We start from the raw sequence: 1,153,433 nt of genomic DNA, 5'->3' as shown, positions 1-1,153,433 counted from the left end.
TCAAATAATGCCCCAGTTTCATTCATCTAACCATCTAGGTTTTAAGCTGGGTGCCCTATTTACCCTGCAACCCATTTCAATACCATGATAAATTTATCTTATCACTTGCTAGGCAACTGATTGTCCCTCATGTCAGATGACACCCTGCTCTAGCTTTATGATGTCAGGACAGCACGTGACCAATCACCCTGGGTGACGAGAAAACACAGGAGGAGGAGACACCAGCAATAATGCACTAGGTAACTGTAATTAATTATGACTGCAAGGCGGCTAGGCGGTGTACTGAGAAAGCATTGAGCTCCTTTTGAAAAGGAGATGGACTTGCAAAACTGCAGAGTATCCTAAACAGCAATCCATCTGGAGTATCAGAGTCCCACATACAGAGTGCAGGGAAACAGGTCAAATGAGCTTCACTCCATGAGAAAGTCACGCCATTGCTCCAAATTAAGGCAACTCATTCCAGCCTTAAAGACAGTAATGTCCTCTGAGGACACATTATTAGCACAGGTATCTAACACAGGCTTTGTCAGCTTTAGAGACAAAGTCTTTGATGAAAATATGATGATCACCGTAACGTCATCCATTTTTCTACAGTCTTGACAGAAATATAATCATGCCAAAGACCCCACTAAAAAGGTACTCAGGGCCCTCAGATGCTATGAACTTTTTTAATGATAAGCAAATGTATTCAACGTGAGTTTGACTTACCATGTAAACTGATGAAGGATGGCAGAGTGCTGAGGAATTGCGCTTTTTTTTGGGTATCAGGAAGGCAGACAAATTCTCTTCTGCTGCACTGCCACCTCTGGTCATTCAGTATATTCTGCAGATGGAAAAGTCCACCGTTAGTCAATTAGAACTTGAATATTTTCAAACGAATGCACAGCAATAATAAATGGATTTTCTAAGCCTTGATAATCAGTACTATGGAGACAGTAATATTGTGAAAATCCAAAGATTACTAAAAATTAAAATCTCAGTTTTCAAGATAAAACTGGGGTACATATCTTAATTCTATGCCTCATTTGCCAACACTCTCTACACAACTAGCAGCTACATCAGGACCTAGATAAATAGGTGTGATTGCCAGCCAAGTGAAGGCGTCCCCTTTTCAGTGCAATTCTTTTAGGTTATGATACGCCAATAGCAATTAAGTGATCTGATAAGTTAAGGGAGGAAGGTTTACGCTATAGTTAGTGGGAATAATAACAACTATAAACGACATCTTAACATCTTCATCTTAGTACATCCCTATCAGTTAAGCTATAGAGAAGTCCAGAACATTGTGATTATCCGCAGCTTCAAACAGATGCACAAGTCTCAAATAATGCCCCAGTTTCATTCATCTAACCATCTAGGTTTTAAGCTGGGTGCCCTATTTACCCTGCAACCCATTTCAATACCATGATAAATGTATCTCATCACTTGCTAGGCAACTGATTGTCCCTCATGTCAGATGACACCCTGCTCTAGCTTTATGATGTCAGGACAGCACGTGACCAATCACCCTGGGTGATGAGGCAACACAGGAGGAGACACCAGCAATTATGCACTAGGTAACTATAATTAATTATGACTGCAAGGCGGCTAGGCTGTGTACTGAGAAAGCATGAGCTCCTTTTGAAAAGGAGATGGAGTTGCAAAACTGCAGAGTATCCTAAACAGCAATCCATCTGGAGTATCAGAGTCCCACATACAGAGTGCAGGGAAAAAGGTCAAATGAGCTTCACTCCATGAGAAAGTCACACCATTGCTCCAAATTAAGGCAACTCATTCCAGCCTTAAAGACAGTAATGTCCTCTGAGGACACATTATTAGCACAGGTATCTAACACAGGCTTTGTCAGCTTTAGAGACAAAGTCTTTGATGAAAATATGATGATCACCGTAACGTCATCCCTTTTTCTACAGTCTTGACAGAAATATAATCATGCCAAAGACCCCACTAAAAAGGTACTCAGGGCCCTCAGATGCTATGAACTTTTTTAATGAGAAGCAAATGTATTCAACGTGAGTTTGACTTACCATGTAAACTGATGAAGGATGGCAGAGTGCTGTGGATTTGCTTATTTTTTTTGGGTATCAGGATGGCAGACAAATTCTCTTGTGCTGCACTGCCACCTCTGGTCATTCAGTATATTCTGCAGATGGAAAAGTCCACCGTTAGTCAATTAGAACATGAATATTTTCAAACGAATGCCCAGCAATAATAAATGGATTTTCTAAGCCTTGATAATCAGTACTATGGAGACAGTAATATTGTGACAATCCAAAGCTTACTAAAAATTAAAATCTCAGTTTTCAAGATAAAACTGGGGTACATATCTTAATTCTATGCCTCATTTGCCAACACTCTCTACACAACTAGCAGCTACATCAGGACCTAGATAAATAGGTGTGATTGCCAGCCAAGTGAAGGCTTCCCCTTTATAGTGCAATTCTTTTAGGTTATGATACGCCAATAGCAATTAAGTGATCTGATAAGTTAAGGGAGGAAGGTTTATGCTATAGTTTGCGGGAATAATAAAAACTATAAACGACATCTTAACATCTTCATCTTAGTACATCCCTATCAGTTAAGCTATAGAGAAGTCCAGAACATTGTGATTATCCGCACCTTCAAACAGATGCACAAGTCTCAAATAATGCCCCAGTTTCATTCATCTAACCATCTAGGTTTTAAGCTGGGTGCCCTATTTACCCTGCAACCCATTTCAATACCATGATAAATTTATCTTATCACTTGCTAGGCAACTGATTGTCCCTCATGTCAGATGACACCCTGCTCTAGCTTTATGATGTCAGGACAGCACGTGACCAATCACCCTGGGTGACGAGGAAACACAGGAGGAGGAGACACCAGCAATAATGCACTAGGTAACTATAATTAATTATGACTGCAAGGCGGCTAGGCGGTGTACTGAGAAAGCATTGAGCTCCTTTTGAAAAGGAGATGGACTTGCAAAACTGCAGAGTATCCTAAACAGCAATCCATCTGGAGTATCAGAGTCCCACATACAGAGTGCAGGGAAACAGGTCAAATGAGCTTCACTCCATGAGAAAGTCAAGCCATTGCTCAAAATTAAGGCAACTCATTCCAGCCTTAAAGACAGTAATGTCCTCTGAGGACACATTATTAGCACAGGTATCTAACACAGGCTTTGTCAGCTTTAGAGACAAAGTCTTTGATGAAAATATGATGATCACCGTAACGTCATCCATTTTTCTACAGTCTTGACAGAAATATAATCATGCCAAAGACCCCACTAAAAAGGTACTCAGGGCCCTCAGATGCTATGAACTTTTTTAATGACAAGCAAATGTATTCAACGTGAGTTTGACTTACCATGTAAACTGATGAAGGATGGCAGAGTGCTGAGGAATTGCGCTTTTTTTTTGGGGTATCAGGAAGGCAGACAAATTCTCTTCTGCTGCACTGCCACCTCTGGTCATTCAGTATATTCTGCAGATGGAAAAGTCCACCGTTAGTCAATTAGAACTTGAATATTTTCAAACGAATGCACAGCAATAATAAATGGATTTTCTAAGCCTTGATAATCAGTACTATGGAGACAGTAATATTGTGAAAATCCAAAGTTTACTAAAAATTTAAATCTCAGTTTTCAAGATAAAACTGGGGTACATATCTTAATTCTATGCCTCATTTGCCAACACTCTCTACACAACTAGCAGCTACATCAGGACCTAGATAAATAGGTGTGATTGCCAGCCAAGTGAAGGCGTTCCCTTTTCAGTGCAATTATTTTAGGTTATGATACGCCAATAGCAATTAAGTGATCTGATAAGTTAAGGGAGGAAGGTTTACGCTATAATTAGTGGGAATAATAAAAACTATAAACGACATCTTAACATCTTCATCTTAGTACATCCCTATCAGTTAAGCTATAGAGAAGTCCAGAACATTGTGATTATCCGCACCTTCAAACAGATGCACAAGTGTCAAATAATGCCCCAGTTTCATTCATCTAACCATCTAGGTTTTAAGCTGGGTGCCCTATTTACCCTGCAACCCATTTCAATACCATGATAAATGTATCTCATCACTTGCTAGGCAACTGATTGTCCCTCATGTCAGATGACACCCTGCTCTAGCTTTATGATGTCAGGACAGCACGTGACCAATCACCCTGGGTGACAAAGAAACACAGGAGGAGGAGACACCAGCAATTATGCACTAGGTAACTATAATTAATTATGACTGCAAGGCGGCTAGGCTGTGTACTGAGAAAGCATGAGCTCCTTTTGAAAAGGAGATGGAGTTGCAAAACTGCAGAGTATCCTAAACAGCAATCCATCTGGAGTATCAGAGTCCCACATACAGAGTGCAGGGAAACAGGTCAAATGAGCTTCACTCCATGAGAAAGTCACGCCATTGCTCCAAATTAAGGCAACTCATTCCAGCCTTAAAGACAGTAATGTCCTCTGAGGACACATTATTAGCACAGGTATCTAACACAGGCTTTGTCAGCTTTAGAGACAAAGTCTTTGATGAAAATATGATGATCACCGTAACGTCATCCATTTTTCTACAGTCTTGACAGAAATATAATCATGCCAAAGACCCCACTAAAAAGGTACTCAGGGCCCTCAGATGCTATGAACTTTTTTAATGATAAGCAAATGTATTCAACGTGAGTTTGACTTACCATGTAAACTGATGAAGGATGGCAGAGTGCTGAGGAATTGCGCTTTTTTTTGGGTATCAGGAAGGCAGACAAATTCTCTTCTGCTGCACTGCCACCTCTGGTCATTCAGTATATTCTGCCGATGGAAAAGTCCACCGTTAGTCAATTAGAACTTGAATATTTTCAAACGAATGCACAGCAATAATAAATGGATTTTCTAAGCCTTGATAATCAGTACTATGGAGACAGTAATATTGTGAAAATCCAAAGATTACTAAAAATTTAAATCTCAGTTTTCAAGATAAAACTGGGGTACATATCTTAATTCTATGCCTCATTTGCCAACACTCTCTACACAACTAGCAGCTACATCAGGACCTAGATAAATAGGTGTGATTGCCAGCCAAGTGAAGGCGTCCCCTTTTCAGTGCAATTCTTTTAGGTTATGATACGCCAATAGCAATTAAGTGATCTGATAAGTTAAGGGAGGAAGGTTTACGCTATAGTTAGTGGGAATAATAACAACTATAAACGACATCTTAACATCTTCATCTTAGTACATCCCTATCAGTTAAGCTATAGAGAAGTCCAGAACATTGTGATTATCCGCAGCTTCAAACAGATGCACAAGTCTCAAATAATGCCCCAGTTTCATTCATCTAACCATCTAGGTTTTAAGCTGGGTGCCCTATTTACCCTGCAACCCATTTCAATACCATGATAAATGTATCTCATCACTTGCTAGGCAACTGATTGTCCCTCATGTAAGATGACACCCTGCTCTAGCTTTATGATGTCAGGACAGCACGTGACCAATCACCCTGGGTGACGAGGCAACACAGGAGGAGGAGACACCAGCAATTATGCACTAGGTAACTATAATTAATTATGACTGCAAGGCGGCTAGGCTGTGTACTGAGAAAGCATTGAGCTCCTTTTGAAAAGGAGATGGACTTGCAAAACTGCAGAGTATCCTAAACAGCAATCCATCTGGAGTATCAGAGTCCCACATACAGAGTGCAGGGAAACAGGTCAAATGAGCTTCACTCCATGAGAAAGTCACACCATTGCTCCAAATTAAGGCAACTCATTCCAGCCTTAAAGACAGTAATGTCCTCCGAGGACACATTATTAGCACAGGTATCTAACACAGGCTTTGTCAGCTTTAGAGACAAAGTCTTTGATGAAAATATGATGATCACCGTAACGTCATCCCTTTTTCTACAGTCTTGACAGAAATATAATCATGCCAAAGACCCCACTAAAAAGGTACTCAGGGCCCTCAGATGCTATGAACTTTTTTAATGACAAGCAAATGTATTCAACGTGAGTTTGACTTACCATGTAAACTGATGAAGGATGGCAGAGTGCTGAGGATTTGCTTATTTTTTTTGGGTATCAGGAAGGCAGACAAATTCTCTTCTGCTGCACTGCCACCTCTGGTCATTCAGTATATTCTGCAGATGGAAAAGTCCACCGTTAGTCAATTAAAACTTGAATATTTTCAAACGAATGCACAGCAATAATAAATGGATTTTCTAAGCCTTGATAATCAGTACTATGGAGACAGTAATATTGTGACAATCCAAAGCTTACTAAAAATTAAAATCTCAGTTTTCAAGATAAAACTGGGGTACATATCTTAATTCTATGCCTCATTTGCCAACACTCTCTACACAACTAGCAGCTACATCAGGACCTAGATAAATAGGTGTGATTGCCAGCCAAGTGAAGGCTTCCCCTTTATAGTGCAATTCTTTTAGGTTATGATACGCCAATAGCAATTAAGTGATCTGATAAGTTAAGGGAGGAAGGTTTATGCTACAGTTTGCGGGAATAATAAAAACTATAAACGACATCTTAACATCTTCATCTTAGTACATCCCTATCAGTTAAGCTATAGAGAAGTCCAGAACATTGTGATTATCCGCACCTTCAAACAGATGCACAAGTCTCAAATAATGCCCCAGTTTCATTCATCTAACCATCTAGGTTTTAAGCTGGGTGCCCTATTTACCCTGCAACCCATTTCAATACCATGATAAATTTATCTTATCACTTGCTAGGCAACTGATTGTCCCTCATGTCAGATGACACCCTGCTCTAGCTTTATGATGTCAGGACAGCACGTGACCAATCACCCTGGGTGACGAGGAAACACAGGAGGAGGAGACACCAGCAATAATGCACTAGGTAACTATAATTAATTATGACTGCAAGGCGGCTAGGCGGTGTACTGAGAAAGCATTGAGCTCCTTTTGAAAAGGAGATGGACTTGCAAAACTGCAGAGTATCCTAAACAGCAATCCATCTGGAGTATCAGAGTCCCACATACAGAGTGCAGGGAAACAGGTCAAATGAGCTTCACTCCATGAGAAAGTCACGCCATTGCTCCAAATTAAGGCAACTCATTCCAGACTTAAAGACAGTAATTTCCTCTGAGGACACATTATTAGCACAGGTATCTAACACAGGCTTTGTCAGCTTTAGAGACAAAGTCTTTGATGAAAATATGATGATCACCGTAACGTCATCCATTTTTCTACAGTCTTGACAGAAATATAATCATGCCAAAGACCCCACTAAAAAGGTACTCAGGGCCCTCAGATGCTATGAACTTTTTTAATGACAAGCAAATGTATTCAACGTGAGTTTGACTTACCATGTAAACTGATGAAGGATGGCAGAGTGCTGAGGATTTGCTTATTTTTTTGGGGTATCAGGAAGGCAGACAAATTCTCTTCTGCTGCACTGCCACCTCTGGTCATTCAGTATATTCTGCAGATGGAAAAGTCCACCGTTAGTCAATTAGAACTTAAATATTTTCAAACGAATGCACAGCAATAATAAATGGATTTTCTAAGCCTTGATAATCAGTACTATGGAGACAGTAATATTGTGACAATCCAAAGCTTACTAAAAATTAAAATCTCAGTTTTCAAGATAAAACTGGGGTACATATCTTAATTCTATGCCTCATTTGCCAACACTCTCTACACAACTAGCAGCTACATCAGGACCTAGATAAATAGGTGTGATTGCCAGCCAAGTGAAGGCTTCCCCTTTATAGTGCAATTCTTTTAGGTTATGATACGCCAATAGCAATTAAGTGATCTGATAAGTTAAGGGAGGAAGGTTTATGCTACAGTTTGCGGGAATAATAAAAACTATAAACGACATCTTAACATCTTCATCTTAGTACATCCCTATCAGTTAAGCTATAGAGAAGTCCAGAACATTGTGATTATCCGCACCTTCAAACAGATGCACAAGTCTCAAATAATGCCCCAGTTTCATTCATCTAACCATCTAGGTTTTAAGCTGGGTGCCCTATTTACCCTGCAACCCATTTCAATACCATGATAAATTTATCTTATCACTTGCTAGGCAACTGATTGTCCCTCATGTCAGATGACACCCTGCTCTAGCTTTATGATGTCAGGACAGCACGTGACCAATCACCCTGGGTGACGAGGAAACACAGGAGGAGGAGACACCAGCAATAATGCACTAGGTAACTATAATTAATTATGACTGCAAGGCGGCTAGGCGGTGTACTGAGAAAGCATTGAGCTCCTTTTGAAAAGGAGATGGACTTGCAAAACTGCAGAGTATCCTAAACAGCAATCCATCTGGAGTATCAGAGTCCCACATACAGAGTGCAGGGAAACAGGTCAAATGAGCTTCACTCCATGAGAAAGTCACGCCATTGCTCCAAATTAAGGCAACTCATTCCAGACTTAAAGACAGTAATTTCCTCTGAGGACACATTATTAGCACAGGTATCTAACACAGGCTTTGTCAGCTTTAGAGACAAAGTCTTTGATGAAAATATGATGATCACCGTAACGTCATCCATTTTTCTACAGTCTTGACAGAAATATAATCATGCCAAAGACCCCACTAAAAAGGTACTCAGGGCCCTCAGATGCTATGAACTTTTTTAATGACAAGCAAATGTATTCAACGTGAGTTTGACTTACCATGTAAACTGATGAAGGATGGCAGAGTGCTGAGGATTTGCTTATTTTTTTGGGGTATCAGGAAGGCAGACAAATTCTCTTCTGCTGCACTGCCACCTCTGGTCATTCAGTATATTCTGCAGATGGAAAAGTCCACCGTTAGTCAATTAGAACTTGAATATTTTCAAACGAATGCACAGCAATAATAAATGGATTTTCTAAGCCTTGATAATCAGTACCATGGAGACAGTAATATTGTGAAAATCCAAAGTTTACTAAAAATTTAAATCTCAGTTTTCAAGATAAAACTGGGGTACATATCTTAATTCTATACCTCATTTGCCAACACTCTCTACACAACTAGCAGCTACATCAGGACCTAGATAAATAGGTGTGATTGCCAGCCAAGTGAAGGCGTTCCCTTTTCAGTGCAATTATTTTAGGTTATGATACGCCAATAGCAATTAAGTGATCTGATAAGTTAAGGGAGGAAGGTTTACGCTATAGTTAGTGGGAATAATAAAAACTATAAACGACATCTTAACATCTTCATCTTAGTACATCCCTATCAGTTAAGCTATAGAGAAGTCCAGAACATTGTGATTATCCGCACCTTCAAACAGATGCACAAGTGTCAAATAATGCCCCAGTTTCATTCATCTAACCATCTAGGTTTTAAGCTGGGTGCCCTATTTACCCTGCAACCCATTTCAATACCATGATAAATGTATCTCATCACTTGCTAGGCAACTGATTGTCCCTCATGTCAGATGACACCCTGCTCTAGCCTTATGATGTCAGGACAGCACGTGACCTATCACCCTGGGTGACGAGGAAACACAGGAGGAGGAGACACCAGCAATTATGTACTAGGTAACTATAATTAATTATGACTGCAAGGCGGCTAGGCTGTGTACTGAGAAAGCATGAGCTCAATTTGAAAAGGAGATGGAGTTGCAAAACTGCAGAGTATCCTAAACAGCAATCCATCTGGAGAATCAGAGTCCCACATACAGAGTGCAGGGAAACAGGTCAAATGAGCTTCACTCCATGAGAAAGTCACGCCATTGCTCCAAATTAAGGCAACTCATTCCAGCCTTAAAGACAGTAATATCCTCTGAGGACACATTATTAGCACAGGTATCTAACACAGGCTTTGTCAGCTTTAGAGACAAAGTCTTTGATGAAAATATGATGATCACCGTAACGTCATCCCTTTTTCTACAGTCTTGACAGAAATATAATCATGCCAAAGACCCCACTAAAAAGGTACTCAGGGCCCTCAGATGCTATGAACTTTTTTAATGACAAGCAAATGTATTCAACGTGAGTTTGACTTACCATGTAAACTGATGAAGGATGGCAGAGTGCTGAGGATTTGCTTATTTTTTTGGGGTATCAGGAAGGCAGACAAATTCTCTTCTGCTGCACTGCCACCTCTGGTCATTCAGTATATTCTGCAGATGGAAAAGTCCACCGTTAGTCAATTAGAACTTAAATATTTTCAAACGAATGCACAGCAATAATAAATGGATTTTCTAAGCCTTGATAATCAGTACTATGGAGACAGTAATATTGTGAAAATCCAAAGCTTACTAAAAATTAAAATCTCAGTTTTCAAGATAAAACTGGGGTACATATCTTAATTCTATGCCTCATTTGCCAACACTCTCTACACAACTAGCAGCTACATCAGGACCTAGATAAATAGGTGTGATTGCCAGCCAAGTGAAGGCTTCCCCTTTATAGTGCAATTCTTTTAGGTTATGATACGCCAATAGCAATTAAGTGATCTGATAAGTTAAGGGAGGAAGGTTTACGCTATAGTTTGTGGGAATAATAAAAACTATAAACGACATCTTAACATCTTCATCTTAGTACATCCCTATCAGTTAAGCTATAGAGAAGTCCAGAACATTGCGATTATCCGCACCTTCAAACAGATGCACAAGTCTCAAATAATGCCCCAGTTTCATTCATCTAACCATCTAGGTTTTAAACTGGGTGCCCTATTTACCCTGCAACCCATTTCAATACCATGATAAATTTATCTTATCACTTGCTAGGCAACTGATTGTCCCTAATGTCAGATGACACCCTGCTCTAGCTTTATGATGTCAGGACAGCACGTGACCAATCACCCTGGGTGACGAGGAAACACAGGAGGAGGAGACACCAGCAATAATGCACTAGGTAACTATAATTAATTATGACTGCAAGGCGGCTAGGCGGTGTACTGAGAAAGCATTGAGCTCCTTTTGAAAAGGAGATGGACTTGCAAAACTGCAGAGTATCCTAAACAGCAATCCGTCTGGAGTATCAGAGTCCCACATACAGAGTGCAGGGAAACAGGTCAAATGAGCTTCACTCCATGAGAAAGTCACGCCATTGCTCCAAATTAAGGCAACTCATTCCAGCCTTAAAGACAGTAATATCCTCTGAGGACACATTATTAGCACAGGTATCTAACACAGGCTTTGTCAGCTTTAGAGACAAAGTCTTTGATGAAAATATGATGATCACCGTAACGTCATCCATTTTTCTACAGTCTTGACAGAAATATAATCATGCCAAAGACCCCACTAAAAAGGTACTCAGGGCCCTCAGATGCTATGAACTTTTTTAATGATAAGCAAATGTATTCAACGTGAGTTTGACTTACCATGTAAACTGATGAAGGATGGCAGAGTGCTGAGGAATTGCGCTTTTTTTTGGGTATCAGGAAGGCAGACAAATTCTCTTCTGCTGCACTGCCACCTCTGGTCATTCAGTATATTCTGCCGATGGAAAAGTCCACCGTTAGTCAATTAGAACTTGAATATTTTCAAACGAATGCACAGCAATAATAAATGGATTTTCTAAGCCTTGATAATCAGTACTATGGAGACAGTAATATTGTGAAAATCCAAAGATTACTAAAAATTTAAATCTCAGTTTTCAAGATAAAACTGGGGTACATATCTTAATTCTATGCCTCATTTGCCAACACTCTCTACACAACTAGCAGCTACATCAGGACCTAGATAAATAGGTGTGATTGCCAGCCAAGTGAAGGCGTCCCCTTTTCAGTGCAATTCTTTTAGGTTATGATACGCCAATAGCAATTAAGTGATCTGATAAGTTAAGGGAGGAAGGTTTACGCTATAGTTAGTGGGAATAATAACAACTATAAACGACATCTTAACATCTTCATCTTAGTACATCCCTATCAGTTAAGCTATAGAGAAGTCCAGAACATTGTGATTATCCGCAGCTTCAAACAGATGCACAAGTCTCAAATAATGCCCCAGTTTCATTCATCTAACCATCTAGGTTTTAAGCTGGGTGCCCTATTTACCCTGCAACCCATTTCAATACCATGATAAATGTATCTCATCACTTGCTAGGCAACTGATTGTCCCTCATGTAAGATGACACCCTGCTCTAGCTTTATGATGTCAGGACAGCACGTGACCAATCACCCTGGGTGACGAGGCAACACAGGAGGAGGAGACACCAGCAATTATGCACTAGGTAACTATAATTAATTATGACTGCAAGGCGGCTAGGCGGTGTACTGAGAAAGCATTGAGCTCCTTTTGAAAAGGAGATGGACTTGCAAAACTGCAGAGTATCCTAAACAGCAATCCATCTGGAGTATCAGAGTCCCACATACAGAGTGCAGGGAAACAGGTCAAATGAGCTTCACTCCATGAGAAAGTCACGCCATTGCTCCAAATTAAGGCAACTCATTCCAGACTTAAAGACAGTAATTTCCTCTGAGGACACATTATTAGCACAGGTATCTAACACAGGCTTTGTCAGCTTTAGAGACAAAGTCTTTGATGAAAATATGATGATCACCGTAACGTCATCCATTTTTCTACAGTCTTGACAGAAATATAATCATGCCAAAGACCCCACTAAAAAGGTACTCAGGGCTCTCAGATGCTATGAACTTTTTTAATGACAAGCAAATGTATTCAACGTGAGTTTGACTTACCATGTAAACTGATGAAGGATGGCAGAGTGCTGAGGATTTGCTTATTTTTTTTGGGTATCAGGAAGGCAGACAAATTCTCTTCTGCTGCACTGCCACCTCTGGTCATTCAGTATATTCTGCAGATGGAAAAGTCCACCGTTAGTCAATTAGAACTTGAATATTTTCAAACGAATGCACAGCAATAATAAATGGATTTTCTAAGCCTTGATAATCAGTACTATGGAGACAGTAATATTGTGACAATCCAAAGCTTACTAAAAATTAAAATCTCAGTTTTCAAGATAAAACTGGGGTACATATCTTAATTCTATGCCTCATTTGCCAACACTCTCTACACAACTAGCAGCTACATCAGGACCTAGATAAATAGGTGTGATTGCCAGCCAAGTGAAGGCTTCCCCTTTATAGTGCAATTCTTTTTGGTTATGATACGCCAATAGCAATTAAGTGATCTGATAAGTTAAGGGAGGAAGGTTTATGCTATAGTTTGCGGGAATAATAAAAACTATAAACGACATCTTAACATCTTCATCTTAGTACATCCCTATCAGTTAAGCTATAGAGAAGTCCAGAACATTGTGATTATCCGCACCTTCAAACAGATGCACAAGTCTCAAATAATGCCCCAGTTTCATTCATCTAACCATCTAGGTTTTAAGCTGGGTGCCCTATTTACCCTGCAACCCATTTCAATACCATGATAAATTTATCTTATCACTTGCTAGGCAACTGATTGTCCCTCATGTCAGATGACACCCTGCTCTAGCTTTATGATGTCGGGACAGCACGTGACCAATCACCCTGGGTGACGAGGAAACACAGGAGGAGGAGACACCAGCAATAATGCACTAGGTAACTATAATTAATTATGACTGCAAGGCGGCTAGGCGGTGTACTGAGAAAGCATTGAGCTCCTTTTGAAAAGGAGATGGACTTGCAAAACTGCAGAGTATCCTAAACAGCAATCCATCTGGAGTATCAGAGTCCCACATACAGAGTGCAGGGAAACAGGTCAAATGAGCTTCACTCCATGAGAAAGTCAAGCCATTGCTCAAAATTAAGGCAACTCATTCCAGACTTAAAGACAGTAATGTCCTCTGAGGACACATTATTAGCACAGGTATCTAACACAGGCTTTGTCAGCTTTAGAGACAAAGTCTTTGATGAAAATATGATGATCACCGTAACGTCATCCATTTTTCTACAGTCTTGACAGAAATATAATCATGCCAAAGACCCCACTAAAAAGGTACTCAGGGCCCTCAGATGCTATGAACTTTTTTAATGACAAGCAAATGTATTCAACGTGAGTTTGACTTACCATGTAAACTGATGAAGGATGGCAGAGTGCTGAGGAATTGCGCTTTTTTTTTGGGGTATCAGGAAGGCAGACAAATTCTCTTCTGCTGCACTGCCACCTCTGGTCATTCAGTATATTCTGCAGATGGAAAAGTCCACCGTTAGTCAATTAGAACTTGAATATTTTCAAACGAATGCACAGCAATAATAAATGGATTTTCTAAGCCTTGATAATCAGTACCATGGAGACAGTAATATTGTGAAAATCCAAAGTTTACTAAAAATTTAAATCTCAGTTTTCAAGATAAAACTGGGGTACATATCTTAATTCTTTGCCTCATTTGCCAACACTCTCTACACAACTAGCAGCTACATCAGGACCTAGATAAATAGGTGTGATTGCCAGCCAAGTGAAGGCGTCCCCTTTTCAGTGCAATTCTTTTAGGTTATGATACGCCAATAGCAATTAAGTGATCTGATAAGTTAAGGGAGGAAGGTTTACGCTATAGTTTGTGGGAATAATAAAAACTATAAACGACATCTTAACATCTTCATCTTAGTACATCCCTATCAGTTAAGCTATAGAGAAGTCCAGAACATTGTGATTATCCGCACCTTCAAACAGATGCACAAGTCTCAAATAATGCCCCAGTTTCATTCATCTAACCATCTAGGTTTTAAGCTGGGTGCCCTATTTACCCTGCAACCCATTTCAATACCATGATAAATGTATCTCATCACTTGCTAGGCAACTGATTGTCCCTCATGTCAGATGACACCCTGCTCTAGCTTTATGATGTCAGGACAGCACGTTACCTATCACCCTGGGTGACGAGGAAACACAGGAGGAGGAGACACCAGCAATTATGCACTAGGTAACTATAATTAATTATGACTGCAAGGCGGCTAGGCTGTGTACTGAGAAAGCATGAGCTCCTTTTGAAAAGGAGATGGAGTTGCAAAACTGCAGAGTATCCTAAACAGCAATCCATCTGGAGTATCAGAGTCCCAAATACAGAGTGCAGGGAAACAGGTCAAATGAGCTTCACTCCATGAGAAAGTCACACTATTGCTCCAAATTAAGGCAACTCATTCCAGCCTTAAAGACAGTAATGTCCTCTGAGGACACATTATTAGCACAGGTATCTAACACAGGCTGTCAGCTTTAGAGACAAAGTCTTTGATGAAAATATGATGATCACCGTAACGTCATCCCTTTTTCTACAGTCTTGACAGAAATCTAATCATGCCAAAGACCCCACTAAAAAGGTACTCAGGGCCCTCAGATGCTATGAACTTTTTTAATGACAAGCAAATGTATTCAACGTGAGTTTGACTTACCATGTAAACTGATGAAGGATGGCAGAGTGCTGAGGAATTGCGCTTTTTTTTTGGGGTATCAGGAAGGCAGACAAATTCTCTTCTGCTGCACTGCCACTTCTGGTCATTCAGTATATTCTGCAGATGGAAAAGTCCACCGTTAGTCAATTAGAACTTGAATATTTTCAAACGAATGCACAGCAATATTAAATGGATTTTCTAAGCCTTGATAATCAGTACTATGGAGACAGTAATATTGTGAAAATCCAAAGCTTACTAAAAATTAAAATCTCAGTTTTCAAGATAAAACTGGGGTACATATCTTAATTCTATGCCTCATTTGCCAACACTCTCTACACAACTAGCAGCTACATCAGGACCTAGATAAATAGGTGTGATTGCCAGCCAAGTGAAGGCTTCCCCTTTATAGTGCAATTCTTTTAGGTTATGATACGCCAATAGCAATTAAGTGATCTGATAAGTTAAGGGAGGAAGGTTTACGCTATAGTTTGTGGGAATAATAAAAACTATAAACTACATCTTAACATCTTCATCTTAGTACATCACTATCAGTTAAGCTATAGAGAAGTCCAGAACATTGCGATTATCCGCACCTTCAAACAGATGCACAAGTCTCAAATAATGCCCCAGTTTCATTCATCTAACCATCTAGGTTTTAAACTGGGTGCCCTATTTACCCTGCAACCCATTTCAATACCATGATAAATTTATCTTATCACTTGCTAGGCAACTGATTGTCCCTCATGTCAGATGACACCCTGCTCTAGCTTTATGATGTCAGGACAGCACGTGACCAATCACCCTGGGTGACGAGGAAACACAGGAGGAGGAGACACCAGCAATAATGCACTAGGTAACTATAATTAATTATGACTGCAAGGCGGCTAGGCGGTGTACTGAGAAAGCATTGAGCTCCTTTTGAAAAGGAGATGGACTTGCAAAACTGCAGAGTATCCTAAACAGCAATCCATCTGGAGTATCAGAGTCCCACATACAGAGTGCAGGGAAACAGGTCAAATGAGCTTCACTCCATGAGAAAGTCACACCATTGCTCCAAATTAAGGCAACTCATTCCAGCCTCAAAGACAGTAATGTCCTCTGAGGACACATTATTAGCACAGGTATCTAACACAGGCTTTGTCAGCTTTAGAGACAAAGTATTTGATGAAAATATGATGATCACCGTAACGTCATCCATTTTTCTACAGTCTTGACAGAAATATAATCATGCCAAAGACCCCACTAAAAAGGTACTCAGGGCCCTCAGATGCTATGAACTTTTTTAATGACAAGCAAATGTATTCAACGTGAGGTTGACTTACCATGTAAACTGATGAAGGATGGCAGAGTGCTGAGGAATTGCGCTTTTTTTTTTGGGGTATCAGGAAGGCAGACAAATTCTCTTCTGCTGCACTGCCACTTCTGGTCATTCAGTATATTCTGCAGATGGAAAAGTCCACCGTTAGTCAATTAGAACTTGAATATTTTCAAACGAATGCACAGCAATAATAAATGGATTTTCTAAGCCTTGATAATCAGTACTATGGAGACAGTAATATTGTGAAAATCCAAAGTTTACTAAAAATTTAAATCTCAGTTTTCAAGATAAAACTGGGGTACATATCTTAATTCTATGCCTCATTTGCCAACACTCTCTACACAACTAGCAGCTACATCAGGACCTAGATAAATAGGTGTGATTGCCAGCCAAGTGAAGGCGTTCCCTTTTCAGTGCAATTATTTTAGGTTATGATACGCCAATAGCAATTAAGTGATCTGATAAGTTAAGGGAGGAAGGTTTACGCTATAGTTAGTGGGAATAATAAAAACTATAAACGACATCTTAACATCTTCATCTTAGTACATCCCTATCAGTTAAGCTATAGAGAAGTCCAGAACATTGTGATTATCCGCACCTTCAAACAGATGCACAAGTGTCAAATAATGCCCCAGTTTCATTCATCTAACCATCTAGGTTTTAAGCTGGGTGCCCTATTTACCCTGCAACCCATTTCAATACCATGATAAATGTATCTCATCACTTGCTAGGCAACTGATTGTCCCTCATGTCAGATGACACCCTGCTCTAGCTTTATGATGTCAGGACAGCACGTGACCTATCACCCTGGGTGACGAGGAAACACAGGAGGAGGAGACACCAGCAATTATGCACTAGGTAACTATAATTAATTATGACTGCAAGGCGGCTAGGCTGTGTACTGAGAAAGCATGAGCTCCTTTTGAAAAGGAGATGGAGTTGCAAAACTGCAGAGTATCCTAAACAGCAATCCATCTGGAGTATCAGAGTCCCACATACAGAGTGCAGGGAAACAGGTCAAATGAGCTTCACTCCATGAGAAAGTCACACCATTGCTCCAAATTAAGGCAACTCATTCCAGCCTTAAAGACAGTAATGTCCTCTGAGGACACATTATTAGCACAGGTATCTAACACAGGCTTTGTCAGCTTTAGAGACAAAGTCTTTGATGAAAATATGATGATCACCGTAACGTCATCCCTTTTTCTACAGTCTTGACAGAAATATAATCATGCCAAAGACCCCACTAAAAAGGTACTCAGGGCCCTCAGATGCTATGAACTTTTTTAATGACAAGCAAATGTATTCAACGTGAGTTTGACTTACCATGTAAACTGATGAAGGATGGCAGAGTGCTGAGGATTTGCTTATTTTTTTTGGGTATCAGGAAGGCAGACAAATTCTCTTCTGCTGCACTGCCACCTCTGGTCATTCAGTATATTCTGCAGATGGAAAAGTCCACCGTTAGTCAATTAGAACTTGAATATTTTCAAACGAATGCACAGCAATAATAAATGGATTTTCTAAGCCTTGATAATCAGTACTATGGAGACAGTAATATTGTGAAAATCCAAAGATTACTAAAAATTTAAATCTCAGTTTTCAAGATAAAACTGGGGTACATATCTTAATTCTATGCCTCATTTGCCAACACTCTCTACACAACACGCAGCTACATCAGGACCTAGATAAATAGGTGTGATTGCCAGCCAAGTGAAGGCGTCCCCTTTTCAGTGCAATTATTTTAGGTTATGATACGCCAATAGCAATTAAGTGATCTGATAAGTTAAGGGAGGAAGGTTTACGCTATAGTTTGTGGGAATAATAAAAACTATAAACGACATCTTAACATCTTCATCTTAGTACATCCCTATCAGTTAAGCTATAGAGAAGTCCAGAACATTGTGATTATCCGCACCTTCAAACAGATGCACAAGTCTCAAATAATGCCCCAGTTTCATTCATCTAACCATCTAGGTTTTAAGCTGGGTGCCCTATTTACCCTGCAACCCATTTCAATACCATGATAAATGTATCTCATCACTTGCTAGGCAACTGATTGTCCCTCATGTCAGATGACACCCTGCTCTAGCTTTATGATGTCAGGACAGCACGTTACCTATCACCCTGGGTGACGAGGAAACACAGGAGGAGGAGACACCAGCAATTATGCACTAGGTAACTATAATTAATTATGACTGCAAGGCGGCTAGGCTGTGTACTGAGAAAGCATGAGCTCCTTTTGAAAAGGAGATGGAGTTGCAAAACTGCAGAGTATCCTAAACAGCAATCCATCTGGAGTATCAGAGTCCCACATACAGAGTGCAGGGAAACAGGTCAAATGAGCTTCACTCCATGAGAAAGTCACACCATTGCTCCAAATTAAGGCAACTCATTCCAGCCTTAAAGACAGTAATGTCCTCTGAGGACACATTATTAGCACAGGTATCTAACACAGGCTTTGTCAGCTTTAGAGACAAAGTCTTTGATGAAAATATGATGATCACCGTAACGTCATCCCTTTTTCTACAGTCTTGACAGAAATATAATCATGCCAAAGACCCCACTAAAAAGGTACTCAGGGCCCTCAGATGCTATGAACTTTTTTAATGATAAGCAAATGTATTCAACGTGAGTTTGACTTACCATGTAAACTGATGAAGGATGGCAGAGTGCTGAGGAATTGCGCTTTTTTTTGGGGTATCAGGAAGGCAGACAAATTCTCTTCTGCTACACTGCCACTTCTGGTCATTCAGTATATTCTGCAGATGGAAAAGTCCACCGTTAGTCAATTAGAACTTGAATATTTTCAAACGAATGCACAGCAATATTAAATGGATTTTCTAAGCCTTGATAATCAGTACTATGGAGACAGTAATATTGTGAAAATCCAAAGCTTACTAAAAATTAAAATCTCAGTTTTCAAGATAAAACTGGGGTACATATCTTAATTCTATGCCTCATTTGCCAACACTCTCTACACAACTAGCAGCTACATCAGGACCTAGATAAATAGGTGTGATTGCCAGCCAAGTGAAGGCTTCCCCTTTATAGTGCAATTCTTTTAGGTTATGATACGCCAATAGCAATTAAGTGATCTGATAAGTTAAGGGAGGAAGGTTTACGCTATAGTTTGTGGGAATAATAAAAACTATAAACTACATCTTAACATCTTCATCTTAGTACATCCCTATCAGTTAAGCTATAGAGAAGTCCAGAACATTGCGATTATCCGCACCTTCAAACAGATGCACAAGTCTCAAATAATGCCCCAGTTTCATTCATCTAACCATCTAGGTTTTAAACTGGGTGCCCTATTTACCCTGCAACCCATTTCAATACCATGATAAATTTATCTTATCACTTGCTAGGCAACTGATTGTCCCTCATGTCAGATGACACCCTGCTCTAGCTTTATGATGTCAGGACAGCACGTGACCAATCACCCTGGGTGACGAGGAAACACAGGAGGAGGAGACACCAGCAATAATGCACTAGGTAACTATAATTAATTATGACTGCAAGGCGGCTAGGCGGTGTACTGAGAAAGCATTGAGCTCCTTTTGAAAAGGAGATGGACTTGCAAAACTGCAGAGTATCCTAAACAGCAATCCATCTGGAGTATCAGAGTCCCACATACAGAGTGCAGGGAAACAGGTCAAATGAGCTTCACTCCATGAGAAAGTCACACCATTGCTCCAAATTAAGGCAACTCATTCCAGCCTCAAAGACAGTAATGTCCTCTGAGGACACATTATTAGCACAGGTATCTAACACAGGCATTGTCAGCTTTAGAGACAAAGTATTTGATGAAAATATGATGATCACCGTAACGTCATCCATTTTTCTACAGTCTTGACAGAAATATAATCATGCCAAAGACCCCACTAAAAAGGTACTCAGGGCCCTCAGATGCTATGAACTTTTTTAATGACAAGCAAATGTATTCAACGTGAGTTTGACTTACCATGTAAACTGATGAAGGATGGCAGAGTGCTGAGGAATTGCGCTTTTTTTTTTGGGGTATCAGGAAGGCAGACAAATTCTCTTCTGCTGCACTGCCACTTCTGGTCATTCAGTATATTCTGCAGATGGAAAAGTCCACCGTTAGTCAATTAGAACTTGAATATTTTCAAACGAATGCACAGCAATAATAAATGGATTTTCTAAGCCTTGATAATCAGTACTATGGAGACAGTAATATTGTGAAAATCCAAAGTTTACTAAAAATTTAAATCTCAGTTTTCAAGATAAAACTGGGGTACATATCTTAATTCTATGCCTCATTTGCCAACACTCTCTACACAACTAGCAGCTACATCAGGACCTAGATAAATAGGTGTGATTGCCAGCCAAGTGAAGGCGTTCCCTTTTCAGTGCAATTATTTTAGGTTATGATACGCCAATAGCAATTAAGTGATCTGATAAGTTAAGGGAGGAAGGTTTACGCTATAGTTTGTGGGAATAATAAAAACTATAAACGACATCTTAACATCTTCTTCTTAGTACATCCCTATCAGTTAAGCTATAGAGAAGTCCAGAACATTGTGATTATCCGCACCTTCAAACAGATGCACAAGTCTCAAATAATGCCCCAGTTTCATTCATCTAACCATCTAGGTTTTAAGCTGGGTGCCCTATTTACCCTGCAACCCATTTCAATACCATGATAAATGTATCTCATCACTTGCTAGGCAACTGATTGTCCCTCATGTCAGATGACACCCTGCTCTAGCTTTATGATGTCAGGACAGCACGTTACCTATCACCCTGGGTGACGAGGAAACACAGGAGGAGGAGACACCAGCAATTATGCACTAGGTAACTATAATTAATTATGACTGCAAGGCGGCTAGGCTGTGTACTGAGAAAGCATGAGCTCCTTTTGAAAAGGAGATGGAGTTGCAAAACTGCAGAGTATCCTAAACAGCAATCCATCTGGAGTATCAGAGTCCCACATACAGAGTGCAGGGAAACAGGTCAAATGAGCTTCACTCCATGAGAAAGTCACACCATTGCTCCAAATTAAGGCAACTCATTCCAGCCTTAAAGACAGTAATGTCCTCTGAGGACACATTATTAGCACAGGTATCTAACACAGGCTTTGTCAGCTTTAGAGACAAAGTCTTTGATGAAAATATGATGATCACCGTAACGTCATCCCTTTTTCTACAGTCTTGACAGAAATATAATCATGCCAAAGACCCCACTAAAAAGGTACTCAGGGCCCTCAGATGCTATGAACTTTTTTAATGACAAGCAAATGTATTCAACGTGAGTTTGACTTACCATGTAAACTGATGAAGGATGGCAGAGTGCTGAGGATTTGCTTATTTTTTTTGGGTATCAGGAAGGCAGACAAATTCTCTTCTGCTGCACTGCCACCTCTGGTCATTCAGTATATTCTGCAGATGGAAAAGTCCACCGTTAGTCAATTAGAACTTGAATATTTTCAAACGAATGCACAGCAATAATAAATGGATTTTCTAAGCCTTGATAATCAGTACTATGGAGACAGTAATATTGTGAAAATCCAAAGATTACTAAAAATTTAAATCTCAGTTTTCAAGATAAAACTGGGGTACATATCTTAATTCTATGCCTCATTTGCCAACACTCTCTACACAACACGCAGCTACATCAGGACCTAGATAAATAGGTGTGATTGCCAGCCAAGTGAAGGCGTCCCCTTTTCAGTGCAATTATTTTAGGTTATGATACGCCAATAGCAATTAAGTGATCTGATAAGTTAAGGGAGGAAGGTTTACGCTATAGTTTGTGGGAATAATAAAAACTATAAACGACATCTTAACATCTTCATCTTAGTACATCCCTATCAGTTAAGCTATAGAGAAGTCCAGAACATTGTGATTATCCGCACCTTCAAACAGATGCACAAGTCTCAAATAATGCCCCAGTTTCATTCATCTAACCATCTAGGTTTTAAGCTGGGTGCCCTATTTACCCTGCAACCCATTTCAATACCATGATAAATGTATCTCATCACTTGCTAGGCAACTGATTGTCCCTCATGTCAGATGACACCCTGCTCTAGCTTTATGATGTCAGGACAGCACGTTACCTATCACCCTGGGTGACGAGGAAACACAGGAGGAGGAGACACCAGCAATTATGCACTAGGTAACTATAATTAATTATGACTGCAAGGCGGCTAGGCTGTGTACTGAGAAAGCATGAGCTCCTTTTGAAAAGGAGATGGAGTTGCAAAACTGCAGAGTATCCTAAACAGCAATCCATCTGGAGTATCAGAGTCCCACATACAGAGTGCAGGGAAACAGGTCAAATGAGCTTCACTCCATGAGAAAGTCACACCATTGCTCCAAATTAAGGCAACTCATTCCAGCCTTAAAGACAGTAATGTCCTCTGAGGACACATTATTAGCACAGGTATCTAACACAGGCTTTGTCAGCTTTAGAGACAAAGTCTTTGATGAAAATATGATGATCACCGTAACGTCATCCCTTTTTCTACAGTCTTGACAGAAATATAATCATGCCAAAGACCCCACTAAAAAGGTACTCAGGGCCCTCAGATGCTATGAACTTTTTTAATGATAAGCAAATGTATTCAACGTGAGTTTGACTTACCATGTAAACTGATGAAGGATGGCAGAGTGCTGAGGAATTGCGCTTTTTTTTGGGGTATCAGGAAGGCAGACAAATTCTCTTCTGCTACACTGCCACTTCTGGTCATTCAGTATATTCTGCAGATGGAAAAGTCCACCGTTAGTCAATTAGAACTTGAATATTTTCAAACGAATGCACAGCAATATTAAATGGATTTTCTAAGCCTTGATAATCAGTACTATGGAGACAGTAATATTGTGAAAATCCAAAGCTTACTAAAAATTAAAATCTCAGTTTTCAAGATAAAACTGGGGTACATATCTTAATTCTATGCCTCATTTGCCAACACTCTCTACACAACTAGCAGCTACATCAGGACCTAGATAAATAGGTGTGATTGCCAGCCAAGTGAAGGCTTCCCCTTTATAGTGCAATTCTTTTAGGTTATGATACGCCAATAGCAATTAAGTGATCTGATAAGTTAAGGGAGGAAGGTTTACGCTATAGTTTGTGGGAATAATAAAAACTATAAACTACATCTTAACATCTTCATCTTAGTACATCCCTATCAGTTAAGCTATAGAGAAGTCCAGAACATTGCGATTATCCGCACCTTCAAACAGATGCACAAGTCTCAAATAATGCCCCAGTTTCATTCATCTAACCATCTAGGTTTTAAACTGGGTGCCCTATTTACCCTGCAACCCATTTCAATACCATGATAAATTTATCTTATCACTTGCTAGGCAACTGATTGTCCCTCATGTCAGATGACACCCTGCTCTAGCTTTATGATGTCAGGACAGCACGTGACCAATCACCCTGGGTGACGAGGAAACACAGGAGGAGGAGACACCAGCAATAATGCACTAGGTAACTATAATTAATTATGACTGCAAGGCGGCTAGGCGGTGTACTGAGAAAGCATTGAGCTCCTTTTGAAAAGGAGATGGACTTGCAAAACTGCAGAGTATCCTAAACAGCAATCCATCTGGAGTATCAGAGTCCCACATACAGAGTGCAGGGAAACAGGTCAAATGAGCTTCACTCCATGAGAAAGTCACACCATTGCTCCAAATTAAGGCAACTCATTCCAGCCTCAAAGACAGTAATGTCCTCTGAGGACACATTATTAGCACAGGTATCTAACACAGGCATTGTCAGCTTTAGAGACAAAGTATTTGATGAAAATATGATGATCACCGTAACGTCATCCATTTTTCTACAGTCTTGACAGAAATATAATCATGCCAAAGACCCCACTAAAAAGGTACTCAGGGCCCTCAGATGCTATGAACTTTTTTAATGACAAGCAAATGTATTCAACGTGAGTTTGACTTACCATGTAAACTGATGAAGGATGGCAGAGTGCTGAGGAATTGCGCTTTTTTTTTTGGGGTATCAGGAAGGCAGACAAATTCTCTTCTGCTGCACTGCCACTTCTGGTCATTCAGTATATTCTGCAGATGGAAAAGTCCACCGTTAGTCAATTAGAACTTGAATATTTTCAAACGAATGCACAGCAATAATAAATGGATTTTCTAAGCCTTGATAATCAGTACTATGGAGACAGTAATATTGTGAAAATCCAAAGTTTACTAAAAATTTAAATCTCAGTTTTCAAGATAAAACTGGGGTACATATCTTAATTCTATGCCTCATTTGCCAACACTCTCTACACAACTAGCAGCTACATCAGGACCTAGATAAATAGGTGTGATTGCCAGCCAAGTGAAGGCGTTCCCTTTTCAGTGCAATTATTTTAGGTTATGATACGCCAATAGCAATTAAGTGATCTGATAAGTTAAGGGAGGAAGGTTTACGCTATAGTTAGTGGGAATAATAAAAACTATAAACGACATCTTAACATCTTCATCTTAGTACATCCCTATCAGTTAAGCTATAGAGAAGTCCAGAACATTGTGATTATCCGCACCTTCAAACAGATGCACAAGTGTCAAATAATGCCCCAGTTTCATTCATCTAACCATCTAGGTTTTAAGCTGGGTGCCCTATTTACCCTGCAACCCATTTCAATACCATGATAAATGTATCTCATCACTTGCTAGGCAACTGATTGTCCCTCATGTCAGATGACACCCTGCTCTAGCTTTATGATGTCAGGACAGCACGTGACCTATCACCCTGGGTGACGAGGAAACACAGGAGGAGGAGACACCAGCAATTATGCACTAGGTAACTATAATTAATTATGACTGCAAGGCGGCTAGGCTGTGTACTGAGAAAGCATGAGCTCCTTTTGAAAAGGAGATGGAGTTGCAAAACTGCAGAGTATCCTAAACAGCAATCCATCTGGAGTATCAGAGTCCCACATACAGAGTGCAGGGAAACAGGTCAAATGAGCTTCACTCCATGAGAAAGTCACACCATTGCTCCAAATTAAGGCAACTCATTCCAGCCTTAAAGACAGTAATGTCCTCTGAGGACACATTATTAGCACAGGTATCTAACACAGGCTTTGTCAGCTTTAGAGACAAAGTCTTTGATGAAAATATGATGATCACCGTAACGTCATCCCTTTTTCTACAGTCTTGACAGAAATATAATCATGCCAAAGACCCCACTAAAAAGGTACTCAGGGCCCTCAGATGCTATGAACTTTTTTAATGACAAGCAAATGTATTCAACGTGAGTTTGACTTACCATGTAAACTGATGAAGGATGGCAGAGTGCTGAGGATTTGCTTATTTTTTTTGGGTATCAGGAAGGCAGACAAATTCTCTTCTGCTGCACTGCCACCTCTGGTCATTCAGTATATTCTGCAGATGGAAAAGTCCACCGTTAGTCAATTAGAACTTGAATATTTTCAAACGAATGCACAGCAATAATAAATGGATTTTCTAAGCCTTGATAATCAGTACTATGGAGACAGTAATATTGTGAAAATCCAAAGATTACTAAAAATTTAAATCTCAGTTTTCAAGATAAAACTGGGGTACATATCTTAATTCTATGCCTCATTTGCCAACACTCTCTACACAACACGCAGCTACATCAGGACCTAGATAAATAGGTGTGATTGCCAGCCAAGTGAAGGCGTCCCCTTTTCAGTGCAATTATTTTAGGTTATGATACGCCAATAGCAATTAAGTGATCTGATAAGTTAAGGGAGGAAGGTTTACGCTATAGTTTGTGGGAATAATAAAAACTATAAACGACATCTTAACATCTTCATCTTAGTACATCCCTATCAGTTAAGCTATAGAGAAGTCCAGAACATTGTGATTATCCGCACCTTCAAACAGATGCACAAGTCTCAAATAATGCCCCAGTTTCATTCATCTAACCATCTAGGTTTTAAGCTGGGTGCCCTATTTACCCTGCAACCCATTTCAATACCATGATAAATGTATCTCATCACTTGCTAGGCAACTGATTGTCCCTCATGTCAGATGAAACCCTGCTCTAGCTTTATGATGTCAGGACAGCACGTTACCTATCACCCTGGGTGACGAGGAAACACAGGAGGAGGAGACACCAGCAATTATGCACTAGGTAACTATAATTAATTATGACTGCAAGGCGGCTAGGCTGTGTACTGAGAAAGCATGAGCTCCTTTTGAAAAGGAGATGGAGTTGCAAAACTGCAGAGTATCCTAAACAGCAATCCATCTGGAGTATCAGAGTCCCACATACAGAGTGCAGGGAAACAGGTCAAATGAGCTTCACTCCATGAGAAAGTCACACCATTGCTCCAAATTAAGGCAACTCATTCCAGCCTTAAAGACAGTAATGTCCTCTGAGGACACATTATTAGCACAGGTATCTAACACAGGCTTTGTCAGCTTTAGAGACAAAGTCTTTGATGAAAATATGATGATCACCGTAACGTCATCCCTTTTTCTACAGTCTTGACAGAAATATAATCATGCCAAAGACCCCACTAAAAAGGTACTCAGGGCCCTCAGATGCTATGAACTTTTTTAATGATAAGCAAATGTATTCAACGTGAGTTTGACTTACCATGTAAACTGATGAAGGATGGCAGAGTGCTGAGGAATTGCGCTTTTTTTTGGGGGTATCAGGAAGGCAGACAAATTCTCTTCTGCTGCACTGCCACTTCTGGTCATTCAGTATATTCTGCAGATGGAAAAGTCCACCGTTAGTCAATTAGAACTTGAATATTTTCAAACAAATGCACAGCAATATTAAATGGATTTTCTAAGCCTTGATAATCAGTACTATGGAGACAGTAATATTGTGAAAATCCAAAGCTTACTAAAAATTAAAATCTCAGTTTTCAAGATAAAACTGGGGTACATATCTTAATTCTATGCCTCATTTGCCAACACTCTCTACACAACTAGCAGCTACATCAGGACCTAGATAAATAGGTGTGATTGCCAGCCAAGTGAAGGCTTCCCCTTTATAGTGCAATTCTTTTAGGTTATGATACGCCAATAGCAATTAAGTGATCTGATAAGTTAAGGGAGGAAGGTTTACGCTATAGTTTGTGGGAATAATAAAAACTATAAACTACATCTTAACATCTTCATCTTAGTACATCCCTATCAGTTAAGCTATAGAGAAGTCCAGAACATTGCGATTATCCGCACCTTCAAACAGATGCACAAGTCTCAAATAATGCCCCAGTTTCATTCATCTAACCATCTAGGTTTTAAACTGGGTGCCCTATTTACCCTGCAACCCATTTCAATACCATGATAAATTTATCTTATCACTTGCTAGGCAACTGATTGTCCCTCATGTCAGATGACACCCTGCTCTAGCTTTATGATGTCAGGACAGCACGTGACCAATCACCCTGGGTGACGAGGAAACACAGGAGGAGGAGACACCAGCAATAATGCACTAGGTAACTATAATTAATTATGACTGCAAGGCGGCTAGGCGGTGTACTGAGAAAGCATTGAGCTCCTTTTGAAAAGGAGATGGACTTGCAAAACTGCAGAGTATCCTAAACAGCAATCCATCTGGAGTATCAGAGTCCCACATACAGAGTGCAGGGAAACAGGTCAAATGAGCTTCACTCCATGAGAAAGTCACACCATTGCTCCAAATTAAGGCAACTCATTCCAGCCTCAAAGACAGTAATGTCCTCTGAGGACACATTATTAGCACAGGTATCTAACACAGGCTTTGTCAGCTTTAGAGACAAAGTATTTGATGAAAATATGATGATCACCGTAACGTCATCCATTTTTCTACAGTCTTGACAGAAATATAATCATGCCAAAGACCCCACTAAAAAGGTACTCAGGGCCCTCAGATGCTATGAACTTTTTTAATGACAAGCAAATGTATTCAACGTGAGTTTGACTTACCATGTAAACTGATGAAGGATGGCAGAGTGCTGAGGAATTGCGCTTTTTTTTTGGGGTATCAGGAAGGCAGACAAATTCTCTTCTGCTGCACTGCCACTTCTGGTCATTCAGTATATTCTGCAGATGGAAAAGTCCACCGTTAGTCAATTAGAACTTGAATATTTTCAAACGAATGCACAGCAATAATAAATGGATTTTCTAAGCCTTGATAATCAGTACTATGGAGACAGTAATATTGTGAAAATCCAAAGTTTACTAAAAATTTAAATCTCAGTTTTCAAGATAAAACTGGGGTACATATCTTAATTCTATGCCTCATTTGCCAACACTCTCTACACAACTAGCAGCTACATCAGGACCTAGATAAATAGGTGTGATTGCCAGCCAAGTGAAGGCGTTCCCTTTTCAGTGCAATTATTTTAGGTTATGATACGCCAATAGCAATTAAGTGATCTGATAAGTTAAGGGAGGAAGGTTTACGCTATAGTTAGTGGGAATAATAAAAACTATAAACGACATCTTAACATCTTCATCTTAGTACATCCCTATCAGTTAAGCTATAGAGAAGTCCAGAACATTGTGATTATCCGCACCTTCAAACAGATGCACAAGTGTCAAATAATGCCCCAGTTTCATTCATCTAACCATCTAGGTTTTAAGCTGGGTGCCCTATTTACCCTGCAACCCATTTCAATACCATGATAAATGTATCTCATCACTTGCTAGGCAACTGATTGTCCCTCATGTCAGATGACACCCTGCTCTAGCTTTATGATGTCAGGACAGCACGTGACCTATCACCCTGGGTGACGAGGAAACACAGGAGGAGGAGACACCAGCAATTATGCACTAGGTAACTATAATTAATTATGACTGCAAGGCGGCTAGGCTGTGTACTGAGAAAGCATGAGCTCCTTTTGAAAAGGAGATGGAGTTGCAAAACTGCAGAGTATCCTAAACAGCAATCCATCTGGAGTATCAGAGTCCCACATACAGAGTGCAGGGAAACAGGTCAAATGAGCTTCACTCCATGAGAAAGTCACACCATTGCTCCATATTAAGGCAACTCATTCCAGCCTTAAAGACAGTAATGTCCTCTGAGGACACATTATTAGCACAGGTATCTAACACAGGCTTTGTCAGCTTTAGAGACAAAGTCTTTGATGAAAATATGATGATCACCGTAACGTCATCCCTTTTTCTACAGTCTTGACAGAAATATAATCATGCCAAAGACCCCACTAAAAAGGTACTCAGGGCCCTCAGATGCTATGAACTTTTTTAATGACAAGCAAATGTATTCAACGTGAGTTTGACTTACCATGTAAACTGATGAAGGATGGCAGAGTGCTGAGGATTTGCTTATTTTTTTTGGGTATCAGGAAGGCAGACAAATTCTCTTCTGCTGCACTGCCACCTCTGGTCATTCAGTATATTCTGCAGATGGAAAAGTCCACCGTTAGTCAATTAGAACTTGAATATTTTCAAACGAATGCACAGCAATAATAAATGGATTTTCTAAGCCTTGATAATCAGTACTATGGAGACAGTAATATTGTGAAAATCCAAAGATTACTAAAAATTTAAATCTCAGTTTTCAAGATAAAACTGGGGTACATATCTTAATTCTATGCCTCATTTGCCAACACTCTCTACACAACACGCAGCTACATCAGGACCTAGATAAATAGGTGTGATTGCCAGCCAAGTGAAGGCGTCCCCTTTTCAGTGCAATTATTTTAGGTTATGATACGCCAATAGCAATTAAGTGATCTGATAAGTTAAGGGAGGAAGGTTTACGCTATAGTTTGTGGGAATAATAAAAACTATAAACGACATCTTAACATCTTCATCTTAGTACATCCCTATCAGTTAAGCTATAGAGAAGTCCAGAACATTGTGATTATCCGCACCTTCAAACAGATGCACAAGTCTCAAATAATGCCCCAGTTTCATTCATCTAACCATCTAGGTTTTAAGCTGGGTGCCCTATTTACCCTGCAACCCATTTCAATACCATGATAAATGTATCTCATCACTTGCTAGGCAACTGATTGTCCCTCATGTCAGATGACACCCTGCTCTAGCTTTATGATGTCAGGACAGCACGTTACCTATCACCCTGGGTGACGAGGAAACACAGGAGGAGGAGACACCAGCAATTATGCACTAGGTAACTATAATTAATTATGACTGCAAGGCGGCTAGGCTGTGTACTGAGAAAGCATGAGCTCCTTTTGAAAAGGAGATGGAGTTGCAAAACTGCAGAGTATCCTAAACAGCAATCCATCTGGAGTATCAGAGTCCCACATACAGAGTGCAGGGAAACAGGTCAAATGAGCTTCACTCCATGAGAAAGTCACACCATTGCTCCAAATTAAGGCAACTCATTCCAGCCTTAAAGACAGTAATGTCCTCTGAGGACACATTATAAGCACAGGTATCTAACACAGGCTTTGTCAGCTTTAGAGACAAAGTCTTTGATGAAAATATGATGATCACCGTAACGTCATCCCTTTTTCTACAGTCTTGACAGAAATATAATCATGCCAAAGACCCCACTAAAAAGGTACTCAGGGCCCTCAGATGCTATGAACTTTTTTAATGATAAGCAAATGTATTCAACGTGAGTTTGACTTACCATGTAAACTGATGAAGGATGGCAGAGTGCTGAGGAATTGCGCTTTTTTTTTGGGGTATCAGGAAGGCAGACAAATTCTCTTCTGCTGCACTGCCACTTCTGGTCATTCAGTATATTCTGCAGATGGAAAAGTCCACCGTTAGTCAATTAGAACTTGAATATTTTCAAACGAATGCACAGCAATATTAAATGGATTTTCTAAGCCTTGATAATCAGTACTATGGAGACAGTAATATTGTGAAAATCCAAAGCTTACTAAAAATTAAAATCTCAGTTTTCAAGATAAAACTGGGGTACATATCTTAATTCTATGCCTCATTTGCCAACACTCTCTACACAACTAGCAGCTACATCAGGACCTAGATAAATAGGTGTGATTGCCAGCCAAGTGAAGGCTTCCCCTTTATAGTGCAATTCTTTTAGGTTATGATACGCCAATAGCAATTAAGTGATCTGATAAGTTAAGGGAGGAAGGTTTACGCTATAGTTTGTGGGAATAATAAAAACTATAAACTACATCTTAACATCTTCATCTTAGTACATCCCTATCAGTTAAGCTATAGAGAAGTCCAGAACATTGCGATTATCCGCACCTTCAAACAGATGCACAAGTGTCAAATAATGCCCCAGTTTCATTCATCTAACCATCTAGGTTTTAAGCTGGGTGCCCTATTTACCCTGTAACCCATTTCAATACCATGATAAATGTATCTCATCACTTGCTAGGCAACTGATTGTCCCTCATGTCAGATGACACCCTGCTCTAGCTTTATGATGTCAGGACAGCACGTGACCTATCACCCTGGGTGACGAGGAAACACAGGAGGAGGAGACACCAGCAATTATGCACTAGGTAACTATAATTAATTATGACTGCAAGGCGGCTAGGCTGTGTACTGAGAAAGCATGAGCTCCTTTTGAAAAGGAGATGGAGTTGCAAAACTGCAGAGTATCCTAAACAGCAATCCATCTGGAGTATCAGAGTCCCACATACAGAGTGCAGGGAAACAGGTCAAATGAGCTTCACTCCATGAGAAAGTCACACCATTGCTCCAAATTAAGGCAACTCATTCCAGCCTTAAAGACAGTAATGTCCTCTGAGGACACATTATTAGCACAGGTATCTAACACAGGCTTTGTCAGCTTTAGAGACAAAGTCTTTGATGAAAATATGATGATCACCGTAACGTCATCCCTTTTTCTACAGTCTTGACAGAAATATAATCATGCCAAAGACCCCACTAAAAAGGTACTCAGGGCCCTCAGATGCTACGAACTTTTTTAATGACAAGCAAATGTATTCAACGTGAGTTTGACTTACCATGTAAACTGATGAAGGATGGCAGAGTGCTGAGGATTTGCTTATTTTTTTTGGGTATCAGGAAGGCAGACAAATTCTCTTCTGCTGCACTGCCACCTCTGGTCATTCAGTATATTCTGCAGATGGAAAAGTCCACCGTTAGTCAATTAGAACTTGAATATTTTCAAACGAATGCACAGCAATATTAAATGGATTTTCTAAGCCTTGATAATCAGTACTATGGCGACAGTAATATTGTGAAAATCCAAAGCTTACTAAAAATTAAAATCTCAGTTTTCAAGATAAAACTGGGGTACATATCTTAATTCTATGCCTCATTTGCCAACACTCTCTACACAACTAGCAGCTACATCAGGACCTAGATAAATAGGTGTGATTGCCAGCCAAGTGAAGGCTTCCCCTTTATAGTGCAATTCTTTTAGGTTATGATACGCCAATAGCAATTAAGTGATCTGATAAGTTAAGGGAGGAAGGTTTACGCTATAGTTAGTGGGAATAATAAAAACTATAAACGACATCTTAACATCTTCATCTTAGTACATCGCTATCAGTTAAGCTATAGAGAAGTCCAGAACATTGTGATTATCCGCACCTTCAAACAGATGCACAAGTGTCAAATAATGCCCCAGTTTCATTCATCTAACCATCTAGGTTTTAAGCTGGGTGCCCTATTTACCCTGCAACCCATTTCAATACCATGATAAATGTATCTCATCACTTGCTAGGCAACTGATTGTCCCTCATGTCAGATGACACCCTGCTCTAGCTTTATGATGTCAGGACAGCACGTGACCAATCACCCTGGGTGACAAAGAAACACAGGAGGAGGAGACACCAGCAATTATGCACTAGGTAACTATAAATAATTATGACTGCAAGGCGGCTAGGCTGTGTACTGAGAAAGCATGAGCTCCTTTTGAAAAGGAGATGGAGTTGCAAAACTGCAGAGTATCCTAAACAGCAATCCATCTGGAGTATCAGAGTCCCACATACAGAGTGCAGGGAAACAGGTCAAATGAGCTTCACTCCATGAGAAAGTCACACCATTGCTCCAAATTAAGGCAACTCATTCCAGCCTTAAAGACAGTAATGTCCTCTGAGGACACATTATTAGCACAGGTATCTAACACAGGCTTTGTCAGCTTTAGAGACAAAGTCTTTGATGAAAATATGATGATCACCGTAACGTCATCCCTTTTTCTACAGTCTTGACAGAAATATAATCATGCCAAAGACCCCACTAAAAAGGTACTCAGGGCCCTCAGATGCTATGAACTTTTTTAATGACAAGCAAATGTATTCAACGTGAGTTTGACTTACCATGTAAACTGATGAAGGATGGCAGAGTGCTGAGGATTTGCTTATTTTTTTGGGGTATCAGGAAGGCAGACAAATTCTCTTCTGCTGCACTGCCACCTCTGGTCATTCAGTATATTCTGCAGATGGAAAAGTCCACCGTTAGTCAATTAGAACTTGAATATTTTCAAACGAATGCACAGCAATAATAAATGGATTTTCTAAGCCTTGATAATCAGTACTATGGAGACAGTAATATTGTGAAAATCCAAAGCTTACTAAAAATTAAAATCTCAGTTTTCAAGATAAAACTGGGGTACATATCTTAATTCTATGCCTCATTTGCCAACACTCTCTACACAACTAGCAGCTACATCAGGACCTAGATAAATAGGTGTGATTGCCAGCCAAGTGAAGGCTTCCCCTTTATAGTGCAATTCTTTTAGGTTATGATACGCCAATAGCAATTAAGTGATCTGATAAGTTAAGGGAGGAAGGTTTACGCTATAGTTTGTGGGAATAATAAAAACTATAAACGACATCTTAACATCTTCATCTTAGTACATCCCTATCAGTTAAGCTATAGAGAAGTCCAGAACATTGCGATTATCCGCACCTTCAAACAGATGCACAAGTCTCAAATAATGCCCCAGTTTCATTCATCTAACCATCTAGGTTTTAAACTGGGTGCCCTATTTACCCTGCAACCCATTTCAATACCATGATAAATTTATCTTATCACTTGCTAGGCAACTGATTGTCCCTAATGTCAGATGACACCCTGCTCTAGCTTTATGATGTCAGGACAGCACGTGACCAATCACCCTGGGTGACGAGGAAACACAGGAGGAGGAGACACCAGCAATAATGCACTAGGTAACTATAATTAATTATGACTGCAAGGCTGCTAGGCGGTGTACTGAGAAAGCATTGAGCTCCTTTTGAAAAGGAGATGGACTTGCAAAACTGCAGAGTATCCTAAACAGCAATCCGTCTGGAGTATCAGAGTCCCACATACAGAGTGCAGGGAAACAGGTCAAATGAGCTTCACTCCATGAGAAAGTCACGCCATTGCTCCAAATTAAGGCAACTCATTCCAGCCTTAAAGACAGTAATATCCTCTGAGGACACATTATTAGCACAGGTATCTAACACAGGCTTTGTCAGCTTTAGAGACAAAGTCTTTGATGAAAATATGATGATCACCGTAACATCATCCATTTTTCTACAGTCTTGACAGAAATATAATCATGGCAAAGACCCCACTAAAAAGGTACTCAGGGCCCTCAGATGCTATGAACTTTTTTAATGATAAGCAAATGTATTCAACGTGAGTTTGACTTACCATGTAAACTGATGAAGGATGGCAGAGTGCTGAGGAATTGCGCTTTTTTTTGGGTATCAGGAAGGCAGACAAATTCTCTTCTGCTGCACTGCCACCTCTGGTCATTCAGTATATTCTGCAGATGGAAAAGTCCACCGTTAGTCAATTAGAACTTGAATATTTTCAAACGAATGCACAGCAATAATAAATGGATTTTCTAAGCCTTGATAATCAGTACTATGGAGACAGTAATATTGTGAAAATCCAAAGATTACTAAAAATTTAAATCTCAGTTTTCAAGATAAAACTGGGGTACATATCTTAATTCTATGCCTCATTTGCCAACACTCTCTACACAACTAGCAGCTACATCAGGACCTAGATAAATAGGTGTGATTGCCAGCCAAGTGAAGGCGTCCCCTTTTCAGTGCAATTCTTTTAGGTTATGATACGCCAATAGCAATTAAGTGATCTGATAAGTTAAGGGAGGAAGGTTTACGCTATAGTTAGTGGGAATAATAACAACTATAAACGACATCTTAACATCTTCATCTTAGTACATCCCTATCAGTTAAGCTATAGAGAAGTCCAGAACATTGTGATTATCCGCAGCTTCAAACAGATGCACAAGTCTCAAATAATGCCCCAGTTTCATTCATCTAACCATCTAGGTTTTAAGCTGGGTGCCCTATTTACCCTGCAACCCATTTCAATACCATGATAAATGTATCTCATCACTTGCTAGGCAACTGATTGTCCCTCATGTCAGATGACACCCTGCTCTAGCTTTATGATGTCAGGACAGCACGTGACCAATCACCCTGGGTGACGAGGCAACACAGGAGGAGGAGACACCAGCAATTATGCACTAGGTAACTATAATTAATTATGACTGCAAGGCGGCTAGGCTGTGTACTGAGAAAGCATTGAGCTCCTTTTGAAAAGGAGATGGACTTGCAAAACTGCAGAGTATCCTAAACAGCAATCCATCTGGAGTATCAGAGTCCCACATACAGAGTGCAGGGAAACAGGTCAAATGAGCTTCACTCCATGAGAAAGTCACACCATTGCTCCAAATTAAGGCAACTCATTCCAGCCTTAAAGACAGTAATGTCCTCCGAGGACACATTATTAGCACAGGTATCTAACACAGGCTTTGTCAGCTTCAGAGACAAAGTCTTTGATGAAAATATGATGATCACCGTAACGTCATCCCTTTTTCTACAGTCTTGACAGAAATATAATCATGCCAAAGACCCCACTAAAAAGGTACTCAGGGCCCTCAGATGCTATGAACTTTTTTAATGACAAGCAAATGTATTCAACGTGAGTTTGACTTACCATGTAAACTGATGAAGGATGGCAGAGTGCTGAGGATTTGCTTATTTTTTTTGGGTATCAGGAAGGCAGACAAATTCTCTTCTGCTGCACTGCCACCTCTGGTCATTCAGTATATTCTGCAGATGGAAAAGTCCACCGTTAGTCAATTAAAACTTGAATATTTTCAAACGAATGCACAGCAATAATAAATGGATTTTCTAAGCCTTGATAATCAGTACTATGGAGACAGTAATATTGTGACAATCCAAAGCTTACTAAAAATTAAAATCTCAGTTTTCAAGATAAAACTGGGGTACATATCTTAATTCTATGCCTCATTTGCCAACACTCTCTACACAACTAGCAGCTACATCAGGACCTAGATAAATAGGTGTGATTGCCAGCCAAGTGAAGGCTTCCCCTTTATAGTGCAATTCTTTTAGGTTATGATACGCCAATAGCAATTAAGTGATCTGATAAGTTAAGGGAGGAAGGTTTATGCTACAGTTTGCGGGAATAATAAAAACTATAAACGACATCTTAACATCTTCATCTTAGTACATCCCTATCAGTTAAGCTATAGAGAAGTCCAGAACATTGTGATTATCCGCACCTTCAAACAGATGCACAAGTCTCAAATAATGCCCCAGTTTCATTCATCTAACCATCTAGGTTTTAAGCTGGGTGCCCTATTTACCCTGCAACCCATTTCAATACCATGATAGATTTATCTCATCACTTGCTAGGCAACTGATTGTCCCTCATGTCAGATGACACCCTGCTCTAGCTTTATGATGTCAGGACAGCACGTGACCAGTCACCCTGGGTGACGAGGAAACACAGGAGGAGGAGACACCAGCAATAATGCACTAGGTAACTATAATTAATTATGACTGCAAGGCGGCTAGGCGGTGTACTGAGAAAGCATTGAGCTCCTTTTGAAAAGGAGATGGACTTGCAAAACTGCAGAGTATCCTAAACAGCAATCCATCTGGAGTATCAGAGTCCCACATACAGAGTGCAGGGAAACAGGTCAAATGAGCTTCACTCCATGAGAAAGTCACGCCATTGCTCCAAATTAAGGCAACTCATTCCAGACTGAAAGACAGTAATTTCCTCTGAGGACACATTATTAGCACAGGTATCTAACACAGGCTTTGTCAGCTTTAGAGACAAAGTCTTTGATGAAAATATGATGATCACCGTAACGTCATCCATTTTTCTACAGTCTTGACAGAAATATAATCATGCCAAAGACCCCACTAAAAAGGTACTCAGGGCCCTCAGATGCTATGAACTTTTTTAATGACAAGCAAATGTATTCAACGTGAGTTTGACTTACCATGTAAACTGATGAAGGATGGCAGAGTGCTGAGGAATTGCGCTTTTTTTTGGGGGTATCAGGAAGGCAGACAAATTCTCTTCTGCTGCACTGCCACCTCTGGTCATTCAGTATATTCTGCAGATGGAAAAGTCCACCGTTAGTCAATTAGAACTTGAATATTTTCAAACGAATGCACAGCAATAATAAATGGATTTTCTAAGCCTTGATAATCAGTACCATGGAGACAGTAATATTGTGAAAATCCAAAGTTTACTAAAAATTTAAATCTCAGTTTTCAAGATAAAACTGGGGTACATATCTTAATTCTATACCTCATTTGCCAACACTCTCTACACAACTAGCAGCTACATCAGGACCTAGATAAATAGGTGTGATTGCCAGCCAAGTGAAGGCGTTCCCTTTTCAGTGCAATTATTTTAGGTTATGATACGCCAATAGCAATTAAGTGATCTGATAAGTTAAGGGAGGAAGGTTTACGCTATAGTTAGTGGGAATAATAAAAACTATAAACGACATCTTAACATCTTCATCTTAGTACATCCCTATCAGTTAAGCTATAGAGAAGTCCAGAACATTGTGATTATCCGCACCTTCAAACAGATGCACAAGTGTCAAATAATGCCCCAGTTTCATTCATCTAACCATCTAGGTTTTAAGCTGGGTGCCCTATTTACCCTGCAACCCATTTCAATACCATGATAAATGTATCTCATCACTTGCTAGGCAACTGATTGTCCCTCATGTCAGATGACACCCTGCTCTAGCTTTATGATGTCAGGACAGCACGTGACCAATCACCCTGGGTGACAAAGAAACACAGGAGGAGGAGACACCAGCAATTATGCACTAGGTAACTATAAATAATTATGACTGCAAGGCGGCTAGGCTGTGTACTGAGAAAGCATGAGCTCCTTTTGAAAAGGAGATGGAGTTGCAAAACTGCAGAGTATCCTAAACAGCAATCCATCTGGAGTATCAGAGTCCCACATACAGAGTGCAGGGAAACAGGTCAAATGAGCTTCACTCCATGAGAAAGTCACACCATTGCTCCAAATTAAGGCAACTCATTCCAGCCTTAAAGACAGTAATGTCCTCCGAGGACACATTATTAGCACAGGTATCTAACACAGGCTTTGTCAGCTTCAGAGACAAAGTCTTTGATGAAAATATGATGATCACCGTAACGTCATCCCTTTTTCTACAGTCTTGACAGAAATATAATCATGCCAAAGACCCCACTAAAAAGGTACTCAGGGCCCTCAGATGCTATGAACTTTTTTAATGACAAGCAAATGTATTCAACGTGAGTTTGACTTACCATGTAAACTGATGAAGGATGGCAGAGTGCTGAGGATTTGCTTATTTTTTTTGGGTATCAGGAAGGCAGACAAATTCTCTTCTGCTGCACTGCCACCTCTGGTCATTCAGTATATTCTGCAGATGGAAAAGTCCACCGTTAGTCAATTAAAACTTGAATATTTTCAAACGAATGCACAGCAATAATAAATGGATTTTCTAAGCCTTGATAATCAGTACTATGGAGACAGTTATATTGTGACAATCCAAAGCTTACTAAAAATTAAAATCTCAGTTTTCAAGATAAAACTGGGGTACATATCTTAATTCTATGCCTCATTTGCCAACACTCTCTACACAACTAGCAGCTACATCAGGACCTAGATAAATAGGTGTGATTGCCAGCCAAGTGAAGGCTTCCCCTTTATAGTGCAATTCTTTTAGGTTATGATACGCCAATAGCAATTAAGTGATCTGATAAGTTAAGGGAGGAAGGTTTATGCTACAGTTTGCGGGAATAATAAAAACTATAAACGACATCTTAACATCTTCATCTTAGTACATCCCTATCAGTTAAGCTATAGAGAAGTCCAGAACATTGTGATTATCCGCACCTTCAAACAGATGCACAAGTCTCAAATAATGCCCCAGTTTCATTCATCTAACCATCTAGGTTTTAAGCTGGGTGCCCTATTTACCCTGCAACCCATTTCAATACCATGATAGATTTATCTCATCACTTGCTAGGCAACTGATTGTCCCTCATGTCAGATGACACCCTGCTCTAGCTTTATGATGTCAGGACAGCACGTGACCAGTCACCCTGGGTGACGAGGAAACACAGGAGGAGGAGACACCAGCAATAATGCACTAGGTAACTATAATTAATTATGACTGCAAGGCGGCTAGGCGGTGTACTGAGAAAGCATTGAGCTCCTTTTGAAAAGGAGATGGACTTGCAAAACTGCAGAGTATCCTAAACAGCAATCCATCTGGAGTATCAGAGTCCCACATACAGAGTGCAGGGAAACAGGTCAAATGAGCTTCACTCCATGAGAAAGTCACGCCATTGCTCCAAATTAAGGCAACTCATTCCAGACTGAAAGACAGTAATTTCCTCTGAGGACACATTATTAGCACAGGTATCTAACACAGGCTTTGTCAGCTTTAGAGACAAAGTCTTTGATGAAAATATGATGATCACCGTAACGTCATCCATTTTTCTACAGTCTTGACAGAAATATAATCATGCCAAAGACCCCACTAAAAAGGTACTCAGGGCCCTCAGATGCTATGAACTTTTTTAATGACAAGCAAATGTATTCAACGTGAGTTTGACTTACCATGTAAACTGATGAAGGATGGCAGAGTGCTGAGGATTTGCTTATTTTTTTGGGGTATCAGGAAGGCAGACAAATTCTCTTCTGCTGCACTGCCACCTCTGGTCATTCAGTATATTCTGCAGATGGAAAAGTCCACCGTTAGTCAATTAGAACTTGAATATTTTCAAACGAATGCACAGCAATAATAAATGGATTTTCTAAGCCTTGATAATCAGTACTATGGAGACAGTAATATTGTGACAATCCAAAGCTTACTAAAAATTAAAATCTCAGTTTTCAAGATAAAACTGGGGTACATATCTTAATTCTATGCCTCATTTGCCAACACTCTCTACACAACTAGCAGCTACATCAGGACCTAGATAAATAGGTGTGATTGCCAGCCAAGTGAAGGCTTCCCCTTTATAGTGCAATTCTTTTAGGTTATGATACGCCAATAGCAATTAAGTGATCTGATAAGTTAAGGGAGGAAGGTTTATGCTATAGTTTGCGGGAATAATAAAAACTATAAACGACATCTTAACATCTTCATCTTAGTACATCCCTATCAGTTAAGCTATAGAGAAGTCCAGAACATTGTGATTATCCGCACCTTCAAACAGATGCACAAGTCTCAAATAATGCCCCAGTTTCATTCATCTAACCATCTAGGTTTTAAGCTGGGTGCCCTATTTACCCTGCAACCCATTTCAATACCATGATAAATGTATCTCATCACTTGCTAGGCAACTGATTGTCCCTCATGTCAGATGACACCCTGCTCTAGCTTTATGATGTCAGGACAGCACGTGACCAATCACCCTGGGTGACAAAGAAACACAGGAGGAGGAGGAGACACCAGCAATTATGCACTAGGTAACTATAATTAATTATGACTGCAAGGCGGCTAGGCTGTGTACTGAGAAAGCATGAGCTCCTTTTGAAAAGGAGATGGAGTTGCAAAACTGCAGAGTATCCTAAACAGCAATCCATCTGGAGTATCAGAGTCCCACATACAGAGTGCAGGGAAACAGGTCAAATGAGCTTCACTCCATGAGAAAGTCACACCATTGCTCCAAATTAAGGCAACTCATTCCAGCCTTAAAGACAGTAATGTCCTCTGAGGACACATTATTAGCACAGGTATCTAACACAGGCTTTGTCAGCTTTAGAGACAAAGTCTTTGATGAAAATATGATGATCACCGTAACGTCATCCCTTTTTCTACAGTCTTGACAGAAATATAATCATGCCAAAGACCCCACTAAAAAGGTACTCAGGGCCCTCAGATGCTATGAACTTTTTTATTGACAAGCAAATGTATTCAACGTGAGTTTGACTTACCATGTAAACTGATGAAGGATGGCAGAGTGCTGAGGATTTGCTTATTTTTTTTGGGTATCAGGAAGGCAGACAAATTCTCTTCTGCTGCACTGCCACCTCTGGTCATTCAGTATATTCTGCAGATGGAAAAGTCCACCGTTAGTCAATTAGAACTTGAATATTTTCAAACGAATGCACAGCAATAATAAATGGATTTTCTAAGCCTTGATAATCAGTACTATGGAGACAGTAATATTGTGAAAATCCAAAGCTTACTAAAAATTAAAATCTCAGTTTTCAAGATAAAACTGGGGTACATATCTTAATTCTATGCCTCATTTGCCAACACTCTCTACACAACTAGCAGCTACATCAGGACCTAGATAAATAGGTGTGATTGCCAGCCAAGTGAAGGCGTTCCCTTTTCAGTGCAATTATTTTAGGTTATGATACGCCAATAGCAATTAAGTGATCTGATAAGTTAAGGGAGGAAGGTTTACGCTATAGTTAGTGGGAATAATAAAAACTATAAACGACATCTTAACATCTTCATCTTAGTACATCCCTATCAGTTAAGCTATAGAGAAGTCCAGAACATTGTGATTATCCGCACCTTCAAACAGATGCACAAGTGTCAAATAATGCCCCAGTTTCATTCATCTAACCATCTAGGTTTTAAGCTGGGTGCCCTATTTACCCTGCAACCCATTTCAATACCATGATAAATGTATCTCATCACTTGCTAGGCAACTGATTGTCCCTCATGTCAGATGACACCCTGCTCTAGCTTTATGATGTCAGGACAGCACGTGACCAATCACCCTGGGTGACAAAGAAACACAGGAGGAGGAGACACCAGCAATTATGCACTAGGTAACTATAAATAATTATGACTGCAAGGCGGCTAGGCTGTGTACTGAGAAAGCATGAGCTCCTTTTGAAAAGGAGATGGAGTTGCAAAACTGCAGAGTATCCTAAACAGCAATCCATCTGGAGTATCAGAGTCCCACATACAGAGTGCAGGGAAACAGGTCAAATGAGCTTCACTCCATGAGAAAGTCACACCATTGCTCCAAATTAAGGCAACTCATTCCAGCCTTAAAGACAGTAATGTCCTCTGAGGACACATTATTAGCACAGGTATCTAACACAGGCTTTGTCAGCTTTAGAGACAAAGTCTTTGATGAAAATATGATGATCACCGTAACGTCATCCATTTTTCTACAGTCTTGACAGAAATATAATCATGCCAAAGACCCCACTAAAAAGGTACTCAGGGCCCTCAGATGCTATGAACTTTTTTAATGACAAGCAAATGTATTCAACGTGAGTTTGACTTACCATGTAAACTGATGAAGGATGGCAGAGTGCTGAGGATTTGCTTATTTTTTTGGGGTATCAGGAAGGCAGACAAATTCTCTTCTGCTGCACTGCCACCTCTGGTCATTCAGTATATTCTGCAGATGGAAAAGTCCACCGTTAGTCAATTAGAACTTGAATATTTTCAAACGAATGCACAGCAATAATAAATGGATTTTCTAAGCCTTGATAATCAGTACTATGGAGACAGTAATATTGTGAAAATCCAAAGCTTACTAAAAATTAAAATCTCAGTTTTCAAGATAAAACTGGGGTACATATCTTAATTCTATGCCTCATTTGCCAACACTCTCTACACAACTAGCAGCTACATCAGGACCTAGATAAATAGGTGTGATTGCCAGCCAAGTGAAGGCTTCCCCTTTATAGTGCAATTCTTTTAGGTTATGATACGCCAATAGCAATTAAGTGATCTGATAAGTTAAGGGAGGAAGGTTTACGCTATAGTTTGTGGGAATAATAAAAACTATAAACGACATCTTAACATCTTCATCTTAGTACATCCCTATCAGTTAAGCTATAGAGAAGTCCAGAACATTGCGATTATCCGCACCTTCAAACAGATGCACAAGTCTCAAATAATGCCCCAGTTTCATTCATCTAACCATCTAGGTTTTAAACTGGGTGCCCTATTTACCCTGCAACCCATTTCAATACCATGATAAATTTATCTTATCACTTGCTAGGCAACTGATTGTCCCTAATGTCAGATGACACCCTGCTCTAGCTTTATGATGTCAGGACAGCACGTGACCAATCACCCTGGGTGACGAGGAAACACAGGAGGAGGAGACACCAGCAATAATGCACTAGGTAACTATAATTAATTATGACTGCAAGGCTGCTAGGCGGTGTACTGAGAAAGCATTGAGCTCCTTTTGAAAAGGAGATGGACTTGCAAAACTGCAGAGTATCCTAAACAGCAATCCGTCTGGAGTATCAGAGTCCCACATACAGAGTGCAGGGAAACAGGTCAAATGAGCTTCACTCCATGAGAAAGTCACGCCATTGCTCCAAATTAAGGCAACTCATTCCAGCCTTAAAGACAGTAATATCCTCTGAGGACACATTATTAGCACAGGTATCTAACACAGGCTTTGTCAGCTTTAGAGACAAAGTCTTTGATGAAAATATGATGATCACCGTAACGTCATCCATTTTTCTACAGTCTTGACAGAAATATAATCATGCCAAAGACCCCACTAAAAAGGTACTCAGGGCCCTCAGATGCTATGAACTTTTTTAATGATAAGCAAATGTATTCAACGTGAGTTTGACTTACCATGTAAACTGATGAAGGATGGCAGAGTGCTGAGGAATTGCGCTTTTTTTTGGGTATCAGGAAGGCAGACAAATTCTCTTCTGCTGCACTGCCACCTCTGGTCATTCAGTATATTCTGCAGATGGAAAAGTCCACCGTTAGTCAATTAGAACTTGAATATTTTCAAACGAATGCACAGCAATAATAAATGGATTTTCTAAGCCTTGATAATCAGTACTATGGAGACAGTAATATTGTGAAAATCCAAAGATTACTAAAAATTTAAATCTCAGTTTTCAAGATAAAACTGGGGTACATATCTTAACTCTATGCCTCATTTGCCAACACTCTCTACACAACTAGCAGCTACATCAGGACCTAGATAAATAGGTGTGATTGCCAGCCAAGTGAAGGCGTCCCCTTTTCAGTGCAATTCTTTTAGGTTATGATACGCCAATAGCAATTAAGTGATCTGATAAGTTAAGGGAGGAAGGTTTACGCTATAGTTAGTGCGAATAATAACAACTATAAACGACATCTTAACATCTTCATCTTAGTACATCCCTATCAGTTAAGCTATAGAGAAGTCCAGAACATTGTGATTATCCGCAGCTTCAAACAGATGCACAAGTCTCAAATAATGCCCCAGTTTCATTCATCTAACCATCTAGGTTTTAAGCTGGGTGCCCTATTTACCCTGCAACCCATTTCAATACCATGATAAATGTATCTCATCACTTGCTAGGCAACTGATTGTCCCTCATGTCAGATGACACCCTGCTCTAGCTTTATGATGTCAGGACAGCACGTGACCAATCACCCTGGGTGACGAGGCAACACAGGAGGAGGAGACACCAGCAATTATGCACTAGGTAACTATAATTAATTATGACTGCAAGGCGGCTAGGCTGTGTACTGAGAAAGCATTGAGCTCCTTTTGAAAAGGAGATGGACTTGCAAAACTGCAGAGTATCCTAAACAGCAATCCATCTGGAGTATCAGAGTCCCACATACAGAGTGCAGGGAAACAGGTCAAATGAGCTTCACTCCATGAGAAAGTCACACCATTGCTCGAAAATTAAGGCAACTCATTCCAGCCTTAAAGACAGTAATGTCCTCCGAGGACACATTATTAGCACAGGTATCTAACACAGGCTTTGTCAGCTTCAGAGACAAAGTCTTTGATGAAAATATGATGATCACCGTAACGTCATCCCTTTTTCTACAGTCTTGACAGAAATATAATCATGCCAAAGACCCCACTAAAAAGGTACTCAGGGCCCTCAGATGCTATGAACTTTTTTAATGACAAGCAAATGTATTCAACGTGAGTTTGACTTACCATGTAAACTGATGAAGGATGGCAGAGTGCTGAGGATTTGCTTATTTTTTTTGGGTATCAGGAAGGCAGACAAATTCTCTTCTGCTGCACTGCCACCTCTGGTCATTCAGTATATTCTGCAGATGGAAAAGTCCACCGTTAGTCAATTAAAACTTGAATATTTTCAAACGAATGCACAGCAATAATAAATGGATTTTCTAAGCCTTGATAATCAGTACTATGGAGACAGTAATATTGTGACAATCCAAAGCTTACTAAAAATTAAAATCTCAGTTTTCAAGATAAAACTGGGGTACATATCTTAATTCTATGCCTCATTTGCCAACACTCTCTACACAACTAGCAGCTACATCAGGACCTAGATAAATAGGTGTGATTGCCAGCCAAGTGAAGGCTTCCCCTTTATAGTGCAATTCTTTTAGGTTATGATACGCCAATAGCAATTAAGTGATCTGATAAGTTAAGGGAGGAAGGTTTATGCTACAGTTTGCGGGAATAATAAAAACTATAAACGACATCTTAACATCTTCATCTTAGTACATCCCTATCAGTTAAGCTATAGAGAAGTCCAGAACATTGTGATTATCCGCACCTTCAAACAGATGCACAAGTCTCAAATAATGCCCCAGTTTCATTCATCTAACCATCTAGGTTTTAAGCTGGGTGCCCTATTTACCCTGCAACCCATTTCAATACCATGATAGATTTATCTCATCACTTGCTAGACAACTGATTGTCCCTCATGTCAGATGACACCCTGCTCTAGCTTTATGATGTCAGGACAGCACGTGACCAGTCACCCTGGGTGACGAGGAAACACAGGAGGAGGAGACACCAGCAATAATGCACTAGGTAACTATAATTAATTATGACTGCAAGGCGGCTAGGCGGTGTACTGAGAAAGCATTGAGCTCCTTTTGAAAAGGAGATGGACTTGCAAAACTGCAGAGTATCCTAAACAGCAATCCATCTGGAGTATCAGAGTCCCACATACAGAGTGCAGGGAAACAGGTCAAATGAGCTTCACTCCATGAGAAAGTCACGCCATTGCTCCAAATTAAGGCAACTCATTCCAGACTGAAAGACAGTAATTTCCTCTGAGGACACATTATTAGCACAGGTATCTAACACAGGCTTTGTCAGCTTTAGAGACAAAGTCTTTGATGAAAATATGATGATCACCGTAACGTCATCCATTTTTCTACAGTCTTGACAGAAATATAATCATGCCAAAGACCCCACTAAAAAGGTACTCAGGGCCCTCAGATGCTATGAACTTTTTTAATGACAAGCAAATGTATTCAACGTGAGTTTGACTTACCATGTAAACTGATGAAGGATGGCAGAGTGCTGAGGATTTGCTTATTTTTTTTGGGTATCAGGAAGGCAGACAAATTCTCTTCTGCTGCACTGCCACCTCTGGTCATTCAGTATATTCTGCAGATGGAAAAGTCCACCGTTAGTCAATTAGAACTTGAATATTTTCAAACGAATGCACAGCAATAATAAATGGATTTTCTAAGCCTTGATAATCAGTACTATGGAGACAGTAATATTGTGACAATCCAAAGCTTACTAAAAATTAAAATCTCAGTTTTCAAGATAAAACTGGGGTACATATCTTAATTCTATGCCTCATTTGCCAACACTCTCTACACAACTAGCAGCTACATCAGGACCTAGATAAATAGGTGTGATTGCCAGCCAAGTGAAGGCTTCCCCTTTATAGTGCAATTCTTTTAGGTTATGATACGCCAATAGCAATTAAGTGATCTGATAAGTTAAGGGAGGAAGGTTTATGCTATAGTTTGCGGGAATAATAAAAACTATAAACGACATCTTAACATCTTCATCTTAGTACATCCCTATCAGTTAAGCTATAGAGAAGTCCAGAACATTGTGATTATCCGCACCTTCAAACAGATGCACAAGTCTCAAATAATGCCCCAGTTTCATTCATCTAACCATCTAGGTTTTAAGCTGGGTGCCCTATTTACCCTGCAACCCATTTCAATACCATGATAAATTTATCTTATCACTTGCTAGGCAACTGATTGTCCCTCATGTCAGATGACACCCTGCTCTAGCTTTATGATGTCGGGACAGCACGTGACCAATCACCCTGGGTGACGAGGAAACACAGGAGGAGGAGACACCAGCAATAATGCACTAGGTAACTATAATTAATTATGACTGCAAGGCGGCTAGGCGGTGTACTGAGAAAGCATTGAGCTCCTTTTGAAAAGGAGATGGACTTGCAAAACTGCAGAGTATCCTAAACAGCAATCCATCTGGAGTATCAGAGTCCCACATACAGAGTGCAGGGAAACAGGTCAAATGAGCTTCACTCCATGAGAAAGTCAAGCCATTGCTCAAAATTAAGGCAACTCATTCCAGACTTAAAGACAGTAATGTCCTCTGAGGACACATTATTAGCACAGGTATCTAACACAGGCTTTGTCAGCTTTAGAGACAAAGTCTTTGATGAAAATATGATGATCACCGTAACGTCATCCATTTTTCTACAGTCTTGACAGAAATATAATCATGCCAAAGACCCCACTAAAAAGGTACTCAGGGCCCTCAGATGCTATGAACTTTTTTAATGATAAGCAAATGTATTCAACGTGAGTTTGACTTACCATGTAAACTGATGAAGGATGGCAGAGTGCTGAGGAATTGCGCTTTTTTTTTGGGTATCAGGAAGGCAGACAAATTCTCTTCTGCTGCACTGCCACCTCTGGTCATTCAGTATATTCTGCAGATGGAAAAGTCCACCGTTAGTCAATTAGAACTTGAATATTTTCAAACGAATGCACAGCAATAATAAATGGATTTTCTAAGCCTTGATAATCAGTACCATGGAGACAGTAATATTGTGAAAATCCAAAGTTTACTAAAAATTTAAATCTCAGTTTTCAAGATAAAACTGGGGTACATATCTTAATTCTATACCTCATTTGCCAACACTCTCTACACAACTAGCAGCTACATCAGGACCTAGATAAATAGGTGTGATTGCCAGCCAAGTAAAGGCGTTCCCTTTTCAGTGCAATTATTTTAGGTTATGATACGCCAATAGCAATTAAGTGATCTGATAAGTTAAGGGAGGAAGGTTTACGCTATAGTTAGTGGGAATAATAAAAACTATAAACGACATCTTAACATCTTCATCTTAGTACATCCCTATCAGTTAAGCTATAGAGAAGTCCAGAACATTGTGATTATCCGCACCTTCAAACAGATGCACAAGTGTCAAATAATGCCCCAGTTTCATTCATCTAACCATCTAGGTTTTAAGCTGGGTGCCCTATTTACCCTGCAACCCATTTCAATACCATGATAAATTTATCTTATCACTTGCTAGGCAACTGATTGTCCCTCATGTCAGATGACACCCTGCTCTAGCTTTATGATGTCAGGACAGCACGTGACCAATCACCCTGGGTGACGAGAAAACACAGGAGGAGGAGACACCAGCAATAAGGCACTAGGTAACTATAATTAATTATGACTGCAAGGCGGCTAGGCGGTGTACTGAGAAAGCATTGAGCTCCTTTTGAAAAGGAGATGGACTTGCAAAACTGCAGAGTATCCTAAACAGCAATCCATCTGGAGTATCAGAGTCCCACATACAGAGTGCAGGGAAACAGGTCAAATGAGCTTCACTCCATGAGAAAGTCACGCCATTGCTCCAAATTAAGGCAACTCATTCCAGCCTTAAAAACAGTAATGTCCTCTGAGGACACATTATTAGCACAGGTATCTAACACAGGCTTTGTCAGCTTTAGAGACAAAGTCTTTGATGAAAATATGATGATCACCGTAACGTCATCCCTTTTTCTACAGTCTTGACAGAAATATAATCATGCCAAAGACCCCACTAAAAAGGTACTCAGGGCCCTCAGATGCTATGAACTTTTTTAATGACAAGCAAATGTATTCAACGTGAGTTTGACTTACCATGTAAACTGATGAAGGATGGCAGAGTGCTGTGGATTTGCTTATTTTTTTTGGGTATCAGGAAGGCAGACAAATTCTCTTCTGCTGCACTGGCACCTCTGGTCATTCAGTATATTCTGCAGATGGAAAAGTCCACCGTTAGTCAATTAGAACTTGAATATTTTCAAACGAATGCACAGCAATAATAAATGGATTTTCTAAGCCTTGATAATCAGTACTATGGAGACAGTAATATTGTGAAAATCCAAAGCTTACTAAAAATTAAAATCTCAGTTTTCAAGATAAAACTGGGGTACATATCTTAATTCTATGCCTCATTTGCCAACACTCTCTACACAACTAGCAGCTACATCAGGACCTAGATAAATAGGTGTGATTGCCAGCCAAGTGAAGGCTTCCACTTTATAGTGCAATTCTTTTAGGTTATGATACGCCAATAGCAATTAAGTGATCTGATAAGTTAAGGGAGGAAGGTTTACGCTATAGTTTGTGGGAATAATAAAAACTATAAACGACATCTTAACATCTTCATCTTAGTACATCCCTATCAGTTAAGCTATAGAGAAGTCCAGAACATTGTGATTATCCGCACCTTCAAACAGATGCACAAGTCTCAAATAATGCCCCAGTTTCATTCATCTAACCATCTAGGTTTTAAGCTGGGTGCCCTATTTACCCTGCAACCCATTTCAATACCATGATAAATGTATCTTATCACTTGCTAGGCAACTGATTGTCCCTCATGTCAGATGACACCCTGCTCTAGCTTTATGATGTCAGGACAGCACGTGACCAATCACCCTGGGTGACGAGGAAACACAGGAGGAGGAGACACCAGCAATAATGCACTAGGTAACTATAATTAATTATGACTGCAAGGCGGCTAGGCGGTGTACTGAGAAAGCATTGAGCTCCTTTTGAAAAGGAGATGGACTTGCAAAACTGCAGAGTATCCTAAACAGCAATCCATCTGGAGTATCAGAGTCCCACATACAGAGTGCAGGGAAACAGGTCAAATGAGCTTCACTCCATGAGAAAGTCACGCCATTGCTCCAAATTAAGGCAACTCATTCCAGCCTTAAAGACAGTAATGTCCTCTGAGGACACATTATTAGCACAGGTATCTAACACAGGCTTTGTCAGCTTTAGAGACAAAGTCTTTGATGAAAATATGATGATCACCGTAACGTCATCCATTTTTCTACAGTCTTGACAGAAATATAATCATGCCAAAGACCCCACTAAAAAGGTACTCAGGGCCCTCAGATGCTATGAACTTTTTTAATGATAAGCAAATGTATTCAACGTGAGTTTGACTTACCATGTAAACTGATGAAGGATGGCAGAGTGCTGAGGAATTGCGCTTTTTTTTTGGGTAACAGGAAGGCAGACAAATTCTCTTCTGCTGCACTGCCACCTCTGGTCATTCAGTATATTCTGCAGATGGAAAAGTCCACCGTTAGTCAATTAGAACTTGAATATTTTCAAACGAATGCACAGCAATAATAAATGGATTTTCTAAGCCTTGATAATCAGTACTATGGAGACAGTAATATTGTGAAAATCCAATGTTTACTACAAATTTAAATCTCAGTTTTCAAGATAAAACTGGGGTACATATCTTAATTCTATGCCTCATTTGCCAACACTCTCTACACAACTAGCAGCTACATCAGGACCTAGATAAATAGGTGTGATTGCCAGCCAAGTGAAGGCTTCCCCTTTATAGTGCAATTCTTTTAGGTTATGATACGCCAATAGCAATTAAGTGATCTGATAAGTTAAGGGAGGAAGGTTTATGCTATAGTTTGCGGGAATAATAAAAACTATAAACGACATCTTAACATCTTCATCTTAGTACATCCCTATCAGTTAAGCTATAGAGAAGTCCAGAACATTGTGATTATCCGCACCTTCAAACAGATGCACAAGTCTCAAATAATGCCCCAGTTTCATTCATCTAACCATCTAGGTTTTAAGCTGGGTGCCCTATTTACCCTGCAACCCATTTCAATACCATGATAAATGTATCTCATCACTTGCTAGGCAACTGATTGTCCCTCATGTCAGATGACACCCTGCTCTAGCTTTATGATGTCAGGACAGCACGTGACCAATCACCCTGGGTGACAAAGAAACACAGGAGGAGGAGGAGACACCAGCAATTATGCACTAGGTAACTATAATTAATTATGACTGCAAGGCGGCTAGGCTGTGTACTGAGAAAGCATGAGCTCCTTTTGAAAAGGAGATGGAGTTGCAAAACTGCAGAGTATCCTAAACAGCAATCCATCTGGAGTATCAGAGTCCCACATACAGAGTGCAGGGAAACAGGTCAAATGAGCTTCACTCCATGAGAAAGTCACACCATTGCTCCAAATTAAGGCAACTCATTCCAGCCTTAAAGACAGTAATGTCCTCTGAGGACACATTATTAGCACAGGTATCTAACACAGGCTTTGTCAGCTTTAGAGACAAAGTCTTTGATGAAAATATGATGATCACCGTAACGTCATCCCTTTTTCTACAGTCTTGACAGAAATATAATCATGCCAAAGACCCCACTAAAAAGGTACTCAGGGCCCTCAGATGCTATGAACTTTTTTATTGACAAGCAAATGTATTCAACGTGAGTTTGACTTACCATGTAAACTGATGAAGGATGGCAGAGTGCTGAGGATTTGCTTATTTTTTTTGGGTATCAGGAAGGCAGACAAATTCTCTTCTGCTGCACTGCCACCTCTGGTCATTCAGTATATTCTGCAGATGGAAAAGTCCACCGTTAGTCAATTAGAACTTGAATATTTTCAAACGAATGCACAGCAATAATAAATGGATTTTCTAAGCCTTGATAATCAGTACTATGGAGACAGTAATATTGTGAAAATCCAAAGCTTACTAAAAATTAAAATCTCAGTTTTCAAGATAAAACTGGGGTACATATCTTAATTCTATGCCTCATTTGCCAACACTCTCTACACAACTAGCAGCTACATCAGGACCTAGATAAATAGGTGTGATTGCCAGCCAAGTGAAGGCGTTCCCTTTTCAGTGCAATTATTTTAGGTTATGATACGCCAATAGCAATTAAGTGATCTGATAAGTTAAGGGAGGAAGGTTTACGCTATAGTTAGTGGGAATAATAAAAACTATAAACGACATCTTAACATCTTCATCTTAGTACATCCCTATCAGTTAAGCTATAGAGAAGTCCAGAACATTGTGATTATCCGCACCTTCAAACAGATGCACAAGTGTCAAATAATGCCCCAGTTTCATTCATCTAACCATCTAGGTTTTAAGCTGGGTGCCCTATTTACCCTGCAACCCATTTCAATACCATGATAAATGTATCTCATCACTTGCTAGGCAACTGATTGTCCCTCATGTCAGATGACACCCTGCTCTAGCTTTATGATGTCAGGACAGCACGTGACCAATCACCCTGGGTGACAAAGAAACACAGGAGGAGGAGACACCAGCAATTATGCACTAGGTAACTATAAATAATTATGACTGCAAGGCGGCTAGGCTGTGTACTGAGAAAGCATGAGCTCCTTTTGAAAAGGAGATGGAGTTGCAAAACTGCAGAGTATCCTAAACAGCAATCCATCTGGAGTATCAGAGTCCCACATACAGAGTGCAGGGAAACAGGTCAAATGAGCTTCACTCCATGAGAAAGTCACACCATTGCTCCAAATTAAGGCAACTCATTCCAGCCTTAAAGACAGTAATGTCCTCTGAGGACACATTATTAGCACAGGTATCTAACACAGGCTTTGTCAGCTTTAGAGACAAAGTCTTTGATGAAAATATGATGATCACCGTAACGTCATCCATTTTTCTACAGTCTTGACAGAAATATAATCATGCCAAAGACCCCACTAAAAAGGTACTCAGGGCCCTCAGATGCTATGAACTTTTTTAATGACAAGCAAATGTATTCAACGTGAGTTTGACTTACCATGTAAACTGATGAAGGATGGCAGAGTGCTGAGGATTTGCTTATTTTTTTGGGGTATCAGGAAGGCAGACAAATTCTCTTCTGCTGCACTGCCACCTCTGGTCATTCAGTATATTCTGCAGATGGAAAAGTCCACCGTTAGTCAATTAGAACTTGAATATTTTCAAACGAATGCACAGCAATAATAAATGGATTTTCTAAGCCTTGATAATCAGTACTATGGAGACAGTAATATTGTGAAAATCCAAAGCTTACTAAAAATTAAAATCTCAGTTTTCAAGATAAAACTGGGGTACATATCTTAATTCTATGCCTCATTTGCCAACACTCTCTACACAACTAGCAGCTACATCAGGACCTAGATAAATAGGTGTGATTGCCAGCCAAGTGAAGGCGTTCCCTTTTCAGTGCAATTATTTTAGGTTATGATACGCCAATAGCAATTAAGTGATCTGATAAGTTAAGGGAGGAAGGTTTACGCTATAGTTAGTGGGAATAATAAAAACTATAAACGACATCTTAACATCTTCATCTTAGTACATCCCTATCAGTTAAGCTATAGAGAAGTCCAGAACATTGTGATTATCCGCACCTTCAAACAGATGCACAAGTGTCAAATAATGCCCCAGTTTCATTCATCTAACCATCTAGGTTTTAAGCTGGGTGCCCTATTTACCCTGCAACCCATTTCAATACCATGATAAATGTATCTCATCACTTGCTAGGCAACTGATTGTCCCTCATGTCAGATGACACCCTGCTCTAGCTTTATGATGTCAGGACAGCACGTGACCAATCACCCTGGGTGACAAAGAAACACAGGAGGAGGAGACACCAGCAATTATGCACTAGGTAACTATAAATAATTATGACTGCAAGGCGGCTAGGCTGTGTACTGAGAAAGCATGAGCTCCTTTTGAAAAGGAGATGGAGTTGCAAAACTGCAGAGTATCCTAAACAGCAATCCATCTGGAGTATCAGAGTCCCACATACAGAGTGCAGGGAAACAGGTCAAATGAGCTTCACTCCATGAGAAAGTCACACCATTGCTCCAAATTAAGGCAACTCATTCCAGCCTTAAAGACAGTAATGTCCTCTGAGGACACATTATTAGCACAGGTATCTAACACAGGCTTTGTCAGCTTTAGAGACAAAGTCTTTGATGAAAATATGATGATCACCGTAACGTCATCCATTTTTCTACAGTCTTGACAGAAATATAATCATGCCAAAGACCCCACTAAAAAGGTACTCAGGGCCCTCAGATGCTATGAACTTTTTTAATGACAAGCAAATGTATTCAACGTGAGTTTGACTTACCATGTAAACTGATGAAGGATGGCAGAGTGCTGAGGATTTGCTTATTTTTTTGGGGTATCAGGAAGGCAGACAAATTCTCTTCTGCTGCACTGCCACCTCTGGTCATTCAGTATATTCTGCAGATGGAAAAGTCCACCGTTAGTCAATTAGAACTTGAATATTTTCAAACGAATGCACAGCAATAATAAATGGATTTTCTAAGCCTTGATAATCAGTACTATGGAGACAGTAATATTGTGAAAATCCAAAGCTTACTAAAAATTAAAATCTCAGTTTTCAAGATAAAACTGGGGTACATATCTTAATTCTATGCCTCATTTGCCAACACTCTCTACACAACTAGCAGCTACATCAGGACCTAGATAAATAGGTGTGATTGCCAGCCAAGTGAAGGCTTCCCCTTTATAGTGCAATTCTTTTAGGTTATGATACGCCAATAGCAATTAAGTGATCTGATAAGTTAAGGGAGGAAGGTTTACGCTATAGTTTGTGGGAATAATAAAAACTATAAACGACATCTTAACATCTTCATCTTAGTACATCCCTATCAGTTAAGCTATAGAGAAGTCCAGAACATTGCGATTATCCGCACCTTCAAACAGATGCACAAGTCTCAAATAATGCCCCAGTTTCATTCATCTAACCATCTAGGTTTTAAACTGGGTGCCCTATTTACCCTGCAACCCATTTCAATACCATGATAAATTTATCTTATCACTTGCTAGGCAACTGATTGTCCCTAATGTCAGATGACACCCTGCTCTAGCTTTATGATGTCAGGACAGCACGTGACCAATCACCCTGGGTGACGAGGAAACACAGGAGGAGGAGACACCAGCAATAATGCACTAGGTAACTATAATTAATTATGACTGCAAGGCTGCTAGGCGGTGTACTGAGAAAGCATTGAGCTCCTTTTGAAAAGGAGATGGACTTGCAAAACTGCAGAGTATCCTAAACAGCAATCCGTCTGGAGTATCAGAGTCCCACATACAGAGTGCAGGGAAACAGGTCAAATGAGCTTCACTCCATGAGAAAGTCACGCCATTGCTCCAAATTAAGGCAACTCATTCCAGCCTTAAAGACAGTAATATCCTCTGAGGACACATTATTAGCACAGGTATCTAACACAGGCTTTGTCAGCTTTAGAGACAAAGTCTTTGATGAAAATATGATGATCACCGTAACGTCATCCATTTTTCTACAGTCTTGACAGAAATATAATCATGCCAAAGACCCCACTAAAAAGGTACTCAGGGCCCTCAGATGCTATGAACTTTTTTAATGATAAGCAAATGTATTCAACGTGAGTTTGACTTACCATGTAAACTGATGAAGGATGGCAGAGTGCTGAGGAATTGCGCTTTTTTTTGGGTATCAGGAAGGCAGACAAATTCTCTTCTGCTGCACTGCCACCTCTGGTCATTCAGTATATTCTGCAGATGGAAAAGTCCACCGTTAGTCAATTAGAACTTGAATATTTTCAAACGAATGCACAGCAATAATAAATGGATTTTCTAAGCCTTGATAATCAGTACTATGGAGACAGTAATATTGTGAAAATCCAAAGATTACTAAAAATTTAAATCTCAGTTTTCAAGATAAAACTGGGGTACATATCTTAATTCTATGCCTCATTTGCCAACACTCTCTACACAACTAGCAGCTACATCAGGACCTAGATAAATAGGTGTGATTGCCAGCCAAGTGAAGGCGTCCCCTTTTCAGTGCAATTCTTTTAGGTTATGATACGCCAATAGCAATTAAGTGATCTGATAAGTTAAGGGAGGAAGGTTTACGCTATAGTTAGTGCGAATAATAACAACTATAAACGACATCTTAACATCTTCATCTTAGTACATCCCTATCAGTTAAGCTATAGAGAAGTCCAGAACATTGTGATTATCCGCAGCTTCAAACAGATGCACAAGTCTCAAATAATGCCCCAGTTTCATTCATCTAACCATCTAGGTTTTAAGCTGGGTGCCCTATTTACCCTGCAACCCATTTCAATACCATGATAAATGTATCTCATCACTTTCTAGGCAACTGATTGTCCCTCATGTCAGATGACACCCTGCTCTAGCTTTATGATGTCAGGACAGCACGTGACCAATCACCCTGGGTGACGAGGCAACACAGGAGGAGGAGACACCAGCAATTATGCACTAGGTAACTATAATTAATTATGACTGCAAGGCGGCTAGGCTGTGTACTGAGAAAGCATTGAGCTCCTTTTGAAAAGGAGATGGACTTGCAAAACTGCAGAGTATCCTAAACAGCAATCCATCTGGAGTATCAGAGTCCCACATACAGAGTGCAGGGAAACAGGTCAAATGAGCTTCACTCCATGAGAAAGTCACACCATTGCTCCAAATTAAGGCAACTCATTCCAGCCTTAAAGACAGTAATGTCCTCCGAGGACACATTATTAGCACAGGTATCTAACACAGGCTTTGTCAGCTTCAGAGACAAAGTCTTTGATGAAAATATGATGATCACCGTAACGTCATCCCTTTTTCTACAGTCTTGACAGAAATATAATCATGCCAAAGACCCCACTAAAAAGGTACTCAGGGCCCTCAGATGCTATGAACTTTTTTAATGACAAGCAAATGTATTCAACGTGAGTTTGACTTACCATGTAAACTGATGAAGGATGGCAGAGTGCTGAGGATTTGCTTATTTTTTTGGGGTATCAGGAAGGCAGACAAATTCTCTTCTGCTGCACTGCCACCTCTGGTCATTCAGTATATTCTGCAGATGGAAAAGTCCACCGTTAGTCAATTAGAACTTGAATATTTTCAAACGAATGCACAGCAATAATAAATGGATTTTCTAAGCCTTGATAATCAGTACTATGGAGACAGTAATATTGTGAAAATCCAAAGCTTACTAAAAATTAAAATCTCAGTTTTCAAGATAAAACTGGGGTACATATCTTAATTCTATGCCTCATTTGCCAACACTCTCTACACAACTAGCAGCTACATCAGGACCTAGATAAATAGGTGTGATTGCCAGCCAAGTGAAGGCTTCCCCTTTATAGTGCAATTCTTTTAGGTTATGATACGCCAATAGCAATTAAGTGATCTGATAAGTTAAGGGAGGAAGGTTTACGCTATAGTTTGTGGGAATAATAAAAACTATAAACGACATCTTAACATCTTCATCTTAGTACATCCCTATCAGTTAAGCTATAGAGAAGTCCAGAACATTGCGATTATCCGCACCTTCAAACAGATGCACAAGTCTCAAATAATGCCCCAGTTTCATTCATCTAACCATCTAGGTTTTAAACTGGGTGCCCTATTTACCCTGCAACCCATTTCAATACCATGATAAATTTATCTTATCACTTGCTAGGCAACTGATTGTCCCTAATGTCAGATGACACCCTGCTCTAGCTTTATGATGTCAGGACAGCACGTGACCAATCACCCTGGGTGACGAGGAAACACAGGAGGAGGAGACACCAGCAATAATGCACTAGGTAACTATAATTAATTATGACTGCAAGGCGGCTAGGCGGTGTACTGAGAAAGCATTGAGCTCCTTTTGAAAAGGAGATGGACTTGCAAAACTGCAGAGTATCCTAAACAGCAATCCATCTGGAGTATCAGAGTCCCACATACAGAGTGCAGGGAAACAGGTCAAATGAGCTTCACTCCATGAGAAAGTCAAGCCATTGCTCAAAATTAAGGCAACTCATTCCAGACTTAAAGACAGTAATGTCCTCTGAGGACACATTATTAGCACAGGTATCTAACACAGGCTTTGTCAGCTTTAGAGACAAAGTCTTTGATGAAAATATGATGATCACCGTAACGTCATCCATTTTTCTACAGTCTTGACAGAAATATAATCATGCCAAAGACCCCACTAAAAAGGTACTCAGGGCCCTCAGATGCTATGAACTTTTTTAATGACAAGCAAATGTATTCAACGTGAGTTTGACTTACCATGTAAACTGATGAAGGATGGCAGAGTGCTGAGGAATTGCGCTTTTTTTTGGGGGTATCAGGAAGGCAGACAAATTCTCTTCTGCTGCACTGCCACCTCTGGTCATTCAGTATATTCTGCAGATGGAAAAGTCCACCGTTAGTCAATTAGAACTTGAATATTTTCAAACGAATGCACAGCAATAATAAATGGATTTTCTAAGCCTTGATAATCAGTACCATGGAGACAGTAATATTGTGAAAATCCAAAGTTTACTAAAAATTTAAATCTCAGTTTTCAAGATAAAACTGGGGTACATATCTTAATTCTATACCTCATTTGCCAACACTCTCTACACAACTAGCAGCTACATCAGGACCTAGATAAATAGGTGTGATTGCCAGCCAAGTGAAGGCGTTCCCTTTTCAGTGCAATTATTTTAGGTTATGATACGCCAATAGCAATTAAGTGATCTGATAAGTTAAGGGAGGAAGGTTTACGCTATAGTTAGTGGGAATAATAAAAACTATAAACGACATCTTAACATCTTCATCTTAGTACATCCCTATCAGTTAAGCTATAGAGAAGTCCAGAACATTGTGATTATCCGCACCTTCAAACAGATGCACAAGTGTCAAATAATGCCCCAGTTTCATTCATCTAACCATCTAGGTTTTAAGCTGGGTGCCCTATTTACCCTGCAACCCATTTCAATACCATGATAAATTTATCTTATCACTTGCTAGGCAACTGATTGTCCCTCATGTCAGATGACACCCTGCTCTAGCTTTATGATGTCAGGACAGCACGTGACCAATCACCCTGGGTGACGAGAAAACACAGGAGGAGGAGACACCAGCAATAAGGCACTAGGTAACTATAATTAATTATGACTGCAAGGCGGCTAGGCGGTGTACTGAGAAAGCATTGAGCTCCTTTTGAAAAGGAGATGGACTTGCAAAACTGCAGAGTATCCTAAACAGCAATCCATCTGGAGTATCAGAGTCCCACATACAGAGTGCAGGGAAACAGGTCAAATGAGCTTCACTCCATGAGAAAGTCACGCCATTGCTCCAAATTAAGGCAACTCATTCCAGCCTTAAAAACAGTAATGTCCTCTGAGGACACATTATTAGCACAGGTATCTAACACAGGCTTTGTCAGCTTTAGAGACAAAGTCTTTGATGAAAATATGATGATCACCGTAACGTCATCCCTTTTTCTACAGTCTTGACAGAAATATAATCATGCCAAAGACCCCACTAAAAAGGTACTCAGGGCCCTCAGATGCTATGAACTTTTTTAATGACAAGCAAATGTATTCAACGTGAGTTTGACTTACCATGTAAACTGATGAAGGATGGCAGAGTGCTGTGGATTTGCTTATTTTTTTTGGGTATCAGGAAGGCAGACAAATTCTCTTCTGCTGCACTGCCACCTCTGGTCATTCAGTATATTCTGCAGATGGAAAAGTCCACCGTTAGTCAATTAGAACTTGAATATTTTCAAACGAATGCACAGCAATAATAAATGGATTTTCTAAGCCTTGATAATCAGTACTATGGAGACAGTAATATTGTGAAAATCCAAAGCTTACTAAAAATTAAAATCTCAGTTTTCAAGATAAAACTGGGGTACATATCTTAATTCTATGCCTCATTTGCCAACACTCTCTACACAACTAGCAGCTACATCAGGACCTAGATAAATAGGTGTGATTGCCAGCCAAGTGAAGGCTTCCCCTTTATAGTGCAATTCTTTTAGGTTATGATACGCCAATAGCAATTAAGTGATCTGATAAGCTAAGGGAGGAAGGTTTACGCTATAGTTTGTGGGAATAATAAAAACTATAAACGACATCTTAACATCTTCATCTTAGTACATCCCTATCAGTTAAGCTATAGAGAAGTCCAGAACATTGTGATTATCCGCACCTTCAAACAGATGCACAAGTCTCAAATAATGCCCCAGTTTCATTCATCTAACCATCTAGGTTTTAAGCTGGGTGCCCTATTTACCCTGCAACCCATTTCAATACCATGATAAATGTATCTTATCACTTGCTAGGCAACTGATTGTCCCTCATGTCAGATGACACCCTGCTCTAGCTTTATGATGTCAGGACAGCACGTGACCAATCACCCTGGGTGACGAGGAAACACAGGAGGAGGAGACACCAGCAATAATGCACTAGGTAACTATAATTAATTATGACTGCAAGGCGGCTAGGCGGTGTACTGAGAAAGCATTGAGCTCCTTTTGAAAAGGAGATGGACTTGCAAAACTGCAGAGTATCCTAAACAGCAATCCATCTGGAGTATCAGAGTCCCACATACAGAGTGCAGGGAAACAGGTCAAATGAGCTTCACTCCATGAGAAAGTCACGCCATTGCTCCAAATTAAGGCAACTCATTCCAGCCTTAAAGACAGTAATGTCCTCTGAGGACACATTATTAGCACAGGTATCTAACACAGGCTTTGTCAGCTTTAGAGACAAAGTCTTTGATGAAAATATGATGATCACCGTAACGTCATCCATTTTTCTACAGTCTTGACAGAAATATAATCATGCCAAAGACCCCACTAAAAAGGTACTCAGGGCCCTCAGATGCTATGAACTTTTTTAATGATAAGCAAATGTATTCAACGTGAGTTTGACTTACCATGTAAACTGATGAAGGATGGCAGAGTGCTGAGGAATTGCGCTTTTTTTTTGGGTATCAGGAAGGCAGACAAATTCTCTTCTGCTGCACTGCCACCTCTGGTCATTCAGTATATATTGCAGATGGAAAAGTCCACCGTTAGTCAATTAGAACTTGAATATTTTCAAACGAATGCACAGCAATAATAAATGGATTTTCTAAGCCTTGATAATCAGTACCATGGAGACAGTAATATTGTGAAAATCCAAAGTTTACTAAAAATTTAAATCTCAGTTTTCAAGATAAAACTGGGGTACATATCTTAATTCTATACCTCATTTGCCAACACTCTCTACACAACTAGCAGCTACATCAGGACCTAGATAAATAGGTGTGATTGCCAGCCAAGTAAAGGCGTTCCCTTTTCAGTGCAATTATTTTAGGTTATGATACGCCAATAGCAATTAAGTGATCTGATAAGTTAAGGGAGGAAGGTTTACGCTATAGTTAGTGGGAATAATAAAAACTATAAACGACATCTTAACATCTTCATCTTAGTACATCCCTATCAGTTAAGCTATAGAGAAGTCCAGAACATTGTGATTATCCGCACCTTCAAACAGATGCACAAGTGTCAAATAATGCCCCAGTTTCATTCATCTAACCATCTAGGTTTTAAGCTGGGTGCCCTATTTACCCTGCAACCCATTTCAATACCATGATAAATGTATCTCATCACTTGCTAGGCAACTGATTGTCCCTCATGTCAGATGACACCCTGCTCTAGCTTTATGATGTCAGGACAGCACGTGACCAATCACCCTGGGTGACAAAGAAACACAGGAGGAGGAGACACCAGCAATTATGCACTAGGTAACTATAAATAATTATGACTGCAAGGCGGCTAGGCTGTGTACTGAGAAAGCATGAGCTCCTTTTGAAAAGGAGATGGAGTTGCAAAACTGCAGAGTATCCTAAACAGCAATCCATCTGGAGTATCAGAGTCCCACATACAGAGTGCAGGGAAACAGGTCAAATGAGCTTCACTCCATGAGAAAGTCACACCATTGCTCCAAATTAAGGCAACTCATTCCAGCCTTAAAGACAGTAATGTCCTCCGAGGACACATTATTAGCACAGGTATCTAACACAGGCTTTGTCAGCTTCAGAGACAAAGTCTTTGATGAAAATATGATGATCACCGTAACGTCATCCCTTTTTCTACAGTCTTGACAGAAATATAATCATGCCAAAGACCCCACTAAAAAGGTACTCAGGGCCCTCAGATGCTATGAACTTTTTTAATGACAAGCAAATGTATTCAACGTGAGTTTGACTTACCATGTAAACTGATGAAGGATGGCAGAGTGCTGAGGATTTGCTTATTTTTTTTGGGTATCAGGAAGGCAGACAAATTCTCTTCTGCTGCACTGCCACCTCTGGTCATTCAGTATATTCTGCAGATGGAAAAGTCCACCGTTAGTCAATTAAAACTTGAATATTTTCAAACGAATGCACAGCAATAATAAATGGATTTTCTAAGCCTTGATAATCAGTACTATGGAGACAGTAATATTGTGACAATCCAAAGCTTACTAAAAATTAAAATCTCAGTTTTCAAGATAAAACTGGGGTACATATCTTAATTCTATGCCTCATTTGCCAACACTCTCTACACAACTAGCAGCTACATCAGGACCTAGATAAATAGGTGTGATTGCCAGCCAAGTGAAGGCTTCCCCTTTATAGTGCAATTCTTTTAGGTTATGATACGCCAATAGCAATTAAGTGATCTGATAAGTTAAGGGAGGAAGGTTTATGCTACAGTTTGCGGGAATAATAAAAACTATAAACGACATCTTAACATCTTCATCTTAGTACATCCCTATCAGTTAAGCTATAGAGAAGTCCAGAACATTGTGATTATCCGCACCTTCAAACAGATGCACAAGTCTCAAATAATGCCCCAGTTTCATTCATCTAACCATCTAGGTTTTAAGCTGGGTGCCCTATTTACCCTGCAACCCATTTCAATACCATGATAGATTTATCTCATCACTTGCTAGGCAACTGATTGTCCCTCATGTCAGATGACACCCTGCTCTAGCTTTATGATGTCAGGACAGCACGTGACCAGTCACCCTGGGTGACGAGGAAACACAGGAGGAGGAGACACCAGCAATAATGCACTAGGTAACTATAATTAATTATGACTGCAAGGCGGCTAGGCGGTGTACTGAGAAAGCATTGAGCTCCTTTTGAAAAGGAGATGGACTTGCAAAACTGCAGAGTATCCTAAACAGCAATCCATCTGGAGTATCAGAGTCCCACATACAGAGTGCAGGGAAACAGGTCAAATGAGCTTCACTCCATGAGAAAGTCACGCCATTGCTCCAAATTAAGGCAACTCATTCCAGACTGAAAGACAGTAATTTCCTCTGAGGACACATTATTAGCACAGGTATCTAACACAGGCTTTGTCAGCTTTAGAGACAAAGTCTTTGATGAAAATATGATGATCACCGTAACGTCATCCATTTTTCTACAGTCTTGACAGAAATATAATCATGCCAAAGACCCCACTAAAAAGGTACTCAGGGCCCTCAGATGCTATGAACTTTTTTAATGACAAGCAAATGTATTCAACGTGAGTTTGACTTACCATGTAAACTGATGAAGGATGGCAGAGTGCTGAGGATTTGCTTATTTTTTTGGGGTATCAGGAAGGCAGACAAATTCTCTTCTGCTGCACTGCCACCTCTGGTCATTCAGTATATTCTGCAGATGGAAAAGTCCACCGTTAGTCAATTAGAACTTGAATATTTTCAAACGAATGCACAGCAATAATAAATGGATTTCCTAAGCCTTGATAATCAGTACTATGGAGACAGTAATATTGTGACAATCCAAAGCTTACTAAAAATTAAAATCTCAGTTTTCAAGATAAAACTGGGGTACATATCTTAATTCTATGCCTCATTTGCCAACACTCTCTACACAACTAGCAGCTACATCAGGACCTAGATAAATAGGTGTGATTGCCAGCCAAGTGAAGGCTTCCCCTTTATAGTGCAATTCTTTTAGGTTATGATACGCCAATAGCAATTAAGTGATCTGATAAGTTAAGGGAGGAAGGTTTATGCTATAGTTTGCGGGAATAATAAAAACTATAAACGACATCTTAACATCTTCATCTTAGTACATCCCTATCAGTTAAGCTATAGAGAAGTCCAGAACATTGTAATTATCCGCACCTTAAAACAGATGCACAAGTCTCAAATAATGCCCCAGTTTCATTCATCTAACCATCTAGGTTTTAAGCTGGGTGCCCTATTTACCCTGCAACCCATTTCAATACCATGATAAATGTATCTCATCACTTGCTAGGCAACTGATTGTCCCTCATGTCAGATGACACCCTGCTCTAGCTTTATGATGTCAGGACAGCACGTGACCAATCACCCTGGGTGACAAAGAAACACAGGAGGAGGAGGAGACACCAGCAATTATGCACTAGGTAACTATAATTAATTATGACTGCAAGGCGGCTAGGCTGTGTACTGAGAAAGCATGAGCTCCTTTTGAAAAGGAGATGGAGTTGCAAAACTGCAGAGTATCCTAAACAGCAATCCATCTGGAGTATCAGAGTCCCACATACAGAGTGCAGGGAAACAGGTCAAATGAGCTTCACTCCATGAGAAAGTCACACCATTGCTCCAAATTAAGGCAACTCATTCCAGCCTTAAAGACAGTAATGTCCTCTGAGGACACATTATTAGCACAGGTATCTAACACAGGCTTTGTCAGCTTTAGAGACAAAGTCTTTGATGAAAATATGATGATCACCGTAACGTCATCCCTTTTTCTACAGTCTTGACAGAAATATAATCATGCCAAAGACCCCACTAAAAAGGTACTCAGGGCCCTCAGATGCTATGAACTTTTTTATTGACAAGCAAATGTATTCAACGTGAGTTTGACTTACCATGTAAACTGATGAAGGATGGCAGAGTGCTGAGGATTTGCTTATTTTTTTTGGGTATCAGGAAGGCAGACAAATTCTCTTCTGCTGCACTGCCACCTCTGGTCATTCAGTATATTCTGCAGATGGAAAAGTCCACCGTTAGTCAATTAGAACTTGAATATTTTCAAACGAATGCACAGCAATAATAAATGGATTTTCTAAGCCTTGATAATCAGTACTATGGAGACAGTAATATTGTGAAAATCCAAAGCTTACTAAAAATTAAAATCTCAGTTTTCAAGATAAAACTGGGGTACATATCTTAATTCTATGCCTCATTTGCCAACACTCTCTACACAACTAGCAGCTACATCAGGACCTAGATAAATAGGTGTGATTGCCAGCCAAGTGAAGGCGTTCCCTTTTCAGTGCAATTATTTTAGGTTATGATACGCCAATAGCAATTAAGTGATCTGATAAGTTAAGGGAGGAAGGTTTACGCTATAGTTAGTGGGAATAATAAAAACTATAAACGACATCTTAACATCTTCATCTTAGTACATCCCTATCAGTTAAGCTATAGAGAAGTCCAGAACATTGCGATTATCCGCACCTTCAAACAGATGCACAAGTCTCAAATAATGCCCCAGTTTCATTCATCTAACCATCTAGGTTTTAAACTGGGTGCCCTATTTACCCTGCAACCCATTTCAATACCATGATAAATTTATCTTATCACTTGCTAGGCAACTGATTGTCCCTAATGTCAGATGACACCCTGCTCTAGCTTTATGATGTCAGGACAGCACGTGACCAATCACCCTGGGTGACGAGGAAACACAGGAGGAGGAGACACCAGCAATAATGCACTAGGTAACTATAATTAATTATGACTGCAAGGCTGCTAGGCGGTGTACTGAGAAAGCATTGAGCTCCTTTTGAAAAGGAGATGGACTTGCAAAACTGCAGAGTATCCTAAACAGCAATCCGTCTGGAGTATCAGAGTCCCACATACAGAGTGCAGGGAAACAGGTCAAATGAGCTTCACTCCATGAGAAAGTCACGCCATTGCTCCAAATTAAGGCAACTCATTCCAGCCTTAAAGACAGTAATATCCTCTGAGGACACATTATTAGCACAGGTATCTAACACAGGCTTTGTCAGCTTTAGAGACAAAGTCTTTGATGAAAATATGATGATCACCGTAACGTCATCCATTTTTCTACAGTCTTGACAGAAATATAATCATGCCAAAGACCCCACTAAAAAGGTACTCAGGGCCCTCAGATGCTATGAACTTTTTTAATGATAAGCAAATGTATTCAACGTGAGTTTGACTTACCATGTAAACTGATGAAGGATGGCAGAGTGCTGAGGAATTGCGCTTTTTTTTGGGTATCAGGAAGGCAGACAAATTCTCTTCTGCTGCACTGCCACCTCTGGTCATTCAGTATATTCTGCAGATGGAAAAGTCCACCGTTAGTCAATTAAAACTTGAATATTTTCAAACGAATGCACAGCAATAATAAATGGATTTTCTAAGCCTTGATAATCAGTACTATGGAGACAGTAATATTGTGACAATCCAAAGCTTACTAAAAATTAAAATCTCAGTTTTCAAGATAAAACTGGGGTACATATCTTAATTCTATGCCTCATTTGCCAACACTCTCTACACAACTAGCAGCTACATCAGGACCTAGATAAATAGGTGTGATTGCCAGCCAAGTGAAGGCTTCCCCTTTATAGTGCAATTCTTTTAGGTTATGATACGCCAATAGCAATTAAGTGATCTGATAAGTTAAGGGAGGAAGGTTTATGCTACAGTTTGCGGGAATAATAAAAACTATAAACGACATCTTAACATCTTCATCTTAGTACATCCCTATCAGTTAAGCTATAGAGAAGTCCAGAACATTGTGATTATCCGCACCTTCAAACAGATGCACAAGTCTCAAATAATGCCCCAGTTTCATTCATCTAACCATCTAGGTTTTAAGCTGGGTGCCCTATTTACCCTGCAACCCATTTCAATACCATGATAGATTTATCTCATCACTTGCTAGGCAACTGATTGTCCCTCATGTCAGATGACACCCTGCTCTAGCTTTATGATGTCAGGACAGCACGTGACCAGTCACCCTGGGTGACGAGGAAACACAGGAGGAGGAGACACCAGCAATAATGCACTAGGTAACTATAATTAATTATGACTGCAAGGCGGCTAGGCGGTGTACTGAGAAAGCATTGAGCTCCTTTTGAAAAGGAGATGGACTTGCAAAACTGCAGAGTATCCTAAACAGCAATCCATCTGGAGTATCAGAGTCCCACATACAGAGTGCAGGGAAACAGGTCAAATGAGCTTCACTCCATGAGAAAGTCACGCCATTGCTCCAAATTAAGGCAACTCATTCCAGACTGAAAGACAGTAATTTCCTCTGAGGACACATTATTAGCACAGGTATCTAACACAGGCTTTGTCAGCTTTAGAGACAAAGTCTTTGATGAAAATATGATGATCACCGTAACGTCATCCATTTTTCTACAGTCTTGACAGAAATATAATCATGCCAAAGACCCCACTAAAAAGGTACTCAGGGCCCTCAGATGCTATGAACTTTTTTAATGACAAGCAAATGTATTCAACGTGAGTTTGACTTACCATGTAAACTGATGAAGGATGGCAGAGTGCTGAGGATTTGCTTATTTTTTTTGGGTATCAGGAAGGCAGACAAATTCTCTTCTGCTGCACTGCCACCTCTGGTCATTCAGTATATTCTGCAGATGGAAAAGTCCACCGTTAGTCAATTAGAACTTGAATATTTTCAAACGAATGCACAGCAATAATAAATGGATTTTCTAAGCCTTGATAATCAGTACTATGGAGACAGTAATATTGTGACAATCCAAAGCTTACTAAAAATTAAAATCTCAGTTTTCAAGATAAAACTGGGGTACATATCTTAATTCTATGCCTCATTTGCCAACACTCTCTACACAACTAGCAGCTACATCAGGACCTAGATAAATAGGTGTGATTGCCAGCCAAGTGAAGGCTTCCCCTTTATAGTGCAATTCTTTTAGGTTATGATACGCCAATAGCAATTAAGTGATCTGATAAGTTAAGGGAGGAAGGTTTATGCTATAGTTTGCGGGAATAATAAAAACTATAAACGACATCTTAACATCTTCATCTTAGTACATCCCTATCAGTTAAGCTATAGAGAAGTCCAGAACATTGTGATTATCCGCACCTTCAAACAGATGCACAAGTCTCAAATAATGCCCCAGTTTCATTCATCTAACCATCTAGGTTTTAAGCTGGGTGCCCTATTTACCCTGCAACCCATTTTAATACCATGATAAATGTATCTCATCACTTGCTAGGCAACTGATTGTCCCTCATGTCAGATGACACCCTGCTCTAGCTTTATGATGTCAGGACAGCACGTGACCAATCACCCTGGGTGACAAAGAAACACAGGAGGAGGAGGAGACACCAGCAATTATGCACTAGGTAACTATAATTAATTATGACTGCAAGGCGGCTAGGCGGTGTACTGAGAAAGCATTGAGCTCCTTTTGAAAAGGAGATGGACTTGCAAAACTGCAGAGTATCCTAAACAGCAATCCATCTGGAGTATCAGAGTCCCACATACAGAGTGCAGGGAAACAGGTCAAATGAGCTTCACTCCATGAGAAAGTCACACCATTGCTCCAAATTAAGGCAACTCATTCCAGCCTTAAAGACAGTAATGTCCTCTGAGGACACATTATTAGCACAGGTATCTAACACAGGCTTTGTCAGCTTTAGAGACAAAGTCTTTGATGAAAATATGATGATCACCGTAACGTCATCCCTTTTTCTACAGTCTTGACAGAAATATAATCATGCCAAAGACCCCACTAAAAAGGTACTCAGGGCCCTCAGATGCTATGAACTTTTTTATTGACAAGCAAATGTATTCAACGTGAGTTTGACTTACCATGTAAACTGATGAAGGATGGCAGAGTGCTGAGGAATTGCGCTTTTTTTTTGGGTATCAGGAAGGCAGACAAATTCTCTTCTGCTGCACTGCCACCTCTGGTCATTCAGTATATTCTGCAGATGGAAAAGTCCACCGTTAGTCAATTAGAACTTGAATATTTTCAAAAGAATGCACAGCAATAATAAATGGATTTTCTAAGCCTTGATAATCAGTACCATGGAGACAGTAATATTGTGAAAATCCAAAGCTTACTAAAAATTAAAATCTCAGTTTTCAAGATAAAACTGGGGTACATATCTTAATTCTATGCCTCATTTGCCAACACTCTCTACACAACTAGCAGCTACATCAGGACCTAGATAAATAGGTGTGATTGCCAGCCAAGTGAAGGCGTTCCCTTTTCAGTGCAATTATTTTAGGTTATGATACGCCAATAGCAATTAAGTGATCTGATAAGTTAAGGGAGGAAGGTTTACGCTATAGTTAGTGGGAATAATAAAAACTATAAACGACATCTTAACATCTTCATCTTAGTACATCCCTATCAGTTAAGCTATAGAGAAGTCCAGAACATTGTGATTATCCGCACCTTCAAACAGATGCACAAGTGTCAAATAATGCCCCAGTTTCATTCATCTAACCATCTAGGTTTTAAGCTGGGTGCCCTATTTACCCTGCAACCCATTTCAATACCATGATAAATGTATCTCATCACTTGCTAGGCAACTGATTGTCCCTCATGTCAGATGACACCCTGCTCTAGCTTTATGATGTCAGGACAGCACGTGACCAATCACCCTGGGTGACAAAGAAACACAGGAGGAGGAGACACCAGCAATTATGCACTAGGTAACTATAAATAATTATGACTGCAAGGCGGCTAGGCTGTGTACTGAGAAAGCATGAGCTCCTTTTGAAAAGGAGATGGAGTTGCAAAACTGCAGAGTATCCTAAACAGCAATCCATCTGGAGTATCAGAGTCCCACATACAGAGTGCAGGGAAACAGGTCAAATGAGCTTCACTCCATGAGAAAGTCACACCATTGCTCCAAATTAAGGCAACTCATTCCAGCCTTAAAGACAGTAATGTCCTCTGAGGACACATTATTAGCACAGGTATCTAACACAGGCTTTGTCAGCTTTAGAGACAAAGTCTTTGATGAAAATATGATGATCACCGTAACGTCATCCATTTTTCTACAGTCTTGACAGAAATATAATCATGCCAAAGACCCCACTAAAAAGGTACTCAGGGCCCTCAGATGCTATGAACTTTTTTAATGACAAGCAAATGTATTCAACGTGAGTTTGACTTACCATGTAAACTGATGAAGGATGGCAGAGTGCTGAGGATTTGCTTATTTTTTTGGGGTATCAGGAAGGCAGACAAATTCTCTTCTGCTGCACTGCCACCTCTGGTCATTCAGTATATTCTGCAGATGGAAAAGTCCACCGTTAGTCAATTAGAACTTGAATATTTTCAAACGAATGCACAGCAATAATAAATGGATTTTCTAAGCCTTGATAATCAGTACTATGGAGACAGTAATATTGTGAAAATCCAAAGCTTACTAAAAATTAAAATCTCAGTTTTCAAGATAAAACTGGGGTACATATCTTAATTCTATGCCTCATTTGCCAACACTCTCTACACAACTAGCAGCTACATCAGGACCTAGATAAATAGGTGTGATTGCCAGCCAAGTGAAGGCTTCCCCTTTATAGTGCAATTCTTTTAGGTTATGATACGCCAATAGCAATTAAGTGATCTGATAAGTTAAGGGAGGAAGGTTTACGCTATAGTTTGTGGGAATAATAAAAACTATAAACGACATCTTAACATCTTCATCTTAGTACATCCCTATCAGTTAAGCTATAGAGAAGTCCAGAACATTGCGATTATCCGCACCTTCAAACAGATGCACAAGTCTCAAATAATGCCCCAGTTTCATTCATCTAACCATCTAGGTTTTAAACTGGGTGCCCTATTTACCCTGCAACCCATTTCAATACCATGATAAATTTATCTTATCACTTGCTAGGCAACTGATTGTCCCTAATGTCAGATGACACCCTGCTCTAGCTTTATGATGTCAGGACAGCACGTGACCAATCACCCTGGGTGACGAGGAAACACAGGAGGAGGAGACACCAGCAATAATGCACTAGGTAACTATAATTAATTATGACTGCAAGGCTGCTAGGCGGTGTACTGAGAAAGCATTGAGCTCCTTTTGAAAAGGAGATGGACTTGCAAAACTGCAGAGTATCCTAAACAGCAATCCGTCTGGAGTATCAGAGTCCCACATACAGAGTGCAGGGAAACAGGTCAAATGAGCTTCACTCCATGAGAAAGTCACGCCATTGCTCCAAATTAAGGCAACTCATTCCAGCCTTAAAGACAGTAATATCCTCTGAGGACACATTATTAGCACAGGTATCTAACACAGGCTTTGTCAGCTTTAGAGACAAAGTCTTTGATGAAAATATGATGATCACCGTAACGTCATCCATTTTTCTACAGTCTTGACAGAAATATAATCATGCCAAAGACCCCACTAAAAAGGTACTCAGGGCCCTCAGATGCTATGAACTTTTTTAATGATAAGCAAATGTATTCAACGTGAGTTTGACTTACCATGTAAACTGATGAAGGATGGCAGAGTGCTGAGGAATTGCGCTTTTTTTTGGGTATCAGGAAGGCAGACAAATTCTCTTCTGCTGCACTGCCACCTCTGGTCATTCAGTATATTCTGCAGATGGAAAAGTCCACCGTTAGTCAATTAGAACTTGAATATTTTCAAACGAATGCACAGCAATAATAAATGGATTTTCTAAGCCTTGATAATCAGTACTATGGAGACAGTAATATTGTGAAAATCCAAAGATTACTAAAAATTTAAATCTCAGTTTTCAAGATAAAACTGGGGTACATATCTTAATTCTATGCCTCATTTGCCAACACTCTCTACACAACTAGCAGCTACATCAGGACCTAGATAAATAGGTGTGATTGCCAGCCAAGTGAAGGCGTCCCCTTTTCAGTGCAATTCTTTTAGGTTATGATACGCCAATAGCAATTAAGTGATCTGATAAGTTAAGGGAGGAAGGTTTACGCTATAGTTAGTGCGAATAATAACAACTATAAACGACATCTTAACATCTTCATCTTAGTACATCCCTATCAGTTAAGCTATAGAGAAGTCCAGAACATTGTGATTATCCGCAGCTTCAAACAGATGCACAAGTCTCAAATAATGCCCCAGTTTCATTCATCTAACCATCTAGGTTTTAAGCTGGGTGCCCTATTTACCCTGCAACCCATTTCAATACCATGATAAATGTATCTCATCACTTGCTAGGCAACTGATTGTCCCTCATGTCAGATGACACCCTGCTCTAGCTTTATGATGTCAGGACAGCACGTGACCAATCACCCTGGGTGACGAGGCAACACAGGAGGAGGAGACACCAGCAATTATGCACTAGGTAACTATAATTAATTATGACTGCAAGGCGGCTAGGCTGTGTACTGAGAAAGCATTGAGCTCCTTTTGAAAAGGAGATGGACTTGCAAAACTGCAGAGTATCCTAAACAGCAATCCATCTGGAGTATCAGAGTCCCACATACAGAGTGCAGGGAAACAGGTCAAATGAGCTTCACTCCATGAGAAAGTCACACCATTGCTCCAAATTAAGGCAACTCATTCCAGCCTTAAAGACAGTAATGTCCTCCGAGGACACATTATTAGCACAGGTATCTAACACAGGCTTTGTCAGCTTCAGAGACAAAGTCTTTGATGAAAATATGATGATCACCGTAACGTCATCCCTTTTTCTACAGTCTTGACAGAAATATAATCATGCCAAAGACCCCACTAAAAAGGTACTCAGGGCCCTCAGATGCTATGAACTTTTTTAATGACAAGCAAATGTATTCAACGTGAGTTTGACTTACCATGTAAACTGATGAAGGATGGCAGAGTGCTGAGGATTTGCTTATTTTTTTTGGGTATCAGGAAGGCAGACAAATTCTCTTCTGCTGCACTGCCACCTCTGGTCATTCAGTATATTCTGCAGATGGAAAAGTCCACCGTTAGTCAATTAAAACTTGAATATTTTCAAACGAATGCACAGCAATAATAAATGGATTTTCTAAGCCTTGATAATCAGTACTATGGAGACAGTAATATTGTGACAATCCAAAGCTTACTAAAAATTAAAATCTCAGTTTTCAAGATAAAACTGGGGTACATATCTTAATTCTATGCCTCATTTGCCAACACTCTCTACACAACTAGCAGCTACATCAGGACCTAGATAAATAGGTGTGATTGCCAGCCAAGTGAAGGCTTCCCCTTTATAGTGCAATTCTTTTAGGTTATGATACGCCAATAGCAATTAAGTGATCTGATAAGTTAAGGGAGGAAGGTTTATGCTACAGTTTGCGGGAATAATAAAAACTATAAACGACATCTTAACATCTTCATCTTAGTACATCCCTATCAGTTAAGCTATAGAGAAGTCCAGAACATTGTGATTATCCGCACCTTCAAACAGATGCACAAGTCTCAAATAATGCCCCAGTTTCATTCATCTAACCATCTAGGTTTTAAGCTGGGTGCCCTATTTACCCTGCAACCCATTTCAATACCATGATAGATTTATCTCATCACTTGCTAGGCAACTGATTGTCCCTCATGTCAGATGACACCCTGCTCTAGCTTTATGATGTCAGGACAGCACGTGACCAGTCACCCTGGGTGACGAGGAAACACAGGAGGAGGAGACACCAGCAATAATGCACTAGGTAACTATAATTAATTATGACTGCAAGGCGGCTAGGCGGTGTACTGAGAAAGCATTGAGCTCCTTTTGAAAAGGAGATGGACTTGCAAAACTGCAGAGTATCCTAAACAGCAATCCATCTGGAGTATCAGAGTCCCACATACAGAGTGCAGGGAAACAGGTCAAATGAGCTTCACTCCATGAGAAAGTCACGCCATTGCTCCAAATTAAGGCAACTCATTCCAGACTGAAAGACAGTAATTTCCTCTGAGGACACATTATTAGCACAGGTATCTAACACAGGCTTTGTCAGCTTTAGAGACAAAGTCTTTGATGAAAATATGATGATCACCGTAACGTCATCCATTTTTCTACAGTCTTGACAGAAATATAATCATGCCAAAGACCCCACTAAAAAGGTACTCAGGGCCCTCAGATGCTATGAACTTTTTTAATGACAAGCAAATGTATTCAACGTGAGTTTGACTTACCATGTAAACTGATGAAGGATGGCAGAGTGCTGAGGATTTGCTTATTTTTTTTGGGTATCAGGAAGGCAGACAAATTCTCTTCTGCTGCACTGCCACCTCTGGTCATTCAGTATATTCTGCAGATGGAAAAGTCCACCGTTAGTCAATTAGAACTTGAATATTTTCAAACGAATGCACAGCAATAATAAATGGATTTTCTAAGCCTTGATAATCAGTACTATGGAGACAGTAATATTGTGACAATCCAAAGCTTACTAAAAATTAAAATCTCAGTTTTCAAGATAAAACTGGGGTACATATCTTAATTCTATGCCTCATTTGCCAACACTCTCTACACAACTAGCAGCTACATCAGGACCTAGATAAATAGGTGTGATTGCCAGCCAAGTGAAGGCTTCCCCTTTATAGTGCAATTCTTTTAGGTTATGATACGCCAATAGCAATTAAGTGATCTGATAAGTTAAGGGAGGAAGGTTTATGCTATAGTTTGCGGGAATAATAAAAACTATAAACGACATCTTAACATCTTCATCTTAGTACATCCCTATCAGTTAAGCTATAGAGAAGTCCAGAACATTGTGATTATCCGCACCTTCAAACAGATGCACAAGTCTCAAATAATGCCCCAGTTTCATTCATCTAACCATCTAGGTTTTAAGCTGGGTGCCCTATTTACCCTGCAACCCATTTCAATACCATGATAAATTTATCTTATCACTTGCTAGGCAACTGATTGTCCCTCATGTCAGATGACACCCTGCTCTAGCTTTATGATGTCGGGACAGCACGTGACCAATCACCCTGGGTGACGAGGAAACACAGGAGGAGGAGACACCAGCAATAATGCACTAGGTAACTATAATTAATTATGACTGCAAGGCGGCTAGGCGGTGTACTGAGAAAGCATTGAGCTCCTTTTGAAAAGGAGATGGACTTGCAAAACTGCAGAGTATCCTAAACAGCAATCCATCTGGAGTATCAGAGTCCCACATACAGAGTGCAGGGAAACAGGTCAAATGAGCTTCACTCCATGAGAAAGTCAAGCCATTGCTCAAAATTAAGGCAACTCATTCCAGACTTAAAGACAGTAATGTCCTCTGAGGACACATTATTAGCACAGGTATCTAACACAGGCTTTGTCAGCTTTAGAGACAAAGTCTTTGATGAAAATATGATGATCACCGTAACGTCATCCATTTTTCTACAGTCTTGACAGAAATATAATCATGCCAAAGACCCCACTAAAAAGGTACTCAGGGCCCTCAGATGCTATGAACTTTTTTAATGACAAGCAAATGTATTCAACGTGAGTTTGACTTACCATGTAAACTGATGAAGGATGGCAGAGTGCTGAGGAATTGCGCTTTTTTTTGGGGGTATCAGGAAGGCAGACAAATTCTCTTCTGCTGCACTGCCACCTCTGGTCATTCAGTATATTCTGCAGATGGAAAAGTCCACCGTTAGTCAATTAGAACTTGAATATTTTCAAACGAATGCACAGCAATAATAAATGGATTTTCTAAGCCTTGATAATCAGTACCATGGAGACAGTAATATTGTGAAAATCCAAAGTTTACTAAAAATTTAAATCTCAGTTTTCAAGATAAAACTGGGGTACATATCTTAATTCTATACCTCATTTGCCAACACTCTCTACACAACTAGCAGCTACATCAGGACCTAGATAAATAGGTGTGATTGCCAGCCAAGTGAAGGCGTTCCCTTTTCAGTGCAATTATTTTAGGTTATGATACGCCAATAGCAATTAAGTGATCTGATAAGTTAAGGGAGGAAGGTTTACGCTATAGTTAGTGGGAATAATAAAAACTATAAACGACATCTTAACATCTTCATCTTAGTACATCCCTATCAGTTAAGCTATAGAGAAGTCCAGAACATTGTGATTATCCGCACCTTCAAACAGATGCACAAGTGTCAAATAATGCCCCAGTTTCATTCATCTAACCATCTAGGTTTTAAGCTGGGTGCCCTATTTACCCTGCAACCCATTTCAATACCATGATAAATTTATCTTATCACTTGCTAGGCAACTGATTGTCCCTCATGTCAGATGACACCCTGCTCTAGCTTTATGATGTCAGGACAGCACGTGACCAATCACCCTGGGTGACGAGAAAACACAGGAGGAGGAGACACCAGCAATAAGGCACTAGGTAACTATAATTAATTATGACTGCAAGGCGGCTAGGCGGTGTACTGAGAAAGCATTGAGCTCCTTTTGAAAAGGAGATGGACTTGCAAAACTGCAGAGTATCCTAAACAGCAATCCATCTGGAGTATCAGAGTCCCACATACAGAGTGCAGGGAAACAGGTCAAATGAGCTTCACTCCATGAGAAAGTCACGCCATTGCTCCAAATTAAGGCAACTCATTCCAGCCTTAAAAACAGTAATGTCCTCTGAGGACACATTATTAGCACAGGTATCTAACACAGGCTTTGTCAGCTTTAGAGACAAAGTCTTTGATGAAAATATGATGATCACCGTAACGTCATCCCTTTTTCTACAGTCTTGACAGAAATATAATCATGCCAAAGACCCCACTAAAAAGGTACTCAGGGCCCTCAGATGCTATGAACTTTTTTAATGACAAGCAAATGTATTCAACGTGAGTTTGACTTACCATGTAAACTGATGAAGGATGGCAGAGTGCTGTGGATTTGCTTATTTTTTTTGGGTATCAGGAAGGCAGACAAATTCTCTTCTGCTGCACTGCCACCTCTTGTCATTCAGTATATTCTGCAGATGGAAAAGTCCACCGTTAGTCAATTAGAACTTGAATATTTTCAAACGAATGCACAGCAATAATAAATGGATTTTCTAAGCCTTGATAATCAGTACTATGGAGACAGTAATATTGTGAAAATCCAAAGCTTACTAAAAATTAAAATCTCAGTTTTCAAGATAAAACTGGGGTACATATCTTAATTCTATGCCTCATTTGCCAACACTCTCTACACAACTAGCAGCTACATCAGGACCTAGATAAATAGGTGTGATTGCCAGCCAAGTGAAGGCTTCCCCTTTATAGTGCAATTCTTTTAGGTTATGATACGCCAATAGCAATTAAGTGATCTGATAAGTTAAGGGAGGAAGGTTTACGCTATAGTTTGTGGGAATAATAAAAACTATAAACGACATCTTAACATCTTCATCTTAGTACATCCCTATCAGTTAAGCTATAGAGAAGTCCAGAACATTGTGATTATCCGCACCTTCAAACAGATGCACAAGTCTCAAATAATGCCCCAGTTTCATTCATCTAACCATCTAGGTTTTAAGCTGGGTGCCCTATTTACCCTGCAACCCATTTCAATACCATGATAAATGTATCTTATCACTTGCTAGGCAACTGATTGTCCCTCATGTCAGATGACACCCTGCTCTAGCTTTATGATGTCAGGACAGCACGTGACCAATCACCCTGGGTGACGAGGAAACACAGGAGGAGGAGACACCAGCAATAATGCACTAGGTAACTATAATTAATTATGACTGCAAGGCGGCTAGGCGGTGTACTGAGAAAGCATTGAGCTCCTTTTGAAAAGGAGATGGACTTGCAAAACTGCAGAGTATCCTAAACAGCAATCCATCTGGAGTATCAGAGTCCCACATACAGAGTGCAGGGAAACAGGTCAAATGAGCTTCACTCCATGAGAAAGTCACGCCATTGCTCCAAATTAAGGCAACTCATTCCAGCCTTAAAGACAGTAATGTCCTCTGAGGACACATTATTAGCACAGGTATCTAACACAGGCTTTGTCAGCTTTAGAGACAAAGTCTTTGATGAAAATATGATGATCACCGTAACGTCATCCATTTTTCTACAGTCTTGACAGAAATATAATCATGCCAAAGACCCCACTAAAAAGGTACTCAGGGCCCTCAGATGCTATGAACTTTTTTAATGATAAGCAAATGTATTCAACGTGAGTTTGACTTACCATGTAAACTGATGAAGGATGGCAGAGTGCTGAGGAATTGCGCTTTTTTTTGGGGTATCAGGAAGGCAGACAAATTCTCTTCTGCTGCACTGCCACCTCTGGTCATTCAGTATATTCTGCAGATGGAAAAGTCCACCGTTAGTCAATTAGAACTTGAATATTTTCAAACGAATGCACAGCAATAATAAATGGATTTTCTAAGCCTTGATAATCAGTACCATGGAGACAGTAATATTGTGAAAATCCAAAGCTTACTAAAAATTAAAATCTCAGTTTTCAAGATAAAACTGGGGTACATATCTTAATTCTATGCCTCATTTGCCAACACTCTCTACACAACTAGCAGCTACATCAGGACCTAGATAAATAGGTGTGATTGCCAGCCAAGTGAAGGCTTCCCCTTTATAATGCAATTCTTTTAGGTTATGATACGCCAATAGCAATTAAGTGATCTGATAAGTTAAGGGAGGAAGGTTTACGCTATAGTTTGTGGGAATAATAAAAACTATAAACGACATCTTAACATCTTCATCTTAGTACATCCCTATCAGTTAAGCTATGGAGAAGTCCAGAACATTGTGATTATCCGCACCTTCAAACAGAAGCACAAGTCTCAAATAATGCCCCAGTTTCATTCATCTAACCATCTAGGTTTTAAGCTGGGTGCCCTATTTACCCTGCAACCCATTTCAATACCATGATAAATGTATGTCATCACTTGCTAGGCAACTGATTGTCCCACATGTCAGATGACACCCTGCTCTAGCTTTATGATGTCAGGACAGCACGTGACCAATCACCCTGGGTGACGAGAAAACACAGGAGGAGGAGACACCAGCAATAATGCACTAGGTAACTATAATTAATTATGACTGCAAGGCGGCTAGGCGGTGTACTGAGAAAGCATTGAGCTCCTTTTGAAAAGGAGATGGACTTGCAAAACTACAGAGTATCCTAAAGAGCAATCCATCTGGAGTATCAGAGTCCCACATACAGAGTGCAGGGAAACAGGTCAAATGAGCTTCACTCCATGAGAAAGTCACGCCATTGCTCCAAATTAAGGCAACTCATTCCAGCCTTAAAGACAGTAATGTCCTCTGAGGACACATTATTAGCACAGGTATCTAACACAGGCTTTGTCAGCTTTAGAGACAAAGTCTTTGATGAAAATATGATGATCACCGTAACGTCATCCATTTTTCTACAGTCTTGACAGAAATATAATCATGCCAAAGACCCCACTAAAAAGGTACTCAGGGCCCTCAGATGCTATGAACTTTTTTAATGATAAGCAAATGTATTCAACGTGAGTTTGACTTACCAACGAAACTGATGAAGGATGGCAGAGTGCTGAGGAATTGCGCTTTTTTTTGGGTATCAGGAAGGCAGACAAATTCTCTTCTGCTGCACTGCCAAATCTGGTCATTCAGTATATTCTGCAGATGGAAAAGTCCACCGTTAGTCAATTAAAACTTGAATATTTTCAAACGAATGCACAGCAATAATAAATGGATTTTCTAAGCCTTGATAATCAGTACTATGGAGACAGTAATATTGTGACAATCCAAAGCTTACTAAAAATTAAAATCTCAGTTTTCAAGATAAAACTGGGGTACATATCTTAATTCTATGCCTCATTTGCCAACACTCTCTACACAACTAGCAGCTACATCAGGACCTAGATAAATAGGTGTGATTGCCAGCCAAGTGAAGGCTTCCCCTTTATAGTGCAATTCTTTTAGGTTATGATACGCCAATAGCAATTAAGTGATCTGATAAGTTAAGGGAGGAAGGTTTATGCTACAGTTTGCGGGAATAATAAAAACTATAAACGACATCTTAACATCTTCATCTTAGTACATCCCTATCAGTTAAGCTATAGAGAAGTCCAGAACATTGTGATTATCCGCACCTTCAAAGAGATGCACAAGTCTCAAATAATGCCCCAGTTTCATTCATCTAACCATCTAGGTTTTAAGCTGGGTGCCCTATTTACCCTGCAACCCATTTCAATACCATGATAGATTTATCTTATCACTTGCTAGGCAACTGATTGTCCCTCATGTCAGATGACACCCTGCTCTAGCTTTATGATGTCAGGACAGCACGTGACCAGTCACCCTGGGTGACGAGGAAACACAGGAGGAGGAGACACCAGCAATAATGCACTAGGTAACTATAATTAATTATGACTGCAAGGCGGCTAGGCGGTGTACTGAGAAAGCATTGAGCTCCTTTTGAAAAGGAGATGGACTTGCAAAACTGCAGAGTATCCTAAACAGCAATCCATCTGGAGTATCAGAGTCCCACATACAGAGTGCAGGGAAACAGGTCAAATGAGCTTCACTCCATGAGAAAGTCACGCCATTGCTCCAAATTAAGGCAACTCATTCCAGACTTAAAGACAGTAATTTCCTCTGAGGACACATTATTAGCACAGGTATCTAACACAGGCTTTGTCAGCTTTAGAGACAAAGTCTTTGATGAAAATATGATGATCACCGTAACGTCATCCATTTTTCTACAGTCTTGACAGAAATATAATCATGCCAAAGACCCCACTAAAAAGGTACTCAGGGCCCTCAGATGCTATGAACTTTTTTAATGACAAGCAAATGTATTCAACGTGAGTTTGACTTACCATGTAAACTGATGAAGGATGGCAGAGTGCTGAGGATTTGCTTATTTTTTTTGGGTATCAGGAAGGCAGACAAATTCTCTTCTGCTGCACTGCCACCTCTGGTCATTCAGTATATTCTGCAGATGGAAAAGTCCACCGTTAGTCAATTAAAACTTGAATATTTTCAAACGAATGCACAGCAATAATAAATGGATTTTCTAAGCCTTGATAATCAGTACTATGGAGACAGTAATATTGTGACAATCCAAAGCTTACTAAAAATTAAAATCTCAGTTTTCAAGATAAAACTGGGGTACATATCTTAATTCTATGCCTCATTTGCCAACACTCTCTACACAACTAGCAGCTACATCAGGACCTAGATAAATAGGTGTGATTGCCAGCCAAGTGAAGGCTTCCCCTTTATAGTGCAATTCTTTTAGGTTATGATACGCCAATAGCAATTAAGTGATCTGATAAGTTAAGGGAGGAAGGTTTATGCTACAGTTTGCGGGAATAATGAAAACTATAAACGACATCTTAACATCTTCATCTTAGTACATCCCTATCAGTTAAGCTATAGAGAAGTCCAGAACATTGTGATTATCCGCACCTTCAAACAGATGCACAAGTCTCAAATAATGCCCCAGTTTCATTCATCTAACCATCTAGGTTTTAAGCTGGGTGCCCTATTTACCCTGCAACCCATTTCAATACCATGATAGATTTATCTTATCACTTGCTAGGCAACTGATTGTCCCTCATGTCAGATGACACCCTGCTCTAGCTTTATGATGTCAGGACAGCACGTGACCAGTCACCCTGGGTGACGAGGAAACACAGGAGGAGGAGACACCAGCAATAATGCACTAGGTAACTATAATTAATTATGACTGCAAGGCGGCTAGGCGGTGTACTGAGAAAGCATTGAGCTCCTTTTGAAAAGGAGATGGACTTGCAAAACTGCAGAGTATCCTAAACAGCAATCCATCTGGAGTATCAGAGTCCCACATACAGAGTGCAGGGAAACAGGTCAAATGAGCTTCACTCCATGAGAAAGTCACGCCATTGCTCCAAATTAAGGCAACTCATTCCAGACTTAAAGACAGTAATTTCCTCTGAGGACACATTATTAGCACAGGTATCTAACACAGGCTTTGTCAGCTTTAGAGACAAAGTCTTTGATGAAAATATGATGATCACCGTAACGTCATCCATTTTTCTACAGTCTTGACAGAAATATAATCATGCCAAAGACCCCACTAAAAAGGTACTCAGGGCCCTCAGATGCTATGAACTTTTTTAATGACAAGCAAATGTATTCAACGTGAGTTTGACTTACCATGTAAACTGATGAAGGATGGCAGAGTGCTGAGGATTTGCTTATTTTTTTTGGGTATCAGGAAGGCAGACAAATTCTCTTCTGCTGCACTGCCACCTCTGGTCATTCAGTATATTCTGCAGATGGAAAAGTCCACCGTTAGTCAATTAGAACTTGAATATTTTCAAACGAATGCACAGCAATAATAAATGGATTTTCTAAGCCTTGATAATCAGTACTATGGAGACAGTAATATTGTGACAATCCAAAGCTTACTAAAAATTAAAATCTCAGTTTTCAAGATGAAACTGGGGTACATATCTTAATTCTATGCCTCATTTGCCAACACTCTCTACACAAATAGCAGCTACATCAGGACCTAGATAAATAGGTGTGATTGCCAGCCAAGTGAAGGCTTCCCCTTTATAGTGCAATTCTTTTAGGTTATGATACGCCAATAGCAATTAAGTGATCTGATAAGTTAAGGGAGGAAGGTTTATGCTATAGTTTGCGGGAATAATAAAAACTATAAACGACATCTTAACATCTTCATCTTAGTACATCCCTATCAGTTAAGCTATAGAGAAGTCCAGAACATTGTGATTATCCGCACCTTCAAACAGATGCACAAGTCTCAAATAATGCCCCAGTTTCATTCATCTAACCATCTAGGTTTTAAGCTGGGTGCCCTATTTACCCTGCAACCCATTTCAATACCATGATAAATTTATCTTATCACTTGCTAGGCAACTGATTGTCCCTCATGTCAGATGACACCCTGCTCTAGCTTTATGATGTCGGGACAGCACGTGACCAATCACCCTGGGTGACGAGGAAACACAGGAGGAGGAGACACCAGCAATAATGCACTAGGTAACTATAATTAATTATGACTGCAAGGCGGCTAGGCGGTGTACTGAGAAAGCATTGAGCTCCTTTTGAAAAGGAGATGGACTTGCAAAACTGCAGAGTATCCTAAACAGCAATCCATCTGGAGTATCAGAGTCCCACATACAGAGTGCAGGGAAACAGGTCAAATGAGCTTCACTCCATGAGAAAGTCAAGCCATTGCTCAAAATTAAGGCAACTCATTCCAGACTTAAAGACAGTAATGTCCTCTGAGGACACATTATTAGCACAGGTATCTAACACAGGCTTTGTCAGCTTTAGAGACAAAGTCTTTGATGAAAATATGATGATCACCGTAACGTCATCCATTTTTCTACAGTCTTGACAGAAATATAATCATGCCAAAGACCCCACTAAAAAGGTACTCAGGGCCCTCAGATGCTATGAACTTTTTTAATGACAAGCAAATGTATTCAACGTGAGTTTGACTTACCATGTAAACTGATGAAGGATGGCAGAGTGCTGAGGATTTGCTTATTTTTTTTGGGTATCAGGAAGGCAGACAAATTCTCTTCTGCTGCACTGCCACCTCTGGTCATTCAGTATATTCTGCAGATGGAAAAGTCCACCGTTAGTCAATTAGAACTTGAATATTTTCAAACGAATGCACAGCAATAATAAATGGATTTTCTAAGCCTTGATAATCAGTACTATGGAGACAATAATATTGTGACAATCCAAAGCTTACTAAAAATTAAAATCTCAGTTTTCAAGATAAAACTGGGGTACATATCTTAATTCTATGCCTCATTTGCCAACACTCTCTACACAACTAGCAGCTACATCAGGACCTAGATAAATAGGTGTGATTGCCAGCCAAGTGAAGGCTTCCCCTTTATAGTGCAATTCTTTTAGGTTATGATACGCCAATAGCAATTAAGTGATCTGATAAGTTAAGGGAGGAAGGTTTATGCTATAGTTTGCGGGAATAATAAAAACTATAAACGACATCTTAACATCTTCATCTTAGTACATCCCTATCAGTTAAGCTATAGAGAAGTCCAGAACATTGTGATTATCCGCACCTCCAAACAGATGCACAAGTCTCAAATAATGCCCCAGTTTCATTCATCTAACCATCTAGGTTTTAAGCTGGGTGCCCTATTTACCCTGCAACCCATTTCAATACCATGATAAATTTATCTTATCACTTGCTAGGCAACTGATTGTCCCTCATGTCAGATGACACCCTGCTCTAGCTTTATGATGTCGGGACAGCACGTGACCAATCACCCTGGGTGACGAGGAAACACAGGAGGAGGAGACACCAGCAGTAATGCACTAGGTAACTATAATTAATTATGACTGCAAGGCGGCTAGGCGGTGTACTGAGAAAGCATTGAGCTCCTTTTGAAAAGGAGATGGACTTGCAAAACTGCAGAGTATCCTAAACAGCAATCCATCTGGAGTATCAGAGTCCCACATACAGAGTGCAGGGAAACAGGTCAAATGAGCTTCACTCCATGAGAAAGTCAAGCCATTGCTCAAAATTAAGGCAACTCATTCCAGACTTAAAGACAGTAATGTCCTCTGAGGACACATTATTAGCACAGGTATCTAACACAGGCTTTGTCAGCTTTAGAGACAAAGTCTTTGATGAAAATATGATGATCACCGTAACGTCATCCATTTTTCTACAGTCTTGACAGAAATATAATCATGCCAAAGACCCCACTAAAAAGGTACTCAGGGCCCTCAGATGCTATGAACTTTTTTAATGACAAGCAAATGTATTCAACGTGAGTTTGACTTACCATGTAAACTGATGAAGGATGGCAGAGTGCTGAGGAATTGCGCTTTTTTTTTGGGGTATCAGGAAGGCAGACAAATTCTCTTCTGCTGCACTGCCACCTCTGGTCATTCAGTATATTCTGCAGATGGAAAAGTCCACCGTTAGTCAATTAGAACTTGAATATTTTCAAACGAATGCACAGCAATAATAAATGGATTTTCTAAGCCTTGATAATCAGTACCATGGAGACAGTAATATTGTGAAAATCCAAAGTTTACTAAAAATTTAAATCTCAGTTTTCAAGATAAAACTGGGGTACATATCTTAATTCTATACCTCATTTGCCAACACTCTCTACACAACTAGCAGCTACATCAGGACCTAGATAAATAGGTGTGATTGCCAGCCAAGTGAAGGCGTTCCCTTTTCAGTGCAATTATTTTAGGTTATGATACGCCAATAGCAATTAAGTGATCTGATAAGTTAAGGGAGGAAGGTTTACGCTATAGTTAGTGGGAATAATAAAAACTATAAACGACATCTTAACATCTTCATCTTAGTACATCCCTATCAGTTAAGCTATAGAGAAGTCCAGAACATTGTGATTATCCGCACCTTCAAACAGATGCACAAGTGTCAAATAATGCCCCAGTTTCATTCATCTAACCACCTAGGTTTTAAGCTGGGTGCCCTATTTACCCTGCAACCCATTTCAATACCATGATAAATTTATCTTATCACTTGCTAGGCAACTGATTGTCCCTCATGTCAGATGACACCCTGCTCTAGCTTTATGATGTCAGGACAGCACGTGACCAATCACCCTGGGTGACGAGAAAACACAGGAGGAGGAGACACCAGCAATAAGGCACTAGGTAACTATAATTAATTATGACTGCAAGGCGGCTAGGCGGTGTACTGAGAAAGCATTGAGCTCCTTTTGAAAAGGAGATGGACTTGCAAAACTGCAGAGTATCCTAAACAGCAATCCATCTGGAGTATCAGAGTCCCACATACAGAGTGCAGGGAAACAGGTCAAATGAGCTTCACTCCATGAGAAAGTCACGCCATTGCTCCAAATTAAGGCAACTCATTCCAGCCTTAAAAACAGTAATGTCCTCTGAGGACACATTATTAGCACAGGTATCTAACACAGGCTTTGTCAGCTTTAGAGACAAAGTCTTTGATGAAAATATGATGATCACCGTAACGTCATCCCTTTTTCTACAGTCTTGACAGAAATATAATCATGCCAAAGACCCCACTAAAAAAGTACTCAGGGCCCTCAGATGCTATGAACTTTTTTAATGACAAGCAAATGTATTCAACGTGAGTTTGACTTACCATGTAAACTGATGAAGGATGGCAGAGTGCTGTGGATTTGCTTATTTTATTTGGGTATCAGGAAGGCAGACAAATTCTCTTCTGCTGCACTGCCACCTCTGGTCATTCAGTATATTCTGCAGATGGAAAAGTCCACCGTTAGTCAATTAGAACTTGAATATTTTCAAACGAATGCACAGCAATAATAAATGGATTTTCTAAGCCTTGATAATCAGTACTATGGAGACAGTAATATTGTGAAAATCCAAAGCTTACTAAAAATTAAAATCTCAGTTTTCAAGATAAAACTGGGGTACATATCTTAATTCTATGCCTCATTTGCCAACACTCTCTACACAACTAGCAGCTACATCAGGACCTAGATAAATAGGTGTGATTGCCAGCCAAGTGAAGGCTTCCCCTTTATAGTGCAATTCTTTTAGGTTATGATACGCCAATAGCAATTAAGTGATCTGATAAGTTAAGGGAGGAAGGTTTACGCTATAGTTTGTGGGAATAATAACAACTATAAACGACATCTTAACATCTTCATCTTAGTACATCCCTATCAGTTAAGCTATAGAGAAGTCCAGAACATTGTGATTATCCGCAGCTTCAAACAGATGCACAAGTCTCAAATAATGCCCCAGTTTCATTCATCTAACCATCTAGGTTTTAAGCTGGGTGCCCTATTTACCCTGCAACCCATTTCAATACCATGATAAATGTATCTCATCACTTGCTAGGCAACTGATTGTCCCTCATGTCAGATGACACCCTGCTCTAGCTTTATGATGTCAGGACAGCACGTGACCAATCACCCTGGGTGATGAGGCAACACAGGAGGAGACACCAGCAATTATGCACTAGGTAACGATAATTAATTATGACGGCAAGGCGGCTAGGCTGTGTACTGAGAAAGCATGAGCTCCTTTTGAAAAGGAGATGGAGTTGCAAAACTGCAGAGTATCCTAAACAGCAATCCATCTGGAGTATCAGAGTCCCACATACAGAGTGCAGGGAAAAAGGTCAAATGAGCTTCACTCCATGAGAAAGTCACACCATTGCTCCAAATTAAGGCAACTCATTCCAGCCTTAAAGACAGTAATGTCCTCTGAGGACACATTATTAGCACAGGTATCTAACACAGGCTTTGTCAGCTTTAGAGACAAAGTCTTTGATGAAAATATGATGATCACCGTAACGTCATCCCTTTTTCTACAGTCTTGACAGAAATATAATCATGCCAAAGACCCCACTAAAAAGGTACTCAGGGCCCTCAGATGCTATGAACTTTTTTAATGAGAAGCAAATGTATTCAACGTGAGTTTGACTTACCATGTAAACTGATGAAGGATGGCAGAGTGCTGAGGATTTGCTTATTTTTTTTGGGTATCAGGATGGCAGACAAATTCTCTTGTGCTGCACTGCCACCTCTTGTCATTCAGTATATTCTGCAGATGGAAAAGTCCACCGTTAGTCAATTAGAACATGAATATTTTCAAACGAATGCACAGCAATAATAAATGGATTTTCTAAGCCTTGATAATCAGTACTATGGAGACAGTAATATTGTGACAATTCAAAGCTTACTAAAAATTAAAATCTCAGTTTTCAAGATAAAACTGGGGTACATATCTTAATTCTATGCCTCATTTGCCAACACTCTCTACACAACTAGCAGCTACATCAGGACCTAGATAAATAGGTGTGATTGCCAGCCAAGTGAAGGCTTCCCCTTTATAGTGCAATTCTTTTAGGTTATGATACGCCAATAGCAATTAAGTGATCTGATAAGTTAAGGGAGGAAGGTTTATGCTATAGTTTGCGGGAATAATAAAAACTATAAACGACATCTTAACATCTTCATCTTAGTACATCCCTATCAGTTAAGCTATAGAGAAGTCCAGAACATTGTGATTATCCGCACCTTCAAACAGATGCACAAGTCTCAAATAATGCCCCAGTTTCATTCATCTAACCATCTAGGTTTTAAGCTGGGTGCCCTATTTACCCTACAACCCATTTCAATACCATGATAAATTTATCTTATCACTTGCTAGGCAACTGATTGTCCCTCATGTCAGATGACACCCTGCTCTAGCTTTATGATGTCAGGACAGCACGTGACCAATCACCCTGGGTGACGAGGAAACACAGGAGGAGGAGACACCAGCAATAATGCACTAGGTAACTATAATTAATTATGACTGCAAGGCGGCTAGGCGGTGTACTGAGAAAGGATTGAGCTCCTTTTGAAAAGGAGATGGACTTGCAAAACTGCAGAGTATCCTAAACAGCAATCCATCTGGAGTATCAGAGTCCCACATACAGAGTGCAGGGAAACAGGTCAAATGAGCTTCACTCCATGAGAAACTCAAGCCATTGCTCAAAATTAAGGCAACTCATTCCAGACTTAAAGACAGTAATGTCCTCTGAGGACACATTATTATCACAGGTATCTAACACAGGCTTTTTCAGCTTTAGAGACAAAGTCTTTGATGAAAATATGATGATCACCATAACGTCATCCATTTTTCTACAGTCTTGACAGAAATATAATCATGCCAAAGACCCCACTAAAAAGGTACTCAGGGCCCTCAGATGCTATGAACTTTTTTAATGACAAGCAAATGTATTCAACGTGAGTTTGACTTACCATGTAAACTGATGAAGGATGGCAGAGTGCTGAGGATTTGCTTATTTTTTTTGGGTATCAGGAAGGCAGACAAATTCTCTTCTGCTGCACTGCCACCTCTGGTCATTCAGTATATTCTGCAGATGGAAAAGTCCACCGTTAGTCAATTAGAACTTGAATATTTTCAAACGAATGCACAGCAATAATAAATGGATTTTCTAAGCCTTGATAATCAGTACTATGGAGACAGAAATATTGTGACAATCCAAAGCTTACTAAAAATTAAAATCTCAGTTTTCAAGATAAAACTGGGGTACATATCTTAATTCTATGCCTCATTTGCCAACACTCTCTACACAACTAGCAGCTACATCAGGACCTAGATAAATAGGTGTGATTGCCAGCCAAGTGAAGGCTTCCCCTTTATAGTGCAATTCTTTTAGGTTATGATACGCCAATAGCAATTAAGTGATCTGATAAGTTAAGGGAGGAAGGTTTATGCTATAGTTTGCAGGAATAATAAAAACTATAAACGACATCTTAACATCTTCATCTTAGTACATCCCTATCAGTTAAGCTATAGAGAAGTCCAGAACATTGTGATTATCCGCACCTTCAAACAGATGCACAAGTCTCAAATAATGCCCCAGTTTCATTCATCTAACCATCTAGGTTTTAAGCTGGGTGCCCTATTTACCCTGCAACCCATTTCAATACCATGATAAATGTATCTCATCACTTGCTAGGCAACTGATTGTCCCTCATGTCAGATGACACCCTGCTCTAGCTTTATGATGTCAGGACAGCACGTGACCAATCACCCTGGGTGACAAAGAAACACAGGAGGAGGAGACACCAGCAATTATGCACTAGGTAACTATAATTAATTATGACTGCAAGGCGGCTAGGCTGTGTACTGAGAAAGCATGAGCTCCTTTTGAAAAGGAGATGGAGTTGCAAAACTGCAGAGTATCCTAAACAGCAATCCATCTGGAGTATCAGAGTCCCACATACAGAGTGCAGGGAAACAGGTCAAATGAGCTTCACTCCATGAGAAAGTCACACCATTGCTCCAAATTAAGGCAACTCATTCCAGCCTTAAAGACAGTAATGTCCTCTGAGGACACATTATTAGCACAGGTATCTAACACAGGCTTTGTCAGCTTTAGAGACAAAGTCTTTGATGAAAATATGATGATCACCGTAACGTCATCCCTTTTTCTACAGTCTTGACAGAAATATAATCATGCCAAAGACCCCACTAAAAAGGTACTCAGGGCCCTCAGATGCTATGAACTTTTTTAATGACAAGCAAATGTATTCAACGTGAGTTTGACTTACCATGTAAACTGATGAAGGATGGCAGAGTGCTGAGGATTTGCTTATTTTTTTGGGGTATCAGGAAGGCAGACAAATTCTCTTCTGCTGCACTGCCACCTCTGGCCATTCAGTATATTCTGCAGATGGAAAAGTCCACCGTTAGTCAATTAGAACTTGAATATTTTCAAACGAATGCACAGCAATAATAAATGGATTTTCTAAGCCTTGATAATCAGTACTATGGAGACAGTAATATTGTGAAAATCCAAAGCTTACTAAAAATTAAAATCTCAGTTTTCAAGATAAAACTGGGGTACATATCTTAATTCTATGCCTCATTTGCCAACACTCTCTACACAACTAGCAGCTACATCAGGACCTAGATAAATAGGTGTGATTGCCAGCCAAGTGAAGGCTTCCCCTTTATAGTGCAATTCTTTTAGGTTATGATACGCCAATAGCAATTAAGTGATCTGATAAGTTAAGGGAGGAAGGTTTACGCTATAGTTTGTGGGAATAATAAAAACTATAAACGACATCTTAACATCTTCATCTTAGTACATCCCTATCAGTTAAGCTATAGAGAAGTCCAGAACATTGCGATTATCCGCACCTTCAAACAGATGCACAAGTCTCAAATAATGCCCCAGTTTCATTCATCTAACCATCTAGGTTTTAAGCTGGGTGCCCTATTTACCCTGCAACCCATTTCAATACCATGATAAATGTATCTCATCACTTGCTAGGCAACTGATTGTCCCTCATGTCAGATGACACCCTGCTCTAGCTTTATGATGTCAGGACAGCACGTGACCAATCACCCTGGGTGACGAGGCAACACAGGAGGAGGAGACACCAGCAATTATGCACTAGGTAACTATAATTAATTATGACTGCAAGGCGGCTAGGCTGTGTACTGAGAAAGCATTGAGCTCCTTTTGAAAAGGAGATGGACTTGCAAAACTGCAGAGTATCCTAAACAGCAATCCATCTGGAGTATCAGAGTCCCACATACAGAGTGCAGGGAAACAGGTCAAATGAGCTTCACTCCATGAGAAAGTCACACCATTGCTCCAAATTAAGGCAACTCATTCCAGCCTTAAAGACAGTAATGTCCTCCGAGGACACATTATTAGCACAGGTATCTAACACAGGCTTTGTCAGCTTTAGAGACAAAGTCTTTGATGAAAATATGATGATCACCGTAACGTCATCCCTTTTTCTACAGTCTTGACAGAAATATAATCATGCCAAAGACCCCACTAAAAAGGTACTCAGGGCCCTCAGATGCTATGAACTTTTTTAATGACAAGCAAATGTATTCAACGTGAGTTTGACTTACCATGTAAACTGATGAAGGATGGCAGAGTGCTGAGGATTTGCTTATTTTTTTGGGGTATCAGGAAGGCAGACAAATTCTCTTCTGCTGCACTGCCACCTCTGGTCATTCAGTATATTCTGCAGATGGAAAAGTCCACCGTTAGTCAATTAAAACTTGAATATTTTCAAACGAATGCACAGCAATAATAAATGGATTTTCTAAGCCTTGATAATCAGTACTATGGAGACAGTAATATTGTGACAATCCAAAGCTTACTAAAAATTAAAATCTCAGTTTTCAAGATAAAACTGGGGTACATATCTTAATTCTATGCCTCATTTGCCAACACTCTCTACACAACTAGCAGCTACATCAGGACCTAGATAAATAGGTGTGATTGCCAGCCAAGTGAAGGCTTCCCCTTTATAGTGCAATTCTTTTAGGTTATGATACGCCAATAGCAATTAAGTGATCTGATAAGTTAAGGGAGGAAGGTTTATGCTATAGTTTGCGGGAATAATAAAAACTATAAACGACATCTTAACATCTTCATCTTAGTACATCCCTATCAGTTAAGCTATAGAGAAGTCCAGAACATTGTGATTATCCGCACCTTCAAACAGATGCACAAGTCTCAAATAATGCCCCAGTTTCATTCATCTAACCATCTAGGTTTTAAGCTGTGTGCCCTATTTACCCTACAACCCATTTCAATACCATGATAAATTTATCTTATCACTTGCTAGGCAACTGATTGTCCCTCATGTCAGATGACACCCTGCTCTAGCTTTATGATGTCAGGACAGCACGTGACCAATCACCCTGGGTGACGAGGAAACACAGGAGGAGGAGACACCAGCAATAATGCACTAGGTAACTATAATTAATTATGACTGCAAGGCGGCTAGGCGGTGTACTGAGAAAGCATTGAGCTCCTTTTGAAAAGGAGATGGACTTGCAAAACTGCAGAGTATCCTAAACAGCAATCCATCTGGAGTATCAGAGTCCCACATACAGAGTGCAGGGAAACAGGTCAAATGAGCTTCACTCCATGAGAAACTCAAGCCATTGCTCAAAATTAAGGCAACTCATTCCAGACTTAAAGACAGTAATGTCCTCTGAGGACACATTATTATCACAGGTATCTAACACAGGCTTTTTCAGCTTTAGAGACAAAGTCTTTGATGAAAATATGATGATCACCATAATGTCATCCATTTTTCTACAGTCTTGACAGAAATATAATCATGCCAAAGACCCCACTAAAAAGGTACTCAGGGCCCTCAGATGCTATGAACTTTTTTAATGACAAGCAAATGTATTCAACGTGAGTTTGACTTACCATGTAAACTGATGAAGGATGGCAGAGTGCTGAGGATTTGCTTATTTTTTTTGGGTATCAGGAAGGCAGACAAATTCTCTTCTGCTGCACTGCCACCTCTGGTCATTCAGTATATTCTGCAGATGGAAAAGTCCACCGTTAGTCAATTAGAACTTGAATATTTTCAAACGAATGCACAGCAATAATAAATGGATTTTCTAAGCCTTGATAATCAGTACTATGGAGACAGAAATATTGTGACAATCCAAAGCTTACTAAAAATTAAAATCTCAGTTTTCAAGATAAAACTGGGGTACATATCTTAATTCTATGCCTCATTTGCCAACACTCTCTACACAACTAGCAGCTACATCAGGACCTAGATAAATAGGTGTGATTGCCAGCCAAGTGAAGGCGTCCCCTTTTCAGTGCAATTCTTTTAGGTTATGATACGCCAATAGCAATTAAGTGATCTGATAAGTTAAGGGAGGAAGGTTTACGCTATAGTTAGTGGGAATAATAACAACTATAAACGACATCTTAACATCTTCATCTTAGTACATCCCTATCAGTTAAGCTATAGAGAAGTCCAGAACATTGTGATTATCCGCAGCTTCAAACAGATGCACAAGTCTCAAATAATGCCCCAGTTTCATTCATCTAACCATCTAGGTTTTAAGCTGGGTGCCCTATTTACCCTGCAACCCATTTCAATACCATGATAAATGTATCTCATCACTTGCTAGGCAACTGATTGTCCCTCATGTCAGATGACACCCTGCTCTAGCTTTATGATGTCAGGACAGCACGTGACCAATCACCCTGGGTGACGAGGCAACACAGGAGGAGGAGACACCAGCAATTATGCACTAGGTAACTATAATTAATTATGACTGCAAGGCGGCTAGGCTGTGTACTGAGAAAGCATTGAGCTCCTTTTGAAAAGGAGATGGACTTGCAAAACTGCAGAGTATCCTAAACAGCAATCCATCTGGAGTATCAGAGTCCCACATACAGAGTGCAGGGAAACAGGTCAAATGAGCTTCACTCCATGAGAAAGTCACACCATTGCTCCAAATTAAGGCAACTCATTCCAGCCTTAAAGACAGTAATGTCCTCCGAGGACACATTATTAGCACAGGTATCTAACACAGGCTTTGTCAGCTTTAGAGACAAAGTCTTTGATGAAAATATGATGATCACCGTAACGTCATCCCTTTTTCTACAGTCTTGACAGAAATATAATCATGCCAAAGACCCCACTAAAAAGGTACTCAGGGCCCTCAGATGCTATGAACTTTTTTAATGACAAGCAAATGTATTCAACGTGAGTTTGACTTACCATGTAAACTGATGAAGGATGGCAGAGTGCTGAGGATTTGCTTATTTTTTTTGGGTATCAGGAAGGCAGACAAATTCTCTTCTGCTGCACTGCCACCTCTGGTCATTCAGTATATTCTGCAGATGGAAAAGTCCACCGTTAGTCAATTAGAACTTGAATATTTTCAAACGAATGCACAGCAATAATAAATGGATTTTCTAAGCCTTGATAATCAGTACTATGGAGACAGTAATATTGTGACAATCCAAAGCTTACTAAAAATTAAAATCTCAGTTTTCAAGATAAAACTGGGGTACATATCTTAATTCTATGCCTCATTTGCCAACACTCTCTACACAACTAGCAGCTACATCAGGACCTAGATAAATAGGTGTGATTGCCAGCCAAGTGAAGGCTTCCCCTTTATAGTGCAATTCTTTTAGGTTATGATACGCCAATAGCAATTAAGTGATCTGATAAGTTAAGGGAGGAAGGTTTATGCTATAGTTTGCGGGAATAATAAAAACTATAAACGACATCTTAACATCTTCATCTTAGTACATCCCTATCAGTTAAGCTATAGAGAAGTCCAGAACATTGTGATTATCCGCACCTTCAAACAGATGCACAAGTCTCAAATAATGCCCCAGTTTCATTCATCTAACCATCTAGGTTTTAAGCTGGGTGCCCTATTTACCCTACAACCCATTTCAATACCATGATAAATTTATCTTATCACTTGCTAGGCAACTGATTGTCCCTCATGTCAGATGACACCCTGCTCTAGCTTTATGATGTCAGGACAGCACGTGACCAATCACCCTGGGTGACGAGGAAACACAGGAGGAGGAGACACCAGCAATAATGCACTAGGTAACTATAATTAATTATGACTGCAAGGCGGCTAGGCGGTGTACTGAGAAAGCATTGAGCTCCTTTTGAAAAGGAGATGGACTTGCAAAACTCCAGAGTATCCTAAACAGCAATCCATCTGGAGTATCAGAGTCCCACATACAGAGTGCAGGGAAACAGGTCAAATGAGCTTCACTCCATGAGAAACCCAAGCCATTGCTCAAAATTAAGGCAACTCATTCCAGACTTAAAGACAGTAATGTCCTCTGAGGACACATTATTATCACAGGTATCTAACACAGGCTTTTTCAGCTTTAGAGACAAAGTCTTTGATGAAAATATGATGATCACCATAACGTCATCCATTTTTCTACAGTCTTGACAGAAATATAATCATGCCAAAGACCCCACTAAAAAGGTACTCAGGGCCCTCAGATGCTATGAACTTTTTTAATGACAAGCAAATGTATTCAACGTGAGTTTGACTTACCATGTAAACTGATGAAGGATGGCAGAGTGCTGAGGATTTGCTTATTTTTTTTGGGTATCAGGAAGGCAGACAAATTCTCTTCTGCTGCACTGCCACCTCTGGTCATTCAGTATATTCTGCAGATGGAAAAGTCCACCGTTAGTCAATTAGAACTTGAATATTTTCAAACGAATGCACAGCAATAATAAATGGATTTTCTAAGCCTTGATAATCAGTACTATGGAGACAGAAATATTGTGACAATCCAAAGCTTACTAAAAATTAAAATCTCAGTTTTCAAGATAAAACTGGGGTACATATCTTAATTCTATGCCTCATTTGCCAACACTCTCTACACAACTAGCAGCTACATCAGGACCTAGATAAATAGGTGTGATTGCCAGCCAAGTGAAGGCTTCCCCTTTATAGTGCAATTCTTTTAGGTTATGATACGCCAATAGCAATTAAGTGATCTGATAAGTTAAGGGAGGAAGGTTTATGCTATAGTTTGCGGGAATAATAAAAACTATAAACGACATCTTAACATCTTCATCTTAGTACATCCCTATCAGTTAAGCTATAGAGAAGTCCAGAACATTGTGATTATCCGCACCTTCAAACAGATGCACAAGTCTCAAATAATGCCCCAGTTTCATTCATCTAACCATCTAGGTTTTAAGCTGGGTGCCCTATTTACCCTGCAACCCATTTCAATACCATGATAAATGTATCTCATCACTTGCTAGGCAACTGATTGTCCCTCATGTCAGATGACACCCTGCTCTAGCTTTATGATGTCAGGACAGCACGTGACCAATCACCCTGGGTGACAAAGAAACACAGGAGGAGGAGACACCAGCAATTATGCACTAGGTAACTATAATTAATTATGACTGCAAGGCGGCTAGGCTGTGTACTGAGAAAGCATGAGCTCCTTTTGAAAAGGAGATGGAGTTGCAAAACTGCAGAGTATCCTAAACAGCAATCCATCTGGAGTATCAGAGTCCCACATACAGAGTGCAGGGAAACAGGTCAAATGAGCTTCACTCCATGAGAAAGTCACACCATTGCTCCAAATTAAGGCAACTCATTCCAGCCTTAAAGACAGTAATGTCCTCTGAGGACACATTATTAGCACAGGTATCTAACACAGGCTTTGTCAGCTTTAGAGACAAAGTCTTTGATGAAAATATGATGATCACCGTAACGTCATCCCTTTTTCTACAGTCTTGACAGAAATATAATCATGCCAAAGACCCCACTAAAAAGGTACTCAGGGCCCTCAGATGCTATGAACTTTTTTAATGACAAGCAAATGTATTCAACGTGAGTTTGACTTACCATGTAAACTGATGAAGGATGGCAGAGTGCTGAGGATTTGCTTATTTTTTTGGGGTATCAGGAAGGCAGACAAATTCTCTTCTGCTGCACTGCCACCTCTGGTCATTCAGTATATTCTGCAGATGGAAAAGTCCACCGTTAGTCAATTAGAACTTGAATATTTTCAAACGAATACACAGCAATAATAAATGGATTTTCTAAGCCTTGATAATCAGTACTATGGAGACAGTAATATTGTGAAAATCCAAAGCTTACTAAAAATTAAAATCTCAGTTTTCAAGATAAAACTGGGGTACATATCTTAATTCTATGCCTCATTTGCCAACACTCTCTACACAACTAGCAGCTACATCAGGACCTAGATAAATAGGTGTGATTGCCAGCCAAGTGAAGGCTTCCCCTTTATAGTGCAATTCTTTTAGGTTATGATACGCCAATAGCAATTAAGTGATCTGATAAGTTAAGGGAGGAAGGTTTACGCTATAGTTTGTGGGAATAATAAAAACTATAAACGACATCTTAACATCTTCATCTTAGTACATCCCTATCAGTTAAGCTATAGAGAAGTCCAGAACATTGCGATTATCCGCACCTTCAAACAGATGCACAAGTCTCAAATAATGCCCCAGTTTCATTCATCTAACCATCTAGGTTTTAAACTGGGTGCCCTATTTACCCTGCAACCCATTTCAATACCATGATAAATTTATCTTATCACTTGCTAGGCAACTGATTGTCCCTCATGTCAGATGACACCCTGCTCTAGCTTTATGATGTCAGGACAGCACGTGACCAATCACCCTGGGTGACGAGGAAACACAGGAGGAGGAGACACCAGCAATAATGCACTAGGTAACTATAATTAATTATGACTGCAAGGCTGCTAGGCGGTGTACTGAGAAAGCATTGAGCTCCTTTTGAAAAGGAGATGGACTTGCAAAACTGCAGAGTATCCTAAACAGCAATCCGTCTGGAGTATCAGAGTCCCACATACAGAGTGCAGGGAAACAGGTCAAATGAGCTTCACTCCATGAGAAAGTCACGCCATTGCTCCAAATTAAGGCAACTCATTCCAGCCTTAAAGACAGTAATATCCTCTGAGGACACATTATTAGCACAGGTATCTAACACAGGCTTTGTCAGCTTTAGAGACAAAGTCTTTGATGAAAATATGATGATCACCGTAACGTCATCCATTTTTCTACAGTCTTGACAGAAATATAATCATGCCAAAGACCCCACTAAAAAGGTACTCAGGGCCCTCAGATGCTATGAACTTTTTTAATGATAAGCAAATGTATTCAACGTGAGTTTGACTTACCATGTAAACTGATGAAGGATGGCAGAGTGCTGAGGAATTGCGCTTTTTTTTGGGTATCAGGAAGGCAGACAAATTCTCTTCTGCTGCACTGCCACCTCTGGTCATTCAGTATATTCTGCAGATGGAAAAGTCCACCGTTAGTCAATTAGAACTTGAATATTTTCAAACGAATGCACAGCAATAATAAATGGATTTTCTAAGCCTTGATAATCAGTACTATGGAGACAGTAATTTTGTGAAAATCCAAAGATTACTAAAAATTTAAATCTCAGTTTTCAAGATAAAACTGGGGTACATATCTTAATTCTATGCCTCATTTGCCAACACTCTCTACACAACTAGCAGCTACATCAGGACCTAGATAAATAGGTGTGATTGCCAGCCAAGTGAAGGCGTCCCCTTTTCAGTGCAATTCTTTTAGGTTATGATACGCCAATAGCAATTAAGTGATCTGATAAGTTAAGGGAGGAAGGTTTACGCTATAGTTAGTGGGAATAATAACAACTATAAACGACATCTTAACATCTTCATCTTAGTACATCCCTATCAGTTAAGCTATAGAGAAGTCCAGAACATTGTGATTATCCGCAGCTTCAAACAGATGCACAAGTCTCAAATAATGCCCCAGTTTCATTCATCTAACCATCTAGGTTTTAAGCTGGGTGCCCTATTTACCCTGCAACCCATTTCAATACCATGATAAATGTATCTCATCACTTGCTAGGCAACTGATTGTCCCTCATGTCAGATGACACCCTGCTCTAGCTTTATGATGTCAGGACAGCACGTGACCAATCACCCTGGGTGACGAGGCAACACAGGAGGAGGAGACACCAGCAATTATGCACTAGGTAACTATAATTAATTATGACTGCAAGGCGGCTAGGCTGTGTACTGAGAAAGCATTGAGCTCCTTTTGAAAAGGAGATGGACTTGCAAAACTGCAGAGTATCCTAAACAGCAATCCATCTGGAGTATCAGAGTCCCACATACAGAGTGCAGGGAAACAGGTCAAATGAGCTTCACTCCATGAGAAAGTCACACCATTGCTCCAAATTAAGGCAACTCATTCCAGCCTTAAAGACAGTAATGTCCTCCGAGGACACATTATTAGCACAGGTATCTAACACAGGCTTTGTCAGCTTTAGAGACAAAGTCTTTGATGAAAATATGATGATCACCGTAACGTCATCCCTTTTTCTACAGTCTTGACAGAAATATAATCATGCCAAAGACCCCACTAAAAAGGTACTCAGGGCCCTCAGATGCTATGAACTTTTTTAATGACAAGCAAATGTATTCAACGTGAGTTTGACTTACCATGTAAACTGATGAAGGATGGCAGAGTGCTGAGGATTTGCTTATTTTTTTTGGGTATCAGGAAGGCAGACAAATTCTCTTCTGCTGCACTGCCACCTCTGGTCATTCAGTATATTCTGCAGATGGAAAAGTCCACCGTTAGTCAATTAAAACTTGAATATTTTCAAACGAATGCACAGCAATAATAAATGGATTTTCTAAGCCTTGATAATCAGTACTATGGAGACAGTAATATTGTGACAATCCAAAGCTTACTAAAAATTAAAATCTCAGTTTTCAAGATAAAACTGGGGTACATATCTTAATTCTATGCCTCATTTGCCAACACTCTCTACACAACTAGCAGCTACATCAGGACCTAGATAAATAGGTGTGATTGCCAGCCAAGTGAAGGCTTCCCCTTTATAGTGCAATTCTTTTAGGTTATGATACGCCAATAGCAATTAAGTGATCTGATAAGTTAAGGGAGGAAGGTTTATGCTATAGTTTGCGGGAATAATAAAAACTATAAACGACATCTTAACATCTTCATCTTAGTACATCCCTATCAGTTAAGCTATAGAGAAGTCCAGAACATTGTGATTATCCGCACCTTCAAACAGATGCACAAGTCTCAAATAATGCCCCAGTTTCATTCATCTAACCATCTAGGTTTTAAGCTGGGTGCCCTATTTACCCTACAACCCATTTCAATACCATGATAAATTTATCTTATCACTTGCTAGGCAACTGATTGTCCCTCATGTCAGATGACACCCTGCTCTAGCTTTATGATGTCAGGACAGCACGTGACCAATCACCCTGGGTGACGAGGAAACACAGGAGGAGGAGACACCAGCAATAATGCACTAGGTAACTATAATTAATTATGACTGCAAGGCGGCTAGGCGGTGTACTGAGAAAGCATTGAGCTCCTTTTGAAAAGGAGATGGACTTGCAAAACTGCAGAGTATCCTAAACAGCAATCCATCTGGAGTATCAGAGTCCCACATACAGAGTGCAGGGAAACAGGTCAAATGAGCTTCACTCCATGAGAAACTCAAGCCATTGCTCAAAATTAAGGCAACTCATTCCAGACTTAAAGACAGTAATGTCCTCTGAGGACACATTATTATCACAGGTATCTAACACAGGCTTTTTCAGCTTTAGAGACAAAGTCTTTGATGAAAATATGATGATCACCATAACGTCATCCATTTTTCTACAGTCTTGACAGAAATATAATCATGCCAAAGACCCCACTAAAAAGGTACTCAGGGCCCTCAGATGCTATGAACTTTTTTAATGACAAGCAAATGTATTCAACGTGAGTTTGACTTACCATGTAAACTGATGAAGGATGGCAGAGTGCTGAGGATTTGCTTATTTTTTTTGGGTATCAGGAAGGCAGACAAATTCTCTTCTGCTGCACTGCCACCTCTGGTCATTCAGTATATTCTGCAGATGGAAAAGTCCACCGTTAGTCAATTAGAACTTGAATATTTTCAAACGAATGCACAGCAATAATAAATGGATTTTCTAAGCCTTGATAATCAGTACTATGGAGACAGAAATATTGTGACAATCCAAAGCTTACTAAAAATTAAAATCTCAGTTTTCAAGATAAAACTGGGGTACATATCTTAATTCTATGCCTCATTTGCCAACACTCTCTACACAACTAGCAGCTACATCAGGACCTAGATAAATAGGTGTGATTGCCAGCCAAGTGAAGGCTTCCCCTTTATAGTGCAATTCTTTTAGGTTATGATACGCCAATAGCAATTAAGTGATCTGATAAGTTAAGGGAGGAAGGTTTATGCTATAGTTTGCGGGAATAATAAAAACTATAAACGACATCTTAACATCTTCATCTTAGTACATCCCTATCAGTTAAGCTATAGAGAAGTCCAGAACATTGTGATTATCCGCACCTTCAAACAGATGCACAAGTCTCAAATAATGCCCCAGTTTCATTCATCTAACCATCTAGGTTTTAAGCTGGGTGCCCTATTTACCCTGCAACCCATTTCAATACCATGATAAATGTATCTCATCACTTGCTAGGCAACTGATTGTCCCTCATGTCAGATGACACCCTGCTCTAGCTTTATGATGTCAGGACAGCACGTGACCAATCACCCTGGGTGACAAAGAAACACAGGAGGAGGAGACACCAGCAATTATGCACTAGGTAACTATAATTAATTATGACTGCAAGGCGGCTAGGCTGTGTACTGAGAAAGCATGAGCTCCTTTTGAAAAGGAGATGGAGTTGCAAAACTGCAGAGTATCCTAAACAGCAATCCATCTGGAGTATCAGAGTCCCACATACAGAGTGCAGGGAAACAGGTCAAATGAGCTTCACTCCATGAGAAAGTCACACCATTGCTCCAAATTAAGGCAACTCATTCCAGCCTTAAAGACAGTAATGTCCTCTGAGGACACATTATTAGCACAGGTATCTAACACAGGCTTTGTCAGCTTTAGAGACAAAGTCTTTGATGAAAATATGATGATCACCGTAACGTCATCCCTTTTTCTACAGTCTTGACAGAAATATAATCATGCCAAAGACCCCACTAAAAAGGTACTCAGGGCCCTCAGATGCTATGAACTTTTTTAATGACAAGCAAATGTATTCAACGTGAGTTTGACTTACCATGTAAACTGATGAAGGATGGCAGAGTGCTGAGGATTTGCTTATTTTTTTGGGGTATCAGGAAGGCAGACAAATTCTCTTCTGCTGCACTGCCACCTCTGGTCATTCAGTATATTCTGCAGATGGAAAAGTCCACCGTTAGTCAATTAGAACTTGAATATTTTCAAACGAATACACAGCAATAATAAATGGATTTTCTAAGCCTTGATAATCAGTACTATGGAGACAGTAATATTGTGAAAATCCAAAGCTTACTAAAAATTAAAATCTCAGTTTTCAAGATAAAACTGGGGTACATATCTTAATTCTATGCCTCATTTGCCAACACTCTCTACACAACTAGCAGCTACATCAGGACCTAGATAAATAGGTGTGATTGCCAGCCAAGTGAAGGCTTCCCCTTTATAGTGCAATTCTTTTAGGTTATGATACGCCAATAGCAATTAAGTGATCTGATAAGTTAAGGGTGGAAGGTTTACGCTATAGTTTGTGGGAATAATAAAAACTATAAACGACATCTTAACATCTTCATCTTAGTACATCCCTATCAGTTAAGCTATAGAGAAGTCCAGAACATTGCGATTATCCGCACCTTCAAACAGATGCACAAGTCTCAAATAATGCCCCAGTTTCATTCATCTAACCATCTAGGTTTTAAACTGGGTGCCCTATTTACCCTGCAACCCATTTCAATACCATGATAAATTTATCTTATCACTTGCTAGGCAACTGATTGTCCCTCATGTCAGATGACACCCTGCTCTAGCTTTATGATGTCAGGACAGCACGTGACCAATCACCCTGGGTGACGAGGAAACACAGGAGGAGGAGACACCAGCAATAATGCACTAGGTAACTATAATTAATTATGACTGCAAGGCTGCTAGGCGGTGTACTGAGAAAGCATTGAGCTCCTTTTGAAAAGGAGATGGACTTGCAAAACTGCAGAGTATCCTAAACAGCAATCCGTCTGGAGTATCAGAGTCCCACATACAGAGTGCAGGGAAACAGGTCAAATGAGCTTCACTCCATGAGAAAGTCACGCCATTGCTCCAAATTAAGGCAACTCATTCCAGCCTTAAAGACAGTAATATCCTCTGAGGACACATTATTAGCACAGGTATCTAACACAGGCTTTGTCAGCTTTAGAGACAAAGTCTTTGATGAAAATATGATGATCACCGTAACGTCATCCATTTTTCTACAGTCTTGACAGAAATATAATCATGCCAAAGACCCCACTAAAAAGGTACTCAGGGCCCTCAGATGCTATGAACTTTTTTAATGATAAGCAAATGTATTCAACGTGAGTTTGACTTACCATGTAAACTGATGAAGGATGGCAGAGTGCTGAGGAATTGCGCTTTTTTTTGGGTATCAGGAAGGCAGACAAATTCTCTTCTGCTGCACTGCCACCTCTGGTCATTCAGTATATTCTGCAGATGGAAAAGTCCACCGTTAGTCAATTAGAACTTGAATATTTTCAAACGAATGCACAGCAATAATAAATGGATTTTCTAAGCCTTGATAATCAGTACTATGGAGACAGTAATTTTGTGAAAATCCAAAGATTACTAAAAATTTAAATCTCAGTTTTCAAGATAAAACTGGGGTACATATCTTAATTCTATGCCTCATTTGCCAACACTCTCTACACAACTAGCAGCTACATCAGGACCTAGGTAAATAGGTGTGATTGCCAGCCAAGTGAAGGCGTCCCCTTTTCAGTGCAATTCTTTTAGGTTATGATACGCCAATAGCAATTAAGTGATCTGATAAGTTAAGGGAAGAAGGTTTACGCTATAGTTAGTGGGAATAATAACAACTATAAACGACATCTTAACATCTTCATCTTAGTACATCCCTATCAGTTAAGCTATAGAGAAGTCCAGAACATTGTGATTATCCGCAGCTTCAAACAGATGCACAAGTCTCAAATAATGCCCCAGTTTCATTCATCTAACCATCTAGGTTTTAAGCTGGGTGCCCTATTTACCCTGCAACCCATTTCAATACCATGATAAATGTATCTCATCACTTGCTAGGCAACTGATTGTCCCTCATGTCAGATGACACCCTGCTCTAGCTTTATGATGTCAGGACAGCACGTGACCAATCACCCTGGGTGACGAGGCAACACAGGAGGAGGAGACACCAGCAATTATGCACTAGGTAACTATAATTAATTATGACTGCAAGGCGGCTAGGCTGTGTACTGAGAAAGCATTGAGCTCCTTTTGAAAAGGAGATGGACTTGCAAAACTGCAGAGTATCCTAAACAGCAATCCATCTGGAGTATCAGAGTCCCACATACAGAGTGCAGGGAAACAGGTCAAATGAGCTTCACTCCATGAGAAAGTCACACCATTGCTCCAAATTAAGGCAACTCATTCCAGCCTTAAAGACAGTAATGTCCTCCGAGGACACATTATTAGCACAGGTATCTAACACAGGCTTTGTCAGCTTTAGAGACAAAGTCTTTGATGAAAATATGATGATCACCGTAACGTCATCCCTTTTTCTACAGTCTTGACAGAAATATAATCATGCCAAAGACCCCACTAAAAAGGTACTCAGGGCCCTCAGATGCTATGAACTTTTTTAATGACAAGCAAATGTATTCAACGTGAGTTTGACTTACCATGTAAACTGATGAAGGATGGCAGAGTGCTGAGGATTTGCTTATTTTTTTTGGGTATCAGGAAGGCAGACAAATTCTCTTCTGCTGCACTGCCACCTCTGGTCATTCAGTATATTCTGCAGATGGAAAAGTCCACCGTTAGTCAATTAAAACTTGAATATTTTCAAACGAATGCACAGCAATAATAAATGGATTTTCTAAGCCTTGATAATCAGTACTATGGAGACAGTAATATTGTGACAATCCAAAGCTTACTAAAAATTAAAATCTCAGTTTTCAAGATAAAACTGGGGTACATATCTTAATTCTATGCCTCATTTGCCAACACTCTCTACACAACTAGCAGCTACATCAGGACCTAGATAAATAGGTGTGATTGCCAGCCAAGTGAAGGCTTCCCCTTTATAGTGCAATTCTTTTAGGTTATGATACGCCAATAGCAATTAAGTGATCTGATAAGTTAAGGGAGGAAGGTTTATGCTATAGTTTGCGGGAATAATAAAAACTATAAACGACATCTTAACATCTTCATCTTAGTACATCCCTATCAGTTAAGCTATAGAGAAGTCCAGAACATTGTGATTATCCGCACCTTCAAACAGATGCACAAGTCTCAAATAATGCCCCAGTTTCATTCATCTAACCATCTAGGTTTTAAGCTGGGTGCCCTATTTACCCTACAACCCATTTCAATACCATGATAAATTTATCTTATCACTTGCTAGGCAACTGATTGTCCCTCATGTCAGATGACACCCTGCTCTAGCTTTATGATGTCAGGACAGCACGTGACCAATCACCCTGGGTGACGAGGAAACACAGGAGGAGGAGACACCAGCAATAATGCACTAGGTAACTATAATTAATTATGACTGCAAGGCGGCTAGGCGGTGTACTGAGAAAGCATTGAGCTCCTTTTGAAAAGGAGATGGACTTGCAAAACTGCAGAGTATCCTAAACAGCAATCCATCTGGAGTATCAGAGTCCCACATACAGAGTGCAGGGAAACAGGTCAAATGAGCTTCACTCCATGAGAAACTCAAGCCATTGCTCAAAATTAAGGCAACTCATTCCAGACTTAAAGACAGTAATGTCCTCTGAGGACACATTATTATCACAGGTATCTAACACAGGCTTTTTCAGCTTTAGAGACAAAGTCTTTGATGAAAATATGATGATCACCATAACGTCATCCATTTTTCTACAGTCTTGACAGAAATATAATCATGCCAAAGACCCCACTAAAAAGGTACTCAGGGCCCTCAGATGCTATGAACTTTTTTAATGACAAGCAAATGTATTCAACGTGAGTTTGACTTACCATGTAAACTGATGAAGGATGGCAGAGTGCTGAGGATTTGCTTATTTTTTTTGGGTATCAGGAAGGCAGACAAATTCTCTTCTGCTGCACTGCCACCTCTGGTCATTCAGTATATTCTGCAGATGGAAAAGTCCACCGTTAGTCAATTAGAACTTGAATATTTTCAAACGAATGCACAGCAATAATAAATGGATTTTCTAAGCCTTGATAATCAGTACTATGGAGACAGAAATATTGTGACAATCCAAAGCTTACTAAAAATTAAAATCTCAGTTTTCAAGATAAAACTGGGGTACATATCTTAATTCTATGCCTCATTTGCCAACACTCTCTACACAACTAGCAGCTACATCAGGACCTAGATAAATAGGTGTGATTGCCAGCCAAGTGAAGGCTTCCCCTTTATAGTGCAATTCTTTTAGGTTATGATACGCCAATAGCAATTAAGTGATCTGATAAGTTAAGGGAGGAAGGTTTATGCTATAGTTTGCGGGAATAATAAAAACTATAAACGACATCTTAACATCTTCATCTTAGTACATCCCTATCAGTTAAGCTATAGAGAAGTCCAGAACATTGTGATTATCCGCACCTTCAAACAGATGCACAAGTCTCAAATAATGCCCCAGTTTCATTCATCTAACCATCTAGGTTTTAAGCTGGGTGCCCTATTTACCCTGCAACCCATTTCAATACCATGATAAATGTATCTCATCATCATCATCTCGTCACAAGGGGACGCCTTGCTGACCAAGGAGCACTATTGTTTGGGACTGACCTGCCTGCCTGCCTGTGAGCCTACTGCTCGCGGAACCCGCTTCGCGGGTCCCGCATCGTGCTGAAGACATCTGCAGCAGCCTACAGGTTCGGAGGGCTAGCGGAGGGAAATCTTTGCCGGGGCTGCGAGCGGCGAGCGCTCACGGAGGGACTACAAATCCCAGGAGCGCCCGCCAGCCCTGAGGACCAACACCTGGGCCGCTCTCCCCGACCCCTCCCACCTTTCCATCGAGCACTTAAGCAGCACTCCCTTGACCTGCGAGTGGGACGCCTTGCTGACCAAGGAGCACTATTGTTTGGGACTGACCTGCCTGCCTGCCTGTGAGCCTACTGCTCGCGGAACCCGCTTCGCGGGTCCCGCATCGTGCTGAAGACATCTGCAGCAGCCTACAGGTTCGGAGGGCTAGCGGAGGGAAATCTTTGCCGGGGCTGCGAGCGGCGAGCGCTCACGGAGGGACTACAAATCCCAGGAGCGCCCGCCAGCCCTGAGGACCAACACCTGGGCCGCTCTCCCCGACCCCTCCCACCTTTCCATCGAGCACTTAAGCAGCACTCCCTTGACCTGCGAGTGGGACGCCTTGCTGACCAAGGAGCACTATTGTTTGGGACTGACCTGCCTGCCTGCCTGTGAGCCTACTGCTCGCGGAACCCGCTTCGCGGGTCCCGCATCGTGCTGAAGACATCTGCAGCAGCCTACAGGTTCGGAGGGCTAGCGGAGGGAAATCTTTGCCGGGGCTGCGAGCGGCGAGCGCTCACGGAGGGACTACAAATCCCAGGAGCGCCCGCCAGCCCTGAGGACCAACACCTGGGCCGCTCTCCCCGACCCCTCCCACCTTTCCATCGAGCACTTAAGCAGCACTCCCTTGACCTGCGAGTGGGACGCCTTGCTGACCAAGGAGCACTATTGTTTGGGACTGACCTGCCTGCCTGCCTGTGAGCCTACTGCTCGCGGAACCCGCTTCGTGGGTCCCGCATCGTGCTGAAGACATCTGCAGCAGCCTACAGGTTCGGAGGGCTAGCGGAGGGAAATCTTTGCCGGGGCTGCGAGCGGCGAGCGCTCACGGAGGGACTACAAATCCCAGGAGCGCCCGCCAGCCCTGAGGACCAACACCTGGGCCGCTCTCCCCGACCCCTCCCACCTTTTCATCGTCCTGTTGTCCACGTGTCCTATAATTGCCATTTCTACTCCCGCAGCGCGGGAGAGCGCGCGGGAGAAGCCCGGGACAAGGGCGGGACCGTCTGTGGCCGTCCGGGGCCGGTAGAGGCCGGGCTGGGCCACATCTCTAACATTATTCTCCCCCTCTTTTTAACTATTGGTCTGTATAGTATTATTTAATGTAATTGATATTTTGTTTTTCGTTTTAACCAAAGTGCCTAGTTTTAATCCGGGTTGTGATTTTGCATAATTCAGATTTTATTTGGGATACTTTCACATTATTGACTGTATATTTCTGTGACTGGTGTTAATTGTATCTCGCTTAGATTTAATAATGACTTTAAGATCGGGTAAAGAAAGACAAGTCCAGGTTTCCACCTCTAATGGTACCTTTTCAGGGACTATTGATCAGTTCTTTAAACGTTCCACAGCTATATTGGAGAAAGAGATCGCATTAGCAGAAAAACGGCTTTCGCTGGACATAATCACAGGCAAGCGATCCTCTCTTGGGAGAATTAACGAGGCTGTCTCCCCTGTTCCACTCTCTGTGTTAGACTTAGATAGCGACGTTGTTAATGCAGATCTGGGATCTGTAATTGTTTCTGAGACCCAAACCGCAGAGTTAGTAGAGTCTGGTCAAGTTAGTCGACTTAACACTGCACATGATAATTTGTTAGATGGTGGGATCATCTCTTTAGACCAGTCTGTAGAGAAATCAGGTCTCTCGGACTCTCCAAATCTCAATATTACTAAGGAGCGAACGAATTCCCTCTCTGGTTTACAATGTTCACCCTTGCAGAATCCCGGGAAACGTAAAAGGATAGATTCTCCCGTCTTAGAGGTACATAGTGAGGACATAGGAATTGTTCCTGATTCTCCAATACAGTCGGTTAATGCAACTGAGGTTACCCAAACAGAAGATCATAATACCGTAATTAGTATAGTGGAGGGAGTATTTCTGGCTAAGATAGAGCTGTTACTTAAATCTTTACTCCTACCTCTATTTGAGAGAACAAGACTTTTAAACACTAAAATGGACTCCATAGAGTTGCTGGTGAAAGATAACATAGCTACCTCCAATAGAATCCTCGCTAGTTCAACTTCTAAAGGAATGATCCCCCCTGTATTGCCTCCTTCAAAGGTCAACCTGGTGAATAGTAAAACAGGGGGTATTAGTACAAAAGAGGGACCATCTGTACCCAAAGTCCAGCAGAAAGCTACTGTATCTAATCCTAAGAAAATAACTTCTACTGAGGTTGCTCCCAAGTCTAAGGCTGCTAAACCACCCCAGGCTAAGAAAAACCCCATTCCCCCTAGTAATCAAAATCAAAGCTTTGGCCCAAAATCTAAACCTATTCCAAGGAGACAATGCGTGAACCTTCCACCAGAGTCACAGCCGTATACCATCATCTTAACTGGCGTGGCTCCTCTTGATGATGGGAAGAGAGAAACGCACATGGACCTATATAACAAGGTTATTTTTTGGCTTAATAAAAACCGCCCTCTTCCACCTAATGTAAAGCCGGAAATTCTCAATGTAAGAAGAGTGGAGTGGGTAGGCTTTAACAAGAAAGATCTTGAGGGGGATTGTGTGGTAATAAGTTTTAGAGAGCCATGGGTGGCAGAACTTATTTGTAGAGAACCAAGATTCGGAAGAGTGGGGGATGTGCAAACCCTATTGTTGAATTATTTCTACCCTGCTTTATATTCAACTAGACCCCAAACTCCGTTTCATTATCCTAATAGAGACAGGCAAAGAGAGAGATTCCCTTTTGACACTTCTATTTTTCCACTGTTTCATCCACGTCTTACAAATCGGTTCGCTCCACTGTCCGGCCTGGAGGGCGTGGATTGACTCAATAAAGAACCACCTGCTCGGGGGTTGACGGAGGATGTAGGGAATCACCCTACTATCTTTTCTTTGTCTCCCAGGGCAGAGATAACTTTAGGGACCCGTAGAAATGCTCAAGCGGTGGTAGGAAGGGAAACACCCCAAAATTTATCTACAAGACTCTCTACCTGTGGAAGAACAGTGAAATCCTCTATCAATTTGTTAGCAGATCCCACTCACTCCCTTGAAGTCTTGTCATGGAATATAGCGGGACTAAAGGGGAAAATGACTGGGGATGACTGGGGCTCCTTTGTGGATACCTATGATATAATTATTCTGCAGGAAAGTTGGACCACCGAAGCCATACATCGGGCTGGTTACCTTAACTATTATAAACCAGCATGCAAAGGTCCCAAAGGACGTCCTTCTGGTGGTCTTGTCATTTGGATTAGACAATCTCTGGCAATTACAATTACTACTGTTCCTACCTTCAGTAATGATATTTTGGCTTTAAAACTTTCTGGTAAAAACAACCCGGATCTTTTTTTGATAAATATATATGCAAGAGGGCAACCTGGTGGGAAACCCATGAAAGCGGCTAGTGACCTGGATTCTTTACTGTATGAAATTTGTAGAGAAAAGTGTGTCATGGTGGCAGGTGATTTTAATTGTTCCTTCGAACCTTTCCCTACCCTTGACAAAGATGGGTACGGGGAAATTGATTTAATTTGGAATATTCCATATCTATCTATTCCCCCAATCAAAAAAGTTACAGAGGCCGCTATGCAGTGGTTAGGCCTTTGCCTTGAATGGGACTTGCGAGCTGCCAACGGCAGAACTAAATCTGACCAGATGGGCAAGGTCACTTTTGATAACTCTATGCACTCTAGTCGTATTGATTATTTTCTAATCAGTATAGAGTATTGGAAAATCCTAGAGGACATGGAAGTAGTTACACGACCAGAAAGTGACCATAATCCCTTGGCAATAAAATTATCATTGAATGAGGGATTGAATGGGGTCTTACCAACATCCATTACCACAGCCGAGGCCATTCTTACTAACGATTGTAGAAGGGTTCGATGGGCTAGGTTTTTAGATAATCCTGCCACCATAGACGAGATTGCAGTAGAGGTCTTAGCTGCCACTGATTTGATGGTTCCCATACTTAATGTTGGCACTTCTTTAGAACGAATAGGGACGATTCATGACTCCCTTTTTAATAAAATTAAAACCTTTTTTAATAAACCTGTAAAGGGGAGAAATAATGGCCCTGCTCCAAAGAACAAATGGTATAATAAAGCCTGTCGCACTGCCCATAGTTCCTTGTTAGACGCTATTAAATCCAAGTCGGTCACTGACATAAGATTAGCTAGGGTTAATTATAAGAGAGCTCTCAAAGATGCCAAAACAAACTGGGACGATCAGCGTTGGTCGGACCTATACCAAGCTAGCACCTCTTCCAATCAACAAAAATTTTGGGAGGTTGTGAGATGGGGAGGATCTGGGGACCAGAAAATTCCAGTCAATCACGTGCCAGCCGAACAATGGGTCAAGCACTACGCGACGCAGTTCAGTAACACGGAACGGATCTCCCTACCTAGGGAAGATGCCAGTGTGCTGACTGCAGAGCTTTTGCCCGATCACATTGTCTTCACTGATATGGAAGTTGTTGCTGCTCTAAAACGAGTTCAGAATGGTAAAGCCCCCGGCATGGACTGTGTCCCAGCAGACCTTTTTAAGTACGATCAAGTGCACTGGGTTCTGTATATAACTACCCTGGCTAATGCAATAGCAAGAGGAGCTAGTATTCCAAAGTCGTGGAAAGGGGCAGAGATCCTGCCCGTGTATAAAAAAGGGGATAAAACTGATGCGGGAAATTATCGCCCCATCAGTCTTATTGACGCCTTACAAAAAGTAGTGGCCAGAATGTTATTAGGGAAAATTGAATCATGGATGTTAGGAGCTGATATTTTGTCTCCAATGCAGGCAGGCTTTAGGGCAAACATTAGCACTGTGGACCAAATATTAAGATTTGTGATGATTTATTGGAAAACTGTGCTCTTGGGGGGTGGCAAGATATTCGCTGCATTTGTAGATCTCAAATCAGCGTTTGATCTGGTCCCCAGAGATAAGATGTGGGCTGCTCTGAGACGGATGGGTGTTCCACCTGCGCTACTTGAACTTACCATCAGATTGCACGAGGGGAACTTTGCCAGAGTGAGATGGGGTCGTCAGGGCCAGGTTACTGAATCCTTCCCAGTAACCCGTGGAGTGAGACAGGGCTGTGTCCTGGCCCCCACTCTTTTTATTCTCTTTATCAATCAGGTGGTTAAGTTCCTGTCAGCTATTCCCACTGATGCCCCATCACTGGGGGGGACTAAATTCCCCCTTTTAATTTTCGCAGACGATACACTTATACTGGCCAAAACACAGAAGGGACTGCAGGCAGCTATAAATAAATTTGTGGACTTCTGTAATGAGAATGATCTAGAAATTAACATTAACAAGACCAAGTTCATGGTGTTTACAAAGAACAAACCGTTGAGGGGTCATGTTACGATGAATGGGTCTACTTTAGAGCAGGTTGAAGTAATGACTTACCTTGGTGTAGTAATGGACTACAGGTTACGCTGGAAAGAGCAAGTTGCGGCGTTAAGTCTGAAATTTGCTCGATTGTCCGGCTGTTTGGTGAAAGAGCAGCGGTGTTCTTTGACTAAAAGAGTTTTGCCTGCACTTAAAATTTACAGTGCAAAAATTAGATCTGCAATATTATATGGGGCTGACATTTGGGGTTGTGTGGACCTGGTTGTCCTTGAGAGGATCCAGAACAAATTTCTCCGTAACTTAGTTAATCTTCCCCCCTCAACACCTGTATTACCACTCCTTATGGACATGGGCTTTTATTCTATAAAATTCCAAGCTCAGTTTAGGATGGTGGCGTTATGGAGGCGCATTTGGTCTACCCCGGATCTTGCTATGTTTGCTCAAGAACTACAGGATGTTAGAAAGCAACCAGGGGCAGCTGAAATACCATGGCTTAAGCTAATCAGAAACATTCTTATTGGAATGGGTCTTCCCCAGTTATGGTCAGATCCGGGTTCCCATATCTTTCCCTCAAAGAAAGATTTCAAACTACTCTTTTGGTCCATGGTGAAAGAAGAACACATTGCTCTTTCAGCAAAACCGAATCTGACTGGTCAGTTTCTGCTCTACAAAGCAGTTCCACATACTGAGACCTATTGGGATGTAATTCCTAAAACCTTAGACAGGAAACTCTACCACCAGTTTCGTCTAGGTACACTACCCTTAAGGGAATTCACTAGTGGTTGGTTGAAATCAGAGTCATCCTGCTGTCCTTGCTGTATTGGACACATAGAAACATTAGGTCATTTTTTGTTCGTATGTACTGCCTACCATGAACCACGCCATAAGTGGTTAAAGCCCATCTGTACTAGATTAAAAACCAGGGTGAGCAAGGAAGCTTTATTTATCCTAAAAACCAACACCTCCGACTGGCTATCTATTGGTCTAGCAAAGTATCTTGGATGGGCTTGGTTAATAAGGATCAAGTCAGTTTGTAATACTATAGCTTTAACTTCAACCTGAAACTGAAAAGGCATGTTAATTTTATCATCTCCTGACCAGTATTGTTGTTGCCGCTGTTGTATTTATAATCAAATCTAAGGAAAATATTATTCCATAGGTCGTCTTTATTCGCATATTTAATTGTGGATTTTAGCTAATCTTTTTTAACCAAATTTGCACATACCTTCTCTTTTAAGTTATATATATATTTAGGATTATGTCACTTTGATTACACTTATGTTAGTCTGATCATATATATTTATGTCTATGTTATGTTATCCTGATGTACGTACATACTTTGTCTTTTATGAAGAAATTTCGAAATAAAGACGTTAAAAACTGAAAACTGTATCTCATCACTTGCTAGGCAACTGATTGTCCCTCATGTCAGATGACACCCTGCTCTAGCTTTATGATGTCAGGACAGCACGTGACCAATCACCCTGGGTGACAAAGAAACACAGGAGGAGGAGACACCAGCAATTATGCACTAGGTAACTATAATTAATTATGACTGCAAGGCGGCTAGGCTGTGTACTGAGAAAGCATGAGCTCCTTTTGAAAAGGAGATGGAGTTGCAAAACTGCAGAGTATCCTAAACAGCAATCCATCTGGAGTATCAGAGTCCCACATACAGAGTGCAGGGAAACAGGTCAAATGAGCTTCACTCCATGAGAAAGTCACACCATTGCTCCAAATTAAGGCAACTCATTCCAGCCTTAAAGACAGTAATGTCCTCTGAGGACACATTATTAGCACAGGTATCTAACACAGGCTTTGTCAGCTTTAGAGACAAAGTCTTTGATGAAAATATGATGATCACCGTAATGTCATCCCTTTTTCTACAGTCTTGACAGAAATATAATCATGCCAAAGACCCCACTAAAAAGGTACTCAGGGCCCTCAGATGCTATGAACTTTTTTAATGACAAGCAAATGTATTCAACGTGAGTTTGACTTACCATGTAAACTGATGAAGGATGGCAGAGTGCTGAGGATTTGCTTATTTTTTTGGGGTATCAGGAAGGCAGACAAATTCTCTTCTGCTGCACTGCCACCTCTGGTCATTCAGTATATTCTGCAGATGGAAAAGTCCACCGTTAGTCAATTAGAACTTGAATATTTTCAAACGAATGCACAGCAATAATAAATGGATTTTCTAAGCCTTGATAATCAGTACTATGGAGACAGTAATATTGTGAAAATCCAAAGCTTACTAAAAATTAAAATCTCAGTTTTCAAGATAAAACTGGGGTACATATCTTAATTCTATGCCTCATTTGCCAACACTCTCTACACAACTAGCAGCTACATCAGGACCTAGATAAATAGGTGTGATTGCCAGCCAAGTGAAGGCTTCCCCTTTATAGTGCAATTCTTTTAGGTTATGATACGCCAATAGCAATTAAGTGATCTGATGAGTTAAGGGAGGAAGGTTTACGCTATAGTTTGTGGGAATAATAAAAACTATAAACGACATCTTAACATCTTCATCTTAGTACATCCCTATCAGTTAAGCTATAGAGAAGTCCAGAACATTGCGATTATCCGCACCTTCAAACAGATGCACAAGTCTCAAATAATGCCCCAGTTTCATTCATCTAACCATCTAGGTTTTAAACTGGGTGCCCTATTTACCCTGCAACCCATTTCAATACCATGATAAATTTATCTTATCACTTGCTAGGCAACTGATTGTCCCTCATGTCAGATGACACCCTGCTCTAGCTTTATGATGTCAGGACAGCACGTGACCAATCACCCTGGGTGACGAGGAAACACAGGAGGAGGAGACACCAGCAATAATGCACTAGGTAACTATAATTAATTATGACTGCAAGGCTGCTAGGCGGTGTACTGAGAAAGCATTGAGCTCCTTTTGAAAAGGAGATGGACTTGCAAAACTGCAGAGTATCCTAAACAGCAATCCGTCTGGAGTATCAGAGTCCCACATACAGAGTGCAGGGAAACAGGTCAAATGAGCTTCACTCCATGAGAAAGTCACGCCATTGCTCCAAATTAAGGCAACTCATTCCAGCCTTAAAGACAGTAATATCCTCTGAGGACACATTATTAGCACAGGTATCTAACACAGGCTTTGTCAGCTTTAGAGACAAAGTCTTTGATGAAAATATGATGATCACCGTAACGTCAACCATTTTTCTACAGTCTTGACAGAAATATAATCATGCCAAAGACCCCACTAAAAAGGTACTCAGGGCCCTCAGATGCTATGAACTTTTTTAATGATAAGCAAATGTATTCAACGTGAGTTTGACTTACCATGTAAACTGATGAAGGATGGCAGAGTGCTGAGGAATTGCGCTTTTTTTTGGGTATCAGGAAGGCAGACAAATTCTCTTCTGCTGCACTGCCACCTCTGGTCATTCAGTATATTCTGCAGATGGAAAAGTCCACCGTTAGTCAATTAAAACTTGAATATTTTCAAACGAATGCACAGCAATAATAAATGGATTTTCTAAGCCTTGATAATCAGTACTATGGAGACAGTAATATTGTGACAATCCAAAGCTTACTAAAAATTAAAATCTCAGTTTTCAAGATAAAACTGGGGTACATATCTTAATTCTATGCCTCATTTGCCAACACTCTCTACACAACTAGCAGCTACATCAGGACCTAGATAAATAGGTGTGATTGCCAGCCAAGTGAAGGCTTCCCCTTTATAGTGCAATTCTTTTAGGTTATGATACGCCAATAACAATTAAGTGATCTGATATGTTAAGGGAGGAAGGTTTATGCTATAGTTTGCGGGAATAATAAAAACTATAAACGACATCTTAACATCTTCATCTTAGTACATCCCTATCAGTTAAGCTATAGAGAAGTCCAGAACATTGTGATTATCCGCACCTTCAAACAGATGCACAAGTCTCAAATAATGCCCCAGTTTCATTCATCTAACCATCTAGGTTTTAAGCTGGGTGCCCTATTTACCCTACAACCCATTTCAATACCATGATAAATGTATCTTATCACTTGCTAGGCAACTGATTGTCCCTCATGTCAGATGACACCCTGCTCTAGCTTTATGATGTCAGGACAGCACGTGACCAATCACCCTGGGTGACGAGGAAACACAGGAGGAGGAGACACCAGCAATAATGCACTAGGTAACTATAATTAATTATGACTGCAAGGCGGCTAGGCGGTGTACTGAGAAAGCATTGAGCTCCTTTTGAAAAGGAGATGGACTTGCAAAACTGCAGAGTATCCTAAACAGCAATCCATCTGGAGTATCAGAGTCCCACATACAGAGTGCAGGGAAACAGGTCAAATGAGCTTCACTCCATGAGAAACTCAAGCCATTGCTCAAAATAAAGGCAACTCATTCCAGACTTAAAGACAGTAATGTCCTCTGAGGACACATTATTATCACAGGTATCTAACACAGGCTTTTTCAGCTTTAGAGACAAAGTCTTTGATGAAAATATGATGATCACCATAACGTCATCCATTTTTCTACAGTCTTGACAGAAATATAATCATGCCAAAGACCCCACTAAAAAGGTACTCAGGGCCCTCAGATGCTATGAACTTTTTTAATGACAAGCAAATGTATTCAACGTGAGTTTGACTTACCATGTAAACTGATGAAGGATGGCAGAGTGCTGAGGATTTGCTTATTTTTTTTGGGTATCAGGAAGGCAGACAAATTCTCTTCTGCTGCACTGCCACCTCTGGTCATTCAGTATATTCTGCAGATGGAAAAGTCCACCGTTAGTCAATTAGAACTTGAATATTTTCAAACGAATGCACAGCAATAATAAATGGATTTTCTAAGCCTTGATAATCAGTACTATGGAGACAGTAATATTGTGAAAATCCAAAGCTTACTAAAAATTAAAATCTCAGTTTTCAAGATAAAACTGGGGTACATATCTTAATTCTATGCCTCATTTGCCAACACTCTCTACACAACTAGCAGCTACATCAGGACCTAGATAAATAGGTGTGATTGCCAGCCAAGTGAAGGCTTCCCCTTTATAGTGCAATTCTTTTAGGTTATGATACGCCAATAGCAATTAAGTGATCTGATAAGTTAAGGGAGGAAGGTTTATGCTATAGTTTGCGGGAATAATAAAAACTATAAACGACATCTTAACATCTTCATCTTAGTACATCCCTATCAGTTAAGCTATAGAGAAGTCCAGAACATTGTGATTATCCGCACCTTCAAACAGATGCACAAGTCTCAAATAATGCCCCAGTTTCATTCATCTAACCATCTAGGTTTTAAGCTGGGTGCCCTATTTACCCTGCAACCCATTTCAATACCATGATAAATGTATCTTATCACTTGCTAGGCAACTGATTGTCCCTCATGTCAGATGACACCCTGCTCTAGCTTTATGATGTCAGGACAGCACGTGACCAATCACCATGGGTGACGAGGAAACACAGGAGGAGGAGACACCAGCAATAATGCACTAGGTAACTATAATTAATTATGACTGCAAGGCGGCTAGGCGGTGTACTGAGAAAGCATTGTGCTCCTTTTGAAAAGGAGATGGACTTGCAAAACTGCAGAGTATCCTAAACAGCAATCCATCTGGAGTATCAGAGTCCCACATACAGAGTGCAGGGAAACAGGTCAAATGAGCTTCACTCCATGAGAAAGTCAAGCCATTGCTCAAAATTAAGGCAACTCATTCCAGCCTTAAAGACAGTAATGTCCTCTGAGGACACATTATTAGCACAGGTATCTAACACAGGCTTTGTCAGCTTTAGAGACAAAGTCTTTGATGAAAATATGATGATCACCGTAACGTCATCCATTTTTCTACAGTCTTGACAGAAATATAATCATGCCAAAGACCCCACTAAAAAGGTACTCAGGGCCCTCAGATGCTATGAACTTTTTTAATGACAAGCAAATGTATTCAACGTGAGTTTGACTTACCATGTAAACTGATGAAGGATGGCAGAGTGCTGAGGAATTGCGCTTTTTTTTTTGGGGTATCAGGAAGGCAGACAAATTCTCTTCTGCTGCACTGCCACCTCTGGTCATTCAGTATATTCTGCAGATGGAAAAGTCCACCGTTAGTCAATTAGAACTTGAATATTTTCAAACGAATGCACAGCAATAATAAATGGATTTTCTAAGCCTTGCTAATCAGTACTATGGAGACAGTAATATTGTGAAAATCCAAAGTTTACTAAAAATTTAAATCTCAGTTTTCAAGATAAAACTGGGGTACATATCTTAATTCTATGCCTCATTTGCCAACACTCTCTACACAACTAGCAGCTACATCAGGACCTAGATAAATAGGTGTGATTGCCAGCCAAGTGAAGGCGTTCCCTTTTCAGTGCAATTATTTTAGGTTATGATACGCCAATAGCAATTAAGTGATCTGATAAGTTAAGGGAGGAAGGTTTACGCTATAGTTAGTGGGAATAATAAAAACTATAAACGACATCTTAACATCTTCATCTTAGTACATCCCTATCAGTTAAGCTATAGAGAAGTCCAGAACATTGTGATTATCCGCACCTTCAAACAGATGCACAAGTGTCAAATAATGCCCCAGTTTCATTCATCTAACCATCTAGGTTTTAAGCTGGGTGCCCTATTTACCCTGCAACCCATTTCAATACCATGATAAATGTATCTCATCACTTGCTAGGCAACTGATTGTCCCTCATGTCAGATGACACCCTGCTCTAGCTTTATGATGTCAGGACAGCACGTGACCAATCACCCTGGGTGAAAAAGAAACACAGGAGGAGGAGACACCAGCAATTATGCACTAGGTAACTATAATTAATTATGACTGCAAGGCGGCTAGGCTGTGTACTGAGAAAGCATGAGCTCCTTTTGAAAAGGAGATGGAGTTGCAAAACTGCAGAGTATCCTAAACAGCAATCCATCTGGAGTATCAGAGTCCCACATACAGAGTGCAGGGAAACAGGTCAAATGAGCTTCACTCCATGAGAAAGTCACACCATTGCTCCAAATTAAGGCAACTCATTCCAGCCTTAAAGACAGTAATGTCCTCTGAGGACACATTATTAGCACAGGTATCTAACACAGGCTTTGTCAGCTTTAGAGACAAAGTCTTTGATGAAAATATGATGACCACTGTAACGTCATCCCTTTTTCTACAGTCTTGACAGAAATATAATCATGCCAAAGTCCCCACTAAAAAGGTACTCAGGGCCCTCAGATGCTATGAACTTTTTTAATGACAAGCAAATGTATTCAACGTGAGTTTGACTTACCATGTAAACTGATGAAGGATGGCAGAGTGCTGAGGATTTGCTTATTTTTTTGGGGTATCAGGAAGGCAGACAAATTCTCTTCTGCTGCACTGCCACCTCTGGTCATTCAGTATATTCTGCAGATGGAAAAGTCCACCGTTAGTCAATTAGAACTTGAATATTTTCAAACGAATGCACAGCAATAATACATGGATTTTCTAAGCCTTGATAATCAGTACTATGGAGACAGTAATATTGTGAAAATCCAAAGCTTACTAAAAATTAAAATCTCAGTTTTCAAGATAAAACTGGGGTACATATCTTAATTCTATGCCTCATTTGCCAACACTCTCTACACAACTAGCAGCTACATCAAGACCTAGATAAATAGGTGTGATTGCCAGCCAAGTGAAGGCTTCCCCTTTATAGTGCAATTCTTTTAGGTTATGATACGCCAATAGCAATTAAATGATCTGATAAGTTAAGGGAGGAAGGTTTACGCTATAGTTAGTGGGAATAATAAAAACTATAAACGACATCTTAACATCTTCATCTTAGTACATCCCTATCAGTTAAGCTATAGAGAAGTCCAGAACATTGTGATTATCCGCACCTTCAAACAGATGCACAAGTGTCAAATAATGCCCCAGTTTCATTCATCTAACCATCTAGGTTTTAAGCTGGGTGCCCTATTTACCCTGCAACCCATTTCAATACCATGATAAATGTATCTCATCACTTGCTAGGCAACTGATTGTCCCTCATGTCAGATGACACCCTGCTCTAGCTTTATGATGTCAGGACAGCACGTGACCAATCACCCTGGGTGACAAAGAAACACAGGAGGAGGAGACACCAGCAATTATGCACTAGGTAACTATAATTAATTATGACTGCAAGGCGGCTAGGCTGTGTACTGAGAAAGCATGAGCTCCTTTTGAAAAGGAGATGGAGTTGCAAAACTGCAGAGTATCCTAAACAGCAATCCATCTGGAGTATCAGAGTCCCACATACAGAGTGCAGGGAAACAGGTCAAATGAGCTTCACTCCATGAGAAAGTCACACCATTGCTCCAAATTAAGGCAACTCATTCCAGCCTTAAAGACAGTAATGTCCTCCGAGGACACATTATTAGCACAGGTATCTAACACAGGCTTTGTCAGCTTTAGAGACAAAGTCTTTGATGAAAATATGATGATCACCGTAACGTCATCCCTTTTTCTACAGTCTTGACAGAAATATAATCATGCCAAAGACCCCACTAAAAAGGTACTCAGGGCCCTCAGATGCTATGAACTTTTTTAATGACGAGCAAATGTATTCAACGTGAGTTTGACTTACCATGTAAACTGATGAAGGATGGCAGAGTGCTGAGGATTTGCTTATTTGTTTTGGGTATCAGGAAGGCAGACAAATTCTCTTCTGCTGCACTGCCACCTCTGGTCATTCAGTATATTCTGCAGATGGAAAAGTCCACCGTTAGTCAATTAAAACTTGAATATTTTCAAACGAATGCACAGCAATAATAAATGGATTTTCTAAGCCTTGATAATCAGTACTATGGAGACAGTAATATTGTGACAATCCAAAGCTTACTAAAAATTAAAATCTCAGTTTTCAAGATAAAACTGGGGTACATATCTTAATTCTATGCCTCATTTGCCAACACTCTCTACACAACTAGCAGCTACATCAGGACCTAGATAAATAGGTGTGATTGCCAGCCAAGTGAAGGCTTCCCCTTTATAGTGCAATTCTTTTAGGTTATGATACGCCAATAGCAATTAAGTGATCTGATAAGTTAAGGGAGGAAGGTTTATGCTATAGTTTGCGGGAATAATAAAAACTATAAACGACATCTTAACATCTTCATCTTAGTACATCCCTATCAGTTAAGCTATAGAGAAGTCCAGAACATTGTGATTATCCGCACCTTCAAACAGATGCACAAGTCTCAAATAATGCCCCAGTTTCATTCATCTAACCATCTAGGTTTTAAGCTGGGTGCCCTATTTACCCTACAACCCATTTCAATACCATGATAAATGTATCTTATCACTTGCTAGGCAACTGATTGTCCCTCATGTCAGATGACACCCTGCTCTAGCTTTATGATGTCAGGACAGCACGTGACCAATCACCCTGGGTGACGAGGAAACACAGGAGGAGGAGACACCAGCAATAATGCACTAGGTAACTATAATTAATTATGACTGCAAGGCGGCTAGGCGGTGTACTGAGAAAGCATTGAGCTCCTTTTGAAAAGGAGATGGACTTGCAAAACTCCAGAGTATCCTAAACAGCAATCCATCTGGAGTATCAGAGTCCCACATACAGAGTGCAGGGAAACAGGTCAAATGAGCTTCACTCCATGAGAAACCCAAGCCATTGCTCAAAATTAAGGCAACTCATTCCAGACTTAAAGACAGTAATGTCCTCTGAGGACACATTATTATCACAGGTATCTAACACAGGCTTTTTCAGCTTTAGAGACAAAGTCTTTGATGAAAATATGATGATCACCATAACGTCATCCATTTTTCTACAGTCTTGACAGAAATATAATCATGCCAAAGACCCCACTAAAAAGGTACTCAGGGCCCTCAGATGCTATGAACTTTTTTAATGACAAGCAAATGTATTCAACGTGAGTTTGACTTACCATGTAAACTGATGAAGGATGGCAGAGTGCTGAGGATTTGCTTATTTTTTTTGGGTATCAGGAAGGCAGACAAATTCTCTTCTGCTGCACTGCCACCTCTGGTCATTCAGTATATTCTGCAGATGGAAAAGTCCACCGTTAGTCAATTAGAACTTGAATATTTTCAAACGAATGCACAGCAATAATAAATGGATTTTCTAAGCCTTGATAATCAGTACTATGGAGACAGAAATATTGTGACAATCCAAAGCTTACTAAAAATTAAAATCTCAGTTTTCAAGATAAAACTGGGGTACATATCTTAATTCTATGCCTCATTTGCCAACACTCTCTACACAACTAGCAGCTACATCAGGACCTAGATAAATAGGTGTGATTGCCAGCCAAGTGAAGGCTTCCCCTTTATAGTGCAATTCTTTTAGGTTATGATACGCCAATAGCAATTAAGTGATCTGATAAGTTAAGGGAGGAAGGTTTATGCTATAGTTTGCGGGAATAATAAAAACTATAAACGACATCTTAACATCTTCATCTTAGTACATCCCTATCAGTTAAGCTATAGAGAAGTCCAGAACATTGTGATTATCCGCACCTTCAAACAGATGCACAAGTCTCAAATAATGCCCCAGTTTCATTCATCTAACCATCTAGGTTTTAAGCTGGGTGCCCTATTTACCCTGCAACCCATTTCAATACCATGATAAATGTATCTCATCACTTGCTAGGCAACTGATTGTCCCTCATGTCAGATGACACCCTGCTCTAGCTTTATGATGTCAGGACAGCACGTGACCAATCACCCTGGGTGACAAAGAAACACAGGAGGAGGAGACACCAGCAATTATGCACTAGGTAACTATAATTAATTATGACTGCAAGGCGGCTAGGCTGTGTACTGAGAAAGCATGAGCTCCTTTTGAAAAGGAGATGGAGTTGCAAAACTGCAGAGTATCCTAAACAGCAATCCATCTGGAGTATCAGAGTCCCACATACAGAGTGCAGGGAAACAGGTCAAATGAGCTTCACTCCATGAGAAAGTCACACCATTGCTCCAAATTAAGGCAACTCATTCCAGCCTTAAAGACAGTAATGTCCTCTGAGGACACATTATTAGCACAGGTATCTAACACAGGCTTTGTCAGCTTTAGAGACAAAGTCTTTGATGAAAATATGATGATCACCGTAACGTCATCCCTTTTTCTACAGTCTTGACAGAAATATAATCATGCCAAAGACCCCACTAAAAAGGTACTCAGGGCCCTCAGATGCTATGAACTTTTTTAATGACAAGCAAATGTATTCAACGTGAGTTTGACTTACCATGTAAACTGATGAAGGATGGCAGAGTGCTGAGGATTTGCTTATTTTTTTGGGGTATCAGGAAGGCAGACAAATTCTCTTCTGCTGCACTGCCACCTCTGGTCATTCAGTATATTCTGCAGATGGAAAAGTCCACCGTTAGTCAATTAGAACTTGAATATTTTCAAACGAATACACAGCAATAATAAATGGATTTTCTAAGCCTTGATAATCAGTACTATGGAGACAGTAATATTGTGAAAATCCAAAGCTTACTAAAAATTAAAATCTCAGTTTTCAAGATAAAACTGGGGTACATATCTTAATTCTATGCCTCATTTGCCAACACTCTCTACACAACTAGCAGCTACATCAGGACCTAGATAAATAGGTGTGATTGCCAGCCAAGTGAAGGCTTCCCCTTTATAGTGCAATTCTTTTAGGTTATGATACGCCAATAGCAATTAAGTGATCTGATAAGTTAAGGGAGGAAGGTTTACGCTATAGTTTGTGGGAATAATAAAAACTATAAACGACATCTTAACATCTTCATCTTAGTACATCCCTATCAGTTAAGCTATAGAGAAGTCCAGAACATTGCGATTATCCGCACCTTCAAACAGATGCACAAGTCTCAAATAATGCCCCAGTTTCATTCATCTAACCATCTAGGTTTTAAACTGGGTGCCCTATTTACCCTGCACCCCATTTCAATACCATGATAAATTTATCTTATCACTTGCTAGGCAACTGATTGTCCCTCATGTCAGATGACACCCTGCTCTAGCTTTATGATGTCAGGACAGCACGTGACCAATCACCCTGGGTGACGAGGAAACACAGGAGGAGGAGACACCAGCAATAATGCACTAGGTAACTATAATTAATTATGACTGCAAGGCTGCTAGGCGGTGTACTGAGAAAGCATTGAGCTCCTTTTGAAAAGGAGATGGACTTGCAAAACTGCAGAGTATCCTAAACAGCAATCCGTCTGGAGTATCAGAGTCCCACATACAGAGTGCAGGGAAACAGGTCAAATGAGCTTCACTCCATGAGAAAGTCACGCCATTGCTCCAAATTAAGGCAACTCATTCCAGCCTTAAAGACAGTAATATCCTCTGAGGACACATTATTAGCACAGGTATCTAACACAGGCTTTGTCAGCTTTAGAGACAAAGTCTTTGATGAAAATATGATGATCACCGTAACGTCATCCATTTTTCTACAGTCTTGACAGAAATATAATCATGCCAAAGACCCCACTAAAAAGGTACTCAGGGCCCTCAGATGCTATGAACTTTTTTAATGATAAGCAAATGTATTCAACGTGAGTTTGACTTACCATGTAAACTGATGAAGGATGGCAGAGTGCTGAGGAATTGCGCTTTTTTTTGGGTATCAGGAAGGCAGACAAATTCTCTTCTGCTGCACTGCCACCTCTGGTCATTCAGTATATTCTGCAGATGGAAAAGTCCACCGTTAGTCAATTAGAACTTGAATATTTTCAAACGAATGCACAGCAATAATAAATGGATTTTCTAAGCCTTGATAATCAGTACTATGGAGACAGTAATTTTGTGAAAATCCAAAGATTACTAAAAATTTAAATCTCAGTTTTCAAGATAAAACTGGGGTACATATCTTAATTCTATGCCTCATTTGCCAACACTCTCTACACAACTAGCAGCTACATCAGGACCTAGATAAATAGGTGTGATTGCCAGCCAAGTGAAGGCGTCCCCTTTTCAGTGCAATTCTTTTAGGTTATGATACGCCAATAGCAATTAAGTGATCTGATAAGTTAAGGGAGGAAGGTTTACGCTATAGTTAGTGGGAATAATAACAACTATAAACGACATCTTAACATCTTCATCTTAGTACATCCCTATCAGTTAAGCTATAGAGAAGTCCAGAACATTGTGATTATCCGCAGCTTCAAACAGATGCACAAGTCTCAAATAATGCCCCAGTTTCATTCATCTAACCATCTAGGTTTTAAGCTGGGTGCCCTATTTACCCTGCAACCCATTTCAATACCATGATAAATGTATCTCATCACTTGCTAGGCAACTGATTGTCCCTCATGTCAGATGACACCCTGCTCTAGCTTTATGATGTCAGGACAGCACGTGACCAATCACCCTGGGTGACGAGGCAACACAGGAGGAGGAGACACCAGCAATTATGCACTAGGTAACTATAATTAATTATGACTGCAAGGCGGCTAGGCTGTGTACTGAGAAAGCATTGAGCTCCTTTTGAAAAGGAGATGGACTTGCAAAACTGCAGAGTATCCTAAACAGCAATCCATCTGGAGTATCAGAGTCCCACATACAGAGTGCAGGGAAACAGGTCAAATGAGCTTCACTCCATGAGAAAGTCACACCATTGCTCCAAATTAAGGCAACTCATTCCAGCCTTAAAGACAGTAATGTCCTCCGAGGACACATTATTAGCACAGGTATCTAACACAGGCTTTGTCAGCTTTAGAGACAAAGTCTTTGATGAAAATATGATGATCACCGTAACGTCATCCCTTTTTCTACAGTCTTGACAGAAATATAATCATGCCAAAGACCCCACTAAAAAGGTACTCAGGGCCCTCAGATGCTATGAACTTTTTTAATGACAAGCAAATGTATTCAACGTGAGTTTGACTTACCATGTAAACTGATGAAGGATGGCAGAGTGCTGAGGATTTGCTTATTTTTTTTGGGTATCAGGAAGGCAGACAAATTCTCTTCTGCTGCACTGCCACCTCTGGTCATTCAGTATATTCTGCAGATGGAAAAGTCCACCGTTAGTCAATTAAAACTTGAATATTTTCAAACGAATGCACAGCAATAATAAATGGATTTTCTAAGCCTTGATAATCAGTACTATGGAGACAGTAATATTGTGACAATCCAAAGCTTACTAAAAATTAAAATCTCAGTTTTCAAGATAAAACTGGGGTACATATCTTAATTCTATGCCTCATTTGCCAACACTCTCTACACAACTAGCAGCTACATCAGGACCTAGATAAATAGGTGTGATTGCCAGCCAAGTGAAGGCTTCCCCTTTATAGTGCAATTCTTTTAGGTTATGATACGCCAATAGCAATTAAGTGATCTGATAAGTTAAGGGAGGAAGGTTTATGCTATAGTTTGCGGGAATAATAAAAACTATAAACGACATCTTAACATCTTCATCTTAGTACATCCCTATCAGTTAAGCTATAGAGAAGTCCAGAACATTGTGATTATCCGCACCTTCAAACAGATGCACAAGTCTCAAATAATGCCCCAGTTTCATTCATCTAACCATCTAGGTTTTAAGCTGGGTGCCCTATTTACCCTACAACCCATTTCAATACCATGATAAATTTATCTTATCACTTGCTAGGCAACTGATTGTCCCTCATGTCAGATGACACCCTGCTCTAGCTTTATGATGTCAGGACAGCACGTGACCAATCACCCTGGGTGACGAGGAAACACAGGAGGAGGAGACACCAGCAATAATGCACTAGGTAACTATAATTAATTATGACTGCAAGGCGGCTAGGCGGTGTACTGAGAAAGCATTGAGCTCCTTTTGAAAAGGAGATGGACTTGCAAAACTGCAGAGTATCCTAAACAGCAATCCATCTGGAGTATCAGAGTCCCACATACAGAGTGCAGGGAAACAGGTCAAATGAGCTTCACTCCATGAGAAACTCAAGCCATTGCTCAAAATTAAGGCAACTCATTCCAGACTTAAAGACAGTAATGTCCTCTGAGGACACATTATTAGCACAGGTATCTAACACAGGCTTTGTCAGCTTTAGAGACAAAGTCTTTGATGAAAATATGATGATCACCGTAACGTCATCCCTTTTTCTACAGTCTTGACAGAAATATAATCATGCCAAAGACCCCACTAAAAAGGTACTCAGGGCCCTCAGATGCTATGAACTTTTTTAATGACAAGCAAATGTATTCAACGTGAGTTTGACTTACCATGTAAACTGATGAAGGATGGCAGAGTGCTGAGGATTTGCTTATTTTTTTGGGGTATCAGGAAGGCAGACAAATTCTCTTCTGCTGCACTGCCACCTCTGGTCATTCAGTATATTCTGCAGATGGAAAAGTCCACCGTTAGTCAATTAGAACTTGAATATTTTCAAACGAATACACAGCAATAATAAATGGATTTTCTAAGCCTTGATAATCAGTACTATGGAGACAGTAATATTGTGAAAATCCAAAGCTTACTAAAAATTAAAATCTCAGTTTTCAAGATAAAACTGGGGTACATATCTTAATTCTATGCCTCATTTGCCAACACTCTCTACACAACTAGCAGCTACATCAGGACCTAGATAAATAGGTGTGATTGCCAGCCAAGTGAAGGCTTCCCCTTTATAGTGCAATTCTTTTAGGTTATGATACGCCAATAGCAATTAAGTGATCTGATAAGTTAAGGGAGGAAGGTTTACGCTATAGTTTGTGGGAATAATAAAAACTATAAACGACATCTTAACATCTTCATCTTAGTACATCCCTATCAGTTAAGCTATAGAGAAGTCCAGAACATTGTGATTATCCGCACCTTCAAACAGATGCACAAGTCTCAAATAATGCCCCAGTTTCATTCATCTAACCATCTAGGTTTTAAACTGGGTGCCCTATTTACCCTGCAACCCATTTCAATACCATGATAAATTTATCTTATCACTTGCTAGGCAACTGATTGTCCCTCATGTCAGATGACACCCTGCTCTAGCTTTATGATGTCAGGACAGCACGTGACCAATCACCCTGGGTGACGAGGAAACACAGGAGGAGGAGACACCAGCAATAATGCACTAGGTAACTATAATTAATTATGACTGCAAGGCTGCTAGGCGGTGTACTGAGAAAGCATTGAGCTCCTTTTGAAAAGGAGATGGACTTGCAAAACTGCAGAGTATCCTAAACAGCAATCCGTCTGGAGTATCAGAGTCCCACATACAGAGTGCAGGGAAACAGGTCAAATGAGCTTCACTCCATGAGAAAGTCACGCCATTGCTCCAAATTAAGGCAACTCATTCCAGCCTTAAAGACAGTAATATCCTCTGAGGACACATTATTAGCACAGGTATCTAACACAGGCTTTGTCAGCTTTAGAGACAAAGTCTTTGATGAAAATATGATGATCACCGTAACGTCATCCATTTTTCTACAGTCTTGACAGAAATATAATCATGCCAAAGACCCCACTAAAAAGGTACTCAGGGCCCTCAGATGCTATGAACTTTTTTAATGATAAGCAAATGTATTCAACGTGAGTTTGACTTACCATGTAAACTGATGAAGGATGGCAGAGTGCTGAGGAATTGCGCTTTTTTTTGGGTATCAGGAAGGCAGACAAATTCTCTTCTGCTGCACTGCCACCTCTGGTCATTCAGTATATTCTGCAGATGGAAAAGTCCACCGTTAGTCAATTAGAACTTGAATATTTTCAAACGAATGCACAGCAATAATAAATGGATTTTCTAAGCCTTGATAATCAGTACTATGGAGACAGTAATTTTGTGAAAATCCAAAGATTACTAAAAATTTAAATCTCAGTTTTCAAGATAAAACTGGGGTACATATCTTAATTCTATGCCTCATTTGCCAACACTCTCTACACAACTAGCAGCTACATCAGGACCTAGGTAAATAGGTGTGATTGCCAGCCAAGTGAAGGCGTCCCCTTTTCAGTGCAATTCTTTTAGGTTATGATACGCCAATAGCAATTAAGTGATCTGATAAGTTAAGGGAAGAAGGTTTACGCTATAGTTAGTGGGAATAATAACAACTATAAACGACATCTTAACATCTTCATCTTAGTACATCCCTATCAGTTAAGCTATAGAGAAGTCCAGAACATTGTGATTATCCGCAGCTTCAAACAGATGCACAAGTCTCAAATAATGCCCCAGTTTCATTCATCTAACCATCTAGGTTTTAAGCTGGGTGCCCTATTTACCCTGCAACCCATTTCAATACCATGATAAATGTATCTCATCACTTGCTAGGCAACTGATTGTCCCTCATGTCAGATGACACCCTGCTCTAGCTTTATGATGTCAGGACAGCACGTGACCAATCACCCTGGGTGACGAGGCAACACAGGAGGAGGAGACACCAGCAATTATGCACTAGGTAACTATAATTAATTATGACTGCAAGGCGGCTAGGCTGTGTACTGAGAAAGCATTGAGCTCCTTTTGAAAAGGAGATGGACTTGCAAAACTGCAGAGTATCCTAAACAGCAATCCATCTGGAGTATCAGAGTCCCACATACAGAGTGCAGGGAAACAGGTCAAATGAGCTTCACTCCATGAGAAAGTCACACCATTGCTCCAAATTAAGGCAACTCATTCCAGCCTTAAAGACAGTAATGTCCTCCGAGGACACATTATTAGCACAGGTATCTAACACAGGCTTTGTCAGCTTTAGAGACAAAGTCTTTGATGAAAATATGATGATCACCGTAACGTCATCCCTTTTTCTACAGTCTTGACAGAAATGTAATCATGCCAAAGACCCCACTAAAAAGGTACTCAGGGCCCTCAGATGCTATGAACTTTTTTAATGACAAGCAAATGTATTCAACGTGAGTTTGACTTACCATGTAAACTGATGAAGGATGGCAGAGTGCTGAGGATTTGCTTCTTTTTTTTGGGTATCAGGAAGGCAGACAAATTCTCTTCTGCTGCACTGCCACCTCTGGTCATTCAGTATATTCTGCAGATGGAAAAGTCCACCGTTAGTCAATTAAAACTTGAATATTTTCAAACGAATGCACAGCAATAATAAATGGATTTTCTAAGCCTTGATAATCAGTACTATGGAGACAGTAATATTGTGACAATCCAAAGCTTACTAAAAATTAAAATCTCAGTTTTCAAGATAAAACTGGGGTACATATCTTAATTCTATGCCTCATTTGCCAACACTCTCTACACAACTAGCAGCTACATCAGGACCTAGATAAATAGGTGTGATTGCCAGCCAAGTGAAGGCTTCCCCTTTATAGTGCAATTCTTTTAGGTTATGATACGCCAATAGCAATTAAGTGATCTGATAAGTTAAGGGAGGAAGGTTTATGCTATAGTTTGCGGGAATAATAAAAACTATAAACGACATCTTAACATCTTCATCTTAGTACATCCCTATCAGTTAAGCTATAGAGAAGTCCAGAACATTGTGATTATCCGCACCTTCAAACAGATGCACAAGTCTCAAATAATGCCCCAGTTTCATTCATCTAACCATCTAGGTTTTAAGCTGGGTGCCCTATTTACCCTACAACCCATTTCAATACCATGATAAATTTATCTTATCACTTGCTAGGCAACTGATTGTCCCTCATGTCAGATGACACCCTGCTCTAGCTTTATGATGTCAGGACAGCACGTGACCAATCACCCTGGGTGACGAGGAAACACAGGAGGAGGAGACACCAGCAATAATGCACTAGGTAACTATAATTAATTATGACTGCAAGGCGGCTAGGCGGTGTACTGAGAAAGCATTGAGCTCCTTTTGAAAAGGAGATGGACTTGCAAAACTGCAGAGTATCCTAAACAGCAATCCATCTGGAGTATCAGAGTCCCACATACAGAGTGCAGGGAAACAGGTCAAATGAGCTTCACTCCATGAGAAACTCAAGCCATTGCTCAAAATTAAGGCAACTCATTTCAGACTTAAAGACAGTAATGTCCTCTGAGGACACATTATTATCACAGGTATCTAACACAGGCTTTTTCAGCTTTAGAGACAAAGTCTTTGATGAAAATATGATGATCACCATAACGTCATCCATTTTTCTACAGTCTTGACAGAAATATAATCATGCCAAAGACCCCACTAAAAAGGTACTCAGGGCCCTCAGATGCTATGAACTTTTTTAATGACAAGCAAATGTATTCAACGTGAGTTTGACTTACCATGTAAACTGATGAAGGATGGCAGAGTGCTGAGGATTTGCTTATTTTTTTTGGGTATCAGGAAGGCAGACAAATTCTCTTCTGCTGCACTGCCACCTCTGGTCATTCAGTATATTCTGCAGATGGAAAAGTCCACCGTTAGTCAATTAGAACTTGAATATTTTCAAACGAATGCACAGCAATAATAAATGGATTTTCTAAGCCTTGATAATCAGTACTATGGAGACAGAAATATTGTGACAATCCAAAGCTTACTAAAAATTAAAATCTCAGTTTTCAAGATAAAACTGGGGTACATATCTTAATTCTATGCCTCATTTGCCAACACTCTCTACACAACTAGCAGCTACATCAGGACCTAGATAAATAGGTGTGATTGCCAGCCAAGTGAAGGCTTCCCCTTTATAGTGCAATTCTTTTAGGTTATGATACGCCAATAGCAATTAAGTGATCTGATAAGTTAAGGGAGGAAGGTTTATGCTATAGTTTGCGGGAATAATAAAAACTATAAACGACATCTTAACATCTTCATCTTAGTACATCCCTATCAGTTAAGCTATAGAGAAGTCCAGAACATTGTGATTATCCGCACCTTCAAACAGATGCACAAGTCTCAAATAATGCCCCAGTTTCATTCATCTAACCATCTAGGTTTTAAGCTGGGTGCCCTATTTACCCTGCAACCCATTTCAATACCATGATAAATGTATCTCATCACTTGCTAGGCAACTGATTGTCCCTCATGTCAGATGACACCCTGCTCTAGCTTTATGATGTCAGGACAGCACGTGACCAATCACCCTGGGTGACAAAGAAACACAGGAGGAGGAGACACCAGCAATTATGCACTAGGTAACTATAATTAATTATGACTGCAAGGCGGCTAGGCTGTGTACTGAGAAAGCATGAGCTCCTTTTGAAAAGGAGATGGAGTTGCAAAACTGCAGAGTATCCTAAACAGCAATCCATCTGGAGTATCAGAGTCCCACATACAGAGTGCAGGGAAACAGGTCAAATGAGCTTCACTCCATGAGAAAGTCACACCATTGCTCCAAATTAAGGCAACTCATTCCAGCCTTAAAGACAGTAATGTCCTCTGAGGACACATTATTAGCACAGGTATCTAACACAGGCTTTGTCAGCTTTAGAGACAAAGTCTTTGATGAAAATATGATGATCACCGTAACGTCATCCCTTTTTCTACAGTCTTGACAGAAATATAATCATGCCAAAGACCCCACTAAAAAGGTACTCAGGGCCCTCAGATGCTATGAACTTTTTTAATGACAAGCAAATGTATTCAACGTGAGTTTGACTTACCATGTAAACTGATGAAGGATGGCAGAGTGCTGAGGATTTGCTTATTTTTTTGGGGTATTAGGAAGGCAGACAAATTCTCTTCTGCTGCACTGCCACCTCTGGTCATTCAGTATATTCTGCAGATGGAAAAGTCCACCGTTAGTCAATTAGAACTTGAATATTTTCAAACGAATGCACAGCAATAATAAATGGATTTTCTAAGCCTTGATAATCAGTACTATGGAGACAGTAATATTGTGAAAATCCAAAGCTTACTAAAAATTAAAATCTCAGTTTTCAAGATAAAACTGGGGTACATATCTTAATTCTATGCCTCATTTGCCAACACTCTCTACACAACTAGCAGCTACATCAGGACCTAGATAAATAGGTGTGATTGCCAGCCAAGTGAAGGCTTCCCCTTTATAGTGCAATTCTTTTAGGTTATGATACGCCAATAGCAATTAAGTGATCTGATAAGTTAAGGGAGGAAGGTTTACGCTATAGTTTGTGGGAATAATAAAAACTATAAACGACATCTTAACATCTTCATCTTAGTACATCCCTATCAGTTAAGCTATAGAGAAGTCCAGAACATTGCGATTATCCGCACCTTCAAACAGATGCACAAGTCTCAAATAATGCCCCAGTTTCATTCATCTAACCATCTAGGTTTTAAACTGGGTGCCCTATTTACCCTGCAACCCATTTCAATACCATGATAAATTTATCTTATCACTTGCTAGGCAACTGATTGTCCCTCATGTCAGATGACACCCTGCTCTAGCTTTATGATGTCAGGACAGCACGTGACCAATCACCCTGGGTGACGAGGAAACACAGGAGGAGGAGACACCAGCAATAATGCACTAGGTAACTATAATTAATTATGACTGCAAGGCTGCTAGGCGGTGTACTGAGAAAGCATTGAGCTCCTTTTGAAAAGGAGATGGACTTGCAAAACTGCAGAGTATCCTAAACAGCAATCCGTCTGGAGTATCAGAGTCCCACATACAGAGTGCAGGGAAACAGGTCAAATGAGCTTCACTCCATGAGAAACTCAAGCCATTGCTCAAAATAAAGGCAACTCATTCCAGACTTAAAGACAGTAATGTCCTCTGAGGACACATTATTAGCACAGGTATCTAACACAGGCTTTGTCAGCTTTAGAGACAAAGTCTTTGATGAAAATATGATGATCACCGTAACGTCATCCATTTTTCTACAGTCTTGACAGAAATATAATCATGCCAAAGACCCCACTAAAAAGGTACTCAGGGCCCTCAGATGCTATGAACTTTTTTAATGACAAGCAAATGTATTCAACGTGAGTTTGACTTACCATGTAAACTGATGAAGGATGGCAGAGTGCTGAGGATTTGCTTATTTTTTTTGGGTATCAGGAAGGCAGACAAATTCTCTTCTGCTGCACTGCCACCTCTGGTCATTCAGTATATTCTGCAGATGGAAAAGTCCACCGTTAGTCAATTAGAACTTGAATATTTTCAAACGAATGCACAGCAATAATAAATGGATTTTCTAAGCCTTGATAATCAGTACTATGGAGACAGAAATATTGTGACAATCCAAAGCTTACTAAAAATTAAAATCTCAGTTTTCAAGATAAAACTGGGGTACATATCTTAATTCTATGCCTCATTTGCCAACACTCTCTACACAACTAGCAGCTACATCAGGACCTAGATAAATAGGTGTGATTGCCAGCCAAGTGAAGGCTTCCCCTTTATAGTGCAATTCTTTTAGGTTATGATACGCCAATAGCAATTAAGTGATCTGATAAGTTAAGGGAGGAAGGTTTATGCTATAGTTTGCGGGAATAATAAAAACTATAAACGACATCTTAACATCTTCATCTTAGTACATCCCTATCAGTTAAGCTATAGAGAAGTCCAGAACATTGTGATTATCCGCACCTTCAAACAGATGCACAAGTCTCAAATAATGCCCCAGTTTCATTCATCTAACCATCTAGGTTTTAAGCTGGGTGCCCTATTTACCCTGCAACCCATTTCAATACCATGATAAATGTATCTTATCACTTGCTAGGCAACTGATTGTCCCTCATGTCAGATGACACCCTGCTCTAGCTTTATGATGTCAGGACAGCACGTGACCAATCACCATGGGTGACGAGGAAACACAGGAGGAGGAGACACCAGCAATAATGCACTAGGTAACTATAATTAATTATGACTGCAAGGCGGCTAGGCGGTGTACTGAGAAAGCATTGTGCTCCTTTTGAAAAGGAGATGGACTTGCAAAACTGCAGAGTATCCTAAACAGCAATCCATCTGGAGTATCAGAGTCCCACATACAGAGTGCAGGGAAACAGGTCAAATGAGCTTCACTCCATGAGAAAGTCAAGCCATTGCTCAAAATTAAGGCAACTCATTCCAGCCTTAAAGACAGTAATGTCCTCTGAGGACACATTATTAGCACAGGTATCTAACACAGGCTTTGTCAGCTTTAGAGACAAAGTCTTTGATGAAAATATGATGATCACCGTAACGTCATCCATTTTTCTACAGTCTTGACAGAAATATAATCATGCCAAAGACCCCACTAAAAAGGTACTCAGGGCCCTCAGATGCTATGAACTTTTTTAATGACAAGCAAATGTATTCAACGTGAGTTTGACTTACCATGTAAACTGATGAAGGATGGCAGAGTGCTGAGGAATTGCGCTTTTTTTTTTGGGGTATCAGGAAGGCAGACAAATTCTCTTCTGCTGCACTGCCACCTCTGGTCATTCAGTATATTCTGCAGATGGAAAAGTCCACCGTTAGTCAATTAGAACTTGAATATTTTCAAACGAATGCACAGCAATAATAAATGGATTTTCTAAGCCTTGCTAATCAGTACTATGGAGACAGTAATATTGTGAAAATCCAAAGTTTACTAAAAATTTAAATCTCAGTTTTCAAGATAAAACTGGGGTACATATCTTAATTCTATGCCTCATTTGCCAACACTCTCTACACAACTAGCAGCTACATCAGGACCTAGATAAATAGGTGTGATTGCCAGCCAAGTGAAGGCGTTCCCTTTTCAGTGCAATTATTTTAGGTTATGATACGCCAATAGCAATTAAGTGATCTGATAAGTTAAGGGAGGAAGGTTTACGCTATAGTTAGTGGGAATAATAAAAACTATAAACGACATCTTAACATCTTCATCTTAGTACATCCCTATCAGTTAAGCTATAGAGAAGTCCAGAACATTGTGATTATCCGCACCTTCAAACAGATGCACAAGTGTCAAATAATGCCCCAGTTTCATTCATCTAACCATCTAGGTTTTAAGCTGGGTGCCCTATTTACCCTGCAACCCATTTCAATACCATGATAAATGTATCTCATCACTTGCTAGGCAACTGATTGTCCCTCATGTCAGATGACACCCTGCTCTAGCTTTATGATGTCAGGACAGCACGTGACCAATCACCCTGGGTGAAAAAGAAACACAGGAGGAGGAGACACCAGCAATTATGCACTAGGTAACTATAATTAATTATGACTGCAAGGCGGCTAGGCTGTGTACTGAGAAAGCATGAGCTCCTTTTGAAAAGGAGATGGAGTTGCAAAACTGCAGAGTATCCTAAACAGCAATCCATCTGGAGTATCAGAGTCCCACATACAGAGTGCAGGGAAACAGGTCAAATGAGCTTCACTCCATGAGAAAGTCACACCATTGCTCCAAATTAAGGCAACTCATTCCAGCCTTAAAGACAGTAATGTCCTCTGAGGACACATTATTAGCACAGGTATCTAACACAGGCTTTGTCAGCTTTAGAGACAAAGTCTTTGATGAAAATATGATGATCACCGTAACGTCATCCCTTTTTCTACAGTCTTGACAGAAATATAATCATGCCAAAGTCCCCACTAAAAAGGTACTCAGGGCCCTCAGATGCTATGAACTTTTTTAATGACAAGCAAATGTATTCAACGTGAGTTTGACTTACCATGTAAACTGATGAAGGATGGCAGAGTGCTGAGGATTTGCTTATTTTTTTGGGGTATCAGGAAGGCAGACAAATTCTCTTCTGCTGCACTGCCACCTCTGGTCATTCAGTATATTCTGCAGATGGAAAAGTCCACCGTTAGTCAATTAGAACTTGAATATTTTCAAACGAATGCACAGCAATAATACATGGATTTTCTAAGCCTTGATAATCAGTACTATGGAGACAGTAATATTGTGAAAATCCAAAGCTTACTAAAAATTAAAATCTCAGTTTTCAAGATAAAACTGGGGTACATATCTTAATTCTATGCCTCATTTGCCAACACTCTCTACACAACTAGCAGCTACATCAGGACCTAGATAAATAGGTGTGATTGCCAGCCAAGTGAAGGCTTCCCCTTTATAGTGCAATTCTTTTAGGTTATGATACGCCAATAGCAATTAAATGATCTGATAAGTTAAGGGAGGAAGGTTTACGCTATAGTTAGTGGGAATAATAAAAACTATAAACGACATCTTAACATCTTCATCTTAGTACATCCCTATCAGTTAAGCTATAGAGAAGTCCAGAACATTGTGATTATCCGCACCTTCAAACAGATGCACAAGTGTCAAATAATGCCCCAGTTTCATTCATCTAACCATCTAGGTTTTAAGCTGGGTGCCCTATTTACCCTGCAACCCATTTCAATACCATGATAAATGTATCTCATCACTTGCTAGGCAACTGATTGTCCCTCATGTCAGATGACACCCTGCTCTAGCTTTATGATGTCAGGACAGCACGTGACCAATCACCCTGGGTGACAAAGAAACACAGGAGGAGGAGACACCAGCAATTATGCACTAGGTAACTATAATTAATTATGACTGCAAGGCGGCTAGGCTGTGTACTGAGAAAGCATGAGCTCCTTTTGAAAAGGAGATGGAGTTGCAAAACTGCAGAGTATCCTAAACAGCAATCCATCTGGAGTATCAGAGTCCCACATACAGAGTGCAGGGAAACAGGTCAAATGAGCTTCACTCCATGAGAAAGTCACACCATTGCTCCAAATTAAGGCAACTCATTCCAGCCTTAAAGACAGTAATGTCCTCTGAGGACACATTATTAGCACAGGTATCTAACACAGGCTTTGTCAGCTTTAGAGACAAAGTCTTTGATGAAAATATGATGATCACCGTAACGTCATCCCTTTTTCTACAGTCTTGACAGAAATATAATCATGCCAAAGACCCCACTAAAAAGGTACTCAGGGCCCTCAGATGCTATGAACTTTTTTAATGACAAGCAAATGTATTCAACGTGAGTTTGACTTACCATGTAAACTGATGAAGGATGGCAGAGTGCTGAGGATTTGCTTATTTTTTTGGGGTATCAGGAAGGCAGACAAATTCTCTTCTGCTGCACTGCCACCTCTGGTCATTCAGTATATTCTGCAGATGGAAAAGTCCACCGTTAGTCAATTAGAACTTGAATATTTTCAAACGAATGCACAGCAATAATAAATGGATTTTCTAAGCCTTGATAATCAGTACTATGGAGACAGTAATATTGTGAAAATCCAAAGCTTACTAAAAATTAAAATCTCAGTTTTCAAGATAAAACTGGGGTACATATCTTAATTCTATGCCTCATTTGCCAACACTCTCTACACAACTAGCAGCTACATCAGGACCTAGATAAATAGGTGTGATTGCCAGCCAAGTGAAGGCGTCCCCTTTTCAGTGCAATTCTTTTAGGTTATGATACGCCAATAGCAATTAAGTGATCTGATAAGTTAAGGGAGGAAGGTTTACGCTATAGTTAGTGGGAATAATAACAACTATAAACGACATCTTAACATCTTCATCTTAGTACATCCCTATCAGTTAAGCTATAGAGAAGTCCAGAACATTGTGATTATCCGCAGCTTCAAACAGATGCACAAGTCTCAAATAATGCCCCAGTTTCATTCATCTAACCATCTAGGTTTTAAGCTGGGTGCCCTATTTACCCTGCAACCCATTTCAATACCATGATAAATGTATCTCATCACTTGCTAGGCAACTGATTGTCCCTCATGTCAGATGACACCCTGCTCTAGCTTTATGATGTCAGGACAGCACGTGACCAATCACCCTGGGTGACGAGGCAACACAGGAGGAGGAGACACCAGCAATTATGCACTAGGTAACTATAATTAATTATGACTGCAAGGCGGCTAGGCTGTGTACTGAGAAAGCATTGAGCTCCTTTTGAAAAGGAGATGGACTTGCAAAACTGCAGAGTATCCTAAACAGCAATCCATCTGGAGTATCAGAGTCCCACATACAGAGTGCAGGGAAACAGGTCAAATGAGCTTCACTCCATGAGAAAGTCACACCATTGCTCCAAATTAAGGCAACTCATTCCAGCCTTAAAGACAGTAATGTCCTCCGAGGACACATTATTAGCACAGGTATCTAACACAGGCTTTGTCAGCTTTAGAGACAAAGTCTTTGATGAAAATATGATGATCACCGTAACGTCATCCCTTTTTCTACAGTCTTGACAGAAATATAATCATGCCAAAGACCCCACTAAAAAGGTACTCAGGGCCCTCAGATGCTATGAACTTTTTTAATGACGAGCAAATGTATTCAACGTGAGTTTGACTTACCATGTAAACTGATGAAGGATGGCAGAGTGCTGAGGATTTGCTTATTTGTTTTGGGTATCAGGAAGGCAGACAAATTCTCTTCTGCTGCACTGCCACCTCTGGTCATTCAGTATATTCTGCAGATGGAAAAGTCCACCGTTAGTCAATTAAAACTTGAATATTTTCAAACGAATGCACAGCAATAATAAATGGATTTTCTAAGCCTTGATAATCAGTACTATGGAGACAGTAATATTGTGACAATCCAAAGCTTACTAAAAATTAAAATCTCAGTTTTCAAGATAAAACTGGGGTACATATCTTAATTCTATGCCTCATTTGCCAACACTCTCTACACAACTAGCAGCTACATCAGGACCTAGATAAATAGGTGTGATTGCCAGCCAAGTGAAGGCTTCCCCTTTATAGTGCAATTCTTTTAGGTTATGATACGCCAATAGCAATTAAGTGATCTGATAAGTTAAGGGAGGAAGGTTTATGCTATAGTTTGCGGGAATAATAAAAACTATAAACGACATCTTAACATCTTCATCTTAGTACATCCCTATCAGTTAAGCTATAGAGAAGTCCAGAACATTGTGATTATCCGCACCTTCAAACAGATGCACAAGTCTCAAATAATGCCCCAGTTTCATTCATCTAACCATCTAGGTTTTAAGCTGGGTGCCCTATTTACCCTGCAACCCATTTCAATACCATGATAAATGTATCTCATCACTTGCTAGGCAACTGATTGTCCCTCATGTCAGATGACACCCTGCTCTAGCTTTATGATGTCAGGACAGCACGTGACCAATCACCCTGGGTGACAAAGAAACACAGGAGGAGGAGACACCAGCAATTATGCACTAGGTAACTATAATTAATTATGACTGCAAGGCGGCTAGGCTGTGTACTGAGAAAGCATGAGCTCCTTTTGAAAAGGAGATGGAGTTGCAAAACTGCAGAGTATCCTAAACAGCAATCCATCTGGAGTATCAGAGTCCCACATACAGAGTGCAGGGAAACAGGTCAAATGAGCTTCACTCCATGAGAAAGTCACACCATTGCTCCAAATTAAGGCAACTCATTCCAGCCTTAAAGACAGTAATGTCCTCTGAGGACACATTATTAGCACAGGTATCTAACACAGGCTTTGTCAGCTTTAGAGACAAAGTCTTTGATGAAAATATGATGATCACCGTAACGTCATCCCTTTTTCTACAGTCTTGACAGAAATATAATCATGCCAAAGACCCCACTAAAAAGGTACTCAGGGCCCTCAGATGCTATGAACTTTTTTAATGACAAGCAAATGTATTCAACGTGAGTTTGACTTACCATGTAAACTGATGAAGGATGGCAGAGTGCTGAGGATTTGCTTATTTTTTTGGGGTATCAGGAAGGCAGACAAATTCTCTTCTGCTGCACTGCCACCTCTGGTCATTCAGTATATTCTGCAGATGGAAAAGTCCACCGTTAGTCAATTAGAACTTGAATATTTTCAAACGAATGCACAGCAATAATAAATGGATTTTCTAAGCCTTGATAATCAGTACTATGGAGACAGTAATATTGTGAAAATCCAAAGCTTACTAAAAATTAAAATCTCAGTTTTCAAGATAAAACTGGGGTACATATCTTAATTCTATGCCTCATTTGCCAACACTCTCTACACAACTAGCAGCTACATCAGGACCTAGATAAATAGGTGTGATTGCCAGCCAAGTGAAGGCTTCCCCTTTATAGTGCAATTCTTTTAGGTTATGATACGCCAATAGCAATTAAGTGATCTGATAAGTTAAGGGAGGAAGGTTTACGCTATAGTTTGTGGGAATAATAAAAACTATAAACGACATCTTAACATCTTCATCTTAGTACATCCCTATCAGTTAAGCTATAGAGAAGTCCAGAACATTGCGATTATCCGCACCTTCAAACAGATGCACAAGTCTCAAATAATGCCCCAGTTTCATTCATCTAACCATCTAGGTTTTAAACTGGGTGCCCTATTTACCCTGCAACCCATTTCAATACCATGATAAATTTATCTTATCACTTGCTAGGCAACTGATTGTCCCTCATGTCAGATGACACCCTGCTCTAGCTTTATGATGTCAGGACAGCACGTGACCAATCACCCTGGGTGACGAGGAAACACAGGAGGAGGAGACACCAGCAATAATGCACTAGGTAACTATAATTAATTATGACTGCAAGGCTGCTAGGCGGTGTACTGAGAAAGCATTGAGCTCCTTTTGAAAAGGAGATGGACTTGCAAAACTGCAGAGTATCCTAAACAGCAATCCATCTGGAGTATCAGAGTCCCACATACAGAGTGCAGGGAAACAGGTCAAATGAGCTTCACTCCATGAGAAAGTCACGCCATTGCTCCAAATTAAGGCAACTCATTCCAGCCTTAAAGACAGTAATATCCTCTGAGGACACATTATTAGCACAGGTATCTAACACAGGCTTTGTCAGCTTTAGAGACAAAGTCTTTGATGAAAATATGATGATCACCGTAACGTCATCCACTTTTCTACAGTCTTGACAGAAATATAATCATGCCAAAGACCCCACTAAAAAGGTACTCAGGGCCCTCAGATGCTATGAACTTTTTTAATGATAAGCAAATGTATTCAACGTGAGTTTGACTTACCATGTAAACTGATGAAGGATGGCAGAGTGCTGAGGAATTGCGCTTTTTTTTGGGTATCAGGAAGGCAGACAAATTCTCTTCTGCTGCACTGCCACCTCTGGTCATTCAGTATATTCTGCAGATGGAAAAGTCCACCGTTAGTCAATTAGAACTTGAATATTTTCAGACGAATGCACAGCAATAATAAATGGATTTTCTAAGCCTTGATAATCAGTACTATGGAGACAGTAATATTGTGAAAATCCAAAGATTACTAAAAATTTAAATCTCAGTTTTCAAGATAAAACTGGGGTACATATCTTAATTCTATGCCTCATTTGCCAACACTCTCTACACAACTAGCAGCTACATCAGGACCTAGATAAATAGGTGTGATTGCCAGCCAAGTGAAGGCATCCCCTTTTCAGTGCAATTCTTTTAGGTTATGATACGCCAATAGCAATTAAGTGATCTGATAAGTTAAGGGAGGAAGGTTTACGCTATAGTTAGTGGGAATAATAACAACTATAAACGACATCTTAACATCTTCATCTTAGTACATCCCTATCAGTTAAGCTATAGAGAAGTCCAGAACATTGTGATTATCCGCAGCTTCAAACAGATGCACAAGTCTCAAATAATGCCCCAGTTTCATTCATCTAACTTACTAGGTTTTAAGCTGGGTGCCCTATTTACCCTGCAACCCATTTCAATACCATGATAAATGTATCTCATCACTTGCTAGGCAACTGATTGTCCCTCATGTCAGATGACACCCTGCTCTAGCTTTATGATGTCAGGACAGCACGTGACCAATCACCCTGGGTGACGAGGCAACACAGGAGGAGGAGACACCAGCAATTATGCACTAGGTAACTATAATTAATTATGACTGCAAGGCGGCTAGGCTGTGTACTGAGAAAGCATTGAGCTCCTTTTGAAAAGGAGATGGACTTGCAAAACTGCAGAGTATCCTAAACAGCAATCCATCTGGAGTATCAGAGTCCCACATACAGAGTGCAGGGAAACAGGTCAAATGAGCTTCACTCCATGAGAAAGTCACACCATTGCTCCAAATTAAGGCAACTCATTCCAGCCTTAAAGACAGTAATGTCCTCCGAGGACACATTATTAGCACAGGTATCTAACACAGGCTTTGTCAGCTTTAGAGACAAAGTCTTTGATGAAAATATGATGATCACCGTAACGTCATCCCTTTTTCTACAGTCTTGACAGAAATATAATCATGCCAAAGACCCCACTAAAAAGGTACTCAGGGCCCTCAGATGCTATGAACTTTTTTAATGACAAGCAAATGTATTCAACGTGAGTTTGACTTACCATGTAAACTGATGAAGGATGGCAGAGTGCTGAGGATTTGCTTATTTTTTTTGGGTATCAGGAAGGCAGACAAATTCTCTTCTGCTGCACTGCCACCTCTGGTCATTCAGTATATTCTGCAGATGGAAAAGTCCACCGTTAGTCAATTAAAACTTGAATATTTTCAAACGAATGCACAGCAATAATAAATGGATTTTCTAAGCCTTGATAATCAGTACTATGGAGACAGTAATATTGTGACAATCCAAAGCTTACTAAAAATTAAAATCTCAGTTTTCAAGATAAAACTGGGGTACATATCTTAATTCTATGCCTCATTTGCCAACACTCTCTACACAACTAGCAGCTACATCAGGACCTAGATAAATAGGTGTGATTGCCAGCCAAGTGAAGGCTTCCCCTTTATAGTGCAATTCTTTTAGGTTATGATACGCCAATAGCAATTAAGTGATCTGATAAGTTAAGGGAGGAAGGTTTATGCTATAGTTTGCGGGAATAATAAAAACTATAAACGACATCTTAACATCTTCATCTTAGTACATCCCTATCAGTTAAGCTATAGAGAAGTCCAGAACATTGTGATTATCCGCACCTTCAAACAGATGCACAAGTCTCAAATAATGCCCCAGTTTCATTCATCTAACCATCTAGGTTTTAAGCTGGGTGCCCTATTTACCCTACAACCCATTTCAATACCATGATAAATTTATCTTATCACTTGCTAGGCAACTGATTGTCCCTCATGTCAGATGACACCCTGCTCTAGCTTTATGATGTCAGGACAGCACGTGACCAATCACCCTGGGTGACAAAGAAACACAGGAGGAGGAGACACCAGCAATTATGCACTAGGTAACTATAATTAATTATGACTGCAAGGCGGCTAGGCTGTGTACTGAGAAAGCATGAGCTCCTTTTGAAAAGGAGATGGAGTTGCAAAACTGCAGAGTATCCTAAACAGCAATCCATCTGGAGTATCAGAGTCCCACATACAGAGTGCAGGGAAACAGGTCAAATGAGCTTCACTCCATGAGAAAGTCACACCATTGCTCCAAATTAAGGCAACTCATTCCAGCCTTAAAGACAGTAATGTCCTCTGAGGACACATTATTAGCACAGGTATCTAACACAGGCTTTGTCAGCTTTAGAGACAAAGTCTTTGATGAAAATATGATGATCACCGTAACGTCATCCCTTTTTCTACAGTCTTGACAGAAATATAATCATGCCAAAGACCCCACTAAAAAGGTACTCAGGGCCCTCAGATGCTATGAACTTTTTTAATGACAAGCAAATGTATTCAACGTGAGTTTGACTTACCATGTAAACTGATGAAGGATGGCAGAGTGCTGAGGATTTGCTTATTTTTTTGGGGTATCAGGAAGGCAGACAAATTCTCTTCTGCTGCACTGCCACCTCTGGTCATTCAGTATATTCTGCAGATGGAAAAGTCCACCGTTAGTCAATTAGAACTTGAATATTTTCAAACGAATGCACAGCAATAATAAATGGATTTTCTAAGCCTTGATAATCAGTACTATGGAGACAGTAATATTGTGAAAATCCAAAGCTTACTAAAAATTAAAATCTCAGTTTTCAAGATAAAACTGGGGTACATATCTTAATTCTATGCCTCATTTGCCAACACTCTCTACACAACTAGCAGCTACATCAGGACCTAGATAAATAGGTGTGATTGCCAGCCAAGTGAAGGCTTCCCCTTTATAGTGCAATTCTTTTAGGTTATGATACGCCAATAGCAATTAAGTGATCTGATAAGTTAAGGGAGGAAGGTTTACGCTATAGTTTGTGGGAATAATAAAAACTATAAACGACATCTTAACATCTTCATCTTAGTACATCCCTATCAGTTAAGCTATAGAGAAGTCCAGAACATTGCGATTATCCGCACCTTCAAACAGATGCACAAGTCTCAAATAATGCCCCAGTTTCATTCATCTAACCATCTAGGTTTTAAACTGGGTGCCCTATTTACCCTGCAACCCATTTCAATACCATGATAAATTTATCTTATCACTTGCTAGGCAACTGATTGTCCCTCATGTCAGATGACACCCTGCTCTAGCTTTATGATGTCAGGACAGCACGTGACCAATCACCCTGGGTGACGAGGAAACACAGGAGGAGGAGACACCAGCAATAATGCACTAGGTAACTATAATTAATTATGACTGCAAGGCTGCTAGGCGGTGTACTGAGAAAGCATTGAGCTCCTTTTGAAAAGGAGATGGACTTGCAAAACTGCAGAGTATCCTAAACAGCAATCCGTCTGGAGTATCAGAGTCCCACATACAGAGTGCAGGGAAACAGGTCAAATGAGCTTCACTCCATGAGAAAGTCACGCCATTGCTCCAAATTAAGGCAACTCATTCCAGCCTTAAAGACAGTAATATCCTCTGAGGACACATTATTAGCACAGGTATCTAACACAGGCTTTGTCAGCTTTAGAGACAAAGTCTTTGATGAAAATATGATGATCACCGTAACGTCATCCACTTTTCTACAGTCTTGACAGAAATATAATCATGCCAAAGACCCCACTAAAAAGGTACTCAGGGCCCTCAGATGCTATGAACTTTTTTAATGATAAGCAAATGTATTCAACGTGAGTTTGACTTACCATGTAAACTGATGAAGGATGGCAGAGTGCTGAGGAATTGCGCTTTTTTTTGGGTATCAGGAAGGCAGACAAATTCTCTTCTGCTGCACTGCCACCTCTGGTCATTCAGTATATTCTGCAGATGGAAAAGTCCACCGTTAGTCAATTAGAACTTGAATATTTTCAGACGAATGCACAGCAATAATAAATGGATTTTCTAAGCCTTGATAATCAGTACTATGGAGACAGTAATATTGTGAAAATCCAAAGATTACTAAAAATTTAAATCTCAGTTTTCAAGATAAAACTGGGGTACATATCTTAATTCTATGCCTCATTTGCCAACACTCTCTACACAACTAGCAGCTACATCAGGACCTAGATAAATAGGTGTGATTGCCAGCCAAGTGAAGGCATCCCCTTTTCAGTGCAATTCTTTTAGGTTATGATACGCCAATAGCAATTAAGTGATCTGATAAGTTAAGGGAGGAAGGTTTACGCTATAGTTAGTGGGAATAATAACAACTATAAACGACATCTTAACATCTTCATCTTAGTACATCCCTATCAGTTAAGCTATAGAGAAGTCCAGAACATTGTGATTATCCGCAGCTTCAAACAGATGCACAAGTCTCAAATAATGCCCCAGTTTCATTCATCTAACTTACTAGGTTTTAAGCTGGGTGCCCTATTTACCCTGCAACCCATTTCAATACCATGATAAATGTATCTCATCACTTGCTAGGCAACTGATTGTCCCTCATGTCAGATGACACCCTGCTCTAGCTTTATGATGTCAGGACAGCACGTGACCAATCACCCTGGGTGACGAGGCAACACAGGAGGAGGAGACACCAGCAATTATGCACTAGGTAACTATAATTAATTATGACTGCAAGGCGGCTAGGCTGTGTACTGAGAAAGCATTGAGCTCCTTTTGAAAAGGAGATGGACTTGCAAAACTGCAGAGTATCCTAAACAGCAATCCATCTGGAGTATCAGAGTCCCACATACAGAGTGCAGGGAAACAGGTCAAATGAGCTTCACTCCATGAGAAAGTCACACCATTGCTCCAAATTAAGGCAACTCATTCCAGCCTTAAAGACAGTAATGTCCTCTGAGGACACATTATTAGCACAGGTATCTAACACAGGCTTTTTCAGCTTTAGAGACAAAGTCTTTGATGAAAATATGATGATCACCATAACGTCATCCATTTTTCTACAGTCTTGACAGAAATATAATCATGCCAAAGACCCCACTAAAAAGGTACTCAGGGCCCTCAGATGCTATGAACTTTTTTAATGACAAGCAAATGTATTCAACGTGAGTTTGACTTACCATGTAAACTGATGAAGGATGGCAGAGTGCTGAGGATTTGCTTATTTTTTTTGGGTATCAGGAAGGCAGACAAATTTTCTTCTGCTGCACTGCCACCTCTGGTCATTCAGTATATTCTGCAGATGGAAAAGTCCACCGTTAGTCAATTAGAACTTGAATATTTTCAAACGAATGCACAGCAATAATACATGGATTTTCTAAGCCTTGATAATCAGTACTATGGAGACAGTAATATTGTGAAAATCCAAAGCTTACTAAAAATTAAAATCTCAGTTTTCAAGATAAAACTGGGGTACATATCTTAATTCTATGCCTCATTTGCCAACACTCTCTACACAACTAGCAGCTACATCAGGACCTAGATAAATAGGTGTGATTGCCAGCCAAGTGAAGGCTTCCCCTTTATAGTGCAATTCTTTTAGGTTATGATACGCCAATAGCAATTAAGTGATCTGATAAGTTAAGGGAGGAAGGTTTACGCTATAGTTAGTGGGAATAATAAAAACTATAAACGACATCTTAACATCTTCATCTTAGTACATCCCTATCAGTTAAGCTATAGAGAAGTCCAGAACATTGTGATTATCCGCACCTTCAAACAGATGCACAAGTGTCAAATAATGCCCCAGTTTCATTCATCTAACCATCTAGGTTTTAAGCTGGGTGCCCTATTTACCCTGCAACCCATTTCAATACCATGATAAATGTATCTCATCACTTGCTAGGCAACTGATTGTCCCTCATGTCAGATGACACCCTGCTCTAGCTTTATGATGTCAGGACAGCACGTGACCAATCACCCTGGGTGACAAAGAAACACAGGAGGAGGAGACACCAGCAATTATGCACTAGGTAACTATAATTAATTATGACTGCAAGGCGGCTAGGCTGTGTACTGAGAAAGCATGAGCTCCTTTTGAAAAGGAGATGGAGTTGCAAAACTGCAGAGTATCCTAAACAGCAATCCATCTGGAGTATCAGAGTCCCACATACAGAGTGCAGGGAAACAGGTCAAATGAGCTTCACTCCATGAGAAAGTCACACCATTGCTCCAAATTAAGGCAACTCATTCCAGCCTTAAAGACAGTAATGTCCTCTGAGGACACATTATTAGCACAGGTATCTAACACAGGCTTTGTCAGCTTTAGAGACAAAGTCTTTGATGAAAATATGATGATCACCGTAACGTCATCCCTTTTTCTACAGTCTTGACAGAAATATAATCATGCCAAAGACCCCACTAAAAAGGTACTCAGGGCCCTCAGATGCTATGAACTTTTTTAATGACAAGCAAATGTATTCAACGTGAGTTTGACTTACCATGTAAACTGATGAAGGATGGCAGAGTGCTGAGGATTTGCTTATTTTTTTGGGGTATCAGGAAGGCAGACAAATTCTCTTCTGCTGCACTGCCACCTCTGGTCATTCAGTATATTCTGCAGATGGAAAAGTCCACCGTTAGTCAATTAGAACTTGAATATTTTCAAACGAATGCACAGCAATAATACATGGATTTTCTAAGCCTTGATAATCAGTACTATGGAGACAGTAATATTGTGAAAATCCAAAGATTACTAAAAATTTAAATCTCAGTTTTCAAGATAAAACTGGGGTACATATCTTAATTCTATGCCTCATTTGCCAACACTCTCTACACAACTAGCAGCTACATCAGGACCTAGATAAATAGGTGTGATTGCCAGCCAAGTGAAGGCGTCCCCTTTTCAGTGCAATTCTTTTAGGTTATGATACGCCAATAGCAATTAAGTGATCTGATAAGTTAAGAGAGGAAGGTTTACGCTATAGTTAGTGGGAATAATAACAACTATAAACGACATCTTAACATCTTCATCTTAGTACATCCCTATCAGTTAAGCTATAGAGAAGTCCAGAACATTGTGATTATCCGCAGCTTCAAACAGATGCACAAGTCTCAAATAATGCCCCAGTTTCATTCATCTAACCATCTAGGTTTTAAGCTGGGTGCCCTATTTACCCTGCAACCCATTTCAATACCATGATAAATGTATCTCATCACTTGCTAGGCAACTGATTGTCCCTCATGTCAGATGACACCCTGCTCTAGCTTTATGATGTCAGGACAGCACGTGACCAATCACCCTGGGTGACGAGGCAACACAGGAGGAGGAGACACCAGCAATTATGCACTAGGTAACTATAATTAATTATGACTGCAAGGCGGCTAGGCTGTGTACTGAGAAAGCATTGAGCTCCTTTTGAAAAGGAGATGGACTTGCAAAACTGCAGAGTATCCTAAACAGCAATCCATCTGGAGTATCAGAGTCCCACATACAGAGTGCAGGGAAACAGGTCAAATGAGCTTCACTCCATGAGAAAGTCACACCATTGCTCCAAATTAAGGCAACTCATTCCAGCCTTAAAGACAGTAATGTCCTCCGAGGACACATTATTAGCACAGGTATCTAACACAGGCTTTGTCAGCTTTAGAGACAAAGTCTTTGATGAAAATATGATGATCACCGTAACGTCATCCCTTTTTCTACAGTCTTGACAGAAATATAATCATGCCAAAGACCCCACTAAAAAGGTACTCAGGGCCCTCAGATGCTATGAACTTTTTTAATGACAAGCAAATGTATTCAACGTGAGTTTGACTTACCATGTAAACTGATGAAGGATGGCAGAGTGCTGAGGATTTGCTTATTTTTTTGGGGTATCAGGAAGGCAGACAAATTCTCTTCTGCTGCACTGCCACCTCTGGTCATTCAGTATATTCTGCAGATGGAAAAGTCCACCGTTAGTCAATTAAAACTTGAATATTTTCAAACGAATGCACAGCAATAATAAATGGATTTTCTAAGCCTTGATAATCAGTACTATGGAGACAGTAATATTGTGACAATCCAAAGCTTACTAAAAATTAAAATCTCAGTTTTCAAGATAAAACTGGGGTACATATCTTAATTCTATGCCTCATTTGCCAACACTCTCTACACAACTAGCAGCTACATCAGGACCTAGATAAATAGGTGTGATTGCCAGCCAAGTGAAGGCTTCCCCTTTATAGTGCAATTCTTTTAGGTTATGATACGCCAATAGCAATTAAGTGATCTGATAAGTTAAGGGAGGAAGGTTTATGCTACAGTTTGCGGGAATAATAAAAACTATAAACGACATCTTAACATCTTCATCTTAGTACATCCCTATCAGTTAAGCTATAGAGAAGTCCAGAACATTGTGATTATCCGCACCTTCAAACAGATGCACAAGTCTCAAATAATGCCCCAGTTTCATTCATCTAACCATCTAGGTTTTAAGCTGGGTGCCCTATTTACCCTGCAACCCATTTCAATACCATGATAAATTTATCTTATCACTTGCTAGGCAACTGATTGTCCCTCATGTCAGATGACACCCTGCTCTAGCTTTATGATGTCTGCACAGCACGTGACCAGTCACCCTGGGTGACGAGGAAACACAGGAGGAGGAGACACCAGCAATAATGCACTAGGTAACTATAATTAATTATGACTGCAAGGCGGCTAGGCGGTGTACTGAGAAAGCATTGAGCTCCTTTTGAAAAGGAGATGGACTTGCAAAACTGCAGAGTATCCTAAACAGCAATCCATCTGGAGTATCAGAGTCCCACATACAGAGTGCAGGGAAACAGGTCAAATGAGCTTCACTCCATGAGAAAGTCACGCCATTGCTCCAAATTAAGGCAACTCATTCCAGACTTAAAGACAGTAATGTCCTCTGAGGACACATTATTAGCACAGGTATCTAACACAGGCTTTGTCAGCTTTAGAGATAAAGTCTTTGATGAAAATATGATGATCACCGTAACGTCATCCCTTTTTCTACAGTCTTGACAGAAATATAATCATGCCAAAGACCCCACTAAAAAGGTACTCAGGGCCCTCAGATGCTATGAACTTTTTTAATGACAAGCAAATGTATTCAACGTGAGTTTGACTTACCATGTAAACTGATGAAGGATGGCAGAGTGCTGAGGATTTGCTTATTTTTTTTGGGTATCAGGAAGGCAGACAAAATCTCTTCTGCTGCACTGCCACCTCTGGTCATTCAGTATATTCTGCAGATGGAAAAGTCCACCGTTAGTCAGTTAGAACTTGAATATTTTCAAACGAATGCACAGCAATAATAAATGGATTTTCTCAGCCTTGATAATCAGTACTATGGAGACAGTAATATTGTGAAAATCCAAAGATTACTAAAAATTTAAATCTCAGTTTTCAAGATAAAACTGGGGTACATATCTTAATTCTTTGCCTCATTTGCCAACACTCTCTACACAACTAGCAGCTACATCAGGACCTAGATAAATAGGTGTGATTGCCAGCCAAGTGAAGGCGTCCCCTTTTCAGTGCAATTCTTTTAGGTTATGATACGCCAATAGCAATTAAGTGATCTGATAAGTTAAGGGAGGAAGGTTTACGCTATAGTTAGTGGGAATAATAAAAACTATAAACGACATCTTAACATCTTCATCTTAGTACATCCCTATCAGTTAAGCTATAGAGAAGTCCAGAACATTGTGATTATCTGCACCTTCAAACAGATGCACAAGTCTCAAATAATGCCCCAGTTTCATTCATCTAACCATCTAGGTTTTAAGCTGGGTGCCCTATTTACCCTGCAACCCATTTCAATACCATGATAAATTTATCTTATCACTTGCTAGGCAACTGATTGTCCCTCATGTCAGATGACACCCTGCTCTAGCTTTATGATGTCAGGACAGCACGTGACCAATCACCCTGGGTGACGAGGCAACACAGGAGGAGGAGACACCAGCAATTATGCACTAGGTAACTATAATTAATTATGACTGCAAGGCGGCTAGGCTGTGTACTGAGAAAGCATGAGCTCCTTTTGAAAAGGAGATGGAGTTGCAAAACTGCAGAGTATCCTAAACAGCAACCCATCTGGAGTATCAGAGTCCCACATACAGAGTGCAGGGAAACAGGTCAAATAAGCTTCACTCCATGAGAAAGTCACACCATTGCTCCAAATTAAGGCAACTCATTCCAGCCTTAAAGACAGTAATGTCCTCTGAGGACACATTATTAGCACAGGTATCTAACACAGGCTTTGTCAGCTTTAGAGACAAAGTCTTTGATGAAAATATGATGATCACCGTAACGTCATCCCTTTTTCTACAGTCTTGACAGAAATATAATCATGCCAAAGACCCCACTAAAAAGGTACTCAGGGCCCTCAGATGCTATGAACTTTTTTAATGACAAGCAAATGTATTCAACGTGAGTTTGACTTACCATGTAAACTGATGAAGGATGGCAGAGTGCTGAGGATTTGCTTATTTTTTTTGGGTATCAGGAAGGCAGAAATTCTCTTCTGCTGCACTGCCACCTCTGGTCATTCAGTATATTCTGCAGATGGAAAAGTCCACCGTTAGTCAATTAGAACTTGAATATTTTCAAACGAATGCACAGCAATATTAAATGGATTTTCTAAGCCTTGATAATCAGTACTATGGAGACAGTAATATTGTGAAAATCCAAAGCTTACTAAAAATTAAAATCTCAGTTTTCAAGATAAAACTGGGGTACATATCTTAATTCTATGCCTCATTTGCCAACACTCTCTACACAACTAGCAGCTACATCAGGACCTAGATAAATAGGTGTGATTGCCAGCCAAGTGAAGGCTTCCCCTTTATAGTGCAATTCTTTTAGGTTATGATACGCCAATAGCAATTAAGTGATCTGATAAGTTAAGGGAGGAAGGTTTATGCTACAGTTTGCGGGAATAATAAAAACTATAAACGACATCTTAACATCTTCATCTTAGTACATCCCTATCAGTTAAGCTATAGAGAAGTCCAGAACATTGTGATTATCCGCACCTTCAAACAGATGCACAAGTCTCAAATAATGCCCCAGTTTCATTCATCTAACCATCTAGGTTTTAAGCTGGGTGCCCTATTTACCCTGCAACCCATTTCAATACCATGATAAATTTATCTTATCACTTGCTAGGCAACTGATTGTCCCTCATGTCAGATGACACCCTGCTCTAGCTTTATGATGTCAGGACAGCACGTGACCAATCACCCTGGGTGACGAGGAAACACAGGAGGAGGAGACACCAGCAATAATGCACTAGGTAACTATAATTAATTATGACTGCAAGGCGGCTAGGCGGTGTACTGAAAAAGCATTGAGCTCCTTTTGAAAAGGAGATGGACTTGCAAAACTGCAGAGTATCCTAAACAGCAATCCATCTGGAGTATCAGAGTCCCACATACAGAGTGCAGGGAAACAGGTCAAATGAGCTTCACTCCATGAGAAAGTCACGCCATTGCTCCAAATTAAGGCAACTCATTCCAGACTTAAAGACAGTAATGTCCTCTGAGGACACATTATTAGCACAGGTATCTAACACAGGCTTTGTCAGCTTTAGAGATAAAGTCTTTGATGAAAATATGATGATCACCGTAACGTCATCCCTTTTTCTACAGTCTTGACAGAAATATAATCATGCCAAAGACCCCACTAAAAAGGTACTCAGGGCCCTCAGATGCTATGAACTTTTTTAATGACAAGCAAATGTATTCAACGTGAGTTTGACTTACCATGTAAACTGATGAAGGATGGCAGAGTGCTGAGGATTTGCTTATTTTTTTTGGGTATCAGGAAGGCAGACAAAATCTCTTCTGCTGCACTGCCACCTCTGGTCATTCAGTATATTCTGCAGATGGAAAAGTCCACCGTTAGTCAGTTAGAACTTGAATATTTTCAAACGAATGCACAGCAATAATAAATGGATTTTCTCAGCCTTGATAATCAGTACTATGGAGACAGTAATATTGTGAAAATCCAAAGATTACTAAAAATTTAAATCTCAGTTTTCAAGATAAAACTGGGGTACATATCTTAATTCTTTGCCTCATTTGCCAACACTCTCTACACAACTAGCAGCTACATCAGGACCTAGATAAATAGGTGTGATTGCCAGCCAAGTGAAGGCGTCCCCTTTTCAGTGCAATTCTTTTAGGTTATGATACGCCAATAGCAATTAAGTGATCTGATAAGTTAAGGGAGGAAGGTTTACGCTATAGTTAGTGGGAATAATAAAAACTATAAACGACATCTTAACATCTTCATCTTAGTACATCCCTATCAGTTAAGCTATAGAGAAGTCCAGAACATTGTGATTATCTGCACCTTCAAACAGATGCACAAGTCTCAAATAATGCCCCAGTTTCATTCATCTAACCATCTAGGTTTTAAGCTGGGTGCCCTATTTACCCTGCAACCCATTTCAATACCATGATAAATTTATCTTATCACTTGCTAGGCAACTGATTGTCCCTCATGTCAGATGACACCCTGCTCTAGCTTTATGATGTCAGGACAGCACGTGACCAATCACCCTGGGTGACGAGGCAACACAGGAGGAGGAGACACCAGCAATTATGCACTAGGTAACTATAATTAATTATGACTGCAAGGCGGCTAGGCTGTGTACTGAGAAAGCATGAGCTCCTTTTGAAAAGGAGATGGAGTTGCAAAACTGCAGAGTATCCTAAACAGCAACCCATCTGGAGTATCAGAGTCCCACATACAGAGTGCAGGGAAACAGGTCAAATAAGCTTCACTCCATGAGAAAGTCACACCATTGCTCCAAATTAAGGCAACTCATTCCAGCCTTAAAGACAGTAATGTCCTCTGAGGACACATTATTAGCACAGGTATCTAACACAGGCTTTGTCAGCTTTAGAGACAAAGTCTTTGATGAAAATATGATGATCACCGTAACGTCATCCCTTTTTCTACAGTCTTGACAGAAATATAATCATGCCAAAGACCCCACTAAAAAGGTACTCAGGGCCCTCAGATGCTATGAACTTTTTTAATGACAAGCAAATGTATTCAACGTGAGTTTGACTTACCATGTAAACTGATGAAGGATGGCAGAGTGCTGAGGATTTGCTTATTTTTTTTGGGTATCAGGAAGGCAGAAATTCTCTTCTGCTGCACTGCCACCTCTGGTCATTCAGTATATTCTGCAGATGGAAAAGTCCACCGTTAGTCAATTAGAACTTGAATATTTTCAAACGAATGCACAGCAATATTAAATGGATTTTCTAAGCCTTGATAATCAGTACTATGGAGACAGTAATATTGTGAAAATCCAAAGCTTACTAAAAATTAAAATCTCAGTTTTCAAGATAAAACTGGGGTACATATCTTAATTCTATGCCTCATTTGCCAACACTCTCTACACAACTAGCAGCTACATCAGGACCTAGATAAATAGGTGTGATTGCCAGCCAAGTGAAGGCTTCCCCTTTATAGTGCAATTCTTTTAGGTTATGATACGCCAATAGCAATTAAGTGATCTGATAAGTTAAGGGAGGAAGGTTTATGCTACAGTTTGCGGGAATAATAAAAACTATAAACGACATCTTAACATCTTCATCTTAGTACATCCCTATCAGTTAAGCTATAGAGAAGTCCAGAACATTGTGATTATCCGCACCTTCAAACAGATGCACAAGTCTCAAATAATGCCCCAGTTTCATTCATCTAACCATCTAGGTTTTAAGCTGGGTGCCCTATTTACCCTGCAACCCATTTCAATACCATGATAAATTTATCTTATCACTTGCTAGGCAACTGATTGTCCCTCATGTCAGATGACACCCTGCTCTAGCTTTATGATGTCAGGACAGCACGTGACCAATCACCCTGGGTGACGAGGAAACACAGGAGGAGGAGACACCAGCAATAATGCACTAGGTAACTATAATTAATTATGACTGCAAGGCGGCTAGGCGGTGTACTGAAAAAGCATTGAGCTCCTTTTGAAAAGGAGATGGACTTGCAAAACTGCAGAGTATCCTAAACAGCAATCCGTCTGGAGTATCAGAGTCCCACATACAGAGTGCAGGGAAACAGGTCAAATGAGATTCACTCCATGAGAAAGTCACGCCATTGCTCCAAATTAAGGCAACTCATTCCAGCCTTAAAGACAATAATATCCTCTGAGGACACATTATTAGCACAGGTATCTAACACAGGCTTTGTCAGCTTTAGAGACAAAGTCTTTGATGAAAATATGATGATCACCGTAACGTCATCCATTTTTCTACAGTCTTGACAGAAATATAATCATGCCAAAGACCCCACTAAAAAGGTTTTCAGGGCCCTTAGATGCTATGAACTTTTTTAATGATAAGCAAATGTATTCAACGTGAGTTTGACTTACCATGTAAACTGATGAAGGATGGCAGAGTGCTGAGGAATTGCGCTTTTTTTTGGGGGTATCAGGAAGGCAGATAAATTCTCTTCTGCTGCACTGCCACCTCTGGTCATTCAGTATATTCTGCAGACGGAAAAGTCCACCGTTAGTCAATTAGAACTTGAATATTTTCAAACGAATGCACAGCAATAATAAATGGATTTTCTCAGCCTTGATAATCAGTACTATGGAGACAGTAATATTGTGAAAATCCAAAGATTACTAAAAATTTAAATCTCAGTTTTCAAGATAAAACTGGGGTACATATCTTAATTCTATGCCTCATTTGCCAACACTCTCTACACAACACGCAGCTACATCAGGACCTAGATAAATAGGTGTGATTGCCAGCCAAGTGAAGGCGTCCCCTTTTCAGTGCAATTATTTTAGGTTATGATACGCCATTAGCAATTAAGTGATCTGATAAGTTAAGGGAGGAAGGTTTACGCTATAGTTTGTGGGAATAATAAAAACTATAAACAACATCTTAACATCTTCATCTTAGTACATCCCTATCAGTTAAGCTATAGAGAAGTCCAGAACATTGTGATTATCCACACCTTCAAACAGATGCACAAGTCTCAAATAATGCCCCAGTTTCATTCATCTAACCATCTAGGTTTTAAGCTGGGTGCCCTATTTACCCTGCAACCCATTTCAATACCATGATAAATGTATCTCATCACTTGCTAGGCAACTGATTGTCCCTCATGTCAGATGACACCCTGCTCTAGCTTTATGATGTCAGGACAGCACGTGACCTATCACCCTGGGTGACGAGGAAACACAGGAGGAGGAGACACCAGCAATTATGCACTAGGTAACTATAATTAATTATGACTGCAAGGCGGCTAGGCTGTGTACTGAGAAAGCATGAGCTCCTTTTGAAAAGGAGATGGAGTTGCAAAACTGCAGAGTATCCTAAACAGCAATCCATCTGGAGTATCAGAGTCCCACATACAGAGTGCAGGGAAACAGGTCAAATGAGCTTCACTCCATGAGAAAGTCACACCATTGCTCCAAATTAAGGCAACTCATTCCAGCCTTAAAGACAGTAATGTCCTCTGAGGACACATTATTAGCACAGGTATCTAACACAGGCTTTGTCAGCTTTAGAGACAAAGTCTTTGATGAAAATATGATGATCACCGTAACGTCATCCCTTTTTCTACAGTCTTGACAGAAATATAATCATGCCAAAGACCCCACTAAAAAGGTACTCAGGGCCCTCAGATGCTATGAACTTTTTTAATGACAAGCAAATGTATTCAACGTGAGTTTGACTTACCATGTAAACTGATGAAGGATGGCAGAGTGCTGAGGAATTGCGCTTTTTTTTGGGGGTATCAGGAAGGCAGACAAATTCTCTTCTGCTGCACTGCCACTTCTGGTCATTCAGTATATTCTGCAGATGGAAAAGTCCACCGTTAGTCAATTAGAACTTGAATATTTTCAAACGAATGCACAGCAATATTAAATGGATTTTCTAAGCCTTGATAATCAGTACTATGGAGACAGTAATATTGTGAAAATCCAAAGCTTACTAAAAATTAAAATCTCAGTTTTCAAGATAAAACTGGGGTACATATCTTAATTCTATGCCTCATTTGCCAACACTCTCTACACAACTAGCAGCTACATCAGGACCTAGATAAATAGGTGTGATTGCCAGCCAAGTGAAGGCGTCCCCTTTTCAGTGCAATTCTTTTAGGTTATGATACGCCAATAGCAATTAAGTGATCTGATAAGTTAAGGGAGGAAGGTGTACGCTATAGTTAGTGGGAATAATAAAAACTATAAACAACATCTTAACATCTTCATCTTAGTACATCCCTATCAGTTAAGCTATAGAGAAGTCCAGGCCATTGTGATTATCTGCACCTTCAAACAGATGCACAAGTCTCAAATAATGCCCCAGTTTCATTCATCTAACCATCTAGGTTTTAAGCTGGGTGCCCTATTTACCCTGCAACCCATTTCAATACCATGATAAATTTATCTTATCACTTGCTAGGCAACTGATTGTCCCTCATGTCAGATGACACCCTGCTCTAGCTTTATGATGTCAGGACAGCACGTGACCAATCACCCTGGGTGACGAGAAAACACAGGAGGAGGAGACACCAGCAATAAGGCACTAGGTAACTATAATTAATTATGACTGCAAGGCGGCTAGGCGGTGTACTGAGAAAGCATTGAGCTCCTTTTGAAAAGGAGATGGACTTGCAAAACTGCAGAGTATCCTAAACAGCAATCCATCTGGAGTATCAGAGTCCCACATACAGAGTGCAGGGAAACAGGTCAAATGAGCTTCACTCCATGAGAAAGTCACGGCATTGCTCCAAATTAAGGCAACTCATTCCAGCCTTAAAAACAGTAATGTCCTCTGAGGACACATTATTAGCACAGGTATCTAACACAGGCTTTGTCAGCTTTAGAGACAAAGTCTTTGATGAAAATATGATGATCACCGTAACGTCATCCCTTTTTCTACAGTCTTGACAGAAATATAATCATGCCAAAGACCCCACTAAAAAGGTACTCAGGGCCCTCAGATGCTATGAACTTTTTTAATGACAAGCAAATGTATTCAACGTGAGTTTGACTTACCATGTAAACTGATGAAGGATGGCAGAGTGCTGAGGATTTGCTTATTTTTTTGGGGTATCAGGAAGGCAGACAAATTCTCTTCTGCTGCACTGCCACCTCTGGTCATTCAGTATATTCTGCAGATGGAAAAGTCCACCGTTAGTCAATTAAAACTTGAATATTTTCAAACGAATGCACAGCAATAATAAATGGATTTTCTCAGCCTTGATAATCAGTACTATGGAGACAGTAATATTGTGACAATCCAAAGCTTACTAAAAATTAAAATCTCAGTTTTCAAGATAAAACTGGGGTACATATCTTAATTCTATGCCTCATTTGCCAACACTCTCTACACAACTAGCAGCTACATCAGGACCTAGATAAATAGGTGTGATTGCCAGCCAAGTGAAGGCTTCCCCTTTATAGTGCAATTCTTTTAGGTTATGATACGCCAATAGCAATTAAGTGATCTGATAAGTTAAGGGAGGAAGGTTTATGCTACAGTTTACGGGAATAATAAAAACTATAAACGACATCTTAACATCTTCATCTTAGTACATCCCTATCAGTTAAGCTATAGAGAAGTCCAGAACATTGTGATTATCCGCACCTTCAAACAGATGCACAAGTCTCAAATAATGCCCCAGTTTCATTCATCTAACCATCTAGGTTTTAAGCTGGGTGCCCTATTTACCCTGCAACCCATTTCAATACCATGATAAATTTATCTTATCACTTGCTAGGCAACTGATTGTCCCTCATGTCAGATGACACCCTGCTCTAGCTTTATGATGTCTGCACAGCACGTGACCAGTCACCCTGGGTGACGAGGAAACACAGGAGGAGGAGACACCAGCAATAATGCACTAGGTAACTATAATTAATTATGACTGCAAGGCGGCTAGGCGGTGTACTGAGAAAGCATTGAGCTCCTTTTGAAAAGGAGATGGACTTGCAAAACTGCAGAGTATCCTAAACAGCAATCCATCTGGAGTATCAGAGTCCCACATACAGAGTGCAGGGAAACAGGTCAAATGAGCTTCACTCCATGAGAAAGTCACGCCATTGCTCCAAATTAAGGCAACTCATTCCAGACTTAAAGACAGTAATGTCCTCTGAGGACACATTATTAGCACAGGTATCTAACACAGGCTTTGTCAGCTTTAGAGATAAAGTCTTTGATGAAAATATGATGATCACCGTAACGTCATCCCTTTTTCTACAGTCTTGACAGAAATATAATCATGCCAAAGACCCCACTAAAAAGGTACTCAGGGCCCTCAGATGCTATGAACTTTTTTAATGACAATCAAATGTATTCAACGTGAGTTTGACTTACCATGTAAACTGATGAAGGATGGCAGAGTGCTGAGGATTTGCTTATTTTTTTTGGGTATCAGGAAGGCAGACAAAATCTCTTCTGCTGCACTGCCACCTCTGGTCATTCAGTATATTCTGCAGATGGAAAAGTCCACCGTTAGTCAGTTAGAACTTGAATATTTTCAAACGAATGCACAGCAATAATAAATGGATTTTCTCAGCCTTGATAATCAGTACTATGGAGACAGTAATATTGTGAAAATCCAAAGATTACTAAAAATTTAAATCTCAGTTTTCAAGATAAAACTGGGGTACATATCTTAATTCTTTGCCCCATTTGCCAACACTCTCTACACAACTAGCAGCTACATCAGGACCTAGATAAATAGGTGTGATTGCCAGCCAAGTGAAGGCGTCCCCTTTTCAGTGCAATTCTTTTAGGTTATGATACGCCAATAGCAATTAAGTGATCTGATAAGTTAAGGGAGGAAGGTTTACGCTATGGTTAGTGAGAATAATAAAAACTATAAACGACATCTTAACATCTTCATCTTAGTACATCCCTATCAGTTAAGCTATAGAGAAGTCCAGAACATTGTGATTATCTGCACCTTCAAACAGATGCACAAGTCTCAAATAATGCCCCAGTTTCATTCATCTAACCATCTAGGTTTTAAGCTGGGTGCCCTATTTACCCTGCAACCCATTTCAATACCATGATAAATTTATCTTATCACTTGCTAGGCAACTGATTGTCCCTCATGTCAGATGACACCCTGCTCTAGCTTTATGATGTCAGGACAGCACGTGACCAATCACCCTGGGTGACGAGGCAACACAGGAGGAGGAGACACCAGCAATTATGCACTAGGTAACTATAATTAATTATGACTGCAAGGCGGCTAGGCTGTGTACTGAGAAAGCATGAGCTCCTTTTGAAAAGGAGATGGAGTTGCAAAACTGCAGAGTATCCTAAACAGCAATCCATCTGGAGTATCAGAGTCCCACATACAGAGTGCAGGGAAACAGGTCAAATGAGCTTCACTCCATGAGAAAGTCACACCATTGCTCCAAATTAAGGCAACTCATTCCAGCCTTAAAGACAGTAATGTCCTCTGAGGACACATTATTAGCACAGGTATCTAACACAGGCTTTGTCAGCTTTAGAGACAAAGTCTTTGATGAAAATATGATGATCACCGTAACGTCATCCCTTTTTCTACAGTCTTGACAGAAATATAATCATGCCAAAGACCCCACTAAAAAGGTACTCAGGGCCCTCAGATGCTATGAACTTTTTTAATGACAAGCAAATGTATTCAACGTGAGTTTGACTTACCATGTAAACTGATGAAGGATGGCAGAGTGCTGAGGATTTGCTTATTTTTTTTGGGTATCAGGAAGGCAGACAAATTCTCTTCTGCTGCACTGCCACCTCTGGTCATTCAGTATATTCTGCAGATGGAAAAGTCCACCGTTAGTCAATTAGAACTTGAATATTTTCAAACGAATGCACAGCAATATTAAATGGATTTTCTAAGCCTTGATAATCAGTACTATGGAGACAGTAATATTGTGAAAATCCAAAGCTTACTAAAAATTAAAATCTCAGTTTTCAAGATAAAACTGGGGTACATATCTTAATTCTATGCCTCATTTGCCAACACTCTCTACACAACTAGCAGCTACATCAGGACCTAGATAAATAGGTGTGATTGCCAGCCAAGTGAAGGCTTCCCCTTTATAGTGCAATTCTTTTAGGTTATGATACGCCAATAGCAATTAAGTGATCTGATAAGTTAAGGGAGGAAGGTTTACGCTATAGTTAGTGAGAATAATAAAAACTATAAACGACATCTTAACATCTTCATCTTAGTACATCCCTATCAGTTAAGCTATAGAGAAGTCCAGAACATTGTGATTATCTGCACCTTCAAACAGATGCACAAGTCTCAAATAATGCCCCAGTTTCATTCATCTAACCATCTAGGTTTTAAGCTGGGTGCCCTATTTACCCTGCAACCCATTTCAATACCATGATAAATTTATCTTATCACTTGCTAGGCAACTGATTGTCCCTCATGTCAGATGACACCCTGCTCTAGCTTTATGATGTCAGGACAGCACGTGACCAATCACCCTGGGTGACGAGGCAACACAGGAGGAGGAGACACCAGCAATTATGCACTAGGTAACTATAATTAATTATGACTGCAAGGCGGCTAGGCTGTGTACTGAGAAAGCATGAGCTCCTTTTGAAAAGGAGATGGAGTTGCAAAACTGCAGAGTATCCTAAACAGCAATCCATCTGGAGTATCAGAGTCCCACATACAGAGTGCAGGGAAACAGGTCAAATGAGCTTCACTCCATGAGAAAGTCACACCATTGCTCCAAATTAAGGCAACTCATTCCAGCCTTAAAGACAGTAATGTCCTCTGAGGACACATTATTAGCACAGGTATCTAACACAGGCTTTGTCAGCTTTAGAGACAAAGTCTTTGATGAAAATATGATGATCACCGTAACGTCATCCCTTTTTCTACAGTCTTGACAGAAATATAATCATGCCAAAGACCCCACTAAAAAGGTACTCAGGGCCCTCAGATGCTATGAACTTTTTTAATGACAAGCAAATGTATTCAACGTGAGTTTGACTTACCATGTAAACTGATGAAGGATGGCAGAGTGCTGAGGATTTGCTTATTTTTTTTGGGTATCAGGAAGGCAGACAAATTCTCTTCTGCTGCACTGCCACCTCTGGTCATTCAGTATATTCTGCAGATGGAAAATCCCACCGTTAGTCAATTAGAACTTGAATATTTTCAAACGAATGCACAGCAATATTAAATGGATTTTCTAAGCCTTGATAATCAGTACTATGGAGACAGTAATATTGTGAAAATCCAAAGCTTACTAAAAATTAAAATCTCAGTTTTCAAGATAAAACTGGGGTACATATCTTAATTCTATGCCTCATTTGCCAACACTCTCTACACAACTAGCAGCTACATCAGGACCTAGATAAATAGGTGTGATTGCCAGCCAAGTGAAGGCTTCCCCTTTATAGTGCAATTCTTTTAGGTTATGATACGCCAATAGCAATTAAGTGATCTGATAAGTTAAGGGAGGAAGGTTTATGCTACAGTTTGCGGGAATAATAAAAACTATAAACGACATCTTAACATCTTCATCTTAGTACATCCCTATCAGTTAAGCTATAGAGAAGTCCAGAACATTGTGATTATCCGCACCTTCAAACAGATGCACAAGTCTCAAATAATGCCCCAGTTTCATTCATCTAACCATCTAGGTTTTAAGCTGGGTGCCCTAATTACCCTGCAACCCATTTCAATACCATGATAAATTTATCTTATCACTTGCTAGGCAACTGATTGTCCCTCATGTCAGATGACACCCTGCTCTAGCTTTATGATGTCAGGACAGCACGTGACCAATCACCCTGGGTGACGAGGAAACACAGGAGGAGGAGACACCAGCAATAATGCACTAGGTAACTATAATTAATTATGACTGCAAGGCGGCTAGGCGGTGTACTGAAAAAGCATTGAGCTCCTTTTGAAAAGGAGATGGACTTGCAAAACTGCAGAGTATCCTAAACAGCAATCCGTCTGGAGTATCAGAGTCCCACATACAGAGTGCAGGGAAACAGGTCAAATGAGATTCACTCCATGAGAAAGTCACGCCATTGCTCCAAATTAAGGCAACTCATTCCAGCCTTAAAGACAGTAATATCCTCTGAGGACACATTATTAGCACAGGTATCTAACACAGGCTTTGTCAGCTTTAGAGACAAAGTCTTTGATGAAAATATGATGATCACCGTAACGTCATCCATTTTTCTACAGTCTTGACAGAAATATAATCATGCCAAAGACCCCACTAAAAAGGTTTTCAGGGCCCTCAGATGCTATGAACTTTTTTAATGATAAGCAAATGTATTCAACGTGAGTTTGACTTACCATGTAAACTGATGAAGGATGGCAGAGTGCTGAGGAATTGCGCTTTTTTTTGGGGGTATCAGGAAGGCAGATAAATTCTCTTCTGCTGCACTGCCACCTCTGGTCATTCAGTATATTCTGCAGATGGAAAAGTCCACCGTTAGTCAATTAGAACTTGAATATTTTCAAACGAATGCACAGCAATAATAAATGGATTTTCTCAGCCTTGATAATCAGTACTATGGAGACAGTAATATTGTGAAAATCCAAAGATTACTAAAAATTTAAATCTCAGTTTTCAAGATAAAACTGGGGTACATATCTTAATTCTATGCCTCATTTGCCAACACTCTCTACACAACACGCAGCTACATCAGGACCTAGATAAATAGGTGTGATTGCCAGCCAAGTGAAGGCGTCCCCTTTTCAGTGCAATTATTTTAGGTTATGATACGCCAATAGCAATTAAGTGATCTGATAAGTTAAGGGAGGAAGGTTTACGCTATAGTTTGTGGGAATAATAAAAACTATAAACAACATCTTAACATCTTCATCTTAGTACATCCCTATCAGTTAAGCTATAGAGAAGTCCAGAACATTGTGATTATCCGCACCTTCAAACAGATGCACAAGTCTCAAATAATGCCCCAGTTTCATTCATCTAACCATCTAGGTTTTAAGCTGGGTGCCCTATTTACCCTGCAACCCATTTCAATACCATGATAAATGTATCTCATCACTTGCTAGGCAACTGATTGTCCCTCATGTCAGATGACACCCTGCTCTAGCTTTATGATGTCAGGACAGCACGTGACCTATCACCCTGGGTGACGAGGAAACACAGGAGGAGGAGACACCAGCAATTATGCACTAGGTAACTATAATTAATTATGACTGCAAGGCGGCTAGGCTGTGTACTGAGAAAGCATGAGCTCCTTTTGAAAAGGAGATGGAGTTGCAAAACTGCAGAGTATCCTAAACAGCAATCCATCTGGAGTATCAGAGTCCCACATACAGAGTGCAGGGAAACAGGTCAAATGAGCTTCACTCCATGAGAAAGTCACACCATTGCTCCAAATTAAGGCAACTCATTCCAGCCTTAAAGACAGTAATGTCCTCTGAGGACACATTATTAGCACAGGTATCTAACACAGGCTTTGTCAGCTTTAGAGACAAAGTCTTTGATGAAAATATGATGATCACCGTAACGTCATCCCTTTTTCTACAGTCTTGACAGAAATATAATCATGCCAAAGACCCCACTAAAAAGGTACTCAGGGCCCTCAGATGCTATGAACTTTTTTAATGACAAGCAAACAAATGTATTCAACGTGAGTTTGACTTACCATGTAAACTGATGAAGGATGGCAGAGTGCTGAGGAATTGCACTTTTTTTGGGGGGTATCAGGAAGGCAGACAAATTCTCTTCTGCTGCACTGCCACTTCTGGTCATTCAGTATATTCTGCAGATGGAAAAGTCCACCGTTAGTCAATTAGAACTTGAATATTTTCAAACGAATGCACAGCAATATTAAATGGATTTTCTAAGCCTTGATAATCAGTACTATGGAGACAGTAATATTGTGAAAATCCAAAGCTTACTACAAATTAAAATCTCAGTTTTCAAGATAAAACTGGGGTACATATCTTAATTCTATGCCTCATTTGCCAACACTCTCTACACAACTAGCAGCTACATCAGGACCTAGATAAATAGGTGTGATTGCCAGCCAAGTGAAGGCGTCCCCTTTTCAGTGCAATTATTTTAGGTTATGATACGCCAATAGCAATTAAGTGATCTGATAAGTTAAGGGAGGAAGGTTTACGCTATAGTTTGTGGGAATAATAAAAACTATAAACGACATCTTAACATCTTCATCTTAGTACATCCCTATCAGTTAAGCTATAGAGAAGTCCAGAACATTGTGATTATCTGCACCTTCAAACAGATGCACAAGTCTCAAATAATGCCCCAGTTTCATTCATCTAACCATCTAGGTTTTAAGCTGGGTGCCCTATTTACCCTGCAACCCATTTCAATACCATGATAAATTTATCTTATCACTTGCTAGGCAACTGATTGTCCCTCATGTCAGATGACACCCTGCTCTAGCTTTATGATGTCAGGACAGCACGTGACCTATCACCCTGGGTGACGAGGAAACACAGGAGGAGGAGACACCAGCAATTATGCACTAGGTAACTATAATTAATTATGACTGCAAGGCGGCTAGGCTGTGTACTGAGAAAGCATGAGCTCCTTTTGAAAAGGAGATGGAGTTGCAAAACTGCAGAGTATCCTAAACAGCAATCCATCTGGAGTATCAGAGTCCCACATACAGAGTGCAGGGAAACAGGTCAAATGAGCTTCACTCCATGAGAAAGTCACACCATTGCTCCAAATTAAGGCAACTCATTCCAGCCTTAAAGACAGTAATGTCCTCTGAGGACACATTATTAGCACAGGTATCTAACACAGGCTTTGTCAGCTTTAGAGACAAAGTCTTTGATGAAAATATGATGATCACCGTAACGTCATCCCTTTTTCTACAGTCTTGACAGAAATATAATCATGCCAAAGACCCCACTAAAAAGGTACTCAGGGCCCTCAGATGCTATGAACTTTTTTAATGACAAGCAAATGTATTCAACGTGAGTTTGACTTACCATGTAAACTGATGAAGGATGGCAGAGTGCTGAGGAATTGCGCTTTTTTTTGGGGGTATCAGGAAGGCAGACAAATTCTCTTCTGCTGCACTGCCACTTCTGGTCATTCAGTATATTCTGCAGATGGAAAAGTCCACCGTTAGTCAATTAGAACTTGAATATTTTCAAACGAATGCACAGCAATATTAAATGGATTTTCTAAGCCTTGATAATCAGTACTATGGAGACAGTAATATTGTGAAAATCCAAAGCTTACTAAAAATTAAAATCTCAGTTTTCAAGATAAAACTGGGGTACATATCTTAATTCTATGCCTCATTTGCCAACACTCTCTACACAACTAGCAGCTACATCAGGACCTAGATAAATAGGTGTGATTGCCAGCCAAGTGAAGGCGTCCCCTTTTCAGTGCAATTCTTTTAGGTTATGATACGCCAATAGCAATTAAGTGATCTGATAAGTTAAGGGAGGAAGGTGTACGCTATAGTTAGTGGGAATAATAAAAACTATAAACAACATCTTAACATCTTCATCTTAGTACATCCCTATCAGTTAAGCTATAGAGAAGTCCAGAACATTGTGATTATCCGCACCTTCAAACAGATGCACAAGTCTCAAATAATGCCCCAGTTTCATTCATCTAACCATCTAGGTTTTAAGCTGGGTGCCCTATTTACCCTGCAACCCATTTCAATACCATGATAAATGTATCTTATCACTTGCTAGGCAACTGATTGTCCCTCATGTCAGATGACACCCTGCTCTAGCTTTATGATGTCAGGACAGCACGTGACCAATCACCCTGGGTGACGAGGAAACACAGGAGGAGGAGACACCAGCAATAATGCACTAGGTAACTATAATTAATTATGACTGCAAGGCGGCTAGGCGGTGTACTGAGAAAGCATTGAGCTCCTTTTGAAAAGGAGATGGACTTGCAAAACTGCAGAGTATCCTAAACAGCAATCCATCTGGAGTATCAGAGTCCCACATACAGAGTGCAGGGAAACAGGTCAAATGAGCTTCACTCCATGAGAAAGTCACGCCATTGCTCCAAATTAAGGCAACTCATTCCAGCCTTAAAGACAGTAATGTCCTCTGAGGACACATTATTAGCACAGGTATCTAACACAGGCTTTGTCAGCTTTAGAGACAAAGTCTTTGATGAAAATATGATGATCACCGTAACGTCATCCATTTTTCTACAGTCTTGACAGAAATATAATCATGCCAAAGACCCCACTAAAAAGGTACTCAGGGCCCTCAGATGCTATGAACTTTTTTAATGATAAGCAAATGTATTCAACGTGAGTTTGACTTACCATGTAAACTGATGAAGGATGGCAGAGTGCTGAGGAATTGCGCTTTTTTTTTGGGGTATCAGGAAGGCAGACAAATTCTCTTCTGCTGCACTGCCACTTCTGGTCATTCAGTATATTCTGCAGATGGAAAAGTCCACCGTTAGTCAATTAGAACTTGAATATTTTCAAACGAATGCACAGCAATAATAAATGGATTTTCTAAGCCTTGATAATCAGTACTATGGAGACAGTAATATTGTGAAAATCCAAAGTTTACTACAAATTTAAATCTCAGTTTTCAAGATAAAACTGGGGTACATATCTTAATTCTATGCCTTATTTGCCAACACTCTCTACACAACTAGCAGCTACATCAGGACCTAGATAAATAGGTGTGATTGCCAGCCAAGTGAAGGCGTCCCCTTTTCAGTGCAATTATTTTAGGTTATGATACGCCAATAGCAATTAAGTGATCTGATAAGTTAAGGGAGGAAGGTTTACGCTATAGTTTGTGGGAATAATAAAAACTATAAACGACATCTTAACATCTTCATCTTAGTACATCCCTATCAGTTAAGCTATAGAGAAGTCCAGAACATTGTGATTATCCGCACCTTCAAACAGATGCACAAGTCTCAAATAATGCCCCAGTTTCATTAATCTAACCATCTAGGTTTTAAGCTGGGTGCCCCTTTTTACCCTGCAACCCATTTCAATACCATGATAAATGTATCTTATCACTTGCTAGGCAACTGATTGTCCCTCATGTCAGATGACACCCTGCTCTAGCTTTATGATGTCAGGACAGCACGTGACCAATCACCCTGGGTGACGAGGAAACACAGGAGGAGGAGACACCAGCAATAATGCACTAGGTAACTATAATTAATTATGACTGCAAGGCGGCTAGGCGGTGTACTGAGAAAGCATTGAGCTCCTTTTGAAAAGGAGATGGACTTGCAAAACTGCAGAGTATCCTAAACAGCAATCCATCTGGAGTATCAGAGTCCCACATACAGAGTGCAGGGAAACAGGTCAAATGAGCTTCACTCCATGAGAAAGTCACACCATTGCTCCAAATTAAGGCAACTCATTCCAGCCTCAAAGACAGTAATGTCCTCTGAGGACACATTATTAGCACAGGTATCTAACACAGGCTTTGTCAGCTTTAGAGACAAAGTCTTTGATGAAAATATGATGATCACCGTAACGTCATCCATTTTTCTACAGTCTTGACAGAAATATAATCATGCCAAAGACCCCACTAAAAAGGTACTCAGGGCCCTCAGATGCTATGAACTTTTTTAATGATAAGCAAATGTATTCAACGTGAGTTTGACTTACCATGTAAACTGATGAAGGATGGCAGAGTGCTGAGGAATTGCGCTTTTTTTTGGGGTATCAGGAAGGCAGACAAATTCTCTTCTGCTGCACTGCCACCTCTGGTCATTCAGTATATTCTGCAGATGGAAAAGTCCACCGTTAGTCAATTAGAACTTGAATATTTTCAAACGAATGCACAGCAATAATAAATGGATTTTCTAAGCCTTGATAATCAGTACTATGGAGACAGTAATATTGTGAAAATCCAAAGCTTACTAAAAATTAAAATCTCAGTTTTCAAGATAAAACTGGGGTACATATCTTGATTCTATGCCTCATTTGCCAACACTCTCTACACAACTAGCAGCTACATCAGGACCTAGATAAATAGGTGTGATTGCCAGCCAAGTGAAGGCTTCCCCTTTATAGTGCAATTCTTTTAGGTTATGATACGCCAATAGCAATTAAGTGATCTGATAAGTTAAGGGAGGAAGGTTTATGCTATAGTTTGCGGGAATAATAAAAACTATAAACGACATCTTAACATCTTCATCTTAGTACATCCCTATCAGTTAAGCTATAGAGAAGTCCAGAACATTGTGATTATCCGCACCTTCAAACAGATGCACAAGTCTCAAATAATGCCCCAGTTTCATTAATCTAACCATCTAGGTTTTAAGCTGGGTGCCCTATTTACCCTGCAACCCATTTCAATACCATGATAAATTTATCTTATCACTTGCTAGGCAACTGATTGTCCCTCATGTCAGATGACACCCTGCTCTAGCTTTATGATGTCAGGACAGCACGTGACCAATCACCCTGGGTGACGAGAAAACACAGGAGGAGGAGACACCAGCAATAAGGCACTAGGTAACTATAATTAATTATGACTGCAAGGCGGCTAGGCGGTGTACTGAGAAAGCATTGAGCTCCTTTTGAAAAGGAGATGGACTTGCAAAACTGCAGAGTATCCTAAACAGCAATCCATCTGGAGTATCAGAGTCCCACATACAGAGTGCAGGGAAACAGGTCAAATGAGCTTCACTCCATGAGAAAGTCACGCCATTGCTCCAAATTAAGGCAACTCATTCCAGCCTTAAAAACAGTAATGTCCTCTGAGGACACATTATTAGCACAGGTATCTAACACAGGCTTTGTCAGCTTTAGAGACAAAGTCTTTGATGAAAATATGATGATCACCGTAACGTCATCCCTTTTTCTACAGTCTTGACAGAAATATAATCATGCCAAAGACCCCACTAAAAAGGTACTCAGGGCCCTCAGATGCTATGAACTTTTTTAATGACAAGCAAATGTATTCAACGTGAGTTTGACTTACCATGTAAACTGATGAAGGATGGCAGAGTGCTGTGGATTTGCTTATTTTTTTTGGGTATCAGGAAGGCAGACAAATTCTCTTCTGCTGCACTGCCACCTCTGGTCATTCAGTATATTCTGCAGATGGAAAATCCCACCGTTAGTCAATTAGAACTTGAATATTTTCAAACGAATGCACAGCAATAATAAATGGATTTTCTAAGCCTTGATAATCAGTACTATGGAGACAGTAATATTGTGAAAATCCAAAGCTTACTAAAAATTAAAATCTCAGTTTTCAAGATAAAACTGGGGTACATATCTTAATTCTATGCCTCATTTGCCAACACTCTCTACACAACACGCAGCTACATCAGGACCTAGATAAATAGGTGTGATTGCCAGCCAAGTGAAGGCGTCCCCTTTTCAGTGCAATTATTTTAGGTTATGATACGCCAATAGCAATTAAGTGATCTGATAAGTTAAGGGAGGAAGGTTTACGCTATAGTTTGTGGGAATAATAAAAACTATAAACGACATCTTAACATCTTCATCTTAGTACATCCCTATCAGTTAAGCTATAGAGAAGTCCAGAACATTGTGATTATCCACACCTTCAAACAGATGCACAAGTCTCAAATAATGCCCCAGTTTCATTCATCTAACCATCTAGGTTTTAAGCTGGGTGCCCTATTTACCCTGCAACCCATTTCAATACCATGATAAATGTATCTCATCACTTGCTAGGCAACTGATTGTCCCTCATGTCAGATGACACCCTGCTCTAGCTTTATGATGTCAGGACAGCACGTGACCTATCACCCTGGGTGACGAGGAAACACAGGAGGAGGAGACACCAGCAATTATGCACTAGGTAACTATAATTAATTATGACTGCAAGGCGGCTAGGCTGTGTACTGAGAAAGCATGAGCTCCTTTTGAAAAGGAGATGGAGTTGCAAAACTGCAGAGTATCCTAAACAGCAATCCATCTGGAGTATCAGAGTCCCACATACAGAGTGCAGGGAAACAGGTCAAATGAGCTTCACTCCATGAGAAAGTCACACCATTGCTCCAAATTAAGGCAACTCATTCCAGCCTTAAAGACAGTAATGTCCTCTGAGGACACATTATTAGCACAGGTATCTAACACAGGCTTTGTCAGCTTTAGAGACAAAGTCTTTGATGAAAATATGATGATCACCGTAACGTCATCCCTTTTTCTACAGTCTTGACAGAAATATAATCATGCCAAAGACCCCACTAAAAAGGTACTCAGGGCCCTCAGATGCTATGAACTTTTTTAATGACAAGCAAATGTATTCAACGTGAGTTTGACTTACCATGTAAACTGATGAAGGATGGCAGAGTGCTGAGGAATTGCGCTTTTTTTTGGGGGTATCAGGAAGGCAGACAAATTCTCTTCTGCTGCACTGCCTCCTCTGGTGATTCAGTATATTCTGCAGATGGAAAAGTCCACCGTTAGTCAATTAAAACTTGAATATTTTCAAACGAATGCACAGCAATAATAAATGGATTTTCTAAGCCTTGATAATCAGTACTATGGAGACAGTAATATTGTGACAATCCAAAGCTTACTAAAAATTAAAATCTCAGTTTTCAAGATAAAACTGGGGTACATATCTTAATTCTATGCCTCATTTGCCAACACTCTCTACACAACTAGCAGCTACATCAGGACCTAGATAAATAGGTGTGATTGCCAGCCAAGTGAAGGCTTCCCCTTTATAGTGCAATTCTTTTAGGTTATGATACGCCAATAGCAATTAAGTGATCTGATAAGTTAAGGGAGGAAGGTTTATGCTACAGTTTGCGGGAATAATAAAAACTATAAACGACATCTTAACATCTTCATCTTAGTACATCCCTATCAGTTAAGCTATAGAGAAGTCCAGAACATTGTGATTATCCGCACCTTCAAACAGATGCACAAGTCTCAAATAATGCCCCAGTTTCATTCATCTAACCATCTAAGTTTTAAGCTGGGTGCCCTATTTACCCTGCAACCCATTTCAATACCATGATAAATTTATCTTATCACTTGCTAGGCAACTGATTGTCCCTCATGTCAGATGACACCCTGCTCTAGCTTTATGATGTCTGCACAGCACGTGACCAGTCACCCTGGGTGACGAGGAAACACAGGAGGAGGAGACACCAGCAATAATGCACTAGGTAACTATAATTAATTATGACTGCAAGGCGGCTAGGCGGTGTACTGAGAAAGCATTGAGCTCCTTTTGAAAAGGAGATGGACTTGCAAAACTGCAGAGTATCCTAAACAGCAATCCATCTGGAGTATCAGAGTCCCACATACAGAGTGCAGGGAAACAGGTCAAATGAGCTTCACTCCATGAGAAAGTCACGCCATTGCTCCAAATTAAGGCAAATCATTCCAGACTTAAAGACAGTAATGTCCTCTGAGGACACATTATTAGCACAGGTATCTAACACAGGCTTTGTCAGCTTTAGAGATAAAGTCTTTGATGAAAATATGATGATCACCGTAACGTCATCCCTTTTTCTACAGTCTTGACAGAAATATAATCATGCCAAAGACCCCACTAAAAAGGTACTCAGGGCCCTCAGATGCTATGAACTTTTTTAATGACAAGCAAATGTATTCAACGTGAGTTTGACTTACCATGTAAACTGATGAAGGATGGCAGAGTGCTGAGGATTTGCTTATTTTTTTTGGGTATCAGGAAGGCAGACAAAATCTCTTCTGCTGCACTGCCACCTCTGGTCATTCAGTATATTCTGCTGATGGAAAAGTCCACCGTTAGTCAGTTAGAACTTGAATATTTTCAAACGAATGCACAGCAATAATAAATGGATTTTCTCAGCCTTGATAATCAGTACTATGGAGACAGTAATATTGTGAAAATCCAAAGATTACTAAAAATTTAAATCTCAGTTTTCAAGATAAAACTGGGGTACATATCTTAATTCTTTGCCTCATTTGCCAACACTCTCTACACAACTAGCAGCTACATCAGGACCTAGATAAATAGGTGTGATTGCCAGCCAAGTGAAGGCGTCCCCTTTTCAGTGCAATTCTTTTAGGTTATGATACGCCAATAGCAATTAAGTGATCTGATAAGTTAAGGGAGGAAGGTTTACGCTATAGTTAGTGGGAATAATAAAAACTATAAACGACATCTTAACATCTTCATCTTAGTACATCCCTATCAGTTAAGCAATAGAGAAGTCCAGAACATTGTGATTATCTGCACCTTCAAACAGATGCACAAGTCTCAAATAATGCCCCAGTTTCATTCATCTAACCATCTAGGTTTTAAGCTGGGTGCCCTATTTACCCTGCAACCCATTTCAATACCATGATAAATTTATCTTATCACTTGCTAGGCAACTGATTGTCCCTCATGTCAGATGACACCCTGCTCTAGCTTTATGATGTCAGGACAGCACGTGACCAATCACCCTGGGTGACGAGGCAACACAGGAGGAGGAGACACCAGCAATTATGCACTAGGTAACTATAATTAATTATGACTGCAAGGCGGCTAGGCTGTGTACTGAGAAAGCATGAGCTCCTTTTGAAAAGGAGATGGAGTTGCAAAACTGCAGAGTATCCTAAACAGCAATCCATCTGGAGTATCAGAGTCCCACATACAGAGTGCAGGGAAACAGGTCAAATGAGCTTCACTCCATGAGAAAGTCACACCATTGCTCCAAATTAAGGCAACTCATTCCAGCCTTAAAGACAGTAATGTCCTCTGAGGACACATTATTAGCACAGGTATCTAACACAGGCTTTGTCAGCTTTAGAGACAAAGTCTTTGATGAAAATATGATGATCACCGTAACGTCATCCCTTTTTCTACAGTCTTGACAGAAATATAATCATGCCAAAGACCCCACTAAAAAGGTACTCAGGGCCCTTAGATGCTATGAACTTTTTTAATGACAAGCAAATGTATTCAACGTGAGTTTGACTTACCATGTAAACTGATGAAGGATGGCAGAGTGCTGAGGATTTGCTTATTTTTTTTTGGGTATCAGGAAGGCAGACAAATTCTCTTCTGCTGCACTGCCACCTCTGGTCATTCAGTATATTCTGCAGATGGAAAAGTCCACCGTTAGTCAATTAGAACTTGAATATTTTCAAACGAATGCACAGCAATATTAAATGGATTTTCTAAGCCTTGATAATCAGTACTATGGAGACAGTAATATTGTGAAAATCCAAAGCTTACTAAAAATTAAAATCTCAGTTTTCAAGATAAAACTGGGGTACATATCTTAATTCTAGGCCTCATTTGCCAACACTCTCTACACAACTAGCAGCTACATCAGGACCTAGATAAATAGGTGTGATTGCCAGCCAAGTGAAGGCTTCCCCTTTATAGTGCAATTCTTTTAGGTTATGATACGCCAATAGCAATTAAGTGATCTGATAAGTTAAGGGAGGAAGGTTTATGCTACAGTTTGCGGGAATAATAAAAACTATAAACGACATCTTAACATCTTCATCTTAGTACATCCCTATCAGTTAAGCTATAGAGAAGTCCAGAACATTGTGATTATCCGCACCTTCAAACAGATGCACAAGTCTCAAATAATGCCCCAGTTTCATTCATCTAACCATGTAGGTTTTAAGCTGGGTGCCCTATTTACCCTGCAACCCATTTCAATACCATGATAAATTTATCTTATCACTTGCTAGGCAACTGATTGTCCCTCATGTCAGATGACACCCTGCTCTAGCTTTATGATGTCAGGACAGCACGTGACCTATCACCCTGGGTGACGAGGAAACACAGGAGGAGGAGACACCAGCAATTATGCACTAGGTAACTATAATTAATTATGACTGCAAGGCGGCTAGGCTGTGTACTGAGAAAGCATGAGCTCCTTTTGAAAAGGAGATGGAGTTGCAAAACTGCAGAGTATCCTAAACAGCAATCCATCTGGAGTATCAGAGTCCCACATACAGAGTGCAGGGAAACAGGTCAAATGAGCTTCACTCCATGAGAAAGTCACACCATTGCTCCAAATTAAGGCAACTCATTCCAGCCTTAAAGACAGTAATGTCCTCTGAGGACACATTATTAGCACAGGTATCTAACACAGGCTTTGTCAGCTTTAGAGACAAAGTCTTTGATGAAAATATGATGATCACCGTAACGTCATCCCTTTTTCTACAGTCTTGACAGAAATATAATCATGCCAAAGACCCCACTAAAAAGGTACTCAGGGCCCTCAGATGCTATGAACTTTTTTAATGACAAGCAAATGTATTCAACGTGAGTTTGACTTACCATGTAAACTGATGAAGGATGGCAGAGTGCTGAGGAATTGCGCTTTTTTTTGGGGGTATCAGGAAGGCAGACAAATTCTCTTCTGCTGCACTGCCACTTCTGGTCATTCAGTATATTCTGCAGATGGAAAAGTCCACCGTTAGTCAATTAGAACTTGAATATTTTCAAACGAATGCACAGCAATATTAAATGGATTTTCTAAGCCTTGATAATCAGTACTATGGAGACAGTAATATTGTGAAAATCCAAAGCTTACTAAAAATTAAAATCTCAGTTTTCAAGATAAAACTGGGGTACATATCTTAATTCTATGCCTCATTTGCCAACACTCTCTACACAACTAGCAGCTACATCAGGACCTAGATAAATAGGTGTGATTGCCAGCCAAGTGAAGGCGTCCCCTTTTCAGTGCAATTCTTTTAGGTTATGATACGCCAATAGCAATTAAGTGATCTGATAAGTTAAGGGAGGAAGGTGTACGCTATAGTTAGTGGGAATAATAAAAACTATAAACAACATCTTAACATCTTCATCTTAGTACATCCCTATCAGTTAAGCTATAGAGAAGTCCAGAACATTGTGATTATCCGCACCTTCAAACAGATGCACAAGTCTCAAATAATGCCCCAGTTTCATTCATCTAACCATCTAGGTTTTAAGCTGGGTGCCCTATTTACCCTGCAACCCATTTCAATACCATGATAAATTTATCTTATCACTTGCTAGGCAACTGATTGTCCCTTATGTCAGATGACACCCTGCTCTAGCTTTATGATGTCTGCACAGCACGTGACCAGTCACCCTGGGTGACGAGGAAACACAGGAGGAGGAGACACCAGCAATAATGCACTAGGTAACTATAATTAATTATGACTGCAAGGCGGCTAGGCGGTGTACTGAGAAAGCATTGAGCTCCTTTTGAAAAGGAGATGGACTTGCAAAACTGCAGAGTATCCTAAACAGCAATCCATCTGGAGTATCAGAGTCCCACATACAGAGTGCAGGGAAACAGGTCAAATGAGCTTCACTCCATGAGAAAGTCACGCCATTGCTCCAAATTAAGGCAACTCATTCCAGACTTAAAGACAGTAATGTCCTCTGAGGACACATTATTAGCACAGGTATCTAACACAGGCTTTGTCAGCTTTAGAGATAAAGTCTTTGATGAAAATATGATGATCACCGTAACGTCATCCCTTTTTCTACAGTCTTGACAGAAATATAATCATGCCAAAGACCCCACTAAAAAGGTACTCAGGGCCCTCAGATGCTATGAACTTTTTTAATGACAAGCAAATGTATTCAACGTGAGTTTGACTTACCATGTAAACTGATGAAGGATGGCATAGTGCTGAGGATTTGCTTATTTTTTTTGGGTATCAGGAAGGCAGACAAAATCTCTTCTGCTGCACTGCCACCTCTGGTCATTCAGTATATTCTGCAGATGGAAAAGTCCACCGTTAGTCAATTAGAACTTGAATATTTTCAAACGAATGCACAGCAATATTAAATGGATTTTCTAAGCCTTGATAATCAGTACTATGGAGACAGTAATATTGTGAAAATCCAAAGATTACTAAAAATTTAAATCTCAGTTTTCAAGATAAAACTGGGGTACATATCTTAATTCTTTGCCTCATTTGCCAACACTCTCTACACAACTAGCAGCTACATCAGGACCTAGATAAATAGGTGTGATTGCCAGCCAAGTGAAGGCGTCCCCTTTTCAGTGCAATTCTTTTAGGTTATGATACGCCAATAGCAATTAAGTGATCTGATAAGTTAAGGGAGGAAGGTTTACGCTATAGTTAGTGGGAATAATAAAAACTATAAACGACATCTTAACATCTTCATCTTAGTACATCCCTATCAGTTAAGCTATAGAGAAGTCCAGAACATTGTGATTATCTGCACCTTCAAACAGATGCACAAGTCTCAAATAATGCCCCAGTTTCATTCATCTAACCATCTAGGTTTTAAGCTGGGTGCCCTATTTACCCTGCAACCCATTTCAATACCATGATAAATTTATCTTATCACTTGCTAGGCAACTGATTGTCCCTCATGTCAGATGACACCCTGCTCTAGCTTTATGATGTCAGGACAGCACGTGACCAATCACCCTGGGTGACGAGGCAACACAGGAGGAGGAGACACCAGCAATTATGCACTAGGTAACTATAATTAATTATGACTGCAAGGCGGCTAGGCTGTGTACTGAGAAAGCATGAGCTCCTTTTGAAAAGGAGATGGAGTTGCAAAACTGCAGAGTATCCTAAACAGCAATCCATCTGGAGTATCAGAGTCCCACATACAGAGTGCAGGGAAACAGGTCAAATGAGCTTCACTCCATGAGAAAGTCACACCATTGCTCCAAATTAAGGCAACTCATTCCAGCCTTAAAGACAGTAATGTCCTCTGAGGACACATTATTAGCACAGGTATCTAACACAGGCTTTGTCAGCTTTAGAGACAAAGTCTTTGATGAAAATATGATGATCACCGTAACGTCATCCCTTTTTCTACAGTCTTGACAGAAATATAATCATGCCAAAGACCCCACTAAAAAGGTACTCAGGGCCCTCAGATGCTATGAACTTTTTTAATGACAAGCAAATGTATTCAACGTGAGTTTGACTTACCATGTAAACTGATGAAGGATGGCAGAGTGCTGAGGATTTGCTTATTTTTTTTGGGTATCAGGAAGGCAGACAAATTCTCTTCTGCTGCACTGCCACCTCTGGTCATTCAGTATATTCTGCAGATGGAAAAGTCCACCGTTAGTCAATTAGAACTTGAATATTTTCAAACGAATGCACAGCAATATTAAATGGATTTTCTAAGCCTTGATAATCAGTACTATGGAGACAGTAATATTGTGAAAATCCAAAGCTTACTAAAAATTAAAATCTCAGTTTTCAAGATAAAACTGGGGTACATATCTTAATTCTATGCCTCATTTGCCAACACTCTCTACACAACTAGCAGCTACATCAGGACCTAGATAAATAGGTGTGATTGCCAGCCAAGTGAAGGCTTCCCCTTTATAGTGCAATTCTTTTAGGTTATGATACGCCAATAGCAATTAAGTGATCTGATAAGTTAAGGGAGGAAGGTTTATGCTACAGTTTGCGGGAATAATAAAAACTATAAACGACATCTTAACATCTTCATCTTAGTACATCCCTATCAGTTAAGCTATAGAGAAGTCCAGAACATTGTGATTATCCGCACCTTCAAACAGATGCACAAGTCTCAAATAATGCCCCAGTTTCATTCATCTAACCATCTAGGTTTTAAGCTGGGTGCCCTATTTACCCTGCAACCCATTTCAATACCATGATAAATTTATCTTATCACTTGCTAGGCAACTGATTGTCCCTCATGTCAGATGACACCCTGCTCTAGCTTTATGATGTCAGGACAGCACGTGACCAATCACCCTGGGTGACGAGGAAACACAGGAGGAGGAGACACCAGCAATAATGCACTAGGTAACTATAATTAATTATGACTGCAAGGCGGCTAGGCGGTGTACTGAAAAAGCATTGAGCTCCTTTTGAAAAGGAGATGGACTTGCAAAACTGCAGAGTATCCTAAACAGCAATCCGTCTGGAGTATCAGAGTCCCACATACAGAGTGCAGGGAAACAGGTCAAATGAGATTCACTCCATGAGAAAGTCACGCCATTGCTCCAAATTAAGGCAACTCATTCCAGCCTTAAAGACAGTAATATCCTCTGAGGACACATTATTAGCACAGGTATCTAACACAGGCTTTGTCAGCTTTAGAGACAAAGTCTTTGATGAAAATATGATGATCACCGTAACGTCATCCATTTTTCTACAGTCTTGACAGAAATATAATCATGCCAAAGACCCCACTAAAAAGGTTTTCAGGGCCCTCAGATGCTATGAACTTTTTTAATGATAAGCAAATGTATTCAACGTGAGTTTGACTTACCATGTAAACTGATGAAGGATGGCAGAGTGCTGAGGAATTGCGCTTTTTTTTTGGGGTATCAGGAAGGCAGATAAATTCTCTTCTGCTGCACTGCCACCTCTGGTCATTCAGTATATTCTGCAGATGGAAAAGTCCACCGTTAGTCAATTAGAACTTGAATATTTTCAAACGAATGCACAGCAATAATAAATGGATTTTCTCAGCCTTGATAATCAGTACTATGGAGACAGTAATATTGTGAAAATCCAAAGATTACTAAAAATTTAAATCTCAGTTTTCAAGATAAAACTGGGGTACATATCTTAATTCTATGCCTCATTTGCCAACACTCTCTACACAACACGCAGCTACATCAGGACCTAGATAAATAGGTGTGATTGCCAGCCAAGTGAAGGCGTCCCCTTTTCAGTGCAATTATTTTAGGTTATGATACGCCAATAGCAATTAAGTGATCTGATAAGTTAAGGGAGGAAGGTTTACGCTATAGTTTGTGGGAATAATAAAAACTATAAACAACATCTTAACATCTTCATCTTAGTACATCCCTATCAGTTAAGCTATAGAGAAGTCCAGAACATTGTGATTATCCGCACCTTCAAACAGATGCACAAGTCTCAAATAATGCCCCAGTTTCATTCATCTAACCATCTAGGTTTTAAGCTGGGTGCCCTATTTACCCTGCAACCCATTTCAATACCATGATAAATGTATCTCATCACTTGCTAGGCAACTGATTGTCCCTCATGTCAGATGACACCCTGCTCTAGCTTTATGATGTCAGGACAGCACGTGACCTATCACCCTGGGTGACGAGGAAACACAGGAGGAGGAGACACCAGCAATTATGCACTAGGTAACTATAATTAATTATGACTGCAAGGCGGCTAGGCTGTGTACTGAGAAAGCATGAGCTCCTTTTGAAAAGGAGATGGAGTTGCAAAACTGCAGAGTATCCTAAACAGCAATCCATCTGGAGTATCAGAGTCCCACATACAGAGTGCAGGGAAACAGGTCAAATGAGCTTCACTCCATGAGAAAGTCACACCATTGCTCCAAATTAAGGCAACTCATTCCAGCCTTATAGACAGTAATGTCCTCTGAGGACACATTATTAGCACAGGTATCTAACACAGGCTTTGTCAGCTTTAGAGACAAAGTCTTTGATGAAAATATGATGATCACCGTAACGTCATCCCTTTTTCTACAGTCTTGACAGAAATATAATCATGCCAAAGACCCCACTAAAAAGGTACTCAGGGCCCTCAGATGCTATGAACTTTTTTAATGACAAGCAAATGTATTCAACGTGAGTTTGACTTACCATGTAAACTGATGAAGGATGGCAGAGTGCTGAGGAATTGCACTTTTTTTTGGGGGTATCAGGAAGGCAGACAAATTCTCTTCTGCTGCACTGCCACTTCTGGTCATTCAGTATATTCTGCAGATGGAAAAGTCCACCGTTAGTCAATTAGAACTTGAATATTTTCAAACGAATGCACAGCAATATTAAATGGATTTTCTAAGCCTTGATAATCAGTACTATGGAGACAGTAATATTGTGAAAATCCAAAGCTTACTAAAAATTAAAATCTCAGTTTTCAAGATAAAACTGGGGTACATATCTTAATTCTATGCCTCATTTGCCAACACTCTCTACACAACTAGCAGCTACATCAGGACCTAGATAAATAGGTGTGATTGCCAGCCAAGTGAAGGCGTCCCCTTTTCAGTGCAATTCTTTTAGGTTATGATACGCCAATAGCAATTAAGTGATCTGATAAGTTAAGGGAGGAAGGTGTACGCTATAGTTAGTGGGAATAATAAAAACTATAAACAACATCTTAACATCTTCATCTTAGTACATCCCTATCAGTTAAGCTATAGAGAAGTCCAGAACATTGTGATTATCCGCACCTTCAAACAGATGCACAAGTCTCAAATAATGCCCCAGTTTCATTCATCTAACCATCTAGGTTTTAAGCTGGGTGCCCTATTTACCCTGCAACCCATTTCAATACCATGATAAATTTATCTTATCACTTGCTAGGCAACTGATTGTCCCTCATGTCAGATGACACCCTGCTCTAGCTTTATGATGTCAGGACAGCACGTGACCAATCACCCTGGGTGACGAGGCAACACAGGAGGAGGAGACACCAGCAATTATGCACTAGGTAACTATAATTAATTATGACTGCAAGGCGGCTAGGCTGTGTACTGAGAAAGCATGAGCTCCTTTTGAAAAGGAGATGGAGTTGCAAAACTGCAGAGTATCCTAAACAGCAATCCATCTGGAGTATCAGAGTCCCACATACAGAGTGCAGGGAAACAGGTCAAATGAGCTTCACTCCATGAGAAAGTCACACCATTGCTCCAAATTAAGGCAACTCATTCCAGCCTTAAAGACAGTAATGTCCTCTGAGGACACATTATTAGCACAGGTATCTAACACAGGCTTTGTCAGCTTTAGAGACAAAGTCTTTGATGAAAATATGATGATCACCGTAACGTCATCCCTTTTTCTACAGTCTTGACAGAAATATAATCATGCCAAAGACCCCACTAAAAAGGTACTCAGGGCCCTCAGATGCTATGAACTTTTTTAATGACAAGCAAATGTATTCAACGTGAGTTTGACTTACCATGTAAACTGATGAAGGATGGCAGAGTGCTGAGGATTTGCTTATTTTTTTTGGGTATCAGGAAGGCAGACAAATTCTCTTCTGCTGCACTGCCACCTCTGGTCATTCAGTATATTCTGCAGATGGAAAAGTCCACCGTTAGTCAATTAGAACTTGAATATTTTCAAACGAATGCACAGCAATATTAAATGGATTTTCTAAGCCTTGATAATCAGTACTATGGAGACAGTAATATTGTGAAAATCCAAAGCTTACTAAAAATTAAAATCTCAGTTTTCAAGATAAAACTGGGGTACATATCTTAATTCTATGCCTCATTTGCCAACACTCTCTACACAACTAGCAGCTACATCAGGACCTAGATAAATAGGTGTGATTGCCAGCCAAGTGAAGGCTTCCCCTTTATAGTGCAATTCTTTTAGGTTATGATACGCCAATAGCAATTAAGTGATCTGATAAGTTAAGGGAGGAAGGTTTATGCTACAGTTTGCGGGAATAATAAAAACTATAAACGACATCTTAACATCTTCATCTTAGTACATCCCTATCAGTTAAGCTATAGAGAAGTCCAGAACATTGTGATTATCCGCACCTTCAAACAGATGCACAAGTCTCAAATAATGCCCCAGTTTCATTCATCTAACCATCTAGGTTTTAAGCTGGGTGCCCTATTTACCCTGCAACCCATTTCAATACCATGATAAATTTATCTTATCACTTGCTAGGCAACTGATTGTCCCTCATGTCAGATGACACCCTGCTCTAGCTTTATGATGTCAGGACAGCACGTGACCAATCACCCTGGGTGACGAGGAAACACAGGAGGAGGAGACACCAGCAATAATGCACTAGGTAACTATAATTAATTATGACTGCAAGGCGGCTAGGCGGTGTACTGAAAAAGCATTGAGCTCCTTTTGAAAAGGAGATGGACTTGCAAAACTGCAGAGTATCCTAAACAGCAATCCGTCTGGAGTATCAGAGTCCCACATACAGAGTGCAGGGAAACAGGTCAAATGAGATTCACTCCATGAGAAAGTCACGCCATTGCTCCAAATTAAGGCAACTCATTCCAGCCTTAAAGACAGTAATATCCTCTGAGGACACATTATTAGCACAGGTATCTAACACAGGCTTTGTCAGCTTTAGAGACAAAGTCTTTGATGAAAATATGATGATCACCGTAACGTCATCCCTTTTTCTACAGTCTTGACAGAAATATAATCATGCCAAAGACCCCACTAAAAAGGTACTCAGGGCCCTCAGATGCTATGAACTTTTTTAATGACAAGCAAATGTATTCAACGTGAGTTTGACTTACCATGTAAACTGATGAAGGATGGCAGAGTGCTGAGGAATTGCACTTTTTTTTGGGGGTATCAGGAAGGCAGACAAATTCTCTTCTGCTGCACTGCCACTTCTGGTCATTCAGTATATTCTGCAGATGGAAAAGTCCACCGTTAGTCAATTAGAACTTGAATATTTTCAAACGAATGCACAGCAATATTAAATGGATTTTCTAAGCCTTGATAATCAGTACTATGGAGACAGTAATATTGTGAAAATCCAAAGCTTACTAAAAATTAAAATCTCAGTTTTCAAGATAAAACTGGGGTACATATCTTAATTCTATGCCTCATTTGCCAACACTCTCTACACAACTAGCAGCTACATCAGGACCTAGATAAATAGGTGTGATTGCCAGCCAAGTGAAGGCGTCCCCTTTTCAGTGCAATTCTTTTAGGTTATGATACGCCAATAGCAATTAAGTGATCTGATAAGTTAAGGGAGGAAGGTGTACGCTATAGTTAGTGGGAATAATAAAAACTATAAACAACATCTTAACATCTTCATCTTAGTACATCCCTATCAGTTAAGCTATAGAGAAGTCCAGAACATTGTGATTATCCGCACCTTCAAACAGATGCACAAGTCTCAAATAATGCCCCAGTTTCATTCATCTAACCATCTAGGTTTTAAGCTGGGTGCCCTATTTACCCTGCAACCCATTTCAATACCATGATAAATTTATCTTATCACTTGCTAGGCAACTGATTGTCCCTCATGTCAGATGACACCCTGCTCTAGCTTTATGATGTCAGGACAGCACGTGACCAATCACCCTGGGTGACGAGGCAACACAGGAGGAGGAGACACCAGCAATTATGCACTAGGTAACTATAATTAATTATGACTGCAAGGCGGCTAGGCTGTGTACTGAGAAAGCATGAGCTCCTTTTGAAAAGGAGATGGAGTTGCAAAACTGCAGAGTATCCTAAACAGCAATCCATCTGGAGTATCAGAGTCCCACATACAGAGTGCAGGGAAACAGGTCAAATGAGCTTCACTCCATGAGAAAGTCACACCATTGCTCCAAATTAAGGCAACTCATTCCAGCCTTAAAGACAGTAATGTCCTCTGAGGACACATTATTAGCACAGGTATCTAACACAGGCTTTGTCAGCTTTAGAGACAAAGTCTTTGATGAAAATATGATGATCACCGTAACGTCATCCCTTTTTCTACAGTCTTGACAGAAATATAATCATGCCAAAGACCCCACTAAAAAGGTACTCAGGGCCCTCAGATGCTATGAACTTTTTTAATGACAAGCAAATGTATTCAACGTGAGTTTGACTTACCATGTAAACTGATGAAGGATGGCAGAGTGCTGAGGAATTGCACTTTTTTTTGGGGGTATCAGGAAGGCAGACAAATTCTCTTCTGCTGCACTGCCACTTCTGGTCATTCAGTATATTCTGCAGATGGAAAAGTCCACCGTTAGTCAATTAGAACTTGAATATTTTCAAACGAATGCACAGCAATATTAAATGGATTTTCTAAGCCTTGATAATCAGTACTATGGAGACAGTAATATTGTGAAAATCCAAAGCTTACTAAAAATTAAAATCTCAGTTTTCAAGATAAAACTGGGGTACATATCTTAATTCTATGCCTCATTTGCCAACACTCTCTACACAACTAGCAGCTACATCAGGACCTAGATAAATAGGTGTGATTGCCAGCCAAGTGAAGGCGTCCCCTTTTCAGTGCAATTCTTTTAGGTTATGATACGCCAATAGCAATTAAGTGATCTGATAAGTTAAGGGAGGAAGGTGTACGCTATAGTTAGTGGGAATAATAAAAACTATAAACAACATCTTAACATCTTCATCTTAGTACATCCCTATCAGTTAAGCTATAGAGAAGTCCAGAACATTGTGATTATCTGCACCTTCAAACAGATGCACAAGTCTCAAATAATGCCCCAGTTTCATTCATCTAACCATCTAGGTTTTAAGCTGGGTGCCCTATTTACCCTGCAACCCATTTCAATACCATGATAAATTTATCTTATCACTTGCTAGGCAACTGATTGTCCCTCATGTCAGATGACACCCTGCTCTAGCTTTATGATGTCAGGACAGACGTGACCAATCACCCTGGGTGACGAGAAAACACAGGAGGAGGAGACACCAGCAATAAGGCACTAGGTAACTATAATTAATTATGACTGCAAGGCGGCTAGGCGGTGTACTGAGAAAGCATTGAGCTCCTTTTGAAAAGGAGATGGACTTGCAAAACTGCAGAGTATCCTAAACAGCAATCCATCTGGAGTATCAGAGTCCCACATACAGAGTGCAGGGAAACAGGTCAAATGAGCTTCACTCCATGAGAAAGTCACGCCATTGCTCCAAATTAAGGCAACTCATTCCAGCCTTAAAAACAGTAATGTCCTCTGAGGACACATTATTAGCACAGGTATCTAACACAGGCTTTGTCAGCTTTAGAGACAAAGTCTTTGTAGAAAAAGGGATGACGTTACGGTGATCATCATATTTTCATCAGTCTTGACAGAAATATAATCATGCCAAAGACCCCACTAAAAAGGTACTCAGGGCCCTCAGATGCTATGAACTTTTTTAATGACAAGCAAATGTATTCAACGTGAGTTTGACTTACCATGTAAACTGATGAAGGATGGCAGAGTGCTGAGGATTTGCTTATTTTTTTTGGGTATCAGGAAGGCAGACAAATTCTCTTCTGCTGCACTGCCACCTCTGGTCATTCAGTATATTCTGCAGATGGAAAAGTCCACCGTTAGTCAATTAGAACTTGAATATTTTCAAACGAATGCACAGCAATATTAAATGGATTTTCTAAGCCTTGATAATCAGTACTATGGAAACAGTAATATTGTGAAAATCCAAAGCTTACTAAAAATTAAAATCTCAGTTTTCAAGATAAAACTGGGGTACATATCTTAATTCTATGCCTCATTTGCCAACACTCTCTACACAACTAGCAGCTACATCAGGACCTAGATAAATAGGTGTGATTGCCAGCCAAGTGAAGGCTTCCCCTTTATAGTGCAATTCTTTTAGGTTATGATACGCCAATAGCAATTAAGTGATCTGATAAGTTAAGGGAGGAAGGTTTATGCTACAGTTTGCGGGAATAATAAAAACTATAAACGACATCTTAACATCTTCATCTTAGTACATCCCTATCAGTTAAGCTATAGAGAAGTCCAGAACATTGTGATTATCCGCACCTTCAAACAGATGCACAAGTCTCAAATAATGCCCCAGTTTCATTCATCTAACCATCTAGGTTTTAAGCTGGGTGCCCTATTTACCCTGCAACCCATTTCAATACCATGATAAATGTATCTTATCACTTGCTAGGCAACTGATTGTCCCTCATGTCAGATGACACCCTGCTCTAGCTTTATGATGTCAGGACAGCACGTGACCAATCACCCTGGGTGACGAGGAAACACAGGAGGAGGAGACACCAGCAATAATGCACTAGGTAACTATAATTAATTATGACTGCAAGGCGGCTAGGCGGTGTACTGAAAAAGCATTGAGCTCCTTTTGAAAAGGAGATGGACTTGCAAAACTGCAGAGTATCCTAAACAGCAATCCGTCTGGAGTATCAGAGTCCCACATACAGAGTGCAGGGAAACAGGTCAAATGAGATTCACTCCATGAGAAAGTCACGCCATTGCTCCAAATTAAGGCAACTCATTCCAGCCTTAAAGACAGTAATATCCTCTGAGGACACATTATTAGCACAGGTATCTAACACAGGCTTTGTCAGCTTTAGAGACAAAGTCTTTGATGAAAATATGATGATCACCGTAACGTCATCCATTTTTCTACAGTCTTGACAGAAATATAATCATGCCAAAGACCCCACTAAAAAGGTTTTCAGGGCCCTCAGATGCTATGAACTTTTTTAATGATAAGCAAATGTATTCAACGTGAGTTTGACTTACCATGTAAACTGATGAAGGATGGCAGAGTGCTGAGGAATTGCGCTTTTTTTTTGGGTATCAGGAAGGCAGACAAATTCTCTTCTGCTGCACTGCCACCTCTGGTCATTCAGTATATTCTGCAGATGGAAAAGTCCACCGTTAATCAATTAGAACTTGAATATTTTCAAACGAATGCACAGCAATAATAAATGGATTTTCTCAGCCTTGATAATCAGTACTATGGAGACAGTAATATTGTGAAAATCCAAAGATTACTAAAAATTTAAATCTCAGTTTTCAAGATAAAACTGGGGTACATATCTTAATTCTATGCCTCATTTGCCAACACTCTCTACACAACACGCAGCTACATCAGGACCTAGATAAATAGGTGTGATTGCCAGCCAAGTGAAGGCGTCCCCTTTTCAGTGCAATTATTTTAGGTTATGATACGCCAATAGCAATTAAGTGATCTGATAAGTTAAGGGAGGAAGGTTTACGCTATAGTTTGTGGGAATAATAAAAACTATAAACAACATCTTAACATCTTCATCTTAGTACATCCCTATCAGTTAAGCTATAGAGAAGTCCAGAACATTGTGATTATCCGCACCTTCAAACAGATGCACAAGTCTCAAATAATGCCCCAGTTTCATTCATCTAACCATCTAGGTTTTAAGCTGGGTGCCCTATTTACCCTGCAACCCATTTCAATACCATGATAAATGTATCTCATCACTTGCTAGGCAACTGATTGTCCCTCATGTCAGATGACACCCTGCTCTAGCTTTATGATGTCAGGACAGCACGTGACCTATCACCCTGGGTGACGAGGAAACACAGGAGGAGGAGACACCAGCAATTATGCACTAGGTAACTATAATTAATTATGACTGCAAGGCGGCTAGGCTGTGTACTGAGAAAGCATGAGCTCCTTTTGAAAAGGAGATGGAGTTGCAAAACTGCAGAGTATCCTAAACAGCAATCCATCTGGAGTATCAGAGTCCCACATACAGAGTGCAGGGAAACAGGTCAAATGAGCTTCACTCCATGAGAAAGTCACACCATTGCTCCAAATTAAGGCAACTCATTCCAGCCTTAAAGACAGTAATGTCCTCTGAGGACACATTATTAGCACAGGTATCTAACACAGGCTTTGTCAGCTTTAGAGACAAAGTCTTTGATGAAAATATGATGATCACGGTAACGTCATCCCTTTTTCTACAGTCTTGACAGAAATATAATCATGCCAAAGACCCCACTAAAAAGGTACTCAGGGCCCTCAGATGCTATGAACTTTTTTAATGACAAGCAAATGTATTCAACGTGAGTTTGACTTACCATGTAAACTGATGAAGGATGGCAGAGTGCTGAGGATTTGCTTATTTTTTTTGGGTATCAGGAAGGCAGACAAATTCTCTTCTGCTGCACTGCCACCTCTGGTCATTCAGTATATTCTGCAGATGGAAAAGTCCACCGTTAGTCAATTAGAACTTGAATATTTTCAAACGAATGCACAGCAATATTAAATGGATTTTCTAAGCCTTGATAATCAGTACTATGGAGACAGTAATATTGTGAAAATCCAAAGCTTACTAAAAATTAAAATCTCAGTTTTCAAGATAAAACTGGGGTACATATCTTAATTCTATGCCTCATTTGCCAACACTCTCTACACAACTAGCAGCTACATCAGGACCTAGATAAATAGGTGTGATTGCCAGCCAAGTGAAGGCTTCCCCTTTATAGTGCAATTCTTTTAGGTTATGATACGCCAATAGCAATTAAGTGATCTGATAAGTTAAGGGAGGAAGGTTTATGCTACAGTTTGCGGGAATAATAAAAACTATAAACGACATCTTAACATCTTCATCTTAGTACATCCCTATCAGTTAAGCTATAGAGAAGTCCAGAACATTGTGATTATCCGCACCTTCAAACAGATGCACAAGTCTCAAATAATGCCCCAGTTTCATTCATCTAACCATCTAGGTTTTAAGCTGGGTGCCCTATTTACCCTGCAACCCATTTCAATACCATGATAAATTTATCTTATCACTTGCTAGGCAACTGATTGTCCCTCATGTCAGATGACACCCTGCTCTAGCTTTATGATGTCAGGACAGCACGTGACCAATCACCCTGGGTGACGAGGAAACACAGGAGGAGGAGACACCAGCAATAATGCACTAGGTAACTATAATTAATTATGACTGCAAGGCGGCTAGGCGGTGTACTGAAAAAGCATTGAGCTCCTTTTGAAAAGGAGATGGACTTGCAAAACTGCAGAGTATCCTAAACAGCAATCCGTCTGGAGTATCAGAGTCCCACATACAGAGTGCAGGGAAACAGGTCAAATGAGATTCACTCCATGAGAAAGTCACGCCATTGCTCCAAATTAAGGCAACTCATTCCAGCCTTAAAGACAGTAATATCCTCTGAGGACACATTATTAGCACAGGTATCTAACACAGGCTTTGTCAGCTTTAGAGACAAAGTCTTTGATGAAAATATGATGATCACCGTAACGTCATCCATTTTTCTACAGTCTTGACAGAAATATAATCATGCCAAAGACCCCACTAAAAAGGTTTTCAGGGCCCTCAGATGCTATGAACTTTTTTAATGATAAGCAAATGTATTCAACGTGAGTTTGACTTACCATGTAAACTGATGAAGGATGGCAGAGTGCTGAGGAATTGCGCTTTTTTTTGGGGTATCAGGAAGGCAGATAAATTCTCTTCTGCTGCACTGCCACCTCTGGTCATTCAGTATATTCTGCAGATGGAAAAGTCCACCGTTAGTCAATTAGAACTTGAATATTTTCAAACGAATGCACAGCAATAATAAATGGATTTTCTCAGCCTTGATAATCAGTACTATGGAGACAGTAATATTGTGAAAATCCAAAGATTACTAAAAATTTAAATCTCAGTTTTCAAGATAAAACTGGGGTACATATCTTAATTCTATGCCTCATTTGCCAACACTCTCTACACAACACGCAGCTACATCAGGACCTAGATAAATAGGTGTGATTGCCAGCCAAGTGAAGGCGTCCCCTTTTCAGTGCAATTTTTTTAGGTTATGATACGCCAATAGCAATTAAGTGATCTGATAAGTTAAGGGAGGAAGGTTTACGCTATAGTTTGTGGGAATAATAAAAACTATAAACAACATCTTAACATCTTCATCTTAGTACATCCCTATCAGTTAAGCTATAGAGAAGTCCAGAACATTGTGATTATCCGCACCTTCAAACAGATGCACAAGTCTCAAATAATGCCCCAGTTTCATTCATCTAACCATCTAGGTTTTAAGCTGGGTGCCCTATTCACCCTGCAACCCATTTCAATACCATGATAAATGTATCTCATCACTTGCTAGGCAACTGATTGTCCCTCATGTCAGATGACACCCTGCTCTAGCTTTATGATGTCAGGACAGCACGTGACCTATCACCCTGGGTGACGAGGAAACACAGGAGGAGGAGACACCAGCAATTATGCACTAGGTAACTATAATTAATTATGACTGCAAGGCGGCTAGGCTGTGTACTGAGAAAGCATGAGCTCCTTTTGAAAAGGAGATGGAGTTGCAAAACTGCAGAGTATCCTAAACAGCAATCCATCTGGAGTATCAGAGTCCCACATACAGAGTGCAGGGAAACAGGTCAAATGAGCTTCACTCCATGAGAAAGTCACACCATTGCTCCAAATTAAGGCAACTCATTCCAGCCTTAAAGACAGTAATGTCCTCTGAGGACACATTATTAGCACAGGTATCTAACACAGGCTTTGTCAGCTTTAGAGACAAAGTCTTTGATGAAAATATGATGATCACCGTAACGTCATCCCTTTTTCTACAGTCTTGACAGAAATATAATCATGCCAAAGACCCCACTAAAAAGGTACTCAGGGCCCTCAGATGCTATGAACTTTTTTAATGACAAGCAAATGTATTCAACGTGAGTTTGACTTACCATGTAAACTGATGAAGGATGGCAGAGTGCTGAGGAATTGCACTTTTTTTGGGGGGTATCAGGAAGGCAGACAAATTCTCTTCTGCTGCACTGCCACTTCTGGTCATTCAGTATATTCTGCAGATGGAAAAGTCCACCGTTAGTCAATTAGAACTTGAATATTTTCAAACGAATGCACAGCAATATTAAATGGATTTTCTAAGCCTTGATAATCAGTACTATGGAGACAGTAATATTGTGAAAATCCAAAGCTTACTAAAAATTTAAAATCTCAGTTTTCAAGATAAAACTGGGGTACATATCTTAATTCTATGCCTCATTTGCCAACACTCTCTACACAACTAGCAGCTACATCAGGACCTAGATAAATAGGTGTGATTGCCAGCCAAGTGAAGGCGTCCCCTTTTCAGTGCAATTCTTTTAGGTTATGATACGCCAATAGCAATTAAGTGATCTGATAAGTTAAGGGAGGAAGGTGTACGCTATAGTTAGTGGGAATAATAAAAACTATAAACAACATCTTAACATCTTCATCTTAGTACATCCCTATCAGTTAAGCTATAGAGAAGTCCAGAACATTGTGATTATCCGCACCTTCAAACAGATGCACAAGTCTCAAATAATGCCCCAGTTTCATTCATCTAACCATCTAGGTTTTAAGCGGGGTGCCCCTTTTTACCCTGCAACCCATTTCAATACCATGATAAATGTATCTTATCACTTGCTAGGCAACTGATTGTCCCTCATGTCAGATGACACCCTGCTCTAGCTTTATGATGTCAGGACAGCACGTGACCAATCACCCTGGGTGACGAGGAAACACAGGAGGAGGAGACACCAGCAATAATGCACTAGGTAACTATAATTAATTATGACTGCAAGGCGGCTAGGCGGTGTACTGAGAAAGCATTGAGCTCCTTTTGAAAAGGAGATGGACTTGCAAAACTGCAGAGTATCCTAAACAGCAATCCATCTGGAGTATCAGAGTCCCACATACAGAGTGCAGGGAAACAGGTCAAATGAGCTTCACTCCATGAGAAAGTCACGCCATTGCTCCAAATTAAGGCAACTCATTCCAGCCTTAAAGACAGTAATGTCCTCTGAGGACACATTATTAGCACAGGTATCTAACACAGGCTTTGTCAGCTTTAGAGACAAAGTCTTTGATGAAAATATGATGATCACCGTAACGTCATCCATTTTTCTACAGTCTTGACAGAAATATAATCATGCCAAAGACCCCACTAAAAAGGTACTCAGGGCCCTCAGATGCTATGAACTTTTTTAATGATAAGCAAATGTATTCAACGTGAGTTTGACTTACCATGTAAACTGATGAAGGATGGCAGAGTGCTGAGGAATTGCGCTTTTTTTTTGGGTATCAGGAAGGCAGACAAATTCTCTTCTGCTGCACTGCCACCTCTGGTCATTCAGTATATTCTGCAGATGGAAAAGTCCACCGTTAGTCAATTAGAACTTGAATATTTTCAAACGAATGCACAGCAATAATAAATGGATTTTCTAAGCCTTGATAATCAGTACTATGGAGACAGTAATATTGTGAAAATCCAAAGCTTACTAAAAATTAAAATCTCAGTTTTCAAGATAAAACTGGGGTACATATCTTAATTCTATGCCTCATTTGCCAACACTCTCTACACAACTAGCAGCTACATCAGGACGTAGATAAATAGGTGTGATTGCCAGCCAAGTGAAGGCTTCCCCTTTATAGTGCAATTCTTTTAGGTTATGATACGCCAATAGCAATTAAGTGATCTGATAAGTTAAGGGAGGAAGGTTTATGCTATAGTTTGCGGGAATAATAAAAACTATAAACAACATCTTAACATCTTCATCTTAGTACATCCCTATCAGTTAAGCTATAGAGAAGTCCAGAACATTGTGATTATCCGCACCTTCAAACAGATGCACAAGTCTCAAATAATGCCCCAGTTTCATTAATCTAACCATCTAGGTTTTAAGCTGGGTGCCCTATTTACCCTGCAACCCATTTCAATACCATGATAAATTTATCTTATCACTTGCTAGGCAACTGATTGTCCCTCATGTCAGATGACACCCTGCTCTAGCTTAATGATGTCAGGACAGCACGTGACCAATCACCCTGGGTGACGAGAAAACACAGGAGGAGGAGACACCAGCAATAAGGCACTAGGTAACTATAATTAATTATGACTGCAAGGCGGCTAGGCGGTGTACTGAGAAAGCATTGAGCTCCTTTTGAAAAGGAGATGGACTTGCAAAACTGCAGAGTATCCTAAACAGCAATCCATCTGGAGTATCAGAGTCCCACATACAGAGTGCAGGGAAACAGGTCAAATGAGCTTCACTCCATGAGAAAGTCACGCCATTGCTCCAAATTAAGGCAACTCATTCCAGCCTTAAAAACAGTAATGTCCTCTGAGGACACATTATTAGCACAGGTATCTAACACAGGCTTTGTCAGCTTTAGAGACAAAGTCTTTGATGAAAATATGATGATCACCGTAACGTCATCCATTTTTCTACAGTCTTGACAGAAATATAATCATGCCAAAGACCCCACTAAAAAGGTACTCAGGGCCCTCAGATGCTATGAACTTTTTTAATGATAAGCAAATGTATTCAACGTGAGTTTGACTTACCATGTAAACTGATGAAGGATGGCAGAGTGCTGAGGAATTGCGCTTTTTTTTGGGGTATCAGGAAGGCAGACAAATTCTCTTCTGCTGCACTGCCTCCTCTGGTGATTCAGTATATTCTGCAGATGGAAAAGTCCACCGTTAGTCAATTAGAACTTGAATATTTTCAAACGAATGCACAGCAATAATAAATGGATTTTCTAAGCCTTGATAATCAGTACTATGGAGACAGTAATATTGTGAAAATCCAAAGTTTACTACAAATTTAAATCTCAGTTTTCAAGATAAAACTGGGGTACATATCTTAATTCTATGCCTTATTTGCCAACACTCTCTACACAACTAGCAGCTACATCAGGACCTAGATAAATAGGTGTGATTGCCAGCCAAGTGAAGGCGTCCCCTTTTCAGTGCAATTATTTTAGGTTATGATACGCCAATAGCAATTAAGTGATCTGATAAGTTAAGGGAGGAAGGTTTACGCTATAGTTTGTGGGAATAATAAAAACTATAAACGACATCTTAACATCTTCATCTTAGTACATCCCTATCAGTTAAGCTATAGAGAAGTCCAGAACATTGTGATTATCCGCACCTTCAAACAGATGCACAAGTCTCAAATAATGCCCCAGTTTCATTAATCTAACCATCTAGGTTTTAAGCTGGGTGCCCCTTTTTACCCTGCAACCCATTTCAATACCATGATAAATGTATCTTATCACTTGCTAGGCAACTGATTGTCCCTCATGTCAGATGACACCCTGCTCTAGCTTTATGATGTCAGGACAGCACGTGACCAATCACCCTGGGTGACGAGGAAACACAGGAGGAGGAGACACCAGCAATAATGCACTAGGTAACTATAATTAATTATGACTGCAAGGCGGCTAGGCGGTGTACTGAGAAAGCATTGAGCTCCTTTTGAAAAGGAGATGGACTTGCAAAACTGCAGAGTATCCTAAACAGCAATCCATCTGGAGTATCAGAGTCCCACATACAGAGTGCAGGGAAACAGGTCAAATGAGCTTCACTCCATGAGAAAGTCACGCCATTGCTCCAAATTAAGGCAACTCATTCCAGCCTTAAAGACAGTAATGTCCTCTGAGGACACATTATTAGCACAGGTATCTAACACAGGCTTTGTCAGCTTTAGAGACAAAGTCTTTGATGAAAATATGATGATCACCGTAACGTCATCCATTTTTCTACAGTCTTGACAGAAATATAATCATGCCAAAGACCCCACTAAAAAGGTACTCAGGGCCCTCAGATGCTATGAACTTTTTTAATGATAAGCAAATGTATTCAACGTGAGTTTGACTTACCATGTAAACTGATGAAGGATGGCAGAGTGCTGAGGAATTGCGCTTTTTTTTTGGGTATCAGGAAGGCAGACAAATTCTCTTCTGCTGCACTGCCACCTCTGGTCATTCAGTATATTCTGCAGATGGAAAAGTCCACCGTTAGTCAATTAGAACTTGAATATTTTCAAACGAATGCACAGCAATAATAAATGGATTTTCTAAGCCTTGATAATCAGTACTATGGAGACAGTAATATTGTGAAAATCCAAAGCTTACTAAAAATTAAAATCTCAGTTTTCAAGATAAAACTGGGGTACATATCTTAATTCTATGCCTCATTTGCCAACACTCTCTACACAACTAGCAGCTACATCAGGACGTAGATAAATAGGTGTGATTGCCAGCCAAGTGAAGGCTTCCCCTTTATAGTGCAATTCTTTTAGGTTATGATACGCCAATAGCAATTAAGTGATCTGATAAGTTAAGGGAGGAAGGTTTATGCTATAGTTTGCGGGAATAATAAAAACTATAAACGACATCTTAACATCTTCATCTTAGTACATCCCTATCAGTTAAGCTATAGAGAAGTCCAGAACATTGTGATTATCCGCACCTTCAAACAGATGCACAAGTCTCAAATAATGCCCCAGTTTCATTAATCTAACCATCTAGGTTTTAAGCTGGGTGCCCTATTTACCCTGCAACCCATTTCAATACCATGATAAATTTATCTTATCACTTGCTAGGCAACTGATTGTCCCTCATGTCAGATGACACCCTGCTCTAGCTTTATGATGTCAGGACAGCACGTGACCAATCACCCTGGGTGACGAGAAAACACAGGAGGAGGAGACACCAGCAATAAGGCACTAGGTAACTATAATTAATTATGACTGCAAGGCGGCTAGGCGGTGTACTGAGAAAGCATTGAGCTCCTTTTGAAAAGGAGATGGACTTGCAAAACTGCAGAGTATCCTAAACAGCAATCCATCTGGAGTATCAGAGTCCCACATACAGAGTGCAGGGAAACAGGTCAAATGAGCTTCACTCCATGAGAAAGTCACGCCATTGCTCCAAATTAAGGCAACTCATTCCAGCCTTAAAAACAGTAATGTCCTCTGAGGACACATTATTAGCACAGGTATCTAACACAGGCTTTGTCAGCTTTAGAGACAAAGTCTTTGATGAAAATATGATGATCACCGTAACGTCATCCCTTTTTCTACAGTCTTGACAGAAATATAATCATGCCAAAGACCCCACTAAAAAGGTACTCAGGGCCCTCAGATGCTATGAACTTTTTTAATGACAAGCAAATGTATTCAACGTGAGTTTGACTTACCATGTAAACTGATGAAGGATGGCAGAGTGCTGTGGATTTGCTTATTTTTTTTGGGTATCAGGAAGGCAGACAAATTCTCTTCTGCTGCACTGCCACCTCTGGTCATTCAGTATATTCTGCAGATGGAAAAGTCCACCGTTAGTCAATTAGAACTTGAATATTTTCAAACGAATGCACAGCAATAATAAATGGATTTTCTAAGCCTTGATAATCAGTACTATGGAGACAGTAATATTGTGAAAATCCAAAGCTTACTAAAAATTAAAATCTCAGTTTTCAAGATAAAACTGGGGTACATATCTTAATTCTATGCCTCATTTGCAAACACTCTCTACACAACTAGCAGCTACATCAGGACCTAGATAAATAGGTGTGATTGCCAGCCAAGTGAAGGCTTCCCCTTTATAGTGCAATTCTTTTAGGTTATGATACGCCAATAGCAATTAAGTGATCTGATAAGTTAAGGGAGGAAGGTTTACGCTATAGTTTGTGGGAATAATAAAAACTATAAACGACATCTTAACATCTTCATCTTAGTACATCCCTATCAGTTAAGCTATAGAGAAGTCCAGAACATTGCGATTATCCGCACCTTCAAACAGATGCACAAGTCTCAAATAATGCCCCAGTTTCATTCATCTAACCATCTAGGTTTTAAGCTGGGTGCCCTATTTACCCTGCAACCCATTTCAATACCATGATAAATGTATCTCATCACTTGCTAGGCAACTGATTGTCCCTCATGTCAGATGACACCCTGCTCTAGCTTTATGATGTCAGGACAGCACGTGACCTATCACCCTGGGTGACGAGGAAACACAGGAGGAGGAGACACCAGCAATTACGCACTAGGTAACTATAATTAATTATGACTGCAAGGCGGCTAGGCGGTGTACTGAGAAAGCATTGAGCTCCTTTTGAAAAGGAGATGGACTTGCAAAACTGCAGAGTATCCTAAACAGCAATCCATCTGGAGTATCAGAGTCCCACATACAGAGTGCAGGGAAACAGGTCAAATGAGCTTCACTCCATGAGAAAGTCACGCCATTGCTCCAAATTAAGGCAACTCATTCCAGCCTTAAAAACAGTAATGTCCTCTGAGGACACATTATTAGCACAGGTATCTAACACAGGCTTTGTCAGCTTTAGAGACAAAGTCTTTGATGAAAATATGATGATCACCGTAACGTCATCCATTTTTCTACAGTCTTGACAGAAATATAATCATGCCAAAGACCCCACTAAAAAGGTACTCAGGGCCCTCAGATGCTATGAACTTTTTTAATGATAAGCAAATGTATTCAACGTGAGTTTGACTTACCATGTAAACTGATGAAGGATGGCAGAGTGCTGAGGAATTGCGCTTTTTTTTGGGGTATCAGGAAGGCAGACAAATTCTCTTCTGCTGCACTGCCTCCTCTGGTGATTCAGTATATTCTGCAGATGGAAAAGTCCACCGTTAGTCAATTAGAACTTGAATATTTTCAAACGAATGCACAGCAATAATAAATGGATTTTCTAAGCCTTGATAATCAGTACTATGGAGACAGTAATATTGTGAAAATCCAAAGCTTACTAAAAATTAAAATCTCAGTTTTCAAGATAAAACTGGGGTACATATCTTAATTCTATGCCTCATTTGCCAACACTCTCTACACAACTAGCAGCTACATCAGGACCTAGATAAATAGGTGTCATTGCCAGCCAAGTGAAGGCTTCCCCTTTATAGTGCAATTCTTTTAGGTTATGATACGCCAATAGCAATTAAGTGATCTGATAAGTTAAGGGAGGAAGGTTTACGCTATAGTTTGTGGGAATAATAAAAACTATAAACGACATCTTAACATCTTCATCTTAGTACATCCCTATCAGTTAAGCTATAGAGAAGTCCAGAACATTGCGATTATCCGCACCTTCAAACAGATGCACAAGTCTCAAATAATGCCCCAGTTTCATTCATCTAACCATCTAGGTTTTAAGCTGGGTGCCCTATTTACCCTGCAACCCATTTCAATACCATGATAAATGTATCTCATCACTTGCTAGGCAACTGATTGTCCCTCATGTCAGATGACACCCTGCTCTAGCTTTATGATGTCAGGACAGCACGTGACCTATCACCCTGGGTGACGAGGAAACACAGGAGGAGGAGACACCAGCAATTACGCACTAGGTAACTATAATTAATTATGACTGCAAGGCGGCTAGGCGGTGTACTGAGAAAGCATTGAGCTCCTTTTGAAAAGGAGATGGACTTGCAAAACTGCAGAGTATCCTAAACAGCAATCCATCTGGAGTATCAGAGTCCCACATACAGAGTGCAGGGAAACAGGTCAAATGAGCTTCACTCCATGAGAAAGTCACGCCATTGCTCCAAATTAAGGCAACTCATTCCAGCCTTAAAGACAGTAATGTCCTCTGAGGACACATTATTAGCACAGGTATCTAACACAGGCTTTGTCAGCTTTAGAGACAAAGTCTTTGATGAAAATATGATGATCACCGTAACGTCATCCATTTTTCTACAGTCTTGACAGAAATATAATCATGCCAAAGACCCCACTAAAAAGGTACTCAGGGCCCTCAGATGCTATGAACTTTTTTAATGATAAGCAAATGTATTCAACGTGAGTTTGACTTACCATGTAAACTGATGAAGGATGGCAGAGTGCTGAGGAATTGCGCTTTTTTTTTGGGTATCAGGAAGGCAGACAAATTCTCTTCTGCTGCACTGCCACCTCTGGTCATTCAGTATATTCTGCAGATGGAAAAGTCCACCGTTAGTCAATTAGAACTTGAATATTTTCAAACGAATGCACAGCAATAATAAATGGATTTTCTAAGCCTTGATAATCAGTACTATGGAGACAGTAATATTGTGAAAATCCAAAGCTTACTAAAAATTAAAATCTCAGTTTTCAAGATAAAACTGGGGTACATATCTTAATTCTATGCCTCATTTGCCAACACTCTCTACACAACACGCAGCTACATCAGGACCTAGATAAATAGGTGTGATTGCCAGCCAAGTGAAGGCGTCCCCTTTTCAGTGCAATTATTTTAGGTTATGATACGCCAATAGCAATTAAGTGATCTGATAAGTTAAGGGAGGAAGGTTTACGCTATAGTTTGTGGGAATAATAAAAACTATAAACGACATCTTAACATCTTCATCTTAGTACATCCCTATCAGTTAAGCTATAGAGAAGTCCAGAACATTGTGATTATCCACACCTTCAAACAGATGCACAAGTCTCAAATAATGCCCCAGTTTCATTCATCTAACCATCTAGGTTTTAAGCTGGGTGCCCTATTTACCCTGCAACCCATTTCAATACCATGATAAATGTATCTCATCACTTGCTAGGCAACTGATTGTCCCTCATGTCAGATGACACCCTGCTCTAGCTTTATGATGTCAGGACAGCACGTGACCTATCACCCTGGGTGACGAGGAAACACAGGAGGAGGAGACACCAGCAATTATGCACTAGGTAACTATAATTAATTATGACTGCAAGGCGGCTAGGCTGTGTACTGAGAAAGCATGAGCTCCTTTTGAAAAGGAGATGGAGTTGCAAAACTGCAGAGTATCCTAAACAGCAATCCATCTGGAGTATCATAGTCCCACATACAGAGTGCAGGGAAACAGGTCAAATGAGCTTCACTCCATGAGAAAGTCACGCCATTGCTCCAAATTAAGGCAACTCATTCCAGCCTTAAAGACAGTAATGTCCTCTGAGGACACATTATTAGCACAGGTATCTAACACAGGCTTTGTCAGCTTTAGAGACAAAGTCTTTGATGAAAATATGATGATCACCGTAACGTCATCCCTTTTTCTACAGTCTTGACAGAAATATAATCATGCCAAAGACCCCACTAAAAAGGTACTCAGGGCCCTCAGATGCTATGAACTTTTTTAATGACAAGCAAATGTATTCAACGTGAGTTTGACTTACCATGTAAACTGATGAAGGATGGCAGAGTGCTGAGGAATTGCGCTTTTTTTTGGGGGTATCAGGAAGGCAGACAAATTCTCTTCTGCTGCACTGCCTCCTCTGGTGATTCAGTATATTCTGCAGATGGAAAAGTCCACCGTTAGTCAATTAGAACTTGAATATTTTCAAACGAATGCACAGCAATAATAAATGGATTTTCTAAGCCTTGATAATCAGTACTATGGAGACAGTAATATTGTGAAAATCCAAAGCTTACTAAAAATTAAAATCTCAGTTTTCAAGATAAAACTGGGGTACATATCTTAATTCTATGCCTCATTTGCAAACACTCTCTACACAACTAGCAGCTACATCAGGACCTAGATAAATAGGTGTGATTGCCAGCCAAGTGAAGGCTTCCCCTTTATAGTGCAATTCTTTTAGGTTATGATACGCCAATAGCAATTAAGTGATCTGATAAGTTAAGGGAGGAAGGTTTACGCTATAGTTTGTGGGAATAATAAAAACTATAAACGACATCTTAACATCTTCATCTTAGTACATCCCTATCAGTTAAGCTATAGAGAAGTCCAGAACATTGCGATTATCCGCACCTTCAAACAGATGCACAAGTCTCAAATAATGCCCCAGTTTCATTCATCTAACCATCTAGGTTTTAAGCTGGGTGCCCTATTTACCCTGCAACCCATTTCAATACCATGATAAATGTATCTCATCACTTGCTAGGCAACTGATTGTCCCTCATGTCATATGACACCCTGCTCTAGCTTTATGATGTCAGGACAGCACGTGACCTATCACCCTGGGTGACGAGGAAACACAGGAGGAGGAGACACCAGCAATTACGCACTAGGTAACTATAATTAATTATGACTGCAAGGCGGCTAGGCGGTGTACTGAGAAAGCATTGAGCTCCTTTTGAAAAGGAGATGGACTTGCAAAACTGCAGAGTATCCTAAACAGCAATCCATCTGGAGTATCAGAGTCCCACATACAGAGTGCAGGGAAACAGGTCAAATGAGCTTCACTCCATGAGAAAGTCACGCCATTGCTCCAAATTAAGGCAACTCATTCCAGCCTTAAAAACAGTAATGTCCTCTGAGGACACATTATTAGCACAGGTATCTAACACAGGCTTTGTCAGCTTTAGAGACAAAGTCTTTGATGAAAATATGATGATCACCGTAACGTCATCCATTTTTCTACAGTCTTGACAGAAATATAATCATGCCAAAGACCCCACTAAAAAGGTACTCAGGGCCCTCAGATGCTATGAACTTTTTTAATGATAAGCAAATGTATTCAACGTGAGTTTGACTTACCATGTAAACTGATGAAGGATGGCAGAGTGCTGAGGAATTGCGCTTTTTTTTTGGGTATCAGGAAGGCAGACAAATTCTCTTCTGCTGCACTGCCACCTCTGGTCATTCAGTATATTCTGCAGATGGAAAAGTCCACCGTTAGTCAATTAGAACTTGAATATTTTCAAACGAATGCACAGCAATAATAAATGGATTTTCTAAGCCTTGATAATCAGTACTATGGAGACAGTAATATTGTGAAAATCCAAAGCTTACTAAAAATTAAAATCTCAGTTTTCAAGATAAAACTGGGGTACATATCTTAATTCTATGCCTCATTTGCCAACACTCTCTACACAACTAGCAGCTACATCAGGACCTAGATAAATAGGTGTGATTGCCAGCCAAGTGAAGGCTTCCCCTTTATAGTGCAATTCTTTTAGGTTATGATACGCCAATAGCAATTAAGTGATCTGATAAGTTAAGGGAGGAAGGTTTACGCTATAGTTTGTGGGAATAATAAAAACTATAAACGACATCTTAACATCTTCATCTTAGTACATCCCTATCAGTTAAGCTATAGAGAAGTCCAGAACATTGTGATTATCCGCACCTTCAAACAGATGCACAAGTCTCAAATAATGCCCCAGTTTCATTCATCTAACCATCTAGGTTTTAAGCTGGGTGCCCTATTTACCCTGCAACCCATTTCAATACCATGATAAATGTATCTTATCACTTGCTAGGCAACTGATTGTCCCTCATGTCAGATGACACCCTGCTCTAGCTTTATGATGTCAGGACAGCACGTGACCAATCACCCTGGGTGACGAGGAAACACAGGAGGAGGAGACACCAGCAATAATGCACTAGGTAACTATAATTAATTATGACTGCAAGGCGGCTAGGCGGTGTACTGAGAAAGCATTGAGCTCCTTTTGAAAAGGAGATGGACTTGCAAAACTGCAGAGTATCCTAAACAGCAATCCATCTGGAGTATCAGAGTCCCACATACAGAGTGCAGGGAAACAGGTCAAATGAGCTTCACTCCATGAGAAAGTCACGCCATTGCTCCAAATTAAGGCAACTCATTCCAGCCTTAAAGACAGTAATGTCCTCTGAGGACACATTATTAGCACAGGTATCTAACACAGGCTTTGTCAGCTTTAGAGACAAAGTCTTTGATGAAAATATGATGATCACCGTAACGTCATCCATTTTTCTACAGTCTTGACAGAAATATAATCATGCCAAAGACCCCACTAAAAAGGTACTCAGGGCCCTCAGATGCTATGAACTTTTTTAATGATAAGCAAATGTATTCAACGTGAGTTTGACTTACCATGTAAACTGATGAAGGATGGCAGAGTGCTGAGGAATTGCGCTTTTTTTTTGGGGTATCAGGAAGGCAGACAAATTCTCTTCTGCTGCACTGCCACCTCTGGTCATTCAGTATATTCTGCAGATGGAAAAGTCCACCGTTAGTCAATTAGAACTTGAATATTTTCAAACGAATGCACAGCAATAATAAATGGATTTTCTAAGCCTTGATAATCAGTACTATGGAGACAGTAATATTGTGAAAATCCAAAGTTTACTACAAATTTAAATCTCAGTTTTCAAGATAAAACTGGGGTACATATCTTAATTCTATGCCTTATTTGCCAACACTCTCTACACAACTAGCAGCTACATCAGGACCTAGATAAATAGGTGTGATTGCCAGCCAAGTGAAGGCGTCCCCTTTTCAGTGCAATTATTTTAGGTTATGATACGCCAATAGCAATTAAGTGATCTGATAAGTTAAGGGAGGAAGGTTTACGCTATAGTTTGTGGGAATAATAAAAACTATAAACGACATCTTAACATCTTCATCTTAGTACATCCCTATCAGTTAAGCTATAGAGAAGTCCAGAACATTGTGATTATCCGCACCTTCAAACAGATGCACAAGTCTCAGATAATGCCCCAGTTTCATTAATCTAACCATCTAGGTTTTAAGCTGGGTGCCCCTTTTTACCCTGCAACCCATTTCAATACCATGATAAATGTATCTTATCACTTGCTAGGCAACTGATTGTCCCTCATGTCAGATGACACCCTGCTCTAGCTTTATGATGTCAGGACAGCACGTGACCAATCACCCTGGGTGACGAGGAAACACAGGAGGAGGAGACACCAGCAATAATGCACTAGGTAACTATAATTAATTATGACTGCAAGGCGGCTAGGCGGTGTACTGAGAAAGCATTGAGCTCCTTTTGAAAAGGAGATGGACTTGCAAAACTGCAGAGTATCCTAAACAGCAATCCATCTGGAGTATCAGAGTCCCACATACAGAGTGCAGGGAAACAGGTCAAATGAGCTTCACTCCATGAGAAAGTCACACCATTGCTCCAAATTAAGGCAACTCATTCCAGCCTCAAAGACAGTAATGTCCTCTGAGGACACATTATTAGCACAGGTATCTAACACAGGCTTTGTCAGCTTTAGAGACAAAGTCTTTGATGAAAATATGATGATCACCGTAACGTCATCCATTTTTCTACAGTCTTGACAGAAATATAATCATGCCAAAGACCCCACTAAAAAGGTACTCAGGGCCCTCAGATGCTATGAACTTTTTTAATGATAAGCAAATGTATTCAACGTGAGTTTGACTTACCATGTAAACTGATGAAGGATGGCAGAGTGCTGAGGAATTGCGCTTTTTTTTGGGGTATCAGGAAGGCAGACAAATTCTCTTCTGCTGCACTGCCTCCTCTGGTGATTCAGTATATTCTGCAGATGGAAAAGTCCACCGTTAGTCAATTAGAACTTGAATATTTTCAAACGAATGCACAGCAATAATAAATGGATTTTCTAAGCCTTGATAATCAGTACTATGGAGACAGTAATATTGTGAAAATCCAAAGCTTACTAAAAATTAAAATCTCAGTTTTCAAGATAAAACTGGGGTACATATCTTAATTCTATGCCTCATTTGCCAACACTCTCTACACAACTAGCAGCTACATCAGGACCTAGATAAATAGGTGTGATTGCCAGCCAAGTGAAGGCTTCCCCTTTATAGTGCAATTCTTTTAGGTTATGATACGCCAATAGCAATTAAGTGATCTGATAAGTTAAGGGAGGAAGGTTTACGCTATAGTTTGTGGGAATAATAAAAACTATAAACGACATCTTAACATCTTCATCTTAGTACATCCCTATCAGTTAAGCTATAGAGAAGTCCAGAACATTGCGATTATTCGCACCTTCAAACAGATGCACAAGTCTCAAATAATGCCCCAGTTTCATTCATCTAACCATCTAGGTTTTAAGCTGGGTGCCCTATTTACCCTGCAACCCATTTCAATACCATGATAAATGTATCTCATCACTTGCTAGGCAACTGATTGTCCCTCATGTCAGATGACACCCTGCTCTAGCTTTATGATGTCAGGACAGCACGTGACCTATCACCCTGGGTGACGAGGAAACACAGGAGGAGGAGACACCAGCAATTACGCACTAGGTAACTATAATTAATTATGACTGCAAGGCGGCTAGGCGGTGTACTGAGAAAGCATTGAGCTCCTTTTGAAAAGGAGATGGACTTGCAAAACTGCAGAGTATCCTAAACAGCAATCCATCTGGAGTATCAGAGTCCCACATACAGAGTGCAGGGAAACAGGTCAAATGAGCTTCACTCCATGAGAAAGTCACGCCATTGCTCCAAATTAAGGCAACTCATTCCAGCCTTAAAAACAGTAATGTCCTCTGAGGACACATTATTAGCACAGGTATCTAACACAGGCTTTGTCAGCTTTAGAGACAAAGTCTTTGATGAAAATATGATGATCACCGTAACGTCATCCATTTTTCTACAGTCTTGACAGAAATATAATCATGCCAAAGACCCCACTAAAAAGGTACTCAGGGCCCTCAGATGTTACGAACTTTTTTAATGATAAGCAAATGTATTTAACGTGAGTTTGACTTACCATGTAAACTGATGAAGGATGGCAGAGTGCTGAGGAATTGCGCTTTTTTTTGGGGTATCAGGAAGGCAGACAAATTCTCTTCTGCTGCACTGCCACCTCTGGTCATTCAGTATAATCTGCAGATGGAAAAGTCCACCGTTAGTCAATTAGAACTTGAATATTTTCAAACGAATGCACAGCAATAATAAATGGATTTTCTAAGCCTTGATAATCAGTACTATGGAGACAGTAATATTGTGAAAATCCAAAGTTTACTAAAAATTTAAATTTCAGTTTTCAAGATAAAACTGGGGTACATATCTTAATTCTATGCCTCATTTGCCAACACTCTCTACACAACTAGCAGCTACATCAGGAGCTAGATAAATAGGTGTGATTGCCAGCCAAGTGAAGGCGTCCCCTTTTCAGTGCAATTATTTTAGGTTATGATACGCCAATAGCAATTAAGTGATCTGATAAGTTAAGGGAGGAAGGTTTACGCTATAGTTTGTGGGAATAATAAAAACTATAAACGACATCTTAACATCTTCATCTTAGTACATCCCTATCAGTTAAGCTATAGAGAAGTCCAGAACATTGTGATTATCCGCACCTTCAAACAGATGCACAAGTCTCAAATAATGCCCCAGTTTCATTAATCTAACCATCTAGGTTTTAGGCTGGGTGCCCCTTTTTACCCTGCAACCCATTTCAATACCATGATAAATGTATCTTATCACTTGCTAGGCAACTGATTGTCCCTCATGTCAGATGACACCCTGCTCTAGCTTTATGATGTCAGGACAGCACGTGACCAATCACCCTGGGTGACGAGGCAACACAGGAGGAGGAGACACCAGCAATTATGCACTAGGTAACTATAATTAATTATGACTGCAAGGCGGCTAGGCTGTGTACTGAGAAAGCATGAGCTCCTTTTGAAAAGGAGATGGAGTTGCAAAACTGCAGAGTATCCTAAACAGCAATCCATCTGGAGTATCAGAGTCCCACATACAGAGTGCAGGGAAACAGGTCAAATGAGCTTCACTCCATGAGAAAGTCACGCCGTTGCTCCAAATTAAGGCAACTCATTCCAGCCTTAAAGACAGTAATGTCCTCTGAGGACACATTATTAGCACAGGTATCTAACACAGGCTTTGTCAGCTTTAGAGACAAAGTCTTTGATGAAAATATGATGATCACCGTAACGTCATCCATTTTTCTACAGTCTTGACAGAAATATAATCATGCCAAAGACCCCACTAAAAAGGTACTCAGGGCCCTCAGATGCTATGAACTTTTTTAATGACAAGCAAATGTATTCAACGTGAGTTTGACTTACCATGTAAACTGATGAAGGATGGCAGAGTGCTGAGGAATTGCGCTTTTTTTTTGGGTATCAGGAAGGCAGACAAATTCTCTTCTGCTGCACTGCCACCTCTGGTCATTCAGTATATTCTGCAGATGGAAAAGTCCACCGTTAGTCAATTAGAACTTGAATATTTTCAAACGAATGCACAGCAATAATAAATGGATTTTCTAAGCCTTGCTAATCAGTACTATGGAGACAGTAATATTGTGAAAATCCAAAGCTTACTAAAAATTAAAATCTCAGTTTTCAAGATAAAACTGGGGTACATATCTTAATTCTATGCCTCATTTGCCAACACTCTCTACACAACTAGCAGCTACATCAGGACGTAGATAAATAGGTGTGATTGCCAGCCAAGTGAAGGCTTCCCCTTTATAGTGCAATTCTTTTAGGTTATGATACGCCAATAGCAATTAAGTGATCTGATAAGTTAAGGGAGGAAGGTTTATGCTATAGTTTGCGGGAATAATAAAAACTATAAACGACATCTTAACATCTTCATCTTAGTACATCCCTATCAGTTAAGCTATAGAGAAGTCCAGAACATTGTGATTATCAGCACCTTCAAACAGATGCACAAGTCTCAAATAATGCCCCAGTTTCATTCATCTAACCATCTAGGTTTTAAGCTGGGTGCCCTATTTACCCTGCAACCCATTTCAATACCATGATAAATTTATCTTATCACTTGTTAGGCAACTGATTGTCCCTCATGTCAGATGACACCCTGCTCTAGCTTTATGATGTCAGGACAGCACGTGACCAATCACCCTGGGTGACGAGGAAACACAGGAGGAGGAGACACCAGCAATAATGCACTAGGTAACTATAATTAATTATGACTGCAAGGCGGCTAGGCGGTGTACTGAGAAAGCATTGAGCTCCTTTTGAAAAGGAGATGGACTTGCAAAACTGCAGAGTATCCTAAACAGCAATCCATCTGGAGTATCATAGTCCCACATACAGAGTGCAGGGAAACAGGTCAAATGAGCTTCACTCCATGAGAAACTCACACCATTGCTCCAAATTAAGGCACCTCATTCCAGCCTTAAAGACAGTAATGTCCTCTGAGGACACATTATTAGCACAGGAATCTAACCCAGGCTCTGTCAGCTTTAGAGACAAAGTCTTTGATGAAAATATGATGATCACCGTAACGTCATCCCTTTTTCTACAGTCTTGACAGAAATATAATCATGCCAAAGACCCCACTAAAAAGGTACTCAGGGCCCTCAGATGCTATGAACTTTTTTAATGACAAGCAAATGTATTCAACGTGAGTTTGACTTACCATGTAAACTGATGAAGGATGGCAGAGTGCTGAGGATTTGCTTATTTTTTTTGGGTATCAGGAAGGCAGACAAATTCTCTTCTGCTGCACTGCCACCTCTGGTCATTCAGTATATTCTGCAGATGGAAAAGTCCACCGTTAGTCAATTAGAACTTGAATATTTTCAAACGAATGCACAGCAATAATAAATGGATTTTCTAAGCCTTGATAATCAGTACTATGGAGACAGTAATATTGTGAAAATCCAAAGCTTACTAAAAATTAAAATCTCAGTTTTCAAGATAAAACTGGGTTACATATCTTAATTCTATGCCTCATTTGCCAACACTCTCTACACAACTAGCAGCTACATCAGGACCTAGATAAATAGGTACGATTGCCAGCCAAGTGAAGGCTTCCCCTTTATAGTGCAATTCTTTTAGGTTATGATACGCCAATAGCAATTAAGTGATCTGATAAGTTAAGGGAGGAAGGTTTACGCTATAGTTTGTGGGAATAATAAAAACTATAAACAACATCTTAACATCTTCATCTTAGTACATCCCTATCAGTTAAGCTATAGAGAAGTCCAGAACATTGCGATTATCCGCACCTTCAAACAGATGCACAAGTCTCAAATAATGCCCCAGTTTCATTCATCTAACCATCTAGGTTTTAAACTGGGTGCCCTATTTACCCTGCAACCCATTTCAATACCATGATAAATTTATCTTATCACTTGCTAGGCAACTGATTGTCCCTCATGTCAGATGACACCCTGCTCTAGCTTTATGATGTCAGGACAGCACGTGACCAATCACCCTGGGTGACGAGGAAACACAGGAGGAGGAGACACCAGCAATAATGCACTAGGTAACTATAATTAATTATGACTGCAAGGCGGCTAGGCGGTGTACTGAGAAAGCATTGAGCTCCTTTTGAAAAGGAGATGGACTTGCAAAACTGCAGAGTATCCTAAACAGCAATCCGTCTGGAGTATCAGAGTCCCACATACAGAGTGCAGGGAAACAGGTCAAATGAGCTTCACTCCATGAGAAAGTCACGCCATTGCTCCAAATTAAGGCAACTCATTCCAGCCTTAAAGACAGTAATGTCCTCTGAGGACACATTATTAGCACAGGTATCTAACACAGGCTTTGTCAGCTTTAGAGACAAAGTCTTTGATGAAAATATGATGATCACCGTAACGTCATCCATTTTTCTACAGTCTTGACAGAAATATAATGATGCCAAAGACCCCACTAAAAAGGTTTTCAGGGCCCTCAGATGCTATGAACTTTTTTAATGATAAGCAAATGTATTCAACGTGAGTTTGACTTACCATGTAAACTGATGAAGGATGGCAGAGTGCTGAGGAATTGCGCTTTTTTTGGGGGGTATCAGGAAGGCAGATAAATTCTCTTCTGCTGCACTGCCACCTCTGGTCATTCAGTATATTCTGCAGATGGAAAAGTCCACCGTTAGTCAATTAGAACTTGAATATTTTCAAACGAATGCACAGCAATAATAAATGGATTTTCTCAGCCTTGATAATCAGTACTATGGAGACAGTAATATTGTGAAAATCCAAAGATTACTAAAAATTTAAATCTCAGTTTTCAAGATAAAACTGGGGTACATATCTTAATTCTTTGCCTCATTTGCCAACACTCTCTACACAACTAGCAGCTACATCAGGACCTAGATAAATAGGTGTGATTGCCAGCCAAGTGAAGGCGTCCCCTTTTCAGTGCAATTCTTTTAGGTTATGATACGCCAATAGCAATTAAGTGATCTGATAAGTTAAGGGAGGAAGGTTTACGCTATAGTTAGTGGGAATAATAAAAACTATAAACGACATCTTAACATCTTCATCTTAGTACATCCCTATCAGTTAAGCTATAGAGAAGTCCAGAACATTGTGATTATCTGCACCTTCAAACAGATGCACAAGTCTCAAATAATGCCCCAGTTTCATTCATCTAACCATCTAGGTTTTAAGCTGGGTGCCCTATTTACCCTGCAACCCATTTCAATACCATGATAAATTTATCTTATCACTTGCTAGGCAACTGATGGTCCCTCATGTCAGATGACACCCTGCTCTAGCTTTATGATGTCAGGACAGCACGTGACCAATCACCCTGGGTGACGAGAAAACACAGGAGGAGGAGACACCAGCAATAAGGCCCTAGGTAACTATAATTAATTATGACTGCAAGGCGGCTAGGCGGTGTACTGAGAAAGCATTGAGCTCCTTTTGAAAAGGAGATGGACTTGCAAAACTGCAGAGTATCCTAAACAGCAATCCATCTGGAGTATCAGAGTCCCACATACAGAGTGCAGGGAAACAGGTCAAATGAGCTTCACTCCATGAGAAAGTCACGCCATTGCTCCAAATTAAGGCAACTCATTCCAGCCTTAAAAACAGTAATGTCCTCTGAGGACACATTATTAGCACAGGTATCTAACACAGGCTTTGTCAGCTTTAGAGACAAAGTCTTTGATGAAAATATGATGATCACCGTAACGTCATCCATTTTTTTACAGTCTTGACAGAAATATAATCATGCCAAAGACCCCACTAAAAAGGTACTCAGGGCCCTCAGATGTTATGAACTTTTTTAATGATAAGCAAATGTATTCAACGTGAGTTTGACTTACCATGTAAACTGATGAAGGATGGCAGAGTGCTGAGGAATTGCACTTTTTTTTGGGGTATCAGGAAGGCAGACAAATTCTCTTCTGCTGCACTGCCACCTCTGGTCATTCAGTATATTCTGCAGATGGAAAAGTCCACCGTTAGTCAATTAGAACTTGAATATTTTCAAACGAATGCACAGCAATAATAAATGGATTTTCTAAGCCTTGATAATCAGTACTATGGAGACAGTAATATTGTGAAAATCCAAAGCTTACTAAAAATTTAAATCTCAGTTTTCAAGATAAAACTGGGGTACATATCTTAATTCTATGCCTCATTTGCCAACACTCTCTACACAACTAGCAGCTACATCAGGACCTAGATAAATAGGTGTGATTGCCAGCCAAGTGAAGGCGTTCCCTTTTCAGTGCAATTATTTTAGGTTATGATACGCCAATAGCAATTAAGTGATCTGATAAGTTAAGGGAGGAAGGTTTACGCTATAGTTAGTGGGAATAATAAAAACTATAAACGACATCTTAACATCTTCATCTTAGTACATCCCTATCAGTTAAGCTATAGAGAAGTCCAGAACATTGTGATTATCCGCACCTTCAAACAGATGCACAAGTGTCAAATAATGCCCCAGTTTCATTCATCTAACCACTAGGTTTTAAGCTGGGTGCCCTATTTACCCTGCAACCCATTTCAATACCATGATAAATGTATCTCATCACTTGCTAGGCAACTGATTGTCCCTCATGTCAGATGACACCCTGCTCTAGCTTTATGATGTCAGGACAGCACGTGACCTATCACCCTGGGTGACGAGGAAACACAGGAGGAGGAGACACCAGCAATTATGCACTAGGTAACTATAATTAATTATGACTGCAAGGCGGCTAGGCTGTGTACTGAGAAAGCATGAGCTCAATTTGAAAAGGAGATGGAGTTGCAAAACTGCAGAGTATCCTAAACAGCAATCCATCTGGAGAATCAGAGTCCCACATACAGAGTGCAGGGAAACAGGTCAAATGAGCATCACTCCATGAGAAAGTCACACCATTGCTCCAAATTAAGGCAACTCATTCCAGCCTTAAAGACAGTAATGTCCTCTGAGGACACATTATTAGCACAGGTATCTAAAACAGGCTTTGTCAGCTTTAGAGATAAAGTCTTTGATGAAAATATGATGATCACCGTAACGTCATCCCTTTTTCTACAGTCTTGACAGAAATATAATCATGCCAAAGACCCCACTCAAAAGGTACTCAGGGCCCTCAGATGCTATGAACTTTTTTAATGACAAGCAAATGTATTCAACGTGAGTTTGACTTACCATGTAAACTGATGAAGGATGGCAGAGTGCTGAGGAATTGCGCTTTTTTTTTGGGTATCAGGAAGGCAGACAAATTCTCTTCTGCTGCACTGCCACCTCTGGTCATTCAGTATATTCTGCAGATGGAAAAGTCCACCGTTAGTCAATTAGAACTTGAATATTTTCAAACGAATGCACAGCAATAATAAATGGATTTTCTAAGCCTTGATAATCAGTACTATGGAGACAGTAATATTGTGAAAATCCAAAGCTTACTAAAAATTAAAATCTCAGTTTTCAAGATAAAACTGGGGTACATATCTTAATTCTATGCCTCATTTGCCAACACTCTCTACACAACTAGCAGCTACATCAGGACGTAGATAAATAGGTGTGATTGCCAGCCAAGTGAAGGCTTCCCCTTTATAGAGCAATTCTTTTAGGTTATGATACGCCAATAGCAATTAAGTGATCTGATAAGTTAAGGGAGGAAGGTTTATGCTATAGTTTGCGGGAATAATAAAAACTATAAACGACATCTTAACATCTTCATCTTAGTACATCCCTATCAGTTAAGCTATAGAGAAGTCCAGAACATTGTGATTATCCGCACCTTCAAACAGATGCACAAGTCTCAAATAATGCCCCAGTTTCATTCATCTAACCATCTAGGTTTTAAGCTGGGTGCCCTATTTACCCTGCAACCCATTTCAATACCATGATAAATTTATCTTATCACTTGTTAGGCAACTGATTGTCCCTCATGTCAGATGACACCCTGCTCTAGCTTTATGATGTCAGGACAGCACGTGACCAATCACCCTGGGTGACGAGGAAACACAGGAGGAGGAGACACCAGCAATAATGCACTAGGTAACTATAATTAATTATGACTGCAAGGCGGCTAGGCGGTGTACTGAGAAAGCATTGAGCTCCTTTTGAAAAGGAGATGGACTTGCAAAACTGCAGAGTATCCTAAACAGCAATCCATCTGGAGTATCAGAGTCCCACATACAGAGTGCAGGGAAACAGGTCAAATGAGCTTCACTCCATGAGAAACTCACACCATTGCTCCAAATTAAGGCACCTCATTCCAGCCTTAAAGACAGTAATGTCCTCTGAGGACACATTATTAGCACAGGAATCTAACCCAGGCTCTGTCAGCTTTAGAGACAAAGTCTTTGATGAAAATATGATGATCACCGTAACGTCATCCCTTTTTCTACAGTCTTGACAGAAATATAATCATGCCAAAGACCCCACTAAAAAGGTACTCAGGGCCCTCAGATGCTATGAACTTTTTTAATGACAAGCAAATGTATTCAACGTGAGTTTGACTTACCATGTAAACTGATGAAGGATGGCAGAGTGCTGAGGATTTGCTTATTTTTTTTGGGTATCAGGAAGGCAGACAAATTCTCTTCTGCTGCACTGCCACCTCTGGTCATTCAGTATATTCTGCAGATGGAAAAGTCCACCGTTAGTCAATTAGAACTTGAATATTTTCAAACTAATGCACAGCAATAATAAATGGATTTTCTAAGCCTTGATAATCAGTACTATGGAGACAGTAATATTGTGAAAATCCAAAGCTTACTAAAAATTAAAATCTCAGTTTTCAAGATAAAACTGGGTTACATATCTTAATTCTATGCCTCATTTGCCAACACTCTCTACACAACTAGCAGCTACATCAGGACCTAGATAAATAGGTGTGATTGCCAGCCAAGTGAAGGCTTCCCCTTTATAGTGCAATTCTTTTAGGTTATGATACGCCAATAGCAATTAAGTGATCTGATAAGTTAAGGGAGGAAGGTTTACGCTATAGTTTGTGGGAATAATAAAAACTATAAACAACATCTTAACATCTTCATCTTAGTACATCCCTATCAGTTAAGCTATAGAGAAGTCCAGAACATTGTGATTATCTGCACCTTCAAACAGATGCACAAGTCTCAAATAATGCCCCAGTTTCATTCATCTAACCATCTAGGTTTTAAGCTGGGTGCCCTATTTACCCTGCAACCCATTTCAATACCATGATAAATTTATCTTATCACTTGCTAGGCAACTGATGGTCCCTCATGTCAGATGACACCCTGCTCTAGCTTTATGATGTCAGGACAGCACGTGACCAATCACCCTGGGTGACGAGAAAACACAGGAGGAGGAGACACCAGCAATAAGGCCCTAGGTAACTATAATTAATTATGACTGCAAGGCGGCTAGGCGGTGTACTGAGAAAGCATTGAGCTCCTTTTGAAAAGGAGATGGACTTGCAAAACTGCAGAGTATCCTAAACAGCAATCCATCTGGAGTATCAGAGTCCCACATACAGAGTGCAGGGAAACAGGTCAAATGAGCTTCACTCCATGAGAAAGTCACGCCATTGCTCCAAATTAAGGCAACTCATTCCAGCCTTAAAAACAGTAATGTCCTCTGAGGACACATTATTAGCACAGGTATCTAACACAGGCTTTGTCAGCTTTAGAGACAAAGTCTTTGATGAAAATATGATGATCACCGTAACGTCATCCATTTTTTTACAGTCTTGACAGAAATATAATCATGCCAAAGACCCCACTAAAAAGGTACTCAGGGCCCTCAGATGTTATGAACTTTTTTAATGATAAGCAAATGTATTCAACGTGAGTTTGACTTACCATGTAAACTGATGAAGGATGGCAGAGTGCTGAGGAATTGCACTTTTTTTTGGGGTATCAGGAAGGCAGACAAATTCTCTTCTGCTGCACTGCCACCTCTGGTCATTCAGTATATTCTGCAGATGGAAAAGTCCACCGTTAGTCAATTAGAACTTGAATATTTTCAAACGAATGCACAGCAATAATAAATGGATTTTCTAAGCCTTGATAATCAGTACTATGGAGACAGTAATATTGTGAAAATCCAAAGCTTACTAAAAATTTAAATCTCAGTTTTCAAGATAAAACTGGGGTACATATCTTAATTCTATGCCTCATTTGCCAACACTCTCTACACAACTAGCAGCTACATCAGGACCTAGATAAATAGGTGTGATTGCCAGCCAAGTGAAGGCGTTCCCTTTTCAGTGCAATTATTTTAGGTTATGATACGCCAATAGCAATTAAGTGATCTGATAAGTTAAGGGAGGAAGGTTTACGCTATAGTTAGTGGGAATAATAAAAACTATAAACGACATCTTAACATCTTCATCTTAGTACATCCCTATCAGTTAAGCTATAGAGAAGTCCAGAACATTGTGATTATCCGCACCTTCAAACAGATGCACAAGTGTCAAATAATGCCCCAGTTTCATTCATCTAACCACTAGGTTTTAAGCTGGGTGCCCTATTTACCCTGCAACCCATTTCAATACCATGATAAATGTATCTCATCACTTGCTAGGCAACTGATTGTCCCTCATGTCAGATGACACCCTGCTCTAGCTTTATGATGTCAGGACAGCACGTGACCTATCACCCTGGGTGACGAGGAAACACAGGAGGAGGAGACACCAGCAATTATGCACTAGGTAACTATAATTAATTATGACTGCAAGGCGGCTAGGCTGTGTACTGAGAAAGCATGAGCTCAATTTGAAAAGGAGATGGAGTTGCAAAACTGCAGAGTATCCTAAACAGCAATCCATCTGGAGAATCAGAGTCCCACATACAGAGTGCAGGGAAACAGGTCAAATGAGCATCACTCCATGAGAAAGTCACACCATTGCTCCAAATTAAGGCAACTCATTCCAGCCTTAAAGACAGTAATGTCCTCTGAGGACACATTATTAGCACAGGTATCTAAAACAGGCTTTGTCAGCTTTAGAGATAAAGTCTTTGATGAAAATATGATGATCACCGTAACGTCATCCCTTTTTCTACAGTCTTGACAGAAATATAATCATGCCAAAGACCCCACTCAAAAGGTACTCAGGGCCCTCAGATGCTATGAACTTTTTTAATGACAAGCAAATGTATTCAACGTGAGTTTGACTTACCATGTAAACTGATGAAGGATGGCAGAGTGCTGAGGATTTGCTTATTTTTTTTGGGTATCAGGAAGGCAGACAAATTCTCTTCTGCTGCACTGCCACCTCTGGTCATTCAGTATATTCTGCAGATGGAAAAGTCCACCGTTAGTCAATTAGAACTTGAATATTTTCAAACGAATGCACAGCAATATTAAATGGATTTTCTAAGCCTTGATAATCAGTACTATGGAGACAGTAATATTGTGAAAATCCAAAGCTTACTAAAAATTAAAATCTCAGTTTTCAAGATAAAACTGGGGTACATATCTTAATATGGCCGAGATACCCGCCACCCCCTCTCAACACAATCCCCAAAAGGAGGGAAACCGGAAACAGTTCTTGAAGTTTTTGGAAGTGGGATGGAGTGACCATCCCGGCCGTATTTATTAAAACAAAAATAAACATTAAACGTTTCATGTTATGTACAATTTCATTACCATATTGCGATGTTTGGCTAACCTTAACAGATTCTCTAATACAGAGGTTCTCCTAGCCGAACTAGCATCCTACAAAACATTTCTTGACATATTGAAATTGTACAACCTAACGTTTAAGGGCCAACGGCAAGGTCATAACCGGTGTCAAGATCCCTAACCAAACTTACCCCTCCCACTTGGGATGGGCGACAGCACGGAGGCGTACCTCAAGTGCAACTACTACCAATTTCCCTTGACTTGACGGGGGCACCTAAAGACTCGACGCCAGTTAAAGGTCGTTCGAATACTCGTGTGAGGTATCTAGAAGGTATCGTAGACCTTATCCCAACCCCACACAACTTACCGCATCTGCCGTCGCAGATGTCACTGGCCCCGGGAAATTCCCCAGGAGGGGGCTGTAACCCCTCCTACAAAGGAAGGGGCCTTGACCGCCTTTCCTTTACTTCCGGCGACCCATCCTTAGAAGGGACCGCCTCCCCATTGAGGGGCCAATGGCCACCTCTCCCGAGCGCTCCCATCCGTGTTGGGTGACGCCCACTCATAGGGATCTACTAATTAGTGCTCACCGATCATGACCTTACCGCCTACCAAATTAAATACGACAGTGCTAACTAAACCTCAGAATACATTGGCCACTATGACCGAAAGAGCATGCATAAAATTCAATACTAAATCTGAATCTCTTTAATGGCAAAACGTACTCAAATAGACCATTCTTTATTAAACTCAACATCAACATGACACTCCAACCTGTAAACGAAAACAGAAGCAAAATTAATCAACTTTATTACAAACAACTGGCTGTCTTCAGGGGCTGGTGGGTGGGTCAAAATTGGCTCTTCGTTCTGTCCCGAGCTCACGTGCAGCGAGGAGGTGCAGCTTCAGAGCACAAGAACAAGAGGATGTCTTCTGGTCTTGCGTCCCTTTTTATCCGTCTTCAGGGCGGGCGTATACCCGCCCCTGCCTGCCCCGAGGGCGTGGCTGGCTGCGTCAGTGTCTAGGCCAGCCCACTCTAGGGCGGGAACGGGCGCGCCCCAGCTACGCCGCTTCGGGCATACCAGCCGAGACGCGCCTCCCGCCCAAAAATGGCTTCCCGGGGGGATCGAGGCACTCGGCCATACGTTCGGGGGGACCGAGTTGGTCGCCCCTTTCCATATGGCCGAGATACCCGCCACCCCCTCTCAACACAATCCCCAAAAGGAGGGAAACCGGAAACAGTTCTTGAAGTTTTTGGAAGTGGGATGGAGTGACCATCCCGGCCGTATTTATTAAAACAAAAATAAACATTAAACGTTTCATGTTATGTACAATTTCATTACCATATTGCGATGTTTGGCTAACCTTAACAGATTCTCTAATACAGAGGTTCTCCTAGCCGAACTAGCATCCTACAAAACATTTCTTGACATATTGAAATTGTACAACCTAACGTTTAAGGGCCAACGGCAAGGTCATAACCGGTGTCAAGATCCCTAACCAAACTTACCCCTCCCACTTGGGATGGGCGACAGCACGGAGGCGTACCTCAAGTGCAACTACTACCAATTTCCCTTGACTTGACGGGGGCACCTAAAGACTCGACGCCAGTTAAAGGTCGTTCGAATACTCGTGTGAGGTATCTAGAAGGTATCGTAGACCTTATCCCAACCCCACACAACTTACCGCATCTGCCGTCGCAGATGTCACTGGCCCCGGGAAATTCCCCAGGAGGGGGCTGTAACCCCTCCTACAAAGGAAGGGGCCTTGACCGCCTTTCCTTTACTTCCGGCGACCCATCCTTAGAAGGGACCGCCTCCCCATTGAGGGGCCAATGGCCACCTCTCCCGAGCGCTCCCATCCGTGTTGGGTGACGCCCACTCATAGGGATCTACTAATTAGTGCTCACCGATCATGACCTTACCGCCACAGGCCCGGATAGTTGACCGGCTATCCGGGCCCCCCACAAAAGTCCTACCTAAAGGTCATGTTTCAACGTTTTTAACCATGCTAAGAAGTCTCCTATGAGTAACTCATTTCCCACCCGAGACAAATGTACTCCATCCCCTAAATACATACTGTCATCATTAATACAACCATGCGAGATAGAATGCAATGTCTTGGAACGGAACAACCTACTCACTTTGTTATTAAGTTTCCTAACAGAATGATTCAAAGCACGAATCGACACAGCCCCCCGCCACACTTTTCGTGGGATCATATGAGACCACGCAATTATGCACCCCGGAACTTTCCTTGCCAACCAACTTACAGTGGAAAGCATTGCCTCTAGGAGAAGTCGTCTACCGGTGGTGACCAAATCATTGCCCCCTAAATGTACTATGACTATAGACGGCGGTGACCTCGTCCACCCTAACAAACCCTCAAAGAATGCCTGAAACTGGTCAATACAGAGACCGCCCCTTCCGTAGAAGGACATTCTGTACCCGTATTCCCCAGCTACGTGAATCATGTCACCTGCTTCGAATACGTCTGCGGCACGCCTCACGTATGAGTGGCCCACGACCCACACCTCTTTTCTCACAGCCGGTGATGTCTGACCGCTGGCCTGGTGTTGGGTCGCCTGCATAGTCCGCCCCGCCTCGAAGGCTTGCGTAACTGAAAACCAAACAAAAGACAAGAAGCGTGAGTACATTATTACAGCTTCACAACATGTGCAACCGCACATACCTCTTATAACAATTGGAGGACCAACGCCCCACTCGTTTTATTTGTTCCACATTAAGACCCCTGGCTGTAGCTTCAGTGGCAGCCCCTATCCGAAAGGAATGGGTCCCAAACTCGCCCGGGTCCAAGCCCGCTGCGGTAATTGACATCGCGAGCACCCGCTGAAACTGAAACTTCGTCAGTGGGGTGGCGTCCGCGTGTCTCAACAATGTCCCTCCCCATGATGCCACCCTTCGTGCTAGGTAGTCTTCTAAACACTTTACCGGACACATGGAGGACCCTGGAATCCTGCGAATGACTATGCAGTCCCCCACCCCACCTTGATCGGTTTTGGACTTGACAAAGGATACAGTCATCGTCTCACCCCTGATCTGAACGTGTTCCCGGCACAAACCCCCCACCACATCCTGTTTGTTCCTTGCCACCAGCTCACTTATCCTCATCGCCCCGTGAAAAGCAAGCGTAAAAGCAGCTCGGAACAAAGATGCCTCGAACTGAGACGAGCATGTGGCGGGGAGTGTGGCCAGCAACTGGGACAACCTATCCAGACCTATCGGGCGCCTCTCATCTACTCTGCGACCCTCAAGGCGTTGCCACCCACGTAGCGCTTTCTGTACCACAAAAGACGCTGTCGGGTCCTGGATATTATGAGCCCTGGCAACAAAGGAAATGGCAGCACGATGCCTCTGGGCTGTAGCCACCGACTTCCCAGCCCTACGCAAGGACATCAGAAAATGTACTACCCAATCCTCATGCCCCCAAAGCCCCCCTCTCTCAGTCCCCAAAAAGGCTAAATAGGCCCGAAACGCCCCTTCGTATGCCTTCCTCGTTCTTGGTGCTAGACTCTCTCCCACGAGGTAACGAAGTTCGGGGCACCGAGAGACCAGAGAGCTTCGGGAAAGGGTGCCGGCTCTGGGTCCGCTGAGGGAAGGAAACCCGAGAAAGCCTGCATTTGAAAACGAGACAGTGCATCAGCCGCCTGATTCATCACCCCTGGGACATGTTTCGCTCTGAATACCACGTTCAGTTGCATACACAGTAAGACAATTTCTTTAAGCAGCCTTAAAATCATTTTACAACGTGCTGCCTGACTATTGATGCATTCTACAACGGTCATATTGTCAGACCAAAATATGACAGAGTGATTTTTGAATCCATTGGGCCAGGTTCTGAGGGCCACCAAAATGGGAAACAGTTCAAGGAAAGCAATATTACTCGTCAGCCCCTCTTCATGCCACCATGTTGGCCACCTTTGTGCCGACCATTTTGTGCCGAAGATGGCGCCAAAGCCCATGCTTCCCGCTGAATCCGTCCATAGACCAAGCTCTTCAGAGGACAAGGCTGGTTTGTTCCAGACGACTCGACCATTGAAATCCGCCAAAAATGCTAACCAAATACGCATGTCTTGGCGGACCTCAGCCGATAGTCTCGTGCGATGATGACCCTCCTTTAGGCCGACCATCGCCTGAGCAATCGAACGGGAAAAGGGGCGGGCCATTGGGATCACCCTTAGGGCAAAATTCAACTTCCCCACCAATTGCTGCAATTGATGCAGCGTAACTTTAGATGCATTTATACACATTTGCAGGGCTGCCCTGAATTTCGACACTTTGGCAGCTGGTAAACGAAAACAACCCTCACTAGAGTCCAACTCGATCCCGAGAAACTCGAGGCAAGTCGTGGGACCCACAGTTTTACCTGGTGCCAATGGCACGCCAAATCGATCCATTAATACACAAAATTCAGTCAAGGCCCGGGCACATTCATCATCCCCAGCGGCCCCAAGGAACAGAAAGTCATCAAGGTAATGCATCACATTTCGAAAACCCGTTTCCTTCGTGTAAACCCATTGTAGAAAACTACTGAATTTCTCGAAATATGCACAAGATATAGAGCACCCCATCGGCATACACCTATCCATGTAATACAAACCTTGAAACTTGAATCCCAGAAGACGTTGGTCGTCCGGGTATACCGGGAGCAAACGGAACGCTGACTCGATATCTGATTTCGCCATCAGCGTCCCGGGCCCCAAGCGATTCAAAATGGCTACGGCCTCATCAAATGATGCGTACCGCACCGAACATACCTCTGGATCAATTGCATCGTTCACAGAAAGGCCATGAGGAGCTGATAAATTGTGAATCAATCGAAACTCACCTGGGTCCTTCTTGGGGACCACCCCTAAAGGAGAACAGACAAAATTCTGTACCGGGGGAACACTAAACGGGCCGGCAACCCGACCTCGGATAACCTCTTTCCGGATCTTATCCTGTACTACAGTCGTATGCTGCAAGACGGAAAGTTGGTTTTTGCACGTCCCGACACCCTGAAAGTCCCCCACCGGGATGCGGAAACCATATGAAAAACCGTTTCGCAGCACCCCAGCAGAAGTACGATCTGGGTATTCGCTGAGCCAGGGAATCATCGCCAAGGTATCAATCGGGGTTGGTAAAGGCGCCCCTCGGACTACATTAGACCTGTTTGGCGCCTCCTCTACCCCCATTTTCACCCGTTTTGGCTCTGCACGAGGACTCAGGATGGGGTGCCCCGCAACCACTACATTCGTGCTTGAATTTACAAGATCCCGGGGGCCTAGTACATTTACCTTTGTTGAAATTGAAACAGAAACCCCTCTTCCCTGTATTGCCGGCGGGTCTCGGATAATCGTCGGTACCCGTACCCGACCGAAAGGGCGTCCCCCCATATTGGCGGGAGGACTCACCAACAGTACTCCCCACCAACGGCATTTTCAACATCCCTGACTCTTTCATTTTATCCCATGTCAAAGAATCATAACAGTCCCAGGTTAAACTTTTGTTATGCTCCATCGCTTTCCTGAAAAGGTTGTCATAACAGAACCATTGGTTACCTTGGTGCGATGTCGAGTACCCCATAATTCGTGACTGATATACTGGAAACTCAGGGAGCAATTCAGGCCTACGTTCCCCCAAAATTGACGTAAAAATTCCCCAAGCATTGCCCCAGTTGCCAATATTCTCATTCACTTTAAAGGCGGCCATTTTTGCGCGCCAAACACTTGGATGCATCAGATCCTTTTGACTCTTAACAGTTTCAACCTCATAATGATCAACGAGCAAGGAGAAAATGTTTACGTATTCCCCCGCCCAAATCTTTTCCTTTATTGCCAAAGGAACATGTTGCCCCAATTTTTCTCTACGAGAGGGTGTTGACTCATCCCTCGCGATCGGCAATGGCCGCTTACCTGCACCGAACGCTGCTTCCGCCCCTCGTGGCTTGTCTATCACCGCATCCGGCGCGGGCACCTTGGCTGTATCACGTTTCTCGCGCAACTGTTTCATGAGTGCTTGCGCTTCGGCAGCCGTGGCGCCCTCGCTACTGTCCCCCAACCACGCTGCTAACTGTGCCGCCAACTCGGGAGGCATATCCTCAGCGGATGTCGGGGTGACTACGACGGGAATCGGATTCCCTTCCTTCGGTACCGGGGCCGGTACCGGGGCTGGCGCCTCGAGCGGGGAACAGGGAACCGGGACGTCTCCCCCGACCGGCCCCCTTCTCGGCCTCTTTGGCCTCCCTCCAGCCGGTGGACGCCCCGATCCCTCCTCACCGTCTCGCTCCGCCAACTGCTTCTTTATTTCGGACATTTCCTTCATGAGGACCCGAACCATTTGGTCAGTCGACATTCTCTTCGCGCCTTTCTTGGGCATCTTTCAGACGAAGTATCTAGAAGACAAAAAGAAAGATTAAAACGCTCAAAATTGGCTCTTCGTTCTGTCCCGAGCTCACGTGCAGCGAGGAGGTGCAGCTTCAGAGCACAAGAACAAGAGGATGTCTTCTGGTCTTGCGTCCCTTTTTATCCGTCTTCAGGGCGGGCGTATACCCGCCCCTGCCTGCCCCGAGGGCGTGGCTGGCTGCGTCAGTGTCTAGGCCAGCCCACTCTAGGGCGGGAACGGGCGCGCCCCAGCTACGCCGCTTCGGGCATACCAGCCGAGACGCGCCTCCCGCCCAAAAATGGCTTCCCGGGGGGATCGAGGCACTCGGCCATACGTTCGGGGGGACCGAGTTGGTCGCCCCTTTCCATTCTATGCCTCATTTGCCAACACTCTCTACACAACTAGCAGCTACATCAGGACCTAGATAAATAGGTGTGATTGCCAGCCAAGTGAAGGCTTCCCCTTTATAGTGCAATTCTTTTAGGTTATGATACGCCAATAGCAATTAAGTGATCTGATAAGTTAAGGGAGGAAGGTTTACGCTATAGTTTGTGGGAATAATAAAAACTATAAACGACATCTTAACATCTTCATCTTAGTACATCCCTATCAGTTAAGCTATAGAGAAGTCCAGAACATTGTGATTATCCGCACCTTCAAACAGATGCACAAGTCTCAAATAATGCCCCAGTTTCATTCATCTAACCATCTAGGTTTTAAGCTGGGTGCCCTATTTACCCTGCAACCCATTTCAATACCATGATAAATGTATCTTATCACTTGCTAGGCAACTGATTGTCCCTCATGTCAGATGACACCCTGCTCTTGCTTTATGATGTCAGGACAGCACGTGACCAATCACCCTGGGTGACGAGGAAACACAGGAGGAGGAGACACCAGCAATAATGCACTAGGTAACTATAATTAATTATGACTGCAAGGCGGCTAGGCGGTGTACTGAGAAAGCATTGAGCTCCTTTTGAAAAGGAGATGGACTTGCAAAACTGCAGAGTATCCTAAACAGCAATCCATCTGGAGTATCAGAGTCCCACATACAGAGTGCAGGGAAACAGGTCAAATGAGCTTCACTCCATGAGAAAGTCACGCCATTGCTCCAAATTAAGGCAACTCATTCCAGCCTTAAAGACAGTAATGTCCTCTGAGGACACATTATTAGTACAGGTATCTAACACAGGCTTTGTCAGCTTTAGAGACAAAGTCTTTGATGAAAATATGATGATCACCGTAACGTCATCCATTTTTCTACAGTCTTGACAGAAATATAATCATGCCAAAGACCCCACTAAAAAGGTACTCAGGGCCCTCAGATGCTATGAACTTTTTTAATGATAAGCAAATGTATTCAACGTGAGTTTGACTTACCATGTAAACTGATGAAGGATGGCAGAGTGCTGAGGAATTGCGCTTTTTTTTTGGGGTATCAGGAAGGCAGACAAATTCTCTTCTGCTGCACTGCCACCTCTGGTCATTCAGTATATTCTGCAGATGGAAAAGTCCACCGTTAGTCAATTAGAACTTGAATATTTTCAAACGAATGCACAGCAATAATAAATGGATTTTCTAAGCCTTGATAATCAGTACTATGGAGACAGTAATATTGTGAAAATCCAAAGTTTACTACAAATTTAAATCTCAGTTTTCAAGATAAAACTGGGGTACATATCTTAATTCTATGCCTTATTTGCCAACACTCTCTACACAACTAGCAGCTACATCAGGACCTAGATAAATAGGTGTGATTGCCAGCCAAGTGAAGGCGTCCCCTTTTCAGTGCAATTATTTTAGGTTATGATACGCCAATAGCAATTAAGTGATCTGATAAGTTAAGGGAGGAAGGTTTACGCTATAGTTTGTGGGAATAATAAAAACTATAAACGACATCTTAACATCTTCATCTTAGTACATCCCTATCAGTTAAGCTATAGAGAAGTCCAGAACATTGTGATTATCCGCACCTTCAAACAGATGCACAAGTCTCAAATAATGCCCCAGTTTCATTCATCTAACCATCTAGGTTTTAAGCTGGGTGCCCTATTTACCCTGCAACCCATTTCAATACCATGATAAATGTATCTCATCACTTGCTAGGCAACTGATTGTCCCTCATGTCAGATGACACCCTGCTCTAGCTTTATGATGTCAGGACAGCACGTGACCAATCACCCTGGGTGACGAGGCAACACAGGAGGAGGAGACACCAGCAATTATGCACTAGGTAACTATAATTAATTATGACTGCAAGGCGGCTAGGCTGTGTACTGAGAAAGCATGAGCTCCTTTTGAAAAGGAGATGGAGTTGCAAAACTGCAGAGTATCCTAAACAGCAATCCATCTGGAGTATCAGAGTCCCACATACAGAGTGCAGGGAAACAGGTCAAATGAGCTTCACTCCATGAGAAAGTCACGCCATTGCTCCAAATTAAGGCAACTCATTCCAGCCTTAAAGACAGTAATGTCCTCTGAGGACACATTATTAGCACAGGTATCTAACACAGGCTTTGTCAGCTTTAGAGACAAAGTCTTTGATGAAAATATGATGATCACCGTAACGTCATCCATTTTTCTACAGTCTTGACAGAAATATAATCATGCCAAAGACCCCACTAAAAAGGTACTCAGGGCCCTCAGATGCTATGAACTTTTTTAATGATAAGCAAATGTATTCAACGTGAGTTTGACTTACCATGTAAACTGATGAAGGATGGCAGAGTGCTGAGGAATTGCGCTTTTTTTTTGGGTATCAGGAAGGCAGACAAATTCTCTTCTGCTGCACTGCCACCTCTGGTCATTCAGTATATTCTGCAGATGGAAAAGTCCACCGTTAGTCAATTAGAACTTGAATATTTTCAAACGAATGCACAGCAATAATAAATGGATTTTCTAAGCCTTGATAATCAGTACTATGGAGACAGTAATATTGTGAAAATCCAAAGCTTACTAAAAATTAAAATCTCAGTTTTCAAGATAAAACTGGGGTACATATCTTAATTCTATGCCTCATTTGCCAACACTCTCTACACAACTAGCAGCTACATCAGGACGTAGATAAATAGGTGTGATTGCCAGCCAAGTGAAGGCTTCCCCTTTATAGTGCAATTCTTTTAGGTTATGATACGCCAATAGCAATTAAGTGATCTGATAAGTTAAGGGAGGAAGGTTTATGCTATAGTTTGCGGGAATAATAAAAACTATAAACGACATCTTAACATCTTCATCTTAGTACATCCCTATCAGTTAAGCTATAGAGAAGTCCAGAACATTGTGATTATCCGCACCTTCAAACAGATGCACAAGTCTCAAATAATGCCCCAGTTTCATTCATCTAACCATCTAGGTTTTAAGCTGGGTGCCCTATTTACCCTGCAACCCATTTCAATACCATGATAAATTTATCTTATCACTTGTTAGGCAACTGATTGTCCCTCATGTCAGATGACACCCTGCTCTAGCTTTATGATGTCAGGACAGCACGTGACCAATCACCCTGGGTGACGAGGAAACACAGGAGGAGGAGACACCAGCAATAATGCACTAGGTAACTATAATTAATTATGACTGCAAGGCGGCTAGGCGGTGTACTGAGAAAGCATTGAGCTCCTTTTGAAAAGGAGATGGACTTGCAAAACTGCAGAGTATCCTAAACAGCAATCCATCTGGAGTATCAGAGTCCCACATACAGAGTGCAGGGAAACAGGTCAAATGAGCTTCACTCCATGAGAAACTCACACCATTGCTCCAAATTAAGGCACCTCATTCCAGCCTTAAAGACAGTAATGTCCTCTGAGGACACATTATTAGCACAGGAATCTAACCCAGGCTCTGTCAGCTTTAGAGACAAAGTCTTTGATGAAAATATGATGATCACCGTAACGTCATCCCTTTTTCTACAGTCTTGACAGAAATATAATCATGCCAAAGACCCCACTAAAAAGGTACTCAGGGCCCTCAGATGCTATGAACTTTTTTAATGACAAGCAAATGTATTCAACGTGAGTTTGACTTACCATGTAAACTGATGAAGGATGGCAGAGTGCTGAGGATTTGCTTATTTTTTTTGGTTATATCGAAGGCAGACAAATTCTCTTCTGCTGCACTGCCACCTCTGGTCATTCAGTATATTCTGCAGATGGAAAAGTCCACCGTTAGTCAATTAGAACTTGAATATTTTCAAACGAATGCACAGCAATAATAAATGGATTTTCTAAGCTTTGATAATCAGTACTATGGAGACAGTAATATTGTGAAAATCCAAAGCTTACTAAAAATTAAAATCTCAGTTTTCAAGATAAAACTGGGTTACATATCTTAATTCTATGCCTCATTTGCCAACACTCTCTACACAACTAGCAGCTACATCAGGACCTAGATAAATAGGTGTGATTGCCAGCCAAGTGAAGGCTTCCCCTTTATAGTGCAATTCTTTTAGGTTATGATACGCCAATAGCAATTAAGTGATCTGATAAGTTAAGGGAGGAAGGTTTACGCTATAGTTTGTGGGAATAATAAAAACTATAAACAACATCTTAACATCTTCATCTTAGTACATCCCTATCAGTTAAGCTATAGAGAAGTCCAGAACATTGCGATTATCCGCACCTTCAAACAGATGCACAAGTCTCAAATAATGCCCCAGTTTCATTCATCTAACCATCTAGGTTTTAAACTGGGTGCCCTATTTACCCTGCAACCCCTTTCAATACCATGATAAATTTATCTTATCACTTGCTAGGCAACTGATTGTCCCTCATGTCAGATGACACCCTGCTCTAGCTTTATGATGTCAGGACAGCACGTGACCAATCACCCTGGGTGACGAGGAAACACAGGAGGAGGAGACACCAGCAATAATGCACTAGGTAACTATAATTAATTATGACTGCAAGGCGGCTAGGCGGTGTACTGAGAAAGCATTGAGCTCCTTTTGAAAAGGAGATGGACTTGCAAAACTGCAGAGTATCCTAAACAGCAATCCGTCTGGAGTATCAGAGTCCCACATACAGAGTGCAGGGAAACAGGTCAAATGAGCTTCACTCCATGAGAAAGTCACGCCATTGCTCCAAATTAAGGCAACTCATTCCAGCCTTAAAGACAGTAATGTCCTCTGAGGACACATTATTAGCACAGGTATCTAACACAGGCTTTGTCAGCTTTAGAGACAAAGTCTTTGATGAAAATATGATGATCACCGTAACGTCATCCATTTTTCTACAGTCTTGACAGAAATATAATGATGCCAAAGACCCCACTAAAAAGGTTTTCAGGGCCCTCAGATGCTATGAACTTTTTTAATGATAAGCAAATGTATTCAACGTGAGTTTGACTTACCATGTAAACTGATGAAGGATGGCAGAGTGCTGAGGAATTGCGCTTTTTTTTGGGGGTATCAGGAAGGCAGATAAATTCTCTTCTGCTGCACTGCCACCTCTGGTCATTCAGTATATTCTGCAGATGGAAAAGTCCACCGTTAGTCAATTAGAACTTGAATATTTTCAAACGAATGCACAGCAATAATAAATGGATTTTCTCAGCCTTGATAATCAGTACTATGGAGACAGTAATATTGTGAAAATCCAAAGATTACTAAAAATTTAAATCTCAGTTTTCAAGATAAAACTGGGGTACATATCTTAATTCTTTGCCTCATTTGCCAACACTCTCTACACAGCTAGCAGCTACATCAGGACCTAGATAAATAGGTGTGATTGCCAGCCAAGTGAAGGCGTCCCCTTTTCAGTGCAATTCTTTTAGGTTATGATACGCCAATAGCAATTAAGTGATCTGATAAGTTAAGGGAGGAAGGTTTACGCTATAGTTAGTGGGAATAATAAAAACTATAAACGACATCTTAACATCTTCATCTTAGTACATCCCTATCAGTTAAGCTATAGAGAAGTCCAGAACATTGTGATTATCTGCACCTTCAAACAGATGCACAAGTCTCAAATAATGCCCCAGTTTCATTCATCTAACCATCTAGGTTTTAAGCTGGGTGCCCTATTTACCCTGCAACCCATTTCAATACCATGATAAATTTATCTTATCACTTGCTAGGCAACTGATGGTCCCTCATGTCAGATGACACCCTGCTCTAGCTTTATGATGTCAGGACAGCACGTGACCAATCACCCTGGGTGACGAGAAAACACAGGAGGAGGAGACACCAGCAATAAGGCACTAGGTAACTATAATTAATTATGACTGCAAGGCGGCTAGGCGGTGTACTGAGAAAGCATTGAGCTCCTTTTGAAAAGGAGATGGACTTGCAAAACTGCAGAGTATCCTAAACAGCAATCCATCTGGAGTATCAGAGTCCCACATACAGAGTGCAGGGAAACAGGTCAAATGAGCTTCACTCCATGAGAAAGTCACGCCATTGCTCCAAATTAAGGCAACTCATTCCAGCCTTAAAAACAGTAATGTCCTCTGAGGACACATTATTAGCACAGGTATCTAACACAGGCTTTGTCAGCTTTAGAGACAAAGTCTTTGATGAAAATATGATGATCACCGTAACGTCATCCATTTTTCTACAGTCTTGACAGAAATATAATCATGCCATAGACCCCACTAAAAAGGTACTCAGGGCCCTCAGATGCTATGAACTTTTTTAATGATATGCAAATGTATTCAACGTGAGTTTGACTTACCATGTAAACTGATGAAGGATGGCAGAGTGCTGAGGAATTGCGCTTTTTTTTGGGGTATCAGGAAGGCAGACAAATTCTCTTCTGCTGCACTGCCTCCTCTGGTGATTCAGTATATTCTGCAGATGGAAAAGTCCACCGTTAGTCAATTAGAACTTGAATATTTTCAAACGAATGCACAGCAATAATAAATGGATTTTCTAAGCCTTGATAATCAGTACTATGGAGACAGTAATATTGTGAAAATCCAAAGCTTACTAAAAATTAAAATCTCAGTTTTCAAGATAAAACTGGGGTACATATCTTAATTCTATGCCTCATTTGCCAACACTCTCTACACAACTAGCAGCTACATCAGGACCTAGATAAATAGGTGTGATTGCCAGCCAAGTGAAGGCTTCCCCTTTATAGTGCAATTCTTTTAGGTTATGATACGCCAATAGCAATTAAGTGATCTGATAAGTTAAGGGAGGAAGGTTTACGCTATAGTTTGTGGGAATAATAAAAACTATAAACGACATCTTAACATCTTCATCTTAGTACATCCCTATCAGTTAAGCTATAGAGAAGTCCAGAACATTGTGATTATCCGCACCTTCAAACAGATGCACAAGTCTCAAATAATGCCCCAGTTTCATTCATCTAACCATCTAGGTTTTAAGCTGGGTGCCCCTTTTTACCCTGCAACCCATTTCAATACCATGATAAATTTATCTCATCACTTGCTAGGCAACTGATTGTCCCTCATGTCAGATGACACCCTGCTCTAGCTTTATGATGTCAGGACAGCACGTGACCTATCACCCTGGGTGACGAGGAAACACAGGAGGAGGAGACACCAGCAATTATGCACTAGGTAACTATAATTAATTATGACTGCAAGGCGGCTAGGCTGTGTACTGAGAAAGCATGAGCTCCTTTTGAAAAGGAGATGGAGTTGCAAAACTGCAGAGTATCCTAAACAGCAATCCATCTGGAGTATCAGAGTCCCACATACAGAGTGCAGGGAAACAGGTCAAATGAGCTTCACTCCATGAGAAACTCACACCATTGCTCCAAATTAAGGCACCTCATTCCAGCCTTAAAGACAGTAATGTCCTCTGAGGACACATTATTAGCACAGGTATCTAACCCAGGCTCTGTCAGCTTTAGAGACAAAGTCTTTGATGAAAATATGATGATCACCGTAACGTCATCCCTTTTTCTACAGTCTTGACAGAAATATAATCATGCCAAAGACCCCACTCAAAAGGTACTCAGGGCCCTCAGATGCTATGAACTTTTTTAATGACAAGCAAATGTATTCAACGTGAGTTTGACTTACCATGTAAACTGATGAAGGATGGCAGAGTGCTGAGGATTTGCTTATTTTTTTTGGGTATCAGGAAGGCAGACAAATTCTCTTCTGCTGCACTGCCACCTCTGGTCATTCAGTATATTCTGCAGATGGAAAAGTCCACCGTTAGTCAATTAGAACTTGAATATTTTCAAACGAATGCACAGCAATATTAAATGGATTTTCTAAGCCTTGATAATCAGTACTATGGAGACAGTAATATTGTGAAAATCCAAAGCTTACTAAAAATTAAAATCTCAGTTTTCAAGATAAAACTGGGGTACATATCTTAATTCTATGCCTCATTTGCCAACACTCTCTACACAACTAGCAGCTACATCAGGACCTAGATAAATAGGTGTGATTGCCAGCCAAGTGAAGGCTTCCCCTTTATAGTGCAATTCTTTTAGGTTATGATACGCCAATAGCAATTAAGTGATCTGATAAGTTAAGGGAGGAAGGTTTACGCTATAGTTTGTGGGAATAATAAAAACTATAAACGACATCTTAACATCTTCATCTTAGTACATCCCTATCAGTTAAGCTATAGAGAAGTCCAGAACATTGTGATTATCCGCACCTTCAAACAGATGCACAAGTCTCAAATAATGCCCCAGTTTCATTCATCTAACCATCTAGGTTTTAAGCTGGGTGCCCTATTTACCCTGCAACCCATTTCAATACCATGATAAATGTATCTTATCACTTGCTAGGCAACTGATTGTCCCTCATGTCAGATGACACCCTGCTCTTGCTTTATGATGTCAGGACAGCACGTGACCAATCACCCTGGGTGACGAGGAAACACAGGAGGAGGAGACACCAGCAATTATGCACTAGGTAACTATAATTAATTATGACTGCAAGGCGGCTAGGCTGTGTACTGAGAAAGCATGAGCTCCTTTTGAAAAGGAGATGGAGTTGCAAAACTGCAGAGTATCCTAAACAGCAATCCATCTGGAGTATCAGAGTCCCACATACAGAGTGCAGGGAAACAGGTCAAATGAGCTTCACTCCATGAGAAAGTCACGCCATTGCTCCAAATTAAGGCAACTCATTCCAGCCTTAAAGACAGTAATGTCCTCTGAGGACACATTATTAGCACAGGTATCTAACACAGGCTTTGTCAGCTTTAGAGACAAAGTCTTTGATGAAAATATGATGATCACCGTAACGTCATCCATTTTTCTACAGTCTTGACAGAAATATAATCATGCCAAAGACCCCACTAAAAAGGTACTCAGGGCCCTCAGATGCTATGAACTTTTTTAATGATAAGCAAATGTATTCAACGTGAGTTTGACTTACCATGTAAACTGATGAAGGATGGCAGAGTGCTGAGGAATTGCGCTTTTTTTTTGGGTATCAGGAAGGCAGACAAATTCTCTTCTGCTGCACTGCCACCTCTGGTCATTCAGTATATTCTGCAGATGGAAAAGTCCACCGTTAGTCAATTAGAACTTGAATATTTTCAAACGAATGCACAGCAATAATAAATGGATTTTCTAAGCCTTGATAATCAGTACTATGGAGACAGTAATATTGTGAAAATCCAAAGCTTACTAAAAATTAAAATCTCAGTTTTCAAGATAAAACTGGGGTACATATCTTAATTCTATGCCTCATTTGCCAACACTCTCTACACAACTAGCAGCTACATCAGGACGTAGATAAATAGGTGTGATTGCCAGCCAAGTGAAGGCTTCCCCTTTATAGTGCAATTCTTTTAGGTTATGATACGCCAATAGCAATTAAGTGATCTGATAAGTTAAGGGAGGAAGGTTTACGCTATAGTTTGTGGGAATAATAAAAACTATAAACGACATCTTAACATCTTCATCTTAGTACATCCCTATCAGTTAAGCTATAGAGAAGTCCAGAACATTGTGATTATCCGCACCTTCAAACAGATGCACAAGTCTCAAATAATGCCCCAGTTTCATTCATCTAACCATCTAGGTTTTAAGCTGGGTGCCCCTTTTTACCCTGCAACCCATTTCAATACCATGATAAATTTATCTCATCACTTGCTAGGCAACTGATTGTCCCTCATGTCAGATGACACCCTGCTCTAGCTTTATGATGTCAGGACAGCACGTGACCTATCACCCTGGGTGACGAGGAAACACAGGAGGAGGAGACACCAGCAATTATGCACTAGGTAACTATAATTAATTATGACTGCAAGGCGGCTAGGCTGTGTACTGAGAAAGCATGAGCTCCTTTTGAAAAGGAGATGGAGTTGCAAAACTGCAGAGTATCCTAAACAGCAATCCATCTGGAGTATCAGAGTCCCACATACAGAGTGCAGGGAAACAGGTCAAATGAGCTTCACTCCATGAGAAACTCACACCATTGCTCCAAATTAAGGCACCTCATTCCAGCCTTAAAGACAGTAATGTCCTCTGAGGACACATTATTAGCACAGGTATCTAACCCAGGCTCTGTCAGCTTTAGAGACAAAGTCTTTGATGAAAATATGATGATCACCGTAACGTCATCCCTTTTTCTACAGTCTTGACAGAAATATAATCATGCCAAAGACCCCACTCAAAAGGTACTCAGGGCCCTCAGATGCTATGAACTTTTTTAATGACAAGCAAATGTATTCAACGTGAGTTTGACTTACCATGTAAACTGATGAAGGATGGCAGAGTGCTGAGGATTTGCTTATTTTTTTTGGGTATCAGGAAGGCAGACAAATTCTCTTCTGCTGCACTGCCACCTCTGGTCATTCAGTATATTCTGCAGATGGAAAAGTCCACCGTTAGTCAATTAGAACTTGAATATTTTCAAACGAATGCACAGCAATATTAAATGGATTTTCTAAGCCTTGATAATCAGTACTATGGAGACAGTAATATTGTGAAAATCCAAAGCTTACTAAAAATTAAAATCTCAGTTTTCAAGATAAAACTGGGGTACATATCTTAATTCTATGCCTCATTTGCCAACACTCTCTACACAACTAGCAGCTACATCAGGACCTAGATAAATAGGTGTGATTGCCAGCCAAGTGAAGGCTTCCCCTTTATAGTGCAATTCTTTTAGGTTATGATACGCCAATAGCAATTAAGTGATCTGATAAGTTAAGGGAGGAAGGTTTACGCTATAGTTTGTGGGAATAATAAAAACTATAAACGACATCTTAACATCTTCATCTTAGTACATCCCTATCAGTTAAGCTATAGAGAAGTCCAGAACATTGTGATTATCCGCACCTTCAAACAGATGCACAAGTCTCAAATAATGCCCCAGTTTCATTCATCTAACCATCTAGGTTTTAAGCTGGGTGCCCTATTTACCCTGCAACCCATTTCAATACCATGATAAATGTATCTTATCACTTGCTAGGCAACTGATTGTCCCTCATGTCAGATGACACCCTGCTCTTGCTTTATGATGTCAGGACAGCACGTGACCAATCACCCTGGGTGACGAGGAAACACAGGAGGAGGAGACACCAGCAATTATGCACTAGGTAACTATAATTAATTATGACTGCAAGGCGGCTAGGCTGTGTACTGAGAAAGCATGAGCTCCTTTTGAAAAGGAGATGGAGTTGCAAAACTGCAGAGTATCCTAAACAGCAATCCATCTGGAGTATCAGAGTCCCACATACAGAGTGCAGGGAAACAGGTCAAATGAGCTTCACTCCATGAGAAAGTCACGCCATTGCTCCAAATTAAGGCAACTCATTCCAGCCTTAAAGACAGTAATGTCCTCTGAGGACACATTATTAGCACAGGTATCTAACACAGGCTTTGTCAGCTTTAGAGACAAAGTCTTTGATGAAAATATGATGATCACCGTAACGTCATCCATTTTTCTACAGTCTTGACAGAAATATAATCATGCCAAAGACCCCACTAAAAAGGTACTCAGGGCCCTCAGATGCTATGAACTTTTTTAATGATAAGCAAATGTATTCAACGTGAGTTTGACTTACCATGTAAACTGATGAAGGATGGCAGAGTGCTGAGGAATTGCGCTTTTTTTTTGGGTATCAGGAAGGCAGACAAATTCTCTTCTGCTGCACTGCCACCTCTGGTCATTCAGTATATTCTGCAGATGGAAAAGTCCACCGTTAGTCAATTAGAACTTGAATATTTTCAAACGAATGCACAGCAATAATAAATGGATTTTCTAAGCCTTGATAATCAGTACTATGGAGACAGTAATATTGTGAAAATCCAAAGCTTACTAAAAATTAAAATCTCAGTTTTCAAGATAAAACTGGGGTACATATCTTAATTCTATGCCTCATTTGCCAACACTCTCTACACAACTAGCAGCTACATCAGGACGTAGATAAATAGGTGTGATTGCCAGCCAAGTGAAGGCTTCCCCTTTATAGTGCAATTCTTTTAGGTTATGATACGCCAATAGCAATTAAGTGATCTGATAAGTTAAGGGAGGAAGGTTTATGCTATAGTTTGCGGGAATAATAAAAACTATAAACGACATCTTAACATCTTCATCTTAGTACATCCCTATCAGTTAAGCTATAGAGAAGTCCAGAACATTGTGATTATCCGCACCTTCAAACAGATGCACAAGTCTCAAATAATGCCCCAGTTTCATTCATCTAACCATCTAGGTTTTAAGCTGGGTGCCCTATTTACCCTGCAACCCATTTCAATACCATGATAAATTTATCTTATCACTTGTTAGGCAACTGATTGTCCCTCATGTCAGATGACACCCTGCTCTAGCTTTATGATGTCAGGACAGCACGTGACCAATCACCCTGGGTGACGAGGAAACACAGGAGGAGGAGACACCAGCAATAATGCACTAGGTAACTATAATTAATTATGACTGCAAGGCGGCTAGGCTGTGTACTGAGAAAGCATGAGCTCAATTTGAAAAGGAGATGGACTTGCAAAACTGCAGAGTATCCTAAACAGCAATCCATCTGGAGAATCAGAGTCCCACATACAGAGTGCAGGGAAACAGGTCAAATGAGCATCACTCCATGAGAAAGTCACACCATTGCTCCAAATTAAGGCAACTCATTCCAGCCTTAAAGACAGTAATGTCCTCTGAGGACACATTATTAGCACAGGTATCTAAAACAGGCTTTGTCAGCTTTAGAGATAAAGTCTTTGATGAAAATATGATGATCACCGTAACGTCATCCCTTTTTCTACAGTCTTGACAGAAATATAATCATGCCAAAGACCCCACTCAAAAGGTACTCAGGGCCCTCAGATGCTATGAACTTTTTTAATGACAAGCAAATGTATTCAACGTGAGTTTGACTTACCATGTAAACTGATGAAGGATGGCAGAGTGCTGAGGATTTGCTTATTTTTTTTGGGTATCAGGAAGGCAGACAAATTCTCTTCTGCTGCACTGCCACCTCTGGTCATTCAGTATATTCTGCAGATGGAAAAGTCCACCGTTAGTCAATTAGAACTTGAATATTTTCAAACGAATGCACAGCAATATTAAATGGATTTTCTAAGCCTTGATAATCAGTACTATGGAGACAGTAATATTGTGAAAATCCAAAGCTTACTAAAAATTAAAATCTCAGTTTTCAAGATAAAACTGGGGTACATATCTTAATATGGCCGAGATACCCGCCACCCCCTCTCAACACAATCCCCAAAAGGAGGGAAACCGGAAACAGTTCTTGAAGTTTTTGGAAGTGGGATGGAGTGACCATCCCGGCCGTATTTATTAAAACAAAAATAAACATTAAACGTTTCATGTTATGTACAATTTCATTACCATATTGCGATGTTTGGCTAACCTTAACAGATTCTCTAATACAGAGGTTCTCCTAGCCGAACTAGCATCCTACAAAACATTTCTTGACATATTGAAATTGTACAACCTAACGTTTAAGGGCCAACGGCAAGGTCATAACCGGTGTCAAGATCCCTAACCAAACTTACCCCTCCCACTTGGGATGGGCGACAGCACGGAGGCGTACCTCAAGTGCAACTACTACCAATTTCCCTTGACTTGACGGGGGCACCTAAAGACTCGACGCCAGTTAAAGGTCGTTCGAATACTCGTGTGAGGTATCTAGAAGGTATCGTAGACCTTATCCCAACCCCACACAACTTACCGCATCTGCCGTCGCAGATGTCACTGGCCCCGGGAAATTCCCCAGGAGGGGGCTGTAACCCCTCCTACAAAGGAAGGGGCCTTGACCGCCTTTCCTTTACTTCCGGCGACCCATCCTTAGAAGGGACCGCCTCCCCATTGAGGGGCCAATGGCCACCTCTCCCGAGCGCTCCCATCCGTGTTGGGTGACGCCCACTCATAGGGATCTACTAATTAGTGCTCACCGATCATGACCTTACCGCCTACCAAATTAAATACGACAGTGCTAACTAAACCTCAGAATACATTGGCCACTATGACCGAAAGAGCATGCATAAAATTCAACACTAAATCTGAATCTCTTTAATGGCAAAACGTACTCAAATAGACCATTCTTTATTAAACTCAACATCAACATGACACTCCAACCTGTAAACGAAAACAGAAGCAAAATTAATCAACTTTATTACAAACAACTGGCTGTCTTCAGGGGCTGGTGGGTGGGTCAAAATTGGCTCTTCGTTCTGTCCCGAGCTCACGTGCAGCGAGGAGGTGCAGCTTCAGAGCACAAGAACAAGAGGATGTCTTCTGGTCTTGCGTCCCTTTTTATCCGTCTTCAGGGCGGGCGTATACCCGCCCCTGCCTGCCCCGAGGGCGTGGCTGGCTGCGTCAGTGTCTAGGCCAGCCCACTCTAGGGCGGGAACGGGCGCGCCCCAGCTACGCCGCTTCGGGCATACCAGCCGAGACGCGCCTCCCGCCCAAAAATGGCTTCCCGGGGGGATCGAGGCACTCGGCCATACGTTCGGGGGGACCGAGTTGGTCGCCCCTTTCCATATGGCCGAGATACCCGCCACCCCCTCTCAACACAATCCCCAAAAGGAGGGAAACCGGAAACAGTTCTTGAAGTTTTTGGAAGTGGGATGGAGTGACCATCCCGGCCGTATTTATTAAAACAAAAATAAACATTAAACGTTTCATGTTATGTACAATTTCATTACCATATTGCGATGTTTGGCTAACCTTAACAGATTCTCTAATACAGAGGTTCTCCTAGCCGAACTAGCATCCTACAAAACATTTCTTGACATATTGAAATTGTACAACCTAACGTTTAAGGGCCAACGGCAAGGTCATAACCGGTGTCAAGATCCCTAACCAAACTTACCCCTCCCACTTGGGATGGGCGACAGCACGGAGGCGTACCTCAAGTGCAACTACTACCAATTTCCCTTGACTTGACGGGGGCACCTAAAGACTCGACGCCAGTTAAAGGTCGTTCGAATACTCGTGTGAGGTATCTAGAAGGTATCGTAGACCTTATCCCAACCCCACACAACTTACCGCATCTGCCGTCGCAGATGTCACTGGCCCCGGGAAATTCCCCAGGAGGGGGCTGTAACCCCTCCTACAAAGGAAGGGGCCTTGACCGCCTTTCCTTTACTTCCGGCGACCCATCCTTAGAAGGGACCGCCTCCCCATTGAGGGGCCAATGGCCACCTCTCCCGAGCGCTCCCATCCGTGTTGGGTGACGCCCACTCATAGGGATCTACTAATTAGTGCTCACCGATCATGACCTTACCGCCACAGGCCCGGATAGTTGACCGGCTATCCGGGCCCCCCACAAAAGTCCTACCTAAAGGTCATGTTTCAACGTTTTTAACCATGCTAAGAAGTCTCCTATGAGTAACTCATTTCCCACCCGAGACAAATGTACTCCATCCCCTAAATACATACTGTCATCATTAATACAACCATGCGAGATAGAATGCAATGTCTTGGAACGGAACAACCTACTCACTTTGTTATTAAGTTTCCTAACAGAATGATTCAAAGCACGAATCGACACAGCCCCCCGCCACACTTTTCGTGGGATCATATGAGACCACGCAATTATGCACCCCGGAACTTTCCTTGCCAACCAACTTACAGTGGAAAGCATTGCCTCTAGGAGAAGTCGTCTACCGGTGGTGACCAAATCATTGCCCCCTAAATGTACTATGACTATAGACGGCGGTGACCTCGTCCGCCCTAACAAACCCTCAAAGAATGCCTGAAACTGGTCAATACAGAGACCGCCCCTTCCGTAGAAGGACATTCTGTACCCGTATTCCCCAGCTACGTGAATCATGTCACCTGCTTCGAATACGTCTGCGGCACGCCTCACGTATGAGTGGCCCACGACCCACACCTCTTTTCTCACAGCCGGTGATGTCTGACCGCTGGCCTGGTGTTGGGTCGCCTGCATAGTCCGCCCCGCCTCGAAGGCTTGCGTAACTGAAAACCAAACAAAAGACAAGAAGCGTGAGTACATTATTACAGCTTCACAACATGTGCAACCGCACATACCTCTTATAACAATTGGAGGACCAACGCCCCACTCGTTTTATTTGTTCCACATTAAGACCCCTGGCTGTAGCTTCAGTGGCAGCCCCTATCCGAAAGGAATGGGTCCCAAACTCGCCCGGGTCCAAGCCCGCTGCGGTAATTGACATCGCGAGCACCCGCTGAAACTGAAACTTCGTCAGTGGGGTGGCGTCCGCGTGTCTCAACAATGTCCCTCCCCATGATGCCACCCTTCGTGCTAGGTAGTCTTCTAAACACTTTACCGGACACATGGAGGACCCTGGAATCCTGCGAATGACTATGCAGTCCCCCACCCCACCTTGATCGGTTTTGGACTTGACAAAGGATACAGTCATCGTCTCACCCCTGATCTGAACGTGTTCCCGGCACAAACCCCCCACCACATCCTGTTTGTTCCTTGCCACCAGCTCACTTATCCTCATCGCCCCGTGAAAAGCAAGCGTAAAAGCAGCTCGGAACAAAGATGCCTCGAACTGAGACGAGCATGTGGCAGGGAGTGTGGCCAGCAACTGGGACAACCTATCCAGACCTATCGGGCGCCTCTCATCTACTCTGCGACCCTCAAGGCGTTGCCACCCACGTAGCGCTTTCTGTACCACAAAAGACGCTGTCGGGTCCTGGATATTATGAGCCCTGGCAACAAAGGAAATGGCAGCACGATGCCTCTGGGCTGTAGCCACCGACTTCCCAGCCCTACGCAAGGACATCAGAAAATGTACTACCCAATCCTCATGCCCCCAAAGCCCCCCTCTCTCAGTCCCCAAAAAGGCTAAATAGGCCCGAAACGCCCCTTTGTATGCCTTCCTCGTTCTTGGTGCTAGACTCTCTCCCACGAGGTAACGAAGTTCGGGGCACCGAGAGACCAGAGAGCTTCGGGAAAGGGTGCCGGCTCTGGGTCCGCTGAGGGAAGGAAACCCGAGAAAGCCTGCATTTGAAAACGAGACAGTGCATCAGCCGCCTGATTCATCACCCCTGGGACATGTTTCGCTCTGAATACCACGTTCAGTTGCATACACAGTAAGACAATTTCTTTAAGCAGCCTTAAAATCATTTTACAACGTGCTGCCTGACTATTGATGCATTCTACAACGGTCATATTGTCAGACCAAAATATGACAGAGTGATTTTTGAATCCATTGGGCCAGGTTCTGAGGGCCACCAAAATGGGAAACAGTTCAAGGAAAGCAATATTACTCGTCAGCCCCTCTTCATGCCACCATGTTGGCCACCTTTGTGCCGACCATTTTGTGCCGAAGATGGCGCCAAAGCCCATGCTTCCCGCTGAATCCGTCCATAGACCAAGCTCTTCAGAGGACAAGGCTGGTTTGTTCCAGACGACTCGACCATTGAAATCCGCCAAAAATGCTAACCAAATACGCATGTCTTGGCGGACCTCAGCCGATAGTCTCGTGCGATGATGACCCTCCTTTAGGCCGACCATCGCCTGAGCAATCGAACGGGAAAAGGGGCGGGCCATTGGGATCACCCTTAGGGCAAAATTCAACTTCCCCACCAATTGCTGCAATTGATGCAGCGTAACTTTAGATGCATTTATACACATTTGCAGGGCTGCCCTGAATTTCGACACTTTGGCAGCTGGTAAACGAAAACAACCCTCACTAGAGTCCAACTCGATCCCGAGAAACTCGAGGCAAGTTGTGGGACCCACAGTTTTACCTGGTGCCAATGGCACGCCAAATCGATCCATTAATACACAAAATTCAGTCAAGGCCCGGGCACATTCATCATCCCCAGCGGCCCCAAGGAACAGAAAGTCATCAAGGTAATGCATCACATTTCGAAAACCCGTTTCCTTCGTGTAAACCCATTGTAGAAAACTACTGAATTTCTCGAAATATGCACAAGATATAGAGCACCCCATCGGCATACACCTATCCATGTAATACAAACCTTGAAACTTGAATCCCAGAAGACGTTGGTCGTCCGGGTATACCGGGAGCAAACGGAACGCTGACTCGATATCTGATTTCGCCATCAGCGTCCCGGGCCCCAAGCGATTCAAAATGGCTACGGCCTCATCAAATGATGCGTACCGCACCGAACATACCTCTGGATCAATTGCATCGTTCACAGAAAGGCCATGAGGAGCTGATAAATTGTGAATCAATCGAAACTCACCTGGGTCCTTCTTGGGGACCACCCCTAAAGGAGAACAGACAAAATTCTGTACCGGGGGAACACTAAACGGGCCGGCAACCCGACCTCGGATAACCTCTTTCCGGATCTTATCCTGTACTACAGTCGTATGCTGCAAGACGGAAAGTTGGTTTTTGCACGTCCCGACACCCTGAAAGTCCCCCACCGGGATGCGGAAACCATATGAAAAACCGTTTCGCAGCACCCCAGCAGAAGTACGATCTGGGTATTCGCTGAGCCAGGGAATCATCGCCAAGGTATCAATCGGGGTTGGTAAAGGCGCCCCTCGGACTACATTAGACCTGTTTGGCGCCTCCTCTACCCCCATTTTCACCCGTTTTGGCTCTGCACGAGGACTCAGGATGGGGTGCCCCGCAACCACTACATTCGTGCTTGAATTTACAAGATCCCGGGGGCCTAGTACATTTACCTTTGTTGAAATTGAAACAGAAACCCCTCTTCCCTGTATTGCCGGCGGGTCTCGGATAATCGTCGGTACCCGTACCCGACCGAAAGGGCGTCCCCCCCATATTGGCGGGAGGACTCACCAACAGTACTCCCCACCAACGGCATTTTCAACATCCCTGACTCTTTCATTTTATCCCATGTCAAAGAATCATAACAGTCCCAGGTTAAACTTTTGTTATGCTCCATCGCTTTCCTGAAAAGGTTGTCATAACAGAACCATTGGTTACCTTGGTGCGATGTCGAGTACCCCATAATTCGTGACTGATATACTGGAAACTCAGGGAGCAATTCAGGCCTACGTTCCCCCAAAATTGACGTAAAAATTCCCCAAGCATTGCCCCAGTTGCCAATATTCTCATTCACTTTAAAGGCGGCCATTTTTGCGCGCCAAACACTTGGATGCATCAGATCCTTTTGACTCTTAACAGTTTCAACCTCATAATGATCAACGAGCAAGGAGAAAATGTTTACGTATTCCCCCGCCCAAATCTTTTCCTTTATTGCCAAAGGAACATGTTGCCCCAATTTTTCTCTACGAGAGGGTGTTGACTCATCCCTCGCGATCGGCAATGGCCGCTTACCTGCACCGAACGCTGCTTCCGCCCCTCGTGGCTTGTCTATCACCGCATCCGGCGCGGGCACCTTGGCTGTATCACGTTTCTCGCGCAACTGTTTCATGAGTGCTTGCGCTTCGGCAGCCGTGGCGCCCTCGCTACTGTCCCCCAACCACGCTGCTAACTGTGCCGCCAACTCGGGAGGCATATCCTCAGCGGATGTCGGGGTGACTACGACGGGAATCGGATTCCCTTCCTTCGGTACCGGGGCCGGTACCGGGGCTGGCGCCTCGAGCGGGGAACAGGGAACCGGGACGTCTCCCCCGACCGGCCCCCTTCTCGGCCTCTTTGGCCTCCCTCCAGCCGGTGGACGCCCCGATCCCTCCTCACCGTCTCGCTCCGCCAACTGCTTCTTTATTTCGGACATTTCCTTCATGAGGACCCGAACCATTTGGTCAGTCGACATTCTCTTCGCGCCTTTCTTGGGCATCTTTCAGACGAAGTATCTAGAAGACAAAAAGAAAGATTAAAACGCTCAAAATTGGCTCTTCGTTCTGTCCCGAGCTCACGTGCAGCGAGGAGGTGCAGCTTCAGAGCACAAGAACAAGAGGATGTCTTCTGGTCTTGCGTCCCTTTTTATCCGTCTTCAGGGCGGGCGTATACCCGCCCCTGCCTGCCCCGAGGGCGTGGCTGGCTGCGTCAGTGTCTAGGCCAGCCCACTCTAGGGCGGGAACGGGCGCGCCCCAGCTACGCCGCTTCGGGCATACCAGCCGAGACGCGCCTCCCGCCCAAAAATGGCTTCCCGGGGGGATCGAGGCACTCGGCCATACGTTCGGGGGGACCGAGTTGGTCGCCCCTTTCCATTCTATGCCTCATTTGCCAACACTCTCTACACAACTAGCAGCTACATCAGGACCTAGATAAATAGGTGTGATTGCCAGCCAAGTGAAGGCTTCCCCTTTATAGTGCAATTCTTTTAGGTTATGATACGCCAATAGCAATTAAGTGATCTGATAAGTTAAGGGAGGAAGGTTTACGCTATAGTTTGTGGGAATAATAAAAACTATAAACGACATCTTAACATCTTCATCTTAGTACATCCCTATCAGTTAAGCTATAGAGAAGTCCAGAACATTGTGATTATCCGCACCTTCAAACAGATGCACAAGTCTCAAATAATGCCCCAGTTTCATTCATCTAACCATCTAGGTTTTAAGCTGGGTGCCCTATTTACCCTGCAACCCATTTCAATACCATGATAAATGTATCTTATCACTTGCTAGGCAACTGATTGTCCCTCATGTCAGATGACACCCTGCTCTTGCTTTATGATGTCAGGACAGCACGTGACCAATCACCCTGGGTGACGAGGAAACACAGGAGGAGGAGACACCAGCAATAATGCACTAGGTAACTATAATTAATTATGACTGCAAGGCGGCTAGGCGGTGTACTGAGAAAGCATTGAGCTCCTTTTGAAAAGGAGATGGACTTGCAAAACTGCAGAGTATCCTAAACAGCAATCCATCTGGAGTATCAGAGTCCCACATACAGAGTGCAGGGAAACAGGTCAAATGAGCTTCACTCCATGAGAAAGTCACGCCATTGCTCCAAATTAAGGCAACTCATTCCAGCCTTAAAGACAGTAATGTCCTCTGAGGACACATTATTAGTACAGGTATCTAACACAGGCTTTGTCAGCTTTAGAGACAAAGTCTTTGATGAAAATATGATGATCACCGTAACGTCATCCATTTTTCTACAGTCTTGACAGAAATATAATCATGCCAAAGACCCCACTAAAAAGGTACTCAGGGCCCTCAGATGCTATGAACTTTTTTAATGATAAGCAAATGTATTCAACGTGAGTTTGACTTACCATGTAAACTGATGAAGGATGGCAGAGTGCTGAGGAATTGCGCTTTTTTTTTGGGGTATCAGGAAGGCAGACAAATTCTCTTCTGCTGCACTGCCACCTCTGGTCATTCAGTATATTCTGCAGATGGAAAAGTCCACCGTTAGTCAATTAGAACTTGAATATTTTCAAACGAATGCACAGCAATAATAAATGGATTTTCTAAGCCTTGATAATCAGTACTATGGAGACAGTAATATTGTGAAAATCCAAAGTTTACTACAAATTTAAATCTCAGTTTTCAAGATAAAACTGGGGTACATATCTTAATTCTATGCCTTATTTGCCAGCACTCTCTACACAACTAGCAGCTACATCAGGACCTAGATAAATAGGTGTGATTGCCAGCCAAGTGAAGGCGTCCCCTTTTCAGTGCAATTATTTTAGGTTATGATACGCCAATAGCAATTAAGTGATCTGATAAGTTAAGGGAGGAAGGTTTACGCTATAGTTTGTGGGAATAATAAAAACTATAAACGACATCTTAACATCTTCATCTTAGTACATCCCTATCAGTTAAGCTATAGAGAAGTCCAGAACATTGTGATTATCCGCACCTTCAAACAGATGCACAAGTCTCAAATAATGCCCCAGTTTCATTAATCTAACCATCTAGGTTTTAAGCTGGGTGCCCCTTTTTACCCTGCAACCCATTTCAATACCATGATAAATGTATCTTATCACTTGCTAGGCAACTGATTGTCCCTCATGTCAGATGACACCCTGCTCTAGCTTTATGATGTCAGGACAGCACGTGACCAATCACCCTGGGTGACGAGGAAACACAGGAGGAGGAGACACCAGCAATAATGCACTAGGTAACTATAATTAATTATGACTGCAAGGCGGCTAGGCGGTGTACTGAGAAAGCATTGAGCTCCTTTTGAAAAGGAGATGGACTTGCAAAACTGCAGAGTATCCTAAACAGCAATCCATCTGGAGTATCAGAGTCCCACATACAGAGTGCAGGGAAACAGGTCAAATGAGCTTCACTCCATGAGAAAGTCACACCATTGCTCCAAATTAAGGCAACTCATTCCAGCCTCAAAGACAGTAATGTCCTCTGAGGACACATTATTAGCACAGGTATCTAACACAGGCTTTGTCAGCTTTAGAGACAAAGTCTTTGATGAAAATATGATGATCACCGTAACGTCATCCATTTTTCTACAGTCTTGACAGAAATATAATCATGCCAAAGACCCCACTAAAAAGGTACTCAGGGCCCTCAGATGCTATGAACTTTTTTAATGATAAGCAAATGTATTCAACGTGAGTTTGACTTACCATGTAAACTGATGAAGGATGGCAGAGTGCTGAGGAATTGCGCTTTTTTTTGGGGTATCAGGAAGGCAGACAAATTCTCTTCTGCTGCACTGCCTCCTCTGGTGATTCAGTATATTCTGCAGATGGAAAAGTCCACCGTTAGTCAATTAGAACTTGAATATTTTCAAACGAATGCACAGCAATAATAAATGGATTTTCTAAGCCTTGATAATCAGTACTATGGAGACAGTAATATTGTGAAAATCCAAAGCTTACTAAAAATTAAAATCTCAGTTTTCAAGATAAAACTGGGGTACATATCTTAATTCTATGCCTCATTTGCCAACACTCTCTACACAACTAGCAGCTACATCAGGACCTAGATAAATAGGTGTGATTGCCAGCCAAGTGAAGGCTTCCCCTTTATAGTGCAATTCTTTTAGGTTATGATACGCCAATAGCAATTAAGTGATCTGATAAGTTAAGGGAGGAAGGTTTACGCTATAGTTTGTGGGAATAATAAAAACTATAAACGACATCTTAACATCTTCATCTTAGTACATCCCTATCAGTTAAGCTATAGAGAAGTCCAGAACATTGCGATTATCCGCACCTTCAAACAGATGCACAAGTCTCAAATAATGCCCCAGTTTCATTCATCTAACCATCTAGGTTTTAAGCTGGGTGCCCTATTTACCCTGCAACCCATTTCAATACCATGATAAATGTATCTCATCACTTGCTAGGCAACTGATTGTCCCTCATGTCAGATGACACCCTGCTCTAGCTTTATGATGTCAGGACAGCACGTGACCAATCACCCTGGGTGACGAGGCAACACAGGAGGAGGAGACACCAGCAATTATGCACTAGGTAACTATAATTAATTATGACTGCAAGGCGGCTAGGCTGTGTACTGAGAAAGCATGAGCTCCTTTTGAAAAGGAGATGGAGTTGCAAAACTGCAGAGTATCCTAAACAGCAATCCATCTGGAGTATCAGAGTCCCACATACAGAGTGCAGGGAAACAGGTCAAATGAGCTTCACTCCATGAGAAAGTCACGCCATTGCTCCAAATTAAGGCAACTCATTCCAGCCTTAAAGACAGTAATGTCCTCTGAGGACACATTATTAGCACAGGTATCTAACACAGGCTTTGTCAGCTTTAGAGACAAAGTCTTTGATGAAAATATGATGATCACCGTAACGTCATCCATTTTTCTACAGTCTTGACAGAAATATAATCATGCCAAAGACCCCACTAAAAAGGTACTCAGGGCCCTCAGATGCTATGAACTTTTTTAATGATAAGCAAATGTATTCAACGTGAGTTTGACTTACCATGTAAACTGATGAAGGATGGCAGAGTGCTGAGGAATTGCGCTTTTTTTTGGGGTATCAGGAAGGCAGACAAATTCTCTTCTGCTGCACTGCCACCTCTGGTCATTCAGTATATTCTGCAGATGGAAAAGTCCACCGTTAGTCAATTAGAACTTGAATATTTTCAAACGAATGCACAGCAATAATAAATGGATTTTCTAAGCCTTGATAATCAGTACTATGGAGACAGTAATATTGTGAAAATCCAAAGCTTACTAAAAATTAAAATCTCAGTTTTCAAGATAAAACTGGGGTACATATCTTAATTCTATGCCTCATTTGCCAACACTCTCTACACAACTAGCAGCTACATCAGGACGTAGATAAATAGGTGTGATTGCCAGCCAAGTGAAGGCTTCCCCTTTATAGTGCAATTCTTTTAGGTTATGATACGCCAATAGCAATTAAGTGATCTGATAAGTTAAGGGAGGAAGGTTTATGCTATAGTTTGCGGGAATAATAAAAACTATAAACGACATCTTAACATCTTCATCTTAGTACATCCCTATCAGTTAAGCTATAGAGAAGTCCAGAACATTGTGATTATCCGCACCTTCAAACAGATGCACAAGTCTCAAATAATGCCCCAGTTTCATTCATCTAACCATCTAGGTTTTAAGCTGGGTGCCCTATTTACCCTGCAACCCATTTCAATACCATGATAAATTTATCTTATCACTTGTTAGGCAACTGATTGTCCCTCATGTCAGATGACACCCTGCTCTAGCTTTATGATGTCAGGACAGCACGTGACCAATCACCCTGGGTGACGAGGAAACACAGGAGGAGGAGACACCAGCAATAATGCACTAGGTAACTATAATTAATTATGACTGCAAGGCGGCTAGGCGGTGTACTGAGAAAGCATTGAGCTCCTTTTGAAAAGGAGATGGACTTGCAAAACTGCAGAGTATCCTAAACAGCAATCCATCTGGAGTATCAGAGTCCCACATACAGAGTGCAGGGAAACAGGTCAAATGAGCTTCACTCCATGAGAAACTCACACCATTGCTCCAAATTAAGGCACCTCATTCCAGCCTTAAAGACAGTAATGTCCTCTGAGGACACATTATTAGCACAGGAATCTAACCCAGGCTCTGTCAGCTTTAGAGACAAAGTCTTTGATGAAAATATGATGATCACCGTAACGTCATCCCTTTTTCTACAGTCTTGACAGAAATATAATCATGCCAAAGACCCCACTAAAAAGGTACTCAGGGCCCTCAGATGCTATGAACTTTTTTAATGACAAGCAAATGTATTCAACGTGAGTTTGACTTACCATGTAAACTGATGAAGGATGGCAGAGTGCTGAGGATTTGCTTATTTTTTTTGGTTATATCGAAGGCAGACAAATTCTCTTCTGCTGCACTGCCACCTCTGGTCATTCAGTATATTCTGCAGATGGAAAAGTCCACCGTTAGTCAATTAGAACTTGAATATTTTCAAACGAATGCACAGCAATAATAAATGGATTTTCTAAGCCTTGATAATCAGTACTATGGAGACAGTAATATTGTGAAAATCCAAAGCTTACTAAAAATTAAAATCTCAGTTTTCAAGATAAAACTGGGGTACATATCTTAATTCTATGCCTCATTTGCCAACACTCTCTACACAACTAGCAGCTACATCAGGACGTAGATAAATAGGTGTGATTGCCAGCCAAGTGAAGGCTTCCCCTTTATAGTGCAATTCTTTTAGGTTATGATACGCCAATAGCAATTAAGTGATCTGATAAGTTAAGGGAGGAAGGTTTATGCTATAGTTTGCGGGAATAATAAAAACTATAAACGACATCTTAACATCTTCATCTTAGTACATCCCTATCAGTTAAGCTATAGAGAGTCCAGAACATTGTGATTATCCGCACCTTCAAACAGATGCACAAGTCTCAAATAATGCCCCAGTTTCATTCATCTAACCATCTAGGTTTTAAGCTGGGTGCCCTATTTACCCTGCAACCCATTTCAATACCATGATAAATTTATCTTATCACTTGTTAGGCAACTGATTGTCCCTCATGTCAGATGACACCCTGCTCTAGCTTTATGATGTCAGGACAGCACGTGACCAATCACCCTGGGTGACGAGGAAACACAGGAGGAGGAGACACCAGCAATAATGCACTAGGTAACTATAATTAATTATGACTGCAAGGCGGCTAGGCGGTGTACTGAGAAAGCATTGAGCTCCTTTTGAAAAGGAGATGGACTTGCAAAACTGCAGAGTATCCTAAACAGCAATCCATCTGGAGTATCAGAGTCCCACATACAGAGTGCAGGGAAACAGGTCAAATGAGCTTCACTCCATGAGAAACTCACACCATTGCTCCAAATTAAGGCACCTCATTCCAGCCTTAAAGACAGTAATGTCCTCTGAGGACACATTATTAGCACAGGAATCTAACCCAGGCTCTGTCAGCTTTAGAGACAAAGTCTTTGATGAAAATATGATGATCACCGTAACGTCATCCCTTTTTCTACAGTCTTGACAGAAATATAATCATGCCAAAGACCCCACTAAAAAGGTACTCAGGGCCCTCAGATGCTATGAACTTTTTTAATGACAAGCAAATGTATTCAACGTGAGTTTGACTTACCATGTAAACTGATGAAGGATGGCAGAGTGCTGAGGATTTGCTTATTTTTTTTGGTTATATCGAAGGCAGACAAATTCTCTTCTGCTGCACTGCCACCTCTGGTCATTCAGTATATTCTGCAGATGGAAAAGTCCACCGTTAGTCAATTAGAACTTGAATATTTTCAAACGAATGCACAGCAATAATAAATGGATTTTCTAAGCCTTGATAATCAGTACTATGGAGACAGTAATATTGTGAAAATCCAAAGCTTACTAAAAATTAAAATCTCAGTTTTCAAGATAAAACTGGGTTACATATCTTAATTCTATGCCTCATTTGCCAACACTCTCTACACAACTAGCAGCTACATCAGGACCTAGATAAATAGGTGTGATTGCCAGCCAAGTGAAGGCTTCCCCTTTATAGTGCAATTCTTTTAGGTTATGATACGCCAATAGCAATTAAGTGATCTGATAAGTTAAGGGAGGAAGGTTTATGCTATAGTTTGTGGGAATAATAAAAACTATAAACAACATCTTAACATCTTCATCTTAGTACATCCCTATCAGTTAAGCTATAGAGAAGTCCAGAACATTGCGATTATCCGCACCTTCAAACAGATGCACAAGTCTCAAATAATGCCCCAGTTTCATTCATCTAACCATCTAGGTTTTAAACTGGGTGCCCTATTTACCCTGCAACCCCTTTCAATACCATGATAAATTTATCTTATCACTTGCTAGGCAACTGATTGTCCCTCATGTCAGATGACACCCTGCTCTAGCTTTATGATGTCAGGACAGCACGTGACCAATCACCCTGGGTGACGAGGAAACACAGGAGGAGGAGACACCAGCAATAATGCACTAGGTAACTATAATTAATTATGACTGCAAGGCGGCTAGGCGGTGTACTGAGAAAGCATTGAGCTCCTTTTGAAAAGGAGATGGACTTGCAAAACTGCAGAGTATCCTAAACAGCAATCCGTCTGGAGTATCAGAGTCCCACATACAGAGTGCAGGGAAACAGGTCAAATGAGCTTCACTCCATGAGAAAGTCACGCCATTGCTCCAAATTAAGGCAACTCATTCCAGCCTTAAAGACAGTAATGTCCTCTGAGGACACATTATTAGCACAGGTATCTAACACAGGCTTTGTCAGCTTTAGAGACAAAGTCTTTGATGAAAATATGATGATCACCGTAACGTCATCCATTTTTCTACAGTCTTGACAGAAATATAATGATGCCAAAGACCCCACTAAAAAGGTTTTCAGGGCCCTCAGATGCTATGAACTTTTTTAATGATAAGCAAATGTATTCAACGTGAGTTTGACTTACCATGTAAACTGATGAAGGATGGCAGAGTGCTGAGGAATTGCGCTTTTTTTTGGGGGTATCAGGAAGGCAGATAAATTCTCTTCTGCTGCACTGCCACCTCTGGTCATTCAGTATATTCTGCAGATGGAAAAGTCCACCGTTAGTCAATTAGAACTTGAATATTTTCAAACGAATGCACAGCAATAATAAATGGATTTTCTCAGCCTTGATAATCAGTACTATGGAGACAGTAATATTGTGAAAATCCAAAGATTACTAAAAATTTAAATCTCAGTTTTCAAGATAAAACTGGGGTACATATCTTAATTCTTTGCCTCATTTGCCAACACTCTCTACACAGCTAGCAGCTACATCAGGACCTAGATAAATAGGTGTGAATGCCAGCCAAGTGAAGGCGTCCCCTTTTCAGTGCAATTCTTTTAGGTTATGATACGCCAATAGCAATTAAGTGATCTGATAAGTTAAGGGAGGAAGGTTTACGCTATAGTTAGTGGGAATAATAAAAACTATAAACGACATCTTAACATCTTCATCTTAGTACATCCCTATCAGTTAAGCTATAGAGAAGTCCAGAACATTGTGATTATCTGCACCTTCAAACAGATGCACAAGTCTCAAATAATGCCCCAGTTTCATTCATCTAACCATCTAGGTTTTAAGCTGGGTGCCCTATTTACCCTGCAACCCATTTCAATACCATGATAAATTTATCTTATCACTTGCTAGGCAACTGATGGTCCCTCATGTCAGATGACACCCTGCTCTAGCTTTATGATGTCAGGACAGCACGTGACCAATCACCCTGGGTGACGAGAAAACACAGGAGGAGGAGACACCAGCAATAAGGCACTAGGTAACTATAATTAATTATGACTGCAAGGCGGCTAGGCGGTGTACTGAGAAAGCATTGAGCTCCTTTTGAAAAGGAGATGGACTTGCAAAACTGCAGAGTATCCTAAACAGCAATCCATCTGGAGTATCAGAGTCCCACATACAGAGTGCAGGGAAACAGGTCAAATGAGCTTCACTCCATGAGAAAGTCACACCATTGCTCCAAATTAAGGCAACTCATTCCAGCCTTAAAGACAGTAATGTCCTCTGAGGACACATTATTAGCACAGGTATCTAACACAGGCTTTGTCAGCTTTAGAGACAAAGTCTTTGATGAAAATATGATGATCACCGTAACGTCATCCATTTTTCTACAGTCTTGACAGAAATATAATCATGCCAAAGACCCCACTAAAAAGGTACTCAGGGCCCTCAGATGTTATGAACTTTTTTAATGATAAGAAAATGTATTCAACGTGAGTTTGACTTACCATGTAAACTGATGAAGGATGGCAGAGTGCTGAGGAATTGCGCTTTTTTTTTGGGTATCAGGAAGGCAGACAAATTCTCTTCTGCTGCACTGCCACCTCTGGTCATTCAGTATATTCTGCAGATGGAAAAGTCCACCGTTAATCAATTAGAACTTGAATATTTTCAAACGAATGCACAGCAATAATAAATGGATTTTCTAAGCCTTGATAATCAGTACTATGGAGACAGTAATATTGTGAAAATCCAAAGCTTACTAAAAATTAAAATCTCTGTTTTCAAGATAAAACTGGGGTACATATCTTAATTCTATGCCTCATTTGCCAACACTCTCTACACAACTAGCAGCTACATCAGGACCTAGATAAATAGGTGTGATTGCCAGCCAAGTGAAGGCTTCCCCTTTATAATGCAATTCTTTTAGGTTATGATACGCCAATAGCAATTAAGTGATCTGATAAGTTAAGGGAGGAAGGTTTACGCTATAGTTTGTGGGAATAATAAAAACTATAAACGACATCTTAACATCTTCATCTTAGTACATCCCTATCAGTTAAGCTATGGAGAAGTCCAGAACATTGTGATTATCCGCACCTTCAAACAGATGCACAAGTCTCAAATAATGCCCCAGTTTCATTCATCTAACCATCTAGGTTTTAAGCTGGGTGCCCTATTTACCCTGCAACCCATTTCAATACCATGATAAATGTATCTCATCACTGGCTAGGCAACTGATTGTCCCTCATGTCAGATGACACCCTTCTCTAGCTTTATGATGTCAGGACAGCACGTGACCAATCACCCTGGGTGACGAGGAAACACAGGAGGAGGAGACACCAGCAATTATGCACTAGGTAACTATAATTAATTATGACTGCAAGGCGGCTAGGCTGTGTACTGAGAAAGCATGAGCTCCTTTTGAAAAGGAGATGGAGTTGCAAAACTGCAGAGTATCCTAAACAGCAATCCATCTGGAGTATCAGAGTCCCACATACAGAGTGCAGGGAAACAGGTCAAATGAGCTTCACTCCATGAGAAACTCACACCATTGCTCCAAATTAAGGCACCTCATTCAAGCCTTGAAGACAGTAATGTCCTCTGAGGACACATTATTAGCACAGGTATCTAACCCAGGCTCTGTCAGCTTTAGAGACAAAGTCTTTGATGAAAATATGATGATCACCGTAACGTCATCCATTTTTCTACAGTCTTGACAGAAATATAATCATGCCAAAGACCCCACTAAAAAGGTACTCAGGGCCCTCAGATGCTATGAACTTTTTTAATGATAAGCAAATGTATTCAACGTGAGTTTGACTTACCATGTAAACTGATGAAGGATGGCAGAGTGCTGAGGAATTGCGCTTTTTTTTGGGGTATCAGGAAGGCAGACAAATTCTCTTCTGCTGCACTGCCTCCTCTGGTGATTCAGTATATTCTGCAGATGGAAAAGTCCACCGTTAGTCAATTAGAACTTGAATATTTTCAAACGAATGCACAGCAATAATAAATGGATTTTCTAAGCCTTGATAATCAGTACTATGGAGACAGTAATATTGTGAAAATCCAAAGCTTACTAAAAATTAAAATCTCAGTTTTCAAGATAAAACTGGGGTACATATCTTAATTCTATGCCTCATTTGCCAACACTCTCTACACAACTAGCAGCTACATCAGGACCTAGATAAATAGGTGTGATTGCCAGCCAAGTGAAGGCTTCCCCTTTATAGTGCAATTCTTTTAGGTTATGATACGCCAATAGCAATTAAGTGATCTGATAAGTTAAGGGAGGAATGTTTACGCTATAGTTTGTGGGAATAATAAAAACTATAAACGACATCTTAACATCTTCATCTTAGTACATCCCTATCAGTTAAGCTATAGAGAAGTCCAGAACATTGCGATTATCCGCACCTTCAAACAGATGCACAAGTCTCAAATAATGCCCCAGTTTCATTCATCTAACCATCTAGGTTTTAAGCTGGGTGCCCTATTTACCCTGCAACCCATTTCAATACCATGATAAATGTATCTCATCACTTGCTAGGCAACTGATTGTCCCTCATGTCAGATGACACCCTGCTCTAGCTTTATGATGTCAGGACAGCACGTGACCAATCACCCTGGGTGACGAGGCAACACAGGAGGAGGAGACACCAGCAATTATGCACTAGGTAACTATAATTAATTATGACTGCAAGGCGGCTAGGCTGTGTACTGAGAAAGCATGAGCTCCTTTTGAAAAGGAGATGGAGTTGCAAAACTGCAGAGTATCCTAAACAGCAATCCATCTGGAGTATCAGAGTCCCACATACAGAGTGCAGGGAAACAGGTCAAATGAGCTTCACTCCATGAGAAAGTCACGCCATTGCTCCAAATTAAGGCAACTCATTCCAGCCTTAAAGACAGTAATGTCCTCTGAGGACACATTATTAGCACAGGTATCTAACACAGGCTTTGTCAGCTTTAGAGACAAAGTCTTTGATGAAAATATGATGATCACCGTAACGTCATCCATTTTTCTACAGTCTTGACAGAAATATAATCATGCCAAAGACCCCACTAAAAAGGTACTCAGGGCCCTCAGATGCTATGAACTTTTTTAATGATAAGCAAATGTATTCAACGTGAGTTTGACTTACCATGTAAACTGATGAAGGATGGCAGAGTGCTGAGGAATTGCGCTTTTTTTTTGGGTATCAGGAAGGCAGACAAATTCTCTTCTGCTGCACTGCCACCTCTGGTCATTCAGTATATTCTGCAGATGGAAAAGTCCACCGTTAGTCAATTAGAACTTGAATATTTTCAAACGAATGCACAGCAATAATAAATGGATTTTCTAAGCCTTGATAATCAGTACTATGGAGACAGTAATATTGTGAAAATCCAAAGCTTACTAAAAATTAAAATCTCAGTTTTCAAGATAAAACTGGGGTACATATCTTAATTCTATGCCTCATTTGCCAACACTCTCTACACAACTAGCAGCTACATCAGGACGTAGATAAATAGGTGTGATTGCCAGCCAAGTGAAGGCTTCCCCTTTATAGTGCAATTCTTTTAGGTTATGATACGCCAATAGCAATTAAGTGATCTGATAAGTTAAGGGAGGAAGGTTTATGCTATAGTTTGCGGGAATAATAAAAACTATAAACGACATCTTAACATCTTCATCTTAGTACATCCCTATCAGTTAAGCTATAGAGAAGTCCAGAACATTGTGATTATCCGCACCTTCAAACAGATGCACAAGTCTCAAATAATGCCCCAGTTTCATTCATCTAACCATCTAGGTTTTAAGCTGGGTGCCCTATTTACCCTGCAACCCATTTCAATACCATGATAAATTTATCTTATCACTTGTTAGGCAACTGATTGTCCCTCATGTCAGATGACACCCTGCTCTAGCTTTATGATGTCAGGACAGCACGTGACCAATCACCCTGGGTGACGAGGAAACACAGGAGGAGGAGACACCAGCAATAATGCACTAGGTAACTATAATTAATTATGACTGCAAGGCGGCTAGGCGGTGTACTGAGAAAGCATTGAGCTCCTTTTGGGTACAGAGCAGGAATATCGTCGCAAAAATATCGCCTAACATAAATATCGCTGCAAAAATATCTACAGGAAGAAATATCGATGACAAAAATATCGTCTGACCAAAATATCGACAGACAGGTAAGTAATATCGTTAACATTAATATAGTTGTAATAAATATCGTTTACAAAAACATAGTTTACAATAATATCGTTTATTAAATAATTATAAGTAATGTAGTGTTTTTAATGATTATTTTTAGTCAAAGTAGTATTTTTAGTAGTATATTATTATTTAATAATGTATTTTCAGTTGAATTTAGTATTAATAGTTCCGTAGCGGGTTGTGGGTTTATAGGGGAGTAGGGTGGGAAGTAATTTAAATATAATGAAATAATACATTAATTAATGTTTTAAATGAATATAAATAGTGTAATAAATAATAGTTAATTAATTTCAATTAGTTAATTGAATAATATTATGTAATTAATTATGTTAATTTTTTAATTATTTTTAGGTGTGTGTACAGGATTTTTTTAGTGAAAATGTTTTTGGGTAAAGGGGTATTTTTAGGGTTCAGGGTCAGTTTTCAGTTTTTGGGTAAAGGGGTATTTTTAGGGTTCAGGGTCAGTTTTCAGTTTTTGGGTAAAGGGGTATTTTTAGGGTTCAGGGTCAGTTTTCAGTTTTTGGGTAAAGCGGTATTTTTAGGGTTCAGGGTCAGTTTTCAGTTTTTGGGTAAAGGGGTATTTTTAGGGTTCAGGGTCAGTTTTTAGTTTTTGGGTAAAGGGGTATTTTTAGGGTTCAGGGTCAGTTTTCAGTTTTTGGGTAAAGGGGTATTTTTAGGGTTCAGGGTCAGTTTTTAGTTTTTGGGTAAAGGGGTATTTTTAGGGTTCAGGGTCAGTTTTTAGTTTTTGGGTAAAGGGGTATTTTTTGGGTTCAGGGTCAGTTTTCAGTTTTTGGGTAAAGGGTTATTTTTAGGGTTCAGGGTCAGTTTTCAGTTTTTGGGTAAAGGGGTATTTTTAGGGTTCAGGGTCAGTTTTTAGTTTTTGGGTAAAGGGGTATTTTTAGGGTTCAGGGTCAGTTTTTAGTTTTTGGGTAAAGGGGGTATTTTTTGGGTTCAGGGTCAGTTTTCAGTTTTTGGGTAAAGGGGTATTTTTAGGGTTCAGGGTCAGTTTTCAGTTTTTGGGTAAAGGGGTATTTTTAGGGTTCAGGGTCAGTTTTGGGTTTTTGGGTAAAGGGGTATTTTAATTATATATATGTATTATTGTTGTTATATAAAGTAATGTGTAAAATTAATTTATATGTCCACATTTATTAAGTTTATAATTAAAAAGTGTAGTAAATATTTTTGAAATAGTTAAAAAATAAAAGTAATGTAATGTATTTTGTTAATAGTACTTATATTTATTTATTATTTAATGTAATTTTAATTATTTTAAAAAGTCGATATTTTTTACATCTATATTAATTACAACGATATTTTGGAGTCGATATTTATGTACTTACCTGTTTAAGTATAGGGTGTCGATATTTTTGTAAACGATATTTTTGCAACGATATTTATGTCAGCTATATTTTTGTTATCGATATTTTAACACCCTACCCTCCTTTTGAAAAGGAGATGGACTTGCAAAACTGCAGAGTATCCTAAACAGCAATCCATCTGGAGTATCAGAGTCCCACATACAGAGTGCAGGGAAACAGGTCAAATGAGCTTCACTCCATGAGAAACTCACACCATTGCTCCAAATTAAGGCACCTCATTCCAGCCTTAAAGACAGTAATGTCCTCTGAGGACACATTATTAGCACAGGAATCTAACCCAGGCTCTGTCAGCTTTAGAGACAAAGTCTTTGATGAAAATATGATGATCACCGTAACGTCATCCCTTTTTCTACAGTCTTGACAGAAATATAATCATGCCAAAGACCCCACTAAAAAGGTACTCAGGGCCCTCAGATGCTATGAACTTTTTTAATGACAAGCAAATGTATTCAACGTGAGTTTGACTTACCATGTAAACTGATGAAGGATGGCAGAGTGCTGAGGATTTGCTTATTTTTTTTGGTTATATCGAAGGCAGACAAATTCTCTTCTGCTGCACTGCCACCTCTGGTCATTCAGTATATTCTGCAGATGGAAAAGTCCACCGTTAGTCAATTAGAACTTGAATATTTTCAAACGAATGCACAGCAATAATAAATGGATTTTCTAAGCCTTGATAATCAGTACTATGGAGACAGTAATATTGTGAAAATCCAAAGCTTACTAAAAATTAAAATCTCAGTTTTCAAGATAAAACTGGGGTACATATCTTAATTCTATGCCTCATTTGCCAACACTCTCTACACAACTAGCAGCTACATCAGGACGTAGATAAATAGGTGTGATTGCCAGCCAAGTGAAGGCTTCCCCTTTATAGTGCAATTCTTTTAGGTTATGATACGCCAATAGCAATTAAGTGATCTGATAAGTTAAGGGAGGAAGGTTTATGCTATAGTTTGCGGGAATAATAAAAACTATAAACGACATCTTAACATCTTCATCTTAGTACATCCCTATCAGTTAAGCTATAGAGAAGTCCAGAACATTGTGATTATCCGCACCTTCAAACAGATGCACAAGTCTCAAATAATGCCCCAGTTTCATTCATCTAACCATCTAGGTTTTAAGCTGGGTGCCCTATTTACCCTGCAACCCATTTCAATACCATGATAAATTTATCTTATCACTTGTTAGGCAACTGATTGTCCCTCATGTCAGATGACACCCTGCTCTAGCTTTATGATGTCAGGACAGCACGTGACCAATCACCCTGGGTGACGAGGAAACACAGGAGGAGGAGACACCAGCAATAATGCACTAGGTAACTATAATTAATTATGACTGCAAGGCGGCTAGGCGGTGTACTGAGAAAGCATTGAGCTCCTTTTGAAAAGGAGATGGACTTGCAAAACTGCAGAGTATCCTAAACAGCAATCCATCTGGAGTATCAGAGTCCCACATACAGAGTGCAGGGAAACAGGTCAAATGAGCTTCACTCCATGAGAAACTCACACCATTGCTCCAAATTAAGGCACCTCATTCCAGCCTTAAAGACAGTAATGTCCTCTGAGGACACATTATTAGCACAGGAATCTAACCCAGGCTCTGTCAGCTTTAGAGACAAAGTCTTTGATGAAAATATGATGATCACCGTAACGTCATCCCTTTTTCTACAGTCTTGACAGAAATATAATCATGCCAAAGACCCCACTAAAAAGGTACTCAGGGCCCTCAGATGCTATGAACTTTTTTAATGACAAGCAAATGTATTCAACGTGAGTTTGACTTACCATGTAAACTGATGAAGGATGGCAGAGTGCTGAGGATTTGCTTATTTTTTTTGGTTATATCGAAGGCAGACAAATTCTCTTCTGCTGCACTGCCACCTCTGGTCATTCAGTATATTCTGCAGATGGAAAAGTCCACCGTTAGTCAATTAGAACTTGAATATTTTCAAACGAATGCACAGCAATAATAAATGGATTTTCTAAGCCTTGATAATCAGTACTATGGAGACAGTAATATTGTGAAAATCCAAAGCTTACTAAAAATTAAAATCTCAGTTTTCAAGATAAAACTGGGTTACATATCTTAATTCTATGCCTCATTTGCCAACACTCTCTACACAACTAGCAGCTACATCAGGACCTAGATAAATAGGTGTGATTGCCAGCCAAGTGAAGGCTTCCCCTTTATAGTGCAATTCTTTTAGGTTATGATACGCCAATAGCAATTAAGTGATCTGATAAGTTAAGGGAGGAAGGTTTATGCTATAGTTTGTGGGAATAATAAAAACTATAAACAACATCTTAACATCTTCATCTTAGTACATCCCTATCAGTTAAGCTATAGAGAAGTCCAGAACATTGCGATTATCCGCACCTTCAAACAGATGCACAAGTCTCAAATAATGCCCCAGTTTCATTCATCTAACCATCTAGGTTTTAAACTGGGTGCCCTATTTACCCTGCAACCCCTTTCAATACCATGATAAATTTATCTTATCACTTGCTAGGCAACTGATTGTCCCTCATGTCAGATGACACCCTGCTCTAGCTTTATGATGTCAGGACAGCACGTGACCAATCACCCTGGGTGACGAGGAAACACAGGAGGAGGAGACACCAGCAATAATGCACTAGGTAACTATAATTAATTATGACTGCAAGGCGGCTAGGCGGTGTACTGAGAAAGCATTGAGCTCCTTTTGAAAAGGAGATGGACTTGCAAAACTGCAGAGTATCCTAAACAGCAATCCGTCTGGAGTATCAGAGTCCCACATACAGAGTGCAGGGAAACAGGTCAAATGAGCTTCACTCCATGAGAAAGTCACGCCATTGCTCCAAATTAAGGCAACTCATTCCAGCCTTAAAGACAGTAATGTCCTCTGAGGACACATTATTAGCACAGGTATCTAACACAGGCTTTGTCAGCTTTAGAGACAAAGTCTTTGATGAAAATATGATGATCACCGTAACGTCATCCATTTTTCTACAGTCTTGACAGAAATATAATGATGCCAAAGACCCCACTAAAAAGGTTTTCAGGGCCCTCAGATGCTATGAACTTTTTTAATGATAAGCAAATGTATTCAACGTGAGTTTGACTTACCATGTAAACTGATGAAGGATGGCAGAGTGCTGAGGAATTGCGCTTTTTTTTGGGGGTATCAGGAAGGCAGATAAATTCTCTTCTGCTGCACTGCCACCTCTGGTCATTCAGTATATTCTGCAGATGGAAAAGTCCACCGTTAGTCAATTAGAACTTGAATATTTTCAAACGAATGCACAGCAATAATAAATGGATTTTCTCAGCCTTGATAATCAGTACTATGGAGACAGTAATATTGTGAAAATCCAAAGATTACTAAAAATTTAAATCTCAGTTTTCAAGATAAAACTGGGGTACATATCTTAATTCTTTGCCTCATTTGCCAACACTCTCTACACAGCTAGCAGCTACATCAGGACCTAGATAAATAGGTGTGAATGCCAGCCAAGTGAAGGCGTCCCCTTTTCAGTGCAATTCTTTTAGGTTATGATACGCCAATAGCAATTAAGTGATCTGATAAGTTAAGGGAGGAAGGTTTACGCTATAGTTAGTGGGAATAATAAAAACTATAAACGACATCTTAACATCTTCATCTTAGTACATCCCTATCAGTTAAGCTATAGAGAAGTCCAGAACATTGTGATTATCTGCACCTTCAAACAGATGCACAAGTCTCAAATAATGCCCCAGTTTCATTCATCTAACCATCTAGGTTTTAAGCTGGGTGCCCTATTTACCCTGCAACCCATTTCAATACCATGATAAATTTATCTTATCACTTGCTAGGCAACTGATGGTCCCTCATGTCAGATGACACCCTGCTCTAGCTTTATGATGTCAGGACAGCACGTGACCAATCACCCTGGGTGACGAGAAAACACAGGAGGAGGAGACACCAGCAATAAGGCACTAGGTAACTATAATTAATTATGACTGCAAGGCGGCTAGGCGGTGTACTGAGAAAGCATTGAGCTCCTTTTGAAAAGGAGATGGACTTGCAAAACTGCAGAGTATCCTAAACAGCAATCCGTCTGGAGTATCAGAGTCCCACATACAGAGTGCAGGGAAACAGGTCAAATGAGATTCACTCCATGAGAAAGTCACGCCATTGCTCCAAATTAAGGCAACTCATTCCAGCCTTAAAGACAGTAATATCCTCTGAGGACACATTATTAGCACAGGTATCTAACACAGGCTTTGTCAGCTTTAGAGACAAAGTCTTTGATGAAAATATGATGATCACCGTAACGTCATCCATTTTTCTACAGTCTTGACAGAAATATAATCATGCCAAAGACCCCACTAAAAAGGTACTCAGGGCCCTCAGATGTTATGAACTTTTTTAATGATAAGAAAATGTATTCAACGTGAGTTTGACTTACCATGTAAACTGATGAAGGATGGCAGAGTGCTGAGGAATTGCGCTTTTTTTTTGGGTATCAGGAAGGCAGACAAATTCTCTTCTGCTGCACTGCCACCTCTGGTCATTCAGTATATTCTGCAGATGGAAAAGTCCACCGTTAATCAATTAGAACTTGAATATTTTCAAACGAATGCACAGCAATAATAAATGGATTTTCTAAGCCTTGATAATCAGTACTATGGAGACAGTAATATTGTGAAAATCCAAAGCTTACTAAAAATTAAAATCTCTGTTTTCAAGATAAAACTGGGGTACATATCTTAATTCTATGCCTCATTTGCCAACACTCTCTACACAACTAGCAGCTACATCAGGACCTAGATAAATAGGTGTGATTGCCAGCCAAGTGAAGGCTTCCCCTTTATAATGCAATTCTTTTAGGTTATGATACGCCAATAGCAATTAAGTGATCTGATAAGTTAAGGGAGGAAGGTTTACGCTATAGTTTGTGGGAATAATAAAAACTATAAACGACATCTTAACATCTTCATCTTAGTACATCCCTATCAGTTAAGCTATGGAGAAGTCCAGAACATTGTGATTATCCGCACCTTCAAACAGATGCACAAGTCTCAAATAATGCCCCAGTTTCATTCATCTAACCATCTAGGTTTTAAGCTGGGTGCCCTATTTACCCTGCAACCCATTTCAATACCATGATAAATGTATCTCATCACTTGCTAGGCAACTGATTGTCCCTCATGTCAGATGACACCCTTCTCTAGCTTTATGATGTCAGGACAGCACGTGACCAATCACCCTGGGTGACGAGGAAACACAGGAGGAGGAGACACCAGCAATTATGCACTAGGTAACTATAATTAATTATGACTGCAAGGCGGCTAGGCTGTGTACTGAGAAAGCATGAGCTCCTTTTGAAAAGGAGATGGAGTTGCAAAACTGCAGAGTATCCTAAACAGCAATCCATCTGGAGTATCAGAGTCCCACATACAGAGTGCAGGGAAACAGGTCAAATGAGCTTCACTCCATGAGAAACTCACACCATTGCTCCAAATTAAGGCACCTCATTCAAGCCTTAAAGACAGTAATGTCCTCTGAGGACACATTATTAGCACAGGTATCTAACCCAGGCTCTGTCAGCTTTAGAGACAAAGTCTTTGATGAAAATATGATGATCACCGTAACGTCATCCCTTTTTCTACAGTCTTGACAGAAATATAATCATGCCAAAGACCCCACTAAAAAGGTACTCAGGGCCCTCAGATGCTATGAACTTTTTTAATGACAAGCAAATGTATTCAACGTGAGTTTGACTTACCATGTAAACTGATGAAGGATGGCAGAGTGCTGAGGATTTGCTTATTTTTTTTGGGTATCAGGAAGGCAGACAAATTCTCTTCTGCTGCACTGCCACCTCTGGTCATTCAGTATATTCTGCAGATGGAAAAGTCCACCGTTAGTCAATTAGAACTTGAATATTTTCAAACGAATGCACAGCAATAATAAATGGATTTTCTAAGCCTTGATAATCAGTACTATGGAGACAGTAATATTGTGAAAATCCAAAGCTTACTAAAAATTAAAATCTCAGTTTTCAAGATAAAACTGGGGTACATATCTTAATTCTATGCCTCATTTGCCAACACTCTCTACACAACTAGCAGCTACATCAGGACCTAGATAAATAGGTGTGATTGCCAGCCAAGTGAAGGCTTCCCCTTTATAGTGCAATTCTTTTAGGTTATGATACGCCAATAGCAATTAAGTGATCTGATAAGTTAAGGGAGGAAGGTTTACGCTATAGTTTGTGGGAATAATAAAAACTATAAACGACATCTTAACATCTTCATCTTAGTACATCCCTATCAGTTAAGCTATAGAGAAGTCCAGAACATTGCGATTATCCGCACCTTCAAACAGATGCACAAGTCTCAAATAATGCCCCAGTTTCATTCATCTAACCATCTAGGTTTTAAACTGGGTGCCCTATTTACCCTGCAACCCATTTCAATACCATGATAAATTTATCTTATCACTTGCTAGGCAACTGATTGTCCCTCATGTCAGATGACACCCTGCTCTAGCTTTATGATGTCAGGACAGCACGTGACCAATCACCCTGGGTGACGAGGAAACACGGGAGGAGGAGACACCAGCAATAATGCACTAGGTAACTATAATTAATTATGACTGCAAGGCGGCTAGGCGGTGTACTGAGAAAGCATTGAGCTCCTTTTGAAAAGGAGATGGACTTGCAAAACTGCAGAGTATCCTAAACAGCAATCCGTCTGGAGTATCAGAGTCCCACATACAGAGTGCAGGGAAAAAGGTCAAATGAGCTTCACTCCATGAGAAAGTCACGCCATTGCTCCAAATTAAGGCAACTCATTCCAGCCTTAAAGACAGTAATATCCTCTGAGGACACATTATTAGCACAGGTATCTAACACAGGCTTTGTCAGCTTTAGAGACAAAGTCTTTGATGAAAATATGATGATCACCGTAACGTCATCCATTTTTCTACAGTCTTGACAGAAATATAATCATGCCAAAGACCCCACTAAAAAGGTTTTCAGGGCCCTCAGATGCTATGAACTTTTTTAATGATAAGCAAATGTATTCAACGTGAGTTTGACTTACCATGTAAACTGATGAAGGATGGCAGAGTGCTGAGGAATGGCGCTTTTTTTTGGGGGTATCAGGAAGGCAGATAAATTCTCTTCTGCTGCACTGCCACCTCTGGTCATTCAGTATATTCTGCAGATGGAAAAGTCCACCGTTAGTCAATTAGAACTTGAATATTTTCAAACGAATGCACAGCAATAATAAATGGATTTTCTCAGCCTTGATAATCAGTACTATGGAGACAGTAATATTGTGAAAATCCAAAGATTACTAAAAATTTAAATCTCAGTTTTCAAGATAAAACTGGGGTACATATCTTAATTCTATGCCTCATTTGCCAACACTCTCTACACAACTAGCAGCTACATCAGGACCTAGATAAATAGGTGTGATTGCCCGCCAAGTGAAGGCTTCCCCTTTATAGTGCAATTCTTTTAGGTTATGATACGCCAATAGCAATTAAGTGATCTGATAAGTTAAGGGAGGAAGGTTTACGCTATAGTTTGTGGGAATAATAAAAACTATAAACGACATCTTAACATCTTCATCTTAGTACATCCCTATCAGTTAAGCTATAGAGAAGTCCAGAACATTGCGATTATCCGCACCTTCAAACAGATGCACAAGTCTCAAATAATGCCCCAGTTTCATTCATCTAACCATCTAAGTTTTAAACTGGGTGCCCTATTTACCCTGCAACCCATTTCAATACCATGATAAATTTATCTTATCACTTGCTAGGCAACTGATTGTCCCTCATGTCAGATGACACCCTGCTCTAGCTTTATGATGTCAGGACAGCACGTGACCAATCACCCTGGGTGACGAGGAAACACAGGAGGAGGAGACACCAGCAATAATGCACTAGGTAACTATAATTAATTATGACTGCAAGGCGGCTAGGCGGTGTACTGAGAAAGCATTGAGCTCCTTTTGAAAAGGAGATGGACTTGCAAAACTGCAGAGTATCCTAAACAGCAATCCGTCTGGAGTATCAGAGTCCCACATACAGAGTGCAGGGAAACAGGTCAAATGAGCTTCACTCCATGAGAAAGTCACGCCATTGCTCCAAATTAAGGCAACTCATTCCAGCCTTAAAGACAGTAATATCCTCTGAGGACACATTATTAGCACAGGTATCGAACACAGGCTTTGTCAGCTTTAGAGACAAAGTCTTTGATGAAAATATGATGATCACCGTAACGTCATCCATTTTTCTACAGTCTTGACAGAAATATAATCATGCCAAAGACCCCACTAAAAAGGTTTTCAGGGCCCTCAGATGCTATGAACTTTTTTAATGATAAGCAAATGTATTCAACGTGAGTTTGACTTACCATGTAAACTGATGAAGGATGGCAGAGTGCTGAGGAATTGCGCTTTTTTTTTGGGGTATCAGGAAGGCAGATAAATTCTCTTCTGCTGCACTGCCACCTCCGGTCATTCAGTATATTCTGCAGATGGAAAAGTCCACCGTTAATCAATTAGAACTTGAATATTTTCAAACGAATGCACAGCAATAATAAATGGATTTTCTCAGCCTTGATAATCAGTACTATGGAGACAGTAATATTGTGAAAATCCAAAGATTACTAAAAATTTAAATCTCAGTTTTCAAGATAAAACTGGGGTACATATCTTAATTCTTTGCCTCATTTGCCAACACTCTCTACACAACTAGCAGCTACATCAGGACCTAGATAAATAGGTGTGATTGCCAGCCAAGTGAAGGCGTCCCCTTTTCAGTGCAATTATTTTAGGTTATGATATGCCAATAGCAATTAAGTGATCTGATAAGTTAAGGGAGGAAGGTTTACGCTATAGTTAGTGGGAATAATAAAAACTATAAACGACATCTTAACATCTTCATTTTAGTACATCCCTATCAGTTAAGCTATAGAGAAGTCCAGAACATTGTGATTATCCGCACCTTCAAACAGATGCACAAGTCTCAAATAATGCCCCAGTTTCATTCATCTAACCATCTAGGTTATAAGCTGGGTGCCCTATTTACCCTGCAACCCATTTCAATACCATGATAAATGTATCTCATCACTTGCTAGGCAACTGATTGTCCCTCATGTCAGATGACACCCTGCTCTAGCTTTATGATGTCAGGACAGCACGTGACCTATCACCCTGGGTGACGAGGAAACACAGGAGGAGGAGACACCAGCAATTACGCACTAGGTAACTATAATTAATTATGACTGCAAGGCGGCTAGGCTGTGTACTGAGAAAGCATGAGCTCCTTTTGAAAAGGAGATGGAGTTGCAAAACTGCAGAGTATCCTAAACAGCAATCCATCTGGAGTATCAGAGTCCCACATACAGAGTGCAGGGAAACAGGTCAAATGAGCTTCACTCCATGGGAAAGTCACACCATTGCTCCAAATTAAGGCAACTCATTCCAGCCTTAAAGACAGTAATGTCCTCTGAGGACACATTATTAGCACAGGTATCTAACACAGGCTTTGTCAGCTTTAAAGACAAAGTCTTTGATGAAAATATGATGATCACCGTAACGTCATCCATTTTTCTACAGTCTTGACAGAAATATAATCATGCCAAAGACCCCACTAAAAAGGTACTCAGGGCCCTCAGATGTTATGAACTTTTTTAATGATAAGAAAATGTATTCAACGTGAGTTTGACTTACCATGTAAACTGATGAAGGATGGCAGAGTGCTGAGGAATTGCGCTTTTTTTTGGGTATCAGGAAGGCAGACAAATTCTCTTCTGCTGCACTGCCACCTCTGGTCATTCAGTATATTCTGCAGATGGAAAAGTCCACCGTTAATCAATTAGAACTTGAATATTTTCAAATGAATGCACAGCAATAATAAATGGATTTTCTAAGCCTTGATAATCAGTACTATGGAGACAGTAATATTGTGAAAATCCAAAGCTTACTAAAAATTAAAATCTCTGTTTTCCAGATAAAACTGGGGTACATATCTTAATTCTATGCCTCATTTGCCAACACTCTCTACACAACTAGCAGCTACATCAGGACCTAGATAAATAGGTGTGATTGCCAGCCAAGTGAAGGCTTCCCCTTTATAATGCAATTCTTTTAGGTTATGATACGCCAATAGCAATTAAGTGATCTGATAAGTTAAGGGAGGAAGGTTTACGCTATAGTTTGTGGGAATAATAAAAACTATAAACGACATCTTAACATCTTCATCTTAGTACATCCCTATCAGTTAAGCTATAGAGAAGTCCAGAACATTGCGATTATCCGCACCTTCAAACAGATGCACAAGTCTCAAATAATGCCCCAGTTTCATTCATCTAACCATCTAGGTTTTAAGCTGGGTGCCCTATTTACCCTGCAACCCATTTCAATACCATGATAAATGTATCTTATCACTTGCTAGGCAACTGATTGTCCCTCATGTCAGATGACACCCTGCTCTAGCTTTATGATGTCAGGACAGCACGTGACCAATCACCCTGGGTGACGAGGAAACACAGGAGGAGGAGACACCAGCAATAATGCACTAGGTAACTATAATTAATTATGACTGCAAGGCGGCTAGGCAGTGTACTGAGAAAGCATTGAGCTCCTTTTGAAAAGGAGATGGACTTGCAAAACTGCAGAGTATCCTAAACAGCAATCCATCTGGAGTATCAGAGTCCCACATACAGAGTGCAGGGAAACAGGTCAAATGAGCTTCACTCCATGAGAAAGTCACGCCATTGCTCCAAATTAAGGCAACTCATTCCAGCCTTAAAGACAGTAATGTCCTCTGAGGACACATTATTAGCACAGGTATCTAACACAGGCTTTGTCAGCTTTAGAGACAAAGTCTTTGATGAAAATATGATGATCACCGTAACGTCATCCATTTTTCTACAGTCTTGACAGAAATATAATCATGCCAAAGACCCCACTAAAAAGGTACTCAGGGCCCTCAGATGCTATGAACTTTTTTAATGATAAGCAAATGTATTCAACGTGAGTTTGACTTACCATGTAAACTGATGAAGGATGGCAGAGTGCTGAGGAATTGCGCTTTTTTTTTTGGGTATCAGGAAGGCAGACAAATTCTCTTCTGCTGCACTGCCACCTCTGGTCATTCAGTATAATCTGCAGATGGAAAAGTCCACCGTTAGTCAATTAGAACTTGAATATTTTCAAACGAATGCACAGCAATAATAAATGGATTTTCTAAGCCTTGATAATCAGTACTATGGAGACAGTAATATTGTGAAAATCCAAAGTTTACTAAAAATTTAAATCTCAGTTTTCAAGATAAAACTGGGGTACATATCTTAATTCTATGCCTCATTTGCCAACACTCTCTACACAACTAGCAGCTACATCAGGAGCTAGATAAATAGGTGTGATTGCCAGCCAAGTGAAGGCGTCCCCTTTTCAGTGCAATTATTTTAGGTTATGATACGCCAATAGCAATTAAGTGATCTGATAAGTTAAGGGAGGAAGATTTACGCTATAGTTTGTGGGAATAATAAAAACTATAAACAACATCTTAACATCTTCATCTTAGTACATCCCTATCAGTTAAGCTATAGAGAAGTCCAGAACATTGCGATTATCCGCACCTTCAAACAGATGCACAAGTCTCAAATAATGCCCCAGTTTCATTCATCTAACCATCTAGGTTTTAAACTGGGTGCCCTATTTACCCTGCAACCCCTTTCAATACCATGATAAATTTATCTTATCACTTGCTAGGCAACTGATTGTCCCTTATGTCAGATGACACCCTGCTCTAGCTTTATGATGTCAGGACAGCACGTGACCAATCACCCTGGGTGACGAGGAAACACAGGAGGAGGAGACACCAGCAATAATGCACTAGGTAACTATAATTAATTATGACTGCAAGGCGGCTAGGCGGTGTACTGAGAAAGCATTGAGCTCCTTTTGAAAAGGAGATGGACTTGCAAAACTGCAGAGTATCCTAAACAGCAATCCGTCTGGAGTATCAGAGTCCCACATACAGAGTGCAGGGAAACAGGTCAAATGAGCTTCACTCCATGAGAAAGTCACGCCATTGCTCCAAATTAAGGCAACTCATTCCAGCCTTAAAGACAGTAATGTCCTCTGAGGACACATTATTAGCACAGGTATCTAACACAGGCTTTGTCAGCTTTAGAGACAAAGTCTTTGATGAAAATATGATGATCACCGTAACGTCATCCATTTTTCTACAGTCTTGACAGAAATATAATGATGCCAAAGACCCCACTAAAAAGGTTTTCAGGGCCCTCAGATGCTATGAACTTTTTTAATGATAAGCAAATGTATTCAACGTGAGTTTGACTTACCATGTAAACTGATGAAGGATGGCAGAGTGCTGAGGAATTGCGCTTTTTTTTGGGGGTATCAGGAAGGCAGATAAATTCTCTTCTGCTGCACTGCCACCTCTGGTCATTCAGTATATTCTGCAGATGGAAAAGTCCACCGTTAGTCAATTAGAACTTGAATATTTTCAAACGAATGCACAGCAATAATAAATGGATTTTCTCTGCCTTGATAATCAGTACTATGGAGACAGTAATATTGTGAAAATCCAAAGATTACTAAAAATTTAAATCTCAGTTTTCAAGATAAAACTGGGGTACATATCTTAATTCTTTGCCTCATTTGCCAACACTCTCTACACAGCTAGCAGCTACATCAGGACCTAGATAAATAGGTGTGAATGCCAGCCAAGTGAAGGCGTCCCCTTTTCAGTGCAATTCTTTTAGGTTATGATACGCCAATAGCAATTAAGTGATCTGATAAGTTAAGGGAGGAAGGTTTACGCTATAGTTAGTGGGAATAATAAAAACTATAAACGACATCTTAACATCTTCATCTTAGTACATCCCTATCAGTTAAGCTATGGAGAAGTCCAGAACATTGTGATTATCCGCACCTTCAAACAGATGCACAAGTCTCAAATAATGCCCCAGTTTCATTCATCTAACCATCTAGGTTTTAAGCTGGGTGCCCTATTTACCCTGCAACCCATTTCAATACCATGATAAATGTATCTCATCACTTGCTAGGCAACTGATTGTCCCTCATGTCAGATGACACCCTTCTCTAGCTTTATGATGTCAGGACAGCACGTGACCAATCACCCTGGGTGACGAGGAAACACAGGAGGAGGAGACACCAGCAATTATGCACTAGGTAACTATAATTAATTATGACTGCAAGGCGGCTAGGCTGTGTACTGAGAAAGCATGAGCTCCTTTTGAAAAGGAGATGGAGTTGCAAAACTGCAGAGTATCCTAAACAGCAATCCATCTGGAGTATCAGAGTCCCACATACAGAGTGCAGGGAAACAGGTCAAATGAGCTTCACTCCATGAGAAACTCACACCATTGCTCCAAATTAAGGCACCTCATTCCAGCCTTAAAGACAGTAATGTCCTCTGAGGACACATTATTAGCACAGGTATCTAACCCAGGCTCTGTCAGCTTTAGAGACAAAGTCTTTGATGAAAATATGATGATCACCGTAACGTCATCCCTTTTTCTACAGTCTTGACAGAAATATAATCATGCCAAAGACCCCACTAAAAAGGTACTCAGGGCCCTCAGATGCTATGAACTTTTTTAATGACAAGCAAATGTATTCAACGTGAGTTTGACTTACCATGTAAACTGATGAAGGATGGCAGAGTGCTGAGGATTTGCTTATTTTTTTTGGGTATCAGGAAGGCAGACAAATTCTCTTCTGCTGCACTGCCACCTCTGGTCATTCAGTATATTCTGCAGATGGAAAAGTCCACCGTTAGTCAATTAGAACTTGAATATTTTCAAACGAATGCACAGCAATAATAAATGGATTTTCTAAGCCTTGATAATCAGTACTATGGAGACAGTAATATTGTGAAAATCCAAAGCTTACTAAAAATTAAAATCTCAGTTTTCAAGATAAAACTGGGGTACATATCTTAATTCTATGCCTCATTTGCCAACACTCTCTACACAACTAGCAGCTACATCAGGACCTAGATAAATAGGTGTGATTGCCAGCCAAGTGAAGGCTTCCCCTTTATAGTGCAATTCTTTTAGGTTATGATACGCCAATAGCAATTAAGTGATCTGATAAGTTAAGGGAGGAAGGTTTACGCTATAGTTTGTGGGAATAATAAAAACTATAAACGACATCTTAACATCTTCATCTTAGTACATCCCTATCAGTTAAGCTATAGAGAAGTCCAGAACATTGCGATTATCCGCACCTTCAAACAGATGCACAAGTCTCAAATAATGCCCCAGTTTCATTCATCTAACCATCTAGGTTTTAAACTGGGTGCCCTATTTACCCTGCAACCCATTTCAATACCATGATAAATTTATCTTATCACTTGCTAGGCAACTGATTGTCCCTCATGTCAGATGACACCCTGCTCTAGCTTTATGATGTCAGGACAGCACGTGACCAATCACCCTGGGTGACGAGGAAACACGGGAGGAGGAGACACCAGCAATAATGCACTAGGTAACTATAATTAATTATGACTGCAAGGCGGCTAGGCGGTGTACTGAGAAAGCATTGAGCTCCTTTTGAAAAGGAGATGGACTTGCAAAACTGCAGAGTATCCTAAACAGCAATCCGTCTGGAGTATCAGAGTCCCACATACAGAGTGCAGGGAAAAAGGTCAAATGAGCTTCACTCCATGAGAAAGTCACGCCATTGCTCCAAATTAAGGCAACTCATTCCAGCCTTAAAGACAGTAATATCCTCTGAGGACACATTATTAGCACAGGTATCTAACACAGGCTTTGTCAGCTTTAGAGACAAAGTCTTTGATGAAAATATGATGATCACCGTAACGTCATCCATTTTTCTACAGTCTTGACAGAAATATAATCATGCCAAAGACCCCACTAAAAAGGTTTTCAGGGCCCTCAGATGCTATGAACTTTTTTAATGATAAGCAAATGTATTCAACGTGAGTTTGACTTACCATGTAAACTGATGAAGGATGGCAGAGTGCTGAGGAATGGCGCTTTTTTTTGGGGGTATCAGGAAGGCAGATAAATTCTCTTCTGCTGCACTGCCACCTCTGGTCATTCAGTATATTCTGCAGATGGAAAAGTCCACCGTTAGTCAATTAGAACTTGAATATTTTCAAACGAATGCACAGCAATAATAAATGGATTTTCTCAGCCTTGATAATCAGTACTATGGAGACAGTAATATTGTGAAAATCCAAAGATTACTAAAAATTTAAATCTCATTTTTCAAGATAAAACTGGGGTACATATCTTAATTCTATGCCTCATTTGCCAACACTCTCTACACAACTAGCAGCTACATCAGGACCTAGATAAATAGTTGTGATTGCCCGCCAAGTGAAGGCTTCCCCTTTATAGTGCAATTCTTTTAGGTTATGATACGCCAATAGCAATTAAGTGATCTGATAAGTTAAGGGAGGAAGGTTTACGCTATAGTTTGTGGGAATAATAAAAACTATAAACGACATCTTAACATCTTCATCTTAGTACATCCCTATCAGTTAAGCTATAGAGAAGTCCAGAACATTGCGATTATCCGCACCTTCAAACAGATGCACAAGTCTCAAATAATGCCCCAGTTTCATTAATCTAACCATCTAGGTTTTAAGCTGGGTGCCCCTTTTTACCCTGCAACCCATTTCAATACCATGATAAATGTATCTCATCACTTGCTAGGCAACTGATTGTCCCTCATGTCAGATGACACCCTGCTCTAGCTTTATGATGTCAGGACAGCACGTGACCTATCACCCTGGGTGACGAGGAAACACAGGAGGAGGAGACACCAGCAATTATGCACTAGGTAACTATAATTAATTATGACTGCAAGGCGGCTAGGCTGTGTACTGAGAAAGCATGAGCTCCTTTTGAAAAGGAGATGGAGTTGCAAAACTGCAGAGTATCCTAAACAGCAATCCATCTGGAGTATCAGAGTCCCACATACAGAGTGCAGGGAAACAGGTCAAATGAGCTTCACTCCATGAGAAACTCACACCATTGCTCCAAATTAAGGCACCTCATTCCAGCCTTAAAGACAGTAATGTCCTCTGAGGACACATTATTAGCACAGGTATCTAACCCAGGCTCTGTCAGCTTTAGAGACAAAGTCTTTGATGAAAATATGATGATCACCGTAACGTCATCCCTTTTTCTACAGTCTTGACAGAAATATAATCATGCCAAAGACCCCACTAAAAAGGTACTCAGGGCCCTCAGATGCTATGAACTTTTTTAATGATAAGAAAATGTATTCAACGTGAGTTTGACTTACCATGTAAACTGATGAAGGATGGCAGAGTGCTGAGGAATTACGCTTTTTTTTTGGGTATCAGGAAGGCAGACAAATTCTCTTCTGCTGCACTGCCACCTCTGGTCATTCAGTATATTCTGCAGATGGAAAAGTCCACCGATAATCAATTAGAACTTGAATATTTTCAAACGAATGCACAGCAATAATAAATGGATTTTCTAAGCCTTGATAATCAGTACTATGGAGACAGTAATATTGTGAAAATCCAAAGCTTACTAAAAATTAAAATCTCTGTTTTCAAGATAAAACTGGGGTACATATCTTAATTCTATGCCTCATTTGCCAACACTCTCTACACAACTAGCAGCTACATCAGGACCTAGATAAATAGGTGTGATTGCCAGCCAAGTGAAGGCTTCCCCTTTATAATGCAATTCTTTTAGGTTATGATACGCCAATAGCAATTAAGTGATCTGATAAGTTAAGGGAGGAAGGTTTACGCTATAGTTTGTGGGAATAATAAAAACTATAAACGACATCTTAACATCTTCATCTTAGTACATCCCTATCAGTTAAGCTATAGAGAAGTCCAGAACATTGCGATTATCCGCACCTTCAAACAGATGCACAAGTCTCAAATAATGCCCCAGTTTCATTCATCTAACCATCTAGGTTTTAAACTGGGTGCCCTATTTACCCTGCAACCCATTTCAATACCATGATAAATTTATCTTATCACTTGCTAGGCAACTGATTGTCCCTCATGTCAGATGACACCCTGCTCTAGCTTTATGATGTCAGGACAGCACGTGACCAATCACCCTGGGTGACGAGGAAACACAGGAGGAGGAGACACCAGCAATAATGCACTAGGTAACTATAATTAATTATGACTGCAAGGCGGCTAGGCGGTGTACTGAGAAAGCATTGAGCTCCTTTTGAAAAGGAGATGGACTTGCAAAACTGCAGAGTATCCTAAACAGCAATCCGTCTGGAGTATCAGAGTCCCACATACAGAGTGCAGGGAAACAGGTCAAATGAGCTTCACTCCATGAGAAAGTCACGCCATTGCTCCAAATTAAAGCAACTCATTCCAGCCTTAAAGACAGTAATGTCCTCTGAGGACACATTATTAGCACAGGTATCTAACACAGGCTTTGTCAGCTTTAGAGACAAAGTCTTTGATGAAAATATGATGATCACCGTAACGTCATCCATTTTTCTACAGTCTTGACAGAAATATAATCATGCCAAAGACCCCACTAAAAAGGTACTCAGGGCCCTCAGATGTTATGAACTTTTTTAATGATAAGAAAATGTATTCAACGTGAGTTTGACTTACCATGTAAACTGATGAAGGATGGCAGAGTGCTGAGGATTTGCTTATTTTTTTGGGTATCAGGAAGGCAGACAAATTCTCTTCTGCTGCACTGCCACCTCTGGTCATTCAGTATATTCTGCAGATGGAAAAGTCCACCGTTAGTCAATTAGAACTTGAATATTTTCAAACGAATGCACAGCAATAATAAATGGATTTTCTAAGCCTTGATAATCAGTACTATGGAGACAGTAATATTGTGAAAATCCAAAGCTTACTAAAAATTAAAATCTCAGTTTTCAAGATAAAACTGGGGTACATATCTTAATTCTATGCCTCATTTGCCAACACTCTCTACACAACTAGCAGCTACATCAGGACCTAGATAAATAGGTGTGATTGCCAGCCAAGTGAAGGCTTCCCCTTTATAGTGCAATTCTTTTAGGTTATGATACGCCAATAGCAATTAAGTGATCTGATAAGTTAAGGGAGGAAGGTTTACGCTATAGTTTGTGGGAATAATAAAAACTATAAACGACATCTTAACATCTTCATCTTAGTACATCCCTATCAGTTAAGCTATAGAGAAGTCCAGAACATTGCGATTATCCGCACCTTCAAACAGATGCACAAGTCTCAAATAATGCCCCAGTTTCATTCATCTAACCATCTAAGTTTTAAACTGGGTGCCCTATTTACCCTGCAACCCATTTCAATACCATGATAAATTTATCTTATCACTTGCTAGGCAACTGATTGTCCCTCATGTCAGATGACACCCTGCTCTAGCTTTATGATGTCAGGACAGCACGTGACCAATCACCCTGGGTGACGAGGAAACACAGGAGGAGGAGACACCAGCAATAATGCACTAGGTAACTATAATTAATTATGACTGCAAGGCGGCTAGGCGGTGTACTGAGAAAGCATTGAGCTCCTTTTGAAAAGGAGATCGACTTGCAAAACTGCAGAGTATCCTAAACAGCAATCCGTCTGGAGTATCAGAGTCCCACATACAGAGTGCAGGGAAACAGGTCAAATGAGCTTCACTCCATGAGAAAGTCACGCCATTGCTCCAAATTAAGGCAACTCATTCCAGCCTTAAAGACAGTAATATCCTCTGAGGACACATTATTAGCACAGGTATCGAACACAGGCTTTGTCAGCTTTAGAGACAAAGTCTTTGATGAAAATATGATGATCACCGTAACGTCATCCATTTTTCTACAGTCTTGACAGAAATATAATCATGCCAAAGACCCCACTAAAAAGGTTTTCAGGGCCCTCAGATGCTATGAACTTTTTTAATGATAAGCAAATGTATTCAACGTGAGTTTGACTTACCATGTAAACTGATGAAGGATGGCAGAGTGCTGAGGAATTGCGCTTTTTTTTTGGGGTATCAGGAAGGCAGATAAATTCTCTTCTGCTGCACTGCCACCTCTGGTCATTCAGTATATTCTGCAGATGGAAAAGTCCACCGTTAATCAATTAGAACTTGAATATTTTCAAACGAATGCACAGCAATAATAAATGGATTTTCTCAGCCTTGATAATCAGTACTATGGAGACAGTAATATTGTGAAAATCCAAAGATTACTAAAAATTTAAATCTCAGTTTTCAAGATAAAACTGGGGTACATATCTTAATTCTTTGCCTCATTTGCCAACACTCTCTACACAACTAGCAGCTACATCAGGACCTAGATAAATAGGTGTGATTGCCAGCCAAGTGAAGGCGTCCCCTTTTCAGTGCAATTATTTTAGGTTATGATATGCCAATAGCAATTAAGTGATCTGATAAGTTAAGGTAGGAAGGTTTACGCTATAGTTAGTGGGAATAATAAAAACTATAAACGACATCTTAACATCTTCATTTTAGTACATCCCTATCAGTTAAGCTATAGAGAAGTCCAGAACATTGTGATTATCCGCACCTTCAAACAGATGCACAAGTCTCAAATAATGCCCCAGTTTCATTCATCTAACCATCTAGGTTATAAGCTGGGTGCCCTATTTACCCTGCAACCCATTTCAATACCATGATAAATGTATCTCATCACTTGCTAGGCAACTGATTGTCCCTCATGTCAGATGACACCCTGCTCTAGCTTTATGATGTCAGGACAGCACGTGACCTATCACCCTGGGTGACGAGGAAACACAGGAGGAGGAGACACCAGCAATTATGCACTAGGTAACTATAATTAATTATGACTGCAAGGCGGCTAGGCTGTGTACTGAGAAAGCATGAGCTCCTTTTGAAAAGGAGATGGAGTTGCAAAACTGCAGAGTATCCTAAACAGCAATCCATCTGGAGTATCAGAGTCCCACATACAGAGTGCAGGGAAACAGGTCAAATGAGCTTCACTCCATGAGAAACTCACACCATTGCTCCAAATTAAGGCACCTCATTCCAGCCTTAAAGACAGTAATGTCCTCTGAGGACACATTATTAGCACAGGTATCTAACCCAGGCTCTGTCAGCTTTAGAGACAAAGTCTTTGATGAAAATATGATGATCACCGTAACGTCATCCCTTTTTCTACAGTCTTGACAGAAATATAATCATGCCAAAGACCCCACTAAAAAGGTACTCAGGGCCCTCAGATGCTATGAACTTTTTTAATGATAAGAAAATGTATTCAACGTGAGTTTGACTTACCATGTAAACTGATGAAGGATGGCAGAGTGCTGAGGATTTGCTTATTTTTTTTGGGTATCAGGAAGGCAGACAAATTCTCTTCTGCTGCACTGCCACCTCTGGTCATTCAGTATATTCTGCAGATGGAAAAGTCCACCGTTAGTCAATTAGAACTTGAATATTTTCAAACGAATGCACAGCAATAATAAATGGATTTTCTAAGCCTTGATAATCAGTACTATGGAGACAGTAATATTGTGAAAATCCAAAGCTTACTAAAAATTAAAATCTCAGTTTTCAAGATAAAACTGGGGTACATATCTTAATTCTTTGCCTCATTTGCCAACACTCTCTACACAACTAGCAGCTACATCAGGACCTAGATAAATAGGTGTGATTGCCAGCCAAGTGAAGGCGTCCCCTTTTCAGTGCAATTATTTTAGGTTATGATATGCCAATAGCAATTAAGTGATCTGATAAGTTAAGGGAGGAAGGTTTACGCTATAGTTAGTGGGAATAATAAAAACTATAAACGACATCTTAACATCTTCATTTTAGTACATCCCTATCAGTTAAGCTATAGAGAAGTCCAGAACATTGTGATTATCCGCACCTTCAAACAGATGCACAAGTCTCAAATAATGCCCCAGTTTCATTCATCTAACCATCTAGGTTTTAAGCTGGGTGCCCTATTTACCCTGCAACCCATTTCAATACCATGATAAATGTATCTCATCACTTGCTAGGCAACTGATTGTCCCTCATGTCAGATGACACCCTGCTCTATCTTTATGATGTCAGGACAGCACGTGACCTATCACCCTGGGTGACGAGGAAACACAGGAGGAGGAGACACCAGCAATTACGCACTAGGTAACTATAATTAATTATGACTGCAAGGCGGCTAGGCTGTGTACTGAGAAAGCATGAGCTCCTTTTGAAAAGGAGATGGAGTTGCAAAACTGCAGAGTATCCTAAACAGCAATCCATCTGGAGTATCAGAGTCCCACATACAGAGTGCAGGGAAACAGGTCAAATGAGCTTCACTCCATGGGAAAGTCACACCATTGCTCCAAATTAAGGCAACTCATTCCAGCCTTAAAGACAGTAATGTCCTCTGAGGACACATTATTAGCACAGGTATCTAACACAGGCTTTGTCAGCTTTAGAGACAAAGTCTTTGATGAAAATATGATGATCACCGTAACGTCATCCATTTTTCTACAGTCTTGACAGAAATATAATCATGCCAAAGACCCCACTAAAAAGGTACTCAGGGCCCTCAGATGTTATGAACTTTTTTAATGATAAGCAAATGTATTCAACGTGAGTTTGACTTACCATGTAAACTGATGAAGGATGGCAGAGTGCTGAGGAATTGCGCTTTTTTTTGGGGGTATCAGGAAGGCAGATAAATTCTCTTCTGCTGCACTGCCACCTCTGGTCATTCAGTATATTCTGCAGATGGAAAAGTCCACCGTTAGTCAATTAGAACTTGAATATTTTCAAACGAATGCACAGCAATAATAAATGGATTTTCTCAGCCTTGATAATCAGTACTATGGAGACAGTAATATTGTGAAAATCCAAAGATTACTAAAAATTTAAATCTCAGTTTTCAAGATAAAACTGGGGTACATATCTTAATTCTATGCCTCATTTGCCAACACTCTCTACACAACTAGCAGCTACATCAGGACCTAGATAAATAGGTGTGATTGCCAGCCAAGTGAAGGCTTCCCCTTTATAATGCAATTCTTTTAGGTTATGATACGCCAATAGCAATTAAGTGATCTGATAAGTTAAGGGAGGAAGGTTTACGCTATAGTTTGTGGGAATAATAAAAACTATAAACGACATCTTAACATCTTCATCTTAGTACATCCCTATCAGTTAAGCTATGGAGAAGTCCAGAACATTGTGATTATCCGCACCTTCAAACAGATGCACAAGTCTCAAATAATGCCCCAGTTTCATTCATCTAACCATCTAGGTTTTAAGCTGGGTGCCCTATTTACCCTGCAACCCATTTCAATACCATGATAAATGTATCTCATCACTTGCTAGGCAACTGATTGTCCCTCATGTCAGATGACACCCTGCTCTAGCTTTATGATGTCAGGACAGCACGTGACCAATCACCCTGGGTGACGAGAAAACACAGGAGGAGGAGACACCAGCAATAAGGCACTAGGTAACTATAATTAATTATGACTGCAAGGCGGCTAGGCGGTGTACTGAGAAAGCATTGAGCTCCTTTTGAAAAGGAGATGGACTTGCAAAACTGCAGAGTATCCTAAACAGCAATCCGTCTGGAGTATCAGAGTCCCACATACAGAGTGCAGGGAAACAGGTCAAATGAGATTCACTCCATGAGAAAGTCACGCCATTGCTCCAAATTAAGGCAACTCATTCCAGCCTTAAAGACAGTAATATCCTCTGAGGACACATTATTAGCACAGGTATCTAACACAGGCTTTGTCAGCTTTAGAGACAAAGTCTTTGATGAAAATATGATGATCACCGTAACGTCATCCATTTTTCTACAGTCTTGACAGAAATATAATCATGCCAAAGACCCCACTAAAAAGGTACTCAGGGCCCTCAGATGTTATGAACTTTTTTAATGATAAGAAAATGTATTCAACGTGAGTTTGACTTACCATGTAAACTGATGAAGGATGGCAGAGTGCTGAGGAATTGCGCTTTTTTTTTGGGTATCAGGAAGGCAGACAAATTCTCTTCTGCTGCACTGCCACCTCTGGTCATTCAGTATATTCTGCAGATGGAAAAGTCCACCGTTAGTCAATTAGAACTTGAATATTTTCAAACGAATGCACAGCAATAATAAATGGATTTTCTAAGCCTTGATAATCAGTACTATGGAGACAGTAATATTGTGAAAATCCAAAGCTTACTAAAAATTAAAATCTCAGTTTTCAAGATAAAACTGGGGTACATATCTTAATTCTATGCCTCATTTGCCAACACTCTCTACACAACTAGCAGCTACATCAGGACCTAGATAAATAGGTGTGATTGCCAGCCAAGTGAAGGCTTCCCCTTTATAGTGCAATTCTTTTAGGTTATGATACGCCAATAGCAATTAAGTGATCTGATAAGTTAAGGGAGGAAGGTTTACGCTATAGTTTGTGGGAATAATAAAAACTATAAACGACATCTTAACATCTTCATCTTAGTACATCCCTATCAGTTAAGCTATAGAGAAGTCCAGAACATTGCGATTATCCGCACCTTCAAACAGATGCACAAGTCTCAAATAATGCCCCAGTTTCATTCATCTAACCATCTAGGTTTTAAACTGGGTGCCCTATTTACCCTGCAACCCATTTCAATACCATGATAAATTTATCTTATCACTTGCTAGGCAACTGATTGTCCCTCATGTCAGATGACACCCTGCTCTAGCTTTATGATGTCAGGACAGCACGTGACCAATCACCCTGGGTGACGAGGAAACACGGGAGGAGGAGACACCAGCAATAATGCACTAGGTAACTATAATTAATTATGACTGCAAGGCGGCTAGGCGGTGTACTGAGAAAGCATTGAGCTCCTTTTGAAAAGGAGATGGACTTGCAAAACTGCAGAGTATCCTAAACAGCAATCCGTCTGGAGTATCAGAGTCCCACATACAGAGTGCAGGGAAAAAGGTCAAATGAGCTTCACTCCATGAGAAAGTCACGCCATTGCTCCAAATTAAGGCAACTCATTCCAGCCTTAAAGACAGTAATATCCTCTGAGGACACATTATTAGCACAGGTATCTAACACAGGCTTTGTCAGCTTTAGAGACAAAGTCTTTGATGAAAATATGATGATCACCGTAACGTCATCCATTTTTCTACAGTCTTGACAGAAATATAATCATGCCAAAGACCCCACTAAAAAGGTTTTCAGGGCCCTCAGATGCTATGAACTTTTTTAATGATAAGCAAATGTATTCAACGTGAGTTTGACTTACCATGTAAACTGATGAAGGATGGCAGAGTGCTGAGGAATGGCGCTTTTTTTTGGGGGTATCAGGAAGGCAGATAAATTCTCTTCTGCTGCACTGCCACCTCTGGTCATTCAGTATATTCTGCAGATGGAAAAGTCCACCGTTAGTCAATTAGAACTTGAATATTTTCAAACGAATGCACAGCAATAATAAATGGATTTTCTCAGCCTTGATAATCAGTACTATGGAGACAGTAATATTGTGAAAATCCAAAGATTACTAAAAATTTAAATCTCAGTTTTCAAGATAAAACTGGGGTACATATCTTAATTCTATGCCTCATTTGCCAACACTCTCTACACAACTAGCAGCTACATCAGGACCTAGATAAATAGGTGTGATTGCCCGCCAAGTGAAGGCTTCCCCTTTATAGTGCAATTCTTTTAGGTTATGATACGCCAATAGCAATTAAGTGATCTGATAAGTTAAGGGAGGAAGGTTTACGCTATAGTTTGTGGGAATAATAAAAACTATAAACGACATCTTAACATCTTCATCTTAGTACATCCCTATCAGTTAAGCTATAGAGAAGTCCAGAACATTGCGATTATCCGCACCTTCAAACAGATGCACAAGTCTCAAATAATGCCCCAGTTTCATTCATCTAACCATCTAAGTTTTAAACTGGGTGCCCTATTTACCCTGCAACCCATTTCAATACCATGATAAATTTATCTTATCACTTGCTAGGCAACTGATTGTCCCTCATGTCAGATGACACCCTGCTCTAGCTTTATGATGTCAGGACAGCACGTGACCAATCACCCTGGGTGACGAGGAAACACAGGAGGAGGAGACACCAGCAATAATGCACTAGGTAACTATAATTAATTATGACTGCAAGGCGGCTAGGCGGTGTACTGAGAAAGCATTGAGCTCCTTTTGAAAAGGAGATGGACTTGCAAAACTGCAGAGTATCCTAAACAGCAATCCGTCTGGAGTATCAGAGTCCCACATACAGAGTGCAGGGAAACAGGTCAAATGAGCTTCACTCCATGAGAAAGTCACGCCATTGCTCCAAATTAAGGCAACTCATTCCAGCCTTAAAGACAGTAATATCCTCTGAGGACACATTATTAGCACAGGTATCGAACACAGGCTTTGTCAGCTTTAGAGACAAAGTCTTTGATGAAAATATGATGATCACCGTAACGTCATCCATTTTTCTACAGTCTTGACAGAAATATAATCATGCCAAAGACCCCACTAAAAAGGTTTTCAGGGCCCTCAGATGCTATGAACTTTTTTAATGATAAGCAAATGTATTCAACGTGAGTTTGACTTACCATGTAAACTGATGAAGGATGGCAGAGTGCTGAGGAATTGCGCTTTTTTTTTGGGGTATCAGGAAGGCAGATAAATTCTCTTCTGCTGCACTGCCACCTCCGGTCATTCAGTATATTCTGCAGATGGAAAAGTCCACCGTTAATCAATTAGAACTTGAATATTTTCAAACGAATGCACAGCAATAATAAATGGATTTTCTCAGCCTTGATAATCAGTACTATGGAGACAGTAATATTGTGAAAATCCAAAGATTACTAAAAATTTAAATCTCAGTTTTCAAGATAAAACTGGGGTACATATCTTAATTCTTTGCCTCATTTGCCAACACTCTCTACACAACTAGCAGCTACATCAGGACCTAGATAAATAGGTGTGATTGCCAGCCAAGTGAAGGCGTCCCCTTTTCAGTGCAATTATTTTAGGTTATGATATGCCAATAGCAATTAAGTGATCTGATAAGTTAAGGGAGGAAGGTTTACGCTATAGTTAGTGGGAATAATAAAAACTATAAACGACATCTTAACATCTTCATTTTAGTACATCCCTATCAGTTAAGCTATAGAGAAGTCCAGAACATTGTGATTATCCGCACCTTCAAACAGATGCACAAGTCTCAAATAATGCCCCAGTTTCATTCATCTAACCATCTAGGTTATAAGCTGGGTGCCCTATTTACCCTGCAACCCATTTCAATACCATGATAAATGTATCTCATCACTTGCTAGGCAACTGATTGTCCCTCATGTCAGATGACACCCTGCTCTAGCTTTATGATGTCAGGACAGCACGTGACCTATCACCCTGGGTGACGAGGAAACACAGGAGGAGGAGACACCAGCAATTACGCACTAGGTAACTATAATTAATTATGACTGCAAGGCGGCTAGGCTGTGTACTGAGAAAGCATGAGCTCCTTTTGAAAAGGAGATGGAGTTGCAAAACTGCAGAGTATCCTAAACAGCAATCCATCTGGAGTATCAGAGTCCCACATACAGAGTGCAGGGAAACAGGTCAAATGAGCTTCACTCCATGGGAAAGTCACACCATTGCTCCAAATTAAGGCAACTCATTCCAGCCTTAAAGACAGTAATGTCCTCTGAGGACACATTATTAGCACAGGTATCTAACACAGGCTTTGTCAGCTTTAAAGACAAAGTCTTTGATGAAAATATGATGATCACCGTAACGTCATCCATTTTTCTACAGTCTTGACAGAAATATAATCATGCCAAAGACCCCACTAAAAAGGTACTCAGGGCCCTCAGATGTTATGAACTTTTTTAATGATAAGAAAATGTATTCAACGTGAGTTTGACTTACCATGTAAACTGATGAAGGATGGCAGAGTGCTGAGGAATTGCGCTTTTTTTTTGGGTATCAGGAAGGCAGACAAATTCTCTTCTGCTGCACTGCCACCTCTGGTCATTCAGTATATTCTGCAGATGGAAAAGTCCACCGTTAATCAATTAGAACTTGAATATTTTCAAATGAATGCACAGCAATAATAAATGGATTTTCTAAGCCTTGATAATCAGTACTATGGAGACAGTAATATTGTGAAAATCCAAAGCTTACTAAAAATTAAAATCTCTGTTTTCCAGATAAAACTGGGGTACATATCTTAATTCTATGCCTCATTTGCCAACACTCTCTACACAACTAGCAGCTACATCAGGACCTAGATAAATAGGTGTGATTGCCAGCCAAGTGAAGGCTTCCCCTTTATAATGCAATTCTTTTAGGTTATGATACGCCAATAGCAATTAAGTGATCTGATAAGTTAAGGGAGGAAGGTTTACGCTATAGTTTGTGGGAATAATAAAAACTATAAACGACATCTTAACATCTTCATCTTAGTACATCCCTATCAGTTAAGCTATAGAGAAGTCCAGAACATTGCGATTATCCGCACCTTCAAACAGATGCACAAGTCTCAAATAATGCCCCAGTTTCATTCATCTAACCATCTAGGTTTTAAGCTGGGTGCCCTATTTACCCTGCAACCCATTTCAATACCATGATAAATGTATCTTATCACTTGCTAGGCAACTGATTGTCCCTCATGTCAGATGACACCCTGCTCTAGCTTTATGATGTCAGGACAGCACGTGACCAATCACCCTGGGTGACGAGGAAACACAGGAGGAGGAGACACCAGCAATAATGCACTAGGTAACTATAATTAATTATGACTGCAAGGCGGCTAGGCAGTGTACTGAGAAAGCATTGAGCTCCTTTTGAAAAGGAGATGGACTTGCAAAACTGCAGAGTATCCTAAACAGCAATCCATCTGGAGTATCAGAGTCCCACATACAGAGTGCAGGGAAACAGGTCAAATGAGCTTCACTCCATGAGAAAGTCACGCCATTGCTCCAAATTAAGGCAACTCATTCCAGCCTTAAAGACAGTAATGTCCTCTGAGGACACATTATTAGCACAGGTATCTAACACAGGCTTTGTCAGCTTTAGAGACAAAGTCTTTGATGAAAATATGATGATCACCGTAACGTCATCCATTTTTCTACAGTCTTGACAGAAATATAATCATGCCAAAGACCCCACTAAAAAGGTACTCAGGGCCCTCAGATGCTATGAACTTTTTTAATGATAAGCAAATGTATTCAACGTGAGTTTGACTTACCATGTAAACTGATGAAGGATGGCAGAGTGCTGAGGAATTGCGCTTTTTTTTTTGGGTATCAGGAAGGCAGACAAATTCTCTTCTGCTGCACTGCCACCTCTGGTCATTCAGTATAATCTGCAGATGGAAAAGTCCACCGTTAGTCAATTAGAACTTGAATATTTTCAAACGAATGCACAGCAATAATAAATGGATTTTCTAAGCCTTGATAATCAGTACTATGGAGACAGTAATATTGTGAAAATCCAAAGTTTACTAAAAATTTAAATCTCAGTTTTCAAGATAAAACTGGGGTACATATCTTAATTCTATGCCTCATTTGCCAACACTCTCTACACAACTAGCAGCTACATCAGGAGCTAGATAAATAGGTGTGATTGCCAGCCAAGTGAAGGCGTCCCCTTTTCAGTGCAATTATTTTAGGTTATGATACGCCAATAGCAATTAAGTGATCTGATAAGTTAAGGGAGGAAGGTTTACGCTATAGTTTGTGGGAATAATAAAAACTATAAACAACATCTTAACATCTTCATCTTAGTACATCCCTATCAGTTAAGCTATAGAGAAGTCCAGAACATTGCGATTATCCGCACCTTCAAACAGATGCACAAGTCTCAAATAATGCCCCAGTTTCATTCATCTAACCATCTAGGTTTTAAACTGGGTGCCCTATTTACCCTGCAACCCCTTTCAATACCATGATAAATTTATCTTATCACTTGCTAGGCAACTGATTGTCCCTTATGTCAGATGACACCCTGCTCTAGCTTTATGATGTCAGGACAGCACGTGACCAATCACCCTGGGTGACGAGGAAACACAGGAGGAGGAGACACCAGCAATAATGCACTAGGTAACTATAATTAATTATGACTGCAAGGCGGCTAGGCGGTGTACTGAGAAAGCATTGAGCTCCTTTTGAAAAGGAGATGGACTTGCAAAACTGCAGAGTATCCTAAACAGCAATCCGTCTGGAGTATCAGAGTCCCACATACAGAGTGCAGGGAAACAGGTCAAATGAGCTTCACTCCATGAGAAAGTCACGCCATTGCTCCAAATTAAGGCAACTCATTCCAGCCTTAAAGACAGTAATGTCCTCTGAGGACACATTATTAGCACAGGTATCTAACACAGGCTTTGTCAGCTTTAGAGACAAAGTCTTTGATGAAAATATGATGATCACCGTAACGTCATCCATTTTTCTACAGTCTTGACAGAAATATAATGATGCCAAAGACCCCACTAAAAAGGTTTTCAGGGCCCTCAGATGCTATGAACTTTTTTAATGATAAGCAAATGTATTCAACGTGAGTTTGACTTACCATGTAAACTGATGAAGGATGGCAGAGTGCTGAGGAATTGCGCTTTTTTTTGGGGGTATCAGGAAGGCAGATAAATTCTCTTCTGCTGCACTGCCACCTCTGGTCATTCAGTATATTCTGCAGATGGAAAAGTCCACCGTTAGTCAATTAGAACTTGAATATTTTCAAACGAATGCACAGCAATAATAAATGGATTTTCTCTGCCTTGATAATCAGTACTATGGAGACAGTAATATTGTGAAAATCCAAAGATTACTAAAAATTTAAATCTCAGTTTTCAAGATAAAACTGGGGTACATATCTTAATTCTTTGCCTCATTTGCCAACACTCTCTACACAGCTAGCAGCTACATCAGGACCTAGATAAATAGGTGTGAATGCCAGCCAAGTGAAGGCGTCCCCTTTTCAGTGCAATTCTTTTAGGTTATGATACGCCAATAGCAATTAAGTGATCTGATAAGTTAAGGGAGGAAGGTTTACGCTATAGTTAGTGGGAATAATAAAAACTATAAACGACATCTTAACATCTTCATCTTAGTACATCCCTATCAGTTAAGCTATGGAGAAGTCCAGAACATTGTGATTATCCGCACCTTCAAACAGATGCACAAGTCTCAAATAATGCCCCAGTTTCATTCATCTAACCATCTAGGTTTTAAGCTGGGTGCCCTATTTACCCTGCAACCCATTTCAATACCATGATAAATGTATCTCATCACTTGCTAGGCAACTGATTGTCCCTCATGTCAGATGACACCCTTCTCTAGCTTTATGATGTCAGGACAGCACGTGACCAATCACCCTGGGTGACGAGGAAACACAGGAGGAGGAGACACCAGCAATTATGCACTAGGTAACTATAATTAATTATGACTGCAAGGCGGCTAGGCTGTGTACTGAGAAAGCATGAGCTCCTTTTGAAAAGGAGATGGAGTTGCAAAACTGCAGAGTATCCTAAACAGCAATCCATCTGGAGTATCAGAGTCCCACATACAGAGTGCAGGGAAACAGGTCAAATGAGCTTCACTCCATGAGAAACTCACACCATTGCTCCAAATTAAGGCACCTCATTCCAGCCTTAAAGACAGTAATGTCCTCTGAGGACACATTATTAGCACAGGTATCTAACCCAGGCTCTGTCAGCTTTAGAGACAAAGTCTTTGATGAAAATATGATGATCACCGTAACGTCATCCCTTTTTCTACAGTCTTGACAGAAATATAATCATGCCAAAGACCCCACTAAAAAGGTACTCAGGGCCCTCAGATGCTATGAACTTTTTTAATGACAAGCAAATGTATTCAACGTGAGTTTGACTTACCATGTAAACTGATGAAGGATGGCAGAGTGCTGAGGATTTGCTTATTTTTTTTGGGTATCAGGAAGGCAGACAAATTCTCTTCTGCTGCACTGCCACCTCTGGTCATTCAGTATATTCTGCAGATGGAAAAGTCCACCGTTAGTCAATTAGAACTTGAATATTTTCAAACGAATGCACAGCAATAATAAATGGATTTTCTAAGCCTTGATAATCAGTACTATGGAGACAGTAATATTGTGAAAATCCAAAGCTTACTAAAAATTAAAATCTCAGTTTTCAAGATAAAACTGGGGTACATATCTTAATTCTATGCCTCATTTGCCAACACTCTCTACACAACTAGCAGCTACATCAGGACCTAGATAAATAGGTGTGATTGCCAGCCAAGTGAAGGCTTCCCCTTTATAGTGCAATTCTTTTAGGTTATGATACGCCAATAGCAATTAAGTGATCTGATAAGTTAAGGGAGGAAGGTTTACGCTATAGTTTGTGGGAATAATAAAAACTATAAACGACATCTTAACATCTTCATCTTAGTACATCCCTATCAGTTAAGCTATAGAGAAGTCCAGAACATTGCGATTATCCGCACCTTCAAACAGATGCACAAGTCTCAAATAATGCCCCAGTTTCATTCATCTAACCATCTAGGTTTTAAACTGGGTGCCCTATTTACCCTGCAACCCATTTCAATACCATGATAAATTTATCTTATCACTTGCTAGGCAACTGATTGTCCCTCATGTCAGATGACACCCTGCTCTAGCTTTATGATGTCAGGACAGCACGTGACCAATCACCCTGGGTGACGAGGAAACACGGGAGGAGGAGACACCAGCAATAATGCACTAGGTAACTATAATTAATTATGACTGCAAGGCGGCTAGGCGGTGTACTGAGAAAGCATTGAGCTCCTTTTGAAAAGGAGATGGACTTGCAAAACTGCAGAGTATCCTAAACAGCAATCCGTCTGGAGTATCAGAGTCCCACATACAGAGTGCAGGGAAAAAGGTCAAATGAGCTTCACTCCATGAGAAAGTCACGCCATTGCTCCAAATTAAGGCAACTCATTCCAGCCTTAAAGACAGTAATATCCTCTGAGGACACATTATTAGCACAGGTATCTAACACAGGCTTTGTCAGCTTTAGAGACAAAGTCTTTGATGAAAATATGATGATCACCGTAACGTCATCCATTTTTCTACAGTCTTGACAGAAATATAATCATGCCAAAGACCCCACTAAAAAGGTTTTCAGGGCCCTCAGATGCTATGAACTTTTTTAATGATAAGCAAATGTATTCAACGTGAGTTTGACTTACCATGTAAACTGATGAAGGATGGCAGAGTGCTGAGGAATGGCGCTTTTTTTTGGGGGTATCAGGAAGGCAGATAAATTCTCTTCTGCTGCACTGCCACCTCTGGTCATTCAGTATATTCTGCAGATGGAAAAGTCCACCGTTAGTCAATTAGAACTTGAATATTTCCAAACGAATGCACAGCAATAATAAATGGATTTTCTCAGCCTTGATAATCAGTACTATGGAGACAGTAATATTGTGAAAATCCAAAGATTACTAAAAATTTAAATCTCATTTTTCAAGATAAAACTGGGGTACATATCTTAATTCTATGCCTCATTTGCCAACACTCTCTACACAACTAGCAGCTACATCAGGACCTAGATAAATAGTTGTGATTGCCCGCCAAGTGAAGGCTTCCCCTTTATAGTGCAATTCTTTTAGGTTATGATACGCCAATAGCAATTAAGTGATCTGATAAGTTAAGGGAGGAAGGTTTACGCTATAGTTTGTGGGAATAATAAAAACTATAAACGACATCTTAACATCTTCATCTTAGTACATCCCTATCAGTTAAGCTATAGAGAAGTCCAGAACATTGCGATTATCCGCACCTTCAAACAGATGCACAAGTCTCAAATAATGCCCCAGTTTCATTAATCTAACCATCTAGGTTTTAAGCTGGGTGCCCCTTTTTACCCTGCAACCCATTTCAATACCATGATAAATGTATCTCATCACTTGCTAGGCAACTGATTGTCCCTCATGTCAGATGACACCCTGCTCTAGCTTTATGATGTCAGGACAGCACGTGACCTATCACCCTGGGTGACGAGGAAACACAGGAGGAGGAGACACCAGCAATTATGCACTAGGTAACTATAATTAATTATGACTGCAAGGCGGCTAGGCTGTGTACTGAGAAAGCATGAGCTCCTTTTGAAAAGGAGATGGAGTTGCAAAACTGCAGAGTATCCTAAACAGCAATCCATCTGGAGTATCAGAGTCCCACATACAGAGTGCAGGGAAACAGGTCAAATGAGCTTCACTCCATGAGAAACTCACACCATTGCTCCAAATTAAGGCACCTCATTCCAGCCTTAAAGACAGTAATGTCCTCTGAGGACACATTATTAGCACAGGTATCTAACCCAGGCTCTGTCAGCTTTAGAGACAAAGTCTTTGATGAAAATATGATGATCACCGTAACGTCATCCCTTTTTCTACAGTCTTGACAGAAATATAATCATGCCAAAGACCCCACTAAAAAGGTACTCAGGGCCCTCAGATGCTATGAACTTTTTTAATGATAAGAAAATGTATTCAACGTGAGTTTGACTTACCATGTAAACTGATGAAGGATGGCAGAGTGCTGAGGAATTACGCTTTTTTTTTGGGTATCAGGAAGGCAGACAAATTCTCTCCTGCTGCACTGCCACCTCTGGTCATTCAGTATATTCTGCAGATGGAAAAGTCCACCGTTAATCAATTAGAACTTGAATATTTTCAAACGAATGCACAGCAATAATAAATGGATTTTCTAAGCCTTGATAATCAGTACTATGGAGACAGTAATATTGTGAAAATCCAAAGCTTACTAAAAATTAAAATCTCTGTTTTCAAGATAAAACTGGGGTACATATCTTAATTCTATGCCTCATTTGCCAACACTCTCTACACAACTAGCAGCTACATCAGGACCTAGATAAATAGGTGTGATTGCCAGCCAAGTGAAGGCTTCCCCTTTATAATGCAATTCTTTTAGGTTATGATACGCCAATAGCAATTAAGTGATCTGATAAGTTAAGGGAGGAAGGTTTACGCTATAGTTTGTGGGAATAATAAAAACTATAAACGACATCTTAACATCTTCATCTTAGTACATCCCTATCAGTTAAGCTATAGAGAAGTCCAGAACATTGCGATTATCCGCACCTTCAAACAGATGCACAAGTCTCAAATAATGCCCCAGTTTCATTCATCTAACCATCTAGGTTTTAAACTGGGTGCCCTATTTACCCTGCAACCCATTTCAATACCATGATAAATTTATCTTATCACTTGCTAGGCAACTGATTGTCCCTCATGTCAGATGACACCCTGCTCTAGCTTTATGATGTCAGGACAGCACGTGACCAATCACCCTGGGTGACGAGGAAACACAGGAGGAGGAGACACCAGCAATAATGCACTAGGTAACTATAATTAATTATGACTGCAAGGCGGCTAGGCGGTGTACTGAGAAAGCATTGAGCTCCTTTTGAAAAGGAGATGGACTTGCAAAACTGCAGAGTATCCTAAACAGCAATCCGTCTGGAGTATCAGAGTCCCACATACAGAGTGCAGGGAAACAGGTCAAATGAGCTTCACTCCATGAGAAAGTCACGCCATTGCTCCAAATTAAAGCAACTCATTCCAGCCTTAAAGACAGTAATGTCCTCTGAGGACACATTATTAGCACAGGTATCTAACACAGGCTTTGTCAGCTTTAGAGACAAAGTCTTTGATGAAAATATGATGATCACCGTAACGTCATCCATTTTTCTACAGTCTTGACAGAAATATAATCATGCCAAAGACCCCACTAAAAAGGTACTCAGGGCCCTCAGATGTTATGAACTTTTTTAATGATAAGAAAATGTATTCAACGTGAGTTTGACTTACCATGTAAACTGATGAAGGATGGCAGAGTGCTGAGGATTTGCTTATTTTTTTGGGTATCAGGAAGGCAGACAAATTCTCTTCTGCTGCACTGCCACCTCTGGTCATTCAGTATATTCTGCAGATGGAAAAGTCCACCGTTAGTCAATTAGAACTTGAATATTTTCAAACGAATGCACAGCAATAATAAATGGATTTTCTAAGCCTTGATAATCAGTACTATGGAGACAGTAATATTGTGAAAATCCAAAGCTTACTAAAAATTAAAATCTCAGTTTTCAAGATAAAACTGGGGTACATATCTTAATTCTATGCCTCATTTGCCAACACTCTCTACACAACTAGCAGCTACATCAGGACCTAGATAAATAGGTGTGATTGCCAGCCAAGTGAAGGCTTCCCCTTTATAGTGCAATTCTTTTAGGTTATGATACGCCAATAGCAATTAAGTGATCTGATAAGTTAAGGGAGGAAGGTTTACGCTATAGTTTGTGGGAATAATAAAAACTATAAACGACATCTTAACATCTTCATCTTAGTACATCCCTATCAGTTAAGCTATAGAGAAGTCCAGAACATTGCGATTATCCGCACCTTCAAACAGATGCACAAGTCTCAAATAATGCCCCAGTTTCATTCATCTAACCATCTAAGTTTTAAACTGGGTGCCCTATTTACCCTGCAACCCATTTCAATACCATGATAAATTTATCTTATCACTTGCTAGGCAACTGATTGTCCCTCATGTCAGATGACACCCTGCTCTAGCTTTATGATGTCAGGACAGCACGTGACCAATCACCCTGGGTGACGAGGAAACACAGGAGGAGGAGACACCAGCAATAATGCACTAGGTAACTATAATTAATTATGACTGCAAGGCGGCTAGGCGGTGTACTGAGAAAGCATTGAGCTCCTTTTGAAAAGGAGATCGACTTGCAAAACTGCAGAGTATCCTAAACAGCAATCCGTCTGGAGTATCAGAGTCCCACATACAGAGTGCAGGGAAACAGGTCAAATGAGCTTCACTCCATGAGAAAGTCACGCCATTGCTCCAAATTAAGGCAACTCATTCCAGCCTTAAAGACAGTAATATCCTCTGAGGACACATTATTAGCACAGGTATCGAACACAGGCTTTGTCAGCTTTAGAGACAAAGTCTTTGATGAAAATATGATGATCACCGTAACGTCATCCATTTTTCTACAGTCTTGACAGAAATATAATCATGCCAAAGACCCCACTAAAAAGGTTTTCAGGGCCCTCAGATGCTATGAACTTTTTTAATGATAAGCAAATGTATTCAACGTGAGTTTGACTTACCATGTAAACTGATGAAGGATGGCAGAGTGCTGAGGAATTGCGCTTTTTTTTTGGGGTATCAGGAAGGCAGATAAATTCTCTTCTGCTGCACTGCCACCTCTGGTCATTCAGTATATTCTGCAGATGGAAAAGTCCACCGTTAATCAATTAGAACTTGAATATTTTCAAACGAATGCACAGCAATAATAAATGGATTTTCTCAGCCTTGATAATCAGTACTATGGAGACAGTAATATTGTGAAAATCCAAAGATTACTAAAAATTTAAATCTCAGTTTTCAAGATAAAACTGGGGTACATATCTTAATTCTTTGCCTCATTTGCCAACACTCTCTACACAACTAGCAGCTACATCAGGACCTAGATAAATAGGTGTGATTGCCAGCCAAGTGAAGGCGTCCCCTTTTCAGTGCAATTATTTTAGGTTATGATATGCCAATAGCAATTAAGTGATCTGATAAGTTAAGGTAGGAAGGTTTACGCTATAGTTAGTGGGAATAATAAAAACTATAAACGACATCTTAACATCTTCATTTTAGTACATCCCTATCAGTTAAGCTATAGAGAAGTCCAGAACATTGTGATTATCCGCACCTTCAAACAGATGCACAAGTCTCAAATAATGCCCCAGTTTCATTCATCTAACCATCTAGGTTATAAGCTGGGTGCCCTATTTACCCTGCAACCCATTTCAATACCATGATAAATGTATCTCATCACTTGCTAGGCAACTGATTGTCCCTCATGTCAGATGACACCCTGCTCTAGCTTTATGATGTCAGGACAGCACGTGACCTATCACCCTGGGTGACGAGGAAACACAGGAGGAGGAGACACCAGCAATTATGCACTAGGTAACTATAATTAATTATGACTGCAAGGCGGCTAGGCTGTGTACTGAGAAAGCATGAGCTCCTTTTGAAAAGGAGATGGAGTTGCAAAACTGCAGAGTATCCTAAACAGCAATCCATCTGGAGTATCAGAGTCCCACATACAGAGTGCAGGGAAACAGGTCAAATGAGCTTCACTCCATGAGAAACTCACACCATTGCTCCAAATTAAGGCACCTCATTCCAGCCTTAAAGACAGTAATGTCCTCTGAGGACACATTATTAGCACAGGTATCTAACCCAGGCTCTGTCAGCTTTAGAGACAAAGTCTTTGATGAAAATATGATGATCACCGTAACGTCATCCCTTTTTCTACAGTCTTGACAGAAATATAATCATGCCAAAGACCCCACTAAAAAGGTACTCAGGGCCCTCAGATGCTATGAACTTTTTTAATGATAAGAAAATGTATTCAACGTGAGTTTGACTTACCATGTAAACTGATGAAGGATGGCAGAGTGCTGAGGAATTACGCTTTTTTTTTGGGTATCAGGAAGGCAGACAAATTCTCTTCTGCTGCACTGCCACCTCTGGTCATTCAGTATATTCTGCAGATGGAAAAGTCCACCGTTAATCAATTAGAACTTGAATATTTTCAAACGAATGCACAGCAATAATAAATGGATTTTCTAAGCCTTGATAATCAGTACTATGGAGACAGTAATATTGTGAAAATCCAAAGCTTACTAAAAATTAAAATCTCTGTTTTCAAGATAAAACTGGGGTACATATCTTAATTCTATGCCTCATTTGCCAACACTCTCTACACAACTAGCAGCTACATCAGGACCTAGATAAATAGGTGTGATTGCCAGCCAAGTGAAGGCTTCCCCTTTATAATGCAATTCTTTTAGGTTATGATACGCCAATAGCAATTAAGTGATCTGATAAGTTAAGGGAGGAAGGTTTACGCTATAGTTTGTGGGAATAATAAAAACTATAAACGACATCTTAACATCTTCATCTTAGTACATCCCTATCAGTTAAGCTATAGAGAAGTCCAGAACATTGCGATTATCCGCACCTTCAAACAGATGCACAAGTCTCAAATAATGCCCCAGTTTCATTCATCTAACCTTCTAGGTTTTAAACTGGGTGCCCTATTTACCCTGCAACCCATTTCAATACCATGATAAATTTATCTTATCACTTGCTAGGCAACTGATTGTCCCTCATGTCAGATGACACCCTGCTCTAGCTTTATGATGTCAGGACAGCACGTGACCAATCACCCTGGGTGACGAGGAAACACAGGAGGAGGAGACACCAGCAATAATGCACTAGGTAACTATAATTAATTATGACTGCAAGGCGGCTAGGCGGTGTACTGAGAAAGCATTGAGCTCCTTTTGAAAAGGAGATGGACTTGCAAAACTGCAGAGTATCCTAAACAGCAATCCGTCTGGAGTATCAGAGTCCCACATACAGAGTGCAGGGAAACAGGTCAAATGAGCTTCACTCCATGAGAAAGTCACGCCATTGCTCCAAATTAAGGCAACTCATTCCAGCCTTAAAGACAGTAATATCCTCTGAGGACACATTATTAGCACAGGTATCGAACACAGGCTTTGTCAGCTTTAGAGACAAAGTCTTTGATGAAAATATGATGATCACCGTAACGTCATCCCTTTTTCTACAGTCTTGACAGAAATATAATCATGCCAAAGACCCCACTAAAAAGGTACTCAGGGCCCTCAGATGCTATGAACTTTTTTAATGACAAGCAAATGTATTCAACGTGAGTTTGACTTACCATGTAAACTGATGAAGGATGGCAGAGTGCTGAGGATTTGCTTATTTTTTTTGGGTATCAGGAAGGCAGACAAATTCTCTTCTGCTGCACTGCCACCTCTGGTCATTCAGTATATTCTGCAGATGGAAAAGTCCACCGTTAGTCAATTAGAACTTGAATATTTTCAAACGAATGCACAGCAATAATAAATGGATTTTCTAAGCCTTGATAATCAGTACTATGGAGACAGTAATATTGTGAAAATCCAAAGCTTACTAAAAATTAAAATCTCAGTTTTCAAGATAAAACTGGGGTACATATCTTAATTCTTTGCCTCATTTGCCAACACTCTCTACACAACTAGCAGCTACATCAGGACCTAGATAAATAGGTGTGATTGCCAGCCAAGTGAAGGCGTCCCCTTTTCAGTGCAATTATTTTAGGTTATGATATGCCAATAGCAATTAAGTGATCTGATAAGTTAAGGGAGGAAGGTTTACGCTATAGTTAGTGGGAATAATAAAAACTATAAACGACATCTTAACATCTTCATTTTAGTACATCCCTATCAGTTAAGCTATAGAGAAGTCCAGAACATTGTGATTATCCGCACCTTCAAACAGATGCACAAGTCTCAAATAATGCCCCAGTTTCATTCATCTAACCATCTAGGTTTTAAGCTGGGTGCCCTATTTACCCTGCAACCCATTTCAATACCATGATAAATGTATCTCATCACTTGCTAGGCAACTGATTGTCCCTCATGTCAGATGACACCCTGCTCTATCTTTATGATGTCAGGACAGCACGTGACCTATCACCCTGGGTGACGAGGAAACACAGGAGGAGGAGACACCAGCAATTACGCACTAGGTAACTATAATTAATTATGACTGCAAGGCGGCTAGGCTGTGTACTGAGAAAGCATGAGCTCCTTTTGAAAAGGAGATGGAGTTGCAAAACTGCAGAGTATCCTAAACAGCAATCCATCTGGAGTATCAGAGTCCCACATACAGAGTGCAGGGAAACAGGTCAAATGAGCTTCACTCCATGGGAAAGTCACACCATTGCTCCAAATTAAGGCAACTCATTCCAGCCTTAAAGACAGTAATGTCCTCTGAGGACACATTATTAGCACAGGTATCTAACACAGGCTTTGTCAGCTTTAGAGACAAAGTCTTTGATGAAAATATGATGATCACCGTAACGTCATCCATTTTTCTACAGTCTTGACAGAAATATAATCATGCCAAAGACCCCACTAAAAAGGTACTCAGGGCCCTCAGATGTTATGAACTTTTTTAATGATAAGAAAATGTATTCAACGTGAGTTTGACTTACCATGTAAACTGATAAAGGATGGCAGAGTGCTGAGGAATTGCGCTTTTTTTTTGGGTATCAGGAAGGCAGACAAATTCTCTTCTGCTGCACTGCCACCTCTGGTCATTCAGTATATTCTGCAGATGGAAAAGTCCACCGTTAATCAATTAGAACTTGAATATTTTCAAACGAATGCACAGCAATAATAAATGGATTTTCTAAGCCTTGATAATCAGTACTATGGAGACAGTAATATTGTGAAAATCCAAAGCTTACTAAAAATTTAAATCTCTGTTTTCAAGATAAAACTGGGGTACATATCTTAATTCTATGCCTCATTTGCCAACACTCTCTACACAACTAGCAGCTACATCAGGACCTAGATAAATAGGTGTGATTGCCAGCCAAGTGAAGGCTTCCCCTTTATAATGCAATTCTTTTAGGTTATGATACGCCAATAGCAATTAAGTGATCTGATAAGTTAAGGGAGGAAGGTTTACGCTATAGTTTGTGGGAATAATAAAAACTATAAACGACATCTTAACATCTTCATCTTAGTACATCCCTATCAGTTAAGCTATGGAGAAGTCCAGAACATTGTGATTATCCGCACCTTCAAACAGATGCACAAGTCTCAAATAATGCCCCAGTTTCATTCATCTAACCATCTAGGTTTTAAGCTGGGTGCCCTATTTACCCTGCAACCCATTTCAATACCATGATAAATGTATCTCATCACTTGCTAGGCAACTGATTGTCCCTCATGTCAGATGACACCCTGCTCTAGCTTTATGATGTCAGGACAGCACGTGACCAATCACCCTGGGTGACGAGGAAACACAGGAGGAGGAGACACCAGCAATTATGCACTAGGTAACTATAATTAATTATGACTGCAAGGCGGCTAGGCTGTGTACTGAGAAAGCATGAGCTCCTTTTGAAAAGGAGATGGAGTTGCAAAACTGCAGAGTATCCTAAACAGCAATCCATCTGGAGTATCAGAGTCCCACATACAGAGTGCAGGGAAACAGGTCAAATGAGCTTCACTCCATGAGAAACTCACACCATTGCTCCAAATTAAGGCACCTCATTCCAGCCTTAAAGACAGTAATGTCCTCTGAGGACACATTATTAGCACAGGTATCTAACCCAGGCTCTGTCAGCTTTAGAGACAAAGTCTTTGATGAAAATATGATGATCACCGTAACGTCATCCCTTTTTCTACAGTCTTGACAGAAATATAATCATGCCAAAGACCCCACTAAAAAGGTACTCAGGGCCCTCAGATGCTATGAACTTTTTTAATGACAAGCAAATGTATTCAACGTGAGTTTGACTTACCATGTAAACTGATGAAGGATGGCAGAGTGCTGAGGATTTGCTTATTTTTTTTGGGTATCAGGAAGGCAGACAAATTCTCTTCTGCTGCACTGCCACCTCTGGTCATTCAGTATATTCTGCAGATGGAAAAGTCCACCGTTAGTCAATTAGAACTTGAATATTTTCAAACGAATGCACAGCAATAATAAATGGATTTTCTAAGCCTTGATAATCAGTACTATGGAGACAGTAATATTGTGAAAATCCAAAGCTTACTAAAAATTAAAATCTCAGTTTTCAAGATAAAACTGGGGTACATATCTTAATTCTATGCCTCATTTGCCAACACTCTCTACACAACTAGCAGCTACATCAGGACCTAGATAAATAGGTGTGATTGCCAGCCAAGTGAAGGCTTCCCCTTTATAGTGCAATTCTTTTAGGTTATGATACGCCAATAGCAATTAAGTGATCTGATAAGTTAAGGGAGGAAGGTTTACGCTATAGTTTGTGGGAATAATAAAAACTATAAACGACATCTTAACATCTTCATCTTAGTACATCCCTATCAGTTAAGCTATAGAGAAGTCCAGAACATTGCGATTATCCGCACCTTCAAACAGATGCACAAGTCTCAAATAATGCCCCAGTTTCATTCATCTAACCATCTAGGTTTTAAACTGGGTGCCCTATTTACCCTGCAACCCATTTCAATACCATGATAAATTTATCTTATCACTTGCTAGGCAACTGATTGTCCCTCATGTCAGATGACACCCTGCTCTAGCTTTATGATGTCAGGACAGCACGTGACCAATCACCCTGGGTGACGAGGAAACACAGGAGGAGGAGACACCAGCAATAATGCACTAGGTAACTATAATTAATTATGACTGCAAGGCGGCTAGGCGGTGTACTGAAAAAGCATTGAGCTCCTTTTGAAAAGGAGATGGACTTGCAAAACTGCAGAGTATCCTAAACAGCAATCCGTCTGGAGTATCAGAGTCCCAAATACAGAGTGCAGGTAAACAGGTCAAATGAGCTTCATCCCATGAGAAAGTCACGCCATTGCTCCAAATTAAGGCAACTCATTCCAGCCTTAAAGACAGTAATATCCTCTGAGGACACATTATTAGCACAGGTATCTAACACAGGCTTTGTCAGCTTTAGAGACAAAGTCTTTGATGAAAATATGATGATCACCGTAACGTCATCCATTTTTCTACAGTCTTGAAAGAAATATAATCATGCCAAAGACCCCACTAAAAAGGTTTTCAGGGCCCTCAGATGCTATGAACTTTTTTAATGATAAGCAAATGTATTCAACGTGAGTTTGACTTACCATGTAAACTGATGAAGGATGGCAGAGTGCTGAGGAATGGCGCTTTTTTTTGGGGGTATCAGGAAGGCAGATAAATTCTCTTCTGCTGCACTGCCACCTCTGGTCATTCAGTATATTCTGCAGATGGAAAAGTCCACCGTTAGTCAATTAGAACTTGAATATTTTAAAACGAATGCACAGCAATAATAAATGGATTTTCTCAGCCTTGATAATCAGTACTATGGAGACAGTAATATTGTGAAAATCCAAGGATTACTAAAAATTTAAATCTCAGTTTTCAAGATAAAACTGGGGTACATATCTTAATTCTTTGCCTCATTTGCCAACACTCTCTACACAACTAGCAGCTACATCAGGACCTAGATAAATAGGTGTGATTGCCAGCCAAGTGAAGGCGTCCCCTTTTCAGTGCAATTCTTTTAGGTTATGATACGCCAATAGCAATTAAGTGATCTGATAAGTTAAGGGAGGAAGGTTTACGCTATAGTTAGTGGGAATAATAAAAACTATAAACGACATCTTAACATCTTCATCTTAGTACATCCCTATCAGTTAAGCTATAGAGAAGTCCAGAACATTGTGATTATCTGCACCTTCAAACAGATGCACAAGTCTCAAATAATGCCCCAGTTTCATTCATCTAACCATCTAGGTTTTAAGCTGGGTGCCCTATTTACCCTGCAACCCATTTCAATACCATGATAAATTTATCTTATCACTTGCTAGGCAACTGATGGTCCCTCATGTCAGATGACACCCTGCTCTAGCTTTATGATGTCAGGACAGCACGTGACCAATCACCCTGGGTGACGAGAAAACACAGGAGGAGGAGACACCAGCAATAAGGCACTAGGTAACTATAATTAATTATGACTGCAAGGCGGCTAGGCTGTGTACTGAGAAAGCATGAGCTCCTTTTGAAAAGGAGATGGAGTTGCAAAACTGCAGAGTATCCTAAACAGCAAACCATCTGGAGTATCAGAGTCCCACATACAGAGTGCAGGGAAACAGGTCAAATGAGTTTCACTCCATGAGAAAGTCACACCATTGCTCCAAATTAAGGCAACTCATTCCAGCCTTAAAGACAGTAATGTCCTCTGAGGACACATTATTAGCACAGGTATCTAACACAGGCGTTGTCAGCTTTAGAGACAAAGTCTTTGATGAAAATATGATGATCACCATAACGTCATCCATTTTTCTACAGTCTTGACAGAAATATAATCATGCCAAAGACCCCACTAAAAAGGTACTCAGGGCCCTCAGATGCTATGAACTTTTTTAATGATAAGCAAATGTATTCAACGTGAGTTTGACTTACCATGTAAACTGATGAAGGATGGCAGAGTGCTGAGGAATGGCGCTTTTTTTTGGGGGTATCAGGAAGGCAGATAAATTCTCTTCTGCTGCACTGCCACCTCTGGTCATTCAGTATATTCTGCAGATGGAAAAGTCCACCGTTAGTCAATTAGAACTTGAATATTTTCAAACGAATGCACAGCAATAATAAATGGATTTTCTCAGCCTTGATAATCAGTACTATGGAGACAGTAATATTGTGAAAATCCAAGGATTACTAAAAATTTAAATCTCAGTTTTCAAGATAAAACTGGGGTACATATCTTAATTCTTTGCCTCATTTGCCAACACTCTCTACACAACTAGCAGCTACATCAGGACCTAGATAAATAGGTGTGATTGCCAGCCAAGTAAAGGCGTCCCCTTTTCAGTGCAATTATTTTAGGTTATGATATGCCAATAGCAATTAAGTGATCTGATAAGTTAAGGGAGGAAGGTTTACGCTATAGTTAGTGGGAATAATAAAAACTATAAACGACATCTTAACATCTTCATCTTAGTACATCCCTATCAGTTAAGCTATAGAGAAGTCCAGAACATTGCGATTATCCGCACCTTCAAACAGATGCACAAGTCTCAAATAATGCCCCAGTTTCATTCATCTAACCATCTAGGTTTTAAGCTGGGTGCCCTATTTACCCTGCAACCCATTTCAATACCATGATAAATTTATCTTATCACTTGCTAGGCAACTGATGGTCCCTCATGTCAGATGACACCCTGCTCTAGCTTTATGATGTCAGGACAGCACGTGACCAATCACCCTGGGTGACGAGAAAACACAGGAGGAGGAGACACCAGCAATAAGGCACTAGGTAACTATAATTAATTATGACTGCAAGGCGGCTAGGCTGTGTACTGAGAAAGCATGAGCTCCTTTTGAAAAGGAGATGGAGTTGCAAAACTGCAGAGTATCCTAAACAGCAATCCATCTGGAGTATCAGAGTCCCACATACAGAGTGCAGGGAAACAGGTCAAATGAGCTTCACTCCATGGGAAAGTCACACCATTGCTCCAAATTAAGGCAACTCATTCCAGCCTTAAAGACAGTAATGTCCTCTGAGGACACATTATTAGCACAGGTATCTAACACAGGCTTTGTCAGCTTTAGAGACAAAGTCTTTGATGAAAATATGATGATCACCGTAACGTCATCCATTTTTCTACAGTCTTGACAGAAATATAATCATGCCAAAGACCCCACTAAAAAGGTACTCAGGGCCCTCAGATGTTATGAACTTTTTTAATGATAAGAAAATGTATTCAACGTGAGTTTGACTTACCATGTAAACTGATAAAGGATGACAGAGTGCTGAGGAATTGCGCTTTTTTGTTGGGTATCAGGAAGGCAGACAAATTCTCTTCTGCTGCACTGCCACCTCTGGTCATTCAGTATATTCTGCAGATGGAAAAGTCCACCGTTAGTCAATTAGAACTTGAATATTTTCAAACGAATGCACAGCAATAATAAATGGATTTTCTAAGCCTTGATAATCAGTACTATGGAGACAGTAATATTGTGAAAATCCAAAGCTTACTAAAAATTAAAATCTCAGTTTTCAAGATAAAACTGGGGTACATATCTTAATTCTATGCCTCATTTGCCAACACTCTCTACACAACTAGCAGCTACATCAGGACCTAGATAAATAGGTGTGATTGCCAGCCAAGTGAAGGCTTCCCCTTTATAATGCAATTCTTTTAGGTTATGATACGCCAATAGCAATTAAGTGATCTGATAAGTTAAGGGAGGAAGGTTTACGCTATAGTTTGTGGGAATAATAAAAACTATAAACGACATCTTAACATCTTCATCTTAGTACATCCCTATCAGTTAAGCTATGGAGAAGTCCAGAACATTGTGATTATCCGCACCTTCAAACAGATGCACAAGTCTCAAATAATGCCCCAGTTTCATTCATCTAACCATCTAGGTTTTAAGCTGGGTGCCCTATTTACCCTGCAACCCATTTCAATACCATGATAAATGTATCTCATCACTTGCTAGGCAACTGATTGTCCCTCATGTCAGATGACACCCTGCTCTAGCTTTATGATGTCAGGACAGCACGTGACCAATCACCCTGGGTGACGAGGAAACACAGGAGGAGGAGACACCAGCAATTATGCACTAGGTAACTATAATTAATTATGACTGCAAGGCGGCTAGGCTGTGTACTGAGAAAGCATGAGCTCCTTTTGAAAAGGAGATGGAGTTGCAAAACTGCAGAGTATCCTAAACAGCAATCCATCTGGAGTATCAGAGTCCCACATACAGAGTGCAGGGAAACAGGTCAAATGAGCTTCACTCCATGAGAAACTCACACCATTGCTCCAAATTCAGGCACCTCATTCCAGCCTTAAAGACAGTAATGTCCTCTGAGGACACATTATTAGCACAGGTATCTAACCCAGGCTCTGTCAGCTTTAGAGACAAAGTCTTTGATGAAAATATGATGATCACCGTAACGTCATCCCTTTTTCTACAGTCTTGACAGAAATATAATCATGCCAAAGACCCCACTAAAAAGGTACTCAGGGCCCTCAGATGCTATGAACTTTTTTAATGACAAGCAAATGTATTCAACGTGAGTTTGACTTACCATGTAAACTGATGAAGGATGGCAGAGTGCTGAGGATTTGCTTATTTTTTTTGGGTATCAGGAAGGCAGACAAATTCTCTTCTGCTGCACTGCCACCTCTGGTCATTCAGTATATTCTGCAGATGGAAAAGTCCACCGTTAGTCAATTAGAACTTGAATATTTTCAAACGAATGCACAGCAATAATAAATGGATTTTCTAAGCCTTGATAATCAGTACTATGGAGACAGTAATATTGTGAAAATCCAAAGCTTACTAAAAATTAAAATCTCAGTTTTCAAGATAAAACTGGGGTACATATCTTAATTCTATGCCTCATTTGCCAACACTCTCTACACAACTAGCAGCTACATCAGGACCTAGATAAATAGGTGTGATTGCCAGCCAAGTGAAGGCTTCCCCTTTATAGTGCAATTCTTTTAGGTTATGATACGCCAATAGCAATTAAGTGATCTGATAAGTTAAGGGAGGAAGGTTTACGCTATAGTTTGTGGGAATAATAAAAACTATAAACGACATCTTAACATCTTCATCTTAGTACATCCCTATCAGTTAAGCTATAGAGAAGTCCAGAACATTGCGATTATCCGCACCTTCAAACAGATGCACAAGTCTCAAATAATGCCCCAGTTTCATTCATCTAACCATCTAGGTTTTAAACTGGGTGCCCTATTTACCCTGCAACCCATTTCAATACCATGATAAATTTATCTTATCACTTGCTAGGCAACTGATTGTCCCTCATGTCAGATGACACCCTGCTCTAGCTTTATGATGTCAGGACAGCACGTGACCAATCACCCTGGGTGACGAGGAAACACAGGAGGAGGAGACACCAGCAATAATGCACTAGGTAACTATAATTAATTATGACTGCAAGGCGGCTAGGCGGTGTACTGAAAAAGCATTGAGCTCCTTTTGAAAAGGAGATGGACTTGCAAAACTGCAGAGTATCCTAAACAGCAATCCGTCTGGAGTATCAGAGTCCCAAATACAGAGTGCAGGTAAACAGGTCAAATGATCTTCACTCCATGAGAAAGTCACGCCATTGCTCCAAATTAAGGCAACTCATTCCAGCCTTAAAGACAGTAATATCCTCTGAGGACACATTATTAGCACAGGTATCTAACACAGGCTTTGTCAGCTTTAGAGACAAAGTCTTTGATGAAAATATGATGATCACCGTAACGTCATCCATTTTTCTACAGTCTTGACAGAAATATAATCATGCCAAAGACCCCACTAAAAAGGTACTCAGGGCCCTCAGATGCTATGAACTTTTTTAATGATAAGCAAATGTATTCAACGTGAGTTTGACTTACCATGTAAACTGATGAAGGATGGCAGAGTGCTGAGGAATTGCGCTTTTTTTTTGGGGTATCAGGAAGGCAGACAAATTCTCTTCTGCTGCACTGCCACCTCTGGTCATTCAGTATATTCTGCAGATGGAAAAGTCCACCGTTAGTCAATTAGAACTTGAATATTTTCAAACGAATGCACAGCAATAATAAATGGATTTTCTAAGCCTTGATAATCAGTACTATGGAGACAGTAATATTGTGAAAATCCAAAGTTTACTAAAAATTTAAATCTCAGTTTTCAAAATAAAACTGGGGTACATATCTTAATTCTATGCCTCATTTGCCAACACTCTACACAACTAGCAGCTACATCAGGACCTAGATAAATAGGTGTGATTGCCAGCCAAGTGAAGGCGTCCCCTTTTCAGTGCAATTATTTTAGGTTATGATACGCCAATAGCAATTAAGTGATCTGATAAGTTAAGGGAGGAAGGTTTACGCTATAGTTTGTGGGAATAATAAAAACTATAAACGACATCTTAACATCTTCATTTTAGTACATCCCTATCAGTTAAGCTATAGAGAAGTCCAGAACATTGTGATTATCCGCACCTTCAAACAGATGCACAAGTCTCAAATAATGCCCCAGTTTCATTCATCTAACCATCTAGGTTTTAAGCTGGGTGCCCTATTTACCCTGCAACCCATTTCAATACCATGATAAATGTATCTCATCACTTGCTAGGCAACTGATTGTCCCTCATGTCAGATGACACCCTGCTCTATCTTTATGATGTCAGGACAGCACGTGACCTATCACCCTGGGTGACGAGGAAACACAGGAGGAGGAGACACCAGCAATTACGCACTAGGTAACTATAATTAATTATGACTGCAAGGCGGCTAGGCTGTGTACTGAGAAAGCATGAGCTCCTTTTGAAAAGGAGATGGAGTTGCAAAACTGCAGAGTATCCTAAACAGCAATCCATCTGGAGTATCAGAGTCCCACATACAGAGTGCAGGGAAACAGGTCAAATGAGCTTCACTCCATGGGAAAGTCACACCATTGCTCCAAATTAAGGCAACTCATTCCAGCCTTAAAGACAGTAATGTCCTCTGAGGACACATTATTAGCACAGGTATCTAACACAGGCTTTGTCAGCTTTAGAGACAAAGTCTTTGATGAAAATATGATGATCACCGTAACGTCATCCATTTTTCTACAGTCTTGACAGAAATATAATCATGCCAAAGACCCCACTAAAAAGGTACTCAGGGCCCTCAGATGTTATGAACTTTTTTAATGATAAGAAAATGTATTCAACGTGAGTTTGACTTACCATGTAAACTGATAAAGGATGGCAGAGTGCTGAGGAATTGCGCTTTTTTTTTGGGTATCAGGAAGGCAGACAAATTCTCTTCTGCTGCACTGCCACCTCTGGTCATTCAGTATATTCTGCAGATGGAAAAGTCCACCGTTAATCAATTAGAACTTGAATATTTTCAAACGAATGCACAGCAATAATAAATGGATTTTCTAAGCCTTGATAATCAGTACTATGGAGACAGTAATATTGTGAAAATCCAAAGCTTACTAAAAATTAAAATCTCTGTTTTCAAGATAAAACTGGGGTACATATCTTAATTCTATGCCTCATTTGCCAACACTCTCTACACAACTAGCAGCTACATCAGGACCTAGATAAATAGGTGTGATTGCCAGCCAAGTGAAGGCTTCCCCTTTATAATGCAATTCTTTTAGGTTATGATACGCCAATAGCAATTAAGTGATCTGATAAGTTAAGGGAGGAAGGTTTACGCTATAGTTTGTGGGAATAATAAAAACTATAAACGACATCTTAACATCTTCATCTTAGTACATCCCTATCAGTTAAGCTATGGAGAAGTCCAGAACATTGTGATTATCCGCACCTTCAAACAGATGCACAAGTCTCAAATAATGCCCCAGTTTCATTCATCTAACCATCTAGGTTTTAAGCTGGGTGCCCTATTTACCATGCAACCCATTTCAATACCATGATAAATGTATCTCATCACTTGCTAGGCAACTGATTGTCCCTCATGTCAGATGACACCCTGCTCTAGCTTTATGATGTCAGGACAGCACATGACCAATCACCCTGGGTGACGAGGAAACACAGGAGGAGGAGACACCAGCAATTATGCACTAGGTAACTATAATTAATTATGACTGCAAGGCGGCTAGGCTGTGTACTGAGAAAGCATGAGCTCCTTTTGAAAAGGAGATGGAGTTGCAAAACTGCAGAGTATCCTAAACAGCAATCCATCTGGAGTATCAGAGTCCCACATACAGAGTGCAGGGAAACAGGTCAAATGAGCTTCACTCCATGGGAAAGTCACACCATTGCTCCAAATTAAGGCAACTCATTCCAGCCTTAAAGACAGTAATGTCCTCTGAGGACACATTATTAGCACAGGTATCTAACACAGGCTTTGTCAGCTTTAGAGACAAAGTCTTTGATGAAAATATGATGATCACCGTAACGTCATCCATTTTTCTACAGTCTTGACAGAAATATAATCATGCCAAAGACCCCACTAAAAAGGTACTCAGGGCCCTCAGATGTTATGAACTTTTTTAATGATAAGAAAATGTATTCAACGTGAGTTTGACTTACCATGTAAACTGATAAAGGATGGCAGAGTGCTGAGGAATTGCGCTTTTTTTTTGGGTATCAGGAAGGCAGACAAATTCTCTTCTGCTGCACTGCCACCTCTGGTCATTCAGTATATTCTGCAGATGGAAAAGTCCACCGTTAATCAATTAGAACTTGAATATTTTCAAACGAATGCACAGCAATAATAAATGGATTTTCTAAGCCTTGATAATCAGTACTATGGAGACAGTAATATTGTGAAAATCCAAAGCTTACTAAAAATTAAAATCTCTGTTTTCAAGATAAAACTGGGGTACATATCTTAATTCTATGCCTCATTTGCCAACACTCTCTACACAACTAGCAGCTACATCAGGACCTAGATAAATAGGTGTGATTGCCAGCCAAGTGAAGGCTTCCCCTTTATAATGCAATTCTTTTAGGTTATGATACGCCAATAGCAATTAAGTGATCTGATAAGTTAAGGGAGGAAGGTTTACGCTATAGTTTGTGGGAATAATAAAAACTATAAACGACATCTTAACATCTTCATCTTAGTACATCCCTATCAGTTAAGCTATGGAGAAGTCCAGAACATTGTGATTATCCGCACCTTCAAACAGATGCACAAGTCTCAAATAATGCCCCAGTTTCATTCATCTAACCATCTAGGTTTTAAGCTGGGTGCCCTATTTACCCTGCAACCCATTTCAATACCATGATAAATGTATCTCATCACTTGCTAGGCAACTTATTGTCCCTCATGTCAGATGACACCCTGCTCTAGCTTTATGATGTCAGGACAGCACATGACCAATCACCCTGGGTGACGAGGAAACACAGGAGGAGGAGACACCAGCAATTATGCACTAGGTAACTATAATTAATTATGACTGCAAGGTGGCTAGGCTGTGTACTGAGAAAGCATGAGCTCCTTTTGAAAAGGAGATGGAGTTGCAAAACTGCAGAGTATCCTAAACAGCAATCCATCTGGAGTATCAGAGTCCCACATACAGAGTGCAGGGAAACAGGTCAAATGAGCTTCACTCCATGAGAAACTCACACCATTGCTCCAAATTAAGGCACCTCATTCCAGCCTTAAAGACAGTAATGTCCTCTGAGGACACATTATTAGCACAGGTATCTAACCCAGGCTCTGTCAGCTTTAGAGACAAAGTCTTTGATGAAAATATGATGATCACCGTAACGTCATCCCTTTTTCTACAGTCTTGACAGAAATATAATCATGCCAAAGACCCCACTAAAAAGGTACTCAGGGCCCTCAGATGCTATGAACTTTTTTAATGACAAGCAAATGTATTCAACGTGAGTTTGACTTACCATGTAAACTGATGAAGGATGGCAGAGTGCTGAGGATTTGCTTATTTTTTTTGGGTATCAGGAAGGCAGACAAATTCTCTTCTGCTGCACTGCCACCTCTGGTCATTCAGTATATTCTGCAGATGGAAAAGTCCACCGTTAGTCAATTAGAACTTGAATATTTTCAAACGAATGCACAGCAATAATAAATGGATTTTCTAAGCCTTGATAATCAGTACTATGGAGACAGTAATATTGTGAAAATCCAAAGCTTACTAAAAATTAAAATCTCAGTTTTCAAGATAAAACTGGGGTACATATCTTAATTCTATGCCTCATTTGCCAACACTCTCTACACAACTAGCAGCTACATCAGGACCTAGATAAATAGGTGTGATTGCCAGCCAAGTGAAGGCTTCCCCTTTATAGTGCAATTCTTTTAGGTTATGATACGCCAATAGCAATTAAGTGATCTGATAAGTTAAGGGAGGAAGGTTTACGATATAGTTTGTGGGAATAATAAAAACTATAAACGACATCTTAACATCTTCATCTTAGTACATCCCTATCAGTTAAGCTATAGAGAAGTCCAGAACATTGCGATTATCCGCACCTTCAAACAGATGCACAAGTCTCAAATAATGCCCCAGTTTCATTCATCTAACCATCTAGGTTTTAAACTGGGTGCCCTATTTACCCTGCAACCCATTTCAATACCATGATAAATTTATCTTATCACTTGCTAGGCAACTGATTGTCCCTCATGTCAGATGACACCCTGCTCTAGCTTTATGATGTCAGGACAGCACGTGACCAATCACCCTGGGTGACGAGGAAACACAGGAGGAGGAGACACCAGCAATAATGCACTAGGTAACTATAATTAATTATGACTGCAAGGCGGCTAGGCGGTGTACTGAAAAAGCATTGAGCTCCTTTTGAAAAGGAGATGGACTTGCAAAACTGCAGAGTATCCTAAACAGCAATCCGTCTGGAGTATCAGAGTCCCAAATACAGAGTGCAGGTAAACAGGTCAAATGAGCTTCACTCCATGAGAAAGTCACGCCATTGCTCCAAATTAAGGCAACTCATTCCAGCCTTAAAGACAGTAATATCCTCTGAGGACACATTATTAGCACAGGTATCTAACACAGGCTTTGTCAGCTTTAGAGACAAAGTCTTTGATGAAAATATGATGATCACCGTAACGTCATCCATTTTTCTACAGTCTTGAAAGAAATATAATCATGCCAAAGACCCCACTAAAAAGGTTTTCAGGGCCCTCAGATGCTATGAACTTTTTTAATGATAAGCAAATGTATTCAACGTGAGTTTGACTTACCATGTAAACTGATGAAGGATGGCAGAGTGCTGAGGAATGGCGCTTTTTTTTGGGGGTATCAGGAAGGCAGATAAATTCTCTTCTGCTGCACTGCCACCTCTGGTCATTCAGTATATTCTGCAGATGGAAAAGTCCACCGTTAGTCAATTAGAACTTGAATATTTTCAAACGAATGCACAGCAATAATAAATGGATTTTCTCAGCCTTGATAATCAGTACTATGGAGACAGTAATATTGTGAAAATCCAAGGATTACTAAAAATTTAAATCTCAGTTTTCAAGATAAAACTGGGGTACATATCTTAATTCTTTGCCTCATTTGCCAACACTCTCTACACAACTAGCAGCTACATCAGGACCTAGATAAATAGGTGTGATTGCCAGCCAAGTGAAGGCGTCCCCTTTTCAGTGCAATTCTTTTAGGTTATGATACGCCAATAGCAATTAAGTGATCTGATAAGTTAAGGGAGGAAGGTTTACGCTATAGTTAGTGGGAATAATAAAAACTATAAACGACATCTTAACATCTTCATCTTAGTACATCCCTATCAGTTAAGCTATAGAGAAGTCCAGAACATTGTGATTATCTGCACCTTCAAACAGATGCACAAGTCTCAAATAATGCCCCAGTTTCATTCATCTAACCATCTAGGTTTTAAGCTGGGTGCCCTATTTACCCTGCAACCCATTTCAATACCATGATAAATTTATCTTATCACTTGCTAGGCAACTGATGGTCCCTCATGTCAGATGACACCCTGCTCTAGCTTTATGATGTCAGGACAGCACGTGACCAATCACCCTGGGTGACGAGAAAACACAGGAGGAGGAGACACCAGCAATAAGGCACTAGGTAACTATAATTAATTATGACTGCAAGGCGGCTAGGCTGTGTACTGAGAAAGCATGAGCTCCTTTTGAAAAGGAGATGGAGTTGCAAAACTGCAGAGTATCCTAAACAGCAAACCATCTGGAGTATCAGAGTCCCACATACAGAGTGCAGGGAAACAGGTCAAATGAGTTTCACTCCATGAGAAAGTCACACCATTGCTCCAAATTAAGGCAACTCATTCCAGCCTTAAAGACAGTAATGTCCTCTGAGGACACATTATTAGCACAGGTATCTAACACAGGCGTTGTCAGCTTTAGAGACAAAGTCTTTGATGAAAATATGATGGTCACCATAACTTCATCCATTTTTCTACAGTCTTGACAGAAATATAATCATGCCAAAGACCCCACTAAAAAGGTACTCAGGGCCCTCAGATGCTATGAACTTTTTTAATGATAAGCAAATGTATTCAACGTGAGTTTGACTTACCATGTAAACTGATGAAGGATGGCAGAGTGCTGAGGAATTGCGCTTTTTTTTGGGGTATCAGGAAGGCAGACAAATTCTCTTCTGCTGCACTGCCACCTCTGGTCATTCAGTATATTCTGCAGATGGAAAAGTCCACCGTTAGTCAATTAGAACTTGAATATTTTCAAACGAATGCACAGCAATAATAAATGGATTTTCTAAGCCTTGATAATCAGTACTATGGAGACAGTAATATTGTGAAAATCCAAAGTTTACTAAAAATTTAAATCTCAGTTTTCAAAATAAAACTGGGGTACATATCTTAATTCTATGCCTCATTTGCCAACACTCTCTACACAACTAGCAGCTACATCAGGACCTAGATAAATAGGTGTGATTGCCAGCCAAGTGAAGGCGTCCCCTTTTCAGTGCAATTATTTTAGGTTATGATACGCCAATAGCAATTAAGTGATCTGATAAGTTAAGGGAGGAAGGTTTACGCTATAGTTTGTGGGAATAATAAAAACTATAAACGACATCTTAACATCTTCATTTTAGTACATCCCTATCAGTTAAGCTATAGAGAAGTCCAGAACATTGTGATTATCCGCACCTTCAAACAGATGCACAAGTCTCAAATAATGCCCCAGTTTCATTCATCTAACCATCTAGGTTTTAAGCTGGGTGCCCTATTTACCCTGCAACCCATTTCAATACCATGATAAATTTATCTTATCACTTGCTAGGCAACTGATTGTCCCTCATGTCAGATGACACCCTGCTCTAGCTTTATGATGTCAGGACAGCACGTGACCAATCACCCTGGGTGACGAGGAAACACAGGAGGAGGAGACACCAGCAATTATGCACTAGGTAACTATAATTAATTATGACTGCAAGGCGGCTAGGCTGTGTACTGAGAAAGCATGAGCTCCTTTTGAAAAGGAGATGGAGTTGCAAAACTGCAGAGTATCCTAAACAGCAATCCATCTGGAGTATCAGAGTCCCACATACAGAGTGCAGGGAAACAGGTCAAATGAGCTTCACTCCATGAGAAACTCACACCATTGCTCCAAATTAAGGCACCTCATTCCAGCCTTAAAGACAGTAATGTCCTCTGAGGACACATTATTAGCACAGGTATCTAACCCAGGCTCTGTCAGCTTTAGAGACAAAGTCTTTGATGAAAATATGATGATCACCGTAACGTCATCCCTTTTTCTACAGTCTTGACAGAAATATAATCATGCCAAAGACCCCACTAAAAAGGTACTCAGGGCCCTCAGATGCTATGAACTTTTTTAATGACAAGCAAATGTATTCAACGTGAGTTTGACTTACCATGTAAACTGATGAAGGATGGCAGAGTGCTGAGGATTTGCTTATTTTTTTTGGGTATCAGGAAGGCAGACAAATTCTCTTCTGCTGCACTGCCACCTCTGGTCATTCAGTATATTCTGCAGATGGAAAAGTCCACCGTTAGTCAATTAGAACTTGAATATTTTCAAACGAATGCACAGCAATAATAAATGGATTTTCTAAGCCTTGATAATCAGTACTATGGAGACAGTAATATTGTGAAAATCCAAAGCTTACTAAAAATTAAAATCTCAGTTTTCAAGATAAAACTGGGGTACATATCTTAATTCTATGCCTCATTTGCCAACACTCTCTACACAACTAGCAGCTACATCAGGACCTAGATAAATAGGTGTGATTGCCAGCCAAGTGAAGGCTTCCCCTTTATAGTGCAATTCTTTTAGGTTATGATACGCCAATAGCAATTAAGTGATCTGATAAGTTAAGGGAGGAAGGTTTACGCTATAGTTTGTGGGAATAATAAAAACTATAAACGACATCTTAACATCTTCATCTTAGTACATCCCTATCAGTTAAGCTATAGAGAAGTCCAGAACATTGCGATTATCCGCACCTTCAAACAGATGCACAAGTCTCAAATAATGCCCCAGTTTCATTCATCTAACCATCTAGGTTTTAAACTGGGTGCCCTATTTACCCTGCAACCCATTTCAATACCATGATAAATTTATCTTATCACTTGCTAGGCAACTGATTGTCCCTCATGTCAGATGACACCCTGCTCTAGCTTTATGATGTCAGGACAGCACGTGACCAATCACCCTGGGTGACGAGGAAACACAGGAGGAGGAGACACCAGCAATAATGCACTAGGTAACTATAATTAATTATGACTGCAAGGCGGCTAGGCGGTGTACTGAGAAAGCATTGAGCTCCTTTTGAAAAGGAGATGGACTTGCAAAACTGCAGAGTATCCTAAACAGCAATCCGTCTGGAGTATCAGAGTCCCAAATACAGAGTGCAGGGAAACAGGTCAAATGAGCTTCACTCCATGAGAAAGTCACGCCATTGCTCCAAATTAAGGCAACTCATTCCAGCCTTAAAGACAGTAATATCCTCTGAGGACACATTATTAGCACAGGTATCTAACACAGGCTTTGTCAGCTTTAGAGACAAAGTCTTTGATGAAAATATGATGATCACCGTAACGTCATCCATTTTTCTACAGTCTTGAAAGAAATATAATCATGCCAAAGACCCCACTAAAAAGGTTTTCAGGGCCCTCAGATGCTATGAACTTTTTTAATGATAAGCAAATGTATTCAACGTGAGTTTGACTTACCATGTAAACTGATGAAGGATAGCAGAGTGCTGAGGAATGGCGCTTTTTTTTGGGGGTATCAGGAAGGCAGATAAATTCTCTTCTGCTGCACTGCCACCTCTGGTCATTCAGTATATTCTGCAGATGGAAAAGTCCACCGTTAGTCAATTAGAACTTGAATATTTTCAAACGAATGCACAGCAATAATAAATGGATTTTCTCAGCCTTGATAATCAGTACTATGGAGACAGTAATATTGTGAAAATCCAAAGATTACTAAAAATTTAAATCTCAGTTTTCAAGATAAAACTGGGGTACATATCTTAATTCTTTGCCTCATTTGCCAACACTCTCTACACAACTAGCAGCTACATCAGGACCTAGATAAATAGGTGTGATTGCCAGCCAAGTGAAGGCGTCCCCTTTTCAGTGCAATTCTTTTAGGTTATGATACGCCAATAGCAATTAAGTGATCTGATAAGTTAAGGGAGGAAGGTTTACGCTATAGTTAGTGGGAATAATAAAAACTATAAACGACATCTTAACATCTTCATCTTAGTACATCCCTATCAGTTAAGCTATAGAGAAGTCCAGAACATTGTGATTATCTGCACCTTCAAACAGATGCACAAGTCTCAAATAATGCCCCAGTTTCATTCATCTAACCATCTAGGTTTTAAGCTGGGTGCCCTATTTACCCTGCAACCCATTTCAATACCATGATAAATTTATCTTATCACTTGCTAGGCAACTGATGGTCCCTCATGTCAGATGACACCCTGCTCTAGCTTTATGATGTCAGGACAGCACGTGACCAATCACCCTGGGTGACGAGAAAACACAGGAGGAGGAGACACCAGCAATAAGGCACTAGGTAACTATAATTAATTATGACTGCAAGGCGGCTAGGCGGTGTACTGAGAAAGCATTGAGCTCCTTTTGAAAAGGAGATGGACTTGCAAAACTGCAGAGTATCCTAAACAGCAATCCATCTGGAGTATCAGAGTCCCACATACAGAGTGCAGGGAAACAGGTCAAATGAGCTTCACTCCATGAGAAAGTCACGCCATTGCTCCAAATTAAGGCAACTCATTCCAGCCTTAAAAACAGTAATGTCCTCTGAGGACACATTATTAGCACAGGTATCTAACACAGGCTTTGTCAGCTTTAGAGACAAAGTCTTTGATGAAAATATGATGATCACCGTAACGTCATCCACTTTTTCTACAGTCTTGACAGAAATATAATCATGCCAAAGACCCCACTAAAAAGGTACTCAGGGCCCTCAGATGTTATGAACTTTTTTAATGATAAGCAAATGTATTCAACGTGAGTTTGACTTACCATGTAAACTGATGAAGGATGGCAGAGTGCTGAGGAATTGCGCTTTTTTTTGGGGTATCAGGAAGGCAGACAAATTCTCTTCTGCTGCACTGCCACCTCTGGTCATTCAGTATATTCTGCAGATGGAAAAGTCCACCGTTAGTCAATTAGAACTTGAATATTTTCAAACGAATGCACAGCAATAATAAATGGATTTTCTAAGCCTTGATAATCAGTACTATGGAGACAGTAATATTGTGAAAATCCAAAGCTTACTAAAAATTAAAATCTCAGTTTTCAAGATAAAACTGGGGTACATATCTTAATTCTATGCCTCATTTGCCAACACTCTCTACACAACTAGCAGCTACATCAGGACCTAGATAAATAGGTGTGATTGCCCGCCAAGTGAAGGCTTCCCCTTTATAGTGCAATTCTTTTAGGTTATGATACGCCAATAGCGCTTAAGTGATCTGATAAGTTAAGGGAGGAAGGTTTACGCTATAGTTTGTGGGAATAATAAAAACTATAAACGACATCTTAACATCTTCATCTTAGTACATCCCTATCAGTTAAGCTATAGAGAAGTCCAGAACATTGCGATTATCCGCACCTTCAAACAGATGCACAAGTCTCAAATAATGCCCCAGTTTCATTCATCTAACCATCTAGGTTTTAAACTGGGTGCCCTATTTACCCTGCAACCCATTTCAATACCATGATAAATTTATCTTATCACTTGCTAGGCAACTGATTGTCCCTCATGTCAGATGACACCCTGCTCTAGCTTTATGATGTCAGGACAGCACGTGACCAATCACCCTGGGTGACGAGGAAACACAGGAGGAGGAGACACCAGCAATAATGCACTAGGTAACTATAATTAATTATGACTGCAAGGCGGCTAGGCGGTGTACTGAGAAAGCATTGAGCTCCTTTTGAAAAGGAGATGGACTTGCAAAACTGCAGAGTATCCTAAACAGCAATCCGTCTGGAGTATCAGAGTCCCACATACAGAGTGCAGGGAAACAGGTCAAATGAGCTTCACTCCATGAGAAAGTCACGCCATTGCTCCAAATTAAGGCAACTCATTCCAGCCTTAAAGACAGTAATATCCTCTGAGGACACATTATTAGCACAGGTATCGAACACAGGCTTTGTCAGCTTTAGAGACAAAGTCTTTGATGAAAATATGATGATCACCGTAACGTCATCCATTTTTCTACAGTCTTGACAGAAATATAATCATGCCAAAGACCCCACTAAAAAGGTACTCAGGGCCCTCAGATGCTATGAACTTTTTTAATGATAAGCAAATGTATTCAACGTGAGTTTGACTTACCATGTAAACTGATGAAGGATGGCAGAGTGCTGAGGAATTGCGCTTTTTTTTGGGGGTATCAGGAAGGCAGATAAATTCTCTTCTGCTGCACTGCCACCTCTGGTCATTCAGTATATTCTGCAGATGGAAAAGTCCACCGTTAGTCAATTAAAACTTGAATATTTTCAAACGAATGCACAGCAATAATAAATGGATTTTCTCAGCCTTGATAATCAGTACTATGGAGACAGTAATATTGTGAAAATCCAAAGATTACTAAAAATTTAAATCTCAGTTTTCAAGATAAAACTGGGGTACATATCTTAATTCTTTGCCTCATTTGCCAACACTCTCTACACAACTAGCAGCTACATCAGGACCTAGATAAATAGGTGTGATTGCCAGCCAAGTGAAGGCGTCCCCTTTTCAGTGCAATTCTTTTAGGTTATGATACGCCAATAGCAATTAAGTGATCTGATAAGTTAAGGGAGGAAGGTTTACGCTATAGTTAGTGGGAATAATAAAAACTATAAACGACATCTTAACATCTTCATCTTAGTACATCCCTATCAGTTAAGCTATAGAGAAGTCCAGAACATTGTGATTATCTGCACCTTCAAACAGATGCACAAGTCTCAAATAATGCCCCAGTTTCATTCATCTAACCATCTAGGTTTTAAGCTGGGTGCCCTATTTACCCTGCAACCCATTTCAATACCATGATAAATTTATCTTATCACTTGCTAGGCAACTGATGGTCCCTCATGTCAGATGACACCCTGCTCTAGCTTTATGATGTCAGGACAGCACGTGACCAATCACCCTGGGTGACGAGAAAACACAGGAGGAGGAGACACCAGCAATAAGGCACTAGGTAACTATAATTAATTATGACTGCAAGGCGGCTAGGCTGTGTACTGAGAAAGCATGAGCTCCTTTTGAAAAGGAGATGGAGTTGCAAAACTGCAGAGTATCCTAAACAGCAAACCATCTGGAGTATCAGAGTCCCACATACAGAGTGCAGGGAAACAGGTCAAATGAGTTTCACTCCATGAGAAAGTCACACCATTGCTCCAAATTAAGGCAACTCATTCCAGCCTTAAAGACAGTAATGTCCTCTGAGGACACATTATTAGCACAGGTATCTAACACAGGCGTTGTCAGCTTTAGAGACAAAGTCTTTGATGAAAATATGATTATCACCATAACGTCATCCATTTTTCTACAGTCTTGACAGAAATATAATCATGCCAAAGACCCCACTAAAAAGGTACTCAGGGCCCTCAGATGCTATGAACTTTTTTAATGATAAGCAAATGTATTCAACGTGAGTTTGACTTACCATGTAAACTGATGAAGGATGGCAGAGTGCTGAGGAATTGCGCTTTTTTTTGGGGGTATCAGGAAGGCAGACAAATTCTCTTCTGCTGCACTGCCACCTCTGGTCATTCAGTATATTCTGCAGATGGAAAAGTCCACCGTTAGTCAATTAGAACTTGAATATTTTCAAACGAATGCACAGCAATAATAAATGGATTTTCTAAGCCTTGATAATCAGTACTATGGAGACAGTAATATTGTGAAAATCCAAAGTTTACTAAAAATTTAAATCTCAGTTTTCAAAATAAAACTGGGGTACATATCTTAATTCTATGCCTCATTTGCCAACACTCTCTACACAACTAGCAGCTACATCAGGACCTAGATAAATAGGTGTGATTGCCAGCCAAGTGAAGGCGTCCCCTTTTCAGTGCAATTATTTTAGGTTATGATACGCCAATAGCAATTAAGTGATCTGATAAGTTAAGGGAGGAAGGTTTACGCTATAGTTTGTGGGAATAATAAAAACTATAAACGACATCTTAACATCTTCATTTTAGTACATCCCTATCAGTTAAGCTATAGAGAAGTCCAGAACATTGTGATTATCCGCACCTTCAAACAGATGCACAAGTCTCAAATAATGCCCCAGTTTCATTCATCTAACCATCTAGGTTTTAAGCTGGGTGCCCTATTTACCCTGCAACCCATTTCAATACCATGATAAATGTATCTCATCACTTGCTAGGCAACTGATTGTCCCTCATGTCAGATGACACCCTGCTCTAGCTTTATGATGTCAGGACAGCACGTGACCTATCACCCTGGGTGACGAGGAAACACAGGAGGAGGAGACACCAGCAATTACGCACTAGGTATCTATAATTAATTATGACTGCAAGGCGGCTAGGCTGTGTACTAAGAAAGCATGAGCTCCTTTTGAAAAGGAGATGGACTTGCAAAACTGCAGAGTATCCTAAACAGCAATCCATCTGGAGTATCAGAGTCCCACATACAGAGTGCAGGGAAACAGGTCAAATGAGCTTCACTCCATGAGAAAGTCACGCCATTGCTCCAAATTAAGGCAACTCATTCCAGCCTTAAAGACAGTAATGTCCTCTGAGGACACATTATTAGCACAGGTATCTAACACAGGCTTTGTCAGCTTTAGAGACAAAGTCTTTGATGAAAATATTATGATCACCGTAACGTCATCCATTTTTCTACAGTCTTGACAGAAATATAATCATGCCAAAGACCACACTAAAAAGGTACTCAGGGCCCTCAGATGCTATGAACTTTTTTAATGATAAGCAAATGTATTCAACGTGAGTTTGACGTACCATGTAAACTGATGAAGAATGGCAGAGTGCTGAGGAATTGCGCTTTTTTTTTGGGTATCAGGAAGGCAGACAAATTCTCTTCTGCTGCACTGCCACCTCTGGTCATTCAGTATATTCTGCAGATGGAAAAGTCCACCGTTAGTCAATTAGAACTTGAATAATTTCAAACGAATGCACAGCAATAATAAATGGATTTTCTAAGCCTTGATAATCAGTACTATGGAGACAGTAATATTGTGAATATCCAAAGATTACTAAAAATTAAAATCTCAGTTTTCAAGATAAAACTGGGGTACATATCTTAATTCTATGCCTCATTTGCCAACACTCTCTACACAACTAGCAGCTACATCAGGACCTAGATAAATAGGTGTGATTGCCAGCCAAGTGAAGGCGTCCCCTTTTCAGTGCAATTCTTTTAGGTTATGATACGCCAATAGCAATTAGGTGATCTGATAAGTTAAGGGAGGAAGGTTTACGCTATAGTTAGTGGGAATAATAAAAACTATAAACGACATCTTAACATCTTCATCTTAGTACATCCCTATCAGTTAAGCTATAGAGAAGTCCAGAACATTGTGATTATCCGCACTTTCAAACAGATGCACAAGTCTCAAATAATGCCCCAGTTTCATTCATCTAACCATCTAGGTTTTAAGCTGGGTGCCCTATTTACCCTGCAACCCATTTCAATACCATGATAAATGTATCTCATCACTTGCTAGGCAACTGATTGTCCCTCATGTCAGATGACACCCTGCTCTAGCTTTATGATGTCAGGACAGCACGTGACCAATCACCCTAGGTGACGAGGCAACACAGTAGGAGGAGACACCAGCAATTATGCACTAGGTAACTATAATTAATTATGACTGCAAGGCGGCTAGGCTGTGTACTGAGAAAGCATGAGCTCCTTTTGAAAAGGAGATGGAGTTGCAAAACTGCAGAGTATCCTAAACAGCAAACCATCTGGAGTATCAGAGTCCCACATACAGAGTGCAGGGAAACAGGTCAAATGAGTTTCACTCCATGAGAAAGTCACACCATTGCTCCAAATTAAGGCAACTCATTCCAGCCTTAAAGACAGTAATGTCCTCTGAGGACACATTATTAGCACAGGTATCTAACACAGGCGTTGTCAGCTTTAGAGACAAAGTCTTTGATGAAAATATGATGATCACCGTAACGTCATCCATTTTTCTACAGTCTTGACAGAAATATAATCATGCCAAAGACCCCACTAAAAAGGTACTCAGGGCCCTCAGATGCTATGAACTTTTTTAATGATAAGCAAATGTATTCAACGTGAGTTTGACTTACCATGTAAACTGATGAAGGATGGCAGAGTGCTGAGGAATTGCGCTTTTTTTTTGGGGTATCAGGAAGGCAGACAAATTCTCTTCTGCTGCACTGCCACCTCTGGTCATTCAGTATATTCTGCAGATGGAAAAGTCCACCGTTAGTCAATTAGAACTTGAATATTTTCAAACGAATGCACAGCAATAATAAATGGATTTTCTAAGCCTTGATAATCAGTACTATGGAGACAGTAATATTGTGAAAATCCAAAGTTTACTAAAAATTTAAATCTCAGTTTTCAAAATAAAACTGGGGTACATATCTTAATTCTATGCCTCATTTGCCAACACTCTCTACACAACTAGCAGCTACATCAGGACCTAGATAAATAGGTGTGATTGCCAGCCAAGTGAAGGCGTCCCCTTTTCAGTGCAATTATTTTAGGTTATGACACGCCAATAGCAATTAAGTGATCTGATAAGTTAAGGGAGGAAGGTTTACGCTATAGTTTGTGGGAATAATAAAAACTATAAACTACATCTTAACATCTTCATTTTAGTACATCCCTATCAGTTAAGCTATAGAGAAGTCCAGAACATTGTGATTATCCGCACCTTCAAACAGATGCACAAGTCTCAAATAATGCCCCAGTTTCATTCATCTAACCATCTAGGTTTTAAGCTGGGTGCCCTATTTACCCTGCAACCCATTTCAATACCATGATAAATTTATCTTATCACTTGCTAGGCAACTGATTGTCCCTCATGTCAGATGACACCCTGCTCTAGCTTTATGATGTCAGGACAGCACGTGACCAATCACCCTGGGTGACGAGGAAACACAGGAGGAGGAGACACCAGCAATAGTGCACTAGGTAACTATAATTAATTATGACTGCAAGGCGGCTAGGCGGTGTACTGAGAAAGCATTGAGCTCCTTTTGAAAAGGAGATGGAGTTGCAAAACTGCAGAGTATCCTAAACAGCAATCCATCTGGAGTATCAGAGTCCCACATACAGAGTGCAGGGAAACAGGTCAAATGAGCTTCACTCCATGAGAAAGTCACGCCATTGCTCCAAATTAAGGCAACTCATTCCAGCCTTAAAGACAGTAATGTCCTCTGAGGACACATTATTAGCACAGGTATCTAACACAGGCTTTGTCAGCTTTAGAGACAAAGTCTTTGATGAAAATATTATGATCACCGTAACGTCATCCATTTTTCTACAGTCTTGACAGAAATATAATCATGCCAAAGACCACACTAAAAAGGTACTCAGGGCCCTCAGATGCTATGAACTTTTTTAATGATAAGCAAATGTATTCAACGTGAGTTTGACGTACCATGTAAACTGATGAAGAATGGCAGAGTGCTGAGGAATTGCGCTTTTTTTTTTGGGTATCAGGAAGGCAGACAAATTCTCTTCTGCTGCACTGCCACCTCTGGTCATTCAGTATATTCTGCAGATGGAAAAGTCCACCGTTAGTCAATTAGAACTTGAATAATTTCAAACGAATGCACAGCAATAATAAATGGATTTTCTAAGCCTTGATAATCAGTACTATGGAGACAGTAATATTGTGAATATCCAAAGATTACTAAAAATTAAAATCTCAGTTTTCAAGATAAAACTGGGGTACATATCTTAATTCTATGCCTCATTTGCCAACACTCTCTACACAACTAGCAGCTACATCAGGACCTAGATAAATAGGTGTGATTGCCAGCCAAGTGAAGGCGTCCCCTTTTCAGTGCAATTCTTTTAGGTTATGATACGCCAATAGCAATTAGGTGATCTGATAAGTTAAGGGAGGAAGGTTTACGCTATAGTTAGTGGGAATAATAAAAACTATAAACGACATCTTAACATCTTCATCTTAGTACATCCCTATCAGTTAAGCTATAGAGAAGTCCAGAACATTGTGATTATCCGCACGTTCAAACAGATGCACAAGTCTCAAATAATGCCCCAGTTTCATTCATCTAACCATCTAGGTTTTAAGCTGGGTGCCCTATTTACCCTGCAACCCATTTCAATACCATGATAAATGTATCTCATCACTTGCTAGGCAACTGATTGTCCCTCATGTCAGATGACACCCTGCTCTAGCTTTATGATGTCAGGACAGCACGTGACCAATCACCCTGGGTGACGAGGCAACACAGGAGGAGGAGACACCAGCAATTATGCACTAGGTAACTATAATTAATTATGACTGCAAGGCGGCTAGGCTGTGTACTGAGAAAGCATGAGCTCCTTTTGAAAAGGAGATGGAGTTGCAAAACTGCAGAGTATCCTAAACAGCAATCCATCTGGAGTATCAGAGTCCCACATACAGAGTGCAGGGAAACAGGTCAAATGAGCTTCACTCCATGAGAAAGTCACACCATTGCTCCAAATTAAGGCAACTCATTCCAGCCTTAAAGACAGTAATGTCTGCTGAGGACACATTATTAGCACAGGTATCTAACACAGGCTTTGTCAGCTTTAGAGACAAAGTCTTTGATGAAAATATGATAATCACCGTAACGTCATCCCTTTTTCTACAGTCTTGACAGAAATATAATCATGCCAAAGACCCCTCTAAAAAGGTACTCAGGGCTCTCAGATGCTGTGAACTTTTTTAATGACAAGCAAATGTATTCAACGTGAGTTTGACTTACCATGTAAACTGATGAAGGATGGCAGAGTGCTGAGGATTTGCTTATTTTTTTGGGGTATCAGGAAGGCAGACAAATTCTCTTCTGCTGCACTGCCACCTCTGGTCATTCAGTATATTCTGCAGATGGAAAAGTCCAGCGTTAGTCAATTAGAACTTGAATATTTTCAAACGAATGCACAGCAATAATAAATGGATTTTCTAAGCCTTGATAATCAGTACTATGGAGACAGTAATATTGTGAAAATCCAAAGCTTACTAAAAATTAAAATCTCAGTTTTCAAGATAAAACTGGGGTACATATCTTAATTCTATGCCTCATTTGCCAACACTCTCTACACAACTAGCAGCTACATCAGGACCTAGATAAATAGGTGTGATTGCCAGCCAAGTGAAGGCTTCCCCTTTATAATGCAATTCTTTTAGGTTATGATACGCCAATAGCAATTAAGTGATCTGATAAGTTAAGGGAGGAAGGTTTACGCTATAGTTTGTGGGAATAATAAAAACTATAAACGACATCTTAACATCTTCATCTTAGTACATCCCTATCAGTTAAGCTATAGAGAAGTCCAGAACATTGTGATTATCTGCACCTTCAAACAGATGCACAAGTCTCAAATAATGCCCCAGTTTCATTCATCTAACCATCTAGGTTTTAAGCTGGGTGCCCTATTTACCCTGCAACCCATTTCAATACCATGATAAATTTATCTTATCACTTGCTAGGCAACTGATGGTCCCTCATGTCAGATGACACCCTGCTCTAGCTTTATGATGTCAGGACAGCACGTGACCAATCACCCTGGGTGACGAGAAAACACAGGAGGAGGAGACACCAGCAATAAGGCACTAGGTAACTATAATTAATTATGACTGCAAGGCGGCTAGGCTGTGTACTGAGAAAGCATGAGCTCCTTTTGAAAAGGAGATGGAGTTGCAAAACTGCAGAGTATCCTAAACAGCAAACCATCTGGAGTATCAGAGTCCCACATACAGAGTGCAGGGAAACAGGTCAAATGAGTTTCACTCCATGAGAAAGTCACACCATTGCTCCAAATTAAGGCAACTCATTCCAGCCTTAAAGACAGTAATGTCCTCTGAGGACACATTATTAGCACAGGTATCTAACACAGGCGTTGTCAGCTTTAGAGACAAAGTCTTTGATGAAAATATGATGATCACCGTAACGTCATCCATTTTTCTACAGTCTTGACAGAAATATAATCATGCCAAAGACCCCACTAAAAAGGTACTCAGGGCCCTCAGATGCTATGAACTTTTTTAATGATAAGCAAATGTATTCAACGTGAGTTTGACTTACCATGTAAACTGATGAAGGATGGCAGAGTGCTGAGGAATTGCGCTTTTTTTTTTGGGTATCAGGAAGGCAGACAAATTCTCTTCTGCTGCACTGCCACCTCTGGTCATTCAGTATATTCTGCAGATGGAAAAGTCCACCGGCACAGCAATAATAAATGGATTTTCTAAGCCTTGATAATCAGTACTATGGAGACAGTAATATTGTGAAAATCCAAAGTTTACTAAAAATTTAAATCTCAGTTTTCAAAATAAAACTGGGGTACATATCTTAATTCTATGCCTCATTTGCCAACACTCTCTACACAACTAGCAGCTACATCAGGACCTAGATAAATAGGTGTGATTGCCAGCCAAGTGAAGGCGTCCCCTTTTCAGTGCATTTATTTTAGGTTATGATACGCCAATAGCAATTAAGTGATCTGATAAGTTAAGGGAGGAAGGTTTACGCTATAGTTTGTGGGAATAATAAAAACTATAAACGACATCTTAACATCTTCATTTTAGTACATCCCTATCAGTTAAGCTATAGAGAAGTCCAGAACATTGTGATTATCCGCACCTTCAAACAGATGCACAAGTCTCAAATAATGCCCCAGTTTCATTCATCTAACCATCTAGGTTTTAAGCTGGGTGCCCTATTTACCCTGCAACCCATTTCAATACCATGATAAATTTATCTTATCACTTGCTAGGCAACTGATTGTCCCTCATGTCAGATGACACCCTGCTCTAGCTTTATGATGTCAGGACAGCACGTGACCTATCACCCTGGGTGACGAGGAAACACAGGAGGAGGAGACACCAGCAATTACGCACTAGGTAACTATAATTAATTATGACTGCAAGGCGGCTAGGCTGTGTACTGAGAAAGCATGAGCTCCTTTTGAAAAGGAGATGGACTTGCAAAACTGCAGAGTATCCTAAACAGCAATCCATCTGGAGTATCAGAGTCCCACATACAGAGTGCAGGGAAACAGGTCAAATGAGCTTCACTCCATGAGAAAGTCACACCATTGCTCCAAATTAAGGCAACTCATTCCAGCCTTAAAGACAGTAATGTCCTCTGAGGACACATTATTAGCACAGGTTTCTAACACAGGCTTTGTCAGCTTTAGAGACAAAGTCTTTGATGAAAATATGATGATCACCGTAACGTAATCCCTATTTCTACAGTCTTGACAGAAATATAATCATGCCAAAGACCCCACTAAAAAGGTACTCAGGGCCCTCAGATGCTATGAACTTTTTTAATGACAAGCAAATGTATTCAACGTGAGATTGACTTACCATGTAAACTGATGAAGGATGGCAGAGTGATGAGGATTTGCTTATTTTTTTTGGGTATCAGGAAGGCAGACAAATTCTCTTCTGCTGCACTGCCACCTCTGGTCATTCAGTATATTCTGCAGATGGAAAAGTCCACCGTTAGTCAATTAGAACTTGAATATTTTCATACGAATGCACAGCAATAATAAATGGATGTTCTAAGCCTTGATAATCAGTACTATGGAGACAGTAATATTGTGAAAATCCAAAGCTTACTAAAAATTAAAATCTCAGTTTTCAAGATAAAACTGGGGTACATATCTTAATTCTATGCCTTATTTGCCAACACTCTCTACACAACTAGCAGCTACATCAGGACCTAGATAAATAGGTGTGATTGCCAGCCAAGTGAAGGCTTCCCCTTTATAGTGCAATTCTTTTAGGTTATGGTACGCCAATAGCAATTAAGTGATCTGATAAGTTAAGGGAGGAAGGTTTACGCTATAGTTTGTGGGAATAATAAAAACTATAAACGACATCTTAACATCTTCATCTTAGTACATCCCTATCAGTTAAGCTATAGAGAAGTCCAGAACATTGTGATTATCCGCACCTTCAAACAGATGCACAAGTCTCAAATAATGCCCCAGTTTCATTCATCTAACCATCTAGGTTTTAAGCTGGGTGCCCTATTTACCCTGCAACCCATTTCAATACCATGATAAATTTATCTTATCACTTGCTAGGCAACTGATTGTCCCTCATGTCAGATGACACCCTGCTCTAGCTTTATGATGTCAGGACAGCACGTGACCAATCACCCTGGGTGACGAGGAAACACAGGAGGAGAAGACACCAGCAACTATGCACTAGGTAACTATAATTAATTATGACTGCAAGGCAGCTAGGCTGTGTACTGAGAAAGCATGAGCTCCTTTTGAAAAGGAGATGGAGTTGCAAAACTGCAGAGTATCCTAAACAGCAAACCATCTGGAGTATCAGAGTCCCACATACAGAGTGCAGGGAAACAGGTCAAATGAGCTTCACTCCATGAGAAAGTCACACCATTGCTCCAAATTAAGGCAACTCATTCCAGCCTTAAAGACAGTAATGTCCTCTGAGGACACATTATTAGCACAGGTATCTAACACAGGCTTTGTCAGCTTTAGAGACAAAGTCTTTGATGAAAATATGATGATCACCGTAACGTCATCCCTTTTTCTACAGTCTTGACAGAAATATAATCATGCCAAAGACCCCACTAAAAAGGTACTCAGGGCCCTCAGATGCTATGAACTTTTTTAATGACAAGCAAATGTATTCAACGTGAGTTTGACTTACCATGTAAACTGATGAAGGATGGCAGAGTTCTGAGGATTTGCTTATTTTTTTGGGGTATCAGGAAGGCAGACAAATTCTCTTCTGCTGCACTGCCACCTCTGGTCATTCAGTATATTCTGCAGATGGAAAAGTCCACCGTTAGTCAATTAGAACTTGAATATTTTCAAACGAATGCACAGCAATAATAAATGGATTTTCTAAGCCTTGATAATCAGTACTATGGAGACAGTAATATTGTGAAAATCCAAAGCTTACTAAAAATTAAAATCTCAGTTTTCAAGATAAGACTGGGGTACATATCTTAATTCTATGCCTCATTTGCCAACACTCTCTACACAACTAGCAGCTACATCAGGACCTAGATAAATAGGTGTGATTGCCAGCCAAGTGAAGGCGTCCCCTTTTCAGTGCAATTCTTTTAGGTTATGATACGCCAATAGCAATTAGGTGATCTGATAAGTTAAGGGAGGAAGGTTTACGCTATAGTTAGTGGGAATAATAAAAACTATAAACGACATCTTAACATCTTCATCTTAGTACATCCCTATCAGTTAAGCTATAGAGAAGTCCAGAACATTGTGATTATCCGCACGTTCAAACAGATGCACAAGTCTCAAATAATGCCCCAGTTTCATTCATCTAACCATCTAGGTTTTAAGCTGGGTGCCCTATTTACCCTGCAACCCATTTCAATACCATGATAAATGTATCTCATCACTTGCTAGGCAACTGATTGTCCCTCATGTCAGATGACACCCTGCTCTAGCTTTATGATGTCAGGACAGCACGTGACCAATCACCCTGGGTGACGAGGCAACACAGGAGGAGGAGACACCAGCAATTATGCACTAGGTAACTATAATTAATTATGACTGCAAGGCGGCTAGGCTGTGTACTGAGAAAGCATGAGCTCCTTTTGAAAAGGAGATGGAGTTGCAAAACTGCAGAGTATCCTAAACAGCAATCCATCTGGAGTATCAGAGTCCCACATACAGAGTGCAGGGAAACAGGTCAAATGAGCTTCACTCCATGAGAAAGTCACACCATTGCTCCAAATTAAGGCAACTCATTCCAGCCTTAAAGACAGTAATGTCTGCTGAGGACACATTATTAGCACAGGTATCTAACACAGGCTTTGTCAGCTTTAGAGACAAAGTCTTTGATGAAAATATGATAATCACCGTAACGTCATCCCTTTTTCTACAGTCTTGACAGAAATATAATCATGCCAAAGACCCCTCTAAAAAGGTACTCAGGGCTCTCAGATGCTGTGAACTTTTTTAATGACAAGCAAATGTATTCAACGTGAGTTTGACTTACCATGTAAACTGATGAAGGATGGCAGAGTGCTGAGGATTTGCTTATTTTTTTGGGGTATCAGGAAGGCAGACAAATTCTCTTCTGCTGCACTGCCACCTCTGGTCATTCAGTATATTCTGCAGATGGAAAAGTCCAGCGTTAGTCAATTAGAACTTGAATATTTTCAAACGAATGCACAGCAATAATAAATGGATTTTCTAAGCCTTGATAATCAGTACTATGGAGACAGTAATATTGTGAAAATCCAAAGCTTACTAAAAATTAAAATCTCAGTTTTCAAGATAAAACTGGGGTACATATCTTAATTCTATGCCTCATTTGCCAACACTCTCTACACAACTAGCAGCTACATCAGGACCTAGATAAATAGGTGTGATTGCCAGCCAAGTGAAGGCTTCCCCTTTATAATGCAATTCTTTTAGGTTATGATACGCCAATAGCAATTAAGTGATCTGATAAGTTAAGGGAGGAAGGTTTACGCTATAGTTTGTGGGAATAATAAAAACTATAAACGACATCTTAACATCTTCATCTTAGTACATCCCTATCAGTTAAGCTATAGAGAAGTCCAGAACATTGTGATTATCTGCACCTTCAAACAGATGCACAAGTCTCAAATAATGCCCCAGTTTCATTCATCTAACCATCTAGGTTTTAAGCTGGGTGCCCTATTTACCCTGCAACCCATTTCAATACCATGATAAATTTATCTTATCACTTGCTAGGCAACTGATGGTCCCTCATGTCAGATGACACCCTGCTCTAGCTTTATGATGTCAGGACAGCACGTGACCAATCACCCTGGGTGACGAGAAAACACAGGAGGAGGAGACACCAGCAATAAGGCACTAGGTAACTATAATTAATTATGACTGCAAGGCGGCTAGGCTGTGTACTGAGAAAGCATGAGCTCCTTTTGAAAAGGAGATGGAGTTGCAAAACTGCAGAGTATCCTAAACAGCAAACCATCTGGAGTATCAGAGTCCCACATACAGAGTGCAGGGAAACAGGTCAAATGAGTTTCACTCCATGAGAAAGTCACACCATTGCTCCAAATTAAGGCAACTCATTCCAGCCTTAAAGACAGTAATGTCCTCTGAGGACACATTATTAGCACAGGTATCTAACACAGGCGTTGTCAGCTTTAGAGACAAAGTCTTTGATGAAAATATGATGATCACCGTAACGTCATCCATTTTTCTACAGTCTTGACAGAAATATAATCATGCCAAAGACCCCACTAAAAAGGTACTCAGGGCCCTCAGATGCTATGAACTTTTTTAATGATAAGCAAATGTATTCAACGTGAGTTTGACTTACCATGTAAACTGATGAAGGATGGCAGAGTGCTGAGGAATTGCGCTTTTTTTTTTGGGTATCAGGAAGGCAGACAAATTCTCTTCTGCTGCACTGCCACCTCTGGTCATTCAGTATATTCTGCAGATGGAAAAGTCCACCGGCACAGCAATAATAAATGGATTTTCTAAGCCTTGATAATCAGTACTATGGAGACAGTAATATTGTGAAAATCCAAAGTTTACTAAAAATTTAAATCTCAGTTTTCAAAATAAAACTGGGGTACATATCTTAATTCTATGCCTCATTTGCCAACACTCTCTACACAACTAGCAGCTACATCAGGACCTAGATAAATAGGTGTGATTGCCAGCCAAGTGAAGGCGTCCCCTTTTCAGTGCATTTATTTTAGGTTATGATACGCCAATAGCAATTAAGTGATCTGATAAGTTAAGGGAGGAAGGTTTACGCTATAGTTTGTGGGAATAATAAAAACTATAAACGACATCTTAACATCTTCATTTTAGTACATCCCTATCAGTTAAGCTATAGAGAAGTCCAGAACATTGTGATTATCCGCACCTTCAAACAGATGCACAAGTCTCAAATAATGCCCCAGTTTCATTCATCTAACCATCTAGGTTTTAAGCTGGGTGCCCTATTTACCCTGCAACCCATTTCAATACCATGATAAATTTATCTTATCACTTGCTAGGCAACTGATTGTCCCTCATGTCAGATGACACCCTGCTCTAGCTTTATGATGTCAGGACAGCACGTGACCTATCACCCTGGGTGACGAGGAAACACAGGAGGAGGAGACACCAGCAATTACGCACTAGGTAACTATAATTAATTATGACTGCAAGGCGGCTAGGCTGTGTACTGAGAAAGCATGAGCTCCTTTTGAAAAGGAGATGGACTTGCAAAACTGCAGAGTATCCTAAACAGCAATCCATCTGGAGTATCAGAGTCCCACATACAGAGTGCAGGGAAACAGGTCAAATGAGCTTCACTCCATGAGAAAGTCACACCATTGCTCCAAATTAAGGCAACTCATTCCAGCCTTAAAGACAGTAATGTCCTCTGAGGACACATTATTAGCACAGGTTTCTAACACAGGCTTTGTCAGCTTTAGAGACAAAGTCTTTGATGAAAATATGATGATCACCGTAACGTAATCCCTATTTCTACAGTCTTGACAGAAATATAATCATGCCAAAGACCCCACTAAAAAGGTACTCAGGGCCCTCAGATGCTATGAACTTTTTTAATGACAAGCAAATGTATTCAACGTGAGATTGACTTACCATGTAAACTGATGAAGGATGGCAGAGTGATGAGGATTTGCTTATTTTTTTTGGGTATCAGGAAGGCAGACAAATTCTCTTCTGCTGCACTGCCACCTCTGGTCATTCAGTATATTCTGCAGATGGAAAAGTCCACCGTTAGTCAATTAGAACTTGAATATTTTCATACGAATGCACAGCAATAATAAATGGATGTTCTAAGCCTTGATAATCAGTACTATGGAGACAGTAATATTGTGAAAATCCAAAGCTTACTAAAAATTAAAATCTCAGTTTTCAAGATAAAACTGGGGTACATATCTTAATTCTATGCCTTATTTGCCAACACTCTCTACACAACTAGCAGCTACATCAGGACCTAGATAAATAGGTGTGATTGCCAGCCAAGTGAAGGCTTCCCCTTTATAGTGCAATTCTTTTAGGTTATGGTACGCCAATAGCAATTAAGTGATCTGATAAGTTAAGGGAGGAAGGTTTACGCTATAGTTTGTGGGAATAATAAAAACTATAAACGACATCTTAACATCTTCATCTTAGTACATCCCTATCAGTTAAGCTATAGAGAAGTCCAGAACATTGTGATTATCCGCACCTTCAAACAGATGCACAAGTCTCAAATAATGCCCCAGTTTCATTCATCTAACCATCTAGGTTTTAAGCTGGGTGCCCTATTTACCCTGCAACCCATTTCAATACCATGATAAATTTATCTTATCACTTGCTAGGCAACTGATTGTCCCTCATGTCAGATGACACCCTGCTCTAGCTTTATGATGTCAGGACAGCACGTGACCAATCACCCTGGGTGACGAGGAAACACAGGAGGAGAAGACACCAGCAACTATGCACTAGGTAACTATAATTAATTATGACTGCAAGGCAGCTAGGCTGTGTACTGAGAAAGCATGAGCTCCTTTTGAAAAGGAGATGGAGTTGCAAAACTGCAGAGTATCCTAAACAGCAAACCATCTGGAGTATCAGAGTCCCACATACAGAGTGCAGGGAAACAGGTCAAATGAGCTTCACTCCATGAGAAAGTCACACCATTGCTCCAAATTAAGGCAACTCATTCCAGCCTTAAAGACAGTAATGTCCTCTGAGGACACATTATTAGCACAGGTATCTAACACAGGCTTTGTCAGCTTTAGAGACAAAGTCTTTGATGAAAATATGATGATCACCGTAACGTCATCCCTTTTTCTACAGTCTTGACAGAAATATAATCATGCCAAAGACCCCACTAAAAAGGTACTCAGGGCCCTCAGATGCTATGAACTTTTTTAATGACAAGCAAATGTATTCAACGTGAGTTTGACTTACCATGTAAACTGATGAAGGATGGCAGAGTTCTGAGGATTTGCTTATTTTTTTGGGGTATCAGGAAGGCAGACAAATTCTCTTCTGCTGCACTGCCACCTCTGGTCATTCAGTATATTCTGCAGATGGAAAAGTCCACCGTTAGTCAATTAGAACTTGAATATTTTCAAACGAATGCACAGCAATAATAAATGGATTTTCTAAGCCTTGATAATCAGTACTATGGAGACAGTAATATTGTGAAAATCCAAAGCTTACTAAAAATTAAAATCTCAGTTTTCAAGATAAGACTGGGGTACATATCTTAATTCTATGCCTCATTTGCCAACACTCTCTACACAACTAGCAGCTACATCAGGACCTAGATAAATAGGTGTGATTGCCAGCCAAGTGAAGGCATCCCCTTTTCAGTGCAATTCTTTTAGGTTATGATACACCAATAGCAATTAAGTGATCTGATAAGTTAAGGGAGGAAGGTTTACGCTATAGTTAGTGGGAATAATAAAAACTATAAACGACATCTTAACATCTTCATCTTAGTACATCCCTATCAGTTAAGCTATAGAGAAGTCCAGAACATTGTGATTATCCGCACCTTCAAACAGATGCACAAATCTCAAATAATGCCCCAGTTTCATTCATCTAACCATCTAGGTTTTAAGCTGGGTGCCCTATTTACCCTGCAACCCATTTCAATACCATGATAAATGTATCTCATCACTTGCTAGGCAACTGATTGTCCCTCATGTCAGATGACACCCTGCTCTAGCTTTATGATGTCAGGACAGCACGTGACCAATCACCCTGGGTGACGAGGCAACACAGGAGGAGGAGACACCAGCAATTATGCACTAGGTAACTATAATTAATTATGACTGCAAGGCGGCTAGGCTGTGTACTGAGAAAGCATGAGCTCCTTTTGAAAAGGAGATGGAGTTGCAAAACTGCAGAGTATCCTAAACAGCAATCCATCTGGAGTATCAGAGTCCCACATACAGAGTGCAGGGAAACAGGTCAAATGAGCTTCACTCCATGAGAAAGTCACACCATTGCTCCAAATTAAGGCAACTCATTCCAGCCTTAAAGACAGTAATGTCCGCTGAGGACACATTATTAGCACAGGTATCTAACACAGGCTTTGTCAGCTTTAGAGACAAAGTCTTTGATGAAAATATGATAATCACCGTAACGTCATCCCTTTTTCTACAGTCTTGACAGAAATATAATCATGCCAAAGACCCCTCTAAAAAGGTACTCAGGGCCCTCAGATGCTGTGAACTTTTTTAATGACAAGCAAATGTATTCAACGTGAGTTTGACTTACCATGTAAACTGATGAAGGATGGCAGAGTGCTGAGGATTTGCTTATTTTTTTGGGGTATCAGGAAGGCAGACAAATTCTCTTCTGCTGCACTGCCACCTCTGGTCATTCAGTATATTCTGCAGATGGAAAAGTCCAGCGTTAGTCAATTAGAACTTGAATATTTTCAAACGAATGCACAGCAATAATAAATGGATTTTCTAAGCCTTGATAATCAGTACTATGGAGACAGTAATATTGTGAAAATCCAAAGCTTACTAAAAATTAAAATCTCAGTTTTCAAGATAAAACTGGGATACATATCTTAATTCTATGCCTCATTTGCCAACACTCTCTACACAACTAGCAGCTACATCAGGACCTAGATAAATAGGTGTGATTGCCAGCCAAGTGAAGGCTTCCCCTTTATAATGCAATTCTTTTAGGTTATGATACGCCAATAGCAATTAAGTGATCTGATAAGTTAAGGGAGGAAGGTTTACGCTATAGTTTGTGGGAATAATAAAAACTATAAACGACATCTTAACATCTTCATCTTAGTACATCCCTATCAGTTAAGCTATAGAGAAGTCCAGAACATTGTGATTATCTGCAACTTCAAACAGATGCACAAGTCTCAATTAATGCCCCAGTTTCATTCATCTAACCATCTAGGTTTTAAGCTGGGTGCCCTATTTACCCTGCAACCCATTTCAATACCATGATAAATTTATCTTATCACTTGCTAGGCAACTGATGGTCCCTCATGTCAGATGACACCCTGCTCTAGCTTTATGATGTCAGGACAGCACGTGACCAATCACCCTGGGTGACGAGAAAACACAGGAGGAGGAGACACCAGCAATAAGGCACTAGGTAACTATAATTAATTATGACTGCAAGGCGGCTAGGCTGTGTACTGAGAAAGCATGAGCTCCTTTTGAAAAGGAGATGGAGTTGCAAAACTGCAGGGTATCCTAAACAGCAAACCATCTGGAGTATCAGAGTCCCACATACAGAGTGCAGGGAAACAGGTCAAATGAGTTTCACTCCATGAGAAAGTCACACCATTGCTCCAAATTAAGGCAACTCATTCCAGCCTTAAAGACAGTAATGTCCTCTGAGGACACATTATTAGCACAGGTATCTAACACAGGCGTTGTCAGCTTTAGAGACAAAGTCTTTGATGAAAATATGATGATCACCGTAACGTCATCCATTTTTCTACAGTCTTGACAGAAATATAATCATGCCAAAGACCCCACTAAAAAGGTACTCAGGGCCCTCAGATGCTATGAACTTTTTTAATGATAAGCAAATGTATTCAACGTGAGTTTGACTTACCATGTAAACTGATGAAGGATGGCAGAGTGCTGAGGAATTGCACTTTTTTTTTTGGGTATCAGGAAGGCAGACAAATTCTCTTCTGCTGCACTGCCACCTCTGGTCATTCAGTATATTCTGCAGATGGAAAAGTCCACCGTTAGTCAATTAGAACTTGAATATTTTCAAACGAATGCACAGCAATAATAAATGGATTTTCTAAGCCTTGATAATCAGTACTATGGAGACAGTAATATTGTGAAAATCCAAAGTTTACTAAAAATTTAAATCTCAGTTTTCAAAATAAAACTGGGGTACATATCTTAATTCTATGCCTCATTTGCCAACACTCTCTACACAACTAGCAGCTACATCAGGACCTAGATAAATAGGTGTGATTGCCAGCCAAGTGAAGGCGTCCCCTTTTCAGTGCAATTATTTTAGGTTATGGTACGCCAATAGCAATTAAGTGATCTGATAAGTTAAGGGAGGAAGGTTTACGCTATAGTTTGTGGGAATAATAAAAACTATAAACGACATCTTAACATCTTCATCTTAGTACATCCCTATCAGTTAAGCTATAGAGAAGTCCAGAACATTGTGATTATCCGCACCTTCAAACAGATGCACAAGTCTCAAATAATGCCCCAGTTTCATTCATCTAACCATCTAGGTTTTAAGCTGGGTGCCCTATTTACCCTGCAACCCATTTCAATACCATGATAAATTTATCTTATCACTTGCTAGGCAACTGATTGTCCCTCATGTCAGATGACACCCTGCTCTAGCTTTATGATGTCAGGACAGCACGTGACCAATCACCCTGGGTGACGAGGAAACACAGGAGGAGAAGACACCAGCAACTATGCACTAGGTAACTATAATTAATTATGACTGCAAGGCAGCTAGGCTGTGTACTGAGAAAGCATGAGCTCCTTTTGAAAAGGAGATGGAGTTGCAAAACTGCAGAGTATCCTAAACAGCAAACCATCTGGAGTATCAGAGTCCCACATACAGAGTGCAGGGAAACAGGTCAAATGAGCTTCACTCCATGAGAAAGTCACACCATTGCTCCAAATTAAGGCAACTCATTCCAGCCTTAAAGACAGTAATGTCCTCTGAGGACACATTATTAGCACAGGTATCTAACACAGGCTTTGTCAGCTTTAGAGACAAAGTCTTTGATGAAAATATGATGATCACCGTAACGTCATCCCTTTTTCTACAGTCTTGACAGAAATATAATCATGCCAAAGACCCCACTAAAAAGGTACTCAGGGCCCTCAGATGCTATGAACTTTTTTAATGACAAGCAAATGTATTCAACGTGAGTTTGACTTACCATGTAAACTGATGAAGGATGGCAGAGTTCTGAGGATTTGCTTATTTTTTTGGGGTATCAGGAAGGCAGACAAATTCTCTTCTGCTGCACTGCCACCTCTGGTCATTCAGTATATTCTGCAGATGGAAAAGTCCACCGTTAGTCAATTAGAACTTGAATATTTTCAAACGAATGCACAGCAATAATAAATGGATTTTCTAAGCCTTGATAATCAGTACTATGGAGACAGTAATATTGTGAAAATCCAAAGCTTACTAAAAATTAAAATCTCAGTTTTCAAGATAAGACTGGGGTACATATCTTAATTCTATGCCTCATTTGCCAACACTCTCTACACAACTAGCAGCTACATCAGGACCTAGATAAATAGGTGTGATTGCCAGCCAAGTGAAGGCATCCCCTTTTCAGTGCAATTCTTTTAGGTTATGATACACCAATAGCAATTAAGTGATCTGATAAGTTAAGGGAGGAAGGTTTACGCTATAGTTAGTGGGAATAATAAAAACTATAAACGACATCTTAACATCTTCATCTTAGTACATCCCTATCAGTTAAGCTATAGAGAAGTCCAGAACATTGTGATTATCCGCACCTTCAAACAGATGCACAAATCTCAAATAATGCCCCAGTTTCATTCATCTAACCATCTAGGTTTTAAGCTGGGTGCCCTATTTACCCTGCAACCCATTTCAATACCATGATAAATGTATCTCATCACTTGCTAGGCAACTGATTGTCCCTCATGTCAGATGACACCCTGCTCTAGCTTTATGATGTCAGGACAGCACGTGACCAATCACCCTGGGTGACGAGGCAACACAGGAGGAGGAGACACCAGCAATTATGCACTAGGTAACTATAATTAATTATGACTGCAAGGCGGCTAGGCTGTGTACTGAGAAAGCATGAGCTCCTTTTGAAAAGGAGATGGAGTTGCAAAACTGCAGAGTATCCTAAACAGCAATCCATCTGGAGTATCAGAGTCCCACATACAGAGTGCAGGGAAACAGGTCAAATGAGCTTCACTCCATGAGAAAGTCACACCATTGCTCCAAATTAAGGCAACTCATTCCAGCCTTAAAGACAGTAATGTCCGCTGAGGACACATTATTAGCACAGGTATCTAACACAGGCTTTGTCAGCTTTAGAGACAAAGTCTTTGATGAAAATATGATAATCACCGTAACGTCATCCCTTTTTCTACAGTCTTGACAGAAATATAATCATGCCAAAGACCCCTCTAAAAAGGTACTCAGGGCCCTCAGATGCTGTGAACTTTTTTAATGACAAGCAAATGTATTCAACGTGAGTTTGACTTACCATGTAAACTGATGAAGGATGGCAGAGTGCTGAGGATTTGCTTATTTTTTTGGGGTATCAGGAAGGCAGACACATTCTCTTCTGCTGCACTGCCACCTCTGGTCATTCAGTATATTCTGCAGATGGAAAAGTCCAGCGTTAGTCAATTAGAACTTGAATATTTTCAAACGAATGCACAGCAATAATAAATGGATTTTCTAAGCCTTGATAATCAGTACTATGGAGACAGTAATATTGTGAAAATCCAAAGCTTACTAAAAATTAAAATCTCAGTTTTCAAGATAAAACTGGGATACATATCTTAATTCTATGCCTCATTTGCCAACACTCTCTACACAACTAGCAGCTACATCAGGACCTAGATAAATAGGTGTGATTGCCAGCCAAGTGAAGGCTTCCCCTTTATAATGCAATTCTTTTAGGTTATGATACGCCAATAGCAATTAAGTGATCTGATAAGTTAAGGGAGGAAGGTTTACGCTATAGTTTGTGGGAATAATAAAAACTATAAACGACATCTTAACATCTTCATCTTAGTACATCCCTATCAGTTAAGCTATAGAGAAGTCCAGAACATTGTGATTATCTGCAACTTCAAACAGATGCACAAGTCTCAATTAATGCCCCAGTTTCATTCATCTAACCATCTAGGTTTTAAGCTGGGTGCCCTATTTACCCTGCAACCCATTTCAATACCATGATAAATTTATCTTATCACTTGCTAGGCAACTGATGGTCCCTCATGTCAGATGACACCCTGCTCTAGCTTTATGATGTCAGGACAGCACGTGACCAATCACCCTGGGTGACGAGAAAACACAGGAGGAGGAGACACCAGCAATAAGGCACTAGGTAACTATAATTAATTATGACTGCAAGGCGGCTAGGCTGTGTACTGAGAAAGCATGAGCTCCTTTTGAAAAGGAGATGGAGTTGCAAAACTGCAGGGTATCCTAAACAGCAAACCATCTGGAGTATCAGAGTCCCACATACAGAGTGCAGGGAAACAGGTCAAATGAGTTTCACTCCATGAGAAAGTCACACCATTGCTCCAAATTAAGGCAACTCATTCCAGCCTTAAAGACAGTAATGTCCTCTGAGGACACATTATTAGCACAGGTATCTAACACAGGCGTTGTCAGCTTTAGAGACAAAGTCTTTGATGAAAATATGATGATCACCGTAACGTCATCCATTTTTCTACAGTCTTGACAGAAATATAATCATGCCAAAGACCCCACTAAAAAGGTACTCAGGGCCCTCAGATGCTATGAACTTTTTTAATGATAAGCAAATGTATTCAACGTGAGTTTGACTTACCATGTAAACTGATGAAGGATGGCAGAGTGCTGAGGAATTGCACTTTTTTTTTTGGGTATCAGGAAGGCAGACAAATTCTCTTCTGCTGCACTGCCACCTCTGGTCATTCAGTATATTCTGCAGATGGAAAAGTCCACCGTTAGTCAATTAGAACTTGAATATTTTCAAACGAATGCACAGCAATAATAAATGGATTTTCTAAGCCTTGATAATCAGTACTATGGAGACAGTAATATTGTGAAAATCCAAAGTTTACTAAAAATTTAAATCTCAGTTTTCAAAATAAAACTGGGGTACATATCTTAATTCTATGCCTCATTTGCCAACACTCTCTACACAACTAGCAGCTACATCAGGACCTAGATAAATAGGTGTGATTGCCAGCCAAGTGAAGGCGTCCCCTTTTCAGTGCAATTATTTTAGGTTATGATACGCCAATAGCAATTAAGTGATCTGATAAGTTAAGGGAGGAAGGTTTACGCTATAGTTTGTGGGAATAATAAAAACTATAAACGACATCTTAACATCTTCATTTTAGTACATCCCTATCAGTTAAGCTATAGAGAAGTCCAGAACATTGTGATTATCCGCACCTTCAAACAGATGCACAAGTCTCAAATAATGCCCCAGTTTCATTCATCTAACCATCTAGGTTTTAAGCTGGGTGCCCTATTTACCCTGCAACCCATTTCAATACCATGATAAATGTATCTCATCACTTGCTAGGCAACTGATTGTCCCTCATGTCAGATGACACCCTGCTCTAGCTTTATGATGTCAGGACAGCACGTGACCTATCACCCTGGGTGACGAGGAAACACAGGAGGAGGAGACACCAGCAATTACGCACTAGGTAACTATAATTAATTATGACTGCAAGGCGGCTAGGCTGTGTACTAAGAAAGCATGAGCTCCTTTTGAAAAGGAGATGGACTTGCAAAACTGCAGAGTATCCTAAACAGCAATCCATCTGGAGTATCAGAGTCCCACATACAGAGTGCAGGGAAACAGGTCAAATGAGCTTCACTCCATGAGAAAGTCACACCATTGCTCCAAATTAAGGCAACTCATTCCAGCCTTAAAGACAGTAATGTCCTCTGAGGACACATTATTAGCACAGGTATCTAACACAGGCTTTGTCAGCTTTAGAGACAAAGTCTTTGATGAAAATATGATGATCACCGTAACGTAATCCCTATTTCTACAGTCTTGACAGAAATATAATCATGCCAAAGACCCCACTAAAAAGGTACTCAGGGCCCTCAGATGCTATGAACTTTTTTAATGACAAGCAAATGTATTCAACGTGAGATTGACTTACCATGTAAACTGATGAAGGATGGCAGAGTGATGAGGATTTGCTTATTTTTTTTGGGTATCAGGAAGGCAGACAAATTCTCTTCTGCTGCACTGCCACCTCTGGTCATTCAGTATATTCTGCAGATGGAAAAGTCCACCGTTAGTCAATTAGAACTTGAATATTTTCAAACGAATGCACAGCAATAATAAATGGATGTTCTAAGCCTTGATAATCAGTACTATGGAGACAGTAATATTGTGAAAATCCAAAGCTTACTAAAAATTAAAATCTCAGTTTTCAAGATAAAACTGGGGTACATATCTTAATTCTATGCCTCATTTGCCAACACTCTCTACACAACTAGCAGCTACATCAGGACCTAGATAAATAGGTGTGATTGCCAGCCAAGTGAAGGCTTCCCCATTATAGTGCAATTCTTTTAGGTTATGATACGCCAATAGCAATTAAGTGATCTGATAAGTTAAGGGAGGAAGGTTTACGCTATAGTTTGTGGGAATAATAAAAACTATAAACGACATCTTAACATCTTCATCTTAGTACATCCCTATCAGTTAAGCTATAGAGAAGTCCAGAACATTGTGATTATCTGCACCTTCAAACAGATGCACAAGTCTCAAATAATGCCCCAGTTTCATTCATCTAACCATCTAGGTTTTAAGCTGGGTGCCCTATTTACCCTGCAACCCATTTCAATACCATGATAAATTTATCTTATCACTTGCTAGGCAACTGATTGTCCCTCATGTCAGATGACACCCTGCTCTAGCTTTATGATGTCAGGACAGCACGTGACCAATCACCCTGGGTGACGAGGAAACACAGGAGGAGGAGACACCAGCAATAGTGCACTAGGTAACTATAATTAATTATGACTGCAAGGCAGCTAGGCGGTGTACTGAGAAAGCATTGAGCTCCTTTTGAAAAGGAGATGGAGTTGCAAAACTGCAGAGTATCCTAAACAGCAATCCATCTGGAGTATCAGAGTCCCACATACAGAGTGCAGGGAAACAGGTCAAATGAGCTTCACTCCATGAGAAAGTCACGCCATTGCTCCAAATTAAGGCAACTCATTCCAGCCTTAAAGACAGTAATGTCCTCTGAGGACACATTATTAGCACAGGTATCTAACACAGGCTTTGTCAGCTTTAGAGACAAAGTCTTTGATGAAAATATTATGATCACCGTAACGTCATCCATTTTTCTACAGTCTTGACAGAAATATAATCATGCCAAAGACCACACTAAAAAGGTACTCAGGGCCCTCAGATGCTATGAACTTTTTTAATGATAAGCAAATGTATTCAACGTGAGTTTGACGTACCATGTAAACTGATGAAGAAAGGCAGAGTGCTGAGGAATTGCGCTTTTTTTTTGGGTATCAGGAAGGCAGACAAATTCTCTTCTGCTGCACTGCCACCTCTGGTCATTCAGTATATTCTGCAGATGGAAAAGTCCACCGTTAGTCAATTAGAACTTGAATAATTTCAAACGAATGCACAGCAATAATAAATGGATTTTCTAAGCCTTGATAATCAGTACTATGGAGACAGTAATATTGTGAAAATCCAAAGCTTACTAAAAATTAAAATCTCAGTTTTCAAGATAAAACTGGGGTACATATCTTAATTCTATGCCTCATTTGCCAACACTCTCTACACAACTAGCAGCTACATCAGGACCTAGATAAATAGGTGTGATTGCCAGCCAAGTGAAGGCGTCCCCTTTTCAGTGCAATTCTTTTAGGTTATGATACGCCAATAGCAATTAGGTGATCTGATAAGTTAAGGGAGGAAGGTTTACGCTATAGTTAGTGGGAATAATAAAAACTATAAACGACATCTTAACATCTTCATCTTAGTACATCCCTATCAGTTAAGCTATAGAGAAGTCCAGAACATTGTGATTATCCGCACCTTCAAACAGATGCACAAGTCTCAAATAATGCCCCAGTTTCATTCATCTAACCATCTAGGTTTTAAGCTGGGTGCCCTATTTACCCTGCAACCCACTTCAATACCATGATCAATGTATCTCATCACTTGCTAGGCAACTGATTGTCCCTCATGTCAGATGACACCCTGCTCTAGCTTTATGATGTCAGGACAGCACGTGACCAATCACCCTGGGTGACGAGGAAACACAGGAGGAGGAGACACCAGCAATTATGCACTAGGTAACTATAATTAATTATGACTGCAAGGCAGCTAGGCTGTGTACTGAGAAAGCATGAGCTCCTTTTGAAAAGGAGATGGAGTTGCAAAACTGCAGAGTATCCTAAACAGCAAACCATCTGGAGTATCAGAGTCCCACATACAGAGTGCAGGGAAACAGGTCAAATGAGCTTCACTCCATGAGAAAGTCACACCATTGCTCCAAATTAAGGCAACTCATTCCAGCCTTAAAGACAGTAATGTCCTCTGAGGACACATTATTAGCACAGGTATCTAACACAGGCTTTGTCAGCTTTAGAGACAAAGTCTTTGATGAAAATATGATGATCACCGTAACGTCATCCCTTTTTCTACAGTCTTGACAGAAATATAATCATGCCAAAGACCCCACTAAAAAGGTACTCAGGGCCCTCAGATGCTATGAACTTTTTTAATGACAAGCAAATGTATTCAACGTGAGTTTGACTTACCATGTAAACTGATGAAGGATGGCAGAGTGCTGAGGATTTGCTTATTTTTTTGGGGTATCAGGAAGGCAGACAAATTCTCTTCTGCTGCACTGCCACCTCTGGTCATTCAGTATATTCTGCAGATGGAAAAGTCCACCGTTAGTCAATTAGAACTTGAATATTTTCAAACGAATGCACAGCAATAATAAATGGATTTTCTAAGCCTTGATAATCAGTACTATGGAGACAGTAATATTGTGAAAATCCAAAGCTTACTAAAAATTAAAATCTCAGTTTTCAAGATAAAACTGGGGTACATATCTTAATTCTATGCCTCATTTGCCAACACTCTCTACACAACTAGCAGCTACATCAGGACCTAGATAAATAGGTGTGATTGCCAGCCAAGTGAAGGCGTCCCCTTTTCAGTGCAATTCTTTTAGGTTTTGATACACCAATAGCAATTAAGTGATCTGATAAGTTAAGGGAGGAAGGTTTACGCTATAGTTAGTGGGAATAATAAAAACTATAAACGACATCTTAACATCTTCATCTTAGTACATCCCTATCAGTTAAGCTATAGAGAAGTCCAGAACATTGTGATTATCCGCACCTTCAAACAGATGCACAAATCTCAAATAATGCCCCAGTTTCATTCATCTAACCATCTAGGTTTTAAGCTGGGTGCCCTATTTACCCTGCAACCCATTTCAATACCATGATAAATGTATCTCATCACTTGCTAGGCAACTGATTGTCCCTCATGTCAGATGACACCCTGCTCTAGCTTTATGATGTCAGGACAGCACGTGACCAATCACCCTGGGTGACGAGGCAACACAGGAGGAGGAGACACCAGCAATTATGCACTAGGTAACTATAATTAATTATGACTGCAAGGCGGCTAGGCTGTGTACTGAGAAAGCATGAGCTCCTTTTGAAAAGGAGATGGAGTTGCAAAACTGCAGAGTATCCTAAACAGCAATCCATCTGGAGTATCAGAGTCCCACATACAGAGTGCAGGGAAACAGGTCAAATGAGCTTCACTCCATGAGAAAGTCACACCATTGCTCCAAATTAAGGCAACTCATTCCAGCCTTAAAGACAGTAATGTCCGCTGAGGACACATTATTAGCACAGGTATCTAACACAGGCTTTGTCAGCTTTAGAGACAAAGTCTTTGATGAAAATATGATGATCACCGTAACGTCATCCCTTTTTCTACAGTCTTGACAGAAATATAATCATGCCAAAGACCCCACTAAAAAGGTACTCAGGGCCCTCAGATGCTATGAACTTTTTTAATGATAAGCAAAAGTATTCAACGTGAGTTTGACGTACCATGTAAACTGATGAAGAATGGCAGAGTGCTGAGGAATTGCGCTTTTTTTTTGGGGTATCAGGAAGGCAGACAAATTCTCTTCTGCTGCACTGCCACCTCTGGTCATTCAGTATATTCTGCAGATGGAAAAGTCCACCGTTAGTCAATTAGAACTTGAATATTTTCAAACGAATGCACAGCAATAATAAATGGATTTTCTAAGCCTTGATAATCAGTACTATGGAGACAGTAATATTGTGAATATCCAAAGATTACTAAAAATTAAAATCTCAGTTTTCAAGATAAAACTGGGGTACATATCTTAATTCTATGCCTCATTTGCCAACACTCTCTACACAACTAGCAGCTACATCAGGACCTAGATAAATAGGTGTGATTGCCAGCCAAGTGAAGGCGTCCCCTTTTCAGTGCAATTCTTTTAGGTTATGATACGCCAATAGCAATTAGGTGATCTGATAAGTTAAGGGAGGAAGGTTTACGCTATAGTTAGTGGGAATAATAAAAACTATAAACGACATCTTAACATCTTCATCTTAGTACATCCCTATCAGTTAAGCTATAGAGAAGTCCAGAACATTGTGATTATCCGCACCTTCAAACAGATGCACAAGTCTCAAATAATGCCCCAGTTTCATTCATCTAACCATCTAGGTTTTAAGCTGGGTGCCCTATTTACCCTGCAACCCACTTCAATACCATGATCAATGTATCTCATCACTTGCTAGGCAACTGATTGTCCCTCATGTCAGATGACACCCTGCTCTAGCTTTATGATGTCAGGACAGCACGTGACCAATCACCCTGGGTGACGAGGAAACACAGGAGGAGGAGACACCAGCAATTATGCACTAGGTAACTATAAATAATTATGACTGCAAGGCAGCTAGGCTGTGTACTGAGAAAGCATGAGCTCCTTTTGAAAAGGAGATGGAGTTGCAAAACTGCAGAGTATCCTAAACAGCAAACCATCTGGAGTATCAGAGTCCCACATACAGAGTGCAGGGAAACAGGTCAAATGAGCTTCACTCGATGAGAAAGTCACACCATTGCTCCAAATTAAGGCAACTCATTCCAGCCTTAAAGACAGTAATGTCCTCTGAGGACACATTATTAGCACAGGTATCTAACACAGGCTTTGTCAGCTTTAGAGACAAAGTCTTTGATGAAAATATGATGATCACCGTAACGTCATCCCTTTTTCTACAGTCTTGACAGAAATATAATCATGCCAAAGACCCCACTAAAAAGGTACTCAGGGCCCTCAGATGCTATGAACTTTTTTAATGACAAGCAAATGTATTCAACCTGAGTTTGACTTACCATGTAAACTGATGAAGGATGGCAGAGTGCTGAGGATTTGCTTATTTTTTTGGGGTATCAGGAAGGCAGACAAATTCTCTTCTGCTGCACTGCCACCTCTGGTCATTCAGTATATTCTGCAGATGGAAAAGTCCACCGTTAGTCAATTAGAACTTGAATATTTTCAAACGAATGCACAGCAATAATAAATGGATTTTCTAAGCCTTGATAATCAGTACTATGGAGACAGTAATATTGTGAAAATCCAAAGCTTACTAAAAATTAAAATCTCAGTTTTCAAGATAAAACTGGGGTACATATCTTAATTCTATGCCTCATTTGCCAACACTCTCTACACAACTAGCAGCTACATCAGGACCTAGATAAATAGGTGTGATTGCCAGCCAAGTGAAGGCGTCCCCTTTTCAGTGCAATTCTTTTAGGTTATGATACACCAATAGCAATTAAGTGATCTGATAAGTTAAGGGAGGAAGGTTTACGCTATAGTTAGTGGGAATAATAAAAACTATAAACGACATCTTAACATCTTCATCTTAGTACATCCCTATCAGTTAAGCTATAGAGAAGTCCAGAACATTGTGATTATCCGCACCTTCAAACAGATGCACAAATCTCAAATAATGCCCCAGTTTCATTCATCTAACCATCTAGGTTTTAAGCTGGGTGCCCTATTTACCCTGCAACCCATTTCAATACCATGATAAATGTATCTCATCACTTGCTAGGCAACTGATTGTCCCTCATGTCAGATGACACCCTGCTCTAGCTTTATGATGTCAGGACAGCACGTGACCAATCACCCTGGGTGACGAGGCAACACAGGAGGAGGAGACACCAGCAATTATGCACTAGGTAACTATAATTAATTATGACTGCAAGGCGGCTAGGCTGTGTACTGAGAAAGCATGAGCTCCTTTTGAAAAGGAGATGGAGTTGCAAAACTGCAGAGTATCCTAAACAGCAAACCATCTGGAGTATCAGAGTCCCACATACAGAGTGCAGGGAAACAGGTCAAATGAGCTTCACTCCATGAGAAAGTCACACCATTGCTCCAAATTAAGGCAACTCATTCCAGCCTTAAAGACAGTAATGTCCTCTGAGGACACATTATTAGCACAGGTATCTAACACAGGCTTTGTCAGCTTTAGAGACAAAGTCTTTGATGAAAATATGATGATCACCGTAACGTCATCCCTTTTTCTACAGTCTTGACAGAAATATAATCATGCCAGAGACCCCACTAAAAAGGTACTCAGGGCCCTCAGATGCTATGAACTTTTTTAATGACAAGCAAATGTATTCAACGTGAGTTTGACTTACCATGTAAACTGATGAAGCAACACAGGAGGAGGAGACACCAGCAATTATGCACTAGGTAACTATAATTAATTATGACTGCAAGGCGGCTAGGCTGTGTACTGAGAAAGCATGAGCTCCTTTTGAAAAGGAGATGGAGTTGCAAAACTGCAGAGTATCCTAAACAGCAAACCATCTGGAGTATCAGAGTCCCACATACAGAGTGCAGGGAAACAGGTCAAATGAGCTTCACTCCATGAGAAAGTCACACCATTGCTCCAAATTAAGGCAACTCATTCCAGCCTTAAAGACAGTAATGTCCTCTGAGGACACATTATTAGCACAGGTATCTAACACAGGCTTTGTCAGCTTTAGAGACAAAGTCTTTGATGAAAATATGATGATCACCGTAACGTCATCCCTTTTTCTACAGTCTTGACAGAAATATAATCATGCCAAAGACCCCACTAAAAAGGTACTCAGGGCCCTCAGATGCTATGAACTTTTTTAATGACAAGCAAATGTATTCAACGTGAGTTTGACTTACCATGTAAACTGATGAAGGATGGCAGAGTGCTGAGGATTTGCTTATTTTTTTGGGGTATCAGGAAGGCAGACAAATTCTCTTCTGCTGCACTGCCACCTCTGGTCATTCAGTATATTCTGCAGATGGAAAAGTCCACCGTTAGTCAATTAGAACTTGAATATTTTCAAACGAATGCACAGCAATAATAAATGGATTTTCTAAGCCTTGATAATCAGTACTATGGAGACAGTAATATTGTGAAAATCCAAAGCTTACTAAAAATTAAAATCTCAGTTTTCAAGATAAAACTGGGGTACATATCTTAATTCTATGCCTCATTTGCCAACACTCTCTACACAACTAGCAGCTACATCAGGACCTAGATAAATAGGTGTGATTGCCAGCCAAGTGAAGGCGTCCCCTTTTCAGTGCAATTCTTTTAGGTTTTGATACACCAATAGCAATTAAGTGATCTGATAAGTTAAGGGAGGAAGGTTTACGCTATAGTTAGTGGGAATAATAAAAACTATAAACGACATCTTAACATCTTCATCTTAGTACATCCCTATCAGTTAAGCTATAGAGAAGTCCAGAACATTGTGATTATCCGCACCTTCAAACAGATGCACAAATCTCAAATAATGCCCCAGTTTCATTCATCTAACCATCTAGGTTTTAAGCTGGGTGCCCTATTTACCCTGCAACCCATTTCAATACCATGATAAATGTATCTCATCACTTGCTAGGCAACTGATTGTCCCTCATGTCAGATGACACCCTGCTCTAGCTTTATGATGTCAGGACAGCACGTGACCAATCACCCTGGGTGACGAGGCAACACAGGAGGAGGAGACACCAGCAATTATGCACTAGGTAACTATAATTAATTATGACTGCAAGGCGGCTAGGCTGTGTACTGAGAAAGCATGAGCTCCTTTTGAAAAGGAGATGGAGTTGCAAAACTGCAGAGTATCCTAAACAGCAATCCATCTGGAGTATCAGAGTCCCACATACAGAGTGCAGGGAAACAGGTCAAATGAGCTTCACTCCATGAGAAAGTCACACCATTGCTCCAAATTAAGGCAACTCATTCCAGCCTTAAAGACAGTAATGTCCGCTGAGGACACATTATTAGCACAGGTATCTAACACAGGCTTTGTCAGCTTTAGAGACAAAGTCTTTGATGAAAATATGATGATCACCGTAACGTCATCCCTTTTTCTACAGTCTTGACAGAAATATAATCATGCCAAAGACCCCACTAAAAAGGTACTCAGGGCCCTCAGATGCTATGAACTTTTTTAATGATAAGCAAAAGTATTCAACGTGAGTTTGACGTACCATGTAAACTGATGAAGAATGGCAGAGTGCTGAGGAATTGCGCTTTTTTTTTGGGGTATCAGGAAGGCAGACAAATTCTCTTCTGCTGCACTGCCACCTCTGGTCATTCAGTATATTCTGCAGATGGAAAAGTCCACCGTTAGTCAATTAGAACTTGAATATTTTCAAACGAATGCACAGCAATAATAAATGGATTTTCTAAGCCTTGATAATCAGTACTATGGAGACAGTAATATTGTGAATATCCAAAGATTACTAAAAATTAAAATCTCAGTTTTCAAGATAAAACTGGGGTACATATCTTAATTCTATGCCTCATTTGCCAACACTCTCTACACAACTAGCAGCTACATCAGGACCTAGATAAATAGGTGTGATTGCCAGCCAAGTGAAGGCGTCCCCTTTTCAGTGCAATTCTTTTAGGTTATGATACGCCAATAGCAATTAGGTGATCTGATAAGTTAAGGGAGGAAGGTTTACGCTATAGTTAGTGGGAATAATAAAAACTATAAACGACATCTTAACATCTTCATCTTAGTACATCCCTATCAGTTAAGCTATAGAGAAGTCCAGAACATTGTGATTATCCGCACCTTCAAACAGATGCACAAGTCTCAAATAATGCCCCAGTTTCATTCATCTAACCATCTAGGTTTTAAGCTGGGTGCCCTATTTACCCTGCAACCCACTTCAATACCATGATCAATGTATCTCATCACTTGCTAGGCAACTGATTGTCCCTCATGTCAGATGACACCCTGCTCTAGCTTTATGATGTCAGGACAGCACGTGACCAATCACCCTGGGTGACGAGGAAACACAGGAGGAGGAGACACCAGCAATTATGCACTAGGTAACTATAAATAATTATGACTGCAAGGCAGCTAGGCTGTGTACTGAGAAAGCATGAGCTCCTTTTGAAAAGGAGATGGAGTTGCAAAACTGCAGAGTATCCTAAACAGCAAACCATCTGGAGTATCAGAGTCCCACATACAGAGTGCAGGGAAACAGGTCAAATGAGCTTCACTCGATGAGAAAGTCACACCATTGCTCCAAATTAAGGCAACTCATTCCAGCCTTAAAGACAGTAATGTCCTCTGAGGACACATTATTAGCACAGGTATCTAACACAGGCTTTGTCAGCTTTAGAGACAAAGTCTTTGATGAAAATATGATGATCACCGTAACGTCATCCCTTTTTCTACAGTCTTGACAGAAATATAATCATGCCAAAGACCCCACTAAAAAGGTACTCAGGGCCCTCAGATGCTATGAACTTTTTTAATGACAAGCAAATGTATTCAACCTGAGTTTGACTTACCATGTAAACTGATGAAGGATGGCAGAGTGCTGAGGATTTGCTTATTTTTTTGGGGTATCAGGAAGGCAGACAAATTCTCTTCTGCTGCACTGCCACCTCTGGTCATTCAGTATATTCTGCAGATGGAAAAGTCCACCGTTAGTCAATTAGAACTTGAATATTTTCAAACGAATGCACAGCAATAATAAATGGATTTTCTAAGCCTTGATAATCAGTACTATGGAGACAGTAATATTGTGAAAATCCAAAGCTTACTAAAAATTAAAATCTCAGTTTTCAAGATAAAACTGGGGTACATATCTTAATTCTATGCCTCATTTGCCAACACTCTCTACACAACTAGCAGCTACATCAGGACCTAGATAAATAGGTGTGATTGCCAGCCAAGTGAAGGCGTCCCCTTTTCAGTGCAATTCTTTTAGGTTATGATACACCAATAGCAATTAAGTGATCTGATAAGTTAAGGGAGGAAGGTTTACGCTATAGTTAGTGGGAATAATAAAAACTATAAACGACATCTTAACATCTTCATCTTAGTACATCCCTATCAGTTAAGCTATAGAGAAGTCCAGAACATTGTGATTATCCGCACCTTCAAACAGATGCACAAATCTCAAATAATGCCCCAGTTTCATTCATCTAACCATCTAGGTTTTAAGCTGGGTGCCCTATTTACCCTGCAACCCATTTCAATACCATGATAAATGTATCTCATCACTTGCTAGGCAACTGATTGTCCCTCATGTCAGATGACACCCTGCTCTAGCTTTATGATGTCAGGACAGCACGTGACCAATCACCCTGGGTGACGAGGCAACACAGGAGGAGGAGACACCAGCAATTATGCACTAGGTAACTATAATTAATTATGACTGCAAGGCGGCTAGGCTGTGTACTGAGAAAGCATGAGCTCCTTTTGAAAAGGAGATGGAGTTGCAAAACTGCAGAGTATCCTAAACAGCAATCCATCTGGAGTATCAGAGTCCCACATACAGAGTGCAGGGAAACAGGTCAAATGAGCTTCACTCCATGAGAAAGTCACACCATTGCTCCAAATTAAGGCAACTCATTCCAGCCTTAAAGACAGTAATGTCCGCTGAGGACACATTATTAGCACAGGTATCTAACACAGGCTTTGTCAGCTTTAGAGACAAAGTCTTTGATGAAAATATGATGATCACCGTAACGTCATCCCTTTTTCTACAGTCTTGACAGAAATATAATCATGCCAAAGACCCCTCTAAAAAGGTACTCAGGGCCCTCAGATGCTGTGAACTTTTTTAATGACAAGCAAATGTATTCAACGTGAGTTTGACTTACCATGTAAACTGATGAAGGATGGCAGAGTGCTGAGGATTTGCTTATTTTTTTGGGGTATCAGGAAGGCAGACAAATTCTCTTCTGCTGCACTGCCACCTCTGGTCATTCAGTATATTCTGCAGATGGAAAAGTCCAGCGTTAGTCAATTAGAACTTGAATATTTTCAAACGAATGCACAGCAATAATAAATGGATTTTCTAAGCCTTGATAATCAGTACTATGGAGACAGTAATATTGTGAAAATCCAAAGCTTACTAAAAATTAAAATCTCAGTTTTCAAGATAAAACTGGGGTACATATCTTAATTCTATGCCTCATTTGCCAACACTCTCTACACAACTAGCAGCTACATCAGGACCTAGATAAATAGGTGTGATTGCCAGCCAAGTGAAGGCTTCCCCTTTATAATGCAATTCTTTTAGGTTACGATACGCCAATAGCAATTAAGTGATCTGATAAGTTAAGGGAGGAAGGTTTACGCTATAGTTTGTGGGAATAATAAAAACTATAAACAACATCTTAACATCTTCATCTTAGTACATCCCTATCAGTTAAGCTATAGAGAAGTCCAGAACATTGTGATTATCTGCACCTTCAAACAGATGCACAAGTCTCAAATAATGCCCCAGTTTCATTCATCTAACCATCTAGGTTTTAAGCTGGGTGCCCTATTTACCCTGCAACCCATTTCAATACCATGATAAATTTATCTTATCACTTGCTAGGCAACTGATGGTCCCTCATGTCAGATGACACCCTGCTCTAGCTTTATGATGTCAGGACAGCACGTGACCAATCACCCTGGGTGACGAGAAAACACAGGAGGAGGAGACACCAGCAATAAGGCACTAGGTAACTATAATTAATTATGACTGCAAGGCGGCTAGGCTGTGTACTGAGAAAGCATGAGCTCCTTTTGAAAAGGAGATGGAGTTGCAAAACTGCAGAGTATCCTAAACAGCAAACCATCTGGAGTATCAGAGTCCCACATACAGAGTGCAGGGAAACAGGTCAAATGAGTTTCACTCCATGAGAAAGTCACACCATTGCTCCAAATTAAGGCAACTCATTCCAGCCTTAAAGACAGTAATGTCCTCTGAGGACACATTATTAGCACAGGTATCTAACACAGGCGTTGTCAGCTTTAGAGACAAAGTCTTTGATGAAAATATGATGATCACCGTAACGTCATCCATTTTTCTACAGTCTTGACAGAAATATAATCATGCCAAAGACCCCACTAAAAAGGTACTCAGGGCCCTCAGATGCTATGAACTTTTTTAATGATAAGCAAATGTATTCAACGTGAGTTTGACTTACCATGTAAACTGATGAAGGATGGCAGAGTGCTGAGGAATTGCGCTTTTTTTTTTGGGTATCAGGAAGGCAGACAAATTCTCTTCTGCTGCACTGCCACCTCTGGTCATTCAGTATATTCTGCAGATGGAAAAGTCCACCGTTAGTCAATTAGAACTTGAATATTTTCAAACGAATGCACAGCAATAATAAATGGATTTTCTAAGCCTTGATAATTAGTACTATGGAGACAGTAATATTGTGAAAATCCAAAGTTTACTAAAAATTTAAATCTCAGTTTTCAAAATAAAACTGGGGTACATATCTTAATTCTATGCCTCATTTGCCAACACTCTCTACACAACTAGCAGCTACATCAGGACCTAGATAAATAGGTGTGATTGCCAGCCAAGTGAAGGCGTCCCCTTTTCAGTGCAATTATTTTAGGTTATGATACGCCAATAGCAATTAAGTGATCTTATAAGTTAAGGGAGGAAGGTTTACGCTATAGTTTGTGGGAATAATAAAAACTATAAACGACATCTTAACATCTTCATTTTAGTACATCCCTATCAGTTAAGCTATAGAGAAGTCCAGAACATTGTGATTATCCGCACCTTCAAACAGATGCACAAGTCTCAAATAATGCCCCAGTTTCATTCATCTAACCATCTAGGTTTTAAGCTGGGTGCCCCTTTTTACCCTGCAACCCATTTCAATACCATGATAAATGTATCTTATCACTTGCTAGGCAACTGATTGTCCCTCATGTCAGATGACACCCTGCTCTAGCTTTATGATGTCAGGACAGCACGTGACTAATCACCCTGGGTGACGAGGAAACACAGGAGGAGGAGACACCAGCAATAATGCACTAGGTAACTATAATTAATTATGACTGCAAGGCGGCTAGGCGGTGTACTGAGAAAGCATTGAGCTCCTTTTGAAAAGGAGATGGACTTGCAAAACTGCAGAGTATCCTAAACAGCAATCCATCTGGAGTATCAGAGTCCCACATACAGAGTGCAGGGAAACAGGTCAAATGAGCTTCACTCCATGAGAAAGTCACACCATTGCTCCAAATTAAGGCAACTCATTCCAGCCTCAAAGACAGTAATGTCCTCTGAGGACACATTATTAGCACAGGTATCTAACACAGGCTTTGTCAGCTTTAGAGACAAAGTCTTAGATGAAAATATGATGATCACCGTAACGTCATCCATTTTTCTACAGTCTTGACAGAAATATAATCATGCCAAAGACCCCACTAAAAAGGTACTCCGGGCCCTCAGATGCTATGAACTTTTTTAATGATAAGCAAATGTATTCAACGTGAGTTTGACTTACCATGTAAACTGATGAAGGATGGCAGAGTGCTGAGGAATTGCGCTTTTTTTTGGGGTATCAGGAAGGCAGACAAATTCTCTTCTGCTGCACTGCCACCTCTGGTGATTCAGTATATTCTGCAGATGGAAAAGTCCACCGTTAGTCAATTAGAACTTGAATATTTTCAAACGAATGCTCAGCAATAATAAATGGATTTTCTAAGCCTTGATAATCAGTACTATGGAGACAGTAATATTGTGAAAATCCAAAGCTTACTAAAAATTAAAATCTCAGTTTTCAAGATAAAACTGGGGTACATATCTTAATTCTATGCCTCATTTGCCAACACTCTCTACACAACTAGCAGCTACATCAGGACCTAGATAAATAGGTGTGATTGCCAGCCAAGTGAAGGCTTCCCCTTTATAGTGCAATTCTTTTAGGTTATGATACGCCAATAGCAATTAAGTGATCTGATAAGTTAAGGGAGGAAGGTTTACGCTATAGTTTGTGGGAATAATAAAAACTATAAACGACATCTTAACATCTTCATCTTAGTACATCCCTATCAGTTAAGCTATGGAGAAGTCCAGAACATTGTGATTATCCGCACCTTCAAACAGAAGCACAAGTCTCAAATAATGCCCCAGTTTCATTCATCTAACCATCTAGGTTTTAAGCTGGGTGCCCTATTTACCCTGCAACCCATTTCAATACCATGATAAATGTATGTCATCACTTGCTAGGCAACTGATTGTCCCACATGTCAGATGACACCCTGCTCTAGCTTTATGATGTCAGGACAGCACGTGACCAATCACCCTGGGTGACGAGAAAACACAGGAGGAGGAGACACCAGCAATAATGCACTAGGTAACTATAATTAATTATGACTGCAAGGCGGCTAGGCGGTGTACTGAGAAAGCATTGAGCTCCTTTTGAAAAGGAGATGGACTTGCAAAACTGCAGAGTATCCTAAACAGCAATCCATCTGGTGTATCAGAGTCCCACATACAGAGTGCAGGGAAACAGGTCAAATGAGCTTCACTCCATGAGAAAGTCACGCCATTGCTCCAAATTAAGGCAACTCATTCCAGCCTTAAAGACAGTAATGTCCTCTGAGGACACATTATTAGCACAGGTATCTAACACAGGCTTTGTCAGCTTTAGAGACAAAGTCTTTGATGAAAATATGATGATCACCGTAACGTCATCCATTTTTCTACAGTCTTGACAGAAATATAATCATGCCAAAGACCCCACTAAAAAGGTACTCAGGGCCCTCAGATGCTATGAACTTTTTTAATGATAAGCAAATGTATTCAACGTGAGTTTGACTTACCATGTAAACTGATGAAGGATGGCAGAGTGCTGAGGAATTGCGCTTTTTTTTTTGGGTATCAGGAAGGCAGACAAATTCTCTTCTGCTGCACTGCCACCTCTGGTCATTCAGTATATTCTGCAGATGGAAAAGTCCACCGTTAGTCAATTAGAACTTGAATATTTTCAAACGAATGCACAGCAATAATAAATGGATTTTCTAAGCCTTGATAATCAGTACTATGGAGACAGTAATATTGTGAAAATCCAATGTTTACTACAAATTTAAATCTCAGTTTTCAAGATAAAACTGGGGTACATATCTTAATTCTATGCCTCATTTGCCAACACTCTCTACACAACTAGCAGCTACATCAGGACCTAGATAAATAGGTGTGATTGCCAGCCAAGTGAAGGCGTCCCCTTTTCAGTGCAATTATTTTAGGTTATGATACGCCAATAGCAATTAAGTGATCTGATAAGTTAAGGGAGGAAGGTTTACGCTATAGTTTGTGGGAATAATAAAAACTATAAACGACATCTTAACATCTTCATCTTAGTACATCCCTATCAGTTAAGCTATAGAGAAGTCCAGAACATTGTGATTATCCGCACCTTCAAACAGATGCACAAGTCTCAAATAATGCCCCAGTTTCATTAATCTAACCATCTAGGTTTTAAGCTGGGTGCCCCTTTTTACCCTGCAACCCATTTCAATACCATGATAAATGTATCTTATCACTTGCTAGGCAACTGATTGTCCCTCATGTCAGATGACACCCTGCTCTAGCTTTATGATGTCAGGACAGCACGTGACCAATCACCCTGGGTGACGAGGAAACACAGGAGGAGGAGACACCAGCAATAATGCACTAGGTAACTATAATTAATTATGACTGCAAGGCGGCTAGGCGGTGTACTGAGAAAGCATTGAGCTCCTTTTGAAAAGGAGATGGACTTGCAAAACTGCAGAGTATCCTAAACAGCAATCCATCTGGAGTATCAGAGTCCCACATACAGAGTGCAGGGAAACAGGTCAAATGAGCTTCACTCCATGAGAAAGTCACACCATTGCTCCAAATTAAGGCAACTCATTCCAGCCTCAAAGACAGTAATGTCCTCTGAGGACACATTATTAGCACAGGTATCTAACACAGGCTTTGTCAGCTTTAGAGACAAAGTCTTAGATGAAAATATGATGATCACCGTAACGTCATCCATTTTTCTACAGTCTTGACAGAAATATAATCATGCCAAAGACCCCACTAAAAAGGTACTCCGGGCCCTCAGATGCTATGAACTTTTTTAATGATAAGCAAATGTATTCAACGTGAGTTTGACTTACCATGTAAACTGATGAAGGATGGCAGAGTGCTGAGGAATTGCGCTTTTTTTTGGGGTATCAGGAAGGCAGACAAATTCTCTTCTGCTGCACTGCCACCTCTGGTGATTCAGTATATTCTGCAGATGGAAAAGTCCACCGTTAGTCAATTAGAACTTGAATATTTTCAAACGAATGCACAGCAATAATAAATGGATTTTCTAAGCCTTGATAATCAGTACTATGGAGACAGTAATATTGTGAAAATCCAAAGCTTACTAAAAATTAAAATCTCAGTTTTCAAGATAAAACTGGGGTACATATCTTAATTCTATGCCTCATTTGCCAACACTCTCTACACAACTAGCAGCTACATCAGGACCTAGATAAATAGGTGTGATTGCCAGCCAAGTGAAGGCGTCCCCTTTTCAGTGCAATTATTTTAGGTTATGATACGCCAATAGCAATTAAGTGATCTGATAAGTTAAGGGAGGAAGGTTTACGCTATAGTTTGTGGGAATAATAAAAACTATAAACGACATCTTAACATCTTCATCTTAGTACATCCCTATCAGTTAAGCTATAGAGAAGTCCAGAACATTGTGATTATCCGCACCTTCAAACAGATGCACAAGTCTCAAATAATGCCCCTGTTTCATTAATCTAACCATCTAGGTTTTAAGCTGGGTGCCCCTTTTTACCCTGCAACCCATTTCAATACCATGATAAATGTATCTTATCACTTGCTAGGCAACTGATTGTCCCTCATGTCAGATGACACCCTGCTCTAGCTTTATGATGTCAGGACAGCACGTGACCAATCACCCTGGGTGACGAGGAAACACAGGAGGAGGAGACACCAGCAATAATGCACTAGGTAACTATAATTAATTATGACTGCAAGGCGGCTAGGCGGTGTACTGAGAAAGCATTGAGCTCCTTTTGAAAAGGAGATGGACTTGCAAAACTGCAGAGTATCCTAAACAGCAATCCATCTGGAGTATCAGAGTCCCACATACAGAGTGCAGGGAAACAGGTCAAATGAGCTTCACTCCATGAGAAAGTCACACCATTGCTCCAAATTAAGGCAACTCATTCCAGCCTCAAAGACAGTAATGTCCTCTGAGGACACATTATTAGCACAGGTATCTAACACAGGCTTTGTCAGCTTTAGAGACAAAGTCTTAGATGAAAATATGATGATCACCGTAACGTCATCCATTTTTCTACAGTCTTGACAGAAATATAATCATGCCAAAGACCCCACTAAAAAGGTACTCCGGGCCCTCAGATGCTATGAACTTTTTTAATGATAAGCAAATGTATTCAACGTGAGTTTGACTTACCATGTAAACTGATGAAGGATGGCAGAGTGCTGAGGAATTGCGCTTTTTTTTGGGGTATCAGGAAGGCAGACAAATTCTCTTCTGCTGCACTGCCACCTCTGGTGATTCAGTATATTCTGCAGATGGAAAAGTCCACCGTTAGTCAATTAGAACTTGAATATTTTCAAACGAATGCACAGCAATAATAAATGGATTTTCTAAGCCTTGATAATCAGTACTATGGAGACAGTAATATTGTGAAAATCCAAAGCTTACTAAAAATTAAAATCTCAGTTTTCAAGATAAAACTGGGGTACATATCTTAATTCTATGCCTCATTTGCCAACACTCTCTACACAACTAGCAGCTACATCAGGACCTAGATAAATAGGTGTGATTGCCAGCCAAGTGAAGGCTTCCCCTTTATAGTGCAATTCTTTTAGGTTATGATACGCCAATAGCAATTAAGTGATCTGATAAGTTAAGGGAGGAAGGTTTACGCTATAGTTTGTGGGAATAATAAAAACTATAAACGACATCTTAACATCTTCATCTTAGTACATCCCTATCAGTTAAGCTATAGAGAAGTCCAGAACATTGCGATTATCCGCACCTTCAAACAGATGCACAAGTCTCAAATAATGCCCCAGTTTCATTCATCTAACCATCTAGGTTTTAAGCTGGGTGCCCTATTTACCCTGCAACCCATTTCAATACCATGATAAATGTATCTCATCACTTGCTAGGCAACTGATTGTCCCTCATGTCAGATGACACCCTGCTCTAGCTTTATGATGTCAGGACAGCACGTGACCTATCACCCTGGGTGACGAGGAAACACAGGAGGAGGAGACACCAGCAATTACGCACTAGGTAACTATAATTAATTATGACTGCAAGGCGGCTAGGCTGTGTACTGAGAAAGCATGAGCTCCTTTTGAAAAGGAGATGGAGTTGCAAAACTGCAGAGTATCCTAAACAGCAATCCATCTGGAGTATCAGAGTCCCACATACAGAGTGCAGGGAAACAGGTCAAATGAGCTTCACTCCATGAGAAAGTCACACCATTGCTCCAAATTAAGGCAACTCATTCCAGCCTTAAAGACAGTAATGTCCTCTGAGGACACATTATTAGCACAGGTATCTAACACAGGCTTTGTCAGCTTTAGAGACAAAGTCTTTGATGAAAATATGATGATCACCATAACGTCATCCATTTTTCTACAGTCTTGACAGAAATATAATCATGCCAAAGACCCCACTAAAAAGGTACTCAGGGCCCTCAGATGTTATGAACTTTTTTAATGATAAGAAAATGTATTCAACGTGAGTTTGACTTACCATGTAAACTGATGAAGGATGGCAGAGTGCTGAGGAATTGCGCTTTTTTTTTGGGTATCAGGAAGGCAGACAAATTCTCTTCTGCTGCACTGCCACCTCTGGTCATTCAGTATATTCTGCAGATGGAAAAGTCCACCGTTAATCAATTAGAACTTGAATATTTTCAAACGAATGCACAGCAATAATAAATGGATTTTCTAAGCCTTGATAATCAGTACTATGGAGACAGTAATATTGTGAAAATCCAAAGCTTACTAAAAATTAAAATCTCAGTTTTCAAGATAAAACTGGGGTACATATCTTAATTCTATGCCTCATTTGCCAACACTCTCTACACAACTAGCAGCTACATCAGGACCTAGATAAATAGGTGTGATTGCCAGCCAAGTGAAGGCTTCCCCTTTATAATGCAATTCTTTTAGGTTATGATACGCCAATAGCAATTAAGTGATCTGATAAGTTAAGGGAGGAAGGTTTACGCTATAGTTTGTGGGAATAATAAAAACTATAAACGACATCTTAACATCTTCATCTTAGTACATCCCTATCAGTTAAGCTATGGAGAAGTCCAGAACATTGTGATTATCCGCACCTTCAAACAGAAGCACAAGTCTCAAATAATGCCCCAGTTTCATTCATCTAACCATCTAGGTTTTAAGCTGGGTGCCCTATTTACCCTGCAACCCATTTCAATACCATGATAAATGTATGTCATCACTTGCTAGGCAACTGATTGTCCCACATGTCAGATGACACCCTGCTCTAGCTGTATGATGTCAGGACAGCACGTGACCAATCACCCTGGGTGACGAGAAAACACAGGAGGAGGAGACACCAGCAATAATGCACTAGGTAACTATAATTAATTATGACTGCAAGGCGGCTAGGCGGTGTACTGAGAAAGCATTGAGCTCCTTTTGAAAAGGAGATGGACTTGCAAAACTGCAGAGTATCCTAAAGAGCAATCCATCTGGAGTATCAGAGTCCCACATACAGAGTGCAGGGAAACAGGTCAAATGAGCTTCACTCCATGAGAAAGTCACGCCATTGCTCCAAATTAAGGCAACTCATTCCAGCCTTAAAGACAGTAATGTCCTCTGAGGACACATTATTAGCACAGGTATCTAACACAGGCTTTGTCAGCTTTAGAGACAAAGTCTTTGATGAAAATATGATGATCACCGTAAAGTCATCCATTTTTCTACAGTCTTGACAGAAATATAATCATGCCAAAGACCCCACTAAAAAGGTACTCAGGGCCCTCAGATGCTATGAACTTTTTTAATGATAAGCAAATGTATTCAACGTGAGTTTGACTTACCATGTAAACTGATGAAGGATGGCAGAGTGCTGAGGAATTGCGCTTTTTTTTTTGGGTATCAGGAAGGCAGACAAATTCTCTTCTGCTGCACTGCCACCTCTGGTCATTCAGTATATTCTGCAGATGGAAAAGTCCACCGTTAGTCAATTAGAACTTGAATATTTTCAAACGAATGCACATCAATAATAAATGGATTTTCTAAGCCTTGATAATCAGTACTATGGAGACAGTAATATTGTGAAAATCCAATGTTTACTACAAATTTAAATCTCAGTTTTCAAGATAAAACTGGGGTACATATCTTAATTCTATGCCTCATTTGCCAACACTCTCTACACAACTAGCAGCTACATCAGGACCTAGATAAATAGGTGTGATTGCCAGCCAAGTGAAGGCGTCCCCTTTTCAGTGCAATTATTTTAGGTTATGATACGCCAATAGCAATTAAGTGATCTGATAAGTTAAGGGAGGAAGGTTTACGCTATAGTTTGTGGGAATAATAAAAACTATAAACGACATCTTAACATCTTCATCTTAGTACATCCCTATCAGTTAAGCTATAGAGAAGTCCAGAACATTGTGATTATCCGCACCTTCAAACAGATGCACAAGTCTCAAATAATGCCCCAGTTTCATTAATCTAACCATCTAGGTTTTAAGCTGGGTGCCCCTTTTTACCCTGCAACCCATTTCAATACCATGATAAATGTATCTTATCACTTGCTAGGCAACTGATTGTCCCTCATGTCAGATGACACCCTGCTCTAGCTTTATGATGTCAGGACAGCACGTGACCAATCACCCTGGGTGACGAGGAAACACAGGAGGAGGAGACACCAGCAATAATGCACTAGGTAACTATAATTAATTATGACTGCAAGGCGGCTAGGCGGTGTACTGAGAAAGCATTGAGCTCCTTTTGAAAAGGAGATGGACTTGCAAAACTGCAGAGTATCCTAAACAGCAATCCATCTGGAGTATCAGAGTCCCACATACAGAGTGCAGGGAAACAGGTCAAATGAGCTTCACTCCATGAGAACGTCACACCATTGCTCCAAATTAAGGCAACTCATTCCAGCCTCAAAGACAGTAATGTCCTCTGAGGACACATTATTAGCACAGGTATCTAACACAGGCTTTGTCAGCTTTAGAGACAAAGTCTTAGATGAAAATATGATGATCACCGTAACGTCATCCATTTTTCTACAGTCTTGACAGAAATATAATCATGCCAAAGACCCCACTAAAAAGGTACTCCGGGCCCTCAGATGCTATGAACTTTTTTAATGATAAGCAAATGTATTCAACGTGAGTTTGACTTACCATGTAAACTGATGAAGGATGGCAGAGTGCTGAGGAATTGCGCTTTTTTTTGGGGTATCAGGAAGGCAGACAAATTCTCTTCTGCTGCACTGCCACCTCTGGTGATTCAGTATATTCTGCAGATGGAAAAGTCCACCGTTAGTCAATTAGAACTTGAATATTTTCAAACGAATGCACAGCAATAATAAATGGATTTTCTAAGCCTTGATAAGCAGTACTATGGAGACAGTAATATTGTGAAAATCCAAAGCGTACTAAAAATTAAAATCTCAGTTTTCAAGATAAAACTGGGGTACATATCTTAATTCTATGCCTCATTTGCCAACACTCTCTACACAACTAGCAGCTACATCAGGACCTAGATAAATAGGTGTGATTGCCAGCCAAGTGAAGGCTTCCCCTTTATAGTGCAATTCTTTTAGGTTATGATACGCCAATAGCAATTAAGTGATCTGATAAGTTAAGGGAGGAAGGTTTACGCTATAGTTTGTGGGAATAATAAAAACTATAAACGACATCTTAACATCTTCATCTTAGTACATCCCTATCAGTTAAGCTATAGAGAAGTCCAGAACATTGCGATTATCCGCACCTTCAAACAGATGCACAAGTCTCAAATAATGCCCCAGTTTCATTCATCTAACCATCTAGGTTTTAAGCTGGGTGCCCTATTTACCCTGCAACCCATTTCAATACCATGATAAATGTATCTCATCACTTGCTAGGCAACTGATTGTCCCTCATGTCAGATGACACCCTGCTCTAGCTTTATGATGTCAGGACAGCACGTGACCAATCACCCTGGGTGACGAGAAAACACAGGAGGAGGAGACACCAGCAATAATGCACTAGGTAACTATAATTAATTATGACTGCAAGGCGGCTAGGCGGTGTACTGAGAACGCATTGAGCTCCTTTTGAAAAGGAGATGGACTTGCAAAACTGCAGAGTATCCTAAACAGCAATCCATCTGGAGTATCAGAGTCCCACATACAGAGTGCAGGGAAACAGGTCAAATGAGCTTCACTCCATGAGAAAGTCACACCATTGCTCCAAATTAAGGCAACTCATTCCAGCCTTAAAGACAGTAATGTCCTCTGAGGACACATTATTAGCACAGGTATCTAACACAGGCTTTGTCAGCTTTAGAGACAAAGTCTTTGATGAAAATATGATGATCACCATAACGTCATCCATTTTTCTACAGTCTTGACAGAAATATAATCATGCCAAAGACCCCACTAAAAAGGTACTCAGGGCCCTCAGATGTTATGAACTTTTTTAATGATAAGAAAATGTATTCAACGTGAGGTTGACTTACCATGTAAACTGATGAAGGATGGCAGAGTGCTGAGGAATTGCGCTTTTTTTTTGGGTATCAGGAAGGCAGACAAATTCTCTTCTGCTGCACTGCCACCTCTGGTCATTCAGTATATTCTGCAGATGGAAAAGTCCACCGTTAATCAATTAGAACTTGAATATTTTCAAACGAATGCACAGCAATAATAAATGGATTTTCTAAGCCTTGATAATCAGTACTATGGAGACAGTAATATTGTGAAAATCCAAAGCTTACTAAAAATTAAAATCTCAGTTTTCAAGATAAAACTGGGGTACATATCTTAATTCTATGCCTCATTTGCCAACACTCTCTACACAACTAGCAGCTACATCAGGACCTAGATAAATAGGTGTGATTGCCAGCCAAGTGAAGGCTTCCCCTTTATAATGCAATTCTTTTAGGTTATGATACGCCAATAGCAATTAAGTGATCTGATAAGTTAAGGGAGGAAGGTTTACGCTATAGTTTGTGGGAATAATAAAAACTATAAACGACATCTTAACATCTTCATCTTAGTACATCCCTATCAGTTAAGCTATGGTGAAGTCCAGAACATTGTGATTATCCGCACCTTCAAACAGAAGCACAAGTCTCAAATAATGCCCCAGTTTCATTCATCTAACCATCTAGGTTTTAAGCTGGGTGCCCTATTTACCCTGCAACCCATTTCAATACCATGATAAATGTATGTCATCACTTGCTAGGCAACTGATTGTCCCACATGTCAGATGACACCCTGCTCTAGCTTTATGATGTCAGGACAGCACGTGACCAATCACCCTGGGTGACGAGAAAACACAGGAGGAGGAGACACCAGCAATAATGCACTAGGTAACTATAATTAATTATGACTGCAAGGCGGCTAGGCGGTGTACTGAGAAAGCATTGAGCTCCTTTTGAAAAGGAGATGGACTTGCAAAACTGCAGAGTATCCTAAAGAGCAATCCATCTGGAGTATCAGAGTCCCACATACAGAGTGCAGGGAAACAGGTCAAATGAGCTTCACTCCATGAGAAAGTCACACCATTGCTCCAAATTAAGGCAACTCATTCCAGCCTTAAAGACAGTAATGTCCTCTGAGGACACATTATTAGCACAGGTATCTAACACAGGCTTTGTCAGCTTTAGAGACAAAGTCTTTGATGAAAATATGATGATCACCGTAACGTCATCCATTTTTCTACAGTCTTGACAGAAATATAATCATGCCAAAGACCCCACTAAAAAGGTACTCAGGGCCCTCAGATGCTATGAACTTTTTTAATGATAAGCAAATGTATTCAACGTGAGTTTGACTTACTATGTAAACTGATGAAGGATGGCAGAGTGCTGAGGAATTGCGCTTTTTTTTGGGTATCAGGAAGGCAGACAAATTCTCTTCTGCTGCACTGCCACCTCTGGTCATTCAGTATATTCTGCAGATGGAAAAGTCCACCGTTAGTCAATTAGAACTTGAATATTTTCAAACGAATGCACAGCAATAATGAATGGATTTTCGAAGCCTTGATAATCAGTACTATGGAGACAGTAATATTGTGAAAATCCAAAGATTACTAAAAACTAAAATCTCAGTTTTCAAGATAAAACTGGGGTACATATCTTAATTCTATGCCTCATTTGCCAACACTCTCTACACAACTAGCAGCTACATCAGGACCTAGACAAATAGGTGTGATTGCCAGCCAAGTGAAGGCGTCCCCTTTTCAGTGCAATTCTTTTAGGTTATGATACGCCAATAGCAATTAAGTGATCTGATAAGTTAAGGGAGGAAGGTTTACGCTATAGTTAGTGGGAATAATAACAACTATAAACGACATCTTAACATCTTCATCTTAGTACATCCCTATCAGTTAAGCTATAGAGAAGTCCAGAACATTGTGATTATCCGCAATTTCAAACAGATGCACAAGTCTCAAATAATGCCCCAGTTTCATTCATCTACCCATCTAGGTTTTAAGCTGGGTGCCCTATTTACCCTACAACCCATTTCAATACCATGATAAATTTATCTTATCACTTGCTAGGCAACTGATTGTCCCTCATGTCAGATGACACCCTGCTCTAGCTTTATGATGTCAGGACAGCACGTGACCAATCACCCTGGGTGACGAGGAAACACAGGAGGAGGAGACACCAGCAATAATGCACTAGGTAACTATAATTAATTATGACTGCAAGGCGGCTAGGCGGTGTACTGAGAAAGCATTGAGCTCCTTTTGAAAAGGAGATGGACTTGCAAAACTGCAGAGTATCCTAAACAGCAATCCATCTGGAGTATCAGAGTCCCACATACAGAGTGCAGGGAAACAGGTCAAATGAGCTTCACTCCATGAGAAACTCAAGCCATTGCTCAAAATTAAGGCAACTCATTCCAGACTTAAAGACAGTAATGTCCTCTGAGGACACATTATTATCACAGGTATCTAACACAGGCTTTTTCAGCTTTAGAGACAAAGTCTTTGATGAAAATATGATGATCACCATAACGTCATCCATTTTTCTACAGTCTTGACAGAAATATAATCATGCCAAAGACCCCACTAAAAAGGTACTCAGGGCCCTCAGATGCTATGAACTTTTTTAATGACAAGCAAATGTATTCAACGTGAGTTTGACTTACCATGTAAACTGATGAAGGATGGCAGAGTGCTGAGGATTTGCTTATTTTTTTTGGGTATCAGGAAGGCAGACAAATTCTCTTCTGCTGCACTGCCACCTCTGGTCATTCAGTATATTCTGCAGATGGAAAAGTCCACCGTTAGTCAATTAGAACTTGAATATTTTCAAACGAATGCACAGCAATAATAAATGGATTTTCTAGGCCTTGATAATCAGTACTATGGAGACAGAAATATTGTGACAATCCAAAGCTTACTAAAAATTAAAATCTCAGTTTTCAAGATAAAACTGGGGTACATATCTTAATTCTATGCCTCATTTGCCAACACTCTCTACACAACTAGCAGCTACATCAGGACCTAGATAAATAGGTGTGATTGCCAGCCAAGTGAAGGCTTCCCCTTTATAGTGCAATTCTTTTAGGTTATGATACGCCAATAGCAATTAAGTGATCTGATAAGTTAAGGGAGGAAGGTTTATGCTATAGTTTGCGGGAATAATAAAAACTATAAACGACATCTTAACATCTTCATCTTAGTACATCCCTATCAGTTAAGCTATAGAGAAGTCCAGAACATTGTGATTATCCGCACCTTCAAACAGATGCACAAGTCTCAAATAATGCCCCAGTTTCATTCATCTAACCATCTAGGTTTTAAGCTGGGTGCCCTATTTACCCTGCAACCCATTTCAATACCATGATAAATTTATCTTATCACTTGCTAGGCAACTGATTGTCCCTCATGTCAGATGACACCCTGCTCTAGCTTTATGATGTCAGGACAGCACGTGACCAATCACCCTGGGTGACGAGGAAACACAGGAGGAGGAGACACCAGCAATAATGCACTAGGTAACTATAATTAATTATGACTGCAAGGCGGCTAGGCGGTGTACTGAGAAAGCATTGAGCTCCTTTTGAAAAGGAGATGGACTTGCAAAACTGCAGAGTATCCTAAACAGCAATCCATCTGGAGTATCAGAGTCCCACATACAGAGTGCAGGGAAACAGGTCAAATGAGCTTCACTCCATGAGAAAGTCAAGCCATTGCTCAAAATTAAGGCAACTCATTCCAGCCTTAAAGACAGTAATGTCCTCTGAGGACACATTATTAGCACAGGTATCTAACACAGGCTTTGTCAGCTTTAGAGACAAAGTCTTTGATGAAAATATGATGATCACCGTAACGTCATCCATTTTTCTACAGTCTTGACAGAAATATAATCATGCCAAAGACCCCACTAAAAAGGTACTCAGGGCCCTCAGATGCTATGAACTTTTTTAATGACAAGCAAATGTATTCAACGTGAGTTTGACTTACCATGTAAACTGATGAAGGATGGCAGAGTGCTGAGGAATTGCGCTTTTTTTTTGGGGTATCAGGAAGGCAGACAAATTCTCTTCTGCTGCACTGCCACCTCTGGTCATTCAGTATATTCTGCAGATGGAAAAGTCCACCGTTAGTCAATTAGAACTTGAATATTTTCAAACGAATGCACAGCAATAATAAATGGATTTTCTAAGCCTTGATAATCAGTACTATGGAGACAGTAATATTGTGAAAATCCAAAGTTTACTAAAAATTTAAATCTCAGTTTTCAAGATAAAACTGGGGTACATATCTTAATTCTATGCCTCATTTGCCAACACTCTCTACACAACTAGCAGCTACATCAGGACCTAGATAAATAGGTGTGATTGCCAGCCAAGTGAAGGCGTTCCCTTTTCAGTGCAATTATTTTAGGTTATGATACGCCAATAGCAATTAAGTGATCTGATAAGTTAAGGGAGGAAGGTTTACGCTATAGTTAGTGGGAATAATAAAAACTATAAACGACATCTTAACATCTTCATCTTAGTACATCCCTATCAGTTAAGCTATAGAGAAGTCCAGAACATTGTGATTATCCGCACCTTCAAACAGATGCACAAGTGTCAAATAATGCCCCAGTTTCATTCATCTAACCATCTAGGTTTTAAGCTGGGTGCCCTATTTACCCTGCAACCCATTTCAATACCATGATAAATGTATCTCATCACTTGCTAGGCAACTGATTGTCCCTCATGTCAGATGACACCCTGCTCTAGCTTTATGATGTCAGGACAGCACGTGACCAATCACCCTGGGTGACAAAGAAACACAGGAGGAGGAGACACCAGCAATTATGCACTAGGTAACTATAATTAATTATGACTGCAAGGCGGCTAGGCTGTGTACTGAGAAAGCATGAGCTCCTTTTGAAAAGGAGATGGAGTTGCAAAACTGCAGAGTATCCTAAACAGCAATCCATCTGGAGTATCAGAGTCCCACATACAGAGTGCAGGGAAACAGGTCAAATGAGCTTCACTCCATGAGAAAGTCACACCATTGCTCCAAATTAAGGCAACTCATTCCAGCCTTAAAGACAGTAATGTCCTCTGAGGACACATTATTAGCACAGGTATCTAACACAGGCTTTGTCAGCTTTAGAGACAAAGTCTTTGATGAAAATATGATGATCACCGTAACGTCATCCCTTTTTCTACAGTCTTGACAGAAATATAATCATGCCAAAGACCCCACTAAAAAGGTACTCAGGGCCCTCAGATGCTATGAACTTTTTTAATGACAAGCAAATGTATTCAACGTGAGTTTGACTTACCATGTAAACTGATGAAGGATGGCAGAGTGCTGAGGATTTGCTTATTTTTTTGGGGTATCAGGAAGGCAGACAAATTCTCTTCTGCTGCACTGCCACCTCTGGTCATTCAGTATATTCTGCAGATGGAAAAGTCCACCGTTAGTCAATTAGAACTTGAATATTTTCAAACGAATGCACAGCAATAATAAATGGATTTTCTAAGCCTTGATAATCAGTACTATGGAGACAGTAATATTGTGAAAATCCAAAGCTTACTAAAAATTAAAATCTCAGTTTTCAAGATAAAACTGGGGTACATATCTTAATTCTATGCCTCATTTGCCAACACTCTCTACACAACTAGCAGCTACATCAGGACCTAGATAAATAGGTGTGATTGCCAGCCAAGGGAAGGCTTCCCCTTTATAGTGCAATTCTTTTAGGTTATGATACGCCAATAGCAATTAAGTGATCTGATAAGTTAAGGGAGGAAGGTTTACGCTATAGTTTGTGGGAATAATAAAAACTATAAACGACATCTTAACATCTTCATCTTAGTACATCCCTATCAGTTAAGCTATAGAGAAGTCCAGAACATTGCGATTATCCGCACCTTCAAACAGATGCACAAGTCTCAAATAATGCCCCAGTTTCATTCATCTAACCATCTAGGTTTTAAACTGGGTGCCCTATTTACCCTGCAACCCATTTCAATACCATGATAAATTTATCTTATCACTTGCTAGGCAACTGATTGTCCCTAATGTCAGATGACACCCTGCTCTAGCTTTATGATGTCAGGACAGCACGTGACCAATCACTCTGGGTGACGAGGAAACACAGGAGGAGGAGACACCAGCAATAATGCACTAGGTAACTATAATTAATTATGACTGCAAGGCTGCTAGGCGGTGTACTGAGAAAGCATTGAGCTCCTTTTGAAAAGGAGATGGACTTGCAAAACTGCAGAGTATCCTAAACAGCAATCCGTCTGGAGTATCAGAGTCCCACATACAGAGTGCAGGGAAACAGGTCAAATGAGCTTCACTCAATGAGAAAGTCACGCCATTGCTCCAAATTAAGGCAACTCATTCCAGCCTTAAAGACAGTAATATCCTCTGAGGACACATTATTAGCACAGGTATCTAACACAGGCTTTGTCAGCTTTAGAGACAAAGTCTTTGATGAAAATATGATGATCACCGTAACGTCATCCATTTTTCTACAGTCTTGACAGAAATATAATCATGCCAAAGACCCCACTAAAAAGGTACTCAGGGCCCTCAGATGCTATGAACTTTTTTAATGATAAGCAAATGTATTCAACGTGAGTTTGACTTACCAGGTAAACTGATGAAGGATGGCAGAGTGCTGAGGAATTGCGCTTTTTTTTGGGTATCAGGAAGGCAGACAAATTCTCTTCTGCTGCACTGCCACCTCTGGTCATTCAGTATATTCTGCAGATGCAAAAGTCCACCGTTAGCCAATTAGAACTTGAATATTTTCAAACGAATGCACAGCAATAATAAATGGATTTTCTAAGCCTTGATAATCAGTACTATGGAGACAGTAATATTGTGAAAATCCAAAGATTACTAAAAATTAAAATCTCAGTTTTCAAGATAAAACTGGGGTACATATCTTAATTCTATGCCTCATTTGCCAACACTCTCTACACAACTAGCAGCTACATCAGGACCTAGATAAATAGGTGTGATTGCCAGCCAAGTGAAGGCTTCCCCTTTATAGTGCAATTCTTTTAGGTTATGATACGCCAATAGCAATTAAGTGATCTGATAAGTTAAGGGAGGAAGGTTTATGCTACAGTTTGCGGGAATAATAAAAACTATAAACGACATCTTAACATCTTCATCTTAGTACATCCCTATCAGTTAAGCTATAGAGAAGTCCAGAACATTGTGATTATCCGCACCTTCAAACAGATGCACAAGTCTCAAATAATGCCCCAGTTTCATTCATCTAACCATCTAGGTTTTAAGCTGGGTGCCCTATTTACCCTGCAACCCATTTCAATACCATGATAAATTTATCTTATCACTTGCTAGGCAACTGATTGTCCCTCATGTCAGATGACACCCTGCTCTAGCTTTATGATGTCAGGACAGCACGTGACCAATCACCCTGGGTGACGAGGAAACACAGGAGGAGGAGACACCAGCAATAATGCACTAGGTAACTATAATTAATTATGACTGCAAGGCGGCTAGGCGGTGTACTGAAAAAGCATTGAGCTCCTTTTGAAAAGGAGATGGACTTGCAAAACTGCAGAGTATCCTAAACAGCAATCCGTCTGGAGTATCAGAGTCCCACATACAGAGTGCAGGGAAACAGGTCAAATGAGATTCACTCCATGAGAAAGTCACGCCATTGCTCCAAATTAAGGCAACTCATTCCAGCCTTAAAGACAGTAATATCCTCTGAGGACACATTATTAGCACAGGTATCTAACACAGGCTTTGTCAGCTTTAGAGACAAAGTCTTTGATGAAAATATGATGATCACCGTAACGTCATCCATTTTTCTACAGTCTTGACAGAAATATAATCATGCCAAAGACCCCACTAAAAAGGTTTTCAGGGCCCTCAGATGCTATGAACTTTTTTAATGATAAGCAAATGTATTCAACATGAGTTTGACTTACCATGTAAACTGATGAAGGATGGCAGAGTGCTGAGGAATTGCGCTTTTTTTTTGGGTATCAGGAAGGCAGACAAATTCTCTTCTGCTGCACTGCCACCTCTGGTCATTCAGTATATTCTGCAGATGGAAAAGTCCACCGTTAGTCAATTAGAACTTGAATATTTTCAAACGAATGCACAGCAATAATAAATGGATTTTCTCAGCCTTGATAATCAGTACTATGGAGACAGTAATATTGTGAAAATCCAAAGCTTACTAAAAATTAAAATCTCAGTTTTCAAGATAAAACTGGGGTACATATCTTAATTCTATGCCTCATTTGCCAACACTCTCTACACAACTAGCAGCTACATCAGGACGTAGATAAATAGGTGTGATTGCCAGCCAAGTGAAGGCTTCCCCTTTATAGTGCAATTCTTTTAGGTTATGATACGCCAATAGCAATTAAGTGATCTGATAAGTTAAGGGAGGAAGGTTTATGCTATAGTTTGCGGGAATAATAAAAACTATAAACGACATCTTAACATCTTCATCTTAGTACATCCCTATCAGTTAAGCTATAGAGAAGTCCAGAACATTGTGATTATCCGCACCTTCAAACAGATGCACAAGTGTCAAATAATGCCCCAGTTTCATTCATCTAACCACTAGGTTTTAAGCTGGGTGCCCTATTTACCCTGCAACCCATTTCAATACCATGATAAATGTATCTCATCACTTGCTAGGCAACTGATTGTCCCTCATGTCAGATGACACCCTGCTCTAGCTTTATGATGTCAGGACAGCACGTGACCTATCACCCTGGGTGACGAGGAAACACAGGAGGAGGAGACACCAGCAATTATGCACTAGGTAACTATAATTAATTATGACTGCAAGGCGGCTAGGCTGTGTACTGAGAAAGCATGAGCTCAATTTGAAAAGGAGATGGAGTTGCAAAACTGCAGAGTATCCTAAACAGCAATCCATCTGGAGAATCAGAGTCCCACATACAGAGTGCAGGGAAACAGGTCAAATGAGCTTCACTCCATGAGAAAGTCACACCATTGCTCCAAATTAAGGCAACTCATTCCAGCCTTAAAGACAGTAATGTCCTCTGAGGACACATTATTAGCACAGGTATCTAAAACAGGCTTTGTCAGCTTTAGAGATAAAGTCTTTGATGAAAATATGATGATCACCGTAACGTCATCCCTTTTTCTACAGTCTTGACAGAAATATAATCATGCCAAAGACCCCACTCAAAAGGTACTCAGGGCCCTCAGATGCTATGAACTTTTTTAATGACAAGCAAATGTATTCAACGTGAGTTTGACTTACCATGTAAACTGATGAAGGATGGCAGAGTCCTGAGGATTTGCTTATTTTTTTTGGGTATCAGGAAGGCAGACAAATTCTCTTCTGCTGCACTGCCACCTCTGGTCATTCAGTATATTCTGCAGATGGAAAAGTCCACCGTTAGTCAATTAGAACTTGAATATTTTCAAACGAATGCACAGCAATATTAAATGGATTTTCTAAGCCTTGATAATCAGTACTATGGAGACAGTAATATTGTGAAAATCCAAAGCTTACTAAAAATTAAAATCTCAGTTTTCAAGATAAAACTGGGGTACATATCTTAATTCTATGCCTCATTTGCCAACACTCTCTACACAACTAGCAGCTACATCAGGACCTAGATAAATAGGTGTGATTGCCAGCCAAGTGAAGGCTTCCCCTTTATAGTGCAATTCTTTTAGGTTATGATACGCCAATAGCAATTAAGTGATCTGATAAGTTAAGGGAGGAAGGTTTACGCTATAGTTTGTGGGAATAATAAAAACTATAAACGACATCTTAACATCTTCATCTTAGTACATCCCTATCAGTTAAGCTATAGAGAAGTGCAGAACATTGCGATTATCCGCACCTTCAAACAGATGCACAAGTCTCAAATAATGCCCCAGTTTCATTCATCTAACCATCTAGGTTTTAAACTGGGTGCCCTATTTACCCTGCAACCCATTTCAATACCATGATAAATTTATCTTATCACTTGCTAGGCAACTGGTTGTCCCTCATGTCAGATGACACCCTGCTCTAGCTTTAAGATGTCAGGACAGCACGTGACCAATCACCCTGGGTGACGAGGAAACACAGGAGGAGGAGACACCAGCAATAATGCACTAAGTAACTATAATTAATTATGACTGCAAGGCGGCTAGGCGGTGTACTGAGAAAGCATTGAGCTCCTTTTGAAAAGGAGATGGACTTGCAAAACTGCAGAGTATCCTAAACAGCAATCCATCTGGAGTATCAGAGTCCCACATACAGAGTGCAGGGAAACAGGTCAAATGAGCTTCACTCCATGAGAAAGTCACGCCATTGCTCCAAATTAAGGCAACTCATTCCAGCCTTAAAAACAGTAATGTCCTCTGAGGACACATTATTAGCACAGGTATCTAACACAGGCTTTGTCAGCTTTAGAGACAAAGTCTTTGATGAAAATATGATGATCACCGTAACGTCATCCATTTTTCTACAGTCTTGACAGAAATATAATCATGCCAAAGACCCCACTAAAAAGGTACTCAGGGCCCTCAGATGTTATGAACTTTTTTAATGATAAGCAAATGTATTCAACGTGAGTTTGACTTACCATGTAAACTGATGAAGGATGGCAGAGTGCTGAGGAATTGCGCTTTTTTTTGGGGTATCAGGAAGGCAGACAAATTCTCTTCTGCTGCACTGCCACCTCTGGTCATTCAGTATATTCTGCAGATGGAAAAGTCCACCGTTAGTCAATTAGAACTTGAATATTTTCAAACGAATGCACAGCAATAATAAATGGATTTTCTAAGCCTTGATAATCAGTACTATGGAGACAGTAATATTGTGAAAATCCAAAGCTTACTAAAAATTTAAATCTCAGTTTTCAAGATAAAACTGGGGTACATATCTTAATTCTATGCCTCATTTGCCAACACTCTCTACACAACTAGCAGCTACATCAGGACCTAGATAAATAGGTGTGATTGCCAGCCAAGTGAAGGCGTTCCCTTTTCAGTGCAATTATTTTAGGTTATGATACGCCAATAGCAATTAAGTGATCTGATAAGTTAAGGGAGGAAGGTTTACGCTATAGTTAGTGGGAATAATAAAAACTATAAACGACATCTTAACATCTTCATCTTAGTACATCCCTATCAGTTAAGCTATAGAGAAGTCCAGAACATTGTGATTATCCGCACCTTCAAACAGATGCACAAGTGTCAAATAATGCCCCAGTTTCATTCATCTAACCACTAGGTTTTAAGCTGGGTGCCCTATTTACCCTGCAACCCATTTCAATACCATGATAAATGTATCTCATCACTTGCTAGGCAACTGATTGTCCCTCATGTCAGATGACACCCTGCTCTAGCTTTATGATGTCAGGACAGCACGTGACCTATCACCCTGGGTGACGAGGAAACACAGGAGGAGGAGACACCAGCAATTATGCACTAGGTAACTATAATTAATTATGACTGCAAGGCGGCTAGGCTGTGTACTGAGAAAGCATGAGCTCAATTTGAAAAGGAGATGGAGTTGCAAAACTGCAGAGTATCCTAAACAGCAATCCATCTGGAGAATCAGAGTCCCACATACAGAGTGCAGGGAAACAGGTCAAATGAGCTTCACTCCATGAGAAAGTCACACCATTGCTCCAAATTAAGGCAACTCATTCCAGCCTTAAAGACAGTAATGTCCTCTGAGGACACATTATTAGCACAGGTATCTAAAACAGGCTTTGTCAGCTTTAGAGATAAAGTCTTTGATGAAAATATGATGATCACCGTAACGTCATCCCTTTTTCTACAGTCTTGACAGAAATATAATCATGCCAAAGACCCCACTCAAAAGGTACTCAGGGCCCTCAGATGCTATGAACTTTTTTAATGACAAGCAAATGTATTCAACGTGAGTTTGACTTACCATGTAAACTGATGAAGGATGGCAGAGTCCTGAGGATTTGCTTATTTTTTTTGGGTATCAGGAAGGCAGACAAATTCTCTTCTGCTGCACTGCCACCTCTGGTCATTCAGTATATTCTGCAGATGGAAAAGTCCACCGTTAGTCAATTAGAACTTGAATATTTTCAAACGAATGCACAGCAATATTAAATGGATTTTCTAAGCCTTGATAATCAGTACTATGGAGACAGTAATATTGTGAAAATCCAAAGCTTACTAAAAATTAAAATCTCAGTTTTCAAGATAAAACTGGGGTACATATCTTAATTCTATGCCTCATTTGCCAACACTCTCTACACAACTAGCAGCTACATCAGGACCTAGATAAATAGGTGTGATTGCCAGCCAAGTGAAGGCTTCCCCTTTATAGTGCAATTCTTTTAGGTTATGATACGCCAATAGCAATTAAGTGATCTGATAAGTTAAGGGAGGAAGGTTTACGCTATAGTTTGTGGGAATAATAAAAACTATAAACGACATCTTAACATCTTCATCTTAGTACATCCCTATCAGTTAAGCTATAGAGAAGTGCAGAACATTGCGATTATCCGCACCTTCAAACAGATGCACAAGTCTCAAATAATGCCCCAGTTTCATTCATCTAACCATCTAGGTTTTAAACTGGGTGCCCTATTTACCCTGCAACCCATTTCAATACCATGATAAATTTATCTTATCACTTGCTAGGCAACTGATTGTCCCTCATGTCAGATGACACCCTGCTCTAGCTTTAAGATGTCAGGACAGCACGTGACCAATCACCCTGGGTGACGAGGAAACACAGGAGGAGGAGACACCAGCAATAATGCACTAAGTAACTATAATTAATTATGACTGCAAGGCGGCTAGGCGGTGTACTGAGAAAGCATTGAGCTCCTTTTGAAAAGGAGATGGACTTGCAAAACTGCAGAGTATCCTAAACAGCAATCCGTCTGGAGTATCAGAGTCCCACATACAGAGTGCAGGGAAACAGGTCAAATGAGATTCACTCCATGAGAAAGTCACGCCATTGCTCCAAATTAAGGCAACTCATTCCAGCCTTAAAGACAGTAATATCCTCTGAGGACACATTATTAGCACAGGTATCTAACACAGGCTTTGTCAGCTTTAGAGACAAAGTCTTTGATGAAAATATGATGATCACCGTAACGTCATCCATTTTTCTACAGTCTTGACAGAAATATAATCATGCCAAAGACCCCACTAAAAAGGTTTTCAGGGCCCTCAGATGCTATGAACTTTTTTAATGATAAGCAAATGTATTCAACGTGAGTTTGACTTACCATGTAAACTGATGAAGGATGGCAGAGTGCTGAGGAATTGCGCTTTTTTTGGGGGGTATCAGGAAGGCAGATAAATTCTCTTCTGCTGCACTGCCACCTCTGGTCATTCAGTATATTCTGCAGATGGAAAAGTCCACCGTTAGTCAATTAGAACTTGAATATTTTCAAACGAATGCACAGCAATAATAAATGGATTTTCTCAGCCTTGATAATCAGTACTATGGAGACAGTAATATTGTGAAAATCCAAAGATTACTAAAAATTTAAATCTCAGTTTTCAAGATAAAACTGGGGTACATATCTTAATTCTATGCCTCATTTGCCAACACTCTCTACACAACTAGCAGCTACATCAGGACCTAGATAAATAGGTGTGATTGCCAGCCAAGTGAAGGCGTCCCCTTTTCAGTGCAATTATTTTAGGTTATGATACGCCAATAGCAATTAAGTGATCTGATAAGTTAAGGGAGGAAGGTTTACGCTATAGTTTGTGGGAATAATAAAAACTATAAACGACATCTTAACATCTTCATCTTAGTACATCCCTATCAGTTAAGCTATAGAGAAGTCCAGAACATTGTGATTATCCGCACCTTCAAACAGATGCACAAGTCTCAAATAATGCCCCAGTTTCATTAATCTAACCATCTAGGTTTTAAGCTGGGTGCCCCTTTTTATCCTGCAACCCATTTCAATACCATGATAAATGTATCTTATCACTTGCTAGGCAACTGATTGTCCCTCATGTCAGATGACACCCTGCTCTAGCTTTATGATGTCAGGACAGCACGTGACCAATCACCCTGGGTGACGAGGAAACACAGGAGGAGGAGACACCAGCAATAATGCACTAGGTAACTATAATTAATTATGACTGCAAGGCGGCTAGGCGGTGTACTGAGAAAGCATTGAGCTCCTTTTGAAAAGGAGATGGACTTGCAAAACTGCAGAGTATCCTAAACAGCAATCCATCTGGAGTATCAGAGTCCCACATACAGAGTGCAGGGAAACAGGTCAAATGAGCTTCACTCCATGAGAAAGTCACACCATTGCTCCAAATTAAGGCAACTCATTCCAGCCTCAAAGACAGTAATGTCCTCTGAGGACACATTATTAGCACAGGTATCTAACACAGGCTTTGTCAGCTTTAGAGACAAAGTCTTTGATGAAAATATGATGATCACCGTAACGTCATCCATTTTTCTACAGTCTTGACAGAAATATAATCATGCCAAAGACCCCACTAAAAAGGTACTCAGGGCCCTCAGATGTTATGAACTTTTTTAATGATAAGCAAATGTATTCAACGTGAGTTTGACTTACCATGTAAACTGATGAAGAATGGCAGAGTGCTGAGGAATTGCGCTTTTTTTTGGGGTATCAGGAAGGCAGACAAATTCTCTTCTGCTGCACTGCCACCTCTGGTCATTCAGTATATTCTGCAGATGGAAAAGTCCACCGTTAGTCAATTAGAACTTGAATATTTTCAAACGAATGCACAGCAATAATAAATGGATTTTCTAAGCCTTGATAATCAGTACTATGGAGACAGTAATATTGTGAAAATCCAAAGCTTACTCAAAATTTAAATCTCAGTTTTCAAGATAAAACTGGGGTACATATCTTAATTCTATGCCTCATTTGCCAACACTCTCTACACAACTAGCAGCTACATCAGGACCTAGATAAATAGGTGTGATTGCCAGCCAAGTGAAGGCGTTCCCTTTTCAGTGCAATTATTTTAGGTTATGATACGCCAATAGCAATTAAGTGATCTGATAAGTTAAGGGAGGAAGGTTTACGCTATAGTTAGTGGGAATAATAAAAACTATAAACGACATCTTAACATCTTCATCTTAGTACATCCCTATCAGTTAAGCTATAGAGAAGTCCAGAACATTGTGATTATCCGCACCTTCAAACAGATGCACAAGTGTCAAATAATGCCCCAGTTTCATTCATCTAACCATCTAGGTTTTAAGCTGGGTGCCCTATTTACCCTGCAACCCATTTCAATACCATGATAAATGTATCTCATCACTTGCTAGGCAACTGATTGTCCCTCATGTCAGATGACACCCTGCTCTAGCTTTATGATGTCAGCACAGCACGTGACCTATCACCCTGGGTGACGAGGAAACACAGGAGGAGGAGACACCAGCAATTATGCACTAGGTAACTATAATTAATTATGACTGCAAGGCGGCTAGGCTGTGAACTGAGAAAGCATGAGCTCAATTTGAAAAGGAGATGGAGTTGCAAAACTGTAGAGTATCCTAAACAGCAATCCATCTGGAGAATCAGAGTCCCACATACAGAGTGCAGGGAAACAGGTCAAATGAGCTTCACTCCATGAGAAAGTCACACCATTGCTCCAAATTAAGGCAACTCATTCCAGCCTTAAAGACAGTAATGTCCTCTGAGGACACATTATTAGCACAGGTATCTAAAACAGGCTTTGTCAGCTTTAGAGATAAAGTCTTTGATGAAAATATGATGATCACCGTAACGTCATCCCTTTTTCTACAGTCTTGACAGAAATATAATCATGCCAAAGACCCCACTAAAAAGGTACTCAGGGCCCTCAGATGCTATGAACTTTTTTAATGACAAGCAAATGTATTCAACGTGAGTTTGACTTTCCATGTAAACTGATGAAGGATGGCAGAGTGCTGAGGATTTGCTTATTTTTTTTGGGTATCAGGAAGGCAGACAAATTCTCTTCTGCTGCACTGCCACCTCTGGTCATTCAGTATATTCTGCAGATGGAAAAGTCCACCGTTAGTCAATTAGAACTTGAATATTTTCAAACGAATGCACAGCAATATTAAATGGATTTTCTAAGCCTTGATAATCAGTACTATGGAGACAGTAATATTGTGAAAATCCAAAGCTTACTAAAAATTAAAATCTCAGTTTTCAAGATAAAACTGGGGTACATATCTTAATTCTATGCCTCATTTGCCAACACTCTCTACACAACTAGCAGCTACATCAGGACCTAGATAAATAGGTGTGATTGCCAGCCAAGTGAAGGCTTCCCCTTTATAGTGCAATTCTTTTAGGTTATGATACGCCAATAGCAATTAAGTGATCTGATAAGTTAAGGGAGGAAGGTTTACGCTATAGTTTGTGGGAATAATAAAAACTATAAACGACATCTTAACATCTTCATCTTAGTACATCCCTATCAGTTAAGCTATAGAGAAGTCCAGAACATTGCGATTATCCGCACCTTCAAACAGATGCACAAGTCTCAAATAATGCCCCAGTTTCATTCATCTAACCATCTAGGTTTTAAGCTGGGTGCCCTATTTACCCTGCAACCCATTTCAATACCATGATAAATTTATCTTATCACTTGCTAGGCAACTGATGGTCCCTCATGTCAGATGACACCCTGCTCTAGCTTTATGATGTCAGGACAGCACGTGACCAATCACCCTGGGTGACGAGAAAACACAGGAGGAGGAGACACCAGCAATAAGGCACTAGGTAACTATAATTAATTATGACTGCAAGGCGGCTAGGCGGTGTACTGAGAAAGCATTGAGCTCCTTTTGAAAAGGAGATGGACTTGCAAAACTGCAGAGTATCCTAAACAGCAATCCGTCTGGAGTATCAGAGTCCCACATACAGAGTGCAGGGAAACAGGTCAAATGAGATTCACTCCATGAGAAAGTCACGCCATTGCTCCAAATTAAGGCAACTCATTCCAGCCTTAAAGACAGTAATATCCTCTGAGGACACATTATTAGCACAGGTATCTAACACAGGCTTTGTCAGCTTTAGAGACAAAGTCTTTGATGAAAATATGATGATCACCGTAACGTCATCCATTTTTCTACAGTCTTGACAGAAATATAATCATGCCAAAGACCCCACTAAAAAGGTTTTCAGGGCCCTCAGATGCTATGAACTTTTTTAATGATAAGCAAATGTATTCAACGTGAGTTTGACTTACCATGTAAACTGATGAAGGATGGCAGAGTGCTGAGGAATTGCGCTTTTTTTGGGGGGTATCAGGAAGGCGGATAAATTCTCTTCTGCTGCACTGCCACCTCTGGTCATTCAGTATATTCTGCAGATGGAAAAGTCCACCGTTAGTCAATTAGAACTTGAATATTTTCAAACGAATGCACAGCAATAATAAATGGATTTTCTCAGCCTTGATAATCAGTACTATGGAGACAGTAATATTGTGAAAATCCAAAGATTACTAAAAATTTAAATCTCAGTTTTCAAGATAAAACTGGGGTACATATCTTAATTCTATGCCTCATTTGCCAACACTCTCTACACAACTAGCAGCTACATCAGGACCTAGATAAATAGGTGTGATTGCCAGCCAAGTGAAGGCGTCCCCTTTTCAGTGCAATTATTTTAGGTTATGATACGCCAATAGCAATTAAGTGATCTGATAAGTTAAGGGAGGAAGGTTTACGCTATAGTTTGTGGGAATAATAAAAACTATAAACGACATCTTAACATCTTCATCTTAGTACATCCCTATCAGTTAAGCTATAGAGAAGTGCAGAACATTGCGATTATCCGCACCTTCAAACAGATGCACAAGTCTCAAATAATGCCCCAGTTTCATTCATCTAACCATCTAGGTTTTAAACTGGGTGCCCTATTTACCCTGCAACCCATTTCAATACCATGATAAATTTATCTTATCACTTGCTAGGCAACTGATTGTCCCTCATGTCAGATGACACCCTGCTCTAGCTTTAAGATGTCAGGACAGCACGTGACCAATCACCCTGGGTGACGAGGAAACACAGGAGGAGGAGACACCAGCAATAATGCACTAAGTAACTATAATTAATTATGACTGCAAGGCGGCTAGGCGGTGTACTGAGAAAGCATTGAGCTCCTTTTGAAAAGGAGATGGACTTGCAAAACTGCAGAGTATCCTAAACAGCAATCCGTCTGGAGTATCAGAGTCCCACATACAGAGTGCAGGGAAACAGGTCAAATGAGATTCACTCCATGAGAAAGTCACGCCATTGCTCCAAATTAAGGCAACTCATTCCAGCCTTAAAGACAGTAATATCCTCTGAGGACACATTATTAGCACAGGTATCTAACACAGGCTTTGTCAGCTTTAGAGACAAAGTCTTTGATGAAAATATGATGATCACCGTAACGTCATCCATTTTTCTACAGTCTTGACAGAAATATAATCATGCCAAAGACCCCACTAAAAAGGTTTTCAGGGCCCTCAGATGCTATGAACTTTTTTAATGATAAGCAAATGTATTCAACGTGAGTTTGACTTACCATGTAAACTGATGAAGGATGGCAGAGTGCTGAGGAATTGCGCTTTTTTTGGGGGGTATCAGGAAGGCAGATAAATTCTCTTCTGCTGCACTGCCACCTCTGGTCATTCAGTATATTCTGCAGATGGAAAAGTCCACCGTTAGTCAATTAGAACTTGAATATTTTCAAACGAATGCACAGCAATAATAAATGGATTTTCTCAGCCTTGATAATCAGTACTATGGAGACAGTAATATTGTGAAAATCCAAAGATTACTAAAAATTTAAATCTCAGTTTTCAAGATAAAACTGGGGTACATATCTTAATTCTATGCCTCATTTGCCAACACTCTCTACACAACTAGCAGCTACATCAGGACCTAGATAAATAGGTGTGATTGCCAGCCAAGTGAAGGCGTCCCCTTTTCAGTGCAATTATTTTAGGTTATGATACGCCAATAGCAATTAAGTGATCTGATAAGTTAAGGGAGGAAGGTTTACGCTATAGTTTGTGGGAATAATAAAAACTATAAACGACATCTTAACATCTTCATCTTAGTACATCCCTATCAGTTAAGCTATAGAGAAGTCCAGAACATTGTGATTATCCGCACCTTCAAACAGATGCACAAGTCTCAAATAATGCCCCAGTTTCATTAATCTAACCATCTAGGTTTTAAGCTGGGTGCCCCTTTTTATCCTGCAACCCATTTCAATACCATGATAAATGTATCTTATCACTTGCTAGGCAACTGATTGTCCCTCATGTCAGATGACACCCTGCTCTAGCTTTATGATGTCAGGACAGCACGTGACCAATCACCCTGGGTGACGAGGAAACACAGGAGGAGGAGACACCAGCAATAATGCACTAGGTAACTATAATTAATTATGACTGCAAGGCGGCTAGGCGGTGTACTGAGAAAGCATTGAGCTCCTTTTGAAAAGGAGATGGACTTGCAAAACTGCAGAGTATCCTAAACAGCAATCCATCTGGAGTATCAGAGTCCCACATACAGAGTGCAGGGAAACAGGTCAAATGAGCTTCACTCCATGAGAAAGTCACACCATTGCTCCAAATTAAGGCAACTCATTCCAGCCTCAAAGACAGTAATGTCCTCTGAGGACACATTATTAGCACAGGTATCTAACACAGGCTTTGTCAGCTTTAGAGACAAAGTCTTTGATGAAAATATGATGATCACCGTAACGTCATCCATTTTTCTACAGTCTTGACAGAAATATAATCATGCCAAAGACCCCACTAAAAAGGTACTCAGGGCCCTCAGATGTTATGAACTTTTTTAATGATAAGCAAATGTATTCAACGTGAGTTTGACTTACCATGTAAACTGATGAAGAATGGCAGAGTGCTGAGGAATTGCGCTTTTTTTTGGGGTATCAGGAAGGCAGACAAATTCTCTTCTGCTGCACTGCCACCTCTGGTCATTCAGTATATTCTGCAGATGGAAAAGTCCACCGTTAGTCAATTAGAACTTGAATATTTTCAAACGAATGCACAGCAATAATAAATGGATTTTCTAAGCCTTGATAATCAGTACTATGGAGACAGTAATATTGTGAAAATCCAAAGCTTACTCAAAATTTAAATCTCAGTTTTCAAGATAAAACTGGGGTACATATCTTAATTCTATGCCTCATTTGCCAACACTCTCTACACAACTAGCAGCTACATCAGGACCTAGATAAATAGGTGTGATTGCCAGCCAAGTGAAGGCGTTCCCTTTTCAGTGCAATTATTTTAGGTTATGATACGCCAATAGCAATTAAGTGATCTGATAAGTTAAGGGAGGAAGGTTTACGCTATAGTTAGTGGGAATAATAAAAACTATAAACGACATCTTAACATCTTCATCTTAGTACATCCCTATCAGTTAAGCTATAGAGAAGTCCAGAACATTGTGATTATCCGCACCTTCAAACAGATGCACAAGTGTCAAATAATGCCCCAGTTTCATTCATCTAACCATCTAGGTTTTAAGCTGGGTGCCCTATTTACCCTGCAACCCATTTCAATACCATGATAAATGTATCTCATCACTTGCTAGGCAACTGATTGTCCCTCATGTCAGATGACACCCTGCTCTAGCTTTATGATGTCAGCACAGCACGTGACCTATCACCCTGGGTGACGAGGAAACACAGGAGGAGGAGACACCAGCAATTATGCACTAGGTAACTATAATTAATTATGACTGCAAGGCGGCTAGGCTGTGAACTGAGAAAGCATGAGCTCAATTTGAAAAGGAGATGGAGTTGCAAAACTGTAGAGTATCCTAAACAGCAATCCATCTGGAGAATCAGAGTCCCACATACAGAGTGCAGGGAAACAGGTCAAATGAGCTTCACTCCATGAGAAAGTCACACCATTGCTCCAAATTAAGGCAACTCATTCCAGCCTTAAAGACAGTAATGTCCTCTGAGGACACATTATTAGCACAGGTATCTAAAACAGGCTTTGTCAGCTTTAGAGATAAAGTCTTTGATGAAAATATGATGATCACCGTAACGTCATCCCTTTTTCTACAGTCTTGACAGAAATATAATCATGCCAAAGACCCCACTAAAAAGGTACTCAGGGCCCTCAGATGCTATGAACTTTTTTAATGACAAGCAAATGTATTCAACGTGAGTTTGACTTTCCATGTAAACTGATGAAGGATGGCAGAGTGCTGAGGATTTGCTTATTTTTTTGGGGTATCAGGAAGGCAGACAAATTCTCTTCTGCTGCACTGCCACCTCTGGTCATTCAGTATATTCTGCAGATGGAAAAGTCCACCGTTAGTCAATTAGAACTTGAATATTTTCAAACGAATGCACAGCAATATTAAATGGATTTTCTAAGCCTTGATAATCAGTACTATGGAGACAGTAATATTGTGAAAATCCAAAGCTTACTAAAAATTAAAATCTCAGTTTTCAAGATAAAACTGGGGTACATATCTTAATTCTATGCCTCATTTGCCAACACTCTCTACACAACTAGCAGCTACATCAGGACCTAGATAAATAGGTGTGATTGCCAGCCAAGTGAAGGCTTCCCCTTTATAGTGCAATTCTTTTAGGTTATGATACGCCAATAGCAATTAAGTGATCTGATAAGTTAAGGGAGGAAGGTTTACGCTATAGTTTGTGGGAATAATAAAAACTATAAACGACATCTTAACATCTTCATCTTAGTACATCCCTATCAGTTAAGCTATAGAGAAGTCCAGAACATTGCGATTATCCGCACCTTCAAACAGATGCACAAGTCTCAAATAATGCCCCAGTTTCATTCATCTAACCATCTAGGTTTTAAGCTGGGTGCCCTATTTACCCTGCAACCCATTTCAATACCATGATAAATTTATCTTATCACTTGCTAGGCAACTGATGGTCCCTCATGTCAGATGACACCCTGCTCTAGCTTTATGATGTCAGGACAGCACGTGACCAATCACCCTGGGTGACGAGAAAACACAGGAGGAGGAGACACCAGCAATAAGGCACTAGGTAACTATAATTAATTATGACTGCAAGGCGGCTAGGCGGTGTACTGAGAAAGCATTGAGCTCCTTTTGAAAAGGAGATGGACTTGCAAAACTGCAGAGTATCCTAAACAGCAATCCGTCTGGAGTATCAGAGTCCCACATACAGAGTGCAGGGAAACAGGTCAAATGAGATTCACTCCATGAGAAAGTCACGCCATTGCTCCAAATTAAGGCAACTCATTCCAGCCTTAAAGACAGTAATATCCTCTGAGGACACATTATTAGCACAGGTATCTAACACAGGCTTTGTCAGCTTTAGAGACAAAGTCTTTGATGAAAATATGATGATCACCGTAACGTCATCCATTTTTCTACAGTCTTGACAGAAATATAATCATGCCAAAGACCCCACTAAAAAGGTTTTCAGGGCCCTCAGATGCTATGAACTTTTTTAATGATAAGCAAATGTATTCAACGTGAGTTTGACTTACCATGTAAACTGATGAAGGATGGCAGAGTGCTGAGGAATTGCGCTTTTTTTGGGGGGTATCAGGAAGGCAGATAAATTCTCTTCTGCTGCACTGCCACCTCTGGTCATTCAGTATATTCTGCAGATGGAAAAGTCCACCGTTAGTCAATTAGAACTTGAATATTTTCAAACGAATGCACAGCAATAATAAATGGATTTTCTCAGCCTTGATAATCAGTACTATGGAGACAGTAATATTGTGAAAATCCAAAGATTACTAAAAATTTAAATCTCAGTTTTCAAGATAAAACTGGGGTACATATCTTAATTCTATGCCTCATTTGCCAACACTCTCTACACAACTAGCAGCTACATCAGGACCTAGATAAATAGGTGTGATTGCCAGCCAAGTGAAGGCGTCCCCTTTTCAGTGCAATTATTTTAGGTTATGATACGCCAATAGCAATTAAGTGATCTGATAAGTTAAGGGAGGAAGGTTTACGCTATAGTTTGTGGGAATAATAAAAACTATAAACGACATCTTAACATCTTCATCTTAGTACATCCCTATCAGTTAAGCTATAGAGAAGTCCAGAACATTGTGATTATCCGCACCTTCAAACAGATGCACAAGTCTCAAATAATGCCCCAGTTTCATTAATCTAACCATCTAGGTTTTAAGCTGGGTGCCCCTTTTTATCCTGCAACCCATTTCAATACCATGATAAATGTATCTTATCACTTGCTAGGCAACTGATTGTCCCTCATGTCAGATGACACCCTGCTCTAGCTTTATGATGTCAGGACAGCACGTGACCAATCACCCTGGGTGACGAGGAAACACAGGAGGAGGAGACACCAGCAATAATGCACTAGGTAACTGTAATTAATTATGACTGCAAGGCGGCTAGGCGGTGTACTGAGAAAGCATTGAGCTCCTTTTGAAAAGGAGATGGACTTGCAAAACTGCAGAGTATCCTAAACAGCAATCCATCTGGAGTATCAGAGTCCCACATACAGAGTGCAGGGAAACAGGTCAAATGAGCTTCACTCCATGAGAAAGTCACACCATTGCTCCAAATTAAGGCAACTCATTCCAGCCTTAAAGACAGTAATGTCCTCTGAGGACACATTATTAGCACAGGTATCTAACACAGGCTTTGTCAGCTTTAGAGACAAAGTCTTTGATGAAAATATGATGATCACCGTAACGTCATCCATTTTTCTACAGTCTTGACAGAAATATAATCATGCCAAAGACCCCACTAAAAAGGTACTCAGGGCCCTCAGATGTTATGAACTTTTTTAATGATAAGCAAATGTATTCAACGTGAGTTTGACTTACCATGTAAACTGATGAAGAATGGCAGAGTGCTGAGGAATTGCGCTTTTTTTTGGGGTATCAGGAAGGCAGACAAATTCTCTTCTGCTGCACTGCCACCTCTGGTCATTCAGTATATTCTGCAGATGGAAAAGTCCACCGTTAGTCAATTAGAACTTGAATATTTTCAAACGAATGCACAGCAATAATAAATGGATTTTCTAAGCCTTGATAATCAGTACTATGGAGACAGTAATATTGTGAAAATCCAAAGCTTACTCAAAATTTAAATCTCAGTTTTCAAGATAAAACTGGGGTACATATCTTAATTCTATGCCTCATTTGCCAACACTCTCTACACAACTAGCAGCTACATCAGGACCTAGATAAATAGGTGTGATTGCCAGCCAAGTGAAGGCGTTCCCTTTTCAGTGCAATTATTTTAGGTTATGATACGCCAATAGCAATTAAGTGATCTGATAAGTTAAGGGAGGAAGGTTTACGCTATAGTTAGTGGGAATAATAAAAACTATAAACGACATCTTAACATCTTCATCTTAGTACATCCCTATCAGTTAAGCTATAGAGAAGTCCAGAACATTGTGATTATCCGCACCTTCAAACAGATGCACAAGTGTCAAATAATGCCCCAGTTTCATTCATCTAACCATCTAGGTTTTAAGCTGGGTGCCCTATTTACCCTGCAACCCATTTCAATACCATGATAAATGTATCTCATCACTTGCTAGGCAACTGATTGTCCCTCATGTCAGATGACACCCTGCTCTAGCTTTATGATGTCAGGACAGCACGTGACCTATCACCCTGGGTGACGAGGAAACACAGGAGGAGGAGACACCAGCAATTATGCACTAGGTAACTATAATTAATTATGACTGCAAGGCGGCTAGGCTGTGAACTGAGAAAGCATGAGCTCAATTTGAAAAGGAGATGGAGTTGCAAAACTGTAGAGTATCCTAAACAGCAATCCATCTGGAGAATCAGAGTCCCACATACAGAGTGCAGGGAAACAGGTCAAATGAGCTTCACTCCATGAGAAAGTCACACCATTGCTCCAAATTAAGGCAACTCATTCCAGCCTTAAAGACAGTAATGTCCTCTGAGGACACATTATTAGCACAGGTATCTAAAACAGGCTTTGTCAGCTTTAGAGATAAAGTCTTTGATGAAAATATGATGATCATCGTAACGTCATCCCTTTTTCTACAGTCTTGACAGAAATATAATCATGCCAAAGACCCCACTAAAAAGGTACTCAGGGCCCTCAGACGCTATGAACTTTTTTAATGACAAGCAAATGTATTCAACGTGAGTTTGACTTACCATGTAAACTGATGAAGGATGGCAGAGTGCTGAGGATTTGCTTATTTTTTTTGGGTATCAGGAAGGCAGACAAATTCTCTTCTGCTGCACTGCCACCTCTGGTCATTCAGTATATTCTGCAGATGGAAAAGTCCACCGTTAGTCAATTAGAACTTGAATATTTTCAAACGAATGCACAGCAATATTAAATGGATTTTCTAAGCCTTGATAATCAGTACTATGGAGACAGTAATATTGTGAAAATCCAAAGCTTACTAAAAATTAAAATCTCAGTTTTCAAGATAAAACTGGGGTACATATCTTAATTCTATGCCTCATTTGCCAACACTCTCTACACAACTAGCAGCTACATCAGGACCTAGATAAATAGGTGTGATTGCCAGCCAAGTGAAGGCGTCCCCTTTTCAGTGCAATTATGTTAGGTTATGATACGCCAATAGCAATTAGGTGATCTGATAAGTTAAGGGAGGAAGGTTTACGCAATAGTTTGTGGGAATAATAAAAACTATAAACGACATCTTAACATCTTCATCTTAGTACATCCCTATCAGTTAAGCTATAGAGAAGTCCAGAACATTGTGATTATCCGCACCTTCAAACAGATGCACAAGTCTCAAATAATGCCCCAGTTTCATTAATCTAACCATCTAGGTTTTAAGCTGGGTGCCCCTTTTTATCCTGCAACCCATTTCAATACCATGATAAATGTATCTTATCACTTGCTAGGCAACTGATTGTCCCTCATGTCAGATGACACCCTGCTCTAGCTTTATGATGTCAGGACAGCACGTGACCAATCGCCTGGGTGACGAGGAAACACAGGAGGAGGAGACACCAGCAATAATGCACTAGGTAACTATAATTAATTATGACTGCAAGGCGGCTAGGCGGTGTACTGAGAAAGCATTGAGCTCCTTTTGAAAAGGAGATGGAGTTGCAAAACTGCAGAGTATCCTAAACAGCAATCCATCTGGAGTATCAGAGTCCCACATACAGAGTGCAGGGAAACAGGTCAAATGAGCTTCACTCCATGAGAAAGTCACACCATTGCTCCAAATTAAGGCAACTCATTCCAGCCTCAAAGACAGTAATGTCCTCTGAGGACACATTATTAGCACAGGTATCTAACACAGGCTTTGTCAGCTTTAGAGACAAAGTCTTTGATGAAAATATGATGATCACCGTAACGTCATCCATTTTTCTACAGTCTTGACAGAAATATAATCATGCCAAAGACCCCACTAAAAAGGTACTCAGGGCCCTCAGATGTTATGAACTTTTTTAATGATAAGCAAATGTATTCAACGTGAGTTTGACTTACCATGTAAACTGATGAAGGATGGCAGAGTGCTGAGGAATTGCGCTTTTTTTTTGGGTATCAGGAAGGCAGACAAATTCTCTTCTGCTGCACTGCCACCTCTGGTCATTCAGTATATTCTGCAGATGGAAAAGTCCACCGTTAGTCAATTAGAACTTGATTATTTTCAAACGAATGCACAGCAATAATAAATGGATTTTCTAAGCCTTGATAATCAGTACTATGGAGACAGTAATATTGTGAAAATCCAAAGCTTACTACAAATTTAAATCTCAGTTTTCAAGATAAAACTGGGGTACATATCTTAATTCTATGCCTCATTTGCCAACACTCTCTACACAACTAGCAGCTACATCAGGACCTAGATAAATAGGTGTGATTGCCAGACAAGTGAAGGCGTTCCCTTTTCAGTGCAATTATTTTAGGTTATGATACGCCAATAGCAATTAAGTGATCTGATAAGTTAAGGGAGGAAGGTTTACGCTATAGTTTGTGGGAATAATAAAAACTATAAACGACATCTTAACATCTTCATCTTAGTACATCCCTATCAGTTAAGCTATAGAGAAGTCCAGAACATTGCGATTATCCGCACCTTCAAACAGATGCACAAGTCTCAAATAATGCCCCAGTTTCATTCATCTAACCATCTAGGTTTTAAGCTGGGTGCCCTATTTACCCTGCAACCCATTTCAATACCATGATAAATGTATCTCATCACTTGCTAGGCAACTGATTGTCCCTCATGTCAGATGACACCCTGCTCTAGCTTTATGATGTCAGGACAGCACGTGACCTATCACCCTGGGTGACGAGGAAACACAGGAGGAGGAGACACCAGCAATTACGCACTAGGTAACTATAATTAATTATGACTGCAAGGCGGCTAGGCTGTGTACTGAGAAAGCATGAGCTCCTTTTGAAAAGGAGATGGAGTTGCAAAACTGCAGAGTATCCTAAACAGCAATCCATCTGGAGTATCAGAGTCCCAAATACAGAGTGCAGGGAAACAGGTCAAATGAGCTTCACTCAATGAGAAAGTCACACCATTGCTCCAAATTAAGGCAACTCAATCCAGCCTTAAAGACAGTAATGTCCTCTGAGGACACATTATTAGCGCAGGTATCTAACACAGGCTTTGTCAGCTTTAGAGACAAAGTCTTTGATGAAAATATGATGATCACCGTAACGTCATCCATTTTTCTACAGTCTTGACAGAAATATAATCATGCCAAAGACCCCACTAAAAAGGTACTCAGGGCCCTCAGATGTTATGAACTTTTTTAATGATAAGAAAATGTATTCAACGTGAGTTTGACTTACCATGTAAACTGATGAAGGATGGCAGAGTGCTGAGGAATTGCGCTTTTTTTTGGGGTATCAGGAAGGCAGACAAATTCTCTTCTGCTGCACTGCCACCTCTGGTCATTCAGTATATTCTGCAGATGGAAAAGTCCACCGTTAGTCAATTAGAACTTGAATATTTTCAAACGAATGCACAGCAATAATAAATGGATTTTCTAAGCCTTGATAATCAGTACTATGGAGACAGTAATATTGTGAAAATCCAAAGTTTACTAAAAATTTAAATCTCAGTTTTCAAGATAAAACTGGGGTACATATCTTAATTCTATGCCTCATTTGCCAACACTCTCTACACAACTAGCAGCTACATCAGGACCTAGATAAATAGGTGTGATTGCCAGCCAAGTGAAGGCGTCCCCTTTTCAGTGCAATTATTTTAGGTTATGATATGCCAATAGCAATTAAGTGATCTGATAAGTTAAGGGAGGAAGGTTTACGCTATAGTTAGTGGGAATAATAAAAACTATAAACGACATCTTAACATCTTCATTTTAGTACATCCCTATCAGTTAAGCTATAGAGAAGTCCAGAACATTGTGATTATCCGCACCTTCAAACAGATGCACAAGTCTCAAATAATGCCCCAGTTTCATTCATCTAACCATCTAGGTTTTAAGCTGGGTGCCCTATTTACCCTGCAACCCATTTCAATACCATGATAAATGTATCTCATCACTTGCTAGGCAACTGATTGTCCCTCATGTCAGATGACACCCTGCTCTAGCTTTATGATGTCAGGACAGCACGTGACCTATCACCCTGGGTGACGAGGAAACACAGGAGGAGGAGACACCAGCAATTACGCACTAGGTAACTATAATTAATTATGACTGCAAGGCGGCTAGGCTGTGTACTGAGAAAGCATGAGCTCCTTTTGAAAAGGAGATGGAGTTGCAAAACTGCAGAGTATCCTAAACAGCAATCCATCTGGAGTATCAGAGTCCCACATACAGAGTGCAGGGAAACAGGTCAAATGAGCTTCACTCCATGAGAAAGTCACACCATTGCTCCAAATTAAGGCAACTCATTCCAGCCTTAAAGACAGTAATGTCCTCTGAGGACACATTATTAGCACAGGTATCTAACACAGGCTTTGTCAGCTTTAGAGACAAAGTCTTTGATGAAAATATGATGATCACCATAACGTCATCCATTTTTCTACAGTCTTGACAGAAATATAATCATGCCAAAGACCCCACTAAAAAGGTACTCAGGGCCCTCAGATGTTATGAACTTTTTTAATGATAAGAAAATGTATTCAACGTGAGTTTGACTTACCATGTAAACTGATGAAGGATGGCAGAGTGCTGAGGAATTGCGCTTTTTTTTTGGGTATCAGGAAGGCAGACAAATTCTCTTCTGCTGCACTGCCACCTCTGGTCATTCAGTATATTCTGCAGATGGAAAAGTCCACCGTTAATCAATTAGAACTTGAATATTTTCAAACGAATGCACAGCAATAATAAATGGATTTTCTAAGCCTTGATAATCAGTACTATGGAGACAGTAATATTGTGAAAATCCAAAGCTTACTAAAAATTAAAATCTCAGTTTTCAAGATAAAACTGGGGTACATATCTTAATTCTATGCCTCATTTGCCAACACTCTCTACACAACTAGCAGCTACATCAGGACCTAGATAAATAGGTGTGATTGCCAGCCAAGTGAAGGCTTCCCCTTTATAATGCAATTCTTTTAGGTTATGATACGCCAATAGCAATTAAGTGATCTGATAAGTTAAGGGAGGAAGGTTTACGCTATAGTTTGTGGGAATAATAAAAACTATAAACGACATCTTAACATCTTGATCTTAGTACATCCCTATCAGTTAAGCTATGGAGAAGTCCAGAACATTGTGATTATCCGCACCTTCAAACAGATGCACAAGTCTCAAATAATGCCCCAGTTTCATTCATCTAACCATCTAGGTTTTAAGCTGGGTGCCCTATTTACCCTGCAACCCATTTCAATACCATGATAAATGTATCTCATCACTTGCTAGGCAACTGATTGTCCCTCATGTCAGATGACACCCTGCTCTAGCTTTATGATGTCAGGACAGCACGTGACCAATCACCCTGGGTGACGAGGAAACACAGGAGGAGGAGACACCAGCAATTATGCACTAGGTAACTATAATTAATTATGACTGCAAGGCGGCTAGGCTGTGTACTGAGAAAGCATGAGCTCCTTTTGAAAAGGAGATGGAGTTGCAAAACTGCAGAGTATCCTAAACAGCAATCCATCTGGAGTATCAGAGTCCCACATACAGAGTGCAGGGAAACAGGTCAAATGAGCTTCACTCCATGAGAAACTCACACCATTGCTCCAAATTAAGGCACCTCATTCCAGCCTTAAAGACAGTAATGTCCTCTGAGGACACATTATTAGCACAGGTATCTAACCCAGGCTCTGTCAGCTTTAGAGACAAAGTCTTTGATGAAAATATGATGATCACCGTAACGTCATCCCTTTTTCTACAGTCTTGACAGAAATATAATCATGCCAAAGACCCCACTAAAAAGGTACTCAGGGCCCTCAGATGCTATGAACTTTTTTAATGACAAGCAAATGTATTCAACGTGAGTTTGACTTACCATGTAAACTGATGAAGGATGGCAGAGTGCTGAGGATTTGCTTATTTTTTTTGGGTATCAGGAAGGCAGACAAATTCTCTTCTGCTGCACTGCCACCTCTGGTCATTCAGTATATTCTGCAGATGGAAAAGTCCACCGTTAGTCAATTAGAACTTGAATATTTTCAAACGAATGCACAGCAATAATAAATGGATTTTCTAAGCCTTGATAATCAGTACTATGGAGACAGTAATATTGTGAAAATCCAAAGCTTACTAAAAATTAAAATCTCAGTTTTCAAGATAAAACTGGGGTACATATCTTAATTCTATGCCTCATTTGCCAACACTCTCTACACAACTAGCAGCTACATCAGGACCTAGATAAATAGGTGTGATTGCCAGCCAAGTGAAGGCTTCCCCTTTATAGTGCAATTCTTTTAGGTTATGATACGCCAATAGCAATTAAGTGATCTGATAAGTTAAGGGAGGAAGGTTTACGCTATAGTTTGTGGGAATAATAAAAACTATAAACGACATCTTAACATCTTCATCTTAGTACATCCCTATCAGTTAAGCTATAGAGAAGTCCAGAACATTGCGATTATCCGCACCTTCAAACAGATGCACAAGTCTCAAATAATGCCCCAGTTTCATTCATCTAACCATCTAGGTTTTAAACTGGGTGCCCTATTTACCCTGCAACCCATTTCAATACCATGATAAATTTATCTTATCACTTGCTAGGCAACTGATTGTCCCTCATGTCAGATGACACCCTGCTCTAGCTTTATGATGTCAGGACAGCACGTGACCAATCACCCTGGGTGACGAGGAAACACAGGAGGAGGAGACACCAGCAATAATGCACTAGGTAACTATAATTAATTATGACTGCAAGGCGGCTAGGCGGTGTACTGAGAAAGCATTGAGCTCCTTTTGAAAAGGAGATGGACTTGCAAAACTGCAGAGTATCCTAAACAGCAATCCGTCTGGAGTATCAGAGTCCCACATACAGAGTGCAGGGAAACAGGTCAAATGAGCTTCACTCCATGAGAAAGTCACGCCATTGCTCCAAATTAAGGCAACTCATTCCAGCCTTAAAGACAGTAATATCCTCTGAGGACACATTATTAGCACAGGTATCTAACACAGGCTTTGTCAGCTTTAGAGACAAAGTCTTTGATGAAAATATGATGATCACCGTAACGTCATCCATTTTTCTACAGTCTTGACAGAAATATAATCATGCCAAAGACCCCACTAAAAAGGTTTTCAGGGCCCTCAGATGCTATGAACTTTTTTAATGATAAGCAAATGTATTCAACGTGAGTTTGACTTACCATGTAAACTGATGAAGGATGGCAGAGTGCTGAGGAATGGCGCTTTTTTTTGGGGGTATCAGGAAGGCAGATAAATTCTCTTCTGCTGCACTGCCACCTCTGGTCATTCAGTATATTCTGCAGATGGAAAAGTCCACCGTTAGTCAATTAGAACTTGAATATTTTCAAACGAATGCACAGCAATAATAAATGGATTTTCTCAGCCTTGATAATCAGTACTATGGAGACAGTAATATTCTGAAAATCCAAAGATTACTAAAAATTTAAATCTCTGTTTTCAAGATAAAACTGGGGTACATATCTTAATTCTATGCCTCATTTGCCAACACTCTCTACACAACTAGCAGCTACATCAGGACCTAGATAAATAGGTGTGATTGCCAGCCAAGTGAAGGCTTCCCCTTTATAGTGCAATTCTTTTAGGTTATGATACGCCAATAGCAATTAAGTGATCTGATAAGTTAAGGGAGGAAGGTTTACGCTATAGTTTGTGGGAATAATAAAAACTATAAACGACATCTTAACATCTTCATTTTAGTACATCCCTATCAGTTAAGCTATAGAGAAGTCCAGAACATTGTGATTATCCGCACCTTCAAACAGATGCACAAGTCTCAAATAATGCCCCAGTTTCATTCATCTAACCATCTAGGTTTTAAGCTGGGTGCCCTATTTACCCTGCAACCCATTTCAATACCATGATAAATGTATCTCATCACTTGCTAGGCAACTGATTGTCCCTCATGTCAGATGACACCCTGCTCTAGCTTTATGATGTCAGGACAGCACGTGACCAATCACCCTGGGTGACGAGGAAACACAGGAGGAGGAGACACCAGCAATAATGCACTAGGTAACTATAATTAATTATGACTGCAAGGCGGCTAGGCGGTGTACTGAGAAAGCATTGAGCTCCTTTTGAAAAGGAGATGGACTTGCAAAACTGCAGAGTATCCTAAACAGCAATCCGTCTGGAGTATCAGAGTCCCACATACAGAGTGCAGGGAAACAGGTCAAATGAGCTTCACTCCATGAGAAAGTCACGCCATTGCTCCAAATTAAGGCAACTCATTCCAGCCTTAAAGACAGTAATATCCTCTGAGGACACATTATTAGCACAGGTATCTAACACAGGCTTTGTCAGCTTTAGAGACAAAGTCTTTGATGAAAATATGATGATCACCGTAACGTCATCCATTTTTCTACAGTCTTGACAGAAATATAATCATGCCAAAGACCCCACTAAAAAGGTTTTCAGGGCCCTCAGATGCTATGAACTTTTTTAATGATAAGCAAATGTATTCAACGTGAGTTTGACTTACCATGTAAACTGATGAAGGATGGCAGAGTGCTGAGGAATGGCGCTTTTTTTTGGGGGTATCAGGAAGGCAGATAAATTCTCTTCTGCTGCACTGCCACCTCTGGTCATTCAGTATATTCTGCAGATGGAAAAGTCCACCGTTAGTCAATTAGAACTTGAATATTTTCAAACGAATGCACAGCAATAATAAATGGATTTTCTCAGCCTTGATAATCAGTACTATGGAGACAGTAATATTCTGAAAATCCAAAGATTACTAAAAATTTAAATCTCTGTTTTCAAGATAAAACTGGGGTACATATCTTAATTCTATGCCTCATTTGCCAACACTCTCTACACAACTAGCAGCTACATCAGGACCTAGATAAATAGGTGTGATTGCCAGCCAAGTGAAGGCTTCCCCTTTATAGTGCAATTCTTTTAGGTTATGATACGCCAATAGCAATTAAGTGATCTGATAAGTTAAGGGAGGAAGGTTTACGCTATAGTTTGTGGGAATAATAAAAACTATAAACGACATCTTAACATCTTCATCTTAGTACATCCCTATCAGTTAAGCTATAGAGAAGTCCAGAACATTGCGATTATCCGCACCTTCAAACAGATGCACAAGTCTCAAATAATGCCCCAGTTTCATTCATCTAACCATCTAGGTTTTAAACTGGGTGCCCTATTTACCCTGCAACCCATTTCAATACCATGATAAATTTATCTTATCACTTGCTAGGCAACTGATTGTCCCTCATGTCAGATGACACCCTGCTCTAGCTTTATGATGTCAGGACAGCACGTGACCAATCACCCTGGGTGACGAGGAAACACAGGAGGAGGAGACACCAGCAATAATGCACTAGGTAACTATAATTAATTATGACTGCAAGGCGGCTAGGCGGTGTACTGAGAAAGCATTGAGCTCCTTTTGAAAAGGAGATGGACTTGCAAAACTGCAGAGTATCCTAAACAGCAATCCATCTGGAGTATCAGAGTCCCACATACAGAGTGCAGGGAAACAGGTCAAATGAGCTTCACTCCATGAGAAAGTCACGCCATTGCTCCAAATTAAGGCAACTCATTCCAGCCTTAAAGACAGTAATGTCCTCTGAGGACACATTATTAGCACAGGTATCTAACACAGGCTTTGTCAGCTTTAGAGACAAAGTCTTTGATGAAAATATGATGATCACCGTAACGTCATCCATTTTTCTACAGTCTTGACAGAAATATAATCATGCCAAAGACCCCACTAAAAAGGTACTCAGGGCCCTCAGATGCTATGAACTTTTTTAATGATAAGCAAATGTATTCAACGTGAGTTTGACTTACCATGTAAACTGATGAAGGATGGCAGAGTGCTGAGGAATTGCGCTTTTTTTTGGGGGTATCAGGAAGGCAGACAAATTCTCTTCTGCTGCACTGCCACCTCTGGTCATTCAGTATAATCTGCAGATGGAAAAGTCCACCGTTAGTCAATTAGAACTTGAATATTTTCAAACGAATGCACAGCAATAATAAATGGATTTTCTAAGCCTTGATAATCAGTACTATGGAGACAGTAATATTGTGAAAATCCAAAGTTTACTAAAAATTTAAATCTCAGTTTTCAAGATAAAACTGGGGTACATATCTTAATTCTATGCCTCATTTGCCAACACTCTCTACACAACTAGCAGCTACATCAGGAGCTAGATAAATAGGTGTGATTGCCAGCCAAGTGAAGGCGTCCCCTTTTCAGTGCAATTATTTTAGGTTATGATACGCCAATAGCAATTAAGTGATCTGATAAGTTAAGGGAGGAAGGTTTACGCTATAGTTTGTGGGAATAATAAAAACTATAAACGACATCTTAACATCTTCATCTTAGTACATCCCTATCAGTTAAGCTATAGAGAAGTCCAGAACATTGTGATTATCCGCACCTTCAAACAGATGCACAAGTCTCAAATAATGCCCCAGTTTCATTAATCTAACCATCTAGGTTTTAAGCTGGGTGCCCCTTTTTACCCTGCAACCCATTTCAATACCATGATAAATGTATCTCATCACTTGCTAGGCAACTGATTGTCCCTCATGTCAGATGACACCCTGCTCTAGCTTTATGATGTCAGGACAGCACGTGACCTATCACCCTGGGTGACGAGGAAACACAGGAGGAGGAGACACCAGCAATTATGCACTAGGTAACTATAATTAATTATGACTGCAAGGCGGCTAGGCTGTGTACTGAGAAAGCATGAGCTCCTTTTGAAAAGGAGATGGAGTTGCAAAACTGCAGAGTATCCTAAACAGCAATCCATCTGGAGTATCAGAGTCCCACATACAGAGTGCAGGGAAACAGGTCAAATGAGCTACACTCCATGAGAAACTCACACCATTGCTCCAAATTAAGGCACCTCATTCCAGCCTTAAAGACAGTAATGTCCTCTGAGGACACATTATTAGCACAGGTATCTAACCCAGGCTCTGTCAGCTTTAGAGACAAAATCTTTGATGAAAATATGATGATCACCGTAACGTCATCCCTTTTTCTACAGTCTTGACAGAAATATAATCATGCCAAAGACCCCACTAAAAAGGTACTCAGGGCCCTCAGATGCTATGAACTTTTTTAATGACAAGCAAATGTATTCAACGTGAGTTTGACTTACCATGTAAACTGATGAAGGATGGCAGAGTGCTGAGGATTTGCTTATTTTTTTTGGGTATCAGGAAGGCAGACAAATTCTCTTCTGCTGCACTGCCACCTCTGGTCATTCAGTATATTCTGCAGATGGAAAAGTCCACCGTTAGTCAATTAGAACTTGAATATTTTCGAACGAATGCACAGCAATAATAAATGGATTTTCTAAGCCTTGATAATCAGTACTATGGAGACAGTAATATTGTGAAAATCCAAAGCTTACTAAAAATTAAAATCTCAGTTTTCAAGATAAAACTGGGGTACATATCTTAATTCTATGCCTCATTTGCCAACACTGACTACACAACTAGCAGCTACATCAGGACCTAGATAAATAGGTGTGATTGCCCGCCAAGTGAAGGCTTCCCCTTTATAGTGCAATTCTTTTAGGTTATGATACGCCAATAGCAATTAAGTGATCTGATAAGTTAAGGGAGGAAGGTGTACGCTATAGTTAGTGTGAATAATAAAAACTATAAACGACATCTTAACATCTTCATCTTAGTACATCCCTATCAGTTAAGCTATAGAGAAGTCCAGAACATTGTGATTATCTGCACCTTCAAACAGATGCACAAGTCTCAAATAATGCCCCAGTTTCATTCATCTAACCATCTAGGTTTTAAGCTGGGTGCCCTATTTACCCTGCAACCCATTTCAATACCATGATAAATTTATCTTATCACTTGCTAGGCAACTGATTGTCCCTCATGTCAGATGACACCCTGCTCTAGCTTCATGATGTCAGGACAGCACGTGACCAATCACCCTGGGTGACGAGAAAACACAGGAGGAGGAGACACCAGCAATAAGGCACTAGGTAACTATAATTAATTATGACTGCAAGGCGGCTAGGCGGTGTACTGAGAAAGCATTGAGCTCCTTTTGAAAAGGAGATGGACTTGCAAAACTGCAGAGTATCCTAAACAGCAATCCATCTGGAGTATCAGAGTCCCACATACAGAGTGCAGGGAAACAGGTCAAATGAGCTTCACTCCATGAGAAAGTCACGCCATTGCTCCAAATTAAGGCAACTCATTCCAGCCTTAAAAACAGTAATGTCCTCTGAGGACACATTATTAGCACAGGCATCTAACACAGGCTTTGTCAGCTTTAGAGACAAAGTCTTTGATGAAAATATGATGATCACCGTAACGTCATCCCTTTTTCTACAGTCTTGACAGAAATATAATCATGCCAAAGACCCCACTAAAAAGGTACTCAGGGCCCTCAGATGCTATGAACTTTTTTAATGACAAGCAAATGTATTCAACGTGAGTTTGACTTACCATGTAAACTGATGAAGGATGGCAGAGTGCTGAGGATTTGCTTATTTTTTTTGGGTATCAGGAAGGCAGACAAATTCTCTTCTGCTGCACTGCCACCTCTGGTCATTCAGGATATTCTGCAGATGGAAAAGTCCACCGTTAATCAATTAGAACTTGAATATTTTCAAACGAATGCACAGCAATAATAAATGGATTTTCTAAGCCTTGATAATCAGTACTATGGAGACAGTAATATTGTGAAAATCCAAAGCTTACTAAAAATTAAAATCTCTGTTTTCAAGATAAAACTGGGGTACATATCTTAATTCTATGCCTCATTTGCCAACACTCTCTACACAACTAGCAGCTACATCAGGACCTAGATAAATAGGTGTGATTGCCAGCCAAGTGAAGGCTTCCCCTTTATAATGCAATTCTTTTAGGTTATGATACGCCAATAGCAATTAAGTGATCTGATAAGTTAAGGGAGGAAGGTGTACGCTATAGTTAGTGTGAATAATAAAAACTATAAACGACATCTTAACATCTTCATCTTAGTACATCCCTATCAGTTAAGCTATAGAGAAGTCCAGAACATTGTGATTATCTGCACCTTCAAACAGATGCACAAGTCTCAAATAATGCCCCAGTTTCATTCATCTAACCATCTAGGTTTTAAGCTGGGTGCCCTATTTACCCTGCAACCCATTTCAATACCATGATAAATTTATCTTATCACTTGCTAGGCAACTGATTGTCCCTCATGTCAGATGACACCCTGCTCTAGCTTCATGATGTCAGGACAGCACGTGACCAATCACCCTGGGTGACGAGAAAACACAGGAGGAGGAGACACCAGCAATAAGGCACTAGGTAACTATAATTAATTATGACTGCAAGGCGGCTAGGCGGTGTACTGAGAAAGCATTGAGCTCCTTTTGAAAAGGAGATGGACTTGCAAAACTGCAGAGTATCCTAAACAGCAATCCATCTGGAGTATCAGAGTCCCACATACAGAGTGCAGGGAAACAGGTCAAATGAGCTTCACTCCATGAGAAAGTCACGCCATTGCTCCAAATTAAGGCAACTCATTCCAGCCTTAAAAACAGTAATGTCCTCTGAGGACACATTATTAGCACAGGTATCTAACACAGGCTTTGTCAGCTTTAGAGACAAAGTCTTTGATGAAAATATGATGATCACCGTAACGTCATCCCTTTTTCTACAGTCTTGACAGAAATATAATCATGCCAAAGACCCCACTAAAAAGGTACTCAGGGCCCTCAGATGCTATGAACTTTTTTAATGACAAGCAAATGTATTCAACGTGAGTTTGACTTACCATGTAAACTGATGAAGGATGGCAGAGTGCTGTGGATTTGCTTTTTTTTTTGGGGTATCAGGAAGGCAGACAAATTCTCTTCTGCTGCACTGCCACCTCTGGTCATTCAGTATATTCTGCAGATGGAAAAGTCCACCGTTAATCAATTAGAACTTGAATATTTTCAAACGAATGCACAGCAATAATAAATGGATTTTCTAAGCCTTGATAATCAGTACTATGGAGACAGTAATATTGTGAAAATCCAAAGCTTACTAAAAATTAAAATCTCTGTTTTCAAGATAAAACTGGGGTACATATCTTAATTCTATGCCTCATTTGCCAACACTCTCTACACAACTAGCAGCTACATCAGGACCTAGATAAATAGGTGTGATTGCCAGCCAAGTGAAGGCTTCCCCTTTATAATGCAATTCTTTTAGGTTATGATACGCCAATAGCAATTAAGTGATCTGATAAGTTAAGGGAGGAAGGTTTACGCTATAGTTTGTGGGAATAATAAAAACTATAAACGACATCTTAACATCTTCATCTTAGTACATCCCTATCAGTTAAGCTATGGAGAAGTCCAGAACATTGTGATTATCCGCACCTTCAAACAGATGCACAAGTCTCAAATAATGCCCCAGTTTCATTCATCTAACCATCTAGGTTTTAAGCTGGGTGCCCTATTTACCCTGCAACCCATTTCAATACCATGATAAATGTATCTCATCACTTGCTAGGCAACTGATTGTCCCTCATGTCAGATGACACCCTGCTCTAGCTTTATGATGTCAGGACAGCACGTGACCAATCACCCTGGGTGACGAGGAAACACAGGAGGAGGAGACACCAGCAATAATGCACTAGGTAACTATAATTAATTATGACTGCAAGGCGGCTAGGCGGTGTACTGAGAAAGCATTGAGCTCCTTTTGAAAAGGAGATGGACTTGCAAAACTGCAGAGTATCCTAAACAGCAATCCGTCTGGAGTATCAGAGTCCCACATACAGAGTGCAGGGAAACAGGTCAAATGAGCTTCACTCCATGAGAAAGTCACGCCATTGCTCCAAATTAAGGCAACTCATTCCAGCCTTAAAGACAGTAATATCCTCTGAGGACACATTATTAGCACAGGTATCTAACACAGGCTTTGTCAGCTTTAGAGACAAAGTCTTTGATGAAAATATGATGATCACCGTAACGTCATCCATTTTTCTACAGTCTTGACAGAAATATAATCATGCCAAAGACCCCACTAAAAAGGTTTTCAGGGCCCTCAGATGCTATGAACTTTTTTAATGATAAGCAAATGTATTCAACGTGAGTTTGACTTACCATGTAAACAGATGAAGGATGGCAGAGTGCTGAGGAATGGCGCTTTTTTTTGGGGGTATCAGGAAGGCAGATAAATTCTCTTCTGCTGCACTGCCACCTCTGGTCATTCAGTATATTCTGCAGATGGAAAAGTCCACCGTTAGTCAATTAGAACTTGAATATTTTCAAACGAATGCACAGCAATAATAAATGGATTTTCTCAGCCTTGATAATCAGTACTATGGAGACAGTAATATTGTGAAAATCCAAAGCTTACTAAAAATTAAAATCTCAGTTTTCAAGATAAAACTGGGGTACATATCTTAATTCTATGCCTCATTTGCCAACACTCTCTACACAACTAGCAGCTACATCAGGACCTAGATAAATAGGTGTGATTGCCAGCCAAGTGAAGGCTTCCCCTTTATAGTGCAATTCTTTTAGGTTATGATACGCCAATAGCAATTAAGTGATCTGATAAGTTAAGGGAGGAAGGTTTACGCTATTGTTTGTGGGAATAATAAAAACTATAAACGACATCTTAACATCTTCATCTTAGTACATCCCTATCAGTTAAGCTATAGAGAAGTCCAGAACATTGTGATTATCCGCACCTTCAAACAGATGCACAAGTCTCAAATAATGCCCCAGTTTCATTCATCTAACCATCTAGGTTTTAAGCTGGGTGCCCTATTTACCCTGCAACCCATTTCAATACCATGATAAATGTATCTTATCACTTGCTAGGCAACTGATTGTCCCTCATGTCAGATGACACCCTGCTCTAGCTTTATGATGTCAGGACAGCACGTGACCAATCACCCTGGGTGACGAGGAAACACAGGAGGAGGAGACACCAGCAATAATGCACTAGGTAACTATAATTAATTATGACTGCAAGGCGGCTAGGCAGTGTACTGAGAAAGCATTAAGCTCCTTTTGAAAAGGAGATGGACTTGCAAAACTGCAGAGTATCCTAAACAGCAATCCATCTGGAGTATCAGAGTCCCACATACAGAGTGCAGGGAAACAGGTCAAATGAGCTTCACTCCATGAGAAAGTCACGCCATTGCTCCAAATTAAGGCAACTCATTCCAGCCTTAAAGACAGTAATGTCCTCTGAGGACACATTATTAGCACAGGTATCTAACACAGGCTTTGTCAGCTTTAGAGACAAAGTCTTTGATGAAAATATGATGATCACCGTAACGTCATCCATTTTTCTACAGTCTTGACAGAAATATAATCATGCCAAAGACCCCACTAAAAAGGTACTCAGGGCCCTCAGATGCTATGAACTTTTTTAATGATAAGCAAATGTATTCAACGTGAGTTTGACTTACCATGTAAACTGATGAAGGATGGCAGAGTGCTGAGGAATTGCGCTTTTTTTTTTGGGTATCAGGAAGGCAGACAAATTCTCTTCTGCTGCACTGCCACCTCTGGTCATTCAGTATAATCTGCAGATGGAAAAGTCCACCGTTAGTCAATTAGAACTTGAATATTTTCAAACGAATGCACAGCAATAATAAATGGATTTTCTAAGCCTTGATAATCAGTACTATGGAGACAGTAATATTGTGAAAATCCAAAGTTTACTAAAAATGTAAATCTCAGTTTTCAAGATAAAACTGGGGTACATATCTTAATTCTATGCCTCATTTGCCAACACTCTCTACACAACTAGCAGCTACATCAGGAGCTAGATAAATAGGTGTGATTGCCAGCCAAGTGAAGGCGTCCCCTTTTCAGTGCAATTATTTTAGGTTATGATACGCCAATAGCAATTAAGTGATCTGATAAGTTAAGGGAGGAAGGTTTACGCTATAGTTTGTGGGAATAATAAAAACTATAAACGACATCTTAACATCTTCATCTTAGTACATCCCTATCAGTTAAGCTATAGAGAAGTCCAGAACATTGTGATTATCCGCACCTTCAAACAGATGCACAAGTCTCAAATAATGCCCCAGTTTCATTAATCTAACCATCTAGGTTTTAAGCTGGGTGCCCCTTTTTACCCTGCAACCCATTTCAATACCATGATAAATGTATCTCATCACTTGCTAGGCAACTGATTGTCCCTCATGTCAGATGACACCCTGCTCTAGCTTTATGATGTCAGGACAGCACGTGACCTATCACCCTGGGTGACGAGGAAACACAGGAGGAGGAGACACCAGCAATTATGCACTAGGTAACTATAATTAATTATGACTGCAAGGCGGCTAGGCTGTGTACTGAGAAAGCATGAGCTCCTTTGAAAAGGAGATGGACTTGCAAAACTGCAGAGTATCCTAAACAGCAATCCATCTGGAGTATCAGAGTCCCACATACAGAGTGCAGGGAAACAGGTCAAATGAGCTTCACTCCATGAGAAAGTCACGCCATTGCTCCAAATTAAGGCAACTCATTCCAGCCTTAAAAACAGTAATGTCCTCTGAGGACACATTATTAGCACAGGTATCTAACACAGGCTTTGTCAGCTTTAGAGACAAAGTCTTTGATGAAAATATGATGATCACCGTAACGTCATCCATTTTTCTACAGTCTTGACAGAAATATAATCATGCCAAAGACCCCACTAAAAAGGTACTCAGGGCCCTCAGATGTTATGAACTTTTTTAATGATAAGCAAATGTATTCAACGTGAGTTTGACTTACCATGTAAACTGATGAAGGATGGCAGAGTGCTGAGGAATTGCGCTTTTTTTTGGGGTATCAGGAAGGCAGACAAATTCTCTTCTGCTGCACTGCCACCTCTGGTCATTCAGTATATTCTGCAGATGGAAAAGTCCACCGTTAGTCAATTAGAACTTGAATATTTTCAAACGAATGCACAGCAATAATAAATGGATTTTCTAAGCCTTGATAATCAGTACTATGGAGACAGTAATATTGTGAAAATCCAAAGCTTACTAAAAATTAAAATCTCAGTTTTCAAGATAAAACTGGGGTACATATCTTAATTCTATGCCTCATTTGCCAACACTCTCTACACAACTAGCAGCTACATTAGGACCTAGATAAATAGGTGTGATTGCCCGCCAAGTGAAGGCTTCCCCTTTATAGTGCAATTCTTTTAGGTTATGATACGCCAATAGCAATTAAGTGATCTGATAAGTTAAGGGAGGAAGGTTTACGCTATAGTTTGTGGGAATAATAAAAACTATAAACGACATCTTAACATCTTCATCTTAGTACATCCCTATCAGTTAAGCTATAGAGAAGTCCAGAACATTGCGATTATCCGCACCTTCAAACAGATGCACAAGTCTCAAATAATGCCCCAGTTTCATTCATCTAACCATCTAGGTTTTAAACTGGGTGCCCTATTTACCCTGCAACCCATTTCAATACCATGATAAATGTATCTCATCACTTGCTAGGCAACTGATTGTCCCTCATGTCAGATGACACCCTGCTCTAGCTTTATGATGTCAGGACAGCACGTGACCTATCACCCTGGGTGACGAGGAAACACAGGAGGAGGAGACACCAGCAATTACGCACTAGGTAACTATAATTAATTATGACTGCAAGGCGGCTAGGCTGTGTACTGAGAAAGCATGAGCTCCTTTTGAAAAGGAGATGGAGTTGCAAAACTGCAGAGTATCCTAAACAGCAATCCATCTGGAGTATCAGAGTCCCACATACAGAGTGCAGGGAAACAGGTCAAATGAGCTTCACTCCATGGGAAAGTCACACCATTGCTCCAAATTAAGGCAACTCATTCCAGCCTTAAAGACAGTAATGTCCTCTGAGGACACATTATTAGCACAGGTATCTAACCCAGGCTCTCTCAGCTTTAGAGACAAAGTCTTTGATGAAAATATGATGATCACCGTAACGTCATCCCTTTTTCTACAGTCTTGACAGAAATATAATCATGCCAAAGACCCCACTAAAAAGGTACTCAGGGCCCTCAGATGCTATGAACTTTTTTAATGACAAGCAAATGTATTCAACGTGAGTTTGACTTACCATGTAAACTGATGAAGGATGGCAGAGTGCTGAGGATTTGCTTATTTTTTTTGGGTATCAGGAAGGCAGACAAATTCTCTTCTGCTGCACTGCCACCTCTGGTCATTCAGTATATTCTGCATATGGAAAAGTCCACCGTTAGTCAATTAGAACTTGAATATTTTCAAACGAATGCACAGCAATAATAAATGGATTTTCTAAGCCTTGATAATCAGTACTATGGAGACAGTAATATTGTGAAAATCCAAAGCTTACTAAAAATTAAAATCTCAGTTTTCAAGATAAAACTGGGGTACATATCTTAATTCTATGCCTCATTTGCCAACACTCTCTACACAACTAGCAGCTACATCAGGACCTAGATAAATAGGTGTGATTGCCCGCCAAGTGAAGGCTTCCCCTTTATAGTGCAATTCTTTTAGGTTATGATACGCCAATAGCAATTAAGTGATCTGATAAGTTAAGGGAGGAAGGTTTACGCTATAGTTTGTGGGAATAATAAAAACTATAAACGACATCTTAACATCTTCATCTTAGTACATCCCTATCAGTTAAGCTATAGAGAAGTCCAGAACATTGCGATTATCCGCACCTTCAAACAGATGCACAAGTCTCAAATAATGCCCCAGTTTCATTCATCTAACCATCTAGGTTTTAAACTGGGTGCCCTATTTACCCTGCAACCCATTTCAATACCATGATAAATTTATCTTATCACTTGCTAGGCAACTGATTGTCCCTCATGTCAGATGACACCCTGCTCTAGCTTTATGATGTCAGGACAGCACGTGACCAATCACCCTGGGTGACGAGGAAACACAGGAGGAGGAGACACCAGCAATAATGCACTAGGTAACTATAATTAATTATGACTGCAAGGCGGCTAGGCGGTGTACTGAGAAAGCATTGAGCTCCTTTTGAAAAGGAGATGAACTTGCAAAACTGCAGAGTATCCTAAACAGCAATCCGTCTGGAGTATCAGAGTCCCACATACAGAGTGCAGGGAAACAGGTCAAATGAGCTTCACTCCATGAGAAAGTCACGCCATTGCTCCAAATTAAGGCAACTCATTCCAGCCTTAAAGACAGTAATGTCCTCTGAGGACACATTATTAGCACAGGTATCTAACACAGGCTTTGTCAGCTTTAGAGACAAAGTCTTTGATGAAAATATGATGATCACCGTAACGTCATCCATTTTTCTACAGTCTTGACAGAAATATAATCATGCCAAAGACCCCACTAAAAAGGTACTCAGGGCCCTCAGATGTTATGAACTTTTTTAATGATAAGCAAATGTATTCAACGTGAGTTTGACTTACCATGTAAACTGATGAAGGATGGCAGAGTGCTGAGGAATTGCGCTTTTTTTTGGGGTATCAGGAAGGCAGACAAATTCTCTTCTGCTGCACTGCCACCTCTGGTCATTCAGTATATTCTGCAGATGGAAAAGTCCACCGTTAGTCAATTAGAACTTGAATATTTTCAAACGAATGCACAGCAATAATAAATGGATTTTCTAAGCCTTGATAATCAGTACTATGGAGACAGTAATATTGTGAAAATCCAAAGCTTACTAAAAATTAAAATCTCAGTTTTCAAGATAAAACTGGGGTACATATCTTAATTCTATGCCTCATTTGCCAACACTCTCTACACAACTAGCAGCTACATCAGGACCTAGATAAATAGGTGTGATTGCCCGCCAAGTGAAGGCTTCCCCTTTATAGTGCAATTCTTTTAGGTTATGATACGCCAATAGCAATTAAGTGATCTGATAAGTTAAGGGAGGAAGGTTTACGCTATAGTTTGTGGGAATAATAAAAACTATAAACGACATCTTAACATCTTCATCTTAGTACATCCCTATCAGTTAAGCTATAGAGAAGTCCAGAACATTGCGATTATCCGCACCTTCAAACAGATGCACAAGTCTCAAATAATGCCCCAGTTTCATTCATCTAACCATCTAGGTTTTAAACTGGGTGCCCTATTTACCCTGCAACCCATTTCAATACCATGATAAATTTATCTTATCACTTGCTAGGCAACTGATTGTCCCTCATGTCAGATGATACCCTGCTCTAGCTTTATGATGTCAGGACAGCACGTGACCAATCACCCTGGGTGACGAGGAAACACAGGAGGAGGAGACACCAGCAATAATGCACTAGGTAACTATAATTAATTATGACTGCAAGGCGGCTAGGCGGTGTACTGAGAAAGCATTGAGCTCCTTTTGAAAAGGAGATGAACTTGCAAAACTGCAGAGTATCCTAAACAGCAATCCGTCTGGAGTATCAGAGTCCCACATACAGAGTGCAGGGAAACAGGTCAAATGAGCTTCACTCCATGAGAAAGTCACGCCATTGCTCCAAATTAAGGCAACTCATTCCAGCCTTAAAGACAGTAATATCCTCTGAGGACACATTATTAGCACAGGTATCGAACACAGGCTTTGTCAGCTTTAGAGACAAAGTCTTTGATGAAAATATGATGATCACCGTAACGTCATCCATTTTTCTACAGTCTTGACAGAAATATAATCATGCCAAAGACCCCACTAAAAAGGTTTTCAGGGCCCTCAGATGCTATGAACTTTTTTAATGATAAGCAAATGTATTCAACGTGAGTTTGACTTACCATGTAAACTGATGAAGGATGGCAGAGTGCTGAGGAATTGCGCTTTTTTTTTGGGGTATCAGGAAGGCAGATAAATTCTCTTCTGCTGCACTGCCACCTCTGGTCATTCAGTATATTCTGCAGATGGAAAAGTCCACCGTTAATCAATTAGAACTTGAATATTTTCAAACGAATGCACAGCAATAATAAATGGATTTTCTCAGCCTTGATAATCAGTACTATGGAGACAGTAATATTGTGAAAATCCAAAGATTACTAAAAATTTAAATCTCAGTTTTCAAGATAAAACTGGGGTACATATCTTAATTCTTTGCCTCATTTGCCAACACTCTCTACACAACTAGCAGCTACATCAGGACCTAGATAAATAGGTGTGATTGCCAGCCAAGTGAAGGCGTCCCCTTTTCAGTGCAATTATTTTAGGTTATGATATGCCAATAGCAATTAAGTGATCTGATAAGTTAAGGGAGGAAGGTTTACGCTATAGTTAGTGGGAATAATAAAAACTATAAACGACATCTTAACATCTTCATTTTAGTACATCCCTATCAGTTAAGCTATAGAGAAGTCCAGAACATTGTGATTATCCGCACCTTCAAACAGATGCACAAGTCTCAAATAATGCCCCAGTTTCATTCATCTAACCATCTAGGTTTTAAGCTGGGTGCCCTATTTACCCTGCAACCCATTTCAATACCATGATAAATGTATCTCATCACTTGCTAGGCAACTGATTGTCCCTCATGTCAGATGACACCCTGCTCTAGCTTTATGATGTCAGGACAGCACGTGACCTATCACCCTGGGTGACGAGGAAACACAGGAGGAGGAGACACCAGCAATTACGCACTAGGTAACTATAATTAATTATGACTGCAAGGCGGCTAGGCTGTGTACTGAGAAAGCATGAGCTCCTTTTGAAAAGGAGATGGAGTTGCAAAACTGCAGAGTATCCTAAACAGCAATCCATCTGGAGTATCAGAGTCCCACATACAGAGTGCAGGGAAACAGGTCAAATGAGCTTCACTCCATGGGAAAGTCACACCATTGCTCCAAATTAAGGCAACTCATTCCAGCCTTAAAGACAGTAATGTCCTCTGAGGACACATTATTAGCACAGGTATCTAACCCAGGCTCTCTCAGCTTTAGAGACAAAGTCTTTGATGAAAATATGATGATCACCGTAACGTCATCCCTTTTTCTACAGTCTTGACAGAAATATAATCATGCCAAAGACCCCACTAAAAAGGTACTCAGGGCCCTCAGATGCTATGAACTTTTTTAATGACAAGCAAATGTATTCAACGTGAGTTTGACTTACCATGTAAACTGATGAAGGATGGCAGAGTGCTGAGGATTTGCTTATTTTTTTTGGGTATCAGGAAGGCAGACAAATTCTCTTCTGCTGCACTGCCACCTCTGGTCATTCAGTATATTCTGCATATGGAAAAGTCCACCGTTAGTCAATTAGAACTTGAATATTTTCAAACGAATGCACAGCAATAATAAATGGATTTTCTAAGCCTTGATAATCAGTACTATGGAGACAGTAATATTGTGAAAATCCAAAGCTTACTAAAAATTAAAATCTCAGTTTTCAAGATAAAACTGGGGTACATATCTTAATTCTATGCCTCATTTGCCAACACTCTCTACACAACTAGCAGCTACATCAGGACCTAGATAAATAGGTGTGATTGCCCGCCAAGTGAAGGCTTCCCCTTTATAGTGCAATTCTTTTAGGTTATGATACGCCAATAGCAATTAAGTGATCTGATAAGTTAAGGGAGGAAGGTTTACGCTATAGTTTGTGGGAATAATAAAAACTATAAACGACATCTTAACATCTTCATCTTAGTACATCCCTATCAGTTAAGCTATAGAGAAGTCCAGAACATTGCGATTATCCGCACCTTCAAACAGATGCACAAGTCTCAAATAATGCCCCAGTTTCATTCATCTAACCATCTAGGTTTTAAACTGGGTGCCCTATTTACCCTGCAACCCATTTCAATACCATGATAAATTTATCTTATCACTTGCTAGGCAACTGATTGTCCCTCATGTCAGATGACACCCTGCTCTAGCTTTATGATGTCAGGACAGCACGTGACCAATCACCCTGGGTGACGAGGAAACACAGGAGGAGGAGACACCAGCAATAATGCACTAGGTAACTATAATTAATTATGACTGCAAGGCGGCTAGGCGGTGTACTGAGAAAGCATTGAGCTCCTTTTGAAAAGGAGATGAACTTGCAAAACTGCAGAGTATCCTAAACAGCAATCCGTCTGGAGTATCAGAGTCCCACATACAGAGTGCAGGGAAACAGGTCAAATGAGCTTCACTCCATGAGAAAGTCACGCCATTGCTCCAAATTAAGGCAACTCATTCCAGCCTTAAAGACAGTAATATCCTCTGAGGACACATTATTAGCACAGGTATCGAACACAGGCTTTGTCAGCTTTAGAGACAAAGTCTTTGATGAAAATATGATGATCACCGTAACGTCATCCATTTTTCTACAGTCTTGACAGAAATATAATCATGCCAAAGACCCCACTAAAAAGGTACTCAGGGCCCTCAGATGCTATGAACTTTTTTAATGATAAGCAAATGTATTCAACGTGAGTTTGACTTACCATGTAAACTGATGAAGGATGGCAGAGTGCTGAGGATTTGCTTATTTTTTTTGGGTATCAGGAAGGCAGACAAATTCTCTTCTGCTGCACTGCCACCTCTGGTCATTCAGTATATTCTGCAGATGGAAAAGTCCACCGTTAGTCAATTAGAACTTGAATATTTTCAAACGAATGCACAGCAATAATAAATGGATTTTCTAAGCCTTGATAATCAGTACTATGGAGACAGTAATATTGTGAAAATCCAAAGCTTACTAAAAATTAAAATCTCAGTTTTCAAGATAAAACTGGGGTACATATCTTAATTCTATGCCTCATTTGCCAACACTCTCTACACAACTAGCAGCTACATCAGGACCTAGATAAATAGGTGTGATTGCCCGCCAAGTGAAGGCTTCCCCTTTATAGTGCAATTCTTTTAGGTTATGATACGCCAATAGCAATTAAGTGATCTGATAAGTTAAGGGACGAAGGTTTACGCTATAGTTTGTGGGAATAATAAAAACTATAAACGACATCTTAACATCTTCATCTTAGTACATCCCTATCAGTTAAGCTATAGAGAAGTCCAGAACATTGTGATTATCCGCACCTTCAAACAGATGCACAAGTCTCAAATAATGCCCCAGTTTCATTCATCTAACCATCTAGGTTTTAAGCTGGGTGCCCTATTTACCCTGCAACCCATTTCAATACCATGATAAATGTATCTCATCACTTGCTAGGCAACTGATTGTCCCTCATGTCAGATGACACCCTGCTCTAGCTTTATGATGTCAGGACAGCACGTGACCTATCACCCTGGGTGACGAGGAAACACAGGAGGAGGAGACACCAGCAATTACGCACTAGGTAACTATAATTAATTATGACTGCAAGGCGGCTAGGCTGTGTACTGAGAAAGCATGAGCTCCTTTTGAAAAGGAGATGGAGTTGCAAAACTGCAGAGTATCCTAAACAGCAATCCATCTGGAGTATCAGAGTCCCACATACAGAGTGCAGGGAAACAGGTCAAATGAGCTTCACTCCATGGGAAAGTCACACCATTGCTCCAAATTAAGGCAACTCATTCCAGCCTTAAAGACAGTAATGTCCTCTGAGGACACATTATTAGCACAGGTATCTAACCCAGGCTCTGTCAGCTTTAGAGACAAAGTCTTTGATGAAAATATGATGATCACCGTAACGTCATCCCTTTTTCTACAGTCTTGACAGAAATATAATCATGCCAAAGACCCCACTAAAAAGGTACTCAGGGCCCTCAGATGCTATGAACTTTTTTAATGACAAGCAAATGTATTCAACGTGAGTTTGACTTACCATGTAAACTGATGAAGGATGGCAGAGTGCTGAGGATTTGCTTATTTTTTTGGGGTATCAGGAAGGCAGACAAATTCTCTTCTGCTGCACTGCCACCTCTGGTCATTCAGTATATTCTGCATATGGAAAAGTCCACCGTTAGTCAATTAGAACTTGAATATTTTCAAACGAATGCACAGCAATAATAAATGGATTTTCTAAGCCTTGATAATCAGTACTATGGAGACAGTAATATTGTGAAAATCCAAAGCTTACTAAAAATTAAAATCTCAGTTTTCAAGATAAAACTGGGGTACATATCTTAATTCTATGCCTCATTTGCCAACACTCTCCACACAACTAGCAGCTACATCAGGACCTAGATAAATAGGTGTGATTGCCAGCCAAGTGAAGGCTTCCCCTTTATAGTGCAATTCTTTTAGGTTATGATACGCCAATAGCAATTAAGTGATCTGATAAGTTAAGGGAGGAAGGTTTACGCTATTGTTTGTGGGAATAATAAAAACTATAAACGACATCTTAACATCTTCATCTTAGTACATCCCTATCAGTTAAGCTATAGAGAAGTCCAGAACATTGTGATTATCCGCACCTTCAAACAGATGCACAAGTCTCAAATAATGCCCCAGTTTCATTCATCTAACCATCTAGGTTTTAAGCTGGGTGCCCTATTTACCCTGCAACCCATTTCAATACCATGATAAATGTATCTTATCACTTGCTAGGCAACTGATTGTCCCTCATGTCAGATGACACCCTGCTCTAGCTTTATGATGTCAGGACAGCACGTGACCAATCACCCTGGGTGACGAGGAAACACAGGAGGAGGAGACACCAGCAATAATGCACTAGGTAACTATAATTAATTATGACTGCAAGGCGGCTAGGCGGTGTACTGAGAAAGCATTGAGCTCCTTTTGAAAAGGAGATGGACTTGCAAAACTGCAGAGTATCCTAAACAGCAATCCGTCTGGAGTATCAGAGTCCCACATACAGAGTGCAGGGAAACAGGTCAAATGAGCTTCACTCCATGAGAAAGTCACGCCATTGCTCCAAATTAAGGCAACTCATTCCAGCCTTAAAGACAGTAATATCCTCTGAGGACACATTATTAGCACAGGTATCGAACACAGGCTTTGTCAGCTTTAGAGACAAAGTCTTTGATGAAAATATGATGATCACCGTAACGTCATCCATTTTTCTACAGTCTTGACAGAAATATAATCATGCCAAAGACCCCACTAAAAAGGTTTTCAGGGCCCTCAGATGCTATGAACTTTTTTAATGATAAGCAAATGTATTCAACGTGAGTTTGACGTACCATGTAAACTGATGAAGGATGGCAGAGTGCTGAGGAATTGCGCTTTTTTTTTGGGGTATCAGGAAGGCAGATAAATTCTCTTCTGCTGCACTGCCACCTCTGGTCATTCAGTATATTCTGCAGATGGAAAAGTCCACCGTTAGTCAATTAGAACTTGAATATTTTCAAACGAATGCACAGCAATAATAAATGGATTTTCTAAGCCTTGATAATCAGTACTATGGAGACAGTAATATTGTGAAAATCCAAAGTTTACTAAAAATTTAAATCTCAGTTTTCAAGATAAAACTGGGGTACATATCTTAATTCTGCGCCTCATTTGCCAACACTCTCTACACAACTAGCAGCTACATCAGGAGCTAGATAAACAGGTGTGATTGCCAGCCAAGTGAAGGCGTCCCCTTTTCAGTGCAATTATTTTAGGTTATGATACGCCAATAGCAATTAAGTGATCTGATAAGTTAAGGGAGGAAGGTTTACGCTATAGTTTGTGGGAATAATAAAAACTATAAACGACATCTTAACATCTTCATCTTAGTACATCCCTATCAGTTAAGCTATAGAGAAGTCCAGAACATTGTGATTATCCGCACCTTCAAACAGATGCACAAGTCTCAAATAATGCCCCAGTTTCATTCATCTAACCATCTAGGTTTTAAACTGGGTGCCCTATTTACCCTGCAACCCATTTCAATACCATGATAAATTTATCTTATCACTTGCTAGGCAACTGATTGTCCCTCATGTCAGATGACACCCTGCTCTAGCTTTATGATGTCAGGACAGCACGTGACCAATCACCCTGGGTGACGAGGAAACACAGGAGGAGGAGACACCAGCAATAATGCACTAGGTAACTATAATTAATTATGACTGCAAGGCGGCTAGGCTGTGTACTGAGAAAGCATGAGCTCCTTTTGAAAAGGAGATGGACTTGCAAAACTGCAGAGTATCCTAAACAGCAATCCATCTGGAGTATCAGAGTCCCACATACAGAGTGCAGGGAAACAGGTCAAATGAGCTTCACTCCATGGGAAAGTCACACCATTGCTCCAAATTAAGGCAACTCATTCCAGCCTTAAAGACAGTAATGTCCTCTGAGGACACATTATTAGCACAGGTATCTAACCCAGGCTCTGTCAGCTTTAGAGACAAAGTCTTTGATGAAAATATGATGATCACCGTAACGTCATCCCTTTTTCTACAGTCTTGACAGAAATATAATCATGCCAAAGACCCCACTAAAAAGGTACTCAGGGCCCTCAGATGCTATGAACTTTTTTAATGACAAGCAAATGTATTCAACGTGAGTTTGACTTACCATGTAAACTGATGAAGGATGGCAGAGTGCTGAGGATTTGCTTATTTTTTTTGGGTATCAGGAAGGCAGACAAATTCTCTTCTGCTGCACTGCCACCTCTGGTCATTCAGTATATTCTGCATATGGAAAAGTCCACCGTTAGTCAATTAGAACTTGAATATTTTCAAACGAATGCACAGCAATAATAAATGGATTTTCTAAGCCTTGATAATCAGTACTATGGAGACAGTAATATTGTGAAAATCCAAAGCTTACTAAAAATTAAAATCTCAGTTTTCAAGATAAAACTGGGGTACATATCTTAATTCTATGCCTCATTTGCCAACACTCTCTACACAACTAGCAGCTACATCAGGACCTAGATAAATAGGTGTGATTGCCCGCCAAGTGAAGGCTTCCCCTTTATAGTGCAATTCTTTTAGGTTATGATACGCCAATAGCAATTAAGTGATCTGATAAGTTAAGGGAGGAAGGTTTACGCTATAGTTTGTGGGAATAATAAAAACTATAAACGACATCTTAACATCTTCATCTTAGTACATCCCTATCAGTTAAGCTATAGAGAAGTCCAGAACATTGCGATTATCCGCACCTTCAAACAGATGCACAAGTCTCAAATAATGCCCCAGTTTCATTCATCTAACCATCTAGGTTTTAAACTGGGTGCCCTATTTACCCTGCAACCCATTTCAATACCATGATAAATTTATCTTATCACTTGCTAGGCAACTGATTGTCCCTCATGTCAGATGACACCCTGCTCTAGCTTTATGATGTCAGGACAGCACGTGACCAATCACCCTGGGTGACGAGGAAACACAGGAGGAGGAGACACCAGCAATAATGCACTAGGTAACTATAATTAATTATGACTGCAAGGCGGCTAGGCAGTGTACTGAGAAAGCATTGAGCTCCTTTTGAAAAGGAGATGAACTTGCAAAACTGCAGAGTATCCTAAACAGCAATCCGTCTGGAGTATCAGAGTCCCACATACAGAGTGCAGGGAAACAGGTCAAATGAGCTTCACTCCATGAGAAAGTCACGCCATTGCTCCAAATTAAGGCAACTCATTCCAGCCTTAAAGACAGTAATATCCTCTGAGGACACATTATTAGCACAGGTATCGAACACAGGCTTTGTCAGCTTTAGAGACAAAGTCTTTGATGAAAATATGATGATCACCGTAACGTCATCCATTTTTCTACAGTCTTGACAGAAATATAATCATGCCAAAGACCCCACTAAAAAGGTTTTCAGGGCCCTCAGATGCTATGAACTTTTTTAATGATAAGCAAATGTATTCAACGTGAGTTTGACTTACCATGTAAACTGATGAAGGATGGCAGAGTGCTGAGGAATTGCGCTTTTTTTTTGGGGTATCAGGAAGGCAGATAAATTCTCTTCTGCTGCACTGCCACCTCTGGTCATTCAGTATATTCTGCAGATGGAAAAGTCCACCGTTAATCAATTAGAACTTGAATATTTTCAAACGAATGCACAGCAATAATAAATGGATTTTCTCAGCCTTGATAATCAGTACTATGGAGACAGTAATATTGTGAAAATCCAAAGATTACTAAAAATTTAAATCTCAGTTTTCAAGATAAAACTGGGGTACATATCTTAATTCTTTGCCTCATTTGCCAACACTCTCTACACAACTAGCAGCTACATCAGGACCTAGATAAATAGGTGTGATTGCCAGCCAAGTGAAGGCGTCCCCTTTTCAGTGCAATTATTTTAGGTTATGATATGCCAATAGCAATTAAGTGATCTGATAAGTTAAGGGAGGAAGGTTTACGCTATAGTTAGTGGGAATAATAAAAACTATAAACGACATCTTAACATCTTCATTTTAGTACATCCCTATCAGTTAAGCTATAGAGAAGTCCAGAACATTGTGATTATCCGCACCTTCAAACAGATGCACAAGTCTCAAATAATGCCCCAGTTTCATTCATCTAACCATCTAGGTTTTAAGCTGGGTGCCCTATTTACCCTGCAACCCATTTCAATACCATGATAAATGTATCTCATCACTTGCTAGGCAACTGATTGTCCCTCATGTCAGATGACACCCTGCTCTAGCTTTATGATGTCAGGACAGCACGTGACCTATCACCCTGGGTGACGAGGAAACACAGGAGGAGGAGACACCAGCAATTACGCACTAGGTAACTATAATTAATTATGACTGCAAGGCGGCTAGGCTGTGTACTGAGAAAGCATGAGCTCCTTTTGAAAAGGAGATGGAGTTGCAAAACTGCAGAGTATCCTAAACAGCAATCCATCTGGAGTATCAGAGTCCCACATACAGAGTGCAGGGAAACAGGTCAAATGAGCTTCACTCCATGGGAAAGTCACACCATTGCTCCAAATTAAGGCAACTCATTCCAGCCTTAAAGACAGTAATGTCCTCTGAGGACACATTATTAGCACAGGTATCTAACCCAGGCTCTGTCAGCTTTAGAGACAAAGTCTTTGATGAAAATATGATGATCACCGTAACGTCATCCCTTTTTCTACAGTCTTGACAGAAATATAATCATGCCAAAGACCCCACTAAAAAGGTACTCAGGGCCCTCAGATGCTATGAACTTTTTTAATGACAAGCAAATGTATTCAACGTGAGTTTGACTTACCATGTAAACTGATGAAGGATGGCAGAGTGCTGAGGATTTGCTTATTTTTTTGGGGTATCAGGAAGGCAGACAAATTCTCTTCTGCTGCACTGCCACCTCTGGTCATTCAGTATATTCTGCATATGGAAAAGTCCACCGTTAGTCAATTAGAACTTGAATATTTTCAAACGAATGCACAGCAATAATAAATGGATTTTCTAAGCCTTGATAATCAGTACTATGGAGACAGTAATATTGTGAAAATCCAAAGCTTACTAAAAATTAAAATCTCAGTTTTCAAGATAAAACTGGGGTACATATCTTAATTCTATGCCTCATTTGCCAACACTCTCCACACAACTAGCAGCTACATCAGGACCTAGATAAATAGGTGTGATTGCCAGCCAAGTGAAGGCTTCCCCTTTATAGTGCAATTCTTTTAGGTTATGATACGCCAATAGCAATTAAGTGATCTGATAAGTTAAGGGAGGAAGGTTTACGCTATTGTTTGTGGGAATAATAAAAACTATAAACGACATCTTAACATCTTCATCTTAGTACATCCCTATCAGTTAAGCTATAGAGAAGTCCAGAACATTGTGATTATCCGCACCTTCAAACAGATGCACAAGTCTCAAATAATGCCCCAGTTTCATTCATCTAACCATCTAGGTTTTAAGCTGGGTGCCCTATTTACCCTGCAACCCATTTCAATACCATGATAAATGTATCTTATCACTTGCTAGGCAACTGATTGTCCCTCATGTCAGATGACACCCTGCTCTAGCTTTATGATGTCAGGACAGCACGTGACCAATCACCCTGGGTGACGAGGAAACACAGGAGGAGGAGACACCAGCAATAATGCACTAGGTAACTATAATTAATTATGACTGCAAGGCGGCTAGGCGGTGTACTGAGAAAGCATTGAGCTCCTTTTGAAAAGGAGATGGACTTGCAAAACTGCAGAGTATCCTAAACAGCAATCCATCTGGAGTATCAGAGTCCCACATACAGAGTGCAGGGAAACAGGTCAAATGAGCTTCACTCCATGAGAAAGTCACGCCATTGCTCCAAATTAAGGCAACTCATTCCAGCCTTAAAGACAGTAATGTCCTCTGAGGACACATTATTAGCACAGGTATCTAACACATGCTTTGTCAGCTTTAGAGACAAAGTCTTTGATGAAAATATGATGATCACCGTAACGTCATCCATTTTTCTACAGTCTTGACAGAAATATAATCATGCCAAAGACCCCACTAAAAAGGTACTCAGGGCCCTCAGATGCTATGAACTTTTTTAATGATAAGCAAATGTATTCAACGTGAGTTTGACTTACCATGTAAACTGATGAAGGATGGCAGAGTGCTGAGGATTTGCTTATTTTTTTTGGGTATCAGGAAGGCAGACAAATTCTCTTCTGCTGCACTGCCACCTCTGGTCATTCAGTATATTCTGCAGATGGAAAAGTCCACCGTTAGTCAATTAGAACTTAAATATTTTCAAACGAATGCACAGCAATAATAAATGGATTTTCTAAGCCTTGATAATCAGTACTATGGAGACAGTAATATTGTGAAAATCCAAAGCTTACTAAAAATTAAAATCTCAGTTTTCAAGATAAAACTGGGGTACATATCTTAATTCTATGCCTCATTTGCCAACACTCTCTACACAACTAGCAGCTACATCAGGACCTAGATAAATAGGTGTGATTGCCAGCCAAGTGAAGGCTTCCCCTTTATAGTGCAATTCTTTTAGGTTATGATACGCCAATAGCAATTAAGTGATCTGATAAGTTAAGGGAGGAAGGTTTACGCTATTGTTTGTGGGAATAATAAAAACTATAAACGACATCTTAACATCTTCATCTTAGTACATCCCTATCAGTTAAGCTATAGAGAAGTCCAGAACATTGTGATTATCCGCACCTTCAAACAGATGCACAAGTCTCAAATAATGCCCCAGTTTCATTCATCTAACCATCTAGGTTTTAAGCTGGGTGCCCTATTTACCCTGCAACCCATTTCAATACCATGATAAATGTATCTTATCACTTGCTAGGCAACTGATTGTCCCTCATGTCAGATGACACCCTGCTCTAGCTTTATGATGTCAGGACAGCACGTGACCAATCACCCTGGTGACGAGGAAACACAGGAGGAGGAGACACCAGCAATAATGCACTAGGTAACTATAATTAATTATGACTGCAAGGCGGCTAGGCGGTGTACTGAGAAAGCATTGAGCTCCTTTTGAAAAGGAGATGGACTTGCAAAACTGCAGAGTATCCTAAACAGCAATCCGTCTGGAGTATCAGAGTCCCACATACAGAGTGCAGGGAAACAGGTCAAATGAGCTTCACTCCATGAGAAAGTCACGCCATTGCTCCAAATTAAGGCAACTCATTCCAGCCTTAAAGACAGTAATATCCTCTGAGGACACATTATTAGCACAGGTATCGAACACAGGCTTTGTCAGCTTTAGAGACAAAGTCTTTGATGAAAATATGATGATCACCGTAACGTCATCCATTTTTCTACAGTCTTGACAGAAATATAATCATGCCAAAGACCCCACTAAAAAGGTTTTCAGGGCCCTCAGATGCTATGAACTTTTTTAATGATAAGCAAATGTATTCAACGTGAGTTTGACGTACCATGTAAACTGATGAAGGATGGCAGAGTGCTGAGGAATTGCGCTTTTTTTTTGGGGTATCAGGAAGGCAGATAAATTCTCTTCTGCTGCACTGCCACCTCTGGTCATTCAGTATATTCTGCAGATGGAAAAGTCCACCGTTAGTCAATTAGAACTTGAATATTTTCAAACGAATGCACAGCAATAATGAATGGATTTTCTAAGCCTTGATAATCAGTACTATGGAGACAGTAATATTGTGAAAATCCAAAGTTTACTAAAAATTTAAATCTCAGTTTTCAAGATAAAACTGGGGTACATATCTTAATTCTGCGCCTCATTTGCCAACACTCTCTACACAACTAGCAGCTACATCAGGAGCTAGATAAATAGGTGTGATTGCCAGCCAAGTGAAGGCGTCCCCTTTTCAGTGCAATTATTTTAGGTTATGATACGCCAATAGCAATTAAGTGATCTGATAAGTTAAGGGAGGAAGGTTTACGCTATAGTTTGTGGGAATAATAAAAACTATAAACGACATCTTAACATCTTCATCTTAGTACATCCCTATCAGTTAAGCTATAGAGAAGTCCAGAACATTGTGATTATCCGCACCTTCAAACAGATGCACAAGTCTCAAATAATGCCCCAGTTTCATTAATCTAACCATCTAGGTTTTAAGCTGGGTGCCCCTTTTTACCCTGCAACCCATTTCAATACCATGATAAATGTATCTCATCACTTGCTAGGCAACTGATTGTCCCTCATGTCAGATGACACCCTGCTCTAGCTTTATGATGTCAGGACAGCACGTGACCTATCACCCTGGGTGACGAGGAAACACAGGAGGAGGAGACACCAGCAATTATGCACTAGGTAACTATAATTAATTATGACTGCAAGGCGGCTAGGCTGTGTACTGAGAAAGCATGAGCTCCTTTTGAAAAGGAGATGGAGTTGCAAAACTGCAGAGTATCCTAAACAGCAATCCATCTGGAGTATCAGAGACCCACATACAGAGTGCAGGGAAACAGGTCAAATGAGCTTCACTCCATGAGAAACTCACACCATTGCTCCAAATTAAGGCACCTCATTCCAGCCTTAAAGACAGTAATGTCCTCTGAGGACACATTATTAGCACAGGTATCTAACACAGGCTTTGTCAGCTTTAGAGACAAAGTCTTTGATGAAAATATGATGATCACCGTAACGTCATCCATTTTTCTACAGTCTTGACAGAAATATAATCATGCCAAAGACCCCACTAAAAAGGTACTCAGGGCCCTCAGATGTTATGAACTTTTTTAATGATAAGAAAATGTATTCAACGTGAGTTTGACTTACCATGTAAACTGATGAAGGATGGCAGAGTGCTGAGGAATTGCGCTTTTTTTTTGGGTATCAGGAAGGCAGACAAATTCTCTTCTGCTGCACTGCCACCTCTGGTCATTCAGTATATTCTGCAGATGGAAAAGTCCACCGTTAGTCAATTAGAACTTGAATATTTTCAAACGAATGCACAGCAATAATAAATGGATTTTCTAAGCATTGATAATCAGTACTATGGAGACAGTAATATTGTGAAAATCCAAAGCTTACTAAAAATTAAAATCTGTTTTCAAGATAAAACTGGGGTACATATCTTAATTCTATGCCTCATTTGCCAACACTCTCTACACAACTAGCAGCTACATCAGGACCTAGATAAATAGGTGTGATTGCCAGCCAAGTGAAGGCTTCCCCTTTATAATGCAATTCTTTTAGGTTATGATACGCCAATAGCAATTAAGTGATCTGATAAGTTAAGGGAGGAAGGTTTACGCTATAGTTTGTGGGAATAATAAAAACTATAAACGACATCTTAACATCTTCATCTTAGTACATCCCTATCAGTTAAGCTATGGAGAAGTCCAGAACATTGTGATTATCCGCACCTTAAAACAGATGCACAAGTCTCAAATAATGCCCCAGTTTCATTCATCTAACCATCTAGGTTTTAAGCTGGGTGCCCTATTTACCCTGCAACCCATTTCAATACCATGATAAATGTATCTCATCACTTGCTAGGCAACTGATTGTCCCTCATGTCAGATGACACCCTGCTCTAGCTTTATGATGTCAGGACAGCACGTGACCAATCACCCTGGGTGACGAGGAAACACAGGAGGAGGAGACACCAGCAATTATGCACTAGGTAACTATAATTAATTATGACTGCAAGGCGGCTAGGCTGTGTACTGAGAAAGCATGAGCTCCTTTTGAAAAGGAGATGGAGTTGCAAAACTGCAGAGTATCCTAAACAGCAATCCATCTGGAGTATCAGAGTCCCACATACAGAGTGCAGGGAAACAGGTCAAATGAGCTTCACTCCATGAGAAACTCACACCATTGCTCCAAATTAAGGCAACTCATTCCAGCCTTAAAAACAGTAATGTCCTCTGAGGACACATTATTAGCACAGGTATCTAACACAGGCTTTGTCAGCTTTAGAGACAAAGTCTTTGATGAAAATATGATGATCACCGTAACGTCATCCATTTTTCTACAGTCTTGACAGAAATATAATCATGCCAAAGACCCCACTAAAAAGGTACTCAGGGCCCTCAGATGTTATGAACTTTTTTAATGATAAGCAAATGTATTCAACGTGAGTTTGACTTACCATGTAAACTGATGAAGGATGGCAGAGTGCTGAGGAATTGCGCTTTTTTTTGGGGTATCAGGAAGGCAGACAAATTCTCTTCTGCTGCACTGCCACCTCTGGTCATTCAGTATATTCTGCAGATGGAAAAGTCCACCGTTAGTCAATTAGAACTTGAATATTTTCAAACGAATGCACAGCAATAATAAATGGATTTTCTAAGCCTTGATAATCAGTACTATGGAGACAGTAATATTGTGAAAATCCAAAGCTTACTAAAAATTAAAATCTCAGTTTTCAAGATAAAACTGGGGTACATATCTTAATTCTATGCCTCATTTGCCAACACTCTCCACACAACTAGCAGCTACATCAGGACCTAGATAAATAGGTGTGATTGCCAGCCAAGTGAAGGCTTCCCCTTTATAGTGCAATTCTTTTAGGTTATGATACGCCAATAGCAATTAAGTGATCTGATAAGTTAAGGGAGGAAGGTTTACGCTATTGTTTGTGGGAATAATAAAAACTATAAACGACATCTTAACATCTTCATCTTAGTACATCCCTATCAGTTAAGCTATAGAGAAGTCCAGAACATTGTGATTATCCGCACCTTCAAACAGATGCACAAGTCTCAAATAATGCCCCAGTTTCATTAATCTAACCATCTAGGTTTTAAGCTGGGTGCCCCTTTTTACCCTGCAACCCATTTCAATACCATGATAAATGTATCTCATCACTTGCTAGGCAACTGATTGTCCCTCATGTCAGATGACACCCTGCTCTAGCTTTATGATGTCAGGACAGCACGTGACCTATCACCCTGGGTGACGAGGAAACACAGGAGGAGGAGACACCAGCAATTATGCACTAGGTAACTATAATTAATTATGACTGCAAGGCGGCTAGGCTGTGTACTGAGAAAGCATGAGCTCCTTTTGAAAAGGAGATGGAGTTGCAAAACTGCAAAGTATCCTAAACAGCAATCCATCTGGAGTATCAGAGTCCCACATACAGAGTGCAGGGAAACAGGTCAAATGAGCTACACTCCATGAGAAACTCACACCATTGCTCCAAATTAAGGCACCTCATTCCAGCCTTAAAGACAGTAATGTCCTCTGAGGACACATTATTAGCACAGGTATCTAACCCAGGCTCTGTCAGCTTTAGAGACAAAGTCTTTGATGAAAATATGATGATCACCGTAACGTCATCCCTTTTTCTACAGTCTTGACAGAAATATAATCATGCCAAAGACCCCACTAAAAAGGTACTCAGGGCCCTCAGATGTTATGAACTTTTTTAATGATAAGAAAATGTATTCAACGTGAGTTTGACTTACCATGTAAACTGATGAAGGATGGCAGAGTGCTGAGGAATTGCGCTTTTTTTTTGGGTATCAGGAAGGCAGACAAATTCTCTTCTGCTGCACTGCCACCTCTGGTCATTCAGTATATTCTGCAGATGGAAAAGTCCACCGTTAGTCAATTAGAACTTGAATATTTTCAAACGAATGCACAGCAATAATAAATGGATTTTCTAAGCATTGATAATCAGTACTATGGAGACAGTAATATTGTGAAAATCCAAAGCTTACTAAAAATTAAAATCTGTTTTCAAGATAAAACTGGGGTACATATCTTAATTCTATGCCTCATTTGCCAACACTCTCTACACAACTAGCAGCTACATCAGGACCTAGATAAATAGGTGTGATTGCCAGCCAAGTGAAGGCTTCCCCTTTATAATGCAATTCTTTTAGGTTATGATACGCCAATAGCAATTAAGTGATCTGATAAGTTAAGGGAGGAAGGTTTACGCTATAGTTTGTGGGAATAATAAAAACTATAAACGACATCTTAACATCTTCATCTTAGTACATCCCTATCAGTTAAGCTATGGAGAAGTCCAGAACATTGTGATTATCCGCACCTTAAAACAGATGCACAAGTCTCAAATAATGCCCCAGTTTCATTCATCTAACCATCTAGGTTTTAAGCTGGGTGCCCTATTTACCCTGCAACCCATTTCAATACCATGATAAATGTATCTCATCACTTGCTAGGCAACTGATTGTCCCTCATGTCAGATGACACCCTGCTCTAGCTTTATGATGTCAGGACAGCACGTGACCAATCACCCTGGGTGACGAGGAAACACAGGAGGAGGAGACACCAGCAATTATGCACTAGGTAACTATAATTAATTATGACTGCAAGGCGGCTAGGCTGTGTACTGAGAAAGCATGAGCTCCTTTTGAAAAGGAGATGGAGTTGCAAAACTGCAGAGTATCCTAAACAGCAATCCATCTGGAGTATCAGAGTCCCACATACAGAGTGCAGGGAAACAGGTCAAATGAGCTTCACTCCATGAGAAACTCACACCATTGCTCCAAATTAAGGCAACTCATTCCAGCCTTAAAAACAGTAATGTCCTCTGAGGACACATTATTAGCACAGGTATCTAACACAGGCTTTGTCAGCTTTAGAGACAAAGTCTTTGATGAAAATATGATGATCACCGTAACGTCATCCATTTTTCTACAGTCTTGACAGAAATATAATCATGCCAAAGACCCCACTAAAAAGGTACTCAGGGCCCTCAGATGTTATGAACTTTTTTAATGATAAGCAAATGTATTCAACGTGAGTTTGACTTACCATGTAAACTGATGAAGGATGGCAGAGTGCTGAGGAATTGCGCTTTTTTTTGGGGTATCAGGAAGGCAGACAAATTCTCTTCTGCTGCACTGCCACCTCTGGTCATTCAGTATATTCTGCAGATGGAAAAGTCCACCGTTAGTCAATTAGAACTTGAATATTTTCAAACGAATGCACAGCAATAATAAATGGATTTTCTAAGCCTTGATAATCAGTACTATGGAGACAGTAATATTGTGAAAATCCAAAGCTTACTAAAAATTAAAATCTCAGTTTTCAAGATAAAACTGGGGTACATATCTTAATTCTATGCCTCATTTGCCAACACTCTCCACACAACTAGCAGCTACATCAGGACCTAGATAAATAGGTGTGATTGCCAGCCAAGTGAAGGCTTCCCCTTTATAGTGCAATTCTTTTAGGTTATGATACGCCAATAGCAATTAAGTGATCTGATAAGTTAAGGGAGGAAGGTTTACGCTATTGTTTGTGGGAATAATAAAAACTATAAACGACATCTTAACATCTTCATCTTAGTACATCCCTATCAGTTAAGCTATAGAGAAGTCCAGAACATTGTGATTATCCGCACCTTCAAACAGATGCACAAGTCTCAAATAATGCCCCAGTTTCATTAATCTAACCATCTAGGTTTTAAGCTGGGTGCCCCTTTTTACCCTGCAACCCATTTCAATACCATGATAAATGTATCTCATCACTTGCTAGGCAACTGATTGTCCCTCATGTCAGATGACACCCTGCTCTAGCTTTATGATGTCAGGACAGCACGTGACCTATCACCCTGGGTGACGAGGAAACACAGGAGGAGGAGACACCAGCAATTATGCACTAGGTAACTATAATTAATTATGACTGCAAGGCGGCTAGGCTGTGTACTGAGAAAGCATGAGCTCCTTTTGAAAAGGAGATGGAGTTGCAAAACTGCAGAGTATCCTAAACAGCAATCCATCTGGAGTATCAGAGTCCCACATACAGAGTGCAGGGAAACAGGTCAAATGAGCTACACTCCATGAGAAACTCACACCATTGCTCCAAATTAAGGCACCTCATTCCAGCCTTAAAGACAGTAATGTCCTCTGAGGACACATTATTAGCACAGGTATCTAACCCAGGCTCTGTCAGCTTTAGAGACAAAGTCTTTGATGAAAATATGATGATCACCGTAACGTCATCCCTTTTTCTACAGTCTTGACAGAAATATAATCATGCCAAAGACCCCACTAAAAAGGTACTCAGGGCCCTCAGATGCTATGAACTTTTTTAATGACAAGCAAATGTATTCAACGTGAGTTTGACTTACCATGTAAACTGATGAAGGATGGCAGAGTGCTGAGGATTTGCTTATTTTTTTTGGGTATCAGGAAGGCAGACAAATTCTCTTCTGCTGCACTGCCACCTCTGGTCATTCAGTATATTCTGCAGATGGAAAAGTCCACCGTTAGTCAATTAGAACTTGAATATTTTCAAACGAATGCACAGCAATAATAAATGGATTTTCTAAGCCTTGATAATCAGTACTATGGAGACAGTAATATTGTGAAAATCCAAAGCTTACTAAAAATTAAAATCTCAGTTTTCAAGATAAAACTGGGGTACATATCTTAATTCTATGCCTCATTTGCCAACACTCTCTACACAACTAGCAGCTACATCAGGACCTAGATAAATAGGTGTGATTGCCCGCCAAGTGAAGGCTTCCCCTTTATAGTGCAATTCTTTTAGGTTATGATACGCCAATAGCAATTAAGTGATCTGATAAGTTAAGGGAGGAAGGTTTACGCTATAGTTTGTGGGAATAATAAAAACTATAAACGACATCTTAACATCTTCATCTTAGTACATCCCTATCAGTTAAGCTATAGAGAAGTCCAGAACATTGCGATTATCCGCACCTTCAAACAGATGCACAAGTCTCAAATAATGCCCCAGTTTCATTCATCTAACCATCTAGGTTTTAAACTGGGTGCCCTATTTACCCTGCAACCCATTTCAATACCATGATAAATTTATCTTATCACTTGCTAGGCAACTGATTGTCCCTCATGTCAGATGACACCCTGCTCTAGCTTTATGATGTCAGGACAGCACGTGACCAATCACCCTGGGTGACGAGGAAACACAGGAGGAGGAGACACCAGCAATAAGGCACTAGGTAACTATAATTAATTATGACTGCAAGGTGGCTAGGCGGTGTACTGAGAAAGCATTGAGCTCCTTTTGAAAAGGAGATGGACTTGCAAAACTGCAGAGTATCCTAAACAGCAATCCATCTGGAGTATCAGAGTCCCACATACAGAGTGCAGGGAAACAGGTCAAATGAGCTTCACTCCATGAGAAAGTCACGCCATTGCTCCAAATTAAGGCAACTCATTCCAGCCTTAAAAACAGTAATGTCCTCTGAGGACACATTATTAGCACAGGTATCTAACACAGGCTTTGTCAGCTTTAGAGACAAAGTCTTTGATGAAAATATGATGATCACCGTAACGTCATCCATTTTTCTACAGTCTTGACAGAAATATAATCATGCCAAAGACCCCACTAAAAAGGTTTTCAGGGCCCTCAGATGCTATGAACTTTTTTAATGATAAGCAAATGTATTCAACGTGAGTTTGACTTACCATGTAAACTGATGAAGGATGGCAGAGTGCTGAGGAATTGCGCTTTTTTTTGGGGGTATCAGGAAGGCAGATAAATTCTCTTCTGCTGCACTGCCACCTCTGGTCATTCAGTATATTCTGCAGATGGAAAAGTCCACCGTTAGTCAATTAAAACTTGAATATTTTCAAACGAATGCACAGCAATAATAAATGGATTTTCTCAGCCTTGATAATCAGTACTATGGAGACAGTAATATTGTGAAAATCCAAAGATTACTAAAAATTTAAATCTCAGTTTTCAAGATAAAACTGGGGTACATATCTTAATTCTTTGCCTCATTTGCCAACACTCTCTACACAACTAGCAGCTACATCAGGACCTAGATAAATAGGTGTGATTGCCAGCCAAGTGAAGGCGTCCCCTTTTCAGTGCAATTATTTTAGGTTATGATATGCCAATAGCAATTAAGTGATCTGATAAGTTAAGGGAGGAAGGTTTACGCTATAGTTAGTGGGAATAATAAAAACTATAAACAACATCTTAACATCTTCATCTTAGTACATCCCTATCAGTTAAGCTATGGAGAAGTCCAGAACATTGTGATTATCCGCACCTTCAAACAGATGCACAAGTCTCAAATAATGCCCCAGTTTCATTCATCTAACCATCTAGGTTTTAAGCTGGGTGCCCTATTTACCCTGCAACCCATTTCAATACCATGATAAATGTATCTCATCACTTGCTAGGCAACTGATTGTCCCTCATGTCAGATGACACCCTGCTCTAGCTTTATGATGTCAGGACAGCACGTGACCAATCACCCTGGGTGACGAGGAAACACAGGAGGAGGAGACACCAGCAATTATGCACTAGGTAACTATAATTAATTATGACTGCAAGGCGGCTAGGCTGTGTACTGAGAAAGCATGAGCTCCTTTTGAAAAGGAGATGGAGTTGCAAAACTGCAGAGTATCCTAAACAGCAATCCATCTGGAGTATCAGAGTCCCACATACAGAGTGCAGGGAAACAGGTCAAATGAGCTTCACTCCATGAGAAACTCACACCATTGCTCCAAATTAAGGCAACTCATTCCAGCCTTAAAAACAGTAATGTCCTCTGAGGACACATTATTAGCACAGGTATCTAACACAGGCTTTGTCAGCTTTAGAGACAAAGTCTTTGATGAAAATATGATGATCACCGTAACGTCATCCATTTTTCTACAGTCTTGACAGAAATATAATCATGCCAAAGACCCCACTAAAAAGGTACTCAGGGCCCTCAGATGTTATGAACTTTTTTAATGATAAGCAAATGTATTCAACGTGAGTTTGACTTACCATGTAAACTGATGAAGGATGGCAGAGTGCTGAGGAATTGCGCTTTTTTTTGGGGTATCAGGAAGGCAGACAAATTCTCTTCTGCTGCACTGCCACCTCTGGTCATTCAGTATATTCTGCAGATGGAAAAGTCCACCGTTAGTCAATTAGAACTTGAATATTTTCAAACGAATGCACAGCAATAATAAATGGATTTTCTAAGCCTTGATAATCAGTACTATGGAGACAGTAATATTGTGAAAATCCAAAGCTTACTAAAAATTAAAATCTCAGTTTTCAAGATAAAACTGGGGTACATATCTTAATTCTATGCCTCATTTGCCAACACTCTCCACACAACTAGCAGCTACATCAGGACCTAGATAAATAGGTGTGATTGCCAGCCAAGTGAAGGCTTCCCCTTTATAGTGCAATTCTTTTAGGTTATGATACGCCAATAGCAATTAAGTGATCTGATAAGTTAAGGGAGGAAGGTTTACGCTATTGTTTGTGGGAATAATAAAAACTATAAACGACTTCTTAACATCTTCATCTTAGTACATCCCTATCAGTTAAGCTATAGAGAAGTCCAGAACATTGTGATTATCCGCACCTTCAAACAGATGCACAAGTCTCAAATAATGCCCCAGTTTCATTCATCTAACCATCTAGGTTTTAAGCTGGGTGCCCTATTTACCCTGCAACCCATTTCAATACCATGATAAATGTATCTTATCACTTGCTAGGCAACTGATTGTCCCTCATGTCAGATGACACCCTGCTCTAGCTTTATGATGTCAGGACAGCACGTGACCAATCACCCTGGGTGACGAGGAAACACAGGAGGAGGAGACACCAGCAATAATGCACTAGGTAACTATAATTAATTATGACTGCAAGGCGGCTAGGCGGTGTACTGAGAAAGCATTGAGCTCCTTTTGAAAAGGAGATGGACTTGCAAAACTGCAGAGTATCCTAAACAGCAATCCATCTGGAGTATCAGAGTCCCACATACAGAGTGCAGGGAAACAGGTCAAATGAGCTTCACTCCATGAGAAAGTCACGCCATTGCTCCAAATTAAGGCAACTCATTCCAGCCTTAAAGACAGTAATGTCCTCTGAGGACACATTATTAGCACAGGTATCTAACACAGGCTTTGTCAGCTTTAGAGACAAAGTCTTTGATGAAAATATGATGATCACCGTAACGTCATCCCTTTTTCTACAGTCTTGACAGAAATATAATCATGCCAAAGACCCCACTAAAAAGGTACTCAGGGCCCTCAGATGCTATGAACTTTTTTAATGACAAGCAAATGTATTCAACGTGAGTTTGACTTACCATGTAAACTGATGAAGGATGGCAGAGTGCTGAGGATTTGCTTATTTTTTTTGGGTATCAGGAAGGCAGACAAATTCTCTTCTGCTGCACTGCCACCTCTGGTCATTCAGTATATTCTGCATATGGAAAAGTCCACCGTTAGTCAATTAGAACTTGAATATTTTCAAACGAATGCACAGCAATAATAAATGGATTTTCTAAGCCTTGATAATCAGTACTATGGAGACAGTAATATTGTGAAAATCCAAAGCTTACTAAAAATTAAAATCTCAGTTTTCAAGATAAAACTGGGGTACATATCTTAATTCTATGCCTCATTTGCCAACACTCTCTACACAACTAGCAGCTACATCAGGACCTAGATAAATAGGTGTGATTGCCCGCCAAGTGAAGGCTTCCCCTTTATAGTGCAATTCTTTTAGGTTATGATACGCCAATAGCAATTAAGTGATCTGATAAGTTAAGGGACGAAGGTTTACGCTATAGTTTGTGGGAATAATAAAAACTATAAACGACATCTTAACATCTTCATCTTAGTACATCCCTATCAGTTAAGCTATAGAGAAGTCCAGAACATTGCGATTATCCGCACCTTCAAACAGATGCACAAGTCTCAAATAATGCCCCAGTTTCATTCATCTAACCATCTAGGTTTTAAACTGGGTGCCCTATTTACCCTGCAACCCATTTCAATACCATGATAAATTTATCTTATCACTTGCTAGGCAACTGATTGTCCCTCATGTCAGATGACACCCTGCTCTAGCTTTATGATGTCAGGACAGCACGTGACCAATCACCCTGGGTGACGAGGAAACACAGGAGGAGGAGACACCAGCAATAATGCACTAGGTAACTATAATTAATTATGACTGCAAGGCGGCTAGGCGGTGTACTGAGAAAGCATTGAGCTCCTTTTGAAAAGGAGATGGACTTGCAAAACTGCAGAGTATCCTAAACAGCAATCCGTCTGGAGTATCAGAGTCCCACATACAGAGTGCAGGGAAACAGGTCAAATGAGCTTCACTCCATGAGAAAGTCACGCCATTGCTCCAAATTAAGGCAACTCATTCCAGCCTTAAAGACAGTAATATCCTCTGAGGACACATTATTAGCACAGGTATCGACCACAGGCTTTGTCAGCTTTAGAGACAAAGTCTTTGATGAAAATATGATGATCACCGTAACGTCATCCATTTTTCTACAGTCTTGACAGAAATATTATCATGCCAAAGACCCCACTAAAAAGGTTTTCAGGGCCCTCAGATGCTATGAACTTTTTTAATGATAAGCAAATGTAGTCAACGTGAGTTTGACTTACCATGTAAACTGATGAAGGATGGCAGAGTGCTGAGGAATTGCGCTTTTTTTTTGGGGTATCAGGAAGGCAGATAAATTCTCTTCTGCTGCACTGCCACCTCTGGTCATTCAGTATATTCTGCAGATGGAAAAGTCCACCGTTAGTCAATTAGAACTTGAATATTTTCAAACGAATGCACAGCAATAATAAATGGATTTTCTAAGCCTTGATAATCAGTACTATGGAGACAGTAATATTGTGAAAATCCAAAGTTTACTAAAAATTTAAATCTCAGTTTTCAAGATAAAACTGGGGTACATATCTTAATTCTGCGCCTCATTTGCCAACACTCTCTACACAACTAGCAGCTACATCAGGAGCTAGATAAATAGGTGTGATTGCCAGCCAAGTGAAGGCGTCCCCTTTTCAGTGCAATTATTTTAGGTTATGATACGCCAATAGCAATTAAGTGATCTGATAAGTTAAGGGAGGAAGGTTTACGCTATAGTTTGTGGGAATAATAAAAACTATAAACGACATCTTAACATCTTCATCTTAGTACATCCCTATCAGTTAAGCTATAGAGAAGTCCAGAACATTGTGATTATCCGCACCTTCAAACAGATGCACAAGTCTCAAATAATGCCCCAGTTTCATTAATCTAACCATCTAGGTTTTAAGCTGGGTGCCCCTTTTTACCCTGCAACCCATTTCAATACCATGATAAATGTATCTCATCACTTGCTAGGCAACTGATTGTCCCTCATGTCAGATGACACCCTGCTCTAGCTTTATGATGTCAGGACAGCACGTGACATATCACCCTGGGTGACGAGGAAACACAGGAGGAGGAGACACCAGCAATTATGCACTAGGTAACTATAATTAATTATGACTGCAAGGCGGCTGGGCTGTGTACTGAGAAAGCATGAGCTCCTTTTGAAAAGGAGATGGAGTTGCAAAACTGCAGAGTATCCTAAACAGCAATCCATCTGGAGTATCAGAGTCCCACATACAGAGTGCAGGGAAACAGGTCAAATGAGCTTCACTCCATGAGAAACTCACACCATTGCTCCAAATTAAGGCACCTCATTCCAGCCTTAAAGACAGTAATGTCCTCTGAGGACACATTATTAGCACAGGTATCTAACCCAGGCTCTGTCAGCTTTAGAGACAAAGTCTTTGATGAAAATATGATGATCACCGTAACGTCATCCCTTTTTCTACAGTCTTGACAGAAATATAATCATGCCAAAGACCCCACTAAAAAGGTACTCAGGGCCCTCAGATGCTATGAACTTTTTTAATGACAAGCAAATGTATTCAACGTGAGTTTGACTTACCATGTAAACTGATGAAGGATGGCAGAGTGCTGAGGATTTGCTTATTTTTTTTGGGTATCAGGAAGGCAGACAAATTCTCTTCTGCTGCACTGCCACCTCTGGTCATTCAGTATATTCTGCAGATGGAAAAGTCCACCGTTAGTCAATTAGAACTTGAATATTTTCAAACGAATGCACAGCAATAATAAATGGATTTTCTAAGCCTTGATAATCAGTACTATGGAGACAGTAATATTGTGAAAATCCAAAGCTTACTAAAAATTAAAATCTCAGTTTTCAAGATAAAACTGGGGTACATATCTTAATTCTATGCCTCATTTGCCAACACTCTCTACACAACTAGCAGCTACATCAGGACCTAGATAAATAGGTGTGATTGCCCGCCAAGTGAAGGCTTCCCCTTTATAGTGCAATTCTTTTAGGTTATGATACGCCAATAGCAATTAAGTGATCTGATAAGTTAAGGGACGAAGGTTTACGCTATAGTTTGTGGGAATAATAAAAACTATAAACGACATCTTAACATCTTCATCTTAGTACATCCCTATCAGTTAAGCTATAGAGAAGTCCAGAACATTGCGATTATCCGCACCTTCAAACAGATGCACAAGTCTCAAATAATGCCCCAGTTTCATTCATCTAACCATCTAGGTTTTAAACTGGGTGCCCTATTTACCCTGCAACCCATTTCAATACCATGATAAATTTATCTTATCACTTGCTAGGCAACTGATTGTCCCTCATGTCAGATGACACCCTGCTCTAGCTTTATGATGTCAGGACAGCACGTGACCAATCACCCTGGGTGACGAGGAAACACAGGAGGAGGAGACACCAGCAATAATGCACTAGGTAACTATAATTAATTATGACTGCAAGGCGGCTAGGCGGTGTACTGAGAAAGCATTGAGCTCCTTTTGAAAAGGAGATGGACTTGCAAAACTGCAGAGTATCCTAAACAGCAATCCGTCTGGAGTATCAGAGTCCCACATACAGAGTGCAGGGAAACAGGTCAAATGAGCTTCACTCCATGAGAAAGTCACGCCATTGCTCCAAATTAAGGCAACTCATTCCAGCCTTAAAGACAGTAATATCCTCTGAGGACACATTATTAGCACAGGTATCGAACACAGGCTTTGTCAGCTTTAGAGACAAAGTGTTTGATGAAAATATGATGATCACCGTAACGTCATCCATTTTTCTACAGTCTTGACAGAAATATAATCATGCCAAAGACCCCACTAAAAAGGTTTTCAGGGCCCTCAGATGCTATGAACTTTTTTAATGATAAGCAAATGTATTCAACGTGAGTTTGACTTACCATGTAAACTGATGAAGGATGGCAGAGTGCTGAGGAATTGCGCTTTTTTTTGGGGGTATCAGGAAGGCAGATAAATTCTCTTCTGCTGCACTGCCACCTCTGGTCATTCAGTATATTCTGCAGATGGAAAAGTCCACCGTTAGTCAATTAGAACTTGAATATTTTCAAACGAATGCACAGCAATAATAAATGGATTTTCTAAGCCTTGATAATCAGTACTATGGAGACAGTAATATTGTGAAAATCCAAAGTTTACTAAAAATTTAAATCTCAGTTTTCAAGATAAAACTGGGGTACATATCTTAATTCTGCGCCTCATTTGCCAACACTCTCTACACAACTAGCAGCTACATCAGGAGCTAGATAAATAGGTGTGATTGCCAGCCAAGTGAAGGCGTCCCCTTTTCAGTGCAATTATTTTAGGTTATGATACGCCAATAGCAATTAAGTGATCTGATAAGTTAAGGGAGGAAGGTTTACGCTATAGTTTGTGGGAATAATAAAAACTATAAACGACATCTTAACATCTTCATCTTAGTACATCATTATCAGTTAAGCTATAGAGAAGTCCAGAACATTGTGATTATCCGCACCTTCAAACAGATGCACAAGTCTCAAATAATGCCCCAGTTTCATTAATCTAACCATCTAGGTTTTAAGCTGGGTGCCCCTTTTTACCCTGCAACCCATTTCAATACCATGATAAATGTATCTCATCACTTGCTAGGCAACTGATTGTCCCTCATGTCAGATGACACCCTGCTCTAGCTTTATGATGTCAGGACAGCACGTGACCTATCACCCTGGGTGACGAGGAAACACAGGAGGAGGAGACACCAGCAATTATGCACTAGGTAACTATAATTAATTATGACTGCAAGGCGGCTAGGCTGTGTACTGAGAAAGCATGAGCTCCTTTTGAAAAGGAGATGGAGTTGCAAAACTGCAGAGTATCCTAAACAGCAATCCATCTGGAGTATCAGAGTCCCACATACAGAGTGCAGGGAAACAGGTCAAATGAGCTTCACTCCATGAGAAACTCACACCATTGCTCCAAATTAAGGCACCTCATTCCAGCCTTAAAGACAGTAATGTCCTCTGAGGACACATTATTAGCACAGGTATCTAACCCAGGCTCTGTCAGCTTTAGAGACAAAGTCTTTGATGAAAATATGATGATCACCGTAACGTCATCCCTTTTTCTACAGTCTTGACAGAAATATAATCATGCCAAAGACCCCACTAAAAAGGTACTCAGGGCCCTCAGATGCTATGAACTTTTTTAATGACAAGCAAATGTATTCAACGTGAGTTTGACTTACCATGTAAACTGATGAAGGATGGCAGAGTGCTGAGGATTTGCTTATTTTTTTTGGGTATCAGGAAGGCAGACAAATTCTCTTCTGCTGCACTGCCACCTCTGGTCATTCAGTATATTCTGCAGATGGAAAAGTCCACCGTTAGTCAATTAGAACTTGAATATTTTCAAACGAATGCACAGCAATAATAAATGGATTTTCTAAGCCTTGATAAGCAGTACTATGGAGACAGTAATATTGTGAAAATCCAAAGCTTACTAAAAATTAAAATCTCAGTTTTCAAGATAAAACTGGGGTACATATCTTAATTCTATGCCTCATTTGCCAACACTCTCTACACAACTAGCAGCTACATCAGGACCTAGATAAATAGGTGTGATTGCCCGCCAAGTGAAGGCTTCCCCTTTATAGTGCAATTCTTTTAGGTTATGATACGCCAATAGCAATTAAGTGATCTGATAAGTTAAGGGACGAAGGTTTACGCTATAGTTTGTGGGAATAATAAAAACTATAAACGACATCTTAACATCTTCATCTTAGTACATCCCTATCAGTTAAGCTATAGAGAAGTCCAGAACATTGCGATTATCCGCACCTTCAAACAGATGCACAAGTCTCAAATAATGCCCCAGTTTCATTCATCTAACCATCTAGGTTTTAAACTGGGTGCCCTATTTACCCTGCAACCCATTTCAATACCATGATAAATTTATCTTATCACTTGCTAGGCAACTGATTGTCCCTCATGTCAGATGACACCCTGCTCTAGCTTTATGATGTCAGGACAGCACGTGACCAATCACCCTGGGTGATGAGGAAACACAGGAGGAGGAGACACCAGCAATAATGCACTAGGTAACTATAATTAATTATGACTGCAAGGCGGCTAGGCGGTGTACTGAGAAAGCATTGAGCTCCTTTTGAAAAGGAGATGGACTTGCAAAACTGCAGAGTATCCTAAACAGCAATCCGTCTGGAGTATCAGAGTCCCACATACAGAGTGCAGGGAAACAGGTCAAATGAGCTTCACTCCATGAGAAAGTCACGCCATTGCTCCAAATTAAGGCAACTCATTCCAGCCTTAAAGACAGTAATATCCTCTGAGGACACATTATTAGCACAGGTATCGAACACAGGCTTTGTCAGCTTTAGAGACAAAGTCTTTGATGAAAATATGATGATCACCGTAACGTCATCCATTTTTCTACAGTCTTGACAGAAATATAATCATGCCAAAGACCCCACTAAAAAGGTTTTCAGGGCCCTCAGATGCTATGAACTTTTTTAATGATAAGCAAATGTATTCAACGTGAGTTTGACTTACCATGTAAACTGATGAAGGATGGCAGAGTGCTGAGGAATTGCGCTTTTTTTTGGGGTATCAGGAAGGCAGATAAATTCTCTTCTGCTGCACTGCCACCTCTGGTCATTCAGTATATTCTGCAGATGGAAAAGTCCACCGTTAGTCAATTAGAACTTGAATAATTTCAAACGAATGCACAGCAATAATAAATGGATTTTCTAAGCCTTGATAATCAGTACTATGGAGACAGTAATATTGTGAATATCCAAAGATTACTAAAAATTTAAATCTCAGTTTTCAAGATAAAACTGGGGTACATATCTTAATTCTATGCCTCATTTGCCAACACTGTCTACACAACTAGCAGCTACATCAGGACCTAGATAAATAGGTGTGATTGCCAGCCAAGTGAAGGCGTCCCCTTTTCAGTGCAATTCTTTTAGGTTATGATACGCCAATAGCAATTAGGTGATCTGATAAGTTATGGGAGGAAGGTTTACGCTATAGTTAGTGGGAATAATAAAAACTATAAACGACATCTTAACATCTTCATCTTAGTACATCCCTATCAGTTAAGCTATAGAGAAGTCCAGAACATTGTGATTATCCGCACGTTCAAACAGATGCACAAGTCTCAAATAATGCCCCAGTTTCATTCATCTAACCATCTAGGTTTTAAGCTGGGTGCCCTATTTACCCTGCAACCCATTTCAATACCATGATAAATGTATCTCATCACTTGCTAGGCAACTGATTGTCCCTCATGTCAGATGACACCCTGCTCTAGCTTTATGATGTCAGGACAGCACGTGACCAATCACCCTAGGTGACGAGGCAACACAGTAGGAGGAGACACCAGCAATTATGCACTAGGTAACTATAATTAATTATGACTGCAAGGCGGCTAGGCTGTGTACTGAGAAAGCATGAGCTCCTTTTGAAAAGGAGATGGAGTTGCAAAACTGCAGAGTATCCTAAACAGCAAACCATCTGGAGTATCAGAGTCCCACATACAGAGTGCAGGGAAACAGGTCAAATGAGTTTCACTCCATGAGAAAGTCACACCATTGCTCCAAATTAAGGCAACTCATTCCAGCCTTGAAGACAGTAATGTCCTCTGAGGACACATTATTAGCACAGGTATCTAACACAGGCGTTGTCAGCTTTAGAGACAAAGTCTTTGATGAAAATATGATGATCACCGTAACGTCATCCATTTTTCTACAGTCTTGACAGAAATATAATCATGCCAAAGACCCCACTAAAAAGGTACTCAGGGCCCTCAGATGCTATGAACTTTTTTAATGATAAGCAAATGTATTCAACGTGAGTTTGACTTACCATGTAAACTGATGAAGGATGGCAGAGTGCTGAGGAATTGCGCTTTTTTTTTTGGGTATCAGGAAGGCAGAAAAATTCTCTTCTGCTGCACTGCCACCTCTGGTCATTCAGTATATTCTGCAGATGGAAAAGTCCACCGTTAGTCAATTAGAACTTGAATATTTTCAAACGAATGCACAGCAATAATAAATGGATTTTCTAAGCCTTGATAATCAGTACTATGGAGACAGTAATATTGTGAAAATCCAAAGTTTACTAAAAATTTAAATCTCAGTTTTCAAAATAAAACTGGGGTACATATCTTAATTCTATGCCTCATTTGCCAACACTCTCTACACAACTAGCAGCTACATCAGGACCTAGATAAATAGGTGTGATTGCCAGCCAAGTGAAGGCGTCCCCTTTTCAGTGCAATTCTTTTAGGTTATGATACGCCAATAGCAATTAAGTGATCTGATAAGTTGAGGGAGGAAGGTTTACGCTATAGTTTGTGGGAATAATAAAAACTATAAACGACATCTTAACATCTTCATTTTAGTACATCCCTATCAGTTAAGCTATAGAGAAGTCCAGAACATTGTGATTATCCGCACCTTCAAACAGATGCACAAGTCTCAAATAATGCCCCAGTTTCATTCATCTAACCATCTAGGTTTTAAGCTGGGTGCCCTATTTACCCTGCAACCCATTTCAATACCATGATAAATGTATCTCATCACTTGCTAGGCAACTGATTGTCCCTCATGTCAGATGACACCCTGCTCTAGCTTTATGATGTCAGGACAGCACGTGACCAATCACCCTGGGTGACGAGGAAACACAGGAGGAGGAGACACCAGCAATAGTGCACTAGGTAACTATAATTAATTATGACTGCAAGGCGGCTAGGCGGTGTACTGAGAAAGCATTGAGCTCCTTTTGAAAAGGAGATGGAGTTGCAAAACTGCAGAGTATCCTAAACAGCAATCCATCTGGAGTATCAGAGTCCCACATACAGAGTGCAGGGAAACAGGTCAAATGAGCTTCACTCCATGAGAAAGTCACGCCATTGCTCCAAATTAAGGCAACTCATTCCAGCCTTAAAGACAGTAATGTCCTCTGAGGACACATTATTAGCACAGGTATCTAACACAGGCTTTGTCAGCTTTAGAGACAAAGTCTTTGATGAAAATATTATGATCACCGTAACGTCATCCATTTTTCTACAGTCTTGACAGAAATATAATCATGCCAAAGACCACACTAAAAAGGTACTCAGGGCCCTCAGATGCTATGAACTTTTTTAATGATAAGCAAATGTATTCAACGTGAGTTTGACGTACCATGTAAACTGATGAAGAATGGCAGAGTGCTGAGGAATTGCGCTTTTTTTTTTGGGTATCAGGAAGGCAGACAAATTCTCTTCTGCTGCACTGCCACCTCTGGTCATTCAGTATATTCTGCAGATGGAAAAGTCCACCGTTAGTCAATTAGAACTTGAATAATTTCAAACGAATGCACAGCAATAATAAATGGATTTTCTAAGCCTTGATAATCAGTACTATGGAGACAGTAATATTGTGAATATCCAAAGATTACTAAAAATTAAAATCTCAGTTTTCAAGATAAAACTGGGGTACATATCTTAATTCTATGCCTCATTTGCCAACACTGTCTACACAACTAGCAGCTACATCAGGACCTAGATAAATAGGTGTGATTGCCAGCCAAGTGAAGGCGTCCCCTTTTCAGTGCAATTCTTTTAGGTTATGATACGCCAATAGCAATTAGGTGATCTGATAAGTTAAGGGAGGAAGGTTTACGCTATAGTTAGTGGGAATAATAAAAACTATAAACGACATCTTAACATCTTCATCTTAGTACATCCCTATCAGTTAAGCTATAGAGAAGTCCAGAACATTGTGATTATCCGCACGTTCAAACAGATGCACAAGTCTCAAATAATGCCCCAGTTTCATTCATCTAACCATCTAGGTTTTAAGCTGGGTGCCCTATTTACCCTGCAACCCATTTCAATACCATGATAAATGTATCTCATCACTTGCTAGGCAACTGATTGTCCCTCATGTCAGATGACACCCTGCTCTAGCTTTATGATGTCAGGACAGCACGTGACCAATCACCCTAGGTGACGAGGCAACACAGTAGGAGGAGACACCAGCAATTATGCACTAGGTAACTATAATTAATTATGACTGCAAGGCGGCTAGGCTGTGTACTGAGAAAGCATGAGCTCCTTTTGAAAAGGAGATGGAGTTGCAAAACTGCAGAGTATCCTAAACAGCAAACCATCTGGAGTATCAGAGTCCCACATACAGAGTGCAGGGAAACAGGTCAAATGAGTTTCACTCCATGAGAAAGTCACACCATTGCTCCAAATTAAGGCAACTCATTCCAGCCTTAAAGACAGTAATGTCCTCTGAGGACACATTATTAGCACAGGTATCTAACACAGGCGTTGTCAGCTTTAGAGACAAAGTCTTTGATGAAAATATGATGATCACCGTAACGTCATCCATTTTTCTACAGTCTTGACAGAAATATAATCATGCCAAAGACCCCACTAAAAAGGTACTCAGGGCCCTCAGATGCTATGAACTTTTTTAATGATAAGCAAATGTATTCAACGTGAGTTTGACTTACCATGTAAACTGATGAAGGATGGCAGAGTGCTGAGGAATTGCGCTTTTTTTTTTGGGTATCAGGAAGGCAGACAAATTCTCTTCTGCTGCACTGCCACCTCTGGTCATTCAGTATATTCTGCAGATGGAAAAGTCCACCGTTAGTCAATTAGAACTTGAATATTTTCAAACGAATGCACAGCAATAATAAATGGATTTTCTAAGCCTTGATAATCAGTACTATGGAGACAGTAATATTGTGAAAATCCAAAGCTTACTAAAAATTAAAATCTCAGTTTTCAAGATAAAACTGGGGTACATATCTTAATTCTATGCCTCATTTGCCAACACTCTCTACACAACTAGCAGCTACATCAGGACCTAGATAAATAGGTGTGATTGCCCGCCAAGTGAAGGCTTCCCCTTTATAGTGCAATTCTTTTAGGTTATGATACGCCAATAGCAATTAAGTGATCTGATAAGTTAAGGGACGAAGGTTTACGCTATAGTTTGTGGGAATAATAAAAACTATAAACGACATCTTAACATCTTCATCTTAGTACATCCCTATCAGTTAAGCTATAGAGAAGTCCAGAACATTGCGATTATCCGCACCTTCAAACAGATGCACAAGTCTCAAATAATGCCCCAGTTTCATTCATCTAACCATCTAGGTTTTAAACTGGGTGCCCTATTTACCCTGCAACCCATTTCAATACCATGATAAATTTATCTTATCACTTGCTAGGCAACTGATTGTCCCTCATGTCAGATGACACCCTGCTCTAGCTTTATGATGTCAGGACAGCACGTGACCAATCACCCTGGGTGACGAGGAAACACAGGAGGAGGAGACACCAGCAATAATGCACTAGGTAACTATAATTAATTATGACTGCAAGGCGGCTAGGCGGTGTACTGAGAAAGCATTGAGCTCCTTTTGAAAAGGAGATGGACTTGCAAAACTGCAGAGTATCCTAAACAGCAATCCGTCTGGAGTATCAGAGTCCCACATACAGAGTGCAGGGAAACAGGTCAAATGAGCTTCACTCCATGAGAAAGTCACGCCATTGCTCCAAATTAAGGCAACTCATTCCAGCCTTAAAGACAGTAATATCCTCTGAGGACACATTATTAGCACAGGTATCGAACACAGGCTTTGTCAGCTTTAGAGACAAAGTCTTTGATGAAAATATGATGAAGCTATAGAGAAGTCCAGAACATTGTGATTATCCGCACCTTCAAACAGATGCACAAGTCTCAAATAATGCCCCAGTTTCATTAATCTAACCATCTAGGTTTTAAGCTGGGTGCCCCTTTTTACCCTGCAACCCATTTCAATACCATGATAAATGTATCTCATCACTTGCTAGGCAACTGATTGTCCCTCATGTCAGATGACACCCTGCTCTAGCTTTATGATGTCAGGACAGCACGTAACCTATCACCCTGGGTGACGAGGAAACACACGAGGAGGAGACACCAGCAATTATGCACTAGGTAACTATAATTAATTATGACTGCAAGGCGGCTAGGCTGTGTACTGAGAAAGCATGAGCTCCTTTTGAAAAGGAGATGGAGTTGCAAAACTGCAGAGTATCCTAAACAGCAATCCATCTGGAGTATCAGAGTCCCACATACAGAGTGCAGGGAAACAGGTCAAATGAGCTTCACTCCATGAGAAACTCACACCATTGCTCCAAATTAAGGCACCTCATTCCAGCCTTAAAGACAGTAATGTCCTCTGAGGACACATTATTAGCACAGGTATCTAACCCAGGCTCTGTCAGCTTTAGAGACAAAGTCTTTGATGAAAATATGATGATCACCGTAACGTCATCCCTTTTTCTACAGTCTTGACAGAAATATAATCATGCCAAAGACCCCACTAAAAAGGTACTCAGGGCCCTCAGGAGCTATGAACTTTTTTAATGACAAGCAAATGTATTCAACGTGAGTTTGACTTACCATGTAAACTGATGAAGGATGGCAGAGTGCTGAGGATTTGCTTATTTTTTTTGGGTATCAGGAAGGCAGACAAATTCTCTTCTGCTGCACTGCCACCTCTGGTCATTCAGTATATTCTGCAGATGGAAAAGTCCACCGTTAGTCAATTAGAACTTGAATATTTTCAAACGAATGCACAGCAATAATAAATGGATTTTCTAAGCCTTGATAATCAGTACTATGGAGACAGTAATATTGTGAAAATCCAAAGCTTACTAAAAATTAAAATCTCAGTTTTCAAGATAAAACTGGGGTACATATCTTAATTCTATGCCTCATTTGCCAACACTCTCTACACAACTAGCAGCTACATCAGGACCTAGATAAATAGGTGTGATTGCCCGCCAAGTGAAGGCTTCCCCTTTATAGTGCAATTCTTTTAGGTTATGATACGCCAATAGCAATTAAGTGATCTGATAAGTTAAGGGACGAAGGTTTACGCTATAGTTTGTGGGAATAATAAAAACTATAAACGACATCTTAACATCTTCATCTTAGTACATCCCTATCAGTTAAGCTATAGAGAAGTCCAGAACATTGCGATTATCCGCACCTTCAAACAGATGCACAAGTCTCAAATAATGCCCCAGTTTCATTCATCTAACCATCTAGGTTTTAAACTGGGTGCCCTATTTACCCTGCAACCCATTTCAATACCATGATAAATTTATCTTATCACTTGCTAGGCAACTGATTGTCCCTCATGTCAGATGACACCCTGCTCTAGCTTTATGATGTCAGGACAGCACGTGACCAATCACCCTGGGTGACGAGGAAACACAGGAGGAGGAGACACCAGCAATAATGCACTAGGTAACTATAATTAATTATGACTGCAAGGCGGCTAGGCGGTGTACTGAGAAAGCATTGAGCTCCTTTTGAAAAGGAGATGGACTTGCAAAACTGCAGAGTATCCTAAACAGCAATCCGTCTGGAGTATCAGAGTCCCACATACAGAGTGCAGGGAAACAGGTCAAATGAGCTTCACTCCATGAGAAAGTCACGCCATTGCTCCAAATTAAGGCAACTCATTCCAGCCTTAAAGACAGTAATATCCTCTGAGGACACATTATTAGCACAGGTATCGAACACAGGCTTTGTCAGCTTTAGAGACAAAGTCTTTGATGAAAATATGATGATCACCGTAACGTCATCCATTTTTCTACAGTCTTGACAGAAATATAATCATGCCAAAGACCCCACTGAAAAAGGTTTTCAGGGCCCTCAGATGCTATGAACTTTTTTAATGATAAGCAAATGTATTCAACGTGAGTTTGACTTACCATGTAAACTGATGAAGGATGGCAGAGTGCTGAGGAATTGCGCTTTTTTTTGGGGTATCAGGAAGGCAGATAAATTCTCTTCTGCTGCACTGCCACCTCTGGTCATTCAGTATATTCTGCAGATGGAAAAGTCCACCGTTAGTCAATTAAACCTTGAATATTTTCAAACGAATGCACAGCAATAATAAATGGATTTTCTCAGCCTTGATAATCAGTACTATGGAGACAGTAATATTGTGAAAATCCAAAGATTACTAAAAATTTAAATCTCAGTTTTCAAGATAAAACTGGGGTACATATCTTAATTCTTTGCCTCATTTGCCAACACTCTCTACACAACTAGCAGCTACATCAGGACCTAGATAAATAGGTGTGATTGCCAGCCAAGTGAAGGCGTCCCCTTTTCAGTGCAATTCTTTTAGGTTATGATACGCCAATAGCAATTAAGTGATCTGATAAGTTAAGGGAGGAAGGTTTACGCTATAGTTAGTGGGAATAATAAAAACTATAAACGACATCTTAACATCTTCATCTTAGTACATCCCTATCAGTTAAGCTATAGAGAAGTCCAGAACATTGTGATTATCTGCACCTTCAAACAGATGCACAAGTCTCAAATAATGCCCCAGTTTCATTCATCTAACCATCTAGGTTTTAAGCTGGGTGCCCTATTTACCCTGCAACCCATTTCAATACCATGATAAATTTATCTTATCACTTGCTAGGCAACTGATGGTCCCTCATGTCAGATGACACCCTGCTCTAGCTTTATGATGTCAGGACAGCACGTGACCAATCACCCTGGGTGACGAGAAAACACAGGAGGAGGAGACACCAGCAATAAGGCACTAGGTAACTATAATTAATTATGACTGCAAGGCGGCTAGGCTGTGTACTGAGAAAGCATGAGCTCCTTTTGAAAAGGAGATGGAGTTGCAAAACTGCAGAGTATCCTAAACAGCAAACCATCTGGAGTATCAGAGTCCCACATACAGAGTGCAGGGAAACAGGTCAAATGAGTTTCACTCCATGAGAAAGTCACACCATTGCTCCAAATTAAGGCAACTCATTCCAGCCTTAAAGACAGTAATGTCCTCTGAGGACACATTATTAGCACAGGTATCTAACACAGGCGTTGTCAGCTTTAGAGACAAAGTCTTTGATGAAAATATGATGATCACCATAACGTCATCCATTTTTCTACAGTCTTGACAGAAATATAATCATGCCAAAGACCCCACTAAAAAGGTACTCAGGGCCCTCAGATGCTATGAACTTTTTTAATGATAAGCAAATGTATTCAACGTGAGTTTGACTTACCATGTAAACTGATGAAGGATGGCAGAGTGCTGAGGAATTGCGCTTTTTTTTGGGGGTATCAGGAAGGCAGACAAATTCTCTTCTGCTGCACTGCCACCTCTGGTCATTCAGTATATTCTGCCGATGGAAAAGTCCACCGTTAGTCAATTAGAACTTGAATATTTTCAAACGAATGCACAGCAATAATAATTGGATTTTCTAAGCCTTGATAATCAGTACTATGGAGACAGTAATATTGTGAAAATCCAAAGTTTACTAAAAATTTAAATCTCAGTTTTCAAAATAAAACTGGGGTACATATCTTAATTCTATGCCTCATTTGCCAACACTCTCTACACAACTAGCAGCTACATCAGGACCTAGATAAATAGGTGTGATTGCCAGCCAAGTGAAGGCGTCCCCTTTTCAGTGCAATTATTTTAGGTTATGATACGCCAATAGCAATTAAGTGATCTGATAAGTTAAGGGAGGAAGGTTTACGCTATAGTTTGTGGGAATAATAAAAACTATAAACGACATCTTAACATCTTCATTTTAGTACATCCCTATCAGTTAAGCTATAGAGAAGTCCAGAACATTGTGATTATCCGCACCTTCAAACAGATGCACAAGTCTCAAATAATGCCCCAGTTTCATTCATCTAACCATCTAGGTTTTAAGCTGGGTGCCCTATTTACCCTGCAACCCATTTCAATACCATGATAAATGTATCTCATCACTTGCTAGGCAACTGATTGTCCCTCATGTCAGATGACACCCTGCTCTAGCTTTATGATGTCAGGACAGCACGTGACCTATCACCCTGGGTGACGAGGAAACACAGGAGGAGGAGACACCAGCAATTACGCACTAGGTATCTATAATTAATTATGACTGCAAGGCGGCTAGGCTGTGTACTAAGAAAGCATGAGCTCCTTTTGAAAAGGAGATGGACTTGCAAAACTGCAGAGTATCCTAAACAGCAATCCATCTGGAGTATCAGAGTCCCACATACAGAGTGCAGGGAAACAGGTCAAATGAGCTTCACTCCATGAGAAAGTCACACCATTGCTCCAAATTAAGGCAACTCATTCCAGCCTTAAAGACAGTAATGTCCTCTGAGGACACATTATTAGCACAGGTATCTAACACAGGCTTTGTCAGCTTTAGAGACAAAGTCTTTGATGAAAATATGATGATCACCGTAACGTAATCCCTATTTCTACAGTCTTGACAGAAATATAATCATGCCAAAGACCCCACTAAAAAGGTACTCAGGGCCCTCAGATGCTATGAACTTTTTTAATGACAAGCAAATGTATTCAACGTGAGATTGACTTACCATGTAAACTGATGAAGGATGGCAGAGTGATGAGGATTTGCTTATTTTTTTTGGGTATCAGGAAGGCAGACAAATTCTCTTCTGCTGCACTGCCACCTCTGGTCATTCAGGTTATTCTGCAGATGGAAAAGTCCACCGTTAGTCAATTAGAACTTGAATGTTTTCAAACGAATGCACAGCAATAATAAATTGATGTTCTAAGCCTTGATAATCAGTACTATGGAGACAGTAATATTGTGAAAATCCAAAGCTTACTAAAAATTAAAATCTCAGTTTTCAAGATAAAACTGGGGTACATATCTTAATTCTATGCCTCATTTGCCAACACTCTCTACACAACTAGCAGCTACATCAGGACCTAGATAAATAGGTGTGATTGCCAGCCAAGTGAAGGCTTCCCCTTTATAGTGCAATTCTTTTAGGTTATGATACGCCAATAGCAATTAAGTGATCTGATAAGTTAAGGGAGGAAGGTTTACGCTATAGTTTGTGGGAATAATAAAAACTATAAACGACATCTTAACATCTTCATCTTAGTACATCCCTATCAGTTAAGCTATAGAGAAGTCCAGAATATTGTGATTATCTGCACCTTCAAACAGATGCACAAGTCTCAAATAATGCCCCAGTTTCATTCATCTAACCATCTAGGTTTTAAGCTGGGTGCCCTATTTACCCTGCAACCCATTTCAATACCATGATAAATTTATCTTATCACTTGCTAGGCAACTGATTGTCCCTCATGTCAGATGACACCCTGCTCTAGCTTTATGATGTCAGGACAGCACGTGACCAATCACCCTGGGTGACGAGGAAACACAGGAGGAGGAGACACCAGCAATAGTGCACTAGGTAACTATAATTAATTATGACTGCAAGGCGGCTAGGCGGTGTACTGAGAAAGCATTGAGCTCCTTTTGAAAAGGAGATGGAGTTGCAAAACTGCAGAGTATCCTAAACAGCAATCCATCTGGAGTATCAGAGTCCCACATACAGAGTGCAGGGAAACAGGTCAAATGAGCTTCACTCAATGAGAAAGTCACGCCATTGCTCCAAATTAAGGCAACTCATTCCAGCCTTAAAGACAGTAATGTCCTCTGAGGACACATTATTAGCACAGGTATCTAACACAGGCTTTGTCAGCTTTAGAGACAAAGTCTTTGATGAAAATATTATGATCACCGTAACGTCATCCATTTTTCTACAGTCTTGACAGAAATATAATCATGCCAAAGACCCCACTAAAAAGGTACTCAGGGCCCTCAGATGCTATGAACTTTTTTAATGATAAGCAAATGTATTCAACGTGAGTTTGACGTACCATGTAAACTGATGAAGAATGGCAGAGTGCTGAGGAATTGCGCTTTTTTTTTGGGTATCAGGAAGGCAGACAAATTCTCTTCTGCTGCACTGCCACCTCTGGTCATTCAGTATATTCTGCAGATGGAAAAGTCCACCGTTAGTCAATTAGAACTTGAATATTTTCAAACGAATGCACAGCAATAATAAATGGATTTTCTAAGCCTTGATAATCAGTACTATGGAGACAGTAATATTGTGAAAATCCAAAGTTTACTAAAAATTTAAATCTCAGTTTTCAAAATAAAACTGGGGTACATATCTTAATTCTATGCCTCATTTGCCAACACTCTCTACACAACTAGCAGCTACATCAGGACCTAGATAAATAGGTGTGATTGCCAGCCAAGTGAAGGCGTTCCCTTTTCAGTGCAATTATTTTAGGTTATGATACGCCAATAGCAATTAAGTGATCTGATAAGTTAAGGGAGGAAGGTTTACGCTATAGTTTGTGGGAATAATAAAAACTATAAACGACATCTTAACATCTTCATTTTAGTACATCCCTATCAGTTAAGCTATAGAGAAGTCCAGAACATTGTGATTATCCGCACCTTCAAACAGATGCACAAGTCTCAAATAATGCCCCAGTTTCATTCATCTAACCATCTAGGTTTTAAGCTGGGTGCCCTATTTACCCTGCAACCCATTTCAATACCATGATAAATGTATCTCATCACTTGCTAGGCAACTGATTGTCCCTCATGTCAGATGACACCCTGCTCTAGCTTTATGATGTCAGGACAGCACGTGACCTATCACCCTGGGTGACGAGGAAACACAGGAGGAGGAGACACCAGCAATTACGCACTAGGTAACTATAATTAATTATGACTGCAAGGCGGCTAGGCTGTGTACTGAGAAAGCATGAGCTCCTTTTGAAAAGGAGATTGACTTGCAAAACTGCAGAGTATCCTAAACAGCAATCCATCTGGAGTATCAGAGTCCCACATACAGAGTGCAGGGAAACAGGTCAAATGAGCTTTACTCCATGAGAAAGTCACACCATTGCTCCAAATTAAGGCAACTCATTCCAGCCTTAAAGACAGTAATGTCCTCTGAGGACACATTATTAGCACAGGTATCTAACACAGGCTTTGTCAGCTTTAGAGACAAAGTCTTTGATGAAAATATGATGATCACCGTAACGTAATCCCTATTTCTACAGTCTTGACAGAAATATAATCATGCCAAAGACCCCACTAAAAAGGTACTCAGGGCCCTCAGATGCTATGAACTTTTTTAATGACAAGCAAATGTATTCAACGTGAGATTGACTTACCATGTAAACTGATGAAGGATGGCAGAGTGATGAGGATTTGCTTATTTTTTTTGGGTATCAGGAAGGCAGACAAATTCTCTTCTGCTGCACTGCCACCTCTGGTCATTCAGTATATTCTGCAGATGGAAAAGTCCACCGTTAGTCAATTAGAACTTGAATATTTTCAAACGAATGCACAGCAATAAGAAATGGATGTTCTAAGCCTTGATAATCAGTACTATGGAGACAGTAATATTGTGAAAATCCAAAGCTTACTAAAAATTAAAATCTCAGTTTTCAAGATAAAACTGGGGTACATATCTTAATTCTATGCCTCATTTGCCAACACTCTCTACACAACTAGCAGCTACATCAGGACCTAGATAAATAGGTGTGATTGCCAGCCAAGTGAAGGCTTCCCCTTTATAGTGCAATTCTTTTAGGTTATGATACGCCAATAGCAATTAAGTGATCTGATAAGTTAAGGGAGGAAGGTTTACGCTATAGTTTGTGGGAATAATAAAAACTATAAACGACATCTTAACATCTTCATCTTAGTACATCCCTATCAGTTAAGCTATAGAGAAGTCCAGAACATTGTGATTATCCGCACCTTCAAACAGATGCACAAGTCTCAAATAATGCCCCAGTTTCATTCATCTAACCATCTAGGTTTTAAGCTGGGTGCCCTATTTACCCTGCAACCCATTTCAATACCATGATAAATTTATCTTATCACTTGCTAGGCAACTGATTGTCCCTCATGTCAGATGACACCCTGCTCCAGCTTTATGATGTCAGGACAGCACGTGACCAATCACCCTGGGTGACGAGGAAACACAGGAGGAGGAGACACCAGCAATAGTGCACTAGGTAACTATAATTAATTATGACTGCAAGGCGGCTAGGCGGTGTACTGAGAAAGCATTGAGCTCCTTTTGAAAAGGAGATGGAGTTGCAAAACTGCAGAGTATCCTAAACAGCAATCCATCTGGAGTATCAGAGTCCCACATACAGAGTGCAGGGAAACAGGTCAAATGAGCTTCACTCCATGAGAAAGTCACGCCATTGCTCCAAATTAAGGCAACTCATTCCAGCCTTAAAGACAGTAATGTCCTCTGAGGACACATTATTAGCACAGGTATCTAACACAGGCTTTGTCAGCTTTAGAGACAAAGTCTTTGATGAAAATATTATGATCACCGTAACGTCATCCATTTTTCTACAGTCTTGACAGAAATATAATCATGCCAAAGACCCCACTAAAAAGGTACTCAGGGCCCTCAGATGCTATGAACTTTTTTAATGATAAGCAAATGTATTCAACGTGAGTTTGACGTACCATGTAAACTGATGAAGAATGGCAGAGTGCTGAGGAATTGCGCTTTTTTTTTTGGGTATCAGGAAGGCAGACAAATTCTCTTCTGCTGCACTGCCACCTCTGGTCATTCAGTATATTCTGCAGATGGAAAAGTCCACCGTTAGTCAATTAGAACTTGAATATTTTCAAACGAATGCACAGCAATAATAAATGGATTTTCTAAGCCTTGATAATCAGTACTATGGAGACAGTAATATTGTGAATATCCAAAGATTACTAAAAATTAAAATCTCAGTTTTCAAGATAAAACTGGGGTACATATCTTAATTCTATGCCTCATTTGCCAACACTCTCTACACAACTAGCAGCTACATCAGGACCTAGATAAATAGGTGTGATTGCCAGCCAAGTGAAGGCGTCCCCTTTTCAGTGCAATTCTTTTAGGTTATGATACGCCAATAGCAATTAGGTGATCTGATAAGTTAAGGGAGGAAGGTTTACGCTATAGTTAGTGGGAATAATAAAAACTATAAACGACATCTTAACATCTTCATCTTAGTACATCCCTATCAGTTAAGCTATAGAGAAGTCCAGAACATTGTGATTATCTGCACCTTCAAACAGATGCACAAGTCTCAAATAATGCCCCAGTTTCATTCATCTAACCATCTAGGTTTTAAGCTGGGTGCCCTATTTACCCTGCAACCCATTTCAATACCATGATAAATTTATCTTATCACTTGCTAGGCAACTGATGGTCCCTCATGTCAGATGACACCCTGCTCTAGCTTTATGATGTCAGGACAGCACGTGACCAATCACCCTGGGTGACGAGAAAACACAGGAGGAGGAGACACCAGCAATAAGGCACTAGGTAACTATAATTAATTATGACTGCAAGGCTGTGTACTGAGAAAGCATGAGCTCCTTTTGAAAAGGAGATGGAGTTGCAAAACTGCAGAGTATCCTAAACAGCAAACCATCTGGAGTATCAGAGTCCCACATACAGAGTGCAGGGAAACAGGTCAAATGAGTTTCACTCCATGAGAAAGTCACACCATTGCTCCAAATTAAGGCAACTCATTCCAGCCTTAAAGACAGTAATGTCCTCTGAGGACAAATTATTAGCACAGGTATCTAACACAGGCGTTGTCAGCTTTAGAGACAAAGTCTTTGATGAAAATATGATGATCACCGTAACGTCATCCATTTTTCTACAGTCTTGACAGAAATATAATCATGCCAAAGACCCCACTAAAAAGGTACTCAGGGCCCTCAGATGCTATGAACTTTTTTAATGATAAGCAAATGTATTCAACGTGAGTTTGACTTACCATGTAAACTGATGAAGGATGGCAGAGTGCTGAGGATTTGCTTATTTTTTTTGGGTATCAGGAAGGCAGACAAATTCTCTTCTGCTGCACTGCCACCTCTGGTCATTCAGTATATTCTGCAGATGGAAAAGTCCACCGTTAGTCAATTAGAACTTGAATATTTTCAAACGAATGCACAGCAATAATAAATGGATGTTCTAAGCCTTGATAATCAGTACTATGGAGACAGTAATATTGTGAAAATCCAAAGCTTACTAAAAATTAAAATCTCAGTTTTCAAGATAAAACTGGGGTACATATCTTAATTCTATGCCTCATTTGTCAACACTCTCTACACAACTAGCAGCTACATCAGGACCTAGATAAATAGGTGTGATTGCCAGCCAAGTGAAGGCTTCCCCTTTATAGTGCAATTCTTTTAGGTTATGATACGCCAATAGCAATTAAGTGATCTGATAAGTTAAGGGAGGAAGGTTTAAGCTATAGTTTGTGGGAATAATAAAAACTATAAACGACATCTTAACATCTTCATCTTAGTACATCCCTATCAGTTAAGCTATAGAGAAGTCCAGAACATTGTGATTATCCGCACCTTCAAACAGATGCACAAGTCTCAAATAATGCCCCAGTTTCATTCATCTAACCATCTAGGTTTTAAGCTGGGTGCCCTATTTACCCTGCAACCCATTTCAATACCATGATAAATTTATCTTATCACTTGCTAGGCAACTGATTGTCCCTCATGTCAGATGACACCCTGCTCTAGCTTTATGATGTCAGGACAGCACGTGACCAATCACCCTGGGTGACGAGGAAACACAGGAGGAGGAGACACCAGCAATAGTGCACTAGGTAACTATAATTAATTATGACTGCAAGGCGGCTAGGCGGTGTACTGAGAAAGCATTGAGCTCCTTTTGAAAAGGAGATGGAGTTGCAAAACTGCAGAGTATCATAAACAGCAATCCATCTGGAGTATCAGAGTCCCACATACAGAGTGCAGGGAAACAGGTCAAATGAGCTTCACTCCATGAGAAAGTCACGCCATTGCTCCAAATTAAGGCAACTCATTCCAGCCTTAAAGACAGTAATGTCCTCTGAGGACACATTATTAGCACAGGTATCTAACACAGGCTTTGTCAGCTTTAGAGACAAAGTCTTTGATGAAAATATTATGATCACCGTAACGTCATCCATTTTTCTACAGTCTTGACAGAAATATAATCATGCCAAAGACCACACTAAAAAGGTACTCAGGGCCCTCAGATGCTATGAACTTTTTTAATGATAAGCAAATGTATTCAACGTGAGTTTGACGTACCATGTAAACTGATGAAGAATGGCAGAGTGCTGAGGAATTGCGCTTTTTTTTTTGGGTATCAGGAAGGCAGACAAATTCTCTTCTGCTGCACTGCCACCTCTGGTCATTCAGTATATTCTGCAGATGGAAAAGTCCACCGTTAGCCAATTAGAACTTGAATAATTTCAAACGAATGCACAGCAATAATAAATGGATTTTCTAAGCCTTGATAATCAGTACTATGGAGACAGTAATATTGTGAATATCCAAAGATTACTAAAAATTAAAATCTCAGTTTTCAAGATAAAACTGGGGTACATATCTTAATTCTATGCCTCATTTGCCAACACTCTCTACACAACTAGCAGCTACATCAGGACCTAGATAAATAGGTGTGATTGCCAGCCAAGTGAAGGCGTCCCCTTTTCAGTGCAATTCTTTTAGGTTATGATACGCCAATAGCAATTAGGTGATCTGATAAGTTAAGGGAGGAAGGTTTACGCTATAGTTAGTGGGAATAATAAAAACTATAAACGACATCTTAACATCTTCATCTTAGTACATCCCTATCAGTTAAGCTATAGAGAAGTCCAGAACATTGTGATTATCCGCACGTTCAAACAGATGCACAAGTCTCAAATAATGCCCCAGTTTCATTCATCTAACCATCTAGGTTTTAAGCTGGGTGCCCTATTTACCCTGCAACCCATTTCAATACCATGATAAATGTATCTCATCACTTGCTAGGCAACTGATTGTCCCTCATGTCAGATGACACCCTGCTCTAGCTTTATGATGTCAGGACAGCACGTGACCAATCACCCTAGGTGACGAGGCAACACAGTAGGAGGAGACACCAGCAATTATGCACTAGGTAACTATAATTAATTATGACTGCAAGGCGGCTAGGCTGTGTACTGAGAAAGCATGAGCTCCTTTTGAAAAGGAGATGGAGTTGCAAAACTGCAGAGTATCCTAAACAGCAAACCATCTGGAGTATCAGAGTCCCACATACAGAGTGCAGGGAAACAGGTCAAATGAGTTTCACTCCATGAGAAAGTCACACCATTGCTCCAAATTAAGGCAACTCATTCCAGCCTTAAAGACAGTAATGTCCTCTGAGGACACATTATTAGCACAGGTATCTAACACAGGCGTTGTCAGCTTTAGAGACAAAGTCTTTGATGAAAATATGATGATCACCGTAACGTCATCCATTTTTCTACAGTCTTGACAGAAATATAATCATGCCAAAGACCCCACTAAAAAGGTACTCAGGGCCCTCAGATGCTATGAACTTTTTTAATGATAAGCAAATGTATTCAACGTGAGTTTGACTTACCATGTAAACTGATGAAGGATGGCAGAGTGCTGAGGAATTGCGCTTTTTTTTTTGGGTATCAGGAAGGCAGACAAATTCTCTTCTGCTGCACTGCCACCTCTGGTCATTCAGTATATTCTGCAGATGGAAAAGTCCACCGTTAGTCAATTAGAACTTGAATATTTTCAAACGAATGCACAGCAATAATAAATGGATTTTCTAAGCCTTGATAATCAGTACTATGGAGACAGTAATATTGTGAAAATCCAAAGTTTACTAAAAATTTAAATCTCAGTTTTCAAAATAAAACTGGGGTACATATCTTAATTCTATGCCTCATTTGCCAACACTCTCTACACAACTAGCAGCTACATCAGGACCTAGATAAATAGGTGTGATTGCCAGCCAAGTGAAGGCGTCCCCTTTTCAGTGCAATTATTTTAGGTTATGATATGCCAATAGCAATTAAGTGATCTGATAAGTTAAGGGAGGAAGGTTTACGCTATAGTTTGTGGGAATAATAAAAACTATAAACGACATCTTAACATCTTCATTTTAGTACATCCCTATCAGTTAAGCTATAGAGAAGTCCAGAACATTGTGATTATCCGCACCTTCAAACAGATGCACAAGTCTCAAATAATGCCCCAGTTTCATTCATCTAACCATCTAGGTTTTAAGCTGGGTGCCCTATTTACCCTGCAACCCATTTCAATACCATGATAAATGTATCTCATCACTTGCTAGGCAACTGATTGTCCCTCATGTCAGATGACACCCTGCTCTAGCTTTATGATGTCAGGACAGCACGTGACCTATCACCCTGGGTGACGAGGAAACACAGGAGGAGGAGACACCAGCAATTACGCACTAGGAAACTATAATTAATTATGACTGCAAGGCGGCTAGGCTGTGTACTAAGAAAGCATGAGCTCCTTTTGAAAAGGAGATGGACTTGCAAAACTGCAGAGTATCCTAAACAGCAATCCATCTGGAGTATCAGAGTCCCACATACAGAGTGCAGGGAAACAGGTCAAATGAGCTTCACTCCATGAGAAAGTCACACCATTGCTCCAAATTACGGCAACTCATTCCAGCCTTAAAGACAGTAATGTCCTCTGAGGACACATTATTAGCACAGGTATCTAACACAGGCTTTGTCAGCTTTAGAGACAAAGTCTTTGATGAAAATATTATGATCACCGTAACGTCATCCATTTTTTTACAGTCTTGACAGAAATATAATCATGCCAAAGACCACACTAAAAAGGTACTCAGGGCCCTCAGATGCTATGAACTTTTTTAATGATAAGCAAATGTATTCAACGTGAGTTTGACTTACCATGTAAACTGATGAAGGATGGCAGAGTGCTGAGGAATTGCGCTTTTTTTTTTGGGTATCAGGAAGGCAGACAAATTCTCTTCTGCTGCACTGCCACCTCTGGTCATTCAGTGTATTCTGCAGATGGAAAAGTCCACCGTTAGTCAATTAGAACTTGAATATTTTCAAACGAATGCACAGCAATAATAAATGGATTTTCTAAGCCTTGATAATCAGTACTATGGAGACAGTAATATTGTGAAAATCCAAAGTTTACTAAAAATTTAAATCTCAGTTTTCAAAATAAAACTGGGGTACATATCTTAATTCTATGCCTCATTTGCCAACACTCTCTACACAACTAGCAGCTACATCAGGACCTAGATAAATAGGTGTGATTGCCAGCCAAGTGAAGGCGTCCCCTTTTCAGTGCAATTCTTTTAGGTTATGATACGCCAATAGCAATTAGGTGATCTGATAAGTTAAGGGAGGAAGGTTTACGCTATAGTTAGTGGGAATAATAAAAACTATAAACGACATCTTAACATCTTCATCTTAGTACATCCCTATCAGTTAAGCTATAGAGAAGTCCAGAACATTGTGATTATCCGCACGTTCAAACAGATGCACAAGTCTCAAATAATGCCCCAGTTTCATTCATCTAACCATCTAGGTTTTAAGCTGGGTGCCCTATTTACCCTGCAACCCATTTCAATACCATGATAAATGTATCTCATCACTTGCTAGGCAACTGATTGTCCCTCATGTCAGATGACACCCTGCTCTAGCTTTATGATGTCAGGACAGCACGTGACCAATCACCCTAGGTGACGAGGCAACACAGTAGGAGGAGACACCAGCAATTATGCACTAGGTAACTATAATTAATTATGACTGCAAGGCGGCTAGGCTGTGTACTGAGAAAGCATGAGCTCCTTTTGAAAAGGAGATGGAGTTGCAAAACTGCAGAGTATCCTAAACAGCAAACCATCTGGAGTATCAGAGTCCCACATACAGAGTGCAGGGAAACAGGTCAAATGAGTTTCACTCCATGAGAAAGTCACACCATTGCTCCAAATTAAGGCAACTCATTCCAGCCTTAAAGACAGTAATGTCCTCTGAGGACACATTATTAGCACAGGTATCTAACACAGGCGTTGTCAGCTTTAGAGACAAAGTCTTTGATGAAAATATGATGATCACCGTAACGTCATCCATTTTTCTACAGTCTTGACAGAAATATAATCATGCCAAAGACCCCACTAAAAAGGTACTCACGGCCCTCAGATGCTATGAACTTTTTTAATGATAAGCAAATGTATTCAACGTGAGTTTGACTTACCATGTAAACTGATGAAGGATGGCAGAGTGCTGAGGAATTGCGCTTTTTTTTTTGGGTATCAGGAAGGCAGACAAATTCTCTTCTGCTGCACTGCCACCTCTGGTCATTCAGTATATTCTGCAGATGGAAAAGTCCACCGTTAGCCAATTAGAACTTGAATAATTTCAAACGAATGCACAGCAATAATAAATGGATTTTCTAAGCCTTGATAATCAGTACTATGGAGACAGTAATATTGTGAAAATCCAAAGTTTACTAAAAATTTAAATCTCAGTTTTCAAAATAAAACTGGGGTACATATCTTAATTCTATGCCTCATTTGCCAACACTCTCTACACAACTAGCAGCTACATCAGGACCTAGATAAATAGGTGTGATTGCCAGCCAAGTGAAGGCGTCCCCTTTTCAGTGCAATTATTTTAGGTTATGATACGCCAATAGCAATTAAGTGATCTGATAAGTTAAGGGAGGAAGGTTTACGCTATAGTTTGTGGGAATAATAAAAACTATAAACGACATCTTAACATCTTCATTTTAGTACATCCCTATCAGTTAAGCTATAGAGAAGTCCAGAACATTGTGATTATCCGCACCTTCAAACAGATGCACAAGTCTCAAATAATGCCCCAGTTTCATTCATCTAACCATCTAGGTTTTAAGCTGGGTGCCCTATTTACCCTGCAACCCATTTCAATACCATGATAAATGTATCTCATCACTTGCTAGGCAACTGATTGTCCCTCATGTCAGATGACACCCTGCTCTAGCTTTATGATGTCAGGACAGCACGTGACCTATCACCCTGGGTGACGAGGAAACACAAGAGGAGGAGACACCAGCAATTACGCACTAGGTAACTATAATTAATTATGACTGCAAGGCGGCTAGGCTGTGTACTGAGAAAGCATGAGCTCCTTTTGAAAAGGAGATGGACTTGCAAAACTGCAGAGTATCCTAAACAGCAATCCATCTGGAGTATCAGAGTCCCACATACAGAGTGCAGGGAAACAGGTCAAATGAGCTTCACTCCATGAGAAAGTCACACCATTGCTCCAAATTAAGGCAACTCATTCCAGCCTTAAAGACAGTAATGTCCTCTGAGGACACATTATTAGCACAGGTATCTAACACAGGCTTTGTCAGCTTTAGAGACAAAGTCTTTGATGAAAATATGATGATCACCGTAACGTAATCCCTATTTCTACAGTCTTGACAGAAATATAATCATGCCAAAGACCCCACTAAAAAGGTACTCAGGGCCCTCAGATGCTATGAACTTTTTTAATGACAAGCAAATGTATTCAACGTGAGATTGACTTACCATGTAAACTGATGAAGGATGGCAGAGTGATGAGGATTTGCTTATTTTTTTTGGGTATCAGGAAGGCAGACAAATTCTCTTCTGCTGCACTGCCACCTCTGGTCATTCAGTATATTCTGCAGATGGAAAAGTCCACCGTTAGTCAATTAGAACTTGAATATTTTCAAACGAATGCACAGCAATAATAAATGGATGTTCTAAGCCTTGATAATCAGTACTATGGAGACAGTAATATTGTGAAAATCCAAAGCTTACTAAAAATTAAAATCTCAGTTTTCAAGATAAAACTGGGGTACATATCTTAATTCTATGCCTCATTTGCCAACACTCTCTACACAACTAGCAGCTACATCAGGACCTAGATAAATAGGTGTGATTGCCAGCCAAGTGAAGGCTTCCCCTTTATAGTGCAATTCTTTTAGGTTATGATACGCCAATAGCAATTAAGTGATCTGATAAGTTAAGGGAGGAAGGTTTACGCTATAGTTTGTGGGAATAATAAAAACTATAAACGACATCTTAACATCTTCATCTTAGTACATCCCTATCAGTTAAGCTATAGAGAAGTCCAGAACATTGTGATTATCTGCACCTTCAAACAGATGCACAAGTCTCAAATAATGCCCCAGTTTCATTCATCTAACCATCTAGGTTTTAAGCTGGGTGCCCTATTTACCCTGCAACCCATTTCAATACCATGATAAATTTATCTTATCACTTGCTAGGCAACTGATTGTCCCTCATGTCAGATGACACCCTGCTCTAGCTTTATGATGTCAGGACAGCACGTGACCAATCACCCTGGGTGACGAGGAAACACAGGAGGAGGAGACACCAGCAATAGTGCACGAGGTAACTATAATTAATTATGACTGCAAGGCGGCTAGGCGGTGTACTGAGAAAGCATTGAGCTCCTTTTGAAAAGGAGATGGAGTTGCAAAACTGCAGAGTATCCTAAACAGCAATCCATCTGGAGTATCAGAGTCCCACATACAGAGTGCAGGGAAACAGGTCAAATGAGCTTCACTCCATGAGAAAGTCACGCCATTGCTCCAAATTAAGGCAACTCATTCCAGCCTTAAAGACAGTAATGTCCTCTGAGGACACATTATTAGCACAGGTATCTAACACAGGCTTTGTCAGCTTTAGAGACAAAGTCTTTGATTAAAATATTATGATCACCGTAACGTCATCCATTTTTCTACAGTCTTGACAGAAATATAATCATGCCAAAGACCCCACTAAAAAGGTACTCAGGGCCCTCAGATGCTATGAACTTTTTTAATGATAAGCAAATGTATTCAACGTGAGTTTGACGTACCATGTAAACTGATGAAGAATGGCAGAGTGCTGAGGAATTGCGCTTTTTTTTTTGGGTATCAGGAAGGCAGACAAATTCTCTTCTGCTGCACTGCCACCTCTGGTCATTCAGTATATTCTGCAGATGGAAAAGTCCACCGTTAGTCAATTAGAACTTGAATATTTTCAAACGAATGCACAGCAATAATAAATGGATTTTCTAAGCCTTGATAATCAGTACTATGGAGACAGTAATATTGTGAAAATCCAAAGTTTACTAAAAATTTAAATCTCAGTTTTCAAAATAAAACTGGGGTACATATCTTAATTCTATGCCTCATTTGCCAACACTCTCTACACAACTAGCAGCTACATCAGGACCTAGATAAATAGGTGTGATTGCCAGCCAAGTGAAGGCGTTCCCTTTTCAGTGCAATTATTTTAGGTTATGATACGCCAATAGCAATTAAGTGATCTGATAAGTTAAGGGAGGAAGGTTTACGCTATAGTTTGTGGGAATAATAAAAACTATAAACGACATCTTAACATCTTCATTTTAGTACATCCCTATCAGTTAAGCTATAGAGAAGTCCAGAACATTGTGATTATCCGCACCTTCAAACAGATGCACAAGTCTCAAATAATGCCCCAGTTTCATTCATCTAACCATCTAGGTTTTAAGCTGGGTGCCCTATTTACCCTGCAACCCATTTCAATACCATGATAAATGTATCTCATCACTTGCTAGGCAACTGATTGTCCCTCATGTCAGATGACACCCTGCTCTAGCTTTATGATGTCAGGACAGCACGTGACCTATCACCCTGGGTGACGAGGAAACACAGGAGGAGGAGACACCAGCAATTACGCACTAGGTAACTATAATTAATTATGACTGCAAGGCGGCTAGCTGTGTACTGAGAAAGCAGGAGCTCCTTTTGAAAAGGAGATGGACTTGCAAAACTGCAGAGTATCCTAAACAGCAATCCATCTGGAGTATCAGAGTCCCACATACAGAGTGCAGGGAAACAGGTCAAATGAGCTTTACTCCATGAGAAAGTCACACCATTGCTCCAAATTAAGGCAACTCATTCCAGCCTTAAAGACAGTAATGTCCTCTGAGGACACATTATTAGCACAGGTATCTAACACAGGCTTTGTCAGCTTTAGAGACAAAGTCTTTGATGAAAATATGATGATCACCGTAACGTAATCCCTATTTCTACAGTCTTGACAGAAATATAATCATGCCAAAGACCCCACTAAAAAGGTACTCAGGGCCCTCAGATGCTATGAACTTTTTTAATGACAAGCAAATGTATTCAACGTGAGATTGACTTACCATGTAAACTGATGAAGGATGGCAGAGTGATGAGGATTTGCTTATTTTTTTGGGGTATCAGGAAGGCAGACAAATTCTCTTCTGCTGCACTGCCACCTCTGGTCATTCAGTATATTCTGCAGATGGAAAAGTCCACCGTTAGTCAATTAGAACTTGAATATTTTCAAACGAATGCACAGCAATAAGAAATGGATGTTCTAAGCCTTGATAATCAGTACTATGGAGACAGTAATATTGTGAAAATCCAAAGCTTACTAAAAATTAAAATCTCAGTTTTCAAGATAAAACTGGGGTACATATCTTAATTCTATGCCTCATTTGCCAACACTCTCTACACAACTAGCAGCTACATCAGGACCTAGATAAATAGGTGTGATTGCCAGCCAAGTGAAGGCTTCCCCTTTATAGTGCAATTCTTTTAGGTTATGATACGCCAATAGCAATTAAGTGATCTGATAAGTTAAGGGAGGAAGGTTTACGCTATAGTTTGTGGGAATAATAAAAACTATAAACGACATCTTAACATCTTCATCTTAGTACATCCCTATCAGTTAAGCTATAGAGAAGTCCAGAACATTGTGATTATCCGCACGTTCAAACAGATGCACAAGTCTCAAATAATGCCCCAGTTTCATTCATCTAACCATCTAGGTTTTAAGCTGGGTGCCCTATTTACCCTGCAACCCATTTCAATACCATGATAAATTTATCTTATCACTTGCTAGGCAACTGATTGTCCCTCATGTCAGATGACACCCTGCTCCAGCTTTATGATGTCAGGACAGCACGTGACCAATCACCCTGGGTGACGAGGAAACACAGGAGGAGGAGACACCAGCAATAGTGCACTAGGTAACTATAATTAATTATGACTGCAAGGCGGCTAGGCTGTGTACTGAGAAAGCATGAGCTCCTTTTGAAAAGGAGATGGAGTTGCAAAACTGCAGAGTATCCTAAACAGCAAACCATCTGGAGTATCAGAGTCCCACATACAGAGTGCAGGGAAACAGGTCAAATGAGTTTCACTCCATGAGAAAGTCACACCATTGCTCCAAATTAAGGCAACTCATTCCAGCCTTAAAGACAGTAATGTCCTCTGAGGACACATTATTAGCACAGGTATCTAACACAGGCGTTGTCAGCTTTAGAGACAAAGTCTTTGATGAAAATATGATGATCACCGTAACGTCATCCATTTTTCTACAGTCTTGACAGAAATATAATCATGCCAAAGACCCCACTAAAAAGGTACTCAGGGCCCTCAGATGCTATGAACTTTTTTAATGATAAGCAAATGTATTCAACGTGAGTTTGACTTACCATGTAAACTGATGAAGGATGGCAGAGTGCTGAGGAATTGCGCTTTTTTTTTTGGGTATCAGGAAGGCAGACAAATTCTCTTCTGCTGCACTGCCACCTCTGGTCATTCAGTATATTCTGCAGATGGAAAAGTCCACCGTTAGTCAATTAGAACTTGAATATTTTCAAACGAATGCACAGCAATAAGAAATGGATGTTCTAAGCCTTGATAATCAGTACTATGGAGACAGTAATATTGTGAAAATCCAAAGCTTACTAAAAATTAAAATCTCAGTTTTCAAGATAAAACTGGGGTACATATCTTAATTCTATGCCTCATTTGCCAACACTGTCTACACAACTAGCAGCTACATCAGGACCTAGATAAATAGGTGTGATTGCCAGCCAAGTGAAGGCGTCCCCTTTTCAGTGCAATTCTTTTAGGTTATGATACGCCAATAGCAATTAGGTGATCTGATAAGTTAAGGGAGGAAGGTTTACGCTATAGTTAGTGGGAATAATAAAAACTATAAACGACATCTTAACATCTTCATCTTAGTACATCCCTATCAGTTAAGCTATAGAGAAGTCCAGAACATTGTGATTATCCGCACGTTCAAACAGATGCACAAGTCTCAAATAATGCCCCAGTTTCATTCATCTAACCATCTAGGTTTTAAGCTGGGTGCCCTATTTACCCTGCAACCCATTTCAATAACATGATAAATGTATCTCATCACTTGCTAGGCAACTGATTGTCCCTCATGTCAGATGACACCCTGCTCTAGCTTTATGATGTCAGGACAGCACGTGACCAATCACCCTAGGCGACGAGGCAACACAGTAGGAGGAGACACCAGCAATTATGCACTAGGTAACTATAATTAATTATGACTGCAAGGCGGCTAGGCTGTGTACTGAGAAAGCATGAGCTCCTTTTGAAAAGGAGATGGAGTTGCAAAACTGCAGAGTATCCTAAACAGCAAACCATCTGGAGTATCAGAGTCCCACATACAGAGTGCAGGGAAACAGGTCAAATGAGTTTCACTCCATGAGAAAGTCACACCATTGCTCCAAATTAAGGCAACTCATTCCAGCCTTAAAGACAGTAATGTCCTCTGAGGACACATTATTAGCACAGGTATCTAACACAGGCGTTGTCAGCTTTAGAGACAAAGTCTTTGATGAAAATATGATGATCACCGTAACGTCATCCATTTTTCTACAGTCTTGACAGAAATATAATCATGCCAAAGACCCCACTAAAAAGGTACTCAGGGCCCTCAGATGCTATGAACTTTTTTAATGATAAGCAAATGTATTCAACGTGAGTTTGACTTACCATGTAAACTGATGAAGGATGGCAGAGTGCTGAGGAATTGCGCTTTTTTTTTGGGTATCAGGAAGGCAGACAAATTCTCTTCTGCTGCACTGCCACCTCTGGTCATTCAGTATATTCTGCAGATGGAAAAGTCCACCGTTAGTCAATTAGAACTTGAATATTTTCAAACGAATGCACAGCAATAAGAAATGGATGTTCTAAGCCTTGATAATCAGTACTATGGAGACAGTAATATTGTGAAAATCCAAAGCTTACTAAAAATTAAAATCTCAGTTTTCAAGATAAAACTGGGGTACATATCTTAATTCTATGCCTCATTTGCCAACACTCTCTACACAACTAGCAGCTACATCAGGACCTAGATAAATAGGTGTGATTGCCAGCCAAGTGAAGGCTTCCCCTTTATAGTGCAATTCTTTTAGGTTATGATACGCCAATAGCAATTAAGTGATCTGATAAGTTAAGGGAGGAAGGTTTACGCCATAGTTTGTGGGAATAATAAAAACTATAAACGACATCTTAACATCTTCATCTTAGTACATCCCTATCAGTTAAGCTATAGAGAAGTCCAGAACATTGTGATTATCTGCACCTTCAAACAGATGCACAAGTCTCAAATAATGCCCCAGTTTCATTCATCTAACCATCTAGGTTTTAAGCTGGGTGCCCTATTTACCCTGCAACCCATTTCAATACCATGATAAATTTATCTTATCACTTGCTAGGCAACTGATGGTCCCTCATGTCAGATGACACCCTGCTCTAGCTTTATGATGTCAGGACGGCACGTGACCAATCACCCTGTGTGACGAGAAAACACAGGAGGAGGAGACACCAGCAATAAGGCACTAGGTAACTATAATTAATTATAACTGCAAGGCGGCTAGGCTGTGTACTGAGAAAGCATGAGCTCCTTTTGAAAAGGAGATGGAGTTGCAAAACTGCAGAGTATCCTAAACAGCAAACCATCTGGAGTATCAGAGTCCCACATACAGAGTGCAGGGAAACAGGTCAAATGAGTTTCACTCCATGAGAAAGTCACACCATTGCTCCAAATTAAGGCAACTCATTCCAGCCTTAAAGACAGTAATGTCCTCTGAGGACACATTATTAGCACAGGTATCTAACACAGGCGTTGTCAGCTTTAGAGACAAAGTCTTTGATGAAAATATGATGATCACCGTAACGTCATCCATTTTTCTACAGTCTTGACAGAAATATAATCATGCCAAAGACCCCACTAAAAAGGTACTCAGGGCCCTCAGATGCTATGAACTTTTTTAATGATAAGCAAATGTATTCAACGTGAGTTTGACTTACCATGTAAACTGATGAAGGATGGCAGAGTGCTGAGGAATTGCGCTTTTTTTTTTGGGTATCAGGAAGGCAGACAAATTCTCTTCTGCTGCACTGCCACCTCTGGTCATTCAGTATATTCTGCAGATGGAAAAGTCCACCGTTAGTCAATTAGAACTTGAATATTTTCAAACGAATGCACAGCAATAATAAATGGATTTTCTAAGCCTTGATAATCAGTACTATGGAGACAGTAATATTGTGAAAATCCAAAGTTTACTAAAAATTTAAATCTCAGTTTTCAAAATAAAACTGGGGTACATATCTTAATTCTATGCCTCATTTGCCAACACTCTCTACACAACTAGCAGCTACATCAGGACCTAGATAAATAGGTGTGATTGCCAGCCAAGTGAAGGCGTCCCCTTTTCAGTGCAATTATTTTAGGTTATGATACGCCAATAGCAATTAAGTGATCTGATAAGTTAAGGGAGGAAGGTTTACGCTATAGTTTGTGGGAATAATAAAAACTATAAACGACATCTTAACATCTTCATTTTAGTACATCCCTATCAGTTAAGCTATAGAGAAGTCCAGAACATTGTGATTATCCGCACCTTCAAACAGATGCACAAGTCTCAAATAATGCCCCAGTTTCATTCATCTAACCATCTAGGTTTAAAGCTGGGTGCCCTATTTACCCTGCAACCCATTTCAATACCATGATAAATGTATCTCATCACTTGCTAGGCAACTGATTGTCCCTCATGTCAGATGACACCCTGCTCTAGCTTTATGATGTCAGGACAGCACGTGACCAATCACCCTAGGTGACGAGGCAACACAGTAGGAGGAGACACCAGCAATTATGCACTAGGTAACTATAATTAATTATGACTGCAAGGCGGCTAGGCTGTGTACTGAGAAAGCATGAGCTCCTTTTGAAAAGGAGATGGAGTTGCAAAACTGCAGAGTATCCTAAACAGCAAACCATCTGGAGTATCAGAGTCCCACATACAGAGTGCAGGGAAACAGGTCAAATGAGTTTCACTCCATGAGAAAGTCACACCATTGCTCCAAATTAAGGCAACTCATTCCAGCCTTAAAGACAGTAATGTCCTCTGAGGACACATTATTAGCACAGGTATCTAACACAGGCGTTGTCAGCTTTAGAGACAAAGTCTTTGATGAAAATATGATGATCACCGTAACGTCATCCATTTTCCTACAGTCTTGACAGAAATATAATCATGCCAAAGACCCCACTAAAAAGGTACTCAGGGCCCTCAGATGCTATGAACTTTTTTAATGATAAGCAAATGTATTCAACGTGAGCTTGACTTACCATGTAAACTGATGAAGGATGGCAGAGTGCTGAGGAATTGCGCTTTTTTTTTGGGGTATCAGGAAGGCAGACAAATTCTCTTCTGCTGCACTGCCACCTCTGGTCATTCAGTATATTCTGCAGATGGAAAAGTCCACCGTTAGCCAATTAGAACTTGAATAATTTCAAACGAATGCACAGCAATAATAAATGGATTTTCTAAGCCTTGATAATCAGTACTATGGAGACAGTAATATTGTGAATATCCAAAGATTACTAAAAATTAAAATCTCAGTTTTCAAGATAAAACTGGGGTACATATCTTAATTCTATGCCTCATTTGCCAACACTCTCTACACAACTAGCAGCTACATCAGGACCTAGATAAATAGGTGTGATTGCCAGCCAAGTGAAGGCGTCCCCTTTTCAGTGCAATTCTTTTAGGTTATGATACGCCAATAGCAATTAAGTGATCTGATAAGTTAAGGGTGGAAGGTTTACGCTATAGTTTGTGGGAATAATAAAAACTATAAACGACATCTTAACATCTTCATTTTAGTACATCCCTATCAGTTAAGCTATAGAGAAGTCCAGAACATTGTGATTATCCGCACCTTCAAACAGATGCACAAGTCTCAAATAATGCCCCAGTTTCATTCATCTAACCATCTAGGTTTTAAGCTGGGTGCCCTATTTACCCTGCAACCCATTTCAATACCATGATAAATGTATCTCATCACTTGCTAGGCAACTGATTGTCCCTCATGTCAGATGACACCCTGCTCTAGCTTTATGATGTCAGGACAGCACGTGACCTATCACCCTGGGTGACGAGGAAACACAGGAGGAGGAGACACCAGCAATTACGCACTAGGTAACTATAATTAATTATGACTGCAAGGCGGCTAGGCTGTGTACTAAGAAAGCATGAGCTCCTTTTGAAAAGGAGATGGACTTGCAAAACTGCAGAGTATCCTAAACAGCAATCCATCTGGAGTATCAGAGTCCCACATACAGAGTGCAGGGAAACAGGTCAAATGAGCTTCACTCCATGAGAAAGTCACACCATTGCTCCAAATTAAGGCAACTCATTCCAGCCTTAAAGACAGTAATGTCCTCTGAGGACACATTATTAGCACAGGTATCTAACACAGGCTTTGTCAGCTTTAGAGACAAAGTCTTTGATGAAAATATTATGATCACCGTAACGTCATCCATTTTTCTACAGTCTTGACAGAAATATAATCATGCCAAAGACCACACTAAAAAGGTACTCAGGGCCCTCAGATGCTATGAACTTTTTTAATGATAAGCAAATGTATTCAACGTGAGTTTGACGTACCATGTAAACTGATGAAGAATGGCAGAGTGCTGAGGAATTGCGCTTTTTTTTTTGGGTATCAGGAAGGCAGACAAATTCTCTTCTGCTGCACTGCCACCTCTGGTCATTCAGTATATTCTGCAGATGGAAAAGTCCACCGTTAGCCAATTAGAACTTGAATAATTTCAAACGAATGCACAGCAATAATAAATGGATTTTCTAAGCCTTGATGATCAGTACTATGGAGACAGTAATATTGTGAATATCCAAAGATTACTAAAAATTAAAATCTCAGTTTTCAAGATAAAACTGGGGTACATATCTTAATTCTATGCCTCATTTGCCAACACTCTCTACACAACTAGCAGCTACATCAGGACCTAGATAAATAGGTGTGATTGCCAGCCAAGTGAAGGCGTCCCCTTTTCAGTGCAATTCTTTTAGGTTATGATACACCAATAGCAATTAGGTGATCTGATAAGTTAAGGGAGGAAGGTTTACGCTATAGTTAGTGGGAATAATAAAAACTATAAACGACATCTTAACATCTTCATCTTAGTACATCCCTATCAGTTAAGCTATAGAGAAGTCCAGAACATTGTGATTATCCGCACGTTCAAACAGATGCACAAGTCTCAAATAATGCCCCAGTTTCATTCATCTAACCATCTAGGTTTTAAGCTGGGTGCCCTATTTACCCTGCAACCCATTTCAATACCATGATAAATGTATCTCATCACTTGCTAGGCAACTGATTGTCCCTCATGTCAGATGACACCCTGCTCTAGCTTTATGATGTCAGGACAGCACGTGACCAATCACCCTAGGTGACGAGGCAACACAGTAGGAGGAGACACCAGCAATTATGCACTAGGTAACTATAATTAATTATGACTGCAAGGCGGCTAGGCTGTGTACTGAGAAAGCATGAGCTCCTTTTGAAAAGGAGATGGAGTTGCAAAACTGCAGAGTATCCTAAACAGCAAACCATCTGGAGTATCAGAGTCCCACATACAGAGTGCAGGGAAACAGGTCAAATGAGTTTCACTCCATGAGAAAGTCACACCATTGCTCCAAATTAAGGCAACTCATTCCAGCCTTAAAGACAGTAATGTCCTCTGAGGACACATTATTAGCACAGGTATCTAACACAGGCGTTGTCAGCTTTAGAGACAAAGTCTTTGATGAAAATATGATGATCACCGTAACGTCATCCATTTTTCTACAGTCTTGACAGAAATATAATCATGCCAAAGACCCCACTAAAAAGGTACTCAGGGCCCTCAGATGCTATGAACTTTTTTAATGATAAGCAAATGTATTCAACGTGAGTTTGACTTACCATGTAAACTGATGAAGGATGGCAGAGTGCTGAGGAATTGCGCTTTTTTTTTTGGGTATCATGAAGGCAGACAAATTCTCTTCTGCTGCACTGCCACCTCTGGTCATTCAGTATATTCTGCAGATGGAAAAGTCCACCGTTAGCCAATTAGAACTTGAATAATTTCAAACGAATGCACAGCAATAATAAATGGATTTTCTAAGCCTTGATAATCAGTACTATGGAGACAGTAATATTGTGAATATCCAAAGATTACTAAAAATTAAAATCTCAGTTTTCAAGATAAAACTGGGGTACATATCTTAATTCTATGCCTCATTTGCCAACACTCTCTACACAACTAGCAGCTACATCAGGACCTAGATAAATAGGTGTGATTGCCAGCCAAGTGAAGGCGTCCCCTTTTCAGTGCAATTCTTTTAGGTTATGATACGCCAATAGCAATTAGGTGATCTGATAAGTTAAGGGAGGAAGGTTTACGCTATAGTTAGTGGGAATAATAAAAACTATAAACGACATCTTAACATCTTCATCTTAGTACATCCCTATCAGTTAAGCTATAGAGAAGTCCAGAACATTGTGATTATCCGCACGTTCAAACAGATGCACAAGTCTCAAATAATGCCCCAGTTTCATTCATCTAACCATCTAGGTTTTAAGCTGGGTGCCCTATTTACCCTGCAACCCATTTCAATACCATGATAAATGTATCTCATCACTTGCTAGGCAACTGATTGTCCCTCATGTCAGATGACACCCTGCTCTAGCTTTATGATGTCAGGACAGCACGTGACCTATCACCCTGGGTGACGAGGAAACACAGGAGGAGGAGACACCAGCAATTACGCACTAGGTAACTATAATTAATTATGACTGCAAGGCGGCTAGGCTGTGTGCTAAGAAAGCATGAGCTCCTTTTGAAAAGGAGATGGACTTGCAAAACTGCAGAGTATCCTAAACAGCAATCCATCTGGAGTATCAGAGTCCCACACACAGAGTGCAGGGAAACAGGTCAAATGAGCTTCACTCCATGAGAAAGTCACACCATTGCTCCAAATTAAGGCAACTCATTCCAGCCTTAAAGACAGTAATGTCCTCTGAGGACACATTATTAGCACAGGTATCTAACACAGGCTTTGTCAGCTTTAGAGACAAAGTCTTTGATGAAAATATTATGATCACCGTAACGTCATCCATTTTTCTACAGTCTTGACAGAAATATAATCATGCCAAAGACCACACTAAAAAGGTACTCAGGGCCCTCAGATGCTATGAACTTTTTTAATGATAAGCAAATGTATTCAACGTGAGTTTGACGTACCATGTAAACTGATGAAGAATGGCAGAGTGCTGAGGAATTGCGCTTTTTTTTTTGGGTATCAGGAAGGCAGACAAATTCTCTTCTGCTGCACTGCCACCTCTGGTCATTCAGTATATTCTGCAGATGGAAAAGTCCACCGTTAGCCAATTAGAACTTGAATAATTTCAAACGAATGCACAGCAATAATAAATTGATTTTCTAAGCCTTGATAATCAGTACTATGGAGACAGTAATATTGTGAATATCCAAAGATTACTAAAAATTAAAATCTCAGTTTTCAAGATAAAACTGGGGTACATATCTTAATTCTATGCCTCATTTGCCAACACTCTCTACACAACTAGCAGCTACATCAGGACCTAGATAAATAGGTGTGATTGCCAGCCAAGTGAAGGCGTCCCCTTTTCAGTGCAATTCTTTTAGGTTATGATACGCCAATAGCAGATAGGTGATCTGATAAGTTAAGGGAGGAAGGTTTACGATATAGTTAGTGGGAATAATAAAAACTATAAACGACATCTTAACATCTTCATCTTAGTACATCCCTATCAGTTAAGCTATAGAGAAGTCCAGAACATTGTGATTATCCGCACGTTCAAACAGATGCACAAGTCTCAAATAATGCCCCAGTTTCATTCATCTAACCATCTAGGTTTTAAGCTGGGTGCCCTATTTACCCTGCAACCCATTTCAATACCATGATAAATGTATCTCATCACTTGCTAGGCAACTGATTGTCCCTCATGTCAGATGACGCCCTGCTCTAGCTTTATGATGTCAGGACAGCACGTGACCAATCACCCTAGGTGACGAGGCAACACAGTAGGAGGAGACACCAGCAATTATGCACTAGGTAACTATAATTAATTATGACTGCAAGGCGGCTAGGCTGTGTACTGAGAAAGCATGAGCTCCTTTTGAAAAGGAGATGGAGTTGCAAAACTGCAGAGTATCCTAAACAGCAAACCATCTGGAGTATCAGAGTCCCACATACAGAGTGCAGGGAAACAGGTCAAATGAGTTTCACTCCATGAGAAAGTCACACCATTGCTCCAAATTAAGGCAACTCATTCCAGCCTTAAAGACAGTAATGTCCTCTGAGGACACATTATTAGCACAGGTATCTAACACAGGCGTTGTCAGCTTTAGAGACAAAGTCTTTGATGAAAATATGATGATCACCGTAACGTCATCCATTTTTCTACAGTCTTGACAGAAATATAATCATGCCAAAGACCCCACTAAAAAGGTACTCAGGGCCCTCAGATGCTATGAACTTTTTTAATGATAAGCAAATGTATTCAACGTGAGTTTGACTTACCATGTAAACTGATGAAGGATGGCAGAGTGCTGAGGAATTGCGCTTTTTTTTTTGGGTATCAGGAAGGCAGACAAATTCTCTTCTGCTGCACTGCCACCTCTGGTCATTCAGTATATTCTGCAGATGGAAAAGTCCACCGTTAGTCAATTAGAACTTGAATATTTTCAAACGAATGCACAGCAATAATAAATGGATTTTCTAAGCCTTGATAATCAGTACTATGGAGACAGTAATATTGTGAAAATCCAAAGTTTACTAAAAATTTAAATCTCAGTTTTCAAAATAAAACTGGGGTACATATCTTAATTCTATGCCTCATTTGCCAACACTCTCTACACAACTAGCAGCTACATCAGGACCTAGATAAATAGGTGTGATTGCCAGCCAAGTGAAGGCGTCCCCTTTTCAGTGCAATTCTTTTAGGTTATGATACGCCAATAGCAATTAGGTGATCTGATAAGTTAAGGGAGGAAGGTTTACGCTATAGTTAGTGGGAATAATAAAAACTATAAACGACATCTTAACATCTTCATCTTAGTACATCCCTATCAGTTAAGCTATAGAGAAGTCCAGAACATTGTGATTATCCGCACCTTCAAACAGATGCACAAGTCTCAAATAATGCCCCAGTTTCATTCATCTAACCATCTAGGTTTTAAGCTGGGTGCCCTATTTACCCTGCAACCCATTTCAATACCATGATAAATGTATCTCATCACTTGCTAGGCAACTGATTGTCCCTCATGTCAGATGACACCCTGCTCTAGCTTTATGATGTCAGGACAGCACGTGACCTATCACCCTGGGTGACGAGGAAACACAGGAGGAGGAGACACCAGCAATTACGCACTAGGTAACTATAATTAATTATGACTGCAAGGCGGCTAGGCTGTGTACTAAGAAAGCATGAGCTCCTTTTGAAAAGGAGATGGACTTGCAAAACTGCAGAGTATCCTAAACAGCAATCCATCTGGAGTATCAGAGTCCCACATACAGAGTGCAGGGAAACAGGTCAAATGAGCTTCACTCCATGAGAAAGTCACACCATTGCTCCAAATTAAGGCAACTCATTCCAGCCTTAAAGACAGTAATGTCCTCTGAGGACACATTATTAGCACAGGTATCTAACACAGGCTTTGTCAGCTTTAGAGACAAAGTCTTTGATGAAAATATTATGATCACCGTAACGTCATCCATTTTTCTACAGTCTTGACAGAAATATAATCATGCCAAAGACCACACTAAAAAGGTACTCAGGGCCCTCAGATGCTATGAACTTTTTTAATGATAAGCAAATGTATTCAACGTGAGTTTGACGTACCATGTAAACTGATGAAGAATGGCAGAGTGCTGAGGAATTGCGCTTTTTTTTTTGGGTATCAGGAAGGCAGACAAATTCTCTTCTGCTGCACTGCCACCTCTGGTCATTCAGTATATTCTGCAGATGCAAAAGTCCACCGTTAGCCAATTAGAACTTGAATAATTTCAAACGAATGCACAGCAATAATAAATGGATTTTCTAAGCCTTGATAATCAGTACTATGGAGACAGTAATATTGTGAATATCCAAAGATTACTAAAAATTAAAATCTCAGTTTTCAAGATAAAACTGGGGTACATATCTTAATTCTATGCCTCATTTGCCAACACTCTCTACACAACTAGCAGCTACATCAGGACCTAGATAAATAGGTGTGATTGCCAGCCAAGTGAAGGCGTCCCCTTTTCAGTGCAATTCTTTTAGGTTATGATACGCCAATAGCAATTAGGTGATCTGATAAGTTAAGGGAGGAAGGTTTACGCTATAGTTAGTGGGAATAATAAAAACTATAAACGACATCTTAACATCTTCATCTTAGTACATCCCTATCAGTTAAGCTATAGAGAAGTCCAGAACATTGTGATTATCCGCACGTTCAAACAGATGCACAAGTCTCAAATAATGCCCCAGTTTCATTCATCTAACCATCTAGGTTTTAAGCTGGGTGCCCTATTTACCCTGCAACCCATTTCAATACCATGATGAATGTATCTCATCACTTGCTAGGCAACTGATTGTCCCTCATGTCAGATGACACCCTGCTCTAGCTTTATGATGTCAGGACAGCACGTGACCAATCACCCTAGGTGACGAGGCAACACAGTAGGAGGAGACACCAGCAATTATGCACTAGGTAACTATAATTAATTATGACTGCAAGGCGGCTAGGCTGTGTACTGAGAAAGCATGAGCTCCTTTTGAAAAGGAGATGGAGTTGCAAAACTGCAGAGTATCCTAAACAGCAAACCATCTGGAGTATCAGAGTCCCACATACAGAGTGCAGGGAAACAGGTCAAATGAGTTTCACTCCATGAGAAAGTCACACCATTGCTCCAAATTAAGGCAACTCATTCCAGCCTTAAAGACAGTAATGTCCTCTGAGGACACATTATTAGCACAGGTATCTAACACAGGCGTTGTCAGCTTTAGAGACAAAGTCTTTGATGAAAATATGATGATCACCGTAACGTCATCCATTTTTCTACAGTCTTGACAGAAATATAATCATGCCAAAGACCCCACTAAAAAGGTACTCAGGGCCCTCAGATGCTATGAACTTTTTTAATGATAAGCAAATGTATTCAACGTGAGTTTGACTTACCATGTAAACTGATGAAGGATGGCAGAGTGCTGAGGAATTGCGCTTTTTTTTTGGGGTATCATGAAGGCAGACAAATTCTCTTCTGCTGCACTGCCACCTCTGGTCATTCAGTATATTCTGCAGATGGAAAAGTCCACCGTTAGCCAATTAGAACTTGAATAATTTCAAACGAATGCACAGCAATAATAAATGGATTTTCTAAGCCTTGATAATCAGTACTATGGAGACAGTAATATTGTGAATATCCAAAGATTACTAAAAATTAAAATCTCAGTTTTCAAGATAAAACTGGGGTACATATCTTAATTCTATGCCTCATTTGCCAACACTCTCTACACAACTAGCAGCTACATCAGGACCTAGATAAATAGGTGTGATTGCCAGCCAAGTGAAGGCGTCCCCTTTTCAGTGCAATTCTTTTAGGTTATGATACGCCAATAGCAATTAGGTGATCTGATAAGTTAAGGGAGGAAGGTTTACGCTATAGTTAGTGGGAATAATAAAAACTATAAACGACATCTTAACATCTTCATCTTAGTACATCCCTATCAGTTAAGCTATAGAGAAGTCCAGAACATTGTGATTATCCGCACGTTCAAACAGATGCACAAGTCTCAAATAATGCCCCAGTTTCATTCATCTAACCATCTAGGTTTTAAGCTGGGTGCCCTATTTACCCTGCAACCCATTTCAATACCATGATAAATGTATCTCATCACTTGCTAGGCAACTGATTGTCCCTCATGTCAGATGACACCCTGCTCTAGCTTTATGATGTCAGGACAGCACGTGACCTATCACCCTGGGTGACGAGGAAACACAGGAGGAGGAGACACCAGCAATTACGCACTAGGTAACTATAATTAATTATGACTGCAAGGCGGCTAGGCTGTGTGCTAAGAAAGCATGAGCTCCTTTTGAAAAGGAGATGGACTTGCAAAACTGCAGAGTATCATAAACAGCAATCCATCTGGAGTATCAGAGTCCCACACACAGAGTGCAGGGAAACAGGTCAAATGAGCTTCACTCCATGAGAAAGTCACACCATTGCTCCAAATTAAGGCAACTCATTCCAGCCTTAAAGACAGTAATGTCCTCTGAGGACACATTATTAGCACAGGTATCTAACACAGGCTTTGTCAGCTTTAGAGACAAAGTCTTTGATGAAAATATTATGATCACCGTAACGTCATCCATTTTTCTACAGTCTTGACAGAAATATAATCATGCCAAAGACCACACTAAAAAGGTACTCAGGGCCCTCAGATGCTATGAACTTTTTTAATGATAAGCAAATGTATTCAACGTGAGTTTGACGTACCATGTAAACTGATGAAGAATGGCAGAGTGCTGAGGAATTGCGCTTTTTTTTTTGGGTATCAGGAAGGCAGACAAATTCTCTTCTGCTGCACTGCCACCTCTGGCCATTCAGTATATTCTGCAGATGGAAAAGTCCACCGTTAGCCAATTAGAACTTGAATAATTTCAAACGAATGCACAGCAATAATAAATTGATTTTCTAAGCCTTGATAATCAGTACTATGGAGACAGTAATATTGTGAATATCCAAAGATTACTAAAAATTAAAATCTCAGTTTTCAAGATAAAACTGGGGTACATATCTTAATTCTATGCCTCATTTGCCAACACTCTCTACACAACTAGCAGCTACATCAGGACCTAGATAAATAGGTGTGATTGCCAGCCAAGTGAAGGCGTCCCCTTTTCAGTGCAATTCTTTTAGGTTATGATACGCCAATAGCAGATAGGTGATCTGATAAGTTAAGGGAGGAAGGTTTACGATATAGTTAGTGGGAATAATAAAAACTATAAACGACATCTTAACATCTTCATCTTAGTACATCCCTATCAGTTAAGCTATAGAGAAGTCCAGAACATTGTGATTATCCGCACGTTCAAACAGATGCACAAGTCTCAAATAATGCCCCAGTTTCATTCATCTAACCATCTAGGTTTTAAGCTGGGTGCCCTATTTACCCTGCAACCCATTTCAATACCATGATAAATGTATCTCATCACTTGCTAGGCAACTGATTGTCCCTCATGTCAGATGACACCCTGCTCTAGCTTTATGATGTCAGGACAGCACGTGACCAATCACCCTAGGTGACGAGGCAACACAGTAGGAGGAGACACCAGCAATTATGCACTAGGTAACTATAATTAATTATGACTGCAAGGCGGCTAGGCTGTGTACTGAGAAAGCATGAGCTCCTTTTGAAAAGGAGATGGAGTTGCAAAACTGCAGAGTATCCTAAACAGCAAACCATCTGGAGTATCAGAGTCCCACATACAGAGTGCAGGGAAACAGGTCAAATGAGTTTCACTCCATGAGAAAGTCACACCATTGCTCCAAATTAAGGCAACTCATTCCAGCCTTAAAGACAGTAATGTCCTCTGAGGACACATTATTAGCACAGGTATCTAACACAGGCGTTGTCAGCTTTAGAGACAAAGTCTTTGATGAAAATATGATGATCACCGTAACGTCATCCATTTTTCTACAGTCTTGACAGAAATATAATCATGCCAAAGACCCCACTAAAAAGGTACTCAGGGCCCTCAGATGCTATGAACTTTTTTAATGATAAGCAAATGTATTCAACGTGAGTTTGACTTACCATGTAAACTGATGAAGGATGGCAGAGTGCTGAGGAATTGGGCTTTTTTTTTTGGGTATCAGGAAGGCAGACAAATTCTCTTCTGCTGCACTGCCACCTCTGGTCATTCAGTATATTCTGCAGATGGAAAAGTCCACCGTTAGTCAATTAGAACTTGAATATTTTCAAACGAATGCACAGCAATAATAAATGGATTTTCTAAGCCTTGATAATCAGTACTATGGAGACAGTAATATTGTGAATATCCAAAGATTACTAAAAATTAAAATCTCAGTTTTCAAGATAAAACTGGGGTACATATCTTAATTCTATGCCTCATTTGCCAACACTCTCTACACAACTAGCAGCTACATCAGGACCTAGATAAATAGGTGTGATTGCCAGCCAAGTGAAGGCGTCCCCTTTTCAGTGCAATTCTTTTAGGTTATGATACGCCAATAGCAATTAGGTGATCTGATAAGTTAAGGGAGGAAGGTTTACGCTATAGTTAGTGGGAATAATAAAAACTATAAACGACATCTTAACATCTTCATCTTAGTACATCCCTATCAGTTAAGCTATAGAGAAGTCCAGAACATTGTGATTATCCGCACGTTCAAACAGATGCACAAGTCTCAAATAATGCCCCAGTTTCATTCATCTAACCATCTAGGTTTTAAGCTGGGTGCCCTATTTACCCTGCAACCCATTTCAATACCATGATAAATGTATCTCATCACTTGCTAGGCAACTGATTGTCCCTCATGTCAGATGACACCCTGCTCTAGCTTTATGATGTCAGGACAGCACGTGACCTATCACCCTGGGTGACGAGGAAACACAGGAGGAGGAGACACCAGCAATTACGCACTAGGTAACTATAATTAATTATGACTGCAAGGCGGCTAGGCTGTGTGCTAAGAAAGCATGAGCTCCTTTTGAAAAGGAGATGGACTTGCAAAACTGCAGAGTATCCTAAACAGCAATCCATCTGGAGTATCAGAGTCCCACACACAGAGTGCAGGGAAACAGGTCAAATGAGCTTCACTCCATGAGAAAGTCACACCATTGCTCCAAATTAAGGCAACTCATTCCAGCCTTAAAGACAGTAATGTCCTCTGAGGACACATTATTAGCACAGGTATCTAACACAGGCTTTGTCAGCTTTAGAGACAAAGTCTTTGATGAAAATATTATGATCACCGTAACGTCATCCATTTTTCTACAGTCTTGACAGAAATATAATCATGCCAAAGACCACACTAAAAAGGTACTCAGGGCCCTCAGATGCTATGAACTTTTTTAATGATAAGCAAATGTATTCAACGTGAGTTTGACGTACCATGTAAACTGATGAAGAATGGCAGAGTGCTGAGGAATTGCGCTTTTTTTTTTGGGTATCAGGAAGGCAGACAAATTCTCTTCTGCTGCACTGCCACCTCTGGTCATTCAGTATATTCTGCAGATGGAAAAGTCCACCGTTAGCCAATTAGAACTTGAATAATTTCAAACGAATGCACAGCAATAATAAATTGATTTTCTAAGCCTTGATAATCAGTACTATGGAGACAGTAATATTGTGAATATCCAAAGATTACTAAAAATTAAAATCTCAGTTTTCAAGATAAAACTGGGGTACATATCTTAATTCTATGCCTCATTTGCCAACACTCTCTACACAACTAGCAGCTACATCAGGACCTAGATAAATAGGTGTGATTGCCAGCCAAGTGAAGGCGTCCCCTTTTCAGTGCAATTCTTTTAGGTTATGATACGCCAATAGCAGATAGGTGATCTGATAAGTTAAGGGAGGAAGGTTTACGATATAGTTAGTGGGAATAATAAAAACTATAAACGACATCTTAACATCTTCATCTTAGTACATCCCTATCAGTTAAGCTATAGAGAAGTCCAGAACATTGTGATTATCCGCACGTTCAAACAGATGCACAAGTCTCAAATAATGCCCCAGTTTCATTCATCTAACCATCTAGGTTTTAAGCTGGGTGCCCTATTTACCCTGCAACCCATTTCAATACCATGATAAATGTATCTCATCACTTGCTAGGCAACTGATTGTCCCTCATGTCAGATGACGCCCTGCTCTAGCTTTATGATGTCAGGACAGCACGTGACCAATCACCCTAGGTGACGAGGCAACACAGTAGGAGGAGACACCAGCAATTATGCACTAGGTAACTATAATTAATTATGACTGCAAGGCGGCTAGGCTGTGTACTGAGAAAGCATGAGCTCCTTTTGAAAAGGAGATGGAGTTGCAAAACTGCAGAGTATCCTAAACAGCAAACCATCTGGAGTATCAGAGTCCCACATACAGAGTGCAGGGAAACAGGTCAAATGAGTTTCACTCCATGAGAAAGTCACACCATTGCTCCAAATTAAGGCAACTCATTCCAGCCTTAAAGACAGTAATGTCCTCTGAGGACACATTATTAGCACAGGTATCTAACACAGGCGTTGTCAGCTTTAGAGACAAAGTCTTTGATGAAAATATGATGATCACCGTAACGTCATCCATTTTTCTACAGTCTTGACAGAAATATAATCATGCCAAAGACCCCACTAAAAAGGTACTCAGGGCCCTCAGATGCTATGAACTTTTTTAATGATAAGCAAATGTATTCAACGTGAGTTTGACTTACCATGTAAACTGATGAAGGATGGCAGAGTGCTGAGGAATTGCGCTTTTTTTTTTGGGTATCAGGAAGGCAGACAAATTCTCTTCTGCTGCACTGCCACCTCTGGTCATTCAGTATATTCTGCAGATGGAAAAGTCCACCGTTAGTCAATTAGAACTTGAATATTTTCAAACGAATGCACAGCAATAATAAATGGATTTTCTAAGCCTTGATAATCAGTACTATGGAGACAGTAATATTGTGAAAATCCAAAGTTTACTAAAAATTTAAATCTCAGTTTTCAAAATAAAACTGGGGTACATATCTTAATTCTATGCCTCATTTGCCAACACTCTCTACACAACTAGCAGCTACATCAGGACCTAGATAAATAGGTGTGATTGCCAGCCAAGTGAAGGCGTCCCCTTTTCAGTGCAATTCTTTTAGGTTATGATACGCCAATAGCAATTAGGTGATCTGATAAGTTAAGGGAGGAAGGTTTACGCTATAGTTAGTGGGAATAATAAAAACTATAAACGACATCTTAACATCTTCATCTTAGTACATCCCTATCAGTTAAGCTATAGAGAAGTCCAGAACATTGTGATTATCCGCACCTTCAAACAGATGCACAAGTCTCAAATAATGCCCCAGTTTCATTCATCTAACCATCTAGGTTTTAAGCTGGGTGCCCTATTTACCCTGCAACCCATTTCAATACCATGATAAATGTATCTCATCACTTGCTAGGCAACTGATTGTCCCTCATGTCAGATGACACCCTGCTCTAGCTTTATGATGTCAGGACAGCACGTGACCTATCACCCTGGGTGACGAGGAAACACAGGAGGAGGAGACACCAGCAATTACGCACTAGGTAACTATAATTAATTATGACTGCAAGGCGGCTAGGCTGTGTACTAAGAAAGCATGAGCTCCTTTTGAAAAGGAGATGGACTTGCAAAACTGCAGAGTATCCTAAACAGCAATCCATCTGGAGTATCAGAGTCCCACATACAGAGTGCAGGGAAACAGGTCAAATGAGCTTCACTCCATGAGAAAGTCACACCATTGCTCCAAATTAAGGCAACTCATTCCAGCCTTAAAGACAGTAATGTCCTCTGAGGACACATTATTAGCACAGGTATCTAACACAGGCTTTGTCAGCTTTAGAGACAAAGTCTTTGATGAAAATATTATGATCACCGTAACGTCATCCATTTTTCTACAGTCTTGACAGAAATATAATCATGCCAAAGACCACACTAAAAAGGTACTCAGGGCCCTCAGATGCTATGAACTTTTTTAATGATAAGCAAATGTATTCAACGTGAGTTTGACGTACCATGTAAACTGATGAAGAATGGCAGAGTGCTGAGGAATTGCGCTTTTTTTTTTGGGTATCAGGAAGGCAGACAAATTCTCTTCTGCTGCACTGCCACCTCTGGTCATTCAGTATATTCTGCAGATGCAAAAGTCCACCGTTAGCCAATTAGAACTTGAATAATTTCAAACGAATGCACAGCAATAATAAATGGATTTTCTAAGCCTTGATAATCAGTACTATGGAGACAGTAATATTGTGAATATCCAAAGATTACTAAAAATTAAAATCTCAGTTTTCAAGATAAAACTGGGGTACATATCTTAATTCTATGCCTCATTTGCCAACACTCTCTACACAACTAGCAGCTACATCAGGACCTAGATAAATAGGTGTGATTGCCAGCCAAGTGAAGGCGTCCCCTTTTCAGTGCAATTCTTTTAGGTTATGATACGCCAATAGCAATTAGGTGATCTGATAAGTTAAGGGAGGAAGGTTTACGCTATAGTTAGTGGGAATAATAAAAACTATAAACGACATCTTAACATCTTCATCTTAGTACATCCCTATCAGTTAAGCTATAGAGAAGTCCAGAACATTGTGATTATCCGCACGTTCAAACAGATGCACAAGTCTCAAATAATGCCCCAGTTTCATTCATCTAACCATCTAGGTTTTAAGCTGGGTGCCCTATTTACCCTGCAACCCATTTCAATACCATGATGAATGTATCTCATCACTTGCTAGGCAACTGATTGTCCCTCATGTCAGATGACACCCTGCTCTAGCTTTATGATGTCAGGACAGCACGTGACCAATCACCCTAGGTGACGAGGCAACACAGTAGGAGGAGACACCAGCAATTATGCACTAGGTAACTATAATTAATTATGACTGCAAGGCGGCTAGGCTGTGTACTGAGAAAGCATGAGCTCCTTTTGAAAAGGAGATGGAGTTGCAAAACTGCAGAGTATCCTAAACAGCAAACCATCTGGAGTATCAGAGTCCCACATACAGAGTGCAGGGAAACAGGTCAAATGAGTTTCACTCCATGAGAAAGTCACACCATTGCTCCAAATTAAGGCAACTCATTCCAGCCTTAAAGACAGTAATGTCCTCTGAGGACACATTATTAGCACAGGTATCTAACACAGGCGTTGTCAGCTTTAGAGACAAAGTCTTTGATGAAAATATGATGATCACCGTAACGTCATCCATTTTTCTACAGTCTTGACAGAAATATAATCATGCCAAAGACCCCACTAAAAAGGTACTCAGGGCCCTCAGATGCTATGAACTTTTTTAATGATAAGCAAATGTATTCAACGTGAGTTTGACTTACCATGTAAACTGATGAAGGATGGCAGAGTGCTGAGGAATTGCGCTTTTTTTTTGGGGTATCATGAAGGCAGACAAATTCTCTTCTGCTGCACTGCCACCTCTGGTCATTCAGTATATTCTGCAGATGGAAAAGTCCACCGTTAGCCAATTAGAACTTGAATAATTTCAAACGAATGCACAGCAATAATAAATGGATTTTCTAAGCCTTGATAATCAGTACTATGGAGACAGTAATATTGTGAATATCCAAAGATTACTAAAAATTAAAATCTCAGTTTTCAAGATAAAACTGGGGTACATATCTTAATTCTATGCCTCATTTGCCAACACTCTCTACACAACTAGCAGCTACATCAGGACCTAGATAAATAGGTGTGATTGCCAGCCAAGTGAAGGCGTCCCCTTTTCAGTGCAATTCTTTTAGGTTATGATACGCCAATAGCAATTAGGTGATCTGATAAGTTAAGGGAGGAAGGTTTACGCTATAGTTAGTGGGAATAATAAAAACTATAAACGACATCTTAACATCTTCATCTTAGTACATCCCTATCAGTTAAGCTATAGAGAAGTCCAGAACATTGTGATTATCCGCACGTTCAAACAGATGCACAAGTCTCAAATAATGCCCCAGTTTCATTCATCTAACCATCTAGGTTTTAAGCTGGGTGCCCTATTTACCCTGCAACCCATTTCAATACCATGATAAATGTATCTCATCACTTGCTAGGCAACTGATTGTCCCTCATGTCAGATGACACCCTGCTCTAGCTTTATGATGTCAGGACAGCACGTGACCTATCACCCTGGGTGACGAGGAAACACAGGAGGAGGAGACACCAGCAATTACGCACTAGGTAACTATAATTAATTATGACTGCAAGGCGGCTAGGCTGTGTGCTAAGAAAGCATGAGCTCCTTTTGAAAAGGAGATGGACTTGCAAAACTGCAGAGTATCATAAACAGCAATCCATCTGGAGTATCAGAGTCCCACACACAGAGTGCAGGGAAACAGGTCAAATGAGCTTCACTCCATGAGAAAGTCACACCATTGCTCCAAATTAAGGCAACTCATTCCAGCCTTAAAGACAGTAATGTCCTCTGAGGACACATTATTAGCACAGGTATCTAACACAGGCTTTGTCAGCTTTAGAGACAAAGTCTTTGATGAAAATATTATGATCACCGTAACGTCATCCATTTTTCTACAGTCTTGACAGAAATATAATCATGCCAAAGACCACACTAAAAAGGTACTCAGGGCCCTCAGATGCTATGAACTTTTTTAATGATAAGCAAATGTATTCAACGTGAGTTTGACGTACCATGTAAACTGATGAAGAATGGCAGAGTGCTGAGGAATTGCGCTTTTTTTTTTGGGTATCAGGAAGGCAGACAAATTCTCTTCTGCTGCACTGCCACCTCTGGCCATTCAGTATATTCTGCAGATGGAAAAGTCCACCGTTAGCCAATTAGAACTTGAATAATTTCAAACGAATGCACAGCAATAATAAATTGATTTTCTAAGCCTTGATAATCAGTACTATGGAGACAGTAATATTGTGAATATCCAAAGATTACTAAAAATTAAAATCTCAGTTTTCAAGATAAAACTGGGGTACATATCTTAATTCTATGCCTCATTTGCCAACACTCTCTACACAACTAGCAGCTACATCAGGACCTAGATAAATAGGTGTGATTGCCAGCCAAGTGAAGGCGTCCCCTTTTCAGTGCAATTCTTTTAGGTTATGATACGCCAATAGCAGATAGGTGATCTGATAAGTTAAGGGAGGAAGGTTTACGATATAGTTAGTGGGAATAATAAAAACTATAAACGACATCTTAACATCTTCATCTTAGTACATCCCTATCAGTTAAGCTATAGAGAAGTCCAGAACATTGTGATTATCCGCACGTTCAAACAGATGCACAAGTCTCAAATAATGCCCCAGTTTCATTCATCTAACCATCTAGGTTTTAAGCTGGGTGCCCTATTTACCCTGCAACCCATTTCAATACCATGATAAATGTATCTCATCACTTGCTAGGCAACTGATTGTCCCTCATGTCAGATGACACCCTGCTCTAGCTTTATGATGTCAGGACAGCACGTGACCAATCACCCTAGGTGACGAGGCAACACAGTAGGAGGAGACACCAGCAATTATGCACTAGGTAACTATAATTAATTATGACTGCAAGGCGGCTAGGCTGTGTACTGAGAAAGCATGAGCTCCTTTTGAAAAGGAGATGGAGTTGCAAAACTGCAGAGTATCCTAAACAGCAAACCATCTGGAGTATCAGAGTCCCACATACAGAGTGCAGGGAAACAGGTCAAATGAGTTTCACTCCATGAGAAAGTCACACCATTGCTCCAAATTAAGGCAACTCATTCCAGCCTTAAAGACAGTAATGTCCTCTGAGGACACATTATTAGCACAGGTATCTAACACAGGCGTTGTCAGCTTTAGAGACAAAGTCTTTGATGAAAATATGATGATCACCGTAACGTCATCCATTTTTCTACAGTCTTGACAGAAATATAATCATGCCAAAGACCCCACTAAAAAGGTACTCAGGGCCCTCAGATGCTATGAACTTTTTTAATGATAAGCAAATGTATTCAACGTGAGTTTGACTTACCATGTAAACTGATGAAGGATGGCAGAGTGCTGAGGAATTGGGCTTTTTTTTTTGGGTATCAGGAAGGCAGACAAATTCTCTTCTGCTGCACTGCCACCTCTGGTCATTCAGTATATTCTGCAGATGGAAAAGTCCACCGTTAGTCAATTAGAACTTGAATATTTTCAAACGAATGCACAGCAATAATAAATGGATTTTCTAAGCCTTGATAATCAGTACTATGGAGACAGTAATATTGTGAAAATCCAAAGTTTACTAAAAATTTAAATCTCAGTTTTCAAAATAAAACTGGGGTACATATCTTAATTCTATGCCTCATTTGCCAACACTCTCTACACAACTAGCAGCTACATCAGGACCTAGATAAATAGGTGTGATTGCCAGCCAAGTGAAGGCGTCCCCTTTTCAGTGCAATTCTTTTAGGTTATGATACGCCAATAGCAATTAGGTGATCTGATAAGTTAAGGGAGGAAGGTTTACGCTATAGTTAGTGGGAATAATAAAAACTATAAACGACATCTTAACATCTTCATCTTAGTACATCCCTATCAGTTAAGCTATAGAGAAGTCCAGAACATTGTGATTATCCGCACGTTCAAACAGATGCACAAGTCTCAAATAATGCCCCAGTTTCATTCATCTAACCATCTAGGTTTTAAGCTGGGTGCCCTATTTACCCTGCAACCCATTTCAATACCATGATAAATGTATCTTATCACTTGCTAGGCAACTGATTGTCCCTCATGTCAGATGACACCCTGCTCTAGCTTTATGATGTCAGGACAGCACGTGACCAATCACCCTAGGTGACGAGGCAACACAGTAGGAGGAGACACCAGCAATTATGCACTAGGTAACTATAATTAATTATGACTGCAAGGCGGCTAGGCTGTGTACTGAGAAAGCATGAGCTCCTTTTGAAAAGGAGATGGAGTTGCAAAACTGCAGAGTATCCTAAACAGCAAACCATCTGGAGTATCAGAGTCCCACATACAGAGTGCAGGGAAACAGGTCAAATGAGTTTCACTCCATGAGAAAGTCACACCATTGCTCCAAATTAAGGCAACTCATTCCAGCCTTAAAGACAGTAATGTCCTCTGAGGACACATTATTAGCACAGGTATCTAACACAGGCGTTGTCAGCTTTAGAGACAAAGTCTTTGATGAAAATATGATGATCACCGTAACGTCATCCATTTTTCTACAGTCTTGACAGAAATATAATCATGCCAAAGACCCCACTAAAAAGGTACTCAGGGCCCTCAGATGCTATGAACTTTTTTAATGATAAGCAAATGTATTCAACGTGAGTTTGACTTACCATGTAAACTGATGAAGGATGGCAGAGTGCTGAGGAATTGCGCTTTTTTTTTTGGGTATCATGAAGGCAGACAAATTCTCTTCTGCTGCACTGCCACCTCTGGTCATTCAGTATATTCTGCAGATGGAAAAGTCCACCGTTAGCCAATTAGAACTTGAATAATTTCAAACGAATGCACAGCAATAATAAATGGATTTTCTAAGCCTTGATAATCAGTACTATGGAGACAGTAATATTGTGAATATCCAAAGATTACTAAAAATTAAAATCTCAGTTTTCAAGATAAAACTGGGGTACATATCTTAATTCTATGCCTCATTTGCCAACACTCTCTACACAACTAGCAGCTACATCAGGACCTAGATAAATAGGTGTGATTGCCAGCCAAGTGAAGGCGTCCCCTTTTCAGTGCAATTCTTTTAGGTTATGATACGCCAATAGCAATTAGGTGATCTGATAAGTTAAGGGAGGAAGGTTTACGCTATAGTTAGTGGGAATAATAAAAACTATAAACGACATCTTAACATCTTCATCTTAGTACATCCCTATCAGTTAAGCTATAGAGAAGTCCAGAACATTGTGATTATCCGCACGTTCAAACAGATGCACAAGTCTCAAATAATGCCCCAGTTTCATTCATCTAACCATCTAGGTTTTAAGCTGGGTGCCCTATTTACCCTGCAACCCATTTCAATACCATGATAAATGTATCTCATCACTTGCTAGGCAACTGATTGTCCCTCATGTCAGATGACACCCTGCTCTAGCTTTATGATGTCAGGACAGCACGTGACCTATCACCCTGGGTGACGAGGAAACACAGGAGGAGGAGACACCAGCAATTACGCACTAGGTAACTATAATTAATTATGACTGCAAGGCGGCTAGGCTGTGTGCTAAGAAAGCATGAGCTCCTTTTGAAAAGGAGATGGACTTGCAAAACTGCAGAGTATCATAAACAGCAATCCATCTGGAGTATCAGAGTCCCACACACAGAGTGCAGGGAAACAGGTCAAATGAGCTTCACTCCATGAGAAAGTCACACCATTGCTCCAAATTAAGGCAACTCATTCCAGCCTTAAAGACAGTAATGTCCTCTGAGGACACATTATTAGCACAGGTATCTAACACAGGCTTTGTCAGCTTTAGAGACAAAGTCTTTGATGAAAATATTATGATCACCGTAACGTCATCCATTTTTCTACAGTCTTGACAGAAATATAATCATGCCAAAGACCACACTAAAAAGGTACTCAGGGCCCTCAGATGCTATGAACTTTTTTAATGATAAGCAAATGTATTCAACGTGAGTTTGACGTACCATGTAAACTGATGAAGAATGGCAGAGTGCTGAGGAATTGCGCTTTTTTTTTTGGGTATCAGGAAGGCAGACAAATTCTCTTCTGCTGCACTGCCACCTCTGGCCATTCAGTATATTCTGCAGATGGAAAAGTCCACCGTTAGCCAATTAGAACTTGAATAATTTCAAACGAATGCACAGCAATAATAAATTGATTTTCTAAGCCTTGATAATCAGTACTATGGAGACAGTAATATTGTGAATATCCAAAGATTACTAAAAATTAAAATCTCAGTTTTCAAGATAAAACTGGGGTACATATCTTAATTCTATGCCTCATTTGCCAACACTCTCTACACAACTAGCAGCTACATCAGGACCTAGATAAATAGGTGTGATTGCCAGCCAAGTGAAGGCGTCCCCTTTTCAGTGCAATTCTTTTAGGTTATGATACGCCAATAGCAGATAGGTGATCTGATAAGTTAAGGGAGGAAGGTTTACGATATAGTTAGTGGGAATAATAAAAACTATAAACGACATCTTAACATCTTCATCTTAGTACATCCCTATCAGTTAAGCTATAGAGAAGTCCAGAACATTGTGATTATCCGCACGTTCAAACAGATGCACAAGTCTCAAATAATGCCCCAGTTTCATTCATCTAACCATCTAGGTTTTAAGCTGGGTGCCCTATTTACCCTGCAACCCATTTCAATACCATGATAAATGTATCTCATCACTTGCTAGGCAACTGATTGTCCCTCATGTCAGATGACACCCTGCTCTAGCTTTATGATGTCAGGACAGCACGTGACCAATCACCCTAGGTGACGAGGCAACACAGTAGGAGGAGACACCAGCAATTATGCACTAGGTAACTATAATTAATTATGACTGCAAGGCGGCTAGGCTGTGTACTGAGAAAGCATGAGCTCCTTTTGAAAAGGAGATGGAGTTGCAAAACTGCAGAGTATCCTAAACAGCAAACCATCTGGAGTATCAGAGTCCCACATACAGAGTGCAGGGAAACAGGTCAAATGAGTTTCACTCCATGAGAAAGTCACACCATTGCTCCAAATTAAGGCAACTCATTCCAGCCTTAAAGACAGTAATGTCCTCTGAGGACACATTATTAGCACAGGTATCTAACACAGGCGTTGTCAGCTTTAGAGACAAAGTCTTTGATGAAAATATGATGATCACCGTAACGTCATCCATTTTTCTACAGTCTTGACAGAAATATAATCATGCCAAAGACCCCACTAAAAAGGTACTCAGGGCCCTCAGATGCTATGAACTTTTTTAATGATAAGCAAATGTATTCAACGTGAGTTTGACTTACCATGTAAACTGATGAAGGATGGCAGAGTGCTGAGGAATTGGGCTTTTTTTTTTGGGTATCAGGAAGGCAGACAAATTCTCTTCTGCTGCACTGCCACCTCTGGTCATTCAGTATATTCTGCAGATGGAAAAGTCCACCGTTAGTCAATTAGAACTTGAATATTTTCAAACGAATGCACAGCAATAATAAATGGATTTTCTAAGCCTTGATAATCAGTACTATGGAGACAGTAATATTGTGAAAATCCAAAGTTTACTAAAAATTTAAATCTCAGTTTTCAAAATAAAACTGGGGTACATATCTTAATTCTATGCCTCATTTGCCAACACTCTCTACACAACTAGCAGCTACATCAGGACCTAGATAAATAGGTGTGATTGCCAGCCAAGTGAAGGCGTCCCCTTTTCAGTGCAATTCTTTTAGGTTATGATACGCCAATAGCAATTAGGTGATCTGATAAGTTAAGGGAGGAAGGTTTACGCTATAGTTAGTGGGAATAATAAAAACTATAAACGACATCTTAACATCTTCATCTTAGTACATCCCTATCAGTTAAGCTATAGAGAAGTCCAGAACATTGTGATTATCCGCACCTTCAAACAGATGCACAAGTCTCAAATAATGCCCCAGTTTCATTCATCTAACCATCTAGGTTTTAAGCTGGGTGCCCTATTTACCCTGCAACCCATTTCAATACCATGATAAATGTATCTCATCACTTGCTAGGCAACTGATTGTCCCTCATGTCAGATGACACCCTGCTCTAGCTTTATGATGTCAGGACAGCACGTGACCTATCACCCTGGGTGACGAGGAAACACAGGAGGAGGAGACACCAGCAATTACGCACTAGGTAACTATAATTAATTATGACTGCAAGGCGGCTAGGCTGTGTACTAAGAAAGCATGAGCTCCTTTTGAAAAGGAGATGGACTTGCAAAACTGCAGAGTATCCTAAACAGCAATCCATCTGGAGTATCAGAGTCCCACATACAGAGTGCAGGGAAACAGGTCAAATGAGCTTCACTCCATGAGAAAGTCACACCATTGCTCCAAATTAAGGCAACTCATTCCAGCCTTAAAGACAGTAATGTCCTCTGAGGACACATTATTAGCACAGGTATCTAACACAGGCTTTGTCAGCTTTAGAGACAAAGTCTTTGATGAAAATATTATGATCACCGTAACGTCATCCATTTTTCTACAGTCTTGACAGAAATATAATCATGCCAAAGACCACACTAAAAAGGTACTCAGGGCCCTCAGATGCTATGAACTTTTTTAATGATAAGCAAATGTATTCAACGTGAGTTTGACGTACCATGTAAACTGATGAAGAATGGCAGAGTGCTGAGGAATTGCGCTTTTTTTTTTGGGTATCAGGAAGGCAGACAAATTCTCTTCTGCTGCACTGCCACCTCTGGTCATTCAGTATATTCTGCAGATGCAAAAGTCCACCGTTAGCCAATTAGAACTTGAATAATTTCAAACGAATGCACAGCAATAATAAATGGATTTTCTAAGCCTTGATAATCAGTACTATGGAGACAGTAATATTGTGAATATCCAAAGATTACTAAAAATTAAAATCTCAGTTTTCAAGATAAAACTGGGGTACATATCTTAATTCTATGCCTCATTTGCCAACACTCTCTACACAACTAGCAGCTACATCAGGACCTAGATAAATAGGTGTGATTGCCAGCCAAGTGAAGGCGTCCCCTTTTCAGTGCAATTCTTTTAGGTTATGATACGCCAATAGCAATTAGGTGATCTGATAAGTTAAGGGAGGAAGGTTTACGCTATAGTTAGTGGGAATAATAAAAACTATAAACGACATCTTAACATCTTCATCTTAGTACATCCCTATCAGTTAAGCTATAGAGAAGTCCAGAACATTGTGATTATCCGCACGTTCAAACAGATGCACAAGTCTCAAATAATGCCCCAGTTTCATTCATCTAACCATCTAGGTTTTAAGCTGGGTGCCCTATTTACCCTGCAACCCATTTCAATACCATGATGAATGTATCTCATCACTTGCTAGGCAACTGATTGTCCCTCATGTCAGATGACACCCTGCTCTAGCTTTATGATGTCAGGACAGCACGTGACCAATCACCCTAGGTGACGAGGCAACACAGTAGGAGGAGACACCAGCAATTATGCACTAGGTAACTATAATTAATTATGACTGCAAGGCGGCTAGGCTGTGTACTGAGAAAGCATGAGCTCCTTTTGAAAAGGAGATGGAGTTGCAAAACTGCAGAGTATCCTAAACAGCAAACCATCTGGAGTATCAGAGTCCCACATACAGAGTGCAGGGAAACAGGTCAAATGAGTTTCACTCCATGAGAAAGTCACACCATTGCTCCAAATTAAGGCAACTCATTCCAGCCTTAAAGACAGTAATGTCCTCTGAGGACACATTATTAGCACAGGTATCTAACACAGGCGTTGTCAGCTTTAGAGACAAAGTCTTTGATGAAAATATGATGATCACCGTAACGTCATCCATTTTTCTACAGTCTTGACAGAAATATAATCATGCCAAAGACCCCACTAAAAAGGTACTCAGGGCCCTCAGATGCTATGAACTTTTTTAATGATAAGCAAAGGTATTCAACGTGAGTTTGACTTACCATGTAAACTGATGAAGGATGGCAGAGTGCTGAGGAATTGCGCTTTTTTTTTTGGGTATCAGGAAGGCAGACAAATTCTCTTCTGCTGCACTGCCACCTCTGGTCATTCAGTATATTCTGCAGATGGAAAAGTCCACCGTTAGTCAATTAGAACTTGAATATTTTCAAACGAATGCACAGCAATAATAAATGGATTTTCTAAGCCTTGATAATCAGTACTATGGAGACAGTAATATTGTGAAAATCCAAAGTTTACTAAAAATTTAAATCTCAGTTTTCAAAATAAAACTGGGGTACATATCTTAATTCTATGCCTCATTTGCCAACACTCTCTACACAACTAGCAGCTACATCAGGACCTAGATAAATAGGTGTGATTGCCAGCCAAGTGAAGGCGTCCCCTTTTCAGTGCAATTCTTTTAGGTTATGATACGCCAATAGCAATTAGGTGATCTGATAAGTTAAGGGAGGAAGGTTTACGCTATAGTTAGTGGGAATAATAAAAACTATAAACGACATCTTAATATCTTCATCTTAGTACATCCCTATCAGTTAAGCTATAGAGAAGTCCAGAACATTGTGATTATCCGCACGTTCAAACAGATGCACAAGTCTCAAATAATGCCCCAGTTTCATTCATCTAACCATCTAGGTTTTAAGCTGGGTGCCCTATTTACCCTGCAACCCATTTCAATACCATGATAAATGTATCTCATCACTTGCTAGGCAACTGATTGTCCCTCATGTCAGATGACACCCTGCTCTAGCTTTATGATGTCAGGACAGCACGTGACCAATCACCCTAGGTGACGAGGCAACACAGTAGGAGGAGACACCAGCAATTATGCACTAGGTAACTATAATTAATTATGACTGCAAGGCGGCTAGGCTGTGTACTGAGAAAGCATGAGCTCCTTTTGAAAAGGAGATGGAGTTGCAAAACTGCAGAGTATCCTAAACAGCAAACCATCTGGAGTATCAGAGTCCCACATACAGAGTGCAGGGAAACAGGTCAAATGAGTTTCACTCCATGAGAAAGTCACACCATTGCTCCAAATTAAGGCAACTTATTCCAGCCTTAAAGACAGTAATGTCCTCTGAGGACACATTATTAGCACAGGTATCTAACACAGGCGTTGTCAGCTTTAGAGACAAAGTCTTTGATGAAAATATGATGATCACCGTAACGTCATCCATTTTTCTACAGTCTAGACAGAAATATAATCATGCCAAAGACCCCACTAAAAAGGTACTCAGGGCCCTCAGATGCTATGAACTTTTTTAATGATAAGCAAATGTATTCAACGTGAGTTTGACTTACCATGTAAACTGATGAAGGATGGCAGAGTGCTGAGGAATTGCGCTTTTTTTTTTGGGTATCAGGAAGGCAGACAAATTCTCTTCTGCTGCACTGCCACCTCTGGTCATTCAGTATATTCTGCAGATGGAAAAGTCCACCGTTAGCCAATTAGAACTTGAATAATTTCAAACGAATGCACAGCAATAATAAATGGATTTTCTAAGCCTTGATAATCAGTACTATGGAGACAGTAATATTGTGAATATCCAAAGATTACTAAAAATTAAAATCTCAGTTTTCAAGATAAAACTGGGGTACATATCTTAATTCTATGCCTCATTTGCCAACACTCTCTACACAACTAGCAGCTACATCAGGACCTAGATAAATAGGTGTGATTGCCAGCCAAGTGAAGGCGTCCCCTTTTCAGTGCAATTCTTTTAGGTTATGATACGCCAATAGCAATTAGGTGATCTGATAAGTTAAGGGAGGAAGGTTTACGCTATAGTTAGTGGGAATAATAAAAACTATAAACGACATCTTAACATCTTCATCGTAGTACATCCCTATCAGTTAAGCTATAGAGAAGTCCAGAACATTGTGATTATCCGCACGTTCAAACAGATGCACAAGTCTCAAATAATGCCCCAGTTTCATTCATCTAACCATCTAGGTTTTAAGCTGGGTGCCCTATTTACCCTGCAACCCATTTCAATACCATGATAAATGTATCTCATCACTTGCTAGGCAACTGATTGTCCCTCATGTCAGATGACACCCTGCTCTAGCTTTATGATGTCAGGACAGCACGTGACCAATCACCCTAGGTGACGAGGCAACACAGTAGGAGGAGACACCAGCAATTATGCACTAGGTAACTATAATTAATTATGACTGCAAGGCGGCTAGGCTGTGTACTGAGAAAGCATGAGCTCCTTTTGAAAAGGAGATGGAGTTGCAAAACTGCAGAGTATCCTAAACAGCAAACCATCTGGAGTATCAGAGTCCCACATACAGAGTGCAGGGAAACAGGTCAAATGAGTTTCACTCCATGAGAAAGTCACACCATTGCTCCAAATTAAGGCAACTCATTCCAGCCTTAAAGACAGTAATGTCCTCTGAGGACACATTATTAGCACAGGTATCTAACACAGGCGTTGTCAGCTTTAGAGACAAAGTCTTTGATGAAAATATGATGATCACCATAACGTCATCCATTTTTCTACAGCCTTGACAGAAATATAATCATGCCAAAGACCCCACTAAAAAGGTACTCAGGGCCCTCAGATGCTATGAACTTTTTTAATGATAAGCAAATGTATTCAACGTGAGTTTGACTTACCATGTAAACTGATGAAGGATGGCAGAGTGCTGAGGAATTGCGCTTTTTTTTTTGGGTATCAGGAAGGCAGACAAATTCTCTTCTGCTGCACTGCCACCTCTGGTCATTCAGTATATTCTGCAGATGGAAAAGTCCACCGTTAGTCAATTAGAACTTGAATATTTTCAAACGAATGCACAGCAATAATAAATGGATTTTCTAAGCCTTGATAATCAGTACTATGGAGACAGTAATATTGTAAAAATCCAAAGTTTACTAAAAATGTAAATCTCAGTTTTCAAAATAAAACTGGGGTACATATCTTAATTCTATGCCTCATTTGCCAACACTCTCTACACAACTAGCAGCTACATCAGGACCTAGATAAATAGGTGTGATTGCCAGCCAAGTGAAGGCGTCCCCTTTTCAGTGCAATTCTTTTAGGTTATGATACGCCAATAGCAATTAGGTGATCTGATAAGTTAAGGGAGGAAGGTTTACGCTATAGTTTGTGGGAATAATAAAAACTATAAACGACATCTTAACATCTTCATTTTAGTACATCCCTATCAGTTAAGCTATAGAGAAGTCCAGAACATTGTGATTATCCGCACCTTCAAACAGATGCACAAGTCTCAAATAATGCCCCAGTTTCATTCATCTAACCATCTAGGTTTTAAGCTGGGTGCCCTATTTACCCTGCAACCCATTTCAATACCATGATAAATGTATCTCATCACTTGCTAGGCAACTGATTGTCCCTCATGTCAGATGACACCCTGCTCTAGCTTTATGATGTCAGGACAGCACGTGACCAATCACCCTAGGTGACGAGGCAACACAGTAGGAGGAGACACCAGCAATTATGCACTAGGTAACTATAATTAATTATGACTGCAAGGCAGCTAGGCTGTGTACTGAGAAAGCATGAGCTCCTTTTGAAAAGGAGATGGACTTGCAAAACTGCAGAGTATCCTAAACAGCAAACCATCTGGAGTATCAGAGTCCCACATACAGAGTGCAGGGAAACAGGTCAAATGAGTTTCACTCCATGAGAAAGTCACACCATTGCTCCAAATTAAGGCAACTCATTCCAGCCTTAAAGACAGTAATGTCCTCTGAGGACACATTATTAGCACAGGTATCTAACACAGGCGTTGTCAGCTTTAGAGACAAAGTCTTTGATGAAAATATGATGATCACCGTAACCTCATCCATTTTTCTACAGTCTTGACAGAAATATAATCATGCCAAAGACCCCACTAAAAAGGTACTCAGGGCCCTCAGATGCTATGAACTTTTTTAATGATAAGCAAATGTATTCAACGTGAGTTTGACTTACCATGTAAACTGATGAAGGATGGCAGAGTGCTGAGGAATTGCGCTTTTTTTTTTGGGTATCAGGAAGGCAGACAAATTCTCTTCTGCTGCACTGCCACCTCTGGTCATTCAGTATATTCTGCAGATGGAAAAGTCCACCGTTAGTCAATTAGAACTTGAATATTTTCAAACGAATGCACAGCAATAATAAATGGATTTTCTAAGCCTTGATAATCAGTACTATGGAGACAGTAATATTGTGAAAATCCAAAGTTTACTAAAAATTTAAATCTCAGTTTTCAAAATAAAACTGGGGTACATATCTTAATTCTATGCCTCATTTGCCAACACTCTCTACACAACTAGCAGCTACATCAGGACCTAGATAAATAGGTGTGATTGCCAGCCAAGTGAAGGCGTCCCCTTTTCAGTGCAATTATTTTAGGTTATGATACGCCAATAGCAATTAGGTGATCTGATAAGTTAAGGGAGGAAGGTTTACGCTATAGTTAGTGGGAATAATAAAAACTATAAACGACATCTTAACATCTTCATCTTAGTACATCCCTATCAGTTAAGCTATAGAGAAGTCCAGAACATTGTGATTATCCGCACGTTCAAACAGATGCACAAGTCTCAAATAATGCCCCAGTTTCATTCATCTAACCATCTAGGTTTTAAGCTGGGTGCCCTATTTACCCTGCAACCCATTTCAATACCATGATAAATGTATCTCATCACTTGCTAGGCAACTGATTGTCCCTCATGTCAGATGACACCCTGCTCTAGCTTTATGATGTCAGGACAGCACGTGACCAATCACCCTGGGTGACGAGGAAACACAGGAGGAGGAGACACCAGCAATAGTGCACTAGGTAACTATAATTAATTATGACTGCAAGGCGGCTAGGCGGTGTACTGAGAAAGCATTGAGCTCCTTTTGAAAAGGAGATGGAGTTGCAAAACTGCAGAGTATCCTAAACAGCAATCCATCTGGAGTATCAGAGTCCCACATACAGAGTGCAGGGAAACAGGTCAAATGAGCTTCACTCCATGAGAAAGTCACGCCATTGCTCCAAATTAAGGCAACTCATTCCAGCCTTAAAGACAGTAATGTCCTCTGAGGACACATTATTAGCACAGGTATCTAACACAGGCGTTGTCAGCTTTAGAGACAAAGTCTTTGATGAAAATATGATGATCACCATAACGTCATCCATTTTTCTACAGTCTTGACAGAAATATAATCATGCCAAAGACCCCACTAAAAAGGTACTCAGGGCCCTCAGATGCTATGAACTTTTTTAATGATAAGCAAATGTATTCAACGTGAGTTTGACTTACCATGTAAACTGATGAAGGATGGCAGAGTGCTGAGGAATTGCGCTTTTTTTTTTGGGTATCAGGAAGGCAGACAAATTCTCTTCTGCTGCACTGCCACCTCTGGTCATTCAGTATATTCTGCAGATGGAAAAGTCCACCGTTAGTCAATTAGAACTTGAATATTTTCAAACGAATGCACAGCAATAATAAATGGATTTTCTAAGCCTTGATAATCAGTACTATGGAGACAGTAATATTGTGAAAATCCAAAGTTTACTAAAAATGTAAATCTCAGTTTTCAAAATAAAACTGGGGTACATATCTTAATTCTATGCCTCATTTGCCAACATTCTCTACACAACTAGCAGCTACATCAGGACCTAGATAAATAGGTGTGATTGCCAGCCAAGTGAAGGCGTCCCCTTTTCAGTGCAATTCTTTTAGGTTATGATACGCCAATAGCAATTAGGTGATCTGATAAGTTAAGGGAGGAAGGTTTACGCTATAGTTAGTGGGAATAATAAAAACTATAAACGACATCTTAACATCTTCATCTTAGTACATCCCTATCAGTTAAGCTATAGAGAAGTCCAGAACATTGTGATTATCCGCACGTTCAAACAGATGCACAAGTCTCAAATAATGCCCCAGTTTCATTCATCTAACCATCTAGGTTTTAAGCTGGGTGCCCTATTTACCCTGCAACCCATTTCAATACCATGATAAATGTATCTCATCACTTGCTAGGCAACTGATTGTCCCTCATGTCAGATGACACCCTGCTCTAGCTTTATGATGTCAGGACAGCACGTGACCAATCACCCTAGGTGACGAGGCAACACAGTAGGAGGAGACACCAGCAATTATGCACTAGGTAACTATAATTAATTATGACTGCAAGGCGGCTAGGCTGTGTACTGAGAAAGCATGAGCTCCTTTTGAAAAGGAGATGGAGTTGGAAAACTGCAGAGTATCCTAAACAGCAAACCATCTGGAGTATCAGAGTCCCACATACAGAGTGCAGGGAAACAGGTCAAATGAGCTTCACTCCATGAGAAAGTCACACCATTGCTCCAAATTAAGGCAACTCATTCCAGCCTTAAAGACAGTAATGTCCTCTGAGGACACATTATTAGCACAGGTATCTAACACAGGCTTTGTCAGCTTTAGAGACAAAGTCTTTGATGAAAATATGATGATCACCGTAACGTAATCCCTATTTCTACAGTCTTGACAGAAATATAATCATGCCAAAGACCCCACTAAAAAGGTACTCAGGGCCCTCAGATGCTATGAACTTTTTTAATGACAAGCAAATGTATTCAACGTGAGATTGACTTACCATGTAAACTGATGAAGGATGGCAGAGTGATGAGGATTTGCTTATTTTTTTGGGGTATCAGGAAGGCAGACAAATTCTCTTCTGCTGCACTGCCACCTCTGGTCATTCAGTATATTCTGCAGATGGAAAAGTCCACCGTTAGTCAATTAGAACTTGAATATTTTCAAACGAATGCACAGCAATAATAAATGGATGTTCTAAGCCTTGATAATCAGTACTATTGAGACAGTAATATTGTGAAAATCCAAAGCTTACTAAAAATTAAAATCTCAGTTTTCAAGATAAAACTGGGGTACATATCTTCATTCTATGCCTCATTTGCCAACACTCTCTACACAACTAGCAGCTACATCAGGACCTAGATAAATAGGTGTGATTGCCAGCCAAGTGAAGGCTTCCCCTTTATAGTGCAATTCTTTTAGGTTATGGTACGCCAATAGCAATTAAGTGATCTGATAAGTTAAGGGAGGAAGGTTTACGCTATAGTTTGTGGGAATAATAAAAACTATAAACGACATCTTAACATCTTCATCTTAGTACATCCCTATCAGTTAAGCTATAGAGAAGTCCAGAACATTGTGATTATCCGCACCTTCAAACAGATGCACAAGTCTCAAATAATGCCCCAGTTTCATTCATCTAACCATCTAGGTTTTAAGCTGGGTGCCCTATTTACCCTGCAACCCATTTCAATACCATGATAAATTTATCTTATCACTTGCTAGGCAACTGATTGTCCCTCATGTCAGATGACACCCTGCTCTAGCTTTATGATGTCAGGACAGCACGTGACCAATCACCCTGGGTGACGAGGAAACACAGGAGGAGGAGACACCAGCAATTATGCACTAGGTAACTATAATTAATTATGACTGCAAGGCAGCTAGGCTGTGTACTGAGAAAGCATGAGCTCCTTTTGAAAAGGAGATGGAGTTGCAAAACTGCAGAGTATCCTAAACAGCAAACCATCTGGAGTATCAGAGTCCCACATACAGAGTGCAGGGAAACAGGTCAAATGAGCTTCACTCCATGAGAAAGTCACACCATTGCTCCAAATTAAGGCAACTCATTCCAGCCTTAAAGACAGTAATGTCCTCTGAGGACACATTATTAGCACAGGTATCTAACACAGGCTTTGTCAGCTTTAGAGACAAAGTCTTTGATGAAAATATGATGATCACCGTAACGTCATCCCTTTTTCTACAGTCTTGACAGAAATATAATCATGCCAAAGACCCCACTAAAAAGGTACTCAGGGCCCTCAGATGCTATGAACTTTTTTAATGACAAGCAAATGTATTCAACGTGAGTTTGACTTACCATGTAAACTGATGAAGGATGGCAGAGTGCTGAGGATTTGCTTATTTTTTTGGGGTATCAGGAAGGCAGACAAATTCTCTTCTGCTGCACTGCCACCTCTGGTCATTCAGTATATTCTGCAGATGGAAAAGTCCACCGTTAGTCAATTAGAACTTGAATATTTTCAAACGAATGCACAGCAATAATAAATGGATGTTCTAAGCCTTGATAATCAGTACTATGGAGACAGTAATATTGTGAAAATCCAAAGCTTACTAAAAATTAAAATCTCAGTTTTCAAGATAAAACTGGGGTACATATCTTAATTCTATGCCTCATTTGCCAACACTCTCTACACAACTAGCAGCTACATCAGGACCTAGATAAATAGGTGTGATTGCCAGCCAAGTGAAGGCTTCCCCTTTATAGTGCAATTCTTTTAGGTTATGATACGCCAATAGCAATTAAGTGATCTGATAAGTTAAGGGAGGAAGGTTTACACTATAGTTTGTGGGAATAATAAAAACTATAAACGACATCTTAACATCTTCATCTTAGTACATCCCTATCAGTTAAGCTATAGAGAAGTCCAGAACATTGTGATTATCCGCACCTTCAAACAGATGCACAAGTCTCAAATAATGCCCCAGTTTCATTCATCTAACCATCTAGGTTTTAAGCTGGGTGCCCTATTTACCCTGCAACCCATTTCAATACCATGATAAATTTATCTTATCACTTGCTAGGCAACTGATTGTCCCTCATGTCAGATGACACCCTGCTCTAGCTTTATGATGTCAGGACAGCACGTGACCAATCACCCTGGGTGACGAGGAAACACAGGAGGAGGAGACACCAGCAATAGTGCACTAGGTAACTATAATTAATTATGACTGCAAGGCGGCTAGGCGGTGTACTGAGAAAGCATTGAGCTCCTTTTGAAAAGGAGATGGAGTTGCAAAACTGCAGAGTATCCTAAACAGCAATCCATCTGGAGTATCAGAGTCCCACATACAGAGTGCAGGGAAACAGGTCAAATGAGCTTCACTCCATGAGAAAGTCACGCCATTGCTCCAAATTAAGGCAACTCATTCCAGCCTTAAAGACAGTAATGTCCTCTGAGGACACATTATTAGCACAGGTATCTAACACAGGCTTTGTCAGCTTTAGAGACAAAGTCTTTGATGAAAATATTATGATCACCGTAACGTCATCCATTTTTCTACAGTCTTGACAGAAATATAATCATGCCAAAGACCCCACTAAAAAGGTACTCAGGGCCCTCAGATGCTATGAACTTTTTTAATGATAAGCAAATGTATTCAACGTGAGTTTGACGTACCATGTAAACTGATGAAGAATGGCAGAGTGCTGAGGAATTGCGCTTTTTTTGGGGGGTATCAGGAAGGCAGACAAATTCTCTTCTGCTGCACTGCCACCTCTGGTCATTCAGTATATTCTGCAGATGGAAAAGTCCACCGGCACAGCAATAATAAATGGATTTTCTAAGCCTTGATAATCAGTACTATGGAGACAGTAATATTGTGAAAATCCAAAGTTTACTAAAAATTTAAATCTCAGTTTTCAAAATAAAACTGGGGTACATATCTTAATTCTATGCCTCATTTGCCAACACACTCTACACAACTAGCAGCTACATCAGGACCTAGATAAATAGGTGTGATTGCCAGCCAAGTGAAGGCGTCCCCTTTTCAGTGCAATTATTTTAGGTTATGATACGCCAATAGCAATTAAGTGATCTGATAAGTTAAGGGAGGAAGGTTTACGCTATAGTTTGTGGGAATAATAAAAACTATAAACGACATCTTAACATCTTCATTTTAGTACATCCCTATCAGTTAAGCTATAGAGAAGTCCAGAACATTGTGATTATCCGCACCTTCAAACAGATGCACAAGTCTCAAATAGTGCCCCAGTTTCATTCATCTAACCATCTAGGTTTTAAGCTGGGTGCCCTATTTACCCTGCAACCCATTTCAATACCATGATAAATGTATCTCATCACTTGCTAGGCAACTGATTGTCCCTCATGTCAGATGACACCCTGCTCTAGCTTTATGATGTCAGGACAGCACGTGACCTATCACCCTGGGTGACGAGGAAACACAGGAGGAGGAGACACCAGCAATTACGCACTAGGTAACTATAATTAATTATGACTGCAAGGCGGCTAGGCTGTGTACTGAGAAAGCATGAGCTCCTTTTGAAAAGGAGATGGACTTGCAAAACTGCAGAGTATCCTAAACAGCAATCCATCTGGAGTATCAGAGTCCCACATACAGAGTGCAGGGAAACAGGTCAAATGAGCTTCACTCCATGAGAAAGTCACACCATTGCTCCAAATTAAGGCAACTCATTCCAGCCTTAAAGACAGTAATGTCCTCTGAGGACACATTATTAGCACAGGTATCTAACACAGGCTTTGTCAGCTTTAGAGACAAAGTCTTTGATGAAAATATGATGATCACCGTAACGTAATCCCTATTTCTACAGTCTTGACAGAAATATAATCATGCCAAAGACCCCACTAAAAAGGTACTCAGGGCCCTCAGATGCTATGAACTTTTTTAATGACAAGCAAATGTATTCAACGTGAGATTGACTTACCATGTAAACTGATGAAGGATGGCAGAGTGATGAGGATTTGCTTATTTTTTTTGGGTATCAGGAAGGCAGACAAATTCTCTTCTGCTGCACTGCCACCTCTGGTCATTCAGTATATTCTGCAGATGGAAAAGTCCACCGTTAGTCAATTAGAACTTGAATATTTTCAAACGAATGCACAGCAATAATAAATGGATGTTCTAAGCCTTGATAATCAGTACTATGGAGACAGTAATATTGTGAAAATCCAAAGCTTACTAAAAATTAAAATCTCAGTTTTCAAGATAAAACTGGGGTACATATCTTAATTCTATGCCTCATTTGCCAACACTCTCTACACAACTAGCAGCTACATCAGGACCTAGATAAATAGGTGTGATTGCCAGCCAAGTGAAGGCTTCCCCTTTATAGTGCAATTCTTTTAGGTTATGGTACGCCAATAGCAATTAAGTGATCTGATAAGTTAAGGGAGGAAGGTTTACGCTATAGTTTGTGGGAATAATAAAAACTATAAACGACATCTTAACATCTTCATCTTAGTACATCCCTATCAGTTAAGCTATAGAGAAGTCCAGAACATTGTGATTATCCGCACCTTCAAACAGATGCACAAGTCTCAAATAATGCCCCAGTTTCATTCATCTAACCATCTAGGTTTTAAGCTGGGTGCCCTATTTACCCTGCAACCCATTTCAATACCATGATAAATTTATCTTATCACTTGCTAGGCAACTGATTGTCCCTCATGTCAGATGACACCCTGCTCTAGCTTTATGATGTCAGGACAGCACGTGACCAATCACCCTGGGTGACGAGGAAACACAGGAGGAGGAGACACCAGCAATTATGCACTAGGTAACTATAATTAATTATGACTGCAAGGCAGCTAGGCTGTGTACTGAGAAAGCATGAGCTCCTTTTGAAAAGGAGATGGAGTTGCAAAACTGCAGAGTATCCTAAACAGCAAACCATCTGGAGTATCAGAGTCCCACATACAGAGTGCAGGGAAACAGGTCAAATGAGCTTCACTCCATGAGAAAGTCACACCATTGCTCCAAATTAAGGCAACTCATTCCAGCCTTAAAGACAGTAATGTCCTCTGAGGACACATTATTAGCACAGGTATCTAACACAGGCTTTGTCAGCTTTAGAGACAAAGTCTTTGATGAAAACATGATGATCACCGTAACGTCATCCCTTTTTCTACAGTCTTGACAGAAATATAATCATGCCAAAGACCCCACTAAAAAGGTACTCAGGGCCCTCAGATGCTATGAACTTTTTTAATGACAAGCAAATGTATTCAACGTGAGTTTGACTTACCATGTAAACTGATGAAGGATGGCAGAGTGCTGAGGATTTGCTTATTTTTTTGGGGTATCAGGAAGGCAGACAAATTCTCTTCTGCTGCACTGCCACCTCTGGTCATTCAGTATATTCTGCAGATGGAAAAGTCCACCGTTAGTCAATTAGAACTTGAATATTTTCAAACGAATGCACAGCAATAATAAATGGATGTTCTAAGCCTTGATAATCAGTACTATGGAGACAGTAATATTGTGAAAATCTAAAGCTTACTAAAAATTAAAATCTCAGTTTTCAAGATAAAACTGGGGTACATATCTTAATTCTATGCCTCATTTGCCAACACTCTCTACACAACTAGCAGCTACATCAGGACCTAGATAAATAGGTGTGATTGCCAGCCAAGTGAAGGCTTCCCCTTTATAGTGCAATTCTTTTAGGTTATGATACGCCAATAGCAATTAAGTGATCTGATAAGTTAAGGGAGGAAGGTTTACACTATAGTTTGTGGGAATAATAAAAACTATAAACGACATCTTAACATCTTCATCTTAGTACATCCCTATCAGTTAAGCTATAGAGAAGTCCAGAACATTGTGATTATCCGCACCTTCAAACAGATGCACAAGTCTCAAATAATGCCCCAGTTTCATTCATCTAACCATCTAGGTTTTAAGCTGGGTGCCCTATTTACCCTGCAACCCATTTCAATACCATGATAAATTTATCTTATCACTTGCTAGGCAACTGATTGTCCCTCATGTCAGATGACACCCTGCTCTAGCTTTATGATGTCAGGGCAGCACTTGACCAATCACCCTGGGTGACGAGGAAACACAGGAGGAGGAGACACCAGCAATAGTGCACTAGGTAACTATAATTAATTATGACTGCAAGGCGGCTAGGCGGTGTACTGAGAAAGCATTGAGCTCCTTTTGAAAAGGAGATGGAGTTGCAAAACTGCAGAGTATCCTAAACAGCAATCCATCTGGAGTATCAGAGTCCCACATACAGAGTGCAGGGAAACAGGTCAAATGAGCTTCACTCCATGAGAAAGTCACGCCATTGCTCCAAATTAAGGCAACTCATTCCAGCCTTAAAGACAGTAATGTCCTCTGAGGACACATTATTAGCACAGGTATCTAACACAGGCTTTGTCAGCTTTAGAGACAAAGTCTTTGATGAAAATATTATGATCACCGTAACGTCATCCATTTTTCTACAGTCTTGACAGAAATATAATCATGCCAAAGACCCCACTAAAAAGGTACTCAGGGCCCTCAGATGCTATGAACTTTTTTAATGATAAGCAAATGTATTCAACGTGAGTTTGACGTACCATGTAAACTGATGAAGAATTGCAGAGTGCTGAGGAATTGCGCTTTTTTTTTGGGGTATCAGGAAGGCAGACAAATTCTCTTCTGTTGCACTGCCACCTCTGGTCATTCAGTATATTCTGCAGATGGAAAAGTCCACCGGCACAGCAATAATAAATGGATTTTCTAAGCCTTGATAATCAGTACTATGGAGACAGTAATATTGTGAAAATCCAAAGTTTACTAAAAATTTAAATCTCAGTTTTCAAAATAAAACTGGGGTACATATCTTAATTCTATGCCTCATTTGCCAACACTCTCTACACAACTAGCAGCTACATCAGGACCTAGATAAATAGGTGTGATTGCCAGCCAAGTGAAGGCGTCCCCTTTTCAGTGCAATTATTTTAGGTTATGATACGCCAATAGCAATTAAGTGATCTGATAAGTTAAGGGAGGAAGGTTTACGCTATAGTTTGTGGGAATAATAAAAACTATAAACGACATCTTAACATCTTCATTTTAGTACATCCCTATCAGTTAAGCTATAGAGAAGTCCAGAACATTGTGATTATCCGCACCTTGAAACAGATGCACAAGTCTCAAATAATGCCCCAGTTTCATTCATCTAACCATCTAGGTTTTAAGCTGGGTGCCCTATTTACCCTGCAACCCATTTCAATACCATGATAAATGTATCTCATCACTTGCTAGGCAACTGATTGTCCCTCATGTCAGATGACACCCTGCTCTAGCTTTATGATGTCAGGACAGCACGTGACCTATCACCCTGGGTGACGAGGAAACACAGGAGGAGGAGACACCAGCAATTACGCACTAGGTAACTATAATTAATTATGACTGCAAGGCGGCTAGGCTGTGTACTGAGAAAGCATGAGCTCCTTTTGAAAAGGAGATGGACTTGCAAAACTGCAGAGTATCCTAAACAGCAATCCATCTGGAGTATCAGAGTCCCACATACAGAGTGCAGGGAAACAGGTCAAATGAGCTTCACTCCATGAGAAAGTCACACCATTGCTCCAAATTAAGGCAACTCATTCCAGCCTTAAAGACAGTAATGTCCTCTGAGGACACATTATTAGCACAGGTATCTAACACAGGCTTTGTCAGCTTTAGAGACAAAGTCTTTGATGAAAATATGATGATCACCGTAACGTAATCCCTATTTCTACAGTCTTGACAGAAATATAATCATGCCAAAGACCCCACTAAAAAGGTACTCAGGGCCCTCAGATGCTATGAACTTTTTTAATGACAAGCAAATGTATTCAACGTGAGATTGACTTACCATGTAAACTGATGAAGGATGGCAGAGTGATGAGGATTTGCTTATTTTTTTTGGGTATCAGGAAGGCAGACAAATTCTCTTCTGCTGCACTGCCACCTCTGGTCATTCAGTATATTCTGCAGATGGAAAAGTCCACCGTTAGTCAATTAGAACTTGAATATTTTCAAACGAATGCACAGCAATAATAAATGGATGTTCTAAGCCTTGATAATCAGTACTATGGAGACAGTAATATTGTGAAAATCCAAAGCTTACTAAAAATTAAAATCTCAGTTTTCAAGATAAAACTGGGGTACATATCTTAATTCTATGCCTCATTTGCCAACACTCTCTACACAACTAGCAGCTACATCAGGACCTAGATAAATAGGTGTGATTGCCAGCCAAGTGAAGGCTTCCCCTTTATAGTGCAATTCTTTTAGGTTATGGTACGCCAATAGCAATTAAGTGATCTGATAAGTTAAGGGAGGAAGGTTTACGCTATAGTTTGTGGGAATAATAAAAACTATAAACGACATCTTAACATCTTCATCTTAGTACATCCCTATCAGTTAAGCTATAGAGAAGTCCAGAACATTGTGATTATCCGCACCTTCAAACAGATGCACAAGTCTCAAATAATGCCCCAGTTTCATTCATCTAACCATCTAGGTTTTAAGCTGGGTGCCCTATTTACCCTGCAACCCATTTCAATACCATGATAAATTTATCTTATCACTTGCTAGGCAACTGATTGTCCCTCATGTCAGATGACACCCTGCTCTAGCTTTATGATGTCAGGACAGCACGTGACCAATCACCCTGGGTGACGAGGAAACACAGGAGGAGGAGACACCAGCAATTATGCACTAGGTAACTATAATTAATTATGACTGCAAGGCAGCTAGGCTGTGTACTGAGAAAGCATGAGCTCCTTTTGAAAAGGAGATGGAGTTGCAAAACTGCAGAGTATCCTAAACAGCAAACCATCTGGAGTATCAGAGTCCCACATACAGAGTGCAGGGAAACAGGTCAAATGAGCTTCACTCCATGAGAAAGTCACACCATTGCTCCAAATTAAGGCAACTCATTCCAGCCTTAAAGACAGTAATGTCCTCTGAGGACACATTATTAGCACAGGTATCTAACACAGGCTTTGTCAGCTTTAGAGACAAAGTCTTTGATGAAAATATGATGATCACCGTAACGTCATCCCTTTTTCTACAGTCTTGACAGAAATATAATCATGCCAAAGACCCCACTAAAAAGGTACTCAGGGCCCTCAGATGCTATGAACTTTTTTAATGACAAGCAAATGTATTCAACGTGAGTTTGACTTACCATGTAAACTGATGAAGGATGGCAGAGTGCTGAGGATTTGCTTATTTTTTTGGGGTATCAGGAAGGCAGACAAATTCTCTTCTGCTGCACTGCCACCTCTGGTCATTCAGTATATTCTGCAGATGGAAAAGTCCACCGTTAGTCAATTAGAACTTGAATATTTTCAAACGAATGCACAGCAATAATAAATGGATTTTCTAAGCCTTGATAATCAGTACTATGGAGACAGTAATATTGTGAAAATCCAAAGCTTACAAAAAATTAAAATCTCAGTTTTCAAGATAAAACTGGGGTACATATCTTAATTCTATGCCTCATTTGCCAACACTCTCTACACAACTAGCAGCTACATCAGGACCTAGATAAATAGGTGTGATTGCCAGCCAAGTGAAGGCGTCCCCTTTTCAGTGCAATTCTTTTCGGTTATGATACACCAATAGCAATTAAGTGATCTGATAAGTTAAGGGAGGAAGGTTTACGCTATAGTTAGTGGGAATAATAAAAACTATAAACGACATCTTAACATCTTCATCTTAGTACATCCCTATCAGTTAAGCTATAGAGAAGTCCAGAACATTGTGATTATCCGCACCTTCAAACAGATGCACAAATCTCAAATAATGCCCCAGTTTCATTCATCTAACCATCTAGGTTTTAAGCTGGGTGCCCTATTTACCCTGCAACCCATTTCAATACCATGATAAATGTATCTCATCACTTGCTAGGCAACTGATTGTCCCTCATGTCAGATGACACCCTGCTCTAGCTTTATGATGTCAGGACAGCACGTGACCAATCACCCCGGGTGACGAGGCAACACAGGAGGAGGAGACACCAGCAATTATGCACTAGGTAACTATAATTAATTATGACTGCAAGGCGGCTAGGCTGTGTACTGAGAAAGCATGAGCTCCTTTTGAAAAGGAGATGGAGTTGCAAAACTGCAGAGTATCCTAAACAGCAATCCATCTGGAGTATCAGAGTCCCACATACAGAGTGCAGGGAAACAGGTCAAATGAGCTTCACTCCATGAGAAAGTCACACCATTGCTCCAAATTAAGGCAACTCATTCCAGCCTTAAAGACAGTAATGTCCGCTGAGGACACATTATTAGCACAGGTATCTAACACAGGCTTTGTCAGCTTTAGAGACAAAGTCTTTGATGAAAATATGATAATCACCGTAACGTCATCGATTTTTCTACAGTCTTGACAGAAATATAATCATGCCAAAGACCCCACTAAAAAGGTACTCAGGGCCCTCAGATGCTATGAACTTTTTTAATGATAAGCAAATGTATTCAACGTGAGTTTGACTTACCATGTAAACTGATGAAGGATGGCAGAGTGCTGAGGAATTGCGCTTTTTTTTTTGGGTATCAGGAAGGCAGACAAATTCTCTTCTGCTGCACTGCCACCTCTGGTCATTCAGTATATTCTGCAGATGGAAAAGTCCACCGTTAGTCAATTAGAACTTGAATATTTTCAAACGAATGCACAGCAATAATAAATGGATTTTCTAAGCCTTGATAATCAGTACTATGGAGACAGTAATATTGTGAAAATCCAAAGTTTACTAAAAATTTAAATCTCAGTTTTCAAAATAAAACTGGGGTACATATCTTAATTCTATGCCTCATTTGCCAACACTCTCTACACAACTAGCAGCTACATCAGGACCTAGATAAATAGGTGTGATTGCCAGCCAAGTGAAGGCGCCCCCTTTTCAGTGCAATTATTTTAGGTTATGATACGCCAATAGCAATTAAGTGATCTGATAAGTTAAGGGAGGAAGGTTTACGCTATAGTTTGTGGGAATAATAAAAACTATAAACGACATCTTAACATCTTCATTTTAGTACATCCCTATCAGTTAAGCTATAGAGAAGTCCAGAACATTGTGATTATCCGCACCTTCAAACAGATGCACAAGTCTCAAATAATGCCCCAGTTTCATTCATCTAACCATCTAGGTTTTAAGCTGGGTGCCCTATTTACCCTGCAACCCATTTCAATACCATGATAAATGTATCTCATCACTTGCTAGGCAACTGATTGTCCCTCATGTCAGATGACACCCTGCTCTAGCTTTATGATGTCAGGACAGCACGTGACCAATCACCCTGGGTGACGAGGAAACACAGGAGGAGGAGACACCAGCAATAGTGCACTAGGTAACTATAATTAATTATGACAGCAAGGCGGCTAGGCGGTGTACTGAGAAAGCATTGAGCTCCTTTTGAAAAGGAGATGGAGTTGCAAAACTGCAGAGTATCCTAAACAGCAATCCATCTGGAGTATCAGAGTCCCACATACAGAGTGCAGGGAAACAGGTCAAATGAGCTTCACTCCATGAGAAAGTCACGCCATTGCTCCAAATTAAGGCAACTCATTCCAGCCTTAAAGACAGTAATGTCCTCTGAGGACACATTATTAGCACAGGTATCTAACACAGGCTTTGTCAGCTTTAGAGACAAAGTCTTTGATGAAAATATTATGATCACCGTAACGTCATCCATTTTTCTACAGTCTTGACAGAAATATAATCATGCCAAAGACCACACTAAAAAGGTACTCAGGGCCCTCAGATGCTATGAACTTTTTTAATGATAAGCAAATGTATTCAACGTGAGTTTGACGTACCATGTAAACTGATGAAGAATGGCAGAGTGCTGAGGAATTGCGCTTTTTTTTTTGGGTATCAGGAAGGCAGACAAATTCTCTTCTGCTGCACTGCCACCTCTGGTCATTCAGTATATTCTGCAGATGGAAAAGTCCACCGTTAGTCAATTAGAACTTGAATAATTTCAAACGAATGCACAGCAATAATAAATGGATTTTCTAAGCCTTGATAATCAGTACTATGGAGACAGTAATATTGTGAATATCCAAAGATTACTAAAAATTAAAATCTCAGTTTTCAAGATAAAACTGGGGTACATATCTTAATTCTATGCCTCATTTGCCAACACTCTCTACACAACTAGCAGCTACATCAGGACCTAGACAAATAGGTGTGATTGCCAGCCAAGTGAAGGCGTCCCCTTTTCAGTGCAATTCTTTTAGGTTATGATACGCCAATAGCAATTAGGTGATCTGATAAGTTAAGGGAGGAAGGTTTACGCTATAGTTAGTGGGAATAATAAAAACTATAAACGACATCTTAACATCTTCATCTTAGTACATCCCTATCAGTTAAGCTATAGAGAAGTCCAGAACATTGTGATTATCCGCACGTTCAAACAGATGCACAAGTCTCAAATAATGCCCCAGTTTCATTCATCTAACCATCTAGGTTTTAAGCTGGGTGCCCTATTTACCCTGCAACCCATTTCAATACCATGATAAATGTATCTCATCACTTGCTAGGCAACTGATTGTCCCTCATGTCAGATGACACCCTGCTCTAGCTTTATGATGTCAGGACAGCACGTGACCAATCACTCTAGGTGACGAGGCAACACAGTAGGAGGAGACACCAGCAATTATGCACTAGGTAACTATAATTAATTATGACTGCAAGGCGGCTAGGCTGTGTACTGAGAAAGCATGAGCTCCTTTTGAAAAGGAGATGGAGTTGCAAAACTGCAGAGTATCCTAAACAGCAAACCATCTGGAGTATCAGAGTCCCACATACAGAGTGCAGGGAAACAGGTCAAATGAGTTTCACTCCATGAGAAAGTCACACCATTGCTCCAAATTAAGGCAACTCATTCCAGCCTTAAAGACAGTAATGTCCTCTGAGGACACATTATTAGCACAGGTATCTAACACAGGCGTTGTCAGCTTTAGAGACAAAGTCTTTGATGAAAATATGATGATCACCGTAACGTCATCCCATTTTCTACAGTCTTGACAGAAATATAATCATGCCAAAGACCCCACTAAAAAGGTACTCAGGGCCCTCAGATGCTATGAACTTTTTTAATGATAAGCAAATGTATTCAACGTGAGTTTGACTTACCATGTAAACTGATGAAGGATGGCAGAGTGCTGAGGAATTGCGCTTTTTTTTTTGGGTATCAGGAAGGCAGACAAATTCTCTTCTGCTGCACTGCCACCTCTGGTCATTCAGTATATTCTGCAGATGGAAAAGTCCACCGTTAGTCAATTAGAACTTGAATATTTTCAAACGAATGCACAGCAATAATAAATGGATTTTCTAAGCCTTGATAATCAGTACTATGGAGACAGTAATATTGTGAAAATCCAAAGTTTACTAAAAATTTAAATCTCAGTTTTCAAAATAAAACTGGGGTACATATCTTAATTCTATGCCTCATTTGCCAACACTCTCTACACAACTAGCAGCTACATCAGGACCTAGATAAATAGGTGTGATTGCCAGCCAAGTGAAGGCAGCCCCTTTTCAGTGCAATTATTTTAGGTTATGATACGCCAATAGCAATTAAGTGATCTGATAAGTTAAGGGAGGAAGGTTTACGCTATAGTTTGTGGGAATAATAAAAACTATAAACGACATCTTAACATCTTCATTTTAGTACATCCCTATCAGTTAAGCTATAGAGAAGTCCAGAACATTGTGATTATCCGCACCTTCAAACAGATGCACAAGTCTCAAATAATGCCCCAGTTTCATTCATCTAACCGTCTAGGTTTTAAGCTGGGTGCCCTATTTACCCTGCAACCCATTTCAATACCATGATAAATGTATCTCATCACTTGCTAGGCAACTGATTGTCCCTCATGTCAGATGACACCCTGCTCTAGCTTTATGATGTCAGGACAGCACGTGACCTATCACCCTGGGTGACGAGGAAACACAGGAGGAGGAGACACCAGCAATTACGCACTAGGTAACTATAATTAATTATGACTGCAAGGCGGCTAGGCTGTGTACTAAGAAAGCATGAGCTCCTTTTGAAAAGGAGATGGACTTGCAAAACTGCAGAGTATCCTAAACAGCAAACCATCTGGAGTATCAGAGTCCCACATACAGAGTGCAGGGAAACAGGTCAAATGAGTTTCACTCCATGAGAAAGTCACACCATTGCTCCAAATTAAGGCAACTCATTCCAGCCTTAAAGACAGTAATGTCCTCTGAGGACACATTATTAGCACAGGTATCTAACACAGGCGTTGTCAGCTTTAGAGACAAAGTCTTTGATGAAAATATGATGATCACCGTAACGTCATCCATTTTTCTACAGTCTTGACAGAAATATAATCATGCCAAAGACCCCACTAAAAAGGTACTCAGGGCCCTCAGATGCTATGAACTTTTTTAATGATAAGCAAATGTGTTCAACGTGAGTTTGACTTACCATGTAAACTGATGAAGGATGGCAGAGTGCTGAGGAATTGCGCTTTTTTTTTTGGGTATCAGGAAGGCAGACAAATTCTCTTCTGCTGCACTGCCACCTCTGGTCATTCAGTATATTCTGCAGATGGAAAAGTCCACCGTTAGTCAATTAGAACTTGAATATTTTCAAACGAATGCACAGCAATAATAAATGGATTTTCTAAGCCTTGATAATCAGTACTATGGAGACAGTAATATTGTGAAAATCCAAAGTTTACTAAAAATTTAAATCTCAGTTTTCAAAATAAAACTGGGGTACATATCTTAATTCTATGCCTCATTTGCCAACACTCTCTACACAACTAGCAGCTACATCAGGACCTAGATAAATAGGTGTGATTGCCAGCCAAGTGAAGGCGTCCCCTTTTCAGTGCAATTATTTTAGGTTATGATACGCCAATAGCAATTAAGTGATCTGATAAGTTAAGGGAGGAAGGTTTACGCTATAGTTTGTGGGAATAATAAAAACTATAAACGACATCTTAACATCTTCATTTTAGTACATCCCTATCAGTTAAGCTATAGAGAAGTCCAGAACATTGTGATTATCCGCACCTTCAAACAGATGCACAAGTCTCAAATAATGCCCCAGTTTCATTCATCTAACCGTCTAGGTTTTAAGCTGGGTGCCCTATTTACCCTGCAACCCATTTCAATACCATGATAAATGTATCTCATCACTTGCTAGGCAACTGATTGTCCCTCATGTCAGATGACACCCTGCTCTAGCTTTATGATGTCAGGACAGCACGTGACCTATCACCCTGGGTGACGAGGAAACACAGGAGGAGGAGACACCAGCAATTACGCACTAGGTAACTATAATTAATTATGACTGCAAGGCGGCTAGGCTGTGTACTAAGAAAGCATGAGCTCCTTTTGAAAAGGAGATGGACTTGCAAAACTGCAGAGTATCCTAAACAGCAAACCATCTGGAGTATCAGAGTCCCACATACAGAGTGCAGGGAAACAGGTCAAATGAGTTTCACTCCATGAGAAAGTCACACCATTGCTCCAAATTAAGGCAACTCATTCCAGCCTTAAAGACAGTAATGTCCTCTGAGGACACATTATTAGCACAGGTATCTAACACAGGCGTTGTCAGCTTTAGAGACAAAGTCTTTGATGAAAATATGATGATCACCGTAACGTCATCCATTTTTCTACAGTCTTGACAGAAATATAATCATGCCAAAGACCCCACTAAAAAGGTACTCAGGGCCCTCAGATGCTATGAACTTTTTTAATGATAAGCAAATGTGTTCAACGTGAGTTTGACTTACCATGTAAACTGATGAAGGATGGCAGAGTGCTGAGGAATTGCGCTTTTTTTTTGGGGTATCAGGAAGGCAGACAAATTCTCTTCTGCTGCACTGCCACCTCTGGTCATTCAGTATATTCTGCAGATGGAAAAGTCCACCGTTAGTCAATTAGAACTTGAATATTTTCAAACGAATGCACAGCAATAATAAATGGATTTTCTAAGCCTTGATAATCAGTACTATGGAGACAGTAATATTGTGAAAATCCAAAGTTTACTAAAAATTTAAATCTCAGTTTTCAAAATAAAACTGGGGTACATATCTTAATTCTATGCCTCATTTGCCAACACTCTCTACACAACTAGCAGCTACATCAGGACCTAGATAAATAGGTGTGATTGCCAGCCAAGTGAAGGCGTCCCCTTTTCAGTGCAATTATTTTAGGTTATGATACGCCAATAGCAATTAGGTGATCTGATAAGTTAAGGGAGGAAGGTTTACGCTATAGTTAGTGGGAATAATAAAAACTATAAACGACATCTTAACATCTTCATCTTAGTACATCCCTATCAGTTAAGCTATAGAGAAGTCCAGAACATTGTGATTATCCGCACGTTCAAACAGATGCACAAGTCTCAAATAATGCCCCAGTTTCATTCATCTAACCATCTAGGTTTTAAGCTGGGTGCCCTATTTACCCTGCAACCCATTTCAATACCATGATAAATGTATCTCATCACTTGCTAGGCAACTGATTGTCCCTCATGTCAGATGACACCCTGCTCTAGCTTTATGATGTCAGGACAGCACGTGACCAATCACCCTGGGTGACGAGGAAACACAGGAGGAGGAGACACCAGCAATAGTGCACTAGGTAACTATAATTAATTATGACTGCAAGGCGGCTAGGCGGTGTACTGAGAAAGCATTGAGCTCCTTTTGAAAAGGAGATGGAGTTGCAAAACTGCAGAGTATCCTAAACAGCAATCCATCTGGAGTATCAGAGTCCCACATACAGAGTGCAGGGAAACAGGTCAAATGAGCTTCACTCCATGAGAAAGTCACGCCATTGCTCCAAATTAAGGCAACTCATTCCAGCCTTAAAGACAGTAATGTCCTCTGAGGACACATTATTAGCACAGGTATCTAACACAGGCTTTGTCAGCTTTAGAGACAAAGTCTTTGATGAAAATATTATGATCACCGTAACGTCATCCATTTTTCTACAGTCTTGACAGAAATATAATCATGCCAAAGACCACACTAAAAAGGTACTCAGGGCCCTCAGATGCTATGAACTTTTTTAATGATAAGCAAATGTATTCAACGTGAGTTTGACGTACCATGTAAACTGATGAAGAATGGCAGAGTGCTGAGGAATTGCGCTTTTTTTTTTGGGTATCAGGAAGGCAGACAAATTCTCTTCTGCTGCACTGCCACCTCTGGTCATTCAGTATATTCTGCAGATGGAAAAGTCCACCGTTAGTCAATTAGAACTTGAATAATTTCAAACGAATGCACAGCAATAATAAATGGATTTTCTAAGCCTTGATAATCAGTACTATGGAGACAGTAATATTGTGAATATCCAAAGATTACTAAAAATTAAAATCTCAGTTTTCAAGATAAAACTGGGGTACATATCTTAATTCTATGCCTCATTTGCCAACACTCTCTACACAACTAGCAGCTACATCAGGACCTAGATAAATAGGTGTGATTGCCAGCCAAGTGAAGGCGTCCCCTTTTCAGTGCAATTCTTTTAGGTTATGATACGCCAATAGCAATTAGGTGATCTGATAAGTTAAGGGAGGAAGGTTTACGCTATAGTTAGTGGGAATAATAAAAACTATAAACGACATCTTAACATCTTCATCTTAGTACATCCCTATCAGTTAAGCTATAGAGAAGTCCAGAACATTGTGATTATCCGCACGTTCAAACAGATGCACAAGTCTCAAATAATGCCCCAGTTTCATTCATCTAACCATCTAGGTTTTAAGCTGGGTGCCCTATTTACCCTGCAACCCATTTCAATACCATGATAAATGTATCTCATCACTTGCTAGGCAACTGATTGTCCCTCATGTCAGATGACACCCTGCTCTAGCTTTATGATGTCAGGACAGCACGTGACCTATCACCCTGGGTGACGAGGAAACACAGGAGGAGGAGACACCAGCAATTACGCACTAGGTAACTATAATTAATTATGACTGCAAGGCGGCTAGGCTGTGTACTAAGAAAGCATGAGCTCCTTTTGAAAAGGAGATGGACTTGCAAAACTGCAGAGTATCCTAAACAGCAATCCATCTGGAGTATCAGAGTCCCACATACAGAGTGCAGGGAAACAGGTCAAATGAGCTTCACTCCATGAGAAAGTCACACCATTGCTCCAAATTAAGGCAACTCATTCCAGCCTTAAAGACAGTAATGTCCTCTGAGGACACATTATTAGCACAGGTATCTAACACAGGCTTTGTCAGCTTTAGAGACACAGTCTTTGATGAAAATATGATGATCACCGTAACGTAATCCCTATTTCTACAGTCTTGACAGAAATATAATCATGCCAAAGACCCCACTAAAAAGGTACTCAGGGCCCTCAGATGCTATGAACTTTTTTAATGACAAGCAAATGTATTCAACGTGAGATTGACTTACCATGTAAACTGATGAAGGATGGCAGAGTGATGAGGATTTGCTTATTTTTTTTGGGAGTATCAGGAAGGCAGACAAATTCTCTTCTGCTGCACTGCCACCTCTGGTCATTCAGTATATTCTGCAGATGGAAAAGTCCACCGTTAGTCAATTAGAACTTGAATATTTTCAAACGAATGCACAGCAATAATAAATGGATGTTCTAAGCCTTGATAATCAGTACTATGGAGACAGTAATATTGTGAAAATCCAAAGCTTACTAAAAATTAAAATCTCAGTTTTCAAGATAAAACTGGGGTACATATCTTAATTCTATGCCTCATTTGCCAACACTCTCTACACAACTAGCAGCTACATCAGGACCTAGATAAATAGGTGTGATTGCCAGCCAAGTGAAGGCTTCCCCTTTATAGTGCAATTCTTTTAGGTTATGATACGCCAATAGCAATTAAGTGATCTGATAAGTTAAGGGAGGAAGGTTTACACTATAGTTTGTGGGAATAATAAAAACTATAAACGACATCTTAACATCTTCATCTTAGTACATCCCTATCAGTTAAGCTATAGAGAAGTCCAGAACATTGTGATTATCCGCACCTTCAAACAGATGCACAAGTCTCAAATAATGCCCCAGTTTCATTCATCTAACCATCTAGGTTTTAAGCTGGGTGCCCTATTTACCCTGCAACCCATTTCAATACCATGATAAATTTATCTTATCACTTGCTAGGCAACTGATTGTCCCTCATGTCAGATGACACCCTGCTCTAGCTTTATGATGTCAGGACAGCACGTGACCAATCACCCTGGGTGACGAGGAAACACAGGAGGAGGAGACACCAGCAATAGTGCACTAGGTAACTATAATTAATTATGACTGCAAGGCGGCTAGGCGGTGTACTGAGAAAGCATTGAGCTCCTTTTGAAAAGGAGATGGAGTTGCAAAACTGCAGAGTATCCTAAACAGCAATCCATCTGGAGTATCAGAGTCCCACATACAGAGTGCAGGGAAACAGGTCAAATGAGCTTCACTCCATGAGAAAGTCACGCCATTGCTCCAAATTAAGGCAACTCATTCCAGCCTTAAAGACAGTAATGTCCTCTGAGGACACATTATTAGCACAGGTATCTAACACAGGCTTTGTCAGCTTTAGAGACAAAGTCTTTGATGAAAATATTATGATCACCGTAACGTCATCCATTTTTCTACAGTCTTGACAGAAATATAATCATGCCAAAGACCCCACTAAAAAGGTACTCAGGGCCCTCAGATGCTATGAACTTTTTTAATGATAAGCAAATGTATTCAACGTGAGTTTGACGTACCATGTAAACTGATGAAGAATGGCAGAGTGCTGAGGAATTGCGCTTTTTTTGGGGGTATCAGGAAGGCAGACAAATTCTCTTCTGCTGCACTGCCACCTCTGGTCATTCAGTATATTCTGCAGATGGAAAAGTCCACCGGCACAGCAATAATAAATGGATTTTCTAAGCCTTGATAATCAGTACTATGGAGACAGTAATATTGTGAAAATCCAAAGTTTACTAAAAATTTAAATCTCAGTTTTCAAAATAAAACTGGGGTACATATCTTAATTCTATGCCTCATTTGCCAACACTCTCTACACAACTAGCAGCTACATCAGGACCTAGATAAATAGGTGTGATTGCCAGCCAAGTGAAGGCGCCCCCTTTTCAGTGCAATTATTTTAGGTTATGATACGCCAATAGCAATTAAGTGATCTGATAAGTTAAGGGAGGAAGGTTTACGCTATAGTTTGTGGGAATAATAAAAACTATAAACGACATCTTAACATCTTCATTTTAGTACATCCCTATCAGTTAAGCTATAGAGAAGTCCAGAACATTGTGATTATCCGCACCTTCAAACAGATGCACAAGTCTCAAATAATGCCCCAGTTTCATTCATCTAACCATCTAGGTTTTAAGCTGGGTGCCCTATTTACCCTGCAACCCATTTCAATACCATGATAAATGTATCTCATCACTTGCTAGGCAACTGATTGTCCCTCATGTCAGATGACACCCTGCTCTAGCTTTATGATGTCAGGACAGCACGTGACCTATCACCCTGGGTGACGAGGAAACACAGGAGGAGGAGACACCAGCAATTACGCACTAGGTAACTATAATTAATTATGACTGCAAGGCGGCTAGACTGTGTACTAAGAAAGCATGAGCTCCTTTTGAAAAGGAGATGGACTTGCAAAACTGCAGAGTATCCTAAACAGCAATCCATCTGGAGTATCAGAGTCCCACATACAGAGTGCAGGGAAACAGGTCAAATGAGCTTCACTCCATGAGAAAGTCACACCATTGCTCCAAATTAAGGCAACTCATTCCAGCCTTAAAGACAGTAATGTCCTCTGAGGACACATTATTAGCACAGGTATCTAACACAGGCTTTGTCAGCTTTAGAGACAAAGTCTTTGATGAAAATATGATGATCACCGTAACGTAATCCCTATTTCTACAGTCTTGACAGAAATATAATCATGCCAAAGACCCCACTAAAAAGGTACTCAGGGCCCTCAGATGCTATGAACTTTTTTAATGACAAGCAAATGTATTCAACGTGAGATTGGCTTACCATGTAAACTGATGAAGGATGGCAGAGTGATGAGGATTTGCTTATTTTTTTTGGGTATCAGGAAGGCAGACAAATTCTCTTCTGCTGCACTGCCACCTCTGGTCATTCAGTATATTCTGCAGATGGAAAAGTCCACCGTTAGTCAATTAGAACTTGAATATTTTCAAACGAATGCACAGCAATAATAAATGGATGTTCTAAGCCTTGATAATCAGTACTATGGAGACAGTAATATTGTGAAAATCCAAAGCTTACTAAAAATTAAAATCTCAGTTTTCAAGATAAAACTGGGGTACATATCTTAATTCTATGCCTCATTTGCCAACACTCTCTACACAACTAGCAGCTACATCAGGACCTAGATAAATAGGTGTGATTGCCAGCCAAGTGAAGGCTTCCCCATTATAGTGCAATTCTTTTAGGTTATGATACGCCAATAGCAATTAAGTGATCTGATAAGTTAAGGGAGGAAGGTTTACGCTATAGTTTGTGGGAATAATAAAAACTATAAACGACATCTTAACATCTTCATCTTAGTACATCCCTATCAGTTAAGCTATAGAGAAGTCCAGAACATTGTGATTATCCGCACCTTCAAACAGATGCACAAGTCTCAAATAATGCCCCAGTTTCATTCATCTAACCATCTAGGTTTTAAGCTGGGTGCCCTATTTACCCTGCAACCCATTTCAATACCATGATAAATTTATCTTATCACTTGCTAGGCAACTGATTGTCCCTCATGTCAGATGACACCCTGCTCTAGCTTTATGATGTCAGGACAGCACGTGACCAATCACCCTGGGTGACGAGGAAACACAGGAGGAGGAGACACCAGCAATAGTGCACTAGGTAACTATAATTAATTATGACAGCAAGGCGGCTAGGCGGTGTACTGAGAAAGCATTGAGCTCCTTTTGAAAAGGAGATGGAGTTGCAAAACTGCAGAGTATCCTAAACAGCAATCCATCTGGAGTATCAGAGTCCCACATACAGAGTGCAGGGAAACAGGTCAAATGAGCTTCACTCCATGAGAAAGTCACGCCATTGCTCCAAATTAAGGCAACTCATTCCAGCCTTAAAGACAGTAATGTCCTCTGAGGACACATTATTAGCACAGGTATCTAACACAGGCTTTGTCAGCTTTAGAGACAAAGTCTTTGATGAAAATATTATGATCACCGTAACGTCATCCATTTTTCTACAGTCTTGACAGAAATATAATCATGCCAAAGACCACACTAAAAAGGTACTCAGGGCCCTCAGATGCTATGAACTTTTTTAATGATAAGCAAATGTATTCAACGTGAGTTTGACGTACCATGTAAACTGATGAAGAATGGCAGAGTGCTGAGGAATTGCGCTTTTTTTTTTGGGTATCAGGAAGGCAGACAAATTCTCTTCTGCTGCACTGCCACCTCTGGTCATTCAGTATATTCTGCAGATGGAAAAGTCCACCGTTAGTCAATTAGAACTTGAATAATTTCAAACGAATGCACAGCAATAATAAATGGATTTTCTAAGCCTTGATAATCAGTACTATGGAGACAGTAATATTGTGAATATCCAAAGATTACTAAAAATTAAAATCTCAGTTTTCAAGATAAAACTGGGGTACATATCTTAATTCTATGCCTCATTTGCCAACACTCTCTACACAACTAGCAGCTACATCAGGACCTAGACAAATAGGTGTGATTGCCAGCCAAGTGAAGGCGTCCCCTTTTCAGTGCAATTCTTTTAGGTTATGATACGCCAATAGCAATTAGGTGATCTGATAAGTTAAGGGAGGAAGGTTTACGCTATAGTTAGTGGGAATAATAAAAACTATAAACGACATCTTAACATCTTCATCTTAGTACATCCCTATCAGTTAAGCTATAGAGAAGTCCAGAACATTGTGATTATCCGCACGTTCAAACAGATGCACAAGTCTCAAATAATGCCCCAGTTTCATTCATCTAACCATCTAGGTTTTAAGCTGGGTGCCCTATTTACCCTGCAACCCATTTCAATACCATGATAAATGTATCTCATCACTTGCTAGGCAACTGATTGTCCCTCATGTCAGATGACACCCTGCTCTAGCTTTATGATGTCAGGACAGCACGTGACCAATCACCCTAGGTGACGAGGCAACACAGTAGGAGGAGACACCAGCAATTATGCACTAGGTAACTATAATTAATTATGACTGCAAGGCGGCTAGGCTGTGTACTGAGAAAGCATGAGCTCCTTTTGAAAAGGAGATGGAGTTGCAAAACTGCAGAGTATCCTAAACAGCAAACCATCTGGAGTATCAGAGTCCCACATACAGAGTGCAGGGAAACAGGTCAAATGAGTTTCACTCCATGAGAAAGTCACACCATTGCTCCAAATTAAGGCAACTCATTCCAGCCTTAAAGACAGTAATGTCCTCTGAGGACACATTATTAGCACAGGTATCTAACACAGGCGTTGTCAGCTTTAGAGACAAAGTCTTTGATGAAAATATGATGATCACCGTAACGTCATCCCTTTTTCTACAGTCTTGACAGAAATATAATCATGCCAAAGACCCCACTAAAAAGGTACTCAGGGCCCTCAGATGCTATGAACTTTTTTAATGATAAGCAAATGTATTCAACGTGAGTTTGACTTACCATGTAAACTGATGAAGGATGGCAGAGTGCTGAGGAATTGCGCTTTTTTTTTGGGTATCAGGAAGGCAGACAAATTCTCTTCTGCTGCACTGCCACCTCTGGTCATTCAGTATATTCTGCAGATGGAAAAGTCCACCGTTAGTCAATTAGAACTTGAATATTTTCAAACGAATGCACAGCAATAATAAATGGATTTTCTAAGCCTTGATAATCAGTACTATGGAGACAGTAATATTGTGAAAATCCAAAGTTTACTAAAAATTTAAATCTCAGTTTTCAAAATAAAACTGGGGTACATATCTTAATTCTATGCCTCATTTGCCAACACTCTCTACACAACTAGCAGCTACATCAGGACCTAGATAAATAGGTGTGATTGCCAGCCAAGTGAAGGCGTCCCCTTTTCAGTGCAATTATTTTAGGTTATGATACGCCAATAGCAATTAGGTGATCTGATAAGTTAAGGGAGGAAGGTTTACGCTATAGTTAGTGGGAATAATAAAAACTATAAACGACATCTTAACATCTTCATCTTAGTACATCCCTATCAGTTAAGCTATAGAGAAGTCCAGAACATTGTGATTATCCGCACGTTCAAACAGATGCACAAGTCTCAAATAATGCCCCAGTTTCATTCATCTAACCATCTAGGTTTTAAGCTGGGTGCCCTATTTACCCTGCAACCCATTTCAATACCATGATAAATGTATCTCATCACTTGCTAGGCAACTGATTGTCCCTCATGTCAGATGACACCCTGCTCTAGCTTTATGATGTCAGGACAGCACGTGACCAATCACCCTGGGTGACGAGGAAACACAGGAGGAGGAGACACCAGCAATAGTGCACTAGGTAACTATAATTAATTATGACTGCAAGGCGGCTAGGCGGTGTACTGAGAAAGCATTGAGCTCCTTTTGAAAAGGAGATGGAGTTGCAAAACTGCAGAGTATCCTAAACAGCAATCCATCTGGAGTATCAGAGTCCCACATACAGAGTGCAGGGAAACAGGTCAAATGAGCTTCACTCCATGAGAAAGTCACGCCATTGCTCCAAATTAAGGCAACTCATTCCAGCCTTAAAGACAGTAATGTCCTCTGAGGACACATTATTAGCACAGGTATCTAACACAGGCTTTGTCAGCTTTAGAGACAAAGTCTTTGATGAAAATATTATGATCACCGTAACGTCATCCATTTTTCTACAGTCTTGACAGAAATATAATCATGCCAAAGACCACACTAAAAAGGTACTCAGGGCCCTCAGATGCTATGAACTTTTTTAATGATAAGCAAATGTATTCAACGTGAGTTTGACGTACCATGTAAACTGATGAAGAATGGCAGAGTGCTGAGGAATTGCGCTTTTTTTTTTGGGTATCAGGAAGGCAGACAAATTCTCTTCTGCTGCACTGCCACCTCTGGTCATTCAGTATATTCTGCAGATGGAAAAGTCCACCGTTAGTCAATTAGAACTTGAATAATTTCAAACGAATGCACAGCAATAATAAATGGATTTTCTAAGCCTTGATAATCAGTACTATGGAGACAGTAATATTGTGAATATCCAAAGATTACTAAAAATTAAAATCTCAGTTTTCAAGATAAAACTGGGGTACATATCTTAATTCTATGCCTCATTTGCCAACACTCTCTACACAACTAGCAGCTACATCAGGACCTAGATAAATAGGTGTGATTGCCAGCCAAGTGAAGGCGTCCCCTTTTCAGTGCAATTCTTTTAGGTTATGATACGCCAATAGCAATTAGGTGATCTGATAAGTTAAGGGAGGAAGGTTTACGCTATAGTTAGTGGGAATAATAAAAACTATAAACGACATCTTAACATCTTCATCTTAGTACATCCCTATCAGTTAAGCTATAGAGAAGTCCAGAACATTGTGATTATCCGCACGTTCAAACAGATGCACAAGTCTCAAATAATGCCCCAGTTTCATTCATCTAACCATCTAGGTTTTAAGCTGGGTGCCCTATTTACCCTGCAACCCATTTCAATACCATGATAAATGTATCTCATCACTTGCTAGGCAACTGATTGTCCCTCGTGTCAGATGACACCCTGCTCTAGCTTTATGATGTCAGGACAGCACGTGACCTATCACCCTGGGTGACGAGGAAACACAGGAGGAGGAGACACCAGCAATTACGCACTAGGTAACTATAATTAATTATGACTGCAAGGCGGCTAGGCTGTGTACTAAGAAAGCATGAGCTCCTTTTGAAAAGGAGATGGACTTGCAAAACTGCAGAGTATCCTAAACAGCAATCCATCTGGAGTATCAGAGTCCCACATACAGAGTGCAGGGAAACAGGTCAAATGAGCTTCACTCCATGAGAAAGTCACACCATTGCTCCAAATTAAGGCAACTCATTCCAGCCTTAAAGACAGTAATGTCCTCTGAGGACACATTATTAGCACAGGTATCTAACACAGGCTTTGTCAGCTTTAGAGACACAGTCTTTGATGAAAATATGATGATCACCGTAACGTAATCCCTATTTCTACAGTCTTGACAGAAATATAATCATGCCAAAGACCCCACTAAAAAGGTACTCAGGGCCCTCAGATGCTATGAACTTTTTTAATGACAAGCAAATGTATTCAACGTGAGATTGACTTACCATGTAAACTGATGAAGGATGGCAGAGTGATGAGGATTTGCTTATTTTTTTTGGGAGTATCAGGAAGGCAGACAAATTCTCTTCTGCTGCACTGCCACCTCTGGTCATTCAGTATATTCTGCAGATGGAAAAGTCCACCGTTAGTCAATTAGAACTTGAATATTTTCAAACGAATGCACAGCAATAATAAATGGATGTTCTAAGCCTTGATAATCAGTACTATGGAGACAGTAATATTGTGAAAATCCAAAGCTTACTAAAAATTAAAATCTCAGTTTTCAAGATAAAACTGGGGTACATATCTTAATTCTATGCCTCATTTGCCAACACTCTCTACACAACTAGCAGCTACATCAGGACCTAGATAAATAGGTGTGATTGCCAGCCAAGTGAAGGCTTCCCCTTTATAGTGCAATTCTTTTAGGTTATGATACGCCAATAGCAATTAAGTGATCTGATAAGTTAAGGGAGGAAGGTTTACACTATAGTTTGTGGGAATAATAAAAACTATAAACGACATCTTAACATCTTCATCTTAGTACATCCCTATCAGTTAAGCTATAGAGAAGTCCAGAACATTGTGATTATCCGCACCTTCAAACAGATGCACAAGTCTCAAATAATGCCCCAGTTTCATTCATCTAACCATCTAGGTTTTAAGCTGGGTGCCCTATTTACCCTGCAACCCATTTCAATACCATGATAAATTTATCTTATCACTTGCTAGGCAACTGATTGTCCCTCATGTCAGATGACACCCTGCTCTAGCTTTATGATGTCAGGACAGCACGTGACCAATCACCCTGGGTGACGAGGAAACACAGGAGGAGGAGACACCAGCAATAGTGCACTAGGTAACTATAATTAATTATGACTGCAAGGCGGCTAGGCGGTGTACTGAGAAAGCATTGAGCTCCTTTTGAAAAGGAGATGGAGTTGCAAAACTGCAGAGTATCCTAAACAGCAATCCATCTGGAGTATCAGAGTCCCACATACAGAGTGCAGGGAAACAGGTCAAATGAGCTTCACTCCATGAGAAAGTCACGCCATTGCTCCAAATTAAGGCAACTCATTCCAGCCTTAAAGACAGTAATGTCCTCTGAGGACACATTATTAGCACAGGTATCTAACACAGGCTTTGTCAGCTTTAGAGACAAAGTCTTTGATGAAAATATTATGATCACCGTAACGTCATCCATTTTTCTACAGTCTTGACAGAAATATAATCATGCCAAAGACCCCACTAAAAAGGTACTCAGGGCCCTCAGATGCTATGAACTTTTTTAATGATAAGCAAATGTATTCAACGTGAGTTTGACGTACCATGTAAACTGATGAAGAATGGCAGAGTGCTGAGGAATTGCGCTTTTTTTGGGGGTATCAGGAAGGCAGACAAATTCTCTTCTGCTGCACTGCCACCTCTGGTCATTCAGTATATTCTGCAGATGGAAAAGTCCACCGGCACAGCAATAATAAATGGATTTTCTAAGCCTTGATAATCAGTACTATGGAGACAGTAATATTGTGAAAATCCAAAGTTTACTAAAAATTTAAATCTCAGTTTTCAAAATAAAACTGGGGTACATATCTTAATTCTATGCCTCATTTGCCAACACTCTCTACACAACTAGCAGCTACATCAGGACCTAGATAAATAGGTGTGATTGCCAGCCAAGTGAAGGCGCCCCCTTTTCAGTGCAATTATTTTAGGTTATGATACGCCAATAGCAATTAAGTGATCTGATAAGTTAAGGGAGGAAGGTTTACGCTATAGTTTGTGGGAATAATAAAAACTATAAACGACATCTTAACATCTTCATTTTAGTACATCCCTATCAGTTAAGCTATAGAGAAGTCCAGAACATTGTGATTATCCGCACCTTCAAACAGATGCACAAGTCTCAAATAATGCCCCAGTTTCATTCATCTAACCATCTAGGTTTTAAGCTGGGTGCCCTATTTACCCTGCAACCCATTTCAATACCATGATAAATGTATCTCATCACTTGCTAGGCAACTGATTGTCCCTCATGTCAGATGACACCCTGCTCTAGCTTTATGATGTCAGGACAGCACGTGACCTATCACCCTGGGTGACGAGGAAACACAGGAGGAGGAGACACCAGCAATTACGCACTAGGTAACTATAATTAATTATGACTGCAAGGCGGCTAGACTGTGTACTAAGAAAGCATGAGCTCCTTTTGAAAAGGAGATGGACTTGCAAAACTGCAGAGTATCCTAAACAGCAATCCATCTGGAGTATCAGAGTCCCACATACAGAGTGCAGGGAAACAGGTCAAATGAGCTTCACTCCATGAGAAAGTCACACCATTGCTCCAAATTAAGGCAACTCATTCCAGCCTTAAAGACAGTAATGTCCTCTGAGGACACATTATTAGCACAGGTATCTAACACAGGCTTTGTCAGCTTTAGAGACAAAGTCTTTGATGAAAATATGATGATCACCGTAACGTAATCCCTATTTCTACAGTCTTGACAGAAATATAATCATGCCAAAGACCCCACTAAAAAGGTACTCAGGGCCCTCAGATGCTATGAACTTTTTTAATGACAAGCAAATGTATTCAACGTGAGATTGGCTTACCATGTAAACTGATGAAGGATGGCAGAGTGATGAGGATTTGCTTATTTTTTTTGGGTATCAGGAAGGCAGACAAATTCTCTTCTGCTGCACTGCCACCTCTGGTCATTCAGTATATTCTGCAGATGGAAAAGTCCACCGTTAGTCAATTAGAACTTGAATATTTTCAAACGAATGCACAGCAATAATAAATGGATGTTCTAAGCCTTGATAATCAGTACTATGGAGACAGTAATATTGTGAAAATCCAAAGCTTACTAAAAATTAAAATCTCAGTTTTCAAGATAAAACTGGGGTACATATCTTAATTCTATGCCTCATTTGCCAACACTCTCTACACAACTAGCAGCTACATCAGGACCTAGATAAATAGGTGTGATTGCCAGCCAAGTGAAGGCTTCCCCATTATAGTGCAATTCTTTTAGGTTATGATACGCCAATAGCAATTAAGTGATCTGATAAGTTAAGGGAGGAAGGTTTACGCTATAGTTTGTGGGAATAATAAAAACTATAAACGACATCTTAACATCTTCATCTTAGTACATCCCTATCAGTTAAGCTATAGAGAAGTCCAGAACATTGTGATTATCCGCACCTTCAAACAGATGCACAAGTCTCAAATAATGCCCCAGTTTCATTCATCTAACCATCTAGGTTTTAAGCTGGGTGCCCTATTTACCCTGCAACCCATTTCAATACCATGATAAATTTATCTTATCACTTGCTAGGCAACTGATTGTCCCTCATGTCAGATGACACCCTGCTCTAGCTTTATGATGTCAGGACAGCACGTGACCAATCACCCTGGGTGACGAGGAAACACAGGAGGAGGAGACACCAGCAATAGTGCACTAGGTAACTATAATTAATTATGACAGCAAGGCGGCTAGGCGGTGTACTGAGAAAGCATTGAGCTCCTTTTGAAAAGGAGATGGAGTTGCAAAACTGCAGAGTATCCTAAACAGCAATCCATCTGGAGTATCAGAGTCCCACATACAGAGTGCAGGGAAACAGGTCAAATGAGCTTCACTCCATGAGAAAGTCACGCCATTGCTCCAAATTAAGGCAACTCATTCCAGCCTTAAAGACAGTAATGTCCTCTGAGGACACATTATTAGCACAGGTATCTAACACAGGCTTTGTCAGCTTTAGAGACAAAGTCTTTGATGAAAATATTATGATCACCGTAACGTCATCCATTTTTCTACAGTCTTGACAGAAATATAATCATGCCAAAGACCACACTAAAAAGGTACTCAGGGCCCTCAGATGCTATGAACTTTTTTAATGATAAGCAAATGTATTCAACGTGAGTTTGACGTACCATGTAAACTGATGAAGAATGGCAGAGTGCTGAGGAATTGCGCTTTTTTTTTTGGGTATCAGGAAGGCAGACAAATTCTCTTCTGCTGCACTGCCACCTCTGGTCATTCAGTATATTCTGCAGATGGAAAAGTCCACCGTTAGTCAATTAGAACTTGAATAATTTCAAACGAATGCACAGCAATAATAAATGGATTTTCTAAGCCTTGATAATCAGTACTATGGAGACAGTAATATTGTGAATATCCAAAGATTACTAAAAATTAAAATCTCAGTTTTCAAGATAAAACTGGGGTACATATCTTAATTCTATGCCTCATTTGCCAACACTCTCTACACAACTAGCAGCTACATCAGGACCTAGACAAATAGGTGTGATTGCCAGCCAAGTGAAGGCGTCCCCTTTTCAGTGCAATTCTTTTAGGTTATGATACGCCAATAGCAATTAGGTGATCTGATAAGTTAAGGGAGGAAGGTTTACGCTATAGTTAGTGGGAATAATAAAAACTATAAACGACATCTTAACATCTTCATCTTAGTACATCCCTATCAGTTAAGCTATAGAGAAGTCCAGAACATTGTGATTATCCGCACGTTCAAACAGATGCACAAGTCTCAAATAATGCCCCAGTTTCATTCATCTAACCATCTAGGTTTTAAGCTGGGTGCCCTATTTACCCTGCAACCCATTTCAATACCATGATAAATGTATCTCATCACTTGCTAGGCAACTGATTGTCCCTCATGTCAGATGACACCCTGCTCTAGCTTTATGATGTCAGGACAGCACGTGACCAATCACCCTAGGTGACGAGGCAACACAGTAGGAGGAGACACCAGCAATTATGCACTAGGTAACTATAATTAATTATGACTGCAAGGCGGCTAGGCTGTGTACTGAGAAAGCATGAGCTCCTTTTGAAAAGGAGATGGAGTTGCAAAACTGCAGAGTATCCTAAACAGCAAACCATCTGGAGTATCAGAGTCCCACATACAGAGTGCAGGGAAACAGGTCAAATGAGTTTCACTCCATGAGAAAGTCACACCATTGCTCCAAATTAAGGCAACTCATTCCAGCCTTAAAGACAGTAATGTCCTCTGAGGACACATTATTAGCACAGGTATCTAACACAGGCGTTGTCAGCTTTAGAGACAAAGTCTTTGATGAAAATATGATGATCACCGTAACGTCATCCCTTTTTCTACAGTCTTGACAGAAATATAATCATGCCAAAGACCCCACTAAAAAGGTACTCAGGGCCCTCAGATGCTATGAACTTTTTTAATGATAAGCAAATGTATTCAACGTGAGTTTGACTTACCATGTAAACTGATGAAGGATGGCAGAGTGCTGAGGAATTGCGCTTTTTTTTTGGGTATCAGGAAGGCAGACAAATTCTCTTCTGCTGCACTGCCACCTCTGGTCATTCAGTATATTCTGCAGATGGAAAAGTCCACCGTTAGTCAATTAGAACTTGAATATTTTCAAACGAATGCACAGCAATAATAAATGGATTTTCTAAGCCTTGATAATCAGTACTATGGAGACAGTAATATTGTGAAAATCCAAAGTTTACTAAAAATTTAAATCTCAGTTTTCAAAATAAAACTGGGGTACATATCTTAATTCTATGCCTCATTTGCCAACACTCTCTACACAACTAGCAGCTACATCAGGACCTAGATAAATAGGTGTGATTGCCAGCCAAGTGAAGGCGTCCCCTTTTCAGTGCAATTATTTTAGGTTATGATACGCCAATAGCAATTAAGTGATCTGATAAGTTAAGGGAGGAAGGTTTACGCTATAGTTTGTGGGAATAATAAAAACTATAAACGACATCTTAACATCTTCATTTTAGTACATCCCTATCAGTTAAGCTATAGAGAAGTCCAGAACATTGTGATTATCCGCACCTTCAAACAGATGCACAAGTCTCAAATAATGCCCCAGTTTCATTCATCTAACCGTCTAGGTTTTAAGCTGGGTGCCCTATTTACCCTGCAACCCATTTCAATACCATGATAAATGTATCTCATCACTTGCTAGGCAACTGATTGTCCCTCATGTCAGATGACACCCTGCTCTAGCTTTATGATGTCAGGACAGCACGTGACCTATCACCCTGGGTGACGAGGAAACACAGGAGGAGGAGACACCAGCAATTACGCACTAGGTAACTATAATTAATTATGACTGCAAGGCGGCTAGGCTGTGTACTAAGAAAGCATGAGCTCCTTTTGAAAAGGAGATGGACTTGCAAAACTGCAGAGTATCCTAAACAGCAATCCATCTGGAGTATCAGAGTCCCACATACAGAGTGCAGGGAAACAGGTCAAATGAGCTTCACTCCATGAGAAAGTCACACCATTGCTCCAAATTAAGGCAACTCATTCCAGCCTTAAAGACAGTAATGTCCTCTGAGGACACATTATTAGCACAGGTATCTAACACAGGCTTTGTCAGCTTTAGAGACAAAGTCTTTGATGAAAATATTATGATCACCGTAACGTCATCCATTTTTCTACAGTCTTGACAGAAATATAATCATGCCAAAGACCACACTAAAAAGGTACTCAGGGCCCTCAGATGCTATGAACTTTTTTAATGATAAGCAAATGTATTCAACGTGAGATTGACTTACCATGTAAACTGATGAAGAATGGCAGAGTGCTGAGGAATTGCGCTTTTTTTTTGGGGTATCAGGAAGGCAGACAAATTCTCTTCTGCTGCACTGCCACCTCTGGTCATTCAGTATATTCTGCAGATGGAAAAGTCCACCGTTAGTCAATTAGAACTTGAATATTTTCAAACGAATGCACAGCAATAATAAATGGATTTTCTAAGCCTTGATAATCAGTACTATGGAGACAGTAATATTGTGAAAATCCAAAGTTTACTAAAAATTTAAATCTCAGTTTTCAAAATAAAACTGGGGTACATATCTTAATTCTATGCCTCATTTGCCAACACTCTCTACACAACTAGCAGCTACATCAGGACCTAGATAAATAGGTGTGATTGCCAGCCAAGTGAAGGCGTCCCCTTTTCAGTGCAATTATTTTAGGTTATGATACGCCAATAGCAATTAGGTGATCTGATAAGTTAAGGGAGGAAGGTTTACGCTATAGTTAGTGGGAATAATAAAAACTATAAACGACATCTTAACATCTTCATCTTAGTACATCCCTATCAGTTAAGCTATAGAGAAGTCCAGAACATTGTGATTATCCGCACGTTCAAACAGATGCACAAGTCTCAAATAATGCCCCAGTTTCATTCATCTAACCATCTAGGTTTTAAGCTGGGTGCCCTATTTACCCTGCAACCCATTTCAATACCATGATAAATGTATCTCATCACTTGCTAGGCAACTGATTGTCCCTCATGTCAGATGACACCCTGCTCTAGCTTTATGATGTCAGGACAGCACGTGACCAATCACCCTGGGTGACGAGGAAACACAGGAGGAGGAGACACCAGCAATAGTGCACTAGGTAACTATAATTAATTATGACTGCAAGGCGGCTAGGCGGTGTACTGAGAAAGCATTGAGCTCCTTTTGAAAAGGAGATGGAGTTGCAAAACTGCAGAGTATCCTAAACAGCAATCCATCTGGAGTATCAGAGTCCCACATACAGAGTGCAGGGAAACAGGTCAAATGAGCTTCACTCCATGAGAAAGTCACGCCATTGCTCCAAATTAAGGCAACTCATTCCAGCCTTAAAGACAGTAATGTCCTCTGAGGACATATTATTAGCACAGGTATCTAACACAGGCTTTGTCAGCTTTAGAGACAAAGTCTTTGATGAAAATATTATGATCACCGTAACGTCATCCATTTTTCTACAGTCTTGACAGAAATATAATCATGCCAAAGACCACACTAAAAAGGTACTCAGGGCCCTCAGATGCTATGAACTTTTTTAATGATAAGCAAATGTATTCAACGTGAGTTTGACGTACCATGTAAACTGATGAAGAATGGCAGAGTGCTGAGGAATTGCGCTTTTTTTTTTGGGTATCAGGAAGGCAGACAAATTCTCTTCTGCTGCACTGCCACCTCTGGTCATTCAGTATATTCTGCAGATGGAAAAGTCCACCGTTAGTCAATTAGAACTTGAATAATTTCAAACGAATGCACAGCAATAATAAATGGATTTTCTAAGCCTTGATAATCAGTACTATGGAGACAGTAATATTGTGAATATCCAAAGATTACTAAAAATTAAAATCTCAGTTTTCAAGATAAAACTGGGGTACATATCTTAATTCTATGCCTCATTTGCCAACACTCTCTACACAACTAGCAGCTACATCAGGACCTAGATAAATAGGTGTGATTGCCAGCCAAGTGAAGGCGTCCCCTTTTCAGTGCAATTCTTTTAGGTTATGATACGCCAATAGCAATTAGGTGATCTGATAAGTTAAGGGAGGAAGGTTTACGCTATAGTTAGTGGGAATAATAAAAACTATAAACGACATCTTAACATCTTCATCTTAGTACATCCCTATCAGTTAAGCTATAGAGAAGTCCAGAACATTGTGATTATCCGCACGTTCAAACAGATGCACAAGTCTCAAATAATGCCCCAGTTTCATTCATCTAACCATCTAGGTTTTAAGCTGGGTGCCCTATTTACCCTGCAACCCATTTCAATACCATGATAAATGTATCTCATCACTTGCTAGGCAACTGATTGTCCCTCATGTCAGATGACACCCTGCTCTAGCTTTATGATGTCAGGACAGCACGTGACCTATCACCCTGGGTGACGAGGAAACACAGGAGGAGGAGACACCAGCAATTACGCACTAGGTAACTATAATTAATTATGACTGCAAGGCGGCTAGGCTGTGTACTAAGAAAGCATGAGCTCCTTTTGAAAAGGAGATGGACTTGCAAAACTGCAGAGTATCCTAAACAGCAATCCATCTGGAGTATCAGAGTCCCACATACAGAGTGCAGGGAAACAGGTCAAATGAGCTTCACTCCATGAGAAAGTCACACCATTGCTCCAAATTAAGGCAACTCATTCCAGCCTTAAAGACAGTAATGTCCTCTGAGGACACATTATTAGCACAGGTATCTAACACAGGCTTTGTCAGCTTTAGAGACAAAGTCTTTGATGAAAATATGATGATCACTGTAACGTAATCCCTATTTCTACAGTCTTGACAGAAATATAATCATGCCAAAGACCCCACTAAAAAGGTACTCAGGGCCCTCAGATGCTATGAACTTTTTTAATGACAAGCAAATGTATTCAACGTGAGATTGACTTACCATGTAAACTGATGAAGGATGGCAGAGTGATGAGGATTTGCTTATTTTTTTGGGGTATCAGGAAGGCAGACAAATTCTCTTCTGCTGCACTGTCACCTCTGGTCATTCAGTATATTCTGCAGATGGAAAAGTCCACCGTTAGTCAATTAGAACTTGAATATTTTCAAACGAATGCACAGCAATAATAAATGGATGTTCTAAGCCTTGATAATCAGTACTATGGAGACAGTAATATTGTGAAAATCCAAAGCTTACTAAAAATTAAAATCTCAGTTTTCAAGATAAAACTGGGGTACATATCTTAATTCTATGCCTCATTTGCCAACACTCTCTACACAACTAGCAGCTACATCAGGACCTAGATAAATAGGTGTGATTGCCAGCCAAGTGAAGGCTTCCCCTTTATAGTGCAATTCTTTTAGGTTATGATACGCCAATAGCAATTAAGTGATCTGATAAGTTAAGGGAGGAAGGTTTACGCTATAGTTTGTGGGAATAATAAAAACTATAAACGACATCTTAACATCTTCATTTTAGTACATCCCTATCAGTTAAGCTATAGAGAAGTCCAGAACATTGTGATTATCCGCACCTTCAAACAGATGCACAAGTCTCAAATAATGCCCCAGTTTCATTCATCTAACCATCTAGGTTTTAAGCTGGGTGCCCTATTTACCCTGCAACCCATTTCAATACCATGATAAATGTATCTCATCACTTGCTAGGCAACTGATTGTCCCTCGTGTCAGATGACACCCTGCTCTAGCTTTATGATGTCAGGACAGCACGTGACCTATCACCCTGGGTGACGAGGAAACACAGGAGGAGGAGACACCAGCAATTACGCACTAGGTAACTATAATTAATTATGACTGCAAGGTGGCTAGGCTGTGTACTAAGAAAGCATGAGCTCCTTTTGAAAAGGAGATGGACTTGCAAAACTGCAGAGTATCCTAAACAGCAATCCATCTGGAGTATCAGAGTCCCACATACAGAGTGCAGGGAAACAGGTCAAATGAGCTTCACTCCATGAGAAAGTCACACCATTGCTCCAAATTAAGGCAACTCATTCCAGCCTTAAAGACAGTAATGTCCTCTGAGGACACATTATTAGCACAGGTATCTAACACAGGCTTTGTCAGCTTTAGAGACAAAGTCTTTGATGAAAATATGATGATCACTGTAACGTAATCCCTATTTCTACAGTCTTGACAGAAATATAATCATGCCAAAGACCCCACTAAAAAGGTACTCAGGGCCCTCAGATGCTATGAACTTTTTTAATGACAAGCAAATGTATTCAACGTGAGATTGACTTACCATGTAAACTGATGAAGGATGGCAGAGTGATGAGGATTTGCTTATTTTTTTTGGGTATCAGGAAGGCAGACAAATTCTCTTCTGCTGCACTGTCACCTCTGGTCATTCAGTATATTCTGCAGATGGAAAAGTCCACCGTTAGTCAATTAGAACTTGAATATTTTCAAACGAATGCACAGCAATAATAAATGGATGTTCTAAGCCTTGATAATCAGTACTATGGAGACAGTAATATTGTGAAAATCCAAAGCTTACTAAAAATTAAAATCTCAGTTTTCAAGATAAAACTGGGGTACATATCTTAATTCTATGCCTCATTTGCCAACACTCTCTACACAACTAGCAGCTACATCAGGACCTAGATAAATAGGTGTGATTGCCAGCCAAGTGAAGGCTTCCCCTTTATAGTGCAATTCTTTTAGGTTATGATACGCCAATAGCAATTAAGTGATCTGATAAGTTAAGGGAGGAAGGTTTACGCTATAGTTTGTGGGAATAATAAAAACTATAAACGACATCTTAACATCTTCATTTTAGTACATCCCTATCAGTTAAGCTATAGAGAAGTCCAGAACATTGTGATTATCCGCACCTTCAAACAGATGCACAAGTCTCAAATAATGCCCCAGTTTCATTCATCTAACCATCTAGGTTTTAAGCTGGGTGCCCTATTTACCCTGCAACCCATTTCAATACCATGATAAATGTATCTCATCACTTGCTAGGCAACTGATTGTCCCTCGTGTCAGATGACACCCTGCTCTAGCTTTATGATGTCAGGACAGCACGTGACCTATCACCCTGGGTGACGAGGAAACACAGGAGGAGGAGACACCAGCAATTACGCACTAGGTAACTATAATTAATTATGACTGCAAGGTGGCTAGGCTGTGTACTAAGAAAGCATGAGCTCCTTTTGAAAAGGAGATGGACTTGCAAAACTGCAGAGTATCCTAAACAGCAATCCATCTGGAGTATCAGAGTCCCACATACAGAGTGCAGGGAAACAGGTCAAATGAGCTTCACTCCATGAGAAAGTCACACCATTGCTCCAAATTAAGGCAACTCATTCCAGCCTTAAAGACAGTAATGTCCTCTGAGGACACATTATTAGCACAGGTATCTAACACAGGCTTTGTCAGCTTTAGAGACACAGTCTTTGATGAAAATATGATGATCACCGTAACGTAATCCCTATTTCTACAGTCTTGACAGAAATATAATCATGCCAAAGACCCCACTAAAAAGGTACTCAGGGCCCTCAGATGCTATGAACTTTTTTAATGACAAGCAAATGTATTCAACGTGAGATTGACTTACCATGTAAACTGATGAAGGATGGCAGAGTGATGAGGATTTGCTTATTTTTTTGGGGTATCAGGAAGGCAGACAAATTCTCTTCTGCTGCACTGCCACCTCTGGTCATTCAGTATATTCTGCAGATGGAAAAGTCCACCGTTAGTCAATTAGAACTTGAATATTTTCAAACGAATGCACAGCAATAATAAATGGATGTTCTAAGCCTTGATAATCAGTACTATGGAGACAGTAATATTGTGAAAATCCAAAGCTTACTAAAAATTAAAATCTCAGTTTTCAAGATAAAACTGGGGTACATATCTTAATTCTATGCCTCATTTGCCAACACTCTCTACACAACTAGCAGCTACATCAGGACCTAGATAAATAGGTGTGATTGCCAGCCAAGTGAAGGCTTCCCCTTTATAGTGCAATTCTTTTAGGTTATGATACGCCAATAGCAATTAAGTGATCTGATAAGTTAAGGGAGGAAGGTTTACACTATAGTTTGTGGGAATAATAAAAACTATAAACGACATCTTAACATCTTCATCTTAGTACATCCCTATCAGTTAAGCTATAGAGAAGTCCAGAACATTGTGATTATCCGCACCTTCAAACAGATGCACAAGTCTCAAATAATGCCCCAGTTTCATTCATCTAACCATCTAGGTTTTAAGCTGGGTGCCCTATTTACCCTGCAACCCATTTCAATACCATGATAAATTTATCTTATCACTTGCTAGGCAACTGATTGTCCCTCATGTCAGATGACACCCTGCTCTAGCTTTATGATGTCAGGACAGCACGTGACCAATCACCCTGGGTGACGAGGAAACACAGGAGGAGGAGACACCAGCAATAGTGCACTAGGTAACTATAATTAATTATGACTGCAAGGCGGCTAGGCGGTGTACTGAGAAAGCATTGAGCTCCTTTTGAAAAGGAGATGGAGTTGCAAAACTGCAGAGTATCCTAAACAGCAATCCATCTGGAGTATCAGAGTCCCACATACAGAGTGCAGGGAAACAGGTCAAATGAGCTTCACTCCATGAGAAAGTCACGCCATTGCTCCAAATTAAGGCAACTCATTCCAGCCTTAAAGACAGTAATGTCCTCTGAGGACACATTATTAGCACAGGTATCTAACACAGGCTTTGTCAGCTTTAGAGACAAAGTCTTTGATGAAAATATTATGATCACCGTAACGTCATCCATTTTTCTACAGTCTTGACAGAAATATAATCATGCCAAAGACCCCACTAAAAAGGTACTCAGGGCCCTCAGATGCTATGAACTTTTTTAATGATAAGCAAATGTATTCAACGTGAGTTTGACGTACCATGTAAACTGATGAAGAATGGCAGAGTGCTGAGGAATTGCGCTTTTTTTGGGGGTATCAGGAAGGCAGACAAATTCTCTTCTGCTGCACTGCCACCTCTGGTCATTCAGTATATTCTGCAGATGGAAAAGTCCACCGGCACAGCAATAATAAATGGATTTTCTAAGCCTTGATAATCAGTACTATGGAGACAGTAATATTGTGAAAATCCAAAGTTTACTAAAAATTTAAATCTCAGTTTTCAAAATAAAACTGGGGTACATATCTTAATTCTATGCCTCATTTGCCAACACTCTCTACACAACTAGCAGCTACATCAGGACCTAGATAAATAGGTGTGATTGCCAGCCAAGTGAAGGCGTCCCCTTTTCAGTGCAATTATTTTAGGTTATGATACGCCAATAGCAATTAAGTGATCTGATAAGTTAAGGGAGGAAGGTTTACGCTATAGTTTGTGGGAATAATAAAAACTATAAACGACATCTTAACATCTTCATTTTAGTACATCCCTATCAGTTAAGCTATAGAGAAGTCCAGAACATTGTGATTATCCGCACCTTCAAACAGATGCACAAGTCTCAAATAATGCCCCAGTTTCATTCATCTAACCATCTAGGTTTTAAGCTGGGTGCCCTATTTACCCTGCAACCCATTTCAATACCATGATAAATGTATCTCATCACTTGCTAGGCAACTGATTGTCCCTCATGTCAGATGACACCCTGCTCTAGCTTTATGATGTCAGGACAGCACGTGACCTATCACCCTGGGTGACGAGGAAACACAGGAGGAGGAGACACCAGCAATTACGCACTAGGTAACTATAATTAATTATGACTGCAAGGCGGCTAGGCTGTGTACTAAGAAAGCATGAGCTCCTTTTGAAAAGGAGATGGACTTGCAAAACTGCAGAGTATCCTAAACAGCAATCCATCTGGAGTATCAGAGTCCCACATACAGAGTGCAGGGAAACAGGTCAAATGAGCTTCACTCCATGAGAAAGTCACACCATTGCTCCAAATTAAGGCAACTCATTCCAGCCTTAAAGACAGTAATGTCCTCTGAGGACACATTATTAGCACAGGTATCTAACACAGGCTTTGTCAGCTTTAGAGACAAAGTCTTTGATGAAAATATGATGATCACCGTAACGTAATCCCTATTTCTACAGTCTTGACAGAAATATAATCATGCCAAAGACCCCACTAAAAAGGTACTCAGGGCCCTCAGATGCTATGAACTTTTTTAATGACAAGCAAATGTATTCAACGTGAGATTGACTTACCATGTAAACTGATGAAGGATGGCAGAGTGATGAGGATTTGCTTATTTTTTTTGGGTATCAGGAAGGCAGACAAATTCTCTTCTGCTGCACTGTCACCTCTGGTCATTCAGTATATTCTGCAGATGGAAAAGTCCACCGTTAGTCAATTAGAACTTGAATATTTTCAAACGAATGCACAGCAATAATAAATGGATGTTCTAAGCCTTGATAATCAGTACTATGGAGACAGTAATATTGTGAAAATCCAAAGCTTACTAAAAATTAAAATCTCAGTTTTCAAGATAAAACTGGGGTACATATCTTAATTCTATGCCTCATTTGCCAACACTCTCTACACAACTAGCAGCTACATCAGGACCTAGATAAATAGGTGTGATTGCCAGCCAAGTGAAGGCTTCCCCTTTATAGTGCAATTCTTTTAGGTTATGATACGCCAATAGCAATTAAGTGATCTGATAAGTTAAGGGAGGAAGGTTTACACTATAGTTTGTGGGAATAATAAAAACTATAAACGACATCTTAACATCTTCATCTTAGTACATCCCTATCAGTTAAGCTATAGAGAAGTCCAGAACATTGTGATTATCCGCACCTTCAAACAGATGCACAAGTCTCAAATAATGCCCCAGTTTCATTCATCTAACCATCTAGGTTTTAAGCTGGGTGCCCTATTTACCCTGCAACCCATTTCAATACCATGATAAATTTATCTTATCACTTGCTAGGCAACTGATTGTCCCTCATGTCAGATGACACCCTGCTCTAGCTTTATGATGTCAGGACAGCACGTGACCAATCACCCTGGGTGACGAGGAAACACAGGAGGAGGAGACACCAGCAATAGTGCACTAGGTAACTATAATTAATTATGACTGCAAGGCGGCTAGGCGGTGTACTGAGAAAGCATTGAGCTCCTTTTGAAAAGGAGATGGAGTTGCAAAACTGCAGAGTATCCTAAACAGCAATCCATCTGGAGTATCAGAGTCCCACATACAGAGTGCAGGGAAACAGGTCAAATGAGCTTCACTCCATGAGAAAGTCACGCCATTGCTCCAAATTAAGGCAACTCATTCCAGCCTTAAAGACAGTAATGTCCTCTGAGGACACATTATTAGCACAGGTATCTAACACAGGCTTTGTCAGCTTTAGAGACAAAGTCTTTGATGAAAATATTATGATCACCGTAACGTCATCCATTTTTCTACAGTCTTGACAGAAATATAATCATGCCAAAGACCCCACTAAAAAGGTACTCAGGGCCCTCAGATGCTATGAACTTTTTTAATGATAAGCAAATGTATTCAACGTGAGTTTGACGTACCATGTAAACTGATGAAGAATGGCAGAGTGCTGAGGAATTGCGCTTTTTTTGGGGGTATCAGGAAGGCAGACAAATTCTCTTCTGCTGCACTGCCACCTCTGGTCATTCAGTATATTCTGCAGATGGAAAAGTCCACCGGCACAGCAATAATAAATGGATTTTCTAAGCCTTGATAATCAGTACTATGGAGACAGTAATATTGTGAAAATCCAAAGTTTACTAAAAATTTAAATCTCAGTTTTCAAAATAAAACTGGGGTACATATCTTAATTCTATGCCTCATTTGCCAACACTCTCTACACAACTAGCAGCTACATCAGGACCTAGATAAATAGGTGTGATTGCCAGCCAAGTGAAGGCGTCCCCTTTTCAGTGCAATTATTTTAGGTTATGATACGCCAATAGCAATTAAGTGATCTGATAAGTTAAGGGAGGAAGGTTTACGCTATAGTTTGTGGGAATAATAAAAACTATAAACGACATCTTAACATCTTCATTTTAGTACATCCCTATCAGTTAAGCTATAGAGAAGTCCAGAACATTGTGATTATCCGCACCTTCAAACAGATGCACAAGTCTCAAATAATGCCCCAGTTTCATTCATCTAACCATCTAGGTTTTAAGCTGGGTGCCCTATTTACCCTGCAACCCATTTCAATACCATGATAAATGTATCTCATCACTTGCTAGGCAACTGATTGTCCCTCATGTCAGATGACACCCTGCTCTAGCTTTATGATGTCAGGACAGCACGTGACCTATCACCCTGGGTGACGAGGAAACACAGGAGGAGGAGACACCAGCAATTACGCACTAGGTAACTATAATTAATTATGACTGCAAGGCGGCTAGGCTGTGTACTAAGAAAGCATGAGCTCCTTTTGAAAAGGAGATGGACTTGCAAAACTGCAGAGTATCCTAAACAGCAATCCATCTGGAGTATCAGAGTCCCACATACAGAGTGCAGGGAAACAGGTCAAATGAGCTTCACTCCATGAGAAAGTCACACCATTGCTCCAAATTAAGGCAACTCATTCCAGCCTTAAAGACAGTAATGTCCTCTGAGGACACATTATTAGCACAGGTATCTAACACAGGCTTTGTCAGCTTTAGAGACAAAGTCTTTGATGAAAATATGATGATCACCGTAACGTAATCCCTATTTCTACAGTCTTGACAGAAATATAATCATGCCAAAGACCCCACTAAAAAGGTACTCAGGGCCCTCAGATGCTATGAACTTTTTTAATGACAAGCAAATGTATTCAACGTGAGATTGACTTACCATGTAAACTGATGAAGGATGGCAGAGTGATGAGGATTTGCTTATTTTTTTGGGGTATCAGGAAGGCAGACAAATTCTCTTCTGCTGCACTGTCACCTCTGGTCATTCAGTATATTCTGCAGATGGAAAAGTCCACCGTTAGTCAATTAGAACTTGAATATTTTCAAACGAATGCACAGCAATAATAAATGGATGTTCTAAGCCTTGATAATCAGTACTATGGAGACAGTAATATTGTGAAAATCCAAAGCTTACTAAAAATTAAAATCTCAGTTTTCAAGATAAAACTGGGGTACATATCTTAATTCTATGCCTCATTTGCCAACACTCTCTACACAACTAGCAGCTACATCAGGACCTAGATAAATAGGTGTGATTGCCAGCCAAGTGAAGGCTTCCCCTTTATAGTGCAATTCTTTTAGGTTATGATACGCCAATAGCAATTAAGTGATCTGATAAGTTAAGGGAGGAAGGTTTACACTATAGTTTGTGGGAATAATAAAAACTATAAACGACATCTTAACATCTTCATTTTAGTACATCCCTATCAGTTAAGCTATAGAGAAGTCCAGAACATTGTGATTATCCGCACCTTCAAACAGATGCACAAGTCTCAAATAATGCCCCAGTTTCATTCATCTAACCATCTAGGTTTTAAGCTGGGTGCCCTATTTACCCTGCAACCCATTTCAATACCATGATAAATGTATCTCATCACTTGCTAGGCAACTGATTGTCCCTCGTGTCAGATGACACCCTGCTCTAGCTTTATGATGTCAGGACAGCACGTGACCTATCACCCTGGGTGACGAGGAAACACAGGAGGAGGAGACACCAGCAATTACGCACTAGGTAACTATAATTAATTATGACTGCAAGGTGGCTAGGCTGTGTACTAAGAAAGCATGAGCTCCTTTTGAAAAGGAGATGGACTTGCAAAACTGCAGAGTATCCTAAACAGCAATCCATCTGGAGTATCAGAGTCCCACATACAGAGTGCAGGGAAACAGGTCAAATGAGCTTCACTCCATGAGAAAGTCACACCATTGCTCCAAATTAAGGCAACTCATTCCAGCCTTAAAGACAGTAATGTCCTCTGAGGACACATTATTAGCACAGGTATCTAACACAGGCTTTGTCAGCTTTAGAGACACAGTCTTTGATGAAAATATGATGATCACCGTAACGTAATCCCTATTTCTACAGTTTTGACAGAAATATAATCATGCCAAAGACCCCACTAAAAAGGTACTCAGGGCCCTCAGATGCTATGAACTTTTTTAATGACAAGCAAATGTATTCAACGTGAGATTGACTTACCATGTAAACTGATGAAGGATGGCAGAGTGATGAGGATTTGCTTATTTTTTTTGGGTATCAGGAAGGCAGACAAATTCTCTTCTGCTGCACTGCCACTTCTGGTCATTCAGTATATTCTGCAGATGGAAAAGTCCACCGTTAGTCAATTAGAACTTGAATATTTTCAAACGAATGCACAGCAATAATAAATGGATGTTCTAAGCCTTGATAATCAGTACTATGGAGACAGTAATATTGTGAAAATCCAAAGCTTACTAAAAATTAAAATCTCAGTTTTCAAGATAAAACTGGGGTACATATCTTAATTCTATGCCTCATTTGCCAACACTCTCTACACAACTAGCAGCTACATCAGGACCTAGATAAATAGGTGTGATTGCCAGCCAAGTGAAGGCTTCCCCTTTATAGTGCAATTCTTTTAGGTTATGATACGCCAATAGCAATTAAGTGATCTGATAAGTTAAGGGAGGAAGGTTTACACTATAGTTTGTGGGAATAATAAAAACTATAAACGACATCTTAACATCTTCATCTTAGTACATCCCTATCAGTTAAGCTATAGAGAAGTCCAGAACATTGTGATTATCCGCACCTTCAAACAGATGCACAAGTCTCAAATAATGCCCCAGTTTCATTCATCTAACCATCTAGGTTTTAAGCTGGGTGCCCTATTTACCCTGCAACCCATTTCAATACCATGATAAATTTATCTTATCACTTGCTAGGCAACTGATTGTCCCTCATGTCAGATGACACCCTGCTCTAGCTTTATGATGTCAGGACAGCACGTGACCAATCACCCTGGGTGACGAGGAAACACAGGAGGAGGAGACACCAGCAATAGTGCACTAGGTAACTATAATTAATTATGACTGCAAGGCGGCTAGGCGGTGTACTGAGAAAGCATTGAGCTCCTTTTGAAAAGGAGATGGAGTTGCAAAACTGCAGAGTATCCTAAACAGCAATCCATCTGGAGTATCAGAGTCCCACATACAGAGTGCAGGGAAACAGGTCAAATGAGCTTCACTCCATGAGAAAGTCACACCATTGCTCCAAATTAAGGCAACTCATTCCAGCCTTAAAGACAGTAATGTCCTCTGAGGACACATTATTAGCACAGGTATCTAACACAGGCTTTGTCAGCTTTAGAGACAAAGTCTTTGATGAAAATATTATGATCACCGTAACGTCATCCATTTTTCTACAGTCTTGACAGAAATATAATCATGCCAAAGACCCCACTAAAAAGGTACTCAGGGCCCTCAGATGCTATGAACTTTTTTAATGATAAGCAAATGTATTCAACGTGAGTTTGACGTACCATGTAAACTGATGAAGAATGGCAGAGTGCTGAGGAATTGCGCTTTTTTTGGGGGTATCAGGAAGGCAGACAAATTCTCTTCTGCTGCACTGCCACCTCTGGTCATTCAGTATATTCTGCAGATGGAAAAGTCCACCGGCACAGCAATAATAAATGGATTTTCTAAGCCTTGATAATCAGTACTATGGAGACAGTAATATTGTGAAAATCCAAAGTTTACTAAAAATTTAAATCTCAGTTTTCAAAATAAAACTGGGGTACATATCTTAATTCTATGCCTCATTTGCCAACACTCTCTACACAACTAGCAGCTACATCAGGACCTAGATAAATAGGTGTGATTGCCAGCCAAGTGAAGGCGTCCCCTTTTCAGTGCAATTATTTTAGGTTATGATACGCCAATAGCAATTAAGTGATCTGATAAGTTAAGGGAGGAAGGTTTACGCTATAGTTTGTGGGAATAATAAAAACTATAAACGACATCTTAACATCTTCATTTTAGTACATCCCTATCAGTTAAGCTATAGAGAAGTCCAGAACATTGTGATTATCCGCACCTTCAAACAGATGCACAAGTCTCAAATAATGCCCCAGTTTCATTCATCTAACCATCTAGGTTTTAAGCTGGGTGCCCTATTTACCCTGCAACCCATTTCAATACCATGATAAATGTATCTCATCACTTGCTAGGCAACTGATTGTCCCTCATGTCAGATGACACCCTGCTCTAGCTTTATGATGTCAGGACAGCACGTGACCTATCACCCTGGGTGACGAGGAAACACAGGAGGAGGAGACACCAGCAATTACGCACTAGGTAACTATAATTAATTATGACTGCAAGGCGGCTAGGCTGTGTACTAAGAAAGCATGAGCTCCTTTTGAAAAGGAGATGGACTTGCAAAACTGCAGAGTATCCTAAACAGCAATCCATCTGGAGTATCAGAGTCCCACATACAGAGTGCAGGGAAACAGGTCAAATGAGCTTCACTCCATGAGAAAGTCACACCATTGCTCCAAATTAAGGCAACTCATTCCAGCCTTAAAGACAGTAATGTCCTCTGAGGACACATTATTAGCACAGGTATCTAACACAGGCTTTGTCAGCTTTAGAGACAAAGTCTTTGATGAAAATATGATGATCACCGGAACGTAATCCCTATTTCTACAGTCTTGACAGAAATATAATCATGCCAAAGACCCCACTAAAAAGGTACTCAGGGTCCTCAGATGCTATGAACTTTTTTAATGACAAGCAAATGTATTCAACGTGAGATTGACTTACCATGTAAACTGATGAAGGATGGCAGAGTGATGAGGATTTGCTTATTTTTTTTGGGTATCAGGAAGGCAGAAAAATTCTCTTCTGCTGCACTGTCACCTCTGGTCATTCAGTATATTCTGCAGATGGAAAAGTCCACCGTTAGTCAATTAGAACTTGAATATTTTCAAACGAATGCACAGCAATAATAAATGGATGTTCTAAGCCTTGATAATCAGTACTATGGAGACAGTAATATTGTGAAAATCCAAAGCTTACTAAAAATTAAAATCTCAGTTTTCAAGATAAAACTGGGGTACATATCTTAATTCTATGCCTCATTTGCCAACACTCTCTACACAACTAGCAGCTACATCAGGACCTAGATAAATAGGTGTGATTGCCAGCCAAGTGAAGGCTTCCCCTTTATAGTGCAATTCTTTTAGGTTATGATACGCCAATAGCAATTAAGTGATCTGATAAGTTAAGGGAGGAAGGTTTACGCTATAGTTTGTGGGAATAATAAAAACTATAAACGACATCTTAACATCTTCATTTTAGTACATCCCTATCAGTTAAGCTATAGAGAAGTCCAGAACATTGTGATTATCCGCACCTTCAAACAGATGCACAAGTCTCAAATAATGCCCCAGTTTCATTCATCTAACCATCTAGGTTTTAAGCTGGGTGCCCTATTTACCCTGCAACCCATTTCAATACCATGATAAATGTATCTCATCACTTGCTAGGCAACTGATTGTCCCTCGTGTCAGATGACACCCTGCTCTAGCTTTATGATGTCAGGACAGCACGTGACCTATCACCCTGGGTGACGAGGAAACACAGGAGGAGGAGACACCAGCAATTACGCACTAGGTAACTATAATTAATTATGACTGCAAGGTGGCTAGGCTGTGTACTAAGAAAGCATGAGCTCCTTTTGAAAAGGAGATGGACTTGCAAAACTGCAGAGTATCCTAAACAGCAATCCATCTGGAGTATCAGAGTCCCACATACAGAGTGCAGGGAAACAGGTCAAATGAGCTTCACTCCATGAGAAAGTCACACCATTGCTCCAAATTAAGGCAACTCATTCCAGCCTTAAAGACAGTAATGTCCTCTGAGGACACATTATTAGCACAGGTATCTAACACAGGCTTTGTCAGCTTTAGAGACACAGTCTTTGATGAAAATATGATGATCACCGTAACGTAATCCCTATTTCTACAGTCTTGACAGAAATATAATCATGCCAAAGACCCCACTAAAAAGGTACTCAGGGCCCTCAGATGCTATGAACTTTTTTAATGACAAGCAAATGTATTCAACGTGAGATTGACTTACCATGTAAACTGATGAAGGATGGCAGAGTGATGAGGATTTGCTTATTTTTTTTGGGTATCAGGAAGGCAGACAAATTCTCTTCTGCTGCACTGCCACCTCTGGTCATTCAGTATATTCTGCAGATGGAAAAGTCCACCGTTAGTCAATTAGAACTTGAATATTTTCAAACGAATGCACAGCAATAATAAATGGATGTTCTAAGCCTTGATAATCAGTACTATGGAGACAGTAATATTGTGAAAATCCAAAGCTTACTAAAAATTAAAATCTCAGTTTTCAAGATAAAACTGGGGTACATATCTTAATTCTATGCCTCATTTGCCAACACTCTCTACACAACTAGCAGCTACATCAGGACCTAGATAAATAGGTGTGATTGCCAGCCAAGTGAAGGCTTCCCCTTTATAGTGCAATTCTTTTAGGTTATGATACGCCAATAGCAATTAAGTGATCTGATAAGTTAAGGGAGGAAGGTTTACACTATAGTTTGTGGGAATAAAAAAAACTATAAACGACATCTTAACATCTTCATCTTAGTACATCCCTATCAGTTAAGCTATAGAGAAGTCCAGAACATTGTGATTATCCGCACCTTCAAACAGATGCACAAGTCTCAAATAATGCCCCAGTTTCATTCATCTAACCATCTAGGTTTTACGCTGGGTGCCCTATTTACCCTGCAACCCATTTCAATACCATGATAAATTTATCTTATCACTTGCTAGGCAACTGATTGTCCCTCATGTCAGATGACACCCTGCTCTAGCTTTATGATGTCAGGACAGCACGTGACCAATCACCCTGGGTGACGAGGAAACACAGGAGGAGGAGACACCAGCAATAGTGCACTAGGTAACTATAATTAATTATGACTGCAAGGCGGCTAGGCGGTGTACTGAGAAAGCATTGAGCTCCTTTTGAAAAGGAGATGGAGTTGCAAAACTGCAGAGTATCCTAAACAGCAATCCATCTGGAGTATCAGAGTCCCACATACAGAGTGCAGGGAAACAGGTCAAATGAGCTTCACTCCATGAGAAAGTCACGCCATTGCTCCAAATTAAGGCAACTCATTCCAGCCTTAAAGACAGTAATGTCCTCTGAGGACACATTATTAGCACAGGTATCTAACACAGGCTTTGTCAGCTTTAGAGACAAAGTCTTTGATGAAAATATTATGATCACCGTAACGTCATCCATTTTTCTACAGTCTTGACAGAAATATAATCATGCCAAAGACCCCACTAAAAAGGTACTCAGGGCCCTCAGATGCTATGAACTTTTTTAATGATAAGCAAATGTATTCAACGTGAGTTTGACGTACCATGTAAACTGATGAAGAATGGCAGAGTGCTGAGGAATTGCGCTTTTTTTGGGGGTATCAGGAAGGCAGACAAATTCTCTTCTGCTGCACTGCCACCTCTGGTCATTCAGTATATTCTGCAGATGGAAAAGTCCACCGGCACAGCAATAATAAATGGATTTTCTAAGCCTTGATAATCAGTACTATGGAGACAGTAATATTGTGAAAATCCAAAGTTTACTAAAAATTTAAATCTCAGTTTTCAAAATAAAACTGGGGTACATATCTTAATTCTATGCCTCATTTGCCAACACTCTCTACACAACTAGCAGCTACATCAGGACCTAGATAAATAGGTGTGATTGCCAGCCAAGTGAAGGCGTCCCCTTTTCAGTGCAATTATTTTAGGTTATGATACGCCAATAGCAATTAAGTGATCTGATAAGTTAAGGGAGGAAGGTTTACGCTATAGTTTGTGGGAATAATAAAAACTATAAACGACATCTTAACATCTTCATTTTAGTACATCCCTATCAGTTAAGCTATAGAGAAGTCCAGAACATTGTGATTATCCGCACCTTCAAACAGATGCACAAGTCTCAAATAATGCCCCAGTTTCATTCATCTAACCATCTAGGTTTTAAGCTGGGTGCCCTATTTACCCTGCAACCCATTTCAATACCATGATAAATGTATCTCATCACTTGCTAGGCAACTGATTGTCCCTCATGTCAGATGACACCCTGCTCTAGCTTTATGATGTCAGGACAGCACGTGACCTATCACCCTGGGTGACGAGGAAACACAGGAGGAGGAGACACCAGCAATTACGCACTAGGTAACTATAATTAATTATGACTGCAAGGCGGCTAGGCTGTGTACTAAGAAAGCATGAGCTCCTTTTGAAAAGGAGATGGACTTGCAAAACTGCAGAGTATCCTAAACAGCAATCCATCTGGAGTATCAGAGTCCCACATACAGAGTGCAGGGAAACAGGTCAAATGAGCTTCACTCCATGAGAAAGTCACACCATTGCTCCAAATTAAGGCAACTCATTCCAGCCTTAAAGACAGTAATGTCCTCTGAGGACACATTATTAGCACAGGTATCTAACACAGGCTTTGTCAGCTTTAGAGACAAAGTCTTTGATGAAAATATGATGATCACCGTAACGTAATCCCTATTTCTACAGTCTTGACAGAAATATAATCATGCCAAAGACCCCACTAAAAAGGTACTCAGGGCCCTCAGATGCTATGAACTTTTTTAATGACAAGCAAATGTATTCAACGTGAGATTGACTTACCATGTAAACTGATGAAGGATGGCAGAGTGATGAGGATTTGCTTATTTTTTTTGGGTATCAGGAAGGCAGACAAATTCTCTTCTGCTGCACTGTCACCTCTGGTCATTCAGTATATTCTGCAGATGGAAAAGTCCACCGTTAGTCAATTAGAACTTGAATATTTTCAAACGAATGCACAGCAATAATAAATGGATGTTCTAAGCCTTGATAATCAGTACTATGGAGACAGTAATATTGTGAAAATCCAAAGCTTACTAAAAATTAAAATCTCAGTTTTCAAAATAAAACTGGGGTACATATCTTAATTCTATGCCTCATTTGCCAACACTCTCTACACAACTAGCAGCTACATCAGGACCTAGATAAATAGGTGTGATTGCCAGCCAAGTGAAGGCTTCCCCTTTATAGTGCAATTCTTTTAGGTTATGATACGCCAATAGCAATTAAGTGATCTGATAAGTTAAGGGAGGAAGGTTTACGCTATAGTTTGTGGGAATAATAAAAACTATAAACGACATCTTAACATCTTCATTTTAGTACATCCCTATCAGTTAAGCTATAGAGAAGTCCAGAACATTGTGATTATCCGCACCTTCAAACAGATGCACAAGTCTCAAATAATGCCCCAGTTTCATTCATCTAACCATCTAGGTTTTAAGCTGGGTGCCCTATTTACCCTGCAACCCATTTCAATACCATGATAAATGTATCTCATCACTTGCTAGGCAACTGATTGTCCCTCGTGTCAGATGACACCCTGCTCTAGCTTTATGATGTCAGGACAGCACGTGACCTATCACCCTGGGTGACGAGGAAACACAGGAGGAGGAGACACCAGCAATTACGCACTAGGTAACTATAATTAATTATGACTGCAAGGTGGCTAGGCTGTGTACTAAGAAAGCATGAGCTCCTTTTGAAAAGGAGATGGACTTGCAAAACTGCAGAGTATCCTAAACAGCAATCCATCTGGAGTATCAGAGTCCCACATACAGAGTGCAGGGAAACAGGTCAAATGAGCTTCACTCCATGAGAAAGTCACACCATTGCTCCAAATTAAGGCAACTCATTCCAGCCTTAAAGACAGTAATGTCCTCTGAGGACACATTATTAGCACAGGTATCTAACACAGGCTTTGTCAGCTTTAGAGACACAGTCTTTGATGAAAATATGATGATCACCGTAACGTAATCCCTATTTCTACAGTCTTGACAGAAATATAATCATGCCAAAGACCCCACTAAAAAGGTACTCAGGGCCCTCAGATGCTATGAACTTTTTTAATGACAAGCAAATGTATTCAACGTGAGATTGACTTACCATGTAAACTGATGAAGGATGGCAGAGTGATGAGGATTTGCTTATTTTTTTTGGGTATAGGGAAGGCAGACAAATTCTCTTCTGCTGCACTGCCACCTCTGGTCATTCAGTATATTCTGCAGATGGAAAAGTCCACCGTTAGTCAATTAGAACTTGAATATTTTCAAACGAATGCACAGCAATAATAAATGGATGTTCTAAGCCTTGATAATCAGTACTATGGAGACAGTAATATTGTGAAAATCCAAAGCTTACTAAAAATTAAAATCTCAGTTTTCAAGATAAAACTGGGGTACATATCTTAATTCTATGCCTCATTTGCCAACACTCTCTACACAACTAGCAGCTACATCAGGACCTAGATAAATAGGTGTGATTGCCAGCCAAGTGAAGGCTTCCCCTTTATAGTGCAATTCTTTTAGGTTATGATACGCCAATAGCAATTAAGTGATCTGATAAGTTAAGGGAGGAAGGTTTACACTATAGTTTGTGGGAATAATAAAAACTATAAACGACATCTTAACATCTTCATCTTAGTACATCCCTATCAGTTAAGCTATAGAGAAGTCCAGAACATTGTGATTATCCGCACCTTCAAACAGATGCACAAGTCTCAAATAATGCCCCAGTTTCATTCATCTAACCATCTAGGTTTTAAGCTGGGTGCCCTATTTACCCTGCAACCCATTTCAATACCATGATAAATTTATCTTATCACTTGCTAGGCAACTGATTGTCCCTCATGTCAGATGACACCCTGCTCTAGCTTTATGATGTCAGGACAGCACGTGACCAATCACCCTGGGTGACGAGGAAACACAGGAGGAGGAGACACCAGCAATAGTGCACTAGGTAACTATAATTAATTATGACTGCAAGGCGGCTAGGCGGTGTACTGAGAAAGCATTGAGCTCCTTTTGAAAAGGAGATGGAGTTGCAAAACTGCAGAGTATCCTAAACAGCAATCCATCTGGAGTATCAGAGTCCCACATACAGAGTGCAGGGAAACAGGTCAAATGAGCTTCACTCCATGAGAAAGTCACGCCATTGCTCCAAATTAAGGCAACTCATTCCAGCCTTAAAGACAGTAATGTCCTCTGAGGACAAATTATTAGCACAGGTATCTAACACAGGCTTTGTCAGCTTTAGAGACAAAGTCTTTGATGAAAATATTATGATCACCGTAACGTCATCCATTTTTCTACAGTCTTGACAGAAATATAATCATGCCAAAGACCCCACTAAAAAGGTACTCAGGGCCCTCAGATGCTATGAACTTTTTTAATGATAAGCAAATGTATTCAACGTGAGTTTGACGTACCATGTAAACTGATGAAGAATGGCAGAGTGCTGAGGAATTGCGCTTTTTTGGGGGGTATCAGGAAGGCAGACAAATTCTCTTCTGCTGCACTGCCACCTCTGGTCATTCAGTATATTCTGCAGATGGAAAAGTCCACCGGCACAGCAATAATAAATGGATTTTCTAAGCCTTGATAATCAGTACTATGGAGACAGTAATATTGTGAAAATCCAAAGTTTACTAAAAATTTAAATCTCAGTTTTCAAAATAAAACTGGGGTACATATCTTAATTCTATGCCTCATTTGCCAACACTCTCTACACAACTAGCAGCTACATCAGGACCTAGATAAATAGGTGTGATTGCCAGCCAAGTGAAGGCGTCCCCTTTTCAGTGCAATTATTTTAGGTTATGATACGCCAATAGCAATTAAGTGATCTGATAAGTTAAGGGAGGAAGGTTTACGCTATAGTTTGTGGGAATAATAAAAACTATAAACGACATCTTAACATCTTCATTTTAGTACATCCCTATCAGTTAAGCTATAGAGAAGTCCAGAACATTGTGATTATCCGCACCTTCAAACAGATGCACAAGTCTCAAATAATGCCCCAGTTTCATTCATCTAACCATCTAGGTTTTAAGCTGGGTGCCCTATTTACCCTGCAACCCATTTCAATACCATGATAAATGTATCTCATCACTTGCTAGGCAACTGATTGTCCCTCATGTCAGATGACACCCTGCTCTAGCTTTATGATGTCAGGACAGCACGTGACCTATCACCCTGGGTGACGAGGAAACACAGGAGGAGGAGACACCAGCAATTACGCACTAGGTAACTATAATTAATTATGACTGCAAGGCGGCTAGGCTGTGTACTGAGAAAGCATGAGCTCCTTTTGAAAAGGAGATGGACTTGCAAAACTGCAGAGTATCCTAAACAGCAAACCATCTGGAGTATCAGAGTCCCACATACAGAGTGCAGGGAAACAGGTCAAATGAGCTTCACTCCATGAGAAAGTCACACCATTGCTCCAAATTAAGGCAACTCATTCCAGCCTTAAAGACAGTAATGTCCTCTGAGGACACATTATTAGCACAGGTATCTAACACAGGCTTTGTCAGCTTTAGAGACAAAGTCTTTGATGAAAATATGATGATCACCGTAACGTCATCCCTTTTTCTACAGTCTTGACAGAAATATAATCATGCCAAAGACCCCACTAAAAAGGTACTCAGGGCCCTCAGATGCTATGAACTTTTTTAATGACAAGCAAATGTATTCAACGTGAGTTTGACTTACCATGTAAACTGATGAAGGATGGCAGAGTGCTGAGGATTTGCTTATTTTTTTGGGGTATCAGGAAGGCAGACAAATTCTCTTCTGCTGCACTGCCACCTCTGGTCATTCAGTATATTCTGCAGATGGAAAAGTCCACCGTTAGTCAATTAGAACTTGAATATTTTCAAACGAATGCACAGCAATAATAAATGGATTTTCTAAGCCTTGATAATCAGTACTATGGAGACAGTAATATTGTGAAAATCCAAAGCTTACTAAAAATTAAAATCTCAGTTTTCAAGATAAAACTGGGGTACATATCTTAATTCTATGCCTCATTTGCCAACACTCTCTACACAACTAGCAGCTACATCAGGACCTAGATAAATAGGTGTGATTGCCAGCCAAGTGAAGGCGTCCCCTTTTCAGTGCAATTCTTTTAGGTTATGATACACCAATAGCAATTAAGTGATCTGATAAGTTAAGGGAGGAAGGTTTACGCTATAGTTAGTGGGAATAATAAAAACTATAAACGACATCTTAACATCTTCATCTTAGTACATCCCTATCAGTTAAGCTATAGAGAAGTCCAGAACATTGTGATTATCCGCACCTTCAAACAGATGCACAAATCTCAAATAATGCCCCAGTTTCATTCATCTAACCATCTAGGTTTTAAGCTGGGTGCCCTATTTACCCTGCAACCCATTTCAATACCATGATAAATGTATCTCATCACTTGCTAGGCAACTGATTGTCCCTCATGTCAGATGACACCCTGCTCTAGCTTTATGATGTCAGGACAGCACGTGACCAATCACCCCGGGTGACGAGGCAACACAGGAGGAGGAGACACCAGCAATTATGCACTAGGTAACTATAATTAATTATGACTGCAAGGCGGCTAGGCTGTGTACTGAGAAAGCATGAGCTCCTTTTGAAAAGGAGATGGAGTTGCAAAACTGCAGAGTATCCTAAACAGCAATCCATCTGGAGTATCAGAGTCCCACATACAGAGTGCAGGGAAGCAGGTCAAATGAGCTTCACTCCATGAGAAAGTCACACCATTGCTCCAAATGAAGGCAACTCATTCCAGCCTTAAAGACAGTAATGTCCGCTGAGGACACATTATTAGCACAGGTATCTAACACAGGCTTTGTCAGCTTTAGAGACAAAGTCTTTGATGAAAATATGATGATCACCGTAACGTCATCCCTTTTTCTACAGTCTTGACAGAAATATAATCATGCCAAAGACCCCACTAAAAAGGTACTCAGGGCCCTCAGATGCTATGAACTTTTTTAATGACAAGCAAATGTATTCAACGTGAGTTTGACTTACCATGTAAACTGATGAAGGATGGCAGAGTGCTGAGGATTTGCTTATTTTTTTGGGGTATCAGGAAGGCAGACAAATTCTCTTCTGCTGCACTGCCACCTCTGGTCATTCAGTATATTCTGCAGATGGAAAAGTCCAGCGTTAGTCAATTAGAACTTGAATATTTTCAAACGAATGCACAGCAATAATAAATGGATTTTCTAAGCCTTGATAATCAGTACTATGGAGACAGTAATATTGTGAAAATCCAAAGCTTACTAAAAATTAAAATCTCAGTTTTCAAGATAAAACTGGGGTACATATCTTAATTCTATGCCTCATTTGCCAACACTCTCTACACAACTAGCAGCTACATCAGGACCTAGATAAATACGGTGTGATTGCCAGCCAAGTGAAGGCTTCCCCTTTATAATGCAATTCTTTTAGGTTATGATACGCCAATAGCAATTAAGTGATCTGATAAGTTAAGGGAGGAAGGTTTACGCTATAGTTTGTGGGAATAATAAAAACTATAAACGACATCTTAACATCTTCATCTTAGTACATCCCTATCAGTTAAGCTATAGAGAAGTCCAGAACATTGTGATTATCTGCACCTTCAAACAGATGCACAAGTCTCAAATAATGCCCCAGTTTCATTCATCTAACCATCTAGGTTTTAAGCTGGGTGCCCTATTTACCCTGCAACCCATTTCAATACCATGATAAATTTATCTTATCACTTGCTAGGCAACTGATGGTCCCTCATGTCAGATGACACCCTGCTCTAGCTTTATGATGTCAGGACAGCACGTGACCAATCACCCTGGGTGACGAGAAAACACAGGAGGAGGAGACACCAGCAATAAGGCACTAGGTAACTATAATTAATTATGACTGCAAGGCGGCTAGGCTGTGTACTGAGAAAGCATGAGCTCCTTTTGAAAAGGAGATGGAGTTGCAAAACTGCAGAGTATCCTAAACAGCAAACCATCTGGAGTATCAGAGTCCCACATACAGAGTGCAGGGAAACAGGTCAAATGAGTTTCACTCCATGAGAAAGTCACACCATTGCTCCAAATTAAGGCAACTCATTCCAGCCTTAAAGACAGTAATGTCCTCTGAGGACACATTATTAGCACAGGTATCTAACACAGGCGTTGTCAGCTTTAGAGACAAAGTCTTTGATGAAAATATGATGATCACCGTAACGTCATCCATTTTTCTACAGTCTTGACAGAAATATAATCATGCCAAAGACCCCACTAAAAAGGTACTCAGGGCCCTCAGATGCTATGAACTTTTTTAATGATAAGCAAATGTATTCAACGTGAGTTTGACTTACCATGTAAACTGATGAAGGATGGCAGAGTGCTGAGGAATTGCGCTTTTTTTTTTGGGTATCAGGAAGGCAGACAAATTCTCTTCTGCTGCACTGCCACCTCTGGTCATTCAGTATATTCTGCAGATGGAAAAGTCCACCGTTAGTCAATTAGAACTTGAATATTTTCAAACGAATGCACAGCAATAATAAATGGATTTTCTAAGCCTTGATAATCAGTACTATGGAGACAGTAATATTGTGAAAATCCAAAGTTTACTAAAAATGTAAATCTCAGTTTTCAAAATAAAACTGGGGTACATATCTTAATTCTATGCCTCATTTGCCAACACTCTCTACACAACTAGCAGCTACATCAGGACCTAGATAAATAGGTGTGATTGCCAGCCAAGTGAAGGCGTCCCCTTTTCAGTGCAATTATTTTAGGTTATGATACGCCAATAGCAATTAAGTGATCTGATAAGTTAAGGGAGGAAGGTTTACGCTATAGTTTGTGGGAATAATAAAAACTATAAACGACATCTTAACATCTTCATTTTAGTACATCCCTATCAGTTAAGCTATAGAGAAGTCCAGAACATTGTGATTATCCGCACCTTCAAACAGATGCACAAGTCTCAAATAATGCCCCAGTTTCATTCATCTAACCATCTAGGTTTTAAGCTGGGTGCCCTATTTACCCTGCAACCCATTTCAATACCATGATAAATGTATCTCATCACTTGCTAGGCAACTGATTGTCCCTCATGTCAGATGACACCCTGCTCTAGCTTTATGATGTCAGGACAGCACGTGACCTATCACCCTGGGTGACGAGGAAACACAGGAGGAGGAGACACCAGCAATTACGCACTAGGTAACTATAATTAATTATGACTACAAGGCGGCTAGGCTGTGTACTAAGAAAGCATGAGCTCCTTTTGAAAAGGAGATGGACTTGCAAAACTGCAGAGTATCCTAAACAGCAATCCATCTGGAGTATCAGAGTCCCACATACAGAGTGCAGGGAAACATGTCAAATGAGCTTCACTCCATGAGAAAGTCACACCATTGCTCCAAATTAAGGCAACTCATTCCAGCCTTAAAGACAGTAATGTCCTCTGAGGACACATTATTAGCACAGGTATCTAACACAGGCTTTGTCAGCTTTAGAGACAAAGTCTTTGATGAAAATATGATGATCACCGTAACGTAATCCCTATTTCTACAGTCTTGACAGAAATATAATCATGCCAAAGACCCCACTAAAAAGGTACTCAGGGCCCTCAGATGCTATGAACTTTTTTAATGACAAGCAAATGTATTCAACGTGAGTTTGACGTACCATGTAAACTGATGAAGAATGGCAGAGTGCTGAGGAATTGCGCTTTTTTTTTGGGGTATCAGGAAGGCAGACAAATTCTCTTCTGCTGCACTGCCACCTCTGGTCATTCAGTATATTCTGCAGATGGAAAAGTCCACCGTTAGTCAATTAGAACTTGAATATTTTCAAACGAATGCACAGCAATAATAAATGGATTTTCTAAGCCTTGATAATCAGTACTATGGAGACAGTAATATTGTGAAAATCCAAAGTTTACTAAAAATTTAAATCTCAGTTTTCAAAATAAAACTGGGGTACATATCTCAATTCTATGCCTCATTTGCCAACACTCTCTACACAACTAGCAGCTACATCAGGACCTAGATAAATAGGTGTGATTGCCAGCCAAGTGAAGGCGTCCCCTTTTCAGTGCAATTCTTTTAGGTTATGATACGCCAATAGCAATTAAGTGATCTGATAAGTTAAGGGAGGAAGGTTTACGCTATAGTTTGTGGGAATAATAAAAACTATAAACAACATCTTAACATCTTCATTTTAGTACATCCCTATCAGTTAAGCTATAGAGAAGTCCAGAACATTGTGATTATCCGCACCTTCAAACAGATGCACAAGTCTCAAATAATGCCCCAGTTTCATTCATCTAACCATCTAGGTTTTAAGCTGGGTGCCCTATTTACCCTGCAACCCATTTCAATACCATGATAAATGTATCTCATCACTTGCTAGGCAACTGATTGTCCCTCATGTCAGATGACACCCTGCTCTAGCTTTATGATGTCAGGACAGCACGTGACCTATCACCCTGGGTGACGAGGAAACACAGGAGGAGGAGACACCAGCAATTACGCACTAGGTAACTATAATTAATTATGACTGCAAGGCGGTTAGGCTGTGTACTGAGAAAGCATGAGCTCCTTTTGAAAAGGAGATGGACTTGCAAAACTGCAGAGTATCCTAAACAGCAATCCATCTGGAGTATCAGAGTCCCACATACAGAGTGCAGGGAAACAGGTCAAATGAGCTTCACTCCATGAGAAAGTCATACCATTGCTCCAAATTAAGGCAACTCATTCCAGCCTTAAAGACAGTAATGTCCTCTGAGGACACATTATTAGCACAGGTATCTAACACAGACTTTGTCAGCTTTAGAGACAAAGTCTTTGATGAAAATATGATGATCACCGTAACGTAATCCCTATTTCTACAGTCTTGACAGAAATATAATCATGCCAAAGACCCCACTAAAAAGGTACTCAGGGCCCTCAGATGCTATGAACTTTTTTAATGACAAGCAAATGTATTCAACGTGAGTTTGACTTACCATGTAAACTGATGAAGGATGGCAGAGTGCTGAGGATTTGCTTATTTTTTTGGGGTATCAGGAAGGCAGACAAATTCTCTTCTGCTGCACTGCCACCTCTGGTCATTCAGTATATTCTGCAGATGGAAAAGTCCACCGTTAGTCAATTAGAACTTGAATAATTTCAAACGAATGCACAGCAATAATAAATGGATTTTCTAAGCCTTGATAATCAGTACTATGGAGACAGTAATATTGTGAAAATCCAAAGCTTACTAAAAATTAAAATCTCAGTTTTCAAGATAAAACTGGGGTACATATCTTAATTCTATGCCTCATTTGCCAACACTCTCTACACAACTAGCAGCTACATCAGGACCTAGATAAATAGGTGTGATTGCCAGCCAAGTGAAGGCGTCCCCTTTTCAGTGCAATTCTTTTAGGTTATGATACACAAATAGCAATTAAGTGATCTGATAAGTTAAGGGAGGAAGGTTTACGCTATAGTTAGTGGGAATAATAAAAACTATAAACGACATCTTAACATCTTCATCTTAGTACATCCCTATCAGTTAAGCTATAGAGAAGTCCAGAACATTGTGATTATCCGCACCTTCAAACAGATGCACAAATCTCAAATAATGCCCCAGTTTCATTCATCTAACCATCTAGGTTTTAAGCTGGGTGCCCTATTTACCCTGCAACCCATTTCAATACCATGATAAATGTATCTCATCACTTGCTAGGCAACTGATTGTCCCTCATGTCAGATGACACCCTGCTCTAGCTTTATGATGTCAGGACAGCACGTGACCAATCACCCCGGGTGACGAGGCAACACAGGAGGAGGAGACACCAGCAATTATGCACTAGGTAACTATAATTAATTATGACTGCAAGGCGGCTAGGCTGTGTACTGAGAAAGCATGAGCTCCTTTTGAAAAGGAGATGGAGTTGCAAAACTGCAGAGTATCCTAAACAGCAATCCATCTGGAGTATCAGAGTCCCACATACAGAGTGCAGGGAAACAGGTCAAATGAGCTTCACTCCATGAGAAAGTCACACCATTGCTCCAAATTAAGGCAACTCATTCCAGCCTTAAAGACAGTAATGTCCGCTGAGGACACATTATTAGCACAGGTATCTAACACAGGCTTTGTCAGCTTTAGAGACAAAGTCTTTGATGAAAATATGATAATCACCGTAACGTCATCCCTTTTTCTACAGTCTTGACAGAAATATAATCATGCCAAAGACCCCTCTAAAAAGGTACTCAGGGCCCTCAGATGCTGTGAACTTTTTTAATGACAAGCAAATGTATTCAACGTGAGTTTGACTTACCATGTAAACTGATGAAGGATGGCAGAGTGCTGAGGATTTGCTTATTTTTTGGGGGTATCAGGAAGGCAGACAAATTCTCTTCTGCTGCACTGCCACCTCTGGCCATTCAGTATATTCTGCAGATGGAAAAGTCCACCGTTAGTCAATTAGAACTTGAATATTTTCAAACGAATGCACAGCAATAATAAATGGATTTTCTAAGCCTTGATAATCAGTACTATGGAGACAGTAATATTGTGAAAATCCAAAGCTTACTAAAAATTAAAATCTCAGTTTTCAAGATAAAACTGGGGTACATATCTTAATTCTATGCCTCATTTGCCAACACTCTCTACACAACTAGCAGCTACATCAGGACCTAGATAAATAGGTGTGATTGCCAGCCAAGTGAAGGCGTCCCCTTTTCAGTGCAATTCTTTTAGGTTATGATACGCCAATAGCAGATAGGTGATCTGATAAGTTAAGGGAGGAAGGTTTACGATATAGTTAGTGGGAATAATAAAAACTATAAACGACATCTTAACATCTTCATCTTAGTACATCCCTATCAGTTAAGCTATAGAGAAGTCCAGAACATTGTGATTATCTGCACCTTCAAACAGATGCACAAGTCTCAAATAATGCCCCAGTTTCATTCATCTAACCATCTAGGTTTTAAGCTGGGTGCCCTATTTACCCTGCAACCCATTTCAATACCATGATAAATTTATCTTATCACTTGCTAGGCAACTGATGGTCCCTCATGTCAGATGACACCCTGCTCTAGCTTTATGATGTCAGGACAGCACGTGACCAATCACCCTGGGTGACGAGAAAACACAGGAGGAGGAGACACCAGCAATAAGGCACTAGGTAACTATAATTAATTATGACTGCAAGGCGGCTAGGCTGTGTACTGAGAAAGCATGAGCTCCTTTTGAAAAGGAGATGGAGTTGCAAAACTGCAGAGTATCCTAAACAGCAAACCATCTGGAGTATCAGAGTCCCACATACAGAGTGCAGGGAAACAGGTCAAATGAGCTTCACTCCATGAGAAAGTCACACCATTGCTCCAAATTAAGGCAACTCATTCCAGCCTTAAAGACAGTAATGTCCTCTGAGGACACATTATTAGCACAGGTATCTAACACAGGCTTTGTCAGCTTTAGAGACAAAGTCTTTGATGAAAATATGATGATCACCGTAACGTAATCCCTATTTCTACAGTCTTGACAGAAATATAATCATGCCAAAGACCCCACTAAAAAGGTACTCAGGGCCCTCAGATGCTATGAACTTTTTTAATGACAAGCAAATGTATTCAACGTGAGATTGGCTTACCATGTAAACTGATGAAGGATGGCAGAGTGATGAGGATTTGCTTATTTTTTTTGGGTATCAGGAAGGCAGACAAATTCTCTTCTGCTGCACTGCCACCTCTGGTCATTCAGTATATTCTGCAGATGGAAAAGTCCACCGTTAGTCAATTAGAACTTGAATATTTTCAAACGAATGCACAGCAATAATAAATGGATGTTCTAAGCCTTGATAATCAGTACTATGGAGACAGTAATATTGTGAAAATCCAAAGCTTACTAAAAATTAAAATCTCAGTTTTCAAGATAAAACTGGGGTACATATCTTAATTCTATGCCTCATTTGCCAACACTCTCTACACAACTAGCAGCTACATCAGGACCTAGATAAATAGGTGTGATTGCCAGCCAAGTGAAGGCTTCCCCATTATAGTGCAATTCTTTTAGGTTATGATACGCCAATAGCAATTAAGTGATCTGATAAGTTAAGGGAGGAAGGTTTACGCTATAGTTTGTGGGAATAATAAAAACTATAAACGACATCTTAACATCTTCATCTTAGTACATCCTATCAGTTAAGCTATAGAGAAGTCCAGAACATTGTGATTATCCGCACCTTCAAACAGATGCACAAGTCTCAAATAATGCCCCAGTTTAATTCATCTAACCATCTAGGTTTTAAGCTGGGTGCCCTATTTACCCTGCAACCCATTTCAATACCATGATAAATTTATCTTATCACTTGCTAGGCAACTGATTGTCCCTCATGTCAGATGACACCCTGCTCTAGCTTTATGATGTCAGGACAGCACGTGACCAATCACCCTGGGTGACGAGGAAACACAGGAGGAGGAGACACCAGCAATAGTGCACTAGGTAACTATAATTAATTATGACTGCAAGGCGGCTAGGCGGTGTACTGAGAAAGCATTGAGCTCCTTTTGAAAAGGAGATGGAGTTGCAAAACTGCAGAGTATCCTAAACAGCAATCCATCTGGAGTATCAGAGTCCCACATACAGAGTGCAGGGAAACAGGTCAAATGAGCTTCACTCCATGAGAAAGTCACGCCATTGCTCCAAATTAAGGCAACTCATTCCAGCCTTAAAGACAGTAATGTCCTCTGAGGACACATTATTAGCACAGGTATCTAACACAGGCTTTGTCAGCTTTAGAGACAAAGTCTTTGATGAAAATATTATGATCACCGTAACGTCATCCATTTTTCTACAGTCTTGACAGAAATATAATCATGCCAAAGACCACACTAAAAAGGTACTCAGGGCCCTCAGATGCTATGAACTTTTTTAATGATAAGCAAATGTATTCAACGTGAGTTTGACGTACCATGTAAACTGATGAAGAATGGCAGAGTGCTGAGGAATTGCGCTTTTTTTTTTGGGTATCAGGAAGGCAGACAAATTCTCTTCTGCTGCACTGCCACCTCTGGTCATTCAGTATATTCTGCAGATGGAAAAGTCCACCGTTAGTCAATTAGAACTTGAATAATTTCAAACGAATGCACAGCAATAATAAATGGATTTTCTAAGCCTTGATAATCAGTACTATGGAGACAGTAATATTGTGAATATCCAAAGATTACTAAAAATTAAAATCTCAGTTTTCAAGATGAAACTGGGGTACATATCTTAATTCTATGCCTCATTTGCCAACACTCTCTACACAACTAGCAGCTACATCAGGACCTAGACAAATAGGTGTGATTGCCAGCCAAGTGAAGGTGTCCCCTTTTCAGTGCAATTCTTTTAGGTTATGATACGCCAATAGCAATTAGGTGATCTGATAAGTTAAGGGAGGAAGGTTTACGCTATAGTTAGTGGGAATAATAAAAACTATAAACGACATCTTAACATCTTCATCTTAGTACATCCCTATCAGTTAAGCTATAGAGCAGTCCAGAACATTGTGATTATCCGCACGTTCAAACAGATGCACAAGTCTCAAATAATGCCCCAGTTTCATTCATCTAACGATCTAGGTTTTAAGCTGGGTGCCCTATTTACCCTGCAACCCATTTCAATACCATGATAAATGTATCTCATCACTTGCTAGGCAACTGATTGTCCCTCATGTCAGATGACACCCTGCTCTAGCTTTATGATGTCAGGACAGCACGTGACCAATCACCCTAGGTGACGAGGCAACACAGTAGGAGGAGACACCAGCAATTATGCACTAGGTAACTATAATTAATTATGACTGCAAGGCGGCTAGGCTGTGTACTGAGAAAGCATGAGCTCCTTTTGAAAAGGAGATGGAGTTGCAAAACTGCAGAGTATCCTAAACAGCAAACCATCTGGAGTATCAGAGTCCCACATACAGAGTGCAGGGAAACAGGTCAAATGAGTTTCACTCCATGAGAAAGTCACACCATTGCTCCAAATTAAGGCAACTCATTCCAGCCTTAAAGACAGTAATGTCCTCTGAGGACACATTATTAGCACAGGTATCTAACACAGGCGTTGTCAGCTTTAGAGACAAAGTCTTTGATGAAAATATGATGATCACCGTAACGTCATCCCTTTTTCTACAGTCTTGACAGAAATATAATCATGCCAAAGACCCCACTAAAAAGGTACTCAGGGCCCTCAGATGCTATGAACTTTTTTAATGATAAGCAAATGTATTCAACGTGAGTTTGACTTACCATGTAAACTGATGAAGGATGGCAGAGTGCTGAGGAATTGCGCTTTTTTTTTTGGGTATCAGGAAGGCAGACAAATTCTCTTCTGCTGCACTGCCACCTCTGGTCATTCAGTATATTCTGCAGATGGAAAAGTCCACCGTTAGTCAATTAGAACTTGAATATTTTCAAACGAATGCACAGCAATAATAAATGGATTTTCTAAGCTTTGATAATCAGTACTATGGAGACAGTAATATTGTGAAAATCCAAAGTTTACTAAAAATTTAAATCTCAGTTTTCAAAATAAAACTGGGGTACATATCTTAATTCTATGCCTCATTTGCCAACACTCTCTACACAACTAGCAGCTACATCAGGACCTAGATAAATAGGTGTGATTGCCAGCCAAGTGAAGGCGTCCCCTTTTCAGTGCAATTATTTTAGGTTATGATACGCCAATAGCAATTAAGTGATCTGATAAGTTAAGGGAGGAAGGTTTACGCTATAGTTTGTGGGAATAATAAAAACTATAAACGACATCTTAACATCTTCATTTTAGTACATCCCTATCAGTTAAGCTATAGAGAAGTCCAGAACATTGTGATTATCCGCACCTTCAAACAGATGCACAAGTCTCAAATAATGCCCCAGTTTCATTCATCTAACCGTCTAGGGTTTTAAGCTGGGTGCCCTATTTACCCTGCAACCCATTTCAATACCATGATAAATGTATCTCATCACTTGCTAGGCAACTGATTGTCCCTCATGTCAGATGACACCCTGCTCTAGCTTTATGATGTCAGGACAGCACGTGACCTATCACCCTGGGTGACGAGGAAACACAGGAGGAGGAGACACCAGCAATTACGCACTAGGTAACTATAATTAATTATGACTGCAAGGCGGTTAGGCTGTGTACTGAGAAAGCATGAGCTCCTTTTGAAAAGGAGATGGACTTGCAAAACTGCAGAGTATCCTAAACAGCAATCCATCTGGAGTATCAGAGTCCCACATACAGAGTGCAGGGAAACAGGTCAAATGAGCTTCACTCCATGAGAAAGTCATACCATTGCTCCAAATTAAGGCAACTCATTCCAGCCTTAAAGACAGTAATGTCCTCTGAGGACACATTATTAGCACAGGTATCTAACACAGGCTTTGTCAGCTTTAGAGACAAAGTCTTTGATGAAAATATGATGATCACCGTAACGTAATCCCTATTTCTACAGTCTTGACAGAAATATAATCATGCCAAAGACCCCACTAAAAAGGTACTCAGGGCCCTCAGATGCTATGAACTTTTTTAATGACAAGCAAATGTATTCAACGTGAGATTGACTTACCATGTAAACTGATGAAGGATGGCAGAGTGATGAGGATTTGCTTATTTTTTTGGGGTATCAGGAAGGCAGACAAATTCTCTTCTGCTGCACTGCCACCTCTGGTCATTCAGTATATTCTGCAGATGGAAAAGTCCACCGTTAGTCAATTAGAACTTGAATATTTTCAAACGAATGCACAGCAATAATAAATGGATGTTCTAAGCCTTGATAATCAGTACTATGGAGACAGTAATATTGTGAAAATCCAAAGCTTACTAAAAATTAAAATCTCAGTTTTCAAGATAAAACTGGGGTACATATCTTAATTCTATGCCTCATTTGCCAACACTCTCTACACAACTAGCAGCTACATCAGGACCTAGATAAATAGGTGTGATTGCCAGCCAAGTGAAGGCTTCCCCTTTATAGTGCAATTCTTTTAGGTTATGATACGCCAATAGCAATTAAGTGATCTGATGAGTTAAGGGAGGAAGGTTTACGCTATAGTTTGTGGGAATAATAAAAACTATAAACAACATCTTAACATCTTCATCTTAGTACATCCCTATCAGTTAAGCTATAGAGAAGTCCAGAACATTGTGATTATCCGCACCTTCAAACAGATGCACAAGTCTCAAATAATGCCCCAGTTTCATTCATCTAACCATCTAGGTTTTAAGCTGGGTGCCCTATTTACCCTGCAACCCATTTCAATACCATGATAAATTTATCTTATCACTTGCTAGGCAACTGATTGTCCCTCATGTCAGATGACACCCTGCTCTAGCTTTATGATGTCAGGACAGCACGTGACCAATCACCCTGGGTGACGAGGAAACACAGGAGGAGGAGACACCAGCAATAGTGCACTAGGTAACTATAATTAATTATGACTGCAAGGCGGCTAGGCGGTGTACTGAGAAAGCATTGAGCTCCTTTTGAAAAGGAGATGGAGTTGCAAAACTGCAGAGTATCCTAAACAGCAATCCATCTGGAGTATCAGAGTCCCACATACAGAGTGCAGGGAAACAGGTCAAATGAGCTTCACTCCATGAGAAAGTCACGCCATTGCTCCAAATTAAGGCAACTCATTCCAGCCTTAAAGACAGTAATGTCCTCTGAGGACACATTATTAGCACAGGTATCTAACACAGGCTTTGTCAGCTTTAGAGACAAAGTCTTTGATGAAAATATTATGATCACCGTAACGTCATCCATTTTTCTACAGTCTTGACAGAAATATAATCATGCCAAAGACCCCACTAAAAAGGTACTCAGGGCCCTCAGATGCTATGAACTTTTTTAATGATAAGCAAAAGTATTCAACGTGAGTTTGACGTACCATGTAAACTGATGAAGAATGGCAGAGTGCTGAGGAATTGCGCTTTTTTTTTGGGGTATCAGGAAGGCAGACAAATTCTCTTCTGCTGCACTGCCACCTCTGGTCATTCAGTATATTCTGCAGATGGAAAAGTCCACCGTTAGTCAATTAGAACTTGAATATTTTCAAACGAATGCACAGCAATAATAAATGGATTTTCTAAGCCTTGATAATCAGTACTATGGAGACAGTAATATTGTGAAAATCCAAAGTTTACTAAAAATTTAAATCTCAGTTTTCAAAATAAAACTGGGGTACATATCTTAATTCTATGCCTCATTTGCCAACACTCTCTACACAACTAGCAGCTACATCAGGACCTAGATAAATAGGTGTGATTGCCAGCCAAGTGAAGGCGTCCCCTTTTCAGTGCAATTCTTTTAGGTTATGATACGCCAATAGCAATTAAGTGATCTGATAAGTTAAGGGAGGAAGGTTTACGCTATAGTTTGTGGGAATAATAAAAACTATAAACGACATCTTAACATCTTCATTTTAGTACATCCCTATCAGTTAAGCTATAGAGAAGTCCAGAACATTGTGATTATCCGCACCTTCAAACAGATGCACAAGTCTCAAATAATGCCCCAGTTTCATTCATCTAACCATCTAGGTTTTAAGCTGGGTGCCCTATTTACCCTGCAACCCATTTCAATACCATGATAAATGTATCTCATCACTTGCTAGGCAACTGATTGTCCCTCATGTCAGATGACACCCTGCTCTAGCTTTATGATGTCAGGACAGCACGTGACCTATCACCCTGGGTGACGAGGAAACACAGGAGGAGGAGACACCAGCAATTACGCACTAGGTAACTATAATTAATTATGACTGCAAGGCGGTTAGGCTGTGTACTGAGAAAGCATGAGCTCCTTTTGAAAAGGAGATGGACTTGCAAAACTGCAGAGTATCCTAAACAGCAATCCATCTGGAGTATCAGAGTCCCACATACAGAGTGCAGGGAAACAGGTCAAATGAGCTTCACTCCATGAGAAAGTCATACCATTGCTCCAAATTAAGGCAACTCATTCCAGCCTTAAAGACAGTAATGTCCTCTGAGGACACATTATTAGCACAGGTATCTAACACAGGCTTTGTCAGCTTTAGAGACAAAGTCTTTGATGAAAATATGATGATCACCGTAACGTAATCCCTATTTCTACAGTCTTGACAGAAATATAATCATGCCAAAGACCCCACTAAAAAGGTACTCAGGGCCCTCAGATGCTATGAACTTTTTTAATGACAAGCAAATGTATTCAACGTGAGATTGACTTACCATGTAAACTGATGAAGGATGGCAGAGTGATGAGGATTTGCTTATTTTTTTGGGGTATCAGGAAGGCAGACAAATTCTCTTCTGCTGCACTGCCACCTCTGGTCATTCAGTATATTCTGCAGATGGAAAAGTCCACCGTTAGTCAATTAGAACTTGAATATTTTCAAACGAATGCACAGCAATAATAAATGGATGTTCTAAGCCTTGATAATCAGTACTATGGAGACAGTAATATTGTGAAAATCCAAAGCTTACTAAAAATTAAAATCTCAGTTTTCAAGATAAAACTGGGGTACATATCTTAATTCTATGCCTCATTTGCCAACACTCTCTACACAACTAGCAGCTACATCAGGACCTAGATAAATAGGTGTGATTGCCAGCCAAGTGAAGGCTTCCCCTTTATAGTGCAATTCTTTTAGGTTATGATACGCCAATAGCAATTAAGTGATCTGATGAGTTAAGGGAGGAAGGTTTACGCTATAGTTTGTGGGAATAATAAAAACTATAAACAACATCTTAACATCTTCATCTTAGTACATCCCTATCAGTTAAGCTATAGAGAAGTCCAGAACATTGTGATTATCCGCACCTTCAAACAGATGCACAAGTCTCAAATAATGCCCCAGTTTCATTCATCTAACCATCTAGGTTTTAAGCTGGGTGCCCTATTTACCCTGCAACCCATTTCAATACCATGATAAATTTATCTTATCACTTGCTAGGCAACTGATTGTCCCTCATGTCAGATGACACCCTGCTCTAGCTTTATGATGTCAGGACAGCACGTGACCAATCACCCTGGGTGACGAGGAAACACAGGAGGAGGAGACACCAGCAATAGTGCACTAGGTAACTATAATTAATTATGACTGCAAGGCGGCTAGGCGGTGTACTGAGAAAGCATTGAGCTCCTTTTGAAAAGGAGATGGAGTTGCAAAACTGCAGAGTATCCTAAACAGCAATCCATCTGGAGTATCAGAGTCCCACATACAGAGTGCAGGGAAACAGGTCAAATGAGCTTCACTCCATGAGAAAGTCACGCCATTGCTCCAAATTAAGGCAACTCATTCCAGCCTTAAAGACAGTAATGTCCTCTGAGGACACATTATTAGCACAGGTATCTAACACAGGCTTTGTCAGCTTTAGAGACAAAGTCTTTGATGAAAATATTATGATCACCGTAACGTCATCCATTTTTCTACAGTCTTGACAGAAATATAATCATGCCAAAGACCCCACTAAAAAGGTACTCAGGGCCCTCAGATGCTATGAACTTTTTTAATGATAAGCAAAAGTATTCAACGTGAGTTTGACGTACCATGTAAACTGATGAAGAATGGCAGAGTGCTGAGGAATTGCGCTTTTTTTTTGGGGTATCAGGAAGGCAGACAAATTCTCTTCTGCTGCACTGCCACCTCTGGTCATTCAGTATATTCTGCAGATGGAAAAGTCCACCGTTAGTCAATTAGAACTTGAATATTTTCAAACGAATGCACAGCAATAATAAATGGATTTTCTAAGCCTTGATAATCAGTACTATGGAGACAGTAATATTGTGAAAATCCAAAGTTTACTAAAAATTTAAATCTCAGTTTTCAAAATAAAACTGGGGTACATATCTTAATTCTATGCCTCATTTGCCAACACTCTCTACACAACTAGCAGCTACATCAGGACCTAGATAAATAGGTGTGATTGCCAGCCAAGTGAAGGCGTCCCCTTTTCAGTGCAATTCTTTTAGGTTATGATACGCCAATAGCAATTAAGTGATCTGATAAGTTAAGGGAGGAAGGTTTACGCTATAGTTTGTGGGAATAATAAAAACTATAAACGACATCTTAACATCTTCATTTTAGTACATCCCTATCAGTTAAGCTATAGAGAAGTCCAGAACATTGTGATTATCCGCACCTTCAAACAGATGCACAAGTCTCAAATAATGCCCCAGTTTCATTCATCTAACCATCTAGGTTTTAAGCTGGGTGCCCTATTTACCCTGCAACCCATTTCAATACCATGATAAATGTATCTCATCACTTGCTAGGCAACTGATTGTCCCTCATGTCAGATGACACCCTGCTCTAGCTTTATGATGTCAGGACAGCACGTGACCTATCACGCTGGGTGACGAGGAAACACAGGAGGAGGAGACACCAGCAATTACGCACTAGGTAACTATAATTAATTATGACTGCAAGGCGGTTAGGCTGTGTACTGAGAAAGCATGAGCTCCTTTTGAAAAGGAGATGGACTTGCAAAACTGCAGAGTATCCTAAACAGCAATCCATCTGGAGTATCAGAGTCCCACATACAGAGTGCAGGGAAACAGGTCAAATGAGCTTCACTCCATGAGAAAGTCATACCATTGCTCCAAATTAAGGCAACTCATTCCAGCCTTAAAGACAGTAATGTCCTCTGAGGACACATTATTAGCACAGGTATCTAACACAGGCTTTGTCAGCTTTAGAGACAAAGTCTTTGATGAAAATATGATGATCACCGTAACGTAATCCCTATTTCTACAGTCTTGACAGAAATATAATCATGCCAAAGACCCCACTAAAAAGGTACTCAGGGCCCTCAGATGCTATGAACTTTTTTAATGACAAGCAAATGTATTCAACGTGAGATTGACTTACCATGTAAACTGATGAAGGATGGCAGAGTGATGAGGATTTGCTTATTTTTTTGGGGTATCAGGAAGGCAGACAAATTCTCTTCTGCTGCACTGCCACCTCTGGTCATTCAGTATATTCTGCAGATGGAAAAGTCCACCGTTAGTCAATTAGAACTTGAATATTTTCAAACGAATGCACAGCAATAATAAATGGATGTTCTAAGCCTTGATAATCAGTACTATGGAGACAGTAATATTGTGAAAATCCAAAGCTTACTAAAAATTAAAATCTCAGTTTTCAAGATAAAACTGGGGTACATATCTTAATTCTATGCCTCATTTGCCAACACTCTCTACACAACTAGCAGCTACATCAGGACCTAGATAAATAGGTGTGATTGCCAGCCAAGTGAAGGCGTCCCCTTTTCAGTGCAATTCTTTTAGGTTATGATACGCCAATAGCAATTAAGTGATCTGATAAGTTAAGGGAGGAAGGTTTACGCTATAGTTTGTGGGAATAATAAAAACTATAAACGACATCTTAACATCTTCATTTTAGTACATCCCTATCAGTTAAGCTATAGAGAAGTCCAGAACATTGTGATTATCCGCACCTTCAAACAGATGCACAAGTCTCAAATAATGCCCCAGTTTCATTCATCTAACCATCTAGGTTTTAAGCTGGGTGCCCTATTTACCCTGCAACCCATTTCAATACCATGATAAATGTATCTCATCACTTGCTAGGCAACTGATTGTCCCTCATGTCAGATGACACCCTGCTCTAGCTTTATGATGTCAGGACAGCACGTGACCTATCACCCTGGGTGACGAGGAAACACAGGAGGAGGAGACACCAGCAATTACGCACTAGGTAACTATAATTAATTATGACTGCAAGGCGGTTAGGCTGTGTACTGAGAAAGCATGAGCTCCTTTTGAAAAGGAGATGGACTTGCAAAACTGCAGAGTATCCTAAACAGCAATCCATCTGGAGTATCAGAGTCCCACATACAGAGTGCAGGGAAACAGGTCAAATGAGCTTCACTCCATGAGAAAGTCATACCATTGCTCCAAATTAAGGCAACTCATTCCAGCCTTAAAGACAGTAATGTCCTCTGAGGACACATTATTAGCACAGGTATCTAACACAGGCTTTGTCAGCTTTAGAGACAAAGTCTTTGATGAAAATATGATGATCACCGTAACGTAATCCCTATTTCTACAGTCTTGACAGAAATATAATCATGCCAAAGACCCCACTAAAAAGGTACTCAGGGCCCTCAGATGCTATGAACTTTTTTAATGACAAGCAAATGTATTCAACGTGAGATTGACTTACCATGTAAACTGATGAAGGATGGCAGAGTGATGAGGATTTGCTTATTTTTTTGGGGTATCAGGAAGGCAGACAAATTCTCTTCTGCTGCACTGCCACCTCTGGTCATTCAGTATATTCTGCAGATGGAAAAGTCCACCGTTAGTCAATTAGAACTTGAATATTTTCAAACGAATGCACAGCAATAATAAATGGATGTTCTAAGCCTTGATAATCAGTACTATGGAGACAGTAATATTGTGAAAATCCAAAGCTTACTAAAAATTAAAATCTCAGTTTTCAAGATAAAACTGGGGTACATATCTTAATTCTATGCCTCATTTGCCAACACTCTCTACACAACTAGCAGCTACATCAGGACCTAGATAAATAGGTGTGATTGCCAGCCAAGTGAAGGCTTCCCCTTTATAGTGCAATTCTTTTAGGTTATGATACGCCAATAGCAATTAAGTGATCTGATGAGTTAAGGGAGGAAGGTTTACGCTATAGTTTGTGGGAATAATAAAAACTATAAACAACATCTTAACATCTTCATCTTAGTACATCCCTATCAGTTAAGCTATAGAGAAGTCCAGAACATTGTGATTATCCGCACCTTCAAACAGATGCACAAGTCTCAAATAATGCCCCAGTTTCATTCATCTAACCATCTAGGTTTTAAGCTGGGTGCCCTATTTACCCTGCAACCCATTTCAATACCATGATAAATTTATCTTATCACTTGCTAGGCAACTGATTGTCCCTCATGTCAGATGACACCCTGCTCTAGCTTTATGATGTCAGGACAGCACGTGACCAATCACCCTGGGTGACGAGGAAACACAGGAGGAGGAGACACCAGCAATAGTGCACTAGGTAACTATAATTAATTATGACTGCAAGGCGGCTAGGCGGTGTACTGAGAAAGCATTGAGCTCCTTTTGAAAAGGAGATGGAGTTGCAAAACTGCAGAGTATCCTAAACAGCAATCCATCTGGAGTATCAGAGTCCCACATACAGAGTGCAGGGAAACAGGTCAAATGAGCTTCACTCCATGAGAAAGTCACGCCATTGCTCCAAATTAAGGCAACTCATTCCAGCCTTAAAGACAGTAATGTCCTCTGAGGACACATTATTAGCACAGGTATCTAACACAGGCTTTGTCAGCTTTAGAGACAAAGTCTTTGATGAAAATATTATGATCACCGTAACGTCATCCATTTTTCTACAGTCTTGACAGAAATATAATCATGCCAAAGACCCCACTAAAAAGGTACTCAGGGCCCTCAGATGCTATGAACTTTTTTAATGATAAGCAAAAGTATTCAACGTGAGTTTGACGTACCATGTAAACTGATGAAGAATGGCAGAGTGCTGAGGAATTGCGCTTTTTTTTTGGGGTATCAGGAAGGCAGACAAATTCTCTTCTGCTGCACTGCCACCTCTGGTCATTCAGTATATTCTGCAGATGGAAAAGTCCACCGTTAGTCAATTAGAACTTGAATATTTTCAAACGAATGCACAGCAATAATAAATGGATTTTCTAAGCCTTGATAATCAGTACTATGGAGACAGTAATATTGTGAAAATCCAAAGTTTACTAAAAATTTAAATCTCAGTTTTCAAAATAAAACTGGGGTACATATCTTAATTCTATGCCTCATTTGCCAACACTCTCTACACAACTAGCAGCTACATCAGGACCTAGATAAATAGGTGTGATTGCCAGCCAAGTGAAGGCGTCCCCTTTTCAGTGCAATTCTTTTAGGTTATGATACGCCAATAGCAATTAAGTGATCTGATAAGTTAAGGGAGGAAGGTTTACGCTATAGTTTGTGGGAATAATAAAAACTATAAACGACATCTTAACATCTTCATTTTAGTACATCCCTATCAGTTAAGCTATAGAGAAGTCCAGAACATTGTGATTATCCGCACCTTCAAACAGATGCACAAGTCTCAAATAATGCCCCAGTTTCATTCATCTAACCATCTAGGTTTTAAGCTGGGTGCCCTATTTACCCTGCAACCCATTTCAATACCATGATAAATGTATCTCATCACTTGCTAGGCAACTGATTGTCCCTCATGTCAGATGACACCCTGCTCTAGCTTTATGATGTCAGGACAGCACGTGACCTATCACGCTGGGTGACGAGGAAACACAGGAGGAGGAGACACCAGCAATTACGCACTAGGTAACTATAATTAATTATGACTGCAAGGCGGTTAGGCTGTGTACTGAGAAAGCATGAGCTCCTTTTGAAAAGGAGATGGACTTGCAAAACTGCAGAGTATCCTAAACAGCAATCCATCTGGAGTATCAGAGTCCCACATACAGAGTGCAGGGAAACAGGTCAAATGAGCTTCACTCCATGAGAAAGTCATACCATTGCTCCAAATTAAGGCAACTCATTCCAGCCTTAAAGACAGTAATGTCCTCTGAGGACACATTATTAGCACAGGTATCTAACACAGGCTTTGTCAGCTTTAGAGACAAAGTCTTTGATGAAAATATGATGATCACCGTAACGTAATCCCTATTTCTACAGTCTTGACAGAAATATAATCATGCCAAAGACCCCACTAAAAAGGTACTCAGGGCCCTCAGATGCTATGAACTTTTTTAATGACAAGCAAATGTATTCAACGTGAGATTGACTTACCATGTAAACTGATGAAGGATGGCAGAGTGATGAGGATTTGCTTATTTTTTTGGGGTATCAGGAAGGCAGACAAATTCTCTTCTGCTGCACTGCCACCTCTGGTCATTCAGTATATTCTGCAGATGGAAAAGTCCACCGTTAGTCAATTAGAACTTGAATATTTTCAAACGAATGCACAGCAATAATAAATGGATGTTCTAAGCCTTGATAATCAGTACTATGGAGACAGTAATATTGTGAAAATCCAAAGCTTACTAAAAATTAAAATCTCAGTTTTCAAGATAAAACTGGGGTACATATCTTAATTCTATGCCTCATTTGCCAACACTCTCTACACAACTAGCAGCTACATCAGGACCTAGATAAATAGGTGTGATTGCCAGCCAAGTGAAGGCTTCCCCTTTATAGTGCAATTCTTTTAGGTTATGATACGCCAATAGCAATTAAGTGATCTGATGAGTTAAGGGAGGAAGGTTTACGCTATAGTTTGTGGGAATAATAAAAACTATAAACAACATCTTAACATCTTCATCTTAGTACATCCCTATCAGTTAAGCTATAGAGAAGTCCAGAACATTGTGATTATCCGCACCTTCAAACAGATGCACAAGTCTCAAATAATGCCCCAGTTTCATTCATCTAACCATCTAGGTTTTAAGCTGGGTGCCCTATTTACCCTGCAACCCATTTCAATACCATGATAAATTTATCTTATCACTTGCTAGGCAACTGATTGTCCCTCATGTCAGATGACACCCTGCTCTAGCTTTATGATGTCAGGACAGCACGTGACCAATCACCCTGGGTGACGAGGAAACACAGGAGGAGGAGACACCAGCAATAGTGCACTAGGTAACTATAATTAATTATGACTGCAAGGCGGCTAGGCGGTGTACTGAGAAAGCATTGAGCTCCTTTTGAAAAGGAGATGGAGTTGCAAAACTGCAGAGTATCCTAAACAGCAATCCATCTGGAGTATCAGAGTCCCACATACAGAGTGCAGGGAAACAGGTCAAATGAGCTTCACTCCATGAGAAAGTCACGCCATTGCTCCAAATTAAGGCAACTCATTCCAGCCTTAAAGACAGTAATGTCCTCTGAGGACACATTATTAGCACAGGTATCTAACACAGGCTTTGTCAGCTTTAGAGACAAAGTCTTTGATGAAAATATTATGATCACCGTAACGTCATCCATTTTTCTACAGTCTTGACAGAAATATAATCATGCCAAAGACCCCACTAAAAAGGTACTCAGGGCCCTCAGATGCTATGAACTTTTTTAATGATAAGCAAAAGTATTCAACGTGAGTTTGACGTACCATGTAAACTGATGAAGAATGGCAGAGTGCTGAGGAATTGCGCTTTTTTTTTGGGGTATCAGGAAGGCAGACAAATTCTCTTCTGCTGCACTGCCACCTCTGGTCATTCAGTATATTCTGCAGATGGAAAAGTCCACCGTTAGTCAATTAGAACTTGAATATTTTCAAACGAATGCACAGCAATAATAAATGGATTTTCTAAGCCTTGATAATCAGTACTATGGAGACAGTAATATTGTGAAAATCCAAAGTTTACTAAAAATTTAAATCTCAGTTTTCAAAATAAAACTGGGGTACATATCTTAATTCTATGCCTCATTTGCCAACACTCTCTACACAACTAGCAGCTACATCAGGACCTAGATAAATAGGTGTGATTGCCAGCCAAGTGAAGGCGTCCCCTTTTCAGTGCAATTATTTTAGGTTATGATACGCCAATAGCAATTAAGTGATCTGATAAGTTAAGGGAGGAAGGTTTACGCTATAGTTTGTGGGAATAATAAAAACTATAAACGACATCTTAACATCTTCATTTTAGTACATCCCTATCAGTTAAGCTATAGAGAAGTCCAGAACATTGTGATTATCCGCACCTTCAAACAGATGCACAAGTCTCAAATAATGCCCCAGTTTCATTCATCTAACCATCTAGGTTTTAAGCTGGGTGCCCTATTTACCCTGCAACCCATTTCAATACCATGATAAATGTATCTCATCACTTGCTAGGCAACTGATTGTCCCTCATGTCAGATGACACCCTGCTCTAGCTTTATGATGTCAGGACAGCACGTGACCTATCACCCTGGGTGACGAGGAAACACAGGAGGAGGAGACACCAGCAATTACGCACTAGGTAACTATAATTAATTATGACTGCAAGGCGGCTAGGCTGTGTACTGAGAAAGCATGAGCTCCTTTTGAAAAGGAGATGGACTTGCAAAACTGCAGAGTATCCTAAACAGCAATCCATCTGGAGTATCAGAGTCCCACATACAGAGTGCAGGGAAACAGGTCAAATGAGCTTCACTCCATGAGAAAGTCATACCATTGCTCCAAATTAAGGCAACTCATTCCAGCCTTAAAGACAGTAATGTCCTCTGAGGACACATTATTAGCACAGGTATCTAACACAGGCTTTGTCAGCTTTAGAGACAAAGTCTTTGATGAAAATATGATGATCACCGTAACGTAATCCCTATTTCTACAGTCTTGACAGAAATATAATCATGCCAAAGACCCCACTAAAAAGGTACTCAGGGCCCTCAGATGCTATGAACTTTTTTAATGACAAGCAAATGTATTCAACGTGAGATTGACTTACCATGTAAACTGATGAAGGATGGCAGAGTGATGAGGATTTGCTTATTTTTTTGGGGTATCAGGAAGGCAGACAAATTCTCTTCTGCTGCACTGCCACCTCTGGTCATTCAGTATATTCTGCAGATGGAAAAGTCCACCGTTAGTCAATTAGAACTTGAATATTTTCAAACGAATGCACAGCAATAATAAATGGATGTTCTAAGCCTTGATAATCAGTACTATGGAGACAGTAATATTGTGAAAATCCAAAGCTTACTAAAAATTAAAATCTCAGTTTTCAAGATAAAACTGGGGTACATATCTTAATTCTATGCCTCATTTGCCAACACTCTCTACACAACTAGCAGCTACATCAGGACCTAGATAAATAGGTGTGATTGCCAGCCAAGTGAAGGCTTCCCCTTTATAGTGCAATTCTTTTAGGTTATGATACGCCAATAGCAATTAAGTGATCTGATAAGTTAAGGGAGGAAGGTTTACGCTATAGTTTGTGGGAATAATAAAAACTATAAACGACATCTTAACATCTTCATCTTAGTACATCCCTATCAGTTAAGCTATAGAGAAGTCCAGAACATTGTGATTATCCGCACCTTCAAACAGATGCACAAGTCTCAAATAATGCCCCAGTTTCATTCATCTAACCATCTAGGTTTTAAGCTGGGTGCCCTATTTACCCTGCAACCCATTTCAATACCATGATAAATTTATCTTATCACTTGCTAGGCAACTGATTGTCCCTCATGTCAGATGACACCCTGCTCTAGCTTTATGATGTCAGGACAGCACGTGACCAATCACCCTGGGTGACGAGGAAACACAGGAGGAGGAGACACCAGCAATAGTGCACTAGGTAACTATAATTAATTATGACTGCAAGGCGGCTAGGCGGTGTACTGAGAAAGCATTGAGCTCCTTTTGAAAAGGAGATGGAGTTGCAAAACTGCAGAGTATCCTAAACAGCAATCCATCTGGAGTATCAGAGTCCCACATACAGAGTGCAGGGAAACAGGTCAAATGAGCTTCACTCCATGAGAAAGTCACGCCATTGCTCCAAATTAAGGCAACTCATTCCAGCCTTAAAGACAGTAATGTCCTCTGAGGACACATTATTAGCACAGGTATCTAACACAGGCTTTGTCAGCTTTAGAGACAAAGTCTTTGATGAAAATATTATGATCACCGTAACGTCATCCATTTTTCTACAGTCTTGACAGAAATATAATCATGCCAAAGACCCCACTAAAAAGGTACTCAGGGCCCTCAGATGCTATGAACTTTTTTAATGATAAGCAAATGTATTCAACGTGAGTTTGACGTACCATGTAAACTGATGAAGAATGGCAGAGTGCTGAGGAATTGCGCTTTTTTTTTTGGGTATCAGGAAGGCAGACAAATTCTCTTCTGCTGCACTGCCACCTCTGGTCATTCAGTATATTCTGCAGATGGAAAAGTCCACCGTTAGTCAATTAGAACTTGAATATTTTCAAACGAATGCACAGCAATAATAAATGGATTTTCTAAGCCTTGATAATCAGTACTATGGAGACAGTAATATTGTGAAAATCCAAAGTTTACTAAAAATTTAAATCTCAGTTTTCAAAATAAAACTGGGGTACATATCTTAATTCTATGCCTCATTTGCCAACACTCTCTACACAACTAGCAGCTACATCAGGACCTAGATAAATAGGTGTGATTGCCAGCCAAGTGAAGGCGTCCCCTTTTCAGTGCAATTATTTTAGGTTATGATACGCCAATAGCAATTAAGTGATCTGATAAGTTAAGGGAGGAAGGTTTACGCTATAGTTTGTGGGAATAATAAAAACTATAAACGACATCTTAACATCTTCATTTTAGTACATCCCTATCAGTTAAGCTATAGAGAAGTCCAGAACATTGTGATTATCCGCACCTTCAAACAGATGCACAAATCTCAAATAATGCCCCAGTTTCATTCATCTAACCATCTAGGTTTTAAGCTGGGTGCCCTATTTACCCTGCAACCCATTTCAATACCATGATAAATGTATCTCATCACTTGCTAGGCAACTGATTGTCCCTCATGTCAGATGACACCCTGCTCTAGCTTTATGATGTCAGGACAGCACGTGACCAATCACCCCGGGTGACGAGGCAACACAGGAGGAGGAGACACCAGCAATTATGCACTAGGTAACTATAATTAATTATGACTGCAAGGCGGCTAGGCTGTGTACTGAGAAAGCATGAGCTCCTTTTGAAAAGGAGATGGAGTTGCAAAACTGCAGAGTATCCTAAACAGCAATCCATCTGGAGTATCAGAGTCCCACATACAGAGTGCAGGGAAACAGGTCAAATGAGCTTCACTCCATGAGAAAGTCACACCATTGCTCCAAATTAAGGCAACTCATTCCAGCCTTAAAGACAGTAATGTCCGCTGAGGACACATTATTAGCACAGGTATCTAACACAGGCTTTGTCAGCTTTAGAGACAAAGTCTTTGATGAAAATATGATAATCACCGTAACGTCATCCCTTTTTCTACAGTCTTGACAGAAATATAATCATGCCAAAGACCCCTCTAAAAAGGTACTCAGGGCCCTCAGATGCTGTGAACTTTTTTAATGACAAGCAAATGTATTCAACGTGAGTTTGACTTACCATGTAAACTGATGAAGGATGGCAGAGTGCTGAGGATTTGCTTATTTTTTGGGGGTATCAGGAAGGCAGACAAATTCTCTTCTGCTGCACTGCCACCTCTGGCCATTCAGTATATTCTGCAGATGGAAAAGTCCACCGTTAGTCAATTAGAACTTGAATATTTTCAAACGAATGCACAGCAATAATAAATGGATTTTCTAAGCCTTGATAATCAGTACTATGGAGACAGTAATATTGTGAAAATCCAAAGCTTACTAAAAATTAAAATCTCAGTTTTCAAGATAAAACTGGGGTACATATCTTAATTCTATGCCTCATTTGCCAACACTCTCTACACAACTAGCAGCTACATCAGGACCTAGATAAATAGGTGTGATTGCCAGCCAAGTGAAGGCGTCCCCTTTTCAGTGCAATTCTTTTAGGTTATGATACGCCAATAGCAGATAGGTGATCTGATAAGTTAAGGGAGGAAGGTTTACGATATAGTTAGTGGGAATAATAAAAACTATAAACGACATCTTAACATCTTCATCTTAGTACATCCCTATCAGTTAAGCTATAGAGAAGTCCAGAACATTGTGATTATCTGCACCTTCAAACAGATGCACAAGTCTCAAATAATGCCCCAGTTTCATTCATCTAACCATCTAGGTTTTAAGCTGGGTGCCCTATTTACCCTGCAACCCATTTCAATACCATGATAAATTTATCTTATCACTTGCTAGGCAACTGATTGTCCCTCATGTCAGATGACACCCTGCTCTAGCTTTATGATGTCAGGACAGCACGTGACCAATCACCCTGGGTGACGAGGAAACACAGGAGGAGGAGACACCAGCAATAGTGCACTAGGTAACTATAATTAATTATGACTGCAAGGCGGCTAGGCGGTGTACTGAGAAAGCATTGAGCTCCTTTTGAAAAGGAGATGGAGTTGCAAAACTGCAGAGTATCCTAAACAGCAAACCATCTGGAGTATCAGAGTCCCACATACAGAGTGCAGGGAAACAGGTCAAATGAGCTTCACTCCATGAGAAAGTCACACCATTGCTCCAAATTAAGGCAACTCATTCCAGCCTTAAAGACAGTAATGTCCTCTGAGGACACATTATTAGCACAGGTATCTAACACAGGCTTTGTCAGCTTTAGAGACAAAGTCTTTGATGAAAATATGATGATCACCGTAACGTAATCCCTATTTCTACAGTCTTGACAGAAATATAATCATGCCAAAGACCCCACTAAAAAGGTACTCAGGGCCCTCAGATGCTATGAACTTTTTTAATGACAAGCAAATGTATTCAACGTGAGATTGGCTTACCATGTAAACTGATGAAGGATGGCAGAGTGATGAGGATTTGCTTATTTTTTTTGGGTATCAGGAAGGCAGACAAATTCTCTTCTGCTGCACTGCCACCTCTGGTCATTCAGTATATTCTGCAGATGGAAAAGTCCACCGTTAGTCAATTAGAACTTGAATATTTTCAAACGAATGCACAGCAATAATAAATGGATGTTCTAAGCCTTGATAATCAGTACTATGGAGACAGTAATATTGTGAAAATCCAAAGCTTACTAAAAATTAAAATCTCAGTTTTCAAGATAAAACTGGGGTACATATCTTAATTCTATGCCTCATTTGCCAACACTCTCTACACAACTAGCAGCTACATCAGGACCTAGATAAATAGGTGTGATTGCCAGCCAAGTGAAGGCTTCCCCATTATAGTGCAATTCTTTTAGGTTATGATACGCCAATAGCAATTAAGTGATCTGATAAGTTAAGGGAGGAAGGTTTACGCTATAGTTTGTGGGAATAATAAAAACTATAAATGACATCTTAACATCTTCATCTTAGTACATCCTATCAGTTAAGCTATAGAGAAGTCCAGAACATTGTGATTATCCGCACCTTCAAACAGATGCACAAGTCTCAAATAATGCCCCAGTTTCATTCATCTAACCATCTAGGTTTTAAGCTGGGTGCCCTATTTACCCTGCAACCCATTTCAATACCATGATAAATTTATCTTATCACTTGCTAGGCAACTGATTGTCCCTCATGTCAGATGACACCCTGCTCTAGCTTTATGATGTCAGGACAGCACGTGACCAATCACCCTGGGTGACGAGGAAACACAGGAGGAGGAGACACCAGCAATAGTGCACTAGGTAACTATAATTAATTATGACTGCAAGGCGGCTAGGCGGTGTACTGAGAAAGCATTGAGCTCCTTTTGAAAAGGAGATGGAGTTGCAAAACTGCAGAGTATCCTAAACAGCAATCCATCTGGAGTATCAGAGTCCCACATACAGAGTGCAGGGAAACAGGTCAAATGAGCTTCACTCCATGAGAAAGTCACGCCATTGCTCCAAATTAAGGCAACTCATTCCAGCCTTAAAGACAGTAATGTCCTCTGAGGACACATTATTAGCACAGGTATCTAACACAGGCTTTGTCAGCTTTAGAGACAAAGTCTTTGATGAAAATATTATGATCACCGTAACGTCATCCATTTTTCTACAGTCTTGACAGAAATATAATCATGCCAAAGACCACACTAAAAAGGTACTCAGGGCCCTCAGATGCTATGAACTTTTTTAATGATAAGCAAATGTATTCAACGTGAGTTTGACGTACCATGTAAACTGATGAAGAATGGCAGAGTGCTGAGGAATTGCGCTTTTTTTTTTGGGTATCAGGAAGGCAGACAAATTCTCTTCTGCTGCACTGCCACCTCTGGTCATTCAGTATATTCTGCAGATGGAAAAGTCCACCGTTAGTCAATTAGAACTTGAATAATTTCAAACGAATGCACAGCAATAATAAATGGATTTTCTAAGCCTTGATAATCAGTACTATGGAGACAGTAATATTGTGAATATCCAAAGATTACTAAAAATTAAAATCTCAGTTTTCAAGATGAAACTGGGGTACATATCTTAATTCTATGCCTCATTTGCCAACACTCTCTACACAACTAGCAGCTACATCAGGACCTAGACAAATAGGTGTGATTGCCAGCCAAGTGAAGGCGTCCCCTTTTCAGTGCAATTCTTTTAGGTTATGATACGCCAATAGCAATTAGGTGATCTGATAAGTTAAGGGAGGAAGGTTTACGCTATAGTTAGTGGGAATAATAAAAACTATAAACGACATCTTAACATCTTCATCTTAGTACATCCCTATCAGTTAAGCTATAGAGCAGTCCAGAACATTGTGATTATCCGCACGTTCAAACAGATGCACAAGTCTCAAATAATGCCCCAGTTTCATTCATCTAACGATCTAGGTTTTAAGCTGGGTGCCCTATTTACCCTGCAACCCATTTCAATACCATGATAAATGTATCTCATCACTTGCTAGGCAACTGATTGTCCCTCATGTCAGATGACACCCTGCTCTAGCTTTATGATGTCAGGACAGCACGTGACCAATCACCCTAGGTGACGAGGCAACACAGTAGGAGGAGACACCAGCAATTATGCACTAGGTAACTATAATTAATTATGACTGCAAGGCGGCTAGGCTGTGTACTGAGAAAGCATGAGCTCCTTTTGAAAAGGAGATGGAGTTGCAAAACTGCCGAGTATCCTAAACAGCAAACCATCTGGAGTATCAGAGTCCCACATACAGAGTGCAGGGAAACAGGTCAAATGAGTTTCACTCCATGAGAAAGTCACGCCATTGCTCCAAATTAAGGCAACTCATTCCAGCCTTAAAGACAGTAATGTCCTCTGAGGACACATTATTAGCACAGGTATCTAACACAGGCTTTGTCAGCTTTAGAGACAAAGTCTTTGATGAAAATATTATGATCACCGTAACGTCATCCATTTTTCTACAGTCTTGACAGAAATATAATCATGCCAAAGACCCCACTAAAAAGGTACTCAGGGCCCTCAGATGCTATGAACTTTTTTAATGATAAGCAAAAGTATTCAACGTGAGTTTGACGTACCATGTAAACTGATGAAGAATGGCAGAGTGCTGAGGAATTGCGCTTTTTTTTTGGGGTATCAGGAAGGCAGACAAATTCTCTTCTGCTGCACTGCCACCTCTGGTCATTCAGTATATTCTGCAGATGGAAAAGTCCACCGTTAGTCAATTAGAACTTGAATATTTTCAAACGAATGCACAGCAATAATAAATGGATTTTCTAAGCCTTGATAATCAGTACTATGGAGACAGTAATATTGTGAAAATCCAAAGTTTACTAAAAATTTAAATCTCAGTTTTCAAAATAAAACTGGGGTACATATCTTAATTCTATGCCTCATTTGCCAACACTCTCTACACAACTAGCAGCTACATCAGGACCTAGATAAATAGGTGTGATTGCCAGCCAAGTGAAGGCGTCCCCTTTTCAGTGCAATTCTTTTAGGTTATGATACGCCAATAGCAATTAAGTGATCTGATAAGTTAAGGGAGGAAGGTTTACGCTATAGTTTGTGGGAATAATAAAAACTATAAACGACATCTTAACATCTTCATTTTAGTACATCCCTATCAGTTAAGCTATAGAGAAGTCCAGAACATTGTGATTATCCGCACCTTCAAACAGATGCACAAGTCTCAAATAATGCCCCAGTTTCATTCATCTAACCATCTAGGTTTTAAGCTGGGTGCCCTATTTACCCTGCAACCCATTTCAATACCATGATAAATGTATCTCATCACTTGCTAGGCAACTGATTGTCCCTCATGTCAGATGACACCCTGCTCTAGCTTTATGATGTCAGGACAGCACGTGACCTATCACCCTGGGTGACGAGGAAACACAGGAGGAGGAGACACCAGCAATTACGCACTAGGTAACTATAATTAATTATGACTGCAAGGCGGTTAGGCTGTGTACTGAGAAAGCATGAGCTCCTTTTGAAAAGGAGATGGACTTGCAAAACTGCAGAGTATCCTAAACAGCAATCCATCTGGAGTATCAGAGTCCCACATACAGAGTGCAGGGAAACAGGTCAAATGAGCTTCACTCCATGAGAAAGTCATACCATTGCTCCAAATTAAGGCAACTCATTCCAGCCTTAAAGACAGTAATGTCCTCTGAGGACACATTATTAGCACAGGTATCTAACACAGGCTTTGTCAGCTTTAGAGACAAAGTCTTTGATGAAAATATGATGATCACCGTAACGTAATCCCTATTTCTACAGTCTTGACAGAAATATAATCATGCCAAAGACCCCACTAAAAAGGTACTCAGGGCCCTCAGATGCTATGAACTTTTTTAATGACAAGCAAATGTATTCAACGTGAGATTGACTTACCATGTAAACTGATGAAGGATGGCAGAGTGATGAGGATTTGCTTATTTTTTTGGGGTATCAGGAAGGCAGACAAATTCTCTTCTGCTGCACTGCCACCTCTGGTCATTCAGTATATTCTGCAGATGGAAAAGTCCACCGTTAGTCAATTAGAACTTGAATATTTTCAAACGAATGCACAGCAATAATAAATGGATGTTCTAAGCCTTGATAATCAGTACTATGGAGACAGTAATATTGTGAAAATCCAAAGCTTACTAAAAATTAAAATCTCAGTTTTCAAGATAAAACTGGGGTACATATCTTAATTCTATGCCTCATTTGCCAACACTCTCTACACAACTAGCAGCTACATCAGGACCTAGATAAATAGGTGTGATTGCCAGCCAAGTGAAGGCTTCCCCTTTATAGTGCAATTCTTTTAGGTTATGATACGCCAATAGCAATTAAGTGATCTGATGAGTTAAGGGAGGAAGGTTTACGCTATAGTTTGTGGGAATAATAAAAACTATAAACAACATCTTAACATCTTCATCTTAGTACATCCCTATCAGTTAAGCTATAGAGAAGTCCAGAACATTGTGATTATCCGCACCTTCAAACAGATGCACAAGTCTCAAATAATGCCCCAGTTTCATTCATCTAACCATCTAGGTTTTAAGCTGGGTGCCCTATTTACCCTGCAACCCATTTCAATACCATGATAAATTTATCTTATCACTTGCTAGGCAACTGATTGTCCCTCATGTCAGATGACACCCTGCTCTAGCTTTATGATGTCAGGACAGCACGTGACCAATCACCCTGGGTGACGAGGAAACACAGGAGGAGGAGACACCAGCAATAGTGCACTAGGTAACTATAATTAATTATGACTGCAAGGCGGCTAGGCGGTGTACTGAGAAAGCATTGAGCTCCTTTTGAAAAGGAGATGGAGTTGCAAAACTGCAGAGTATCCTAAACAGCAATCCATCTGGAGTATCAGAGTCCCACATACAGAGTGCAGGGAAACAGGTCAAATGAGCTTCACTCCATGAGAAAGTCACGCCATTGCTCCAAATTAAGGCAACTCATTCCAGCCTTAAAGACAGTAATGTCCTCTGAGGACACATTATTAGCACAGGTATCTAACACAGGCTTTGTCAGCTTTAGAGACAAAGTCTTTGATGAAAATATTATGATCACCGTAACGTCATCCATTTTTCTACAGTCTTGACAGAAATATAATCATGCCAAAGACCCCACTAAAAAGGTACTCAGGGCCCTCAGATGCTATGAACTTTTTTAATGATAAGCAAAAGTATTCAACGTGAGTTTGACGTACCATGTAAACTGATGAAGAATGGCAGAGTGCTGAGGAATTGCGCTTTTTTTTTGGGGTATCAGGAAGGCAGACAAATTCTCTTCTGCTGCACTGCCACCTCTGGTCATTCAGTATATTCTGCAGATGGAAAAGTCCACCGTTAGTCAATTAGAACTTGAATATTTTCAAACGAATGCACAGCAATAATAAATGGATTTTCTAAGCCTTGATAATCAGTACTATGGAGACAGTAATATTGTGAAAATCCAAAGTTTACTAAAAATTTAAATCTCAGTTTTCAAAATAAAACTGGGGTACATATCTTAATTCTATGCCTCATTTGCCAACACTCTCTACACAACTAGCAGCTACATCAGGACCTAGATAAATAGGTGTGATTGCCAGCCAAGTGAAGGCGTCCCCTTTTCAGTGCAATTATTTTAGGTTATGATACGCCAATAGCAATTAAGTGATCTGATAAGTTAAGGGAGGAAGGTTTACGCTATAGTTTGTGGGAATAATAAAAACTATAAACGACATCTTAACATCTTCATTTTAGTACATCCCTATCAGTTAAGCTATAGAGAAGTCCAGAACATTGTGATTATCCGCACCTTCAAACAGATGCACAAGTCTCAAATAATGCCCCAGTTTCATTCATCTAACCATCTAGGTTTTAAGCTGGGTGCCCTATTTACCCTGCAACCCATTTCAATACCATGATAAATGTATCTCATCACTTGCTAGGCAACTGATTGTCCCTCATGTCAGATGACACCCTGCTCTAGCTTTATGATGTCAGGACAGCACGTGACCTATCACCCTGGGTGACGAGGAAACACAGGAGGAGGAGACACCAGCAATTACGCACTAGGTAACTATAATTAATTATGACTGCAAGGCGGCTAGGCTGTGTACTGAGAAAGCATGAGCTCCTTTTGAAAAGGAGATGGACTTGCAAAACTGCAGAGTATCCTAAACAGCAATCCATCTGGAGTATCAGAGTCCCACATACAGAGTGCAGGGAAACAGGTCAAATGAGCTTCACTCCATGAGAAAGTCATACCATTGCTCCAAATTAAGGCAACTCATTCCAGCCTTAAAGACAGTAATGTCCTCTGAGGACACATTATTAGCACAGGTATCTAACACAGGCTTTGCCAGCTTTAGAGACAAAGTCTTTGATGAAAATATGATGATCACCGTAACGTAATCCCTATTTCTACAGTCTTGACAGAAATATAATCATGCCAAAGACCCCACTAAAAAGGTACTCAGGGCCCTCAGATGCTATGAACTTTTTTAATGACAAGCAAATGTATTCAACGTGAGATTGACTTACCATGTAAACTGATGAAGGATGGCAGAGTGATGAGGATTTGCTTATTTTTTTTGGGTATCAGGAAGGCAGACAAATTCTCTTCTGCTGCACTGCCACCTCTGGTCATTCAGTATATTCTGCAGATGGAAAAGTCCACCGTTAGTCAATTAGAACTTGAATATTTTCAAACGAATGCACAGCAATAATAAATGGATGTTCTAAGCCTTGATAATCAGTACTATGGAGACAGTAATATTGTGAAAATCCAAAGCTTACTAAAAATTAAAATCTCAGTTTTCAAGATAAAACTGGGGTACATATCTTAATTCTATGCCTCATTTGCCAACACTCTCTACACAACTAGCAGCTACATCAGGACCTAGATAAATAGGTGTGATTGCCAGCCAAGTGAAGGCTTCCCCTTTATAGTGCAATTCTTTTAGGTTATGATACGCCAATAGCAATTAAGTGATCTGATAAGTTAAGGGAGGAAGGTTTACGCTATAGTTTGTGGGAATAATAAAAACTATAAACGACATCTTAACATCTTCATCTTAGTACATCCCTATCAGTTAAGCTATAGAGAAGTCCAGAACATTGTGATTATCCGCACCTTCAAACAGATGCACAAGTCTCAAATAATGCCCCAGTTTCATTCATCTAACCATCTAGGTTTTAAGCTGGGTGCCCTATTTACCCTGCAACCCATTTCAATACCATGATAAATTTATCTTATCACTTGCTAGGCAACTGATTGTCCCTCATGTCAGATGACACCCTGCTCTAGCTTTATGATGTCAGGACAGCACGTGACCAATCACCCTGGGTGACGAGGAAACACAGGAGGAGGAGACACCAGCAATAGTGCACTAGGTAACTATAATTAATTATGACTGCAAGGCGGCTAGGCGGTGTACTGAGAAAGCATTGAGCTCCTTTTGAAAAGGAGATGGAGTTGCAAAACTGCAGAGTATCCTAAACAGCAATCCATCTGGAGTATCAGAGTCCCACATACAGAGTGCAGGGAAACAGGTCAAATGAGCTTCACTCCATGAGAAAGTCACGCCATTGCTCCAAATTAAGGCAACTCATTCCAGCCTTAAAGACAGTAATGTCCTCTGAGGACACATTATTAGCACAGGTATCTAACACAGGCTTTGTCAGCTTTAGAGACAAAGTCTTTGATGAAAATATTATGATCACCGTAACGTCATCCATTTTTCTACAGTCTTGACAGAAATATAATCATGCCAAAGACCCCACTAAAAAGGTACTCAGGGCCCTCAGATGCTATGAACTTTTTTAATGATAAGCAAATGTATTCAACGTGAGTTTGACGTACCATGTAAACTGATGAAGAATGGCAGAGTGCTGAGGAATTGCGCTTTTTTTTTTGGGTATCAGGAAGGCAGACAAATTCTCTTCTGCTGCACTGCCACCTCTGGTCATTCAGTATATTCTGCAGATGGAAAAGTCCACCGTTAGTCAATTAGAACTTGAATATTTTCAAACGAATGCACAGCAATAATAAATGGATTTTCTAAGCCTTGATAATCAGTACTATGGAGACAGTAATATTGTGAAAATCCAAAGTTTACTAAAAATTTAAATCTCAGTTTTCAAAATAAAACTGGGGTACATATCTTAATTCTATGCCTCATTTGCCAACACTCTCTACACAACTAGCAGCTACATCAGGACCTAGATAAATAGGTGTGATTGCCAGCCAAGTGAAGGCGTCCCCTTTTCAGTGCAATTATTTTAGGTTATGATACGCCAATAGCAATTAAGTGATCTGATAAGTTAAGGGAGGAAGGTTTACGCTATAGTTTGTGGGAATAATAAAAACTATAAACGACATCTTAACATCTTCATTTTAGTACATCCCTATCAGTTAAGCTATAGAGAAGTCCAGAACATTGTGATTATCCGCACCTTCAAACAGATGCACAAGTCTCAAATAATGCCCCAGTTTCATTCATCTAACCATCTAGGTTTTAAGCTGGGTGCCCTATTTACCCTGCAACCCATTTCAATACCATGATAAATGTATCTCATCACTTGCTAGGCAACTGATTGTCCCTCATGTCAGATGACACCCTGCTCTAGCTTTATGATGTCAGGACAGCACGTGACCTATCACCCTGGGTGACGAGGAAACACAGGAGGAGGAGACACCAGCAATTACGCACTAGGTAACTATAATTAATTATGACTGCAAGGCGGTTAGGCTGTGTACTGAGAAAGCATGAGCTCCTTTTGAAAAGGAGATGGACTTGCAAAACTGCAGAGTATCCTAAACAGCAATCCATCTGGAGTATCAGAGTCCCACATACAGAGTGCAGGGAAACAGGTCAAATGAGCTTCACTCCATGAGAAAGTCATACCATTGCTCCAAATTAAGGCAACTCATTCCAGCCTTAAAGACAGTAATGTCCTCTGAGGACACATTATTAGCACAGGTATCTAACACAGGCTTTGTCAGCTTTAGAGACAAAGTCTTTGATGAAAATATGATGATCACCGTAACGTAATCCCTATTTCTACAGTCTTGACAGAAATATAATCATGCCAAAGACCCCACTAAAAAGGTACTCAGGGCCCTCAGATGCTATGAACTTTTTTAATGACAAGCAAATGTATTCAACGTGAGATTGACTTACCATGTAAACTGATGAAGGATGGCAGAGTGATGAGGATTTGCTTATTTTTTTTGGGTATCAGGAAGGCAGACAAATTCTCTTCTGCTGCACTGCCACCTCTGGTCATTCAGTATATTCTGCAGATGGAAAAGTCCACCGTTAGTCAATTAGAACTTGAATATTTTCGAACGAATGCACAGCAATAATAAATGGATGTTCTAAGCCTTGATAATCAGTACTATGGAGACAGTAATATTGTAAAAATCCAAAGCTTACTAAAAATTAAAATCTCAGTTTTCAAGATAAAACTGGGGTACATATCTTAATTCTATGCCTCATTTGCCAACACTCTCTACACAACTAGCAGCTACATCAGGACCTAGATAAATAGGTGTGATTGCCAGCCAAGTGAAGGCGTCCCCTTTTCAGTGCAATTATTTTAGGTTATGATACGCCAATAGCAATTAAGTGATCTGATAAGTTAAGGGAGGAAGGTTTACGCTATAGTTTGTGGGAATAATAAAAACTATAAACGACATCTTAACATCTTCATCTTAGTACATCCCTATCAGTTAAGCTATAGAGAAGTCCAGAACATTGTGATTATCCGCACCTTCAAACAGATGCACAAGTCTCAAATAATGCCCCAGTTTCATTCATCTAACCATCTAGGTTTTAAGCTGGGTGCCCTATTTACCCTGCAACCCATTTCAATACCATGATAAATTTATCTTATCACTTGCTAGGCAACTGATTGTCCCTCATGTCAGATGACACCCTGCTCTAGCTTTATGATGTCAGGACAGCACGTGACCAATCACCCTGGGTGACGAGGAAACACAGGAGGAGGAGACACCAGCAATAGTGCACTAGGTAACTATAATTAATTATGACTGCAAGGCGGCTAGGCGGTGTACTGAGAAAGCATTGAGCTCCTTTTGAAAAGGAGATGGAGTTGCAAAACTGCAGAGTATCCTAAACAGCAATCCATCTGGAGTATCAGAGTCCCACATACAGAGTGCAGGGAAACAGGTCAAATGAGCTTCACTCCATGAGAAAGTCACGCCATTGCTCCAAATTAAGGCAACTCATTCCAGCCTTAAAGACAGTAATGTCCTCTGAGGACACATTATTAGCACAGGTATCTAACACAGGCTTTGTCAGCTTTAGAGACAAAGTCTTTGATGAAAATATTATGATCACCGTAACGTCATCCATTTTTCTACAGTCTTGACAGAAATATAATCATGCCAAAGACCCCACTAAAAAGGTACTCAGGGCCCTCAGATGCTATGAACTTTTTTAATGATAAGCAAAAGTATTCAACGTGAGTTTGACGTACCATGTAAACTGATGAAGAATGGCAGAGTGCTGAGGAATTGCGCTTTTTTTTTGGGGTATCAGGAAGGCAGACAAATTCTCTTCTGCTGCACTGCCACCTCTGGTCATTCAGTATATTCTGCAGATGGAAAAGTCCACCGTTAGTCAATTAGAACTTGAATATTTTCAAACGAATGCACAGCAATAATAAATGGATTTTCTAAGCCTTGATAATCAGTACTATGGAGACAGTAATATTGTGAAAATCCAAAGTTTACTAAAAATTTAAATCTCAGTTTTCAAAATAAAACTGGGGTACATATCTTAATTCTATGCCTCATTTGCCAACACTCTCTACACAACTAGCAGCTACATCAGGACCTAGATAAATAGGTGTGATTGCCAGCCAAGTGAAGGCGTCCCCTTTTCAGTGCAATTATTTTAGGTTATGATACGCCAATAGCAATTAAGTGATCTGATAAGTTAAGGGAGGAAGGTTTACGCTATAGTTTGTGGGAATAATAAAAACTATAAACGACATCTTAACATCTTCATTTTAGTACATCCCTATCAGTTAAGCTATAGAGAAGTCCAGAACATTGTGATTATCCGCACCTTCAAACAGATGCACAAGTCTCAAATAATGCCCCAGTTTCATTCATCTAACCATCTAGGTTTTAAGCTGGGTGCCCTATTTACCATGCAACCCATTTCAATACCATGATAAATGTATCTCATCACTTGCTAGGCAACTGATTGTCCCTCATGTCAGATGACACCCTGCTCTAGCTTTATGATGTCAGGACAGCGCGTGACCTATCACCCTGGGTGACGAGGAAACACAGGAGGAGGAGACACCAGCCATTACGCACTAGGTAACTATAATTAATTATGACTGCAAGGCGGCTAGGCTGTGTACTGAGAAAGCATGAGCTCCTTTTGAAAAGGAGATGGACTTGCAAAACTGCAGAGTATCCTAAACAGCAATCCATCTGGAGTATCAGAGTCCCACATACAGAGTGCAGGGAAACAGGTCAAATGAGCTTCACTCCATGAGAAAGTCATACCATTGCTCCAAATTAAGGCAACTCATTCCAGCCTTAAAGACAGTAATGTCCTCTGAGGACACATTATTAGCACAGGTATCTAACACAGGCTTTGTCAGCTTTAGAGACAAAGTCTTTGATGAAAATATGATGATCACCGTAACGTAATCCCTATTTCTACAGTCTTGACAGAAATATAATCATGCCAAAGACCCCACTAAAAAGGTACTCAGGGCCCTCAGATGCTATGAACTTTTTTAATGACAAGCAAATGTATTCAACGTGAGATTGACTTACCATGTAAACTGATGAAGGATGGCAGAGTGATGAGGATTTGCTTATTTTTTTTGGGTATCAGGAAGGCAGACAAATTCTCTTCTGTTGCACTGCCACCTCTGGTCATTCAGTATATTCTGCAGATGGAAAAGTCCACCGTTAGTCAATTAGAACTTGAATATTTTCAAACGAATGCACAGCAATAATAAATGGATGTTCTAAGCCTTGATAATCAGTACTATGGAGACAGTAATATTGTGAAAATCCAAAGCTTACTAAAAATTAAAATCTCAGTTTTCAAGATAAAACTGGGATACATATCTTAATTCTATGCCTCATTTGCCAACACTCTCTACACAACTAGCAGCTACATCAGGACCTAGATAAATAGGTGTGATTGCCAGCCAAGTGAAGGCTTCCCCTTTATAGTGCAATTCTTTTAGGTTATGATACGCCAATAGCAATTAAGTGATCTGATAAGTTAAGGGAGGAAGGTTTACGCTATAGTTTGTGGGAATAATAAAAACTATAAACGACATCTTAACATCTTCATCTTAGTACATCCCTATCAGTTAAGCTATAGAGAAGTCCAGAACATTGTGATTATCCGCACCTTCAAACAGATGCACAAGTCTCAAATAATGCCCCAGTTTCATTCATCTAACCATCTAGGTTTTAAGCTGGGTGCCCTATTTACCATGCAACCCATTTCAATACCATGATAAATGTATCTCATCACTTGCTAGGCAACTGATTGTCCCTCATGTCAGATGACACCCTGCTCTAGCTTTATGATGTCAGGACAGCGCGTGACCTATCACCCTGGGTGACGAGGAAACACAGGAGGAGGAGACACCAGCAATAGTGCACTAGGTAACTATAATTAATTATGACTGCAAGGCGGCTAGGCGGTGTACTGAGAAAGCATGAGCTCCTTTTGAAAAGGAGATGGAGTTGCAAAACTGCAGAGTATCCTAAACAGCAAACCATCTGGAGTATCAGAGTCCCACATACAGAGTGCAGGGAAACAGGTCAAATGAGTTTCACTCCATGAGAAAGTCACACCATTGCTCCAAATTAAGGCAACTCATTCCAGCCTTAAAGACAGTAATGTCCTCTGAGGACACATTATTAGCACAGGTATCTAACACAGGCGTTGTCAGCTTTAGAGACAAAGTCTTTGATGAAAATATGATGATCACCGTAACGTCATCCATTTTTCTACAGTCTTGACAATAATATAATCATGCCAAAGACCCCACTAAAAAGGTACTCAGGGCCCTCAGATGCTATGAACTTTTTTAATGATAAGCAAATGTATTCAACGTGAGTTTGACTTACCATGTAAACTGATGAAGGATGGCAGAGTGCTGAGGAATTGCGCTTTTTTTTTGGGTATCAGGAAGGCAGACAAATTCTCTTCTGCTGCACTGCCACCTCTGGTCATTCAGTATATTCTGCAGATGGAAAAGTCCGCCGTTAGTCAATTAGAACTTGAATATTTTCAAACGAATGCACAGCAATAATAAATGGATTTTCTAAGCCTTGATAATCAGTACTATGGAGACAGTAATATTGTGAATATCCAAAGATTACTAAAAATTAAAATCTCAGTTTTCAAGATAAAACTGGGGTACATATCTTAATTCTATGCCTCATTTGCCAACACTCTCTACACAACTAGCAGCTACATCAGGACCTAGATAAATAGGTGTGATTGCCAGCCAAGTGAAGGCGTCCCCTTTTCAGTGCAATTCTTTTAGGTTATGATACACCAATAGCAATTAAGTGATCTGATAAGTTAAGGGAGGAAGGTTTACGCTATAGTTAGTGGGAATAATAAAAACTATAAACGACATCTTAACATCTTCATCTTAGTACATCCCTATCAGTTAAGCTATAGAGAATTCCAGAACATTGTGATTATCCGCACCTTCAAACAGATGCACAAATCTCAAATAATGCCCCAGTTTCATTCATCTAACCATCTAGGTTTTAAGCTGGGTGCCCTATTTACCCTGCAACCCATTTCAATACCATGATAAATGTATCTCATCACTTGCTAGGCAACTGATTGTCCCTCATGTCAGATGACACCCTGCTCTAGCTTTATGATGTCAGGACAGCACGTGACCAATCACCCTGGGTGACGAGGCAACACAGGAGGAGGAGACACCAGCAATTATGCACTAGGTAACTATAATTAATTATGACTGCAAGGCGGCTAGGCTGTGTACTGAGAAAGCATGAGCTCCTTTTGAAAAGGAGATGGAGTTGCAAAACTGCAGAGTATCCTAAACAGCAATCCATCTGGAGTATCAGAGTCCCACATACAGAGTGCAGGGAAACAGGTCAAATGAGCTTCACTCCATGAGAAAGTCACACCATTGCTCCAAATTAAGGCAACTCATTCCAGCCTTAAAGACAGTAATGTCCGCTGAGGACACATTATTAGCACAGGTATCTAACACAGGCTTTGTCAGCTTTAGAGACAAAGTCTTTGATGAAAATATGATGATCACCGTAACGTCATCCCTTTTTCTACAGTCTTGACAGAAATATAATCATGCCAAAGACCCCTCTAAAAAGGTACTCAGGGCCCTCAGATGCTGTGAACTTTTTTAATGACAAGCAAATGTATTCAACGTGAGTTTGACTTACCATGTAAACTGATGAAGGATGGCAAAGTGCTGAGGATTTGCTTATTTTTTTGGGGTATCAGGAAGGCAGACAAATTCTCTTCTGCTGCACTGCCACCTCTGGTCATTCAGTATATTCTGCAGATGGAAAAGTCCAGCGTTAGTCAATTAGAACTTGAATATTTTCAAACGAATGCACAGCAATAATAAATGGATTTTCTAAGCCTTGATAATCAGTACTATGGAGACAGTAATATTGTGAAAATCCAAAGCTTACTAAAAATTAAAATCTCAGTTTTCAAGATAAAACTGGGGTACATATCTTAATTCTATGCCTCATTTGCCAACACTCTCTACACAACTAGCAGCTACATCAGGACCTAGATAAATAGGTGTGATTGCCAGCCAAGTGAAGGCTTCCCCTTTATAATGCAATTCTTTTAGGTTATGATACGCCAATAGCAATTAAGTGATCTGATAAGTTAAGGGAGGAAGGTTTACGCTATAGTTTGTGGGAATAATAAAAACTATAAACGACATCTTAACATCTTCATCTTAGTACATCCCTATCAGTTAAGCTATAGAGAAGTCCAGAACATTGTGATTATCTGCACCTTCAAACAGATGCACAAGTCTCAAATAATGCCCCAGTTTCATTCATCTAACCATCTAGGTTTTAAGCTGGGTGCCCTATTTACCCTGCAACCCATTTCAATACCATGATAAATTTATCTTATCACTTGCTAGGCAACTGATGGTCCCTCATGTCAGATGACACCCTGCTCTAGCTTTATGATGTCAGGACAGCACGTGACCAATCACCCTGGGTGACGAGAAAACACAGGAGGAGGAGACACCAGCAATAAGGCACTAGGTAACTATAATTAATTATGACTGCAAGGCGGCTAGGCTGTGTACTGAGAAAGCATGAGCTCCTTTTGAAAAGGAGATGGACTTGCAAAACTGCAGAGTATCCTAAACAGCAATCCATCTGGAGTATCAGAGTCCCACATACAGAGTGCAGGGAAACAGGTCAAATGAGCTTCACTCCATGAGAAAGTCACACCATTGCTCCAAATTAAGGCAACTCATTCCAGCCTTAAAGACAGTAATGTCCTCTGAGGACACATTATTAGCACAGGTATCTAACACAGGCTTTGTCAGCTTTAGAGACAAAGTCTTTGATGAAAATATGATGATCACCGTAACGTAATCCCTATTTCTACAGTCTTGACAGAAATATAATCATGCCAAAGACCCCACTAAAAAGGTACTCAGGGCCCTCAGATGCTATGAACTTTTTTAATGACAAGCAAATGTATTCAACGTGAGATTGACTTACCATGTAAACTGATGAAGGATGGCAGAGTGATGAGGATTTGCTTATTTTTTTTGGGTATCAGGAAGGCAGACAAATTCTCTTCTGCTGCACTGCCACCTCTGGTCATTCAGTATATTCTGCAGATGGAAAAGTCCACCGTTAGTCAATTAGAACTTGAATATTTTCAAACGAATGCACAGCAATAATAAATGGATTTTCTAAGCCTTGATAATCAGTACTATGGAGACAGTAATATTGTGAATATCCAAAGATTACTAAAAATTAAAATCTCAGTTTTCAAGATAAAACTGGGGTACATATCTTAATTCTATGCCTCATTTGCCAACACTCTCTACACAACTAGCAGCTACATCAGGACCTAGATAAATAGGTGTGATTGCCAGCCAAGTGAAGGCGTCCCCTTTTCAGTGCAATTCTTTTAGGTTATGATACGCCAATAGCAATTAGGTGATCTGATAAGTTAAGGGAGGAAGGTTTACGCTATAGTTAGTGGGAATAATAAAAACTATAAACGACATCTTAACATCTTCATCTTAGTACATCCCTATCAGTTAAGCTATAGAGAAGTCCAGAACATTGTGATTATCCGCACCTTCAAACAGATGCACAAGTCTCAAATAATGCCCCAGTTTCATTCATCTAACCATCTAGGTTTTAAGCTGGGTGCCCTATTTACCCTGCAACCCACTTCAATACCATGATCAATGTATCTCATCACTTGCTAGGCAACTGATTGTCCCTCATGTCAGATGACACCCTGCTCTAGCTTTATGATGTCAGGACAGCACGTGACCAATCACCCTGGGTGACGAGGAAACACAGGAGGAGGAGACACCAGCAATTATGCACTAGGTAACTATAATTAATTATGACTGCAAGGCAGCTAGGCTGTGTACTGAGAAAGCATGAGCTCCTTTTGAAAAGGAGATGGAGTTGCAAAACTGCAGAGTATCCTAAACAGCAAACCATCTGGAGTATCAGAGTCCCACATACAGAGTGCAGGGAAACCGGTCAAATGAGCTTCACTCCATGAGAAAGTCACACCATTGCTCCAAATTAAGGCAACTCATTCCAGCCTTAAAGACAGTAATGTCCTCTGAGGACACATTATTAGCACAGGTATCTAACACAGGCTTTGTCAGCTTTAGAGACAAAGTCTTTGATGAAAATATGATGATCACCGTAACGTCATCCCTTTTTCTACAGTCTTGACAGAAATATAATCATGCCAAAGACCCCACTAAAAAGGTACTCAGGGCCCTCAGATGCTATGAACTTTTTTAATGACAAGCAAATGTATTCAACGTGAGTTTGACTTACCATGTAAACTGATGAAGGATGGCAGAGTGCTGAGGATTTGCTTATTTTTTTTGGGTATCAGGAAGGCAGACAAATTCTCTTCTGCTGCACTGCCACCTCTGGTCATTCAGTATATTCTGCAGATGGAAAAGTCCACCGTTAGTCAATTAGAACTTGAATATTTTCAAACGAATGCACAGCAATAATAAATGGATTTTCTAAGCCTTGATAATCAGTACTATGGAGACAGTAATATTGTGAAAATCCAAAGTTTACTAAAAATTTAAATCTCAGTTTTCAAAATAAAACTGGGGTACATATCTTAATTCTATGCCTCATTTGCCAACACTCTCTACACAACTAGCAGCTACATCAGGACCTAGATAAATAGGTGTGATTGCCAGCCAAGTGAAGGCGTCCCCTTTTCAGTGCAATTATTTTAGGTTATGATACGCCAATAGCAATTAAGTGATCTGATAAGTTAAGGGAGGAAGGTTTACGCTATAGTTTGTGGGAATAATAAAAACTATAAACGACATCTTAACATCTTCATTTTAGTACATCCCTATCAGTTAAGCTATAGAGAAGTCCAGAACATTGTGATTATCCGCACCATCAAACAGATGCACAAGTCTCAAATAATGCCCCAGTTTCATTCATCTAACCATCTAGGTTTTAAGCTGGGTGCCCTATTTACCCTGCAACCCATTTCAATACCATGATAAATGTATCTCATCACTTGCTAGGCAACTGATTGTCCCTCATGTCAGATGACACCCTGCTCTAGCTTTATGATGTCAGGACAGCACGTGACCTATCACCCTGGGTGACGAGGAAACACAGGAGGAGGAGACACCAGCAATTACGCACTAGGTAACTATAATTAATTATGACTGCAAGGCGGTTAGGCTGTGTACTGAGAAAGCATGAGCTCCTTTTGAAAAGGAGATGGACTTGCAAAACTGCAGAGTATCCTAAACAGCAATCCATCTGGAGTATCAGAGTCCCACATACAGAGTGCAGGGAAACAGGTCAAATGAGCTTCACTCCATGAGAAAGTCATACCATTGCTCCAAATTAAGGCAACTCATTCCAGCCTTAAAGACAGTAATGTCCTCTGAGGACACATTATTAGCACAGGTATCTAACACAGGCTTTGTCAGCTTTAGAGACAAAGTCTTTGATGAAAATATGATGATCACCGTAACGTAATCCCTATTTCTACAGTCTTGACAGAAATATAATCATGCCAAAGACCCCACTAAAAAGGTACTCAGGGCCCTCAGATGCTATGAACTTTTTTAATGACAAGCAAATGTATTCAACGTGAGATTGACTTACCATGTAAACTGATGAAGGATGGCAGAGTGATGAGGATTTGCTTATTTTTTTTGGGTATCAGGAAGGCAGACAAATTCTCTTCTGCTGCACTGCCACCTCTGGTCATTCAGTATATTCTGCAGATGGAAAAGTCCACCGTTAGTCAATTAGAACTTGAATATTTTCGAACGAATGCACAGCAATAATAAATGGATGTTCTAAGCCTTGATAATCAGTACTATGGAGACAGTAATATTGTAAAAATCCAAAGCTTACTAAAAATTAAAATCTCAGTTTTCAAGATAAAACTGGGGTACATATCTTAATTCTATGCCTCATTTGCCAACACTCTCTACACAACTAGCAGCTACATCAGGACCTAGATAAATAGGTGTGATTGCCAGCCAAGTGAAGGCTTCCCCTTTATAGTGCAATTCTTTTAGGTTATGATACGCCAATAGCAATTAAGTGATCTGATGAGTTAAGGGAGGAAGGTTTACGCTATAGTTTGTGGGAATAATAAAAACTATAAACAACATCTTAACATCTTCATCTTAGTACATCCCTATCAGTTAAGCTATAGAGAAGTCCAGAACATTGTGATTATCCGCACCTTCAAACAGATGCACAAGTCTCAAATAATGCCCCAGTTTCATTCATCTAACCATCTAGGTTTTAAGCTGGGTGCCCTATTTACCCTGCAACCCATTTCAATACCATGATAAATTTATCTTATCACTTGCTAGGCAACTGATTGTCCCTCATGTCAGATGACACCCTGCTCTAGCTTTATGATGTCAGGACAGCACGTGACCAATCACCCTGGGTGACGAGGAAACACAGGAGGAGGAGACACCAGCAATAGTGCACTAGGTAACTATAATTAAATATGACTGCAAGGCGGCTAGGCGGTGTACTGAGAAAGCATTGAGCTCCTTTTGAAAAGGAGATGGAGTTGCAAAACTGCAGAGTATCCTAAACAGCAATCCATCTGGAGTATCAGAGTCCCACATACAGAGTGCAGGGAAACAGGTCAAATGAGCTTCACTCCATGAGAAAGTCACGCCATTGCTCCAAATTAAGGCAACTCATTCCAGCCTTAAAGACAGTAATGTCCTCTGAGGACACATTATTAGCACAGGTATCTAACACAGGCTTTGTCAGCTTTAGAGACAAAGTCTTTGATGAAAATATTATGATCACCGTAACGTCATCCATTTTTCTACAGTCTTGACAGAAATATAATCATGCCAAAGACCCCACTAAAAAGGTACTCAGGGCCCTCAGATGCTATGAACTTTTTTAATGATAAGCAAAAGTATTCAACGTGAGTTTGACGTACCATGTAAACTGATGAAGAATGGCAGAGTGCTGAGGAATTGCGCTTTTTTTTTGGGGTATCAGGAAGGCAGACAAATTCTCTTCTGCTGCACTGCCACCTCTGGTCATTCAGTATATTCTGCAGATGGAAAAGTCCACCGTTAGTCAATTAGAACTTGAATATTTTCAAACAAATGCACAGCAATAATAAATGGATTTTCTAAGCCTTGATAATCAGTACTATGGAGACAGTAATATTGTGAAAATCCAAAGTTTACTAAAAATTTAAATCTCAGTTTTCAAAATAAAACTGGGGTACATATCTTAATTCTATGCCTCATTTGCCAACACTCTCTACACAACTAGCAGCTACATCAGGACCTAGATAAATAGGTGTGATTGCCAGCCAAGTGAAGGCGTCCCCTTTTCAGTGCAATTATTTTAGGTTATGATACGCCAATAGCAATTAAGTGATCTGATAAGTTAAGGGAGGAAGGTTTACGCTATAGTTTGTGGGAATAATAAAAACTATAAACGACATCTTAACATCTTCATTTTAGTACATCCCTATCAGTTAAGCTATAGAGAAGTCCAGAACATTGTGATTATCCGCACCTTCAAACAGATGCACAAGTCTCAAATAATGCCCCAGTTTCATTCATCTAACCATCTAGGTTTTAAGCTGGGTGCCCTATTTACCGTGCAACCCATTTCAATACCATGATAAATGTATCTCATCACTTGCTAGGCAACTGATTGTCCCTCATGTCAGATGACACCCTGCTCTAGCTTTATGATGTCAGGACAGCGCGTGACCTATCACCCTGGGTGACGAGGAAACACAGGAGGAGGAGACACCAGCAATTACGCACTAGGTAACTATAATTAATTATGACTGCAAGGCGGCTAGGCTGTGTACTGAGAAAGCATGAGCTCCTTTTGAAAAGGAGATGGACTTGCAAAACTGCAGAGTATCCTAAACAGCAATCCATCTGGAGTATCAGAGTCCCACATACAGAGTGCAGGGAAACAGGTCAAATGAGCTTCACTCCATGAGAAAGTCATACCATTGCTCCAAATTAAGGCAACTCATTCCAGCCTTAAAGACAGTAATGTCCTCTGAGGACACATTATTAGCACAGGTATCTAACACAGGCTTTGTCAGCTTTAGAGACAAAGTCTTTGATGAAAATATGATGATCACCGTAACGTCATCCATTTTTCTACAGTCTTGACAGAAATATAATCATGCCAAAGACCCCACTAAAAAGGTACTCAGGGCCCTCAGATGCTATGAACTTTTTTAATGACAAGCAAATGTATTCAACGTGAGATTGACTTACCATGTAAACTGATGAAGGATGGCAGAGTGATGAGGATTTGCTTATTTTTTTTGGGTATCAGGAAGGCAGACAAATTCTCTTCTGTTGCACTGCCACCTCTGGTCATTCAGTATATTCTGCAGATGGAAAAGTCCACCGTTAGTCAATTAGAACTTGAATATTTTCAAACGAATGCACAGCAATAATAAATGGATGTTCTAAGCCTTGATAATCAGTACTATGGAGACAGTAATATTGTGAAAATCCAAAGCTTACTAAAAATTAAAATCTCAGTTTTCAAGATAAAACTGGGGTACATATCTTAATTCTATGCCTCATTTGCCAACACTCTCTACACAACTAGCAGCTACATCAGGACCTAGATAAATAGGTGTGATTGCCAGCCAAGTGAAGGCTTCCCCTTTATAGTGCAATTCTTTTAGGTTATGATACGCCAATAGCAATTAAGTGATCTGATAAGTTAAGGGAGGAAGGTTTACGCTATAGTTTGTGGGAATAATAAAAACTATAAACGACATCTTAACATCTTCATCTTAGTACATCCCTATCAGTTAAGCTATAGAGAAGTCCAGAACATTGTGATTATCCGCACCTTCAAACAGATGCACAAGTCTCAAATAATGCCCCAGTTTCATTCATCTAACCATCTAGGTTTTAAGCTGGGTGCCCTATTTACCCTGCAACCCATTTCAATACCATGATAAATTTATCTTATCACTTGCTAGGCAACTGATTGTCCCTCATGTCAGATGACACCCTGCTCTAGCTTTATGATGTCAGGACAGCACGTGACCAATCACCCTGGGTGACGAGGAAACACAGGAGGAGGAGACACCAGCAATAGTGCACTAGGTAACTATAATTAATTATGACTGCAAGGCGGCTAGGCGGTGTACTGAGAAAGCATTGAGCTCCTTTTGAAAAGGAGATGGAGTTGCAAAACTGCAGAGTATCCTAAACAGCAATCCATCTGGAGTATCAGAGTCCCACATACAGAGTGCAGGGAAACAGGTCAAATGAGCTTCACTCCATGAGAAAGTCACGCCATTGCTCCAAATTAAGGCAACTCATTCCAGCCTTAAAGACAGTAATGTCCTCTGAGGACACATTATTAGCACAGGTATCTAACACAGGCTTTGTCAGCTTTAGAGACAAAGTCTTTGATGAAAATATTATGATCACCGTAACGTCATCCATTTTTCTACAGTCTTGACAGAAATATAATCATGCCAAAGACCCCACTAAAAAGGTACTCAGGGCCCTCAGATGCTATGAACTTTTTTAATGATAAGCAAATGTATTCAACGTGAGTTTGACGTACCATGTAAACTGATGAAGAATGGCAGAGTGCTGAGGAATTGCGCTTTTTTTTTTGGGTATCAGGAAGGCAGACAAATTCTCTTCTGCTGCACTGCCACCTCTGGTCATTCAGTATATTCTGCAGATGGAAAAGTCCACCGTTAGTCAATTAGAACTTGAATATTTTCAAACGAATGCACAGCAATAATAAATGGATTTTCTAAGCCTTGATAATCAGTACTATGGAGACAGTAATATTGTGAATATCCAAAGATTACTAAAAATTAAAATCTCAGTTTTCAAGATAAAACTGGGGTACATATCTTAATTCTATGCCTCATTTGCCAACACTCTCTACACAACTAGCAGCTACATCAGGACCTAGATAAATAGGTGTGATTGCCAGCCAAGTGAAGGCGTCCCCTTTTCAGTGCAATTCTTTTAGGTTATGATACACCAATAGCAATTAAGTGATCTGATAAGTTAAGGGAGGAAGGTTTACGCTATAGTTAGTGGGAATAATAAAAACTATAAACGACATCTTAACATCTTCATCTTAGTACATCCCTATCAGTTAAGCTATAGAGAATTCCAGAACATTGTGATTATCCGCACCTTCAAACAGATGCACAAATCTCAAATAATGCCCCAGTTTCATTCATCTAACCATCTAGGTTTTAAGCTGGGTGCCCTATTTACCCTGCAACCCATTTCAATACCATGATAAATGTATCTCATCACTTGCTAGGCAACTGATTGTCCCTCATGTCAGATGACACCCTGCTCTAGCGTTATGATGTCAGGACAGCACGTGACCAATCACCCTGGGTGACGAGGCAACACAGGAGGAGGAGACACCAGCAATTATGCACTAGGTAACTATAATTAATTATGACTGCAAGGCGGCTAGGCTGTGTACTGAGAAAGCATGAGCTCCTTTTGAAAAGGAGATGGAGTTGCAAAACTGCAGAGTATCCTAAACAGCAATCCATCTGGAGTATCAGAGTCCCACATACAGAGTGCAGGGAAACAGGTCAAATGAGCTTCACTCCATGAGAAAGTCACACCATTGCTCCAAATTAAGGCAACTCATTCCAGCCTTAAAGACAGTAATGTCCGCTGAGGACACATTATTAGCACAGGTATCTAACACAGGCTTTGTCAGCTTTAGAGACAAAGTCTTTGATGAAAATATGATGATCACCGTAACGTCATCCCTTTTTCTACAGTCTTGACAGAAATATAATCATGCCAAAGACCCCTCTAAAAAGGTACTCAGGGCCCTCAGATGCTGTGAACTTTTTTAATGACAAGCAAATGTATTCAACGTGAGTTTGACTTACCATGTAAACTGATGAAGGATGGCAGAGTGCTGAGGATTTGCTTATTTTTTTGGGGTATCAGGAAGGCAGACAAATTCTCTTCTGCTGCACTGCCACCTCTGGTCATTCAGTATATTCTGCAGATGGAAAAGTCCAGCGTTAGTCAATTAGAACTTGAATATTTTCAAACGAATGCACAGCAATAATAAATGGATTTTCTAAGCCTTGATAATCAGTACTATGGAGACAGTAATATTGTGAAAATCCAAAGCTTACTAAAAATTAAAATCTCAGTTTTCAAGATAAAACTGGGGTACATATCTTAATTCTATGCCTCATTTGCCAACACTCTCTAAACAACTAGCAGCTACATCAGGACCTAGATAAATAGGTGTGATTGCCAGCCAAGTGAAGGCTTCCCCTTTATAATGCAATTCTTTTAGGTTATGATACGCCAATAGCAATTAAGTGATCTGATAAGTTAAGGGAGGAAGGTTTACGCTATAGTTTGTGGGAATAATAAAAACTATAAACGACATCTTAACATCTTCATCTTAGTACATCCCTATCAGTTACGCTATAGAGAAGTCCAGAACATTGTGATTATCTGCACCTTCAAACAGATGCACAAGTCTCAAATAATGCCCCAGTTTCATTCATCTAACCATCTAGGTTTTAAGCTGGGTGCCCTATTTACCCTGCAACCCATTTCAATACCATGATAAATTTATCTTATCACTTGCTAGGCAACTGATGGTCCCTCATGTCAGATGACACCCTGCTCTAGCTTTATGATGTCAGGACAGCACGTGACCAATCACCCTGGGTGACGAGAAAACACAGGAGGAGGAGACACCAGCAATAAGGCACTAGGTAACTATAATTAATTATGACTGCAAGGCGGCTAGGCTGTGTACTGAGAAAGCATGAGCTCCTTTTGAAAAGGAGATGGAGTTGCAAAACTGCAGAGTATCCTAAACAGCAAACCATCTGGAGTATCAGAGTCCCACATACAGAGTGCAGGGAAACAGGTCAAATGAGTTTCACTCCATGAGAAAGTCACACCATTGCTCCAAATTAAGGCAACTCATTCCAGCCTTAAAGACAGTAATGTCCTCTGAGGACACATTATTAGCACAGGTATCTAACACAGGCGTTGTCAGCTTTAGAGACAAAGTCTTTGATGAAAATATGATGATCACCGTAACGTCATCCATTTTTCTACAGTCTTGACAATAATATAATCATGCCAAAGACCCCACTAAAAAGGTACTCAGGGCCCTCAGATGCTATGAACTTTTTTAATGATAAGCAAATGTATTCAACGTGAGTTTGACTTACCATGTAAACTGATGAAGGATGGCAGAGTGCTGAGGAATTGCGCTTTTTTTTTGGGTATCAGGAAGGCAGACAAATTCTCTTCTGCTGCACTGCCACCTCTGGTCATTCAGTATATTCTGCAGATGGAAAAGTCCGCCGTTAGTCAATTAGAACTTGAATATTTTCAAACGAATGCACAGCAATAATAAATGGATTTTCTAAGCCTTGATAATCAGTACTATGGAGACAGTAATATTGTGAATATCCAAAGATTACTAAAAATTAAAATCTCAGTTTTCAAGATAAAACTGGGGTACATATCTTAATTCTATGCCTCATTTGCCAACACTCTCTACACAACTAGCAGCTACATCAGGACCTAGATAAATAGGTGTGATTGCCAGCCAAGTGAAGGCGTCCCCTTTTCAGTGCAATTCTTTTAGGTTATGATACACCAATAGCAATTAAGTGATCTGATAAGTTAAGGGAGGAAGGTTTACGCTATAGTTAGTGGGAATAATAAAAACTATAAACGACATCTTAACATCTTCATCTTAGTACATCCCTATCAGTTAAGCTATAGAGAATTCCAGAACATTGTGATTATCCGCACCTTCAAACAGATGCACAAATCTCAAATAATGCCCCAGTTTCATTCATCTAACCATCTAGGTTTTAAGCTGGGTGCCCTATTTACCCTGCAACCCATTTCAATACCATGATAAATGTATCTCATCACTTGCTAGGCAACTGATTGTCCCTCATGTCAGATGACACCCTGCTCTAGCTTTATGATGTCAGGACAGCACGTGACCAATCACCCTGGGTGACGAGGCAACACAGGAGGAGGAGACACCAGCAATTATGCACTAGGTAACTATAATTAATTATGACTGCAAGGCGGCTAGGCTGTGTACTGAGAAAGCATGAGCTCCTTTTGAAAAGGAGATGGAGTTGCAAAACTGCAGAGTATCCTAAACAGCAATCCATCTGGAGTATCAGAGTCCCACATACAGAGTGCAGGGAAACAGGTCAAATGAGCTTCACTCCATGAGAAAGTCACACCATTGCTCCAAATTAAGGCAACTCATTCCAGCCTTAAAGACAGTAATGTCCGCTGAGGACACATTATTAGCACAGGTATCTAACACAGGCTTTGTCAGCTTTAGAGACAAAGTCTTTGATGAAAATATGATGATCACCGTAACGTCATCCCTTTTTCTACAGTCTTGACAGAAATATAATCATGCCAAAGACCCCTCTAAAAAGGTACTCAGGGCCCTCAGATGCTGTGAACTTTTTTAATGACAAGCAAATGTATTCAACGTGAGTTTGACTTACCATGTAAACTGATGAAGGATGGCAGAGTGCTGAGGATTTGCTTATTTTTTTGGGGTATCAGGAAGGCAGACAAATTCTCTTCTGCTGCACTGCCACCTCTGGTCATTCAGTATATTCTGCAGATGGAAAAGTCCAGCGTTAGTCAATTAGAACTTGAATATTTTCAAACGAATGCACAGCAATAATAAATGGATTTTCTAAGCCTTGATAATCAGTACTATGGAGACAGTAATATTGTGAAAATCCAAAGCTTACTAAAAATTAAAATCTCAGTTTTCAAGATAAAACTGGGGTACATATCTTAATTCTATGCCTCATTTGCCAACACTCTCTACACAACTAGCAGCTACATCAGGACCTAGATAAATAGGTGTGATTGCCAGCCAAGTGAAGGCTTCCCCTTTATAATGCAATTCTTTTAGGTTATGATACGCCAATAGCAATTAAGTGATCTGATAAGTTAAGGGAGGAAGGTTTACGCTATAGTTTGTGGGAATAATAAAAACTATAAACGACATCTTAACATCTTCATCTTAGTACATCCCTATCAGTTAAGCTATAGAGAAGTCCAGAACATTGTGATTATCTGCACCTTCAAACAGATGCACAAGTCTCAAATAATGCCCCAGTTTCATTCATCTAACCATCTAGGTTTTAAGCTGGGTGCCCTATTTACCCTGCAACCCATTTCAATACCATGATAAATTTATCTTATCACTTGCTAGGCAACTGATGGTCCCTCATGTCAGATGACACCCTGCTCTAGCTTTATGATGTCAGGACAGCACGTGACCAATCACCCTGGGTGACGAGAAAACACAGGAGGAGGAGACACCAGCAATAAGGCACTAGGTAACTATAATTAATTATGACTGCAAGGCGGCTAGGCTGTGTACTGAGAAAGCATGAGCTCCTTTTGAAAAGGAGATGGACTTGCAAAACTGCAGAGTATCCTAAACAGCAATCCATCTGGAGTATCAGAGTCCCACATACAGAGTGCAGGGAAACAGGTCAAATGAGCTTCACTCCATGAGAAAGTCACACCATTGCTCCAAATTAAGGCAACTCATTCCAGCCTTAAAGACAGTAATGTCCTCTGAGGACACATTATTAGCACAGGTATCTAACACAGGCTTTGTCAGCTTTAGAGACAAAGTCTTTGATGAAAATATGATGATCACCGTAACGTAATCCCTATTTCTACAGTCTTGACAGAAATATAATCATGCCAAAGACCCCACTAAAAAGGTACTCAGGGCCCTCAGATGCTATGAACTTTTTTAATGACAAGCAAATGTATTCAACGTGAGATTGACTTACCATGTAAACTGATGAAGGATGGCAGAGTGATGAGGATTTGCTTATTTTTTTTGGGTATCAGGAAGGCAGACAAATTCTCTTCTGCTGCACTGCCACCTCTGGTCATTCAGTATATTCTGCAGATGGAAAAGTCCACCGTTAGTCAATTAGAACTTGAATATTTTCAAACGAATGCACAGCAATAATAAATGGATTTTCTAAGCCTTGATAATCAGTACTATGGAGACAGTAATATTGTGAATATCCAAAGATTACTAAAAATTAAAATCTCAGTTTTCAAGATAAAACTGGGGTACATATCTTAATTCTATGCCTCATTTGCCAACACTCTCTACACAACTAGCAGCTACATCAGGACCTAGATAAATAGGTGTGATTGCCAGCCAAGTGAAGGCGTCCCCTTTTCAGTGCAATTCTTTTAGGTTATGATACGCCAATAGCAATTAGGTGATCTGATAAGTTAAGGGAGGAAGGTTTACGCTATAGTTAGTGGGAATAATAAAAACTATAAACGACATCTTAACATCTTCATCTTAGTACATCCCTATCAGTTAAGCTATAGAGAAGTCCAGAACATTGTGATTATCCGCACCTTCAAACAGATGCACAAGTCTCAAATAATGCCCCAGTTTCATTCATCTAACCATCTAGGTTTTAAGCTGGGTGCCCTATTTACCCTGCAACCCACTTCAATACCATGATCAATGTATCTCATCACTTGCTAGGCAACTGATTGTCCCTCATGTCAGATGACACCCTGCTCTAGCTTTATGATGTCAGGACAGCACGTGACCAATCACCCTGGGTGACGAGGAAACACAGGAGGAGGAGACACCAGCAATTATGCACTAGGTAACTATAATTAATTATGACTGCAAGGCAGCTAGGCTGTGTACTGAGAAAGCATGAGCTCCTTTTGAAAAGGAGATGGAGTTGCAAAACTGCAGAGTATCCTAAACAGCAAACCATCTGGAGTATCAGAGTCCCACATACAGAGTGCAGGGAAACCGGTCAAATGAGCTTCACTCCATGAGAAAGTCACACCATTGCTCCAAATTAAGGCAACTCATTCCAGCCTTAAAGACAGTAATGTCCTCTGAGGACACATTATTAGCACAGGTATCTAACACAGGCTTTGTCAGCTTTAGAGACAAAGTCTTTGATGAAAATATGATGATCACCGTAACGTCATCCCTTTTTCTACAGTCTTGACAGAAATATAATCATGCCAAAGACCCCACTAAAAAGGTACTCAGGGCCCTCAGATGCTATGAACTTTTTTAATGACAAGCAAATGTATTCAACGTGAGTTTGACTTACCATGTAAACTGATGAAGGATGGCAGAGTGCTGAGGATTTGCTTATTTTTTTGGGGTATCAGGAAGGCAGACAAATTCTCTTCTGCTGCCCTGCCACCTCTGGTCATTCAGTATATTCTGCAGATGGAAAAGCCCACCGTTAGTCAATTAGAACTTGAATATTTTCAAACGAATGCACAGCAATAATAAATGGATGTTCTAAGCCTTGATAATCAGTACTATGGAGACAGTAATATTGTGAAAATCCAAAGCTTACTAAAAATTAAAATCTCAGTTTTCAAGATAAAACTGGGGTACATATCTTAATTCTATGCCTCATTTGCCAACACTCTCTACACAACTAGCAGCTACATCAGGACCTAGATAAATAGGTGTGATTGCCAGCCAAGTGAAGGCTTCCCCTTTATAGTGCAATTCTTTTAGGTTATGATACGCCAATAGCAATTAAGTGATCTGATAAGTTAAGGGAGGAAGGTTTACGCTATAGTTTGTGGGAATAATAAAAACTATAAACGACATCTTAACATCTTCATCTTAGTACATCCCTATCAGTTAAGCTATAGAGAAGTCCAGAACATTGTGATTATCCGCACCTTCAAACAGATGCACAAGTCTCAAATAATGCCCCAGTTTCATTCATCTAACCATCTAGGTTTTAAGCTGGGTGCCCTATTTACCCTGCAACCCATTTCAATACCATGATAAATTTATCTTATCACTTGCTAGGCAACTGATTGTCCCTCATGTCAGATGACACCCTGCTCTAGCTTTATGATGTCAGGACAGCACGTGACCAATCACCCTGGGTGACGAGGAAACACAGGAGGAGGAGACACCAGCAATAGTGCACTAGGTAACTATAATTAATTATGACTGCAAGGCGGCTAGGCGGTGTACTGAGAAAGCATTGAGCTCCTTTTGAAAAGGAGATGGAGTTGCAAAACTGCAGAGTATCCTAAACAGCAATCCATCTGGAGTATCAGAGTCCCACATACAGAGTGCAGGGAAACAGGTCAAATGAGCTTCACTCCATGAGAAAGTCACGCCATTGCTCCAAATTAAGGCAACTCATTCCAGCCTTAAAGACAGTAATGTCCTCTGAGGACACATTATTAGCACAGGTATCTAACACAGGCTTTGTCAGCTTTAGAGACAAAGTCTTTGATGAAAATATTATGATCACCGTAACGTCATCCATTTTTCTACAGTCTTGACAGAAATATAATCATGCCAAAGACCCCACTAAAAAGGTACTCAGGGCCCTCAGATGCTATGAACTTTTTTAATGATAAGCAAATGTATTCAACGTGAGTTTGACGTACCATGTAAACTGATGAAGAATGGCAGAGTGCTGAGGAATTGCGCTTTTTTTTTTGGGTATCAGGAAGGCAGACAAATTCTCTTCTGCTGCACTGCCACCTCTGGTCATTCAGTATATTCTGCAGATGGAAAAGTCCACCGTTAGTCAATTAGAACTCGAATATTTTCAAACGAATGCACAGCAATAATAAATGGATTTTCTAAGCCTTGATAATCAGTACTATGGAGACAGTAATATTGTGAATATCCAAAGATTACTAAAAATTAAAATCTCAGTTTTCAAGATAAAACTGGGGTACATATCTTAATTCTATGCCTCATTTGCCAACACTCTCTACACAACTAGCAGCTACATCAGGACCTAGATAAATAGGTGTGATTGCCAGCCAAGTGAAGGCGTCCCCTTTTCAGTGCAATTCTTTTAGGTTATGATACACCAATAGCAATTAAGTGATCTGATAAGTTAAGGGAGGAAGGTTTACGCTATAGTTAGTGGGAATAATAAAAACTATAAACGACATCTTAACATCTTCATCTTAGTACATCCCTATCAGTTAAGCTATAGAGAATTCCAGAACATTGTGATTATCCGCACCTTCAAACAGATGCACAAATCTCAAATAATGCCCCAGTTTCATTCATCTAACCATCTAGGTTTTAAGCTGGGTGCCCTATTTACCCTGCAACCCATTTCAATACCATGATAAATGTATCTCATCACTTGCTAGGCAACTGATTGTCCCTCATGTCAGATGACACCCTGCTCTAGCGTTATGATGTCAGGACAGCACGTGACCAATCACCCTGGGTGACGAGGCAACACAGGAGGAGGAGACACCAGCAATTATGCACTAGGTAACTATAATTAATTATGACTGCAAGGCGGCTAGGCTGTGTACTGAGAAAGCATGAGCTCCTTTTGAAAAGGAGATGGAGTTGCAAAACTGCAGAGTATCCTAAACAGCAATCCATCTGGAGTATCAGAGTCCCACATACAGAGTGCAGGGAAACAGGTCAAATGAGCTTCACTCCATGAGAAAGTCACACCATTGCTCCAAATTAAGGCAACTCATTCCAGCCTTAAAGACAGTAATGTCCGCTGAGGACACATTATTAGCACAGGTATCTAACACAGGCTTTGTCAGCTTTAGAGACAAAGTCTTTGATGAAAATATGATGATCACCGTAACGTCATCCCTTTTTCTACAGTCTTGACAGAAATATAATCATGCCAAAGACCCCTCTAAAAAGGTACTCAGGGCCCTCAGATGCTGTGAACTTTTTTAATGACAAGCAAATGTATTCAACGTGAGTTTGACTTACCATGTAAACTGATGAAGGATGGCAGAGTGCTGAGGATTTGCTTATTTTTTTGGGGTATCAGGAAGGCAGACAAATTCTCTTCTGCTGCACTGCCACCTCTGGTCATTCAGTATATTCTGCAGATGGAAAAGTCCAGCGTTAGTCAATTAGAACTTGAATATTTTCAAACGAATGCACAGCAATAATAAATGGATTTTCTAAGCCTTGATAATCAGTACTATGGAGACAGTAATATTGTGAAAATCCAAAGCTTACTAAAAATTAAAATCTCAGTTTTCAAGATAAAACTGGGGTACATATCTTAATTCTATGCCTCATTTGCCAACACTCTCTAAACAACTAGCAGCTACATCAGGACCTAGATAAATAGGTGTGATTGCCAGCCAAGTGAAGGCTTCCCCTTTATAATGCAATTCTTTTAGGTTATGATACGCCAATAGCAATTAAGTGATCTGATAAGTTAAGGGAGGAAGGTTTACGCTATAGTTTGTGGGAATAATAAAAACTATAAACGACATCTTAACATCTTCATCTTAGTACATCCCTATCAGTTACGCTATAGAGAAGTCCAGAACATTGTGATTATCTGCACCTTCAAACAGATGCACAAGTCTCAAATAATGCCCCAGTTTCATTCATCTAACCATCTAGGTTTTAAGCTGGGTGCCCTATTTACCCTGCAACCCATTTCAATACCATGATAAATTTATCTTATCACTTGCTAGGCAACTGATGGTCCCTCATGTCAGATGACACCCTGCTCTAGCTTTATGATGTCAGGACAGCACGTGACCAATCACCCTGGGTGACGAGAAAACACAGGAGGAGGAGACACCAGCAATAAGGCACTAGGTAACTATAATTAATTATGACTGCAAGGCGGCTAGGCTGTGTACTGAGAAAGCATGAGCTCCTTTTGAAAAGGAGATGGAGTTGCAAAACTGCAGAGTATCCTAAACAGCAAACCATCTGGAGTATCAGAGTCCCACATACAGAGTGCAGGGAAACAGGTCAAATGAGTTTCACTCCATGAGAAAGTCACACCATTGCTCCAAATTAAGGCAACTCATTCCAGTCTTAAAGACAGTAATGTCCTCTGAGGACACATTATTAGCACAGGTATCTAACACAGGCGTTGTCAGCTTTAGAGACAAAGTCTTTGATGAAAATATGATGATCACCGTAACGTCATCCATTTTTCTACAGTCTTGACAATAATATAATCATGCCAAAGACCCCACTAAAAAGGTACTCAGGGCCCTCAGATGCTATGAACTTTTTTAATGATAAGCAAATGTATTCAACGTGAGTTTGACTTACCATGTAAACTGATGAAGGATGGCAGAGTGCTGAGGAATTGCGCTTTTTTTTTGGGTATCAGGAAGGCAGACAAATTCTCTTCTGCTGCACTGCCACCTCTGGTCATTCAGTATATTCTGCAGATGGAAAAGTCCGCCGTTAGTCAATTAGAACTTGAATATTTTCAAACGAATGCACAGCAATAATAAATGGATTTTCTAAGCCTTGATAATCAGTACTATGGAGACAGTAATATTGTGAATATCCAAAGATTACTAAAAATTAAAATCTCAGTTTTCAAGATAAAACTGGGGTACATATCTTAATTCTATGCCTCATTTGCCAACACTCTCTACACAACTAGCAGCTACATCAGGACCTAGATAAATAGGTGTGATTGCCAGCCAAGTGAAGGCGTCCCCTTTTCAGTGCAATTCTTTTAGGTTATGATACACCAATAGCAATTAAGTGATCTGATAAGTTAAGGGAGGAAGGTTTACGCTATAGTTAGTGGGAATAATAAAAACTATAAACGACATCTTAACATCTTCATCTTAGTACATCCCTATCAGTTAAGCTATAGAGAATTCCAGAACATTGTGATTATCCGCACCTTCAAACAGATGCACAAATCTCAAATAATGCCCCAGTTTCATTCATCTAACCATCTAGGTTTTAAGCTGGGTGCCCTATTTACCCTGCAACCCATTTCAATACCATGATAAATGTATCTCATCACTTGCTAGGCAACTGATTGTCCCTCATGTCAGATGACACCCTGCTCTAGCTTTATGATGTCAGGACAGCACGTGACCAATCACCCTGGGTGACGAGGCAACACAGGAGGAGGAGACACCAGCAATTATGCACTAGGTAACTATAATTAATTATGACTGCAAGGCGGCTAGGCTGTGTACTGAGAAAGCATGAGCTCCTTTTGAAAAGGAGATGGAGTTGCAAAACTGCAGAGTATCCTAAACAGCAATCCATCTGGAGTATCAGAGTCCCACATACAGAGTGCAGGGAAACAGGTCAAATGAGCTTCACTCCATGAGAAAGTCACACCATTGCTCCAAATTAAGGCAACTCATTCCAGCCTTAAAGACAGTAATGTCCGCTGAGGACACATTATTAGCACAGGTATCTAACACAGGCTTTGTCAGCTTTAGAGACAAAGTCTTTGATGAAAATATGATGATCACCGTAACGTCATCCCTTTTTCTACAGTCTTGACAGAAATATAATCATGCCAAAGACCCCTCTAAAAAGGTACTCAGGGCCCTCAGATGCTGTGAACTTTTTTAATGACAAGCAAATGTATTCAACGTGAGTTTGACTTACCATGTAAACTGATGAAGGATGGCAGAGTGCTGAGGATTTGCTTATTTTTTTGGGGTATCAGGAAGGCAGACAAATTCTCTTCTGCTGCACTGCCACCTCTGGTCATTCAGTATATTCTGCAGATGGAAAAGTCCAGCGTTAGTCAATTAGAACTTGAATATTTTCAAACGAATGCACAGCAATAATAAATGGATTTTCTAAGCCTTGATAATCAGTACTATGGAGACAGTAATATTGTGAAAATCCAAAGCTTACTAAAAATTAAAATCTCAGTTTTCAAGATAAAACTGGGGTACATATCTTAATTCTATGCCTCATTTGCCAACACTCTCTACACAACTAGCAGCTACATCAGGACCTAGATAAATAGGTGTGATTGCCAGCCAAGTGAAGGCTTCCCCTTTATAATGCAATTCTTTTAGGTTATGATACGCCAATAGCAATTAAGTGATCTGATAAGTTAAGGGAGGAAGGTTTACGCTATAGTTTGTGGGAATAATAAAAACTATAAACGACATCTTAACATCTTCATCTTAGTACATCCCTATCAGTTAAGCTATAGAGAAGTCCAGAACATTGTGATTATCTGCACCTTCAAACAGATGCACAAGTCTCAAATAATGCCCCAGTTTCATTCATCTAACCATCTAGGTTTTAAGCTGGGTGCCCTATTTACCCTGCAACCCATTTCAATACCATGATAAATTTATCTTATCACTTGCTAGGCAACTGATGGTCCCTCATGTCAGATGACACCCTGCTCTAGCTTTATGATGTCAGGACAGCACGTGACCAATCACCCTGGGTGACGAGAAAACACAGGAGGAGGAGACACCAGCAATAAGGCACTAGGTAACTATAATTAATTATGACTGCAAGGCGGCTAGGCTGTGTACTGAGAAAGCATGAGCTCCTTTTGAAAAGGAGATGGACTTGCAAAACTGCAGAGTATCCTAAACAGCAATCCATCTGGAGTATCAGAGTCCCACATACAGAGTGCAGGGAAACAGGTCAAATGAGCTTCACTCCATGAGAAAGTCACACCATTGCTCCAAATTAAGGCAACTCATTCCAGCCTTAAAGACAGTAATGTCCTCTGAGGACACATTATTAGCACAGGTATCTAACACAGGCTTTGTCAGCTTTAGAGACAAAGTCTTTGATGAAAATATGATGATCACCGTAACGTAATCCCTATTTCTACAGTCTTGACAGAAATATAATCATGCCAAAGACCCCACTAAAAAGGTACTCAGGGCCCTCAGATGCTATGAACTTTTTTAATGACAAGCAAATGTATTCAACGTGAGATTGACTTACCATGTAAACTGATGAAGGATGGCAGAGTGATGAGGATTTGCTTATTTTTTTTGGGTATCAGGAAGGCAGACAAATTCTCTTCTGCTGCACTGCCACCTCTGGTCATTCAGTATATTCTGCAGATGGAAAAGTCCACCGTTAGTCAATTAGAACTTGAATATTTTCAAACGAATGCACAGCAATAATAAATGGATTTTCTAAGCCTTGATAATCAGTACTATGGAGACAGTAATATTGTGAATATCCAAAGATTACTAAAAATTAAAATCTCAGTTTTCAAGATAAAACTGGGGTACATATCTTAATTCTATGCCTCATTTGCCAACACTCTCTACACAACTAGCAGCTACATCAGGACCTAGATAAATAGGTGTGATTGCCAGCCAAGTGAAGGCGTCCCCTTTTCAGTGCAATTCTTTTAGGTTATGATACGCCAATAGCAATTAGGTGATCTGATAAGTTAAGGGAGGAAGGTTTACGCTATAGTTAGTGGGAATAATAAAAACTATAAACGACATCTTAACATCTTCATCTTAGTACATCCCTATCAGTTAAGCTATAGAGAAGTCCAGAACATTGTGATTATCCGCACCTTCAAACAGATGCACAAGTCTCAAATAATGCCCCAGTTTCATTCATCTAACCATCTAGGTTTTAAGCTGGGTGCCCTATTTACCCTGCAACCCACTTCAATACCATGATCAATGTATCTCATCACTTGCTAGGCAACTGATTGTCCCTCATGTCAGATGACACCCTGCTCTGGCTTTATGATGTCAGGACAGCACGTGACCAATCACCCTGGGTGACGAGGAAACACAGGAGGAGGAGACACCAGCAATTATGCACTAGGTAACTATAATTAATTATGACTGCAAGGCAGCTAGGCTGTGTACTGAGAAAGCATGAGCTCCTTTTGAAAAGGAGATGGAGTTGCAAAACTGCAGAGTATCCTAAACAGCAAACCATCTGGAGTATCAGAGTCCCACATACAGAGTGCAGGGAAACCGGTCAAATGAGCTTCACTCCATGAGAAAGTCACACCATTGCTCCAAATTAAGGCAACTCATTCCAGCCTTAAAGACAGTAATGTCCTCTGAGGACACATTATTAGCACAGGTATCTAACACAGGCTTTGTCAGCTTTAGAGACAAAGTCTTTGATGAAAATATGATGATCACCGTAACGTCATCCCTTTTTCTACAGTCTTGACAGAAATATAATCATGCCAAAGACCCCTCTAAAAAGGTACTCAGGGCCCTCAGATGCTATGAACTTTTTTAATGACAAGCAAATGTATTCAACGTGAGTTTGACTTACCATGTAAACTGATGAAGGATGGCAGAGTGCTGAGGATTTGCTTATTTTTTTGGGGTATCAGGAAGGCAGACAAATTCTCTTCTGCTGCCCTGCCACCTCTGGTCATTCAGTATATTCTGCAGATGGAAAAGCCCACCGTTAGTCAATTAGAACTTGAATATTTTCAAACGAATGCACAGCAATAATAAATGGATGTTCTAAGCCTTGATAATCAGTACTATGGAGACAGTAATATTGTGAAAATCCAAAGCTTACTAAAAATTAAAATCTCAGTTTTCAAGATAAAACTGGGGTACATATCTTAATTCTATGCCTCATTTGCCAACACTCTCTACACAACTAGCAGCTCCATCAGGACCTAGATAAATAGGTGTGATTGCCAGCCAAGTGAAAGCTTCCCATTTATAGTGCAATTCTTTTAGGTTATGATACGCCAATAGCAATTAAGTGATCTGATAAGTTAAGGGAGGAAGGTTTACGCTATAGTTTGTGGGAATAATAAAAACTATAAACGACATCTTAACATCTTCATCTTAGTACATCCCTATCAGTTAAGCTATAGAGAAGTCCAGAACATTGTGATTATCCGCACCTTCAAACAGATGCACAAGTCTCAAATAATGCCCCAGTTTCATTCATCTAACCATCTAGGTTTTAAGCTGGGTGCCCTATTTACCCTGCAACCCATTTCAATACCATGATAAATTTATCTTATCACTTGCTAGGCAACTGATTGTCCCTCATGTCAGATGACACCCTGCTCTAGCTTTATGATGTCAGGACAGCACGTGACCAATCACCCTGGGTGACGAGGAAACACAGGAGGAGGAGACACCAGCAATAGTGCACTAGGTAACTATAATTAATTATGACTGCAAGGCGGCTAGGCGGTGTACTGAGAAAGCATTGAGCTCCTTTTGAAAAGGAGATGGAGTTGCAAAACTGCAGAGTATCCTAAACAGCAATCCATCTGGAGTATCAGAGTCCCACATACAGAGTGCAGGGAAACAGGTCAAATGAGCTTCACTCCATGAGAAAGTCACGCCATTGCTCCAAATTAAGGCAACTCATTCCAGCCTTAAAGACAGTAATGTCCTCTGAGGACACATTATTAGCACAGGTATCTAACACAGGCTTTGTCAGCTTTAGAGACAAAGTCTTTGATGAAAATATTATGATCACCGTAACGTCATCCATTTTTCTACAGTCTTGACAGAAATATAATCATGCCAAAGACCACACTAAAAAGGTACTCAGGGCCTTCAGATGCTATGAACTTTTTTAATGATAAGCAAATGTATTCAACGTGAGTTTGACGTACCATGTAAACTGATGAAGAATGGCAGAGTGCTGAGGAATTGCGCTTTTTTTTTTGGGTATCAGGAAGGCAGACAAATTCTCTTCTGCTGCACTGCCACCTCTGGTCATTCAGTATATTCTGTAGATGGAAAAGTCCACCGTTAGTCAATTAGAACTTGAATAATTTCAAACGAATGCACAGCAATAATAAATGGATTTTCTAAGCCATGATAATCAGTACTATGGAGACAGTAATATTGTGAATATCCAAAGATTACTAAAAATTAAAATCTCAGTTTTCAAGATAAAACTGGGGTACATATCTTAATTTTATGCCTCATTTGCCAACACTCTCTACACAACTAGCAGCTACATCAGGACCTAGATAAATAGGTGTGATTGCCAGCCAAGTGAAGGCGTCCCCTTTTCAGTGCAATTCTTTTAGGTTATGATACGCCAATAGCAATTAGGTGATCTGATAAGTTAAGGGAGGAAGGTTTACGCTATAGTTAGTGGGAATAATAAAAACTATAAACGACATCTTAACATCTTCATCTTAGTACATCCCTATCAGTTAAGCTATAGAGAAGTCCAGAACATTGTGATTATCCGCACGTTCAAACAGATGCACAAGTCTCAAATAATGCCCCAGTTTCATTCATCTAACCATCTAGGTTTTAAGCTGGGTGCCCTATTTACCCTGCAACCCATTTCAATACCATGATAAATGTATCTCATCACTTGCTAGGCAACTGATTGTCCCTCATGTCAGATGACACCCTGCTCTAGCTTTATGATGTCAGGACAGCACGTGACCAATCACCCTAGGTGACGAGGCAACACAGTAGGAGGAGACACCAGCAATTATGCACTAGGTAACTATAATTAATTATGACTGCAAGGCGGCTAGGCTGTGTACTGAGAAAGCATGAGCTCCTTTTGAAAAGGAGATGGAGTTGCAAAACTGCAGAGTATCCTAAACAGCAAACCATCTGGAGTATCAGAGTCCCACATACAGAGTGCAGGGAAACAGGTCAAATGAGTTTCACTCCATGAGAAAGTCACACCATTGCTCCAAATTAAGGCAACTCATTCCAGCCTTAAAGACAGTAATGTCCTCTGAGGACACATTATTAGCACAGGTATCTAACACAGGCGTTGTCAGCTTTAGAGACAAAGTCTTTGATGAAAATATGATGATCACCGTAACGTCATCCATTTTTCTACAGTCTTGACAGAAATATAATCATGCCAAAGACCCCACTAAAAAGGTACTCAGGGCCCTCAGATGCTATGAACTTTTTTAATGACAAGCAAATGTATTCAACGTGAGATTGACTTACCATGTAAACTGATGAAGGATGGCAGAGTGATGAGGATTTGCTTATTTTTTTGGGGTATCAGGAAGGCAGACAAATTCTCTTCTGCTGCACTGCCACCTCTGGTCATTCAGTATATTCTGCAGATGGAAAAGTCCACCGTTAGTCAATTAGAACTTGAATATTTTCAAACGAATGCACAGCAATAATAAATGGATGTTCTAAGCCTTGATAATCAGTACTATGGAGACAGTAATATTGTGAAAATCCAAAGCTTACTAAAAATTAAAATCTCAGTTTTCAAGATAAAACTGGGGTACATATCTTAATTCTATGCCTCATTTGCCAACACTCTCTACACAACTAGCAGCTACATCAGGACCTAGATAAATAGGTGTGATTGCCAGCCAAGTGAAGGCTTCCCCTTTATAGTGCAATTCTTTTAGGTTATGATACGCCAATAGCAATTAAGTGATCTGATAAGTTAAGGGAGGAAGGTTTACGCTATAGTTTGTGGGAATAATAAAAACTATAAACGACATCTTAACATCTTCATCTTAGTACATCCCTATCAGTTAAGCTATAGAGAAGTCCAGAACATTGTGATTATCCGCACCTTCAAACAGATGCACAAGTCTCAAATAATGCCCCAGTGTCATTCATCTAACCATCTAGGTTTTAAGCTGGGTGCCCTATTTACCCTGCAACCCATTTCAATACCATGATAAATTTATCTTATCACTTGCTAGGCAACTGATTGTCCCTCATGTCAGATGACACCCTGCTCTAGCTTTATGATGTCAGGACAGCACGTGACCAATCACCCTGGGTGACGAGTTAACACAGGAGGAGGAGACACCAGCAATAGTGCACTAGGTAACTATAATTAATTATGACTGCAAGGCGGCTAGGCGGTGTACTGAGAAAGCATTGAGCTCCTTTTGAAAAGGAGATGGAGTTGCAAAACTGCAGAGTATCCTAAACAGCAATCCATCTGGAGTATCAGAGTCCCACATACAGAGTGCAGGGAAACAGGTCAAATGAGCTTCACTCCATGAGAAAGTCACGCCATTGCTCCAAATTAAGGCAACTCATTCCAGCCTTAAAGACAGTAATGTCCTCTGAGGACACATTATTAGCACAGGTATCTAACACAGGCTTTGTCAGCTTTAGAGACAAAGTCTTTGATGAAAATATTATGATCACCGTAACGTCATCCATTTTTCTACAGTCTTGACAGAAATATAATCATGCCAAAGACCCCACTAAAAAGGTACTCAGGGCCCTCAGATGCTATGAACTTTTTTAATGATAAGCAAATGTATTCAACGTGAGTTTGACGTACCATGTAAACTGATGAAGAATGGCAGAGTGCTGAGGAATTGCGCTTTTTTTTTTGGGTATCAGGAAGGCAGACAAATTCTCTTCTGCTGCACTGCCACCTCTGGTCATTCAGTATATTCTGCAGATGGAAAAGTCCACCGTTAGTCAATTAGAACTTGAATATTTTCAAACGAATGCACAGCAATAATAAATGGATGTTCTAAGCCTTGATAATCAGTACTATGGAGACAGTAATATTGTGAAAATCCAAAGCTTACTAAAAATTAAAATCTCAGTTTTCAAGATAAAACTGGGGTACATATCTTAATTCTATGCCTCATTTGCCAACACTCTCTACACAACTAGCAGCTACATCAGGACCTAGATAAATAGGTGTGATTGCCAGCCAAGTGAAGGCTTCCCCTTTATAGTGCAATTCTTTTAGGTTATGATACGCCAATAGCAATTAAGTGATCTGATAAGTTAAGGGAGGAAGGTTTACGCTATAGTTTGTGGGAATAATAAAAACTATAAACGACATCTTAACATCTTCATCTTAGTACATCCCTATCAGTTAAGCTATAGAGAAGTCCAGAACATTGTGATTATCCGCACCTTCAAACAGATGCACAAGTCTCAAATAATGCCCCAGTTTCATTCATCTAACCATCTAGGTTTTAAGCTGGGTGCCCTATTTACCCTGCAACCCATTTCAATACCATGATAAATTTATCTTATCACTTGCTAGGCAACTGATTGTCCCTCATGTCAGATGACACCCTGCTCTAGCTTTATGATGTCAGGACAGCACGTGACCAATCACCCTGGGTGACGAGTTAACACAGGAGGAGGAGACACCAGCAATAGTGCACTAGGTAACTATAATTAATTATGACTGCAAGGCGGCTAGGCGGTGTACTGAGAAAGCATTGAGCTCCTTTTGAAAAGGAGATGGAGTTGCAAAACTGCAGAGTATCCTAAACAGCAATCCATCTGGAGTATCAGAGTCCCACATACAGAGTGCAGGGAAACAGGTCAAATGAGCTTCACTCCATGAGAAAGTCACGCCATTGCTCCAAATTAAGGCAACTCATTCCAGCCTTAAAGACAGTAATGTCCTCTGAGGACACATTATTAGCACAGGTATCTAACACAGGCTTTGTCAGCTTTAGAGACAAAGTCTTTGATGAAAATATTATGATCACCGTAACGTCATCCATTTTTCTACAGTCTTGACAGAAATATAATCATGCCAAAGACCCCACTAAAAAGGTACTCAGGGCCCTCAGATGCTATGAACTTTTTTAATGATAAGCAAATGTATTCAATGTGAGTTTGACGTACCATGTAAACTGATGAAGAATGGCAGAGTGCTGAGGAATTGCGCTTTTTTTTTTGGGTATCAGGAAGGCAGACAAATTCTCTTCTGCTGCACTGCCACCTCTGGTCATTCAGTATATTCTGCAGATGGAAAAGTCCACCGTTAGTCAATTAGAACTTGAATATTTTCAAACGAATGCACAGCAATAATAAATGGATTTTCTAAGCCTTGATAATCAGTACTATGGAGACAGTAATATTGTGAAAATCCAAAGTTTACTAAAAATTTAAATCTCAGTTTTCAAAATAAAACTGGGGTACATATCTTAATTCTATGCCTCATTTGCCAACACTCTCTACACAACTAGCAGCTACATCAGGACCTAGATAAATAGGTGTGATTGCCAGCCAAGTGAAGGCGTCCCCTTTTCAGTGCAATTATTTTAGGTTATGATACGCCAATAGCAATTAAGTGATCTGATAAGTTAAGGGAGGAAGGTTTACGCTATAGTTTGTGGGAATAATAAAAACTATAAACGACATCTTAACATCTTCATCTTAGTACATCCCTATCAGTTAAGCTATGGAGAAGTCCAGAACATTGTGATTATCCGCACCTTCAAACAGATGCACAAGTCTCAAATAATGCCCCAGTTTCATTCATCTAACCATCTAGGTTTTAAGCTGGGTGCCCTATTTACCCTGCAACCCATTTCAATACCATGATAAATGTATCTCATCACTTGCTAGGCAACTGATTGTCCCTCATGTCAGATGACACCCTGCTCTAGCTTTATGATGTCAGGACAGCACGTGACCAATCACCCTGGGTGACGAGGAAACACAGGAGGAGGAGACACCAGCAATTATGCACTAGGTAACTATAATTAATTATGACTGCAAGGCGGCTAGGCTGTGTACTGAGAAAGCATGAGCTCCTTTTGAAAAGGAGATGGAGTTGCAAAACTGCAGAGTATCCTAAACAGCAATCCATCTGGAGTATCAGAGTCCCACATACAGAGTGCAGGGAAACAGGTCAAATGAGCTTCACTCCATGAGAAAGTCACACCATTGCTCCAAATTAAGGCAACTCATTCCAGCCTTAAAGACAGTAATGTCCTCTGAGGACACATTATTAGCACAGGTATCTAACACAGGCTTTGTCAGCTTTAGAGACAAAGTCTTTGATGAAAATATGATGATCACCGTAACGTCATCCCTTTTTCTACAGTCTTGACAGAAATATAATCATGCCAAAGACCCCACTAAAAAGGTACTCAGGGCCCTCAGATGCTATGAACTTTTTTATTGACAAGCAAATGTATTCAACGTGAGTTTGACTTACCATGTAAACTGATGAAGGATGGCAGAGTGCTGAGGATTTGCTTATTTTTTTGGGGTATCAGGAAGGCAGACAAATTCTCTTCTGCTGCACTGCCACCTCTGGTCATTCAGTATATTCTGCAGATGGAAAAGTCCACCGTTAGTCAATTAGAACTTGAATATTTTCAAACGAATGCACAGCAATAATAAATGGATTTTCTAAGCCTTGATAATCAGTACTATGGAGACAGTAATATTGTGAAAATCCAAAGATTACTAAAAATTTAAATCTCAGTTTTCAAGATAAAACTGGGGTACATATCTTAATTCTATGCCTCATTTGCCAACAATCTCTACACAACTAGCAGCTACATCAGGACCTAGATAAATAGGTGTGATTGCCAGCCAAGTGAAGGCGTCCCCTTTTCAGTGCAATTCTTTTAGGTTATGATACACCAATAGCAATTAAGTGATCTGATAAGTTAAGGGAGGAAGGTTTACGCTATAGTTAGTGGGAATAATAAAAACTATAAACGACATCTTAACATCTTCATCTTAGTACATCCCTATCAGTTAAGCTATAGAGAAGTCCAGAACATTGTGATTATCCGCACCTTCAAACAGATGCACAAATCTCAAATAATGCCCCAGTTTCATTCATCTAACCATCTAGGTTTTAAGCTGGGTGCCCTATTTATCCTGCAACCCATTTCAATACCATGATAAATGTATCTCATCACTTGCTAGGCAACTGATTGTCCCTCATGTCAGATGACACCCTGCTCTAGCTTTATGATGTCAGGACAGCACGTGACCAATCACCCTGGGTGACGAGGCAACACAGGAGGAGGAGACACCAGCAATTATGCACTAGGTAACTATAATTAATTATGACTGCAAGGCGGCTAGGCTGTGTACTGAGAAAGCATGAGCTCCTTTTGAAAAGGAGATGGAGTTGCAAAACTGCAGAGTATCCTAAACAGCAATCCATCTGGAGTATCAGAGTCCCACATACAGAGTGCAGGGAAACAGGTCAAATGAGCTTCACTCCATGAGAAAGTCACACCATTGCTCCAAATTAAGGCAACTCATTCCAGCCTTAAAGACAGTAATGTCCGCTGAGGACACATTATTAGCACAGGTATCTAACACAGGCTTTGTCAGCTTTAGAGACAAAGTCTTTGATGAAAATATGATGATCACCGTAACGTCATCCCTTTTTCTACAGTCTTGACAGAAATATAATCATGCCAAAGACCCCTCTAAAAAGGTACTCAGGGCCCTCAGATGCTGTGAACTTTTTTAATGACAAGCAAATGTATTCAACGTGAGTTTGACTTACCATGTAAACTGATGAAGGATGGCAGAGTGCTGAGGATTTGCTTATTTTTTTGGGGTATCAGGAAGGCAGACAAATTCTCTTCTGCTGCACTGCCACCTCTGGTCATTCAGTATATTCTGCAGATGGAAAAGTCCACCGTTAGTCAATTAGAACTTGAATATTTTCAAACGAATGCACAGCAATAATAAATGGATTTTCTAAGCCTTGATAATCAGTACTATGGAGACAGTAATATTGTGAATATCCAAAGATTACTAAAAATTAAAATCTCAGTTTTCAAGATAAAACTGGGGTACATATCTTAATTCTATGCCTCATTTGCCAACACTCTCTACACAACTAGCAGCTACATCAGGACCTAGATAAATAGGTGTGATTGCCAGCCAAGTGAATGCGTCCCCTTTTCAGTGCAATTCTTTTAGGTTATGATACGCCAATAGCAATTAGGTGATCTGATAAGTTAAGGGAGGAAGGTTTACGCTATAGTTAGTGGGAATAATAAAAACTATAAACGACATCTTAACATCTTCATCTTAGTACATCCCTATCAGTTAAGCTATAGAGAAGTCCAGAACATTGTGATTATCCGCACCTTCAAACAGATGCACAAGTCTCAAATAATGCCCCAGTTTCATTCATCTAACCATCTAGGTTTTAAGCTGGGTGCCCTATTTACCCTGCAACCCACTTCAATACCATGATCAATGTATCTCATCACTTGCTAGGCAACTGATTGTCCCTCATGTCAGATGACACCCTGCTCTAGCTTTATGATGTCAGGACAGCACGTGACCAATCACCCTGGGTGACAAGGAAACACAGGAGGAGGAGACACCAGCAATTATGCACTAGGTAACTATAATTAATTATGACTGCAAGGCAGCTAGGCTGTGTACTGAGAAAGCATGAGCTCCTTTTGAAAAGGAGATGGAGTTGCAAAACTGCAGAGTATCCTAAACAGCAAACCATCTGGAGTATCAGAGTCCCACATACAGAGTGCAGGGAAACCGGTCAAATGAGCTTCACTCCATGAGAAAGTCACACCATTGCTCCAAATTAAGGCAACTCATTCCAGCCTTAAAGACAGTAATGTCCTCTGAGGACACATTATTAGCACAGGTATCTAACACAGGCTTTGTCAGCTTTAGAGACAAAGTCTTTGATGAAAATATGATGATCACCGTAACGTCATCCCTTTTTCTACAGTCTTGACAGAAATATAATCATGCCAAAGACCCCACTAAAAAGGTACTCAGGGCCCTCAGATGCTATGAACTTTTTTAATGACAAGCAAATGTATTCAACGTGAGTTTGACTTACCATGTAAACTGATGAAGGATGGCAGAGTGCTGAGGATTTGCTTATTTTTTTGGGGTATCAGGAAGGCAGACAAATTCTCTTCTGCTGCCCTGCCACCTCTGGTCATTCAGTATATTCTGCAGATGGAAAAGCCCACCGTTAGTCAATTAGAACTTGAATATTTTCAAACGAATGCACAGCAATAATAAATGGATGTTCTAAGCCTTGATAATCAGTACTATGGAGACAGTAATATTGTGAAAATCCAAAGCTTACTAAAAATTAAAATCTCAGTTTTCAAGATAAAACTGGGGTACATATCTTAATTCTATGCCTCATTTGCCAACACTCTCTACACAACTAGCAGCTCCATCAGGACCTAGATAAATAGGTGTGATTGCCAGCCAAGTGAAAGCTTCCCATTTATAGTGCAATTCTTTTAGGTTATGATACGCCAATAGCAATTAAGTGATCTGATAAGTTAAGGGAGGAAGGTTTACGCTATAGTTTGTGGGAATAATAAAAACTATAAACGACATCTTAACATCTTCATCTTAGTACATCCCTATCAGTTAAGCTATAGAGAAGTCCAGAACATTGTGATTATCCGCACCTTCAAACAGATGCACAAGTCTCAAATAATGCCCCAGTGTCATTCATCTAACCATCTAGGTTTTAAGCTGGGTGCCCTATTTACCCTGCAACCCATTTCAATACCATGATAAATTTATCTTATCACTTGCTAGGCAACTGATTGTCCCTCATGTCAGATGACACCCTGCTCTAGCTTTATGATGTCAGGACAGCACGTGACCAATCACCCTGGGTGACGAGGAAACACAGGAGGAGGAGACACCAGCAATAGTGCACTAGGTAACTATAATTAATTATGACTGCAAGGCGGCTAGGCGGTGTACTGAGAAAGCATTGAGCTCCTTTTGAAAAGGAGATGGAGTTGCAAAACTGCAGAGTATCCTAAACAGCAATCCATCTGGAGTATCAGAGTCCCACATACAGAGTGCAGGGAAACAGGTCAAATGAGCTTCACTCCATGAGAAAGTCACGCCATTGCTCCAAATTAAGGCAACTCATTCCAGCCTTAAAGACAGTAATGTCCTCTGAGGACACATTATTAGCACAGGTATCTAACACAGGCTTTGTCAGCTTTAGAGACAAAGTCTTTGATGAAAATATTATGATCACCGTAACGTCATCCATTTTTCTACAGTCTTGACAGAAATATAATCATGCCAAAGACCCCACTAAAAAGGTACTCAGGGCCTTCAGATGCTATGAACTTTTTTAATGATAAGCAAATGTATTCAACGTGAGTTTGACGTACCATGTAAACTGATGAAGAATGGCAGAGTGCTGAGGAATTGCGCTTTTTTTTTGGGTATCAGGAAGGCAGACAAATTCTCTTCTGCTGCACTGCCACCTCTGGTCATTCAGTATATTCTGCAGATGGAAAAGTCCACCGTTAGTCAATTAGAACTTGAATATTTTCAAACGAATGCACAGCAATAATAAATGGATTTTCTAAGCCTTGATAATCAGTACTATGGAGACAGTAATATTGTGAAAATCCAAAGATTACTAAAAATTTAAATCTCAGTTTTCAAGATAAAACTGGGGTACATATCTTAATTCTATGCCTCATTTGCCAACAATCTCTACACAACTAGCAGCTACATCAGGACCTAGATAAATAGGTGTGATTGCCAGCCAAGTGAAGGCGTCCCCTTTTCAGTGCAATTCTTTTAGGTTATGATACACCAATAGCAATTAAGTGATCTGATAAGTTAAGGGAGGAAGGTTTACGCTATAGTTAGTGGGAATAATAAAAACTATAAACGACATCTTAACATCTTCATCTTAGTACATCCCTATCAGTTAAGCTATAGAGAAGTCCAGAACATTGTGATTATCCGCACCTTCAAACAGATGCACAAATCTCAAATAATGCCCCAGTTTCATTCATCTAACCATCTAGGTTTTAAGCTGGGTGCCCTATTTATCCTGCAACCCATTTCAATACCATGATAAATGTATCTCATCACTTGCTAGGCAACTGATTGTCCCTCATGTCAGATGACACCCTGCTCTAGCTTTATGATGTCAGGACAGCACGTGACCAATCACCCTGGGTGACGAGGCAACACAGGAGGAGGAGACACCAGCAATTATGCACTAGGTAACTATAATTAATTATGACTGCAAGGCGGTGTACTGAGAAAGCATGAGCTCCTTTTGAAAAGGAGATGGAGTTGCAAAACTGCAGAGTATCCTAAACAGCAATCCATCTGGAGTATCAGAGTCCCACATACAGAGTGCAGGGAAACAGGTCAAATGAGCTTCACTCCATGAGAAAGTCACACCATTGCTCCAAATTAAGGCAACTCATTCCAGCCTTAAAGACAGTAATGTCCGCTGAGGACACATTATTAGCACAGGTATCTAACACAGGCTTTGTCAGCTTTAGAGACAAAGTCTTTGATGAAAATATGATGATCACCGTAACGTCATCCCTTTTTCTACAGTCTTGACAGAAATATAATCATGCCAAAGACCCCTCTAAAAAGGTACTCAGGGCCCTCAGATGCTGTGAACTTTTTTAATGACAAGCAAATGTATTCAACGTGAGTTTGACTTACCATGTAAACTGATGAAGGATGGCAGAGTGCTGAGGATTTGCTTATTTTTTTGGGGTATCAGGAAGGCAGACAAATTCTCTTCTGCTGCACTGCCACCTCTGGTCATTCAGTATATTCTGCAGATGGAAAAGTCCACCGTTAGTCAATTAGAACTTGAATATTTTCAAACGAATGCACAGCAATAATAAATGGATTTTCTAAGCCTTGATAATCAGTACTATGGAGACAGTAATATTGTGAAAATCCAAAGCTTACTAAAAATTAAAATCTCAGTTTTCAAGATAAAACTGGGGTACATATCTTAATTCTATGCCTCATTTGCCAACACTCTCTACACAACTAGCAGCTACATCAGGACCTAGATAAATAGGTGTGATTGCCAGCCAAGTGAAGGCTTCCCCTTTATAGTGCAATTCTTTTAGGTTATGATACGCCAATAGCAATTAAGTGATCTGATAAGTTAAGGGAGGAAGGTTTACGCTATAGTTTGTGGGAATAATAAAAACTATAAACGACATCTTAACATCTTCATCTTAGTACATCCCTATCAGTTAAGCTATAGAGAAGTCCAGAACATTGTGATTATCCGCACCTTCAAACAGATGCACAAGTCTCAAATAATGCCCCAGTTTCATTCATCTAACCATCTAGGTTTTAAGCTGGGTGCCCTATTTACCCTGCAACCCATTTCAATACCATGATAAATTTATCTTATCACTTGTTAGGCAACTGATTGTCCCTCATGTCAGATGACACCCTGCTCTAGCTTTATGATGTCAGGACAGCACGTGACCAATCACCCTGGGTGACGAGGAAACACAGGAGGAGGAGACACCAGCAATAATGCACTAGGTAACTATAATTAATTATGACTGCAAGGCGGCTAGGCGGTGTACTGAGAAAGCATTGAGCTCCTTTTGAAAAGGAGATGGACTTGCAAAACTGCAGAGTATCCTAAACAGCAATCCATCTGGAGTATCAGAGTCCCACATACAGAGTGCAGGGAAACAGGTCAAATGAGCTTCACTCCATGAGAAAGTCAAGCCATTGCTCAAAATTAAGGCAACTCATTCCAGCCTTAAAGACAGTAATGTCCTCTGAGGACACATTATTAGCACAGGTATCTAACACAGGCTTTGTCAGCTTTAGAGACAAAGTCTTTGATGAAAATATGATGATCACCGTAACGTCATCCATTTTTCTACAGTCTTGACAGAAATATAATCATGCCAAAGACCCCACTAAAAAGGTACTCAGGGCCCTCAGATGCTATGAACTTTTTTAATGATAAGCAAATGTATTCAACGTGAGTTTGACTTACCATGTAAACTGATGAAGGATGGCAGAGTGCTGAGGAATTGCGCTTTTTTTTTGGGGTATCAGGAAGGCAGACAAATTCTCTTCTGCTGCACTGCCACCTCTGGTCATTCAGTATATTCTGCAGATGGAAAAGTCCACCGTTAGTCAATTAGAACTTGAATATTTTCAAACGAATGCACAGCAATAATAAATGGATTTTCTAAGCCTTGATAATCAGTACTATGGAGACAGTAATATTGTGAAAATCCAAAGATTACTAAAAATTTAAATCTCAGTTTTCAAGATAAAACTGGGGTACATATCTTAATTCTATGCCTCATTTGCCAACAATCTCTACACAACTAGCAGCTACATCAGGACCTAGATAAATAGGTGTGATTGCCAGCCAAGTGAAGGCGTCCCCTTTTCAGTGCAATTCTTTTAGGTTATGATACACCAATAGCAATTAAGTGATCTGATAAGTTAAGGGAGGAAGGTTTACGCTATAGTTAGTGGGAATAATAAAAACTATAAACGACATCTTAACATCTTCATCTTAGTACATCCCTATCAGTTAAGCTATAGAGAAGTCCAGAACATTGTGATTATCCGCACCTTCAAACAGATGCACAAATCTCAAATAATGCCCCAGTTTCATTCATCTAACCATCTAGGTTTTAAGCTGGGTGCCCTATTTATCCTGCAACCCATTTCAATACCATGATAAATGTATCTCATCACTTGCTAGGCAACTGATTGTCCCTCATGTCAGATGACACCCTGCTCTAGCTTTATGATGTCAGGACAGCACGTGACCAATCACCCTGGGTGACGAGGCAACACAGGAGGAGGAGACACCAGCAATTATGCACTAGGTAACTATAATTAATTATGACTGCAAGGCGGTGTACTGAGAAAGCATGAGCTCCTTTTGAAAAGGAGATGGAGTTGCAAAACTGCAGAGTATCCTAAACAGCAATCCATCTGGAGTATCAGAGTCCCACATACAGAGTGCAGGGAAACAGGTCAAATGAGCTTCACTCCATGAGAAAGTCACACCATTGCTCCAAATTAAGGCAACTCATTCCAGCCTTAAAGACAGTAATGTCCGCTGAGGACACATTATTAGCACAGGTATCTAACACAGGCTTTGTCAGCTTTAGAGACAAAGTCTTTGATGAAAATATGATGATCACCGTAACGTCATCCCTTTTTCTACAGTCTTGACAGAAATATAATCATGCCAAAGACCCCTCTAAAAAGGTACTCAGGGCCCTCAGATGCTGTGAACTTTTTTAATGACAAGCAAATGTATTCAACGTGAGTTTGACTTACCATGTAAACTGATGAAGGATGGCAGAGTGCTGAGGATTTGCTTATTTTTTTGGGGTATCAGGAAGGCAGACAAATTCTCTTCTGCTGCACTGCCACCTCTGGTCATTCAGTATATTCTGCAGATGGAAAAGTCCAGCGTTAGTCAATTAGAACTTGAATATTTACAAACGAATGCACAGCAATAATAAATGGATTTTCTAAGCCTTGATAATCAGTACTATGGAGACAGTAATATTGTGAAAATACAAAGCTTACTAAAAATTAAAATCTCAGTTTTCAAGATAAAACTGGGGTACATATCTTAATTCTATGCCTCATTTGCCAACACTCTCTACACAACTAGCAGCTACATCAGGACCTAGATAAATAGGTGTGATTGCCAGCCAAGTGAAGGCGTCCCCTTTTCAGTGCAATTATTTTAGGTTATGATACGCCAATAGCAATTAAGTGATCTGATAAGTTAAGGGAGGAAGGTTTACGCTATAGTTTGTGGGAATAATAAAAACTATAAACGACATCTTAACATCTTCATCTTAGTACATCCCTATCAGTTAAGCTATGGAGAAGTCCAGAACATTGTGATTATCCGCACCTTCAAACAGATGCACAAGTCTCAAATAATGCCCCAGTTTCATTCATCTAACCATCTAGGTTTTAAGCTGGGTGCCCTATTTACCCTGCAACCCATTTCAATACCATGATAAATGTATCTCATCACTTGCTAGGCAACTGATTGTCCCTCATGTCAGATGACACCCTGCTCTAGCTTTATGATGTCAGGACAGCACGTGACCAATCACCCTGGGTGACGAGGAAACACAGGAGGAGGAGACACCAGCAATTATGCACTAGGTAACTATAATTAATTATGACTGCAAGGCGGCTAGGCTGTGTACTGAGAAAGCATGAGCTCCTTTTGAAAAGGAGATGGAGTTGCAAAACTGCAGAGTATCCTAAACAGCAATCCATCTGGAGTATCAGAGTCCCACATACAGAGTGCAGGGAAACAGGTCAAATGAGCTTCACTCCATGAGAAAGTCACACCATTGCTCCAAATTAAGGCAACTCATTCCAGCCTTAAAGACAGTAATGTCCTCTGAGGACACATTATTAGCACAGGTATCTAACACAGGCTTTGTCAGCTTTAGAGACAAAGTCTTTGATGAAAATATGATGATCACCGTAACGTCATCCCTTTTTCTACAGTCTTGACAGAAATATAATCATGCCAAAGACCCCACTAAAAAGGTACTCAGGGCCCTCAGATGCTATGAACTTTTTTATTGACAAGCAAATGTATTCAACGTGAGTTTGACTTACCATGTAAACTGATGAAGGATGGCAGAGTGCTGAGGATTTGCTTATTTTTTTTGGGTATCAGGAAGGCAGACAAATTCTCTTCTGCTGCACTGCCACCTCTGGTCATTCAGTATATTCTGCAGATGGAAAAGTCCACCGTTAGTCAATTAGAACTTGAATATTTTCAAACGAATGCACAGCAATAATAAATGGATTTTCTAAGCCTTGATAATCAGTACTATGGAGACAGTAATATTGTGAAAATCCAAAGATTACTAAAAATTTAAATCTCAGTTTTCAAAATAAAACTGGGGTACATATCTTAATTCTATGCCTCATTTGCCAACAATCTCTACACAACTAGCAGCTACATCAGGACCTAGATAAATAGGTGTGATTGCCAGCCAAGTGAAGGCGTCCCCTTTTCAGTGCAATTCTTTTAGGTTATGATACACCAATAGCAATTAAGTGATCTGATAAGTTAAGGGAGGAAGGTTTACGCTATAGTTAGTGGGAATAATAAAAACTATAAACGACATCTTAACATCTTCATCTTAGTACATCCCTATCAGTTAAGCTATAGAGAAGTCCAGAACATTGTGATTATCCGCACCTTCAAACAGATGCACAAATCTCAAATAATGCCCCAGTTTCATTCATCTAACCATCTAGGTTTTAAGCTGGGTGCCCTATTTATCCTGCAACCCATTTCAATACCATGATAAATGTATCTCATCACTTGCTAGGCAACTGATTGTCCCTCATGTCAGATGACACCCTGCTCTAGCTTTATGATGTCAGGACAGCACGTGACCAATCACCCTGGGTGACGAGGCAACACAGGAGGAGGAGACACCAGCAATTATGCACTAGGTAACTATAATTAATTATGACTGCAAGGCGGCTAGGCTGTGTACTGAGAAAGCATGAGCTCCTTTTGAAAAGGAGATGGAGTTGCAAAACTGCAGAGTATCCTAAACAGCAATCCATCTGGAGTATCAGAGTCCCACATACAGAGTGCAGGGAAACAGGTCAAATGAGCTTCACTCCATGAGAAAGTCACACCATTGCTCCAAATTAAGGCAACTCATTCCAGCCTTAAAGACAGTAATGTCCGCTGAGGACACATTATTAGCACAGGTATCTAACACAGGCTTTGTCAGCTTTAGAGACAAAGTCTTTGATGAAAATATGATGATCACCGTAACGTCATCCCTTTTTCTACAGTCTTGACAGAAATATAATCATGCCAAAGACCCCTCTAAAAAGGTACTCAGGGCCCTCAGATGCTGTGAACTTTTTTAATGACAAGCAAATGTATTCAACGTGAGTTTGACTTACCATGTAAACTGATGAAGGATGGCAGAGTGCTGAGGATTTGCTTATTTTTTTGGGGTATCAGGAAGGCAGACAAATTCTCTTCTGCTGCACTGCCACCTCTGGTCATTCAGTATATTCTGCAGATGGAAAAGTCCAGCGTTAGTCAATTAGAACTTGAATATTTACAAACGAATGCACAGCAATAATAAATGGATTTTCTAAGCCTTGATAATCAGTACTATGGAGACAGTAATATTGTGAAAATACAAAGCTTACTAAAAATTAAAATCTCAGTTTTCAAGATAAAACTGGGGTACATATCTTAATTCTATGCCTCATTTGCCAACACTCTCTACACAACTAGCAGCTACATCAGGACCTAGATAAATAGGTGTGATTGCCAGCCAAGTGAAGGCTTCCCCTTTATAATGCAATTCTTTTAGGTTATGATACGCCAATAGCAATTAAGTGATCTGATAAGTTAAGGGAGGAAGGTTTACGCTATAGTTTGTGGGAATAATAAAAACTATAAACGACATCTTAACATCTTCATCTTAGTACATCCCTATCAGTTAAGCTATGGAGAAGTCCAGAACATTGTGATTATCCATACCTTCAAACAGATGCACAAGTCTCAAATAATGCCCCAGTTTCATTCATCTAACCATCTAGGTTTTAAGCTGGGTGCCCTATTTACCCTGCAACCCATTTCAATACCATGATAAATGTATCTCATCACTTGCTAGGCAACTGATTGTCCCTCATGTCAGATGACACCCTGCTCTAGCTTTATGATGTCAGGACAGCACGTGACCAATCACCCTGGGTGACGAGGAAACACAGGAGGAGGAGACACCAGCAATTATGCACTAGGTAACTATAATTAATTATGACTGCAAGGCGGCTAGGCTGTGTACTGAGAAAGCATGAGCTCCTTTTGAAAAGGAGATGGAGTTGCAAAACTGCAGAGTATCCTAAACAGCAATCCATCTGGAGTATCAGAGTCCCACATACAGAGTGCAGGGAAACAGGTCAAATGAGCTTCACTCCATGAGAAAGTCACACCATTGCTCAAAATTAAGGCAACTCATTCCAGCCTTAAAGACAGTAATGTCCTCTGAGGACACATTATTAGCACAGGTATCTAACACAGGCTTTGTCAGCTTTAGAGACAAAGTCTTTGATGAAAATATGATGATCACCGTAACGTCATCCCTTTTTCTACAGTCTTGACAGAAATATAATCATGCCAAAGACCCCACTAAAAAGGTACTCAGGGCCCTCAGATGCTATGAACTTTTTTATTGACAAGCAAATGTATTCAACGTGAGTTTGACTTACCATGTAAACTGATGAAGGATGGCAGAGTGCTGAGGATTTGCTTATTTTTTTTGGGTATCAGGAAGGCAGACAAATTCTCTTCTGCTGCACTGCCACCTCTGGTCATTCAGTATATTCTGCAGATGGAAAAGTCCAGCGTTAGTCAATTAGAACTTGAATATTTACAAACGAATGCACAGCAATAATAAATGGATTTTCTAAGCCTTGATAATCAGTACTATGGAGACAGTAATATTGTGAAAATACAAAGCTTACTAAAAATTAAAATCTCAGTTTTCAAGATAAAACTGGGGTACATATCTTAATTCTATGCCTCATTTGCCAACACTCTCTACACAACTAGCAGCTACATCAGGACCTAGATAAATAGGTGTGATTGCCAGCCAAGTGAAGGCTTCCCCTTTATAATGCAATTCTTTTAGGTTATGATACGCCAATAGCAATTAAGTGATCTGATAAGTTAAGGGAGGAAGGTTTACGCTATAGTTTGTGGGAATAATAAAAACTATAAACGACATCTTAACATCTTCATCTTAGTACATCCCTATCAGTTAAGCTATGGAGAAGTCCAGAACATTGTGATTATCCGCACCTTCAAACAGATGCACAAGTCTCAAATAATGCCCCAGTTTCATTCATCTAACCATCTAGGTTTTAAGCTGGGTGCCCTATTTACCCTGCAACCCATTTCAATACCATGATAAATGTATCTCATCACTTGCTAGGCAACTGATTGTCCCTCATGTCAGATGACACCCTGCTCTAGCTTTATGATGTCAGGACAGCACGTGACCAATCACCCTGGGTGACGAGAAAACACAGGAGGAGGAGACACCAGCAATAATGCACTAGGTAACTATAATTAATTATGACTGCAAGGTGGCTAGGCGGTGTACTGAGAACGCATTGAGCTCCTTTTGAAAAGGAGATGGACTTGCAAAACTGCAGAGTATCCTAAACAGCAATCCATCTGGAGTATCAGAGTCCCACATACAGAGTGCAGGGAAACAGGTCAAATGAGCTTCACTCCATGAGAAAGTCACGCCATTGCTCCAAATTAAGGCAACTCATTCCAGCCTTAAAGACAGTAATGTCCTCTGAGGACACATTATTAGCACAGGTATCTAACACAGGCTTTGTCAGCTTTAGAGACAAAGTCTTTGATGAAAATATGATGATCACCGTAACGTCATCCATTTTTCTACAGTCTTGACAGAAATATAATCATGCCAAAGACCCCACTAAAAAGGTACTCAGGGCCCTCAGATGCTATGAACTTTTTTAATGATAAGCAAATGTATTCAACGTGAGTTTGACTTAACATGTAAACTGATGAAGGATGGCAGAGTGCTGAGGAATTGCGCTTTTTTTTTTGGGGTATCAGGAAGGCAGACAAATTCTCTTCTGCTGCACTGCCACCTCTGGTCATTCAGTATATTCTGCAGATGGAAAAGTCCACCGTTAGTCAATTAGAACTTGAATATTTTCAAACGAATGCACAGCAATAATAAATGGATTTTCTAAGCCTTGATAATCAGTACTATGGAGACAGTAATATTGTGAATATCCAAAGATTACTAAAAATTAAAATCTCAGTTTTCAAGATAAAACTGGGGTACATATCTTAATTCTATGCCTCATTTGCCAACACTCTCTACACAACTAGCAGCTACATCAGGATCTAGATAAATAGGTGTGATTGCCAGCCAAGTGAAGGCTTCCCCTTTATAGTGCAATTCTTTTAGGTTATGATACGCCAATAGCAATTAAGTGATCTGATAAGTTAAGGGAGGAAGGTTTACGCTATAGTTTGTGGGAATAATAAAAACTATAAACGACATCTTAACATCTTCATCTTAGTACATCCCTATCAGTTAAGCTATAGAGAAGTCCAGAACATTGTGATTATCCGCACCTTCAAACAGATGCACAAGTCTCAAATAATGCCCCAGTTTCATTCATCTAACCATCTAGGTTTTAAGCTGGGTGCCCTATTTACCCTGCAACCCATTTCAATACCATGATAAATGTATCTCATCACTTGCTAGGCAACTGATTGTCCCTCATGTCAGATGACACCCTGCTCTAGCTTTATGATGTCAGGACAGCACGTGACCAATCACCCTGGGTGACGAGGCAACACAGGAGGAGGAGACACCAGCAATTATGCACTAGGTAACTATAATTAATTATGACTGCAAGGCGGCTAGGCTGTGTACTGAGAAAGCATGAGCTCCTTTTGAAAGGGAGATGGAGTTGCAAAACTGCAGAGTATCCTAAACAGCAAACCATCTGGAGTATCAGAGTCCCACATACAGAGTGCAGGGAAACAGGTCAAATGAGTTTCACTCCATGAGAAAGTCACACCATTGCTCCAAATTAAGGCAACTCATTCCAGCCTTAAAGACAGTAATGTCCTCTGAGGACACATTATTAGCACAGGTATCTAACACAGGCGTTGTCAGCTTTAGAGACAAAGTCTTTGATGAAAATATGATGATCACCGTAACGTCATCCCTTTTTCTACAGTCTTGACAGAAATATAATCATGCCAAAGACCCCACTAAAAAGGTACTCAGGGCCCTCAGATGCTATGAACTTTTTTATTGACAAGCAAATGTATTCAACGTGAGTTTGACTTACCATGTAAACTGATGAAGGATGGCAGAGTGCTGAGGATTTGCTTATTTTTTTTGGGTATCAGGAAGGCAGACAAATTCTCTTCTGCTGCACTGCCACCTCTGGTCATTCAGTATATTCTGCAGATGGAAAAGTCCACCGTTAGTCAATTAGAACTTGAATATTTTCAAACGAATGCACAGCAATAATAAATGGATTTTCTAAGCCTTGATAATCAGTACTATGGAGACAGTAATATTGTGAAAATCCAAAGATTACTAAAAATTTAAATCTCAGTTTTCAAGATAAAACTGGGGTACATATCTTAATTCTATGCCTCATTTGCCAACAATCTCTACACAACTAGCAGCTACATCAGGACCTAGATAAATAGGTGTGATTGCCAGCCAAGTGAAGGCGTCCCCTTTTCAGTGCAATTCTTTTAGGTTATGATACACCAATAGCAATTAAGTGATCTGATAAGTTAAGGGAGGAAGGTTTACGCTATAGTTAGTGGGAATAATAAAAACTATAAACGACATCTTAACATCTTCATCTTAGTACATCCCTATCAGTTAAGCTATAGAGAAGTCCAGAACATTGTGATTATCTGCACCTTCAAACAGATGCACAAGTCTCAAATAATGCCCCAGTTTCATTCATCTAACCATCTAGGTTTTAAGCTGGGTGCCCTATTTACCCTGCAACCCATTTCAATACCATGATAAATGTATCTTATCACTTGCTAGGCAACTGATTGTCCCTCATGTCAGATGACACCCTGCTCTAGCTTTATGATGTCAGGACAGCACGTGACCAATCACCCTGGGTGACGAGGCAACACAGGAGGAGGAGACACCAGCAATTATGCACTAGGTAACTATAATTAATTATGACTGCAAGGCGGCTAGGCTGTGTACTGAGAAAGCATGAGCTCCTTTTGAAAGGGAGATGGAGTTGCAAAACTGCAGAGTATCCTAAACAGCAAACCATCTGGAGTATCAGAGTCCCACATACAGAGTGCAGGGAAACAGGTCAAATGAGTTTCACTCCATGAGAAAGTCACACCATTGCTCCAAATTAAGGCAACTCATTCCAGCCTTAAAGACAGTAATGTCCTCTGAGGACACATTATTAGCACAGGTATCTAACACAGGCGTTGTCAGCTTTAGAGACAAAGTCTTTGATGAAAATATGATGATCACCGTAACGTCATCCATTTTTCTACAGTCTTGACAGAAATATGATCATGCCAAAGACCCCACTAAAAAGATACTCAGGGCCCTCAGATGCTATGAACTTTTTTAATGATAAGCAAATGTATTCAACGTGAGTTTGACTTACCATGTAAACTGATGAAGGATGGCAGAGTGCTGAGGAATTGCGCTTTTTTTTTGGGGTATCAGGAAGGCAGACAAATTCTCTTCTGCTGCACTGCCACCTCTGGTCATTCAGTATATTCTGCAGATGGAAAAGTCCACCGTTAGTCAATTAGAACTTGAATATTTTCAAACGAATGCACAGCAATAATAAATGGATTTTCTAAGCCTTGATAATCAGTACTATGGAGACAGTAATATTGTGAAAATCCAAAGCTTACTAAAAATTAAAATCTCAGTTTTCAAGATAAAACTGGGGTACATATCTTAATTCTATGCCTCATTTGCCAACACTCTCTACACAACTAGCAGCTACATCAGGACCTAGATAAATAGGTGTGATTGCCAGCCAAGTGAAGGCTTCCCCTTTATAGTGCAATTCTTTTAGGTTATGATACGCCAATAGCAATTAAGTGATCTGATAAGTTAAGGGAGGAAGGTTTACGCTATAGTTTGTGGGAATAATAAAAACTATAAACGACATCTTAACATCTTCATCTTAGTACATCCCTATCAGTTAAGCTATAGAGAAGTCCAGAACATTGTGATTATCCGCACCTTCAAACAGATGCACAAGTCTCAAATAATGCCCCAGTTTCATTCATCTAACCATCTAGGTTTTAAGCTGGGTGCCCTATTTACCCTGCAACCCATTTCAATACCATGATAAATTTATCTTATCACTTGCTAGGCAACTGATTGTCCCTCATGTCAGATGACACCCTGCTCTAGCTTTATGATGTCAGGACAGCACGTGACCAATCACCCTGGGTGACGAGGAAACACAGGAGGAGGAGACACCAGCAATAATGCACTAGGTAACTATAATTAATTATGACTGCAAGGCGGCTAGGCGGTGTACTGAGAAAGCATTGAGCTCCTTTTGAAAAGGAGATGGACTTGCAAAACTGCAGAGTATCCTAAACAGCAATCCATCTGGAGTATCAGAGTCCCACATACAGAGTGCAGGGAAACAGGTCAAATGAGCTTCACTCCATGAGAAAGTCACGCCATTGCTCCAAATTAAGGCAACTCATTCCAGCCTTAAAGACAGTAATGTCCTCTGAGGACACATTATTAGCACAGGTATCTAACACAGGCTTTGTCAGCTTTAGAGACAAAGTCTTTGATGAAAATATGATGATCACCGTAACGTCATCCATTTTTCTACAGTCTTGACAGAAATATAATCATGCCAAAGACGCCACTAAAAAGGTACTCAGGGCCCTCAGATGCTATGAACTTTTTTAATGATAAGCAAATGTATTCAACGTGAGTTTGACTTACCATGTAAACTGATGAAGGATGGCAGAGTGCTGAGGAATTGCGCTTTTTTTGGGGGGTATCAGGAAGGCAGACAAATTCTCTTCTGCTGCACTGCCACCTCTGGTCATTCAGTATATTCTGCAGATGGAAAAGTCCACCGTTAGTCAATTAGAACTTGAATATTTTCAAACGAATGCACAGCAATAATAAATGGATTTTCTAAGCCTTGATAATCAGTACTATGGAGACAGTAATATTGTGAATATCCAAAGATTACTAAAAATTAAAATCTCAGTTTTCAAGATAAAACTGGGGTACATATCTTAATTCTATGCCTCATTTGCCAACACTCTCTACACAACTAGCAGCTACATCAGGACCTAGATAAATAGGTGTGATTGCCAGCCAAGTGAAGGCGTCCCCTTTTCAGTGCAATTCTTTAAGTTATGATACGCCAATAGCAATTAGGTGATCTGATAAGTTAAGGGAGGAAGGTTTACGCTATAGTTAGTGGGAATAATAAAAACTATAAACGACATCTTAACATCTTCATCTTAGTACATCCCTATCAGTTAAGCTATAGAGAAGTCCAGAACATTGTGATTATCCGCACCTTCAAACAGATGCACAAGTCTCAAATAATGCCCCAGTTTCATTCATCTAACCATCTAGGTTTTAATCTGGGTGCCCTATTTACCCTGCAACCCATTTCAATACCATGATAAATTTATCTTATCACTTGCTAGGCAACTGATTGTCCCTCATGTCAGATGACACCCTGCTCTAGCTTTATGATGTCAGGACAGCACGTGACCAATCACCCTGGGTGACGAGGAAACACAGGAGGAGGAGACACCAGCAATAATGCACTAGGTAACTATAATTAATTATGACTGCAAGGCGGCTAGGCGGTGTACTGAGAAAGCATTGAGCTCCTTTTGAAAAGGAGATGGACTTGCAAAACTGCAGAGTATCCTAAACAGCAATCCATCTGGAGTATCAGAGTCCCACATACAGAGTGCAGGGAAACAGGTCAAATGAGCTTCACTCCATGAGAAAGTCACGCCATTGCTCCAAATTAAGGCAACTCATTCCAGCCTTAAAGACAGTAATGTCCTCTGAGGACACATTATTAGCACAGGTATCTAACACAGGCTTTGTCAGCTTTAGAGACAAAGTCTTTGATGAAAATATGATGATCACCGTAACGTCATCCATTTTTCTACAGTCTTGACAGAAATATAATCATGCCAAAGACGCCACTAAAAAGGTACTCAGGGCCCTCAGATGCTATGAACTTTTTTAATGATAAGCAAATGTATTCAACGTGAGTTTGACTTACCATGTAAACTGATGAAGGATGGCAGAGTGCTGAGGAATTGCGCTTTTTTGGGGGGGTATCAGGAAGGCAGACAAATTCTCTTCTGCTGCACTGCCACCTCTGGTCATTCAGTATATTCTGCAGATGGAAAAGTCCACCGTTAGTCAATTAGAACTTGAATATTTTCAAACGAATGCACAGCAATAATAAATGGATTTTCTAAGCCTTGATAATCAGTACTATCGAGACAGTAATATTGTGAATATCCAAAGATTACTAAAAATTAAAATCTCAGTTTTCAAGATAAAACTGGGGTACATATCTTAATTCTATGCCTCATTTGCCAACACTCTCTACACAACTAGCAGCTACATCAGGATCTAGATAAATAGGTGTGATTGCCAGCCAAGTGAAGGCTTCCCCTTTATAGTGCAATTCTTTTAGGTTATGATACGCCAATAGCAATTAAGTGATCTGATAAGTTAAGGGAGGAAGGTTTACGCTATAGTTTGTGGGAATAATAAAAACTATAAACGACATCTTAACATCTTCATCTTAGTACATCCCTATCAGTTAAGCTATAGAGAAGTCCAGAACATTGTGATTATCCGCACCTTCAAACAGATGCACAAGTCTCAAATAATGCCCCAGTTTCATTCATCTAACCATCTAGGTTTTAAGCTGGGTGCCCTATTTACCCTGCAACCCATTTCAATACCATGATAAATGTATCTCATCACTTGCTAGGCAACTGATTGTCCCTCATGTCAGATGACACCCTGCTCTAGCTTTATGATGTCAGGACAGCACGTGACCAATCACCCTGGGTGACGAGGCAACACAGGAGGAGGAGACACCAGCAATTATGCACTAGGTAACTATAATTAATTATGACTGCAAGGCGGCTAGGCTGTGTACTGAGAAAGCATGAGCTCCTTTTGAAAGGGAGATGGAGTTGCAAAACTGCAGAGTATCCTAAACAGCAAACCATCTGGAGTATCAGAGTCCCACATACAGAGTGCAGGGAAACAGGTCAAATGAGCTTCACTCCATGAGAAAGTCACGCCATTGCTCCAAATTAAGGCAACTCATTCCAGCCTTAAAGACAGTAATGTCCTCTGAGGACACATTATTAGCACAGGTATCTAACACAGGCTTTGTCAGCTTTAGAGACAAAGTCTTTGATGAAAATATGATGATCACCGTAACGTCATCCATTTTTCTACAGTCTTGACAGAAATATAATCATGCCAAAGACGCCACTAAAAAGGTACTCAGGGCCCTCAGATGCTATGAACTTTTTTAATGATAAGCAAATGTATTCAACGTGAGTTTGACTTACCATGTAAACTGATGAAGGATGGCAGAGTGCTGAGGAATTGCGCTTTTTTTGGGGGGTATCAGGAAGGCAGACAAATTCTCTTCTGCTGCACTGCCACCTCTGGTCATTCAGTATATTCTGCAGATGGAAAAGTCCACCGTTAGTCAATTAGAACTTGAATATTTTCAAACGAATGCACAGCAATAATAAATGGATTTTCTAAGCCTTGATAATCAGTACTATGGAGACAGTAATATTGTGAATATCCAAAGATTACTAAAAATTAAAATCTCAGTTTTCAAGATAAAACTGGGGTACATATCTTAATTCTATGCCTCATTTGCCAACACTCTCTACACAACTAGCAGCTACATCAGGACCTAGATAAATAGGTGTGATTGCCAGCCAAGTGAAGGCGTCCCCTTTTCAGTGCAATTCTTTAAGTTATGATACGCCAATAGCAATTAGGTGATCTGATAAGTTAAGGGAGGAAGGTTTACGCTATAGTTAGTGGGAATAATAAAAACTATAAACGACATCTTAACATCTTCATCTTAGTACATCCCTATCAGTTAAGCTATAGAGAAGTCCAGAACATTGTGATTATCCGCACCTTCAAACAGATGCACAAGTCTCAAATAATGCCCCAGTTTCATTCATCTAACCATCTAGGTTTTAATCTGGGTGCCCTATTTACCCTGCAACCCATTTCAATACCATGATAAATTTATCTTATCACTTGCTAGGCAACTGATTGTCCCTCATGTCAGATGACACCCTGCTCTAGCTTTATGATGTCAGGACAGCACGTGACCAATCACCCTGGGTGACGAGGAAACACAGGAGGAGGAGACACCAGCAATAATGCACTAGGTAACTATAATTAATTATGACTGCAAGGCGGCTAGGCGGTGTACTGAGAAAGCATTGAGCTCCTTTTGAAAAGGAGATGGACTTGCAAAACTGCAGAGTATCCTAAACAGCAATCCATCTGGAGTATCAGAGTCCCACATACAGAGTGCAGGGAAACAGGTCAAATGAGCTTCACTCCATGAGAAAGTCACGCCATTGCTCCAAATTAAGGCAACTCATTCCAGCCTTAAAGACAGTAATGTCCTCTGAGGACACATTATTAGCACAGGTATCTAACACAGGCTTTGTCAGCTTTAGAGACAAAGTCTTTGATGAAAATATGATGATCACCGTAACGTCATCCATTTTTCTACAGTCTTGACAGAAATATAATCATGCCAAAGACGCCACTAAAAAGGTACTCAGGGCCCTCAGATGCTATGAACTTTTTTAATGATAAGCAAATGTATTCAACGTGAGTTTGACTTACCATGTAAACTGATGAAGGATGGCAGAGTGCTGAGGAATTGCGCTTTTTTGGGGGGGTATCAGGAAGGCAGACAAATTCTCTTCTGCTGCACTGCCACCTCTGGTCATTCAGTATATTCTGCAGATGGAAAAGTCCACCGTTAGTCAATTAGAACTTGAATATTTTCAAACGAATGCACAGCAATAATAAATGGATTTTCTAAGCCTTGATAATCAGTACTATCGAGACAGTAATATTGTGAATATCCAAAGATTACTAAAAATTAAAATCTCAGTTTTCAAGATAAAACTGGGGTACATATCTTAATTCTATGCCTCATTTGCCAACACTCTCTACACAACTAGCAGCTACATCAGGATCTAGATAAATAGGTGTGATTGCCAGCCAAGTGAAGGCTTCCCCTTTATAGTGCAATTCTTTTAGGTTATGATACGCCAATAGCAATTAAGTGATCTGATAAGTTAAGGGAGGAAGGTTTACGCTATAGTTTGTGGGAATAATAAAAACTATAAACGACATCTTAACATCTTCATCTTAGTACATCCCTATCAGTTAAGCTATAGAGAAGTCCAGAACATTGTGATTATCCGCACCTTCAAACAGATGCACAAGTCTCAAATAATGCCCCAGTTTCATTCATCTAACCATCTAGGTTTTAAGCTGGGTGCCCTATTTACCCTGCAACCCATTTCAATACCATGATAAATGTATCTCATCACTTGCTAGGCAACTGATTGTCCCTCATGTCAGATGACACCCTGCTCTAGCTTTATGATGTCAGGACAGCACGTGACCAATCACCCTGGGTGACGAGGCAACACAGGAGGAGGAGACACCAGCAATTATGCACTAGGTAACTATAATTAATTATGACTGCAAGGCGGCTAGGCTGTGTACTGAGAAAGCATGAGCTCCTTTTGAAAGGGAGATGGAGTTGCAAAACTGCAGAGTATCCTAAACAGCAAACCATCTGGAGTATCAGAGTCCCACATACAGAGTGCAGGGAAACAGGTCAAATGAGTTTCACTCCATGAGAAAGTCACACCATTGCTCCAAATTAAGGCAACGCATTCCAGCCTTAAAGACAGTAATGTCCTCTGAGGACACATTATTAGCACAGGTATCTAACACAGGCGTTGTCAGCTTTAGAGACAAAGTCTTTGATGAAAATATGATGATCACCGTATCGTCATCCCTTTTTCTACAGTCTTGACAGAAATATAATCATGCCAAAGACCCCACTAAAAAGGTACTCAGGGCCCTCAGATGCTATGAACTTTTTTATTGACAAGCAAATGTATTCAACGTGAGTTTGACTTACCATGTAAACTGATGAAGGATGGCAGAGTGCTGAGGATTTGCTTATTTTTTTTGGGTATCAGGAAGGCAGACAAATTCTCTTCTGCTGCACTGCCACCTCTGGTCATTCAGTATATTCTGCAGATGGAAAAGTCCACCGTTAGTCAATTAGAACTTGAATATTTTCAAACGAATGCACAGCAATAATAAATGGATTTTCTAAGCCTTGATAATCAGTACTATGGAGACAGTAATATTGTGAAAATCCAAAGATTACTAAAAATTTAAATCTCAGTTTTCAAGATAAAACTGGGGTACATATCTTAATTCTATGCCTCATTTGCCAACAATCTCTACACAACTAGCAGCTACATCAGGACCTAGATAAATAGGTGTGATTGCCAGCCAAGTGAAGGCGTCCCCTTTTCAGTGCAATTCTTTTAGGTTATGATACACCAATAGCAATTAAGTGATCTGATAAGTTAAGGGAGGAAGGTTTACGCTATAGTTAGTGGGAATAATAAAAACTATAAACGACATCTTAACATCTTCATCTTAGTACATCCCTATCAGTTAAGCTATAGAGAAGTCCAGAACATTGTGATTATCTGCACCTTCAAACAGATGCACAAGTCTCAAATAATGCCCCAGTTTCATTCATCTAACCATCTAGGTTTTAAGCTGGGTGCCCTATTTACCCTGCAACCCATTTCAATACCATGATAAATGTATCTTATCACTTGCTAGGCAACTGATTGTCCCTCATGTCAGATGACACCCTGCTCTAGCTTTATGATGTCAGGACAGCACGTGACCAATCACCCTGGGTGACGAGGCAACACAGGAGGAGGAGACACCAGCAATTATGCACTAGGTAACTATAATTAATTATGACTGCAAGGCGGCTAGGCTGTGTACTGAGAAAGCATGAGCTCCTTTTGAAAGGGAGATGGAGTTGCAAAACTGCAGAGTATCCTAAACAGCAATCCATCTGGAGTATCAGAGTCCCACATACAGAGTGCAGGGAAACAGGTCAAATGAGCTTCACTCCATGAGAAAGTCACGCCATTGCTCCAAATTAAGGCAACTCATTCCAGCCTTAAAGACAGTAATGTCCTCTGAGGACACATTATTAGCACAGGTATCTAACACAGGCTTTGTCAGCTTTAGAGACAAAGTCTTTGATGAAAATATGATGATCACCGTAACGTCATCCATTTTTCTACAGTCTTGACAGAAATATAATCATGCCAAAGACGCCACTAAAAAGGTACTCAGGGCCCTCAGATGCTATGAACTTTTTTAATGATAAGCAAATGTATTCAACGTGAGTTTGACTTACCATGTAAACTGATGAAGGATGGCAGAGTGCTGAGGAATTGCGCTTTTTTTTTGGGGTATCAGGAAGGCAGACAAATTCTCTTCTGCTGCACTGCCACCTCTGGTCATTCAGTATATTCTGCAGATGGAAAAGTCCACCGTTAGTCAATTAGAACTTGAATATTTTCAAACGAATGCACAGCAATAATAAATGGATTTTCTAAGCCTTGATAATCAGTACTATGGAGACAGTAATATTGTGAAAATCCAAAGCTTACTAAAAATTAAAATCTCAGTTTTCAAGATAAAACTGGGGTACATATCTTAATTCTATGCCTCATTTGCCAACACTCTCTACACAACTAGCAGCTACATCAGGACCTAGATAAATAGGTGTGATTGCCAGCCAAGTGAAGGCTTCCCCTTTATAGTGCAATTCTTTTAGGTTATGATACGCCAATAGCAATTAAGTGATCTGATAAGTTAAGGGAGGAAGGTTTACGCTATAGTTTGTGGGAATAATAAAAACTATAAACGACATCTTAACATCTTCATCTTAGTACATCCCTATCAGTTAAGCTATAGAGAAGTCCAGAACATTGTGATTATCCGCACCTTCAAACAGATGCACAAGTCTCAAATAATGCCCCAGTTTCATTCATCTAACCATCTAGGTTTTAAGCTGGGTGCCCTATTTACCCTGCAACCCATTTCAATACCATGATAAATTTATCTTATCACTTGTTAGGCAACTGATTGTCCCTCATGTCAGATGACACCCTGCTCTAGCTTTATGATGTCAGGACAGCACGTGACCAATCACCCTGGGTGACGAGGAAACACAGGAGGAGGAGACACCAGCAATAATGCACTAGGTAACTATAATTAATTATGACTGCAAGGCGGCTAGGCGGTGTACTGAGAAAGCATTGAGCTCCTTTTGAAAAGGAGATGGACTTGCAAAACTGCAGAGTATCCTAAACAGCAATCCATCTGGAGTATCAGAGTCCCACATACAGAGTGCAGGGAAACAGGTCAAATGAGCTTCACTCCATGAGAAAGTCAAGCCATTGCTCAAAATTAAGGCAACTCATTCCAGCCTTAAAGACAGTAATGTCCTCTGAGGACACATTATTAGCACAGGTATCTAACACAGGCTTTGTCAGCTTTAGAGACAAAGTCTTTGATGAAAATATGATGATCACCGTAACGTCATCCATTTTTCTACAGTCTTGACAGAAATATAATCATGCCAAAGACCCCACTAAAAAGGTACTCAGGGCCCTCAGATGCTATGAACTTTTTTAATGATAAGCAAATGTATTCAACGTGAGTTTGACTTACCATGTAAACTGATGAAGGATGGCAGAGTGCTGAGGAATTGCGCTTTTTTTTTGGGGTATCAGGAAGGCAGACAAATTCTCTTCTGCTGCACTGCCACCTCTGGTCATTCAGTATATTCTGCAGATGGAAAAGTCCACCGTTAGTCAATTAGAACTTGAATATTTTCAAACGAATGCACAGCAATAATAAATGGATTTTCTAAGCCTTGATAATCAGTACTATGGAGACAGTAATATTGTGAAAATCCAAAGCTTACTAAAAATTAAAATCTCAGTTTTCAAGATAAAACTGGGGTACATATCTTAATTCTATGCCTCATTTGCCAACACTCTCTACACAACTAGCAGCTACATCAGGACCTAGATAAATAGGTGTGATTGCCAGCCAAGTGAAGGCTTCCCCTTTATAGTGCAATTCTTTTAGGTTATGATACGCCAATAGCAATTAAGTGATCTGATAAGTTAAGGGAGGAAGGTTTACGCTATAGTTTGTGGGAATAATAAAAACTATAAACGACATCTTAACATCTTCATCTTAGTACATCCCTATCAGTTAAGCTATAGAGAAGTCCAGAACATTGTGATTATCCGCACCTTCAAACAGATGCACAAGTCTCAAATAATGCCCCAGTTTCATTCATCTAACCATCTAGGTTTTAAGCTGGGTGCCCTATTTACCCTGCAACCCATTTCAATACCATGATAAATTTATCTTATCACTTGCTAGGCAACTGATTGTCCCTCATGTCAGATGACACCCTGCTCTAGCTTTATGATGTCAGGACAGCACGTGACCAATCACCCTGGGTGACGAGGAAACACAGGAGGAGGAGACACCAGCAATAATGCACTAGGTAACTATAATTAATTATGACTGCAAGGCGGCTAGGCGGTGTACTGAGAAAGCATTGAGCTCCTTTTGAAAAGGAGATGGACTTGCAAAACTGCAGAGTATCCTAAACAGCAATCCATCTGGAGTATCAGAGTCCCACATACAGAGTGCAGGGAAACAGGTCAAATGAGCTTCACTCCATGAGAAAGTCACGCCATTGCTCCAAATTAAGGCAACTCATTCCAGCCTTAAAGACAGTAATGTCCTCTGAGGACACATTATTAGCACAGGTATCTAACACAGGCTTTGTCAGCTTTAGAGACAAAGTCTTTGATGAAAATATGATGATCACCGTAACGTCATCCATTTTTCTACAGTCTTGACAGAAATATAATCATGCCAAAGACGCCACTAAAAAGGTACTCAGGGCCCTCAGATGCTATGAACTTTTTTAATGATAAGCAAATGTATTCAACGTGAGTTTGACTTACCATGTAAACTGATGAAGGATGGCAGAGTGCTGAGGAATTGCGCTTTTTTTGGGGGGTATCAGGAAGGCAGACAAATTCTCTTCTGCTGCACTGCCACCTCTGGTCATTCAGTATATTCTGCAGATGGAAAAGTCCACCGTTAGTCAATTAGAACTTGAATATTTTCAAACGAATGCACAGCAATAATAAATGGATTTTCTAAGCCTTGATAATCAGTACTATGGAGACAGTAATATTGTGAATATCCAAAGATTACTAAAAATTAAAATCTCAGTTTTCAAGATAAAACTGGGGTACATATCTTAATTCTATGCCTCATTTGCCAACACTCTCTACACAACTAGCAGCTACATCAGGACCTAGATAAATAGGTGTGATTGCCAGCCAAGTGAAGGCGTCCCCTTTTCAGTGCAATTCTTTAAGTTATGATACGCCAATAGCAATTAGGTGATCTGATAAGTTAAGGGAGGAAGGTTTACGCTATAGTTAGTGGGAATAATAAAAACTATAAACGACATCTTAACATCTTCATCTTAGTACATCCCTATCAGTTAAGCTATAGAGAAGTCCAGAACATTGTGATTATCCGCACCTTCAAACAGATGCACAAGTCTCAAATAATGCCCCAGTTTCATTCATCTAACCATCTAGGTTTTAAGCTGGGTGCCCTATTTACCCTGCAACCCATTTCAATACCATGATAAATTTATCTTATCACTTGCTAGGCAACTGATTGTCCCTCATGTCAGATGACACCCTGCTCTAGCTTTATGATGTCAGGACAGCACGTGACCAATCACCCTGGGTGACGAGGAAACACAGGAGGAGGAGACACCAGCAATAATGCACTAGGTAACTATAATTAATTATGACTGCAAGGCGGCTAGGCGGTGTACTGAGAAAGCATTGAGCTCCTTTTGAAAAGGAGATGGACTTGCAAAACTGCAGAGTATCCTAAACAGCAATCCATCTGGAGTATCAGAGTCCCACATACAGAGTGCAGGGAAACAGGTCAAATGAGCTTCACTCCATGAGAAAGTCACGCCATTGCTCCAAATTAAGGCAACTCATTCCAGCCTTAAAGACAGTAATGTCCTCTGAGGACACATTATTAGCACAGGTATCTAACACAGGCTTTGTCAGCTTTAGAGACAAAGTCTTTGATGAAAATATGATGATCACCGTAACGTCATCCATTTTTCTACAGTCTTGACAGAAATATAATCATGCCAAAGACGCCACTAAAAAGGTACTCAGGGCCCTCAGATGCTATGAACTTTTTTAATGATAAGCAAATGTATTCAACGTGAGTTTGACTTACCATGTAAACTGATGAAGGATGGCAGAGTGCTGAGGAATTGCGCTTTTTTTTTGGGGTATCAGGAAGGCAGACAAATTCTCTTCTGCTGCACTGCCACCTCTGGTCATTCAGTATATTCTGCAGATGGAAAAGTCCACCGTTAGTCAATTAGAACTTGAATATTTTCAAACGAATGCACAGCAATAATAAATGGATTTTCTAAGCCTTGATAATCAGTACTATGGAGACAGTAATATTGTGAAAATCCAAAGCTTACTAAAAATTAAAATCTCAGTTTTCAAGATAAAACTGGGGTACATATCTTAATTCTATGCCTCATTTGCCAACACTCTCTACACAACTAGCAGCTACATCAGGACCTAGATAAATAGGTGTGATTGCCAGCCAAGTGAAGGCTTCCCCTTTATAGTGCAATTCTTTTAGGTTATGATACGCCAATAGCAATTAAGTGATCTGATAAGTTAAGGGAGGAAGGTTTACGCTATAGTTTGTGGGAATAATAAAAACTATAAACGACATCTTAACATCTTCATCTTAGTACATCCCTATCAGTTAAGCTATAGAGAAGTCCAGAACATTGTGATTATCCGCACCTTCAAACAGATGCACAAGTCTCAAATAATGCCCCAGTTTCATTCATCTAACCATCTAGGTTTTAAGCTGGGTGCCCTATTTACCCTGCAACCCATTTCAATACCATGATAAATTTATCTTATCACTTGTTAGGCAACTGATTGTCCCTCATGTCAGATGACACCCTGCTCTAGCTTTATGATGTCAGGACAGCACGTGACCAATCACCCTGGGTGACGAGGAAACACAGGAGGAGGAGACACCAGCAATAATGCACTAGGTAACTATAATTAATTATGACTGCAAGGCGGCTAGGCGGTGTACTGAGAAAGCATTGAGCTCCTTTTGAAAAGGAGATGGACTTGCAAAACTGCAGAGTATCCTAAACAGCAATCCATCTGGAGTATCAGAGTCCCACATACAGAGTGCAGGGAAACAGGTCAAATGAGCTTCACTCCATGAGAAAGTCAAGCCATTGCTCAAAATTAAGGCAACTCATTCCAGCCTTAAAGACAGTAATGTCCTCTGAGGACACATTATTAGCACAGGTATCTAACACAGGCTTTGTCAGCTTTAGAGACAAAGTCTTTGATGAAAATATGATGATCACCGTAACGTCATCCATTTTTCTACAGTCTTGACAGAAATATAATCATGCCAAAGACCCCACTAAAAAGGTACTCAGGGCCCTCAGATGCTATGAACTTTTTTAATGATAAGCAAATGTATTCAACGTGAGTTTGACTTACCATGTAAACTGATGAAGGATGGCAGAGTGCTGAGGAATTGCGCTTTTTTTTTGGGGTATCAGGAAGGCAGACAAATTCTCTTCTGCTGCACTGCCACCTCTGGTCATTCAGTATATTCTGCAGATGGAAAAGTCCACCGTTAGTCAATTAGAACTTGAATATTTTCAAACGAATGCACAGCAATAATAAATGGATTTTCTAAGCCTTGATAATCAGTACTATGGAGACAGTAATATTGTGAAAATCCAAAGCTTACTAAAAATTAAAATCTCAGTTTTCAAGATAAAACTGGGGTACATATCTTAATTCTATGCCTCATTTGCCAACACTCTCTACACAACTAGCAGCTACATCAGGACCTAGATAAATAGGTGTGATTGCCAGCCAAGTGAAGGCTTCCCCTTTATAGTGCAATTCTTTTAGGTTATGATACGCCAATAGCAATTAAGTGATCTGATAAGTTAAGGGAGGAAGGTTTACGCTATAGTTTGTGGGAATAATAAAAACTATAAACGACATCTTAACATCTTCATCTTAGTACATCCCTATCAGTTAAGCTATAGAGAAGTCCAGAACATTGTGATTATCCGCACCTTCAAACAGATGCACAAGTCTCAAATAATGCCCCAGTTTCATTCATCTAACCATCTAGGTTTTAAGCTGGGTGCCCTATTTACCCTGCAACCCATTTCAATACCATGATAAATTTATCTTATCACTTGCTAGGCAACTGATTGTCCCTCATGTCAGATGACACCCTGCTCTAGCTTTATGATGTCAGGACAGCACGTGACCAATCACCCTGGGTGACGAGGAAACACAGGAGGAGGAGACACCAGCAATAATGCACTAGGTAACTATAATTAATTATGACTGCAAGGCGGCTAGGCGGTGTACTGAGAAAGCATTGAGCTCCTTTTGAAAAGGAGATGGACTTGCAAAACTGCAGAGTATCCTAAACAGCAATCCATCTGGAGTATCAGAGTCCCACATACAGAGTGCAGGGAAACAGGTCAAATGAGCTTCACTCCATGAGAAAGTCACGCCATTGCTCCAAATTAAGGCAACTCATTCCAGCCTTAAAGACAGTAATGTCCTCTGAGGACACATTATTAGCACAGGTATCTAACACAGGCTTTGTCAGCTTTAGAGACAAAGTCTTTGATGAAAATATGATGATCACCGTAACGTCATCCATTTTTCTACAGTCTTGACAGAAATATAATCATTCCAAAGACGCCACTAAAAAGGTACTCAGGGCCCTCAGATGCTATGAACTTTTTTAATGATAAGCAAATGTATTCAACGTGAGTTTGACTTACCATGTAAACTGATGAAGGATGGCAGAGTGCTGAGGAATTGCGCTTTTTTTGGGGGATATCAGGAAGGCAGACAAATTCTCTTCTGCTGCACTGCCACCTCTGGTCATTCAGTATATTCTGCAGATGGAAAAGTCCACCGTTAGTCAATTAGAACTTGAATATTTTCAAACGAATGCACAGCAATAATAAATGGATTTTCTAAGCCTTGATAATCAGTACTATGGAGACAGTAATATTGTGAATATCCAAAGATTACTAAAAATTAAAATCTCAGTTTTCAAGATAAAACTGGGGTACATATCTTAATTCTATGCCTCATTTGCCAACACTCTCTACACAACTAGCAGCTACATCAGGACCTAGATAAATAGGTGTGATTGCCAGCCAAGTGAAGGCGTCCCCTTTTCAGTGCAATTCTTTAAGTTATGATACGCCAATAGCAATTAGGTGATCTGATAAGTTAAGGGAGGAAGGTTTACGCTATAGTTAGTGGGAATAATAAAAACTATAAACGACATCTTAACATCTTCATCTTAGTACATCCCTATCAGTTAAGCTATAGAGAAGTCCAGAACATTGTGATTATCCGCACCTTCAAACAGATGCACAAGTCTCAAATAATGCCCCAGTTTCATTCATCTAACCATCTAGGTTTTAATCTGGGTGCCCTATTTACCCTGCAACCCATTTCAATACCATGATAAATTTATCTTATCACTTGCTAGGCAACTGATTGTCCCTCATGTCAGATGACACCCTGCTCTAGCTTTATGATGTCAGGACAGCACGTGACCAATCACCCTGGGTGACGAGGAAACACAGGAGGAGGAGACACCAGCAATAATGCACTAGGTAACTATAATTAATTATGACTGCAAGGCGGCTAGGCGGTGTACTGAGAAAGCATTGAGCTCCTTTTGAAAAGGAGATGGACTTGCAAAACTGCAGAGTATCCTAAACAGCAATCCATCTGGAGTATCAGAGTCCCACATACAGAGTGCAGGGAAACAGGTCAAATGAGCTTCACTCCATGAGAAAGTCACGCCATTGCTCCAAATTAAGGCAACTCATTCCAGCCTTAAAGACAGTAATGTCCTCTGAGGACACATTATTAGCACAGGTATCTAACACAGGCTTTGTCAGCTTTAGAGACAAAGTCTTTGATGAAAATATGATGATCACCGTAACGTCATCCATTTTTCTACAGTCTTGACAGAAATATAATCATGCCAAAGACGCCACTAAAAAGGTACTCAGGGCCCTCAGATGCTATGAACTTTTTTAATGATAAGCAAATGTATTCAACGTGAGTTTGACTTACCATGTAAACTGATGAAGGATGGCAGAGTGCTGAGGAATTGCGCTTTTTTGGGGGGGTATCAGGAAGGCAGACAAATTCTCTTCTGCTGCACTGCCACCTCTGGTCATTCAGTATATTCTGCAGATGGAAAAGTCCACCGTTAGTCAATTAGAACTTGAATATTTTCAAACGAATGCACAGCAATAATAAATGGATTTTCTAAGCCTTGATAATCAGTACTATCGAGACAGTAATATTGTGAATATCCAAAGATTACTAAAAATTAAAATCTCAGTTTTCAAGATAAAACTGGGGTACATATCTTAATTCTATGCCTCATTTGCCAACACTCTCTACACAACTAGCAGCTACATCAGGATCTAGATAAATAGGTGTGATTGCCAGCCAAGTGAAGGCTTCCCCTTTATAGTGCAATTCTTTTAGGTTATGATACGCCAATAGCAATTAAGTGATCTGATAAGTTAAGGGAGGAAGGTTTACGCTATAGTTTGTGGGAATAATAAAAACTATAAACGACATCTTAACATCTTCATCTTAGTACATCCCTATCAGTTAAGCTATAGAGAAGTCCAGAACATTGTGATTATCCGCACCTTCAAACAGATGCACAAGTCTCAAATAATGCCCCAGTTTCATTCATCTAACCATCTAGGTTTTAAGCTGGGTGCCCTATTTACCCTGCAACCCATTTCAATACCATGATAAATGTATCTCATCACTTGCTAGGCAACTGATTGTCCCTCATGTCAGATGACACCCTGCTCTAGCTTTATGATGTCAGGACAGCACGTGACCAATCACCCTGGGTGACGAGGCAACACAGGAGGAGGAGACACCAGCAATTATGCACTAGGTAACTATAATTAATTATGACTGCAAGGCGGCTAGGCTGTGTACTGAGAAAGCATGAGCTCCTTTTGAAAGGGAGATGGAGTTGCAAAACTGCAGAGTATCCTAAACAGCAAACCATCTGGAGTATCAGAGTCCCACATACAGAGTGCAGGGAAACAGGTCAAATGAGTTTCACTCCATGAGAAAGTCACACCATTGCTCCAAATTAAGGCAACGCATTCCAGCCTTAAAGACAGTAATGTCCTCTGAGGACACATTATTAGCACAGGTATCTAACACAGGCGTTGTCAGCTTTAGAGACAAAGTCTTTGATGAAAATATGATGATCACCGTATCGTCATCCCTTTTTCTACAGTCTTGACAGAAATATAATCATGCCAAAGACCCCACTAAAAAGGTACTCAGGGCCCTCAGATGCTATGAACTTTTTTATTGACAAGCAAATGTATTCAACGTGAGTTTGACTTACCATGTAAACTGATGAAGGATGGCAGAGTGCTGAGGATTTGCTTATTTTTTTTGGGTATCAGGAAGGCAGACAAATTCTCTTCTGCTGCACTGCCACCTCTGGTCATTCAGTATATTCTGCAGATGGAAAAGTCCACCGTTAGTCAATTAGAACTTGAATATTTTCAAACGAATGCACAGCAATAATAAATGGATTTTCTAAGCCTTGATAATCAGTACTATGGAGACAGTAATATTGTGAAAATCCAAAGATTACTAAAAATTTAAATCTCAGTTTTCAAGATAAAACTGGGGTACATATCTTAATTCTATGCCTCATTTGCCAACAATCTCTACACAACTAGCAGCTACATCAGGACCTAGATAAATAGGTGTGATTGCCAGCCAAGTGAAGGCGTCCCCTTTTCAGTGCAATTCTTTTAGGTTATGATACACCAATAGCAATTAAGTGATCTGATAAGTTAAGGGAGGAAGGTTTACGCTATAGTTAGTGGGAATAATAAAAACTATAAACGACATCTTAACATCTTCATCTTAGTACATCCCTATCAGTTAAGCTATAGAGAAGTCCAGAACATTGTGATTATCTGCACCTTCAAACAGATGCACAAGTCTCAAATAATGCCCCAGTTTCATTCATCTAACCATCTAGGTTTTAAGCTGGGTGCCCTATTTACCCTGCAACCCATTTCAATACCATGATAAATGTATCTTATCACTTGCTAGGCAACTGATTGTCCCTCATGTCAGATGACACCCTGCTCTAGCTTTATGATGTCAGGACAGCACGTGACCAATCACCCTGGGTGACGAGGCAACACAGGAGGAGGAGACACCAGCAATTATGCACTAGGTAACTATAATTAATTATGACTGCAAGGCGGCTAGGCTGTGTACTGAGAAAGCATGAGCTCCTTTTGAAAGGGAGATGGAGTTGCAAAACTGCAGAGTATCCTAAACAGCAAACCATCTGGAGTATCAGAGTCCCACATACAGAGTGCAGGGAAACAGGTCAAATGAGTTTCACTCCATGAGAAAGTCACACCATTGCTCCAAATTAAGGCAACTCATTCCAGCCTTAAAGACAGTAATGTCCTCTGAGGACACATTATTAGCACAGGTATCTAACACAGGCGTTGTCAGCTTTAGAGACAAAGTCTTTGATGAAAATATGATGATCACCGTAACGTCATCCATTTTTCTACAGTCTTGACAGAAATATGATCATGCCAAAGACCCCACTAAAAAGATACTCAGGGCCCTCAGATGCTATGAACTTTTTTAATGATAAGCAAATGTATTCAACGTGAGTTTGACTTACCATGTAAACTGATGAAGGATGGCAGAGTGCTGAGGAATTGCGCTTTTTTTTTGGGGTATCAGGAAGGCAGACAAATTCTCTTCTGCTGCACTGCCACCTCTGGTCATTCAGTATATTCTGCAGATGGAAAAGTCCACCGTTAGTCAATTAGAACTTGAATATTTTCAAACGAATGCACAGCAATAATAAATGGATTTTCTAAGCCTTGATAATCAGTACTATGGAGACAGTAATATTGTGAAAATCCAAAGCTTACTAAAAATTAAAATCTCAGTTTTCAAGATAAAACTGGGGTACATATCTTAATTCTATGCCTCATTTGCCAACACTCTCTACACAACTAGCAGCTACATCAGGACCTAGATAAATAGGTGTGATTGCCAGCCAAGTGAAGGCTTCCCCTTTATAGTGCAATTCTTTTAGGTTATGATACGCCAATAGCAATTAAGTGATCTGATAAGTTAAGGGAGGAAGGTTTACGCTATAGTTTGTGGGAATAATAAAAACTATAAACGACATCTTAACATCTTCATCTTAGTACATCCCTATCAGTTAAGCTATAGAGAAGTCCAGAACATTGTGATTATCCGCACCTTCAAACAGATGCACAAGTCTCAAATAATGCCCCAGTTTCATTCATCTAACCATCTAGGTTTTAAGCTGGGTGCCCTATTTACCCTGCAACCCATTTCAATACCATGATAAATTTATCTTATCACTTGCTAGGCAACTGATTGTCCCTCATGTCAGATGACACCCTGCTCTAGCTTTATGATGTCAGGACAGCACGTGACCAATCACCCTGGGTGACGAGGAAACACAGGAGGAGGAGACACCAGCAATAATGCACTAGGTAACTATAATTAATTATGACTGCAAGGCGGCTAGGCGGTGTACTGAGAAAGCATTGAGCTCCTTTTGAAAAGGAGATGGACTTGCAAAACTGCAGAGTATCCTAAACAGCAATCCATCTGGAGTATCAGAGTCCCACATACAGAGTGCAGGGAAACAGGTCAAATGAGCTTCACTCCATGAGAAAGTCACGCCATTGCTCCAAATTAAGGCAACTCATTCCAGCCTTAAAGACAGTAATGTCCTCTGAGGACACATTATTAGCACAGGTATCTAACACAGGCTTTGTCAGCTTTAGAGACAAAGTCTTTGATGAAAATATGATGATCACCGTAACGTCATCCATTTTTCTACAGTCTTGACAGAAATATAATCATGCCAAAGACGCCACTAAAAAGGTACTCAGGGCCCTCAGATGCTATGAACTTTTTTAATGATAAGCAAATGTATTCAACGTGAGTTTGACTTACCATGTAAACTGATGAAGGATGGCAGAGTGCTGAGGAATTGCGCTTTTTTTTTGGGGTATCAGGAAGGCAGACAAATTCTCTTCTGCTGCACTGCCACCTCTGGTCATTCAGTATATTCTGCAGATGGAAAAGTCCACCGTTAGTCAATTAGAACTTGAATATTTTCAAACGAATGCACAGCAATAATAAATGGATTTTCTAAGCCTTGATAATCAGTACTATGGAGACAGTAATATTGTGAAAATCCAAAGCTTACTAAAAATTAAAATCTCAGTTTTCAAGATAAAACTGGGGTACATATCTTAATTCTATGCCTCATTTGCCAACACTCTCTACACAACTAGCAGCTACATCAGGACCTAGATAAATAGGTGTGATTGCCAGCCAAGTGAAGGCTTCCCCTTTATAGTGCAATTCTTTTAGGTTATGATACGCCAATAGCAATTAAGTGATCTGATAAGTTAAGGGAGGAAGGTTTACGCTATAGTTTGTGGGAATAATAAAAACTATAAACGACATCTTAACATCTTCATCTTAGTACATCCCTATCAGTTAAGCTATAGAGAAGTCCAGAACATTGTGATTATCCGCACCTTCAAACAGATGCACAAGTCTCAAATAATGCCCCAGTTTCATTCATCTAACCATCTAGGTTTTAAGCTGGGTGCCCTATTTACCCTGCAACCCATTTCAATACCATGATAAATTTATCTTATCACTTGTTAGGCAACTGATTGTCCCTCATGTCAGATGACACCCTGCTCTAGCTTTATGATGTCAGGACAGCACGTGACCAATCACCCTGGGTGACGAGGAAACACAGGAGGAGGAGACACCAGCAATAATGCACTAGGTAACTATAATTAATTATGACTGCAAGGCGGCTAGGCGGTGTACTGAGAAAGCATTGAGCTCCTTTTGAAAAGGAGATGGACTTGCAAAACTGCAGAGTATCCTAAACAGCAATCCATCTGGAGTATCAGAGTCCCACATACAGAGTGCAGGGAAACAGGTCAAATGAGCTTCACTCCATGAGAAAGTCAAGCCATTGCTCAAAATTAAGGCAACTCATTCCAGCCTTAAAGACAGTAATGTCCTCTGAGGACACATTATTAGCACAGGTATCTAACACAGGCTTTGTCAGCTTTAGAGACAAAGTCTTTGATGAAAATATGATGATCACCGTAACGTCATCCATTTTTCTACAGTCTTGACAGAAATATAATCATGCCAAAGACCCCACTAAAAAGGTACTCAGGGCCCTCAGATGCTATGAACTTTTTTAATGATAAGCAAATGTATTCAACGTGAGTTTGACTTACCATGTAAACTGATGAAGGATGGCAGAGTGCTGAGGAATTGCGCTTTTTTTTTGGGGTATCAGGAAGGCAGACAAATTCTCTTCTGCTGCACTGCCACCTCTGGTCATTCAGTATATTCTGCAGATGGAAAAGTCCACCGTTAGTCAATTAGAACTTGAATATTTTCAAACGAATGCACAGCAATAATAAATGGATTTTCTAAGCCTTGATAATCAGTACTATGGAGACAGTAATATTGTGAAAATCCAAAGCTTACTAAAAATTAAAATCTCAGTTTTCAAGATAAAACTGGGGTACATATCTTAATTCTATGCCTCATTTGCCAACACTCTCTACACAACTAGCAGCTACATCAGGACCTAGATAAATAGGTGTGATTGCCAGCCAAGTGAAGGCTTCCCCTTTATAGTGCAATTCTTTTAGGTTATGATACGCCAATAGCAATTAAGTGATCTGATAAGTTAAGGGAGGAAGGTTTACGCTATAGTTTGTGGGAATAATAAAAACTATAAACGACATCTTAACATCTTCATCTTAGTACATCCCTATCAGTTAAGCTATAGAGAAGTCCAGAACATTGTGATTATCCGCACCTTCAAACAGATGCACAAGTCTCAAATAATGCCCCAGTTTCATTCATCTAACCATCTAGGTTTTAAGCTGGGTGCCCTATTTACCCTGCAACCCATTTCAATACCATGATAAATTTATCTTATCACTTGCTAGGCAACTGATTGTCCCTCATGTCAGATGACACCCTGCTCTAGCTTTATGATGTCAGGACAGCACGTGACCAATCACCCTGGGTGACGAGGAAACACAGGAGGAGGAGACACCAGCAATAATGCACTAGGTAACTATAATTAATTATGACTGCAAGGCGGCTAGGCGGTGTACTGAGAAAGCATTGAGCTCCTTTTGAAAAGGAGATGGACTTGCAAAACTGCAGAGTATCCTAAACAGCAATCCATCTGGAGTATCAGAGTCCCACATACAGAGTGCAGGGAAACAGGTCAAATGAGCTTCACTCCATGAGAAAGTCACGCCATTGCTCCAAATTAAGGCAACTCATTCCAGCCTTAAAGACAGTAATGTCCTCTGAGGACACATTATTAGCACAGGTATCTAACACAGGCTTTGTCAGCTTTAGAGACAAAGTCTTTGATGAAAATATGATGATCACCGTAACGTCATCCATTTTTCTACAGTCTTGACAGAAATATAATCATGCCAAAGACGCCACTAAAAAGGTACTCAGGGCCCTCAGATGCTATGAACTTTTTTAATGATAAGCAAATGTATTCAACGTGAGTTTGACTTACCATGTAAACTGATGAAGGATGGCAGAGTGCTGAGGAATTGCGCTTTTTTTGGGGGGTATCAGGAAGGCAGACAAATTCTCTTCTGCTGCACTGCCACCTCTGGTCATTCAGTATATTCTGCAGATGGAAAAGTCCACCGTTAGTCAATTAGAACTTGAATATTTTCAAACGAATGCACAGCAATAATAAATGGATTTTCTAAGCCTTGATAATCAGTACTATGGAGACAGTAATATTGTGAATATCCAAAGATTACTAAAAATTAAAATCTCAGTTTTCAAGATAAAACTGGGGTACATATCTTAATTCTATGCCTCATTTGCCAACACTCTCTACACAACTAGCAGCTACATCAGGACCTAGATAAATAGGTGTGATTGCCAGCCAAGTGAAGGCGTCCCCTTTTCAGTGCAATTCTTTAAGTTATGATACGCCAATAGCAATTAGGTGATCTGATAAGTTAAGGGAGGAAGGTTTACGCTATAGTTAGTGGGAATAATAAAAACTATAAACGACATCTTAACATCTTCATCTTAGTACATCCCTATCAGTTAAGCTATAGAGAAGTCCAGAACATTGTGATTATCCGCACCTTCAAACAGATGCACAAGTCTCAAATAATGCCCCAGTTTCATTCATCTAACCATCTAGGTTTTAAGCTGGGTGCCCTATTTACCCTGCAACCCATTTCAATACCATGATAAATTTATCTTATCACTTGCTAGGCAACTGATTGTCCCTCATGTCAGATGACACCCTGCTCTAGCTTTATGATGTCAGGACAGCACGTGACCAATCACCCTGGGTGACGAGGAAACACAGGAGGAGGAGACACCAGCAATAATGCACTAGGTAACTATAATTAATTATGACTGCAAGGCGGCTAGGCGGTGTACTGAGAAAGCATTGAGCTCCTTTTGAAAAGGAGATGGACTTGCAAAACTGCAGAGTATCCTAAACAGCAATCCATCTGGAGTATCAGAGTCCCACATACAGAGTGCAGGGAAACAGGTCAAATGAGCTTCACTCCATGAGAAAGTCACGCCATTGCTCCAAATTAAGGCAACTCATTCCAGCCTTAAAGACAGTAATGTCCTCTGAGGACACATTATTAGCACAGGTATCTAACACAGGCTTTGTCAGCTTTAGAGACAAAGTCTTTGATGAAAATATGATGATCACCGTAACGTCATCCATTTTTCTACAGTCTTGACAGAAATATAATCATGCCAAAGACGCCACTAAAAAGGTACTCAGGGCCCTCAGATGCTATGAACTTTTTTAATGATAAGCAAATGTATTCAACGTGAGTTTGACTTACCATGTAAACTGATGAAGGATGGCAGAGTGCTGAGGAATTGCGCTTTTTTTTTGGGGTATCAGGAAGGCAGACAAATTCTCTTCTGCTGCACTGCCACCTCTGGTCATTCAGTATATTCTGCAGATGGAAAAGTCCACCGTTAGTCAATTAGAACTTGAATATTTTCAAACGAATGCACAGCAATAATAAATGGATTTTCTAAGCCTTGATAATCAGTACTATGGAGACAGTAATATTGTGAAAATCCAAAGCTTACTAAAAATTAAAATCTCAGTTTTCAAGATAAAACTGGGGTACATATCTTAATTCTATGCCTCATTTGCCAACACTCTCTACACAACTAGCAGCTACATCAGGACCTAGATAAATAGGTGTGATTGCCAGCCAAGTGAAGGCTTCCCCTTTATAGTGCAATTCTTTTAGGTTATGATACGCCAATAGCAATTAAGTGATCTGATAAGTTAAGGGAGGAAGGTTTACGCTATAGTTTGTGGGAATAATAAAAACTATAAACGACATCTTAACATCTTCATCTTAGTACATCCCTATCAGTTAAGCTATAGAGAAGTCCAGAACATTGTGATTATCCGCACCTTCAAACAGATGCACAAGTCTCAAATAATGCCCCAGTTTCATTCATCTAACCATCTAGGTTTTAAGCTGGGTGCCCTATTTACCCTGCAACCCATTTCAATACCATGATAAATTTATCTTATCACTTGTTAGGCAACTGATTGTCCCTCATGTCAGATGACACCCTGCTCTAGCTTTATGATGTCAGGACAGCACGTGACCAATCACCCTGGGTGACGAGGAAACACAGGAGGAGGAGACACCAGCAATAATGCACTAGGTAACTATAATTAATTATGACTGCAAGGCGGCTAGGCGGTGTACTGAGAAAGCATTGAGCTCCTTTTGAAAAGGAGAAGGACTTGCAAAACTGCAGAGTATCCTAAACAGCAATCCATCTGGAGTATCAGAGTCCCACATACAGAGTGCAGGGAAACAGGTCAAATGAGCTTCACTCCATGAGAAAGTCAAGCCATTGCTCAAAATTAAGGCAACTCATTCCAGCCTTAAAGACAGTAATGTCCTCTGAGGACACATTATTAGCACAGGTATCTAACACAGGCTTTGTCAGCTTTAGAGACAAAGTCTTTGATGAAAATATGATGATCACCGTAACGTCATCCATTTTTCTACAGTCTTGACAGAAATATAATCATGCCAAAGACCCCACTAAAAAGGTACTCAGGGCCCTCAGATGCTATGAACTTTTTTAATGATAAGCAAATGTATTCAACGTGAGTTTGACTTACCATGTAAACTGATGAAGGATGGCAGAGTGCTGAGGAATTGCGCTTTTTTTTTGGGGTATCAGGAAGGCAGACAAATTCTCTTCTGCTGCACTGCCACCTCTGGTCATTCAGTATATTCTGCAGATGGAAAAGTCCACCGTTAGTCAATTAGAACTTGAATATTTTCAAACGAATGCACAGCAATAATAAATGGATTTTCTAAGCCTTGATAATCAGTACTATGGAGACAGTAATATTGTGAAAATCCAAAGCTTACTAAAAATTAAAATCTCAGTTTTCAAGATAAAACTGGGGTACATATCTTAATTCTATGCCTCATTTGCCAACACTCTCTACACAACTAGCAGCTACATCAGGACCTAGATAAATAGGTGTGATTGCCAGCCAAGTGAAGGCTTCCCCTTTATAGTGCAATTCTTTTAGGTTATGATACGCCAATAGCAATTAAGTGATCTGATAAGTTAAGGGAGGAAGGTTTACGCTATAGTTTGTGGGAATAATAAAAACTATAAACGACATCTTAACATCTTCATCTTAGTACATCCCTATCAGTTAAGCTATAGAGAAGTCCAGAACATTGTGATTATCCGCACCTTCAAACAGATGCACAAGTCTCAAATAATGCCCCAGTTTCATTCATCTAACCATCTAGGTTTTAAGCTGGGTGCCCTATTTACCCTGCAACCCATTTCAATACCATGATAAATTTATCTTATCACTTGCTAGGCAACTGATTGTCCCTCATGTCAGATGACACCCTGCTCTAGCTTTATGATGTCAGGACAGCACGTGACCAATCACCCTGGGTGACGAGGAAACACAGGAGGAGGAGACACCAGCAATAATGCACTAGGTAACTATAATTAATTATGACTGCAAGGCGGCTAGGCGGTGTACTGAGAAAGCATTGAGCTCCTTTTGAAAAGGAGATGGACTTGCAAAACTGCAGAGTATCCTAAACAGCAATCCATCTGGAGTATCAGAGTCCCACATACAGAGTGCAGGGAAACAGGTCAAATGAGCTTCACTCCATGAGAAAGTCACGCCATTGCTCCAAATTAAGGCAACTCATTCCAGCCTTAAAGACAGTAATGTCCTCTGAGGACACATTATTAGCACAGGTATCTAACACAGGCTTTGTCAGCTTTAGAGACAAAGTCTTTGATGAAAATATGATGATCACCGTAACGTCATCCATTTTTCTACAGTCTTGACAGAAATATAATCATTCCAAAGACGCCACTAAAAAGGTACTCAGGGCCCTCAGATGCTATGAACTTTTTTAATGATAAGCAAATGTATTCAACGTGAGTTTGACTTACCATGTAAACTGATGAAGGATGGCAGAGTGCTGAGGAATTGCGCTTTTTTTGGGGGATATCAGGAAGGCAGACAAATTCTCTTCTGCTGCACTGCCACCTCTGGTCATTCAGTATATTCTGCAGATGGAAAAGTCCACCGTTAGTCAATTAGAACTTGAATATTTTCAAACGAATGCACAGCAATAATAAATGGATTTTCTAAGCCTTGATAATCAGTACTATGGAGACAGTAATATTGTGAATATCCAAAGATTACTAAAAATTAAAATCTCAGTTTTCAAGATAAAACTGGGGTACATATCTTAATTCTATGCCTCATTTGCCAACACTCTCTACACAACTAGCAGCTACATCAGGACCTAGATAAATAGGTGTGATTGCCAGCCAAGTGAAGGCGTCCCCTTTTCAGTGCAATTCTTTAAGTTATGATACGCCAATAGCAATTAGGTGATCTGATAAGTTAAGGGAGGAAGGTTTACGCTATAGTTAGTGGGAATAATAAAAACTATAAACGACATCTTAACATCTTCATCTTAGTACATCCCTATCAGTTAAGCTATAGAGAAGTCCAGAACATTGTGATTATCCGCACCTTCAAACAGATGCACAAGTCTCAAATAATGCCCCAGTTTCATTCATCTAACCATCTAGGTTTTAAGCTGGGTGCCCTATTTACCCTGCAACCCATTTCAATACCATGATAAATTTATCTTATCACTTGCTAGGCAACTGATTGTCCCTCATGTCAGATGACACCCTGCTCTAGCTTTATGATGTCAGGACAGCACGTGACCAATCACCCTGGGTGACGAGGAAACACAGGAGGAGGAGACACCAGCAATAATGCACTAGGTAACTATAATTAATTATGACTGCAAGGCGGCTAGGCGGTGTACTGAGAAAGCATTGAGCTCCTTTTGAAAAGGAGATGGACTTGCAAAACTGCAGAGTATCCTAAACAGCAATCCATCTGGAGTATCAGAGTCCCACATACAGAGTGCAGGGAAACAGGTCAAATGAGCTTCACTCCATGAGAAAGTCACGCCATTGCTCCAAATTAAGGCAACTCATTCCAGCCTTAAAGACAGTAATGTCCTCTGAGGACACATTATTAGCACAGGTATCTAACACAGGCTTTGTCAGCTTTAGAGACAAAGTCTTTGATGAAAATATGATGATCACCGTAACGTCATCCATTTTTCTACAGTCTTGACAGAAATATAATCATGCCAAAGACGCCACTAAAAAGGTACTCAGGGCCCTCAGATGCTATGAACTTTTTTAATGATAAGCAAATGTATTCAACGTGAGTTTGACTTACCATGTAAACTGATGAAGGATGGCAGAGTGCTGAGGAATTGCGCTTTTTTTGGGGGGTATCAGGAAGGCAGACAAATTCTCTTCTGCTGCACTGCCACCTCTGGTCATTCAGTATATTCTGCAGATGGAAAAGTCCACCGTTAGTCAATTAGAACTTGAATATTTTCAAACGAATGCACAGCAATAATAAATGGATTTTCTAAGCCTTGATAATCAGTACTATGGAGACAGTAATATTGTGAATATCCAAAGATTACTAAAAATTAAAATCTCAGTTTTCAAGATAAAACTGGGGTACATATCTTAATTCTATGCCTCATTTGCCAACACTCTCTACACAACTAGCAGCTACATCAGGACCTAGATAAATAGGTGTGATTGCCAGCCAAGTGAAGGCGTCCCCTTTTCAGTGCAATTCTTTAAGTTATGATACGCCAATAGCAATTAGGTGATCTGATAAGTTAAGGGAGGAAGGTTTACGCTATAGTTAGTGGGAATAATAAAAACTATAAACGACATCTTAACATCTTCATCTTAGTACATCCCTATCAGTTAAGCTATAGAGAAGTCCAGAACATTGTGATTATCCGCACCTTCAAACAGATGCACAAGTCTCAAATAATGCCCCAGTTTCATTCATCTAACCATCTAGGTTTTAAGCTGGGTGCCCTATTTACCCTGCAACCCATTTCAATACCATGATAAATTTATCTTATCACTTGCTAGGCAACTGATTGTCCCTCATGTCAGATGACACCCTGCTCTAGCTTTATGATGTCAGGACAGCACGTGACCAATCACCCTGGGTGACGAGGAAACACAGGAGGAGGAGACACCAGCAATAATGCACTAGGTAACTATAATTAATTATGACTGCAAGGCGGCTAGGCGGTGTACTGAGAAAGCATTGAGCTCCTTTTGAAAAGGAGATGGACTTGCAAAACTGCAGAGTATCCTAAACAGCAATCCATCTGGAGTATCAGAGTCCCACATACAGAGTGCAGGGAAACAGGTCAAATGAGCTTCACTCCATGAGAAAGTCACGCCATTGCTCCAAATTAAGGCAACTCATTCCAGCCTTAAAGACAGTAATGTCCTCTGAGGACACATTATTAGCACAGGTATCTAACACAGGCTTTGTCAGCTTTAGAGACAAAGTCTTTGATGAAAATATGATGATCACCGTAACGTCATCCATTTTTCTACAGTCTTGACAGAAATATAATCATGCCAAAGACGCCACTAAAAAGGTACTCAGGGCCCTCAGATGCTATGAACTTTTTTAATGATAAGCAAATGTATTCAACGTGAGTTTGACTTACCATGTAAACTGATGAAGGATGGCAGAGTGCTGAGGAATTGCGCTTTTTTTGGGGGGTATCAGGAAGGCAGACAAATTCTCTTCTGCTGCACTGCCACCTCTGGTCATTCAGTATATTCTGCAGATGGAAAAGTCCACCGTTAGTCAATTAGAACTTGAATATTTTCAAACGAATGCACAGCAATAATAAATGGATTTTCTAAGCCTTGATAATCAGTACTATGGAGACAGTAATATTGTGAATATCCAAAGATTACTAAAAATTAAAATCTCAGTTTTCAAGATAAAACTGGGGTACATATCTTAATTCTATGCCTCATTTGCCAACACTCTCTACACAACTAGCAGCTACATCAGGACCTAGATAAATAGGTGTGATTGCCAGCCAAGTGAAGGCGTCCCCTTTTCAGTGCAATTCTTTTAGGTTATGATACGCCAATAGCAATTAGGTGATCTGATAAGTTAAGGGAGGAAGGTTTACGCTATAGTTAGTGGGAATAATAAAAACTATAAACGACATCTTAACATCTTCATCTTAGTACATCCCTATCAGTTAAGCTATAGAGAAGTCCAGAACATTGTGATTATCCGCACCTTCAAACAGATGCACAAGTCTCAAATAATGCCCCAGTTTCATTCATCTAACCATCTAGGTTTTAAGCTGGGTGCCCTATTTACCCTGCAACCCATTTCAATACCATGATAAATGTATCTCATCACTTGCTAGGCAACTGATTGTCCCTCATGTCAGATGACACCCTGCTCTAGCTTTATGATGTCAGGACAGCACGTGACCAATCACCCTGGGTGACGAGGAAACACAGGAGGAGACACCAGCAATTATGCACTAGGTAACTATAATTAATTATGACTGCAAGGCGGCTAGGCTGTGTACTGAGAAAGCATGAGCTCCTTTTGAAAAGGAGATGGAGTTGCAAAACTGCAGAGTATCCTAAACAGCAATCCATCTGGAGTATCAGAGTCCCACATACAGAGTGCAGGGAAACAGGTCAAATGAGCTTCACTCCATGAGAAAGTCACACCATTGCTCCAAATTAAGGCAACTCATTCCAGCCTTAAAGACAGTAATGTCCTCTGAGGACACATTATTAGCACAGGTATCTAACACAGGCTTTGTCAGCTTTAGAGACAAAGTCTTTGATGAAAATATGATGATCACCGTAACGTCATCCCTTTTTCTACAGTCTTGACAGAAATATAATCATGCCAAAGACCCCACTAAAAAGGTACTCAGGGCCCTCAGATGCTATGAACTTTTTTAATGACAAGCAAATGTATTCAACGTGAGTTTGACTTACCATGTAAACTGATGAAGGATGGCAGAGTGCTGAGGATTTGCTTATTTTTTTTGGGTATCAGGAAGGCAGACAAATTCTCTTCTGCTGCACTGCCACCTCTGGTCATTCAGTATATTCTGCAGATGGAAAAGTCCACCGTTAGTCAATTAGAACTTGAATATTTTCAAACGAATGCACAGCAATAATAAATGGATTTTCTAAGCCTTGATAATCAGTACTATGGAGACAGTAATATTGTGAAAATCCAAAGATTACTAAAAATTTAAATCTCAGTTTTCAAGATAAAACTGGGGTACATATCTTAATTCTATGCCTCATTTGCCAACACTCTCTACACAACTAGCAGCTACATCAGGACCTAGATAAATAGGTGTGATTGCCAGCCAAGTGAAGGCGTCCCCTTTTCAGTGCAATTCTTTTAGGTTATGATACACCAATAGCAATTAAGTGATCTGATAAGTTAAGGGAGGAAGGTTTACGCTATAGTTAGTGGGAATAATAAAAACTATAAACGACATCTTAACATCTTCATCTTAGTACATCCCTATCAGTTAAGCTATAGAGAAGTCCAGAACATTGTGATTATCCGCACCTTCAAACAGATGCACAAGTCTCAAATAATGCCCCAGTTTCATTCATCTAACCATCTAGGTTTTAAGCTGGGTGCCCTATTTACCCTGCAACCCATTTCAATACCATGATAAATGTATCTCATCACTTGCTAGGCAACTGATTGTCCCTCATGTCAGATGACACCCTGCTCTAGCTTTATGATGTCAGGACAGCACGTGACCAATCACCCTGGGTGACGAGGCAACACAGGAGGAGGAGACACCAGCAATTATGCACTAGGTAACTATAATTAATTATGACTGCAAGGCGGCTAGGCTGTGTACTGAGAAAGCATGAGCTCCTTTTGAAAAGGAGATGGAGTTGCAAAGCTGCAGAGTATCCTAAACAGCAATCCATCTGGAGTATCAGAGTCCCACATACAGAGTGCAGGAAAACAGGTCAAATGAGCTTCACTCCATGAGAAAGTCACACCATTGCTCCAAATTAAGGCAACTCATTCCAGCCTTAAAGACAGTAATGTCCTCTGAGGACACATTATTAGCACAGGTATCTAACACAGGCTTTGTCAGCTTTAGAGACAAAGTCTTTGATGAAAATATGATGATCACCGTAACGCCATCCCTTTTTCTACAGTCTTGACAGAAATATAATCATGCCAAAGACCCCACTAAAAAGGTACTCAGGGCCCTCAGATGCTATGAACTTTTTTAATGATAAGCAAATGTATTCAACGTGAGTTTGACTTACCATGTAAACTGATGAAGGATGGCAGAGTGCTGAGGAATTGCGCTTTTTTTGGGGGGTATCAGGAAGGCAGACAAATTCTCTTCTGCTGCACTGCCACCTCTGGTCATTCAGTATATTCTGCAGATGGAAAAGTCCACCGTTAGTCAATTAGAACTTGAATATTTTCAAACGAATGCACAGCAATAATAAATGGATTTTCTAAGCCTTGATAATCAGTACTATGGAGACAGTAATATTGTGAATATCCAAAGATTACTAAAAATTAAAATCTCAGTTTTCAAGATAAAACTGGGGTACATATCTTAATTCTATGCCTCATTTGCCAACACTCTCTACACAACTAGCAGCTACATCAGGACCTAGATAAATAGGTGTGATTGCCAGCCAAGTGAAGGCGTCCCCTTTTCAGTGCAATTCTTTTAGGTTATGATACGCCAATAGCAATTAGGTGATCTGATAAGTTAAGGGAGGAAGGTTTACGCTATAGTTAGTGGGAATAATAAAAACTATAAACGACATCTTAACATCTTCATCTTAGTACATCCCTATCAGTTAAGCTATAGAGAAGTCCAGAACATTGTGTTTATCCGCACCTTCAAACAGATGCACAAGTCTCAAATAATGCCCCTTTTTCATTCATCTAACCATCTAGGTTTTAAGCTGGGTGCCCTATTTACCCTGCAACCCATTTCAATACCATGATCAATGTATCTCATCACTTGCTAGGCAACTGATTGTCCCTCATGTCAGATGACACCCTGCTCTAGCTTTATGATGTCAGGACAGCACGTGACCAATCACCCTGGGTGACGAGGAAACACAGGAGGAGGAGACACCAGCAATTATGCACTAGGTAACTATAATTAATTATGACTGCAAGGCAGCTAGGCTGTGTACTGAGAAAGCATGAGCTCCTTTTGAAAAGGAGATGGAGTTGCAAAACTGCAGAGTATCCTAAACAGCAAACCATCTGGAGTATCGGAGTCCCACATACAGAGTGCAGGGAAACAGGTCAAATGAGTTTCACTCCATGAGAAAGTCACACCATTGCTCCAAATTAAGGCAACTCATTCCAGCCTTAAAGACAGTAATGTCCTCTGAGGACACATTATTAGCACAGGTATCTAACACAGGCTTTGTCAGCTTTAGAGACAAAGTCTTTGATGAAAATATGATGATCACCGTAACGTCATCCCTTTTTCTACAGTCTTGACAGAAATATAATCATGCCAAAGACCCCACTAAAAAGGTACTCAGGGCCCTCAGATGCTATGAACTTTTTTAATGACAAGCAAATGTATTCAACGTGAGTTTGACTTACCATGTAAACTGATGAAGGATGGCAGAGTGCTGAGGATTTGCTTATTTTTTTTGGGTATCAGGAAGGCAGACAAATTCTCTTCTGCTGCACTGCCACCTCTGGTCATTCAGTATATTCTGCAGATGGAAAAGTCCACCGTTAGTCAATTAGAACTTGAATATTTTCAAACGAATGCACAGCAATAATAAATGGATTTTCTAAGCCTTGATAATCAGTACTATGGAGACAGTAATATTGTGAAAATCCAAAGCTTACTAAAAATTAAAATCTCAGTTTTCAAGATAAAACTGGGGTACATATCTTAATTCTATGCCTCATTTGCCAACACTCTCTACACAACTAGCAGCCACATCAGGACCTAGATAAATAGGTGTGATTGCCAGCCAAGTGAAGGCTTCCCCTTTATAGTGCAATTCTTTTAGGTTATGATACGCCAATAGCAATTAAGTGATCTGATAAGTTAAGGGAGGAAGGTTTACGCTATAGTTTGTGGGAATAATAAAAACTATAAACGACATCTTAACATCTTCATCTTAGTACATCCCTATCAGTTAAGCTATAGAGAAGTCCAGAACATTGTGATTATCCGCACCTTCAAACAGATGCACAAATCTCAAATAATGCCCCAGTTTCATTCATCTAACCATCTAGGTTTTAAGCTGGGTGCCCTATTTACCCTGCAACCCATTTCAATACCATGATAAATTTATCTTATCACTTGCTAGGCAACTGATTGTCCCTCATGTCAGATGACACCCTGCTCTAGCTTTATGATGTCAGGACAGCACGTGACCAATCACCCTGGGTGACGAGGCAACACAGGAGGAGGAGACACCAGCAATTATGCACTAGGTAACTATAATTAATTATGACTGCAAGGCGGCTAGGCGGTGTACTGAGAAAGCATTGAGCTCCTTTTGAAAAGGAGATGGAGTTGCAAAACTGCAGAGTATCCTAAACAGCAATCCATCTGGAGTATCAGAGTCCCACATACAGAGTGCAGGGAAACAGGTCAAATGAGCTTCACTCCATGAGAAAGTCACGCCATTGCTCCAAATTAAGGCAACTCATTCCAGCCTTAAAGACAGTAATGTCCTCTGAGGACACATTATTAGCACAGGTATCTAACACAGGCTTTGTCAGCTTTAGAGACAAAGTCTTTGATGAAAATATGATGATCACCGTAACGTCATCCATTTTTCTACAGTCTTGACAGAAATATAATCATGCCAAAGACCCCACTAAAAAGGTACTCAGGGCCCTCAGATGCTATGAACTTTTTTAATGATAAGCAAATGTATTCAACGTGAGTTTGACTTACCATGTAAACTGATGAAGGATGGCAGAGTGCTGAGGAATTGCGCTTTTTTTTTGGGTATCAGGAAGGCAGACAAATTCTCTTTTGCTGCACTGCCACCTCTGGTCATTCAGTATATTCTGCAGATGGAAAAGTCCACCGTTAGTCAATTAGAACTTGAATATTTTCAAACGAATGCACAGCAATAATAAATGGATTTTCTAAGCCTTGATAATCAGTACTATGGAGACAGTAATATTGTGAAAATCCAAAGATTACTAAAAATTTAAATCTCAGTTTTCAAGATAAAACTGGGGTACATATCTTAATTCTATGCCTCATTTGCCAACACTCTCTACACAACTAGCAGCTACATCAGGACCTAGATAAATAGGTGTGATTGCCAGCCAAGTGAAGGCGTCCCCTTTTCAGTGCAATTCTTTTAGGTTATGATACGCCAATAGCAATTAAGTGATCTGATAAGTTAAGGGAGGAAGGTTTACGCTATAGTTAGTGGGAATAATAAAAACTATAAACGACATCTTAACATCTTCATCTTAGTACATCCCTATCAGTTAAGCTATAGAAAAGTCCAGAACATTGTGATTATCTGCACCTTCAAACAGATGCACAAGTCTCAAATAATGCCCCAGTTTCATTCATCTAACCATCTAGGTTTTAAGCTGGGTGCCCTATTTACCCTGCAACCCATTTCAATACCATGATAAATTTATCTTATCACTTGCTAGGCAACTGATTGTCCCTCATGTCAGATGACACCCTGCTCTAGCTTTATGATGTCAGGACAGCACGTGACCAATCACCCTGGGTGACGAAAAAACACAGGAGGAGGAGACACCAGCAATAATGCACTAGGTAACTATAATTAATTATGACTGCAAGGCGGCTAGGCTGTGTACTGAGAAAGCATTGAGCTCCTTTTGAAAAGGAGATGGACTTGCAAAACTGCAGAGTATCCTAAACAGCAATCCACCTGGAGTATCAGAGTCCCACATACAGAGTGCAGGGAAACAGGTCAAATGAGCTTCACTCCATGAGAAAGTCACACCATTGCTCCAAATTAAGGCAACTCATTCCAGCCTTAAAGACAGTAATGTCCTCTGAGGACACATTATTAGCACAGGTATCTAACACAGGCTTTGTCAGCTTTAGAGACAAAGTCTTTGATGAAAATATGATGATCACCGTAACGTCATCCCTTTTTCTACAGTCTTGACAGAAATATAATCATGCCAAAGACCCCACTAAAAAGGTACTCAGGGCCCTCAGATGCTATGAACTTTTTTAATGACAAGCAAATGTATTCAACGTGAGTTTGACTTGCCATGTAAACTGATGAAGGATGGCAGAGTGCTGAGGATTTGCTTATTTTTTTTGGGTATCAGGAAGGAAGACAAATTCTCTTCTGCTGCACTGCCACCTCTGGTCATTCAGTAAATTCTGCAGATGGAAAAGTCCGTTAGTCAATTAGAACTTGAATATTTTCAAACGAATGCACAGCAATAATAAATGGATTTTCTAAGCCTTGATAATCAGTACTATGGAGACAGTAATATTGTGACAATCCAAAGTTTACTAAAAATTTAAATCTCAGTTTTCAAGATAAAACTGGGGTACATATCTTAATTCTATGCCTCATTTGCCAACACTCTCTACACAACTAGCAGCTACATCAGGACCTAGATAAATAGGTGTGATTGCCAGCCAAGTGAAGGCGTCCCCTTTTCAGTGCAATTCTTTTAGGTTATGATACGCCAATAGCAATTAAGTGATCTGATAAGTTAAGGGAGGAAGGTTTACGCTATAGTTAGTGGGAATAATAAAAACTATAAACGACATCTTAACATCTTCATCTTAGTACATCCCTATCAGTTAAGCTATAGAGAAGTCCAGAACATTGTGATTATCTGCACCTTCAAACAGATGCACAAGTCTCAAATAATGCCCCAGCTTCATTCATCTAACCATCTAGGTTTTAAGCTGGGTGCCCTATTTACCCTGCAACCCATTTCAATACCATGATAAATTTATCTTATCACTTGCTAGGCAACTGATTGTCCCTCATGTCAGATGACACCCTGCTCTAGCTTTATGATGTCAGGACAGCACGTGACCAATCACCCTGGGTGACGAGGAAACACAGGAGGAGGAGACACCAGCAATAATGCACTAGGTAACTATAATTAATTATGACTGCAAGGCGGCTAGGCTGTGTACTGAGAAAGCATGAGCTCCTTTTGAAAAGGAGATGGAGTTGCAAAACTGCAGAGTATCCTAAACAGCAATCCATCTGGAGTATCAGAGTCCCACATACAGAGTGCAGGGAAACAGGTCAAATGAGCTTCACTCCATGAGAAAGTCACGCCATTGCTCCAAATTAAGGCAACTCATTCCAGCCTTAAAGACAGTAATGTCCTCTGAGGACAAATTATTAGCACAGGTATCTAACACAGGCTTTGTCAGCTTTAGAGACAAAGTCTTTGATGAAAATATGATGATCACCGTAACGTCATCCATTTTTCTACAGTCTTGACAGAAATATAATCATGCCAAAGACCCCACTAAAAAGGTATTCAGGGCCCTCAGATGCTATGAACTTTTTTAATGATAAGCAAATGTATTCAACGTGAGTTTGACTTACCATGTAAACTGATGAAGGATGGCAGAGTGCTGAGGAATTGCGCTTTTTTTTGGGGTATCAGGAAGGCAGACAAATTCTCTTCTGCTGCACTGCCACCTCTGTTCATTCAGTATATTCTGCAGATGGAAAAGTCCACCGTTAGTCAATTAGAACTTGAATATTTTCAAACGAATGCACAGCAATAATAAATGGATTTTCTAAGCCTTGATGATCAGTACTATGGAGACAGTAATATTGTGACAATCCAAAGCTTACTAAAAATTAAAATCTCAGTTTTCAAGATAAAACTGGGGTACATATCTTAATTCTATGCCTCATTTGCCAACACTCTCTACACAACTAGCAGCTACATCAGGACCTAGATAAATAGGTGTGATTGCCAGCCAAGTGAAGGCTTCCCCTTTATAGTGCAATTCTTTTAGGTTATGATACGCCAATAGCAATTAAGTGATCTGATAAGTTAAGGGAGGAAGGTTTACGCTATAGTTTGTGGGAATAATAAAAACTATAAACGACATCTTAACATCTTCATCTTAGTACATCCCTATCAGTTAAGCTATAGAGAAGTCCAGAACATTTTGATTATCCGCACCTTCAAACAGATGCACAAGTCTCAAATAATGCCCCAGTTTCATTCATCTAACCATCTAGGTTTTAAGCTGGGTGCCCTATTTACCATGCAACCCATTTCAATACCATGATAAATTTATCTTATCACTTGCTAGGCAACTGATTGTCCCTCATGTCAGATGACACCCTGCTGTAGCTTTATGATGTCAGGACAGCACGTGACCAATCACCCTGGGTGACGAGGAAACACAGGAGGAGGAGACACCAGCAATAATGCACTAGGTAACTATAATTAATTATGACTGCAAGGCGGCTAGGCGGTGTACTGAGAAAGCATTGAGCTCCTTTTGAAAAGGAGATGGACTTGCAAAACTGCAGAGTATCCTAAACAGCAATCCATCTGGAGTATCAGAGTCCCACATACAGAGTGCAGGGAAACAGGTCAAATGAGCTTCACTCCATGAGAAAGTCACGCCATTGCTCCAAATTAAGGCAACTCATTCCAGCCTTAAAGACAGTAATGTCCTCTGAGGACACTTTATTAGCACAGGTATCTAACACAGGCTTTGTCAGCTTTAGAGACAAAGTCTTTGATGAAAATATGATGATCACCGTAACGTCATCCATTTTTCTACAGTCTTGACAGAAATATAATCATGCCAAAGACCCCACTAAAAAGGTACTCAGGGCCCTCAGATGCTATGAACTTTTTTAATGATAAGCAAATGTATTCAACGTGAGTTTGACTTACCATGTAAACTGATGAAGGATGGCAGAGTGCTGAGGAATTGCGCTTTTTTTTTGGGTATCAGGAAGGCAGACAAATTCTCTTCTGCTGCACTGCCACCTCTGGTCATTCAGTATATTCTGCAGATGGAAAAGTCCACCGTTAGTCAATTAGAACTTGAATATTTTCAAACGAATGCACAGCAATAATAAATGGATTTTCTAAGCCTTGATAATCAGTACTATGGAGACAGTAATATTGTGAAAATCCAAAGATTACTAAAAATTTAAATCTCAGTTTTCAAGATAAAACTGGGGTACATATCTTAATTCTATGCCTCATTTGCCAACACTCTCTACACAACTAGCAGCTACATCAGGACCTAGATAAATAGGTGTGATTGCCAGCCAAGTGAAGGCGTCCCCTTTTCAGTGCAATTCTTTTAGGTTATGATACGCCAATAGCAATTAAGTGATCTGATAAGTTAAGGGAGGAAGGTTTACGCTATAGTTAGTGGGAATAATAAAAACTATAAACGACATCTTAACATCTTCATCTTAGTACATCCCTATCAGTTAAGCTATAGAGAAGTCCAGAACATTGTGATTATCTGCACCTTCAAACAGATGCACAAGTCTCAAATAATGCCCCAGTTTCATTCATCTAACCATCTAGGTTTTAAGCTGGGTGCCCTATTTACCCTGCAACCCATTTCAATACCATGATAAATTTATCTTATCACTTGCTAGGCAACTGATTGTCCCTCATGTCAGATGACACCCTGCTCTAGCTTTATGATGTCAGGACAGCACGTGACCAATCACCCTGGGTGACGAAAAAACACAGGAGGAGGAGACACCAGCAATAATGCACTAGGTAACTATAATTAATTATGACTGCAAGGCGGCTAGGCTGTGTACTGAGAAAGCATTGAGCTCCTTTTGAAAAGGAGATGGACTTGCAAAACTGCAGAGTATCCTAAACAGCAATCCACCTGGAGTATCAGAGTCCCACATACAGAGTGCAGGGAAACAGGTCAAATGAGCTTCACTCCATGAGAAAGTCACACCATTGCTCCAAATTAAGGCAACTCATTCCAGCCTTAAAGACAGTAATGTCCTCTGAGGACACATTATTAGCACAGGTATCTAACACAGGCTTTGTCAGCTTTAGAGACAAAGTCTTTGATGAAAATATGATGATCACCGTAACGTCATCCCTTTTTCTACAGTCTTGACAGAAATATAATCATGCCAAAGACCCCACTAAAAAGGTACTCAGGGCCCTCAGATGCTATGAACTTTTTTAATGACAAGCAAATGTATTCAATGTGAGTTTGACTTGCCATGTAAACTGATGAAGGATGGCAGAGTGCTGAGGATTTGCTTATTTTTTTTGGGTATCAGGAAGGCAGACAAATTCTCTTCTGCTGCACTGCCACCTCTGGTCATTCAGTATATTCTGCAGATGGAAAAGTCCACCGTTAGTCAATTAGAACTTGAATATTTTCAAACGAATGCACAGCAATAATAAATGGATTTTCTAAGCCTTGATAATCAGTACTATGGAGACAGTAATATTGTGAAAATCCAAAGTTTACTAAAAATTTAAATCTCAGTTTTCAAGATAAAACTGGGGTACATATCTTAATTCTATGCCTCATTTGCCAACACTCTCTACACAACTAGCAGCTACATCAGGACCTAGATAAATAGGTGTGATTGCCAGCCAAGTGAAGGCTTCCCCTTTATAGTGCAATTCTTTTAGGTTATGATACGCCAATAGCAATTAAGTGATCTGATAAGTTAAGGGAGGAAGGTTTATGCTATAGTTTGCGGGAATAATAAAAACTATAAACGACATCTTAACATCTTCATCTTAGTACATCCCTATCAGTTAAGCTATAGAGAAGTCCAGAACATTGTGATTATCCGCACCTTCAAACAGATGCACAAGTCTCAAATAATGCCCCAGTTTCATTCATCTAACCATCTAGGTTTTAAGCTGGGTGCCCTATTTACCCTGCAACCCATTTCAATACCATGATAAATTTATCTTATCACTTGCTAGGCAACTGATTGTCCCTCATGTCAGATGACACCCTGCTCTAGCTTTATGATGTCAGGACAGCACGTGACCAATCACCCTGGGTGACGAGGAAACACAGGAGGAGGAGACACCAGCAATAATGCACTAGGTAACTATAATTAATTATGACTGCAAGGCGGCTAGGCGGTGTACTGAGAAAGCATTGAGCTCCTTTTGAAAAGGAGATGGACTTGCAAAACTGCAGAGTATCCTAAACAGCAATCCATCTGGAGTATCAGAGTCCCACATACAGAGTGCAGGGAAACAGGTCAAATGAGCTTCACTCCATGAGAAAGTCACGCCATTGCTCCAAATTAAGGCAACTCATTCCAGCCTTAAAGACAGTAATGTCCTCTGAGGACACATTATTAGCACAGGTATCTAACACAGGCTTTGTCAGCTTTAGAGACAAAGTCTTTGATGAAAATATGATGATCACCGTAACGTCATCCATTTTTCTACAGTCTTGACAGAAATATAATCATTCCAAAGACGCCACTAAAAAGGTACTCAGGGCCCTCAGATGCTATGAACTTTTTTAATGATAAGCAAATGTATTCAACGTGAGTTTGACTTACCATGTAAACTGATGAAGGATGGCAGAGTGCTGAGGAATTGCGCTTTTTTTGGGGGATATCAGGAAGGCAGACAAATTCTCTTCTGCTGCACTGCCACCTCTGGTCATTCAGTATATTCTGCAGATGGAAAAGTCCACCGTTAGTCAATTAGAACTTGAATATTTTCAAACGAATGCACAGCAATAATAAATGGATTTTCTAAGCCTTGATAATCAGTACTATGGAGACAGTAATATTGTGAATATCCAAAGATTACTAAAAATTAAAATCTCAGTTTTCAAGATAAAACTGGGGTACATATCTTAATTCTATGCCTCATTTGCCAACACTCTCTACACAACTAGCAGCTACATCAGGACCTAGATAAATAGGTGTGATTGCCAGCCAAGTGAAGGCGTCCCCTTTTCAGTGCAATTCTTTAAGTTATGATACGCCAATAGCAATTAGGTGATCTGATAAGTTAAGGGAGGAAGGTTTACGCTATAGTTAGTGGGAATAATAAAAACTATAAACGACATCTTAACATCTTCATCTTAGTACATCCCTATCAGTTAAGCTATAGAGAAGTCCAGAACATTGTGATTATCCGCACCTTCAAACAGATGCACAAGTCTCAAATAATGCCCCAGTTTCATTCATCTAACCATCTAGGTTTTAAGCTGGGTGCCCTATTTACCCTGCAACCCATTTCAATACCATGATAAATTTATCTTATCACTTGCTAGGCAACTGATTGTCCCTCATGTCAGATGACACCCTGCTCTAGCTTTATGATGTCAGGACAGCACGTGACCAATCACCCTGGGTGACGAGGAAACACAGGAGGAGGAGACACCAGCAATAATGCACTAGGTAACTATAATTAATTATGACTGCAAGGCGGCTAGGCGGTGTACTGAGAAAGCATTGAGCTCCTTTTGAAAAGGAGATGGACTTGCAAAACTGCAGAGTATCCTAAACAGCAATCCATCTGGAGTATCAGAGTCCCACATACAGAGTGCAGGGAAACAGGTCAAATGAGCTTCACTCCATGAGAAAGTCACGCCATTGCTCCAAATTAAGGCAACTCATTCCAGCCTTAAAGACAGTAATGTCCTCTGAGGACACATTATTAGCACAGGTATCTAACACAGGCTTTGTCAGCTTTAGAGACAAAGTCTTTGATGAAAATATGATGATCACCGTAACGTCATCCATTTTTCTACAGTCTTGACAGAAATATAATCATGCCAAAGACGCCACTAAAAAGGTACTCAGGGCCCTCAGATGCTATGAACTTTTTTAATGATAAGCAAATGTATTCAACGTGAGTTTGACTTACCATGTAAACTGATGAAGGATGGCAGAGTGCTGAGGAATTGCGCTTTTTTTGGGGGGTATCAGGAAGGCAGACAAATTCTCTTCTGCTGCACTGCCACCTCTGGTCATTCAGTATATTCTGCAGATGGAAAAGTCCACCGTTAGTCAATTAGAACTTGAATATTTTCAAACGAATGCACAGCAATAATAAATGGATTTTCTAAGCCTTGATAATCAGTACTATGGAGACAGTAATATTGTGAATATCCAAAGATTACTAAAAATTAAAATCTCAGTTTTCAAGATAAAACTGGGGTACATATCTTAATTCTATGCCTCATTTGCCAACACTCTCTACACAACTAGCAGCTACATCAGGACCTAGATAAATAGGTGTGATTGCCAGCCAAGTGAAGGCGTCCCCTTTTCAGTGCAATTCTTTAAGTTATGATACGCCAATAGCAATTAGGTGATCTGATAAGTTAAGGGAGGAAGGTTTACGCTATAGTTAGTGGGAATAATAAAAACTATAAACGACATCTTAACATCTTCATCTTAGTACATCCCTATCAGTTAAGCTATAGAGAAGTCCAGAACATTGTGATTATCCGCACCTTCAAACAGATGCACAAGTCTCAAATAATGCCCCAGTTTCATTCATCTAACCATCTAGGTTTTAAGCTGGGTGCCCTATTTACCCTGCAACCCATTTCAATACCATGATAAATTTATCTTATCACTTGCTAGGCAACTGATTGTCCCTCATGTCAGATGACACCCTGCTCTAGCTTTATGATGTCAGGACAGCACGTGACCAATCACCCTGGGTGACGAGGAAACACAGGAGGAGGAGACACCAGCAATAATGCACTAGGTAACTATAATTAATTATGACTGCAAGGCGGCTAGGCGGTGTACTGAGAAAGCATTGAGCTCCTTTTGAAAAGGAGATGGACTTGCAAAACTGCAGAGTATCCTAAACAGCAATCCATCTGGAGTATCAGAGTCCCACATACAGAGTGCAGGGAAACAGGTCAAATGAGCTTCACTCCATGAGAAAGTCACGCCATTGCTCCAAATTAAGGCAACTCATTCCAGCCTTAAAGACAGTAATGTCCTCTGAGGACACATTATTAGCACAGGTATCTAACACAGGCTTTGTCAGCTTTAGAGACAAAGTCTTTGATGAAAATATGATGATCACCGTAACGTCATCCATTTTTCTACAGTCTTGACAGAAATATAATCATGCCAAAGACGCCACTAAAAAGGTACTCAGGGCCCTCAGATGCTATGAACTTTTTTAATGACAAGCAAATGTATTCAACGTGAGTTTGACTTACCATGTAAACTGATGAAGGATGGCAGAGTGCTGAGGATTTGCTTATTTTTTTTGGGTATCAGGAAGGCAGACAAATTCTCTTCTGCTGCACTGCCACCTCTGGTCATTCAGTATATTCTGCAGATGGAAAAGTCCACCGTTAGTCAATTAGAACTTGAATATTTTCAAACGAATGCACAGCAATAATAAATGGATTTTCTAAGCCTTGATAATCAGTACTATGGAGACAGTAATATTGTGAAAATCCAAAGATTACTAAAAATTTAAATCTCAGTTTTCAAGATAAAACTGGGGTACATATCTTAATTCTATGCCTCATTTGCCAACACTCTCTACACAACTAGCAGCTACATCAGGACCTAGATAAATAGGTGTGATTGCCAGCCAAGTGAAGGCGTCCCCTTTTCAGTGCAATTCTTTTAGGTTATGATACACCAATAGCAATTAAGTGATCTGATAAGTTAAGGGAGGAAGGTTTACGCTATAGTTAGTGGGAATAATAAAAACTATAAACGACATCTTAACATCTTCATCTTAGTACATCCCTATCAGTTAAGCTATAGAGAAGTCCAGAACATTGTGATTATCCGCACCTTCAAACAGATGCACAAGTCTCAAATAATGCCCCAGTTTCATTCATCTAACCATCTAGGTTTTAAGCTGGGTGCCCTATTTACCCTGCAACCCATTTCAATACCATGATAAATGTATCTCATCACTTGCTAGGCAACTGATTGTCCCTCATGTCAGATGACACCCTGCTCTAGCTTTATGATGTCAGGACAGCACGTGACCAATCACCCTGGGTGACGAGGCAACACAGGAGGAGGAGACACCAGCAATTATGCACTAGGTAACTATAATTAATTATGACTGCAAGGCGGCTAGGCTGTGTACTGAGAAAGCATGAGCTCCTTTTGAAAAGGAGATGGAGTTGCAAAGCTGCAGAGTATCCTAAACAGCAATCCATCTGGAGTATCAGAGTCCCACATACAGAGTGCAGGAAAACAGGTCAAATGAGCTTCACTCCATGAGAAAGTCACACCATTGCTCCAAATTAAGGCAACTCATTCCAGCCTTAAAGACAGTAATGTCCTCTGAGGACACATTATTAGCACAGGTATCTAACACAGGCTTTGTCAGCTTTAGAGACAAAGTCTTTGATGAAAATATGATGATCACCGTAACGCCATCCCTTTTTCTACAGTCTTGACAGAAATATAATCATGCCAAAGACCCCACTAAAAAGGTACTCAGGGCCCTCAGATGCTATGAACTTTTTTAATGATAAGCAAATGTATTCAACGTGAGTTTGACTTACCATGTAAACTGATGAAGGATGGCAGAGTGCTGAGGAATTGCGCTTTTTTTGGGGGGTATCAGGAAGGCAGACAAATTCTCTTCTGCTGCACTGCCACCTCTGGTCATTCAGTATATTCTGCAGATGGAAAAGTCCACCGTTAGTCAATTAGAACTTGAATATTTTCAAACGAATGCACAGCAATAATAAATGGATTTTCTAAGCCTTGATAATCAGTACTATGGAGACAGTAATATTGTGAATATCCAAAGATTACTAAAAATTAAAATCTCAGTTTTCAAGATAAAACTGGGGTACATATCTTAATTCTATGCCTCATTTGCCAACACTCTCTACACAACTAGCAGCTACATCAGGACCTAGATAAATAGGTGTGATTGCCAGCCAAGTGAAGGCGTCCCCTTTTCAGTGCAATTCTTTTAGGTTATGATACGCCAATAGCAATTAGGTGATCTGATAAGTTAAGGGAGGAAGGTTTACGCTATAGTTAGTGGGAATAATAAAAACTATAAACGACATCTTAACATCTTCATCTTAGTACATCCCTATCAGTTAAGCTATAGAGAAGTCCAGAACATTGTGTTTATCCGCACCTTCAAACAGATGCACAAGTCTCAAATAATGCCCCTTTTTCATTCATCTAACCATCTAGGTTTTAAGCTGGGTGCCCTATTTACCCTGCAACCCATTTCAATACCATGATCAATGTATCTCATCACTTGCTAGGCAACTGATTGTCCCTCATGTCAGATGACACCCTGCTCTAGCTTTATGATGTCAGGACAGCACGTGACCAATCACCCTGGGTGACGAGGAAACACAGGAGGAGGAGACACCAGCAATTATGCACTAGGTAACTATAATTAATTATGACTGCAAGGCAGCTAGGCTGTGTACTGAGAAAGCATGAGCTCCTTTTGAAAAGGAGATGGAGTTGCAAAACTGCAGAGTATCCTAAACAGCAAACCATCTGGAGTATCGGAGTCCCACATACAGAGTGCAGGGAAACAGGTCAAATGAGTTTCACTCCATGAGAAAGTCACACCATTGCTCCAAATTAAGGCAACTCATTCCAGCCTTAAAGACAGTAATGTCCTCTGAGGACACATTATTAGCACAGGTATCTAACACAGGCTTTGTCAGCTTTAGAGACAAAGTCTTTGATGAAAATATGATGATCACCGTAACGTCATCCCTTTTTCTACAGTCTTGACAGAAATATAATCATGCCAAAGACCCCACTAAAAAGGTACTCAGGGCCCTCAGATGCTATGAACTTTTTTAATGACAAGCAAATGTATTCAACGTGAGTTTGACTTACCATGTAAACTGATGAAGGATGGCAGAGTGCTGAGGATTTGCTTATTTTTTTTGGGTATCAGGAAGGCAGACAAATTCTCTTCTGCTGCACTGCCACCTCTGGTCATTCAGTATATTCTGCAGATGGAAAAGTCCACCGTTAGTCAATTAGAACTTGAATATTTTCAAACGAATGCACAGCAATAATAAATGGATTTTCTAAGCCTTGATAATCAGTACTATGGAGACAGTAATATTGTGAAAATCCAAAGCTTACTAAAAATTAAAATCTCAGTTTTCAAGATAAAACTGGGGTACATATCTTAATTCTATGCCTCATTTGCCAACACTCTCTACACAACTAGCAGCCACATCAGGACCTAGATAAATAGGTGTGATTGCCAGCCAAGTGAAGGCTTCCCCTTTATAGTGCAATTCTTTTAGGTTATGATACGCCAATAGCAATTAAGTGATCTGATAAGTTAAGGGAGGAAGGTTTACGCTATAGTTTGTGGGAATAATAAAAACTATAAACGACATCTTAACATCTTCATCTTAGTACATCCCTATCAGTTAAGCTATAGAGAAGTCCAGAACATTGTGATTATCCGCACCTTCAAACAGATGCACAAATCTCAAATAATGCCCCAGTTTCATTCATCTAACCATCTAGGTTTTAAGCTGGGTGCCCTATTTACCCTGCAACCCATTTCAATACCATGATAAATTTATCTTATCACTTGCTAGGCAACTGATTGTCCCTCATGTCAGATGACACCCTGCTCTAGCTTTATGATGTCAGGACAGCACGTGACCAATCACCCTGGGTGACGAGGCAACACAGGAGGAGGAGACACCAGCAATTATGCACTAGGTAACTATAATTAATTATGACTGCAAGGCGGCTATGCGGTGTACTGAGAAAGCATTGAGCTCCTTTTGAAAAGGAGATGGAGTTGCAAAACTGCAGAGTATCCTAAACAGCAATCCATCTGGAGTATCAGAGTCCCACATACAGAGTGCAGGGAAACAGGTCAAATGAGCTTCACTCCATGAGAAAGTCACGCCATTGCTCCAAATTAAGGCAACTCATTCCAGCCTTAAAGACAGTAATGTCCTCTGAGGACACATTATTAGCACAGGTATCTAACACAGGCTTTGTCAGCTTTAGAGACAAAGTCTTTGATGAAAATATGATGATCACCGTAACGTCATCCATTTTTCTACAGTCTTGACAGAAATATAATCATGCCAAAGACCCCACTAAAAAGGTACTCAGGGCCCTCAGATGCTATGAACTTTTTTAATGATAAGCAAATGTATTCAACGTGAGTTTGACTTACCATGTAAACTGATGAAGGATGGCAGAGTGCTGAGGAATTGCGCTTTTTTTTTGGGTATCAGGAAGGCAGACAAATTCTCTTTTGCTGCACTGCCACCTCTGGTCATTCAGTATATTCTGCAGATGGAAAAGTCCACCGTTAGTCAATTAGAACTTGAATATTTTCAAACGAATGCACAGCAATAATAAATGGATTTTCTAAGCCTTGATAATCAGTACTATGGAGACAGTAATATTGTGAAAATCCAAAGATTACTAAAAATTTAAATCTCAGTTTTCAAGATAAAACTGGGGTACATATCTTAATTCTATGCCTCATTTGCCAACACTCTCTACACAACTAGCAGCTACATCAGGACCTAGATAAATAGGTGTGATTGCCAGCCAAGTGAAGGCGTCCCCTTTTCAGTGCAATTCTTTTAGGTTATGATACGCCAATAGCAATTAAGTGATCTGATAAGTTAAGGGAGGAAGGTTTACGCTATAGTTAGTGGGAATAATAAAAACTATAAACGACATCTTAACATCTTCATCTTAGTACATCCCTATCAGTTAAGCTATAGAAAAGTCCAGAACATTGTGATTATCTGCACCTTCAAACAGATGCACAAGTCTCAAATAATGCCCCAGTTTCATTCATCTAACCATCTAGGTTTTAAGCTGGGTGCCCTATTTACCCTGCAACCCATTTCAATACCATGATAAATTTATCTTATCACTTGCTAGGCAACTGATTGTCCCTCATGTCAGATGACACCCTGCTCTAGCTTTATGATGTCAGGACAGCACGTGACCAATCACCCTGGGTGACGAAAAAACACAGGAGGAGGAGACACCAGCAATAATGCACTAGGTAACTATAATTAATTATGACTGCAAGGCGGCTAGGCTGTGTACTGAGAAAGCATTGAGCTCCTTTTGAAAAGGAGATGGACTTGCAAAACTGCAGAGTATCCTAAACAGCAATCCACCTGGAGTATCAGAGTCCCACATACAGAGTGCAGGGAAACAGGTCAAATGAGCTTCACTCCATGAGAAAGTCACACCATTGCTCCAAATTAAGGCAACTCATTCCAGCCTTAAAGACAGTAATGTCCTCTGAGGACACATTATTAGCACAGGTATCTAACACAGGCTTTGTCAGCTTTAGAGACAAAGTCTTTGATGAAAATATGATGATCACCGTAACGTCATCCCTTTTTCTACAGTCTTGACAGAAATATAATCATGCCAAAGACCCCACTAAAAAGGTACTCAGGGCCCTCAGATGCTATGAACTTTTTTAATGACAAGCAAATGTATTCAACGTGAGTTTGACTTGCCATGTAAACTGATGAAGGATGGCAGAGTGCTGAGGATTTGCTTATTTTTTTTGGGTATCAGGAAGGAAGACAAATTCTCTTCTGCTGCACTGCCACCTCTGGTCATTCAGTAAATTCTGCAGATGGAAAAGTCCGTTAGTCAATTAGAACTTGAATATTTTCAAACGAATGCACAGCAATAATAAATGGATTTTCTAAGCCTTGATAATCAGTACTATGGAGACAGTAATATTGTGACAATCCAAAGTTTACTAAAAATTTAAATCTCAGTTTTCAAGATAAAACTGGGGTACATATCTTAATTCTATGCCTCATTTGCCAACACTCTCTACACAACTAGCAGCTACATCAGGACCTAGATAAATAGGTGTGATTGCCAGCCAAGTGAAGGCGTCCCCTTTTCAGTGCAATTCTTTTAGGTTATGATACGCCAATAGCAATTAAGTGATCTGATAAGTTAAGGGAGGAAGGTTTACGCTATAGTTAGTGGGAATAATAAAAACTATAAACGACATCTTAACATCTTCATCTTAGTACATCCCTATCAGTTAAGCTATAGAGAAGTCCAGAACATTGTGATTATCTGCACCTTCAAACAGATGCACAAGTCTCAAATAATGCCCCAGCTTCATTCATCTAACCATCTAGGTTTTAAGCTGGGTGCCCTATTTACCCTGCAACCCATTTCAATACCATGATAAATTTATCTTATCACTTGCTAGGCAACTGATTGTCCCTCATGTCAGATGACACCCTGCTCTAGCTTTATGATGTCAGGACAGCACGTGACCAATCACCCTGGGTGACGAGGAAACACAGGAGGAGGAGACACCAGCAATAATGCACTAGGTAACTATAATTAATTATGACTGCAAGGCGGCTAGGCTGTGTACTGAGAAAGCATGAGCTCCTTTTGAAAAGGAGATGGAGTTGCAAAACTGCAGAGTATCCTAAACAGCAATCCATCTGGAGTATCAGAGTCCCACATACAGAGTGCAGGGAAACAGGTCAAATGAGCTTCACTCCATGAGAAAGTCACGCCATTGCTCCAAATTAAGGCAACTCATTCCAGCCTTAAAGACAGTAATGTCCTCTGAGGACAAATTATTAGCACAGGTATCTAACACAGGCTTTGTCAGCTTTAGAGACAAAGTCTTTGATGAAAATATGATGATCACCGTAACGTCATCCATTTTTCTACAGTCTTGACAGAAATATAATCATGCCAAAGACCCCACTAAAAAGGTATTCAGGGCCCTCAGATGCTATGAACTTTTTTAATGATAAGCAAATGTATTCAACGTGAGTTTGACTTACCATGTAAACTGATGAAGGATGGCAGAGTGCTGAGGAATTGCGCTTTTTTTTGGGGTATCAGGAAGGCAGACAAATTCTCTTCTGCTGCACTGCCACCTCTGTTCATTCAGTATATTCTGCAGATGGAAAAGTCCACCGTTAGTCAATTAGAACTTGAATATTTTCAAACGAATGCACAGCAATAATAAATGGATTTTCTAAGCCTTGATGATCAGTACTATGGAGACAGTAATATTGTGACAATCCAAAGCTTACTAAAAATTAAAATCTCAGTTTTCAAGATAAAACTGGGGTACATATCTTAATTCTATGCCTCATTTGCCAACACTCTCTACACAACTAGCAGCTACATCAGGACCTAGATAAATAGGTGTGATTGCCAGCCAAGTGAAGGCTTCCCCTTTATAGTGCAATTCTTTTAGGTTATGATACGCCAATAGCAATTAAGTGATCTGATAAGTTAAGGGAGGAAGGTTTACGCTATAGTTTGTGGGAATAATAAAAACTATAAACGACATCTTAACATCTTCATCTTAGTACATCCCTATCAGTTAAGCTATAGAGAAGTCCAGAACATTTTGATTATCCGCACCTTCAAACAGATGCACAAGTCTCAAATAATGCCCCAGTTTCATTCATCTAACCATCTAGGTTTTAAGCTGGGTGCCCTATTTACCATGCAACCCATTTCAATACCATGATAAATTTATCTTATCACTTGCTAGGCAACTGATTGTCCCTCATGTCAGATGACACCCTGCTGTAGCTTTATGATGTCAGGACAGCACGTGACCAATCACCCTGGGTGACGAGGAAACACAGGAGGAGGAGACACCAGCAATAATGCACTAGGTAACTATAATTAATTATGACTGCAAGGCGGCTAGGCGGTGTACTGAGAAAGCATTGAGCTCCTTTTGAAAAGGAGATGGACTTGCAAAACTGCAGAGTATCCTAAACAGCAATCCATCTGGAGTATCAGAGTCCCACATACAGAGTGCAGGGAAACAGGTCAAATGAGCTTCACTCCATGAGAAAGTCACGCCATTGCTCCAAATTAAGGCAACTCATTCCAGCCTTAAAGACAGTAATGTCCTCTGAGGACACTTTATTAGCACAGGTATCTAACACAGGCTTTGTCAGCTTTAGAGACAAAGTCTTTGATGAAAATATGATGATCACCGTAACGTCATCCATTTTTCTACAGTCTTGACAGAAATATAATCATGCCAAAGACCCCACTAAAAAGGTACTCAGGGCCCTCAGATGCTATGAACTTTTTTAATGATAAGCAAATGTATTCAACGTGAGTTTGACTTACCATGTAAACTGATGAAGGATGGCAGAGTGCTGAGGAATTGCGCTTTTTTTTTGGGTATCAGGAAGGCAGACAAATTCTCTTCTGCTGCACTGCCACCTCTGGTCATTCAGTATATTCTGCAGATGGAAAAGTCCACCGTTAGTCAATTAGAACTTGAATATTTTCAAACGAATGCACAGCAATAATAAATGGATTTTCTAAGCCTTGATAATCAGTACTATGGAGACAGTAATATTGTGAAAATCCAAAGATTACTAAAAATTTAAATCTCAGTTTTCAAGATAAAACTGGGGTACATATCTTAATTCTATGCCTCATTTGCCAACACTCTCTACACAACTAGCAGCTACATCAGGACCTAGATAAATAGGTGTGATTGCCAGCCAAGTGAAGGCGTCCCCTTTTCAGTGCAATTCTTTTAGGTTATGATACGCCAATAGCAATTAAGTGATCTGATAAGTTAAGGGAGGAAGGTTTACGCTATAGTTAGTGGGAATAATAAAAACTATAAACGACATCTTAACATCTTCATCTTAGTACATCCCTATCAGTTAAGCTATAGAGAAGTCCAGAACATTGTGATTATCTGCACCTTCAAACAGATGCACAAGTCTCAAATAATGCCCCAGTTTCATTCATCTAACCATCTAGGTTTTAAGCTGGGTGCCCTATTTACCCTGCAACCCATTTCAATACCATGATAAATTTATCTTATCACTTGCTAGGCAACTGATTGTCCCTCATGTCAGATGACACCCTGCTCTAGCTTTATGATGTCAGGACAGCACGTGACCAATCACCCTGGGTGACGAAAAAACACAGGAGGAGGAGACACCAGCAATAATGCACTAGGTAACTATAATTAATTATGACTGCAAGGCGGCTAGGCTGTGTACTGAGAAAGCATTGAGCTCCTTTTGAAAAGGAGATGGACTTGCAAAACTGCAGAGTATCCTAAACAGCAATCCACCTGGAGTATCAGAGTCCCACATACAGAGTGCAGGGAAACAGGTCAAATGAGCTTCACTCCATGAGAAAGTCACACCATTGCTCCAAATTAAGGCAACTCATTCCAGCCTTAAAGACAGTAATGTCCTCTGAGGACACATTATTAGCACAGGTATCTAACACAGGCTTTGTCAGCTTTAGAGACAAAGTCTTTGATGAAAATATGATGATCACCGTAACGTCATCCCTTTTTCTACAGTCTTGACAGAAATATAATCATGCCAAAGACCCCACTAAAAAGGTACTCAGGGCCCTCAGATGCTATGAACTTTTTTAATGACAAGCAAATGTATTCAATGTGAGTTTGACTTGCCATGTAAACTGATGAAGGATGGCAGAGTGCTGAGGATTTGCTTATTTTTTTTGGGTATCAGGAAGGCAGACAAATTCTCTTCTGCTGCACTGCCACCTCTGGTCATTCAGTATATTCTGCAGATGGAAAAGTCCACCGTTAGTCAATTAGAACTTGAATATTTTCAAACGAATGCACAGCAATAATAAATGGATTTTCTAAGCCTTGATAATCAGTACTATGGAGACAGTAATATTGTGAAAATCCAAAGTTTACTAAAAATTTAAATCTCAGTTTTCAAGATAAAACTGGGGTACATATCTTAATTCTATGCCTCATTTGCCAACACTCTCTACACAACTAGCAGCTACATCAGGACCTAGATAAATAGGTGTGATTGCCAGCCAAGTGAAGGCTTCCCCTTTATAGTGCAATTCTTTTAGGTTATGATACGCCAATAGCAATTAAGTGATCTGATAAGTTAAGGGAGGAAGGTTTATGCTATAGTTTGCGGGAATAATAAAAACTATAAACGACATCTTAACATCTTCATCTTAGTACATCCCTATCAGTTAAGCTATAGAGAAGTCCAGAACATTGTGATTATCCGCACCTTCAAACAGATGCACAAGTCTCAAATAATGCCCCAGTTTCATTCATCTAACCATCTAGGTTTTAAGCTGGGTGCCCTATTTACCCTGCAACCCATTTCAATACCATGATAAATTTATCTTATCACTTGTTAGGCAACTGATTGTCCTTCATGTCAGATGACACCCTGCTCTAGCTTTATGATGTCAGGACAGCACGTGACCAATCACCCTGGGTGACGAGGAAACACAGGAGGAGGAGACACCAGCAATAATGCACTAGGTAACTATAATTAATTATGACTGCAAGGCGACTAGGCGGTGTACTGAGAAAGCATTGAGCTCCTTTAAAAAAGGAGATGGACTTGCAAAACTGCAGAGTATCCTAAACAGCAATCCATCTGGAGTATCAGAGTCCCACATACAGAGTGCAGGGAAACAGGTCAAATGAGCTTCACTCCATGAGAAAGTCAAGCCATTGCTCAAAATTAAGGCAACTCATTCCAGCCTTAAAGACAGTAATGTCCTCTGAGGACACATTATTAGCACAGGTATCTAACACAGGCTTTGTCAGCTTTAGAGACAAAGTCTTTGATGAAAATATGATGATCACCGTAACGTCATCCATTTGTCTACAGTCTTGACAGAAATATAATCATGCCAAAGACCCCACTAAAAAGGTACTCAGGGCCCTCAGATGCTATGAACTTTTTTAATGATAAGCAAATGTATTCAACGTGAGTTTGACTTACCATGTAAACTGATGAAGGATGGCAGAGTGCTGAGGAATTGCGCTTTTTTTTTGGGTATCAGGAAGGCAGACAAATTCTCTTCTGCTGCACTGCCACCTCTGGTCATTCAGTAAATTCTGCAGATGGAAAAGTCCGTTAGTCAATTAGAACTTGAATATTTTCAAACGAATGCACTGCAATAATAAATGGATTTTCTAAGCCTTGATAATCAGTACTATGGAGACAGTAGTATTGTGAAAATCCAAAGTTTACTAAACATTTAAATCTCAGTTTTCAAGATAAAACTGGGGTACATATCTTAATTCTTTGCCTCATTTGCCAACACTCTCTACACAACTAGCAGCTACATCAGGATCTAGATAAATAGGTGTGATTGCCAGCCAAGTGAAGGCTTCCCCTTTATAGTGCAATTCTTTTAGGTTATGATACGCCAATAGCAATTAAGTGATCTGATAAGTTAAGGGAGGAAGGTTTACGCTATAGTTTGTGGGAATAATAAAAACTATAAACAACATCTTAACATCTTCATCTTAGTACATCCCTATCAGTTAAGCTACAGAGAAGTCCAGAACATTGTGATTATCCGCACCTTCAAACAGATGCACAAGTCTCAAATAATGCCCCAGTTTCATTCATCTAACCATCTAGGTTTTAAGCTGGGTGCCCTATTTACCCTGCAACCGATTTCAATACCATGATAAATGTATCTCATCACTTGCTAGGCAACTGATTGTCCCTCATGTCAGATGACACCCTGCTCTAGCTTTATGATGTCAGGACAGCACGTGACCTATCACCCTGGGTGACGAGGAAACACAGGAGGAGGAGACACCAGCAATTATGCACTAGGTAACTATAATTAATTATGACTGCAAGGCGGCTAGGCTGTGTACTGAGAAAGCATGAGCTCCTTTTGAAAAGGAGATGGAGTTGCAAAACTGCAGAGTATCCTAAACAGCAATCCATCTGGAGTATCAGAGTCCCACATACAGAGTGCAGGGAAACAGGTCAAATGAGCTTCACTCCATGAGAAACTCACACCATTGCTCCAAATTAAGGCACCTCATTCCAGCCTTAAAGACAGTAATGTCCTCTGAGGACCCATTATTAGCACAGGTATCTAACACAGGCTTTGTGAGCTTTAGAGACAAAGTCTTTGATGAAAATATGATGATCACCGTAACGTCATCCCTTTTTCTACAGTCTTGACAGAAATATAATCATGCCAAAGACCCCACTAAAAAGGTACTCAGGGCCCTCAGATGCTATGAACTTTTTTAATGACAAGCAAATGTATTCAACGTGAGTTTGACTTATCATGTAAACTGATGAAGGATGGCAGAGTGCTGAGGATTTGCTTATTTTTTTTGGGTATCAGGAAGGCAGACAAATTCTCTTCTGCTGCACTGCCACCTCTGGTCATTCAGTATATTCTGCAGATGGAAAAGTCCACCGTTAGTCAATTAGAACTTGAATATTTTCAAACGAATGCACAGCAATAATAAATGGATTTTCTAAGCCTTGATAATCAGTACTATGGAGACAGTAATATTGTGACAATCCAAAGTTTACTAAAAATTTAAATCTCAGTTTTCAAGATAAAACTGGGGTACATATCTTAATTCTATGCCTCATTTGCCAACACTCTCTACACAACTAGCAGCTACATCAGGACCTAGATAAATAGGTGTGATTGCCAGCCAAGTGAAGGCGTCCCCTTTTCAGTGCAATTCTTTTAGGTTATGATACGCCAATGCAATTAAGTGATCTGATAAGTTAAGGGAGGAAGGTTTACGCTATAGTTAGTGGGAATAATAAAAACTATAAACGACATTTTAACATCTTCATCTTAGTACATCCCTATCAGTTAAGCTATAGAGAAGTCCAGAACATTGTGATTATCCGCACCTTCAAACAGATGCACAAGTCTCAAATAATGCCCCAGTTTCGGTCATCTAACCATCTAGGTTTTAAGCTGGGTGCCCTATTTACCCTGCAACCCATTTCAATACCATGATAAATTTATCTTATCACTTGCTAGGCAACTGATTGTCCCTCATGTCAGATGACACCCTGCTCTAGCTTTATGATGTCAGGACAGCACGTGACCAATCACCCTGGGTGACGAGGAAACACAGGAGGAGGAGACACCAGCAATAATGCACTAGGTAACTATAATTAATTATGACTGCAAGGCGGCTAGGCGGTGTACTGAGAAAGCATTGAGCTCCTTTTGAAAAGGAGATGGACTTGCAAAACTGCAGAGTATCCTAAACAGCAATCCATCTGGAGTATCAGAATCCAACATACAGAGTGCAGGGAAACAGGTCAAATGAGCTTCACTCCATGAGAAAGTCACGCCATTGCTCCAAATTAAGGCAACTCATTCCAGCCTTAAAGACAGTAATGTCCTCTGAGGACACATTATTAGCACAGGTATCTAACACAGGCTTTGTCAGCTTTAGAGACAAAGACTTTGATGAAAATATGATGATCACCGTAACGTCATCCATTTTTCTACAGTCTTGACAGAAATATAATCATGCCAAAGACCCCACTAAATAGGTACTCAGGGCCCTCAGATGCTATGAACTTTTTTAATGATAAGCAAATGTATTCAACGTGAGTTTGACTTACCATGTAAACTGATGAAGGATGGCAGAGTGCTGAGGAATTGCGCTTTTTTTTTTGGGTATCAGGAAGGCAGACAAATTCTCTCCTGCTGCACTGCCACCTCTGGTCATTCAGTATATTCTGCAGATGGAAAAGTCCACCGTTAGTCAATTAGAACTTGAATATTTTCAAACGAATGCACAGCAATAATAAATGGATTTTCTAAGCCTTGATAATCAGTACTATGGAGACAGTAATATTGTGAAAATCCAAAGTTTACTAAAAATTTAAATCTCAGTTTTCAAGATAAAACTGGGGTACATATCTTAATTCTATGCCTCATTTGCCAACACTCTCTACACAACTAGCAGCTACATCACGACCTAGATAATAGGTGTGATTGCCAGCCAAGTGAAGGCGTCCCCTTTTCAGTGCAATTCTTTTAGGTTATGATACGCCAATAGCAATTAAGTGATCTGATAAGTTAAGGGAGGAAGGTTTACGCTATAGTTAGTGGGAATAATAAAAACTATAAACGACATCTTAACATCTTCATCTTAGTACATCCCTATCAGTTAAGCTATAGAGAAGTCCAGAACATTGTGATTATCTGCACCTTCAAACAGATGCAAAAGTCTCAAATAATGCCCCAGTTTCATTCATCTAACCATCTAGGTTTTAAGCTGGGTGCCCTATTTACCCTGCAACCCATTTCAATACCATGATAAATTTATCTTATCACTTGCTAGGCAACTGATTGTCCCTCCTGTCAGATGACACCCTGCTCTAGCTTTATGATGTCAGCACAGCACGTGACCAATCACCCTGGGTGAAGAGGAAACACAGGAGGAGGAGACACCAGCAATAATGCACTAGGTAACTATAATTAATTATGACTGCAAGGCGGCTAGGCGGTGTACTGAGAAAGCATTGAGCTCCTTTTGAAAAGGAGATGGACTTGCAAAACTGCAGAGTATCCTAAACAGCAATCCATCTGGAGTATCAGAGTCCCACATACAGAGTGCAGGGAAACAGGTCAAATGAGCTTCACTCCATGAGAAAGTCACGCCATTGCTCCAAATTAAGGCAACTCATTCCAGCCTTAAAGACAGTAATGTCCTCTGAGGACACATTATTAACACAGGTATCTAACACAGGCTTTGTCAGCTTTAGAGACAAAGTCTTTGATGAAAATATGATGATCACCGTAACGTCATCCCTTTTTCTACAGTCTTGACAGAAATATAATCATGCCAAAGACCCCACTAAAAAGGTACTCAGGGCCCTCAGATGCTATGAACTTTTTTATTGACAAGCAAATGTATTCAACGTGAGTTTGACTTACCATGTAAACTGATGAAGGATGGCAGAGTGCTGAGGATTTGCTTATTTTTTTTGGGTATCAGGAAGGCAGACAAATTCTCTTCTGCTGCACTGCCACCTCTGGTCATTCAGTATATTCTGCAGATGGAAAAGTCCACCGTTAGTCAATTAGAACTTGAATATTTTCAAACGAATGCACAGCAATTATAAATGGTTTTTCTAAGCCTTGATAATCAGTACTATGGAGACAGTAATATTGTGAAAATCCAAAGTTTACTAAAAATTTAAATCTCAGTTTTCAAGATAAAACTGGGGTACATATCTTAATTCTATGCCTCATTTGCCAACACTCTCTACACAACTAGCAGCTACATCAGGACCTAGATAAATAGGTGTGATTGCCAGCCAAGTGAAGGCGTCCCCTTTTCAGTGCAATTCTTTTAGGTTATGATACGCCAAAAGCAATTAAGTGATCTGATAAGTTAAGGGAGGAAGGTTTACGCTATAGTTAGTGGGAATAATAAAAACTATAAACGACATCTTAACATCTTCATCTTAGTACATCCCTATCAGTTAAGCTATAGAGAAGTCCAGAACATTGTGATTATACGCACCTTCAAACAGATGCACAAGTCTCAAATAATGCCCCAGTTTCCTTCATCTAACCATCTCGGTTTTAAGCTGGGTGCCCTATTTACCCTGCAACCCATTTCAATACCATGATAAATGTATCTCATCACTTGCTAGGCAACTGATTGTCCCTCATGTCAGATGACACCCTGCTCTAGCTTTATGATGTCAGGACAGCACGTGACCTATCACCCTGGGTGACGAGGAAACACAGGAGGAGGAGACACCAGCAATTATGCACTAGGTAACTATAATTAATTATGACTGCAAGGAGGCTAGGCTGTGTACTGAGAAAGCATGAGCTCCTTTTGAAAAGGAGATGGAGTTGCAAAACTGCAGAGTATCCTAAACAGCAATCCATCTGGAGTATCAGAGTCCCACATACAGAGTGCAGGGAAACAGGTCAAATGAGCTTCACTCCATGAGAAAGTCACACCATTGCTCCAAATTAAGGCACCTCATTCCAGCCTTAAAGACAGTAATGTCCTCTGAGGACACATTATTAGCACAGGTATCTAACACAGGCTTTGTCAGCTTTAGAGACAAAGTCTTTGATGAAAATATGATGATCACCGTAACGTCATCCCTTTTTCTACAGTCTTGACAGAAATATAATCATGCCAAAGACCCCACTAAAAAGGTACTCAGGGCCCTCAGATGCTATGAACTTTTTTAATGATAAGCAAATGTATTCAACGTGAGTTTGACTTACCATGTAAACTGAGAAAGGATGGCAGAGTGCTGAGGAATTGCGCTTTTTTTTTGGGTATCAGGAAGGCAGACAAATTCTCTTCTGCTGCACTGCCACCTCTGGTCATTCAGTATATTCTGCAGATGGAAAAGTCCACCGTTAGTCAATTAGAACTTGAATATTTTCAAACGAATGCACAGCAATAATAAATGGATTTTCTAAGCCTTGATAATCAGTACTATGGAGACAGTAATAATGTGAAAATCCAAAGATTACTAAAAATTAAAATCTCAGTTTTCAAGATAAAACTGGGGTACATATCTTAATTCTATGCCTCATTTGCCAACACTCTCTACACAACTAGCAGCTACATCAGGACCTAGATAAATAGGTGTGATTGCCAGCCAAGTGAAGGCGTCCCCTTTTCAGTGCAATTCTTTTAGGTTATGATACGCCAATAGCAATTAAGTGATCTGATAAGTTAAGGGAGGAAGGTTTACGCTATAGTTAGTGGGAATAATAAAAACTATAAACAACATCTTAACATCTTCATCTTAGTACATCCCTATCAGTTAAGCTATAGAGAAGTCCAGAACATTGTGATTATCCGCACCTTCAAACAGATGCACAAGTCTCAAATAATGCCCCAGTTTCATTCATCTAACCATCTAGGTTTTAAGCTGGGTGCCCTATTTACCCTGCAACCCATTTCAATACCATGATAAATTTATCTTATCACTTGCTAGGCAACTGATTGTCCCTCATGTCAGATGACACCCTGCTCTAGCTTTATGATGTCAGGACAGCACGTGACCAATCACCCTGGGTGACGAGGAAACACAGGAGGAGGAGACACCAGCAATAATGCACTAGGTAACTATAATTAATTATGACTGCAAGGCGGCTAGGCGGTGTACTGAGAAAGCATTCAGCTCCTTTTGAAAAGGAGATGGACTTGCAAAACTGCAGAGTATCCTAAACAGCAATCCATCTGGAGTATCAGAGTCCCACATACAGAGTGCAGGGAAACAGGTCAAATGAGCTTCACTCCATGAGAAAGTCACGCCATTGCTCCAAATTAAGGCAACTCATTCCAGCCTTAAAGACAGTAATGTCCTCTGAGGACACATTATTAGCACAGGTATCTAACACAGGCTTTGTCAGCTTTAGAGACAAAGTCCTTGATGAAAATATGATGATCACCGTAACGTCATCCATTTTTCTACAGTCTTGACAGAAATATAATCATGCCAAAGACCCCACTAAAAAGGTACTCAGGGCCCTCAGATGCTATGAACTTTTTTAATGATAAGCAAATGTATTCAACGTGAGTTTGACTTACCATGTAAACTGATGAAGGATGGCAGAGTACTGAGGAATTGCGCTTTTTTTTGGGGGTATCAGGAAGGCAGACAAATTCTCTTCTGCTGCACTGCCACCTCTGGTCATTCAGTAAATTCTGCAGATGGAAAAGTCCGTTAGTCAATTAGAACTTGAATATTTTCAAACGAATGCACAGCAATAATAAATGGATTTTCTAAGCCTTGATAATCAGTACTATGGAGACAGTAATATTGTGAAAATCCAAAGTTTACTAAAAATTTAAATCTCAGTTTTCAAGATAAAACTGGGGTACATATCTTAATTCTATGCCTCATTTGCCAACACTCTCTACACAACTAGCAGCTACATCAGGACCTAGATAAATAGGTGTGATTGCCAGCCAAGTGAAGGCGTCCCCTTTTCAGTGCAATTATTTTAGGTTATGATACGCCAATAGCAATTAAGTGATCTGATAAGTTAAGGGAGGAAGGTTTACGCTATAGTTAGTGGGAATAATAAAAACTATAAACGACATCTTAACATCTTCATCTTAGTACATCCCTATCAGTTAAGCTATAGAGAAGTCCAGAACATTGTGATTATCCGCACCTTCAAACAGATGCACAAGTCTCAAATAATGCCCCAGTTTCATTCATCTAACCATCTAGGTTTTAAGCTGGGTGCCCTATTTACCCTGCAACCGATTTCAATACCATGATAAATGTATCTCATCACTTGCTAGGCAACTGATTGTCCCTCATGTCAGATGACACCCTGCTCTAGCTTTATGATGTCAGGACAGCACGTGACCTATCACCCTGGGTGACGAGGAAACACAGGAGGAGGAGACACCAGCAATTATGCACTAGGTAACTATAATTAATTATGACTGCAAGGAGGCTAGGCTGTGTACTGAGAAAGCATGAGCTCCTTTTGAAAAGGAGATGGAGTTGCAAAACTGCAGAGTATCCTAAACAGCAATCCATCTGGAGTATCAGAGTCCCACATACAGAGTGCAGGGAAACAGGTCAAATGAGCTTCACTCCATGAGAAAGTCACACCATTGCTCCAAATTAAGGCAACTCATTCCAGCCTTAAAGACAGTAATGTCCTCTGAGGACACATTATTAGCACAGGTATCTAACACAGGCTTTGTCAGCTTTAGAGACAAAGTCTTTGATGAAAATATGATGATCACCGTAACGTCATCCCTTTTTCTACAGTCTTGACAGAAATATAATCATGCCAAAGACCCCACTAAAAAGGTACTCAGGGCCCTCAGATGCTATGAACTTTTTTAATGACAAGCAAATGTATTCAACGTGAGTTTGACTTACCATGTAAACTGATGAAGGATGGCAGAGTGCTGAGGATTTGCTTATTTTTTTTGGGTATCAGGAAGGCAGACAAATTCTCTTCTGCTGCACTGCCACCTCTGGTCATTCAGTATATTCTGCAGATGGAAATGTCCACCGTTAGTCAATTAGAACTTGAATATTTTCAAACGAATGCACAGCAATAATAAATGGATTTTCTAAGCCTTGATAATCAGTACTATGGAGACAGTAATATTGTGAAAATCCAAACCTTACTAAAAATTACAATCTCAGTTTTCAAGATAAAACTGGGGTACATATCTTAATTCTATGCCTCATTTGCCAACACTCTCTACACAACTAGCAGCTACATCAGGACCTAGATAAATAGGTGTGATTGCCAGCCAAGTGAAGGCTTCCCCTTTATAGTGCAATTCTTTTAGGTTATGATACGCCAATAGCAATTAAGTGATCTGATAAGTTAAGGGAGGAAGGTTTACGCTATAGTTTGTGGGAATAATAAAAACTATAAACGACATCTTAACATCTTCATCTTAGTACATCCCTATCAGTTAAGCTATAGAGAAGTCCAGAACATTGTGATTATCCCCACCTTCAAACAGATGCACAAGTCTCAAATAATGCCCCAGTTTCCTTCATCTAACCATCTAGGTTTTAAGCTGGGTGCCCTATTTACCCTGCAACCCATTTCAATACCATGATAAATGTATCTCATCACTTGCTAGGCAACTGATTGTCCCTCATGTCAGATGACACCCTGCTCTAGCTTTATGATGTCAGGACAGCACGTGAACTATCACCCTGGGTGACGAGGAAACACAGGAGGAGGAGACACCAGCAATTATGCACTAGGTAACTATAATTAGTTATGACTGCAAGGCGGCTAGGCTGTGTACTGAGAAAGCATGAGCTCCTTTTGAAAAGGAGATGGAGTTGCAAAACTGCAGAGTATCCTAAACAGCAATCCATCTGGAGTATCAGAGTCCCACATACAGAGTGCAGGGAAACAGGTCAAATGAGCTTCACTCCATGAGAAAGTGACACCATTGCTCCAAATTAAGGCAACTCATTCCAGCCTTAAAGACAGTAATGTCCTCTGAGGACACATTATTAGCACAGGTATCTAACACAGGCTTTGTCAGCTTTAGAGACAAAGTCTTTGATGAAAATATGATGATCACCGTAACGTCATCCCTTTTTCTACAGTCTTGACAGAAATATAATCATGCCAAAGACCCCACTAAAAAGGTACTCAGGGCCCTCAGATGCTATGAACTTTTTTAATGACAAGCAAATGTATTCAACGTGAGTTTGACTTACCATGTAAACTGATGAAGGATGGCAGAGTGCTGAGGATTTGCTTATTTTTTTTGGGTATCAGGAAGGCAGACAAATTCTCTTCTGCTGCACTGCCACCTCTGGTCATTCAGTATATTCTGCAGATGGAAAAGTCCACCGTTAGTCAATTAGAACTTGAATATTTTCAAACGAATGCACAGCAATAATAAATGGATTTTCTAAGCCTTGATAATCAGTACTATGGAGACAGTAATATTGTGAAAATCCAAAGCTTACTAAAAATTACAATCTCAGTTTTCAAGATAAAACTGGGGTACATATCTTAATTCTATGCCTCATTTGCCAACACTCTCTACACAACTAGCAGCTACATCAGGACCTAGATAAATAGGTGTGATTGCCAGCCAAGTGAAGGCTTCCCCTTTATAGTGCAATTCTTTTAGGTTATGATACGCCAATAGCAATTAAGTGATCTGATAAGTTAAGGGAGGAAGGTTTACGCTATAGTTTGTGGGAATAATAAAAACTATAAACGACATCTTAACATCTTCATCTTAGCACATCCCTATCAGTTAAGCTATAGAGAAGTCCAGAACATTGCGATTATCCCCACCTTCAAACAGATGCACAAGTCTCAAATAATGCCCCAGTTTCATTCATCTAACCATCTAGGCTTTAAGCTGGGTGCCCTATTTACCCTGCAACCCATTTCAATACCATGATAAATGTATCTTATCACTTGCTAGGCAAGTGATTGTCCCTCATGTCAGATGACACCCTGCTCTAGCTTTATGATGTCAGGACAGCACGTGACCAATCACCCTGGGTGACGAGGAAACACAGGAGGAGAAGACACCAGCAATAATGCACTAGGTAACTATAATTAATTATGACTGCAAGGCGGCTAGGCGGTGTACTGAGAAAGCATGAGCTCCTTTTGAAAAGGAGATGGAGTTGCAAAACTGCAGAGTATCCTAAACAGCAATCCATCTGGAGTATCAGAGTCCCACATACAGAGTGCAGGGAAACAGGTCAAATGAGCTTCACTCCATGAGAAAGTCACACCATTGCTCCAAATTAAGGCAACTCATTCCAGCCTTAAAGTCAGTAATGTCCTCTGAGGACACATTATTAGCACAGGTATCTAACACAGGCTTTGTCAGCTTTAGAGACAAAGTCTTTGATGAAAATATGATGATCACCGTAATGTCATCCCTTTTTCTACAGTCTTGACAGAAATATAATCATGCCAAAGACCCCACTAAAAAGGTACTCAGGGCCCTCAGATGCTATGAACTTTTTTAATGACAAGCAAATGTTTTCAACGTGAGTTTGACTTACCATGTAAACTGATGAAGGATGGCAGAGTGCTGAGGATTTGCTTATTTTTTTGGGGTATCAGGAAGGCAGACAAATTCTCTTCTGCTGCACTGCCACCTCTGGTCATTCAGTATATTCTGCAGATGGAAAAGTCCACCGTTAGTCAATTAGAACTTGAATATTTTCAAACGAATGCACAGCAATAATAAATGGATTTTCTAAGCCTTGATAATCAGTACTATGGAGACAGTAATATTGTGAAAATCCAAAGCTTACTAAAAATTACAATCTCAGTTTTCAAGATAAAACTGGGGTACATATCTTAATTCTATGCCTCATTTGCCAACACTCTCTACACAACTAGCAGCTACATCAGGACCTAGATAAATAGGTGTGATTGCCAGCCAAGTGAAGGCGTCCCCTTTTCAGTGCAATTATTTTAGGTTATGATACGCCAAAAGCAATTAAGTGATCTGATAAGTTAAGGGAGGAAGGTTTACGCTATAGTTAGTGGGAATAATAAAAACTATAAACGACATCTTAACATCTTCATCTTAGTACATCCCTATCAGTTAAGCTATAGAGAAGTCCAGAACATTGTGATTATCTGCACCTTCAAACAGATGCACAAGTCTCAAATAATGCCCCAGTTTCCTTCATCTAACCATCTAGGTTTTAAGCTGGGTGCCCTATTTACCCTGCAACCCATTTCAATACCATGATAAATTTATCTTATCACTTGCTAGGCAACTGATTGTCCCTCCTGTCAGATGACACCCTGCTCTAGCTTTATGATGTCAGGACAGCACGTGACCAATCACCCTGGGTGAAGAGGAAACACAGGAGGAGGAGACACCAGCAATAATGCACTAGGTAACTATAATTAATTATGACTGCAAGGCGGCTAGGCGGTGTACTGAGAAAGCATTGAGCTCCTTTTGAAAAGGAGATGGACTTGCAAAACTGCAGAGTATCCTAAACAGCAATCCATCTGGAGTATCAGAGTCCCACATACAGAGTGCAGGGAAACAGGTCAAATGAGCTTCACTCCATGAGAAAGTCACGCCATTGCTCCAAATTAAGGCAACTCATTCCAGCCTTAAAGACAGTAATGTCCTCTGAGGACACATTATTAGCACAGGTATCTAACACAGGCTTTGTCAGCTTTAGAGACAAAGTCTTTGATGAAAATATGATGATCACCGTAACGTCATCCCTTTTTCTACAGTCTTGACAGAAATATAATCATGCCAAAGACCCCACTAAAAAGGTACTCAGGGCCCTCAGATGCTATGAACTTTTTTAATGACAAGCAAATGTATTCAACGTGAGTTTGACTTACCATGTAAACTGATGAAGGATGGCAGAGTGCTGAGGATTTGCTTATTTTTTTTGGGTATCAGGAAGGCAGACAAATTCTCTTCTGCTGCACTGCCACCTCTGGTCATTCAGTATATTCTGCAGATGGAAAAGTCCACCGTTAGTCAATTAGAACTTGAATATTTTCAAACGAATGCACAGCAATAATAAATGAATTTTCTAAGCCTTGATAATCAGTACTATGGAGACAGTAATATTGTGAAAATCCAAAGATTACTAAAAATTAAAATCTCAGTTTTCAAGATAAAACTGGGGTACATATCTTAATTCTATGCCTCATTTGCCAACACTCTCTACACAACTAGCAGCTACATCAGGACCTAGATAAATAGGTGTGATTGCCAGCCAAGTGAAGGCGTCCCCTTTTCAGTGCAATTCTTTTAGGTTATGATACGCCAATAGCAATTAAGTGATCTGATAAGTTAAGGGAGGAAGGTTTACGCTATAGTTAGTGGGAATAATAAAAACTATAAACAACATCTTAACATCTTCATCTTAGTACATCCCTATCAGTTAAGCTATAGAGAAGTCCAGAACATTGTGATTATCCGCACCTTCAAACAGATGCACAAGTCTCAAATAATGCCCCAGTTTCATTTATCTAACCATCTAGGTTTTAAGCTGGGTGCCCTATTTACCCTGCAACCCATTTCAATACCATTATAAATGTATCTTATCACTTGCTAGGCAACTGATTGTCCCTCATGTCAGATGACACCCTGCTCTAGCTTTATGATGTCAGGACAGCACGTGACCAATCACCCTGGGTGACGAGGAAACACAGGAGGAGGAGACACCAGCAATTATGCACTAGGTAACTATAATTAATTATGACTGCAAGGAGGCTAGGCTGTGTACTGAGAAAGCATGAGCTCCTTTTGAAAAGGAGATGGAGTTGCAAAACTGCAGAGTATCCTAAACAGCAATCCATCTGGAGTATCAGAGTCCCACATACAGAGTGCAGGGAAACAGGTCAAATGAGCTTCACTCCATGAGAAAGTCATACCATTGCTCCAAATTAAGGCACCTCATTCCAGCCTTAAAGACAGTAATGTCCTCTGAGGGCACATTATTAGCACAGGTATCTAACACAGGCTTTGTCAGCTTTAGAGACAAAGTCTTTGATGAAAATATGATGATCACCGTAACGTCATCCCTTTTTCTACAGTCTTGACAGAAATATAATCATGCCAAAGACCCCACTAAAAAGGTACTCAGGGCCCTCAGATGCTATGAACTTTTTTTAATGACAAGCAAATGTATTCAACGTGAGTTTGACTTACCATGTAAACTGATGAAGGATGGCAGAGTGCTGAGGATTTGCTTATTTTTTTTGGGTATCAGGAAGGCAGACAAATTCTCTTCTGCTGCACTGCCACCTCTGGTCATTCAGTATATTCTGCAGATGGAAAAGTCCACCGTTAGTCAATTAGAACTTGAATATTTTCAAACGAATGCACAGCAATAATAAATGGATTTTCTAAGCCTTGATAATCAGTACTATGGAGACAGTAATATTGTGAAAATCCAAAGCTTACTAAAAATTACAATCTCAGTTTTCAAGATAAAACTGGGGTACATATCTTAATTCTATGCCTCATTTGCCAACACTCTCTACACAACTAGCAGCTACATCAGGACCTAGATAAATAGGTGTGATTGCCAGCCAAGTGAAGGCTTCCCCTTTATAGTGCAATTCTTTTAGGTTATGATACGCCAATAGCAATTAAGTGATCTGATAAGTTAAGGGAGGAAGGTTTACGCTATAGTTTGTGGGAATAATAAAAACTATAAACGACATCTTAACATCTTCATCTTAGCACATCCCTATCAGTTAAGCTATAGAGAAGTCCAGAACATTGCGATTATCCCCACCTTCAAACAGATGCACAAGTCTCAAATAATGCCCCAGTTTCATTCATCTAACCATCTAGGCTTTAAGCTGGGTGCCCTATTTACCCTGCAACCCATTTCAATACCATGATAAATGTATCTTATCACTTGCTAGGCAAGTGATTGTCCCTCATGTCAGATGACACCCTGCTCTAGCTTTATGATGTCAGGACAGCACGTGACCAATCACCCTGGGTGACGAGGAAACACAGGAGGAGAAGACACCAGCAATAATGCACTAGGTAACTATAATTAATTATGACTGCAAGGCGGCTAGGCGGTGTACTGAGAAAGCATGAGCTCCTTTTGAAAAGGAGATGGAGTTGCAAAACTGCAGAGTATCCTAAACAGCAATCCATCTGGAGTATCAGAGTCCCACATACAGAGTGCAGGGAAACAGGTCAAATGAGCTTCACTCCATGAGAAAGTCACACCATTGCTCCAAATTAAGGCAACTCATTCCAGCCTTAAAGACAGTAATGTCCTCTGAGGACACATTATTAGCACAGGTATCTAACACAGGCTTTGTCAGCTTTAGAGACAAAGTCTTTGATGAAAATATGATGATCACCGTAATGTCATCCCTTTTTCTACAGTCTTGACAGAAATATAATCATGCCAAAGACCCCACTAAAAAGGTACTCAGGGCCCTCAGATGCTATGAACTTTTTTAATGACAAGCAAATGTTTTCAACGTGAGTTTGACTTACCATGTAAACTGATGAAGGATGGCAGAGTGCTGAGGATTTGCTTATTTTTTTTGGGTATCAGGAAGGCAGACAAATTCTCTTCTGCTGCACTGCCACCTCTGGTCATTCAGTATATTCTGCAGATGGAAAAGTCCACCGTTAGTCAATTAGAACTTGAATATTTTCAAACGAATGCACAGCAATAATAAATGGATTTTCTAAGCCTTGATAATCAGTACTATGGAGACAGTAATATTGTGAAAATCCAAAGCTTACTAAAAATTACAATCTCAGTTTTCAAGATAAAACTGGGGTACATATCTTAATTCTATGCCTCATTTGCCAACACTCTCTACACAACTAGCAGCTACATCAGGACCTAGATAAATAGGTGTGATTGCCAGCCAAGTGAAGGCGTCCCCTTTTCAGTGCAATTATTTTAGGTTATGATACGCCAAAATCAATTAAGTGATCTGATAAGTTAAGGGAGGAAGGTTTACGCTATAGTTAGTGGGAATAATAAAAACTATAAACGACATCTTAACATCTTCATCTTAGTACATCCCTATCAGTTAAGCTATAGAGAAGTCCAGAACATTGTGATTATCTGCACCTTCAAACAGATGCACAAGTCTCAAATAATGCCCCAGTTTCCTTCATCTAACCATCTAGGTTTTAAGCTGGGTGCCCTATTTACCCTGCAACCCATTTCAATACCATGATAAATTTATCTTATCACTTGCTAGGCAACTGATTGTCCCTCCTGTCAGATGACACCCTGCTCTAGCTTTATGATGTCAGGACAGCACGTGACCAATCACCCTGGGTGAAGAGGAAACACAGGAGGAGGAGACACCAGCAATAATGCACTAGGTAACTATAATTAATTATGACTGCAAGGCGGCTAGGCGGTGTACTGAGAAAGCATTGAGCTCCTTTTGAAAAGGAGATGGACTTGCAAAACTGCAGAGTATCCTAAACAGCAATCCATCTGGAGTATCAGAGTCCCACATACAGAGTGCAGGGAAACAGGTCAAATGAGCTTCACTCCATGAGAAAGTCACGCCATTGCTCCAAATTAAGGCAACTCATTCCAGCCTTAAAGACAGTAATGTCCTCTGAGGACACATTATTAGCACAGGTATCTAACACAGGCTTTGTCAGCTTTAGAGACAAAGTCTTTGATGAAAATATGATGATCACCGTAACGTCATCCCTTTTTCTACAGTCTTGACAGAAATATAATCATGCCAAAGACCCCACTAAAAAGGTACTCAGGGCCCTCAGATGCTATGAACTTTTTTAATGACAAGCAAATGTATTCAACGTGAGTTTGACTTACCATGTAAACTGATGAAGGATGGCAGAGTGCTGAGGATTTGCTTATTTTTTTTGGGTATCAGGAAGGCAGACAAATTCTCTTCTGCTGCACTGCCACCTCTGGTCATTCAGTATATTCTGCAGATGGAAAAGTCCACCGTTAGTCAATTAGAACTTGAATATTTTCAAACGAATGCACAGCAATAATAAATGGATTTTCTAAGCCTTGATAATCAGTACTATGGAGACAGTAATATTGTGAAAATCCAAAGATTACTAAAAATTAAAATCTCAGTTTTCAAGATAAAACTGGGGTACATATCTTAATTCTATGCCTCATTTGCCAACACTCTCTACACAACTAGCAGCTACATCAGGACCTAGATAAATAGGTGTGATTGCCAGCCAAGTGAAGGCGTCCCCTTTTCAGTGCAATTCTTTTAGGTTATGATACGCCAATAGCAATTAAGTGATCTGATAAGTTAAGGGAGGAAGGTTTACGCTATAGTTAGTGGGAATAATAAAAACTATAAACAACATCTTAACATCTTCATCTTAGTACATCCCTATCAGTTAAGCTATAGAGAAGTCCAGAACATTGTGATTATCCGCACCTTCAAACAGATGCACAAGTCTCAAATAATGCCCCAGTTTCATTTATCTAACCATCTAGGTTTTAAGCTGGGTGCCCTATTTACCCTGCAACCCATTTCAATACCATTATAAATGTATCTTATCACTTGCTAGGCAACTGATTGTCCCTCATGTCAGATGACACCCTGCTCTAGCTTTATGATGTCAGGACAGCACGTGACCAATCACCCTGGGTGACGAGGAAACACAGGAGGAGGAGACACCAGCAATTATGCACTAGGTAACTATAATTAATTATGACTGCAAGGAGGCTAGGCTGTGTACTGAGAAAGCATGAGCTCCTTTTGAAAAGGAGATGGAGTTGCAAAACTGCAGAGTATCCTAAACAGCAATCCATCTGGAGTATCAGAGTCCCACATACAGAGTGCAGGGAAACAGGTCAAATGAGCTTCACTCCATGAGAAAGTCATACCATTGCTCCAAATTAAGGCACCTCATTCCAGCCTTAAAGACAGTAATGTCCTCTGAGGGCACATTATTAGCACAGGTATCTAACACAGGCTTTGTCAGCTTTAGAGACAAAGTCTTTGATGAAAATATGATGATCACCGTAACGTCATCCCTTTTTCTACAGTCTTGACAGAAATATAATCATGCCAAAGACCCCACTAAAAAGGTACTCAGGGCCCTCAGATGCTATGAACTTTTTTTAATGACAAGCAAATGTATTCAACGTGAGTTTGACTTACCATGTAAACTGATGAAGGATGGCAGAGTGCTGAGGATTTGCTTATTTTTTTGGGGTATCAGGAAGGCAGACAAATTCTCTTCTGCTGCACTGCCACCTCTGGTCATTCAGTATATTCTGCAGATGGAAAAGTCCACCGTTAGTCAATTAGAACTTGAATATTTTCAAACGAATGCACAGCAATAATAAATGGATTTTCTAAGCCTTGATAATCAGTACTATGGAGACAGTAATATTGTGAAAATCCAAAGCTTACTAAAAATTACAATCTCAGTTTTCAAGATAAAACTGGGGTACATATCTTAATTCTATGCCTCATTTGCCAACACTCTCTACACAACTAGCAGCTACATCAGGACCTAGATAAATAGGTGTGATTGCCAGCCAAGTGAAGGCTTCCCCTTTATAGTGCAATTCTTTTAGGTTATGATACGCCAATAGCAATTAAGTGATCTGATAAGTTAAGGGAGGAAGGTTTACGCTATAGTTTGTGGGAATAATAAAAACTATAAACGACATCTTAACATCTTCATCTTAGCACATCCCTATCAGTTAAGCTATAGAGAAGTCCAGAACATTGCGATTATCCCCACCTTCAAACAGATGCACAAGTCTCAAATAATGCCCCAGTTTCATTCATCTAACCATCTAGGCTTTAAGCTGGGTGCCCTATTTACCCTGCAACCCATTTCAATACCATGATAAATGTATCTTATCACTTGCTAGGCAAGTGATTGTCCCTCATGTCAGATGACACCCTGCTCTAGCTTTATGATGTCAGGACAGCACGTGACCAATCACCCTGGGTGACGAGGAAACACAGGAGGAGAAGACACCAGCAATAATGCACTAGGTAACTATAATTAATTATGACTGCAAGGCGGCTAGGCGGTGTACTGAGAAAGCATGAGCTCCTTTTGAAAAGGAGATGGAGTTGCAAAACTGCAGAGTATCCTAAACAGCAATCCATCTGGAGTATCAGAGTCCCACATACAGAGTGCAGGGAAACAGGTCAAATGAGCTTCACTCCATGAGAAAGTCACACCATTGCTCCAAATTAAGGCAACTCATTCCAGCCTTAAAGACAGTAATGTCCTCTGAGGACACATTATTAGCACAGGTATCTAACACAGGCTTTGTCAGCTTTAGAGACAAAGTCTTTGATGAAAATATGATGATCACCGTAATGTCATCCCTTTTTCTACAGTCTTGACAGAAATATAATCATGCCAAAGACCCCACTAAAAAGGTACTCAGGGCCCTCAGATGCTATGAACTTTTTTAATGACAAGCAAATGTTTTCAACGTGAGTTTGACTTACCATGTAAACTGATGAAGGATGGCAGAGTGCTGAGGATTTGCTTATTTTTTTTGGGTATCAGGAAGGCAGACAAATTCTCTTCTGCTGCACTGCCACCTCTGGTCATTCAGTATATTCTGCAGATGGAAAAGTCCACCGTTAGTCAATTAGAACTTGAATATTTTCAAACGAATGCACAGCAATAATAAATGGATTTTCTAAGCCTTGATAATCAGTACTATGGAGACAGTAATATTGTGAAAATCCAAAGCTTACTAAAAATTACAATCTCAGTTTTCAAGATAAAACTGGGGTACATATCTTAATTCTATGCCTCATTTGCCAACACTCTCTACACAACTAGCAGCTACATCAGGACCTAGATAAATAGGTGTGATTGCCAGCCAAGTGAAGGCGTCCCCTTTTCAGTGCAATTATTTTAGGTTATGATACGCCAAAATCAATTAAGTGATCTGATAAGTTAAGGGAGGAAGGTTTACGCTATAGTTAGTGGGAATAATAAAAACTATAAACGACATCTTAACATCTTCATCTTAGTACATCCCTATCAGTTAAGCTATAGAGAAGTCCAGAACATTGTGATTATCTGCACCTTCAAACAGATGCACAAGTCTCAAATAATGCCCCAGTTTCCTTCATCTAACCATCTAGGTTTTAAGCTGGGTGCCCTATTTACCCTGCAACCCATTTCAATACCATGATAAATTTATCTTATCACTTGCTAGGCAACTGATTGTCCCTCCTGTCAGATGACACCCTGCTCTAGCTTTATGATGTCAGGACAGCACGTGACCAATCACCCTGGGTGAAGAGGAAACACAGGAGGAGGAGACACCAGCAATAATGCACTAGGTAACTATAATTAATTATGACTGCAAGGCGGCTAGGCGGTGTACTGAGAAAGCATTGAGCTCCTTTTGAAAAGGAGATGGACTTGCAAAACTGCAGAGTATCCTAAACAGCAATCCATCTGGAGTATCAGAGTCCCACATACAGAGTGCAGGGAAACAGGTCAAATGAGCTTCACTCCATGAGAAAGTCACGCCATTGCTCCAAATTAAGGCAACTCATTCCAGCCTTAAAGACAGTAATGTCCTCTGAGGACACATTATTAGCACAGGTATCTAACACAGGCTTTGTCAGCTTTAGAGACAAAGTCTTTGATGAAAATATGATGATCACCGTAACGTCATCCCTTTTTCTACAGTCTTGACAGAAATATAATCATGCCAAAGACCCCACTAAAAAGGTACTCAGGGCCCTCAGATGCTATGAACTTTTTTAATGACAAGCAAATGTATTCAACGTGAGTTTGACTTACCATGTAAACTGATGAAGGATGGCAGAGTGCTGAGGATTTGCTTATTTTTTTTGGGTATCAGGAAGGCAGACAAATTCTCTTCTGCTGCACTGCCACCTCTGGTCATTCAGTATATTCTGCAGATGGAAAAGTCCACCGCTAGTCAATTAGAACTTGAATATTTTCAAACGAATGCACAGCAATAATAAATGGATTTTCTAAGCCTTGATAATCAGTACTATGGAGACAGTAATATTGTGAAAATCCAAAGCTTACTAAAAATTAAAATCTCAGTTTTCAAGATAAAACTGGGGTACATATCTTAATTCTATGCCTCATTTGCCAACACTCTCTACACAACTAGCAGCTACATCAGGACCTAGATAAATAGGTGTGATTGCCAGCCAAGTGAAGGCTTCCCCTTTATAGTGCAATTCATTTAGGTTATGATACGCCAATAGCAATTAAGTGATCTGATAAGTTAAGGGAGGAAGGTTTACGCTATAGTTTGTGGGAATAATAAAAACTATAAACGACATCTTAACATCTTCATCTTAGCACATCCCTATCAGTTAAGCTATAGAGAAGTCCAGAACATTGCGATTATCCCCACCTTCAAACAGATGCACAAGTCTCAAATAATGCCCCAGTTTCATTCATCTAACCATCTAGGCTTTAAGCTGGGTGCCCTATTTACCCTGCAACCCATTTCAATACCATGATAAATGTATCTTATCACTTGCTAGGCAAGTGATTGTCCCTCATGTCAGATGACACCCTGCTCTAGCTTTATGATGTCAGGACAGCACGTGACCAATCACCCTGGGTGACGAGGAAACACAGGAGGAGAAGACACCAGCAATAATGCACTAGGTAACTATAATTAATTATGACTGCAAGGCGGCTAGGCGGTGTACTGAGAAAGCATGAGCTCCTTTTGAAAAGGAGATGGAGTTGCAAAACTGCAGAGTATCCTAAACAGCAATCCATCTGGAGTATCAGAGTCCCACATACAGAGTGCAGGGAAACAGGTCAAATGAGCTTCACTCCATGAGAAAGTCACACCATTGCTCCAAATTAAGGCAACTCATTCCAGCCTTAAAGGCAGTAATGTCCTCTGAGGACACATTATTAGCACAGGTATCTAACACAGGCTTTGTCAGCTTTAGAGACAAAGTCTTTGATGAAAATATGATGATCACCGTAATGTCATCCCTTTTTCTACAGTCTTGACAGAAATATAATCATGCCAAAGACCTCACTAAAAAGGTACTCAGGGCCCTCAGATGCTATGAACTTTTTTAATGACAAGCAAATGTATTCAACGTGAGTTTGACTTACCATGTAAACTGATGAAGGATGGCAGAGTGCTGAGGATTTGCTTATTTTTTTTGGGTATCAGGAAGGCAGACAAATTCTCTTCTGCTGCACTGCCACCTCTGGTCATTCAGTATATTCTGCAGATGGAAAAGTCCACCGTTAGTCAATTAGAACTTGAATATTTTCAAACGAATGCACAGCAATAATAAATGGATTTTCTAAGCCTTGATAATCAGTACTATGGAGACAGTAATATTGTGAAAATCCAAAGCTTACTAAAAATTACAATCTCAGTTTTCAAGATAAAACTGGGGTACATATCTTAATTCTATGCCTCATTTGCCAACACTCTCTACACAACTAGTAGCTACATCAGGACCTAGATAAATAGGTGTGATTGCCAGCCAAGTGAAGGCGTCCCCTTTTCAGTGCAATTATTTTAGGTTATGATACGCCAAAAGCAATTAAGTGATCTGATAAGTTAAGGGAGGAAGGTTTACGCTATAGTTAGTGGGAATAATAAAAACTATAAACGACATCTTAACATCTTCATCTTAGTACATCCCTATCAGTTAAGCTATAGAGAAGTCCAGAACATTGTGATTATCTGCACCTTCAAACAGATGCACAAGTCTCAAATAATGCCCCAGTTTCCTTCATCTAACCATCTAGGTTTTAAGCTGGGTGCCCTATTTACCCTGCAACCCATTTCAATACCATGATAAATTTATCTTATCACTTGCTAGGCAACTGATTGTCCCTCCTGTCAGATGACACCCTGCTCTAGCTTTATGATGTCAGGACAGCACGTGACCAATCACCCTGGGTGAAGAGGAAACACAGGAGGAGGAGACACCAGCAATAATGCACTAGGTAACTATAATTAATTATGACTGCAAGGCGGCTAGGCGGTGTACTGAGAAAGCATTGAGCTCCTTTTGAAAAGGAGATGGACTTGCAAAACTGCAGAGTATCCTAAACAGCAATCCATCTGGAGTATCAGAGTCCCACATACAGAGTGCAGGGAAACAGGTCAAATGAGCTTCACTCCATGAGAAAGTCACGCCATTGCTCCAAATTAAGGCAACTCATTCCAGCCTTAAAGACAGTAATGTCCTCTGAGGACACATTATTAGCACAGGTATCTAACACAGGCTTTGTCAGCTTTAGAGACAAAGTCTTTGATGAAAATATGATTATCACCGTAACGTCATCCCTTTTTCTACAGTCTTGACAGAAATATAATCATGCCAAAGACCCCACTAAAAAGGTACTCAGGGCCCTCAGATGCTATGAACTTTTTTAATGACAAGCAAATGTATTCAACGTGAGTTTGACTTACCATGTAAACTGATGAAGGATGGCAGAGTGCTGAGGATTTGCTTATTTTATTGGGTATCAGGAAGGCAGACAAATTCTCTTCTGCTGCACTGCCACCTCTGGTCATTCAGTATATTCTGCAGATGGAAAAGTCCACCGTTAGTCAATTAGAACTTGAATATTTTCAAACGAATGCACAGCAATAATAAATGGATTTTCTAAGCCTTGATAATCAGTACTATGGAGACAGTAATATTGTGAAAATCCAAAGATTACTAAAAATTAAAATCTCAGTTTTCAAGATAAAACTGGGGTACATATCTTAATTCTATGCCTCATTTGCCAACACTCTCTACACAACTAGCAGCTACATCAGGACCTATATAAATAGGTGTGATTGCCAGCCAAGTGAAGGCGTCCCCTTTTCAGTGCAATTCTTTTAGGTTATGATACGCCAATAGCAATTAAGTGATCTGATAAGTTAAGGGAGGAAGGTTTACGCTATAGTTAGTGGGAATAATAAAAACTATAAACGACATCTTAACATCTTCATCTTAGTACATCCCTATCAGTTAAGCTATAGAGAAGTCCAGAACATTGTGATTATCCGCACCTTCAAACAGATGCACAAGTCTCAAATAATGCCCCAGTTTCATTCATCTAACCATCTAGGTTTTAAGCTGGGTGCCCTATTTACCCTGCAACCCATTTCAATACCATGATAAATGTATCTTATCACTTGCTAGGCAACTGATTGTCCCTCATGTCAGATGACACCCTGCTCTAGCTTTATGATGTCAGGACAGCACGTGACCAATCACCCTGGGTGACGAGGAAACACAGGAGGAGGAGACACCAGCAATTATGCACTAGGTAACTATAATTAATTATGACTGCAAGGAGGCTAGGCTGTGTACTGAGAAAGCATGAGCTCCTTTTGAAAAGGAGATGGAGTTGCAAAACTGCAGAGTATCCTAAACAGCAATCCATCTGGAGTATCAGAGTCCCACATACAGAGTGCAGGGAAACAGGTCAAATGAGCTTCACTCCATGAGAAAGTCATACCATTGCTCCAAATTAAGGCACCTCATTCCAGCCTTAAAGACAGTAATGTCCTCTGAGGGCACATTATTAGCACAGGTATCTAACACAGGCTTTGTCAGCTTTAGAGACAAAGTCTTTGATGAAAATATGATGATCACCGTAACGTCATCCCTTTTTCTACAGTCTTGACAGAAATATAATCATGCCAAAGACCCCACTAAAAAGGTACTCAGGGCCCTCAGATGCTATGAACTTTTTTTAATGACAAGCAAATGTATTCAACGTGAGTTTGACTTACCATGTAAACTGATGAAGGATGGCAGAGTGCTGAGGATTTGCTTATTTTTTTTGGGTATCAGGAAGGCAGACAAATTCTCTTCTGCTGCACTGCCACCTCTGGTCATTCAGTATATTCTGCAGATGGAAAAGTCCACCGCTAGTCAATTAGAACTTGAATATTTTCAAACGAATGCACAGCAATAATAAATGGATTTTCTAAGCCTTGATAATCAGTACTATGGAGACAGTAATATTGTGAAAATCCAAAGCTTACTAAAAATTAAAATCTCAGTTTTCAAGATAAAACTGGGGTACATATCTTAATTCTATGCCTCATTTGCCAACACTCTCTACACAACTAGCAGCTACATCAGGACCTAGATAAATAGGTGTGATTGCCAGCCAAGTGAAGGCTTCCCCTTTATAGTGCAATTAATTTAGGTTATGATACGCCAATAGCAATTAAGTGATCTGATAAGTTAAGGGAGGAAGGTTTACGCTATAGTTTGTGGGAATAATAAAAACTATAAACGACATCTTAACATCTTCATCTTAGTACATCCCTATCAGTTAAGCTATAGAGAAGTCCAGAACATTGTGATTATCTGCACCTTCAAACAGATGCACAAGTCTCAAATAATGCCCCAGTTTCATTCATCTAACCATCTAGGTTTTAAGCTGGGTGCCCTATTTACCCTGCAACCCATTTCAATACCATGATAAATTTATCTTATCACTTGCTAGGCAACTGATTGTCCCTCATGTCAGATGACACCCTGCTCTACCTTTATGATGTCAGGACAGCACGTGACCAATCACCCTGGGTGACGAGGAAACACAGGAGGAGGAGACACCAGCAATAATGCACTAGGTAACTATAATTAATTATGACTGCAAGGCGGCTAGGCGGTGTACTGAGAAAGCATTGAGCTCCTTTTGAAAAGGAGATGGACTTGCAAAACTGCAGAGTATCCTAAACAGCAATCCATCTAGAGTATCAGAGTCCCACATACAGAGTGCAGGGAAACAGGTCAAATGAGCTTCACTCCATGAGAAAGTCACGCCATTGCTCCAAATTAAGGCAAATCATTCCAGCCTTAAAGACAGTAATGTCCTCTGAGGACACATTATTAGCACAGGTATCTAACACAGGCTTTGTCAGCTTTAGAGACAAAGTCTTTGATGAAAATATGATGATCACCGTAACGTCATCCATTTTTCTACAGTCTTGACAGAAATATAATCATGCCAAAGACCCCACTAAAAAGGTACTCAGGGCCCTCAGATGATATGAACTTTTTTAATGATAAGCAAATGTATTCAACGTGAGTTTGACTTACCATGTAAACTGAGGAAGGATGGCAGAGTGCTGAGGAATTGCGCTTTTTTTTTTGGGTATCAGGAAGGCAGACAAATTCTCTTCTGCTGCACTGCCACCTCTGGTCATTCAGTATATTCTGCAGATGGAAAAGTCCACCGTTAGTCAATTAGAACTTGAATATTTTCAAACGAATGCACAGCAATAATAAATGGATTTTCTAAGCCTTGATAATCAGTACTATGGAGACAGTAATATTGTGAAAATCCAAAGATTACTAAAAATTAAAATCTCAGTTTTCAAGATAAAACTGGGGTACATATCTTAATTCTATGCCTCATTTGCCAACACTCTCTACACAACTAGCAGCTACATCAGGACCTAGATAAATAGGTGTGATTGCCAGCCAAGTGAAGGCGTCCCCTTTTCAGTGCAATTCTTTTAGGTTATGATACTCCAATAGCAATTAAGTGATCTGATAAGTTAAGGGAGGAAGGTTTACGCTATAGTTAGTGGGAATAATAAAAACTATAAACGACATCTTAACATCTTCATCTTAGTACATCCCTATCAGTTAAGCTATAGAGAAGTCCAGAACATTGTGATTATCCGCACCTTCAAACAGATGCACAAGTCTCAAATAATGCCCCAGTTTCATTCATCTAACCATCTAGGTTTTAAGCTGGGTGCCCTATTTACCCTGCAACCCATTTCAATACCATGATAAATGTATCTTATCACTTGCTAGGCAACTGATTGTCCCTCATGTCAGATGACACCCTGCTCTAGCTTTATGATGTCAGGACAGCACGTGACCAATCACCCTGGGTGACGAGGAAACACAGGAGGAGGAGACACCAGCAATTATGCACTAGGTAACTATAATTAATTATGACTGTAAGGAGGCTAGGCTGTGTACTGAGAAAGCATGAGCTCCTTTTGAAAAGGAGATGGAGTTGCAAAACTGCAGAGTATCCTAAACAGCAATCCATCTGGAGTATCAGAGTCCCACATACAGAGTGCAGGGAAACAGGTCAAATGAGCTTCACTCCATGAGAAAGTCATACCATTGCTCCAAATTAAGGCACCTCATTCCAGCCTTAAAGACAGTAATGTCCTCTGAGGGCACATTATTAGCACAGGTATCTAACACAGGCTTTGTCAGCTTTAGAGACAAAGTCTTTGATGAAAATATGATGATCACCGTAACGTCATCCCTTTTTCTACAGTCTTGACAGAAATATAATCATGCCAAAGACCCCACTAAAAAGGTACTCAGGGCCCTCAGATGCTATGAACTTTTTTTAATGACAAGCAAATGTATTCAACGTGAGTTTGACTTACCATGTAAACTGATGAAGGATGGCAGAGTGCTGAGGGATTTGCTTATTTTTTTTGGGTATCAGGAAGGCAGACAAATTCTCTTCTGCTGCACTGCCACCTCTGGTCATTCAGTATATTCTGCAGATGGAAAAGTCCACCGCTAGTCAATTAGAACTTGAATATTTTCAAACGAATGCACAGCAATAATAAATGGATTTTCTAAGCCTTGATAATCAGTACTATGGAGACAGTAATATTGTGAAAATCCAAAGCTTACTAAAAATTAAAATCTCAGTTTTCAAGATAAAACTGGGGTACATATCTTAATTCTATGCCTCATTTGCCAACACTCTCTACACAACTAGCAGCTACATCAGGACCTAGATAAATAGGTGTGATTGCCAGCCAAGTGAAGGCTTCCCCTTTATAGTGCAATTCATTTAGGTTATGATACGCCAATAGCAATTAAGTGATCTGATAAGTTAAGGGAGGAAGGTTTACGCTATAGTTTGTGGGAATAATAAAAACTATAAACGACATCTTAACATCTTCATCTTAGTACATCCCTATCAGTTAAGCTATAGAGAAGTCCAGAACATTGTGATTATCTGCACCTTCAAACAGATGCACAAGTCTCAAATAATGCCCCAGTTTCATTCATCTAACCATCTAGGTTTTAAGCTGGGTGCCCTATTTACCCTGCAACCCATTTCAATACCATGATAAATTTATCTTATCACTTGCTAGGCAACTGATTGTCCCTCATGTCAGATGACACCCTGCTCTACCTTTATGATGTCAGGACAGCACGTGACCAATCACCCTGGGTGACGAGGAAACACAGGAGGAGGAGACACCAGCAATAATGCACTAGGTAACTATAATTAATTATGACTGCAAGGCGGCTAGGCGGTGTACTGAGAAAGCATTGAGCTCCTTTTGAAAAGGAGATGGACTTGCAAAACTGCAGAGTATCCTAAACAGCAATCCATCTGGAGTATCAGAGTCCCACATACAGAGTGCAGGGAAACAGGTCAAATGAGCTTCACTCCATGAGAAAGTCACGCCATTGCTCCAAATTAAGGCAACTCATTCCAGCCTTAAAGACAGTAATGTCCTCTGAGGACACATTATTAGCACAGGTATCTAACACAGGCTTTGTCAGCTTTAGAGACAAAGTCTTTGATGAAAATATGATGATCACCGTAACGTCATCCATTTTTCTACAGTCTTGACAGAAATATAATCATGCCAAAGACCCCACTAAAAAGGTACTCAGGGCCCTCAGATGATATGAACTTTTTTAATGATAAGCAAATGTATTCAACGTGAGTTTGACTTACCATGTAAACTGAGGAAGGATGGCAGAGTGCTGAGGAATTGCGCTTTTTTTTTTGGGTATCAGGAAGGCAGACAAATTCTCTTCTGCTGCACTGCCACCTCTGGTCATTCAGTATATTCTGCAGATGGAAAAGTCCACCGTTAGTCAATTAGAACTTGAATATTTTCAAACGAATGCACAGCAATAATACATGGATTTTCTAAGCCTTGATAATCAGTACTATGGAGACAGTAATATTGTGAAAATCCAAAGATTACTAAAAATTAAAATCTCAGTTTTCAAGATAAAACTGGGGTACATATCTTAATTCTATGCCTCATTTGCCAACACTCCCTACACAACTAGCAGCTACATCAGGACCTAGATAAATAGGTGTGATTGCCAGCCAAGTGAAGGCGTCCCCTTTTCAGTGCAATTCTTTTAGGTTATGATACGCCAATAGCAATTAAGTGATCTGATAAGTTAAGGGAGGAAGGTTTACGCTATAGTTAGTGGGAATAATAAAAACTATAAACGACATCTTAACACTTAACATCTTCATCTTAGTACATCCCTATCAGTTAAGCTATAGAGAAGTCCAGAACATTGTGATTATCCGCACCTTCAAACAGATGCACAAGTCTCAAATAATGCCCCAGTTTCATTCATCTAACCATCTAGGTTTTAAGCTGGGTGCCCTATTTACCCTGCAACCCATTTCAATACCATGATAAATGTATCTTATCACTTGCTAGGCAACTGATTGTCCCTCATGTCAGATGACACCCTGCTCTAGCTTTATGATGTCAGGACAGCACGTGACCAATCACCCTGGGTGACGAGGAAACAGGAGGAGGAGACACCAGCAATTATGCACTAGGTAACTATAATTAATTATGACTGCAAGGAGGCTAGGCTGTGTACTGAGAAAGCATGAGCTCCTTTTGAAAAGGAGATGGAGTTGCAAAACTGCAGAGTATCCTAAACAGCAATCCATCTGGAGTATCAGAGTCCCACATACAGAGTGCAGGGAAACAGGTCAAATGAGCTTCACTCCATGAGAAAGTCATACCATTGCTCCAAATTAAGGCACCTCATTCCAGCCTTAAAGACAGTAATGTCCTCTGAGGGCACATTATTAGCACAGGTATCTAACACAGGCTTTGTCAGCTTTAGAGACAAAGTCTTTGATGAAAATATGATGATCACCGTAACGTCATCCCTTTTTCTACAGTCTTGACAGAAATATAATCATGCCAAAGACCCCACTAAAAAGGTACTCAGGGCCCTCAGATGCTATGAACTTTTTTTAATGACAAGCAAATGTATTCAACGTGAGTTTGACTTACCATGTAAACTGATGAAGGATGGCAGAGTGCTGAGGGATTTGCTTATTTTTTTTGGGTATCAGGAAGGCAGACAAATTCTCTTCTGCTGCACTGCCACCTCTGGTCATTCAGTATATTCTGCAGATGGAAAAGTCCACCGCTAGTCAATTAGAACTTGAATATTTTCAAACGAATGCACAGCAATAATAAATGGATTTTCTAAGCCTTGATAATCAGTACTATGGAGACAGTAATATTGTGAAAATCCAAAGCTTACTAAAAATTAAAATCTCAGTTTTCAAGATAAAACTGGGGTACATATCTTAATTCTATGCCTCATTTGCCAACACTCTCTACACAACTAGCAGCTACATCAGGACCTAGATAAATAGGTGTGATTGCCAGCCAAGTGAAGGCTTCCCCTTTATAGTGCAATTCATTTAGGTTATGATACGCCAATAGCAATTAAGTGATCTGATAAGTTAAGGGAGGAAGGTTTACGCTATAGTTTGTGGGAATAATAAAAACTATAAACGACATCTTAACATCTTCATCTTAGTACATCCCTATCAGTTAAGCTATAGAGAAGTCCAGAACATTGTGATTATCTGCACCTTCAAACAGATGCACAAGTCTCAAATAATGCCCCAGTTTCATTCATCTAACCATCTAGGTTTTAAGCTGGGTGCCCTATTTACCCTGCAACCCATTTCAATACCATGATAAATTTATCTTATCACTTGCTAGGCAACTGATTGTCCCTCATGTCAGATGACACCCTGCTCTACCTTTATGATGTCAGGACAGCACGTGACCAATCACCCTGGGTGACGAGGAAACACAGGAGGAGGAGACACCAGCAATAATGCACTAGGTAACTATAATTAATTATGACTGCAAGGCGGCTAGGCGGTGTACTGAGAAAGCATTGAGCTCCTTTTGAAAAGGAGATGGACTTGCAAAACTGCAGAGTATCCTAAACAGCAATCCATCTGGAGTATCAGAGTCCCACATACAGAGTGCAGGGAAACAGGTCAAATGAGCTTCACTCCATGAGAAAGTCACGCCATTGCTCCAAATTAAGGCAAATCATTCCAGCCTTAAAGACAGTAATGTCCTCTGAGGACACATTATTAGCACAGGTATCTAACACAGGCTTTGTCAGCTTTAGAGACAAAGTCTTTGATGAAAATATGATGATCACCGTAACGTCATCCATTTTTCTACAGTCTTGACAGAAATATAATCATGCCAAAGACCCCACTAAAAAGGTACTCAGGGCCCTCAGATGATATGAACTTTTTTAATGATAAGCAAATGTATTCAACGTGAGTTTGACTTACCATGTAAACTGAGGAAGGATGGCAGAGTGCTGAGGAATTGCGCTTTTTTTTTTGGGTATCAGGAAGGCAGACAAATTCTCTTCTGCTGCACTGCCACCTCTGGTCATTCAGTATATTCTGCAGATGGAAAAGTCCACCGTTAGTCAATTAGAACTTGAATATTTTCAAACGAATGCACAGCAATAATAAATGGATTTTCTAAGCCTTGATAATCAGTACTATGGAGACAGTAATATTGTGAAAATCCAAAGATTACTAAAAATTAAAATCTCAGTTTTCAAGATAAAACTGGGGTACATATCTTAATTCTATGCCTCATTTGCCAACACTCTCTACACAACTAGCAGCTACATCAGGACCTAGATAAATAGGTGTGATTGCCAGCCAAGTGAAGGCGTCCCCTTTTCAGTGCAATTCTTTTAGGTTATGATACTCCAATAGCAATTAAGTGATCTGATAAGTTAAGGGAGGAAGGTTTACGCTATAGTTAGTGGGAATAATAAAAACTATAAACGACATCTTAACATCTTCATCTTAGTACATCCCTATCAGTTAAGCTATAGAGAAGTCCAGAACATTGTGATTATCCGCACCTTCAAACAGATGCACAAGTCTCAAATAATGCCCCAGTTTCATTCATCTAACCATCTAGGTTTTAAGCTGGGTGCCCTATTTACCCTGCAACCCATTTCAATACCATGATAAATGTATCTTATCACTTGCTAGGCAACTGATTGTCCCTCATGTCAGATGACACCCTGCTCTAGCTTTATGATGTCAGGACAGCACGTGACCAATCACCCTGGGTGACGAGGAAACACAGGAGGAGGAGACACCAGCAATTATGCACTAGGTAACTATAATTAATTATGACTGCAAGGAGGCTAGGCTGTGTACTGAGAAAGCATGAGCTCCTTTTGAAAAGGAGATGGAGTTGCAAAACTGCAGAGTATCCTAAACAGCAATCCATCTGGAGTATCAGAGTCCCACATACAGAGTGCAGGGAAACAGGTCAAATGAGCTTCACTCCATGAGAAAGTCATACCATTGCTCCAAATTAAGGCACCTCATTCCAGCCTTAAAGACAGTAATGTCCTCTGAGGGCACATTATTAGCACAGGTATCTAACACAGGCTTTGTCAGCTTTAGAGACAAAGTCTTTGATGAAAATATGATGATCACCGTAACGTCATCCCTTTTTCTACAGTCTTGACAGAAATATAATCATGCCAAAGACCCCACTAAAAAGGTACTCAGGGCCCTCAGATGCTATGAACTTTTTTTAATGACAAGCAAATGTATTCAACGTGAGTTTGACTTACCATGTAAACTGATGAAGGATGGCAGAGTGCTGAGGGATTTGCTTATTTTTTTTGGGTATCAGGAAGGCAGACAAATTCTCTTCTGCTGCACTGCCACCTCTGGTCATTCAGTATATTCTGCAGATGGAAAAGTCCACCGCTAGTCAATTAGAACTTGAATATTTTCAAACGAATGCACAGCAATAATAAATGGATTTTCTAAGCCTTGATAATCAGTACTATGGAGACAGTAATATTGTGAAAATCCAAAGCTTACTAAAAATTAAAATCTCAGTTTTCAAGATAAAACTGGGGTACATATCTTAATTCTATGCCTCATTTGCCAACACTCTCTACACAACTAGCAGCTACATCAGGACCTAGATAAATAGGTGTGATTGCCAGCCAAGTGAAGGCTTCCCCTTTATAGTGCAATTCATTTAGGTTATGATACGCCAATAGCAATTAAGTGATCTGATAAGTTAAGGGAGGAAGGTTTACGCTATAGTTTGTGGGAATAATAAAAACTATAAACGACATCTTAACATCTTCATCTTAGTACATCCCTATCAGTTAAGCTATAGAGAAGTCCAGAACATTGTGATTATCTGCACCTTCAAACAGATGCACAAGTCTCAAATAATGCCCCAGTTTCATTCATCTAACCATCTAGGTTTTAAGCTGGGTGCCCTATTTACCCTGCAACCCATTTCAATACCATGATAAATTTATCTTATCACTTGCTAGGCAACTGATTGTCCCTCATGTCAGATGACACCCTGCTCTACCTTTATGATGTCAGGACAGCATGTGACCAATCACCCTGGGTGACGAGGAAACACAGGAGGAGGAGACACCAGCAATAATGCACTAGGTAACTATAATTAATTATGACTGCAAGGCGGCTAGGCGGTGTACTGAGAAAGCATTGAGCTCCTTTTGAAAAGGAGATGGACTTGCAAAACTGCAGAGTATCCTAAACAGCAATCCATCTGGAGTATCAGAGTCCCACATACAGAGTGCAGGGAAACAGGTCAAATGAGCTTCACTCCATGAGAAAGTCACGCCATTGCTCCAAATTAAGGCAACTCATTCCAGCCTTAAAGACAGTAATGTCCTCTGAGGACACATTATTAGCACAGGTATCTAACACAGGCTTTGTCAGCTTTAGAGACAAAGTCTTTGATGAAAATATGATGATCACCGTAACGTCATCCATTTTTCTACAGTCTTGACAGAAATATAATCATGCCAAAGACCCCACTAAAAAGGTACTCAGGGCCCTCAGATGATATGAACTTTTTTAATGATAAGCAAATGTATTCAACGTGAGTTTGACTTACCATGTAAACTGAGGAAGGATGGCAGAGTGCTGAGGAATTGCGCTTTTTTTTTTGGGTATCAGGAAGGCAGACAAATTCTCTTCTGCTGCACTGCCACCTCTGGTCATTCAGTATATTCTGCAGATGGAAAAGTCCACCGTTAGTCAATTAGAACTTGAATATTTTCAAACGAATGCACAGCAATAATACATGGATTTTCTAAGCCTTGATAATCAGTACTATGGAGACAGTAATATTGTGAAAATCCAAAGATTACTAAAAATTAAAATCTCAGTTTTCAAGATAAAACTGGGGTACATATCTTAATTCTATGCCTCATTTGCCAACACTCCCTACACAACTAGCAGCTACATCAGGACCTAGATAAATAGGTGTGATTGCCAGCCAAGTGAAGGCGTCCCCTTTTCAGTGCAATTCTTTTAGGTTATGATACGCCAATAGCAATTAAGTGATCTGATAAGTTAAGGGAGGAAGGTTTACGCTATAGTTAGTGGGAATAATAAAAACTATAAACGACATCTTAACATCTTCATCTTAGTACATCCCTATCAGTTAAGCTATAGAGAAGTCCAGAACATTGTGATTATCCGCACCTTCAAACAGATGCACAAGTCTCAAATAATGCCCCAGTTTTATTCATCTAACCATCTAGGTTTTAAGCTGGGTGCCCTATTTACCCTGCAACCCATTTCAATACCATGATAAATGTATCTTATCACTTGCTAGGCAACTGATTGTCCCTCATGTCAGATGACACCCTGCTCTAGCTTTATGATGTCAGGACAGCACGTGACCAATCACCCTGGGTGACGAGGAAACACAGGAGGAGGAGACACCAGCAATTATGCACTAGGTAACTATAATTAATTATGACTGCAAGGAGGCTAGGCTGTGTACTGAGAAAGCATGAGCTCCTTTTGAAAAGGAGATGGAGTTGCAAAACTGCAGAGTATCCTAAACAGCAATCCATCTGGAGTATCAGAGTCCCACATACAGAGTGCAGGGAAACAGGTCAAATGAGCTTCACTCCATGAGAAAGTCATACCATTGCTCCAAATTAAGGCACCTCATTCCAGCCTTAAAGACAGTAATGTCCTCTGAGGGCACATTATTAGCACAGGTATCTAACACAGGCTTTGTCAGCTTTAGAGACAAAGTCTTTGATGAAAATATGATGATCACCGTAACGTCATCCCTTTTTCTACAGTCTTGACAGAAATATAATCATGCCAAAGACCCCACTAAAAAGGTACTCAGGGCCCTCAGATGCTATGAACTTTTTTTAATGACAAGCAAATGTATTCAACGTGAGTTTGACTTACCATGTAAACTGATGAAGGATGGCAGAGTGCTGAGGGATTTGCTTATTTTTTTTGGGTATCAGGAAGGCAGACAAATTCTCTTCTGCTGCACTGCCACCTCTGGTCATTCAGTATATTCTGCAGATGGAAAAGTCCACCGCTAGTCAATTAGAACTTGAATATTTTCAAACGAATGCACAGCAATAATAAATGGATTTTCTAAGCCTTGATAATCAGTACTATGGAGACAGTAATATTGTGAAAATCCAAAGCTTACTAAAAATTACAATCTCAGTTTTCAAGATAAAACTGGGGTACATATCTTAATTCTATGCCTCATTTGCCAACACTCTCTACACAACTAGCAGCTACATCAGGACCTAGATAAATAGGTGTGATTGCCAGCCAAGTGAAGGCGTCCCCTTTTCAGTGCAATTATTTTAGGTTATGATACGCCAAAATCAATTAAGTGATCTGATAAGTTAAGGGAGGAAGGTTTACGCTATAGTTAGTGGGAATAATAAAAACTATAAACGACATCTTAACATCTTCATCTTAGTACATCCCTATCAGTTAAGCTATAGAGAAGTCCAGAACATTGTGATTATCTGCACCTTCAAACAGATGCACAAGTCTCAAATAATGCCCCAGTTTCCTTCATCTAACCATCTAGGTTTTAAGCTGGGTGCCCTATTTACCCTGCAACCCATTTCAATACCATGATAAATTTATCTTATCACTTGCTAGGCAACTGATTGTCCCTCCTGTCAGATGACACCCTGCTCTAGCTTTATGATGTCAGGACAGCACGTGACCAATCACCCTGGGTGAAGAGGAAACACAGGAGGAGGAGACACCAGCAATAATGCACTAGGTAACTATAATTAATTATGACTGCAAGGCGGCTAGGCGGTGTACTGAGAAAGCATTGAGCTCCTTTTGAAAAGGAGATGGACTTGCAAAACTGCAGAGTATCCTAAACAGCAATCCATCTGGAGTATCAGAGTCCCACATACAGAGTGCAGGGAAACAGGTCAAATGAGCTTCACTCCATGAGAAAGTCACGCCATTGCTCCAAATTAAGGCAACTCATTCCAGCCTTAAAGACAGTAATGTCCTCTGAGGACACATTATTAGCACAGGTATCTAACACAGGCTTTGTCAGCTTTAGAGACAAAGTCTTTGATGAAAATATGATGATCACCGTAACGTCATCCCTTTTTCTACAGTCTTGACAGAAATATAATCATGCCAAAGACCCCACTAAAAAGGTACTCAGGGCCCTCAGATGCTATGAACTTTTTTAATGACAAGCAAATGTATTCAACGTGAGTTTGACTTACCATGTAAACTGATGAAGGATGGCAGAGTGCTGAGGATTTGCTTATTTTTTTTGGGTATCAGGAAGGCAGACAAATTCTCTTCTGCTGCACTGCCACCTCTGGTCATTCAGTATATTCTGCAGATGGAAAAGTCCACCGCTAGTCAATTAGAACTTGAATATTTTCAAACGAATGCACAGCAATAATAAATGGATTTTCTAAGCCTTGATAATCAGTACTATGGAGACAGTAATATTGTGAAAATCCAAAGCTTACTAAAAATTAAAATCTCAGTTTTCAAGATAAAACTGGGGTACATATCTTAATTCTATGCCTCATTTGCCAACACTCTCTACACAACTAGCAGCTACATCAGGACCTAGATAAATAGGTGTGATTGCCAGCCAAGTGAAGGCTTCCCCTTTATAGTGCAATTCATTTAGGTTATGATACGCCAATAGCAATTAAGTGATCTGATAAGTTAAGGGAGGAAGGTTTACGCTATAGTTTGTGGGAATAATAAAAACTATAAACGACATCTTAACATCTTCATCTTAGCACATCCCTATCAGTTAAGCTATAGAGAAGTCCAGAACATTGCGATTATCCCCACCTTCAAACAGATGCACAAGTCTCAAATAATGCCCCAGTTTCATTCATCTAACCATCTAGGCTTTAAGCTGGGTGCCCTATTTACCCTGCAACCCATTTCAATACCATGATAAATGTATCTTATCACTTGCTAGGCAAGTGATTGTCCCTCATGTCAGATGACACCCTGCTCTAGCTTTATGATGTCAGGACAGCACGTGACCAATCACCCTGGGTGACGAGGAAACACAGGAGGAGAAGACACCAGCAATAATGCACTAGGTAACTATAATTAATTATGACTGCAAGGCGGCTAGGCGGTGTACTGAGAAAGCATGAGCTCCTTTTGAAAAGGAGATGGAGTTGCAAAACTGCAGAGTATCCTAAACAGCAATCCATCTGGAGTATCAGAGTCCCACATACAGAGTGCAGGGAAACAGGTCAAATGAGCTTCACTCCATGAGAAAGTCACACCATTGCTCCAAATTAAGGCAACTCATTCCAGCCTTAAAGGCAGTAATGTCCTCTGAGGACACATTATTAGCACAGGTATCTAACACAGGCTTTGTCAGCTTTAGAGACAAAGTCTTTGATGAAAATATGATGATCACCGTAATGTCATCCCTTTTTCTACAGTCTTGACAGAAATATAATCATGCCAAAGACCTCACTAAAAAGGTACTCAGGGCCCTCAGATGCTATGAACTTTTTTAATGACAAGCAAATGTATTCAACGTGAGTTTGACTTACCATGTAAACTGATGAAGGATGGCAGAGTGCTGAGGATTTGCTTATTTTTTTTGGGTATCAGGAAGGCAGACAAATTCTCTTCTGCTGCACTGCCACCTCTGGTCATTCAGTATATTCTGCAGATGGAAAAGTCCACCGTTAGTCAATTAGAACTTGAATATTTTCAAACGAATGCACAGCAATAATAAATGGATTTTCTAAGCCTTGATAATCAGTACTATGGAGACAGTAATATTGTGAAAATCCAAAGCTTACTAAAAATTACAATCTCAGTTTTCAAGATAAAACTGGGGTACATATCTTAATTCTATGCCTCATTTGCCAACACTCTCTACACAACTAGTAGCTACATCAGGACCTAGATAAATAGGTGTGATTGCCAGCCAAGTGAAGGCGTCCCCTTTTCAGTGCAATTATTTTAGGTTATGATACGCCAAAAGCAATTAAGTGATCTGATAAGTTAAGGGAGGAAGGTTTACGCTATAGTTAGTGGGAATAATAAAAACTATAAACGACATCTTAACATCTTCATCTTAGTACATCCCTATCAGTTAAGCTATAGAGAAGTCCAGAACATTGTGATTATCTGCACCTTCAAACAGATGCACAAGTCTCAAATAATGCCCCAGTTTCCTTCATCTAACCATCTAGGTTTTAAGCTGGGTGCCCTATTTACCCTGCAACCCATTTCAATACCATGATAAATTTATCTTATCACTTGCTAGGCAACTGATTGTCCCTCCTGTCAGATGACACCCTGCTCTAGCTTTATGATGTCAGGACAGCACGTGACCAATCACCCTGGGTGAAGAGGAAACACAGGAGGAGGAGACACCAGCAATAATGCACTAGGTAACTATAATTAATTATGACTGCAAGGCGGCTAGGCGGTGTACTGAGAAAGCATTGAGCTCCTTTTGAAAAGGAGATGGACTTGCAAAACTGCAGAGTATCCTAAACAGCAATCCATCTGGAGTATCAGAGTCCCACATACAGAGTGCAGGGAAACAGGTCAAATGAGCTTCACTCCATGAGAAAGTCACGCCATTGCTCCAAATTAAGGCAACTCATTCCAGCCTTAAAGACAGTAATGTCCTCTGAGGACACATTATTAGCACAGTTATCTAACACAGGCTTTGTCAGCTTTAGAGACAAAGTCTTTGATGAAAATATGATTATCACCGTAACGTCATCCCTTTTTCTACAGTCTTGACAGAAATATAATCATGCCAAAGACCCCACTAAAAAGGTACTCAGGGCCCTCAGATGCTATGAACTTTTTTAATGACAAGCAAATGTATTCAACGTGAGTTTGACTTACCATGTAAACTGATGAAGGATGGCAGAGTGCTGAGGATTTGCTTATTTTTTTGGGTATCAGGAAGGCAGACAAATTCTCTTCTGCTGCACTGCCACCTCTGGTCATTCAGTATATTCTGCAGATGGAAAAGTCCACCGTTAGTCAATTAGAACTTGAATATTTTCAAACGAATGCACAGCAATAATAAATGGATTTTCTAAGCCTTGATAATCAGTACTATGGAGACAGTAATATTGTGAAAATCCAAAGATTACTAAAAATTAAAATCTCAGTTTTCAAGATAAAACTGGGGTACATATCTTAATTCTATGCCTCATTTGCCAACACTCTCTACACAACTAGCAGCTACATCAGGACCTATATAAATAGGTGTGATTGCCAGCCAAGTGAAGGCGTCCCCTTTTCAGTGCAATTCTTTTAGGTTATGATACGCCAATAGCAATTAAGTGATCTGATAAGTTAAGGGAGGAAGGTTTACGCTATAGTTAGTGGGAATAATAAAAACTATAAACGACATCTTAACATCTTCATCTTAGTACATCCCTATCAGTTAAGCTATAGAGAAGTCCAGAACATTGTGATTATCCGCACCTTCAAACAGATGCACAAGTCTCAAATAATGCCCCAGTTTCATTCATCTAACCATCTAGGTTTTAAGCTGGGTGCCCTATTTACCCTGCAACCCATTTCAATACCATGATAAATGTATCTTATCACTTGCTAGGCAACTGATTGTCCCTCATGTCAGATGACACCCTGCTCTAGCTTTATGATGTCAGGACAGCACGTGACCAATCACCCTGGGTGACGAGGAAACACAGGAGGAGGAGACACCAGCAATTATGCACTAGGTAACTATAATTAATTATGACTGCAAGGAGGCTAGGCTGTGTACTGAGAAAGCATGAGCTCCTTTTGAAAAGGAGATGGAGTTGCAAAACTGCAGAGTATCCTAAACAGCAATCCATCTGGAGTATCAGAGTCCCACATACAGAGTGCAGGGAAACAGGTCAAATGAGCTTCACTCCATGAGAAAGTCATACCATTGCTCCAAATTAAGGCACCTCATTCCAGCCTTAAAGACAGTAATGTCCTCTGAGGGCACATTATTAGCACAGGTATCTAACACAGGCTTTGTCAGCTTTAGAGACAAAGTCTTTGATGAAAATATGATGATCACCGTAACGTCATCCCTTTTTCTACAGTCTTGACAGAAATATAATCATGCCAAAGACCCCACTAAAAAGGTACTCAGGGCCCTCAGATGCTATGAACTTTTTTTAATGACAAGCAAATGTATTCAACGTGAGTTTGACTTACCATGTAAACTGATGAAGGATGGCAGAGTGCTGAGGATTTGCTTATTTTTTTTGGGTATCAGGAAGGCAGACAAATTCTCTTCTGCTGCACTGCCACCTCTGGTCATTCAGTATATTCTGCAGATGGAAAAGTCCACCGCTAGTCAATTAGAACTTGAATATTTTCAAACGAATGCACAGCAATAATAAATGGATTTTCTAAGCCTTGATAATCAGTACTATGGAGACAGTAATATTGTGAAAATCCAAAGCTTACTAAAAATTAAAATCTCAGTTTTCAAGATAAAACTGGGGTACATATCTTAATTCTATGCCTCATTTGCCAACACTCTCTACACAACTAGCAGCTACATCAGGACCTAGATAAATAGGTGTGATTGCCAGCCAAGTGAAGGCTTCCCCTTTATAGTGCAATTAATTTAGGTTATGATACGCCAATAGCAATTAAGTGATCTGATAAGTTAAGGGAGGAAGGTTTACGCTATAGTTTGTGGGAATAATAAAAACTATAAACGACATCTTAACATCTTCATCTTAGTACATCCCTATCAGTTAAGCTATAGAGAAGTCCAGAACATTGTGATTATCTGCACCTTCAAACAGATGCACAAGTCTCAAATAATGCCCCAGTTTCATTCATCTAACCATCTAGGTTTTAAGCTGGGTGCCCTATTTACCCTGCAACCCATTTCAATACCATGATAAATTTATCTTATCACTTGCTAGGCAACTGATTGTCCCTCATGTCAGATGACACCCTGCTCTACCTTTATGATGTCAGGACAGCACGTGACCAATCACCCTGGGTGACGAGGAAACACAGGAGGAGGAGACACCAGCAATAATGCACTAGGTAACTATAATTAATTATGACTGCAAGGCGGCTAGGCGGTGTACTGAGAAAGCATTGAGCTCCTTTTGAAAAGGAGATGGACTTGCAAAACTGCAGAGTATCCTAAACAGCAATCCATCTAGAGTATCAGAGTCCCACATACAGAGTGCAGGGAAACAGGTCAAATGAGCTTCACTCCATGAGAAAGTCACGCCATTGCTCCAAATTAAGGCAAATCATTCCAGCCTTAAAGACAGTAATGTCCTCTGAGGACACATTATTAGCACAGGTATCTAACACAGGCTTTGTCAGCTTTAGAGACAAAGTCTTTGATGAAAATATGATGATCACCGTAACGTCATCCATTTTTCTACAGTCTTGACAGAAATATAATCATGCCAAAGACCCCACTAAAAAGGTACTCAGGGCCCTCAGATGATATGAACTTTTTTAATGATAAGCAAATGTATTCAACGTGAGTTTGACTTACCATGTAAACTGAGGAAGGATGGCAGAGTGCTGAGGAATTGCGCTTTTTTTTTTGGGTATCAGGAAGGCAGACAAATTCTCTTCTGCTGCACTGCCACCTCTGGTCATTCAGTATATTCTGCAGATGGAAAAGTCCACCGTTAGTCAATTAGAACTTGAATATTTTCAAACGAATGCACAGCAATAATAAATGGATTTTCTAAGCCTTGATAATCAGTACTATGGAGACAGTAATATTGTGAAAATCCAAAGATTACTAAAAATTAAAATCTCAGTTTTCAAGATAAAACTGGGGTACATATCTTAATTCTATGCCTCATTTGCCAACACTCTCTACACAACTAGCAGCTACATCAGGACCTAGATAAATAGGTGTGATTGCCAGCCAAGTGAAGGCGTCCCCTTTTCAGTGCAATTCTTTTAGGTTATGATACTCCAATAGCAATTAAGTGATCTGATAAGTTAAGGGAGGAAGGTTTACGCTATAGTTAGTGGGAATAATAAAAACTATAAACGACATCTTAACATCTTCATCTTAGTACATCCCTATCAGTTAAGCTATAGAGAAGTCCAGAACATTGTGATTATCCGCACCTTCAAACAGATGCACAAGTCTCAAATAATGCCCCAGTTTCATTCATCTAACCATCTAGGTTTTAAGCTGGGTGCCCTATTTACCCTGCAACCCATTTCAATACCATGATAAATGTATCTTATCACTTGCTAGGCAACTGATTGTCCCTCATGTCAGATGACACCCTGCTCTAGCTTTATGATGTCAGGACAGCACGTGACCAATCACCCTGGGTGACGAGGAAACAGGAGGAGGAGACACCAGCAATTATGCACTAGGTAACTATAATTAATTATGACTGCAAGGAGGCTAGGCTGTGTACTGAGAAAGCATGAGCTCCTTTTGAAAAGGAGATGGAGTTGCAAAACTGCAGAGTATCCTAAACAGCAATCCATCTGGAGTATCAGAGTCCCACATACAGAGTGCAGGGAAACAGGTCAAATGAGCTTCACTCCATGAGAAAGTCATACCATTGCTCCAAATTAAGGCACCTCATTCCAGCCTTAAAGACAGTAATGTCCTCTGAGGGCACATTATTAGCACAGGTATCTAACACAGGCTTTGTCAGCTTTAGAGACAAAGTCTTTGATGAAAATATGATGATCACCGTAACGTCATCCCTTTTTCTACAGTCTTGACAGAAATATAATCATGCCAAAGACCCCACTAAAAAGGTACTCAGGGCCCTCAGATGCTATGAACTTTTTTTAATGACAAGCAAATGTATTCAACGTGAGTTTGACTTACCATGTAAACTGATGAAGGATGGCAGAGTGCTGAGGGATTTGCTTATTTTTTTTGGGTATCAGGAAGGCAGACAAATTCTCTTCTGCTGCACTGCCACCTCTGGTCATTCAGTATATTCTGCAGATGGAAAAGTCCACCGCTAGTCAATTAGAACTTGAATATTTTCAAACGAATGCACAGCAATAATAAATGGATTTTCTAAGCCTTGATAATCAGTACTATGGAGACAGTAATATTGTGAAAATCCAAAGCTTACTAAAAATTAAAATCTCAGTTTTCAAGATAAAACTGGGGTACATATCTTAATTCTATGCCTCATTTGCCAACACTCTCTACACAACTAGCAGCTACATCAGGACCTAGATAAATAGGTGTGATTGCCAGCCAAGTGAAGGCTTCCCCTTTATAGTGCAATTCATTTAGGTTATGATACGCCAATAGCAATTAAGTGATCTGATAAGTTAAGGGAGGAAGGTTTACGCTATAGTTTGTGGGAATAATAAAAACTATAAACGACATCTTAACATCTTCATCTTAGTACATCCCTATCAGTTAAGCTATAGAGAAGTCCAGAACATTGTGATTATCTGCACCTTCAAACAGATGCACAAGTCTCAAATAATGCCCCAGTTTCATTCATCTAACCATCTAGGTTTTAAGCTGGGTGCCCTATTTACCCTGCAACCCATTTCAATACCATGATAAATTTATCTTATCACTTGCTAGGCAACTGATTGTCCCTCATGTCAGATGACACCCTGCTCTACCTTTATGATGTCAGGACAGCACGTGACCAATCACCCTGGGTGACGAGGAAACACAGGAGGAGGAGACACCAGCAATAATGCACTAGGTAACTATAATTAATTATGACTGCAAGGCGGCTAGGCGGTGTACTGAGAAAGCATTGAGCTCCTTTTGAAAAGGAGATGGACTTGCAAAACTGCAGAGTATCCTAAACAGCAATCCATCTGGAGTATCAGAGTCCCACATACAGAGTGCAGGGAAACAGGTCAAATGAGCTTCACTCCATGAGAAAGTCACGCCATTGCTCCAAATTAAGGCAACTCATTCCAGCCTTAAAGACAGTAATGTCCTCTGAGGACACATTATTAGCACAGGTATCTAACACAGGCTTTGTCAGCTTTAGAGACAAAGTCTTTGATGAAAATATGATGATCACCGTAACGTCATCCATTTTTCTACAGTCTTGACAGAAATATAATCATGCCAAAGACCCCACTAAAAAGGTACTCAGGGCCCTCAGATGATATGAATTTTTTAATGATAAGCAAATGTATTCAACGTGAGTTTGACTTACCATGTAAACTGAGGAAGGATGGCAGAGTGCTGAGGAATTGCGCTTTTTTTTTTGGGTATCAGGAAGGCAGACAAATTCTCTTCTGCTGCACTGCCACCTCTGGTCATTCAGTATATTCTGCAGATGGAAAAGTCCACCGTTAGTCAATTAGAACTTGAATATTTTCAAACGAATGCACAGCAATAATACATGGATTTTCTAAGCCTTGATAATCAGTACTATGGAGACAGTAATATTGTGAAAATCCAAAGATTACTAAAAATTAAAATCTCAGTTTTCAAGATAAAACTGGGGTACATATCTTAATTCTATGCCTCATTTGCCAACACTCCCTACACAACTAGCAGCTACATCAGGACCTAGATAAATAGGTGTGATTGCCAGCCAAGTGAAGGCGTCCCCTTTTCAGTGCAATTCTTTTAGGTTATGATACGCCAATAGCAATTAAGTGATCTGATAAGTTAAGGGAGGAAGGTTTACGCTATAGTTAGTGGGAATAATAAAAACTATAAACGACATCTTAACACTTAACATCTTCATCTTAGTACATCCCTATCAGTTAAGCTATAGAGAAGTCCAGAACATTGTGATTATCCGCACCTTCAAACAGATGCACAAGTCTCAAATAATGCCCCAGTTTCATTCATCTAACCATCTAGGTTTTAAGCTGGGTGCCCTATTTACCCTGCAACCCATTTCAATACCATGATAAATGTATCTTATCACTTGCTAGGCAACTGATTGTCCCTCATGTCAGATGACACCCTGCTCTAGCTTTATGATGTCAGGACAGCACGTGACCAATCACCCTGGGTGACGAGGAAACAGGAGGAGGAGACACCAGCAATTATGCACTAGGTAACTATAATTAATTATGACTGCAAGGAGGCTAGGCTGTGTACTGAGAAAGCATGAGCTCCTTTTGAAAAGGAGATGGAGTTGCAAAACTGCAGAGTATCCTAAACAGCAATCCATCTGGAGTATCAGAGTCCCACATACAGAGTGCAGGGAAACAGGTCAAATGAGCTTCACTCCATGAGAAAGTCATACCATTGCTCCAAATTAAGGCACCTCATTCCAGCCTTAAAGACAGTAATGTCCTCTGAGGGCACATTATTAGCACAGGTATCTAACACAGGCTTTGTCAGCTTTAGAGACAAAGTCTTTGATGAAAATATGATGATCACCGTAACGTCATCCCTTTTTCTACAGTCTTGACAGAAATATAATCATGCCAAAGACCCCACTAAAAAGGTACTCAGGGCCCTCAGATGCTATGAACTTTTTTTAATGACAAGCAAATGTATTCAACGTGAGTTTGACTTACCATGTAAACTGATGAAGGATGGCAGAGTGCTGAGGGATTTGCTTATTTTTTTTGGGTATCAGGAAGGCAGACAAATTCTCTTCTGCTGCACTGCCACCTCTGGTCATTCAGTATATTCTGCAGATGGAAAAGTCCACCGCTAGTCAATTAGAACTTGAATATTTTCAAACGAATGCACAGCAATAATAAATGGATTTTCTAAGCCTTGATAATCAGTACTATGGAGACAGTAATATTGTGAAAATCCAAAGCTTACTAAAAATTAAAATCTCAGTTTTCAAGATAAAACTGGGGTACATATCTTAATTCTATGCCTCATTTGCCAACACTCTCTACACAACTAGCAGCTACATCAGGACCTAGATAAATAGGTGTGATTGCCAGCCAAGTGAAGGCTTCCCCTTTATAGTGCAATTCATTTAGGTTATGATACGCCAATAGCAATTAAGTGATCTGATAAGTTAAGGGAGGAAGGTTTACGCTATAGTTTGTGGGAATAATAAAAACTATAAACGACATCTTAACATCTTCATCTTAGTACATCCCTATCAGTTAAGCTATAGAGAAGTCCAGAACATTGTGATTATCTGCACCTTCAAACAGATGCACAAGTCTCAAATAATGCCCCAGTTTCATTCATCTAACCATCTAGGTTTTAAGCTGGGTGCCCTATTTACCCTGCAACCCATTTCAATACCATGATAAATTTATCTTATCACTTGCTAGGCAACTGATTGTCCCTCATGTCAGATGACACCCTGCTCTACCTTTATGATGTCAGGACAGCACGTGACCAATCACCCTGGGTGACGAGGAAACACAGGAGGAGGAGACACCAGCAATAATGCACTAGGTAACTATAATTAATTATGACTGCAAGGCGGCTAGGCGGTGTACTGAGAAAGCATTGAGCTCCTTTTGAAAAGGAGATGGACTTGCAAAACTGCAGAGTATCCTAAACAGCAATCCATCTGGAGTATCAGAGTCCCACATACAGAGTGCAGGGAAACAGGTCAAATGAGCTTCACTCCATGAGAAAGTCACGCCATTGCTCCAAATTAAGGCAAATCATTCCAGCCTTAAAGACAGTAATGTCCTCTGAGGACACATTATTAGCACAGGTATCTAACACAGGCTTTGTCAGCTTTAGAGACAAAGTCTTTGATGAAAATATGATGATCACCGTAACGTCATCCATTTTTCTACAGTCTTGACAGAAATATAATCATGCCAAAGACCCCACTAAAAAGGTACTCAGGGCCCTCAGATGATATGAACTTTTTTAATGATAAGCAAATGTATTCAACGTGAGTTTGACTTACCATGTAAACTGAGGAAGGATGGCAGAGTGCTGAGGAATTGCGCTTTTTTTTTTGGGTATCAGGAAGGCAGACAAATTCTCTTCTGCTGCACTGCCACCTCTGGTCATTCAGTATATTCTGCAGATGGAAAAGTCCACCGTTAGTCAATTAGAACTTGAATATTTTCAAACGAATGCACAGCAATAATAAATGGATTTTCTAAGCCTTGATAATCAGTACTATGGAGACAGTAATATTGTGAAAATCCAAAGATTACTAAAAATTAAAATCTCAGTTTTCAAGATAAAACTGGGGTACATATCTTAATTCTATGCCTCATTTGCCAACACTCTCTACACAACTAGCAGCTACATCAGGACCTAGATAAATAGGTGTGATTGCCAGCCAAGTGAAGGCGTCCCCTTTTCAGTGCAATTCTTTTAGGTTATGATACTCCAATAGCAATTAAGTGATCTGATAAGTTAAGGGAGGAAGGTTTACGCTATAGTTAGTGGGAATAATAAAAACTATAAACGACATCTTAACATCTTCATCTTAGTACATCCCTATCAGTTAAGCTATAGAGAAGTCCAGAACATTGTGATTATCCGCACCTTCAAACAGATGCACAAGTCTCAAATAATGCCCCAGTTTCATTCATCTAACCATCTAGGTTTTAAGCTGGGTGCCCTATTTACCCTGCAACCCATTTCAATACCATGATAAATGTATCTTATCACTTGCTAGGCAACTGATTGTCCCTCATGTCAGATGACACCCTGCTCTAGCTTTATGATGTCAGGACAGCACGTGACCAATCACCCTGGGTGACGAGGAAACACAGGAGGAGGAGACACCAGCAATTATGCACTAGGTAACTATAATTAATTATGACTGCAAGGAGGCTAGGCTGTGTACTGAGAAAGCATGAGCTCCTTTTGAAAAGGAGATGGAGTTGCAAAACTGCAGAGTATCCTAAACAGCAATCCATCTGGAGTATCAGAGTCCCACATACAGAGTGCAGGGAAACAGGTCAAATGAGCTTCACTCCATGAGAAAGTCATACCATTGCTCCAAATTAAGGCACCTCATTCCAGCCTTAAAGACAGTAATGTCCTCTGAGGGCACATTATTAGCACAGGTATCTAACACAGGCTTTGTCAGCTTTAGAGACAAAGTCTTTGATGAAAATATGATGATCACCGTAACGTCATCCCTTTTTCTACAGTCTTGACAGAAATATAATCATGCCAAAGACCCCACTAAAAAGGTACTCAGGGCCCTCAGATGCTATGAACTTTTTTTAATGACAAGCAAATGTATTCAACGTGAGTTTGACTTACCATGTAAACTGATGAAGGATGGCAGAGTGCTGAGGGATTTGCTTATTTTTTTTGGGTATCAGGAAGGCAGACAAATTCTCTTCTGCTGCACTGCCACCTCTGGTCATTCAGTATATTCTGCAGATGGAAAAGTCCACCGCTAGTCAATTAGAACTTGAATATTTTCAAACGAATGCACAGCAATAATAAATGGATTTTCTAAGCCTTGATAATCAGTACTATGGAGACAGTAATATTGTGAAAATCCAAAGCTTACTAAAAATTAAAATCTCAGTTTTCAAGATAAAACTGGGGTACATATCTTAATTCTATGCCTCATTTGCCAACACTCTCTACACAACTAGCAGCTACATCAGGACCTAGATAAATAGGTGTGATTGCCAGCCAAGTGAAGGCTTCCCCTTTATAGTGCAATTCATTTAGGTTATGATACGCCAATAGCAATTAAGTGATCTGATAAGTTAAGGGAGGAAGGTTTACGCTATAGTTTGTGGGAATAATAAAAACTATAAACGACATCTTAACATCTTCATCTTAGTACATCCCTATCAGTTAAGCTATAGAGAAGTCCAGAACATTGTGATTATCTGCACCTTCAAACAGATGCACAAGTCTCAAATAATGCCCCAGTTTCATTCATCTAACCATCTAGGTTTTAAGCTGGGTGCCCTATTTACCCTGCAACCCATTTCAATACCATGATAAATTTATCTTATCACTTGCTAGGCAACTGATTGTCCCTCATGTCAGATGACACCCTGCTCTACCTTTATGATGTCAGGACAGCATGTGACCAATCACCCTGGGTGACGAGGAAACACAGGAGGAGGAGACACCAGCAATAATGCACTAGGTAACTATAATTAATTATGACTGCAAGGCGGCTAGGCGGTGTACTGAGAAAGCATTGAGCTCCTTTTGAAAAGGAGATGGACTTGCAAAACTGCAGAGTATCCTAAACAGCAATCCATCTGGAGTATCAGAGTCCCACATACAGAGTGCAGGGAAACAGGTCAAATGAGCTTCACTCCATGAGAAAGTCACGCCATTGCTCCAAATTAAGGCAACTCATTCCAGCCTTAAAGACAGTAATGTCCTCTGAGGACACATTATTAGCACAGGTATCTAACACAGGCTTTGTCAGCTTTAGAGACAAAGTCTTTGATGAAAATATGATGATCACCGTAACGTCATCCATTTTTCTACAGTCTTGACAGAAATATAATCATGCCAAAGACCCCACTAAAAAGGTACTCAGGGCCCTCAGATGATATGAACTTTTTTAATGATAAGCAAATGTATTCAACGTGAGTTTGACTTACCATGTAAACTGAGGAAGGATGGCAGAGTGCTGAGGAATTGCGCTTTTTTTTTTGGGTATCAGGAAGGCAGACAAATTCTCTTCTGCTGCACTGCCACCTCTGGTCATTCAGTATATTCTGCAGATGGAAAAGTCCACCGTTAGTCAATTAGAACTTGAATATTTTCAAACGAATGCACAGCAATAATACATGGATTTTCTAAGCCTTGATAATCAGTACTATGGAGACAGTAATATTGTGAAAATCCAAAGATTACTAAAAATTAAAATCTCAGTTTTCAAGATAAAACTGGGGTACATATCTTAATTCTATGCCTCATTTGCCAACACTCCCTACACAACTAGCAGCTACATCAGGACCTAGATAAATAGGTGTGATTGCCAGCCAAGTGAAGGCGTCCCCTTTTCAGTGCAATTCTTTTAGGTTATGATACGCCAATAGCAATTAAGTGATCTGATAAGTTAAGGGAGGAAGGTTTACGCTATAGTTAGTGGGAATAATAAAAACTATAAACGACATCTTAACATCTTCATCTTAGTACATCCCTATCAGTTAAGCTATAGAGAAGTCCAGAACATTGTGATTATCCGCACCTTCAAACAGATGCACAAGTCTCAAATAATGCCCCAGTTTTATTCATCTAACCATCTAGGTTTTAAGCTGGGTGCCCTATTTACCCTGCAACCCATTTCAATACCATGATAAATGTATCTTATCACTTGCTAGGCAACTGATTGTCCCTCATGTCAGATGACACCCTGCTCTAGCTTTATGATGTCAGGACAGCACGTGACCAATCACCCTGGGTGACGAGGAAACACAGGAGGAGGAGACACCAGCAATTATGCACTAGGTAACTATAATTAATTATGACTGCAAGGAGGCTAGGCTGTGTACTGAGAAAGCATGAGCTCCTTTTGAAAAGGAGATGGAGTTGCAAAACTGCAGAGTATCCTAAACAGCAATCCATCTGGAGTATCAGAGTCCCACATACAGAGTGCAGGGAAACAGGTCAAATGAGCTTCACTCCATGAGAAAGTCATACCATTGCTCCAAATTAAGGCACCTCATTCCAGCCTTAAAGACAGTAATGTCCTCTGAGGGCACATTATTAGCACAGGTATCTAACACAGGCTTTGTCAGCTTTAGAGACAAAGTCTTTGATGAAAATATGATGATCACCGTAACGTCATCCCTTTTTCTACAGTCTTGACAGAAATATAATCATGCCAAAGACCCCACTAAAAAGGTACTCAGGGCCCTCAGATGCTATGAACTTTTTTTAATGACAAGCAAATGTATTCAACGTGAGTTTGACTTACCATGTAAACTGATGAAGGATGGCAGAGTGCTGAGGGATTTGCTTATTTTTTTTGGGTATCAGGAAGGCAGACAAATTCTCTTCTGCTGCACTGCCACCTCTGGTCATTCAGTATATTCTGCAGATGGAAAAGTCCACCGCTAGTCAATTAGAACTTGAATATTTTCAAACGAATGCACAGCAATAATAAATGGATTTTCTAAGCCTTGATAATCAGTACTATGGAGACAGTAATATTGTGAAAATCCAAAGCTTACTAAAAATTAAAATCTCAGTTTTCAAGATAAAACTGGGGTACATATCTTAATTCTATGCCTCATTTGCCAACACTCTCTACACAACTAGCAGCTACATCAGGACCTAGATAAATAGGTGTGATTGCCAGCCAAGTGAAGGCTTCCCCTTTATAGTGCAATTCATTTAGGTTATGATACGCCAATAGCAATTAAGTGATCTGATAAGTTAAGGGAGGAAGGTTTACGCTATAGTTTGTGGGAATAATAAAAACTATAAACGACATCTTAACATCTTCATCTTAGTACATCCCTATCAGTTAAGCTATAGAGAAGTCCAGAACATTGTGATTATCTGCACCTTCAAACAGATGCACAAGTCTCAAATAATGCCCCAGTTTCATTCATCTAACCATCTAGGTTTTAAGCTGGGTGCCCTATTTACCCTGCAACCCATTTCAATACCATGATAAATTTATCTTATCACTTGCTAGGCAACTGATTGTCCCTCATGTCAGATGACACCCTGCTCTACCTTTATGATGTCAGGACAGCACGTGACCAATCACCCTGGGTGACGAGGAAACACAGGAGGAGGAGACACCAGCAATAATGCACTAGGTAACTATAATTAATTATGACTGCAAGGCGGCTAGGCGGTGTACTGAGAAAGCATTGAGCTCCTTTTGAAAAGGAGATGGACTTGCAAAACTGCAGAGTATCCTAAACAGCAATCCATCTGGAGTATCAGAGTCCCACATACAGAGTGCAGGGAAACAGGTCAAATGAGCTTCACTCCATGAGAAAGTCACGCCATTGCTCCAAATTAAGGCAACTCATTCCAGCCTTAAAGACAGTAATGTCCTCTGAGGACACATTATTAGCACAGGTATCTAACACAGGCTTTGTCAGCTTTAGAGACAAAGTCTTTGATGAAAATATGATGATCACCGTAACGTCATCCATTTTTCTACAGTCTTGACAGAAATATAATCATGCCAAAGACCCCACTAAAAAGGTACTCAGGGCCCTCAGATGATATGAACTTTTTTAATGATAAGCAAATGTATTCAACGTGAGTTTGACTTACCATGTAAACTGAGGAAGGATGGCAGAGTGCTGAGGAATTGCGCTTTTTTTTTTGGGTATCAGGAAGGCAGACAAATTCTCTTCTGCTGCACTGCCACCTCTGGTCATTCAGTATATTCTGCAGATGGAAAAGTCCACCGTTAGTCAATTAGAACTTGAATATTTTCAAACGAATGCACAGCAATAATACATGGATTTTCTAAGCCTTGATAATCAGTACTATGGAGACAGTAATATTGTGAAAATCCAAAGATTACTAAAAATTAAAATCTCAGTTTTCAAGATAAAACTGGGGTACATATCTTAATTCTATGCCTCATTTGCCAACACTCCCTACACAACTAGCAGCTACATCAGGACCTAGATAAATAGGTGTGATTGCCAGCCAAGTGAAGGCGTCCCCTTTTCAGTGCAATTCTTTTAGGTTATGATACGCCAATAGCAATTAAGTGATCTGATAAGTTAAGGGAGGAAGGTTTACGCTATAGTTAGTGGGAATAATAAAAACTATAAACGACATCTTAACATCTTCATCTTAGTACATCCCTATCAGTTAAGCTATAGAGAAGTCCAGAACATTGTGATTATCCGCACCTTCAAACAGATGCACAAGTCTCAAATAATGCCCCAGTTTCATTCATCTAACCATCTAGGTTTTAAGCTGGGTGCCCTATTTACCCTGCAACCCATTTCAATACCATGATAAATTTATCTTATCACTTGCTAGGCAACTGATTGTCCCTCCTGTCAGATGACACCCTGCTCTAGCTTTATGATGTCAGGACAGCACGTGACCAATCACCCTGGGTGAAGAGGAAACACAGGAGGAGGAGACACCAGCAATAATGCACTAGGTAACTATAATTAATTATGACTGCAAGGCGGCTAGGCGGTGTACTGAGAAAGCATTGAGCTCCTTTTGAAAAGGAGATGGACTTGCAAAACTGCAGAGTATCCTAAACAGCAATCCATCTGGAGTATCAGAGTCCCACATACAGAGTGCAGGGAAACCGGTCAAATGAGCTTCACTCCATGAGAAAGTCACGCCATTGCTCCAAATTAAGGCAACTCATTCCAGCCTTAAAGACAGTAATGTCCTCTGAGGACACATTATTAGCACAGGTATCTAACACAGGCTTTGTCAGCTTTAGAGACAAAGTCTTTGATGAAAATATGATTATCACCGTAACGTCATCCCTTTTTCTACAGTTTTGACAGAAATATAATCATGCCAAAGACCCCACTAAAAAGGTACTCAGGGCCCTCAGATGCTATGAACTTTTTTAATGACAAGCAAATGTATTCAACGTGAGTTTGACTTACCATGTAAACTGATGAAGGATGGCAGAGTGCTGAGGATTTGCTTATTTTTTTGGGGTATCAGGAAGGCAGACAAATTCTCTTCTGCTGCACTGCCACCTCTGGTCATTCAGTATATTCTGCAGATGGAAAAGTCCACCGTTAGTCAATTAGAACTTGAATATTTTCAAACGAATGCACAGCAATAATAAATGGATTTTCTAAGCCTTGATAATCAGTACTATGGAGACAGTAATATTGTGAAAATCCAAAGATTACTAAAAATTAAAATCTCAGTTTTCAAGATAAAACTGGGGTACATATCTTAATTCTATGCCTCATTTGCCAACACTCTCTACACAACTAGCAGCTACATCAGGACCTAGATAAATAGGTGTGATTGCCAGCCAAGTGAAGGCGTCCCCTTTTCAGTGCAATTCTTTTAGGTTATGATACTCCAATAGCAATTAAGTGATCTGATAAGTTAAGGGAGGAAGGTTTACGCTATAGTTAGTGGGAATAATAAAAACTATAAACGACATCTTAACATCTTCATCTTAGTACATCCCTATCAGTTAAGCTATAGAGAAGTCCAGAACATTGTGATTATCCGCACCTTCAAACAGATGCACAAGTCTCAAATAATGCCCCAGTTTCATTCATCTAACCATCTAGGTTTTAAGCTGGGTGCCCTATTTACCCTGCAACCCATTTCAATACCATGATAAATGTATCTTATCACTTGCTAGGCAACTGATTGTCCCTCATGTCAGATGACACCCTGCTCTAGCTTTATGATGTCAGGACAGCACGTGACCAATCACCCTGGGTGACGAGGAAACACAGGAGGAGGAGACACCAGCAATTATGCACTAGGTAACTATAATTAATTATGACTGCAAGGAGGCTAGGCTGTGTACTGAGAAAGCATGAGCTCCTTTTGAAAAGGAGATGGAGTTGCAAAACTGCAGAGTATCCTAAACAGCAATCCATCTGGAGTATCAGAGTCCCACATACAGAGTGCAGGGAAACAGGTCAAATGAGCTTCACTCCATGAGAAAGTCATACCATTGCTCCAAATTAAGGCACCTCATTCCAGCCTTAAAGACAGTAATGTCCTCTGAGGGCACATTATTAGCACAGGTATCTAACACAGGCTTTGTCAGCTTTAGAGACAAAGTCTTTGATGAAAATATGATGATCACCGTAACGTCATCCCTTTTTCTACAGTCTTGACAGAAATATAATCATGCCAAAGACCCCACTAAAAAGGTACTCAGGGCCCTCAGATGCTATGAACTTTTTTTAATGACAAGCAAATGTATTCAACGTGAGTTTGACTTACCATGTAAACTGATGAAGGATGGCAGAGTGCTGAGGGATTTGCTTATTTTTTTTGGGTATCAGGAAGGCAGACAAATTCTCTTCTGCTGCACTGCCACCTCTGGTCATTCAGTATATTCTGCAGATGGAAAAGTCCACCGCTAGTCAATTAGAACTTGAATATTTTCAAACGAATGCACAGCAATAATAAATGGATTTTCTAAGCCTTGATAATCAGTACTATGGAGACAGTAATATTGTGAAAATCCAAAGCTTACTAAAAATTAAAATCTCAGTTTTCAAGATAAAACTGGGGTACATATCTTAATTCTATGCCTCATTTGCCAACACTCTCTACACAACTAGCAGCTACATCAGGACCTAGATAAATAGGTGTGATTGCCAGCCAAGTGAAGGCTTCCCCTTTATAGTGCAATTCATTTAGGTTATGATACGCCAATAGCAATTAAGTGATCTGATAAGTTAAGGGAGGAAGGTTTACGCTATAGTTTGTGGGAATAATAAAAACTATAAACGACATCTTAACATCTTCATCTTAGTACATCCCTATCAGTTAAGCTATAGAGAAGTCCAGAACATTGTGATTATCTGCACCTTCAAACAGATGCACAAGTCTCAAATAATGCCCCAGTTTCATTCATCTAACCATCTAGGTTTTAAGCTGGGTGCCCTATTTACCCTGCAACCCATTTCAATACCATGATAAATTTATCTTATCACTTGCTAGGCAACTGATTGTCCCTCATGTCAGATGACACCCTGCTCTACCTTTATGATGTCAGGACAGCATGTGACCAATCACCCTGGGTGACGAGGAAACACAGGAGGAGGAGACACCAGCAATAATGCACTAGGTAACTATAATTAATTATGACTGCAAGGCGGCTAGGCGGTGTACTGAGAAAGCATTGAGCTCCTTTTGAAAAGGAGATGGACTTGCAAAACTGCAGAGTATCCTAAACAGCAATCCATCTGGAGTATCAGAGTCCCACATACAGAGTGCAGGGAAACAGGTCAAATGAGCTTCACTCCATGAGAAAGTCACGCCATTGCTCCAAATTAAGGCAACTCATTCCAGCCTTAAAGACAGTAATGTCCTCTGAGGACACATTATTAGCACAGGTATCTAACACAGGCTTTGTCAGCTTTAGAGACAAAGTCTTTGATGAAAATATGATGATCACCGTAACGTCATCCATTTTTCTACAGTCTTGACAGAAATATAATCATGCCAAAGACCCCACTAAAAAGGTACTCAGGGCCCTCAGATGATATGAACTTTTTTAATGATAAGCAAATGTATTCAACGTGAGTTTGACTTACCATGTAAACTGAGGAAGGATGGCAGAGTGCTGAGGAATTGCGCTTTTTTTTTTGGGTATCAGGAAGGCAGACAAATTCTCTTCTGCTGCACTGCCACCTCTGGTCATTCAGTATATTCTGCAGATGGAAAAGTCCACCGTTAGTCAATTAGAACTTGAATATTTTCAAACGAATGCACAGCAATAATACATGGATTTTCTAAGCCTTGATAATCAGTACTATGGAGACAGTAATATTGTGAAAATCCAAAGATTACTAAAAATTAAAATCTCAGTTTTCAAGATAAAACTGGGGTACATATCTTAATTCTATGCCTCATTTGCCAACACTCCCTACACAACTAGCAGCTACATCAGGACCTAGATAAATAGGTGTGATTGCCAGCCAAGTGAAGGCGTCCCCTTTTCAGTGCAATTCTTTTAGGTTATGATACGCCAATAGCAATTAAGTGATCTGATAAGTTAAGGGAGGAAGGTTTACGCTATAGTTAGTGGGAATAATAAAAACTATAAACGACATCTTAACATCTTCATCTTAGTACATCCCTATCAGTTAAGCTATAGAGAAGTCCAGAACATTGTGATTATCCGCACCTTCAAACAGATGCACAAGTCTCAAATAATGCCCCAGTTTTATTCATCTAACCATCTAGGTTTTAAGCTGGGTGCCCTATTTACCCTGCAACCCATTTCAATACCATGATAAATGTATCTTATCACTTGCTAGGCAACTGATTGTCCCTCATGTCAGATGACACCCTGCTCTAGCTTTATGATGTCAGGACAGCACGTGACCAATCACCCTGGGTGACGAGGAAACACAGGAGGAGGAGACACCAGCAATTATGCACTAGGTAACTATAATTAATTATGACTGCAAGGAGGCTAGGCTGTGTACTGAGAAAGCATGAGCTCCTTTTGAAAAGGAGATGGAGTTGCAAAACTGCAGAGTATCCTAAACAGCAATCCATCTGGAGTATCAGAGTCCCACATACAGAGTGCAGGGAAACAGGTCAAATGAGCTTCACTCCATGAGAAAGTCATACCATTGCTCCAAATTAAGGCACCTCATTCCAGCCTTAAAGACAGTAATGTCCTCTGAGGGCACATTATTAGCACAGGTATCTAACACAGGCTTTGTCAGCTTTAGAGACAAAGTCTTTGATGAAAATATGATGATCACCGTAACGTCATCCCTTTTTCTACAGTCTTGACAGAAATATAATCATGCCAAAGACCCCACTAAAAAGGTACTCAGGGCCCTCAGATGCTATGAACTTTTTTTAATGACAAGCAAATGTATTCAACGTGAGTTTGACTTACCATGTAAACTGATGAAGGATGGCAGAGTGCTGAGGGATTTGCTTATTTTTTTTGGGTATCAGGAAGGCAGACAAATTCTCTTCTGCTGCACTGCCACCTCTGGTCATTCAGTATATTCTGCAGATGGAAAAGTCCACCGCTAGTCAATTAGAACTTGAATATTTTCAAACGAATGCACAGCAATAATAAATGGATTTTCTAAGCCTTGATAATCAGTACTATGGAGACAGTAATATTGTGAAAATCCAAAGCTTACTAAAAATTAAAATCTCAGTTTTCAAGATAAAACTGGGGTACATATCTTAATTCTATGCCTCATTTGCCAACACTCTCTACACAACTAGCAGCTACATCAGGACCTAGATAAATAGGTGTGATTGCCAGCCAAGTGAAGGCTTCCCCTTTATAGTGCAATTCATTTAGGTTATGATACGCCAATAGCAATTAAGTGATCTGATAAGTTAAGGGAGGAAGGTTTACGCTATAGTTTGTGGGAATAATAAAAACTATAAACGACATCTTAACATCTTCATCTTAGTACATCCCTATCAGTTAAGCTATAGAGAAGTCCAGAACATTGTGATTATCTGCACCTTCAAACAGATGCACAAGTCTCAAATAATGCCCCAGTTTCATTCATCTAACCATCTAGGTTTTAAGCTGGGTGCCCTATTTACCCTGCAACCCATTTCAATACCATGATAAATTTATCTTATCACTTGCTAGGCAACTGATTGTCCCTCATGTCAGATGACACCCTGCTCTACCTTTATGATGTCAGGACAGCACGTGACCAATCACCCTGGGTGACGAGGAAACACAGGAGGAGGAGACACCAGCAATAATGCACTAGGTAACTATAATTAATTATGACTGCAAGGCGGCTAGGCGGTGTACTGAGAAAGCATTGAGCTCCTTTTGAAAAGGAGATGGACTTGCAAAACTGCAGAGTATCCTAAACAGCAATCCATCTGGAGTATCAGAGTCCCACATACAGAGTGCAGGGAAACAGGTCAAATGAGCTTCACTCCATGAGAAAGTCACGCCATTGCTCCAAATTAAGGCAACTCATTCCAGCCTTAAAGACAGTAATGTCCTCTGAGGACACATTATTAGCACAGGTATCTAACACAGGCTTTGTCAGCTTTAGAGACAAAGTCTTTGATGAAAATATGATGATCACCGTAACGTCATCCATTTTTCTACAGTCTTGACAGAAATATAATCATGCCAAAGACCCCACTAAAAAGGTACTCAGGGCCCTCAGATGATATGAACTTTTTTAATGATAAGCAAATGTATTCAACGTGAGTTTGACTTACCATGTAAACTGAGGAAGGATGGCAGAGTGCTGAGGAATTGCGCTTTTTTTTTTGGGTATCAGGAAGGCAGACAAATTCTCTTCTGCTGCACTGCCACCTCTGGTCATTCAGTATATTCTGCAGATGGAAAAGTCCACCGTTAGTCAATTAGAACTTGAATATTTTCAAACGAATGCACAGCAATAATACATGGATTTTCTAAGCCTTGATAATCAGTACTATGGAGACAGTAATATTGTGAAAATCCAAAGATTACTAAAAATTAAAATCTCAGTTTTCAAGATAAAACTGGGGTACATATCTTAATTCTATGCCTCATTTGCCAACACTCCCTACACAACTAGCAGCTACATCAGGACCTAGATAAATAGGTGTGATTGCCAGCCAAGTGAAGGCGTCCCCTTTTCAGTGCAATTCTTTTAGGTTATGATACGCCAATAGCAATTAAGTGATCTGATAAGTTAAGGGAGGAAGGTTTACGCTATAGTTAGTGGGAATAATAAAAACTATAAACGACATCTTAACATCTTCATCTTAGTACATCCCTATCAGTTAAGCTATAGAGAAGTCCAGAACATTGTGATTATCCGCACCTTCAAACAGATGCACAAGTCTCAAATAATGCCCCAGTTTCATTCATCTAACCATCTAGGTTTTAAGCTGGGTGCCCTATTTACCCTGCAACCCATTTCAATACCATGATAAATTTATCTTATCACTTGCTAGGCAACTGATTGTCCCTCCTGTCAGATGACACCCTGCTCTAGCTTTATGATGTCAGGACAGCACGTGACCAATCACCCTGGGTGAAGAGGAAACACAGGAGGAGGAGACACCAGCAATAATGCACTAGGTAACTATAATTAATTATGACTGCAAGGCGGCTAGGCGGTGTACTGAGAAAGCATTGAGCTCCTTTTGAAAAGGAGATGGACTTGCAAAACTGCAGAGTATCCTAAACAGCAATCCATCTGGAGTATCAGAGTCCCACATACAGAGTGCAGGGAAACCGGTCAAATGAGCTTCACTCCATGAGAAAGTCACGCCATTGCTCCAAATTAAGGCAACTCATTCCAGCCTTAAAGACAGTAATGTCCTCTGAGGACACATTATTAGCACAGGTATCTAACACAGGCTTTGTCAGCTTTAGAGACAAAGTCTTTGATGAAAATATGATTATCACCGTAACGTCATCCCTTTTTCTACAGTTTTGACAGAAATATAATCATGCCAAAGACCCCACTAAAAAGGTACTCAGGGCCCTCAGATGCTATGAACTTTTTTAATGACAAGCAAATGTATTCAACGTGAGTTTGACTTACCATGTAAACTGATGAAGGATGGCAGAGTGCTGAGGATTTGCTTATTTTTTTGGGGTATCAGGAAGGCAGACAAATTCTCTTCTGCTGCACTGCCACCTCTGGTCATTCAGTATATTCTGCAGATGGAAAAGTCCACCGTTAGTCAATTAGAACTTGAATATTTTCAAACGAATGCACAGCAATAATAAATGGATTTTCTAAGCCTTGATAATCAGTACTATGGAGACAGTAATATTGTGAAAATCCAAAGCTTACTAAAAATTAAAATCTCAGTTTTCAAGATAAAACTGGGGTACATATCTTAATTCTATGCCTCATTTGCCAACACTCTCTACACAACTAGCAGCTACATCAGGACCTAGATAAATAGGTGTGATTGCCAGCCAAGTGAAGGCTTCCCCTTTATAGTGCAATTCATTTAGGTTATGATACGCCAATAGCAATTAAGTGATCTGATAAGTTAAGGGAGGAAGGTTTACGCTATAGTTTGTGGGAATAATAAAAACTATAAACGACATCTTAACATCTTCATCTTAGTACATCCCTATCAGTTAAGCTATAGAGAAGTCCAGAACATTGTGATTATCTGCACCTTCAAACAGATGCACAAGTCTCAAATAATGCCCCAGTTTCATTCATCTAACCATCTAGGTTTTAAGCTGGGTGCCCTATTTACCCTGCAACCCATTTCAATACCATGATAAATTTATCTTATCACTTGCTAGGCAACTGATTGTCCCTCATGTCAGATGACACCCTGCTCTACCTTTATGATGTCAGGACAGCACGTGACCAATCACCCTGGGTGACGAGGAAACACAGGAGGAGGAGACACCAGCAATAATGCACTAGGTAACTATAATTAATTATGACTGCAAGGCGGCTAGGCGGTGTACTGAGAAAGCATTGAGCTCCTTTTGAAAAGGAGATGGACTTGCAAAACTGCAGAGTATCCTAAACAGCAATCCATCTGGAGTATCAGAGTCCCACATACAGAGTGCAGGGAAACAGGTCAAATGAGCTTCACTCCATGAGAAAGTCACGCCATTGCTCCAAATTAAGGCAAATCATTCCAGCCTTAAAGACAGTAATGTCCTCTGAGGACACATTATTAGCACAGGTATCTAACACAGGCTTTGTCAGCTTTAGAGACAAAGTCTTTGATGAAAATATGATGATCACCGTAACGTCATCCATTTTTCTACAGTCTTGACAGAAATATAATCATGCCAAAGACCCCACTAAAAAGGTACTCAGGGCCCTCAGATGATATGAACTTTTTTAATGATAAGCAAATGTATTCAACGTGAGTTTGACTTACCATGTAAACTGAGGAAGGATGGCAGAGTGCTGAGGAATTGCGCTTTTTTTTTTGGGTATCAGGAAGGCAGACAAATTCTCTTCTGCTGCACTGCCACCTCTGGTCATTCAGTATATTCTGCAGATGGAAAAGTCCACCGTTAGTCAATTAGAACTTGAATATTTTCAAACGAATGCACAGCAATAATAAATGGATTTTCTAAGCCTTGATAATCAGTACTATGGAGACAGTAATATTGTGAAAATCCAAAGATTACTAAAAATTAAAATCTCAGTTTTCAAGATAAAACTGGGGTACATATCTTAATTCTATGCCTCATTTGCCAACACTCTCTACACAACTAGCAGCTACATCAGGACCTAGATAAATAGGTGTGATTGCCAGCCAAGTGAAGGCGTCCCCTTTTCAGTGCAATTCTTTTAGGTTATGATACTCCAATAGCAATTAAGTGATCTGATAAGTTAAGGGAGGAAGGTTTACGCTATAGTTAGTGGGAATAATAAAAACTATAAACGACATCTTAACATCTTCATCTTAGTACATCCCTATCAGTTAAGCTATAGAGAAGTCCAGAACATTGTGATTATCCGCACCTTCAAACAGATGCACAAGTCTCAAATAATGCCCCAGTTTCATTCATCTAACCATCTAGGTTTTAAGCTGGGTGCCCTATTTACCCTGCAACCCATTTCAATACCATGATAAATGTATCTTATCACTTGCTAGGCAACTGATTGTCCCTCATGTCAGATGACACCCTGCTCTAGCTTTATGATGTCAGGACAGCACGTGACCAATCACCCTGGGTGACGAGGAAACACAGGAGGAGGAGACACCAGCAATTATGCACTAGGTAACTATAATTAATTATGACTGCAAGGAGGCTAGGCTGTGTACTGAGAAAGCATGAGCTCCTTTTGAAAAGGAGATGGAGTTGCAAAACTGCAGAGTATCCTAAACAGCAATCCATCTGGAGTATCAGAGTCCCACATACAGAGTGCAGGGAAACAGGTCAAATGAGCTTCACTCCATGAGAAAGTCATACCATTGCTCCAAATTAAGGCACCTCATTCCAGCCTTAAAGACAGTAATGTCCTCTGAGGGCACATTATTAGCACAGGTATCTAACACAGGCTTTGTCAGCTTTAGAGACAAAGTCTTTGATGAAAATATGATGATCACCGTAACGTCATCCCTTTTTCTACAGTCTTGACAGAAATATAATCATGCCAAAGACCCCACTAAAAAGGTACTCAGGGCCCTCAGATGCTATGAACTTTTTTTAATGACAAGCAAATGTATTCAACGTGAGTTTGACTTACCATGTAAACTGATGAAGGATGGCAGAGTGCTGAGGGATTTGCTTATTTTTTTTGGGTATCAGGAAGGCAGACAAATTCTCTTCTGCTGCACTGCCACCTCTGGTCATTCAGTATATTCTGCAGATGGAAAAGTCCACCGCTAGTCAATTAGAACTTGAATATTTTCAAACGAATGCACAGCAATAATAAATGGATTTTCTAAGCCTTGATAATCAGTACTATGGAGACAGTAATATTGTGAAAATCCAAAGCTTACTAAAAATTAAAATCTCAGTTTTCAAGATAAAACTGGGGTACATATCTTAATTCTATGCCTCATTTGCCAACACTCTCTACACAACTAGCAGCTACATCAGGACCTAGATAAATAGGTGTGATTGCCAGCCAAGTGAAGGCTTCCCCTTTATAGTGCAATTCATTTAGGTTATGATACGCCAATAGCAATTAAGTGATCTGATAAGTTAAGGGAGGAAGGTTTACGCTATAGTTTGTGGGAATAATAAAAACTATAAACGACATCTTAACATCTTCATCTTAGTACATCCCTATCAGTTAAGCTATAGAGAAGTCCAGAACATTGTGATTATCTGCACCTTCAAACAGATGCACAAGTCTCAAATAATGCCCCAGTTTCATTCATCTAACCATCTAGGTTTTAAGCTGGGTGCCCTATTTACCCTGCAACCCATTTCAATACCATGATAAATTTATCTTATCACTTGCTAGGCAACTGATTGTCCCTCATGTCAGATGACACCCTGCTCTACCTTTATGATGTCAGGACAGCACGTGACCAATCACCCTGGGTGACGAGGAAACACAGGAGGAGGAGACACCAGCAATAATGCACTAGGTAACTATAATTAATTATGACTGCAAGGCGGCTAGGCGGTGTACTGAGAAAGCATTGAGCTCCTTTTGAAAAGGAGATGGACTTGCAAAACTGCAGAGTATCCTAAACAGCAATCCATCTGGAGTATCAGAGTCCCACATACAGAGTGCAGGGAAACAGGTCAAATGAGCTTCACTCCATGAGAAAGTCACGCCATTGCTCCAAATTAAGGCAACTCATTCCAGCCTTAAAGACAGTAATGTCCTCTGAGGACACATTATTAGCACAGGTATCTAACACAGGCTTTGTCAGCTTTAGAGACAAAGTCTTTGATGAAAATATGATGATCACCGTAACGTCATCCATTTTTCTACAGTCTTGACAGCAATATAATCATGCCAAAGACCCCACTAAAAAGGTACTCAGGGCCCTCAGATGATATGAACTTTTTTAATGATAAGCAAATGTATTCAACGTGAGTTTGACTTACCATGTAAACTGAGGAAGGATGGCAGAGTGCTGAGGAATTGCGCTTTTTTTTTTGGGTATCAGGAAGGCAGACAAATTCTCTTCTGCTGCACTGCCACCTCTGGTCATTCAGTATATTCTGCAGATGGAAAAGTCCACCGTTAGTCAATTAGAACTTGAATATTTTCAAACGAATGCACAGCAATAATACATGGATTTTCTAAGCCTTGATAATCAGTACTATGGAGACAGTAATATTGTGAAAATCCAAAGATTACTAAAAATTAAAATCTCAGTTTTCAAGATAAAACTGGGGTACATATCTTAATTCTATGCCTCATTTGCCAACACTCCCTACACAACTAGCAGCTACATCAGGACCTAGATAAATAGGTGTGATTGCCAGCCAAGTGAAGGCGTCCCCTTTTCAGTGCAATTCTTTTAGGTTATGATACGCCAATAGCAATTAAGTGATCTGATAAGTTAAGGGAGGAAGGTTTACGCTATAGTTAGTGGGAATAATAAAAACTATAAACGACATCTTAACATCTTCATCTTAGTACATCCCTATCAGTTAAGCTATAGAGAAGTCCAGAACATTGTGATTATCCGCACCTTCAAACAGATGCACAAGTCTCAAATAATGCCCCAGTTTCATTCATCTAACCATCTAGGTTTTAAGCTGGGTGCCCTATTTACCCTGCAACCGATTTCAATACCATGATAAATGTATCTCATCACTTGCTAGGCAACTGATTGTCCCTCATGTCAGATGACACCCTGCTCTAGCTTTATGATGTCAGGACAGCACGTGACCTATCACCCTGGGTGACGAGGAAACACAGGAGGAGGAGACACCAGCAATTATGCACTAGGTAACTATAATTAATTATGACTGCAAGGAGGCTAGGCTGTGTACTGAGAAAGCATGAGCTCCTTTTGAAAAGGAGATGGAGTTGCAAAACTGCAGAGTATCCTAAACAGCAATCCATCTGGAGTATCAGAGTCCCACATACAGAGTGCAGGGAAACAGGTCAAATGAGCTTCACTCCATGAGAAAGTCACACCATTGCTCCAAATTAAGGCACCTCATTCCAGCCTTAAAGACAGTAATGTCCTCTGAGGACACATTATTAGCACAGGTATCTAACACAGGATTTGTCAGCTTTAGAGACAAAGTCTTTGATGAAAATATGATGATCACCGTAACGTCATCCCTTTTTCTACAGTCTTGACAGAAATATAATCATGCCAAAGACCCCACTAAAAAGGTACTCAGGGCCCTCAGATGCTATGAACTTTTTTAATGACAAGCAAATGTATTCAACGTGAGTTTGACTTATCATTTAAACTGATGAAGGATGGCAGAGTGCTGAGGATTTGCTTATTTTTTTGGGGTATCAGGAAGGCAGACAAATTCTCTTCTGCTGCACTGCCACCTCTGGTCATTCAGTATGTTCTGCAGATGGAAAAGTCCACCGCTAGTCAATTAGAACTTGAATATTTTCAAACGAATGCACAGCAATAATAAATGGATTTTCTAAGCCTTGATAATCAGTACTATGGAGACAGTAATATTGTGAAAATCCAAAGTGTACAAAAAATTTAAATCTCAGTTTTCAAGATAAAACTGGGGTACATATCTTAATTCTATGCCTCATTTGCCAACACTCTCTACACAACTAGCAGCTACATCAGGACCTAGATAAATAGGTGTGATTGCCAGCCAAGTGAAGGCGTCCCCTTTTCAGTGCAATTATTTTAGGTTATGATACGCCAATAGCAATTAAGTGATCTGATAAGTTAAGGGAGGAAGGTTTACGCTATAGTTAGTGAGAATAATAAAAACTATAAACGACATCTTAACATCTTCATCTTAGTACATCCCTATCAGTTAAGCTATGGAGAAGTCCAGAACATTGTGATTATCCGCACATTCAAACAGATGCACAAGTCTCAAATAATGCCCCAGTTTCCTTCATCTAACCATCTAGGTTTTAAGCTGGGTGCCCTATTTACCCTGCAAGCCATTTCAATACCATGATAAATGTATCTCATCACTTGCTAGGCAACTGATTGTCCCTCATGTCAGATGACACCCTGCTCTAGCTTTATGATGTCAGGACAGCACGTGACCTATCACCCTGGGTGACGAGGAAACACAGGAGGAGGAGACACCAGCAATTATGCACTAGGTAACTATAATTAGTTATGACTGCAAGGCGGCTAGGCTGTGTACTGAGAAAGCATGAGCTCCTTTTGAAAAGGAGATGGAGTTGCAAAACTGCAGAGTATCCTAAACAGCAATCCATCTGGAGTATCAGAGTCCCACATACAGAGTGCAGGGAAACAGGTCAAATGAGCTTCACTCCATGAGAAAGTCACACCATTGCTCCAAATTAAGGCAACTCATTCCAGCCTTAAAGACAGTAATGTCCTCTGAGGACACATTATTAGCACAGGTATCTAACACAGGCTTTGTCAGCTTTAGAGACAAAGTCTTTGATGAAAATATGATGATCACCGTAACGTCATCCCTTTTTCTACAGTCTTGACAGAAATATAATCATGCCAAAGACCCCACTAAAAAGGTACTCAGGGCCCTCAGATGCTATGAACTTTTTTAATGACAAGCAAATGTATTCAACGTGAGTTTGACTTACCATGTAAACTGATGAAGGATGGCAGAGTGCTGAGGATTTGCTTATTTTTTTTGGGTATCAGGAAGGCAGACAAATTCTCTTCTGCTGCACTGCCACCTCTGGTCATTCAGTATATTCTGCAGATGGAAAGGTCCACCGTTAGTCAATTAGAACTTGAATATTTTCAAACGAATGCACAGCAATAATAAATGGATTTTCTAAGCCTTGATAATCAGTACTATGGAGACAGTAATATTGTGAAAATCCAAAGCTTACTAAAAATTACAATCTCAGTTTTCAAGATAAAACTGGGGTACATATCTTAATTCTATGCCTCATTTGCCAACACTCTCTACACAACTAGCAGCTACATCAGGACCTAGATAAATAGGTGTGATTGCCAGCCAAGTGAAGGCGTCCCCTTTTCAGTGCAATTCTTTTAGGTTATGATACGCCAATAGCAATTAAGTGATCTGATAAGTTAAGGGAGGAAGGTTTACGCTATAGTTCGTGGGAATAATAAAAACTATAAACGACATCTTAACATCTTCATCTTAGTACATCCCTATCAGTTAAGCTATAGAGAAGTCCAGAACATTGTGATTATCTGCACCTTCAAACAGATGCACAAGTCTCAAATAATGCCCCAGTTTCATTCATCTAACCATCTAGGCTTTAAGCTGGGTGCCCTATTTACCCTGCAACCCATTTCAATACCATGATAAATTTATCTTATCACTTGCTAGGCAACTGATTGTCCCTCATGTCAGATGACACCCTGCTCTAGCTTTATGATGTCAGGACAGCACGTGACCAATCACCCTGGGTGACGAGGAAACACAGGAGGAGAAGACACCAGCAATAATGCACTAGGTAACTATAATTAATTATGACTGCAAGGCGGCTAGGCGGTGTACTGAGAAAACATTGAGCTCCTTTTGAAAAGGAGATGGACTTGCAAAACTGCAGAGTATCCTAAACAGCAATCCATCTGGAGTATCAGAGTCCCACATACAGAGTGCAGGGAAACAGGTCAAATGAGCTTCACTCCATGAGAAAGTCACGCCATTGCTCCAAATTAAGGCAACTCATTCCAGCCTTAAAGACAGTAATGTCCTCTGAGGACACGTTATTAGCACAGGTATCTAACACAGGCTTTGTCAGCTTTAGAGACAAAGTCTTTGATGAAAATATGATGATCACCGTAACGTCATCCCTTTTTCTACAGTCTTGACAGAAATATAATCATGCCAAAGACCCCACTAAAAAGGTACTCAGGGCCCTCAGATGCTATGAACTTTTTTAATGACAAGCAAATGTATTCAACGTGAGTTTGACTTACCATGTAAACTGATGAAGGATGGCAGAGTGCTGAGGATTTGCTTATTTTTTTTGGGTATCAGGAAGGCAGACAAATTCTCTTCTGCTGCACTGCCACCTCTGGTCATTCAGTATATTCTGCAGATGGAAAAGTCCACCGTTAGTCAATTAGAACTTGAATATTTTCAAACGAATGCACAGCAATAATGAATGGATTTTCTAAGCCTTGATAATCAGTACTATGGAGACAGTAATATTGTGAAAATCCAAAGCTTACTAAAAATTAAAATCTCAGTTTTCAAGATAAAACTGGGGTACATATCTTAATTCTATGCCTCATTTGCCAACACTCTCTACACAACTAGCAGCTACATCAGGACCTAGATAAATAGGTGTGATTGCCAGCCAAGTGAAGGCTTCCCCTTTATAGTGCAATTCTTTTAGGTTATGATACGCCAATAGCAATTAAGTGATCTGATAAGTTAAGGGAGGAAGGTTTACGCTATAGTTAGTGGGAATAATAAAAACTATAAACGACATCTTAACATCTTCATCTTAGTACATCCCTATCAGTTAAGCTATAGAGAAGTCCAGAACATTGTGATTATCCGCACCTTCAAACAGATGCACAAGTCTCAAATAATGCCCCAGTTTCATTCATCTAACCATCTAGGTTTTAAGCTGGGTGCCCTATTTACCCTGCAACCCATTTCAATACCATGATAAATTTATCTTATCACTTGCTAGGCAACTGATTGTCCCTCATGTCAGATGACACCCTGCTCTAGCTTTTTGATGTCAGGACAGCACGTGACCAATCACCCTGGGTGACGAGGAAACACAGGAGGAGGAGACACCAGCAATAATGCACTAGGTAACTATAATTAATTATGACTGCTAGGCGGTGTACTGAGAAAGCATTGAGCTCCTTTTGAAAAGGAGATGGACTTGCAAAACTGCAGAGTATCCTAAACAGCAATCCATCTGGAGTATCAGAGTCCCACATACAGAGTGCAGGGAAACAGGTCAAATGAGCTTCACTCCATGAGAAAGTCACTCCATTGCTCCAAATTAAGGCAACTCATTCCAGCCTTAAAGACAGTAATGTCCTCTGAGGACACATTATTAGCACAGGTATCTAACACAGGCTTTGTCAGCTTTAGAGACAAAGTCTTTGATGAAAATATGATGATCACCGTAACGTCATCCATTTTTCTACAGTCTTGACAGAAATATAATCATGCCAAAGACCCCACTAAAAAGGTACTCAGGGCCCTCAGATGCTATGAACTTTTTTAATGATAAGCAAATGTATTCAACGTGAGTTTGACTTACCATGTAAACTGATGAAGGATGGCAGAGTGCTGAGGAATTGCGCTTTTTTTTTGGGTATCAGGAAGGCAGACAAATTCTCTTCTGCTGCACTGCCACCTCTGGTCATTCAGTAAATTCTGCAGATGGAAAAGTCCGTTAGTCAATTAGAACTTGAATATTTTCAAACGAATGCACAGCAATAATAAATGGATTTTCTAAGCCTTGATAATCAGTACTATGGAGACAGTAATATTGTGAAAATCCAAAGTTTACTAAAAATTTAAATCTCAGTTTTCAAGATAAAACTGGGGTACATATCTTAATTCTATGCCTCATTTGCCAACACTCTCTACACAACTAGCAGCTACATCAGGACCTAGATAAATAGGTGTGATTGCCAGCCAAGTGAAGGCGTCCCCTTTTCAGTGCAATTATTTTAGGTTATGATACGCCAATAGCAATTAAGTGATCTGATAAGTTAAGGGAGGAAGGTTTACGCTATAGTTAGTGGGAATAATAAAAACTATAAACGACATCTTAACATCTTCATCTTAGTACATCCCTATCAGTTAAGCTATAGAGAAGTCCAGAACATTGTGATTATCCGCACCTTCAAACAGATGCACAAGTCTCAAATAATGCCCCAGTTTCCTTCATCTAACCATCTAGGTTTTAAGCTGGGTGCCCTATTTACCCTGCAACCCATTTCAATACTCTGATAAATGTATCTCATCACTTGCTAGGCAACTGATTGTCCCTCATGTCAGATGACACCCTGCTCTAGCTTTATGTCAGGACAGCACGTGACCTATCACCCTGGGTGACGAGGAAACACAGGAGGAGGAGACACCAGCAATTATGCACTAGGTAACTATAATTAATTATGACTGCAAGGCGGCTAGGCTGTGTACTGAGAAAGCATGAGCTCCTTTTGAAAAGGAGATGGAGTTGCAAAACTGCAGAGTATCCTAAACAGCAATCCATCTGGAGTATCAGAGTCCCACATACAGAGTGCAGGGAAACAGGTCAAATGAGCTTCACTCCATGAGAAAGTAACACCATTGCTCCAAATTAAGGCAACTCATTCCAGCCTTAAAGACAGTAATGTCCTCTGAGGACACATTATTAGCACAGGTATCTAACACAGGCTTTGTCAGCTTTAGAGACAAAGTCTTTGATGAAAATATGATGATCACCGTAACGTCATCCCTTTTTCTACAGTCTTGACAGAAATATAATCATGCCAAAGACCCCACTAAAAAGGTACTCAGGGCCCTCAGATGCAATGAACTTTTTTAATGACAAGCAAATGTATTCAACGTGAGTTTGACTTACCATGTAAACTGATGAAGGATAGCAGAGTGCTGAGGATTTGCTTATTTTTTTTGGGTATCAGGAAGGCAGACAAATTCTCTTCTGCTGCACTGCCACCTCTGGTCATTCAGTATATTCTGCAGATGGAAAAGTCCACCGTTAGTCAATTAGAACTTGAATATTTTCAAACGAATGCACAGCAATAATAAATGGATTTTCTAAGCCTTGATAATCAGTACTATGGAGACAGTAATATTGTGAAAATCCAAAGTTTACTAAAAATTTAAATCTCAGTTTTCAAGATAAAACTGGGGTACATATTTTAATTCTATGCCTCATTTGCCAACACTCTCTACACAACTAGCAGCTACATCAGGACCTAGATAAATAGGTGTGATTGCCAGCCAAGTGAAGGCGTCCCCTTTTCAGTGCAATTATTTTAGGTTATGATACGCCAATAGCAATTAAGTGATCTGATAAGTTAAGGGAGGAAGGTTTACGCTATAGTTAGTGGGAATAATAAAAACTATAAACGACATCTTAACATCTTCATCTTAGTACATCCCTATCAGTTAAGCTATAGAGAAGTCCAGAACATTGTGATTATCCGCACCTTCAAACAGATGCACAAGTCTCAAATAATGCCCCAGTTTCATTCATCTAACCATCTAGGTTTTAAGCTGGGTGCCCTATTTACCCTGCAACCAATTTCAATACCATGATAAATGTATCTCATAACTTGCTAGGCAACTGATTGTCCCTCATGTCAGATGACACCCTGCTCTAGCTTTATGATGTCAGGACAGCACGTGACCTATCACCCTGGGTGACGAGGAAACACAGGAGGAGGAGACACCAGCAATTATGCACTAGGTAACTATAATTAATTATGACTGCAAGGAGGCTAGGCTGTGTACTGAGAAAGCATGAGCTCCTTTTGAAAAGGAGATGGACTTGCAAAACTGCAGAGTATCCTAAACAGCAATCCATCTGGAGTATCAGAGTCCCACATACAGAGTGCAGGGAAACAGGTCAAATGAGCTTCACTCCATGAGAAAGTCACACCATTGCTCCAAATTAAGGCACCTCATTCCAGCCTTAAAGACAGTAATGTCCTCTGAGGACACATTATTAGCACAGGTATCTAACACAGGCTTTGTCAGCTTTAGAGACAAAGTCTTTGATGAAAATATGATGATCACCGTAATGTCATCCCTTTTTCTACAGTCTTGACAGAAATATAATCATGCCAAAGACCCCACTAAAAAGGTACTCAGGGCCCTCAGATGCTATGAACTTTTTTAATGACAAGCAAATGTATTCAACGTGAGTTTGACTTACCATGTAAACTGATGAAGGATGGCAGAGTGCTGAGGAATTGCGCTATTTTTTTTGGGGTATCAGGAAGGCAGACAAATTCTCTTCTGCTGCACTGCCACCTCTGGTCATTCAGTATATTCTTCAGATGGAAAAGTCCACCGTTAGTCAATTAGAACTTGAATATTTTCAAACGAATGCACAGCAATAATAAATGGATTTTCTAAGCCTTGATAATCAGTACTATGGAGACAGTAATATTGTGAAAATCCAAAGTTTACTAAAAATTTAAATCTCAGTTTTCAAGATAAAACTGGGGTACATATCTTAAGTCTATGCCTCATTTGCCAACACTCTCTACACAACTAGCAGCTACATCAGGACCTAGATAAATAGGTGTGATTGCCAGCCAAGTGAAGGCGTCCCCTTTTCAGTGCAATTATTTTAGGTTATGATACGCCAATAGCAATTAAGTGATCTGATAAGTTAAGGGAGGAAGGTTTACGCTATAGTTAGTGGGAATAATAAAAACTATAAACGACATCTTAACATCTTCATCTTAGTACATCCCTATCAGTTAAGCTATAGAGAAGTCCAGAACATTGTGATTATCCGCACCTTCAAACAGATGCACAAGTCTCAAATAATGCCCCAGTTTCCTTCATCTAACCATCTAGGTTTTAAGCTGGGTGCCCTATTTACCCTGCAACCCATTTCAATACCATGATAAATGTATCTCATCACTTGCTAGGCAACTGATTGTCCCTCATGTCAGATGACACCCTGCTCTAGCTTTATGATGTCAGGACAGCACGTGACCTATCACCCTGGGTGACGAGGAAACACAGGAGGAGGAGACACCAGCAATTATGCACTAGGTAACTATAATTAATTATGACTGCAAGGCGGCTAGGCTGTGTACTGAGAAAGCATGAGCTCCTTTTGAAAAGGAGATGGAGTTGCAAAACTGCAGAGTATCCTAAACAGCAATCCATCTGGAGTATCAGAGTCCCACATACAGAGTGCAGGGAAACAGGTCAAATGAGCTTCACTCCATGAGAAAGTCACACCATTGCTCCAAATTAAGGCAACTCATTCCAGCCTTAAAGACAGTAATGTCCTCTGAGGACACATTATTAGTACAGGTATCTAACACAGGCGTTGTCAGCTTTAGAGACAAAGTCTTTGATGGAAATATGATGATCACCGTAACGACATCCCTTTTTCTACAGTCTTGACAGAAATATAATCATGCCAAAGACCCCACTAAAAAGGTACTCCGGGCCCTCAGATGCTATGAACTTTTTTAATGACAAGCAAATGTATTCAACGTGAGTTTGACTTACCATGTAAACTGATGAAGGATGGCAGAGTGCTGAGGATTTGCTTATTTTTTTTGGGTATCAGGAAGGCAGACAAATTCTCTTCTGCTGCACTGCCACCTCTGGTCATTCAGTATATTCTGCAGATGGAAAAGTCCACCGCTAGTCAATTAGAACTTGAATATTTTCAAACGAATGCACAGCAATAATAAATGGATTTTCTAAGCCTTGATAATCAGTACTATGGAGACAGTAATATTGTGAAAATCCAAAGCTTACTAAAAATTTAAATCTCAGTTTTCAAGATAAAACTGGGGTACATATCTTAATTCTATGCCTCATTTGCCAACACTCTCTACACAACTAGCAGCTACATCAGGACCTAGATGAAAAGGTGTGATTGCCAGCCAAGTGAAGGCTTCCCCTTTATAGTGCAATTCTTTTAGGTTATGATACGCCAATAGCAATTAAGTGATCTGATAAGTTAAGGGAGGAAGGTTTACGCTATAGTTAGTGGGAATAATAAAAACTATAAACAACATCTTAACATCTTCATCTTAGTACATCCCTATCAGTTAAGCTATAGAGAAGTCCAGAACATTGTGATTATCCGCACCTTCAAACAGATGCACAAGTCTCAAATAATGCCCCAGTTTCATTCATCTAACCATCTAGGTTTTAAGCTGGGTGCCCTATTTACCCTGCAACCCATTTCAATACCATGATAAATTTATCTTATCACTTGCTAGGCAACTGATTGTCCCTCATGTCAGATGACACCCTGCTCTAGCTTTATGATGTCAGGACAGCACGTGACCAATCACCCTGGGTGACGAGGAAACACAGGAGGAGGAGACACCAGCAATAATGCACTAGGTAACTATAATTAATTATGACTGCAAGGCGGCTAGGCGGTGTACTGAGAAAGCATTGAGCTCCTTTTGAAAAGGAGATGGACTTGCAAAACTGCAGAGTATCCTAAACAGCAATCCATCTGGAGTATCAGAGTCCCACATACAGAGTGCAGGGAAACAGGTCAAATGAGCTTCACTCCATGAGAAAGTCACGCCATTGCTCCAAATTAAGGCAACTCATTCCAGCCTTAAAGACAGTAATGTCCTCTGAGGACACATTATTAGCACAGGTATCTAACACAGGCTTTGTCAGCTTTAGAGACAAAGTCTTTGATGAAAATATGATGATCACCGTAACGTCATCCATTTTTCTACAGTCTTGACAGAAATATAATCATGCCAAAGACCCCACTAAAAAGGTACTCAGGGCCCTCAGATGCTATGAACTTTTTCAATGACAAGCAAATGTATTCAACGTGAGTTTGACTTACCATGTAAACTGATGAAGGATGGCAGAGTGCTGAGGATTTGCTTATTTTTTTGGGGTATCAGGAAGGCAGACAAATTCTCTTCTGCTGCACTGCCACCTCTGGTAATTCAGTATATTCTGCAGATGGAAAAGTCCACCGTTAGTCAATTAGAACTTGAATATTTTCAAACGAATGCACAGCAATAATAAATGGATTTTCTAAGCCTTGAAAATCAGTACTATGGAGACAGTAATATTGTGAAAATCCAAAGTTTACTAAAAATTTAAATCTCAGTTTTCAAGATAAAACTGGGGTACATATCTTAAGTCTATGCCTCATTTGCCAACACTCTCTACACAACTAGCAGCTACATCAGGACCTAGATAAATAGGTGTGATTGCCAGCCAAGTGAAGGCGTCCCCTTTTCAGTGCAATTATTTTAGGTTATGATACGCCAATAGCAATTAAGTGATCTGATAAGTTAAGGGAGGAAGGTTTACGCTATAGTTAGTGGGAATAATAAAAACTATAAACGACATCTTAACATCTTCATCTTAGTACATCCCTATCAGTTAAGCTATAGAGAAGTCCAGAACATTGTGATTATCCGCACCTTCAAACAGATGCACAAGTCTCAAATAATGCCTCAGTTTCCTTCATCTAACCATCTAGGTTTTAAGCTGGGTGCCCTATTTACCCTGCAACCCATTTCAATACCATGATAAATGTATCTCATCACTTGCTAGGCAACTGATTGTCCCTCATGTCAGATGACACCCTGCTCTAGCTTTATGATGTCAGGACAGCACGTGACCTATCACCCTGGGTGACGAGGAAACACAGGAGGAGGAGACACCAGCAATTATGCACTAGGTAACTATAATTAATTATGACTGCAAGGCGGCTAGGCTGTGTACTGAGAAAGCATGAGCTCCTTTTGAAAAGGAGATGGAGTTGCAAAACTGCAGAGTATCCTAAACAGCAATCCATCTGGAGTATCAGAGTCCCACATACAGAGTGCAGGGAAACAGGTCAAATGAGCTTCACTCCATGAGAAAGTCACACCATTGCTCCCAATTAAGGCAACTCATTCCAGCCTTAAAGACAGTAATGTCCTCTGAGGACACATTATTAGCACAGGTATCTAACACAGGCTTTGTCAGCTTTAGAGACAAAGTCTTTGATGAAAATATGATGATCACCGTAACGTCATCCCTTTTTCTACAGTCTTGACAGAAATATAATCATGCCAAAGACCCCACTAAAAAGGTACTCAGGGCCCTCAGATGCTATGAACTTTTTTAATGACAAGCAAATGTATTCAACGTGAGTTTGACTTACCATGTAAACTGATGAAGGATGGCAGAGTGCTGAGGATTTGCTTATTTTTTTTGGGTATCAGGAAGGCAGACAAATTCTCTTCTGCTGCACTGCCACCTCTGGTAATTCAGTATATTCTGCAGATGGAAAAGTCCACCGTTAGTCAATTAGAACTTGAATATTTTCAAACGAATGCACAGCAATAATAAATGGATTTTCTAAGCCTTGATAATCAGTACTATGGAGACAGTAATATTGTGAAAATCCAAAGTTTACTAAAAATTTAAATCTCAGTTTTCGAGATAAAACTGGGGTACATATCTTAATTCTATGCCTCATTTGCCAACACTCTCTACACAACTAGCAGCTACATCAGGACCTAGATAAATAGGTGTGATTGCCAGCCAAGTGAAGGCGTCCCCTTTTCAGTGCAATTATTTTAGGTTATGATACGCCAATAGCAATTAAGTGATCTGATAAGTTAAGGGAGGAAGGTTTACGCTATAGTTAGTGGGAATAATAAAAACTATAAACGACATCTTAACATCTTCATCTTAGTACATCCCTATCAGTTAAGCTATAGAGAAGTCCAGAACATTGTGATTATCCGCACCTTCAAACAGATGCACAAGTCTCAAATAATGCCCCAGTTTCATTCATCTAACCATCTAGGTTTTAAGCTGGGTGCCCTATTTACCCTGCAACCCATTTCAATACCATGATAAATTTATCTTATCACTTGCTAGGCAACTGATTGTCCCTCATGTCAGATGACACCCTGCTCTAGCTTTATGATGTCAGGACAGCACGTGACCAATCACCCTGGGTGACGAGGAAACACAGGAGGAGGAGACACCAGCAATAATGCACTAGGTAACTATAATTAATTATGACTGCAAGGCGGCTAGGCGGTGTACTGAGAAAGCATTGAGCTCCTTTTGAAAAGGAGATGGACTTGCAAAATTGCAGAGTATCCTAAACAGCAATCCATCTGGAGTATCAGAGTCCCACATACAGAGTGCAGGGAAACAGGTCAAATGAGCTTCACTCCATGAGAAAGTCACGCCATTGCTCCAAATTAAGGCAACTCATTCCAGCCTTAAAGACAGTAATGTCCTCTGAGGACACATTATTAGCACAGGTATCTAACACAGGCTTTGTCAGCTTTAGAGACAAAGTCTTTGATGGAAATATGATGATCACCGTAACGTCATCCATTTTTCTACAGTCTTGACAGAAATATAATCATGCCAAAGACCCCACTAAAAAGTACTCAGGGCCCTCAGATGCTATGAACTTTTTTAATGACAAGCAAATGTATTCAACGTGAGTTTGACTTACCATGTAAACTGATGAAGGATGGCAGAGTGCTGAGGAATTGCTTTTTTTTTTTGGGTATCAGGAAGGCAGACAAATTCTCTTCTGCTGCACTGCCACCTCTGGTCATTCAGTATATTCTGCAGATGGAAAAGTCCACCGTTAGTCAATTAGAACTTGAATATTTTCAAACGAATGCACAGCAATAATAAATGGATTTTCTAAGCCTTGATAATCAGTACTATGGAGACAGTAATATTGTGAAAATCCAAAGATTACTAAAAATTAAAATCTCAGTTTTCAAGATAAAACTGAGGTACATATCTTAATTCTATGCCTCATTTGCCAACACTCTCTACACAACTAGCAGCTACATCAGGACCTAGATAAATAGGTGTGATTGCCAGGCAAGTGAAGGCTTTATAGTGCAATTCTTTTAGGTTATGGTACGCCAATAGCAATTAAGTGATCTGATAAGTTAAGGGAGGAAGGTTTACGCTATAGTTTGTGGGAATAATAAAAACTATAAACAACATCTTAACATCTTCATCTTAGTACATCCCTATCAGTTAAGCTATAGAGAAGTCCAGAACATTGTGATTATCCGCACCTTCAAACAGATGCACAAGTCTCAAATAATGCCCCAGTTTCATTCATCTAACCATCCAGGTTTTAAGCTGGGTGCCCTATTTACCCTGCAACCCATTTCAATACCATGATAAATGTATCTTATCACTTGCTAGGCAACTGATTGTCCATCATGTCAGATGACACCCTGCTCTAGCTTTATGATGTCAGGACAGCACGTGACCAATCACCCTGGGTGACGAGGAAACACAGGAGGAGGAGACACCAGCAATTATGCACTAGGTAACTATAATTAATTATGACTGCAAGGCGGCTAGGCTGTGTACTGAGAAAGCATTGAGCACCTTTTGAAAAGGAGATGGACTTGCAAAACTGCAGAGTATCCTAAACAGCAATCCATATGGAGTATCAGAGTCCCACATACAGAGTGCAGGGAAACAGGTCAAATGAGCTTCACTCCATGAGAAAGTCACGCCATTGCTCCAAATTAAGGCAACTCATTCCAGCCTTAAAGACAGTAATGTCCTCTGAGGACACATTATTAGCACAGGTATCTAACACAGGCTTTGTCAGCTTTAGAGACAAAGTCTTTGATGAAAATATGATGATCACCGTAACTTCATCCATTTTTCTACAGTCTTGACAGAAATATAATCATGCCAAAGACCCCACTAAAAAGGTACTCAGGGCCGTCAGATGCTATGAACTTTTTTAATGACAAGCAAATGTATTCAACGTGAGTTTGACTTACCATGTAAACTGATGAAGGATGGCAGAGTGCTGAGGATTTGCTTTTTTTTTTGGGTCTCAGGAACGCAGACAAATTCTCTTCTGTTGCACTGCCACCTCTGGTCATTCAGTATATTCTGCAGATGGAAAAGTCCACCGTTAGTCCATTAGAACTTGAATATTTTTAAACGAATGCACAGTAATAATAAATAGATTTTCTAAGCCTTGATAATCAGTACTATAGAGACATTAATATTGTGAAAATCCAAAGCTTACTAAAAATTAAAATCTCAGTTTTCAAGATAAAACTGGGGTACATATCTTAATTCTATGCCTCATTTGCCAACACTCTCTACACAACTAGCAGCTACATCAGGACCTAGATAAATAGGTGTGATTGCCAGGCAAGTGAAGGCTTTATAGTGCAATTCTTTTAGGTTATGGTACGCCAATAGCAATTAAGTGATCTGATAAGTTAAGGGAGGAAGGTTTACGCTATAGTTAGTGGGAATAATAAAAACTATAAACGACATCTTAACATCTTCATCTTAGTACATCCCTATCAGTTAAGCTATAGAGAAGTCCAGAACATTGTGATTATCCGCACCTTCAAACAGATGCACAAGTCTCAAATAATGCCCCAGTTTCATTCATCTAACCATCTAGGTTTTAGGCTGGGTGCCCTATTTACCCTGCAATCCATTTCAATACCATGATAAATGTATCTTATCACTTGCTAGGCAACTGATTGTCCCTCATGTCAGATGACACCCTGCTCTAGCTTTATGATGTCAGGACAGCACGTGACCAATCACCCTGGGTGACGAGGAAACACAGGAGGAGGAGACACCAGCAATTATGCACTAGGTAACTATAATTAATTATGACTGCAAGGCGGCTAGGCTGTGTACTGAGAAAGCATGAGCTCCTTTTGAAAAGGAGATGGAGTTGCAAAACTGCAGAGTATCCTAAACAGCAATCCATCTGGAGTATCAGAGTCCCACATACAGAGTGCAGGGAAACAGGTCAAATGAGCTTCAGTCCATGAGAAAGTCACACCATTGCTCCAAATTAAGGCAACTCATTCCAGCCTTAAAGACAGTAATGTCCTCTGAGGACACATTATTAGCACAGGTATCTAACACAGGCTTTGTCAGCTTTAGAGACAAAGTCTTTGATGAAAATATGATGATCACCGTAACATCATCCATTTTTCTACAGTCTTGACAGAAATATAATCATGCCAAAGACCCCACTAAAAAGGTACTCAGGGCCCTCAGATGCTATGAACTTTTTTAATGACAAGCAAATGTATTCAACGTGAGTTTGACTTACCATGTAAACTGATGAAGGATGGCAGAGTGCTGAGGATTTGCTTATTTTTTTTGGGTATCAGGAAGGCAGACAAATTCTCTTCTGCTGCACTGCCACCTCTGGTCATTCAGTATATTCTGCAGATGGAAAAGTCCACCGTTAGTCAATTAGAACTTGAATATTTTCAAACGAATGCACAGCAATAATAAATGGATTTTCTAAGCCTTGATAATCAGTACTATGGAGACAGTAATATTGTGAAAATCCAAAGCTTACTAAAAATTAAAATCTCAGTTTTCAAGATAAAACTGGGGTACATATCTTAATTCTATGCATCATTTGCCAACACTCTCTACACAACTAGCAGCTACATCAGGACCTAGATAAGTAGGTGTGATTGCCAGGCAAGTGAAGGCTTTATAGTGCAATTCTTTTAGGTTATGGTACGCCAATAGCAATTAAGTGATCTGATAAGTTAAGGGAGGAAGGTTTACGCTATAGTTTGTGGGAATAATAAAAACTATAAACAACATCTTAACATCTTCATCTTAGTACATCCCTATCAGTTAAGCTATAGAGAAGTCCAGAACATTGTGATTATCCGCACCTTCAAACAGATGCACAAGTCTCAAATAATGCCCCAGTTTCATTCATCTAACCATCCAGGTTTTAAGCTGGGTGCCCTATTTACCCTGCAATCCATTTCAATACCATGATAAATGTATCTTATCACTTGCTAGGCAACTGATTGTCCCTCATGTCAGATGACACCCTGCTCTAGCTTTATGATGTCAGGACAGCACGTGACCAATCACCCTGGGTGACGAGGAAACACAGGAAGAGGAGACACCAGCAATTATGCACTAGGTAACTATAATTAATTATGACTGCAAGGCGGCTAGGCTGTGTACTGAGAAAGCATTGAGCACCTTTTGAAAAGGAGATGGACTTGCAAAACTGCAGAGTATCCTAAACAGCAATCCATCTGGAGTATCAGAGTCCCACATACTGAGTGCAGGGAAACAGGTCAAATGAGCTTCACTCCATGAGAAAGTCACGCCATTGCTCCAAATTAAGGCAACTCATTCCAGCCTTAAAGACAGTAATGTCCTCTGAGGACACATTATTAGCACAGGTATCTAACACAGGCTTTGTCAGCTTTAGAGACAAAGTCTTTGATGAAAATATGATGATCACCGTAACGTCATCCATTTTTCTACAGTCTTGACAGAAATATAATCATGCCAAAGACCCCACTAAAAAGTACTCAGGGCCCTCAGATGCTATGAACTTTTTTAATGATAAGCAAATGTATTCAACGTGAGTTTGACTTACCATGTAAACTGATGAAGGATGGCAGAGTGCTGAGGAATTGCTTTTTTTTTTGGGTATCAGGAAGGCAGACAAATTCTCTTCTGCTGCACTGCCACCTCTGGTCATTCAGTATATTCTGCAGATGGAAAAGTCCACCGTTAGTCAATTAGAACTTGAATATTTTCAAACGAATGCACAGCTATAATAAATGGATTTTCTAAGCCTTGATAATCAGTACTATGGAGACAGTAATATTGTGAAAATCCAAAGATTACTAAAAATTAAAATCTCAGTTTTCAAGATAAAACTGAGGTACATATCTTAATTCTATGCCTCATTTGCCAACACTCTCTACACAACTAGCAGCTACATCAGGACCTAGATAAATAGGTGTGATTGCCAGCCAAGTGAAGGCTTCCCCTTTATAGTGCAATTCTTTTAGGTTATGATACGCCAATAGCAATTAAGTGATCTGATAAGTTAAGGGAGGAAGGTTTACGCTATAGTTTGTGGGAATAATAAAAACTATAAACAACATCTTAACATCTTCATCTTAGTACATCCCTATCAGTTAAGCTATAGAGAAGTCCAGAACATTGTGATTATCCGCACCTTCAAACAGATGCACAAGTCTCAAATAATGCCCCAGTTTCATTCATCTAACCATCTAGGTTTTAAGCTGGGTGCCCTATTTACCCTGCAACCCATTTCAATACCATGATGAATGTATCTTATCACTTGCTAGGCAACTGATTGTTCCTCATGTCAGATGACACCCTGCTCTAGCTTTATGATGTCAGGACAGCACGTGACCAATCACCCTGGGTGATGAGGAGACACCAGCAATAATGCACTAGGTAACTATAATTAATTATGACTGCAAGGCGGCTAGGCGGTGTACTGAGAAAGCATTGAGCTCCTTTTGAAAAGGAGATGGACTTGCAAAACTGCAGAGTATCCTAAACAGCAATCCATCTGGAGTATCAGAGTCCCACATACAGAGTGCAGGGAAACAGGTCAAATGAGCTTCACTCCATGAGAAAGTCACGCCATTGCTCCAAATTAAGGCAACTCATTCCAGCCTTAAAGACAGTAATGTCCTCTGAGGACACATTATTAGCACAGGTATCTAACACAGGCTTTGTCAGCTTTAGAGACAAAGTCTTTGATGAAAATATGATGATCACCGTAACGTCATCCATTTTTCTACAGTCTTGACAGAAATATAATCATGCCAAAGACCCCACTAAAAAGGTACTCAGGGCCGTCAGATGCTATGAACTTTTTTAATGACAAGCAAATGTATTCAACGTGAGTTTGACTTACCATGTAAACTGATGAAGGATGGCAGAGTGCTGAGGATTTGCTTTTTTTTTTGGGTCTCAGGAACGCAGACAAATTCTCTTCTGTTGCACTGCCACCTCTGGTCATTCAGTATATTCTGCAGATGGAAAAGTCCACCGTTAGTCAATTAGAACTTGAATATTTTTAAACGAATGCACAGTAATAATAAATAGATTTTCTAAGCCTTGATAATCAGTACTATGGAGACAGTAATATTGTGAAAATCCAAAGATTACTAAAAATTAAAATCTCAGTTTTCAAGATAAAACTGAGGTACATATCTTAATTCTATGCCTCATTTGCCAACACTCTCTACACAACTAGCAGCTACATCAGGACCTAGATAAATAGGTGTGATTGCCAGCCAAGTGAAGGCTTCCCCTTTATAGTGCAATTCTTTTAGGTTATGATACGCCAATAGCAATTAAGTGATCTGATAAGTTAAGGGAGGAAGGTTTACGCTATAGTTTGTGGGAATAATAAAAACTATAAACAACATCTTAACATCTTCATCTTAGTACATCCCTATCAGTTAAGCTATAGAGAAGTCCAGAACATTGTGATTATCCGCACCTTCAAACAGATGCACAAGTCTCAAATAATGCCCCAGTTTCATTCATCTAACCATCTAGGTTTTAAGCTGGGTGCCCTATTTACCCTGCAACCCATTTCAATACCATGATGAATGTATCTTATCACTTGCTAGGCAACTGATTGTTCCTCATGTCAGATGACACCCTGCTCTAGCTTTATGATGTCAGGACAGCACGTGACCAATCACCCTGGGTGATGAGGAGACACCAGCAATAATGCACTAGGTAACTATAATTAATTATGACTTCAAGGCGGCTAGGCGGTGTACTGAGAAAGCATTGAGCTCCTTTTGAAAAGGAGATGGACTTGCAAAACTGCAGAGTATCCTAAACAGCAATCCATCTGGAGTATCAGAGTCCCACATACAGAGTGCAGGGAAACAGGTCAAATGAGCTTCACTCCATGAGAAAGTCACGCCATTGCTCCAAATTAAGGCAACTCATTCCAGCCTTAAAGACAGTAATGTCCTCTGAGGACACATTATTAGCACAGGTATCTAACACAGGCTTTGTCAGCTTTAGAGACAAAGTCTTTGATGAAAATATGATGATCACCGTAACGTCATCCATTTTTCTACAGTCTTGACAGAAATATAATCATGCCAAAGACCCCACTAAAAAGGTACTCAGGGCCGTCAGATGCTATGAACTTTTTTAATGACAAGCAAATGTATTCAACGTGAGTTTGACTTACCATGTAAACTGATGAAGGATGGCAGAGTGCTGAGGATTTGCTTTTTTTTTTGGGTCTCAGGAACGCAGACAAATTCTCTTCTGTTGCACTGCCACCTCTGGTCATTCAGTATATTCTGCAGATGGAAAAGTCCACCGTTAGTCCATTAGAACTTGAATATTTTTAAACGAATGCACAGTAATAATAAATAGATTTTCTAAGCCTTGATAATCAGTACTATGGAGACAGTAATATTGTGAAAATCCAAAGCTTACTAAAAATTAAAATCTCAGTTTTCAAGATAAAACTGGGGTACATATCTTAATTCTATGCCTCATTTGCCAACACTCTCTACACAACTAGCAGCTACATCAGGACCTAGATAAATAGGTGTGATTGCCAGGCAAGTGAAGGCTTTATAGTGCAATTCTTTTAGGTTATGGTACGCCAATAGCAATTAAGTGATCTGATAAGTTAAGGGAGGAAGGTTTACGCTATAGTTTGTGGGAATAATAAAAACTATAAACAACATCTTAACATCTTCATCTTAGTACATCCCTATCAGTTAAGCTATAGAGAAGTCCAGAACATTGTGATTATCCGCACCTTCAAACAGATGCACAAATCTCAAATAATGCCCCAGTTTCATTCATCTAACCATCCAGGTTTTAAGCTGGGTGCCCTATTTACCCTGCAATCCATTTCAATACCATGTTAAATGTATCTTATCACTTGCTAGGCAACTGATTGTCCCTCATGTCAGATGACACCCTGCTCTAGCTTTATGATGTCAGGACAGCACGTGACCAATCACCCTGGGTGACGAGGAAACACAGGAAGAGGAGACACCAGCAATTATGCACTAGGTAACTATAATTAATTATGACTGCAAGGCGGCTAGGCTGTTTACTGAGAAAGCATTGAGCACCTTTTGAAAAGGAGATCGACTTGCAAAACTGCAGAGTATCCTAAACAGCAATCCATCTGGAGTATCAGAGTCCCACATACTGAGTGCAGGGAAACAGGTCAAATGAGCTTCACTCCATGAGAAAGTCACGCCATTGCTCCAAATTAAGGCAACTCATTCCAGCCTTAAAGACAGTAATGTCCTCTGAGGACACATTATTAGCACAGGTATCTAACACAGGCTTTGTCAGCTTTAGAGACAAAGTCTTTGATGAAAATATGATGATCACCGTAACGTCATCCATTTTTCTACAGTCTTGACAGAAATATAATCATGCCAAAGACCCCACTAAAAAGTACTCAGGGCCCTCAGATGCTATGAACTTTTTTAATGATAAGCAAATGTATTCAACGTGAGTTTGACTTACCATGTAAACTGATGAAGGATGGCAGAGTGCTGAGGAATTGCTTATTTTTTTTGGGTATCAGGAAGGCAGACAAATTCTCTTCTGCTGCACTGCCACCTCTGGTCATTCAGTATATTCTGCAGATGGAAAAGTCCACCGTTAGTCAATTGGAACTTGAATATTTTCAAACGAATGCACAGCAATAATAAATGGATTTTCTAAGCCTTGATAATCAGTACTATGGAGACAGTAATATTGTGAAAATCCAAAGATTACTAAAAATTAAAATCTCAGTTTTCAAGATAAAACTGAGGTACATATCTTAATTCTATGCCTCATTTGCCAACACTCTCTACAAAACTAGCAGCTACATCAGGACCTAGATAAATAGGTGTGATTGCCAGCCAAGTGAAGGTGTCCCCTTTTCTGTGCAATTCTTTTAGGTTATGATACGCCAATAGCAATGAAGTGATCTGATAAGTTAAGGGAGGAAGGTTTACGCTATAGTTAGTGGGAATAATAAAAACTATAAACGACATCTTAACATCTTCATCTTAGTACATCCCTATCAGTTAAGCTATAGAGAAGTCCAGAACATTGTGATTATCCGCACCTTCAAACAGATGCACAAGTCTCAAATAATGCCCCAGTTTCATTCATCTAACCATCTAGGTTTTAAGCTGGGTGCCCTAATTACCCTGCAATCCATTTCAATACCATGATAAATGTATCTTATCACTTGCTAGGCAACTGATTGTCCCTCATGTCAGATGACACCCTGCTCTAGCTTTATGATGTCAGGACAGCACGTGACCAATCACCCTGGGTGACGAGGAAACACAGGAGGAGGAGACACCAGCAATTATGCACTAGGTAACTATAATTAATTATGACTGCAAGGCGGCTAGGCTGTGTACTGAGAAAGCATTGAGCACCTTTTGAAAAGGAGATGGACTTGCAAAACTGCAGAGTATCCTAAACAGCAATCCATCTGGAGTATCAGAGTCCCACATACTGAGTGCAGGGAAACAGGTCAAATGAGCTTCACTCCATGAGAAAGTCACGCCATTGCTCCAAATTAAGGCAACTCATTCCAGCCTTAAAGACAGTAATGTCCTCTGAGGACACATTATTAGCACAGGTATCTAACACAGGCTTTGTCAGCTTTAGAGACAAAGTCTTTGATGAAAATATGATGATCACCGTAACGTCATCCATTTTTCTACAGTCATGACAGAAATATAATCATGCCAAAGACCCCACTAAAAAGGTACTCGGGGCCGTCAGATGCTATGAACTTTTTTAATGACAAGCAAATGTATTCAACGTGAGTTTGACTTACCATGTAAACTGATGAAGGATGGCAGAGTGCTGAGGATTTGCTTATTTTTTTTGGGTATCAGGAAGGCAGACAAATTCTCTTCTGCTGCACTGCCACCTCTGGTCATTCAGTATATTCTGCAGATGGAAAAGTCCACCGTTAGTCAATTAGAACTTGAATATTTTCAAACGAATGCACAGCAATAATAAATGGATTTTCTAAGCCTTGATAATCAGTACTATGGAGACAGTAATATTGTGAAAATCCAAAGCTTACTAAAAATTAAAATCTCAGTTTTCAAGATAAAACTGGGGTACATATCTTAATTCTATGCCTCATTTGCCAACACTCTCTACACAACTAGCAGCTACATCAGGACCTAGATAAATAGGTGTGATTGCCAGCCAAGTGAAGGCTTCTCCTTTATAGTGCAATTTTTTTAGGTTATGATACGCCAATAGCAATTAAGTGATCTGATAAGTTAAGGGAGGAAGGTTTACGCTATAAGTTGTGGGAATAATAAAAACTATAAACAACATCTTAACATCTTCATCTTAGTACATCCCTATCAGTTAAGCTATAGAGAAGTCCAGAACATTGTGATTATCCGCACCTTCAAACAGATGCACAAGTCTCAAATAATGCCCCAGTTTCATTCATCTAACCATCTAGGTTTTAAGCTGGGTGCCCTATTTACCCTGCAATCCATTTCAATACCATGATAAATGTATCTTATCACTTGCTAGGCAACTGATTGTCCCTCATGTCAGATGACACCCTGCTCTAGCTTTATGATGTCAGGACAGCACGTGACCAATCACCCTGGGTGACGAGGAAACACAGGAGGAGGAGACACCAGCAATTATGCACTAGGTAACTATAATTAATTATGACTGCAAGGCGGCTAGGCTGTGTACTGAGAAAGCATGAGCTCCTTTTGAAAAGGAGATGGAGTTGCAAAACTGCAGAGTATCCTAAACAGCAATCCATCTGGAGTATCAGAGTCCCACATACAGAGTGCAGGGAAACAGGTCAAATGAGCTTCACTCCATGAGAAAGTCACACCATTGCTCCAAATTAAGGCAACTCATTCCAGCCTTAAAGACAGTAATGTCCTCTGAGGACACATTATTAGCACAGGTATCTAACACAGGCTTTGTCAGCTTTAGAGACAAAGTCTTTGATGAAAATATGATGATCACCGTAACGTCATCCATTTTTCTACAGTCTTGACAGAAATATAATCATGCCAAAGACCCCACTAAAAAGGTACTCAGGGCCCTCAGATGCTATGAACTTTTTTAATGACAAGCAAATGTATTCAACGTGAGTTTGACTTACCATGTAAACTGATGAAGGATGGCAGAGTGCTGAGGATTTGCTTATTTTTTTGGGGTATCAGGAAGGCAGACAAATTCTCTTCTGCTGCACTGCCACCTCTGGTCATTCAGTATATTCTGCAGATGGAAAAGTCCACCGTTAGTCAATTAGAACTTGAATATTTTCAAACGAATGCACAGCAATAATAAATGGATTTTCTAAGCCTTGATAATCAGTACTATGGAGACAGTAATATTGTGAAAATCCAAAGCTTACTAAAAATTAAAATCTCAGTTTTCAAGATAAAACTGGGGTACATATCTTAATTCTATGCCTCATTTGCCAACACTCTCTACACAACTAGCAGCTACATCAGGACCTAGATAAATAGGTGTGATTGCCAGGCAAGTGAAGGCTTTATAGTGCAATTCTTTTAGGTTATGGTACGCCAATAGCAATTAAGTGATCTGATAAGTTAAGGGAGGAAGGTTTACGCTATAGTTTGTGGGAATAATAAAAACTATAAACAACATCTTAACATCTTCATCTTAGTACATCCCTATCAGTTAAGCTATAGAGAAGTCCAGAACATTGTGATTATCCGCACCTTCAAACAGATGCACAAGTCTCAAATAATGCCCCAGTTTCATTCAACTAACCATCCAGGCTTTAAGCTGGGTGCCCTATTTACCCTGCAATCCATTTCAATACCATGATAAATGTATCTTATCACTTGCTAGGCAACTGATTGTCCCTCATGTCAGATGACACCCTGCTCTAGCTTTATGATGTCAGGACAGCACGTGACCAATCACCCTGGGTGACGAGGAAACACAGGAAGAGGAGACACCAGCAATTATGCACTAGGTAACTATAATTAATTATGACTGCAAGGCGGCTAGGCTGTGTACTGAGAAAGCATTGAGCACCTTTTGAAAAGGAGATGGACTTGCAAAACTGCAGAGTATCCTAAACAGCAATCCATCTGGAGTATCAGAGTCCCACATACTGAGTGCAGGGAAACAGGTCAAATGAGCTTCACTCCATGAGAAAGTCACGCCATTGCTCCAAATTAAGGCAACTCATTCCAGCCTTAAAGACAGTAATGTCATCTGAGGACACATTATTAGCACAGGTATCTAACACAGGCTTTGTCAGCTTTAGAGACAAAGTCTTTGATGAAAATATGATGATCACCGTAACGTCATCCATTTTTCTACAGTCTTGACAGAAATATAATCATGCCAAAGACCCCACTAAAAAGTACTCAGGGCCCTCAGATGCTATGAACTTTTTTAATGATAAGCAAATGTATTCAACGTGAGTTTGACTTACCATGTAAACTGATGAAGGATGGCAGAGTGCTGAGGAATTGCTTTTTTTTTTGGGGTATCAGGAAGGCAGACAAATTCTCTTCTGCTGCACTGCCACCTCTGGTCATTCAGTATATTCTGCAGATGGAAAAGTCCACCGTTAGTCAATTAGAACTTGAATATTTTCAAACGAATGCACAGCAATAATAAATGGATTTTCTAAGCCTTGATAATCAGTACTATGGAGACAGTAATATTGTGAAAATCCAAAGCTTACTAAAAATTAAAATCTCAGTTTTCAAGATAAAACTGAGGTACATATCTTAATTCTATGCCTCATTTGCCAACACTCTCTACACAACTAGCAGCTACATCAGGACCTAGATAAATAGGTGTGATTGCCAGCCAAGTGAAGGTGTCCCCTTTTCTGTGCAATTCTTTTAGGTTATGGTACGCCAATAGCAATTAAGTGATCTGATAAGTTAAGGGAGGAAGGTTTACGCTATAGTTTGTGGGAATAATAAAAACTATAAACAACATCTTAACATCTTCATCTTAGTACATCCCTATCAGTTAAGCTATAGAGAAGTCCAGAACATTGTGATTATCCGCACCTTCAAACAGATGCACAAGTCTCAAATAATGCCCCAGTTTCATTCATCTAACCATCTAGATTTTAAGCTGGGTGCCCTATTTACCCTGCAATCCATTTCAATACCATGATAAATGTATCTTATCACTTGCTAGGCAACTGATTGTCCCTCATGTCAGATGACACCCTGCTCTAGCTTTATGATGTCAGGACAGCACGTGACCAATCACCCTGGGTGACGAGGAAACACAGGAGGAGGAGACACCAGCAATTATGCACTAGGTAACTATAATTAATTATGACTGCAAGGCGGCTAGGCTGTGTACTGAGAAAGCATGAGCTCCTTTTGAAAAGGAGATGGAGTTGCAAAACTGCAGAGTATCCTAAACAGCAATCCATCTGGAGTATCAGAGTCCCACATACAGAGTGCAGGGAAACAGGTCAAATGAGCTTCACTCCATGAGAAAGTCACACCATTGCTCCAAATTAAGGCAACTCATTCCAGCCTTAAAGACAGTAATGTCCTCTGAGGACACATTATTAGCACAGGTATCTAACACAGGCTTTGTCAGCTTTAGAGACAAAGTCTTTGATGAAAATATGATGATCACCGTAACGTCATCCATTTTTCTACAGTCTTGACAGAAATATAATCATGCCAAAGACCCCACTAAAAAGGTACTCAGGGCCCTCAGATGCTATGAACTTTTTTAATGACAAGCAAATGTATTCAACGTGAGTTTGACTTACCATGTAAACTGATGAAGGATGGCAGAGTGCTGAGGATTTGCTTATTTTTTTTGGGTATCAGGAAGGCAGACAAATTCTCTTCTGCTGCACTGCCACCTCCGGTCATTCAGTATATTCTGCAGATGGAAAAGTCCACCGTTAGTCAATTAGAACTTGAATATTTTCAAACGAATGCACAGCAATAATAAATGGATTTTCTAAGCCTTGATAATCAGTACTATGGAGACAGTAATATTGTGAAAATCCAAAGCTTACTAAAAATTAAAATCTCAGTTTTCAAGATAAAACTGGGGTACATATCTTAATTCTATGCCTCATTTGCCAACACTCTCTACACAACTAGCAGCTACATCAGGACCTAGATAAATAGGTGTGATTGCCAGGCAAGTGAAGGCTTTATAGTGCAATTCTTTTAGGTTATGGTACGCCAATAGCAATTAAGTGATCTGATAAGTTAAGGGAGGAAGGTTTACGCTATAGTTTGTGGGAATAATAAAAACTATAAACAACATCTTAACATCTTCATCTTAGTACATCCCTATCAGTTAAGCTATAGAGAAGTCCAGAACATTGTGATTATCCGCACCTTCAAACAGATGCACAAGTCTCAAATAATGCCCCAGTTTCATTCAACTAACCATCCAGGTTTTAAGCTGGGTGCCCTATTTACCCTGCAATCCATTTCAATACCATGATAAATGTATCTTATCACTTGCTAGGCAACTGATTGTCCCTCATGTCAGATGACACCCTGCTCTAGCTTTATGATGTCAGGACAGCACGTGACCAATCACCCTGGGTGACGAGGAAACACAGGAAGAGGAGACACCAGCAATTATGCACTAGGTAACTATAATTAATTATGACTGCAAGGCGGCTAGGCTGTGTACTGAGAAAGCATTGAGCACCTTTTGAAAAGGAGATGGACTTGCAAAACTGCAGAGTATCCTAAACAGCAATCCATCTGGAGTATCAGAGTCCCACATACTGAGTGCAGGGAAACAGGTCAAATGAGCTTCACTCCATGAGAAAGTCACGCCATTGCTCCAAATTAAGGCAACTCATTCCAGCCTTAAAGACAGTAATGTCCTCTGAGGACACATTATTAGCACAGGTATCTAACACAGGCTTTGTCAGCTTTAGAGACAAAGTCTTTGATGAAAATATGATGATCACCGTAACGTCATCCATTTTTCTACAGTCTTGACAGAAATATAATCATGCCAAAGACCCCACTAAAAAGTACTCAGGGCCCTCAGATGCTATGAACTTTTTTAATGATAAGCAAATGTATTCAACGTGAGTTTGACTTACCATGTAAACTGATGAAGGATGGCAGAGTGCTGAGGAATTGCTTTTTTTTTGGGGGTATCAGGAAGGCAGACACATTCTCTTCTGCTGCACTGCCACCTCTGGTCATTCAGTATATTCTGCAGATGGAAAAGTCCACCGTTAGTCAATTAGAACTTGAATATTTTCAAACGAATGCACAGCAATAATAAATGGATTTTCTAAGCCTTGATAATCAGTACTATGGAGACAGTAATATTGTGAAAATCCAAAGATTACTAAAAATTAAAATCTCAGTTTTCAAGATAAAACTGGGGTACATATCTTAATTCTATGCCTCATTTGCCAACACTCTCTACACAACTAGCAGCTACATCAGGACCTAGATAAATAGGTGTGATTGCCAGCCAAGTGAAGGCTTCCCCTTTATAGTGCAATTTTTTTAGGTTATGATACGCCAATAGCAATTAAGTGATCTGATAAGTTAAGGGAGGAAGGTTTACGCTATAGTTTGTGGGAATAATAAAAACTATAAACAACATCTTAACATCTTCATCTTAGTACATCCCTATCAGTTAAGCTATAGAGAAGTCCAGAACATTGTGATTATCCGCACCTTCAAACAGATGCACAAATCTCAAATAATGCCCCAGTTTCATTCATCTAACCATCTAGGTTTTAAGCTGGGTGCCCTATTTACCCTGCAACCCATTTCAATACCATGATAAATGTATCTTATCACTTGCTAGGCAACTGATTGTCCCTCATGTCAGATGACACCCTGCTCTAGCTTTATGATGTCAGGACAGCACGTGACCAATCACCCTGGGTGATGAGGAAACACAGGAGGAGGAGACACCAGCCATAATGCACTAGGTAACTATAATTAATTATGACTGCAAGGCGGCTAGGCCGTGTACTGAGAAAGCATTGAGCTCCTTTTGAAAAGGAGATGGACTTGCAAAACTGCAGAGTATCCTAAACAGCAATCCATCTGGAGTATCAGAGTCCCACATACAGTGTGCAGGGAAACAGGTCAAATGAGCTTCACTCCATGAGAAAGTCACGCCATTGCTCCAAATTAAGGCAACTCATTCCAGCCTTAAAGACAGTAATGTCCTCTGAGGACACATTATTAGCACAGGTATCTAACACAGGCTTTGTCAGCTTTAGAGACAAAGTCTTTGATGAAAATATGATGATCACCGTAACGTCATCCATTTTTCTACAGTCTTGACAGAAATATAATCATGCCAAAGACCCCACTAAAAAGGTACTCAGGGCCCTCAGATGCTATGAACTTTTTTAATGACAAGCAAATGTATTCAACGTGAGTTTGACTTACCATGTAAACTGATGAAGGATGGCAGAGTGCTGAGGATTTGCTTATTTTTTTTGGGTATCAGGAAGGCAGACAAATTCTCTTCTGCTGCACTGCCACCTCTGGTCATTCAGTATATTCTGCAGATGGAAAAGTCCACCGTTAGTCAATTAGAACTTGAATATTTTCAAACGAATGCACAGCAATAATAAATGGATTTTCTAAGCCTTGATAATCAGTACTATGGAGACAGTAATATTGTGAAAATCCAAAGCTTACTAAAAATTAAAATCTCAGTTTTCAAGATAAAACTGGGGTACATATCTTAATTCTATGCCTCATTTGCCAACACTCTCTACACAACTAGCAGCTACATCAGGACATAGATAAATAGGTGTGATTGCCAGCCAAGTGAAGGTGTCCCCTTTTCTGTGCAATTCTTTTAGGTTATGATACGCCAATAGCAATGAAGTGATCTGATAAGTTAAGGGAGGAAGGTTTACGCTATAGTTAGTGGGAATAATAAAAACTATAAACGACATCTTAACATCTTCATCTTAGTACATCCCTATCAGTTAAGCTATAGAGAAGTCCAGAACATTGTGATTATCCGCACCTTCAAACAGATGCACAAGTCTCAAATAATGCCCCAGTTTCATTCATCTAACCATCTAGGTTTTAAGCTGGGTGCCCTATTTACCCTGCAATCCATTTCAACACCATGATAAATGTATCTTATCACTTGCTAGGCAACTGATTGCCCCTTGTGTCAGATGACACCCTGCTCTAGCTTTATGATGTCAGGACAGCACGTGACCAATCACCCTGGGTGACGAGGAAACACAGGAGGAGGAGACACCAGCAATTATGCACTAGGTAACTATAATTAATTATGACTGCAAGGCGGCTAGGCTGTGTACTGAGAAAGCATGAGCTCCTTTTGAAAAGGAGATGGAGTTGCAAAACTGCAGAGTATCCTAAACAGCAATCCATCTGGAGTATCAGAGTCCCACATACAGAGTGCAGGGAAACAGGTCAAATGAGCTTCACTCCATGAGAAAGTCACACCATTGCTCCAAATTAAGGCAACTCATTCCAGCCTTAAAGACAGTAATGTCCTCTGAGTACACATTATTAGCACAGGTATCTAACACAGGCTTTGTCAGCTTTAGAGACAAAGTCTTTGATGAAAATATGATGATCACCGTAACGTCATCCATTTTTCTACAGTCTTGACAGAAATATAATCATGCCAAAGACCCCACTAAAAAGGTACTCAGGGCCCTCAGATGCTATGAACTTTTTTAATGACAAGCAAATGTATTCAACGTGAGTTTGACTTACCATGTAAACTGATGAAGGATGGCAGAGTGCTGAGGATTTGCTTATTTTTTCTGGGTATCAGGAAGGCAGACAAATTCTCTTCTGCTGCACTGCCACCTCTGGTCATTCAGTATATTCTGCAGATGGAAAAGTCCACCGTTAGTCAATTAGAACTTGAATATTTTCAAACGAATGCACAGCAATAATAAATGGATTTTCTAAGCCTTGATAATCAGTACTATGGAGACAGTAATATTGTGAAAATCCAAAGCTTACTAAAAATTAAAATCTCAGTTTTCAAGATAAAACTGGGGTACATATCTTAATTCTATGCCTCATTTGCCAACACTCTCTACACAACTAGCAGCTACATCAGGACCTAGATAAATAGGTGTGATTGCCAGCCAAGTGAAGGCTTCCCCTTTATAGTGCAATTTTTTTAGGTTATGATACGCCAATAGCAATTAAGTGATCTGATAAGTTAAGGGAGGAAGGTTTACGCTATAGTTTGTGGGAATAATAAAAACTATAAACAACATCTTAACATCTTCATCTTAGTACATCCCTATCAGTTAAGCTATAGAGAAGTCCAGAACATTGTGATTATCCGCACCTTCAAACAGATGCACAAGTCTCAAATAATGCCCCAGTTTCATTCATCTAACCATCCAGGTTTTAAGCTGGGTGCCCTATTTACCCTGCAATCCATTTCAATACCATGATAAATGTATCTTATCACTTGCTAGGCAACTGATTGTCCCTCATGTCAGATGACACCCTGCTCTAGCTTTATGATGTCAGGACAGCACGTGACCAATCACCCTGGGTGACGAGGAAACACAGGAAGAGGAGACACCAGCAATTATGCACTAGGTAACTATAATTAATTATGACTGCAAGGCGGCTAGGCTGTTTACTGAGAAAGCATTGAGCACCTTTTGAAAAGGAGATGGACTTGCAAAACTGCAGAGTATCCTAAACAGCAATCCATCTGGAGTATCAGAGTCCCACATACTGAGTGCAGGGAAACAGGTCAAATGAGCTTCACTCCATGAGAAAGTCACGCCATTGCTCCAAATTAAGGCAACTCATTCCAGCCTTAAAGACAGTAATGTCCTCTGAGGACACATTATTAGCACAGGTATCTAACACAGGCTTTGTCAGCTTTAGAGACAAAGTCTTTGATGAAAATATGATGATCACCGTAACGTCATCCATTTTTCTACAGTCTTGACAGAAATATAATCATGCCAAAGACCCCACTAAAAAGTACTCAGGGCCCTCAGATGCTATGAACTTTTTTAATGATAAGCAAATGTATTCAACGTGAGTTTGACTTACCATGTAAACTGATGAAGGATGGCAGAGTGCTGAGGAATTGCTTATTTTTTTTGGGTATCAGGAAGGCAGACAAATTCTCTTCTGCTGCACTGCCACCTCTGGTCATTCAGTATATTCTGCAGATGGAAAAGTCCACCGTTAGTCAATTGGAACTTGAATATTTTCAAACGAATGCACAGCAATAATAAATGGATTTTCTAAGCCTTGATAATCAGTACTATGGAGACAGTAATATTGTGAAAATCCAAAGATTACTAAAAATTAAAATCTCAGTTTTCAAGATAAAACTGAGGTACATATCTTAATTCTATGCCTCATTTGCCAACACTCTCTACAAAACTAGCAGCTACATCAGGACCTAGATAAATAGGTGTGATTGCCAGCCAAGTGAAGGTGTCCCCTTTTCTGTGCAATTCTTTTAGGTTATGATACGCCAATAGCAATGAAGTGATCTGATAAGTTAAGGGAGGAAGGTTTACGCTATAGTTAGTGGGAATAATAAAAACTATAAACGACATCTTAACATCTTCATCTTAGTACATCCCTATCAGTTAAGCTATAGAGAAGTCCAGAACATTGTGATTATCCGCACCTTCAAACAGATGCACAAGTCTCAAATAATGCCCCAGTTTCATTCATCTAACCATCTAGGTTTTAAGCTGGGTGCCCTAATTACCCTGCAATCCATTTCAATACCATGATAAATGTATCTTATCACTTGCTAGGCAACTGATTGTCCCTCATGTCAGATGACACCCTGCTCAGTTTTATGATGTCAGGACAGCACGTGACCAATCACCCTGGGTGACGAGGAAACACAGGAGGAGGAGACACCAGCAATTATGCACAAGGTAACTATAATTAATTATGACTGCAAGGCGGCTAGGCTGTGTACTGAGAAAGCATTGAGCACCTTTTGAAAAGGAGATGGACTTGCAAAACTGCAGAGTATCCTAAACAGCAATCCATCTGGAGTATCAGAGTCCCACATACTGAGTGCAGGGAAACAGGTCAAATGAGCTTCACTCCATGAGAAAGTCACGCCATTGCTCCAAATTAAGGCAACTCATTCCAGCCTTAAAGACAGTAATGTCCTCTGAGGACACATTATTAGCACAGGTATCTAACACAGGCTTTGTCAGCTTTAGAGACAAAGTCTTTGATGAAAATATGATGATCACCGTAACGTCATCCATTTTTCTACAGTCATGACAGAAATATAATCATGCCAAAGACCCCACTAAAAAGGTACTCGGGGCCGTCAGATGCTATGAACTTTTTTAATGACAAGCAAATGTATTCAACGTGAGTTTGACTTACCATGTAAACTGATGAAGGATGGCAGAGTGCTGAGGATTTGCTTTTTTTTTGGGTCTCAGGAACGCAGACAAATTCTCTTCTGCTGCACTGCCACCTCTGGTCATTCAGTATATTCTGCAGATGGAAAAGTCCACCGTTAGTCCATTAGAACTTGAATATTTTTAAACGAATGCACAGTAATAATAAATAGATTTTCTAAGCCTTGATAATCAGTACTATGGAGACAGTAATATTGTGAAAATCCAAAGCTTACTAAAAATTTAAATCTCAGTTTTCAAGATAAAACTGGGGTACATATCTTAATTCTATGCCTCATTTGCCAACACTCTCTACACAACTAGCAGCTACATCAGGACCTAGATAAATAGGTGTGATTGCCAGGCAAGTGAAGGCTTTATAGTGCAATTCTTTTAGGTTAGGTTATGGTACGCCAATAGCAATTAAGTGATCTGATAAGTTAAGGGAGGAAGGTTTACGCTATAGTTTGTGGGAATAATAAAAACTATAAACAACATCTTAACATCTTCATCTTAGTACATCCCTATCAGTTAAGCTATAGAGAAGTCCAGAACATTGTGATTATCCGCACCTTCAAACAGATGCACAAGTCTCAAATAATGCCCCAGTTTCATTCATCTAACCATCCAGGTTTTAAGCTGGGTGCCCTATTTACCCTGCAATCCATTTCAATACCATGATAAATGTATCTTATCACTTGCTAGGCAACTGATTGTCCCTCATGTCAGATGACACCCTGCTCTAGCTTTATGATGTCAGGACAGCACGTGACCAATCACCCTGGGTGACGAGGAAACACAGGAAGAGGAGACACCAGCAATTATGCACTAGGTAACTATAATTAATTATGACTGCAAGGCGGCTAGGCTGTTTACTGAGAAAGCATTGAGCACCTTTTGAAAAGGAGATGGACTTGCAAAACTGCAGAGTATCCTAAACAGCAATCCATCTGGAGTATCAGAGTCCCACATACTGAGTGCAGGGAAACAGGTCAAATGAGCTTCACTCCATGAGAAAGTCACGCCATTGCTCCAAATTAAGGCAACTCATTCCAGCCTTAAAGACAGTAATGTCCTCTGAGGACACATTATTAGCACAGGTATCTAACACAGGCTTTGTCAGCTTTAGAGACAAAGTCTTTGATGAAAATATGATGATCACCGTAACGTCATCCATTTTTCTACAGTCTTGACAGAAATATAATCATGCCAAAGACCCCACTAAAAAGTACTCAGGGCCCTCAGATGCTATGAACTTTTTTAATGATAAGCAAATGTATTCAACGTGAGTTTGACTTACCATGTAAACTGATGAAGGATGGCAGAGTGCTGAGGAATTGCTTATTTTTTTTGGGTATCAGGAAGGCAGACAAATTCTCTTCTGCTGCACTGCCACCTCTGGTCATTCAGTATATTCTGCAGATGGAAAAGTCCACCGTTAGTCAATTAGAACTTGAATATTTTCAAACGAATGCACAGCAATAATAAATGGATTTTCTAAGCCTTGATAATCAGTACTATGGAGACAGTAATATTGTGAAAATCCAAAGATTACTAAAAATTAAAATCTCAGTTTTCAAGATAAAACTGAGGTACATATCTTAATTCTATGCCTCATTTGCCAACACTCTCTACAAAACTAGCAGCTACATCAGGACCTAGATAAATAGGTGTGATTGCCAGCCAAGTGAAGGTGTCCCCTTTTCTGTGCAATTCTTTTAGGTTATGATATGCCAATAGCAATGAAGTGATCTGATAAGTTAAGGGAGGAAGGTTTACGCTATAGTTAGTGGGAATAATAAAAACTATAAACGACATCTTAACATCTTCATCTTAGTACATCCCTATCAGTTAAGCTATAGAGAAGTCCAGAACATTGTGATTATCCGCACCTTCAAACAGATGCACAAGTCTCAAATAATGCCCCAGTTTCATTCATCTAACCATCTAGGTTTTAAGCTGGGTGCCCTAATTACCCTGCAATCCATTTCAATACCATGATAAATGTATCTTATCACTTGCTAGGCAACTGATTGTCCCTCATGTCAGATGACACCCTGCTCTAGCTTTATGATGTCAGGACAGCACGTGACCAATCACCCTGGGTGACGAGGAAACACAGGAGGAGGAGACACCAGCAATTATGCACTAGGTAACTATAATTAATTATGACTGCAAGGCGGCTAGGCTGTGTACTGAGAAAGCATTGAGCACCTTTTGAAAAGGAGATGGACTTGCAAAACTGCAGAGTATCCTAAACAGCAATCCATCTGGAGTATCAGAGTCCCACATACTGAGTGCAGGGAAACAGGTCAAATGAGCTTCACTCCATGAGAAAGTCACACCATTGCTCCAAATTAAGGCAACTCATTCCAGCCTTAAAGACAGTAATGTCCTCTGAGTACACATTATTAGCACAGGTATCTAACACAGGCTTTGTCAGCTTTAGAGACAAAGTCTTTGATGAAAATATGATGATCACCGTAACGTCATCCATTTTTCTACAGTCTTGACAGAAATATAATCATGCCAAAGACCCCACTAAAAAGGTACTCAGGGCCCTCAGATGCTATGAACTTTTTTAATGACAAGCAAATGTATTCAACGTGAGTTTGACTTACCATGTAAACTGATGAAGGATGGCAGAGTGCTGAGGATTTGCTTATTTTTTTTGGGTATCAGGAAGGCAGACAAATTCTCTTCTGCTGCACTGCCACCTCTGGTCATTCAGTATATTCTGCAGATGGAAAAGTCCACCGTTAGTCAATTAGAACTTGAATATTTTCAAACGAATGCACAGCAATAATAAATGGATTTTCTAAGCCTTGATAATCAGTACTATGGAGACAGTAATATTGTGAAAATCCAAAGCTTACTAAAAATTAAAATCTCAGTTTTCAAGATAAAACTGGGGTACATATCTTAATTCTATGCCTCATTTGCCAACACTCTCTACACAACTAGCAGCTACATCAGGACCTAGATAAATAGGTGTGATTGCCAGCCAAGTGAAGGCTTCTCCTTTATAGTGCAATTTTTTTAGGTTATGATACGCCAATAGCAATTAAGTGATCTGATAAGTTAAGGGAGGAAGGTTTACGCTATAGGTTGTGGGAATAATAAAAACTATAAACAACATCTTAACATCTTCATCTTAGTACATCCCTATCAGTTAAGCTATAGAGAAGTCCAGAACATTGTGATTATCCGCACCTTCAAACAGATGCACAAGTCTCAAATAATGCCCCAGTTTCATTCATCTAACCATCTAGGTTTTAAGCTGGGTGCCCTATTTACCCTGCAACCCATTTCAATACCATGATAAATGTATCTTATCACTTGCTAGGTAACTGATTGTCCCTCATGTCAGATGACACCCTGCTCTAGCTTTATGATGTCAGGACAGCACGTGACCAATCACCCTGGGTGATGAGGAAACACAGGAGGAGGAGACACCAGCAATAATGCACTAGGTAACTATAATTAATTATGACTGCAAGGCGGCTAGGCGGTGTACTGAGAAAGCATTGAGCTCCTTTTGAAAAGGAGATGGACTTGCAAAACTGCAGAGTATCCTAAACAGCAATCCATCTGGAGTATCAGAGTCGCACATACAGTGTGCAGGGAAACAGGTCAAATGAGCTTCACTCCATGAGAAAGTCACGCCATTGCTCCAAATTAAGGCAACTCATTCCAGCCTTAAAGACAGTAATGTCCTCTGAGGACACATTATTAGCACAGGTATCTAACACAGGCTTTGTCAGCTTTAGAGACAAAGTCTTTGATGAAAATATGATGATCACCGTAACGTCATCCATTTTTCTACAGTCTTGACAGAAATATAATCATGCCAAAGACCCCACTAAAAAGTACTCAGGGCCCTCAGATGCTATGAACTTTTTTAATGATAAGCAAATGTATTCAACATGAGTTTAACTTACCATGTAAACTGATGAAGGATGGCAGAGTGCTGAGGAATTGCTTTTTTTTTTTGGGTATCAGGAAGGCAGACAAATTCTCTTCTGCTGCACTGCCACCTCTGGTCATTCAGTATATTCTGCAGATGGAAAAGTCCACCGTTAGTCAATTAGAACTTGAATATTTTCAAACGAATGCACAGCAATAATAAATGGATTTTCTAAGCCTTGATAATCAGTACTATGGAGACAGTAATATTGTGAAAATCCAAAGCTTACTAAAAATTAAAATCTCAGTTTTCAAGATAAAACTGGGGTACATATCTTAATTCTATGCCTCATTTGCCAACACTCTCTACACAACTAGCAGCTACATCAGGACCTAGATAAATAGGTGTGATTGCCAGGCAAGTGAAGGCTTTATAGTGCAATTCTTTTAGGTTATGGTACGCCAATAGCAATTAAGTGATCTGATAAGTTAAGGGAGGAAGGTTTACGCTATAGTTAGTGGGAATAATAAAAACTATAAACGACATCTTAACATCTTCATCTTAGTACATCCCTATCAGTTAAGCTATAGAGAAGTCCAGAACATTGTGATTATCCGCACCTTCAAACAGATGCACAAGTCTCAAATAATGCCCCAGTTTCATTCATCTAACCATCTAGGTTTTAAGCTGGGTGCCCTATTTACCCTGCAACCCATTTCAATACCATGATAAATGTATCTTATCACTTGCTAGGTAACTGATTGTCCCTCATGTCAGATGACACCCTGCTCTAGCTTTATGATGTCAGGACAGCACGTGACCAATCACCCTGGGTGATGAGGAAACACAGGAGGAGGAGACACCAGCAATAATGCACTAGGTAACTATAATTAATTATGACTGCAAGGCGGCTAGGCGGTGTACTGAGAAAGCATTGAGCTCCTTTTGAAAAGGAGATGGACTTGCAAAACTGCAGAGTATCCTAAACAGCAATCCATCTGGAGTATCAGAGTCGCACATACAGTGTGCAGGGAAACAGGTCAAATGAGCTTCACTCCATGAGAAAGTCACGCCATTGCTCCAAATTAAGGCAACTCATTCCAGCCTTAAAGACAGTAATGTCCTCTGAGGACACATTATTAGCACAGGTATCTAACACAGGCTTTGTCAGCTTTAGAGACAAAGTCTTTGATGAAAATATGATGATCACCGTAACGTCATCCATTTTTCTACAGTCTTGACAGAAATATAATCATGCCAAAGACCCCACTAAAAAGTACTCAGGGCCCTCAGATGCTATGAACTTTTTTAATGATAAGCAAATGTATTCAACATGAGTTTAACTTACCATGTAAACTGATGAAGGATGGCAGAGTGCTGAGGAATTGCTTTTTTTTTTTGGGTATCAGGAAGGCAGACAAATTCTCTTCTGCTGCACTGCCACCTCTGGTCATTCAGTATATTCTGCAGATGGAAAAGTCCACCGTTAGTCAATTAGAACTTGAATATTTTCAAACGAATGCACAGCAATAATAAATGGATTTTCTAAGCCTTGATAATCAGTACTATGGAGACAGTAATATTGTGAAAATCCAAAGCTTACTAAAAATTAAAATCTCAGTTTTCAAGATAAAACTGGGGTACATATCTTAATTCTATGCCTCATTTGCCAACACTCTCTACACAACTAGCAGCTACATCAGGACCTAGATAAATAGGTGTGATTGCCAGCCAAGTGAAGGTGTCCCCTTTTCTGTGCAATTCTTTTAGGTTATGATACGCCAATAGCAATGAAGTGATCTGATAAGTTAAGGGAGGAATGTTTATGCTATAGTTAGTGGGAATAATAAAAACTATAAACGACATCTTAACATCTTCATCTTAGTACATCCCTATCAGTTAAGCTATAGAGAAGTCCAGAACATTGTGATTATCCGCACCTTCAAACAGATGCACAAGTCTCAAATAATGCCCCAGTTTCATTCATCTAACCATCTAGGTTTTAAGCAGGGTGCCCTATTTACCCTGCAATCCATTTCAATACCATGATAAATGTATCTTATCACTTGCTAGGCAACTGATTGTCCCTCATGTCAGATGACACCCTGCTCTAGCTTTATGATGTCAGGACAGCACGTGACCAATCACCCTGGGTGACGAGGAAACACAGGAGGAGGAGACACCAGCAATTATGCACTAGGTAACTATAATTAATTATGACTGCAAGGCGGCTAGGCTGTGTACTGAGAAAGCATGAGCTCCTTTTGAAAAGGAGATGGAGTTGCAAAACTGCAGAGTATCCTAAACAGCAATCCATCTGGAGTATCAGAGTCCCACATACAGAGTGCAGGGAAACAGGTCAAATGAGCTTCACTCCATGAGAAAGTCACACCATTGCTCCAAATTAAGGCAACTCATTCCAGCCTTAAAGACAGTAATGTCCTCTGAGGACACATTATTAGCACAGGTATCTAACACAGGCTTTGTCAGCTTTAGAGACAAAGTCTTTGATGAAAATATGATGATCACCGTAACGTCATCCATTTTTCTACAGTCTTGACAGAAATATAATCATGCCAAAGACCCCACTAAAAAGTACTCAGGGCCCTCAGATGCTATGAACTTTTTTAATGATAAGCAAATGTATTCAACGTGAGTTTGACTTACCATGTAAACTGATGAAGGATGGCAGAGTGCTGAGGAATTGCTTTTTTTTTTGGGGTATCAGGAAGGCAGACAAATTCTCTTCTGCTGCACTGCCACCTCTGGTCATTCAGTATATTCTGCAGATGGAAAAGTCCACCGTTAGTCAATTAGAACTTGAATATTTTCAAACGAATGCACAGCAATAATAAATGGATTTTCTAAGCCTTGATAATCAGTACTATGGAGACAGTAATATTGTGAAAATCCAAAGATTACTAAAAATTAAAATCTCAGTTTTCAAGATAAAACTGGGGTACATATCTTAATTCTATGCCTCATTTGCCAACACTCTCTACACAACTAGCAGCTACATCAGGACCTAGATAAATAGGTGTGATTGCCAGCCAAGTGAAGGCTTCCCCTTTATAGTGCAATTTTTTTAGGTTATGATACGCCAATAGCAATTAAGTGATCTGATAAGTTAAGGGAGGAAGGTTTACGCTATAGTTTGTGGGAATAATAAAAACTATAAACAACATCTTAACATCTTCATCTTAGTACATCCCTATCAGTTAAGCTATAGAGAAGTCCAGAACATTCTGATTATCCGCACCTTCAAACAGATGCACAAGTCTCAAATAATGCCCCAGTTTCATTCATCTAACCATCTAGGTTTTAAGCTGGGTGCCCTATTTACCCTGCAACCCATTTCAATACCATGATAAATGTATCTTATCACTTGCTAGGCAACTGATTGTCCCTCATGTCAGATGACACCCTGCTCTAGCTTTATGATGTCAGGACAGCACGTGACCAATCACCCTGGGTGATGAGGAAACACAGGAGGAGGAGACACCAGCAATAATGCACTAGGTAACTATAATTAATTATGACTGCAAGGCGGCTAGGCCGTGTACTGAGAAAGCATTGAGCTCCTTTTGAAAAGGAGATGGACTTGCAAAACTGCAGAGTATCCTAAACAGCAATCCATCTGGAGTATCAGAGTCCCACATACAGTGTGCAGGGAAACAGGTCAAATGAGCTTCACTCCATGAGAAAGTCACGCCATTGCTCCAAATTAAGGCAACTCATTCCAGCCTTAAAGACAGTAATGTCCTCTGAGGACACATTATTAGCACAGGTATCTAACACAGGCTTTGTCAGCTTTAGAGACAAAGTCTTTGATGAAAATATGATGATCACCGTAACGTCATCCATTTTTCTACAGTCTTGACAGAAATATAATCATGCCAAAGACCCCACTAAAAAGGTACTCAGGGCCCTCAGATGCTATGAACTTTTTTAATGACAAGCAAATGTATTCAACGTGAGTTTGACTTACCATGTAAACTGATGAAGGATGGCAGAGTGCTGAGGATTTGCTTATTTTTTTTGGGTATCAGGAAGGCAGACAAATTCTCTTCTGCTGCACTGCCACCTCTGGTCATTCAGTATATTCTGCAGATGGAAAAGTCCACCGTTAGTCAATTAGAACTTGAATATTTTCAAACGAATGCACAGCAATAATAAATGGATTTTCTAAGCCTTGATAATCAGTACTATGGAGACAGTAATATTGTGAAAATCCAAAGCTTACTAAAAATTAAAATCTCAGTTTTCAAGATAAAACTGGGTACATATCTTAATTCTATGCCTCATTTGCCAACACTCTCTACACAACTAGCAGCTACATCAGGACCTAGATAAATAGGTGTGATTGCCAGGCAAGTGAAGGCTTTATAGTGCAATTCTTTTAGGTTATGGTACGCCAATAGCAATTAAGTGATCTGATAAGTTAAGGGAGGAAGGTTTACGCTATAGTTTGTGGGAATAATAAAAACTATAAACAACATCTTAACATCTTCATCTTAGTACATCCCTATCAGTTAAGCTATAGAGAAGTCCAGAACATTGTGATTATCCGCACCTTCAAACAGATGCACAAGTCTCAAATAATGCCCCAGTTTCATTCAACTAACCATCCAGGTTTTAAGCTGGGTGCCCTATTTACCCTGCAATCCATTTCAATACCATGATAAATGTATCTTATCACTTGCTAGGCAACTGATTGTCCCTCATGTCAGATGACACCCTGCTCTAGCTTTATGATGTCAGGACAGCACGTGACCAATCACCCTGGGTGACGAGGAAACACAGGAAGAGGAGACACCAGCAATTATGCACTAGGTAACTATAATTAATTATGACTGCAAGGCGGCTAGGCTGTGTACTGAGAAAGCATTGAGCACCTTTTGAAAAGGAGATGGACTTGCAAAACTGCAGAGTATCCTAAACAGCAATCCATCTGGAGTATCAGAGTCCCACATACTGAGTGCAGGGAAACAGGTCAAATGAGCTTCACTCCATGAGAAAGTCACGCCATTGCTCCAAATTAAGGCAACTCATTCCAGCCTTAAAGACAGTAATGTCCTCTGAGGACACATTATTAGCACAGGTATCTAACACAGGCTTTGTCAGCTTTAGAGACAAAGTCTTTGATGAAAATATGATGATCACCGTAACGTCATCCATTTTTCTACAGTCTTGACAGAAATATAATCATGCCAAAGACCCCACTAAAAAGTACTCAGGGCCCTCAGATGCTATGAACTTTTTTAATGATAAGCAAATGTATTCAACGTGAGTTTGACTTACCATGTAAACTGATGAAGGATGGCAGAGTGCTGAGGAATTGCTTTTTTTTGGGGGGTATCAGGAAGGCAGACAAATTCTCTTCTGCTGCACTGCCACCTCTGGTCATTCAGTATATTCTGCAGATGGAAAAGTCCACCGTTAGTCAATTAGAACTTGAATATTTTCAAACGAATGAACAGCAATAATAAATGGATTTTCTAAGCCTTGATAATCAGTACTATGGAGACAGTAATATTGTGAAAATCCAAAGATTACTAAAAATTAAAATCTCAGTTTTCAAGATAAAACTGAGGTACATATCTTAATTCTATGCCTCATTTGCCAACACTCTCTACACAACTAGCAGCTACATCAGGACCTAGATAAATAGGTGTGATTGCCAGCCAAGTGAAGGTGTCCCCTTTTCTGTGCAATTCTTTTAGGTTATGATACGCCAATAGCAATGAAGTGATCTGATAAGTTAAGGGAGGAAGGTTTACGCTATAGTTAGTGGGAATAATAAAAACTATAAACGACATCTTAACATCTTCATCTTAGTACATCCCTATCAGTTAAGCTATAGAGAAGTCCAGAACATTGTGATTATCCGCACCTTCAAACAGATGCACAAGTCTCAAATAATGCCCCAGTTTCATTCATCTAACCATCTAGATTTTAAGCTGGGTGCCCTATTTACCCTGCAATCCATTTCAATACCATGATAAATGTATCTTATCACTTGCTAGGCAACTGATTGTCCCTCATGTCAGATGACACCCTGCTCTAGCTTTATGATGTCAGGACAGCACGTGACCAATCACCCTGGGTGACGAGGAAACACAGGAGGAGGAGACACCAGCAATTATGCACTAGGTAACTATAATTAATTATGACTGCAAGGCGGCTAGGCTGTGTACTGAGAAAGCATGAGCTCCTTTTGAAAAGGAGATGGAGTTGCAAAACTGCAGAGTATCCTAAACAGCAATCCATCTGGAGTATCAGAGTCCCACATACAGAGTGCAGGGAAACAGGTCAAATGAGCTTCACTCCATGAGAAAGTCACACCATTGCTCCAAATTAAGGCAACTCATTCCAGCCTTAAAGACAGTAATGTCCTCTGAGGACACATTATTAGCACAGGTATCTAACACAGGCTTTGTCAGCTTTAGAGACAAAGTCTTTGATGAAAATATGATGATCACCGTAACGTCATCCATTTTTCTACAGTCTTGACAGAAATATAATCATGCCAAAGACCCCACTAAAAAGGTACTCAGGGCCCTCAGATGCTATGAACTTTTTTAATGACAAGCAAATGTATTCAACGTGAGTTTGACTTACCATGTAAACTGATGAAGGATGGCAGAGTGCTGAGGATTTGCTTATTTTTTTTGGGTATCAGGAAGGCAGACAAATTCTCTTCTGCTGCACTGCCACCTCCGGTCATTCAGTATATTCTGCAGATGGAAAAGTCCACCGTTAGTCAATTAGAACTTGAATATTTTCAAACGAATGCACAGCAATAATAAATGGATTTTCTAAGCCTTGATAATCAGTACTATGGAGACAGTAATATTGTGAAAATCCAAAGCTTACTAAAAATTAAAATCTCAGTTTTCAAGATAAAACTGGGGTACATATCTTAATTCTATGCCTCATTTGCCAACACTCTCTACACAACTAGCAGCTACATCAGGACCTAGATAAATAGGTGTGATTGCCAGGCAAGTGAAGGCTTTATAGTGCAATTCTTTTAGGTTATGGTACGCCAATAGCAATTAAGTGATCTGATAAGTTAAGGGAGGAAGGTTTACGCTATAGTTTGTGGGAATAATAAAAACTATAAACAACATCTTAACATCTTCATCTTAGTACATCCCTATCAGTTAAGCTATAGAGAAGTCCAGAACATTGTGATTATCCGCACCTTCAAACAGATGCACAAGTCTCAAATAATGCCCCAGTTTCATTCAACTAACCATCCAGGTTTTAAGCTGGGTGCCCTATTTACCCTGCAATCCATTTCAATACCATGATAAATGTATCTTATCACTTGCTAGGCAACTGATTGTCCCTCATGTCAGATGACACCCTGCTCTAGCTTTATGATGTCAGGACAGCACGTGACCAATCACCCTGGGTGACGAGGAAACACAGGAAGAGGAGACACCAGCAATTATGCACTAGGTAACTATAATTAATTATGACTGCAAGGCGGCTAGGCTGTGTACTGAGAAAGCATTGAGCACCTTTTGAAAAGGAGATGGACTTGCAAAACTGCAGAGTATCCTAAACAGCAATCCATCTGGAGTATCAGAGTCCCACATACTGAGTGCAGGGAAACAGGTCAAATGAGCTTCACTCCATGAGAAAGTCACGCCATTGCTCCAAATTAAGGCAACTCATTCCAGCCTTAAAGACAGTAATGTCCTCTGAGGACACATTATTAGCACAGGTATCTAACACAGGCTTTGTCAGCTTTAGAGACAAAGTCTTTGATGAAAATATGATGATCACCGTAACGTCATCCATTTTTCTACAGTCTTGACAGAAATATAATCATGCCAAAGACCCCACTAAAAAGTACTCAGGGCCCTCAGATGCTATGAACTTTTTTAATGATAAGCAAATGTATTCAACGTGAGTTTGACTTACCATGTAAACTGATGAAGGATGGCAGAGTGCTGAGGAATTGCTTTTTTTTGGGGGGTATCAGGAAGGCAGACAAATTCTCTTCTGCTGCACTGCCACCTCTGGTCATTCAGTATATTCTGCAGATGGAAAAGTCCACCGTTAGTCAATTAGAACTTGAATATTTTCAAACGAATGCACAGCAATAATAAATGGATTTTCTAAGCCTTGATAATCAGTACTATGGAGACAGTAATATTGTGAAAATCCAAAGATTACTAAAAATGAAAATCTCAGTTTTCAAGATAAAACTGGGGTACATATCTTAATTCTATGCCTCATTTGCCAACACTCTCTACACAACTAGCAGCTACATCAGGACCTAGATAAATAGGTGTGATTGCCAGCCAAGTGAAGGCTTCCCCTTTATAGTGCAATTTTTTTAGGTTATGATACGCCAATAGCAATTAAGTGATCTGATAAGTTAAGGGAGGAAGGTTTACGCTATAGTTTGTGGGAATAATAAAAACTATAAACAACATCTTAACATCTTCATCTTAGTACATCCCTATCAGTTAAGCTATGGAGAAGTCCAGAACATTGTGATTATCCGCACCTTCAAACAGATGCACAAGTCTCAAATAATGCCCCAGTTTCATTCATCTAACCATCTAGGTTTTAAGCTGGGTGCCCTATTTACCCTGCAACCCATTTCAATACCATGATAAATGTATCTTATCACTTGCTAGGCAACTGATTGTCCCTCATGTCAGATGACACCCTGCTCTAGCTTTATGATGTCAGGACAGCACGTGACCAATCACCCTGGGTGATGAGGAAACACAGGAGGAGGAGACACCAGCCATAATGCACTAGGTAACTATAATTAATTATGACTGCAAGGCGGCTAGGCCGTGTACTGAGAAAGCATTGAGCTCCTTTTGAAAAGGAGATGGACTTGCAAAACTGCAGAGTATCCTAAACAGCAATCCATCTGGAGTATCAGAGCCCCACATACAGTGTGCAGGGAAACAGGTCAAATGAGCTTCACTCCATGAGAAAGTCACGCCATTGCTCCAAATTAAGGCAACTCATTCCAGCCTTAAAGACAGTAATGTCCTCTGAGGACACATTATTAGCACAGGTATCTAACACAGGCTTTGTCAGCTTTAGAGACAAAGTCTTTGATGAAAATATGATGATCACCGTAACGTCATCCATTTTTCTACAGTCTTGACAGAAATATAATCATGCCAAAGACCCCACTAAAAAGGTACTCAGGGCCCTCAGATGCTATGAACTTTTTTAATGACAAGCAAATGTATTCAACGTGAGTTTGACTTACCATGTAAACTGATGAAGGATGGCAGAGTGCTGCGGATTTGCTTATTTTTTTTGGGTATCAGGAAGGCAGACAAATTCTCTTCTGCTGCACTGCCACCTCTGGTCATTCAGTATATTCTGCAGATGGAAAAGTCCACCGTTAGTCAATTAGAACTTGAATATTTTCAAACGAATGCACAGCAATAATAAATGGATTTTCTAAGCCTTGATAATCAGTACTATGGAGACAGTAATATTGTGAAAATCCAAAGCTTACTAAAAATTAAAATCTCAGTTTTCAAGATAAAACTGGGGTACATATCTTAATTCTATGCCTCATTTGCCAACACTCTCTACACAACTAGCAGCTACATCAGGACATAGATAAATAGGTGTGATTGCCAGGCAAGTGAAGGCTTTATAGTGCAATTCTTTTAGGTTATGGTACGCCAATAGCAATTAAGTGATCTGATAAGTTAAGGGAGGAAGGTTTACGCTATAGTTTGTGGGAATAATAAAAACTATAAACAACATCTTAACATCTTCATCTTAGTACATCCCTATCAGTTAAGCTATAGAGAAGTCCAGAACATTGTGATTATCCGCACCTTCAAACAGATGCACAAGTCTCAAATAATGCCCCAGTTTCATTCAACTAACCATCCAGGTTTTAAGCTGGGTGCACTATTTACCCTGCAATCCATTTCAATACCATGATAAATGTATCTTATCACTTGCTAGGCAACTGATTGTCCCTCATGTCAGATGACACCCTGCTCTAGCTTTATGATGTCAGGACAGCACGTGACCAATCACCCTGGGTGACGAGGAAACACAGGAAGAGGAGACACCAGCAATTATGCACTAGGTAACTATAATTAATTATGACTGCAAGGCGGCTAGGCTGTGTACTGAGAAAGCATTGAGCACCTTTTGAAAAGGAGATGGACTTGCAAAACTGCAGAGTATCCTAAACAGCAATCCATCTGGAGTATCAGAGTCCCACATACTGAGTGCAGGGAAACATGTCAAATGAGCTTCACTCCATGAGAAAGTCACGCCATTGCTCCAAATTAAGGTAACTCATTCCAGCCTTAAAGACAGTAATGTCCTCTGAGGACACATTATTAGCACAGGTATCTAACACAGGCTTTGTCAGCTTTAGAGACAAAGTCTTTGATGAAAATATGATGATCACCGTAACGTCATCCATTTTTCTACAGTCTTGACAGAAATATAATCATGCCAAAGACCCCACTAAAAAGTACTCAGGGCCCTCAGATGCTATGAACTTTTTTAATGATAAGCAAATTTATTCAACGTGAGTTTGACTTACCATGTAAACTGATGAAGGATGGCAGAGTGCTGAGGAATTGCTTTTTTTTTGGGGGTATCAGGAAGGCAGACACATTCTCTTCTGCTGCACTGCCACCTCTGGTCATTCAGTATATTCTGCAGATGGAAAAGTCCACCGTTAGTCAATTAGAACTTGAATATTTTCAAACGAATGCACAGCAATAATAAATGGATTTTCTAAGCCTTGATAATCAGTACTATGGAGACAGTAATATTGTGAAAATCCAAAGATTACTAAAAATTAAAATCTCAGTTTTCAAGATAAAACTGAGGTACATATCTTAATTCTATGCCTCATTTGCCAACACTCTCTACACAACTAGCAGCTACATCAGGACCTAGATAAATAGGTGTGATTGCCAGCCAAGTGAAGGTGTCCCCTTTTCTGTGCAATTCTTTTAGGTTATGATACGCCAATAGCAATGAAGTGATCTGATAAGTTAAGGGAGGAAGGTTTACGCTATAGTTAGTGGGAATAATAAAAACTATAAACAACATCTTAACATCTTCATCTTAGTACATCCCTATCAGTTAAGCTATAGAGAAGTCCAGAACATTGTGATTATCCGCACCTTCAAACAGATGCACAAGTCTCAAATAATGCCCCAGTTTCATTCATCTAACCATCTAGGTTTTAAGCTGGGTGCCCTATTTACCCTGCAATCCATTTCAATACCATGATAAATGTATCTTATCACTTGCTAGGCAACTGATTGTCCCTTGTGTCAGATGACACCCTGCTCTAGCTTTATGATGTCAGGACAGCACGTGACCAATCACCCTGGGTGACGAGGAAACACAGGAGGAGGAGACACCAGCAATTATGCACTAGGTAACTATAATTAATTATGACTGCAAGGCGGCTAGGCTGTGTACTGAGAAAGCATGAGCTCCTTTTGAAAAGGAGATGGAGTTGCAAAACTGCAGAGTATCCTAAACAGCAATCCATCTGGAGTATCAGAGTCCCACATACAGAGTGCAGGGAAACAGGTCAAATGAGCTTCACTCCATGAGAAAGTCACACCATTGCTCCAAATTAAGGCAACTCATTCCAGCCTTAAAGACAGTAATGTCCTCTGAGTACACATTATTAGCACAGGTATCTAACACAGGCTTTGTCAGCTTTAGAGACAAAGTCTTTGATGAAAATATGATGATCACCGTAACGTCATCCATTTTTCTACAGTCTTGACAGAAATATAATCATGCCAAAGACCCCACTAAAAAGGTACTCAGGGCCCTCAGATGCTATGAACTTTTTTAATGACAAGCAAATGTATTCAACGTGAGTTTGACTTACCATGTAAACTGATGAAGGATGGCAGAGTGCTGAGGATTTGCTTATTTTTTCTGGGTATCAGGAAGGCAGACAAATTCTCTTCTGCTGCACTGCCACCTCTGGTCATTCAGTATATTCTGCAGATGGAAAAGTCCACCGTTAGTCAATTAGAACTTGAATATTTTCAAACGAATGCACAGCAATAATAAATGGATTTTCTAAGCCTTGATAATCAGTACTATGGAGACAGTAATATTGTGAAAATCCAAAGCTTACTAAAAATTAAAATCTCAGTTTTCAAGATAAAACTGGGGTACATATCTTAATTCTATGCCTCATTTGCCAACACTCTCTACACAACTAGCAGCTACATCAGGACCTAGATAAATAGGTGTGATTGCCAGCCAAGTGAAGGCTTCCCCTTTATAGTGCAATTTTTTTAGGTTATGATACGCCAATAGCAATTAAGTGATCTGATAAGTTAAGGGAGGAAGGTTTACGCTATAGTTTGTGGGAATAATAAAAACTATAAACAACATCTTAACATCTTCATCTTAGTACATCCCTATCAGTTAAGCTATAGAGAAGTCCAGAACATTGTGATTATCCGCACCTTCAAACAGATGCACAAGTCTCAAATAATGCCCCAGTTTCATTCATCTAACCATCTAGGTTTTAAGCTGGGTGCCCTATTTACCCTGCAACCCATTTCAATACCATGATAAATGTATCTTATCACTTGCTAGGCAACTGATTGTCCCTCATGTCAGATGACACCCTGCTCTAGCTTTATGATGTCAGGACAGCACGTGACCAATCACCCTGGGTGATGAGGAAACACAGGAGGAGGAGACACCAGCAATAATGCACTAGGTAACTATAATTAATTATGACTGCAAGGCGGCTAGGCCGTGTACTGAGAAAGCATTGAGCTCCTTTCGAAAAGGAGATGGACTTGCAAAACTGCAGAGTATCCTAAACAGCAATCCATCTGGAGTATCAGAGTCCCACATACAGTGTGCAGGGAAACAGGTCAAATGAGCTTCACTCCATGAGAAAGTCACGCCATTGCTCCAAATTAAGGCAACTCATTCCAGCCTTAAAGACAGTAATGTCCTCTGAGGACACATTATTAGCACAGGTATCTAACACAGGCTTTGTCAGCTTTAGAGACAAAGTCTTTGATGAAAATATGATGATCACCGTAACGTCATCCATTTTTCTACAGTCTTGACAGAAATATAATCATGCCAAAGACCCCACTAAAAAGTACTCAGGGCCCTCAGATGCTATGAACTTTTTTAATGATAAGCAAATGTATTCAACGTGAGTTTGACTTACCATGTAAACTGATGAAGGATGGCAGAGTGCTGAGGAATTGCTTTTTTTTTTGGGGTATCAGGAAGGCAGACAAATTCTCTTCTGCTGCACTGCCACCTCTGGTCATTCAGTATATTCTGCAGATGGAAAAGTCCACCGTTAGTCAATTAGAACTTGAATATTTTCAAACGAATGCACAGCAATAATAAATGGATTTTCTAAGCCTTGATAATCAGTACTATGGAGACAGTAATATTGTGAAAATCCAAAGATTACTAAAAATTAAAATCTCAGTTTTCAAGATAAAACTGAGGTACATATCTTAATTCTATGCCTCATTTGCCAACACTCTCTACACAACTAGCAGCTACATCAGGACCTAGATAAATAGGTGTGATTGCCAGCCAAGTGAAGGTGTCCCCTTTTCTGTGCAATTCTTTTAGGTTATGATACGCCAATAGCAATGAAGTGATCTGATAAGTTAAGGGAGGAAGGTTTACGCTATAGTTAGTGGGAATAATAAAAACTATAAACGACATCTTAACATCTTCATCTTAGTACATCCCTATCAGTTAAGCTATAGAGAAATCCAGAACATTGTGATTATCCGCACCTTCAAACAGATGCACAAGTCTCAAATAATGCCCCAGTTTCATTCATCTAACCATCTAGGTTTTAAGCTGGGTGCCCTATTTACCCTGCAATCCATTTCAATACCATGATAAATGTATCTTATCACTTGCTAGGCAACTGATTGTCCCTCATGTCAGATGACACCCTGCTCTAGCTTTATGATGTCAGGACAGCACGTGACCAATCACCCTGGGTGACGAGGAAACACAGGAGGAGGAGACACCAGCAATTATGCACTAGGTAACTATAATTAATTATGACTGCAAGGCGGCTAGGCTGTGTACTGAGAAAGCATGAGCTCCTTTTGAAAAGGAGATGGAGTTGCAAAACTGCAGAGTATCCTAAACAGCAATCCATCTGGAGTATCAGAGTCCCACATACAGAGTGCAGGGAAACAGGTCAAATGAGCTTCACTCCATGAGAAAGTCACACCATTGCTCCAAATTAAGGCACCTCATTCCAGCCTTAAAGACAGTAATGTCCTCTGAGTACACATTATTAGCACAGGTATCTAACACAGGCTTTGTCAGCTTTAGAGACAAAGTCTTTGATGAAAATATGATGATCACCGTAACGTCATCCATTTTTTTACAGTCTTGACAGAAATATAATCATGCCAAAGACCCCACTAAAAAGGTACGCAGGGCCCTCAGATGCTATGAACTTTTTTAATGACAAGCAAATGTATTCAACGTGAGTTTGACTTACCATGTAAACTGATGAAGGATGGCAGAGTGCTGAGGATTTGCTTATTTTTTTTGGGTATCAGGAAGGCAGACAAATTCTCTTCTGCTGCACTGCCACCTCTGGTCATTCAGTATATTCTGCAGATGGAAAAGTCCACCGTTAGTCAATTAGAACTTGAATATTTTCAAACGAATGCACAGCAATAATAAATGGATTTTCTAAGCCTTGATAATCAGTACTATGGAGACAGTAATATTGTGAAAATCCAAAGCTTACTAAAAACTTAAAATCTCAGTTTTCAAGATAAAACTGGGGTACATATCTTAATTCTATGCCTCATTTGCCAACACTCTCTACACAACTAGCAGCTACATCAGGACCTAGATAAATAGGTGTGATTGCCAGCCAAGTGAAGGCTTCCCCTTTATAGTCAAATTTTTTTAGGTTATGATACGCCAATAGCAATTAAGTGATCTGATAAGTTAAGGGAGGAAGGTTTACGCTATAGTTTGTGGGAATAATAAAAACTATAAACAACATCTTAACATCTTCATCTTAGTACATCCCTATCAGTTAAGCTATAGAGAAGTCCAGAACATTGTGATTATCCGCACCTTCAAACAGATGCACAAGTCTCAAATAATGCCCCAGTTTCATTCATCTAACCATCTAGGTTTTAAGCTGGGTGCCCTATTTACCCTGCAACCCATTTCAATACCATGATAAATGTATCTTATCACTTGCTAGGCAACTGATTGTCCCTCATGTCAGATGACACCCTGCTCTTGCTTTATGATGTCAGGACAGCACGTGACCAATCACCCTGGGTGATGAGGAAACACAGGAGGAGGAGACACCAGCAATAATGCACTAGGTAACTATAATTAATTATGACTGCAAGGCGGCTAGGCGGTGTACTGAGAAAGCATTGAGCTCCTTTTGAAAAGGAGATGGACTTGCAAAACTGCAGAGTATCCTAAACAGCAATCCATCTGGAGTATCAGAGTCCCACATACAGTGTGCAGGGAAACAGGTCAAATGAGCTTCACTCCATGAGAAAGTCACGCCATTGCTCCAAATTAAGGCAACTCATTCCAGCCTTAAAGACAGTAATGTCCTCTGAGGACACATTATTAGCATAGGTATCTAACACAGGCTTTGTCAGCTTTAGAGACAAAGTCTTTGATGAAAATATGATGATCACCGTAACGTCATCCATTTTTCTACAGTCTTGACAGAAATATAATCATGCCAAAGACCCCACTAAAAAGTACTCAGGGCCCTCAGATGCTATGAACTTTTTTAAGGATAAGCAAATGTATTCAACGTGAGTTTGACTTACCATGTAAACTGATGAAGGATGGCAGAGTGCTGAGGAATTGCTTTTTTTTTTGGGGTATCAGGAAGGCAGACAAATTCTCTTCTGCTGCACTGCCACCACTGGTCATTCAGTATATTCTGCAGATGGAAAAGTCCACCGTTAGTCAATTAGAACTTGAATATTTTCAAACGAATGCACAGCAATAATAAATGGATTTTCTAAGCCTTGATAATCAGTACTATGGAGACAGTAATATTGTGAAAATCCAAAGATTACTAAAAATTAAAATCTCAGTTTTCAAGATAAAACTGAGGTACATATCTTAATTCTATGCCTCATTTGCCAACACTCTCTACACAACTAGCAGCTACATCAGGACCTAGATAAATAGGTGTGATTACAAGCCAAGTGAAGGTGTCCCCTTTTCTGTGCAATTCTTTTAGGTTATGATACGCCAATAGCAATGAAGTGATCTGATAAGTTAAGGGAGGAAGGTTTACGCTATAGTTTGTGGGAATAATAAAAACTATAAACAACATCTTAACATCTTCATCTTAGTACATCCCTATCAGTTAAGCTATAGAGAAGTCCAGAACATTGTGATTATCCGCACCTTCAAACAGATGCACAAGTCTCAAATAATGCCCCAGTTTCATTCATCTAACCATCTAGGTTTTAAGCTGGGTGCCCTATTTACCCTGCAACCCATTTCAATACCATGATAAATGTATCTTATCACTTGCTAGGCAACTGATTGTCCCTCATGTCAGATGACACCCTGCTCTAGCTTTATGATGTCAGGACAGCACGTGACCAATCACCCTGGGTGATGAGGAAACACAGGAGGAGGAGACACCAGCAATAATGCACTAGGTAACTATAATTAATTATGACTGCAAGGCGGCTAGGCGGTGTACTGAGAAAGCATTGAGCTCCTTTTGAAAAGGAGATGGACTTGCAAAACTGCAGAGTATCCTAAACAGCAATCCATCTGGAGTATCAGAGTCCCACATACAGTGTGCAGGGAAACAGGTCAAATGAGCTTCACTCCATGAGAAAGTCACGCCATTGCTCCAAATTAAGGCAACTCATTCCAGCCTTAAAGACAGTAATGTCCTCTGAGGACACATTATTAGCACAGGTATCTAACACAGGCTTTGTCAGCTTTAGAGACAAAGTCTTTGATGAAAATATGATGATCACCGTAACGTCATCCATTTTTCTACAGTCTTGACAGAAATATAATCATGCCAAAGACCCCACTAAAAAGTACTCAGGGCCCTCAGATGCTATGAACTTTTTTAATGATAAGCAAATGTATTCAACGTGAGTTTGACTTACCATGTAAACTGATGAAGGATGGCAGAGTGCTGAGGAATTGCTTTTTTTTTTTGGGTATCAGGAAGGCAGACAAATTCTCTTCTGCTGCACTGCCACCTCTGGTCATTCAGTATATTCTGCAGATGGAAAAGTCCACCGTTAGTCAATTAGAACTTGAATATTTTCAAACGAATGCACAGCAATAATAAATGGATTTTCTAAGCCTTGATAATCAGTACTATGGAGACAGTAATATTGTGAAAATCCAAAGATTACTAAAAATTAAAATCTCAGTTTTCAAGATAAAACTGAGGTACATATCTTAATTCTATGCCTCATTTGCCAACACTCTCTACACAACTAGCAGCTACATCAGGACCTAGATAAATAGGTGTGATTGCCAGCCAAGTGAAGGTGTCCCCTTTTCTGTGCAATTCTTTTAGGTTATGATACGCCAATAGCAATGAAGTGATCTGATAAGTTAAGGGAGGAAGGTTTACGCTATAGTTAGTGGGAATAATAAAAACTATAAACGACATCTTAACATCTTCATCTTAGTACATCCCTATCAGTTAAGCTATAGAGAAGTCCAGAACATTGTGATTATCCGCACCTTCAAACAGATGCACAAGTCTCAAATAATGCCCCAGTTTCATTCATCTAACCATCTAGGTTTTAAGCTGGGTGCCCTATTTACCCTGCAATCCATTTCAATACCATGATAAATGTATCTTATCACTTGCTAGGCAACTGATTGTCCCTCATGTCAGATGACACCCTGCTCTAGCTTTATGATGTCAGGACAGCACGTGACCAATCACCCTGGGTGACGAGGAAACACAGGAGGAGGAGACACCAGCAATTATGCACTAGGTAACTATAATTAATTATGACTGCAAGGCGGCTAGGCTGTGTACTGAGAAAGCATGAGCTCCTTTTGAAAAGGAGATGGAGTTGCAAAACTGCAGAGTATCCTAAACAGCAATCCATCTGGAGTATCAGAGTCCCACATACAGAGTGCAGGGAAACAGGTCAAATGAGCTTCACTCCATGAGAAAGTCACACCATTGCTCCAAATTAAGGCACCTCATTCCAGCCTTAAAGACAGTAATGTCCTCTGAGTACACATTATTAGCACAGGTATCTAACACAGGCTTTGTCAGCTTTAGAGACAAAGTCTTTGATGAAAATATGATGATCACTGTAACGTCATCCATTTTTCTACAGTCTTGACAGAAATATAATCATGCCAAAGACCCCACTAAAAAGGTACTCAGGGCCCTCAGATGCTATGAACTTTTTTAATGACAAGCAAATGTATTCAACGTGAGTTTGACTTACCATGTAAACTGATGAAGGATGGCAGAGTGCTGAGGATTTGCTTATTTTTTTTGGGTATCAGGAAGGCAGACAAATTCTCTTCTGCTGCACTGCCACCTCTGGTCATTCAGTATATTCTGCAGATGGAAAAGTCCACCGTTAGTCAATTAGAACTTGAATATTTTCAAACGAATGCACAGCAATAATAAATGGATTTTCTAAGCCTTGATAATCAGTACTATGGAGACAGTAATATTGTGAAAATCCAAAGATTACTAAAAATTAAAATCTCAGTTTTCAAGATAAAACTGAGGTACATATCTTAATTCTATGCCTCATTTGCCAACACTCTCTACACAACTAGCAGCTACATCAGGACCTAGATAAATAGGTGTGATTACAAGCCAAGTGAAGGTGTCCCCTTTTCTGTGCAATTCTTTTAGGTTATGATACGCCAATAGCAATGAAGTGATCTGATAAGTTAAGGGAGGAAGGTTTACGCTATAGTTAGTGGGAATAATAAAAACTATAAACGACATCTTAACATCTTCATCTTAGTACATCCCTATCAGTTAAGCTATAGAGAAGTCCAGAACATTGTGATTATCCGCACCTTCAAACAGATGCACAAGTCTCAAATAATGCCCCAGTTTCATTCATCTAACCATCTAGGTTTTAAGCTGGGTGCCCTATTTACCCTGCAATCCATTTCAATACCATGATAAATGTATCTTATCACTTGCTAGGCAACTGATTGTCCCTCATGTCAGATGACACCCTGCTCTAGCTTTATGATGTCAGGACAGCACGTGACCAATCACCCTGGGTGACGAGGAAACACAGGAGGAGGAGACACCAGCAATTATGCCCTAGGTAACTATAATTAATTATGACTGCAAGGCGGCTAGGCTGTGTACTGAGAAAGCATGAGCTCCTTTTGAAAAGGAGATGGAGTTGCAAAACTGCAGAGTATCCTAAACAGCAATCCATCTGGAGTATCAGAGTCCCACATACAGAGTGCAGGGAAACAGGTCAAATGAGCTTCACTCCATGAGAAAGTCACACCATTGCTCCAAATTAAGGCAACTCATTCCAGCCTTAAAGACAGTAATGTCCTCTGAGGACACATTATTAGCACAGGTATCTAACACAGGCTTTGTCAGCTTTAGAGACAAAGTCTTTGATGAAAATATGATGATCACCGTAACGTCATCCATTTTTCTACAGTCTTGACAGAAATATAATCATGCCAAAGACCCCACTAAAAAGGTACTCAGGGCCCTCAGATGCTATGAACTTTTTTAATGACAAGCAAATGTATTCAACGTGAGTTTGACTTACCATGTAAACTGATGAAGGATGGCAGAGTGCTGAGGATTTGCTTATTTTTTTTGGGTATCAGGAAGGCAGACAACTTCTCTTCTGCTGCACTGCCACCTCTGGTCATTCAGTATATTCTGCAGATGGAAAAGTCCACCGTTAGTCAATTAGAACTTGAATATTTTCAAACGAATGCACAGCAATAATAAATGGATTTTCTAAGCCTTGATAATCAGTACTATGGAGACAGTAATATTGTGAAAATCCAAAGCTTACTAAAAACTTAAAATCTCAGTTTTCAAGATAAAACTGGGGTACATATCTTAATTCTATGCCTCATTTGCCAACACTCTCTACACAACTAGCAGCTACATCAGGACCTAGATAAATAGGTGTGATTGCCAGCCAAGTGAAGGCTTCCCCTTTATAGTCAAATTTTTTTAGGTTATGATACGCCAATAGCAATTAAGTGATCTGATAAGTTAAGGGAGGAAGGTTTACGCTATAGTTTGTGGGAATAATAAAAACTATAGACAACATCTTAACATCTTCATCTTAGTACATCCCTATCAGTTAAGCTATAGAGAAGTCCAGAACATTGTGATTATCCGCACCTTCAAACAGATGCACAAGTCTCAAATAATGCCCCAGTTTCATTCATCTAACCATCTAGGTTTTAAGCTGGGTGCCCTATTTACCCTGCAACCCATTTCAATACCATGATAAATGTATCTTATCACTTGCTAGGCAACTGATTGTCCCTCATGTCAGATGACACCCTGCTCTAGCTTTATGATGTCAGGACAGCACGTGACCAATCACCCTGGGTGATGAGGAAACACAGGAGGAGGAGACACCAGCAATAATGCACTAGGTAACTATAATTAATTATGACTGCAAGGCGGCTAGGCGGTGTACTGAGAAAGCATTGAGCTCCTTTTGAAAAGGAGATGGACTTGCAAAACTGCAGAGTATCCTAAACAGCAATCCATCTGGAGTATCAGAGTCCCACATACAGTGTGCAGGGAAACAGGTCAAATGAGCTTCACTCCATGAGAAAGTCACGCCATTGCTCCAAATTAAGGCAACTCATTCCAGCCTTAAAGACAGTAATGTCCTCTGAGGACACATTATTAGCACAGGTATCTAACACAGGCTTTGTCAGCTTTAGAGACAAAGTCTTTGATGAAAATATGATGATCACCGTAACGTCATCCATTTTTCTACAGTCTTGACAGAAATATAATCATGCCAAAGACCCCACTAAAAAGTACTCAGGGCCCTCAGATGCTATGAACTTTTTTAATGATAAGCAAATGTATTCAACGTGAGTTTGACTTACCATGTAAACTGATGAAGGATGGCAGAGTGCTGAGGAATTGCTTTTTTTTTTGGGGTATCAGGAAGGCAGACAAATTCTCTTCTGCTGCACTGCCACCACTGGTCATTCAGTATATTCTGCAGATGGAAAAGTCCACCGTTAGTCAATTAGAACTTGAATATTTTCAAACGAATGCACAGCAATAATAAATGGATTTTCTAAGCCTTGATAATCAGTACTATGGAGACAGTAATATTGTGAAAATCCAAAGATTACTAAAAATTAAAATCTCAGTTTTCAAGATAAAACTGAGGTACATATCTTAATTCTATGCCTCATTTGCCAACACTCTCTACACAACTAGCAGCTACATCAGGACCTAGATAAATAGGTGTGATTACAAGCCAAGTGAAGGTGTCCCCTTTTCTGTGCAATTCTTTTAGGTTATGATACGCCAATAGCAATGAAGTGATCTGATAAGTTAAGGGAGGAAGGTTTACGCTATAGTTAGTGGGAATAATAAAAACTATAAACGACATCTTAACATCTTCATCTTAGTACATCCCTATCAGTTAAGCTATAGAGAAGTCCAGAACATTGTGATTATCCGCACCTTCAAACAGATGCACAAGTCTCAAATAATGCCCCAGTTTCATTCATCTAACCATCTAGGTTTTAAGCTGGGTGCCCTATTTACCCTGCAACCCATTTCAATACCATGATAAATTTATCTTATCACTTGCTAGGCAACTGATTGTCCCTCATGTCAGATGACACCCTGCTCTAGCTTTATGATGTCAGGACAGCACGTGACCAATCACCCTGGGTGACGAAAAAACACAGGAGGAGGAGACACCAGCAATAATGCACTAGGTAACTATAATTAATTATGACTGCAAGGCGGCTAGGCTGTGTACTGAGAAAGCATTGAGCTCCTTTTGAAAAGGAGATGGACTTGCAAAACTGCAGAGTATCCTAAACAGCAATCCATCTGGAGTATCAGAGTCCCACATACAGAGTGCAGGGAAACAGGTCAAATGAGCTTCACTCCATGAGAAAGTCACGCCATTGCTCCAAATTAAGGCAACTCATTCCAGCCTTAAAGACAGTAATGTCCTCTGAGGACACATTATTAGCACAGGTATCTAACACAGGCTTTGTCAGCTTTAGAGACAAAGTCTTTGATGAAAATATGATGATCACCGTAACGTCATCCCTTTTTCTACAGTCTTGACAGAAATATAATCATGCCAAAGACCCCACTAAAAAGGTACTCAGGGCCCTCAGATGCTATGAACTTTTTTAATGACAAGCAAATGTATTCAACGTGAGTTTGACTTACCATGTAAACTGATGAAGGATGGCAGAGTGCTGAGGATTTGCTTATTTTTTTTGGGTATCAGGAAGGCAGACAAATTCTCTTCTGCTGCACTGCCACCTCTGGTCATTCAGTATATTCTGCAGATGGAAAAGTCCACCGTTAGTCAATTAGAACTTGAATATTTTCAAACGAATGCACAGCAATAATAAATGGATTTTCTAAGCCTTGATAATCAGTACTATGGAGACAGTAATATTGTGAAAATCCAAAGCTTACTAAAAATTAAAATCTCAGTTTTCAAGATAAAACTGGGGTACATATCTTAATTCTATGCCTCATTTGCCAACACTCTCTACACAACTAGCAGCTACATCAGGACCTAGATAAATAGGTGTGATTGCCAGCCAAGTGAAGGCTTCCCCTTTATAGTCAAATTTTTTTAGGTTATGATACGCCAATAGCAATTAAGTGATCTGATAAGTTAAGGGAGGAAGGTTTACGCTATAGTTTGTGGGAATAATAAAAACTATAAACAACATCTTAACATCTTCATCTTAGTACATCCCTATCAGTTAAGCTATAGAGAAGTCCAGAACATTGTGATTATCCGCACCTTCAAACAGATGCACAAGTCTCAAATAATGCCCCAGTTTCATTCATCTAACCATCTAGGTTTTAAGCTGGGTGCCCTATTTACCCTGCAACCCATTTCAATACCATGATAAATGTATCTTATCACTTGCTAGGCAACTGATTGTCCCTCATGTCAGATGACACCCTGCTCTAGCTTTATGATGTCAGGACAGCACGTGACCAATCACCCTGGGTGATGAGGAAACACAGGAGGAGGAGACACCAGCAATAATGCACTAGGTAACTATAATTAATTATGACTGCAAGGCGGCTAGGCGGTGTACTGAGAAAGCATTGAGCTCCTTTTGAAAAGGAGATGGACTTGCAAAACTGCAGAGTATCCTAAACAGCAATCCATCTGGAGTATCAGAGTCCCACATACAGTGTGCAGGGAAACAGGTCAAATGAGCTTCACTCCATGAGAAAGTCACGCCATTGCTCCAAATTAAGGCAACTCATTCCAGCCTTAAAGACAGTAATGTCCTCTGAGGACACATTATTAGCACAGGTATCTAACACAGGCTTTGTCAGCTTTAGAGACAAAGTCTTTGATGAAAATATGATGATCACCGTAACGTCATCCATTTTTCTACAGTCTTGACAGAAATATAATCATGCCAAAGACCCCACTAAAAAGTACTCAGGGCCCTCAGATGCTATGAACTTTTTTAATGATAAGCAAATGTATTCAACGTGAGTTTGACTTACCATGTAAACTGATGAAGGATGGCAGAGTGCTGAGGAATTGCTTTTTTTTTTGGGTATCAGGAAGGCAGACAAATTCTCTTCTGCTGCACTGCCACCTCTGGTCATTCAGTATATTCTGCAGATGGAAAAGTCCACCGTTAGTCAATTAGAACTTGAATATTTTCAAACGAATGCACAGCAATAATAAATGGATTTTCTAAGCCTTGATAATCAGTACTATGGAGACAGTAATATTGTGAAAATCCAAAGATTACTAAAAATTAAAATCTCAGTTTTCAAGATAAAACTGAGGTACATATCTTAATTCTATGCCTCATTTGCCAACACTCTCTACACAACTAGCAGCTACAACAGGACCTAGATAAATAGGTGTGATTGCCAGCCAAGTGAAGGTGTCCCCTTTTCTGTGCAATTCTTTTAGGTTATGATACGCCAATAGCAATGAAGTGATCTGATAAGTTAAGGGAGGAAGGTTTACGCTATAGTTAGTGGGAATAATAAAAACTATAAACGACATCTTAACATCTTCATCTTAGTACATCCCTATCAGTTAAGCTATAGAGAAGTCCAGAACATTGTGATTATCCGCACCTTCAAACAGATGCACAAGTCTCAAATAATGCCCCAGTTTCATTCATCTAACCATCTAGGTTTTAAGCTGGGTGCCCTATTTACCCTGCAATCCATTTCAATACCATGATAAATGTATCTTATCACTTGCTAGGCAACTGATTGTCCCTCATGTCAGATGACACCCTGCTCTAGCTTTATGATGTCAGGACAGCACGTGACCAATCACCCTGGGTGACGAGGAAACACAGGAGGAGGAGACACCAGCAATTATGCACTAGGTAACTATAATTAATTATGACTGCAAGGCGGCTAGGCTGTGTACTGAGAAAGCATGAGCTCCTTTTGAAAAGGAGATGGAGTTGCAAAACTGCAGAGTATCCTAAACAGCAATCCATCTGGAGTATCAGAGTCCCACATACAGAGTGCAGGGAAACAGGTCAAATGAGCTTCACTCCATGAGAAAGTCACACCATTGCTCCAAATTAAGGCAACTCATTCCAGCCTTAAAGACAGTAATGTCCTCTGAGGACACATTATTAGCACAGGTATCTAACACAGGCGTTGTCAGCTTTAGAGACAAAGTCTTTGATGAAAATATGATGATCACCGTAACGTCATCCATTTTTCTACAGTCTTGACAGAAATATAATCATGCCAAAGACCCCACTAAAAAGGTACTCAGGGCCCTCAGATGCTATGAACTTTTTTAATGACAAGCAAATGTATTCAACGTGAGTTTGACTTACCATGTAAACTGATGAAGGATGGCAGAGTGCTGAGGATTTGCTTATTTTTTTTGGGTATCAGGAAGGCAGACAAATTCTCTTCTGCTGCACTGCCACCTCTGGTCATTCAGTATATTCTGCAGATGGAAAAGTCCACCGTTAGTCAATTAGAACTTGAATATTTTCAAACGAATGCACAGCAATAATAAATGGATTTTCTAAGCCTTGATAATCAGTACTATGGAGACAGTAATATTGTGAAAATCCAAAGCTTACTAAAAACTTAAAATCTCAGTTTTCAAGATAAAACTGGGGTACATATCTTAATTCTATGCCTCATTTGCCAACACTCTCTACACAACTAGCAGCTACATCAGGACCTAGATAAATAGGTGTGATTGCCAGCCAAGTGAAGGCTTCCCCTTTATAGTGCAATTTTTTTAGGTTATGATACGCCAATAGCAATTAAGTGATCTGATAAGTTAAGGGAGGAAGGTTTACGCTATAGTTTGTGGGAATAATAAAAACTATAAACAACATCTTAACATCTTCATCTTAGTACATCCCTATCAGTTAAGCTATAGAGAAGTCCAGAACATTGTGATTATCCGCACCTTCAAACAGATGCACAAGTCTCAAATAATGCCCCAGTTTCATTCATCTAACCATCTAGGTTTTAAGCTGGGTGCCCTATTTACCCTGCAACCCATTTCAATACCATGATAAATGTATCTTATCACTTGCTAGGCAACTGATTGTCCCTCATGTCAGATGACACCCTGCTCTAGCTTTATGATGTCAGGACAGCACGTGACCAATCACCCTGGGTGATGAGGAAACACAGGAGGAGGAGACACCAGCAATAATGCACTAGGTAACTATAATTAATTATGACTGCAAGGCGGCTAGGCGGTGTACTGAGAAAGCATTGAGCTCCTTTTGAAAAGGAGATGGACTTGCAAAACTGCAGAGTATCCTAAACAGCAATCCATCTGGAGTATCAGAGTCCCACATACAGTGTGCAGGGAAACAGGTCAAATGAGCTTCACTCCATGAGAAAGTCACGCCATTGCTCCAAATTAAGGCAACTCATTCCAGCCTTAAAGACAGTAATGTCCTCTGAGGACACATTATTAGCACAGGTATCTAACACAGGCTTTGTCAGCTTTAGAGACAAAGTCTTTGATGAAAATATGATGATCACCGTAACGTCATCCATTTTTCTACAGTCTTGTCAGAAATATAATCATGCCAAAGACCCCACTAAAAAGTACTCAGGGCCCTCAGATGCTATGAACTTTTTTAATGATAAGCAAATGTATTCAACGTGAGTTTGACTTACCATGTAAACTGATGAAGGATGGCAGAGTGCTGAGGAATTGCTTTTTTTTTTGGGTATCAGGAAGGCAGACAAATTCTCTTCTGCTGCACTGCCACCTCTGGTCATTCAGTATATTCTGCAGATGGAAAAGTCCACCGTTAGTCAATTAGAACTTGAATATTTTCAAACGAATGCACAGCAATAATAAATGGATTTTCTAAGCCTTGATAATCAGTACTATGGAGACAGTAATATTGTGAAAATCCAAAGCTTACTAAAAACTTAAAATCTCAGTTTTCAAGATAAAACTGGGGTACATATCTTAATTCTATGCCTCATTTGCCAACACTCTCTACACAACTAGCAGCTACATCAGGACCTAGATAAATAGGTGTGATTGCCAGCCAAGTGAAGGCTTCCCCTTTATAGTCAAATTTTTTTAGGTTATGATACGCCAATAGCAATTAAGTGATCTGATAAGTTAAGGGAGGAAGGTTTACGCTATAGTTTGTGGGAATAATAAAAACTATAAACAACATCTTAACATCTTCATCTTAGTACATCCCTATCAGTTAAGCTATAGAGAAGTCCAGAACATTGTGATTATCCGCACCTTCAAACAGATGCACAAGTCTCAAATAATGCCCCAGTTTCATTCATCTAACCATCTAGGTTTTAAGCTGGGTGCCCTATTTACCCTGCAACCCATTTCAATACCATGATAAATGTATCTTATCACTTGCTAGGCAACTGATTGTCCCTCATGTCAGATGACACCCTGCTCTAGCTTTATGATGTCAGGACAGCACGTGACCAATCACCCTGGGTGATGAGGAAACACAGGAGGAGGAGACACCAGCAATAATGCACTAGGTAACTATAATTAATTATGACTGCAAGGCGGCTAGGCGGTGTACTGAGAAAGCATTGAGCTCCTTTTGAAAAGGAGATGGACTTGCAAAACTGCAGAGTATCCTAAACAGCAATCCATCTGGAGTATCAGAGTCCCACATACAGTGTGCAGGGAAACAGGTCAAATGAGCTTCACTCCATGAGAAAGTCACGCCATTGCTCCAAATTAAGGCAACTCATTCCAGCCTTAAAGACAGTAATGTCCTCTGAGGACACATTATTAGCACAGGTATCTAACACAGGCTTTGTCAGCTTTAGAGACAAAGTCTTTGATGAAAATATGATGATCACCGTAACGTCATCCATTTTTCTACAGTCTTGACAGAAATATAATCATGCCAAAGACCCCACTAAAAAGTACTCAGGGCCCTCAGATGCTATGAACTTTTTTAATGATAAGCAAATGTATTCAACGTGAGTTTGACTTACCATGTAAACTGATGAAGGATGGCAGAGTGCTGAGGAATTGCTTTTTTTTTTGGGTATCAGGAAGGCAGACAAATTCTCTTCTGCTGCACTGCCACCTCTGGTCATTCAGTATATTCTGCAGATGGAAAAGTCCACCGTTAGTCAATTAGAACTTGAATATTTTCAAACGAATGCACAGCAATAATAAATGGATTTTCTAAGCCTTGATAATCAGTACTATGGAGACAGTAATATTGTGAAAATCCAAAGATTACTAAAAATTAAAATCTCAGTTTTCAAGATAAAACTGAGGTACATATCTTAATTCTATGCCTCATTTGCCAACACTCTCTACACAACTAGCAGCTACAACAGGACCTAGATAAATAGGTGTGATTGCCAGCCAAGTGAAGGTGTCCCCTTTTCTGTGCAATTCTTTTAGGTTATGATACGCCAATAGCAATGAAGTGATCTGATAAGTTAAGGGAGGAAGGTTTACGCTATAGTTAGTGGGAATAATAAAAACTATAAACGACATCTTAACATCTTCATCTTAGTACATCCCTATCAGTTAAGCTATAGAGAAGTCCAGAACATTGTGATTATCCGCACCTTCAAACAGATGCACAAGTCTCAAATAATGCCCCAGTTTCATTCATCTAACCATCTAGGTTTTAAGCTGGGTGCCCTATTTACCCTGCAATCCATTTCAATACCATGATAAATGTATCTTATCACTTGCTAGGCAACTGATTGTCCCTCATGTCAGATGACACCCTGCTCTAGCTTTATGATGTCAGGACAGCACGTGACCAATCACCCTGGGTGACGAGGAAACACAGGAGGAGGAGACACCAGCAATTATGCACTAGGTAACTATAATTAATTATGACTGCAAGGCGGCTAGGCTGTGTACTGAGAAAGCATGAGCTCCTTTTGAAAAGGAGATGGAGTTGCAAAACTGCAGAGTATCCTAAACAGCAATCCATCTGGAGTATCAGAGTCCCACATACAGAGTGCAGGGAAACAGGTCAAATGAGCTTCACTCCATGAGAAAGTCACACCATTGCTCCAAATTAAGGCAACTCATTCCAGCCTTAAAGACAGTAATGTCCTCTGAGGACACATTATTAGCACAGGTATCTAACACAGGCGTTGTCAGCTTTAGAGACAAAGTCTTTGATGAAAATATGATGATCACCGTAACGTCATCCATTTTTCTACAGTCTTGACAGAAATATAATCATGCCAAAGACCCCACTAAAAAGGTACTCAGGGCCCTCAGATGCTATGAACTTTTTTAATGACAAGCAAATGTATTCAACGTGAGTTTGACTTACCATGTAAACTGATGAAGGATGGCAGAGTGCTGAGGATTTGCTTATTTTTTTTGGGTATCAGGAAGGCAGACAAATTCTCTTCTGCTGCACTGCCACCTCTGGTCATTCAGTATATTCTGCAGATGGAAAAGTCCACCGTTAGTCAATTAGAACTTGAATATTTTCAAACGAATGCACAGCAATAATAAATGGATTTTCTAAGCCTTGATAATCAGTACTATGGAGACAGTAATATTGTGAAAATCCAAAGCTTACTAAAAACTTAAAATCTCAGTTTTCAAGATAAAACTGGGGTACATATCTTAATTCTATGCCTCATTTGCCAACACTCTCTACACAACTAGCAGCTACATCAGGACCTAGATAAATAGGTGTGATTGCCAGCCAAGTGAAGGCTTCCCCTTTATAGTGCAATTTTTTTAGGTTATGATACGCCAATAGCAATTAAGTGATCTGATAAGTTAAGGGAGGAAGGTTTACGCTATAGTTTGTGGGAATAATAAAAACTATAAACAACATCTTAACATCTTCATCTTAGTACATCCCTATCAGTTAAGCTATAGAGAAGTCCAGAACATTGTGATTATCCGCACCTTCAAACAGATGCACAAGTCTCAAATAATGCCCCAGTTTCATTCATCTAACCATCTAGGTTTTAAGCTGGGTGCCCTATTTACCCTGCAACCCATTTCAATACCATGATAAATGTATCTTATCACTTGCTAGGCAACTGATTGTCCCTCATGTCAGATGACACCCTGCTCTAGCTTTATGATGTCAGGACAGCACGTGACCAATCACCCTGGGTGATGAGGAAACACAGGAGGAGGAGACACCAGCAATAATGCACTAGGTAACTATAATTAATTATGACTGCAAGGCGGCTAGGCGGTGTACTGAGAAAGTATTGAGCTCCTTTTGAAAAGGAGATGGACTTGCAAAACTGCAGAGTATCCTAAACAGCAATCCATCTGGAGTATCAGAGTCCCACATACAGTGTGCAGGGAAACAGGTCAAATGAGCTTCACTCCATGAGAAAGTCACGCCATTGCTCCAAATTAAGGCAACTCATTCCAGCCTTAAAGACAGTAATGTCCTCTGAGGACACATTATTAGCACAGGTATCTAACACAGGCTTTGTCAGCTTTAGAGACAAAGTCTTTGATGAAAATATGATGATCACCGTAACGTCATCCATTTTTCTACAGTCTTGTCAGAAATATAATCATGCCAAAGACCCCACTAAAAAGTACTCAGGGCCCTCAGATGCTATGAACTTTTTTAATGATAAGCAAATGTATTCAACGTGAGTTTGACTTACCATGTAAACTGATGAAGGATGGCAGAGTGCTGAGGAATTGCTTTTTTTTTTTGGGTATCAGGAAGGCAGACAAATTCTCTTCTGCTGCACTGCCACCTCTGGTCATTCAGTATATTCTGCAGATGGAAAAGTCCACCGTTAGTCAATTAGAACTTGAATATTTTCAAACGAATGCACAGCAATAATAAATGGATTTTCTAAGCCTTGATAATCAGTACTATGGAGACAGTAATATTGTGAAAATCCAAAGCTTACTAAAAACTTAAAATCTCAGTTTTCAAGATAAAACTGGGGTACATATCTTAATTCTATGCCTCATTTGCCAACACTCTCTACACAACTAGCAGCTACATCAGGACCTAGATAAATAGGTGTGATTGCCAGCCAAGTGAAGGCTTCCCCTTTATAGTCAAATTTTTTTAGGTTATGATACGCCAATAGCAATTAAGTGATCTGATAAGTTAAGGGAGGAAGGTTTACGCTATAGTTTGTGGGAATAATAAAAACTATAAACAACATCTTAACATCTTCATCTTAGTACATCCCTATCAGTTAAGCTATAGAGAAGTCCAGAACATTGTGATTATCCGCACCTTCAAACAGATGCACAAGTCTCAAATAATGCCCCAGTTTCATTCATCTAACCATCTAGGTTTTAAGCTGGGTGCCCTATTTACCCTGCAACCCATTTCAATACCATGATAAATGTATCTTATCACTTGCTAGGCAACTGATTGTCCCTCATGTCAGATGACACCCTGCTCTAGCTTTATGATGTCAGGACAGCACGTGACCAATCACCCTGGGTGATGAGGAAACACAGGAGGAGGAGACACCAGCAATAATGCACTAGGTAACTATAATTAATTATGACTGCAAGGCGGCTAGGCGGTGTACTGAGAAAGCATTGAGCTCCTTTTGAAAAGGAGATGGACTTGCAAAACTGCAGAGTATCCTAAACAGCAATCCATCTGGAGTATCAGAGTCCCACATACAGTGTGCAGGGAAACAGGTCAAATGAGCTTCACTCCATGAGAAAGTCACGCCATTGCTCCAAATTAAGGCAACTCATTCCAGCCTTAAAGACAGTAATGTCCTCTGAGGACACATTATTAGCACAGGTATCTAACACAGGCTTTGTCAGCTTTAGAGACAAAGTCTTTGATGAAAATATGATGATCACCGTAACGTCATCCATTTTTCTACAGTCTTGACAGAAATATAATCATGCCAAAGACCCCACTAAAAAGTACTCAGGGCCCTCAGATGCTATGAACTTTTTTAATGATAAGCAAATGTATTCAACGTGAGTTTGACTTACCATGTAAACTGATGAAGGATGGCAGAGTGCTGAGGAATTGCTTTTTTTTTTTGGGTATCAGGAAGGCAGACAAATTCTCTTCTGCTGCACTGCCACCTCTGGTCATTCAGTATATTCTGCAGATGGAAAAGTCCACCGTTAGTCAATTAGAACTTGAATATTTTCAAACGAATGCACAGCAATAATAAATGGATTTTCTAAGCCTTGATAATCAGTACTATGGAGACAGTAATATTGTGAAAATCCAAAGATTACTAAAAATTAAAATCTCAGTTTTCAAGATAAAACTGAGGTACATATCTTAATTCTATGCCTCATTTGCCAACACTCTCTACACAACTAGCAGCTACATCAGGACCTAGATAAATAGGTGTGATTGCCAGCCAAGTGAAGGTGTCCCCTTTTCTGTGCAATTCTTTTAGGTTATGATACGCCAATAGCAATGAAGTGATCTGATAAGTTAAGGGAGGAAGGTTTACGCTATAGTTAGTGGGAATAATAAAAACTATAAACGACATCTTAACATCTTCATCTTAGTACATCCCTATCAGTTAAGCTATAGAGAAGTCCAGAACATTGTGATTATCCGCACCTTCAAACAGATGCACAAGTCTCAAATAATGCCCCAGTTTCATTCATCTAACCATCTAGGTTTTAAGCTGGGTGCCCTATTTACCCTGCAATCCATTTCAATACCATGATAAATGTATCTTATCACTTGCTAGGCAACTGATTGTCCCTCATGTCAGATGACACCCTGCTCTAGCTTTATGATGTCAGGACAGCACGTGACCAATCACCCTGGGTGACGAGGAAACACAGGAGGAGGAGACACCAGCAATTATGCACTAGGTAACTATAATTAATTATGACTGCAAGGCGGCTAGGCTGTGTACTGAGAAAGCATGAGCTCCTTTTGAAAAGGAGATGGAGTTGCAAAACTGCAGAGTATCCTAAACAGCAATCCATCTGGAGTATCAGAGTCCCACATACAGAGTGCAGGGAAACAGGTCAAATGAGCTTCACTCCATGAGAAAGTCACACCATTGCTCCAAATTAAGGCAACTCATTCCAGCCTTAAAGACAGTAATGTCCTCTGAGGACACATTATTAGCACAGGTATCTAACACAGGCTTTGTCAGCTTTAGAGACAAAGTCTTTGATGAAAATATGATGATCACCGTAACGTCATCCATTTTTCTACAGTCTTGACAGAAATATAATCATGCCAAAGACCCCACTAAAAAGGTACTCAGGGCCCTCAGATGCTATGAACTTTTTTAATGACAAGCAAATGTATTCAACGTGAGTTTGACTTACCATGTAAACTGATGAAGGATGGCAGAGTGCTGAGGATTTGCTTATTTTTTTTGGGTATCAGGAAGGCAGACAAATTCTCTTCTGCTGCACTGCCACCTCTGGTCATTCAGTATATTCTGCAGATGGAAAAGTCCACCGTTAGTCAATTAGAACTTGAATATTTTCAAACGAATGCACAGCAATAATAAATGGATTTTCTAAGCCTTGATAATCAGTACTATGGAGATAGTAATATTGTGAAAATCCAAAGCTTACTAAAAATTAAAATCTCAGTTTTCAAGATAAAACTGGGGTACATATCTTAATTCTATGCCTCATTTGCCAACACTCTCTACACAACTAGCAGCTACATCAGGACCTAGATAAATAGGTGTGATTGCCAGGCAAGTGAAGGCTTTATAGTGCAATTCTTTTAGGTTATGGTACGCCAATAGCAATTAAGTGATCTGATAAGTTAAGGGAGGAAGGTTTACGCTATAGTTTGTGGGAATAATAAAAACTATAAACAACATCTTAACATCTTCATCTTAGTACATCCCTATCAGTTAAGCTATAGAGAAGTCCAGAACATTGTGATTATCCGCACCTTCAAACAGATGCACAAGTCTCAAATAATGCCCCAGTTTCATTCAACTAACCATCCAGGTTTTAAGCTGGGTGCCCTATTTACCCTGCAATCCATTTCAATACCATGATAAATGTATCTTATCACTTGCTAGGCAACTGATTGTCCCTCATGTCAGATGACACCCTGCTCTAGCTTTATGATGTCAGGACAGCACGTGACCAATCACCCTGGGTGACGAGGAAACACAGGAGGAGGAGACACCAGCAATTATGCACTAGGTAACTATAATTAATCATGACTGCAAGGCGGCTAGGCAGTGTACTGAGAAAGCATTGAGCTCCTTTTGAAAAGAAGATGGAGTTGCAAAACTGCAGAGTATCCTAAACAGCAATCCATCTGGAGTATCAGAGTCCCACATACAGAGTGCAGGGAAACAGGTCAAATGAGCTTCACTCCATGAGAAAGTCACGCCATTGCTCCAAATTGAGGCAACTCATTCCAGCCTTAAAGACAGTAATGTCCTCTGAGGACACATTATTAGCACAGGTATCTAACACAGGCTTTGTCAGCTTTAGAGACAAAGTCTTTGATGAAAATATGATGATCACCGTAACGTCATCCATTTTTCTACAGTCTTGACAGAAATATAATCATGCCAAAGACCCCACTAAAAAGGTACTCAGGGCCCTCAGATGCTATGAACTTTTTTAATGACAAGCAAATGTATTCAACTTGAGTTTGACTTACCATGTAAACTGATGAAGGATGGAAGAGTGCTGAGGAATTGCTTTTTTTTTTGGGTCTCAGGAACGCTGACAAATTCTCTTCTGCTGCACTGCCACCTCTGGTCATTCAGTATATTCTGCAGATGGAAAAGTCCACAGTTAGTCCATTAGAACTTGAATATTTTCAAACGAATGCACAGCAATAATAAATGGATTTTCTAAGCCTTAATAATCAGCACTATGGAGACAGTAATATTGTGAAAATCCAATGCTTACTAAAAATTAAAATCTCAGTTTTCATGATAAAACTGGGGTACGTATCTTAATTCTATGCCTCATTTTCCAACACTCTCTACACAACTAGCAGCTACATCAGGACCTATATAAATAGGTGTGATTGCCAGCCAAGTGAAGCCGTCCCCTTTTCAGTGCAATTCTTTTAGGTTATGATACGCCAATAGCAATTAAGTAAACTGATAAGTTAAGGGAGGAAGGTTTATGCTATAGTTAGTGGGAATAATAAAAACTATAAACGACATCTTAACATCTTCATCTTAGTACATCCCTATCAGTTAAGATATAGAGAAGTCCAGAACATTGTGATTATCCGCACCTTCAAACAGATGCACAAGTCTCAAATATTGCCCCAGTTTCATTCATCTAACCATCTAGGTTTTAAGCTGGGTGCCCTATTTACCCTGCAACCCATTTCAATACCATGATAAATGTATCTTATCACTTGCTAGGCAACTGATTGTCCCTCATGTCAGATGACACCCTGCTCTAGCTTTATGATGTCAGGACAGCACGTGACCAATCACCCTGGGTGACGAGGAAACACAGGAGGAGGGGACACCAGCAATTATGCACTAGGTAACTATAATTAATTATGACTGCAAGGCAGCTAGGCAGTGTACTGAGAAAGCATTGAGCTCCTTTTGAAAAGGAGATGGAGTTGCAAAACTGCAGAGTATCCTAAACAGCAATCCATCTGGAGTATCAGTCCCACATACAGAGTGCAGGGAAACAGGTCAAATGAGCTTCAATCCATGAGAAAGTCACGCCATTGCTCCAAATTAAGGCAACTCATTCCAGCCTTAAAGACAGTAATGTCCTCTGACGACACATTATTAGCACAGGTATCTAACACAGGCTTTGTCAGATTTAGAGACAAAGTCTTTGATGAAAATATGATGATCACCGTAACGTCATCCATTTTTCTACAGTCTTGACAGAAATATAATCATGCCAAAGACCCCACTAAAAAGGTACTCAGGGCCCTCAGATGCTATGAACTTTTTTAATGACAAGCAAATGTATTCAACGTGAGTTTGACTTACCATGTAAACTGATGAAGGATGGAAGAGTGCTGAGGAATTGCTTTTTTTGGGGGGTATCAGGAACGCTGACAAATTCTCTTCTGCTGCACTGCCACCTCTGGTCATTCAGTATATTCTGCAGATGGAAAAGTCCACCGTTAGTCCATTAGAACTTGAATATTTTCAAACAAATGCCCAGCAATAATAAATGGATTTTCTAAGCCTTGATAATCAGCACTATGGAGACAGTAATATTGTGAAAATCCAATGCTTACTAAAAAACAAATCTCAGTTTTCATGATAAAACTGGGGTACGTATCTTACTTCTATGCCTCATTTGCCAACACTCTCTACACAACTAGCAGCTACATCAGGACCTATATAAATAGGTGTGATTGCCAGCCAAGTGAAGGCGTCCCCTTTTCAGTGCAATTCTTTTAGGTTATGATACGCCAATAGCAATTAAGAGATCTGATAAGTTAAGGGAGGAAGGTTTACGCTATAGTTAGTGGGAATAATAAAAACTATAAACGACATCTTAACATCTTCATCTTAATACATCCCTATCAGTTAAGCTATAGAGAAGTCCAGAACATTGTGATTATCCGCACCTTCAAACAGATGCACAAGTCTCAAATAATGCCCCAGTTTCATTCGTCTTACCATCTAAGTTTTAAGCTGGGTGCCCTATTTACCCTGCAACCCATTTCAATACCATGATAAATGTATCTTATCACTTGCTAGGCAACTGATTGTCCCTCATGTCAGATGACACCCTGCTCTAGCTTTATGGTGTCAGGACAGCACGTGACCAATCATCCTGGGTGACGAGGAAACACAGGAGGAGGAGACACCAGCAATTATGCACTAGGTAACTATAATTAATTATGACTGCAAGGCGGCTAGGCAGTGTACTGAGAAAGCATTGAGCTCCTTTTGAAAAGAAGATGGAGTTGCAAAACTGCAGAGTATCCTAAACAGCAATCCATCTGGAGTATCAGAGTCCCACATACAGAGTGCAGGGAAACAGGTCAAATGAGCTTCCCTCCATGAGAAAGTCATGCCATTGCTCGAAATTAAGGCAACTCATTCCAGCCTTAAAGACAGCAATGTCCTCTGAGGACACATTATTAGCACAGGTATCTAACACAGGCTTTGTCAGCTTTAGAGACAAAGTCTTTGATGAAAATATGAGGATCACCGTAACGTCATCCATTTTTCTACAGTCTTGGCAGAAATATAATCATGCCAAAGACCCCACTAAAAAGGTACTCAGGGCCCTCAGATGCTATGAACTTTTTCAATGACAAGCAAATGTATTCAACGTGAGTTTGACTTACCATGTAAACTGATGAAGGATGGCAGAGTGCTGAGGAATTGCTTTTTTTTTGGGGTCTCAGGAACGCAGACAAATTCTCTTCTGCTGCACTGCCACCTCTGGTCATTCAGTATATTCTGCAGATGGAAAAGTCCACCGTTAGTCAATTAGAACTTGAATATTTTCAAACGAATGCACAGCAATAATAAATAGATTTTCTAAGCTTTGATTATCAGCACTATGGAGACAGTAATATTGTGAAAATCCAATGCTTACTAAAAAATAAATCTCAGTTTTCATGATGAAACTGGGGTACGTATCTTATTCTATGCCTCATTTGCCAACACTCTCTACATAACTAGCAGCTACATCAGGACCTAGATAAATAGGTGTGATTGCCAGCCAGGGTGACGGCGTCCCCTTTTCAGTGCAATTCTTTTAGGTTATGATACGCCAATAGCAATTAAGTGATCTGATAAGTTAAGGGAGGAAGGTTTACGCTATAGTTAGTGGGAATAATAAAAACTATAAACAACATCTTAACATCTTCATCTTAGTACATCCCTATCAGTTAAGCTATAGAGAAGTCCAGAACATTGTGATTATCCGCACCTTCAAACAGATGCACAACTCTCAAATAATGCCCCAGTTTCATTCATCTAACCATCTAGGTTTTAAGCTGGGTGCCCTATTTACCTTGCAACCCATTTCAATACCATGATAAATGTATCTTATCACTTGCTAGGCAACTGATTGTCCCTCATGTCAGATGACACCCTGCTCTAGCTTTATGATGTCAGGACAGCACGTAACCAATCACCCTGGGTGACGAGGAAACACAGGAGGAGGAGACACCAGCAATTATGCAGTAGGTAACTATAATTAATTATGACTGCAAGGCAGCTAGGCAGTGTACTGAGAAAGCATTGAGCTCCTTTTGAAAAGGAGATGGAGTTGCAAAACTGCAGAGTATCCTAAACAGCAATCCATCTGGAGTATCAGTCCCACATACAGAGTGCAGGGAAACAGGTCAAATGAGCTTCAATCCATGAGAAAGTCACGCCATTGCTCCAAATTAAGGCAACTCATTCCAGCCTTAAAGACAGTAATGTCCTCTGACGACACATTATTAGCACAGGTATCTAACACAGGCTTTGTCAGATTTAGAGACAAAGTCTTTGATGAAAATATGATGATCACCGTAACGTCATCCATTTTTCTACAGTCTTGACAGAAATATAATCATGCCAAAGACCCCACTAAAAAGGTACTCAGGGCCCTCAGATGCTATGAACTTTTTTAATGACAAGCAAATGTATTCAACGTGAGTTTGACTTACCATGTAAACTGATGAAGGATGGAAGAGTGCTGAGGAATTGCTTTTTTTGGGGGGTATCAGGAACGCTGACAAATTCTCTTCTGCTGCACTGCCACCTCTGGTCATTCAGTATATTCTGCAGATGGAAAAGTCCACCGTTAGTCCATTAGAACTTGAATATTTTCAAACGAATGCACAGCAATAATAAATGGATTTTCTAAGCCTTGATAATCAGCACTATGGAGACAGTAATATTGTGAAAATCCAATGCTTACTAAAAAACAAATCTCAGTTTTCATGATAAAACTGGGGTACGTATCTTACTTCTATGCCTCATTTGCCAACACTCTCTACACAACTAGCAGCTACATCAGGACCTATATAAATAGGTGTGATTGCCAGCCAAGTGAAGGCGTCCCCTTTTCAGTGCAATTCTTTTAGGTTATGATACGCCAATAGCAATTAAGAGATCTGATAAGTTAAGGGAGGAAGGTTTACGCTATAGTTAGTGGGAATAATAAAAACTATAAACGACATCTTAACATCTTCATCTTAATACATCCCTATCAGTTAAGCTATAGAGAAGTCCAGAACATTGTGATTATCCGCACCTTCAAACAGATGCACAAGTCTCAAATAATGCCCCAGTTTCATTCGTCTTACCATCTAAGTTTTAAGCTGGGTGCCCTATTTACCCTGCAACCGATTTCAATACCATGATAAATGTATCTTATCACTTGCTAGGCAACTGATTGTCCCTCATGTCAGATGACACCCTGCTCTAGCTTTATGGTGTCAGGACAGCACGTGACCAATCACCCTGGGTGACGAGGAAACACAGGAGGAGGAGACACCAGCAATTATGCACTAGGTAACTATAATTAATTATGACTGCAAGGCGGCTAGGCAGTGTACTGAGAAAGCATTGAGCTCCTTTTGAAAAGAAGATGGAGTTGCAAAACTGCAGAGTATCCTAAACAGCAATCCATCTGGAGTATCAGAGTCCCACATACAGAGTGCAGGGAAACAGGTCAAATGAGCTTCCCTCCATGAGAAAGTCACGCCATTGCTCGAAATTAAGGCAACTCATTCCAGCCTTAAAGACAGCAATGTCCTCTGAGGACACATTATTAGCACAGGTATCTAACACAGGCTTTGTCAGCTTTAGAGACAAAGTCTTTGATGAAAATATGAGGATCACCGTAACGTCATCCATTTTTCTACAGTCTTGGCAGAAATATAATCATGCCAAAGACCCCACTAAAAAGGTACTCAGGGCCCTCAGATGCTATGAACTTTTTCAATGACAAGCAAATGTATTCAACGTGAGTTTGACTTACCATGTAAACTGATGAAGGATGGCAGAGTGCTGAGGAATTGCTTTTTTTTTGGGGTCTCAGGAACGCAGACAAATTCTCTTCTGCTGCACTGCCACCTCTGGTCATTCAGTATATTCTGCAGATGGAAAAGTCCACCGTTAGTCAATTAGAACTTGAATATTTTCAAACGAATGCACAGCAATAATAAATAGATTTTCTAAGCTTTGATAATCAGCACTATGGAGACAGTAATATTGTGAAAATCCAATGCTTACTAAAAAATAAATCTCAGTTTTCATGATGAAACTGGGGTACGTATCTTATTCTATGCCTCATTTGCCAACACTCTCTACATAACTAGCAGCTACATCAGGACCTAGATAAATAGGTGTGATTGCCAGCCAGGGTGACGGCGTCCCCTTTTCAGTGCAATTCTTTTAGGTTATGATACGCCAATAGCAATTAAGTGATCTGATAAGTTAAGGGAGGAAGGTTTACGCTATAGTTAGTGGGAATAATAAAAACTATAAACAACATCTTAACATCTTCATCTTAGTACATCCCTATCAGTTAAGCTATAGAGAAGTCCAGAACATTGTGATTATCCGCACCTTCAAACAGATGCACAACTCTCAAATAATGCCCCAGTTTCATTCATCTAACCATCTAGGTTTTAAGCTGGGTGCCCTATTTACCTTGCAACCCATTTCAATACCATGATAAATGTATCTTATCACTTGCTAGGCAACTGATTGTCCCTCATGTCAGATGACACCCTGCTCTAGCTTTATGATGTCAGGACAGCACGTAACCAATCACCCTGGGTGACGAGGAAACACAGGAGGAGGAGACACCAGCAATTATGCAGTAGGTAACTATAATTAATTATGACTGCAAGGCGGCTAGGCAGTGTACTGAGAAAGCATTGAGCTCCTTTTGAAAAGAAGATGGAGTTGCAAAACTGCAGAGTATCCTAAACAGCAATCCATCTGGAGTATCAGAGTCCCACATACAGAGTGCAGGGAAACAGGTCAAATGAGCTTCACTCCATGAGAAAGTCACGCCATTGCTCGAAATTAAGGCAACTCATTCCAGCCTTAAAGACAGCAATGTCCTCTGAGGACACATTATTAGCACAGGTATCTAACACAGGCTTTGTCAGCTTTAGAGACAAAGTCTTTGATGAAAATATGAGGATCACCGTAACGTCATCCATTTTTCTACAGTCTTGGCAGAAATATAATCATGCCAAAGACCCCACTAAAAAGGTACTCAGGGCCCTCAGATGCTATGAACTTTTTCAATGACAAGCAAATGTATTCAACGTGAGTTTGACTTACCATGTAAACTGATGAAGGATGGAAGAGTGCTGAGGAATTGCTTTTTTTGGGGGGTATCAGGAACGCTGACAAATTCTCTTCTGCTGCTCTGCCACCTCTGGTCATTCAGTATATTCTGCAGATGGAAAAGTCCACCGTTAGTCCATTAGAACTTGAATATTTTCAAACGAATGCACAGCAATAATAAATGGATTTTCTAAGCCTTGATAATCAGCACTATGGAGACAGTAATATTGTGAAAATCCAATGCTTACTAAAAATTAAAATCTCAGTTTTCATGATAAAACTGGGGTACGTATCTTAATTCTATGCCTCATTTGCCAATACTCTCTACACAACTAGCAGCTACATCAGGACCTATATAAATAGGTGTGATTGCCAGCCAAGTGAAGGCGTCCCCTTTTCAGTGCAATTCTTTTAGGTTATGATACGCCAATAGCAATTAAGTAAACTGATAAGTTAAGGGAGGAAGGTTTACGCTATAGTTAGTGGGAATAATAAAAACTATAAACAACATCTTAACATCTTCATCTTAGTACATCCCTATCAGTTAAGCTATAGAGAAGTCCAGAACATTGTGATTATCCGCACCTTCAAACAGATGCACAAGTCTCAAATAATGCCCCAGTTTCATTCATCTAACCATCTAGGTTTTAAGCTGGGTGCCCTATTTACCTTGCAACCCATTTCAATACCATGATAAATGTATCTTATCACTTGCTAGGCAACTGATTGTCCCTCATGTCAGATGACACCCTGCTCTAGCTTTATGATGTCAGGACAGCACGTAACCAATCACCCTGGGTGACGAGGAAACACAGGAGGAGGAGACACCAGCAATTATGCAGTAGGTAACTATAATTAATTATGACTGCAAGGCGGCTAGGCAGTGTACTGAGAAAGCATTGAGCTCCTTTTGAAAAGAAGATGGAGTTGCAAAACTGCAGAGTATCCTAAACAGCAATCCATCTGGAGTATCAGAGTCCCACATACAGAGTGCAGGGAAACAGGTCAAATGAGCTTCACTCCATGAGAAAGTCACGCCATTGCTCCAAATTGAGGCAACTCATTCCAGCCTTAAAGACAGTAATGTCCTCTGAGGACACATTATTAGCACAGGTATCTAACACAGGCTTTGTCAGCTTTAGAGACAAAGTCTTTGATGAAAATATGATGATCACCGTAACGTCATCCATTTTTCTACAGTCTTGACAGAAATATAATCATGCCAAAGACCCCACTAAAAAGGTACTCAGGGCCCTAAGATGCTATGAACTTTTTCAATGACAAGCAAATGTATTCAACGTGAGTTTGACTTACCATGTAAACTGATGAAGGATGGCAGAGTGCTGAGGAATTGCTTTTTTTTTTGGGTCTCAGGTACGCAGACAAATTCTCTTCTGCTGCACTGCCACCTCTGGTCATTCAGTATATTCTGCAGATGGAAAAGTCCACCGTTAGTCCATTAGAACTTGAATATTTTCAAACGAATGCACAGCAATAATAAATAGATTTTCTAAGCTTTGATAATCAGCACTATGGAGACAGTAATATTGTGAAAATCCAATGCTTACTAAAAAATACATCTCAGTTTTCATGATGAAACTGGGGTACGTATCCTAATTCTATGCCTCATTTGCCAACACTCTCTACATAACTAGCAGCTACATCAGGACCTAGATAAATAGGTGTGATTGCCAGCCAGGGTGACGGCGTCCCCTTTTCAGTGCAATTCTTTTAGGTTATGATACGCCAATAGCAATTAAGTGATCTGATAAGTTAAGGGAGGAAGGTTTACGCTATAGTTAGTGGGAATAATAAAAACTATAAACAACATCTTAACATCTTCATCTTAGTACATCCCTATCAGTTAAGCTATAGAGAAGTCCAGAACATTGTGATTATCCGCACCTTCAAACAGATGCACAACTCTCAAATAATGCCCCAGTTTCATTCATCTAACCATCTAGGTTTTAAGCTGGGTGCCCTATTTACCTTGCAACCCATTTCAATACCATGATAAATGTATCTTATCACTTGCTAGGCAACTGATTGTCCCTCATGTCAGATGACACCCTGCTCTAGCTTTATGATGTCAGGACAGCACGTAACCAATCACCCTGGGTGACGAGGAAACACAGGAGGAGGAGACACCAGCAATTATGCAGTAGGTAACTATAATTAATTATGACTGCAAGGCGGCTAGGCAGTGTACTGAGAAAGCATTGAGCTCCTTTTGAAAAGAAGATGGAGTTGCAAAACTGCAGAGTATCCTAAACAGCAATCCATCTGGAGTATCAGAGTCCCACATACAGAGTGCAGGGAAACAGGTCAAATGAGCTTCACTCCATGAGAAAGTCACGCCATTGCTCCAAATTGAGGCAACTCATTCCAGCCTTAAAGACAGTAATGTCCTCTGAGGACATATTATTAGCACAGGTATCTAACACAGGCTTTGTCAGCTTTAGAGACAAAGTCTTTGATGAAAATATGATGATCACCATAACGTCATCCATTTTTCCACAGTCTTGACAGACATATAATCATGCCAAAGACCCCACTAAAAAGGTACTCAGGGCCCTCAGATGCTATGAACTTTTTCAATGACAAGCAAATGTATTCAACGTGAGTTTGACTTACCATGTAAACTGATGAAGGATGGCAGAGTGCTGAGGAATTGCTTTTTTTTGGGGGTCTCAGGAACGCAGACAAATTCTCTTCTGCTGCACTGCCACCTCTGGTCATTCAGTATATTCTGCAGATGGAAAAGTCCACTGTTAGTCCATTAGAACTTGAATATTTTCAAACGAAAGCACAGCAATAATAAATGGATTTTCTAAGCCTTGATAATCAGCACTATGGAGACAGTAATATTGTGAAAATCCAATGCTTACTAAAAAATAAATCTCAGTTTTCATGATAAAACTGGGGTACGTATCTTAATTCTAAGCCTCATTTGCCAACACTCTCTACACAACTAGCATCTACATCAGGACCTATATAAATAGGTGTGATTGCCAGCCAAGTGAAGCCGTCCCCTTTTCAGTGCAATTCTTTTAGGTTATGATACGCCAATAGCAATTAAGTAAACTGATAAGTTAAGGGAGGAAGGTTTACGCTATAGTTAGTGGGAATAATAAAAACTATAAACGACATCTTAACATCTTCATCTTAGTACATCCCTATCAGTTAAGCTATAGAGAAGTCCAGAACATTGTGATTATCTGCACCTTCAAACAGATGCACAAGTCTCAAATATTGCCCCAGTTTCATTCATCTAACCATCTAGGTTTTAAGCTGGGTGCCCTATTTACCCTGCAACCCATTTCAATACCATGATAAATGTATCTTATCACTTGCTAGGCAACTGATTGTCCCTCATGTCAGATGACACCCTGCTCTAGCTTTATGATGTCAGGACAGCACGTGACCAATCACCCTGGGTGACGAGGAAACACAGGAGGAGGAGACACCAGCAATTATGCAGTAGGTAACTATAATTAATTATGACTGCAAGGCGGCTAGGCAGTGTACTGAGAAAACATTGAGCTCCTTTTGAAAAGAAGATGGAGTTGCAAAACTGCAGAGTATCCTAAACAGCAATCCATCTGGAGTATCAGAGTCCCACATACAGAGTGCAGGGAAACAGGTCAAATGAGCTTCACTCCATGAGAAAGTCACGCCATTGCTCCAAATTGAGCCAACTCATTCCAGCCTTAAAGACAGTAATGTCCTCTGAGGACATATTATTAGCACAGGTATCTAACACAGGCTTTGTCAGCTTTAGAGACAAAGTCTTTGATGAAAATATGATGATCACCGTAACGTCATCCATTTTTCTACAGTCTTGACAGAAATATAATCATGCCAAAGACCCCACTAAAAAGGTACTCAGGGCCCTCAGATGCTATGAACTTTTTTAATGACAAGCAAATGTATTCAACGTGAGTTTGACTTACCATGTAAACTGATGAAGGTTGGAAGAGTGCTGAGGAATTGCTTTTTTTTGGGGGTCTCAGGAACGCTGACAAATTCTCTTCTGCTGCACTGCCACCTCTGGTCATTCAGTATATTCTGCAGATGGAAAAGTCCACCGTTAGTCCATTAGAACATAAATGGATTTTCTAAGCCTTGATAATCAGCACTATGGAGACAGTAATATTGTGAAAATCCAATGCTTACTAAAAAAATAAATCTCAGTTTTCATGATGAAACTGGGGTACGTATCTTAATTCTATGCCTCATTTGCCAACACTCTCTACATAACTAGCAGCTACATCAGGACCTAGATAAATAGGTGTGATTGCCAGCCAAGTGACGGCGTCCCCTTTTCAGTGCAATTCTTTTAGGTTATAATACGCCAATAGCAATTTAGTGATCTGATAAGTTAAGGGAGGAAGGTTTACGCTATAGTTAGTGGGAATAATAAAAACTATAAACAACATCTTAACATCTTCATCTTAGTACATCCCTATCAGTTAAGCTATAGAGAAGTCCAGAACATTGTGATTATCCGCACCTTCAAACAGATGCACAAGTCTCAAATAATGCCCCAGTTTCATTCATCTAACTATCTATGTTTTAAGCTGGGTGCCCTATTTACCTTGCAACCCATTTCAATACCATGATAAATGTATCTTATCACTTGCTAGGCAACTGATTGTCCCTCATGTCAGATGACACCCTGCTCTAGCTTTATGATGTCAGGACAGCACGTAACCAATCACCCTGGGTGACGAGGAAACACAGGAGGAGGAGACACCAGCAATTATGCAGTAGGTAACTATAATTAATTATGACTGCAAGGCGGCTAGGCAGTGTACTGAGAAAGCATTGAGCTCCTTTTGAAAAGAAGATGGAGTTGCAAAACTGCAGAGTATCCTAAACAGCAATCCATCTGGAGTATCAGAGTCCCACATACAGAGTGCAGGGAAACAGGTCAAATGAGCTTCACTCCATGAGAAAGTCACGCCATTGCTCCAAATTGAGGCAACTCATTCCAGCCTTAAAGACAGTAATGTCCTCTGAGGACATATTATTAGCACAGGTATCTAACACAGGCTTTGTCAGCTTTAGAGACAAAGTCTTTGATGAAAATATGATGATCACCGTAACGTCATCTATTATTCTACAGTCTTGACAGAAATATAATCATGCCAAAGACCCCACTAAAAAGGTACTCAGGGCCCTCAGATGCTATGAACTTTTTCAATGACAAGCAAATGTATTCAACGTGAGTTTGACTTACCATGTAAACTGATGAAGGATGGCAGAGTGCTGAGGAATTGCTTTTTTTTTTGGGTCTCAGGAACGCAGACAAATTCTCCTCTGCTGCACTGCCACCTCTGGTCATTCAGTATATTCTGCAGATGGAAAAGTCCACCGTTAGTCCATTAGAACTTGAATATTTTCAAACGAATGCACAGCAATATTAAATGGATTTTCTAAGCCTTGATAATCAGCACTATGGAGACAGTAATATTGTGAAAATCCAATGCTTACTAAAAAACAAATCTCAGTTTTCATGATAAAACTGGGGTACGTATCTTACTTCTATGCCTCATTAGCCAACACTCTCTACACAACTAGCAGCTACATCAGGACCTATATAAATAGGTGTGATTGCCAGCCAAGTGAAGGCGTCCCTTTTTCAGTGCAATTCTTTTAGGTTATGATACGCCAATAGCAATTAAGAGATCTGATAAGTTAAGGGAGGAAGGTTTACGCTATAGTTAGTGGGAATAATAAAAACTATAAACGACATCTTAACATCTTCATCTTAATACATCCCTATCAGTTAAGCTATAGAGAAGTCCAGAACATTGTCATTATCCGCACCTTCAAACAGATGCACAAGTCTCAAATAATGCCCAGTTTCATTCATCTAACCATCTAGGTTTTAAGCTGGGTGCCCTATTTACCCTGCGACCCATTTCAATACCATGATAAATGTATCTTATCACTTGCTAGGTAACTGATTGTCCCGCATGTCAGATGACACCCTGCTCTAGCTTTATGATGTCAGGACAGCACGTGACCAATCACCCTGGGTGACGAGGAAACACAGGAGGAGGAGACACCAGCAATTATGCACTAGGTAACTATAATTAATTATGACTGCAAGGCGGCTAGGCAGTGTACTGAGAAAGCATTGAGCTCCTTTTGAAAAGAAGATGGAGTTGCAGAACTGCAGAGTATCCTAAACAGCAATCCATCTGGAGTATCAGAGTCCCACATACAGAGTGCAGGGAAACAGGTCAAATGAGCTTCACTCCATGAGAAAGTCACGCCATTGCTCCAAATTGAGGCAACTCATTCCAGCCTTAAAGACAGTAATGTCCTCTGAGGACACATTATTAGCACAGGTATCTAACACAGGCTTTGTCAGCTTTAGAGACAAAGTCTTTGATGAAAATATGATGATCACCGTAACGTCATCCATTTTTCTACAGTCTTGACAGAAATATAATCATGCCAAAGACCCCACTAAAAAGGTACTCAGGGCCCTCAGATGCTATGAAATTTTTTAATGACAAGCAAATGTATTCAATGTGAGTTTGACTTACCATGTAAACTGATGAAGGATGGAAGAGTGCTGAGGAATTGCTTTTTTTTTTTGGGTCTCAGGAACACCGGTAAAATTCTCTTCTGCTGCACTGCCACCTCTGGTCATTCAGTATATTCTGCAGATGGAAAAGTCCACCGTTAGTCCATTAGAACTTGAATATTTTCAAACGAAAGCACAGCAATAATAAATGGATTTTCTAAGCCTTGATAATCAGCACTATGGAGACAGTAATATTGTGAAAATCCAATGCTTACTAAAAAATAAATCTCAGTTTTCATGATAAAACTGGGGTACTTATCTTAATTCTATGCCTCATTTGCCAACACTCTCTACACAACTAGCAGCTACATCAGGACCTATATAAATAGGTGTGATTGCCAGCCAAGTGAAGCCGTCCCCTTTTCAGTGCAATTCTTTTAGGTTATGATCCGCCAATAGCAATTAAGTAAACTGATAAGTTAAGGGAGGAAGGTTTACGCTATAGTTAGTGGGAATAATAAAAACTATAAACAACATCTTAACATCTTCATCTTAGTACATCCCTATCAGTTAAGCTATAGAGAAGTCCAGAACATTGTGATTATCCGCACCTTCAAACAGATGCACAAGTCTCAAATATTGCCCCAGTTTCATTCATCTAACCATCTAGGTTTTAAGCTGGGTGCCCTATTTACCTTGCAACCCATTTCAATACCATGATAAATGTATCTTATCACTTGCTAGGCAACTGATTGTCCCTCATGTCAGATGACACCCTGCTCTTGCTTTATGATGTCAGGACAGCACGTAACCAATCACCCTGGGTGACGAGGAAACACAGGAGGAGGAGACACCAGCAATTATGCAGTAGGTAACTATAATTAATTATGACTGCAAGGCGGCTAGGCAGTGTACTGAGAAAGCATTGAGCTCCTTTTGAAAAGAAGATGGAGTTGCAAAACTGCAGAGTATCCTAAACAGCAATCCATCTGGAGTATCAGAGTCCCACATACAGAGTGCAGGGAAACAGGTCAAATGAGCTTCACTCCATGAGAAAGTCACGCCATTGCTCCAAATTGAGGCAACTCATTCCAGCCTTAAAGACAGTAATGTCCACTGAGGACATATTATTAGCACAGGTATCTAACACAGGCTTTGTCAGCCTTAGAGACAAAGTCTTTGCTGAAAATATGATGATCACCGTAACGTCATCCATTTTTCCACAGTCTTGACAGAAATATAATCATGCCAAAGACCCCACTAAAAAGGTACTCAGGGCCCTCAGATGCTATGAACTTTTTCAATGACCAGCAAATGTATTCAACGTGAGTTTGACTTACCATGTAAAGTGATGAAGGATGGCAGAGTGCTGAGGAATTGCTTTTTTTGGGGGGTCTCAGGAACGCAGACAAATTCTCTTCTGCTGCACTGCCACCTCTGGTCATTCAGTATATTCTGCAGATGGAAAAGTCCACCGTTAGTCCATTAGAACTTGAATATTTTCAAACGAATGCACAGCAATAATAAATTGATTTTCTAAGCCTTGATAATCAGTACTATGGAGACAGTAATATTGTGAAAATCCAAAGCTTACTAAAAATTAAAATCTCAGTTTTCATGATCAAACTGGGGTACGTATCTTAATTCTATGCCTCATTTGCCAACACTCTCTACACAACTAGCAGCTACATCAGGACCTATATAAATAGGTGTGATTGCCAGCCAAGTGAAGCCACCCCTTTTCAGTGCAATTCTTTTAGGTTATGATACGCCAATAGCAATTAAGTAAACTGATAAGTTAAGGGAGGAAGGTTTACGCTATAGTTAGTGGGAATAATAAAAACTATAAACAACATCTTAACATCTTCATCTTAGTACATCCCTATCACTTAAGCTATAGAGAAGTCCAGAACATTGTGATTATTTGCACCTTCAAACAGATGCACAAGTCTCAAATATTGCCCCAGTTTCATTCATCTAACCATCTAGGTTTTAAGCTGGGTGCCCTATTTACCCTGCAACCCATTTCAATACCATGATAAATGTATCTTATCACTTGCTAGGCAACTGATTCTCCCTCATGTCAGATGACACCCTGCTCTAGCTTTATGATGTCAGGACAGCACGTGACCAATCACCCTGGGTGACGAGGAAACACAGGAGGAGGAGACACCAGCAATTATGCAGTAGGTAACTATAATTAATTATGACTGCAAGGCGGCTAGGCAGTGTACTGAGAAAGCATTGAGCTCCTTTTGAAAAGAAGATGGAGTTGCAAAACTGCAGAGTATCCTAAACAGCAATCCATATGGAGTATCAGAGTCCCACATACAGAGTGCAGGGAAACAGGTCAAATGAGCTTCACTCCATGAGAAAGTCACGCCATTGCTCAAAATTGAGGCAACTCATTCCAGCCTTAAAGACAGTAATGTCCTCTGAGGACATATTATTAGCACAGGTATCTAACACAGGCTTTGTCAGCTTTAGAGACAAAGTCTTTGAAGAAAATATGATGATCACCGTAACGTCATCTATTATTCTACAGTCTTGACAGAAATATAATCATGCCAAAGACCCCACTAAAAAGGTACTCAGGGCCCTCAGATGCTATGAACTTTTTCAATGACAAGCAAATGTATTCAACGTGAGTTTGACTTACCAAGTAAACTGATGAAGGATGGCAGAGTGCTGAGGAATTGCTTTTTTTTTGGGGTCTCAGGAACGCAGACAAATTCTCCTCTGCTGCACTGCCACCTCTGGTCATTCAGTATATTCTGCAGATGGAAAAGTCCACCGTTAGTCCATTAGAACTTGAATATTTTCAAACGAATGCACAGCAATAATAAATTGATTTTCTAAGCCTTGATAATCAGTACTATGGAGACAGTAATATTGTGAAAATCCAAAGCTTACTAAAAATTAAAATCTCAGTTTTCATGATCAAACTGGGGTACATATCTTAATTCTATGCCTCATTTTCCAACACTCTCTACATAACTAGCAGCTACATCAGGACCTAGATAAATAGGTGTGATTGCCAGCCAAGTGAAGCCGTCCCCTTTTCAGTGCAATTCTTTTAGGTTATGATACGCCAATAGCAATTAAGTAAACTGATAAGTTAAGGGAGGAAGGTTTACGCTATAGTTAGTGGGAATAATAAAAACTATAAACGACATCTTAACATCTTCATCTTAGTACATCCCTATCAGTTAAGCTATAGAGAAGTCCAGAACATTGTGATTATCCGCACCTTCAAACAGATGCACAAGTCTCAAATAATGCCCCAGTTTCATTCATCTAACCATCTAGGTTTTAAGCTGGGTGCCCTATTTACCCTGCAACCCATTTCAATACCATGATAAATGTATCTTATCACTTGCTAGGCAACTGATTGTCCCTCATGTCAGATGGCACCCTGCTCTAGCTTTATGATGTCAGGACAGCACGTGACCAATCACCCTGGGTGACGAGGAAACACAGGAGGAGGAGACACCAGCAATTATGCACTAGGTAACTATTATTAATTATGACTGCAAGGCAGCTAGGCAGTGTACTGAGAAAGCATTGAGCTCCTTTTGAAAAGGAGATGGAGTTGCAAAACTGCAGAGTATCCTAAACAGCAATCCATCTGGAGTATCAGTCCCACATACAGAGTGCAGGGAAACAGGTCAAATGAGCTTCAATCCATGAGAAAGTCACGCCATTGCTCAAAATTAAGGCAACTCATTCCAGCCTTAAAGACAGTAATGTCCTCTGACGACACATTATTAGCACAGGTATCTAACACAGGCTTTGTCAGCTTTAGAGACAAAGTCTTTGATGAAAATATGATGATCACCGTAACGTCATCCATTTTTCTACAGTCTTGACAGAAATATAATCATGCCAAAGACTCCACTAAAAAGGTACTCAGGGCCCTCAGATGCTATGAAATTTTTTAATGACAAGCAAATGTATTCAACGTGAGTTTGCCATCCTTCATCAGTTTACATGGTAAGTCAGAGTGCTGAGGAATTTGCTTTTTTTTGGGGTCTCAGAAACGCAGACAAATTCTCTTCTGCTGCACTGCCACCTCTGGTCATTCAGTATATTCTGCAGATGGAAAAGTCCACCGTTAGTCCATTAGAACTTGAATATTTTCAAACGAATGCACAGCAATAATAAATGGATTTTCTAAGCCTTGATAATCAGCACTATGGAGACAGTAATATTGTGAAAATCCAATGCTTACTAAAAATTTAAATCTCAGTTTTCATGATAAAACTGGGGTACGTATCTTAATTCTATGCCTCATTTGCCAACACTCTCTACACAACTAGCAGCTACATCAGGACCTATATAAATAGGTGTGATTGCCAGCCAAGTGAAGCCGTCCCCTTTTCAGTGCAATTCTTTTAGGTTATGATACGCCAATAGCAATTAAGTAAACTGATAAGTTAAGGGAGGAAGGTTTACGCTATAGTTAGTGGGAATAATAAAAACTATAAACGACATCTTAACATCTTCATCTTAGTACATCCCTATCAGTTAAGCTATAGAGAAGTCCAGAACATTGTGATTATCCGCACCTTCAAACAGATGCACAAGTCTCAAATATTGCCCCTGTTTCATTCATCTAACCATCTAGGTTTTAAGCTGGGTGCCCTATTTACCCTGCAACCCATTTCAATACCATGATAAATGTATCTTATCACTTGCTAGGCAACTGATTGTCCCTCATGTCAGATGACACCCTGCTCTAGCTTTATGGTGTCAGGACAGCACGTGACCAATCACCCTGGGTGACAAGGAAACACAGGAGGAGGAGACACCAGCAATTATGCACTAGTTAACTATAATTAATTATGACTGCAAGGCGGCTAGGCAGTGTACTGAGAAAGCATTGAGCTCCTTTTGAAAAGAAGATGGAGTTGCAAAACTGCAGAGTATCCTAAACAGCAATCCATCTGGAGTATCAGAGTCCCACATACAGAGTGCAGGGAAACAGGTCAAATGAGCTTCACTCCATGAGAAAGTCACGCCATTGCTCCAAATTAAGGCAACTCATTCCAGCCTTAAAGACAGCAATGTCCTCTGAGGACACATTATTAGCACAGGTATCTAACACAGGCTTTGTCAGCTTTAGAGACAAAGTCTTTGATGAAAATATGATGATCACTGTAACGTCATCCATTTTTCTACAGTCTTGACAGAAATATAATCATGCCAAAGACCCCACTAAAAAGGTACTCAGGGCCCTCAGATGCTATGAACTTTTTCAATGACAAGCAAATGTATTCAACGTGAGTTTGACTTACCATGTAAACTGATGAAGGATGGCAGAGTGCTGAGGAATTGCTTTTTTGGGGGGGTCTCAGGAACGCAGACAAATTCTCTTCTGCTGCACTGCCACCTCTGGTCATTCAGTATATTCTGCAGATGGAAAAGTCCACCGTTAGTCCATTAGAACTTGAATATTTTCAAACGAAAGCACAGCAATAATAAATGGATTTTCTAAGCCTTGATAATCAGCACTATGGAGACAGTAATATTGTGAAAATCCAATGCTCACTAAAAAATAAATCTCAGTTTTCATGATAAAACTGGGGTACGTATCTTAATACTATGCCTCATTTGCCAACACTCTCTACACAACTAGCAGCTACATCAGGACCTATATAAATAGGTGTGATTGCCAGCCAAGTCAAGCCGTCCCCTTTTCAGTGCAATTCTTTTAGGTTATGATACGCCAATAGCAATTAGGTAAACTGATAAGTTAAGGGAGGAAGGTTTACGCTATAGTTAGTGGGAATAATAAAAACTATAAACGACATCTCAACATCTTCATCTTAGTACATCCCTTTCAGTTAAGCTATAGAGAAGTCCAGAACATTGTGATTATCCGCACCTTCAAACAGATGCACAAGTCGCAAATATTGCCCCAGTTTCATTCATCTAACCATCTAGGTTTTAAGCTGGGTGCCCTATTTACCCTGCAACCCATTTCAATACCATGATAAATGTATCTTATCACTTGCTAGGCAACTGATTGTCCCTCATGTCAGATGACACCCTGCTCTAGTTTTATGATGTCAGGACAGCACGTGACCAATCACCCTGGGTGACGAGGAAACACAGGAGGAGGAGACACCAGCAATTATGCACTAGGTAACTATTATTAATTATGACTGCAAGGCAGCTAGGCAGTGTACTGAGAAAGCATTGAGCTCCTTTTGAAAAGGAGATGGAGTTGCAAAACTGCAGAGTATCCTAAACAGCAATCCATCTGGAGTATCAGTCCCACATACAGAGTGCAGGGAAACAGGTCAAATGAGCTTCAATCCATGAGAAAGTCACGCCATTGCTCAAAATTAAGGCAACTCATTCCAGCCTTAAAGACAGTAATGTCCTCTGACGACACATTATTAGCACAGGTATCTAACACAGGCTTTGTCAGCTTTAGAGACAAAGTCTTTGATGAAAATATGATGATCACCGTAACGTCATCCATTTTTCTACAGTCTTGACAGAAATATAATCATGCCAAAGACTCCACTAAAAAGGTACTCAGGGCCCTCAGATGCTATGAAATTTTTTAATGACAAGCAAATGTATTCAACGTGAGTTTGCCATCCTTCATCAGTTTACATGGTAAGTCAGAGTGCTGAGGAATTTGCTTTTTTTTGGGGTCTCAGAAACGCAGACAAATTCTCTTCTGCTGCACTGCCACCTCTGGTCATTCAGTATATTCTGCAGATGGAAAAGTCCACCGTTAGTCCATTAGAACTTGAATATTTTCAAACGAATGCACAGCAATAATAAATGGATTTTCTAAGCCTTGATAATCAGCACTATGGAGACAGTAATATTGTGAAAATCCAATGCTTACTAAAAATTTAAATCTCAGTTTTCATGATAAAACTGGGGTACGTATCTTAATTCTATGCCTCATTTGCCAACACTCTCTACACAACTAGCAGCTACATCAGGACCTATATAAATAGGTGTGATTGCCAGCCAAGTGAAGCCGTCCCCTTTTCAGTGCAATTCTTTTAGGTTATGATACGCCAATAGCAATTAAGTAAACTGATAAGTTAAGGGAGGAAGGTTTACGCTATAGTTAGTGGGAATAATAAAAACTATAAACGACATCTTAACATCTTCATCTTAGTACATCCCTATCAGTTAAGCTATAGAGAAGTCCAGAACATTGTGATTATCCGCACCTTCAAACAGATGCACAAGTCTCAAATATTGCCCCTGTTTCATTCATCTAACCATCTAGGTTTTAAGCTGGGTGCCCTATTTACCCTGCAACCCATTTCAATACCATGATAAATGTATCTTATCACTTGCTAGGCAACTGATTGTCCCTCATGTCAGATGACACCCTGCTCTAGCTTTATGGTGTCAGGACAGCACGTGACCAATCACCCTGGGTGACAAGGAAACACAGGAGGAGGAGACACCAGCAATTATGCACTAGTTAACTATAATTAATTATGACTGCAAGGCGGCTAGGCAGTGTACTGAGAAAGCATTGAGCTCCTTTTGAAAAGAAGATGGAGTTGCAAAACTGCAGAGTATCCTAAACAGCAATCCATCTGGAGTATCAGAGTCCCACATACAGAGTGCAGGGAAACAGGTCAAATGAGCTTCACTCCATGAGAAAGTCACGCCATTGCTCCAAATTAAGGCAACTCATTCCAGCCTTAAAGACAGCAATGTCCTCTGAGGACACATTATTAGCACAGGTATCTAACACAGGCTTTGTCAGCTTTAGAGACAAAGTCTTTGATGAAAATATGATGATCACTGTAACGTCATCCATTTTTCTACAGTCTTGACAGAAATATAATCATGCCAAAGACCCCACTAAAAAGGTACTCAGGGCCCTCAGATGCTATGAACTTTTTCAATGACAAGCAAATGTATTCAACGTGAGTTTGACTTACCATGTAAACTGATGAAGGATGGCAGAGTGCTGAGGAATTGCTTTTTTGGGGGGGTCTCAGGAACGCAGACAAATTCTCTTCTGCTGCACTGCCACCTCTGGTCATTCAGTATATTCTGCAGATGGAAAAGTCCACCGTTAGTCCATTAGAACTTGAATATTTTCAAACGAAAGCACAGCAATAATAAATGGATTTTCTAAGCCTTGATAATCAGCACTATGGAGACAGTAATATTGTGAAAATCCAATGCTCACTAAAAAATAAATCTCAGTTTTCATGATAAAACTGGGGTACGTATCTTAATACTATGCCTCATTTGCCAACACTCTCTACACAACTAGCAGCTACATCAGGACCTATATAAATAGGTGTGATTGCCAGCCAAGTCAAGCCGTCCCCTTTTCAGTGCAATTCTTTTAGGTTATGATACGCCAATAGCAATTAGGTAAACTGATAAGTTAAGGGAGGAAGGTTTACGCTATAGTTAGTGGGAATAATAAAAACTATAAACGACATCTCAACATCTTCATCTTAGTACATCCCTTTCAGTTAAGCTATAGAGAAGTCCAGAACATTGTGATTATCCGCACCTTCAAACAGATGCACAAGTCGCAAATATTGCCCCAGTTTCATTCATCTAACCATCTAGGTTTTAAGCTGGGTGCCCTATTTACCCTGCAACCCATTTCAATACCATGATAAATGTATCTTATCACTTGCTAGGCAACTGATTGTCCCTCATGTCAGATGACACCCTGCTCTAGTTTTATGATGTCAGGACAGCACGTGACCAATCACCCTGGGTGACGAGGAAACACAGGAGGAGGAGACACCAGCAATTATGCACTAGGTAACTATAATTAATTATGACTGCAAGGCAGCTAGGCAGTGTACTGAGAAAGCATTGAGCTCCTTTTGAAAAGGAGATGGAGTTGCAAAACTGCAGAGTATCCTAAACAGCAATCCATCTGGAGTATCAGTCCCACATACAGAGTGCAGGGAAACAGGTCAAATGAGCTTCAATCCATGAGAAAGTCACGCCATTGCTCCAAATTAAGGCAACTCATTCCAGCCTTAAAGACTGTACTGTCCTCTGAGGACACATTATTAGCACAGGTATCTAACACAGGCTTTGTCAGCTTTAGAGACAAAGTCTTTGATGAAAATATGATGATCACCGTAACGTCATCCATTTTTCTACAGTCTTGACAGAAATATAATCATGCCAAAGACCCCACTAAAAAGGTACTCAGGGCCCTCAGATGCTATGAACTTTTTCAATGACAAGCAAATGTATTCAACGTGAGTTTGACTTACCATGTAAACTGATGAAGGATGGCAGAGTGCTGAGGAATTGCTTTTTTTTGGGGGTCTCAGGAACGCAGACAAATTCTCTTCTGCTGCACTGCCACCTCTGGTCATTCAGTATATTCTGCAGATGGAAAAGTCCACCGTTAGTCCATTAGAACTTGAATATTTTCAAACGAATGCACAGCAATAATAAATGGATTTTCTAAGCCTTGATAATCTGCACTATGGAGACAGTAATATTGTGAAAATCCAATGCTTACTAAAAAATAAATCTCAGTTTTCATGATGAAACTGGGGTACGTATCTTAATTCTATGCCTCATTTGCCAACACTCTCTACATAACTAGCAGCTACATCAGGACCTATATAAATAGGTGTGATTGCCAGCCAAGTGAAGCCGTCCCCTTTTCAGTGCAATTCTTTTAGGTTATGATACGCCAATAGCAATTAAGTAAACTGATAAGTTAAGGGAGGAAGGTTTACGCTATAGTTAGTGGGAATAATAAAAACTATAAACGACATCTTAACATCTTCATCTTAGTACATCCCTATCAGTTACGCTATAGAGAAGTCCAGAACATTTTGATTATCCGCACCTTCAAACAGATGCACAAGTCTCAAATAATGCCCCAGTTTCATTCGTCTTACCATCTAGGTTTTAAGCTGGGTGCCCTATTTACCCTGCAACCCATTTCAATACCATGATAAATGTATCTTATCACTTGCTAGGCAACTGATTGTCCCTCATGTCAGATGACACCCTGCTCTAGCTTTATGGTGTCAGGACAGCACGTGACCAACCACCCTGGGTGACGAGGAAACACAGGAGGAGGAGACACCAGCAATTATGCACTAGGTAACTATAATTAATTATGACTGCAAGGCGGCTAGGCAGTGTACTGAGAAAGCATTGAGCTCCTTTTGAAAAGAAGATGGAGTTTCAAAACTGCAGAGTATCCTAAACAGCAATCCATCTGGAGTATCAGAGTCCCACATACAGAGTGCAGGGAAACAGGTCAAATGAGCTTCACTCCATGAGAAAGTCACGCCATTGCTCCAAATTAAGGCAACTCATTCCAGCCTTAAAGACAGCAATGTCCTCTGAGGACACATTATTAGCACAGGTATCTAACACAGGCGTTGTCAGCTTTAGAGACAAAGTCTTTGATGAAAATATGATGATCACCGTAACGTCATCCATTTTTCTACAGTCTTGACAGAAATATAATCATGCCAAAGACCCCACTAAAAAGGTACTCAGGGCCCTCAGATGCTATGAACTTTTTCAATGACAAGCAAATGTATTCAACGTGAGTTTGACTTACCATGTAAACTGATGAAGGATGGAAGAGTGCTGAGGAATTGCTTTTTTTTTTGGGTCTCAGGAACGCTGACAAATTCTCTTCTGCTGCACTGCCACCTCTGGTCATTCAGTATATTCTGCAGATGGAAAAGTCCACCGTTAGTCCATTAGAACTTGAATATTTTCAAACGAATGCACAGCAATAATAAATGGATTTTCGAAGCCTTGATAATCTGCACTATGGAGACAGTAATATTGTGAAAATCCAATGCTTACTATAAAATAAATCTCAGTTTTCATGATGAAACTGGGGTACGTATCTTAATTCTATTCCTCATTTGCCAACACTCTCCACATAACTAGCAGCTACATCAGGACCTAGATAAATAGGTGTGATTGCCAGCAAAGTGACGGCGTCCCCTTTTCAGTGCAATTCTTTTAGGTTATGATACGCCAATAGCAATTAAGTGATCTGATAAGTTAAGGGAGGAAGGTTTACGCTATAGTTAGTGGGAATAATAAAAAGTATAAACAACATCTTAACATCTTCATCTTAGTACATCCCTATCAGTTAAGCTATAGAGAAGTCGAGAACATTGTGATTATCCGCACCTTCAAACAGATGCACAAGTCTCAAATAATGCCCCAGTTTCATTCATCTAACCATCTAGGTTTTAAGCTGGGTGCCCTATTTACCCTGCAACCCATTTCAATACCATGATAAATGTATCTTATCACTTGCTAGGCAACTGATTGTCCCTCATGTCAGATGACACCCTGCTCTAGCTTTATGGTGTCAGGACAGCACGTGACCAATCACCCTGGGTGACGAGGAAACACAGGAGGAGGAGACACCAATCAATTATGCACTAGGTAACTATAATTAATTATGACTGCAAGGCGGCTAGGCAGTGTACTGAGAAAGCATTGAACTCCTTTTGAAAAGAAGATGGAGTTGCAAAACTGCAGAGTATCCTAAACAGCAATCCATCTGGAGTATCAGAGTCCCACATACAGAGTGCAGGGAAACAGGTCAAATGAGCTTCACTCCATGAGAAAGTCACGCCATTGCTCCAAATTGAGGCAACTCATTCCAGCCTTAAATACAGTAATGTCCTCTGAGGACATATTATTAGCACAGGTATCTAACACAGGCTTTGTCAGCTTTAGAGACAAAGTCTTTGATGAAAATATGATTATCACCGTAACGTCATCCATTTTTCTACAGTCTTGACAGAAATATAATCATGCCAAAGACCCCACTAAAAAGGTACTCAGGGCCCTCAGATGCTATGAACTTTTTCAATGACAAGCAAATGTATTCAACGTGAGTTTGACTTACCATGTAAACTGATGAAGGATGGCAGAGTGCTGAGGAATTGCTTTTTTTGGGGGTCTCAGGAACGCAGACAAATTCTCTTCTGCTGCACTGCCACCTCTGGTCATTCAGTATATTCTGCAGATGGAAAAGTCCACCGTTAGTCCATTAGAACTTGAATATTTTCAAACGAAAGCACAGCAATAATAAATGGATTTTCTAAACCTTGATAATCAGCACTATGGAGACAGTAATATTGTGAAAATCCAATGCTCACTAAAAAACAAATCTCAGTTTTCATGATAAAACTGGGGTACGTATCTTACTTCTATGCCTCATTTGCCAACACTCTCTACACAACTAGCAGCTACATCAGGACCTATATAAATAGGTGTGATTGCCAGCCAAGTGAAGGCGTCCCCTTTTCAGTGCAATTCTTTTAGGTTATGATACGCCAATAGCAATTAAGAGATCTGATAAGTTAAGGGAGGAAGGTTTACGCTATAGTTAGTGGGAATAATAAAAACTATAAACGACATCTTAACATCTTCATCTTAATACATCCCTATCAGTTAAGCTATAGAGAAGTCCAGAACATTGTGATTATCCGCACCTTCAAACAGATGCACAAGTCTCAAATAATGCCCCAGTTTCATTCGTCTTACCATCTAGGTTTTAAGCTGGGTGCCCTATTTACCCTGCAACCCATTTCAATACCATGATAAATGTATCTTATCACTTGCTAGGCAACTGATTGTCCCTCATGTCAGATGACACCCTGCTCTAGCTTTATGGTGTCAGGACAGCACGTGACCAATCACCCTGGGTGACGAGGAAACACAGGAGGAGGAGACACCAGCAATTATGCACTAGGTAACTATAATTAATTATGACTGCAAGGCGGCTAGGCAGTGTACTGAGAAAGCATTGAGCTCCTTTTGAAAAGAAGATGGAGTTGCAAAACTGCAGAGTATCCTAAACAGCAATCCATCTGGAGTATCAGAGTCCCACATACAGAGTGCAGGGAAACAGGTCAAATGAGCTTCACTCCATGAGAAAGTCACGCCATTGCTCCAAATTAAGTCAACTCATTCCAGCCTTAAAGACAGCAATGTCCTCTGAGGACACATTATTAGCACAGGTATCTAACACAGGCTTTGTCAGCTTTAGAGACAAAGTCTTTGATGAAAATATGAGGATCACCGTAACGTCATCCATTTTTCTACAGTCTTGACAGAAATATAATCATGCCAAAGACCCCACTAAAAAGGTACTCAGGGCCCTCAGATGCTATGAACTTTTTCAATGACAAGCAAATGTATTCAACGTGAGTTTGACTTACCATGTAAACTGATGAAGGATGGCAGAGTGCTGAGGAATTGCTTTTTTTTTTGGGTCTCAGGTACGCAGACAAATTCTCTTCTGCTGCACTGCCACCTCTGGTCATTCAGTATATTCTGCAGATGGAAAAGTCCACCGTTAGTCCATTAGAACTTGAATATTTTCAAACGAATGCACAGCAATAATAAATAGATTTTCTAAGCTTTGATAATCAGCACTATGGAGACAGTAATATTGTGAAAATCCAATGCTTACTAAAAAATAAATCTCAGTTTTCATGATGAAACTGGGGTACGTATCCTAATTCTATGCCTCATTTGCCAACACTCTCTACATAACTAGCAGCTACATCAGGACCTATATAAATAGGTGTGATTGCCAGCCAAGTGAAGCCGTCCCCTTTTCAGTGCAATTCTTTTAGGTTATGATACGCCAATAGCAATTAGGTAAACTGATAAGTTAAGGGAGGAAGGTTTACGCTATAGTTAGTGGGAATAATAAAAACTATAAACGACATCTCAACATCTTCATCTTAGTACATCCCTTTCAGTTAAGCTATAGAGAAGTCCAGAACATTGTGATTATCCGCACCTTCAAACAGATGCACAAGTCGCAAATATTGCCCCAGTTTCATTCATCTAACCATCTAGGTTTTAAGCTGGGTGCCCTATTTACCCTGCAACCCATTTCAATACCATGATAAATGTATCTTATCACTTGCTAGGCAACTGATTGTCCCTCATGTCAGATGACACCCTGCTCTAGTTTTATGATGTCAGGACAGCACGTGACCAATCGCCCTGGGTGACGAGGAAACACAGGAGGAGGAGACACCAGCAATTATGCACTAGGTAACTATAATTAATTATGACTGCAAGGCAGCTAGGCAGTGTACTGAGAAAGCATTGAGCTCCTTTTGAAAAGGAGATGGAGTTGCAAAACTGCAGAGTATCCTAAACAGCAATCCATCTGGAGTATCAGTCCCACATACAGAGTGCAGGGAAACAGGTCAAATGAGCTTCAATCCATGAGAAAGTCACGCCATTGCTCCAAATTAAGGCAACTCATTCCAGCCTTAAAGACTGTACTGTCCTCTGAGGACACATTATTAGCACAGGTATCTAACACAGGCTTTGTCAGCTTTAGAGACAAAGTCTTTGATGAAAATATGATGATCACCGTAACGTCATCCATTTTTCTACAGTCTTGACAGAAATATAATCATGCCAAAGACCCCACTAAAAAGGTACTCAGGGCCCTCAGATGCTATGAACTTTTTCAATGACAAGCAAATGTATTCAACGTGAGTTTGACTTACCATGTAAACTGATGAAGGATGGCAGAGTGCTGAGGAATTGCTTTTTTTTGGGGGTCTCAGGAACGCAGACAAATTCTCTTCTGCTGCACTGCCACCTCTGGTCATTCAGTATATTCTGCAGATGGAAAAGTCCACCGTTAGTCCATTAGAACTTGAATATTTTCAAACGAATGCACAGCAATAATAAATGGATTTTCTAAGCCTTGATAATCTGCACTATGGAGACAGTAATATTGTGAAAATCCAATGCTTACTAAAAAATAAATCTCAGTTTTCATGATGAAACTGGGGTACGTATCTTAATTCTATGCCTCATTTGCCAACACTCTCTACATAACTAGCAGCTACATCAGGACCTATATAAATAGGTGTGATTGCCAGCCAAGTGAAGCCGTCCCCTTTTCAGTGCAATTCTTTTAGGTTATGATACGCCAATAGCAATTAAGTAAACTGATAAGTTAAGGGAGGAAGGTTTACGCTATAGTTAGTGGGAATAATAAAAACTATAAACGACATCTTAACATCTTCATCTTAGTACATCCCTATCAGTTAAGCTATAGAGAAGTCCAGAACATTGTGATTATCCGCACCTTCAAACAGATGCACAACTCTCAAATAATGTCCCAGTTTCATTCATCTAACCATCTAGGTTTTAAGCTGGGTGCCCTATTTACCTTGCAACCCATTTCAATACCATGATAAATGTATCTTATCACTTGCTAGGCAACTGATTGTCCCTCATGTCAGATGACACCCTGCTCTAGCTTTATGATGTCAGGACAGCACGTAACCAATCACCCTGGGTGACGAGGAAACACAGGAGGAGGAGACACCAGCAATTATGCAGTAGGTAACTATAATTAATTATGACTGCAAGGCGGCTAGGCAGTGTACTGAGAAAGCATTGAGCTCCTTTTGAAAAGAAGATGGAGTTGCAAAACTGCAGAGTATCCTAAACAGCAATCCATCTGGAGTATCAGAGTCCCACATACAGAGTGCAGGGAAACAGGTCAAATGAGCTTCACTCCATGAGAAAGTCACGCCATTGCTCCAAATTGAGGCAACTCATTCCAGCCTTAAAGACAGTAATGTCCTCTGAGGACATATTATTAGCACAGGTATCTAACACAGGCTTTGTCAGCTTTAGAGACAAAGTCTTTGATGAAAATATGATGATCACCATAACGTCATCCATTTTTCCACAGTCTTGACAGACATATAATCATGCCAAAGACCCCACTAAAAAGGTACTCAGGGCCCTCAGATGCTATGAACTTTTTCAATGACAAGCAAATGTATTCAACGTGAGTTTGACTTACCATGTAAACTGATGAAGGATGGCAGAGTGCTGAGGAATTGCTTTTTTTTGGGGGTCTCAGGAACGCAGACAAATTCTCTTCTGCTGCACTGCCACCTCTGGTCATTCAGTATATTCTGCAGATGGAAAAGTCCACTGTTAGTCCATTAGAACTTGAATATTTTCAAACGAAAGCACAGCAATAATAAATGGATTTTCTAAGCCTTGATAATCAGCACTATGGAGACAGTAATATTGTGAAAATCCAATGCTTACTAAAAATTAAAATCTCAGTTTTCATGATAAAACTGGGGTACGTATCTTAATTCTAAGCCTCATTTGCCAACACTCTCTACACAACTAGCATCTACATCAGGACCTATATAAATAGGTGTGATTGCCAGCCAAGTGAAGCCGTCCCCTTTTCAGTGCAATTCTTTTAGGTTATGATACGCCAATAGCAATTAAGTAAACTGATAAGTTAAGGGAGGAAGGTTTACGCTATAGTTAGTGGGAATAATAAAAACTATAAACGACATCTTAACATCTTCATCTTAGTACATCCCTATCAGTTAAGCTATAGAGAAGTCCAGAACATTGTGATTATCTGCACCTTCAAACAGATGCACAAGTCTCAAATATTGCCCCAGTTTCATTCATCTAACCATCTAGGTTTTAAGCTGGGTGCCCTATTTACCCTGCAACCCATTTCAATACCATGATAAATGTATCTTATCACTTGCTAGGCAACTGATTGTCCCTCATGTCAGATGACACCCTGCTCTAGCTTTATGATGTCAGGACAGCACGTGACCAATCACCCTGGGTGACGAGGAAACACAGGAGGAGGAGACACCAGCAATTATGCAGTAGGTAACTATAATTAATTATGACTGCAAGGCGGCTAGGCAGTGTACTGAGAAAACATTGAGCTCCTTTTGAAAAGAAGATGGAGTTGCAAAACTGCAGAGTATCCTAAACAGCAATCCATCTGGAGTATCAGAGTCCCACATACAGAGTGCAGGGAAACAGGTCAAATGAGCTTCACTCCATGAGAAAGTCACGCCATTGCTCAAAATTGAGGCAACTCATTCCAGCCTTAAAGACAGTAATGTCCTCTGAGGACATATTATTAGCACAGGTATCTAACACAGGCTTTGTCAGCTTTAGAGACAAAGTCTTTGAAGAAAATATGATGATCACCGTAACGTCATCTATTATTCTACAGTCTTGACAGAAATATAATCATGCCAAAGACCCCACTAAAAAGGTACTCAGGGCCCTCAGATGCTATGAACTTTTTCAATGACAAGCAAATGTATTCAACGTGAGTTTGACTTACCATGTAAACTGATGAAGGATGGCAGAGTGCTGAGGAATTGCTTTTTTTTGGGGGTCTCAGGAACGCAGACAAATTCTCTTCTGCTGCACTGCCACCTCTGGTCATTCAGTATATTCTGCAGATGGAAAAGTCCACCGTTAGTCCATTAGAACTTGAATATTTTCAAACGAAAGCACAGCAATAATAAATGGATTTTCTAAGCCTTGATAATCAGCACTATGGAGACAGTAATATTGTGAAAATCCAATGCTCACTAAAAAATAAATCTCAGTTTTCATGATAAAACTGGGGTACGTATCTTAATACTATGCCTCATTTGCCAACACTCTCTACACAACTAGCAGCTACATCAGGACCTATATAAATAGGTGTGATTGCCAGCCAAGTGAAGCCGTCCCCTTTTCAGTGCAATTCTTTTAGGTTATGATACGCCAATAGCAATTAGGTAAACTGATAAGTTAAGGGAGGAAGGTTTACGCTATAGTTAGTGGGAATAATAAAAACTATAAACGACATCTCAACATCTTCATCTTAGTACATCCCTATCAGTTAAGCTATAGAGAAGTCCAGAACATTGTGATTATCCGCACCTTCAAACAGATGCACAAGTCGCAAATATTGCCCCAGTTTCATTCATCTAACCATCTAGGTTTTAAGCTGGGTGCCCTATTTACCCTGCAACCCATTTCAATACCATGATAAATGTATCTTATCACTTGCTAGGCAACTGATTGTCCCTCATGTCAGATGACACCCTGCTCTAGCTTTATGGTGTCAGGACAGCACGTGACCAACCACCCTGGGTGACGAGGAAACACAGGAGGAGGAGACACCAGCAATTATGCACTAGGTAACTATAATTAATTATGACTGCAAGGCGGCTAGGCAGTGTACTGAGAAAGCATTGAGCTCCTTTTGAAAAGAAGATGGAGTTTCAAAACTGCAGAGTATCCTAAACAGCAATCCATCTGGAGTATCAGAGTCCCACATACAGAGTGCAGGGAAACAGGTCAAATGAGCTTCACTCCATGAGAAAGTCACGCCATTGCTCCAAATTAAGGCAACTCATTCCAGCCTTAAAGACAGCAATGTCCTCTGAGGACACATTATTAGCACAGGTATCTAACACAGGCGTTGTCAGCTTTAGAGACAAAGTCTTTGATGAAAATATGATGATCACCGTAACGTCATCCATTTTTCTACAGTCTTGACAGAAATATAATCATGCCAAAGACCCCACTAAAAAGGTACTCAGGGCCCTCAGATGCTATGAACTTTTTCAATGACAAGCAAATGTATTCAACGTGAGTTTGACTTACCATGTAAACTGATGAAGGATGGAAGAGTGCTGAGGAATTGCTTTTTTTTTTGGGTCTCAGGAACGCTGACAAATTCTCTTCTGCTGCACTGCCACCTCTGGTCATTCAGTATATTCTGCAGATGGAAAAGTCCACCGTTAGTCCATTAGAACTTGAATATTTTCAAACGAATGCACAGCAATAATAAATGGATTTTCGAAGCCTTGATAATCTGCACTATGGAGACAGTAATATTGTGAAAATCCAATGCTTACTATAAAATAAATCTCAGTTTTCATGATGAAACTGGGGTACGTATCTTAATTCTATTCCTCATTTGCCAACACTCTCCACATAACTAGCAGCTACATCAGGACCTAGATAAATAGGTGTGATTGCCAGCAAAGTGACGGCGTCCCCTTTTCAGTGCAATTCTTTTAGGTTATGATACGCCAATAGCAATTAAGTGATCTGATAAGTTAAGGGAGGAAGGTTTACGCTATAGTTAGTGGGAATAATAAAAAGTATAAACAACATCTTAACATCTTCATCTTAGTACATCCCTATCAGTTAAGCTATAGAGAAGTCGAGAACATTGTGATTATCCGCACCTTCAAACAGATGCACAAGTCTCAAATAATGCCCCAGTTTCATTCATCTAACCATCTAGGTTTTAAGCTGGGTGCCCTATTTACCCTGCAACCCATTTCAATACCATGATAAATGTATCTTATCACTTGCTAGGCAACTGATTGTCCCTCATGTCAGATGACACCCTGCTCTAGCTTTATGGTGTCAGGACAGCACGTGACCAATCACCCTGGGTGACGAGGAAACACAGGAGGAGGAGACACCAATCAATTATGCACTAGGTAACTATAATTAATTATGACTGCAAGGCGGCTAGGCAGTGTACTGAGAAAGCATTGAACTCCTTTTGAAAAGAAGATGGAGTTGCAAAACTGCAGAGTATCCTAAACAGCAATCCATCTGGAGTATCAGAGTCCCACATACAGAGTGCAGGGAAACAGGTCAAATGAGCTTCACTCCATGAGAAAGTCACGCCATTGCTCCAAATTGAGGCAACTCATTCCAGCCTTAAATACAGTAATGTCCTCTGAGGACATATTATTAGCACAGGTATCTAACACAGGCTTTGTCAGCTTTAGAGACAAAGTCTTTGATGAAAATATGATTATCACCGTAACGTCATCCATTTTTCTACAGTCTTGACAGAAATATAATCATGCCAAAGACCCCACTAAAAAGGTACTCAGGGCCCTCAGATGCTATGAACTTTTTCAATGACAAGCAAATGTATTCAACGTGAGTTTGACTTACCATGTAAACTGATGAAGGATGGCAGAGTGCTGAGGAATTGCTTTTTTTGGGGGTCTCAGGAACGCAGACAAATTCTCTTCTGCTGCACTGCCACCTCTGGTCATTCAGTATATTCTGCAGATGGAAAAGTCCACCGTTAGTCCATTAGAACTTGAATATTTTCAAACGAAAGCACAGCAATAATAAATGGATTTTCTAAACCTTGATAATCAGCACTATGGAGACAGTAATATTGTGAAAATCCAATGCTCACTAAAAAACAAATCTCAGTTTTCATGATAAAACTGGGGTACGTATCTTACTTCTATGCCTCATTTGCCAACACTCTCTACACAACTAGCAGCTACATCAGGACCTATATAAATAGGTGTGATTGCCAGCCAAGTGAAGGCGTCCCCTTTTCAGTGCAATTCTTTTAGGTTATGATACGCCAATAGCAATTAAGAGATCTGATAAGTTAAGGGAGGAAGGTTTACGCTATAGTTAGTGGGAATAATAAAAACTATAAACGACATCTTAACATCTTCATCTTAATACATCCCTATCAGTTAAGCTATAGAGAAGTCCAGAACATTGTGATTATCCGCACCTTCAAACAGATGCACAAGTCTCAAATAATGCCCCAGTTTCATTCGTCTTACCATCTAGGTTTTAAGCTGGGTGCCCTATTTACCCTGCAACCCATTTCAATACCATGATAAATGTATCTTATCACTTGCTAGGCAACTGATTGTCCCTCATGTCAGATGACACCCTGCTCTAGCTTTATGGTGTCAGGACAGCACGTGACCAATCACCCTGGGTGACGAGGAAACACAGGAGGAGGAGACACCAGCAATTATGCACTAGGTAACTATAATTAATTATGACTGCAAGGCGGCTAGGCAGTGTACTGAGAAAGCATTGAGCTCCTTTTGAAAAGAAGATGGAGTTGCAAAACTGCAGAGTATCCTAAACAGCAATCCATCTGGAGTATCAGAGTCCCACATACAGAGTGCAGGGAAACAGGTCAAATGAGCTTCACTCCATGAGAAAGTCACGCCATTGCTCCAAATTAAGTCAACTCATTCCAGCCTTAAAGACAGCAATGTCCTCTGAGGACACATTATTAGCACAGGTATCTAACACAGGCTTTGTCAGCTTTAGAGACAAAGTCTTTGATGAAAATATGAGGATCACCGTAACGTCATCCATTTTTCTACAGTCTTGACAGAAATATAATCATGCCAAAGACCCCACTAAAAAGGTACTCAGGGCCCTCAGATGCTATGAACTTTTTCAATGACAAGCAAATGTATTCAACGTGAGTTTGACTTACCATGTAAACTGATGAAGGATGGCAGAGTGCTGAGGAATTGCTTTTTTTTTTGGGTCTCAGGTACGCAGACAAATTCTCTTCTGCTGCACTGCCACCTCTGGTCATTCAGTATATTCTGCAGATGGAAAAGTCCACCGTTAGTCCATTAGAACTTGAATATTTTCAAACGAATGCACAGCAATAATAAATAGATTTTCTAAGCTTTGATAATCAGCACTATGGAGACAGTAATATTGTGAAAATCCAATGCTTACTAAAAAATAAATCTCAGTTTTCATGATGAAACTGGGGTACGTATCCTAATTCTATGCCTCATTTGCCAACACTCTCTACATAACTAGCAGCTACATCAGGACCTATATAAATAGGTGTGATTGCCAGCCAAGTGAAGCCGTCCCCTTTTCAGTGCAATTCTTTTAGGTTATGATACGCCAATAGCAATTAGGTAAACTGATAAGTTAAGGGAGGAAGGTTTACGCTATAGTTAGTGGGAATAATAAAAACTATAAACGACATCTCAACATCTTCATCTTAGTACATCCCTTTCAGTTAAGCTATAGAGAAGTCCAGAACATTGTGATTATCCGCACCTTCAAACAGATGCACAAGTCGCAAATATTGCCCCAGTTTCATTCATCTAACCATCTAGGTTTTAAGCTGGGTGCCCTATTTACCCTGCAACCCATTTCAATACCATGATAAATGTATCTTATCACTTGCTAGGCAACTGATTGTCCCTCATGTCAGATGACACCCTGCTCTAGTTTTATGATGTCAGGACAGCACGTGACCAATCGCCCTGGGTGACGAGGAAACACAGGAGGAGGAGACACCAGCAATTATGCACTAGGTAACTATAATTAATTATGACTGCAAGGCAGCTAGGCAGTGTACTGAGAAAGCATTGAGCTCCTTTTGAAAAGGAGATGGAGTTGCAAAACTGCAGAGTATCCTAAACAGCAATCCATCTGGAGTATCAGTCCCACATACAGAGTGCAGGGAAACAGGTCAAATGAGCTTCAATCCATGAGAAAGTCACGCCATTGCTCCAAATTAAGGCAACTCATTCCAGCCTTAAAGACTGTACTGTCCTCTGAGGACACATTATTAGCACAGGTATCTAACACAGGCTTTGTCAGCTTTAGAGACAAAGTCTTTGATGAAAATATGATGATCACCGTAACGTCATCCATTTTTCTACAGTCTTGACAGAAATATAATCATGCCAAAGACCCCACTAAAAAGGTACTCAGGGCCCTCAGATGCTATGAACTTTTTCAATGACAAGCAAATGTATTCAACGTGAGTTTGACTTACCATGTAAACTGATGAAGGATGGCAGAGTGCTGAGGAATTGCTTTTTTTTGGGGGTCTCAGGAACGCAGACAAATTCTCTTCTGCTGCACTGCCACCTCTGGTCATTCAGTATATTCTGCAGATGGAAAAGTCCACCGTTAGTCCATTAGAACTTGAATATTTTCAAACGAATGCACAGCAATAATAAATGGATTTTCTAAGCCTTGATAATCTGCACTATGGAGACAGTAATATTGTGAAAATCCAATGCTTACTAAAAAATAAATCTCAGTTTTCATGATGAAACTGGGGTACGTATCTTAATTCTATGCCTCATTTGCCAACACTCTCTACATAACTAGCAGCTACATCAGGACCTATATAAATAGGTGTGATTGCCAGCCAAGTGAAGCCGTCCCCTTTTCAGTGCAATTCTTTTAGGTTATGATACGCCAATAGCAATTAAGTAAACTGATAAGTTAAGGGAGGAAGGTTTACGCTATAGTTAGTGGGAATAATAAAAACTATAAACGACATCTTAACATCTTCATCTTAGTACATCCCTATCAGTTAAGCTATAGAGAAGTCCAGAACATTGTGATTATCCGCACCTTCAAACAGATGCACAACTCTCAAATAATGTCCCAGTTTCATTCATCTAACCATCTAGGTTTTAAGCTGGGTGCCCTATTTACCTTGCAACCCATTTCAATACCATGATAAATGTATCTTATCACTTGCTAGGCAACTGATTGTCCCTCATGTCAGATGACACCCTGCTCTAGCTTTATGATGTCAGGACAGCACGTAACCAATCACCCTGGGTGACGAGGAAACACAGGAGGAGGAGACACCAGCAATTATGCAGTAGGTAACTATAATTAATTATGACTGCAAGGCGGCTAGGCAGTGTACTGAGAAAGCATTGAGCTCCTTTTGAAAAGAAGATGGAGTTGCAAAACTGCAGAGTATCCTAAACAGCAATCCATCTGGAGTATCAGAGTCCCACATACAGAGTGCAGGGAAACAGGTCAAATGAGCTTCACTCCATGAGAAAGTCACGCCATTGCTCCAAATTGAGGCAACTCATTCCAGCCTTAAAGACAGTAATGTCCTCTGAGGACATATTATTAGCACAGGTATCTAACACAGGCTTTGTCAGCTTTAGAGACAAAGTCTTTGATGAAAATATGATGATCACCATAACGTCATCCATTTTTCCACAGTCTTGACAGACATATAATCATGCCAAAGACCCCACTAAAAAGGTACTCAGGGCCCTCAGATGCTATGAACTTTTTCAATGACAAGCAAATGTATTCAACGTGAGTTTGACTTACCATGTAAACTGATGAAGGATGGCAGAGTGCTGAGGAATTGCTTTTTTTTGGGGGTCTCAGGAACGCAGACAAATTCTCTTCTGCTGCACTGCCACCTCTGGTCATTCAGTATATTCTGCAGATGGAAAAGTCCACTGTTAGTCCATTAGAACTTGAATATTTTCAAACGAAAGCACAGCAATAATAAATGGATTTTCTAAGCCTTGATAATCAGCACTATGGAGACAGTAATATTGTGAAAATCCAATGCTTACTAAAAATTAAAATCTCAGTTTTCATGATAAAACTGGGGTACGTATCTTAATTCTAAGCCTCATTTGCCAACACTCTCTACACAACTAGCATCTACATCAGGACCTATATAAATAGGTGTGATTGCCAGCCAAGTGAAGCCGTCCCCTTTTCAGTGCAATTCTTTTAGGTTATGATACGCCAATAGCAATTAAGTAAACTGATAAGTTAAGGGAGGAAGGTTTACGCTATAGTTAGTGGGAATAATAAAAACTATAAACGACATCTTAACATCTTCATCTTAGTACATCCCTATCAGTTAAGCTATAGAGAAGTCCAGAACATTGTGATTATCTGCACCTTCAAACAGATGCACAAGTCTCAAATATTGCCCCAGTTTCATTCATCTAACCATCTAGGTTTTAAGCTGGGTGCCCTATTTACCCTGCAACCCATTTCAATACCATGATAAATGTATCTTATCACTTGCTAGGCAACTGATTGTCCCTCATGTCAGATGACACCCTGCTCTAGCTTTATGATGTCAGGACAGCACGTGACCAATCACCCTGGGTGACGAGGAAACACAGGAGGAGGAGACACCAGCAATTATGCAGTAGGTAACTATAATTAATTATGACTGCAAGGCGGCTAGGCAGTGTACTGAGAAAACATTGAGCTCCTTTTGAAAAGAAGATGGAGTTGCAAAACTGCAGAGTATCCTAAACAGCAATCCATCTGGAGTATCAGAGTCCCACATACAGAGTGCAGGGAAACAGGTCAAATGAGCTTCACTCCATGAGAAAGTCACGCCATTGCTCAAAATTGAGGCAACTCATTCCAGCCTTAAAGACAGTAATGTCCTCTGAGGACATATTATTAGCACAGGTATCTAACACAGGCTTTGTCAGCTTTAGAGACAAAGTCTTTGAAGAAAATATGATGATCACCGTAACGTCATCTATTATTCTACAGTCTTGACAGAAATATAATCATGCCAAAGACCCCACTAAAAAGGTACTCAGGGCCCTCAGATGCTATGAACTTTTTCAATGACAAGCAAATGTATTCAACGTGAGTTTGACTTACCATGTAAACTGATGAAGGATGGCAGAGTGCTGAGGAATTGCTTTTTTTTGGGGGTCTCAGGAACGCAGACAAATTCTCTTCTGCTGCACTGCCACCTCTGGTCATTCAGTATATTCTGCAGATGGAAAAGTCCACCGTTAGTCCATTAGAACTTGAATATTTTCAAACGAAAGCACAGCAATAATAAATGGATTTTCTAAGCCTTGATAATCAGCACTATGGAGACAGTAATATTGTGAAAATCCAATGCTCACTAAAAAATAAATCTCAGTTTTCATGATAAAACTGGGGTACGTATCTTAATACTATGCCTCATTTGCCAACACTCTCTACACAACTAGCAGCTACATCAGGACCTATATAAATAGGTGTGATTGCCAGCCAAGTGAAGCCGTCCCCTTTTCAGTGCAATTCTTTTAGGTTATGATACGCCAATAGCAATTAGGTAAACTGATAAGTTAAGGGAGGAAGGTTTACGCTATAGTTAGTGGGAATAATAAAAACTATAAACGACATCTCAACATCTTCATCTTAGTACATCCCTATCAGTTAAGCTATAGAGAAGTCCAGAACATTGTGATTATCCGCACCTTCAAACAGATGCACAAGTCGCAAATATTGCCCCAGTTTCATTCATCTAACCATCTAGGTTTTAAGCTGGGTGCCCTATTTACCCTGCAACCCATTTCAATACCATGATAAATGTATCTTATCACTTGCTAGGCAACTGATTGTCCCTCATGTCAGATGACACCCTGCTCTAGCTTTATGGTGTCAGGACAGCACGTGACCAACCACCCTGGGTGACGAGGAAACACAGGAGGAGGAGACACCAGCAATTATGCACTAGGTAACTATAATTAATTATGACTGCAAGGCGGCTAGGCAGTGTACTGAGAAAGCATTGAGCTCCTTTTGAAAAGAAGATGGAGTTTCAAAACTGCAGAGTATCCTAAACAGCAATCCATCTGGAGTATCAGAGTCCCACATACAGAGTGCAGGGAAACAGGTCAAATGAGCTTCACTCCATGAGAAAGTCACGCCATTGCTCCAAATTAAGGCAACTCATTCCAGCCTTAAAGACAGCAATGTCCTCTGAGGACACATTATTAGCACAGGTATCTAACACAGGCGTTGTCAGCTTTAGAGACAAAGTCTTTGATGAAAATATGATGATCACCGTAACGTCATCCATTTTTCTACAGTCTTGACAGAAATATAATCATGCCAAAGACCCCACTAAAAAGGTACTCAGGGCCCTCAGATGCTATGAACTTTTTCAATGACAAGCAAATGTATTCAACGTGAGTTTGACTTACCATGTAAACTGATGAAGGATGGAAGAGTGCTGAGGAATTGCTTTTTTTTTTGGGTCTCAGGAACGCTGACAAATTCTCTTCTGCTGCACTGCCACCTCTGGTCATTCAGTATATTCTGCAGATGGAAAAGTCCACCGTTAGTCCATTAGAACTTGAATATTTTCAAACGAATGCACAGCAATAATAAATGGATTTTCGAAGCCTTGATAATCTGCACTATGGAGACAGTAATATTGTGAAAATCCAATGCTTACTATAAAATAAATCTCAGTTTTCATGATGAAACTGGGGTACGTATCTTAATTCTATTCCTCATTTGCCAACACTCTCCACATAACTAGCAGCTACATCAGGACCTAGATAAATAGGTGTGATTGCCAGCAAAGTGACGGCGTCCCCTTTTCAGTGCAATTCTTTTAGGTTATGATACGCCAATAGCAATTAAGTGATCTGATAAGTTAAGGGAGGAAGGTTTACGCTATAGTTAGTGGGAATAATAAAAAGTATAAACAACATCTTAACATCTTCATCTTAGTACATCCCTATCAGTTAAGCTATAGAGAAGTCGAGAACATTGTGATTATCCGCACCTTCAAACAGATGCACAAGTCTCAAATAATGCCCCAGTTTCATTCATCTAACCATCTAGGTTTTAAGCTGGGTGCCCTATTTACCCTGCAACCCATTTCAATACCATGATAAATGTATCTTATCACTTGCTAGGCAACTGATTGTCCCTCATGTCAGATGACACCCTGCTCTAGCTTTATGGTGTCAGGACAGCACGTGACCAATCACCCTGGGTGACGAGGAAACACAGGAGGAGGAGACACCAATCAATTATGCACTAGGTAACTATAATTAATTATGACTGCAAGGCGGCTAGGCAGTGTACTGAGAAAGCATTGAACTCCTTTTGAAAAGAAGATGGAGTTGCAAAACTGCAGAGTATCCTAAACAGCAATCCATCTGGAGTATCAGAGTCCCACATACAGAGTGCAGGGAAACAGGTCAAATGAGCTTCACTCCATGAGAAAGTCACGCCATTGCTCCAAATTGAGGCAACTCATTCCAGCCTTAAATACAGTAATGTCCTCTGAGGACATATTATTAGCACAGGTATCTAACACAGGCTTTGTCAGCTTTAGAGACAAAGTCTTTGATGAAAATATGATTATCACCGTAACGTCATCCATTTTTCTACAGTCTTGACAGAAATATAATCATGCCAAAGACCCCACTAAAAAGGTACTCAGGGCCCTCAGATGCTATGAACTTTTTCAATGACAAGCAAATGTATTCAACGTGAGTTTGACTTACCATGTAAACTGATGAAGGATGGCAGAGTGCTGAGGAATTGCTTTTTTTGGGGGTCTCAGGAACGCAGACAAATTCTCTTCTGCTGCACTGCCACCTCTGGTCATTCAGTATATTCTGCAGATGGAAAAGTCCACCGTTAGTCCATTAGAACTTGAATATTTTCAAACGAAAGCACAGCAATAATAAATGGATTTTCTAAACCTTGATAATCAGCACTATGGAGACAGTAATATTGTGAAAATCCAATGCTCACTAAAAAACAAATCTCAGTTTTCATGATAAAACTGGGGTACGTATCTTACTTCTATGCCTCATTTGCCAACACTCTCTACACAACTAGCAGCTACATCAGGACCTATATAAATAGGTGTGATTGCCAGCCAAGTGAAGGCGTCCCCTTTTCAGTGCAATTCTTTTAGGTTATGATACGCCAATAGCAATTAAGAGATCTGATAAGTTAAGGGAGGAAGGTTTACGCTATAGTTAGTGGGAATAATAAAAACTATAAACGACATCTTAACATCTTCATCTTAATACATCCCTATCAGTTAAGCTATAGAGAAGTCCAGAACATTGTGATTATCCGCACCTTCAAACAGATGCACAAGTCTCAAATAATGCCCCAGTTTCATTCGTCTTACCATCTAGGTTTTAAGCTGGGTGCCCTATTTACCCTGCAACCCATTTCAATACCATGATAAATGTATCTTATCACTTGCTAGGCAACTGATTGTCCCTCATGTCAGATGACACCCTGCTCTAGCTTTATGGTGTCAGGACAGCACGTGACCAATCACCCTGGGTGACGAGGAAACACAGGAGGAGGAGACACCAGCAATTATGCACTAGGTAACTATAATTAATTATGACTGCAAGGCGGCTAGGCAGTGTACTGAGAAAGCATTGAGCTCCTTTTGAAAAGAAGATGGAGTTGCAAAACTGCAGAGTATCCTAAACAGCAATCCATCTGGAGTATCAGAGTCCCACATACAGAGTGCAGGGAAACAGGTCAAATGAGCTTCACTCCATGAGAAAGTCACGCCATTGCTCCAAATTAAGTCAACTCATTCCAGCCTTAAAGACAGCAATGTCCTCTGAGGACACATTATTAGCACAGGTATCTAACACAGGCTTTGTCAGCTTTAGAGACAAAGTCTTTGATGAAAATATGAGGATCACCGTAACGTCATCCATTTTTCTACAGTCTTGACAGAAATATAATCATGCCAAAGACCCCACTAAAAAGGTACTCAGGGCCCTCAGATGCTATGAACTTTTTCAATGACAAGCAAATGTATTCAACGTGAGTTTGACTTACCATGTAAACTGATGAAGGATGGCAGAGTGCTGAGGAATTGCTTTTTTTTTTGGGTCTCAGGTACGCAGACAAATTCTCTTCTGCTGCACTGCCACCTCTGGTCATTCAGTATATTCTGCAGATGGAAAAGTCCACCGTTAGTCCATTAGAACTTGAATATTTTCAAACGAATGCACAGCAATAATAAATAGATTTTCTAAGCTTTGATAATCAGCACTATGGAGACAGTAATATTGTGAAAATCCAATGCTTACTAAAAAATAAATCTCAGTTTTCATGATGAAACTGGGGTACGTATCCTAATTCTATGCCTCATTTGCCAACACTCTCTACATAACTAGCAGCTACATCAGGACCTATATAAATAGGTGTGATTGCCAGCCAAGTGAAGCCGTCCCCTTTTCAGTGCAATTCTTTTAGGTTATGATACGCCAATAGCAATTAGGTAAACTGATAAGTTAAGGGAGGAAGGTTTACGCTATAGTTAGTGGGAATAATAAAAACTATAAACGACATCTCAACATCTTCATCTTAGTACATCCCTTTCAGTTAAGCTATAGAGAAGTCCAGAACATTGTGATTATCCGCACCTTCAAACAGATGCACAAGTCGCAAATATTGCCCCAGTTTCATTCATCTAACCATCTAGGTTTTAAGCTGGGTGCCCTATTTACCCTGCAACCCATTTCAATACCATGATAAATGTATCTTATCACTTGCTAGGCAACTGATTGTCCCTCATGTCAGATGACACCCTGCTCTAGTTTTATGATGTCAGGACAGCACGTGACCAATCGCCCTGGGTGACGAGGAAACACAGGAGGAGGAGACACCAGCAATTACGCACTAGGTAACTATAATTAATTATGACTGCAAGGCAGCTAGGCAGTGTACTGAGAAAGCATTGAGCTCCTTTTGAAAAGGAGATGGAGTTGCAAAACTGCAGAGTATCCTAAACAGCAATCCATCTGGAGTATCAGTCCCACATACAGAGTGCAGGGAAACAGGTCAAATGAGCTTCAATCCATGAGAAAGTCACGCCATTGCTCCAAATTAAGGCAACTCATTCCAGCCTTAAAGACTGTACTGTCCTCTGAGGACACATTATTAGCACAGGTATCTAACACAGGCTTTGTCAGCTTTAGAGACAAAGTCTTTGATGAAAATATGATGATCACCGTAACGTCATCCATTTTTCTACAGTCTTGACAGAAATATAATCATGCCAAAGACCCCACTAAAAAGGTACTCAGGGCCCTCAGATGCTATGAACTTTTTCAATGACAAGCAAATGTATTCAACGTGAGTTTGACTTACCATGTAAACTGATGAAGGATGGCAGAGTGCTGAGGAATTGCTTTTTTTTGGGGGTCTCAGGAACGCAGACAAATTCTCTTCTGCTGCACTGCCACCTCTGGTCATTCAGTATATTCTGCAGATGGAAAAGTCCACCGTTAGTCCATTAGAACTTGAATATTTTCAAACGAATGCACAGCAATAATAAATGGATTTTCTAAGCCTTGATAATCTGCACTATGGAGACAGTAATATTGTGAAAATCCAATGCTTACTAAAAAATAAATCTCAGTTTTCATGATGAAACTGGGGTACGTATCTTAATTCTATGCCTCATTTGCCAACACTCTCTACATAACTAGCAGCTACATCAGGACCTATATAAATAGGTGTGATTGCCAGCCAAGTGAAGCCGTCCCCTTTTCAGTGCAATTCTTTTAGGTTATGATACGCCAATAGCAATTAAGTAAACTGATAAGTTAAGGGAGGAAGGTTTACGCTATAGTTAGTGGGAATAATAAAAACTATAAACGACATCTTAACATCTTCATCTTAGTACATCCCTATCAGTTAAGCTATAGAGAAGTCCAGAACATTGTGATTATCCGCACCTTCAAACAGATGCACAACTCTCAAATAATGTCCCAGTTTCATTCATCTAACCATCTAGGTTTTAAGCTGGGTGCCCTATTTACCTTGCAACCCATTTCAATACCATGATAAATGTATCTTATCACTTGCTAGGCAACTGATTGTCCCTCATGTCAGATGACACCCTGCTCTAGCTTTATGATGTCAGGACAGCACGTAACCAATCACCCTGGGTGACGAGGAAACACAGGAGGAGGAGACACCAGCAATTATGCAGTAGGTAACTATAATTAATTATGACTGCAAGGCGGCTAGGCAGTGTACTGAGAAAGCATTGAGCTCCTTTTGAAAAGAAGATGGAGTTGCAAAACTGCAGAGTATCCTAAACAGCAATCCATCTGGAGTATCAGAGTCCCACATACAGAGTGCAGGGAAACAGGTCAAATGAGCTTCACTCCATGAGAAAGTCACGCCATTGCTCCAAATTGAGGCAACTCATTCCAGCCTTAAAGACAGTAATGTCCTCTGAGGACATATTATTAGCACAGGTATCTAACACAGGCTTTGTCAGCTTTAGAGACAAAGTCTTTGATGAAAATATGATGATCACCATAACGTCATCCATTTTTCCACAGTCTTGACAGACATATAATCATGCCAAAGACCCCACTAAAAAGGTACTCAGGGCCCTCAGATGCTATGAACTTTTTCAATGACAAGCAAATGTATTCAACGTGAGTTTGACTTACCATGTAAACTGATGAAGGATGGCAGAGTGCTGAGGAATTGCTTTTTTTTGGGGGTCTCAGGAACGCAGACAAATTCTCTTCTGCTGCACTGCCACCTCTGGTCATTCAGTATATTCTGCAGATGGAAAAGTCCACTGTTAGTCCATTAGAACTTGAATATTTTCAAACGAAAGCACAGCAATAATAAATGGATTTTCTAAGCCTTGATAATCAGCACTATGGAGACAGTAATATTGTGAAAATCCAATGCTTACTAAAAATTAAAATCTCAGTTTTCATGATAAAACTGGGGTACGTATCTTAATTCTAAGCCTCATTTGCCAACACTCTCTACACAACTAGCATCTACATCAGGACCTATATAAATAGGTGTGATTGCCAGCCAAGTGAAGCCGTCCCCTTTTCAGTGCAATTCTTTTAGGTTATGATACGCCAATAGCAATTAAGTAAACTGATAAGTTAAGGGAGGAAGGTTTACGCTATAGTTAGTGGGAATAATAAAAACTATAAACGACATCTTAACATCTTCATCTTAGTACATCCCTATCAGTTAAGCTATAGAGAAGTCCAGAACATTGTGATTATCTGCACCTTCAAACAGATGCACAAGTCTCAAATATTGCCCCAGTTTCATTCATCTAACCATCTAGGTTTTAAGCTGGGTGCCCTATTTACCCTGCAACCCATTTCAATACCATGATAAATGTATCTTATCACTTGCTAGGCAACTGATTGTCCCTCATGTCAGATGACACCCTGCTCTAGCTTTATGATGTCAGGACAGCACGTGACCAATCACCCTGGGTGACGAGGAAACACAGGAGGAGGAGACACCAGCAATTATGCAGTAGGTAACTATAATTAATTATGACTGCAAGGCGGCTAGGCAGTGTACTGAGAAAACATTGAGCTCCTTTTGAAAAGAAGATGGAGTTGCAAAACTGCAGAGTATCCTAAACAGCAATCCATCTGGAGTATCAGAGTCCCACATACAGAGTGCAGGGAAACAGGTCAAATGAGCTTCACTCCATGAGAAAGTCACGCCATTGCTCAAAATTGAGGCAACTCATTCCAGCCTTAAAGACAGTAATGTCCTCTGAGGACATATTATTAGCACAGGTATCTAACACAGGCTTTGTCAGCTTTAGAGACAAAGTCTTTGAAGAAAATATGATGATCACCGTAACGTCATCTATTATTCTACAGTCTTGACAGAAATATAATCATGCCAAAGACCCCACTAAAAAGGTACTCAGGGCCCTCAGATGCTATGAACTTTTTCAATGACAAGCAAATGTATTCAACGTGAGTTTGACTTACCATGTAAACTGATGAAGGATGGCAGAGTGCTGAGGAATTGCTTTTTTTTTGGGGTCTCAGGAACGCAGACAAATTCTCTTCTGCTGCACTGCCACCTCTGGTCATTCAGTATATTCTGCAGATGGAAAAGTCCACCGTTAGTCCATTAGAACTTGAATATTTTCAAACGAAAGCACAGCAATAATAAATGGATTTTCTAAGCCTTGATAATCAGCACTATGGAGACAGTAATATTGTGAAAATCCAATGCTCACTAAAAAATAAATCTCAGTTTTCATGATAAAACTGGGGTACGTATCTTAATACTATGCCTCATTTGCCAACACTCTCTACACAACTAGCAGCTACATCAGGACCTATATAAATAGGTGTGATTGCCAGCCAAGTGAAGCCGTCCCCTTTTCAGTGCAATTCTTTTAGGTTATGATACGCCAATAGCAATTAGGTAAACTGATAAGTTAAGGGAGGAAGGTTTACGCTATAGTTAGTGGGAATAATAAAAACTATAAACGACATCTCAACATCTTCATCTTAGTACATCCCTATCAGTTAAGCTATAGAGAAGTCCAGAACATTGTGATTATCCGCACCTTCAAACAGATGCACAAGTCGCAAATATTGCCCCAGTTTCATTCATCTAACCATCTAGGTTTTAAGCTGGGTGCCCTATTTACCCTGCAACCCATTTCAATACCATGATAAATGTATCTTATCACTTGCTAGGCAACTGATTGTCCCTCATGTCAGATGACACCCTGCTCTAGTTTTATGATGTCAGGACAGCTCGTGACCAATCGCCCTGGGTGACGAGGAAACACAGGAGGAGGAGACACCAGCAATTATGCACGAGGTAACTATAATTAATTATGACTGCAAGGCAGCTAGGCAGTGTACTGAGAAAGCATTGAGCTCCTTTTGAAAAGGAGATGGAGTTGCAAAACTGCAGAGTATCCTAAACAGCAATCCATCTGGAGTATCAGTCCCACATACAGAGTGCAGGGAAACAGGTCAAATGAGCTTCAATCCATGAGAAAGTCACGCCATTGCTCCAAATTAAGGCAACTCATTCCAGCCTTAAAGACTGTACTGTCCTCTGAGGACACATTATTAGCACAGGTATCTAACACAGGCTTTGTCAGCTTTAGAGACAAAGTCTTTGATGAAAATATGATGATCACCGTAACGTCATCCATTTTTCTACAGTCTTGACAGAAATATAATCATGCCAAAGACCCCACTAAAAAGGTACTCAGGGCCCTCAGATGCTATGAACTTTTTCAATGACAAGCAAATGTATTCAACGTGAGTTTGACTTACCATGTAAACTGATGAAGGATGGCAGAGTGCTGAGGAATTGCTTTTTTTTGGGGGTCTCAGGAACGCAGACAAATTCTCTTCTGCTGCACTGCCACCTCTGGTCATTCAGTATATTCTGCAGATGGAAAAGTCCACCGTTAGTCCATTAGAACTTGAACATTTTCAAACGAATGCACAGCAATAATAAATGGATTTTCCAAGCCTTGATAATCTGCACTATGGAGACAGTAATATTGTGAAAATCCAATGCTTACTAAAAAATAAATCTCAGTTTTCATGATGAAACTGGGGTACGTATCTTAATTCTATGCCTCATTTGCCAACACTCTCTACATAACTAGCAGCTACATCAGGACCTATATAAATAGGTGTGATTGCCAGCCAAGTGAAGCCGTCCCCTTTTCAGTGCAATTCTTTTAGGTTATGATACGCCAATAGCAATTAAGTAAACTGATAAGTTAAGGGAGGAAGGTTTACGCTATAGTTAGTGGGAATAATAAAAACTATAAACGACATCTTAACATCTTCATCTTAGTACATCCCTATCAGTTACGCTATAGAGAAGTCCAGAACATTGTGATTATCCGCACCTTCAAACAGATGCACAAGTCTCAAATAATGCCCCAGTTTCATTCGTCTTACCATCTAGGTTTTAAGCTGGGTGCCCTATTTACCCTGCAACCCATTTCAATACCATGATAAATGTATCTTATCACTTGCTAGGCAACTGATTGTCCCTCATGTCAGATGACACCCTGCTCTAGCTTTATGATGTCAGGACAGCACGTGACCAATCACCCTGGGTGACGAGGAAACACAGGAGGAGGAGACACCAGCAATTATGCAGTAGGTAACTATAATTAATTATGACTGCAAGGCGGCTAGGCAGTGTACTGAGAAAGCATTGAGCTCCTTTTGAAAAGAAGATGGAGTTGCAAAACTGCAGAGTATCCTAAACAGCAATCCATCTGGAGTATCAGAGTCCCACATACAGAGTGCAGGGAAACAGGTCAAATGAGCTTCACTCCATGAGAAAGTCACGCCATTGCTCCAAATTGAGGCAACTCATTCCAGCCTTAAAAACAGTAATGTCCTCTGAGGACATATTATTAGCACAGGTATCTAACACAGGCTTTGTCAGCTTTAGAGACAAAGTCTTTGATGAAAATATGATGATCACCGTAACGTCATCTATTTTTCTACAGTCTTGACGAAATATAATCATGCCAAAGAACCCACTAAAAAGGTACTCAGGGCCCTCAGATGCTATGAACTTTTTCAATGACAAGCAAATGTATTCAACGTGAGTTTGACTTACCATGTAAACTGATGAAGGATGGCAGAGTGCTGAGGAATTGCTTTTTTTTGGGTCTCAGGAACGCAGACAAATTCTCTTCTGCTGCACTGCCACCTCTTGGTCATTCAGTATATTCTGCAGATGGAAAAGTCCACCGTTAGTCCATTAGAACTTGAATATTTTCAAACGAATGCACAGCAATAATAAATGGATTTTCTAAGCCTTGATAATCAGCACTATGGAGACAGTAATATTGTGAAAATCCAATGCTTACTAAAAATTAAAATCTCAGTTTTCATGATAAAACTGGGGTACGTATCTTAATTCTATGCCTCATTTGCCAACACTCTCTACACAACTAGCAGCTACATCAGGACCTATATAAATAGGTGTGATTGCCAGCCAAGTGAAGCCGTCCCCTTTTCAGTGCAATTCTTTTAGGTTATGATACACCAATAGCAATTAAGTAAACTGATAAGTTAAGGGAGGAAGGTTTACGCTATAGTTAGTGGGAATAATAAAAACTATAAAGGACATCTTAACATCTTCATCTTAGTACATCCCTATCAGTTAAGCTATAGAGAAGTCCAGAACATTGTGATTATCCGCACCTTCAAACAGATGCACAAGTCGCAAATATTGCCCCAGTTTCATTCATCTAACCATCTAGGTTTTAAGCTGGGTGCCCTATTTACCCTGCAACCCATTTCAATACCATGATAAATGTATCTTATCACTTGCTAGGCAACTGATTGTCCCTCATGTCAGATGACACCCTGCTCTAGTTTTATGATGTCAGGACAGCACGTGACCAATCGCCCTGGGTGACGAGGAAACACAGGAGGAGGAGACACAAGCAATTATGCACTAGGTAACTATAATTAATTATGACTGCAAGGCAGCTAGGCAGTGTACTGAGAAAGCATTGAGCTCCTTTTGAAAAGGAGATGGAGTTGCAAAACTGCAGAGTATCCTAAACAGCAATCCATCCGGAGTATCAGTCCCACATACAGAGTGCAGGGAAACAGGTCAAATGAGCTTCAATCCATGAGAAAGTCACGCCATTGCTCCAAATTAAGGCAACTCATTCCAGCCTTAAAGACAGCAATGTCCTCTGAGGACACATTATTAGCACAGGTATCTAACACAGGCTTTGTCAGCTTTAGAGACAAAGTCTTGGATGAAAATATGATGATCACTGTAACGTCATCCATTTTTCTACAGTCTTGACAGAAATATAATCATGCCAAAGACCCCACTAAAAAGGTACTCAGGGCCCTCAGATGCTATGAACTTTTTCAATGACAAGCAAATGTATTCAACGTGAGTTTGACTTACCATGTAAACTGATGAAGGATGGCAGAGTGCTGAGGAATTGCTTTTTTTTGGGGTCTCAGGAACGCAGACAAATTCTCTTCTGCTGCACTGCCACCTCTGGTCATTCAGTATTTTCTGCAGATGGAAAAGTCCACTGTTAGTCCATTAGAACTTGAATATTTTCAAACGAAAGCACAGCAATAATAAATGGATTTTCTAAGCCTTGATAATCAGCACTATGGAGACAGTAATATTGTGAAAATCCAATGCTCACTAAAAAATAAATCTCAGTTTTCATGATAAAACTAGGGTACGTATCTTAATACTATGCCTCATTTGCCAACACTCTCTACACAACTAGCAGCTACATCAGGACCTATATAAATAGGTGTGATTGCCAGCCAAGTGAAGCCGTCCCCTTTTCAGTGCAATTCTTTTAGGTTATGATACGCCAATAGCAATTAGGTAAACTGATAAGTTAAGGGAGGAAGGTTTACGCTATAGTTAGTGGGAATAATAAAAACTATAAAGGACATCTCAACATCTTCATCTTAGTACATCCCTATCAGTTAAGCTATAGAGAAGTCCAGAACATTGTGATTATCCGCACCTTCAAACAGATGCACAAGTCTCAAATAATGCCCCAGTTTCATTCATCTAACCATCTAGGTTTTAAGCTGGGTGCCCTATTTACATTGCAACCCATTTCAATACCATGATAAATGTATCTTATCACTTGCTAGGCAACTGATTGTCCCTCATGTCAGATGACACCCTGCTCTAGCTTCATGGTGTCAGGACAGCACGTGACCAATCACCCTGGGTGACGAGGAAACACAGGAGGAGGAGACACCAGCAATTATGCACTAGGTAACTATAATTAATTATGACTGCAAGGCGGCTAGGCAGTGTACTGAGAAAGCATTGAGCTCCTTTTGAAAAGAAGATGGAGTTGCAAAACTGCAGAGTATCCTAAACAGCAATCCATCTGGAGTATCAGAGTCCCACATACAGAGTGCAGGGAAACAGGTAAAATGAGCTTCACTCCATGAGAAAGTCACGCCATTGCTCCAAATTGAGGCAACTCATTCCAGCCTTAAAGACAGTAATGTCCTCTGAGGACACATTATTAGCACAGGTATCTAACACAGGCTTTGTCAGCTTTAGAGACAAAGTCTTTGATGAAAATATGATGATCACCGTAACGTCATCCATTTTTCTACAGTCTTGACAGAAATATAATCATGCCAAAGACCCCACTAAAAAGGTACTCAGGGCCCTCAGATGCTATGAACTTTTTCAATGACAAGCAAGTATATTCAACGTGAGTTTGACTTACCATGTAAACTGATGAAGGATGGAAGAGTGCTGAGGAATTGCTTTTTTTTTTGGGTCTCAGGAACGCTGACAAATTCTCTTCTGCTGCACTGCCACCTCTGGTCATTCAGTATATTCTGCAGATGGAAAAGTCCACCGTTAGTCCATTAGAACTTGAATATTTTCAAACGAATGCACAGCAATAATAAATGGATTTTCTAAGCCTTGATAATCAGCACTATGGAGACAGTAATATTGTGAAAATCCAATGCTTACTAAAAATTAAAATCTCAGTTTTCATGATAAAACTGGGGTACGTATCTTAATTCTATGCCTCATTTGCCAACACTCTCTACACAACTAGCAGCTACATCAGGACCTATATAAATAGGTGTGATTGCCAGCCAAGTGAAGGCGTCCCCTTTTCAGTGCAATTCTTTTAGGTTATGATACGCCAATAGCAATTAAGTAAACTGATAAGTTATGGGAGGAAGGTTTACGCTATAGTTAGTGGGAATAATAAAAACTATAAACGACATCTTAACATCTTCATCTTAATACATCCCTATCAGTTAAGCTATAGAGAAGTCCAGAACATTGTGATTATCCGCACCTTCAAACAGATGCACAAGTCTCAAATAATGCCCCAGTTTCATTCATCTAACCATCTAGGTTTTAAGCTGGGTGCCCTATTTACCTTGCAACCCATTTCAATACCATGATAAATGTATCTTATCACTTGCTAGGCAACTGATTGTCCCTCATGTCAGATGACACCCTGCTCTAGCTTTATGATGTCAGGACAGCACGTGACCAATCACCCTGGGTGAAAAGGAAACACAGGAGGAGGAGACACCAGCAATTATGCAGTAGGTAACTATAATTAATTATGACTGCAAGGCGGCTAGGCAGTGTACTGAGAAAGCATTGAGCTCCTTTTGAAAAGAAGATGGAGTTGCAAAACTGCAGAGTATCCTAAACAGCAATCCATCTGGAGTATCAGAGTCCCACATACAGAGTGCAGGGAAACAGGTCAAATGAGCTTCACTCCATGAGAAAGTCACGCCATTGCTCCAAATTGAGGCAACTCATTCCAGCCTTAAAGACAGTAATGTCCTCTGAGGACACATTATTAGCACAGGTATCTAACACAGGCTTTGTCAGCTTTAGAGACAAAGTCTTTGATGAAAATATGATGATCACCGTAACGTCATCCATTTTTCTACAGTCTTGACAGAAATATAATCATGCCAAAGACCCCACTAAAAAGGTACTCAGGGCCCTCAGATGCTATGAACTTTTTCAATGACAAGCAAATGTATTCAACGTGAGTTTGACTTACCATGTAAACTGATGAAGGATGGCAGAGTGCTGAGGAATTGCTTTTTTTTGGGGTCTCAGGAACGCAGACAAATTCTCTTCTGCTGCACTGCCACCTCTGGTCATTCAGTATATTCTGCAGATGGAAAAGTCCACCGTTAGTCCATTAGAACTTGAATATTTTCAAACGAATGCACAGCAATAATAAATGGATTTTCTAAGCCTTGATAATCAGCACTATGGAGACAGTAATATTGTGAAAATCCAATGCTTACTAAAAAATAAATCTCAGTTTTCATGATGAAACTGGGGTACGTATCTTAATTCTATGCCTCATTTGCCAACACTCTCTACATAACTAGCAGCTACATCAGGACCTAGATAAATAGGTGTGATTGCCAGCCAAGTGACGGCGTCCCCTTTTCAGTGCAATTCTTTTAGGTTATGATACGCCAATAGCAATTAAGTGATCTGATAAGTTAAGGGAGGAAGGTTTACGCTATAGTTAGTGGGAATAATAAAAACTATAAACAACATCTTAACATCTTCATCTTAGTACATCCCTATCAGTTAAGCTATAGAGAAGTCCAGGACATTGTGATTATCCGCACCTTCAAACAGATGCACAAGTCTCAAATAATGCCCCAGTTTCATTCATCTAACCATCTAGGTTTTAAGCTGGGTGCCCTATTTACCTTGCAACCCATTTCAATACCATGATAAATGTATCTTATCACTTGCTAGGCAACTGATTGTCCCTCATGTCAGATGACACCCTGCTCTAGCTTTATGATGTCAGGACAGCACGTGACCAATCACCCTGGGTGAAAAGGAAACACAGGAGGAGGAGACACCAGCAATTATGCAGTAGGTAACTATAATTAATTATGACTGCAAGGCGGCTAGGCAGTGTACTGAGAAAGCATTGAGCTCCTTTTGAAAAGAAGATGGAGTTGCAAAACTGCAGAGTATCCTAAACAGCAATCCATCTGGAGTATCAGAGTCCCACATACAGAGTGCAGGGAAACAGGTCAAATGAGCTTCCCTCCCTGAGAAAGTCACGCCATTGCTCCAAATTGAGGCAACTCATTCCAGCCTTAAAGACAGTAATGTCCTCTGAGGACACATTATTAGCACAGGTATCTAACACAGGCTTTGTCAGCTTTAGAGACAAAGTCTTTGATGAAAATATGATGATCACCGTAACGTCATCGATTTTTCTACAGTCTTGACAGAAATATAATCATGCCAAAGACCCCACTAAAAAGGTACTCAGGGCCCTCAGATGCTATGAACTTTTTCAATGACAAGCAAATGTATTCAACGTGAGTTTGACTTACCATGTAAACTGATGAAGGATGGCAGAGTGCTGAGGAATTGCTTTTTTTTTTGGGTCTCAGGAACGCAGACAAATTCTCTTCTGCTGCACTGCCACCTCTGGTCATTCAGTATATTCCGCAGATGGAAAAGTCCACCGTTAGTCCATTAGAACTTGAATATTTTCAAACGAATGCACAGCAATAATAAATGGATTTTCTAAGCCTTGATAATCAGCACTATGGAGACAGTAATATTGTGAAAATCCAATGCTTACTAAAAAATAAATCTCAGTTTTCATGATGAAACTGGGGTACGTATCTTAATTCTATGCCTCATTTGCCAACACTCTCTACATAACTAGCAGCTACATCAGGACCTAGATAAATAGGTGTGATTGCCAGCCAAGTGACGGCGTCCCCTTTTCAGTGCAATTCTTTTAGGTTATGAAACGCCAATAGCAATTAAGTGATCTGATAAGTTAAGGGAGGAAGGTTTACGCTATAGTTAGTGGGAATAATAAAAACTATAAACAACATCTTAACATCTTCATCTTAGTACATCCCTATCAGTTAAGCTATAGAGAAGTCCAGGACATTGTGATTATCCGCACCTTCAAACAGATGCACAAGTCTCAAATAATGCCCCAGTTTCATTCATCTAACCATCTAGGTTTTAAGCTGGGTGCCCTATTTACCTTGCAACCCATTTCAATACCATGATAAATGTATCTTATCACTTGCTAGGCAACTGATTGTCCCTCATGTCAGATGACACCCTGCTCTAGCTTTATGATGTCAGGACAGCACGTGACCAATCACCCTGGGTGAAAAGGAAACACAGGAGGAGGAGACACCAGCAATTATGCAGTAGGTAACTATAATTAATTATGACTGCAAGGCGGCTAGGCAGTGTACTGAGAAAGCATTGAGCTCCTTTTGAAAAGAAGATGGAGTTGCAAAACTGCAGAGTATCCTAAACAGCAATCCATCTGGAGTATCAGAGTCCTACATACAGAGTGCAGGGAAACAGGTCAAATGAGCTTCACTCCATGAGAAAATCACGCCATTGCTCCAAATTGAGGCAACTCATTCCAGCCTTAAAGACAGTAATGTCCTCTGAGGACATATTATTAGCACAGGTATCTAACACAGGCTTTGTCAGCTTTAGAGACAAAGTCTTTGATGAAAATATGATGATCACCGTAACGTCATCCATTTTTCTACAGTCTTGACAGAAATATAATCATTCCAAAGACCCCACTAAAAAGGTACTCAGGGCCCTCAGATGCTATGAACTTTTTCAATGACAAGCAAATGTATTCAACGTGAGTTTGACTTACCATGTAAACTGATGAAGGATGGCAGAGTGCTGAGGAATTGCTTTTTTTGGGGGTCTCAGGAACGCAGACAAATTCTCTTCTGCTGCACTGCCACCTCTGGTCATTCAGTATATTCTGCAGATGGAAAAGTCCACCGTTAGTCCATTAGAACTTGAATATTTTCAAACGAAAGCACAGCAATAATAAATGGATTTTCTAAGCCTTGATAATCAGCACTATGGAGACAGTAATATTGTGAAAATCCAATGCTTACTAAAAAATAAATCTCAGTTTTCATGATAAAACTGGGGTACGTATCTTAATTCTATGCCTCATTTGCCAACACTCTCTACACAACTAGCAGCTACATCAGGACCTATATAAATAGGTGTGATTGCCAGCCAAGTGAAGCCATCCCCTTTTCAGTGCAATTCTTTTAGGTTATGATACGCCAATAGCAATTAAGTAAACTAATAAGTTAAGGGAGGAAGGTTTACGCTATAGTTAGTGGGAATAATAAAAACTATAAACGACATCTTAACATCTTCATCTTAGTACATCCCTATCAGTTAAGTTTTAGAGAAGTCCAGAACATTGTGATTATCCGCACCTTCAAACAGATGCACAAGTCTCAAATATTGCCCCAGTTTCATTCATCTAACCATCTAGGTTTTAAGCTGGGTGCCCTATTTACCCTGCAACCCATTTCAATACCATGATAAATGTATCTTATCACTTGCTAGGCAACTGATTGTCCCTCATGTCAGATGACACCCTGCTCTAGCTTTATGATGTCAGGACAGCACGTGACCAATCACCCTGGGTGACGAGGAAACACAGGAGGAGGAGACACCAGCAATTATGCAGTAGGTAACTATAATTAATTATGACTGCAAGGCGGCCAGGCAGTGTACTGAGAAAGCATTGAGCTCCTTTTGAAAAGAAGATGGAGTTTCAAAACTGCAGAGTATCCTAAACAGCAATCCATCTGGAGTATCAGTCCCACATACAGAGTGCAGGGAAACAGGTCAAATGAGCTTCACTCCATGAGAAAGTCACGCCATTGCTCCAAATTAAGGCAACTCATTCCAGCCTTAAAGACAGCAATGTCCTCTGAGGACACATTATTAGCACAGGTATCTAACACAGGCTTTGTCAGCTTTAGAGACAAAGTCTTTGATGAAAATATGATGATCACCGTAACGTCATCCATTTTTCTACAGTCTTGACAGAAATATAATCATGCCAAAGACCCCACTAAAAAGGTACTCAGGGCCCTCAGATGCTATGAACTTTTTCAATGACAAGCAAATGTATTCAACGTGAGTTTGACTTACCATGTAAACTGATGAAGGATGGCAGAGTGCTGAGGAATTGCTTTTTTTTTTGGGTCTCAGGAACGCAGACAAATTCTCTTCTGCTGCACTGCCACCTCTGGTCATTCAGTATATTCCGCAGATGGAAAAGTCCACCGTTAGTCCATTAGAACTTGAATATTTTCAAACGAATGCACAGCAATAATAAATGGATTTTCTAAGCCTTGATAATCTGCACTATGGAGACAGTAATATTGTGAAAATCCAATGCTTACTAAAAAATAAATCTCAGTTTTCATGATGAAACTGGGGTACGTATCTTAATTCTATGCCTCATTTGCCAATACTCTCTACATAACTAGCAGCTACATCAGGACCTAGATAAATAGGTGTGATTGCCAGCCAAGTGACGGCGTTCCCTTTTCAGTGCAATTCTTTTAGGTTATGATACGCCAATAGCAATTAAGTGATCTGATAAGTTAAGGGAGGAAGGTTTACGCTATAGTTAGTGGGAATAATAAAAAGTATAAACAACATCTTAACATCTTCATCTTAGTACATCCCTATCAGTTAAGCTATAGAGAAGTCCAGAACATTGTCATTATCCGCACCTTCAAACAGATGCACAAGTCTCAAATAATGCCCCAGTTTCATTCATCTAACCATCTAGGTTTTAAGCTGGGTGCCCTATTTACCTTGCAACCCATTTCAATACCATGATAAATGTATCTTATCACTTGCTAGGTAACTGATTGTCCCTCATGTCAGATGACACCCTGCTCTAGCTTTATGATGTCAGGACAGCACGTGACCAATCACCCTGGGTGAAAAGGAAACACAGGAGGAGGAGACACCAGCAATTATGCAGTAGGTAACTATAATTAATTATGACTGCAAGGCGGCTAGGCAGTGTACTGAGAAAGCATTGAGCTCCTTTTGAAAAGAAGATGGAGTTGCAAAACTGCAGAGTATCCTAAACAGCAATCCATCTGGAGTATCAGAGTCCCACATACAGAGTGCAGGGAAACAGGTCAAATGAGCTTCCCTCCCTGAGAAAGTCACGCCATTGCTCCAAATTGAGGCAACTCATTCCAGCCTTAAAGACAGTAATGTCCTCTGAGGACACATTATTAGCACAGGTATCTAACACAGGCTTTGTCAGCTTTAGAGACAAAGTCTTTGATGAAAATATGATGATCACCGTAACGTCATCGATTTTTCTACAGTCTTGACAGAAATATAATCATGCCAAAGACCCCACTAAAAAGGTACTCAGGGCCCTCAGATGCTATGCACTTTTTTAATGACAAGCAAATGTATTCAACGTGAGTTTGACTTACCATGTAAACTGATGAAGGATGGAAGAGTGCTGAGGAATTGCTTTTTTTTGGGGTCTCAGGAACGCTGACAAATTCTCTTCTGCTGCACTGCCACCTCTGGTCATTCAGTATATTCTGCAGATGGAAAAGTCCACCGTTAGTCCATTAGAACTTGAATATTTTCAAACGAATGCACAGCAATAATAAATGGATTTTCTAAGCCTTGATAATCAGCACTATGGAGACAGTAATATTGTGAAAATCCAATGCTTACTAAAAAATAAATCTCAGTTTTCATGATAAAACTGGGGTACGTATCTTAATTCTATGCCTAATTTGCCAACACTCTCTACACAACTAGCAGCTACATCAGGACATAGATAAATAGGTGTGATTGCCAGCCAAGTGACGGCGTCCCCTTTTCAGTGCAATTCTTTTAGGTTATGATACGCCAATAGCAATTAAGTGATCTGATAAGTTAAGGGAGGAAGGTTTACGCTATAGTTAGTGGGAATAATAAAAACTATAAACAACATCTTAACATCTTCATCTTAGTACATCCCTATCAGTTAAGCTATAGAGAAGTCCAGAACATTGTGATTATCCGCACTTTCAAACAGATGCACAAGTCTCAAATAATGCCCCAGTTTCATTCGTCTTACCATCTAGGTTTTAAGCTGGGTGCCCTATTTACCCTGCAACCTATTTCAATACCATGATAAATGTATCTTATCACTTGCTAGGCAACTGATTGTCCCTCATGTCAGATGACACCCTGCTCTAGCTTTATGGTGTCAGGACAGCACGTGACCAATCACCCTGGGTGACGAGGAAACACAGGAGGAGGAGACACCAGCAATTATGCAGAGGGTAACTATAATTAATTATGACTGCAAGGCGGCTAGGCAGTGTACTGAGAAAGCATTGAGCTCCTTTTGAAAAGGAGATGGAGTTGCAAAACTGCAGAGTATCCTAAACAGCAATCCATCTGGAGTATCAGTCCCACATACAGAGTGCAGGGAAACAGGTCAAATGAGCTTCAATCCATGAGAAAGTCACGCCATTGCTCCAAATTAAGGCAACTCATTCCAGCCTTAAAGACAGTACTGTCCTCTGAGGACACATTATTAGCACAGGTATCTAACACAGGCTTTGTCAGCTTTAGAGACAAAGTATTTGATGAAAATATGATGATCACCGTAACGTCATCCATTTTTCTACAGTCTTGACAGAAATATAATCATGCCAAAGACCCCACTAAAAAGGTACTCAGGGTCCTCAGATGCTATGAACTTTTTCAATGACAAGCAAATGTATTCAACGTGAGTTTGACTTACCATGTAAACTGATGAAGGATGGCAGAGTGCTGAGGAATTGCTTTTTTTTGGGTCTCAGGAACGCAGACAAATTCTCTTCTGCTGCACTGCCACCTCTTGGTCATTCAGTATATTCTGCAGATGGAAAAGTCCACCGTTAGTCCATTAGAACTTGAATATTTTCAAACGAATGCACAGCAATAATAAATGGATTTTCTAAGCCTTGATAATCAGCACTATGGAGACAGTAATATTGTGAAAATCCAATGCTTACTAAAAATTAAAATCTCAGTTTTCATGATAAAACTGGGGTACGTATCTTAATTCTATGCCTCATTTGCCAACACTCTCTACACAACTAGCAGCTACATCAGGACCTATATAAATAGGTGTGATTGCCAGCCAAGTGAAGCCGTCCCCTTTTCAGTGCAATTCTTTTAGGTTATGATACGCCAATAGCAATTAAGTAAACTGATAAGTTAAGGGAGGAAGGTTTACGCTATAGTTAGTGGGAATAATAAAAACTATAAAGGACATCTTAACATCTTCATCTTAGTACATCCCTATCAGTTAAGCTATAGAGAAGTCCAGAACATTGTGATTATCCGCACCTTCAAACAGATGCACAAGTCTCAAATAATGCCCCAGTTTCAGTCATCTAACCATCTAGGTTTTAAGCTGGGTGCCCTATTTAACTTGCAACCCATTTCAATACCATGATAAATGTATCTTATCACTTGCTAGGCAACTGATTGTCCCTCATGTCAGATGACACCCTGCTCTAGCTTTATGATGTCAGGACAGCACGTAACCAATCACCCTGGGTGACGAGGAAACACAGGAGGACGAGACACCAGCAATTATGCAGTAGGTAACTATAATTAATTATGACTGCAAGGCGGCTAGGCAGTGTACTGAGAAAGCATTGAGCTCCTTTTGAACAGAAGATGGAGTTGCAAAACTGCAGAGTATCCTAAACAGCAATCCATCTGGAGTATCAGAGTCCCACATACAGAGTGCAGGGAAACAGGTCAAATGAGCTTCACTCCATGAGAAAGTCACGCCATTGCTCCAAATTGAGGCAACTCATTCCAGCCTTTAATACAGTAATGTCCTCTGAGGACATATTATTAGCACAGGTATCTAACACAGGCTTTGTCAGCTTTAGAGACAAAGTCTTTGATGAAAATATGATGATCACCGTAACGTCATCCATTTTTCTACAGTCTTGACAGAAATATAATCATGCCAAAGACCCCACAAAAAAGGTACTCAGGGCCCTCAGATGCTATGAACTTTTTCAATGACAAGCAAATGTATTCAACGTGAGTTTGACTTACCATGTAAACTGATGAAGGATGGCAGAGTGCTGAGGAATTGCTTTTTTTTGGGGTCTCAGGAACGCAGACAAATTCTCTTCTGCTGCACTGCCACCTCTGGTCATTCAGTATATTCTGCAGATGGAAAAGTCCACCGTTAGTCCATTAGAACTTGAATATTTTCAAACTAATGCACAGCAATAATAAATGGATTTTCTAAGCCTTGATAATCAGCACTATGGAGACAGTAATATTGTGAAAATCCAATGCTTACTAAAAATTAAAATCTCAGTTTTCATGATAAAACTGGGGTACGTATCTTAATTCTATGCCTCATTTGCCACTCTCTACACAACTAGCAGCTACATCAGGACCTATATAAATAGGTGTGATTGCCAGCCAAGTGAAGCCGTCCCCTTTTCAGTGCAATTCTTTTAGGTTATGATACGCCAATAGCAATTAAGTAAACTGATAAGTTAAGGGAGGAAGGTTTACGCTATAGTTAGTGGGAATAATAAAAACTATAAACAACATCTTAACATCTTCATCTTAATACATCCCTATCAGTTAAGCTATAGAGAAGTCCAGAACATTGTGATTATCCGCACCTTCAAACAGATGCACAAGTCTCAAATAATGCCCCAGTTTCATTCATCTAACCATCTAGGTTTTAAGCTGGGTGCCCTATTTACATTGCAACCCATTTCAATACCATGATAAATGTATCTTATCACTTGCTAGGCAACTGATTGTCCCTCATGTCAGATGACACCCTGCTCTAGCTTTATGATGTCAGGACAGCACGTGACCAATCACCCTGGGTGAAAAGGAAACAGAGGAGGAGGAGACACTAGCAATTATGCAGTAGGTAACTATAATTAATTATGACTGCAAGGCGGCTAGGCAGTGTACTGAGAAAGCATTGAGCTCCTTTTGAAAAGAAGATGGAGTTGCAAAACTGCAGAGTATCCTAAACAGCAATCCATCTGGAGTATCAGAGTCCCACATACAGAGTGCAGGGAAACAGGTCAAATGAGCTTCACTCCATGAGAAAGTCACGCCATTGCTCCAAATTGAGGCAACTCATTCCAGCCTTAAAGACAGTAATGTCCTCTGAGGACACATTATTAGCACAGGTATCTAACACAGGCTTTGTCAGCTTTAGAGACAAAGTCTTTGATGAAAATATGATGATCACCGTAACGTCATCCATTTTTCTACAGTCTTGACAGAAATATAATCATGCCAAAGACCCCACTAAAAAGGTACTCAGGGCCCTTAGATGCTATGCACTTTTTTAATGACAAGCAAATGTATTCAACGTGAGTTTGACTTACCATGTAAACTGATGAAGGATGGAAGAGTGCTGAGGAATTGCTTTTTTTTGGGGTCTCAGGAACGCTGACAAATTCTCTTCTGCTGCACTGCCACCTCTGGTCATTCAGTATATTCTGCAGATGGAAAAGTCCACTGTTAGTCCATTAGAACTTGAATATTTTCAAACGAATGCACAGCAATAATAAATGGATTTTCTAAGCCTTGATAATCAGCACTATGGAGACAGTAATATTGTGAAAATCCAATGCTTACTAAAAATTAAAATCTCAGTTTTCATGATAAAACTGGGGTACGTATCTTAATTCTATGCCTCATTTGCCAACACTCTCTACACAACTAGCAGCTACATCAGGACCTATATAAATAGGTGTGATTGCCAGCCAAGTGAAGCCGTCCCCTTTTCAGTGCAATTCTTTTAGGCTATGATACACCAATAGCAATTAAGTAAACTGATAAGTTAAGGGAGGAAGGTTTACGCTATAGTTAGTGGGAATAATAAAAACTATAAAGGACATATTAACATCTTCATCTTAGTACATCCCTATCAGTTAAGCTATAGAGAAGTCCAGAACATTGTGATTATCCGCACCTTCAAACAGATGCACAAGTCTCAAATAATGCCCCAGTTTCATTCATCTAACCATCTAGGTTTTAAGCTGGGTGCCCTATTTACCTTGCAACCCATTTCAATACCATGATAAATGTATCTTATCACTTGCTAGGCAACTGATTGTCCCTCATGTCAGATGACACCCTGCTCTAGCTTTATGATGTCAGGACAGCACGTAACCAATCACCCTGGGTGACGAGGAAACACAGGAGGAGGAGACACCAGCAATTATGCAGTAGGTAACTATAATTAATTATGACTGCAAGGCGGCTAGGCAGTGTACTGAGAAAGCATTGAGCTCCTTTTGAACAGAAGATGGAGTTGCAAAACTGCAGAGTATCCTAAACAGCAATCCATCTGGAGTATCAGAGTCCCACATACAGAGTGCAGGGAAACAGGTCAAATGAGCTTCACTCCATGAGAAAGTCACGCCATTGCTCCAAATTGAGGCAACTCATTCCAGCCTTTAATACAGTAATGTCCTCTGAGGACATATTATTAGCACAGGAATCTAACACAGGCTTTGTCAGCTTTAGAGACAAAGTCTTTGATGAAAATATGATGATCACCGTAACGTCATCCATTTTTCTACAGTCTTGACAGAAATATAATCATGCCAAAGACCCCACAAAAAAGGTACTCAGGGCCCTCAGATGCTATGAACTTTTTCAATGACAAGCAAATGTATTCAACGTGAGTTTGACTTACCATGTAAACTGATGAAGGATGGCAGAGTGCTGAGGAATTGCTTTTTTTTGGGGTCTCAGGAACGCAGACAAATTCTCTTCTGCTGCACTGCCACCTCTGGTCATTCAGTATATTCTGCAGATGGAAAAGTCCACCGTTAGTCCATTAGAACTTGAATATTTTCAAACGAATGCACAGCAATAATAAATGGATTTTCTAAGCCTTGATAATCAGCACTATGGAGACAGTAATATTGTGAAAATCCAATGCTTACTAAAAATTAAAATCTCAGTTTTCATGATAAAACTGGGGTACGTATCTTAATTCTATGCCTCATTTGCCACTCTCTACACAACTAGCAGCTACATCAGGACCTATATAAATAGGTGTGATTGCCAGCCAAGTGAAGCCGTCCCCTTTTCAGTGCAATTCTTTTAGGTTATGATACGCCAATAGCAATTAAGTAAACTGATAAGTTAAGGGAGGAAGGTTTACGCTATAGTTAGTGGGAATAATAAAAACTATAAACGACATCTTAACATCTTCATCTTAATACATCCCTATCAGTTAAGCTATAGAGAAGTCCAGAACATTGTGATTATCCGCACCTTCAAACAGATGCACAAGTCTCAAATAATGCCCCAGTTTCATTCATCTAACCATCTAGGTTTTAAGCTGGGTGCCCTATTTACATTGCAACCCATTTCAATACCATGATAAATGTATCTTATCACTTGCTAGGCAACTGATTGTCCCTCATGTCAGATGACACCCTGCTCTAGCTTTATGATGTCAGGACAGCACGTGACCAATCACCCTGGGTGAAAAGGAAACACAGGAGGAGGAGACACTAGCAATTATGCAGTAGGTAACTATAATTAATTATGACTGCAAGGCGGCTAGGCAGTGTACTGAGAAAGCATTGAGCTCCTTTTGAAAAGCAGATGGAGTTGCAAAACTGCAGAGTATCCTAAACAGCAATCCATCTGGAGTATCAGAGTCCCACATACAGAGTGCAGGGAAACAGGTCAAATGAGCTTCACTCCATGAGAAAGTCACGCCATTGCTCCAAATTGAGGCAACTCATTCCAGCCTTAAAGACAGTAATGTCCTCTGAGGACACATTATTAGCACAGGTATCTAACACAGGCTTTGTCAGCTTTAGAGATAAAGTCTTTGATGAAAATATGATGATCACCGTAACGTCATCCATTTTTCTACAGTCTTGACAGAAATATAATCATGCCAAAGACCCCACTAAAAAGGTACTCAGGGCCCTTAGATGCTATGTACTTTTTTAATGACAAGCAAATGTATTCAACGTGAGTTTGACTTACCATGTAAACTGATGAAGGATGGAAGAGTGCTGAGGAATTGCTTTTTTTTGGGGTCTCAGGAACGCTGACAAATTCTCTTCTGCTGCACTGCCACCTCTGGTCATTCAGTATATTCTGCAGATGGAAAAGTCCACTGTTAGTCCATTAGAACTTGAATATTTTCAAACGAATGCACAGCAATAATAAATGGATTTTCTAAGCCTTGATAATCAGCACTATGGAGACAGTAATATTGTGAAAATCCAATGCTTACTAAAAATTAAAATCTCAGTTTTCATGATAAAACTGGGGTACGTATCTTAATTCTATGCCTCATTTGCCAACACTCTCTACACAACTAGCAGCTACATCAGGACCTATATAAATAGGTGTGATTGCCAGCCAAGTGAAGCCGTCCCCTTTTCAGTGCAATTCTTTTAGGTTATGATACACCAATAGCAATTAAGTAAACTGATAAGTTAAGGGAGGAAGGTTTACGCTATAGTTAGTGGGAATAATAAAAACTATAAACAACATCTTAACATCTTCATCTTAGTACATCCCTATCAGTTAAGCTATAGAGAAGTCCAGAACATTGTGATTATCCGCACTTTCAAACAGATGCACAAGTCTCAAATAATGCCCCAGTTTCATTCGTCTTACCATCTAGGTTTTAAGCTGGGTGCCCTATTTACCCTGCAACCCATTTCAATACCATGATAAATGTATCTTATCACTTGCTAGGCAACTGATTGTCCCTCATGTCAGATGACACCCTGCTCTAGCTTTATGGTGTCAGGACAGCACGTGACCAATCACCCTGGGTGACGAGGAAACACAGGAGGAGGAGACACCAGCAATTATGCAGAGGGTAACTATAATTAATTATGACTGCAAGGCGGCTAGGCAGTGTACTGAGAAAGCATTGAGCTCCTTTTGAAAAGGAGATGGAGTTGCAAAACTGCAGAGTATCCTAAACAGCAATCCATCTGGAGTATCAGTCCCACATACAGAGTGCAGGGAAACAGGTCAAATGAGCTTCAATCCATGAGAAAGTCACGCCATTGCTCCAAATTAAGGCAACTCATTCCAGCCTTAAAGACAGTACTGTCCTCTGAGGACACATTATTAGCACAGGTATCTAACACAGGCTTTGTCAGCTTTAGAGACAAAGTATTTGATGAAAATATGATGATCACCGTAACGTCATCCATTTTTCTACAGTCTTGACAGAAATATAATCATGCCAAAGACCCCACTAAAAAGGTACTCAGGGCCCTCAGATGCTATGAACTTTTTCAATGACAAGCAAATGTATTCAACGTGAGTTTGACTTACCATGTAAACTGATGAAGGATGGCAGAGTGCTGAGGAATTGCTTTTTTTTGGGTCTCAGGAACGCAGACAAATTCTCTTCTGCTGCACTGCCACCTCTTGGTCATTCAGTATATTCTGCAGATGGAAAAGTCCACCGTTAGTCCATTAGAACTTGAATATTTTCAAACGAATGCACAGCAATAATAAATGGATTTTCTAAGCCTTGATAATCAGCACTATGGAGACAGTAATATTGTGAAAATCCAATGCTTACTAAAAATTAAAATCTCAGTTTTCATGATAAAACTGGGGTACGTATCTTAATTCTATGCCTCATTTGCCAACACTCTCTACACAACTAGCAGCTACATCAGGACCTATATAAATAGGTGTGATTGCCAGCCAAGTGAAGCCGTCCCCTTTTCAGTGCAATTCTTTTAGGTTATGATACGCCAATAGCAATTAAGTAAACTGATAAGTTAAGGGAGGAAGGTTTACGCTATAGTTAGTGGGAATAATAAAAACTATAAAGGACATCTTAACATCTTCATCTTAGTACATCCCTATCAGTTAAGCTATAGAGAAGTCCAGAACATTGTGATTATCCGCACCTTCAAACAGATGCACAAGTCTCAAATAATGCCCCAGTTTCATTCATCTAACCATCTAGGTTTTAAGCTGGGTGCCCTATTTAACTTGCAACCCATTTCAATACCATGATAAATGTATCTTATCACTTGCTAGGCAACTGATTGTCCCTCATGTCAGATGACACCCTGCTCTAGCTTTATGATGTCAGGACAGCACGTAACCAATCACCCTGGGTGACGAGGAAACACAGGAGGACGAGACACCAGCAATTATGCAGTAGGTAACTATAATTAATTATGACTGCAAGGCGGCTAGGCAGTGTACTGAGAAAGCATTGAGCTCCTTTTGAACAGAAGATGGAGTTGCAAAACTGCAGAGTATCCTAAACAGCAATCCATCTGGAGTATCAGAGTCCCACATACAGAGTGCAGGGAAACAGGTCAAATGAGCTTCACTCCATGAGAAAGTCACGCCATTGCTCCAAATTGAGGCAACTCATTCCAGCCTTTAATACAGTAATGTCCTCTGAGGACATATTATTAGCACAGGTATCTAACACAGGCTTTGTCAGCTTTAGAGACAAAGTCTTTGATGAAAATATGATGATCACCGTAACGTCATCCATTTTTCTACAGTCTTGACAGAAATATAATCATGCCAAAGACCCCACAAAAAAGGTACTCAGGGCCCTCAGATGCTATGAACTTTTTCAATGACAAGCAAATGTATTCAACGTGAGTTTGACTTACCATGTAAACTGATGAAGGATGGCAGAGTGCTGAGGAATTGCTTTTTTTTGGGGTCTCAGGAACGCAGACAAATTCTCTTCTGCTGCACTGCCACCTCTGGTCATTCAGTATATTCTGCAGATGGAAAAGTCCACCGTTAGTCCATTAGAACTTGAATATTTTCAAACTAATGCACAGCAATAATAAATGGATTTTCTAAGCCTTGATAATCAGCACTATGGAGACAGTAATATTGTGAAAATCCAATGCTTACTAAAAATTAAAATCTCAGTTTTCATGATAAAACTGGGGTACGTATCTTAATTCTATGCCTCATTTGCCACTCTCTACACAACTAGCAGCTACATCAGGACCTATATAAATAGGTGTGATTGCCAGCCAAGTGAAGCCGTCCCCTTTTCAGTGCAATTCTTTTAGGTTATGATACGCCAATAGCAATTAAGTAAACTGATAAGTTAAGGGAGGAAGGTTTACGCTATAGTTAGTGGGAATAATAAAAACTATAAACGACATCTTAACATCTTCATCTTAATACATCCCTATCAGTTAAGCTATAGAGAAGTCCAGAACATTGTGATTATCCGCACCTTCAAACAGATGCACAAGTCTCAAATAATGCCCCAGTTTCATTCATCTAACCATCTAGGTTTTAAGCTGGGTGCCCTATTTACATTGCAACCCATTTCAATACCATGATAAATGTATCTTATCACTTGCTAGGCAACTGATTGTCCCTCATGTCAGATGACACCCTGCTCTAGCTTTATGATGTCAGGACAGCACGTGACCAATCACCCTGGGTGAAAAGGAAACAGAGGAGGAGGAGACACTAGCAATTATGCAGTAGGTAACTATAATTAATTATGACTGCAAGGCGGCTAGGCAGTGTACTGAGAAAGCATTGAGCTCCTTTTGAAAAGAAGATGGAGTTGCAAAACTGCAGAGTATCCTAAACAGCAATCCATCTGGAGTATCAGAGTCCCACATACAGAGTGCAGGGAAACAGGTCAAATGAGCTTCACTCCATGAGAAAGTCACGCCATTGCTCCAAATTGAGGCAACTCATTCCAGCCTTAAAGACAGTAATGTCCTCTGAGGACACATTATTAGCACAGGTATCTAACACAGGCTTTGTCAGCTTTAGAGACAAAGTCTTTGATGAAAATATGATGATCACCGTAACGTCATCCATTTTTCTACAGTCTTGACAGAAATATAATCATGCCAAAGACCCCACTAAAAAGGTACTCAGGGCCCTTAGATGCTATGCACTTTTTTAATGACAAGCAAATGTATTCAACGTGAGTTTGACTTACCATGTAAACTGATGAAGGATGGAAGAGTGCTGAGGAATTGCTTTTTTTTGGGGTCTCAGGAACGCTGACAAATTCTCTTCTGCTGCACTGCCACCTCTGGTCATTCAGTATATTCTGCAGATGGAAAAGTCCACTGTTAGTCCATTAGAACTTGAATATTTTCAAACGAATGCACAGCAATAATAAATGGATTTTCTAAGCCTTGATAATCAGCACTATGGAGACAGTAATATTGTGAAAATCCAATGCTTACTAAAAATTAAAATCTCAGTTTTCATGATAAAACTGGGGTACGTATCTTAATTCTATGCCTCATTTGCCAACACTCTCTACACAACTAGCAGCTACATCAGGACCTATATAAATAGGTGTGATTGCCAGCCAAGTGAAGCCGTCCCCTTTTCAGTGCAATTCTTTTAGGTTATGATACACCAATAGCAATTAAGTAAACTGATAAGTTAAGGGAGGAAGGTTTACGCTATAGTTAGTGGGAATAATAAAAACTATAAAGGACATATTAACATCTTCATCTTAGTACATCCCTATCAGTTAAGCTATAGAGAAGTCCAGAACATTGTGATTATCCGCACCTTCAAACAGATGCACAAGTCTCAAATAATGCCCCAGTTTCATTCATCTAACCATCTAGGTTTTAAGCTGGGTGCCCTATTTACCTTGCAACCCATTTCAATACCATGATAAATGTATCTTATCACTTGCTAGGCAACTGATTGTCCCTCATGTCAGATGACACCCTGCTCTAGCTTTATGATGTCAGGACAGCACGTAACCAATCACCCTGGGTGACGAGGAAACACAGGAGGAGGAGACACCAGCAATTATGCAGTAGGTAACTATAATTAATTATGACTGCAAGGCGGCTAGGCAGTGTACTGAGAAAGCATTGAGCTCCTTTTGAACAGAAGATGGAGTTGCAAAACTGCAGAGTATCCTAAACAGCAATCCATCTGGAGTATCAGAGTCCCACATACAGAGTGCAGGGAAACAGGTCAAATGAGCTTCACTCCATGAGAAAGTCACGCCATTGCTCCAAATTGAGGCAACTCATTCCAGCCTTTAATACAGTAATGTCCTCTGAGGACATATTATTAGCACAGGAATCTAACACAGGCTTTGTCAGCTTTAGAGACAAAGTCTTTGATGAAAATATGATGATCACCGTAACGTCATCCATTTTTCTACAGTCTTGACAGAAATATAATCATGCCAAAGACCCCACAAAAAAGGTACTCAGGGCCCTCAGATGCTATGAACTTTTTCAATGACAAGCAAATGTATTCAACATGAGTTTGACTTACCATGTAAACTGATGAAGGATGGCAGAGTGCTGAGGAATTGCTTTTTTTTGGGGTCTCAGGAACGCAGACAAATTCTCTTCTGCTGCACTGCCACCTCTGGTCATTCAGTATATTCTGCAGATGGAAAAGTCCACCGTTAGTCCATTAGAACTTGAATATTTTCAAACGAATGCACAGCAATAATAAATGGATTTTCTAAGCCTTGATAATCAGCACTATGGAGACAGTAATATTGTGAAAATCCAATGCTTACTAAAAATTAAAATCTCAGTTTTCATGATAAAACTGGGGTACGTATCTTAATTCTATGCCTCATTTGCCAACACTCTCTACACAACTAGCAGCTACATCAGGACCTATATAAATAGGTGTGATTGCCAGCCAAGTGAAGCCGTCCCCTTTTCAGTGCAATTCTTTTAGGTTATGATACGCCAATAGCAATTAAGTAAACTGATAAGTTAAGGGAGGAAGGTTTACGCTATAGTTAGTGGGAATAATAAAAACTATAAAGGACATCTTAACATCTTCATCTTAGTACATCCCTATCAGTTAAGCTATAGAGAAGTCCAGAACATTGTGATTATCCGCACCTTCAAACAGATGCACAAGTCTCAAATAATGCCCCAGTTTCAGTCATCTAACCATCTAGGTTTTAAGCTGGGTGCCCTATTTAACTTGCAACCCATTTCAATACCATGATAAATGTATCTTATCACTTGCTAGGCAACTGATTGTCCCTCATGTCAGATGACACCCTGCTCTAGCTTTATGATGTCAGGACAGCACGTAACCAATCACCCTGGGTGACGAGGAAACACAGGAGGACGAGACACCAGCAATTATGCAGTAGGTAACTATAATTAATTATGACTGCAAGGCGGCTAGGCAGTGTACTGAGAAAGCATTGAGCTCCTTTTGAACAGAAGATGGAGTTGCAAAACTGCAGAGTATCCTAAACAGCAATCCATCTGGAGTATCAGAGTCCCACATACAGAGTGCAGGGAAACAGGTCAAATGAGCTTCACTCCATGAGAAAGTCACGCCATTGCTCCAAATTGAGGCAACTCATTCCAGCCTTTAATACAGTAATGTCCTCTGAGGACATATTATTAGCACAGGTATCTAACACAGGCTTTGTCAGCTTTAGAGACAAAGTCTTTGATGAAAATATGATGATCACCGTAACGTCATCCATTTTTCTACAGTCTTGACAGAAATATAATCATGCCAAAGACCCCACAAAAAAGGTACTCAGGGCCCTCAGATGCTATGAACTTTTTCAATGACAAGCAAATGTATTCAACGTGAGTTTGACTTACCATGTAAACTGATGAAGGATGGCAGAGTGCTGAGGAATTGCTTTTTTTTGGGGTCTCAGGAACGCAGACAAATTCTCTTCTGCTGCACTGCCACCTCTGGTCATTCAGTATATTCTGCAGATGGAAAAGTCCACCGTTAGTCCATTAGAACTTGAATATTTTCAAACTAATGCACAGCAATAATAAATGGATTTTCTAAGCCTTGATAATCAGCACTATGGAGACAGTAATATTGTGAAAATCCAATGCTTACTAAAAATTAAAATCTCAGTTTTCATGATAAAACTGGGGTACGTATCTTAATTCTATGCCTCATTTGCCACTCTCTACACAACTAGCAGCTACATCAGGACCTATATAAATAGGTGTGATTGCCAGCCAAGTGAAGCCGTCCCCTTTTCAGTGCAATTCTTTTAGGTTATGATACGCCAATAGCAATTAAGTAAACTGATAAGTTAAGGGAGGAAGGTTTACGCTATAGTTAGTGGGAATAATAAAAACTATAAACAACATCTTAACATCTTCATCTTAATACATCCCTATCAGTTAAGCTATAGAGAAGTCCAGAACATTGTGATTATCCGCACCTTCAAACAGATGCACAAGTCTCAAATAATGCCCCAGTTTCATTCATCTAACCATCTAGGTTTTAAGCTGGGTGCCCTATTTACATTGCAACCCATTTCAATACCATGATAAATGTATCTTATCACTTGCTAGGCAACTGATTGTCCCTCATGTCAGATGACACCCTGCTCTAGCTTTATGATGTCAGGACAGCACGTGACCAATCACCCTGGGTGAAAAGGAAACAGAGGAGGAGGAGACACTAGCAATTATGCAGTAGGTAACTATAATTAATTATGACTGCAAGGCGGCTAGGCAGTGTACTGAGAAAGCATTGAGCTCCTTTTGAAAAGAAGATGGAGTTGCAAAACTGCAGAGTATCCTAAACAGCAATCCATCTGGAGTATCAGAGTCCCACATACAGAGTGCAGGGAAACAGGTCAAATGAGCTTCACTCCATGAGAAAGTCACGCCATTGCTCCAAATTGAGGCAACTCATTCCAGCCTTAAAGACAGTAATGTCCTCTGAGGACACATTATTAGCACAGGTATCTAACACAGGCTTTGTCAGCTTTAGAGACAAAGTCTTTGATGAAAATATGATGATCACCGTAACGTCATCCATTTTTCTACAGTCTTGACAGAAATATAATCATGCCAAAGACCCCACTAAAAAGGTACTCAGGGCCCTTAGATGCTATGCACTTTTTTAATGACAAGCAAATGTATTCAACGTGAGTTTGACTTACCATGTAAACTGATGAAGGATGGAAGAGTGCTGAGGAATTGCTTTTTTTTGGGGTCTCAGGAACGCTGACAAATTCTCTTCTGCTGCACTGCCACCTCTGGTCATTCAGTATATTCTGCAGATGGAAAAGTCCACTGTTAGTCCATTAGAACTTGAATATTTTCAAACGAATGCACAGCAATAATAAATGGATTTTCTAAGCCTTGATAATCAGCACTATGGAGACAGTAATATTGTGAAAATCCAATGCTTACTAAAAATTAAAATCTCAGTTTTCATGATAAAACTGGGGTACGTATCTTAATTCTATGCCTCATTTGCCAACACTCTCTACACAACTAGCAGCTACATCAGGACCTATATAAATAGGTGTGATTGCCAGCCAAGTGAAGCCGTCCCCTTTTCAGTGCAATTCTTTTAGGCTATGATACACCAATAGCAATTAAGTAAACTGATAAGTTAAGGGAGGAAGGTTTACGCTATAGTTAGTGGGAATAATAAAAACTATAAAGGACATATTAACATCTTCATCTTAGTACATCCCTATCAGTTAAGCTATAGAGAAGTCCAGAACATTGTGATTATCCGCACCTTCAAACAGATGCACAAGTCTCAAATAATGCCCCAGTTTCATTCATCTAACCATCTAGGTTTTAAGCTGGGTGCCCTATTTACCTTGCAACCCATTTCAATACCATGATAAATGTATCTTATCACTTGCTAGGCAACTGATTGTCCCTCATGTCAGATGACACCCTGCTCTAGCTTTATGATGTCAGGACAGCACGTAACCAATCACCCTGGGTGACGAGGAAACACAGGAGGAGGAGACACCAGCAATTATGCAGTAGGTAACTATAATTAATTATGACTGCAAGGCGGCTAGGCAGTGTACTGAGAAAGCATTGAGCTCCTTTTGAACAGAAGATGGAGTTGCAAAACTGCAGAGTATCCTAAACAGCAATCCATCTGGAGTATCAGAGTCCCACATACAGAGTGCAGGGAAACAGGTCAAATGAGCTTCACTCCATGAGAAAGTCACGCCATTGCTCCAAATTGAGGCAACTCATTCCAGCCTTTAATACAGTAATGTCCTCTGAGGACATATTATTAGCACAGGAATCTAACACAGGCTTTGTCAGCTTTAGAGACAAAGTCTTTGATGAAAATATGATGATCACCGTAACGTCATCCATTTTTCTACAGTCTTGACAGAAATATAATCATGCCAAAGACCCCACAAAAAAGGTACTCAGGGCCCTCAGATGCTATGAACTTTTTCAATGACAAGCAAATGTATTCAACGTGAGTTTGACTTACCATGTAAACTGATGAAGGATGGCAGAGTGCTGAGGAATTGCTTTTTTTTGGGGTCTCAGGAACGCAGACAAATTCTCTTCTGCTGCACTGCCACCTCTGGTCATTCAGTATATTCTGCAGATGGAAAAGTCCACCGTTAGTCCATTAGAACTTGAATATTTTCAAACGAATGCACAGCAATAATAAATGGATTTTCTAAGCCTTGATAATCAGCACTATGGAGACAGTAATATTGTGAAAATCCAATGCTTACTAAAAATTAAAATCTCAGTTTTCATGATAAAACTGGGGTACGTATCTTAATTCTATGCCTCATTTGCCACTCTCTACACAACTAGCAGCTACATCAGGACCTATATAAATAGGTGTGATTGCCAGCCAAGTGAAGCCGTCCCCTTTTCAGTGCAATTCTTTTAGGTTATGATACGCCAATAGCAATTAAGTAAACTGATAAGTTAAGGGAGGAAGGTTTACGCTATAGTTAGTGGGAATAATAAAAACTATAAACGACATCTTAACATCTTCATCTTAATACATCCCTATCAGTTAAGCTATAGAGAAGTCCAGAACATTGTGATTATCCGCACCTTCAAACAGATGCACAAGTCTCAAATAATGCCCCAGTTTCATTCATCTAACCATCTAGGTTTTAAGCTGGGTGCCCTATTTACATTGCAACCCATTTCAATACCATGATAAATGTATCTTATCACTTGCTAGGCAACTGATTGTCCCTCATGTCAGATGACACCCTGCTCTAGCTTTATGATGTCAGGACAGCACGTGACCAATCACCCTGGGTGAAAAGGAAACACAGGAGGAGGAGACACTAGCAATTATGCAGTAGGTAACTATAATTAATTATGACTGCAAGGCGGCTAGGCAGTGTACTGAGAAAGCATTGAGCTCCTTTTGAAAAGCAGATGGAGTTGCAAAACTGCAGAGTATCCTAAACAGCAATCCATCTGGAGTATCAGAGTCCCACATACAGAGTGCAGGGAAACAGGTCAAATGAGCTTCACTCCATGAGAAAGTCACGCCATTGCTCCAAATTGAGGCAACTCATTCCAGCCTTAAAGACAGTAATGTCCTCTGAGGACACATTATTAGCACAGGTATCTAACACAGGCTTTGTCAGCTTTAGAGATAAAGTCTTTGATGAAAATATGATGATCACCGTAACGTCATCCATTTTTCTACAGTCTTGACAGAAATATAATCATGCCAAAGACCCCACTAAAAAGGTACTCAGGGCCCTTAGATGCTATGTACTTTTTTAATGACAAGCAAATGTATTCAACGTGAGTTTGACTTACCATGTAAACTGATGAAGGATGGAAGAGTGCTGAGGAATTGCTTTTTTTTGGGGTCTCAGGAACGCTGACAAATTCTCTTCTGCTGCACTGCCACCTCTGGTCATTCAGTATATTCTGCAGATGGAAAAGTCCACTGTTAGTCCATTAGAACTTGAATATTTTCAAACGAATGCACAGCAATAATAAATGGATTTTCTAAGCCTTGATAATCAGCACTATGGAGACAGTAATATTGTGAAAATCCAATGCTTACTAAAAATTAAAATCTCAGTTTTCATGATAAAACTGGGGTACGTATCTTAATTCTATGCCTCATTTGCCAACACTCTCTACACAACTAGCAGCTACATCAGGACCTATATAAATAGGTGTGATTGCCAGCCAAGTGAAGCCGTCCCCTTTTCAGTGCAATTCTTTTAGGTTATGATACACCAATAGCAATTAAGTAAACTGATAAGTTAAGGGAGGAAGGTTTACGCTATAGTTAGTGGGAATAATAAAAACTATAAACAACATCTTAACATCTTCATCTTAGTACATCCCTATCAGTTAAGCTATAGAGAAGTCCAGAACATTGTGATTATCCGCACTTTCAAACAGATGCACAAGTCTCAAATAATGCCCCAGTTTCATTCGTCTTACCATCTAGGTTTTAAGCTGGGTGCCCTATTTACCCTGCAACCCATTTCAATACCATGATAAATGTATCTTATCACTTGCTAGGCAACTGATTGTCCCTCATGTCAGATGACACCCTGCTCTAGCTTTATGGTGTCAGGACAGCACGTGACCAATCACCCTGGGTGACGAGGAAACACAGGAGGAGGAGACACCAGCAATTATGCAGAGGGTAACTATAATTAATTATGACTGCAAGGCGGCTAGGCAGTGTACTGAGAAAGCATTGAGCTCCTTTTGAAAAGGAGATGGAGTTGCAAAACTGCAGAGTATCCTAAACAGCAATCCATCTGGAGTATCAGTCCCACATACAGAGTGCAGGGAAACAGGTCAAATGAGCTTCAATCCATGAGAAAGTCACGCCATTGCTCCAAATTAAGGCAACTCATTCCAGCCTTAAAGACAGTACTGTCCTCTGAGGACACATTATTAGCACAGGTATCTAACACAGGCTTTGTCAGCTTTAGAGACAAAGTATTTGATGAAAATATGATGATCACCGTAACGTCATCCATTTTTCTACAGTCTTGACAGAAATATAATCATGCCAAAGACCCCACTAAAAAGGTACTCAGGGCCCTCAGATGCTATGAACTTTTTCAATGACAAGCAAATGTATTCAACGTGAGTTTGACTTACCATGTAAACTGATGAAGGATGGCAGAGTGCTGAGGAATTGCTTTTTTTTGGGTCTCAGGAACGCAGACAAATTCTCTTCTGCTGCACTGCCACCTCTTGGTCATTCAGTATATTCTGCAGATGGAAAAGTCCACCGTTAGTCCATTAGAACTTGAATATTTTCAAACGAATGCACAGCAATAATAAATGGATTTTCTAAGCCTTGATAATCAGCACTATGGAGACAGTAATATTGTGAAAATCCAATGCTTACTAAAAATTAAAATCTCAGTTTTCATGATAAAACTGGGGTACGTATCTTAATTCTATGCCTCATTTGCCAACACTCTCTACACAACTAGCAGCTACATCAGGACCTATATAAATAGGTGTGATTGCCAGCCAAGTGAAGCCGTCCCCTTTTCAGTGCAATTCTTTTAGGTTATGATACGCCAATAGCAATTAAGTAAACTGATAAGTTAAGGGAGGAAGGTTTACGCTATAGTTAGTGGGAATAATAAAAACTATAAAGGACATCTTAACATCTTCATCTTAGTACATCCCTATCAGTTAAGCTATAGAGAAGTCCAGAACATTGTGATTATCCGCACCTTCAAACAGATGCACAAGTCTCAAATAATGCCCCAGTTTCATTCATCTAACCATCTAGGTTTTAAGCTGGGTGCCCTATTTAACTTGCAACCCATTTCAATACCATGATAAATGTATCTTATCACTTGCTAGGCAACTGATTGTCCCTCATGTCAGATGACACCCTGCTCTAGCTTTATGATGTCAGGACAGCACGTAACCAATCACCCTGGGTGACGAGGAAACACAGGAGGACGAGACACCAGCAATTATGCAGTAGGTAACTATAATTAATTATGACTGCAAGGCGGCTAGGCAGTGTACTGAGAAAGCATTGAGCTCCTTTTGAACAGAAGATGGAGTTGCAAAACTGCAGAGTATCCTAAACAGCAATCCATCTGGAGTATCAGAGTCCCACATACAGAGTGCAGGGAAACAGGTCAAATGAGCTTCACTCCATGAGAAAGTCACGCCATTGCTCCAAATTGAGGCAACTCATTCCAGCCTTTAATACAGTAATGTCCTCTGAGGACATATTATTAGCACAGGTATCTAACACAGGCTTTGTCAGCTTTAGAGACAAAGTCTTTGATGAAAATATGATGATCACCGTAACGTCATCCATTTTTCTACAGTCTTGACAGAAATATAATCATGCCAAAGACCCCACAAAAAAGGTACTCAGGGCCCTCAGATGCTATGAACTTTTTCAATGACAAGCAAATGTATTCAACGTGAGTTTGACTTACCATGTAAACTGATGAAGGATGGCAGAGTGCTGAGGAATTGCTTTTTTTTGGGGTCTCAGGAACGCAGACAAATTCTCTTCTGCTGCACTGCCACCTCTGGTCATTCAGTATATTCTGCAGATGGAAAAGTCCACCGTTAGTCCATTAGAACTTGAATATTTTCAAACTAATGCACAGCAATAATAAATGGATTTTCTAAGCCTTGATAATCAGCACTATGGAGACAGTAATATTGTGAAAATCCAATGCTTACTAAAAATTAAAATCTCAGTTTTCATGATAAAACTGGGGTACGTATCTTAATTCTATGCCTCATTTGCCACTCTCTACACAACTAGCAGCTACATCAGGACCTATATAAATAGGTGTGATTGCCAGCCAAGTGAAGCCGTCCCCTTTTCAGTGCAATTCTTTTAGGTTATGATACGCCAATAGCAATTAAGTAAACTGATAAGTTAAGGGAGGAAGGTTTACGCTATAGTTAGTGGGAATAATAAAAACTATAAACGACATCTTAACATCTTCATCTTAATACATCCCTATCAGTTAAGCTATAGAGAAGTCCAGAACATTGTGATTATCCGCACCTTCAAACAGATGCACAAGTCTCAAATAATGCCCCAGTTTCATTCATCTAACCATCTAGGTTTTAAGCTGGGTGCCCTATTTACATTGCAACCCATTTCAATACCATGATAAATGTATCTTATCACTTGCTAGGCAACTGATTGTCCCTCATGTCAGATGACACCCTGCTCTAGCTTTATGATGTCAGGACAGCACGTGACCAATCACCCTGGGTGAAAAGGAAACAGAGGAGGAGGAGACACTAGCAATTATGCAGTAGGTAACTATAATTAATTATGACTGCAAGGCGGCTAGGCAGTGTACTGAGAAAGCATTGAGCTCCTTTTGAAAAGAAGATGGAGTTGCAAAACTGCAGAGTATCCTAAACAGCAATCCATCTGGAGTATCAGAGTCCCACATACAGAGTGCAGGGAAACAGGTCAAATGAGCTTCACTCCATGAGAAAGTCACGCCATTGCTCCAAATTGAGGCAACTCATTCCAGCCTTAAAGACAGTAATGTCCTCTGAGGACACATTATTAGCACAGGTATCTAACACAGGCTTTGTCAGCTTTAGAGACAAAGTCTTTGATGAAAATATGATGATCACCGTAACGTCATCCATTTTTCTACAGTCTTGACAGAAATATAATCATGCCAAAGACCCCACTAAAAAGGTACTCAGGGCCCTTAGATGCTATGCACTTTTTTAATGACAAGCAAATGTATTCAACGTGAGTTTGACTTACCATGTAAACTGATGAAGGATGGAAGAGTGCTGAGGAATTGCTTTTTTTTGGGGTCTCAGGAACGCTGACAAATTCTCTTCTGCTGCACTGCCACCTCTGGTCATTCAGTATATTCTGCAGATGGAAAAGTCCACTGTTAGTCCATTAGAACTTGAATATTTTCAAACGAATGCACAGCAATAATAAATGGATTTTCTAAGCCTTGATAATCAGCACTATGGAGACAGTAATATTGTGAAAATCCAATGCTTACTAAAAATTAAAATCTCAGTTTTCATGATAAAACTGGGGTACGTATCTTAATTCTATGCCTCATTTGCCAACACTCTCTACACAACTAGCAGCTACATCAGGACCTATATAAATAGGTGTGATTGCCAGCCAAGTGAAGCCGTCCCCTTTTCAGTGCAATTCTTTTAGGTTATGATACACCAATAGCAATTAAGTAAACTGATAAGTTAAGGGAGGAAGGTTTACGCTATAGTTAGTGGGAATAATAAAAACTATAAAGGACATATTAACATCTTCATCTTAGTACATCCCTATCAGTTAAGCTATAGAGAAGTCCAGAACATTGTGATTATCCGCACCTTCAAACAGATGCACAAGTCTCAAATAATGCCCCAGTTTCATTCATCTAACCATCTAGGTTTTAAGCTGGGTGCCCTATTTACCTTGCAACCCATTTCAATACCATGATAAATGTATCTTATCACTTGCTAGGCAACTGATTGTCCCTCATGTCAGATGACACCCTGCTCTAGCTTTATGATGTCAGGACAGCACGTAACCAATCACCCTGGGTGACGAGGAAACACAGGAGGAGGAGACACCAGCAATTATGCAGTAGGTAACTATAATTAATTATGACTGCAAGGCGGCTAGGCAGTGTACTGAGAAAGCATTGAGCTCCTTTTGAACAGAAGATGGAGTTGCAAAACTGCAGAGTATCCTAAACAGCAATCCATCTGGAGTATCAGAGTCCCACATACAGAGTGCAGGGAAACAGGTCAAATGAGCTTCACTCCATGAGAAAGTCACGCCATTGCTCCAAATTGAGGCAACTCATTCCAGCCTTTAATACAGTAATGTCCTCTGAGGACATATTATTAGCACAGGAATCTAACACAGGCTTTGTCAGCTTTAGAGACAAAGTCTTTGATGAAAATATGATGATCACCGTAACGTCATCCATTTTTCTACAGTCTTGACAGAAATATAATCATGCCAAAGACCCCACAAAAAAGGTACTCAGGGCCCTCAGATGCTATGAACTTTTTCAATGACAAGCAAATGTATTCAACATGAGTTTGACTTACCATGTAAACTGATGAAGGATGGCAGAGTGCTGAGGAATTGCTTTTTTTTGGGGTCTCAGGAACGCAGACAAATTCTCTTCTGCTGCACTGCCACCTCTGGTCATTCAGTATATTCTGCAGATGGAAAAGTCCACCGTTAGTCCATTAGAACTTGAATATTTTCAAACGAATGCACAGCAATAATAAATGGATTTTCTAAGCCTTGATAATCAGCACTATGGAGACAGTAATATTGTGAAAATCCAATGCTTACTAAAAATTAAAATCTCAGTTTTCATGATAAAACTGGGGTACGTATCTTAATTCTATGCCTCATTTGCCACTCTCTACACAACTAGCAGCTACATCAGGACCTATATAAATAGGTGTGATTGCCAGCCAACTGAAGCCGTCCCCTTTTCAGTGCAATTCTTTTAGGTTATGATACGCCAATAGCAATTAAGTAAACTGATAAGTTAAGGGAGGAAGGTTTACGCTATAGTTAGTGGGAATAATAAAAACTATAAACGACATCTTAACATCTTCATCTTAATACATCCCTATCAGTTAAGCTATAGAGAAGTCCAGAACATTGTGATTATCCGCACCTTCAAACAGATGCACAAGTCTCAAATAATGCCCCAGTTTCATTCATCTAACCATCTAGGTTTTAAGCTGGGTGCCCTATTTACATTGCAACCCATTTCAATACCATGATAAATGTATCTTATCACTTGCTAGGCAACTGATTGTCCCTCATGTCAGATGACACCCTGCTCTAGCTTTATGATGTCAGGACAGCACGTGACCAATCACCCTGGGTGAAAAGGAAACACAGGAGGAGGAGACACTAGCAATTATGCAGTAGGTAACTATAATTAATTATGACTGCAAGGCGGCTAGGCAGTGTACTGAGAAAGCATTGAGCTCCTTTTGAAAAGCAGATGGAGTTGCAAAACTGCAGAGTATCCTAAACAGCAATCCATCTGGAGTATCAGAGTCCCACATACAGAGTGCAGGGAAACAGGTCAAATGAGCTTCACTCCATGAGAAAGTCACGCCATTGCTCCAAATTGAGGCAACTCATTCCAGCCTTAAAGACAGTAATGTCCTCTGAGGACACATTATTAGCACAGGTATCTAACACAGGCTTTGTCAGCTTTAGAGACAAAGTCTTTGATGAAAATATGATGATCACCGTAACGTCATCCATTTTTCTACAGTCTTGACAGAAATATAATCATGCCAAAGACCCCACTAAAAAGGTACTCAGGGCCCTTAGATGCTATGTACTTTTTTAATGACAAGCAAATGTATTCAACGTGAGTTTGACTTACCATGTAAACTGATGAAGGATGGAAGAGTGCTGAGGAATTGCTTTTTTTTGGGGTCTCAGGAACGCTGACAAATTCTCTTCTGCTGCACTGCCACCTCTGGTCATTCAGTATATTCTGCAGATGGAAAAGTCCACTGTTAGTCCATTAGAACTTGAATATTTTCAAACGAATGCACAGCAATAATAAATGGATTTTCTAAGCCTTGATAATCAGCACTATGGAGACAGTAATATTGTGAAAATCCAATGCTTACTAAAAATTAAAATCTCAGTTTTCATGATAAAACTGGGGTACGTATCTTAATTCTATGCCTCATTTGCCAACACTCTCTACACAACTAGCAGCTACATCAGGACCTATATAAATAGGTGTGATTGCCAGCCAATTGAAGCCGTCCCCTTTTCAGTGCAATTCTTTTAGGTTATGATACACCAATAGCAATTAAGTAAACTGATAAGTTAAGGGAGGAAGGTTTACGCTATAGTTAGTGGGAATAATAAAAACTATAAAGGACATCTTAACATCTTCATCTTAGTACATCCCTATCAGTTAAGCTATAGAGAAGTCCAGAACATTGTGATTATCCGCACCTTCAAACAGATGCACAAGTCTCAAATATTGCCCCAGTTTCATTCATCTAACCATCTAGGTTTTAAGCTGGGTGCCCTATTTACCCTGCAACCCATTTCAATACCATGATAAATGTATCTTATCACTTGCTAGGCAACTGATTGTCCCTCATGTCAGATGATACCCTGCTCTAGTTTCATGATGTCAGGACAGCACGTGACCAATCGCCCTGGGTGACGAGGAAACACAGGAGGAGGAGACACCAGCAATTATGCACTAGGTAACTATAATTAATTATGACTGCAAGGCAGCTAGGCAGTGTACTGAGAAAGCATTGAGCTCCTTTTGAAAAGGAGATGGAGTTGCAAAACTGCAGAGTATCCTAAACAGCAATCCACCTGGAGTATCAGTCCCACATACAGAGTGCAGGGAAACAGGTCAAATGAGCTTCAATCCATGAGAAAGTCACGCCATTGCTCCAAATTAAGGCAACTCATTCCAGCCTTAAAGACAGTACTGTCCTCTGAGGACACATTATTAGCACAGGTATCTAACACAGGCTTTGTCAGCTTTAGAGACAAAGTCTTTGATGAAAATATGATGATCACCGTAACGTCATCCATTTTTCTACAGTCTTGACAGAAATATAATCATGCCAAAGACCCCACTAAAAAGGTACTCAGGGCCCTCAGATGCTATGAACTTTTTTAATGACAAGCAAATGTATTCAACGTGAGTTTGACTTACCATGTAAACTGATGAAGGATGGAAGAGTGCTGAGGAATTGCTTTTTTTTGGGGGTTTCAGGAACGCTGACAAATTCTCTTCTGCTGCACTGCCACCTCTGGTCATTCAGCATATTCTGCAGATGGAAAAGTCCACCGTTAGTCCATTAGAACTTGAATATTTTCAAACGAATGCACAGCAATAATAAATGGATTTTCTAAGCCTTGATAATCAGCACTATGGCGACAGTAATATTGTGAAAATCCAATGCTTACTAAAAATTAAAATCTCAGTTTTCATGATAAAACTGGGGTACGTATCTTAATTCTATGCCTCATTTGCCAACACTCTCTACACAACTAGCAGCTAAATCAGGACCTATATAAATAGGTGTGATTGCCAGCCAAGTGAAGCCGTCCCCTTTTCAGTGCAATTCTTTTAGGTTATGATACGCCAATAGCAATTAAGTAAACTGATAAGTTAAGGGAGGAAGGTTTACGCTATAGTTAGTGGGAATAATAAAAACTATAAAGGACATCTTAACATCTTCATCTTAGTACATCCCTATCAGTTAAGCTATAGAGAAGTCCAGGACATTGTGATTATCCACACCTTCAAACAGATGCACAAGTCTCAAATATTGCCCCAGTTTCATTCATCTCACCATCTAGGTTTTAAGCTGGGTGCCCTACTTACCCTGCAACCCATTTCAATACCATGATAAATGTATCTTATCACTTGCTAGGCAACTGATTGTCCCTCATGTCAGATGACACCCTGCTCTAGCTTTATGGTGTCAGGACAGCACGTGACCAATCACCCTGGGTGACGAGGAAACACAGGAGGAGGAGACACCAGCAATTATGCACTAGGTAACTATAATTAATTATGACTGCAAGGCGGCTAGGCAGTGTACTGAGAAAGCATTGAGCTCCTTTTGAAAAGAAGATGGAGTTGCAAAACTGCAGAGTATCCTAAACAGTAATCCATCTGGAGTATCAGAGTCCCACATACAGAGTGCAGGGAAACAGGTCAAATGAGCTTCACTCCATGAGAAAGTCACGCCATTGCTCCAAATTAAGGCAACTCATTCCAGCCTTAAAGACAGCAATGTCCTCTGAGGACACATTATTAGCACAGGTATCTAACACAGGCTTTGTCAGCTTTAGAGACAAAGTCTTTGATGAAAATATGATGATCACCGTAACGTCATCCATTTTTCTACAGTCTTGACAGAAATATAATCATGCCAAAGACCCCACTAAAAAGGTACTCAGGGCCCTCAGATGCTATGAACTTTTTCAATGACAAGCAAATGTATTCAACGTGAGTTTGACTTACCATGTAAACTGATGAAGGATGGCAGAGTGCTGAGGAATTGCTTTTTTTTGGGGTCTCAGGAACGCAGACAAATTCTCTTCTGCTGCACTGCCACCTCTGGTCATTCAGTATATTCTGCAGATGGAAAAGTCCACCGTTAGTCCATTAGAACTTGAATATTTTCAAACGAATGCACAGCAATAATAAATGGATTTTCTAAGCCTTGATAATCAGCACTATGGAGACAGTAATATTGTGAAAATCCAATGCTTACTAAAAAATAAATCTCAGTTTTCATGATGAAACTGGGGTACGTATCTTAATTCTATGCCTCATTTGCCAACACTCTCTACATAACTAGCAGCTACATCAGGACCTAGATAAATAGGTGTGATTGCCAGCCAAGTGACGGCGTCCCCTTTTCAGTGCAATTCTTTTAGGTTATGATACGCCAATAGCAATTAAGTGATCTGATAAGTTAAGGGAGGAAGGTTTACGCTATAGTTAGTGGGAATAATAAAAACTATAAACAACATCTTAACATCTTCATCTTAGTACATCCCTATCAGTTAAGCTATAGAGAAGTCCAGAACATTGTGATTATCCGCACCTTCAAACAGATGCACAAGTCTCAAATAATGCCCCAGTTTCATTCATCTAACCATCTAGGTTTTAAGCTGGGTGCCCTATTTACCTTGCAACCCATTTCAATACCATGATAAATGTATCTTATCACTTGCTAGGCAACTGATTGTCCCTCATGTCAGATGACACCCTGCTCTAGCTTTATGATGTCAGGACAGCACGTGACCAATCACCCTGGGTGAAAAGGAAACACAGGAGGAGGAGACACCAGCAATTATGCAGTAGGTAACTATAATTAATTATGACTGCAAGGCGGCTAGGCAGTGTACTGAGAAAGCATTGAGCTCCTTTTGAAAAGAAGATGGAGTTGCAAAACTGCAGAGTATCCTAAACAGCAATCCATCTGGAGTATCAGAGTCCCACATACAGAGTGCAGGGAAACAGGTCAAATGAGCTTCACTCCATGAGAAAATCACGCCATTGCTCCAAATTGAGGCAACTCATTCCAGCCTTAAAGACAGTAATGTCCTCTGAGGACATATTATTAGCACAGGTATCTAACACAGGCTTTGTCAGCTTTAGAGACAAAGTCTTTGATGAAAATATGATGATCACCGTAACGTCATCCATTTTTCTACAGTCTTGACAGAAATATAATCATGCCAAAGACCCCACTAAAAAGGTACTCAGGGCCCTCAGATGCTATGAACTTTTTCAATGACAAGCAAATGTATTCAACGTGAGTTTGACTTACCATGTAAACTGATGAAGGATGGCAGAGTGCTGAGGAATTGCTTTTTTTGGGGGTCTCAGGAACGCAGACAAATTCTCTTCTGCTGCACTGCCACCTCTGGTCATTCAGTATATTCTGCAGATGGAAAAGTCCACCGTTAGTCCATTAGAACTTGAATATTTTCAAACGAAAGCACAGCAATAATAAATGGATTTTCTAAGCCTTGATAATCAGCACTATGGAGACAGTAATATTGTGAAAATCCAATGCTTACTAAAAAAAAAATCTCAGTTTTCATGATAAAACTGGGGTACGTATCTTAATTCTATGCCTCATTTGCCAACACTCTCTACACAACTAGCAGCTACATCAGGACCTATATAAATAGGTGTGATTGCCAGCCAAGTGAAGCCATCCCCTTTTCAGTGCAATTATTTTAGGTTATGATACGCCAATAGCAATTAAGTAAACTGATAAGTTAAGGGAGGAAGGTTTACGCTATAGTTAGTGGGAATAATAAAAACTATAAACGACATCTTAACATCTTCATCTTAGTACATCCCTATCAGTTAAGCTATAGAGAAGTCCAGAACATTGTGATTACCCGCACCTTCAAACAGATGCACAAGTCTCAAATATTGCCCCAGTTTCATTCATCTAACCATCTAGGTTTTAAGCTGGGTGCCCTATTTACCCTGCAACCCATTTCAATACCATGATAAATGTATCTTATCACTTGCTAGGCAACTGATTGTCCCTCATGTCAGATGACACCCTGCTCTAGCTTTATGATGTCAGGACAGCACGTGACCAATCACCCTGGGTGACGAGGAAACACAGGAGGAGGAGACACCAGCAATTATGCAGTAGGTAACTATAATTAATTATGACTGCAAGGCGGCCAGGCAGTGTACTGAGAAAGCATTGAGCTCCTTTTGAAAAGAAGATGGAGTTGCAAAACTGCAGAGTATCCTAAACAGCAATCCATCTGGAGTATCAGTCCCACATACAGAGTGCAGGGAAACAGGTCAAATGAGCTTCAATCCATGAGAAAGTCACGCCATTGCTCCAAATTAAGGCAACTCATTCCAGCCTTAAAGACAGTAATGTCCTCTGACGACACATTATTAGCACAGGTATCTAACACAGGCTTTGTCAGCTTTAGAGACAAAGTCTTTGATGAAAATATGATGATCACCGTAACGTCATCCATTTTTCTACAGTCTTGACAGAAATATAATCATGCCAAAGACTCCACTAAAAAGGTACTCAGGGCCCTCAGATGCTATGAACTTTTTCAATGACAAGCAAATGTATTCAACGTGAGTTTGACTTACCATGTAAACTGATGAAGGATGGCAGAGTGCTGAGGAATTGCTTTTTTTGGGGGTCTCAGGAACGCAGACAAATTCTCTTCTGCTGCACTGCCACCTCTGGTCATTCAGTATATTCTGCAGATGGAAAAGTCCACCGTTAGTCCATTAGAACTTGAATATTTTCAAACGAAAGCACAGCAATAATAAATGGATTTTCTAAGCCTTGATAATCAGCACTATGGAGACAGTAATATTGTGAAAATCCAATGCTTACTAAAAAATAAATCTCAGTTTTCATGATAAAACTGGGGTACGTATCTTAATTCTATGCCTAATTTGCCAACACTCTCTACACAACTAGCAGCTACATCAGGACCTAGATAAATAGGTGTGATTGCCAGCCAAGTGACGGCGTTCCCTTTTCAGTGCAATTCTTTTAGGTTATGATACGCCAATAGCAATTAAGTGATCTGATAAGTTAAGGGAGGAAGGTTTACGCTATAGTTAGTGGGAATAATAAAAAGTATAAACAACATCTTAACATCTTCATCTTAGTACATCCCTATCAGTTAAGCTATAGAGAAGTCCAGAACATTGTGATTATCCGCACCTTCAAACAGATGCACAAGTCTCAAATAATGCCCCAGTTTCATTCATCTAACCATCTAGGTTTTAAGCTGGGTGCCCTATTTACCTTGCAACCCATTTCAATACCATGATAAATGTATCTTATCACTTGCTAGGTAACTGATTGTCCCTCATGTCAGATGACACCCTGCTCTAGCTTTATGATGTCAGGACAGCACGTGACCAATCACCCTGGGTGAAAAGGAAACACAGGAGGAGGAGACACCAGCAATTATGCAGTAGGTAACTATAATTAATTATGACTGCAAGGCGGCTAGGCAGTGTACTGAGAAAGCATTGAGCTCCTTTTGAAAAGAAGATGGAGTTGCAAAACTGCAGAGTATCCTAAACAGCAATCCATCTGGAGTATCAGAGTCCCACATACAGAGTGCAGGGAAATAGGTCAAATGAGCTTCACTCCATGAGAAAGTCACGCCATTGCTCCAAATTAAGGCATCTCATTCCAGCCTTAAAGACAGCAATGTCCTCTGAGGACACATTATTAGCACAGGTATCTAACACAGGCTTTGTCAGCTTTAGAGACAAAGTCTTTGATGAAAATATGATGATCACCGTAACGTCATCCATTTTTCTACAGTCTTGACAGAAATATAATCATGCCAAAGACCCGACTAAAAAGGTACCCAGGGCCCTCAGATGCTATGAACTTTTTCAATGACAAGCAAATGTATTCAACGTGAGTTTGACTTACCATGTAAACTGATGAAGGATGGCAGAGTGCTGAGGAATTGCTTTTTTTGGGGGTCTCAGGAACGCAGACAAATTCTCTTCTGCTGCACTGCCACCTCTGGTCATTCAGTATATTCTGCAGATGGAAAAGTCCACCGTTAGTCCATTAGAACTTGAATATTTTCAAACGAATGCACAGCAATAATAAATGGATTTTCTAAGCCTTGATAATCAGCACTATGGAGACAGTAATATTGTGAAAATCCAATGCTTACTAAAAAAAAAATCTCAGTTTTCATGATAAAACTGGGGTACGTATCTTAATTCTATGCCTCATTTGCCAACACTCTCTACACAACTAGCAGCTACATCAGGACCTATATAAATAGGTGTGATTGCCAGCCAAGTGAAGCCATCCCATTTTCAGTGCAATTCTTTTAGGTTATGATACGCCAATAGCAATTAAGTAAACTGATAAGTTAAGGGAGGAAGGTTTACGCTATAGTTAGTGGGAATAATAAAAACTATAAACGACATCTTAACATCTTCATCTTAGTACATCCCTATCAGTTAAGCTATAGAGAAGTCCAGAACATTGTGATTATCCGCACCTTCAAACAGATGCACAAGTCTCAAATATTGCCCCAGTTTCTTTCATCTAACCATCTAGGTTTTAAGCTGGGTGCCCTATTTACCCTGCAACCCATTTCAATACCATGATAAATGTATCTTATCACTTGCTAGGCAACTGATTGTCCCTCATGTCAGATGACACCCTGCTCTAGCTTTATGATGTCAGGACAGCACGTGACCAATCACCCTGGGTGACGAGGAAACACAGGAGGAGGAGACACCAGCAATTATGCAGTAGGTAACTATAATTAATTATGACTGCAAGGCGGCCAGGCAGTGTACTGAGAAAGCATTGAGCTCCTTTTGAAAAGAAGATGGAGTTGCAAAACTGCAGAGTATCCTAAACAGCAATCCATCTGGAGTATCAGTCCCACATACAGAGTGCAGGGAAACAGGTCAAATGAGCTTCAATCCATGAGAAAGTCACGCCATTGCTCCAAATTAAGGCAACTCATTCCAGCCTTAAAGACAGTAATGTCCTCTGACGACACATTATTAGCACAGGTATCTAACACAGGCTTTGTCAGCTTTAGAGACAAAGTCTTTGATGAAAATATGATGATCACCGTAACGTCATCCATTTTTCTACAGTCTTGACAGAAATATAATCATGCCAAAGACTCCACTAAAAAGGTACTCAGGGCCCTCAGATGCTATGAAATTTTTAATGACAAGCAAATGTATTCAACGTGAGTTTGACTTACCATGTAAACTGATGAAGGATGGCAGAGTGCTGAGGATTTGCTTTTTTTTAGGGTCTCAGGAACGCAGACAAATTCTCTTCTGCTGCACTGCCACCTCTGGTCATTCAGTATATTCTGCAGATGGAAAAGTCCACCGTTAGTCCATTAGAACTTGAATATTTTCAAACGAATGCACAGCAATAATAAATGGATTTTCTAAGCCTTGATAATCAGCACTATGGAGACAGTAATATTGTGAAAATCCAATGCTTACTAAAAATTAAAATCTCAGTTTTCACGATAAAACTGGGGTACGTATCTTAATTCTATGGCTCATTTGCCAACACTCTCTACACAACTAGCAGCTACATCAGGACCTATATAAATAGGTGTGATTGCCAGCCAAGTGAAGGCGTCCCCTTTTCCATGCAATTCTTTTAGGTTATGATACGCCAATAGCAATTAAGAGATCTGATAAGTTAAGGGAGGAAGGTTTACGCTATAGTTAGTGGGAATAATAAAAACTATAAACGACATCTTAACATCTTCATCTTAATACATCCCTATCAGTTAAGCTATAGAGAAGTCCAGAACATTGTGATTATCCGCACCTTCAAACAGATGCACAAGTCTCAAATAATGCCCCAGTTTCATTCGTCTTACCATCTAGGTTTTAAGCTGGGTGCCCTATTTACCCTGCAACCCATTTCAATACCATGATAAATGTATCTTATCACTTGCTAGGCAACTGATTGTCCCTCATGTCAGATGACACCCTGCTCTAGCTTTATGGTGTCAGGACAGCAAGTGACCAATCACCCTGGGTGACGAGGAAACACAGGAGGAGGAGACACCAGCAATTATGCACTAGTTAACTATAATTAATTATGACTGCAAGGCGGCTAGTCAGTGTACTGAGAAAGCATTGAGCTCCTTTTGAAAAGAAGATGGAGTTTCAAAACTGCAGAGTATCCTAAACAGCAATCCATCTGGAGTATCAGAGTCCCACATACAGAGTGCAGGGAAACAGGTCAAATGAGCTTCACTCCATGAGAAAGTCACGCCATTGCTCCAAATTAAGGCAACTCATTCCAGCCTTAAAGACAGCAATGTCCTCTGAGGACACATTATTAGCACAGGTATCTAACACAGGCTTTGTCAGCTTTAGAGACAAAGTCTTTGATGAAAATATGATGATCACCGTAACGTCATCCATTTTTCTACAGTCTTGACAGAAATATAATCATGCCAAAGACCCCACTAAAAAGGTACTCAGGGCCCTCAGATGCTATGAACTTTTTCAATGACAAGCAAATGTATTCAACGTGAGTTTGACTTACCATGTAAACTGATGAAGGATGGCAGAGTGCTGAGGAATTGCTTTTTTTTTGGGGTCTCAGGAACGCAGACAAATTCTCTTCTGCTGCACTGCCACCTCTGGTCATTCAGTATATTCTGCAGATGGAAAAGTCCACCGTTAGTCCATTAGAACTTGAATATTTTCAAACGAATGCACAGCAATAATAAATGGATTTTCTAAGCCTTGATAATCTGCACTATGGAGACAGTAATATTGTGAAAATCCAATGCTTACTAAAAAATAAATCTCAGTTTTCATGATGAAACTGGGGTACGTATCTTAATTCTATGCCTCATTTGCCAACACTCTCTACATAACTAGCAGCTACATCAGGACCTAGATAAATAGGTGTGATTGCCAGCCAAGTGACGGCGTTCCCTTTTCAGTGCAATTCTTTTAGGTTATGATACGCCAATAGCAATTAAGTGATCTGATAAGTTAAGGGAGGAAGGTTTACGCTATAGTTAGTGGGAATAATAAAAAGTATAAACAACATCTTAACATCTTCATCTTAGTACATCCCTATCAGTTAAGCTATAGAGAAGTCCAGAACATTGTGATTATCCGCACCTTCAAACAGATGCACAAGTCTCAAATAATGCCCCAGTTTCATTCATCTAACCATCTAGGTTTTAAGCTGGGTGCCCTATTTACCTTGCAACCCATTTCAATACCATGATAAATGTCTCTTATCACTTGCTAGGTAACTGATTGTCCCTCATGTCAGATGACACCCTGCTCTAGCTTTATGATGTCAGGACAGCACGTGACCAATCACCCTGGGTGAAAAGGAAACACAGGAGGAGGAGACACCAGCAATTATGCAGTAGGTAACTATAATTAATTATGACTGCAAGGCGGCTAGGCAGTGTACTGAGAAAGCATTGAGCTCCTTTTGAAAAGAAGATGGAGTTGCAAAACTGCAGAGTATCCTAAACAGCAATCCATCTGGAGTATCAGAGTCCCACATACAGAGTGCAGGGAAACAGGTCAAATGAGCTTCCCTCCATGAGAAAGTCACGCCATTGCTCCAAATTGAGGCAACTCATTCCAGCCTTAAAGACAGTAATGCCCTCTGAGGACACATTATTAGCACAGGTATCTAACACAGGCTTTGTCAGCTTTAGAGACAAAGTCTTTGATGAAAATATGATGATCACCGTAACGTCATCGATTTTTCTACAGTCTTGACAGAAATATAATCATGCCAAAGACCCCACTAAAAAGGTACTCAGGGCCCTCAGATGCTATGCACTTTTTTAATGACAAGCAAATGTATTCAACGTGAGTTTGACTTACCATGTAAACTGATGAAGGATGGAAGAGTGCTGAGGAATTGCTTTTTTTTGGGGTCTCAGGAACGCTGACAAATTCTCTTCTGCTGCACTGCCACCTCTGGTCATTCAGTATATTCTGCAGATGGAAAAGTCCACCGTTAGTCCATTAGAACTTGAATATTTTCAAACGAATGCACAGCAATAATAAATGGATTTTCTAAGCCTTGATAATCAGCACTATGGAGACAGTAATATTGTGAAAATCCAATGCTTACTAAAAAATAAATCTCAGTTTTCATGATAAAACTGGGGTACGTATCTTAATTCTATGCCTAATTTGCCAACACTCTCTACACAACTAGCAGCTACATCAGGACCTAGATAAATAGGTGTGATTGCCAGCCAAGTGACGGCGTCCCCTTTTCAGTGCAATTCTTTTAGGTTATGATACGCCAATAGCAATTAAGTGATCTGATAAGTTAAGGGAGGAAGGTTTACGCTATAGTTAGTGGGAATAATAAAAACTATAAACAACATCTTAACATCTTCATCTTAGTACATCCCTATCAGTTAAGCTATAGAGAAGTCCAGAACATTGTGATTATCCGCACCTTCAAACAGATGCACAAGTCTCAAATAATGCCCCAGTTTCATTCGTCTTACCATCTAGGTTTTAAGCTGGGTGCCCTATTTACCCTGCAACCCATTTCAATACCATGATAAATGTATCTTATCACTTGCTAGGCAACTGATTGTCCCTCATGTCAGATGACACCCTGCTCTAGCTTTATGATGTCAGGACAGCACGTGACCAATCACCCTGGGTGAAAAGGAAACACAGGAGGAGGAGACACCAGCAATTATGCAGTAGGTAACTATAATTAATTATGACTGCAAGGCGGCTAGGCAGTGTACTGAGAAAGCATTGAGCTCCTTTTGAAAAGAAGATGGAGTTGCAAAACTGCAGAGTATCCTAAACAGCAATCCATCTGGAGTATCAGAGTCCCACATACAGAGTGCAGGGAAACAGGTCAAATGAGCTTCACTCCATGAGAAAATCACGCCATTGCTCCAAATTGAGGCAACTCATTCCAGCCTTAAAGACAGTAATGTCCTCTGAGGACATATTATTAGCACAGGTATCTAACACAGGCTTTGTCAGCTTTAGAGACAAAGTCTTTGATGAAAATATGATGATCACCGTAACGTCATCCATTTTTCTACAGTCTTGACAGAAATATAATCATGCCAAAGACCCCACTAAAAAAGTACTCAGGGTCCTCAGATGCTATGAACTTTTTCAATGACAAGCAAATGTATTCAACGTGAGTTTGACTTACCATGTAAACTGATGAAGGATGGCAGAGTGCTGAGGAATTGCTTTTTTTGGGTGTCTCAGGAATGCAGACAAATTCTCTTCTGCTGCACTGCCACCTCTGGTCATTCAGTATATTCTGCAGATGGAAAAGTCCACCGTTAGTCCATTAGAACTTGAATATTTTCAAACGAAAGCACAGCAATAATAAATTGATTTTCTAAGCCTTGATAATCAGCACTATGGAGACAGTAATATTGTGAAAATCCAATGCTTACTAAAAAATAAATCTCAGTTTTCATGATAAAACTGGGGTACGTATCTTAATTCTATGCCTCATTTGCCAACACTCTCTACACAACTAGCAGCTACATCAGGACCTATATAAATAGGTGTGATTGCCAGCCAAGTGAAGCCATCCCCTTTTCAGTGCAATTCTTTTAGGTTATGATACGCCAATAGCAATTAAGTAAACTGATAAGTTAAGGGAGGAAGGTTTACGCTATAGTTAGTGGGAATAATAAAAACTATAAACGACATCTTAACATCTTCATCTTAGTACATCCCTATCAGTTAAGCTATAGAGAAGTCCAGAACATTGTGATTATCCGCACCTTCAAACAGATGCACAAGTCTCAAATAATGCCCCAGTTTCATTCGTCTTACCATCTAGGTTTTAAGCTGGGTGCCCTATTTACCCTGCAACCCATTTCAATACCATGATAAATGTATCTTATCACTTGCTAGGCAACTGATTGTCTCTCATGTCAGATGACACCCTGCTCTAGCTTTATGGTGTCAGGACAGCAAGTGACCAATCACCCTGGGTGACGAGGAAACACAGGAGGAGGAGACACCAGCAATTATGCACTAGTTAACTATAATTAATTATGACTGCAAGGCGGCTAGTCAGTGTACTGAGAAAGCATTGAGCTCCTTTTGAAAAGAAGATGGAGTTTCAAAACTGCAGAGTATCCTAAACAGCAATCCATCTGGAGTATCAGAGTCCCACATACAGAGTGCAGGGAAACAGGTCAAATGAGCTTCACTCCATGAGAAAGTCACGCCATTGCTCCAAATTAAGGCAACTCATTCCAGCCTTAAAGACAGCAATGTCCTCTGAGGACACATTATTAGCACAGGTATCTAACACAGGCTTTGTCAGCTTTAGAGACAAAGTCTTTGATGAAAATATGATGATCACCGTAACGTCATCCATTTTTCTACAGTCTTGACAGAAATATAATCATGCCAAAGACCCCACTAAAAAGGTACTCAGGGCCCTCAGATGCTATGAACTTTTTCAATGACAAGCAAATGTATTCAACGTGAGTTTGACTTACCATGTAAACTGATGAAGGATGGCAGAGTGCTGATGAATTGCTTTTTTTTTGGGGTCTCAGGAACGCAGACAAATTCTCTTCTGCTGCACTGCCAACTCTGGTCATTCAGTATATTCTGCAGATGGAAAAGTCCACCGTTAGTCCATTAGAACTTGAATATTTTCAAACGAATGCACAGCAATAATAAATGGATTTTCTAAGCCTTGATAATCAGCACTATGGAGACAGTAATATTGTGAAAATCCAATGCTTACTAAAAAATAAATCTCAGTTTTCATGATAAAACTGGGGTACGTATCTTAATTCTATGCCTAATTTGCCAACACTCTCTACACAACTAGCAGCTACATCAGGACCTAGATAAATAGGTGTGATTGCCAGCCAAGTGACGGCGTCCCCTTTTCAGTGCAATTCTTTTAGGTTATGATACGCCAATAGCAATTAAGTGATCTGATAAGTTAAGGGAGGAAGGTTTACGCTATAGTTAGTGGGAATAATAAAAACTATAAACAACATCTTAACATCTTCATCTTAGTACATCCCTATCAGTTAAGCTATAGAGAAGTCCAGAACATTGTGATTATCCGCACCTTCAAACAGATGCACAAGTCTCAAATAATGCCCCAGTTTCATTCGTCTTACCATCTAGGTTTTAAGGTGGGTGCCCTATTTACCCTGCAACCCATTTCAATACCATGATAAATGTATCTTATCACTTGCTAGGCAACTGATTGTCCCTCATGTCAGATGACACCCTGCTCTAGCTTTATGATGTCAGGACAGCACGTGACCAATCACCCTGGGTGAAAAGGAAACACAGGAGGAGGAGACACCAGCAATTATGCAGTAGGTAACTATAATTAATTATGACTGCAAGGCGGCTAGGCAGTGTACTGAGAAAGCATTGAGCTCCTTTTGAAAAGAAGATGGAGTTGCAAAACTGCAGAGTATCCTAAACAGCAATCCATCTGGAGTATCAGAGTCCCACATACAGAGTGCAGGGAAACAGGTCAAATGAGCTTCACTCCATGAGAAAATCACGCCATTGCTCCAAATTGAGGCAACTCATTCCAGCCTTAAAGACAGTAATGTCCTCTGAGGACATATTATTAGCACAGGTATCTAACAGAGGCTTTGTCAGCTTTAGAGACAAAGTCTTTGATGAAAATATGATGATCACCGTAACGTCATCCATTTTTCTACAGTCTTGACAGAAATATAATCATGCCAAAGACCCCACTAAAAAAGTACTCAGGGTCCTCAGATGCTATGAACTTTTTCAATGACAAGCAAATGTATTCAACGTGAGTTTGACTTACCATGTAAACTGATGAAGGATGGCAGAGTGCTGAGGAATTGCTTTTTTTGGGGGTCTCAGGAACGCAGACAAATTCTCTTCTGCTGCACTGCCACCTCTGGTCATTCAGTATATTCTGCAGATGGAAAAGTCCACCGTTAGTCCATTAGAACTTGAATATTTTCAAACGAAAGCACAGCAATAATAAATTGATTTTCTAAGCCTTGATAATCAGCACTATGGAGACAGTAATATTGTGAAAATCCAATGCTTACTAAAAAATAAATCTCAGTTTTCATGATAAAACTGGGGTACGTATCTTAATTCTATGCCTCATTTGCCAACACTCTCTACACAACTAGCAGCTACATCAGGACCTATATAAATAGGTGTGATTGCCAGCCAAGTGAAGCCATCCCCTTTTCAGTGCAATTCTTTTAGGTTATGATACGCCAATAGCAATTAAGTAAACTGATAAGTTAAGGGAGGAAGGTTTACGCTATAGTTAGTGGGAATAATAAAAACTATAAACGACATCTTAACATCTTCATCTTAGTACATCCCTATCAGTTAAGCTATAGAGAAGTCCAGAACATTGTGATTATCCGCACCTTCAAACAGATGCACAAGTCTCAAATAATGCCCCAGTTTCATTCGTCTTACCATCTAGGTTTTAAGCTGGGTGCCCTATTTACCCTGCAACCCATTTCAATACCATGATAAATGTATCTTATCACTTGCTAGGCAACTGATTGTCTCTCATGTCAGATGACACCCTGCTCTAGCTTTATGGTGTCAGGACAGCAAGTGACCAATCACCCTGGGTGACGAGGAAACACAGGAGGAGGAGACACCAGCAATTATGCACTAGTTAACTATAATTAATTATGACTGCAAGGCGGCTAGTCAGTGTACTGAGAAAGCATTGAGCTCCTTTTGAAAAGAAGATGGAGTTTCAAAACTGCAGAGTATCCTAAACAGCAATCCATCTGGAGTATCAGAGTCCCACATACAGAGTGCAGGGAAACAGGTCAAATGAGCTTCACTCCATGAGAAAGTCACGCCATTGCTCCAAATTAAGGCAACTCATTCCAGCCTTAAAGACAGCAATGTCCTCTGAGGACACATTATTAGCACAGGTATCTAACACAGGCTTTGTCAGCTTTAGAGACAAAGTCTTTGATGAAAATATGATGATCACCGTAACGTCATCCATTTTTCTACAGTCTTGACAGAAATATAATCATGCCAAAGACCCCACTAAAAAGGTACTCAGGGCCCTCAGATGCTATGAACTTTTTCAATGACAAGCAAATGTATTCAACGTGAGTTTGACTTACCATGTAAACTGATGAAGGATGGCAGAGTGCTGAGGAATTGCTTTTTTTTTTGGGGTCTCAGGAACGCAGACAAATTCTCTTCTGCTGCACTGCCAACTCTGGTCATTCAGTATATTCTGCAGATGGAAAAGTCCACCGTTAGTCCATTAGAACTTGAATATTTTCAAACGAATGCACAGCAATAATAAATGGATTTTCTAAGCCTTGATAATCTGCACTATGGAGACAGTAATATTGTGAAAATCCAATGCTTACTAAAAAATAAATCTCAGTTTTCATGATGAAACTGGGGTACGTATCTTAATTCTATGCCTCATTTGCCAACACTCTCTACATAACTAGCAGCTACATCAGGACCTAGATAAATAGATGTGATTGCCAGCCAAGTGACGGCGTTCCCTTTTCAGTGCAATTCTTTTAGGTTATGATACGCCAATAGCAATTAAGTGATCTGATAAGTTAAGGGAGGAAGGTTTACGCTATAGTTAGTGGGAATAATAAAAAGTATAAACAACATCTTAACATCTTCATCTTAGTACATCCCTATCAGTTAAGCTATAGAGAAGTCCAGAACATTGTGATTATCCGCACCTTCAAACAGATGCACAAGTCTCAAATAATGCCCCAGTTTCATTCATCTAACCATCTAGGTTTTAAGCTGGGTGCCCTATTTACCTTGCAACCCATTTCAATACCATGATAAATGTATCTTATCACTTGCTAGGTAACTGATTGTCCCTCATGTCAGATGACACCCTGCTCTAGCTTTATGATGTCAGGACAGCACGTGACCAATCACCCTGGGTGAAAAGGAAACACAGGAGGAGGAGACACCAGCAATTATGCAGTAGGTAACTATAATTAATTATGACTGCAAGGCGGCTAGGCAGTGTACTGAGAAAGCATTGAGCTCCTTTTGAAAAGAAGATGGAGTTGCAAAACTGCAGAGTATCCTAAACAGCAATCCATCTGGAGTATCAGAGTCCCACATACAGAGTGCAGGGAAACAGGTCAAATGAGCTTCCCTCCATGAGAAAGTCACGCCATTGCTCCAAATTGAGGCAACTCATTCCAGCCTTAAAGACAGTAATGTCCTCTGAGGACACATTATTAGCACAGGTATCTAACAAAGGCTTTGTCAGCTTTAGAGACATAGGGGCCGATTAGGATGGCGGACGGAAACGTGGTCCGTCCGCCGTGGAAGGTGTCAAGATACTCCGGACCTGGCCGCGGAAAAACCGCATTAGCGATTAGGATCAAATGTGACCGAAACGCCGACCGCGGCGGACGGAGCACAACAATCCCCGTCCGCGGCGGTCGAAGTACACCTGATTCCGCGGCATGCGGACGGAACCCACAAAACACCGACCGCCGCGTACGCACATGACCAGGAGAACAACAACCTCCCCCGCGATACCTGCGTACTTTCCGTGTCCGCAATTAGGATAACTCCGCAAGTACCCCGGTAGCCACCGCGATCCACGTCCGCGGCGGTAGCAATGCAATGAGAAACGGGGCACCACAGCGGAAGTCCAACATCCCTACAGTCATTCAAATGGCATTCATACCGACAGAATCCATCACCAAACACAGCAAAATGGACGACAACCCACCTGACACATCTAAACCAAACACAAGACACAAGTACCCACCCCCAAGAACTGCATAGACCACACCTTACAACACACCCACCTATCACCTGACTGCCAATCAACATTCACACAGGGCCAACACACAGACTATAAATTGACTCCCACCCACTCCTGAAATCCTCTGCATCCCAGCATAGCTGACAGCAGGAGACAATACTTGACTTACAGCAAACTATTTGATTCAGACACATAACCCACACCCAAACACACCCTGCACACAAACACCCACCACACCACACCCAAAGACACCCTGCACACAAACACCCACCACACCACACCCAAACAGCACACACCAGCACCTCCGCACTCCACACAAACACACCCCCGAGCACCATGGCACCCAAAAAGAATCCCAAATTCTCCGACACCGAGCTCAAGGTAATGGTGGAAGAGATCCTTCGTGTGGAACCCCACATCTTCGGGTCCCTCGTGCAGCAGACGAGCATAGCTCGGAAGAACAGCCTGTGGGACCGCATCGTGACCAGGGTCAATGCCTCCGGGAGCGTTCCGCGAACCAAGGCTGACATCCAGAGGCGGTGGCACGACCTGAAGACCCGGGAGAAGTCTATAAGAGCCAAGAACTTCCTCCGGGCCAACCATACCGGCGGTGGAACCCCCCCGGAGCCCCTACCATACACCGAGTGGGAGGAGAGGGTGCTGACCATCCTGCACCCTGACACCCTCGATGGACTCCCTGATGGAGAAGAGGCTGGTAAGTACCAACCAACCACCACAAACACAACAACACGGTGTGGGCCACACAACTCTGAAGACACATCCCACATACCCCAGCCTTGCATGCAGTCCACATACTCACCAACCTCTAAAGCACTCCAACAGGCCCCCATGTCCATAGAGAGGGTGGTGGTGGTGGGTGGGGTGTGTGAGGGGTCGGAACTACAACTTTCAACAGGCCCCCATGTCCATAGAGAGGGTGGTGGTGGTGTTGGGTGGGGTGTGTGAGGGGTCGGAACTACAACTTCCAACAGGCCCCCATGTCCATAGAGAGGGTGGTGGTGGTGGTGGGTGGGGTGTGTGAGGGGTCGGAACTACAACTTCCAACAGGCCCCCATGTCCATAGAGAGGGTGGTGGTGGTGGTGGGTGGGGTGTGTGAGGGGTCGGAACTACAACTTCCAACAGGCCCCCATGTCCATAGAGAGGGTGGTGGTGGTGGTGGGTGGGGTGTGTGAGGGGTCGGAACTGCAACTTCCAACAGGCCCCCATGTCCATAGAGAGGGTGGTGGTGGTGGTGGGTGGGGTGGGTGAGGGGTCACTAGTCCTACTTCAAACAGGCCCCCATGTCCATAGAGAGGGTGGTGGTGGTGGTGGGTGGGGTGTGTGAGGGGTCGGAACTACAACTTCCAACAGGCCCCCATGTCCATAGAGAGGGTGGTGGTGGTGGTGGGTGGGGTGTGTGAGGGGTCACTAGTCCTACTTCAAACAGGCCCCCATGTCCATAGAGAGGGTGGTGGTGGTGGTGGGTGGGGTGTGTGAGGGGTCACTAGTCCTACTTCAAACAGGCCCCCATGTCCATAGAGAGGGTGGTGGTGGTGTTGGGTGGGGTGTGTGAGGGGTCGGAACTACAACTTCCAACAGGCCCCCATGTCCATAGAGAGGGTGGTGGTGGTGGTGGGTGGGGTGTGTGAGGGGTCGGAACTACAACTTCCAACAGGCCCCCATGTCCATAGAGAGGGTGGTGGTGGTGGTGGGTGGGGTGTGTGAGGGGTCGGAACTACAACTTCCAACAGGCCCCCATGTCCATAGAGAGGGTGGTGGTGGTGGTGGGTGGGGTGTGTGAGGGGTCGGAACTACAACTTCCAACAGGCCCCCATGTCCATAGAGAGGGTGGTGGTGGTGGGTGGGGTGTGTGAGGGGTCACTAGTCCTACTTCCAACAGGCCCCCATGTCCATAGAGAGGGTGGGGGTGGTGGTGGGTGGGGTGTGTGAGGGGTCGGAACTACAACTTCCAACAGGCCCCCATGTCCATAGAGAGGGTGGTGGTGGTGGGTGGGGTGTGTGAGGGGTCACTAGTCCTACTTCAAACAGGCCCCCATGAGGTAATATAAATTTTATGGTCAAGTTATGTTCCCTAGCGCGTACCCCACCGACTCCATGTACGAGTTAAAGTGCATGTAACTTCCCTCCTGTACCAGCTATGAAGACGCAAATACATTTGCGTCCAACGTTAACTTGTCCTCTTTCAGACCCACCATGAATGGGTTGGATGGTCCATTCCTAAGTATGCTATGCCAACGTCTTTTTGAAGTGTACTCCTACGTTTTTCAGCCTGGCTGAAAGTAGGCCCTGAATCTCTGCCACCGAGCCTCTTTTCTGGCTTCTGACTGCGAGGGCCCCTGCCCAAGCAGCCCCCGTACCCGTGAACTCTGACTTACTTCTAGCGCGGCCCTTCGTGCTCAGCTCAGCCTGCTGCCTGCCAAGATTGACTATAACCTTCGAGTTATCTGTTTCCCTCCCCGAAAATACATTCCAGCCTGCTAGTTCCAGTAAACATCCTTCCTCAGCTGCAGGGCTAAAGGGCCGACCTGTCTCTATGCAAGTAATTCATAGCCTCCGTTGCCATGCTTTCATGGAAGGCTCCTCTTTCCACGCTTCTCATACAGACACTCAGGCGCTTATACACGCACTCACAGCAAGTATAGAATAGCTTCTGCTCTAGAGACCTTTCTGCCCAGATAGCTTAGTTCCTAAACATCAGATATCAGATATGATAGAAGCACAAGTTGATCTGACATGCCAGACTTCTGTCTCTTTCCGTCAGTGTAAATGCCAAGCCCCCTGCACCCCGTCAATCACACGTCATGCAGCTTCGCGCGCATCCAAGCTTCCGATTTCTGCTGACATTGCAACATTCTGTTAGCACCACCCCTTGGTGCCACCCACTTGCGTCACCTATCAGTGACGTTTCTAGCACACACCTCTAGTTTACGCCTAGTTTACGCCCCTTGATGATGTACTAGTACCACGTGTATACTGTTATCTCGTTTTCTCTCAGCTGTTACGCCTCTTACATTGAACATTATGATGTAAATCAAGTATATAAGCTATGTATTGTCAATAAACGAGAGCGCGCTCATCTATCCCTTCTGACACCCTGTGTGGTGGTCAGAACATGATATCCTGATTCCTTTATGAGGAATAAAACCCTTAGAAACTCTTACACCACGGACTCTGTTTTCCTTCATTCTGATTGAGTTATTATTGATTAAGTACTTATCTGCATAGAAATTAAGAGAGTAAATTAATTATTTACGTCATTTTGGCGCCCGAATAGGGACCCCTCCCCCACCTCACGCGCCGGTTGGCGCGTTGCATACTGTGTCCCCTGCCATCAGTTAGATGGAATACACGTGTACTGGCAGGATTTCCTGCATCTCCCTCTGACCCACGGAGGTGACGAAGACTGCAATTAGTGCCCAGACGAGGCGGTGAGGAGTGCGGAGGATCCCGACCAGAGCCCAGCCGAAAGAAGCAAGGTCCGAGGTGTGAAGAGGCCCACCAGTTTTCCGAAGTTTTCCGAAGTTTTCCGAAGTTCCGAGTCGAGTCCAGTCGAGTTTTCCGAGGCCTTCTGTTTTCCGTGCTTCCCGGTGAGTACCATTGCTGGGTCGTATCTAGACGGGTTTGGGTACGCAAGTCCGGTCTGCACTGTTTGTAGGCAGTGTATCTGTACTGTTTAGCAGTATATCTAGTATTACGAATTTCTGAAATTCTGCACTGTTACAACAGTGTATCTGTACTGTGGAGCAGTACTTCTAGTATAGAGGGGTAGTCATCTATGTTTTAAATGTTTTTGTAATTAATGTCGTGGTATGAATGTGATTGTTTTTGTGCATTATTGTGTTTTCTTGTATAAATAGTTACAGTTGACATTGAGTATCAAGGATCAAGCATTTCAGTATCAAGTAGGCACAATGCCGTTTTTCAACAAGTTAAAGCAGATAGGAACTAGGAAAGGGATGTTAGAGGAAGAGATTCCAATCCCCCCTAGGGACACTCCAGGTAATTTTATGTACAATAAACACGGCATAGACGCCATCCTGTATCTAGAGTTATGGACCGATTATACCAAGCACCTAGAGGAAAGATACCGATGGCCAGTTAACGGAACATGGGATGCCGAGTGCATCATAAAGGTAGAAGAAGTATTACGGAAAAAGAAAGCCAGACAATCTCAGAAAGACGCCATAGAATTTTGGCGTAAGGAATCACGTAAGCGTGCTGAAAGAGCACTCCGTAGAGAAGACAGACTTCAAGAATCAGAAAAGGCCCAAGAAAACGAATTAGTTACTGAGGGAATTCGAGTAAAATTAGAACAAATAGATCGTATCCAAAATAGCCAAGTGAACAACATGTATCTTTTGGCCGAAGGTACCCCTGACGCCATTTCAGAAATACCGAAAAATTTGCCGTCACCATTGGTTCCAACTAAAGTAATGCACAAGACTACTAAAGACATATTCCTAAATTCCTATCTAGATGATGCAGCACCAGCTTACACCAATCTGCCTGTTCGTGCCCTGCCTACAGACAGGGACGGGGGTGGTACTCCACCCCCAGGTCACGTTCCGCCGGTACCGCAACAGACTTCTCCTGTTCCGCCAGCCCCGCCACTTCCCCTACTCAAAACTGACCTACCGAAACCACGTTTGCCTGATCCACCTAAACGACAAGTTCACGTTCAGATACAGACTCCGCGGAGAGATAATGCCCAAGCATCCGCCTCAGGAGGTGCGACAGCGGGTCTACAGACCCCGCCACCGACACACAGATTGCATTTAAAGGACACACAGAACCCTTTCCAGTCTCCCCACTACTCATCCCGGCTTGAGGCATTGAAAGATAGGATGTCATTCTGCAGATATGATCCAGTACCCGGAACAGACGATCTAATGGTATTAGCATCACTGCGCTTAAGATCTGCCACCGATAGCTTGTTATGCTGTGTGGGAATGCAGGAAGCCCTCGACAGACTATACAAATTCATACAGACAGGGAAAGACCCCGACAGTGTCCAAGCTGCCATGTATAAACAGAAAGTTGACATTCAAAAACAGATATTACGATTCTTCATTAATTGTGTAATAAGAGAACGAGACAGGCCCGGAACAGATCAGAGTGAATTAGACGCATTGAACAAGTGGGGCCAAAATATAGCAGAAGCAAAACATGACAAGGGGACTTGCATAGCCGCTATGTCCCAGAAAATTAGAAAGGCAGTATTAGCTGCACACCAGGAAGAAACTGATAAAACTTCCTCCGAGGAGGAAAATGAAGATGAGACATCAGGAAAGTCTACAGACATTATAGCATATGTAGGTAGGGGAAACTACCTTAGGAAAGGTGTCCGTCCGGAGAGCAAGAGAGTTTTCTTCTCTGCCTTAACAAATCCGAATTCTGCTGAGCATCAGTTCCAGGAAACTGATAAACGGCTTCGAGATCGAGTTGGGTACCATGTACTCAATTCTATGGATGAACAAGAACTAGCCCGATCAGCTGTATCATGGGCCGAGAATGCAGACATATATAATGATGATACCGTAGCACAGACATTTCTGAACCTCTCCCCCGACGAACAGAAATTAGCAGGTGTATACATGATACAGCACCTTCTCATTAAATACAGAAAACATTATTCCGATCCAGGTCCCTTACACGAGACACTCGAAGCACTACTGATGGATAGATGGAGAGGCTTAAGTACCAAATTAATTCAAATAATTCTAGAACAACGACGCAGATATGATACCTTTGTGAGCTCTGAATATGTTCCCGCCCCACCTCCAGAGAGGAAAATGTACCATATGCAGTGCGGGGGTGGTATTGAAAGTCAGAACCCCTTACGAGAAGTGCACCCTGTTATGGGTGAGGATAAAGTGTTGAAACGCGTGTATGTACACACGCCTCTGACTAAATTAGAACTGTTAGAAATGAAGAAATTAGTCCCGTGCCATGATAAAGACCCTGCAGGTTTTCATAGAGAGCTCAAAGATATGTTACTGATGGGAGACTACACGTATGATGATATCATGAAAATGTTGAAAGTATTACTGCCTACGGGTATATTCGAGAAACTGAAGGAAAAGGAATGGGAGGTGGGAGACACAAAGATTGCCTGGGCAGAAATAGAAGAAGAAGAGAAAAAACGGGTCCCAGGGTTAGGCCTTGGGGACAAAACCAAAGCATTACCAGGTTTGATAGTACAGGTCTTGCCCAGACTGTTGACAACTAGAAAAGAAGATTGGGACGCAATCTCGTCCTGTAAACAGAAACAAGATGAAGATACTAGCGACTTCTATTCAAGATTCGAGAAATGTTTTATTATCAATAGTGGCCTCCAGCCAAGTAGCGAGTCGTACCCACATCTTTTTGTATCAAAGTTAGTCGAGAATTCCCTACCGTTAGTTAAAAATAGAGTGTATAAAGTCGAGAGTACATGGCAAGCAAATACGCCATCCCAGATGTTACAAATGTTACAATATCACCAGAATAGAATTAGGGAAGAACAAGATCAGGAACAGAAACGTATGAAAGACACGAAAATGAAAATGTTAGTAGCTCAGACGGTCCCATCCGACAGTCACAGAAAAGGTACGACCCAGACAAGTCACACTGCAGCTCCTGTTAAAGGGACATGCAATTATTGCAAGCAGCCAGGTCACTACGTACATGAATGTCCAGTTCTGAAACATAACATAGCGACAGGTAAAACTAAAGAAAGACCGCATCCGCCTAGACAAGACCATAACCAGCATCAGTCTACACAGAATACACAGCCTATGCATGCATCCGCACAGACAGCACAGACCGTAGCAGTACCACAGCCACAGCCCATTGCTGCAACACAGCAAGTCTCACAACAGATGTACCAGTATGCCCAGTCTGCTTACCCCGAATATTCCCGATATACATGAAACAGCCTAGAGAGGGAAGGTGGCTTGCCTCTTATTGAGATTCCCGTAGATCAAGAAGGTCCTTATGTACACAGTCAAGTATTGGGGAAAGACAGAAAGTTTTTAATTGACACAGGGGCAAGTCGCACTACAATAAGTCATGACGAAGTTCCAGGGGCACCCCTCTCAGGCTCACAAAATGTTTCCCTTGGTTTTTCAGGACAGCCTATTGTAAATGAAGTATCAGAACCAGTTCCCCTGGCTGTGGGTCCATTATCACGCGTTACAGACCTGTTACTCACAAAATCATGTCCGGAAAATCTGTTAGGAATTAAAACATTGAAGGCTCTAGGAGCTATAATATGCTGTTCCCCGGAGGGAGTTAGACTCTTTCTGCGGGATTTCAAGGGTCATTACGTTCTTCGTGAGTTTGACGTCAGATTGAAAAATGTACCTGATTACTTGTGGGCAAAAGGCCCAACTGATGTAGGATGTATGCACATTACACCATACCGCGTTACACTCAAGGCAGGTGTTGTATTACCCAGAATCAGACAATACAAGTTACCACCCGATGCTGTAGTGGCTTTACTGAAAATCATTGAAGAGCTCATTGCCCAAGGAGTGGTCGTCGAAACCGACTCCAATATCTGTAATTCACCCATCATTCCGATTCTTAAACGTACTGATCCTAATGCCCCGCCAGTATATCGGCTGGTGATTGATCTTCGAGAATTGAATAAATGCATTATCCCACAGTACCCTGTGGTCCCCGATATATCATCTCTATTGACTGCTATTGATTCAGAAGCAACGTTCTTTACTGTAATTGATCTCAAGAACGCCTTCTTCAGCGTGCCTATTGATCCAGAGAGCCAATATCTCTTCGGATTCTGTTTAAATGGACGCAGTTTCAAATTTTCGCGCGCACCTCAAGGATTCACAGAAAGCCCCAGCATCTATAGTCAAGCACTGAAGAGACAACTAGATTGTATTCAAATGCCAGTTAACACCGCTTTACTACAATACGTCGATGATCTGCTGATCACCGCACGAAGTGAGCCCGAATGTGAAAAAGCATCACTGACAGTTTTACATTTCCTGGCCGACAAGGGACACAAGGTGTCTCCTTCGAAGCTACAATTCTGTGTTCAGCAAGTTGTGTACTTGGGTCACTTGCTGTCCAAAGTGGGGAGACAGCTCACTCCCGATCGCATTCAGTTAATTGCAAATATGCCACAACCCCAGACACAAAAGGAAGTGCGGGCCTTCATAGGCCTCACCTCGTACTGCAGACAATGGATTCCCCAGTATGCATTCCTAGCTAAACCACTCATCCAGTTAACGACACAGGAGGCAGCGACTTCGACTGCCCTCCCTTGGACTCAGGAACATACACAAGCTTTTGAAGACTTAAAGAAAGCCTTATGCCAAGCACCAGTTTTAGCAACACCATGTTACAGCAAACCGTTTACACTTTTTGTTACAGAACGTGATGGTACAGCGTTGTCTGTCCTCACCCAAGATCAAGCAGGTTCACATAAGCCTTGTGCTTATTTTTCTAGTACATTGGATTCAGTAGCCCAAGCACTCCCTGCGTGCTTAAAGTCAGTAGCAGCAACAGCGTTAGCAATAAGACAAAGTGATTCAATTGTTTTAGGTCATCAGTTAACAGTTCAAGTACCACATTCTGTAGAGGTTTTGTTAAACAGAACCCAGACTCAACACTTAACTATAGCACGACTGACAGGTTATGAATTAACACTATTCCAGCCACACATAGAAATCAGACGTTGCAGCATCCTGAATCCAGCAACACTGTTACCTACAGTTATGACAGATCCAGCTCCACATGATTGTATAGAAATAATTAATGCAGTAACTAAGCCTAGACGAGACTTAACAGATGTCCCATTGACAAATCCAGACCTGACACTTTATGTGGACGGTTCATGCATGAGAACAAGTACAGGAGAATTAGTGGCCGCGTATGCCGTGACCACTGAAACTGAAAATAAAGAAACACATCGTATTGACACACTGTCTGCTCAAGCAGCAGAGCTCATCGCTCTGACCCGAGCTTGTATTCTAGCCAAGAACAGAAATGTTAACATATACACAGATTCCCGCTATGCCTTCGGAGTTGTACACGACTTCGGAGTCCTCTGGCAAGAACGAGGTTTTCTGACTTCCCATGGGGCCAAGATACAACATGGCCCCCTCATTCAAGCACTGTTAGAAGCAATACATTTGCCCTCGGGCATATCAGTCATGAAGTGTAAGGCACATACTAAAGTCACAGATTCTGTTTCCCAGGGTAACGACCTGGCAGACCAGACAGCAAAACATACAGCACTAACTCACACCCAGATTACTGACATAACAAAAACAATACCAACAAAGTGTATGGCAGTTAGAGATCCCGCCCTAGACGTAATCGATATCCAGACACATGCTACTCCAGAGGAGATAAAGAAATGGACTGAACTAGGAGGGATTCAGACAGATCAAGGTTAGGTGACGAAGGGAAAATCTATATGGTTTCTCCCCGACTCAATGGTTCAGGTCATGATAAATACAGCACATAGCCCGGCCCATCTAGGAGAGAAGGCGATGTTAGACAGTTTACAGAATCTCTGGTACAACAAACACTTACGAGCAGCAGCAAAACAGAAAGTGCGTACTTGCATGATCTGTTGTCAGTTCAATCCAGGTAAAAGCGTCCCTGTTGAGCAAGGTGGATTTCATCCTCCCGATCACCCTTTTGAAGTCCTCCAGATGGATTATATCCAGATGAATAGCTGTAGAGGTTTTAAATATGTCCTTGTAATTGTTTGTGCTCTGTCCCGTTGGACCGAAGCATACCCAGTCCCAGACTACACTGCTCCGACCACTGCCAGACAGTTGGTTCGTGAATTCTTCCCACGGTACGGTTTGCCCCGTGTCGTGTATTCAGATAACGGACAGCCGTTCTCGTCCGAGTTGATGAGACAAGTTTCCCTCTTGCTAGGATATCAGTGGAAGTTCCACTGTGTCCGACATCCCGAAGCAGCTGGCCTTGTAGAAAGGCATAATCAGACACTAAAAATCCAAGATCTGTCAGGAAAAAGGAGTCGACTGGATAGTCGCTCTGCCCGTGGCCCTATTCTACATGAGAATGGTCGCCCACTCAAGATCAGGGCTATCCCCGTACGAAGTGGTCTTTGGCAGACCACCGAATATGTGGGGGACGCCCATTCCGAAAAAGATCACTGATGTTGATTGTAACATGTTGACAGATTACCTTGCCTCCTTGATGTCTGCACTCCAATCATGTCGTTCACAGGTTGCCGCAGCTTTCCCTGACAACACCGATGTAAAGGCGCATGAGGTCCGTCCAGGGGACCTGGTACTCGTCCGGAATTTCGACCGGAAAAGCCCGCTGGAGCCCCGCTGGAAGTCTCCGAAGACCGTCCTCCTTACCACAAGGACCGCTGTGAAGATCGAGGGGAGAAAGGGGTGGGTCCACACGAGTCACATCAAACTATGCAATGAACTAAAAAACGGACTGAAACAGGACTCTGACTCGTCCACCCCCACCAAAGACTGTGTTGAAGCAAAAGACGTTACCGTCTCTAAAAGAGAAAAGACTCCCCAAGAACTATACCGAATGAAACTCCGATCTAGCAAGTCAGACAGTTTAATTGTTTAAGTCCTCCCCTAGGTGAATCGGTTAAATAGTTTCTGACATGTATCCCCTAGATCGAGATAGAGAGAGAGAGAGAGAAGCAAAGAAACGTACATACTGTAAATCACTGCGTAGTCACTGTATAGTGACGTTGTTAATATTGTTTTTTCTAAGTATTCTAATTATTATTGCCAGCATTCTGCTACCTATATATTGGCCTATTTTCAGGCGTGAACAATCTGCTTACAATGTTTCTGCTGAACACACTTTTAGTGAACTTCCTGCACATGAACTCTCTTACAGACTTGCGCTGCGCAACAATACATTCATTAGTATGTTACACCATTCCCATCAGACAAATAATGCCACCGACTGTTGGATATGTGGCCGACTCCCTCCCTACCAGAATTACAAGGGAGCTCTGCCCCTCTTTCCGTATCCATTCACTCACAATGGCTCCTGTGGAGCATGGTTTAAAATAATTAATTCCTTAGATCCTGATACTGCTGTTTTCGAGGGGGGCTGGGTTTGGGGAAACTTGAACTTAGTCCTGCTCAACGTCTGTTTCCCTGATAAAGAGGGACTTCCCACTCGAATAGGAACTGATCTAGAAAATGAAGTATATGGATTAGGTAATTACACAATTAGCCTTATGATCCTTACTGTTGAATCTGAAACCGCTCCAGTTTCGCCCCATATGTTAGTATTACCAGTCACAGGTGAATTATGTGTTAGCAAAAAAGGTTCAGTACACGTAGGTCATAGTAAATGCACTACTGTGGTCGAGTTCAGTGACCATGGTAAATCGTCCTTTAAAGCTACCAGTCATTCTTACTTTGTTTGTGGTCATACCGCATACATTAGCCTACCTCCAGATTGGGATGGTACCGGTTACATTGCATTCCTTCTGCCACCTGTTTTTCTAGCTCCCCCTGATTACCATAGAAATACGAATCTAGCACCGAATAGACCCAAAAGAGATATTCCCCTTGTCGACTACACAGAAACGGCATGGGAACAGTACACTGATTTTAATAAAGGATTCTTTTTCTTCCTAGGACCTGTCCAAAACAGTAAATTGATACGCAGATTAACCAGAACACTTGAAGCAGTAGTACATGAAACTGCCTCCGCCTTAGGTAACTTGACAGAAGAGCAATCTGCTATGCGGGTTGTTGTCCTTCAAAATCGTCTTGTGATTGACGTCATCTTGGCAGATAGAGGTGGAGCCTGTAAGGTCATCGGGTCAAGTTGCTGTGTTTTCATTCCACAAAACGCACCATCTGTCTATCAAGCTATTACCCGTTTGCATAAAATTGCAAATCAGATACATCAGAATCCAGGCACCTGGACTTGGTCCGGTTGGTTCTGGACAACGTTAACCGCTTGGGGATGGAAGATCTTATCATTCCTAGGCATTGGCCTTGTTATAGTATTCAGTTGCTGCCTGTGCCTACAGTGTGGGCCAGCGATATGTGGACTGTGTGCCACATCCTGCATTGAGCATTCCAGTTGTCTCTCAAACAGTCAAAGAAAGAAAGATGAACATATAATGTTACAAGAACAGACTGATAGATTTATGAGGATTGATATATCATGAAGGGTCCGTAGGGAACAAGGAGGGAATGAGGTAATATAAATTTTATGGTCAAGTTATGTTCCCTAGCGCGTACCCCACCGACTCCATGTACGAGTTAAAGTGCATGTAACTTCCCTCCTGTACCAGCTATGAAGACGCAAATACATTTGCGTCCAACGTTAACTTGTCCTCTTTCAGACCCACCATGAATGGGTTGGATGGTCCGTTCCTAAGTATGCTATGCCAACGTCTTTTTGAAGTGTACTCCTACGTTTTTCAGCCTGGCTGAAAGTAGGCCCTGAATCTCTGCCACCGAGCCTCTTTTCTGGCTTCTGACTGCGAGGGCCCCTGCCCAAGCAGCCCCCGTACCCGTGAACTCTGACTTACTTCTAGCGCGGCCCTTCGTGCTCAGCTCAGCCTGCTGCCTGCCAAGATTGACTATAACCTTCGAGTTATCTGTTTCCCTCCCCGAAAATACATTCCAGCCTGCTAGTTCCAGTAAACATCCTTCCTCAGCTGCAGGGCTAAAGGGCCGACCTGTCTCTATGCAAGTAATTCATAGCCTCCGTTGCCATGCTTTCATGGAAGGCTCCTCTTTCCACGCTTCTCATACAGACACTCAGGCGCTTATACACGCACTCACAGCAAGTATAGAATAGCTTCTGCTCTAGAGACCTTTCTGCCCAGATAGCTTAGTTCCTAAACATCAGATATCAGATATGATAGAAGCACAAGTTGATCTGACATGCCAGACTTCTGTCTCTTTCCGTCAGTGTAAATGCCAAGCCCCCTGCACCCCGTCAATCACACGTCATGCAGCTTCGCGCGCATCCAAGCTTCCGATTTCTGCTGACATTGCAACATTCTGTTAGCACCACCCCTTGGTGCCACCCACTTGCGTCACCTATCAGTGACGTTTCTAGCACACACCTCTAGTTTACGCCTAGTTTACGCCCCTTGATGATGTACTAGTACCACGTGTATACTGTTATCTCGTTTTCTCTCAGCTGTTACGCCTCTTACATTGAACATTATGATGTAAATCAAGTATATAAGCTATGTATTGTCAATAAACGAGAGCGCGCTCATCTATCCCTTCTGACACCCTGTGTGGTGGTCAGAACATGATATCCTGATTCCTTTATGAGGAATAAAACCCTTAGAAACTCTTACACCACGGACTCTGTTTTCCTTCATTCTGATTGAGTTATTATTGATTAAGTACTTATCTGCATAGAAATTAAGAGAGTAAATTAATTATTTACGTCAGGTGGTGGTGGGTGGGGTGTGTGAGGAGTCACTAGTCCTACTTCAAACAGGCCCCCATGTCCATAGAGAGGGTGGTGGTGGTGGTGGGTGGGGTGTGTGAGGGGTCACTAGTCCTACTTCAAACAGGCCCCCATGTCCATAGAGAGGGTGGTGGTGGTGTTGGGTGGGGTGTGTGAGGGGTCGGAACTACAACTTCCAACAGGCCCCCATGTCCATAGAGAGGGTGGTGGTGGTGGTGGGTGGGGTGTGTGAGGGGTCGGAACTACAACTTCCAACAGGCCCCCATGTCCATAGAGAGGGTGGTGGTGGTGGTGGGTGGGGTGTGTGAGGGGTCGGAACTACAACTTCCAACAGGCCCCCATGTCCATAGAGAGGGTGGTGGTGGTGGTGGGTGGGGTGTGTGAGGGGTCGGAACTACAACTTCCAACAGGCCCCCATGTCCATAGAGAGGGTGGTGGTGGTGGGTGGGGTGTGTGAGGGGTCACTAGTCCTACTTCCAACAGGCCCCCATGTCCATAGAGAGGGTGGGGGTGGTGGTGGGTGGGGTGTGTGAGGGGTCGGAACTACAACTTCCAACAGGCCCCCATGTCCATAGAGAGGGTGGTGGTGGTGGGTGGGGTGTGTGAGGGGTCACTAGTCCTACTTCAAACAGGCCCCCATGTCCATAGAGAGGGTGGTGGTGGTGTTGGGTGGGGTGTGTGAGGGGTCAGAACTACAACTTCCAACAGGCCCCCATGTCCATAGAGAGGGTGGTGGTGGTGGTGGGTGGGGTGTGTGAGGGGTCGGAACTACAACTTCCAACAGGCCCCCATGTCCATAGAGAGGGTGGTGGTGGTGGTGGGTGGGGTGTGTGAGGGGTCACTAGTCCTACTTCAAACAGGCCCCCATGTCCATAGAGAGGGTGGTGGTGGTGTTGGGTGGGGTGTGTGAGGGGTCGGAACTACAACTTCCAACAGGCCCACATGTCCATAGAGAGGGTGGTGGTGGTGGTGGGTGGGGTGTGTGAGGGGTCACTAGTCCTACTTCAAACAGGCCCCCATGTCCATAGAGAGGGTGGTGGTGGTGGTGGGTGGGGTGTGTGAGGGGTCGGAACTACAACTTCCAACAGGCCCCCATGTCCATAGAGAGGGTGGTGGTGGTGGTGGGTGGGGTGTGTGAGGGGTCGGAACTACAACTTCCAACAGGCCCCCATGTCCATAGAGAGGGTGGTGGTGGTGGGTGGGGTGTGTGAGGGGTCGGAACTACAACTTCCAACAGGCCCCCATGTCCATAGAGAGGGTGGTGGTGGTGGGTGGGGTGTGTGCCAATGCCGACTGAATGTCAACCATAAATACATGTACACGTATAGGCAACATTACTCATCATCACATTATTCTTTTGCAGGGGATCCTAATCTGACTTCCGCCATTGACACCAGGCCTCCAGCATCCCCAAACTCCGAGCACTCATGGGACGATAGTGCAGCCAACTCCGGGGCAGAGGATGGTGCCGGACCAAGCACCCAGCCAGGGACCTCTGCCACGCAGGTCACACCTGCAACTACAACAACAGGCACTGGCATCACAACAACACCGGCGACTCGGACCTGCACAGCTGCCTCCAGCACCACCTCGACCACCACCACTACTACCACCACTTCTGCCCCTGCCACCCTGCCCAACCCCGCCGCCAACGCTGGGCCAGCGCCATCCCAGCCACGCCGGGAGACAGTCAGGCAACCCACCACTGCAAGGGCAGATCCTGCAGGCAGGAGCAGGGCGGAAAGAAGGGCAGATGACACAACACTGATTGCTGTGCAACAGTGCCATGAAGCACTAGTCCGGGTGGAGGCGGGCTATGCACGTAGCCAGGAACATGCAGACCGGGCCCACCAGGACTTTGTGGAAAACACCGCCATGTTGGGGGCCATCGAGAGGCGGCTTGGCCAACTGGTCGACATTTTCAGCGCCAGGGCATCCGCCAACACCACCCCCCCTCCCCCCCTCAAACATCGGCACCGGCCACAACACCGCCACCGCCGACTGCGCCCCTGGCGGCGGATGTGGTACCGGATCAGCCTGCGCCCCTAGCTGACCCCGTCCCGGCACAAAGACGGAGGGGCCGTCCGAGGAACGAAGTGGTCGAGAGCAGTGTTGGAGCACATGGCACACGCTCCAAGAAGAGCCGACAGTGACTCATTGGAGTACGTGAGCCTCCGATCCTACCTGGAAAGTATCCGGTCCCACCTCCCACAGGCCTGCTGCAGTAGGCACACACCACCCTATGTGGTGTCTGCACGGCCATTTCATCCACCATTACCTTGGACAGTCACTCCCCCACCCCTTCACTCCTTTGTAAATATGCACCTACCCCTATGCACAATCTGTAAATAAATACCACTTACTCACTCAATGATGTGTTGCCTCCATGTTTATTCACATGATTGCATCAGAAACAGACGTAACCAGGTTCAGGGATCCAACAGGTACAGAATCATGCCGCAACGGAGTGACCTAGGGAAACATAGAACCCGCAAACAGACGTTAGTAAACAGCATCACACTCATCCCAACTCACTGCAGTGCAACTTACAACAAACCACACACATCACTACACGAATGGCTGACACTACACACATCATGGAGAAGTGCATGTACTCATAAATGAAGACACACACACACATGCATACATCACATAACAAAACACATAGATGATCCCCAACACAATGACACCAGAGCAGCAAACCTACACAGGGCATACACAAGCAGCACAAGAGGGGCACACTCACAGTCAAGGGAAGTAGCGTTCTATGAGCTGGCGCCTCTGGTCCACACCTTCCTCCTCACCACTATCCTCATCAGTCGACATGGCTGGGTCGGGAGGGCGAGGAACTTGCTGTTCATCTGGGTCCAAGATCAGTGCAATGTTATTTCGCACAGCCAGGTTGTGGAGCATGCAGCAGGCCATCACAATCTTGCATACTTTGCCAGGTGCGTAAGGCAGGGCCCCTCCAGTCTTATCTAGGCACCGAAACCTAGACTTCAGCAGGCCAAATGTTCGTTCCACCACTCGACGTGTCCTACCATGGGCATCGTTGTATCGCATTTCTCCTGCTGTGGTGGGATTGCGAATTGGACTCAGAAGCCAAGGCCTGTTTGGGTAAGCCGAGTCGCCTGTGTATGTGGGAATTAGAGAGAGAGACAGACATCAGTACCTGAACATGTGGCCACACCAAGCCACCCAGATATCACTCCAGTCACCACAGCATCCTCACCAACAAGCCAGGCTTGTGCCGGACGCAGATTTGCCATCAGTCGTGGGACTATGCTGCTCCGCATGATGTGGGCGTCATGTGCAGAGCCAGGAAATCTTGCACACACATGTGAGATAATGTTGTCGGCCTGGCACACCACCTGCACGTTAAGGGAGTGGAAGTGCTTCCGATTCCGAAACACCTGCTCACGTGCCCGTGGCGGGATGATCGCAATATGCGTGCCATCAATTGAACCCACAACGTGTGGAATGCGACCCAGTGCATAAAAGTCTGCCTTGACCGCTGCCAACTCTGCCGCCTGTGGAAAATGTATGTACTCATGCTTGTACAGCATCATGGCTGTTAGCACATCCTTGAGTACCGTGCTGAACATGGCCTGTGACATTCCCCCGGCATGTCCTATAGTGTACTGGAATGTGCCTGTTGCAAAAAAATGGAGTGCCGCCATCACCTTTTGGGTGGGTGAAATTGAGCCTGGATAAGTTCTCCGCGGCTGCAGGTGAGGAGACAACTTGTTCACTAGCTCCAGCAATCGACGTCGATCAAGCCTGAATTTCCGGACCACCTCCTCGTCCACCATGTCCTCCAGCACAGTATATGGGCGATGGACATTTTGAGCCCTCCTGTGTGGGAGTAAATGGAATGGAAGTCAATTCACATACAACGCATGTCTGTGCAACTCACTCACATGTCACCGCACTCTATCCAACATGTAATTGTCAGTGTACGATTTGCCTATGTGTGACACCTCTGATTGTCACAACAACATGGATTGACGTAGCAATGTGCACCCACCAGCTACATGATGTGTTGCAACATGTCCAATGCACTCTGTTGCACCTCAACATCACTGCCAACAAGGCATGTGACATGACCCAAAAGTGACGGTCATTAGTGGCACACCGATGGGCATGGTATGGAAACCATGGGATAGAGCATGAAGTGTGGAATCACGCAATCACGCACACAACCCTCATCATGCAGCTGCAGACAATTAAACATAGTGCATCGTGCATCGTCAGCTGACATGCACTCATTGACGCCGCCATGGCGGTGCACTGCTTCCGCTGTTGACGTCTGGCCATACGCGGCCCGCGTTCAACATTCCAATTGTCTGCACGTGCTAGACACCGGGACGGATGCATCATTTGCAACAAACTTGTAAGAGTGGCGCCACCATGGCGGGGCACGTATTCGGCGGGGGAGGTGGAGGCCAATACAGCCATAAGCTGATGTCCATGCACATGCCAGTTCATGACCCCCTTACAGTGACATTGCATCAGGCAGCCTACACCGGCCGGCCCAGCTCTACCCACTACCGCCGTGCCAGGCCCAGCCCATGACCGCCGTTGCGGCTGTGCCAACTACCGCCGCTTCAGGCCCCCTCCACTACCGCCGTGCCAGACCTAGCCCATGACCGCCGTTGCGGCCGTGCCAACTACCGCCGCTTCAGGCCCCCTCCACTACCGCCGTGCCAGACCTAGCCCATGACCGCCGTGCCAGGGCTGCCAGGGCACGGCGGTAGTGGAGGGGGCCTGAAGCGGCGGTAGTTGGCACGGCCGCAACGGCGGTCATGGGCTAGGTCTGGCAAGGCGGTAGTGGAGGGGGCCTGAAGCGGCGGTAGTTGGCACGGCCGCAACGGCGGTCATGGGCTAGGTCTGGCACGGCGGTAGTGGAGGGGGCCTGAAGCGGCGGTAGTTGGCACGGCCGCAACGGCGGTCATGGGCTAGGTCTGGCACGGCGGTAGTGGAGGGGGCCTGAAGCGGCGGTAGTTGGCACGGCCGCAACGGCGGTCATGGGCTGGGCCTGGCACGGCGGTAGTGGGTAGAGCTGGGCCGGCCGGTGTAGGCTGCCTGATGCAATGTCACTGTAAGGGGGTCATGAACTGGCATGTGCATGGACATCAGCTTATGGCTGTATTGGCCTCCACCTCCCCCGCCGAATACGTGCCCCGCCATGGTGGCGCCACTCTTACAACTTTGTTGCAAATGATGCATCCGTCCCGGTCTCTAGCACGTGCAGTTGCCGGTGTGTGAGCGTGACGGTCTGTGCAAGTGCAGCCAATGGGAGGTGTGGACATGGGCCACGGATGGCCAATTGCAAGTACCGTATGGTGTTCACCGCAACACCAGGGCCAATCATTGGCCCAATTCCAAACACGCTCTCACGGCGGACCAATGGCTGGCGCCGTATGCCACTGACATGGCCACTGGGCCCTATATATGTGTGATGTGCAAAAGCAAACTTTCTACGATGACCACCACCGACTGCTGCCTGTGACCATCACCTCCACCTGCTGCTGCGGAGCTGACCACCGACTGCTGCCTGTGACCATCACCTCCACCTGCTGCTGCGGAGCTGACCACCGACTGCTGCCTGTGACCATCACCTCCACCTGCTGCTGCGGAGCTGACCACCGACTGCTGCCTGTGACCATCACCTCCACCTGCTGCTGCGGAGCTGACCACCGACTGCCGCTCTAGTGCCATACTCCGTGACCTTGCCATGTCGGGAGTCAAAGAGGTCCGGTCTCGTCCCTTCACCGCCGCGGAGCTGGATGTCCTGGTGGAGGCTGTGCTACGCAACTACGGACGCCTGTACGGCGCACCCGGACAGGCGGTAAGTGTCGTGGGGGATGAGTTGTGGTGCATGAGGTGTGATATGGCACCTGGTCTCTGGGAAAGTTGGCGGTGTGATGTGAGAACAACTAAAGTATCGATATGTGCATGGCTGCTGAGAGTAATGTGTTGCTCCTATCTGTGTGACTGGCCAACTGTCCCCTGACTTCCACCCTTTTGTCTCCCATCATGGTAGGTAAAGCTGCACCTTCGCAAGGACGTGTGGAGGAGCATTGCACATGAAGTACGAGCAGCGGGGGTGTCCAATAGACGACATACACACTGCCACAAACGCTGGGACGACATTTCCAGACTGAGCAAGAATGTAGCGGAAGTGACACTAGGGCTGATTCCACGGACGGCACGTCTGGCCCGACGCTCAATGACCCCTCTCATGCACCGTATCATAGCTGTGACGCATCCTGACCTGTCCGAGCGGTTGCGTGTGGATGAACAGCAACGTGGCGGTAAGCGTACTGTCAGTGTATGTTGCTTGTGAGTGCAATGCATGTATGGTTGCCCACACACATCAGGGTCTTCCGTCTATCGTGAGTCTATTACCAATGGCATGTTGGTGACATTGCCACAGTTAACTTTTCACTTGCACATGCGGAATGTTGAGACGCCACCTGCTAAGCTGTTCAGTTGTCATGCACATGCTGTAGTGCTCCGTCACCCCTTGGCAACACTTGTGTGCTGATGTAGTTCCTCATGCCCAGTGTGCATGCTGTACATGTATTACGGCCAACGCCACAGAATTCCTGTGAGGATGACTGCTTGGGGTGGGCTGTGTGCAGGTTGGGGGATCGATGGACAGTGTCATCAGTGGCTTAAGGGATTCCGCAGCAGTACTGTACGTGTATGTGCCCATTACTTACACCCATTTCCTGTGCTTTTCAGCTTTGGCAGAGGGCACTCAGCCACAGACGGCGGAGATTACAGAAGGCAATGCATCCGGATCAGACGTGGCGCACACGCAGACTGACACCGAAGGGGGCAGCGGCGGAGAGGGGGACAGAACCGTCCCGGAGGACTCGCATGTGGAGACAACATCGTCATCATCTTCCGACAGTGTTGGTGAGTCAGCACTGTTGTCACAGACTGGGAGTGGGCAACCAGCACCTTCGGTCGGGACACAGCACACAGGGCCCACCCTGCCGGCAACTGCACCATGTACTGTTCGTGCCCGCAGGAGTAGGGGGAGAAGAGTGGCGTTCGGTGTCGGCACCGCTGCCCCAGCCTCGGTGACCCAAAATTCTCTCTGTGCAGAGGCTGTTGATCTGCTGCGACAGCTGTGTGTGGGCCAGACCAATATGATTAATGCATTCCAAGACCACGATAGGAAGTTGGGGCAGGTGGTGGCATTCATGGAAGGTATGCATGGTGATCTGGCTGGTGTACACAGGACACTGCAGTCATTGTCTAACAGTGTGTCGTCTGCCATTGCACAGTCGCATGGACTGGGTGGTACTTCTGTTCCACCATCTACAACTCTGGATGTGTCAGGGGGGAGTGAATTTTCTGATCTGGACTCTAATACAGGTTATTGCACTAGAAGCAGCGTCAGCCAGCACGTCAAGGCACGTAGGCCTCAGACCCCATCCCCTAGGTCAGGTAACTCTGTTCACAAGGACAACGTCAGATATAGTGGAGTACACACACGTGAGGCAAAAGAGGGGTTTGGTGTAATGGCTACACATGCTGCACAGCCATCCCACACACAAGGTACTACCAGGCCAAGACTCACTCCCGCTTCCATTGACACTACCCTGTACGAGGACAGTGAGAAGACTAATACATCTCATGAGGGCTCGCATACTCCCAGTGCCAGGGACACTAGGAAGGGAGGTGCCACTCCCAAGGGCAGGGACAGCAGGAAGGAAGCTGCCACTCCCAAGGGCAGGGACACTAAGAAGGAAGGTGCCACTCCCAAGGGCAGGGACACTAGGAAGGAAGGTGCCACTCCCAAGGGCAGGGACAGCAGGAAGGATGTAGGCACTCCCAAGGGCAGGGAGACTACGAAGGAAGCTGCCACTCCCAAGGGCAGGGAAATCAGGAAGGATGTAGGCACTCCCAAGGGCAGGGAGACTACGGAGGAAGGTGCCACTCCCAAGGCCAGGGAGACTACGAAGGAAGGAGCCACTCCCAAGGGCAGGGACACTAGGAAGGAAGGTGCCACTCCCAAGGGCAGGGACAGCAGGAAGGATGTAGGCACTCCCAAGGGCAGGGAGACTACGAAGGAAGCTGCCACTCCCAAGGGCAGGGAAAGCAGGAAGGATGTAGGCACTCCCAAGGGCAGGGAGACTACGGAGGAAGGTGCCACTCCCAAGGACAGGGAGACTACGAAGGAAGGAGCCACTCCCAAGGGCAGGGACAAGAATAGTCACAAGACAAACGCACCTAAGAGGAGCACGGACAGTCCCAGGGGCAGGGACACACACGGGCAGAAGGGGTGTCCAGCTGATATGTACACCACAGACGACAAGTCTGCTGCCTGGAAGAGGGCACCATCCAGGGAACAGGGCAAGTCCGCAGAGTACAGTACTCCTACGGAAATGGAACATCCAAGGCCCAAGGACTCGCCCATGAACAGTGGCGCTGTCAGGGACAGGCATACATCACCCATAGTTGCTCTGAGACAGCTGTTTTCTGGCAAACGGAATACAGAAGACTCAGCAGTGGAGTCACCGCTTACATCCACTCCCATCATGGCCCGTCAGGGACGGATGCAGGTGGACCCTGTTGTGGCATCCCCCATGACACATGTTGCAGAGGCCACAAGGCAGCCACACCGCAAACGACAAGCAGGCTCCAGCACGTCCCCAGAGACCATTCCCCCCCCAGCACATGCACCTCCCATGGTGGGTGAAATTGCTTCTCAGTCCGGTCGACTTGTGAGTCCTGTCCTGTCCAGGGTGCAGGCACATGTCCAAAAGAAGCGTAGACACACAGCATTGACACATGCCCAATCCGATATCGGCCAATTGCAACTATCCCCCGCTCCCAGAGCCACCCTGCCTCCTGGACCATACAGCCCTGTGGCTCATCATTTTAGTGGTCACAGTGGCGCTGGTGCAGTTGACTCGCATGTGTCTGTTAGTGGCAGGGTATCCGTCGAGACATATCCTGTATCAGGTGCTGCCAGTGTATCTGGGTCCATGGGCCATGTGTCAGTCACTCGGGCTGTGTCTGTGTGTCACACTCCTGTATCAGGTGCTGGCAGTGTATCTGGGTCTGTGGCTCACGTGTCAGTCACTCGGTCTGTGTCGGTGTGTCACACTCCTGTATCAGGTGCTGGGAGTGTATCTGGGTCTATGGGCCATGTGTCAGTAACTCGGGCTGTGTCGGTGTGTCACACTCCTGTATCAGGTGCTGGCAGTGTATCTGGGTCTATGGGCCATGTGTCAGTAACTCGGGCTGTGTCTGTGTGTCACACTCCTGTATCAGGTGCTGGCAGTGTATCTGGGTCTGTGGCTCACGTGTCAGTCACTACATCTGTGGCTGTGTGTCACACTCCGGTTTCTGGTGCTGCCAGTGTGTCCGATGCGGGTACTTCACGCAATCCACCTGATAGTGTGCTGTAAGTTGCTGTACTGTGCCCTCTGATGTACCTGCTCTGGTGCCCACACTGCCCTGTTGCTGCCCTGTTGCTATCCTCATACTGATGTACTGCCTCTGATGTACCTGCTCTGGTGCCCACACTGCCCTGTTGCTGCCCTGTTGCTATCCTCATACTGATGTACTGCATCTGATGTACCTGCTCTGGTGTCCACACTGCCCTGTTGCTGTTCTGATACTGATGTACTGCCTCTGATGTACCTGCTCTGGTGCCCACACTGCCCTGTTGCTGCCCTGTTGCTGTTCTGATACTGATGTACTGCCTCTGATGTACCTGCTCTGGTGCCCACACTGCCCTGTTGCTGCCCTGTTGCTATCCTCATACTGATGTACTGCATCTGATGTACCTGCTCTGGTGCCCACACTGCCCTGTTGCTGTTCTGATACTGCATTGTGCCCTCTCATGTACTGCATCTGATGTACCTGCTCTGGTGCCCACACTGCCCTGTTGCTGCCCTGTTGCTGTTCTGATACTGATGTACTGCATCTGATGTACCTGCTCTGGTGTCCACACTGCCCTGTTGCTGCCCTGTTGCTGTTCTCATACTGATGTACTGACACTGATGTACATGCTCTGGTGTCCACACTGCCCTGTTGCTGCCCTGTTGCTGTTCTGATACTGATGTACTGCCTCTGATGTACCTGCTCTGGTGTCCACACTGCCCTGTTGCTGCCCTGTTGCTATCCTCATACTGATGTACTGCCTCTGATGTACCTGCTCTGGTGTCCACACTGCCCTGTTGCTGTTCTGATACTGCATTGTGCCCTCTCATGTACTGCATCTGATGTACCTGCTCTGGTGCCCACACTGCCCTGTTGCTATCCTCATACTGATGTACTGCCTCTGATGTACCTGCTCTGGTGCCCACACTGCCCTGTTGCTGCCCTGTTGCTATCCTCATACTGATGTACTGCATCTGATGTACCTGCTCTGGTGTCCACACTGCCCTGTTGCTGTTCTGATACTGATGTACTGCCTCTGATGTACCTGCTCTGGTGCCCACACTGCCCTGTTGCTGCCCTGTTGCTGTTCTGATACTGATGTACTGCCTCTGATGTACCTGCTCTGGTGCCCACACTGCCCTGTTGCTGCCCTGTTGCTATCCTCATACTGATGTACTGCATCTGATGTACCTGCTCTGGTGCCCACACTGCCCTGTTGCTGTTCTGATACTGCATTGTGCCCTCTCATGTACTGCATCTGATGTACCTGCTCTGGTGCCCACACTGCCCTGTTGCTGCCCTGTTGCTGTTCTGATACTGATGTACTGCATCTGATGTACCTGCTCTGGTGTCCACACTGCCCTGTTGCTGCCCTGTTGCTGTTCTCATACTGATGTACTGACACTGATGTACATGCTCTGGTGTCCACACTGCCCTGTTGCTGCCCTGTTGCTGTTCTGATACTGATGTACTGCCTCTGATGTACCTGCTCTGGTGCCCACACTGCCCTGTTGCTGCCCTGTTGCTATCCTCATACTGATGTACTGCCTCTGATGTACCTGCTCTGGTGTCCACACTGCCCTGTTGCTGTTCTGATACTGATGTACTGCCTCTGATGTACCTGCTCTGGTGCCCACACTGCCCTGTTGCTGCCCTGTTGCTATCCTCATACTGATGTACTGCATCTGATGTACCTGCTCTGGTGCCCACACTGCCCTGTTGCTGTTCTGATACTGCATTGTGCCCTCTCATGTACTGCATCTGATGTACCTGCTCTGGTGCCCACACTGCCCTGTTGCTGCCCTGTTGCTGTTCTGATACTGATGTACTGCATCTGATGTACCTGCTCTGGTGTCCACACTGCCCTGTTGCTGCCCTGTTGCTGTTCTCATACTGATGTACTGACACTGATGTACATGCTCTGGTGTCCACACTGCCCTGTTGCTGCCCTGTTGCTGTTCTGATACTGATGTACTGCCTCTGATGTACCTGCTCTGGTGCCCACACTGCCCTGTTGCTGCCCTGTTGCTATCCTCATACTGATGTACTGCCTCTGATGTACCTGCTCTGGTGTCCACACTGCCCTGTTGCTGTTCTGATACTGATGTACTGCCTCTGATGTACCTGCTCTGGTGCCCACACTGCCCTGTTGCTGCCCTGTTGCTATCCTCATACTGATGTACTGCATCTGATGTACCTGCTCTGGTGCCCACACTGCCCTGTTGCTGTTCTGATACTGCATTGTGCCCTCTCATGTGCTGCCTGTGATGGACGTTTTCAGTGCGATGGACTGTTGGAGCACTTGGCCCCTCTCATGTGCTGCCTCTGATGGACGTTTTCAGTGCTATGGACTGTTGGAGCACTTGGCCCCTCTCATGTACTGCCTCTGATGTACCTGCTCTGGTGCCCACACTGCCCTGTTGCTGTTCTGATACTGCATTGTGCCCTCTCATGTGCTGCCTGTGATGGACGTTTTCAGTGCAATGGACTGTTGGAGCACTTGGCCCCTCTCATGTGCTGCCTGTGATGGACGTTTTCAGTGCTATGGACTGTTGGAGCACTTGGCCCCTCTCATGTGCTGCCTGTGATGGACGTTTTCAGTGCAATGGACTGTTGGAGCACTTGGCCCCTCTCATGTGCTGCCTCTGATGGACGTTTTCAGTGCTATGGACTGTTGGAGCACTTGGCCCCTCTCATGTACTGCCTCTGATGTACCTGCTCTGGTGCCCACACTGCCCTGTTGCTGTTCTGATACTGCATTGTGCCCTCTCATGTACTGCATCTGATGTACCTGCTCTGGTGTCCACTATGGCCATGCTCCATCCTAGACTGTGACTTTGCTCCGAATCTGCGTAAATAAAATTGCGATTCATGTGTCGTGCTTTGTCAGAGTCATTCTTGCGTGTGTGATGCTGGTGTGGATTGGTATTTTCTTGGGGGCGGTGGGTTCTGCTCAGGACCCAAGTCCTGCAACAAGAAGTGGGGTGACGCTGAAATCACGACAGGAAGTGACGACACAAAAGGTGGCTTCCACTCAGTTGCAGTTTATAGTTATCATGCTCCCTGTTAAATTAGTGGGGGGACGCCGTCCACCCGCGTGGTACCCCGACTTGAGCCCTGGTTGTGCTACGTGTCACTCTCCCCTACCTGGGTCACGGCCCTTGGAGGCGTTGCCGTACACAGGCATTTGTGCATTTTGGGACATGTCACTCCCCCCTCCCTACGTCACCGCCCTTGCCGGTACTCCTCTCCAGCCAGCGAATGCTTAGGTGCCTACCTGCGTCGTCGTCGATGGTGGGCCAAGACGAGGACGTACTGGATCGCGTAGAGTATCGGGTAAGCCTGTAGTGCAGGGTCCATGTCGGCGTGCGGCTCGTGGTGGGTATGGTCGCTGTGGAGCATCCGCCGTGTTCAGGCAGGTTGTTTATCCGCCGCGCTTTTATGTGTGTTTTCCGCCATCTTGATTTGGAGGACGGTCCTAGTCGTCAGTCCGTACGGCGGAGTCTCTGGTACGGTTACGTCTGCCGCGTAGTTGGGTGTGGTGGTGCGGCGGACCTTGTTCTACCGCCGCGGACGGATTTTGCCACGTATTTTGTATCCTGATTTGGCGGACGGAGTGTCCGCGACGGGCGCACGGAAAATAGGCCTGTTCCGCATACTCAGGGTATGCGGAGGCACTTCCGTCCGCCATCCTAATGACCCCCAAAGTCTTTGATGAAAATATGATGATCACCGTAACGTCATCGATTTTTCTACAGTCTTGACAGAAATATAATCATGCCAAAGACTCCACTAAAAAGGTACTCAGGGCCCTCAGATGCTATGAACTTTTTCAATGACAAGCAAATGTATTCAACGTGAGTTTGACTTACCATGTAAACTGATGAAGGATGGCAGAGTGCTGAGGAATTGCTTTTTTTTGGGTCTCAGGAACGCAGACAAATTCTCTTCTGCTGCACTGCCACCTCTGGCCATTCAGTATATTCTGCAGATGGAAAAGTCCACCGTTAGTCCATTAGAACTTGAATATTTTCAAACGAATGCACAGCAATAATAAATGGATTTTCTAAGCCTTGATAATCTGCACTATGGAGACAGTAATATTGTGAAAATCCAATGCTTACTAAAAAATAAATCTCAGTTTTCATGATGAAACTGGGGTACGTATCTTAATTCTATGCCTCATTTGCCAACACTCTCTACATAACTAGCAGCTACATCAGGACCTAGATAAATAGGTGTGATTGCCAGCCAAGTGACGGCGTTCCCTTTTCAGTGCAATTCTTTTAGGTTATGATACGCCAATAGCAATTAAGTGATCTGATAAGTTAAGGGAGGAAGGTTTACGCTATAGTTAGTGGGAATAATAAAAAGTATAAACAACATCTTAACATCTTCATCTTAGTACATCCCTATCAGTTAAGCTATAGAGAAGTCCAGAACATTGTGATTATCCGCACCTTCAAACAGATGCACAAGTCTCAAATAATGCCCCAGTTTCATTCGTCTTACCATCTAGGTTTTAAGCTGGGTGCCCTATTTACCCTGCAACCCATTTCAATACCATGATAAATGTATCTTATCACTTGCTAGGCAACTGATTGTCCCTCATGTCAGATGACACCCTGCTCTAGCTTTATGGTGTCAGGACAGCAAGTGACCAATCACCCTGGGTGACGAGGAAACACAGGAGGAGGAGACACCAGCAATTATGCACTAGGTAACTATAATTAATTATGACTGCAAGGCGGCTAGGCAGTGTACTGAGAAAGCATTGAGCTCCTTTTGAAAAGAAGATGGAGTTGCAAAACTGCAGAGTATCCTAAACAGTAATCCATCTGGAGTATCAGAGTCCCACATACAGAGTGCAGGGAAACAGGTCAAATGAGCTTCACTCCATGAGAAAGTCACGCCATTGCTCCAAATTAAGGCATCTCATTCCAGCCTTAAAGACAGCAATGTCCTCTGAGGACACATTATTAGCACAGGTATCTAACACAGGCTTTGTCAGCTTTAGAGACAAAGTCTTTGATGAAAATATGATGATCACCGTAACGTCATCCATTTTTCTACAGTCTTGACAGAAATATAATCATGCCAAAGACCCCACTAAAAAGGTACTCAGGGCCCTCAGATGCTATGAACTTTTTCAATGACAAGCAAATGTATTCAACGTGAGTTTGACTTACCATGTAAACTGATGAAGGATGGCAGAGTGCTGAGGAATTGCTTTTTTTGGGGTCTCAGGAACGCAGACAAATTCTCTTCTGCTGCACTGCCACCTCTGGTCATTCAGTATATTCTGCAGATGGAAAAGTCCACCGTTAGTCCATTAGAACTTGAATATTTTCAAACGAATGCACAGCAATAATAAATGGATTTTCTAAGCCTTGATAATCTGCACTATGGAGACAGTAATATTGTGAAAATCCAATGCTTACTAAAAAATAAATCTCAGTTTTCATGATGAAACTGGGGTACGTATCTTAATTCTATGCCTCATTTGCCAACACTCTCTACATAACTAGCAGCTACATCAGGACCTAGATAAATAGGTGTGATTGCCAGCCAAGTGACGGCGTTCCCTTTTCAGTGCAATTCTTTTAGGTTATGATACGCCAATAGCAATTAAGTGATCTGATAAGTTAAGGGAGGAAGGTTTACGCTATAGTTAGTGGGAATAATAAAAAGTATAAACAACATCTTAACATCTTCATCTTAGTACATCCCTATCAGTTAAGCTATAGAGAAGTCCAGAACATTGTGATTATCCGCACCTTCAAACAGATGCACAAGTCTCAAATAATGCCCCAGTTTCATTCGTCTTACCATCTAGGTTTTAAGCTGGGTGCCCTATTTACCCTGCAACCCATTTCAATACCATGATAAATGTATCTTATCACTTGCTAGGCAACTGATTGTCCCTCATGTCAGATGACACCCTGCTCTAGCTTTATGGTGTCAGGACAGCAAGTGACCAATCACCCTGGGTGACGAGGAGACACAGGAGGAGGAGACACCAGCAATTATGCACTAGTTAACTATAATTAATTATGACTGCAAGGCCGCTAGTCAGTGTACTGAGAAAGCATTGAGCTCCTTTTGAAAAGAAGATGGAGTTTCAAAACTGCAGAGTATCCTAAACAGCAATCCATCTGGAGTATCAGAGTCCCACATACAGAGTGCAGGGAAACAGGTCAAATGAGCTTCACTCCATGAGAAAGTCCCGCCATTGCTCCAAATTAAGGCAACTCATTCCAGCCTTAAAGACAGCAATGTCCTCTGAGGACACATTATTAGCACAGGTATCTAACACAGGCTTTGTCAGCTTTAGAGACAAAGTCTTTGATGAAAATATGATGATCACCGTAACGTCATCCATTTTTCTACAGTCTTGACAGAAATATAATCATGCCAAAGACCCCACTAAAAAGGTACTCAGGGCCCTCAGATGCTATGAACTTTTTCAATGACAAGCAAATGTATTCAACGTGAGTTTGACTTACCATGTAAACTGATGAAGGATGGCAGAGTGCCTAGGAATTGCTTTTTTTTTGGGTCTCAGGAACGCAGACAAATTCTCTTCTGCTGCACTGCCACCTCTGGTCATTCAGTATATTCTGCAGATGGAAAAGTCCACCGTTAGTCCATTAGAACTTGAATATTTTCAAACGAATGCACAGCAATAATAAATGGATTTTCTAAGCCTTGATAATCTGCACTATGGAGACAGTAATATTGTGAAAATCCAATGCTTACTAAAAAATAAATCTCAGTTTTCATGATGAAACTGGGGTACGTATCTTAAATCTATGCCTCATTTGCCAACACTCTCTACATAACTAGCAGCTACATCAGGACCTAGATAAATAGGTGTGATTGCCAGCCAAGTGACGGCGTTCCCTTTTCAGTGCAATTCTTTTAGGTTATGATACGCCAATAGCAATTAAGTGATCTGATAAGTTAAGGGAGGAAGGTTTACGTTATAGTTAGTGGGAATAATAAAAAGTATAAACAACATCTTAACATCTTCATCTTAGTACATCCCTATCAGTTAAGCTATAGAGAAGTCCAGAACATTGTGATTATCCGCACCTTCAAACAGATGCACAAGTCTCAAATAATGCCCCAGTTTCATTCATCTAACCATCTAGGTTTTAAGCTGGGTGCCCTATTTACCTTGCAACCCATTTCAATACCATGATAAATGTATCTTATCACTTGCTAGGTAACTGATTGTCCCTCATGTCAGATGACACCCTGCTCTAGCTTTATGATGTCAGGACAGCACGTGACCAATCACCCTGGGTGAAAAGGAAACACAGGAGGAGGAGACACCAGCAATTATGCAGTAGGTAACTATAATTAATTATGACTGCAAGGCGGCTAGGCAGTGTACTGAGAAAGCATTGAGCTCCTTTTGAAAAGAAGATGGAGTTGCAAAACTGCAGAGTATCCTAAACAGCAATCCATCTGGAGTATCAGAGTCCCACATACAGAGTGCAGGGAAACAGGTCAAATGAGCTTCCCTCCATGAGAAAGTCACGCCATTGCTCCAAATTGAGGCAACTCATTCCAGCCTTAAAGACAGTAATGTCCTCTGAGGACACATTATTAGCACAGGTATCTAACACAGGCTTTGTCAGCTTTAGAGACAAAGTCTTTGATGAAAATATGATGATCACCGTAACGTCATCCATTTTTCTACAGTCTTGACAGAAATATAATCATGCCAAAGACCCCACTAAAAAGGTACTCAGGGCCCTCAGATGCTATGCACTTTTTTAATGACAAGCAAATGTATTCAACGTGAGTTTGACTTACCATGTAAACTGATGAAGGATGGAAGAGTGCTGAGGAATTGCTTTTTTTTGGGGTCTCAGGAACGCTGACAAATTCTCTTCTGCTGCACTGCCACCTCTGGTCATTCAGTATATTCTGCAGATGGAAAAGTACACTGTTAGTCCATTAGAACTTGAATATTTTCAAACGAATGCACAGCAATAATAAATGGATTTTCTAAGCCTTGATAATCAGCACTATGGAGACAGTAATATTGTGAAAATCCAATGCTTACTAAAAATTAAAATCTCAGTTTTCATGATAAAACTGGGGTACGTATCTTAATTCTATGCCTCATTTGCCAACACTCTCTACACAACTAGCAGCTACATCAGGACCTATATAAATAGGTGTGATTGCCAGCCAAGTGAAGCCGTCCCCTTTTCAGTGCAATTCTTTTAGGTTATGATACGCCAATAGCAATTAGGTAAACTGATAAGTTAAGGGAGGAAGGTTTACGCTATAGTTAGTGGGAATAATAAAAACTATAAACGACATCTCAACATCTTCATCTTAGTACATCCCTATCAGTTAAGCTATAGAGAAGTCCAGAACATTGTGATTATCCGCACCTTCAAACAGATGCACAAGTCTCAAATATTGCCCCAGTTTCATTCATCTAACCATCTAGGTTTTAAGCTGGGTGCCCTATTTACCCTGCAACCCATTTCAATACCATGATAAATGTATCTTATCACTTGCTAGGCAACTGATTGTCCCTCATGTCAGATGACACCCTGCTCTAGCTTTATGATGTCAGGACAGCACGTGACCAATCACCCTGGGTGACGAGGAAACACAGGAGGAGGAGACACCAGCAATTATGCAGTAGGTAACTATAATTAATTATGACTGCAAGGCGGCTAGGCAGTGTACTGAGAAAGCATTGAGCTCCTTTTGAAAAGAAGATGGAGTTGCAAAACTGCAGAGTATCCTAAACAGCAATCCATCTGGAGTATCAGAGTCCCACATACAGAGTGCAGGGAAACAGGTCAAATGAGCTTCACTCCATGAGAAAGTCACGCCATTGCTCCAAATTGAGGCAACTCATTCCAGCCTTAAAAACAGTAATGTCCTCTGAGGACATATTATTAGCACAGGTATCTAACACAGGCTTTGTCAGCTTTAGAGACAAAGTCTTTGATGAAAATATGATGATCACCGTAACGTCATCTATTTTTCTACAGTCTTGACAGAAATATATAGTCATGCCAAAGAACCCACTAAAAAGGTACTCAGGGCCCTCAGATGCTATGAACTTTTTCAATGACAAGCAAATGTATTCAACGTGAGTTTGACTTACCATGTAAACTGATGAAGGATGGCAGAGTGCTGAGGAATTGCTTTTTTTTGGGTCTCAGGAACGCAGACAAATTCTCTTCTGCTGCACTGCCACCTCTGGTCATTCAGTATATTCTGCAGATGGAAAAGTCCACCGTTAGTCCATTAGAACTTGAATATTTTCAAACGAATGCACAGCAATAATAAATGGATTTTCTAAGCCTTGATAATCAGCACTATGGAGACAGTAATATTGTGAAAATCCAATGCTTACTAAAAATTAAAATCTCAGTTTTCATGATAAAACTGGGGTACGTATCTTAATTCTATGCCTCATTTGCCAACACTCTCTACACAACTAGCAGCTACATCAGGACCTATATAAATAGGTGTGATTGCCAGCCAAGTGAAGCCGTCCCCTTTTCAGTGCAATTCTTTTAGGTTATGATACGCCAATAGCAATTAAGTAAACTGATAAGTTAAGGGAGGAAGGGTTACGCTATAGTTAGTGGGAATAATAAAAAGTATAAACAACATCTTAACATCTTCATCTTAGTACATCCCTATCAGTTAAGCTATAGAGAAGTCCAGAACATTGTGATTATCCGCACCTTCAAACAGATGCACAAGTCTCAAATAATGCCCCAGTTTCATTCATCTAACCATCTAGGTTTTAAGCTGGGTGCCCTATTTACCTTGCAACCCATTTCAATACCATGATAAATGTATCTTATCACTTGCTAGGTAACTGATTGTCCCTCATGTCAGATGACACCCTGCTCTAGCTTTATGATGTCAGGACAGCACGTGACCAATCACCCTGGGTGAAAAGGAAACACAGGAGGAGGAGACACCAGCAATTATGCAGTAGGTAACTATAATTAATTATGACTGCAAGGCGGCTAGGCAGTGTACTGAGAAAGCATTGAGCTCCTTTTGAAAAGAAGATGGAGTTGCAAAACTGCAGAGTATCCTAAACAGCAATCCATCTGGAGTATCAGAGTCCCACATACAGAGTGCAGGGAAACAGGTCAAATGAGCTTCCCTCCATGAGAAAGTCACGCCATTGCTCCAAATTGAGGCAACTCATTCCAGCCTTAAAGACAGTAATGTCCTCTGAGGACACATTATTAGCACAGGTATCTAACACAGGCTTTGTCAGCTTTAGAGACAAAGTCTTTGATGAAAATATGATGATCACCGTAACGTCATCCATTTTTCTACAGTCTTGACAGAAATATAATCATGCCAAAGACCCCACTAAAAAGGTACTCAGGGCCCTCAGATGCTATGCACTTTTTTAATGACAAGCAAATGTATTCAACGTGAGTTTGACTTACCATGTAAACTGATGAAGGATGGAAGAGTGCTGAGGAATTGCTTTTTTTTGGGGTCTCAGGAACGCTGACAAATTCTCTTCTGCTGCACTGCCACCTCTGGTCATTCAGTATATTCTGCAGATGGAAAAGTACACTGTTAGTCCATTAGAACTTGAATATTTTCAAACGAATGCACAGCAATAATAAATGGATTTTCTAAGCCTTGATAATCAGCACTATGGAGACAGTAATATTGTGAAAATCCAATGCTTACTAAAAATTAAAATCTCAGTTTTCATGATAAAACTGGGGTACGTATCTTAATTCTATGCCTCATTTGCCAACACTCTCTACACAACTAGCAGCTACATCAGGACCTATATAAATAGGTGTGATTGCCAGCCAAGTGAAGGCGTCCCCTTTTCCATGCAATTCTTTTAGGTTGTGATACGCCAATAGCAATTAAGAGATCTGATAAGTTAATGGAGGAAGGTTTACGCTATAGTTAGTGGGAATAATAAAAACTATAAACGACATCTTAACATCTTCATCTTAATACATCCCTATCAGTTAAGCTATAGAGAAGTCCAGAACATTGTGATTATCCGCACCTTCAAACAGATGCACAAGTCTCAAATAATGCCCCAGTTTCATTCGTCTTACCATCTAGGTTTTAAGCTGGGTGCCCTATTTACCCTGCAACCCATTTCAATACCATGATAAATGTATCTTATCACTTGCTAGGCAACTGATTGTCCCTCATGTCAGATGACACCCTGCTCTAGCTTTATGGTGTCAGGACAGCACGTGACCAATCACCCTGGGTGACGAGGAAACACAGGAGGAGGAGACACCAGCAATTATGCACTAGTTAACTATAACTAATTATGACTGCAAGGCGGCTAGGCAGTGTACTGAGAAAGCATTGAGCTCCTTTTGAAAAGAAGATGGAGTTGCAAAACTGCAGAGTATCCTAAACAGCAATCCATCTGGAGTATCAGAGTCCCACATACAGAGTGCAGGGAAACAGGTCAAATGAGCTTCACTCCATGAGAAAGTCACGCCATTGCTCCAAATTGAGGCAACTCATTCCAGCCTTAAAAACAGTAATGTCCTCTGAGGACATATTATTAGCACAGGTATCTAACACAGGCTTTGTCAGCTTTAGAGACAAAGTCTTTGATGAAAATATGATGATCACCGTAACGTCATCTATTTTTCTACAGTCTTGACAGAAATATATAGTCATGCCAAAGAACCCACTAAAAAGGTACTCAGGGCCCTCAGATGCTATGAACTTTTTCAATGACAAGCAAATGTATTCAACGTGAGTTTGACTTACCATGTAAACTGATGAAGGATGGCAGAGTGCTGAGGAATTGCTTTTTTTTGGGTCTCAGGAACGCAGACAAATTCTCTTCTGCTGCACTGCCACCTCTGGTCATTCAGTATATTCTGCAGATGGAAAAGTCCACCGTTAGTCCATTAGAACTTGAATATTTTCAAACGAATGCACAGCAATAATAGATGGATTTTCTAAGCCTTGATAATCAGCACTATGGAGACAGTAATATTGTGAAAATCCAATGCTTACTAAAAATTAAAATCTCAGTTTTCATGATAAAACTGGGGTACGTATCTTAATTCTATGCCTCATTTGCCAACACTCTCTACACAACTAGCAGCTACATCAGGACCTATATAAATAGGTGTGATTGCCAGCCAAGTGAAGCCGTCCCCTTTTCAGTGCAATTCTTTTAGGTTATGATACGCCAATAGCAATTAAGTAAACTGATAAGTTAAGGGAGGAAGGGTTACGCTATAGTTAGTGGGAATAATAAAAACTATAAACGACATCTTAACATCTTCATCTTAATACATCCCTATCAGTTAAGCTATAGAGAAGTCCAGAACATTGTGATTATCCGCACCTTCAAACAGATGCACAAGTCTCAAATAATGCCCCAGTTTCATTCGTCTTACCATCTAGGTTTTAAGCTGGGTGCCCTATTTACCCTGCAACCCATTTCAATACCATGATAAATGTATCTTATCACTTGCTAGGCAACTGATTGTCCCTCATGTCAGATGACACCCTGCTCTAGCTTTATGGTGTCAGGACAGCACGTGACCAATCACCCTGGGTGACGAGGAAACACAGGAGGAGGAGACACCAGCAATTATGCACTAGGTAACTATAATTAATTATGACTGCAAGGCGGCTAGGCAGTGTACTGAGAAAGCATTGAGCTCCTTTTGAAAAGAAGATGGAGTTGCAAAACTGCAGAGTATCCTAAACAGTAATCCATCTGGAGTATCAGAGTCCCACATACAGAGTGCAGGGAAACAGGTCAAATGAGCTTCACTCCATGAGAAAGTCAAGCCATTGCTCCAAATTAAGGCAACTCATTCCAGCCTTAAAGACAGCAATGTCCTCTGAGGACACATTATTAGCACAGGTATCTAACACAGGCTTTGTCAGCTTTAGAGACAAAGTCTTTGATGAAAATATGATGATCACCGTAACGTCATCCATTTTTCTACAGTCTTGACAGAAATATAATCATGCCAAAGACCCCACTAAAAAGGTACTCAGGGCCCTCAGATGCTATGAACTTTTTCAATGACAAGCAAATGTATTCAACATGAGTTTGACTTACCATGTAAACTGATGAAGGATGGCAGAGTGCTGAGGAATTGCTTTTTTTTTGGGGTCTCAGGAACGCAGACAAATTCTCTTCTGCTGCACTGCCACCTCTGGTCATTCAGTATATTCTGCAGATGGAAAAGTCCACCGTTAGTCCATTAGAACTTGAATATTTTCAAACGAATGCACAGCAATAATAAATGGATTTTCTAAGCCTTGATAATCAGCACTATGGAGACAGTAATATTGTGAAAATCCAATGCTTACTAAAAAATAAATCTCAGTTTTCATGATGAAACTGGGGTACGTATCTTAATTCTATGCCTCATTTGCCAACACTCTCTACATAACTAGCAGCTACATCAGGACCTAGATAAATAGGTGTGATTGCCAGCCAAGTGACGGCGTCCCCTTTTCAGTGCAATTCTTTTAGGTTATGATACGCCAATAGCAATTAAGTGATCTGATAAGTTAAGGGAGGAAGGTTTACGCTATAGTTAGTGGGAATAATAAAAACTATAAACAACATCTTAACATCTTCATCTTAGTACATCCCTATCAGTTAAGCTATAGAGAAGTCCAGAACATTGTGATTATCCGCACCTTCAAACAGATGCACAAGTCTCAAATAATGCCCCAGTTTCATTCGTCTTACCATCTAGGTTTTAAGCTGGGTGCCCTATTTACCCTGCAACCCATTTCAATACCATGATAAATGTATCTTATCACTTGCTAGGCAACTGATTGTCCCTCATGTCAGATGACACCCTGCTCTAGCTTTATGGTGTCAGGACAGCACGTGACCAATCACCCTGGGTGACGAGGAAACACAGGAGGAGGAGACACCAGCAATTATGCACTAGGTAACTATAATTAATTATGACTGCAAGGCGGCTAGGCAGTGTACTGAGAAAGCATTGAGCTCCTTTTGAAAAGAAGATGGAGTTGCAAAACTGCAGAGTATCCTAAACAGCAATCCATCTGGAGTATCAGAGTCCCACATACAGAGTGCAGGGAAACAGGTCAAATGAGCTTCCCTCCATGAGAAAGTCACGCCATTGCTCCAAATTGAGGCAACTCATTCCAGCCTTAAAGACAGTAATGTCCTCTGAGGACACATTATTAGCACAGGTATCTAACACAGGCTTTGTCAGCTTTAGAGACAAATTCTTTGATGAAAATATGATGATCACCGTAACGTCATCCATTTTTCTACAGTCTTGACAGAAATATAATCATGCCAAAGACCCCACTAAAAAGGTACTCAGGGCCCTCAGATGCTATGCACTTTTTTAATGACAAGCAAATGTATTCAACGTGAGTTTGACTTACCATGTAAACTGATGAAGGATGGAAGAGTGCTGAGGAATTGCTTTTTTTTGGGGTCTCAGGAACGCTGACAAATTCTCTTCTGCTGCACTGCCACCTCTGGTCATTCAGTATATTCTGCAGATGGAAAAGTACACTGTTAGTCCATTAGAACTTGAATATTTTCAAACGAATGCACAGCAATAATAAATGGATTTTCTAAGCCTTGATAATCAGCACTATGGAGACAGTAATATTGTGAAAATCCAATGCTTACTAAAAATTAAAATCTCAGTTTTCATGATAAAACTGGGGTACGTATCTTAATTCTATGCCTCATTTGCCAACACTCTCTACACAACTAGCAGCTACATCAGGACCTATATAAATAGGTGTGATTGCCAGCCAAGTGAAGGCGTCCCCTTTTCCATGCAATTCTTTTAGGTTGTGATACGCCAATAGCAATTAAGAGATCTGATAAGTTAATGGAGGAAGGTTTACGCTATAGTTAGTGGGAATAATAAAAACTATAAACGACATCTTAACATCTTCATCTTAATACATCCCTATCAGTTAAGCTATAGAGAAGTCCAGAACATTGTGATTATCCGCACCTTCAAACAGATGCACAAGTCTCAAATAATGCCCCAGTTTCATTCGTCTTACCATCTAGGTTTTAAGCTGGGTGCCCTATTTACCCTGCAACCCATTTCAATACCATGATAAATGTATCTTATCACTTGCTAGGCAACTGATTGTCCCTCATGTCAGATGACACCCTGCTCTAGCTTTATGGTGTCAGGACAGCACGTGACCAATCACCCTGGGTGACGAGGAAACACAGGAGGAGGAGACACCAGCAATTATGCACTAGTTAACTATAACTAATTATGACTGCAAGGCGGCTAGGCAGTGTACTGAGAAAGCATTGAGCTCCTTTTGAAAAGAAGATGGAGTTGCAAAACTGCAGAGTATCCTAAACAGCAATCCATCTGGAGTATCAGAGTCCCACATACAGAGTGCAGGGAAACAGGTCAAATGAGCTTCACTCCATGAGAAAGTCACGCCATTGCTCCAAATTGAGGCAACTCATTCCAGCCTTAAAAACAGTAATGTCCTCTGAGGACATATTATTAGCACAGGTATCTAACACAGGCTTTGTCAGCTTTAGAGACAAAGTCTTTGATGAAAATATGATGATCACCGTAACGTCATCTATTTTTCTACAGTCTTGACAGAAATATATAGTCATGCCAAAGAACCCACTAAAAAGGTACTCAGGGCCCTCAGATGCTATGAACTTTTTCAATGACAAGCAAATGTATTCAACGTGAGTTTGACTTACCATGTAAACTGATGAAGGATGGCAGAGTGCTGAGGAATTGCTTTTTTTTGGGTCTCAGGAACGCAGACAAATTCTCTTCTGCTGCACTGCCACCTCTGGTCATTCAGTATATTCTGCAGATGGAAAAGTCCACCGTTAGTCCATTAGAACTTGAATATTTTCAAACGAATGCACAGCAATAATAGATGGATTTTCTAAGCCTTGATAATCAGCACTATGGAGACAGTAATATTGTGAAAATCCAATGCTTACTAAAAATTAAAATCTCAGTTTTCATGATAAAACTGGGGTACGTATCTTAATTCTATGCCTCATTTGCCAACACTCTCTACACAACTAGCAGCTACATCAGGACCTATATAAATAGGTGTGATTGCCAGCCAAGTGAAGCCGTCCCCTTTTCAGTGCAATTCTTTTAGGTTATGATACGCCAATAGCAATTAAGTAAACTGATAAGTTAAGGGAGGAAGGGTTACGCTATAGTTAGTGGGAATAATAAAAACTATAAACGACATCTTAACATCTTCATCTTAATACATCCCTATCAGTTAAGCTATAGAGAAGTCCAGAACATTGTGATTATCCGCACCTTCAAACAGATGCACAAGTCTCAAATAATGCCCCAGTTTCATTCGTCTTACCATCTAGGTTTTAAGCTGGGTGCCCTATTTACCCTGCAACCCATTTCAATACCATGATAAATGTATCTTATCACTTGCTAGGCAACTGATTGTCCCTCATGTCAGATGACACCCTGCTCTAGCTTTATGGTGTCAGGACAGCACGTGACCAATCACCCTGGGTGACGAGGAAACACAGGAGGAGGAGACACCAGCAATTATGCACTAGGTAACTATAATTAATTATGACTGCAAGGCGGCTAGGCAGTGTACTGAGAAAGCATTGAGCTCCTTTTGAAAAGAAGATGGAGTTGTAAAACTGCAGAGTATCCTAAACAGTAATCCATCTGGAGTATCAGAGTCCCACATACAGAGTGCAGGGAAACAGGTCAAATGAGCTTCACTCCATGAGAAAGTCAAGCCATTGCTCCAAATTAAGGCAACTCATTCCAGCCTTAAAGACAGCAATGTCCTCTGAGGACACATTATTAGCACAGGTATCTAACACAGGCTTTGTCAGCTTTAGAGACAAAGTCTTTGATGAAAATATGATGATCACCGTAACGTCATCCATTTTTCTACAGTCTTGACAGAAATATAATCATGCCAAAGACCCCACTAAAAAGGTACTCAGGGCCCTCAGATGCTATGAACTTTTTCAATGACAAGCAAATGTATTCAACATGAGTTTGACTTACCATGTAAACTGATGAAGGATGGCAGAGTGCTGAGGAATTGCTTTTTTTTTGGGGTCTCAGGAACGCAGACAAATTCTCTTCTGCTGCACTGCCACCTCTGGTCATTCAGTATATTCTGCAGATGGAAAAGTCCACCGTTAGTCCATTAGAACTTGAATATTTTCAAACGAATGCACAGCAATAATAAATGGATTTTCTAAGCCTTGATATTCAGCACTATGGAGACAGTAATATTGTGAAAATCCAATGCTTACTAAAAAATAAATCTCAGTTTTCATGATGAAACTGGGGTACGTATCTTAATTCTATGCCTCATTTGCCAACACTCTCTACATAACTAGCAGCTACATCAGGACCTAGATAAATAGGTGTGATTGCCAGCCAAGTGACGGCGTCCCCTTTTCAGTGCAATTCTTTTAGGTTATGATACGCCAATAGCAATTAAGTGATCTGATAAGTTAAGGGAGGAAGGTTTACGCTATAGTTAGTGGGAATAATAAAAACTATAAACAACATCTTAACATCTTCATCTTAGTACATCCCTATCAGTTAAGCTATAGAGAAGTCCAGAACATTGTGATTATCCGCACCTTCAAACAGATGCACAAGTCTCAAATAATGCCCCAGTTTCATTCGTCTTACCATCTAGGTTTTAAGCTGGGTGCCCTATTTACCCTGCAACCCATTTCAATACCATGATAAATGTATCTTATCACTTGCTAGGCAACTGATTGTCCCTCATGTCAGATGACACCCTGCTCTAGCTTTATGGTGTCAGGACAGCACGTGACCAATCACCCTGGGTGACGAGGAAACACAGGAGGAGGAGACACCAGCAATTATGCACTAGGTAACTATAATTAATTATGACTGCAAGGCGGCTAGGCAGTGTACTGAGAAAGCATTGAGCTCCTTTTGAAAAGAAGATGGAGTTGCAAAACTGCAGAGTATCCTAAACAGTAATCCATCTGGAGTATCAGAGTCCCACATACAGAGTGCAGGGAAACAGGTCAAATGAGCTTCACTCCATGAGAAAGTCACGCCATTGCTCCAAATTAAGGCAACTCATTCCAGCCTTAAAGACAGCAATGTCCTCTGAGGACACATTATTAGCACAGGTATCTAACACAGGCTTTGTCAGCTTTAGAGACAAAGTCTTTGATGAAAATATGATGATCACCGTAACGTCATCCATTTTTCTACAGTCTTGACAGAAATATAATCATGCCAAAGACCCCACTAAAAAGGTACTCAGGGCCCTCAGATGCTATGAACTTTTTCAATGACAAGCAAATGTATTCAACGTGAGTTTGACTTACCATGTAAACTGATGAAGGATGGCAGAGTGCTGAGGAATTGCTTTTTTTTTGGGTCTCAGGAACGCAGACAAATTCTCTTCTGCTGCACTGCCACCTCTGGTCATTCAGTATATTCTGCAGATGGAAAAGTCCACCGTTAGTCCATTAGAACTTGAATATTTTCAAACGAATGCACAGCAATAATAAATGGATTTTCTAAGCCTTGATAATCAGCACTATGGAGACAGTAATATTGTGAAAATCCAATGCTTACTAAAAAATAAATCTCAGTTTTCATGATGAAACTGGGGTACGTATCTTAATTCTATGCCTCATTTGCCAACACTCTCTACATAACTAGCAGCTACATCAGGACCTAGATAAATAGGTGTGATTGCCAGCCAAGTGACGGCGTCCCCTTTTCAGTGCAATTCTTTTAGGTTATGATACGCCAATAGCAATTAAGTGATCTGATAAGTTAAGGGAGGAAGGTTTACGCTATAGTTAGTGGGAATAATAAAAACTATAAACAACATCTTAACATCTTCATCTTAGTACATCCCTATCAGTTAAGCTATAGAGAAGTCCAGAACATTGTGATTATCCGCACCTTCAAACAGATGCACAAGTCTCAAATAATGCCCCAGTTTCATTCATCTAACCATCTAGGTTTTAAGCTGGGTGCCCTATTTACCTTGCAACCCATTTCAATACCATGATAAATGTATCTTATCACTTGCTAGGCAACTGATTGTCCCTCATGTCAGATGACACCCTGCTCTAGCTTTATGATGTCAGGACAGCACGTGACCAATCACCCTGGGTGAAAAGGAAACACAGGAGGAGGAGACACCAGCAATTATGCAGTAGGTAACTATAATTAATTATGACTGCAAGGCGGCTAGGCAGTGTACTGAGAAAGCATTGAGCTCCTTTTGAAAAGAAGATGGAGTTGCAAAACTGCAGAGTATCCTAAACAGCAATCCATCTGGAGTATCAGAGTCCCACATACAGAGTGCAGGGAAACAGGTCAATTGAGCTTCACTCCATGAGAAAATCACGCCATTGCTCCAAATTGAGGCAACTCATTCCAGCCTTAAAGACAGTAATGTCCTCTGAGGACATATTATTAGCACAGGTATCTAACACAGGCTTTGTCAGCTTTAGAGACAAAGTCTTTGATGAAAATATGATGATCACCGTAACGTCATCCATTTTTCTACAGTCTTGACAGAAATATAATCATGCCAAAGACTCCACTAAAAAGGTACTCTGGGCCCTCAGATGCTATGAAATTTTTTAATGACAAGCAAATGTATTCAACGTGAGTTTGACTTACCATGTAAACTGATGAAGGATGGCAGAGTGCTGAGGATTTGCTTTTTTTTGGGGTCTCAGGAACGCAGACAAATTCTCTTCTGCTGCACTGCCACCTCTGGTCATTCAGTATATTCTGCAGATGGAAAAGTCCACCGTTAGTCCATTAGAACTTGAACATTTTCAAACGAATGCACAGCAATAATACATTGATTTTCTAAGCCTTGATAATCAGTACTATGGAGACAGTAATATTGTGAAAATCCAATGCTTACTAAAAAATAAATCTCAGTTTTCATGATGAAACTGGGGTACGTATCTTAATTCTATGCCTCATTTGCCAACACTCTCTACATAACTAGCAGCTACATCAGGACCTAGATAAATAGGTGTGATTGCCAGCCAAGTGACGGCGTCCCCTTTTCAGTGCAATTCTTTTAGGTTATGATACGCCAATAGCAATTAAGTGATCTGATAAGTTAAGGGAGGAAGGTTTACGCTATAGTTAGTGGGAATAATAAAAACTATAAACAACATCTTAACATCTTCATCTTAGTACATCCCTATCAGTTAAGCTATAGAGAAGTCCAGAACATTGTGATTATCCGCACCTTCAAACAGATGCACAAGTCTCAAATAATGCCCCAGTTTCATTCGTCTTACCATCTAGGTTTTAAGCTGGGTGCCCTATTTACCCTGCAACCCATTTCAATACCATGATAAATGTATCTTATCACTTGCTAGGCAACTGATTGTCCCTCATGTCAGATGACACCCTGCTCTAGCTTTATGATGTCAGGACAGCACGTGACCAATCACCCTGGGTGAAAAGGAAACACAGGAGGAGGAGACACCAGCAATTATGCAGTAGGTAACTATAATTAATTATGACTGCAAGGCGGCTAGGCAGTGCACTGAGAAAGCATTGAGCTCCTTTTGAAAAGAAGATGGAGTTGCAAAACTGCAGAGTATCCTAAACAGCAATCCATCTGGAGTATTAGAGTCCCACATACAGAGTGCAGGGAAACAGGTCAAATGAGCTTCACTCCATGAGAAAGTCACGCCATTGCTCCAAATTGAGGCAACTCATTCCAGCCTTAAAGACAGTAATGTCCTCTGAGGACATATTAGCACAGGTATCTAACACAGGCTTTGTCAGCTTTAGAGACAAAGTCTTTGATGAAAATATGATGATCACCGTAACGTCATCCATTTTTCTACAGTCTTGACAGAAATATAATCATGCCAAGGACCCCACTAAAAAGGTACTCAGAGCCCTCAGATGCTATGAACTTTTTCAATGACAAGCAAATTTATTCAACGTGAGTTTGACTTACCATGTAAACTGATGAAGGATGGCAGAGTGCTGAGGAATTGCTTTTTTTTTTGGGTCTCAGGAACGCAGACAAATTCTCTTCCGCTGCACTGTCACCTCTGGTCATTCAGTATATTCTGCAGATGGAAAAGTTCACCGTTAGTCCATTAGAACTTGAATATTTTCAAACGAATGCACAGCAATAATAAATTGATTTTCCAAGCCTTGATAATCAGTACTATGGAGACAGTAATATTGTGAAAATCCAAAGCTTACTAAAAATTAAAATCTCAGTTTTCATGATCAAACTGGGGTACATATCTTAATTCTATGCCTCATTTTCCAACACTCTCTACATAACTAGCAGCTACATCAGGACCTAGATAAATAGGTGTGATTGCCAGCCAAGTGAAGCCGTCCCCTTTTCAGTGCAATTCTTTTAGGTTATGATACGCCAATAGCAATTAAGTAAACTGATAAGTTAAGGGAGGAAGGTTTACGCTATAGTTAGTGGGAATAATAAAAACTATAAACGACATCTTAACATCTTCATCTTAGTACATCCCTATCAGTTAAGCTATAGAGAAGTCCAGAACATTGGGATTATCCACACCTTCAAACAGATGCACAAGTCTCAAATAATGCCCCCGTTTCATTCATCTAACCATCTAGGTTTTAAGCTGGGTGCCCTATTTACCCTGCAACCCATTTCAATACCATGATAAATGTATCTTATCACTTGCTAGGCAACTGATTGTCCCTCATGTCAGATGACACCCTGCTCTAGCTTTATGATGTCAGGACAGCACGTGACCAATCACCCTGGGTGACGAGGAAACACAGGAGGAGGAGACACCAGCAATTATGCAGTAGGTAACTATAATTAATTATGACTGCAAGGCGGCTAGGCAGTGCACTGAGAAAGCATTGAGCTCCTTTTGAAAAGAAGATGGAGTTGCAAAACTGCAGAGTATCCTAAACAGCAATCCATCTGGAGTATAAGAGTCCCACATACAGAGTGCAGGGAAACAGGTCAAATGAGCTTCACTCCATGAGAAAGTCACGCCATTGCTCCAAATTGAGGCAACTCATTCCAGCCTTAAAGACAGTAATGTCCTCTGAGGACATATTAGCACAGGTATCTAACACAGGCTTTGTCAGCTTTAGAGACAAAGTCTTTGATGAAAATATGATGATCACCGTAACGTCATCCATTTTTCTACAGTCTTGACAGAAATATAATCATGCCAAAGACCCCACTAAAAAGGTACTCAGGGCCCTCAGATGCTATGAACTTTTTCAATGACAAGCAAATTTATTCAACGTGAGTTTGACTTACCATGTAAACTGATGAAGGATGGCAGAGTGCTGAGGAATTGCTTTTTTTTTTGGGTCTCAGGAACGCAGACAAATTCTCTTCCGCTGCACTGCCACCTCTGGTCATTCAGTATATTCTGCAGATGGAAAAGTTCACCGTTAGTCCATTAGAACTTGAATATTTTCAAACGAATGCACAGCAATAATAAATTGATTTTCTAAGCCTTGATAATCAGTACTATGGAGACAGTAATATTGTGAAAATCCAAAGCTTACTAAAAATTAAAATCTCAGTTTTCATGATCAAACTGGGGTACATATCTTAATTCTATGCCTCATTTTCCAACACTCTCTACATAACTAGCAGCTACATCAGGACCTAGATAAATAGGTGTGATTGCCAGCCAAGTGAAGCCGTCCCCTTTTCAGTGCAATTCTTTTAGGTTATGATACGCCAATAGCAATTAAGTAAACTGATAAGTTAAGGGAGGAAGGTTTACACTATAGTTAGTGGGAATAATAAAAACTATAAACGACATCTTAACATCTTCATCTTAGTACATCCCTATCAGTTAAGCTATAGAGAAGTCCAGAACATTGGGATTATCCACACCTTCAAACAGATGCACAAGTCTCAAATAATGCCCCCGTTTCATTCATCTAACCATCTAGGTTTTAAGCTGGGTGCCCTATTTACCCTGCAACCCATTTCAATACCATGATAAATGTATCTTATCACTTGCTAGGCAACTGATTGTCCCTCATGTCAGATGACACCCTGCTCTAGCTTTATGGTGTCAGGACAGCACGTGACCAATCACCCTGGGTGACGAGGAAACACAGGAGGAGGAGACACCAGCAATTATGCACTAGGTAACTATAATTAATTATGACTGCAAGGCGGCTAGGCAGTGTACTGAGAAAGCATTGAGCTCCTTTTGAAAAGAAGATGGAGTTGCAAAACTGCAGAGTATCCTAAACAGTAATCCATCTGGAGTATCAGAGTCCCACATACAGAGTGCAGGGAAACAGGTCAAATGAGCTTCACTCCATGAGAAAGTCACGCCATTGCTCCAAATTAAGGCAACTCATTCCAGCCTTAAAGACAGCAATGTCCTCTGAGGACACATTATTAGCACAGGTATCTAACACAGGCTTTGTCAGCTTTAGAGACAAAGTCTTTGATGAAAATATGATGATCACCGTAGCGTCATCCATTTTTCTACAGTCTTGACAGAAATATAATCATGCCAAAGACCCCACTAAAAAGGTACTCAGGGCCCTCAGATGCTATGAACTTTTTCAATGACAAGCAAATGTATTCAACGTGAGTTTGACTTACCATGTAAACTGATGAAGGATGGCAGAGTGCTGAGGAATTGCTTTTTTTTTTGGGTCTCAGGAACGCAGACAAATTCTCTTCTGCTGCACTGCCACCTCTGGTCATTCAGTATATTCTGCAGATGGAAAAGTCCACCGTTAGTCCATTAGAACTTGAATATTTTCAAACGAATGCACAGCAATAATAAATGGATTTTCTAAGCCTTGATAATCAGCACTATGGAGACAGTAATATTGTGAAAATCCAATGCTTACTAAAAAATAAATCTCAGTTTTCATGATGAAACTGGGGTACGTATCTTAATTCTATGCCTCATTTGCCAACACTCTCTACATAACTAGCAGCTACATCAGGACCTAGATAAATAGGTGTGATTGCCAGCCAAGTGACGGCGTCCCCTTTTCAGTGCAATTCTTTTAGGTTATGATACGCCAATAGCAATTAAGTGATCTGATAAGTTAAGGGAGGAAGGTTTACGCTATAGTTAGTGGGAATAATAAAAACTATAAACAACATCTTAACATCTTCATCTTAGTACATCCCTATCAGTTAAGCTATAGAGAAGTCCAGAACATTGTGATTATCCGCACCTTCAAACAGATGCACAAGTCTCAAATAATGCCCCAGTTTCATTCATCTAACCATCTAGGTTTTAAGCTGGGTGCCCTATTTACCTTGCAACCCATTTCAATACCATGATAAATGTATCTTATCACTTGCTAGGCAACTGATTGTCCCTCATGTCAGATGACACCCTGCTCTAGCTTTATGATGTCAGGACAGCACGTGACCAATCACCCTGGGTGAAAAGGAAACACAGGAGGAGGAGACACCAGCAATTATGCAGTAGGTAACTATAATTAATTATGACTGCAAGGCGGCTAGGCAGTGTACTGAGAAAGCATTGAGCTCCTTTTGAAAAGAAGATGGAGTTGCAAAACTGCAGAGTATCCTAAACAGCAATCCATCTGGAGTATAAGAGTCCCACATACAGAGTGCAGGGAAACAGGTCAAATGAGCTTCACTCCATGAGAAAGTCACGCCATTGCTCCAAATTGAGGCAACTCATTCCAGCCTTAAAGACAGTAATGTCCTCTGAGGACATATTAGCACAGGTATCTAACACAGGCTTTGTCAGCTTTAGAGACAAAGTCTTTGATGAAAATATGATGATCACCGTAACGTCATCCATTTTTCTACAGTCTTGACAGAAATATAATCATGCCAAAGACCCCACTAAAAAGGTACTCAGGGCCCTCAGATGCTATGAACTTTTTCAATGACAAGCAAATGTATTCAACGTGAGTTTGACTTACCATGTAAACTGATGAAGGATGGCAGAGTGCTGAGGAATTGCTTTTTTTTCTGGGTCTCAGGAACGCAGACAAATTCTCTTCTGCTGCACTGCCACCTCTGGTCATTCAGTATATTCTGCAGATGGAAAAGTCCACCGTTAGTCCATTAGAACTTGAATATTTTCAAACGAATGCACAGCAATAATAAATGGATTTTCTAAGCCTTGATAATCAGCACTATGGAGACAGTAATATTGTGAAAATCCAATGCTTACTAAAAAATAAATCTCAGTTTTCATGATGAAACTGGGGTACGTATCTTAATTCAATGCCTCATTTGCCAACACTCTCTACATAACTAGCAGCTACATCAGGACCTAGATAAATAGGTGTGATTGCCAGCCAAGTGACGGCGTCCCCTTTTCAGTGCAATTCTTTTAGGTTATGATACGCCAATAGCAATTAAGTGATCTGATAAGTTAAGGGAGGAAGGTTTACGCTATAGTTAGTGGGAATAATAAAAACTATAAACAACATCTTAACATCTTCATCTTAGTACATCCCTATCAGTTAAGCTATAGAGAAGTCCAGAACATTGGGATTATCCACACCTTCAAACAGATGCACAAGTCTCAAATAATGCCCCCGTTTCATTCATCTAACCATCTAGGTTTTAAGCTGGGTGCCCTATTTACCCTGCAACCCATTTCAATACCATGATAAATGTATCTTTTCACGTGCTAGGTAACTGATTGTCCCTCATGTCAGATGACACCCTGCTCTAGCTTTATGATGTCAGGACAGCACGTGACCAATCACCCTGGGTGACGAGGAAACACAGGAGGAGGAGACACCAGCAATTATGCAGTAGGTAACTATAATTAATTATGACTGCAAGGCGGCCAGGCAGTGTACTGAGAAAGCATTGAGCTCCTTTTGAAAAGAAGATGGAGTTGCAAAACTGCAGAGTATCCTAAACAGCAATCCATCTGGAGTATCAGTCCCACATACAGAGTGCAGGGAAACAGGTCAAATGAGCTTCAATCCATGAGAAAGTCACGCCATTGCTCCAAATTAAGGCAACTCATTCCAGCCTTAAAGACAGTAATGTCCTCTGACGACACATTATTAGCACAGGTATCTAACACAGGCTTTGTCAGCTTTAGAGACAAAGTCTTTGATGAAAATATGATGATCACCGTAACGTCATCCATTTTTCTACAGTCTTGACAGAAATATAATCATGCCAAAGACCCCACTAAAAAGGTACTCAGGGCCCTCAGATGCTATGAACTTTTTCAATGGCAAGCAAATGTATTCAACGTGAGTTTGACTTACCATGTAAACTGATGAAGGATGGCAGAGTGCTGAGGAATTGCTTTTTTTTTGGGTCTCAGGAACGCAGACAAATTCTCTTCTGCTGCACGGCCACCTCTGGTCATTCAGTATATTCTGCAGATGAAAAAGTCCACTGTTAGTCCATTAGAACTTGAATATTTTCAAACGAATGCACAGCAATAATAAATGGATTTTCTAAGCCTTGATAATCAGCACTATGGAGACAGTAATATTGTGAAAATCCAATGCTTACTAAAAAATAAATCTCAGTTTTCATGATGAAACTGGGGTACGTATCTTAATTCTATGCCTCATTTGCCAACACTCTCTACATAACTAGCAGCTACATCAGGACCTAGATAAATAGGTGTGATTGCCAGCCAAGTGACGGCGTCCCCTTTTCAGTGCAATTCTTTTAGGTTATGATACGCCAATAGCAATTAAGTGATCTGATAAGTTAAGGGAGGAAGGTTTACGCTATAGTTAGTGGGAATAATAAAAACTATAAACAACATCTTAACATCTTCATCTTAGTACATCCCTATCAGTTAAGCTATAGAGAAGTCCAGAACATTGTGATTATCCGCACCTTCAAACAGATGCACAAGTCTCAAATAATGCCCCAGTTTCATTCATCTAACCATCTAGGTTTTAAGCTGGGTGCCCTATTTACCTTGCAACCCATTTCAATACCATGATAAATGTATCTTATCACTTGCTAGGCAACTGATTGTCCCTCATGTCAGATGACACCCTGCTCTAGCTTTATGATGTCAGGACAGCACGTGACCAATCACCCTGGGTGAAAAGGAAACACAGGAGGAGGAGACACCAGCAATTATGCAGTAGGTAACTATAATTAATTATGACTGCAAGGCGGCTAGGCAGTGTACTGAGAAAGCATTGAGCTCCTTTTGAAAAGAAGATGGAGTTGCAAAACTGCAGAGTATCCTAAACAGCAATCCATCTGGAGTATAAGAGTCCCACATACAGAGTGCAGGGAAACAGGTCAAATGAGCTTCACTCCATGAGAAAGTCACGCCATTGCTCCAAATTGAGGCAACTCATTCCAGCCTTAAAGACAGTAATGTCCTCTGAGGACATATTAGCACAGGTATCTAACACAGGCTTTGTCAGCTTTAGAGACAAAGTCTTTGATGAAAATATGATGATCACCGTAACGTCATTCATTTTTCTACAGTCTTGACAGAAATATAATCATGCCAAAGACCCCACTAAAAAGGTACTCAGGGCCCTCAGATGCTATGAACTTTTTCAATGACAAGCAAATGTATTCAACGTGAGTTTGACTTACCATGTAAACTGATGAAGGATGGCAGAGTGCTGAGGAATTGCTTTTTTTTTTGGGTCTCAGGAACGCAGACAAATTCTCTTCTGCTGCACTGCCACCTCTGGTCATTCAGTATATTCTGCAGATGGAAAAGTCCACCGTTAGTCCATTAGAACTTGAATATTTTCAAACGAATGCACAGCAATAATAAATGGATTTTCTAAGCCTTGATAATCAGCACTATGGAGACAGTAATATTGTGAAAATCCAATGCTTACTAAAAAATAAATCTCAGTTTTCATGATGAAACTGGGGTACGTATCTTAATTCAATGCCTCATTTGCCAACACTCTCTACATAACTAGCAGCTACATCAGGACCTAGATAAATAGGTGTGATTGCCAGCCAAGTGACGGCGTCCCCTTTTCAGTGCAATTCTTTTAGGTTATGATACGCCAATAGCAATTAAGTGATCTGATAAGTTAAGGGAGGAAGGTTTACGCTATAGTTAGTGGGAATAATAAAAACTATAAACAACATCTTAACATCTTCATCTTAGTACATCCCTATCAGTTAAGCTATAGAGAAATCCAGAACATTGTGATTATCCGCACCTTCAAACAGATGCACAAGTCTCAAATAATGCCCCAGTTTCATTCATCTAACCATCTAGGTTTTAAGCTGGGTGCCCTATTTACCTTGAAACCCATTTCAATACCATGATAAATTTATCTTATCACTTGCTAGGCAACTGATTGTCCCTCATGTCAGATGACACCCTGCTCTAGCTTCATGATGTCAGGACAGCACGTGACCAATCACCCTGGGTGACGAGGAAACACAGGAGGAGGAGACATCAGCAATTATGCACTAGGTAACTATAATTAATTATGACTGCAAGGCGGCTAGGCAGTGCACTGAGAAAGCCTTGAGCTCCTTTTGAAAAGAAGATGGAGTTGCAAAACTGCAGAGTATCCTAAACAGCAATCCATCTGGAGTATAAGAGTCCCACATACAGAGTGCAGGGAAACAGGTCAAATGAGCTTCACTCCATGAGAAAGTCACGCCATTGCTCCAAATTGAGGCAACTCATTCCAGCCTTAAAGACAGTAATGTCCTCTGAGGACATATTATTAGCACAGGTATCTAACACAGGCTTTGTCAGATTTAGAGACAAAGTCTTTGATGAAAATATGATGATCACCGTAACGTCATCCATTTTTCTACAGTCTTGACAGAAATATAATCATGCCAAAGACCCCACTAAAAAGGTACTCAGGGCCCTCAGATGCTATGAACTTTTTCAATGACAAGCAAATTTATTCAACGTGAGTTTGACTTACCATGTAAACTGATGAAGGATGGCAGAGTGCTGAGGAATTGCTTTTTTTTTTGGGTCTCAGGAACGCAGACAAATTCTCTTCCGCTGCACTGCCACCTCTGGTCATTCAGTATATTCTGCAGATGGAAAAGTCCACCGTTAGTCCATTAGAACTTGAATATTTTCAAACGAATGCACAGCAATAATAAATTGATTTTCTAAGCCTTGATAATCAGTACTATGGAGACAGTAATATTGTGAAAATCCAAAGCTTACTAAAAATTAAAATCTCAGTTTTCATGATCAAACTGGGGTACATATCTTAATTCTATGCCTCATTTTCCAACACTCTCTACATAACTAGCAGCTACATCAGGACCTAGATAAATAGGTGTGATTGCCAGCCAAGTGAAGCCGTCCCCTTTTCAGTGCAATTCTTTTAGGTTATGATACGCCAATAGCAATTAAGTAAACTGATAAGTTAAGGGAGGAAGGTTTACGCTATAGTTAGTGGGAATAATAAAAACTATAAACGACATCTTAACATCTTCATCTTAGTACATCCCTATCAGTTAAGCTATAGAGAAGTCCAGAACATTGTGATTATCCGCACCTTCAAACAGATGCACAAGTCTCAAATAATGCCCCCGTTTCATTCATCTAACCATCTAGGTTTTAAGCTGGGTGCCCTATTTACCCTGCAACCCATTTCAATACCATGATAAATGTATCTTTTCACCTGCTAGGTAACTGATTGCCCCTCATGTCAGATGACACCCTGCTCTAGCTTTATGATGTCAGGACAGCACGTGACCAATCACCCTGGGTGACGAGGAAACACAGGAGGAGGAGACACCAGCAATTATGCACTAGGTAACTATAATTAATTATGACTGCAAGGCGGCTAGGCAGTGTACTGAGAAAGCATTGAGCTCCTTTTGAAAAGAAGATGGAGTTGCAAAACTGCAGAGTATCCTAAACAGCAATCCATCTGGAGTATCAGAGTCCCACATACAGAGTGCAGGGAAACAGGTCAAATGAGCTTCACTCCATGAGAAAGTCACGCCATTGCTCCAAATTGAGGCAACTCATTCCAGCCTTAAAGACAGTAATGTCCTCTGAGGACACATTATTAGCACAGGTATCTAACACAGGCTTTATCAGCTTTAGAGACAAAGTCTTTGATGAAAATATGATGATCACCGTAACGTCATCCATTTTTCTACAGTCTTGACAGAAATATAATCATGCCAAAGATCCCACTAAAAAGGTACTCAGGGCCCTCAGATGCTATGAACTTTTTTAATGACAAGCAAATGTATTCAACGTGAGTTTGACTTACCATGTAAACTGATGAAGGATGGAAGAGTGCTGAGGAATTGATTTTTTTTGTTTGGGTCTCAGGAACGCTGACAAATTCTCTTCTGCTGCACTGCCACCTCAGGTCATTCAGTATATTCTGCAGATGGAAAAGTCCACCGTTAGTCCATTAGAACTTGAATATTTTCAAACGAATGCACTGCAATAATAAATGGATTTTCTAAGCCTTGATAATCAGCACTATGGAGACAGTAATATTGTGAAAATCCAATGCTTACTAAAAATTAAAATCTCAGTTTTCATGATAAAACTGGGGTACGTATCTTAATTCTATGCCTCATTTGCCAACACTCTCTACACAACTAGCAGCTACATCAGGACCTATATAAATAGGTGTGATTGCCAGCCAAGTGAAGCCGTCCCCTTTTCAGTGCAATTCTTTTAGGTTATGATACGCCAATAGCAATTAAGTAAACTGATAAGTTAAGGGAGGAAGGTTTACGCTATAGTTAGTGGGAATAATAAAAACTATAAAGGACATCTTAACATCTTCATCTTAGTACATCCCTATCAGTTAAGCTATAGAGAAGTCCAGAACATTGTGATTATCCGCACCTTCAAACAGATGCACAAGTCTCAAATATTGCCCCAGTTTCATTCATCTCACCATCTAGGTTTTAAGCTGGGTGCCCTATTTACCCAGCAACCCATTTCAATACCATGATAAATGTATCTTATCACTTGCTAGGCAACTGATTGTCCCTCATGTCAGATGACACCCTGCTCTAGCTTTATGATGTCAGGACAGCACGTGACCAATCACCCTGGGTGACGAGGAAACACAGGAGGAGGAGACACCAGCAATTATGCACTAGGTAACTATATTTAATTATGACTGCAAGGCAGCTAGGCAGTGTACTGAGAAAGCATTGAGCTCCTTTTGAAAAGGAGATGGAGTTGCAAAACTGCAGAGTATCCTAAACAGCAATCCATCTGGAGTATCAGTCCCACATACAGAGTGCAGGGAAACAGGTCAAATGAGCTTCAATCCATGAGAAAGTCACGCCATTGCTCCAAATTGAGGCAACTCATTCCAGCCTTAAAGACAGTAATGTCCTCTGAGGACACATTATTAGCACAGGTATCTAACACAGGCTTTGTCAGCTTTAGAGACAAAGTCTTTGATGACAATATGATGATCACCGTAATGTCATCCATTTTTCTACAGTCTTGACAGAAATATAATCATGCCAAAGACTCCACTAAAAAGGTACTCAGGGCCCTCAGATGTTATGAAATTTTTTAATGACAAGCAAATGTATTCAACGTGAGTTTGACTTACCATGTAAACTGATGAAGGATGGCAGAGTGCTGAGGATTTGCTTTTTTTTGGGGTCTCAGGAACGCAGACAAATTCTCTTCTGCTGCACTGCCACCTCTGGTCATTCAGTATATTCTGCAGATGGAAAAGTCCACCGTTAGTCCATTAGAACTTGAATATTTTCAAACGAATGCACAGCAATAATAAATTGATTTTCTAAGCCTTGATAATCAGTACTATGGAGACAGTAATATTGTGAAAATCCAAAGCTTACTAAAAATTAAAATCTCAGTTTTCATGATCAAACTGGGGTACATATCTTAATTCTATGCCTCATTTTCCAACACTCTCTACATAACTAGCAGCTACATCAGGACCTAGATAAATAGGTGTGATTGCCAGCCAAGTGAAGCCGTCCCCTTTTCAGTGCAATTCTTTTAGGTTATGATACGCCAATAGCAATTAAGTAAACTGATAAGTTAAGGGAGGAAGGTTTACGCTATAGTTAGTGGGAATAATAAAAACTATAAACGACATCTTAACATCTTCATCTTAGTACATCCCTATCAGTTAAGCTATAGAGAAGTCCAGAACATTGTGATTATCCGCACCTTCAAACAGATGCACAAGTCTCAAATAATGCCCCCGTTTCATTCATCTAACCATCTAGGTTTTAAGCTGGGTGCCCTATTTACCCTGCAACCCATTTCAATACCATGATAAATGTATCTTTTCACCTGCTAGGTAACTGATTGCCCCTCATGTCAGATGACACCCTGCTCTAGCTTTATGGTGTCAGGACAGCACAAGACCAATCACCCTGGGTGACGAGGAAACACAGGAGGAGGAGACACCAGCAATTATGCACTAGGTAACTATAATTAATTATGACTGCAAGGCGGCTAGGCAGTGTACTGAGAAAGCATTGAGCTCCTTTTGAAAAGGAGATGGAGTTGCAAAACTGCAGAGTATCCTAAACAGCAATCCATCTGGAGTATCAGAGTCCCACATACAGAGTGCAGGGAAACAGGTCAAATGAGCTTCACTCCATGAGAAAGTCACGCCATTGCTCCAAATTGAGGCAACTCATTCCAGCCTTAAAGACAGTAATGTCCTCTGAGGACACATTATTAGCACAGGTATCTAACACAGGCTTTATCAGCTTTAGAGACAAAGTCTTTGATGAAAATATGATGATCACCGTAACGTTATCCATTTTTCTACAGTCTTGATAGAAATATAATCATGCCAAAGATCCCACTAAAAAGGTACTCAGGGCCCTCAGATGCTATGAACTTTTTTAATGACAAGCAAATGTATTCAACGTGAGTTTGACTTACCATGTAAACTGATGAAGGATGGAAGAGTGCTGAGGAATTGCTTTTTTTTGTTTGGGTCTCAGGAACGCTGACAAATTCTCTTCTGCTGCACTGCCACCTCAGGTCATTCAGTATATTCTGCAGATGGAAAAGTCCACCGTTAGTCCATTAGAACTTGAATATTTTCAAACGAATGCACAGCAATAATAAATGGATTTTCTAAGCCTTGATAATCAGCACTATGGAGACAGTAATATTGTGAAAATCCAATGCTTACTAAAAATTAAAATCTCAGTTTTCATGATAAAACTGGGGTACGTATCTTAATTCTATGCCTCATTTGCCAACACTCTCTACACAACTAGCAGCTACATCAGGACCTATATAAATAGGTGTGATTGCCAGCCAAGTGAAGCCGTCCCCTTTTCAGTGCAATTCTTTTAGGTTATGATACGCCAATAGCAATTAAGTAAACTGATAAGTTAAGGGAGGAAGGTTTACGCTATAGTTAGTGGGAATAATAAAAACTATAAAGGACATCTTAACATCTTCATCTTAGTACATCCCTATCAGTTAAGCTATAGAGAAGTCCAGAACATTGTGATTATCCGCACCTTCAAACAGATGCACAAGTCTCAAATATTGCCCCAGTTTCATTCCTCTCACCATCTAGGTTTTAAGCTGGGTGCCCTATTTACCCAGCAACCCATTTCAATACCATGATAAATGTATCTTATCACTTGCTAGGCAACTGATTGTCCCTCATGTCAGATGACACCCTGCTCTAGCTTTATGATGTCAGGACAGCACGTGACCAATCACCCTGGGTGACGAGGAAACACAGGAGGAGGAGACACCAGCAATTATGCACTAGGTAACTATATTTAATTATGACTGCAAGGCAGCTAGGCAGTGTACTGAGAAAGCATTGAGCTCCTTTTGAAAAGGAGATGGAGTTGCAAAACTGCAGAGTATCCTAAACAGCAATCCATCTGGAGTATCAGTCCCACATACAGAGTGCAGGGAAACAGGTCAAATGAGCTTCAATCCATGAGAAAGTCACGCCATTGCTCCAAATTGAGGCAACTCATTCCAGCCTTAAAGACAGTAATGTCCTCTGAGGACATATTATTAGCACAGGTATCTAACACAGGCTTTGTCAGCTTTAGAGACAAAGTCTTTGATGAAAATATGATGATCACCGTAACGTCATCCATTTTTCTACAGTCTTGACAGAAATATAATCATGCCAAAGACCCCACTAAAAAGGTACTCAGGGCCCTCAGATGCTATGAACTTTTTCAATGACAAGCAAATTTATTCAACGTGAGTTTGACTTACCATGTAAACTGATGAAGGATGGCAGAGTGCTGAGGAATTGCTTTTTTTTTTGGGTCTCAGGAACGCAGACAAATTCTCTTCCGCTGCACTGCCACCTCTGGTCATTCAGTATATTCTGCAGATGGAAAAGTTCACCGTTAGTCCATTAGAACTTGAATATTTTCAAACGAATGCACAGCAATAATAAATTGATTTTCTAAGCCTTGATAATCAGTACTATGGAGACAGTAATATTGTGAAAATCCAAAGCTTACTAAAAGTTAAAATCTCAGTTTTCATGATCAAACTGGGGTACATATCTTAATTCTATGCCTCATTTTCCAACACTCTCTACATAACTAGCAGCTACATCAGGACCTAGATAAATAGGTGTGATTGCCAGCCAAGTGAAGCCGTCCCCTTTTCAGTGCAATTCTTTTAGGTTATGATACGCCAATAGCAATTAAGTAAACTGATAAGTTAAGGGAGGAAGGTTTACGCTATAATTAGTGGGAATAATAAAAACTATAAACGACATCTTAACATCTTCATCTTAGTACATCCCTATCAGTTAAGCTATAGAGAAGTCCAGAACATTGGGATTATCCGCACCTTCAAACAGATGCACAAGTCTCAAATAATGCCCCCGTTTCATTCATCTAACCATCTAGGTTTTAAGCTGGGTGCCCTATTTACCCTGCAACCCATTTCAATACCATGATAAATGTATCTTTTCACTTGCTAGGTAACTGATTGTCCCTCATGTCAGATGACACCCTGCTCTAGCTTTATGATGTCAGGACAGCACGTGACCAATCACCCTGGGTGACGAGGAAACACAGGAGGAGGAGACACCAGCAATTATGCACTAGGTAACTATAATTAATTATGACTGCAAGGCGGCTAGGCAGTGTACTGAGAAAGCATTGAGCTCCTTTTGAAAAGAAGATGGAGTTGCAAAACTGCAGAGTATCCTAAACAGCAATCCATCTGGAGTATCAGAGTCCCACATACAGAGTGCAGGGAAACAGGTCAAATGAGCTTCACTCCATGAGAAAGTCACGCCATTGCTCCAAATTGAGGCAACTCATTCCAGCCTTAAAGACAGTAATGTCCTCTGAGGACACATTATTAGCACAGGTATCTAACACAGGCTTTATCAGCTTTAGAGACAAAGTCTTTGATGAAAATATGATGATCACCGTAACGTCATCCATTTTTCTACAGTCTTGACAGAAATATAATCATGCCAAAGATCCCACTAAAAAGGTACTCAGGGCCCTCAGATGCTATGAACTTTTTTAATGACAAGCAAATGTATTCAACGTGAGTTTGACTTACCATGTAAACTGATGAAGGATGGAAGAGTGCTGAGGAATTGCTTTTTTTTGTTTGGGTCTCAGGAACGCTGACAAATTCTCTTCTGCTGCACTGCCACCTCTGGTCATTCAGTATATTCTGCAGATGGAAAAGTCCACCGTTAGTCCATTAGAACTTGAATTTTTTCAAACGAATGCACAGCAATAATAAATGGATTTTCTAAGCCTTGATAATCAGCACTATGGAGACAGTATTATTGTGAAAATCCAATGCTTACTAAAAATTAAAATCTCAGTTTTCATGATAAAACTGGGGTACGTATCTTAATTCTATGCCTCATTTGCCAACACTCTCTACACAACTAGCAGCTACATCAGGACCTATATAAATAGGTGTGATTGCCAGCCAAGTGAAGCCATCCCCTTTTCAGTGCAATTCTTTTTGGTTATGATACGCCAATAGCAATTAAGTAAACTGATAAGTTAAGGGAGGAAGGTTTACGCTATAGTTAGTGGGAATAATAAAAACTATAAACGACATCTTAACATCTTCATCTTAGTACATCCCTATCAGTTAAGCTATAGAGAAGTCCAGAACATTGTGATTATCCGCACCTTCAAACAGATGCACAAGTCTCAAATATTGCCCCAGTTTCATTCATCTAACCATCTAGGTTTTAAGCTGGGTGCCCTATTTACCCTGCAACCCATTTCAATACCATGATAAATGTATCTTATCACTTGCTAGGCAACTGATTGTCCCTCATGTCAGATGACACCCTGCTCTAGCTTTATGATGTCAGGACAGCACGTGACCAATCACCCTGGGTGACGAGGAAACACAGGAGGAGGAGACACCAGCAATTATGCAGTAGGTAACTATAATTAATTATGACTGCAAGGCGGCCAAGCAGTGTACTGAGAAAGCATTGAGCTCCTTTTGAAAAGAAGATGGAGTTGCAAAACTGCAGAGTATCCTAAACAGCAATCCATCTGGAGTATCAGTCCCACATACAGAGTGCAGGGAAACAGGTCAAATGAGCTTCAATCCATGAGAAAGTCACGCCATTGCTCCAAATTAAGGCAACTCATTCCAGCCTTAAAGACAGTAATGTCCTCTGACAACACATTATTAGCACAGGTATCTAACACAGGCTTTGTCAGCTTTAGAGACAAAGTGTTTGATGAAAATATGATGATCACCGTAACGTCATCCATTTTTCTACAGTCTTGACAGAAATATAATCATGCCAAAGACTCCACTAAAAAGGTACTCAGGGCCCTCAGATGCTATGAAATTTTTTAATGACAAGCAAATGTATTCAACGTGAGTTTGACTTACCATGTAAACTGATGAAGGATGGCAGAGTGCTGAGGATTTGCTTTTTTTTGGGGTCTCAGGAACGCAGACAAATTCTCTTCTGCTGCACTGCCACCTCTGGTCATTCAGTATATTCTGCAGATGGAAAAGTCCACCGTTAGTCCATTAGAACTTGAATATTTTCAAACGAATGCACAGCAATAATAAATGGATTTTCTAAGCCTTGATAATCAGCACTATGGAGACAGTAATATTGTGAAAATCCAATGCTTACTAAAAAATAAATCTCAGTTTTCATGATCAAACTGGGGTACATATCTTAATTCTATGCCTCATTTTCCAACACTCTCTACATAACTAGCAGCTACATCAGGACCTAGATAAATAGGTGTGATTACCAGCCAAGTGAAGCCGTCCCCTTTTCAGTGCAATTCTTTTAGGTTATGATACGCCAATAGCAATTAAGTAAATTGATAAGTTAAGGGAGGAAGGTTTACGCTATAGTTAGTGGGAATAATAAAAACTATAAAGGACATCTTAACATCTTCATCTTAGTACATCCCTAACAGTTAAGCTATAGAGAAGTCCAGAACATTGTGATTATCCGCACCTTCAAACAGATGCACAAGTCTCAAATATTGCCCCAGTTTCATTCATCTCACCATCTAGGTTTTAAGCTGGGTGCCCTATTTACCCAGCAAACCATTTCAATACCATGATAAATGTATCTTATCACTTGCTAGGCAACTGATTGTCCCTCATGTCAGATGACACCCTGCTCTAGCTTTATGATGTCAGGACAGCACGTGACCAATCACCCTGGGTGACGAGGAAACACAGGAGGAGGAGACACCAGCAATTATGCACTAGGTAACTATATTTAATTATGACTGCAAGGCAGCTAGGCAGTGTACTGAGAAAGCATTGAGCTCCTTTTGAAAAGAAGATGGAGTTGCAAAACTGCAGAGTATCCTAAACAGCAATCCATCTGGAGTATCAGAGTCCCACATACAGAGTGCAGGGAAACAGGTCAAATGAGCTTCACTCCATGAGAAAGTCACGCCATTGCTCCAAATTGAGGCAACTCATTCCAGCCTTAAAGACAGTAATGTCCTCTGAGGACACATTATTAGCACAGGTATCTAACACAGGCTTTATCAGCTTTAGAGACAAAGTCTTTGATGAAAATATGATGATCACCGTAACGTCATCCATTTTTCTACAGTCTTGACAGAAATATAATCATGCCAAAGATCCCACTAAAAAGGTACTCAGGGCCCTCAGATGCTATGAACTTTTTTAATGACAAGCAAATGTATTCAACGTGAGTTTGACTTACCATGTAAACTGATGAAGGATGGAAGAGTGCTGAGGAATTGCTTTTTTTTGTTTGGGTCTCAGGAACGCTGACAAATTCTCTTCTGCTGCACTGCCACCTCAGGTCATTCAGTATATTCTGCAGATGGAAAAGTCCACCGTTAGTCCATTAGAACTTGAATATTTTCAAACGAATGCACAGCAATAATAAATGGATTTTCTAAGCCTTGATAATCAGCACTATGGAGACAGTAATATTGTGAAAATCCAATACTTACTAAAAATTAAAATCTCAGTTTTCATGATAAAACTGGGGTACGTATCTTAATTCTATGCCTCATTTGCCAACACTCTCTACACAACTAGCAGCTACATCAGGACCTATATAAATAGGTGTGATTGCCCGCCAAGTGAAGCCGTCCCCTTTTCAGTGCAATTCTTTTAGGTTATGATACGCCAATAGCAATTAAGTAAACTGATAAGTTAAGGGAGGAAGGTTTACGCTATAGTTAGTGGGAATAATAAAAACTATAAACGACATCTTAACATCTTCATCTTAGTACATCCCTATCAGTTAAGCTATAGAGAAGTCCAGAACATTGTGATTATCCGCACCTTCAAACAGATGCACAAGTCCCAAATAATTCCCCAGTTTCATTCATCTAACCATCTAGGTTTTAAGCTGGGTGCCCTATTTACCCTGCAATCCATTTCAATACCATGATAAATGTATCTTATCACTTGCTAGGCAACTGACTGTCCCTCATGTGAGATGACACCCTGCTCTAGCTTTATGATGTCAGGACAGCACGTGACCAATCACCCTGGGTGACGAGGAAACACAGGAGGAGGAGACACCAGCAATTATGCACTAGGTAACTATAATTAATTATGACTGCAAGGTGGCTAGGCTGTGTACTGAGAAAGCATTGAGCTCCTTTTGAAAAGGAGATGGAGTGGCAAGACCGCAGAGTATCCTAAACAGCAATCCATCTGGAGTATCAGAGTCCCACATACAGAGTGCAGGGAAACAGGTCAAATGAGCTTCACTCCATGAGAAAGTCACGCCATTGCTCCAAATTAAGGCAACTCATTCCAGCCTTAAAGACAGTAATGTCCTCTGAGGACACATTATTAGCACAGGTATCTAACACAGGCTTTGTCAGCTTTAGAGACAAAGTCTTTGATGAAAATATGATGATCACCGTAACGTCATCCATTTTTCTACAGTCTTGACAGAAATATAATCATGCCGAGGACCCCACTAAAAAGGTACTCAGGGCCCTCAGATGCTATGAACTTTTTTAATGACAAGCAAATGTATTCAACGTGAGTTTGACTTACCATGTAAACTGATGAAGGATGGCAGAGTGCTGAGGAATTGCTTATTTTTTTGGGGTATCAGTAAGGCAGACAAATTCTCTTCTGCTGCACTGCCACCTCTGGTCATTCAGTATATTCTGCAGATGGAAAAGTCCACCGTTAGTCAATTAGAACTTGAATATTTTCAAACGAATGCACAGCAATAATGAATGGATTTTCTAAGCCTTGATAATCAGTACTATGGAGACAGTAATATTGTGAAAATCCAAAGCTTACTAAAAATTAAAATCCCAGTTTTCAAGATAAAACTGGGGTACATATCTTAATTCTATGCCTCATTTGCCAACACTCTCTACACAACTAGCAGCTACATCAGGACCTAGATAAATAGGTGTGATTGCCAGCCAAGTGAAGGTGTCCCCTTTTCAGTGCAATTCTTTTAGGTTATGATACGCCAATAACAATTAAGTGATCTGATAAGTTAAGGGAGGAAGGTTTACGCTATAGTTTGTGGGAATAATAAAAACTATAAACGACATCTTAACATCTTCATATTAGTACATCCCTATCAGTTAAGCTATAGAGAAGTCCAGAACATTGTGATTATCCGCACCTTCAAACAGATGCACAAGTCTCAAATAATGCCCCAGTTTCATTCATCTAACCATCTAGGTTTTAAGCTGGGTGCCCTATTTACCCTGCAACCCATTTCAATACCATGATAAATGTATCTCATCACTTGCTAGGCAACTGATTGTCCGTCATGTCAGATGACACCCTGCTCTAGCTTTATGATGTCAGGACAGCATGTGACCAATCACCCTGGGTGACGAGGAAACACAGGAGGAGGAGACACCAGCAATTATGCACTAGGTAACTATAATTATTTATGACTGCAAGGCGGCTAGGCGGTGTACTGAGTAAGCATTGGGCTTCTTTTGAAAATGGGATGGAGTGGCAAGACCGCAGAGTATCCTAAACAGCAATCCATCTGGAGTATCAGAGTCCCACATACAGAGTGCAGGGAAACAGGTCAAATGAGCTTCACTCCATGAGAAAGTCACGCCATTGCTCCAAATTAAGGCAACTCATTCCAGCCTTAAAGACAGTAATGTCCTCTGAGGACACATTATTAGCACAGGTATCTAACACCGGCTTTGTCAGCTTTAGAGACAAAGTCTTTGATGAAAATATGATGATCACCGTAACGTCATCCATTTTTCTACAGTCTTGACAGAAATATAATCATGCCAAAGACCCCACTAAAAAGGTACTCAGGGCCCTCAGATGCTATGAACTTTTTTAATGATAAGCAAATGCATTCAACGTGAGTTTGACTTACCATGTAAACTGATGAAGGATGGCAGAGTGCTGAGGAATTGCTTTTTTTTTTTGGGTATCAGGAAGGCAGACAAATTCTCTTCTGCTGCACTGCCACCTCTGGTCATTCAGTATATTCTGCAGATGGAAAAGTCCACCGTTAGTCCATTAGAACTTGAATATTTTCAAACGAATGCACAGCAATAATAAATGGATTTTCTAACCCTTGATAATCAGTACTATGGAGACAGTAATATTGTGAAAATCCAAAGCTTACTAAAAATTAAAATCTCAGTTTTCATGATCAAACTGGGGTACATATCTTAATTCTATGCCTCATTTGCCAACACTCTCTACACAACTAGCAGCTACATCAGGACCTATATAAATAGGTGTGATTGCCAGCCAAGTGAAGCCGTCCCCTTTTCAGTGCAATTCTTTTAGGTTATGATACGCCAATAGCAATTAAGTAAACTGATAAGTTAAGGGAGGAAGGTTTACGCTATAGTTAGTGGGAATAATAAAAACTATAAACAACATCTTAACATCTTCATCTTAGTACATCCCTATCAGTTAAGCTATAGAGAAGTCCAGAACATTGTGATTATCCGCACCTTCAAACAGATGCACAAGTCTCAAATAATGCCCCAGTTTCATTCGTCTTACCATCTAGGTTTTAAGCTGGGTGCCCTATTTAGCCTGAAACCCATTTCAATACCATGATAAATGTATCTTATCGCTTGCTAGGCAACTGATTGTCCCTCATGTCAGATGACACCCTGCTCTAGCTTTATGATGTCAGGACAGCACGTGACCAATCACCCTGGGTGACGAGGAAACACAGGAGGAGGAGACACCAGCAATTATGCAGTAGGTAACTATAATTAATTATGACTGCAAGGCGGCTAGGCAGTGCACTGAGAAAGCATTGAGCTCCTTTTGAAAAGAAGATGGAGTTGCAAAACTGCAGAGTATCCTAAACAGCAATCCATCTGGAGTATAAGAGTCCCACATACAGAGTGCAGGGAAACAGGTCAAATGAGCTTCACTCCATGAGAAAGTCACGCCATTGCTCCAAATTGAGGCAACTCATTCCAGCCTTAAAGACAGTAATGTCCTCTGAGGACATATTATTAGCACAGGTATCTAACACAGGCTTTGTCAGCTTTAGAGACAAAGTCTTTGATGAAAATATGATGATCACCGTAACGTCATCCATTTTTCTACAGTCTTGACAGAAATATAATCATGCCAAAGACCCCACTAAAAAGGTACTCAGGGCCCTCAGATGCTATGAACTTTTTCAATGACAAGCAAATGTATTCAACGTGAGTTTGACTTACCATGTAAACGGATGAAGGATGGCAGAGTGCTGAGGAATTGCTTTTTTTTTGGGTCTCAGGAACGCAGACAAATTCTCTTCTGCTGCACTGCCACCTCTGGTCATTCAGTATATTCTGCAGATGGAAAAGTCCACCGTTAGTCCATTAGAACTTGAATATTTTCAAACGAATGCACAGCAATAATACATGGATTTTCTAAGCCTTGATAATCAGTACTATGGAGACAGTAATATTGTGAAAATCCAAAGCTTACTAAAAATTAAAATCTCAGTTTTCATGATAAAACTGGGGTACGTATCCTAATTCTATGCCTCATTTGCCAACACTCTCTACACAACTAGCAGCTACATCAGGACCTAGATAAATAGGTGTGATTGCCAGCCAAGTGAAGGCGTCCCCTTTTCAGTGCAATTCTTTTAGGTTATGATACGCCAATAGCAATTAAGTGATCTGATAAGTTAAGGGAGGAAGGTTTACGCTATAGTTTGTGGGAATAATAAAAACTATAAACGACATCTTAACATCTTCATCTTAGTACATCCCTATCAGTTAAGCTATAGAGAAGTCCAGAACATTGTGATTATCCGCACCTTCAAACAGATGCACAAGTCCCAAATAATTCCCCAGTTTCATTCATCTAACCATCTAGGTTTTAAGCTGGGTGCCCTATTTACCCTGCAATCCATTTCAATACCATGATAAATGTATCTTATCACTTGCTAGGCAACTGACTGTCCCTCATGTGAGATGACACCCTGCTCTAGCTTTATGATGTCAGGACAGCACGTGACCAATCACCCTGGGTGACGAGGAAACACAGGAGGAGGAGACACCAGCAATTATGCACTAGGTAACTATAATTAATTATGACTGCAAGGTGGCTAGGCTGTGTACTGAGAAAGCATTGAGCTCCTTTTGAAAAGGAGATGGAGTGGCAAGACCGCAGAGTATCCTAAACAGCAATCCATCTGGAGTATCAGAGTCCCACATACAGAGTGCAGGGAAACAGGTCAAATGAGCTTCACTCCATGAGAAAGTCACGCCATTGCTCCAAATTAAGGCAACTCATTCCAGCCTTAAAGACAGTAATGTCCTCTGAGGACACATTATTAGCACAGGTATCTAACACAGGCTTTGTCAGCTTTAGAGACAAAGTCTTTGATGAAAATATGATGATCACCGTAACGTCATCCATTTTTCTACAGTCTTGACAGAAATATAATCATGCCGAGGACCCCACTAAAAAGGTACTCAGGGCCCTCAGATGCTATGAACTTTTTTAATGACAAGCAAATGTATTCAACGTGAGTTTGACTTACCATGTAAACTGATGAAGGATGGCAGAGTGCTGAGGAATTGCTTATTTTTTTGGGGTATCAGTAAGGCAGACAAATTCTCTTCTGCTGCACTGCCACCTCTGGTCATTCAGTATATTCTGCAGATGGAAAAGTCCACCGTTAGTCAATTAGAACTTGAATATTTTCAAATGAATGCACAGCAATAATGAATGGATTTTCTAAGCCTTGATAATCAGTACTATGGAGACAGTAATATTGTGAAAATCCAAAGCTTACTAAAAATTAAAATCCCAGTTTTCAAGATAAAACTGGGGTACATATCTTAATTCTATGCCTCATTTGCCAACACTCTCTACACAACTAGCAGCTACATCAGGACCTAGATAAATAGGTGTGATTGCCAGCCAAGTGAAGGCGTCCCCTTTTCTGTGCAATTCTTTTAGGTTATGATACGCCAATAGCAATTAAGTGATCTGATAAGTTAAGGGAGGAAGGTTTACGCTATAGTTTGTGGGAATAATAAAAACTATAAACGACATCTTAACATCTTCATCTTAGTACATCCCTATCAGTTAAGCTATAGAGAAGTCCAGAACATTGTGATTATCCGCACCTTCAAACAGATGCACAAGTCCCAAATAATTCCCCAGTTTCATTCATCTAACCATCTAGGTTTTAAGCTGGGTGCCCTATTTACCCTGCAATCCATTTCAATACCATGATAAATGTATCTTATAACTTGCTAGGCAACTGACTGTCCCTCATGTGAGATGACACCCTGCTCTAGCTTTATGATGTCAGGACAGCACGTGACCAATCACCCTGGGTGACGAGGAAACACAGGAGGAGGAGACACCAGCAATTATGCACTAGGTAACTATAATTAATTATGACTGCAAGGTGGCTAGGCTGTGTACTGAGAAAGCATTGAGCTCCTTTTGAAAAGGAGATGGAGTGGCAAGACCGCAGAGTATCCTAAACAGCAATCCATCTGGAGTATCAGAGTCCCACATACAGAGTGCAGGGAAACAGGTCAAATGAGCTTCACTCCATGAGAAAGTCACGCCATTGCTCCAAATTAAGGCAACTCATTCCAGCCTTAAAGACAGTAATGTCCTCTGAGGACACATTATTAGCACAGGTATCTAACACAGGCTTTGTCAGCTTTAGAGACAAAGTCTTTGATGAAAATATGATGATCACCGTAACGTCATCCATTTTTCTACAGTCTTGACAGAAATATAATCATGCCGAGGACCCCACTAAAAAGGTACTCAGGGCCCTTAGATGCTATGAACTTTTTTAATGACAAGCAAATGTATTCAACGTGAGTTTGACTTACCATGTAAACTGATGAAGGATGGCAGAGTGCTGAGGAATTGCTTATTTTTTTGGGGTATCAGTAAGGCAGACAAATTCTCTTCTGCTGCACTGCCACCTCTGGTCATTCAGTATATTCTGCAGATGGAAAAGTCCACCGTTAGTCAATTAGAACTTGAATATTTTCAAACGAATGCACAGCAATAATGAATGGATTTTCTAAGCCTTGATAATCAGTACTATGGAGACAGTAATATTGTGAAAATCCAAAGCTTACTAAAAATTAAAATCCCAGTTTTCAAGATAAAACTGGGGTACATATCTTAATTCTATGCCTCATTTGCCAACACTCTCTACACAACTAGCAGCTACATCAGGACCTAGATAAATAGGTGTGATTGCCAGCCAAGTGAAGGTGTCCCCTTTTCAGTGCAATTCTTTTAGGTTATGATACGCCAATAGCAATTAAGTGATCTGATAAGTTAAGGGAGGAAGGTTTACGCTATAGTTTGTGGGAATAATAAAAACTATAAACGACATCTTAACATCTTCATATTAGTACATCCCTATCAGTTAAGCTATAGAGAAGTCCAGAACATTGTGATTATCCGCACCTTCAAACAGATGCACAAGTCTCAAATAATGCCCCAGTTTCATTCATCTAACCATCTAGGTTTTAAGCTGGGTGCCCTATTTACCCTGCAACCCATTTCAATACCATGATAAATGTATCTCATCACTTGCTAGGCAACTGATTGTCCGTCATGTCAGATGACACCCTGCTCTAGCTTTATGATGTCAGGACAGCATGTGACCAATCACCCTGGGTGACGAGGAAACACAGGAGGAGGAGACACCAGCAATTATGCACTAGGTAACTATAATTATTTATGACTGCAAGGCGGCTAGGCGGTGTACTGAGTAAGCATTGGGCTTCTTTTGAAAATGGGATGGAGTGGCAAGACCGCAGAGTATCCTAAACAGCAATCCATCTGGAGTATCAGAGTCCCACATACAGAGTGCAGGGAAACAGGTCAAATGAGCTTCACTCCATGAGAAAGTCACGCCATTGCTCCAAATTAAGGCAACTCATTCCAGCCTTAAAGACAGTAATGTCCTCTGAGGACACATTATTAGCACAGGTATCTAACACCGGCTTTGTCAGCTTTAGAGACAAAGTCTTTGATGAAAATATGATGATCACCGTAACGTCATCCATTTTTCTACAGTCTTGACAGAAATATAATCATGCCAAAGACCCCACTAAAAAGGTACTCAGGGCCCTCAGATGCTATGAACTTTTTTAATGATAAGCAAATGCATTCAACGTGAGTTTGACTTACCATGTAAACTGATGAAGGATGGCAGAGTGCTGAGGAATTGCTTTTTTTTTTTGGGTATCAGGAAGGCAGACAAATTCTCTTCTGCTGCACTGCCACCTCTGGTCATTCAGTATATTCTGCAGATGGAAAAGTCCACCGTTAGTCCATTAGAACTTGAATATTTTCAAACGAATGCACAGCAATAATAAATGGATTTTCTAACCCTTGATAATCAGTACTATGGAGACAGTAATATTGTGAAAATCCAAAGCTTACTAAAAATTAAAATCTCAGTTTTCATGATCAAACTGGGGTACATATCTTAATTCTATGCCTCATTTGCCAACACTCTCTACACAACTAGCAGCTACATCAGGACCTATATAAATAGGTGTGATTGCCAGCCAAGTGAAGCCGTCCCCTTTTCAGTGCAATTCTTTTAGGTTATGATACGCCAATAGCAATTAAGTAAACTGATAAGTTAAGGGAGGAAGGTTTACGCTATAGTTAGTGGGAATAATAAAAACTATAAACAACATCTTAACATCTTCATCTTAGTACATCCCTATCAGTTAAGCTATAGAGAAGTCCAGAACATTGTGATTATCCGCACCTTCAAACAGATGCACAAGTCTCAAATAATGCCCCAGTTTCATTCGTCTTACCATCTAGGTTTTAAGCTGGGTGCCCTATTTAGCCTGAAACCCATTTCAATACCATGATAAATGTATCTTATCACTTGCTAGGCAACTGATTGTCCCTCATGTCAGATGACACCCTGCTCTAGCTTTATGATGTCAGGACAGCACGTGACCAATCACCCTGGGTGACGAGGAAACACAGGAGGAGGAGACACCAGCAATTATGCAGTAGGTAACTATAATTAATTATGACTGCAAGGCGGCTAGGCAGTGCACTGAGAAAGCATTGAGCTCCTTTTGAAAAGAAGATGGAGTTGCAAAACTGCAGAGTATCCTAAACAGCAATCCATCTGGAGTATAAGAGTCCCACATACAGAGTGCAGGGAAACAGGTCAAATGAGCTTCACTCCATGAGAAAGTCACGCCATTGCTCCAAATTGAGGCAACTCATTCCAGCCTTAAAGACAGTAATGTCCTCTGAGGACATATTATTAGCACAGGTATCTAACACAGGCTTTGTCAGCTTTAGAGACAAAGTCTTTGATGAAAATATGATGATCACCGTAACGTCATCCATTTTTCTACAGTCTTGACAGAAATATAATCATGCCAAAGACCCCACTAAAAAGGTACTCAGGGCCCTCAGATGCTATGAACTTTTTCAATGACAAGCAAATGTATTCAACGTGAGTTTGACTTACCATGTAAACGGATGAAGGATGGCAGAGTGCTGAGGAATTGCTTTTTTTTTGGGTCTCAGGAACGCAGACAAATTCTCTTCTGCTGCACTGCCACCTCTGGTCATTCAGTATATTCTGCAGATGGAAAAGTCCACCGTTAGTCCATTAGAACTTGAATATTTTCAAACGAATGCACAGCAATAATACATGGATTTTCTAAGCCTTGATAATCAGTACTATGGAGACAGTAATATTGTGAAAATCCAAAGCTTACTAAAAATTAAAATCTCAGTTTTCATGATAAAACTGGGGTACGTATCCTAAATCTATGTCTCATTTGCCAACACTCTCTACACAACTAGCAGCTACATCAGGACCTAGATAAATAGGTGTGATTGCCAGCCAAGTGAAGGCGTCCCCTTTTCAGTGCAATTCTTTTAGGTTATGATACGCCAATAGCAATTAAGTGATCTGATAAGTTAAGGGAGGAAGGTTTACGCTATAGTTTGTGGGAATAATAAAAACTATAAACGACATCTTAACATCTTCATCTTAGTACATACCTATCAGTTAAGCTATAGAGAAGTCCAGAACATTGTGATTATCCGCACCTTCAAACAGATGCACAAGTCCCAAATAATTCCCCAGTTTCATTCATCTAACCATCTAGGTTTTAAGCTGGGTGCCCTATTTACCCTGCAATCCATTTCAATACCATGATAAATGTATCTTATCACTTGCTAGGCAACTGACTGTCCTTCATGTGAGATGACACCCTGCTCTAGCTTTATGATGTCAGGACAGCACGTGACCAATCACCCTGGGTGACGAGGAAACACAGGAGGAGGAGACACCAGCAATTATGCACTAGGTAACTATAATTAATTATGACTGCAAGGTGGCTAGGCTGTGTACTGAGAAAGCATTGAGCTCCTTTTGAAAAGGAGATGGAGTGGCAAGACCGCAGAGTATCCTAAACAGCAATCCATCTGGAGTATCAGAGTCCCACATACAGAGTGCAGGGAAACAGGTCAAATGAGCTTCACTCCATGAGAAAGTCACGCCATTGCTCCAAATTAAGGCAACTCATTCCAGCCTTAAAGACAGTAATGTCCTCTGAGGACACATTATTAGCACAGGTATCTAACACAGGCTTTGTCAGCTTTAGAGACAAAGTCTTTGATGAAAATATGATGATCACCGTAACGCCATCCATTTTTCTACAGTCTTGACAGAAATATAATCATGCCGAGGACCCCACTAAAAAGGTACTCAGGGCCCTCAGATGCTATGAACTTTTTTAATGACAAGCAAATGTATTCAACGTGAGTTTGACTTACCATGTAAACTGATGAAGGATGGCAGAGTGCTGAGGAATTGCTTATTTTTTTGGGGTATCAGTAAGGCAGACAAATTCTCTTCTGCTGCACTGCCACCTCTGGTCATTCAGTATATTCTGCAGATGGAAAAGTCCACCGTTAGTCAATTAGAACTTGAATATTTTCAAACGAATGCACAGCAATAATGAATGGATTTTCTAAGCCTTGATAATCAGTACTATGGAGACAGTAATATTGTGAAAATCCAAAGCTTACTAAAAATTAAAATCCCAGTTTTCAAGATAAAACTGGGGTACATATCTTAATTCTATGCCTCATTTGCCAACACTCTCTACACAACTAGCAGCTACATCAGGACCTAGATAAATAGGTGTGATTGCCAGCCAAGTGAAGGTGTCCCCTTTTCAGTGCAATTCTTTTAGGTTATGATACGCCAATAGCAATTAAGTGATCTGATAAGTTAAGGGAGGAAGGTTTACGCTATAGTTTGTGGGAATAATAAAAACTATAAACGACATCTTAACATCTTCATATTAGTACATCCCTATCAGTTAAGCTATAGAGAAGTCCAGAACATTGTGATTATCCGCACCTTCAAACAGATGCACAAGTCTCAAATAATGCCCCAGTTTCATTCATCTAACCATCTAGGTTTTAAGCTGGGTGCCCTATTTACCCTGCAACCCATTTCAATACCATGATAAATGTATCTCATCACTTGCTAGGCAACTGATTGTCCGTCATGTCAGATGACACCCTGCTCTAGCTTTATGATGTCAGGACAGCATGTGACCAATCACCCTGGGTGACGAGGAAACACAGGAGGAGGAGACACCAGCAATTATGCACTAGGTAACTATAATTATTTATGACTGCAAGGCGGCTAGGCGGTGTACTGAGTAAGCATTGGGCTTCTTTTGAAAATGGGATGGAGTGGCAAGACCGCAGAGTATCCTAAACAGCAATCCATCTGGAGTATCAGAGTCCCACATACAGAGTGCAGGGAAACAGGTCAAATGAGCTTCACTCCATGAGAAAGTCACGCCATTGCTCCAAATTAAGGCAACTCATTCCAGCCTTAAAGACAGTAATGTCCTCTGAGGACACATTATTAGCACAGGTATCTAACACCGGCTTTGTCAGCTTTAGAGACAAAGTCTTTGATGAAAATATGATGATCACCGTAACGTCATCCATTTTTCTACAGTCTTGACAGAAATATAATCATGCCAAAGACCCCACTAAAAAGGTACTCAGGGCCCTCAGATGCTATGAACTTTTTTAATGATAAGCAAATGCATTCAACGTGAGTTTGACTTACCATGTAAACTGATGAAGGATGGCAGAGTGCTGAGGAATTGCTTTTTTTTTGGGGGTATCAGGAAGGCAGACAAATTCTCTTCTGCTGCACTGCCACCTCTGGTCATTCAGTATATTCTGCAGATGGAAAAGTCCACCGTTAGTCCATTAGAACTTGAATATTTTCAAACGAATGCACAGCAATAATAAATGGATTTTCTAACCCTTGATAATCAGTACTATGGAGACAGTAATATTGTGAAAATCCAAAGCTTACTAAAAATTAAAATCTCAGTTTTCATGATCAAACTGGGGTACATATCTTAATTCTATGCCTCATTTGCCAACACTCTCTACACAACTAGCAGCTACATCAGGACCTATATAAATAGGTGTGATTGCCAGCCAAGTGAAGGCGTCCCCTTTTCAGTGCAATTCTTTTAGGTTATGATACGCCAATAGCAATTAAGTAAACTGATAAGTTAAGGGAGGAAGGTTTACGCTATAGTTAGTGGGAATAATAAAAACTATAAACAACATCTTAACATCTTCATCTTAGTACATCCCTATCAGTTAAGCTATAGAGAAGTCCAAAACATTGTGATTATCCGCACCTTCAAACAGATGCACAAGTCTCAAATAATGCCCCAGTTTCATTCGTCTTACCATCTAGGTTTTAAGCTGGGTGCCCTATTTAGCCTGAAACCCATTTCAATACCATGATAAATGTATCTTATCACTTGCTAGGCAACTGATTGTCCCTCATGTCAGATGACACCCTGCTCTAGCTTTATGATGTCAGGACAGCACGTGACCAATCACCCTGGGTGACGAGGAAACACAGGAGGAGGAGACACCAGCAATTATGCAGTAGGTAACTATAATTAATTATGACTGCAAGGCGGCTAGGCAGTGCACTGAGAAAGCATTGAGCTCCTTTTGAAAAGAAGATGGAGTTGCAAAACTGCAGAGTATCCTAAACAGCAATCCATCTGGAGTATGAGTCCCACATACAGAGTGCAGGGAAACAGGTCAAATGAGCTTCACTCCATGAGAAAGTCACGCCATTGCTCCAAATTGAGGCAACTCATTCCAGCCTTAAAGACAGTAATGTCCTCTGAGGACATATTATTAGCACAGGTATCTAACACAGGCTTTGTCAGCTTTAGAGACAAAGTCTTTGATGAAAATATGATGATCACCGTAACGTCATCCATTTTTCTACAGTCTTGACAGAAATATAATCATGCCAAAGACCCCACTAAAAAGGTACTCAGGGCCCTCAGATGCTATGAACTTTTTCAATGACAAGCAAATGTATTCAACGTGAGTTTGACTTACCATGTAAACGGATGAAGGATGGCAGAGTGCTGAGGAATTGCTTTTTTTTTGGGTCTCAGGAACGCAGACAAATTCTCTTCTGCTGCACTGCCACCTCTGGTCATTCAGTATATTCTGCAGATGGAAAAGTCCACCGTTAGTCCATTAGAACTTGAATATTTTCAAACGAATGCACAGCAATAATACATGGATTTTCTAAGCCTTGATAATCAGTACTATGGAGACAGTAATATTGTGAAAATCCAAAGCTTACTAAAAATTAAAATCTCAGTTTTCATGATAAAACTGGGGTACGTATCCTAAATCTATGTCTCATTTGCCAACACTCTCTACACAACTAGCAGCTACATCAGGACCTAGATAAATAGGTGTGATTGCCAGCCAAGTGAAGGCGTCCCCTTTTCAGTGCAATTCTTTTAGGTTATGATACGCCAATAGCAATTAAGTGATCTGATAAGTTAAGGGAGGAAGGTTTACGCTATAGTTTGTGGGAATAATAAAAACTATAAACGACATCTTAACATCTTCATCTTAGTACATACCTATCAGTTAAGCTATAGAGAAGTCCAGAACATTGTGATTATCCGCACCTTCAAACAGATGCACAAGTCCCAAATAATTCCCCAGTTTCATTCATCTAACCATCTAGGTTTTAAGCTGGGTGCCCTATTTACCCTGCAATCCATTTCAATACCATGATAAATGTATCTTATCACTTGCTAGGCAACTGACTGTCCCTCATGTGAGATGACACCCTGCTCTAGCTTTATGATGTCAGGACAGCACGTGACCAATCACCCTGGGTGACGAGGAAACACAGGAGGAGGAGACACCAGCAATTATGCACTAGGTAACTATAATTAATTATGACTGCAAGGTGGCTAGGCTGTGTACTGAGAAAGCATTGAGCTCCTTTTGAAAAGGAGATGGAGTGGCAAGACCGCAGAGTATCCTAAACAGCAATCCATCTGGAGTATCAGAGTCCCACATACAGAGTGCAGGGAAACAGGTCAAATGAGCTTCACTCCATGAGAAAGTCACGCCATTGCTCCAAATTAAGGCAACTCATTCCAGCCTTAAAGACAGTAATGTCCTCTGAGGACACATTATTAGCACAGGTATCTAACACAGGCTTTGTCAGCTTTAGAGACAAAGTCTTTGATGAAAATATGATGATCACCGTAACGTCATCCATTTTTCTACAGTCTTGACAGAAATATAATCATGCCGAGGACCCCACTAAAAAGGTACTCAGGGCCCTCAGATGCTATGAACTTTTTTAATGACAAGCAAATGTATTCAACGTGAGTTTGACTTACCATGTAAACTGATGAAGGATGGCAGAGTGCTGAGGAATTGCTTATTTTTTTGGGGTATCAGTAAGGCAGACAAATTCTCTTCTGCTGCACTGCCACCTCTGGTCATTCAGTATATTCTGCAGATGGAAAAGTCCACCGTTAGTCAATTAGAACTTGAATATTTTCAAACGAATGCACAGCAATAATGAATGGATTTTCTAAGCCTTGATAATCAGTACTATGGAGACAGTAATATTGTGAAAATCCAAAGCTTACTAAAAATTAAAATCCCAGTTTTCAAGATAAAACTGGGGTACATATCTTAATTCTATGCCTCATTTGCCAACACTCTCTACACAACTAGCAGCTACATCAGGACCTAGATAAATAGGTGTGATTGCCAGCCAAGTGAAGGTGTCCCCTTTTCAGTGCAATTCTTTTAGGTTATGATACGCCAATAGCAATTAAGTGATCTGATAAGTTAAGGGAGGAAGGTTTACGCTATAGTTTGTGGGAATAATAAAAACTATAAACGACATCTTAACATCTTCATATTAGTACATCCCTATCAGTTAAGCTATAGAGAAGTCCAGAACATTGTGATTATCCGCACCTTCAAACAGATGCACAAGTCTCAAATAATGCCCCAGTTTCATTCATCTAACCATCTAGGTTTTAAGCTGGGTGCCCTATTTACCCTGCAACCCATTTCAATACCATGATAAATGTATCTCATCACTTGCTAGGCAACTGATTGTCCGTCATGTCAGATGACACCCTGCTCTAGCTTTATGATGTCAGGACAGCATGTGACCAATCACCCTGGGTGACGAGGAAACACAGGAGGAGGAGACACCAGCAATTATGCACTAGGTAACTATAATTATTTATGACTGCAAGGCGGCTAGGCGGTGTACTGAGTAAGCATTGGGCTTCTTTTGAAAATGGGATGGAGTGGCAAGACCGCAGAGTATCCTAAACAGCAATCCATCTGGAGTATCAGAGTCCCACATACAGAGTGCAGGGAAACAGGTCAAATGAGCTTCACTCCATGAGAAAGTCACGCCATTGCTCCAAATTAAGGCAACTCATTCCAGCCTTAAAGACAGTAATGTCCTCTGAGGACACATTATTAGCACAGGTATCTAACACCGGCTTTGTCAGCTTTAGAGACAAAGTCTTTGATGAAAATATGATGATCACCGTAACGTCATCCATTTTTCTACAGTCTTGACAGAAATATAATCATGCCAAAGACCCCACTAAAAAGGTACTCAGGGCCCTCAGATGCTATGAACTTTTTTAATGATAAGCAAATGCATTCAACGTGAGTTTGACTTACCATGTAAACTGATGAAGGATGGCAGAGTGCTGAGGAATTGCTTTTTTTTTGGGGGTATCAGGAAGGCAGACAAATTCTCTTCTGCTGCACTGCCACCTCTGGTCATTCAGTATATTCTGCAGATGGAAAAGTCCACCGTTAGTCCATTAGAACTTGAATATTTTCAAACGAATGCACAGCAATAATAAATGGATTTTCTAACCCTTGATAATCAGTACTATGGAGACAGTAATATTGTGAAAATCCAAAGCTTACTAAAAATTAAAATCTCAGTTTTCATGATCAAACTGGGGTACATATCTTAATTCTATGCCTCATTTGCCAACACTCTCTACACAACTAGCAGCTACATCAGGACCTATATAAATAGGTGTGATTGCCAGCCAAGTGAAGGCGTCCCCTTTTCAGTGCAATTCTTTTAGGTTATGATACGCCAATAGCAATTAAGTAAACTGATAAGTTAAGGGAGGAAGGTTTACGCTATAGTTAGTGGGAATAATAAAAACTATAAACAACATCTTAACATCTTCATCTTAGTACATCCCTATCAGTTAAGCTATAGAGAAGTCCAAAACATTGTGATTATCCGCACCTTCAAACAGATGCACAAGTCTCAAATAATGCCCCAGTTTCATTCGTCTTACCATCTAGGTTTTAAGCTGGGTGCCCTATTTACCCTGAAACCCATTTCAATACCATGATAAATGTATCTTATCACTTGCTAGGCAACTGATTGTCCCTCATGTCAGATGACACCCTGCTCTAGCTTTATGATGTCAGGACAGCACGTGACCAATCACCCTGGGTGACGAGGAAACACAGGAGGAGGAGACACCAGCAATTATGCAGTAGGTAACTATAATTAATTATGACTGCAAGGCGGCTAGGCAGTGCACTGAGAAAGCATTGAGCTCCTTTTGAAAAGAAGATGGAGTTGCAAAACTGCAGAGTATCCTAAACAGCAATCCATCTGGAGTATAAGAGTCCCACATACAGAGTGCAGGGAAACAGGTCAAATGAGCTTCACTCCATGAGAAAGTCACGCCATTGCTCCAAATTGAGGCAACTCATTCCAGCCTTAAAGACAGTAATGTCCTCTGAGGACATATTATTAGCACAGGTATCTAACACAGGCTTTGTCAGCTTTAGAGACAAAGTCTTTGATGAAAATATGATGATCACCGTAACGTCATCCATTTTTCTACAGTCTTGACAGAAATATAATCATGCCAAAGACCCCACTAAAAAGGTACTCAGGGCCCTCAGATGCTATGAACTTTTTCAATGACAAGCAAATGTATTCAACGTGAGTTTGACTTACCATGTAAACGGATGAAGGATGGCAGAGTGCTGAGGAATTGCTTTTTTTTTGGGTCTCAGGAACGCAGACAAATTCTCTTCTGCTGCACTGCCACCTCTGGTCATTCAGTATATTCTGCAGATGGAAAAGTCCACCGTTAGTCCATTAGAACTTGAATATTTTCAAACGAATGCACAGCAATAATAAATGGATTTTCTAAGCCTTGATAATCAGTACTATGGAGACAGTAATATTGTGAAAATCCAAAGCTTACTAAAAATTAAAATCTCAGTTTTCATGATAAAACTGGGGTACGTATCCTAATTCTATGCCTCATTTGCCAACACTCTCTACACAACTAGCAGCTACATCAGGACCTAGATAAATAGGTGTGATTGCCAGCCAAGTGAAGGCGTCCCCTTTTCAGTGCAATTCTTTTAGGTTATGATACGCCAATAGCAATTAAGTGATCTGATAAGTTAAGGGAGGAAGGTTTACGCTATAGTTTGTGGGAATAATAAAAACTGTAAACGACATCTTAACATCTTCATCTTAGTACATCCCTATCAGTTAAGCTATAGAGAAGTCCAGAACATTGTGATTATCCGCACCTTCAAACAGATGCACAAGTCTCAAATAATGCCCCAGTTTCATTCATCTAACCATCTAGGTTTTAAGCTGGGTGCCCTATTTACCCTGCAACCCATTTCAATACCATGATAAATGTATCTCATCACTTGCTAGGCAACTGATTGTCCGTCATGTCAGATGACACCCTGCTCTAGCTTTATGATGTCAGGACAGCATGTGACCAATCACCCTGGGTGACGAGGAAACACAGGAGGAGGAGACACCAGCAATTATGCACTAGGTAACTATAATTATTTATGACTGCAAGGCGGCTAGGCGGTGTACTGAGTAAGCATTGGGCTTCTTTTGAAAATGGGATGGAGTGGCAAGACCGCAGAGTATCCTAAACAGCAATCCATCTGGAGTATCAGAGTCCCACATACAGAGTGCAGGGAAACAGGTCAAATGAGCTTCACTCCATGAGAAAGTCACGCCATTGCTCCAAATTAAGGCAACTCATTCCAGCCTTAAAGACAGTAATGTCCTCTGAGGACACATTATTAGCACAGGTATCTAACACCGGCTTTGTCAGCTTTAGAGACAAAGTCTTTGATGAAAATATGATGATCACCGTAACGTCATCCATTTTTCTACAGTCTTGACAGAAATATAATCATGCCAAAGACCCCACTAAAAAGGTACTCAGGGCCCTCAGATGCTATGAACTTTTTTAATGATAAGCAAATGCATTCAACGTGAGTTTGACTTACCATGTAAACTGATGAAGGATGGCAGAGTGCTGAGGAATTGCTTTTTTTTTTGGGTATCTGGAAGGCAGACAAATTCTCTTCTGCTGCACTGCCACCTCTGGTCATTCAGTATATTCTGCAGATGGAAAAGTCCACCGTTAGTCCATTAGAACTTGAATATTTTCAAACGAATGCACAGCAATAATAAATGGATTTTCTAACCCTTGATAATCAGTACTATGGAGACAGTAATATTGTGAAAATCCAAAGCTTACTAAAAATTAAAATCTCAGTTTTCATGATCAAACTGGGGTACATATCTTAATTCTATGCCTCATTTGCCAACACTCTCTACACAACTAGCAGCTACATCAGGACCTATATAAATAGGTGTGATTGCCAGCCAAGTGAAGCCGTCCCCTTTTCAGTGCAATTCTTTTAGGTTATGATACGCCAATAGCAATTAAGTAAACTGATAAGTTAAGGGAGGAAGGTTTACGCTATAGTTAGTGGGAATAATAAAAACTATAAACAACATCTTAACATCTTCATCTTAGTACATCCCTATCAGTTAAGCTTTAGAGAAGTCCAGAACATTGTGATTATCCGCACCTTCAAACAGATGCACAAGTCTCAAATAATGCCCCAGTTTCATTCGTCTTACCATCTAGGTTTTAAGCTGGGTGCCCTATTTAGCCTGAAACCCATTTCAATACCATGATAAATGTATCTTATCGCTTGCTAGGCAACTGATTGTCCCTCATGTCAGATGACACCCTGCTCTAGCTTTATGATGTCAGGACAGCACGTGACCAATCACCCTGGGTGACGAGGAAACACAGGAGGAGGAGACACCAGCAATTATGCAGTAGGTAACTATAATTAATTATGACTGCAAGGCGGCTAGGCAGTGCACTGAGAAAGCATTGAGCTCCTTTTGAAAAGAAGATGGAGTTGCAAAACTGCAGAGTATCCTAAACAGCAATCCATCTGGAGTATAAGAGTCCCACATACAGAGTGCAGGGAAACAGGTCAAATGAGCTTCACTCCATGAGAAAGTCACGCCATTGCTCCAAATTGAGGCAACTCATTCCAGCCTTAAAGACAGTAATGTCCTCTGAGGACATATTATTAGCACAGGTATCTAACACAGGCTTTGTCAGCTTTAGAGACAAAGTCTTTGATGAAAATATGATGATCACCGTAACGTCATCCATTTTTCTACAGTCTTGACAGAAATATAATCATGCCAAAGACCCCACTAAAAAGGTACTCAGGGCCCTCAGATGCTATGAACTTTTTCAATGACAAGCAAATGTATTCAACGTGAGTTTGACTTACCATGTAAACGGATGAAGGATGGCAGAGTGCTGAGGAATTGCTTTTTTTTTGGGTCTCAGGAACGCAGACAAATTCTCTTCTGCTGCACTGCCACCTCTGGTCATTCAGTATATTCTGCAGATGGAAAAGTCCACCGTTAGTCCATTAGAACTTGAATATTTTCAAACGAATGCACAGCAATAATACATGGATTTTCTAAGCCTTGATAATCAGTACTATGGAGACAGTAATATTGTGAAAATCCAAAGCTTACTAAAAATTAAAATCTCAGTTTTCATGATAAAACTGGGGTACGTATCCTAATTCTATGCCTCATTTGCCAACACTCTCTACACAACTAGCAGCTACATCAGGACCTAGATAAATAGGTGTGATTGCCAGCCAAGTGAAGGCGTCCCCTTTTCATTGCAATTCTTTTAGGTTATGATACGCCAATAGCAATTAAGTGATCTGATAAGTTAAGGGAGGAAGGTTTACGCTATAGTTTGTGGGAATAATAAAAACTATAAACGACATCTTAACATCTTCATCTTAGTACATCCCTATCAGTTAAGCTATAGAGAAGTCCAGAACATTGTGATTATCCGCACCTTCAAACAGATGCACAAGTCCCAAATAATTCCCCAGTTTCATTCATCTAACCATCTAGGTTTTAAGCTGGGTGCCCTATTTACCCTGCAATCCATTTCAATACCATGATAAATGTATCTTATCACTTGCTAGGCAACTGACTGTCCCTCATGTGAGATGACACCCTGCTCTAGCTTTATGATGTCAGGACAGCACGTGACCAATCACCCTGGGTGACGAGGAAACACAGGAGGAGGAGACACCAGCAATTATGCACTAGGTAACTATAATTAATTATGACTGCAAGGTGGCTAGGCTGTGTACTGAGAAAGCATTGAGCTCCTTTTGAAAAGGAGATGGAGTGGCAAGACCGCAGAGTATCCTAAACAGCAATCCATCTGGAGTATCAGAGTCCCACATACAGAGTGCAGGGAAACAGGTCAAATGAGCTTCACTCCATGAGAAAGTCACGCCATTGCTCCAAATTAAGGCAACTCATTCCAGCCTTAAAGACAGTAATGTCCTCTGAGGACACATTATTAGCACAGGTATCTAACACAGGCTTTGTCAGCTTTAGAGACAAAGTCTTTGATGAAAATATGATGATCACCGTAACGTCATCCATTTTTCTACAGTCTTGACAGAAATATAATCATGCCGAGGACCCCACTAAAAAGGTACTCAGGGCCCTCAGATGCTATGAACTTTTTTAATGACAAGCAAATGTATTCAACGTGAGTTTGACTTACCATGTAAACTGATGAAGGATGGCAGAGTGCTGAGGAATTGCTTATTTTTTTGGGGTATCAGTAAGGCAGACAAATTCTCTTCTGCTGCACTGCCACCTCTGGTCATTCAGTATATTCTGCAGATGGAAAAGTCCACCGTTAGTCAATTAGAACTTGAATATTTTCAAACGAATGCACAGCAATAATGAATGGATTTTCTAAGCCTTGATAATCAGTACTATGGAGACAGTAATATTGTGAAAATCCAAAGCTTACTAAAAATTAAAATCCCAGTTTTCAAGATAAAACTGGGGTACATATCTTAATTCTATGCCTCATTTGCCAACACTCTCTACACAACTAGCAGCTACATCAGGACCTAGATAAATAGGTGTGATTGCCAGCCAAGTGAAGGCGTCCCCTTTTCTGTGCAATTCTTTTAGGTTATGATACGCCAATAGCAATTAAGTGATCTGATAAGTTAAGGGAGGAAGGTTTACGCTATAGTTTGTGGGAATAATAAAAACTATAAACGACATCTTAACATCTTCATCTTAGTACATCCCTATCAGTTAAGCTATAGAGAAGTCCAGAACATTGTGATTATCCGCACCTTCAAACAGATGCACAAGTCCCAAATAATTCCCCAGTTTCATTCATCTAACCATCTAGGTTTTAAGCTGGGTGCCCTATTTACCCTGCAATCCATTTCAATACCATGATAAATGTATCTTATCACTTGCTAGGCAACTGACTGTCCCTCATGTGAGATGACACCCTGCTCTAGCTTTATGATGTCAGGACAGCACGTGACCAATCACCCTGGGTGACGAGGAAACACAGGAGGAGGAGACACCAGCAATTATGCACTAGGTAACTATAATTAATTATGACTGCAAGGTGGCTAGGCTGTGTACTGAGAAAGCATTGAGCTCCTTTTGAAAAGGAGATGGAGTGGCAAGACCGCAGAGTATCCTAAACAGCAATCCATCTGGAGTATCAGAGTCCCACATACAGAGTGCAGGGAAACAGGTCAAATGAGCTTCACTCCATGAGAAAGTCACGCCATTGCTCCAAATTAAGGCAACTCATTCCAGCCTTAAAGACAGTAATGTCCTCTGAGGACACATTATTAGCACAGGTATCTAACACAGGCTTTGTCAGCTTTAGAGACAAAGTCTTTGATGAAAATATGATGATCACCGTAACGTCATCCATTTTTCTACAGTCTTGACAGAAATATAATCATGCCGAGGACCCCACTAAAAAGGTACTCAGGGCCCTCAGATGCTATGAACTTTTTTAATGACAAGCAAATGTATTCAACGTGAGTTTGACTTACCATGTAAACTGATGAAGGATGGCAGAGTGCTGAGGAATTGCTTATTTTTTTGGGGTATCAGTAAGGCAGACAAATTCTCTTCTGCTGCACTGCCACCTCTGGTCATTCAGTATATTCTGCAGATGGAAAAGTCCACCGTTAGTCAATTAGAACTTGAATATTTTCAAACGAATGCACAGCAATAATGAATGGATTTTCTAAGCCTTGATAATCAGTACTATGGAGACAGTAATATTGTGAAAATCCAAAGCTTACTAAAAATTAAAATCCCAGTTTTCAAGATAAAACTGGGGTACATATCTTAATTCTATGCCTCATTTGCCAACACTCTCTAAACAACTAGCAGCTACATCAGGACCTAGATAAATAGGTGTGATTGCCAGCCAAGTGAAGGCGTCCCCTTTTCTGTGCAATTCTTTTAGGTTATGATACGCCAATAGCAATTAAGTGATCTGATAAGTTAAGGGAGGAAGGTTTACGCTATAGTTTGTGGGAATAATAAAAACTATAAACGACATCTTAACATCTTCATCTTAGTACATCCCTATCAGTTAAGCTATAGAGAAGTCCAGAACATTGTGATTATCCGCACCTTCAAACAGATGCACAAGTCCCAAATAATTCCCCAGTTTCATTCATCTAACCATCTAGGTTTTAAGCTGGGTGCCCTATTTACCCTGCAATCCATTTCAATACCATGATAAATGTATCTTATCACTTGCTAGGCAACTGACTGTCCCTCATGTGAGATGACACCCTGCTCTAGCTTTATGATGTCAGGACAGCACGTGACCAATCACCCTGGGTGACGAGGAAACACAGGAGGAGGAGACACCAGCAATTATGCACTAGGTAACTATAATTAATTATGACTGCAAGGTGGCTAGGCTGTGTACTGAGAAAGCATTGAGCTCCTTTTGAAAAGGAGATGGAGTGGCAAGACCGCAGAGTATCCTAAACAGCAATCCATCTGGAGTATCAGAGTCCCACATACAGAGTGCAGGGAAACAGGTCAAATGAGCTTCACTCCATGAGAAAGTCACGCCATTGCTCCAAATTAAGGCAACTCATTCCAGCCTTAAAGACAGTAATGTCCTCTGAGGACACATTATTAGCACAGGTATCTAACACAGGCTTTGTCAGCTTTAGAGACAAAGTCTTTGATGAAAATATGATGATCACCGTAACGTCATCCATTTTTCTACAGTCTTGACAGAAATATAATCATGCCGAGGACCCCACTAAAAAGGTACTCAGGGCCCTCAGATGCTATGAACTTTTTTAATGACAAGCAAATGTATTCAACGTGAGTTTGACTTACCATGTAAACTGATGAAGGATGGCAGAGTGCTGAGGAATTGCTTATTTTTTTGGGGTATCAGTAAGGCAGACAAATTCTCTTCTGCTGCACTGCCACCTCTGGTCATTCAGTATATTCTGCAGATGGAAAAGTCCACCGTTAGTCAATTAGAACTTGAATATTTTCAAACGAATGCACAGCAATAATGAATGGATTTTCTAAGCCTTGATAATCAGTACTATGGAGACAGTAATATTGTGAAAATCCAAAGCTTACTAAAAATTAAAATCCCAGTTTTCAAGATAAAACTGGGGTACATATCTTAATTCTATGCCTCATTTGCCAACACTCTCTACACAACTAGCAGCTACATCAGGACCTAGATAAATAGGTGTGATTGCCAGCCAAGTGAAGGTGTCCCCTTTTCAGTGCAATTCTTTTAGGTTATGATACGCCAATAGCAATTAAGTGATCTGATAAGTTAAGGGAGGAAGGTTTACGCTATAGTTTGTGGGAATAATAAAAACTATAAACGACATCTTAACATCTTCATATTAGTACATCCCTATCAGTTAAGCTATAGAGAAGTCCAGAACATTGTGATTATCCGCACCTTCAAACAGATGCACAAGTCTCAAATAATGCCCCAGTTTCATTCATCTAACCATCTAGGTTTTAAGCTGGGTGCCCTATTTACCCTGCAACCCATTTCAATACCATGATAAATGTATCTCATCACTTGCTAGGCAACTGATTGTCCGTCATGTCAGATGACACCCTGCTCTAGCTTTATGATGTCAGGACAGCATGTGACCAATCACCCTGGGTGACGAGGAAACACAGGAGGAGGAGACACCAGCAATTATGCACTAGGTAACTATAATTATTTATGACTGCAAGGCGGCTAGGCGGTGTACTGAGTAAGCATTGGGCTTCTTTTGAAAATGGGATGGAGTGGCAAGACCGCAGAGTATCCTAAACAGCAATCCATCTGGAGTATCAGAGTCCCACATACAGAGTGCAGGGAAACAGGTCAAATGAGCTTCACTCCATGAGAAAGTCACGCCATTGCTCCAAATTAAGGCAACTCATTCCAGCCTTAAAGACAGTAATGTCCTCTGAGGACACATTATTAGCACAGGTATCTAACACCGGCTTTGTCAGCTTTAGAGACAAAGTCTTTGATGAAAATATGATGATCACCGTAACGTCATCCATTTTTCTACAGTCTTGACAGAAATATAATCATGCCAAAGACCCCACTAAAAAGGTACTCAGGGCCCTCAGATGCTATGAACTTTTTTAATGATAAGCAAATGCATTCAACGTGAGTTTGACTTACCATGTAAACTGATGAAGGATGGCAGAGTGCTGAGGAATTGCTTTTTTTTTTTGGGTATCAGGAAGGCAGACAAATTCTCTTCTGCTGCACTGCCACCTCTGGTCATTCAGTATATTCTGCAGATGGAAAAGTCCACCGTTAGTCCATTAGAACTTGAATATTTTCAAACGAATGCACAGCAATAATAAATGGATTTTCTAACCCTTGATAATCAGTACTATGGAGACAGTAATATTGTGAAAATCCAAAGCTTACTAAAAATTAAAATCTCAGTTTTCATGATCAAACTGGGGTACATATCTTAATTCTATGCCTCATTTGCCAACACTCTCTACACAACTAGCAGCTACATCAGGACCTATATAAATAGGTGTGATTGCCAGCCAAGTGAAGCCGTCCCCTTTTCAGTGCAATTCTTTTAGGTTATGATACGCCAATAGCAATTAAGTAAACTGATAAGTTAAGGGAGGAAGGTTTACGCTATAGTTAGTGGGAATAATAAAAACTATAAACAACATCTTAACATCTTCATCTTAGTACATCCCTATCAGTTAAGCTATAGAGAAGTCCAGAACATTGTGATTATCCGCACCTTCAAACAGATGCACAAGTCTCAAATAATGCCCCAGTTTCATTCGTCTTACCATCTAGGTTTTAAGCTGGGTGCCCTATTTAGCCTGAAACCCATTTCAATACCATGATAAATGTATCTTATCACTTGCTAGGCAACTGATTGTCCCTCATGTCAGATGACACCCTGCTCTAGCTTTATGATGTCAGGACAGCACGTGACCAATCACCCTGGGTGACGAGGAAACACAGGAGGAGGAGACACCAGCAATTATGCAGTAGGTAACTATAATTAATTATGACTGCAAGGCGGCTAGGCAGTGCACTGAGAAAGCATTGAGCTCCTTTTGAAAAGAAGATGGAGTTGCAAAACTGCAGAGTATCCTAAACAGCAATCCATCTGGAGTATAAGAGTCCCACATACAGAGTGCAGGGAAACAGGTCAAATGAGCTTCACTCCATGAGAAAGTCACGCCATTGCTCCAAATTGAGGCAACTCATTCCAGCCTTAAAGACAGTAATGTCCTCTGAGGACATATTATTAGCACAGGTATCTAACACAGGCTTTGTCAGCTTTAGAGACAAAGTCTTTGATGAAAATATGATGATCACCGTAACGTCATCCATTTTTCTACAGTCTTGACAGAAATATAATCATGCCAAAGACCCCACTAAAAAGGTACTCAGGGCCCTCAGATGCTATGAACTTTTTCAATGACAAGCAAATGTATTCAACGTGAGTTTGACTTACCATGTAAACGGATGAAGGATGGCAGAGTGCTGAGGAATTGCTTTTTTTTTGGGTCTCAGGAACGCAGACAAATTCTCTTCTGCTGCACTGCCACCTCTGGTCATTCAGTATATTCTGCAGATAGAAAAGTCCACCGTTAGTCCATTAGAACTTGAATATTTTCAAACGAATGCACAGCAATAATACATGGATTTTCTAAGCCTTGATAATCAGTACTATGGAGACAGTAATATTGTGAAAATCCAAAGCTTACTAAAAATTAAAATCTCAGTTTTCATGATAAAACTGGGGTACGTATCCTAATTCTATGCCTCATTTGCCAACACTCTCTACACAACTAGCAGCTACATCAGGACCTAGATAAATAGGTGTGATTGCCAGCCAAGTGAAGGCGTCCCATTTTCAGTGCAATTCTTTTAGGTTATGATACGCCAATAGCAATTAAGTGATCTGATAAGTTAAGGGAGGAAGGTTTACGCTATAGTTTGTGGGAATAATAAAAACTATAAACGACATCTTAACATCTTCATCTTAGTACATACCTATCAGTTAAGCTATAGAGAAGTCCAGAACATTGTGATTATCTGCACCTTCAAACAGATGCACAAGTCCCAAATAATTCCCCAGTTTCATTCATCTAACCATCTAGGTTTTAAGCTGGGTGCCCTATTTACCCTGCAATCCATTTCAATACCATGATAAATGTATCTTATCACTTGCTAGGCAACTGACTGTCCCTCATGTGAGATGACACCCTGCTCTAGCTTTATGATGTCAGGACAGCACGTGACCAATCACCCTGGGTGACGAGGAAACACAGGAGGAGGAGACACCAGCAATTATGCACTAGGTAACTATAATTAATTATGACTGCAAGGTGGCTAGGCTGTGTACTGAGAAAGCATTGAGCTCCTTTTGAAAAGGAGATGGAGTGGCAAGACCGCAGAGTATCCTAAACAGCAATCCATCTGGAGTATCAGAGTCCCACATACAGAGTGCAGGGAAACAGGTCAAATGAGCTTCACTCCATGAGAAAGTCACGCCATTGCTCCAAATTAAGGCAACTCATTCCAGCCTTAAAGACAGTAATGTCCTCTGAGGACACATTATTAGCACAGGTATCTAACACAGGCTTTGTCAGCTTTAGAGACAAAGTCTTTGATGAAAATATGATGATCACCGTAACGTCATCCATTTTTCTACAGTCTTGACAGAAATATAATCATGCCGAGGACCCCACTAAAAAGGTACTCAGGGCCCTCAGATGCTATGAACTTTTTTAATGACAAGCAAATGTATTCAACGTGAGTTTGACTTACCATGTAAACTGATGAAGGATGGCAGAGTGCTGAGGAATTGCTTATTTTTTTGGGGTATCAGTAAGGCAGACAAATTCTCTTCTGCTGCACTGCCACCTCTGGTCATTCAGTATATTCTGCAGATGGAAAAGTCCACCGTTAGTCAATTAGAACTTGAATATTTTCAAACGAATGCACAGCAATAATGAATGGATTTTCTAAGCCTTGATAATCAGTACTATGGAGACAGTAATATTGTGAAAATCCAAAGCTTACTAAAAATTAAAATCCCAGTTTTCAAGATAAAACTGGGGTACATATCTTAATTCTATGCCTCATTTGCCAACACTCTCTACACAACTAGCAGCTACATCAGGACCTAGATAAATAGGTGTGATTGCCAGCCAAGTGAAGGTGTCCCCTTTTCAGTGCAATTCTTTTAGGTTATGATACGCCAATAGCAATTAAGTGATCTGATAAGTTAAGGGAGGAAGGTTTACGCTATAGTTTGTGGGAATAATAAAAACTATAAACGACATCTTAACATCTTCATATTAGTACATCCCTATCAGTTAAGCTATAGAGAAGTCCAGAACATTGTGATTATCCGCACCTTCAAACAGATGCACAAGTCTCAAATAATGCCCCAGTTTCATTCATCTAACCATCTAGGTTTTAAGCTGGGTGCCCTATTTACCCTGCAACCCATTTCAATACCATGATAAATGTATCTCATCACTTGCTAGGCAACTGATTGTCCGTCATGTCAGATGACACCCTGCTCTAGCTTTATGATGTCAGGACAGCATGTGACCAATCACCCTGGGTGACGAGGAAACACAGGAGGAGGAGACACCAGCAATTATGCACTAGGTAACTATAATTATTTATGACTGCAAGGCGGCTAGGCGGTGTACTGAGTAAGCATTGGGCTTCTTTTGAAAATGGGATGGAGTGGCAAGACCGCAGAGTATCCTAAACAGCAATCCATCTGGAGTATCAGAGTCCCACATACAGAGTGCAGGGAAACAGGTCAAATGAGCTTCACTCCATGATAAAGTCACGCCATTGCTCCAAATTAAGGCAACTCATTCCAGCCTTAAAGACAGTAATGTCCTCTGAGGACACATTATTAGTACAGGTATCTAACACAGGCTTTGTCAGCTTTAGAGACAAAGTCTTTGATGAAAATATGATGATCACCGTAACGTCATCCATTTTTCTACAGTCTTGACAGAAATATAATCATGCCAAAGACCCCACTAAAAAGGTACTCAGGGCCCTCAGATGCTATGAACTTTTTTAATGATAAGCAAATGCATTCAACGTGAGTTTGACTTACCATGTAAACTGATGAAGGATGGCAGAGTGCTGAGGAATTGCTTTTTTTTTGGGGGTATCAGGAAGGCAGACAAATTCTCTTCTGCTGCACTGCCACCTCTGGTCATTCAGTATATTCTGCAGATGGAAAAGTCCACCGTTAGTCAATTAGAACTTGAATATTTTCAAACGAATGCACAGCAATAATAAATGGATTTTCTAAGCCTTGATAATCAGTACTATGGAGACAGTAATATTGTGAAAATCCAAAGATTACTAAAAATTAAAATCTCAGTTTTCAAGATAAAACTGGGGTACATATCTTAATTCTATGCCTCATTTGCCAACACTCTCTACACAACTAGCAGCTACATCAGGACCTAGATAAATAGGTGTGATTGCCAGCCAAGTGAAGGCGTCCCCTTTTCAGTGCAATTCTTTTAGGTTATGATACACCAATAGCAATAAAGTGATCTGATAAGTTAAGGGAGGAAGGTTTACGCTATAGTTAGTGGGAATAATAAAAACTATAAACGACATCTTAACATCTTCATCTTAGTACATCCCTATCAGTTAAGCTATAGAGAAGTCCAGAACATTGTGATTATCCGCACCTTCAAACAGATGTACAAGTCTCAAATAATGCCCCAGTTTCATTCATCTAACCATCTAGGTTTTAAGCTGGGTGCCCTATTTACCCTGCAACCCATTTCAATACCATGATAAATGTATCTCATCACTTGCTAGGCAACTGATTGTCCCTCATGTCAGATGACACCCTGCTCTAGCTTTATGATGTCAGGACAGCACGTGACCAATCACCCTGGGTGACGAGGAAACACAGGAGGAGGAGACACCAGCAATTATGCACTAGGTAACTATAATTAATTATGACTGCAAGGCGGCTAGGCAGTGCACTGAGAAAGCATTGAGCTCCTTTTGAAAAGAAGATGGAGTTGCAAAACTGCAGAGTATCCTAAACAGCAATCCATCTGGAGTATAAGAGTCCCACATACAGAGTGCAGGGAAACAGGTCAAATGAGCTTCACTCCATGAGAAAGTCACGCCATTGCTCCAAATTGAGGCAACTCATTCCAGCCTTAAAGACAGTAATGTCCTCTGAGGACATATTATTACCACAGGTATCTAACACAGGCTTTGTCAGCTTTAGAGACAAAGTCTTTGATGAAAATATGATGATCACCGTAACGTCATCCATTTTTCTACAGTCTTGACAGAAATATAATCATGCCAAAGACCCCACTAAAAAGGTACTCAGGGCCCTCAGATGCTATGAACTTTTTCAATGACAAGCAAATGTATTCAACGTGAGTTTGACTTACCATGTAAACGGATGAAGGATGGCAGAGTGCTGAGGAATTGCTTTTTTTTTGGGTCTCAGGAACGCAGACAAATTCTCTTCTGCTGCACTGCCACCTCTGGTCATTCAGTATATTCTGCAGATGGAAAAGTCCACCGTTAGTCCATTAGAACTTGAATATTTTCAAACGAATGCACAGCAATAATAAATGGATTTTCTAAGCCTTGATAATCAGTACTATGGAGACAGTAATATTGTGAAAATCCAAAGCTTACTAAAAATTAAAATCTCAGTTTTCATGATAAAACTGGGGTACGTATCCTAATTCTATGCCTCATTTGCCAACACTCTCTACACAACTAGCAGCTACATCAGGACCTAGATAAATAGGTGTGATTGCCAGCCAAGTGAAGGCGTCCCCTTTTCAGTGCAATTCTTTTAGGTTATGATACGCCAATAGCAATTAAGTGATCTGATAAGTTGAGGGAGGAAGGTTTACGCTATAGTTTGTGGGAATAATAAAAACTATAAACGACATCTTAACATCTTCATCTTAGTACATCCCTATCAGTTAAGCTATAGAGAAGTCCAGAACATTGTGATTATCCGCACCTTCAAACAGATGCACAAGTCCCAAATAATTCCCCAGTTTCATTCATCTAACCATCTAGGTTTTAAGCTGGGTGCCCTATTTACCCTGCAATCCATTTCAATACCATGATAAATGTATATTATCACTTGCTAGGCAACTGACTGTCCCTCATGTGAGATGACACCCTGCTCTAGCTTTATGATGTCAGGACAGCACGTGACCAATCACCCTGGGTGACGAGGAAACACAGGAGGAGGAGACACCAGCAATTATGCACTAGGTAACTATAATTAATTATGACTGCAAGGCGGCTAGGCAGTGCACTGAGAAAGCATTGAGCTCCTTTTGAAAAGAAGATGGAGTTGCAAAACTGCAGAGTATCCTAAACAGCAATCCATCTGGAGTATAAGAGTCCCACATACAGAGTGCAGGGAAACAGGTCAAATGAGCTTCACTCCATGAGAAAGTCACGCCATTGCTCCAAATTAAGGCAACTCATTCCAGCCTTAAAGACAGTAATGTCCTCTGAGGACACATTATTAGCACAGGTATCTAACACAGGCTTTGTCAGCTTTAGAGACAAGGTCTTTGATGAAAATATGATGATCACCGTAACGTCATCCATTTTTCTACAGTCTTGACAGAAATATAATCATGCCGAGGACCCCACTAAAAAGGTACTCAGGGCCCTCAGATGCTATGAACTTTTTTAATGACAAGCAAATGTATTCAACGTGAGTTTGACTTACCATGTAAACTGATGAAGGATGGCAGAGTGCTGAGGAATTGCTTATTTTTTTGGGGTATCAGTAAGGCAGACAAATTCTCTTCTGCTGCACTGCCACCTCTGGTCATTCAGTATATTCTGCAGATGGAAAAGTCCACCGTTAGTCAATTAGAACTTGAATATTTTCAAACGAATGCACAGCAATAATGAATGGATTTTCTAAGCCTTGATAATCAGTACTATGGAGACAGTAATATTGTGAAAATCCAAAGCTTACTAAAAATTAAAATCCCAGTTTTCAAGATAAAACTGGGGTACATATCTTAATTCTATGCCTCATTTGCCAACACTCTCTACACAACTAGCAGCTACATCAGGACCTAGATAAATAGGTGTGATTGCCAGCCAAGTGAAGGTGTCCCCTTTTCAGTGCAATTCTTTTAGGTTATGATACGCCAATAGCAATTAAGTGATCTGATAAGTTAAGGGAGGAAGGTTTACGCTATAGTTTGTGGGAATAATAAAAACTATAAACGACATCTTAACATCTTCATATTAGTACATCCCTATCAGTTAAGCTATAGAGAAGTCCAGAACATTGTGATTATCCGCACCTTCAAACAGATGCACAAGTCTCAAATAATGCCCCAGTTTCATTCATCTAACCATCTAGGTTTTAAGCTGGGTGCCCTATTTACCCTGCAACCCATTTCAATACCATGATAAATGTATCTCATCACTTGCTAGGCAACTGATTGTCCGTCATGTCAGATGACACCCTGCTCTAGCTTTATGATGTCAGGACAGCATGTGACCAATCACCCTGGGTGACGAGGAAACACAGGAGGAGGAGACACCAGCAATTATGCACTAGGTAACTATAATTATTTATGACTGCAAGGCGGCTAGGCGGTGTACTGAGTAAGCATTGGGCTTCTTTTGAAAATGGGATGGAGTGGCAAGACCGCAGAGTATCCTAAACAGCAATCCATCTGGAGTATCAGAGTCCCACATACAGAGTGCAGGGAAACAGGTCAAATGAGCTTCACTCCATGAGAAAGTCACGCCATTGCTCCAAATTAAGGCAACTCATTCCAGCCTTAAAGACAGTAATGTCCTCTGAGGACACATTATTAGCACAGGTATCTAACACCGGCTTTGTCAGCTTTAGAGACAAAGTCTTTGATGAAAATATGATGATCACCGTAACGTCATCCATTTTTCTACAGTCTTGACAGAAATATAATCATGCCAAAGACCCCACTAAAAAGGTACTCAGGGCCCTCAGATGCTATGAACTTTTTTAATGATAAGCAAATGCATTCAACGTGAGTTTGACTTACCATGTAAACTGATGAAGGATGGCAGAGTGCTGAGGAATTGCTTTTTTTTTTGGGTATCAGGAAGGCAGACAAATTCTCTTCTGCTGCACTGCCACCTCTGGTCATTCAGTATATTCTGCAGATGGAAAAGTCCACCGTTAGTCCATTAGAACTTGAATATTTTCAAACGAATGCACAGCAATAATAAATGGATGTTCTAACCCTTGATAATCAGTACTATGGAGACAGTAATATTGTGAAAATCCAAAGCTTACTAAAAATTAAAATCTCAGTTTTCATGATCAAAATGGGGTACATATCTTAATTCTATGCCTCATTTGCCAACACTCTCTACACAACTAGCAGCTACATCAGGACCTATATAAATAGGTGTGATTGCCAGCCAAGTGAAGCCGTCCCCTTTTCAGTGCAATTCTTTTAGGTTATGATACGCCAATAGCAATTAAGTAAACTGATAAGTTAAGGGAGGAAGGTTTACGCTATAGTTAGTGGGAATAATAAAAACTATAAACAACATCTTAACATCTTCATCTTAGTACATCCCTATCAGTTAAGCTATAGAGAAGTCCAGAACATTGTGATTATCCGCACCTTCAAACAGATGCACAAGTCTCAAATAATGCCCCAGTTTCATTCGTCTTACCATCTAGGTTTTAAGCTGGGTGCCCTATTTACCCTGAAACCCATTTCAATACCATGATAAATGTATCTTATCACTTGCTAGGCAACTGATTGTCCCTCATGTCAGATGACACCCTGCTCTAGCTTTATGATGTCAGGACAGCACGTGACCAATCACCCTGGGTGACGAGGAAACACAGGAGGAGGAGACACCAGCAATTATGCAGTAGGTAACTATAATTAATTATGACTGCAAGGCGGCTAGGCAGTGCACTGAGAAAGCATTGAGCTCCTTTTGAAAAGAAGATGGAGTTGCAAAACTGCAGAGTATCCTAAACAGCAATCCATCTGGAGTATAAGAGTCCCACATACAGAGTGCAGGGAAACAGGTCAAATGAGCTTCACTCCATGAGAAAGTCACGCCATTGCTCCAAATTGAGGCAACTCATTCCAGCCTTAAAGACAGTAATGTCCTCTGAGGACATATTATTAGCACAGGTATCTAACACAGGCTTTGTCAGCTTTAGAGACAAAGTCTTTGATGAAAATATGATGATCACCGTAACGTCATCCATTTTTCTACAGTCTTGACAGAAATATAATCATGCCAAAGACCCCACTAAAAAGGTACTCAGGGCCCTCAGATGCTATGAACTTTTTCAATGACAAGCAAATGTATTCAACGTGAGTTTGACTTACCATGTAAACGGATGAAGGATGGCAGAGTGCTGAGGAATTGCTTTTTTTTTGGGTCTCAGGAACGCAGACAAATTCTCTTCTGCTGCACTGCCACCTCTGGTCATTCAGTATATTCTGCAGATGGAAAAGTCCACCGTTAGTCAATTAGAACTTGAATATTTTCAAACGAATGCACAGCAATAATAAATGGATTTTCTAAGCCTTGATAATCAGTACTATGGAGACAGTAATATTGTGAAAATCCAAAGATTACTAAAAATTAAAATCTCAGTTTTCAAGATAAAACTGGGGTACATATCTTAATTCTATGCCTCATTTGCCAACACTCTCTACACAACTAGCAGCTACATCAGGACCTAGATAAATAGGTGTGATTGCCAGCCAAGTGAAGGCGTCCCCTTTTCAGTGCAATTCTTTTAGGTTATGATACACCAATAGCAATAAAGTGATCTGATAAGTTAAGGGAGGAAGGTTTACGCTATAGTTAGTGGGAATAATAAAAACTATAAACGACATCTTAACATCTTCATCTTAGTACATCCCTATCAGTTAAGCTATAGAGAAGTCCAGAACATTGTGATTATCCGCACCTTCAAACAGATGTACAAGTCTCAAATAATGCCCCAGTTTCATTCATCTAACCATCTAGGTTTTAAGCTGGGTGCCCTATTTACCCTGCAACCCATTTCAATACCATGATAAATGTATCTCATCACTTGCTAGGCAACTGATTGTCCCTCATGTCAGATGACACCCTGCTCTAGCTTTATGATGTCAGGACAGCACGTGACCAATCACCCTGGGTGACGAGGAAACACAGGAGGAGGAGACACCAGCAATTATGCATTAGGTAACTATAATTATTTATGACTGCAAGGCGGCTAGGCGGTGTACTGAGTAAGCATTGGGCTCCTTTTGAAAATGGGATGGAGTGGCAAGACCGCAGAGTATCCTAAACAGCAATCCATCTGGAGTATCAGAGTCCCACATACAGAGTGCAGGGAAACAGGTCAAATGAGCTTCACTCCATGAGAAAGTCACGCCATTGCTCCAAATTAAGGCAACTCATTCCAGCCTTAAAGACAGTAATGTCCTCTGAGGACACATTATTAGCACAGGTATCTAACACAGGCTTTGTCAGCTTTAGAGACAAAGTCTTTGATGAAAATATGATGATCACCGTAACGTCATCCATTTTTCTACAGTCTTGACAGAAATATAATCATGCCAAAGACCCCACTAAAAAGGTACTCAGGGCCCTCAGATGCTATGAACTTTTTTAATGACAAGCAAATGTATTCAACGTGAGTTTGACTTACCATGTAAACTGATGAAGGATGGCAGAGTGCTGAGGAATTGCTTTATTTTTTGGGTCTCAGGAACGCAGACAATTTCTCTTCTGCTGCACTGCCACCTCTGGTCATTCAGTATATTCTGCAGATGGAAAAGTCCACCGTTAGTCCATTAGAACTTGAATATTTTCAAACGAATGCACAGCAATAATAAATGGATTTTCTAAGCCTTGATAATCAGTGCTATGGAGACAGTAATATTGTGAAAATCTAAAGCTTACTAAAAATTAGAATCTCAGTTTTCATGATAAAACTGGGGTACGTATCCTAATTCTATGCCTCATTTGCCAACACTCTACACAACTAGCAGCTACATCAGGACCTAGATAAATAGGTGTGATTGCCAGCCAAGTGAAGGCGTCCCCTTTTCAGTGCAATTCTTTTAGGTTATGATACGCCAATAGCAATTAAGTGATCTGATAAGTTAAGGGAGGAAGGTTTACGCTATAGTTAGTGGGAATAATAAAAACTATAAACGACATCTTAACATCTTCATTTTAGTACATCCCTATCAGTTAAGCTATAGAGAAGTCCGGAACATTGTGATTATCCGCACCTTCAAACAGATGCACAAGTCTCAAATAATGCCCCAATTTCATTCATCTAACTATCTAGGTTTTAAGCTGGGTGCCCTATTTATCCTACAACCCATTTCAATACCATGATAAATGTATCTTAGCGCTTGCTAGGCAAATGACTGTCCCTCATGTCAGATGACACCCTGCTCTAGCTTTATGATGTCAGGACAGCACGTGACCAATCACCCTGGGTGACGAGGAAACACAGGAGGAGGAGACACCAGCAATTATGCACTAGGTAACTATAATTATTTATGACTGCAAGGCAGCTAGGCGGTGTACTGAGTAAGCATTGGGCTCCTTTTGAAAATGGGATGGAGTGGCAAGACCGCAGAGTATCCTAAACAGCAATCCATCTGGAGTATCAAAGTCCCACATACAGAGTGCAGGGAAACAGGTCAAATGAGCTTCACTCCATGAGAAAGTCACGCCATTGCTCCATATTAAGGCAACTCATTCCAGCCTTAAAGACAGTAATGTCCTCTGAGGACAGATTATTAGCACAGGTATCTAACACAGGCTTTGTCAGCTTTAGAGACAAAGTCTTTGATGAAAATATGATGATCACCGTAACGTCATCCATTTTTCTACTGTCTTGACAGAAATATAATCATGCCAAAGACCCCACTAAAAAGGTACTCAGGGCCGTCAGATGCTATGAACTTTTTTAATGACAAGCAAATTTATTCAACGTGAGTTTGACTTACCATGTAAACTGATGAAGGATGGCAGAGTGCTGAGGAATTGCTTTATTTTTTGGGTCTCAGGAACACAGACAAATTCTCTTCTGCTGCACTGCCACCTCTGGTCATTCAGTATATTCTGCAGATGGAAAAGTCCACCGTTAGTCCATTAGAACTTGAATATTTTTAAACGAATGCACAGTAATAATAAATAGATTTTCTAAGCCTTGATAATCAGTACTATGGAGACAGTAATATTGTGAAAATCCAAAGCTTACTAAAAATTAAAATCTCAGTTTTCAAGATAAAACTTGGGTACATATCTTAATTCTATGCCTCATTTGCCAACACTCTCTACACAACTAGCAGCTACATCAGGACCTAGATAAATAGGTGTGATTGCCAGCCAAGTGAAGGCGTCCCCTTTTCAGTGCAATTCTTTTAGGTTATGATACGCCAATAGCAATTAAGTGATCTGATAAGTTAAGGGAGGAAGGTTTACGCTATAGTTAGTGGGAATAATAAAAACTATAAACGACATCTTAACATCTTCATCTTAGTACATCCCTATCAGTTAAGCTATAGAGAAGTCCAGAACATTGTGATTATCCGCACCTTCAAACAGATGCACAAGTCTCAAATAATGCCCCAATTTCATTCATCTAACTATCTAGGTTTTAAGCTGGGTGCCCTATTTATCCTGCAACCCATTTCAATACCATGATAAATGTATCTTAGCGCTTGCTAGGCAAATGACTGTCCCTCATGTCAGATGACACGCTGCTCTAACTTTATGATGTCAGGACAGCACGTGACCAATCACCCTGGGTGACGAGGAAACACAGGAGGAGGAGACACCAGCAATTATGCACTAGGTAACTATAATTAATTATGACTGCAAGGTGGCTAGGCTGTGTACTGAGAAAGCATTGAGCTCCTTTTGAAAAGGAGATGGAGTGGCAAGACCGCAGAGTATCCTAAACAGCAATCCATCTGGAGTATCAGAGTCCCACATACAGAGTGCAGGGAAACAGGTCAAATGAGCTTCACTCCATGAGAAAGTCACGCCATTGCTCCAAATTAAGGCAACTCATTCCAGCCTTAAAGACAGTAATGTCCTCTGAGGACACATTATTAGCACAGGTATCTAACACAGGCTTTGTCAGCTTTAGAGACAAAGTCTTTGATGAAAATATGATGATCACCGTAACGTCATCCATTTTTCTACAGTCTTGACAGAAATATAATCATGCCGAGGACCCCACTAAAAAGGTACTCAGGGCCCTCAGATGCTATGAACTTTTTTAATGATAAGCAAATGCATTCAACGTGAGTTTGACTTACCATGTAAACTGATGAAGGATGGCAGAGTGCTGAGGAATTGCTTTTTTTTTTTGGGTATCAGGAAGGCAGACAAATTCTCTTCTGCTGCACTGCCACCTCTGGTCATTCAGTATATTCTGCAGATGGAAAAGTCCACCGTTAGTCAATTAGAACTTGAATATTTTCAAACGAATGCACAGCAATAATAAATGGATTTTCTAAGCCTTGATAATCAGTACTATGGAGACAGTAATATTGTGAAAATCCAAAGATTACTAAAAATTAAAATCTCAGTTTTCAAGATAAAACTGGGGTACATATCTTAATTCTATGCCTCATTTGCCAACACTCTCTACACAACTAGCAGCTACATCAGGACCTAGATAAATAGGTGTGATTGCCAGCCAAGTGAAGGCGTCCCCTTTTCAGTGCAATTCTTTTAGGTTATGATACACCAATAGCAATAAAGTGATCTGATAAGTTAAGGGAGGAAGGTTTACGCTATAGTTAGTGGGAATAATAAAAACTATAAACGACATCTTAACATCTTCATCTTAGTACATCCCTATCAGTTAAGCTATAGAGAAGTCCAGAACATTGTGATTATCCGCACCTTCAAACAGATGTACAAGTCTCAAATAATGCCCCAGTTTCATTCATCTAACCATCTAGGTTTTAAGCTGGGTGCCCTATTTACCCTGCAACCCATTTCAATACCATGATAAATGTATCTCATCACTTGCTAGGCAACTGATTGTCCCTCATGTCAGATGACACCCTGCTCTAGCTTTATGATGTCAGGACAGCACGTGACCAATCACCCTGGGTGACGAGGAAACACAGGAGGAGGAGACACCAGCAATTATGCATTAGGTAACTATAATTATTTATGACTGCAAGGCGGCTAGGCGGTGTACTGAGTAAGCATTGGGCTCCTTTTGAAAATGGGATGGAGTGGCAAGACCGCAGAGTATCCTAAACAGCAATCCATCTGGAGTATCAGAGTCCCACATACAGAGTGCAGGGAAACAGGTCAAATGAGCTTCACTCCATGAGAAAGTCACGCCATTGCTCCAAATTAAGGCAACTCATTCCAGCCTTAAAGACAGTAATGTCCTCTGAGGACACATTATTAGCACAGGTATCTAACACAGGCTTTGTCAGCTTTAGAGACAAAGTCTTTGATGAAAATATGATGATCACCGTAACGTCATCCATTTTTCTACAGTCTTGACAGAAATATAATCATGCCAAAGACCCCACTAAAAAGGTACTCAGGGCCCTCAGATGCTATGAACTTTTTTAATGACAAGCAAATGTATTCAACGTGAGTTTGACTTACCATGTAAACTGATGAAGGATGGCAGAGTGCTGAGGAATTGCTTTATTTTTTGGGTCTCAGGAACGCAGACAAATTCTCTTCTGCTGCACTGCCACCTCTGGTCATTCAGTATATTCTGCAGATGGAAAAGTCCACCGTTAGTCCATTAGAACTTGAATATTTTCAAACGAATGCACAGCAATAATAAATGGATTTTCTAAGCCTTGATAATCAGTGCTATGGAGACAGTAATATTGTGAAAATCTAAAGCTTACTAAAAATTAGAATCTCAGTTTTCATGATAAAACTGGGGTACGTATCCTAATTCTATGCCTCATTTGCCAACACTCTACACAACTAGCAGCTACATCAGGACCTAGATAAATAGGTGTGATTGCCAGCCAAGTGAAGGCGTCCCCTTTTCAGTGCAATTCTTTTAGGTTATGATACGCCAATAGCAATTAAGTGATCTGATAAGTTAAGGGAGGAAGGTTTACGCTATAGTTAGTGGGAATAATAAAAACTATAAACGACATCTTAACATCTTCATTTTAGTACATCCCTATCAGTTAAGCTATAGAGAAGTCCGGAACATTGTGATTATCCGCACCTTCAAACAGATGCACAAGTCTCAAATAATGCCCCAATTTCATTCATCTAACTATCTAGGTTTTAAGCTGGGTGCCCTATTTATCCTACAACCCATTTCAATACCATGATAAATGTATCTTAGCGCTTGCTAGGCAAATGACTGTCCCTCATGTCAGATGACACCCTGCTCTAGCTTTATGATGTCAGGACAGCACGTGACCAATCACCCTGGGTGACGAGGAAACACAGGAGGAGGAGACACCAGCAATTATGCACTAGGTAACTATAATTATTTATGACTGCAAGGCAGCTAGGCGGTGTACTGAGTAAGCATTGGGCTCCTTTTGAAAATGGGATGGAGTGGCAAGACCGCAGAGTATCCTAAACAGCAATCCATCTGGAGTATCAAAGTCCCACATACAGAGTGCAGGGAAACAGGTCAAATGAGCTTCACTCCATGAGAAAGTCACGCCATTGCTCCATATTAAGGCAACTCATTCCAGCCTTAAAGACAGTAATGTCCTCTGAGGACAGATTATTAGCACAGGTATCTAACACAGGCTTTGTCAGCTTTAGAGACAAAGTCTTTGATGAAAATATGATGATCACCGTAACGTCATCCATTTTTCTACTGTCTTGACAGAAATATAATCATGCCAAAGACCCCACTAAAAAGGTACTCAGGGCCGTCAGATGCTATGAACTTTTTTAATGACAAGCAAATTTATTCAACGTGAGTTTGACTTACCATGTAAACTGATGAAGGATGGCAGAGTGCTGAGGAATTGCTTTATTTTTTGGGTCTCAGGAACACAGACAAATTCTCTTCTGCTGCACTGCCACCTCTGGTCATTCAGTATATTCTGCAGATGGAAAAGTCCACCGTTAGTCCATTAGAACTTGAATATTTTTAAACGAATGCACAGTAATAATAAATAGATTTTCTAAGCCTTGATAATCAGTACTATGGAGACAGTAATATTGTGAAAATCCAAAGCTTACTAAAAATTAAAATCTCAGTTTTCAAGATAAAACTTGGGTACATATCTTAATTCTATGCCTCATTTGCCAACACTCTCTACACAACTAGCAGCTACATCAGGACCTAGATAAATAGGTGTGATTGCCAGCCAAGTGAAGGCGTCCCCTTTTCAGTGCAATTCTTTTAGGTTATGATACGCCAATAGCAATTAAGTGATCTGATAAGTTAAGGGAGGAAGGTTTACGCTATAGTTAGTGGGAATAATAAAAACTATAAACGACATCTTAACATCTTCATCTTAGTACATCCCTATCAGTTAAGCTATAGAGAAGTCCAGAACATTGTGATTATCCGCACCTTCAAACAGATGCACAAGTCTCAAATAATGCCCCAATTTCATTCATCTAACTATCTAGGTTTTAAGCTGGGTGCCCTATTTATCCTGCAACCCATTTCAATACCATGATAAATGTATCTTAGCGCTTGCTAGGCAAATGACTGTCCCTCATGTCAGATGACACCCTGCTCTAACTTTATGATGTCAGGACAGCACGTGACCAATCACCCTGGGTGACGAGGAAACACAGGAGGAGGAGACACCAGCAATTATGCACTAGGTAACTATAATTATTTATGACTGCAAGGCGGCTAGGCGGTGTACTGAGTAAGCATTGGGCTCCTTTTGAAAATGGGATGGAGTGGCAAGACCGCAGAGTATCCTAAACAGCAATCCATCTGGAGTATCAGAGTCCCACATACAAAGTGCAGGGAAACAGGTCAAATGAGCTTCACTCCATGAGAAAGTCACGCCATTGCTCCAAATTAAGGCAACTCATTCCAGCCTTAAAGACAGTAATGTCCTCTGAGGACACATTATTAGCACAGGTATCTGACACAGGCTTTGTCAGCTTTAGAGACAAAGTCTTTGATGAAAATATGATGATCACCGTAACGTCATCCATTTTTCTACAGTCTTGACAGAAATATAATCATGCTAAAGACCCCACTAAAAAGGTACTCAGGGCCCTCAGATGCTATGAACTTTTTTAATGACAAGCAAATGTATTCAACGTGAGTTTGACTTACCATGTAAACTGAAGAAGGATGGCAGAGTGCTGAGGAATTGCTTTATTTTTTGGGTCTCAGGAACGCAGACAAATTCTCTTCTGCTGCACTGCCACCTCTGGTCATTCAGTATATTCTGCAGATGGAAAAGTCCACCGTTAGTCCATTAGAACCTGAATATTTTCAAACGAATGCACAGCAATAATAAATGGATTTTCTAAGCCTTGATAATCAGTACTATGGAGACAGTAATATTGTGAAAATCCAAAGATTACTAAAAATTAAAATCTCAGTTTTCAAGATAAAACTGGGGTACATATCTTAATTCTATGCCTCATTTGCCAACACTCTCTACACAACTAGCAGCTACATCAGGACCTAGATAAATAGGTGTGATTGCCAGCCAAGTGAAGGCGTCCCCTTTTCAGTGCAATTCTTTTAGGTTATGATACTCCAATAGCAATTAAGTGATCTGATAAGTTAAGGGAGGAAGGTTTACGCTATAGTTAGTGGGAATAATAAAAACTATAAACGACATCTTAACATCTTCATCTTAGTACATCTCTATCAGTTAAGCTATAGAGAAGTCCAGAACATTGTGATAATCCGCACCTTCAAACAGATGCACAAGTCTCAAATAATGCCCCAGTTTCATTCATCTAACCATCTAGGTTTTAAGCTGGGTGCCCTATTTATCCTGCAACCCAATTCCATACCATGATAAATGTATCTTAGCGCTTGCTAGGCAACTGACTGTCCCTCATGTGAGATGACACCCTGCTCTAGCTTTATGATGTCAGGACAGCACGTGACCAATCACCCTGGGTGACGAGGAAACACAGGAGGAGGAGACACCAGCAATTATGCACTAGGTAACTATAATTATTTATGACTGCAAGGCGGCTAGGCGGTGTACTGAGTAAGCATTGGGCTCCTTTTGAAAATGGGATGGAGTGGCAAGACCGCAGAGTATCCTAAACAGCAATCCATCTGGAGTATCAGAGTCCCACATACAGAGTGCAGGGAAACAGGTCAAATGAGCTTCACTCCATGAGAAAGTCACGCCATTGCTCCAAATTAAGGCAACTCATTCCAGCCTTAAAGACAGTAATGTCCTCTGAGGACACATTATTAGCACAGGTATCTAACACAGGCTTTGTCAGCTTTAGAGACAAAGTCTTTGATGAAAATATGATGATCACCGTAACGTCATCCATTTTTCTACAGTCTTGACAGAAATATAACCATGCTAAAGACCCCACTAAAAAGGTACTCAGGGCCCTCAGATGCTATGAACTTTTTTAATGACAAGCAAATGTATTCAACGAGAGTTTGACTTACCATGTAAACTGATGAAGGATGGCAGAGTGCTGAGGATTTGCTTATTTTTTGGGTCTCAGGAACGCAGACAAATTCTCTTCTGCTGCACTGCCACCTCTGGTCATTCAGTATATTATGCAGATGGAAAAGTCCACCGTTAGTCAATTAGAACTTGAATATTTTCAAACGAATGCACAGCAATAATAAATGGATTTTCTAAGCCTTGATAATCAGTACTATGGAGACAGTAATATTGTGAAAATCCAAAGCTTACTAAAAATTAAAATCTCAGTTTTCAAGATAAAACTGGGGTACATATCTTAATTCTATGCCTCATTTGCCAACACTCTCTACACAACTAGCAGCTACATCAGGACTTAGATAAATAGGTGTGATTGCCAGCCAAGTGAAGGCTTCCCCTTTATAGTCCAATTCTTTTAGGTTATGATACGCCAATAGCAATTAAGTGATCTGATAAGTTAAGGGAGGAAGGTTTACGCTATAGTTTGTGGGAATAATAAAAACTATAAACGACATCTTAACATCTTCATCTTAGTACATCCCTATCAGTTAAGCTATAGAGAAGTCCAGAACATTGTGATTATCCGCACCTTCAAACAGATGCACAAGTCTCAAATAATGCCCCAGTTTCATTCATCTAACCATCTAGGTTTTAAGCTGGGTGCCCTATTTACCCTGCAATCCATTTCAATACCATGATAAATGTATCTTATCACTTGCTAGGCAACTGATTGTCCCTCATGTCAGATGACACCCTGCTCTAGCTTTATGATGTCAGGACAGCACGTGACCAATCACCCTGGGTGACGAGGAAACACAGGAGGAGGAGACACCAGCAATTATGCACTAGGTAACTATAATTAATTATGACTGCAAGGTGGCTAGGCTGTGTACTGAGAAAGCATTGAGCTCCTTTTGAAAAGGAGATGGAGTTGCAAAACTGCAGAGTATCCTAAACAGCAATCCATCTGGAGTATCAGAGTCCCACATACAGAGTGCAGGGAAACAGGTCAAATGAGCTTCACTCCATGAGAAAGTCACGCCATTGCTCCAAATTAAGGCAACTCATTCCAGCCTTAAAGACAGTAATGTCCTCCGAGGACACATTATTAGCACAGGTATCTAACACAGGCTTTGTCAGCTTTAGAGACAAAGTCTTTGATGAAAATATGATGATCACCGTAACGTCATCCATTTTTCTACAGTCTTGACAGAAATATAATCATGCCGAGGACCCCACTAAAAAGGTACTCAGGGCCCTCAGATGCTATGAACTTTTTTAATGACAAGCAAATGTATTCAACGTGAGTTTGACTTACCATGTAAACTGATGAAGGATGGCAGAGTGCTGAGGAATTGCTTATTTTTTTTTGGTATCAGGAAGGCAGACAAATTCTATTCTGCTGCACTGCCACCTCTGGTCATTCAGTATATTCTGCAGATGGAAAAGTCCACCGTTAGTCAATTAGAACTTGAATATTTTCAAACGAATGCAGAGCAATAATAAATGGATTTTTTAAGCCTTGATAATCAGTACTATGGAGACAGTAATATTGTGAAAATCCAAAGCTTACTAAAAATTAAAATCTCAGTTTTCAAGATAAAACTTGGGTACATATCTTAATTCTATGCCTCATTTGCCAACACTCTCTACACAACTAGCAGCTACATCAGGACCTAGATAAATAGGTGTGATTGCCAGCCAAGTGAAGGCGTCCCCTTTTCAGTGTAAATTCTTTTAGGTTATGATACGCCAATAGCAATTAAGTGATCTGATAAGTTAAGGGAGGAAGGTTTACGCTATAGTTAGTGGGAATAATAAAAACTATAAACGACATCTTAACATCTTCATCTTAGTACATCCCTATCAGTTAAGCTATAGAGAAGTCCAGAACATTGTGATAATCTGCACCTTCAAACAGATGCACAAGTCTCAAATAATGCCCCAGTTTCATTCATCTAACTATCTAGGTTTTAGGCTGGGTGCCCTATTTATCCTGCAACCCATTTCAATACCATGATAAATGTATCTTAGCGCTTGCTAGGCAACTGACTGTCCCTCATGTCAGATGACACCCTGCTCTAGCTTTATGATGTCAGGACAGCACGTGACCAATCACCCTGGGTGACGAGGAAACACAGGAGGAGGAGACACCAGCAATTATGCACTAGGTAACTATAATTATTTATGACTGCAAGGCGGCTAGGCGGTGTACTGAGTAAGCATTGGGCTCCTTTTGAAAATGGGATGGAGTGGCAAGACCGCAGAGTATCCTAAACAGCAATCCATCTGGAGTATCAGAGTCCTACATACAGAGTGCAGGGAAACAGGTCAAATGAGCTTCACTCCATGAGAAAGTCACGCCATTGCTCCAAATTAAGGCAACTCATTCCAGCCTTAAAGACAGTAATGTCCTCTGAGGACACATTATTAGCACAGGTATCTAACACAGGCTTTGTCAGCTTTAGAGACAAAGTCTTTGATGAAAATATGATGATCACCGTAACGTCATCCATTTTTCTACAGTCTTGACAGAAATATAATCATGCTAAAGACCCCACAAAAAAGGTACTCAGGGCCCTCAGATGCTATGAACTTTTTTAATGACAAGCAAATGTATTCAACGTGAGTTTGACTTACCATGTAAACTGATAAAGGATGGCAGAGTGCTGAGGAATTGCTTTATTTTTTGGGTCTCAGGAACGCAGACAAATTCTCTTCTGCTGCACTGCCACCTCTGGTCATTCAGTATATTCTGCAGATGGAAAAGTCCACCGTTAGTCCATTAGAACTTGAATATTTTCAAACGAATGCACAGTAATAATAAATAGATTTTCTAAGCCTTGATAATCAGTACTATGGAGACAGTAATATTGTGAAAATCCAAAGCTTACTAAAAATTAAAATCTCAGTTTTCATGATAAAACTGGGGTACATATCTTAATTCTATGCCTCATTTGCCAACACTCTCTACACAACTAGCAGCTACATCAGGACCTAGGTAAATAGGTGTGATTGCCAGCCAAGTGAAGGCGTCCCCTTTTCAGTGCAATTCTTTTAGGTTATGATACTCCAATAGCAATTAAGTGATCTGATAAGTTAAGGGAGGAAGGTTTACGCTATAGTTAGTGGGAATAATAAAAACTATAAACAACATCTTAACATCTTCATCTTAGTACATCCCTATCAGTTAAGCTATAGAGAAGTCCAGAACATTGTGATTATCCGGACCTTCAAACAGATGCACAAGTCTCAAATAATGCCCCAGTTTCATTCATCTAACCATCTAGGTTTTAAGCTGGGTGCCCTATTTACCCTGCAACCCATTTCAATACCATGATAAATGTATCTTATCACTTGCTAGGCAACTGATTGTCCCTCATGTCAGATGACACCCTGCTCTAGCTTTATGATGTCAGGACAGCACGTGACCAATCACCCTGGGTGACGAGGAAACACAGGAGGAGGAGATACCAGCAATTATGCACTAGGTAACTATAATTATTTATGACTGCAAGGCGGCTAGGCGGTGTACTGAGTAAGCATTGGGCTCCTTTTGAAAATGGGATGGAGTGGCAAGACCGCAGAGTATCCTAAACAGCAATCCATCTGGAGTATCAGAGTCCTACATACAGAGTGCAGGGAAACAGGTCAAATGAGCTTCACTCCATGAGAAAGTCACGCCATTGCTCCAAATTAAGGCAACTCATTCCAGCCTTAAAGACAGTAATGTCCTCTGAGGACACATTATTAGCACAGGTATCTAACACAGGCTTTGTCAGCTTTAGAGACAAAGTCTTTGATGAAAATATGATGATCACCGTAACGTCATCCATTTTTCTACAGTCTTGACAGAAATATAATCATGCCAAAGACCCCACTAAAAAGGTACTCAGGGCCCTCAGATGCTATGAACTTTTTTAATGACAAGCAAATGTATTCAACGTGAGTTTGACTTACCATGTAAACTGATGAAGGATGGCAGAGTGCTGAGGAATTGCTTATTTTGTTGGGGTATCAGGAAGGCAGACAAATTCTCTTCTGCTGCACTGCCACCTCTGGTCATTCAGTATATTCTGCAGATGGAAAAGTCCACCGTTACTCCATTAGAACTTGAATATTTTTAAACGAATGCACAGTAATAATAAATAGATTTTCTAAGCCTTGATAATCAGTACTATGGAGACAGTAATATTGTGAAAATCCAAAGCTTACTAAAAATTAAAATCAGTTTTCAAGATAAAACTGGGGTACATATCTTAATTCTATGCCTCATTTGCCAACACTTTCTATACAACTAGCAGCTACATCAGGACCTAGATAAATAGGTGTGATTGCCAGCCAAGTGAAGGCGTCCCCTTTTCAGTGCAATTCTTTTAGGTTATGATATGCCAATAGCAATTAAGTGATCTGATAAGTTAAGGGAGGAAGGTTTACGCTATAGTTAGTGGGAATAATAAAAACTATAAACGACATCTTAACATCTTCATCTTAGTACATCCCTATCAGTTAAGCTATAGAGAAGTCCAGAACATTGTGATTATCCGCACCTTCAAACAGATGCACAAGTCTCAAATAATGCCCCAGTTTCATTCATCTAACCATCTAGGTTTTAAGCTGGGTGCCCTATTTACCCTGCAACCCATTTCAATACCATGATAAATGTATCTCATCACTTGCTAGGCAACTGATTGTCCCTCATGTCAGATGACACCCTGCTCTAGCTTTATGATGTCAGGACAGCATGTGACCAATCACCCTGGGTGACGAGGAAACACAGGAGGAGGAGACACCAGCAATTATGCACTAGGTAACTATAATTATTTATGACTGCAAGGCGGCTAGGCGGTGTACTGAGTAAGCATTGGGCTCCTTTTGAAAATGGGATGGAGTGGCAAGACCGCAGAGTATCCTAAACAGCAATCCATCTGGAGTATCAGAGTCCCACATACAGAGTGCAGGGAAACAAGTCAAATGAGCTTCACTCCATGAGAAAGTCACGCCATTGCTCCAAATTAAGGCAACTCATTCCAGCCTTAAAGACAGTAATGTCCTCTGAGGACACATTATTAGCACAGGTATCTAACACAGGCTTTGTCAGCTTTAGAGACAAAGTCTTTGATGAAAATATGATGATCACCGTAACGTCATCCATTTTTCTACAGTCTTGACAGAAATATAATCATGCCGAAGACCCCACTAAAAAGGTACTCAGGGCCCTCAGATGCTATGAACTTTTTTAATGATTAGCAAATGCATTCAACGTGAGTTTGACTTACCATGTAAACTGATGAAGGATGGCAGAGTGCTGAGGATTTTCTTTTTTTTTGGGTCTCAGGAACGCAGACAAATTCTCTTCTGCTGCACTGCCACCTCTGGTCATTCAGTATATTCTGCAGATGGAAAAGTCCACCTTTAGTCCATTAGAACTTGAATATTTTTAAACAAATGCACAGCAATAATAAATGGATTTTCTAAGCCTTGATAATCAGTACTATGGAGACAGCAATATTGTGAAAATCCAAAGCTTACTAAAAATTAAAATCTCAGTTTTCAAGATAAAACTGGGGTACATATCTTAATTCTATGCCTCATTTGCCAACACTCTCTACACAACTAGCAGCTACATCAGGACCTAGATAAATAGGTGTGATTGCCAGCCAAGTGAAGGCGTCCCCTTTTCAGTGCAATTCTTTTAGGTTATGATACACCAATAGCAATTAAGTGATCTGATAAGTTAAGGGAGGAAGGTTTACGCTATAGTTAGTGGGAATAATAAAAACTATAAACGACATCTTAACATCTTCATCTTAGTACATCCCTATCAGTTAAGCTATAGAGAAGTCCAGAACATTGTGATTATCCGCACCTTCAAACAGATGTACAAGTCTCAAATAATGCCCCAGTTTCATTCATCTAACCATCTAGGTTTTAAGCTGGGTGCCCTATTTACCCTGCAACCCATTTCAATACCATGATAAATGTATTTCATCACTTGCTAGGCAACTGATTGTCCCTCATGTCAGATGACACCCTGCTCTAGCTTTATGATGTCAGGACAGCACGTGACCAATCACCCTGGGTGACGAGGAAACACAGGAGGAGGAGACACCAGCAATTATGCACTAGGTAACTATAATTATTTATGACTGCAAGGCGGCTAGGCTGTGTACTGAGTAAGCATTGGGCTCCTTTTGAAAATGGGATGGAGTGGCAAGACCGCAGAGTATCCTAAACAGCAATCCATCTGGAGTATCAGAGTCCCACATACAGAGTGCAGGGAAACAGGTCAAATGAGCTTCACTCCATGAGAAAGTCACACCATTGCTCCAAATTAAGGCAACTCATTCCAGCCTTAAAGACAGTAATGTCCTCTGAGGACACATTATTAGCACAGGTATCTAACACAGGCTTTGTCAGCTTTAGAGACAAAGTCTTTGATGAAAATATGATGATCACCGTAACGTCATCCATTTTTCTACTGTCTTGACAGAAATATAATCATGCCAAAGACCCCACTAAAAAGGTACTCAGGGCCGTCAGATGCTATGAACTTTTTTAATGACAAGCAAATGTATTCAACGTGAGTTTGACTTACCATGTAAACTGATGAAGGATGGCAGAGTGCTGAGAATTTGCTTTTTTTTTTGGGTCTCAGGAACGCAGATAAATTCTCTTCTGCTGCACTGCCACCTCTGGTCATTCAGTATATTCTGCAGATGGAAAAGTCCACCGTTAGTCCATTAGAACTTGAATATTTTTAAACGAATGCACAGTAATAATAAAAAGATTTTCTAAGCCTTGCTAATCAGTACTATGGAGACAGTAATATTGTGAAAATCCAAAGCTTACTAAAAATTAAAATCAGTTTTCAAGATAAAACTGGGGTACATATCTTAATTCTATGCCTCATTTGCCAACACTCTCTATACAACTAGCAGCTACATCAGGACCTAGATAAATAGGTGTGATTGCCAGCCAAGTGAAGGCGTCCCCTTTTCAGTGCAATTCTTTTAGGTTATGATACGCCAATAGCAATTAAGTGATCTGATAAGTTAAGGGAGGAAGGTTTACGCTATAGTTAGTGGGAATAATAAAAACTATAAATGACATCTTAACATCTTCATCTTAGTACATCCCTATCAGTTAAGCTATAGAGAAGTCCAGAACATTGTGATTATCCGCACCTTCAAACAGATGCACAAGTCTCAAATAATGCCCCAGTTTCATTCATCTAACCATCTAGGTTTTAAGCTGGGTGCCCTATTTACCCTGCAACCCATTTCAATACCATGATAAATTTATCTTATCACTTGCTATTCAACTGATTGTCCCTCATGTCAGATGACACCCTGCTCTAGCTTTATGATGTCAGGACAGCATGTGACCAATCACCCTGGGTGACAAGGAAACACAGGAGGAGGAGACACCAGCAATAATGCACTAGGTAACTATAATTAATTATGACTGCAAGGCGGCTAGGCGGTGTACTGAGAAAGCATTGAGCTCCTTTTGAAAAGGAGATGGACTTGCAAAACTGCAGAGTATCCTAAACAGCAATCCATCTGGAGTATCAGAGTCCCACATACAGAGTGCAGGGAAACAGGTCAAATGAGCTTCACTCCATGAGAAAGTCACACCATTGCTCCAAATTAAGGCAACTCATTCCAGCCTTAAAGACAGTAATGTCCTCTGAGGACACATTATTAGCACAGGTATCTAACACAGGCTTTGTCAGCTTTAGAGACAAAGTCTTTGATGAAAATATGATGATCACCGTAACGTCATCCATTTTTCTACAGTCTTGACAGAAATATAATCATGCCAAAGACCCCACTAAAAAGGTACTCAGGGCCCTCAGATGCTATGAACTTTTTTAATGATTAGCAAATGCATTCAACGTGAGTTTGACTTACCATGTAAACTGATGAAGGATGGCAGAGTGCTGAGGATTTTCTTTTTTTTTGGGTCTCAGGAACGCAGACAAATTCTCTTCTGCTGCACTGCCACCTCTGGTCATTCAGTATATTCTGCAGATGGAAAAGTCCACCTTTAGTCCATTAGAACTTGAATATTTTTAAACAAATGCACAGCAATAATAAATGGATTTTCTAAGCCTTGATAATCAGTACTATGGAGACAGCAATATTGTGAAAATCCAAAGCTTACTAAAAATTAAAATCTCAGTTTTCAAGATAAAACTGGGGTACATATCTTAATTCTATGCCTCATTTGCCAACACTCTCTACACAACTAGCAGCTACATCAGGACCTAGATAAATAGGTGTGATTGCCAGCCAAGTGAAGGCGTCCCCTTTTCAGTGCAATTCTTTTAGGTTATGATACACCAATAGCAATAAAGTGATCTGATAAGTTAAGGGAGGAAGGTTTACGCTATAGTTAGTGGGAATAATAAAAACTATAAACGACATCTTAACATCTTCATCTTAGTACATCCCTATCAGTTAAGCTATAGAGAAGTCCAGAACATTGTGATTATCCGCACCTTCAAACAGATGTACAAGTCTCAAATAATGCCCCAGTTTCATTCATCTAACCATCTAGGTTTTAAGCTCGGTGCCCTATTTACCCTGCAACCCATTTCAATACCATGATAAATGTATCTCATCACTTGCTAGGCAACTGATTGTCCCTCATGTCAGATGACACCCTGCTCTAGCTTTATGATGTCAGGACAGCACGTGACCAATCACCCTGGGTGACGAGGAAACACAGGAGGAGGAGACACCAGCAATTATGCATTAGGTAACTATAATTATTTATGACTGCAAGGCGGCTAGGCGGTGTACTGAGTAAGCATTGGGCTCCTTTTGAAAATGGGATGGAGTGGCAAGACCGCAGAGTATCCTAAACAGCAATCCATCTGGAGTATCAGAGTCCCACATACAGAGTGCAGGGAAACAGGTCAAATGAGCTTCACTCCATGAGAAAGTCACGCCATTGCTCCAAATTAAGGCAACTCATTCCAGCCTTAAAGACAGTAATGTCCTCTGAGGACACATTATTAGCACAGGTATCTAACACAGGCTTTGTCAGCTTTAGAGACAAAGTCTTTGATGAAAATATGATGATCACCGTAACGTCATCCATTTTTCTACAGTCTTGACAGAAATATAATCATGCCAAAGACCCCACTAAAAAGGTACTCAGGGCCCTCAGATGCTATGAACTTTTTTAATGACAAGCAAATGTATTCAACGTGAGTTTGACTTACCATGTAAACTGATGAAGGATGGCAGAGTGCTGAGGAATTGCTTTATTTTTTGGGTCTCAGGAACGCAGACAATTTCTCTTCTGCTGCACTGCCACCTCTGGTCATTCAGTATATTCTGCAGATGGAAAAGTCCACCGTTAGTCCATTAGAACTTGAATATTTTCAAACGAATGCACAGCAATAATAAATGGATTTTCTAAGCCTTGATAATCAGTGCTATGGAGACAGTAATATTGTGAAAATCTAAAGCTTACTAAAAATTAGAATCTCAGTTTTCATGATAAAACTGGGGTACGTATCCTAATTCTATGCCTCATTTGCCAACACTCTACACAACTAGCAGCTACATCAGGACCTAGATAAATAGGTGTGATTGCCAGCCAAGTGAAGGCGTCCCCTTTTCAGTGCAATTCTTTTAGGTTATGATACGCCAATAGCAATTAAGTGATCTGATAAGTTAAGGGAGGAAGGTTTACGCTATAGTTAGTGGGAATAATAAAAACTATAAACGACATCTTAACATCTTCATTTTAGTACATCCCTATCAGTTAAGCTATAGAGAAGTCCGGAACATTGTGATTATCCGCACCTTCAAACAGATGCACAAGTCTCAAATAATGCCCCAATTTCATTCATCTAACTATCTAGGTTTTAAGCTGGGTGCCCTATTTATCCTACAACCCATTTCAATACCATGATAAATGTATCTTAGCGCTTGCTAGGCAAATGACTGTCCCTCATGTCAGATGACACCCTGCTCTAGCTTTATGATGTCAGGACAGCACGTGACCAATCACCCTGGGTGACGAGGAAACACAGGAGGAGGAGACACCAGCAATTATGCACTAGGTAACTATAATTATTTATGACTGCAAGGCAGCTAGGCGGTGTACTGAGTAAGCATTGGGCTCCTTTTGAAAATGGGATGGAGTGGCAAGACCGCAGAGTATCCTAAACAGCAATCCATCTGGAGTATCAAAGTCCCACATACAGAGTGCAGGGAAACAGGTCAAATGAGCTTCACTCCATGAGAAAGTCACGCCATTGCTCCATATTAAGGCAACTCATTCCAGCCTTAAAGACAGTAATGTCCTCTGAGGACAGATTATTAGCACAGGTATCTAACACAGGCTTTGTCAGCTTTAGAGACAAAGTCTTTGATGAAAATATGATGATCACCGTAACGTCATCCATTTTTCTACTGTCTTGACAGAAATATAATCATGCCAAAGACCCCACTAAAAAGGTACTCAGGGCCGTCAGATGCTATGAACTTTTTTAATGACAAGCAAATTTATTCAACGTGAGTTTGACTTACCATGTAAACTGATGAAGGATGGCAGAGTGCTGAGGAATTGCTTTATTTTTTGGGTCTCAGGAACACAGACAAATTCTCTTCTGCTGCACTGCCACCTCTGGTCATTCAGTATATTCTGCAGATGGAAAAGTCCACCGTTAGTCCATTAGAACTTGAATATTTTTAAACGAATGCACAGTAATAATAAATAGATTTTCTAAGCCTTGATAATCAGTACTATGGAGACAGTAATATTGTGAAAATCCAAAGCTTACTAAAAATTAAAATCTCAGTTTTCAAGATAAAACTTGGGTACATATCTTAATTCTATGCCTCATTTGCCAACACTCTCTACACAACTAGCAGCTACATCAGGACCTAGATAAATAGGTGTGATTGCCAGCCAAGTGAAGGCGTCCCCTTTTCAGTGCAATTCTTTTAGGTTATGATACGCCAATAGCAATTAAGTGATCTGATAAGTTAAGGGAGGAAGGTTTACGCTATAGTTAGTGGGAATAATAAAAACTATAAACGACATCTTAACATCTTCATCTTAGTACATCCCTATCAGTTAAGCTATAGAGAAGTCCAGAACATTGTGATTATCCGCACCTTCAAACAGATGCACAAGTCTCAAATAATGCCCCAATTTCATTCATCTAACTATCTAGGTTTTAAGCTGGGTGCCCTATTTATCCTGCAACCCATTTCAATACCATGATAAATGTATCTTAGCGCTTGCTAGGCAAATGACTGTCCCTCATGTCAGATGACACCCTGCTCTAACTTTATGATGTCAGGACAGCACGTGACCAATCACCCTGGGTGACGAGGAAACACAGGAGGAGGAGACACCAGCAATTATGCACTAGGTAACTATAATTAATTATGACTGCAAGGTGGCTAGGCTGTGTACTGAGAAAGCATTGAGCTCCTTTTGAAAAGGAGATGGAGTGGCAAGACCGCAGAGTATCCTAAACAGCAATCCATCTGGAGTATCAGAGTCCCACATACAGAGTGCAGGGAAACAGGTCAAATGAGCTTCACTCCATGAGAAAGTCACGCCATTGCTCCAAATTAAGGCAACTCATTCCAGCCTTAAAGACAGTAATGTCCTCTGAGGACACATTATTAGCACAGGTATCTAACACAGGCTTTGTCAGCTTTAGAGACAAAGTCTTTGATGAAAATATGATGATCACCGTAACGTCATCCATTTTTCTACAGTCTTGACAGAAATATAATCATGCCGAGGACCCCACTAAAAAGGTACTCAGGGCCCTCAGATGCTATGAACTTTTTTAATGATAAGCAAATGCATTCAACGTGAGTTTGACTTACCATGTAAACTGATGAAGGATGGCAGAGTGCTGAGGAATTGCTTTTTTTTTTTGGGTATCAGGAAGGCAGACAAATTCTCTTCTGCTGCACTGCCACCTCTGGTCATTCAGTATATTCTGCAGATGGAAAAGTCCACCGTTAGTCAATTAGAACTTGAATATTTTCAAACGAATGCACAGCAATAATAAATGGATTTTCTAAGCCTTGATAATCAGTACTATGGAGACAGTAATATTGTGAAAATCCAAAGATTACTAAAAATTAAAATCTCAGTTTTCAAGATAAAACTGGGGTACATATCTTAATTCTATGCCTCATTTGCCAACACTCTCTACACAACTAGCAGCTACATCAGGACCTAGATAAATAGGTGTGATTGCCAGCCAAGTGAAGGCGTCCCCTTTTCAGTGCAATTCTTTTAGGTTATGATACACCAATAGCAATAAAGTGATCTGATAAGTTAAGGGAGGAAGGTTTACGCTATAGTTAGTGGGAATAATAAAAACTATAAACGACATCTTAACATCTTCATCTTAGTACATCCCTATCAGTTAAGCTATAGAGAAGTCCAGAACATTGTGATTATCCGCACCTTCAAACAGATGTACAAGTCTCAAATAATGCCCCAGTTTCATTCATCTAACCATCTAGGTTTTAAGCTGGGTGCCCTATTTACCCTGCAACCCATTTCAATACCATGATAAATGTATCTCATCACTTGCTAGGCAACTGATTGTCCCTCATGTCAGATGACACCCTGCTCTAGCTTTATGATGTCAGGACAGCACGTGACCAATCACCCTGGGTGACGAGGAAACACAGGAGGAGGAGACACCAGCAATTATGCATTAGGTAACTATAATTATTTATGACTGCAAGGCGGCTAGGCGGTGTACTGAGTAAGCATTGGGCTCCTTTTGAAAATGGGATGGAGTGGCAAGACCGCAGAGTATCCTAAACAGCAATCCATCTGGAGTATCAGAGTCCCACATACAGAGTGCAGGGAAACAGGTCAAATGAGCTTCACTCCATGAGAAAGTCACGCCATTGCTCCAAATTAAGGCAACTCATTCCAGCCTTAAAGACAGTAATGTCCTCTGAGGACACATTATTAGCACAGGTATCTAACACAGGCTTTGTCAGCTTTAGAGACAAAGTCTTTGATGAAAATATGATGATCACCGTAACGTCATCCATTTTTCTACAGTCTTGACAGAAATATAATCATGCCAAAGACCCCACTAAAAAGGTACTCAGGGCCCTCAGATGCTATGAACTTTTTTAATGACAAGCAAATGTATTCAACGTGAGTTTGACTTACCATGTAAACTGATGAAGGATGGCAGAGTGCTGAGGAATTGCTTTATTTTTTGGGTCTCAGGAACGCAGACAAATTCTCTTCTGCTGCACTGCCACCTCTGGTCATTCAGTATATTCTGCAGATGGAAAAGTCCACCGTTAGTCCATTAGAACTTGAATATTTTCAAACGAATGCACAGCAATAATAAATGGATTTTCTAAGCCTTGATAATCAGTGCTATGGAGACAGTAATATTGTGAAAATCTAAAGCTTACTAAAAATTAGAATCTCAGTTTTCATGATAAAACTGGGGTACGTATCCTAATTCTATGCCTCATTTGCCAACACTCTACACAACTAGCAGCTACATCAGGACCTAGATAAATAGGTGTGATTGCCAGCCAAGTGAAGGCGTCCCCTTTTCAGTGCAATTCTTTTAGGTTATGATACGCCAATAGCAATTAAGTGATCTGATAAGTTAAGGGAGGAAGGTTTACGCTATAGTTAGTGGGAATAATAAAAACTATAAACGACATCTTAACATCTTCATTTTAGTACATCCCTATCAGTTAAGCTATAGAGAAGTCCGGAACATTGTGATTATCCGCACCTTCAAACAGATGCACAAGTCTCAAATAATGCCCCAATTTCATTCATCTAACTATCTAGGTTTTAAGCTGGGTGCCCTATTTATCCTACAACCCATTTCAATACCATGATAAATGTATCTTAGCGCTTGCTAGGCAAATGACTGTCCCTCATGTCAGATGACACCCTGCTCTAGCTTTATGATGTCAGGACAGCACGTGACCAATCACCCTGGGTGACGAGGAAACACAGGAGGAGGAGACACCAGCAATTATGCACTAGGTAACTATAATTATTTATGACTGCAAGGCAGCTAGGCGGTGTACTGAGTAAGCATTGGGCTCCTTTTGAAAATGGGATGGAGTGGCAAGACCGCAGAGTATCCTAAACAGCAATCCATCTGGAGTATCAAAGTCCCACATACAGAGTGCAGGGAAACAGGTCAAATGAGCTTCACTCCATGAGAAAGTCACGCCATTGCTCCATATTAAGGCAACTCATTCCAGCCTTAAAGACAGTAATGTCCTCTGAGGACAGATTATTAGCACAGGTATCTAACACAGGCTTTGTCAGCTTTAGAGACAAAGTCTTTGATGAAAATATGATGATCACCGTAACGTCATCCATTTTTCTACTGTCTTGACAGAAATATAATCATGCCAAAGACCCCACTAAAAAGGTACTCAGGGCCGTCAGATGCTATGAACTTTTTTAATGACAAGCAAATTTATTCAACGTGAGTTTGACTTACCATGTAAACTGATGAAGGATGGCAGAGTGCTGAGGAATTGCTTTATTTTTTGGGTCTCAGGAACACAGACAAATTCTCTTCTGCTGCACTGCCACCTCTGGTCATTCAGTATATTCTGCAGATGGAAAAGTCCACCGTTAGTCCATTAGAACTTGAATATTTTTAAACGAATGCACAGTAATAATAAATAGATTTTCTAAGCCTTGATAATCAGTACTATGGAGACAGTAATATTGTGAAAATCCAAAGCTTACTAAAAATTAAAATCTCAGTTTTCAAGATAAAACTTGGGTACATATCTTAATTCTATGCCTCATTTGCCAACACTCTCTACACAACTAGCAGCTACATCAGGACCTAGATAAATAGGTGTGATTGCCAGCCAAGTGAAGGCGTCCCCTTTTCAGTGCAATTCTTTTAGGTTATGATACGCCAATAGCAATTAAGTGATCTGATAAGTTAAGGGAGGAAGGTTTACGCTATAGTTAGTGGGAATAATAAAAACTATAAACGACATCTTAACATCTTCATCTTAGTACATCCCTATCAGTTAAGCTATAGAGAAGTCCAGAACATTGTGATTATCCGCACCTTCAAACAGATGCACAAGTCTCAAATAATGCCCCAATTTCATTCATCTAACTATCTAGGTTTTAAGCTGGGTGCCCTATTTATCCTGCAACCCATTTCAATACCATGATAAATGTATCTTAGCGCTTGCTAGGCAAATGACTGTCCCTCATGTCAGATGACACCCTGCTCTAACTTTATGATGTCAGGACAGCACGTGACCAATCACCCTGGGTGACGAGGAAACACAGGAGGAGGAGACACCAGCAATTATGCACTAGGTAACTATAATTATTTATGACTGCAAGGCGGCTAGGCGGTGTACTGAGTAAGCATTGGGCTCCTTTTGAAAATGGGATGGAGTGGCAAGACCGCAGAGTATCCTAAACAGCAATCCATCTGGAGTATCAGAGTCCCACATACAAAGTGCAGGGAAACAGGTCAAATGAGCTTCACTCCATGAGAAAGTCACGCCATTGCTCCAAATTAAGGCAACTCATTCCAGCCTTAAAGACAGTAATGTCCTCTGAGGACACATTATTAGCACAGGTATCTGACACAGGCTTTGTCAGCTTTAGAGACAAAGTCTTTGATGAAAATATGATGATCACCGTAACGTCATCCATTTTTCTACAGTCTTGACAGAAATATAATCATGCTAAAGACCCCACTAAAAAGGTACTCAGGGCCCTCAGATGCTATGAACTTTTTTAATGACAAGCAAATGTATTCAACGTGAGTTTGACTTACCATGTAAACTGAAGAAGGATGGCAGAGTGCTGAGGAATTGCTTTATTTTTTGGGTCTCAGGAACGCAGACAAATTCTCTTCTGCTGCACTGCCACCTCTGGTCATTCAGTATATTCTGCAGATGGAAAAGTCCACCGTTAGTCCATTAGAACCTGAATATTTTCAAACGAATGCACAGCAATAATAAATGGATTTTCTAAGCCTTGATAATCAGTACTATGGAGACAGTAATATTGTGAAAATCCAAAGATTACTAAAAATTAAAATCTCAGTTTTCAAGATAAAACTGGGGTACATATCTTAATTCTATGCCTCATTTGCCAACACTCTCTACACAACTAGCAGCTACATCAGGACCTAGATAAATAGGTGTGATTGCCAGCCAAGTGAAGGCGTCCCCTTTTCAGTGCAATTCTTTTAGGTTATGATACTCCAATAGCAATTAAGTGATCTGATAAGTTAAGGGAGGAAGGTTTACGCTATAGTTAGTGGGAATAATAAAAACTATAAACGACATCTTAACATCTTCATCTTAGTACATCTCTATCAGTTAAGCTATAGAGAAGTCCAGAACATTGTGATAATCCGCACCTTCAAACAGATGCACAAGTCTCAAATAATGCCCCAGTTTCATTCATCTAACCATCTAGGTTTTAAGCTGGGTGCCCTATTTATCCTGCAACCCAATTCCATACCATGATAAATGTATCTTAGCGCTTGCTAGGCAACTGACTGTCCCTCATGTGAGATGACACCCTGCTCTAGCTTTATGATGTCAGGACAGCACGTGACCAATCACCCTGGGTGACGAGGAAACACAGGAGGAGGAGACACCAGCAATTATGCACTAGGTAACTATAATTATTTATGACTGCAAGGCGGCTAGGCGGTGTACTGAGTAAGCATTGGGCTCCTTTTGAAAATGGGATGGAGTGGCAAGACCGCAGAGTATCCTAAACAGCAATCCATCTGGAGTATCAGAGTCCCACATACAGAGTGCAGGGAAACAGGTCAAATGAGCTTCACTCCATGAGAAAGTCACGCCATTGCTCCAAATTAAGGCAACTCATTCCAGCCTTAAAGACAGTAATGTCCTCTGAGGACACATTATTAGCACAGGTATCTAACACAGGCTTTGTCAGCTTTAGAGACAAAGTCTTTGATGAAAATATGATGATCACCGTAACGTCATCCATTTTTCTACAGTCTTGACAGAAATATAACCATGCTAAAGACCCCACTAAAAAGGTACTCAGGGCCCTCAGATGCTATGAACTTTTTTAATGACAAGCAAATGTATTCAACGAGAGTTTGACTTACCATGTAAACTGATGAAGGATGGCAGAGTGCTGAGGATTTGCTTATTTTTTGGGTCTCAGGAACGCAGACAAATTCTCTTCTGCTGCACTGCCACCTCTGGTCATTCAGTATATTATGCAGATGGAAAAGTCCACCGTTAGTCAATTAGAACTTGAATATTTTCAAACGAATGCACAGCAATAATAAATGGATTTTCTAAGCCTTGATAATCAGTACTATGGAGACAGTAATATTGTGAAAATCCAAAGCTTACTAAAAATTAAAATCTCAGTTTTCAAGATAAAACTGGGGTACATATCTTAATTCTATGCCTCATTTGCCAACACTCTCTACACAACTAGCAGCTACATCAGGACTTAGATAAATAGGTGTGATTGCCAGCCAAGTGAAGGCTTCCCCTTTATAGTGCAATTCTTTTAGGTTATGATACGCCAATAGCAATTAAGTGATCTGATAAGTTAAGGGAGGAAGGTTTACGCTATAGTTTGTGGGAATAATAAAAACTATAAACGACATCTTAACATCTTCATCTTAGTACATCCCTATCAGTTAAGCTATAGAGAAGTCCAGAACATTGTGATTATCCGCACCTTCAAACAGATGCACAAGTCTCAAATAATGCCCCAGTTTCATTCATCTAACCATCTAGGTTTTAAGCTGGGTGCCCTATTTACCCTGCAACCCATTTCAATACCATGATAAATTTATCTTATCACTTGCTATTCAACTGATTGTCCCTCATGTCAGATGACACCCTGCTCTAGCTTTATGATGTCAGGACAGCACGTGACCAATCACCCTGGGTGACAAGGAAACACAGGAGGAGGAGACACCAGCAATAATGCACTAGGTAACTATAATTAATTATGACTGCAAGGTGGCTAGGCTGTGTACTGAGAAAGCATTGAGCTCCTTTTGAAAAGGAGATGGAGTTGCAAAACTGCAGAGTATCCTAAACAGCAATCCATCTGGAGTATCAGAGTCCCACATACAGAGTGCAGGGAAACAGGTCAAATGAGCTTCACTCCATGAGAAAGTCACGCCATTGCTCCAAATTAAGGCAACTCATTCCAGCCTTAAAGTCAGTAATGTCCTCTGAGGACACATTATTAGCACAGGTATCTAACACAGGCTTTGTCAGCTTTAGAGACAAAGTCTTTGATGAAAATATGATGATCACCGTAACGTCATCCATTTTTCTACAGTCTTGACAGAAATATAATCATGCCAAAGACCCCACTAAAAAGGTACTCAGGGCCCTCGGATGCTATGAACTTTTTTAATGACAAGCAAATGTATTCAACGTGAGTTTGACTTACCATGTAAACTGATAAAGGATGGCAGAGTGCTGAGGAATTGCTTTATTTTTTGGGTCTCAGGAACGCAGACAAATTCTCTTCTGCTGCACTGCCACCTCTGGTCATTCAGTATATTCTGCAGATGGAAAAGTCCACGGTTAGTCCATTAGAACTTGAATATTTTTAAACGAATGCACAGTAATAATAAATAGATTTTCTAAGCCTTGATAATCAGTACTATGGAGACAGAAATATTGTGAAAATCCAAAGCTTACTAAAAATTAAAATCTCAGTTTTCAAGATAAAACTGGGGTGCATATCTTAATTCTATGCCTCATTTGCCAACACTCTCTATACAACTAGCAGCTACATCAGGACCTAGATAAATAGGTGTGATTGCCAGCCAAGTGAAGGCTTCCCCTTTATAGTCCAATTCTTTTAGGTTATGATACGCCAATAGCAATTAAGTGATCTGATAAGTTAAGGGAGGAAGGTTTACGCTATAGTTTGTGGGAATAATAAAAACTATAAACGACATCTTAACATCTTCATCTTAGTACATCCCTATCAGTTAAGCTATAGAGAAGTCCAGAACATTGTGATTATCCGCACCTTCAAACAGATGCACAAGTCTCAAATAATGCCCCAGTTTCATTCATCTAACCATCTAGGTTTTAAGCTGGGTGCCCTATTTACCCTGCAATCCATTTCAATACCATGATAAATGTATCTTATCACTTGCTAGGCAACTGATTGTCCCTCATGTCAGATGACACCCTGCTCTAGCTTTATGATGTCAGGACAGCACGTGACCAATCACCCTGGGTGACGAGGAAACACAGGAGGAGGAGACACCAGCAATTATGCACTAGGTAACTATAATTAATTATGACTGCAAGGTGGCTAGGCTGTGTACTGAGAAAGCATTGAGCTCCTTTTGAAAAGGAGATGGAGTTGCAAAACTGCAGAGTATCCTAAACAGCAATCCATCTGGAGTATCAGAGTCCCACATACAGAGTGCAGGGAAACAGGTCAAATGAGCTTCACTCCATGAGAAAGTCACGCCATTGCTCCAAATTAAGGCAACTCATTCCAGCCTTAAAGACAGTAATGTCCTCCGAGGACACATTATTAGCACAGGTATCTAACACAGGCTTTGTCAGCTTTAGAGACAAAGTCTTTGATGAAAATATGATGATCACCGTAACGTCATCCATTTTTCTACAGTCTTGACAGAAATATAATCATGCCGAGGACCCCACTAAAAAGGTACTCAGGGCCCTCAGATGCTATGAACTTTTTTAATGACAAGCAAATGTATTCAACGTGAGTTTGACTTACCATGTAAACTGATGAAGGATGGCAGAGTGCTGAGGAATTGCTTATTTTTTTTTGGTATCAGGAAGGCAGACAAATTCTATTCTGCTGCACTGCCACCTCTGGTCATTCAGTATATTCTGCAGATGGAAAAGTCCACCGTTAGTCAATTAGAACTTGAATATTTTCAAACGAATGCAGAGCAATAATAAATGGATTTTTTAAGCCTTGATAATCAGTACTATGGAGACAGTAATATTGTGAAAATCCAAAGCTTACTAAAAATTAAAATCTCAGTTTTCAAGATAAAACTTGGGTACATATCTTAATTCTATGCCTCATTTGCCAACACTCTCTACACAACTAGCAGCTACATCAGGACCTAGATAAATAGGTGTGATTGCCAGCCAAGTGAAGGCGTCCCCTTTTCAGTGTAAATTCTTTTAGGTTATGATACGCCAATAGCAATTAAGTGATCTGATAAGTTAAGGGAGGAAGGTTTACGCTATGGTTAGTGGGAATAATAAAAACTATAAACGACATCTTAACATCTTCATCTTAGTACATCCCTATCAGTTAAGCTATAGAGAAGTCCAGAACATTGTGATAATCTGCACCTTCAAACAGATGCACAAGTCTCAAATAATGCCCCAGTTTCATTCATCTAACTATCTAGGTTTTAGGCTGGGTGCCCTATTTATCCTGCAACCCATTTCAATACCATGATAAATGTATCTTAGCGCTTGCTAGGCAACTGACTGTCCCTCATGTCAGATGACACCCTGCTCTAGCTTTATGATGTCAGGACAGCACGTGACCAATCACCCTGGGTGACGAGGAAACACAGGAGGAGGAGACACCAGCAATTATGCACTAGGTAACTATAATTATTTATGACTGCAAGGCGGCTAGGCGGTGTACTGAGTAAGCATTGGGCTCCTTTTGAAAATGGGATGGAGTGGCAAGACCGCAGAGTATCCTAAACAGCAATCCATCTGGAGTATCAGAGTCCTACATACAGAGTGCAGGGAAACAGGTCAAATGAGCTTCACTCCATGAGAAAGTCACGCCATTGCTCCAAATTAAGGCAACTCATTCCAGCCTTAAAGACAGTAATGTCCTCTGAGGACACATTATTAGCACAGGTATCTAACACAGGCTTTGTCAGCTTTAGAGACAAAGTCTTTGATGAAAATATGATGATCACCGTAACGTCATCCATTTTTCTACAGTCTTGACAGAAATATAATCATGCTAAAGACCCCACAAAAAAGGTACTCAGGGCCCTCAGATGCTATGAACTTTTTTAATGACAAGCAAATGTATTCAACGTGAGTTTGACTTACCATGTAAACTGATAAAGGATGGCAGAGTGCTGAGGAATTGCTTTATTTTTTGGGTCTCAGGAACGCAGACAAATTCTCTTCTGCTGCACTGCCACCTCTGGTCATTCAGTATATTCTGCAGATGGAAAAGTCCACCGTTAGTCCATTAGAACTTGAATATTTTCAAACGAATGCACAGTAATAATAAATAGATTTTCTAAGCCTTGATAATCAGTACTATGGAGACAGTAATATTGTGAAAATCCAAAGCTTACTAAAAATTAAAATCTCAGTTTTCATGATAAAACTGGGGTACATATCTTAATTCTATGCCTCATTTGCCAACACTCTCTACACAACTAGCAGCTACATCAGGACCTAGGTAAATAGGTGTGATTGCCAGCCAAGTGAAGGCGTCCCCTTTTCAGTGCAATTCTTTTAGGTTATGATACTCCAATAGCAATTAAGTGATCTGATAAGTTAAGGGAGGAAGGTTTACGCTATAGTTAGTGGGAATAATAAAAACTATAAACAACATCTTAACATCTTCATCTTAGTACATCCCTATCAGTTAAGCTATAGAGAAGTCCAGAACATTGTGATTATCCGGACCTTCAAACAGATGCACAAGTCTCAAATAATGCCCCAGTTTCATTCATCTAACCATCTAGGTTTTAAGCTGGGTGCCCTATTTACCCTGCAACCCATTTCAATACCATGATAAATGTATCTTATCACTTGCTAGGCAACTGATTGTCCCTCATGTCAGATGACACCCTGCTCTAGCTTTATGATGTCAGGACAGCACGTGACCAATCACCCTGGGTGACGAGGAAACACAGGAGGAGGAGATACCAGCAATTATGCACTAGGTAACTATAATTATTTATGACTGCAAGGCGGCTAGGCGGTGTACTGAGTAAGCATTGGGCTCCTTTTGAAAATGGGATGGAGTGGCAAGACCGCAGAGTATCCTAAACAGCAATCCATCTGGAGTATCAGAGTCCTACATACAGAGTGCAGGGAAACAGGTCAAATGAGCTTCACTCCATGAGAAAGTCACGCCATTGCTCCAAATTAAGGCAACTCATTCCAGCCTTAAAGACAGTAATGTCCTCTGAGGACACATTATTAGCACAGGTATCTAACACAGGCTTTGTCAGCTTTAGAGACAAAGTCTTTGATGAAAATATGATGATCACCGTAACGTCATCCATTTTTCTACAGTCTTGACAGAAATATAATCATGCCAAAGACCCCACTAAAAAGGTACTCAGGGCCCTCAGATGCTATGAACTTTTTTAATGACAAGCAAATGTATTCAACGTGAGTTTGACTTACCATGTAAACTGATGAAGGATGGCAGAGTGCTGAGGAATTGCTTATTTTTTTGGGGTATCAGGAAGGCAGACAAATTCTCTTCTGCTGCACTGCCACCTCTGGTCATTCAGTATATTCTGCAGATGGAAAAGTCCACCGTTACTCCATTAGAACTTGAATATTTTTAAACGAATGCACAGTAATAATAAATAGATTTTCTAAGCCTTGATAATCAGTACTATGGAGACAGTAATATTGTGAAAATTCAAAGCTTACTAAAAATTAAAATCAGTTTTCAAGATAAAACTGGGGTACATATCTTAATTCTATGCCTCATTTGCCAACACTTTCTATACAACTAGCAGCTACATCAGGACCTAGATAAATAGGTGTGATTGCCAGCCAAGTGAAGGCGTCCCCTTTTCAGTGCAATTCTTTTAGGTTATGATATGCCAATAGCAATTAAGTGATCTGATAAGTTAAGGGAGGAAGGTTTACGCTATAGTTAGTGGGAATAATAAAAACTATAAACGACATCTTAACATCTTCATCTTAGTACATCCCTATCAGTTAAGCTATAGAGAAGTCCAGAACATTGTGATTATCCGCACCTTCAAACAGATGCACAAGTCTCAAATAATGCCCCAGTTTCATTCATCTAACCATCTAGGTTTTAAGCTGGGTGCCCTATTTACCCTGCAACCCATTTCAATACCATGATAAATGTATCTCATCACTTGCTAGGCAACTGATTGTCCCTCATGTCAGATGACACCCTGCTCTAGCTTTATGATGTCAGGACAGCATGTGACCAATCACCCTGGGTGACGAGGAAACACAGGAGGAGGAGACACCAGCAATTATGCACTAGGTAACTATAATTATTTATGACTGCAAGGCGGCTAGGCGGTGTACTGAGTAAGCATTGGGCTCCTTTTGAAAATGGGATGGAGTGGCAAGACCGCAGAGTATCCTAAACAGCAATCCATCTGGAGTATCAGAGTCCCACATACAGAGTGCAGGGAAACAAGTCAAATGAGCTTCACTCCATGAGAAAGTCACGCCATTGCTCCAAATTAAGGCAACTCATTCCAGCCTTAAAGACAGTAATGTCCTCTGAGGACACATTATTAGCACAGGTATCTAACACAGGCTTTGTCAGCTTTAGAGACAAAGTCTTTGATGAAAATATGATGATCACCGTAACGTCATCCATTTTTCTACAGTCTTGACAGAAATATAATCATGCCAAAGACCCCACTAAAAAGGTACTCAGGGCCCTCAGATGCTATGAACTTTTTTAATGATTAGCAAATGCATTCAACGTGAGTTTGACTTACCATGTAAACTGATGAAGGATGGCAGAGTGCTGAGGATTTTCTTTTTTTTTGGGTCTCAGGAACGCAGACAAATTCTCTTCTGCTGCACTGCCACCTCTGGTCATTCAGTATATTCTGCAGATGGAAAAGTCCACCTTTAGTCCATTAGAACTTGAATATTTTTAAACAAATGCACAGCAATAATAAATGGATTTTCTAAGCCTTGATAATCAGTACTATGGAGACAGCAATATTGTGAAAATCCAAAGCTTACTAAAAATTAAAATCTCAGTTTTCAAGATAAAACTGGGGTACATATCTTAATTCTATGCCTCATTTGCCAACACTCTCTACACAACTAGCAGCTACATCAGGACCTAGATAAATAGGTGTGATTGCCAGCCAAGTGAAGGCGTCCCCTTTTCAGTGCAATTCTTTTAGGTTATGATACACCAATAGCAATTAAGTGATCTGATAAGTTAAGGGAGGAAGGTTTACGCTATAGTTAGTGGGAATAATAAAAACTATAAACGACATCTTAACATCTTCATCTTAGTACATCCCTATCAGTTAAGCTATAGAGAAGTCCAGAACATTGTGATTATCCGCACCTTCAAACAGATGTACAAGTCTCAAATAATGCCCCAGTTTCATTCATCTAACCATCTAGGTTTTAAGCTGGGTGCCCTATTTACCCTGCAACCCATTTCAATACCATGATAAATGTATTTCATCACTTGCTAGGCAACTGATTGTCCCTCATGTCAGATGACACCCTGCTCTAGCTTTATGATGTCAGGACAGCACGTGACCAATCACCCTGGGTGACGAGGAAACACAGGAGGAGGAGACACCAGCAATTATGCACTAGGTAACTATAATTATTTATGACTGCAAGGCGGCTAGGCTGTGTACTGAGTAAGCATTGGGCTCCTTTTGAAAATGGGATGGAGTGGCAAGACCGCAGAGTATCCTAAACAGCAATCCATCTGGAGTATCAGAGTCCCACATACAGAGTGCAGGGAAACAGGTCAAATGAGCTTCACTCCATGAGAAAGTCACACCATTGCTCCAAATTAAGGCAACTCATTCCAGCCTTAAAGACAGTAATGTCCTCTGAGGACACATTATTAGCACAGGTATCTAACACAGGCTTTGTCAGCTTTAGAGACAAAGTCTTTGATGAAAATATGATGATCACCGTAACGTCATCCATTTTTCTACTGTCTTGACAGAAATATAATCATGCCAAAGACCCCACTAAAAAGGTACTCAGGGCCGTCAGATGCTATGAACTTTTTTAATGACAAGCAAATGTATTCAACGTGAGTTTGACTTACCATGTAAACTGATGAAGGATGGCAGAGTGCTGAGAATTTGCTTTTTTTTTTGGGTCTCAGGAACGCAGATAAATTCTCTTCTGCTGCACTGCCACCTCTGGTCATTCAGTATATTCTGCAGATGGAAAAGTCCACCGTTAGTCCATTAGAACTTGAATATTTTTAAACGAATGCACAGTAATAATAAAAAGATTTTCTAAGCCTTGCTAATCAGTACTATGGAGACAGTAATATTGTGAAAATCCAAAGCTTACTAAAAATTAAAATCAGTTTTCAAGATAAAACTGGGGTACATATCTTAATTCTATGCCTCATTTGCCAACACTCTCTATACAACTAGCAGCTACATCAGGACCTAGATAAATAGGTGTGATTGCCAGCCAAGTGAAGGCGTCCCCTTTTCAGTGCAATTCTTTTAGGTTATGATACGCCAATAGCAATTAAGTGATCTGATAAGTTAAGGGAGGAAGGTTTACGCTATAGTTAGTGGGAATAATAAAAACTATAAATGACATCTTAACATCTTCATCTTAGTACATCCCTATCAGTTAAGCTATAGAGAAGTCCAGAACATTGTGATTATCCGCACCTTCAAACAGATGCACAAGTCTCAAATAATGCCCCAGTTTCATTCATCTAACCATCTAGGTTTTAAGCTGGGTGCCCTATTTACCCTGCAACCCATTTCAATACCATGATAAATTTATCTTATCACTTGCTATTCAACTGATTGTCCCTCATGTCAGATGACACCCTGCTCTAGCTTTATGATGTCAGGACAGCATGTGACCAATCACCCTGGGTGACAAGGAAACACAGGAGGAGGAGACACCAGCAATAATGCACTAGGTAACTATAATTAATTATGACTGCAAGGCGGCTAGGCGGTGTACTGAGAAAGCATTGAGCTCCTTTTGAAAAGGAGATGGACTTGCAAAACTGCAGAGTATCCTAAACAGCAATCCATCTGGAGTATCAGAGTCCCACATACAGAGTGCAGGGAAACAGGTCAAATGAGCTTCACTCCATGAGAAAGTCACACCATTGCTCCAAATTAAGGCAACTCATTCCAGCCTTAAAGACAGTAATGTCCTCTGAGGACACATTATTAGCACAGGTATCTAACACAGGCTTTGTCAGCTTTAGAGACAAAGTCTTTGATGAAAATATGATGATCACCGTAACGTCATCCATTTTTCTACAGTCTTGACAGAAATATAATCATGCCAAAGACCCCACTAAAAAGGTACTCAGGGCCCTCAGATGCTATGAACTTTTTTAATGATTAGCAAATGCATTCAACGTGAGTTTGACTTACCATGTAAACTGATGAAGGATGGCAGAGTGCTGAGGATTTTCTTTTTTTTTGGGTCTCAGGAACGCAGACAAATTCTCTTCTGCTGCACTGCCACCTCTGGTCATTCAGTATATTCTGCAGATGGAAAAGTCCACCTTTAGTCCATTAGAACTTGAATATTTTTAAACAAATGCACAGCAATAATAAATGGATTTTCTAAGCCTTGATAATCAGTACTATGGAGACAGCAATATTGTGAAAATCCAAAGCTTACTAAAAATTAAAATCTCAGTTTTCAAGATAAAACTGGGGTACATATCTTAATTCTATGCCTCATTTGCCAACACTCTCTACACAACTAGCAGCTACATCAGGACCTAGATAAATAGGTGTGATTGCCAGCCAAGTGAAGGCGTCCCCTTTTCAGTGCAATTCTTTTAGGTTATGATACACCAATAGCAATTAAGTGATCTGATAAGTTAAGGGAGGAAGGTTTACGCTATAGTTAGTGGGAATAATAAAAACTATAAACGACATCTTAACATCTTCATCTTAGTACATCCCTTTCAGTTAAGCTATAGAGAAGTCCAGAACATTGTGATTATCCGCACCTTCAAACAGATGTACAAGTCTCAAATAATGCCCCAGTTTCATTCATCTAACCATCTAGGTTTTAAGCTGGGTGCCCTATTTACCCTGCAACCCATTTCAATACCATGATAAATGTATTTCATCACTTGCTAGGCAACTGATTGTCCCTCATGTCAGATGACACCCTGCTCTAGCTTTATGATGTCAGGACAGCACGTGACCAATCACCCTGGGTGACGAGGAAACACAGGAGGAGGAGACACCAGCAATTATGCACTAGGTAACTATAATTATTTATGACTGCAAGGCGGCTAGGCTGTGTACTGAGTAAGCATTGGGCTCCTTTTGAAAAGGGGATGGAGTGGCAAGACCGCAGAGTATCCTAAACAGCAATCCATCTGGAGTATCAGAGTCCCACATACAGAGTGCAGGGAAACAGGTCAAATGAGCTTCACTCCATGAGAAAGTCACACCATTGCTCCAAATTAAGGCAACTCATTCCAGCCTTAAAGACAGTAATGTCCTCTGAGGACACATTATTAGCACAGGTATCTAACACAGGCTTTGTCAGCTTTAGAGACAAAGTCTTTGATGAAAATATGATGATCACCGTAACGTCATCCATTTTTCTACTGTCTTGACAGAAATATAATCATGCCGAGGACCCCACTAAAAAGGTACTCAGGGCCCTCAGATGCTATGAACTTTTTTAATGATAAGCAAATGCATTCAACGTGAGTTTGACTTACCATGTAAACTGATGAAGGATGGCAGAGTGCTGAGGAATTGCTTTTTTTTTTTGGGTATCAGGAAGGCAGACAAATTCTCTTCTGCTGCACTGCCACCTCTGGTCATTCAGTATATTCTGCAGATGGAAAAGTCCACCGTTAGTCAATTAGAACTTGAATATTTTCAAACGAATGCACAGCAATAATAAATGGATTTTCTAAGCCTTGATAATCAGTACTATGGAGACAGTAATATTGTGAAAATCCAAAGATTACTAAAAATTAAAATCTCAGTTTTCAAGATAAAACTGGGGTACATATCTTAATTCTATGCCTCATTTGCCAACACTCTCTACACAACTAGCAGCTACATCAGGACCTAGATAAATAGGTGTGATTGCCAGCCAAGTGAAGGCGTCCCCTTTTCAGTGCAATTCTTTTAGGTTATGATACACCAATAGCAATAAAGTGATCTGATAAGTTAAGGGAGGAAGGTTTACGCTATAGTTAGTGGGAATAATAAAAACTATAAACGACATCTTAACATCTTCATCTTAGTACATCCCTATCAGTTAAGCTATAGAGAAGTCCAGAACATTGTGATTATCCGCACCTTCAAACAGATGTACAAGTCTCAAATAATGCCCCAGTTTCATTCATCTAACCATCTAGGTTTTAAGCTGGGTGCCCTATTTACCCTGCAACCCATTTCAATACCATGATAAATGTATCTCATCACTTGCTAGGCAACTGATTGTCCCTCATGTCAGATGACACCCTGCTCTAGCTTTATGATGTCAGGACAGCACGTGACCAATCACCCTGGGTGACGAGGAAACACAGGAGGAGGAGACACCAGCAATTATGCATTAGGTAACTATAATTATTTATGACTGCAAGGCGGCTAGGCGGTGTACTGAGTAAGCATTGGGCTCCTTTTGAAAATGGGATGGAGTGGCAAGACCGCAGAGTATCCTAAACAGCAATCCATCTGGAGTATCAGAGTCCCACATACAGAGTGCAGGGAAACAGGTCAAATGAGCTTCACTCCATGAGAAAGTCACGCCATTGCTCCAAATTAAGGCAACTCATTCCAGCCTTAAAGACAGTAATGTCCTCTGAGGACACATTATTAGCACAGGTATCTAACACAGGCTTTGTCAGCTTTAGAGACAAAGTCTTTGATGAAAATATGATGATCACCGTAACGTCATCCATTTTTCTACAGTCTTGACAGAAATATAATCATGCCAAAGACCCCACTAAAAAGGTACTCAGGGCCCTCAGATGCTATGAACTTTTTTAATGACAAGCAAATGTATTCAACGTGAGTTTGACTTACCATGAAAACTGATGAAGGATGGCAGAGTGCTGAGGAATTGCTTTATTTTTTGGGTCTCAGGAACGCAGACAAATTCTCTTCTGCTGCACTGCCACCTCTGGTCATTCAGTATATTCTGCAGATGGAAAAGTCCACCGTTAGTCCATTAGAACTTGAATATTTTCAAACGAATGCACAGCAATAATAAATGGATTTTCTAAGCCTTGATAATCAGTGCTATGGAGACAATAATATTGTGAAAATCTAAAGCTTACTAAAAATTAGAATCTCAGTTTTCATGATAAAACTGGGGTACGTATCCTAATTCTATGCCTCATTTGCCAACACTCTACACAACTAGCAGCTACATCAGGACCTAGATAAATAGGTGTGATTGCCAGCCAAGTGAAGGCGTCCCCTTTTCAGTGCAATTCTTTTCGGTTATGATACGCCAATAGCAATTAAGTGATCTGATAAGTTAAGGGAGGAAGGTTTACGCTATAGTTAGTGGGAATAATAAAAACTATAAACGACATCTTAACATCTTCATTTTAGTACATCCCTATCAGTTAAGCTATAGAGAAGTCCGGAACATTGTGATTATCCGCACCTTCAAACAGATGCACAAGTCTCAAATAATGCCCCAATTTCATTCATCTAACTATCTAGGTTTTAAGCTGGGTGCCCTATTTATCCTACAACCCATTTCAATACCATGATAAATGTATCTTAGCGCTTGCTAGGCAAATGACTGTCCCTCATGTCAGATGACACCCTGCTCTAGCTTTATGATGTCAGGACAGCACGTGACCAATCACCCTGGGTGACGAGGAAACACAGGAGGAGGAGACACCAGCAATTATGCACTAGGTAACTATAATTATTTATGACTGCAAGGCAGCTAGGCGGTGTACTGAGTAAGCATTGGGCTCCTTTTGAAAATGGGATGGAGTGGCAAGACCGCAGAGTATCCTAAACAGCAATCCATCTGGAGTATCAAAGTCCCACATACAGAGTGCAGGGAAACAGGTCAAATGAGCTTCACTCCATGAGAAAGTCACGCCATTGCTCCATATTAAGGCAACTCATTCCAGCCTTAAAGACAGTAATGTCCTCTGAGGACAGATTATTAGCACAGGTATCTAACACAGGCTTTGTCAGCTTTAGAGACAAAGTCTTTGATGAAAATATGATGATCACCGTAACGTCATCCATTTTTCTACTGTCTTGACAGAAATATAATCATGCCAAAGACCCCACTAAAAAGGTACTCAGGGCCGTCAGATGCTATGAACTTTTTTAATGACAAGCAAATTTATTCAACGTGAGTTTGACTTACCATGTAAACTGATGAAGGATGGCAGAGTGCTGAGGAATTGCTTTATTTTTTGGGTCTCAGGAACACAGACAAATTCTCTTCTGCTGCACTGCCACCTCTGGTCATTCAGTATATTCTGCAGATGGAAAAGTCCACCGTTAGTCCATTAGAACTTGAATATTTTTAAACGAATGCACAGTAATAATAAATAGATTTTCTAAGCCTTGATAATCAGTACTATGGAGACAGTAATATTGTGAAAATCCAAAGCTTACTAAAAATTAAAATCTCAGTTTTCAAGATAAAACTTGGGTACATATCTTAATTCTATGCCTCATTTGCCAACACTCTCTACACAACTAGCAGCTACATCAGGACCTAGATAAATAGGTGTGATTGCCAGCCAAGTGAAGGCGTCCCCTTTTCAGTGCAATTCTTTTAGGTTATGATACGCCAATAGCAATTAAGTGATCTGATAAGTTAAGGGAGGAAGGTTTACGCTATAGTTAGTGGGAATAATAAAAACTATAAACGACATCTTAACATCTTCATCTTAGTACATCCCTATCAGTTAAGCTATAGAGAAGTCCAGAACATTGTGATTATCCGCACCTTCAAACAGATGCACAAGTCTCAAATAATGCCCCAATTTCATTCATCTAACTATCTAGGTTTTAAGCTGGGTGCCCTATTTATCCTGCAACCCATTTCAATACCATGATAAATGTATCTTAGCGCTTGCTAGGCAAATGACTGTCCCTCATGTCAGATGACACCCTGCTCTAACTTTATGATGTCAGGACAGCACGTGACCAATCACCCTGGGTGACGAGGAAACACAGGAGGAGGAGACACCAGCAATTATGCACTAGGTAACTATAATTATTTATGACTGCAAGGCGGCTAGGCGGTGTACTGAGTAAGCATTGGGCTCCTTTTGAAAATGGGATGGAGTGGCAAGACCGCAGAGTATCCTAAACAGCAATCCATCTGGAGTATCAGAGTCCCACATACAAAGTGCAGGGAAACAGGTCAAATGAGCTTCACTCCATGAGAAAGTCACGCCATTGCTCCAAATTAAGGCAACTCATTCCAGCCTTAAAGACAGTAATGTCCTCTGAGGACACATTATTAGCACAGGTATCTGACACAGGCTTTGTCAGCTTTAGAGACAAAGTCTTTGATGAAAATATGATGATCACCGTAACGTCATCCATTTTTCTACAGTCTTGACAGAAATATAATCATGCTAAAGACCCCACTAAAAAGGTACTCAGGGCCCTCAGATGCTATGAACTTTTTTAATGACAAGCAAATGTATTCAACGTGAGTTTGACTTACCATGTAAACTGAAGAAGGATGGCAGAGTGCTGAGGAATTGCTTTATTTTTTGGGTCTCAGGAACGCAGACAAATTCTCTTCTGCTGCACTGCCACCTCTGGTCATTCAGTATATTCTGCAGATGGAAAAGTCCACCGTTAGTCCATTAGAACCTGAATATTTTCAAACGAATGCACAGCAATAATAAATGGATTTTCTAAGCCTTGATAATCAGTACTATGGAGACAGTAATATTGTGAAAATCCAAAGATTACTAAAAATTAAAATCTCAGTTTTCAAGATAAAACTGGGGTACATATCTTAATTCTATGCCTCATTTGCCAACACTCTCTACACAACTAGCAGCTACATCAGGACCTAGATAAATAGGTGTGATTGCCAGCCAAGTGAAGGCGTCCCCTTTTCAGTGCAATTCTTTTAGGTTATGATACTCCAATAGCAATTAAGTGATCTGATAAGTTAAGGGAGGAAGGTTTACGCTATAGTTAGTGGGAATAATAAAAACTATAAACGACATCTTAACATCTTCATCTTAGTACATCTCTATCAGTTAAGCTATAGAGAAGTCCAGAACATTGTGATAATCCGCACCTTCAAACAGATGCACAAGTCTCAAATAATGCCCCAGTTTCATTCATCTAACCATCTAGGTTTTAAGCTGGGTGCCCTATTTATCCTGCAACCCAATTCCATACCATGATAAATGTATCTTAGCGCTTGCTAGGCAACTGACTGTCCCTCATGTGAGATGACACCCTGCTCTAGCTTTATGATGTCAGGACAGCACGTGACCAATCACCCTGGGTGACGAGGAAACACAGGAGGAGGAGACACCAGCAATTATGCACTAGGTAACTATAATTATTTATGACTGCAAGGCGGCTAGGCGGTGTACTGAGTAAGCATTGGGCTCCTTTTGAAAATGGGATGGAGTGGCAAGACCGCAGAGTATCCTAAACAGCAATCCATCTGGAGTATCAGAGTCCCACATACAGAGTGCAGGGAAACAGGTCAAATGAGCTTCACTCCATGAGAAAGTCACGCCATTGCTCCAAATTAAGGCAACTCATTCCAGCCTTAAAGACAGTAATGTCCTCTGAGGACACATTATTAGCACAGGTATCTAACACAGGCTTTGTCAGCTTTAGAGACAAAGTCTTTGATGAAAATATGATGATCACCGTAACGTCATCCATTTTTCTACAGTCTTGACAGAAATATAACCATGCTAAAGACCCCACTAAAAAGGTACTCAGGGCCCTCAGATGCTATGAACTTTTTTAATGACAAGCAAATGTATTCAACGAGAGTTTGACTTACCATGTAAACTGATGAAGGATGGCAGAGTGCTGAGGATTTGCTTATTTTTTGGGTCTCAGGAACGCAGACAAATTCTCTTCTGCTGCACTGCCACCTCTGGTCATTCAGTATATTATGCAGATGGAAAAGTCCACCGTTAGTCAATTAGAACTTGAATATTTTCAAACGAATGCACAGCAATAATAAATGGATTTTCTAAGCCTTGATAATCAGTACTATGGAGACAGTAATATTGTGAAAATCCAAAGCTTACTAAAAATTAAAATCTCAGTTTTCAAGATAAAACTGGGGTACATATCTTAATTCTATGCCTCATTTGCCAACACTCTCTACACAACTAGCAGCTACATCAGGACCTAGATAAATAGGTGTGATTGCCAGCCAAGTGAAGGCGTCCCCTTTTCAGTGCAATTCTTTTAGGTTATGATACACCAATAGCAATAAAGTGATCTGATAAGTTAAGGGAGGAAGGTTTACGCTATAGTTAGTGGGAATAATAAAAACTATAAACGACATCTTAACATCTTCATCTTAGTACATCCCTATCAGTTAAGCTATAGAGAAGTCCAGAACATTGTGATTATCCGCACCTTCAAACAGATGTACAAGTCTCAAATAATGCCCCAGTTTCATTCATCTAACCATCTAGGTTTTAAGCTGGGTGCCCTATTTACCCTGCAACCCATTTCAATACCATGATAAATGTATCTCATCACTTGCTAGGCAACTGATTGTCCCTCATGTCAGATGACACCCTGCTCTAGCTTTATGATGTCAGGACAGCACGTGACCAATCACCCTGGGTGACGAGGAAACACAGGAGGAGGAGACACCAGCAATTATGCATTAGGTAACTATAATTATTTATGACTGCAAGGCGGCTAGGCGGTGTACTGAGTAAGCATTGGGCTCCTTTTGAAAATGGGATGGAGTGGCAAGACCGCAGAGTATCCTAAACAGCAATCCATCTGGAGTATCAGAGTCCCACATACAGAGTGCAGGGAAACAGGTCAAATGAGCTTCACTCCATGAGAAAGTCACGCCATTGCTCCAAATTAAGGCAACTCATTCCAGCCTTAAAGACAGTAATGTCCTCTGAGGACACATTATTAGCACAGGTATCTAACACAGGCTTTGTCAGCTTTAGAGACAAAGTCTTTGATGAAAATATGATGATCACCGTAACGTCATCCATTTTTCTACAGTCTTGACAGAAATATAATCATGCCAAAGACCCCACTAAAAAGGTACTCAGGGCCCTCAGATGCTATGAACTTTTTTAATGACAAGCAAATGTATTCAACGTGAGTTTGACTTACCATGTAAACTGATGAAGGATGGCAGAGTGCTGAGGAATTGCTTTATTTTTTGGGTCTCAGGAACGCAGACAAATTCTCTTCTGCTGCACTGCCACCTCTGGTCATTCAGTATATTCTGCAGATGGAAAAGTCCACCGTTAGTCCATTAGAACTTGAATATTTTCAAACGAATGCACAGCAATAATAAATGGATTTTCTAAGCCTTGATAATCAGTGCTATGGAGACAATAATATTGTGAAAATCTAAAGCTTACTAAAAATTAGAATCTCAGTTTTCATGATAAAACTGGGGTACGTATCCTAATTCTATGCCTCATTTGCCAACACTCTACACAACTAGCAGCTACATCAGGACCTAGATAAATAGGTGTGATTGCCAGCCAAGTGAAGGCGTCCCCTTTTCAGTGCAATTCTTTTAGGTTATGATACGCCAATAGCAATTAAGTGATCTGATAAGTTAAGGGAGGAAGGTTTACGCTATAGTTAGTGGGAATAATAAAAACTATAAACGACATCTTAACATCTTCATTTTAGTACATCCCTATCAGTTAAGCTATAGAGAAGTCCGGAACATTGTGATTATCCGCACCTTCAAACAGATGCACAAGTCTCAAATAATGCCCCAATTTCATTCATCTAACTATCTAGGTTTTAAGCTGGGTGCCCTATTTATCCTACAACCCATTTCAATACCATGATAAATGTATCTTAGCGCTTGCTAGGCAAATGACTGTCCCTCATGTCAGATGACACCCTGCTCTAGCTTTATGATGTCAGGACAGCACGTGACCAATCACCCTGGGTGACGAGGAAACACAGGAGGAGGAGACACCAGCAATTATGCACTAGGTAACTATAATTATTTATGACTGCAAGGCAGCTAGGCGGTGTACTGAGTAAGCATTGGGCTCCTTTTGAAAATGGGATGGAGTGGCAAGACCGCAGAGTATCCTAAACAGCAATCCATCTGGAGTATCAAAGTCCCACATACAGAGTGCAGGGAAACAGGTCAAATGAGCTTCACTCCATGAGAAAGTCACGCCATTGCTCCATATTAAGGCAACTCATTCCAGCCTTAAAGACAGTAATGTCCTCTGAGGACAGATTATTAGCACAGGTATCTAACACAGGCTTTGTCAGCTTTAGAGACAAAGTCTTTGATGAAAATATGATGATCACCGTAACGTCATCCATTTTTCTACTGTCTTGACAGAAATATAATCATGCCAAAGACCCCACTAAAAAGGTACTCAGGGCCGTCAGATGCTATGAACTTTTTTAATGACAAGCAAATTTATTCAACGTGAGTTTGACTTACCATGTAAACTGATGAAGGATGGCAGAGTGCTGAGGAATTGCTTTATTTTTTGGGTCTCAGGAACACAGACAAATTCTCTTCTGCTGCACTGCCACCTCTGGTCATTCAGTATATTCTGCAGATGGAAAAGTCCACCGTTAGTCCATTAGAACTTGAATATTTTTAAACGAATGCACAGTAATAATAAATAGATTTTCTAAGCCTTGATAATCAGTACTATGGAGACAGTAATATTGTGAAAATCCAAAGCTTACTAAAAATTAAAATCTCAGTTTTCAAGATAAAACTTGGGTACATATCTTAATTCTATGCCTCATTTGCCAACACTCTCTACACAACTAGCAGCTACATCAGGACCTAGATAAATAGGTGTGATTGCCAGCCAAGTGAAGGCGTCCCCTTTTCAGTGCAATTCTTTTAGGTTATGATACGCCAATAGCAATTAAGTGATCTGATAAGTTAAGGGAGGAAGGTTTACGCTATAGTTAGTGGGAATAATAAAAACTATAAACGACATCTTAACATCTTCATCTTAGTACATCCCTATCAGTTAAGCTATAGAGAAGTCCAGAACATTGTGATTATCCGCACCTTCAAACAGATGCACAAGTCTCAAATAATGCCCCAATTTCATTCATCTAACTATCTAGGTTTTAAGCTGGGTGCCCTATTTATCCTGCAACCCATTTCAATACCATGATAAATGTATCTTAGCGCTTGCTAGGCAAATGACTGTCCCTCATGTCAGATGACACCCTGCTCTAACTTTATGATGTCAGGACAGCACGTGACCAATCACCCTGGGTGACGAGGAAACACAGGAGGAGGAGACACCAGCAATTATGCACTAGGTAACTATAATTATTTATGACTGCAAGGCGGCTAGGCGGTGTACTGAGTAAGCATTGGGCTCCTTTTGAAAATGGGATGGAGTGGCAAGACCGCAGAGTATCCTAAACAGCAATCCATCTGGAGTATCAGAGTCCCACATACAAAGTGCAGGGAAACAGGTCAAATGAGCTTCACTCCATGAGAAAGTCACGCCATTGCTCCAAATTAAGGCAACTCATTCCAGCCTTAAAGACAGTAATGTCCTCTGAGGACACATTATTAGCACAGGTATCTGACACAGGCTTTGTCAGCTTTAGAGACAAAGTCTTTGATGAAAATATGATGATCACCGTAACGTCATCCATTTTTCTACAGTCTTGACAGAAATATAATCATGCTAAAGACCCCACTAAAAAGGTACTCAGGGCCCTCAGATGCTATGAACTTTTTTAATGACAAGCAAATGTATTCAACGTGAGTTTGACTTACCATTTAAACTGAAGAAGGATGGCAGAGTGCTGAGGAATTGCTTTATTTTTTGGGTCTCAGGAACGCAGACAAATTCTCTTCTGCTGCACTGCCACCTCTGGTCATTCAGTATATTCTGCAGATGGAAAAGTCCACCGTTAGTCCATTAGAACCTGAATATTTTCAAACGAATGCACAGCAATAATAAATGGATTTTCTAAGCCTTGATAATCAGTACTATGGAGACAGTAATATTGTGAAAATCCAAAGATTACTAAAAATTAAAATCTCAGTTTTCAAGATAAAACTGGGGTACATATCTTAATTCTATGCCTCATTTGCCAACACTCTCTACACAACTAGCAGCTACATCAGGACCTAGATAAATAGGTGTGATTGCCAGCCAAGTGAAGGCGTCCCCTTTTCAGTGCAATTCTTTTAGGTTATGATACTCCAATAGCAATTAAGTGATCTGATAAGTTAAGGGAGGAAGGTTTACGCTATAGTTAGTGGGAATAATAAAAACTATAAACGACATCTTAACATCTTCATCTTAGTACATCTCTATCAGTTAAGCTATAGAGAAGTCCAGAACATTGTGATAATCCGCACCTTCAAACAGATGCACAAGTCTCAAATAATGCCCCAGTTTCATTCATCTAACCATCTAGGTTTTAAGCTGGGTGCCCTATTTATCCTGCAACCCAATTCCATACCATGATAAATGTATCTTAGCGCTTGCTAGGCAACTGACTGTCCCTCATGTGAGATGACACCCTGCTCTAGCTTTATGATGTCAGGACAGCACGTGACCAATCACCCTGGGTGACGAGGAAACACAGGAGGAGGAGACACCAGCAATTATGCACTAGGTAACTATAATTATTTATGACTGCAAGGCGGCTAGGCGGTGTACTGAGTAAGCATTGGGCTCCTTTTGAAAATGGGATGGAGTGGCAAGACCGCAGAGTATCCTAAACAGCAATCCATCTGGAGTATCAGAGTCCCACATACAGAGTGCAGGGAAACAGGTCAAATGAGCTTCACTCCATGAGAAAGTCACGCCATTGCTCCAAATTAAGGCAACTCATTCCAGCCTTAAAGACAGTAATGTCCTCTGAGGACACATTATTAGCACAGGTATCTAACACAGGCTTTGTCAGCTTTAGAGACAAAGTCTTTGATGAAAATATGATGATCACCGTAACGTCATCCATTTTTCTACAGTCTTGACAGAAATATAACCATGCTAAAGACCCCACTAAAAAGGTACTCAGGGCCCTCAGATGCTATGAACTTTTTTAATGACAAGCAAATGTATTCAACGAGAGTTTGACTTACCATGTAAACTGATGAAGGATGGCAGAGTGCTGAGGATTTGCTTATTTTTTGGGTCTCAGGAACGCAGACAAATTCTCTTCTGCTGCACTGCCACCTCTGGTCATTCAGTATATTATGCAGATGGAAAAGTCCACCGTTAGTCAATTAGAACTTGAATATTTTCAAACGAATGCACAGCAATAATAAATGGATTTTCTAAGCCTTGATAATCAGTACTATGGAGACAGTAATATTGTGAAAATCCAAAGCTTACTAAAAATTAAAATCTCAGTTTTCAAGATAAAACTGGGGTACATATCTTAATTCTATGCCTCATTTGCCAACACTCTCTACACAACTAGCAGCTACATCAGGACTTAGATAAATAGGTGTGATTGCCAGCCAAGTGAAGGCTTCCCCTTTATAGTGCAATTCTTTTAGGTTATGATACGCCAATAGCAATTAAGTGATCTGATAAGTTAAGGGAGGAAGGTTTACGCTATAGTTTGTGGGAATAATAAAAACTATAAACGACATCTTAACATCTTCATCTTAGTACATCCCTATCAGTTAAGCTATAGAGAAGTCCAGAACATTGTGATTATCCGCACCTTCAAACAGATGCACAAGTCTCAAATAATGCCCCAGTTTCATTCATCTAACCATCTAGGTTTTAAGCTGGGTGCCCTATTTACCCTGCAACCCATTTCAATACCATGATAAATTTATCTTATCACTTGCTATTCAACTGATTGTCCCTCATGTCAGATGACACCCTGCTCTAGCTTTATGATGTCAGGACAGCACGTGACCAATCACCCTGGGTGACAAGGAAACACAGGAGGAGGAGACACCAGCAATAATGCACTAGGTAACTATAATTAATTATGACTGCAAGGTGGCTAGGCTGTGTACTGAGAAAGCATTGAGCTCCTTTTGAAAAGGAGATGGAGTTGCAAAACTGCAGAGTATCCTAAACAGCAATCCATCTGGAGTATCAGAGTCCCACATACAGAGTGCAGGGAAACAGGTCAAATGAGCTTCACTCCATGAGAAAGTCACGCCATTGCTCCAAATTAAGGCAACTCATTCCAGCCTTAAAGTCAGTAATGTCCTCTGAGGACACATTATTAGCACAGGTATCTAACACAGGCTTTGTCAGCTTTAGAGACAAAGTCTTTGATGAAAATATGATGATCACCGTAACGTCATCCATTTTTCTACAGTCTTGACAGAAATATAATCATGCCAAAGACCCCACTAAAAAGGTACTCAGGGCCCTCGGATGCTATGAACTTTTTTAATGACAAGCAAATGTATTCAACGTGAGTTTGACTTACCATGTAAACTGATAAAGGATGGCAGAGTGCTGAGGAATTGCTTTATTTTTTGGGTCTCAGGAACGCAGACAAATTCTCTTCTGCTGCACTGCCACCTCTGGTCATTCAGTATATTCTGCAGATGGAAAAGTCCACGGTTAGTCCATTAGAACTTGAATATTTTTAAACGAATGCACAGTAATAATAAATAGATTTTCTAAGCCTTGATAATCAGTACTATGGAGACAGAAATATTGTGAAAATCCAAAGCTTACTAAAAATTAAAATCTCAGTTTTCAAGATAAAACTGGGGTGCATATCTTAATTCTATGCCTCATTTGCCAACACTCTCTATACAACTAGCAGCTACATCAGGACCTAGATAAATAGGTGTGATTGCCAGCCAAGTGAAGGCTTCCCCTTTATAGTCCAATTCTTTTAGGTTATGATACGCCAATAGCAATTAAGTGATCTGATAAGTTAAGGGAGGAAGGTTTACGCTATAGTTTGTGGGAATAATAAAAACTATAAACGACATCTTAACATCTTCATCTTAGTATATCCCTATCAGTTAAGCTATAGAGAAGTCCAGAACATTGTGATTATCCGCACCTTCAAACAGATGCACAAGTCTCAAATAATGCCCCAGTTTCATTCATCTAACCATCTAGGTTTTAAGCTGGGTGCCCTATTTACCCTGCAATCCATTTCAATACCATGATAAATGTATCTTATCACTTGCTAGGCAACTGATTGTCCCTCATGTCAGATGACACCCTGCTCTAGCTTTATGATGTCAGGACAGCACGTGACCAATCACCCTGGGTGACGAGGAAACACAGGAGGAGGAGACACCAGCAATTATGCACTAGGTAACTATAATTATTTATGACTGCAAGGCGGCTAGGCTGTGTACTGAGTAAGCATTGGGCTCCTTTTGAAAATGGGATGGAGTGGCAAGACCGCAGAGTATCCTAAACAGCAATCCATCTGGAGTATCAGAGTCCCACATACAGAGTGCAGGGAAACAGGTCAAATGAGCTTCACTCCATGAGAAAGTCACACCATTGCTCCAAATTAAGGCAACTCATTCCAGCCTTAAAGACAGTAATGTCCTCTGAGGACACATTATTAGCACAGGTATCTAACACAGGCTTTGTCAGCTTTAGAGACAAAGTCTTTGATGAAAATATGATGATCACCGTAACGTCATCCATTTTTCTACTGTCTTGACAGAAATATAATCATGCCAAAGACCCCACTAAAAAGGTACTCAGGGCCGTCAGATGCTATGAACTTTTTTAATGACAAGCAAATGTATTCAACGTGAGTTTGACTTACCATGTAAACTGATGAAGGATGGCAGAGTGCTGAGAATTTGCTTTTTTTTTTGGGTCTCAGGAACGCAGATAAATTCTCTTCTGCTGCACTGCCAACTCTGGTCATTCAGTATATTCTGCAGATGGAAAAGTCCACCGTTAGTCCATTAGAACTTGAATATTTTTAAACGAATGCACAGTAATAATAAAAAGATTTTCTAAGCCTTGCTAATCAGTACTATGGAGACAGTAATATTGTGAAAATCCAAAGCTTACTAAAAATTAAAATCAGTTTTCAAGATAAAACTGGGGTACATATCTTAATTCTATGCCTCATTTGCCAACACTCTCTATACAACTAGCAGCTACATCAGGACCTAGATAAATAGGTGTGATTGCCAGCCAAGTGAAGGCGTCCCCTTTTCAGTGCAATTCTTTTAGGTTATGATACGCCAATAGCAATTAAGTGATCTGATAAGTTAAGGGAGGAAGGTTTACGCTATAGTTAGTGGGAATAATAAAAACTATAAATGACATCTTAACATCTTCATCTTAGTACATCCCTATCAGTTAAGCTATAGAGAAGTCCAGAACATTGTGATTATCCGCACCTTCAAACAGATGCACAAGTCTCAAATAATGCCCCAGTTTCATTCATCTAACCATCTAGGTTTTAAGCTGGGTGCCCTATTTACCCTGCAACCCATTTCAATACCATGATAAATTTATCTTATCACTTGCTATTCAACTGATTGTCCCTCATGTCAGATGACACCCTGCTCTAGCTTTATGATGTCAGGACAGCATGTGACCAATCACCCTGGGTGACAAGGAAACACAGGAGGAGGAGACACCAGCAATAATGCACTAGGTAACTATAATTAATTATGACTGCAAGGCGGCTAGGCGGTGTACTGAGAAAGCATTGAGCTCCTTTTGAAAAGGAGATGGACTTGCAAAACTGCAGAGTATCCTAAACAGCAATCCATCTGGAGTATCAGAGTCCCACATACAGAGTGCAGGGAAACAGGTCAAATGAGCTTCACTCCATGAGAAAGTCACACCATTGCTCCAAATTAAGGCAACTCATTCCAGCCTTAAAGACAGTAATGTCCTCTGAGGACACATTATTAGCACAGGTATCTAACACAGGCTTTGTCAGCTTTAGAGACAAAGTCTTTGATGAAAATATGATGATCACCGTAACGTCATCCATTTTTCTACAGTCTTGACAGAAATATAATCATGCCAAAGACCCCACTAAAAAGGTACTCAGGGCCCTCAGATGCTATGAACTTTTTTAATGATTAGCAAATGCATTCAACGTGAGTTTGACTTACCATGTAAACTGATGAAGGATGGCAGAGTGCTGAGGATTTTCTTTTTTTTTGGGTCTCAGGAACGCAGACAAATTCTCTTCTGCTGCACTGCCACCTCTGGTCATTCAGTATATTCTGCAGATGGAAAAGTCCACCTTTAGTCCATTAGAACTTGAATATTTTTAAACAAATGCACAGCAATAATAAATGGATTTTCTAAGCCTTGATAATCAGTACTATGGAGACAGCAATATTGTGAAAATCCAAAGCTTACTAAAAATTAAAATCTCAGTTTTCAAGATAAAACTGGGGTACATATCTTAATTCTATGCCTCATTTGCCAACACTCTCTACACAACTAGCAGCTACATCAGGACCTAGATAAATAGGTGTGATTGCCAGCCAAGTGAAGGCGTCCCCTTTTCAGTGCAATTCTTTTAGGTTATGATACACCAATAGCAATTAAGTGATCTGATAAGTTAAGGGAGGAAGGTTTACGCTATAGTTAGTGGGAATAATAAAAACTATAAACGACATCTTAACATCTTCATCTTAGTACATCCCTATCAGTTAAGCTATAGAGAAGTCCAGAACATTGTGATTATCCGCACCTTCAAACAGATGTACAAGTCTCAAATAATGCCCCAGTTTCATTCATCTAACCATCTAGGTTTTAAGCTGGGTGCCCTATTTACCCTGCAACCCATTTCAATACCATGATAAATGTATTTCATCACTTGCTAGGCAACTGATTGTCCCTCATGTCAGATGACACCCTGCTCTAGCTTTATGATGTCAGGACAGCACGTGACCAATCACCCTGGGTGACGAGGAAACACAGGAGGAGGAGACACCAGCAATTATGCACTAGGTAACTATAATTATTTATGACTGCAAGGCGGCTAGGCTGTGTACTGAGTAAGCATTGGGCTCCTTTTGAAAATGGGATGGAGTGGCAAGACCGCAGAGTATCCTAAACAGCAATCCATCTGGAGTATCAGAGTCCCACATACAGAGTGCAGGGAAACAGGTCAAATGAGCTTCACTCCATGAGAAAGTCACACCATTGCTCCAAATTAAGGCAACTCATTCCAGCCTTAAAGACAGTAATGTCCTCTGAGGACACATTATTAGCACAGGTATCTAACACAGGCTTTGTCAGCTTTAGAGACAAAGTCTTTGATGAAAATATGATGATCACCGTAACGTCATCCATTTTTCTACTGTCTTGACAGAAATATAATCATGCCAAAGACCCCACTAAAAAGGTACTCAGGGCCGTCAGATGCTATGAACTTTTTTAATGACAAGCAAATGTATTCAACGTGAGTTTGACTTACCATGTAAACTGATGAAGGATGGCAGAGTGCTGAGAATTTGCTTTTTTTTTTGGGTCTCAGGAACGCAGATAAATTCTCTTCTGCTGCACTGCCACCTCTGGTCATTCAGTATATTCTGCAGATGGAAAAGTCCACCGTTAGTCCATTAGAACTTGAATATTTTTAAACGAATGCACAGTAATAATAAATAGATTTTCTAAGCCTTGATAATCAGTACTATGGAGACAGTAATATTGTGAAAATCCAAAGCTTACTAAAAATTAAAATCAGTTTTCAAGATAAAACTGGGGTACATATCTTAATTCTATGCCTCATTTGCCAACACTCTCTATACAACTAGCAGCTACATCAGGACCTAGATAAATAGGTGTGATTGCCAGCCAAGTGAAGGCGTCCCCTTTTCAGTGCAATTCTTTTAGGTTATGATACGCCAATAGCAATTAAGTGATCTGATAAGTTAAGGGAGGAAGGTTTACGCTATAGTTAGTGGGAATAATAAAAACTATAAATGACATCTTAACATCTTCATCTTAGTACATCCCTATCAGTTAAGCTATAGAGAAGTCCAGAACATTGTGATTATCCGCACCTTCAAACAGATGCACAAGTCTCAAATAATGCCCCAGTTTCATTCATCTAACCATCTAGGTTTTAAGCTGGGTGCCCTATTTACCCTGCAACCCATTTCAATACCATGATAAATTTATCTTATCACTTGCTATTCAACTGATTGTCCCTCATGTCAGATGACACCCTGCTCTAGCTTTATGATGTCAGGACAGCATGTGACCAATCACCCTGGGTGACAAGGAAACACAGGAGGAGGAGACACCAGCAATAATGCACTAGGTAACTATAATTAATTATGACTGCAAGGCGGCTAGGCGGTGTACTGAGAAAGCATTGAGCTCCTTTTGAAAAGGAGATGGACTTGCAAAACTGCAGAGTATCCTATACAGCAATCCATCTGGAGTATCAGAGTCCCACATACAGAGTGCAGGGAAACAGGTCAAATGAGCTTCACTCCATGAGAAAGTCACACCATTGCTCCAAATTAAGGCAACTCATTCCAGCCTTAAAGACAGTAATGTCCTCTGAGGACACATTATTAGCACAGGTATCTAACACAGGCTTTGTCAGCTTTAGAGACAAAGTCTTTGATGAAAATATGATGATCACCGTAACGTCATCCATTTTTCCACAGTCTTGACAGAAATATAATCATGCCAAAGACCCCACTAAAAAGGTACTCAGGGCCCTCAGATGCTATGAACTTTTTTAATGATAAGCAAATGTATTCAACGTGAGTTTGACTTACCATGTAAACTGATGAAGGATGGCAGAGTGCTGAGGAATTGCTTTTTTTTTTTGGGTATCAGGAAGGCAGACAAATTCTCTTCTGCTGCACTGCCACCTCTGGTCATTCAGTATATTCTGCAGATGGAAAAGTCCACCGTTAGTCAATTAGAACTTGAATATTTTCAAACGAATGCACAGCAATAATAAACGGATTTTCTAAGCCTTGATAATCAGTACTATGGAGACAGTAATATTGTGAAAATCCAAAGATTACTAAAAATTAAAATCTCAGTTTTCAAGATAAAACTGGGGTACATATCTTAATTCTATGCCTCATTTGCCAACACTCTCTACACAACTAGCAGCTACATCAGGACCTAGATAAATAGGTGTGATTGCCAGCCAAGTGAAGGCGTCCCCTTTTCAGTGCAATTCTTTTAGGTTATGATACTCCAATAGCAATTAAGTGATCTGATAAGTTAAGGGAGGAAGGTTTACGCTATAGTTAGTGGGAATAATAAAAACTATAAACGACATCTTAACATCTTCATCTTAGTACATCCCTATCAGTTAAGCTATAGAGAAGTCCAGAACATTGTGATTATCCGGACCTTCAAACAGATGCACAAGTCTCAAATAATGCCCCAGTTTCATTCATCTAACCATCTAGGTTTTAAGCTGGGTGCCCTATTTACCCTGCAACCCATTTCAATCCCATGATAAATGTATCTTATCACTTGCTAGGCAACTGATTGTCCCTCATGTCAGATGACACCCTGCTCTAGCTTTATGATGTCAGGACAGCACGTGACCAATCACCCTGGGTGACGAGGAAACACAGGAGGAGGAGATACCAGCAATTATGCACTAGGTAACTATAATTATTTATGACTGCAAGGCGGCTAGGCGGTGTACTGAGTAAGCATTGGGCTCCTTTTGAAAATGGGATGGAGTGGCAAGACCGCAGAGTATCCTAAACAGCAATCCATCTGGAGTATCAGAGTCCCACATACAGAGTGCAGGGAAACAGGTCAAATGAGCTTCACTCCATGAGAAAGTCACCCCATTGCTCCAAATTAAGGCAACTCATTGCAGCCTTAAAGACAGTAATGTCCTCTGAGGACACATTATTAGCACAGGTATCTAACACAGGCTTTGTCAGCTTTAGAGACAAAGTCTTTGATGAAAATATGATGATCACCGTAACGTCATCCATTTTTCTACAGTCTTGACAGAAATATAATCATGCCAAAGACCCCACTAAAAAGGTACTCAGGGCCCTCAGATGCTATGAACTTTTTTAATGACAAGCAAATGTATTCAACGTGAGTTTGACTTACCATGTAAACTGATGAAGGATGGCAGAGTGCTGAGGATTTGCTTATTTTTTTTGGGTATCAGGAAGGCAGACAAATTCTCTTCTGCTGCACTGCCACCTCTGGTCATTCAGTATATTCTGCAGATGGAAAAGTCCACCGTTAGTCAATTAGAACTTGAATATTTTCAAACGAATGCACAGCAATAATGAATGGATTTTCTAAGCCTTGATAATCAGTACTATGGAGACAGTAATATTGTGAAAATCCAAAGCTTACTAAAAATTAAAATCCCAGTTTTCAAGATAAAACTGGGGTACATATCTTAATTCTATGCCTCATTTGCCAACACTCTCTACACAACTAGCAGCTACATCAGGACCTAGATAAATAGGTGTGATTGCCAGCCAAGTGAAGGTGTCCCCTTTTCAGTGCAATTCTTTTAGGTTATGATACGCCAATAGCAATTAAGTGATCTGATAAGTTAAGGGAGGAAGGTTTACGCTATAGTTTGTGGGAATAATAAAAACTATAAACGACATCTTAACATCTTCATATTAGTACATCCCTATCAGTTAAGCTATAGAGAAGTCCAGAACATTGTGATTATCCGCACCTTCAAACAGATGCACAAGTCTCAAATAATGCCCCAGTTTCATTCATCTAACCATCTAGGTTTTAAGCTGGGTGCCCTATTTACCCTGCAACCCATTTCAATACCATGATAAATGTATCTCATCACTTGCTAGGCAACTGATTGTCCCTCATGTCAGATGACACCCTGCTCTAGCTTTATGATGACACCCTGCTCTAGCTTTATGATGTCAGGACAGCATGTGACCAATCACCCTGGGTGACGAGGAAACACAGGACGAGGAGACACCAGCAATTATGCACTAGGTAACTATAATTATTTATGACTGCAAGGCGGCTAGGCGGTGTACTGAGTAAGCATTGGGCTCCTTTTGAAAATGGGATGGAGTGGCAAGACCGCAGAGTATCCTAAACAGCAATCCATCTGGAGTATCAGAGTCCCACATACAGAGTGCAGGGAAACAAGTCAAATGAGCTTCACTCCATGAGAAAGTCACGCCATTGCTCCAAATTAAGGCAACTCATTCCAGCCTTAAAGACAGTAATGTCCTCTGAGGACACATTATTAGCACAGGTATCTAACACAGGCTTTGTCAGCTTTAGAGACAAAGTCTTTGATGAAAATATGATGATCACCGTAACGTCATCCATTTTTCTACAGTCTTGACAGAAATATAATCATGCCAAAGACCCCACTAAAAAGGTACTCAGGGCCCTCAGATGCTATGAACTTTTTTAATGATAAGCAAATGCATTCAACGTGAGTTTGACTTACCATGTAAACTGATGAAGGATGGCAGAGTGCTGAGGATTTTCTTTTTTTTTGGGTCTCAGGAACGCAGACAAATTCTCTTCTGCTGCACTGCCACCTCTGGTCATTCAGTATATTCTGCAGATGGAAAAGTCCACCTTTAGTCCATTAGAACTTGAATATTTTTAAACAAATGCACAGCAATAATAAATGGATTTTCTAAGCCTTGATAATCAGTACTATGGAGACAGCAATATTGTGAAAATCCAAAGCTTACTAAAAATTTAAATCTCAGTTTTCAAGATAAAACTGGGGTACATATCTTAATTCTATGCCTCATTTGCCAACACTCTCTACACAACTAGCAGCTACATCAGGACCTAGATAAATAGGTGTGATTGCCAGCCAAGTGAAGGTGTCCCCTTTTCAGTGCAATTCTTTTAGGTTATGATACGCCAATAGCAATTAAGTGATCTGATAAGTTAAGGGAGGAAGGTTTACGCTATAGTTTGTGGGAATAATAAAAACTATAAACGACATCTTAACATCTTCATATTAGTACATCCCTATCAGTTAAGCTATAGAGAAGTCCAGAACATTGTGATTATCCGCACCTTCAAACAGATGCACAAGTCTCAAATAATGCCCCAGTTTCATTCATCTAACCATCTAGGTTTTAAGCTGGGTGCCCTATTTACCCTGCAACCCATTTCAATACCATGATAAATGTGTCTCATCACTTGCTAGGCAACTGATTGTCCCTCATGTCAGATGACACCCTGCTCTAGCTTTATGATGACACCCTGCTCTAGCTTTATGATGTCAGGACAGCATGTGACCAATCACCCTGGGTGACGAGGAAACACAGGACGAGGAGACACCAGCAATTATGCACTAGGTAACTATAATTATTTATGACTGCAAGGCGGCTAGGCGGTGTACTGAGTAAGCATTGGGCTCCTTTTGAAAATGGGATGGAGTGGCAAGACCACAGAGTATCCTAAACAGCAATCCATCTGGAGTATCAGAGTCCCACATACAGAGTGCAGGGAAACAAGTCAAATGAGCTTCACTCCATGAGAAAGTCACGCCATTGCTCCAAATTAAGGCAACTCATTCCAGCCTTAAAGACAGTAATGTCCTCTGAGGACACATTATTAGCACAGGTATCTAACACAGGCTTTGTCAGCTTTAGAGACAAAGTCTTTGATGAAAATATGATGATCACCGTAACGTCATCCATTTTTCTACAGTCTTGACAGAAATATAATCATGCCAAAGACCCCACTAAAAAGGTACTCAGGGCCCTCAGATGCTATGAACTTTTTTAATGATAAGCAAATGCATTCAACGTGAGTTTGACTTACCATGTAAACTGATGAAGGATGGCAGAGTGCTGAGGATTTTCTTTTTTTTTGGGTCTCAGGAACGCAGACAAATTCTCTTCTGCTGCACTGCCACCTCTGGTCATTCAGTATATTCTGCAGATGGAAAAGTCCACCTTTAGTCCATTAGAACTTGAATATTTTTAAACAAATGCACAGCAATAATAAATGGATTTTCTAAGCCTTGATAATCAGTACTATGGAGACAGCAATATTGTGAAAATCCAAAGCTTACTAAAAATTTAAATCTCAGTTTTCAAGATAAAACTGGGGTACATATCTTAATTCTATGCCTCATTTGCCAACACTCTCTACACAACTAGCAGCTACATCAGGACCTAGATAAATAGGTGTGATTGCCAGCCAAGTGAAGGCGTCCCCTTTTCAGTGCAATTCTTTTAGGTTATGATACACCAATAGCAATTAAGTGATCTGATAAGTTAAGGGAGGAAGGTTTACGCTATAGTTAGTGGGAATAATAAAAACTATAAACGACATCTTAACATCTTCATCTTAGTACATCCCTATCAGTTAAGCTATAGAGAAGTCCAGAACATTGTGATTATCCGCACCTTCAAACAGATGTACAAGTCTCAAATAATGCCCCAGTTTCATTCATCTAACCATCTAGGTTTTAAGCTGGGTGCCCTATTTACCCTGCAACCCATTTCAATACCATGATAAATGTATCTCATCACTTGCTAGGCAACTGATTGTCCCTCATGTCAGATGACACCCTGCTCTAGCTTTATGATGTCAGGACAGCACGTGACCAATCACCCTGGGTGACGAGGAAACACAGGAGGAGGAGACACCAGCAATTATGCACTAGGTAACTATAATTATTTATGACTGCAAGGCGGCTAGGCTGTGTACTGAGTAAGCATTGGGCTCCTTTTGAAAATGGGATGGAGTGGCAAGACCGCAGAGTATCCTAAACAGCAATCCATCTGGAGTATCAGAGTCCCACATACAGAGTGCAGGGAAACAGGTCAAATGAGCTTCACTCCATGAGAAAGTCACACCATTGCTCCAAATTAAGGCAACTCATTCCAGCCTTAAAGACAGTAATGTCCTCTGAGGACACATTATTAGCACAGGTATCTAACACAGGCTTTGTCAGCTTTAGAGACAAAGTCTTTGATGAAAATATGATGATCACCGTAATGTCATCCATTTTTCCACAGTCTTGACAGAAATATAATCATGCCAAAGACCCCACTAAAAAGGTACTCAGGGCCCTCAGATGCTATGAACTTTTTTAATGATAAGCAAATGTATTCAACGTGAGTTTGACTTACCATGTAAACTGATGAAGGATGGCAGAGTGCTGAGGAATTGCTTTTTTTTTTGGGGTATCAGGAAGGCAGACAAATTCTCTTCTGCTGCACTGCCACCTCTGGTCATTCAGTATATTCTGCAGATTGAAAAGTCCACCGTTAGTCAATTAGAACTTGAATATTTTCAAACGAATGCACAGCAATAATAAATGGATTTTCTAAGCCTTGATAATCAGTACTATGGAGACAGTAATATTGTGAAAATCCAAAGATTACTAAAAATTAAAATCTCAGTTTCCAAGATAAAACTGGGGTACATATCTTAATTCTATGCCTCATTTGCCAACACTCTCTACACAACTAGCAGCTACATCAGGACCTAGATAAATAGGTGTGATTGCCAGCCAAGTGAAGGCGTCCCCTTTTCAGTGCAATTCTTTTAGGTTATGATACTCCAATAGCAATTAAGTGATCTGATAAGTTAAGGGAGGAAGGTTTACGCTATAGTTAGTGGGAATAATAAAAACTATAAACGACATCTTAACATCTTCATATTAGTACATCCCTATCAGTTAAGCTATAGAGAAGTCCAGAACATTGTGATTATCCGCACCTTCAAACAGATGCACAAGTCTCAAATAATGCCCCAGTTTCATTCATCTAACCATCTAGGTTTTAAGCTGGGTGCCCTATTTACCCTGCAACCCATTTCAATACCATGATAAATGTATCTCATCACTTGCTAGGCAACTGATTGTCCCTCATGTCAGATGACACCCTGCTCTAGCTTTATGATGTCAGGACAGCATGTGACCAATCACCCTGGGTGACGAGGAAACACAGGAGGAGGAGACACCAGCAATTATGCACTAGGTAACTATAATTATTTATGACTGCAAGGCGGCTAGGCGGTGTACTGAGTAAGCATTGGGCTCCTTTTGAAAATGGGATGGAGTGGCAAGACCGCAGAGTATCCTAAACAGCAATCCATCTGGAGTATCAGAGTCCCACATACAGAGTGCAGGGAAACAGGTCAAATGAGCTTCACTCCATGAGAAAGTCACGCCATTGCTCCAAATTAAGGCAACTCATTCCAGCCTTAAAGACAGTAATGTCCTCTGAGGACACATTATTAGCACAGGTATCTAACACAGGCTTTGTCAGCTTTAGAGACAAAGTCTTTGATGAAAATATGATGATCACCGTAACGTCATCCATTTTTCTACAGTCTGACAGAAATATAATCATGCCAAAGACCCCACTAAAAAGGTACTCAGGGCCCTCAGATGCTATGAACTTTTTTAATGATAAGCAAATGCATTCAACGTGAGTTTGACTTACCATGTAAACTGATGAAGGATGGCAGAGTGCTGAGGATTTTCTTTTTTTTTGGGTCTCAGGAACGCAGACAAATTCTCTTCTGCTGCACTGCCACCTCTGGTCATTCAGTATATTCTGCAGATGGAAAAGTCCACCTTTAGTCCATTAGAACTTGAATATTTTTAAACAAATGCACAGCAATAATAAATGGATTTTCTAAGCCTTGATAATCAGTACTATGGAGACAGCAATATTGTGAAAATCCAAAGCTTACTAAAAATTAAAATCTCAGTTTTCAAGATAAAACTGGGGTACATATCTTAATTCTATGCCTCATTTGCCAACACTCTCTACACAACTAGCAGCTACATCAGGACCTAGATAAATAGGTGTGATTGCCAGCCAAGTGAAGGCGTCCCCTTTTCAGTGCAATTCTTTTAGGTTATGATACACCAATAGCAATTAAGTGATCTGATAAGTTAAGGGAGGAAGGTTTACGCTATAGTTAGTGGGAATAATAAAAACTATAAACGACATCTTAACATCTTCATCTTAGTACATCCCTATCAGTTAAGCTATAGAGAAGTCCAGAACATTGTGATTATCCGCACCTTCAAACAGATGTACAAGTCTCAAATAATGCCCCAGTTTCATTCATCTAACCATCCAGGTTTTAAGCTGGGTGCCCTATTTACCCTGCAACCCATTTCAATACCATGATAAATGTATCTCATCACTTGCTAGGCAACTGATTGTCCCTCATGTCAGATGACACCCTGCTCTAGCTTTATGATGTCAGGACAGCACGTGACCAATCACCCTGGGTGACGAGGAAACACAGGAGGAGGAGACACCAGCAATTATGCACTAGGTAACTATAATTATTTATGACTGCAAGGCGGCTAGGCTGTGTACTGAGTAAGCATTGGGCTCCTTTTGAAAATGGGATGGAGTGGCAAGACCGCAGAGTATCCTAAACAGCAATCCATCTGGAGTATCAGAGTCCCACATACAGAGTGCAGGGAAACAGGTCAAATGAGCTTCACTCCATGAGAAAGTCACGCCATTGCTCCAAATTAAGGCAACTCATTGCAGCCTTAAAGACAGTAATGTCCTCTGAGGACACATTATCAGCACAGGTATCTAACACAGGCTTTGTCAGCTTTCGAGACAAAGTCTTTGATGAAAATATGATGATCACCGTAACGTCATCCATTTTTCTACAGTCTTGACAGAAATATAATCATGCCAAAGACCCCACTAAAAAGGTACTCAGGGCCCTCAGATGCTATGAACTTTTTTAATGACAAGCAAATGTATTCAACGTGAGTTTGACTTACCATGTAAAATGATGAAGGATGGCAGAGTGCTGAGGATTTGCTTTTTTTTTTGGGTCTCAGGAACGCAGACAAATTCTCTTCTGCTGCACTGCCACCTCTGGCCATTCAGTATATTCTGCAGATGGAAAAGTCCACCGTTAGTCCATTAGAACTTGAATATTTTCAAACGAATGCACAGCAATAATAAATGGATTTTCTAAGCCTTGATAATCAGTGCTATGGAGACAGTAATATTGTGAAAATCCAAAGCTTACTAAAAATTAAAATCTCAGTTTTCATGATAAAACTGGAGTACATATCCTAATTCTATGCCTCATTTGCCAACACTCTCTACACAACTAGCAGCTACATCAGGACCTAGATAAATAGGTGTGATTGCCAGCCAAGTGAAGGCGTCCCCTTTTCAGTGCAATTCTTTTAGGTTATGATACGCCAATAGCAATTAAGTGATCTGATAAGTTAAGGGAGGAAGGTTTACGCTATAGTTAGTGGGAATAATAAAAACTATAAACGACATCTTAACATCTTCATTTTAGTACATCCCTATCAGTTAAGCTATAGAGAAGTCCAGAACATTGTGATTATCCGCACCTTCAAACAGATGCACAAGTCTCAAATAATGCCCCAATTTCATTCATCTAACTATCTAGGTTTTAAGCTGGGTGCCCTATTTATCCTGCAACCCATTTCAATACCATGATAAATGTATCTTAGCGCTTGCTAGGCAAATGACTGTCCCTCATGTCAGATGACACCCTGCTCTAGCTTTATGATGTCAGGACAGCACGTGACCAATCACCCTGGGTGACGAGGAAACACAGGAGGAGGAGACACCAGCAATTATGCACTAGGTAACTATAATTATTTATGACTGCAAGGCGGCTAGGCGGTGTACTGAGTAAGCATTGGGCTCCTTTTGAAAATGGGATGGAGTGGCAAGACCGCAGAGTATCCTAAACAGCAATCCATCTGGAGTATCAAAGTCCCACATACAGAGTGCAGGGAAACAGGTCAAATGAGCTTCACTCCATGAGAAAGTCACACCATTGCTCCATATTAAGGCAACTCATTCCAGCCTTAAAGACAGTAATGTCCTCTGAGGACACATTATTAGCACAGGTATCTAACACAGGCTTTGTCAGCTTTAGCGACAAAGTCTTTGATGAAAATATGATGATCACCGTAACGTCATCCATTTTTCTACTGTCTTGACAGAAATATAATCATGCCAAAGACCCCACTAAAAAGGTACTCAGGGCCGTCAGATGCTATGAACTTTTTCTAATGACAAGCAAATGTATTCAACGTGAGTTTGACTTACCATGTAAACTGATGAAGGATGGCAGAGTGCTGAGGATTTGCTTTTTTTTTGGGTCTCAGGAACGCAGACAAATTCTCTTCTGCTGCACTGCCACCTCTGGTCATTCAGTATATTCTGCAGATGGAAAAGTCCACCTTTAGTCCATTAGAACTTGAATATTTTTAAACAAATGCACAGCAATAATAAATAGATTTTCTAAGCCTTGATAATCAGTACTATGGAGACAGTAATATTGTGAAAATCCAAAGCTTACTAAAAATTAAAATCTCAGTTTTCAAGATAAAACTGGGGTACATATCTTAATTCTATGCCTCATTTGCCAACACTCTCTACACAACTAGCAGCTACATCAGGACCTAGATAAATAGGTGTGATTGCCAGCCAAGTGAAGGCGTCCCCTTTTCAGTGCAATTCTTTTAGGTTATGATACACCAATAGCAATTAGGTAAACTGATAAGTTAAGGGAGGAAGGTTTACGCTATAGTTAGTGGGAATAATAAAAACTATAAACGACATCTTAACATCTTCATCTTAGTACATCCCTATCAGTTAAGCTATAGAGAAGTCCAGAACATTGTGATTATCCGCACCTTCAAACAGATGTACAAGTCTCAAATAATGCCCCAGTTTCATTCATCTAACCATCTAGGTTTTAAGCTGGGTGCCCTATTTACCCTGCAACCCATTTCAATACCATGATAAATGTATCTCATCACTTGCTAGGCAACTGATTGTCCCTCATGTCAGATGACACCCTGCTCTAGCTTTATGATGTCAGGACAGCACGTGACCAATCGCCCTGGGTGACGAGGAAACACAGGAGGAGGAGACACCAGCAATTATGCACTAGGTAACTATAATTATTTATGACTGCAAGGCGGCTAGGCTGTGTACTGAGTAAGCATTGGGCTCCTTTTGAAAATGGGATGGAGTGGCAAGACCGCAGAGTATCCTAAACAGCAATCCATCTGGAGTATCAGAGTCCCACATACAGAGTGCAGGGAAACAGGTCAAATGAGCTTCACTCCATGAGAAAGTCACGCCATTGCTCCAAATTAAGGCAACACATTGCAGGACACATTATCAGCACAGGTATCTAACACAGGCTTTGTCAGCTTTCGAGACAAAGTCTTTGATGAAAATATGATGATCACCGTAACGTCACCCATTTTTCTACAGTCTTGACAGAAATATAATCATGCCAAAGACCCCACTAAAAAGGTACTCAGGGCCCTCAGATGCTATGAACTTTTTTAATGACAAGCAAATGTATTCAACGTGAGTTTGACTTACCATGTAAACTGATGAAGGATGGCAGAGTGCTGAGGATTTGCTTTTTTTTTGGGTCTCAGGAACGCAGACAAATTCTCTTCTGCTGCACTGCCACCTCTGGCCATTCAGTATATTCTGCAGATGGAAAAGTCCACCGTTAGTCCATTAGAACTTGAATATTTTCAAACGAATGCACAGCAATAATAAATGGATTTTCTAAGCCTTGATAATCAGTGCTATGGAGACAGTAATATTGTGAAAATCCAAAGCTTACTAAAAATTAAAATCTCAGTTTTCATGATAAAACTGGGGTACGTATCCTAATTCTATGCCTCATTTGCCAACACTCTCTACACAACTAGCAGCTACATCAGGACCTAGATAAATAGGTGTGATTGCCAGCCAAGTGAAGGCGTCCCCTTTTCAGTGCAATTCTTTTAGGTTATGATACGCCAATAGCAATTAAGTGATCTGATAAGTTAAGGGAGGAAGGTTTACGCTATAGTTAGTGGGAATAATAAAAACTATAAACGACATCTTAACATCTTCATCTTAGTACATCCCTATCAGTTAAGCTATAGAGAAGTCCAGAACATTGTGATTATCCGCACCTTCAAACAGATGTACAAGTCTCAAATAATGCCCCAGTTTCATTCATCTAACCATCTAGGTTTTAAGCTGGGTGCCCTATTTACCCTGCAACCCATTTCAATACCATGATAAATGTATCTCATCACTTGCTAGGCAACTGATTGTCCCTCATGTCAGATGACACCCTGCTCTAGCTTTATGATGTCAGGACAGCACGTGACCAATCACCCTGGGTGACGAGGAAACACAGGAGGAGGAGACACCAGCAATTATGCACTAGGTAACTATAATTATTTATGACTGCAAGGCGGCTAGGCTGTGTACTGAGTAAGCATTGGGCTCCTTTTGAAAATGGGATGGAGTGGCAAGACCGCAGAGTATCCTAAACAGCAATCCATCTGGAGTATCAGAGTCCCACATACAGAGTGCAGGGAAACAGGTCAAATGAGCTTCACTCCATGAGAAAGTCACGCCATTGCTCCAAATTAAGGCAACACATTGCAGGACACATTATCAGCACAGGTATCTAACACAGGCTTTGTCAGCTTTCGAGACAAAGTCTTTGATGAAAATATGATGATCACCGTAACGTCACCCATTTTTCTACAGTCTTGACAGAAATATAATCATGCCAAAGACCCCACTAAAAAGGTACTCAGGGCCCTCAGATGCTATGAACTTTTTTAATGACAAGCAAATGTATTCAACGTGAGTTTGACTTACCATGTAAACTGATGAAGGATGGCAGAGTGCTGAGGATTTGCTTTTTTTTTGGGTCTCAGGAACGCAGACAAATTCTCTTCTGCTGCACTGCCACCTCTGGCCATTCAGTATATTCTGCAGATGGAAAAGTCCACCGTTAGTCCATTAGAACTTGAATATTTTCAAACGAATGCACAGCAATAATAAATGGATTTTCTAAGCCTTGATAATCAGTGCTATGGAGACAGTAATATTGTGAAAATCCAAAGCTTACTAAAAATTAAAATCTCAGTTTTCATGATAAAACTGGGGTACGTATCCTAATTCTATGCCTCATTTGCCAACACTCTCTACACAACTAGCAGCTACATCAGGACCTAGATAAATAGGTGTGATTGCCAGCCAAGTGAAGGCGTCCCCTTTTCAGTGCAATTCTTTTAGGTTATGATACGCCAATAGCAATTAAGTGATCTGATAAGTTAAGGGAGGAAGGTTTACGCTATAGTTAGTGGGAATAATAAAAACTATAAACGACATCTTAACATCTTCATTTTAGTACATCCCTATCAGTTAAGCTATAGAGAAGTCCAGAACATTGTGATTATCCGCACCTTCAAACAGATGCACAAGTCTCAAATAATGCCCCAATTTCATTCATCTAACTATCTAGGTTTTAAGCTGGGTGCCCTATTTATCCTGCAACCCATTTCAATACCATGATAAATGTATCTTAGCGCTTGCTAGGCAAATGACTGTCCCTCATGTCAGATGACACCCTGCTCTAGCTTTATGATGTCAGGACAGCACGTGACCAATCACCCTGGGTGACGAGGAAACACAGGAGGAGGAGACACCAGCAATTATGCACTAGGTAACTATAATTATTTATGACTGCAAGGCGGCTAGGCGGTGTACTGAGTAAGCATTGGGCTCCTTTTGAAAATGGGATGGAGTGGCAAGACCGCAGAGTATCCTAAACAGCAATCCATCTGGAGTATCAAAGTCCCACATACAGAGTGCAGGGAAACAGGTCAAATGAGCTTCACTCCATGAGAAAGTCACACCATTGCTCCATATTAAGGCAACTCATTCCAGCATTAAAGACAGTAATGTCCTCTGAGGACACATTATTAGCACAGGTATCTAACACAGGCTTTGTCAGCTTTAGCGACAAAGTCTTTGATGAAAATATGATGATCACCGTAACGTCATCCATTTTTCTACTGTCTTGACAGAAATATAATCATGCCAAAGACCCCACTAAAAAGGTACTCAGGGCCGTCAGATGCTATGAACTTTTTCTAATGACAAGCAAATGTATTCAACGTGAGTTTGACTTACCATGTAAACTGATGAAGGATGGCAGAGTGCTGAGGATTTGCTTTTTTTTTGGGTCTCAGGAACGCAGACAAATTCTCTTCTGCTGCACTGCCACCTCTGGTCATTCAGTATATTCTGCAGATGGAAAAGTCCACCTTTAGTCCATTAGAACTTGAATATTTTTAAACAAATGCACAGCAATAATAAATAGATTTTCTAAGCCTTGATAATCAGTACAATGGAGACAGTAATATTGTAAAAATCCAAAGCTTACTAAAAATTAAAATCTCAGTTTTCAAGATAAAACTGGGGTACATATCTTAATTCTATGCCTCATTTGCCAACACTCTCTACACAACTAGCAGCTACATCAGGACCTAGATAAATAGGTGTGATTGCCAGCCAAGTGAAGGCGTCCCCTTTTCAGTGCAATTCTTTTAGGTTATGATACGCCAATAGCAATTAAGTGATCTGATAAGTTAAGGGAGGAAGGTTTACGCTATAGTTAGTGGGAATAATAAAAACTATAAACGACATCTTAACATCTTCATCTTAGTACATCCCTATCAGTTAAGCTATAGAGAAGTCCAGAACATTGTGATTATCCGCACCTTCAAACAGATGCACAAGTCTCAAATAATGCCCCAATTTCATTCATCTAACTATCTAGGTTTTAAGCTGGGTGCCCTATTTATCCTGCAACCCATTTCAATACCATGATAAATGTATCTTAGCGCTTGCTAGGCAAATGACTGTCCCTCATGTCAGATGACACCCTGCTCTAACTTTATGATGTCAGGACAGCACGTGACCAATCACCCTGGGTGACGAGGAAACACAGGAGGAGGAGACACCAGCAATTATGCACTAGGTAACTATAATTATTTATGACTGCAAGGCGGCTAGGCGGTGTACTGAGTAAGCATTGGGCTCCTTTTGAAAATGGGATGGAGTGGCAAGACCGCAGAGTATCCTAAACAGCAATCCATCTGGAGTATCAGAGTCCCACATACAAAGTGCAGGGAAACAGGTCAAATGAGCTTCACTCCATGAGAAAGTCACGCCATTGCTCCAAATTAAGGCAACTCATTCCAGCCTTAAAGACAGTAATGTCCTCTGAGGACACATTATTAGCACAGGTATCTGACACAGGCTTTGTCAGCTTTAGAGACAAAGTCTTTGATGAAAATATGATGATCACCGTAACGTCATCCATTTTTCTACAGTCTTGACAGAAATATAATCATGCTAAAGACCCCACTAAAAAGGTACTCAGGGCCCTCAGATGCTATGAACTTTTTTAATGACAAGCAAATGTATTCAACGTGAGTTTGACTTACCATTTAAACTGAAGAAGGATGGCAGAGTGCTGAGGAATTGCTTTATTTTTTGGGTCTCAGGAACGCAGACAAATTCTCTTCTGCTGCACTGCCACCTCTGGTCATTCAGTATATTCTGCAGATGGAAAAGTCCACCGTTAGTCCATTAGAACCTGAATATTTTCAAACGAATGCACAGCAATAATAAATGGATTTTCTAAGCCTTGATAATCAGTACTATGGAGACAGTAATATTGTGAAAATCCAAAGATTACTAAAAATTAAAATCTCAGTTTTCAAGATAAAACTGGGGTACATATCTTAATTCTATGCCTCATTTGCCAACACTCTCTACACAACTAGCAGCTACATCAGGACCTAGATAAATAGGTGTGATTGCCAGCCAAGTGAAGGCGTCCCCTTTTCAGTGCAATTCTTTTAGGTTATGATACTCCAATAGCAATTAAGTGATCTGATAAGTTAAGGGAGGAAGGTTTACGCTATAGTTAGTGGGAATAATAAAAACTATAAACGACATCTTAACATCTTCATCTTAGTACATCTCTATCAGTTAAGCTATAGAGAAGTCCAGAACATTGTGATAATCCGCACCTTCAAACAGATGCACAAGTCTCAAATAATGCCCCAGTTTCATTCATCTAACCATCTAGGTTTTAAGCTGGGTGCCCTATTTATCCTGCAACCCAATTCCATACCATGATAAATGTATCTTAGCGCTTGCTAGGCAACTGACTGTCCCTCATGTGAGATGACACCCTGCTCTAGCTTTATGATGTCAGGACAGCACGTGACCAATCACCCTGGGTGACGAGGAAACACAGGAGGAGGAGACACCAGCAATTATGCACTAGGTAACTATAATTATTTATGACTGCAAGGCGGCTAGGCGGTGTACTGAGTAAGCATTGGGCTCCTTTTGAAAATGGGATGGAGTGGCAAGACCGCAGAGTATCCTAAACAGCAATCCATCTGGAGTATCAGAGTCCCACATACAGAGTGCAGGGAAACAGGTCAAATGAGCTTCACTCCATGAGAAAGTCACGCCATTGCTCCAAATTAAGGCAACTCATTCCAGCCTTAAAGACAGTAATGTCCTCTGAGGACACATTATTAGCACAGGTATCTAACACAGGCTTTGTCAGCTTTAGAGACAAAGTCTTTGATGAAAATATGATGATCACCGTAACGTCATCCATTTTTCTACAGTCTTGACAGAAATATAACCATGCTAAAGACCCCACTAAAAAGGTACTCAGGGCCCTCAGATGCTATGAACTTTTTTAATGACAAGCAAATGTATTCAACGAGAGTTTGACTTACCATGTAAACTGATGAAGGATGGCAGAGTGCTGAGGATTTGCTTATTTTTTGGGTCTCAGGAACGCAGACAAATTCTCTTCTGCTGCACTGCCACCTCTGGTCATTCAGTATATTATGCAGATGGAAAAGTCCACCGTTAGTCAATTAGAACTTGAATATTTTCAAACGAATGCACAGCAATAATAAATGGATTTTCTAAGCCTTGATAATCAGTACTATGGAGACAGTAATATTGTGAAAATCCAAAGCTTACTAAAAATTAAAATCTCAGTTTTCAAGATAAAACTGGGGTACATATCTTAATTCTATGCCTCATTTGCCAACACTCTCTACACAACTAGCAGCTACATCAGGACTTAGATAAATAGGTGTGATTGCCAGCCAAGTGAAGGCTTCCCCTTTATAGTGCAATTCTTTTAGGTTATGATACGCCAATAGCAATTAAGTGATCTGATAAGTTAAGGGAGGAAGGTTTACGCTATAGTTTGTGGGAATAATAAAAACTATAAACGACATCTTAACATCTTCATCTTAGTACATCCCTATCAGTTAAGCTATAGAGAAGTCCAGAACATTGTGATTATCCGCACCTTCAAACAGATGCACAAGTCTCAAATAATGCCCCAGTTTCATTCATCTAACCATCTAGGTTTTAAGCTGGGTGCCCTATTTACCCTGCAACCCATTTCAATACCATGATAAATTTATCTTATCACTTGCTATTCAACTGATTGTCCCTCATGTCAGATGACACCCTGCTCTAGCTTTATGATGTCAGGACAGCACGTGACCAATCACCCTGGGTGACAAGGAAACACAGGAGGAGGAGACACCAGCAATAATGCACTAGGTAACTATAATTAATTATGACTGCAAGGTGGCTAGGCTGTGTACTGAGAAAGCATTGAGCTCCTTTTGAAAAGGAGATGGAGTTGCAAAACTGCAGAGTATCCTAAACAGCAATCCATCTGGAGTATCAGAGTCCCACATACAGAGTGCAGGGAAACAGGTCAAATGAGCTTCACTCCATGAGAAAGTCACGCCATTGCTCCAAATTAAGGCAACTCATTCCAGCCTTAAAGTCAGTAATGTCCTCTGAGGACACATTATTAGCACAGGTATCTAACACAGGCTTTGTCAGCTTTAGAGACAAAGTCTTTGATGAAAATATGATGATCACCGTAACGTCATCCATTTTTCTACAGTCTTGACAGAAATATAATCATGCCAAAGACCCCACTAAAAAGGTACTCAGGGCCCTCGGATGCTATGAACTTTTTTAATGACAAGCAAATGTATTCAACGTGAGTTTGACTTACCATGTAAACTGATAAAGGATGGCAGAGTGCTGAGGAATTGCTTTATTTTTTGGGTCTCAGGAACGCAGACAAATTCTCTTCTGCTGCACTGCCACCTCTGGTCATTCAGTATATTCTGCAGATGGAAAAGTCCACGGTTAGTCCATTAGAACTTGAATATTTTTAAACGAATGCACAGTAATAATAAATAGATTTTCTAAGCCTTGATAATCAGTACTATGGAGACAGAAATATTGTGAAAATCCAAAGCTTACTAAAAATTAAAATCTCAGTTTTCAAGATAAAACTGGGGTGCATATCTTAATTCTATGCCTCATTTGCCAACACTCTCTATACAACTAGCAGCTACATCAGGACCTAGATAAATAGGTGTGATTGCCAGCCAAGTGAAGGCTTCCCCTTTATAGTCCAATTCTTTTAGGTTATGATACGCCAATAGCAATTAAGTGATCTGATAAGTTAAGGGAGGAAGGTTTACGCTATAGTTTGTGGGAATAATAAAAACTATAAACGACATCTTAACATCTTCATCTTAGTACATCCCTATCAGTTAAGCTATAGAGAAGTCCAGAACATTGTGATTATCCGCACCTTCAAACAGATGCACAAGTCTCAAATAATGCCCCAGTTTCATTCATCTAACCATCTAGGTTTTAAGCTGGGTGCCCTATTTACCCTGCAATCCATTTCAATACCATGATAAATGTATCTTATCACTTGCTAGGCAACTGATTGTCCCTCATGTCAGATGACACCCTGCTCTAGCTTTATGATGTCAGGACAGCACGTGACCAATCACCCTGGGTGACGAGGAAACACAGGAGGAGGAGACACCAGCAATTATGCACTAGGTAACTATAATTATTTATGACTGCAAGGCGGCTAGGCTGTGTACTGAGTAAGCATTGGGCTCCTTTTGAAAATGGGATGGAGTGGCAAGACCGCAGAGTATCCTAAACAGCAATCCATCTGGAGTATCAGAGTCCCACATACAGAGTGCAGGGAAACAGGTCAAATGAGCTTCACTCCATGAGAAAGTCACACCATTGCTCCAAATTAAGGCAACTCATTCCAGCCTTAAAGACAGTAATGTCCTCTGAGGACACATTATTAGCACAGGTATCTAACACAGGCTTTGTCAGCTTTAGAGACAAAGTCTTTGATGAAAATATGATGATCACCGTAACGTCATCCATTTTTCTACTGTCTTGACAGAAATATAATCATGCCAAAGACCCCACTAAAAAGGTACTCAGGGCCGTCAGATGCTATGAACTTTTTTAATGACAAGCAAATGTATTCAACGTGAGTTTGACTTACCATGTAAACTGATGAAGGATGGCAGAGTGCTGAGAATTTGCTTTTTTTTTTGGGTCTCAGGAACGCAGATAAATTCTCTTCTGCTGCACTGCCAACTCTGGTCATTCAGTATATTCTGCAGATGGAAAAGTCCACCGTTAGTCCATTAGAACTTGAATATTTTTAAACGAATGCACAGTAATAATAAAAAGATTTTCTAAGCCTTGCTAATCAGTACTATGGAGACAGTAATATTGTGAAAATCCAAAGCTTACTAAAAATTAAAATCAGTTTTCAAGATAAAACTGGGGTACATATCTTAATTCTATGCCTCATTTGCCAACACTCTCTATACAACTAGCAGCTACATCAGGACCTAGATAAATAGGTGTGATTGCCAGCCAAGTGAAGGCGTCCCCTTTTCAGTGCAATTCTTTTAGGTTATGATACGCCAATAGCAATTAAGTGATCTGATAAGTTAAGGGAGGAAGGTTTACGCTATAGTTAGTGGGAATAATAAAAACTATAAATGACATCTTAACATCTTCATCTTAGTACATCCCTATCAGTTAAGCTATAGAGAAGTCCAGAACATTGTGATTATCCGCACCTTCAAACAGATGCACAAGTCTCAAATAATGCCCCAGTTTCATTCATCTAACCATCTAGGTTTTAAGCTGGGTGCCCTATTTACCCTGCAACCCATTTCAATACCATGATAAATTTATCTTATCACTTGCTATTCAACTGATTGTCCCTCATGTCAGATGACACCCTGCTCTAGCTTTATGATGTCAGGACAGCATGTGACCAATCACCCTGGGTGACAAGGAAACACAGGAGGAGGAGACACCAGCAATAATGCACTAGGTAACTATAATTAATTATGACTGCAAGGCGGCTAGGCGGTGTACTGAGAAAGCATTGAGCTCCTTTTGAAAAGGAGATGGACTTGCAAAACTGCAGAGTATCCTAAACAGCAATCCATCTGGAGTATCAGAGTCCCACATACAGAGTGCAGGGAAACAGGTCAAATGAGCTTCACTCCATGAGAAAGTCACACCATTGCTCCAAATTAAGGCAACTCATTCCAGCCTTAAAGACAGTAATGTCCTCTGAGGACACATTATTAGCACAGGTATCTAACACAGGCTTTGTCAGCTTTAGAGACAAAGTCTTTGATGAAAATATGATGATCACCGTAACGTCATCCATTTTTCTACAGTCTTGACAGAAATATAATCATGCCAAAGACCCCACTAAAAAGGTACTCAGGGCCCTCAGATGCTATGAACTTTTTTAATGATTAGCAAATGCATTCAACGTGAGTTTGACTTACCATGTAAACTGATGAAGGATGGCAGAGTGCTGAGGATTTTCTTTTTTTTTGGGTCTCAGGAACGCAGACAAATTCTCTTCTGCTGCACTGCCACCTCTGGTCATTCAGTATATTCTGCAGATGGAAAAGTCCACCTTTAGTCCATTAGAACTTGAATATTTTTAAACAAATGCACAGCAATAATAAATGGATTTTCTAAGCCTTGATAATCAGTACTATGGAGACAGCAATATTGTGAAAATCCAAAGCTTACTAAAAATTAAAATCTCAGTTTTCAAGATAAAACTGGGGTACATATCTTAATTCTATGCCTCATTTGCCAACACTCTCTACACAACTAGCAGCTACATCAGGACCTAGATAAATAGGTGTGATTGCCAGCCAAGTGAAGGCGTCCCCTTTTCAGTGCAATTCTTTTAGGTTATGATACACCAATAGCAATTAAGTGATCTGATAAGTTAAGGGAGGAAGGTTTACGCTATAGTTAGTGGGAATAATAAAAACTATAAACGACATCTTAACATCTTCATCTTAGTACATCCCTATCAGTTAAGCTATAGAGAAGTCCAGAACATTGTGATTATCCGCACCTTCAAACAGATGTACAAGTCTCAAATAATGCCCCAGTTTCATTCATCTAACCATCTAGGTTTTAAGCTGGGTGCCCTATTTACCCTGCAACCCATTTCAATACCATGATAAATGTATTTCATCACTTGCTAGGCAACTGATTGTCCCTCATGTCAGATGACACCCTGCTCTAGCTTTATGATGTCAGGACAGCACGTGACCAATCACCCTGGGTGACGAGGAAACACAGGAGGAGGAGACACCAGCAATTATGCACTAGGTAACTATAATTATTTATGACTGCAAGGCGGCTAGGCTGTGTACTGAGTAAGCATTGGGCTCCTTTTGAAAATGGGATGGAGTGGCAAGACCGCAGAGTATCCTAAACAGCAATCCATCTGGAGTATCAGAGTCCCACATACAGAGTGCAGGGAAACAGGTCAAATGAGCTTCACTCCATGAGAAAGTCACACCATTGCTCCAAATTAAGGCAACTCATTCCAGCCTTAAAGACAGTAATGTCCTCTGAGGACACATTATTAGCACAGGTATCTAACACAGGCTTTGTCAGCTTTAGAGACAAAGTCTTTGATGAAAATATGATGATCACCGTAACGTCATCCATTTTTCTACTGTCTTGACAGAAATATAATCATGCCAAAGACCCCACTAAAAAGGTACTCAGGGCCGTCAGATGCTATGAACTTTTTTAATGACAAGCAAATGTATTCAACGTGAGTTTGACTTACCATGTAAACTGATGAAGGATGGCAGAGTGCTGAGAATTTGCTTTTTTTTTTGGGTCTCAGGAACGCAGATAAATTCTCTTCTGCTGCACTGCCACCTCTGGTCATTCAGTATATTCTGCAGATGGAAAAGTCCACCGTTAGTCCATTAGAACTTGAATATTTTTAAACGAATGCACAGTAATAATAAATAGATTTTCTAAGCCTTGATAATCAGTACTATGGAGACAGTAATATTGTGAAAATCCAAAGCTTACTAAAAATTAAAATCAGTTTTCAAGATAAAACTGGGGTACATATCTTAATTCTATGCCTCATTTGCCAACACTCTCTATACAACTAGCAGCTACATCAGGACCTAGATAAATAGGTGTGATTGCCAGCCAAGTGAAGGCGTCCCCTTTTCAGTGCAATTCTTTTAGGTTATGATACGCCAATAGCAATTAAGTGATCTGATAAGTTAAGGGAGGAAGGTTTACGCTATAGTTAGTGGGAATAATAAAAACTATAAATGACATCTTAACATCTTCATCTTAGTACATCCCTATCAGTTAAGCTATAGAGAAGTCCAGAACATTGTGATTATCCGCACCTTCAAACAGATGCACAAGTCTCAAATAATGCCCCAGTTTCATTCATCTAACCATCTAGGTTTTAAGCTGGGTGCCCTATTTACCCTGCAACCCATTTCAATACCATGATAAATTTATCTTATCACTTGCTATTCAACTGATTGTCCCTCATGTCAGATGACACCCTGCTCTAGCTTTATGATGTCAGGACAGCATGTGACCAATCACCCTGGATGACAAGGAAACACAGGAGGAGGAGACACCAGCAATAATGCACTAGGTAACTATAATTAATTATGACTGCAAGGCGGCTAGGCGGTGTACTGAGAAAGCATTGAGCTCCTTTTGAAAAGGAGATGGACTTGCAAAACTGCAGAGTATCCTAAACAGCAATCCATCTGGAGTATCAGAGTCCCACATACAGAGTGCAGGGAAACAGGTCAAATGAGCTTCACTCCATGAGAAAGTCACACCATTGCTCCAAATTAAGGCAACTCATTCCAGCCTTAAAGACAGTAATGTCCTCTGAGGACACATTATTAGCACAGGTATCTAACACAGGCTTTGTCAGCTTTAGAGACAAAGTCTTTGATGAAAATATGATGATCACCGTAACGTCATCCATTTTTCCACAGTCTTGACAGAAATATAATCATGCCAAAGACCCCACTAAAAAGGTACTCAGGGCCCTCAGATGCTATGAACTTTTTTAATGATAAGCAAATGTATTCAACGTGAGTTTGACTTACCATGTAAACTGATGAAGGATGGCAGAGTGCTGAGGAATTGCTTTTTTTTTTTGGGTATCAGGAAGGCAGACAAATTCTCTTCTGCTGCACTGCCACCTCTGGTCATTCAGTATATTCTGCAGATGGAAAAGTCCACCGTTAGTCAATTAGAACTTGAATATTTTCAAACGAATGCACAGCAATAATAAATGGATTTTCTAAGCCTTGATAATCAGTACTATGGAGACAGTAATATTGTGAAAATCCAAAGATTACTAAAAATTAAAATCTCAGTTTTCAAGATAAAACTGGGGTACATATCTTAATTCTATGCCTCATTTGCCAACACTCTCTACACAACTAGCAGCTACATCAGGACCTAGATAAATAGGTGTGATTGCCAGCCAAGTGAATGCGTCCCCTTTTCAGTGCAATTCTTTTAGGTTATGATACACCAATAGCAATTAAGTGATCTGATAAGTTAAGGGAGGAAGGTTTACGCTATAGTTAGTGGGAATAATAAAAACTATAAACGACATCTTAACATCTTCATCTTAGTACATCCCTATCAGTTAAGCTATAGAGAAGTCCAGAACATTGTGATTATCCGCACCTTCAAACAGATGTACAAGTCTCAAATAATGCCCCAGTTTCATTCATCTAACCATCTAGGTTTTAAGCTGGGTGCCCTATTTACCCTGCAACCCATTTCAATACCATGATAAATGTATCTCATCACTTGCTAGGCAACTGATTGTCCCTCATGTCAGATGACACCCTGCTCTAGCTTTATGATGTCAGGACAGCACGTGACCAATCACCCTGGGTGACGAGGAAACACAGGAGGAGGAGACACCAGCAATTATGCACTAGGTAACTATAATTATTTATGACTGCAAGGCGGCTAGGCTGTGTACTGAGTAAGCATTGGGCTCCTTTTGAAAATGGGATGGAGTGGCAAGACCGCAGAGTATCCTAAACAGCAATCCATCTGGAGTATCAGAGTCCCACATACAGAGTGCAGGGAAACAGGTCAAATGAGCTTCACTCCATGAGAAAGTCACACCATTGCTCCAAATTAAGGCAACTCATTCCAGCCTTAAAGACAGTAATGTCCTCTGAGGACACATTATTAGCATAGGTATCTAACACAGGCTTTGTCAGCTTTAGAGACAAAGTCTTTGATGAAAATATGATGATCACCGTAACGTCATCCATTTTTCTACTGTCTTGACAGAAATATAATCATGCCAAAGACCCCACTAAAAAGGTACTCAGGGCCGTCAGATGCTATGAACTTTTTTAATGACAAGCAAATGTATTCAACGTGAGTTTGACTTACCATGTAAACTGATGAAGGATGGCAGAGTGCTGAGAATTTGCTTTTTTTTTTGGGTCTCAGGAACGCAGATAAATTCTCTTCTGCTGCACTGCCACCTCTGGTCATTCAGTATATTCTGCAGATGGAAAAGTCCACCGTTAGTCCATTAGAACTTGAATATTTTTAAACGAATGCACAGTAATAATAAATAGATTTTCTAAGCCTTGATAATCAGTACTATGGAGACAGTAATATTGTGAAAATCCAAAGCTTACTAAAAATTAAAATCAGTTTTCAAGATAAAACTGGGGTACATATCTTAATTCTATGCCTCATTTGCCAACACTCTCTATACAACTAGCAGCTACATCAGGACCTAGATAAATAGGTGTGATTGCCAGCCAAGTGAAGGCGTCCCCTTTTCAGTGCAATTCTTTTAGGTTATGATACGCCAATAGCAATTAAGTGATCTGATAAGTTAAGGGAGGAAGGTTTACGCTATAGTTAGTGGGAATAATAAAAACTATAAATGACATCTTAACATCTTCATCTTAGTACATCCCTATCAGTTAAGCTATAGAGAAGTCCAGAACATTGTGATTATCCGCACCTTCAAACAGATGCACAAGTCTCAAATAATGCCCCAGTTTCATTCATCTAACCATCTAGGTTTTAAGCTGGGTGCCCTATTTACCCTGCAACCCATTTCAATACCATGATAAATTTATCTTATCACTTGCTATTCAACTGATTGTCCCTCATGTCAGATGACACCCTGCTCTAGCTTTATGATGTCAGGACAGCATGTGACCAATCACCCTGGGTGACAAGGAAACACAGGAGGAGGAGACACCAGCAATAATGCACTAGGTAACTATAATTAATTATGACTGCAAGGCGGCTAGGCGGTGTACTGAGAAAGCATTGAGCTCCTTTTGAAAAGGAGATGGACTTGCAAAACTGCAGAGTATCCTATACAGCAATCCATCTGGAGTATCAGAGTCCCACATACAGAGTGCAGGGAAACAGGTCAAATGAGCTTCACTCCATGAGAAAGTCACACCATTGCTCCAAATTAAGGCAACTCATTCCAGCCTTAAAGACAGTAATGTCCTCTGAGGACACATTATTAGCACAGGTATCTAACACAGGCTTTGTCAGCTTTAGAGACAAAGTCTTTGATGAAAATATGATGATCACCGTAACGTCATCCATTTTTCCACAGTCTTGACAGAAATATAATCATGCCAAAGACCCCACTAAAAAGGTACTCAGGGCCCTCAGATGCTATGAACTTTTTTAATGATAAGCAAATGTATTCAACGTGAGTTTGACTTACCATGTAAACTGATGAAGGATGGCAGAGTGCTGAGGAATTGCTTTTTTTTTTTGGGTATCAGGAAGGCAGACAAATTCTCTTCTGCTGCACTGCCACCTCTGGTCATTCAGTATATTCTGCAGATGGAAAAGTCCACCGTTAGTCAATTAGAACTTGAATATTTTCAAACGAATGCACAGCAATAATAAATGGATTTTCTAAGCCTTGATAATCAGTACTATGGAGACAGTAATATTGTGAAAATCCAAAGATTACTAAAAATTAAAATCTCAGTTTTCAAGATAAAACTGGGGTACATATCTTAATTCTATGCCTCATTTGCCAACACTCTCTACACAACTAGCAGCTACATCAGGACCTAGATAAATAGGTGTGATTGCCAGCCAAGTGAAGGCGTCCCCTTTTCAGTGCAATTCTTTTAGGTTATGATACTCCAATAGCAATTAAGTGATCTGATAAGTTAAGGGAGGAAGGTTTACGCTATAGTTAGTGGGAATAATAAAAACTATAAACGACATCTTAACATCTTCATCTTAGTACATCCCTATCAGTTAAGCTATAGAGAAGTCCAGAACATTGTGATTATCCGGACCTTCAAACAGATGCACAAGTCTCAAATAATGCCCCAGTTTCATTCATCTAACCATCTAGGTTTTAAGCTGGGTGCCCTATTTACCCTGCAACCCATTTCAATCCCATGATAAATGTATCTTATCACTTGCTAGGCAACTGATTGTCCCTCATGTCAGATGACACCCTGCTCTAGCTTTATGATGTCAGGACAGCACGTGACCAATCACCCTGGGTGACGAGGAAACACAGGAGGAGGAGATACCAGCAATTATGCACTAGGTAACTATAATTATTTATGACTGCAAGGCGGCTAGGCGGTGTACTGAGTAAGCATTGGGCTCCTTTTGAAAATGGGATGGAGTGGCAAGACCGCAGAGTATCCTAAACAGCAATCCATCTGGAGTATCAGAGTCCCACATACAGAGTGCAGGGAAACAGGTCAAATGAGCTTCACTCCATGAGAAAGTCACCCCATTGCTCCAAATTAAGGCAACTCATTGCAGCCTTAAAGACAGTAATGTCCTCTGAGGACACATTATTAGCACAGGTATCTAACACAGGCTTTGTCAGCTTTAGAGACAAAGTCTTTGATGAAAATATGATGATCACCGTAACGTCATCCATTTTTCTACAGTCTTGACAGAAATATAATCATGCCAAAGACCCCACTAAAAAGGTACTCAGGGCCCTCAGATGCTATGAACTTTTTTAATGACAAGCAAATGTATTCAACGTGAGTTTGACTTACCATGTAAACTGATGAAGGATGGCAGAGTGCTGAGGATTTGCTTATTTTTTTTGGGTATCAGGAAGGCAGACAAATTCTCTTCTGCTGCACTGCCACCTCTGGTCATTCAGTATATTCTGCAGATGGAAAAGTCCACCGTTAGTCAATTAGAACTTGAATATTTTCAAACGAATGCACAGCAATAATGAATGGATTTTCTAAGCCTTGATAATCAGTACTATGGAGACAGTAATATTGTGAAAATCCAAAGCTTACTAAAAATTAAAATCCCAGTTTTCAAGATAAAACTGGGGTACATATCTTAATTCTATGCCTCATTTGCCAACACTCTCTACACAACTAGCAGCTACATCAGGACCTAGATAAATAGGTGTGATTGCCAGCCAAGTGAAGGTGTCCCCTTTTCAGTGCAATTCTTTTAGGTTATGATACGCCAATAGCAATTAAGTGATCTGATAAGTTAAGGGAGGAAGGTTTACGCTATAGTTTGTGGGAATAATAAAAACTATAAACGACATCTTAACATCTTCATATTAGTACATCCCTATCAGTTAAGCTATAGAGAAGTCCAGAACATTGTGATTATCCGCACCTTCAAACAGATGCACAAGTCTCAAATAATGCCCCAGTTTCATTCATCTAACCATCTAGGTTTTAAGCTGGGTGCCCTATTTACCCTGCAACCCATTTCAATACCATGATAAATGTATCTCATCACTTGCTAGGCAACTGATTGTCCCTCATGTCAGATGACACCCTGCTCTAGCTTTATGATGACACCCTGCTCTAGCTTTATGATGTCAGGACAGCATGTGACCAATCACCCTGGGTGACGAGGAAACACAGGACGAGGAGACACCAGCAATTATGCACTAGGTAACTATAATTATTTATGACTGCAAGGCGGCTAGGCGGTGTACTGAGTAAGCATTGGGCTCCTTTTGAAAATGGGATGGAGTGGCAAGACCGCAGAGTATCCTAAACAGCAATCCATCTGGAGTATCAGAGTCCCACATACAGAGTGCAGGGAAACAAGTCAAATGAGCTTCACTCCATGAGAAAGTCACGCCATTGCTCCAAATTAAGGCAACTCATTCCAGCCTTAAAGACAGTAATGTCCTCTGAGGACACATTATTAGCACAGGTATCTAACACAGGCTTTGTCAGCTTTAGAGACAAAGTCTTTGATGAAAATATGATGATCACCGTAACGTCATCCATTTTTCTACAGTCTTGACAGAAATATAATCATGCCAAAGACCCCACTAAAAAGGTACTCAGGGCCCTCAGATGCTATGAACTTTTTTAATGATAAGCAAATGCATTCAACGTGAGTTTGACTTACCATGTAAACTGATGAAGGATGGCAGAGTGCTGAGGATTTTCTTTTTTTTTGGGTCTCAGGAACGCAGACAAATTCTCTTCTGCTGCACTGCCACCTCTGGTCATTCAGTATATTCTGCAGATGGAAAAGTCCACCTTTAGTCCATTAGAACTTGAATATTTTTAAACAAATGCACAGCAATAATAAATGGATTTTCTAAGCCTTGATAATCAGTACTATGGAGACAGCAATATTGTGAAAATCCAAAGCTTACTAAAAATTTAAATCTCAGTTTTCAAGATAAAACTGGGGTACATATCTTAATTCTATGCCTCATTTGCCAACACTCTCTACACAACTAGCAGCTACATCAGGACCTAGATAAATAGGTGTGATTGCCAGCCAAGTGAAGGTGTCCCCTTTTCAGTGCAATTCTTTTAGGTTATGATACGCCAATAGCAATTAAGTGATCTGATAAGTTAAGGGAGGAAGGTTTACGCTATAGTTTGTGGGAATAATAAAAACTATAAACGACATCTTAACATCTTCATATTAGTACATCCCTATCAGTTAAGCTATAGAGAAGTCCAGAACATTGTGATTATCCGCACCTTCAAACAGATGCACAAGTCTCAAATAATGCCCCAGTTTCATTCATCTAACCATCTAGGTTTTAAGCTGGGTGCCCTATTTACCCTGCAACCCATTTCAATACCATGATAAATGTGTCTCATCACTTGCTAGGCAACTGATTGTCCCTCATGTCAGATGACACCCTGCTCTAGCTTTATGATGACACCCTGCTCTAGCTTTATGATGTCAGGACAGCATGTGACCAATCACCCTGGGTGACGAGGAAACACAGGACGAGGAGACACCAGCAATTATGCACTAGGTAACTATAATTATTTATGACTGCAAGGCGGCTAGGCGGTGTACTGAGTAAGCATTGGGCTCCTTTTGAAAATGGGATGGAGTGGCAAGACCGCAGAGTATCCTAAACAGCAATCCATCTGGAGTATCAGAGTCCCACATACAGAGTGCAGGGAAACAAGTCAAATGAGCTTCACTCCATGAGAAAGTCACGCCATTGCTCCAAATTAAGGCAACTCATTCCAGCCTTAAAGACAGTAATGTCCTCTGAGGACACATTATTAGCACAGGTATCTAACACAGGCTTTGTCAGCTTTAGAGACAAAGTCTTTGATGAAAATATGATGATCACCGTAACGTCATCCATTTTTCTACAGTCTTGACAGAAATATAATCATGCCAAAGACCCCACTAAAAAGGTACTCAGGGCCCTCAGATGCTATGAACTTTTTTAATGATAAGCAAATGCATTCAACGTGAGTTTGACTTACCATGTAAACTGATGAAGGATGGCAGAGTGCTGAGGATTTTCTTTTTTTTTGGGTCTCAGGAACGCAGACAAATTCTCTTCTGCTGCACTGCCACCTCTGGTCATTCAGTATATTCTGCAGATGGAAAAGTCCACCTTTAGTCCATTAGAACTTGAATATTTTTAAACAAATGCACAGCAATAATAAATGGATTTTCTAAGCCTTGATAATCAGTACTATGGAGACAGCAATATTGTGAAAATCCAAAGCTTACTAAAAATTTAAATCTCAGTTTTCAAGATAAAACTGGGGTACATATCTTAATTCTATGCCTCATTTGCCAACACTCTCTACACAACTAGCAGCTACATCAGGACCTAGATAAATAGGTGTGATTGCCAGCCAAGTGAAGGCGTCCCCTTTTCAGTGCAATTCTTTTAGGTTATGATACACCAATAGCAATTAAGTGATCTGATAAGTTAAGGGAGGAAGGTTTACGCTATAGTTAGTGGGAATAATAAAAACTATAAACGACATCTTAACATCTTCATCTTAGTACATCCCTATCAGTTAAGCTATAGAGAAGTCCAGAACATTGTGATTATCCGCACCTTCAAACAGATGTACAAGTCTCAAATAATGCCCCAGTTTCATTCATCTAACCATCTAGGTTTTAAGCTGGGTGCCCTATTTACCCTGCAACCCATTTCAATACCATGATAAATGTATCTCATCACTTGCTAGGCAACTGATTGTCCCTCATGTCAGATGACACCCTGCTCTAGCTTTATGATGTCAGGACAGCACGTGACCAATCACCCTGGGTGACGAGGAAACACAGGAGGAGGAGACACCAGCAATTATGCACTAGGTAACTATAATTATTTATGACTGCAAGGCGGCTAGGCTGTGTACTGAGTAAGCATTGGGCTCCTTTTGAAAATGGGATGGAGTGGCAAGACCGCAGAGTATCCTAAACAGCAATCCATCTGGAGTATCAGAGTCCCACATACAGAGTGCAGGGAAACAGGTCAAATGAGCTTCACTCCATGAGAAAGTCACACCATTGCTCCAAATTAAGGCAACTCATTCCAGCCTTAAAGACAGTAATGTCCTCTGAGGACACATTATTAGCACAGGTATCTAACACAGGCTTTGTCAGCTTTAGAGACAAAGTCTTTGATGAAAATATGATGATCACCGTAATGTCATCCATTTTTCCACAGTCTTGACAGAAATATAATCATGCCAAAGACCCCACTAAAAAGGTACTCAGGGCCCTCAGATGCTATGAACTTTTTTAATGATAAGCAAATGTATTCAACGTGAGTTTGACTTACCATGTAAACTGATGAAGGATGGCAGAGTGCTGAGGAATTGCTTTTTTTTTTGGGGTATCAGGAAGGCAGACAAATTCTCTTCTGCTGCACTGCCACCTCTGGTCATTCAGTATATTCTGCAGATTGAAAAGTCCACCGTTAGTCAATTAGAACTTGAATATTTTCAAACGAATGCACAGCAATAATAAATGGATTTTCTAAGCCTTGATAATCAGTACTATGGAGACAGTAATATTGTGAAAATCCAAAGATTACTAAAAATTAAAATCTCAGTTTCCAAGATAAAACTGGGGTACATATCTTAATTCTATGCCTCATTTGCCAACACTCTCTACACAACTAGCAGCTACATCAGGACCTAGATAAATAGGTGTGATTGCCAGCCAAGTGAAGGCGTCCCCTTTTCAGTGCAATTCTTTTAGGTTATGATACTCCAATAGCAATTAAGTGATCTGATAAGTTAAGGGAGGAAGGTTTACGCTATAGTTAGTGGGAATAATAAAAACTATAAACGACATCTTAACATCTTCATATTAGTACATCCCTATCAGTTAAGCTATAGAGAAGTCCAGAACATTGTGATTATCCGCACCTTCAAACAGATGCACAAGTCTCAAATAATGCCCCAGTTTCATTCATCTAACCATCTAGGTTTTAAGCTGGGTGCCCTATTTACCCTGCAACCCATTTCAATACCATGATAAATGTATCTCATCACTTGCTAGGCAACTGATTGTCCCTCATGTCAGATGACACCCTGCTCTAGCTTTATGATGTCAGGACAGCATGTGACCAATCACCCTGGGTGACGAGGAAACACAGGAGGAGGAGACACCAGCAATTATGCACTAGGTAACTATAATTATTTATGACTGCAAGGCGGCTAGGCGGTGTACTGAGTAAGCATTGGGCTCCTTTTGAAAATGGGATGGAGTGGCAAGACCGCAGAGTATCCTAAACAGCAATCCATCTGGAGTATCAGAGTCCCACATACAGAGTGCAGGGAAACAGGTCAAATGAGCTTCACTCCATGAGAAAGTCACGCCATTGCTCCAAATTAAGGCAACTCATTCCAGCCTTAAAGACAGTAATGTCCTCTGAGGACACATTATTAGCACAGGTATCTAACACAGGCTTTGTCAGCTTTAGAGACAAAGTCTTTGATGAAAATATGATGATCACCGTAACGTCATCCATTTTTCTACAGTCTGACAGAAATATAATCATGCCAAAGACCCCACTAAAAAGGTACTCAGGGCCCTCAGATGCTATGAACTTTTTTAATGATAAGCAAATGCATTCAACGTGAGTTTGACTTACCATGTAAACTGATGAAGGATGGCAGAGTGCTGAGGATTTTCTTTTTTTTTGGGTCTCAGGAACGCAGACAAATTCTCTTCTGCTGCACTGCCACCTCTGGTCATTCAGTATATTCTGCAGATGGAAAAGTCCACCTTTAGTCCATTAGAACTTGAATATTTTTAAACAAATGCACAGCAATAATAAATGGATTTTCTAAGCCTTGATAATCAGTACTATGGAGACAGCAATATTGTGAAAATCCAAAGCTTACTAAAAATTAAAATCTCAGTTTTCAAGATAAAACTGGGGTACATATCTTAATTCTATGCCTCATTTGCCAACACTCTCTACACAACTAGCAGCTACATCAGGACCTAGATAAATAGGTGTGATTGCCAGCCAAGTGAAGGCGTCCCCTTTTCAGTGCAATTCTTTTAGGTTATGATACACCAATAGCAATTAAGTGATCTGATAAGTTAAGGGAGGAAGGTTTACGCTATAGTTAGTGGGAATAATAAAAACTATAAACGACATCTTAACATCTTCATCTTAGTACATCCCTATCAGTTAAGCTATAGAGAAGTCCAGAACATTGTGATTATCCGCACCTTCAAACAGATGTACAAGTCTCAAATAATGCCCCAGTTTCATTCATCTAACCATCCAGGTTTTAAGCTGGGTGCCCTATTTACCCTGCAACCCATTTCAATACCATGATAAATGTATCTCATCACTTGCTAGGCAACTGATTGTCCCTCATGTCAGATGACACCCTGCTCTAGCTTTATGATGTCAGGACAGCACGTGACCAATCACCCTGGGTGACGAGGAAACACAGGAGGAGGAGACACCAGCAATTATGCACTAGGTAACTATAATTATTTATGACTGCAAGGCGGCTAGGCTGTGTACTGAGTAAGCATTGGGCTCCTTTTGAAAATGGGATGGAGTGGCAAGACCGCAGAGTATCCTAAACAGCAATCCATCTGGAGTATCAGAGTCCCACATACAGAGTGCAGGGAAACAGGTCAAATGAGCTTCACTCCATGAGAAAGTCACGCCATTGCTCCAAATTAAGGCAACTCATTGCAGCCTTAAAGACAGTAATGTCCTCTGAGGACACATTATCAGCACAGGTATCTAACACAGGCTTTGTCAGCTTTCGAGACAAAGTCTTTGATGAAAATATGATGATCACCGTAACGTCATCCATTTTTCTACAGTCTTGACAGAAATATAATCATGCCAAAGACCCCACTAAAAAGGTACTCAGGGCCCTCAGATGCTATGAACTTTTTTAATGACAAGCAAATGTATTCAACGTGAGTTTGACTTACCATGTAAAATGATGAAGGATGGCAGAGTGCTGAGGATTTGCTTTTTTTTTTGGGTCTCAGGAACGCAGACAAATTCTCTTCTGCTGCACTGCCACCTCTGGCCATTCAGTATATTCTGCAGATGGAAAAGTCCACCGTTAGTCCATTAGAACTTGAATATTTTCAAACGAATGCACAGCAATAATAAATGGATTTTCTAAGCCTTGATAATCAGTGCTATGGAGACAGTAATATTGTGAAAATCCAAAGCTTACTAAAAATTAAAATCTCAGTTTTCATGATAAAACTGGGGTACATATCCTAATTCTATGCCTCATTTGCCAACACTCTCTACACAACTAGCAGCTACATCAGGACCTAGATAAATAGGTGTGATTGCCAGCCAAGTGAAGGCGTCCCCTTTTCAGTGCAATTCTTTTAGGTTATGATACGCCAATAGCAATTAAGTGATCTGATAAGTTAAGGGAGGAAGGTTTACGCTATAGTTAGTGGGAATAATAAAAACTATAAACGACATCTTAACATCTTCATTTTAGTACATCCCTATCAGTTAAGCTATAGAGAAGTCCAGAACATTGTGATTATCCGCACCTTCAAACAGATGCACAAGTCTCAAATAATGCCCCAATTTCATTCATCTAACTATCTAGGTTTTAAGCTGGGTGCCCTATTTATCCTGCAACCCATTTCAATACCATGATAAATGTATCTTAGCGCTTGCTAGGCAAATGACTGTCCCTCATGTCAGATGACACCCTGCTCTAGCTTTATGATGTCAGGACAGCACGTGACCAATCACCCTGGGTGACGAGGAAACACAGGAGGAGGAGACACCAGCAATTATGCACTAGGTAACTATAATTATTTATGACTGCAAGGCGGCTAGGCGGTGTACTGAGTAAGCATTGGGCTCCTTTTGAAAATGGGATGGAGTGGCAAGACCGCAGAGTATCCTAAACAGCAATCCATCTGGAGTATCAAAGTCCCACATACAGAGTGCAGGGAAACAGGTCAAATGAGCTTCACTCCATGAGAAAGTCACACCATTGCTCCATATTAAGGCAACTCATTCCAGCCTTAAAGACAGTAATGTCCTCTGAGGACACATTATTAGCACAGGTATCTAACACAGGCTTTGTCAGCTTTAGCGACAAAGTCTTTGATGAAAATATGATGATCACCGTAACGTCATCCATTTTTCTACTGTCTTGACAGAAATATAATCATGCCAAAGACCCCACTAAAAAGGTACTCAGGGCCGTCAGATGCTATGAACTTTTTCTAATGACAAGCAAATGTATTCAACGTGAGTTTGACTTACCATGTAAACTGATGAAGGATGGCAGAGTGCTGAGGATTTGCTTTTTTTTTGGGTCTCAGGAACGCAGACAAATTCTCTTCTGCTGCACTGCCACCTCTGGTCATTCAGTATATTCTGCAGATGGAAAAGTCCACCTTTAGTCCATTAGAACTTGAATATTTTTAAACAAATGCACAGCAATAATAAATAGATTTTCTAAGCCTTGATAATCAGTACTATGGAGACAGTAATATTGTGAAAATCCAAAGCTTACTAAAAATTAAAATCTCAGTTTTCAAGATAAAACTGGGGTACATATCTTAATTCTATGCCTCATTTGCCAACACTCTCTACACAACTAGCAGCTACATCAGGACCTAGATAAATAGGTGTGATTGCCAGCCAAGTGAAGGCGTCCCCTTTTCAGTGCAATTCTTTTAGGTTATGATACACCAATAGCAATTAGGTAAACTGATAAGTTAAGGGAGGAAGGTTTACGCTATAGTTAGTGGGAATAATAAAAACTATAAACGACATCTTAACATCTTCATCTTAGTACATCCCTATCAGTTAAGCTATAGAGAAGTCCAGAACATTGTGATTATCCGCACCTTCAAACAGATGTACAAGTCTCAAATAATGCCCCAGTTTCATTCATCTAACCATCTAGGTTTTAAGCTGGGTGCCCTATTTACCCTGCAACCCATTTCAATACCATGATAAATGTATCTCATCACTTGCTAGGCAACTGATTGTCCCTCATGTCAGATGACACCCTGCTCTAGCTTTATGATGTCAGGACAGCACGTGACCAATCGCCCTGGGTGACGAGGAAACACAGGAGGAGGAGACACCAGCAATTATGCACTAGGTAACTATAATTATTTATGACTGCAAGGCGGCTAGGCTGTGTACTGAGTAAGCATTGGGCTCCTTTTGAAAATGGGATGGAGTGGCAAGACCGCAGAGTATCCTAAACAGCAATCCATCTGGAGTATCAGAGTCCCACATACAGAGTGCAGGGAAACAGGTCAAATGAGCTTCACTCCATGAGAAAGTCACGCCATTGCTCCAAATTAAGGCAACACATTGCAGGACACATTATCAGCACAGGTATCTAACACAGGCTTTGTCAGCTTTCGAGACAAAGTCTTTGATGAAAATATGATGATCACCGTAACGTCACCCATTTTTCTACAGTCTTGACAGAAATATAATCATGCCAAAGACCCCACTAAAAAGGTACTCAGGGCCCTCAGATGCTATGAACTTTTTTAATGACAAGCAAATGTATTCAACGTGAGTTTGACTTACCATGTAAACTGATGAAGGATGGCAGAGTGCTGAGGATTTGCTTTTTTTTTGGGTCTCAGGAACGCAGACAAATTCTCTTCTGCTGCACTGCCACCTCTGGCCATTCAGTATATTCTGCAGATGGAAAAGTCCACCGTTAGTCCATTAGAACTTGAATATTTTCAAACGAATGCACAGCAATAATAAATGGATTTTCTAAGCCTTGATAATCAGTGCTATGGAGACAGTAATATTGTGAAAATCCAAAGCTTACTAAAAATTAAAATCTCAGTTTTCATGATAAAACTGGGGTACGTATCCTAATTCTATGCCTCATTTGCCAACACTCTCTACACAACTAGCAGCTACATCAGGACCTAGATAAATAGGTGTGATTGCCAGCCAAGTGAAGGCGTCCCCTTTTCAGTGCAATTCTTTTAGGTTATGATACGCCAATAGCAATTAAGTGATCTGATAAGTTAAGGGAGGAAGGTTTACGCTATAGTTAGTGGGAATAATAAAAACTATAAACGACATCTTAACATCTTCATCTTAGTACATCCCTATCAGTTAAGCTATAGAGAAGTCCAGAACATTGTGATTATCCGCACCTTCAAACAGATGTACAAGTCTCAAATAATGCCCCAGTTTCATTCATCTAACCATCTAGGTTTTAAGCTGGGTGCCCTATTTACCCTGCAACCCATTTCAATACCATGATAAATGTATCTCATCACTTGCTAGGCAACTGATTGTCCCTCATGTCAGATGACACCCTGCTCTAGCTTTATGATGTCAGGACAGCACGTGACCAATCACCCTGGGTGACGAGGAAACACAGGAGGAGGAGACACCAGCAATTATGCACTAGGTAACTATAATTATTTATGACTGCAAGGCGGCTAGGCTGTGTACTGAGTAAGCATTGGGCTCCTTTTGAAAATGGGATGGAGTGGCAAGACCGCAGAGTATCCTAAACAGCAATCCATCTGGAGTATCAGAGTCCCACATACAGAGTGCAGGGAAACAGGTCAAATGAGCTTCACTCCATGAGAAAGTCACGCCATTGCTCCAAATTAAGGCAACACATTGCAGGACACATTATCAGCACAGGTATCTAACACAGGCTTTGTCAGCTTTCGAGACAAAGTCTTTGATGAAAATATGATGATCACCGTAACGTCACCCATTTTTCTACAGTCTTGACAGAAATATAATCATGCCAAAGACCCCACTAAAAAGGTACTCAGGGCCCTCAGATGCTATGAACTTTTTTAATGACAAGCAAATGTATTCAACGTGAGTTTGACTTACCATGTAAACTGATGAAGGATGGCAGAGTGCTGAGGATTTGCTTTTTTTTTGGGTCTCAGGAACGCAGACAAATTCTCTTCTGCTGCACTGCCACCTCTGGCCATTCAGTATATTCTGCAGATGGAAAAGTCCACCGTTAGTCCATTAGAACTTGAATATTTTCAAACGAATGCACAGCAATAATAAATGGATTTTCTAAGCCTTGATAATCAGTGCTATGGAGACAGTAATATTGTGAAAATCCAAAGCTTACTAAAAATTAAAATCTCAGTTTTCATGATAAAACTGGGGTACGTATCCTAATTCTATGCCTCATTTGCCAACACTCTCTACACAACTAGCAGCTACATCAGGACCTAGATAAATAGGTGTGATTGCCAGCCAAGTGAAGGCGTCCCCTTTTCAGTGCAATTCTTTTAGGTTATGATACGCCAATAGCAATTAAGTGATCTGATAAGTTAAGGGAGGAAGGTTTACGCTATAGTTAGTGGGAATAATAAAAACTATAAACGACATCTTAACATCTTCATTTTAGTACATCCCTATCAGTTAAGCTATAGAGAAGTCCAGAACATTGTGATTATCCGCACCTTCAAACAGATGCACAAGTCTCAAATAATGCCCCAATTTCATTCATCTAACTATCTAGGTTTTAAGCTGGGTGCCCTATTTATCCTGCAACCCATTTCAATACCATGATAAATGTATCTTAGCGCTTGCTAGGCAAATGACTGTCCCTCATGTCAGATGACACCCTGCTCTAGCTTTATGATGTCAGGACAGCACGTGACCAATCACCCTGGGTGACGAGGAAACACAGGAGGAGGAGACACCAGCAATTATGCACTAGGTAACTATAATTATTTATGACTGCAAGGCGGCTAGGCGGTGTACTGAGTAAGCATTGGGCTCCTTTTGAAAATGGGATGGAGTGGCAAGACCGCAGAGTATCCTAAACAGCAATCCATCTGGAGTATCAAAGTCCCACATACAGAGTGCAGGGAAACAGGTCAAATGAGCTTCACTCCATGAGAAAGTCACACCATTGCTCCATATTAAGGCAACTCATTCCAGCATTAAAGACAGTAATGTCCTCTGAGGACACATTATTAGCACAGGTATCTAACACAGGCTTTGTCAGCTTTAGCGACAAAGTCTTTGATGAAAATATGATGATCACCGTAACGTCATCCATTTTTCTACTGTCTTGACAGAAATATAATCATGCCAAAGACCCCACTAAAAAGGTACTCAGGGCCGTCAGATGCTATGAACTTTTTCTAATGACAAGCAAATGTATTCAACGTGAGTTTGACTTACCATGTAAACTGATGAAGGATGGCAGAGTGCTGAGGATTTGCTTTTTTTTTGGGTCTCAGGAACGCAGACAAATTCTCTTCTGCTGCACTGCCACCTCTGGTCATTCAGTATATTCTGCAGATGGAAAAGTCCACCTTTAGTCCATTAGAACTTGAATATTTTTAAACAAATGCACAGCAATAATAAATAGATTTTCTAAGCCTTGATAATCAGTACAATGGAGACAGTAATATTGTAAAAATCCAAAGCTTACTAAAAATTAAAATCTCAGTTTTCAAGATAAAACTGGGGTACATATCTTAATTCTATGCCTCATTTGCCAACACTCTCTACACAACTAGCAGCTACATCAGGACCTAGATAAATAGGTGTGATTGCCAGCCAAGTGAAGGCGTCCCCTTTTCAGTGCAATTCTTTTAGGTTATGATACACCAATAGCAATTAAGTGATCTGATAAGTTAAGGGAGGAAGGTTTACGCTATAGTTAGTGGGAATAATAAAAACTATAAACGACATCTTAACATCTTCATCTTAGTACATCCCTATCAGTTAAGCTATAGAGAAGTCCAGAACATTGTGATTATCCGCACCTTCAAACAGATGCACAAGTCTCAAATAATGCCCCAATTTCATTCATCTAACTATCTAGGTTTTAAGCTGGGTGCCCTATTTATCCTGCAACCCATTTCAATACCATGATAAATGTATCTTAGCGCTTGCTAGGCAAATGACTGTCCCTCATGTCAGATGACACCCTGCTCTAGCTTTATGATGTCAGGACAGCACGTGACCAATCACCCTGGGTGACGAGGAAACACAGGAGGAGGAGACACCAGCAATTATGCACTAGGTAACTATAATTATTTATGACTGCAAGGCGGCTAGGCGGTGTACTGAGTAAGCATTGGGCTCCTTTTGAAAATGGGATGGAGTGGCAAGACCGCAGAGTATCCTAAACAGCAATCCATCTGGAGTATCAAAGTCCCACATACAGAGTGCAGGGAAACAGGTCAAATGAGCTTCACTCCATGAGAAAGTCACACCATTGCTCCATATTAAGGCAACTCATTCCAGCATTAAAGACAGTAATGTCCTCTGAGGACACATTATTAGCACAGGTATCTAACACAGGCTTTGTCAGCTTTAGCGACAAAGTCTTTGATGAAAATATGATGATCACCGTAACGTCATCCATTTTTCTACTGTCTTGACAGAAATATAATCATGCCAAAGACCCCACTAAAAAGGTACTCAGGGCCCTCAGATGCTATGAACTTTTTTAATGACAAGCAAATGTATTCAACGTGAGTTTGACTTACCATGTAAACTGATGAAGGATGGCAGAGTGCTGAGGATTTGCTTTTTTTTTTGGGTCTCAGGAACGCAGACAAATTCTCTTCTGCTGCACTGCCACCTCTGGCCATTCAGTATATTCTGCAGATGGAAAAGTCCACCGTTAGTCCATTAGAACTTGAATATTTTCAAACGAATGCACAGCAATAATAAATGGATTTTCTAAGCCTTGATAATCAGTGCTATGGAGACAGTAATATTGTGAAAATCCAAAGCTTACTAAAAATTAAAATCTCAGTTTTCATGATAAAACTGGGGTACGTATCCTAATTCTATGCCTCATTTGCCAACACTCTCTACACAACTAGCAGCTACATCAGGACCTAGATAAATAGGTGTGATTGCCAGCCAAGTGAAGGCGTCCCCTTTTCAGTGCAATTCTTTTAGGTTATGATACGCCAATAGCAATTAAGTGATCTGATAAGTTAAGGGAGGAAGGTTTACGCTATAGTTAGTGGGAATAATAAAAACTATAAACGACATCTTAACATCTTCATTTTAGTACATCCCTATCAGTTAAGCTATAGAGAAGTCCAGAACATTGTGATTATCCGCACCTTCAAACAGATGCACAAGTCTCAAATAATGCCCCAATTTCATTCATCTAACTATCTAGGTTTTAAGCTGGGTGCCCTATTTATCCTGCAACCCATTTCAATACCATGATAAATGTATCTAGCGCTTGCTAGGCAAATGACTGTCCCTCATGTCAGATGACACCCTGCTCTAGCTTTATGATGTCAGGACAGCACGTGACCAATCACCCTGGGTGACGAGGAAACACAGGAGGAGGAGACACCAGCAATTATGGAAAGGGGCGACCAACTCGGTCCCCCCGAACTTATGGCAGAGTGCCTCGATCCCCCCGGGAAGACATTTTTGGGCGGGGGGCGCGTCTCGGCTGGTATGCCCGAAGCGGCGTAGCTGGGGCGCGCCCGTTCCCGCCCTAGAGTGGGCTGGCCTAGACACTGACGCAGCCAGCCACGCCCTCGGGGCAGGCAGGGGCGGGTATACGCCCTCCCTGAAGACGGATAAAGAGGGACGCAAGACCAGAAGACATCCTCTTGTTCTTGTGCCCTGAAGCTGCACCTCCTCGCTGCACGTGAGCTCGGGACAGAACGAAGAGCCAATTTTGAGCGTTTTAATCCTTCTTTTTGTCTTCTAGATACTTCGTTTGAAAGATGCCCAAGAAAGGCGCGAAGAGAATGACGACTGACCAGATGGTTCGGGTCCTCATGAAGGAGATGTCCGAAATAAAGAAGCGGTTGGCGGAGCGAGACGGGGAGGAGGGATCGGGGCGTCCACCGGCTGGAGGGAAGCCAAAGAGGCCGAGAAGGGGGCCAGCCGGGGGAGACGTCCCGGTCCCCAGTTCCCCGCTCGAGGCGCCAGCCCCGGTACCGGCCCCGGTACCGAAGGAAGTGAATCCGATTCCCGTCGTAGTGACCCCGACATCCACTGAGGATATGCCTCCTGAATTGGCGGCACAGTTAGCAGCGTGGTTGGGGGACAGTAGCGAGGGCGCCACGGCTGCCGAAGCGCAAACTCTGATGAAACAGTTGCGCGAGAAACGTGATACAGCCAAGGTACCCGCGCCGGCTGCGGTGATAGACAAGCCACGAGTGGCGGAAGCAGCGTTCGGTGCAGGTAAGCGGCCATTGCCGATCGCGAGGGATGAGTCAGCACCCTCTCGTAGAGAAAAATTGGGGCAACATGTTCCTTTGGCAATAAAGGAGAAGATTTGGGCGGGGGAATATGTAAACATTTTCTCCTTGCTTGTTGATCATCATGAGGTTGAAACTGTTAAGAGTCAAAAGGATCTGATGCATCCAAGTGTTTGGCGCGCAAAAATGGCCGCCTTTAAAGTAAATGAGAATATTGGCAACTGGGGCAATGCATGGGGAATTTTTACATCAATTTTGGGGGAACGTAGGCCTGAATTGCTCCCTGAGTTTCCAGTATATCAGTCACGAATTATGGGGTACTCGACATCGCACCAAGGTAACCAATGGTTCTGTTATGACAACCTTTTCAGGAAAGCGATGGAGCATAACAAAAGTTTAACCTGGGACTGTTATGATTCTTTGACATGGGATAAAATGAAAGAGTCAGGGATGTTAAAAATGCCGTTGGTGGGGAGTACTGTTGGTGAATCCTCCCGCCAATATGGGGGGACGCCCTTTCGGTCGGGTACGGGTACCGACGATTATCCGAGACCCGCCGGCAATGCAGGGAGGAAGGGTTTCTGTTTCAATTTCAACAAAGGTAAATGTACTAGGCCCCCGGGATCGTGTAAGTTCAAGCACGAATGTAGTAGTTGCGGGGCACCCCATCCTGAGTCATCGTGCAGAGCCAGAACGGGTGAGAATGGGGGTAGAGGAGGCGCCAAACAGGTCTAATGTAGTCCGAGGGGCGCCTTTACCAACCCCGATTGATACCTTGGCGATGATTCCCTGGCTCAGCGAATACCCAGATCGTACTTCTGCTGGGGTGCTGCGGAACGGTTTTTCATATGGTTTCCGCATCCCGGTGGGGGACTTTCAGGGTGTCGGGACGTGCAAAAATCAACTTTCCGTCTTGCAGCATACGACCGTAGTGCAGGATAAGATCCGGAAAGAGGTTATCCGAGGTCGGGTTGCCGGCCCGTTTAGTGTTCCCCCGGTGCAGATTTTTGTCTGTTCTCCGTTAGGGGTGGTCCCCAAGAAGGACCCAGGTGAGTTTAGATTGATCCACAATTTATCAGCTCCTCATGGCCTTTCTGTGAACGATGCAATTGATCCAGAGGTATGTTCGGTGCGGTACGCATCATTCGATGAGGCCGTAGCCATTTTAAATCGCTTGGGGCCCGGGACGCTGATGGCGAAATCAGATATCGAGTCAGCGTTCCGTTTGCTCCCGGTACACCCGGACGACCAACGTCTTCTGGGATTCACGTTTCAAGGTTCGTATTACATGGATAGGTGTATGCCGATGGGGTGCTCTATATCTTGTGCATATTTCGAGAAATTCAGTAGTTTTCTACAATGGGTGTACACGAAGGAAACGGGTTTTCGAAATGTGATGCATTACCTTGATGACTTTCTGTTCCTTGGGGCCGCTGGGGATGACGAATGTGCCCGGGCCTTGACTGAATTTTGTGTATTAATGGATCGATTTGGCGTGCCATTGGCACCAGGTAAAACTGTGGGTCCCTCGACTTGCCTCGAGTTTCTGGGGATCGAGTTGGACTCTAGTGAGGGTTGTTTTCGTTTACCAGCTGCCAAAGTGTCGAAATTCAGGGCAGCCCTGCAAATGTGTATAAATGCAGCTAAAGTTACGCTGCATCAATTGCAGCAATTAGTGGGGAAGTTGAATTTTGCCCTGAGGGTGATCCCAATGGCCCGCCCCTTTTCCCGTTCAATTGCCCAGGCGATGGTCGGCCTAAACGAGGGTCATCATCGCACGAGACTATCGGCTGAGGTCCGCCAAGATATGCGTATTTGGTTAGCATTTTTGGCGGATTTCAATGGTCGAGTCGTCTGGAACAAACCAGCCTTGTCCTCTGAAGAGCTTGGTCTATGGACGGATTCAGCGGGAAGCATGGGCTTTGGCGCCATCTTCGGCACAAAATGGTCGGCACAAAGGTGGCCAACATGGTGGCATGAAGAGGGGCTGACGAGTAATATTGCTTTCCTTGAACTGTTTCCCATTTTGGTGGCCCTCAGAACCTGGCCCGATGGATTCAAAAATCACTCTGTCATATTTTGGTCTGACAATATGACCGTTGTAGAATGCATCAATAGTCAGGCAGCACGTTGTAAAATGATTTTAAGGCTGCTTAAAGAAATTGTCTTACTGTGTATGCAACTGAACGTGGTATTCAGAGCGAAGCATGTCCCAGGGGTGATGAATCAGGCAGCTGATGCACTGTCTCGTTTTCAAATGCAGGCTTTCTCGGGTTTCCTTCCCTCAGCGGACCCAGAGCCGGCACCCTTTCCCGAAGCTCTCTGGTCTCTCGGTGCCCCGAACTTCGTTACCTCGTGGGAGAGAGTCTAGCACCAAGGACGAGGAAGGCATACGAAGGGGCGTTTCGGGCCTATTTAGCCTTTTTGGGGACTGAGAGAGGGGGGCTTTGGGGGCATGAGGATTGGGTAGTGCATTTTCTGATGTCCTTGCGTAGGGCTGGGAAGTCGGTGGCTACAGCCCAGAGGCATCGTGCTGCCATTTCCTTTGTTGCCAGGGCTCATAATATCCAGGACCCGACAGCGTCGTTTGTGGTACAGAAAGCGCTGCGTGGGTGGCAACGCCTTGAGGGTCGCAGAGTAGATGAGAGGCGCCCGATAGGTCTGGATAGGTTGTCCCAGTTGCTGGCCACACTCCCCGCCACATGCTCGTCTCAGTTCGAGGCCTGTTTGTTCCGAGCTGCTTTTACGCTTGCGTTTCACGGGGCGATGAGGATAAGTGAGCTGGTGGCAAGGAATAAACGGGATGTGGTGGGGGGTTTGTGCCGGGAACATGTTCAGATCTGGGGTGAGACGATGACTGTATCCTTTGTCAAGTCCAAAACCGATCAAGGTGGGGTAGGGGACTGCATAGTCATTCGCAGGATTCCAGGGTCCTCCATGTGTCCGGTAAAGTGTTTAGAAGACTACCTAGCACGAAGGGTGGCATCATGGGGAGGGACATTGTTGAGACACGCGGACGCCACCCCACTGACGAAATTTCAGTTTCAGCGGGTGCTCGCGATGTCAATTACCGCAGCGGGCTTGGACCCGGGCGAGTTTGGGACCCATTCCTTTCGGATAGGGGCTGCCACTGAAGCTACAGCCAGGGGTCTCAATGTGGAGCAAGTGAAACGTGTGGGGCGCTGGTCCTCCAATTGTTATAAGAGGTATGTACGGTTGCACATGTTGTGAAGCTATGATAGTGTACTCACGCTTCTTGTCTTTTGTTTGGTTTTCAGTTACGCAAGCCTTCGAGGCGGGGCGGACTATGCAGTCGACCCAACACCAGGCCAGCGGTCAGACATCACCGGCTGTGAGAAAAGAGGTGTGGGTCGTGGGCCACTCATACGTGAGGCGTGCCGCTGACGTATTCAAAGCAGGTGACATGATTCACGTAGCTGGGGAATACGGGTACAGGGTGTCCTTCTACGGAAGGGGCGGTCTCTGTATTGACCAGTTTCAGGCATTCTTTGAGGGTTTGTTAGGGCGGACGAGGTCACCGCCGTCTATAGTCATAGTACATTTAGGGGGCAATGATTTGGTCACCACCGGTAGACGACTTCTCCTAGAGGCAATGCTTTCCACTGTAAGTTGGTTGGCGAGGAAAGTTCCGGGGTGCATAATTGCGTGGTCTCATATGATCCCACGGAAAGTGTGGCGGGGGGCTGTTTCGATTCCTGCTTTGAACCGTTCTGTTAGAAAACTTAATCACAAAGTGAGTAGGTTGTTCCGTTCCAGGACATTGCATTCTATCTCGCATGGTTGTATTAATGATGACAGTATGTATCTAGGGGATGGTGTGCATTTGTCTCGGGTGGGAAATGAGTTACTCATAGGAGACCTCTTAGCATGGTTAAAAGACGTTGAAACATGACCTTTAGGTAGGAGTTTTGTGGGGGTCCGGATAGCCGGTCAACTATCCGGCCTGTGGCGGTAAGGTCATGATCGGTGAGCACTAATTGGTAGATCCCTATGAGTGGGCGTCACCCAACACGGATGGGAGCGCTCGGGAGAGGTGGCCATTGGCCCCTCAATGGGGAGGCGGTCCCTTCTAAGGATGGGTCGCCGGAAGTAAAGGAAAAGGCGGTCAAGGCCCCTTCCTTTGTAGGAGGGGTTACAGCCCCCTCCTGGGGAATTTCCCGGGGCCAGTGACATCTGCGACGGCAGATGCGGTAAGTTGTGTGGGGTTGGGATAAGGTCTACGATACCTTCTAGATACCTCACACGAGTATTCGAACGACCTTTAACTGGCGTCGAGTCTTTAGGTGCCCCCGTCAAGTCAAGGGAAATTGGTAGTAGTTGCACTTGAGGTACGCCTCCGTGCTTTCGCCCCTCCCAAGTGGGAGGGGTAAGTCGGGTTAGGGATCTTGACACCGGTTATGACCTTGCCGTTGGCCCTTAAACGTTAGGATGTACAATTTCAATATGTCAAGAAAATGTTTGTAGGATGCTAGTTCGGCTAGGAGAACCTCTGTATTAGAGAATCTGTTAAGGATAGCCAAACATCGTAATGTGGTAATGAAATTGTACATAACATGAAACGTTTAATGTTTTAATTTTGTTTTAATAAATACGGCCGGGATGGTCACTCCATCCCACTTCCAAAAAACTTCAAGAACTGTTTCCGGTTTCCCTCCTTTTGGGGATTGTGTTGAGAGGGGGTGGCGGGTATCTCGGCCATATGGAAAGGGGCGACCAACTCGGTCCCCCCGAACTTATGGCAGAGTGCCTCGATCCCCCCGGGAAGACATTTTTGGGCGGGGGGCGCGTCTCGGCTGGTATGCCCGAAGCGGCGTAGCTGGGGCGCGCCCGTTCCCGCCCTAGAGTGGGCTGGCCTAGACACTGACGCAGCCAGCCACGCCCTCGGGGCAGGCAGGGGCGGGTATACGCCCTCCCTGAAGACGGATAAAGAGGGACGCAAGACCAGAAGACATCCTCTTGTTCTTGTGCCCTGAAGCTGCACCTCCTCGCTGCACGTGAGCTCGGGACAGAACGAAGAGCCAATTTTGACCCACCCACCAGCCCCTGAAGACAGCCAGTTGTTCGTAATAAAGTTGGTTAATTTTTCTCCCATTTCGTTTAACAGGTTGTGGAGTCATGTTGATGTTGAGTATAATAAAGAATGATCTGTTGAGTACGTTTTGCCATTAAAGAGATTCAGATATAGTGTTGAATTTTAAGCATGCTCTTTCGGTCATAGTGGCCAATGTAGTCTTAGGTTTTGTTAGCATTGTCTTTGTTAGCACTGTCGTATTTATTTTGGTAGGCGGTAAGGTCATGATCGGTGAGCACTAATTGGTAGATCCCTATGAGTGGGCGTCACCCAACACGGATGGGAGCGCTCGGGAGAGGTGGCCATTGGCCCCTCAATGGGGAGGCGGTCCCTTCTAAGGATGGGTCGCCGGAAGTAAAGGAAAAGGCGGTCAAGGCCCCTTCCTTTGTAGGAGGGGTTACAGCCCCCTCCTGGGGAATTTCCCGGGGCCAGTGACATCTGCGACGGCAGATGCGGTAAGTTGTGTGGGGTTGGGATAAGGTCTACGATACCTTCTAGATACCTCACACGAGTATTCGAACGACCTTTAACTGGCGTCGAGTCTTTAGGTGCCCCCGTCAAGTCAAGGGAAATTGGTAGTAGTTGCACTTGAGGTACGCCTCCGTGCTGTCGCCCCTCCCAAGTGGGAGGGGTAAGTCGGGTTAGGGATCTTGACACCGGTTATGACCTTGCCGTTGGCCCTTAAACGTTAGGATGTACAATTTCAATATGTCAAGAAAATGTTTGTAGGATGCTAGTTCGGCTAGGAGAACCTCTGTATTAGAGAATCTGTTAAGGATAGCCAAACATCGTAATGTGGTAATGAAATTGTACATAACATGAAACGTTTAATGTTTTAATTTTGTTTTAATAAATACGGCCGGGATGGTCACTCCATCCCACTTCCAAAAAACTTCAAGAACTGTTTCCGGTTTCCCTCCTTTTGGGGATTGTGTTGAGAGGGGGTGGCGGGTATCTCGGCCATATGCACTAGGTAACTATAATTATTTATGACTGCAAGGCGGCTAGGCGGTGTACTGAGTAAGCATTGGGCTCCTTTTGAAAATGGGATGGAGTGGCAAGACCGCAGAGTATCCTAAACAGCAATCCATCTGGAGTATCAAAGTCCCACATACAGAGTGCAGGGAAACAGGTCAAATGAGCTTCACTCCATGAGAAAGTCACGCCATTGCTCCATATTAAGGCAACTCATTCCAGCCTTAAAGACAGTAATGTCCTCTGAGGACACATTATTAGCACAGGTATCTAACACAGGCTTTGTCAGCTTTAGCGACAAAGTCTTTGATGAAAATATGATGATCACCGTAACGTCATCCATTTTTCTACTGTCTTGACAGAAATATAATCATGCCAAAGACCCCACTAAAAAGGTACTCAGGGCCGTCAGATGCTATGAACTTTTTTAATGACAAGCAAATGTATTCAACGTGAGTTTGACTTACCATGTAAACTGATGAAGGATGGCAGAGTGCTGAGGATTTGCTTTTTTTTTGGGTCTCAGGAACGCAGACAAATTCTCTTCTGCTGCACTGCCACCTCTGGTCATTCAGTATATTCTGCAGATGGAAAAGTCCACCTTTAGTCCATTAGAACTTGAATATTTTTAAACAAATGCACAGTAATAATAAATAGATTTTCTAAGCCTTGATAATCAGTACTATGGAGACAGTAATATTGTGAAAATCCAAAGCTTACTAAAAATTAAAATCTCAGTTTTCAAGATAAAACTGGGGTACATATCTTAATTCTATGCCTCATTTGCCAACACTCTCTAGACAACTAGCAGCTACATCAGTACCTAGATAAATAGGTGTGATTGCCAGCCAAGTGAAGGCTTCCCCTTTATAGTGCAATTCTTTTAGGTTATGATACGCCAATAGCAATTAAGTGATCTGATAAGTTAAGGGAGGAAGGTTTACGCTATAGTTTGTGGGAATAATAAAAACTATAAATGACATCTTAACATCTTCATCTTAGTACATCCCTATCAGTTAAGCTATAGAGAAGTCCAGAACATTGCGATTATCCGCACCTTCAAACAGATGCACAAGTCTCAAATAATGCCCCAGTTTCATTCATCTAACTATCTAGGTTTTAAGCTGGGTGCCCTATTTACCCTGCAACCCATTTCAATACCATGATAAATGTATCTCATCACTTGCTAGGCAACTGATTGTCCCTCATGTCAGATGACACCCTGCTCTAGCTTTATGATGTCAGGACAGCACGTGACCAATCACCCTGGGTGACGAGGAAACACAGGAGGAGGAGACACCAGCAATTATGCACTAGGTAACTATAATTATTTATGACTGCAAGGCGGCTAGGCGGTGTACTGAGTAAGCATTGGGCTCCTTTTGAAAATGGGATGGAGTGGCAAGACCGCAGAGTATCCTAAACAGCAATCCATCTGGAGTATCAGAGTCCCACATACAGAGTGCAGGGAAACAGGTCAAATGAGCTTCACTCCATGAGAAAGTCACGCCATTGCTCCAAATTAAGGCAACTCATTGCAGCCTTAAAGACAGTAATGTCCTCTGAGGACACATTATTAGCACAGGTATCTAAAACAGGCTTTATCAGCTTTAGAGACAAAGTCTTTGATGAAAATATGATGATCACCGTAACGTCATCCATTTTTCTACAGTCTTGACAGAAATATAATCATGCCAAAGACCCCACTAAAAAGGTACTCAGGGCCCTCAGATGCTATGAACTTTTTTAATGATAAGCAAATGTATTCAACGTGAGTTTGACTTACCATGTAAACTGATGAAGGATGGCAGAGTGCTGAGGAATTGCTTATTTTTTTGGGGTATCAGTAAGGCAGACAAATTCTCTTCTGCTGCACTGCCACCTCTGGTCATTCAGTATATTCTGCAGATGGAAAAGTCCACCGTTAGTCAATTAGAACTTGAATATTTTCAAACGAATGCACAGCAATAATGAATGGATTTTCTAAGCCTTGATAATCAGTACTATGGAGACAGTAATATTGTGAAAATCCAAAGCTTACTAAAAATTAAAATCTCAGTTTTCAAGATAAAACTGGGGTACATATCTTAATTCTATGCTTCGTTTGCCAACACTCTCTACACAACTAGCAGCTACATCAGGACCTAGATAAATAGGTGTGATTGCCAGCCAAGTGAAGGCGTCCCCTTTTCAGTGCAATTCTTTTAGGTTATGATACGCCAATAGCAATTAAGTGATCTGATAAGTTAAGGGAGGAAGGTTTACGCTATAGTTTGTGGGAATAATAAAAACTATAAACGACATCTTAACATCTTCATCTTAGTACATCCCTATCAGTTAAGCTATAGAGAAGTCCAGAACATTGTGATTATCCGTACCTTCAAACAGATGCACAAGTCTCAAATAATGCCCCAGTTTCATTCATCTAACCGTCTAGGTTTTAAGCTGGGTGCCCTATTTACCCTGCAACCCATTTCAATACCATGATAAATGTATCTCATCACTTGCTAGGCAACTGATTGTCCCTCATGTCAGATGACACCCTGCTCTAGCTTTATGATGTCAGGACAGCACGTGACCAATCACCCTGGGTGACGAGGAAACACAGGAGGAGGAGACACCAGCAATTATGCACTAGGTAACTATAATTAATTATGACTGCAAGGCGGCTAGGCTGTGTACTGAGAAAGCATGAGCTCCTTTTGAAAAGGAGATGGAGTTGCAAAACTGCAGAGTATCCTAAACAGCAATCCATCTGGAGTATCAGAGTCCCACATACAGAGTGCTGGGAAACAGGTCAAATGAGCTTCACTCCATGAGAAAGTCACACCATTGCTCCAAATTAAGGCAACTCATTCCAGCCTTAAAGACAGTAATGTCCTCTGAGGACACATTATTAGCACAGGTATCTAACACAGGCTTTGTCAGCTTTAGAGACAAAGTCTTTGATGAAAATATGATGATCACCTTAACGTCATCCATTTTTCTACAGTCTTGACAGAAATATAATCATGCCAAAGACCCCACTAAAAAGGTACTCAGGGCCGTCAGATGCTATGAACTTTTTTAATGACAAGCAAATATATTCAACGTGAGTTTGACTTACCATGTAAACTGATGAAGGATGGCAGAGTGCTGAGGATTTGCTTTTTTTTTGGGTCTCAGGAACGCAGACAAATTCTCTTCTGCTGCACTGCCACCTCTGGTCATTCAGTATATTCTGCAGATGGAAAAGTCCACCTTTAGTCCATTAGAACTTGAATATTTTTAAACAAATGCACAGTAATAATAAATAGATTTTCTAAGCCTTGATAATCAGTACTATGGAGACAGTAATATTGTGAAAATCCAAAGCTTACTAAAAATTAAAATCTGAGTTTTCAAGATAAAACTGGGGTACATATCTTAATTCTAAGCCTCATTTGCCAACACTCTCTACACAACTAGCAGCTACATCAGGACCTAGATAAATAGGTGTGATTGCCAGCCAAGTGAAGGCGTCCCCTTTTCAGTGCAATTCTTTTAGGTTATGGTACGCCAATAGCAATTAAGTGATCTGATAAGTTAAGGGAGGAAGGTTTACGCTATAGTTAGTGGGAATAATAAAAACTATAAACGACATCTTAACATATTCATTTTAGTACATCCCTATCAGTTAAGCTATAGAGAAGTCCAGAACATTGTGATTATCCGCACCTTCAAACAGATGCACAAGTCTCAAATAATGCCCCAGTTTCATTCATCTAACCGTCTAGGTTTTAAGCTGGGTGCCCTATTTACCCTGCAACCCATTTCAATACCATGATAAATGTATCTCATCACTTGCTAGGCAACTGATTGTCCCTCATGTCAGATGACACCCTGCTCTAGCTTTATGATGTCAGGACAGCACGTGACCAATCACCCTGGGTGACGAGGAAACACAGGAGGAGGAGACACCAGCAATTATGCACTAGGTAACTATAATTATTTATGACTGCAAGGCGGCTAGGTGGTGTACTGAGTAAGCATTGGGCTCCTTTTGAAAATGGGATGGAGTGGCAAGACCGCAGAGTATCCTAAACAGCAATCCATCTGGAGTATCAAAGTCCCACATACAGAGTGCAGGGAAACAGGTCAAATGAGCTTCACTCCATGAGAAAAAGTCACGCCATTGCTCCAAATTAAGGCAACTCATTCCAGCCTTAAAGACAGTAATGTCCTCTGAGGACACATTATTAGCACAGGTATCTAACACAGGCTTTGTCAGGTTTAGAGACAAAGTCTTTGATGAAAATTTGATGATCACCGTAACGTCATCCATTTTTCTACAGTCTTGACAGAAATATAATCATGCCAAAGACCCCACTAAAAAGGTACTCAGGGCCCTCAGATGCTATGAACTTTTTTAATGACAAGCAAATGTATTCAACGTGAGTTTGACTTACCATGTAAACTGATGAAGGATGGCAGAGTGCTGAGGAATTGCTTATTTTTTTTGGGTATCAGTAAGGCAGACAAATTCTCTTCTGCTGCACTGCCACCTCTGGTCATTCAGTATATTCTGCAGATGGAAAAGTCCACCGTTAGTCAATTAGAACTTGAATATTTTCAAACGAATGCACAGCAATAATGAATGGATTTTCTAAGCCTTGATAATCAGTACTATGGAGACAGTAATATTGTGAAAATCCAAAGCTTACTAAAAATTAAAATCTCAGTTTTCAAGATAAAACTTGGGTACATATCTTAATTCTATGCCTCATTTGCCAACACTCTCTACACAACTAGCAGCTACATCAGGACCTAGATAAATAGGTGTGATTGCCAGCCAAGTGAAGGCGTCCCCTTTTCAGTGCAATTCTTTTAGGTTATGATACGCCAATAGCAATTAAGTGATCTGATAAGTTAAGGGAGGAAGGTTTACGCTATAGTTAGTGGGAATAATAAAAACTATAAACGACATCTTAACATCTTCATTTTAGTAAATCCCTATCAGTTAAGCAATAGAGAAGTCCAGAACATTGTGATTATCCGCACCTTCAAACAGATGCACAAGTCTCAAATAATGCCCCAGTTTCATTCATCTAACCATCTAGGTTTTAAGCTGGGTGCCCTATTTACCCTGCAACCCATTTCAATACCATGATAAATGTATCTCATCACTTGCTAGGCAACTGATTGTCCCTCATGTCAGATGACACCCTGCTCTAGCTTTATGATGTCAGGACAGCACGTGACCAATCACCCTGGGTGACGAGGAAACACAGGAGGAGGAGACACCAGCAATTATGCACTAGGTAACTATAATTAATTTTGACTGCAAGGCGGCTAGGCTGTGTACTGAGTAAGCATTGGGCTCCTTTTGAAAATGGGATGGAGTGGCAAGACCGCAGAGTATCTTAAACAGCAATCCATCTGGAGTATCAGAGTCCCACATACAGAGTGCAGGGAAACAGGTCAAATGAGCTTCACTCCATGAGAAAGTCACGCCATTGCTCCAAATTAAGGCAACTCATTGCAGCCTTAAAGACAGTAATGTCCTCTGAGGACACATTATTAGCACAGGTATCTAACACAGGCTTTGTCAGCGTTAGAGACAAAGTCTTTGATGAAAATATGATGATCACCGTAACGTCATCCATTTTTCTACAGTCTTGACAGAAATATAATCATGCCAAAGACCCCACTAAAAAGGTACTCAGGGCCCTCAGATGCTATGAACTTTTTTAATGACAAGCAATTGTATTCAACGTGAGTTTGACTTACCATGTAAACTGATGAAGGATGGCAGAGTGCTGAGGAATTGCTTTATTTTTTGGGTCTCAGGAACGCAGACAAATTCTCTTCTGCTGCACTGCCACCTCTGGTCATTCAGTATATTCTGCAGATGGAAAAGTCCACCGTTAGTCCATTAGAACTTGAATATTTTTAAACGAATGCACAGTAATAATAAATAGATTTTCTAAGCCTTGATAATCAGTACTATGGAGACAGTAATATTGTGAAAATCCAAAGATTACTAAAAATTAAAATCTCAGTTTTCAAGATAAAACTGGGGTACATATCTTAATTCTATGCCTCATTTGCCAACACTCTCTACACAACTAGCAGCTACATCAGGACCTAGATAAATAGGTGTGATTGCCAGCCAAGTGAAGGCGTCCCCTTTTCAGTGCAATTCTTTTAGGTTATGATACGCCAATAGCAATTAAGTGATCTGATAAGTTAAGGGAGGAAGGTTTACGCTATAGTTAGTGGGAATAATAAAAACTATAAACGACATCTTAACATCTTCATCTTAGTACATCCCTATCAGTTAAGCTATAGAGAAATCCAGAACATTGTGATTATCCGGACCTTCAAACAGATGTACAAGTCTCAAATAATGCCCCAGTTTCATTCATCTAACCATCTAGGTTTTAAGCTGGGTGCCCTATTTACCCTGCAACCCATTTCAATACCATGATAAATGTATCTCATCACTTGCTAGGCAACTGATTGTCCCTCATGTCAGATGACACCCTGCTCTAGCTTTATGATGTCAGGACAGCACGTGACCAATCACCCTGGGTGACGAGGAAACACAGGAGGAGGAGACACCAGCAATTATGCACTAGGTAACTATAATTATTTATGACTGCAAGGCGGCTAGGCGGTGTACTGAGTAAGCATTGGGCTCCTTTTGAAAATGGGATGGAGTGGCAAGACCGCAGAGTATCCTAAACAGCAATCCATCTGGAGTATCAGAGTCCCACATACAGAGTGCAGGGAAACAGGTCAAATGAGCTTCACTCCATGAGAAAGTCATGCCATTGCTCCAAATTAAGGCAACTCATTCCAGCCTTAAAGACAGTAATGTCCTCTGAGGACACATTATTAGCACAGGTATCTAACACAGGCTTTGTCAGCTTTAGAGACAAAGTCTTTGAGGAAAATATGATGATCACCGTAACGTCATCCATTTTTCTACAGTCTTGACAGAAATATAATCATGCCAAAGACCCCACTAAAAAGGTACTCAGGGCCCTCAAATGCTATGACCTTTTTTAATGACAAGCAAATGTATTCAACGTGAGTTTGACTTACCATGTAAACTGATGAAGGATGGCAGAGTGCTGAGGAATTGCTTTTTTTTTTTGGGTATCAGGAAGGCAGACAAATTCTCTTCTGCTGCACTGCCACCTCTGGTCATTCAGTATATTCTGCAGATGGAAAAGTCCACCGTTAGTCAATTAGAACTTGAATATTTTCAAACGAATGCACAGCAATAATAAATGGATTTTCTAAGCCTTGATAATCAGTACTATGGAGACAGTAATATTGTGAAAATCCAAAGATTACTAAAAATTAAAATCTCAGTTTTCAAGATAAAACTGGGGTACATATCTTAATTCTATGCCTCATTTGCCAACACTCTCTACACAACTAGCAGCTACATCAGGACCTAGATAAATAGGTGTGATTGCCAGCCAAGTGAAGGTGTCCGCTTTTCAGTGCAATTCTTTTAGGTTATGATACGCCAATAGCAATTAAGTGATCTGATAAGTTAAGGGAGGAAGGTTTACGCTATAGTTTGTGGGAATAATAAAAACTATAAACGACATCTTAACATCTTCATATTAGTACATCCCTATCAGTTAAGCTATAGAGAAGTCCAGAACATTGTGATTATCCGCACCTTCAAACAGATGCACAAGTCTCAAATAATGCCCCAGTTTCATTCATCTAACCATCTAGGTTTTAAGCTGGGTGCCCTATTTGCCCTGCAACCCATTTCAATACCATGATAAATGTATCTCATCACTTGCTAGGCAACTGATTGTCCCTCATGTCAGATGACTCCCTGCTCTAGCTTTATGATGTCAGGACAGCACGTGACCAATCACCCTGGGTGACGAGGAAACACAGGAGGATGAGACACCAGCAATTATGCACTAGGTAACTATAATTATTTATGACTGCAAGGCGGCTAGGCGGTGTACTGAGTAAGCATTGGGCTCCTTTTGAAAATGGGATGGAGTGGCAAGACCGCAGAGTATCCTAAACAGTAATCCATCTGGAGTATCAGAGTCCCACATACAGAGTGCAGGGAAACAGGTCAAATGAGCTTCACTCCATGAGAAAGTCACGCCATTGCTCCAAATTAAGGCAACTCATTGCAGCCTTAAAGACAGTAATGTCCTCTGAGGACACATTATTAGCACAGGTATCTAACACAGGCTTTGTCAGCTTTAGAGACAAAGTCTTTGATGAAAATATGATGATCACCGTAACGTCATCCATTTTTCTACAGTCTTGACAGAAATATAATCATGCCAAAGACCCCACTAAAAAGGTACTCAGGGCCCTCAGATGCTATGAACTTTTTTAATGACAAGCAATTGTATTCAACGTGAGTTTGACTTACCATGTAAACTGATGAAGGATGGCAGAGTGCTGAGGAATTGCTTTTTTTTGGGTCTCAGGAACGCAGACAAATTCTCTTCTGCTGCACTGCCACCTCTGGTCATTCAGTATATTCTGCAGATGGAAAAGTCCACCGTTAGTCAATTAGAACTTGAATATTTTCAAACGAATGCACAGCAATAATAAATGGATTTTCTAAGCCTTGATAATCAGTACTATGGAGACAGTAATATTGTGAAAATCCAAAGCTTACTAAAAATTAAAATCTCAGTTTTCATGATAAAACTGGGGTACGTATCCTAATTCTATGCCTCATTTGCCAACACTCTCTACACAACTAGCAGCTACATCAGGACCTAGATAAATAGGTGTGATTGCCAGCCAAGTGAAGGCGTCCCCTTTTCAGTGCAATTCTTTTAGGTTATGATACGCCAATAGCAATTAAGTGATCTGATAAGTTAAGGGAGGAAGGTTTACGCTATAGTTAGTGGGAATAATAAAAACTATAAACGACATCTTAACATCTTCATCTTAGTACATCCCTATCAGTTAAGCTATAGAGAAGTCCAGAACATTGTGATTATCCGCACCTTCAAACAGATGCACAAGTCTCAAATAATGCCCCAGTTTCATTCATCTAACCATCTAGGTTTTAAGCTGGGTGCCCTATTTACCCTGCAACCCATTTCAATACCATGATAAATTTATCTTATCACTTGCTAGGCAACTGATTGTCCCTCATGTCAGATGACACCCTGCTCTAGCTTTATGATGTCAGGACAGCACGTGACCAATCACCCTGGGCGACGAGGAAACACAGGAGGAGGAGACATCAGCAATTATGCACTAGGTAACTATAATTATATATGACTGCAAGGCGGCTAGGCGGTGCACTGAGTAAGCATTGGGCTCCTTTTGAAAATGGGATGAAGTGGGAAGACCGCAGAGTATCCTAAACAGCAATCCATCTGGAGTATCAAAGTCCCACATACAGAGTGCAGGGAAACAGGTCAAATGAGCTTCACTCCATGAGAAAGTATCGCCATTGCTCCAAATTAAGGAAACTCATTCCAGCCTTAAAGACAGTAATGTCCTCTGAGGACACATTATTAGCACAGGTATCTAACACAGGCTTTGTCAGCTTTAGAGACAAAGTCTTTGATGAAAATATGATGATCACCGTAACGTCATCCATTTTTCTACTGTCTTGACAGAAATATAATCATGCCAAAGACTCCACTTAAAAGGTACCCAGAGCCGTCAGATGCTATGAACTTTTTTAATGACAAGCAAATGTATTCAACGGGAGTTTGACTTACCATGTAAACTGATGAAGGATGGCAGAGTGCGGAGGATTTGCTTTTTTTTTGGGTCTCAGGAACGCAGACAAATTCTCTTCTGCTGCACTGCCACCTCTGGTCATTCGGTATATTCTGCAGATGGAAAATTCCACCGTTAGTCCATTAGAACTTGAATATTTTTAAACGAATGCACAGCAATAATGAATGGATTTTCTAAGCCTTGATAATCAGTACTATGGAGACAGTAATATTGTGAAAATCCAAAGCTTACTAAAAATTAAAATCCCAGTTTTCAAGATAAAACTGGGATACATATCTTAATTCTATGCCTCATTTGCCAACACTCTCTACACAACTAGCAGCTACATCAGGACCTAGATAAATAGGTGTGATTGCCAGCCAAGTGAAGGTGTCCCCTTTTCAGTGCAATTCTTTTAGGTTATGATACGCCAATAGCAATTAAGTGATCTGATAAGTTAAGGGAGGAAGGTTTACGCTATAGTTTGTGGGAATAATAAAAACTATAAACGACATCTTAACATCTTCATATTAGTACATCCCTATCAGTTAAGCTATAGAGAAGTCCAGAACATTGTGATTATCCGCACCTTCAAACAGATGCACAAGTCTCAAATAATGCCCCAGTTTTTCATCTAACCATCTAGGTTTTAAGCTGGGTGCCCTATTTACCCTGCAACCCATTTCAATACCATGATAAATGTATCTCATCACTTGCTAGGCAACTGATTGTCCCTCATGTCAGATGACACCCTGCTCTAGCTTTATGATGTCAGGACAGCATGTGACCAATCACCCTGGGTGACGAGGAAACACAGGAGGAGGAGACACCAGCAATTATGCACTAGGTAACTATAATTATTTATGACTGCAAGGCGGCTAGGCGGTGTACTGAGTAAGCATTGGGCTCCTTTTGAAAATGGGATGGAGTGGCAAGACCGCAGAGTATCCTAAACAGCAATCCATCTGGAGTATCAGAGTCCCACATACAGAGTGCAGGGAAACAGGTCAAATGAGCTTCACTCCATGAGAAAGTCACGCCATTGCTCCAAATAAAGGCAACTCATTCCAGCCTTAAAGACAGTAATGTCCTCTGAGGACACATTATTAGCACAGGTATCCAACACAGGCTTTGTCAGCTTTAGAGACAAAGTCTTTGATGAAAATATGATGATCACTGTAACGTCATCCATTTTTCTACAGTCTTGACAGAAATATAATCATGCCAAAGACCCCACTAAAAAGGTACTCAGGGCCCTCAGATGCTATGAACTTTTTTAATGATAAGCAAATGCATTCAACGTGAGTTTGACTTACCATGTAAACTGATGAAGGATGGCAGAGTGCTGAGGAATTGCTTTTTTTTTTTGGGTATCAGGAAGGCAGACAAATTCTCTTCTGCTGCACTGCCACCTCTGGTCATTCAGTATATTCTGCAGATGGAAAAGTCCACCGTTAGTCAATAAGAACTTGAATATTTTCAAACGAATGCACAGCAATAATAAATGGATTTTCTAAGCCTTGATAATCAGTACTATGGAGACAGTAATATTGTGAAAATCCAAAGATTACTAAAAATTAAAATCTCAGTTTTCAAGATAAAACTGGGGTACATATCTTAATTCTATGCCTCATTTGCCAACACTCTCTACACAACTAGCAGCTACATCAGGACCTAGATAAATAGGTGTGATTGCCAGCCAAGTGAAGGCATCCCCTTTTCAGTGCAATTCTTTTAGGTTATGATACGCCAATAGCAATTAAGTGATCTGATAAGTTAAGGGAGGAAGGTTTACGCTATAGTTAGTGGGAATAATAAAAACTATAAACGGCATCTTAACATCTTCATCTTAGTACATCCCTATCAGTTAAGCTATAGAGAAATCCAGAACATTGTGATTTTCTGCACCTTCAAACAGATGTACAAGTCTCAAATAATGCCCCAGTTTCATTCATCTAACCATCTAGGTTTTAAGCTGGGTGCCCTATTTACCCTGCAACCCATTTCAATACCATGATAAATGTATCTCATCACTTGCTAGGCAACTGATTGTCCCTCATGTCAGATGACACCCTGCTCTAGCTTTATGATGTCAGGACAGCACGTGACCAATCACCCTGGGTGACGAGGAAACACAGGAGGAGGAGACACCAGCAATTATGCACTAGGTAACTATAATTATTTATGACTGCAAGGCGGCTAGGCGGTGTACTGAGTAAGCATTGGGCTCCTTTTGAAAATGGGATGGAGTGGCAAGACCGCAGAGTATCCTAAACAGCAATCCATCTGGAGTATCAGAGTCCCACATACAGAGTGCAGGGAAACAGGTCAAATGAGCTTCACTCCATGAGAAAGTCACGCCATTGCTCCAAATTAAGGCAACTCATTCCAGCCTTAAAGACAGTAATGTCCTCTGAGGACACATTATTAGCACAGGTATCTAACACAGGCTTTATCAGCTTTCAAGACAAAGTCTTTGATGAAAATATGATGATCACTGTAACGTCATCCATTTTTCTACAGTCTTGACAGAAATATAATCATGCCAAAGACCCCACTAAAAAGGTACTCAGGGCCCTCAGATGCTATGAACTTTTTTAATGATAAGCAAATGTATTCAACGTGAGTTTGACTTACCATGTAAACTGATGAAGGATGGCAGAGTGCTGAGGATTTGCTTTCTTTTGGGGTCTCAGGAACGCAGACAAATTCTCTTCTGCTGCACTGCCACCTCTGGCCATTCAGTATATTCTGCAGATGGAAAAGTCCACCGTTAGTCCATTAGAACTTGAATATTTTCAAACGAATGCACAGCAATAATAAATGGATTTTCTAAGCCTTGATAATCAGTGCTATGGAGACAGTAATATTGTGAAAATCCAAAGCTTACTAAAAATTAAAATCTCAGTTTTCATGATAAAACTGGGGTATGTATCCTAATTCTATGCCTCATTTGCCAACACTCTCTACACAACTAGCAGCTACATCAGGACCTAGATAAATAGGTGTGATTGCCAGCCAAGTGAAGGCGTCCCCTTTTCAGTGCAATTCTTTTAGGTTATGATACGCCAATAGCAATTAAGTGATCTGATAAGTTAAGGGAGGAAGGTTTACGCTATAGTTAGTGGGAATAATAAAAACTATAAACGACATCTTAACATCTTCATTTTAGTACATCCCTATCAGTTAAGCTATAGAGAAGTCCAGAACATTGTGATTATCCGCACCTTCAAACAGATGCACAAGTCTCAAATAATGCCCCAATTTCATTCATCTAACTATCTAGGTTTTAAGCTGGGTGCCCTATTTATCCTGCAACCCATTTCAATACCATGATAAATGTATCTTAGCGCTTGCTAGGCAAATGACTGTCCCTCATGTCAGATGACACCCTGGTCTAACTTTATGATGTCAGGACAGCACGTGACCAATCACCCTGGGTGACGAGGAAACACAGGAGGAGGAGACACCAGCAATTATGCACTAGGTAACTATAATTAATTATGACTGCAAGGCGGCTAGGCTGTGTACTGAGAAAGCATGAGCTTCTTTTGAAAATGGGATGGAGTGGCAAGACCGCAGAGTATCCTAAACAGCAATCCATCTGGAGTATCAGAGTCCCACATACAGAGTGCAGGGAAACAGGTCAAATGAGCTTCACTCCATGAGAAAGTCACGCCATTGCTCCAAATTAAGGCAACTCATTGCAGCGTTAAAGACAGTAATGTCCTCTGAGGACACATTATTAGCACAGGTATCTAACACAGGCTTTGTCAGCTTTAGAGACAAAGTCTTTGATGAAAAAATGATGATCACCGTAACGTCATCCATTTTTCTACAGTCTTGACAGAAATATAATCATGCCAAAGACCCCACTAAAAAGGTACTCAGGGCCCTCAGATGCTATGAACTTTTTTAATGACAAGCAAATGTATTCAACGTGAGTTTGACTTACCATGTAAACTGATGAAGGATGGCAGAGTGCTGAGGAATTGCTTTTTTTTTGGGTCTCAGGAACGCAGACAAATTCTCTTCTGCTGCACTGCCACCTCTGGTCATTCAGTATATTCTGCAGATGGAAAAGTCCACCGTTAGTCCATTAGAACTTGAATATTTTCAAACGAATGCACAGCAATAATAAATGGATTTTCCAAGCCTTGATAATCAGTACTATGGAGACAGTAATATTGTGAAAATCCAAAGCTTACTAAAAATTAAAATCTCAGTTTTCATGATAAAACTGGGGTACGTATCCTAATTCTATGCCTCATTTGCCAACACTCTCTACACATCTAGCAGCTACATCAGGACCTAGATAAATAGGTGTGATTGCCAGCCAAGTGAAGGCGTCCCCTTTTCAGTGCAATTCTTTTAGGTTATGATACGCCAATAGCAATTAAGTGATCTGATAAGTTAAGGGAGGAAGGTTTACGCTATAGTTAGTGGGAATAATAAAAACTATAAACGACATCTTAACATCTTCATCTTAGTACATCCCTATCAGTTAAGCTATAGAGAAATCCAGAACATTGTGATTATCTGCACCTTCAAACAGATGTACAAGTCTCAAATAATGCCCCAGTTTCATTCATCTAACCATCTAGGTTTTAAGCTGGGTGCCCTATTTACCCTGCAACCCATTTCAATACCATGATAAATGTATCTCATCACTTGCTAGGCAACTGATTGTCCCTCATGTCAGATGACACCCTGCTCTAGCTTTATGATGTCAGGACAGCACGTGACCAATCACCCTGGGTGACGAGGAAACACAGGAGGAGGAGACACCAGCAATTATGCACTAGGTAACTATAATTATTTATGACTGCAAGGCGGCTAGGCGGTGTACTGAGTAAGCATTGGGCTCCTTTTGAAAATGGGATGGAGTGGCAAGACCGCAGAGTATCCTAAACAGCAATCCATCTGGAGTATCAGAGTCCCACATACAGAGTGCAGGGAAACAGGTCAAATGAGCTTCACTCCATGAGAAAGTCACGCCATTGCTCCAAATTAAGGCAACTCATTCCAGCCTTAAAGACAGTAATGTCCTCTGAGGACACATTATTAGCACAGGTATCTAACACAGGCTTTATCAGCTTTCAAGACAAAGTCTTTGATGAAAATATGATGATCACTGTAACGTCATCCATTTTTCTACAGTCTTGACAGAAATATAATCATGCCAAAGACCCCACTAAAAAGGTACTCAGGGCCCTCAGATGCTATGAACTTTTTTAATGATAAGCAAATGTATTCAACGTGAGTTTGACTTACCATGTAAACTGATGAAGGATGGCAGAGTGCTGAGGATTTGCTTTTTTTTGGGGTCTCAGGAACGCAGACAAATTCTCTTCTGCTGCACTGCCACCTCTGGCCATTCAGTATATTCTGCAGATGGAAAAGTCCACCGTTAGTCCATTAGAACTTGAATATTTTCAAACGAATGCACAGCAATAATAAATGGATTTTCTAAGCCTTGATAATCAGTGCTATGGAGACAGTAATATTGTGAAAATCCAAAGCTTACTAAAAATTAAAATCTCAGTTTTCATGATAAAACTGGGGTATGTATCCTAATTCTATGCCTCATTTGCCAACACTCTCTACACAACTAGCAGCTACATCAGGACCTAGATAAATAGGTGTGATTGCCAGCCAAGTGAAGGCGTCCCCTTTTCAGTGCAATTCTTTTAGGTTATGATACGCCAATAGCAATTAAGTGATCTGATAAGTTAAGGGAGGAAGGTTTACGCTATAGTTAGTGGGAATAATAAAAACTATAAACGACATCTTAACATCTTCATCTTAGTACATCCCTATCAGTTAAGCTATAGAGAAGTCCAGAACATTGTGATTATCCGCACCTTCAAACAGATGCACAAGTCTCAAATAATGCCCCAGTTTCATTCATCTAACCATCTAGGTTTTAAGCTGGGTGCCCTATTTACCCTGCAACCCATTTCAATACCATGATAAATTTATCTTATCACTTGCTAGGCAACTGATTGTCCCTCATGTCAGATGACACCCTGCTCTAGCTTTATGATGTCAGGACAGCACGTGACCAATCACCCTGGGTGACGAGGAAACACAGGAGGAGGAGACATCAGCAATTATGCACTAGGTAACTATAATTATTTATGACTGCAAGGCGGCTAGGCGGTGCACTGAGTAAGCATTGGGCTCCTTTTGAAAATGGGATGAAGTGGGAAGACCGCAGAGTATCCTAAACAGCAATCCATCTGGAGTATCAAAGTCCCACATACAGAGTGCAGGGAAACAGGTCAAATGAGCTTCACTCCATGAGAAAGTATCGCCATTGCTCCAAATTAAGGCAACTCATTCCAGCCTTAAAGACAGTAATGTCCTCTGAGGACACATTATTAGCACAGGTATCTAACACAGGCTTTGTCAGCTTTAGAGACAAAGTCTTTGATGAAAATATGATGATCACCGTAACGTCATCCATTTTTCTACTGTCTTGACAGAAATATAATCATGCCAAAGACCCCACTTAAAAGGTACCCAGGGCCGTCAGATGCTATGAACTTTTTTAATGACAAGCAAATGTATTCAACGTGAGTTTGACTTACCATGTAAACTGATGAAGGATGGCAGAGTGCTGAGGATTTGCTTATTTTTTTTGGGTATCAGGAACGCAGACAAATTCTCTTCTGCTGCACTGCCACCTCTGGTCATTCAGTATATTCTGCAGATGGAAAAGTCCACCGTTAGTCAATTAGAACTTGAATATTTTCAAACGAATGCACAGCAATAATGAATGGATTTTCTAAGCCTTGATAATCAGTACTATGGAGACAGTAATATTGTGAAAATCCAAAGCTTACAAAAAAATTAAAATCCCAGTTTTCAAGATAAAACTGGGGTACATATCTTAATTCTATGCCTCATTTGCCAACACTCTCTACACAACTAGCAGCTACATCAGGACCTAGATAAATAGGTGTGATTGCCAGCCAAGTGAAGGTGTCCCCTTTTCAGTGCAATTCTTTTAGGTTATGATACGCCAATAGCAATTAAGTGATCTGATAAGTTAAGGGAGGAAGGTTTACGCTATAGTTTGTGGGAATAATAAAAACTATAAACGACATCTTAACATCTTCATATTAGTACATCCCTATCAGTTAAGCTATAGAGAAGTCCAGAACATTGTGATTATCCGCACCTTCAAACAGATGTACAAGTCTCAAATAATGCCCCAGTTTCATTCATCTAACCATCTAGGTTTTAAGCTGGGTGCCCTATTTACCCTGCAACCCATTTCAATACCATGATAAATGTATCTCATCACTTGCTAGGCAACTGATTGTCCCTCATGTCAGATGACTCCCTGCTCTAGCTTTATGATGTCAGGACAGCACGTGACCAATCACCCTGGGTGACGAGGAAACACAGGAGGATGAGACACCAGCAATTATGCACTAGGTAACTATAATTATTTATGACTGCAAGGCGGCTAGTCGGTGTACTGAGTAAGCATTGGGCTTCTTTTGAAAATGGGATGGAGTGGCAAGACCGCAGAGTATCCTAAACAGCAATCCATTTGGAGTATCAGAGTCCCACATACAGAGTGCAGGGAAACAGGTCAAATGAGCTTCACTCCATGAGAAAGTCACGCCATTGCTCCAAATTAAGGCAACTCATTGCAGCGTTAAAGACAGTAATGTCCTCTGAGGACACATTATTAGCACAGGTATCTAACACAGGCTTTGTCAGCTTTAGAGACAAAGTCTTTGATGAAAATATGATGATCACCGTAACGTCATCCATTTTTCTACAGTCTTGACAGAAATATAATCATGCCAAAGACCCCACTAAAAAGGTACTCAGGGCCCTCAGATGCTATGAACTTTTTTAATGACAAGCAAATGTATTCAACGTGAGTTTGACTTACCATGTAAACTGATGAAGGATGGCAGAGTGCTGAGGAATTGCTTATTTTTTTGGGGTATCAGTAAGGCAGACAAATTCTCTTCTGCTGCACTGCCACCTCTGGTCATTCAGTATATTCTGCAGATGGAAAAGTCCACCGTTAGTCAATTAGAACTTGAATATTTTCAAACGAATGCACAGCAATAATGAATGGATTTTCTAAGCCTTGATAATCAGTACTATGGAGACAGTAATATTGTGAAAATCCAAAGCTTACTAAAAATTAAAATCCCAGTTTTCAAGATAAAACTGGGGTACATATCTTAATTCTATGCCTCATTTGCCAACACTCTCTACACAACTAGCAGCTACATCAGGACCTAGATAAATAGGTGTGATTGCCAGCCAAGTGAAGGTGTCCCCTTTTCAGTGCAATTCTTTTAGGTTATGATACGCCAATAGCAATTAAGTGATCTGATAAGTTAAGGGAGGAAGGTTTACGCTATAGTTTGTGGGAATAATAAAAACTATAAACGACATCTTAACATCTTCATATTAGTACATCCCTATCAGTTAAGCTATAGAGAAGTCCAGAACATTGTGATTATCCGCACCTTCAAACAGATGCACAAGTCTCAAATAATGCCCCAGTTTCTCATCTAACCATCTAGGTTTTAAGCTGGGTGCCCTATTTACCCTGCAACCCATTTCAATACCATGATAAATGTATCTCATCACTTGCTAGGCAACTGATTGTCCCTCATGTCAGATGACACCCTGCTCTAGCTTTATGATGTCAGGACAGCATGTGACCAATCACCCTGGGTGACGAGGAAACACAGGAGGAGGAGACACCAGCAATTATGCACTAGGTAACTATAATTATTTATGACTGCAAGGCGGCTAGGCGGTGTACTGAGTAAGCATTGGGCTCCTTTTGAAAATGGGATGGAGTGGCAAGACCGCAGAGTATCCTAAACAGCAATCCATCTGGAGTATCAGAGTCCCACATACAGAGTGCAGGGAAACAGGTCAAATGAGCTTCACTCCATGAGAAAGTCACGCCATTGCTCCAAATAAAGGCAACTCATTCCAGCCTTAAAGACAGTAATGTCCTCTGAGGACACATTATTAGCACAGGTATCCAACACAGGCTTTGTCAGCTTTAGAGACAAAGTCTTTGATGAAAATATGATGATCACCGTAACGTCATCCATTTTTCTACAGTCTTGACAGAAATATAATCATGCCAAAGACCCCACTAAAAAGGTACTCAGGGCCCTCAGATGCTATGAACTTTTTTAATGATAAGCAAATGCATTCAACTTGAGTTTGACTTACCATGTAAACTGATGAAGGATGGCAGAGTGCTGAGGAATTGCTTTTTTTTTGGGTATCAGGAAGGCAGACAAATTCTCTTCTGCTGCACTGCCACCTCTGGTCATTCAGTATATTCTGCAGATGGAAAAGTCCACCGTTAGTCAATTAGACTTGAATATTTTCAAACGAATGCACAGCAATAATAAATGGATTTTCTAAGCCTTGATAATCAGTACTATGGAGACAGTAATATTGTGAAAATCCAAAGATTACTAAAAATTAAAATCTCAATTTTCAAGATAAAACTTGGGTACATATCTTAATTCTATGCCTCATTTGCCAACACTCTCTACACAACTAGCAGCTACATCAGGACCTAGATAAATAGGTGTGATTGCCAGCCAAGTGAAGGCGTCCCCTTTTCAGTGCAATTCTTTTAGGTTATGATACGCCAATAGCAATTAAGTGATCTGATAAGTTAAGGGAGGAAGGTTTACGCTATAGTTAGTGGGAATAATAAAAACTATAAACGACATCTTAACATCTTCATCTTAGTACATCCCTATCAGTTAAGCTATAGAGAAGTCCAGAACATTGTGATTATCCGCACCTTCAAACAGATGCACAAGTCTCAAATAATGCCCCAGTTTCATTCATCTAACCATCTAGGTTTTAAGCTGGGTGCCCTATTTACCCTGCAACCCATTTCAATACCATGATAAATTTATCTTATCACTTGCTAGGCAACTGATTGTCCCTCATGTCAGATGACACCCTGCTCTAGCTTTATGATGTCAGGACAGCACGTGACTAATCACCCTGGGTGACGAGGAAACACAGGAGGAGGAGACATCAGCAATTATGCACTAGGTAACTATAATTATTTATGACTGCAAGGCGGCTAGGCGGTGCACTGAGTAAGCATTGGGCTCCTTTTGAAAATGGGATGAAGTGGGAAGACCGCAGAGTATCCTAAACAGCAATCCATCTGGAGTATCAAAGTCCCACATACAGAGTGCAGGGAAACAGGTCAAATGAGCTTCACTCCATGAGAAAGTATCGCCATTGCTCCAAATTAAGGCAACTCATTCCAGCCTTAAAGACAGTAATGTCCTCTGAGGACACATTATTAGCACAGGTATCTAACACAGGCTTTGTCAGCTTTAGAGACAAAGTCTTTGATGAAAATATGATGATCACCGTAACGTCATCCATTTTTCTACTGTCTTGACAGAAATATAATCATGCCAAAGACCCCACTTAAAAGGTACCCAGGGCCGTCAGATGCTATGAACTTTTTTAATGACAAGCAAATGTATTCAACGTGAGTTTGACTTACCATGTAAACTGATGAAGGATGGCAGAGTGCTGAGGATTTGCTTATTTTTTTTGGGTATCAGGAACGCAGACAAATTCTCTTCTGCTGCACTGCCACCTCTGGTCATTCAGTATATTCTGCAGATGGAAAAGTCCACCGTTAGTCAATTAGAACTTGAATATTTTCAAACGAATGCACAGCAATAATGAATGGATTTTCTAAGCCTTGATAATCAGTACTATGGAGACAGTAATATTGTGAAAATCCAAAGATTACTAAAAATTAAAATCTCAGTTTTCAAGATAAAACTGGGGTACATATCTTAATTCTATGCCTCATTTGCCAACACTCTCTACACAACTAGCAGCTACATCAGGACCTAGATAAATAGGTGTGATTGCCAGCCAAGTGAAGGCGTCCCCTTTTCAGTGCAATTCTTTTAGGTTATGATACGCCAATAGCAATTAAGTGATCTGATAAGTTAAGGGAGGAAGGTTTACGCTATAGTTAGTGGGAATAATAAAAACTATAAACGACATCTTAACATCTTCATCTTAGTACATCCCTATCAGTTAAGCTATAGAGAAATCCAGAACATTGTGATTATCCGCACCTTCAAACAGATGTACAAGTCTCAAATAATGCCCCAGTTTCATTCATCTAACCATCTAGGTTTTAAGCTGGGTGCCCTATTTACCCTGCAACCCATTTCAATACCATGATAAATGTATCTCATCACTTGCTAGGCAACTGATTGTCCCTCATGTCAGATGACACCCTGCTCTAGCTTTATGATGTCAGGACAGCACGTGACCAATCACCCTGGGTGACGAGGAAACACAGGAGGAGGAGACACCAGCAATTATGCACTAGGTAACTATAATTATTTATGACTGCAAGGCGGCTAGGCGGTGTACTGAGTAAGCATTGGGCTCCTTTTGAAAATGGGATGGAGTGGCAAGACCGCAGAGTATCCTAAACAGCAATCCATCTGGAGTATCAGAGTCCCACATACAGAGTGCAGGGAAACAGGTCAAATGAGCTTCACTCCATGAGAAAGTCACGCCATTGCTCCAAATTAAGGCAACTCATTGCAGCGTTAAAGACAGTAATGTCCTCTGAGGACACATTATTAGCACAGGTATCTAACACAGGCTTTGTCAGCTTTAGAGACAAAGTCTTTGATGAAAATATGATGATCACCGTAACGTCATCCATTTTTCTACAGTCTTGACAGAAATATAATCATGCCAAAGACCCCACTAAAAAGGTACTCAGGGCCCTCAGATGCTATGAACTTTTTTAATGACAAGCAAATGTATTCAACGTGAGTTTGACTTACCATGTAAACTGATGAAGGATGGCAGAGTGCTGAGGATTTGCTTATTTTTTTGGGGTATCAGGAACGCAGACAAATTCTCTTCTGCTGCACTGCCACCTCTGGTCATTCAGTATATTCTGCAGATGGAAAAGTCCACCGTTAGTCAATTAGAACTTGAATATTTTCAAACGAATGCACAGCAATAATGAATGGATTTTCTAAGCCTTGATAATCAGTACTATGGAGACAGTAATATTGTGAAAATCCAAAGCTTACAAAAAAATTACAATCCCAGTTTTCAAGATAAAACTGGGGTACATATCTTAATTCTATGCCTCATTTGCCAACACTCTCTACACAACTAGCAGCTACATCAGGACCTAGATAAATAGGTGTGATTGCCAGCCAAGTGAAGGTGTCCCCTTTTCAGTGCAATTCTTTTAGGTTATGATACGCCAATAGCAATTAAGTGATCTGATAAGTTAAGGGAGGAAGGTTTACGCTATAGTTTGTGGGAATAATAAAAACTATAAACGACATCTTAACATCTTCATATTAGTACATCCCTATCAGTTAAGCTATAGAGAAGTCCAGAACATTGTGATTATCCGCACCTTCAAACAGATGCACAAGTCTCAAATAATGCCCCAGTTTCATTCATCTAACCATCTAGGTTTTAAGCTGGGTGCCCTATTTACCCTGCAACCCATTTCAATACCATGATAAATGTATCTCATCACTTTCTAGGCAACTGATTGTCCCTCATGTCAGATGACTCCCTGCTCTAGCTTTATGATGTCAGGACAGCACGTGACCAATCACCCTGGGTGACGAGGAAACACAGGAGGATGAGACACCAGCAATTATGCACTAGGTAACTATAATTATTTATGACTGCAAGGCGGCTAGTCGGTGTACTGAGTAAGCATTGGGCTTCTTTTGAAAATGGGATGGAGTGGCAAGACCGCAGAGTATCCTAAACAGCAATCCATTTGGAGTATCAGAGTCCCACATACAGAGTGCAGGGAAACAGGTCAAATGAGCTTCACTCCATGAGAAAGTCACGCCATTGCTCCAAATTAAGGCAACTCATTGCAGCGTTAAAGACAGTAATGTCCTCTGAGGACACATTATTAGCACAGGTATCTAACACAGGCTTTGTCAGCTTTAGAGACAAAGTCTTTGATGAAAATATGATGATCACCGTAACGTCATCCATTTTTCTACAGTCTTGACAGAAATATAATCATGCCAAAGACCCCACTAAAAAGGTACTCAGGGCCCTCAGATGCTATGAACTTTTTTAATGACAAGCAAATGTATTCAACGTGAGTTTGACTTACCATGTAAACTGATGAAGGATGGCAGAGTGCTGAGGAATTGCTTATTTTTTTGGGGTATCAGTAAGGCAGACAAATTCTCTTCTGCTGCACTGCCACCTCTGGTCATTCAGTATATTCTGCAGATGGAAAAGTCCACCGTTAGTCCATTAGAACTTGAATATTTTCAAACGAATGCACAGCAATAATAAATGGATTTTCTAAGCCTTGATAATCAGTGCTATGAAGACAGTAATATTGTGAAAATCCAAAGCTTACTAAAAATTAAAATCTCAGTTTTCATGATAAAACTGGGGTATGTATCCTAATTCTATGCCTCATTTGCCAACACTCTCTACACAACTAGCAGCTACATCAGGACCTAGATAAATAGGTGTGATTGCCAGCCAAGTGAAGGCGTCCCCTTTTCAGTGCAATTCTTTTAGGTTATGATACGCCAATAGCAATTAAGTGATCTGATAAGTTAAGGGAGGAAGGTTTACGCTATAGTTTGTGGGAATAATAAAAACTATAAACGACATCTTAACATCTTCATATTAGTACATCCCTATCAGTTAAGCTATAGAGAAGTCCAGAACATTGTGATTATCCGCACCTTCAAACAGATGCACAAGTCTCAAATAATGCCCCAGTTTTTCATCTAACCATCTAGGTTTTAAGCTGGGTGCCCTATTTACCCTGCAACCCATTTCAATACCATGATAAATGTATCTCATTACTTGCTAGGCAACTGATTGTCCCTCATGTCAGATGACACCCTGCTCTAGCTTTATGATGTCAGGACAGCATGTGACCAATCACCCTGGGTGACGAGGAAACACAGGAGGAGGAGACACCAGCAATTATGCACTAGGTAACTATAATTATTTATGACTGCAAGGCGGCTAGGCGGTGTACTGAGTAAGCATTGGGCTCCTTTTGAAAATGGGATAGAGTGGCAAGACCGCAGAGTATCCTAAACAGCAATCCATCTGGAGTATCAGAGTCCCACATACAGAGTGCAGGGAAACAGGTCAAATGAGCTTCACTCCATGAGAAAGTCACGCCATTGCTCCAAATTAAGGCAACTCATTCCAGCCTTAAAGACAGTAATGTCCTCTGAGGACACATTATTAGCACAGGTATCTAACACAGGCTTTATCAGCTTTCAAGACAAAGTCTTTGATGAAAATATGATGATCACTGTAACTTCATCCATTTTTCTACAGTCTTGACAGAAATATAATCATGCC

This window comes from Lissotriton vulgaris, chromosome 7 (assembly GCF_964263255.1).
Source record: "Lissotriton vulgaris chromosome 7, aLisVul1.2, whole genome shotgun sequence".
Classification (NCBI taxonomy): domain Eukaryota; kingdom Metazoa; phylum Chordata; class Amphibia; order Caudata; family Salamandridae; genus Lissotriton; species Lissotriton vulgaris.
This window is presented reverse-complemented; position numbering follows the sequence as displayed.